General features: G+C 36.6%; 3 protein-coding genes, 3 long non-coding RNA genes, 1 other non-coding gene and 6 pseudogenes across 15 annotated transcripts; 6 read left to right on the top strand and 7 right to left on the bottom strand.

Annotated features, from left to right (window-relative positions):
* Nucleotides 1–5,751: 5,751 nt before the first annotated feature.
* Nucleotides 5,752–13,124, top strand: LOC110344823 (uncharacterized). The gene is made up of 3 exons (XR_002387677.2): nucleotides 5,752–8,206; nucleotides 11,343–11,513; nucleotides 11,889–13,124. It is a non-coding gene; the product is annotated as an uncharacterized LOC110344823 (long non-coding RNA).
* Nucleotides 13,125–90,129: 77,005 nt separating this feature from the next.
* Nucleotides 90,130–98,956, bottom strand: LOC147822977 (zinc finger CCHC-type and RNA-binding motif-containing protein 1 pseudogene; annotated as a pseudogene).
* A 71,355-nt stretch (nucleotides 98,957–170,311) lies between these two features.
* On the bottom strand, nucleotides 170,312–172,373 carry LOC101721754 (AP-1 complex subunit sigma-2). The gene has a single exon (XM_087194871.1). It carries the CDS (start codon nucleotides 172,336–172,338, stop codon nucleotides 171,868–171,870), a length of 471 nt encoding a protein of 156 aa, XP_087050997.1. The 5' UTR covers nucleotides 172,339–172,373; the 3' UTR covers nucleotides 170,312–171,867.
* Nucleotides 172,374–220,356: 47,983 nt separating this feature from the next.
* Nucleotides 220,357–222,729, top strand: LOC101696309 (WD repeat and SOCS box-containing protein 2 pseudogene; annotated as a pseudogene).
* Nucleotides 222,730–242,583: 19,854 nt separating this feature from the next.
* On the bottom strand, nucleotides 242,584–432,664 carry LOC110344818 (uncharacterized). 4 transcript variants are annotated; one of them, XR_015444804.1, is made up of 10 exons: nucleotides 432,517–432,652; nucleotides 430,239–430,383; nucleotides 420,473–420,519; nucleotides 379,526–379,597; nucleotides 318,549–318,693; nucleotides 256,113–256,273; nucleotides 252,118–252,230; nucleotides 245,301–250,061; nucleotides 244,939–245,020; nucleotides 242,584–244,463 (listed from the first exon to the last, which is right to left on the bottom strand). It is a non-coding gene; the product is annotated as an uncharacterized LOC110344818 (long non-coding RNA). The 4 variants fall into 4 exon arrangements; XR_002387667.2 differs by lacking the exon at nucleotides 256,113–256,273 and having other exon boundaries at nucleotides 242,584–250,061; XR_015444806.1 differs by lacking the exon at nucleotides 430,239–430,383 and having other exon boundaries at nucleotides 242,584–250,061; nucleotides 432,517–432,651.
* On the bottom strand, nucleotides 254,059–254,264 carry LOC147822976 (small nucleolar RNA U3; annotated as a pseudogene).
* On the bottom strand, nucleotides 342,257–342,382 carry LOC147822975 (U4atac minor spliceosomal RNA). The gene has a single exon (XR_015444901.1). It is a non-coding gene; the product is annotated as a U4atac minor spliceosomal RNA (small nuclear RNA).
* Nucleotides 432,576–639,298, top strand: LOC147822974 (uncharacterized). 2 transcript variants are annotated; one of them, XR_015444802.1, is made up of 4 exons: nucleotides 432,582–432,713; nucleotides 433,092–433,244; nucleotides 587,958–588,008; nucleotides 631,994–639,298. It is a non-coding gene; the product is annotated as an uncharacterized LOC147822974 (long non-coding RNA). The 2 variants fall into 2 exon arrangements; XR_015444803.1 differs by lacking the exons at nucleotides 587,958–588,008; nucleotides 631,994–639,298 and adding an exon at nucleotides 435,305–436,122 and having other exon boundaries at nucleotides 432,576–432,713.
* Nucleotides 508,664–509,894, top strand: LOC101726444 (tryptophan--tRNA ligase, mitochondrial pseudogene; annotated as a pseudogene).
* LOC101726071 (pre-mRNA-processing factor 17-like) lies at nucleotides 512,963–566,580 on the bottom strand (annotated as a pseudogene).
* Gabrb2 (gamma-aminobutyric acid type A receptor subunit beta2) lies at nucleotides 598,128–811,954 on the bottom strand. Of its 3 annotated transcripts, none has more exons than XM_021240141.2 (11): nucleotides 811,200–811,954; nucleotides 809,826–810,054; nucleotides 809,608–809,699; nucleotides 808,610–808,677; nucleotides 740,526–740,746; nucleotides 705,258–705,340; nucleotides 640,934–641,071; nucleotides 639,144–639,296; nucleotides 635,627–635,871; nucleotides 631,049–631,162; nucleotides 598,128–604,057 (listed from the first exon to the last, which is right to left on the bottom strand). In XM_021240141.2, exons 2-11 carry the CDS (start codon nucleotides 809,900–809,902, stop codon nucleotides 603,710–603,712), a joined length of 1,539 nt encoding a protein of 512 aa, XP_021095800.1. In that variant the 5' UTR covers nucleotides 809,903–810,054; nucleotides 811,200–811,954; the 3' UTR covers nucleotides 598,128–603,709. The 3 variants fall into 3 exon arrangements, with proteins under 3 accessions (XP_021095800.1, XP_087050995.1, XP_087050996.1); XM_087194869.1 differs by lacking the exon at nucleotides 811,200–811,954 and adding an exon at nucleotides 810,793–810,960; XM_087194870.1 differs by lacking the exon at nucleotides 631,049–631,162 and having other exon boundaries at nucleotides 811,200–811,946.
* Nucleotides 811,955–902,450: 90,496 nt separating this feature from the next.
* Nucleotides 902,451–917,886, top strand: Gabra6 (gamma-aminobutyric acid type A receptor subunit alpha6). Of its 3 annotated transcripts, none has more exons than XM_004836433.4 (9): nucleotides 902,451–902,858; nucleotides 903,059–903,177; nucleotides 903,800–903,867; nucleotides 905,848–906,068; nucleotides 906,153–906,235; nucleotides 906,500–906,643; nucleotides 907,022–907,174; nucleotides 908,547–908,806; nucleotides 916,830–917,886. In XM_004836433.4, exons 1-9 carry the CDS (start codon nucleotides 902,821–902,823, stop codon nucleotides 917,103–917,105), a joined length of 1,362 nt encoding a protein of 453 aa, XP_004836490.1. In that variant the 5' UTR covers nucleotides 902,451–902,820; the 3' UTR covers nucleotides 917,106–917,886. The 3 variants fall into 3 exon arrangements, with proteins under 3 accessions (XP_004836490.1, XP_004836491.1, XP_004836492.1); XM_004836434.4 differs by having other exon boundaries at nucleotides 902,514–902,858; nucleotides 905,878–906,068; XM_004836435.4 differs by lacking the exon at nucleotides 903,800–903,867 and having other exon boundaries at nucleotides 902,514–902,858.
* A 34,143-nt stretch (nucleotides 917,887–952,029) lies between these two features.
* On the top strand, nucleotides 952,030–953,138 carry LOC101719774 (mortality factor 4-like protein 1 pseudogene; annotated as a pseudogene).
* Nucleotides 953,139–966,621: the final 13,483 nt, after the last annotated feature.

Genomic DNA, 966,621 nt, shown 5'->3' with positions numbered 1-966,621 from the left:
GGACCTTGCACTTGCTAGGTAGGTGCTGGAACCACTGAGGTAAATCCCCAGCCCAGCCCCATCTTTTGTTTCTCTCTCTTTTACACCCTAGTCGTAACCAAATGTTTTCATCTTTCCCTCTTACTGTGACACTGTCACCACCAGCACTCTGTAACTCTGCAACCTACTGCCACCAAACACCTTGTGAATTTCCGTTAATCTTTTCAGACATAGATGTTACCTCCCCCCGGAAGGCTTCCTTGATCCCTGAATTCTGGGCCACTCCTGTGATTGCAGTCTTTGTCCTTCCATTTTAGCTCTCACTTCTGTGTACTGAGCTGTGCTCTTATCTGAAGTAAGGGCTTCTACAGGCTGTCCCACTCTACCCTAATGCCTCCTGGGGCAGCCACCACTCTACCTCAGTGCCTCTTGGGGACAGTCATTACCTTACTCTTCATTTCTAGGAATAATGACTACCACCATGGAGTGCTCCCTTTGTAAGATGAATAAAAATATGTCATATTTTATTACAAAAAAACTGTAATAAATATTCTAAAATTTTCAAAAAAATTTCATCCTAAGCGTCCCGTTTTGTCCCTAAACAACCCTTTGAGATAGGCTGGACCTATAGTAGTGGTCCTCCCTAGTGCAGAACTGAAGTTCCTGAATATTCCCCTTTAGAAGTTATCTGTGCTTAAGGAACTTGAGAACTCACAGAAATCTCCTTTTCTTGGCACAGAGTTTTGGGAGTATAATGAAAAGCATTTGAATGAAACTATCAAGATAGCATCAAAATAAATGACATTTCATTCATTTCAATAACAGTATGTATGATGCAATTTCACTTAGGATCTGCTCCCTAGAAGTTTTTAATGCTTGCAGCTCCTGACAACTTGAAATTAATTTTGTTCATAGCTGACGTCTGTTATAAAGCATTAAAGGAAAATTGTTCCGATATTGTGACTCCAGGCTTTTGACTTTCTGCTTCTTGGATCTCAGAGACTATACACAACTGGATTTTAGAGACGTAAGTAATTGGGGAAGTGTTTCTGAAGTGTTTCCTTTCCCATATGCCAGGATCATAGATCCTTCACCTTGCTCATCACGACTCCTGGTCCAAGCACTTGGGACAGGATTGTCCTTTACTTCTCAGCAATGACATGGTCCCTCCAGCAGACCCAGGTTCACACTTCACATGCTTTTGAGGTTTCCGTTCTTTCATTTCCAGTAGGCCATCTTTATTTATCCTTAGTCCTTTCGTTCACTCTTTTCTTGGAAATGAGATAGTATTTGCATAAACTGGAACTGAAATTGTCTAGGTCAACCAAAAGAGCCGAAGAAGTAAATTTGCTTATGCTGTATTTTCATGTATGATGAAACTGTGGTTTAGAATATATAACTGTGGGTAAGTCTGAATTTTTTCATATTGTACAGAGAGATCTAATTGCCCTTCTGAGACAATAAGTATTTATAATAATATACTATTAAAATTATATATAACAGATAACATGTAATAATAAGCAATGAAAATGAAGAGGGGGTTAGGTAACTCGTGGAAGGTGACAAAGTAACAGAATTAAAATCAGTCCCTTATTCTCAGCCTGAGCACTTTGGCTTTTCATTTTTCTGCCTCCCTGTGAGGCAGAATTTCACCTATGTTTACTGCCATAGCCCAAGACATCTGAAACTGCCCTAGTGGATTTGTTTTAAAATAATCTTTTTATTTTGGAGTAATTTCAGTCTTACAGAAAAATTTCAAAGATAAAACAGAGAGTTCCATCACTTGCCATCCTCCTAATCTTAAGAAACCAGTGGAAAAGCATATGTAAGATTAAAAAGAAAAATATGACTAAGAATATCCTATGATGTGACCACAAACCCAGAAGCAGAAGAAAGAAAAGATACAGAAAGAAATAGGAAGAAAGTAGAGAAACAAGTGCTTAAACATTCCTCTGGCTTACATGGCAAAGGCCCTGGGAGACACAGAGAGGCATAGAATGGTGAGAAATCAGCCAGTGAGGTGGGCCCTGCCTGCACTGCCTAATGGGGCTTGGGGGCCCCACATGCCTCTGGGAAATGTACCCCTTCTTAAGGCAGTCTCGGGGCCTTAATTCTCCCCTCTTCATTAAACTTCAACTGTTGGCTAGAGACTCTGGGTATTTAGAAAAACCACCGGGCACTGCTTTTTATGTTCCCATCTGACTGCATTCTGATTAAGGCTCCTGAAGCTCACCTGCTGACATTGCATAGTACCTGGGGGGTGGGGGTTGGCAACCACTTGAGCATTTTTAGGGTGTTCTGTTGTTTGATTTATAGGATGAAACTAGCATTATTTCTGGGGTACTTTGGCTTGTTTTTCTGATATAAGAAATTGAGATAAAAGCAAATTAACATTAAGCCCCTTCCCCTAGTAATTTCATTTTATCCTTTCATGAAAGGGCCAAGGAGATCTGGTGAGTGGATAATTTATTTTCAAATTTCTCATTTTTTTAGAGTTGTGTATATGGAGACTTGTTGACCTTTTACATCTCCAATATAATGCTTTCTGTCATAAGTGCTTCATAATTATCTAGGCTATAAATACTGTATCCTGGCAACTTTTCTTTCCTTTGGACCATTAGTAAGACAAATAGTTTTGCCATGCAGTGATATGGGGTGGGGGACTGCTGAGCACAGGGTCAGGCAGGGTAGCTCCTGATGGTGGCAGAAAGTGAGCATGGGTTGTGGAATATGAGTCAAGGTGTACATTGGGCAGAGAGGCAACATGTTTGGGTTAAGTCAAATCCTCCCTTCTGCTTTTCTCTGGCATTGAGGCTACATGACTTAGATAGTGCTGAGAAAGTTATCTTGCTTGGGGAATAGTCATCCTATGATTTGATTTGATTTATCTGCATGATGCCAACAAACCAAAGTTCTTGAATTATCTCATAGATTAAAGGATCCTGAGAGACTGAGACTCAGACAGTGTGTACTGGGCCAGGAAATCATGCAGACAGATGAAACACTCTGGAGGTACATACGGGGACTTGATAAGTGACAGGTATGACCTTGCAAGTCAGTACATTGACTACTAAATAAAAATGTTGAGCTCATTGATGACTAATTAACAATAGCAGCAGCAGCAGTTTCTACTTCATGTCAACAAAGTTTCTACTTCATGTCATTTCAAAATAAATTCCAGGTCATAAATTCCTCTATTATAGGGAGGGGAGAGGTAACACAAATATAGGAGAATATCCTTATGATCTTGATATAGGGAAGGAACTCTAAGGGGATCAGTATCAATACTTTGAGTTATGATTGATAAATCTGACATTGTTAAAATTTCTATGCCCTAAATAGGACTCCAATAGCACAGGAAATAATGGCATGAATCAACAAATGGAACTATATCAAATTAAAAAGCTCCTTCACAGCAAGAAAGACAATAGAGTGAAGAGACAGCTTATCAAATGGGAGAAAATATTTGCTAGATGCTTCTGATAGAGAGTTAATATCTAGAATTTATGAGGAATTCAAAAAAATTAACACCAAAAAAATCAAATAGCTCAATCAATAAGTGGGCAAAAGAATTGAGCAGACACCAAAAGAAAAAGCACAAATGGCCAATAAATAGAGTGGTACTTCAGTTCACGAACTTAATTTGTTCTGCAATTCTGGGGAAGTTAGCCATCTTTGTGTTTGTGCAGGGAGGATGGCTGTGGTAGTGTGTATCACCCCATGTGGAATCTGTGAATGGAAACAAAATTTTGCTAAATGCCTCTGTTTGTGAACTGAATTGTTTGAGAACAGAAGCATTCATGAACTGAGGTATTACTGTATATGAAAAAATGTTCAATGTTTGTAGCCATTAGAGAAATACAAGTTAAAACTACATTGAGACTCCATCTCACCTTAGTCAGAATGGTTATTATCAAGGATGCAAAAATAGATGTGTGGTGGCACATGTCTACAATCCCAGCACTCTGGAGGCTGAGACAGGAGGACTGAGTGGAGTTCAAGGCCAGTCTAGGCTACATAGTGAGTTTAAAGCCAGCATGAACTACATATTGAGAACCTGTCTCAAAAACAAAACCAAAACAAATCATGCTGGCAAGGATGGCAGTGGTGGTGGAGTAGGGAACCCTTCTATTCTGCTGGTGGGAATGTAAATTAGTACAGCCACTAGTGAAATCAGTATGATATGATAGTTTCCTAAGAAACTAAAGGACTACCATTTGACACAGCTATACCCCTCCTTGGTATGTACCCAAAGGAATCAAGTCAGCATGATATACAGATACCTTTAAATCCATGTCTACTCCCATACAGTTCACAATAGCCAAGATACCGAACCAGCTTAGGTGCTCATCAACAGATGAATGGATACAGAAAGCAATTTGTCTCTACACACAATGGAATATTATTTGGTCATAAGGCACAATGAAATTGTGTCACTTTCAGGAAAAATGGATGGATATGTAGATCATCATATTGAAAGAAAAAAGCCAAATTTACAAAGACGAATATCTTTAAAAAATGATAATAAAGTAGAAGGGAGAATATTCTTAAAAGGAAAGGAATAGGGCTGGGGATTTAGCTCAGTGGTTCTGCTGCCTGCCTCACAAGTGCAAGGTCCTGAGTTCAATCCCTGGTACAAAAAAAAAAAAAAGGAATAAAAGGGAGAGAGAGAAGTTATAAGACAAGGTAATAAGGAGGACTGATACAATCAAAATCTATTATATATATTGAACCTCCCTCAAATATGAATTAGGGTGGACAGGTGGGGAGGAGGGGCAACAGGGATGATGGGTAAAGAAAGTGATCAATATTATTGCACATAGGAATCTGCCACAATGGAATCCATTGTTCTGTAGAACCAATATGTACTAATAAAAAAGATGTGAAACAACAATTCAACTTTTCTGTGCCCTAAACAACACAAAAAGCCAAATCACAGATTGGGAGGAGATGTTGGTAACATTGAGAAAAGTATAAATAACCCAGTAGAAAAAAAAAGAATAGGTAGAGGTTGTCCATAGAACAGGAAACCCAAATGGTTCTAAATATGTGAAGTAATTTCCAGCTTCACTAGTAATAGGGAACATATGAATTAAAACAACAGTCAAGTTGTATGTTGTTACCCTATCAGATTGGCAAAGAGAATTTGACTGGGATTTGTCAAAGATGAGCTTCAATAGGCACTTTCATACATCAATGGTTATGACTAGTTTTTTTTTTTTGGTACTGGGGATCAAACTCGGGTCCTTGTGCTTGTGAGGCAGGCAGTGGAACCACTGAGCTAACCCCCTGCCCCGGCCCCAATTACAACTAGTTCTGAAAGCAGTTTAGTGTTATCAAGCCAGGGTGAAAGAGCATGTTCCTTTAGTCTCATCATTTCCACATCTAGTAGGCACTGGAGAAGTTTGTACACATGTGCATAGGAGAAATATTTATTGCATCATCATTTCGTGAAAGTTAAAAATTGAGATAATTTAAATATTTATTCAACAGTAGAATAAAAATAAGCGGTAGCATATTTATAAAATGGAATGTTATATGGCAGTTAAAACCAAGCTATATTATCATGAATAAAAGGCAAAAGAATTAAGAGGTCTTGTTAGGGGTTATTATTTTGCTGTAGGTATTATTGCAAGTACTGTACTTTTTATGTGGGTATTAACTCAGGTAGTTTTAGAGACAACCTTGTAATAGAAGTACTGTTAGCACCTGCATTTTATAGATGAGCAAAATATGATAGAGAGAAGTTTAAGTAATTATCCAAATATCTCATACCTGTCAGTGGTAGAGTTAAACTGTAAACCACCTGGTCTAACTCCAGAGTTGGTGCTTAAAATACTACATTTGCCTCATGAAACAAACAGAATGGTGAGCAATAAAATATAATGTTGGACAAAAAATTCAACTTGGAAGGCGATACACATAGGCTGATAGTATATTATTTAGGATTAGGATCAACTATATTTTATAATAATAACAACAACTGGCTTAAACAGGAAGATACTAGGGCTCAGAGAGGTGAAATATTTTCTCTCAGACCTTCGCTCGTGCTGAGTGTTCAGGCTGTATCCACGCCTTTTTAACTTTAATCTGGACTTGAAACTATCATGCTACCCTGTGACACTACAAGAGCATAATTGATGTTCAGCCAACACACCCTGCCCCATTTCCTGCCAGAACTTCTAGGAAGGGCTCTCTGATTTGCACCTAAAACAAGACACAAGGGAAAAGGCAGGTGCTGGGTATGGAATGGAAAAACAGGATGGATTTACTGTGTGGTTAGTGAGGGGGTCTTCATTTAAGAGGGCCGCATTAGGGCCAGGCTAAGATGAAGGAGAACACAATCAGGGCCCAACTGTTCAGAAGAGGAAATTGATCTGTAGCCTAAAGGAATTAGGAGGGTTTCTAAACTTTGTTCATGGTCTTGCCTGTGCAGGGCAGGCAGCAGTGAGGCACTCACAGTGGAAACTGACCAGAAATAGTTTACATGCATGGATACTCCTAGTGCCTTTTCTCTCTGAAATCTAAATGAGGGCATGACACTGGTCACTGCCTTCCTGGAGCATGCTCATGCTCACTTTGCTTCCCTGTTAGAGAGCTCCTTGAAGACATGGACTGTGTCTGATTCAAGATCTACCTCAAGGCTGGCACATGGTAGGAACTTAAATGTTTGTTGAATAAACAGATGGAGAAACAAATGACTAAAAGAAACTCAATAGGATGGAGACTCAGTGGAGTTCTGTGGAGTGGTACTGAGTGCTCAGGACAATAAGTACAAAATTAAAGTTCTTCCAGGGCAATTGAACTGAATTACCAAATAAAAATGGGGATTTCTAACAATGGGCTAGAATAACATGGGGCATTCCAACGATTCATTTGTAAAGCAACACAATTTGGGGAAATGATCTCAACCTTCTAACAAAAATTTCATTATTCTCATAATCAAAAAGAAAATAACTAAGTCCCTATTTACTTGGTCCATCCATTGTGTCAGGAACTGTTGAGAAGCTTGTTTTTAAAAAGTACCACTGCCTTCCGCTGCAAGTATTATTCTTACCATTTTGCAACTAAGAGATCCAATCCTGAAGGAGAACTGAGTTCCCAAAGATCAAATCATAAAGGGACCTATTAGGATTTATAAACAGGTTTCTTGGGCTCTAGATCCTATAATTCTGCCATTCCAAGAAAATTATTAGAGCTGCTTTGGTGGTTAGACCTTTTCACTTTCACATAAGGAGTTGCAACCTCAAGATTTGGCAGTAAAGAAATTGCATTTCTCCTTGAGGAAAGACTCTGAAATGTCCTGTAACTCTTCCCGAGGCAATGCTGACTTTATGGACAGTCTGAATATACTTGGGCTACAATACCTAACCTAATTGTTTCCTGTTGGCAAATCTAGAGGATGTAATAGAAAGCTCTTATTTCCCAATGGTGTGATGTTAAGAATTGGTATTATGCTTATGGAAACTCTTTGTATGACAAAATACTAACACTAACCGTGATAAAAAATGAAGGAAAAATACCCTCTCCCCCAATACCTGCTGTTGCAAACACTTATTAAGGAGTGAGAATTAAACACTAAATGGAAAACATGCGTTATAATTTTTTTTTCTTTTTAGAGAGGCTTTACAAATCTCAGTGCAGTGAACTTCGAAATGAAAACACTGGCTTCCTTTCCTGCAAAAGCTGTCTCTAACAAGCCTCTTAAGTACTCTTCTTCACTCCAGGGTCCGCTGAAATGGATTCAAATTAAAGTTAACTCTTAAAACTTTTCTTATGAGTCAATATGCATGAATGCCTCTGTAATAAGACTTTGAGCAAGAATTCTTGATCCCTGTTTTGTGACATAAAATACTTTTTGCAATTACTAGCCTCTTACTTCAACAATTTCAGCTCTGGAAGATTCATTCCTGGCTTCTTTTCTCTATTTGCAGCTTTCCTCTGAGTTTTATAGCCCTCTCTTTCTAAGGAGCTCAAAGGATCCTTTGCTCTGAAAACTTCTTCTTTGATGTCACACCACATCTGTTCGTAGCTTTTCAAAGAGAACTGTTACTGTGGTCAACATTGTGGCTGTGGTGAAAAAGCATATGATTTGCATGTCTACTCACAAAGCCATGTAGTCAAAAATTATTCCATCGCATGACTCAGCCCATTGCTCTCATTACTGTTGATTATGCTGGATTTGGGCCAACCCACTCAGCTGAGGATTAGCATGAAGGCTGTTGCAGTAAGTAGGCCAGTTGTAAATATAAGTTGGGGTTGTTGAGAAGTGTGTGCATTCACTTGTGTATGTCTTTATGCTATTTATGATTAAAAAACACCTTAAATGTGGAAAGTTGCCAAAGGGCCTTCATAGATTGGAAACTGCACACATTTTGGTCTGTGTGAATCATAGGAAAGGATACTTAAACAGATACTGAGGGACACCCAGGGATTCATGGACAGTGTGGCGCTGTCCTTATGAGATGTTAACACTTTCTGAATAATAAACATCCAAAGGAAGTCATGGTGATATTGACCTGATTTATAACATCAACATTTATCAAAGGGAAAATTTCCAGAAGGAAAAGGCTGAGCAGCTGGAACTACTGAGCTCATCAGCACAATGAGCTGAGTGCATAGGGTTGCAGAGCATACACACAGAAGCGCTACAACACCAGGTGGGTGGTTGCAAAGATTCCTAGTGACTGACCATTCCCTGATGCCAATTCCTTACTGTTCCTTAACAACTATTATCATGGCTCTTAAATTCTTTGAGATGGTCTTGAGTTCTTTCAAAATGCCCTTTTTCTAAGACAAAATAAAAATCCAAGCAACATACCAAACAACGCCCCCACCAAAAATCCCAAACCAAAACAAAAACAAACACTCCTCCAACCTAAAAGGCCCCTTGTTTGACCTATTATGCCGTTTTGTGTACAGTTAGAGATATATTACCTGTTTATAAATCTCAAGAAAAGGCCATTTACTAACTGTGAGTCCTACTTAACTGCTAAGAATCTTAGGTACTTTCCTTGTGTACATGTAACACTAAAACTCACCTCTTAGGTTGTGAGGCTCATGAAATAACATCTCTAAAACTGGAACAATTACTGTCTCACATGTAGTAAGTGCCCTCTTCGTAAATTGTTAACTATATACAAATGATCACATTGGATTTTTGAGTCCATTGATCTGGGTTAAAAATTCCCTAATTTGGATTAAACATTGTTATTTATACTTGGATTAGGATATCATTTCCTTGAAGATTATATTTCACATAATATCATCTATACAAGTTAGATCAACAACATAAAGGTAAAATAATAGAATTTAGCTTATTTCCCCTTCCCCAGCTAAAATAATCAAGACTTCACTCATTTATTCTTCTATTCATCAAACCATTTGTTCTGCTTTTTCCTTCCCACTGGGTTGTTCAGCACCATGTGAACTGGTCATCAGTACCTTTAGGAACTTGTCTAACTGTTGATTGCTTCATAGCTCCTCCAAAGGATTTAAAATAGTCATAAATGACCTTTCTGCTGACCACAAGCATGTCAAAACGTGGGAAAAAAGACTCAGGGATTAAAAAAATAATAATAAGGCACAGAGAATAGGACTTGCCATACCAAATGGAGCAAATCTTATTTACAAATGACATTTAACTCCTGAGATCAGCCCAGATAAAGAAGCATCTGTCATCTTTGGGAACATCTGATACTCTTCACCCTGACAAGGGCCTCCAAAGACTAGATTCCCTTTCAATCTAATTGGCTCCATGCCCTTTTCCTGCTTCCTCCACCCATGCATGGCAAGCTAAACCATCTTGGGATGGGAAGCCATCCTGGAGATGTGTGACACTTTGACAGCACAACCAGGAGATGGAAGCAGGGCAGTAGCTTTGCTCATTAAAGCACAACCAGATGCATTGATTTCTGCTTCTGAGGGATCTGGCTCCACTGTTATATGTGGAATCTTAGAGCTCTCACAGATGTCTGTGTGTAGCTGGCATTTCTTTCATCAGAAGGCATAGCACAGAAAGTTTTTTCCCAGTGGACAAGTGGCAGGGATCAACTCTCCCAAGTCAAAAGTGTGGATACATGAAGCAAAAAGTCCATGTGTCAGGAAAGCTGTCATGGAAAATTCAGGTGATCTGACCTAGGCTTTATGCCTTTTCATGCTTCTACTCATGGGATTTCATCCAGCATGTATAGTAGTCTAAACACTGTTATGGAAGCTGATGAAACAGCATGGCCTGGATGGATGAGGTTCCAGCTCCCATGAAGCCTGTATTTGGATGGAGAGCATAAAGAAATATAAACACAATCATACCCAACTGTGCAGAATTCTCTGAAGAAATGGTAGTTAACATATGCTTTCTACACACCAGGCACAATTCCAAGCATTTTGCTTGTATTTATTTAGTTTTCACAGCAACTTTATCATTTTGGTTATTTCCCCCACTTTGCAGATCAGAAAATTGAGGCATAGAGAGGTGAAGCATAATTTGTCCTCACATGGCCATGGAAATTCCATCCTTCCAGTTGTTGGTCAAAAAATTTGGCATCTTTCTTCTTTTTCATATCCAATGCCCAAACATATACAATCAATCAAAAGTCAATCCATCTATCCACTTGTCTGTTTCACCTGACCACTTCTCTTCACCTCCACAGGCACTATCGTGGTCCAAGCCACCATCTTCTCTCTACTGTCTTAGTGCAAATTCTTAGCTGGTTGTACTTCTATCTTGCCTCCTTAGATTCTATTCTCAAAAAGAGTAGCTATAATCATTCTCAAAAATGAAAATCAAGTGATTTCTTGGCTCTCAAAACCCTGCAACGGTGTCCTGTATGTGAAGAGTAAAAGTAACCATAATTCTTTTGCATTTGCATTCCTTTGTGGCCCTGAATTTACTGCTGAAGGCCCTACACATCCTGATTCCATTCTTCTCTATCTTCTAACTCTTCCTTCTTTCCTGCTCACTCTGCCCCAGCCAACTGGCCTTTTAGTTGTTCTAAGTACATACACTCTGCCACCTCAACACCTTCAAACTCGCAGTTGTTGCTGTCTTGCTATGCACAAGGCTCCCCCATCACCTCCTCTAGTTCTTGTTCTTTTCCACAGTGGCCTTGATTGCCCCTAAAACTATAATCTCTTTCTACTCCAATAGTCTTAATCAGCCTTCTATATACTTTTTTCCTTTAAAGCTTTTGCCAAAGTCTGATGAATATTTTTACTACTTTTTGTCTACATTTTGCTTGTTTTCCACTGAAGAAATATAAACTAAAGCATATGTATTTCTGTCTGTTGTTCCTTTCTTTTTACACACTGCCTAGACTAATTCCAAATACTTAGTGAATATCTGTTTGAATTAATGATTTAAGGAAGAAGACCTATTCTTCTGGATTGATAATAAGAAAAGCTCAATACTAAAAAGACGACGATAGTGTCTGATCTAGAAGATAAAGAGAAGGAGGAATGATTATAAAATGCATGAAAGAAGCAGAGAATGCTTACAGAAGAAGTATAATTTGAAGCTAAACATGAGAGACCAGGTACAAAAATAGTCTCATACGGAACATATGGAAAGTTTGCTTGCTCTTACTTTGGTTCATTCTGCATAGGTTATCTGCTTTGCTCATCAAGAATGTCTGTGACCTTGGAGAAATCACTTTCTGTCTTTATTTTCAGGCCATGCAAAGGCAGTGCATGAGTGTTTAATTATTCTTACCCAGCTGTAATATCTTGTTCTACCTCATGGGCTTACTACAGGATTCTCAGGCCTATTGTTACTGACCATTCTGAAAGCTGCATTTGTGCCAAGGGGTGAAGGGAAGGAAAGGGTAAAACTTGTGACTTAGACTTTTAATAATCTCAAAACTGAAACTGAGCCAGGAATTCTGCTTTTGCTTTTTTTTTCTTTATTATAGTTCAGTCAAGAGTGGCTGTGTAGTCAGGGAAGGAGCCTGGAAGTAGGAGAAGATAATTTGGAAAAAGAAAATACAGAAGGCTTATCTTAAGCATGAAATATGGGTCTGGAGAAGGTCTGCCTTTCCCCAAGCCACAGAACAATTCCTGAAAATATCAGAAGAGCCAGTGGCAGGCCAATGAGGCTAACCCAAGATGGTGCTAGTTTCGTGGTCCCACTAACTGTGCTTCATCACATGGTCAGTGATTCTCTAGGATGGTTTAATCTTTCTCTGTGTAGTACATGTTCTGTTTGCTTAAAGCAGGGAAAGGTACAGGGCTTTACTTTGGAAAGTTTCGTGGCATGCCAGCCCAGCCACGTGAGCCCCAAAGAGAAGCCCAAACAAGAGCGTTGTGTAACCAGAGGTGAGACAGGCCCAGACATCAGCAGCGGCCTGTGTATTTTTGGAAAACACATTTTCATCTTCAATTTACACCAGATCCAGAGAGGAGCTAAGTCATTACAAAGTGTTAGCACCGTTCATCTCAACCCGGGACTGCTAGCGTTGTTAAATAGATTCTATTCCGCTGCCATCTCTAGGGGGTGGGGTATCCCAAGGGTGCTGTAAGAATTTGGTTCTCTAGAATTTGACATTTCCGAGAAATTGAAAATGTAAATGAGGACAAAAATGTATAATAGATAATGTGAAATAGGAAGAAAAGGCCCAAAGAGGGAAGGGGAAGTGTGTGTGTGTGTGTGTGTGTGTGTGTGTGTGTGTGTGTGTGTGTGTGTGTGTGTGGTGGGGATAGAGGAAAGGAAAGAAGGGAAAGGAAAAATATGAGACAAGGAAAAAACAAAAACAAAGCCTTTGTAAATAGGAGTGGAGGGGTTGAGGGAGGGCAGGGGCATGGGGAGAAAATAAGAACCAAGATACATCATGTAAAGGTACAAATTCCCAATGATGAATGTCATCGTATTGTATACCTACAATGTACCAATAAACTTAATGAAAAAAAAGAATTTGACATTTCCTTTTTCACACCAAATGAACATCCTTTTATCCTGAGAAAAGATGGAAGAATGGAAAGAAGAGATTGAGAGAGTGGGATGGAGGGGGGAAAGAGAGGGGAAGATGAAAGGAGGAGAGACTGAATAATAGGACAATGCTATTCATGTAAGCTCTCATTTATTAGGTATGTACTACACATTAGCATTGTATTAAGTACAGTGAAAGCGTGGACTCTGATCCTTACACACACTGCAAGGGATGCTCTGCATTTCCCAAAGAAGGAAACAGACTGAGAGTCATGTCTCACAAGCTGAAACCACATAGGTATTAAAATTAAAGGAAGGCTCTGCCCAGGCCTATCTGACCCTGAAGCGTGTGCATTCTTGATATGCTTTGCTGAGGTGAGGATAAGGAAGGCCAGGAAGGGATTCTGTGCTCGGCTCTGTGTAGTAGTGAATCTAACTTTGTCCAAAGAGGTTAGTCTTTTGCCTCTGGGGATTAATATCTAAGCCTTGGAATTCTTTTTTTAATTTATTTTTTAAAAATTTATTTATTCTTTTATCCATTCCTCCCTCAAGCCCCCTCCCCTCCCTATATACAAAAGCTTTGTTTCCATTTTTTTCTTGTCCCTTCCTTTCTCCCTCCCTCTGCCCTTATTCCCCTTCCCATTTGAATACTTTCTTCCCATTTCCCAACATCTATTATACATTTCAGTTCTTATTTCCAATTTCAGTTTCTCACAGCAGAGAAACAATGCAGTATTTAAACATATGCGTCTGATTTATTTCACTTAAGCATATGGTCTCAAGGTCCATCTATTTAGCTAAAATGTCTGAAGCTCATCCTTTATGGCAGAGTAGTATTCCCCCATTGTATAAAAAACCTGACATCTTCTTTATCCACTTGTCAGTTGATAGGCATATGAGCTGTTTCCAAGATTTAGCTATTACCAACTGTGCTGCTATAAACATGGGTGTGCATATATCACTGTTTCATGCTGTTTTTAATTCTTTTGGGAAGATACCAAGAAGAGGTATAGCTGGGTCAAATGGAACCTCTAGTTTCAGTTTTTTGAGAAATCTCCACATTAATTTCCACAGTGGTTGCACCAATCTACACTCCCACCAGCAGTGGAGAAGGGTTTCTTTTTCCTCACAGGCCCTCTTGTATTTGTTATTGGTTGTTTTCATGATAGCAGCCATTCTTTCTGGAGTGAGATGGAATCTCAGTGCTGTTTTCATTTGCATCTCTTGAATGACCAGTGATGTTGAACATTTTTTCCTATATTTATTTGCTATTTCTAATTCTTCATCTGAGAAGTGTCTTTTTATTTCAGATGCCCATTTTTTGCATTGGGTCTTTAAATTTTGGGGGTTTTATTTCTTTATATATTCTAGATAACAGTCTTTTATCTGAAGAGCTGGTGAAATTTTTTTCCCCACTCTGTGGGTTGTCTCTTTACTCTGTTGGTGGTTTCTCTTGCTGTGCAAAAGCTTTTTAATAAGCTGCGGTCACAGTTGTTGATTCTTTGTAGTATTTCTCATGCAGTCTGGGTTTTATTTATGAAGTCTTTGTCTACTCCAATGTCCTCAAGAATTCTACCTATTCTCTCTTCTAGCAGATTTAGTATTTCTGTTTTAATATTTAGATCTTTGAACCATCTCGATTTTAGGTTAGTGCATGGTGAAAGATATGGGTGTAGTTTCAATCTTTGGCATGTGGAAAGCCAGTTTTCTAACACCATTTATTAAAGAGGCTATCTGTCTTCCATTGAGGGTGTTTGGCTCCTTTGTCAAAGATGAGGTGGCTGAGTGTGTCTGGAGTTGTTTCTGTATCCTCTAGTCTGTTCCATTGATCCTCAGGTCTGTTCTTTTTCCCAGTAACATGCTGCTTTTATTACCGTCACTTTGTAGTATAATTTAAAGTCAGGGATTGTGATGCCCCCTGCTTTGCCTTTGTTACCCAGAATTGCCTTTGCTACTGTAGGTCTCTTCTTGCTCCAAACGAATTATAGGATTGTTTTCTAATTTTGTGAGATATGGTGTTGGGATTTTGATTGGGATTGCATTGAATCTGTGTAACAATTTTGAAAGTATTCAGCCTTGGAATTCTATGTCTGAGAATGTTTTTGTTTTTGTTTACCTGGCAGGTGACAGGTCATGCCAGATGGTTTAACAATGTGATTTATGGCTGGGACTCTAGATCACATGGTATCAGATCAATCTCCAGAGAGTCTGGAGTCTGAGACCAGCTATGGGGTATTGAACTGTATCTATGTGACAGAGCCCCAATGAAAACTCAGAATGTCAAGCTTTGGGTGAGCTTCCTTGTTTGTGTATATTAACACACAATGATGCCAGGAAAGGAACAGAGTCCATGCAAAAACCACATGATTATCTCAAGAGATGCAGAAAAAGCATTTGACAAAGTCCTACATCCATTCATGATAAAAACCCGACAGAAATTTGGAGTAGAAGGTCTTTATCTCAATCTGATAAAAGCCATTTATGACAAACCAACAGACAGCATCACTCTACCTGGTCAAAAACTGAAAGCTTTCACCCTGAAATGAGGAATAAGACAAGGATGGCCATTATCACCACTCTTGTTCAATGTAGTTCTGGAAAAATTAGCCAGAGCAATTAGACAAGAGAAAGAAAAGGAATATGAATAAGAAACAATGTAGTTCTGGAAAAATTAGCTAGAGCAATTAGACAAGAGAAAGAAAAGAAATATGGATAAGAAAGGAAGATGTTAAATCATTATTATTTGCTGATGACATGATATTCTACATAGAAAACTCCAAAAACTCTGCCAAAAGATTCCTAGAATTCATCACCAAATTTGGTACTGTAGTGGGATACAAAGTCAGCATTCAAAAATCAATAGCATTACTGTACATAAATAACAAATTCACTGAGAGAGAAATTAGGGAAACAACACCTTTCACAATAGCATCAAGAAAAATGAAATACATAGGAATCAATCTAACAAAGAAAGTGAAAGACCTATGCATGGAAAACTACAGTACTCTGAAAAAGGAGATTGAAGATGATATTAGAAAATGGAAAAATGTCCCCTGTTCTTGGATAGGCAGAATCAATATAGTGAAAATGGCCATACTTCCTAAACTATTATAGAGATTTAATGCAATCCCAATCACATACCTCACAGAACTTGAGAAAAATATCCTAAAATTCATATGGAACCAGAAGAGACCTAAAATAGTAAAAGCAATTCTGGGCAATAAGGACAAGGCAGGGACATTACAATCTCTGACTTGAAATTATACTACAAAGCTACTATAATAAAAACAGCAAGGTACAAGCATAAGAATAGACTCAAGGATCAATAAAACAGAAAAGATGATGCAGAAACAATTCTAAATACACTCAGGAACCTCATATTTGACAAAGTAGCCAAGCACCTTCACTAGAAGAAAGATAGCCTCTTTAATAAACGGTGCTGGGAAAACTGGCTTTCCACTTTCCAAAGATTAAACCTAGACCCATATTTCTCACCATGCACTAAATTACCATAAAAATAGATTAACTATTTCTGTTTTTATATTTAGATCTTTAATCTTCTGAAAGATAGAATAGGTAAAAGTCTTGAAGACATAGGTGTAAACAAAGACTTTATAAGCAAAACCCAATCACACAAGAAATATCACAAAGAATCAAGAACTGGGATCACATAAAATTAAAAAGCTTTTATACAGCAAAATAAACCACCAACAGAGTGAAGAAACAACACACAGAGTGGAAAAAACTTTTAACCAGCTACTCCTTAGACAAAGGACTAATATCTAGGGTATATAGAGCACTCAAATATATCAGGTCCCCCCAAATGAAAGACCCTATCCAAAAATGAGCATCTGAAATGAGTAGACACTTCCCAGATGAACAAGTACAAAGACCAAGTAAATATTTTTAAAATATTCAATTCATTGGTCATTTGAGAAATGCAAATTGAAACAACACTGAGATTTCATGACACTCCAGAAAGAATGGCTATCACCAAGAAATCAACCAATAACAAAAGCTGGCGAGGCTGTAGGGAAAAAAGGAAACTTTCTCTATTGTTGGTAGCAGTGTGAATTGGTACAGCCACTACAGAAATCAGTATGGTGACTACTCAAAAAACTAAAACTAAAGGTACCATTTGACCTAGCTATTCCTCTTCTAGACATCTTCCCAAAAGAATTAAAAGCATCATTGCACAGTGATATATACATACCCATGTTTAGAGAAGCACAATTTATAACAGCTAAATCTTGGAAACAGCCCATATGCTCATCAACAGATGGATAAAGAAAATGTGGTATTTATATGCAGTGGAGTACTACTCTGCCATAAAGATAAACTTGAGACATTTTTAGGTAAACAGATGCACTTAGACCATAATTATAAGCGATATAAATCAGACACACAAGTTTAAATATCACATTATTTCTCATGTGTGAGAAACTTAAAGGGTAAATAAGGAGCAGAATGAAGGATAGATTTTGGGAAGTAGGTAGAACTTATTCAAATGGGAAGGGGAATGTGAAAGGGGGAAAGGGAAGGGAAGAATGGGAAAAAGGATTTAAAAAAGAATAGAAAGAAAAAAAGAAACTTTTCTAAATGGGGAGGGAAAGAAGGGTTGAAGAGAGGGAATAGGAAAAAAAGAATTAAGAAATATTATGTACAGGTATGAATTTCCTATGATGAATGTGATCATTATGTATGGCAAACATCTTCTTCAAAGAAAGGCAGCAGTCCACGGCTCTATAAGAAGAGTGCAATGGAAACTCTCCATTTAGAACATTTTCAGACTCTTCCCCACGAGTCTTTTCCCTTGGCAAATTTTAATTTGGTAGCCTTTCCCTGAACGAAACATAACCAGGAATATAACAGCTTTTAATGAGTTCTGTTATTCTGTTAGTGAACTAAAACACGGAGTGTGGTCTTAGAGACCCTAGCTGTACAACTGGGGTCAGAAGTGAGTGGTCTTAGGGATTGTTTCCCCTCTACCTGTGCAGTCTCAGCTCTTTCCCAGGGAGGGTCACTACCTTGGAACATAGAGTCTCTTCCTTTCTTGTCTGAGTTACAAGCTGCTGGAATGAGCCAGGGCCATGCCTGGCTGGTCCAGTGGAGAACTGGGGCTGTGGGGCCAGCCATCGAGCTCAGGAGGATGAAAATCCGGAAAAGCCAAGGAGTGGTAGCGAGGTGCTAACAAAGGGATGGTTTCCATGTGGCAGCCACAGGGTCTCTTATCTTAGTCTTGGTTCTGCTGCTTATTAGCTGAATGCCTTTGGGGGACAGAGGTGAAATCTGTCTTGGCTTTAATCTATCTATCTATCTATCCATCCCACATTTTCTTTTCTTTTTTTTTTTTTGGTACCGGGGATCGAACTCAGGTCCTTGCGCTGCGAGGCAGGCACCAGAACTGCTGAGCTAAATCTCCGGCCCTATGTATGTATGTATGTATGTATGTATGTATGTATGTATCTATCTATCTATCTATCTGTAATATAGAGACAGTAAATTATCATTAGGTCACTAAATACTTCAGATTTCTTGAGATTTCATGATCTGACAGCATAAAAATATTAAAAATGTTTTGGAGGATTATAAAAAAAGGACATTTTTTCCCATTTTTGGATATTCTCACTGGGCTGAGAAGGTTGGTTGGTTGGAACACAGTGACAATGCTTATTATGATCATGGATTTAAGCCCCGCAAGGTCAGTTTACAGCACAACTCCTTCTGTCCTTCCTTTTGGTTTCCAGTGACTACTGCATTCTACCTGTATGTCAGCCACCAAACTAACAGGGATTACAAAGATGATTAAGGCACAGTCTTTATCTTCTGCCCTAAAGGGACTTTGAATAGAGTTGGAGGAAAGGATGGGCCATCCAAGCAACTAATGAGAATAGTGTATCTAAATAAGATGTAAAATGTCTCATTCAAATAAGGGTTAAACAGTGTAGAAGTACAGGCAAAGTTTGAAAGAGTGAACAAGTTATTCAGGAAGTGACATGGCAGAGGCAGCAGAAAGGGTCCAGGAGGAGGTCATATTGCATTTGAATGAGGAATCGCAGTGTGTATAGATACCTCAAAGGGTCTTTCCAAGAGTAGGAATGGAAAGAAGAAAGGCCCAGGGATTTGCTATGATATTTGGGGAATGCTCCATAGCTGGTGAGCCTGGTTTCTAGTGTGGCAGAGGAGTCTACAGGAGAGGAAAATGAGGCTGGAAACGCAGCGATCAGAGTTCAGACAGCCTTGTCTGTCACAGCGAGGCATTTTAACCTGTCTTGACAGCCTTGAAGAGTCTTTTGAAAAAGGAAGGATAAGATTATACTTTGAAGCTATGCTTTCTTAATTCTTCCCACCTGTGGTTCCTTAAATCAGCAAGAGTGCCAATGATAAGAGTCACAGTGATAGTAATAATATAAAAACCCACAGTGTGCATCTGCAGGTGGCTTACAATTTTCAAAGCACTGCCTCTTAAAAATAGTATCTAACTAATTTTAAGTCATGTAACTGTTTAGCACAATGTGTAGTGATTTACATCAATCATTGAATGCTGGCAAAGCCTACAATGGGTTTACTTGTCTTTGTTTTATGTGGCGAGCACAGCTCAGAAAAGGTAGGGCATGTACAGGGGACCACAGCCCCAGACCACAAGACCAGAGCTCAAACTCTAAGACTGTTCTTACCTTCTGCACTCTTCTATCTGCTATCTCACTTCATTCTCATCCTGCATGGGGAAATATAACTCTGCCCATTTTACAGATGGGGAACTTGAGGCAAATAATGATGAAGTAATTACCTCAAGGGCTCACAACAGGAGTGGAAATTAATTCTTTGGCATCCTAATGTGCTTTCCCTCTGCTTGTTGGAGTTGTTAATTATGCAAAAACTGCTGTTGAATATGCTTAAGCCTGAAGGAGAGGTTGGGAAAAGTCATTGTTTATTGTTGTTTTTGGACTGGGTGACTGAATACAAAGAGGTTTTTTCTTTTGCAATTGACCATTGGCCACAAATGTGCTCCTCTGAAATTGCTCTCTGCCCTCCTAATGTCCCTTTATGTATCTTATATGTTCTAGATACTGCATTCAGTTAATTTCCCTCTTTTGAAGACTATGCCCTGCAATCCCCAAACCCCATTTGTCCCCTAGTACCTGGCCCCTTGTGGCTTGATTAAACATGAAGGCATCAGCAAAGCAGATGGGCCAATTCCATTCTCTCCAGATTTGGATTTGATGGCAGATCAAGGCTGATTTAAGCTTCCTCTCCCAAGGCTCTGAGGTTCCCTTGGCCCCTGCCCTCCCCAAAGTCTAAGTTCAGCCACATTTTGGGTTCTATCTGAAAACTTATTAACCTTCCTATGCATGTCTCTTCCTCCCCTTTCTCTATGCGAAGGAAACAAGCCAAATAAATTTACATAAGGAAATAGTTAATTTTGATTACAGAATGTATAGAGAAGATGCAGAAGCTACTGTTTTATTTAACAGCAGACTAATTATTATTTTCAGCTCACTTTAAATATTACAGTCTTAAGCCCAGGACACCTAGTAAGACGAGTCATATGGATGTAGTCTGCGAGAGAAGATGGGGAATCAAAATGCTTCTAATGTGTTGAAGTTCAGGGTAGCCATGTGGTCCTGATTGCACCTCGTGTTATACTGGGTAATCCTCAGTGGGTGAGTTTAGCTCTGCCCTGGGGACAATGTCTGGCGAATATATAGGTAGCTGCTCCCAACACTATTCGAGTTAGAGTAAGGTGATAGGAAGACCGTCTTTCCTAGGCAACATGCAGTGGCTTCCTGAACTCTGGATACCTCAGATCTGATTGGTCAATCTGGTGAAGTAGTCACATGGGTGGTGTGGAGAACAGCAGTTGAGTGGACTGTGTTCTTGCTTTGCTATTGCTGGCACGAGGGCCAGTAGAATTGGTGATGGCGGTGGAAAAATCATTCTTTGTGACATAGGTAACTGGAGACTAATTCTGGGGCAACCATACTCACTGTAGAAAGAAGGGGAAATAATTCCAGAAGGGAAGATTTAGAAAGGGGATCCTTGAATTCTGTCATCTCATCTTTTACTGACCCTGAACCATGCATGTATAAAACAGACTAAAAGAAGATGAGCTAAAAACAAACAAAAACATTCAAATTTAAGGCTGGGGATTTAGCTCAGTGGTTTTGCCGCCTGCTGCGCAAGCGCAAGGACCCAAGTTCAATCCCGCGTACCAAAAAAAAAAAAAATCAAAAAAACAAAAAAACAAAAACCATTCAAACTTAGATGGGAGCTGCAACCTCCCCTCAGAAGAATTTGCAGTTCAACTTTAACCAAGTTGAGCCTCTGCTAAAAGAAAAGAAAGCATAGTCCTTGTGGAAAAATATCAGAATCCAGATCTCTAAACTCAACATTTTTTTTTTCTATGTGGGTTACTGAAAATATAAGACCAAGGAAATTAGGACCAAATCTCAAAGAAGATAATCAACCAAGGCCAATCTCAAAATGACCCAGATGTTGAAATTAGCAGACAAGAAACTTAAATGCACTATTTTTACTCAACCCCAATGACATAAAAGAAAAAGTGATTGCAGTGAATGATTAAAAATCTCAGCAGATGCATAGAAACAATGAAAAAGAACCAAATTAATTACCTTAAACCAAAAGTTAAATATCTGAAAAAAATAAATTCACTGGTAAGATTTATTAGAATGGAGGTGATAAAAAGTCAGTGATTCTGAAGATAGATGAATAAAAGTTACCAGGTTAAAATGATCAAAAACAAAATTTCAGAAGAGAAGATAGACAATATTTGTGATCTTGGTTTAGGTAAAGGTTTCTTAAATAGGACATCAAAAACAACTATAAAATAAAATAATTCATAAAGTAGATTATAGCAAATTTAAAATCTTTTGTGTTTAAGGAAAACCAAAAGAAAAGCCATACTATTAAAGATATTTGCAAAAATGTATATGATAAGAGAATTCTATCTCAAATATAGTATATAAAGACCTTTAAAGTTAGTTATATGAGAATTAACCCAATTTAGAAAATAGATGAAATATCTGAATAGGTATTTCATAAATGAAAATAAATGGCAGATAGCATGTTAAAACATGCTGACACCACTAGGCATCAGAGAAATGCAAATTAAAATCACTTAACATCTTATGTTGTCTAAAATTAAAAATAACACTATATGTTGGAAAGAATTAGGAATAACTGGGATACTTACATAGTATGATGCTAATGCAATATATGACAGTGGAAAGACAGTTTGGCGGTTTCTCAAAGCTAAATGTATACTTAACTTACAACCTAAAAGTCCCACTTCTAGTATTTATTCATGAGAAAATAAAATATATGTTTATACAAAGACCTGCTTGTAGTATTTCTCCATAAGGGAATAAAATATATATTTACACCAAGACTTAAATGTAAATATTTATAGTAATATTCTTCAAAATAGTAAGATACTGAAGCAACCGAAATGTCCACTGATGAGATAAACATTTAAATTAAAAAAAAACTTATATATTTATTTACTGTGGACTGTCACTCAGCAATAAAAAAGAATAAAAAACTGATAAACCCAAGAATGTGAATTCATCTCAAAAACATTATGCTGAGTAAAAGAAGTCAAACACAAGAAATGTACACACTATATGGTTGCATTAGTATGCAGTTCTGAAAGACGCAACTCCCTAATGCAGATCAGTGGCTCCCAGCAGCCAAGAGGAAGGGAGTATGTTCACTGCAACACACTGTCTGGAGTATGTGCAGACACAAGGGTATTTTGGGTGGTGATGGAAATGCTCTATATTTTGCTTGTAGTGGTGCTACAGAACCATATGCAATTATTAAAACTCAGGTTGCACATATAACATGGATAATTTTTATTCTATTTAAATTATATCTTTAATAAAACAGGGAAACTTATTCCTAATTTGTAAGACAGAGTTAGAAGAGTCTTAAATTTTAGCAAAGATGAGTAGGTTCAGATTTTATGCCCCATTCCATGAGTTCACAAACCAGTAATGTAGCTCATTTTATATTGGAACATTGACCCATATATGGCACACACTCATGTACATCTGTTTGAATAATGTGGGTGACTCCTCTTGTCATTCCCTGCACTCATAGAGCATGTGCCCTAGGTGAAAGACATGAAAGAGCCAAGATTTCTTCAATCCTCAAGCTTTTAACCCCACTGGAAGCTATCCTACTGTTTATAAAAACCTCTTTTCAAGAACTTTGTCCCTAGAGGCAATCCTGGCATAACTGTCCCAGGTTGTGAAGATAAAACCAAGTTTATATTATATTATATAAACACTATAAAGGAATTTCAAAGATATATATATATATGTATATATATGTATATATGTGTATATATGTATATATATGTATATATGTATATATATGTATATATGTATATATGTATATATGTATATATGTATATATGTATATATATGTATATGTATATATATGTATATGTATATATATGTGTGTATATATATATGTTTTTGGTTCCAGGGATCGAACTCAGGACCTTGCGCTTGTGAGGTAGGCGCTGGAACCACTGAGCTAAATTCCCAGACCCTCAAAGGTATTTTTGACCAAAAATAATTTTTGCTTTTAGGGCCAACTGTTGAAGCTAATTCCTACAAATGTAATGATGTTACTGAACTTCAGGAGAAAAGTCTACACAGAAGACATTTTGTGCTTGTACACCTTAAGTGGGAAATTTGCTCCTTCACAAAGCATCTCACTCCATTTCGGATGACTGAACTGTCAACTTTCCAAATGTGGGGTTTCTTGCTATGACCTCCACTTATCATCTCTGGTTTTGCTCTAAGGATAATGTCGAGTTTCCCTTGAGAGTTCTCTTTTAAATACCTGAAGGGTTATTGAGTTCACATCTGTTCTCTTCTTTCTAATGCTAAGCAATCTCAATACTAAACTGATTCTTTTCTTCCCTTCCATACTTGACCCAGCAATAGCTTGTGACCTCAACTCAAAACAAATGCTGAAGTAGGTCACAGCACATTGTTCCTCAGGTTATTTAACTTCAGCTGCCTTAAGGTAGTTGAGGTCTTGGGAAATAAAGAGTTCTTGCATTGTGTTTTCCCAACTGAGCTCCATGAGAAGGAACGGCAGTGGTGAGTGTCTCTGGACCACGGACTGACCTCCAGCCCCCATCTGTTTTCTTTTTGTGTTGGGAGATAAACCATCCCTTGACAACTTTGACTGACTCGGCTCCCAGCTCAATGGGACTTTATAAGCTCACAGAACAGAAATAGGCTCCCCAAACCTTACTCCAGCTTCCAGGAGGAAACTATTCAGTACTCAAGAATGATCTTGAAGAAAAGTTGCATGTTTATTTTGCTGGTATTCTTTGCTGCCTCCAATAGTGGACTGAGCTCTCTCCTAGGCTTGTAGAAACAGCTCTCCTGGAAGCAGTCATGCTTTATGAATGGTTCTCAAAGCAAGCATATCACCAGCTGTCAGCCTCAACACATACTTTTACCCTAAAGAGCTAGAGATGGAAGGACAAATAGCTCTGAAGAAATACTTCTGCAAATTTAGCAAACAGAATGGCTACACAGAATGGTCTGATCCCTCTCATCATCTTAATGCCATTAGTAGATATACCTAGCCTCCCTCCAAGATCCACAGGGAAGCTGGGAGCATTCTGTATGGGACCCCTCCCACCCTGTAAGTGAGAAATACACTGGACTGGAGGTCAGAGACTTGGTCCCTATTCCTGACTTTGCCTCGAATTGCCTTCAATGATGGTTTTAACAGTCTCTCCTTGTTTATAAATGTTCTAGAAGAGGCTATAGGTCAACCAGTTTGTCGATCACCATCACCATAACAAATATAGTAACAATATAGCAAGCAGCCTGCAAAGAATTAAAAAATCATTAATTAGCTAGATGTACTTTGTACTTTATACTTTTCAGGGGTCCATTCTGTCCCTATAGTTCAGTGGAACCTCTCACCTTGTGTATAAGCAATTAGAGGTATATGATCTTAACTAACCCCATCTTAGTCTGCTAAGACTATGCTACAGGAGTTGAGACAGTAGCTCAAGATAACTTAAGAACTAGGGACAGATCTGACTTTTCAGATCTATCTGCTCTCCTAATTGAAAAGACCTCAAGGGTCTTTTCATAAACAATTTCGTATAGCCCATCTTGATCATCATCTGAATAACTGTTTTTAAAACTATTTATTAATCACTTATTAAGTGCCAGGCTTTGGGGTAAGTACTTTAGAAACACTGTTTATATACTGACTCATTAGAACTATCATGTGCAGAAGAAATACAGCTGTGAATACTAAGGTTTCAATAGGTCAGATTGCCTGGGGTGTGGTTATCAACTCAGGATGAACTAATGCACAATCCTGAGCAGCAAAAAACCTCCCTGACTCTTGGTTTAATGGAGTTAATGATATCTATTCATCATACTCCAAAGGCCAGCTAGCACAGAGATAATCTGTGTTTATGAGAAAACATCTTTTTTTTTTGTATTAAATTCTTTTATTGGTACATTGTAGGTATACAACACAATTACATTTATCATTGGGAATTGTACCTTTGCATAATGCATCCTGGTTCCTATCTCTTCCCCATTCCCAGCCCTCCCTTCACGCCCTCCACCGCTCCCTATCTACAAAGACCCCATTTCCATCCCTTCCATTTCTCATCATTCTTCCTTTCCCTTCTTTCCTTTCCCCTGCCCCTCACACTACCCTTATCCCTTTGGACCTTTTCTTCCTATTTTGCATTATCGATTATTCATTCTAATCATTGGTACATTTTAGGTATACAATATAATGACATTCATCATTGGAAATTTGCACCTTTACATAGTCTCTCTTGGTTCTTATTTTTCACCCTTGCCCAGCCCTCCCTTCAACCCCTCCAGTCCTCCCTATTTACAAAGATTTTGTTCCTATTTTTCCATTTTCTCATATTAATCCCATTCCCTTCTATCCTTTCCCCTAGACCTCCCACTTCCTTCCCCTTTGCCCCTTTTCTTGCTATTTCACATTACCTATTATACATTTAGTCCTTATTTACACTTTCAGTTTCTCATACCAGAGAAACTATTCGGTATTTACAAATGTGTGTCCTATTTATTTCACTTAAGAGTATTGCCTCAATGTACATCCAGTTAGCTATAAATGTCTCTAATTTCTCATTTTTTTTATGGCTGAGCAGTACTCCGTTTTATAAAAAAAACACATTTTCTTTATCCAGTCTCCAGTTGATTGGCATTTGGGCTGTTTCCAAGTTTTAGCTATTACAAACTGTGCTGCTATGAACATGGGTGCACATATATCACTGTGGCATGATTCTTTTAATTCTTTGGGGAAGATCCCCAGCAGTGGAATAGCTGGGTCAAATGGGACTTCCAGTCCTAGTTCTTTGAGGTATCTCCATACTGATTTCCACAGTGGTTGCACCAGTCTACACTCCCACCAGCAGTGGAGCAGGGTTCCTCTTTTCCCACAGCCACGCCAGCATTTGTTATTGGTTGATTTCTTGATAGCAGCCATTCTTTCTGGAGTGAAGTGGAATCTCAGCCTTGTTTTCATTTGCATCTCTCGAATGACCAGTGATGTTGAACATTTTTTCATGTATTTATTTGCTATTTCTACTTCTTTGTCTGAGAAATGTCTGTTCATTTCAGATGCCCATTTTTGGACTGGGTCTTTAAATTTGGAAGGTCTGATCTTTTTAAGTTCTTTATAGATTCGAGATAGTAGACCTTTGTCTGAGGAAGAGCAGGTGAAGATTTTTTCCCACATTGTGGGTTGTCTCTTCACACTGCTGGTGGTTTCTCTTGCTGTGCAGAAGCCTTTTAATAAGAAGAGATCCCACTTGTTGATTGTTTGTGCTAGTTCAGGGGCAACTGAGGTTTTGTTCATAAAATCTTTTCCTACACCCATGTCTTCAGGGGTTCTACCTAACCTCTGTTCCAACTGGTTCAGAGTTTCTATTTTAATATTTAGATCTTTAATCCATTTTGATTTTAGTTTAGTGCATGCTGGGAAATATAGATCTAGTTTGAATCTTTGGCAAGTTGAAGCCCAATTTTTCCAGCACCATTTATTAAAGAGGCTATCTTTCCTCCAGTGAGGGTATTTGGGTCCTTTATCGAAGATGAGATGGTTGAGTGTATCTGGAGTTGTTTCTGCATCTTCTAATCTTTCCACTGGTCCTCAAGCCTGTTTCTTTGCCAGTACCATGCTGTTTTTATCACAGTAGCTTTGTAGTATAGTTTCAGGTCAAGGATTGTGATACCCCCTGCCATGTCTCTGTTACCTAGAATTGCTTTTGCTATTCTGGGTCTCTTCTTGTTCCAAATGAATTTTTGGATTGTTTTCTCAAGGTCTATGAAGTATGCTGCTGGGACCTCAATTGGAATTGCATTAAATCTATAGAGCAGTTTTGGAAGTATGGCCATTTTCACTCTATTAATCCTTCCTACCCAGGAGCAGGGGATGTCTGTCCATTTTCTGATATCATCTTCAATCTCTCTTTTCAGAGTGCCATAGTTTTCAGAGAAGAGGTCTTTGATTTCTTTCATTAGGATGATTCCTAGGTATTTCAGTTTTTTGGATGCTATTGTGAAAGGAATTATTTGTCCTATTTCTCTCTCAGTGAGTCTGTCATTGGTGTAGAGGAAAGCTATTGATTTTTGTGTGTTGACCTTGTAACCAGCTACTTGACTGAATTTGGTTATTAAGTCTAGAAGACTTTTGGTGGAGTTCTTGGGGTCTTCTATATAGAGTATCATGTCATCTGCAAATAATGACAATTTGACTTCTTCATTTCCTATCTTTATTCCTTTTATTTCTTTCTCTTGTCTCATTGCTGTGGCTAATGTTTCCAGAACTATATTGAACAAGAATGGTGATAGTGGACATCCTTGTCTTGTTCCTGATTTTAGTGTGAAAGGATTTCAGTTTTTGACCATTTAGTATGATATTGGTTGTTGGATTTTCATAAATGGCTTTTATCAGATTGAGGTAGAGACCATCTATTCCAATTTTTTGTAGGGTTTTTATCATAAATGCATGTTGGATTTTGTCAAATGCTTTTTCTGCATCTATGGAGATAATCATATGGTTTTTGTCCTTGGCTCTATTGATATAGTGTATTACATTGATTGATTTGCATATATCGAACCATCCCTGCATCCCTGGGATGAATCCCACTTGATCAGGGTGTATGATCTTCTTGATGATCTTCTGCATTCTGTTTGCCATTATCTTATTAAGGATTTTTGCATCTATGTTCATTAGTGAGATTGGCCTATAGTTCTCTTTTTCGGTTGGGTCTTTCTCTGCTTTGGGGATTAAGGTGATGCTTGCTTCCAGGAATGAATTAGGGAGTATTGCTTCCCTTTCAATTTCATTGAAGAGTTTAAACAGTAGTGGCAGCAGTTCCTCTCTAAATGTCTTGTAGAATTCAGCAGTGAAGCCATCAGGGTCCGGGCTTTTCTTAGTTGATAAGTGTTTAATTACGTTTTCAATTTCATTGGTTGATATTGGGTTGTTCAGAATTTTTAGATCTTCTTCGTTCAACTTTGGTAATTCATATGTATCTAGGAATCTGTCCATTTCTTCTGTGTTGTCCATCTTATTGGCATATAGGTTCTGGAAGTAGGTATTGATGATCCTCTGGATTTCTGCTGGGTCTGTTGTAGTTTCACCCTTTTCATTCCTAATTGCATGGATTTGGGCCTTTTCTTTCCTTTTTCTGACAAGGTTGGCTAAAGGTTTGTCAATTTTGTTGATTCTTTCGAAGAACCAACTCTTGGCTTCATTGATTTTTTTGTATCGTTCTCTTAGTCTCCATTGCATTGATTTCTCCTCTGATCTTTATAACTTCCTCCGTTGTATGAGCTCTGGGGTTGTCCTGCTCTTCTTTTTCTAGAAGCTTGAGGTTCAGCATCAGGTTGTTTAATTGGCTTCATTCTGTTTCCTAATATGCATATTCACTGCTATGAATTTCGCTCCTAAGACTGCTTTCATTGTGTCCCATAGATTCTGATATGTTGTATTGTCATTGTCATTTAATTGAAGGAACTGTCTGATTTCTTCTTTAATTTCCTCTGTAATCCATTGGTTATTCAGAAGTGTGTTGTTCAATTTCCATGTGTTTATGAGATTCTTGTGGTTTCTTTTGCTATTGATCTTCAATTTCATTGCACTATGGTCTGATAATATACAGGGGATAACTTCAATTCCTTTGCACTTACTTAAGCATGTTCTGTGTGTGAGTATGTGGTCTATTTTTGAGGATGACCCATGTGCAGCTGAGAAGAATGTGTATTCTGATCTTGTGGGGTGGAAGACTCTGTAAACATCTGTTAAGTTCATTTGTTCAAGAGTTCGATTGAGTTCTAGTATTTCATTACTTATTTTTTGTCTAGTTGATCTATCTATTGGTGACAGTGGGGTGTTGAGGTCTCCCACTACAATTATATTAGTGCATATATGACTTTTCATGTCCATTAGTATTTGTTTTATATAGTTGGGTGTGCTAGTGTTTGGTGCATAGATATTTATGATTGTCATCTCTTCCTCTTGGATTCTTCCCTTTACAAGGATGTAGTGTCCTTCTTCATCTCTCTTAATCAGTGTTGGTTTGAAATCTACTTGATCTGCCAAGAGGATAGCTACTCCTGGTTTTTTTCGGGGTCCTGTCACATGGAGTATTGTTTTTCACCCTTTAACTTTCAGTCTATGAGTTTCCTTTTGAATTAAGTGTGTTTCTTGTATGCAGCATATTGTTGGATTTTGCTTCTTGATCCATTCTGCCAGTCTATTTCTTTTGTTTGGTGAATTGAGACCATTAATGTTGATGTTTATAACTGAAACATATTGACTTGTCATTGCCATGACTTTTTCTTTTTGTTGGGTTCTCCCCCTTTACATTTAATTTCTTGTTGTGCCAGATGGGCTCATTCTGCTTTGCTTCCTGGGGTTGTGATCCTCAATGTCTGTTCCTAGGATATTGTGTAAAATTCTTTGGAGTGCTGGTTTGGTATTCACAAAGTTCCTAAGGTGCTCTTTGTCATGAAAGTATCTTATTTCTCCATCCATTTTGAAAGATAGTTTTGCAGGGTACATCAATCTGGGTTGGAGGCTGTTTTCTTTTAGGGCTTGGAATATGTCACTCCAAGCTCTTCTTGCCTTGATGGTTTGTGTTGAGAAGTCTGCTGTGATTCTGATGGGCTTTCCTTTGTATGTGATTTGTTTCTTTTCTCTGACTGCTTGGAGAACTTTGTTCTTCTGTTGTGTTTCTGGAATCTTAACAATTATATGCCTATGTGTAGATTTTTTTTGATCAAGGCTATTTGGAGTCCTATCTGCCTCCCTTATATGTATGTCAAGCTCTTTTCTCCTGCTTGGGAAGTTTTCTGCCATTATTTCTGTGAAGAGATTTTTTTATGTCATCTGCACTCTCTCCTGTTTCTTCACTGAGCCCAATCAGTCTTATGTTTTTCTTCTTTGCATCATCTAGCAGCTGCTGGATTGATTTCTCATGTTCCCTTATAATTTTGAAGCAATTTTTCTTTTCCTGGTCAGTAATTGCAATCTTATCTTCTATATCTGAAATTCTGTCCTCACATTGGCTCATTCTGCTGTGTAGACTTTCAATGGAGTTTTTCCAGTCCTGGAAATCTATTTGCATCTGTTTTATGGATTCCATTTGTTTCTTATGTTGGGATTCCATCATGTTCCTCAGCTCCTCTCTAGATTTATTAATCATGTCTTGCACTAGGGGCACAATTTCTCCTGTTATCTGAGAAATTATTTCTGATTTCATTTTTTCCAGATCCCCTTTTGTTGCCAGTTCAGTGGGTCCAGGTGGTTGAGTATCAGAGTGTTCCATCTCATTTCCCTTTGGGGTTGCTGTAGGTGATCTGGAAGTCTGGTTTTGAGACTTATTTACCTGTTTTCTCCTTTCAACTGGGGTGGGGGGTTGTTAGCACCTGCACGGCTTACCTCCTCTCAGCTGGGAGAGGTGGGACAGAGGCTGGGAGCAGCGGTATGGATGGTGACCCAAAATCCCTTTCCTGTGGGGTGCAGCGGGAGGGGTGGTGGCCAGGAAGCCCCTTCCTCTGGACCAGGAGCAGTGGGATGGTGGCTCAGATGCCCCTCCCTCTGGGCCGGGAGCGGTGGGAGGGATGGTGGCCTGGAAGCCCCTTCCTCTGGGCCAGGAGTAGCAGGACAGAAGGTGGCCCAAAAGCCCTTTCCTCTGGGCTGGGAGCAGCGGGAGGGATGGTGACTGGGAAGCACCTTCCTCTGGACTAGGAGCAGTGGGACGGCGGCTCAGAAGCCCCTATCTCTGGGCCGGAACAGCTGGACTCTGTACCTTGGTCTGGTGGTCTGGTGCCCTCTGCGTCTTTATAGTGCGGAACCAGGTGGCTGCCTGTCTGCAGTGGGGTGATTCGGTGTCTTCCGTGAGACTCAGGACCTCGGCAGGGCGTGCACAGACCTTCCTGTCTACAGCGGGCCGACTAGGCGTGCTCTGTGGGACCCAGGACCTCGGTAGGGCATGGGCAGACCCAGCCGTCTGCAGTGGGGTGATTCGGCATCTTCCGCGCGACTCAAGACCTCGGTAGGGCGTGCACAGACCTGCCTGTCTGCAGCGGGCTGATTCGGCATGTTCTGGTGAGAAAACATCTTGAAGTGTGTCTGGTGATAATCTTTCTCTCATAGCTAGTAAATGGCAGAGCTAGGATGAAACCCTAAATCTGTGTATTTCCAAACCACGGGTGTATGCATCATGCTATACTAAATACCAATGACATCTTCCCCAAAGCCATTATCAAGACCCCTCACAGCTGATCAAGTGCACAAAGGAAATGGTACTCCATGGTAAACACTTAATATTGTTGATTTTTTAAAAGGCTAGCAAGTCTTTTGAACTCTTCTTAAATCACACTGACCTGTTTCCCTCATGCTAGACTCATAATCAGCAAGGAGTTAAAGCTGGTTGATGATAAGGGATAATAGTTATCATAGGTGCATCTGAGATTCATCTCTTCAAGACTGTGCTTTTCACTTATAAGCAAATAAGCAGCACCAAGAAATTAAGATCTTTTCTCCTTTGTCATTCTGAATTTAAATGTAACCATTTCACAAGCTGTTAGCAGCTACTTTTGGAAAATAAAAGTTGGGTGGAGTGGGGGAGACCCTGAGCAGGAGCATAGGAAAGAAAGGAGGGAAGAGTGATCTGAGGGATTTCAGAAGATCTGTTGGGACTTCCTAGCTTCTGGTCCTGGCTGAGTTCCTTGTGGGTAGGAGTTATGATCAAAATATACAGTAAATGTTAAAATTAGAAACATTCATTACAATAAAAGACACCTTACCACTAATCCCCCTCTCTTTAGACATACTCATCCCATCATTCTTCCCACTTTCTGAAGCAGTTCTGGAAGTTCTCTCATGAGTGTCTTTTTTGAGCTCTTGTGGCTGCCTCAGTAACCTGAATCAATTCAAAACATTTATCTTTCATGGTCATTTTGACTTTGGCATAGAGCCAGAATCACATAGTGCCACATTTGGTGAATAGGTGGATGAGGACACACTGTAATGTTTTTATGAGCCTGACTTTCTGTTGGATGGCACTCAGCAGCAACATTCACTGAAGTTTTGATCAGACCTTGTTAATCACACACAAAAAAGGACTTCCAGGACTGATGTGTGTTTGAAGCAAAGGGGCATGTTATAAAAAGAATGAATGGCAATGTGTCTTCTATTGTAATAAAAACTTTAAACATTTTCATTTAAACATTCTCTGTATATTTCGATGACATCTCATTCTATGGATATCTTGGCTGGTGATCTCAGAGTGACTGAAAGGTATGATGAAATAAAGCTTAATTGCTTTTAAAAATGTGTATTTTTACAAAAGTTCCTAAAGCAATCCTCTGGCTGCCTGAAGCCATTACCTCTAGATACTTCCAGCTGATATAGGAGGAAAGGGAAAAGTAATAATTAAAAATGATTATGATTGTGATGATGAGAGAGGTAATAGCATGTACCAAATGCTTTTTTCTATGTGTAGTACTTTGCTAACAACTTTACTTGCATTATTTTATCCACTGTATTGTCCCCCTTGTCTGGATAATAAAACTGAAGCTGAGAGTTTCAGGAATTTGCTCACAGCCTGAAACTACTGGATAGATGAGCTAGGATTCAAACTGAGGCTGTGGTCTGATTACGAAGTCCCCACTGTTAGTTTTCATGCTTGCATAAAATATGCACCTTCAACCTTTAAACCACTAAGCAGTAATTACTAGATTAACTTGATTGGAAAGACAATTTAAAAGTATAAAGTAAAAAATAAACAATACCCTTGATAAAAGAAAACCTGTCTGGATGAGCTAGGCTGCCTTAGCTAAGATGTTTAATATTTATTTTCATATTTCTTCCAGTTTTACAACTATGGAAAGGGCAGGTATACCAAAAGAGGGAAGTATAAGCAGCACAAGTTGGTGAGAGAGGTCAGTTTGCAGTGTTTTTCAGCAACAGATTTGGGGTCAAGTCACCAAGAGCAGGTGGAGTAACAGTAAATCACTGTGACCTTAGCTTCACCTGTGATGCAGGCAGCTGGATCAACCACGAATTCAGCAGTGCAAAAATATGCATATATATTGAGTCAAACTTTTTATTTAAAAATTACCTAAAATATCTTAGTACAGCAATCCTATGGCTATAGTTAAGCAATACCTCTAAAATAATCTAACAGTGTTTTCAACTGGGGTTTACTTGGAACTAATTTTGGTTGTCACAGTGGAGGGGGGTTATGCTAGTGACAGGTAGTGAGTAGAAGCTGGGAACATTTCCAATCATCCTACAATGCACAGGACAGCCCTACCCCTCCAAAATTATCTAATCCATAATGTTGGCAATGTAAAAGTTGGAAAACCACTCCTAGTTCAACTCTCTAGAAGCTTAATATTTACGGTCCATGTTTAATTTTAAAGTATATTTTATTGGTCAAGTAGAAAGACACCTCATTTGTTTCTGCTATTAGTTCCTGCCTAATGAAGCAACTGAGACATCTAACACTTGGTCTCAGACAAAGCAGAGCTCAGCACCGTCTGTGCAAATCTAAGGAGTCTTTACCAGCGTCTCAGTTTGGGGAACTCCCTCTTGCCTGGGTAGTGCCCCAAGCTTGCTGGGTCTCCCTATCCCATCCCCTTTAAGCTCTCCTTTCTCCCTTGCCCCAGCACCCAACTCTCCTTCCCCAGAGACTGCAGACAAGTGTGTTTCCACCTGGCTACAACCATGGTTTTCTGAATTCCCGGAGCCCAAACTTCCTTGAAGACACCTCAGCCAGTGCTTGCTTTGGCAGCACATATACTAAAATTGGAACGAGACACCTCAGCCACCAACTGCCGGCACGCCCTGGGTTCCCTTTTCCCTTCAACCAGTGGAGTTCTGCGTTTGTCCATATAAATGAAATTTGAGCCAATTTTTTCCTTCACCACACTAAAAACCAAAGGTATTTTTGCCATATTTGGGGAATAACATCTGGGATGTTCTGACGTAATATAGGCTTTGAGGCAGACATGAATTTCCCTTTGATAAGAGACCTGTGAAATATTTTAATAACAGATTAGCTAAGACTGGGGTTTTGTGACAAGCTGCTGGGACTGTCAGCTTGGCCAGACATTTCACATGTATTCGGTCCCTCTAGAAGTAGAGTCTGACCCCAAGTCACAGCTTCCGTTACTGGCTGTCATTTACAATCAGCTGCTTTTCACGGGGACAAAGCTGCAGAGTCCTGGGGTGAACTGCAGAGCATGAGATGAGGAAGATTGCACCACGCAGTGTAGCCCAGAGCTGCCTGCCTACTCCCACATTGAGCTTTGTGACCTTGAGCAAACGACTGAATGTCACTGTGCGTTGGTTTCCTATGGGGTCATAAGGCTTAGGTGAGTTATCATGGGGCAGGGCTTAGAATAGTGCCCAGCACACTGTGAGTTCTTAGCAAGGATTAGCGGCTGCTGTTCGTGCCATCATCATCGTTACGACTTTGGGGCACATAATGGACACCAGCTGATTCTATTTTATATGCTTGCATTCTATGTAAGATTTCATCTTTTAGAAAAGGTTTTCTGCTAAAAATAAAGGTGGAAAACCACTGGGCAGCTTCATTTTCACATCAAGAGCTTTTAAGACCAAATGACATTCAATATTAAAAAAAGTTCAATGATGCAATCCTAGGCCAACTGATCCAGGGTTGCAGGACATTGCTGCCTCTTCTGTGCCTTTCTTGCTTACAGAATTCAGGCCTTCACTTTCATTCTGTCCTTCACTGGAGTTTGTTAAAGATATCAACCCATGTCAATAAGACAGTATCCTATGTCCCTTCTAGATCTGGATAGATAGGTTGGTAGAAAGATTTTTTTAAAGTGTCAGAAGCACTTAGAGAAGACTATACTGTGGCTCAACTTAGTTCTGCTAAGCTACCTGAGCTCAAATGCTGGCCTTTTCCACTTACAACTTCTGTGACATTGACAGTTATGGAAAATGTCTCCTATACCTCAGAGGGGGTATGTAATTCACCTAAGTCACATAGAATATGAAAAAGCTAGAACTAGAGCCTAAGGCGGACAACTGAACTTTGCAAAGTAGCTGCTCATGGGCTGGATCCAGCTGGAATCTTAAAATTTAGGCTGTACTGTGTTTTGAAAAATATTTGGTGTAGCTGTCACAATTTAAAGGAATTAGGAGATTTTATCTATCTCCTAAACTCTGGAATACAGCTTATCTGTTTCTTCATCAATTCAATAGGGGTGATTATGATATCTAACTTCTATCTACAAGGTTTGCAATAAGAACTAATTATGATAATTCATGAAAGCTCTAACTACTACTGCCTCACATATAGAATATGCACAAAGAACCTTAGTGATTAGCTGTTGTCATTGGTAGTGTCAAAATCAGGATTCAAAGCTTTCTATTTTCACTATACTGCTGTCTCTTGCTTTTAAAAACTTTCTTGATATTTTTGAGCCAAGTTTCCCTCTGTAGCCCAAGCCGGCCTTCAACTCCCTATGTAGCCCAAGCTGGCCTAAAACTCCCATGCACCTTCCTGTCTCAGCCTTGTCCATGCTGGGATTACAGGTGTTCACTACCACGCCCAGCTGTTGTCTCTCTTAATCACTACCTTATCCCTCCTCACGTCTCTGCATGGAGAATTCATGCTTTTAACTCTAGTGGTAAACAACTTTACCCAGAGAGTCGGCCCTGTGAGAGTTGAGAGGAAGGAGAAGAATTATCAGCATTAGGCTGGGGTAGGCACTTTCTAGCAGCTTTGAATCAATCCACTTATATAATGTCAGAGCAACCAGATGATGTCTTTTTATTTTTATTTTTTTACACTAATTTGTAAGCATCTCCAGTGTGGGTCTGGCAACCTGTACATCTGAATGTTTGCCACCATTTACCACCATACTTTATGGTAGTGGTGGAAAATCTGTGGCATGCATGCTGCAGAGAGCTGTTTGTATCACTGCAAGCTCTAAAAGGTTCACCAACACTGCTCTGTGGGATGATTAACACCATCTCATCTCTGACTCCGAAACTGTGGCCCAGAGATAGAAGGTGAATTCCCAAGGTCACACAGAAAGTGACAAGTCTAGGATTTGAACCTACGGCTCTATCACCAGTGGTGAAAAACTGCTATCCATACACTTCTGCCTTGTTTGTATATGGGCTTCCTTTGGCTTCCACCATGTCTGGGTGGGGGCGGTGAGAGACTGTCCAGGTTGTAAAATTCAGAGGTTTCATTCAGAAATCTGGGTTCTTAGCTCCTTATCAGATCTGACATCTCTGGGCTTCAGCCCCATAAAGTGACAATGGCTGGAGCTGAGTAGCCAGGCCATGCACCCTAAATTCACTGCTGCCCCAATGGGACTCCAGGCTAAGTGACAGCCAATTTCCTTGTTCCAGAGCCATTACATTTCCTGCCTGGCCTCTGCAGGCATTTCAATTTGTGACCTTCAATTCTTGAGGAGTACTTTTTTTACAGTGCTGGACTGAACTAACCAGATAGCAGCCCTCTAAACACCATGTAAGGCTTGAATTGTATCCTCCTCCCAAAAGATGTGTTGAAGCCCTTACCCCCAGTATCTATGAAAGTGACCCTATTTGGAAATAGAGCATTTTTAGAAGTGATCAAAGTAAAATGGGATCATATTGGATTTGGGTAAACTCTAACCAGTAGCAACCTGATCTTATAGGAAGACAGCATGCAGACACATGCACGGAGGCAAGACGGCCATGTGACAACAGGGACAGGTTGGAGTGATGCTGCCACAAGCCAAGAGGCTGCCGAGCTACCAGAATCTGGAAGAAGCAAGGATGAATCTGTCACTAGAGCTATAAAGGGAGAGCCTGGTCCTGCTGACAGCTTGATTTCCGATTTCTAGGCCTCAGAATGATAAGAGGATAGGCTTCTATTGTTTTAAGGCCCCTCATCTGCAGTGCCCCGCTGTAGGCCTCTTTCATTTCTTGTTCTCAGAGCCTGCCTTTATCTTTGTCCCCCTTCTGTCTTTTCCCATCCACCATCCAGCATTTTCCCTTTCCCTTCTCCCTGTCTGCCTCGGGTCTGCCAGGGCCTCAGCCTGACTGGTGGCTCCCAGGATGGAAAGGTGGCCCAGGCCAGTGGAGAGTTTGGCAGGGAGGGAGGGGCACAGAGGAGTAACTCTGTGTGGGGGTTGATGTGGCTCACAGCTGGGTGGCACAGTTGCCAGGGTGCCAGAAACAGCTGTGAGAACCTGACACATGCCGTGAACATCTCGGCAGTATCATCTCTGGAAGTTGCGAGAACAGCAAGCTTGCCCAGGACTTCATGTGAATTGGCCCAGACACCTCCTCTCCCTCCCCAGCATCTTGGAATCGACTTTCGCAGCTTCTTAGCATTCAGCACAGCTCTCACTGGTGAGGCTTAGACAGACCGCATGTTCCCTACAAAGCAGAGCACTGACAGCTTTTTTCTTTTCCCTTTCTCATTGCTTAATCTGTCCACTTCCTGATACTAATGGATTTTTAAATGAGCCTAGACAATTTATAGCATTTCCCAATTAAAGCCAAATACCCTTCATCTACCCTTCACACAACCACTGGGTACAAAACAAATGCTGGGAGCACAGGCCCGGCGTGACAGCTCTCTAGCTCTCCTGCCTCCTCCTCACTCTGCCTGTGCAGACCACAGACCACCCAGTGCCCAGGGCTTGGGCCCTGCAGAGGTGCTCCGAGAAGCAGGGGTACCTTCTAGCTGACAGCCAGAAGGATGTGGGGTGAGATTTCTGGACAGTCACAGGACTAGAGTGTGAGACAAGATTTTTCCTGATCCTCTCTGATGTTTGTTGGTTTCATACCCACTGAATTCCGATGCTTCTCTCAGGACCGGGGGAAGTTATTATGCTGCTGTAGTCACTCATAGAAAATCTGAAGGCGGGAGGCCTAAGTCTGGGGAAGCATATCTTATTTATTATTATAAATTATTAGAAATAAAATACTGTAGCTGCTGCTTAGTGAGTGTCTGCTCTGTGATAGGCCTTGCCCTGGGCCCCTTGCATAAATTATCTCCAATTCTCCCATCTGGAAAGGGTTATCTGTTGTACAGATGAGAAAATACTCTCAGAAGTTAAATGATTTATCCAAGACCACACACCTAGTAAATGTCCGAGATGAATTCCGATAATCTGAATCCAAATCCATGTTTTCTCTGCTACTCTCGGAATGACTTATCACTACTTCCTGGGCAACATAGAGTAATCATATTCAGGGGCTGTGTTCAAGGCTCTCTGAGAGAGCTGACAGTAGGGAGGGTGCAGAAGAGAGTTTATTCATTCATTGTCTTATTCACCTGGGAGTGGGAGGTCCATCACCTATGCGGAATTCTATGTTCTCGGACCTCATTTCTCTCCCACGGAAGGGTCAGGGTTAGTCAGAGGGGATGCCTCCCAGGCAGGGTTAGAGGTACATGATGGGGCAGCAGCAAGAGGGAGCTGAGGGGTGTTCCTCCTCTCTCTCCAATCCAGCTGTCATTTCCGTGCTGTGACAGTAAGCCACACCTCCTTCTCCACCTCATCTTATTATTAGCTGCAGGGGCAGGACTCACTGTCGATACTGTTATCCCTCCAATACAGGGAAGGAAACAGAATATGAGAGGCTTGCTTAAGATAAACACATCAGTTAGTTGTGGTGCTGGATCTCAAATACAAACCCTGTGACTTCATGTGCATCTCTGGCATTTCCAATGGCAGAAACCAAGGACTCCCGTGGTTGGACATATGGATGAATTCAGCCTTTGGAGAAGCCTGTGGGCCACTAGAGGAAGATGATGGGATTGGCCCTCGACTTCTGAGGGTCACACAAATGAGGGTCACAAATGGGTACTCTAGCCAGCCCCGTGGTTCCCCATCAGAAACAACTCAAGCAGGCCACCTCCCACCCTTACTGGACTCCATCTGCCGCCTTTGGCACTCTTACTATATATTTCTCCAAACCCAAGAATGTTGAATTCCATGAGCTAAATTCCCGAATATCAATGCAAATTGCAAACAGGGCAATTAACTTTCCTCTTCCTTCCAAGGTTAAGGACCTCTGATTGCCTCTGGTCTTTCATGTGCAGGTGGCAATAATGAGAGCTGTAGAAGGCATGCAGCTTTTGGTCAAAGACAGAGAAGAAGAAGCTGTCTGAACTGTTTTGCTGTGGTCATGCACCTGATGGAGGGGTCTACACATGTTCTCCTTCTAGAACCCCCTCGTCAATGTTCTAAGCTAAACATATCACCTTCTCATAGTAGTCCACGAGACTTGTCTAAAACTCTTAACCATGCCCAAACTCACATGAAAGCTAGACAAATGCCATTCTGAAGGCTTAACATTACCCAGACAACTTTGCTCCTTTGTGGCCAATGAAATGGCTCCACCTTGTTCTTCTGTCACTGCTCTCTATTTAGTGATTGGTGTGAAATTCACTTATTCACCCAGGAACATGGGCTTCATTTTGCTCTTCTCTTTTACCCTCAACAAGTGCTATTTTTTCTAAGTCCATTAACTTTCTAGAATTCACTTACACCCTTCAATTCCCCACTGTCATTAGTCTTACCTAATCTATCACCCTTGCTCTATGCTTTGTCTCCTTCATTCAGTTACAGCCTGGATCCAGAATCATCCTTGACTCTGGGGCTGGTATGACTTCATCACAAACCTACTTCAAAGACTTGAATGGCTCTGCAGTACCTTCCCAATTTCAATGGCCTAAATATGACTTAGTGTATGTCACTAACATCTCCAGGTGAGCTCCCCTTCATCCTGAGCCCTCTCACACTCTACCCCAGCCGCAATGAACTCCTGAAGTCCTCCAAACCCCAAATTTCTCTCTCTTCAAGGCCTTGGTACATTCAACTCTCTCAAACAGGAAGGCCCCAGGAATTTTTCATCTGGTGTTGCCAAGGCATTCTTCAGCTACTAGCACAGACATTTCCTGTGGGAAATCTCCCTTCCACCACCCCGCTGAGCCCCGCCACCGACTCCCATTCTATCCTGCACTTGTGATGCAGCAGCCTTGACTTTGCTTCGTGTGATTGCTTTATTTACCTACCGTTCTCTCCAGACACAGAGCTTGGAGAGATCACAGGACATGCGTTATGAAGCATAGCACTGACTGAGGGGTAGACACTCAATAAATGCTTTTTGCTTTCTTTTCCTCACTTCTCAGTTTCCTCCACACTGGCCACATCAGTCATAGCTCCTCTCCAACACACAGTGTTTCCAGGTTCACTGCTCCTCCTTTATCTCCTGCTTCTGTTCTCCTCTCCTTCTCACTCTCACAAAGGTGTCTCAGGCTCATGCCATGCAATGCCACTTTGAAAAATTTGACAAAACAGCACAGGGAGAAGCTTAATGTTGTTTTTCTTTCTCAAGTCTTCCATAGTGACAGGATGAGCTAAGCATGTAGTAGATCTCAGTTGCTATGGTAACTGATAATGGTTTAGTCTTTTTACTTTCTTTTGTAGAGGAAAAATATCTTTTCCTATAACTAGCAAGACGTGAGAATTTATCCTACCATCTGCAAGTTCCCTAATAACTGAAAGGACTTGTTTTCAATTACTGAGTGCTTTTATACTGTTCTGGAAGTTTGTTACTGCTGGTGAAAATGTTCTACCAGAACGCAACCTGTGTCACTGATGCCATTCCTATAGTTGCTCTGGAGCCTCATAAAGGCTTTGCAGGAGGAATTCTAAAATGTTTGACACCAGAGGTCCAGAGAGAGGAGTGTGTGTGTGTGTGTGTGTGTGTGTGTGTGTGTGTTCCCCATGGGTATGTATGTGTCTCTGTGGTGAGGAACAGGACAAAGGAAAGATATGGTCCACATTTTCATTCTCGCTGAACTAGGTCATGAGATGTATAATGCAGGGGCTCTCTAAACATGAGGTCCTTACTATAAAGATCAGGAGCAGATTCTTTGAGCTGCAGGGTTAGAGCACAATGCTCTAATTTGCTATATGTGTAGGAATTAAAGACAGTTGCTCACAGACATTCTTGACTCTAAGTAGGGCATCCATGTTTCCAATTCTTCTTTTTTTTTTTTTTGTACCGGGGATTGAACTCTGGTCCTTGCGCTTGCACAGCAGGCAGCGGAACCACTGAGCTAAATCCCTGGCCCAATTCTTAACAAAGAAAAGTATCAACATGTGGTAAAAATGTATACATGCAAAAAATACAGAGAAGGTAGATTCAATTTACACACAAGGGGCATACCTTCCTCTTTTTGTTATGGGAAAAAGGAAAGTGAAATAGGATTCCTTCTATTTGTAGAGCCCTTGGATCTTTCTGGAAAGCATCTCATTTGGGTTGTGAGTGCTATAAGGTGGACATAGTGGACTACCCCGAGGTCAGAGAGACTAAGTGATCTGTTAGAGGTCACAGACAAAGGTATGGCAGGCTCAGGGGGAATTGAAGTCTACAAACTTGTGATCCAATGACTATCTGCTGTGTTCGAACATGGTTTATCCCAACCAAAACTCACCCTGAAGCTGAGTTCCTCTCCAGTGGTGGGAGGTGGTGCCTCATTTGAGCCACGAGGGCAGAACACTTATGAATAGATTAAGGATATTGTGTAGGAGTGAGTGAATTCTTGCTCTGGTGGGATTGGACTGTTCACCAGAAGAGCAAGTAGTTATAAAGCAGAATTGTCTCTTCCTTTCTTCTACCATGTCGCTTGTCTTCTACATGCATTCAGTTCTCTTCTACTTTGTGCTGTGAGAACCTCACTGAAAGCCAAACAGATGTGGATGCCATATTCTGGACATTCGGCACTGAGTTAAATAAGCCTCTATTCTTTGTAAAATTACCAGATATTCTGTGATAGCAAGAGACTAAGACATTATTTCTCCCTCTATAGAAGAACTCCCTCTCAAGAGAGAGCTGGGCTGCCTCACAGTAGCCACTCTTTTGCATTCTATGGAAAGCCATAACAGAAACATTCATGACACAAGTCTCTGGGGCTAGACATTTGAGCATAGGATGCTGCATAGAAGATTCTCCTTATAGATCTATACCCATGTTTTTAGCTGAGTTTCTTGCTGTTGTATAATCTCATTTATTCCTCACAGTGCAATGAAATGTGATACCTGTTTTAAAAACAAAGAAAGAAGCTCAGAAGGGTTAAATCCCTTACAAATAACTTGTGGAACCACATGGAGAGAGAAAAGGAAAGAATGAAGAGAAGAAAGAAAAGCTCTCATGGGCCCACCAAGTTCTGGGCCCTGTGCTAGGGGCACTTTCAAATACAGTCAATGATTAAATCTTAGGCATCTCTTTGAGGTGGATATTCTACACATGAAGAAACACAAGTTCAAAGAGGTTAAGTTGCATTCTGGAAATTAGACAGCAAGGAATCAGCAAAGCAGGACTAGAAGGCCAGGTCTACCTAGGCAGGCAAAGCCTGTACTCCTGGCCTTCATGTGACTCAACCTTCTACATAGCATCATGATACCAATTTTGGAAGGCTGCAGGGGTATGAACTCCATATGACAATTTTAGAATGGGAAGAAGGCTGCGAGGATGTTCTTCGCTCCCTCAATTGATGCAAGTAAGAACAGAAGAAATCTCAAACAGGGTTTGACCAATGTTTTAGCATGTTTAGTAAAATGGACTCTGAGCTATGTCAGTGGAAGGGCACAGTGAGCTGTGCAATGCTAGGTAAACTGTTTACCCTTTGGACCTTTGCCCTCCTATGTGAAATCTGCAAATCACATGCTAATATTAAGGTAATGGCTGCCTGGAATGTGGTGTTGTGCAGGACTCCCAGCATGTATCCACACCTTGACTCTCTGCCTCAGGCACTGTAGGTGGGAATGGGAGCACACATGCACAGGTTTGCCAACCTCTTGCAAAATGATCACTGAACATTCAGAGTTTTATCATCTTTCTCAGTCTCTTCCAAGATGATTTCTATTTTTGATATGTATAGATTGCATTAATAAATACTTATACTCTGTGTAAGTCTTTATTTTCAAGCTACAGGGAAACACATTTTTAACTAGAGCCATTAGTGAAGAATTTGTTGAACAAACTTACCCTCCTTCCACTCAGTGCCATGATGTCATCACAGACTTCAGTCATTTCAATTTTTTTCTTTTATCTTTCCAGATTAAAGAAACTTGAGAATTTAATCTCTTTCCTCTCTTCCTTCCCTTCTTTCTGTGTCTGTCTGTGTCTCTCTCCTATCTTACCCTATCTCCTGACTCATTAAAGTGATTAGAGGAATGAACAGTGTAATGGGAAGCAGTTTTGATTTACATATAGTACATCACAATGGTTCAATTTAATTCATGATAATGTGAAAGGAGTATCCATTTATTAGGAACTATAATTTAAATTTTGATTGTTTTTCCCAGATGAGTGATGCTAGTGTACAACTTTCTCTCTGTCTTTTTGATGTGGTATTGGAAATTGAGCCCAAGGAATGCTGAGCTATATCCCCAGTCAATTTTATTTTTGAGATAGGGACTTATTAAGTTGTTCAGCTTGGCCTTGAACTTATGATCCTCCTGCCTCAGCTTCCTGAATAGGATGGATACATATCTGGCTACATTACTGTCTTATGATCCTGGGTAGCAGCAGCAAACCATAGCTCAATTAGCTACATGAGACCACCGCCCCCAGCAATGAGAAGGTGAGCTGCATGGGCACCAACAGCACACATTCCCCCCCCGCCCCCCGCCCCGGTTGAAATGAGAAGACACGTAAGTCTCAAAACCAGACTTCCAGATCACCCAATGGGAAACAAGATGGAAAAATCTGATACTCAACCACCTGGACTCCCTGAACTGGTAACAAAAGAGGATCTGGAAAAAATGAAATCAGAAATAATTTCTCAGATAACAGCAGAGATTGTGGCCATAGTGCAAAACATGATTAAAAAATCTAGAGAAGACACAGATAAAAAAAAAAAGAGGAGCTGAGAAACATGATAGAATCCCAACTTAGGAAACAAATGGAATACATAAAACAGATGCAAATAGATTTACAGGAGATTAAAAACTCCATTGAAAGTTTATGCAGCAGAATGAGCCAATGTGAGGACAGAATTTCAGATATAGAAGATAAGATTGCAATTAGTGACCAGGAAAAGAAACATGGCTTTAAAATAGTAAGGGATCACGAGATATCAATCCAGCAGCTGCTAGACAATACAAAGAAGAATAACATAAGACCGATTGGAGTCAATGAAGAAATAGGAGAGAGTGCAGATGAAATAAAGAAACTGTTCACAGAAGTGATGGCAGAAAACTTCCCAAGCAGGGGAAAAGTACTTGACATACATATAAGTGAGGCATATAGGACTACAACTAGCTTTGATCAAAAAAAAATCTACACATAGGCATATAATAGTTAGGATTCCAGAAACCCAACAGAAGAACAAAATTCTACAAGCAGCTAGAGAAAAGAAACAAATCACATACAAAGGAAAGCCCATCAGAATCACAGCAGACTTCTCAATGCAAACCCTCAAGGCAAGAAGAGCTTGGAGTGATGTATTTCAAACCCTAAAGGAAAACAGCCCCCAACCTAGATTTATGTATCCTGCAAAACTATCTTTCAAAATTGATGGAGAAATAAAATACTTTCATGATAAAAAGCACCTCAGGAACTTCATGAATACCAAACCAGCACTCCAAAAAATTTTAGACAATACCCTAGGAAAAGACAATGAGGATCACAACCCCAGAAAGCCCAGCAGAATGACTCCATCAGGCATGACAAGAAATTAAATGCAAAAGGGGAGAATCCAACAAAAAGAAAAAGTCATGACAATGATAAATCAATACATATCAGTTATAACCATCAATGTTAATGGTCTCAAGTCACCAATCAAAAGAAATAGACTGGCAGAATGGGTCAAGAAGCAAGATCCAACAATATGCTACATACAAGAAACACAATTCAAAAAGAGACTCATAGACTGAAAGTTTAAGGGTGGAAAACAATACTCCATGCAACAGGAACCTGAAAAAAAGCAGGAGTAGCTATCCTCTTTGCAGATCAAGTGGATTTCAAACCAACACCGATTAAGAGAGACAAGAAGGACACTACATCCTTATAAAGGGAACAATCCAACAGGAAGAGAAGACAATCATAAACATATATGCACCAAATGCTAGTGCGCCCAACTATATAAAACAAATACTAACAGACATGAAAAATCAAATAAACACTAATACAATAGTAAGGGGGGACCTCAATATCGCACTGTCACAACTAGATAGATCAACTAGACAAAAAACAAGCAAGAAAATACTAGAACTCAAACTATTGAGCAAATGAACTTAACAGATGTTACAGAGTGTTCCACCCCACAAAATCAGAATACACATTCTTTTCAGCTGCACACAGATCCTTCTCCAAAATAGACCAAACACTTGCTCATAGAACATGTTTAAGTGCAAAGGAATTGAAATCCCCTGTATCTTCGCAGACCATAGTGCGATGAAATTGGAGATCAATAGCAACAGAAACCACAAGAATCTCATAAACACATGGAAATTGAACAACACACTTACGAATAACCAATGGGTCATAGAGGAAATTAAAGAAGAAATCAGACAGTTCCTACAATTAAATGACAATGACAATACAACATATCAGAATCTATGGGACACGATGAAAGCAGTCTTAAGAGAGAAATTCATGGCAGTGAATACTCATATTAGGAAAACAGAGCAAGCCCAATTAAACAACCTGATGCTGAACCTCAAGTTTCTAGAAAGAGAAGACCAGGACAAACCCAAAGCTCATAAGGGAGGAAATTATAAAGATCAGAGCAGAAATCAATGCAATGGAGACAAAGAGAACAATACAAAAAAATCAACGAAGCCAAGAGTTGGTTCTTCAAAAGGTTAAACAAAAATAGACAAACCCTTAGCCAACCTTATCAGAAAAAGGAAAGAAAAGGCCCAAATCCATTCAGTTAGGAATGAAAAGGGTGAAATTACAACAGACCCAGCAGAAATCCAGAGGATCATCAATACCTACTTCCAGAACCTATATGCCAATAAGATAGAAAACACAGAAGAAATGGACAGATTCCTAGATTCATGTGAATTACCAAAGTTGAATGAAGAAAACCTAAAAATTCTAAACAACCCAATATCAATCCATGAAATTGAAAACCTAATTAAAAACTTACCAACTAAGAAAAGCCTGGGTCCTGACAGCTTCACTGCTGAATTCTACAAGACATTTAGAGAGGAACTACTGCCACTACTGTTTAAACTCTTCAATGCTATTTAAAGGGAAGCAATACTCCCAAATTCATTCCTGGAAGCAAGCATCATCTTGAACCTCAGAGCAGAGAAAGACCTCACCGAAAAAGAGAACTATAGGCCAATCTCACTAATGAACACAGATGCAAAAATTTTTAATATGATACTGGCAAATAGAATGCAGAAGATCATCAAGAAGATCATACACAATGATCAAGTGGGATTCATCCCAGGGATGCAGGGATGGTTCAACATATGCAAATCAATCAATGTAATACACTATATCAATAGAGCCAAGGACAAAAACCATATGATTATCTCCATAGATGCAAAAAAAGCATTTGACAAAATCCAACACACATTTATGATAAAAAGCCTACAAAAATTGGAATAGATGATCTCTACCTCAATCTGATAAAGCCATCTATGAAAAACGAACAGACAATATCATACTAAATGGTCAAAAACTGAAATCCTGCACACTAAAATCAGGAACAAGACAAGGATGTCCACTATCACCACTCTTGTTCAATATAGCTTTGGAAACATTAGTCATGGCAATCAGACAAGAGAAAGAAATAAAAGGAATAAAGATAGGAAATGAAGAAGTCAAATTGTCATTATTTGCAGATGACATGATACTCTATGTAGAGGACCCCAAGAACACCACCAAAAGCCTTCTAGACTTAATAGACAAATTGAGTAGAGTAGCTGGATACAAGGTCAACACACAAAAATCAATAGTTTTCCTCTACAGCAACAACAGACTCACTGAGACAGAAATAGGACAAACAATTCCTTTCACAATAGCATCCAAAAAACTGAAATACCTAGGAATTAACCTAAGAAAAGAAATCGAAGACCTCGTCTCTGAAAACAATAGCACTCTGAAAACGGAGGTTGAAGACAATATCAGAAAATGGAAAGACATCCCTTGCTCCTGGTAGGAAGAATCAACATAGTGAAAACAGCCGTACTTCCAAAGCTGCTATGTAGATTCAATGCAATCCCAATTGAAATTCCAGCAGCATACTTCATGGACCTTGAGAAAACAATCCAAATATTCATTTGGAACAAGAACAGACCTAGAATAGCAAAAGAAATCCTAGGCAACACAGACATGGCAGGGGGTATCACAACTCCCAAATTGAAACAATACTACACAGCTACTGTGATAAAAACAGCATGGTATTGGCAAAGAAACAGACCTGAAGACCAGTGGAACAGATTAGAACATGCAGAAACAACTCTAGACACACTCACCTACCTCATTTTCAACAAAGGAGCCAAACACCCTCACTGGAGGAAAGATAAGCCTCTTTAATAAATGGTCCTGGACAAATTGGGTTTAACTTGCCAAAGATTAAAACTAGACCTATATCTCTCACCATGCACTAAACTAAAATCGATATGGATGAAAAATCTAAATATTAAAATAGAAATGCTGAACTGACTGGAACAGAGGTTAGCTAGAACTCTTAAAGACATTGGTGTAGAAAAAGATTTTTATGAACAAAACGTCAGTTGCCTGTGAACTAGCACAATCAACAAGTGGGATCTCTTCTTATTAAAAGGCTTCTGCACAGCAAGAGAAACCACCAGCAGTGTGAAGAGACAGCCACAATGTGGGAAAAAATTTTCACCTGTTATCCCTCAGACAATGGTCTACTGTCTTAAATCTATAAAGAACTTTAAAAAATCAGACCTCCCAAATTTAAAGACCCAATCCGAAAATGGGCATCTGAAATTAACAGACATTTCTCAGAAAAAGAAGTAGAAATAGCCAATAAACATGAAAAAATGTTCAACATCGCTGGTCATTCAAGAGATGAAGATGAAAACAATGCTGAGATTCCACCTCACTCCAGAAACAATGGCTGCTATCATGAAATCAACCAATAACAAATGCTGGTGGGGCTGTGGGTAAGAGCAACCCTGCTCCACTGCTGGTGGGAGTATAGACTGGTGCAAGCACTGTGGAAATCAGTATGGAGAGACCTCAAAGAACTAGGACTGGAAGTCCCATTTGACTCTGCTATTGCCCTGCTGGGGATCTTCCCCAAAGAATTAAAAGAATCATACCACAGTGATAGATATGTACCCATGTTCATAGCATCACAGTTTGTAATAGCTAAAACTTGGAAGCAGCCCAATTGCCCATCAACTGATGACTGGATAAAGAAAATGTAGTTTTTTAAATGAAATGGAGTAAAAAAAAATAAAAAAAGAAAATGGAGCATTACTCAGACATAAGAAATGAGAAATTAGAGACATTTATAGCTAAATGGATGCACATTGAGATGATAAAATAAATAGGACACACATGTGTAAATACTGAATAGTTTCTCTAGTGTGAGAAACTGAAAGTGTAAATAAGGACTAAGAGGTATAATAGATAATGTGAAATAAGAAAAGGGGCACAGGGTAAGGGGAAGTGGGAGGGGTAGGGGAAAGGAAATAAGGGAATGGAATTAATATGAGAAAATGAAACAATGGAAACAAAGTCTTTGTAAATAGGGAGGGATGGAGGCATTGATGGGAGGCCAGGGGAAGGGGGAAAAATAAGAACCAAGAGAGATTATGTAAAGGTGCAAATTTCCAATGATGAATGTCATTATATTGTATACCTAAAATGTATCAATTAATTAAAAAAATTACCTACATGATCATGAAGTGAACACCTGATACTCCATAGCATGCTCTGTTGCTAAGCTATGGTGTTCAGTACATTAAGTTTATTAAATGGATTGACCTATGACATATTCAAATTAAGGTAGGTTTTTGGTTTATTATGACACAATTCCATTGTAAGTTGATGAGCAAACATATTGAAAAATTTATGATTTTTTTTGGTGCTGGGGATTGTACCCATAACCTTGAGCATGATATTCATACATTCCCCTGCTGAGCTATAGTCCAAGACCCTGGATTTTTCACTTTGGAAAGTAGATAGTCTAAAGCCAATATGTTTGAAAGCATAATGTATAAAATCAAGGAGCAGGGGGCATTTCATAAAATATGTAAATATGATGATCAAGATGTTTCTTTGGAAAACTGAGCGAGGAGAGTTATTTTAAAGCAAAAACTTTTAGTTTGTGATCTGAACAACATTTAGCACTTCTTAAAAATTCTCAAGGGCCACCAGTATGGAACAGATGTGTGCTTTGGGATTTGGTTGAGTGGTTATTTTGGCTTTATAGTTCAACCCGTACCTTTCAGATCCTCTAATTTCTGCTTTGTGAATTACATTTCTATGCAAGATTAAGTATGAATATAAATTTGAAAATCTGGCATTTAGATAAACTAAAGTTCTGCTTTATTTAACAGCCAATGAAATTACTGAACCCCTTCAATTAAGTAGTGCTCCACATGGTTGTTAAGGCAAAATCACTCACTCAAAAGTCTGGACCATTTTCTAAATGATAAGCCAAAGGATTGCCTCCAAAGAAAGCTGTGCTGTATTTAACGGTATAGAAAGGAAGCCTTGAGCTTCCCTCTGAAGACAAGGAGTGGAACTCAGTACATTAAGTCTAAATTTGTGGCCTTGAAATGCCCTGTGTAGATGAATCTGAAAACCTTTCCTAGAAGCAGCCTGTTGTTTACACAGAAAATAGCATGCTTACTCCTGAGCTGGTAGGAGGGTTGAAGAAATAGCAAGTACTCTGAATCAATTAGCTTCGATTTACAAAGCAGCATCACTGACATACATGATAATTAAAATCTCTCATTAGTTATTATCTTATTTGCTTTGCTGAGCAACACACACTGCGAGATGTTCTTACAGCAATCTGAAGAATATTTGCAGTTTTCTAGAAATATCTATGGGGTGGCTGTCCAGGACAAAAGTTATTTTAAAAACCAAGTAGTTTTAAATGACAAATACCTATCATTTATCCAACATCTATTATGTGGCAGTCATTATAACAAATAACCAGAATAATGATAATATTAGCTGCTATTTAATGAGTCTCCATTTTATGCCAGAACTGTTGTAAATTATAGATATAAATTTAACCCATTCAACCCAGTGTGTATACTTATGAGCTAGATGCTCTTATTATGTCTTATTATTATGAGGAATCTAAGGGAAAGAATGTTACAGCACAAGGGGCAAAGTTAGAATGGAATTAGACTACCCCTTCAGTGATCTGAAATATGACTTCCATGACCTGTATTATGACTTCTTATTGTACAAGGTCACTTAAATATGGTATCTTACTATACCATACAGCAATTATAGCATGCAACAGAAAACTGAGGTTCACAGAAGTTAAAAAATTTGTTCAAAGTTATGCATCTAGGAAGTCTATCATATAAGCACTGAGATGATATTGGGGTCCAATGTTTGTGGTAACTTCTACTACACAGGAAGCCTGTCTTCTATAATATAAATTATAGCCACTTTCTACTTAATGTAAACAGACTTTGAGAAACTAATATTAGGATAATACCATTTTATCAAAGAGCATCATCATTATCTCCCCAAACATTGTCCATATGAAGTCCTAACTCTCGAACACATATTTGACTTACACCAAGAAGATAATAAACCCATCTGGATGAATTACAGTCTTTGTGTGGCTCAGGATCTCATTGCTTCTTGTTCAGGAATGAGACACAGATTCAAAACAAACACATTTTCAGACATGTAATGAGGTGTACAAATAAAGATGGGAAATGAGAATCAAGGATGATCCATGTAGATGGCAAGTTTCTTTAGAACTGAAAGATGTGCTCGATACCATCTTTCGGCAGACTGAGACTCGAGTGACCTGCAAGCTATGACTTTGACTCTGGAATGATTGGTATAACTCAGATTATATTTAATGACGAAGATTACCCAAGATGAGGCCACTGGTGTCACCAATGTGCAATATTGAAGCAATTTCTGCCTTTTTTTAGTTCTTTGCAGCTGAGCGAGCTGACCTCCACATAATTGTATTTTCCTAGAGATGGCAGAGGTTAGGAGATATCACTGGGTTAGTGCTGAAGAGAGCAGGCACTGATGTGACCACCTTAGTCACTTAGCACTATGCAGGGATAGACAAAGATGCCGCAGCCCTTGAAATGGGGGATGGAAGGCAAAGGTCCCTTACATGTCCTCTTTATCACAGAGCCTTTTATTTTATTAAACTTATTTTGTTTACCTACACGTTTATTGAAGTATACTCGAAGTACAACACTATTTATATTTAAAGAATACAATTAGATGAGTTTTGATGTATGTATACATGCAGGAAATCATTATTGCAATCACAGTAATGAACATACTCATTACGTCTGAATTTTCCTTTGGCCCCCTAATTAAGCCTTCCACCTTCCCCACCCATCTTCCAGGAAACTTCTGATTTATTTTCAGTTTCACAAATTACTTGCAATATGTATCTTTCTTTATTTTAGGAAGGTCTGCCTTCTTTCACTCAGTGTAATTATTTTGAGATTTATCCATATTGTGTGGACCAATAATTCTTTCATTTTAAATTTATAGGTGCAACACAATTTGTTTATCTAGTCAACTGTTGATAGACATTTGGATTCTCTACAGTTTTTGGCTATTATAAATAAAGCTATGCTGAATATTTGTAAGTCTTTGTGTGACTGGATGTTCTCTTTCCTACTTATGAGGACAATGTCTCAGTTGAATAGTAGGTATATGTTTGGCTCTTCAAGGAGCTGCCAGACCATTTTGTGAAGCAATTTTTCCTTCTGGTTTTCCCACTAGCAGTGCAGGAGAGTTTTAAGGGCTTCTCAGTCATGACAATAGTTGGTATAGTTTAGTATTTTAAATTTTTATTCATTTTAGAGGTTGCAATGGTATCTTATTGTGGTTTTAATTTTCATTTCCTTAGAGACTCAATATATTGTATACCTTTTCATGTGTTTATTTGCAACCTGCAATTTTTTTATATGAGCTCGTTTAAATCTCTTTCCTATTTTTTACAGTTTATCTTACTACATTGAGTTCTTTGCATATTTTAGATATATGTCCTTTGTTAACTATGTCATGCAAATATTTTCTCTCAGTTTAAAGCATGCTTCTTAAATTTTTTGTAACAGCGTCTTTTGAAGTACAAAGTTTTTGATTTAATGAAATCTAAACAATTGATTTTTTTCCTTTAATAGTTCGTGCTTTCCTATTGTATTTAAAAAATCTATGTTAAGCTCAAGGTCACTAGACCTCCCCTTTAGAAGAAGTTTTGTAATTTTAGATTCTACATTTAGATTTCATTTATTTTTATTTGTGGTGTAAAGTAAGGCTCAAGGTTATTTATTTAGGTTTTACATATAACTTTCCAATTGTTCTAGCATAGTTGTTGAAAAGTTGGTCATTTTCTCACTGAACTATCTTGGTATTTTTGCCAAAATCAATTGTTTATATCCATTTTTGGACTTCTCATTCTGTTCTATTGATCCATAGACATAGACTTTTATTTGACATAAAAGTAGCCATGTTTTTCTTTGAGGGTCTTGATTCTGGGAATTTTTTATTGGCTTTAAAAGTAGACATGACCAAGGCAAATGGCAAGAAGACAGGATTCATATATGGGTAGGAAATATGTTGGGTTAATGTTCACAGGAGTATAAATTTAGCGAGGGTCGACAGATTATGCTGTTTACCTTTATTTTCAATGAACAGATTAAAGATTAGGCATGATATAATTGGAAGATAGTTGAAACAGGTGCTAGGTAATCTCAAATCTAGTCTTGCCTTTAGTGTTCATTAGATTGGACCTGGGGAATTCTTTAGCTTTCGGAGCCTCTGCTTTTAGAGAAACAATTTTGTCCACTGGGGCAAAACCACTGTGTTTGAGAACCTCTGCTACAGAGAGTACAGCAGCATTTAGCGTCGTAGACTATAGAGAAGCAACATTTTTAACAGCAGGAGTAACTTGATCATGGTAAGAATCACCAGTCAAGCTGCTGAGGGTTAGAGTAGCCTCAGGTTTCTTATTTGTAACCTGAGTGTAAGAATGGCAACACTACAGGCTTCTGTGAAGAGTCGGGGAGATCAAAGTTACATAAATCCCTCTGAAGAGCATCAAACACATGTACATACTTAATACTAAGTAGGTGTTATTGTATGGAAACACTTGCATTCCAGAAATGCTTCTCCACATCAGAAAGCTTCTCTCCTGTCCACTTTCCTTCTGGTTCCTCTACAAAGAATGAGAAGATGCTTATCTGGCTGATCAATACATTGGTACAGAGGTCAAAAGAGGTCCGGGCACTTTATATTGAAAAGCATCAGTCTCTTTCACTGTATTTCTTAAAGATTTAAAAAGTTTTGTATTAGTTCGTGCTTGTGATACATAGTGATTCCAGTCAGTGTGGGGGCTGGATAGATATACGTATCGCTTTTTGATCATTTTTATTCCCTCTATAACCTTGCCTTCTTTTCTCCCTTCTTCCCCAGACCTCCTTCCCATCTCTATAGAGTTTACCTTCCTGCTTACTAATATGGCTCTTTAAATTATTTCTACTCTGGGTCTCTCATATTGGAGAAATCATGCAATATTTAACCTCTTGTGACTCACTGACTTATTTCACTTAGCATTATGGTCTCAAGATCTATCTATTTTCCTACAAATGATTCAAACTTATCCTTCTTTATGGCTGAGTAATATTCATATATACACATATCACATTTTCTTTGTCTTTTGAAGAGTGTACAGGCTATTTCCATGACTTAGCTATTGTGAGTTAGGCTCTTGTGTTTATAAGTCGGTATGCATTATCACTGTAGTAGGATGGTTTAGCTCTTTTGGCAAAATACCCAGGAGAAGTAGAATTGAGTCACCTAGAATTTCTATCTTTTGAGAAATCTCTATATTGATTTCCAAAGTGGTTATCCTAATTTGCATGCCTACCAATGAGGTATAAGTGTTCCTTTTTCTCCCCAACCTCATCAGGATTTGTTGTTCTTTGAGTCCTAATAATGGCCGTTCTCACTGAAGTAATATAGAATCTCAGTGTTGTTTTGATTTGTATTTCTCTAGCAGCCAAAGATCTGAACATTTTTTCATTGATTTCTTGGTCATTTGTACTTCTCTTTCTGTGAAGTGTCTATTCATTTCAATTACCTATTTTTAATTGGGTCTTTTATTTTTGGTGGTCTTTTTTGAGTTCTTTATATATTCTAGATATTAGTCCTCTGTCTGAGGAGCAGCTGGTAAAATTTTTTTCCCATTCTGTAGATTGTCTCTTCACCGTTTGTTGTTTCTTTTGCTGTACAGAAGCTTTCTGATTTGATGCAATATCATTTGTTGATTGTTGGTGTTATTTCTTGTGCAACTGGGGTTTTGTTCAGGGAGTCTTTGAGCCACTGTCTTTAAGAGTTTCACAAAGTTTTCTTCCAGTAGCTCCAGTTTTTCTGTTTGTATTTATAGGTCTTTGATCCATTCTGATTGAGTTTTCTGTCTCTGTGAGACAAACAGATGTAGGCAAGCCGGGGAGTTGGGGAGACTGCCAGCCTTTCTCTTTTCAGATTTGGTGTCCTTAGGTGAGTGAGTGCATTTGGGCCCCTCTGGGGGCCTGGCCATCTCTCTTTTTTACCTGCATATCTTGAAATACTGAGGTCAAGATTTAGGTGGAGAAGAGGTCAAGATTTAGGTGGAGAGAGAGAGAGAGAGAGGTGGCGGGGAGAGGGAGAGAATGTGTGTGCGTATGTGCATCAGTTTGCATGTAGCACATGAGCATACAAACAAGAGAATAATTTAGCATCTATAAGACCCGTGATTCAACCTAAGTTTTTTGTTAGAGTTTTGCAACATTTCCACAGGTAACAATAATCAGGTATTTTCCAGTTTGTTTTTCCTGTTAGCCATCATACTTGATTTTCTTGGGAAAGCCACAGAGTAGTAGGACCTTAGACTCTCTAACTTCAATGTAATCATCGAAGCAGCCACTCAATCCATAATTAATTAGTATACAGTCATTAGAATTCCTTTTGAGTCATAAAAAATTGCAATTCAAGAATTTTAAAAAGAAGCTTGGGTTTGGCTTTCATGGTCCTGTTAAGCTCTAATTATTTTTTTCTGAGTTTGCCTTATTATCTGATTCTGAATAGAATTCTAAGTGGAGGTACCATTAAATCTTCCATACCCTTCATAATAAGGGCAGCTTTGCCTGTTATCTGTTTGGTGGATCAATCTATGTTATAATTCTCAAAGCCTTTTCTGGAATGGCAATTCACATTTAGAATAATACCTGCTAGTTCTGAAATTGTATCATGAAGGTAATATAGGTAAACATAGTAATTTATTCCAAGGCTTTAACCTAGATAATAAGAGAATGGTTTTGTCACTTATGAATGATGTATATGTAATTATCTTTCCCTGGATATTGAAGAAGAAAATAAAAAGGAACCAGTTCTCCCTTTTAAAAAAATTGTTGTTTCTTCATGTGGTTTTATGAGCTTATCAAGGCATAGGGGAACATCTGAGGTCTTTCCAAATGCCAATACCTACTTTAAGAATCTTTACTCCAATAAGATGGAAAACACAGAAGAAATGGACAGATTTCTAGATACATATGAATTACCAAAGTTGAATGAAGAAGATATAAAAATTCTAAATAATCCAATATCCATCCACAAAATTGAAAACATAATTAAAAACTTAACAACAAAGAAAAGCCTGGGTTCTGATGGCTTTGCTGCTGAATTCTACAAGACATTTATAGAAGAACTATTCTCATTACTGTTTAAGCTCTTCAATGAAATAGAAAGGGAAGCGATACTCCCAAATTCATTCCTGGAAGCAAGCATCACCTTGATCCCCAAAGCAGAGAAAGACCCAACTGAAAAAGAGAACTATAGGCCAATCTCTCTAATGAACACAGACACAAAAATACTCAATAAGATACTGGCAAACAGAATGTAGAAGATCACATACCCTGACCAAGTGGGATTCATCCCAGGGATGCAGGAATGGTTCAACATACACAAATCAAACAATGGCATACACTATATTAAAAATCACTCAATAGATGCAGAAAAAGCATTCAACAAAGTTCAACACCCATTCATGCTTAAAACCCTAAAGAAAATTGGAATAGAAGCTCTTTATCTCAACCTGATAAAACCCATCTATGAAAAACCAACAGCCAATGTCATACTGAATGGTCAAAAGCTGAAATCCTTTATGTTAAAATCAGGAAAAAGACAAAGATGTCCACTATCACCACTCCTATTCAATATAGTTTGGATCTTGAATGTCTCACAAATGTCCCATGAATGCCCAGGTGTTGAAGGTTTGGCCCCTGCCTATGGTGCTATTGGGGGGTGCTGGAATCTTTAGTAGGTGAGACCTTAGTAGGAGACTCTTAGGTTAATGGGGTGATGCCTTTGAAGAGGACATTGGGATCCCAGTCATTCCTCTTCCTTCTCTTTGCTTTCCTGCCCTCTCTGCCACATGTTCTCCCCATGACATACTGCTTCATTACAGCCCCAAAAAGCAACAAGGCCCAGTAGCCACTGACTGAAACTATCAACCAAAGTAAACCTTTTTTTGTTTTTAAATTGATTATCTCAGGTATTTTGTCATAGTAATGGGAAACTTATTAATACACCACATATTAGAGGTGTGTTATATAGAAACTTATAACAATAGGCTGTGTAATGCTGTGTACTGATTCAAAGGAATATTCATATGTCTGCTCTTTTATGAGCTCCCTCTAACCATCCCTTCATCTCTCCTCTATACAGAACAGCTCATTCTTCACCTTCCATTGTCACCAAGTGCTAATGTTTTTCTTTTGAGAATCATCTTCCTTCAGAGAAGAAAGCTGAATATTGAACCTGTTTTTCAAAATTCTGTTGCCTGTTTGAATATGGTAACACAGCCCTCACTTTTGATCTGGCTGTACTCCAGGATTCACTTGTGAACAGGAACACGAGTGATTCAACAACCACAGACACTTCCATCACAGGCACTTCCATGGAGGCAGAGTGCTGCCCATGCTCTGAGGTTCTGGACCCTGTCTTGAGCAATTTACCATGTTCCGAGAGTTATATCTTTAGGCAATTGTTTGCCACTGGTTTGACAATATGGCTTTCAAATTCTGAACATCAAGCATTTGATCAACAATTTCTTTTCTTTTCTTTTTTTTTTTTTTTGTTTGGTACCAGGGATCAAACTTAGGAACTTGCATTTGCAAGGCAGTTGTGGTGCCACTGAACTAAATTCCTGCCCAACAATTTCTTTTCTTATTCTAGGAAAATCAGGCAATCTGAATACTGCACCATACTATCCCCTGGATGTAAGACCACCTCCACTTGCTACTACTAACAGGCACTTTACAAACACTTATAAAAGTAGCCATAGTATTTTAGTAAACGGAGGTGTAACTTGTTTTTAAATTATGGACCTGTTGCTTGAAATGATAGAATTCTTTTTCCCAGATTAAATCCTTGATTCCCAGATATACTCAAATATATAATATCAATGGATAAATGGTAAATGGTACTGGGATCCCTCCTAATGTCTTCATCAGCAAAACAAGGAATTTCTGATCCCCATACTAAAGTTTCCATACTTTTGCATAATATAGTAAAATTTCCAATGGAATTTTGTTAGCTGAATTTAGGACTATCAAGCTTTTATTGTCCCAATGAAAGTCATTTAAAAAAGCAAAATGAATACAACAAGCTACGTTCAATCTCATTATATTCTATTTTGATAAAACATTAAGGAGGATGTGATTTAGAATAAATGATGGGCCTTAAGTGAATTAAATATTATGAAAAATATATTGCCTATATTTTCCTCATTTTGCTGCAGTTGCCTTGAGGGTAAAAATGGTGCTATTTCATACAAACACATTTATCCACATCTTGGTAAAAGGCAGCTGGAATCTGACACATACCCTTACTCTGTCTCCTGGGGATTTTCCAGTCTTACTGGAGAAGTTCCAGGCTCCTGGGTTCTTCTGGGCAATATTCTTACCTTCAAGTTTTCATTTTCCCTGAGGTATTTGGGTAGTCTGAAGTTCTGCTTTGAGTAATACATAAAAGGAGCAATCTTTGACTGAATATTCCCAATGTGTCATTCCCTGTGCTCAATGCTTACCTATACTTTAATCCATAAATGGACACAAGGGAAGTATTTATCTCCTTTTGACAAATGAAGAGACTGTGTTTCAGAAGGTGAAGCAACTAGTCGGAGCTCACAGTACCACTGCCTAGTAATTGTAGAATTTGAGCCCAAGTCTGACTTCAAAGTTATTTGGAATTCATTATCTGTGGCTATGAAATGAACGATAACTATTATTTCAGTACAAGCAAAAATGGTCACTTTTCTTCCAATCTAGGATTTGGGAGGCATAGCCTCAGAAAATCCCCAAACAACGGGTTACTCTGACTGAATCTGGTCCTCCAAATATTAGAACCATGATCATTTTCAATTTAATCTTTGACTCTTGCGATGGTGCCTGTGGCTGTCTTGACTGTTGCAAATATGGTGATCTAGACAGAAGGATGCTGTTTTACCAACATGAATAGTCAAATGTAACCTTGCTGTCCTTGGTAATTTTGCCATTTATTCCCCTAAATACTTGTTTTGCATTTTATGAACACAACATTTTGAAACCTGACTCCATTGCTTTCTTTGCAAGTAAACTTTTTCTTTATTGTCCTGAATGTTTCTGCCTCAACATTTATCTCCTCAGTGTTCCTGGTTTTCTTTCACCTGTTTCCCTGGCCCACCTGAGCTCAATGCCTTCCTCAGATCCCACCTCCTTCCCTAAGTGCATGAGCCTTGTCCCTGTCCCTATTTTCCAGATGAGCCGATACTCAATTCTGGGCTCTCGGTCACTGTCACCCTTGTCACTATCTTCCATCTCTTCTTTCCTATGATCATTGTTATTAGGCATTTTTATATGTCTGGAATTGTGCTAATTCCTTTATATATATTGCCTCTTTTAATCCTAATTGTTTCTGGACGTCATGTGTGAACACTGTATTTCCCAGTTTTTAAAGAAAAAAAAACACTATGGTTTAGACAGATTGTGCTATTTACCTAAATTTCACATGGCTGGAAAATGGTAAAGCTGGGAATGAAAGATAGGCCTGTTCACAATTCACATCCTTAACTACTTTGTATTTCCTTTCTTCTTTATTGGAGACACTTTCCACAATGACCCTGGCTATATATATGCCAAGGTCTAAAAAAGTCTTCCTCAGTTTTTTTAGACCATAGAGAATTCTTTGTCCTTTCAACATTTCATTATAACACTAGGCATTATTCTGTTTTGTATCATTTGTCAATATGTCACGTGGGCCCTGTGTCTTTAGGCAAAATGTTAGCTAGCTGGGATCCCACAGGCATGATAATTAGGGAATGAGCCAACTAAGAGCATTCCACTTACATCCCAGTGGATATAATGACAGGTGGAATTTTCCAGCAAGTTACATGGGGTGGGCCCAAAGCTTAGAGAACATCCAGAAGGACACATTCAGGAAAGTAGAGTCTCAGTGGTTTGGCTTATTTTTAATTCTTTCCACGAATCATTATTGAACATATAAGCTATATCTCACATAGTATATTGAGCATATACACTATGTCTGACATAGTATATTGAGCATCTCAGCTGTATGTGATATAGGATATCAGCACTGTGGGAGGTATTAGGAATATAGGGGAAATAAAAACAGACGTGAGAGGCAAGACACCGTCAAGCAGGAGTTGAGCCTTGAGTTGGCACTCCGGGCATGGGAAAGTGAGAGGTCCTGTCTGGTGTCCCAGAAGCACAATGTAACAAGGGCACTCCACCCACCCCTGCCACATTTGCCTCCTGCTCCTACCTGGTGTGCACCTCCTGCCACACACTGCAAGGCAGACTCTCATCAGGTCTGTGGAGCTGTGCACAGCACATTTGCTAACGGAGGAGAGAGGATGATCATTCAAAGCCTTGGTAAATCTCATTTATAAACTCAGTTCCTTCCCAGACCCACATCTCTCCTCCCTCTGCAGTGAAATGTTCAAAGATTGCTCTGTTGCCAAGCTTCTGTCTTGCCTGCATTTGTTATGAAGATCAGCAGAAGAGGTGAAATGTATGTCGTTACACACATAAGGTGCAGTGCAGAGTACCTGGAGCCAAGACGGGGCCCATATTTTACACTTGCAGCACAATCACCAAGGCCCACACAATTGCTCTATTAAATGAAATGACTGCAGTCTCCATCTGTGCATGTAATCTCCACATAGGCTGGGCTCCTTTACAGCCAATAGCCCGCAGGTGTGCAAATAAGCACTCATAGCCCACACCAGATGTCAGGGCCTAATTAAAATAGAGAATGAAAGTGCTCTTCCCTAGATACTGAGCAAGCAGTGCTTCTCCGCTGGGCTTCTTGGGACAGGAAATGGCAAAGCCCACAGATGTAATTCTAGTTGTAGAAGCAAATGGTTGCATAAAATCCACTTCCTGAGACCCACTTAGCAAGGAGTGGAAAGTCAAAAGGAAACCATCTCATTCTCTTGTTCCACATCTTTTTCAGTTGGTTGCTATCATGCAGTTAGGATCACTACTTTACAGACCAAAGGTAGTCTGAGTTAGGGATCCTAGCCTGGTGATTCAGATGCTGGAGTCAGACTGCTCTGATGGCAGCAGACTGTTCTGTCACTTAATTAACATACAAGGAGGTCATGCATTTCCAGCCAAGTGGAGCCCAGAACGGGGTGATGATAAAGATTTATAATTACTTAAGAACTGTCCAAACCTTTCTTTCCTACTGTCTTTCTCCCCACCCCTCTCCGTCTCTCTGGATGTCCATTTGTGTCATTCTTCTTCTGCATTTGTATTTTTTAACTCTTTTTCTCTCCACTCTACCCTCCTCACTGGCCTCCTTACTGCCTCCATATTTTGTGTGTTGTGAAAAACACAGCCATTGGAATTAGCACTGTCTGAGTGCAAAGTCTGGCCCTGGCATATTTTCATTTAGCTTTAACTGAGCACATGTTCTTTACCTGTTCCTTAAATTTAAAAATCAGATTAATTCCAAGATATTTTCTCAAAAAACCAAGAATATGAGTTGCTCTCCATTTTTTCCTCAGGGACCTCAAGCAACACTCTTTCATTTAACATGAGTCTTTTCCTCCTCACTGTAGCATTTCCCATGTGGTACAGATGGCAATTAGTCAGTATACTTTTACATTTTAACAGATAAGCGTGCATTTTAACATGATCTTAGAATGAATCAAATAAGCACATCAAAACCATGATTTCTATTATACATTTTGATCCTCATTTACACTTTCAGTTTCTCACAGCAGAGAAACTATTTGTTATTTACAGATGTGTGTCCTATTTATTTCACTTAAGAGTATGGCCTCAATGTGCATCCATTAGGTACAAATTCCCAAGGATGAATGTTATCATATTGTATATCTGAAATGTACCTGTAAACTTAGTGAATAAAAAAACACCATAATTTCATGGATAAGAAAAAAGTTGATTTAAAGAAATATTAAGAAAATCAAAGAAATGTTCTGCAGTCTGGGCAAAGATCATAAAGTTATTACTTAAATGCTGCAGTTTTAGAAGGAGTCAGTCTTTATATACTCACCATAAATTGGGTGGAACAAATACCAGGTCCATATTTATGCTACCATCAACCCTTTTTGTCACCACCCTAGCGTCTGAGGCTCTGAGCAGTTAATGAACTTACTGACATAGACAGGACTGGAGGTGAATCACATGTGGAAGCCCCATGCCTTCAGTTACACTGCTTTACCTGCACTTGGAAAGTGTGCAAGAAATGACAGCTGCTCATCAGCATGATCCCGTCTGTAAAACCTACCCTTACACTCTCGACTCGCTTCTTCCTTTTACAGGTTATGAGACAGGTTATGAGACTTAACCTAAAAAGGTTAAGTAACTTACTGCCAGAATTGAGGGGTGAGGGGATTATTCTTAAATATGATTTAATAATACAGCACATTATCATTAGCATCTGTAATCCTCATGCCTGCTATATGCTGGCTAAGGATCTTGGTTTATCCCACACATGGGGCATGATTATAAAACAATGAGAATAATCTTCCAAGAAGTAGTTTAAAAACTATGCATAAAAGTAAGTCACTCATTATATTACTGTCCCATTGTTTTTTTGCAGATACATGTATCTTGATTTCTTTATTGCATGTAGTTAAGATGCATGACATATTTTGATATACATATGCATAGTGAGGTGCTTCTAGAGTCAAGCAAACATATGCATCATCTCACGGAGTTACCTTTGTGTATGAGTGTAATAAGAGCACCTAAATCTTAGCAAATTTAATATAACAGTATTATCAACTATAGTCTTTATGCTTTCCATTAGCTCGGCCCCACCTTGCTTTGATCTAAGTCAGAGTAGATGAGAAAATGAATCTGTGGTGGGATGATCCTAACATGATCCCAAGATTCCCATCCCCTGTATTATACACACCTTCTTCCATTTACTCACACACTACTATTCTAGGTACCATGGGGAGGAGTTTGGCAGATGGACTTAAGGTCCCAACTCAGTTAACCTTAAGGTACAGCGATTAACCTTGATGAGTCTGACCACTATGGTGAGCTAGTCAAAGGTCTTTTCCTAGCAAGATAGATTTGAAACATGAGAGAGATTTTCCATTGCTGGCATTGCAGATGGATGGATGGACAGATTGATAGATTCACATGGCAAAGAATGCCAATGGCTTTTAGAACTAAGGATATTCCCAGTTCTGACAATTGGCAAGAAAACGAGAACCTTGATGGTAAAACTACAAGGACCTAAACTTGTCCAACAATCTGAATAGACTCAGAAGCATATGCTTCTCCAGATCCTCTGTAAAGGAACTCAATCCAGTGGGTAAATTGATTTCAGCCTTGTAAGACCCTGATCAGAGCACCCAATCATGCCTTCTATGGACTTTTGACCCATAGAAACCGTGACTTAATAAATTAGTACTGTTTTATGCTGTGAAGGTTATAGTAATTTGTTGGATATAATAGAAAGATAATATGGTATCTAAAACCCTAAATGGTAACCATAATTATATAACTGTAATATTTTTATTATATGTAAATGCACTCAACTGAATCATTAACTACGTTTTTTTTTCAGTTGTAGACTGGAATAAATTTTACTGCTTATAAAAACCAAATCCAGTCTAATAATAATCATAATATCTAACATTCATTGGACAATTATGTGTTCATTTTACTGTTTTATGTGCATTAAATCATTTAGCCTTCATACCTTACAAAGTGGGCACACATTATGAATCTTATTTTACAACAAAGAAAATTAGAACATAGAGAAATATTGAGGGCAATGAAAATACTCTTGCTTAAAGGAAAAGTCATTGTTAACAGTTATGAAATTTATTGAAAACCATTTCTCCTCCTCACTAAAAGTAGGATTCTTCTATCTGATTTTTATACGTCTTTAGGGTCTTCTTGGACAGGAATCCTAACCCCCCAAACTTGTATTTTCTCATTCCTACAATGAAAACAAGCAAGAAACAATAAAGTAGAATAATTAAATCAAGGCAGTTAACGTCTTCTTAAATATTTATCATTTTGTGTCATGAGAAAATTACAAGTTTACTCTTAGTGGTTTTGAAATGTATACTACATTATTTACTATATTTGTGTAATATGTCTCAAAATAAAAAAGCTTTGTCTTCCTAATTGAACAAGTGTAACCTTTGACCAGCATTTCCTCATTCCTTTACTCCTCTTGCCTCAGTAACTACCATTCTACTCTCTCTGCTTCTTCCTCCTCATCCTCATCATCTTCCTCCTCTTCTTCCTTCTCTCAGTATCTGGGATTGAACCCAAGGCCTTTACATTGCACTATATTCCTGTAATTATTTATTTTTATTTTTTATTTTTTTTCCAGTTTCTGGGGATTGAATTCAGGACCTTGCACCTGATGGCACCACTGAACTACATCTCTGGCTGTAATTTTTTATTTTGAAACAGGGTCTTGTATAGTTGCCCATGCTGGTCTTGAATTTGTGATCTTCCTGCCTCAGCCTCCCAGAGTACTGACATTATAAGCTTGCCACACACCAAGTTCTCTGCTTCTTTCAAGTTTGATTGTTTCAACTTCTACATAGTAAGTGAGAACCTGTGGTATTTTCTGTGCCAGTTTAATTTACTTAGCACATAAGGGGTAATAGAAAATATCCAGTAAAAGTTTAAAAAAAGAATATATTTTAGTAAAGACACAATATCGTCAACCCCCCTCAGAATACTCCCATTTGGAACACACTTATCCCATTGTTTTTGCCAGTTTCTGAAGCAGTTCAGGAAATCTTCTTTTGTGTCTATAGGAGGTGTGATAAAAAAATAAAGTGAATGTGCTACTGAGTACCATCCAACAGAAAGGCGAACTTGTAAAACCATTACACAGTGTCCTCATCCACCTTACTCACCAGACCTGGCACTGTGCAACTTTTGGCTCTTTCCAAAATCAAAATGACCATGAAAGGTAAACATTTTGAATTGATTCATGATATTGAAGTAGCCACTTACAGTGCAATCAGACATTCACAAAAGTAGATTTTCAGAACTGTTTCAGGAAGTGGAAGAACAATGGGATAAATGTTTGAAGAAAGGGGGATCATTTCAAAGGGGATTAGTGGCAATGGTTTCTTTTTTTTAATTACTTAAATTCTTTTACTGGTACATTGTAGGTATACAACACATTTACATTTCTCATTGGGAACTTGTACCTTTACATGATGCATCTTGGTTCTTATTTTTTCCCCATTTCTAGCCCTCCCTTCAACCCCTCCATCCTTCCCTATTTATAAAGACTTTGTTTCCATTTTTCATCATTTTTCCTTTCCCTTCTCTCCTTTCCCCTGCCCCTCCCACTACCCCTACCCCTTTGGACCTTTTTTTCCTATTTTGCATTATCAATTACTCATTCTAATCATTGGTACATTTTAGGTATACAATATAATGACATTCATCATTGAAAATTTGCACCTTTACATAATCTCTCTTGGTTCTTATTTTTTCCCCTTTCCCCTGCCCTCCCTTCAACCCCTCCCTCCCTCCCTATTTACAAAGACTTTGTTTCCATTTTTCATTTTCTCATATTAATTCCATTCCCTTCTTTCCTTTCACCTACCCCTCCCACTTCCCCTTCCCCTTTGCCCCTTTTCTTCCTATTTCACATTATCTATTATACCTTTTAATCCTTATTTACACTTTCAGTTTCTCCCACTAGAGAAACTATTTGGTATTTACACATGTGTCCTATTTATTTCACTTAAGAGTATCGTATGTGGCAATGGTTTCTTATTGTAATACATTTCTTAAAAATTTAACCATCAATCTTCATGCTATTTTCCATAATGGCTATACAGTAGTACCTCAGTTCAGAACTTAGTTCTTTTCGTGTTTTTAGTTGCAAACTGAATTGAATGAGAACTGAATCAAATTTCCCTATAAGGTCAACATTGAGCCTAACCATTGAATTTGATTCGATTCTTGTCCAATTTGGTTTGTGATCAAAATCATGGAAAGAATTAAGTTCATGATCTGAAGTGTATTTCTACTAACAGTATATGAGAGCTCCCCTTTGTCCACAAGCTCTTCTGAATATTATCCTCAGATGATGTCTCTGGTACGTGCCACTCCCCATGGGTCTGTGAGCCAGATTTGCTCTTCCAACTTTTTTATTTTCTCCTGGCACTGTAGTATCATTCCGTGTCTGGGGTTGATGTCTATGGGATATGACTGAGATGCCTAGACTGAGGCCTTCTGTCCTAAAACATCAGCTCTCTCCATGGGGGCAGTGCAGCAATGCTTTAACACTCAGAAAGATACCCAAATCTCCCTGGGCCTGCCATTCTCATCAAAAGCCACAGCATAAGTCTTGAAGGAGAAACCTGTTGACTGCTTTACACAGTTGCTAACACATAAAGACCAGGACTGTCTGGACTACAGTTAAAATGATCAACCACAACCACTTCTGTTCTCTTAATTTTGTTGTGCTGACTCATTGAGAAAGTTACAAGATTGGAAATCAGAAAAGCCATGTGCACATTTGTTGTCCTTATGATTACTAGTATTTTGATAATGAGTGTTATTCTGTGAACTACAAACTTCTCAGCCTCTCTAGGACTCAGATAAGTGGTTTCCCAGCATCATCCTAATGCCTGCTGCTAATCTGCTTAAATGTCTCCTGAGAAACTGAAAAATACAGAAGCTTGGTTCCTAGACTCAGATTTTGAACAGTATTTGTAGCCTTGGTGAATGGAAGCATCATGCTTTAGCCCTTAAAAACTTTTATAATTGCTTATCAAAGGACTGGGATAAGAGAGCATGAAAGCAAGCTGTATAGGTACAAAGTCTGGGACCCAGCCATACACCTTTTTAGAGAACATCTCACGTGATACTAATGTGCAACCACATTTGTGAACCTGTGGGTGAGGAGATTTCTGCGATCATTTTCGGCTCTATTAAAATGTTACTACTACTACTACTACTACTACTACTACTACTACTACTACTACTACTGCAAATGCTCCTTCACTCAATGAATATAATCTGTTGAGTACATTCGCAGCACCATCTGCTAAGCCTGCTGAAGAATTACAAACTTGGAATAGTTCATCGTTTTTTCTAGTGTCACACAGCTAGAAAGTGGCAGATACAGGCCTCAAATCCCATTCTCTCCGACTCTTGACCATTATGCTATTGTTTATGCTTCAGCTGTGTGTACCAAGTTCTGGATAGGAGAGTTTTAGGGCACCGCTTGTGTTACAGCAAGTAGGTCACAAGATGTCCCTGACCCATGAGGCCTGATCTCCTGGCTCCTTTGGTGTATGACTGCAGAATCTAAGTTAAAGCTCATTGTTTCCATTAGCAGCAAGGAAAACTACTTTACAAAGCACAAATATAGTGGCTCTGAAGGCTGATGGGCCATTTGGCATTGTAAAGACTCCTGTGAACTTCTGTGGAATTATAGGGCCAACATGTTTTCCTCTTTTTATTCATATACAGACTCCCCATTTAGTGTTTTCCTCTGCAGGTAGAAAAATGCAGCAGACTTTCCTAAGGGCTCTAATTGAGGACGATGTTTTTCTCTGCTGTGGTTCATTAGCAGTGTTGCCAGTGGGACCCCAGGAGGTGCAGATACAAAGTCAATGACATTGGTCTTCTGCTCTGCCCTGCAGGAAGAGCGACTGGGGGGCTCAGCAATGTAATGACAGCTAATGAGGACTGAGTGCATTTTAGGCTGCACTGGCTGTGTAAGACCCTCCAGGCATGATCACCTGTCCCCTGGAGGAGCAATGCAGCTCCAAGTGTGCATTAGGAGCCGAGATATCAGGGTTCCAGTTCTCTCTCTTCTACCAGGTTGCTGTATGACCTTAGGCAGATCTCAGTCTGACTGGATGTTCTGAATTTGCACACATGTAAGATGAGTTAAAAACACAGTGACCCCTCTCTTTGTGCCATGAGGCTTCAGAGAGACCCTGTCTGCAAAGCACAGCTCTATTAATTGTGTCCCACCACTTCAGCGCAGGCTTGGGCCATTCTTTGTGTGTTCCTGAGAAGACTGTCTATCTTGGCTAGCAGGTGAGGGGAGTTGGGCAGTGAAGAACTTATTGTTTAGATTTCTTAATTTCAGGCTGGGAACCAGAATACAAATCTAAGCTGTGTTTTTGTTGTGTGTTCTCTTTGGCAAGTAACACAGACCTAAACTTGGGGTCCAGCTGTGTTTGGCTTTGTCTTTTTGTGGTGGGCAAGGCCTCCTTTGTTTTCTGCAGGGGGCCTCTCTTTTCTGCCTCGTTTTTACTCATAGTCAACAATCTCACAGTGTCTCAGGATTGCATAGCACTCCCTCACTGGCTAGGAACTGTGAGCCATGAAGAAAGCCAGCAAATGGGAGGCAATCATGCCGCTGGCTCTTACTTTGTGCTGGCATCACTCGCTTTCTGGCCCCGCCAGACACCTGTAAGATTCAAATGAATCTTCTGGGTCAGGGAGGCAGAACTGAAGTTTGTTGCCTCCTCTGAACACAGCCTCTCTGTGATTTGCGACAGCATGTTAGAAGTCATGGGCTATGGTCACATTTCTCTGCCAGACTCCAGGGCTTTGTCTTGGCCTATGTCTTCCCAGGTCATGCCTGTCTGCATTTAGCCCAAACCAAACAAACAAACACAGCACCACCACCACCACCACACGCACACACACACACACACACGCACAAACCCATGTCTGGGAATGGTAGGAGCCAGTATCTACCACTGGCCAGCCTAACCAAGCTTGATGAAAGTGCGATTAAGCAAAGCTTGGGAGTGCAGATTTAGTCAGTGTAAGTCTTCTTGTCTGATTTTAATTTGATACTGCCTTGATTTCTTTATTTTAATAAATAAATGTCACTTCCAGTATTTTTTAATCTCTTAGAGTAACTGCAGGAGCTTAGAGTATTAAAAAAGGGGTCTACCTTATGTATGATTAGATGTACAGTACAGCGATGACTTAATTTTTTGTTCTAGCTCTAGTCACAGCCACCATAATATATGTCTCATACAGACTCTACCATAAAATAGGAACTCAAAGGTAGCCTATGCTACTGCTGTAGATGTTTATTATACAGAATGTTTTTTCCTGTGACACTTAATGTAAGGGAAATATTCAGTCAGCCTAGTCAGCTCCATGCTTGTAACACTTGAAAAACCCATACTTGAAAAAATTTTCCCAGTCAGAACTCAGAGGCTGAGGTTTCAGTGTGCGTGTTTGTCACCGTGGCCAGAATACCATGCGTTTCAGAAGGGCAGCTGTTAATTATTCCCACAGGCAGCCAGTCAGAAGGCAAGACGAAGGGCAGATTTCTATACGGGTCATCTCTAAGTCATCTCACAAGATAGGGGTCAAAGTAAAGGCCTGAGGCAGACCTCATGCCCTTATATGTGAAGCCTCAGAAAGCTTGAAATGGATGGGACCTGCGGAGTCATCTAGTCCTCCAAAGGAAAGAGGAGCAGGCAGGAAGAGGGCTCAGAGCTAGGTAAGCAGTGGTGACGAAGGGTCAACTTTGGATGGTGTACTTGAACACTCCTGTACAGGTACCTGTCCTTTGTGCCTGGCTGCATCCATTCCCCCACTTTCTGGGGACGATGTCTTGGTTTGGGAATCACCAAAACAAGTTCCAGATGCTGACTTGAAGCTAGTGCTTGCCCCACCATTTCATGCTGCCACTGCTCAGGGACACCTGTGCCACTTTGGCTAAAAACTTGTAGCCAGTCAATGGCAGGTCTTTCTATCCATGGTTCCCTCCAGGGCATTAAGAAATCCAAAGATGGAAAATGGAAATTTCTCTAATCTTCCAGGAAAGTTGCATGTTTTCTCACTTGGTCTTGTGGGGCTTGCTCAGCTAAGGAATCAAGTATTGGAGTAAGGGGAACATTGCAATGAAGCACATTCAAGAAGTAAAAAGGGGGTTATATGCCCATTACTCAAGGTTGCTCCCCCAGGCTGGCTCCAGAAATGGGTATGTGGTTCATGTGATTTAAAAAATGTGATCGACACTAATAGTTGTAAAAAACAGTTCTCTAAAGGATGTATTTACTGCAGAATCATTTATAAGAGCTAAAATTGTAATCAATCGAAATATTTATCAATAGGGGACTGATTATGTAAGTTTGGTGCACTCATGACACCAAGTGTTATGTGGCTATTAAAGAGAGTAAGTTAAGGGTTGTATTAATGTGACATCATTGCTGAGAAATAATAAGTGAATAAAAACAAGGTACAGAGAATGGGGAAACTGTGTAAGTTACAAAACAAGGACATCCTCATGTTTATGTGTGTGGATGCAAACTTTCACTGGTTGCTTTAGGGGGAGAGAGTGAAGAGCTTTTAAGATAGGCTGTGTGGAAATTTTTCCTAAATATTCATAATGCATTACACATGTTTTTGCCATACACATAAATCACCTATTTAAAATACATGTTTAAATAATTTAAAACAAATAATGGCTCTTTACAATGGCCTTTCTTGAAAGCAGCACCTGCATTCTATCCTTCAGTCTAAGTCATCACACACACAGCCTGTTTTCTTTGTCCACTTAACTGTTGATGGACATTTAGGTTGATTCCATATCTTGGTTATTGTGAATAACACTGGAGTGAATGTGGGGGTGCAGATGTCTCTGACACTTGGACGCATTTCCTTTGGATATACACCTAGGAAGGGGATTACTGGACTAGGCAGGAGTCCTCTTTTTAATTTTTTGAGGAACTTGGCTAGTGTTTTCCATAATGGCTCCACTAATTACTTTCCTACCAACAACGTTCAAGGCTTTTTACATCCTTGCCAACAATTATCTTTATATTTTTGCTAACAGCCATTCTAGTATGTGGGGTGATATTTCATTGTGGTTTAAATTTACATTTCTAGGCTCAGAATCCCTCTGTTTTTCAGCTAAAGGATGAAAGTAATTTTATTTTATCTTTTTACTCTTTTGTCATTTAAAAAATTGTTTATGGGTAAATTTTAGGTATAAAATATGATGACATTCATCAATTGGAATTTGTACCTTTACATAATCACTCTTGGTTCTTATTTTTTTACCCATTCCCCTGCCCTCCCTTCAACCCCTCCATCCCTCCCTATTTACAAAGACTTTTTTCCATTTTCTCCCTTTCTCATATTTATTCCTTTTCCTTCTTTTCTTTCCCCTACCCCTCCCACTTTCCCTTTGGGCCTTTCCTTCCTATTTCACATTATCTATTATACTTTTTATTCCTTATTTACACTTTCAGTTTCTCACACTAGAGAAATTATCTGGTATTTACACGTGTGTCGTATTTATTTCACTTAAGAGTATCGCCTCAGTGTGCATCCATTTAGCTATAAATGTCTCTAGTTTCTCATTCTTTATAGCTGAGTAGTACTCCATTTTATTAAAACACCACATGTTCTTTATCCAGTCTCCAGTTGATGGGCAATTAGGCTATTTCCAAGTTTTAGCTATTACAAACTGTGCTGCTATAAACATGGGTGCACATGTATCGCTGTGGTATGATTCTTTTAATTCTTTTGAGAAGATACCTAATAGAGGAATAGCTGGGTCAAATGGGACCTCTAATCCTAGTTTTGTGAGGTATCTCAATACTGATTTCCACAGTGGTTGCACCAGTCTACACTCCCACCAGCAGTGGAGCAGGGTTCCTTTGACAGTATTTATTATGGTTGATTTCTTGATAGCAGCCATTCTTTCTGGGGTGAGGTGGAATCTGAGCATTGTTTTCACCTGCATCTCTTGAATGACCAGTGATGTTGAACATTTTTTCATATGTTTATTGGCTGTTTCTATTTCTTTGTCTGAGAAATGTCTGTTCATTTCAGAAGCCCATTTTGGAATTGGGTCTTTACTCAGAATGTGTGATGGGTGTAGGGGTGAGTGAGTTACCTTTAATGTCACTTTAGCTTTAATGTCACTCTAAAGCTCTGGGAAGAACTGTAGGAATTTTAAAAACTTAGACACAGCCCTGATTTATAGAATAGGAAATATCTTTGGAAATAGAAAAGACAAGTAAATATCTTTAATGGAAAGAAAAAAATCCCTCTTTATTCAGTGTGTTTTATAGCAAAGCAAACTGGCACATCACTATAGAACCTGTCCATGGATGGATTTAAATTGATAGAATTTAGAATAAAACCACATTTTTATGTATAGCCTGGCTGATTTTCATAATCTTGCAGGGCCTCATGTTGCTTTGAAAGGGAAGTAAAATTTTAAGATAAATAAAAAAGATACTGAGGATTGGGTAAGAAGATTAGGAAACGAATAGAATCCTTAGAAACTCCACTCTTTAGGAGCTTCCAAATCCCATTCCTTCATGAAAGATTGTCTATATAGTTTACTCAATTTTTTACCCCCAATATATATATATACACACACATACATTGTAATATAAATATGTTAAACACTCACTATATACTAATGAGCAAAAACAACCACCAAAACCAGAATTTGCTCCTTTCCACAGTGAGTTTACAGTCTAGATAAAGGACAGATGGACAATATTTTATGTAAACCAGAGACATATACTGATTGCCTGTGTTAACAGCAGATCCCTTATTTTGTTGGTATACTTTGTCCCCATGTTCTGCCTCCTGACATTTAACTTTTCCTTTCTGTAGGAGCCAAGGGCTCCACAGGCAGACCCAGGGCACCCAGAAAGGCCTGTCCACTGCTTGGTGTGATTTCAGCCCTTGATGGCACTGCTGCATACAGTGTGTGACCCTCACTGGCCTGGTGATCACCCTTCCAGAAACTGATGAAGGACTTAACCATATGTGTGGAGATAGACCTCTGTGGACTAGAATGTTTTGGTATAATTTAAAATCATAATCATATACCTACAAAGATAACCTTTAGTAAGGGATTGAATGAATAAGTTACCATTTATTCCTGGGAAGCAATACTAATTAACAGTAAAAAATAATGTACATATACACAGCAATGGAAGGCTGTCTGTAATGTACTGATGAGCTTAAAAAGCAGGTTATGAAATAGTTTGTATAAAAGAAACACCCTCAGATAGAACTGCATGTCACTATGAGTTTGTGTGCTTACACATATCATAAATCTCTGTTGCATATAGATGCACACATGTATTTTAGATTTAATTTGTAATATAACTCCAGGAGGAGTTCTACCTATATACACATGTATATTCTGTGCCCAGTCATCATTGGCACTAATGAACTTGAAGACTATAAAAGTTCAATATTGCACCTGCTCCAGGTAGCTATTTATAAATGTAGCTGAGAACTTCAATGCCCAATTCAGGGATTGTCGTGGATATTTGAGTCAGATCAAGAAGAGAGATATGGGGGACAGGAAAGTCTTTCTGCACCAATTAAATCCCTTCCTATAATTGTCAAAATAGGTGGCCAGCTCACAGTTGACTTTTAAAAAATTTTTTATTTTATTGGTACATTTTAGGTATACAATATAATGACATTCATCATTGGAAATTTGCACCTTTACATAGTCTCTCTTGGTTCTTATTTTTCCCCTTCCCCTGCCCTCCCTTCAATCCCTCCATCCCTCCCTATTTACAAAGACTTTGTTTCAGTTTTTTCATTTTCTCATATTAATTCCATTCCCTTCTTTCCTGTCCCCTACCCCTGCCATTTCCCCTTCCCCTTTGCCCCTTTTCTTCCTATGTCACATTATCTATTATACCATTTAGTCCTTATTTACACTTTCAGTTCACAGTTGACTTTTAAAGCTGAGTGGAGACATTGTGAAGAAATGTTATCTTTCTCTGGCTGCACAAAGCAATTACCTTATCTACTTGCAGAGTTTAGTCAATGCATGGAAGAATAAATTTGAGAGTCATTTTAATGGAATGAACACCTACAGGTAATTTTCTGGCATCAACTCAAATTCTTTAGCTAAGAGAACTAATATTTAACTTTTCTTTTCCTGTTGACTTCTTCTTAGACAGGTGGAAGGTTTTACTAAGAACTCAGTGTCTGTGGAGTCGTGCATGTCTTTGTGAAGATCCCATACAAATTAGAAAGTCAAATTAGCAATGCATATTTAATGCTTCTTTGTGTGTTTTTTTAAGTTAGCTGCAATGTTTACTCTTTGAAGGGGGAGTTTATAATTATGCAAATTGGAGAAACAGTCTGCATATGGTATAATGATAATGCCTTGGGTATTATATCCAGAGTCAAAAGTAGTTCTACATACAGCATTTCTTTAATTTTACCCATGACTTGAGGGAAGGTTAGCCAGGGCTGGGAGCCTACTTTTTAAGCAGTGATGGAGCATATGAGATTTTGGAACTTGGGTATCTACATAAGCTGCATTTTAGAGGAAGCCCTGCTGAGATTTGCATAATATCACTGTATAGCATATGCTATTGATTACCTTCACAATAAATATTCATCCTTTTTTTCCTTTCTAACAAGTCCAGTTTTGACCACACAGTCACTTTCTCATATGCAACCATGTACTTCAGGGGATGTAAGTCCCATCCCTATGCAGAGGTTAATGATTGGTGTAATCATGGTAGGTTAGGGTTAGGGGTAGCATCCCATATACAGTATTTGGTCACGAGGGTACACGACACATTTTGGCAAATGTATGTGAGTAGATGTTTGCTGAGAGACTTTCCAGAAAGGTGGATAAAGAGAGAGATGGGGAAGAAATATCCTTCCAAAGATGTTGGAATTCAAGTCTTGGTGATATTATTGACCTACCCAGTAACCATCCATGGACCTGCCCTACCTTAGGACTGCTTGTTATGAGAGTGAAGAACTTTTTAAAAATTATTATTAAAGCCACTTTGAGTGTCTATTTTGTTTCTTGAAGCCAAGAACACATCTTTAGTGGTGTATACCTTGATAGTTCCTGCATTGTGTTGGAGAATATACATATATATTATATGTAATATACATAATAAATACATACTGTAATAGAGAAAAATTAAGCCAGATTCTTGGCATCTTATTTACCAGTGAAGTCAGTTGATATTTGCTTAGATTGTAGGAAGGAATTATAGTTTAATATCTTGGCATTAGTGAGGAATCCATGTCCTACAACTGAAGAGTAATAACAAATGCTACTCACCATTCACAATCTTGTTCTCATTGGAAATAAGAACCAGTCAGTCTTGATCCTCCTGTCAAAGCAAGCCTGAAAGACAAAAGAAAGACAATAAATATAAAGTATACCATCTCATTTTGGCATCAGGCAGCAATTAAGTATTTTTCCCCTTCCGTTCTAGCTGATGACTCCAGCTTTAAATAAACTTCATAGGGCAGGCTGGACATTTTCCCAGGAAGTTGTTTCAATAGAAATAGTTCATTCCAACCAGGGAATCAGGTCTACTATTTTATCTGCCACCATCCAGAATACAAATTATGTTCCATTGAGCCCCCAAATAAATGCCTCATTGCTCCAAGGAATGCAAACTTGTCTGGTCACTCAGTAAGTATATTTCATCTTCTTTTCCACATTGTTGGTTTGGGTATGGGCCTGGGACTTGATTTAGACCAATAAAAGTCTGTTTTGAAAATGCAGGGAAAGAGAAGATCTCTGTCTATTGCATGGCATGGTGAGGGTAAATTCCTGGAAGTGGCTATCAGTCCACAGTGGTGGAAAGATGGCGAAGAGGGTCAAGACTGTAGTTCTGAATGAAAAGTCCCCAGACCTGACACTGCTTAGGCCCCTAGATGCAGCTATGATTGAAATGCTTGAATAGACATATACCTTTCTACTTAAGCTAGTTATTTATGTTTTCTTAAACTTGTTAGATTTTTGTCTCTTCCCTTCAAAAGTTCTTACTATACAGGAGATAGGGCAAACATCATAATTCTCACCCTGCAGAGTATGAAATGGAAGCTCAGAGAGGTCAGAGTGTGGAGGTCCAGAACCCCAGTTGAAGGGTACCTTCCACCAAATTCTGCTTTCTACTCATTCATTTATTCATTACAGTACAATAAAGAATTAACAGATCAAATGCTATCTTCACTGACTTTAAACATTTTTCCTTGGCAGAAAACAATACTCTTTGCAGGGTTGCTGAGGGAGAAAATTTATATTGTTTTAACAAGGTGGAGATCGTACAAACATGTGTGCACACACACACATACATAGTAAAAGGCTACACTAGGTACTTTTGAACTGAGCGGGTCCCTCGAAGGATGTGTTCAGCTGAAGCTGGCTCTTGGTGCAGGCCTCTCTCCCCAGGTGACTGCTCCCTAAGCCTACAGACAGCTTTGGTCTCCTTAATCTCATTCCTGATTGGTCATCTCCAGGCCAGGCCTCTCTGTGCTGGATAGGGACTGGACTGATCACAAACAAGCTCTCTAGCCAGCTGACTTATCTGCCCAGTGCCCAGGCTAAGGGCAAAAGGTCACTAAGCCATGGTCATGATCCTTGCATTTTCATGTATTTTATCTGACTCACTTTAAAAAATAATTGAGCTATATTTAAACACTGAAAATTTTAACATGAAAAGTTAGACTTCAGACCTTATAAGAAAAACTGAGGAGGGCTGTCAACACTGTCTACATTCCCACATGGCAGTGTAGGGTGAGTCTGAGCAGTGTCTACATCGTTTAAGCAGGGCACATTTCCTTCATTCACCATGTCTCCCAGCTGGCTTCTTTTACACTTCTGCCACCTGCCTGGCTGCTGTAAGCATTTCTAACTCTCCTACTGCCTGCTGGGGTTAACCCAACTGAGGTGCCACCTTGCCCTCCAGTGGCTGTGTCTGGAAGCAGCCTGTGTTTAGCTAGGTTCCCACCCCAGCCTCCAGTCCCTCCATAAAGAAAATGGTACCATTGTGCAATTTTATTTTATTTTATCATCCTTGCTCTGTCTTCTGAATTCTCTGCAGAAAATAGAAATTCATTTAAATCAGAAAAAGTTTAAAAATGCTCTTGTTAAAATGAAACTGCCTTATGTCTTCCCAGAGACAGGGACTGGAGAGAGGCTTGTGGTGTAATCAGCTAGGCGATGGAGGATACTACTCTGATCTTTTACAAGTTACTTTCTTCTCTTGACCTTAGTTTCCCTATGTTTCAAATAAGGAAATTATACCAGGTCAGAAGTTATAAACTGGTAATCCACAGGACATGTCCAACAAATAGGTGTTCGGTCTATGTGTGTCTGCTTCCCTTTCCCTTCCCCTTCCTTCCTTCTTTTCCTTCCAATTAGATGCAACAGCTAAGAATATTTCAATTAACAATCCAGTTTACAGACTTTTCAGAACTTTCCAGCAACACTCAATAACGGTCCAGAGTTCCTGTATGGCAACAGTGGGATATATGGTTCACTCCAATCTTCACACACTATCTTTGCCTCACACATCCTCACCACTTGCGTTATTCATAGTGTTCCTTCTCACCTCATGAGCATCTGGTCTTACTAAGAATGAGATGACCCCTGGAGACCCTCATTCCATGAGTAAAGCATGGTGGTCTGAGTGTCAGCGATGATCTGGAGAGGAGGATCATTTTCTGAGCAAAAGATGATGCTAGACTGCTCCACAAAACCTCAAGCAATTGCTTCTTCTTTCCACTTGGCCTAGAGTTGAAGTATCAAGATGCCCTCGCTTTTGGGAAGGTCCCACGACATGGTTAAATCTGAAAAGGCAACAGCCTGGCTTTGAAAGTTGCAGAAATGTTCTTCCGTTGGGGTTGCTAGCTGATTCTCTAAGTAATTTGCAATTCAAGTGTCTCTTTGTTTTGTATGAAAATTTGCTGCTATTTGGAAAGTGGGGAAGAGCTAAATTGCATCCTGCTGGTTTTACTTTGACTGTATCAAAAAAGAAACTGTTAATCTGGTTCCCTAATTAACTTTCCTGTTCTAAAAAGGCCCTGGGAGAGAGTCCAGAGAGCGGCTGTCAACTCCCTGCTTCTCTACTCAATAACTCCTTTCAATAGGATGCCCTGAAAGGAGAAAGATTCCAGGTGGGTATTGGTCTTAATTTTCTTTCTCTGATTTTTCTTTTCCTTAATCCCCATCCACCCAACATTTAGTGAGTGCCTACCATGGGTGAGGCACTATGCTGACTAGTCAGGGGTATAAAGATAATAAGTCCCTGTGGAGTTGCCAGTGCATGTAACCAAGTTGAATTTTCATCTATTCATCCACCCATCCCTCCAAAATGTGTTAGATTTCTATATTATGCCAGATACTGTGTTATGTGAAAATATTAAAATGACTTAATCATTATTCAAGGATTCTATAGTGAAGAAATATCTTCTGGCTGGGGCCATAAGAGTTGGCTTCATGAGAAAAATGGCACTTAAATTGCCTTTGGCCCCGATGTTATTTGTATGTATGCATGTACTTACAGCTGTGAATGAAAGGCTAGGGGTTTAGGCCAACAACACAAGCAGAGGCAGGTAGTGGGAATGAAGTCTGAAGATCAAAGGGAGACCACTTTTGCAGGAGCAGAGGGTTTGCATTGATATTAAAAGGTAACTAATTTGAGCCTGCTAAGCATTATGCTAAGCACTTTTCATCTCTTATTTCAATGAAACCTCACAAAGCCAAATAGCAATCACTGGCTACAACTTATAGACAGGAAACAGGCTCAAGTAAGTTCCTGGGGAAGCATGGTGGCAGAATAAAAGACAGAGGTGAGACCTAAATCCGTGTCTGATTTCAAAACACAAGCTTTAACTGCTAGGTAATTTTTTTGTCCAGTGGGAAACAAAAGCTAAAGCACTTGAGTTCCCACCAACCAACCAGTCAATCCACCAATCAGTAATTTATTTATGCAAATACATATATGTTGAGTACTCTGTGCAAAGTAGTACTCAAAGTTAGGGATATAAAGGAAACAGGGTAAGCAAGGATCCAAAACAGCACATTGAAACGCCTTCCTACCCCGAGCATACAGGGAGAAATCACGAAGATCAAGCCACAGTTGAATTAGTAGAAAGAGGACTACTAATTCCATTACCTTTCCTCAGATCCATCCAGATCATTTGGATGGCGCTCCAATTCCTTATTTTCTTCAAGGAGCAATTGCTACCTCTTTTTTTCTCTTCTCTCTGGAATTACTGCCTTGATGTGATATATAATTTTCCAATCCTATCTCAGCCTTAACCTGAGAGGATCTCTAAGGAATTTGTACTTTGTAACCCATTCTATAAACCTGTGATAAAGAAAAGTTTTAGATAACTTAATAGATTGAATATTAAGGTAGTTGTAGAAGCAAAATAAGTAATGTGTTCTTTTAAGATTTGCTTTTCCTGTAACTTCTTGTTTAAGGTGAGGATTATCTGACTCTAACCAGTAACTTCATTAACCTAACAAAGTTACCATGCCAGGGTGAATTTACAATGTATATGGCCTATCTTGTGTCTGTGACTTGTAAATAGGAACTGGAATTGTATTTACATATCAAAGACCACTAGGAATGAGATAATGGCTAAAAAGTATATAAAAAGGGAAATGCTGAACGAAGGGGGCACGGATACTGACCAGACTGGTTTCTGGCATTCCTGTCAGCTCGCGAGAAGAAATTTTATTATTTTATCCAAATTCTGTGTCTCTGTATATTTGTTTCCGAGATTTCTGCAACACCTGAGTAATTTTTTAGAGTTGCTCAGGCTCCTTTAGGTTCTAGGCTTAAGGATAGAGAAAGACCCTAGTCTTTTACCCTGGTCCTCATTCCATACTTACTGGAGCGAACTACTTTGTGCACTCACCAAATTTGGTTTGAAACTAAGGCCTAGAAACATCCATTAGGTGTCTTTTGGGGGTTGGTACACCACACACACCATATATGAGGACTGAGCAAAGATGCTACATTTTTCCAGAGAGTTACAACAGGGCAGGGTTCCTGACTGGTCTGGGTAATATGTATGTATCCAGAGTTAACTTTTCCCTGGGTTATTCCAATTGTAAATTAGGAAGAAAGCTGCAACAGTATCTTAAATCTACAGGAGAATGAGGGTGCTGAGAGAATCTCATACTCTCTAGCCATGGTAAATGGAATAATAGCTTTCCAAAGATGTCCATGCTCCAATCCCCAGAATCTTCAAATATGTTACACACTGGAAATTTGGAGATGGCAGTAAGGTTACAGACCTTAAGATAGAGAGATCATCCTGGGTCATCCAGGTCGGCACAATATGAGCACATCAGTCCTCAAATGTGCTCAGATTTGAAGGAATCATCAGAGATATGTGAAAAGGAAGGCAGAAGGGATATCAGAGACATGTAGTGATGGAATGCAAGGAAAGATCTGAAGAGTAATGTGGACTACTTGATGCACTGTTGCTGGACTGAACATGGAGGAAAGGGATCACGAGGCAAACAACACAAGAACCTCTGAAGGCCTCAGCTGAAAGCCAGGGAGGAAACGGTGTCTTAGTCCCACAGTGCCAAGGGACTAAGTTCAACCAATAACCTGCACAAGAAAAGGAATAGATTTTCCCTCAGCATCTTCAGAAAGGAACATAGTTCTGCCAACATCTTGATTCTAGACTATGGAGGGCTATGTTGGCTGGCTGGCCTGCCCTGCCTTCCTTCCTCTTTCCTTCCTTTTTTGGAAAAAATAATGGATTTATTTTTCACTTTTTAACAAATTTATTGAAGTCTAATTTATGTTCAGAAGTTGTCCTATTTTTTTTTCCAGTTTTTGCCTTTTATTAGTACATCTCTGCATTACATAATGATTACATTCCTTGTGGGGAGTTAGTGCCTGTGTGTAACACTGGACTTCTTTCTTATAGAACAAGATAGAAAAGTAAAGTTATATTGTTTAAGCTGCTCAGTTTGTAGTAATTTCCTGCGATAATAATAAGAAAATAATACTGTCTGTTGGGTAAACTCTCTTCCATTCTTAAGTTTGGCTTACAAGTACGTGGAGCCTGAGAGCTGCTGGTATACACCAGAATGTGATACAACTGAAGGTGATAAAAGATTTCCAAATTTTCTGATTATGCATCTAAAGACTTATAGGGAACAACTCTCTGTTCTACCCCTTCCAGGGCTGATTCTCATTCCTCTCATCCAAAATGGCTCAAAGAGGTCTAGCCATCACATATAAATTCCAAACAGCAAGAAAAGGGGAGGAATTTTGTTTATTTAACAAGATATTCTAGTAGTTGCATTACAGTACTTTCATGTCTACTGGACTGGCCAAAACTTGGTCACATGATCACATACAGCTCTACAGAAAGCTCAATCTGCTCAACTGATATTTAGGATTCTCTGAAACTGAAGCCCCAATTCTCATATATATAGAGAGATCAACTCAAAATGAATTTAAACACTCAAATGTAAAACTCCAAACTGAAACAGCTAGAAGATAATGCAGGGAAATTCTTCACAACATTGGGCCAGATAAGGATTTTTTAAAAAAATTCTTTTATTGGTACATTGTATACATTTACATTTCTCATTGGGTGCTTGTATCTGAACATGATGTATCTTAGTTCTTATTTTTCCCCCATTACCTGTACGCCCTTCACCCTCTCCACCTTTCCCTATTTACATAGATTTTGTTTCCATTTTTTTTTCTTTTCTCGTAATTTTTCCTTTCCCTTCTTCCCTTTTCCCGTCCCCTGCCACCACCTCTACACCTTTGGACCTTATCCTATTTCAAATTATCAATTATTCATTTTAATTATTTTAATCCTTGTTTACACTTGCAGTTGAAAAGGATTTTTTTTAAACATGAGACCACAAAAACACAGGCAACAGAAGTAAAATAGATACATGGAATTTTCTCATACTAAAGAGTTTTTGCTCAGTGAAGAAGACAACCAAGAGATCAGAGACTATCTACAGAAAGGAAGAAAGTAGCTGACAAGGACTTAGTATACAGAGTACATAAGAAACTTAAATAGCTCAACAGAAATACAAAACAAAATACCCCAATTAAAAAATAGACAAAAGACTTTAATAGATATCTCTCAAAAGAGGACATGCAAAAGCCAACATATTTAGTATCATTAATGCAAAGTAAAACTACACCAAAATACTACCTCACTCCAGTTAGAATGCTTGTTATTAAAAAGACAAAAGAAAACAAGAGTTGATCAAGGTAGAAAAGGGAACCCTTATACACTATATGTGCAAATGTAAATTAGTATTATCATTATAGAAAATAGCATGGATGTTCTTTAAAAAACTAAAACTAGAATTACTGTATGACCCATCCGTCCCAATACTGAGTATATATTCCAAGGAAATGAAATTAGTACATCAAGGAAACATCTGCACACTCATGTTTATCACATCCTGTATAATAGCTAAGTCTTAGATTTAACTGAAATGGCCAACAATAGATGAAGGGAAAAAGAAACTGTGGTACATGTCTATGTTGGAATAATATTCAACCACAGAATGAAGTCCCGTTGTTTGGGACAACGTGGATGAACCCGGAAGACATTATGCTAAGTGATATAAGCCAGTCCCAGAAAGACAAACACTGTGTGATTGTATTCAGGTGTGGAATCCAAAAAACATCATCTAATAGAAGTAGAGAGTAGAACAGTGGTCACTAGAGACTGGGGGTGACAGAGAAGGGGAAGATCGGGAGAGGGTTTTTCAGCAGGGCAGTCAAGAGATTCAAAGTTATGAGGAAATAGGAGGACTAAGTTCTGGTGCTTATGGCACAGCAGGGTGAGTGTAGTTAACACTATTTCTAGCATATTTCAAAATGGCTAGAAAGGAGGCTTTTGAACATTCTTACCACAAATGATAAATGCATGCTGTGGTGATATGCTAAAAACTCTGATGTGATCAATATACAATGTATACACACATCAAAACATGTAATCATACACAATTGACATTGACATCTACCATTATAAAGTTTCAAAAAAAGTTAGGATTTTTATTACTAAGAAATTGGAAAAATTGGATTTTCAAAGACAACCAGCAGTATTAGCTTTCATGTGGTCATTTTTGTAGGATTACTGGATGGCTTCAGAGAGCTATAGCTCTGAAAATGATTCTGGCTGGGATGCAAATTATTCCTCCACACTGTCCAAAGGTCCTTCTCCCTCTTTCTCATCCTTTTCCCTAACTCCAGCTACTAGTCTATCCTAGTCCTGTCCATTCGTAAAGGCTCATTTAAAATCTTACCTCCTCCAGGAATTTTTCCTAAATTCTATTCAGAGGAAAAGAATCTCTCCCTTCATTAAACTTTCATAACACTAAATTTATATTTACTGCCAATCACACTCAACTTTAGAGATGAGTTATTTCTGTTCATGCCCACACCCTCTCTGGAATGCAGGCCATCATTTTATACACTGATGGACCTCCCACAGTGCCTCAAACATGGCATGAACTCAATATATGCATGACCCATGCATAACGAAGACCCTATTTTGTCCTAGAGTAGCTATAGTCCTCTTTCCTTTTAGAAACAATCCCTTTGCCTTGCCCCCAAGAGTTGCCTGGGTATATAGTTGTCCAGCTAGAGATATCAGTGCTCAGTCCCCCTGGTGGTTAATTGTTACCTTGCAACTATGTTAGGGCCCATGGATTATAAATCAGAGTGATGTTTGCAAATTCTGGGTCGTCTCCAGGAAGACAAATCTACCTCTCTGGACTCTTTCTCCTGGTCTCTTCCATTTGGCTGAAAAAAGGATGTAGCATCCACTCTGGACCCAGAGATGGAAGATCAGTAAGGAGAACGGCAGAACCAATCAGCCAGACTGTGACTCAGAATAACCCCATGGAGCTAAATCCTCTCCCCTCCCCTCCCACCCTTGGGCTATGAGGGATATGCAAACTTGCTCTTCTAAGATGCTGTATGTGGGTCCATGGCAGCAGTTTACCTATGCCTTAACTCCTTCACATGATTAAGAGAACTTGTCTTTTTTGGACAGAAATATGACTTGTTTTCTGCCTGTCCTTTTCCAGGATGGTGACATATATCTAACCTAAAATGATGTAGGCTCAGGCTTTTGCATTGTGGTTATTCATAGGGGTTAAATAAACAAGTTTGGGCCTAGAATTTTATTATTTCTGTTTGAAGTCACTCTTGAAAATATTTTTAATCAGGAGTATCTTCAGACTTCTTAAATAATGCTTTGCACTGACATGCATCGCTGATTCATTCTTCTCAAATCCATCATTTTAGAAAATTGTCTTTTGCTGCCTAAGTATTTCTTGCCACTTGAAAACTTTCTCTGCAAAGTTCCATTTTTTTGGTCATACCCCTTGAGGAGCCTATTTAGGCAATTCTGCTGAGCATTCATTCCTAGCTGACTATTAACAACAAAATGCCTTGTATTTGTATGTTGTTTAATGCTTTTCAAAGCCTTTTCACAATCTAATAGCATTTAATCAGAAGAGCTTGGTAAGTTATATAGCTTAAGTATTAGTATTCCCACTCTGTAGATCAGCAGGCCTCAATAATACCTGGTTTAGCCATCCATTATGAAGTACATTATATTGCAAATGTTTTTGCAGGTAATGAAATATTTTAAAAAATCATTTCACAGGTCCAAAGATGAGGAATTGTCCTCAAAATGAGAGAAATAGTGATGAATAAGGCAGATTCTTATGGTCGGGATCCAAAATGTGGCCCCAAAGCCTCACTGTGTTTAAGGCTGATTTGCCCACTGATGGAATTTGAGGAACTGAATGGATCACAGGGCTCCAACTTCATCAAGCGGATTACGTATCGATGAGTTCATAGTGGAATGAGTTTGTTAGAAGGTAGGGTCTGATTGGATAAGGTGGGTCACTGGGGACATGGCGTTCAAGGGTATTTCTCTTCCCCAGCTCTTCCTCTGTGGTTCTTCCTTGCTCTCTCTGCTTTCTGGCTGCCAGGAAAGAGCAGCTTTCTCTGACCACACTCTTTCCCCTACATTTTTCTGCCCTGGAATCAACCAATCATGGACTGAAACTCTGAACCCTTGAGCCAAAATAAGCCTCTCTTCCACTAAGTTGACTGTTGGGTCACAGCAAGAGAAATCTGGCCAACACACAGTCACTATCCCTGCTCATAGATGTCTAGTGAGCAGTTGCTAAATCATCATATTTGAGCAAGTGTCTGCTCACCCTTCTTATGGGCAACTGTCTGGCTGCTGTTCCAATTACTGCATATGATTCCATGTGACTGATGATGGCAGAGGACAAGAGGTCATCCAGGTCTGGCTTTTCTGAGCACTAGAGTGCTCCAGCTACAGCGCTAGGACCAAGTGAAGTCACATGGCCCCAGTCTAAGGCAATCAGTCTTTTTTGAGGTTTTAGAATTTAAGAAGCAGGAGGAGGCAGAAGCTCTTTCCTGGTTTGTCATCACTGCTCTGAGATGATGTAGTCCTACAGTAAACTGTGACAGTTTGTTTTGCCACATGGATGGAGACTTTTTGCAGCTGAAAAGTGGAGCCAAGAAAAATAGGTAATGGAAGCATGGAAAAGCAGGCACTGAAAGACAGGCAGCCACAGAATTTGGGAGGAGAGAGAGTAGTAGGGCCAGATACTACAATAGTAACTGGCACATAGTGGGTGCCCATTACACGTTTGTTGAAATAGCAAATAAAAAAAGAAATCTGGACATTATTTTTCGTCCCTTAGTCTAGGAGCCTTCATCATCCAGTACAGTGTATTGAAAACAAAAAATGCCGGGCCGGGGATTTAGCTCAGTGGTTTCGCTGCCTGCTGCGCAAGTGCAAGGACCTGAGTTTGATCCCCGGTACAAAAAAAAAAAAGAAGCTGCTTGTACTTCTTGGATGCATGAATGATACTGTGTTGATAAGGCCTTCAGCTAGGTAAAAACGGGATTAAAATGGAAAATTTCCACCATCTTATTTTACCATAATTTTCATTCGTATTTCAAAAACCACAATTTAGAATGGTAATAAAGAGAAAGTGCTTAAACATGAAGCAGGCCTGATTTTGATGTCTGCTTTCAGAAATAAAAAGCTATAAAATGTTGAGAAAATAATAAAGATGACCTCCTGAGGGTGTTTGATATGGGTATGAGGTGAGTGTGAAGGTTTAAACAGGGCAGCTGACATACTCCCGAAGGCTCTGGTGCTACCTTCATTCATTAAGCCAGTTTTACTGAAGTGTCTTCCATGTACAGACACTATTTTAACCTTGTGTCTAGAGCAGGTTGAGGTGATGAGATCTTTATCCTCAAGAATCTGTGGCTCTAGTGGAGGGAGAAGGGAACAATGCAGAACAGAAATAGATGACCAAGTCATTGGAAGAAGTAATGCAAGCCATGAAGATAAAAGGAAAAGAAACAAATGGAGCCTCCAGACTGATCAGAAAAGGACTTTAAGGGAAGATCATATTTAACCTAAGATCCGAGTCCAATAGAAGGCAGTTAGTTACATGAGGACAAAAAGAAATTGTGCTCCAGGGAGGGTGAACTGCAAAATGAAAAGGTACCGAGGTTGAAATGGAGCTCAGTGTATTTGAGAAATGGAAAAGGGGCTGTCTAGTTGGGTATAAAGAGGACAAGGAGAATGGTGGGAGAGCAGGAGAGAGGGAGCATTCTCCAGGCTTTTAAACTGATTGTGCTATGGGGCAAGGGCAATATTAAGAACTAGGAATCCATGCATGGAAATAGAAAAACTACCTTAAAAAATTCTCAACCTACCTGGTCTTACTAAGTTTGTTGAAAAGAAGTTTTGGGTGGTTTGCACTGTGTATGATCACTTTAACTATCTCTCAGACCTGCTGCTGTAATTAGAGATGGGAGAATGTTCTGTGTCAGGCTTTCTCCACTAAGAAAGCAGGTGACAACTAAATGGTAAACATGAGCTTGCCCACATGAGAGAAACCAGTGAATTTAATATAATTAAACTGCTTTGAGTACAATGTCCACCTGTGTGTGAACCCTTGCAGTGTTTTGGAGAAGTGACAGATCAAACTCCTTTGTGAAGGGCAGAGCTACAAATCATGCCCAGTTACTTTATACTCTGGTTGACCTTGAACCTTTTGATTTCTCTATGCAAAGTCACTCATAGGTATTGCTATGCTCTAGTCATGTGACTCTGAGTCTCCATGGGGCTCAAAGCTGCAGAGGAAAATGTATGTGCAAGACAGAAGAATAGACTCCAAAATTGATCAAAACTCAAATCAGGGCTTTCTCTCACTTCCTTTTTCACAGACACTGCCCACGTCCAGACCCCCACCATCTGCTACCTAGACCTCTGCTAAAGACTCCACTGGGTTCTCTTTGCTTTAATTTTGCCCTTTTATTTTTTTAATTAAGTTTATTGGTACATTTTAGGTATACAATACAGTTACATTCATCATTGGGATCTTGTACCTTTACATGAAGTATCTTGGTTCTTATTGTTTCCCCATTCCTCTGCCCTCCCTTCAACCCCTCCACGCTTCCCTATTTACAAAGACTTTGTTTCCATTTTTTCCTTTTCTCATTTTTTTTCTTTTCTCTTCTTTGTTTTCCCCTACCCCTCCCACTTCCCCTACTCCTTTAGACCTTTTCTTCCTAGTTCAATTGTCAATTATACATTTCAATCCGTATTTACACTTTTAGTTTTTCATACCAGAGAAACTATTTGGTATTTACATATGCTTGTCCTATTTATTTCACTTAAGAGTATGGCCTCAGTGTGCATCCATTTAGCTATAAATGTTTCAAGTTTCTCATTCTTTATGGCTGAGTAGTACTCCATTTATAAAAAAAACCCACATCTTCTTTATCCAGTCTCTAATTGATGGGCAATTGGGCTGTTTCCAAGTTTTAGCTATTACATACTATGCTCCTATAAACATGGGTGCACATACATCGCTGTGGTATAATTCTTTTATTTCTTTGGGGGAGATACCCAGCAGAGGAATACCTGGGTCAAATGGGACCTCTAATCCTAGTTTTCTGAGGTATCTCCATATTGATTTCACAGTGGCTGCACCAGTCTACACTCCCACTAACAATGGAGAAGGGTTAATTTCTTGATAGCAGCCACTCTTTCTGGAGTGAGGTGGAATCTCAGTGTTGTTTTCAGCTGCATCTCTTGAATGACCAGTGATGTTGAACATTTTTTCATATGTTTATTTGCTGCTTTTACTTCTTTGTCTTAGAAATGTCTGTTCATTTTAGATGCCCATTTTTGGATTGGGTCTTTATATTTGGGGAGGTCTGATTTTTTTGAGTTCTCTATATATTTTAGCTAATAGACCTTTCTCTGAGGGACAGCTGGTGAAATTTTTTTCCCACATTGTGGGCTGTCTCTTAGCTCTGTTGGTAGTTTCTCTTGCAGTGCTGAAGCTTTTTAATAAGGTGAAATCCCAGTTGTTGATTCTTTCTGCTAGTTCTCGTGCTACGGAGGATTTGTTCATAAAGTCTTTTCCTATGCCAACTCTTGCCCTCTTATAATCTGTTCTCCACAGAACATTGAGAAATGAAAATTAAATCACCTCCTCTACCAACACATATAATTAAAAACACTTCAATTATTTTGAATTTTATTCAAAATCTTTTACCTGGATTATAAGGTGAAAAGTGGCATCTAGCTCTCTAATCTTACATCATTCACCTTTCCCCTCAAAGTGTAAGTTCTGGCCAACATGTGGCCATCTGAAAATAACAAGACCATGCCAAGATTATTGACCTCTTAAGCCATCATGTGTGAAATGTGATGTCTTTTCTAGCGTCTTTGAATACTGGGCTCCTTCAAAGTTTATCTTACTTTCACAGAGACCATCTTTATTTCTTCTACCTAGGGTAGCTTAATCAACAATTACTCTCCTTTAGTCCACTTTTTATTTCACTTATAACAATTTTCAAATTTCAAAATAGCGCTCTTGTTTTATTGTTGTTGTTGCCCGTGTCCCCATATTATATTATGTTCCATAAATGTCAGAAACACATGCACCTTATAACTTTATTTTCTACCTAGCATTAAGAATACAACTTGCCTCCTTTCCTTTCCCCCACCCCCACTACTTCCCCTTCCCCTTTGAACCTTTGCTTCCTATTTGACATTATCTCTTATACATTTTGATCCTTAGTTACACTTTCAGTTTCTCACACCAGAGAAGCTATTCGGTATTTACACGTGTGTCTTATTTATTTCACTTAAGAGCATGGCCTCAATATGCACCCATTTAGCTATCAATGTCTCTAGTTTATCATTCTCCCCCACCCCTCTGGTACCAGGGATCAAACTCAGGACCTTGTGCTTATGAGGTAGGAGCAGCTCCACTGAGCTAAATCCTGGCCCATAGTTTATCATTCTTTATGGCTGAGTAGTACTCCTTTTTATTAAAAAAACACATCTTCTTTATCCAGTTACCAGTTGACAGGGTTGTTTCCAAGTTTTAGCTATTACAAACTGTGCCGCTATGAACATGGGTGCACATAGATCACTGTGGTATGATTCTTTTAATTCTTTTGGGAAGATACCCAGCTGGGAAATATTGGGTCAAATGGGACTTCTATTCCTAGTATTTTGAGGAATCTCCATACTGATTTCCACAGTGGTTGCACCAATCTACACTCCCACCAACAGTGGAGAAGGGTTCCTTTTTCCCCTTAGCCCCACCAGCATTTATTATTGGTTGATTTTGATTTTGGTTTAGTGCATGGTGAGAGATATGTGTTTACTTTTAATCGTTGGCAAATTGAAACCCAGTTCTTCCAGCACCATTTATTAAATAGGTTATCTTTTCTCCAATGAGAGAAAAAATATGAGAAAAGAAGGAAAAAATGGAAACAAAACTTTTGTAAATAGGGAGAGGTGGAGGGGTGGAAGGGAGGGCAGGGGAATGGGAAAAAACAAGAACTAAGATCTATCATGTACAGGTAGAAATTCTCACTGATGAATGTGATCATAATGTATACCTCAAATGTACCAATAAAGTTAATTAAAAAAATATACAAATAGATATCACAACCACAATAGATACATTAAAATGAAATACTAAAAAAGTTCAGATAATCAGAAAGAAGACAGGAAAAGGGAAACAAATAAAAAAGGCCAAACAAAATAAATTTTTAAAATGGTCATTAAAAAATCTTTATTAAAAAGAGTTGAAATCATACATACTGTGTTCTCTGATCTCAAAAGATTAAACAAGATAATAGAAAAATAATAGTAAAAATCTCAAAACACTTGGAAAGTAAAACATTTTTATTCTGTTCTTTTTTTTTTTTCTTTTTGTGATGCTGGAGATTAAACCCAGGGAATAATACATTTCTTAATAACCGATTAATAAAAGAAACTGGAAATAACTCAAAATCCTTCAATAAGAGAATGGATAAATAAATTGTTGGATTAAAAAAAGAATACAGCTTGGCACAATACCCTCAGTAGTTATCTAATGAATAAATGAGTGAAACCTAAAAAGGTGAATGCTTATGGTGATTGTAAGGGTGGATGTCCATGTTATGTAGAAGTCGTCCCTGTCCACGGCAACACTGACATAGTTCATCAGCCACTCCACTCCTTTATCTTGCACCCCTCATCTATTTACAGTACCTTCCAGACACTACAGGACATTGCTACATTAGTCATGCAATCAAGTAAAATTACTGAAGAGTGGAATAGAAAAATAAAAACCTGACGCAGGTTGGTATCAGCTTACTATCTCAGCTAAATCATTTTCTGCTTCTGTACCTCAGATTTCTGCACCTTTGTCTGCTGGTGCTGAGACCTTTAACAAGTCGTGGGGGCTCTCTGGGGTTCAGGGTAAACATACTGGGTTGAATAGTGGCTCCTAATAGGTCCATGTCTCATTTCTAGAACCTGAAAATATTTTAATGTATTTCCTTACTTGGAAAAGGGATCTTTGAAGATGTGATTAACTTATGGACACAGAGAGGAGGCGATCCTACTAGAGTATTCAGGTAGCCCTTAAGTCCCATGACAAGTATCCTTATAGGAGAAAGGCACAGAGAGACCTGAGACATGAGAAAAGGTAGTGTGACCTCAGAAGTCGAGATTGAAGAGATGAGACTACAAGTTAAAGACTGCAAAGAGCCAAACCAGGAGGGTGGGTGCAAGCCTATAATCTCAGCTCTCTGGGAGGCTAAGGCAGAAGAATCACAAATTTGAAATCAGCCTGGGAAACTTAAACACTTAACAAGACCCTGTTGCAAAATAAACATTAAAAAGGGCTGGGAATATAGTATGTATGAAGTATGAAGGCCCTGGGTTTAATGAATGAATGAATAAACGAATAAACGAATAAACAAATGAATGAATGAATGAATGAATTCTAGGAGCCACCCAAAGCTGGAAGAGACAAATAATGGATTCTTGCCTTGTGCCTCTAAACTAGCACGATTTTTGACTTTTGGCCTCCAGTTCCACTAGCGAATACCTTTCTGTTTTTCTGAGCTGCCAAGTTTGTGGTAGTTTTCTATGGCAACCACATGAAGCTAATGTAGCTCTCGTGTGTATTATAGTTCTGACTGGGAGTCACCAGCCTCTTTATCTCAGAGCCCATTCTGAGTTCAATCTCTAATGTCATCACATCTCATGAGACCATCTCTAGATGCTGAAACAACTGATGCTTAGTCTAGCAAAAACAGATGTGGAGGACATCATTCACATTGCACCAAAAAGCTTCCTTCAGTTTTCAATGTCCACATCCCACTTCCCCATATAATTATTCCTTTCTTTTGCTCCTTTCTTGAAAATCTCTTACCTCCACCAGTCTTCAGATTTCTTCATCTCTACCCCTCCCCAAGTTCTTTCAGCCACTATCTCAGCCAGAGTTTATGGAATGTCCAGTCTTGTCCTTGATGGTATGGAAATTTCTACTTCCACAAACAGTACGGAAGTAGTATTAATGAGTATTAATCATGATGGTAGTAATAACAGTAGCTAACAGTAACTGGCTGTATGTGGCAGCTTCTCTGCTAAGTACTTTTTTATAGGACCTTTTTAAACCTCTAAAAGGTGGAACCTTGTCATCATCTCAGGAATCCTCAGCAAGCTGTCTTGCTGTACATTTACATGTGCTCTTGAAGGACTTCTCTATACCAGGAGGACATTTGATTCTAACCAGAAAATTACAAGAAAACTATATTATGTTTGCTGCACTCTAAGTGATTTCCTTCTCTTTGGCTATATTGTCGATTGTAGCTTCTTATGGCAAGTGAGAATCCTGAGAGCACATTTCACCCAGGTGCTACCCACAGGCATCTGATTACCAGAAGGGAGTGCAGAATGAGTAGGAAAAAAGGTAGAAAAGACTTCTTCTCTCTTAAGCCAGTTGTTTCTTGGAGCAAAAGGTTCAATGGCGTTTGTCTCAGGAACATTAGGACTTAGTTTATCTTCTTAGTCTGAGAATGGCAGAGAGAAAACCACTAACCTAAAGAGAGCTGGCATGAACAATCTGTTCCAGCTACTGGGGCACCCAAGGGTGGCAGAAGAAACTCCTCCTAGGTTGCCTGTGGGTGCTGGGACTCAGTGATCACATATGGCTTCAAGCCCTGAATGAGGGCAGAGATCCCTGGTTGGGAAAGGCATCATGTGCTGCACCTTCCCCCTGACTGCCCTGCCTGCCACAGCAGCTGGGGTTAGCTACCCTCTCCACATGGCTCCACTGAATCCATCCACAGATGTGCCAGATGCCCCTGAGGTTATCCACAGCTGCATACACAATCAATTACTCTCACTTTTTGCATTAATACCAGCTCCCTTTTGCTCTGAAAGCAACTTTCCATGTTTATCCCCACCTGTGTCCCTCCACTCCCCTGAGACTGCCAGGTTGGCTGAGCTGTGTGCCCCAAGTTGTTGATACAACACTGTTTAGTCCTCTCTGTTTGAACTTCACATATCCTAGTTCAGAATTATTTGTGTCCCCCTGTGACCTTCACTCCAGCTCACGTACTTTGAGGGCAGAGATTTTGTTTTGTGTACCTCATGTCCTCAAATACAAAGCATTTAGTCTTGCATGTAATGGATACTCAGTGTTTTCTTTCCTAATCAACTATTCATTGAGTACGTATGTGACAGGAACTTTATAAGGTGCTAGACATGCGAATAAGGAGGGGAAAACCTCATGGAACTCTCAGTAGACAAGCTTACATTTTAGTGAGGAACCCAAGAAAATACACGTGTGTGCATGTGTGTGTGTGTGCGCACATGCACATGCATGGAAAGGGGGGAGCATTGACATAGTTCTTAACATTAGAAAATTAGTATGGCAACGAGAAGAGATAATGGGAAGAGATGGCTTGAGAGGGAGGACCTGTGAAGGGTTCTTTTGATATTTAGATTGAGCCTTGAAGGCTGGCAAGAAGCTGGCCAGGACAAGAAGCAAGAGGAGGGAAGAAGCACATTTCTAGACAAGAAGACTCAGTAGTTCAAAGAAGCTGAGGTGCATTCAGAGAGCAGAAAGGAGACTACTATGGCTAAGGCTCAATGAGTAAAGTTGGGTTAAGTAACGTCCACAAAAAGCCAGGACCATCCATCCATGTTTGGAAATAGGATCTTTGCCAGTGTGATTTGTTAAAATAAAGTTATACTGGATGGGGGGGGCTCTAATCCAAAGAGTTGTGTCCTTATTAGATAAAAGAGACATGCACAGGGACAAGAGCCACATAAAGACAGAGGCAGAAAAGAGAGCAACACATGCTCAAGGTGAGGGACACATAGGCCAGCTGACCATCACTTGATCTAAGAAGTCTCTTCCCCTAGAGCTTCAGAGAGAAGATCCCTGCTGTCCTTGATTTCATACTCTAGCCTCTAGAACTGTGTGAGAATAAATTCTTATTTAAAGCCACCAAATGTGGTAATTTGTTATGGCAGCCCCAGGAAACTAATGCAAAGGGCAAGAGAAGTTTGTGTTTTATTATTAGTGAAATAGAAATCCATCAAAGGGTGTTGGGATCTAATAGGAGCTGATTTTTTTTTCCAGATTTATGTGTTAAAAAGGTCTATCAAACAAAGGAGAAGTCCTAATGCTCAAAACACGTTCCCACATCTTTCTCCAAGGCGATGTGACTGCCCACTGACTGAGAACTCTGAAGATCAGTCACTGGCTGAAAGGGCTCCATCATTAGCTACTTGAGTTTCAAAACACTGCCCTCTTATTTTTAAGCAGACAGGAGTCTACTTCTGCATTTTGAATTTAGCTCCTTTTCCCTAGAGACACAGTTATCTCGTATCCTCATGCTTCTAGCCCCCTGAAGTCACATTAATTAATGCTAATGTTTTCTTTGCTGACATTGCTGTAAAAAGTGCATATTTAATGGATGGAGTGCATTTACATCTAATTCTCAACAAATTATTAGTATGACTAGAAACCACTGGATGGCTGGATTCAGGTGCCCAATTGCAATCCAGATTAAGCCATGCATGAATGCTTGCTGTCTAACTCATGTGGAAAAATACCTAACTCAAGGGGCAGTATGGATGCATGGGGAAATAGGACAAAAGCCTGAAGAGCACAGCTTTATACAGGCAGATAGATTTTAGAAGTCTTGCCTTTTTAGAGTCCTAGAGAAAATAATTTTCCTTTTTTCTTAAGATTGGTGGATTCACTTATAGAACTCATTTAAGATGATAAATTTTTCTGAGTGGTAATTTGAACCTCATTCATTACCAACTGTAAGAACTTTTGAGGACTGGGGTTGTAGCTGAGTGGCAGAACATTTGCCTAGTGTTCATGAAGCTCTGGGTCCAATCTCCAACAACAACAACAACAACAATACACACACACACACACACACACACACACACACACACCACTCACACAGAAGGATTGTTAAGCTGAAGCAATATGATATTCCAGTTAATGAACCAAATGCTGCATATTCACACTATCATTTAAGAAGGAAAATGGACATTTTTGATAATGAAAACAGTGATAGCTGACACTGAGTGTCATAATCTTGGTTGATGATCATATACATTATTTCATATAATCATCATTGCAGGATAGTAGTTAAAGTATGAACGTGGAATCCAACATACTGGGTTCAAATTCTGGCTCTGTGACTTTGTAGCTAAGTGATTTAGTTAGTTCCTTATCTCTCTTAGTCTCAGTTTTCTCATCTATAAAATGGAAACATCATTCTTTCCATTGTGGGCAATTTTATTAGTGTTAATCTTTTTTTTTTTTCAAAGTGGAAATATTTTATTGCCTTTTTTTTTCTTTTGGTACCGGGGATTGAACTCGGGACCTTGCACTTGCGAGGCAGGTGCCAGAACCACTGAGCTAAATCCCTGGCCCTATTTTATTGCTTTTAGTAATTAAAAAGGTAAATGTAGGTGTTTTTACAAAGCATTAAACTGTATAGAAATATACAAAGTAGAAAAAGACTCCATAATCCCTCTTATATAACCAATTACAGAATTACAGGAAGATTTACTCATAAATACAAAGAAATGTAATAAATACATGAAATTAAAAGTACTATACCCACAAGATCTTTTACAAAAACTGAAACATTAATATGGATTCAATGGAAATTTTAACATAGCCACATTGGGGAGATGGAGGAAGGCAAAGGGTCAGTATTTTGGGTTTGAAAATCCTCCTCTATCCTTTTGTGAATTGACAGAAATATATGCATTTTATTGTAGGCTATATGTGTGTGTGTGTGTGTGTGTGTGTGTGTGTGTATAAAGCAATGCAAAGTAGTTGCTTCTGGGAACAGAATTTGTTATTACAGGCAAAGTAGGCTATGTTAGGTTATAAACCTGTTAGATCTAGTTTATATTTTATGGATTTTGGGGGTGCAGGGTTTTTGTCTGTAGTTCAGGCTGGCCTTGAACTCACTATATAATCTAGGCTGGCATGGAATTCATAGCGTCCTCCTGCCTCAGCCTCCCAAGTGCTGGGATGACAGGCATGTGCCACTATACTCAGGTATTTTATGGATCTTTACAACTTTTATACATTCTGACTGGGATAAAGCTAAAAGTAAGACGATGAGGCACCCATATTTAAAGACAACATCCCTTCGAAAAGTTTATAGAGAATACTATTAATAAATCATTTAATTTTTCACTGTTTATGAAGTTTGTTTTAAAGATTAAATTTATTTCAAAAGTACTATAAATGAGTGAGACATGACTAAAGCATTTACAGTGAATTTTTCAAATAAATCATTTTAATTCCTACCTCTTTATAGGATAACAATAGCATTACTATGGTAGTATTTGTTTTGTTTTTATTAAAATTAGTTATTTTCAAGATTGTTTATTACTAACAAATAATGAGTTTTAGTACAAGTAGAGTATCCTTTATCCAAAATACTTGGTGGTGCTCACCTTCTAATCCCAGAACTTGGCAGGCTGAGGCAGGAGGATTGCTTTGAGATTGAGGCCAGCCTGATCTACTATGGAGTTCAAGGCCATCCTGAACCACACAAGACCCTGTCTCAAAAAAACCAAACCAAACCAACAGCAAAAAATTGGGACCAGAAGTATTTTGGAATATGCACATATACAGGATGTGTTATTTTTTGGATGGAACCTCAGTCTGAGCATGAAATTCATTTATGTTTCATAAATACCTTATGTACATAACTCGAAGGCAAAAATATAGGATTTTCATGATGTTGTACATGAATTATAGTTGCGTGGTGTACAATTTTCCACTTGATTAATCATATTGGTGCTCCAAGTTTTGGATTTTAGAGCATTTTAGGTTTTTGAATTAGAGATGTTACACCGGGTGTGGTCTCAGCACTCGGTAGGCTAAGGTAGGAGGATTTCTGCAAGTTTGAGGCCAGCCTGAGCTACACAGTGAGCTACATAGCTACACAGTGCAAGCTCAAGGCCAGCCTACAATGTGAGACCTTGTCTTTAAAAAAAGAAAAGAAAAAAAAGAATTAGAGATGTTAAGTCTGTACTATACCAAGGCAAGGTAGAAACAGGATTTTTTTTTTTTTTTTTTTGTACTGGGAATTGAATCCAGGGCCTTCACACCGAGCTATATTCTTGGTATAACTTTTTGATTTTTATTTTGAGACAGGGTCTGGCTAAATTGCTAAATTCCCCAGGCTGGGCTTGAACTTGCAGTCCTCGTGGCTCAACCTCCCAGATTATGAAAGTGTGTCACCAAACCCAGCTCAAAACATGATACTTTTAAAAATTATTTTTTTATTTTCTACGTACTATTTTATGGTAAAAAATATTTGATATTAAATGTTCCTATGGGCAAATAATTTGTACTGCAGATGGTTTTTATTTTCCTGACATCTACATTATACAACTCTAATCATTGAATTCTTCCTCATCACTGAAGTATGTGCTCTTCTTTATCCTCGGGCGTCGTGAATCCTCTGACATTGAGGGGCCCCCTGCACTGGGTTCCCTTGGTTCTGTTCTTCAATCTTGGCTTGCGGGGAGGTGATGGCTTGGCTGAGACTGTCGAGAGCGGGGTCTTCCCCTTCGTCTTCACTTTCTGCTACGTCCTCAACTTCTTTGGCTTCAGCAATTTTCTTTTTCTTCTTTTTTTCTTTCTTCTTTGTTGGCTCACGTTCTCCAAGCATGTTTTTTGGACTGGCATAACTTAAGTGTCCACTTTCCTCACATTCATAACACTTTGATTTATCAAAGTAGTTTTGTCTTCAGATGAATTCAGCTGCTCTCCCATTGTCAATAGCAATGCTTGCCTTTATAACTCTACCAAACAACTGTTTGGTGCAGTTTTGGGCAGAGTCTTTATCCAAAAATAATATAAATGCAATCCCTTTACTCTTCCTTGTATCTTTGTCTTTCATTATAGTAACCTTTACAACTTTGCCATACTTGGAAAATATCCAGTATAAGTCATTATTTGTCACGGAGAAGGGCAAGTTGGACACATACACTGTGCTCTTACCTGGAGCCAAGCCACCACTCATTTCTTCAGGGATGGTGGTCCTGGCACAGCAGGGCTTCAACCCCAACTTTTCCTCACCCCTCTCAGTAGCCTGGGCATTCCATGCCTGGGTGGGGTCTGCACAGAGCCCTAGGGTCACAGCAGCAGAGGGGCCCTGCATGGCTCCCTTTAGCCGGGCCTCACTGGCCTATTAGCGTTAATCTTATATGGCTTAATTCTAGGTAATGGAGACATGGAAGAAGGTATCACAATCCCCAACTTGAAACTATAATACAAAGCTACTGTGATAAAAACAGCATGGTACTGGCAAAGAAACAGACTTGAGGACCAGTGGAACAGATTAGGAGTTGCAGAATCAACTCCAGACACACTCAGCCACCTCATCTTTGATAAAGGAGCCAAACACCCTCACTTGAGGAAAGATGGCCTCTTTAATAAATGGTGCTGGAGAAATTAGGTTTCAACTTGTCAAAGACTAAAACTAGACCTATATCTCTCACCATGCATTAAACTAAAAATCGAAATGGATTAAAGATCTAAATATTAAAATAGAAACGCTGAATTGGCTGGAATAGAGGCTAGGTAGAACTCTTGAAGACATTGGTGTTGGAAAAGATTTTATGAACAAAACCTCAGTTGCCCCTGAACCAGCACAAACAATCAACAAGTGGGATCTCTTCTTATTAAAAAGCTTCTGCACATCAAGAGAAACCACCAGCAGTGTGAAGAGACAATGTGGGAAAATATCCTCACCCGCTATTCCTCAGACAAAAGTCTACTCTATCTCGAATCTATAAAGAACATAAAAAGATCAGACCTCCCAAATTTAAAGACCCAATCCAAAAATGGGCATCTGAAATGAACAGACATTTCTCAGACAAAGAAGTAGAAATAGCAGAGAAATATATGAGAAAGTGTTCAACATCACTGATAATTTGAGAGATGCAAATGAAAACAATGCTGAGATTCCATCTCATTCCAGAAAGAATGGCTGCTATCATGAAATCAACCAATAACAAATGCTGGCAGGGCTGTGGGGAAAGAGGAACCCTGCTCCACTGCTGGTGGGAGTGTAGACTGGTGCAAGCACTGTGGAAATCAGTATGGAGATACCTCAAAGAACTAGGACTGGAAGTCCCATTTGACTCAGCTATTCCCCTGCTGGGTATCTTCCCCAAAGAATTAAAAGAATCATACCACAGTGATATATGTGCACCCATGTTCATAGCAGCCCAATTTGTAATAGCTAAACCTTGGAAGCAGCCCAATTGCCCATCAACTGGAGACTGATAAAGAAAATGTGGTGTTTTTAAAAATAAAATGGAGTACTACTCAGCCATAAAAAATGAGAAATTAGAGAGATTTATTGCTAAATGGATGCACACTGAGGCAATACTCAAGTGAAATAAACAGGACACACATAAATACTGAATAGTTTCTCTAGTGTGAGAAACTGAAAGTGTAAATAAAGACTAAAAGATATAATAGATAATGTGAGATAGAAAGAAAAGGGGAAGGGGAAGTGGGAGGGGTAGGGGAAAGGAAAGAAGGGAATGGAATTAATATGAGAAAATGAAAAAAATGGAAACAAAGTCTTTGTAAATAGGGAGGGATGGAGGTGTTGAAGGGAGGGCAGGGGAAGGGGGAAAAATAAGAACCAAGAGAGATTATGTAAAGGTGCAAATTTCCAATGATGAACATCATTATTTTGTATACCTAAAATGTACCAATAAAATAAAATTAAAAAAAAAAACTTATATGGCTTAAATGAAATTATACAGTACAGCATGGCCTATAATAATGGTGACAAAAGTGATAACAATACATAATGGTAGCAATTGTATAGCATTCACTATATGCCAGGAATTCATTAACAATAAAACTTTTATTATTCCTATTTTATTGATGAGAACACTGAAAAGCAGAGAGGTTTAGAAACTTGTCCTTTTCATATAGATAAAATATGGCAGAGCTAGGATTTAACCGATTAATGCTGTATGTTGTTGGTGTTTTAATCTAACTTTACTATATTTTTTTTTCACAAAGCACATGCTGAGTAAATGTTTTTGGATTGATAAATTATAGGGATATATTGTTCCCAGAGTAGAAATTTGGATCTTGTGTAATAGTCTTAACTTGTATTTGGTTTCTTTCCTTCCTCCACTGGCTTCAGCAAAGATAGAGCACTCCTCTTTTATTCTCAGTTTTGCAAAGTATGAGCAAAAAGTACTTCCTAGCCATCATTTGAGAAAGACGCTATCAGAGGAAGAAACACATTTAAAACATCCATTCTTCAAAGCTCAGGTGAATACCTACTTTTTCCGGGAAGCTTTGAAACTTCTTTCTCAGTGGGAGTCCTACAGAGCCCTCACTCCCTGGGCTTCTGCTGCTTCTGCTTTTTCTTTTCTTCCTGCATCCCCTTCTCTCCTTCTTCCTCCTCTTTTCCTCTTCTTCCACCTCTTTCAATTCTTCTTTGATTCTTCCTAATAGGTTGGTAGTGAAAATTTTGCTGGACCTTGGTCCCACTTAAATGCTGTAGAATCTTTGTCAGTCTCCAGTCCCCTAGAGTTTCTTCCAGCAGTTCTTGGGGGAGCATAACATAAATTTGTAAAACCTTGGCCTCCTAGGTTTCTGTGGCCAAGTACCCACCAGAATCCCGATGCCAGTGTCCTTTTGTGAACATTGATTCTCTGTTCATGGAGGTCACAAAGACACAAACTTGATTAGGGACTAAAATGAAGCTTCTTCTCCTCTAGAAATGTGGTTTCTGCCCCTCTCTGTAACCCACAACTTCACTTTGTCTTACTGAGCCTGCAGTAGCTCTACTTGTGTTCATCTCTGAGCCCTTAACAGTTATCAGCAGCTTTAGTCTCTGTTTATAGGACTCATGCCCTCCAGCCACAGGCTGTAGACAGGCTAAACAACAAGGAGATGTCTGATATTTCCCTTGCATCTCTTATTACAAATGGAAATCACATTTATTTTGTGAGATTTCTGTCCAATGCCTATCTTCCCCATTAGATAATAAACTCCATGAGAGAATGGACTGAATGTGTTTTGTTCATCATCTCGTATTCAGAATAGCCCCACACTGCACCTGGTAGTGCTTAGTAAATATGTTGAATAACTGATCATTTTGTTTTCCTGAACCTACACTCCAGTGGCCTAAGAAAGGAAGATAAAAGCTCTCCTTCACAATAATACCAAGGAAGAACATAACCACCAAGACTGGCTCCTGGAAATATATGTACTGCAAATTGACTATTAATCACCTAGAGTCCAAATTCGGATTCCAAGTTCAGGTCTTAATTTTAGTCAGGAGATGTATAGCCCTGTGGTCCTTTCAAACAGATCAGAAGTTTTGGAGCTGGGAATAATTCCTTTTTTGGGGGTGTGTGGGGGGGTTACCGGGGATCGAACTTGGGACACTGTGCTTGCTAGGCAGGCGCCGGAACCACTGAGCTAAATCCCCAGCAATAATTCCTTTTTCATCTTAGCTCCTTCTACTTGTCTGTCACAATGCCTAGCAGAGATTTGCCAAGGACAAGCATGGTAAATATTGGACCTTGGTCCCATTGGCCAAGATGAATATTGGCCAGTGTGGTAGAGTCTCCATTGATCTGCAGAGGTCTTCCAGCTACATCTGTGGAGAAGGCATTTGAAACCCTTTTATCATTTGGCTTATCTCCCCAGGCATAGTTCATATTACCTTACATTAGATGGTGAGAAACTTTGTGCTAGAAATACAGATGGGCAATAGAAAACCTAAAACAAACTGAGATGAGTGCTTCATGACTGTTTCCTTCTACAGTAGGAAAGGGATTGAGCCAAGTACTTCAAGTACTTTGGTTAGCAAAGACAGAACAAAAATATCTAGCCTCACCACATGGGACTCTTTCCTTGGGTAATGTCAGGCCATAAAATCTTGGCCTCACCTTAAATAAAATCCAAGAATATGCCTAATCCATAGCTATAGTCTGTTTTCCAGTCAGCCTATGTTTTTTAACTGGAGGCAATTTATCCACCAGAGGACATTTGGCAAAGTCTAGAGACATTTTTTCATTGTCATTATCAGGGAAACTCTATCAGTAACTAAACGGAACAAAGCCAGACAGATTGTTAAACATCCTACAGTAAATGCACAGAACGGCATCCCCACAGCAAAAACATAAATAGTGCTGAGGTTGAGAAACCCTAGCCTAGACACACCCAAAACACAGGGCAAAGGAGACTACTAAGTTCACATACAGAGCCTGGTGCCTACTGCTCAAGGCTCTTTAGTTCTTTCCCTCTCCTCTGGCCTGTGGCTGGTTGTGAATTGCAGCAGCCTCCTGACTGCTAAGAGGGGCAGCTTGCTTTCATACTTGAAGTCACTGCTGTAAAGGATCCAAAGTCCCTGAGTGGGGTCAGGAAGGTTGCTTTTGTTTGGCTTCTCACTTTTCTCTTGCTGAATTCCAGGGAGAAGAATCAATTTGTTTTTCAGCTCTACAACTCTGCAACTTCCAAACACATTCCAGAGAAAGGCAGGAGGGGAACAACCCATGGTCAACATATGGTGTGTTCAGCTGACTGCTTACAAGGAAGGAGTTACTTTCAGCTGACTCCACTCTCTGCACATGCTCCCTGAACAGCCCTTTCCTCTGTGCCTTCTCCATGGTCCGTCCTTGATCTAAGAGTTTCTGTGGGCTTGCCTTGCATGCTTTGTGTGTCACCAGCTGGCCTGGGTTTGACTAGATGCTTTTGGCCTCCAAACTTTTATGTATTGTAGAAGGAGGATGCTATGACCAATCAGGTTATGCTACGTGGATTAAATAATCACACCCTCACCTGCCACTGACCAAGAACACAACCATGAGAGTGACTGTGGGTCCATAACTATACTAAGTGCAGTTCCCGTTGTCTGATTTAATTCTCACCGTAACTCGTTGTTCAGAGAAGAAAACTGAAGAGTAGAAAAAGATTATTTGCTCAAGATCTTGCAGCTTGTGAGTGGTGGAATAATTTAAACCTAGTAATCTAACCTTTGAGCTCTATCTACTAACATAAAGGAAAAATTTTCTGGATAATGGGAGGTACTATGAAAATCCTAGAATTCTTTTGCTTGGCTTGTATTTTATCCATTTATCTAAAATTTATCGAGCATCTCTCTGTTTGACTTAACTGAATATTTGCTGCACACTTCTTACATTCTAGAGGCTATGCTAGACATCAACAGGGAGTTCCTTCAAAGCAGTCCCTGGGGGATTCACAGGGAGGCAGAGTGCAAACGCTGACACCAGCTATTGTCCCACTCTGCCATGCCCTGATGGTCTTCTGAGTTCAAAGGCTTAAATTTGTAACAAAAGCAAAAACAAGTCAAAAGAAAACCAAAAACTGCATAAAACATTCGAGTGTTCTAAAATTGCACCAAGGTATACACAGATAAGTTTAGTCAAATTACTCGAAAAATGGATGAGTGTTACATGTTCTCATCACCTCTTCAAGATCAACTTCTGTCTTGGGCAAAATCCACTTTATACAGTCTCATAATAGCATCTCTCCTTCACAGTATTCACCCAGTCTTAGTTATATCCTCGCTTGTGTGTGTGTGATAAGAAGATGAGACACACTGTGCTGTGTTCTACTGCTTTTGCTTATTATTTGGCACCCAGTGTCTACCCCAGAGACCTTACATATAGAATGCTGCATAAATATTTGTCCAATGAGTGAATGCCTACTCTGTGCTCACCCCTAAGTGGGGCATTCTGGAACCTTATCTTACCATGTGAGTCTACATTAGTACAGTCATGCCCTGGTACTTGCCTGCTTTGAAACTCATCAAGCTTGGTACTGGACACATTTTGGTATGAAAATTGTGTCCTTGTACTTGTCATTTGGCTCTTGATGTGAAAGCTGCAGGTTGTTGGGTCCACTGCCTCACAACTTGCTACCCTTTCCAGTCAAAACAATCTGTTCAGTGCTGGTCCGTTTTGGTACTTGCTGCACTTTCTGGAACTTGTTAATGACAAGTACTGAGGTGCCACTGTAATGACATTTTCCAGAAGATGAAACCAGCTTAGGAACCCACAGTCATACAGCATTGGAGGTCAGTATTCATCCAGATCATCCTGATCCAAAGTCCTACGTGCTTTAGTATGAGACTAGAGTTCGAAAACCTGACATTTTCAAGTGTGCAGCCACCTGGGAGTTTGTAGGCTCTAGGATCAGTCTGCTCATATCCTGGTTCTCTCACTTCTCACCTGTTGGGCCTTGGAGGAACAGGCCCACTCCATGACTTAGTTTCCTTATATATGAAATAGAAACAAAAACAGAAATACCCTATGGTTTTATTGTGCAAGTTATTTCCAATATTTGTGAACTACTTGAAAAAGTGCTTGAGACACTGGGCAAGCCCACATGTTATACAGATGAGCTTTTGTTGTCCTTTGGTGGAAGAGGACTTTCAGACTGTGTAAAGTTTTTTACATATTAATTTAGATTCTGCACATTGTACATCCCAATTTGATATGAAATATTGAAATTTAAATACTGATGATTAAAATAATGTTGCAGTAATGAATACTAATGTGTATCTTCTACACAGAAGTTCTTCAATATATCCGTATTAAACAATCACTGGTATTTAACAATATCTTGTTTAATTTAACTTGTTAAAATTTAACTGTCTTGTTAAGTATGAGTTAAGTGCATGTTAAACTGTTTAGATCATCACTGGGGTTTTAGCTATCTGTTCATGGTAGAAGTTGAAGAAGAGCTGCGTATAATGTTGCTGTAGTCTGCCAGGTCCATGTGGACACTTCTGGGTGACCACACCAACTGATTCACACCTGCCTAGGAAGGGCTCCTGGGACTAACCCAAGCCTCAGAGCCAGAAACCTGTCTTACTGCCTGCCAGGCCTCCAGGAACAGTGAAACATAAAGCTCTTAAAACCATTTACACAGTGTTTGGGGCAGTCCCAGGGCTCCCAGAGATGTACTAACTTGTGTCTGTTTGGCAGCTGTGTGTGAACAGATGGCCCAGGCTTGGGGTGGTGAGTGTGCCGGGGCTCTCCAGAGACTAGATCCAATAAGATGTGTGTGTGTGTGTGTGGTATGAGGAACTGGCTCACTTGTATGCTCTCACCATCTGCCCTGTGCAAGTTGGAGACTTCGGAGAGCCAGTCCTGGTTAGGTTCAGTCTAAGTCCAAAAGCCAAGGAACCAGAAGGACCAATGGTTTAAACCTGAGTCTGAGGGCAGAAGGAGACTAAAGTCCAATTCAATCAGTTTGGTGGAGAAAAGGAACTCTTCCCTTCTTCCACAGTTTTGTACTGTTCAGCCCCTCCATAGATCGGATGAAGCATACCCACATTGGAGATCTGTTGCACTCTGTCCACTGATTCAAATGCCAATCCCCTCTGGAAATGACAGCCAGAAATAATGTTTAACCAGATATCAGGGCATCCTGTGGCCCAGTCAATTGATCTATAAAATTTACCAGCATGGGGATTTTGTGTGAAGATTAATACAAGTCAAAGTACACTCCCCAGACACTAAGCTCAACTGCCCAACTGTGTAGGTCCCTTAACATGGGTCAAAGTCAGCAGCCAGTGAGAACAGGATCTGCAAGTGAGCTAGCAGGCAGAGTTCTGGAGTGCAACCAGCCACTGCCACCTTTCTTATCAGCAAACACAGAAAGACATGTGGTCATCCCGTAGAACACAGGAAATTGGGTAAGTAAGGTTCAGGAGACAACAGTGCGAGGTGAGAGTGGGGTTTCTCTGCACTGGTATTTGTGTTTCAGAGGATTGTCCAAGAGATCTTGGATGCTCTCTGCAACGAGAGCAACAGGAACAGTGAGCACTGATCCAACTCTTACTGCACAGTAGCCATTCATTAATCTACTCACTCACCCTGCTTGCATGGGCTCTATTATTAGTCCCATTTTACAGTTGCAGAAAATTGATGAGATTGAGTTTGAATAAGATATCCAAGTTCACTTAGCTGTAAGTGTCAGAGTCCAGAGTTGAACTTGGACCACCTGTATTCCTAACCTTTGAGAATTCACTTTGTCTTTTGCAGATATTTATGTCAAAGAATACTGTGCTACCCTTCTGTGAGTAAAATTTTCCTTACTGTATGAAAGAGCTCAGTAGAATATAAGTGGGATTAGCTCCATTTTCAAGAGAAAGAAAACAAATGGGGAAAAATTACAGAGATGCACAGTTCAACCAAGTAAAATAGAAAACCCAGAAACAAATTAGAGTCACAATAGAACACAATACATGCAGCTGTTTAAAAAGAATGAGCAGTTCTCTAACATTAGTATGGGAATTCAGAGAGGAAAAATCAAGGGGCAAAAGTGTGTGTTTAATTGCTGCTATTATGTTCCAAAAATACGATTTACATATATGTTGACAAATGCACAGACTTTGCTGGAAATAGGGGTCGCCTTGGGCAAGGAAACTATTTGGAAAAGGGACAAGAGAAAAAGGAGACTTGATATTCATTCTAAACCATTTTCTTTTTGTCTTCTGAATTTTGTGTCACATGTTTATATAACCAATTCATCACACATTTTTAAAGGTAGAGCTGAAGATCAGAATGGGTCTGAAAGGGAATAGTCAAATGGAAAGTATATCAGATAGTGTAAAGAATACTTTGGAGAGGAGACTGGACTTGGGGTCCTTCTAAGCAATCTGCAATTTTGTATTGTGACATCTCTAGAAATGGTGTTTCACTGTCTTCCCCCCTGAAGACAATACCTGAACGTGCTGAGCTGTCTCTGAGGGGTCTCTGAGGATCCTACACCACAAGCAAGGACTTGGCGGCCCAATGCCTGTGAGGAAAGACTAAACTTTAGCTATTGTTTTGGTAATCATTTATCCTTCAAAAGATCTCAAAATCTATACTCTGTCACCACCACCCCATCACATTCCCTTTTAGTTAAAAATGAGCTTTTTCCTACTTGAACTGGGTGGGTGACATCTACACTGCTCAGTCTTCCTGAATGCTCTGCACCCAAACTCTCAGCCTGCCTGCATCTTCCTTATCTTTTTGATGTCAGCCTAAAGCAGGCATTATCAGGAAGATTTCCCTGGCTGTTCTGTTGGGGCTTCTGTCACTGTTCTCTAAGACACTGCCTCATGTGTTATCTTTAAAGAAAGGAATGTTAGTTCCCTGGAACTGTCTTAACAAAGTAATACCACAAAGTGAATGATGTGAGGAGGAGACATTTATTGCCTCAGTTCTGGAGGCTATAAGTCTGAGATCAAGGTATTGTCAGCAGAATATGGTTCTTTTAAAAAACTTTTAGAAAAATTTATCTATTAGTACACATTTGTGATACATAATTACTTTAATCATGGGTGTTTGGTACATGTACCTGACACATCTTAATTCTTTTTTATGTCCCCTCTCCTCTTGCCCTTCCCCCTTCCCACTCTTAGTCATCATCTAAATTGCAGTAGATCTGTCTTCCTGTTTCCTTTCATCTATTATTTTGCTCTTTATTTATACTTTGGATTTCTCATACGAGAGAAGCCATGTGGTATTTATGCTTGTTTGATTTATTTCACTTCATATATTTTTAAGGCATATCCTTTTCCTACAAATGACTGAAATTTATCCTTTATATCAGAGTAGTACTTCACTGTGTGTAAATATCACATTTTCTTTATCCACTCATCTGCTGATGGACATATAGGCTGCTTCTAAGATTTAGCTGTTATGAATTGTGCTGCTATAAACGTGGGTATGCATATATCACTGTAATGTGATGCACTGAACTCTTTTGGCAAGATACCTAGAAGGGGAATAGCTGAATCAAATGAAATTTCTGGTTTTAGTTTCTTGAGAAATCTCTATACTGATTTCCATAATGGTTGTACTGGTTTATAATCCCACCAACAATATGTGAATGTTCCTTTTTCCCCAAAACCTTGCAAGCATTTGTTATTATTTGATTCCTTGATGACTGTCATTTTTCCTGTAGTAAAATGAAATCTCAATATTGTTTTAGTTTGCATTACTCTAATGACCAGAGATGTTGAACATTTTTTTTTTCATGTATATAGGGGCCATTTGTGTTTTTCTGAGAAGTATCTATTCATTTCAGTTCCTTTTGAAGGCCATGAGGAACAACCTGTTTAACGCCTTTCCCCTAGTTTCTGGAGCAATCTGATATTCGTTGGCTTGTAGAATGATCACTCAGTCTCTACCTTTATCTTTACATGGTGTTTCATCTGTGTGCATGCCTCTGTATTTAAATTTCCCCCTTATCATAAGGACATACCTGATCTAATGGATTAATTTTATCTAGTGAATGATCAATAAATGTTTTCTATAATGGAATAGAAGATAGATATTTTAGGCCTAGTAGGTACCATTTGGTTCTAAGGCTGTAGTTGCTTCTCTTCTTTCTCAACTCTTTAGAAACACAAAAAGCATTCTTAGCTTATAGGCCATTTGCTAACAAGCTCTGCTGTCCAGATTTGGCTTGTGGGCTGTAGTTTGTTCAACTTCCTCTTAAATGGACAGTTTTTATCTGTATTTCATTTCATATTATCCACTGTGTTGGTTACTTTTCTCTCATTGCTGAGACACAATACCCGACGCCCAAAGTTGGAGGGGAAATTTGGCTTACAGTTCATAGAGGTTTCTGTCCATAATTGACTGGCTCCAAGGCAGGGATAGCAAACAGGCATCACAGAGGAGAAACAACATAGTGCGCACAAGGCAGAAAAAGTGACACGAGGAGAGAGTTTAACAATGTCTTTCTACCCCTTTTATCTTATTCAGACTACTTAGGCAATGCCTAACTAATCACTCACATGTAGTGGTTTAGTAATCATATGCCCTTAACCCCAGCATCACATTCCAGATTCAACAACCTCTGAAAAAGAAAGCCCCACTTCATCCACATGAGACTTTGGGGGAACATCGAGACCAAACTACAACATCCACATATGCTCATTAGAGAGATAGCCAGTACCTTTCTGTTTTACTCTGAGTTTTTGGTTTTGATTTCAAGGTTACCTTAGCTTTAAATAAGTATTAAAAATATTTTTTCCTCTTCTAGCACCATTGAACAGTAATATCATCTGTTACTTGAACATATAGAATAACTCACCTAAAAAACTGCCTTGGGGTGTGCAGAAGGGACCAGGGTGGGGGTGGGGCGGGGGTGGTGGTGGATGGGGAGTGGAGAGGAGAGGGGGGGAGAGAGAGAGAGAGAGAGAATTTAAATTTTTTTTTTTTGAATTCTGAATTCTACATTACAGTAATTTCCCTATAATGTCTTTTTAAAAAAAATTCTAGGGCTGGGGATTTAGCTCAGTGGTTTTGCTGCCTGCTGCGCAAGCGAAAGGATCCGAGTTCGATCCCTGGCACCCCCCCCCCCAATTCTATTTGGTTTAATGGTGTGATCTTTTATTGGGTATTATTAGGCCTTTTGGCTCTTCAGTAGTCATTTAGCTTCCTTAGTTTTACTTGAATCAGATTTCATAAACTGTATTTTTATAGCATTGACTGGGTTATCTAAATCTTTTAAAACTGAAGTAAAGTTGTACATGATATTCTGTACTTCTTTATAACCTCTACAGTGTTTTCTCTCTTGCCTCAAACAGCTTTGTTAAGAGTATGTCTGGCTTATCTTTTCAAAAAACCAACTATTGACTTTTTGTTGAATTTTCCCCCTCTGGTTTATCGGTTTGATTCTTAAACTTTTATCATTTTTCTACTACTGCTCTAGCTCTTTTGTTAATTCATTATATCTTCTTTCATAATGTGGAAATTTTAGGCATTAATTTTTCTTCCAAGTTTTGCAATTGGCATTGAGCATTTTCATTATGTTTAGTGCTATTTTGAATTTCTATTATTGTTTATTCTTTGATCTAGTTTTTAAAAATATTTCTGAATGTATGGGAATTTGAAGTATGGGAAATTTTATTACTGATTAAAAATTTAAGTTGTAATCAGTTATACGATATCAATTCTTCATCACTGAGATTTGCTTTATGTTTTGTACAGGGACAATTGTGAAAGTATTTGTGTGTCCTTAAAGAGAATATCCATTCTGTAATTAAGTGCTGGGTTCTCTGTGTCCATTTCATAAGCTTGCTAAATGGATTATTCAAATCTCTTTATGTTCTTATTAAATTTTCATGTGTCTGATCTCACAATCAGAAAGCAATGTTCATCTCTCATCAAGATTTGTAATTCTGTAAATCTGTTTATAGTTATTATGAGGCTATGTTCTCATATGCATGAGAATTTTAGATTTCTTGGTGGATTTTAACATTCATCATTCAATAGCCTCTATTTTTAATGATAATTTACTTTAATGTCTATTTCATGTAATGGTGATCTTGCTATGGCAACATTTTTCCAGGTAGAATATATCTGATTAATCTCTGTATTACCTTCTACTTTCAACATTTTTTTGTCTTTTATTTAAAAAGTAGATTCAAATTAGTTTGAGTATGTAGGGACATTTAAAAGTTTTTGTGACTGGATGTATTTTTATTTATTTCGCTATCTTGTTCAGTACTTTCTAGTTAAGCACTTTTTCTTATTTTTCTATTTTCTATTCTCTGATGGTTTGGAAGTCATTCAGTGTATCTTCCTCTTTTTATTGACAAAAGGGGAAGGGGAAGTGTGAGGGGTAGGGGAAAGGAAAGAAAGGAATGGAATAAATATGAAAAAAGGAAAAAATGGAAACAAAGTCTTTGTAAATAGGGAGGGAAGGGGAATGGGGAAAAAATGAAAACCAAGAGAGATTATGTAAAGGTACAAATTCCCAATAATGAATGCCAGCATATTGTATACTTAAAATGTACCAATAAAATTAATGAATGGAAAAAAAATTTGTTATGTACACTTAACACAGTCAGAATTCCTCACATCTTTACCTCTCTTGTGGAAATTAAAATTCTTTAGCTCTTGTCATTGCCCTGTTCTGCTTTCAGCCCTATGGTCTTACCAGTTGTTAGGTGGGAACTCAATTCTATTTTATTTGTACCATCCATACATTCAAAGATGTTATTGTTCCCTTATACCCTCAATACTTGTTTGGATTTTCCCCAGTTGTTTTAAAAGTATTTGGCTCAGCATTTTCTTTTGCCTCAGTTTTTTTCTACTAATTTAATTTATTTACTAATTTTTTTTTTTTACTAATTATTTTAATGGGGGACTCTTAGTAGTTAAATTCTTTTTTATCATTGTCTGAAAATGTCTTTATTTTGGATAAAATATTTAATATTTTATCTAGAGATATACTTTGTAATTAAAAGTTATTTGCTGCTAACATTTTCTTTGCAGTTTTGGTGATGAAAAGTCAGTTTAAGTGTTATTTCTTTGTGAATAATCTGTATTTTCTACATTTTTTAGAGGTTTTGTGCATCATGGTGAATTTTACTCTGTGTCTAGGTATGACAGGGATTTAAATCTGTGAATTTCATTCTAACCTAGGATACTAAAACAATGTTTTTGATTAATCTCCTCCTTCTCATTCTTTTTCTCTGTCTCCTTCCATCTCTTTTAGTCTTTTAAAGAAAGTGTGTATCTCATCTACTTGCTGTTCTATTTCTTTTCTGTTTTGAGTGGTGTTAATTTCTTTATATTCCATTTCAGGATTTTTTCAGTCCCTGTATCTACTCTATTGTTTAGCACATCAATTACTTTAACAAATCATTGTGTATTTTTTTTATTCCAGAAGTTCTATTTGGTTTTTAAATGTGTCCAGTCATTTTTGATACTCTTATTCTTTTTTTTTAATGTTTTCAATTCCTTCTATTTTTTATCATTCATATTTTATAGCATTTTTCTGATTGTCATTTGAAGTTCTTACTGTTTAATTCTGGTATTTCTTGTGTTAAACTCATTCGTGTGTGTGTGTGTGTGTGTGTGTGTGTGTGTTAGTGGTAACTGAAGGCAGAGCTTTTGCACTGAGCTACATTTCCACCATTTTTTATCTTTTGAGACAGGGTCTCACTAAGTTGCCCAGGCAGGACTCAAACTTGTGTTTCTCCTGTCTCAGCCTCCTTTAGTGTTGGGATTATAGGCATGTTCAGCTCATTCTTTTAAGTTATTTTTTAATTAGAACATACTTGTAGTACATAATGATTACATTCATCACAGGGAGTTGGTACATGTATATAACACATCTTAATTCTTTTGTCTTTCCTTTCCTTTCTCCTCTCTCCTTCTTCCCTCCATTTCTTGATAAATTTCCATTTGAGAATGACCTATTATCTTTTATTTTGCTCTTTATATTTTGGGTTTCCCATCTAAGAGAAGCCATGTGATATTTAAGCTTGTATGTCTGATTTATTTCACTTAACATTATGGGCTCAAGATGCATCCATTTTCCTATAGACGACTCTCAGCTTCATTCTTCAGCAGTTGTTTTCACATATGTTTTAACTTTCTGAACCTGGAAGATTTTTTTCCCCAAGAAATTCTATTACAGTGATATATGCATATCAATGGTTATGGCAGCACAATTCATAATAGCTAATAGAAAGCAGGATATATTAATATTCATAATAGGAAGCAGCCTGTATGTTCAGCAACAGATTAACAGATAAAGAAAATGTGGTATCTATACATAATGGAATACTACCTGGCTATAAAAAAAGGATAAATTTGAGATATTTATAGGAAAATAGATACATCTAGAAAATGTACTGTTAAGTGAAATAAATCAGAGACACAAGTTTAAATACTGTACAGTGTCTGTCATTGGAATAAGGCAAAGTACAAATAAAGAGCAGAATGAAGCACTGACAGAAGGAAACAAGGACATAGATCTTTTGCTAATGGGAAGTGGTCGAGGAGACCAAGGGTGAGGAGGGTGGAGGGGAATGGGAAGTGAAAAGATTAAAGATGTGTCACTTATATGTACCAAAATCCTACAATGAATGTAAACATTATATGTCATAAATATGAACTACTACTACTACTACTACTACTACTCCGACTCCCTAAGATGAATGCAAACTTCATGTACTGAAAATGGGTACTAATAAAATAATGAAAAAATAAATTATAACGTTTTAACTTACTTTAACACTAAAGTCTAATATGAATCATGTTTTTCAAGTTCATTCTCACAGTTTTGTTTTGTTTTTTTTGGTACTGAGGATCGAACTCAGGACCTGGGGAGGCAAGTGCAGTGCCACTGAGCTAAATTCCTGGCCCTGTTATTTTTTCCGTAGGGATAGCCAGTTATTCCAGCATCATTTGTTGAAAAGACTATCTTTTCCCTGTTTACTAAGTTGATTACGGTGTCAAACACACTTGACCACGTGCATGTGTTTCTCATGTCTCTATTCTGTTGCATTGATCCCTATGTCCACATGTATATTCATACTACATTATCTTGATGACAACAATTTTCTATCAAGTCTATAATAGGTACTTCAAGTTCTCCAAATTTGTTATTTTCAAAAACATTTTTGCTGTTAGGTCTTTTCATTCTCTTATAAACCATAGAATCACCTTTTAAATTTCTTTAATAGACACTGCTTGAATATTCACTGGGATTGTGGAGAATCTGTAGACAAATTTTAATGGCATTGGCATCTTAACAACATTGAACCTTCCAATTCACAAATTTAGTGTGTCTTCCCATTTTTTAAAAAGAGAGACGGGGGTTGCTGTGTTGCCTAGGCTGGTCTTGAACTCTTGGGCTCAAGCAATCCTCCTCCTGCCTCAGCTTCTGGTGCACATCATTACACTTTTTTTTTTTGGTACTGGGGATCGAACTTGGGCCTTTGCATTTGCACAGCAGGCGGCAAAACCACTGAGCTAAATCCCCGGCCCCGTTATTATACTTTCTTTCATTATAGTTTATAGCTGACAAATTTCACTTAATGGACTTTTATTCTGATGCTTGTAAATGATATTTAAATTTCATTTCTAATCATTTTTCCAGTTTATAAAATACACAAATTTTTATATATTTACTATGTGCCCTTAAAGTTACTATAGGCATAGTTTTTTGGGAAGATTTTCTAATGCATAAACATGTTTTCAGCAAATAATTCAGCAATTCTTATTTTCGTTCCTGTCTAAGTAACACATCTCTTTTCCTCTGGATGCCTTTTTTTTCTGTTATTAGTGTTTTTCCAATTTCATTATGTTATGTTTTACTGCGCTTCTCTTTATTTTTATTCTAATTTGAGTTTGCTGAACTTGTTGAATTTGCAATTCTATAGCTTTCATCAATTCCGGAAAATTTTCAGTCATTATTAAGTAAAGACATCTTTTCACCACTTCCCTTCTCTCTAGGTACCAGCCAGTTCACTATTGTCTCTTTTTAATTCATCATTTTATTTCTCTCTTTGCTTAATTTAGATAGCTTTCCTCTTTGCCTTTAAACTCACAATGTCCCACATTATCTTAGTGTTAATGTGATTCTAGTGATTTTTGTTTCTATATATTTTTCAATTATAAAGTCCACTTGGATCTTTATTTCTTTTTTTCTATTTCTATCCTCATTATGCTCATATTTTCCTTTAAATTACTGAGAATATTTAGAATAGCTAGTCCAAGTCCTTGTCTGCTAATTCCCTCATCTCTCTTTCTCAATATTTCTATTAGTTGACTCTTCTCAAGGATTACATTTTCTTGCTTCATTGTAAGTTTAGAACCACTTGATTGGATGTTAGATATTGTGCATTTTATACATTGTTGAGTATCTGGATTTTTTATTAGAATGTTGGACTTTATTCAGTGAGTTAGGTACATTATTTCTATGGAGTCTCATACAGCACATATGTTTAACATTTAGGAACAGAATCAAAGGGACCTTCATGCAACTTTTTGGAGCTTTTTCTAGGTATAACTTCTTTTTCTCTGATACCATTGACCCAAAAATTCTATTCACCTTAACTGTTTCTACTTCTTGTTTCTGTCTTCTAAAATCCCTGAGGTGCTATGCTCTTCCGGGGTTCCTCTCCTACATCATGATCTGCAAAGTACCTAAAGGTAGAAAACCAGGGCAACCAGACACACCTGATTTGTGTGATATGACTTGAGAATCACTAGCCTTCTCTCATGGACTGCAGTCCTGCACTACATTTTATTTATTGTTTAAAAGAAATGATTGTATATATTTTGCCTAGTTTTCTAATCATTCATGCAGGGAGGTAAGTCTAGTTGCAGTCATTCTATCATGGCCAGAAACAAACTATCCCAAGACAATTTGTGCATGTGTGTTTTACATTTTAATAATTTGGAACACCCTAAATAGACATTTCTCAATAAGCATACAAATGGCAACTAGGTATATGAGAGATGCTCATCATCACTAGTCATCAGGAAATGAAAATCAAAAACATGATGAGATATCACCTCATTCCAAGGAGGTATTATCAAAATAGTTAAAGATAATGTGAGGTAAGGACATGGAATAAAGAGAATCTTTGCACTTTGTTGATAGGAATATAAATTAGTACAGTTATTATGGAAAATTTTATTGTGGCTTCTCAAAAAATACTACTGGGTATAAATCCAATTATGTTGGAGAGACATCTACACACCCATGTTCTTTGCAGCACTACTCACAATATCCAAGAAATGAAAATGATCTGGGGATCTCTCAATGGATGAATGAAGAAAAATGTGATACCTAGACAGCGGAATACTACTTATCCCTAAAAATGAACAGAAGTCTGTCATTTGCAGCAACAGGGATGGAACTAGAGATCATTCTGTTAAGTGAGATGAACCAGGCACAGAAAGACAGCACTGTGTGGTCTTGCTCATATAGGAATCTAAAAAGGTTGTTCTCATAGAAATTGAGAATAAACAGTAGTTTCCAGAGGCTGGCCGAGTAGGGGTTGGGGAAGGATAGGGAAAGGTTTATCGGTGCTACTAAATTTCAGTTAGGAGACAGAAGTTCAGTAGGCTGTCTATAGATAATAATAATGCACTGCATACTTATTTCAAAAAGCTAGGAGAAAGGGTTTTGAAAGTTTTTATCATAAAGGAATGAAATGTATTTGAGGAGATAGATATGCTTAACCTTATTTAAACATTATACATTGCATATATACATCAAAATAGTACCTAGTACCCCAAATATGTATATTTGTTTACAAATATCATAGCTACATATACATATATATGTTTAAAATATACTTAAAAACATAAAAAGTGTGTGACAATAGATGGCAAAAAAAATCGAGCTTCAAAGACAAGTGAAGAGATAACCATTACAAACTTGAAGGGGAGATTTCTTTAGAGTTTTGAGTTCAGGACATGGTATGTAAGCTTTTAGTGTCCTTTGCCAATAAAATTCTTTTCAAATTCTAGTTCATGTTGTTCACTGAAATCATAGTTATTTAAAGCTACTGGTGTTGTGGAAGGCAACTTCACTTAGAATACGTGAGGTTAAAATCTTGGTTCTTGCACACAGTAATATTTAAAAACTCTATGTGCCTTTACCATAACACCCTTCCAGCATTTGGGCTAATTTCTTTTTCCCCTCTTTTTTGTTTTTGATTCCTAGGGGTCAAAACTTTCCTGAATACTTAGGTAGCACTAAAAATGATGTTTGCCATATTTTCACTTCTAGGTGACTGTTAGAATGTGTAGTCAAATTATCTTGTATGATTTTTAGTTTATCTATTCAACCATGTCAGAATTGAAAATAAGCATTATACTATTTTTTTCATGCAGCTATACAGTCATTAATTACTATTTTGGTGATGGCTTTAATCATGTTCCAAAAATTGATCCAAATTATTAGCCTTCCTCCATTTTTGACATTTAAGGTATTTGTATAATTTTTACTATTATAAGTAGTTCTCTTAAAAAGTATGTTTAATACTATGACTCTTCTTTTGGGTAAACTCTCAGATAACTTCTAAGAAGAGGAATCTTTGAGTTGGAGTAAAAGAACATGTTTAAGATTCTTACCTAGTTTCTAGAAAACTTTCTTGCATTTATAGCCCAGTAATTTAATAAACAAAACTAAAAGGGGGTTCAGGTTGAACACTGGATAGATATTACTTTTCTCGTTTTCATTTTGTTATGGATAAAAGGGGTTAAACTAATTCTTGAAAAAGAGCAATAGTCCTTATTAGCTGCATGTCCAACATGAAAAAGAGGTGCAACAAACCTCCCAGCAGTGACATTGCAAAGATATATAGGATAGCTGCATATTTGCATTCCTGATATGGCAGGAATGTGGGCTTTTCAGTGGACACCACAGCTCTCATGTTGCATGTCTCATGTTGGTTCTAATGTAAAACAGTTCTCGTAAAAGAAGCCCCTGTCACATTTTGTAATGGAAGTGTTTATTTCAAACTGCTTGCATTTTCCTTTGGCTTATGGCAAGTACATGGGCATACTTAGAAAACGTTTGTACCAAACCAAGATACTCAGAAATAGAAAATTAGTTGGTACAACTGCTTCCCAGAAAAGAAGAGCCAGAAAAGGTCTCAAGTCTTTGGCCATTCTTAACAAAACTTCTCAGGTGGATGTGAGAAGGCATTACCCTAAACTATGAATGATTTTCTTTCTCACATTCTGCCAATTTTTAGCTTTGGACACACTACTTCTTCACTCTGTGCCTCATTTCCTCTTTGGTAAACAATATTGTCTTGTGGTCCTCAAAATCTTTTCTAATATTCCAGGGCAAAATGTAGCATCTCAACTGCTTTATGTATTTGTATAAAAGTAAACCAGTTCTCTGGGATGCTTATTCACCATTTTGTTCATGCTACTATTATACTGCTTAATAAATTGTGTGGTTATTATTCATTTTAATGTCTTCCCCACTAAGCTGTGAACCCTTTGAAGTCACAGACTGTTCTGCTATCACTCAAGTTCCCAGGACCTAGGCATATCTTGCTCATAACAGTTGCTCAGCAAATAATTGCTAAGTGCATATGAGATTTCTATGACAAAATTCATTTCATCAATGCCATTTAAATTATTTCCTGTCAATGTTTCTTAGTGTCAGGATCCAGTAACATTTTAATATTTTCTTTAATCTTTTATATTGTTATAATCTTCCCAAATCCACTCAGGTAAATCACATCTTACATTTCACCAATCATTGTGTTTTTCTAGGCATTGTGATAATCAACATAGTGCCTTGAAAGTGAAATGTTCAATAGGTATTTGCTAAATAAATACATTTTTCTGTATTTAATGAATTATAATCACAATGGCAGATCAAATAGGCCTAAAGATTTTTTTTAGCTTTGAAATCTTGTGCTTTGCTTTCTCAACTGTGTATCCAGCTATGAATTAATCTAAGCTTTTCTTTCTACTTGTATTGATTGGTTACCCACAGAGAAAACATTGTAGACTTCTCATAATCCAAATTTGTTTGAACTTGAACCAAATTCCTCTGGATGAAACTCTCTGGGATGAATCTTTTGTTTTTGGCTCGGGGTCCCTTATTCCCTCTCCCTGCAGTGTCGATTTCTATAGCATATTCAACAAATGATGTCAGCGAACACTCCGGAGGTGATAGGAGGACAACCCACAGACAGATCTAGAGAGATGGGGTACAAATGAAAATGTACCCCAGCTTGGCTGGGACTGGAGTCTCTGACTCTTATTTTAGTTAAAATGATCAGCTTCAGCTAGTTTCATTTTCACTGTCTGCCCTTTTCTGTCTGTCTGTCTGTCTGTCTGACTCTCTCTTTCCCTCTCTCTCTCTCTCACACACATACACAGAACAGAATAGTGTGGTGGTTACAGACAGATACTGATATTTGGCAGATTTAGTTTAAGCTCAGCTCTGATACTTTTTGCTTTTGTTCTGTGATTTTAGTAAATTGTTTTTTAGCTTCACTGAGCCAAAGGTTCTTTATATATTCAGTGGAGATAATACCAGTATTTCTTAGTCTGATGTCAAGTGAAGTAAATGAGATGATTCAGTTAAAGTTCTTAATACAGTGGCTGGCATTTAATAAGTACTTAATAGCAATGCTACCTACCAAAGAGCTTCTCTTGTTCAACTACAAAGATCTTTTCTGTTATCTTATGGTAAATAATGTTCCTGAATTTCCTACTTTTTCTTCTTTGTTAGAATATATTACCCTACCAAAACCTTAAATAAGCAAGTGAGGATTCTGGGGATTTCTGGGAATAGCCATGTATATCATAAATCACTTATGAGAAAATAGAGGTAAGAATTTTGAAAGAGGAAAAGAAAGTCTCTGGGAAGGACAAATAGGTTCAATAAAATTCAAGCATTAAAACCTCAATACTGACTCATGAAATAATGTCTCAGGCTTTTTCAGAGTGTGCTAATTCTTAATTTATAAACAACTTTAGCAAGCATGGATACACTCCATTTCTAAGGCAAAAGCTTAGAGTAAATTAGAACAGGAAAATTTATTGCAAAAGTATTAAATGTATAATTACCAAGGAAGAAATAAAAGATTTGAATTTATTTTTAAAAAAACCAACATTGTGTAGCGTCCCATTCCCTAAATTGTATTATTCCTACAGCATGCCAGGAGGTAACAGGCAATGAAATAATTCCTCATTAATATGTGTAGAAAGCACTTGTTAAAGTTAAATAGCTTGTTCTTTATGGCACCAAAGTCTTTAATTTCTAAGAAAAGAGAGTAGGTGAATATAGTATGCTGGGATTCTCAACTAACATGACTATAGAATCATTTTCCAGTTTCCCTGAAAATAAGACCTAATCTGAAAATAATCAGCCTTGAAAACTAAAGATCAGAAGTGCCAGCCCCAGTTAGCCTGTCCTGGCCTTCCCTTCCCTCGCTGTGCTTTGCTTGGTGGGTACCCTGTAAGGCAGATGAGGCAAGAATTGGATGATAGGGACTGGCATTTTTTTTTTTTTTTTGGTACCAGGGATTGGATTCGGGACCTTGCGCTTGTGAGGCAGGCAGCAGAACCACTGAGCTAAATCCCCGGCCTGGGACTGGCATTTTTGATCTCTAGTTTTCAAGGCTAATTATTTTCAGGTTAGGTCTTATTTTCAGGGAAACACAGGTTTGTAAAACTTATGGAACCAGTGCTCTACAAAAATCTGCTTTGGGTTACTCTGGTCTCGCACTCTTGTTCAAGAGGTCCACCAGCCCAGTGTTTGTCAACAAGTAATCAAAGAAGCACATCATGGTTAGAATGATGCCACAGAGCACTATGAAAAGATTAAACTGTGTTTAATGTTATCTTTCAAAAGAAGTAAACACTTTCAAAATAACTATTTTCCTTCTAGGAATTAAACCTTAAAGGTACTATACTCTGTGTGGCTCTAAAACTGTTCATGCCTACATTATCTATTGTATTAACATACTTAATAATTTAATATACATTAGTAAGAAATTCCTTAGATAAAATATTGTTCAGTCAATATGTCAGGAAAGGATGAAATGATGCATTCCAAATGCTGAAACACAGTAACAGATGACCAATGTTATTATACCCAGCAAGGCTATCCTTCCAAAAGGAAGGAGAAATAAAGTCTTGCCCAGGCAAGCAGATACTGAAAGAATTTATAATCACTAGACAAGACTTACAAAAGATATTTAAGGAAGACCTACATTTAGAAGTAAAGCAAAGATAAGTGCCATTTTAAAAAACCATGAAAATATAAATCCCACTAGCAGACTAGACACATAAAAAGGCAATAGAGAAGAATCAAATGTTATCAACACAGTAAACATTAAGCCATAAAGATGAGTGACAGAGGAAGAACAAAGAATACTCAAAACTGTTGGAAGAAAATAAAAAAAATGGCAAGAGTAAGTGCTTACCTGTCAATAATAACCTTGAATGTAAGTGGACCATCTTTGATTAAGGGTGAACGGATAGAAAGCAGAAACAGGCAATATGCACCTGTAAATAGATTACCTCACCATCAAAGACACAAAAACTGACCTGAAGGGATGAAAAATGATATTCCCAGCATATGTAAACCTAAAGCAGGGGTAGCTATACTTGTATGAGACAAAACAGATTTTAAGACAAAAATTGTAAAAAGAGACAAAGATGTTCACTTTATAATGATCAAGTGATTAATTCAACAAGCAGATATAATGATTGTAAATCTATATGCACCTAATGTTGGAAAACCCAATTTTATAAAATAGACACTAAAGGGAAACATAGGTTCCAGTGCAACTGATAGTGAAAGAAACATCAGAATGAAGGATTAAAAATGATATAAACATCTCAGTAGATGCAAAAAACCACTTGATTAAATTTCATATCACTTTACAATAAAAACCTAAGGACATTAGGTATAGAAGGTATACCTCTACATTATGAAGGCTATATATGACAAAGACACAGCCAAAATTACACAGAATGGGGAGGAGCTGGAAGCATTTTCTGTAAGATCAGGGAGAAGACAAGGGTGTCCACTCTCAATATCCTTATTCAATATACAACTACAAGTTTTAACCAGAGAAATTAGGCAACAAAAAGCAATAAAAAGCATACAAATAGGAAGGAAGTCATACCATTCCTGATTACAGAGTGTAGGATTCTATAGTTGGAAGAGCCTAAAGACTCTACCAAAAGACTATTAGAACTGATAAAGAAGTTTAGTAAATGAGCAGGATATAAAATTAGCATACAAACTTCAGTACCTTTTTTATATACTAATAACTGATTTGTTGAGAAAGAAACTATAAAATCAGTATCATTTACAACTGCTAAAGAATGCTTAAGAATGAACTTAAGAAAGTGAAAAACCTCTACAATGAAAATTATAAAATACTTATGGAAGAAATTAAAGAAGACACAAAAAGATAGACTTTCAATGTTCATAGATTGGAATAATTAATGTTGTTAAAATGTTCATGGTACCCAAAGTGATCCACAGTTTCAATGAAATCCCATCACTATATTAATGTTAATATTAATACAGCCAATTAATATTAATACAGCCAACTGACTCTTGGCAAAGATACCAAAAACATATGTTGAAGAAAGGACAGCAACTTCAACAAATGGTGCTGAGAAAACCAGATATCCACAAGGAGAAGTTTGAATCTAGACTCCTATCCTATCTCTTCACCCTATGCAAAATCAATTCAAAATAGATGAAAGAACTATAGGTAATGCCAGATAGTCTGAAATTACTAGAGAAAAAACAGGGGAAACACTGTAAGGCATCAGTATAGGCAATCATGTCCTGAGCAGGACCTCAAAATATACAAGAAACAAAAGAAATTGACAAATGAGATTTCTTCAAACTAAAAGTCTTCTGCAAAGCAAAAGAAATAATGTACAGAGTGATGAGAGAACCTACAGAATGACAGAAAATATTTTTCACCTATTCATCTAGAAGAGTATATAAATAACTCAAAAAACTTAAATAACAACAACCAAAATTATGTAGTTCAAGTAAAAACTGGACAAGTGATCTGAATACACTTCTCAAAATATAAGAAATACAAATGTTCAACAAATATATAAAAAGTGCTCAATATTATTACCCATCAAGAAATTGAAATAAAAATGGTAATATACCATCTTACCCTGATTAGAATTGCTGCTTTAAAAAAATAATAAATGATTACAAGAATATAGATGAAAAGAAACTCTTGTATAATATTAGTGGGATTGTAAATTAATCATTATGAAGTACAGTATTGAGATTCCTCGGGAAACCAAAAACTGTTGTATCATGTCCAGTTATCCCACTGCTGGGTGTATATCCGAAGGTAATGAAGTCAGCATACCGAAGAGATGCTCACCTATAGTTGGCACTTCACAATAGTTAGGATATGAAAGCTGCCAAGATGCTCATGAACAGATAAATAGATACAGGAAATTTGGTAGATATACAAAATGGAGTATTATTCAGCCACAAATAAAAATGAAATCCTCTCATTTGTAGCAAAATGAATGGAACTGGGGCACATTACATCAAGTGAAATAAACCAAGTTCAGAAAGACAAGTCCTGTAAGATTTCTCACATATATGAAGCTAAAAAATTTTACCTGAAAGCAGACTAGTGATTAATAGAGATTAGGAAAAGTTTGTGTGGAGAGTGTCAAAGGGTAGCCTGGATTTGATCAATGCATGCTATTTGCATGTATGGAAATATCACATTGAATCCTATTAATATATACAATATGTGTTAACAAAACAAAATACAAACAGAGATATGGTGAAAGAATAACTTTAGGTTGAGAGAGATGAGAGCTACATTATTTGATTGAATTGTTCTTAAAATTCCAGGCAATGGCTCAGAAATGGACTATGCTTATTGAAGAACAAGCCAAGATATGTAGTTTGTGGTGCTTTTTATTGGAGAGCATGCTAGGCTTTTTTTTTTTGCTTGACAATCACCTATGTATGGGGTGATTAAATGAACACATGTTCATTCTTGTCTCCTGCGCAAAGATTTATAGAACATGTTCTCTGGGACCGCCTGCCCGCACCCAGGACAAGCTCTTGTACTACATTTGGATCTTAGGCTTGAATCCAATTTCTCTTTCTCCTCAGGGGCTAAGGATGAAGGCAGGCTTGGGGCATACATAACATAGTGAGGCTAAACATTTACTGTAGTACTTTCTTTATCCTGATTCCAAATCCCTGTCTGTCAAGCAAGTATAACCTACATTGTACATCTTTGGATAATTTATCAAAAGCAATTTGGGCAGGGCTTGGGAAATTTAGCTTCTAGGTAGGGATTTTTCTTCATGCATTTGGAAATACACAAAAAGAACAATAGGTCCTCGATAAAGTTTCTATTAGCCTGTCAGGTAGTCAGATATTATTTTGATTATATCATTTTGATTTTATTCTCAACAGAAGGAAGCCAATGAGATAAATATGAAGATGTAAAATAGAGTTAAGTTCATTGGTTTGTTTTCATGAAATTTGTAATCTTCTGTACAACTCATTCCTCAAATTTGGTCCTGACTATTGGTATCCTTGGAAGTAAAATGCAAATCATTTCACAACACTCGGTCAAACAAACATTGGATGGCCCCTAAAACCTTAAAACTTCATGACTACTTCATAAAGATCTTACGTTCCTTGGGAACATTGGACTATTTCTCCATTTCTCTAGCCTGCAAAGACACTTGCCCATGGCAGACGTGCTATAATCAAGTACTGAGTGAATGAAATATTAGTGGAATACTTGTCATGTGTTCATCAATATGCTGGTTAGTTCTTTAGCTCCTGCTCTCTGATCTGGTCTACTGTCACACAGATACTACCTGCCCTTTATGTTGCTCTTTCATAGATTTCTTTCCAAAACCCTGGTCTTATTGCATTATTCTTTATATTCTGCCTTCTCTTCATTGTTTATTGAATTATACCTTCTGGGAATTGGTCACAAACTGTCCCTGCTTCCTCAGCTATTATTGAACTAAGAGGAAAATCATTTTGCCTCACAAGATTCCTAGCAAGCTTGGGCTTCACATATTTATTTGCTTGCTGTGTCTATCCACATTCTCCAAGAATGTGAATGAATGTGACCCCTTCCAAGTGCTCTTTCTTCATATCTGATCTCTAGCCATTATTGTTTTCTCTTATAGTCTATAGTGCTATTCCTTGCGGCTTCTCCCTGAACTGTGAGGCTATGTCAATAGATTCTTCTTTCTATAGTGATCAAAGCTGAAAATTCCCTTGCTCAAGCCGAAAACATCTTCCTTTGATGTCTCACTCTTTCTTTTCTTAAGGGTGTTACATCACAACAACTCTTTGCAAAAATCATTGTTTGATTTCTAGGTAAATGGATACATTGTCTTATCACAAAATCAGACAATCAAAAATATTTGCACCTCATCAGTTCACTATGTTTTCTCATTGCTGATTGCATTTGTCCAATGCTGCAAGGAGTCTGACTTCTCTAAGAGTTTTGTGGGATTTTCCTTTTCCAACTAGAAAGGTCCTAAAAGCAGGCTTAAAATGATCAATTTCTAAAAGGTTGGGTCATTTGTATGTTGTTACTAACCCTTATCACAGCATATGGAAGATTTAGCTTTTAAAATGTTGTTCACAAGATTATAAAATCTTGATGTGAAAGAATATATTTTATTCCTCTTTATGTCCCTTTGGTACCTAACCATAGTGTCATGCCATGACCATAGCAAAACTTCATTAAATATTTGTTGAAGTGAATAATTTCTGAAAGAGAAACATATATTGATACTTCTCTTCCTAGAGTCATTATTTCATTTTATGGGAAAAATTGAGCAGAGCTTCTAAAATATGATTAATGTCTCTCTACCAAAATATTTTTTTCAGTGAAATTATAGCAAAAGTAAGATATTTTATATTAGTCATTAAAATATCATTTGTTGGTAGTTATTCTCTCTCGAGTTAATAATCCTTAGCAAAGAAGCCATCCTATGGAAAATGCAGACAGTGCCTTTAGAGCAGAAATGTAAATAGCTATAATTTGTTCTTACTTATTTTAAAAATATACAACCATCTGGTTTATTCCTTAGCCCCGGAGAACCATTTTTGGAGTTATTTTTCTATGATCCATTCTCCATCTCATCCCTGGCCTGCAGACATTCTTGTACTTACTAGCTTACCAGGATATAAAAACAATTACTGTTCATAAAGGTATTTTATACCTGATGGAAGTTTGATCAGAGTTATGAGGACCAAATTCTTCCCCATCAGGATTCTATAAAGTAGCTACAGAGTGTGGGTCTCATTTGGGACTGAAACTTAAACTTTTACCAGAATTAGAAGATTATGCTGGCATTTAAAGCCAGCTCCAGTTGCCTTTTTATGTAGAACAAACTTTAAAACCTCAAGTTACTGAGCTCTACCTCATCAGTCCAGGATGCCTCTCTTCTCTGCTTTATGCAGCATGAAGTTGGGAAACTGCATGGGACATCTGGTGCTAGACTTCCATCCTGGAAGCCTCTCACATTGCACATATTTTACTCATGGGCTCAGAATGTAGCCTTACCCTAGCTTTTTGTGAGAGTGGGCTAGAGAACATAAGAAAACAGCCCCATGTACATCATGTACAACAGAATGAGGTATGGATGCAGCTTTCAAGTTGTGATGTGGAAATAGTCTAGGGAAAAACTTCAACAGGGAATGCTGTCATCTGGTTAGTCAGGAATCGCCAACTATCACCTATTCAAAGCCAAATATCTTTCCATTCCTGCTCTCTATTTGAGAGCTTCAAAATACTTGACCCAGGGTTTCAAGTTTTAGACCAGCAGTTTAATGCTACCTAGAAAGCATGGAAAATCTATTCTTCAGTTGAAGGGATCATCCAAGTATTTTTCTTCTCAAATGAAAAAATACAATTGGCCAATAAGTACATGGAAAAATGCTGGCCACTTATGCCAATAACAAATGCTGGCAAGGCTGTGGGGAGAAAGAAACATTTCTTCACTGTTGGTATGAGTGTAAACTAATACAACCACTATGGAAATCAGTATGGAGATTCCTCAAAAACCTGAAATGGAAATTCCATTTGACCCAGCTATTCCCCTTTCAAGTATTTTCTCAAAAGAGTTAAAACATTATACCACAGTGATGGATATCTGCCTATGTTTATAGCAGCACAATTCATAGCAGCTAAATCTTGGAAACAGCTTATATTCCCATTAACAGATGAGTGGAAAGAAAATGTGGTATTTATACGTGATGGAGTAATATTCTACCATAACGAAAGATAAACTTGAAGCATTTGTATGAAAATGGATGTTAAGTGAAGTAAATCAGACATACAAGCTTAAACATTGCATGGTTTCCCTTACATAAAAAGGTTCATAGATATGCAAAGAAATAAAAGACAGATAATAGGAAAGGAGAGAAAAAGGTTATTGTAGTCTATTTCTGTTGTCAGTTTCTAATTTTGCCTTATATGGTGTGATCACACACTTTGCACAATTTTTATTTCTGTGGATATGTTAAGGTCTTTATTGTTGCTATGAGGATGGTTTATTTTGAAAATGAATGAACGAATTCCCAGAATAGGCAAGTCTATGAAGATAGAGTGATTTAGGGGGTAGGGACTGGAAGATAATGGCTAGTGGTTTTACAATAACAAAAAAGATCTACATTTGTTTGTGGTCATGGTTATACAATGCTGTCAATATGCTAAAAGTTACTGAATCATACACTTTAAGTTTGTAAATTGTATAATATTCAAATTTTAGTTCAATAAAACTTATTTTAAAATGTCATATCAATAACCTTGAATGAGTTTAACACACCTATTAAAATACAATTTCTTAAAATTGATTCATGAATTAAAACTCAACTCTATATTGGTTATAAGAAACATCTAAAACATGATGATTCAAAAGGCTAAAAATAAAAGACTAGATATAGATTAGGCAAATATGCACAATAAGAAACCAAGAGCAGAAATGTTCATACTGGACAGAGTAGAATTTTACTCAAAAAATAAAATGAGGCATAAGACATTTTATACTGTTAAAAAGTACATTTCACAGCCACATGTACATAGATAACAGTCATTAAAAGTGTAATGAAACAAAACATAGTAACAACAAAAAAGAAAATAGGAATTACAAAACTGCTGGAAAACTATTTAAAGAAAGCTATAAAAACTGAAAGACACAAAAATAGATATAAGTAAGTGGACAGGTGGCCTTTGTTCTTGTTTAACATGCCTCAAAACAAACAGGATCTTATTTTTCAGCATTTTAATTAATAGATTTAATGCAATCCCAATAAAAATATGGATAAACTTGATCATCAAGTGAGATATATTGAGACTAACATGTCTAGCTTGACAATATGTAGGATAATCACATGAAAAAATATACAATAACTGCTAGGAAAACAGTGAATAGGAAAAGTCATAGGGGAGTATTGGATCTATGGGTATTAATACTACAAAGTCTGTAATTAAAATAGTACTAAACCAGTTGGTGACGAGATAGATCAGTGACTAAAGTATATTTCTACAGAAATCTAGTGTGGGATAAAGGTAACATTTCAAATCACTGAAGAAAAGATGGTCTTTTAATAAATGTTAAGACAGCTGGATAACCACTTAAAAATTTTACAAATAAAAAAATTAGACAAATTCTATGTATGTATTCAACAAGAAAATAAATCAATCCATCTTCTAAATGAAAAAAAATGTACTAGTGCTAGAAAATGAGGGTGACTATTTCTGTACAATTTGGATTGCTAAATAAAACTAAAAACTACAGATAATAGAGGATTAATAAATTGGTTAATACACCACAAAGTCAAAGATTGTATTATACACACATAAAAAATAAAAAAGGTCAGTATCACAAAAATATTAACATTTGAAGGAAAAATGAACAATAATTCTACAGAAAAATGGACAGAGAAATGTAGAGGCAATTTCCAAATTTATATAGATACACATCTTAAATATATGAAAAGATACTCAGTTTCACTTATATTAAATGCAAGTTCAAACTCACTGAGATATTATTTCTCACTCATCAGATTGTTAAAATTTCAGAGCTTGACAATCTGCCTTGTTTACAAGAGCATGGAAAAACAGGCACTTGTTTATACATTGATGAGAAGGATACAAAATAGTGGCAATGAAAAATCTTCATGGAGGAGGTTTGGAATCAGATAATAAAATTATACGTATATTTTTCAACCCAGCAATGCCAGTTCTAGAGAATTTATTCTGAAGACATAGCTACCACAGTACAAAAATACATTTGCATGGGCCTACCCATTGCAATGATATCTGTAAGAAATAACATATAACTAAGCATAGGAGTCTGGCTGAATAAACTGCAGACCCGTATTTTCTAAGCAGTGTTAAGCAGCCATGAACAAAGAGTAAGGAAAATCTCTCTGAACTGATACAGAGTGATGTCTGATATTGTTAAATAGGCAAACTGCAAATGAGATCACATGTTAATTTGTAACGGGAAATAAGGGAACATATATACATCTACTTACCCTTATGAAAAGAAACAGGAAGAATGAGCCAGAAACAATATTCTTGGCTAGAGTAGGACCAATGAAGTAGAAGAATGCAGGAGGTAGTGACACTTTTCTAAGTGTGCTTTCGTTTTAGTTTTAGGTGTTAATATTCTATATACTCAAAAACTGATACAAAGGTAACAAGTATTGGAAGGAGGAAAACAAAACTGAAAGCAAATTAGAAACAAATATATGCTACTGTATTTCAAATAAATAACCTGACCATGTTAAAGGAGTTAGAAGAACTAATGGAATTAAAGAGTTTCACTAAATTTCAAAGGATTAAAATCATACAGCATATATTTTCTGACCAGGCTAGAAAAAATAGCAGAAACATAGCTAAAAACTACTTGTCCTAAAACTTGAAAACTGAGCTATATGCTTCTAAAAAAAACCCATGGGACAAATAAAAAAATTATATGGAAATTTAGAAAATATTTTGAACTGAACAGTAATGAAAACATGGCATATTGAAAATGTCTGGGATGCAGTTAAAGTTATGAACCTGGCCTTGAATGCATACACTAAACAAAAGGTGAAAAATTAAGTATTCTTTCTCAAAAAGATGAAAAAATGCAAATGAAATCCAAAGAATATAAATGGAAAGTCAATGAAAACTTAAAAGGTAGATAGATTCAAAAAATTCAAAAGGTGGTACTTTGAAGATACTAACAAAACTGATAAAAGATAAGAAAAGGAAGACACTCTTTTTTTTTTTTTTTTGGTACCAGGGATAGAACTCAGGTCCTTGCACTTGCAAGGCAGGCAGCGGAACCACTGAGCTAAATCCCCAGCCCAAGAATAGGAAGACAACTAATATCATGAAGGGAATTTAAGGAATATCATTAAAGATTCAACTGATATTTTAAAACAATGAAAAATAGCAGGAACAACTTTGTATCATTAAAATTAAAAATTTAAATGTAACAGGTACATTCATAGAAAAATAAAAGCTCCCAATTTTTAGAGGAAACAGAAAACCTGAATAGTCCTATATGGCAAGGACCTGAGTTTGATTCCCGGTACCAAAAAAAGAAAAAAAGTCCTATATGTATTAAGCAATCAAATTCAGTACTTAGAATATTTCCACAAGAAAATCAGGGCCTATGTGGCTTCATTGGTGATTTATTCCAAAATCTAAGATAATGTAGATCATACTTAAATTATTCCAGAAGATAGAAAACCAGAAAATAATTCCCAGTGTATTTTATAATAGCAGCAGAGCCTTGATAACCAAATCAGATGAATACCTTAAAAAGAGAAAAAAGATAATAGGCTTATCTTTTATGAACATAAAAATAATAATCTTAAATCTCATATTCTGAACAAAATCCAGAGATTCATGACAAGAATAAAACATTCAGACTGAGTGGCCTATAACTATTGGATAGCAAGGATGCTTTCAGGTTAGAAAAGAAACTAAACGTATTTCAACATATTTGTAGGTATAAAAAGAGAAGAAAACCATGTGACCACTTCAGTAAAAGCAGCTATGATACATGTGGGATCCTGCTATGAGTAAGCTGTGGATACATTTCATTTGGGTTTGGTTGAATGTATTTATGTGGTTGTGGTCATCGGAGGAACAGTTAATTAACTGCTCACTTCCCCAGAGTAGAAATGGCTTCCATGTCTTCTCCTACTGCCTTCTCTGTTAATTTAGATGGCAGTAGAAAACAAAGAGAAAGATCTCATCAAATAGAAGGTAAAACAATCATCACTGATAAAAAACAGTTAAAGGTGTTGCCAACACAGAATATTTAAGATTACATAAATGTACTACTTGTAGTGTCCTGAAAATTCATATTTAAAACAAAACTCTGACATAGATTTAAATTTTACTAGTTGTGAAACTTTTTTGAACTATTTGCATTTGGAAAACAAATCTTGTTCAAATGCACTGTAAAGAAGTCTGAATAATCTTTCTGTATTCCCTATAGAGAGTGAAAATAAAAAAATTTTGCCAAATGAAGAGACAATCCAAGAATATGCAGTTAAAGGTAGAAGTGAAATATTCTAGGGGTGCACTAAACAGTAAATTCATTAAGTTTTTCACTTTTTCTTGATTTTTTAACATTTGAAGTTGTTTTTTAGCTTCTATGTTTAATTTTCTGTGATTTATTTTCTCATTTTCAGTCATTATTCATTTTTATATTTAAATTTTTAATTTATAGTTTAGCATTTATCTTCATTATGAATCCCTAGAATTGAATTAATCTTTAGGCAGTGTAAGATCTTGGTATGCCTGCATACTGTATTATAAAATAACTAAAAATACTAAGTGTTATCAGGAATGGAAAAATGGATACTTTCCTACAATCCCAGTGGGAATGTAGATTGGAATGACTGCTTTAGAAAACTATTTAGCTATATTTACTAAGGGTGAAATACATATACCTTATGACTCAGCGATTCTACCTCTAAATATATGCCCAACAGAAATATATCTTGTATACTAAAAGGTACATTCAAAACTGTGCATAGAAGCATTATTTATAATGGTACCAAATTGGAAACCTAAATTTCTATCAAGTTAGAAAACAAAAATAAATTATGATACATTTATACAATAGAAAATCAAACACAAATGAAACTAAATAACTGTTGTATGCAACAGTATAAATCCTTTTCACAGTTCAAACTTTCCTAAACTTTTTCAGGGCCCTAGTGTCTCAGGCATTTTTTTAATGGTATTATCACACCAAAAGAGACCTGATAGTTTGGATTATTAAGTAGTAAGCTCCCAAAGACATAATGAATATTCATGTCTCAACAACTTGGCAAGCATATTAAAATATAAATAAATTGGAAAAAACCTATTATATTTATTTCATTCCCAAATAAGCACAATTACTTACTAAGGGGGTTGTGTGTGCCTGTTGAGCACAGAGTAGCCCAAAGCTTGGAATCAGAATAAATATACTACCTTCATTCTCATTTCACATTGATTTTATGTATGCACATGATTTTAATCACAGCTATTCTTAGAAACCTGGTACAGTATTTCAAAGGTATGACAACATCAGAAGGAATGTACTGAAATCTAATTTTGAAACTTCACTATCATGAGTGGGTACTTTATTCAGTGTCTGATAATTCCTATTACTGTGTTACTCTAAAAAGTAACAAAAACTTTCAGTGCCTTTATGAACATATTCCAGTACCCTGATATACTTAGGCACACAGGTTGGGAACAAAGAGTGTAGACATGAGATTGAGCAAAACAAGTCAGACACAACATAACAGAGTAAATCAGTGTAATTCTATTCCTAAATTTTAAGAAAAGGCAAATTTAACTCTTAGTGTTAGAAATTAGGGTGGTTTACATTTGTGACGACGGAGAAGTCAAGGACTGGAAAAGGACATATTAGGAACTTTCTAGGAAACTGTTAACATTCTACATCCTGATCAATGGTGGGTATATGGGTATATTCACTATGTTCTAATTCATTAAGTTTTATACTCATGATTAGTCAATATATTGAGTATGTAATATATTAATAAAAGATATTTTAATAAAGAAAAATCATTCTAAACAACGAAATATAAAAAATTATACTTCAAATGTGACACACGATAGTGAAGGCAAATTAAATAAGGTAGTTCCCAGTTATCTAAGGAGGATAAATTTCAAGACTCCAGTTCATACTTGAAACTATGGATAGTGATAAATTCTGTATTCACTATACATTTTTCCACATATGCATATTTATGTTAATATTTAACTTGAGATCAAGATTAAGATTGATGGTAAGATCAATAGCTAATAGGTTCCACCACTCCCAGCCCAAAGGCAGGGGCATCTGGACCACTGTTCCATTGCTCCCAGCTCAGAGGAAGGGGCTTCTGGGCCGCCTTTCCACCATTCCCAGCCCACAGAAGGCGCCAATAGCACCCCACTGCTCCCCGACAAAATGAGAAGACATGTAAACAAATCTCCAAACCAGACTTACAGATCACCTACAGCAATCCCAAAGGGAAATGAGATGGAACACTCTGACATTCAGTCACCTGGACTCCCTGAACTGGCAACAAAAGAGGATCTGGGAAAAATGAAATCAGAAATAATTTCTCAGATAACAGCAGAGATTGTGAGCATAGTGCAAGACATGATTAATAAATCTAGAGAGGACACAGATAAAAAAATAAAGGAGCTGAGGAACATGATGGAATCCCAACATAGGAAACAAATGGAATCCATAAAACAGATACAAACAGATTTCCAGGAGATTAAAAACTCCATTGAAAGCCTACACAGCAGAATGAGCCAATGTGAGGACAGAATTTCAGATATAGAAGATAAGATTGCAATGAGTGAAAAGGAAAAGAAAAATTGCTTCAAAATCATAAGGGGACATGAGAAATCAATCCAGCAGCTGCTAGATGATGCAAAGAAGAACAGCATAAGACTGATTAGAGTCAACAAAGAAACAGGAGAGAGTGCAGATTATATAAAAAAAAGCTTTTTGCAGAAGTAATGGCAGAAAACTTCCCAAGCAGGAGAAAAGAACTTCACATACAGATAAGTGAGGCAGATAGGACTCCAAATAGCCTTGATCAAAAAATCTACACATAGGCATATAATAGTTAAGATTCCAGAAACCCAACAGAAGAACAAAGTTCTACAAGCAGTTAGAGAAAAGAAACAAGTTACATACAAAGGAAAGCCCATTAGAATCATAGCAGACTTCTCAACACAAATCCTCAAGGCAAGAACAGCTTGAAGTGATGTATTTCAAGCCCTAAAGGAAAACAGCCTCCAACCCAGATTGATGTACCCTGCAAAACTATCTTTCAAAATCAATGGAGAAATAAGATACTTTCATGACAAAGAGCACCTTAGGAACTTCATGGATACCAAATCCAGCACTCCAGAAAATTTTAGATAATATCCTAGGTACAGACAATGAGGATCACAACCCCAGGAAGCACAGAATGAATCCATTGGGTGTGATAAGAAATTAAATGTAAAGGGGGAGACTCTAACAAAAAGAAAAAGTCATGACAATGATAACTCAATATGGATCAGTTATAACTATCAATGTTAATGGTCTCAATTCACCAATCAAAAGAAATAGACTGGCAGAATGGGTCAAGAAGCAAAATCCAACAATATGCTGCATACAAGAAACACACCTAATTCAAAAGGAAACTCATAGATTGAAAGTTAAAGGGTGGAAAACAATATTTCATGTGACAGGAACCTGAATAAAAGCAGGAGTAGCTATCCTCTTTGCAGATCAAGTGGATTTCAAACCAACACTGATTGAGACAAAGAAGGACACTACATCCTTGTAAAGGGAACAATCCAACAGCAAGAGATGACAATCATAAATATATATGCACCAAACACTAGTGAATCCAACTATATAAAACAAATACTAACGAACATGAAAAGTCATATATGCACTAATACAATATTAGTGGGTGACCTCAATACCCCACTGACACAAATAGATCAACTAGACAAAAAATAAGTGATGAAACACTAGAACTCAATCAAACTCTTGAACAAATGAACTTAATAGATGTTTAGAGTGTTCCACCCTACAAAATCAGAATACACATTCTTTTCAGCTGCACATGGGTCGCTCTCCAAAATAGACCACATACTCACTCATAGAACATGTTTAAGTAAGTGCAAAGGAATTGAAGTTATCCCCTGTATATTATCAGACCACAGTGCAATGAAATTGGAGATCAATAGCAAAAGAAACTGGAAAAATTTCATAAACACATGGAAATTGAAAGACACACTTCTGAATAACCAATGGGTCACAGAGGAAATTAAAGAAGAAATCAGACAGTTCCTACAATTAAATGACAATGAAAATACAACATATTCGAATCTATAGGGCACAATGAAAGTAGTCTTCTAAGGGAAATTCAATGCAGTGAATACACATATTAGGAAAACAGAGCAAGCCCAACTAAACAATCTGATGCTGAACCTCAAGCTTCTAGAAAAAGAAGAGCAGGACAAACCCAAAACTCATACAAGGGAGGAAATTATAAAGATCAGAGCAGAAATCAATGCAATGGAGACTAAGAAAATGATATCGAAAATCAGTGAAGCGAAGAGTAGGTTCTTTGAAAGAATAAACAAAATTGACCAACCCTTAGCCAACCTTATCAGAAAAAGGAAAGAAAAGGCCCAAATCCATGCAATTAGGAATGAAAAGGGTGAAATTACAATGGACCCAGTAGCAATACAAACAATCATCAATACCTGCTTCAAGACCCTATATGCCAATAAGATGGACAACACAAAAGAAATGGACAGAATCCTAGATACATATGAATTACCAAAGCTGAATGAAGAAGACCTCAAATTTTAAACAACCCAATATCAACCAAGAAAATTGAAAACATAATTAAAAACTTACCAACTAAGAAAAGCCTGGGTCCTGACAGCTTCACTGCTGAATTCTACAAGACATTTAGAGAGGAACTACTGCCACTACTGTTTAAACTCTTCAATGAAATTTAAAGGGAAGCAATACTCCCAAATTCATTCCTGGAAGCAAGCATCATCTTGAACCTCAGAGCAGAGAAAGACCTCACCGAAAAAGAGAACTATAGGCCAATCTCACTAATGAACACAGATGCAAAAATTTTTAATATGATACTGGCAAATAGAATGCAGAAGATCATCAAGAAGATCATACGCAATGATCAAGTGGGATTCATCCCAGGGATGCAGGGATGGTTCAACATATGCAAATCAATCAATGTAATACACTATAACAATAGAGCCAAGGACAAAAACCATATGATTATCTCCATAGATGCAAAAAAAGCATTTGACAAAATCCAACACACATTTATGATAAAAAGCCTACAAAAATTGGAATAGATGATCTCTACCTCAATCTGATAAAGCCATCTATGAAAAGCGAACAGACAATATCATACTAAATGGTCAAAAACTGAAATCCTGCACACTAAAATCAGGAACAAGACAAGGATGTCCACTATCACCACTCTTGTTCAATATAGTTCTGGAAACATTAGCCACGGCAATTAGACAAGAGAAAGAAATAAAAGGAATAAAGATAGGAAATGAAGAAGTCAAATTGTCATCATTTGCATATGACATGATACTCTATATAGAAGACCCCAAGAATGCCACCAAAAGTCTTGTAGACATAATAACCAAATTCAGTCAAGTAGCTGGATACAAGGTCAACACACAAAAATCAATAGCTTTCTTCTGCACCAATGACAGACTGAGAGAGAAATAGGGCAAACAATTCCTTTCAGAATAGCATCCAAAAAACTGAAATACCTAGGACTCAATCTAACAAAAGAAATCAAAGACCTCTTCTCTGAAAACTATGGCACTCTGAAAAGAGAGATTGAAGATGATATCAGAAAATGGACAGACATCCCCTGCTCTTGGGTAGGAAGGATCAATAGAGTGAAAATGGCCATACTTCCAAAAGTACTACATAGATTCAATGCAATCCCAATTGAAATCCCAGCAGCATACTTCATGGACCTTGAGAAAACAATCCAAAAACTCATTTGGAACAAGAAGAGACCTAGAATAGCAAAAGCAATTGTAGGCAACAGAGAGATGGCAGGGGGTATCACAACCCCCAACTTGAAAGTGTACTACAAAACTACTGTGATAAAAACTGCATGGTACTGGCAAAGAAACAGACCTGATTACCAGTGGAACAGATTAGAAAATGCAGAAACAGCTCCAGACACACTCAGCCATCCCGTCTTCGATAAAGGAACCAAACACCCTCACTGGAGGAACGATAGCCTCTTTAATAAATGGTGCTGGAAAAATTGGGCTTCAACTTGCCAAAGATTCAAACTAGACCTATATCTCTCACCATGCACTGAAACTAAAATTGAAATGGATTAAAGATCTAAATATTAAAATAGAAACACTGAATCAACTGGAACAGAGGTTAGGCAGAACTCTTGAAGACATTAGGGTAGGAAAAGATTTTATGGACAAAACTTCAGTTGCCTGTGAACTAGCACAAACAATCAACAAGTGGGATCTCTTCTTATTAAAAAGCTTCTGTACAGCAAGAAAACCACCAACAGTGTGAAGAGACAACCCACAATGTGGGAAAAAATCTTCACCTGCTCTTCCTCAGACAAAGGTCTACTATCTCGAATCTATAAAGAACTTAAAAAGATCAGACCTCCCAAATTTAAAGACCCAATCCAAAAATGGGCATCTGAAATGAACAGACATTTCTCAGACAAAGAAGTAGAAATAGCAAAGAAACATATGAAAAAATGTTCAACATCACTGGTCATTCGAGAGATGTGAATGAAAACAATGCTGAGATTCCACTTCACTCCAGAAAGAATGGCTGCTATCATGAAATCAACCAGTAACAAATGCTGGCAGGGCTGTGGGGAAAGAGGAACCCTGCTCCACTGCTGGTGGGAGTGCAAACTGGTGCAAGCACTGTGGAAATCAGTACGGAGTTACCTCAGAGAACTAGAACTGGAAGTCCCATTTGACCCAGCTATTCCCTTGCTGGGTATCTTCCCAAAATTAAAAGAATCATACCACAGTGATATATGCACACCCATGTTCATAGCAGCACAGTTTGTAATATTCAAAACTTGGAAGCAGCCCAAACGCCCATGAACTAGAGACTGGATAAAGAAAATGTGGGTTTTTAAAAATAAAATGGAGTACTACTCAGCCATAAAAAATGAGAAATTAGAGACATTTATAGCCAAATGGATGCACATTGCGTCAATACTCTTAAGTGAACTCAATAGGACAAAGGTGTGTAAATATTGAATAGTTTCTGTAGTGTGAGAAACTGAAAGTGTAAATAAGGAGTAAAAGGTATAATAATGTGAAATAGGAAGAAAAGGTGCAAAGAGGTAGAGGAAGTGGGAGGGGTAGGGGAAAGGAAAGAAGGGAATGGAATTAATATGAGAAAATGAAAAAATGGAAACAAAGTCTTTGTAAATAGGGAGGGATGCAGGGGTTGAAGGGAGGGCAGAGGAAGGGGGAAAAATACGAACCAAGAGAGATTATGTAAAGGTGCAAATTTCCAATGATGAATGTCATTATATTGTATACCTAAAATGTACCAATAAAATAATAGTTTTAAAAAAGATCAATAGCTAATAGTAAAATATAATAATTATAATCTTATACTATAATATTTTAAAATTTATTAACTAATTATTAACTGGAATTTTCCAGAAACAATTTTTGAATTGTAGTTGACTGTATGCAATTTTAACCACAAGAAAGTGAAACTGGGAATAAAGTAGGGACTAATGTACTTCTTTTGTCTGCCTTTACAATATTGTACATTATTCTGTAATTGTGCTGTATTCTTACATTCTGTTGTTTCTGGCTAGGCTGTTAGTTTTGGGAAGATAGGGACCATGTCCCCTTTACAAGTGTCTCTAATTCCCTTGTGCCTCAAGTATGACAATACAAAAGGTGGTTAATTATTTATGTGATGAATTTTAAAATAAATAGTGCCACCAGACTCTGGTATACTGCTCTCTTATAGGCTTTTTTAAAAAAATCTTTTGTTTTAAGGATATTGATTTCTAATCTCCAAGGAGAATATGGTTTTTAAAGGGAAGGGAACACAAACACATGTACACAATTTATTGAGCTGAAGGAGAGAATCCTTGGTCCTTATGTTCTTGATGAAAGAATTCAATCAAGGCACAGAAAAGCATTGTGAAAATAAAGGCAGGATGTATTGCAAAGTGAAACACTACAAAGTGAAAGTACCCCCTTGAGGGAAAGGGTGGCCAAGAGCCACAATGACAGTGGTGCTGGTTACAAGTTTAAGTTTGATTTATATGATTTTTGTTACGATGTTCTGCTGTCAGTGAGATGACAAAAAGAACCTGACATAAGTTATGTATGCAAGATCGGGTGACACCTTCTCAGGATCTGTTTGGCATCAGGGCTCATCAATTGGATACATTAGAGATTAGATTGTCCCTGGGAATGTTCTTTGATTAAGACTTTTGCCCATTGTGGGTAGATCTTAAAATGTTACTTCCATTTATTTATTCATCATTCTAAAATCAATGGATTGTAGGCCATGGCACCTAGGAATGGTGAGTATCTTTTTAAGAATAAATAGTCCTGAAAATTTGGCCAATTATATAGTTTAGTTATTCCCAGTGTCTGACCTTAGGATCTCACAGTGCTGCCTCAGGACATTTTTTATCTGGGATCTAGATGATTATCGATGTATAAACCACTGGATACTTTCTTTAACTATAACTGGCAAAATGTGATGTTTTGATTCCCTTTGTCCCTCAGGCCTACTAATGTCTACTAATGCTACTCAAAGTATAGTCCATAAACTGTGTCAGTTCATGGACCATTATTTTATTGGTTTATGGTGAGTTAAGAACAGAAATTGAAAATATGTGTTTATAAATTGTTACATTCTTCTGTGTTATCCAAATATGTCATCAGTAAACTCACCATGCATATTGTCAAACTTGCATGGTGATTTGTGAATGACATGAACTTCGTACTCATCATTCATAGTAGAACTAGATATTGGTCAAAGATGGGTTGGAGAAATAGACAACACAACAAAAACCCCAACTAGTTTCCCTATGAACTCTTAAGAATGGAAAAAAAACTGATCCCATTAGTTTACAAATGGGGAAACTGAGACCTAGTTTCAACCACTTCCTGACTGTCAAATTAATGGCCTTTACACAACAATTCCACCTTCATTCTGTGTATTAATGAGTGAGGTTCAAGGGTAAGACCAGTATTATTGTAACCATTAATAGCAGCAGCATATGCTACTTTTATACATATTCAAGGCTTATTAGGCAGTACCATACAAAATTATTTTATAAGTGAAAAATGGTGCACTTGATTCAACTCATGGTTAGGACAATGTGAAGTGCTTTTAATCCTCAAAAAAGCATCTGGAGCCCAACTTTCTGGATTCCAATTTTGTTTCGGCTTCGTCTCTCCCTGCTACACCATGTTTAGCTAGTTAGTCTCTCTGGGATCTGTTTCCATGCACATAAAATGGAGCTAATATAGAACCTTCCTCAGACATTTATTGAGATTTTAATGATCTTATACAGAGAAAGCCCTTGGAATAGTACCTAGCAGGTACTGAGCTCAGTCAATATTATCTGTTCTGATATTTCCAAAATTCTCTTTGATTCTCAGAACAATCTTATGTAGTAGGAGCATTTTATTTTCAGCTTACAGATGAACTGAGACGAGATAAGAATTTGAACCCTTGTCCATATGACCACAAAGGCATTACAGTGTAGTTTTTAATTAAATGCCTGCCTATTCAAGTCAAATAGCCCAATTGGGGTGTTTCATTATAATTACTAAGATTTGAGAGAATCCAGGTTTTAGGTTTCATTAATAGTTACGTAAAATGTAATGCAAGCTATTTTATTTTATGATTAAGAGAAGCTAGTCTCACTCTTTTTTCCTTATTTTCAGTTCTCCAGATTGATGAGAATGTGGTAAGCAGTAAAGAAGTTAATGGTTACAATTTCAGACTTCATAACAGTGCACTCTTCTAAGAAACCCCTTATATATTGCTTACTCTCTCACAAGGACCCCAAACTCCAGCCATCACTGTCCTCTGGAATGCTGCCTGGGAAAATCCGGCACAGCATCTGCTAATTAGAATTTGTTAAATTAGCACTGTTAAATTTTGTTAGTGTCTTATACAAAATCAAAGAAGCACCATCTTCTCTTCCTCTCTTTAAATAGAATCAGCAGTCAAATTCTCTTGAGAAGCAACAAGGTCTGATTGAATTTTTCAGATTTTTCTATTATTCTATCAAGTTTACTTGACAGCAAAGGACAAACTGCCTTTCAAATATTGTAAGTGAATGCATCAGCAATTCAGAAGGAAAAACCTGGATTATTAAGTAGGAACAAGTCTCTCTGAATATATTTACACCAACTAGTGGAAACTATTGTCCTTAGAAACCTCAGTGACAATCTATTTTCTAGTCTCACTATTGCTGTAAGTTTGATACATGACAATAAAATACAGTGAAATTACCTTTGAGCTCTGAAATGTGTATTGGCGCTCACATTCCTCATGTCTTGATTTTTTTATTTTTCCAACACAGGCATCTATTTTCAATATTATTCCTAGGCACTCAAGTTTTATGTCAGAGGAATAAAGGCATTTATGCCTAAACCATGCTTACACAAAGGTAAGAAATACAGAATTTAATGCATGTGTATATGTGTACACATACATACACACTAAATATACATGCATAGATATATATTAGTTAAGAATTGAAAGGAAAAGTCCTTTCAGATCATCAAATGTCCTTTGGTATCACCTTATAAGTGAGGAATCTGAAGCAGAGAGAAATGCTATACTCTGAAGGCTACCCAGAGAACTGGCTTCAAAATAAGGCTTGAAGGGATTGTGTATGTAGTAAAAACCTACCGTATTCTGATGGAAGGCATTTTCCACACATAAGTCCTCATACTATTTCCATAATATTGGCATTATCATAATTTAAAAGATGAGAAAATTACAGCTTAGAAAAGTTGCAGCTCGTAAGTGATACAAATAGATTTGAAATGCTGATGTAACTAGGTTCTCTTCAGTTTATCAGCATTTCTCTAAATACACTCACCCCTATGTTACAGACATAAGGTTTTGTTCATTGGCATGTCAACTATATAACTATTATTCTTAAACTTTTCTTTAGATTGACTGATTGATATTTACAAAGTAAAAATTTAAAAATCATCATTCAAGTAGAGTGCCATAAAAAGTGAAACAAACTATCAATAATTTCTAACTGTGCTCTTAGGACACTGAATTTACATCTTTCCCTCTTCATTGAAAAAGATTAATAATCGTTAGAGAAGTGTTTTGGCTCATGGTTTGTAGAGGTTTCAGTCCATAGATGGCTGGCTCCAAGACAAGGTGGGATGGCAGAGGGGCGTGGCAGAGGGGAAGCAGTTCATGGCATGGCAGGCAGGAAGTGGATAGCAATCAAGGAAGAAGAGAGCAGGACACACCCTTCTAGGCCACGCCCCCAGGGAGCCACCTCCTCCAACCAGGTTTCTCTTCTCAACACCACATTTAGGTATAAACTCATCAGTGGATTAGTCCACTGATGAGTATCATACACCCATCCTCCAATAACCTCCCAAAAGCCCTGTCTATGAGCACTTAAGGCTTTGAGAGGACATCTAGATATAGTCCAAAACAAGAAGCATGAAAGACCTAGTAATATAAAACAGAGACTTAAGGATTAAATGATAATTGAAAGGTAAATGTTTCACTGTGTGATTCAGCCATTTGATGTCATATCCAAATATCACTTAAAGCCATCTTTGTCCTACCAAAGATCATTCTGAGTACAGAAGTATTCTGGTACCCATCCCTTGAGAAACACTGTAGTTCATAAGGCCACTTGGCAGATTCTATTGGCCATGGTTCAGCAACTCAGGTGACTCTCAGCATCACTGGGAGGAGTCTTAAAGATAACATTCAGTTATTCTCAGCGTTCCTGACTTGGCATTTCTAGTGTAGGGCCGGAGATTTGCATTTCTCACAAGTTCCTGAATGACTCTGATATAGCTGCCCCCAAAACCCCAGTTTGAGAACCTGTGCTCTAGAATGCACTGAGGGAGAAGGAGGCTGAGAACACAGAGTGGCACGTGTGTGAAAATTTCACCATCAAGCCTGCTAGTGAGGCAAGGAGGGACCTGGAATTTTTCTTGCATCAGATAGATGAGGCAAATAAGCCTACAGTGTGTTCTTGCAGTCCTGTGCTGTTTCTTCAATCTAGTTGAAGTTGCCAAGGAGACTGCAAAATCTTTGGCTAAGAGAAAAGGACAGAAGTCCATAGGCTCACACCAAGATTTAAGTATGTCTGGCTGTTTTATTTTCAGGATAAGAGGGTAGAACCAGTCTCAGAAAGTTCAACCTGAGTTTATTTACTTTTGAGTTTTTATTCCCTTTTGATGTGGCAGGGACCACTTTGAGAAGGACCAGGTAGATGAACCAATGTTGGACTGATAGCCATGAGCCTCCAGTTCGGGTGTGAGTTCATCTCAGTGTCTCAGACTTCATTTCTCTAGATCTGAGTTTCACTATTTGCAAACAGGGAAGCTGGACTGAGCTCCCTTCCCTTCTTCAAAGCTCCATTCCTTTGAGAATGGCAGCCTCCTTCAGACTGATTTATTAGTACTGTATGTCTTAAAAGAAAACAGCCTTCTTTTAGGATAAAGGGAAGATGAGTTGACTGGAAACTCAGTACATGGGTTGCAACCTTTTCATTGAAAAGCCTCCTAATCCACACATATGAGGTTACACTGCTACATTCTTCAGGAAATACACAATGAGAACTTGAGGAGAGATCTTGAACTCTCCAAGTTAGAAATACAACTTAAATCTATATAAAATTGAAATGAAGTATTTGATACATTTCTAAACAGTCATCCATTGCTACAAAATGACAAACTCAGTAGGTGTTATTAATTACAGTAACATCGAGAAAGAAAACAACAGCTGTGATTTGCCTGATTAATGATGTAGTATAATAGTGCATGTGCTCCTGGAGTAAAACTGCCATCATTCTTGACTGTATGTTTACAAGATCTGGAAACACAGAATGGAGGGGGTGCCAGACTGGCTACTGGAGATCAAGTTCTCTCCCAGAGTATTTGAACTCCCCTCCTACTACTTTGCCAGAAATGTGCAGTGAATTCAGAGGAAAAATGAATTCTACCAGGCACAGGCAGTCCTGTCAGCTGCACAGCTGGCTGCTCAGTGAATGTCTTCTAGTTTGCATTTGAACTTCTGGTTGTAGTTGGTGTGATGCTAGTCGTCATATCATGCCAAAGGAGGATTGTAATAAGTCCTCCGTGTCTGTGTTCATCACAGACCAACCTCTATGCATGAAGCTGTTTTATTTTTCCTGGAGGAAGCAACTCATACTGAGGGTAAATATATTTTTTTCTTTAAGCAGCAATTTCCTTCACGGAACTCAAAGGAAAGCCAAAGTTCCCACCTATTATTTGAAAATCACCACAAGACACCAGTGTCCAAGTTTATCCAGGTGAAATTAGAAAGCCACAGAGTGATTTCATTCTTTTCCTCAAGGCTGTAGCTTTTTTCTACTTTGAGAACAAGGCACTGACTCCATCTGTTTCCTCGGCTGCTCTAGATGAACGCAGGATATATTATTCACCATAAAACATGTTCAGGCACATTTAGGTTGCAAGCTCTGTTGCATAAGAAAGTAGCATTTGCCATCAGCTTATCATAATGAAATCAATCACAGAAGAATACAACATTCTATTAGAAAAAGAAACATTGATCTCACATCCAGAAAGTCCACTGAAATTTAAAAAGCAGTGTGAAGAAAAATAATTAAATCTGGGGCCTGATTCAGAACTCAGAATCAATAATCAAAGAAGTGATTATTCCCCCATTATATTGTAGAGCCAGGATCTCCCACTTACCGAGTAAAGCTGATGTTTCAACTGAGCGGGCTCCATTAGAAGCTACAGAAAATAGTGCTTGAAAGTAGTAGTGTTTCTCTTGTATAGCATAGCTAAAATATTTCTCTTTCTTACGTATTTTCATTTCTTTCCTTTTTTTTGATTATGTCAAAGCAAAGCATAATCCCATGGAAAGTCAGAGAAGAGACATTGGAAGGTAGTAACTGTAATCAGTAAAGAAAAAGGGAAAAATAAGCTGCATTGCTAGGCCCAAGCATGAAAGAGAAGAATAGCAAGTCTGTGAGTGTGGGGCCCAACTCCAGAACAGTGAAGGCACTGTTGTTCCCCTCGGCTGTACATTTGCAGAGCAGCATCACTGGGTGACATGGCTCTTGCATTAATTTTTACTTTTTGTGAATCAGAGAGGTAACAATATCAAATTTATAAGTGATTTTATTCTGCATTCATGGAACAAAAATGACTGTCCATTTACCTTTTGCAATGCATGTAATCAAGTGTGAGACAATTATAACTTTGTAACTCTCTTTGGGGGCCTGGAATGTAATTCAGTTGTTGGATTTCAAGGGCACTTAAGAAAGAAAAGACTCTCTGTAGTGACTTTTATATGCATGCTAGTGATGAATTTGCTCTCACAGCTTCAGAAGTCTCATTTTGTAGTAGTCATAGTTCTTATTGATTACCATTTGAAAGGAAAGTGGGACCAATAGATCATACTTATAGATTACGTGAATGCTTCAAACATTCACATATCACAAATATCAGAATTACTTATTGTCTCATTGATAGTGTTGATTCATGTATAATCCTTTTACCAAGTTGCCTGTAATTCAGCTAATTGGTTAAATGTCATAAGCCAGTTGCTATATTGATGGATAGTTATTGGTAGGTCTATAAATAACAGAAAGGGCAAACAACAAACCTATTTTGAGGATAGCAAAAGGGGAAAATTACCAAACTAGGGAATAAAAAGAGGTAGAAAGAAATGAATATAATATCCAAGTTTGTGAAAATCTTTACTTAAGATCCCCAGGGATTGCTAAGAAAGTTATGAAGTTTGTATGTCTCTGTGGATCTTACCAGACTACTAGGCAGAAATATGACCCTAGGAGATATTTTTCAAAGGAATAAACTCCCACCACATCTAAACTCTGAATGGAGCCAGGACATTTTAAGAGCATGGTTTTTGCCTAATAGTTCAGACTGTCCAGAATTTTTTCTAAGGAATTTGACATTTCTCACTCCTCACTTTAATCACCCTCGGTTCTCTAAGCACCATTGCATTCCAGAACATTTAAAAGAGACCCAGAAACCTAGATTCTATTAGCATTTGGCTAATTTCCCACTACTTATTTGAAAGACACTTAGGAAATAGTTGCATATCCAACAGTTGTGACTAGGTAACTAAATTTGGAATGACTGAATAAAAGAATATTGGACAAATGTATGAAAGAAATCAGGTATACTTGAGGCATTTTGAGCATATTCTAACTGAGGAAAGTGTAAGCTATACACAGCAACTTCATCTTTACAATAATGACCAATATGTGCATCTTTGTGTGACTGGATATTTACACAGCACAGTGACGCGTCTGATACATTCTGTGATGCTACCTCTCTCTAGTTATTGCAGAAGGGGAGGAATAATAGCTTGTTAACTTTTCCATGTGCATCTGAATTGTTACACTTATTATAATGAATATGTATTGCTCTTTCTTTAAAAAATGTGAGTTTAAAAAATCTATTTATTTCCTTTGTAAAGAACACATTTGGGGTCAAGAGTATGTATTTTGATCTCAAATATTTTTCCAAGAACATCCAATTTTCTGCTCAGGGTCCTTGCCTTTTATTCATTTAAGAAAAATTTGGTTCAAGAAATGAAAACAAACTATCAAATATGAGAGTTTGGCATGATTTAGATTGTTTTTCCAATTTAAACTAATGTATAAAGTATGAGTGACAAAATAAAAGTCTTAGTGAATTGGTTAAAACAGCTATATGTTAAAAAAAACCCTGCTTTTTAAAGAATCGGAATAGTAATGTTACATTTTCTCTGTTGCTTATGTGGCCATTCTACTAATATTTTAGAAAAATATGAACATTTAAGTATACATATAAAAAAATTAAAATACAGGCTTTCAAATGACAAGTCATAGTAACAAAAAGTAAGAAACTGCTAAACATAGAAAAGGAATTGGATAGAATATAAAGAAATTTGATTTTTACAGACATTGAGGAAAACTATTATTAATAAAAGAAAAAAGAAAAAATTCTTAAAACAGGGTTACCTAGGCCCGGGGATTTAGCTCCCTGGATCTGCTGCCTGCCTCGCAAGCGCAAGGACCCGAGTTTGATCCCTGGTACCAAAAAATATCCCCCCAAAAAACCAAACCAGGGTTATCTAATTCTTTAAAAAATTAAAGTATGCAAGCACAAGGTCCTGAGTTCAATCCCCAGTACCAAAAAAAATAATTAAAGTATAATAAAAATTATGAGGAAAATCTTTTAATGTTTATTTTGATAAGTCAATGCTGATTTGATTTAATTACTTTTAGTTATAGAAAGGCAAGGATTTAAATTAATTATCAAATAGGGAAAATAATTTTTAAATACTTAGAATGTAATGTAACTTGAAGCCTTTTAGCTGGTGCACACAGTAGCATACAATCAATGAGCAGAGGTTGGAAGAAGCATTGAATAAATAATAAAAATATGGGAAATTGGTAACTTGAGAGATTAGCTATAAGTTCCTCAGGTTAAAGAAGATGGACAGCAGGTAGTTGCCAGGGCAAACATCTAGAAGAATGATCAGAACTGTTAGCAGCCTAAAAAGAGATGAGGGACTTCCAAGGTAAATCCCTCCAGACCAGCAGTTCTCAGCAAGAGGTAATTTTGTCCCTCTGCAGGCAATATCTGCAGAATTTTTGGGCTGTCACAACTGCCTTGGGGTGCTGCTGGCATCCAGCAGGTAAAGGTCAGGGATGCTACTGAACGATGCACAATGCACAAGCAAAGCACATTGCTCATCCAACTGTCAGTAGTGTAGAGATTGGGCAACTGCCTAAAATGTTTCCTAAATTCCTAAGGTGATAGTTTGAGATAATTGCAGAATTGATTAATTGGGTAAATGAGGCAAGATTGGCGGGTCAGCAATAGGAAGATCAGCAATAGGAAGATCAGCAATATGAATATAAAATCTCAGCCTAGTTCTCTACCAATTAATTTCTGAAACAATTTTAGAAAGCAAAGATGAAATGACAATACTAAGTAGCATTGACAGGGCATGGACAGAATCAAAAAAGCAACGGCAAACTAAGCACCTAGTAGGTGGTAACTTCTTAGTCCTTTGCTATAAATAACTTACATGACATTCAGTGTTCCCAAATTAGATGGCACACAGTGATAATGATGTGCAGACTTAGTTTTTTAATGATCACAGACTTAAAGTTTAGATTAAATGGCAGCATTTAAATATTGGGAGATTTTCCATCATGATGCAGATTCATTTTTATGGAACAAGCCAAAAAATAAAACTGAAAACAAAATAATATATTCCCAAAAGAGTTAGTCCCTGCTGAATAATGGCTGCCCACTGTGGAAGGGAACAATCACCAGAACTGCTTCGGTAGGTTACATTACCTGCTTGTTTCTGCAGCAATTCCGTTTGTACCTTCTGTCTTGAAAGATTGTATTCATACTCTTTTTATTTCACTCATTAGGATGATACTATATAATGATAATGTGTTTCAGAATACGATTTGCAATTTTGCCTAGATTAATTTTCATCAAATCAATTTTGTACTATCTTTTGGCTACTTTTATTTTAATCACAAAGTTGACTTTTCTATGACTTTCTCTTGAATTTTTTCACTTAATCAAAAAGTAACTAAAGAGTGAAGAAGACACACATGCTCCTACTTTATCCATTGGGGTAGAGAGACACAATATCATTTCCTATCCATTTTATCAGCTCATTCATTTTCAGAATATAAGATGTGAATGAAAATGTCCCCTAAATAAATATTTTGACCACTGTGAGAGTAAACTGCCAAAGACAATTTACTGAAATCTATATAAAATAAATTTTAGAATAAAAATATTGAATACTGATATTGAAGGTACTGATAGCCAAATTGCAAATAGGTATTTTACAACATCAGATTGAATCATTAGGAAGTTACAAAAGTTTGATTCTTTGAATAACTTGTTCAAATCAATACACAAGAGGAAATTGATTAGTTTTGCTATTCATATACTATAGGTGAGATTTTACATTGTGTATTCTGTGCAGAAGAAAATTGCAATCATTTATCTCAAATGTAAGAATAAATTCGCTATTTAGAATATAATTATTCTATTTCTATAAGATAATTGTTCTTATATTTTTTGAATCAAGGTATATTTATACTCTTAAAATATTTACCTATGTTTACTGTATGAGGGACTTAATTTAGAAATTTTTAGAATTATTTTTAAAATTTCTCAAATATCAATATTCCATTACACAGCAATACATATGGTACATTTTTATAAGGAACTATATTTTCCACAACAAAAAACTCAGTGAGAATTTAAAAAAATCTCTTTGCCTCTATTAATTGAAAATAGTTTGATTATCTTACCTGCTTATACATTTAATCACTTGTATTATATCATTTTGGGTAAAGTCTACAAAGAAAAATCCAGCCACATGCATAGTTGGAAAGGAGATGGTTCATGGGCCCCTTTGAAAGAGTTTTAGGGATTGTCATTCCCAAATTGTTGGCTTATAATTCCCCTGTGGGGGACAGTGATGCTAATTTTGTGTATTGTTGCCACATATTTAATTGAACATTAAGTGTTTCTCTGAAGGTACTGTTTTGTAGGTGTGATTAAAGTCCCTAATGGTGTAATAATCAGTTGACTTTAAATAGGGAGGTTATCCTAAAAAGTCTGTGTGGGTGTGCTTCAGTCAGTTAAAAAGCTATAGAAACAGGTTTGAGACTTCCCTGAAGTCCCATCTTGGATAGCAGCTCCAGCTCCTGCTTGAGAATTTCCGTCTCCCCTTACTGGTGGCCTATGCATTTCATACTTGTCTACCCAGCCCCCACATCTGTGCAGGGCCAATTCCTTACAACAAACCCCTTAGTAACTTTTTTCTTCTCTCTCTCTCTCTCCCCACCATCCCTTCTTTTTTTTCTTTTTGTTTTGACAGGATCTCAGTATGTAGCCCAGGCTGGACTAGAATTTAAGATCCTCCTGCCTTAGCCTCCCAAGTACTGAGATTACAGGTGTGACTTACCTAATTGGCTTAATACAATAATTATATAAAATCCACAAGCCAGAAATGGTCACTATTAGCTTTAGAGGGGAAATTTATCAAATGGCCACAGCCACCAGCAGCTCTTAGTCCTGATTCTTAAATTCCTGGTTCCTATTCCAACCTTTTAATGATCTTTATCCTTTTGCACAATAACCTTCTAATATGTGTGAAAGGATATTTGCAGATATAGATGCTTATATTACTTCATACACACATACCACAAAAGGTTCCTTGGAAATGTTAAATGGATCTAAAACATCTTTTATACAAACATTCACAGTATATATACCAAGAACCATATCGAATATTTTTACATATCTATTTCTAAGCTATGAGTGAAAAATGATAAAAAGAAACCCAGGGCTTCATTTTGTATTCACAGAGCTTATAATTCATCTGGGGGAGAGAATATTATTTCTTGAGATTTGAGATATTTGATAAAACACCAGAAAGCTGATTCTACCAGCACTTTTTTGAGCCTCAGGCTGGCACAGGGTCATATGCATATTTTTCAGCTACTAATATTATTTAATGGATTTTTCATCCATATCTGATGCCATCATTTGGCAGAGAGTTTATGGAAAACAGGGATGATGACCAATCAGCAGGTGATTAATGTTGGCATGCTGACTGATGCCTGAGAATACAGAGAGTGGGTAAAAACAGAAAGGTGAAAAAGAAAGTGGAAAAGTTGGTAGAAGTGGCAAAATGAAACAATGAAGGGAATATTACCTTCAAAAAGGAAATAAAAGAAAACTGAGTGAGTCAGAGATGTGGGTATGTGTTAAGGAGTAACAAGAAATTTTTGTGAATAACTGAAAGATTTCCAGTTTTTGCAAGACTGACTAAAGATCTTGTATTTCCTTATAAGCAACAGAGGGCAGAGTGTCTTCACTAAGCTTAGGTGAGATAGATCTGAGTGTGTCCTACTTCTGCCATATACTAGCTGTGTGTTCTTTGATACATTACTTAACCCCTTTGAGCCTCAGTTTCTACATCTGTGAGCTTTAAGATAGTTTTGCCCTTCGTTTTACAACACATACAGAACCGGGACTATTACTAAGCAGCTTCCCATACAGCAAAAATATCAATAGGATAAATCTCACATTTTTTCAAAACTGTACAATTTTAATAATCTGTGTGTACTGAAATGTGAAGACAAGTAGATCTCCATATAAAATACTTTAGACTTAGCTTGGGAGGGTAACACTCAGTAGAATTATGATATAGTTGTTAATTTAAGCTGGAATTCTAGCCTCAGAGACTAGTGGTGTATATGTGTTTGTGTTGGAGTGTAATAGATGTGAATTCCCTTTCAAAGGAGTTAGATATTTTAATTGCATATTTTTAGAAATCATTGATAGGGATAGTTGTATAAGAACATGAAGGAAAAAATGAAGACAGTAAATCACATAATCACCTTTTAAAATAACTAACTGCTCACTGAATGCATATAATCAAATGATTTCTAGGTGGAAAAGGTGGATTTTCTCAACATACATTTTTGTTAGGTCTTGTAGCTATCCAACATTGCACATTTGTAAGGTAGCTGCTTGTGGCAGAGGTAGAATGAGACCTGGAAATAAGTAGGTGTGATATTCATCTAAAAATAAAATCTTTGTACTAATTAGATGTGCTAATTAGGAGTGCATGTGGCTCACATTCTAAAATTTCTAAGAGAGAGATAACTATGAATTGACAAAGTTAAAGAAATAACCTTGGCCAAAAAAAGAGAAGATGAAATAGAGCCTTAAAGTTATGTGAGCCATTATTAGCATATTATTGATAAGGGAGGCTGAGATTTATAAGGATTAAATCATGTGCCTGAGGTCACATATCAGTGTCACAGCCAAGACTACCTTGTAACTTCTAGAAATGCATGTACTTCCTTCACTTCACACTGTATTGAGGTTACCAAAATTTATATATTTCTATTCAACTGCTTTCTACCAAATTCAAAGAACTTAAAGAAAACAAGAATTTATTAGGTTACAGAACAGCAAGGTCCAGAGATCTAAGGATTCTAAAGATGTCATCAGCTTGGAAGCGTCAGACAGACAGACAGACAGATGCACGTGCATGTGCACACAGAGATTCAACCTAGAAAGCTAAATGGAGAGTCTTTCCTGACAAATTTTACATTGCTAAATCCTGGGAAGACTCTGATTGGTTCATTTTGAGTTGTGTGCTCATCTCTAGACCAATCACTGTTCCATGGGGATGGATATTCTTGATTCACCAGATCATGTGAGCAACCCTGTGTCAAAGTCATCATTTTTAACCACACGGAGTGTGTACATTATAAGAAAGGAAGTTTTCTAACTAAAGGGTCAGAGATTCTAGATGAGCCCTGAAATACAAATGTATATTGCAATCATATTGTAAAATGTAACTTCATGGAAGAAAATGCACAAGAACAGAAACTTACCAAGCATAGGAATATGAACCCGATGTAGTGTTGCTTTTCTTCTAAATGACTGATGTCAAAATCTGTAAAAGTAAAGATAAAGAAATATTTATTTCTGAAGATAGAAGATTGATTCACTATGGTTTCCATCTGGATAATCTTTTCCATACACGCTCTTAGTATATTGAACATTTTATATTCATAGATCAGTGTCTGGCATTTAATGAATGTTAGTTCTCTTCCTTTGCACATATAGTCAAGATACAATTGTTCAATTCATGCCAAGGTCAAGGTCATCCCATTTATTAGCACAGGCTATGAAGATTTCTATGGGGATTAATCCAGTGTCATTATGTTATGAAATTGAAGAGTTAAAATACTATGCAGTTTCCTATTTGTGGTTTTCAACGTTTAGGATTTTGACTACCACTGTTCCCCAGATAGCATACCTTTGCTCTTGTGATTTCACAGCACATGTTTCCTGCTTTCTGAAGATGACAGCAGCCCTGCATATTTTGATTTTCTTTATGATTTCAATTCACATGAATCTTGATTAATTTGGCTTTAAGAGTGTCATGATTTAAGTGGACACATTGTGGAATCTGGCAAAATTGGGGTTCTATGCTCTCACATTTGAAGAAAACCAAAGATTTAAATGGAGGGTAAATTCTCAAAAAAATTATCAGAAGGGCTGGGGATTTAGCTCAGTGGTTTTGCCACCTGCCTCACAAGCTCAAGGTCTCAAGTTTGATCCCCGGTACCAAAAAAAAAAAAAAATTATCAGAAGAATGAAAAAGAGGCATGAGTGCCTTTGTAGACTTACTAACATTTATCAAAGCTAAAGAGGTAGTGTATAGTCATAGATAGGAGTTACGGCTTTTAAATTAAACAGTTCTGGGTTCAAGTTCTTCTCACTAGCTGTGTATCATAGGCAACTTTTTTTTAACCTCTTTGAACTTTAGTTCCTCATCTGTAATGTGGATGCAATGCTACCAGCTAATTAATAGATAATTCACATAAAGTGCTTGGTGCCCTATAAGTTCCAAGATTATCCATTGTTTTATGACAGTCGTAAGATAATTTATATATTGACTATGAATTAAAGTTAGAAGGGAAATAGCACATAATACAGTTCCTAAAACATAATAGGCAAGACCCAGGCAGTTGTGGAACTGAATACTAATTTTCACTGACAGAGGTGAGGTGCTTATCTTTTCTATTTTCTCCAAGGAGCTTTCCTAAATTTCATTAGTCTCACAATCCATCTCCCTTTGGACTCTGGATAATCACAGGCAGATTTATTTCTTAATTATAGATTGCTCACAACATAAGCTGTTGCATTAGCATTCTCTCCAGTTTGAATTTAAGCAATTTTTCTGTAGGAATTAGATCCTGATTTTTATTTACTCTGTGTAGCACCATCCTTTGCTTATAATAATCAATACTTGTCAATGAATTGGGTAGGGGAAGGAAGTTCTTTTTCTCCTCCAATACTTTAAAATCAGACTAGATTGTTTTACATAAATTGGCAACAGATCCACATATGAGTAAACACTAGATATATGGATTGGGATGAGAAAACTTCTTACTACACTGTAAGACTTCTCAAGGTCTCTTTTCATAAAGATGTATGTAACATCCATAAATATCAAATCCTTATCCATCCACTGTCTCACAAAAGCCCAAGTATGCCTGCATGTTATTGCTATTAACATTTTAGGATTCTTCTACATAAAAGGCATGGAAGAAAACATCATGGAAGGAGGAATTTTTGGTAGTTCTGGTTACTCATGCTTAGGGTCATTCTGCCATTATGTCAGTGATAGTAGATACAAGTTCCTAACTGTATGTTTATAAGCAGCTCTTACCCCAATTCTATGTTGAAACAAACTGCATTGGGCCAAATACTATGAGCTGACAACTTATCTTGATTTTTCATCAACTTCAATAGGGATTAGTATTCTATAATCATTATAGCTAATTTTTCTGGGAAAGTCTTGGGAAGGATGCATTCAGATTAGCTTTATGAAGTTCAAAGTTCAAATTGTCATATATCCTCATTTTTTATATTCTAATATTTCTGAAATTGTGGTTCCTTTTACACTTGATGTATATATTTAATAAAATATTTTTAATCCCAAAATGTTACAGTGAAATATACAATGAAAGTTATAATTGATGTCATCTTAAACAAGATATATGGTAGTACTATACCTCATATATTAGACAGTCTTATTCAATAGGTTATGGCTTGGTTTTATATTTTGCTGCATGTATCCTATTGAATAGAACTAAGAGGTGATGATGTTCTTGAGAACTATGAAAACCAACTACATTCTGAGAATTGCCGAATCACAACATGAGGGGTGCATTAAGCTTGGATTGCAGTTATGTCTACCCTAGAAAAGGTCCTCCAGAAAAGCAGTAACAGCTTTTTCTCATCAACAGAAGCCACTGGACCACTATCACATGTAAAATGGAGTAGTGGCTGATTTTACACAAAAGGGCCAATGTTTGCCTTTTTCTTTAAATTCTTCTGACATGTTGAACAGTTAGTTATAATGTAAGGGAAAACCTATCTATAGTCCATTTTACTCCTTTTACCTTTTCTTTCCATTTGACAGGTAAATATCTCCACATGGTTCACAACAAGGCTTTGGATAGTTTCTCTGATCCATATACATTTACTTGGTGAAACTCTCACTGTAAATTTTGTAGTTTTCTTAGGAAGAAAAACACCTTGCATATTTTCCAACAAGAACCTCATTTCTAAGTATATGAACATTATTAGACACAATTTTATATTCCAATATAAAATATATTTTCTTAAATTTTTTTCTTAGCCATAAAAAGAAAAACAGGCATACTGTGTATTTCTGGAAATCAGAGGCCAGGCTGTTATGAATTCATAGAGCAATGTCTTTCTCTTCTCAATAAGCCAACTACATGATACCATCCTAAATTCTGGGAAAGTTCATGACTTAGTAGAAAACCATAAACTGATGAGTATTAAGATTTACCAAGATTACACCTTAGGCATGGCTTTGGCTTTCAGGGACTATTTGGTAGGGAATATCATGGAATTCATATCTAGGCAAACTAAGAGAATCAAGATTTTGGGTCCTCAATAGTGGATGAAACCAGAACATTGTTATACCTAAAATTTGCAACTATTCAGTTATATTCGTTAAACAAGGAAACCAAGAATTTCCTATAGGCATTGTGTGAATTTCCTATAGGCAGCTCCTGGGGGAAAGTATGCATTGAAATTAATTCAGACAGATGTAGTTCTAATTTTATCTCTACTACCTTTTATTGGGTATTTGACCCTCAAAAGCTACCTTATCCTTCAACTTTAATCTCTTCAACTGCAGCATAAGCATCATCCTAACTACATAGTGATACCTTTTACACACACACATATATATGTAAGTTATATGTGTGTATATGTGGCACCATAGAGTCTGTATAAATATACTAAATCGGGCATAACAACTACTCAAACAACAGTTGCTATCATTACTGTACTCTGCCTAATATAACCATAACCTCAGGTACCTTCGCAGCTCTCATTTTTTGCCACCAATATGATAAATGCATAATGCAATTTATCTCCTAGGCAATGATTTTTATCACCTCACTCCCACCTCCTTGTTGGTTAAGAGAAAAGGAATCATTAGGATTAAATACAAAAGTCACAGAAATGACTCATTTGTAGGAAATACTATTTGTGAAACAGAATAATTATTTACTTTAGATGGGGGAAGGAAATTCTAAACAAATTTATCTGTAAGCCTCACCATTTAAAAATCCCCCTGTACTTCTGGTTTCTAATTCTCATGCGAGGAGTTTTGAAGCCAACACTCCACCCTGAAAAGCCTGCACAGACTGAAAGAGCAACAGCTCCTCTTGGATCTGTAAGAGGTGAGGACACAGATGTATCACTGCTCCCCGACAGAGACAGCCAGACACACACAGGGAACCACAGCTTACCAGAGCAGAATGTGAAATGCCAGCTGCCATGGACGCAAGTGTCAGGCTAGGAAAACCTGAAGGGTGACTGGAAAATTGCTTGAGACTTAGTGTGCTCAAGTCTAAGAATTAAACTCCAGGAGGAGGTAATGATGGTGGTCTCCACACCTACATGAATTTTGCCTCCAGTAATTTAACCAAGTTCTTATAGCAAATAATAGAGAAAAACTCCATGCTTCTGTCCTCCATGCTTCTGTCAGCAAGAGGTGAAAAGGAGCAGTCCTCTCTTTTAAACAAAATCTGCCCTCAGAAGAAACTATAGTCTGCTGGAGTTTTATCAGAGCCTTAATAACATTGGGGAAGAAAAATACCCAACTCCAACTCACTCCAGCCTTCCTCATGAGAGAACAGAAACTCAGTCTGAGTTCACAGTGGCCATCCTTTCTTATGTAACAGGGAAGAAAAAAACCAAGATGCATTTGTGAAGTTCACAGTCCAGGGACAAAAACTCACTAAAAGATTGGAAGGGAATTGTAGGATGACAGGACAGTTCTCCGTCCGCGTCTTACCATTATATTATTAAAGGTCTTATTTGTAGGTGCCCTTTTTACCTGCACATCATGTCCAGCTATCATAAAAAATACAAAGTATACTAAAAGGTTAAAAATACACACACACACACACACCTTGAAGAGACAAAGTGACCACCAGAACCAGACATAAAAGGACTCTCTGAGCTTGAGAATGTATCAATAGCAACATCCCAAACTGGAAAAGAAAAAACCACTAAAACCAGCGCAATCTAGAGAAGACTATGGAAGGACTGTAGGACAACTACATAACTGTAACACATGCATAATGGAAATATCAGGAGGAAAAAAAGAATAAAAGAAATATTTGAAAGAACAGCAATTGGGAATTTCTCCCAATTAATGTCTAACATCTAACCAGGAAGTTCAGAGAACATTAGCCAGAATAAATGCCAAATAAAGTACACATATCAAACAATGAAACTACAGAAAATCAAAGATGAAGAAAAAAAAATTCTGAAAGAAGTCAGAGTGGGAGAAACGCCATACAAGTAGAAGGAGCAAAGATAAGAATTGCACCTGGTTTCTACTCAGAAACAACGTAAACAAGAAGAGTGGAGGGAGATATTTAAAGTGTTAAGAGAGGACTCCCACTAACTTAGAACTCTGAACCCTGCAAAACTGTCTTTGAAAAGTGAAGGAGAAAGAATTTCTCAAACAAATATGGAAGGAATTTGTTACCAATAGGACCACCCTTATAGGAATGTTAGAAGATCTTTAGTGAGAAGAAAAATAACATAAGTCAGAAACTCAAATCTATGTAGAGAAAAGAAAAGCTGTGAAGAAAGAATAACTACAGGTAAAACAACTTTTATTTTTCTTATAACTGATATAGCAGAAAACTTGTTCAAAATAACATTGCATTTAAGTACATTATATATATATTTATATATGAATGAAAGCAAAGAAATGTGGTAGAAGAAGGAGGAATTACAATTAATTATTTGGATCATTAATTACTATGTTATTATATGGTACTCACATTACCCTTGAAGAGGAACAGTGTTATTTGAAAGTGGACTTGCATTGTGGCAAAGGAATTATCCAAAATGCCCATATTAAAACCACAAAAGGCACAGAAGAGTGGAAGACAAAAATAGGAACAAAGACTGATACATATTAACTTATGGTGTAAATAATTGTGTTTATATTCTGATTAAGATACATTATAGTGTTTTACACTTGAAAAAAATAAATATTTGCTTTATTGGTTACTTAGTAGTTTCATGTCTAGATTATGGCACAGTATGCTAAAGTCTTTTGTTTAAAAGCAAATTTTGATAAAATGCTGACATCTGGTCCTCTTATCTTGATGCATCTTCCATTCCAAGGCAATACCAAGTGGATTGGTGTGAAGACAGCAGGAACATTATCAGGCTGTGGGTTTGAATAGAAAGCCAGTCATACTTGATTTTATGGTTTGGTATATTTTGGTTTTAAGATGAAATGGAAAAAAATGACAGAAATGATCCCTATGTATTTATTTTCATGAATACCCTTAATTTTGTGGGCATGACTAACAAGGAACTATGTTCTAACTGGCAGTTAGGGCTTATTTTAGATATTGGAGTGTAGCTTTATTACAGATGGATTTTCTCTTTGAACATTGCTTTTTGATCAACTTTGTATATTCATGTGTATTAAAATACTGTGCACTAAATGTTTTGCACTCTTTTGCTATTATATGGTCAAGGCATTTATCAGCACTATTGTTATTAACTCATGTAAATGGCATGGATTAGTGAAAATTTCCTATTTTCTGCCTTATTAAATTTCTGTATTCTAGTATTTCATTAATTTATTTTGGCTCCCATTTCTGTATAACAAAAATAGTTACTGTATTTGTGTGGCATTAACTTGATTTTGTTGCTAAAAAAAAGACCTGTTCTGTGCACGCCCTACCGAGGTCCTGAGTCACATGATAGACCCCGAATCACCCCGCTGCAGACAGGCAGGTCTGTGCATGCCCTACTGAGGTCCCAAGTCATGCTGCAGACAGGCAGCCACCTGGTTCCACACTACAAAGATGCAGAGGACACCAGACTACCAGACCAAGGTACTGAGTCCCGCTGCTCCCGGCCCAGAGGTAGGGGCTTCTGAGCTGCCGTCCCACTGCTCCTGGTCCAGAGGAAGGGGCTCCCCAGTCACCATCCCTCCTGCTGCTCCCAGACCAGAGCAAAGGGCTTTTGGGCCACCTTCTGTCCTGCTGCTCCTGGCCCAGAGGAAGGGGCTTCCAGGCCACCATCCCTCCTGCTGCTCCCAGCCCAGAGGAAAGGGCTTTTGGGTCACCATCCCTACCGCTGCTCCTGGGCCCTGTCCCACCTCTCCCAGCTCAGAGGAGGTAATCTGTGCTGGTGCTAACAGCCCCCTGCCCAAGTCAAAATGAGAAAACAAGTAAATAAGTCTCAAAACCAGACTTTCAGATCACCTACAGCAACCCCAAAGGGAGATGAGATGGAACACTCTGATATTCAAAGAGCTGGACCCACTGAACTGGCAACAAAAGGGGATCTGGAAAAAATGAAATCAGAAATAATTTCTCAGATAACAGGAGAAATTGTGCCCCTAGTGCAAGACATGATTAATAAATCTAGAGAGGAGCTGAGGAGCATGATGGAATCCCAACATAAGAAACAAATGGAATCCATAAAACAGATGCAAATAGATTTCCAGGACTGGAAAAACTCCATTGAAAGTCTACACAGCAGAATGAGCCAGTGTGAGAACAGAATTTCAGATATAGAAGATAAGACTGCAATTAGTGACAAGGAAAAGAAAAATTGCTTCAAAATTATAAGGGAACATGAGAAATCAATCCAGCAGCTGCTAGATGATGCAAAGAAGAATAACATAAGACTGATTGGAGTCAATAAAGAAAGAGGAGAGAGTGCAGATGATATAAAAAATCTCTTCACAGTAATAATGGCAGAAAACTTCCCAAGCAGGGGAAAAGAGCTTGACATACAGATAAGTGAGGCAGATAGGACTCCAAATAGCCTTGATCAAAAAAAATCTACACATAGGTATATAATTGTTAAGATTCCAGAAACACAACAGAAGAACAAAGTTCTCCAAGCAGTCAGAGAAAAGAAACAAATCTCATACAAAGGAAAGTCCATCAGAATCATAGCAGACTTCTCAACACAAACCATCAAGGCAAGAAGAGCTTGGAGTGATATATTCCAAGCCCTACAAGAAAACAGCCTCCAAACCAGATTGATGTACCCTGCAAAACTATCTTTCAAAATGGATGGAGAAATAAGATACTTTCATGACAAAGAGCACCTTAGGAACTTTGTGAATACCAAACCAGCACTCCAAAGAATTTTACACAATATCCTAGGAACAGACATTGAGGATCACAACCCCAGGAAGCAAAGCAGAATGAACCCATCTGGCACGACAAATTAAATGTAAAGGGGGAGAACCCATCAAAAAGAAAAAGTCATGGCAATGACAAGTCAATACGTTTCAGTTATAACCATTAATGTTAATGGTCTCAATTCACCAATTAAAAGAAATGGACTGGCAGAATGGGTCAAGAAGCAAAATCCAACAATATGCTACATACTAGAAACACACTTAATTCAAAAGAAAACTCATAGACTGAAAGGTAAAGGGTGGAAAACAATACTCCATGTGACAGGAACCTGAATAAAAGCAGAAGTAGCTATCCTCTTTACAGATCAAGTAGATTTCAAACCAACACTGATTAAGAGAGATGGAGAAGGACACTACATCCTTGTAAAGGGAAGCATCCAAGAGGAAGAGATGACAATCATAAATATCTATGCACCAAACACTAGTGCACCCAACTATATAAAACAAATACTACCAGACATGAAAAGTCATATATGCACTAATACAGTTGTAGTGGGAGACCTCAACACCCCACTGTCACAAATAGATAGATCAACTAGACTAAAAATAAGTAATGAAATACTAGAACTCAATCGAACTCTTGAACAAATGAACTTAACAGATGTTTACAGAGTCTTCCACCCCACAAAATCAGAATACACATTCTTCTCAGCTGCACATGGGTCATTCTCCAAAATAGACTACATATTCACACATAGAACATGTTTAAGTAAGTGCAAAGGAATTGAAGTTGTCCCCTATATATTATCAGACCATAGTGTGATGAAATTGGAGATCCATAGCAAAAGAAACTCAAAAAATTTCATAAACACGTGGAAATTGAACAACACACTTCTGAATAACCAATGGGTCACAGAGGAAATTAAAGAAGAAATCAGACAGTTCCTTCAATTAAATGACAATGACAATACGACATATCAGAATCTATGGGACACAATGAAAGCAGTCTTATGAGGGAAATTCATAGCAGTGAATATGCATATTAGGAAAACAGAATGAGCCCAATTAAAAAACCTGATGCTGAACTTCAAGCTTCTAGAAAAAGAAGAGCAGGACAACCCCAGAGCTCATACAAGGGAGGAAATTATAAAGATCAGAGGAGAAATCAATGCAATGGAGACTAAGAGAATGATACAAAAAATCAATGAAGTCAAGAGTTGGTTCTTCGAAAGAATCAACAAAATTAACAAACCTTTAGCCAACCTTATCAGAAAAAGGAAAGAAAAGGCCCAAATCCATGCAATTAGGAATGAAAAGGGTGAAATTACAACAGATCCAGCAGAAATCCAGAGGATCATCAATACCTACTTCCACCAATAAGATGGACAACACAGAAGAAATGGACAGATTCCTAGATACATATGAATTACCAAAGTTGAATGAAGAAGATCTAAAAATTCTGAACAACCCAATGTCAACCAATGAAATTGAAAATGTAATTAAAAACTTATCAACTAAGAAAAGCCCAGGCCCTGATGGCTTCACTGCTGAATTCTACAAGACATTTAGAGAGGAACTGCTGCCACTACTGTTTAAACTCTTCAATGAAATTGAAAGGGAAGCAATACTCCCAAATTCATTCCTGGAAGCAAGCATCACCTTGATCCCCAAAGCAGAGAAAGACCCAACTGAAAAAGAGAACTATAGGCCAATCTCACTCATGAACATAGATGCAAAAATCCTTAATAAGATAATGGCAAACAGAATGCAGAAGATCATCAAGAAGATCATACACCCTGATCAAGTGGGATTCATCCCAGGGATGCAGGGATGGTTCGATATATGCAAATCAATCAATGTAATACACTATAACAATAGAGCCAAGGACAAAAACCATATGATTATCTCCATAGATGCAGAAAAAGCTTTTGACAAAATCCAACATGCATTTATGATAAAAACCCTACAAAACATTGGAATAGATGGTCTCTCCCTCAAACTGATAGAAGCCATCTATAAAAAACCAACAGCCAATATCATACTAAATGGTCAAAAACTGAAATCCTTCACACTAAAATTAGGAACACGACAAGGATGTCCACTATCACCACTCTTGTTCAATATAGTTCTGGAAACATTAGCCACGGCAATCAGACAAGAGAAAGAAATAAAAGGAATAAAGATAGGTAATGAAGAAGTCAAATTGTCATTATTTGCAGATGACATGATACTCTATATAGAAGACCCCAAGAACACCACCAAAAGTCTTCTAGACTTAATAACCAAATTCAGTCAAGTAGCTGGTTACAAGGTCAACACACAAAAATCAATAGCTTTCCTCTACACCAATGACAGACTCACTGAGAAAGAAATAGGGCAAATAATTCCTTTCACAATAGCAACCAAAAAATGGAAATACCTAGGAATCATCCTAACAAAAGAAATCAAAGACCTCTTTTCTGAAAACTATGGCACTCTGAAAAGAGAGATTGAAGGTGATATCAGAAAATGGACAGACATCCCCTGCTTCTGGGTAGGAAGGATTAATATAGTGAAAATGGTCAAACTTCCAAAACTGCTATATAGATTTAATGCAATTCTAATTGAGATCCCAGCAGCATACTTCATGGACCTTGAGAAAACAATCCAAAAATTCATTTGGAACAAGAAGAGACCCAGAATAACAAAAGCAATTCTAGGTCACAGAGACATGGCAGGGGGTATCACAATCCCCAACCTGCAACTATACTACAAAGCTACTTGATAAAAACAGCATGGTACTGGCAAAGAAACAGGCTTGAGGACCAGTGGAACAGATTAGAAGATGCAGAAACAATGCCAGACACACTCAGCCATCTCATCTTCAACAAAGGAACCAAACACCCTCACTGGAGGAAAGATAGCCTCTTTAATAAATGGTGCTGGAAAAATTGGGCTTCAACTTGCCAAAGTTTAAAACAGGACCTGTATCTCTCACCATGCACTAAACTAAAATCAAAATGGATTAAAGATCTAAACATTAAAATGGAAACTCTGAACCAGTTGGAACAGAGGTTAGGTAGAACCCCTAAAGACATCGGTGTAGGAAAAGATTTTATGAACAAAACCTCAGGTGGCCGTGAACTAGCAGAAACAATCAACAAGTGGGATCTCTTCTTATTAAAAGGCTTCTGCACAGCAAGAGAAACCACCAGCAGTGTGAAGAGACAATCCACAATGTGGGAAAAAATCTTCACCTGCTCTTCCTCAGACAAAGGTCTACTATCTCGAATCTATAAAGAACTTAAAAAGATCAGACCTCCCAAATTTAAAGACCCAATCCAAAAATGGGCATCTGAAATGAACAGACATTTCTCAGACAAAGAAGTAGAAATAGCAAATAAATACATGAAAAAATGTTCAACATCACTGGTCATTCGAGAGATGCAAATGAAAACAATGCTGAGATTCCACTTCACTCCAGAAAGAATGGCTACTGTCATGAAATCAACCAATAACAAATGCTGGTGGGGCTGTGGGGAAAGAGGAACCCTGCTCCACTGCTGGTGGCAGTGTAGACTGGTGCAAGCACTGTGGAAATCAGTATGGAGATACCTCAAAGAACTAGAACTGAAAGTCCCATTTGACCCCGCTATTCCACTGCTGGGGATCTTCCCCAAAGAATTAAAAGAATCATACCACAGTGATATATGTGCACCCATGTTCATAGCAGCACAGTTTGTAATAGCTAAAACTTGGAAACAGCCCAAATGCCCATCAACTGGCGACTGGATAAAGAAAATGCGGTTTTATAAAATGGAGTACTACTCAGCCATAAAAAATGAGAAATTAGAGACATTTATAGCTAAGTGGATGCACATTGAGGAGATACTCTTAAGTGAAATAAATAGGACATACATGTGTAAATACCGAATAGTTTCTCTGGTGTGAGAAACTGAAAGAGTAAATAAGGACTAAATGTATAATAGGTAATATGAAATAGGAAGAAAAGGGGCAAAGGGGAAGGAAGTGGGAGGGCTAAGGAAAAGGATAGAAGGGAATGGGATTAATATGAGAAAATGGAAAACTAGGAACAAAATCTTTGTAAATAGGGAGGACTGGAGGGGTTGAAGGGAGGGCTGGGCAAGGGTGAAAAATAAGAACCAAGAGAGATTATACAAAGGTGCAAATTTCCAATGATGAATGTCATTATATTGTATACCTAAAATGTACCAATGATTAGAATGAATAATCGATAATGCAAAATAGGAAGAAAAGGTCCAAAGGGGTAGCGGTAGTGGGAGGGGCAGGGGAAAGGAAAGAAGGTAAAGGAAAAATGATGAGAAATGGAAAAAATGGAAATAAAGTCTTTGTAAATAGGGAAGGGTGGAGGGCATGAAGGGAGGGCTAGGAATGGGGAAAAAATAAGAACCAAGATGCATCATGTAAAGGTATAATTCCCAATGAGAAATTTAATTGTGTTGTATACCCACAATGTACCAGTGAAAGAATTAAAATAAAAAACTTAAAAAAAAAAAAAGACCTGTAGTTTTTATTTAAAATAATCTGTACCTTAGTTTTTTAATATAACCAATTCAAGCACTTTAAGCAATAATGGCAATCTTGTGAAATTTCAGTTTAACATGCTGCCCCTAAAACTGTTCGCAAAAAATAAAAAATAACAACAAAAAACCAGAACAAACAAACAAACAAAACCCCATAAAGTCCCTGGTAGGAAAAAAGAACCATGAACATAGACAATAATAGGAAAACTAACAAATGTGATAGATACTGATTCAACTTTATCCAGGATCACTTTGAATGTCAATCATTTAGACATTTTGTCCACAAGAAACTCCCACTTTGAATAGACGCTAGAGAGTAAAAGCAAATGGATGGAGAAAAAATACACGCTGACACTAATTACAGCAAAACATAGCAATACTAATTTTGGATGGAACAGACTTCATAGCAAAGAATGTTATCAAATATAAAGAACATTACAGAATGATAAAGGTGTCACTTTTGCAGTAAGACACAGTCCTTAATGTGTGGGTAGCTATGAACAAAATGCACCAAACCCTGTGAAGCAAAAACTGATAGAACTACAAAGGAAAATAGATGAATTCACTAGATGTCAACACCCATCTCTCAGAAATAGACATGTGCAGCAGACGGAAAATCAGTACAGACGTGATTCACATCAATTGCAGTATATAACATGACACCTGTACATTACCTTATCCAAAAACATCATACACATCTTTTTTTCCAAGCTCACCTTGAATATTCACCAACAGAGACCACTTTCTGGGCCATAAAACACACTTTAAGAAATTTAAATATAAATCATACAATGTCTGTTTTCAGGCCACAGTGGTTATAAAGTAGAAATCTGTAATAGATATACAACTAGGAAATCCCCAAATATGTGACTATTGAGCAAGATATTGGAAAATAAAACATGAGTCAAAAAGAATTTTCAAGAGAAAATTCAAAATATTTTGAACCAGATAGAAGGAAAACACAACTTACCAAAAGCTGTGGTCTAGAGCAAAAGCAGTCCTAAGAATGAAATTTATAGCATTGAATGCACATATTATAAAAGAAGTAGCTAAAAAAGCAATAACCTAAGTTTTCCAATAAAGAAATTACAAAAATAAGAGCAAATTCATTCTAAAGTTAGTGAAAGAAAAGAGTAGAATGGAATTTAAAACAGAAAAATCAATAAAAAGGATCAATGAAACCAAGATCTAGTTCTTTGAACAGATAAAAACAATTGATAGGCCTTTTCTTACCTTGGCTAAGAAAGAACACACATTACTAATATCAGAAAGTAAAGAAGACATCACTGCAGGGCCTGTGAACATTAGAAGGATTCATGCAGAGGCTGAGGTTGTAGCTCAGTGGTAGAGTGCTTGCTTAGCATGTACAAGCCCCCAGGTTCAGTTCCACTCCTTGCTTCTCCTGCATACCCACCCTGGCCATGAACAATTTTATGCCCACAAATTTGATAACTTAGAGAAATGAACAGATTCCTTGAAAAGCACAGTCTTTTGAAACTCATACAAGAAAACAGACAAAAACAGAAAGCACCAAACATAGATGTATTTACTGGTGAATTCTACCAAACACATAAGGAAAAGTTATACTAATCCTCTACAATCCCTTTAAGAGGATACAAACAGGGACTACTTCCTAACTCATTCCATGAAGCCAGCAACACTAACCAAAAAGAGACAAGGACATTTACATGAAAATACTGTGGACCAATCTCTCATAAACATAAATTTAAAAATTCTCAACAAAATATTAATAGACTCTAACAATGTATACAAACAGTTGTACACCACAACTAAATGGGATTTATCCCTGGTATGCAAGGCAGGTTCAACATTTGAAAATAAGCTAATGTAATCTACATCATCAACAGGCTATTAAAGAAAAAAAATCACATGATCACATCAATCGATGAAGAAAAAGCACATAAGATCCAATGCCCATTCATGATCCTTAAAAAAAGTTTTTCAGTAAATAAGGAAGACAAGTAATTTTCTCAATTTAATAAAGAATATCAGGCTGGGGATTTAGCTCAGTGGTTCTGCTGCCTGCCTCTCAAGGGCAAGGTCCTGAGTTCAATCCCCGGTTCAAAAAAAAAAAAAAAAAAGAAAAAGGAATATCTACAAAACCCTTACAATTAATACCATACAGAACAGTGAAAAATGTATTTTTTTTCTCATTAAGATCAGGAGAAAAGGAAGGATGTACTCTCTCACTGCTTTTTGATATTGTACTGGGAATATTAGGTAATGTAGTAAGTGAAGAAAAGGAAAAAATGAACGCAGATAATGAAAGAAGAAAGAGTAAGTCCTCACAGATAACAGATCTATGTAAATAACAGGTAACATAACATCTATATAGAAAATCTGAACAAATAGACAAAAATGATATACCTAATAAGTGATTATAGCCAGGTTGAAGGATAAAAAGTTAGCATAGAAAAGTCAACTGATTTTGTGTATATATGCACAATAAAAACACAGCTTATATTATTAGCACCCTAAAAATGAAATATTTATGTATAAATTTTGGTAAGTGTATATAAAATCTATATAATGAAAATCATAAAACTCATAAAAGAAATTAAGGAAGAGCAAAGTAAATACATATTCCATGTTCATAAATAGGGAAACCATATTGTTAAGATACCAGTCTTCCCAATTTGGTCTGTGGATTTAATTCAATCCCAGTTAAAATCCCAGTATATTATATATCATGGATATCAACAAACTGATTCCACAGTAGAGAAGCAAGAGTAAAGAACAAATTATAGAAAAAAAAAAAGAGGTCAGAAGATTGACTTTAAGATTTACTTTAGGACATCCAAGATGGCTAAAAAGATACACAGTATTTAACTCCCCCTCCACAAAGAGGAACCATAGTAAAAAGCATGTAGCTACATTTTGCCATGACTGACCACGAGAAAACACTGAAAATCAGCAAGAGAGAGACTGGTGTGTTGTAAGACTCAGAGATCTTTGATAATAACATAATGAGAGAAACAAAATACTCCAGCATCTGCTACCCAGGCCTCACAGTTAGGAGAAAGGAGTCTCCCCTTTGCAGGTGTAGGACTGAAAGAGAGTCCTAGAAAATGCTATCAGTACAGACACTGGCAATACTGCAACGTTTCACAATCCTCACAAACTTTTAGCCCACTTAGATAAGTCACTAGAAATGTGCACAACAGATTTGCTTTGGAAAAGAATCTTACATCATCTCCTAATAAGCCACAGTGTACAGTAGCCAGGAGCCATCATGAGAAGTGAGGTACGGTCTGAATTTGGACCATGCTGGGGGTCAGAAACCCCTGCTTCTTCCGGTGTTTGGCCCCACTGACATTCCACTGCTCTGGATTTGGGGGTAGCCAGCTTGTAAACCCAACATTGTCCAGTGTGACTGTAACCAAAGCCCAATAGGTGTGGTGCACTGTAGGAGACATGTGCGACACAGAGGGAAATAGGTTGCATTGCCCTTGACAACTAGAGCATCATGCAGCTTGCCTTCTGAGTCCAAGGGTGCATCTTTGGGTGTGCAATGCGGCTGAATGAGTTGAGGAGGGAAGAGTTCTAGCTTTAATAGTTGCCCGACCCCTGAGTATGCACACCAAAGAGGACTGAAGGAAACATTGCTCAGTGCCAGCTAAAGCCCCATTCCTGGGCATGTGCTGGCTTCTGACCTACAAGCCTCCACCTAGGCAGTTCCCACTGTTGCCTTGTACCCATACCTTGGCTGATCACGCACTGCTGTCAGGACATGGTATGAGTTCCACAGAGGGATGCCGCTGTTTCTGCCACCCACTCTTACCATGCAGCATCTGGCCCCATACCACTGATTAGTCAGGATACAAGTGCTTTCAGGACCCTCACCATTGCTGGGATTTCCAGTGCCAGAAGTCCTTGCTAGTAGCAGAGCTAGCATCAACCGTGTATGTGGATTCACACATCGCAAATAGGGGCCACCATTCCCATTGTAAAAGTAATCACAAAGTTGAGTTCCCCACATTCACTGTACATGTACTATACCCACCTGAACTGCTAGCTTGTTAGCATTCTTGCACGGCCTGCAAAGACCGAGTATCTTCAAGTTCATCATGGTATGCACTGTGCCCAAAGTCATTAATGACTGCCAAAGAAGATATAGGGAGACAATAGTATGGTGCCTAGAAAGAAACGGAGCCAAAATTTCATAACAAACCTATGTCCTGACAGACATTTTCAGGAAAAAGCAGCTTACTAACAATTCTACTCAATAAAGTGATAGAAATAGCTGATGCACCAGATGCACAAATGTCACAAGAAAAGCAAGGTAATGTGATGCCTCCAAAAGAACATAATAACTCTGCAGCAGCAGATTCCAAAGAAATTGATGGGTAAAAATGCCTTTTAAGAACCCAAAAGAATGATTATATAACAGCTCGATAATAACCAAGACAGTATATACAGTTACATGAAATTAAGATGACAACATAGGTAGGATACAAATGAGAAAATCATCAAAATGAGATTTTGACAAAAAACCTGAACAGAAATTTCAGCAATGAAGAGCTCAATAGGTCAAATAAAAATACAGTTGAAAGCCTAAATAACAGACTGAATCGCACAGAAGAAAGAATACCTGAAATTGAATACAGGTCTTTGGAAACATGACAAAAAGAAAAAAAAACTAAGGAAGAATAAAGACAGGTCTTAGGGTCCTCTTAGTTCATTGAAAAGAAAGTTTTGTGCTATTATCTGTTCTTTTTTTGTATGTGTCTTTGTCTTTCTTTGACTTGTACTCTAGCATTTTGACCATTCTTTTAAGATTATGGTACACAGTGTATTAACTACTGTTATTCTTTAATTAATTTGTGATAAGATTTTGCTTTATTTTTTCAGAGAAGACTATTTAAAAACATTTTCTTTGTTAATGTCTACTTGCATTATATTGAAATAAAGTTTATAAAGAGAGAATAAAGACAGCATTTAACACCTTTAGAGAACTAGAAAAATAACAGCATCTGTATTTTCAGAATACTTGAGGAAAAGAAGCAAAATATTAAAGACATATAAACTCTATTCAGTGAACTAATAGCAGAGAACTTGCCTAATCTTGGAAAAGATATGGGCATTCAAGTACAGAAGACTTATTATATCCCAAATAGACATGACCAGAAAAGATTTTTATCACAGAATATTACAGTGACACTGTACAAAACAAAAAATTCTAAAATATGGAAAAAGTACAAAGTCATTTTTAGTGATAGTCCCATGGAACCGACAGCAGATTTCTCAGCAGAACCCTTACAGGCTAGGAGAGAATAAAGTACAATGGTACTTCAGTTCACAAACTCAATTCTTTCCATGATTCTGGTTGTAAATTGAACTGGACAGGAACTGAATCAAAATTTTCCATGAGGTCAACATTGAAACTAACTGATGAATTTGATTTGGTTCTCATCCAGCTTGTTTGTCAACCAGAATCATGGAAAGAATCAAGTTTGTCAATCAAGGTATCACTGTATTATATTCCAAATTCTGAAAGAAAATAACTGCAAATCAACAATACTATATCCACTAAATTTATCAGTCAGAAATGAAGGAGAAACAAAGACTTTACAAGACAAGCAAAAGTGAGGCAATTCATGACCTCCAGACCAGCCTTATAAAATATGACTAGGGGGGTTGGGGATTTAGCTCAGTGGTTTCACTGCCTGCCTTGCAAGCAGAAGGTCCCATGTTCGATCCCCAGTACCAAAAAAAAAAAAAAAAAAAAAAAGGAAAACATGATTAAGGCAGTCCTACACTCAGAAGAAAAAGAAAAATAACTAGTATTTATCATGAAAGCACATGAATGTGCAAATCACACTAGAAGACTACTACACAAACGACAAATTGGAGCTGGGTATGGTGGCTCAGTCATGTAATTTTTTTTTTTCAAGGTTTTTAAAGTGGCATTTATTGATTGAAAATAAATGTGTAAGTTGTTGGTAGCATGGAATCCACGTATTTTTAATATTGAATTTGAAGTACAAGATTCCTTGAACCATCTCCTGTTTTTCTTGTGTGTGCTTATAACCCACCACTACACTCAAAAGGTGGGGGGAGTCAAGTGGAGAGGAATTTCCAACATTTTACTGGAAAAAAAAATCTTCCTTCAGCAGCGCTCCAGTTTGATAAATTTTGGAAAGAGATAAAAACACACTACAGTGTTTGTAAGTTGAACATTTATTACAACTAATTGGCGATGTGATAAGACAGTGCTCACACGGCCTGAATGTTGGTCACAATCACAACAAAGCTTAATCCAGCCTAGCATATACAAGTGAAAGTGTAAACCATAAACACAATGTTTAGATATGTACAACAATGTATAAAAGTGATGCTGAACAGTTATATAACTTTTAAAAATATAGGACCAACTAATGCCATTTTACTTCATTCATGTTCACTTTGTTATATGAAATGTGTCTTTTAAAAATTTTTATAAGACTTCTGATAACTAGGCAGAGCCATGGAAGGAAAGGAAGCTACTGTGAAGTTTGCAGCACTTCTAATTGGAATGAAGCAAAATAAATTTGGCTTTAACAAGCACTCCAGAAGGAATATTCCTGCTTTGAACAATGGCTTTATGCAATACTGAAGAAAGCAAGATGTTTCTGTAAGATACTGTTATGGAAAATCTGTGGTCATTTTACATCCCCACTTTATTTGGGGGCATCAAAAACAATCCAACCAAATAACTGATTAGGACCACAAAAAATTCATCTCAGGAGTCAAATGTGCCTTGGCCTTAAAAATTATGTGCTCACTAACACGAAGCAGTCTTTGTCCCTTGTCCTGTTTACTCAGAATGTTTAGGACATAGTTTCAGTGTAAAACAGTATCAACCCAATTTACCCATCTAAAATAGTCTCTATTCCCTTTGTTTTAAAGTATGTAGAGTCCAATAGGGGTCTTCGGTATAAATTTTTTCTTGATTTTTTTTGTTCTTGTTTTTTTGTTAAAGTTTCAACATTAAATTTTCATTCCTTGTGACATGTTAATTCCCTTTATTTGTATTATATATAATAAAATGCTGCACCAGTCTTTGGTTTCATAAAACCAAGTTTCACACTATAATTTAAGTTTCCTTTGTCAAATACAGTAATTAATAAATGCATATTGTCAAACTGTTTGATATACATGTATATAGATGTATCATTTTCATATATGCACATAATCATTGAGAAACTGACCTATAAACCTTTTAAAATACCCAGAAGAGGTATCTTTCTAATTCATATTTATATGAAGTCCCTTATCATTTGATTAACCAAAATTCCCTTAAAAAAAATTGTATGGGTCTGAATGAAGCAGCTTAGCAAAGCAGTAATACTGACAAGACATCCATCATCTTACACCATTGGCTAACATGGACATGAAGGCAGTGACCATCTACAGTGTGTGAAATGCCACAGGAGTCAGCAACAAGGGAGGAGAGTTATGTCAGTCCAATTTCTTCAAGAACACTACGTGGGGTTTCAGCTTCCTCCTGCAGGAGATCGGCCTGTTCAATTGCTTTAAGGACATTTTTCTTGGATGTTTCCTGAACTTCCCCTCCCAAAAGAAATTCATCCAAAATAAAATAAGCCTTCTCAAAATTAAAGATATCAAGTTCACACACACTGCCGAAACACTTGTCAAGTAATTCCACGTAACGATGAATTATTTCTAGGGTAATTAATTCATTGTCCTGATCCTCAATAGCACAGCAAAAATACAGACTAGCATATCTTCTGTAAACAATCTTCAGATCTCGCCACTCAAGGAAGCTGCACATTTTAGGTTTCCTTGCTAAAACGGTTTGAACAAGTTCTCTTGTGATCTTTTTCTTCTCTTTGTCTGACAGTGGGACATACCATTTCTGCAGTCGAAGCTTTCCCCGACGACTAAAAAGCAACATAAACTGCATGGCGGCCGCGGGCCGCGGACGCAGAGAGAATCTGCCGGTGGGGGCCGAGGGGGAGCCCCTGCAGCCGAGCTGAGGAAGGGATGCCGTAAGGAGTCAGTCATGTAATTCTAACACTCTAGAAGGCTGAGTCAGGAAGATCACAAGTTCAATCTCAGCCAGGGCAACCTAGGGCCTTAGTGAGACCTTGTCTCAAAAAAAAAAAAAAAAAAAAAAAAAAAAATTAAAATGGAGGGGTGTAGTTGAGAAGGAAGCTCAATATAAAGGGCTGCATTCAGTCCCCAGTACTGTAAAACAAACAAACAAACAAAATCCACAAATGGGAAAGAGTCAAAGATTATCAATACAGTACACCATCAAATCACAAAGATGAATAAGAGAAAGAAAACATTCAAGACAAATAAAAGACAATCAAGAAAATGAGAGGAATATTCACCTATTAATGATAAACTTGAATGTAAATGGACCATCTTTTCTCAATAAAAGATATAGACTGGCTGAATGGATTAAGAAACATGACCCAATAATGTAAGAAAATCTGCCTACAAGAAAGTCATTTCACTAGTAAGCCTATACACTGAAAGGGTAATGATATTCCAAGTATATAGAAATATAAAGTGAGCAGTAGTAGCTATACTTGTAACTGACGAAATAGACTGTAAGACAAAAAAAAGTGTTAAGACAAAGAAGATCCTCATATAATGACCAAGGGATCAATTCAACAAAAAGAGACAATGATTGTAAAGTATATGCACTTAATTTTGGAGTACTCAGTATCATAAAGCAAATATTAAGAGAATGAAAAAGAGAGATAGGCTGCAATACAATAATAATAGGAGACTTCCATACTTAACTTTCATCAATGGGCAAATTATCCAGATTAAAATAAAATCAACAAAGAAACATCCTAATTAAATTATTATATAGGCCAAACATGCTTAATGGAAATTTACAGATTATTCCATTCAATAGTTTTAGAATACATATTGTTCTCATCAGTACACGGAACTTTCTCTAGAATAGACCATATGTTAGGGGACAAAATAAGTCTTAACAATTTCAAAAAATTGAAATTATATCCTGTATATTTTCAGATCAAAGTAGGATAAAGCTAGAGATCAACAATAAAATAAATTTTAGAAATTACACAGAGAGAGATTGAACAACATATTTTTTTTTGGTACCAGGGATCAAACTTGGGACCCTGCGCTTATGAGGCAGGTGGCGGAACCACTGAGCTAAATCCTCAGCCTGAACAACATAATTCTGAGTGAATGATGAGTCACTAAAGACATCAAAAGGGAAATTAAAAAATTCATCAAAAATGAAAATGTAAACTAAGCATTCTGAATCTTAAATATAGCAAAAGCAGTGCTACTTCTTAGTTTTTATCAATAAGTGCCTACATAAAAAATTTTAAAATTCAATCAAACCACCTCACGAGGCATCTCAAGGAATTAATAAAGCAGGAATAAATAGAACCCCAAGTTAGTAGAATGACAAAAGTAACAATGATTAGAGCATAAATAAATGAAATGGAGACTAAAAAATGCAAAAGATTAATGAAACAATCTGAAAACAGTTGATTCTTGAAATGATAAAAAAGAAAATCTTTAGCTTGACTAAGAAAAAAAGAACCAAATAAATAAAATTAGAAACGAAAGAGGAGATATTACACTCATTACCACAGAAACACAAAGGAACTGTTACGAGAAGTTATATACTAAAATATTGGAAAATCAAAAGAAATTAAAATTTTGGACGAATGTGACCTCCAAAAATTGAATCATCAATAAAATAAATTTGAATAGACCAATAACAAGTAATGACACCGAATCAATAATACAGTCTCCCAAATAAAGAAAACATCAGGTATGAATGGATTTACTGGTGAGTTTTACCAGACTCTTAAAAAGAGATAATGTCAATTATTGTAAAACAATTCCAAAGAATTGAAAGGAAAGCAACCATACAAACACATTTTATGAGGCTAGATTTACCCTACAAAACCATAGTCACCAAAGCAGCATGATATTGGCAGAAAAACAGACACATAGGCCAGTGAAATAGAACAGAGATTCAAGAAGTGAACCCACACATCTATTGCCAACTGATTCTCAATAAAGGAACCAAAACATACATTGGAGAAAGGAGCCTATTCAGTAAACGATGCTGGGAAAATTTCTACATGCAGAAGGCTGAAACTTGACCCCTATCTCTCATCCTGTGCAAAAATCAATCAAGATACATCAGAGACTTAAGTGTAAGATCTAAAACTCTGAAACTACTTGATGAAAATATAGAGAAACACTGCAAGTTATTGGCACAGGCAATTATTTTCCGAATAGGGCCCCCAAAGTACAGGAAACAAAACCAACAATTGTCAAATGGTATTACAACAAACTAAAAAGCTTCTGCACAGCAAAGGAAACAATGAACAGACAACCTACAATCTGGAAGAAAATATTTGCCAATTGTTTATCTGACAGAATTAATATCTAGACTGTATGAGGAATTCAAAGAACTTAACACCAAAAACAATACGAACAAAAAAAAGCAATTTAACTAAAAAATGGGTAAATGATCTGTATAAATATTTCTCAAAAGAAAAAAACACAAGTGGACATTAAATATCTGAAAAAATTCTGAATATCATTAGTTATCAGGAAAATGCAAATCAAATCTACAATGAGATACTGTCTCATCTGAGTTAGATTGGCCACTATCAAAAAGACAACAAAACAAAAGAAAAATACTGGCAGGAATGTGGAGAAAAAGGAACCCTGGTACACTCTTAACAGACTGTAAATTAGCACAATCACTGAAGACATAATGGAGGTTCCTCAAAAACTAACAATAGAACTAACATGTGATCCAGCTGTTGTAATTGTGGGTATGTATCCAAATGAAACTAACTTGTATGCCCATGTTTATTGCAGCAATATTCACAAAAACTAAGATGTGGAATCAGTCTAGATGCCCATCAATAAAGAAATGAAGAAAATGTGTTTATAGACAACAGAGTATTATTTAGCCATTGAGAAACATGAAACTGTTATTAGCACCAAAATGGATAGAACTGAAGGATGTTATTCTAGGTGATATAAGCCAGACACAGAAAGACAAGAGCCACATGTTCTCTGCCATATGTGAAAGCTTAAAAAAAAAATCAATCTCAAAGTAAACTAGTGACTACTAGAGATGGGAAAGGATGTAGGGGGAGTTGTTTTGGGGGTAGTAAAGGGAGGTTGAATCTTAGTGCATGCTGCATGCATGTGTGAAAATATCACACTGAACTTCATTGATATATGCAATTAACATTCATTAATTACAATTTAAAAATTAATGTCAGACTGTGAAGCTACAGTAATTAAGTGTGGTATTAGTAATACAAAAATTTATCAATGGAACATAGTAGAGTACTCAAAAATAGATCCACACAAGACCACATATACATTCAACTGATATTTGACAAATGAGCAAAAGTAATACAATGAAGCAAAGATTGTCATTTCAACAAATTGTACTGGAAGAAATAAATATTCACAAGCAAAAAAAAATCTAGGCACATCCTTCATAGAAATTAACTCAAAATTGATTAAAGGCCTAAATGTAAAATTCAAAATTGCAAAAGTCCTAGAAGATAATATAGAAGAAAACCCCAATGACCCTGGCTACAACATTTTATCTGTGTCCTCTCTAGATTTATTAATCATGTCTTGCACTATGAGCACAATCTTTGCTGTTATCTGAGTAATTATTTCTGATTTCATTTTTCCCAGATCCTCTTTTGTTGCCAGTTCAGAGAGTCCAGGTGGTTGAGCATCAGATTGCTCCATCTCGTTTCCCTTTGGGGTTGCTGTAGGTGATCTGGAAGTCTGTTTTTGAGGCTTATTTACGTGTCTTCTCATTTCCACAGTGTGTGTGGGGGTGCTTCTGGTGCCTGCGCAGCTCACCTTCTCTGCCCTAGGAGCATGGGATGGCGGTGGGGGAGCTTCCTTCTGGGTGCTGGGACAACAACATTTTAAATATGACACTGAAGGCACAGTCCATGAAACAAATAATTGATGAACTAGATTCTATTAAAATGAAAAGGAAAAGAGCCAGGGATTTAGCTTAGTGGTGCTGCCACCTGCCTTGCAAGCAGAAGGTCCCAAATTCGATCCAGGAGAAAATATTTATAAAAGAAATACCTGATAAAAGAATAATCTATAAAGGACTATTAAAGCTCAACAATAAGAAAACTATCAGATTAAAAAAGTGGGACAAAGATCATAACAGACACCTTATCAAAGAAGATACATAGATGGAAAGTAAACATAAAAGTACAGTCCAGCTAGGCATGGTGGCTCATGGCTATAATCACAATACATTGAGATACTGAGGCAGAAAGACTGCAATTTGAGCCCAGCATAGGCAATTTAGTGAGATCTTGTCTCAATTAAAAATAATAATAATTAAGAAATGGGCTGGAGATGTAGCTTAGTGTGAAGTCTCTGGCTTCAATTCCTAGTATTAAAACAAAACAAACAAAAAACTGAAAATGAAAAAGATGGTCCATAACACATCAAGGAAATGCAAATTAAAACAACAAAATATCACTATACATCTATTAACATGACCAAAATCTACAGTACTGACAACACTTAATACTGGTGAAAATGTAGAACCGCAGCAGCCAGGTGTGGTAGTGCACACCTGTAATCCCAGCACTCGGGAGGCTGAGGCCTCTGGGCTACACATGAGTTCAAGGACATCCTGAAGTATATAGTGAGACCCTGTCTCAAAAAACAAAAACAAAAACAAAACAAACAACAGGAACTCTCATTCCTGGGCATGTAAAATGATACAGCCACTCTGAAAGATCATTTGGGTTATCTTTATTTTTAAGAGAAATAAATACATTTTTACAATATAATCCAGCAGTCATGCTCCTTGATATTTATGCAAAGGAGGTGAAAACTTATGACTACACAAAAACTGGCACACAATTGTTTATAGAAGCTTTATTTGCAATTGTTAATTTGGAAGTACATGAATTTCCTTCAGTATGTGAATAGATAAATAAGCTGTTGTACAACCCAGACAACTGCAGTGCTCTAGCTAGAGTTTGTGCTGCTTGGGTGGTCCTTCAATCCCCCCCCCCCCAGCATATCTGAATGGAGTGAATTATTACAATATAATTTTCCTTTTGGCCAATAGATGCCCAAAAAATGTGCCTCCAGGGGGCAGGCTGCCACCCACTCCAGCTATGCCACTTCAACAAGGGAGTATCACTTACTCAGTGCTAGAGGAAAATGAATTATGCCTTGAAAAGACAGGAAAAAACTTTAAGTGCATATTGGACACTATATAATTTCAACTAAATGACATTCTGGGAAAGGCAGAACTATAAAGACAGTGGAAAGATCTGTGGTTGCCAGGGTTGAGGGAAGGAGGAGTAATGAATAGGTAGAACACAGTGGAATTTGGGGGGCCAGTGAAAATACTGTGGGATACTGTAATTATAGGTACCGACCATTATACATTTGTCCAGACCCATAGATGCCCTACGTCAAGCATGAACCGTAATGACAACTGTGGACTTTCAGTGCTTACCACATGTCAGAGTAGGTTCTCAGTTGCAGAATTTTACCCCTCTGGTGCGGTATGTTGATAATGAGGAAGACTACCCATATATAGGGTCATAAGATAGATGGGAAATCTTTGTATTTTCTTCTCCACTTCGCTGTGAACATAAAATTGCTCTATAAAAATAAATAAAATAAAAATAAATACTTGAAAAATTCCCCTTTGTCCCTCCTTTATAAAAACAAATAATGTGGAAATTAGATATCTTATTCAAAGATCAGTAATCACAAAGAAAGTATCATTGAACTTGATACCTTTATAGGTAGACACCATGATGAACAAAGGAGGACTTCGAAGGAGAAATAAGTGTAAACAAAAATTAACACTAATTAAAAAATATTGCCAATACAACTGAGCCACCAAATGAGGCAAGCAGCACCATAAAATCAGAGGTCAAGTTAGAATTCTAAAAGCCAGAGAAGTGTAGTAAGGATATGTGAGAAAAAAATAATAGTGTTGGTTGGTCTATATAAAGAAATGGAAGATAAAAGTGAAGCCAACAATGAATGTGAAATGGAAAGTAACAGAAGAGCAGCATAATATAAATAGGGTAAGCCACATAATACAGGAATGGAAAAATCAAAGTCACGAGAATTAGTGGGAAATATTCCTTATTTCAAAAGTGGAAGGAGCTATCTTAGATACATTTATATAATTGAAAACCTTGATAAAATGGAAACAGGTAAATGAAACAAATATCAAGAATTATAATTTTAGGGCTGGAGATTTAGCTCAGTAGTTCCACCGCCTGCCTCACAAGGGCAAGGTCCCAAGTTCAATCACTGGTACCAAAAAAAAAATTATAATTAAAAAAAAATTTCAAATACTTGAATATGCAGTCAAAAGGTCACTCTACATTTCCGGAAATAAAGGACACTGAATGGCCAACATGATGACATTCTGTACTGGATACTAAAGGTGAAGGAGAAGTCCATTGCGGAGACAAAGAAAAATGTTTAAGTCATGAACAAGGTTTGGAACTAGCTTCAAGAAATGCTGAAAGATAGAATTGCTTTAAAGATCCTCAGAAATAGAAAATAGCACTTAACAACCTTCCATCCAAGTAAACTGTTAATGGCATCTAAAAGAACCAGAGAAACACTTTTAAAAATGGAGGACATGAAGGATCATCTTTTTAGGCATCTTAATTTAAGAAAACCCATAGGGAGAAAACTTTAGGCCATTTGTATACAATTGTAAAGATTAGAACAAAGATCAAAATAAAACAAAAAATTTATAGTGAGGAATAAACCCTCTTAACTATAGTGCAGGGACCAAATATCATGCAAGGATGACAATTTCAAAGTAGAATGCACATTTTATTAAATTTGAAGAAGTTGGGAGAAAAGGGAAAAGTGAGAATGGGGATATAAATACAATGACTTTTCTCACTTTTTTTTTTTTTTTTTTACTTTTCTCACATTTTAAAACCAGGAATGATGAATTGATAATTAGAAGTATATTAAAACAAAGACACCAGAAAATATAATACTGTGAACTGACTCAGGTGGAAAAGTGAAGGGGAAAGAGAAAATTCACTAGTTTATCATTGTTCTTCACAGAAAATTAATAGAGATTATTTAAGGAAATAGACGATTGACAGTATTAGTTTTAGAGTTAAAATAATTGCTAGAGCATAGATATGAGCCTTCCAAATGATTAGCATACACATAAAAACAAAACAAAACAAAAAAAGATAGAAAGAGAACATATGTTAAAGATTTAAAAAAATGCTATCAGCAGTCTCTCTGCCTGGAAGCTAGTGGTGCAGCTCAGGGTAACATGTGTAAGACCCCAAGTTGAACCTCTGAGACTGAAAAAAAAAATCTCCATGCCCTTTACAGTAAACATATTAAAAGTTAAAATAGTTATGGCTACTGCCATATATAGTGTTTATATAGTCCAACCATTGGTGGATTAAATGCCAGCTAAATAATTAATGTTAATTTTTCCTTGAGGTTCTATCAGAAATTTCCAGTATATTAAAAATGATAGACAAACCTTTTTCTTGTTTCCTACAATTAGATGGGCTTTCTCATTAACTTAGTTGCTAGTGTTTTTTGGGCAATCTCTGACATTACTTGGCTTATAGACACACACACAATCTTGACTTCTGCTTTGTCTTCACATGATCTCCTCTGTACATGTCTTTGTGCATAAATTTCTCCTTTTCTTAAGAACGCTAGTCAGATTAGGGACACAGCCTAATCCAGTACCCATCCATCTTTGCATCCTATCCATTTTTGCATGTGAAACACACTTATTTCTAAAATAAGCCACATTCTGGGGTACGAGGTGTGGGGACCTTACATACATATTTTTTTGAGGGACACAATTCAACTTGGCAAGAGAGAAGGGAGGGAGGTGGTGCTGAACTACTGATGAAGCAGAAAGTCAAATTTGTCAGAGTAGGCAAGCAAAACCCAACTGGATGCCAATGAGAATCATGTTGATATCAGGTGCCATGAGTGGTGTGCATGTTGAATATCATTGGTGCTTCCTTAAGTATATCTACCTCTACCCTCCACATAGGTAACTCTGCTCATAGCTCTGTCATTGAAGTGTGGCAAAGGAGATAAGTGGATTAGAAGATGAGAAGAAGTTATTAGGATCTAAACATAAGTATCTGGAAACAGGATATCAAAAAGAGAATGGAAATATTCTTGAATTTTTATGACATTTCAAATTGACTAATTGCCCTTTTTTTCTGCATAGCATATTATTTATAAGCAATATAATATTTTTAAATAAGCATAATTCATTATTGTTTCTTTTAAAAGCTTCCACAAATCTCATCTGGACTATTGACTCCTTCCAGGGATGCACACCCTCTCTTCTGGAGCCACACGTCTTATAATAGCCCTTTGTCAGTTGCAAAGTGGGGTAAGTGATGATGGCTCCATGTTTCACTTAATGAAATAAACCCAGTGCAGGTAAGACTCAAAGACTTTTATCTCTTCCACACAGAAAAGAAACTATCCCACAAAGCTTAGCTTCAGGTGATTGGTCAACAGTTCACAATAGGGCACTGGTACATAAAAGGGTGCTAGGCAGTATGTGATTATTTAAGATGGTATTGAAAAATAGTAATACCACACTAGAATACCTAGAATCCCAGTACTCTGGAAGGCTAAGGCAGGACTACAAGCTTGAGCTCAGTGTGGGCAAGTTAGTGGTTTAGGGAGAACTCATCTCAAAAAAATAAAGTCTGGGTGTATAGCTCAGTGTGAAGGCCCTGGGTTCAATCCCCAGTACTAAAAATGAAACAAAATAACGAAAGAAAGCAAAACAAAAAACAAGAGAAATAAAATCACTAATGTCTACAGTGAGATGTTTCTTTTTAGCTTCATTTTGTATTGATTGATATATATCAAAAAATTGTCTATGTTATCCCAGTGCTTGTGTGATTTTAATCCTAACCATGCTTGAATCTTCCTTGTATAAGAGAATATACCCTAACTCAGGTGGTACTGTTTATGTGAAATGTCATGCTATTTCTATATTCTCTTTATTTTTATCATTTGTCTCTGGTTATGGAAGTGTTCTGTTCATAGAGGGGAGAAATATTCTTTAACTATAGAGAAAAAGTTAATTTAAAGAAAACTACAAAATAATTATCAGGTATACATTTTAGCAAAAAAATTTAAAAGATAAAATGCAAATGGCTAAAATTGGGGAACTAGTGAATTCAGCCTTTCATTCCAGTCATCTGAATAATAGAACAAAGTACTTTACCCAGTTGTTCAATGACTAAGTTTAGCTGTAGGAAAAAGTTACATTCTTCACTCAAGTTTGTGTAATTTAATTGGTTAGAAAACAAAATCCTAGAAATCAAACAAGTCTCTTTTGCTTCAATAGAGGCAGGACTGAATTTCAACTGCCTTTGCAGCTGGTAGCAAGGCCTTGCCCTTCCTTTCTGTTTTTATCCCTAGCTACCCTGTTTCGCATTATATTTGATCCCACAAACCACCTCTGATCCTTTTGGGAATAGGCAGAGTATATAAAAAGGAAGGTGATTAATCAGTATTTGTTGAATAAATGAATATGTAAGTGAATGAATAAGTAAACAGGAAACAGATGAGCTGAAAGGGAGAATTGCATAGCCCTGATTGTTCTTAGTCTCCTCTTTTAATGAGCAGGGTTGAAGCAAGGAGCATACTGTGATTCTAACAAGGAAGGTAGCACCCTGCCTGGTCCAGATGTGGAAACGTGAATCCGAATGAACAGAGAATTAGAGACAAAAGCAGTTCCTTAGCAATGTTTGCCTTCTCCCCAGATGTGTTTTCAGGGCTGGCTGATGACCCCAAGTGAGGAATGGACACAGAAATGACCTTTCAGGCAAATTAAAGGAGGCTAGAGTTTATAGTCACTCTTTCCAGACCTCAGGATCCAATGTACTGATTCCTAATTTACAGGCATCATGAAAATGCCAGTGTTTCTTGTTGATGGAAAGAAAAGTTGCTAGATACCATTGCACAGGAACTTAATGTGAATTGGTGAGAGAGAAAGGAAGAAAACAACACGGAATGGATAGTGTCTTTGTTCTCTGCTCAAAGGCAGCAGCATAACACCATAAACTTACCTCTTCTAGGAACAATAGAAAAACACTCATGGCCCTTTGAAAGTTGTTTCCATTCTAGTTGGCAAGTGACTAATAGGCTAGTGAAGAAAATATCTGTGGCAGGGCAAAGAGAGCATCAGGGTGAATTTAACCTTTTGATCTTGATGCTTTAGCTTTTAGCATTCATCTTGTACTATAGTAATTTACTTACAGGTCTTCGTTCTTCTTTTAAATTGGACTTTCCCAGAAGATAGGATCTATCTCTTGGTTCATTTTTGTATTCTCCACGCTACCTATTACTTAGGAAACAATATGTGCTCATTATTCAACAGGTGATTGTGTGAAACGAGGTAGGCAATTGAAAACTGCCACAGCTGCTACATAAATTCTTTTCTATAAATGTTTAGTACCTGCAATAAACCAGACACTCCCTTAACCACTGGGGAAAATCAAAATATCAGTGCAATTGCTTCTGTTCTCAGGACATTTACGAACTCATGGCTGAGATAGTTGTGAACATCATTTATACAACTAAGAACATAAGAACGTAAGAAGCAAAAATATAGGGGAATAAGGCAAAAATATATGGGTGTACAATGAAAGTGGGATCAGATAACCTTAAGAGTTGTGTGCATAGGGGGCTGGGCATTTAGCTCAGTGGTTCTGCTGCCTGCCTTGCAAGTGCAAGGACCCGAGTTCGATCCCTGGTACCAAAAAAAAAAAAAAAAAAGAGAGTTGTGTGCATAGGGAGTGAGAAAACACATTTGATGGAAAACTTGAAGAATGGGATTCAATAGGTATGGATAACTTTGAAGAAGATATCCCAGGGGTTTTAGCTATTACAAACTGTGCCACTATAAACATGGGTGCACATATATCACTGTGGTATTATTCTTTTAATTCTTTTGGGAAGATACCCAGCAGAGGAATAGCTGGGTCAAATGGGACCTCTAATCCTAGGAGTTTGAGGTATTAGACTACAGACAAAGTATGGAGATAGGGTAGTGTGCTTTGGGGCTTTGGGTACGTTTGAAGGATTATAATAAGAATCAAAGAGTTAGAGCACATTGGGGCACAATTTCACAGAACCTTAACTCAGCAAGGTTATTTGGATTGAACATTAAATAATGAAGGTAGTGAAGCAGGAAAGTGGCATTGAAAAAGCTGCTATTCAGGATCTCATCTGACCACCAAATGCAGGGAAGAGCTACCTATGAACGTGAACTCTTCAAGGGTTGACCTTTGCCTTCCAGAAATCATGGGTACACTATGCAAAAGGAGCCTCTCAATGATATCAGTAAAGTCAGGACTGGCTCCATGCTGGAATTCACTGCAGGTGATGAGAAAGGACCACATGAGACAGCAACTATGACAGGGTCCCTCTAAAGTACACGATGCATTTGTTTCTATTTGAGGTGACTAGGAAAAGGGGGAAAAAAAAGCTTCCCTCGAAAATTCTCTATTAAAGGCAACAACCAAAGTATCTATTTTTACTTTCATGCAGGAAATGTATTCCTGGGCAATCAAATACTCAAAGATGATGAGAGGAAGCTTTACTTCATAAAGAACATCAGCTGATACATATAGCATGAGTGACAGAATTAGAAAAAAGTATTCTGCAAAATGCAAACTCTGATGTAATTGATTCTGGCACTAATTTTCATTTAGTATGAAACTATTAGACAAATAGAAATATAAGCCTATAATAAATACAACCCAAGTGAGATCTCATTTCTCTTCTGGTCAAAACTCACTATTGGCCTACATTTCACTCTGCGTGAATTAGCCAGCTTTTTGTCAACATAACCAAATACCTGAAGCAATTATAAAAAGAGAAGATTGCAGTTTTGGGCATCTGGCAGGGGTGGCACATGATGGCTGGAGGGCATGGTGGAGCAAATCACTCATAATACAAGCCTGCGAGCAAAGAGGAAGAAAGTTTCACCCCTTTTTAACTGTGTCACCCTGGGGATGAAGCCTTTAACGTCACTCATCCGGACCAGTGTTCTGTGACTCTCACTTGTGTCCAAAGATGAAATTACAATAATTTAGTTGAAAGATCTTCACTGGCTTCTTCTCAAGTCTAGAACTTGGCAACACGTCATTCCATAAAATAAAATGTTCCAAAGATCTGAGCAGAGCTTGGTTTTATAGACAGAAAAAGACTAATGAAAGAAAAAAAAAAGCAGATTTGTTTTTTCAACATCACTTATAAGGTGGAGAATAGGATAACAAAATGAAAGAAAAAAGAATTGGTTAATGTCATTTTTTTTTTCTTCTGGTAAAGGTTAAGCAGAGGGAACTTTATCATCATGCAACTAAAACTGGCCTACTTAGGAAATTTGGCTTCTATTTTTCTCTCCTGATTTCTCAGAAGGTCAGATAACAAGTTTGTTTTTGTTTGGTGACATGGAATATTTAGCATGGGTGACTCCCTTTTCATTTTTAATCTGATCTTTTGGGGCCCAGTGGAGGAGTTCAGTCTAATACAATGGCCTCCGGTAATTTTTATTTAACACTTGATAAATCGCTCCTTCTCTGCCTCCACATGCAGTTACTCCACCAATCACAAGTGTGGTCTAGCCTCCGTGTACGTGAAGGAGACATCTTTGCCCATGGGCATTCACTACCATAAATACGTGAGAAGTAGTGCCTAATTACAGTATAAGGGAAATGTATTAATGTTGAGAAATTAATGAGCTTGGGGAAAAGAAAATCTTCACCTTGACAAAGAAATCTGTTAGAAAAACATAAATGCAGCAGAGGACATGGAAGGGGATACCTCCAATTTCCGGACCTGAACCTTCCATTTTTAAAGATCAAGAAGCTTTGCTTCACATAAACTTTATTAAGCATCCAGCAGAATTTTCTCAGTGTTCAGGCAGCTCCTCTGAATCTTCCTCATTTTGTGAGCTATTCTAGGAACCACCTTGCAGTCCACTCACTAGTGAGAGAATGTTTAATCTGACCATGAAATAAGGCAACCTGCTTCTTCAACCTTGGAGGCCCTTTCTCCTGGGAGGAGGAGGCGTTAGATCTTATCCCTGTCTGGAATCAGGAAGCAGAGGGCAGGAGGCAGAAGTAAGCAGTTCATTCCTAAAGCAGGCTGCAAAGCCATTCCATTTCCTTCTAAAATTGGTTTTGTCTTTCTTTTTTCTGAGGATTATGATCTTTTGAGCTTTCCATTCCAGTGGCTGAGAACTATATGAATTAAAATTTCTGAGGCTACAGACTTGGTGTCAGGAGTCTGCAATTCCATGAGCACTGGACACTGCCTCTGGGTTGAATAAATATTGGATTGTACACATACATATATGCTATTTTCAAAATGTAGGTGTTACTGGTAATAATGAAATGAGGATCCTATTAAAACTGTTGCTGAATTCACAGCATGTTTTGTCATAACACAGTAACTTGTCACAACAGTTCAAATAAACTTGTTATTGTGACAATAGGCTGTCACAAAAAATTGTGACAAAAAATCTGTGGGAAAAATACAGAGTGGGGATAAGCCATCTAGACCAAGTGTATCATTCTTTGAAGAATCAGAGAGATAGATGGGTGTTAAGGTCTCCTGGTGAAATGATCAGGGGTAGGGTAGAATCCAAGATATCATACAACTGTTGGACTGTGCTCCCAGAAACCATACCAATGTGCCAGCCATTTTCAGCATTCCAGTGTTCTGCACTGAATGGATGTTCCCCTTTCCCCTGACCTTTGATGGCTTACCCTCTGCTTGGGAGGGTTGACTCAAGGGGCTAGAGTGCTCTGAAATAGGAGGGTCTTAGTTTCATCTTAGTAAGATATGATGTTTGCAAAAGAAATAGCTGCTACTATTTCCACAGGAAGTGGAGCACATGCAAGCATTCTCAGGAGCTATGGACTCCAGCTCTTCCTTCTACTGTGGATTGATAAGCTGGCTGCTCTGGCTCTCTGCTGACCAACCCACTCATCCAGCCTGAGAAACATTTTCAAAATGGAAATACATGGACTTCAACAGGTCTTTGAGTACCTAGTATGTGCTATGCACAAGAGCCATATTAGAACATGAAGAGCCTGTCCTGGGAGAGCTGATGCAGAACTAATGGGAGGTCAGAAATAAACATGGGGTGAGGACAAGACATGCCCAGCAGGCAATGGAGAGACACGGAGGTGAGGAAAGTTGTCTGGGGATGTTTCCTACTTTTCCAAGGACTAGGACCAAAATCTTGGATAAGTCTTCTGGGTTCTGTTCAATCTAGCCCAAGGTGTCTTTCTAGCTTCATCTTACACTAGATGTTTTCTACACATCTATAGGCCAGCCTCAAACTTCTGAAGTTTATCTCTAGAGAGAAACTTCCTGCCAGTGAGCTTTTGCATATGCTGCTGCTTCTTCGCAGAACACTGTTCCTTTGCCTCACTGGCCCTCTTCCTCCTAGTCAATTCTCCAGAAGGTTCTTCAACTGTTATTTCATCAGGGAAGGCTTCCTGACTTGCCTCTGTAGACATGGTACTTCTCCTTTAGCTAATTAATCATACCCATAATCTACATTCTTGGTTGATTTATATCTGTTTCATTCACTACTCTAATGTAAGACCATAAGGGAAAAGAACTTGTGTTATTTGGCTTATCCTAATACCTAATCTAGTAGGGAATTTAATACATACAGAGATGGACTGAATGAAGAAATTATCTGAAGGTTCTCTTTATGGATTGTTAAAATCTCAGCTCAAGATTTGGAGAGCTCCTCATGTCCCTACTGAATTTATTTTTACAGAAATAAAATCCACGTATCATAAAATTAACCATGTAAAATTGTACAAATAGTGGCATATGGTGCATTTATAATATGTGACCAGCATCTTCATATAGTTCCAGTATTTTCATCATCCTAAAGGAAAATATGTCTACCCTAAGGATTCAGTGTCCATCTCTCCTGGCCTAGCCCCTCTCAATAGCCGATCTACTTTTTGTCTTTGGGTTTGCCTATTCTGGATATTACACATAAATGGAATCATTCAATATGTGATTTTTGTAGTTGACTTATTTCACTTATAATGTTTTTGAGGATTATTCACATTGTAGCATGTATCAGAATTCCATTTATCATTATGGCTGATAGCATGGTGTTGTACTGATATGATGCATTATGTTTATCCATTCATGATTTGGTGGCAATATGTATTGGTTTCATTTACATTTTGATAATTATTAACAATGCTGCTGTGGCCCTTTGTGTACAAGAGGATTTTTGTTTCTTTCTTTGGATTTTGAATACCTGTTTTTAACTATTTTGAGCATATATGAAGGAGTGAAGTTAGGGAATTGCTCGGTCATATTATGATTCTATGTTTAACTTTTTGAGGACTTTTTTATATGAACAGATTGGTATGGCCATGCAGTTGCTAGAGTTAGCTTTTCTTTGTCAACATTCGGTGTTGTCAGAACTGTCAGGTCTCCATATGCACCGGATGGTGTTTTGCCAGGTAGCACTATAACTTCACCAGTACTGTGGATGACCTTTGTGAATACTCAGTCTATTGCTGCAGCATACCATCAGCATGTATCCTTTGCCCATAATGATTTTCTCCATTACTTTTCTTTCCCAAAGAATGATCTATTTCCTTCAAAAAGCCAAAATGTTATATAAAGGGGTAGAAAACTGCTTTTTATTCTGTTTTGTTTTTTGAGATAGGGTCTCATTATGTAATCGAGGCTGGTCTTGAACTCATTATGGGGCCCGGGTTGGCCTCAAGCTTGCAGCAATCCTCCTGCTTCAGTCTCCTGAGTCCTGGGTTACAGATGTGCACCACCATGCCTGTCTAAGAAAATTGGCTTTAAATATACTTATACAATAAAATATTCAAGAATTTTGCTAGAGACATTTTTCTTGGTCCTATTACTTTTTTTAGGCTATACTTGCAATTTTGTAAATTTGGGAAAACTATTTAACCATCATATTATGATTTTTGACAAAGTCACCAAAGATCTGAGTTAATTTCTCTTCTAAACATTAGAAATAATACACTGTTTGGTAGAGGTACATTAGAATTTACCTCTTGGATAGTTGTAGGTAGACCTCTTCAATATAAAGTAATCACTTGTTATTTTGTTCTGAGCTAAGGTAGCACAACTCAGAGATAATTTTAGATTCATAATTATTTTAGTTAGAAAATTATCATTTTTTTCATTTGTGTGTCTTTATTGAGTAACTGCACTTTCTAACAAATCAAATTGTGATTAAAGCCTTCCTATGGCTTCTCATTGCATTAAGAATGAAATTCAAGGGCAAGGTGTAAAACTCAGTAGTGGAGCATTTTCCTAGCATGTGTGAGAAGATGAATTTAACCTTCAGTATCACTAAATAAATAAATTTATGTAAAATAAAATACTAAAAATAACAAAACCCAAACTTCTTCCAGGCTTTCATGGACTCATATGAAATGATCTCCACAATAAAAATTAGAAAGCTAGGTAAGAAGGCACATACCTGTAGTTTTAGCACTTTGAGAGGCTAAGGCAGGAAGATCTCAAATTAGAACCCAGCCTGGGCAATTTGGTGAGATCCTGCCTCAAAATGAAAAATAAAAAGTGCTGGACATGTAGCTCAGTGTGAAGACCTTGGGTTCAATCCCCACTGCTACAAAAATAAATAAAAATCAATAAATAATAAAAATTTAAAACATGAATAAAAAATTATAGCAGATACAAAAAAAAATGGAATATGCCTTGTTCATGGATCCAAAAATGGTGTAAAAAGGTCATACTGCCCAAAGCAATCTAAAGATTCAATGTCATTCCCACCACCAATAACTTCTCTTCACAGAAATAGAAAAAAAGAATTCTAGAATTTATATGGAACCACAAAAGGCCCAAAATAGCCAAAGTGCTCCTGAGACAAATAATAAAACTAAACAAACATAAAATAAAGAAAAAGGTATCACAATATTTGACTTCTAAACATTCTAAGAACCTCTAATAACCAAAATGGCATATTAACAGACACAGACCAATGAAACAGGAAAGAAAATCTAGAAATTAAACCCAATCCTTATAATCAATTGATTTTTGACAAAGGCACCAAGAATGTACAGTGGAGAAAAGAGTATTTTCAGTAAATAATGCAAGTAATGGCAAAATTGAGTATACACGCAAAAGGGGGGAAAAAACCTAGATCTTGTCTCCTCACTGTACACAAAAAGCAACTAAAAATAAATCAGACCTAAATATAAGGGCTGAAGCTATAAAATCATGTGACAAAACATAGGAAAAACACTTCTAAACATTGACATAGACAATGATTTCTTAGGTATGACCTCCAAAGACACAATCAACAAAAGAAAAAATAGAAAAATGGAATCCTATCAAACTAAGAAGTTTCTGCACAGAAAAGAAATAGTCAACAAAGAGGAAACCTACAAAATGGGAGTGAATATTTGCAAACTATTCACCCAGAAAGGGATTAATAATCAAAATATATAAGGAACAGTAAAACCCCAAATAATTCAAATTTAAAAATTGACTCCAGAACTAAATAGATACTTCTCAAAAGAAGACAGATGACCAGAAATTATTTAATTATACGGTAAATGCAAGTCAAAACCATAATGAGATATCATATCACCCCAGTTAGAATGATTATCATCAAAAAGACAAAAAATGCTTGTAAAAATATAGAGAAAAGAGAATTCTTTTACACTGTTGGTGGGAATGCACATTAATATAGCTATTATGAAAAACAGTACTGCTATTCCTCAGAAAAATCTAAAAATGAACTGTCATGTGACCTAGCATTTCTACTACTGGGTACATATCTAAAGGAGATAAGATCATTGTATCAAAAAGATTCTGGCACTCTCATATTTATTGCCACACTGTTCACAATAGCTAGGATACATGCCCGTAAGTGGATAAATGGATAATAAAAATGAGTTACATATGTACAATGGAATATTTTGCAGCCATATAAACAATTAAATTCTATCATTCACAGCAACATGGGTGGAATATGGTCGTTACATTAAGTGAAAAAAGCCATACACCAAAAGAAAAAATAGTACACATTCTCACTCATATGTGGAAACTAAAAAGTCAATCTTGTAGAAGAATGGAATGCAACAGAAGCCAAGACACTGCGATGAGTGGGCAGGTGGTGCGCAATGGGAAGAAGTTCAGTAACCAACAAAACAGAGAGGAGGCATTGGCTTTGGTTTTCTATAGCACAGTGGGCTAATTATTGGTCAAAACAACCTATAATATATTCCAAAATGACAAGAAGTATACAAAATTGGGGACACATAAAGATTAATGTTTAAAGAAATGGAAGTGCTTATTGTCCTAATTATATTATATATGTATATTATATTATATATATAATTTCTATACTATACAGATAAGCAAATATTTTATATCGTTAAAAATTTAAAAAATATTTCCTAATGATTCTCATTCTTTCCAGAGTAAGATGGAATCTTAGCATCATTATAATTTGTACTTCTCTAATGGCCAGACACGTTGAACATTTTTTCATATATTTGTTGACTATTTGTATTTCTTCTCTGTGAAGTGGCTGTTCATTTTCCTTGCCCATTTCTTGACTGCTCTTTAAGTTTAGGTAGTTTAAATTTTTTGAGTTCTTTATGTATTTTAAGATATTAGTCCTCTGTCTTTTCTATTGTGTATGTGGTCTCTTCACACTACTCATTCTTTTGCTGTACAGAAGCTTTTTAGTCTGCTATAATCCCATTTGTTGATTCTTGATTTTTTTGTGTGTGATTGAGGTTCTGCTTAGAAAATCCTTTCCTACACCGATTTCTTCAAGTGTTTTACCTATTTTATCTTCCAGAGGGTTTTAAGATTTCTATTTTAATGTTTAGATCTTTGATGCATTTTGATTTTAATTTAGTACATGGTGAGTGATGAGGGTCCAGTTTCATTCTTCTACAATCAGATAACCAGTTTTCCCAGCACCTCTTGTTGAATAGCCTAACTTTCCTCCAACATATGCTTTTGGCCCCTTGGCCAAAGATCAAATGGTTGAATTTGTTCAGGGAAGTTCCTGTATCTTCTATTCTGTTCCACTGATCCATGTGTCTATTTTGGTTCCAGTTCCATGCTGTTTTTAATCACTATTTCTTGGTAGTATAGCTTGAAGTCCAGTATTGCTATGGCACGTGCTTTGCTCTTATTGCCAAATGTTACTTTTGCTATTTGAGGTGACTTCTAGTTCCACTAGATTTTAGGTTTTTTTCTCTAAATCTATAAAGCATGCTGTTGATATTTTGGTTGGGACTGCACTGAATCTGTATAACAGTTTTGGAAGTATGGCCATTTTGATCATATTGTTTCTGCCTATTCTGGAGCAAGGGATGACTTTCCATTTTCTGATGTCCTCTTCAATGTCTTTCAGAGTACTGTAGCTTTCTTTGTAGAAGTCTTTCATTTCCTTGGATGGGTTAATTCCTAAGTATTTAATTTGTCTTGAAGCAACTATAAATGGAATTGTTCTCATAATTTACTTCTTATCTTATTCATTGTTGGTATACACCAATGCTAATGATTTTTGTGTGTTGTTCTTGTATCCTATATCACTGAAATTGGTTATTAATTTTAAGTTTTTTGGTGGAGTTCTTTAGGTCTTCTATGTAGAGTATCATGTCATCTGCAAATAATGATAATTTGAGTTCTTCCTTTCCTATATGCATTCTTTTTATTTCTTTCTTTTGCCTAATTGCTCTGGCTAATGTTTCAAGTACTATGTTGAATAGCTGAGGTGACAGTGGACATCTTTGTCTTGTTCCTGATTTTAAGGGGAATGTTTTTAGTTTTTCCCCATTTAATATGATGCTGGCTATTTCTTTGTAATAAATAGCCTTTGTTATATTCAGGTATGGTCCTTCTATACCTGTTTTCTTCAAGTTTCTTATCATGAAGAGGTGTTGGATTTTGTCAAAGCCTTTTCTGCATCTATTGATATGATCTTTTTTTTTTTGACCTTGCTCCTGTTTATGTGATGTATTACATTTATAGACTCATGTATGTTGAACCATCTTTGCATCTCTGGGATGAAACCTACTTGATCATGTTGTATAATCTTTTTTGATAATGTGCCACATTCTATTTGCTAACATCTTGTTGAGGATTTTTGTATCTATGTTTATTAAAGTCACTGACCTGTAGCTCTCTTATAGAAATCAGTATAAAGATTTCTCAATGAACTGAAATAGAAATTCCATATGATCCAGCTATCCTTCTGCTAGGCATCTTCCCCAAAGAGCTTAAGTCATCATACTACAGTGATACTTGCATACCGATGTTTATAGCAGCACAATTCCTAATGGCTAAATTCTAGAAGCAGGTGGGTATACCCACCAACAGATGATTGGATAAACAAAATTGGATAGACAAAACAGGTGATTGGACATATACACAATGGAATACTACTCAGCTACAAAGAATGACAAATTTGAGGCATTTGTAGAAAAATTGATGCACTTGGAAAATATAATGTTGAATGAAATAAATCATACACACAAGATTAAATACCATATGGTATCTCTAATTTGGGTGAGACAAAGTACAAACAAAGAAAATGATAAAGGGTGAATAGCAAGGGACAGAGGAACAGATCTCATCCAATAGGGAAATGGTCCAAGGAAACGAGAGGGGTAGGAGGGGAAGGGGAAATAAGAAGAATAAAAGTGTGCCATCTACAGGATCCTAATAACTCCAATCAGTGTAAACATATGCGATAAAATGAACTTAGATAAATAATATCAACAAGTATGAACAAGGTGATGGGGAAGCAGAGGAGGAGTGGGGAGAGGGAAGGAAGGAGATTAAACAAGATGTAATATGTGCACGCAACAACTCTCCAAGATGATTTTAAACTGCATGAATTGCAAACATGTACTAATAAAACAAAATTTTAAAAAATATTTCCATTTGTGGCAATGTCTTTACTGAGATATAGCTGTTTTTATAGAAGTTTCTTAGACATTGGTGTGTGGGGGGTGTCAGGGATATGGAGAAAAGTACCATGAGTCCCTCCTTCCAGAAAAAGGAACCCACAGGGACATGATAATATCAAATTTTCTAATCTTTTTTAATAATAAGGTGGAAAATGGGAAAAAATGCAGTCATGTAGAAATTTTTTGGGGGGGATGTGATATGACTACAAAAGGTTCTGATGAAAGTTGGGGGTGATGAATATGTTCATAATCTTGATCGTAGTGGTTTCACAGTGTGTATATATCACAATTTGAAGTGTATGTTTTCAATAGACACAGCTTATTGAGTGGCAATTCCACCTCAACAAAGCTGTTAAAAACTAAAAAAAGAAAAAAAAATCAATAGCACCAAATTGGTAGTCATAGCTTTTCTCTGGCTGGTGGACTCAGTTATCTAAGTTTCTGTAGGTGGAGATAATAGGATCTTTATTCTGGGAATTCTGCAATGTGACACTTCTGAGATCATTTTCACATAGGCACTGTGAAAATAACCAGTGTGGGGTAGTTGTCCTGACTCACTTCCCTGTTCCAGCCTCAAGAGGGCTTCCTTCCCTGGAAGAACAGAAGCAAAGAATCCACACCACTTCTAGACCATTATCTTTCATGATTTCTCCAGTCTTCCTCTCTCTCCCCTGCCCTTTATATTGAATTTAATGTGTGTGCTACTGCCACTAGACTTAAGTATATGTTTATAAAATGTAATGTGGGAAAAGTACATTATATGATATGGAAAGTGATCACTGTATACAGTTGAACTTAAAAAACATGTTCTATAACTATGTACTCAAGATCAGTATAGATGTATACAATAAATTAAGAGCATGTACATAAAAATGTATCAATGGTAATCTGTATCATGGAGTGATAGATAAGGTTTACTTTTGCTTATTCGTATTTTCTTAAGCATTTGTGATAAATGTACTACTTTTGTCATGGGAAAGGTACAGGGATCTTCCCTGAAAAGTATAAATCTTTGCAGCAGGGAGCGATGTATTTTCCCTTTTTCTTATAATCTTGGTTCCTACTTGTGGTATCTTTTCTTTCCTAGGAAAGCAACATAACATAGTAGTTCTGAGATCTTGGGGAAATATCAGAGGCACAGATTAAAACAGGCCTAAAGCAAAACCCAGTTCTCAATTCAGCATGGGTACTTTCTTTCTTAGAACCTCCACAAGTCAAACTGAGGGAGGGGCTCGGTTCTGGGAATGCTTTGCAAATTTGCTAACATTTCCTGTGCCCTATCACCTCTATTACTTCTTCCTTTCCTCTTCAGGCTTGGCACTTCCGTTTATACTTATAATACTTCTTATTGTTCAAACATTAATAGAAATATAGGGGTATTAAAATTTTGACTTCAAGTCTCTTATACTTTCCCACTTAATTGTGAAGCACTTCAAGAGTTATATCTACTTTGTTTTCAATGTGCCCTCAACAGGTAGATTTTTTCATTCAACTAAAAAAATTAGAATGTCTGTTTCTCCCCCATGTCCTGGGCTAAATGCTGGGTTTGAGTAGTAAAGACACCCCAAAATCCAGGCCTTCCCCAGCTCTGGAAAAAAAGTGACCAATGAACACGGAGTCAAACAAAACTCTGGTTAATTGTGGAAAGTACCATGAAGTAAATACTTGGGTATGAGATAAAGAGTAACTGAGGCCTGGTTTTTGTGAAAGTGGTTAGGGAAGGCCTCTGGGCAGAGCTGATACTTGACCTGAGAATTGGGAGTACAGGGTTGGATAGAAAGTGCATGGTAAGTACTCAGATATTTGGTTCAAGAATGAATGGGTCAGCTATTTCTCCATCCTCTAAAAGTACCCTGCACATAGAGGGAAACCAATGAATGGTTGATTTTGATTGAGAGAATAGGTTATTTAGCTCTTATTATTTGCTGAGCATCATGTTTTGTAGACTTCCCCACATTTAACCTTCTTTATCAGCTCAGGAGGTAGTCCTTTATTTTCCCACATCCTTCTGATGAGGAAGTTTTGGAGAAGTTAACTCGCACAAGGTCACAGAGTTGGTAACAGAACTAAGACCCAACTCCCCATCTGTCGGGCACCCTCCAAAATGTACCTGCTTCCGCTCATCCCTGAAGAAGTATGTATGGAATCACATACACTACTGAAAAAGGGTTAATGAGGGACTAACTGAAAATAAACACATTGCCATTTATACTGTGAGAATTCAATACCAAATGATAGTTTTATAGAAGTCATTTGTTAAGTGTGAGGGAGGATTCTAGAAAAACTAGTCTTTTTTATAAGAATAAAGGAAAGCAGTCTCCTTGCTTTGGTAATCCCTCAGGCCGGTCTTCCTATCGATTTCCTGCTTGACTTTATGGAAACAAATCCGCCATTATCAACCCTCAGGGCCCCTAATGACTCTCATAGTCAGATACTCAGAAACAAGAGATATTGGCAAATGAGTCAGTTAAAACTGGAGGTGGGAGGGTAAAATTCCATGAAAATGGTGAGGCACTGGGCATATGAAAAGATAAATAATTGAGTTTGGTTGTGGGAGAAAGAAACTAAACTCACAACAGAAGAATAAAAAATTATCAAAGCAAGGACTGAAGGTGATGGAGAGAAAAAGTTGGCATTTTTTTTCATTTGAAATAGAGATATAATCCTTGAGGATAGTACCATACTTGTTTTTCTTCTGATATTCTGATCCCTATGGGAGCTGACAGAAGCTCTAGCATGTATGAGGTGCTAGACAACTAATGGCTCAATAGCTTGGGATGTTCTGAGAGAGAGAAGAGGTATTGCTACTGCAGAAATGTGTTGATTAATTAGTTACAGAGGAAAGGGGGGGAAGACACAGAATAAGACAGCTAAAGGACCCACTGTGTAAGCTTCAGGAGTTTGTCACCAGCAATTAACATGGACAGACTTTTCATGCAAGGCTGTATACAGGGAGCTTTAGAGACCAGATTCTTACCGAGAAGAAAAATCAGCTAGATAGTAGCTTGTTTGTACCAGGTACAAGACCAGAACCTAGTCTGCTGACTTGAGTCTCAAAGTTGATGAGCTGGGTTTCACGGCTGTCTCTGTTCCCAGCATGGGGAGACTGATAGACTGGAGCATGAAGGTTTTCCATGTGTGATCCTAGCTCATCATCCCTTGTGCATGAAGAAAAATGTACTCCCAGCAGGCCCTGCCATACAGGCTCTTGCAGTCACCAACACTATTATTGTCTGCTTTGGAATTGTGTGTCATGAGTCAAGGGTTCAGGACCCAGAGCGTCTTTCAGTAAATGGAAACCTTGTAACAACATAAATCTGCTCTTTCCTATAGCATGAAATGTGAAATACCTAACCATTTTGTACCCTGCTACAAATGAAATACAATAGGCGCCTTGATGCAGTTTTAATATCTTTTTCATCCTATTCAGGTTATGGTAGAGCATCATTTAAGGAGTCTCTGTCACACGCTTGACAAGGTTGCAGCTTGGCTATTCATCTTCAGGATCATGGATAAATGAGTAGAACAAAAGCACAGCATGGCTCGCCTGAACCTCTTCATATTTTCCGTTTGTAGGAAGGAGGTCAGGTGTGCAGCGTGCCTGTAAGCTACAGCTCTATTTGCACCCTAGGTCAGCAAGGAATGTAATCAGCTTTAGAAAGCTATTTATCCAGCTAGAGGACCCTCTTAATATTTGTCTGGAGAATGAGGAGGCAGATCTTGTGGGAGGTCAGAATATCTGCAGGGTAGCCTCAGCTGGGAGCTTCTTGAGTGCTAAACTTGAGCTGGAAGCCCAGGCTTGAAGACTGATGGCTTCAGCAACTCCACATGGGGGAACATTCTGGTTAGCTACTTCTCCTGTGGTGTTCCCTGCTCCCTAGAGCCAGGCAGCAGCTCAGTTCCTTTTTATTATCATGAAGCTGAACCTGGTTTCCTACTTTGAAGAAGGGCCTTAAGAGTTGGGGATGGTAGCTCAGTGGTAAATTGCATAATTAGCATGGTAGAGGCATTGGGTTCAATCCCCAGGACCACAGATTGAAATGAAATGAAATTAAAAGGGCTTCAGCTCAGAAAACTTCAGGTTACTACCACAAATTCTCCAGAGTCATATAGGCAAGGTTCCCACTTTGTAGGTGGGTAAACTATTTCATCTCTGAGTTTCATGTCCTTATCTACATAACAGAGGCAGGGGTATTAATAGCATCATTACAGGGCAACAGCAAGGAGTACAGTTTGGATCTTCGCAATCTGGACATAGATACAAGATGGGTAGACGGTTCTGACTCACATTACCAATCTATGTACCTATTTATACGTGGAGATATATGTCTATGTGTGTTTGTCACATTAGCTACAATATACACTCTTGTTAATGTGCTATCTTGTCAAGAATGCCTGCCCAATTGGCAATATATATTTTAGGATATATATATATATATATATATATATATATATCTCCAATGTCAGCAAGACAGAAGGAAAGAGATGAGCAGAGTCTTGAATTACACATGATAATGTATCTTAATGTTCTTAAAAGTACTTGGCACAAAGCAAGCATTCTACAAGTGGTAGCTTTTATAATCATAAGACATGGGGGCTATTGGCATTGCTGTTGCCAACATTATCCACATGTTTGTTTTCACAGGGATCTTATGCTTCCCTTAGTTTCAGGCATGAGACAGCTTGGCTTCTTTTGGCCCCTGACTCTGAAACGTGAGAATGTGAAATGACAGCTGGAAAGTGACTGGGAGAAAATGGAGATAACCTCCTTCTATTTCAAAAATAGGAAAGGAAACCAGCAGGAGAAGGGCATTCCTTAAGACTATTCAATAAATAAGAAAGTGTGTAAAATTCAAATAAGTTGAAGGAAAAGTGACTAGTAGTTATTGGACAGTAACACCGGACTCAGTATTATCAGGGCCTTACAACAAGCCTATCATTTATATACTACTGTCAACCCATTTTACAGATAAGGAAACTTAGGCTTAGAAAGGTTAAGAAATCCACCTAATGTCAGAGGGCTAGAGTCTATGTGCTTGACTACTGTGTTATGCTGTGTATGCAACTTTTGATACTGAAATTATAGGTAAAGAGTTGAACATCCCTAATCTGAAAATGCATAACCTGAAGTGATCCCCAATCTGAATCATATTGAGCACATGACATCACAAGTGGAAAATGCTACACCTGACCTCATGTGATAGGTCACAGTCAAAATCACAGGCATCCTAAAAATACTCTATAAAATTATCTTGTGGCTGGGAGTGTAAGGGATATATAAAACCTGAGTGAACTTCATGTTTGGGCTTGGTTCCCATCCCCACTTTCATTATGCATATCCAAATATCCCAAAATGAAGAAAAAAAGTCCAAAACATTTCTGGTCCCCTGCATTTTGGGTAAGGGATGCTCAACTTGTACCAGATGCATGAAGCCATTAGTAACAAGTCTTGTGAAATAACCCAGCTTTGCATTTAAGACTCTGCTGTCATTTAATAGCCCTGTTCTTGACCTAAGTCAAGTCACTTACTTGAGTACTGGCTTTCTCAGGTATAAGAGGGAAAAAAATTGTCCCCTATAGGACTGATGAAAAAATAAGACTGCAACCTAGTGACTCAGAAAGCAAATCTGACTCACAGCTCTGCCACTTTAAACTATGACATTTGGCATATTTTATAACTTGCCTGGATCCTGAACAGCCTCAATTAAAACCAGCCAACTAATAGGACCTCTGCATGATGGGGTTATTGTGATGAATAAAAATCATTTATATAAGTCACTCAGCCCAGAAGCTAGAACTAAATGACTACTCCCTAAATGTTAAATAGTATTGCTATTACAATACATACAAAACCTCACATGTAACACATTCAATCAATAAAGCCTGGCTATTAAATGGATAATAAACTCAGTTCTTTCATAAGATATTAAAACACAAGTGTTTATGCCAAGGCTTCTTTCTCAAGCCTATCTGGCCTCAGAGAAATAAGAAAAATGTATCTGGGGTAAGAAGCTGGATGGAGACAGGGACAAAAAAAGAGGAGATAATTTTATTCATCCAAAGATTTACACCTTTCCGTGGAGACTTACCCATATCCTTTTCCTACTTTCTTTGCCCCTCTCCATTTTTCTGTGATTATAAACGGAAACCTGTCTAAAGAGGTATCTGCTACTGTGTCAGTATCTGACTTTTTGATTTTAGATTTGAATATCAAAAGCTGGGAAATGTGTAAATGCTGAGGGCAATTAAGAAACAGCTTATATTTATTGAGAATAACTTGTATTGAGAATTTATTGAAGAGTGAATCAGGTATAATGCAAGGCATGCTAACATTTTAAAATGTAATCCTAGTATTTTTCTTAGTGTGACCATGAAGTACCTGGTGCTGGGAGCTTTGAGCATTTCGCCATAGGGGGAGCTTTTGAGCAGAGACCTGTCCGGTGCTATCCTCAGAGGAAAATGGCTATCAATCAGTTCGCTGGCCACATCCGATGTTACTCAGGATCTCCTGGGCTAGGGAAGGGTTCTGCAGATCCGAATGAACGAGCAGTTTTCACACCTTTGCTTCATTTCCTTAAGTGAAGGAGCCAGCGGAAGGAATTACTTAGGCCTACTGGTATTTCTTTTCACCTTCCTTCTTTTAACAGGTCATTGGTTTACTAACATAAACTGTGAATTGACAGACACTGTCAATTAGGAGGACCATATTTTCATGCCCAACTATTGAGCTATTCTTTGTTCAAATCTACCAGAAGGTAGTTTAAAAACAAAGACTTTCCCAGCATCCTTTGCAACTAGGAGTAGACACATGCTACAGCTTTGCGGAGTGAAATGTAAGGAGGTCTGCTGGTAACACTTTCTTTCCAGCTGCAGTGCAGGGACTGTATTGTGACGATTCTGTATGTGCATCAGAAGCCAGTGTCCTGAGGATGGCAGAAAGGAAGACAGAATTCATGGTCCCTGAGGGCATCACAGTCACTGCATCAATGGACTGCTTCTCTCTGTACTTGTTTAATCCACTGCAATTGAGCTTTCTTTGATAGGTATAAGACTTGTTCCAATTAATAAAATAAGGGAACTTTTGATATTTGTGGCCAGACTCCAATTCTTTTATTCTAAGAATAGCACACAAATTTCCTGTAAAAGACCTACCTCTTCCCTGTGTGGAGTCTTGAGGAAGGAGGACCATCAAAATACCCTTGTTTGCCAGTGATTGGTACTAAATTGAATAGTTTCCTATGTCTGCCTGGCTATGAGTTTAACTCTTTCCATAGATTATCTCACATAAGTTTTACAAAGCTCTATGAGGTAGAAACTGTTAAGTCCAACTCAAAGTTGAGAAAACTGAAGCTCAGAGAAGTTAGATGACCACTCTAGTGCCACACAGTCCCCATAAATATCCCTGTGCCAGTCTGCATTTCCCTTCTTTCATTTAGGTTGGGCCTTGGTGGCTATTAGTGGTCAATGAAATAATGAGCCACAGTGAGAGATGTCACTGCTAGGTGGAGGCAGCTAAGAGCTAGTATTTCTCTGCTTCAGGGCAGAGAATGAGACATTGGGGAATGGTTTGGTTACAGGTACAATAATGGATTTTGAACTCACACTGGACTATGATACAAGTGAGAAAAAAAACCAAAACACTTTCATTAAGCCACTGTCAGATCAGTGGTTGCCTGTTGTATATATAGAATAAAGTATTCCAACCAATGCATTAGCAGAGCCCCAATTTGAATTCATTTCAGATTTACTCCACTGTGGTTTATCTTTTGTACAAAACACAGAACTAAAAGAAGAAACGACAGCTACTAGAAAATGACTCTTTTGGGCTGGGGATTTAGCTCAGTGGTTCCGCTGCCTGCCTTGCAAGCTCAAGGACCTGAGTTCGATCCCTGGTACCAAAAAAAAAAAAAAAAAAATGAAAATGACCCTTTTAAGTTTTGTGGTCCTACCTCATTTCTCCCATAAAGATTTTCTGTTTCTGTTTGCCTGCCATGAATACATGCTTGTGGAGATGCCCCTAGTGGTGTCAGACCTTTTAGAACTTTAAGTGATAACAAACAGCCTGCTGCAGCACACATGCCATAGGTTTGCCACCACTAGGCCTCTTTGGCAATACTGAAATCATCATGTGAATAATAGGAATTATTAGAAGGATTACTTCTAACATTTACAAATGTCTACTTGCCCATTGCCATTGAATTAGTAAGTGGATTAATACTGATTCAAACTATGGAAGCCTTATTTCAAAGCTCATGCTCGGACTTCAAATCCCCATGTTTCCTAAGTGAAGCTGCTTATCTGCTTCCAAAGGACTGGGATCAGGAGACACTGCTAACTCTTTTGCTCACTCCCATGGAGATCTAATCTCAAGAGGACCCCGGGGCCAGCCTGGTTTGAACATCACTTACTCTGTCCTAGATGGAAAGCAGCAGCAACCTGGAAGGTGAGGATCGCCCTGCCACCTCCCAGCTCCCAGCATGAGGAGGTTCTGGTTATCATTATGCTAATGATTTTACTAATTTTATTCCATTCATACCCATCATTCTGCTTAGAGGGAAGCAGGCAGTACAGTTTGATGCTTTATTAGTCTTTTATTCTGCTGGTCAATTCTCCTTCTGCTCTCTCATCATTTCCAACCTTCTGTCAGGCTTCAGGACCTCTAAAGTTATGACTCCTACTTCTATATTTCTCACCCAGCACCCTCTGCTCTAAGAAAGCTGCTTTCAATTTAATTCAGTAAACATAATCCTCAGATTATGATACAGTTATGCCCCAATAAATCCATCATAAGTTCTGAGAAGTGGGAAGGGAAGGGCCACTATGGTGCCACGTACTTCTTTACACACTGCACATATATTAATTGTCCCAGTTGATTTTAATAACATCTTTCTGAGGTAAGCATGGTGCTATTATCCTGATTTAATAGATGAGGAAAAATAATGCAGCATCTGAGAATAATTCAGGTCAAATCTGATACCAGAGCTTTGTTCTTATTACATAGCATGCTGACTTCTTCACCAGGAATGCCAAGGGATGGCTTCTGAAGATATCCAGGGGTAGAAGAACAGGCTGGAGAGCTATGAGTGGCATTTTTGAACCCATCTCCTGAGACAGTGAGTGTGTTGAGTCCAGGAGTAGGATTCCACCAAATGCAGTGTGCACCTGTATGGTTCCTGAGGAGTCAGTGACAGAGACAGCTCAGATGAGCTGGATGCGGAACCATCCACCAGAGATTGTTCTTGTTTTGACTATTCCTCTGTTTAAATAACTAATATTGACTTGAATAGCTTGGAACAACTTTTCCTTTTTACTCTTGTTTATAAAACAGTGAAGCGATGGGAACATATCCATCTCTAATTAGGAAGGGCATCATATATTGGAGAAAGGACTTAGGAAACACATCACAAGAGCAAAGAGGTTCCATTTCCACAGAGTCAGCTAACCAACATGGGAGCTGCTGGCTGCAAGCAGCTCAGTAAAGCGGAATGAAAACTGTCAGAATGAGGAAATTCAATTCCTAAAGCCAGTGAGTGTTTCAATGACCTTGAACAAGTCACTTCACCTGTAGGCTTTACTTCTTGGGCCTGATACAGGCAGGAGCTGGATGGGTTAGAATCCAAACCCCTTGTCAGTGCCAGCGAGGCCCTGTACGATCTGACCTTTGACCTTTTCTATCTCACTGTGTCCACTCCATCTCCACAGCCGTGTCTTGCAGCCACAGCCTCTCCTTCTGACTCCTGACAAGCCTGTCTCAGCGCCTTTGTGCTTTTTCTCGCCACTGCCTGAAATGCTCTCCCTTCCTCTTTCCTTCAAGATGAGACTGGTGCCTTTTCAGCATTCAGGTGCCAGGTCTGAAAGTCTTTGCCTGACTCTTAGCTACAGAAGTTCTCCCCAGGTACTGCTCCATCGCCTTGTTTCATTTTATTCATAGTATTCACCATTTCCTGAAACCTCCCTTTGTATGTGCAGTTGCCATTTCTTCCTAGTAGAGGGAAAATTCCACGAGAACAGGAACTTTGTCAGTTTTATTCAATTGTCTAGCCCATACCGGAGAAGGAAGTCTTACACTGTTATAGACTCAGTAGATGTTGAACAGCCAACTGGATAACAACAAGAAGTGCTTATATAACTCTCTACTGTACCAAATTTACCTTCATTTGGGCTTTGCTATTTTATGAGTTAAGCAAAAATAATATTTCAGTACCAAGATGAATGTTTTTGAGAGTAGTAAAACTATCCCATTCAGTAATTTTGAGAGGTAGCGTAGGTGGGGGGCAAATGCTGTAATGGACATGCTTTAAGGCTAAATCTTGCTACAGGAGGAAGGGAATAAGAGGGTGATGGGATGTGAAGGTGAGTAATGGGCATCTGCAAAATATATGATGCACCCTGATCACCCCTCCATGAGAAACTAGGGGAGAGGTCAGGGCAAGAGAGTGACTGAGAAGTACAGTGCAAAGCCTGTTACATACATGTATGAACCTGTCAAAATGAAACACATTCATTTGTATAATCAATAGAAAGATTTAAAAAGATGTCAATAGCAAAAAAGAAATATTTGATTTAGGGTCAAGACAATTTCAATAGCATCTATTTTAAAAATGGGGAAAAACTTTCCCAATGGCCTCACACTGGCCAGGGTAGAGGCTGGTTTTCAAAATACTTTTTCTTCTAATGTCTTTTGCATTCCAAGCTTAGCACCCATGACTAGTACAATATCCATTATCTATTTTTTCATGGCTCAGAGAACAAGGGAGAAGCAACTGAAGCCAGATTCTTCTGCTGCATCTTGAAAACTCTTAGAATTCTACACAGATTCTATTTCCACTCTACCTCCCCATGCCCCAGATTTAAGGCAATGACTGAGAACTTAAAAGGAGGGAAAAGAAAGGAAATGGAAACATTCAACTGAGCTAGAAGGATTTGGAGAAAGAAAGGATGAACTGAAGTAAATTATGAAGGATGACTGTCTTAGCCACTTTGTGGTCACTGAGACACAATAACCCAAAACCCACAATTTTAGCTCACAGTTGGCAAAGGTTTCAGTCCATAGTCGGAAGGAAAATCAGCTCATCTCATAGCACCCAGAAGAAGAGAGGTAAAAAGAGCCAGGAAGCGAGATAAACTCTTCTAGGCCATAACCCTAGGGACCTGCCTCTTCCAACCAGACTCACCTCCTAACAGCAAGTCAGCTATAAGCCCCCAAATCCAATCACCTTCCAAAAGTCCTCCCTATGAGCACATGAAGCTTTTGAGAGACATCTAGATATAAATCATAACAATGGTTGAGGCTTCCCTTCACCTAAACTGGCCAGGGTAGTTTGAAGTAAGTAAGGGCCTGGTCCAGATCCTCTAAGGGTCACTTCTAGTCCCACGCTTTGGTTTTGCATAGCCAAAAGAGTTAACACACTCAGGTATATTAAAACTTTTCCCTGAGCATGTAAATCCGGTGCATTGGCAGGCTGTAAAATTGGTTAAGCAACTAAATATTGAAAAGCAAACTATGGGAGCTGTTCTTCCTCCAACAGAGTACTTAAAACCAAAAACAAAAATCCACAAAACACAAAAACAAAAACAAAAACAAAATCCCATTTTATCCCCAGGAGGTTTTACTCTTTGTAATGACATCTACCTTCAGAGACAAGCTGATCAGAGGCATTTCTATTGACCTCCAGAATATGATATTATTCCCACTTGACCTCTGAAGAGGCAATGATGTCCTGCCTGTTAAATATGATAACGTATATAGAGAACTTACAGCTCAGTAGCTGCCAAATAGCAAGTGTGAAAATATATTGGTTAACATCATAATTACTAACCTATTACAGTAGACAAATGTTTAAATGAACATCATATTGTGTGTAAAGATCCCAGATAGAGGAGCTCGCACTCTAACAGGGAGAAAGATGGTGCCTCATGGAGGGTGTGTTGGAAGGGGCTTTGGGGAGAGTGGCTGGATAGGGCCACAAACTCTGGTAAGGCGAGTCTGCGTGCTCAGCAACATAACTCAACTCCAGTTCTCCCAAGGCAGAGCTGGATAAAAACAAAGGGCTTGGATAAAGTGCTAAGGGAAAAGGTAGTCAAGGAAGTAGGGGACATTATTGGGTGAGAGTGAGCTTTTGTAGTTTCTAGGATTTAAGAAAGATATTCAGTTATTGTACTTTTCCTGCCTCTTGAGGTCCTGAGGACTCCAGGGTAGAATGGCCCAGGAGGGCTGCTTTTCTTGCCGTACTCCTCTGTGTTCTCCACAGCCCTAAAAAAGGGGTCCACACCATTTGGGTGTATTCTCCTGCTTGCTTGAGAAATGGGTATTTAAAAGGGAAGTAGAGAAGGTGAGAGAATAGCTGTTGATGTCACTGGCTCTGCAGGACAAGAGGACAAGATGAGCCACAATTCAATAATAGGGTAGTATCCAGGTATTCTCATACACCAGCTGTTCTGTGTATCATAATTCCCAAACAAGGTAATGTGACCCTCTTCTCAGTCTCCAGGAATCTAAACATAGGGGAGCTCTTCCCTGTCCTTCTATGGAACCAGCACTTGCCCGAGTATGAGGAGATCAAAGTTTGGGCCTCAGATCCATGCACTTTGCAGCCTTTAACAAGACTCTGAAGGCCATAAAATTCAGTAGGACTAGATGCTTTCTCATAGCCATCTACTTCTAAAATCTCAGGAACTAAGATTTAGTAGAGACAATGGGGTGCCAGAGGGATTCCCTTTTGGTGCCTCTTATCTCTTCCCCTCCCTGAGAATTTTGTTGGAGTTGGCACTGACAGCATTTGCTGTGAACTGAAGTCTCATAAAAGCAGCTTGGGGAAAATGAGAGTGTCATACAGCTGGTGTTTGCATTCACCAGGTGGCCTCTTTGAGCTCATTATCCCTGTCCATCTATTATCTCCTTCACCACCATCTACTTGGCCCAAATTTTCCTTCTAAATTTGGTTCTGCAACTGATAACTTTCATTTTCCTCTAGCTAAATGTTCCTAAGAAGAAAGTGCTGGCAATAAAATTGAAGAAATTTAAGGAACCTGAATATTCTGTCTCCTTTATGTGTTCCTTATGGTCTATACCTTTTATGGGGTTGGAAACTTTATGCTGATAGTAATAAGGTATTCAGGGCATGTGGTGTTAGCAGGCCTGGGTATAATGTAAATGGAATTATTTACCATGGAAATATCCAGTCCAATCTCTTAGCAAATTGCAATCCTTGAAATTAGGTCCCTTTATAAGGTGCTTAAATAAATGTATACCTTGTTTGAAAGATTTGCAGCAATTCATCAGAAATATTGGGTTCTTTTAATACAAAAATAGATCAGCTCTGCTCTATGTATCATAAAATTTAATTGGCAGTCATTTATCAGAACTTGTTAATAGCCAGATTGTTCATTGTTTGAGAGGTTAGATTCAGTCACTAAAATATTTCTCTAGATCAGTAAATGTTTGAGAATTAAATATGTTTAGTCTGATTTTAACATTTATGGAATGTGTACATGTATTGAAAAATTAGATGGTGGCTCATTCATGTTTATGTTTTATGCATCAGTTAGAAAATTTAATTAAAAACACTTCTCCAAAAATGCAGACTTATACATGTATGTCGATTTGTCAGTTTGCATATTTGTGGAAGAAAATTAAGCTGGCTTTTATGTTTTGCCTGGTTAGGTAAAAAAGGTACATGCTCAGCTAAGCTTTCTTCTGTGTCCAGGATCCTTTCTGGGGTGAAGCAAATGGAATAAAAGCTATGGGGTGGTGTGGCAACCTCAGGAATGTCAGTGCACTGTCAAATTTAGTGACGGGAAAATATTCAGCTACAAGTGGTGGAGTTGGGGTAAGAGCTAAAAACACCCTTATAAGTATCAAGTCCAATCACACCATTTGTTTCTGAGTTTGAACAGCCAGCATGGAGAAGAAAGATGGAAGCGCTCTTCCTGCAGGTCCTCCAAAACTGGGGAGGCTTACTCTTCCAGGCAGAGCATGTCTTGGGTTGTCAGATCTATTTATAAATCACAACTTTACTGGCCTCTCTGCCACTTGCTTTCCCTTCTGGGTGAGCTTGTCATGCCTCTTTGCTGCCCTTGCAGTTGGCAGCAAGACCTGGTTGAGTTTTCCCAGGAAAAAACTCCCAGGGGGCTGTGGCCTGATTTAAGCAGGGAGGGGAACACTGTGAGGCAGGGTGGGGACCAGAAGCCACAGTGTTTCCTGACAAGTCCTGGCAATGCTGCAGGACTGGGCAGATTTTCTGTGCATGGCCAGTGGAGGAGCACTCCCTGGACCACAGCACAGAAGGGAAGCTGGTGTCCTCATTTTGCCTTCTCTTTCCACACTTAGGCTTTAGATGACCAAATGTTCATTGGAAAGAGCATCTACTGGGAGTGCCCATGTTAGGTGCTGGGTAGAACAGAGAGGAAGCCAGTCACAATGCAGCTTCCAGTATAAAGGGACAGGCACACCTGCTTATGGTGTGCCATAGTTAGAAATGGTGATAAAGTCTGTGAATGAAACCTAGAAGCTAGAAAAACACATAAAGAGGGTGGTTGGTTGAGCCCAGTGGGTGGAACAGGGAAGGCTTTTGGGTATAAAGTATACAATGGATATGAGGTTTGAAGACCTAGGATGAGAGGCAGGAAGAGCATCCAGGTGGAGGGCTCAACAAACGTACACGCATCGGAGCTTCACGCAATTCTCCGTGATATTCATCACGAAACACCAAGTAGACATGCACGAGAGCATACACCATTTACTTGCCTCCCAGACCACACATACTTCACCTTTTCTCATTTTGTTCTTTTCTTATTGGCAGTAGTGGGGATTGAATTGAGGACCTTCACACTGAGCTACATCCCCAGCCCCCTCCCTCTTTTCAAAATTTCAAAACAGGGTCCTGCTACCATACCAGCTCATTTCTTTTTTCTGAAAGTGGAGAGGCAGACACAAACATGGGACACAGTTAAGTTTGATGGGAGGTTAGGTAAGGAGCAGAGTGGGGACATAGGGGAGGACTATAACAGCGTCAAAGTTCAGCCAATCAAAGGACTCAATTGTCTGAGAGCAAGGTTTCCTAAGCAAAGCAAGTGAGTAGTAATCGGTAGTCTTAGACAAGAATACAACATAAACAAAAGCTTAAAGGTGGAAAAGAACTTGATAGTTATACAGACCACGGTCAGCATCCCTGTGTTACTGGGAGGCACATTGCAAGCGGAGAAGTAACAGCTTACGCAGGAAACCCTTGTATGACATCCTTGCCAGTGTTTATTGTCCTATGGATATTTATTGAGAATCTGCTATGTTGTGGGCCCCAGGGCCATACTACACCAAATGTGACTTGATCCACACCTTGCAACAAGGACTCACATGAAACAAGTAGTCAGTGAAGCAAAGCAAGTGAGAAAGACAACCCAACCGCCATGGGAGTTGAGGAGATGACTAGGAATAGGAGAGAGAAGCCAGGCTTTGGCAGATGCTATCAAAGAATGTTGGTTTTCATGCTCAAAGCACTGAGATGCTTTTAAAAGGTTTTGGGTAGGGACTTAAACATGTTTAATCTTTCATTTTGAAGAGCTGATTCTGGCCACAGTGAAGACATCTATTCTCAGACTTAGATCTCCCTCCTTCTCCCCTAACTGACATCTGTCAAGGGAGTGGAAGGGATCCAGGGAATCCACTCTGCAGCCTCACCTCACCAGGCAGAAACCCCAATAGCTTCCACCAGCTCTCTGCACACTTACAACCATCACGGGTAGCTAACAATGCTTCCTCTGAGGCAAACTGCAATGTCTTCACAACAATTATATTAATATCAGAGCTAGGAATGAGCTGATGGAAAGCTGTTCATCCATGTAATGAGGTTTCAGTTATACTTTGGAAATGTGTCAGATAATTTGGTAAGAGATAGCAGAGTTTTCTGTTTGTCAAAAGATGGGGGAAGTGGAAGTCAAGCTCTTTGGCTTCCAGAGTAATGTGGAAATGTCATCTGTACACGACGGGCTTAAGGCAGCACAAACAAATGTGAATGTACAATGACAGCAGGGAGCCTAGGATACAATGAAGGTGGTAGGGAAGGGAAAGTGGCCATAAAAATCATAATTATTACCTAATAATGATCAAGAACTTATAATGGATCAAGCATCATTTTATTTGAATATGATAATCCTATAGGGTGAATATTAACTGCAGTTGATACAGGGCTCAGAAGGACATTCAAATCCATATCTTTCTAAATTTCAAACTTTCAAGAGTGGTTTTAACAGTACTGAGTTTATGCTCCATCACTGGATAAGAACTCTTAATAGGTGCATGTTTTGGTGTAAAATTGTGGAACCTATTATTATTTTTAATTCAGGACCTTCACACACTAGGCAAACCATCTAGCACTGAGCTCTATCTCTAACCCATGAATTCTATTTTAGATAAAGGAAAAACGTGCTCATATTCAGTAAGTAAGGCATCTCCTCCACCAAGCTCAGGTGAATCTCAATGTTGTATGTTCTTGTGTGACCTTCATAAGATCTGAGATTGTTATTCTGGTCAGTACTCCAAAGTATGGGGCAAACAAAGTTGGTGTGTTTTTTTTTGTTTTTTTTTTTTTTTTAAAAAGAAATACATAGAACCCATACGGAATAAAATTGAACCACAGCAACAAAATGGATCCTATTTCAACCCTTTTAGTTTTCTTAGTTACATCAAGTCAGGGGCTTACAACATCAACTGGCCTGTGAAATCATATAAACAGCTTTCACGAACACTCAGGCTCAATCCCATCTCAAAGAGGGTTATTTAACTAGCCCAGTGCAGCACTTTGCACTCTTTAAGGTCATGCAAACACTTGGCTATCTTGGTAAAGTGCAGATTCTGACTTCATAGATCTGAGCAGGGCTGAGACAAGCTCCCAGGTTGTTCCCATCTGCAGGCTGGGGCATCATTCGGGTACAGCTAAGCTGAGAGCCACCACCACTGAGAACCACAAGAAGTCTCAGTTTGATGCTAGCTAATCTTTTCTTTTCCATTTTTGAAGGTTTAAAAAGTTATGAGCAAGAATGAGCTATATGAAATACACACGGCACACAAATCTAATTGTAAACAGGAAAAATGAGCTCCTGTTTCTGTTCCCAACAGCTAGAATCCCTTTTCCCCACACATAATCTAATTACCCTCACAGAAGGATTTTTCCATATACAGCCTTAGACGTATGTGTGTATATATTCTTTTAAAAATTGCACAAACGGCAGCATTCATTTAGCACTTTGAGTTTTACCCCCACTTACCAATATATCTGAAAGATTCTTCCAGACTGCAAATAAAGAACTGCCTCATTTTGGGGTAAAAGATATATATAAAATTTATCATCTTATGCATTTTTAAGTATGTAGTTAAGTGGCACCACATACATTCACAGTGTTGTGTAATCATCAATACCATCTGTCTCCAGAACCAGCTCATCCCGTTCTGTGTCCACTAAATGGTGCTGGTTCACAAGTAACTCTTTATAAACAAGACCCTGCCTTAGGGCCTTAGCTTTCAGCCTACAAGGTCTAGTTAGAGTTTACTAAGATGCTTTGTGTTCCTCTCTGTGATCAGAAATACTAATATTCGACTAAAAGTCATTTTATTTTTAAACAAACCTGGACCCCATCAAAATAATGATATCTGGTAAGCATTCGTGAAGGCAGTACCTGTCTTCACCACAGATGTGAAAGTTGCTCATGAAAAAACTGAAATAGAGGCCCCCCAACCCCTGCCCAGCCAACTTTGACCTCTCCATGGTGGGCAGCAGAAATGGCTTTTCTCTCAGGGCCTCGTGACCTATATCCAGAGGCAGCTTCTTCTAAGGGTTAGAGTTTTCTGTAAGTAAGGTCACACCCCATTCCCTCTTTCCTCATTCATAATAGAATGGTAGCCAAAATAAAAGCCTGGGTTTAAAGAATTTTGTGTTCTCTGACAGAGACAGGGAACCCCTTGGTATTCTATACATACTAGATGATGTTAAAGATTGTCCATCTAGGAAAATAACAATTTTTCATGCAGGTGTCTGGCTTGAGAATGTCAGAGAAGGGTAGCAACTACCTGATAGTGGAAGCTTCATAGGAAATCTGAGCAAAGGCGAGGTAGGTTTCTTGAGCAGACTAGTGGAAGGGGATTGGAATTGGGAGCTAGTGGACATGGCATTGAGGCCAGGCTCTCCACTGCCAGCCATCTCTCCTTAGGAAGTCACTTTAACTTCTCCAAGCTTCAGCTTTTTATCATTTGGAAAATGCTGAGCTGAAGAGTAAATGTAGTAGTCCATAGAAGTATTTGCCTTAGTGTTGGGACATCGTTAGTGGTCAAGAAACAGAGATATTACAGACCTGGATTGTTCACTGAAAAGAAAGTAAAGAAAGGGGATCTGGGTCAAAAGTGGGGTCCAGGGATACCCAGATGGTCACTCTCTAGCCAACTTGCCACCTATAACTACCCAGACTAACTCAGCAGGAAAACACTCTACTAAGATATTGGTAGGTGGATCCCTAAAAGTATGAATTCTTATGACCCAACACTTGATTTTTTAATTCTTCATCAAATTAATAAAACAAATTCTGGAAAACAAAGCCATACACACACACACACACACACACACACACACATTTTCTTAGACGCATTGATCACCTAAATACACATTTGAGCTTCTCCTAGAGGCCTGGAGCTGTTCTGGATGCCAAAGGACAGTGACCAACATGGTGGAGAGGGTCTTTGTATGCATGGGTTTGCATCCTCAGGAGGCTGCTCAAAGTCTCTGAGTCCTTGGTCCACTCAACTTGCCTACATAAAACCCCTGCTTGTCTGAATGTCCTGGAGATACTCTACTATCTGGTGATTCCTCGGTCCCATGGAGCAACAGGAAATAGATGATATTATTTTCAAAGATAAGCACAGGCATGTGTTTGAGAGAGCTTTCAGCTACTAGGAAAGAAACAAATTAACCATTATTGATGTGATGTCTTTTATGTGACAGAAAGCAGACAGATTTGAAGGGATAATGAGGTGACCAGAGCACCAGGCTGGAACTACTCTGGCATCGATTGAAAGATTAGAAAGTGAGGAAAAGCAGGATACCCTGATAGGGCTTGGAAAGATGGCTTCAGCATGAGCTCCAGGAGACTATGCACATGAAAAGGATTTGAGAATAATTACATGGTAGAAAAGAAAGAATTTAACACCAAACTGCCACTGGGTGCATTTCACTGGCCTCAGAAATAGACTGACATTGAAAGAACTGGGTGCACTATTTAATTGGTATCTAACTCCATCAAACTTAATTTTCTAATCTGTAAAATGATTGGTACTTGGTTCAGTAGAATGGAAGGGGAATTAAGTGAAATGATGTATATATAGTGCCTTTTCACAGTACATGGGACACTAACTGTTATCAGTAAATGTATGCAGAGCAAATGAAATGAATGGTGTGTTAAGCTACTGTGGAAAGGAAGTTATTTGTCCCTGATCACATGGACATTGAAGGGGATACTGTCCAAGCACTAACCAGATTTCTGATTTCTTTCTACCTACTTTAGGGATAACAGTCCAGCTACATAAACACCACTTTTGAGGATAGCACTTTCTTGATATGCAGCCATAATTTTGTAAATGATGGAATTCACAAGCTAGTCCTCAGCCTTAGATACCAATTGCTTGAATTATCTTACAGTATTGGAAATCTACTTTATGATAGATAATGAAATCCAGTTTTCTGTTAAGCAAGATGAAAAGAAAACAAGAGAAACTGGAAAGATACAATGGGTCATCATGGAAAAATGTAAGGAGAGAGGAGATGGTGCCTTGTAGAGAAAAAATGTTCCCCTCACACCTAGTGTCCTATGCCTGTGATTAAAGTGTTATTAAAAGAAAGTCAAGCTTAGTATGTAGTTGAGGATCTCAACCATGCCCAGAAAAAGTGAAGCAGAAGAAAAAAAAAAAAAGCAGGATATACCAGGATGTACCAGGATGTACCTTAGAGCAGGGCTGGAAATGACTCAGGAAACAGGTGAGTCAGGTTTGTCCACATCCCCTGTGGGGTGGCCTAGCAGGACAGGTTTTTCCAAGGTTAATCTGTAGTTTGTTATCAAACAATTTTCTGAGGGTGATGCAGGTGAGAGGAATTTGGGGGAGAGGTGAAGAGTACCACAGGCTTGGGGGGGTCTATGACCTAGTGTTGTCCCTGTCAGCTGGTGATCCTGGCTGAGTTCATGTGCTCCCAGAACTTCAGCTTCCTCAGCCCTAAAATAGGGAGAACACTAGAACCTACTCCAGAGAGTAGTGGTATTAGGATTACACGAACTAATTAAAAAGTACATTTTTATGTAGCAAGTACTCAGTAAAAGGGAGATAATAATTACCGATAGCACTTGGAAAGCACCTGGTGCCTGCTTGCTCTGTGAAGACAGCATAAGGATGCCTCCCTTTTCAGTCACCCTTCTTGTCTATGGGCATCATAGCAGAAGCAAGGACTCACCCAGGGGAAAGCGAGCCAGTGAAACAACTCTGTCTACCTGACTGTCATGGCTAACAGAACACACAGCAGTGTTAACTGTCTTTACCAGCGCAGTGCAGTCCTCAGCATAATTTCTCCTTGCCACTTTTCCCAACACTGGTTTAACTCAGAGATGGTATTTCACATCAATAAGTTCTAGCCAACATTTAGGACAATGTTTTTACAGAGCCGAAAGGAGCTCCTTCAATGTTCAGGCCCCATGCTCTATTGATTGCCTCTAAAGAGCAATATTATCAGCCCAAGGCTAGGCTGATTGCCTTTGAAGAGGATTCTAAATGGAGGAAAAAGTTCTGGCAGGTTTGGTGAAATCCTAGAGACAGAAGTTGTTTTCAACCATGCACTTCACTCATCAGTCTGAAGATGGGGGGAGGCTAAAAGTACCTGCACGTATGTGCATGGAGGGAGGGTGGTTGGGGTTTGGAGTACAAACTCTTCTAAAACTGGATCCCCAGAGAAATTTATGTTTTCTGAGGGCATTTATTGAAATAGCATTGAAAAGGGCAGACTCTGGTTTAAGATAGTTGGAGAGTCAACGCCTAATTTTAGCTGTGTGACCTGATTATTCATTAGTTCTTACAGAACAGAGATGAGAAGACCTATTGCATAGAAGAGCTGAGGGAAAAGTAGCAGAAGTAATAATTATTTCTGGGCTTATTACACTTACTGGAAACTGTTTAAGCACTTGGGGATAAATTCATTGTCATCCTTACTTGCAGGCAGGGAAGTTGAAAAACAGTGGCTGACAAACTGGTCCAAAGTCATACAACTAACAATTCACAATGCCAAGCACGGGAAACCATGAACTCATCCCCTTAACCCAAATTGATAGTCTCTTGGACACAAATAATATGAAAAAAATTCTTCTATCAGGGCCAGGTATGAAGTAGGAGTTAATAAGTGTTGGCTGCTGTACAGTGGACCCATAACTTACAAACTCAATTCGTTCCTGAGGGCTGGTTCTAACTCAAGTTGGTCAGCTGCCTTCTAAGTCTTTCTCCTGTATAATTTTAGGCCACACTTTCTTTCAGGAAAGTCTCAGTGTCTTTAGAGAGACATTGGCCAGGATTTCTCAACCCTACACAGGAAACGATGCTGTCATGTTCCTTCCAGGACTCTTTAAGGGTTAAATCTGTATCTGAGACCATCTGAAAGCACAAGTGGCCAGAATCTGGGTCATAACTCAAGACTTTGTTTGCAAGTTAAAAGTAAAATTCTGGTCATAACCCCAGTTGTTTGTATGACAGCCCGCTCATAACTTTAGGGTCCTCTGTATTACTACTAGTCCTTTGTATAGCACATAGTATCTGCAAATTCTACAAAAAGTTTAAAGAATTTGAAACAGTTCAGCCTCAAATATTTTATATTCTAGGTTATGATTCATTTCATGTTCCCCTTTGACAAGATGTACCATTTTGTTTTCTTTATAAAAACATTCATCAATTTCCTCAAAGTCCAAAGTCCACGAAGGTATCTTTGGAGAAAAGGAGACTGTTAACAACATTTTTTCTAAATCTTGGCAAACAAGACAAATGGGTAATGATAAAATAAAACTCCAGTTTCCAAGAACTTCCTTAGGCATCATTATTGGATGACATCCTAGGCAGAGGACCAGGCTAAAGTCAACACATGTATAAAAAGAAGAATTTTAGGGTAGTCTAGTGGAGCAGAAGGCAGCGCACCTGCTAGGTAGAAGTATGATAAGAGCACATGCTCTTGTATCAATCAGCGTGCATTCAAATCCAGATGCTTTCGTTTATTATTTTGGTGACACTGTGTCCTCCAAATTTGACATTCCCCATTTCCCAAAACAGAGATAATAGTGAACCCTGTAGGAGATTACCCAGGGGGAGCTCTTAGAAGTCACTACATTTTCAGTAAAACTCTGCTAGTACTGCTGTTATCCTCATCATCATTCAGGGAGCCGCAAAAGTATTACTGAGAAGTGTGGTCAGGACTGAAGCCCCTATCTCTAAACTCTTAGTGTCATTCTTTTCCTATGTCAGATCATTGCTTCTAGGGCTCTACCTCCCAAAAAAGTCATCAAGACTCTTGCTTTGCTTCTGATTCAAAAATTTATTTTGTGTCAAAAAATGCCAGTTTCAAAATCTGCAAATCAAGAATAACATCAGGGAATAGAACTAGATAAGGAGCACCTTAAAAACAGTCCTAGAACCTGAGGATAAGATATGAAACCAGACGTATTTTTTTTCCTAAATTCTTTATTGGTACACTTTAGGTATACAATAAGTTTACATTTATCATTGGGTGCTTGTACCTGTACATGGTGTATCTTGGTTCTTATTTTTTCCCCATTACCTGTGTGCCCTTCACCCCTCCCTATTTACATAGACTATGAGAAAAGAAAAAAAAATGGAAATGAACCAGATGTCTTTTAAATCAACAGGACAAAGCTGATGCCAGAGAGGCTTAACACCCATTACAGTGAAGAACACATAAGTATAGGAAGGGGCCCATAAAAATCACCAGCATGTGAAATACTGCCAGACGCTGTGTGTTTGCCAGAGAGAAAGCATCACTAGGCTGGATTCTCATGCTGCTTTTTGCAAAACTAGTATGCTGGGTATTACTTAAAGAAAGTCAATTCCTCAGGCAGGTGTGCGAGAAAGGAATTATGTGAAGAAATCTCTTCCTCTGATAGACTTCTTTCGGAACTTTGGATTTTCTACAAGTAAACTTCTCCAGGACAAAACTCACTTCACTGCTTGCAGGGCTGAGTGCTTGTGAGCAAGAGAGAAACTCTACTGGATTCTCCATCACTGTCACCCTAAATACTTTGCAAAAAACTGGTACCACATGTATATCTCACAACAACCTTACTTGCTACAGAGTAGTGGTTATCCCTTGATTTTATAGAAAAACATCAGGCAGAGGCCAAGGAACTTGCCTACACTTGCAGAAAATAGTGTAACTCACAGAAATACCCTGGATCCTCTGGTATCTTATAGGAGCCTCTGTCTGTTCCGAAAACAAACGACATCCAAATCATCAAGTGGCATGTGAGCAAGTTGGGTGGGAATTTAAGTGGTTATACTGACAAAGCAGGATGAGAAGGATGCACCTTCAAGCTTTCTGAAATTGTACTGGCATGACATGCACCCAGGCCTTGATAAGATCAATACCTCCTCTCATGCCTAGAAGGGGCAACTGTGATAAGTCATAGGCAGTTTCTGCTTATCAAGACTTGCCAGCGGAGCCTGTGTTACTATACCTGGCTATCTCTTGGGGTACAAAGTCCACTTGATGCCTTTCAGCCTTTTTTATGTTACTCAAGAATGAAATCACATGCCCTTCGAGCTCTTGAAAATGCAGGTGTCCTTTACTTCAGTTTTTACTCTGAGGTGTTTGTTCCCACGGCAGGAGGTACTGAATGGGAGGAAGGTGAACTAGTGGTCATATTTCCTATTCCCTTCTACTATTCATTCACACAACAAAGATTACCTGAGTTTCTACTATTAACAGGAACTCTGCCAAGCCCTGAGGGCCTAGTCTTGTCCAATAGGCAAAAGACAAAATGGAAGATCTCCAACCATCCTTTTCAACTTGCATACTAGTGAGGGAGATAAAAAGTAAACAAGACAAACTGACCAGACTGTGATAAGAATTATGAAAACAATGAATACAGCAAGAGAAAGTAATTGGAGTAAGGAAGTATTTTATATTTGAGTTGAAATCTGATGGAAGAGAGGAAGCCAGTTACAGGAATAATCGAGGGGAAATTATTCCAGGCAGAGAGAAGATCCCATGCAAAGGGCCAGAGGAGGGGAAGGACAGGGACAGCCAATGCTGCTGGCTCACTGGAGCTCAGGAACCTTGTATTAGGTGAGGCTAGGGTGTGGATCAACTATAGAGTTATGAAGAGTCTAGTGAACCGTGCTTTGGATTAATTTGAAGCAGCCCTATGTACTGGCCCAGTGTTTAGTTCTCCTTTCCTCAAGCACATTTCCTTCCCTCTTCTACTGCTAGTCCTAGCTCTTCCATTATTTGCTTTGTTCCTCAGCTGTAGCCTCTGAATTCTTAATAACATAAACCACGTGGACTACATACTGCTGACAGTGGGCTGTTAACTGTCTCTAAGCCCACTGGAAGAGGTAATGGAAGCTGGAGTTAAGAGCTCTGAATTATTTTGTGAGTGTCACAGCAGGAGATGAAGGCTGTCAGCTTTGTCCTAGAGAAAGTCTCTTTACAAATGTAAATTATTCTACACCAGCTCTGTACATTGAATCTAGAAGACCAGGTTAAACACAGCTTCATCAATCTAAGCCTAGACCTGGGCCTTGGGATCAGTGAACCTGCTTTGCCTCAGCCACACGGAGTCTTACCGTCCTTGCCAGTAATTATGAACAATAATAACACCTGCATTGTGGGCTTTTCCCACTACATAAAGTCCTTCACTGTCATGCTTTTAAAATCATTTAATTAAGCTCTAATCATTACTATTTTTATTAGACACTGTCACAAAAAACCCAACTCATTCTTTTCCTTACACGTTTATTTCTTTCAAAATCTCACTTAATAGCTTAGTAAATTTTAAAAGAAACCCCACTACAAGTAATGACAAACACCTATACAGGCTCTCCATACAAGCAACATTTCCAAGCAGAAGGCAGCAGAAGCAAAGGCTACCTACAAGAGCTGCCTACTCATCACTGTGAGCAAGGAGCAGGACCACAGGGAGCATCACCATCACCATCAGCTCTCACAAGCCAGTCACCCAAAAGCCCTGGCCTGCTCCTTAGACAAAGCGCTTCCCAGACAGACAGGGGACTGAGGGTCCCCAGGGCCTGGAGCTACAAGTGGCTGGTGGCAGACACCCACCCGGGGTACTGGGGTCAAGGGCAGTTTCAAAGACTCCCTCTGAAGTGACACCTGGGCCTAAGGCCAACCAGCAGTGGGGACAGCTGAGGGCAAAAGATCAACCTGGAGTCTCAGCATCTAGCAAGGTGCTTACCTCTTCCCTCCTGGATGCAGGCTGTCCACAGCTATGGCGGAGAAAGTCGGCACTCCTTGGGTGGTGTTCTTATTCTGGTGGAGCACTGGGGAGGAAGGCTGGGCTGCTATCACCCCCAGTTATCCCACCAAAGGGGAGTAACAGGGAGAATTTCTTTTTATCTCTGGCTGGAACAGACAGCACCAATGACTTCTTGAAGTTCAGCCTTCAGTTTCACACACCTGAACACAATTCCTCCACCCTGATTTCCTCCTCTTATGGCCTACTGTAGCAACTTGCTTAGTCCCGCCCTCACCATCCACTCTAGGCTCTGTTCCAAGCCCTGCATCCCCACCCTCCTCCTCCTCTTCCTACTTAGCTCCTGGCAGGACTGGCCTGACCAGGTCACGTGCCCTAGAGAGGCTGCTTATGTGCTGCTGCTGGCTGGTGCCTGCTTGGTCCCAGGCCTCCACCAGCCTGATTCTGGCTTCTGCAATTTATTTTGAGAGAGTGCTTTGGTTAGAAGCAGAATTTGGGACTTGGGCCAGACCAAGGGAAAATGCAGAGGAGCAATTATTTGGAGCTTGGATAGAAAGTTGTAGGAATGTGAAACCCAGACACCAGGAGATGTGTATCTCTCCTAGCTGCTGCCACAAGTTGACTTCGTTCCAGGCTAAGGAGGCACTCTGGTGTCTAAGACCTGTCCACACTGAACCCTTACTTCAGGACCCCAAATTTTCTCATGGAAGATGTGGTAGCTACTTTTATTCTTAGCAGAGAAAATTTGTACAACAAAGTCAAAGTCTGCTCACCAGGTCCAAACGAGACTCCATGTTTTCCTCTGTAGAGTACTGAGGAAATCAGCAAGGAGAACTTAACAATGCACTGCGTGTCTGTTATTAAAATGCAATTAGTCGCTAATTTAGATGTTTCATCGAATCCACAGGTGGCCTTAAAGAGAAGGAGTTAAATTATCCTTGAAAAATGACAGTAATCATTCAGGTCACAAATCTAAGAATTGGGGATTTTATTTCTCACTTTGGCAAAATAGTATCACTCCTTCCTGATTAGAAATTGCCAGAATTTAGGATTTATAGAAATTAACTGAGTTATTGAAAACAGATTTCTGCCTGAAACTCAAAATTCCGGGAAATATGGGGATTCTGATGGGTGACCTTGTACCTTGTTCCTTGAAAAAATACTGCCTGAGAATAGCTCTAAGGTTTCTGTTTCCTATTTGACATTTCTGGGTTCCTTTAAGATTCAGCTGGGGATCAGGTGTTCCCCATTGCTTCCAACTCATTTTTCTACCCCAGCCCTAAGAATTTTTCAGCTGACTCCAGTATTTTCATTCTCCCTTTAACTCACAAATGAGCTTTGTCAAAGTAGATAGTCTTAGCCTCACAGATATGTCAGCCATCAGAGACCTTAGAAGTGATGTCCCTGAACCCACCTTACTACACCTGCACAGACACTCTGCTCTGGTCCTACCCTTTTTCCACCTAAGGGCCAAACTTCACCCTGCTGCTACTCCTAGAGGATCTGCTATCCCCCGAGGGTTACCCGTCCCCAAGCCAGACGCCCCCCCTGGCAGTCACTCTCCAGGTTCTCACACTTCTGGAGAAGAAGCAGGTACATGAGCGCATGGTTCCATGCTCCAAGACTGTGTTTAGGTTCCATATTTCTTAAGAAAGGTCAATTCTAATGAGATTCTCACATCCTACCTGCTCCTCCAGGTGAAATTATCCAGCCAACTAGATCTCACAGGACTGTTTGGCCAAGTCAATCATTTACTCGTCAGACAAGAAAAACAGGGTCCATTGATTTAAGCCACATCTACTAAGTACCCAATATCTATAGGATAGAATGTGAGGCACTCTCTAGGGTGTGAAGGGGACCCAGTTAAACTACAAGTTTTATCAGTGTATTCGGTAAAAGGCACAGAAGGGCAATCAAGTGTTGAGAGTCATATGGGAAAATCCACATTTAAATTCATATATACCCATGGGAAAAGGCTCTCTTAAAGATGCCCAATGCTACCCATCAATAGCTCAGAGGGTCCTGTGTAATACAATAAGGAACCTAATATTAAGTGTTTTCTTGCCTCACCTCTGAGTTCCACAACATTTTCTCTGGAATTGCCACTGATTGGATAACTTAATGTCAGCATAGTCTAGTGGTTACGAACACAAACTTTGACACCAGACTTCTTGAATTCTACACTTGGCTCCTCCATTAGTTCACTGGCAAGTGGTTTTGGGCAAAGTGCTTACTCTCCCTGGGGAATAATAACAGTACTTCCATCAGAGAGCTGTTACTAGGATAGGATGAACTAATATAGACGAGGCCTCTTAACTGAAAGAGCTTAAAATATTATCATTGTTTATGAGATCCTGGCTGTTATTACCATATATGTGTATTTTCACTATGAAGGACTCGTAATATTTCATCACCTAAAGATCACTAATTTGGAGGAACGTGGGGGCAGCATGAGGGCCAGTGGCCCAGGGGGCTGAGGCGCCCACTGCCTGCCGTGCAGCCGGAGAGGAGCCACTGCTGTTGGCTGAACTCAAGCCCGGGTGCCCCCACCAGTTTGATTGGAAGTTGAGCTATGAAACCTGGAGTGTCGCCTTCTCACCCGAAGGCTCCTGGTTTGCCTGGTCTCAAGGACACTGCATCGTCAAGCTGATCCCCTGGCCTCTGGAGGAGCAGTTCATCCCTAAAGGGTTTGAAGCCAAAAGTTGAAGCAGCAACAGTGACACAAAAGGTTGAGGGGGCCTAGAGGAGAAGACACTGGGCTGTGGTCAGATTGTTTGGGGTTTGGCCTTCAGCCCTTGGCCGTCTCCACTCAGCAGGAAGCTCTGGGCAGCCACCATCCCCAAGTGCCAGATGTCTCTTGCCTGATCCTTGCCATGGGACTCAATGATGGGCAGATCAAGATTTGGGAGGTGCAGACAGGGCTCCTGCTTTTGAATCTTTCCGGCTACCAAGATGTTGTGAGAGATTTGAGCTTCACACCCAGTGGCAGTTTGATTTTGGTCTCTGCATCATGGGATAAGACTGTTCGCATCTGGGCTCTGAATAAACATGGCAAACAGATTCAGGTGTTATTGGGGCACCTGCAGTGGGTTTACTGCTGCTCCATATCCCCAGACTGCAGCATGCTGTGCTGTGCTCTGCAGCTGGAGAGAAGTTGGTCTTTCTATGGAGCATGCGGTCCTACACATTAATACAGAAGTTAGAGGGTCATCAAAGCAGTGTTGTCTCTTGTGACTTCTCCCTGGACTCTGCCTTGCTTGTTACAGCTTCTTATGATACCAAAGTGATTATGTGGGACCCCTACACTGGTGAAAGGCTGAGGTCACTCCACCACACTCAGCTCAACGCCACCATGGACAACAGCGACGTCCACATGAGCTCACTGAGATCCATGTGCTTCTCTCCCAAAGGCTTGTACCTCGCTACAGTGGCAGATGACAGGCTCCTCAGAATCTGGGCCCTGGAACTGAAGGATCCAATTGCATTTGCTCCTATGACCAATGGTCTTTGCTGCACATTTTTTTCACATGGTGGAGTTATTGCCACAGGGACAAGAGATAGCCACGTCCAGTTCTGGACTGGCCCTAGAGTCCTGTCCTCATTGGAGCACTTATGCCGGAAAGCCCTTCGAAGTTTCCTGACAACCTACCAAGTCCTAGCACTGCCAATCCCCAACAAAATGAAAGAGTTCCTCACATACAGGACGTTTTAAGCAATGCTACACATCTTTTCTCTGTGGCAGAAAAAATCCTCCTGGCAAAGAAATAGTTGGAAGAATGAGCCAAACATCGGGTCCAAGCTGAAATAGAATTTCTTTGGGATTGTGAATAGAATGTAGCAAGCCCCATCCCAGTGGACTCGCCATGTACCTTTTCCTCTGTGGGATGTGCAAGGCATTTTCAGAGGAGATTGATTCTTCTTCAGCCACAACAGAGCCTTACCTTAAATCTTTGGTCCACTTGTAAACAGCAGATGTTGAACTTGTAGTTGTTTGGATTCAGAGCGCTGTTATTGATGTTGTTTTGATAATAAGTAAGCAGGCCTTCAAAGGCTCTCCTTAGTGATGGCAAAGCTCACATTCCTTGAGCTGAGAAATGTGCCTGCCACATAGCATAGTACCCGTCACTGCTGTTTCTGGTGCAGTGGTAGCATGAGCTAAAGTTTCCTTCTTCCTGCCATGGTCAGGGTAGCTTTGATGTTGGCAGGTGCCTCCCTCAGGCTCCTCTCTGACCAGCAGGGCCAGGTTTTCAAGGAGCCTTTTGGTATAAGGTGTTCACTAAATTGTAGATGAAACAGAGGCTGTGTGCTCCTGACCAATATAGACACTATTATTGGCTGTTTTTGTTGTTAAACAATGGTGTGCATGTGCGGATGACAAACTTGTATGTCAAATTATATGAGGATATAATCCTAAACTGCATGACTGTTGAAATGGCTACCAAGTTGACAGTAATTGGCCATTTATTAGCATCATATTTATTTGTGTTTTTTCACAGATACTGTATTAAGGTACAACTGTGTTTTTCTCAATCATATCTAAAGACCAGCATACTTCAATGAACCAGTTGTAAGATGTGTCTTAGCTGTGTGAAGAGCTGCTGTTGTCATCACTTTGCCTCGTATTCTTGCATACAATCTGTCTTTGCTGCTTGACCTCATTGGACTCATCAGCCAGTCTCAACTCTACACCTAAACAAAAATAACTCCTGAAAAGTACTGTTCTCCTTCAGTGGCATGTGATTATCTCATCAAGACAGTTCATTCAGACAAAAATCTGCCTTAGGAAAATTTAATATATTTTAAATTATTTTAAAAGAAATGCAACATCTTATTCTTTGGCTTTCTTAATCAATGCTTTATGAAGGGAGTGTAACATACATAACTTGTACAGGGTAGAGGAATCTCCTCTACTTTTTGTTGCTTGATGAAAACATTTCAAAATGAGGCCTTCATTGAAGGAAAAAAAAAACCAAAAAGAATACTAATTCTCAAATGCTTGTTTCACCAGATGTATGATTTTCAACCCTTTTCTCAAGGTTTTCTTATTACTTTATCCATGCTTTCCTTCATGCATTCATTTACTTCTTTTTGGTTAACAATGTACCATGTGCCATGAATTGTGCTAACTGCTGGGAAAAAAAAACTGTAAAAAAGCATAGCCACTATCCTGGCCCTCAAGGAGTCAGTAAGTACAACCAATAGCGACTGATAAATCACAAAAAAGTTGGGAAATTATGATTGCAATAAATGTTAAGGAAAGGTCCCTAGTGCTGTGAAAGCATGTGAGAAAGAATTTGACCTGGTGGAATTGGGATAGAGTTAACTATGAAGTAGTTGGGGTGACATCATAAGTTTACAGATGAGTACCATGACGTGTAGTAGTCAGTTTTACTGCAGTAACAAAAGATCTCCAAATCTCCATGGTTTCCACCAAAAAGGTTTATTACAGAGAGACTGTGGGGTGACTGTAGCTCTGGCTCAGATCATGGCCATGCTTCTCATTTAGGGGCTCAGGCTAAAGGGACATTCCCTATGTGGGACATGCTATTTTCATGGCAGCAAGAAAGATAACACTGAGGTCCCTAACACTGAGGAAACTTGTACTGCCTTTAAGCTTCTACTTAGATGTGGGCTCTGTGATGTCTGCTTTTAATTTCTTTCCTCAAAACCCAGAGCCACTGGAACAGGGTTGTGTGATTACCTCCACTGGAAGTATGGTGAGCCACATGGCAGTGGGTACGAATGCAATCCTCTTACAACGAAGGAGGCAAGACTAAATAATGGAAAATTATATATGTTTAAGGGCCTACTGGATTAGATTAAGGGCCTGTAGTAGGAGGAAAATGGCAAGAGACCTGGAGACTTGAACATGTAGAGCTGATAGAGCTGCAGGAAGATGTGAGACTGGGGTGGTCGGTAGGGACCAAGACATGCAGGAGAATCTGAACTTTCACTGTGAGCAATGTGAAAAATCTAACTTCTACTCATCTTACCTCTCTTTTTAGTGACTATATTAATGGTTTTCACATTTTTCTAGTATCCATAGTGATATATGTTCATTATAGAAAGTTGAGAAATGACAGATTAAAAAATAAACATTGCTCTTAACTTTACAACTTAGAGGGAACCATCATTGATTAATATTTTGGTGAATATATTTTTAGATTTTTAAATATAAAGCATTTTAAAAACCAAAACTGGATCACATTTTTTAGTTGTTATGGATATTTTCTAAATTATTAAATATTCTCCCCATTACAATTTTGTTATATGGATATAGCATAATTTAACTCTCTAATACTAGTCATCTAGGTTTTAAACTTTTTTCCATTTTATAAAACTTATGCAACAAAATTGTTTCTATTTGGCCACATCTATATTGAAAAGAGAATTTTTTTAAATCTTCAAGGACATGGCAAATATGAAGGCTACATTTCTAGTTGTCCCTTAAGAAAAGTCATAGCTGATTCCTCACAACTCCAGAGAATGATTTGCACATTTTAATTGTAATTAATATATATTACCAGTGTTATCAGTGGAAAATGTCTTATTTTTATTTTGCATTTGTTTGATAACTTATGACAGATCTTAATTATAAATAATCTCTCGTGCTTTCATCTGAAGAAGATTCACTTGATTCAGACTCTGGGCCTTTGACATTGGTGCTTAGAATGCACTCCTAGTCTCTCTTCAGAAAAATCTGATTGCTTCTCCCTTATGACACATTCTTTGTTTTCCAAGAAGCCAGTGAAAATGTGAGCATAGGGTCTACATATATGGTGGGATGACATGGTTTACTTGCCTCCTGTCTTAATCAATATTCTCATTGCTGAGACAAAATACCTGACACCCAAAGTTAAAGAAGGAAAGATTTTATTTAGTTCACAGTTTTGTAAACCTTTCAATCCATAACTGGCTGGCTCCAAGGCAGAGTGGCACATGACAGAGGGGTGTCGCAGAGGGGAGCAGTTCATGGTGGGCAAAGACAGTAAAAGCAACAAGGGAGAAGACAAGCCTCTTTCTGTGCCTTATATTGTACCTAGAATACTGGGATTAGGGTGGCACCAAACCAATCAGTGGACTGATTTAGTAATCATCCACCCTTAATCCTAACATCACACACTCTAGATTCAGCCACCTCTGGAAAAGCCCCACCTATGATCACATGAGGCTTTGGGGGGATGTCTAGACACAAGTCATAATACCTCTTATCTCCCTATATGTAGAGGATGTTCTATCACTACAGCGCATTCACCCTGTATACTGCAGATGTTATAGCCTATAAACATTTGTGAACGAATGCTAAGCAAAGGCACAACAGCACAATGAATGGTTAATTTCTAAATTGATGGATGACTCAATTGTAGAGACTTGTAATGGCTACATTAATAAGAGACCATGGAGCAAATGTTACTGTGAACACTACTCAGGATCTCTTTCTCAGACTACAATTTTCAACTTTAATCATACAGCTCAGCAACACAGAGGATTCTGATTTAATAGAAGCTCAATTTATTGTTGTTTTATATATATTTTTTCAATCTAACCAGGGTCAAAGAACATTTGTCCATTTGAAATGTGGCATGGTTTCCAGTTAATTTTTGTTATGGATTTATATGGCTTATATCTAGATGACCCCCAAAGCCTCATGTGGTCATACAGGTTTTTCAGAAGTGGGTGGATCTAGAGTCTGTGATGCTAGGATTAAGGATATAATGATGGGATTTACTCATGCTTTGATGCTAGAAGCAAGTGTACCCCACTCTGGGTGTTAGTGCTACCTGTCATAAGGGTGGGTAGCCTGGATATAATATAATGGACAGAAAGCAGGCTGCTATTGTTACTGCTTATTGCTTGCTTCTTGCTGCCTTCTGCCTGCCATGAACTGTTTCTTCTCTGTGATGCCCCTCTCCCATGTCACCCTGCCTTGGAGCCAGTCAATGGTGGACTGAAACCTCTACAAACTGTGGGCCAAAATAAACATTCCCTCCTTTAACTTTGAGTGTCAGATATTTTGTATCAGCAGCAAGAAAAGTTACTAAGACAGGACTTGAGGGTTTTTTTCCTTCTGCTTTAGGCTGTGATAATGTCTTATCAAGCCTGTTTGGCTTTGTAAATTTTATCTTCATTTTTCTCTTTTCTCATGTTATGGGGAGGGAGAAAAAGCCTTAGAACACAAAAAAGACCATTAACAGAGCATGTAAATAGGTCAATAGGAAAGACAGAGAAAATGGCAACTCTTGTTGACATGGCCTTGCTTTCTGGGATAGTGAATGAAGTGCTTAAGTTTCTCAAAGTCCTTGAAGGCCACAGGTGGATTGGGTGCCTGATAATTTCTATCTTGGCACTGTTCTAAAATTGGTCCTATATTTCCTGTGGTCTGTGGCTCATTTGTGTCCTTTCCTTGAAGAAGCATGGACTAAAACCTGTCAAGCATTTATTCCATCACATTGTGTCTTCTACATTCATTAAAACTGATTTTAGGATCATCTTTATCCTATTGCTTCACACAACTACTCTCAGTGACTAGAATGGTTACATGGGATGACAGAATGTGCCATCCCAGCATGCACCAATATTATCATATGGTGCTTGAATGTACAGGCAATCTAAGATAGTCTCATTGCCCTTCCTCATTTTACAGATATTTCTATGCTTCCACACAAATAGATGCCCATCTCCTTTCACGAACGGTAGGATTTTGGTTTTTTTTTAATCATTGTTTTCCAAATAAAGCCAAGATATACCTGAACAGGTGATCTCTCCATGAATTACTTAATTAAAACAGTGCCCTGAGAGTCTTTGAAATACCAGAGGAGGAGAGTGAAGAATAGAGATTTAATTTTGAATAACTTTTTTATTAAAATGGAAGAAAATACAATCTGACCTACTTCAATTTAGGAGACTGCATTAAAAATCTATCAGGAAAGAATTATGTCCTTAGTAGAACAGTGGTTCCAGAGTGTGGTATGAAGACCACTTACCTTAGAAAGACTGAGGAACTTGTGAAAAATTTAGATGCCTGGTTTATGCTAGGCCTACTGAACTCTGAGGGTGGAGCCTGGGAGCTACATTTCAACTCATACCAGATAATTTCTATATTGCAGTATGTGTTTTGGCCAGCTTTCCTATATGATGTGCACAGTTTACAGAGGAGGTTTTAACTCACAGTTTCAGAGGTTCCAGTCCATGGTGGCAGGAACATCAAGGTGGAGCAAAGTTGCTAACTTCATGGCAGTCGAGAAGCAGAGCACCAGGGAAGAGCTCCAGAGAAGAAGGGTGCCAGTCCCCAGGGACACACCTCCATGACCCTCCCAGACATACCCAGAAGTGTGCTTTAATAATATATTAAGCCAATCAAGCTAATGATCAAGATTAACCATTACAACCAAGAAGAGGCTTCAGGAAATTCTGGGAAGAGTATGATCTTCTTAAAACTTTGTGTGTCAGAACATAGTGGCTCCACCACTAGGTCTATAAAAATAAAGACCAAATAAATTTCTTCTGGTACCCTGAGGGCCAAAAATGAGGCTGGTTACACAGTGAGTTGTCAATAAGCAGTTAAAAGAATCGATGAATGAGATATCTTAGGGTCAACTCAATTTTCAGTTATTCAGGAGTCCTGGGAAAAAAAGTGAGGATATGGTTCCTAAGAACATGGACTTGAGCCCTGGAAATATCTGAGCTATATAAGATCTCTGCAGATTCTCTTTCATTGCTCAGGTGGAGTTTCTCAGTTATTCTGACATCTGTCCAAATGGCAGTCACTGGTCCTTAAGTACTTTAAAGCGGACAACCATCGAATTTTCTTAGAAAAAAACAGAGTGGAGCAGTTAACCTAATTCTCAATGTCTTCCTTTGTTGATGTGGTAATAGAAAGGTCTTTAAAAGTGAACTGGTCTTTAAAATGATTCCTAACTTCAGGGTAATGTAATTTTTTTTTTTTTTTTTTTTTTTTTTTTGGTGGTACTGGGGATTGAAATTTTCTAAATTTCCCAGGCTGGGCTGGACCTTGCAATCCTTCTGCCTCACCTCCCAGAGTGCTGGGATTATAAGCATGCACCACCACACCCTGTGGGAATTTTAAATTTAGATCTTCAGTGCCTCTTTCAGGCCTGTGCTTTAGCCCTTTCCTTCATTGTGTCTTCAGAAAGAAAAGAGAGAAACAGAGACAGAGGATTACTGCGCTTGGGCAACAGGTGGCGAAACCACTGAGCTAAATCCCTGGCCCTAGAAGATTACTTCTTGAGTAAAATCATACTGCCTGAAGGAAGTCTCAGAGAAGACTATGTTTTCATTTCTGCCCTCTGATTTTTTTATTCAATGCCCTATGTTGCCTCACATTTTGAAAAAGAAAAATTACTCTTAAAATATGAAATATTGGAACATTCTCAGAACTAAAGTTAAATAATAGAATGGAAATACACTTTTAATTTAAAAACGAAGAATGCACTTTAATGAATAATGAGCTCATTGGCAATACTGAGGCTCTCAAGTATATAGCATCTGCTATTGAAAATAATTCGGGTTTTACTATCCAGGAAAGTCCAGTATACTTCACTGCTCTTAGTGGACCTCAAAGTGATACTCATTTATGCCAAGCATTTACTATGTACCTAGGAATGCTCTAGCTGATGGGTATTTGACCATTAGAATCATGGTCTGAGGAACAAAAGATTCTCACTACCTGGGAGGTTGTTGGACTTGAAAACTCTGTATCCCACCCTACTCTTACTGGATCAAAAATTCTGGGGACTCAGCTCATTTATTTATAACAAGCTCAGCCAAAGAGTCTGGTTCATGCTTAAGGTTGAGAGGTACTGATTTAAAAGAGCTATTTATTCTTTAAAAGCAATAATCTATTGCTTTTGCATCCCCACTTCACCACTTCAGTCTATCTATCACCGAGTATATTTTAAAATTGGACTATATTAAATCCCAAGCATGGATTTGAGAAAAGCAAACAGCTGGAAGCCTATTATGCCCCTTGCATCTATTACCCCATTTAACCCAACAAGCTGGAAAATAATCTCCATTTTACAGCGAGGAGAGTGAGGCTCATAAAGCGTAAATAACAAGTGTAAACTCATTAGTGGATAAAAGGTAGAGCTGGGGCTTAATTCAAGATCTTTTAGACAATACTATTCACATTCTTTGTCATTCTGCTACTGATTCTCCTGATTCTGGCTTTGCTTTATTAAGCTACACAAGGACTATTTCTGAGACAGTTTTAAGGGAGGAAATAACATGGTCTCTATCTCTTTTTGCATCACTAATAGAATCATCTTTAGGACCCATAGGACTTTGAGATTTGAACAGTTGCCTGAATATACTGTCCACAGTTAGTTTGGAGGGACTCAGTAAAGGTTACAGGCTGAGAAGAACCTGATCGTTGTACTGCTGTCTCCCCTCAGACCTGCCAAACTGTCCATAAAAGCTCTGTGTTTTCTTTATTCTGTTCCAGGAGCCAAAGTAAGTCATATTTCCTGGACTGGAAAAAATCAAAGTTCAGTACATGATATTGATTGAGAATACATGTACATCTGAAGGCAGATCTGTACTTTCTTCTAAATTAGAGCCAAGGCAGCTGCTTGTGCTCATTTAGTCTGAGCAAAGTAGGCAAATTCATTCATTCACTCATCTACTAACCTTCTATGATCATTTTGAGTTCAGAGTCACATGAGTCCAAACAAATAAGAGATAATTTGAATATGGTAAAATGAGTGCCATGACAAGCAAAGGCAAGATGTGGAACCACATTAGAGTGAGTTTAGGAAAGCTTTCAGGAACAGGTGATGTACAAGCCAGTACCTGAAGTCTCTAAGGCACCAGGAGGTATAATGGACAAGAAGAAACTGGAAGGAAAGAGGGAAGGGTTTTCTCAGTGGAAGAACAACATGCACACAATATACCACAGATCCTGGTGAGGTCTAGTACAGCCCCAGTACAGCTCTGCATTTAATGGAATCAAACCAAGGTGGATATGGAATGTAGTCTTTGATCTAGGCATTCAAAGTCCTGGTATCCTCATTATCTTTATTTATCATCATCACTATAATCATCATTTTATTATGAATAGAGGTAACAGACATTATTAATGTGCAACTATGTGTTCAGGATGGAGAAGGGAGAATTTTATCCCTCTCTTCTCAGGTTAGACACATTTGGGGTTCACTTCTAATGGCCCATTAAAGGGAACTTGGTAAATGTAATGTGCTCAGTGGCTCTAGATGAGGAGTATAAAAAAGAAATGTCATTTTTTCCTTAGGAGGGACAAGGGAGTTGCTTTTCCTTTTTCAAGTGCTATTAAGAGAGGGCCACCTTGACATCTAACTCCCAGTTTTCACTAATAGAATTCTTATAATATCCTCCTGAAGTGTAAGCTCCCTTGAGGTGGGGACTAAGTTTGTCCTTTTACGTCTTTCAAGTGGCTAGCACAGTTTCTGGTACTTACTACATACTGAATAGATACTTGTTGAATGAATGAATGACTGGGACAGACAGAGTATCTTGCCAGGTGCAGGATGTTTCTAAGTGCAGTATCATTCCCCCCATTTCAAAAGGTCAGAGCCTGATTGAACTTCCTCTCAACTTGAAATCTAGCTCTATCTGAAAGACATAGGCATAGCACTTCATTGTGCTTCCATGGTCTATTTCTATACAGATTCCTCTAGAAAACTTCACATGTGGATGAGATGTAATACTTAACAGTTCAGCAGTACAGCTTGGAGAGTTTATTTCTTTTTTTACAATTGGCTTTGTGAACTATAAATCAAAATATAAAATTGGAATTAATGATGAGAAAGTGACAGAACGTTTTTCAGATCCAAAGTCCTGGGATCTGAATCAGCTGCCTAATCTATTGGTGAGCACCTTGAGACTACACAGGAGGGAGGAAAATGAGTAGAACTGGAAATTTTAATCACAGAGCTGATAGGTTCAAAGTATCTCAAGTAGTTTTCTAAACTCTTTGGGCATTAGATTATTTTTCCTAAGGGACACTGGAGACCATTAGGCCCAACATTTTCATTTTTCATATGGGACAACTTGGGCTTCCAAAAGTAATGTGACTTTTCCTCATTAAATCTACTTAATGGCAGAGCTGTACTCAAACATAGGATTTTCCATTATGTTTTGTTACTATTTTGCTATTCTTTCTTTTTCTGTGTTAAGCTATCTGGATGTCCCCCAAAGCCTCATGCAGTCATGGTGGTGGTGCTGGGGGTGACTGGATCTAGAGTGTGTGGTGCTGAGATTAAGGTGTGTGATTACTAAATCTGTCCACTGATTGGGTTGGCACCATTCTGGCTAGGATTAAGGATGTAAGTACTACCCCCACTCAATGGCAGGTAGCCTGCATAAAATATATGGGACAGAAAGAGGGTGAATGGGCTTCCCCTGGCCTGTTTGCTGTGAATTCTTTCTCCTCTGCGATGCCCCTCTGCCATGCCACCCTGCCTTCGAGCCAGTGGACCATGGACTGAAACCTCTACCCACTATGAGCCAAATAAACCTTTCCTCCTTTAACTTTGGCTGTCAGGTATTTTTTTCTCAGAAATGAGAAAAAATTAACTAAGACAGCTAAATATTTTTTTTCTTGGGGAGACCAAAGATTGACTAAAAGTTTAAGCTGCCTTTTTTTTTTCAGTTTTTTCTACCTAGAATCATGTTTCCCATAGTCACCTCTTTTTATATCCAGTCTATAGCAGATTTTTAATTTTTTATCCTATTATTTCCTCCCTTTGGATTTTCTCTTTAGCCAAAACAGTCTATTTAAATTTTAATGATACATCTTGGAATTCTGGAGACCTGCAGCAAAATGACAGATGCAGGAAGATCAAGTGGACGAGGGCATCATGAAGATCTAGGCTTTCAAAGAATAAACAAACACTCAGCTTCACTGACTTCTTGTTCATATTTCAAAGATTAATGTGCTTACATACACAAGATGCAGGTTCATCTCAAGCAGATGTTCATTTATGGAGCTTTTGGCAGTGGTCACCTGGACTTGGTTTTTTGAAAATCAAATGATTGATGTTTTCTTTAATCTTTATTTTTTCATCTTTATGGAATCTTATTCCTAACTAGATCTTAAAACAGTCTGCAGACTGAGAGATCTGAATTAGTCCAGAGAGTTTTTGTACTGTGGGTTTTCTTCCCATTGGCCAATTAAACAGTCTAGAAGTAGATATATAATCATTTTATAGGACATTGTGTCTCCAGGACCCTCCCATAAAACAGGACTATGACTATCACATCTAGGGTACCATAAATAATTGATTATTGGATCATGAGCTAGATTACCTGAAAGCCAGAGTTTACCTTGAAAATATAATTGTTTTCATAAATGAAAATACAAGTTTTGATATGTGGAACATATAGCTTCCCTACAGGGAAGGAAGCAGAGAGAGATCTTCATTGAAAGAAAACATAGTGAAAGGACAGCTATGTGGATACTCAGGTGAAAATCTTTCTTATTTTGCATAGCACAAGAATTCATTTGGAAAAAATACTGTGACTCCTTGAAAATCTAATTTCATTCATCTGTTTTCTTTTTCACCAAATACTTTGTAAACATTTATGATGTTCAAGGGCTCACTTTGCAAGATGCCAGAAGAAGAAAGAAGTACAATGTTTTCTGTCAGTCTTGGTTGAATTCATCCTATGGAAATGGAGGATACACAACTAAATGATGCAAAATAGGGCCGAGTTAAATGTAGTCTATAACAGAGGAATGTTAGTAGAGAAGTAAGGGCTGAAAAGGGGAAGAAGTGATCAATGCCAGTAGTGTCAACTCTTTGTTTGGGAGGCATCACTGTGTCACTTCTCTGACTTTACCTTAAAGTATGTATGCTGGTGGTGGGGGAATATCCTTCTTTTGCAGAAAAAGTAATGAAAAGGTTAATTTTCCTTAAATCGTCTTTTGGATTGGGCACAGACACATGCTCCCGTCCCAGTTAGGATGGGAGAAATAGTCTTGTGAATGTGAAAGCATCTTTAGCTCACCATCACTGACTCCTGTTGGCTGACTCTCCGTAAGGAGCTCTCGCCATTTCTATCTTTTCCTATTTCCTCAAGTTACTGCTCCTGCCTTAGATTCAACCTATTGGTAGGAAAGGAAACTGATCTTTTCTATATTAGCCACAAATGAAAGCAGTGTAAATATGGTTAAGATAACCAGATCACACCAGAATTCAGGATTTGACTGCTTCACTACACTTTTTTCCCAAAAAGAGTTAAAAAAAAAATCTAGAATTCTCTAGCTGAATTTTAATGACTGAAAAAAAAATCTCCTGAATAAAAAAAAAGTTCCTTCATCAATTTCTATCTCAACCCACTGCTTTCACCTTAATTTAAAAATTTACATCCTTGGGAAAATCATTCAAATCTAGAGGTTGTTTTGAGTACAGAGGTAGACTGTATCTCTGTGCTCTGGTATTTGGAAAAGACATCCTCATCCAGCTCGAGGATTCTCTGGAAAAATCTATCTCTTAGAAAGGGTAGTTGGTTCTCTCAAATTAGGACAAGTTAGGGATGGATAAAAGCATGGATTAATAATTACTGGCTATTCTTGTTTCCTTCAAGCTTGTCTTTTGCTTTCTCAACTCACTCTTAATTTTGAATGTTTTATTTTATCTGGTAAGTAAATGTCACTAATTTTGTAGACAGTGGAACCAGGGTTTCTCCAGTTTGGTTTGCCATCTCATACATAATTGTAGATGACAATTGAAGATGATTGCTGTTATATTTTTAAGTGAAAAAATATATCTCATTTTAATAGAAAAGATCTTTGCTTTTCCTCCAAGGATGCTGGGTGAAAGGGGCTGCCCAATAGTTAAATGTACTATTATGCTTTATAAATAATAAGACAGAAAAAAAAATCTTGCTATATTGCTATGAAAGGGTTTGTTCCTCACATTTGCTTTGGAATAGAACCCTGTTTTAGTTCGCAATCTATTCAACTTTGTACTTGCAATATTAACATCTTATTCCTAAATCTGCTGACAAATCACAAATTACAGAAACATCCATGGATTATGCTTCTTTCTTGTTTCGTACAATAATAGAGAGTAGAGAAAACCTTACGGGTCAGAGCTTGTGTTGTAGCAGATGATGAGAATGAATATAGCAGACTTAATGTAGAAATAAATTTGGTTTTACCTTTACGGAGCTTGGTTATCCCAAGAATATGCAGAGATGAATGATGCTGAGGAAATGTGAAACCAAAGTTTCTTGCTCCAATTCAAGTACATGCAGGCTAGGTTGCTGGGCAATCAATAGCAAATGGCACACCTAGTGTAATACCTTGCCTTATGCTTTATAAAGTGCTTTAGAATTTACCAATAACTTACACATATGTCTCTTACTTGCTTATGTGAAATGGTTGAACTAAGTATTATTGTCCCAGTTCCAAGATGAAGAGATTGGTCTTTGATTTCAAAAGACCTGCTTATGTTTATAAAATTAACTGAGGTTCATTGACTCCTGGTCTAGAACTCTCTCAGGTACATTTAACTCATAATTGAGGTTTCAGCTTTAGGATACCGCTTCCTCTGCTAGGCTTTTGTCCACCTAAGTCTGGATTAGATACATATCTGGGCTGCAAAGTATACCCTACAGTATGCCTCATAATATAAAGAGCTATTATGGCTTGTATCTAAATGTTCCCCCAAAGCTTCATGCAGCCAGAAGTGGGGCTTTGTGGAGGTGGCTGGATCTAGGGTGTATGACGCTGGGATCAAGGATGTGATGCTGGGATTGATTCACAGTGTCATTTTAGGATTAAGAGTATGAGTGCTACCCACCCTAAGGACAGGTAGCCTGGATAAGATATAAGGGAAAGAGGGTTGCTGGTTGTCCCTTGCAAGCTTGCTTGCTGCCCTCTGCTTGGCCATGGACTGTTTCTCCTCTGCGATGCCCCTCTGCCATGCCACCCTGCCTTGGAGCCAGCTCACTTTGAGCTGAAACCTCTACAAACTGTGAGCCTAAACAAACCATTCCTCCTTTAATTTTGAGTGTCAGGTATTTTGTCTCAGCAGTGAGAAAAGTAAATAAGACAATATTCTACATTTTTTAAAAAATCACATTGAGTTGTAATGAATTATTTCCCTGACTATTTTCCACTGGACTATGGGTTCCATGAGGCAAGTGCCTAGTTTACCATAGTAACACAAGGCCTGCTATATAGATTTTTCTCTATTGTATTTGCTGAAGTGAAGTTAATTTCAACATTTATTTTGCCAAAGCTAAATAAGACAGCAGGCAGCCTGACATTTAGACTGAAAGGCTGCAAGTCTGGATGAAATGTACGTTTTTAAAGAAGGGCAAGTCACTGGTGCAGCCATCAGTGAGTTTGAAAACTCATTACAAATCTTCAAAAGTTCTTCCTAACAGATTGTGGTTCTGCTTTGGGAACAAACTGTTTCAGCCTCCGTTGAAGTTACTAATTTCAGCTGGTGAAGGAATAGGGGATCTCAGAATTTCTCTCATCACACAGAGTCTTTCCTGTTGCTCCCTCATCAGTGCCTACAACCCTGCAAAAGAGAGGTGTGTGTGTGTGTGTGTGTGTGTGTGTGTGTGTTTCTCTGGAGATGCTGTGTGTCTGTCCTAAATCAACTGTTCTCTGCCAGGCAGACAACTGTGATGACCAAGTTGGCAGAGGTGCCAGATTATGTTTTATCATCCCAGGTAGAAAAGAACAAACATTAAGTGAAAACAAAACAAAAACAAAAACAAAGAGAAGGTACATTTAAAACCAATAGCCTGAGGGCCGGGGATTTAGCTCAGTGATTGCGCCGCCTGCCTCACAAGCGCAAGGTCCCTGGTACCAAAACAAAACACCCAATAGCCTGAGCGAATCAAACTTGGAAGTGGGACTTAGGGCTTCATTCTCCCTTGGAAATTCATGCATTCCACCTCATTTCTATAAACTTCTCCAGGGCAGCAAGCACAGCTAGCATTGGCTCCGCTCCCAGGTGAAATGCAGTGTCCATCTGTCTTGTCCCCTGTCGTGGTATGAATGGAAGAATAGGTTATATGCATGGAACAGGTTCCAGTAAAGTGTGGATTTTCTGAAGATATTAAAAATATATTTGTAGGTCTTAAATTTAATAAGCCCTAGGAGTGAGTGAGCAATTCCACTGTGGGTTCTCTCCCTAACTTATTAGTTTATACAAATAGTGATTCAGAGGGATATGCCCTGCCACAAGGCTGAGAAATCTAACAGTATGCTGCCTACTATAGAGTGGGTTCTGAATACTAATTTAATAATAACAGTAGTGTTTTAAATATTCCTATGCATCAAGTGATATGCTGAGAACTTTACTCTCTTTCTCCACCTCCCTCTTTTATTTTTTCATTTCTTCTTCTCCACAAATATTCATTGTGTTTTCTTTACATGACTGGCATTGTGATAAGAACTCAGGCTATAATAGCAAATAAATGACATTACACAACTTAAATTCAAGTTGAATGTACAATAATAATAATAAACAAGTAAACAATACAAATTCAGATAGTGAAAATATTATGAAGAGGTAGATAATATAAAGTAATATGATGACTCAGAAATGGCAGACCATATTGTGTTGCAAAATTTCTCAATGGGGAGAGATGTTTAAAATGTGACTTCAATGAACAATAAAGAATTTCCCATATTACTGTCAGGTCAGGGAGAGTTTTCTAGGCAGATGAAAATTCCATGACAAATGTTTCAAATGAACCAGATTTGTAGCATTAAAAAGCTAGGATGGGCCAGGGATTTAGCAGTGGTTCCACCGCCTGTCTCACAAGCACAAGGTCCCAAGTTCGATCCCCAGTTCTAAAACAAAACAAAACAAAACTAACCAAACAAAAACCTAAGATCTTTGAGCAAGAACCACAATGGGAGAGCAATACACACAGGAAGTTGAAGGGGGAAAAGGGATAATAGACCATGCAGAAAAACATAGTGAATAAGACTTCAATGCATCCTCTTTAATGAACACAATGATATACTCTATAGGTCCTATTTCTATCTCCATCTGTGAGGGAGAAAAGTGAAATTCAGAGAGGTTAAGTAGCATGGCCAAGGTCACATTACTGGTATGTACCAGTCCTGATTTGAACACAGGCAGCCTGGGTCCAGAGCTTGCCCTGCCAATTCCAATATAAATCTAGATATTATCAACAACACCTTAAAATCATCCCCTTTCACTCTCCCAACTCTCAGAGACACATAAATTCAAGTTCTCATCACTCACACAGGATGGGCATGGACGTGGGAGTCAGAGACAAACAAGTCCAGTTAAAATCACCAGATCTTCCTTGATTGCTATATTATCTGGGAAAGTCATCTAATTCCTTAGGACTTTAATTGTCTCATCTATAAATGAGACTGATAATAGTATTTTTCCTACTTCTTAAAGTGTAAGAATAAAGTGAGATCATACTTGCCTCACTTATGCGTTGAATGAATTCTTAACCACAATCCAAAGCAATCTAAACACTCACCACATGTACTCATAGACCACAGTCCACTAACTCTCCTTCTCCTCTTCCCAACTGTTACCTGGGTTATAGATTCCTGTTACTGCCACCTAGACTGTCAGGATAAATTTGGAAGACAGTGTCTAGGAAGTTACATTTTAACCTACTCCTCTGCTGATTCTGAGGCAAACCAGCATTTAGATCAATGAACTCGTACATAAACCAAGATACAAGAGGATCTCAGGGACAATCTTGGACATTGCAACTATATTTGGAAATATATACAGTTTAGCATTAAACAGGATTTTTTATCTTTTAGATGCTAATTTGATAGTATTACAGTCAGAGTTTTAGTAGTTCAGGAATCATGACCTGATGGTGCCCTTTTTTCATGTTCCTCTATTCTCACAAAGATCCATGAGAATTACAGTATATCCCACCGTTATCTGCAGGGGATAGGTTCTGATACTCTCAGTGGATACCTAAAACTACAGATAGTACTGAACCCTATATATATTATGGTTTTTTCTATACATGCATATCCACAACAGAGTTCAATTTATAAATTAGGCACAGTAAGAGATCAACAATGAGAAACAAACATAAAATAAAATAATTATAACAATATATTATAATAAAAGTTTTTGGAAACTTAGGAATTGCTTATTTATGGAATTTTCATTTCAATATTTCAGATTACAGTGGATTGAAGGCAACTGAAACGATGAAAAGCAAAATGGTGGGTAAGATAAAACTACTGAAGAAATACTAAATGATATTTTAAGTAAAATGTGTAATGTCTCAGTACATAATGATGGCAAAAATTGGTTTGATTTACCTGATTAGGTTCAAGTTATAGGGAATGGGAATGGGGACATGACTGTAGACCTCTGCAGTAAGTCTACAGTCTCCTGTGAGGCACTACAACACAAGCTGATAAGAGTAAAGAAAGAAAGGAGACTGAGTGAGAACTCAGTCTTGGGGCTGATCAATTCTGCTCTGGGGCTCCTAGGGCAGAGAAGCTGAGCAGGTCCCAGCACCCAGAAGGAAGCTCCCCCACTGCCATGCCAGGCTCCTAGGGCAGAGAAGCTGAGCAGGTCCCAGAACCCGGAATGAAGCTCCCCTGCCACCATCCCAAGCTCCTAGGGCAGAGAAGCTGAGCAGGTCCCAGCACCTGGAAGGAAGCTCCCCCACCGCCATCCCAAGCTCCTAAGGCAGAGAAGCTGAGCCAGTCCCAGCACCCAGAAGGAAGCTCCCCCACTGCCATCCCAGGCTCCTAGGGCAGAGAAGGTGAGCCAGTCCCAGCACCCAGAAGGCAGCTCCCCCGCTGCCATCCCAAGAACCTAGGGCAGAGAAAGTGAGCCACGCTGGTGCCAGAAGCAACCCCCCCCCCCACAGGGGAAATGAGGAGACACATAAACAAGTCTCAAAAACAGACTTCCAGATCACCTACAGCAACCCCAAAGGGAAATGAGATGGAACAATCTGATACTCAACCACTTGGACTCTCTGAACTGGCAACAAAGGAGGATCTGGGAAAAATGAAATCAGAAATAATTACTCAGATAACAGCAAAGATTTTGCTTATGGTGCAAGACATGATTAATAAATCTAGAGAGGATACAGATAAAAAACTAGAGGATCTGAGGAATATGATGGAATCCCAACATAGGAAACAAATGGAATCCATAAAACAGATGCAAACAGATTTCCAGGAGATTAAAAACTCCATGGAAAGTTGTGCAGCAGAATGAACCAATGTGAAGATAGAATTTCAGATATAGAAGAAAAGATTGCAATTAGTGACCAGGAAGAGAAAAAATGCTTTAAAATTGTAAAGGAACATGAGAAATCAATCCAGCAGCTGCTAGATGATGCAAAAAAGAATGACATAACACTGATTGGAATCAATGAAGAAAGAGGAGAGAGTGCAGATGACATAAAAAAACTCTTCACAGAAGTGATGGCAGAAAACTTCCCAAGCAGGGGAAAAGAACTTGACATACAGATAAGTGAGGCATATAGGACTCCAAATAGCCTTGATCAAAAAAATTCTACACATAGGCATATAATAATTAGGATTCCAGAAATCCAACAGAAGAACAAAATTCTACAAGCAGTGAGGGAAAAGAAACAAATCACATACAAAGGAAAGCCCATCAGAATCACAGCAGACTTCTCAATGCAAACCCTCAAGGCAAGAAGAGCTTGGAGTGATGGATTTCAAGCCCTAAAGGAAAACAGCCTCCAACCCAGATTGATGTACCCTGCAAAACTAGCTTTCAAAATGGATGGAGAAATAAGATACTTTCATGACAAAGAGCACCTTAGGAACTTCATGAATACCAAACTGGCACTCCACAAAATTTTAGACAATATCCTAGTAAAAGACAATGAGGATCACAACCCCAGGAAACTCAGCAGAATGAATCCATTGGGTGTGACAAATTAAACGCAAAGGGGAATAATCCAACAAAAAGAAAAAGTCATGACAAGGCTTTTAAAACTTTGAACTTCATCTCCCTAATGAGTGTATAATTCAATCTTGTTATTGTACTGATTAGTATTTTTCTGATTCTAGGGTTGCACACCTTTCCTTGTGCTGTACTGGCTATTTATCATCTTCTTATGTTTACATTTTAATTGGGTTGTCTATTAATGAGCTCTAAGAATTCTTTATATATTCTGGTCATAGGTTATATGCATTGGAAATATGGTCTGTTTAAGGACTACTTTTCATTTTAATGATGTCATTTAAAGTTCTAAATTTTGATGGAATCTCATTTATCAATTTTTTTCTTTTACACATCATGTTTTTTGTATCCTAGGTGTTCTTGCCTACCCTGAATTCATAAATATTTTCCCTTATAGTTTTTTCTTAAAGTTTTATACTTTTAGGCTTTCATATTTAGGTTCATAGATCCCTTCAAGTTATTTTCATGTATGGAAAAAAAGGGTTGAGGTTAATTTTTTATATACGGATACCAGGTGTTCTAGTGCCATTTGCTGAAAACACTACCTCTTCCTCGGCTCTTGAATTGAGTTTATATTCTATAAAATGCTAATGTTAAATAATCTTTCAAAACTCAGTGGACCATATATGTGTGGTTCTATTTCTAGATTCTCTGTTTTATTCAAATGGTCTATATGTCTTTCCTTACACCAACACTACCTTGATTACTGTAGCTTTAGAAGAAGTCTTAAAATTAGGTACTAAACATCTTCCAACACTGTTGTTTTTTTTTTAACTTTTCTAGGTCCTTTGTACTCCTACATAACTTTTAAATTTCAATATCCAATTCTTCATTTATAGCAAGTATACACAGACCTGAATTTTTTTAAATACCTTGTGTTTTCTAATTCTGCTAAATTCAAATACAAGTTCTAGGGTCTCCTAGAGATTTCTTAGTATTTTCTCTGTAGATGATCATTTCATCTACATATAAAGATTTTGCTTCTACCTTGCCAATCCTATCCTAATTGTGTCATTTTATTGCCAGACTATTTTGGTGGGGCCTAGGTTTCAAAGTTTAGTGAACAGATAGAGTAAGCATATCTGCCCTTGTTCCCCACCTTAAGGAGAAAGCATTATATCTTTTCCATTTATATAAGGCGTTCTTGCTGGAAGTATGGAGTACATGTCTTTAATCTGTTGAGAAGGTTCTGTTCTATCTAGTCTCCTGATAGCTTTTACCATGAACAGCTGTACAATTTAGTCCAATACTTTTTCTCCAACTAGTGACAGGATCATATGGCTTTCTCCTTTCCACTGTTAAAATGATGACTTTTGGGGATGGATCTTCCAATGCTGAACCAACACTGCCACCCTTATAACAAAACCACTTTCAACATCCTGCCAGATCTGACTTCTAATAGTTTATTTTGTTAAACAAATTTCTATCTATATTCATACATTTTTCTTCTATTATCTTTATCCAGTTTTAGGATTAGCACAGTGTTGAGTTCCTAAAATGAGGGGAGAAGTGTTCCTTCTTTTTTCTGCTTTAATTGTTTGATATAATTTATCAGTTAAAATATATATGAGCCTGCTGTTGTCATATAGGTAGATTTTCAAGCTAGGAATATACTTTCTTTAATAGGTGCTATTCAAATTTTATATTTCCTCCAGAGTTAGTTTCATTAATTTGTCTTCCAAGTTACTTCTTAGAAGTTGTCAAATTTATTTCAAAACAGATTTTTGTAATATCCTTTCTATATCCTTTTAAATTCTGTAAAATCTGTGGTAATGTCTCCTAGATCTTGATATTGTAATTTAAAAAATGTATAATTGATATTGTGTAACAGGAAGAAAAGGTCTAAAGGTGCAGGGGCAGTGTGATAGGGGAAAGGAAAGAAGGGAAAAGAAAAAATATGAGAAAAGGAAAAAAATGGAAACAAAGTCTTTACAAATAGGGGAGGGTGGAGGGGGTGAACGGAGGGCAAGGGAAGGGGAAAACAATAAGAACCAAGATACTCATGTAATGGTACAAGATCCCAATGATGAATGCAACTGTATTTTATACCTAAAATGTACCAATAAACTTAATGGGGAAAAAAATTCTGCTCTGGGCAGCAAAGAGAAGGGGTGCAAGTGTGGGAAGGTAAGAAGAGTATGTTTTCAAGACATTTAGTGGCACAGTGGAAGCATCTGGCTGGAAGCATCTGGCATGGCTGATATGAAGGCAGGGATGGCTGATATGCAAAGAGGGATGAAAAGGGGAAGGCACTGCTTGTCTTGCTTGGAGAGATCAAAGTGTGCTGAGACTGGGCTGCAATTAACTAGTGTTTGCTAATACTGGGCAGAGATGTCTGGTACACAAGTACTAACATTTAATTCAAATGCTGACATTCCAATCTGGTTCTTCTGTAGTCATTTCAAATGTAATATGTACAAAGTTAAACTCCAAATCCACTCCTCCATTACCTTTCCCATATAGGGAAAAGCATATATATCCTTCTAGCAGTTCAGAATAAAAAGCTTTGAAGTATCTTCTATTTTTCTTATGACCCATATTGGCAAAACGTGTGTTTTTTGTCTTCAGAACATATTCAAGATATCTTCTTAACTCCTTAGATACCTGCCACCACCTTGGACAGAACCATTATCATCTCTTGCTTAAGGTGTTGCAAGAGCCACCTTTCTGGTTTCTCTGTCCTTTTCCAACATGGCAGTCAAGAAAAGGCTTTGCAAATTGAAATTAAATCATGGTGTCCATGGTAGGCTAAATGATGCCCCCACCGATATGTCCACATCCTAATCTTAAAACTTAAGGAAGTTACCTTATACATCAAAAGACACTTTGTAGATATGATTAAAGTTGAGTTTACATGATTATCTTGGATTATCTGGATAGGTTTGATGTAAGAACAACAGCCTTTGGAAGAGGATTCTGGAGGACTTGGATAGAAGACAGGATAATGTGACAGGAGAGGCAGAGACTGGAGTGACATACTTTGAAGATGGAGGAAGGGGTCACAAGCAAAGGAAAGCAAGTAATCACTAAATCCTAAAAAGGCAAGGAAACAGATCCTCTTCTCACAGAAGGAATCAGCCTTTCTTACACATTGATCTTTCAGCCCAGCGAAGCTGACTTCAGACTTCTAACTTCCAGATCAGTAAGAGAACAGATTTATATTGGTTTGAGCTGCTAATCTTGTGGTGATTATAACAAATTTGTTATAGCAGCTATAAGAAATTAAAACAGTGTCTCTTGTCCTGAGTAAATACAGAGCCATGACAATGACAGCTGAGAGCCTGTGCAATTTTCTCTCTGACATCCATCTCATAACTGACCTTATCTTCTATTAGTCTCCTCTTTCCTCACTCTGTCTTAGGCTCTTTGGCTTCCTTGGTGCTCATAGATGCCCAGACAGACTTCCTGTACTTTGCCTTTCTTCTTTCAGCATCTGGAGTATTCTTCTCCCTCAGTAGTCACATGACTGGATCCCCACTTCCCTTGGGTGTTGCTAGGCGGTCAACTTCTCCACAAGAGCTTTCTTGGTTCATCACCTGGAAAAGAGAGGACACGTCTTCACTTTCCATCATCTCCCACTGCACTTTCCTGAGTTATTTTCTTCCAAAACATGCATTACCATCTGTGAACTCTAGGTTTTATTTATTTACTATAATATAGTACCTATTTTTATCATGCACTGCCAGATGTCTACCAACTATAATGACTTCTGCACATAGTGGGTGCTCAAAATGTTTATGTTCTTAGATGCAAAGAAAAGCAAACAAGATGATAACCTAGGGCAACATCAGCTGATTTTGTATTCAAGCAGAAAATAATGGCAGGGATCTAGGGAAAACTCTTAGTTGGCTTGTGAGTCCTTCAAGAAGTTTGAGAATAAGAGCGATAGCTGACAATTCCGGCCAAGGGACAAGTGCTGATCTGACTTACTGACAAGCTCCATGGATGCTATGTAAGGCATGCAGAGAGGAGCAGGAGATGGGTTAAGGCCTTATAATGTGGTGGCCTTACCATTAATATTCATAGCACAGTTAATTGTTGATATCTCACATACTTTTATATGAATAATTTTCTTCCTGTCTTTAAATGAGACCTGGAAAGGAAATACATAAAAAGAAGGTTAAATTTTCTTCTTTATACATACAGTAACTTTAAATACTTATAGGAAGTCTCAAGACAGTGATTTAATAGGAAACTATAAATTCCCAGACTTTCAGTGAGAAACAATAATCCATGAGCAAAGTTTGGTTTCCTTTTCAGCATATGTGTGTTCTGTGCAAATTTAAATCTCAGCAGCCATCCATTAGTGGTGACATGATGTACTGAAGTATACACACACATCATATGGGGAACATGAGTGGAAACTCACGTACGTGGTACACAAAATGAGAAGAATCAAGGCTAAGGCTTGGCCATCGCAGTTGCAGCAGTAGCAAATAGATGCACTTCTTCATCAGTTCTAAAGTTGCTGCCTGAAGATCTGAGGCTTTGTTGAGGAGTAGCAGAAAGCGTTGCATGGAATTAGCAGTGATGGCTTTGGACATAGAAAGCTGCCTGTGTCACAATTTTGCTCAATTTGGGTTAGAGAGAACATGTTAGAGATTAAGATTAACTTGAGTCATTGGTAGGAAAATGGATGCCCTAGAGACCATATTGTTAAGTGAAATAGATCATGCACACAAGATTAAATATTGCAGTTTCTCTTGTATAAAAAGCTCAAATTATAAATAAAGAGCAAAGTAAAAGAGTGATAACAGGAAGCAGCGATATAGATCTTTCGCCAAGAGGGAAGGGGAGCAACAGATGGAGGGAAGGGGAAGGGAAAGGAAGGGGATGAAAAAAGAAGTAAAATGTCTCTTCCATATGTACCAACTCCCCATGGCATTATAGGCATTGCAAACAGCTACCAACAAAAAAGAGATTAAGATTAGCAAACTCCACTACTGGAAAGGCAAAGCACTGGGAATTTTCTCTCCTCCCCTCTCCTCCCCTCCCCTTTCCTGTCCTCTCTTCTCCTCTCCTGTCCTATCCTGTCCTCTCCTCTCCTCTCCTCTCCTCCCCTGGGGTTGTCACTCTTGCCTAATAGCCTGCTTTAGGAATGGACAGTGGAAGGTAGAATGGGGTTAAATGAGGTAGTTGAACCTGCATAGTTAATGTGTAAAATAGCAAAAATCTGCAAGACTTGTGCAGTGACTCTGGCTGTTGTTAAGGGTCAGTGTGCACCACAGTGAGGGACAGACACTTACAGAACAGTGCTTTAGCGTGGGGAATCTCCCATGGATGAACAGAAACTTATTTTCCTGATCTATCATTTCTCAATATATGGGCTATTTATCAGAATACTGCCTCATTAGTTATCAAACATATGGTAGTTATTGATAAGAAGATAAAACTGAAAGAAGCCAGGCTGGGTAATGCATGCCTGTCATCCCATCACTCTGGAAGGCTGAGGGAGGAAGATCCCAAGTTACAGCGCAGCTTAGGCAATTTAGCAACTTAATGTGACCCTGCTTCAAACTAAAAAAATGAAAAATAGGGCTGGGGATGTAATTCAGTACAAAGGCCCTGGGCTCAACTCCCAAACCAACCAACAAAACAAAACAAAACAACAGAAAAAAAAATACCTGAAAGAAAAATAAATCAGGTGTCCAGAAAAGCCTTTCTGCCCCTAATCTCTTTTATTCTCTCAGACTGCCCAAACTGCTCTGTTCTTTACCTTGGCTTTGAGTCAGCCTCCTCTGGAGACTTACTGATCATGTTTAAAATATGGGTTGATGTGTAGCAGATGAAGGGTTTACTGAACACATGCTCAGTGAAGAGGGGGGCCTAAGCTTAAGTGGGATCAACACAGGTTCTTGGCCTGGCTGATATCAAAGGACCTGGGAGTCATTCTCTGAAAGTCATGTAACTAGGTATCATGAGAACCTTACATCCTCACCTTCCTGCCCCTCGCGGGTGTGTGTGTGTGTGTGTGTGTGTGTGTGTGTGTGTGTGTGTGTGTATCCTCTGCTCTGCAATTATTTTGTGGATATTTCTGGCAGCTGGTCCCATACAAAGCTTCTCTCTGGTCTCATGGAGCTTCTGATGGTAGAATCTTTTCTGTAGCATTTACTCTTGTTGGTGAGGGTAGAATGTGCCAAGTGAAATCAGATAGACAGATGGCCTTATTTTTTGCCTGGTACCAATTGCAAGTCAGGTTCTATCCTCTGATCCCCTGTATGTCAAGAGCCACTCCTCCTGAATGGTAATCTCCACCAACATATTGTCCCTGGACTCTGATTTGAGCTGAAAAAAATTACAAGTAGTGAGAAAATGTAACTATTTTATGAATTAAAAATACATATGGTATGATTTTAAAACTGAACAAATAGGCATGAAATTTTTTTAAAAGTGGTGTTTTTTTAACTTTTCTACCATCTCTCTTGCAAAAGGTAAGAAACACTGCAAATTTCTTACATATCGCCTAGAAGTATACCTCTACCTTTCTTTCCTTCCCTATCTTTTGCTCTTTTCCCATCTCTATATCTCCCTATCTTCTCTATCTTTATATAATGATATCTATTTTTATTTATGTATAACTATTTAACCACATCTCTACCTATTTATATCTATCTATCCTTTATATAATTCTAAAATAGAAGCAATATTTCACATAATATTCAACAGCCAGGTTTTTTACTTTATTAGTAATACATCTTTGGATGTCGTGTAGTCATCTTTATTATCATAACACAATCTTTTTAACAATAATACATTTTGCCATATAAATGTATCATAATTTACTTCATTGGGTCCCTATGGATTGTGCAGATGGACATTTGGGCTATTTCTAGCAGCTACTATTATTTTTGCTATTACAAAATTACTGTAATCCTTGTATTTGGTGTACTTTTTCATAGACTTAATATTTTTAAGCCTTTCCCTCCTTCTCCAGGTCCCCCATATTCCTTTATTTCTTTTTTTTTTTTTTGTACTTCAACCCAGGCCCTCAAGCATACTGCCAATTTCTGTACCACTGAAATGCTTCTGCAGTTCTTTTACATTTTATTTTGAGAGAAGATCTTGCTAAGGTGCCCAGGCTAGCCTTGAATTTGCAAGCCTCTTGCTTCAGCCTCCAGAGTAACTGAGGTTGCAGGTGTGTGCTACCATGCCTGGTATCCCTGGTAATTTTGTATAACTTACTTTGCTTTGTGCCTCCTAGCACTCAGCATTATCTGAGATTAGTCATGTATTTTTGCTTATTCTCTCGCCCTTGGGAATAAGTGTCATAGTAATAGTGTCATTATTAATAGTCAGTGCCATTCATTCACCTCTGAATTACCAGCAACTGGAGCAGTCCAGACCATACAATGGGTGCTTAAGAAATATTAATGAAAGGTAAAAACACTGAAAATTTCTTGCATACACATCCAGAAGTATGTCTCTGCCTTTGTTTTCTTCCCTTCCTTTTTAAAATCTTTTTTTATTTATTCATGTTTTCTCTTTTGCCATCTACCTCCCTATCATCTCTGTCTCTCTTTCTATATTTGTATCTAGTTCTATTTTTATTTATGTGTTTATTTTATCAATTAAAATACGTATGGTAAAATAAATTCAAAAACTCAAAGATAGGCATATTTAAAAAAGGGTTTTCTTTCTTGAACTTTCGTACTATCTGCCTTGTGAAAGGTAGAATTAATTTGGCTGAATGTCACCAAAAACTGCAATGCAAACTAGCTGCATTAGATGAAAATGTATCTCACAAAATCTGAAGTCTAGAGATATAATAGGCCCTAGATAATGTCACGAAGGACTCAAATTCTTTCCTTTTTTGTCATCTTCAACACTGGCCTTATTTTATGGAAGGTTACATACTTAACAATGACCACAGAATATGTCTTACTCTTCAGATGTAATAATATCTAGAGAAATACAATAGGTTATCTCTTTCTGTGTTTCTTTTCTAGGGATAATGAATCCTTTAATAGAAGCCTTCAGGAGACTATCTTCTAACATTTTGTTAGCTTGGTGGGTTATATGTGCATTTCGATCAATCATTAGCAAGGAACATAAAATTATCTGACTTGGTTTAGACAGTGATGACAAACTTTTAGAGACAAGTGCCCAAACTGCAACCCAAAACCCACTCAATTTATTGCAAAGTGGCAACACCGAAATTAAACTTGAATACTGAGGTTTTAGTTTAGAAAAAGCAACTCGTACATTAACATCTTTTTTTCTTAAAAGAAAAATAAATAACACAGGTGCCACAGATTTGACACCACTGGTTTAGACAAATCCCCTTGAGTGGAATCAGTATTGTGAAGTTACCCATAAATATCTACAGACAGGCAAACTAACAGTCCTGATGTTGTGGGATTCTAATCACAGTGATAGGCAGTCACAGTTAGCTGCACAGTATAAATGGGGACAAGAAAATGAGGTAGAGGGTAGAAATTACTGGGGCTTTGAGGTCCTACACTGCTCTGTAATCATATAGAACATTTTCTGTGTTGTAGGCAGTGATACAAACTTTTAGACTCTATTTTAAGGATCATCTTACTTTTAAGTGTGGGTTTTGACTTAAATATGACTAAAATTGGTGGCTTGTTCTAGGGCAGTGTGTACATTTTTACTTGAATACTAGCCCACAGATATCAGAGGCTGCAACACAGAAGACTTCAGAAGAGCTATGTAGGCATGGTAGTAACCTCAAGGCAAGGCAAATGACTGGATGATCAAGATCCCCTTGGCTCTACCTTCAAAAACATATCAGAGAACCACCAGGCTCATCATCTCCACTTTTACAAATTTAATTGAAATCTCTTTCATTTCTTTGCCTGTATTATTCCTGTTTAGGGTTTTGGTCTTTTCTCTTCCCCCATCTTCACATAGCAACCAACTGAACTTTTAAAATAAAACCAGTCCTGTCATTCTCTGACTCATATACATAGCTTTTCACCTTGTGTAGTAGTAGGGGTCTGTTGGTGTAACAAATACCTGAGATAAATAAACTTAAAAAGAAAAGGCTTATTTGGGCTCACAGTTTCAGCAGCTTCAGACCATGGTTGGTTAGTCCTGTTGCTTTCAGACTGGTGCCAGGACAGATCTCAGCAGGAGTGTGTTGTGGAGGAAGCTGCCCACCTTTTGGTAGCCTGGAATCAAAGAACATGTGACCCTTACTCAGTTTCATTAAATGAAGAAATGCCTAGCTGATTAGCAAGGCACACTCCTGGGCATATCTGGTGGACCATGGAAATATGAAATTGTGTACCATAGATGGTGCCTTAGCCATCACTCTCTGCTATTCTTCCTCTGCTCTGTTTCTGGACACCGTGAACTAAGCAGCTTTGCTCTGCCCTTCTGCCATGAGATTTCTCCCTGGGAGCTAGGTGACTATGTTCTGAATCTCCTGAAATGATGAGGTAAATTAAACCTTTCCTATTTTAAGCTGTGGGTGTTGTATATTGTGTCTCAGTAACAGGAAAGCTGGAAAATATAGAAATTTGGTAGTGCAGAAGTGGGGTGAGTTCTGTGACAGTACCTAACCATGTAGTTTAGAGGTCTTTGGAGCTGGTTTACTTTAGGAGTGTGGAAAGGTTTGGAGATACGAGCTGGAGAAGCTTTAGAATACAGTATGCAGAGCCTGATGGGTGATTCTGGTTGGACCTCAGAAGACCAGAATGCTGAAAATAATTCAAATAGAAAAAGTCAGGCTCAGGAGGTTTTAGTTGATAACAAAAATTCCACGGGCATTTGGACTAGAGGGCTTTTCTGTTATACTGTGGCCCAAAATTTGTCTATATTTTGCTCATATCCAGAGACTATGCAGGAGACTGAGATTAAGGGATGTGGAATAATTAATCTGGCAGAGGAAATTTCAAGAAAACCAAACATTCAGGCTGTGGCAAGAGTGCTGCTGTTTACTTTTAGCCAGATTTATAATGAGAACTGAGGGTAAAATGCAGAGCAAAAAATTTTGAAAAACTTAAAGTTTGGCTCTGAAGGAATAATGTATAATGTTGGGGCCAAAAGAGATGTGGTTGCTAAAGAGATCAGCACCATTGAAAAGAAACCAAGTACTTTTCAAGGACAAAAATAAAGATGCTGTGAAAGCATGTCAGAAATCAGCAAGACCCCACCCATTGCAGACTCAAGGGTGCAAAAGTGCGAAGCTTTCGTTTGAGAAGAGAATCACTAGGTTGTCTGAGAAGGGCCTCCTAGATAATTGCTTCCTGGGGATTCATTTCAGTTCATTGCACTCAGCCATCCAAGCACTCGGGGGCTGCTACAGCCATGGTCCAAGGGGGCCTGACTACTTCTTGAGCTGGACTTTAGTGTTGGACTTGGTGTTGTGCACATGATGTTGGTTTCACCAGCATGCAGAATTCAAGAGTTATGGGGTCAGGAAAACTTCCAGAAAGATTTCTGAGAAATGTATTGGAGGCCTGTCAAAGAGACCCTGAGAGAGAGCAGTGTGTGAAGCTCTTCGAATGAAGCCAAAAGTTCAGTGGAGACCCCAGGAAGTCAGAGATGCCAGGAACATGGAATGTCTGCTGAAGAAAGCTGCAGCCCAGAAGGAAAAAGAGGTCATAGGGGCTGCAACCCCTATGGTTCATAGGAGTGGGACCACCCAAGCCCTTTGGAACTTATAATTTTTCACCATGTGCCCCAGGTGTCAGATATGGAGCTAAATACTTAATATTTATCCTGTTGGATTTTGGTCTTGCTTTGACCATATTCTTTCCAATTCTCCTGTTTCTCTTTTGGAACAGTAATATTTAACCTGTGCCATTATACTTTGGGATTACGTAACTTGTTTTTTATTGTTATAGAAATTCATAGCTAAGATTTTTTCTTGAGTCTCAAAAGAGACTTGGACTTTTGAGAAATGGTGAAACTGTAGAGACTTTGGGAAGAATTTCCTATTGTATACAAAATGGTATTATGTTGGATAGAATTATGCAAGTGCTATTGTCTGTAAAGTATGGTTTAAGGAATTGTGTTTGAGTGTGAAGTTGACAAGTAGTTAATTATAACCATTAATCATGATATGTCATCAGATTAAGAAATCCCAGAAGATTAGTAAAGCCTGGTCCTGGGTATGTCTGGATGGTTCATGAAGCATGGCCTTGGTGTCATAGTCACTGAATTACTGGGCCAAACTAGCCAATGCCAAGAACTTCAAGGAGAGGGGTTTTTTTGACTCACAGTTACAATCCCTAGTTGGCTGGCTCCGTGAGAGAAATGATGTGATGGAAGGGTCTGGCACAGGAAAGCTCTGCATGGTTTTTAGCAGTTTCAGTCCATAGTTGCTCAGGAAGCTGAGGGTAAAGGAAGAGAGGAAGGAGATAGAGCCTTCCGGGTCATTTCCCCCCTTTAACCAGGCTCCATCTGTTTACAGTGTACTCAGCTGCTGAACCATCAGTGGTTGAATTCACTGAGGAGCATAGCACTCCCATGGTCCAGTCACATTTCAAAAGCTGTACTTCAGAGTGCATGCGAGTTCTGAGAGACATTCTAGATGATATACACCATAACACTTAGGTACCATCTGTGGGTTTTTTTGATGTTTTTGTCTGGCACTGTTCCCCTGCTCTGCTTCCTGGCCATCATAAATTAGATTTGCTCCACCATGCCCTTTTGCCATGAGGTTTCTGCCCTGCAGACTTGAATATGTATTGCATTTCCTGAAACCATGAGCTAAATTAAGTCTTTCCTCCTTTAGGTTGTGGGTGTTGTGTATTATGTTTCAGCAACGGGAAAGCTGACTCATGCAGAGAAGAAGCAGAGGAGGCTCAAGTTCCAATATCTCCTCCTCATGCCCCCAGTGTCCTAACTTCCTCACCCTAAACCCCACTTCTTAACATTTGCTCCATTTCCCAGTAGTATCACAAGCAGGTGACCAAGTCTTTAACACATGGGCTCTTAGAGAACATATCCAAACTATAGCACCTGGCTAAGAGTAAAATATCCTCTCCTTACCCTAAGGCACCTGACCTTTCCACTGTGTGGTAATAGACAACTGTCATTTTCCTCTGTCACTACACCTGGGCCCCAGGGATCCTCTTCTTTCCCCTTGAACATGTCAAGCTGCTATCATGTCAGGGTCTTTGCACTGGACATCCAGTTTGTCACACATTTGTCTCTTTTGGGTTAGTTAGATTCCATCTCCAATGTTACATCTTCCATAGACGTTTCTTGAGCACTGTAGTTAACATACATCTATGTCAACTTCCACTAACTCTCTACGCTATGGTCTCTTACTTTTTTTCACAGTTTTATCACTGTCGGATATTTTATGTTGAAAAATTCATTTCATGTCATTTTCTCCCAACCATAAGGTAAACTTCTCAAGAATTTTATTTAGCACTCACATTATTTCCAGCATGTAGAACAATGCCTGGATCAATATATATTTGAATATTTGTTAACAATAATGCCAAAGTCTATTCATTCACTGCTTTTGCATAAGACTATCACAACATATGCTGCATAAAGGCAAGATTAAATGACTTCACTGTAAGCATGGTTACTGTAAAAAGCAGAAAAATGAGTGGATACAGGCCTATGAACTTTAATCAAATAGAGAGTACTGTTATGTGGGAAGAGTGATTTTGAGGTCCTGTTACATCATGTTAACAGGACAAGTAAGTAGGAAGTAGAAGGGACTTGACATAGAGCCCCAGGGCCCACAAAAATGAGAACCCAATTGCCAGATCAATTCTCCTTCTTCTAAAGGAAGTGATTCTTTCTTCCTGAGATATGCTAAGAGAATCTGTAAAATAAAGAGCTATGAGAGAAGGCAATAGAAGGGAATATCTTGGAGAGCACAGAAGGAAATATGGACGAGACTGGCAATGAACAGCTGTACATTGAGACAAAATATGGGAGAAGAGGGATTTATTGTGTATTTTAGGTATTGCTGTGGGCCCTTTACTTGGGTCCCTTTTTATGCTATTGAATAGGGAGTGGAATTTATTTCCTCTGTTTATTTGGATATTGGCTGCACTTTTTGAACATGAAGCCCTCTGAGACTAAACCATCATAAAGGTTATGTTGAAAACACAAGTTTAAGACAATTGACTGGGAATGAGGAAAACTGCCTGATGAAGAAGGAAGTTAGGAGAACATCATTTGAATTTAATCCAGGCCTCAAAGGCAATTTACAAATTAATTTTTTTGTTTTGTTTTATGATCATCAATGACAAAAGGTAGTCACAACAAAGCAATACCAAGTGCGCTTTTATGCTCAGGAGAAAGCACCATGCTTCTTCTCATGGTTTCCAGAATTCTACATGATTGGAAAAATTTCTCTAGTAACAAACTATATAAACGATCCCTGAAAGTATAGTCTTTGTAGATTAACTTCAAAACTCTGCTCCAGTTCTCAGCAGCCGGGACTGGAATTGCTGAGTGAACTTGAAAGCATCCTTTTTGCGCTCTGGGCCCTATTCTGTTGCTTATGAACTAAAGGAACTAGTCAAGATTTGCTGAGATCTCACCTTACTGTTACATCCTACCTAGGAAAGCTGCAGGTCAGTATGTTTCTGCCATTATATAATCCACAGAAAGTTAAAGTTGAGAATAAAATTAGGATACAAAAAATCAGGCAGAGAATGGCGCCAAGGAAGGAATAAAATGAATTTGATGAGAAAGACACTGATGAAAGTGTAGAAAATCATAAATTTGGTTAGACATAGTAACTTCGCTTTTTGCCAGGGAAAGGTAAGTACTGTTAGGAATTCTCAGTAGACTCCCTTCTAGTGAAAATATTTCTGAATTGTGAAAAGCTACCAATGATAAAATCTCATTATTATTCTATCTTCACTCTTTGTAGCTGGTCTGAAAATCTGATCTTCTTTAGGGACAAGCCAGACTCTCCATGATCTGTCTCCATCAGCTTTTTTCCTCCTTTTTCTCTTTGCATTCTGTCTCAGTCTTTCACTATTCTTTCTACTTCAGACCCTTCTCACAAGGGCATTACATTTCGCTATCATAGCATTTGCCCAAAGATTTGCCTCCTAAAATACCTTCTTCCCTTCTTCTATCGTGTAAATCTTATACTTTCTATAATCCCATCTCAAGAGCAACTTTTTTCCTTCCTTCCTTCCTTCCTTCCTTCCCTCCCTCCTTCCTTCCTTTTATCCACCCTTCCTTTCTTTCCTAACTAGCTTTTCTTGTAATTGAAGAAGCAGTAACACTTGTACGTGATATTATGGTAAAAGCACAGAAACACTATATGTAATCTGTAAAACTTTATACATCCTAAATTCCTCATCCAGTGTGCCTTTCTGTAAGTAAAATACTTTGGAAAAACTATTTTCATCATTTTTGGGTGTCTGTCTCCTTAGCCATAAAATAAAGACAATGATTATACCTTTTGGGGCATGAAATGAGAGGTAGCTTAAAAAATGCCATGTGAACAGCACATAACAGGGCTGAAGAATGTCCTTCCCTTTGGACCCTCCCCTGGGTTCTCCAGGACTCTCTTTCCATCTACTTCATTACATTACTTGAAAGGCTGCTTTTTTCTCACCCTGTCCTGTAGCTCCTGTGTGAGCAGGGGATAGGTAGCTTTATGTCTTTGAAGATCCCACTGATTCTAGCTTAGTGACTTTAGATGATAATAACATTAAATTAAATTTAAAACTGGGTCTATCTGGCTCACAAAGGGCGGTGTAATTGTTCTGTGATGGGAAGACATAGTTAAGCAACCCAGTTCTGTCACCTACTTGAGACCTAGCTCCAGACAAGTCACTTAAATCTCTCCAACACTCCAGTTTCTTATCTAAAGAACATGGGTGGCTGTTTCTGCCTCCTAAGGCTGTTGGCAGGGAAGCCAGGAAGGGCCGAGCTGCTGCAGCACATAGAATCATCTAGCATTATGATTATCTTTCTCTCTACTGTCTCTTTCCCTTTCACAGGAAATTCTGCCTTGAGAGATACACAGCATCTCCCTTTGTGTTCCACCCTCTCTCCATGCTGAGATCTCACCATACTCAAGGCCGAAGGGAGGACTGTGCAAAGGTTTGCAGGGGTGTTCTAAGAGAGATCCTTTCCTCAGTTTCTGACAGTTTGAAGGCACTGCTGTGGCCTTCCATTCCACTGCCAAACTGACACAAGTGAGTCTCCTTGATGATCATTAGAGAACGCCTCGGGCCATAATTTATTAAACAACAGAAGCCACCTGGGTTTGCCCATACCTGTCCTCCTGAGCAACAGGTCCTGTTCCTCTTTGATCCACTTGGTCCTATTCAGCATCACTGTGTGACTTTTCATTGCACTGTCCCGTCCTCTGGTCCTCTGGTGCCTTATCTATCCCCAGGACAAAGCTTAATGTGTACTCTGACTCCTTCTCATGTCCCTGAAGGAAATAAAAATATTTCCAACTGACCGAGGATTGTTGAGCTGAAGGCAAATAAAATTCAGGTGGATTCTGTGCCTATCCTCTGTTTGCCGGGTGTCGGGACAGAAATGTGCATGGACATAAAAAGGCCTTTCTACCTTTCCTTCCACCCTTCCCTCCTAACTACAGGTGTGTAATTCTCACTTCCTCATCAGTGCAGAGCCAACAGATCTGGGAACAGACCTGGGCATGGCATGCATTATTAAACTTACTTTTCTCATTAATCTGTCTTCTGTTTCAAGAGAAAACCCCAGGTATGCATGTGTAAAAGTTAGTGGAAATTATATTTTCTCCACTTCAACCCCATCTCCAAGATGTATCCCAAGTTGACCTTAGTATTCAATTAGAGAGAGCAGCAGTATAGCGGAAGTCAGGGCGGGCTATCAACCACATATAATACATGAGATGTGATAGAGAAATACAGTGAATGTTTAAATTTTAAAAGTTATCATAGTAAAAGCCATATTGTCATTAATTCCCCTCAAAATACTCCCCCTCCCTTCAAACACATTTATCCCCTCATTCTTGCCATTTTCTGAAGCAGTTCTAGTAATCCTCTTTCAAGAATGTCTCTAGTTGTGATGTCCTGGCTGCTTTAATGTTCTCAGTCAATTCAGAACATTTACTTTCATGGTCATTTTTACTTTAGGGAGGAGCCAGAAGATGTATGGGGGCAGAGCGGTGAATAAGGTGGGTAAGGACAAACCATGGTGGGTGGCTCTGGGCAGCAGCAGTCACTGACTTGATCATACTCCAGGAAGATACTCATGTAGAACCACTCCAGAGAGTGACAAAAACAACAGGATCAGTGTGTCTAAGCCAGGGGAAGTAATCTGAGAGGCATTCATGGCAATGTGTTTTACTGCAATAAATATTTGTAAATATTTAAATATTTAACATTTATTTTGATCACCCCTTGTATATGCATCTTTTCTCTCCCTCATGAAGGCATATTATTTACTGTGAATTACATACTACGCCAGTTCACAATCATTAATTTGTTTAATCTCCATAATAATTCCAGAGAGGAGATATTACTAATATTTCTCCCATTTTACAGATGAAAAATGAGGTACAGAGAAATTGAGACTCAAAGTGAGGGTAGATTTATGTGACAAACATTAGGAAAGGACAGGGAAGGTTTCTATCTTATCATAATTTAGGTTCCTAAGGTATGACAGAAGAGAAGAAATGTCAAGTATTATGTGTGTATATGTGATAGGAAACATCTTGAAAAAACGTTTTCTGTAAAACACCTGCAGGTTAAGGTTATTTAGCGTTGGTGGATGACAAGAGCAACTTCTTGGCTAGGTTCTGCACAGACAGCGAAGAAGCTGTAGTGGGTGCTGATGCTAGCTGTCCACAGGCGCCTTCACAGCTGAGACACTCAGGTATCTATGGCACCTGCTCTCAGCTGACGTCCTGTCTTGGCTCTCTGCTCATTCAAAGAGAGCCACTAGTATAAATTTGTCACTTCTCCTTCCCCAGAGCAGCTCTGAGCCATAACTGCTTAGCAGGCCTGGCACATGCCTGTAATGCTAGCAGTCTTGGAGACTGAGGCAGGAGATTGGCAAGTTCAAGCACAGCCTGGGTAACGCAGCAACCTAGTGAGACTGTCTATAGAAATAAAAAATGAATAAGGCTGGGAACATATCTCAGGGTAAAGGCCCTGAGTTTCATGTACAGTATGAGGAGAGAAAAAACAAATCCTCACTCCCTTGCCTCAGAGCAGGAGGACTCTATAGTCCACCCTGGTCCTACACAGTCCCATGCATGGGCAGAGTCCTTTCTTGCTTGTGCACCATAGTTCAATGCCTCCCAAACTAAGACAAAGGGAGATTCCTAAACCTTCTCCCCTTCAGTATGATTCACTTCAATTCCTTTAAAAAATCATTAAGTTTATTGGTACAATTTAGATATACATTCATCATAGGGAATTTGCGCCTGTACATGATATATCTTCATTCTTCTTTTTTCCTCATTTCCTTTCTCTCCCTCCAACCCCACTTTCCCTTATTTACAAAAGGTTTGTTTCCATTTTATCTTCCTTTTCTTGTTTTTTTCCTCCCTTCATTTCCCCCTCAACCCTCTCTTGTGCCCCTTCCTATTTCTTTCCTATTTTCTTCCTTACTTCCCACTATCTAGTATATATTTTGGTCCTTTTTTCCACTTTGTTTCTCACACCACCGAAGCAACGTATTTACTTATATATGTTCAATTTATTTCACTTAGGAATATGGTCTCTAGGTCACCCATTTAGCTACAAATGTCTCAAGTTTATGCTTCTTTATGGCTGAGTAGCACTCCACTGTATAAAAGAAAACCACATCTTTATGCATTCATTGGTTGATGGGCATTTAGGTTGTTTCTAAGATTTAGCTATCACAAAGTGTACTGCTATGAATGGTGCATATATTACTGTTGTATGATGCTTTTAATTCTTTCGGGAAGATACCAAGAAGGGGGACAGCTGGGTCAAATGGAACCTCTAGTTCTAGTTTCTTGAAATTATACTACAGAGCTATTGTGATAAAAACAGCATGGTATTGGAAAAAACCTCCCCAAAAAACCAGACCTGAGGATCAGTGGAAAAGAAGAGAAGATGAAGAAACAATTCCCAACAGACTCAACCACCTCATCTTTGACAAAGGGGCCAAACACCCTTACTGAAAGAAAGATAGCCTCTTTAATAAATGGTGCTGGGAAAATTGGCTTTCCGTATGCTAAACACTACAACTAGACCCATGTCTCTCAATGTGCCCTAAACTAAAATAAAAATGGATCAAAGATCTAAGTATTAAAACAGAAACTCTAAATTTCTGGAAGAGAGAATAGGTGGAACTCTTGAAGATGTTGGTGTGGTCAAAGACTTTATGAACAAATCCTGATTGCATGGGACATAGTACAAAGAATCAACAACTGGAACTCATCTTATTGAAAAGCTTTTGCACAGCTAGAGAAACCACTAACAGAGTGAAGAGACAACCCTCAGAGTGAGAAAAAAATTTTGCCAGCTGTTTCTCACAGATATGAATATATAAAGAACTGAAAAAATCAGGCCTCCCAAATTTAAAGACCCAATCCAAAAATGGGCATCTGAAATGAACACACACTTCTCACATGAAGAAGTACAAATGGCAAATAAATATATGCAAAAATGTTCAACGTCACTGGCCATTCGAGAGATGTAGATGAAAACAATGCTGAGATTCCACCTCACCCCAGAAAGAATGGCTGCTATCAAGAAATCAATAAATGCTGTGGGGAAAAAGGAGGCCTTCTGCACTGCTGGTGGGAGTGTAGACTGCTGCAACCACTTCAAGTCCTTTCAGACATTATGTCTCCATACGGTAATTCCTCAGCCAGGGTTACAGTCTTGACTTCTTCATCCAGCCTTTCAGAAACAACCTTTCACTCCACACTGGACACTTTTGATTTTGAGAGTTCTTCCTCTTCCTGGGCTGAAAGGGGCTGGCCATGTTTCCATCCATTGTTCTCCAGGAGGAAATGTACAGATGGGCCCATTCAGTGTCCCTCCTTTCTCTCCAGGTGAAGTCTCTAAACGAGATCCACGAGTAACTCAGCATGACAGCTGGTCCCAACTGTGTTTTGAGCACTTCACAGTTCTGAAATTTTCTGACTGAGGGTCCCTTTGTTGGTTACTTATAGTAAAACGTTCAACCTTTGCGTCATCTACTTTCTATTCCCATTTGGATGGCCTAAGCCAAGGAAAGGCGGCAGCGCACACACCTGACTCCAATTCTTTTTGGTTTTTGTGACAGTAAACTGGGAGTGAGGATCTAGTAGGCCTCTCTGCCCCATGGCTTTCAGCTTGGCCTCAGATGCCTTCTTTCTTGTGAACCAACTTATTTTTGCGCAGTGTCATCATCCCTGCTGTGTTCTGGAAGGAGGACAATTTTCAGTGTTATTTTTAATCATGTACCACTCAGGGAGATAATGATATTGATTAAAATGTGAACCAAAGAAAGGTATTTCTCTTTGAGGAGACACAGAAAAAGTGTGTCTTGGCGCCAAAGCACCACTAGGGGGCGTTTCATTAAAGCGGTATTGCTACTGTGGTCACTAGAAAGTCTTGTTCACAGTATTATTCTTAAAGGGACAGTATTAAGCTCCTTGAAAATGTAAATGCCCCTATCCTCATGGGACAGTTAAATTGAGGATTCTAGAAGAAAATTTTGTCACATTTTAAAAAAATAGAATGCACAGATCCATGACCTGGCAAATCCAGCTTATTCTAAAAAGAGAACAGAGATTTGAGAAGGGATTTCTAACCTGGGTTTAGATTCAAATTTATTGTGTGACCTTGTACAGGTCACCGTGTCTTTTGGGAGGTTTTCTCTTCTTTTAAATGAGAACGAGGGGAAAATCTAGATAGATTCTGAAATCTTTTCATATCTACGATTCTATTTCATTCATCACTGTTTCAGTTCCCCATTTTTAATAGCCTCACTGTTAAATTGATGATAAAGAAAAATTAAAACATTGATTTCTTTATACCATACTTTAAATCGTAGATTGAGGATGTGGCTCAGTGGGAGACGACTTACATAACATGGGTGAGGCCCTGGGTTTGGGCCCCAGAGTGAGAGAGATAGATGATAGATAGATAGACAGGTGAAAAATACTTTTCATGGAACATTGTTGTGATTTTAAACTATTCCAATTTTTATTGTTAGTGAAGATCTGCTAGAGGTATTTCTCCTTATATTTTGTTCTAGAATTTTTATTTTAAGCCAAACAGCTTCAGAGGCTGACAATCTCTTCTCTACCCTTTCAAGCCCTTGTGGAATGAGTTTTTTTTGAAACTTACACAAACTCATCCAAGGGAGCAAGAGAGGTCTTCACAGATAATTATCAGCATTAGCCAGGTGAAGGGCACCCAACTTCTTTATCCAGAGGGTTCTGCAAAGAAGACTTTTTAACTTTTCCATTTTTCCAGATTGCTTCTACCTGAATTATAAAAGCGTCACGGAACAGAAGCTTATCATATTTTGCAATATTGTAAGTTTCCTCCATCTTTCTATTAGAGACAGACAGACAGGCTGGATAAAAAGAAAGGCTGGTGCCTTCAAGGGAGTTCACGCTGTGAATTCAAAATGGAAAGAGGGCAGTTTAACTCTGCCTGGGAGTGAATCCCTGCTCTGCTGTGGATGCTGGAGGAGGCTGCACTTGGTCTGAGGTTTGAAATTCACTTCTCTTTCATTCCTGTTGCATTCTTAGTCCTGAAATCACAGAACCCACAGCTGATGGGGTCACAAAGGACTTTGTTGGTTGCCTGGCTCCAATTTTTTGAGAGTTTTATGAAGGAAAACCCATGGGCTTTAGAAAGACCACAAAGAAAATATCCCTTCTAACAGTCACAGTGCATATTAGCATTTTAACTCTCTGGGATGCCAGGGAGAAGAGAAGAAACTTAGAGTTTTACCCAATATTTTGCAAACCCATGGAATGTTTCAGGAAGTATAGCTCTACTATAGCTGTTTGATAGATAATGAAGAAACAAAGTTTAGTCAACAATAAAGTCAAGGACTTAGTCACAGTAAAAACCTAGGGGGCAGAACTGGATTCTGGCTTTGGGCCTGTACTTTTCCCTATACCTTGTAATTGCAGGTCCAGATCTAAAATATTCTCTGGGATTTTTAAAATGTTCTACAAATTACACATATCTTAGAACAAAAATTGACCTACATGATGTCATTTAATTGCATTATGTTACTAATGAATGGAGTGAGACCCAGAGAGGTTAAATTACTGTCTCAAGATCATGATCAAGTAAGAGAAGAACTGAAGACAAGAGGTGACTCTCCTTGAGTGAAATATGCCAAGGAGGATCATGCCATTTTCCCATGATAACCATACCTTTGAATTAAGAATAACAAAGATCACATAAGTCATCCTATACATCATGACATTAGCAGCCATCAGTGAGTTCTGTCGAATATGATCCTTCTTTACATCTTAGTGGATGATTGTGACAATTGAACATAAGTTTTGATGACATCACTGTAACAAGCCAGAGTCAATAAAAATAAATACTAATAATGCCAACTGCACACATAACTTTGAACATAAAGTCCTCTCCTTTAAAGTTTGGCTTATGCTAGTTTATAAGGAAACTATGTAAGTGATGGGAATTTTGTATACAACTCCAGCTCTGGGCACAATGGCAAAGAGTTGCAGCATGGAAAATAATAAAATGCAGAAATAAAGGTTAATAATATTTCAAGTGTTAATGCAATGCCAGGCACTTCACTAAGGACTCACATATGTTTATCCTCATGGTAAGCCCATGAGCTAGGGTTCAGATGAAGCTGTTGCTCAAAGAGGTTAAGAGACTTGCAAAATGTCAACAATCCCAAGTGGTAGAATAAAGATTTGAACCTAGGAAACTCGATTCTAGAACTAGTCCTCTTATTTTCTAACATTAAGAAAAGGTCTCATTGAAACCGGATCCGAAAATGCTGCCTCAGCGTGTCTTTCTCCCTTGAATGCTTCTTGAACAGCAGAAACCCTGATGTCCCTGTTCTTCCAACCACTTAACCCAATGAATCCACTGCTGGTTATTCCTTATATGAGCTATGCCGCCCTATATCCTGAAGGTTCTTAGAAGATGCACAGAAATGCTTCTAGGTTAGTGTGTAGTGGAATTACATAATTTGTAGAAGGAATCGAGCTGAAGTCAACCTTCCATGCCCAGGGAAGGAAAGAGTTTGCCGAAGAAAACAATGACGTAAGACGATCACTAGGTATAGTCTGCTTGAGATACCTGCTCTGAAGTAGACAGCTTCAAAAAATGTGCTTATTTCCATAATAGTACCTGCTTATCTAACAATACTCTGTAATAGTCTTGTTTTTGGCTTTCCCCTATAACCAGCTTGACAGTAGTGGACCCTTGCCCTTTGGAGAACAAAACAGTCTTAGGTTGAATGGCTAGTGCCATAGTCCTAGGAAAGCTGCAGCTCCATCAAGATTTTTGGAAGTTTCCAGGGGCTTGCTTCCTCCTGATGACTGTCTGCGTGTGTCCAGGAAAACATAGTTCTCACATTAGATAAATTTGATCACCTTCATGGAGATTTGAGAGCTCGGGGGAGAGGTCACAAGTATCCCATGAAGGTTTCTTCCACTATTGTTCTCATCTTGTGCTTTCCTTTTCTCTCCCTTCCCTTCTCTTCTCTTCCTCCCTCTAGGAACAAGTTTCCTTTCCTGATATGAGGAGGAGGTTCTGCCCTCCATGGAGGGCTCTGGAAGGGATTCCACGTATTCCCCATAGCTTCTCAAGGACCCCAGGAGAGTCTCTCAGAGCATTCTTCAAGAAATAGTTTGCTCTATAAGAGGAATTCTGTAGCTTACTGCCAAGAATATTTTTTTCTCTACTTGTATAACTGCATATGGTTCAAAATAGCAAAATCATGTGTCTTCTTTTAGATTCTGTACTTAGCTACTTCTCACCCCTCTGCCTGGTTATTTAATACCTATTCCTGATGAGGAAAATTCCTCTATCTTTTAAAAACACTATGCCTCTAAGTCAGTGTCACCTCATGACTCCTTACCCTTCCTGTATAGTGGAAGGAAGTAGGATGTGGCTTATTTTTCTATAAAGATAAATAAATCAAGGCAGAAGCAGATGAAATGATCAAGACTTGACCTGATATATATCTGGCGCCAACATCTGTATTTTTTTCTTGATCCTCTCCACTACCTCTCGGATGCGTATTCCCAAAACAGCTTGGGGAATCACCAGTTTCACTAGGGTGCATGCATTATGGCAAGCTCTGCAGTTCAGTTCTGGAGACAGAAGAGGCAAAGACAAGGAAAATGCCTCCATCACTGGCTTTCCAAGGGCTCTGGTTAAGCCCCGTGTGAGCAGTTCTTCTCCACCCTGGAGAAGGAATGTGCTTTTACACTTAATTGGACCATTATTAAAATTTAGTTAGCTTCTCTTTCCTCTTGAGTTGTAGTCCAAACACCTGGCCATGGTCTGACTGATCTTCTGCACCTCATTTTCAGCCTGTTTTATGTTACCTGTCCCTCCCCTACTCTGCTCCAGCTATGTGGTCTCTGCAGTCCTTCAAATGAGTCTGTACTACCTGCTGTCTTAGATTCCTCCTGCAATGCTCTTCTCTCTGCTATAATGTAACTCTCCCACTTCACCTGCCACCTTTCCACCTGGTCCCTTTTTTATTCTTTCAATGTTTCTACTTTTTTAACTCCTCCTCTGGAAAGCCCTCTCTACTATCTTGTGTTAAGGAGCCTGTCTCCCTTTTCCCCCTATTTGTCATCATAGTCTTGTCACAAATAATAACTATTTGATTGTTTATGTTTTTTATTGTATCTTTCTCCCATTAGACCTTACTAAGCTCTAAGGGCAGTCTTAGTCTGATTCCTGACATGTAGCAGACTGTCAATAAATAATAGTGAATGAATGCTTGAATGAATGAATGTAGAAGGAAGCATGGAAGGGTGCCTTTTTTCTGCCTGTGCTCAGCCCATTTATTTGCCCATTCTACAAATGTCTGTTAGCCTTACCTCCTTATGTGTGTATTTAGGGGACCTTGGATTTCATCTGACATTAGCCTTGTCATCTGACACAAGGGAGAAGTTGTCTGGGAGGCAGTTTTGCAGCATAGTAACTAAGCGTAGACTTTGTCTTCGCCAACTCTTCTTATCTACAACCTTCCAGAATCTCCTTAACGTGCCCAACACATTCTGCACCCAATATATCCTGATGACCTTTATGCTGCTAGGTCAGCTCTATTAAAGGGAGCCTTCCTCCTCAATCCTGCTACAGTCCCAGGGATTTTGAAGCTCTCCTTTTGCAATATCCTGAAGAACTGAAAGGACTCACGGGATTAGTAGCTGAATTTAATCTGTCTGTTTACCACAAATTGAGAAGAGCACCCTGGCTCTCCCCTCCTAAAAAGGAAAACATTTTAAAATTACATTTGAGAGAACTTATCTCAATTATCCCCACCCCTGGACTCATCACAATTCTACCTCCTCTCCCTGCCATAGCCTGACCAACCAATTGTTAATTTTCTGTGCATATTCTCTTTTTACACATAATCATGGATGTTTCAATATTACTACCTAAAACTACATTCTTATTTAGTGATCTGGGGGTTTAGTGTATGCATGTGTGTGTTGTCTCCCTAGGCAATTCCTTGAAGACAAGAACATATAAACTTCCTTTATAAACCCCACAGTGCTCAGCATGTTACTAGGCTTTCCTTCAAATGTCATGGATGTGGCTCTCGGATAGTATGTCGCATCTTGATATTAATAAATATTACAGGAGGTCATTGTTTTGGACTAAGCTTCTGGCCTGGGCACCAACAGAGCTGACTGTAAACCAAAATGGTGTTGTCCACACTAAAGTTCTATATCACCAAACCAAAACTTAGTTATTATCTGACTTTCTGAAAACTCAAACAGCCAAATTTCCCCAACAAGCCAGTTTCAATTGGCATGATCATGAAGTTTCCTCTACCTTCATCCTTCCACAAAAAAGATTAACTGAAGTAAATGGGTGTTACCAATCAGTTATTTTTCTGCTTTGTTCTGTCTCCTTGTTCCTTGCCTTATATGATATGCTTCTTTGAAACCATCAATCTGCCTGTGTTTCTTGTTTCTGCTTTTCTCAGCCCCTTTCTCTCATTAATACCAAGTTTGGCTCAGTTTGTTACTGGGTTTTGGGGTGCTGGAGTCTCCTTCTAGAGGTGGTTTCTAGGTTCTTTCTGTCCTGAGCAAAGAATTGGTCAAGACAAGCTCCAACATTAGCAAATTCTTATATTTATTAAAGGTAAGAAAAGAAACAGGCTCTGTAGAGCAAGTTTGGGCCAAGTAAAAGTAAGAAAAAATGTCCATGCTCAGTGTGAGAGTGGATTATGTACTGTGAAAGAACAGTAGTAAAAAACCCAATGTTCACTGTCCTTTTGTGTTTCCTCCTTCTCAGGCTGCTGTCAGGATTAGGTGGTACTTTCAGATACCTGCTCAAGTTCTTGCATGAGAAGTCCATGTGCAGGGCCTTGGGAAGGGTTCTACACACATGTCCTGGGATTCTTCATATAGCTAAACACACCACACCTACTTTTCCAGCCAGCTTTGCTATGCCCTTGTTTCCTGCCTCAAGTTCATTGGAACTCTATAGAATGAAGTGTTGCTCAATTCTATAACCTCAGATAATACCAATTAAGACCTTTAAATGTAATTGTTGTAATACTGTCCTTTTGTCACTGGAAAGCTAGGTCTTGATGCCTTGAAGGATCCTCCCTCACAAACTTCTTTGGTCCTTTTGAGCCCTTGATGAAAGAATTCAGTTGAGACACAGAGGTGCAGGCAGTACAGGCAGAATTTACTAGAAAGTAGATATAGAAGGTCTTCACATGAGAAGGCAGCAGGGCCATGAAGTCATCTACACCAAGTTCAGATATCTTTTTATGCACACAAGAGTTCTCCCTGGAGTTCAGGGAACTAGGGTAATTATGATGCTTATGGACATTTTCTGAGAAATTACTTTGGCAATATAAAATGTCCTCTTGTCCTTTTCAGATGGTGAGTGTTCTCTCAGAGGCCTTACTCAAGTAAGAAACTTATGAAAGAAATTTACAATAGATAAGTTCTTAATTTACATCAGATCAAGGTGGGAGGGTCTTTAAAGATGGGTTCCTTACCTGTTAACAGGTCTGTATCTTTGGCAACCAGGCATGCTGATGCCTTGTTCTAGAAAGAGAGGTCTTGTGTTTTAAGGTCTAAGATCAAATAAATGATTATAAATGTATTATACATTGAGGTCTTTGTTTCTTTACTTAGCTATATGTATATACCTGGCTATTTTATATTTATAAAGCTGCTATTTTGGACCGTCTTTTTGTCCCTGAGGCCCACTAATTTCTAACTATCTGCCCAACACATTGACATAGGTTTCTCTGGAAGCAGATGCTAAGATGACAGGATATATTTTTTTAGAGATCAAAGGTCATGGAAGAGAGGTGAGAGAAGGTGTAATCAGAGAGAGAAACTGAAGTGGGGATATCAGCCACTGCAAAGTGGATTGTTCCAGAATGGGCCCGAACCTGGGCTCTACTCTACGTACCTTGCCCTTAGCTCGCCCGGTCCCTGAATATGAGGTTCTCCTGAAGGGCACTGTCTTAGTTGACTTCCTGCTGCTGAAACAAAACCCTGAGAAGGTGTCAGTGAGGTTGCTGTTGATAACTGGGCAACAAATCCTTTCATGAAGGGGAATTTCGGTGGCATATCCTGTTGGTTAAACTGAAAGATCATTCAGGATTCCAGACTACCTACTAAGAAAAAATAGTGATGTTATTTTTTCCTGTGGGTAGCATGGGGCAGATAATGTATTCCTCAAAATGTAGAAGATTACTGGGTGTAGAAAAAGGCTCCATTTCCAAAATCCACCCAGGACTCTTTTATTATTGATAGTTCCTATTTGATGTGTATAGATATGTTCCTCCCCCCAAAACAGAGCCAAACAAAAGACATTTTCTGAATGATGCTTGAAAACTCTACAACTTCAATATATGCAATACTACTCCTAATTTAAAATCTACAATATATGAAGAATTTTACAGATCTGTTTCTTGAAGTTTATGCGGCTGTATGCCAGACCCTGTGCTAGGCATTATTCTTGGATCACTTTATTTAATCATTAAAACAACATTATGATGTACATTCTTTCATTCCCATTTTACAGACAGAAAAACTGAAATCTTACAACAACCTGCAGAAGTTCGCAAGTTAGTAAGTTGTAGAGCCTGAATTTTAATCAGTTCGTCTGATCCTATGGGAATTTTAAACTTTTCTTTACAATAATGGCACTACTTTCCTATTAGAATATCCTCCTATTGTTTTGAGTTTTGCTTTTCTAAGTCCCCTAGGGTTCCAGCCCAGGAACTTCAAAGGGTAGAAAATTATTTTGCACGGTAATAGCAGGGTAAAGGATTTCAAGCTTCCCAAGAAGGAAATATGGTAACAGGAGCCAGGTAGCCTGGTCTCTCCGTGGAGAAAGTTAGAAGACACTTTTGACCCCATCATAATAGGACATCTCAGCTCAAGGTGCTTAGGAGAATAAATGCAAACAATGAAAGTTTAAACAGTCATGCATGTCATACAAACTTCTACCTTAATTTAATAAACACTTCAGTAAAGATAACATTGGTTCTGAGGATACTTGTTTCAGAAGATTCTTTTTTTTTCATTAATTTTATTGGTACATTTTAGGTATACAATATTGGGAATTTGTACCTTTACCTAATAAAGGTTCTTGGTTCTAATTTTTTTCCCATCCCCCTGCCCTCCCTTCAACCCCTCCACCCCTCCCTATTTACAAAGACTTTGTTTCCTTTTTTTCCTTCTCTCATATTAATTCCATTCCCTTCTTTCCTTTCCTACCCCTCCCACTTTCCCTTTGGACCTTTTCTTCCCATTTCACATTATATATTATACATTTTGATCCTTATTTACACTTTCAGTTTCTCACACCAGAGAAACTATTTGGTTTTTACATGTTTGTCCTATTTAGTTCACTTAAGAGTATCACCTCAATGTGCATCCATTTAGCTATAAATGTCTCTAATTTCTCATTTTTTATGGCTGAGCAGTACTCCATTTTATTTTTAAAAAAACATTTTCTTCATCCAGTTTCCAGTTGATGGCCAATTAGGCCATTTCCAAGTTTTAGCTATTACAAACTGTGCTGCTATAAACATGAGTGCACATATATCACTATGGTATGATTCTTTTCATTCTTTTGATCTAGAAGATTCTTTGGAGTGACTTGAGGAAGTGCTGAGATCTTCATCAGTGTGTGCCAGAGACCACAGAGGGAACCTTTTAGGACAAAGGACCCCCAGGACAAGAGGACAGCTGAGAACTTGGTTTCCTGTACACTCATCAGGTTAAGTGATATTTCCATCTTTAGGCAGAAGAAATAACGAGTGGGAACACCAACTTGCTAAATGTCATACATAGAAAAACAACAAACCTAAGTGTCATGATAAACCAATTCCTATAGTCTGAACTTTTTCCCCATGACCCTAAGTAGTCATTAGAAGAGGTTCAGAGAAATATCAAAATAAAGAAATAAATAAACAAATATTGCTACTATTTGGTTTCCTCCCTTAGCTCCTTGATTTGAATTTCTTTGACTTGGAAAAACCAAATGAAAAGTGAAAGCCACAAATAATCTTTTTGAGTGACTGTGTGTATAAGGAGAGGGAGCCCTCATCTCATTTGTTACAAATCCTCCATTCTTCACCATGAAAGACAGAAACCACTGAATAATGTAGTTATAGTTCTTAGAGGAGACACAAGGAGCCAGAAGAACTTCAGCCACAGAAAGCTAGGGAAGCTACACACCACAGCCCCTCAAAATGAGGGATCTATTTTCAACCTACAACAGTTTCTGCACAGCAGTTGTGAAATTCAATTCCAAGGAGTTTAGAGCATTGCTTCAGGATGTGAGCCCTAACATTCCAAAGAGAAGTAGTATTTATATAAGAAAGAGCTTAGAACATGAAACCTTGATATCAATGTCACATCAAAATTTTACCTACAGCACTTTCCTTGAGTTGTTTCATTTTCATAGAAGCAGGTATACTTTCTGGCAGGATTTTCAGACCTCATTTGATCTGTAGATGAGACGGTAGAAGAAGCAGACCAACTCAGGTAAAAGCTTTGAGCTTTGAACATTTACTCTGTACTGTGTTGTTCTCAGCCATGGTGACACAACAGAGAAGAAAGATGAGATCTTTGCCCTCATACAGATCACTTCCTAATTGGCAAGATGGATAGGAAGTTCCAGAAAACAAGATAGTGAATCAAAAATTCTCAAACTTAGGAGATAAGCCTCAGTTAATTAATGTGAGCTACGTAACTTTTTTAGGATAAGAAATAAGCAAATACTCAGTCACTAGAGTCACTTCCTTTGAACCTATGATTCAAGGTAAAGAATAAGATGAATATAGAATATAGAGTTTAGAATTATTTGTTGAATTTTTCCCAGCATGTTCAATGTATTATCCCATTGCTTTATATCTTATATTATTTCTGATGAGAGGTAAGGTTTTATTCTTATCATGGATCAAAATTTTTTCTTTGGATTTTAACAGTTAGGGTATATGTTGCTCTTTTTATATTTATCCTACCTGGAGATTATTGTGCCTTCTGAATGTGTAGTTTAATACTTTTCATACATTTTGGAAATTTGAAGTCTTTATTTCTTTAATTCTTTAATATCTCTTTGTATTTTCTGTCTCTTTTCTCTATTTTTCTGAAACTCCCATTACACACATATTGGTACTGTTAATGTTGTCCTAGGTCACTGGGATATTGTTCATTTTTTTCATTTTTAACTTGTTTTAGGTTTTGTATGGTCTCTATCTATTTCTTGAATTTGCTGATTATTTCTTCTGCCAGCTCAGTTCTATTGAGCCTCTCTAAATGTATTTTTTATTTCAGTTATTGGACTTTGGATTACAGAGTTTTCAATTTTGTTATTTTTATATTTTCTATCAGTTTATCAATATTTCATATGTGATAATTCATTGTTGTCATTTTTCCCTGTAACTTTTAAAATATGGTTTCCTTTATTCCTTTTATATACTTACAATAGCTGCTTTGAAGTCTTTACCTGCTAAAGTCGACATCTGGATGCATTCAAAGATAATTTCTACTGATGCTTTTTTCCCTTTTGTATTGGTCAAATTTTCATATTTTGTTCCATTTTTTGTAATGTTTTTTGGTAAAACTGGACTTTGTAGATAAAACATTGTCACACCATATGTTTTGATTTCCCTTATCCCAGGGGTGCTGGTGTTGTTGCTATAGTTGTTAGTTTGTTTAGCACTTGGCTGAACTAATGCTGCCAAATATTTCTCAACTGTATTTTATGACCACTGATATCTCCAATTAGTTTTTTTTAAAGCTTCCAGCCATTTTTTGGGGGGTGGGGGAAATTTGCTCCTGTGCCATTTCAGCTTAATGGTCAAGGATTGCTTGGAAGTTATGCTTAAATTCCATAAGAGTTTCATTTTTAGTCAATGATTCTATTAGTTATCAGAATACTTTCAAAATTTAGGTAGTTATCAACTATGCCCCAGCTGTTATTTTCTGCTTCTACAAGGGCTCGTGTTCAGTCATGGATAAGTAGATAGCAGGGCCCGCTCCTGACTCTCTAGAGCAGGCATATAGCTTGCAAGACTACCAGAAACATCTGAGACATTAGCAAGATCCATTGTGTTTGTCTTGTTCCTTGAATTTCCCTACCACATATTTGGTGAAGCTGTTGCTTATTTCAGTCAGTATTACAGCCTCAGGCAGCAGTGACATTTGCTGTCCTACATTGGCACTGAAATTGCTATTATTTTCAACAATGCCCTTAGACATGTGGCCTTTCTCCACTGAAAATTGAGCCAGAATTTTGTTTCTTGCCCAGTCATGGTAAACTGCATGCCTTGGAGCTGGGAGAGGTGTTGGGTCCAGCCCCCAAAATCACAGACTTCCACTTTCTTTATAAATATTTAGTCTTTTTTCTTGAATAAACACTTCCCAATTTATTGTATAACCTTGGTCAATATCCAGAGTCCTAGAATTTTTGGTTTGAGCAAATTTGTCCAGTTCTATTATTGTTTTGGGAAGACAGAATTTGCTAAACCTCTTTTCTGATATTTTGTGGAACACTATTTAAAAATGTAATCCAACTCCAAAGCTGAATGACAAAATCATTATGAGGTATTCTCTAATATCCTGCAGCAATCCATAAACAAATTTTAGTTTCTTCCTTATTCCCACTGAAATTTCATGAAAATATAGAATTTTAACAATATCAAGATTAAAAACATGTAATGGAACTAAAAATAGTTTGCTTGATCATGTTAAAGAAAAAGAGGAAGGAGAATTCTGGAACTTGTTCTTTATCTAGTGTAGCATTATTCCTAATGTGAGGAATTGAGAACCTAGCAGGAATAGTATAATAGAGTTGTCACAGGTCGAAGCATCATGTTTTTGATTCCTTTATTTTACAGATGAGCAAACTTAGTCCTAGATTAACTGAGGGAGTTTTAGACTGTTACTTTTGAGAGACTCATTTCTGTGCATGTAGCTATTAGTTTTTAAACAGTGGCAAACAGAATTGGAGGAGTTGAAAAGTTGTGTGGAAGACTGAAGTTGGCTATTTGGATAAAAGTACTCCTACTAATGCCTTTTACTTTCTTTCTAAGCAAAAGAATATGTTTTGTTTTGACAGCAAAGGACTCCTTCTACAGGAAAAGAAAAATCAATTTCTACAGATGCCAGGTCTGTATTGTCTAGCTATATGGTTAGAAATATGAAATTGAAATATAATGGTCAGGGATTTGTATTAAGACTCACTTGGGGATGTGTGCTGGGAAGAGGACATGATAAACTCACACTGCTTTGCTTCTGTACTCACAGTCCATAAATTAGACATCTGTTTGGGTCAATGATATAATCACTCAGAGTACCAACATCCTCAGTATCTTTTACAAGAGTCTGGGCTGAAATAAGACATCTGCTCATAGAAATGGGCTAGACATGAACAAATACACCTCTTTAAATGAGGTAGCAATTTTCATGGTTTGATTAAAGTCTTTATCTTCCTCCTTCCCTAATTGTGGTGACTTGTACTTAATTCCCTCCTAATATATTGGAATGCTCTGTTGGGTTTTGTCAAGTTGAGTCTTGTTTTGAACCTTCTGCATCAAATGCCTGTCATTAGGTTGTAGGTACCCAGTCTCTATAATCATGAAAGTGGCTTGTTTATCAAATATTAGGAAGAGATGTTTTCAGCTAAAATAGCAAATAGTTTTTAAAAAGAGTAGAAAGGACCAGGAGAGTGATATTTCTAGGTTCTCAGAAACTAAATTTTAAAAACCTCTACACTTAGTCATAACTATTCCTACAGGGATAAATCGTGTTGCCTTGATCTAACACTAATCACAAGCTATGGAGTCAGAAAAGACTAAGGGGGAAGAGAAAAGGAGCAGGGTGGAGAGAGGACAGGATAGAAAAAAGTATAAATAGGGAAGACAATGAAGGGAACTTGGAACAAAAGCCAGAAGAATGGCAAAGGAAGAAACTTCATGGAAGGAAAAGAGCAGTGGAAGAAGAACAAGAAGAAAACCGAGGAAGATGAAAACAAAAACGGTTACACATCATAAAACCTGGTACCAGCTTCCTACTTAAAAGATCTGTTAACCCCCCTGGGCTTACGTTATCCCACTTGTGTAATAAGTAGGCCAGGATTGGTCTTATTCTCTACAGCATTTTTAGCACCAAGCATAAAGTCAAGTAGATAGGCGATTTTCAATGGCTATTTGGTAAATGAACAACACACTGGGCTGTGGTGGTCCACGAGGGAGGTTTTAACACCCTCACTTAATAGGTCAGTATATCACAATATAAAATAGGGCACCAACTTAAAACATCCTATGCTTTGGTGGTTATTTTTTGTCTTATTTCCTTGTCACTGTAGATACCTGCCTTGCATTTATACTGGGCTTTAGTACTGTGCTTTTCCTCTAAAACTCCATAACATCCTGCTCTGATTAATAAATTGCAATCAATTGCAATGCCTAATTATCTCCTTAGGAGGTTTGAAAAGAATGTAATAGATGGAGCATACTTACCTCTCAGCGTGGGAGGGGAGCTATGGCTGGGTAACGCACAAAAAAAAGGCTTCAAGGAGAAAGAAATAATAAGAAACCAAATGAAAACTTGTTCTAAGTAAAAATAACTGAAATGCATTTGGTTCTTCCATATATCGAGGTTATTACAAGTTGTTGGTTTGCTACTTGTATTCTTAAAGCATATGTCTCTGAGATGTGGTCAGTAGACTACTTGATTCAGTGTTACTCAAAGTGATAAAAATTCAAGTTCCCAGGACAATTCCAGATTGATGAAATCCAAATCTCTGGAGGTGTAATGCAAAAATCTACATCTTGACTGGCTTCCATGTGGTATCTTTCCATGCATAGTGTAATTTGAAATAAAATTGGCCAACAGTTTCATTCAGTTTAATTTTGCTCTTTAAGAGTAGTATTTTTTAAATAGGCAATGTTTCCTTTATTTTCCAACAGGTATTCATTGAGTGCTGTTATGGTTTAGACCCAGATGTCCCCCCAAAGCCTCATGTGATCACAGAGGGGGTTTGAGGAGGTGACTGGATTATGCGGGCAGTGAAGCTGACTTGCTGTGAGGAGGGGGTTCTGGTTAGAAGTGGTGGGTCATTGGGTGTGGTTTTGAAGGATCTATGTCCCTTTCCTGTTTCTCCCTTTGCTTTTTCTGGTTCCTGATGCCATGATATGAGCACCTTTTCCCACATTCTGCCCCTGTGCCATGCTGTCCTGCCTTTGAACCAGCTGACTATGGACTGAAACCTCTACAGACTTTGAGCCAAAATAAACCTCTACTTTAACTTGGGAGTGTTAGGTATTATATCCAAGCAATGAGGAAAGAAACTGAAGACATTGCCTATAGCTATATGTGAAAGATACTGCACTTTGCTCAGTACTTGGATGCAGAACTGAGTAAGATGTGGATTTGTTATTCAGTCTTTTAAGAGGACTGAAATAAAGATAGAGAAAAGTGCAATGCTGTAGAGGGATTCCCATCATGTGGTCTGGGGTTTGCATGAGAAAGACACTGTCAGAGTGTTTAAAGGATTATCATGTGGAGGGGACACAAGTTACCTTATATGGGACCCAGATGACAGAACTAAGCCCAAAGTATAGCTACCTTGCAAAACTTAATCTAAGATTCATATGGAGAAAATAATTCCTACAGTTAGAGCTGTCCATTCAGGGAGCAAGTGGCCACTTGGCCGGCCTGAGCCAAGTGGACATTGGAAAACCATCTGTTGAGGATTCCAAAAAGGGAGTCCTACACTTAGTAGGAAGTGGATCTCCATCAATTCTGGATTCCTTCTGACTCTGAAATTCACTGACTCATGAAAACTACTATATTAGCTGATATTCCAAAATCATATTTTTTATTTCTGAACACAGTTTTTTTTGTACCTAGATTTTGAGAGGGGTATAAAATAAACAGGACAGGCTCACCATATTTGCAAACCCAAAGAAAAAGACCGGTACTAATATTGTTAGCTGACATTTCTTGCTTATTGCATTACAGCTCTTATATTAAGCACTTTCCATGTATCATTTTATTTTGTCCTTAGAGCAACCCTATGAGATGGACACCATCATAATTTCCATATTACAGGTGGACTTAATGAAATGTTAACCCAGTGACTCTTTGTATTAGTTCTTTTTTCCATGGCTATAACATAATACTATAGACTGTGTAAGTTATAAAGGAAAAAGGCTTGTTTAGCTCACAGTTCTGGTTTTCCAAGTGCATGGCTCTGGTGAGGCCCTAATGGTGGATGGCATCACAATGGCAGGAGTATGTGTGAGATGAAGAGGTTACTACGTGGTGAGAGACATGAAGCCTGAGCATGGGGAAGCGCTAACAGTTCACTCTCCTTAGAACTAATAACACCCTCAAAATTAATCCCTTCTGAGACTGATGCCCCCAATGATCCATCAGCTCTTAAAGGTTCCACCAACTCCCACAGTGGTACACTGCGGGGGAAAACTTCCAGCACATGACCCTTTCTGGGACAAACCACAGAAATCATTGTGACCTAACGGGGAGTGCAGTATAACTTTGGATGATTCTCTTTTGCAGGCTTTGAAAGGTTCAGGCAGGAATTTCATGTGACTCACTGAGTCTTTCCCTGGATAATATTTCCTCAGATCTCAGGTCTTGTCTTCAATGTCACTTCTTGGCCACAATATTATGGACTGGGTCTAGATGTTCCCCTAAAGCCTCATGTGGTCATTGGTGTGGCTTTTCAGAAGTGGCTGGATCTAGACTATGTGATGATGGGATTAAGTGTGTGATGCTGGGATCAAGAGTATATAATTACTAAATTAGTCCACTGATTGATTTGGGTGTGGATAACTAGAAGGGCCACACTAAGTGTGCTTGCTACCTGCCCTAAGGGCATGGAGTCTGGCTAGAATATAAGGAACAGATAGAGGGCTGCTATTGCTTGCTGCTGCTTCTTTGCTACTTCACTGCTTTGCTGCCTTCTGCCTGCCATGAACTATTTCTACTCTGCAATGCCCCTCTGCCATGCCACCCTGCCTTAGAGCTAGCCAACTATGAACTAAAACCTCTATGAACTGTGAACAACAATAAACCTTTCCTCCTTTAACTTTAGGTGTCAAATATTTTGTCTCAGCAACAAGAAAAGTAACTGAAACACACAATCTTCTCAATTCCTCTAGTTTAAACTGATCTTTTAATCATCTGTACTTAACATAGCCTGTGTCTCACTGTATCAGCCAATGCTCATTAGAGAAATAGATTTAATTTAGATATACAAATATATAAGGATTTATAAGGTAGGCTTACAATGGCTGCCTGCAGAGTCAGGTGTGGAAGAATGCAAAAAGGCTGTCTGTGTGCTGGAGATTTGAAGGATCCAGTCAATGGTCACAGGCCTGGATCTCACTGTAGTGTCCCATGTAAGTCTGAATCAGGAGGCTGAAGGGTCTGTGCTGGAATCCAGGAGACAATATCCAAGGTGAAGGTGAAGACTGGAGATCTTCTGGAGAAACAGAAGTGAGCTTTCCTTCTTCGTTCCCCTTTTATTCCATTCAGGTGACAAGCTATTGGTTGGTGCCACTCACAACCAAGGTGGGTCTTCTGTCTTCAGGAAATCCCTTCAGCCACACCTAGAACTATGCTGATCCAATTTAATTGGGCATTTCTTACTCAAGTTGACACAATCAGTTAACTATCACACTCTTCTTAGTTACTATCAGTTGCCATCAACTGTTTAAAGGATAGGAAATAGCTTGAAACCCATTTAATAAAGATTCAATTCATTCTATTGGAACTATTAGTCATGTTATGATATAATGGCATGGTGATTGCTGAACCTTAAATGCTCCCGAGGAGAGGGTGTGATGCTGAGTCTGGAAGGAAAATACAGAATTTCACTTTTAGCATAGTCTATATGTGTCACTCACACATCTCATGGATCCTTGGGCCCATACTCAGCAGCTCTAACTTTGTATATGCAGCCCTTCTGGGTGGGCCCTGCTCACCACTTTCTGCAGACTTTTCTCCATTCTCTTCACCACACTCATCGCAACATTAAGCCCAACTATGCTAAACTGTTGAGAGTGTTCTCATGAGCCTTGCTGTTTCTTACCTCCATTATTTCTCTGGCACTGTTACTTCTGCTTAGCATTCCTGTATCCTGCTTCTTTGCTCCTATACCTTTCATACCATTGTTTTCCCTTGTGAATTCACCCCTGATTCATTGGAGCCCACAGTATTGTACTTCTCGCAGAATTCGATAACAACACCTGCCACACCTGATTTGCTTAACTCTCCTAGTGGGTCAGGGATCAGCAAACTTTTTTTCTGTAAAGACCCAGAAAATATTTTTGGCTTTGTGAGTGGCACAGTTTTTGTCATAACTGTGCAGCTCTGCTGCTATAGTACAAAAGCAGCCATAGATCACATGTAAATGAACGACAGTGGCTCTGTTCCAGTACAACTTGATTTAGCCAGACAGGCACTGGGTCAACTTTGGCCCACAGTCATAGTTTGCTGATCACTCTTCTGGATTGTAGACTCTTTTAAGACACCATCTGTGTTTTATTTATCTGTCTCTACCTAGATAGAGCCTGACAGCAGCACAAAGTAGGTATTTAGAAAATGTTTCTTGGCTGAATAAATGATTCCAATCCTGGTGTAAACTTTATTGCGAGTTGAGACAACTTCTCTTCCAATTCCTCGTTTTAAAATTCCAATGCTCTTTGCATTTTGAAGTTCGGTTTCATTATTTGACTAATAAGGGTGAGAGCAGTTATCTCACATCACTCCTGGAGTTTTAGAGGATCAAAGTGAAGCTGGACTGGAATGTGGACCTCTGTAAATTGAAGCACACCTGTGAGGGACCTTGTGTTCTATTGGGTGTTGCTACTGCAGTCAGTGAGGCCTTCATAAAAATGTGGTGGACAAGGAAATATGCAAATATAAGGTCAGGTCTGGCAAGTGAAACCAGATATCACTCTCTGTATTGGACAGAGAAAGATCTAAAAAGCAATTAAACAAGTAGAGGAGGTGGGAGAATTGCCTGCTCCCAGCAGCTGCTCTTTCCTTGCCTTCTTCCCTCTCTTCACTACCTTTTTTGGCTCTCAGGCCATGGATGCAAACTCATTCAATAGTTTCACATGACGTTAAGTGTTGTTCATAGGAACTGTGTCACAGAAGAGTAGGCATTGCCCAGATCAGGCTGTCTCAGAGTCCCAAGTGTACTCACTGCAGTGGGGGAACTAAAGGAAACATATGTATCAAGCCCCCCCAGGAAAGGGATATAAGAAAATGCAGAACTTGCAGTGAGAAGATGCCTAAAATGGAAGCTAGACCATTTCAGAATGTTAGTTACAATCAGGCCAAAAAAGATGACAGAATCTATTATCACATTTTCTTCCTCCTACTCTGAAGAGCCCAGATGCTGTCAATCAAGTATTAGTGGTGCTTTAGATTGTCCATAATCTGGGTCAGTTATGCCCCAATGCACTATTCTAGAAGTCAGTCTTCATCTAGGACTTTATCAGTAAGTTAATTCTAAAGTTTTTCCAATTGATTTATAAACTTATGAAGAAGCTCACAGGCCAGTTTTAGCTTATTTGGCTTCTTTTGTGTACTGCTGTTTTTTGTTTTTGTTTTTTTTTTAAAAACCCTAGAGAAGATTCTAGTTTCTGCTGAAGTTTGACAAGTGGTTAGACCTTAGCCTCTTGCCACAGATGGGTAATAGAACTACAAAAGTGGAATAAGGAGACCTAGGTAATAGAACCAGCTCTGCCATATACCAGCCATGTGGACCTGAGGTAGCTGTTGAGTTTTCTCAGTTGCGGACAAGGCCACCAATATTCATATCTAAAATAACACTATCTCAGGGAACCAATGTTTATACCTTTTCTCTTTATGTGTGCTGTTTCACTAGCTTGTAATTTTTTAAATCTTGATTCTTTTTCTACTATAATCCTTCTGATCCTTCAAGAACCAGCCAAAATTCTACCTTTTTGGATAAGAACACCTGGTAGCATCAGTTTTACATTTTTCATTTCAGTAACACTTATTGGTATTTCTTTTGGCATCCTTACTTTATTTTGCCTCGAATTATAACTAGTTGTTTATTTCTCCTCTTTTTATTTACCATAAAGTCATTGGTAATAGAAGGGTCTTTCTTCTCCCATATTTGTAGCCTGATATTATCTGGAATAGAATATATAATGTTAGTCAACTATAGCTGCTTGAGAAAAAAACCCTCAAATTCTCAAGGTGTACAAAAGCACTGCTTTCTTGCTCATGTTCTGCTGGTCAGCTAGGGAAGCCCTTCTTTCGGCTGCAGGTCTAAGAGTTGGCTGAAGCTGTTTTAGTCCATGTTCTGCCTCCTCCTCCTGGAGCAAGTGAGTTAGCTGGTGCATGTCCTTCTCATGATCAAGGCAGACATGCAAGAGGATAAGTTCAACTTAGAGCTGCTGCTCATGTCATGTCTGTTAATATACCCTTGGCCAAAGCAAGTCTCATGGTCAAGACCAAAATGACTAATTGTGGGAAGAACTGAACATTTACATAGCAAAGATGATGGCTACAGGAAGCGATAAGAATTGTAATCAATAATTCAACATAGTACATGTATTGTTAAGAGTTGAAGAAAAGCCAAATGAAAAAAGAAATGTTTTTATCTATCAAAACATATAATTGTGCTAGGAAAATATATTCCAGGATGGTTTTTTTTTACAAGTAACACTAATCTCAGTAGATGTTGAGAGGTGTTTCATGATACAGGAGGGGTGGGATGGGATTCTATAGTAGATTACATGTGAGAAACACACGGCTACATTTGCATGGATTTTGCTTTGTTAACTGAGGCTTGTTACAAGGTTTTGGTTTGTCAGCTTGTGTCAGGAATAAGTTAAAGGACAGAATAGTAGGTAACTCTATTAAAACATACATAAGCACAAAGCTTTTTAAGAGTTTCATGTTGGATTAATGCCCTGTGGAATCAAATTCAGACATAGTGTATTGAATGATGGAATAGTATTTTCTTCCTCTTGAAAAAGGTATTTAGGGAAGTTAAAGAAGGAAATAGGTAGTTAAGGTAGAAAAATGACTAATTATATGGGCATCTGAACAAATTTTGTCTATGGTATAAGACAAAAGTCAAGTTTCATTCTTTTGCTATTAATTTGATATCTTATTTTCCCAATATCATTTGTTTAAGAGGCTATTTGTACTTTGGCCTCCTTTTCAAAGATCAGTTGACTGTATATGCGTAGGTTTATTCCTCTGCTCATTATTATGTGTCACTGACAAGTCAATACTATAATATTTTATTTACTATAGCTTTGTAATCTGTTTTGAAATAAAGACATGTGATACCCCCAGCTTTGCTCTTCTTTTTCAAAATTGCTTTGTCTATTCTGTATATTTTTGGTTCCATATAAATTTTAGAATTGTGCTTTCTATTTCTTTAAAAATTGTCATTGAGATTTTGACAAAGACAGCATTGAATCTGTAAATTTCTTAGTGTGGACATTTTAACAATATTAAGTATTTATTAGAGGCTTTAATTTCTTTCATTAATAATTTGAAGCTTATAATGGACAAGTCCTTTATGTCTTTGGTTAAGATTATTGCCAAGTGTTTTATTCCTTTTGATACTACTGTAAAATTTTTTTCTTAATTTTCCTTTCAGTTTTTTTGGTAGTGTATCAAAATTTTTGGTATATTATTATTTTATTTTCATTTTTAATTTTTCGGTACATTTTAGGTATACAATATAATAACATTCATCATTGGAAATTTGCACCTTTACATAATCTCTCCTGGTTCTTATTTTTCTCCATCCCCCCCAACTCCTCCATCCCTCCCCATTTACAAAGACTTTGTTTCAATTTTTTCATTTTCTTTGATACAAATGATAGTTATACTGATTTTATATCCTGAAACTTTCCTATGCTTATTGCTTCTGTTATTTTTGTACGTGAAGACTTTAGGCTTTTTCACATCTAAAATCATGTTATATGCAGATACAATTTTACTACTTTTCTGACTTGCATGAGTTTTATTTATTGTTTCTGCCTCATTGTTCTGACTAGGACTTCCAGTATGATGTTGAGCAGAAGTGGCAAGAATGGGCATCCTTGCCTTGTTTCTGATCTTAGAGAGAAAACTTTATATAGTTCACCATAGAGTAAAGTGGACTAAAGACTTTAATGGAAGACCTAAAACTTTAGAACTCCTAGAGGAAAAAATAGGAGAAAAGCTTCATGACATTGATTGTGGCAGTGATTTCAGGAACATGACAGCAGAGGCACACGCAACAAAACCAAATTAGATAATGGACTGCCTCAAACTAAAAGCTTCTACACAGAAAAACTAATACTCAACAGAGTAAACAGACAACCTAAAGAATGAAAGAAGATATTTGAAAACCATATATCTTTAAAGGGATTAAATAAAAATTATATAGGGAACTCTTAAAATTCAATAGCAAAAAATAAATCTCTTTATATATTGAGATTTTTATTTATATGTTGAGTTTCTCATATAGGAGAAATCATGATACTTAAGCTCATGTCTGACTTATTTCACACAAGTTTATGTTCTCAAATATCATCCATTTGTCTACAAATGCCTCCAGTTTAACTTTCTTTGTGAGACAATAGTATTACATTGTGCATATATACCACATTTTCTTTTTCCATCCATATGTTGGTGGACATATATGTTGTTTCCAAGATCTAACTATTATAAATTGTGCTGTTATACAACATGGGTATGCATGTGTTAGTGTAATATGATGATTTAACTCTTTCGGGAAGGTAACTAGAAGAGAAATGTTGGGTTACATGGAGTTTCTAGTTTTAGTCTTTTAAGGAATCTCCACAACTATAGTGTCTGTGCTAGTTTACATTCCCACCAACAATGTCAAAGATAGATAAATAGAAAGTAAGGAGGTCATTTTTAAATGGATGGGGCATTAAGAAATGGAGGGGGAGAGAGAGAAAGGGGGTAGGGGATTGGGAGAAAAGAATTGAAGGGAGAAAATGATGAACACAGTGCTTTTGTAAATGGAAAGGAAATAGAGAGTTGGAGGGAGCAGGGAAGGAGGAAAGGGGGAAGCATTGAAAACAAAGAGTTAAAATGTGTTGTGTACATGTACCAACTCCACATGATAATGTAATCGTTATGTACAGTGAACATGTTCTAATAAAAAAGAAATCAATAAGTAATAATTATTATATTATTATCATCAATAATTAAGAATGGCCAAAGGACTTTAGATAGACATTTCTCCAAAAAAGACATACAAATATCTACAGGTATATGACAGTATGTTCAATGACTCTATTGCAAAGAACTGAAAACCAAAACTGCAATGAGATATCATCCTTCCACATCTGGGTGATTATTTTAAGAAACAAATTGTTAGGATATGGAAAAAAAACCATACTTCTACACCACTGGTGAGAACATAAAATGGTGCAGCTATTATAGATAAAAGAGTATGGTGATTTCTCAAAAAATAAAAAAAGATAGGATGACTATATAATCCAGCCATCATACTTCTGTATATATATACAAAATAATTGAAATCAGAAAGATATGTATTATATTACCCAAAGATACACACACACACACACACACACACACACACACACATTACCATGTTCCCTGAAGCTCTATTCATAATAGCCAAGATAGAGAAGCAATCTAAATCTTCATTGACAGAAAAATGGATAAAGAAACTATGGCACATACATAGTGAAGAATATAACTCAGCCTTAAAAGATATAGATCCTACCATATGTGACAACATGGATCAGCCTTGAGAAGTTAATGCTAAGGGAAATAAGCCAGTCATGCAAGGAAAGAGGCTATATGATTCCACTTACATGAGGTATTCAAAATAGCCAAACTCATAAAATTGAAGTGGCACGTTGGTTGGCCAGAGATGAGGATAGGGGAAAATGGGAATTGCTGTTTAACATAAATAAAGGCTTAGTTATACAAGATGGTAAAGTTCTAGAAATCTGCTGTAACACCGTGTTAGCAAGGGTTAACAATACTACTGTATTGTGCACTTAAAACTTTAAGTGTATAGATTTCCTGGTTTTATTCTACCTGTTCTTTATTTTATGTTATCACATTAAAAATTTAAAATGAAGTTTAAAAGAGTTGAAGTGCAATTTAATTTTTTCTCCTTTCAATTTTTACTTTTCATTAGTGCAAATCTGTAGTACACGTGTACATTCCTTGAAATTGATACACGTGCATAAACATGCTAATTCTTTTTTTGTCCATTTCTTCCTCCCTCCCTCTCTCCCCACTCTGCCCATCTCTTGATCTTCTTCCCATTTCAAAAGTTTATCTCCCTATTTCCTATCACTTATCTTTTATTTTGCTGTTTATTTATGTTTTGGGGTTTTTTTGTATTAAATTCTTTTATTGGTACATTGTAGGTATACAACACAATTACATTTCTCAATGGGAATTGTACCTTTACATAATGCATCTTGGTTCTTATTTTTTCCCCATTCCTAGCCCTCCCTTCACGCCCTCCACCCTTTCCTATTTACAAAGATTTTATTTCCATTTTTTCCATTTCTCATCATTTTTCCTTTCCCTTCTTTCCTTTCCCCTGCCCCTCCCACTACCCCTACCCCTTTGGACCTTTTCTTCCTATTTTGCATTATCGATTATTCATTCTAATCATTGGTACATTTTAGGTATACAATATAATGACATTCATCATTGGAAATTTGCACCTTTACATAGTCTCTCTTGGTTCTTATTTTTCACCCTTGCCCAGCCCTCCCTTCAACCCTTCCAGTCCTCCCTATTTACAAAGATTTTGCTCCTATTTTTCCATTTTCTCATATTAATCCCATTCCCTTCTATCCTTTCCCCTAGTCCTCCCACTTCCTTCCCCTTTGCCCCCTTTCTTCCTATTTCACATTACCTATCATACATTTAGTCCTTATTTACACTTTAAGTTTCTCACACCAGAGAAACTATTTGGTATTTACACATCTGTGTCCTATTTATTTCACTTAAGAGTATTGCCTCAATGTGCATCCACTTAGCCATAAATGTCTCTAATTTCTCATTTTTTATGGCTGAGTAGTACTCCATTTTATTTAAAAAATGACATTTTCATGATCCAGTCTCCAGTTGATGGGCATTTGGGTTGTTTCCAAGTTTTAGCTATTACAAACTGTGCTGCTATGAACATGGGCACACATATATCACCGTGGTATGATTCTTTTAATTCTTTGGGGAAGATCCCCAGCAGTGGAATAGTGGGGTCAAATGGAACTTCCAGTCCTAGTTCTTTGAGGTATCTCCATACTGATTTCCACAGTGCTTGCACCAGTCTACACTCCCACCAGCAGTGCAGCAGGGTTCCTCTTTCCTCACAGCCCCGCCAGCATTGGTTATTGGTTGATTTCATGAGAGTAGCCATTCTTTCTGGAGTGAACTGGAATCTCAGCGTTGTTTTCATTTGCATCTCTCGAATGACCAGTGATGTTGAACATTTTTTCATGTATTTATTTGCTATTTCTACTTCTTTGTCTGAGAAATGTCTGTTCATTTCCGATGCCCATTTTTGGATTGGGTCTTTAAATTTGGGAGGTCTGATCTTTTTAATTTCTTTATAGATTCGAGATAGTAGACCTTTGTCTGAGGAAGAGCAGGTGAAGATTTTTTCCCACATTATGTGTTGTCTCTTCACACCGCTGGTGGTTTCTCTTGCTGTGCAGAAGCTTTTTAATAAGAAGAGATCCCATTTGTTGATTGTACTAGTTCATGGGCAACTGAGGTTTTGTTCATAAAAACTTTTCCTACACCGATGTCTTCAAGGGTTCTACCTAACCTCTGTTCCAACTGGTTCAGAGTTTCTATTTGAATATTTAGATCTTTAATCCATTTTGATTTTAGTTTAGTGCATGGTGAGAGATACAGGTGTAGTTTTAATCTTTGGCAAGGTGAAGCCCAATTTTTCCAGCACCATTTATTAAAGAGGCTATCTTTCCTCCAGTGAGGGTGTTTAGCTCCTTTATCGAAGATGAGATGGCTGAGTGTGTCTGGCATTGTTTCTGCATCTTCTAATCTGTTCCACTGGTCCTCAAGCCTGTTTCTTTGCCAGTACCATGCTGTTTTTATCACAGTAGCTTTGTAGTATAGTTGCAGGTTGGCGATTGTGATACCCCCTGCCATGTCTCTGTTACCTAGAATTGCTTTTGCTATTCTGGGTCTCTTCTTGCTCCAAATGAATTTTTGGATTGTTTTCTCGAGGTCTATGAAGTATGCTGCTGGGATCTCAATTAGAATTGCATTAAATCTATATAGCAGTTTTGGAAGTATGGCCATTTTCACTATATTAATCCTTCCTACCCAGGAGCAGGGATGTCTGTCCATTTTCTGATATCATCTTCAATCTCTCTTTTCAGAGTGTCATAGTTTTCAGAGAAGAGGTCTTTGATTTCTTTCGTTAGGATGATTCCTAGGTATTTCCATTTTTTGGATGCTATTGTGAAAGGAATTATTTGCCCCATTTCTCTCTCAGTGAGTCTGTCATTGGTGTAGAGGAAAGCTATTGATTTTTGTGTGTTGACCTTGTAACCAGCTACTTGACTGAATTTGGTTATTAAGTCTAGAAGACTTTTGGTGGAGTTCTTGGGGTCTTCTATGTAGAGTATCATGTCATCTGCAAATAATGACAATTTAACTTCTTCATTTCCTATCTTTATTCCTTTTATTTCTTTCTCTTGTCTAATTGCCGTGGCTAATGTTTCCAGAACTATATTGAACAAGAGTGGTGATAGTGGACATCCTTGTCTTGTTCCTGATTTTAGTGTGAAAGGATTTCAGTTTTTGACCATTTAGTATGACATTGGCTGTTGGTTTTTCATAGGTGGCTTTTATCAGTTTGAGGTAGAGACCATCTATTTCAATTTTTTGTAGGGTTTTTATCATAAATGCATGTTGGATTTTGTCAAATGCTTTTTCTGCATCTGTGGAGATGATCATATGGTTTTTGTCCTTGGCTCTATTGATATAGTGCATTACATTCATTGATTTTCGTATATTGAACCATCCCTGCCTCCCTGGGGTGAATCCCACTTGATCAGGGTGTATGATCTTCTTGATGATCTTCTGCATTCTGTTTGCCATTATCTTATTAAGGATTTTTGCATCTATGTTCATGAGTGAGATTGGCCTATAGTTCTCTTTTTCAGTTGGGTCTTTCTCTGCTTTGGGGATCAAGGTGATGCTTGCTTCCAGGAATGAATTTGGGAGTATTGCTTCCCTTTTAATTTCATTGAAGAGTTTAAACAGTAGCGGCAGCAGTTCCTCTCTAAATGTCTTGTAGAATTCAGCAGCGAAGCCATCAGGGTCTGGGCTTTTCTTAGTTGACAAGTTTTTAATTACATTTTCAATTTCATTGGTTGATATTGGGTTGTTCAGAATTTTTAGGTCTTCTTCGTTCAACTTTGGTAATTCATATGTATCTAGGAATCTGTCCATTTCTTCTGTGTTGTCCATCTTATTGGCGTATAGGTTCTGGAAGTAGGTATTGATGATCCTCTGGATTTCTGCTGGGTCTGTTGTCATTTCACCCTTTCCATTCCTAATTGCATGGATTTGGGCTTTTTCTTTCCTTTCCTTTTTCTGACAAGGTTGGCTAAAGGTTTGTCAATTTTGTTGATTCTTTTGAAGCACCAACTCTTGGCTTCATTGATTTTTTGTATCGTTCTCTTAGTCTCCATTGCATTGATTTCTCCTCTGATCTTTATAATTTCCTCCCTTGTATGAGCTTTGGGGTTGTCCTACTCTTCTTTTTCTGGAAGCTTGAGGTTCAGCATCAGGTTGTTTAATTGGGATCGTTCTGTTTTCCTAATATGCATATTCACTGCTATGAATTTCCCTCGTAAGACTGCTTTCATTGTTTCCCATAGATTGCGATATGTTGTATTGTCATTGTCACTTAATTGAAGGAACTGTCTGATTTCTTCTTTAATTTCCTCTGTGACTCATTGGTTATTCAGAAGTGTGTTATTCAATTTCCACATGTTTATGAAATTTTTTGAGTTTTTTTTGCTATGGATCTCCAATTTCATTGCACTATGGTCTGATAATGTACAGGGGACAACTTCAATTCCTTTGCACTTACTTAAACATGTTCTATGTGTGAGTATGTGGTCTATTTTTGAGAATGACCCATGTCCAGCTGAGAAGAATGTGTATTCTGATTTTGTTGGGTGGAAGACTCTGTAAACATCTGTTAAGTTCATTTGTTCAAGAGTTCGATTGAGTTCTAGTATTTCATTACTTACTTTTAGTCTAGTTGATCTATCTATTTGTGACAGTGGGGTGTTGAGGTCTCCCACTACAATTGTATTAGTGCATATATGACTTTTCATGTCCGTTAGTATTTGTTTTATATAGTTGGGTGCACTAGTGTTTGGTGCATAGATATTTATGATTGTCATCTCTTCCTCTTGGATTCTTCCCTTTACAAGGATGTAATGTCCTTCTTCATCTCTCTTAATCAGTGTTGGTTTGATATCTACTTGATCTGCCAAGAAGATAGCTTCTCCTGCTTTTATTTGGGCTCCTGTCACATGGAGTATTGTTTCCCACCCTTTAACTTTCAGTCTATGAGTTTCCTTTTGAATTAAGTGTGTTTCTTGTATGCAGCATATTGTTGGATCTCGCTTCTTAACCCATTCTGCCAGTCTATTTCTTTTGATTGGTGAATTGAGACCATTAACATTCATGGTTATAACTGAAATGTATTGACTTGTCATTGCCATGACTTTTTCTTTTTGTTGGGTTCTCCCCCTTTACATTTAATTTCTTGTTGTGCCAGATGGGTTCATTCTGCTTTGCTTCCTGGGGTTGTGATCCTCAATGTCTGTTCCTAGGATATTGTGTAAAATTCTTTGGAGTGCTGGTTTGGTATTCACGAAGTTCCTAAGGTGCTCTTTGTCATGAAAGTATCTTACTTCTCCATTCATTTTGAAAGATAGTTTTGCAGGGTACATCAATCTGGGTTGGAGGCTGTTTTATTTTAGGGCTTGGAATATGTCACTCCAAGCTCTTCTTGCCTTGATGGTTTGTGTTGAGAAGTCTGCTGTGATTCTGATGGGCTTTCCTTTGTATGTGATTTGTTTCTTTTCTCTGACTGCTTATAGAACTTTGTTCTTCTGTTGTGTTTCTGGAATCTTAACAATTATATGCCTATGTGTAGATTTTTTTTGATCAAGGCTATTTGGAGTCCTATATGCCTCACTTATCTGTATGTCAAGCTCTTTTCCCCAGCTTGGGAAGTTTTCTGCCATTATTTCTGTGAAGAGATTTTTTTATATCATCTCCACTCTCTCCTGTTTCTTCATTGAGCCCAATCAGTCTTATGTTATTCTTCTTTGCATCATCTAGCAGCTGCTGGATTGATTTCTCATGTTCCCTTATAATTTTGAAGCAATTTTTCTTTTCCTGGTCACTAATTGCAGTCTTATCTTCTATATCTGAAATTCTGTCCTCACATTGGCTCATTCTGCTGCGTAGACTTTCAATGGAGTTTTTCATGTCCTGGAAATCTTTTTGCATCTGTTTTATGGATTCCATTTGTTTCTTATGTTGGGATTCCATCATGTTCCTCAGCTCCTCTCTAGATTTATTAATCATGTCTTGCACTAGGGGCATAGTTTCCTCTGTTATCTGAGAAATTATTTCTGATTTCATTTTTTCCAGATCCCCTTTTGTTGCCAGTTCAGTGGGTCCAGGTGTTTAAGTATCAGAGCGCTCCATCTCATTTCCCTTTGGGGTTGCTGTAGGTGATCTCGAAGTCTGGTTTTGAGACTTATTTACATGTTTTCTCATTTCGACTGGGGTGGGGGGCTGTTAGTGCCTGCATGGATTACCTCTTCTGTGCTGGGTGAGGTGGGACAGGGGCCGCGAGCAGTGGTAGGGATGGTGACCCAAAAGCCCTTTCCTGTGGGCCGGGAGCAGCTGGAGGGATGGTGGCTGGGAAACCCCTTCCTCTGGACCAGGAGCAGTGGGATGGTGGCTCAGAAGCCCCTTCCTCTGCACCAGGAGCAGCAGGACAGAAGGTGGCCCAAAAGCCCTTTCCTCTGAGCTGAGAGCAGTGGGAGGGATGGTGACCAGGAAGCCCCTTCTTCTGGTCCAGGAGCAGTGGGACGATGGCTCAGAAGCTGGGCCGGGAACAGTGGGACTCAGTACCTTGGTCTGGTGGTCTGGTGTCATCTGCATCTTTGTAGTGTGGAATCAGGTGGCTGCCTGTCTGCTGCGGGGTGATTAGGCGTCTTCTGCGTGACTCAGGACCTCAGTAGGGCGTGCACAGACCTGCCTATCTGCAGCGGGCTGATTCGGTGTGTTCTGTGTGACTCAGGACCTTGGTAGGGCATGGGCAGACCTGCCTGTCTGCAGCGGGGTGATTAGGTGTCTTCTGGGTGACTCAGGACCTTGGTAGGGTGTGCACAGACCTGCCTGTCTGCAGCAGGCTGATTCGGCATGTTCCACTCGACTGGGGACCTCGGTAGGGCATGGGCAGACGTCTGTTTTGGGTTTTTCATAAAAGAACCATGAAATATTTAAGCCTGTGCATTTGATTTATTTCATTTGACATGATTGTCTCAAGATGCCTCCCTTTTCTTTTTCTTTTTTTTGGTACCAGGGATCAAACTCGCAACAAACTTGCATTTGTGAGGCACACGGCAGAACCACTGAGCTAAATCCTCAGCCTTTGCATCCATTTTCTTACAAATGACTCAAGTTTATCTTTGTTTATGGCTGAGTAGTACTCCATTGTGTATAAATACCACATTTTCTTGATCCATTCATCTATCTATGGACATATAGGTCTCTTCCAAGATTTAGCTATTTTGAAATGTGCTGCTACAAACATAGGTACTCATATATCACTGTAATATGACATCTTTAACCCTTTCAGGAAGATCCTAGACAGGGAATAGCTGAGTCAAATGGAATTTCTTCTTTTAGTTTTTTGAGGAATTTCCATACTGATTTCTATAATGGTTGTCGTAGTTAACACACCAACAATGCAAAAGGATTCATTTTTCCACACAGCCTCATTAGCATTTGCTCTTATTTGATTTCTTGATGTTGGTCATTCTTTCTGGAGTAAGATGAAAACTCAGTATTGTTTTAGTTAGCACTTCTCTACTGGTGAAAGATATTAAGCACGTTTTCATGTATTAGCCATTTGGATTTCTTTTCTCAGAAGTATCTGTTGATTTCAGTTGCTGAAGGTCTTTTATTTTGATGGGTCTAATTTTTCTGAGCTCTTCATATAGTCTAGATATCAGCTCTCTAAGGAACAGCTGGTAATTTTCTCCCCATTCTTCAGGTTGTCTCTTTACTCTGTTGTTTCCTTTGCTGTGTTGAACGTTTAAAACTTGAAATGATCCCATTTGTTTGTTCTCAATATTTCTTGTCCAATTAGGATGTTGTTTAGAAATTCCTTGCCTACACCTATGACTTCAAGAGTTTATCTTCCAGCAGATTAAGTGTTTTTATTCTAACATTCAGATCTTCAATCCATTTTGATTTTAGTTCAGTGCATGGTGAGAAATATGGCTCTAGACTCAATCTTCTGCACCTAGTTAGCCAGTTTTCCCAGCATCACTTGTTAAAGAGGCTATCTTTCCTCCAGCATCAGTTTTTGGCCCTTTTGTCAAAGATCAGGTAACCAAATGTCCCTGGAGTTCTTTCTTCATCCTCTATTTTGTTCTGTTGACTCACATGTCTGTGTGTGTGTGTGTGTGTGTGTGTGTGCGCACGAGCATGCTAATACCATGCTGTTTTTAATCACTCGTAACTTTGTAGTATAACTTGAAGTCTGGTGTAGTGATGCCTGCTGCTGTGCTCTTATTGTCTAAGGTTGTTTTTGTTATTCTGGATCTCTTCTGGTTCTGTATGAATTTCAGCATTATTTTCTCTGGTTCTGTGAGGTATGCTATTAGTATTTTGATTGACATTTCACTAAGTCTGTATATCAGTTTTGGAAGTATGGCCATTTTGACTATATGGGTTCCGACTATCCAGGGACAGAGGACATCTTTCCATTTTCTGATGCCCTCTTTGAGCTTCTTTTTAATAGTACTGTAGTTTTCATTGTAGAGGTCTTTCACTTCCTTGGTTAAGTCTTAAGTATTTAATTTTTCTTGATGCCAATTGTGAACAGTATCGTTTCCTTAATTTCTTTCTTGGTGAGTTTATTAACAAAGCTCTTCTGTTGTATTTAGATGTCTGTTGCAATTCTAATGGGTTTACCTTTATAAGCAATTTGTTGCTTTACTCTAACAGCTTTTAAGATTCTGTCCCCACAAGGACTTCCGGAATTTTGACTATAACACAGAGATGTTCTCTTTTGAATATGGCTATCTGGGGATTCTATATGCCTCTATGCCTCATTTCTCTGAATGTTTCTTTCCCTATATTTGGAATGTTTTCTGCTATTATTCTTGCAAATAGGTTTTTCATGCAATGTATGCTATCTTCTGATTTTTTGCTCACTCTAATTAATCTTCTTTGCATTATCTAGCAAGTTCTGGATCCATCTTTCATGTTCTCTTGTTCTTTGTAAGGTATCTCTCAATAATCAGTCTCTGACAGAAGCCCTAATTTCTAATTCTAACACTCTGTCCTCACATCAGTTACTTCTGTTGCCAATACTTCCAAGATAATTTTTAATCTCCTGGATTTGTTTGGAACCTTTTCAAGGATTCTAATTCTTTGCTAAACTGGTCATTCATGATCTATATCATTTTTTACATCTCAGCTAGCTTTTTATTTGTGTCTATGTAAGCTCCCTGATGAGTTTGTTCATTATATGCTTAATTATATCTTCTGTGAGCCCACCGAGCACTGTATTGATCTACTTTTTAATCTTCTCTACTATTCTTTTAAATAAGTTGGTTGTGGGACTTTTGCTTTTTCCCCCCTTGGTGCTTCATGGATCGACTTTGAAGGATCTGGGAGTTTTGTAAGGCATTTTGTTGCCTGTCTTCTCATGTTTTTATTTTGTTTGCTTGCTTGCTTGTTTTGTTTTGTGCTGAGGTTCTTGGGCACTTATAGTGAAAAGACTTTGTTGCTAGTATGGAGGTCTCTTTAGTTAGTGTCTACTCTTTAGTGATGCACTGTGGGCATGGCTGTCACCCGTTGCCTCTGTCCCAATTTGGGAGGGGAGGATGAAGGGTAATTGGACCAACACCCGGTTCTCCAGGAACAGACCACAGTATTGTTAATGACACAAAGGTAATCCAGATATTGGATACAGAGAAAACCTATGAATAGCAACAACTATGCAACCCTGGCAATAGCAAGTAAATCAGCAACAATTGCATTATCCAAGACAAATTGGATATTGACATGCCATAAGAACCAATAATAACCATACAAAAGATATTGTAATTATAGCATAAACCCTAAGACAAACCAAATATTGACATACAGCACATATTTACTAAATGCAGAAATTATACCTCCACTAACAATACAAAAGAAGTCAACAGCAAAATCATAGAGTTAACTCACTAGTTAGCACACATTAATGTTTATACTAATGTTTATACTAGTAAAGATAAAGGGATTCAGAATGGGAGAATGGAAGTCTAAAAATGAAGCAATGGGAGATGTTATGGTTTGAGTCTAGCTGTCCTCTCAAAGCCTCATGCAGTCATAGATGTGTGATGCTAGGATTAAGGGCATGTGATTACTAAACCACAACAGGTGAGTGATTGGTTTGGCACTGCCCTAATCCCAGTAGTCTGAATAAGATAAAAGGGCCAGAAAGACACTGTTAAGGTCTCTTGTTACCTTTGCTACCTTGTGGACACCATGTTGTTTCTCCTCTGCGATGCCTGTTTGGCATCCATGCCTTGAAGCCAGACGATTATGGACTGAAACCTCTACAAACTGTGAGCTAAATAAGCCCTTTCCCCTTTAACTATGGGTCTTAGGTATTTTGTCTCAGGAACAACAGAAAAAGTAACTAAGACAGGAGATGAGAAGGAGGAGAGAAAAGTGAGATGAAGGACCTTTATTAAGGAGTAGGATATTTATAGTCTTAGATAGATACAGAAAAGAACAAACAAGAAAAAGACGATAAAAGAAAAAAGGGATGCTGGAGGTGGTGGCTTGTGCCTATAATCCTGGGACTCAGGAGGGTGAGGTAGGAGGGTGAGGTAGGAGGATTGCTGTGAGTTTGAAGCCAACCTGGGCTACATAGTGAATTCAAGGCCAGCCTGAACTACATAGTGAAACCCTGCCTCAAAAAACCAAAAAAAAAAAAAAGCAGAAAAATAGAAAAAAAAAGTGGAGAATAAAAAAAGAAAAAAAATTAACAGGAAAAAATCAAAAGGATAAAAGTAAAAAGCTGGAACAAAAAGGAAAAAGGAGAGAGCAAAATTCCCCAAACCCTAGTGCTGAAGAAGAAACACTGAAGAAGAAAGATGAAAAAAAAGAGTCAAAAAATGGAAAAATAATTTCTCTGTAGTTTTGAGTGAGTAGTTTCTTTCTAGCATCTGCAGTTTTGGATTCCTGCAAGTCACGGTTTTCTCTAGCTAGCTTTATGACCTATGAGTTTGTGATGTGTCTTCCAGTTCCAGAGGCCCCTGTTTACCCTAGGCTGTGGAAACTGCCCATTTCAAGACATGTCCTTGTTCATGTTGGTAGATGGGGAAGGCAATCAGACCTCAGATCTGTGCTGGATACAGGCAGCAGGGCAAGGGTTCCAGTAATTAATGCTGGCATGTTCAGACCCACACATTTTTGCCTGTGACACAAGCCTGGCCTGGCTTCTCACCATGGAGGGTGGGGCCGTATCCTTCCTGGTTTGAGTTTAAAATTCTCAGGTGTTCTCTGTCTAACCTGCTCCCTGTCTGCCACTGTCTCCTGTGACTGTCTCTCAGTCAGCATGGGAGGGCTACACTGGGAACCCTGAAGTGAAGTTTTATTTAAGTTGCTCTGAGTCCCAGACTTAAGTAATCAACCCTTTCTCAAAATGGTGTCAGGTGAAGCCCTCCTTGGCAATATGGTGGGTTCCCTTACCAGCTGTTGCCCACTGTGTAGAAGGAATTATCTGGGAGCAAAACTGCTTTTGCAGTTCACATGAGCTGGGGGCTTATTCTGAGGCCTGTATCACTGGCCCAGTCTGCTGTTTCTCCCTGGAACTGCCAGCCCTTGGGATTTACTTTATGTCTATGGAGGAGCTTCCTTTCCTGGGAGCCAGGGTGAGCCCCCAGACCCTTTCATTCTTTTCTCTGTATTTTGGTCCATTTCTCTGTAGATTCTAATTTTCCCATCAAGTCCTTCACAGTTCACAGCAACCTACTTCTTTTTTCCCTCTGTAAGTTGCTATTTTCCAAGTGTCTGGATTCTGGATTTTAAAGAGGCTGGATATTACTGCTGATCACTACTCTGCCATTTTCTCTAAAGAGTTAAAGTGCAATTAAAAAAATATTTCTGGGAATTCTTAGAAAATAGTTTTCAAACAAAGACAATTCTAATATAGATCATTTAAAAAGTTGAATAAATTTTCTATTTTATGATAGAAAATGCATACAGTGTGATGACTTTAAAAAATCATGCTCTTGGGCTGGGGATTTAGCTCAGTGGTTCTGCCACCTGCCTCACAAGCACAAGGACCCGAGTTCGATCTCCAATACCAAAAAAAAAAAAAAAAAAAAAAATCATGCTCTTCAGGAACCCAAATAATAAACACATTTAGAAAGGGAGAATTCTGTGAACATGTTTTATGCTGCAAGTTACTATAATGTTGGTGCAGAACCTCATCAATAGATCAGAGAGTGTTGGCATTGCATTAAATTAAATGTGATGAGACTGGCCCAAATGGGCAATCTCATTCTCCAAGGTGCCATGTCTCATACTGCAAAGCTGGAGTTGACTTTCAGGCTCAGAGAGAGAGGATATTATCAGCCCATGCTCCTCTTACTTTCCAATCAATGTCCCATCTTCTCTCTCTGTTCTTTGTCCTCTGCTTTTCGACCTTTTTACTAAACCCTAATTTTGAGAAGATGAAGTCAAAACTCACAGGGCTCTGTTGACAAATAGCTGATGCATTGATTAGATGAGTGAAACTGATAGAAGCAAAGCTGTTGTTAGGAGTGGAATGATGTGTATAGATAAGTACTGAGAGGAGAGGGAGGAAACCAGGAAGATAGACACAAAGTCAATCATGCAGGTAGGACAGCTCATGTTGCACCCCTAAGAGTCAGGCTGCAGGGAAATTTATTTAGATGAATATATGAACTAGGAATACATAATCATCTGAGGTGACACGAAATTGAAGATGCCAAAGAAGATTGCTATTTTTCTACCTGTTTGAGAAAGAAATATATATTTATTTTGCTTTATCTCCTCGTGACTGCTATGAGTTTTTGGAGCAAAACGTTATACTCCCTCTCAAGATATAAAGTGATAAAGGTACTTCTTAAAGCAGGACACCAGGCTCAAAAGCTTAGGAAGTCTAGTAGAAGACACCAATGGGCAAAGCAGGGCAAGAGGATAGGAAGGTTAGAGGTGAGTGGACAGCTGGCACACACTGCATGGCAAGTGTGGACATCTAGGAGCAAGTACTCATCTTCAGGCAACTGTGTCCCTGCTGCAGTAAGGACCCACAGTTGCTACAATTTCTGATTCCCCAAAGAAGCCTATAACTTAATATTTTGCATGTAAATTAATATCCTTTTAGAAAAGATAAATGGCATTACCCAATCCACTCTTTCGGGGTCTGTGAAATCTATTTCAGAGGACTATAGTGAGGAGGCTAGGAATGCTGGACTCTGCACTAGAGTGACAGGAATATGGAGGTCCCTGTGATCTGGAGGTTGCCTAAAAAGTAACTTGAAATCTTATTAGTAAGCTGGAGGATGCTTATACCTATTTTACAGGCTCAAGTGGTCTAACATGCTCAGAGTCACCATGGCAGAGACAGCTGTCCACACACACGTTTCTGTCCTTACTTGGAGCACTCATTTTTGAGAAGGAACCACTCAGCTTTAACTGCATTATTAGTAGGGATGTCCTTATGAGTATTTCTCAGTAATGGACTGAGAAAAGAAGCGACCTTTACATCTGTACCTATTATCCGTCTGTCTGTCTGTCTGTCTATCTATCCATCTATCTATCTCTTCTGGGCTGAGGCTTGCAAGGATGAGGGGTGGTTTCTTCAGCTGCTCTTTGTCACTTGCATGCATGTTACAATGAAGGTGACCAAACACAAAATGGTAGAAGGCTGGGTCGGAATTAACACATGGAAGAATGCTAGATATCCATGGGGACCATTTGTTCACATTCATACAAGTAATAAATTAACTTCTATTTTTCCAGCCATTCCAGGTAGACTTTGGATCAATTTGTTAATATAGCTTCGCCAAACTCAATAATGCAATCCTAAACTCATGGCAGGGGCTGTGAGAATATAAATTCATTTCCCTTGAATTATATTCATAACTATGCACCACTATCTTTTCTTTTATACCCAAGAGTATGCACTCTCACATGTCAGTTATATGTATGCCAATAGTTTGTATAGAACTCTGGTGAGGAGGAATAACACTCTGCCTGTACTGTGTTATTTTCTCACCATAGTTCTGCAAAGTAGGTTTTATCACTTACACTGTAGAGATGGAGAATCAGCAACTTTGAGAAGTGAAGTTATGAATCCACTCTGACTCAGCTGGTAAGGGTACCGCTACATTGTGAACTGTGTCTCATTTCCAGACCTGAGCTCTTTCCTGGAAACCGAACTATCTGTCCCACCACGGGGATTGACTGGAGCATAACTGGAAAACTATTTCACATGGCCTTGAGTACTGTGCTAGAAGTTTTTAGGCCCTTCTCCTTTTAAATAAAGAAATAGAGTATAGAAAACTTCAGGAAACTTTTTAATAACTTAGAATGACTTGTGTGACTTCCCACTGGAATCTAAAAAGTACTTTTGCTTATCTAAATTGGATAAAGGATATGATTTTCCAAAGAAACTTCACACTGAATTATTCTATGACAATTATATCAGACTAGACTTGCTCAGTTGCATTCAAAATAAGTGAAAGAAAAATATTTTTCAATGTGCAAGAGACGGTATGGTCTAGTCTCAAATTTATCTTTGCTTTCTGAGGGCCTACACACAGAACAGGTGCCCAATTCTGCTTGGGAAGGAAGGAAGAAAGAAGGGGGGCAATGAAGGTAGAGGAAGGAAGGAGAGGAGGGAAGAAGCGGAGAAAGGAACAAAAGGAGGGGTTGATAAGAAGTGTGCAGGGGTCCGAACGAGACTAGGAAATGAGGGAGAGTGAAGGAAAGTGGAAGAGACAAAGACAAAGTGGGGGAGACTATATTACTAATTTGCAGTTTTGTCCTATTCTTTCTTTCTTTATCTTTCCCTTTCTCCCTCCCTCCCTTTCTCCCTCTCTCCCTCCCTCCCCCCTCCTTCCTTCCTTCCTTCCTTCCTTCCTTCCTTCCCCTCCCTGTAGAAGTGCAGTTCAAATCTAGGGCCTGTGCATACTAAACACATGATGTATCACCAAGGTGCACAACCGATCCCACTGTGCTCTATTTTAAACTGAAATCTCAGTACTTGCAGTAACTGGAGATAGAAACTCCTAACATAATTTTGTAATCATCAGTATCCTTTGATAACTGGTCTGAACTCTCTTTTGGAAGAAGAAAAATTGGAGACCAAGAAGACAGACAAAGTTTGCAAGGTCTCTCACCTAGTTAGTTGTAGAGCCCAGACTAGAACCTAGTCTGGAATCTCTTGACTCTAATTGTACTACCTTATAAAAAATTTTAACATACAATGGTGTGAAGATGAGTCCAGGAAGATGGAAGCATAGAGGCCCTTTGGCAGATAAATTTGCATAAGTTAGTACTTATGTGTATGTGTGTAGATTCATGGTTTTGATCCAGTGATTTACAATGACAAATGTTGTAAAATTTCACAGGTAAGTTAAGTCCTGACACACACGCTTAATTTTGGTGAACTTAGCTCCAGGGCACAAAGAGAAGAAAGTGAAAGAGCACAGGGAGAGTGGAAATTATATCGGCAATCTCACTAGTCACTCTACTCAGACACCTGGCCTGAGGCTGACACAGGAGCCTCAGATCTGCTGATCCTCCTTTGATAGTAAGTTCTGTGTGAGCATCTCACTGTGCTGAATGTTTAGTGTTTAAAGATACATATTTTTCATATAACTTTGCCCCTGAATGCAAGCCAACTCCCCACTTCATCTGGTGCTCGGCTGAAGAAAGAGCAATCTGTTCCAAAACTGGAGCGAATATAGCCTGCATTGGAGACTTTGAGAGTTAGTATTAACGCTCTTCAATGCAGTGCCTTTGGAAGGGCACTGAAGAGAGATTTCTACTTGTTGCATTTGCCTTAGAAGCTGACTTTAGAACCCAATCTCCTGTTGAGATGTGACATCCCTCTATTGATTTCTACAATAAATTCAGTATCCAATATCCTTGCTTCTTTGTGTTAGCTTGATCAAGCATCACACCCTTTAATCGCAATAGAGACTTCGTAACCTTGACTCAAACTATGTTATCCACAGAATACACGTCAGGGTGATGGACAATTTTATAGATTTCTGTCACACAGCTGAGCCAGTAATACAAAACTGGCACTTTAAAAACTGACAATGCAGTATTTAAGATTCCTCTGATAAAAACAATGAACAGTCATCCAAATACATAATGTATCATAGACTTCAAACAGCAGTGGATAAATGGCCCAATGTTCTGAATTCAAATCTGAGCTTTGCCACTAATAGCTAGGCAGTACCTAGCACATTGACCATAATATCACTGTTTTGACTTCATCACTTAACAATGTGCAAGTAGTAATGGTCTCAAAAGTTGCTTCCAGATTTTATATTGTTTCAATTTATTAAACATGGTTCTTGTGTGAACAAGGACAAGAGAAAATAGTTCTCTAGAATCTATTTGCCTGCCTGTCACTTGGTAGATCAGAAGGCAAGAGCCAAATTGGAATATGATTTGGCTCATCCCCTAATTAGAGATGGCACCATCTTCTTTCTCCTATAGGGCCTTTTGGCTGTTGTAGGTGCAGTACTTATTGCATTCAGTTTCAGTTTTCTATACCCAGAATTCAAAGAACAAGGAATCCTTAAGGTTTGCCTCACTTTTCTCTCACTATGGCCTCTATCCAGTGAATTTTTGTCTTGCTGACAGTGAGTTCTTATGGACTCTGGTTTTCAGGCTGATAATATCTTAGTTGGATGTCATCAAAGGCCCATAGCTTTAGAGAGTCAGCCTATATCTACCCGGTTTTTCTGAGAATCTGTGACCAAGAAGAGTTGCTATCTCTTTGAAGTCAGTGAAAAGGCTACTCTATGATCTTACGTTTGTCTTTCTTCCTACCAACTAGAAATAACAACGAAAATCTATACTAGCCAAATCACAATATAACTCCATTAACACTATCAGCTTTTGAGTTAAGCCTTAAAATCATCAACAAGGAAAGACTGAGATGAAAGCCAGTAAGTGGGAAAGATAAATAAAAGATACAAATAGCTGACAATTTTAAGCAGGGCAGGGGTTCACATGAATGTATTGCTTACCTTTCCCCCACCACCTGTTTGGGAAGTCCTCCAAAAAGGCCACTGATCCCAAACTGAAAAAGGTTGGATGCTCCTGAAGGGAAAGGTACTGCAAATATACCTCATTCTGAAGAAAGGATAAAGTCACAGGAGTTTGAAACTTGTCTGAGGCATCAATTCAGTGTTTTCTTCCTTCCAGAGTCAAGACATGGATGGGTCTTTCCATGGCAGAATGGTGTGTTGTGGAGGACCAGAGGAGAATTAAGGCCTAATTGGCCTCCTCAGTGAGCACAAAGGAGAAAGCCTGCACTCAGGGTGATTGCTTATTGCACTTAGGGAAAAGACAGCTGAGGTTAAGTTGTTTACCAGAGAATGTACAAATGGATATTGGAAAGCAAGTGAATCTTGTTACTTTGATTGTTTGTGCCTGTGTTTGGGTGAATAAAAGCGAAGTGAGGCAAAGGCTCGGGCTTCTCTGCTTGCTAGAGGCAGGAGCCCCCTGGCCGCTCACAGGTTAAACTGACTCTGTGTCTCTGTTATTCATCCTCATTCGCCTGGGTCAGGGAGGAACAAAGTAGCAGCTCTAGGTCCTGAAGCAAGGCTGGCCAGCCAGCTGCAGGTGGGCCCAGCGTACAATTGGCACCCGAACAGGGACCTGAGACCGCGGTCGTCTACACAGTGTGTTCCTTATACATCTGTTTTGCTCACCTGAGTGTGAGGACTTCAGGGCTCAGAGCAGGAACTTAATATGTTTTCTCTTTATTAAACACTTTGAGAACATCTTTGCTTTTACCGCTCTCATCTTGACAGACTCCTGATTTTTCAGTGTCATGCAGATACAGAAGGATGGAAGGACAGGTGAAGTTTATTATGATCCTTTCTAGGAATATATTTATGCAATGGTAATTTTTAAATGGGAAATCTTATGTGGGAAAGAGGGATGATTCTAGGGGGGCTGAGTAAACTAGACAGAATGATATAAAGTTAGACTATGAACAAGACCTACACGATTCCAAGTGAGGTAAGAAGTACAGGAATTTTATGGGGAAGATGACCCTGGGCTGGGGGCTGTGTGACAGTCAGCTGCCAGAGTCATGGTTAGAAAAGGATGCCCAGAGGTAACACTGTAGTTGCATTTGTAGCGTGGGATGTTGGGAGAGCTCTTTCTTACATCTCTCATTGATCAGAGCCACAGGTGCCCAGATCTTCTTCACCCAGCAGGGGGAGCAATGTTGCCTGAACAGAGTATCTCTGTGCTTTGGCCATTGGAGAATAAAAGGGGAACGATGAGGTTTTTGGAGAATAATGTTCTCTTTTTCTATATTTAAGACTCCCAATCCTTACTGTAACTAATAACCTGAATATACCACCACTATTTGTTTTGTAAGACCATCCCGTATCATGTTCAAGTGATCATCTAGTGGTGAAGGAGAGGTAGGGGGCTTAGTGGGTTACTGATAAATATTTAGCTGATTTAATGGCAGAAAAAGCAAATAACAAAAAAAAAATCCTGAAATGCTCAGAAGATTCTGACAGTGCATCTTTCACCTGGTCTGAATAGAGCCTTTGATGAAAAAGATTTCGCTGCAGTGTGCCAGGCATTTTGTTCAGCAATTTTTTCATAGTTCATCTCGATCATCTCTCGTAATGTCACTTCACCTTGGGGACTATCATTGGACCTATATTTGAGGATGTGGAAATTATGTACAATAAAGGTATATGAATCTGCCAGCAAATGCTGGAATTAACAGAAACCCAGGCATCCTGAGTTCAAGGCCCACAATTAGGCACATGGTAGGAACTCTTATTGTGGCCAGGTAGTATATTGAATAATTTAAAATTATAGTATTTATCTTTAAAATATGTAAAACATAAAAATATATACAATATATAAATACATATATAAATTTAAATTAAATTTAAGAAATCAAGACTGAGGAAACATAGGTTTCTTTCCTAAGTCTATATCAAAGCTGCACATTGGACCTAGGAACTGATGGGATGCAGAAACAGAGCAGATCTTGAGGAGAGATAGAAAGATATTACAATTCTGATTCAGGATAAGCTATGGACCAGGAGGGATGGGAGATGGTGACAGTGCTGTTTTTTCCTGACAGCTCTTATAGGAACGTGGTTGGTTCTTGATTTTACAGAAAGACTTGATGTGCTCTTTTTAACTGCTTCCCCATCCATATGTTTTCCCTCCACGGATCTTGAAATAAAACTCTTGTCTATTTTCAGCTGAATGGCTCCTTGGGCCTGGAACTAGAGATCTTAGCAATCTCTTCTGAAGCACTGGGTGACTCCCCACCCAGACCCAGGAGCAGAGCTGCCTCTGGTGTACAAGCCTGGCCAGGTCTGGCAGGACACAGCAGTGCTGCTGTGTGCGTTGCAGAGGCAGATCTCTGGGAAGCGTATTATGAGCTAGAAATAAAGGTTGCCAATTATCAACATTTCATTTTACACGAAACATTTGCAGAGAAATGAATGCAGTGCTTTGTATGTAGAAAGGTGGTCCAAGGAGATGCTCATTAGAGGAAGGGGAAAACGTGTCTGTTCTATATTTTCACATATTTTTGAACTTCATACAGAAAACATTAATACTGCCTTGTGTTGACTTGTGTGCATAGTTGATTCTGTTTGCAAGAATCTCCTTTAACAGACACCAGAAGTGGAGTTTAAAGAGGTGGGATAAAATCTTTGAGTCCAGGTTGGTCTGAATCCAAAGCCCATGCTTTTAAACTTTTTTGTTCGAAAATGCTCAGAGAATCCATGCTGCAGACAAGGTGCAATTTCAAGCCTTCCTCTCCACATCTGGGAGCAGATTCATGATGCTGTTCACACACTTACATGAGGGAAATAGAAGTGGAGTGGAGCAGCAGCTCCATGCATTGAGTTTGAAACTTGTGGTAAGCTCCGTGGGGGAATTGTTTGTGTTTTCCAAGGCAGCTGGAATGAATCTTCTGTTCTCTAGCTCCACCATCTTTGGTCCAAGTGTGGGTGATATTTGCCATAGAGCTTTCACAGAATAGCCCATGGGGTGACAGGACATTCCTTCTAAGTGCACTTTTGCTTGATTAAATAGAATTGGTTAAATCAATCAATCAATCAATAAAATTAATTAAATTAAATAAATAGAATTGGTTAAATACAATTCTCAGAAATGACTATGTAAGCTTGTGATAAATCATTTTCAGTGTAAACTAACCAAAGTAAGTTTTGTGATCTGCAAAGGGCTCTGTATGTTAATCACCTCACTTGCCAAATGGGGAAACCAAGGCTCAGGGATAATGTGACTAGCCAGTGGCTTTGTCCTGCCATACTTATGGGCATAGGTACACTTGTTTGCATAGGTAAACAGATTTTTTTTTCTCACAGAGGTTTTCCATGGATGAGTCTCATTTACAAGAAACATGCACTTATCCTGTTTACATGGTTTTACCATCAGTCATTATTATCATATGGCATTATTTCAGGAAATATATGGAATTCTTTTTTACCTAACTTTAAAGGAGTAAGAATTCTTTCAAATAACACACACAGGAGACTACATGCTGCATTATAATGAAGGCTATATGGGTACCTATCAGTTTTACTTACTCAGCAGCTCTTCTCTCATTCTTGGTCAGAGCCTCCTGCTGGCCCACCAGGGAACTGTTATTCTGTGCTCCACATGCTTCTGATGGGACTAAATTCAAAAGGTCCCCTCACAAGGGCCAGTATGTGAGGCAGACTGGTCAATCAGATACCAACGAGGTTCAAGTGCAGGCACACATAAGGTCCAAGAGACTTCGTTTTAGAAGTCTGTTCTGATTTTTAAAACAAAGGGCATAATAAAGGATGGATAGAAGGAAACAGGGGAATGGATCTCTTGCAAATGGGAAGGGGTCCAGGAGACTGAGGTTGAGGGAAGAGGGGAAAGGGGGAAGGTGAAATAAGTAAAATAAAGATATGTCATGTACAGGAACCTGATAACCTCAATGAATGTAAACATTACATGTCATAAACATGAGCTAAGATTAATAGGATCAACAAGAATGAAAATGGGGAAAGGAAATTTAGAGGAAGAGGGAAAAAGGTGGGAGGGAAGGGGAAAGAGATTTAAAAAAGGAAGACCTCTATTGTGTACATGTGCCCACTCCCTAAGATGGTTGTAAACTGCATGCATGGCAAACATGTACTACAAAAAAAAAGACATAACCACGAAATGTAAAAAAAGAGAGATTTCCATTTTACACTGGAATGAAACTTGAAATGTTAAGCAGCTATCTTGCATAATATGAAGCAAACCTAGATAAAAATGAAATTTTAAAAGAAGAAAATACAAATGATGACGGGGGGGCAAATAGAGAAGGACAGATAAAGAGATAGAGATAAGGACAGAGGAGACCAACAGAAAAAGGCATAAAAGAGACAAAAGGAAAACAAAGAAACAGAAAAATAGGAGATACTTTAGTAATATATACAAACACAATACAGAAACACACATAGACTCACAGAATGACAAGGAGACTAACACATATACACTAATGAACACATATACAGTCTCACATGCACTATGATATATATGGAGAAAGGGTAGGAGAGACTGTGTGCTATTGATACCTGATGGTGTCATTGTAATCCCTGGAACTATTTCTGTTCATTAAAAGTAAAGATTCTAAAAGACAACGAACTTCTCTTGTTTAAGCCCATTTGGGTTGGAGTCTTGAAGATTCTAGACTAAGAATCTTGTGGCTCTGGCTTCATTTTAAGTTACACAACAAACTCTGTGATCTTAACTCCAATTCCTTAGTTTCTCAAGCATAAAAAGGCAGCAACGATACTTCCTGTATTTATATCCAGTATCATAAGAGCTGATACCCTAGCACTATGAAATGGCTTTGAATTTTAAAATGCTATACAGACGTGGACATCCTAAGATAATATATATACTGAAAAAATAGGAATTTGATGGTCGTTATCTTTTTAGTGCAGTAGTTTTCACAATGGACAAGTCTATGGAAAAGCTAATTCACATAGGCAAGCTTTTTTGAAGTGACAGAAAGTAGCTATTAAAAAGTGTCAAACATTTGTGGAGCTGATGTATCTAATAGGAGAAAATTGCTTTGAACAGAGATGATGATTGCTTCTTTTAAAGACACATTGGGAAAATGACCCAGAAAATTAGCATGATCATCTGCTGGAAAAGTGTGTCTCCCTTCTCCATTTGCTTTCTGATGAAAAGAAAATTGGGGAGGATGTAATCCTCATCTTTATTTTTACTAATTTTGCAGTGTAAAATCTCTGGCCAGAAAGAAAAAAAAAATGTTTTTCAGACATTATCCTCATGCCTCTCTGACAGGAAAGTTTTCATTTCTAGCTTGTTGGTTTCTTGGTTTGTTTCCATTAGGAGCAATGTTGCTGTAACAACCATGAGTGTTAAAGAAATTATAAATATAAGGGACAGTTATGGATAATGGATTGCCTCATAAAACCAAGCTGGGAAGAAACCATCTCAAAAGTATTGTATTAGTCAATTTTGTGTTGACTATAATTAAATACCTGAGGCAGGCAACTTGTACGGAAAAGAAGATTTATTTTGCTTCTGGGTTCTAAAGGTTCAAGTCCGACAATGAGTACCTCCTTGGTTTGGGCCTCTGACATGTTGGAATGGATACTCACAGCCTTAGTCAGGGGACAGAGAATAAGAGAAAACTGACCAGGTCTCACGATCCCTTTCAAGGATATATACCCAGTGAATTAAAGAGTTCCTTCTTGATCCTACCACCCCAAGGTCCACACTAGCTGCCAGTACCACTACCCTGTGAACCAAGATTTTCATATGAATGTTTGGAGGACAATACCCATATTCAAACCATAGCAAGTATTAATGTAAAGAAAATAGCTAATATGTGCTGAATGCAGGACAATGAAATTGATGTGTCATGTTCTTTATCTCCTTTTATACTTATAAATGAGGAAACTGAGGTGTAGAGAATTTAGAGGAGAGGTTTCCAAACCTAGTTGTTCCACAACATCATTTGAGTTGCTAATTTTAAAGAGAGCCTCCTTGGCTTAAGCCTGAGGGATTCTGTTTCAGGGAAAGAATTCTAGGTGGGTTAAGTCTGATGACCAGATGATTCTGATATGTGAAGAGTTTTGGTTAAGTTTGTGCTCAATAACAGCTGAGACTCTATTGCTAGTTGTTGGGATCAGTATTTAACCTAAGTATATCTGGGTCCAAATTCCACGTTCTTTTTGCCTCATCATTTTTGTTGGTAATCCTTCAAGGTAACTTGAAACAAAACCACCTGCTGCAGACATCCTTTGTATTGTAATCTATACTGGAAGCTTTTATCAAGAGATATGAAATCACAAATGCTGTTGAGTCTATACTTGTGGCCAGTTAGAGAACAATCATATTTTCCTTGGAGTAGTTTTTGTCTATTTACACCTAACGCAGGGCTAATTAAGTGCTCACTGTCCTATGCCAGGTTAGGCAAGTGACACTGGACTAGTTATCTGCTTGATGGGGAAATTAAGAGAAAAAATATATTTACTAGAGTGTGGAAGGGCAGCTGTCATTAATAAAGAGTTTGCAACTATGTGAAATTGGAAAAGAAATGAAGTATTCTGAAACCATTTTCATCCCATTAACTTAAGTCAAGAAGAATAAAGGCAAAAGTTGCTTCAAAGATTAGCTTCCAAATCTGATGTGCATTGAAAGAGAATAACTGAATTTTTTCTACCATCTCCATTGTCCTTTACCTCTTTCAGCTTAACATTTTGGAACTGAAATATTTACAAATGCTGAAATATTTACAAATATTTACACTTTTCATTTTTCTCTATGACAAGACATACATTTTCTGACCTCAAGATCTGCAAATCTACTGATCTGCTTTGCTTTCTTCTCTAAGGGCAAGTATGTTCTCCTTTAGGACAGATACCATATAAATATGGGATCCTGATGACTTCTGAAATTTAATTCAGGGCTTGTGGCAACCATACTTTAAGGGAGTACAATAAGGTTTGTCCAGTTGGTCTGTGTTATGGTTTGGAACATTCTATCCTAGCAATTTTGGTTTTCTGAAACTATAAAGATAATTTAGAGAAAATGATGAAATTTCAAGTAAGAGAGGAAAATAATATTTTTACCCTTCCTCAAAAGAGTGTAGATTTTTCCTAGTTTTACACAAACATCGAAAGCACTTCCAGAGTGTCTATCTTGAGAGTGATATATACATGTTTTTATACACAACTTTTCTGTTATATGCAATAAACAAGTTTAGAGTTTTTCCAACTATCAGATATTCTGAAACAAGGCTGGCAGTTCACTTTTAAAGATCTCAGCTTGTCTAGTTTTTCACAAAGAAGTCAATCTGGTTACCCATCACAGCCACAAAAGTTAGAGGGAAAAGAGTAGGAAAGATTAACAGAGATATCTTTGAAATGCACAGATTGGATTTTGATTTGTATGCAGTTAAATATCAAATGTCTATTGGTAGGTAATCCCTGGGCAGGAAGTGCAGTATTATAAAGTATCCTGTTTCTTCAGTTAAATTGTTCCATTCTGTTTCAATAGTATGTTTCTATTGTTTTAAGGTACAGATAGTCTTGTGGAGAGAAACCCACGGCTATATCTGAAATGAAGCCGTGCCTCTAAGCTATCCCAGTGAAACAACTTTCTAGGGAGTCCACAGTCCAAAAAAACCAGCACTCCAATGGTTAGTGTAGGAAAATTCTCTCTGAACCCCTGCATATTCACTTGGCTTCACACATTGTTTCAATGCTCATGAGCAACTTTTCTACTCTTAGCCACATGAGTCAGACAGATTTGGTTTTCCCAGGTTGTTCCTCTTTCTACACACCCCACTCTTGTTTTCTTCTCTTTTTTTTTTTTTTTGGTACCGGGGATCAAACTCGGGACCTTGTGCTTGCAAGGCAGGTGCTGGAACCACTGCGCTAAATCCCTGGCCCTACACACCTCACTCTTGACTTCTGACATTTACCACACTAGGTCATTCTGGGAAACTACCTGATTCACTCTTAACCCCAGCCTCCAAGATCTTTCCAGCTATATCAGCTGACTTAGGTAGGGCCCTTTGATTCTTTCTATGATCTCTATGGGAAGCATTAGCTCCCTTTTCTACCAGATTACAAGGTAATCAGATCTCAAATTTCCTGAGACTAATTGGCATTGTGATAGGTGTCTGTTAGATATAAATTTTAAATAAAAGTTAATACCCTTCTGTCTCTGATGGTGAGGTCCCAAGTCCCTAAACTCATGACTTTCCATTTAACATGGCCCATACATATCCTGTTTCCTCATCTCCTTCATGTAGAGTGGAATACAGACACTCAGAAGTAAATTCAGGCAGACACTCCCTATAAATACCCTTTAGGGTCCGGTTGTAACTCCTTTGTACTTCACGCATCTGCTGAACTGGCCTCAAACAACTAAGAATCACTATCATATATTTTGTTTTGATTAGCAGCTGGCCTAAATGTTTCTATTACCTTGTTTCCTAATGGCTTTCCTAGTTGAGAGAAAGAAGACTTCTAGGAGGAGGATCAACATAATTAAATAATACTAAAATAGATAAAGCCAAAAGAGAATCCCCTCTGCTTTCATTCCATTTTCAATCTCTTTAATCTCCATTTTTTCCATTTCATTCTTGAACTCTATCAGGACACTTCCTATTTCTTGATGGTGAAGTAAGGTTGATGGAGAGTGTGTATGTGTGTTCACAGTGTCTCCTGCATGTATGTGCATGTGTTTATGGGTTTGTGATTATGTGCTGGGGTCCTCCCTTGGTGTTACAATGGGAACCCCACAATAGCTGTGAGGGCACCTGATGAAAAGGAGCAGCCAATGGTGAATGAGTGGGGAAATTGACATTTCAAATGCTGCTGGCTAGAGGTAAAATCTTGCCTAAGGTTAATCTACTGATATTTATCAATCACTTTAAAAATGTACAATCTCTTCCTTAGGAATCTATTTTTATCTGAAAAAGAAACCTAGAAAATGATTTCTGAACATTGATTTAAATTTCAGTATTATTTATGGCACATAATAAGCTCAAGGATATTTTAGGTACACTTTGAGTTATTCATAGACCTGGAATCTATCATTGAAATTATTGTTCATGAAAAAATTTTAATGATGGATAAATAATTCCATTAAGAGAAAAAGATAAATACAGTACCATGCAAACGTAATATCTGTTCTGCTGAAAATTAAATATTGAAAAAGATTGAATAAAAATTTTACTTGGATTTTGAGCGATTTTTTAAATAGTCTCTGTACTTCTCACACACACACACACACACACACACACGCCTCCCAAACTATATTCACTAAGAAAAAGGAAAAATGGGGCTTAGAGGTTGATTAGATCAAAACTTTCAATCCCAGGTTTCATTGCAAACAATAGACACCAACTCTCCCCAGCTTGTTGGATCCTTCTCTCAGTTTCCCGACGGCTCAAGAAATTCCTATGGTAAGTTCCCATGTTTTCTTCCTCTTTGACATGTTAGGGTGGGTCTTTACTCTTATATTCAACTTCTTGCCCACAAATCACTCCTTTTCCCCTCATTCTGGGCTTTCTCTTTACAAGGCACAAAGTTTTCCCTCACTCTATACAGACCAAACTAGGAACACTTCTCAAAAAAGTCTTTGCCTTCCACTCATATATTCTCATCCAGTCATGGGCGTAGGAGCCTTGTCAGAGCAAATATGGATGCCCCAGGCAAAGTTTTACCCATACCCTACTACCTCTTTGCAGTAAGTCAGCACTTGGACAGCCTCAGGTCTTTGGATATGCACACCAGGGACAGTGTAGTCTACCCTTAGGACTGAATGTGGGGAAGCCCTAGATGTAAGCAAGAACCAGTTGGGCAGGGAATGGCATAGGTGTTCAGTATGGTGTAGACCCCACTGGAAACAGGAGCAAGAAAATCCTATAGGACCAACAGAGAAGAAAGGCTACCTGTCTACCAGAAGAGCCAGGTCACTAAGAACTCACCATTATCACAGCAATCTCTGCTACTGGTAGTAGGCCAAGAGTCCAGGACCAAGGAGAAGTCATCTGACTGGTCATGCCCAGGTCTCCTGAAAGCTCTTAGATGGAGCAAATAGGAGATGGAAAAAACATTGTGCTACTATATTTGTGTAAAGGGGTATTGGAAATCCTTCTGCTAAGAAAATAATGAGGTGTGATCAAAATATATAGTGAATGCTTATATTAAAAAATGATTACAGTTAAAGACACATTACTGTTGATCTCCTTTCAAAATACTCTCCCTTACTTTGAACATACTTATCCCATGTTCTTGCTACTTTCTGAAGCAGTTCTGGAAGTCCTCTTTTGTGAGTGTCTGTATGGGGTGTGATCAGAAGTATGGTGAAAGCTGTTGCTTAGTGCCATCCAACAGAAAGGCAGGCTTGTAAAAACATTATTGTGTACCTCTGCCTCCTTTACTCACCAGATTTTGCATTGCGTGACTTCTGGCTCTTACCCAAAGTCAAAATGAGCACAACAGGTAAAGATTTTGAATCAATTCAGGAGACTGAGGCAGTCACCACAGCACAGTTAAAAATACTCAGGACTTCCAGACCTGCTTCAGAAAGTGGCAGGGATGATGAGATAAGTGTGTCTGAAGGGAGGAGAAGTATTATGAGGGGGATTCGTGGCAATGTATATTTTACTGTAGTAAATTTTAAAAAAGTGAGCTTCCACCATATTTTCGATCATGCTTTGTACACAATGGAATTGAAACTTTCCACATGGATATAAAAAGATTGTTAGGAAGGAACAGTGATATTTTGGAATCACCTGGAAAGGCAAAAGCTTTAAACTACAAAAATAACCTACCTGTTCAAAAGGGGGATACAGCTACTGCTATTCTGTGAGATTAATTTGGCCATAGTGTAGACAATAAGTTGGGCTGGAAATGTGAGGCAGATACCCTTCCTGCCTTAAAGGGAACATTAGTGGTCACCTCTGAGACAGTGGTCATCTAAGGACAATGATCTCCAGATTGCACTTGTAGGTTTGGACTCGAGGTAAATTCCTTCCAGGTCTTTCGGTTGTACCGTGACTGCTTCTGCCCACGAAAGGGGAGTGTATGCAATGAAGGGTGAAGCAGGTGGTGCTGAGCTTGGCTGAGCCATGAAACACATCAGGAGCATGAGGCAGCCCTGTGTCTGGAAGAAGTGCCCCTGGGCTGATGGAATCACAGTGTGCCTTGTTGTGTCTCCGAGCACTTTCCTGTGGAGGATTAAATGGCTCCCTGAGGGAATTTCTGTGCCACACATATACATAAGCACAGAAAGCTGAGGAGACCTGTTAACACAAAAAACCAGTAAGAGAATTTACAATTTTAATATGTATATGTAAACAACATGGAGAGGGAACTAGTGGAAAGAATTCCTTATTTCATCTCTCATCCTGTGAATTTAAAGCCTAGTTTGTGGTTCAGGGCTTCTGAAAATCACAGCAGGCAGTCTCCCGGGTTTGAGATTACAAATGGTCTCCCACATGACCCGTTATTTCTAAAGCTCTAACTCAAGTGTGTAAGTGCCTGTGCTTCTAAGCTGAATGATTCATGGCCTTCTCTATACATTTTCTCTTTTGAAGGTTGAAGCAATGGCAATGTCTAGTACTTTATTAATTTCCTCTGTCCTCTCATCTTCTCTTTGTCCTTCCATCCAAGGTTTTTTTCTTTCTATTGCAACCAGCTTCTCTCTTGATTCAAATTAGTTGTCTTCTTAAATGTTGCCATTTTTGTCAATAGGACAATTATGGTTAATCTCATGCAGAATTGATACTCATGTGACATCATTATTGCCTCTTTTTTCACTCACTTCTAGACAGCCATGATTTCTGTCAGTGTCGCTCATATGACATCTCCCACGTGCACATTATCCACTCTTCTCTCACTCTTACCATTTAGCCTTGGTTCTTTTTCATCTTACATCTAAATTATGTCCAGAGGTTCGTGGTCTCTTGAAAACTGTTTCTTTCTTTGCTTATTCCTATATATTCTTGTAAGATTAGTATATTATTAATAGACCTTATTTTTAATATTTCCAGGAATTTTCCAGTCAAAAATATAAGTTCAACATTTGCTAACTTGCCATCCAAGAGTCTCTTTCCCTTGGATACCTAATTTCTCTTTACATCACGTCCCAAAGTGTGCACGTTTGTTCTGGTCCTTGAAGAATTTCTTACTATGCCAAGAGCATGCTCACCTGTCTGCCGTTGCTTCTTCTGTCCCAGCTGCCTGAAATTCTTTGACTCCATTCTTTTCAAACCCTGTGCATCCTTTAAAGGCTGTTGCAAACCTGACCCTGACTTCAGAAACTTTTCTGATTCCCTAATGTATAATAGTGTCCTCTCTTTTAAAAGCCTCTCTGCACTATTTTCTAATGTTAATTTAATGCTAGCTAAAATATTATTTCTCCCTTGGTAGGGATGCCCTATTTCTCCAGTTAGAATTTATCTTCCTGAATATATCACCTTTCTCTTATGAGTTGAAACTCTTCATAATAAGTAATTACAATAATAATAATGGCACTCACTGGATGCTTTCTTTGAGCAAGGCACTGTGCTAAGGTTCATGCATATGAACTTGTCTCCTTACCACCAGTGAAACAAGTAGACACTGCTATTATTTCTCCTTTGCAGACAAGGAAACCAAAGCTCAGAAAAGAAAAGTAATCAGTCTGGGGTCACAAAACTAGAAACTTGTAGTTTTTGAACCTTGGTCTTTTTCAAAGTAGTCTAACTCAAGCCTGTTCTCATTTACCCAGTTTTTCATTCAGTGCACTGGTATATCTGCTTCATTCAAATGATTTTTGATTACTAACCAAATACAAAACTTTGTTCTTATAAATGATCCATCATATGTTATCTGTGAATAACCAAAAGCATCTCAAGAAAGCTTACCCAAAATGCAAAGCCACCTGTGGAGGTACAGAACGTTCTCCAAGAACCCACTTGCAGCCAGCCATCATGAAGGACTATGTGGTGGATTAAGGGCAGCTGCAAATTCCTTTCTAATATTTTTATGAGCGGTTGAGTCTCATTCTCCTCACCTTAAATCTGACCTGGACTTAGTGAATTGCTTGAATAGTAATGGGGCAGAAAAGAACAGTGCCCGGTTTCAGCCCTGGATATATGGAACTGGGAACTTCTACTTCTCTCTTGGAATGATTTTTAGGACAAATCTGAACAACTCTGCAAGAAGTCGAGCTGGTCTGACACTGACTGCCATGCTAGAGAGGCAATGTGTAGGTGTCAGGGTGGCTGCCCTAGATAAGCTTCCCTTGTCACCTTTACCAAGCACTGCACACAAGTTGCTAAGGTTTTGGTGTAATTTGTCCCTAAGAGTTCATGTATTGGAACCTCAGTCTCCAATGTGGTGGTATTTAGACCTGGTAAAACCTTTTAAGAGGTAGAACTCATTGGGAGGTGACTGGTGATTGGGTCTACCATCCTTGAAATAGGCTAAGTAAATTTTGTAGGAGGCTAGTTATTTGCTTTGAGAATAGGTGGTTATAAAAGAACAAATCTGTCCTCTCCCCACTCTTTGGCTTCCTATCTCACCATTTGATCTTTTTCTCTTTTACGATTTCTGGCTATGATGTCATCCTCCATGGGGCCCTCACCAGAGGCCAAAACAATGTGGCTGCCAAGCCTTTCACTTGCATCCTTGAAAACTGTGAGCTGAGTAAACCTTTTTTGTTTATTGTCTAGCCTGAAGTATTTTGTTACAGTAATAGAAAATCAACATATGAGTGAAGCCAAGATGATCCTATCAGGCCAGCCTGTCTGCTGGTTGAATACTACTGAATAACCTTAATCAATGACATATGAAGTAGGAGACCACCCAATTCACTTTTGCCCTCATTCCTAAATCCAAAATCAGGAGATACAATGAAATGGTACTAAGAAGATAGTTGTTCAAGGCCCTACATTTTGAGTTATTATACTGTACTGCATGAGGTAACTGTAACTTATTAGAATCAGGAACTAATAACTAGAGACAGCTCTGTTTGTCTCCTTGAATCTGTAGAACCTTCCTTTTCTTTCCTTGCCAGATGCCTCTGTTATTTCTCTTTATATGGACTGATGACCTCTATTTTCCTGTGCATATGACAAGAACCAATCATGGAGCAATTTACACATCCTAGTTTATATATTGTTCCAGTTCAAGAGATGATACTGATTGAACAACATCTTCTGTTTCAACTGTAAACTTTCCAGGGGAGATATTTTTGACTTGTCTTAGTTTGAGTGTTTTTAACCCCTGCTTTAATAAACGGTAGACAAAGAGAAGGGGTCATGTAACAGAAATGTGTCTTCCAGTGGCCATAACTGTGTATGTGTGGTAGGGGGATGAAGCAGGTCTCAAAATAGTACTCAGTTATGCTTCACTTAAGGGCCTGTTCTGTTCATTTCCCAGTTCTCAAATGACTCTGCTCTCTACTTCCAAACTGTGGAGTGTATCAGCCTCCTAGAGTCTCATATGCTCATTAGCAGGATATCGATCTCTTCAATGGCCTCCATTACTCAATGTCATCCAGAGATTCTTTGAACAGCACACAAAATTGCCTGTCATGGCATACTCAGACTCTTTACCTTCTTTCCCTTCTTTCTCTTGGTTAAATGTTCCCCCAAAGAGACGCGATTGGGAATGCTTGTCCAGGGGCAGAGTAGTGGAATGGTTAAGAAGGAGTTTAATGTATATTTGTTGCATAATGCAATATTTCCCAGATTTTAGTTGTTCATTACTATCTTATGGTAATGGGGGCCAGTTTGTTCTACTACTGATACTAATATTAGTTTATATTTTTCTTCAAATCAATCTGTCTGTTTAAAATATGTATGCATGTATTTAGAAATTAACTATTACTACTATAAATAGAAAACTAGTATTAACTGCTATCAGTGAAGATAAGCTGTAGAAATAAGCAAAAATTCATACCATTCACCACTGACACTGCTGGCTGCTGGAGGCTCAAATATTCAGATCTATTCTTTGGTTTAATAATATTATTCAGGGGTTAAAATTCACTGTCACCGAATTGAGATTTTCTCATTCAAGCAATCAGACAGAATTGAAGAAAATAAAAAAGAATATATTCCCGTGTCATTATGTTTTTAATATTACATCTTCATAGATCAAAACCAAGCATGTATGCACCTAATATGTATATTCCAATTTTAGGAAACTGCAGTGAATTCTTGTCATTTTATATTGCCTTAGCATCCATTTTGAATATAACTTTAACTTTCTTATACCAGATGCTGGGGCATTTGCCATCAATCCAGATTGTAGCTCTACACCTTCCCCAGTCCAGGGCAATCAGTCCAGATATCTGCCTTATAGAGCTGTCTCTAGGTGACCATATGGAACAACTACTACCTACAATCTACTTCCCTGGTATCCCTGAGCTCCATTTCTCACATGGACTGTTGAGGCATGTCCCAGTAACTGCCTCTCAGTCAGCGCATTATCTCCTGGAGCTTGTACCTGTTTACTTTAAACCCAACAAATAAAGTTCTAGGCAGAAAACCTGTTTGGCAAATTCCCTGGACCACAGTAAAGGCAATAATTACAAATGGGTCCTTTTCTCTCATACCCTGCACATACTTCTTGACCTCTGCTTGTGTGGTCTCCAGGTGTGCTGAGCACCCCTTCCCCAGCATCTATAAACAAAAAAAATATTTATTTCTGTCTCATAATCATGGGAGGGTACTTTCCATTTTAGAGAGCCAAAATTAAATCAGAAACATTGAAGTAGTATACCAAAGAGAGCTGCTTCTTCAATTTGACCATCTGTGTTTAAATTTCTGCTCTGCCCAATTAACAGGTTTATGTGACCTTGTGAAAATCACTTCATTTCTCTGCATCTAGATGTCCTAAAATGGGAAATAATAATTGACTCTATCTCACAAGATTTTCTTTAGGATTAAATAAGGTAGCCCACATACAGTACTTAACAGAAACTCTGAGACTTAGTGCTGCTCTTAGCTACATAGATATTACTTTAAACACGCAGTATGTACCATGACATGGTACACTATGGTCAGTGGGAGTGAGAAAATGGAACAAGATGATATCCCAATTTGAAACATTTTACAATCAATTTTAGATATTATCCCTTTATATAAAGGCATATATTCCATTATACACAACTTTATATAAATGCCAATGGTATTACATATCAATGGTTATCAATTCTGCTTGAGCAGCAGAATTATCTCAAGAACTTTAAAAGAAAAATAGATTTTCCAGTTCATCTTAACTCTCATGAGAACAATACTCCTTATATAAAGCCCAAGAATGCGTGCTTTCAAAATCCTCCCCAGATTATTTTAATAGTCAATTGTATTTATTAGTTTCCTAGAACTTTCATAACAAATCACCATACACTAGGAGGTTTAAAGTAACAGACATTTTTTTTTTTCTGTAACAGTATTACAGGATGGAATCTGAAATAAAGTTGCCATCAGGGCCATGATCTCTCTGAATAGTCTAGGGGAGGATTTTTTTTCTTGTTTCCTTCTACCTTCAGATGACTGTCAACAGTCCTGGGTAGTCCTGGGTTTGTAGATGTATCACTCAAATTTTTGCCATGGTGGTACTTTACCTGTGTGATTGTGTACAAATTTCCTTCTCCCAAGGACACAAGTTATTGGACTGGGGCCCCACTCTAATTCAGTATGACCTCATCTGAATTTTATTATAATTCTAAAGACCTTATTTTAAAATGAGATCACAACATTCACAAATATTGAGGTTTATGACTGCAATATATCCTTGTAGAGAACATAATTTAACCTATAACATCCCCCATCATTGAAAATCACTGCTTTACGCTTGAATATTGATGTTTTATGGCAAGGACAACAATGATTTTTAGCACTACCATCAGTGCATTTATTAAGCACTTCCAAAAATCATCCCATTTACATAATAAGGGTATTATTTTCTTCTATCTCCACTTCATAAATGAGAAAACTATGATATTATGAGGTATTAAAACTTGCCAGTTACAGATGAAACCAAGGTAAGAATTCAGAACACTAGATTTCATTATTCCTTAGTGATACTCACAGAGACAATGGACTTTTCAAATGTCCTTATTGTGTCTTGGTGATATAGGAGGGGAATCCTATCATTAAAGGAAACACTCCCCAACCTTTCATCAGATAATTAAATGATCATGTCTGGAAGACTGGTTTTCACCACCCCTGCAAATAAGTCACTTGATGCTAAGCCTGGAATAGTATAGTAATAGGGAATATGATCCAACACTTCAATGGATGATGAAATTAGCTGGGAAGAGCTCTGGGCTGGAAGGTTGGTTTTCTCCAGCCCTTCCAATAAGTGACTTGTTTTTTAGGGCCATGGGAAAATTTAGGAAGTAGGTATTTGGGATATAACATAAGTAATTAAAATGGACTTTGCTCATGAAGGACTTAATTTGGCTGGGTAGATATTAAAAAGTACCATACAGTAAACTTCTAATGAATGGTGTTTGAATTTGGAAAGAGGGAAGAATTCACAGACCTGTGAATATTAGACCCAGAAGGATTCTTATGAATGGTTTGATGTGATCTCCTTGCTTGACAGAAGATGTGTGTTTAGAGAGGAAGCCTTCTTGTTTAGACTCATCCTGGTAGACAGAGGGCACAAATGCTCCCAAAACCCCAATCCTCTCTTTCTCATCGTGTTGTGATCACATTTAGGCTTGTAGATGCTGATTTCCATGGATAACTGGTAATGAAGCAATAGGCACCCACTGAATGCCAGGTGACTGCACTGTTGGCTCAGCAGTAGGTATTTCATATGATATATGCCACTGCAGACACTATGAAGTAGGTAGTACTGTGAACCTATTTTCAAATGAAGTTATTAATGCTTAGAGACCCTAAGTCAGGGGTCAGGAGTCTGGATCTAACTGGTTCTAAACCAATGTTTCAACTACTTAAACCTCCCGGTTTTGTGGTTGGTGGTGGTGGTGCTCATTTCATCATTAATTCCTCTGTTGCTTTAAGTCCGAAAGACAAACAAGAACAAAGTTCACATTAACTTTGAGTCCTAGGAATGGGTCTGAGAAAGTTGAAAAAATCTTTAAAGGCCAGATGATGAAAAAGACCAGAATTCAATAATATTTTTGATTCTAGAAGAATTATAATAAAACCCTAGCAGGAAAGCAGTATTATCACCTTCAGAAAAGAGGACAGGTGGTAGGAGTTTTGCTTATTGCTGTGTAAGGTGATTAACAGATGCTGTCAATGAAAAGGATCTGTAAAACTGGACAGAACTTAGAAAAATGCACTTCAGCATGTGGAAATTGACTAAAGGTATAAACTAATCCAAGGAGCACTTATGCTTGAAAAACTGCTGAATTTTGGTAAGAACACTGGGAGCTGAGGTGTTCTTACCTGAGGAATTTTCCATCTTTACTCAGCTTCATTGCCATAGAGGTGCTTCCAGAGTGGGACAAGCCATAAGGATCACCAGCCTTGTTGTCACAGTTGGAAGAGGAAATCAGTAGAACTGGAGGTGTAGCACAGCTGAGCAACATGTCTGGAAAAAGTGGGGGATATCAGATGATGTGTGCTAATACAGATGTAGTTTGCAATTGTCGCTTCAGCACACTTATTCTTGACTGAGGCAGTTTGCTACGGCTAGTGAAGACCAAACTGCTGAACCTCTCAGAAAGTATGTCTGCATCATGTTTTAAATGCCTAAACTTTTAATGTAGTTCCTTGTCATCCACTGACAGCGATCTGAAGACTCAGTAGCCAAATGTCTTCAAATATAGCCTTGCTTTTAATTACGTTAAGCAGACCCAAAGGTGACCCCAAGAAAATAAGGATTAAAAATGAGAAGGGAGAGAAGAAAGGAGGAAGCAAAGGAGGGAAGGAAGAATGGAAGAAGGAAGGAAGAAAGAAGAAAAGTAAGAAAGAGGGAAAGAAGTAAGGACGGGGTAAAGAAGGAAGAAAGGAAGGAAGAAAAGGGAGGAAGGAAAGGAAAGATGGAGAAAGGAAGGATAGAGAAAGAAAGGAAAGAAAGAAGGAAAAAAAGAAGGAAAAAAAGAAGAGGGAAGATTTTACATTTAGCCCATGCTGTTTACTAAATAGAGATACAAAGGATGGAGGTCCCAGGCAGGCCTTGGAACTCTGGCCCCATACAGAGTGACTAGCCAGGCCAAGCGGGTGAGCCAAACAGCATGAAGCTCCCTGACACCATCCTGGGCCCCACCCATGCCACGGTGAGGTCGCAGGCGCAGCTTGGAGCCCTGGCCCCATCCGGTGCTCTGTGGAGTGCCTCCAAGGCTCACTCCTCCTACCCCCCACCTCTGGCCTTCTGGCTCTTCTGCTACCTGGTCCCACACTACAGAGGCAGAGGGGATTATAAAGGCCCTTGTCCTGAGCATCACAAGATAGAGCAGAAGTTAGTAATAGAAAGAGGGCTTCTCAGGCTCCTGGATGAAAACTGAAGCTTAGCAGAAAAGTAAAGAGAATCTCTACAATAAAGGCACACCAGACCTCCGTACTTGGTAAGTTGGAGGGATTATCACTTGGGACCATTACCTCCCATCAAAATGTGCACTATCTTCAGGGGAAGGGCAATTGGAACCTGCAGTAGAACTTTGCAGAGCTCAACCCTGCAGGAGGACAGGGAGCTCAACTTGGGACTAGCAGCCAGAAATCTGCCTCACAGGTCTGCTGCTGGCTTGCTGAGACTCATTGACTCATATATACACACGGATGCCTACATTGCCTACTCTGACAGCAGAGACATACCCTGAAGGAGGCCCATCATTTTTATTTTTTGGTATTTTCAAAAAAGAAAAAAAATTTTTTTCTGTTATTTTTAATTCTTAATTTTTACTTTTTTCTACTCTTTTCAAATTTTTACTTTTCTTTCTTTTATCTTTTCTTTATCTCTCTCTGTCTCACTCATTCTCTCACTGTCCCACATTGCTCTTCATCTCCCCATTTGTTCCTTTCTGCACTGAATTTGGATTTCTCCTTTATTTTTCTTTTCTTCTATTTTTCTTCCTCTTTATTATCATTAGTTTTAAAGGAAAGTAAATATAGTATCTAGCCTCTCTGTTACTGTTAGGTGATTCTGTTCACATCTTTGTTCTTTCATTCTGCCCTTTCCTCTTGCCTTTAACAATTCCTTAGAGTTTGTGTGATCTTCCTGTGTCTTCTGGCCTCATCGCTAATCTTTCCTGATCTTCCTACCTGTCCCTCCCTCCCCAACTCCTTCTAGCTCCCCATCCCGAAGGGGAAAGATGCTATATTGAAGAGTTTATTCACTATAAACATATGTTGGGTTGGTCCTTGGTTTTAATTTAATTCACATAGTTAAATGTGATAGATTAATAACTACCACAAATGGTTATTTTCTAAGCTGCACTTGATGCTGTGGTATTGCTGATTGTATCATTTGGGCTAACATGTTGTGATTGATCTAATCAGTTTTCCTTCCTGGTATAAGGTAAATAAAACAGCCTCAGTCATTAGAGTCTCAGAACCTAAACACAAGCTATATCTGGAAGACACCTCTGAAAAGCAATCATTCCACAAGAGTTTTAAACATAAGCAACAAAGATACCTACATTAAGCAATTTTGAAATATCAACCCAGGAATTAAGCTGTTACACCCAGCGAGAGAGAACCAACAAGACACTGATATTAAATCCACACAGGAATTTATTACTGGCTGGGACCCGAGCTGAGCATCGGACTTGAGCCCCGACTGGGGGGAGACAAACATGTTTTTTACACCTTTGAGGCCAACAGTTTCTACGCCCCCCATTGGGATAGAACTAGCAAAGCAAGCAGAAGGTACAGAAGCAGAACGTCCTGCTGTTAGAACATTTGTAAAACAATAGTTGATTAATTGTTGTTTCTAAAAGACTTTCTAAGGGGAGGAGGTTTCTAAGCTTCCTCCTTTTAAGTTCATCTAAAGGGCAGGCAGGTGGGTCATTCAGCAGCAATATGGAGTCTGTTTTGCTAACTAGGGTCCTTCAAAACCAAGGACAGTTCCAAAAACAAAATGAGAAGACATTTAAGCAAGGCACAAATGCAGGCTTCCATGCCACAAAAAGGAAATTCTGGGGGAAATGAGGTGGAAAAATCTGATAATCAACCACCTGGACACCCTGAACTGATAGCACAGGAAGTAACAAAGCAGATGCATGAGGCTCTGGAAAAATTCAAAGCAGAAATAATCTCCCAGATAAATACAGAGATGGTAAGCAGAGTGAAAGACATGATTAGAGGCTCTAGAGCAGAAACAGATAAGAAAATAGATGAGATCAGAAACATGCTGGAAGCCATGAATGCCCAGCATAAAAAAGAGATGGAAACCATGATCACCCAACATAAGAAAGAAATAGAATCCATGAAACAGATTCAAACAGATATTCAGGAGATTAAAAACTCCATTGAAAGTATGCAGAGCAGACTAAGAGAATCTGAAGACAGAATATCAGATATAGAAGACAGGATTGTACTTAAGGACCATGAAAACAGAGATTTCTTAAAGATAGGGAGGGACCATGAGAAATCAATCCAACAGCTGCTAGATGATGCAAAGAAGAATAACATAAGACTGATAGGAGTCCACAAAAAACAGGAGAAAGTACAATTGATAAAAAACTGCTCACAGAAGTAATAGTAGAAAACTTCCCAGGGAGAGGTAGAGAATTGGACATACAGATAAATGAGGCATATAGAACTCAAACTATCCATGACCAAAAAAAAAAAATCTACACCTAGACCTATAATAGTCAAGATCCCAGAAACCCAACAGAAGAACAAAATTCTATAGGCAGCGAGAGAAAAGAAACAAATAACCTACAAAGGAAAGCCCATCAGAATCATGGCAGACTTCTCAACACAAACCCTCAAGTCAAGGAGAGCCTGGAGTGAAGTATTTCAAGCCCTAAAAGAAAATAACTTCCAACCTAGACTGTTGTATCCTGCAAAATTATCTTTCAAAATTGATGGGGAAATTAGATACTTTCACGACAAAGAACACCTGAGAAATTTCATGAACACCAAACCAGCACTCCAAACAATTTTCAGAAATATTCTAGAAAAAAACAATGAAGGTCACAACTCCATGAGCCCCAACAGAGAGAAGACACCACACAAGGTAAGACACTAAATGGAAAGGGGAAAAAAATAAGAAATAAAAGAGCCAACAACAGTAAAATATCATGACAAGGATGAGTCAATATCTCTCAATTATAACTATCCATGTCAATGGCCTCAAAAGAAATAGACTGACAGAATGGATTAAGAAGCAAAACCCAGCAATATGCTGTATACAAGAAACACACCTAACTCAAAAGGAAATTCATAGACTGAAAGTACAAGGATGGAAAACAGTTCTCCACATGACAGGAACTCAGAAAAAAGCAGGGATAGTAATCTTATTTGCAGACAAAGTAGATTTCAAACCAAAACTAATTAAGAGGGACAAAGATGGTCACTACATCCTTGTGAAGGGAACAATCCAAGAGGAAGAGATGACAATCCTAAATATATATGCACCAAATACAAATGTCCCCAACTATGCAAAACAAATATTAATGGACATGAAAAACCAAATAAGCACTAATACAATTGTAGTGGGGGACCTCAACACCTCACAAGTAGACAGATCATCCAGAAAAAAAAAAATTAACAATGAAATTCTAGAACTGAGCCAAGCTATTGAACAAATGGACTTAATAGATGTTTACAGAGTGTTCCACCTCACAAAATCAGAATACACATTCTTTGCAGTTGCACACGGGTCATTCTCCAAAATAGATCACATGCTAGCTCATAGGACATATCTAAGTAAATGTAAAAGAATCAAAGTTATCCCCTGTATATTATCAGACCATAGTGCAATACAATTGGAGATCAATAACATAAGAAACCACAAAATGCCCACAAACAAATGGAAATTGAATAACACCCTCCTGAACAACCAATGAGTGACAGAGGAAATTAAAGAAGAAATTAGACAATTTCTACAAGTAAATGATAATGCCAGTACAACATACAGGAATCTGTGGGACACAATGAAGGCAGTTCTATGTAGGAAATTCATAGCAGTGAATGCCCATATTAGGACAACAGAGAGAACTCAGTTAAATAATCTAATGCAGAACCTCAAGCTCCTAGAAAAAGAAGAGCATAACAAACCCAAAGCTTGTACAAGAAAGGAAATTATAAAGATCCAAGCAGAAATCAATGCAATGGAGACAAAGAGAATGATACAAAAAATCAATGAATCAAAGAGTTGGTTTTTTGAAAGAATAAATAAAATTGATAAAATTTTAGCCAACCTTATCAAAGAAAGGAAAGAAAAGGGTCAAATCCATGCAATTAAGAATGAAAAAGTTGAAGCCGCAACAGATCCAGCAGAAATCCAGAAGATCATCAATACCTACTTAGAGAACCTCTACTCTAATAAAATAGAAAACACAGAAGAAATGGACAGATTCCTAGATACATACAAATTGCCAAAGTTAAATGAAGAAGATATAGAAATTCTAAACACCCCAATAACAATGAGTGAAATTGCAAATGTAATAAAAAAATTTACTAACAAAGGAAAGCCCAGGTCCTGATGGTTTCACTGCTGAATTCTACAAGACATTTAAAGAAGAACTATCACCATTACTCTTTAAACTCATCAAGGAAACTGAAAGGGAAGCAAGGCTTCCAAATTCATTCCAGAAAGAAAGTATTACTTTGATTCCAAAACCAGAGAAAGACCCAACCCAAAAATACAACCACACACCAATCTCCCTAATGAACGTAGATGGAAAAGTCCTCAACAAGATACTGGCAAACAGAATACAGAGTGTCATGAAGAAGATCATACACTCTGACCAGTTGTATTTATCCCAGGGATGCAAGGATGGTTCAACATTCAAAAATCAATAAATGTAATACACTATATCAACAGGGTCAAGGACAAAAACCATATGATCATCTCAATAGATGCAACATTTGACCAAATCCAACACCCATTCATGATAAATACCCTACAGAAAATTGGAATAGAAGGGCTTTATCTCAACCTGATTAAGGCTATGAAAAACCAACAGCCAACATCATACTAAATGGTCAAAAACTGAAAACCTTCACCCTAAAATCAGGATCAAGACAAGGATGCCCACTATCACCACTCCTGTTCAATATTGTTCTGGAAGCATTAGCCACAGCAATTAGAAAAGAGAAAGAAATAAAAGGAATAAAGATAGGAAAGGAAGATGTTAAAGTATCATTATTTGCTGATGATATGATACTTTACATAGAAGACCCCAAAAACTCGGTCATAAGTCTTCTAGATCTAATTGACTGATTCAGTAGAGTAGCTGGATTCAAAGTCAACTCTCAAAAAACAATAGCCTTCTTATACACAAATAGCAGACCCATTGAGGGAGAAATCCAGGAAATAATTCCTTTTACAATAGCATCTAAAAAAATGAAATATCTAGGAATCAACCTAACAAAGGAAGCAAAAGACCTCTACACTGAAAACTACAGCACTCTGAAGAAGGAGATTGAAGAGGATATAAGAAAACAGAAAGATATCCCTTGCTCCTGGGTAGGAAGAACCAATATAGTGAAAGTGGCCATACTTCCAAAACTACTATATAGATTTAATGCAGTGCCAATTGAAATTTCAACAATATACTTTACAGAACTAGAGAAAACAATCCAAAAATTCATTTGGAAGCAGAAGAAACCTAGAATAGCATAAGCAATTCTAGGCAACAGAGACATGGCTAGGGGTATCACAATCCCCAACTTGAAACTATACTACAAAGCTACTCTGATAAAAACAGCATGGCACTGGCAAAGAAACAGACCCGAAGATCAGTGGAATAGATTAGAAGATGCAGAAACAACTCTAGACATACTCAGCCATCTCTTCTTTGACAAAGGAGCCAACCACTCTTATTGAAGGAAAGATAGCCTATTTAGTAAATGGTGTTGGAAAAACTGGATTTCAACCTGCCAAAGATTAAAACTAGACCCATACCTATCACCGTGCACTAAACTAAGATTGAAGTGGATTAAAGATCTAAATATTAAGGCAGAAATACTAAACTAGCTAGAATATAAGTTAGGTAGAACTCTTAATGACATTGGCATAGGAAAAGACATTATGAACAAATCTTCAGTAGCAGGGGAGCTAGCACCAAGAATCAACAACTGGGATCTAATCTTATTAAAAAGCTTCTGCACTGCAAGAGAAACTACCAACAGAGCTAAGAGACAACCTACAATGTGGGAAGAAATTTTTAGCAGCTGTATCTCAGACAAAGATCTATTATCAAGAATATATAAAGAATTGAAAAAAAATCAGACCCCCCCCAAATTCAAAGACCCAATTCAGAAATGGGCATCTGCAATGAACAGACATTTCTCAGACAAAGAAGTAAAAGCAGCAAATAAATACATGAAAAAATGTTCAACATCACTGGTCATTCAAGAGATGCAGATGAAAACAAAACTGAGATTCTACCTCACACCATTAAGAATGGCTGCTATCAAGAAATCAACCAATAACAAATGCTGGCAGGGGTGTGGAGAGAAAGAAACCCTTCTCCATTGTTGGTGGGAGTGCAGCCTGGTCCAACTACTGTGGAAATCAGTGTGGAGACACCTCAAAGAACTAGGACTACAGGCCCCATTTGACCCAGGTATTCCCCTACTGAATATCTTCCCCAAAGTATTAAAAGAATCATACCACAGCAATATATGTGCACCTATGTTTATAGTGGCACAGTTTGTAATAGCTAAAGCTTGGAAACAGCCCAAGTGGCCATCAACTGGAAACTGGATAAAGAAGATGTGTGTTGTTGTTTTTTTTATAAAATGGAGTACTACTCAGCCATAAAGAAAGAGAAACTAGAGATATTTAGAGCTAAATGGATGCATATTGAGGCCATACTCTTAAGGGAAATAAAGAGGACACACATGTAAATACCAAATAGTTTCTCTAGTGTGAGGAACTGAGAGTGTAAATAAGGATGAAAATGATTAAAATGAATAATTGGTAATTTGAAATAAGAAAAGGTCCAAAGGTGTAAGGGTGGCAGGAGGGGAAGGGAAAAAGGAAGAAGGGAAAGGAAAAATTACGAGAAAGAAAAAAAAAATGGAAACAAAGTCTGTGTAAATAGGGAAGGGTGGAGAGGGTGAAGGGCACACAGGTAATGAGGGAAAAAATAAGAACCAAGATACATCATGTACAGATACAAGCACCCAATGATAAATATAAATGTATTGTATGTCTAAAATGTACCAATAAAGATTAAAAAAAAAGAACTGTATCTCTCTGGTTCTTTCCTGCTTTGCTTCCTGGCTGCCACAACAGAAGCAGCTTTGCCAATTATACCTTTCGACCGTGATATATGAGCTCACCACAGACCCGGAAACAATAAAGCCAGCCAACCAAGGATTGAAACCTCTGAAACTGTGAGCCAAAATAAATCTTTCCTCCTTTGTGTTGTTTTTATCAGATATTTGGTCACAGTAACAAAAAGCTGACTAACACAAACAGTAACAACCTTTGGAGAAGGGTGGAGAATCAGAAGCAAGGCAGTAGGATATATAATCTAAAAGTTGAGTTTTCAACAAAAAGTTATGAGACACGCAAAGCAACAACAACGTGTTTAGCACACTCAGGGAAAAGAAAGCAGTCAATATACTCTATAGCAACTGTTCCTCAGTGTTTCAAATACTGGATTTAGTAGACAAATATTTCAAAGTAGCTAGTCCAAATATACTCCAATAATTAAGAAAGCCATGGCTTAAAAAATAAAAACAAAGCATAACGATAAATTAAAATAGATTTTTTTCCAATAAGGAAATAGAAATTACAAAAGAACCAAATGGAAATTCTGTATTTGAAAAACAAAAGTAACTGAAATAAAAAAATTCATGAGAGATGAACAGATTTGAGCTAACAGAAGAATCAGTGAAGTTGAGGATAGGTTAAAGAAATTTGTCAGTCTGCAAAACAGAAAAAACAATTGAAGATAAATGAACAGAGTTTCAGAGATGTAAAAGACACTAAAAAGAGTATTAATGAGCATGTAATTGCATCAGAAGAAAAGAAAATGAAAAGAAAAAGGAGAAAATAATTTCAAGAAATAATGCGGGAATTTCTCTAAATTGATGAAACCATTTATCTACATTCCCAGGATGCAAAGCTTCCTAAGTTGGATAAATACAAAGAGACTCACACTGAGACAAATCATAATCAAATCAAGATAAGAAAATAAAAAAACCCTAGCCATGAGACCATAGCTACTTCAGGGTTGTACAGTCTTTGGATCAAATGTCTATACAATTTCTATGATAACTGTCTCTGCAGGAGGGTCACGATTGGGTCTTTTATCCCTGAAGACGTACTTGGGTGGAACCTCTCTTGGCCAGGCACTCTGAGATCCCTTGTAAAGAGTGTATGTGACTAGACAGCAAATAATGGACAAGAAATGTATAGCAGTCAAATCTGCACACGGTGGCCATATTTTGATCAGTTACTCTAGCTTGTTGGGTATATTAGGAATGATATTTTGGGCTCAGAGGAAGATATCTTTTGTTTCTTGGCATTTCAGGTACATTAGATTCCTGATAATTTCCCTCATCTTCCATCTGAAGATCTTCCCTCATTCCATCTAAAGATGGAATAGGAAATGTTCAAACCTGTGGAGGGCACAGATGAGCCTATTAACAAATAGACTGACTTATCACTAGCAAGAGATCATTAAGGTCTATTTTCCCTCTCCTGAAACTTTACACTTGCTCATTGTCTTCCAAGACTACCCCTTGTCAGGCCAATTTCTTTACACAGAAATGACCAAGAACATCTTCAAACCAGGTGTTCCAAATCCAATCAAACCAAATCAAAGCATGGAGTGTTCAGGAGTAACAAACCTCCAATTCAAATTCTATCCATTCTCTCTGCCATTCCTGTAACCTTCTGGGATAACAAAGTTTTTATCATTGTGAATTTTCAGCTCAGATAATAGTCTCTATGAATACACAAAGTCTCATTTTAGCCTATTCACCAATATTGCATCAACAGTGGGTCTCAGTGTGCTTGAAATAGCTCATAAACCGGGTAGATTTAGACAATTGAAGAATTTCCTACTCTGATCTCCTTACTCCCCTTATCCTCAAAGTATATTATGTTAGCAGGACTCAAGAAGACACCCTTCTGTTGCAAAACTCTAGGAGGTAGAAAGAAAAGAAATCACAAGCACAAGGCCAAATTTCCAGCTAATAGGAGAAATATGACAGATTTCATTTCTAGCAATGACATCACAATGTTTTTACTAGATTTATGAGTTATTTAAGGATAAAGGTGAGGTCTTATTTTTCTAGTATCTTTTAACATTTGTACATAGTTGGTACTTGATAATGAAACTTTACCTACAGAATCACTGTCTGGAGAGATTGTAATTGGGCCCGCCATGCAGACTAATTAATTAGTCTCTGGGCAGTATTGGTCAGAGCTGTGAATCTTTCTAAAATACACATTTACTTAGCCTCACTGGATGCTGAAGAATCTTTAACGTTCAGTCTTTCCAATTTCTTTTTGTGATTTTCCACCTAATGAAACATTTATTTGTACTGTACCCAGAACATTTCTCAGTGCAGTAACACATATTGGCCCATCTTTTCTTTTCTAGTAGCACATTATTTATAAATGCACCATACAAACAGCAAAATTTATGTACACATATTAAGAATTATTTTCATTTTGTCAAACAAAGTGAAAATAATTTCCATAAGCACTTAATTCCTTTCTAATTACTTACAGACCAAATTTGTTGAGCTTTTTATTCTTTTGCATTTTCCTGTTTTCTTCTTCATTGTGTGCTTAACCTTTTCAGTGTTTCTACCCTAACTCACTTGGAAGGTGAGGGAATGAGAGACAGGGAATATAACCATAAAATATTCTTTTGTACACAAATAATGTTTTGTTTTCCTTGCCAGCTTCTGAGGTACTACTAACTTGTGTTTCTTTGCTATTAACTTGAGCTATGACAGTATTTACAATTTTTATTTCCCTCTTGTCTATTAAAGATACTGTTTAGAGTCTCTATTCACTGTTTTATAGTCAACTATTCCACAGCTGGTTCACTGGCAATATCAACATCACCTGGTAATTCATTAGAAATATAGATTTTTTGCCACCTCCTGCTACTACTAAAGCTATTTATTGGATCAAAATCTATATTTGATCAAGACTGAAAGTAATTTGTATGAAGTTTTAAGTTTTGAAAAGCACCATTCTAATCCACTTCTCCAACTAGCTGCACACTGGAATCATCTGACATGTATTCAAGAATAAAAATCCTAGTTAGGTTTCACTCTCAGAATTCTAGTTAACTTGATATAGGCATTGCAATTTTTAGAAATTCCCTCATGAGTAGAAAAAAATTCTGTAGGTGATTTTAGTATGAAACAAAGTGTGTGTATTACATTTCCATAGGTACATTTACAGATCTTTATAAATAAGCTATAAGTCATATATATACCTATGTACTTTGCTCAGTAAAACCAAAAGACCAGCTTGTAGATTTTAATATGTCCATTTTGCAAGTGGAGAAATTAAAATTAAGTAATGATAAGTTACACAAACAGGATAAGTATGTGGAAGTCTACCATACATTTTTCTTCTGATGTTCTTTTTTTCTACACTGCCTTTTTCACTAGTAAGGCATAAATTACTATTTTTAAGGCTTAGACTATATCTACTGAATGTATTACTTCTCAAACTCTATCCTCAAAAGTCAGTTTTAGTAAAACAACTTGCTTTTTCTGTTTATAAAGGTAGACTATTCTAGAAATATTGTTAAATTGGAATAGAAAGTATTACAACATAACCTTATTATTACTAAGAATAAATTGCAAAGCAGTTGAAGACACTAGCCAAATAGTACCCAGAACACCTGGCAAAAAAGTGTGCTACACTCAGGTAGAACAATCTCCTAAGTAACCATAGCTGTCTTGGGAAGGGGCCAGGGGGCCAGGAGGGCCTTCTTGTAGGATTAGGCTTGTGCTGGAAAATTCTCAGAAGGGCTTAAGGAAACAGAGGCTGGTTCTCCACTAGAGGGTCTTCAAAAAGCATGGACAGTTTGATAATTGGATTATCTTAATGCATTTTATATAGAAAGCAGGGGGATAAAAGCAACTGAATCAGCCCATCCAACAAAGGAGGCAGAGTTTAGTCTATTGTGATTACCATGTGCCTTTGCCTTTGTCTTATTCTGAATATGGTTATAGTATGGTCTTGTCTGAGCCTTATTCATATTCCATGAAATCTCACAGACTGGTTATATGACAGCTATTTTTCACATTATGAGAGAATTTATTTGAGTACTTTTAAGGCCAGTGTCTGTGATGATGGCTGAAAATTATAAAAGAAAAAAATAATGAAAGAAATTCCTGCGTCTTTATTGCTACTGAGCCCTGAAAAGTGAACAAAAGTGGGATTCTCTTTGGAAGTGGACTTCAAAATATAATTGTAGACAAAAATAACAATGGCAATCATTTTTATAGTCCAATAATTTAAAGAATAGTATGGACTGTTGTAGCTAAAAGGATTTTGTTGTTGTTGCTATTGTTCTGTTGATTAATTTTGAATTCTATGTTAAACATTCATGGTACAAAGTTAAAGGCATAACCCAAATGCCAGATATGGAGGCACAGGACTTAATATCTTCCCTTTTGAGTTTCACAGTCCTGCTTTGGTCCAATTCTTTTCTATCCCTCCCTTTGAGAATGGAAATGTTTGCTCTGTGCCATTGTACCTTGGAATTATGTAACTTTTTTTTTTTTAATTTCTACTAAGGTTCATGGCTAAGAGTTTGCCTTGAGTATCAGATGCATTTGTGGCTTAGAGTTTTGAAAAACGTAGGAACTACTGGGACTTTGGGAAAAGGATAACTGTATTCCAATAGGTGAAATTATCAACTTGCTATTGTCTGTGTTGGGACATTAAGTGTGGTTTAATGACATGTGTTTGGGTATGAAGTTGACAAGGGGTGACTTTTAATCCTGATACCTGATATGTCAACTTCAAACTACAAAGAAATGCATAGCTGATTAGTAAATCACACTCTTAGGTGTGTGTGGGGGTCATGGAGGTATGGATTTGTGTACTGTATACGGTCTTTTGCCCATTCCTCACTGACACTATTTTCCTGCTATGCTTCCCAGCTGCTATGAACTTAGAAGCATTTTGTACCATGTTCTTCTGCCAAGAAGTTTCGGCCTTGGAGCCTGGTGACTGAATCTCCTGAAACTGTGAACTGAATTAAACCTCTCCTTTAAGTGGCAGGAGTCAAGCATTGTGTTCCAGCAATAGGAAAGCTGACTAATACACAGTGCGTTGAAAGAAAAAAGAAAAAAAGAAAAAAAGGGAGATGGAATAAATAGCATAGTCAAAGCAAGAAAAATAACACAAAATAAGATGGTAAAAGTCAGTTCCAATATATTAATAATAATAATTAAAATGGATTAGGCTTGCCAATTATAAGACATGGATTAGTAGATAAAAGTTTTAAAATTCAACTTTATAATATTTAAACATACACACATTTAAATTAAAGACTGTGGGAGAATTGAAAAAAATGACAGAAGTAGGCATGTCAGGTGAGCACTAAACAAAAGAAAACAATTATAAAGAACATGATTGGTGATAATAAAAGTTATAAAATGATGACAGGGAAAATATGATAATTCTATAATTCCATATACAACTCATAAGCTATTCATATATGCATGTTTGTACACATGTATACATATTATGTATATATATGTTTATACATACATACACATAAATGATTGAACTTTATGGATACACTTAAATCTACCATTGTAATGAAAATTTTAATTTATCTGTTAATTTTTAACTCAAAATATGAAAAACTGGTAGGAGACAGAAATTTAAACATACACAGTGGTCTTTGAGGAGAGTTTACTGGTGATTGGGGAGGTACATGAAGGTGGTTCTGGATTCCTAAAAATAATGTCTTGCATAATGAACAGGTAACGCTTTTATGGGGGTAATTTCTCTGCTATAACCACAACTACGCTGGTAGTACTAGTACTACTTTTGTATCCTGTAGGCTTTTGCTTGTGAATTTTCTTTATGTGTATTCTTCTATAGAAAATGTCCTTTAAAAAAGAATCAAAACTATATACATATTATTAAATATATAAATGTTAAACATATAATTAATGCAAATATATTTTAATGTACCAAATATTTAAATATTAAATTATGAATATTATGTGTGAATACATATACCTTGAAACTATACTCTTTGAACAAGCAAGTAATGATAAGCCAAAATGTGGTATATCAGTTTACCGCTGACAAGTAGGGAGGAGGCTGGAATATGATGGGAGAATGCAGGTATATGATGTGAACTGGTGATACTTTAGTCCAGGAGTCAGCAGAGGTTTTTTTTTTTTCCTGTAAAGATCTAGATAGTAAGTATTTTAGTTTTTACAGGCAATACAGTCTGCTTTGGAATGATTTATCTGTGACATTGTCACATGAAAGCACCCACGGACAATATATAAATGAAGTGAATTGAGTGTGTTTTAATAAAACTTATAATAATGAACAGTTGACTGGATTAGGGCCATGTACCACAATTTGCTGATCCTTTCTAAATATTCAAAGAAGGTTAGTTCACAGTTATTGGCAACATTTTCATGTTTTATAATTTAAATCTGTCTTTCTTAAATGATTTTGCATATATCAGAAGTATTCACTGTCCAAGTAAACTGAGTATGGCAAAGAAATCCAATGTGATGATACTTTTAAAGTGTAGTTCATATTTTATATTCCAGTTGTGTATTGTATATTGATACTGCATATTTCAGTTCACACATTGCAAATATGATAGTGTCATTACTTGTTGGATAACTGACATTGAAGAATTTATCTAGCCTCTCTGTTTCTTTATTAATAAAAGAGGATAAAATAATGTGAAATATTTATAGATTTTTGTGAAATCAAAGTGAAATAAGTGGGTAAAGCACACAGCACTGTCTGCAGCTCACTGGAAACACCCAGGGTACTCCTGGGTTAATTGTGGTCGTGGCTGTTGCCCCTTCTGCTGCTGCTGCTGTTCTCCCACTGCCGCACTGTCCCTTGGTAACCTCCAGTCCTCCCATGCCATTTGGTGTCAAATGAGACAGGGGTGGACAGGACAATACCTAAACCACTTCTAGCTCAGTGCGACAGGCAGTAGGAACTGAGTTAGACTGACATGTTTGCCCAGTTGAGACAGCTTGATTTAATAAGAAAATACCAATGATCGTCAGTCTTTGTATGTGACTTTATACTTCTAATGTCCTTGAGGATACTTAAGGATAGTCTGCTTCCTTAAGTACTTCAAACACACCCATAGCAGCATAAATTTATGCTGGAGATGAAGTGTTTGTTGAACAAAGTGTACTAGTAATCTTCTCAACAGAAGGCATAAATTCCAAATAAGTTGAAGCTTTACTGTGGAAAAGATGCTTAGAATAATTCAGGAGTGAGGACTATATATATTAATATATACTATATATTATTTATTGTGAATCAATATAATATATTCAAAATATGTTAATATATGAATATAAAATATGAATAATTTATATATACGGATAAATAAAGCCACTCAGCTAAGAATTTAGTGGGGCTGAAAATTGCAGTGGATAAGTATACTACCACTGAATTCTATTAGATAGATTCCAACTGGATCCCACTACTTCCTAACTAGCTCATTGATGGAATTATTTCAGGCTAAAGCCTCAGTTTCCTCATCTGTCAAGTGGAAGTGCTAATGAAAGTTGCCTTTCAATATCAGAATACACAGCATCAGTTGACTTCATGCCTCTATTCAGTACATGTTCAACAAAGGGGCTTTGTTACCACTTAGTACCAGAATCTGAACACTCCTTTTAAACATGAAAATCAGAGGACCAACTTCAAAATCTGTATCACGATGGAAGAGCTTCCTGTTCCTTACAAGAAATTGAAAATGAAAAGGCTAACATGCAAATACTTTGTGTTTCACCAAAAATCACTCTAGGGTTTGTGTGTACATTGTCTCACTTAATTCTAACAAAACCCTATTGAGGTGAACACCAGTGTCTCCATTTTTACAGAGAAAGTATATCATATGGATAGAAGGGGAAGCACCGCCTGCCAGTTTAATCAAGATTCTCGACCCCAAGCCCAGTACTTTTTGTAGTTCGCCAGTTTCTTTTTGAATGAGTATTTTTTTTTCTACGATGTTTCAGTGGTTCAGAGCACAGATACACTGTTATACCTAAAATTTGGGTACTAACTCCTGAATCACCAGATTTTCTTATGTCATAGATCTGAAGCTGTGACTTTTCTCTCTTGCCTTAGAAGAAAAAAATAAAATGAAAATATGTAAGTTAAACAAAACAAAGCCAAAGGAAAAAAGTTAGCTTTTAAGAAATCTGCCTACTTCTAGTTCCCTTCTATATGCAGACATCTGGAGGAAACCATTGTCCCTGCTTTTAAGGGAAAGATTCTTGAGAACGCTGCCCAAAGGCTGCATGTGTGTTCTTTAATGCCAGCCTCCTTCTCCTGAGAACCATTATAACCATATTGTTATATAAACCCACACAGAAACATGCCTCGCTCATCTCCAAGAGCTGCAATTGCCTATTCCCAAATGAAGAATTAAGCCAAATAACTATACTTAAGGGGAAATTTTGTAAGGGAAAAGCCTGAGAAATAGTAGGAAGCACTTTATCAAGTGTGGGACCTTGATGTCTTAGTATAAGGATGCCAATATGGGAAATTACACAGCAGGTACCACTTGCTCACAGAGAACACCCTGTCTCCCTGACCTCAATGTATTCATTACTCCAAATTAACAAATTCCAGAAGCCATGCTATTCCATACACACAGAATCACCAGGATTTCTGAGCTTTGTCACTTTGCTTGTAGGTTGATGCCTTTTAAGTACATTGTTTTGCTCAGTCTCACTTTTGTCCCTCCTATAGACTGAATATTTGTGCCCCTCACCAAAATTCACATATTGAAGGTCAGTGTATTGCCATTAGGAAGTAGGGCCTTGGGTAATGGTTAGATCATGAACAGAATCAGGGCCCTTATAAAAGAGACCTTGGGCAGCTTCTTGTTCCTCACCAAAGAAGTAGACCTCCACTAAGTATCTAATTTGATTTTCTAGGACATTGATCATGGACTTCCTAGCTTCCAGGACTGTGAAAAACAAATTTCTATTGTTATAAGCCACCTATCCTAGGATAGGTTGTTATAGCTTTAGAATGGATGAAGACAGACCAAAATACCTTTGTGGTTAGAATTCTTAACTCATAAATATGAAATCTGGGATAAACTAATAGACCTACAAAGATGTCAGATGAACTAAGTTCCTGAGTAATGTTCATGTTCATTAACTTCACAAAAGTTTACCTCTCTACTGACTTTATAGAATCACTGTTTATATAAAAATGCCCAAAATTAAGAAATTAAAATATGAATGCATGCAAATACATAGAACTATACTAACTGAGCATGTGTTCTGGGCCAGGTGCTATTCTAGTCATCTGATGCACATATCTGATGTAGCTCTAGACACAACCCTATAGCTGAATTATTATTACCATGGTAGGTAAGAAACATGGACTCCCAGAACATGGGTGACTTACTCAATGGCTTGAAGTCCCAGAGAACAGATGCAAATGCATGTGCACGTTCACAATATCATGCTGCTTCATCCTATGCAGTTTAAATTTTAATTCTTATACTAATTTTGGTGGAAAATATAATTATCTGTATCTTATAGATGAGGACACTAAGGCTCAAAAATGATAATTTGCCCATGATGACATAGTGTGTATGTGCAAAAAATAGTTTGTACATGCACAAAATTTAAAATTCTCATTCAAGCATGTCTAACTCCAATATGTTTTAAGTATTAAAAACAGAACTTGGTTTTGACATTTAAGTTTTTAAAATAAAATACTATGTCCAACTGAGCCAATTGACGACTGACTCGAATTTCTAAATTTAAAGCCTGAGACAGCATCTAGCCAGAGTCAACATTATTACATGGATACAGAAGACAGTACTCTCACATGTGTGCTTTGATTGGCACAATAGCAACCATCAAAGTTCTTTCTCCTATCTAACCAAGAGGATGAGAAATCACTGACTTACTATTGCATCTTCAAAATGATTAGGGCAAACTGTGCTTATATTGAGAAGGAAATCATACAACTGAGAAGAAATACACAGCAGGAAGTTTTATGTTGCTTGCTAACTCATGACTACTTTTCAGAAAGGATAACCATGGCTAAGATGTGAAGCACAAGACACTGGGACTTGATGGAGAATCCTGATGATAAATTCTCAGGCTAAACCGAGATTTCAACCAGGCAAATGCAAATGTGGTATATTATTCCATGTGCTGTGAGTGACCACGGGCAAGTTAAACTCCTGGAGTGTCATACAGATCAAACAAATAACTTTGTATAGGTGGCTTATTTGGCATAGATCCTGGTGCCTAGTACATCATAGCATCATCCAGGGCAGAGGGGTGGCAGATGGAAGTTTCTATTTTCCTTAACTATCTTGGTTCAGTCTTTCACACTGCTGCCTCTTTCTTCCAAGGGGAGGATGGAGGGCAGCTCAAGGAGGGTCTACAGGGACATCTTGAGATGCTACCTACAGCTTAGCATGCAGCCTGATCTGCAGACCAGGTGTTTCATTCACCAACTCTTTTGCAGGTATTTAGCAAATCAAAGCTGACAGCAGGAGATGTCAACTTGACACATGATAAACACCCTCTGCAATTTAGCACTTTTACACATGGAGTGAGCTAGCAGGATGACTTAATTGCCAAGCTCTCAACTGAGCTGATGTTTCTTGAGCATTCTGTAAATCAGCTGAGAATTATCTAAGATACTCTGGGACTCTGAGAGGGAGAGAAAATTTTCATGCAGGAAGAGAAAAAAATGGGAGGGGGTGGTTGGTCCATGGATTAACTGGCAGTGATACAAACAAACTTGAAGTCATGATTACCTAAGAAGCAGATGTAATCCAAAAACATCAGAAATAGAAGGGACCCAAGAAATAAGGTAATAAAAGTCTTCCTACAGTAGAAATTGAGGTAAGGGTTGAGTGGTAAGGAACAATCCAAAGGCTACAGAGTTCATCATTGACAAAGCCAAGATTAAAACCCTGATCCATGAAATCTTCATTAAGTTTTCTTGCAGTCAGATGATCTCATCTATGTCTTCCTCCCAATGTAAAATATCTTTAAATCATCATTAGGTCTCAATCCCAAAGTGATCCCAGACAGCATGATGACATCGTAAGGTTATAGATTGTGCAGACTTTTTTGACACCTGGGCACCTGGCCTTCCAACTGCACAACAAGGTGTACTGCATACCTGGCTACCACAGCCTCCAGGCCAATGATCAGGAAAGGAAATGTTCTCTAAAGACCCTCCTGCCTTGGGCTGGGACATGGTTTAAATTAAGATCTTTTTCTTTTTAGACAGGCTCTTGCTGTGTAGTTGAGTTGGCCTTGAACTCACTATGTAGTGCAAGCTGGCCTCAAACTCGTGGCAACTATTAAAATTTGCTTCTGGAATTCATAGCAAGCAGCACAGTGTGGACTTTGGCATGTCTTGGTTTGGCCAGCTATTAGTTCTGCCATCTGAAACACATTATTTAATCTTTCTATGTCTTAATCTTCATACTTCTAAAATGTATTAATATTAGTATTTAGGATCATTATAGCAGTCAAATGAGATAACACATGTTAAAAGTTTGAAATATTCTAAAGTTGGCAATAAAATCCATCAAATATGAGTATGAGTGATATAAATTCTAGATCGTTGGCTATGAGTCACTCAGTGATTGGCTTGGCTGGACTTTGGGAGTAACTGAAAAGGTGGCAGAGACATCCACATCAACCCTCTGACAACTGCCACAGGACCTTTTCTTATGTTTCTTAGTACTGAGAGACTAAAGCTACAGAGAGTAAAAGAGCCCCAAACTAGTGTTACAGAATTTGGTTTCCATCTCAGCTATAAATTAATTACTGGGTTAACAACAAACAGAAAATGTGACAACATAGGCCTTCCTTTTCTTATCTGGAAAAGGGATGATAATGTGGATCATATTGTACTATTATGAGTGAAAGATAATGCATGTGAAGTATTTTTGTAAAATTCACAAAATGTAAGTACATTTGTGTTTGTATTCTTAATAGAGTATTTTTAAGAGCAGTTTCAGGTTCACAGCGAAATTAAGGAGAATGTACAGATAGCTCCCATATGCCCTTGTCCCTAAACATGTATAGCTTCCTTCATTACAGCACATTCCCAGAGTGGTGTATTTTTATAACTAATGAGCCTACATAGATGCATCATTATCACTGAAAGCCCATAGTTTACATTAGCATTCACTCATAGTGTTGTGGATAAGGTTTGCACCTAACATTATAGCATCATATTGAATAGTTTCATTGCCTTAAGAATCTTCTGTGTTCTTCCTTTTCGTTCCTCAAGTCTAACTTGCAGCAACCATTGATCTTTTTACTGTCGCCAGAGTTTTGCCTTTTCCAGAATGTCATATAGTTGGAATCATCTAGTATATAGTCTTTTCAGATTGGCTTCTTTCACTTAGTAATATGCATTTAAGTTTCTTTGACCACAGTTTTACCACACAATCCAATAATCAAGTTCGTTGTTGTTTATCTATAGTACTTAAAAACTTATATCCACAGGAAAAATGTAGATGAATGTTTACAGCAGCTTTATTCATAATTGCCCAAATTTGAAAGGAGCTAAAGCTTCCATCAGTAAGCAGCTAAATGAATAAATGAGATGCAGTATATCTAGCCAATAAAATATTATCCAATACTAAAAAGAAATTTGCTATCAATCCATGAAAAGACAGGAAGAAAACTTTTTATATATTTAAAGAAAAAAATGTTCTTATCTCCTTTTCCCTCCTATCTCTTGTTTCATCACCAAGCCCTATTGATTCTACCTATAGAACATGTTTCAAATCAAGCCAGTTATCCCCCTCCAACGTTATCTACCTACATCAAGTCAATGTCATTTTTCACATGGGCACATTCACCAGCCATCTAATCCATCTCCCCATGTCCACTTACTTTTCTCCAAACCATTCTTCACAGAACAAACTGACAGTTCCCTACTTAAAATTATTCGATGGATAAAATATTAAACCTTAACATGATTAAAAGGTTAAACATAACCTGGCATAAATCTCCTGCTAACCTCATCTTTCAACATGTTCCTATCATTCAAACTTGTGAACTGTCCCTTCTGCCACTTCAGGTTATTGCATAAAATGCTTTTTTCTGCCTGTGATGATCTCACATCCACACTGCTAAAATAATTTCTTCTTATTTTTTAAGTCTCTTTTTGATAGTATTTTAGAGAGAATTTACCTGAACCTTCAAGCTAAAGCAGAAACTTCTTATGCTTTTTACCTTATTACTCTTACCTTTTACTTTATTGCATTTAAAAAATTATGTGCTGATTTTTTAAAAAGTTATCCTGCCACTCAGCTGTAAGCTTTATAATGGCAAAGGCCATGCATGTACTGTACATGTTTTTATTTTGTGAACCTAGCATAGTGCCTGATATTTAACAAGCATTCAATAGATGTTTGTTAAACAAATGGGCAAATAACTGTGAATTTTCTAAAATGAATTTTCACTCAGTGCTATGCATGGTGGTAAGTGCCTGTAATCCCAGCTACCTGGAATTCTCACCTGGGAGGCTGAAGCAAGAGGATTGCAAGTTTCTGGCCAGCCTGGGCATCTTAGGAAGATCCTGCCTCAAAAAAAAAAAAAAAAAAGAAGAAAAAGAAAAGAAAAGAAAAAGAGCTGAGGTAGCAGCATCATTGTTAGCATGTGAAAGGCTCTGGGTTCAATCCCCAGTACTGACAAAACAAAAAAGAAAGAAAACGTAAAGGCCTAATGAAATATTGCAGAAGAATATTATGGAGCAAATTCTCATCTCAAATGTTTTGTAGAAATTCTGTTTACAAGTAGGATAAAATAAGCAATAAGAAGCCATGGTTTTTATGCAACAGTCAAACATAACTAAATTTGAATTTAGACATTTTTAGAAAGATTTGATGTATGGAAGCAGAGAGAGAGAGAGAGAGAGATTCCTGAGAAGAAAGTGCTTTTCTGGGTCAGTGTGAGTTGTACTAAATATGTTTTTTGTTTTTTCTGGATGTACTTTTGAATGAGGCTATCAGTCTGGCTTGTTACTGCCAGAGGGACACTTCTAGGAGAATGGGAAACTAATATAAAATATGATGTTCATGGATGATGCTATGGCAATCTGTAATCTGAAAGATTTCCAATTACATGGTTGATTTTTCCAATAGGACATTTGCAGCAGGCTGAAATGACATGGGAGTCTGGTCTACTGGGCAAGAAAGGACTAAGAAAATTTTGTACAGGAGAAAAAGTCCCACTCAGGGGTATAGTCGTTTGCTGCATAATAATATTTCAGTCAGTGCAGGAATATTGATGGTGATTCCATAATATCATATCACCTAGCATCATCATACCCTTTAATTTGTGTGAAGCACACTCTGTGTATATACAGTGATTAAATCACCTAGTGAAATATTTTTCAGATCAGATCCCCATAATTATGTGATATTTGACCCAATTTATAATGTGCATACAACACCTTTTACCCTGGAGACACTGAAATCAGAGACTGAATCCAACTTAAACTACAACCTGTCCTGATCATGCCCAATTCTCAAATAAACTGATGTGATAAGCCCTTCCAGCCTAGGCCTGAAAAGGGAAAAGGACAATACTCTTTGGGAGAAAAAAATGTGAACCTTGGTCTCTACAACTCTTTTGTATCCCACATCTAGTGCAAAATAAAAAAAAATCACTACACACATGAACTATCAGGTAAATGTGCCAGACAACATTGGAGAACCACAATAATAAATTAACTATTATAAATAAGTTTGAGAGAATAGAAGATTGACAATATAAATGAAAGAGAAAAGCTTTCAACAGAGATTTTTCAGTCTATAAAGAAATGGACAGTCTAAGGCGAAAAATACAAAAAATTTCAAATAACTCACTGGGCAGATTAAACAATAGATGTTAGGCAGCAGGAGACAAGATCAGTAAATTCAAAACAGATCAATAGAAATATACACCCAAAGTCTGGGGGGAAAAATGATGAAAGTATGAACAATGAAGCTTAATGGACATATAAAACAGAGATCTAAGCTTTTATATCATTTCAGTCACAGGAAAATAAGAAGAGACAAATACACAGAAGAGATCACAACTGAAAAAATTGTACATCCAATTAAAAAATATCAGTGTACACAATAAAGAAGCAAATCCCCACCAAGATGAAAATAAAATAAAAATAAAAAGAATCAAACTTCTGAAAGCTAAGAACAAAGGAATGAATTTAAGGAGCCAAACACCAAAACAAAATAAAGCAAATAAAACAATATTGAGATTTTTCCAATGAGAAACTTAGAAGTTAGGAAAAAAGCCCACATAGCAGAAAGAAAAACCAAGTTTACTATAATTTTTTCAACAAGTAAATGCAAATCAAAAGTTTATCAAAAAATAAAAGCTGAGAGAATTTGAAGGCAGTGATGTTCTGCTGCACTGGGAGTTCCAAGTTTAACATATGAATTTTAGGGGGACAAAATTCAGTCCCAAACAGATGGGAGGATTGGGCCTGGCTTCTCCACATCATTTAGAATGGGGGACAAAGAGAAGAGGCACAGCTGAAGAATGAAAGGATATTTCTTGGAAAAAAGGTTTGAAGAACCAAAAACCCTAAAAAATTGGCTACTATCAATATTTAAAAGGCTATAAATCATAGCAACAATGATAATACTAGCCAGGCATATTTACTGCATGCTTGTTATTGAGGTTTTCTTGATAATTAAGATATAATAATGTAAGACTTTAGAAAAATTCAGAGCATGCAATGAGCCTTTAATAAATGCTATGCAATGTTCTTCTTTTTTTTTTTTTCTTTTTTCCAAAATTGCACCAAGGTAAAGCAGAGCTTTAGTTGATGTGGGTGTGTTGTGTAGCCATTAGCAGTACTGTCCTCACTAAACGTTCATTGGACAGTAGCACAATCCCAAGAAAAGGGTGGTCAATGTTCTTATTTCTGAGTTTGTGTTGTTGCTCTGGAAGAAGGCAGCAAGCAATGGCTCAGGAGCTGTTTTGTTGTTGTTGTTTGTTTTGTTTTGTTTAGAATGTAGTTGTTAAAAATGTATGGTGTTATTTTATCAAGTTTATTTCAAGAAGCAGAATGGCAAATGGAGGTTAGGGAGAGGTCTGCTCAAAGTGTAATAAAAGATACTACTTGTCATGGCAAATAAAGCCTGAGAGTAAGCAGACCATGTTTCATTTTATTTTAACTCTTATCCAAATGTCTATGAGAGTTTCTCTCATTTAGAAAAGAACACCAGTAAGCTATGAAAAATTGATTCTTCAGGAATAGGATGTTTTGCAAACGTGGTATAAATATGTGTAAGCAAGAAACATAAAAAAATGGTTTTAAGTTCTGTTTTAGTTGTGAGTAAAAGAAGACAGGATGGAATTGTAGCATGGACAACCTTCTTGGTGTTGGCCTCTGAAGTCTCTCTACTACCCTTCCCACTCCAATGGAACATCTGTGATACAAACAATCTGTTTTTTACAAGTATCTACTAGATGCCACATGCTCTACATCTTTCTCAACCACCTAGTTAAGATAAGAAATGAAATCTCAGAAAGATTATGTGTCTTGCCCAAGTTCAAATGGCCATAAATGAGTTAATTTTGATGCCAATCAAAGTTCCTTGAATTTCTGGTGCAGAAGTGTTTATTTATTCAGTGGTTTTTGGAAAAATCATCGCATAAATGAAGAAACTGACTAGTCAAGAATGTAATTGAGGCCGGAGATTTAGCTTAGTGGTTCCGGCACCTGCTTCACAAGCACAAGGTCCCGAGTTCGAGCCCCAGTACCAAAAAAAAAAAGAATGTAATCAAGTGACATACCATGAATATGTATAATGCTAAGGCCCTCTGCCCATTTTATTTTATTATTTTGCTACTGGATATTGAGCACAGGACCTTTGCACTGAACTACATCCTCAGCCCTTTTTTATTTTGAGACACAGTCTTGCTAAGTTGCCCAGGCTTGGCTTGAACTTGCAATCCTCCTGCCTAAGCCTCTCAGGGTACTGCCTATCTTCATTAGGCACATGTAGAACTGGCATTTCATAGCCATGTGGGGTGGTGTACAACTGTAATCCCAGCATTCTGGAGCTGACGCAGGAAGATTAGAAGTTTAAGACCTGCTTAAGCCTACACAATGGGACTCTGCCCCTGCCCTAAAAAATGAGAGGAAGATAGGAAGAAGGGAGGAAATGAAGGAAGGAAGAAAGAAAGAAAAGACAAGGGGCATTTTGTCCTACATGGTTAATGGGAGCACAGCTGAGGATCTCACCTACAACCTTCTTGTCTACTCATCCTTCCAGGCCAACCCTGCCCCATTCTCAGCATTTGAACCTTTGGTTCTCTCACCAGGACTTTAGCAGCCACCACCTATCTCATGTTCCTATCTCCAGTCAGTCCCTCTACATGCACTGCTGTCATGCGCAGCTTTTCTGAGGCACAGCTTGGAACGGATCACTTCTTTACCAAGAGCAACTACAAAACCATTGCCTTGTATCATTTTCAGAACATCCCAATTCCTCCAAGGTGCCCTTTCTACTTTCACTTCAACTTGAATCCTCCTACAACTGGTGTCCAACAACATTGATCTAAACACTCTGTTACATAAATGTGCCCTCTAATTCCCCACTTCCCTTCCTTTGCTCATGGTGATCTCTTTACTATCATCCTATGCAATACAGTACTATATACCAAGATTCTTCTGCGTTCTTTGAGGTCAAATGAATTCTGGCTCCTTTGTGAAATTTTTCCAGATATCTTGAATTCCACTTCTTCCAAATACTGTTTCTACTCTCACATTTGATGTGGCTACTTTATTGGTTCCTCAAAAGGGAAGAACTTGAAGATAGTGACTATGGTCCATGTATTTGTAGCTATTATTTGACAAATGCATGATACATGTCCTTCATATTCATCTCAACTATTTACTAAATGTGGTTATTAAGGAATTTGGGGAGAAAAGGAAGCAAAATGGTAACCTAGGGTCTAGCATGTGAAGCATTATATAGGGCTCTACTAATTTCTTGGCATAGATGATGTCTCTAACTCATCTAGTCTCCTTTTGTTTTTTTTAATGTAAAGATCTATATAGTTTTTCATATTATCCTAAAATTTTCTGCTTTTATAATCGTGTCAGAAATAGAGTTCATCATGAAAGCATCCCAATTCTAGCTAAAAAGCCTCAAGAGAGCCTTCTAAATGCCTCATATTATGTTTTTCGATTTCTTAAACTTTTATACTGAACTTCATCTTGAAAAATCAATAACTATTTTTTGTCATTTTCTAGCTGTGCACTTCTGCTGCAGAAAGGCAGTGGGACTTGTCTATGATTTTACAGTGGCTAAAGATCTGAACCATAAAGAGAGGAAGGGAAAGATGCATTTCACCTTAGAATGTGGGCTTGTTTATAGGCCCCAATTGTAGCACATGAAATCAGGAAAATATGGCTGTAACTGCTGAGAAAATAGCTCTATATTTCTTTTTGTCAAATATATATAAACTCGATTCAGACACAGAATTGAAGCTCCTGATTGAAGCTACAGCAATTTCTGAGGTTTGTCAGCCCAGGATAAAAATCAATCCAGTCAAAAATAAAGAAAATTATTAATTATATTTATTTGGGGATAATTAGGATTACGATCTTGGAAAACAGATTCAAGCTGTGTTGAAAATGTGCTCTGAGCTTTTATAAAATGTTGGCCAGACTTAGAGCATTTTACCTCAAGGGCATTTATAATTACATCCTTTGTTTTTCAGGAATTATGATTGGTATTGGTAGAAGTTAATCTGTCTTGGAAGAAAGGGATTGAGTGGGGTCTTGGTCTCTGGGTAGTGTGGAGAAAGGGGTCCATTTACAGAAGGTTAGTAGACACCAACAGTGCTTCTAAGGATAATTTGCAGAGACTGGCCATATCTACAGGCAAGTTCAAAGGCTCAGTCATAGAAGTATCTAACATTTGTGAACAATGACATCCCAACTCTATTTTAAATTCCCTGAACCAGTGCTGGCCTATTTTGGCTTTTTCTTTGACATTCTCCATTTTGCATAAAAACTTTCCACTGAAATTCACTGGTGATCAGTTTAAGAATTAGAGTTCCCACAGCACTGGGAAGGACTCCTTCAGGAAGTCTTAATGTTCACTGTAGATTTGCAGCTGCAATAATGGAGCAAGTTTGGGTCATTAGGTCACATTTGAGCAACAAGGTCACAAATGAAAAAACAGAGTCTCAGTCAGGACAAAAGTCAGTTAAAGTGTCTGTAGTTAGAAAAGAGTCCAATGCTGGTCTTGGGGAATATTTTCTAGGCATTAGGTTACTTTAGTAGTAGTAAAACTTTGAATATACCAAAGACAACAACTTAAACAAGGCAAAAATTGAATATGCCATGATAACTAGCAAAGACTAGTTTGAAATCCTGGCCCCAGCATTGTCCCTACTCCTGAAGGTTACCGCTTAAATATTATATTTCAGTTTAAGCATTCCAGGTATATTTTGTGAGAGACGTCTAGCAGAGGGTTTAAGGCAGAGAGGGAAGCACCATTATTAATTAGAGCTCAGTTAGGACATCGTAAATTTCAGGTCCAATCAGGTCACTCCCGAAGCACTTAAAGAATGAGAAGCTGCCTCTTTGTTTCCTCAAAATTGAAAATTCCATCCATCAGCTTCAGGAATTTAAGTCCATTTGTTTAGGTTGAAACAAGGTCATAGTAAGCCATAACTTTTCTACATCAGTTCATTCAGTTTCATATTGATTCTGGTATTTAGTTAATGATATCATGAATTCAAGAGTTTCTTTATCAGAGTTTTGAAAAATTCTTATCTAGTCCAGTGTTATTGGAAATCTATATCAGAGCTCTTTTCATCCTTTCTATGAATTTCCTTAAAGAACACAGTTGGGGATTACAAAAAGCTTCCAGGAAGGCATGACAATAAAGTACTTTGAGGCCAAGATTAAATTAGCTGTGATTAAATATTTAATGATTGTTTATCATTGACAAGAAATGACAAAAAATTTGGTATTTCTGTGGTATACAATAACAAGAAAAATGTGACTAATAACATATACCAAGAGAGAACAGATGTCTAAGAATCTCATATAATTTATAAGCACATTATTTAATAATGTATTCATACAAACAAGTCTAATGTGTGTCTTTTACAAAATCAGAATCCTTCTGGAAATCTCAAAGTTATATCTAGACAAAAATACTTAACTTTAGAAACTGATTTTGAAAAGGCTATTAAGTATAACAAAGGTTTAAAGCAGTTAAATAGGATTATTATAAAATAAATCTTAGGTGACAAAAATTTTTATTTAAGGCACACAATCTACGAAAATGAGATCTAGAATATCCCCCAAAAGTTAGGTGTTCCGAGGTTGAGTTTTTAGAAGGTGACTTGATCATGGGAGTACTATAATTATCAGGTATTGATCCATTGATGAATTCATTGCTAAATGTGCTTTTAGGAGGTAGAGCCTAGCTGAGAGAACTGTGTCACTGCAGGAGTGCATTTGGAGGGTGGATCCCTTCCCTTGTTTCTCCTTTTTCTCTTCACCTCCTGACTGCCATGAGGTGATTAGCTTTTCTCTGCCATATTCTTCAACCATGCTGCACCTCCCTTGAAGCCAGATGAACATGGATTAAATCCCTGAGAAATGTGAGCCAAGTTAAATCTTTCTTCCTTCAAGTTCTGTGTTCTAGATATTTTATCTGGCAATGGGTAAGCTGATTAATACAGAGAACTGGTACCAACAGTAGTGTTATTGTTGTGACTATAAATGACTACGTAATAAGGAGCCTTTGGAACTAGTTTGCAGGAGGAATTTGGAAAAGTTTGAAGACACAGACTAGAGAAGCCATAGAATGATATAAATAGCTCTTAACTGGTAATTGTAGTCAGAGCTCAAAGGACCAGAATGTTCATAGAGATGCAGGCAATAAAGGCCAGGATCAAGAAGTTTTAGTTGGAAATAGGACTCCATTGGCAGTTGGACTGGATGTCATTTGTTTTACACTATGGCAGAAAATTTGTCTATATTTTGCCCATGTCCTGAGACTTTAGAAGAGATTGAGATGAAGGTGATGGACTAAATAATCTGATGAAGGAAATTTCAAGACAACCCAATATTTAGAGTGTGGAAGAGTACTGCTGGCTTATATGAGCCAGATTTATAGTGAGAATCAGGGGCAAAAGGCAGGGCAGAAAAAAATTGAAATTGAAATTGGCCCACTAAATTGGCCCATATATAAAATTTGGGGAAATTCTAGTGTGATTGCTGAAGAAATTAACCCACTAAGAAGAAATGAAATCCTTTGCATTGGAACAATAGGAAAGACGACTAGATGGCATCTCAGAAAATGATCAGACCTGACCCATCTCAGGCTCAAGAGTGTAAAAGGGTAAACTTCTTTGAAAGATTTTGCTTTGAGAAGAGAACCCAGGGTACCCTGCTTATGCATGGTTTCCTAGGGAAGTGTTTTAGCCTTCTACACACTCAGAGGCTTCTGAAATGTTATAGTATTCTTAGGTAAAGATTGCCTAACATCCACTTTCTATGAAAATGGTTAACAAGAAAACAATTTGAGATGCTAGCTAGTTAGGATTGTTTAATGCCTGAAAAAAATGTCCATGAGCAATTCTGGCAATTATTAAGAATGAGTAGCCAGGATTTGTGGTGGATGCCAATAACTTCAGCACTCACTGCCTGGGGCTTTCCTCAGTAGACAACCAATGCTCTTGGTATCAGCAAATTGCTAGAGTCTCTACCAAACCTTCCACTTCACTCTCATAGTTTCAAGCATTGCCTTTCCAGGGGCTCCTTTCTTGGCCTCTCAGGCCTTCTTTTAAAATCTGAGTAGAAGCTTTCATGACCATACCACTCTTGCATTCTTCATGCCTAAAAATATCATCATCACATGGATGATACTGAGGTCTGCCACCAACTTGAGCAATAGCCTAGCCTCCTTGGACCATGGTTACAGAAGCCTCTGAGTACCAACTCCATACAGGAGTGTAAACATGATGTATGGTAAACAAGTAATAAAAATTAATACATATAATAAAAAATAAAAGGAGAAATAAAGGTATGTGAAGATATAGTCATATAGTGCTTGTATGATGCACATCTCAAAGCCAGGTAAAAGGTTAGGTACTCAATGAACACTAGCTGCCACCACCACCATCCATGTAGTGTTGTTGTCACTGTCTCTCTGCCACATTCTCTTGCCATTTGTTTTGCATCATCTTAGGGATAGCTTTTCTCAACAACAACAAAAAGGTGTCACTAGTATTTTCACATCTTCTGTGTTGTTAAGAATCACCTTCTTTCATTGCTAATACAGAATATTAGTTTTCCAACTTCTTTCCTTCACATTGGAAATTCTGATTCAGTGGATTGGAGTCAAGGACTAGGAGCCTATTTTTAACAAGTGACCTAAATGATTGCCTGCATCTCACACAGCTATTTTATCATTTTTACCACCCTTTTGATAATACATGATCAAATCTGATAGATGGAGAGAAAGGGAGGATATAAAGATGAGCATTCTTCTCTAATACCTCTTTTGAAAGAAGTATGAATAGATCTTATTTTACCATAAAATAGTGAAGGTTGTGGTACCATACACGGAGGAGTCACATGTTTCTGGCACTTTTTAAAACTTTTTATTCTTTATATAAGGTCTCACTATGTTTCCTAGGCTGGTCTCGAACTCCTGGATTCAAGTGATCCTCCCAGTGCTCCCAGATCTCTCCCTAGTGCTGGGTTTACAAGTACCAACCAACTTATCTGGTTTTCTAGGTACTCTTTATGTCACAAGCTCATATAGTGCTATCAATTATTTTAGATGGGTGCTCTTATCTCATTTTAGAGAGGAGAAATCTAAAGTCCGTAGTAAATCATAAGGGGTGTGTATCAGATGTGATGATATTTCATATGCCTAATATAATACCTAGCTCACAGCAGGTGTTCAATTAACATTTGTTGAATAAATGAACTTGGTTCTTTACAAATGAGAGCACATTGTAGCTGTGTAAGAAAAAATATGAAATGAATGACATTTATTGCTGGTACTTGTTTTCCTTTTGATTTACCTTCTGTTTCCATTGACCAATATCCTTGAATTTGTCCTATTTAGACCCTGCCTTCTCAGAGAGGTATGTACTGTCACACTGTTCTCAGAAATAGAACAGTTGAGAGATTCCTTTCACACACAAAATTACAATTAGAAAATTGTAAGCACAAGGCTATTCTGTATGATACTGTAATAGTGAATTCATGACACTATGAACTTAAGTACACACAAATTTATAATATGAAGAATAAATGTTAATATATACAAATTTAAAAAGAGTTTTGGAGGTTGGGGGATATTAAAATGGGATGCAGACTATGATAAAATAATTTAACTGTATTACAGATATTTGAAATAACTTCCCCAAAGGGATGGAGAAGATAGGTACTGAACAAAATAATGTTTGAAATGAATAGCCTATAAGACTCAAGGCAAAAGACCACAAAAGTACTATATTGTAGTTGACTAAGGTTTATCCTCTAGGGCTACAGATTAACAATTCTGAAGCCACTATACATGAACACTGACATCGCAATTAAATAAACACATGGTGGATGGTAGGAGCCAGTTTTCTCACTGTTTCTGTGGGAGGCTAGAGATGAGACAGTGAATGACTTCTGTAGTAATGGATCTAAGGTGGAGACACCAGTATTAACATAGCTACAGATGGCCCATATAGAAATATTTAGATATGTGTGTATATTCTTGTTCTAGCTGATGAAAGGGCTAAAAGCAAGGACACCCCATTAGATCCAAGAACACCTTGTATCCTGATATTGATTTTTTTAATAAATTGTTATGGCTTGTGTTTAGATGCCCCCCAAAAGTCTCATGTAGTCATAGATAGGGTTTTTCAGAGGTGGCTGGATTCAGACCATGCGATGGATTCGTGGTGTCATGCTAGGATTAAGGATGTGAATACTATCTGCCCTAAGGGTGCGTATCCCAGGTACAGTATAAGACAGAAAAAGGTTTGCTGTTTGTTTCTTGTAGTTGATCACTTGCTTTCTGCTTTTACTGTCTTCTGTCTGACATGAACTGTTTTTCTTCTGTGATGCTCTTCTGTCATGCCACCTGCCTTAGAACCAGCCAACTACAAACTGAAACCTCTACAAACTGTGAGCTAAATAAACTTTTCCTCCTTTAACTTTGGTGCTGGGTATTTTGACTCAGCAATGAGAAAAGTAACTAAGACATATATATTTATTTAGGTACTGGATATTGAACCAGGTCTTTGTACTAAGTTGCATCTCAAGTCATTTTTATTTTTTACTTTGAGACAGGAACTAAGTCACTAAATTGCTCAGGTTGCACTTAAATTTGATGTACCCTTGCCTCAGCCTCCCAGTGTGATGTGTTGAGATTACAGAAATATTGGTTCTCATATTGGTTTTTAATAATATTTTCCACTAAAAGGAATAAGGGCTCTTTGGGAAAAAAAAATCACTAATTTTAGAATTAAGGCAGAAAATATATGAGGTGGACCTAGAGTATTTTGCAATGCCAGAAGACTATGATGTGTGACAGTCCTATCTCCCCCACACACATACACATATACATTATGGTATTATGTCAAAAGTGACATAGAAACCAACTGAAAGTGCTCTCAATGACTAATGCTGGAATAATTTCAGCACAAATAAGTAAATAAGTATTAAATTATAGCTCAAAGTATAAAATAAACATCCATTAGTCCAAAGTGACATAAATAAATGCTTAAATAAATAAATGTGGGAGAAGAGGCAAATCTCCCAGACAAAAGAATTTCCAGTAATTCATGTAGATACTCTACCCGCAAAGAGGTAGACCAGAAGTGTGCATTTCTTAAGCATAGGATGTGCACAGTCCCTTCCTTCCAAAGAATATAATATGAAAAGGGAGAAAAAAGATGAACCCTATAGTGAGAGAGAAGAGAAACTTGACTACACTGCCTCAGCTAGTTGATCAAGGTCAACATCAACAGTGATAAATCAAGGTTATGGAATGTACCCTCGATATGAAATGACAGGAATGGAACTTTGCTTCTGTAGTCTTCTTCCCCAGAACAATCCTGCTCTAATTATGGGATAAGATTAGAAAAACTTAAGGCAAATTTCAGTTGAGAAACATTCTACAAAACATTTGACCAGTATTCCTCAGAATTGTGGATGTCATAAAGAAAAAAGGAAAAGTGGCACAACCAACAAAACTGTAAGCATGGAGGATGACCAAAAATAATGTGATCTGTCTGATGCAACCTTATGATAGAAAAAGAACATTAAGGAAGAAAGTAAAAGTAAAGTAAACTTTAGTTAATAATTATAGATAAAAATGATAGATAAAATTATAGATAATTATAGATAAAAATGATAAATGATACTAATCGATATAAAGATATTAAATAACTGATGAATCAGGTCCAAGCACAGAGGAGGCTTCTAGGCTGCCGTAGCACTGCTCCTAGTGCAGACTAGGCTTCCGGGCCACCATACCACCACTCCCAACTCAGAGGAGGTAGGCTGGGCAGGCACCAGCAGCACACACATACACACACACACCTTCAAAATGAGAAGACACATAAACAAGACTCAAGATCACCTACGGCAACCAGATCTCCTACAGCAACCCCAAAGGGAAATGAGATGGAACACTCTGATACTCAATCACCTGTACCCACTGAACTGGCAACAAAAGGGGATCTGGAAAAAATGAAATCAGAAATAACTTCTCAGATAACAGCAGAGATTGTGCTCATAGTGCAAAACATGATTAATAAATCTAGAGACGAGATCAGGAACATGGCGGAATCCCAAGATAGGAAACAAATGGAATACATAAAACAGATGCAAACAGATTTCCAGGAGATTAAAAATTCCATTGAAAGTCTACATATCAGAATGAGCCAATGTGAGGACAGAATTTCAGATATAGAAGATAAAATTGCAATTAGTGACCAGGAAAAGAAACATTTTCTTTAAAATAGTAAGGGGCCATGAGAAATCAAACCAGCAGCTGCTAGATGATGCAAAGAAGAATAACATAAGACTGATTGGAGTCAATGAAGAAACAGGAGAGAGTGCAGATGACATGAAAAAACTGTTCACAGAAGTGATGGCAGAAAACTTCCCAAGCAGGGGATAAGAAATTGACATACAGATAAGTGAGGCATATAGGACTCCAAATAGCCTTGATCAAAAAAATTCTACACATAAGCATGTAATATTTAAGATCCCATAAACCCAACAGAAGAACAAAGTTCTACAAGCAGTTAGAGAAAAGAAACAAATCACATACAAAGGAAAGCCCATCAGAATCACAGCAGACTTCTCAATGCAATCCCTCAAGGCAAGAAGAGCTTGGAGTAATGTATTCCAAGCCCTAAAGGAAAACAGCCTCCAACCCAGATTGATGTACTCTGCAAAGTTATCTTTCAAAATTGATGGAGAAATAAGATACTTTCATGACAAAGACCACATTAGGAATTTCATGAATACCAAACCAGCACTCCAAAAACTTTTAGACAATATTCTAGGAAAAGACAATGAGGATCACAACCCCAGGAAACACAGCAGAATGAATCCATTGGGTGTGACAAGAAATTAAATGCAAAGGGGGAGAATCCGACAAAAAGAAAAAGTCATGACAAGAATAAGTCAATACATATGAGTCATAACCATCAATGTTAATGGTCTCAATTCACCAATCAAAAGAAACAGACTGGCAGAATGGGTCAGGAAGCAAGGTCCAACAATATACTGCATAGAAGAAATACACTTAATTCAAAAACAAACTCACAGATTGAAAGTTAGAGGGTGGAAAACAATACTCCATGTGACAGGAATCTGAAAAAAAGTAGGAGTAGCTACCCTCTTTGCAGATCAAGGGGATTTCAAACCAACACTAAGTAAGAGAGACAAAGAAGGACACTGCATCCTTGTAAAATGGAAAAATCCAACAGGAAGAGATGACAATCATAAATATCTATGCACCAAACACTAGTGCACCCAACTATATAAAACAAATACTAAAGGACATGAAAAGTCATATATGCACTAATACAATAGTAGTGGGGGACCTCAATACCTGACTGTCACAAATTGATAGATAAACTAGAGAAAAAATAAATAATGAAATAATATAACTCTATCAAACTAAAATGAACTTAACAGATGTTTACAGAGTGTTCCACCCCACAAAATCAGAATACACATTCTTTTTAGCTGCACGTGTCATTCTCCAAAACAGACCACATACTCACACATAGAACATGTTTAAGTAAGTGCAAAGGAATTGAAGTTATCCCTTGTATATTATAAGACCATAGTGCAATGAAATTGGAGATTTATAGCAGAAGAAACCGCAAAAATTTCACAAACATATGGAAGTTGAACAACACACTTCTGAATAACCAATGGGTCACAGAGGAAATTGAAGAGGAAATGAAACAGTTCTTTCCATTAAATGACAATGGCAATACAACATATTGGAATCTATGGGACACAATGAATGTGTTCTTATGAGGGAAATTCATAGCAGTGAATACTCATATTAGGAAAACAGAGCGAGCCCAATTAAACAATCTAATGGTGAACCTCAATCTCCTAGAAAAAGAAGAATAGGACAAACTCAAAGCTCACATAAGGGAGGAAATTATAAAGATCAGAGCAGAAATCAATGCAGTGGAGACTAAGAGGATGATACAAAAACTAAGTGAAGATAAGAGTTGGTTCTTCCAAAGAATAAACAAAATTGACAAACCCTTAGCCAACCATATCAGAAAAAGGAAAGAAAAGGCCCAAATCCATGTAGTTAGGAATGAAAAGGATGAAACTACAATGGACCCAACAGAAATCTAGAGAATCATCAATACCTACTTTGAGAACCTATACGCTGATAAGATGGAAAACACAGAAGAAATGGACAGATTCCTAGATACATATGAATTACCAAAGTTGAACGAAGAAGACCTGAAAATTCTAAACAACCCAATAAACCAATAAACTAAAAACTTACCAATTAAGAAATGTCTGGGTCCTGATGTCTTCACTGCTGAATTCTACAAGACATTTAGAGAGGAACTACTGCCACTACTATTTAAACTCTTCAATGAAATTGAAAGGGAAGCAATACTCCCAAATTCATTCCTGGAAGCAAGCATCACCTTGATCCCCAAAGCAGAGAAAGGCCCAACCGAAAAAGAGAACTATAGGCCAATCTCACTAATGAACATAGATGCAAAAATCCTTAATAAGATACTGGCAAATAGAATGTGGAAGATCATCAAGAAGATCATACACCCTGACCAAATGGGACTCATCCCAGGGATGCACGGATGCTTCAACATATGCAAATCAATCAATGTAATACACTATATCAATAAAGCCAAGGACAAAAACCATATGATCATCTCCATAGATGCAGAAAAAGCATTTGACAAAATCCAACATGCATTTATGGTAAAACCCTACAAAAATTGGAATAGACAGTCTCTACCTCTATCTGATAAAAGCCATGTATGAAAACCCAATAGACAATATCATACTAAATGCTCAAAAACTGAAATCCTTCACACTAAAATTAGGAACAAGACAAGGGGGTCCACTATCACTAGTTTTGTTCAATATAGCTTTGGAAACACCCATGGCAATTAGACAAGAGAAAGAAAGAAAAGGAATAAAGATAGGAAATGAAGAAGTCAAATTGTCATTATTTGCAGATGACATGATACTCTATATAGAAGACCCCAAGAACGCCACCAAAATTCTTCTAGACTTAATAACCAAATTCAGTAGAGTAGCTGGATACAAGGTCAACACACAAAAATCAATTGCTTTCCTTTACATGAACAACAGACTCACTGAGACAGAAATAGGGCAAACGATTCCTTTCACAATAACATCCAAAAAACTGAAATACCTAGGAATCAGCCTAACAAAAGAAATCAAAAACCTCTTTTCTGAAAACTGTAGCACCCTGAAAAGAGAGCTTGAAGATGATATCAGAAAATGGAAAGACATCCCCTGCTCCTGGGTAGGAAGGATCAATATAGTGAAAATGGCCATTCTTCCAAAACTGCTATATAGATTCAATGCAATCCCAATTGAAATCCCAGCAGCATACCTCACAGACCTTGAGAAAAAAATCCAAAAATTCATTTGGACCAAGAAGAGACCCAGAATAGCAAAAGTAATTCTAGGCAACAGAGAGATGGCAGGGTGTATCACAACCCCCAACTTCAAAGTGTACTACAAAGCTACTGTGATAAAAACAGCATGGTACGGGCAAAGAAACAGACATGAGGAACAGAGGAACAGATTAGAAGATGCAGAAACAACTCCAGACATAGTCATCTCATCTTCAATAAAGGAGCCAAACACCCTCACTGGAGGAAAGATAGCCTCTTTAATAAATGGTGCTGGAAAAATTGGCTTTCAACTTGCCAAAGATTAAAACTAGACCTATATCTTTCAGCATGCCTTGAATTAAAATCAAAATGGATTAAAGCTTTAAAGATTAAAATAGAAATGCTGAATTGCCTGGAACAGAGGTAAGGTCGAACTCTGAAGATATTGGTGCAGGAAAAGATTTTGTGAACAAAATCTCAGTTGCCCATGAACTAGCACAAACAATCAACAAGTGGAATCTCTTCTTATTAAAAAGCTTCTGCACAGCAAGAGAAACCACCAGCAGTGTGAAGAGACAAAGCACAATGTGGTAAAAAATTTTCACCAGCTGTCCCTCAGACAAAGGTCTACTATCTCGAATCTATAAGGAATTTTAAAAAATCAGATCTCCCCAATTGATGACCCAATCCAAAAATGTGCCTCTGAAATGAACACACATCTCTCGGACAAAGAAGTAGAGATGGCAAATAAATATATGAAAAAATGTTCAACATCACTCGTCATTCAAGAGATGCCAATGAAAACAGCACTGAGATTCTGCCTCACTCCAGAAAGAATGGCTGCTATCATGAAATCAAACAATAACAAATGCCAGCGGGGCTGTGGGGAAAAGGAACCCTACTCCACTGCTGGAGGGACTGTAGACTGTTGCAACCACTGCGGAAATCAGTATGGAGATACCTCAAAAAACTAGGACTGGAAGTGCCATTTGACCCAGCTATTCCCCTGCTGGGTATCTTCCCCAAACAATTAAAAGAGTCATATCACAGTGATATATGCACACCCATGTTCATAGTAGCACAATTTTTAATAGCTAAAACTTGGAAACAGCCCAATTGCCCATGACCTGGAGACAGGATAAAGAAAATGTGTGTGTTTTTTTTTTTTAATAAAATGGAGCACTACTCAGCCATAAAAAAGGAGAAATTAGAGACATTTATAGCTAAATGGGTGCACATTGAAGCAATATGCTTAAGTGAAATAAATAGGACACACATGTATAAATACCAAATAGTTTCTCTAGTGTGAGAAACTGAAAGTGTAAATAAGGACTAAAAGGTATAATAGATAATGTGAAATAGGAAGAAAAGGGGCAAAAGGGAAGGAGAAGTGGGAAACATAGGGGAAAGGAAAGAAGGCAATGAAATTAATATGAGAAAATGAAAAAATGGAATCAAAGCCTTTGTAAATAGGGAGGGATGGAGGGATTCAAGGGAGGGCGGGGGGGGGATAAGAACCAAGAGAGATTGTGTAAAGGTGCAAATTTCCAATGATGCATGTCATTATATTGTATACCTAAAATGTACCAAGTAATATAATCAACTGAAAAAAAATAAGTGATGCATCAGTTTGTGGGATATATGGACACTTTCTGTACTTTCTTCCTAATTTCTCTAAATAAAAAGCTAATGCAAAAACAGTGTATCTTCATCTTTAATTTTTTAATTTTTTTTGTACTGAAGATTAAATTAGAACTGTCACACTGAGCTACATCCCAAGCTCTTTGTTTTTCATTTTGAGACAGAGTCTTGCTAAGTTGCTAGATTCCCCAGGCTGGTTTTGAACTTGAAATCCTTTTGGCTCAGCCTCCCAGAGAGTTAGGATTACATACATGGGCCACTATACCCGGTTTAGTGTTTATTTTTTAAATGATGGAAAATTTATTCCTAACTCATGTGAAATCTGGTTTTATAATGCTCCTACTTTAGAAACATCTGTTAGCATATTTGGTCTTAAACGTTCAGATGTGCATTTGGTGCCAAGAAAATGCTTCTAGGATAACATTCAAACCCAAATATGCCAACTGTCCCTGAAAAAAGTAGCTTTAGTGAAACAGCTTTGTGGTTCATAGTTTAATCGGCTCCCGTTGTTGTTTACTAAATCCTCTCTCCCAGTGATTTGTTCAGTGCCAGTGGCAGCAGCTTCCCAATATTTTGTTCCATTTTCTTTTGTAAGAAAAAAAGGAAAGATTGTACAATGTAACTTCAAGGTTTTTTTTAAACTTCAACTTTTATAATAATTTTTTTCAAAGCTTTAATTTTTTCACTGATAGTGGGAGTGACGCCTGGGAATAGTAAGCTATCTGTACATTTTTTGGCACGTAGCATAGGTGTTAGCCTCTTTGTTGCTGCTACAACAGAATACCACGTGTTTGTTTATTTCTTTTTTACAGTTCTGCAAGCTGAGAAGTCCGAGATCAAGATGCTGGCAAGTTCAGTCTCTGGTTTCAAGATAGTGCCTTGTAGCTACATCTGCCAGAGTGGAGGGAAGTTATGTCCTCACATAGCAGAAGAGCAGGAGAGAGAGAATCCCTTCTTGTCTGCCCATTCAACAGCAGCAGTAATCCCTCATGACTGTACCATCTCACAAAAACCCCAGTCTCCTAAAACTGCTAACATTCCTAACACATGAATTTGGGAGGCACATTCAGGCCACAGCAGTTGTATCAGCTTCTTCCTAAACAGTCAATGTAATACCAGAGTTGGTATTTATACGCACATATCAACTGAATGTGGTGAGTTTAAAGATCGAATATGGATCTTTCTATATAAAATATATTGAAAAAGACAGTCCTATTAATCATTTGGCATGTGGACATTTGCATATGCAAAAACATTTATTCTGTTTCTAAGACTTAATGTGTAAATGACACTTTATAATAAATAATATTTAAAGATCAGATAACACTACAATTTCTTATTGAAAGAATGAGACTTGGAGCCTCAAATTAAGTAAACATTTAATGGAATAACTTATTGGGGAACTTGTCTGTGATTAATGTATATTGCAAAATATTGATTGAACCAGTTGGTAATTATACTCTATCAGCAAAATTAGTGTATTAATATGTGCATTTAAACAGGTAAATTCTATCCTTTAAAGTAACTAAATATTTATTTAGCTTCTCAGAATTATTTAAATGTTTTTAAATTGGTGTTTTCTCTCAAATTTAGACAGGAATTTCAAGCATTCTTTTAGAGCATTCTATTTCAGCATGAATGTAGGGTGAGAGAAAAAAATGTTATAAAATAAAACAGATTTGCAATTTCCCCTCCATTATGGCTTGTATCTAGACATCTCCCCAAAGCCTCATGTGGTCATAGGTGGACATTTTCAGAGGTGGCTGGATCTAGGATATGTGCTGCTGGAGTCAAGGATGTGATGCTGGGATTGATTCCTGGTGCGATGCTATGATTAAGGCTGTCCCATCACGGGTGTGAGTGCTACCCACCCTGAGGGTGGGCAGCCTAGATAGGCTATAAGAAACAGAAAGAGGGCCTCCTGTCCCTTACTGTTTGCTGCTCTTGCTGCCTTCTGCCTGCCATTAACTGTTTCTCCTCTGCAATGTCCCCCTGCCATGACACCCTGCCTTGGATACAGCCAACTATGAACTGAAACCTCTACAAACTGTGAAACCATTCCTCCTTTAACTTTGAGTGTCAAGTATCTTGTCTCAGCAATGAGCAAAGTAACTAAGGCACCCTCTCTTTGGAATCCCCTTTCTCAATATTGCACTTTAAAATCTTTTTGGTTGCACCTATTTATTGCCTTTTCCTAAAGACCTTTAATTATTCAGAGATATACAATTTCTCTATGTTCAGAATCCCAGTTAATGTCTCAGATAAATTCATAACAAGCAGGTGGAAATGCTTTCATCCAGTTAGACTCAAGGGAAAAGAATCCAGCAAGCCACTTACAAGACTTCTGTCTCAATAGAGACACATGAGAAATAATGTAGAAGGATGAATATCCAAGTAAGGATTAACAGAAAGGAGTTGCTGCTTATTGAAGGTCATTGTTTCATTTCTGCATGTCTGGAGAGTGTGAGGAGACTTCACTTCCCTTAAGGAATTAATCTCATCAAGTAGTTTAATTTTTAGAAAATTGTTCCAGCATTTTATTGGGAATTTATTTATTTATTTCTATGAGAGGTTATATATTAGGTCATGCAAGAAATTCAGTCCCAAATGAGCTTTAGCTATATTTCCTTTCTATTTCCTGAATAACTATCCCAATCAGGGCACTTGGTTGTAGACTGCACAATACAAAAAACAAGAGTATATGGGGGAACTCTGTACTCTGAGACTACAAATTTTACTAGATTTTTGGAGGGAATATATATATATTATATATATATATATTATATTCTGTCTCTTAAAGAGCTTGGTCACATATGGACCAGTAAATTAAGAAAATTTCTCTTTCCTGCACAGATTGATCTTCAATCTCATGGCTTCACCTTTAACTTCTAGGCAAGCCCAAGAACAGGACACTCTTACATAGCTCAGTCACAGGAGGATTTAATACTTTTGTGGTTTCAAAAATATTGGGCTTCTTTGTGCTACAGTGAATCAAAGTGGAGGAATTCATAATTCTGATCATAAAACAGCAAATTGATATAAATATCAATAGATGTAATAGATGAGCAAAGACTGGTGTTTTTGAAAAATGTGTGAACTCGGAAATTAAGGTTTGCCTTTTCTGCCCAGCACTGATTAACTGATTTTTTTTAAACCACAAAAAAAGGACTGTATTCAATTTCAATTCCAGGGTAACAAAATAATCTTAAGATTTGGATAATGGGGTTCCCTATTTTCTACATCTTTTATCTCAAGTTATGATCATTTAACTTGCAACAGGAAACACATGTTGTTGAACAAATAGAATATTTGGAGCATATGCTTAAAACCAATGAAAATATGCAAGGATATAAAGGAAATTCAGAATAATTTTGAGTCACTTGTGTTTTTGATTAAAAAAAGTTGATTCCATATGAAATTAGGAATGAAAAAGATGATAGAGATCCCAACTACAATTAGAACTCCATGCACCCCACTGTTAGTAACTGATAGAGAACACAGACAAATGGTATGTTTTAGTATATACCCAATATAAGATTTAGACCATGTAAGGCTACAGTGAGAAGACACCTTCAAGGAAGAAAATGGGCCCTTATTAGACACTCACTTTGTCAGCAGGCTGATCTTGCATTTCCCAGCCTTCAGAAATGAGAAATAAATATCTGCCATTTATAAACTCCTCTGTTTGTGCCATTTTTTGCACCCCAAAGGAACTAATACATATTGAAGTCTGTAATTACATTAATTTGCAACTGATTTATGATAAAATAAACATTGTAGACCTTTTCAGCATGATAAATGAGCATTTTAGTGGACATTTAATTGGAAATGCTGAACAGGACACATGTACATGGCATCAGATGCCACCAGGGTATACAGGGGAAATGAGAAGCCACTTCCTGGACGTCTGGGCTTTCTTGGATCAGCAGCAGTTCATCCTCTGAGTTTCATTTTTGATTGTTTTAGAGAGTACAATGGGTTGCATTAAGAGCTTGATTTCTCTTATATGAGAAACCCAAATTATAAATAAAGAGCAAAATAAAAGATAGATTATAGGGAGTAAGAAGATAGATCTTTCTCAGTTGGGAAGTGGATCAAGGGATGGAGCGAGGTGGAGAAAGGGAAAGGGAATGAAAACAGAATCAAGCTGTGTTATGTACCTCTACCAACTCCACAAGGAATGTAAACATTACATATTGCAAATGTACACTAATAAAAAGAATAGTCTTTAACGTATTTTTGAATACAAGTCTTTTAAGGTAAAAATTATCAGGAAATGAGAGGATGTTATCAAAGACTTCACCTTCCTCTACATCATTTCCTACCTTAGGGAAAAGGAGCTGATATAAGCAGATTTAGGGACTGAATTTGCTTTTTTCATAAGGAGAGAAATAAAGCAGATTGCAATATTTGCTTAAGTGTAGGCTTGATACTAGCTAGTCCAAAATATTTCAGTAAACAGAGCTTATAATTTTAGACTAACTTTAACAATTTTCTTTTGAGAATGTTACAGAGGATAGAAAAGAAATACTCCAACACTTCTTTTCTCCTCTGTCTTCCAGCTGCAAAAAAACCCCTAGTGAATTCAAAACAATATGGCACTAAGATTTCTGGTTAAATTATGAATTTATCAACTGCCTTCTCACACAAATGGGAGGGGAGACAGAGACAAAGAGAGATGGAAGGGAAGGAGGGGGGGAGGGTGGAAGGAGAGAATGTTTTATTAAGGCAAAAAACAGATATAGAAACAACTAAAGCTGTCAGCACTTTCTGAATGCTGAGTACTTGGATGGTTAAACAGTGCTGGGGAACGTCCACATGAACACATACTACTTCACTTCTTTTTCTCTTCTGCATCCATTTCCAGCCCCAGTGGCAGGACAGAGGACATTTATTTGTACTGCATGTGCTGGTATGGCTTTTTCTGTGGCCTGAATCCAGCAAATTATTACCCATTCTTATGGTTGATACACTTTAAGTAGTTTAAATATGTTTTTCCAAAAAAAAGGATACATACTTTGATTACCATTGTCCTTACATGCGCCCCCTGTGGGGTGAGGAGAAAATATTCCTCTTAAGGGTATTTAGGAATTCACTGTGTATATTTGTTTTCTGGAAAAGTTGCAATAATTAATTGTAAGAAATGTACAGCCACAGCTGGAAGTGAGTCTCTCATCCATAAAACACAGAGCATAGCTCCAAGTCCTTCCTATGTTACTCACAGGGCCAAGGTACCCCGGGATCCTAACTTCAGAATGCAAATGATACTGAGGCACTTTGCAGATCATGGCACATTCTCAGTTGTTGGGGATTCTTCCATACGGGAACCACTGCAGCTGTTGTGAATGTTTTGATAATAGAATGAATGTGTCAAAGTAAACAGAATCAAATAAAACAGAAATGTGATGTAGATACACATTATTTCGAAAAATGGCACAAATGAATTTTTTTAAAAAAGGACAATGAATATTTGAATTTTAAGTAAAATAATTCACATTTTAAAAAATTAACAAATTAAGGATTCATATTCTTATACAGCTATAGCATTTTTAATTTTAATAGCATGTTATTGTGGCATGGGTGAATCCTTAATTGCACTAACATGGTTTGAAAAAAACAAAGATAATTTTAAATAAATGACAAAAGGAACATCTTTCACGGGTAGATTTAGTCATTTCACAGTGTATACACACCAAGCCTCCATTTTGTAAGCCTTAAATTTATAGATTTGCCAATTAAAATAAGTACATAAAGATATTTCATTCTACTTATTTGTGGCTTAGAATCTGACAACCTATTATATAATTACTGAAGGAGAGACACTTTGCTGTCTCCATGGTATATGTTTTAAAATTACATTTTAAGGGCTCATTTTTGATAACTCACTGTCAGGGTGATAAATGCTTATTTTAGATTTCTTTCCCATCTTTCTGATTTTTGGTAATGAGGTTGTGTGAAGATCTTCACCCTAATCCTGAAGAATTCTCTTCATTTTTAAACTTCTGCAGAGGTGCAGAGCAAGGCCCTCAGAAGTATTTGTGACTGTGTGGAGTGAAAACTGTGGGATTACTGGAGGTGGACTGGCTTTTAAGAGTGATCAAGGACCATGAAGATATGTTTTAAATTTGAAAACAAAGCTTTTCTTTCTATTCAGAGGCTACATGAGGACTTTTGCTTTTCTTTTTTCTTTTTTTTTTTTTTTTTTTTGGTACCGGGCATCAAACTTGGGCCCTTGCGCTTGCGCAGCAGGCGGAGAAAACACTGAGCTAAATCTCCAGCCCTACTTTTGCTTTTCTCATATTTTTTCTTTTCCCTTCTTTCCTTTCCCCTACCCTTCTCACTTCCCCTACTCTTTTAGACAGTTTCTTCCTATTTCACATTATCAATTATGCCACTTTTAGTTTTTCACACTAGAGAAACTATTCGGTATTTACATGTGTGTCCTATTTATTTCACTTAAGAGTATGGCCCTACATGAGGACTTTTGATTAGTAGTCACCATAAGAACATTTCTGATTACTACTTGATGACATATAACCTGCATGTTAACCTATATTACATTATGCCAGTTTGCTAAAACAAAGTAGAAACAAAAGCTGCAATTTATTTTACTTTTCCATTCACTAAATGAGACAAGAGAAATAAACCTGTTCCTCTCCCTCTCAGGTCTTATAGGCCACTCTGTGTTTAAACCTTCACCTCTTGGAGTATTAGTCTGCTGTACAGAGGGGAACGTTTTTCATACAGTCAGGCTTGTAAGCAAAATTTCTATACTTCATTTTCCAAAGAAGAAACATAAATCTGTTCTAAGCCTAGAGAAGGAGCAGGGTGATTTGGACTCTCTGAGAGATGATCACATTAGTTCTCTCCCAGAGAGTGTAGGGGCCATGAATTAGGGTTTCCAGATAAAATACGAGATGCTCAGTGCCACAGTTCCAGCACTACTTCAGACTCTGCATTTGGGGATGTGCATTTCAGGGGATGTTTATGTCACCTGAAAAATTGAAAATCTGATCACCAGTGTGTGGGTATTAGGTTATCCTTTTGGGACAGGGCTTAGATCACCAGGGCTTAGAACTCATGAATAAGACTCTTATCATTATAAAAAAAGGCCCCATAAAACTGTTTTGCCAATTTTTTCACCAAGTGAAGTTACAGTGTGAAGGCAGCCCTCACCAGACAATGGATTTTCCTGGTGCCTTAGACTTCCCAGTCTTCAGAACTATGAAAAATAAATTTATTTTATTGAAAAGCCACCCACTTTACAGTATTTTATTAGTGCACTTTAAATGAATTAAGATATCCTATTAAATTTGAATTGCTGGTAAACAATACTTTCTTCATGTTTTTATTTGCAAAATTTGACAACTCTACTATAAATCCTATGTTTAAAGGATTCCCCTCTCTGCAAGTAATGTTTCCTAAAGGAAACATTAAAACTGACTTTCATCTACAGATTTTAGACCTAATCATCTTGTGAGATGAAACCAATCTGTACTTTTATGAAATTAATCAGGCATTTTCTCATTATATCTACACAACAGGTCTCATGGGGACTCAAAATCTAACTTATGTGACTCTATTTTTAAGATGCAGATGCTGATATTCAGAAAGAATAATTATTTTACCTCAAGGTTATATGAAAAGTCTAGAGGCAGAATTTGGATTTATATCTCAGTTTTTTACCCTTTAATCCAATGTTCTCCTCTCCACAAACTCACTATTTCATGAGAGTGGATGATAATTGATTAATCCTATAACTATAGTTGGGGGGGGAGACTTTAAAATAAAATTAAGCAACATTTTCTATTTGATAATATTGTGCCTTAACTCAAAATAATTACTTCCCTTTGAGAATCCAAATATTGTTGATTTGGGACAATAGAATCTTCTGGTGAGAGATCTACCAGGTCTTTCTGAACACCTTAAAATTTCACATTGTACATTAGAACCTACTGGAAGTATTCAGTGGCATAGAAACACGGGTGCAGGAATTATAGAAAATGATGAATTTTATTTAACAATACACATGTATATGAATAAAGTTTTGAGAATCCCTATCCCCATTCTCACAAATGAGCATCTACAGTTCTGTTGAAGCATGTGTATAAATTTCCTCCGACAATATCACTTTCACATGGTGGGTGCTATTGAATCATATGATTTTTATAGTATCAACCTGACTTCCTTGCATAGTTTATTTCAATTTCTGGGCATAACAGAAATTGTACAATGCCAGTATGATATAATCATCATGCTATTTATTCGTAACACTTTTCTGGATGATTAGTGACCCTTAGCAGGGCATGTGGTAGTGACTAGGGCAGTTTTCATGTTGGCCACTCCTCTGATTTAACTGGGTTAGTAGATGGGGACATTAATGGTATTATTAGTAGGAATAAATTGAGTGAATAATATTTTAATGTTAAAAATAGCTGAAACATAATCTTTGTGGCTTTGTTAAGTATTGGCTTCTCAAAATACCACATTTTCAAAGAGTGGAATAAACAAGGGGTAATCTATATGTGGCTCATCTTGGTACAGTGGAGTAGAAAAACACATAAGGGATTAGTAGATATGAGAAAGTGTGGCTGCAATTTCCCTAACCCATGCATTTACTGGCGGCAAGCTCAATTTTTAAATACTTTTTCTCCTTCAAGGTTGAATTATTGAGTCTATTTTCAGTTAAATTCTTAGTGCGTTATTCAGCAGATAAGTTCCCCTTCTTCCTTGAGAATAGGTGGCATGTGAAGCTACAGGGTAACTTTACTGAACAAACCCAAGGAATCTGGGAATAGAAAAGCTGCTAAGAAAAAGGAGAGGAGAAGCTAGCTAGAGGGGAAAGTAATCAAAGTGTAGGAGGCAGTACTTGTGAGGAAAATATAGAAACTGGGACTTTAAATCCTTTTGGATGGTGAAAACTTATGACCTTTGCTCAAAGGAAAATGAAAGCTTTACAAGTTCTTGGACATCAAATACCACTTTTAAACTCAATACTTCAATGAGGGAGAAATGTGCTTCCTAAATTTCCTTTGAAATCTACATAGGATATAAAACACAAGTCTAAACATATTCTTAGCATAAATAAATTTGTAGGTTCCCAGATGTGGAAAAACCTGCAAATAGATCAAAACACAACCCTTCAGTACCCTAGATTCCCCACAATCCTGCTAGTGGCATAAAAAAGATATTTTGACATTTTTATTTAAATAAAGAAGCAGTGGCTAAAAACAGGCATTAAGTACAGATTCAAATGAACAGAACTCATGAAGTGGAAATGAGCATGTTTGAATTAATCATAATGCTTTAAGCAAGGTTTTCTAACACTAGTTAATTACTGCCACAAAATAGAGCACCAAATGAGTTTGGTGAGTTGTAAGACTTAAAGACCCCAAATAGGATCCAGTTTTGAACAAGGGTGATGTGGGAAAATTGACCAATTGCCACACAGGCTGTTGTGTGTCTAAGTAACTGAATAAGCCCAGCTATCAGCTCAATTAAATTAAGCACATTCATTTTCATTTGTTTTCCTAACAAATTCAATTCCCAAGAGACATTAGAAATTTCCCAAGACTGAAAATAAATTATCTTTCTTTTCCAATGTGGTTTTCATTAATATGCTTCCATGGCATAATAATTATCACAGACCAGCCCCTGTGGTATGGAGATGTCTGTGTGTGCAACATGAATGTGGTCCCCAACAATGGCAGAGTAGAGACCTATGAACTCTCTCATTCAGAAACATCACTCTGACCTCTTATAGGACCTAAAATGTCTATCACTAATTCCCCTCTGTCGCTTAGTACATAAAAAGATCTTGATTTTCTCTGCCTGTGTGATATAGCATAGTTACCTTACATGTTATTGCCAACAAACCATTTCAAAAATTGAAACCAAATCATTTTTTTCTCAGAACACTCAGCAAAGATATGTTTCATTATCCTTTGTAAGCTTCAAAGGTCTCTAGGAGCCTTCTCTCCAAATTGACCCTTTCAATATCTGAGTTCATGAGACCCAGCAAACTCTGAGTAAAGCCAATTCTCATTTATGACATAAAGTTTTTATTAACAAAATTACAATCTTTCTGAATTCTCTTACAGTCTTAAGTTTTGAGATCCTTGAGGGTTTTATAACTCAAATTAATTATATAACACTTTGTCTTTATTTTGAAGTCTCTGTGGAGAGACCTTTCAGTTATGCAGCTCTTTGCTTTGATATGGTGAATGATGTTAGGTCATGAAGGGAATAGACAGAAAAATTCATTTCTTGGAGAGGTGGGGTGGGATAGGGAAAATTCATGGTGGGTGGAGGAAGTGGAAATTATCCAGGAAGATGAATTTCACAAACCAAGCCTCTCTTTTTTAATATGGACACCACTCCTGGTACATTTATTTATATATTTATATTTTAAATTTTATTTTATTTTATTGGTACATTTTAGGTATACAATATAATGGCATTCATCACTGGAAAGCTGCACCTTTACATAATCTCTCTTGGTTCTTATTTTCCCCCCTTCTCCTGCCCTCACTTCAACCCCATCCATCCCTCCCTATTTACAAAGACTTTGTTTCCATTTTCTCATATTAATCCCACTCCCTTCTTTCTTTTCCCCTACCCCTCCCACTTCCCCTTCCTCTTTGCCCCTTTTCTTCCTATTTCACATTATCTATTATACTTTGAGTCCATAATTAAACTTTCAGTTTCTCACACTAGAGAAATTATTTGGTATTTACACATGCATGTCCTGTTTATTTCACTTAAGAGTATCGCCTCAATGTGCATCCATTCAGCTATAAATGTCCCTAAATTCTCATTTTTTATGGCTGAGTAGTACTCCATTTTATTTTTAAAAAACACATTTTCTTTATCCTGTCTCCAGTTGATGGGGATTTGGGCTGTTTCCAAGCTTCAGCTATTACAAATTGTGCTGCTATGAACATGAGTACACATATATCACTGAGGTATGATTCTTTTAATTCTTTGGGGAAGATACCCAGCAGGGGAATAGCTGGGTCAAATGGCACTTCCAATCCTAGTTCTTTGAGGTATCTCCATACTGATTTCCACAGTGGTTGCACCAGTCTATACTGCCACCAGCAGTGGAGCAGGGTTCCTCTTTCCCCACAGCCCTGCCAGCATTTGACATTGGTTGATTTCATGATAGCAGCCCTTCTTTCTGGGGTGAGGTGGAATCTCAGCATTGGTTCCATTTTGCATCTCTCCAATGACCAGTGATGATGAACATTTTTTCATATGTTTATTTGCTATTTTTACTTCTTCATCTGAGAAATGTCTGTTCATTTCAGATGCCTATTTTTGGATTGGGTCTTTAAATTTTGGAGGTCTGACCTGTTTAAATTCTTTATAGATTGGAGATAGTAGACCTTTGTCTGAGGAAGAGCAGGTGAAGATTTTTTCCCACATTGTGGGTTGTCTCTTCACACTGTTGGTGGTTTCTCTTGCTGTGCAGAAGCTTTTTAATAAGAAGAGATCCCACTTGTTGATTGTTTGTGCTAGTTCATGGGGAACTGAGGTTTTGTTGATAAAATCTTACCTTACACCAATGTTTTCAAGAGTTCTACCTAATCTCTGTTTCAGTTGATTCAGGGCTTCTATTTTAATATTTAGATCCTTAATCCATTTCAATTTTAGTTTAGTGCATAGTGAGAGATATAGGTCTATTTTTAATCTTTGGCAAGTTAAAATCTAACTTTTCCAGCACCATTTATTAAAGAGGCTATCTTTCCTCCAGTGAGGATATTTGGCTCCTTTGTCAAAGATGAGGTGACTGAGTGTGTCTGGAGTTGTTTCTGCATCTTCTAATCTGTTCCACTGGTCCTCAGGTCTGTTTCTTTGCCAGTACCATGCTGTTTTTATCATAGTAGCTTTGTAGTATAGTTTCAAGTTGGGGATTGCGATACCCCCTGCCATGTCTCCGTTACCTAGAAATGCTTTTGCTATTCTGGGTCTCTTCTTGATCCAAATGAATTTTTGGGATTATTTTCTCAAGTTCCATGAAGTATGCTGCTGGGATTTCAATTAGGATGGCATTGAATCTATATAGTAGTTTTGGAAGTATGGCCATTTTCAGTATATTGATCCACCTTACCCAGGAGCAGAGGATGTCTTTCCATTTTCTGATATCATCTTAAATCTCTCTTTTCAGAGTGCTATTGTTTTCAGAGAAGAAGTCTTTGATTTCTTTCATTAGGTTGATTCCTAGGTATTTCAGCTTTTTGGATGCTACTTTTTTTTTTTTTTTTTTTTTTTTAACTGTATGTCCTTTAACTGGTACATTTTAGGTATACAATACAATGACATTCATCATTGGAAATTTGCACCTTTACATACTCTCTTGGTTCTTATATTTTCCCCCTTCCCCTACCCTTCCTTCAAGCCCTGCAGCCCTCCCTATTTACAAAGACTTTGTTTCCTTCTTTTCATTTTCTCATATTAATTCTATTCCTTTCTTTTCTTTCCCCTACCCCTTCCACTTCCCCTTCCCGTTTTCCCCTTTTCTTCCTATTTCACAGTATTTATTATATCTTTTAGTCCTTATTTATACTTTCAGTACTCCTACCAGCAGTGGAGCAGGGTCCCTCTTTCCCCACAGCCCTGCTAGCATTTGTTATTGGTTGATTTCATGATAGCAGCCATTCTTTCTGGAGTGAAGTGGAATCTCAGCATTGTTTTCAGTTGCATCTCTCGAATGACCAGTGATGTTGAACATTTTTTCATGTATTTATTTGCTATTTCTACTTCTGTGTCTGAGAAATGTCTGTTCATTTCAGATATCCATTTTCAGATTAGGTCTTTAAATTTGGGAGGTCTGATCATTAAAGTTCTTTATAGATTCGAGATAGTAGACCTTCGTCTGAGGAAGAGCAGGTGAAGATTTTTTCCCACATTGTGGGGTGTCTCTTCACACTGCTGGTGGTTTCTCTTGCTGTGCAGAAGCCTTTTAATAAGAAGAGATCCCACTTGTGGATTGTTTGTGCTAGTTCACGCGCAACTGAGGTTTTGTTCATAAAATCTTTTCCTACACCGATGTCTTCAAGGGTTCTACCTAACCTCTGTTCCAACTGGTTCAGAGTTTCTACTTTAATATTTAGATCTTTAATCCATTTTGATTTTAGTTTAGTGCATGGTGAGAGATATAGGTCTAGTTTGAATCTTTGGCAAGTCGAAGTCCAATTTTTCCAGCACCATTTATTAAAGAGGCTATCTTTCCTCCAGTGAGGGTGTTTGGCTCCTTTATCAAAGATGAGATGGCTGTGTCTGGCATTGTTTCTGCATTTTCTAAACTGTTCCACTGGCCTCAGGTCTGTTTCCTTGCCAGTACCATGCTGTTTTTATCACAGTAGCTTTGTAGTATAGTTGCAGGTTGGGGATTGTGATACCCCCTGCCATGTCTCTGTTACCTAGAATTGCTTTTGCTATTCTGGGTCTCTTCTTGTTCCAAATGAATTTTTGGATTGTTTTCTCAAGGTCCATGAAGTATGCTGCTGGGATCTCAACTGGAATTGCATCAAATTTATATAGCAGTTTTGGAAGTATGGCCATTTTCACTATATTAATCCTTCCTACCCAGGAGCAGGGATGTCTGTCCATTTTCTGATACCACCTTCAATCTCTCTTTTCAGAGAAGAGATCTTTGATTTCTTTTCTTAGGTCGATTCCTAGGTATTTCAGTTTTTTGGATGCTATTGTGAAAGGAATTATTTGCCCTATTTCTCTCTCAGTGAGCCTGTCATTGGTGTAGAGGAAAGCTATTGATTTTTGTGTGTTGACCTTGTAACCAGCTACTTGACTGAATTTGGTTATTAAGTCTAGAAGACTTTTGGTGGAGTTCTTGGGGTCTTCTATATAGAGTATCATGTCATGTGCAAATAATGACAATTTGACTTCTTCATTTCCTACCTTTATTCCTTTTATTTCCTTCTCTTGTCTAATTGCCATGGCTGTTTCCAAAACTATATTGAACAAGAGTGGTGATAGTGGACATCCTTGTCTTGTTCCTGATTTTAGTGTGAAGGATTTCAGTTTTTGACCATTGAGTATGATATTGGCTGTTGGCTTTTCATAGATGGCTTCTCTCAGTTTGAGGTAGAGACCATCTATTCCAATTTTTTGTAGGGTTTTTATCATAAATGCATGTTGGATTTTGTCAAATGCTGTTTCTGCGTCTATGGAGATGATCATATGGTTTTTGTCCTTGGGTCTATTGATATAGTGTATTACATTCATTGATTTTTGTATATTGAACCATCCCTGCATCCCTGGGATGAATCCCACTTGATCAGGGTGTATGATCTTCTTGATGATCTTCTGCATTCTGTTTGCCATTATCTTATTAAGGATTTTTGCATCTATGTTCATGAGTGAGATTGGCCTATAGTTCTCCTTTTTGGTTGGGTCTTTCTCTGCTTTGGAGATCAAGGTGATGTTTGCTTCCAGGAATGAATTTGGGAGTATTGCTTCCCTTTCAATTTCAATGAAGAGCTTAAACAGTAGTGGCAGCAGTTCCTCTCTAAATGTCTTGTAGAATTCAGCAGTGAAGCCATCAGGACCCAGGCTTTTCTTAGTTGGTAAGTTTTTAATTACATTTTCAATTTCATTGGTTGATATTGGGTTGTTCAGAATTTTTAGGTCTTCGTTCAACTTTGGTAATTCACATGTATCTAGGATTCTGTCCGTTTCTTCTGTGTTGTCCATCTTATTGGCCTATAGGCTCTGGCAGTAGGTATTGATGATCCTCTGGATTTCTGCTGGGTCTGTTGTCATTTCACCCTTTTCATTCCTAATTGCATGGATTTGGGCCTTTTCCTTCCTTCTGACAAGGTTGGCTAAGGGTTTGTCAATTTTATTGATTCTTTCGAAGAACCAACTCTTGGCTTCATGGATTTTTTGTATCCTTCTCTTAGTCTCCGTTGCTTTGATTTCTCCACTGATCTTTATAATTTCCTCCCTTGTATGAGCTCTGGGGTTGTCCTGCTCTTCTTTTTCTAGAAGCTTGAGGTGTAGCCTCAGGTTGTTTAATTGGGCTCATTCTGTTTTCCTAATATGTGTATTCACTGCAATGAATTTCGCTCGTAAGACTGCTTTCATTGTGTCCCATAGATTCTGATGTGTTGTATTGTCATTGTCATTTAATTGAAGGAACTGTCTGATTTCTTCTTTAATTTCCTCTGTGACCCATTGGTTATTCAGAAGTGTGTTGTTCAATTTCCATGTGTTTATGAAATTTTTCCAGTTTCTTTTGCTATGGATCTCCAATTTCATCGCACTATGGTCTGATAATATACATGGGACAACTTCCATTCCTTTGCACTTAATTAAACATGTTCTATGTGTGAGTATGTGGTCTATTTTTGAGAATGATCCATGTGCAGCTGAGACGAATGTGTATTCTGATTTTTTGGGGTGGAACACTCTGTAAACATCTGTTAAGTTCATTTGTTCAAGAGTTGGATTGGGTTTTAGTATTTTATAACTTATTTTTTGTCTAGTTGATCTATCTATTTGTGACAGTAGCATGTTGTGGTCTCCCACTACAATTGTATTAGTGCATATATGACTTTTCATGTCCATTAGTATTTGTTTTATATAGTTGGGTGCACTAGTGTTTGGTGCATAGATATTTATGATTGTCTTCTCTTCCTCTTGGATTCTTCCCTTTACAAGGATGTAGTGTCCTTCTTCATCTCTCTTAATCATTGTTGGTTTGAAATCTACTTGATCTGCATAGAGGATAGCTACTCCTGCTTTTTTTCGGGTTCCTGTCGCATGGAGTATTGTTTTCCACCCTTTAACTTTCAGTCTATGAGTTTTCTTTTGAATTAAGTGTGTTTCTAGTATGTAGCATATTGTTGGATTTTGCTTCTTGATCCATTCTGCCAGTCTATTTCTTTTGATTGGTGAATTGAGACCATTAACATTGATGGTTATAACTGAAACATATTGACTTGTCATTGCCATGACTTTCTCTTTTTGTTGAGTTCTCTCCCTGTACATTTAATTCTTGTCATGCCAGATGGGTTCATTCTGCTTTGCTTCCTGGGGCTGTGATCCTCAATGTCTGTTCCTAGGATATTGTGTAAAATTCTTTGGAGTGCTGGTTTGGTATTCACCAAGTTCCTAAGGTGCTCTTTGTCATGAAAGTATCTTATTTTTCCATCCATTTTGAAAGATAGTTTTGCAGGGTACATCAATCTGAGTTGGAGGCTGTTTTCTTTTAGGGCTTGGAATATGTCACTCCAAGCTCTTCTTGCCTTGATGGTTTGTGTTGAGAAGTCTGCTGTGATTCTGATGGGCTTTCCTTTGTATGTGATTTGTTTCTTTTCTCTGACTGCTTGTAGAACTTTGTTCTTGTGTTGGGTTTCTGGAATCTTAACAATTATATGCCTATGTGTAGATTTTTTTGATCAAGGCTATTTGGAGTCCTATATGCCTCACTTATCTGTATGTCAAGCTCTTTTCCCTTGCTTGGGAAGTTTTCTGCCTACACTTCTGTGAACAGTTTTTTCATGTCATCTGAACTCTCTCCTCTTTCTTCACTGACTCCATTCAGTCTTATTTTATTCTCCTTTGCATCGTCTAGCAGCTGCTGGTTTGATTTCTCATGCCCACTTACTATTTTAAAGAAAATGTTTCTTTTCCTGGTCACTAATTGCAATTTTATCTTCTATATCTGAAATTCTGTTCTCACACTGGCTCATTCTGATGTGTAGACTTTCAATGGAATTTTTAATCTCCTGGAAATCTGTTTGCATCTGTTTTATGTATTCCATTTGTTTCCTATCTTGGGATTCCATCATGTTCCTCAGCTCCTCTCTTAATTTATTAATCATGTCTTGCACTATGAGCACAATGTCTGCTGTTATCAGAGAAATTATTTCTGATTTCCCTTTTTCCAGATCCCCTTTTGTTGCCAGTTCAGTGGGTCCAGGTAGTTGAGTATCAGAGTGGTCCATCTCATTTCCCTTTGGAATTGCTGTAGGTGAGTTTTGAAGTCTGGTTTTGAAACTTATTTACATGTTTTCTCATTTCGACTGGGGGATGCTGTTTGCACCTGCATAGATGACCTCCTCTGAGCTGGGAGAAGTGGGACAGGGCCTGGAGCAGCAGTAGGGATGGTGGCCCAAAAGCCCTTTCCTGTGGGCTGGGAGCAGCAGGAGGGATGGTGGCCGGGAAGCACCTTCCTGTGGTCCAGGAGCAGTGGGATGGTGGATCAGAAACCCCTACCTCTGAGCCAGTAGTGGTGGGAGGGATGGTGGCCCAGAATCCCCTTCCTCTGGGCCAGGAGCAGTGGGACAGAAGGTGGCCCAAAAGCCCTTTCCTCCGGGATGGGAGCAGTGGGAGGGATGGTGACTGTGAAGCCCCTTCCTCTGGACCAGGAGCAGTGGGATGGCAGCTCAGAAGCCCCTACCTCTGGACTGGGGGCAGCAGGAGTCAGTACTGTGGTCTGGTGGTCCGGTGTCCTCTGCGTCTTTGTAGTGTGGAACCAGGTGGCTGTCCGGGGTGGGGGGGGTGTCCAGTGGATTGTTGCCAGGGCGTGGGCTGATTCGGCATGTTCCGTGCAACTCAGGACCTCAGTAGGGCGTGCACAGACCTGCCTGTCTGCAGCGGGCTGATTCAGCGTGTTCTGAGTGACTCTGGATTCCATTTGTTTCCTATGTTGAGATTCCATCATGTTCCTCATATCCTCTATTTTTTAAATCTGTGTCCTCTCTAGATTTATTAATCATGTCTTGCACTATGGGCATAATCTCTGCTGTTACATGAGAAATTATTTCTGATTTCATTTTTTCCAGATTCTTTTTTGTTGCCAGTTCAGGGAGTACAGCTGGTTGAGTATGAGAGTGTTCAACTCTTTTCCCTTTGGGGTTGCTGTAGGTGATCTGGAAGTCTGTTTTTGAGACTTGTTTATGTGTCTTCTCATTTCGATCGGAGGGTGTGCTGTTGACACCTGCAGGCCTTACCTCCTCTGTGTTGGGAGTGGTGGAATGGTGGCCCGGAAGCCCATTCTTATGGGCTGGGAGTGGTGGAATGCCAGCCCAGAAGCCCCTACCTCTTGGTTGGGAGCAGTGGAATGCTGATCCTGTCTTAGCAGACTGCCCACAGGTCTCCATTTCCCTGGACTCCGGGTTACTCTCCTGGTATATTTAAATATATAATTTAAAACATGCCCAACTGACATCTAAAGTGACATGTACATAGTAGTATTAAATATATATATCTGTAGTATATATATAGTATATAAGTATATATAGTATATAATTAGTATATAAATATATAAATATAATATATAAATATATATATATAAAACACATGTATACACAACAATATCTGCTGCTTGTGTGTATTCTCCTTTTAAAGTTAAAATGCTGGCAGACAAGGTTTTGTGGATCATTTGTACTGAAAAAAATTACTAAGTGAATTTAGCAATGCTACAATGATGGGTTCATTTTGGTCATTTTCATCTGTTATAGCAGATGCCGTTTCCTCCCAATAAACAATACATTATGCTAAAAACAAAGACAAAAACAAAAACAAAAACTCAAGGTGGATTTTATCTCAGCCATCTAGTTGTCCTGTCTTTTTCCTCTAAGACCTTTTATTTATCACATCTCTTCTAAACAACCCAGAATCTTTGATTGGCTGCCCAACAGTTTAGGGCAGATCTATATGAAAAGGGTTTGCTATTAAGTGGTAGGGTGTGGTAACAGCTTAACATTTTTACATCTCAGTTTCCTCATCTATAAACTCAAAATTAGCAGATTTCTTCATAAAAAGGCCATAGGATCAAAATAAGTAAGGCCATATAATGTACAAAGGATAGAGCAACTTAAAGTTTCTCTTTTGCATTTCACTCATTTACAATAATTCTATTAATAATACTAGGTAACATTGGAGCATGAAACATATTACTGTAGTTTCAAATACAGCTGCATCAACTTCTATTTTCTGCAGCTTTCCTTTAATGCTTGTCCCTTCAGGAGGCAAAGTCTAGTTTTCACAACCTTTAACAAAATTGGCATTGTGACTTTCTCTGAAAAATTGAGTACGTAGAGGACTTCCTGGGTCATATAAATGTTTGTAGGTTTTTAAAAATCATCCTCTTGGGAATACTTTCCTGAGATTATTATTCAATAAAAACAGCTGGGACAAAATCAATTTAGAGGAAAAGGCCAAGATGCTCCAACTGTTTCAGCAGAGTCAAACCATCTGTTGATTTTCCAGCACACTGGCTGCATGAGTGAATGCAGGTGAGACCAGCAGAGGGATTGCCCAAGCAACAACTAAAATTCAAAAAATAATCATTTTTTATTGTCTTAAGCCTTAATACTCTATGACAGTTTGTTTTCTAGTAGTAGATAACTTATGTAATTATTTTGGTATTAGCACAATAGAAAATATCTATTTTATAAATCTAAACCCTAGTTTAAAAGATTATAAAAATTGTGTTACAATCTTATGTGGATTTTATCATGTTTCATTGAGGGTTGGCATAGACAATATGATAATTTTTCAATGCTTATCTACGATGTTTAATAGAAAACATGCTATAATGTCTGAAAAATTAGAACACTTACCATAGGATATAGATATATTTCCATGTGTTAATTCATTTAATATGCACAATAACTGTGTGATATGTAGTATTACTATACCTACCTTGCATAAAAGAAACTTGAGATATTAACAGGATAATAGCTTTATCCAAGGTCACATAGACAGTAGAGTTGGAATTGTAACTGAAGTAATCTGGCTTTTGACTATACACTTAACTGTTGCCCACTGTTGGCTTAAGGCCCTATTGTCAATGCTGACAGGTTGAGGGAGTAGTTCCATGTTAGTGCATACGCTTAGCACACATGAGAACCTGGATTCAATCCTCAGTGCTGATAAATTGAAAAACAAAGAAAGAAAGAAAAGCAATTATAAAGAAATTTTCCAACCAATATTCTCCAGGTAATTTGTAGAAGATTGATTTTTATTATTATTAAGTATGAAGATTGGGGCATATTAGGCCAGCAAACCCCTTAGCATTCCTACTGCATTTTTCCAAACATGAATATTTGACTTTTCTAGTTACTTTCAACATCAATCAAACTTTTTCTCAAGGTAATGCATATGAGAAACTTCTTAATATGTGAATTGTGTTGGAATTCACTTCCTTGCATTTTTAAAAATTCATTAAGTTCATTGGTACATTTTAGGTATACATTATGATAACATTCATCATTGGAAATTTGTATCTATTCATGACATATCTTGGTTCTTATTTTTTCCCCATTGCCATGCCCTCCTTTCAACCCCTCTTCTCCTCTGTATTCACAAAGACTTTGTTTCTGTTTTTTCCTTCTTTCTTCATATTTTTTTCTTTCCCTTCTTTCCTTTCTCCTATCCCCCCTAACTTCCCCTTCCCCTTCTCCTTTGGACCTTTTCTTCCTATTTCACATTATCTATTATCTATTTTGGTCCTCATTTACCCTTTCAGTTTCTCACACCAGAGAAACTATTCAGTATTTACACATGTGTGTCTTATTTATTTCACTTAAGAGTATGGCCTCAATGTGCATCCATTTAGCTATAAATGTTTCTAGTTTCTCATTCATTATGGCTGAGTAGTACTCCATTTTCTAAAAAAAAAAAAAAGCCACATTTTCTTTATCCAGTCACAAGTTGATGGGCATTTGGGCTGTTTCCAAGATTTAGCTATTACAAACTGTGTTGCTATAAACATGGGTGTGCATATATCACTATGGTATGATTCTTTTAATTCTTTTGGGAAGATACCCAGCAGGGGAATAGCTGGGTGAAATGGGACATTGAAGCCTAGTTTTTTGAGGACTCTCCATACTGATTTCCACAGTGGCTGCACCAGTCCATACTCCCACCAACATTGGAGAAGGGTTCCTTTGTTTTCCCCACAAGTAACATTTATTATTAGTTGATTTCTTGATAGAAGCCATTCTTTCTGGAGTGAGGTGAAAACTCAGCATTGTTTTCATTTGCATCTCTTGGATGACCAGTGATGTTGAACAATATTTCATGTTTATGTGGTGTTTCTACTTCTTCATCTGAGAAATGTGTATTCATTTCAGATGCCCATTTTTGGACTGGGTCTTTAAACTGGAGGGGGGTCTTGGCCAGGGATTTAGCTCAGTGGTTCCAGCACCAGCCTTGCAAGCAGAAGAACCCAAGTTTGATCCCTGGTACAAAAAAAAGAAAATTGGAGGGTCCTGTTTTTTTTAAGTTCTTTGTATATTTGAGATAGTAGACCTTTGTCTGAAGAACAGTTGATAAATTTTTTTTCCCACATTGTGGGTTGTCTCTTTACTCTGTAGGTGGTTTCTCTAGCTGTGCAGAAAGTCTTTAATAGGAGGAGATCCCAGTTGTTGATTCTTTGTGCTAGTTCCCATGCTACTGAGGTTTTGTTCATGAAGTCTTTTCCTAGGCCAATGTCTTCAAGAGTTCTACCTAATTTCTCTTGCAGAATTTTTAGTGTTTCTGTTTTAATATTTAAATCCTTAATCCATTTCAATTTTAGTTTAGTGCATGGTGAGAGATATAGGTCTAATTTTAATCTTTGGCAAGTTGAGACCCAGCTTTTCCAGCACCATTTATTAAAGAGGCTATCTTTCCTCTAATGAGGGTGTTTGGCTCCTTTGTCAAAGATGAGTTGGATGAGTATGTCTTGAGTTGTTTCTGCATCTTCTAATCTGTTCCACGGATCCTGGGATCTGTTTCTTTGCCAGTACCATCCTATTTTAATCATAATAGCTTTGTAGTATAGATTCAAGTTGGGGATTGTGGTACCCCTTGCCTTTTCTTTGTTACCTACCATTGCTTTTGCTATCCTAGGACTCTTCTGGTTCCAAATGAATTTTCGGATTGTTTTCTCTAGTTCTGTGAAATAAGCTGCATTTGGTTTTTAAGACATTTGATTTCAGGACCATGGAGAGAACCCATCCCATTTAGACTGATGATTCCAGCGTACACACCTGAAGGATGTAGACATTGAAATCCACTTGGTGCTTTTTAGAGGGAGAACAAAAGCAAACAATCAAGCAAACAAGCAAAAACCCCAATAAATACTGATTTCAAAGACTACTAACAATCTTAATTATAATCTTCAGAATGGTGATCAAGAGTATTGAGTATGATCCTTTGTTTAATATGAATTTCAGTGATGTATGAAATGCTTGACCTGTGTACTGGTTTTATCAAAGGATGTCGGCTCCTACCTTTATCTCTACCCTTCCTCTGAGATTGTGTGGTGCTGTGGCAAGCTATTTTTCTTCAGTGTAATGACATAACTAAAAACAAAAATAATAAAGGAAGTTATTTTGAGCACATATTAAAGTCTTGCCTTTCAATTGAAGGGCTTTATATTTGGCTGTCATTTTCTCTTAAGTCAGAGACTTAACATCCCTGTATTATACCTCTGTATGGAAACCTATTCCTGAATATACGAGCGTTCGGTATGAAGGTGAACAATTCATGAATAATTAGCAAATCGGAGATTCAAGGAAAAGGACTTCAAAGGACCAATTTAAAATAAATAAATGCCCAGCCCTGAAAATTAACAGCTAAATTAAATTTTCACAATTAGACATACTATTTTTGTGACCTGTAAGTCAAATAAGATAGCTTGGAATTTCTAATATTGGCAAAGATGCAATAAAATGGCAATGTTTTTTGGTACTTCTTTGGGTTTTATGAAGACTGGCATCTTGTTAACACAAATACATTTTCTACTACCTTCTCTTTTATTTGCCTCAACTTTAGAGATTAGAAATATAAATACTTATTTTTGCAGCCTTCTTTGGTGCACTGTGGTCATGTCACACTGTTATAACCAAATGTTATAACCAACAAAAATATTGTGGAAGGCTCCTAACCCATAGCTGTTCTGGGGAAGTGTACAAGAAAGTGTTTATTGGTAACAAGGTAGAGTTATATTGAGGGTCTTCCTTCTCAGCTTCAACTTGCTTGGAATGTAGACAGAATCCCTGGAGCAGTGGCTGGCATCTGGCCAACATGAGGAAAAGCCCAAATGACTGACGGCACACCCCACCATTAGTCTCCTCTGCCACACTTGGGAATCGAGTTCAGGCTGATTCTCAAGGCAGCTATGGTATTTTTAGGCCACTGAACAAATACCAGCAGCTGTCTACCTCCAGGCCCACTCTTTTTCATTTATTTATTTTGGTACCAGGGATCGAACTCTGGTCCTTGTGCTTACAGGGCAGGCGGCAGAACCACTGAGCTAAATCCCTGGCACAGGCCTACTCTTTCATAAAAAAAATAAACCTTTATTTGTTTTGATTACTTTTAAATAGGACTTTTTGTCACTTGCAAAATTTCTAAGTAAAGCAATGGGATTCTAAATTTATGAAATGTTTTGGGTGGATAATTTGGCATAATCAATCAAATTTTAAAATGTTCTCAGAATTATTTTGGAATTTTATGTTTGGATTGTAGGAATTTATCCTAAAGAAATAATATTCAACCATATGCACAAAGACATTTATATAAAAACAATTATTTTAACATTCTTTGAAATAGCAAATATTTGGAAATAATCCAATGTTTACCATTAAGGAAAATTATTAAATCTAACATCATTATTTTGTAAGTATAAAATAGAGAGACTCTACACATACAAACATAGGACCATCAAAATATAGTGTAGATTAAGATGTATCAAAGAATAATATGTACAATGCAGACTCATTTGTGAAAGAAATATATATGTGCATGTATGAAACTTTGAGATGTGATTGTTTTATAGGAAATGTGAGATTTTCAGTTATTCTTAACAATCCTCAGAACATTTTGAATCTTGGTCAACGGGCATATATTTACATATAAAAGATACTGACAAATTTACTCATGTGAATGTAAACTACTGCTAGATGCAGCAACAAACACCTATAATCCCAGCTATTTGAGAGGCTGAGGCAGGAGGATCACAAGTTCAAGGCCAGACTGGGCAATTCGGTAAGACTTGATCTCAAAAAATAAAAAGGGCTGGAGATGGCTCAATGGTAGAGTGCCTCTTGTTTGATTTCCTGTCCTATAAAATATGAACACATTTATATATAAAATATGTATTTATATATACACACATATATAACTATTTGATAGCTTAAATATTTATTTTTCTAAGAGCCTTTGATGTCCAATAGTAATTAAAAGAATTGACTGGAATTACAATTAAATAGGAAAAAAATATCTATACAATCTCTTTAACTCTAAAATTATGCAGTATAGGTGGTCACTACTTTGGCTATTTCTACAGCTAGTCTTTCCTCACGAATGGTTTGTTGTTAAAATGGTGAAAGATGGATGTGTTAATCAGCTTTGAGTCACTGTGACAAAATGCCTGAAAATAACAAAGAAGAAGTTGTTTATTTTGGCTTATAGTTTCAGAGGTTCCAGTCCATACACTGCTGATTCCATTGTTTTTAGGCCTGCGGCAAGGCAGAAACATCATGGCTGAAGGGCTGTTGAGGAAAGCTGTTCCCCTCATGGTAGTCCAGAAAGGGGACAGAGAAGAGCCAGTAAGGGACTAGGGACAAAATATACCCTTCAAAGCACCTTAACCACTGTTACACTTTATCCAATTAGGCCCCACATCCTAGTAAGCTCATTGAGCTATGAATTTATTGGTGGATTAATCCATTGATGTGGTTACAGCCCACAAGATCCAATCAACTACCAAAGGCCCATCAACTAGCAAACCAAACTTCAAAAGGATGAGACTTTTAGGGGGCATTTTAAATAAAAGCCATAACAATGGATCTCCAGATGAAGCCCTTATGAATTTTATAATAAAAACACCTTACATGCCATCAATTCTGATTTGATCCATGAAGACAACTTACTCAACTATTATCTTATTCTAGCACTTCTTGGCTGTACAGTTTCTGAATTAGAATAAAGTCATTTTCACTGACCCAAAATTTTGAGAACTATAAATATTATTTGGAGCTAAAATTAATTTTAAAGCTTTAAATGATTACCATGCCTAATTGATTAGATATTTTATAATTGATTTATCATCCCAAATAAAAAATGCTTAAGACAACCAATGTTTTTATTATTCTAGTTCACATTTTGATGACTATTTAATACTACTGATCAAGTCAAGTTTATAGAATCAATCTACTGCTTTCTTCCTGTTCAAAAAATCAGTATCTTTCATTCTTCTTCCTACTCCCACAGTCCTCTTCTTTGTCTCCTTCTCCTACTTTCTCTTCCTCTTCTTCCCCCTCCCTTCCCTCCCATCTTCTCCCCTCATCTGCCCTCTTCTTGCCTCATCAGATTAGGGTTTTTTTACATCTACCAGTGGCTGTATGAGAACAGATAAGTGGAGTGAGGACAGAAACTACTACTGGAATGATCTGTTCTAAAAAGAATGACAATCAATGAGTAGTGTGTCTTTAGGCACCACTTTGTCATAATAGCTAACTTTTATAGAGCACTGATTATGTCTCTGACATAATCATTCAATATGCATTTTCTCATTTAATCTTTTCAACAGTATATGAATGATATACTATTACTTTTTCCAATTTACTAATATAGTAGCTGCTGCTCAGGGAAATTTCCCAGGTTTATGTGACTCAAAAATTCAAACTGTTAATTTTTATTGCATTTAGCCTCCAAAAGACATTAATCATGATCTTACACATAACATATATAGGGTGGATCTCTATGTATGTCCACTATTGATGGGGACATTTCTATGTTGTTCAACACTAAACAGGAAGGACCAGGAATAGACTAGATACTTGATATATATACTTTCTGAATGAATAAATTCATACATACATGAATGAAACGCTTATGATCTGAATATAAATTTGAATTAACTCCTTTTTCTTCTCCAAACCGGACCACTTCTTGGAGCACTATTAAATGGTATCCTTCTTTGGCTATTTGGCTGGAAAGTACTTTAAGTTTCTTCAGTTCAATAAATTTTTCATTTGAGGAAATATTTTTTATTACTTTGGGAGAAATAGCCAAAACAACTGGAGTCTAGCTGAATTTTCCATCCATGGATGGAAAAAAATCCAAGTGGAACAGTGTTTGAAAACAACCTCAAAAAATCTGCTCTTCTTAGCTTCCTCCACTCACTAGGTCATAAAGAAATGCACTGAGAATGCTGACTTTGAAGAGCTCCCAAGATAGCTTTCCAGATGACCAATTGTTCCCAAGGGGCTGTTACTTTGAAAAGCTTAAGTACCATAGAGAGAGCAAAGTGAGTGGGAGAAATTTCCTTCCTTGATTGTTGCATTATTCTTAGAAGCGCTGATGCAGATTGGGGAGGGGCCAGAGCCTCCAAGTGCTCTGCCTAAGTGATACATATGGGAACAAATTAGCCTTTTAGAATTAACTCCAAATTCTCAAACTGAAGGCAATAACAACTTCTATGTACATAAAAAAACAAGCAGAAGAAAACCTGGAATCTGCATCTGTGTATACATGTACAGACCATAGGTAGTGCTCACCTTTAGTCTAGCTCATCCTCTGCTACCACCAGGTTAACTTTCCCAGTGCATAGTGTATGTGTTAGGGAGGGGTGAGAATAAGAATTAAATTATTTCCATTCTTAAACATATTCTGCAACTCTCATTTCCTGGACTATTTAATTCTACCTTTATCACCCCCAACTACTGTCCTACATAAATTCTCTTCTCCAGATAGAATGATTTACTAGCCTCCATTCTGAAATTATCTTCAAGGTACAACATTAATATTTAATATTTATCATGTATGTACTACCTGCTAAGTTCTCTCCCAGAGGATTTGCACAGATCATCTCATTTAACTCCAGACTACATGAAGTAAATACCATTTATAGATAAAGCACAAGGAATCTGTCCAAGGTCATACAACAGTCAGTGGTAAAATGGAATCTGAACTGAAATTTTAGTGCCCTACTGCTTTAACAACTAATTCTGTCTAGATAGAAATCAAAGCTTTGGTAGTCTTCATTGGTCAACATACAGGATAACAAGTGAAAATAAGATTTAGGATGATTTTTCAATTAAAAAAATTGTTTTTCCACCTTAAGAATTTGGAAGATGTAGAGACAACATGAGTTCAGTTTATTTTGTCATTCAACACAAGTTTATTGAGCACCAATTATATATAGGCACAATTTTCAGCACTGTAGACATGGTAATGAAGGAAACAAAATTCGGCAGTACAGAGCTATAATCCAAGCTACTTGGGAGGCTGAGGCAGGAAGAGCACAAGAAGAAGTTTGAGGTCAAAATAGGTAATTTACTGAGACACCATCTCAAAATATTTTTCTCTTTATATATATATTTATTGGTACATTTTAGGTATAAAATACATTTACATTTATCCTTGGGTGTTTGTACCAGAACATGATGTATCTTAGTTTTTATTTTTTCTCCCATTACCTGTGCACCCTTTACCCCCTCCACCCTTCCCTATTAACTTAGAGTTTGATTCCATTTTTTTTTCCTTTCTCATAATTTTTCCTTTCCCTTCTTCCCTTTCCCCTTCCCCTCCCACCATTCCCTAACCCTTGGACTTTTTCTTATTTCAAATTATCAATTATTCATTTTAACCATTTTCATCCTTATTTACACTTTCAATTTCTCACACTAGAGAAACTATTAGGTATTTACACATGTGTGTCCTATTTATTTCACTTAAGAGTATGGCCTCAATATACATCCATTTAGCTATAAATGTCTCTAGTTTCTCATTCTTTATGGCTGAGTAGTACTCCATTTCATACAAAAACCACATCTTCTTTATCCAGTTTCCAGTCGATGGGCACTTGGGCTGTTTCCAAACTTTAGCTATTACAAACTGTGTCACTATAAACATAGGTGCACATATATCGCTGTGGTATGACTCTTTTAATTCTTTGGGGAAGATTCCCAGTAGGAGAATAGCTGGGTCAAATGGGACCTGTAGTCCTAGTTCTTTGACATATCTCCATACTGATTTCTACAGTGGTTGCACCAGTCTACATTCCCACCAACAATGGAGAAGGGTTCCTTTCTCTCCACACCCCGCCAGCATTTGTTATTTGTTGATTTCTTGATAGCAGCCAATCTTTGTGGGGTGAGGTGGAATCTCAGTGTTTTCATCTGCATCTCTCGAATGACCAGTGATGTTGAACATTTTTTCATATATTTAATTGCTGTTTTTACTTCTTTGTCTGAGAAATGTCTGTTCATTTCGGATGCTCATTTTTGAATTGGGTCTTTGAATTTGGGGGGTCTGATTTTTTTTTCAGTTCTTTGTATATTCTAGATAGTAGACCTTTGTCTGAGGTACAGCTGCTAAATATTTCTTCTCACATTGTAGGTTGTCTCTTAGCTCTGTTGGTAGTTTTTCTTGCAGTGCAGAAGCTTTTTAGTATGATGAGATCCCAGTTGTTGATTCTTTGTGCTAGCTCCTGGGCTACTGAAGATTTGTTCATAAAGTCTTTTCCTATGCCAATGTCATCAAGAGTCCTACCTAACTTATCTTCCAGCAAGTTTAGTGTTTCTGGCTTAATACTTAGATCTTTAATACACCAATCTTAGTTTAGTGCATGGTGATAGGTATGGGTCCAGTTTTAATCTGTGGCAGGTTAAAATCCAGTTTTTCCAACACCATTTATTAAATAGGCTATCTCTCCTCCAATGAGGGTGGTTGGCTCCTTTGTCAAAGATGAGGTGCCTGAGTATGTCTGGAGTTGTTTTTGCATCTTCTAATCTATTCCACTGATCTTCGGGTCTGTTTCTTTGCCAGTACCATGCTGTTTTTACCACAGTAGCTTTGTAGTATAGTTTCAAGTTGGGGATTGTGATCCCCCCAGCCATGTCTCTGTTGCCTAGAATTACTTTTGTTATTCTAGGTTACTTCTGCTTCCAAATGAATTTTTGGATTGTTTTCTCTAGTTCTGTGAAGTATATTATTGGAAATTCAATCGGCATTGCATTGAATCTATACAGTAGTTTTGGAAGTATGGCCATTTTCACTATACTGGTTCTTCCTACCCAGGAACAATGTATATCTTTCCATTTTCTTATATCCTCTTCAATCTCCTTCTTCAGAGTGCTGTAGTTTTCAGTGCAGAGGTCTTTTGCTTCCTTTGTTAGGTTGATTTCTAGATATTTCACTGTTTTAGATGCTATTGTAAAAGGAATTATTTCCTGAAATTCTCTCTCAATGGGTCTGCTATTTACGTATAAGAAGGCTATTGGTTTTTGAGTGTTGACCTTATATCCAGGTACTCTACTGAATCTGTCAATTAAGTCCAGAAGTCTTTTGGTAGAGTTTTTTGGATCTTCTATGTAAAGTATCATACCATCAGCGAATAATGACAGTTTCACTTCTTCCTTTCCTATCTTTATTCCTTTTATTTCTTTTTCTTTTCTACTTGCTGTGGCTAATGTTTCCAGAACTATATTGAACAGGAGTGGTGATAGTGGGCATCCTTGTCTTGTTCCTGATTTTAGCATGAAAGTTTTCAGTTTTTGACCATTTAGTATGATGTTGGCTGTTGGTTTTTCATAGATAGCCTTAATCAGATTGAGATAAAGCCCTTCTATTCCAATTTTCTGTAGCTTTTTTATCATGAATGGGTGTTGGATTTTGTCAAATGCTTTTTCTGCATCTATTGAGATGATCATGTGGTTTTTGTCCTTGACTCTGTTAATATAGTGTATTACATTTATTGATTTATGGATGTTGAATCATCCTTGCATCCCTGGGATAAATCCAACTTGGTCAGGGTGTATGATCTTCTTGATGACACTCTGTATTCTATTTGCCAGTATCTTGTTGAGGATTTTTGCATCTATGTTCATTAGGGAGATTGGTCTGTAATTCTCTTTTTGGGTTGAGTCTTTCCCTGGTTTTGGGATCAAAGTAATACTTGCTTCCAGGAATGAATTTGGAAGCCTTGTTTCCCTTTCAATTTCCTTGATGAGTTTAAAGAGTAATGGCAATAGTTCTTCTTTAAATATCTTGTAGAATTCAGCAGTGAAGCCATCAGGACCTGGGCTTTTCTGTGTTTGTAAGTTTTTTATTACATTTTCAATTTCACTCATTGTTATTGGGGTGTTTAGAATTTCTATATCTTCTTCATTTAATTTTGGCAATTCATATGTATCTAGGAATCTGTCCATTTCTTCTGTGATTTCCATTTTATTAGAGTACAGGTTCTCAAAGTAAGTATTGATGATTCTCTGAATTTCTGCTGGATTTGTTGTGGCTTTGCCTTTTTCATTCTCAATTGCATGGATTTGAGTCTTTTCTTTCCTTTTTTTGATAAGGTTGGCTAAAGGTTTATGAATTTTATTTATTCTTTCAAAAAACTGTTTGATTCATTGATTTTTTTGTATTGTTCTCTTAGTCTCCATTGCATTGATTTCTGCTCGGATCTTTATAATTTCCTTTCTTGTACGAGCTTTGGGTTTGCTATGCTCTTCTTTTTCTAGGAGCTTCAGGTTCTACATTAGGTTATTTAACTGAGTTCTCTCTGTTGTCCTAATATGGACATTCACTGCTATGAATTTCCCACATAGAACTGCTTTCATTGTGTCCCACAGATTCCTGTATCTTGCACTGGCATTATCATTTACTTGCAGAAACTGTCTAATTTCTTCTTTAATTTCCTCTGTCACCCATTGGTTGTTCAGGAGGGTGTTGTTCAATTTCCATGTATTTGTGTGTGTTTTGTGGTTTCTTATGTTATTGATCTCCAATTGTATTGCACTATGGTCTGATAATATATAGGGGATAACTTAGATTCTTTTACATTTACTTAGATATGTCCTGTGAGCTAGCATGTGATCTATTTTGGAGAATGACCCATGTGCAGCTGAAAAGAATGTGTATTCTGATTTTGTGAGTTGGAACATTTTGTAAACATCTATTAAGTCCATTTGTTCAATAGCTTGGTTCAGTTCTAGAATTTCATTGTTAATTTGTTTTCGAGTTGATCTGTCTATTTGTGATAGAGGGGTGTTGAGGTCCCCCACTACAATTGTATTAGTGCTTATTTGGTTTTTCATGTCCATTAATATTTGTTTTGTATAGTTGGGGGCATTTGTATTTGGTGCATATATATTTTGGATTGTCATCTCTTTCTCTTGCATTGTTCCTTTCACAAGGATGTAGTGACCATCTTTGTCTCTCTTAATTAGTTTTGGTTTGAAATCTACTTTGTCTGCAAATAAGATTGTTATGCCTGCTTTTTTTCTGGGTTCCTGTCACATGGAGAACTGTTTTCCATTGTTTTACTTTCAGTCTATGAATTTCCTTCCGAGTTAGGTGTGTTTCTTTTATACAGCATATTGATGAGTTTTGCTTCCTAATCCATTCTGCCAGTCTATTTCTTTTGATTGGTGAATTGAGGCCATTAACATTGATAGTTATAATTGACAGATAATGACTCATCCTTGTCATGATGTTTTACTGTTGTTAGCTCTTTTATTTCTTATTTTCCCCCCTTTTGCTTTAGTGTCTTACCTTGCATGGTGCCTTCTCTCTGCTGGACCTCATGGAGTTGTGACCCTCATTGTCTTTTTCTAGGATATTGCTTAAAATTGTTTGAAATGCTGGTTTGGTGCTCATGAAGTTTCTCAGGTGTTCTTTGTCATGACAGTATCTAATTTCCCCATCAGTTTTGAAAGATAATTTTGCCGGATACAACAGTCTAGGTTGGAAGTTATTTTCTTTTAGGGCTTGAAATACTTCACTCCAGGCTCTCCTTGATTTGAGGGTTTGTGTTGAGAAGTCTGCCGTGATTCTGATGGGCTTTCCTTTGCAGGTGATTTGTTTCTTTTCTGTCACTGCCTATATAATTTTGTTCTTCTGTTGGGTTTCTGGGATCTTGACTATTATATGTCTAGGTGTAGATTTTTTTGGTCATGGCTGGTTGGAGTTCTATATGCCTCACTTATCTGTATGTCCAATTCTCTACCTCTGTCTGGGAAGTTTTCTACTATTACTTCTGTGAACAGGTTTTGTATGTCAATTGTACTTTCTCCTGTTTTTTTGTGGACTCCTATCAGTCTTATGTTATTCTTCTTTGCATCATCTAGCAGCTGTTGGATTGATTTCTCATGGTCCCTTATTATCCTTAAGAAATCTGTTTTCATGGTCCTTAAGCACAATCCTGTCTTCTATATCTGATATTCTGTCTTCAGATTCTCTTAGTCTGCTCTGCATGCTTTCAATGGAGTTTTTGATCTCCTGAATATCTGTTTGAATCTGTTTCATGGATTCCATTTCTTTCTTATGTTGGGCAATCATGGTTTCCATTTCTTTCTTATGCTGGGCATTCATGGCTTCCAGCATATTTCTGATTTCATCTATTTTCTTATCTGTTTCTGCTCTAGAGCTTCTAATCATGCCTTTCATTGTGCTCACCATGTCTGTATTTACCTAGGAGATTATTTCTGCTTTGAATTTTTCTAGAGCCTCATGCATCTGCTTTGTTACTTCCTGTGCTATCAGTTCAGGTTGTCCAAGTGGTTGCTTGTCAGACTTTTCCACCTCATTTCCCCCAGAATTTCCTTTTTGTGGTGTGGAAGCCTGCGTTTGTGCCTTGCTTAAGTGTCTTCTCATTTTTGCTTTTGGTACTGTCCTTGGTTTAATTCCTGGGTTGATATTTCAAAATTGCTTAACGTAGGTATCCTTATTGCTTGTGTTTAGAACCCTTGTGGAATGATTGCTTTTCATAGGTGTCTTCTAGATATAGCTTGTGTTTGGCTATTTTATTTTCCTTATACCAGGTAGGAAAATGACTCTGAGGCTATTTTGTTTGCCTCATACCAGGAAGGAAAACTAATCAGATCAATCACAACATGTTAGCCCAAATGACATAGTCAGCAATACCATAGCATCAAGCACAGCTAAGAAAATGACAATTTGTGGTAGTTATTAATCTATCAATTTTAACTCTGTGAGTTAAAACCGAGGACCATCCTAACATAAGTTTATAATGAATAAGCTCTTCAATATAGCATCTTTCCCCTTCGGGCTGGGGAGTTAAAAGGAGTTGGGGAGGGAGTGTCAGGTAGAAAGAACAGGTAAGATTAGCGATGAGGCCAGAAAACACAGAAATATCACACAAACTCTAAGAAGTTGTTAAAGGCAAGAGAAAAATGGCAGAATGAAAGAACAAAGATGTGAATAGAATCACCTAACAGCAGCAGGGAGGCTATATACCAAATTTACTTTCCTTTAAACCTAATGATAATCCAGAGAAGGAAAAAGAGAAGAAAAAAACAATAAGGGAGAAATCCGAATTCAGTGCAGAAAGGAACAAATGGGGAGATGAGCAATGTGGGACAGCAAGAGAGTAAGTGAGGGGGGGGAAGATAAAAGAAAGAAAAGAAAGAAAAGTATAACTTTGAAGAGTAGAGAGAAAGTAAAAATTAAGAATTGAAAATAGGAGAAAAAAAATTTTTTTTCTTTTTTGCAAATAGCACTAGAAATTATGGGCCTCCTTCAGGGTATATCTTTGCTGTCACAATAGGCAGCGTAGGAATCCCTGTGCATATACGAGTCAATGAGTCTCAGCAAGCCAGCAGCAGACCAAGTACAGTGGTCCGATGTGCCTTTATTGTAGAGATTCTCTTTACTTTTCTGCTGAGCTTCAGTTTTAATCGAGGAGCCTGAGAAGCCCTCTTTCTGTTTCTAATTTCTGCTCTACCTTGTGGCGCTCAGGACAAGTGTCTTTATAATCTCCTGTGCCTCTGTAGTGTGGGATCAGGTAGCAGAAAAGCCAGAAGGCCAGAGGCGCAAGGCGGGGTGCGGGGTGGGGGGCATTGGTAAGCAGACCTCACCATGGCTTGGGCCTGGGGGTGGGCGGGGCTTCAAGCTGCTCCTCTCACCTAGCAGGTCCAGCTTAGAGAGCGTGGGATGGAGGTTGGGCTGCAAGACGAGCCCCGGACCTCACCTCAAAATTTTTTTTAAAAAATGGTTGGGAGAGCTGGGGATTTAGCTCAGTGGCACCATGCCTGCCTCACAAGTGCAAGGTCCTGAGTTCAATCCCTGGTACTGAAAAAAAAAAAAAAAAAGAAAACGGTTGGGTAATACAGCTCAATATTAGCCTCTGTGTTCTATTCCCAGTACTGAGAAAAAAATGGAAAAATAAAAAAAGAAAAGAAAGACCGTATCCTCTTCACACTTGCATTCTGGTACATTCTAGTTCCTCACATTTTATTCAAAGGGACCTACATCAGTCCAAGTGATGTTAAAAAAAATCTTTTGTTATTGGCATAGGGAGAGCATGGATGTAACTGACTGCTTTATTGTTGGGGTCAGATGACTCAGAGAAAAGGCATTTAGCCTCTGGAGGTAAAAATGAAGTTTTAAAACAAAAGACAAACTTTCACGTCATAGGGGGTGGCCAGGAATGTAACAGAAAATGGACCAGAAGGGACTGTGCTGCATTACAGAGCCCTCACTCAGTCACACGGGGCAGCTCCATCTCCGCTCCCGGACTTATGCCGTTGGCATGTGGACCAGTGGCAACGCCTCTGACATAGGAACACGGCAGAAATCTCACATTGCGCATGTATAGAACATTTGATTCTGAAATGTTGGAAGATTAATTTCAAATAAAAAGAAAATAAAACCAAAAATTGTATGTCAATTAAGAAGCTCACACAGATGTATTTTAAGACTGAACAACATTCTAGTGGGTAGACAGCACATTTTCTCCACTCATCCACCTATTTAGGTTGTTTCTGTATCTTGAGTATTATGAATACGGCTGCAATGAACATTGGAATGCTAATACCTATTTGAGATTCTGATGTCAATTCAAAAGTGGGATTGCTGGATGGTATGATGGTCAAAAGAGAGAAATGCTGCCATATGTGACACAATGGATAACCCTTGAGGACTTTACGCTATGTGAATTGAATATGTCCAGTAAGAGAAGGACAAACACTGGATGATCACACTTACATGTGTAGTGCTTAAGAGAGTCAAACTCATAGAATGGGAGAATAGAATTATGGCTTTTAAGGGGTTGGAGGAAGGAAAATGGGGAGTTACTAGTCAATGGACAATATTTCTCAATTATACTTAATCTATAAATCCTGGAGACTTGCTGTACAACACTGGACCTATAGTTACCAATACTGTGCTATACACTTAAAATTTTGTTAAGTGGGTAGCTCTGACATTAATTGTTTTTACCATAATAATCATACCCATAAAAGTAAAGCATGTATATAAGTCAGGGTATCTCTACACTGACAGGGACTTACCCTGTTGTGTACATATAAGTGTGTTGAGGAGGAGAGACCAGAAGCATTCCAGCATGAAGCCTTGAGATTGAACTGGAGGAACCTATCAGCACAGGTCTTTATTCCAAATGTACTAGAATGCAGAATGAAGGTGGGCAGGAACATTACAAAAGGAAAGGAGGAATTAAATCACCAACTGAGAAAGCTACAAGGGGAGTTTGACAAGTGAATCAGGAGCAACATCAGAGTCAGGTTTTACTTTCCTGCAGAACCTTCACATTAAGTTTATTTCAACCAGTGCCATGTCCCTTCAGGCTCTTTTGCTCAGAGACAGAGAATAGGCAGGTCATTTACTCTTTGTCCTGGGATTTGGCAGGGAGAAACTTTTCCTTTGAAACTTCGGAGGCAGGAATAAAGCAAGCCTTAGGCTTTCCAGCAAAGTTTATTTAAAAGCCAATGAACTTCCATCCTATCTGTCAGTCGTCTCTTTTGCAGGTGCAGGGCTTTCTGGGGTCTAAGCCCTTTCATCTTCACAGAATATTGAGTAATCTGAATTCAAATGCAGAAAAATCAGGTTCTAGAAACATGTAGCAGAATGCCTACAAATAGATGGGAAAATATCACCCATGTAACTTTAAGACTGTAAATACAGTGAAAAACTGAGAAATTCAATTCTTTTATGGGATCTTTCAAAGGTGCCCTTCCATTTATATCACATTGGGTGTTCTAAAGTGTACTGTCTTATCCACATCTTTATGATAGTCTGGTAGGTAGACTGTAGCTTATTTTAAAATTTAGCAATTTGGCTTTGATGGGTTAAAGAGCTTGACTGGAACCACAGGTGTGGCAGGGCTGAGCTTGAACTCAGAACTGCTGATTCCAACTTCAGGGTTATTGGCTAGGGTGAGACCTAGTTTATATTTCCAACCTGGGAAACTATGTTTTGTAAAGCCCTAGTACACTATGCTATGAAAGTCACTTTACAATGTATTAATGTGTTTTTAAATACTATTTACAGATTCAAATCATTTTTCTACTCCCTAGAAGTTAAATAATAAAAGTTGAAAAGCCTGCAAGGACTCCAACATATTTATTGATTACAACTTACTTTGGATATACACTATTCTCTAGTAATCTAATCAATAGCAAGTGATTAAAATAACCGATTAAATGATAAACATGTTGGAGTTTTCGATCTTTTTATTGACTGGCCTAGATTTTGTGTACAGCCTGGTCATAGTGTTAGAATCATTAAAATGCTCACAAAAATTCTATTGAAGAACGTGTTCAATGAAAGATTCATGTTCCCCAAAAGGCAACTAAAGAATGTTAAAAAGCAGGTTGAGCAAATGTTTCAGAGCATGAATTTGCAGTCAGGGAGACCTGGTGTGAGTCTTCCTTAAGCCCTGCCATTTACTAGCTGTAAGGAGGTCTTAGGGAAGTTTCTTAACCTTTCTGAACCTCAGAGCTCTCTTCCATAGAGTCCAGTAAACAATTTCATCTATCTGGATTCTTTACTGTTTGGTTTAAGTCAGTCAACTGAAGTAAAGAGATTACAGAATGAGCTACCATATCATATGATTTCAGAAAATGAACAATAACTTTTACGATGGTTATTATTTATTTCACGTCTCTAAGTTCCCTCTTCAATTACTTTGACCATAAAAAATGGTTAAAGAAACTTACTTGCTCATTCCATCTGTATCAGAGTATCAGAGTTCATTAGCAAAGGAAGAGAAAGCATTTCTTACTCTGATTTAAAGAACTGGAGTACTCAATAAACACCAGGCACTGTGTTGGATACCTTCTGTGTCCCCTTGACCTGCCTTCTCCAGCCAGTGCTGGGCAACTCACTTTCTTTTGGAGAGCACAGGCCTTCTCGATGGCTCAGGGAGCTGAGGGATTTGTCTGGTAATCTCATTGGCACTGAGGTGTGTGCCAGCCTAGAACTGTGAGAGTTAACATCCCATGGGAGCTTGCTCAGTGAAAGACTGAAGCTGGCAGGCACATGTTCCCTTTGCTAGCCCCCAGGTAGACATTCTAGTTGTATTTGACACAGTTCTTTGGCTGGTGTTTATAGGATTAAAGCTCAGAAGCCCATAGCAGTGATCAGTTCAACAACACTTCCTTTCCTTCATCTTTCTTTCAATCTTTCCAATTCTGTTACCACCTCCCCAAAATAAACCACCTATACATAAGTGCTTATCTCCAGCTGTTTTTGGAAAACTAAGAATGATATAATCTTTGGCTTTAAGTGAAATAAATGTAATTTTGCACAGTTATATTTCCTTACAATTATATGGAGTTTTTTTATATTGTTCAAAGATTGTTGAAATTGATCTTAAAAGTAATTCACACTACTCCAACTCCATTGAATTCATCTAAAGGTCATTCCTTTAATGACCTTAAGTGAGATATTTTAACCCAAAAGTTGACAAACATTTTCCTTAAAGGGATAGACAGTAAATATCCTAGGCTTTTCAGGCCAGCTGATCTGTGGCATCAACCCAATTCGACATTTGTAGCATGAAAGCAGTAGAAAGTAACAACATAAATAAATAGGATGGGGGTGGTTGTGTCTCATTAAGTCTTCATGTATAAAAAATATATGGCTGGTTCAGGATTGCAGTATAGATACATTATATAATCCAAGCTGTCTTCAGGGAAATTTATTAAAAAGTTATGAATTATTTTTTCCTACCCTGAAGATGTTTTTCTCAAAATATTTAGAATAACCAAGTGTGTCTCTAAGTACCCTTTCTCCACTTCCCACATGGATGAGATATGCAACTCTAGGAAGGGCCTGAGGTGAATGTCTGAGGAATCACAAGTTAATAGCAGCATTCACCGCGAACCCAGCATGATCCGGGCTTACACTAAGAGGTGTCCTTGTCCTAGCTCATTCATTTCCAAGGGGAACTGCAGGTAGGGGGACTAGGCAACTTCCCACATCTTCACCACAAACAAATGGTGCAAATTATGTTTGAACCCAAGTCCATCTCCGAAGTATGTGTTCTTAGGACCACATGATGGACTGAAGTATATCTGCAAAGCCAACAAGATTCTTTTCCAGAACAGCAAATTATATTTCAATATATGGAGGCTAAACCAAGAAAGGAAAAAAATAGTGTGATTGTCTTAAGGAAATTATGCCTACCATTCTGTCAAAATATTTCACACAGTTTTGGAATAAATGACCACTTTTACAACTTTAAAAGTGTCTAAAATGCGTCGGTGCTGTCACATTGAACATGGTCCTAATTATGTCATAGTAATTTTTAAAATTAGATTTTCATAGTTAGTTCATTGGGATTAGTCCAAGAATGAAGCAGAGCATTAAATTTAAATAATTTATATCCATACTGAACATGCATTTACAGAGGTTGACAATTGTCATGGAGACGGTAGCTAATTAGAAGGGAAACACATTAAAAAAATAAAAACAAGCCAGAATTCTACTCTATAACTTAAATATTCAGCTTCAGATACAAGTTGTAATTTATAAATTCCTTAGAATGGTATAAAATAAAATTTTAGATAAACAAGAAGCTATTTTTAACACTGTAAATGGCAGTATATTTCCAGCAGCGTCTGACTAAAAGAACAGTAGTAAAAAAGAGGAAGGACTTGAAATCTAAGGTGACAAGCCATTATTATTTTTTAGCTTTGTGTTTTAAAGTGACAAATAATACTTACATATATTTAAGGAATACAATGTAATGTTTTGATGCATGTATACACATAATGATCAAATCAGGCTAATTAGCATATCTATCACTCAAAGTTTTTCATTTCTTTATAATGAGTACATTTCAGATCTCTATTAGCTATTTAACAAAATATAATACAATATTATCAGCTATAGTCAACAAGTTGTGCAGCAGAACTCTAGAATTCATTTCTATCTTTGCAGCAACTTTGTACTCATGGGCCAATGTCTCCCTCCCACGTAACTATTGGTCATCTAATAGATAGTGCCTTTGGTCCATGCTGAATTGATGCAGCACCAGAGCAAGGGGGTGCCCAACTGGAATGGGAGCCCATGATTAATTCTAGATGAACCCTGAGTACAGTTGTGGGACATAATAGCCTGAAGGTAAATAAAGAAAGCACAGTGCTCCTATAACATATAGACTTTGATCTTTGGAGGGGAAGAAAGAATGAACTAACAGGCAAATGGTATTTGATGTTAGATTTGATCTGAGAGTCCAAACAAACTCTAGATCTCAGAATAACAGCAAAATTAGTGAGCTGCAGGATTCAGACATTTAATCAAGACAGAGGAAATGGGGTAAAATATTCCCTTCAAAAATTTGCATGTATAGAGGAATAAAACCAAGAAGAGCTAAATCAGTTTGAAGAAACAGACACTTTTAATGTGAAACAGAAGTTTTTGACACTGTTCTTTACTCCTAGAAGTTATCCAAGAAACAATTCTTATCATTCCTAGACTGTATTTTAAAGCCTTGGTTCTGTATTAAGGTCTCTAAACCCAATATAAATGTGATTTTCAGTCACTTATTTAAAAAATGGAAATCTTTAATGTGTTGCTCTTCTCTTTTGCAAAACATTATAATTTTTCTTTAGTACACATATCCTCTTTGGTAGACATAATGAGTGGCCTTGCTGGGCTCATCCACCATGCTTTGATTTCAAGAGTGTCCTGGGTTAGTTTAAGCCAATCAAGAATGTTACCTCCCTGGACATGAAGGTTGTTTCAGGGATGGCTGTACCATAGCCAACTAAATGTTAACAGAAGCTATCTGGCTTCTTGAGAAAATGAGTCTCCTCTCTTTATCATGGGAGTAACTAGAAGAGATTCTTTCCGTCTCGTTGATGTGATGTGAAGATGTGGAGGCTATAGCCATGAGGGCTACTATACTGCCAAGAAAAGACACCTGGGACTTGGTGGGTTTGAACCACCCAGAGCCAGAACATACTCTGCACTTTTTAGTTTTGTGACTTAATAAACTTTCTTTGTTGTGTAAGTTTTCTTGGCTTGCCTTCCTTCCTTCCTTCCTTTCCTTCCTCTTTCTTTCTTTCCTTTTCTTTCTTTCTTTCTCTTTCTTTTTCTTTCTTTCCTTCCTTCTTTCTTTCTCTTTCTTTCTCTCTGTCTTTCTCCTTCCTTCCTTCCTTCTGTATTTTTTTCTCCTCTCCTCTGTTCTCACTTTCTCTCTTTTTATTTTCTCTCTTTCTTGATTTCCAGAGTCTTTGCAGAATCAAAGTACATTGTCCCAGGTTCTGGGAACCAAGACAAATACAACTATGCTATGGCTTTAGGATGCTGCCTTTGTCATGGAAACATGATCACCGAGCATTAAATTGTTGAAGATCTGGGTAATTTTAGGTGAAAGACTACAGCACTAGAAGAAAATGGCTGGGTTAGATTCTTGGAAAAGAAAATTGTAAGAGTAAAGAAAAGGAAGAAACATGTGGCCAGGGTGGGATTAGGGTATGGAAATAGATAACTGAAGTGTGTAGTACCCCCATGTATAGGGTAAACAATGAACCCCAAATTATCTGAAAGTCTCCAGAGCTTGATCTCAATTCGAATCAACCCAGTTTCTATGAAAAAACACTTAGGTATCCTGAAGACTTGCGCAGAACAGAGGATTTGGGGCATGTCGACAGCAGCTTTTGAGAGGAAAGTTCTTTTCTCCAACAATAATTTAGAATAAGATGTCTGTCTAGAAATAATTAGATTACTGTCAAGGATAAGTTACAAAGCCAGCAATGTCTAAGAGATCTGCTGTTATCTTTATTCTTAAGATCAATTTAAGCTGTCATAAATAGCAGATTGATTGCATTTTGAGCTCATAGTTATATTCAATTGTATCCTCAGTCACAGGAAAAATGGCTGAAAATGTTTCACCTTTCATTTCCAGGAGTAGAAGCAGTACCCTGGCATGACTAGAAATGGTCCTTTCTACTGAACAGAAAATTGGGAATTATAGTACTAGATTTTATACATAGAAAAGGAAAATAAATATATCTGTTTTCTAGCTATAAATACAAATATTGTGAGCTCAGCCCTGGACCTCATATGATAGAAGAATTTGTGATATAGAATAAGGCTATGCATACAAATTGTCTAGATATCTTATTGAAATCTAGATTCAGGTTCAGGAGATCTGTATGGGGGTTTAGATCTGCATTTCCTTTAAGATCCCTATGATGGTGATACTGATCATTTTGGGTCCACAGATCACTTTGAGAAGCAAACATAGAAGACAGAGAGGGTTATGTAGGATTCAAGAGGTCTGGGCTTAGTTCCCATTGTATCATTAGCTAGTTAAGAAACTTGTTAATATCACTTAAATTCTGACTGTTCTTCATATATAAAATGATGGAATTGGATTTAATCACCTCAAAAATCCCAGGTAAATCTAATCTAACAGGATAGAAAAGACTGTGTATGTTACACATGGTGTTTTAAAATCCTCTCTATATACTTTTCCTTGTTCCTCGCTCTTTCTCATTGTGGAAGGTATGTTCTACTATGCCAGCAACACAAATATTGCCCATGGCTTTTCCTTACACCTCATCCCCTTATATTCATTCAATAAATCTTCAAGTCTCCTCCAGTTTCCAAATAATCCTAGGCTCTTTTGTTTCTTTTTGCCATTTCCACTGGAGCAACTAAAGTTCAACTAACCCCCAACCCTGATCCAAAATTAACAACACTCTAAAAGGTTTCTCTCTCTACCTTTCCTTTCCCATCAATTATCTATTCATTTTCTCAGCAAAGGATATCTGTAATGCTTGACTAAGAATTTTTTGGTCTTCTTTTGGCAACAAGTTTTTCAATATACTCCAGCACACCTCTGTTCTAGCCTCTCAGCCATGTGCTTCGGTAGGTTCCACCCACCTTCCCATCCCAGTTTTTAATGTCTGTCTTTTCACTTTCTGCCCCATATGAAGTCTTCAGTAAGTTCTCACTTTTTGAAGACTGTAGACTACAATCCACACTGGGACATAGGTAGGCTGTCCATGACCTTCTCATCATCATGCCTTTCTTTCCTCTTGCTCTCCCATTCTACACATACTGGATTCCATGAAGTTTTTAAAAATCAACATGCTCTTTCTCATATCTGAGCCTTCGAACTTGTTGGTTCCTCAGTCTGGGACATTCACTTTCCCTTGCCCTGGCTCATTGAGTTCTCTCTGGTGAACTATTTTTTCAGGAGTTGGCTAAAAAGTCACTTATTGACCCCCAAGACTTTGTAATATGAAGAATCTCTCTTGAATGTGTGAGAAATAATTTGCACTTGACATTCATAAAGCTCAGTGACACATTCGCTCCCCAGTAGAGTGAATACATGATGGGGACAGGTAACCCACCCACCTACCTCACATAGTGCTGGGTTTGAGAATGTTCTCAACAGTTACTTACTGAGTCCAAATGAAACAATTATGGTTCCCAGTCTGACTGTCCTAACAATTAATCCCATGTTATACAGGACATCGGGCAATTCTTGAGTACTTTGGTACTTTGTAACTTCGATTTTTCTTTATGTCTAGATTTTCTTCATAGTAATAGAAGCTATTTCAAAGCAGATTTACAGTCATATTACTCCTCTATACAAAATTCTTTTAGATCTCCTCATTGTCTCTGGAATAATCCCCAAACTTATAGCCTGCATTTAAGTTCCTCCATGTTCTATCCTGAAGAAACTTGGGGATCCTATGCATTATGCAACCCAGTCTGGTACCTGTCTCCCAAATCCATCCCACATTTTCAGGTTTATATATATATATTCAACATAAATTTCATTTTATCATTCACCTTTTTTATACCCTGGATTAAAAGTTCCTCCCTATATTTCCTTGCTAGTTCATCGGTCTATGGTGGAAGTTGAAGGGGTATAATCACTCTCATCTTCTTGTCTAGATGTTAAAACAGACACAAGAAGCCAAAAGGAATAATTAATAAATGAGGCTTGAAAGCCCATAAAGGACAAATCTTCTTGGATTGTTAAACACATCTTAAACTGAAGAGCTTTTCTATATCTCTATCCTTCTCCACGTCTACATCCCATGGGGGAAAAGTTGATTCTTCTAAGCCTATGCTTATACAGCTAGTTAACTGAAAAATTGTAGCTCTCCTCACAAACTTATTAATGAAGATTTCTTAAAATAGCTCTGACCAATAGAAATATAAAGTGAACCTTTTATCTGATTTTAAATTTTCTAGTGGCTAAAGAAATTTAAAAAGATAAAATTAATTTTGACAATATATTATATTTAATCCAACATATCCAAAACATGAATAGCAATTAATAAAAAATTATTAAAGGTATATTTCATTGCCTTTAAAAATACAAAACCTGGCTATATATCTCACACTTATAAGGTACTGCAAATTCTCATTGGCTACATGTACCTGACCCTATTAGCATATCTTAGACCAGTGGTGGCTAACCTATGGCACATGTGTTGTTTTTCTTTGAAGACAAAAGATGTATGAGTTGCTTTCTCTAAACTAAAACCCCAGTATTCAAGTTTAATTGCAGTATTGGTGCTTTGCAATAAAATAAGAGGGTTTCAGGTTGCAATTTGGGCACTTGTCTCTAAACAGTTTACCATCACTACCTTAGAGGATATTATTGACTTTTTCAAAAGTTTACATTGAACCAACTATAGATTTATAAGAAACTGCTCCCCAAAAAGTAGAGCAAGGTCCTATGAACCCTTCATCCTGTCTCTACCAATTTTGATATCTTGCATAACTATATTAAAATAAGAAAATCAGGAAAATGATTCTGATCTATCATTGCCTTTTAAAAGCAGAGGGTTTTGTCCTCTTTATTTACCTAGAATTCTCTGAGATCACTAATTGGTTAAATTCTTTTTTCTCATATGGAGAGAAATGAATAAGATACCAAGATTGACTAAAACTGCTCATTCCAACATTGTTTTCTTCTAGAAAATGAAGCAGATATCACCTTCTGTATAATGAAAAAAAAAACCTCTCCCTCTCCCATCTCCAGAATTTAATATTCTACATTATTTTAGTTCTACTTTTACTGAGGAGGTGATAAGATCCTAGCATATAGAAAAATGTTCTTATTTCTGTGTCTCCCACATATATGTTGCTCAGTGAGTAGTTTTTGAGGTAGGATTTCATATAAGGCAAGTGTTATGTGAGACATTCATTATTCACATTTTCAAGCTGTTCAACAGTTTCATGCTTAGAAAGAAAATAACATAACCTTTGAATAAGTTTGATAGACAGATTTTTCTTGGGCAAGAAAAATTGTACTTTGATTTATAGGGCAGACAGTAAATTAGCCAGTAGGTAATATTCTGTCCATCTTGAGAGACAAGGTTCCCCCCACCACCCTTAACTTGCTTTTAACTGGAATTAAGTCCTTGGATACCTGTGCTCCATTCTGTGGATAGTTTCTTTTAAAAAATTGATTTTAACATTTCCACACTTCAAAAAGAGAAAAGCAGAGATATAAAGACCTTCCAGGCAAACTAGTTTATATCACTAGTCAGCAAATAACTGGTAAATATATACCAACCATTGTTTTTCCTTCCCAACTCCTGCAGCCTAGATATGCTGAAACAGCTCCACGAGCTACAGATATAGTGAAATCAAGATATTTCAGCTGTGCAGTCAGCCATGCCTCCACATTTGCCACAGGGCCTGGACCTGGCAGATATTAAAAATATATCTTGGATGAATAAATGAATGACACTGTCTCATTCAATGTCATTTTTGAGTATTTAGACTGTCTGAATCGGAAGAATACCTATTATCTTATGGGGATAAGGGAAAAAAACATTGCTACTTCAATGCCTAGCAACAGCGCCAGGTAGGTTTCTAATAATTATTTATCAAAATAATAGTGTACATTTTTATTATTTTAAATGCTCATTTTTTCATTCTTTCAAAGAACACGTTACCTCATAACATCACTTTTCTATTTTCATAAGTAAGTCAACAATTGCCACCTTTATGTGTATACAGAAAGAAATGAGGAAGAAGACAAAAGGTGCTTGCCAGAAGTTAGACTTCTGGCTTTAGTGATAGGGTCTGCCTTTTAGTAGCTATATAAACTTCCACCAGCCACTTCCTTGCTTAGGGCTTGATTTACCTTTGTGTAAATTGTAGAGTAGAGAAACTTTACATGACCACCCAGAATGAATGCGTATGTTTAAGGGTTTCCTAAGAGAACCATAAGAGACAACCCTTCAATTATAAAGACTGGATATCACAAAAACTTTTGAAAATGAAAGTATCTCTCCCTATAACCGAGTTTTAGGAAGTCTAAAGAAAATGTTAGACTTCTTGGGAAAATGCACATGTATGCATTCATGACATTGGTCATTTTGCTTAGAATTTTAGGATGAGACACCTTGCCTCAAATGAAATTTATAAAGACTTCTAAGGGCACCTGTAGGTAAACTTCTGAAACTGCTCTCAATTTTAGTGTAAAATCTCTCAAACAAATTTCCAAAAGTTATTACTTATCCCACAAATAGAAAAAAATGCCAAAGAAATTCAAACTCCTAGTAATCATGTAATAATATTATCTACAATACACATTAAACACTTACTAAATGCCAACTTTTGTTGAACTATACTTGTGTTAGAACTGTCTAATATTTATACCTCTACTTTCCCATAGAATTTTTAAAGATAAATATGGGGTTTATTTCCACTTAAAGGTGAAAACATAAAGGCAAAAAGAACTTAAGTTATTTCCTCAATAGTACAAGTTTCATAAGCAGCAGAATCACAAATTCAAGTGTTCTAGTTCTGAGTTTTGCTCTTAACAAGGTTCATTATGAATCAAAGAAAAGTAAAGCAATGATATCCTTTTACTTATAATGGTAATTATACTTTAAGCTTAAGATTATTTCTAGTAGTACAGTAATTAAATGGGTACTCTCATACACTGCTGGTTTGAGTATAAACTGGAGCAATCTGTAAAGAAATTCAGCAATATATACTAAAAGTAATAAAGCATTCATATTCTTGAGTTCAACAATTCAACTTCAGTCATTTATATTAGGAATATAATTTAATGATATGATAAAATGCTTGTGAATAAATAAATTATAAATTAACAAAAGCAGAAATAATTACAATTTTGGGAATATGATCAGTGGATTTTTCTTTTGTTATTTGTTTTTGCTGTTTTTTAATTTTTGTGGTACTGGGGATTGAACACAAGACCTCCTATTGAGCTACATCCTCCCCTTTTTAAAAAAAATTTTACTTTATTCGTACATTTTAGGTATACAATAAAACGACATTCATCATTGGAAATTTGGAACTTTACACAATCACTCTTGGTTCTTATTTTTCCCCCTTCCCTTGCCCTCTCTTCAACCCCTCTATCCCTCCCTATTTACAAAGACTTTGTTTCTATTTTTTCATTTTCTCATATTAATTCCATTCCCTTCTTTCATTTTCCTCTGCCCCTCCACTTCCACTTCCCCTTTGCCCCTTTTCTTCCTATTTCACATTATCTATTATACCTTTTAGTTCTTATTTACACTTTCAGTTTCTCACACTAGAGAAACTATTTGGTATTTACACGTGTGTTCTGTTTATTTCACTTAAGAGTATTGCCTCAATGTGCATTCATTTAGCTATAAATATCTCTAATTTTTTGTTCTTTATGGCTGAGTAGTACTGCATTTTATTTTTTTAAAAAACACATTTTCTTTATCCAGTCTCCAGTTGATGGGTATTTGGGCTGTTTCCAAGTTTTAGAGACGACAAATTGTGCTGCTATAAACATGGGTGGACATATATCACTGTGGTATGATTCTTTTAATTCTTTGGGGAAGATAACCAGCAGTGGAATAGCTGGGTCAAATGGGACTTCCAGTTCTAGTTCTTTGAAGTATCTCCATACTGATTTCCACAGTGGTTGCACCAGTCTACACTCCCACCAGGAATGGAGCAGGGTTCCTCTTTCTCCACAACCCCACCAGCATTTGCTATTGGTTGATTTCATGACAGCAGCCATACTTTCTGGAGTGAGGTGGAATCTCAGCATTGGTTTCTTTTGCATCTCTCGAATGACTAGTGATGTTGAACATTTTTTTATATGTTTATTTGCCATTTCTACTTCTTTGTCTGAGAAATATCTGTTCATTTCAGATGGCCATTTTTGGATTGGGTCTTTAAATTTGGGAGGTCTGATCTTTTTAAGTTCTTTATAGATTCGAGATAGTAGACCTTTGTCTGAGGGACAGCAGATGAACATTTTTTCCCACATTGTGGGTTGTCTCTTCACACTGTTGGTGGTTTCTCTTGCTGTGCAGAAGTTTTTTAGTAAAAAGAGATCCCACCTGTTGATTGTTTGTGGTAGTTCACGGGCAACTGAGGTTTTGTTCATAAAATCTTTTCCTACACCAATGTCTTCAAGAGTTCTTCCTACACTCTCTTCTAGCTGGTTTAGTGTTTCTGTTTTAATATTTAGATCTTTAATCCATTTCAATTTTAGTTGAGTGCATGGTGAGCGATAAGGGTCTACTTTTAGTCTTTGGCAAGTTGAAACCCAATTTTTCCAGCACCATTTATTAAAGAGGCTATCCTTCCTCCAGTGAGGGTGTTTGGCTCCTTTATCGAAGATAAGATGGCTGAGTGTGTCTGGAGCTGTTTCTGCATCTTCTAATCTGTTCCACTGGTCCTCAGGTCTGTTTGTTTGCCAGTACCATGCAGTTTTTATTGCAGTAGCTTTGTAGTACACTTTCAAGTTGAGGGTTGTGATACCCGCTGCCATCTCTCTGTTGTCTACGATTGCTTTTGCTATTCTGGGTCTCTTCTTGTTCCAAATGAATTTTTGGATTGTTTTCTCAAGGTCCATGAAGTATGCTGGTAGGATTTCAATTGGGATTGCATTGAATCTACATAGCAGTTTTGGAAGTATGGCCATTTTCACTCTATTGATCCTTCCTACCCAAGAGCAGGGGATGTCTGTCCATTTTCTGATATCATCTTCAATCTCTCTTTTCAGAGTGCCATAGTTTTCAGAGAAGAGGTCTCTGATTTCTTTTGTTAGGTTGATTCCTAGGTATTTCAGTTTTTTGGATGTTATTGTGCAAGGAATTGTTTGCCCTATTTCTGTCTCAGTGAGTCCGTTGTTCGTGTAGAAGAAAGCTATTGATTTTTGTGTGTTGACCTTGTGACCAGGTACTTGACTGAATTTGGTTATTATGTCTACAAGACTTTTGGTGGCATTCTTGGGGTCTTCTATATAGAGTATCATGTCATTTGCAAATAATGAAAATTTGTCCTCTTAATTTCCTATCTTTATTACTTTTATTCTTACTCTTCTCTAATTGCTGTGGTTAATGTTTCCAAAACTGTATTGAACACGGGTGGTGATAGTGGACATCCTTGTCTTGTTCCTGATTTTAGTGTGAAGGATTTCATTTTTTTGACCATTTAGTTTGATATTGGCTGTTGGTTTTTTATAGATGGCTTTTATCAGATTGAGGTAGAGACCATCTATTCCAATTTTTTGTAGGGTTGTTATCATAAGTACATGTTGGATTTTGTCAAATGCTTTGTCTGCATCTATTTAGATGATCATATGATTTCTGTCCTTGGCTCTATTGATATAGTGTATTACATTGATTAATTTGCTTATGTTGAACCATCCCTGCATCCCTGGGATAAATCCCACTTGGTCAGGGTGTACGATCTTCTTGATGATCTTCTGCATTCTATTTGCCAGTATCTTATTAAGGATTTTTACATCTATGTTCACAAGTAAGATTGGCCTATATTCCTCTTTTTAGGTTGGGTCTTTCTCTGCTTTGGGGATCAAGGTGATGCCTGCTTCCAGTAACAAATTTGGGAGTATTGCTTCCCTTTCAATTTCATGGAAGTATTTAAACAGTAGTGACAGTAGGTCTTCTCTAAATGTCTTATAGAATTCAGTAGTGATGCAAACAGGACCTGGGCTTTTCTTAGTTGGTATGTTTTTAATTATATTTTCAATTTATTGATTGATATTGGGTTGTTTAGCATTTTTAGGTCCTCTTCGTTCAACTTTGGTAATTCATATGTATCTAAGAATCTGTCCATTTCTTCTGTGTTTTCCATCTTATTGGCATATAGGTTCTCAAAGTAAGTAATGATGATCCTCTGGGTTTCTACTGGGTCCATTGCAATTTCATCCTTTTCATTCCTAATTGCATGGATTTGGGCCTTTTCTTTCCTTTTTCTGATAAGGTTGGCTAAGGGTTTGTCAATTTTGGTATTCTTTCAAAAAACCAACTCTTGGCTTCATTGATTTTTTTGTATTGTTCTCTTTGTCTCTATTGCACTGATTTCTGCTCAGATCTTTATAATTTCCTCCTTTGTATGAGCTTTGGGTTTGTCCTGCTCTTTGTTTTCTAGAAGCTTGAGGTTCAGCATCAGGTTGTTTAATTGGGTTCACTCTGTTTTCCTAATATGTGTATTTACTGCTATGAATTTCCCTCATAAGACTGTTTTCATTGTGTCCCATAGATTCCAATATGTTGTACTGTCATTATCATTTAATTGATGGAACTGTTTGATTCTTTTTTAAGTTCCACTGTGACCCATTGGTTGGTCAGAAGTGTGTTGTTTAATTTCCATGTGTTCATGAAATTTTGTGGTTTCTTTTACTATTGATCTCAAAATTCTTTGCACTATGGTCTGATAATATACAGGGGATAACTTCAATTCCTTTGCACTTGCCTAAATATGTTCTATGAGCGAGTATGTGGTCTATTTTGGAAAACAAACCATGTGCAGCTGAAAAGAATGTGTATTCTGATTTTGTGGGGTGGAACACTCTGTAAACATCTGTTAAGTTCATTTGTTGAAGAGTTTGCTTGCATTCTAGTATTTCATTGCTTGCTTTTTGTCTAGTTGATCTGTCTATCTGTGACAGTAGGGTATTGAGGTCCCCCACTACTACTGTATTAGTGCTTATATGATTTTTCATGTCCGTTAGTATTTGTTTTATACAGTTGGGTGCACCAGTGTTTGGTGCATAAATATTTAAGATTGTCATCTCTTCCTGTTGGATTGTTCCCTTTACAAGCATGAAGTGTCTTTCTTTGTCTCTCTTAATCAGTGTGGGTTTGAAATTCACTTGGCCTGCAAAGAGGATAGCTTTTTTTCCTGCTTTTTTTTGTTTCCTGTCACGTGGACTATTGTTTTCCACCCTTTAACTTTCAGTCTATGAGTTTCTGTTTTAGTTAAATGTGTTTCTTCTATGCAGCATATTGTTGGATCTTGCTTCTTGACCCAGTCTGCCAGTCTATTTCTTTTGATTGGTGAGTTAAAACCATTAACATTGATGGTTATAACTGATACATATTGACTTATCATTGACACAAGTTTTTCTTTTTGTTGGATTCTTCCCCTTTGCTTTTAATTTCTTGTTGTGCCCACTGGATTCATTCTGCTGTGCTTCCTTGTGTTGTGATCCTCATTGTCTTTTCCTAGAATATTGTCTAAAATTTTTTGGAGTGCTGGTTTGGTATTCATGAAGTTCCTAAGGTGCTCTTTGTTATGAAAGTATCTTATTTCACCATCAATTTTGAAAGATAGTTTCACAGGGTATATCAGTCTGGGTTCCAGGCTGTTTTCCTTTAGGGCTTGTAATATGTTACTCCAAGCTCTTCTTGCCTTGAGGGTTTGTATTAAGAAGTCTGCTGTCATCCTGATGGGCTTTCCTTTGTATGTGATTTGTTTCTTTTCTCTAACTCCTTGTAGAACTTTGTTCTTCTGTTGGGTTTCTGGAATCTTAACCATTATATGCCTATGTGTAGATTATTTTTGGTCAAGACTAGTTGGAGTCCTATATGCCTCACTTATCTGTATGTCAAATTCTTTTTCCCTGTTTGGGAAGTTTTCTGCCATCACTTTTTTGAACAGTTTTTTTATGTCATCTGCACTCTCTCCTGTTTCTTCATTGACTCTAGTCAGTCTTATGTTATTCTTCTTTCCATCATCTAGCAACTTTACTGGATTGATTTCTCATGGTCCCTTACAATTTTACAGCAATTTTTCTTTTCCTGGTCACTAATTTCAATCTTATCTTCTATGTCTGAAATTCTTTCCTCACATTTGCTCATTCTGCTGTGTAGACTTTCAATGGAGTTTTTCATCTCCTGGAAATCTGTTTTCATCTGTTTTATGGATTCCATTTGTTTCCTATGTTGCAATTCCATCATGTTCCTCATCTCCTCTATTTTTTTTTATCTGTGTCCTCTCTAGATTTATTAATAATGTCTTGCACTATGGGCACAATCTCTGCTGTTATGTGAGAAATTGTTTCTGACTCCATTTTTTCCAGATCCTCTTTTGTTGTGAATTCAGGGAGTCCAGGTGGTTGGGTATCAGAGTGTTCCATCTCATTTCCCTTTGGGGTTGCTGTAGGTGATCTGGAAGTGTGGTTCTGAGGCTTTTTTTACATGTCTTTTCCTTTCCAAGGTGCATGGTGGGGGGAGGGCAGTGCACCCTGGTCACCACCTCTGTGCTGGGAGCAGTGGTATGTTGTTCTGGAAGTCTCCTATTGTGTACTGGGAGCTGTGGCAGTTGATCCCAAAGCCTCCTCCTCTGTGCTGGCAACTCTAGCATGTCGACCTGGAAGCCTCCCAGTCTGCTCTGGGAGCTGTGGCATGCTGACCTGGTAGCCTCCTCCTCTGTGGTCCCCATCCCTTTTTTAATTTTGAGTCAGGGTCTAACCAAGTTGGTCTCAAACTTGCAATCCATTTGCCTCAGACTCCTGTGGTGCTGGGATTATAGACTTGGGCCAATGTATGTGACATGGTCAATTGATTTCTGACAAAGGCTCTTAAGTAGTTAAATAGGAAAGAAAATGTCTTTTCAAGAGATTATGTAGATATTTGTAAAAAATGAAATAAACTTTAATATAGGATGGGTCATAGACTAGCAATGAAACCTTGGACTACCTATAAGGTTTTCTAGATGATAAGTTAGTAGAATATATGTACAGGTTTGAGACAGGCAAAGACTTCCTAAAGACAATACAAACAAAACTAATCATAAGAGAAAAAAATTATAAACTAAGCTTCATCAAAATTTAAAACTTTCTCCTCAAAAGACAAGCTTAATGAAGTAAAAAGCAAACCACAAGCTAGTAAGAAATATATATATCACATCAAAAAGAATTTATTGGCAAAATATATGCAAATCAATAGTAAAAAGATAAATCACCCCACAGTAGAAAATATTTGTGTGATCTATAATACTACTAAGTAATGTGTATTAAAAGCCCAGTGATATAACTGCAAGCATTTGAATAGCTACAGCTAAAATATCAAGTGCTAGTAAGGATGTGAACCAGTGGGGATTCTTATATATCTTTGGAAGTGTAAAGTGATTCAACTACTTAGAAAATCATCTGTCAGTTTCTAATACACTTAAACTGAAGCCAACTCAGTAGTCTAGCATTTCCATTTTTAGTATTTACCAAAGAGAAATAAATGTATATAGCCACAGCATAACATTTATCATAATGCTCAACAGTGCATTATTTATAATAGAGCTAATTCCAAATATCTAAATGTACATTAACAATGCTCAATATCAAAATTGTGGTACACTAATAAATTTGAATATTTCTCAGCAATGCTTTTCAAAATAGAAAAGCATTCATGGAACAATATGAATAAATCTTCAAGCTATCATGTTGAGTAAAAGAACTAGATCTCCTAAAAGGGAGTTTCATTTTACATTTAACATGAAATAATTTATATGTAAATGAAGAATATCAAGACCATGCAAAACTAATCTGTGATGATATAAATAAGAATACTTTTTATATTAGGCAAGGAATTGAGTGGAGGGAAAAGTGAACTATTTGTCTTGACGGAAATATTCTCCATCTTGGTTTGGGTGTTTTCCTGGGTAAATAAGTTAATATTTTTGCATTTCCACTACTAATATAGCTCTATAAATTCTGATAGTGTTTTTTTAAAAAGAACTTTAATACAAAGGAGTGATTAAAATCTGGGGGTAAGTATTTTGGCAAGTTTCCATACATACAATTATTACTTGTTAATTAAAAATAAAATTTTGAAAAAAGTTATGTGATATTCAAGTTATAAATACTTGATATAGGAAATACTTATAATGTTAAAAGGAAAAAAGACTCATAAATTTTTTATCTTTTGATATAATTTTGTAGAGAAATTGTTTATTTTTGTATACATATAAATATACCCACTCATGGGAAGAGTAGAAGAAAATTCACTAAAATATTAATGGTGGCTATTCATGGATAAGAAAGTTATGCTAAATCTTATCATATTTTCCTATTTAAAATTTTTATAAAATGTGAGGTTGCCTTCAAAACTAGGTAAATTCATGAGCTTAAAATATATATATGTATTTTTTTTTTTTGGTACCAGGGATGAACTCATGACCTTGTGCTTGCCAGCCAGGTAAGGCACCACTGAGCTACAGTCCCACCCTAAAAATATAAAATCTTAATTGTACAGTATCGCATTTCCTCAGAGTGCTATTAGGGCTTACACTATAGTTCATTAGGTTAGGAGACTAATAGTGGCACAATATTCTGTAGAGCCAAGGTACCTAGGTGAATATAATACTTCAGCACTTTAAGAACATTTTATGTACAGTCAAGGCATATGGCAGGTTGAACCATGAGCCCTCTAAGATGTCCATGTCCTAATTCATGGAAACTATAATTACGTTAATTTACATGGCAAAAGTGATTTTGCAGATGTGCTAAGAATTTCAAAAGAGGAAATTACTGTGGATTATCACTAGGGCTAATGTATTCATAAGAGGCCTTATAAGAAGGAAGCAATAACTTTAGTGTTAAACAGAAATTGGAATGATAGTGGAAATAAAAGTTTGATGATCCTGCTATGCTGACTGTGATGTGGAACATCAGGCTATGACATAAGGAATTCAGCTGTCCCTGGACGCTGTAAAAAGCAGGGAAATGGCTTGTTCCTTCGAGGTCCAGAAGAAACTACCCTGTACCAGTATTCATTCCAGTGAGACTGACTTTGGGCTTCTGACCTCCAGAAGTATAAGATAGTGAATGTGTCTTTTGTTGTTTGGGTTTTTTGTTTTGGTTGATTCTGTTTTTTTGTTTGTTTGGGGTTTTTTTAGTACTGAGGGTTAAACTCAGGGCCTTTGAACTAAGGAACATCCCTTTAAAAAATGTATGTATGTATGTATGTATGTATGTATGTATTTATTATTTTGAGATAGGGTCTTGCTAAATTGCTCAAACTGAACTTTAACTTGTGATCTTCTGCCTCATCCTCCCAGCATTTTGGAATTAAAGAAGAAAATATGTGGTTTTAAACCACTGAATATGTGGGAATTTGTCAGAGTAGCAATAGAAATTTAAGACAGGAGTTGGTATCTTGAATTTGGGCACATTTCATTGCTCAAAGATATGCCATGTACATAAATATCTAGGCAAAATCAAGAAAAGTTTGAAAAATGTGTGGGAAGTCAGGAAACAATCACATTCTTTGAGGTTATCTTTGATTTATTTATCCTTTAGCACCAGTGAAGATTTTCAAAGGAGCTTGTGTTTACCCCCCAAATCCTCACATAAATGGATGATGGCCCTGCTGGCCAAAACAGATAGTATCCATCTCTCTAAATACAGAATACTTATATTTGAGGGGATTATATATTCTATAGTGAATCCAACAGAAGCCCTGCCAAGAAAATTATACATTCACAAATTTTTGCACATACTTTCAAATGTCTAGAGAATTCCCAGAAGCTAAAAGTACAGGCTCGTAGCTGTTTCTCAAATTCAGCTTAATAACCCCTGCTCTGAAAGCAAACAAATCTCTTTCTCACTCAGGTGGTCACAGCAGAATTTCCCATTAGAATTAAGTGCAGTTCTAAATCCACCAAGCTTAATGAGGCGGAGCTGCAAGTGGTCGTGTCTAGAACTTGCTTGAGTAAGGTCTGCGAGGGTAAGGATGTCACCGGGAGCAAGTTCTGTTTCAGCCACTAGTGCGGAGTAGAGCAGGAATAACCATTTATTTGGCTTTTCTTCTTTGTATAAGCCATGCTTTCAGTTAACCATATGATAGTTCCACTCCATTTTTAATGCTCTGATGAGTCTTTTTTTCTTCACCTGGAAAGTCTCCCTTTTCTTCTGGAATATTAGACACTTATCCATTATTCACTGGAGAGAATGAAAGTTCTTTAGCTATGGCTCCAACCTGACATATGAATAAATCTTTCCATTCTTATCTTCAGTGCTTTCTTTGGAATAACTTCTCTAGTCAACCTGTTCTCTTTTTTTTTGGAGCCAGGGATCAAACTCAGTAACTTGCACTTATGAGGCAGGTGGCAGAACCACTCAGCTAAATCCCTGGCCCCCTATTCTTGTTTCTTAAGCATCCATGCAAATTCCTGTACCTGAGCCTTTCTCACATCATGACTCCTCCCTGATCCTGTTTAGATAAACAATATGTTTCAATTTTCATTTGGCAGTTACTTACTGAGCACCTGCCAAATGCCAGGCAGTGGGAGAGATAGACACGATAGTGACTAAAGCAAATTTCTCAGAATTTAAAGTCTAATGAGTAAGGCAAATATTATTCAAATAATAAAACAAAAAATGCCAAGAGATCTCTACACTGAAAACTACAGCACTCTGAAAAAGGAGATCAAGGAGGATATAAGAAAATGGAAAGACATCCCTTGTTCCTGGGGAGAACCAATATAGTGAAAATGGCCATACTTCCAAAACTACTATATAGATTTAATGCAATGGTGATTGAAATTCCAACAATATACTTCACAGAACTAGAGAAAAACAATCCAAAAATTCATTTGGAAGCAGAAGAAACCTAGAATAGCAAAAGCAATTCTAGGCAACAGAGACATGACTGGGGGTATCACAATCCCCAACTTGAAACTATACTGCAAAGACACTGTGATAAAAACAGCATGGTACTGGCAAAGAAACACACCGGAGGATCAGTGGAATAGATTAGAAGATGCAGAAACAACTCCAGACATACTCAGCCACCTCACCATTGATAAAGGAGCCAATCACCCTCACTGGAGGAAAGATAGCCTCTTTAACAAATGGTGTTGGAAAAACTGGATTTCAACCTGCCATAGATTAAAACTAGACCCATACCTATCACCATGCACTAAACTAAGATTGAAGTGGATTAAAGATCTAAACATTAAGACACAAACACTAAAATTGCTGGAGGATAAGTTAGGTAGAACTCTTGAAGACACTGGCATAGGAAAAGACTTTATGAACAAAACCTCAGTAGCATGGGAGCTAGCACAAAGAGTCAACAACTGGGATCTCATCTTATTAGAAAGCTTCTGTACTGCAAGAGAAACTACCAACAGAGCTAAGAGACAACCTACAATGTGGGAAAAAATTTTTAGCAGCTGCACCTCAGACAAAGGTCTACTATCTAGAATATACAAGGAACTGAAAAAAATCAGGCCCCCAAATTCAAAGACCCAATTCAAAAATGGGCATCTAAAATGAACAGACATATCTCAGACAAAGAGGTAAAAGCAGCAAATAAATATATGAAACAATATTCAACATCACTGATCATTTGAGAGATGCAGATGAAAACAACACTGAGATTCCACCTCACCCCAGAAAGAATGGCTGCTATCAAGAAATCAACAAATAACAAATTCTGGCAGGGGTGTGGAGAGAAATGAACCCTTCTCCATTGTTGGTGGGAGTGCAGACTGGTGCAACCACGGTGGAAATCAGTATGGAGATACCTCAAAGAACTAGGGCTAGAGGTCCCATTTGACCCAGCTATTCCCCTGCTGGGTATCTTCCCCAAAGAATTAAAAGAATCATACCACAGCGATATATGTGCACCCATGTTTATAGCAGCACAGTTTGTAATAGCTAAAGCTTGGAAACAGCCCAAGTGCCCATCAACTGAAAACTGGATAAAGAAGATGTGTTTTTTTTTTTATAAAATGGAGCACTACTCAGCCATAAAAAAGGAGAAACTAGAGACATTTATAGATAAATGGATGCATACTGAGGCCATACTCTGAAGCGAAATAAATAGGACACACGTGTAAATACCAAATAGTTTTTCCAGTGTGAGAAACTGAAAGTGTAAATAAGGATTAAAATGAATAATTCATAATTTGAAATAGGAAAATGTCCAAAGGTGTAGGGGTGGTGGGCGAGGAAGGGGCAAGGGAAGAAGGGAAAGGGAAAATTACGAGAAAAGAAAAAAAAATGGAAACGAAATTTATGTAAATAGGGAAGGGTGGAGGCGTGAAGGGCGCACAGGTAGTGGGGAAAATAATAAGAACCAAGATACATCATGTACAGGTACAAGCACCCAGTGATAAATGTAAACATACTGTATACCTAAAATGTACCAATAAAAGAATCTTTAAAAATGCCAAACTGATCAGTATGATGAGGAGACATTGTAGGAAGTTTTGTAAGAGAGTAAATAGGAAATGGATCTTGATTAACCTATCTAGGGAGATTTCTCCAAAGAAAGACTGCTGGGGTAAGGTGTAAATTTTACACCTGTGGACTACAGGTCACTTGCTTTTGTTTTATTAAAATGTCATAATAACAAACACACAAAAAGGGACATTTCATTACTTACATACAGTAACTCATCATAAATATTTGTATGTAGTTTAAGACAATTCCTCTTAGCTCAAGGTCATCCAGGCAAGCCAAAAGATTGGACACATCTGGTATAAAGGTTATACAGTTAAACTGAAGCTAGGTAGTGTGTGTGTCTGAGTGTTTGTGGGAAACAGAAATGCCTTGTTTGAGCAAATGAAAGAAAACCGGTGTGATGCTGCCTCACATGAGTTTGGGACTGTTTAGTCTTTTTTCCCATTTTGTGATGCTGGGAATTGAACGCAGGACCTTCTGCATGCTGGACAAGCGCTCTATTGCTAAGTTATATTTAGAGCCCTACTCTTCTACTTTTAAAAAGAGTTTAAGATGGTATAGTATCATTTCTTTGAGTTTCTGGTAGAATTCACCTGTCAAGTCATCTGGTCCTTGGCTTTTTATTTTTTGGTTATAGAACTTTGTTTGATTCCTGATTCAATCTCTTTGTTATTCTTTTATTCAGGCTGTCAATTTATTATTTTTATTATAATTTATTAATTTATTATTTTATGAGTTGAATTTTTTTATTAGCACCTTTTTTTTTTTTTTTGCCTTCAATGAAATAATTTAGGCAAGCCATGTTGGCAGCCTAGAGCACACAGAGATTTTTTGTAAAGTGATAGGATTTTAGAGCCCTGGAGAAAGAAAGTACACCTTCAAGTGTAAATGTGGGCAAGTGCCAAGAGGGCAGCTGTGTGGAATTATAAGGCTCTGGTTACGCTCAGATGTTTAAACGGGTCTTTAAGGAACATCATTTCCTTCCTCCAAGGTCACTGATCTTTTACAAGGAAAGGGGTTCTTTTGATTAACTTCAGTGGAAAGAAGTTTCCTATTTACTCTGTAGGTGGAGTGTTTCCATACAGCTTGTTTTGAGATCTTGGAGATTTGTCCAAAAGCCATCCCCATAGTCAGGACCTTATCAGCATGCTCAGAGGATGCTGATATATTACACTCCCTTGGGTTACAGCTTGAAACCATACCTTGTTTGGATTTTATCTATAGATAATGATGAAGAAAATGGAGAAAAGTCTTCTTTGCTTTTTACGTAGGTCTAGCTCCCTTCTCCAGACCTGTCAATGCCTAACTCTGCCTAACACTCTTGTACTCTCTACTCTTTGTGATACTATTGATTCTTTGTTTGTTTAGTCCAGTTGAGGGTTGGTCAATTTTGTATATATTTTCAGTACACCAATTCTTAGTTTTGATTTTCCCACTGATTTTCTATCTTTTATTTCACTTATTTCTGCCCCAATGTTTCTAATTTCCTTCCATATGCTAACTTTAGATTTTTGTTGTTCTTTTACTAGTTCTTTGTGTTGTAAAGTTAGGTTGTTCAATGAGATCTTTTTCTTTTTTGAACTGGGAATCGAACTCAGGGCCTCATGCTTGCCACACAGGTGCTGTGGTGCCGAGCTACATCTCAGGCCCTCTTTTTGGAGGGGAAGGGTGTACTGGGAATCAAACTCAGGACCTTGTGCTTGCCAGGCAGGTGTGGTGCCACTGAGCTACATCCCTACTTAACTCTGTAAACTTTTTTAGTTCTACTTTTGTTGCATTTCATAAATTGTGATAAGTTGTATTTCACTTTTAATTTATCTAAAGGCCTTTTAAAATTCCCTTTTGAGGGCTGGGGATTTAGCTCAGTGGTTCTGCCACCTGCCTCACAAGTGCAAGGACCTGAGTTTGATCCCCAGTACCAAAAACAAAAACAAAAAAAACCCCAAAAACCAAAATTCCCTTTTGATTTCTTCATTGTGCTTAATCACTGTTTAAAAGTGTGTTGTCCATTTTTATGCATTTGTGAATTATCCTGCTTTCTATTACTGAAATCTGTCTTGTAGGATTCCAACGTGGTCTTGTTGCTGGTAGGGATCTGTAAGGCCTGAATCTGAGCCCTTGCTCTCTGGATTTTTCGGCCCATCATCAAGAGTATGAGAAAAGCTCGTGTGCTAATTCACAATTTGGCCAAATCGGGAGGGTAGCTGGTCCACCTCCCTCAAGCCCAGGAGTACTCCAATTTATAGAAAGGATACACCATGAAGCAGGAAATATATATGTGTAGATTTAGCCAGGTTTTGAGGCAGAGGTGCTGAGAGAATGCTGAGTCCTCCTTATCAGTGTCAGGTCAGGATGTAGTGTTTTACACTTTCAGCCCAAGGAAGCTGGAGAAGAAGCTTATGCCTAAAAAGTATTCAAAGTTTTAAAGATCCATTTTAATGTTTTGTTTATAGTCTAAGAAGATACTTGAAGGATTTCAATCTTCTTAGATTTGTTGACACCTAACATGTGAGTCTATATTTTTTTGTTATAAAATAGGCTTTATGTTCAATGTGTGTTTTTTTCAACATGTGAGTCTATTCTGGGGAATGTTCTATTATGTCCTTGTAAAGAATGCAAATTCATTTGCTTTTAGATAGAAATTCTGTACACATATTAGGTCCCTTTAACCATTGCTCAAGTCAGTTGTTTCCTTACCGATTTTTGCCTGAATGGTTTTTGATCCATTAATGAAAGTAGAGGACTGAGGCCTGGTGATTTTATTGTATTGTAAGATTTTCTTCAGGTCTGTCAATATTTGTTCTAAATAATTAGATGCTCTGATGTTTTTACATATTTATTAACAACTACTACATCTTCTTGTTAAATTAATGCTTTTATTGTTATATAATGGCCTTGCCTCTATTGACAGCATTTGACTGATAGTTTCCTTTGTGTGAAATAATTATAGGCACCTCTGCTATCTTTTAGTAACCATGTACATGGAAAATCTTTTCCATATTCTCACTTTCTCATATTTAAAGTAAGTTTCCTGTAAATAGCATATCACTAGATCTAATTTTTTGTTGTTTTTTGGTTTTGTTTTTGAGACAGGGTCTCACTATATAGTTCAGGCTGGCCTTGAACTCTACTATGTAGCCCAGGCTGGCTTCAAACTCACAGTGATCCTCCTGCCTCTGCCTCCTGAGTGCTAGGATTACAGGCATGTGCCACTACACCTGGCCAGATCTAATTTTTTAATCCAGTTACTATATGCTTTTTTATTTGACTTGTTTTTTAGTGGTTTGGTTCGATTCTTTTCTTTTTGTACTGTGTATACTTACAATAAGTTTTTCCTTTGAAGTTACCAAGAGGCTAGTATAAATGTTCTTTTAGTTCTAGCAATCATTTTTATTTGATAACAATTTAAATTCAATTACATAAAAGACTATGATTTTATCATTCTGTCTCCCCCACATACTTTGTTTTCTTGAAGTTAGTTTACTTCTTTTTCATATTTAAGCCTATTATCAAATTGTTGTGACTACAGTTACTCTTAATACTTTGTTTTTAAACTTTGGATTAGGGTAAATATTATGCCACCATCACAGCGTTATATTTTATGTGAGTATATGTTTGTTTCCACCCATAGGTTTTATACCTTGATATGCTTTCATATTACAGTTTAGCATGTTTTGATTCTACTTGAAAAACTTTCTTAACTATTTCCTACAAGGCAAGTCTAATAGCAACACTTGGATTTTTATTTTCTGGGAAAAATTTTATCTCCCTTTTATTTCTAAAGGATAGCTTTGCAGGGTATAATATTCTTGATTAGATATTGTATTTCTTTTAATACTTTGAATATATAATTTTTTTTTTGGTCCTGGCTAGGAATTTTTCTGTTGAGAAACTTACTGACAGTTTTATAAGGTTTTCCTTGCATGTAATGATTTTCTTTACTGACACTGCTTTCAAAATTCTCTTGCCTTTTTTTTTTTTTTTTGGCACTGGGGATCGAACTTGGGACCTTGTGCTTGTGAGGCAGGTGGTGGAACCACTGAGCTAAATCCCCAGCTCTTGCTATTGATTTTTGACAACTTAATAATAACGTGTCTTGCTGAAGATCTTGTTATGCTCAACATATTTGGAAGTCTATGGCCTTCTTGAGCGTAGATGTCTATTTCCCTCCCCAGATTTTGGAAAGTATTTATTATTTAAGTTAGACCTTTTCCTTATTCTTTTCTTCTGAAATTCATAATGTAAATGCTGATCACTTGATATTATCCCATAAATTTTGTAGTCTTTCTTCATTCTTTCTCTTTTCTCTCTATTTTAACCCCTGACTGAATAGTTTCAAGTGACCTGTCTTAAAGTTTGGTGATTCTTTCTTCTGCCTGATTGAATTTACTCTTGAAAGTATTCACTGTAGTTTCAATTTCACTCACCACATTTTTCAGCTCCAGAATTTTGGTTTAATTATTATTTATAATTTCTGTTCCTTTGTTGAGCTTCTTGTCTTGTTTTTATATATTTTTTCTAACTCTTTAGCCTTATCTTTTAGAGCTTCCTGAGATTCTTTGGAATTCTTTGTCAAGAAGTTCATGTATATCCATCTACATCTATTTGTAGTTAGCAACTGGTAGTTAATTTTATTTCTATGATAGTGTCATTCTTCCTGGATTTTTCACATTTATGATGTTTTTGCATTGGTATTTGAGCATTTGAAGAGGTGGTGACCTCTTTCGGACTTTGCAGCATGGCTTTTGTAAGGAGAGATCTTCATTTGGCAAGGAAATGGGATCTCCAACAAAGGGTACATGTGAAAGCATGCTGTACCACTAGGTCTATTTGTGCAGAGTGTGAGTGTGGAAATACACACAGCTTTGGGCTGTGGTAGTGTGATGGCTCATTTGGGTTTACTACATTGGAAACTTCATGGTCTTTAGCAGCTATGAAGAATCAGTCCATGATGTTTCTAAGAGTTGTTTGGGTCTTCAGTGATGCTTCTGAGTTCATTCAGGGATGCTTTTGAGTCCAATGGAAAGAGAACCTGGATAAGTAGGGGCTGGGGCTAGTAGTAGAAGCCACAGCTAGTTGCAAATAAGCATGTGGTGGTGAAAGATCCACAATGACTGATGGTGCCTAACTTCTTCCCTTCCTTCAAAGACATCCCTCTTATTTCCTCCTCCTGTACACTTGAACACCCTCTTTAATCTACTTCTTTGCTTCTTCTCAGTTCTTATTCTCCTTGTTGTTTTTCTCCTCCCAGAAGCTGATAAAGCCCACTCTGTTCTGTACTCAGAGACCAATCCTTTTTCAGAATTACCATAATCCTAGAGTTATTATAGATATCTCTTAAAATGTAACTATACTCTGGCACTCTTATAAGTTAATGTCACCAAAATATTTAAGATCCTTCAAGGCCGGAGTCTAAGATGAAACTCTGTTGAAATGCCCAGCACACTGGGTAGTTTTTTGTCCTTAGGACAACCCTCTCAAAACATTAGTAGGATAATACATGAAATAAAAAGAATCTTACCTGGATAGTGGATATCTGAAAAATCTTCTTGTAGAAAGAATTCATTTCTGTGAAATGAATAAAGTTTAGGCAGGTTCTGGAAGAAAATTGGTCTAGGATTCTCATCTCTCCCTTGTCATTAATTGGCTTGGAAAATAACTCTTCATTGACTGAAGGAGTACCCTTCAGCATAGGTGGTCTGTTGCTAAAGAACAACCCAGATTTCAGTAATTTACTTTCCTTCTGTTGTTAACTAAGTGTAAAAAAGGCAAGCATAACTCAACCCTGAAATCACTCATAAGTGACTGCGCAACCTAAGAAGGTCTTTGTTGAGCCTATAATTTTTTATAACTTGAAACACAGTACGTCACTATCGTATTTATTGTTTTCTCATTTTTTGCCAGTCTTTTCTCTAGATTATAAATTCCCTGAGAGCAAGGACCTTGTGTGTCCTGTGCTGTGACCCCTGGCAGTGCTCTGACTGACCTACAACTGGTGCTCTCTTGCTATCTGTGGAATGTATGTATGGATGAAAGGGTTATATTTTTGTAAATATATATATTCCAGTCCAATTCTAACATATCATCATAAGCACCATAACCACATATATATTATAAACACTGGATAAAATAAGATTGTTGTATCATTTAGATGGAAATCTTTCCACTAATTCAGAGACACTCACCTTTCTGTGCCTTTTTCTAGTTTTCCATTTTGTTCTTGACATCTCTTGATCATTAGGATTCACTGATAATTACTGAATGATTGGACTTGTCGAGATACTTTGATGACTAAATCATTGATTGAATCCTTTCTTCATGCTCAGAATTAACATGACATCTGAATATCAAAATTATATAGATCCTACATATCAACCAAGGGTAACTTAAGAAAAAAGCACTCTAAGATAATAATGGACTACAGGCTATTACCAGATGGCACAGACAAATCTAACACATAAGAAAAAAAGAATGCAGCATCCTAAATGCCTTTTTCCTAAAGAACAAAGAAGAAAATTCTTATCAGAATAGATGTTTCACTGCTTAAAAAGCAAGCCCATTATAATATCTCAATTCCAATAGATTGTTACCTTTTCATTATCTAAGCTTTCTGGTTCCTTCTCCTTGGCCTCTACCTACTTCTAAACTATGGTTATCGAACTAGACATTCTATGATTCTATTAACATCCTATGAACTTTCCATCCAGGTCACAGTTCAGAGTTCTGTACTGTCCCACTCTCTCATACACAGTGTACTACAATAGCTTGTTTAATTCCACTTACTGGTCAGTGAGCTCCAAAAAGGCTAGCAGTCTATTTTAGTTCAATAATATGTACCCAACACCTTTGTCAGTAATTGGGATATGTAGAAAGAAATTAGTAAATATTTCTTGAATCATTTTAAGATTTAATGATGCAAAGTCTCTAGTTATCATACATAGTACACATAATATATCAATGAGTAGAGCCATGCCCTACCAGTGGAAGGGATTTTCTCAAATTAATTTTATTGGTACATTTTAGGTATACAATATAATGACAAACTGAAAGTGTAAATAAGGATCAAAAGGTATGATAGATAATGTGAAATAGGAAGAAAAGGGGCAAAGGGGAAGGGGAAGAGGAAGTGGGAGTGGTAGGGGAAAGGAAAGAAGGGAATGGAATTAATATGAGAAAATGAAAAAAATGGAAACAAAGTCTTAGTAAATAGGGAGGGTGGAAGGGTTGAAGCGAGGGCAGGAGAATGGGGAAAAAATAAGAATCAAGATATATTATGGGAGGGATTTGTTGAGCCTTTCTGTGTACAGCTACACATTTTGAACAATGTTTCATAACTCTAGGAAATGGCAAATTGGGACTACAATGGTAGCTTTCTGTTTATAAACACTAAAAATTTAAAATAATTTATTTTAAAGTATAACAGTGACTATCATAGGATTTTACCAGCCCTGAAACTTTTTACATTTTTTTTTCTGAGTCCTTGTTAGGCATAATAACCCTCATGAAGAGATGCGGGAGTTTAAATTGAGGTTTCTAGATTTTAAGAATGATTGATGAGTGGGCCGGGGATTTAGCTCAGTGGTTTCATTGCCTGCTGCGCAAGCGCAAGGACCTGAGTTCGATCCCTGGCAACAAAAAAAAAAAAAAAAAAAAAAAGAATGATTGATGACGATTGATGACAGGAAACCACTTATTTCTCAAGGTCAGCAAAAATGTTTCTGGTTTAATATACAGCCAGGACTTCTAAATAGATTAAAAGCTTCTAACTTTTTTTTTTAACTTACTTTGTGCCAGACAATTTTCAAAGTATTTTTCGTGAATTAACTCCTGTAGTCCTCATCCCTACCCTGTAAGGTAGGTTTTGTTACAATCATTTTCATTTTGTGAATGCAAACCGAGGCACAGGAAGGTTAAGATACTAACTTCTTAAAGGTCACACAGGTAGCTAGTGGAAGAGTCAGGATATGAGACCAGGAAGGGTGTTTAAAAATGACAGACAAAAGAAAGTATTACTGCAGGTGGAAAAACTATCTGGCTCCCTTCCTCATTCTCTTGCAATGCTGAGCCTTCTCACACCCTAAGATATACCTTTGGACTGTTGAATTATATGAGCCCATAAATTCTCCATTGTTATAATCAAATCTACCCCGGAATCAGCTGCAGTGACAGATGTCTGTAATCCCCGCATTTTGGGAGGCTGAGGCAAGAGGATTGCAAGTTCAAGTCCTATCTACAGAATTTAGCAATACCCTGTGTTAAAACAAAAAAGGGATGGGGATGTAGTTCAATGTGAAGGCACTGGGTTCGATCCTCAGTAACACACACACATACACAAACACATACACACACATGCCCACACAATCTTCTTGAGCTGAGCTGCTTTTTCCAATGTTTATCATCTAACTGATCCTAAACATAGTTTGCATGGGCCGTGGATTTAGTTTGCACATCTAATAAATTAATAAATGAGTCTGTGTGTACACAGAGCAATGCCTAATACCTGGTACTTACCAAGCGTTCAACAATTTGTATACAATATTATCTAAGCAGGAGTTTCTCGCTGAGGTTTTCACCATTTTCATTACCACCTATAAGGCTTTTTCTCAAGTTCTCAATCTTTCCAGAGTTCTCTTGACCTATTAAAATATCACCTCTATTTCAGTCACCCTCAGTTCATTTTTTTTCCAAAGCCATTTCCAAGATCCCTGCTCTCTAACCTAGATGAGATGCTCATGGTTTCTTCCTCTATGTTCACAGAGAGCCCTCTTCCCTTTAGGTAACATTGAAATCAACTTTTCTGGCTGCTTGAGGCCAAGGGTGGGTTCTTTATGGCTATGTTCCCTTACAGCTCCACCACACAGCAGATGTTCAATAAATCCATATGTGATCAGCTTCAGGTGAAGTTTCAGTAAGCAATCTCATGCCAAAGTAATGTCCATTGTATTAGTCTGGGGTTTTCAGAGACACAGAACTAATAGGATATAAATAGCAATGCACACCTTATTATTAGGGGTGGGCTAAATCCCAGAATAGTCAACAAGATAGTTCCTGTCTGCGTCCACAGGCTTGAGAACCAGAAGATCTGATGATGTAAGTTCCAGCCCAAGTTTATTTTCAGAGGCAAGAGAAGAGCAAGGTCTCCTGGCTGAAAGACCATCAGGCAGAGAGATCGAGTACTCTTTTACACTGCCTTTCTGCTCTGCTCAGGCCTTCACTGGATCAGATGAGGTCTACACACACTAGAATGGGAAATATGCTTTACTCAGTCTACTGATTCAAATGTTAAGGTTATGGGGGTACCACCTTCACAGACACACCCAGAAAAATGTTTAGCCAAGTATCTGGGCACCCCATGGTCCATCATTTTGGTACTTAAAATGAACCCTCACAGTCATGTAGAGTGAAAAGGAAGGACTTATGGAAATCTCCTGGTATATCATGGTCATATTTATAATTCATCATCAGCCAGGTTTGGTGGTGCAGGCCTGAAATCCCAGCACTCTAAGAGGCTGATACGGAAGGATTGCAAATTCAAGGGCAGCCTAGGCAACTTAGACCCTATCTCAAGGTTTTTATAAAACAGGGTTAGGGATGTAGCTCAATGTGAGAGCCCTGGATTCAATCTCTATTACTAAAAAAATAATTAATAATGAGCAGAGGAATAATGTAATGAATAAGAGGAAGTTTTCCTACCTACATATTTGGAAAACAAAGATATATTAGTTGACTGCGAGTTACTTATAAATAGGTTATCAGAGATTCTGATAATTATTTGTACTTGATTTTTTTCAGGAAAATATTTTCTCACTTGTTCATCCTAAGGCACCATATGTAAAACTTATTTTTCAAATACTGTCAATCCAATCAGAAGCTCCCCACCGACCCATGAAGCCTTTTTCCTAGCTCTTCTGCCCTCCATGGTGGGAGGAATGGCTTGTAGTTTGAGTTCCCTCAAACTACAGGGTGGTGGCTGGGGTGGGGGGGATTTTCCTGGCTGCCTCTGTGGAAAAAACTTTAGGCCCAACTTTTCCCCTTAAATTCTTAGGTTGCAAGTAATTTCTACACTCTGTAAAATGACAATAAATAAGTGAGGAATCTGTGAAGGGGAAAATAGGCCTCTCCAAGGAGACTGATTAGGTTTCTTGACTTGTTCAAGAGGAAAAAAGAGCAGAGAGGTATTTGATGCAGAACTTTAGCAGTCCCTATGGGATCACAAATGCTTCTGTCCATCTATTCTGGCTCTTGGGGTCAAGTTCAAACTGTTTCCTGTAATAGAAGGCTGTGTCCTGAAGTGCAACTTGACAGCCCGGAAGTGCTTTGTTTCACTGAACTAATGTATCTTCTACATTGATGTAAGCATAAAGAATGAGAGGCAAGGACAATGCCACATTTCAAACCCAAGGAATGGAAAATATTAAACATAAATATTTTGATCTCAGAGGATAATCAGTTATAAACCTTAGATCCAATGCTTTTAACCATCACATTACATTGTATCTCTAGTCTTAGAATGGCAGTAGGACAGTATTTTTTTTTTTTAATTTGAGAAGTTTTTTCTTTTCTTTTTTTTTCTGCTTGCTTGTTTTATCATACTCTCCATGATAGTCTGCTTATCTGGGACATTCATAACTGAAATAGCGGGATTTTAAACAATGCTATTTTCATATCCAGCATGCATAGTTTCAGGGAAGCCTCATGACTTGGAATAATTTGTAATATTACCATAGCAACTTATGTGAATGTGCAGACACTAAGAATATGATTCCACAAGGAAATGCTGGAAAAGAAGCTTTTAAACACATATGCAGTAAGAATTAAATAAAAAACTGAATTGTATTTTAGAGGGGTGATGGTGCAAAATGTGTTAAAAGTTAATTTGAGTCTTTAAATACTAAAAACTGTGTAAAGGAAATGCAATGAAATATGACAAATGTAAAAAAAAAAATTCCCGAGGAAAACAGTACTTGTGTAGCACTATAAGACAGGGCTACTGAGAGAAGCAGGTTGAAAAATGAGCTGAGTAGGTATAGGGAAGATATCATTCACTTCCCTAGCCAAACACTCCCAGTTTGGGAATTTCAGAGCTTGAGAATTAAAAACTATTAGAGTTGTAAGGATTCTTAAAGGTTCTTTATGATGTTTGATGACTGTAAAATTTTGTAAGTGAATACGTCAATTCTATACAGCGGTAGCTATTTGTTGTTTTGCTCTCACAGCCTTAATTTCTCCTTTGTATGGTAATGTATACTATGATTTTCTGGGGTAAACCACTGGTTCTCAAGTGTGCTAAATTCACCCCAACTCCAGGTTTCCTGGAGAAATACAATATAGCACAGTATCCCCTGACACAGCAATGAGATCAAACCAGAGCAAGGGCTGAAGTACACCACGAGACTCATTAGACTTTTTTTTTCCTGGAGCTATTGGGAAATAGGCTTTTTACCCCACCAGATTTGCTCAAGTGGAAGCCAACACAAGCAGGTTGTCATTCTGCCACTCATGTGGTTGAGCTTGCCAGAAAATGATGGCAGCATCCAGAAATTTGACTGGAAACCTCAGGGAAGCCCTTGGCAATGCCTAGCAGTTCTAACATTTTCCTGGTCAACATTCTCTCTCATTTTCTGAGAAGTCTTCTTCAAATTCTCTCCTTTCTCTTCAAGCTTCCAATATGTTTTCCTCCCTATTCATTAACATCTGATGATACAGATTTTTATTTCACTATAATAGACTCAATCAGAAGAGAATTCCCTGTGTTTCCACTAGCAATCTGTCAACCTTCCAGCTTCAGTAGTAACGTATTTTTCTTCCCTTCATTACTATAGCACTGTTATGTCCATCCTCCTTTTTAATATCAGCTGCCTAGGTGCACTGGATCCCAAATCACACCACCCACTGCTCAGTTTTACACCTGTATTTACCCCTTGCTTTACTTTATTTTCAATGTTCTCTTGTCTACTGTGTTATTCTTATTAGTTTATGAACTTTCTGTGACATTTGGAACTTAAAAAACAAGAACACATAAAGAAAATGCTTACATTTTACATTGTCTAGTTCTGTTTCCTTTACCATCTTTTAGAGAGAACGTCCTTCAAAGTATTTTCTATGCTCCCTGTGTCCTTTTTCCATCATCTCTTTTCCTCTTTAGCTCTTACCAATCAGGCCATGACCCCACCTGAAATCGCTCTCATCATGTTGCTATCTTACCTAGTGAGTGTCTCAGCAGCATTACCACATTTCATCACTCTTTCCTGCTTGACATAATGATTTCAGTTGACTTTGAAGACATCTGTTTTGTTCTTGTTGTCACTTTGTTTCTTAGTTTTGTGCCTTGGGCCTGTTTTTCCAGAAGAGGGTTTGGTTCTAGATCCTCTTCTCTTCTCTATTTACATTCAATGCCCACGGCTCTAAACATTATTGTTCCATTCATGAATAGTTATCATGTTTTAATCTCCATCCCTAACTTTTCCCCTGTAGTAGTCTGTTATGTATCTCTGTAAATATCAATATATACATACATGATAATGGTTTTCTGCTTGGATTCCAAAATATTAGAGTCAATCATAACTCTCTTCTTTCTCTTAAATCACACATCTTGTCCATCACTAAGTTTTGTTGGTCACAAATCTGTCCACCATTCTCCATCTTTCTAGCTGAATCTTGGTTCTAGGACCCCTTCATCTGGCATTTAGATTATCAACATCCCCTACCTGGGTTTCCTGCTTCTTGGAGAATCCTGCTTCTTGCACAAAACACTACTCATGGAGAAATGTTTTCTTTTAAATATATATAAAGCCATGGTACTTCACTGCTCAAAGCCCCCATTAATTTTCTATCAGTTTTGTAACAAAATGCAAACAACTTCCTTTCACTACAGAGTCATTCACTTACAATTCCTTTCCCTTTCCAAACCTCTTCCCTACTCTCCCTTTCACTCTCTTGGCTCCAAGCACACAGAAGTCCTTGGCTATCCTCAACATGCAGACATGCTCCAGGCTCAGCACCTGCACACTTGCTCTTCCCTTTTCCTTATGCCTCCTGTTCACTGCCATTTCCCTAACTGCCCAACCTGGAAGACTGTTCTAAAATCTCACCATAACTCCTTTTTCCTTAGCCTTGTTTTATTTTTGCTCACAGCACTTATTACTACTGCTGATTTAAATATTTGTTTACTGGTTATCTCCACCACTAGAACAGGAAGGGATAACTATGTCTAACTTACTACTCTGCATTCAGCATTTCTGAATAGTGCTTGACACAAGGTGAGTATTGAACTATATTTCTGAATAAATCAATGACTGAAGGAATGAATGAAAAAAATTCCTAACCCAACATTTGAGCATCTGAATGTAGCAATGCCAGATGGTATCACTCTCATCATTTCTGTTACATGAACTAGAAAAGCTCTTCTTCCCTCCCCCCCTCCCAATTTCTTGTAGTTTGCAAATGAAGCATCTGACCAACTACAGACAGATTTGGGTCATTTCTTCCAGATTATGCCTTCAGTGTGTTAAAGTCAGGCTTTATGGAGGTTTTTACACAATGGGACTCAGGAAACTACAATTAAGCCCCCTTTCCTTGGAAAGTTTTTCTTTTCTTTTTGTGAGGCAGGATCTTGCTATGTAGTTCAGGCTGGCCTTGAACTCATTGTGTAGCACAGGATAGCCTCCAACTCACAGTGATCCTTCTGCCTCAGCCTCCCTGGTGATGAAATTATAGGCTGGAAGGTTTTTTAAAAAGTTTCCGGCAGTCTTAAAAATAGCTCTCTGACTTCATAAGAATTACGGATTTTCAGAATAAAATACGGAAGAAGACATAGACAAAAATAGGGAGACAAACTAGAAATACAAGAAATGTTGGTTGGTGTCATGTGGTTTGAAGAATATATTTTGAAGGCTGAGCCAATAGGACTCGAGGATGGATTGAGAGAAAGTACTGAGAAATCATGGATGAGTTCTTGTTTGAGGGTATGCACTATGAGATGGGTGGTGATGACAGTTACTGAGATGAGAAACAATGGGCTGGAACCAATCTAATGAGATATCTGGGACAGCAAACCCTTTTAGATTGTTGTAAGGGAGGCAAAAGAACAATTTATTGTACTTTAGGAGAACTGATTTCCAAGGCCAAGTCTCTTGCTAATAGCAACTGTTCCCTCTAACATGCCAAAGAAGTACTAGATTCTTTTCATTCTTTAGTTGAGTAAAGTAGTCTAGGTTATTTCTGAGGTTTATCCCAGCTCTTTCCTTCTCTGATCCCTGGCAGCACCTGCTTCTCTATTATCCAATACACACAGGTTGTTGTTTTCTTACAAGAACAGAAGTCCTTCTTTCCAAAGTCATAGCAAGGTCTGCCTTGGTGTCTCATTTTAATTTAATTATTTTACATTTTCTAGGTTGAACAGGCAATTTCCTTAGTTAATGCACATTCACCTCCTAGCTTTCCAAACTATGTAAGTTTATCTCCTTAAAAAGGAGTTGAAATAGCTTGTTTTATTCAAGTCAGGTCTTACAACTGGAGAAGTGTATTAGTGGTATATGTATTACATGTATTTCTGATTGTAGATCCCCTTCTATTGAAAGATATTTTCTGATGGTCAGATACATCTAAATGAAAGATGTTCCAAAAATGATATAGGTAGCTATTTGTAAAGGAGAGCAAAAGTAAACAAAGTAAGAAAGATTAATGTATCTACCTTTAAATGTTCTGCTTGTATGAGGAAGAACCAAATACTGTTGTTTCTAATCATGCTTCCATTAATAAAAATCTTGAAGTAATTGCATAATGAGGCAAAGAAGTTAATAGATATTGGCATATTGCTATACTTTCTACTTTGTTGGCTTGAGTGGGAAACTTAGAGCCTGAACAGTGCTATTCTTTCTGTCCCAAAGTACTACAGCTGAGGAGACTAAAACATGGATTACAGTGATTTACAAAGAGGGCTCTGTAGCACTGACCACCCCAGCATTGAAATATACTCCACAGAAAATAAGATTTTATCAGCACATGCAGAAAACCTTGTACACTCTCCATTTGAGTTGGAGATTTGCAAAGCATGTTAGAAAGATTTACCATAAAGAAATCTGTTTACTTTTGATGCATCTGAAGTTTCACAGCTTTTTTTGCTAGTATCATAATAATCTAGAATTTATTTTGAGAGATGTAAAGCTCGTTGGTTATTAGAGTCTCTACAACTTCCTTTACTTAATTCTACTTGAGTATAAATTAGCTAGAAGTATGTAATTTGGGTTGTACAAGGTGCTCTAGCATAGCATTTATAATGTCCTTACCTGGTGCAGAACTTAGGATACTCAACTTGAGTTTCATTCTATCTAACTTTAGCTTCATGAGGGTGCAGATTCTCTGGGTGTTTCAGTCTGTGTACAGAGTCATTTTCACAAACAGCTTAGCAGATCCCCAGTTGAGGTCTATCTTCTAAGAACATGTTGGTCATAAAGGCACAGCTTCAAGAAAATTGCATATGAATAGCTCCCACTTTGCAACTCAGAATTAACTTATTTATTCAAAGCATATTGTTGCTAAGCTTCATAGAATTCTCTCTAATCTTAATTATTATAAAGTGTTTAATTGGTTTAGAAGAAAAGCTGCCATTTTAGAGTTTCCAGCTGTCAAAGATGACAAATCTTAGAGCAGTAATTTTTTTTTTCCTGAGAACTATCTGACCAGCTCTTCTGAGGCAAAGCTTAGATACAGATACCCACAGTACTTGGGCAAATTGTAACACTATCCTGACAGCATCGCTGAGCTGGGTTAGAGAGGAAGCTCACTGATTTCTATAGATTTCAATGAGCCTTTTGGGAAGGAGTGGCTGGAAACAAAATTCTTTCTCAGAGAAGTTATTAAAAGTTCTGATTAAATTCAAACCGTTTTATAAAAGTTTTTCTATTGTAAAGGGGGGGCCTTTGAAAGGAAATTTATCACAAGGAAAGGGAAATTTATCACAAGGAAAGGAAAATCTGGTGAGGAGTGAGGCAGTCCTGAGAGAAAACAATTTTGGACAGAAAGAAGCATTTTCCCACTTAGGGCAAGCTTAGAGACAATGGCTGAGCTGGTGAGTTCAGTCTGCAAGGCTCACCCAGGGTCCAGCAATTCCAGGACAACTGGTGTATCACAGAATGCAGGCAAATTACACCATGCAGGATGAATTTTTAGTACATCCCTCACCCGCTTGTGTGACAGCAATCAAAGTGCCAGGAAATGAAATTTCTTTTTTTTTTCCTTTAAGTTTATTGGTACATTTTAGGTATACATTATGATCACATTCAACATTGGGAATTTGTACCTGTGTATGATATATCTTGGTTCTTTTTTTTTTTTTTCCATTCCCCTTCCCTCCCTGCCACCTCACTACCCCTCCCTATTTACAAAAATTTTGTTTTTTCTTCTTTTCTCATATTTTTTCTCCCCCGCCGCCGCCTTCCTCTTCCCCTTTGGTACTTTTCTTCCTATTTTACATTATCTATTATACATTTTGGTCCTCATTTACACTTTCAGTCTTGTTTAGATGTCTTCTCATTACTATGTTTTTGGTTTAATTCCTGGCTTGATGTTTGTATATTATTTATTTACAGTATCTTTATTGCCAGTATTTAGAACCTATATGCAACGACTACTTCTCAGAGGTGTCTTCCAGGTATAGCTAGCTGGTCTTTGGGTTTTGAGTCTGTAATGATCCTTGGGCAATCTCAGTCTTGGTATACCAGGAAGAACAACTGACTAGAGCAATCACATTGGCCAAAGTAATGAAATCAGCATCAATAATAGCATCAAACACAGCTTAGTAAATGTCAAATTGTGGTAACTATCTGTCACTCTCTACTACATGAGCTGGACTTGAGGTTATATATCAAAATCTAGGACCAGCCAGAAATATGTTTGCAGTAAACAAGCCCTTCCGTATAGTGAATTTACCTTACGGGAAAAAGACTTAGAAGGAGTTGAGGGTTGTGGGAGAGAGAAATAGAATGAAAGGGAAAAGTTGAAATGGGTTACAGAGGGCCAGGGATTTAGCTCAGTGCTTCCACTGCCTGTCCAGCAAGCACAAGGACCCGAGTTTGATTCCTGGTACCAAAAAAAAAAAAAAAAAAAAAGGAATGGGTTACAGGACGCAGGAAGATCCTGTAAGCTTCGGGAAACTGGTGAAGACAAGAGGAAAGAGAGAAGGAAGGAACAAAAGAACAAACTGCAACAGTATTGAAATAAGACCAATCAAGAAAAGAAACAAGATGGGGAAAACAGGACAAAAAAGAGGAGAAGGAGAAGGAGGAGAAGGAGAGAGGAGGAGGAAAACAAACAGAAAAAGAAAGTAAAAAGGAAGGAAAGAAAATAAAATCCGCTTCTAGGCATATCTCTGGGTAGACAATGTGGGCAGCAGCTCGCAGATCCGAGTCACTTATTCTCAGAGAGCCAGCCTGGTTTCTGACTGGTTTCTGGTAGCGAGGCCGGAAGTGAGCTCTCTGGCCTCCCGCAGGTTTGAACTCTGCACATTTCTGAGGCAGGTTGGAGCCGTCCCTCCCCTACAGCGAGTCTGGGTTCTCAACCACTCACCAACCGCTGTAGTCTGCTGGGTCTTTTATTGCAGTGACTATCTTCGCTCTCCCGGTGGGCTTCAATTCTCAGCCATTAGCCTCGGAGAGGCTCTCTCTCTGCTGCTCGCCACTCCGATATGGCCGTCACTCTTGCTGTGGGCCTGCTGATGGCGGGCAGCCGGGCAGCCGGGCTGCTGAAGAACGGCGCATGGGCAGGTAGGCGGGCCTCCGGCCGAAGGCAGCCCAGGCAACTGAAGATAAGACTCGAAGGCAGAGGTGTAGGCCGGCCCCAGGCTTCAGTCTGACCCAGCAGCTGTAGAAAAGGTGTGAGGGCAGGCAGGGAGGCTTTGGGCCCAGAAAGTGCAATTCCTGGAATCTTTAAGTAGAAAGGTAATATTTTCTTAAGTCTTGTCTGTGAATGGACTGACCCATTTGACTGAAATAAGCGCCTGCTGACCTGTAAATTTGAAACAGGAGATTTGGGTAACTAATAGTCTTTTAGGAAGAAATGTGACTTTATACTGTGTTTGTTCATAGTTTCTTCAGAGTGTGGTTAGGGATTCAGGAGTCTAACAACTTGATCTGTACTTTCAGACCCTGTCGTCTTCCCCGCGTCATTTTAATCGAATACTTTCATGATGTCATCCAAGACCTCCTATTTTCTACAGAAAGAATGTTTGAATTTCATTATTCCCAATTGCAGAAGGGGACTCTGTTGAGAACATGTAAGATAGCACAAAGAGGAAGGTAAGCTCATTATTGAAAATTTTCCTAGTTGTGTGGGTTATTTAATATAAAAGCTTTCTAGATTATAAAGGAGTGAGTTCTCTGCTGTTTTCCCAACGTTCAGCAAAAATCTGTACATATATAAATATTCAAAAAGAACTTACTGATTGATAAGAGTGATTATTAGAGCAGTAACAGAATAACATTCATGCAGAAGCAAAGAAAGACAAGCCAATGTAAGCAGAATGGTGTAACAGAACACAGGGACAGACCACATACACTTCTGCTATTCCAAGCATTACATTGTTTTCTCATGTATCCTATCAGAAATTTACACAGCAAAGCTGCATGAAGATGTTGCTAGGACCATCATTGTATACAAATGGGGTTATATGACCAAGGAGTGGCAGATCTGAGAATGTAAACAAAGGGCCATTTAAATCTAGAACTCAAGCTCTTAACAATTTCAACTATAAATGTCTGTCTTCTAAAAACCGAGGTTATCCAAACTGCTTCACAGTGTCTAAAAAAGTACTTTAAAAAGTGTGCTTATTTTTTATAGATACATAGATATTAATCTTATTTTTTAAAAACTCAAGTGACCAAATGTACAGGCACAACATTATATTGTGAATCCCATTCCTTCCCTCTCCCATGAGGCTGGAATGTATCTTTCCTGTATTTCCATCAGGAGAGAGGTGATCATACAGGATGTAGATTTTCTGTTTTATTCTCTAGTGTACAGGCAGATTAAAGCATAGACTCCCAGTTTAGTGAATTAGCACTAAACAAAGATGGCTTTTTTTTTTTTTGCAAAAAAGTTGTTGATCTACTTTAAGGGAAAAATATTTTATCTTTTCCTCCAAATGCTACCATAATTTTACAGACTGCTCTAGCACCATGATAAATTCAGTTCCCGGACAATCTCAGTATCATCATTTTCCTTTTATGTATCAAGAGAACTGAAACTAAATTCCAAAATAGAGTATAGCACTGAAATTCCGAAAATTGAGGTCAAGTATAATATTATTAAGAAATTGATCTTTATGGACAAGTATTCCTGCTATTGCCAGGTGATAAATTCTAAATGAAGAAGTGGTTCTTGTTTATTGGAAACCAATATTTATATTTGTAATTCAGTTCCGTTATTGCCAAAGATCATGCCTTGATTTTAACTTTTAAAAATTTACTTAGCTTTATTTTATGGTCCAAAATATGGTCTATGTGCAATTGAAAAGAATTTGTATTCTACTGTTCTTGGGTAGAACACTGTACATTTGCCAGTTAGGTGAAATGTCTTGGTAGCACTGTTCATATCTTCTATACATTTGTTAATATTTGTGTCTATTCTATCAACTGCTGAGGAGGGAATATTGAAGACTCTAACTATAATTGTGGTTTGTTCATTTATCTTTTAGTTTTATTAGTTTGTGTGTTAATGTTTTGAAGTTCCTTTATTGTTAGAACATTTAGAATGGTTGTGATTGTTTAGTACATTAACCCTTTTACTGTTATATAATATCACATTTATTTTCTGGTTATATTCCTTTCTCTAAAGCCTACTTATCTTTTTGATTGACACAATCCAGAATATTTCTGGAGTACAGCGTGATAATTCAATACATGTGTAAAATGTGTAACTTATCAAATCAAGAATACTAACATTCCCATCTCCTTAAACATTTATTATTTTCAAAGTCCTCTCTGCTAGTTCTTCATAAAATATATGTTGATGTTGTAAATTACAATCACCCTATTGTGTCCTCCTCTCTAACTCTATTTTTGTACCTGTGATTCAACTTCCTTCAATCCTCTGTCTACCCTACCTTTCCTATCCTTTAGTAACCACTAATCTACTCTCTTCTTTGAGTTTAACATTTTCATCTTCTACATATGAAAATATGCAATATTTGTCTTTCTATAACTGGCTTATTTCAGTTAATATAATGACCCAAGTTCCATTCATTTTGCCACATATAACAAAGTTTCATTCTTTTTGTAGTTGAATTTATGAATATACACATTTTTAGTTCATTATCTGCCTGCCAATGGATTGATTTCAATGTCTTGGCTAATTTCAGTGGTGCTGCAATAAGCATGGGAATGAAGATATCTTTTTGATAAGCTGATTTCATTTCGTTTGATACCCACCTAGCAGTGGAATAGCTGGATTATACGGTAATAGTATTTGGAGAACTTCTAATTATTGTTCTTTATTAATGGCTCTACTGATTTATGTTCCTACAAATCACAAATTCTTTTTCTCCTCATCTTCACCAATAATTTTTTTCTTGATAATAGCCATTCTTACAGGGGTGAAATGACACCTCATTGTAGTTTTGATTTGCATTTCTCTGATGGTTAGTGATGTAGAACATTTTTTGTGTACTTGTTGGTTATTTGCACATCTCTTTTATGTAACGTGTATTCAGATAATTTTCCCACTTTAAATCAGAATAGTTGTTCTTTTCCTGTTGCGTTTTTTTAGTTTTTAATATATATGGATATTAATAGCAAATATTTTCTTCCATTCTTTGGGTGTCTCTCTACTCTTCATGGTTTGATATGATCCAATTTATCTAAATTTTTTCTTTCATTGCCTGAAATTTTGAGATCATGCAAACAATTGTTTGTCTATATCATTGTCTTGAAGTGTTTTCCATATGTTATCTCCTAGTAGTTTTACAGTTTCAGGTCTTACATTTAGGTCTTTGATTCTTTTGAGTTGATTTTTGTATATGGCTAGAGATAAAGTTATAGTTTCATTGTCCTTTGTATGGATATCCATTTTTCCCAGCACACGTTATGGAAAATGCCATCTTTTCTCTAATGTATATTTTTGGAATTTTTCTTAAAAATCAACTGACATTTTACCTCCAATTCATAAACATAGGAAGGTCTTTCAGTTTGATTTTGTTGTTGGTTCTTCAATTTCTTTGTTTTGTAATTTTCATTGTAGAGGTTATTTGTTTTCTTGGTTAAATTTATTCTTGGGTTTTTTGTTTGTTTCTGCAGTCATTATAAATAGTATCGCTTTCTTGGCATCTTTCTCTGCAAATGTATTATTGGTGTATAAAAATGCCATGGATTTTGGGGTGTTGATTTTTTATCTTGTTACTAATTGCATTTACTGATTCTAGTAAAGAAGTCTTCAGGTTTTTCTGCATATAAAATCATGACATCTGCAAAAAGGGATAATTTTATTCCCTCCTTTCCAATTTAAATGCCTTTTATTTCTTTGTTTTGCCTAATAGCTCTGTCAGACTCCCATGCTCTGCTGAATAAAAGTGGTGAAAATGGACATCCTTATCTTCCAGATGTTACAGGAAACACTCAGTTTTTTCCCATTTGAGATAATGTCTTTTCTTTGTCCTACTTAGCCTTTATTATATTGAGGTATGATTATATACTAATTTGTTCAGAATTTTTATCATGAAGTCATGGTGAATGCTATCAAATGCTTTTTGTGTATCTGTTGAGAGGATAAGATGCCTTTACTTCTGTTGATATGATATACTACATTTAATGATTTGTGTTTATTGAACCATCCTTGTATCTCTGGCATAAATCCCACTTGAGCATGATGCACAATCTATTTTATGTGTTGTTGAATTTGGTTTATTAGTATTTTTGTGAGAATATTTGCATCTAGATTTATCAGGGATACTGATCTGCACTTCTATTGTGTCCTTGTCTGCTTTCAGTATCAGGGAAATGCTGTCTTATAGAATGGGTTTGGAATTCAATTTTTTTCAATTTTTTGGAAAGCGTTTGAAAAGAATCAGTGGTCATTCTATACTGTTTGGTACAATTGAACAATGAAGCCATTCAGTCCTAGATTTTTCTTCTTTAGGAAACTTCTTATTAGTCTCTCACTCTTGTTATGCATTATTGGTCTGTTCTGATTTTCTATGTTTTAATGATTCCAATTAGATAGGTTATATGTGGCTTTCCAGTTTCCCTAGGCTTTCCAATTTGTTGGGGTATAGTTTGTCAGAATATTTCCTAATAAACCTTTTTATTTATATGATATTAGTTATAATGTCTTCTTTGTAGCTCTGATTTTACTTTTGGGAGATTTTCTCTTTTAATCTTATTTAAACCACCTAAAGTTTTACCAATTTTTAAAATCTTTTCAGAAGGTTGTTTATCTCATAGATCTTTCATATATTTTTAGTCTTCATCTCATTTATTTTAGACTTTTATCATCTCTTTCTTCTACTAATCATAGATTTGGTTTGGTAATCTTTCTAGTTCCTTGAGTTGCAATGTTGGATTGTTTATTTAAAATTTTTCTTTTTTGAGTATAGGTGCTTATCGCTTTGTACTTCCTACTTAGTACTGCTTTTTCCATATCCCATACATTTTTCTATGTTGTTTCCATTTTCTTTTGTTTTAAGAAATTTTTAAATTTCCCTTTTAATTTTTTCATTGACCCATTTTTCACATATGAGCACGTTGTTTAGTTTCATAGTTCGATACAATCCGATTTCTCTAATTTTGCTTTCATTTCCTGAGATTTTAGGGTCTTGGATAAGTGTTTTCAAATTGGCTCTGTGAATCCTCTTCGTGGACCACTGTAGGGATGGGAAAGAATAAGAGTGAGTGAGGTTCTGGGGGCTGTTAGAGCTACTCTGCTTTCATCAGTTTTATTGAGGCTGGTAATTATTTTCACTTGCACAAAGGACTTTGAAAAGCACAGATATCTCTCTTCCTTTTAGTAACAAAAATCCTATGATTGCAGCCTAATTATCATTTTATTCATGAAGAGTTAGATGAGAGAAGTGAAATTTTCTTGGGGTCACACCACTAGTAAGAGGACATGTAGGTCCAATAAATTTCACAAATGTTATTTTTTTTAATTTAAAGATTATAAAATTGGTTTATTGTAAAAGCAATTCAAGAATAACTGGTTAAAATCTTATCCCCATGCTACCCAATACAAACAAGAAGCATTAAAACACTTTTACATTAGGAAAAAGGACATAAAGCAAGAAAGACCACATTAAGGCTGTGATTCAAACTCAAAAGGAGAAAGGACTCTTAGATCTCCTTCAGATCAGTACAAAAGGTTCGATAAGATACAAAGCACTGTGTCAGGTACACAGTGCTGCTACAACACTGAGGTATATTTGAGCAAGTTAAAGTCCAGGGGAAATGGAGACTATATATTCTTGTTTTGTGGGTGTATTTAAGTGATTGAAATTTTAGGAACAACTGCCTTTAATCATAGCAAGATGCAAGACAAGTCTTTACTAAAGAGAAAACGTTTATAAAGTTTTCTATCAAGGTCTCACTGACTCTGCACAACCCACACCCACCTTCCCACCTTCCCGCTAAGCTAAAGCTGCTCTGCTGATATATATATATATATATATATATATATATATATATAATCTTCACTTGTATCTTACTGGCAAATCGTAGGCACTCCTTCTAAGTAGCTTTGATCTTCTGCATATTAACAACCATCACAACATCCTGCATCATCCATATGCTCAAAGTTGTATTCTAGGTAGAATTTCATTATTGTTCTAAAACTCAATACATTTGCACAGTGGCCAAATCCCCCCAGACTTAATTCAAGATTGAATCTTTTTGCTGTTTTTTAAACAAATTCTGTAGAGTCAATTATGATGAATGACCAACCTATGAATCATTATATACAGTACAATGATTGCATTATTTTTGAGTACTGAAAGTATTTAAATTAAAACTTCTTACTTCCACTTTTGCATTCCTCCAAATTGATGGGTGTTATTTTCTTAAATCACTGTGTCCTAGCACTTTTTTGTTAAAGGCAAAATTTCTCCTTTACCTAATATGAAGACTTCTTCAGACAACATAGTGGTCCCAGGGGCCAAGTGGAAAGCATTTTTAAAAGACCAATCTTAAGTTAAGCTTTATCAATGTGCTCTTTCTTTTTCTTTCTTTCTTTCTTCTTTCTTTCTTTCTTTCTTTCTTTCTTTCTTTCTTTCTTTCTTTCTTTCTTTCTTTCCCTTTCTTTCTTTCTTTCTCTTTCTCTCTCTATTTCTTTCTCTCTTTCTTTCTTCTTTCTTTTTTTTTTTTTTTTGTACCGGGGATCGAACTTAGGACCTTGTGCAACAGATGGCAGAACCACTGAGCTAAATCTCCAGCCCTATCAGTGTACTCTTGATCTGTGTCAACTGAATGAATTTGTTTTTTGGCAACTTTTAAAGGGTATGTGTGTTGACTACTCAAGCTGCTCAAGAATCTTTATAAATATTTGTGGGCAAATTCAGACTATAGGAAGTTTTTCTAAATCGTTACAAAGTTAGAAGAAACTAGTGTTTTGCCTGGGAACATGCTTACTTCATTTAATTGTTTTGTCCTTTGACTTTATAATGCGAGACCATTCAGCAGTTAACTTAGTGTAGGCAACAAGAAATGTAACCTTTTTACTAGGTAAAAACATATACTATCATACAACTAATTATGAAATTGAATGAAATTCTATGTATTTCTACAATTTCTGAAGTTTCTTTATTCATTTCTACTTTTTTTCCATTTTGGTCAGAGAAAACAATATGACATGATTTTGATTATTTTGAATTTGTTAAAACTTGTTTTGTGCAAGACATGTTTATTCTGGCAAATGCTACATGTGCTGATGAGAAGAATGTGTATTCTGCAGCTAATGGAGGAAACGTTCAGTAAATGTGTAATAAATACATTGGGTCTATAGCATAATTTATGTTGATTTTTTGAATTTTCTCTACTTGGTTGAAAATGGAGGGTTGAAGTCTTTACTATTGTGTTGAAGTCTATCATTTCCTTTAATCTAATATTTGCTTTATATAATTGGATACTCTGGTATTGGGCACTTATATATTTACAATTATAATACTGTACTGTTGAACTGATCCATTAATCACTATACTGTAGCCTTCTTTGTCTCTTTGTAGGTTTCTTAAACTTAACTTATGGCTATTTTATCTGATAAAAGTATAGGTACTCCTGTTGACATTTGTTTTCCATTTGTGTGGAATCTTTTCCCATTCCTCTAGTTTACATTGGTCCCAGTTGAAAAATCCAGGATAATCTCATCTAAAATTTTTAAATAGATCACATCTGCAAAGTTTCTTTTGTCATGTAAGTTAATCTGTACAGATTTTGGAAGCTAGGATATGGATATTTTGGGGAACCATTATTTTGTCTATGACATCTTCTAATTTCTAACGGTTTCCTGTAACTTTCTTATAGTTTCCATCTCTGCTAAAATTCTCTGTGCAAATGCCTGCAATTTCTGTTAATCCTTTAACATGTTAATCATGTATATATTTAAAGACTGCCAATAATTCCAATAATTGGGTCATCTTTGATTCTCATTCTTTTGTCTTCTGATCATGGATTTTGTTTTGGATTTTGTGTGTGTGTACCATAGAGGTTTTCTTTGCTTTTATTTTTTTAAATTTTTAATTAATTTTATTGGTACATTTTAGGTATACAATATAATGACATTCATCATTGGAAATTTGCACCTTTACATAATCTCTCTTAGTTCTTTTTTTTTTTCCCCATTTCCCTGCCCTTCCTTCAACCCCTCTATCCCTCCTTATTTACAAAGACTTTGTTTCCATTTTTTTCATTTTCTCATATTAATTCCATTCCCTTCTTTTCTTTCCCCTACCCCTCCCATTTCCTCTTCCCCTTTGCCCCTTTTCTTCCTATTTCACATTACCTATTATACCTTTTAGTCTTTATTTTTACTTTCAGTTTCTCACACCAGAGAAACTATTCGGTATTTATACATGTGTGTCCTATTTATTTCACTTAAGAGTATGATCTCAATAAGCATCCATTTAGCTGTAAATGTCTCTAGTTTTTTATTTTTTTATGCCTGAGTAGTACTCCATTTTATAAAAAAAAACACATTTTCTTTAGCCAGTCTCCAGTTGATAGGTAATTGGGCTGTTTCCAAACTTTAGCTATTACAAACTGTGCTGCCATGAACATGGGTGCACATATATCACTGTGGTATGATTCTTTTAATTCTTTGGGGAAGATACCCAGGAGGGGAATAGCTGGTTAAATGGGACCTCTAGTCCTAGTTCTTGGAGGAATCTCCATACTGATTTCCACAGTGGTTGCAGCAGTCTACCCTTCCACCAGTAGTTTTTGATTGAATGCCAGACATTTCCTGTAACATAAAGAATACTGAATAACATTTATATTTGGAAATAAATACATTTCTTTTCATGCATTAAGTGTGGGGGATTGAATTAATCTTCTCAGGAGTTTTATTCATTTTGGATTTGTTTTTTACCATAGATTTCTTCAACATTCTACAGGTTTTTAATTACCAATAGTGTTTTGAGCATAAGCTGAGGTTAAGGTTGCCAGCGGACTTTTTGGTTTATTTTTCAATTTTTTGGTTCCCCTCTAAGGTTCCTACCTTCTGTGGATGCCAGTGGCCCAGAGGAAGCTCTGCATGCTCTTGTGGCAGATTCTGCTGCTTTAGGCTGGTGGATAAGGTCAGGATGTGTTCTGTGATCCTATTATTGCCTCAGTCAGGAAAACTCACGTGTGCCTTGGCCTTAGGAATGAGGATTCTCAACACTCCTGTACTTCTTCATTGCCAGTAGCCAAACTCTACTTTGTATCTGCAGAATGAAAGCATTATACTCTTCATCCAGTGGCAGGAGACCTATAGTGTCATTACTTAGAGATCATGCATTCAGAAATCCTTTTTGGTCCCTTCTTCTTGGGTGGAATGTTATTTCTCATTTATTCCCAATACTGTAGACTCTTTATCCTTTAGGAGTTGTGAAGTGGGTTGCTTCTTTCAGATCCTTAAGTAAAGAACCGATTTGGAGGTCAGGGCTTATTTTTCTAACTGTCAGAGAGGCTTTCTGTGTCATGTGATTGGAAATTTTTTTTTAAATAACTGATGAAACTCCATAAAATAATTTTCAAGTATGTCCAATTCTCTTTTTGTTGATGGCTCCCAGCGTTTACATTGTCACATTAATCCACATTTGAATTTTAACAATTCACTGACAATTTTTAAAATGTTTTCATTAGTAAACATCTGCAGTACACAATGATTACATTACCATGAGGAGTTGGTACATGTACATAACACATAATAATTCTTTATTTTAATCCTTTCCCCTCTCCTCCTTCCCTGCTCCTTCTAACTTGGTTTCCTTCCCACTTGAGAAAGCTCTATTTTTATTTTATTTTCTTGAATTCTTATTTTTTCTATACTCTTTGTCTTCCCTCCTTTCCCTTCCATCTGTCTCTTGTTCCCCCAACCATTTGAAAAAAAAAATTTCTACTTCCTACTTTTCTTTTATTTTGATTTTTATGTGTATGTACATATTTTTAGTTTCTCATGTTAAAGAAACCATGTGATATTTAAGTGTGTATGTCTGACTTGTTTCACGTAATATTACAGTCTCAAGGTGCATCCACATATCTACAGATGCCTCAAGCTTATGTTCTTTATGGCAGAGTAGTACTCCACTATAAATAAATACCACATTTTATTTCTTTTCTTCCATCAATGGGCTAATAGGCCTTTTTCCAGATTTAGCTATTATAAACTGTGCTGCTATAAACATTGGTGTGTATATATCCTTATGATATGATGACTTTAACTCTTTAGGGAAGATACCTAAAAGGGGAATAGCTGGGTCAAATGGAATTTCTATTTTTAGATTTTAGAGAAATTGCTACACTGATTTCTATAGTAGTTGTATTAGTTTACATTCCCCCTTTTTCCTCAAATCCCCAACATTTGTTATTATTTGATTTCTTAATGACAGTTATTCTTTCTAGAATAAGATGTTATTTCAGTATCGCTTTACATTGCATTTCTCTAATGGCCAGCCATATTAAGCATTTCTTCATGTCTTTACTGGCCATCTGTACTTTTTGTACTTTTTCTTTTGAGAAATTTCTATTCGTTTCAGTTGCCTATTTTTGATTGGGTCTTTTATTTTGGAAGTTCTAATTTTTTTGTTTTTACTTCTTTTTGTACTCTAGATACTAGTCTACTGTCCAAGGAATAGCTGGCAACGAATTTTTTCTATTCTGTATGTTGTCTCTTAATTCTGTTGGTTGTTTCCATTGCTGTGCAGAAGATTTTTGTTTGATATATCATTTATTTGATATATTATTTGATATATAGATATATATTTATTTGATATATTTATTTGATATATTATTTGATATATATTTATTTGATATATTATATTGATTTATTTGATATATCCCATTTGTTGGTTCTCAGTATTATTTTTTGTGCCATTGGGGTTCTGCTCAGAAAGTGCTTGTTTAGGCCTGCATCTTCAAGAAGATCATCTTCCAGTAGACCAGAGATTTCTGTTTTAACATTTAGATCTTTGATCCATTTTTATTTTAGTTTAGTATACGATAAGATATATGGATGTAAACTCAGTCTTCTGCATGTGGATATCCAACTTCCCAGCACCATTTTTTAAAAAGGCTATTATTCCTCCAATGTATGTTTTTGGCACCTTTGTCCAAAGATCAAATAGTGGAATATGCCTTGAGGTTGTTTTTCCTTTCTCTATTCTGTTCCATTGATCCACCTGCCTATTTTTATGCCAGTATCATACTACTTTTTTTGGAACCAGGGATCGAACTCAGGAACTTGTGCTTGCAAGGCAGGTGGTGGAACCACTGAGCTAAATCCCTGGCCCCATGCTATTTTTAATTACAGTAGCTTTGTAATATGACTGCAAAACTGAGAATGTGATTCTTCCTGCTTTACTTTTGTTGCCCAGAATTGCTTTTGGTATTCTGGGCCTCTTCTGGTTACATATGAATTTTAGGATTGTTTTCTCTGGGTCTTTAAGAAATGCTTTTCATATTTTTATTGAGATTGCATTAAATCTATGTTTCAGTTTTGGAAGTACAGCCGTTTTGATTCTAGTAATTCCTCCTATTCAGGAATAGGGGATCTCTCCATTTTCTGATGTGCTCCTTGATCTCTTTTTTCACAGTGATGTCATTTTCACTGTACAGGTCTTTCACTTCCTTAGTTAGGTTAATTCCTAAGTATTTAACTTTTTTGATGTTATTGTGAATGGTATTGTTTTCTTAATTTCCCAGTGAGCTCATGATTAGTGTATAGGAATGCTATTTACTTTAGTGGTTATTTTATATCCTGCTACATTTGCTTATTAATTCTAGGAGTCTTTTGGTGGAGTTTTTTGCATCTTGTAAGTAGAGGTTCATGTCATCTGAAAATGATACTTTGACTTTGTCCTTTCCTATACATATTTTTATTTCTTTCTTTTGCCTGGTTGCTCTAGCTAATGTTTCAAAGACTATATTGACAGGAGTTGAGATAGTGGATATCCTTGTCTTGTTCCTGATTTTATAAGGAAAGCTTTCAGTTTTTCCCTATTTAATATGGTGTTGGTAGTATGTTTGTTATAAATGGACTTTATCAGTTTGAGAAAAGGTCCTTCTACGCCTATTTTCTTTAGGCTTTTTATCAGGAATGGATGTTGGATTTTGTCAAAGGCTTTTTCTGTATCTTTTGAAATGATCCTATGATTTTTGTCCTTGTTTCTGTTTGTGTGATGAATTACATTTATTGATATGTGTATGCTGAACCATCCTTGCATCTCTGGGATGAAGCCTACATGGTCATCATATATGAACTTTTTGATAATTTGTTGCATTCTGATTGCAAGTATCTTGTTAACATTTTTGCATTTATGTTCATTACAGAGATTAACCTATAATTTTGTTTTCTAGTTGGATCCTTGTCTAATTTTGGAATAAGGATAATGCTAGCTTCCAAGAATGTCTTTTGTAGTACTCCCTCCCTTTTAATTTCATTAAAGATTTTGAGGAGTATTGACATTAGATATTTAATGAAGTTCTTGTAGAATTTGGTAGTGAGTCATCAGGTCCTGGGCTTTTCTTCATTGGTAGGTTTTTTATTATGATTTCAATTTCATTGTCAGTTATTTGATTATTCAGGATTTTTAAGTTTTTTTCATTCCATTTTGGTAATTCATATCTTTCCTTTTCTTCTGAATTCTCCAATTTTTTGGAATACATGTTTGTGAAGTAGTTTTTAGTAAACTTGTGGATTTTGGTGATGTCTATTTTGATTTCACCTTTTTTATTTCTAATTGCATTGATTTATGTCTTTTCTTTCCTTTTTTTTGTAAGATTGGCTATGGGTTTTTCTATCTTTTATTCTTTCAAAGAACCAGCTCTTCAATTCATTGGTTCTTTATATTGTTTTTGTAGTCTCCATTTCAGTTATTTCTGCTGTGTTCTTTACAATTTCCTTTTTTGTACTAGCTCAGAATTTGTATTGTTCTTTATTTTTCCTAGGACTTTGAGGTGCAACATTAGGTTATTTATTTGGGCTCAGTCTGTTTTTCTGATTTGGACTGTCATATCTTTAATCTTCTCTGTTAGGACTGCGTTCACTGTGTTTAAGTTCTGGTTTGTTGTATTGGCATTAGCATTTAGTTCTAGGAACTATCTTATTTCTACCATAATTTCTATGACCCATTGACTATTCAAAAGTGGGTTGTTTAATTCCCATATGTTTGCATAATTTCTGTGGCTTCTTTTGCCATTGATTTCTAACCTTATTGGTCTGTAGTCTGACAGTGTGCCAGGTAAAATTTTGATATTTTTGCATTTATTTAAGCATATTTTATTAGCTAGTATGTGGTCTATTTTGGAGAAAGTTCCATGTGTTGCTGAAAATAATGTATATTGTGTTGTTGTTGGGTAGAACATTCTGCATATATCTGTTAAATCCATTTGTTTGAAGGCTTTTTCAACTTAGATATTTCTTTTTTTTGTGTGTGTAGTTGATCTATTTTTGATAGTAGGATATTGAGGTTTCCCACAATAATTGCATTGATCTTTATGTGATCTTTTATGTCCAGTAGTGTTTTTTTAATAAACTTGAGTGCACCATAGTTTGGTGCATGTATGTTTGTAATTATCTCTTCTTGTGTAGTAGTTCCATTAACCAATATGTAATATTCTTATTTGCCTCTTTTGATCAGTTTTGTCTTAAAGTCCATTTTTTGTGATATAGGATAGCTAATCCTGTTTGGTTTTGGGTTCCTGTTGCATGGAATATTGTTTTCCATCCTTTGATTTTTACTCTACAAATATTTTGGGGGAGTAAATGAGTTTCTTATATATAGAATGTCATTAGATTTTGTTTTTTGATCCATTCTGCTAATTTTTGTCTCTTGATTGGAAAATTGACACCATTTACATTGATAGTTATAACTGATAGGTATTAAATTTTCCTGCTAATGTATTATTTTCATGCTTCTGTTTTCCTTTTTTCCCTTTTAATTTACAGCTTGCTGTACCTGGTACATTCATACTAATGGATCTTTTGGTATTTTTAGCTTCATCATCTCCTTATAGGATCTTTGAGAATTTTCTGGAGTGTTCGTTTGGTGGTCATGAATTTTTTTACGTGGTCTCTATCATAGAAATACCTTATTTCTCCATGAATTTTGAAAGATAATTTTGCAGGATATATAAGTTTGGGTTGCAAGTTGTTTACTTTTAGCACTTGAGCACTTCATTTTAAACTGTTCTTGCCTCTAAGCTTTGTGTTGCAAAGTCTGCTGTAATTCTGATGGGTTTACCTTTATATATGATTCATCATTTTTCCCTAACAGCTTTAAAGATTTTGTGCTTGAGTGGAGTTTTTGGTATTTTCATTATAATATAATGCGGAATGTTTTCTTTTTTCCTTATCATGGCTGTCTGTGGTTCTATATGTCTCACTTATCTGTATGTTGATTCTTTTTCCATGTTTGGAAAATTTTCTGCTATCATATCTTGTAAACAACTTTTTATGCCCTTTGTGCTGTCTTCTGATTTTTCACTAATTCCAATTATTCTTTTTTTTTTTGGTACTGGGGATTGACCTCGGGACCTTGTGCTTGTGAGACAGGTGGCGGAACCACTGAGCTAAATCACCAGCCCAGGTTCTTCTTAAATTAATCTTCTTTATGTCATCTAGAGCCCATTGGATCAGGTTTTCATTTTTTAAATTGTTTTTAAGGTATCTCTGATTAATTGGTCAACAACCACACACCTGTCTTATAGATCCGGCACCACATTGTTTGCTTCTATTGCCTACACTTTCAGTCATACTGTTAATCTCCTGAACTTCTGTTTGGAACTTACTACACACTCAAATTCTTTTCCTATGCTGAGTATTCATGTTTTTCATTCCTTTCTTTAGCTCTACTAGATCTTTATGAGTGTCTTCTGTAGACTCACTGATAATTTGTTTCATTAGGATCATTATCTATTTAATTATATCTTCCTTGACTTGGCCAAGCACATGATTGATGTGTTTTATTACCTCCACTGATATTCTTTCAAATATTTCTTTTGTATGGCCTTTGATTCCCTTGCCCTCCATGTCCCGTGGATCTGTTTTGGGAAAGTTGGGAGGTTTTGGAGGTGTTTTATTGCTTTATCTTCTCATATTTCTATTTTATTTGTCTATTGGTTTTCTGTGTTGAGGTTTTCTGGTTAATTTAGTTTGGTAGCTTTGTTGCTATTATGGAAATCTCTTTAATGTCTCCTTTTCAGAGATATCTTCTGGATGTGGCTAACTATTGGCCTTTGCTTCTATTCCAGGATCTAGGTACCTCTGTTTATTGGGAGAGGAGGTTGCAGCTTATTTGGTTCATACCCAGTTCTTCAAAAATGGGCTGCAGTATTGTTTACGACACCAAAACAATCCAGATATTAGCATAAAGAGAAAACCAATTGACAGCAACTGCTATGTTACTTTGACTATAGTACAATAATATAGTCAGCAACAACAATAGAGTTATATACTGGTACTGACAAACCGTAAGAACCAATCCTGTGCCATCCTTAACCAAAGCATAAAGATCCGTTATAAGCACTAAGGTAAACTGGACATTGACCTATGATAAATCAGACCACTGGTCTCCACTGGATATAGGGAGCAGTGCAAGAGTTCAAGGAGACCACAGGACTCAATACCATCACCTTCCGATCCAGATTTCTCTGAAGATTACACCCACTGAAACTGGCCTCCCAGCACAGAATGCAGGCCCTGTGTCCTTGGCCTGAGGGAATCTCAAGGTATCTATGTCTAGCCATCACCCGTTCTGTGTCTGTCTCCCATGTCACCCAGTCTCTCTAACATTTCGGTCTCAGAGTGAAACTTTCCTCCAGGGTGTTGGTTTTGTCCTCAATCAGGTCTGTCTGGTCATCATTTGGTTGCCACTGCCATCCTGTGCTCAGGGCAACCAAAGTGCAGAGCCAGCTAGGAGTTTATAGTTTGACCCTTGTGGCTAGTTGGGCAGGTGGACTCCACCTCCTCCTTGTGTGGCACAATGTGGTGATGGTGTAGTGAGTGTGCTTCTACTCACGTGGCATCATGGCGTGGCAGGGTCTTATTGCAAAATTAATTGTTACCTTTCTCCCTCATCATATGGTGTCCTGTATTTTTCTTGTATCCAGTCACAGATAATATAGTCATGTTCCACTCCTCTTTGTGGTTATAGGATTCCTCCCTGAATTTTGGGCTACTGGTTCTTGTGACAGCTCACCTCTTTGGGATGTAACAATAACAAAAGTTGTAATTTTCTAGTTTACTCAGCTTCCACCACAATTGTTCATGTGTGAGTGAGATTCTTTCCAAATTTCTATAATCTTCAGTAGAAGCAGAACTAGCTAGAAAAGTGCTCACAAAACTATTGAGACTGTCCTTTCCAAAAAGGAGAAACGTTTTGGTTACCCGTGCAATCTCATTCTTTTCTATTAACACTACTCTTTAGTAATTAAAATGATAATAATATTGTGGTTGACCTTTCACTAAATACTATGTTCCATTCAGACATATGTACTTTATATGCATGATGTACATTTCAATAGTTTCAACCAACCTGGAAGGCAGGTACCATTATTGTTGTCTCCAGGGAAAACATGGAAAGAGATATTTAAAACTTTTCCAAGTTAATGAATGTAAGACAAGGTATTTAAACTAGGTAAAACAGGTACAAAGACTCTACCTTCCAACTTAATCACTGATTTTCTTTATTTTTACCTAAATGTTACCTTACTGAAATGACTTTTTTCATTTCTTATATTTATTATCATCAAAATTTTATTTCCTTACTAGACTTCTAGATATAGAACTAGATTTGGAATTCTGTCTGATTTTGTCTGATTTACCCTTACGGCTCCCAAGTGCTTAGTACAGGGCCTTGGAACCTACACAGGTTTTTCACATGAGTTGGCCAGTTAATCACCTCCAACTCATCTGCACAGATTTGGAGAATGGATATCTCACTTTATGTTATTCGATTTAAGAGAACAGAAGACAATATCTGAAATCGTCATAAATATGTCCTTTCTGGACATATTCAGCAGCTGCTGCTGAGTTTGAGGGAGCTATAGAGTACCCAGGAATTATTGTATCATCTCCTACTACCTGACTCTCCAGTACATTCCTCATCTTAAATGTGTGATTCATTATCTAATGTTTCTTGTCAAAGTTAAAAGCACCAACAGCTACCTTGTAATTCAGATAGAAACCATAACACAATCTGTTTCTTATTTCTGACCTCCACTCACTTTATCTAGTGTAGCACCAAGAACGGTGGATTCCAGTTCCTCAGTAATTCTTGAAGTACTTTCTTCATATCTTCTACTATCACTCTAGTGTAGGACATACTTATCTTGTTTGAATCTGTACAATATCCCTTCAACTATTCTTTCCACTTGTAGCGTTTATCTTGATTAATGTTTCTCGCATGTCAGAGATAGAATGATCTTTCTAATACATCAATTGGTTATGGCTTAAAACCCTTGAGTAGCTCAGAAAAGAGAAATAAACTCTGTAAGTTTTCTAATTACCACTAGTGAATAGTCAGTCCATTCCATGTTAGGATTTTAGCCCAGAAATAGTGAAGTCAGCTTGTCTCTGTTCTACAGTGATGAACGTCTCATCTGGGAAAATTTAAAAACTGCAATCACTCAATCTGTAGAAGGTGGTATCAACTAGGGGAAAATTTACTTATATATCTGATGACTAGTATTAGCTATTATCCGGACATCAGCCAGTGATTAGGTAAGCTACCTATATGTGACTTTTTCCAGTTTTCTTTTTGTAAGGGTTAGTTTAGGAATCCCTGACTATAAGATGGCAGAGTCTAAAAATCTAATGTCCTCTGGGAGTAAAACATAAGTACATGATGTTTTGTTATCTAAGTTCAGAAATCAGAATATTCACCCAGGTTCGGGGGGGGGAGGGCATGGACTCCACAATTTGGTAGGAGAAACCTAGGGTGGTCACATTTTGGAAGAGTACGTGGAATGGAAGATACAGTTATAGTCATCTTCCCAGAATTTGCTTAAGGTCTTTCATGATTTGAGCTTTGCTTGCATCTCTCTCACATTCCTCCCGTCTACCTTGAAGCATGCTCACCATGGCACCCCTGAAGCTTGAATGAGCTGGCCTGTGGCAGGTGCTCAAAATAATTGTTGAAATAATAAAATACTGTGTTTTCTTGGCAATCAATAGAAATTTGTTTGGAGTATTCATGGGGCTGGCCAAAGCTCTTTGAAGATGGCTCCATGCTGGACTAGTGCAATTTGAACTGTCATTAAGAGAATTCTTCAGAACCCAGCCATTAATCTATTGTTTCAGCATCCCAAGGTTTCTTGCAAGCTAATTCTCTGCACCTCTCACTCAAATCAACATTCTCTGCTCAAAGTAAAGAAGCTAAATTGGTTATATAAGAACTTGCCAAGCAAAGAGCATCCAAAAATTGCTGCCAGAAACTCCGCTAGGAATTGAAAAGAAGAAATTGTGTGAGTTTTCCTCCCTCAAACTGGGCAGCAGGGATATGTGGGCTTTTCAGTCTTTCTATAAACATTGCTATGGTAACCGACAAGTAATTAGCTGTTTATCACACACACTCAGAAGCATACACAGAGTTTCAAGCTGGAGTTCTCTTGCTGTAACAGCCTGTTAAAATGAGGAAAAGAAATCTATTTGTAGACTGTTCTTAAAATTATGGGTTTTTTTGTTTTGTTTTTTAAAATCTTCCCATTGTGCATTTTCTGAGAATACAAAAATACTTGTGGCATAGACAAATATTAAACCAACCATATTCTCAACCCTTCCTTAAATATTGCTTCTTTTATAACTCTATTAAAAATAAAATTTGGGATTAATAAGTATCCATTTTGAAGTTTGAAGTGAGGAGCTGAGAGAAGAAATTATAAAGCAGAGAGGCAGCAATAACAATAGTAGAACTAAGAGTGAACTCACCTATTAAGGAAATATGTAAATAAGCCAAATTTCATTTCAACCAGCGATTATAATGCCTATTATTTTCTTCCTATTCTATGATATACTGCACAGTGCTATAGATAAGACAGATACTAAAAAGAGAAATTGCTTATTTTAATCCCAATCTGAATTATTTTTTGAGACTACCCAAGCCTATTGTGCATTTTACTCACATAATTCCTCAAATAACCTTCCACCCATATGTAATTGTATCCTATTTATGCATAATCAGAAGAGGCACTTAGAGGAAAAACAAGTTCATAATAAAATCTGCAATAAAGATTAAGAAGAGCCTAATTAATATTTTTGAGGGGAATGAACTCTTAATGCCCACTTTATAATTATGCCATTTAAATTCCTTGAAGCACAAGTTTGTTTTGAAAGTTAAAAAAAAACTTTGAAAAAATTACTAACGTACCTATTTTATCTTGCTTAAAGAAACATGGAAGCATATGTTTCTGTGGCATGTAGACAGAATCTAAGCTAGCCTAATATTTATTAAATGATAGCAACATATTATAGATCAATGTTTAAAGAACATATTTTAGAAAGTGTGCTAATGTGTTTCTCAGCAAGGAGCTCGTACCCCTTTATCACTTCTCTTCAGGAGGCCATCTGGTACCATACATTAGCAAGGAGTAAGGTTGAAGAAGACGAGTCATCAAGACAGGCAGGAAGCTGACATTGCAAACTCTTGAAAGAAATCATGATTGGAAATCTGAATGTGAAATGTGCCTCTTAATAAACTGTAACATCCTGGGCTATTACAGTTTATTCACAGGCAAACTTAACAAAAAACTGGCAGTATGGCTTCAGACTTTTGAAAGTAACATTTGGGAGTTTTCTTGGTTGTTAGAGCAAGAAGCCAGCACCACTAACCTCCCTTCCATTGTCAACAGTATTTCCTAGTCCCAGCCATTGCCTCAAACATCCTTGAAAGGGGAAAATGGTCTTCAGCAGTGACTCTGGTAGTTTACAGGTGTGTAGGAAGAGGACATACACTTATCCACATGCCTAGGATGCTGAGGATAAGTACTGCTTAATTCGGTCACAATACAACTTTCACTGGAAAGAAGAGATGTAATGCAACCCAGTATTGCTTAATTGAGGCCCTACTATGGATTAAATTGGGTCTTCCAGGATTTGTATGTTGAAGCCTTATCCCTGCCATGTGAATATATTTAGAGATTGGACCTATGAGAAGATAATTAAAGTTAAGTGAGGCCTAGAGGTCAAGCTGTCATGATGGGATTAAAAGACATATCAGAAGAGACTGTAGGCTCAGAGCCTGCTCCCTCTTGTCCCCACCACTACGTAAGTAGGGACACAAGAAGGTAGCCATCTGCAAGCCAGCAACCAGGCCTCCCTCTGCAGAAATCAAATCAATGGGCACCTGATCTTGGCATTGCAGCCTCTAAAACTGTGGGAGAAAAATTTCTGTTGTCAGTCTGTAGCATTTTGCTATGGCAGCCTGAGCTGCTCAGGATAGCCCCCAGAGGCTCTGATGGAGATACAGCTGGTAATGACACAGTCCACATGAGAGATTGTGCTGCATATGAAAACCCCAGTTTTTCCATATTACTACCCTTTTGCCTGTAAGTTTCCATCATTTAGTAGTTCTGATTTAGGGAATGTCTATAAAGCACTCTATGTTCTTTAGCATCAACTCAATCACTCTCTTCATTGCAGTAGGCCTGGGACACATGGGGAGAGAAAGAGCAAAGTGAATGAGCAGAGTCCCTGAGGAATGTCTCTGCCTCAAGTTTTCTTCTTTCTAGGAAGTCCCATTTTGTTACACTGCCATTCTCTTAGGGAAAGTTCACCACTATTCACCTTGGTAGGTAAAACAAGCATCTTTTCTTATCTTTCTTATAATCCTCACATTGTGTGGTGTTATTAACCTCATCCTTCCACACGAGCCATCTGAGGAGTTCGGTCACTTACCCAGAATCACAGGTCTAGATTCTGAGTTTGAGTCGAGGTGAGGCTAACCTCAAAGCCCAAGCACATGACTGTCATGAATATAAGAAATTCTTCCAAAGCGTTCTGTGAAATGGATGAACCTTTATAGAATGTGGAATTAATCTAATAAATGAATCCAGACTCATGGATTCGCTACTGGCTTAATAAGATACTTTTCCTAGGCAACATACTTTACTCTTAATAACTACCATTTAGCTGTACAAAGAATCTCAAATTGAGAAGTAAATTTTTTACCTTTGTAATTCAAAGCATACATTTTTTTCTATTGGAGAAATGAGTAAAAGGCCTCTTGTCAGGTTTATGATTTATTCAAAGCAAAGATCAAGAAGGCAAACTTCCACTTTCAAAAAGTTAGTGTGTTAAAATGAAAAATACTGGTTGTGGATCAAGGTGTTGATTATAAGTGTCTTCCTTTATTTTTTTTTCATGATTTCTATAATGTTATTAAATTGATTTCATGATGAAAAAATTATGACAATGTTTATAGAAAACTTACTGTTAAGTTCTAAATGTTTAGGGAACTACTAGATCATTTCATCCTTACACTAATCATGTGAGTTAATTATTATCATTATTTTCATTTTAGAGATGAGGAAACTGAGGCTCTGAGAGGTTTAATAGTAAAAAATGGAAAAGGCAAGATTTAAAGCCAGACATTCTTTTTTCCAGAGCCCATGCACTGAACTCCTATAATATACTGCTTCTTAAATGGATGAATCTAGCGAAAAAGAGAGGTCAAGGGCATTAAAATTTGGAGTTCTAGGACAGAAGTGAAGGGGTGGGAGGGAGGTCAGGCAACTAAGGAGCTGGGCACAGACTGCGAGCACCTGAAGTGAAATTTCTGCTGGTCCAGAAGAGATGGTAGAAAGAGCTTTGCTTTGTGGCAGTTCCCTTTCCAAAGTTAACATATCACGCCAAATTAACTACTCATCCTAAAATAAATGAGTGTTTAATAGCCTTAAATTCTCAGCCACAATAATCATATTTCATGCTTTATTTCACTTGGAGTCTCTCATCATGCATTACAAGGTAAATTCCTTTAATGTGTTAGCCTCATAATTAGTAACCTTACATAGTAAATTATTTTTTAGGTACTCTTATCTACAAAGGGCAACAACTATAATGCCATAGTGGTTTGTAAATAACAGAAACAAAATATGTTGTCTATAAACTAAAGCACTGATCAAGCAAAATAAGTTGGATATATATATATTAACCTATCAGCCCTCAAAAATAAAAATAAAAGTGACATTAGTTCTACCCAATGTGTAACAATTGCAGTAATACAAGTTAATTTGAAAGAGTAAATATCCACCTATTGTGTGTTCTATGAATTTCACCTCATCTGAGGAAAACCTTTTGGAAACAGTAGCAAAATTAACCAGTTGGAATAGCTACAAAGGACAAGGAAGCAATTTTTTTATCCAGTAGTTTATCTATCTTTCCATTTTATCCATCCATCCATCCACCCATCCATCTATTCATCTACCTACCTATCCTGCCACGCCCACCTGGCTGCCTATATCTAATGAATATTTGCTGAGCACAAACTGCCCATAGTTTAGGCAGGAGCTACCCATTTACTGCTGTATATTTTATTTAGGCACTTTGTGCTCATTTGTTTCTTATCTGTTATTTGTTTCTAAGTGTGGTCTGTGGACCAGCTGTCTCATAATCTCCTAGCAGTCTTATTAATTGCTGGCAAGAATCTTCAAATTTTAAAGTTGCAAAAAGAAAATATATCTACTATATTGTTAAAATGAATACTCCAACCAACTGTACTTCATAAAAATTCTTCCAAATAAGATTTAGGGAGGATAGATAAATAACTGCAGTTATTCAGAGGCATGTATTAGTCCCTAGATACAAAGTACCAATGACCTAGAGGATATGTGGAAAGATGCTGTAGAACTTGAAGGGGTATTTTCAGGAGCTGAGTTTTGTTAGGCTAGACTCCAGAGGTAAGATCCCAGATTGAGAGGGAGTGAAATCAAAGATCCCTGGGATCTTGGATCTCTGAAAAATTCTCAGACAATCCTGGCTTTCCATTCATTAATATCTTATTACCTTCTTTTATGGCCTCTTACCACTTACCATACATTTTAAAGCCCTGCATACTTGACTCTTTTTGAATTGGGATCAGAATCTAAGATTACAAATATGATCACTGACGAGGTATCTAGCTTCTCTGATTTTTAGTTTCCTTATCCGCAAAACGGGAAGGATTATACCAACTCTCAGACTATCTTGAATAAAATACTGCCTATTACATTCCTTTTAAGTTTTTAGATTTGCTTACCAACAGGTTATTCTGTAGATGGCTTTTAGCTACCTGCAAGGTCCCTAGCCACGTGGGACCTATTTATTGTTTACTCCTTCCTTCCATTTTATTTCCAAGTAAAGCAAAACATCTGCTCTAAAATGAAGGACCCTAGTTAGCAAGACAGACTCCATATTGCTGCTTGACCCACCTGCCTGCCCTTTAGATGAACTCAGAAGGAGGAAGCTTAAAAACCTCCTCCCCTTAGAAAGTCTCTTTAGAAATGATAATTAATCAACTATTGTCTTACAAATGTTCTAACAGCAGGACGTTCCGCTTCTGTACCTTTTGCTTGCTTTGCTAGTTCTATCCCATACGGGGGCCTAGGGACTGCTGGCTTCAAAGGTGTATAAAACATGTTTGTCTCCTCCCAGTCGGGGCTCGAGTCCGATGCTCCACTCAGGTCCCAGCCGGTAATAAACTCCTGTGTGGATTTAATATCGGTCTCTGGTTGGTTCTTTCTCACTGGGTGCAACATAAAATAAATCAAATCTCTCCTTTATATTACACTTGATTGTATCTAAAATGAAACACTAGTTGTACCCAACAAGTTGTTTTCAATAATTCAGAATATTTTTCCCACACATGTGCATAAGACAATAAAGTAATAAGCAATGCAGAATTTCATAGTAGATAGCATTATAAAAGATGATTGGGAACCTATACTAAATATAAGTGGTAAACTCCAGATATGCTTCCTATATAAATTTCATTAGAAAAATGATTCAGTCATTGAATCACTTCTTCATTCACTTATACATTATTTATTTGATTAATTGATTAATTTTATATGTGATAGTATGCCAGGATCTGCAGTTTCAGCAATAAATAAAAGCGCTGATAAACCTGCTCTCACAGAACTTACAGTCTTGTGAGGAAATAGAATCATGCTATTTTATACAGGTCAAAAGAATCAAGGAACAGGATCTTAGAAATGAAGTTCAGTAATATTTTAGTAAGTCAGTTTCATCTGTAGGTGGAGATTAAACTTGAGTCACTGTGTAGATCTATAGGGAATGGAAAAAAGATTGCACTGGAGAGAAGGGAAAAAGGATTAAACTGGGGAAAAAGTAACTGCAAAGAGAAGTTTATATTTTCATAAAAGTAAAGGGGATTGCTTTTAGGACCGATCCTGTCTCTTCTCTGGCTTTACAATGACTCTTTTATGTTAGCATAGCACTCTTCATGTTGTATCCAAAACTCATCCTGCTCAGATATAGTCAGTGAAAATGGTAGGTGACCCTCAAAAGATGAGTTGTTGGATGTGTGTTTGTTTGTGTGAGGATGTGTACATGTGTGTTACTGGGGTCTGGAGTGCTGAGGACTCCTAGAGAGTCTTTCTAGGTTCTTCTTGTTCTGAACAAAGATTGGACAAAACAAGAACAAAACATAGGAAAGTATTAAATTTACTAAAGGTAGGAAAGGAAACATGCTCTAGAGAGTGAGTGTGGGCCAACTGAAAGTAGAAAAAGAAGGGCTCTGCAAGGTGAGAGCAGACCACGGTGAAAGAGAACACAGTGGTCAAGAGTCTAATGGCAGCCATCTTTGCTATCCCCCAGTCCTCAGGCAGATGCCATGCCTAGGCCGTCTTATCAAAAACCTGGTTGACTTCTCAGGAAAAGAATTAAAAGTAGCAGTTTCTGACAGATTCCAGGTGCAGGGCTTGGGTGCATGTCTCCTGGATCTCTGTGATTGACAGGTCACACCCACTTGCTCAGCCTTTATACCACCCCTTAATCTCCTGCTACACATGCCTATGCACGTATAGTATATGTGCGTGCACTGGGTGGGTGTGGTTGGTGAACTAGGGTTGAACTTTCTATTCTGAAACTACAGTGTCTAGTAGTCCATTATGAAGGTTAGGGAAGTTGATAAAAGGAAAGAACAGTCATAAATAGGCCCTAGTCTAGTTCCGAATAAAAAATGGTCCCAGGAAGCACAGGGGAGCACAAGGTGACAACTGTTACCTTGAACCTCAGCAGATTGTCATGACTAGAACAGCAGTAAGCTTTATTCCAGGTCACATAGTGAGTTAGGAAGAGAGCCAAGGTGAGAGCAAAGGAGCTCTGACTTTTAGTCTGGTGTTCTTTCTACCACACCCTATTGCCATTGTCTGAAGCTGCATATTGGTACTGAGAGGGGACTCCTCCAGAAACCGGGTCAGGCAACTCATTTTTCACTGCATACATAACATACAAGTGAGAGACCCTTGTAACTTGCCTCAGTGCCCTTAATAATTAGTGTATCACTGTTCCCCTCCAGTGGTGCGGATCCACTGCCTGCAGTGAGAGACTGAATGTTGAGCTGCAGGTCACATTAAAAAAGGCTTAAGAAAGGCTCTATTTAAAAAGTTTTGTCCCATAGTACTAACATTTATTAGTGTTTGATGTTAGTGTCAAAGTCATTGGCATCATTCACACAACTAACATTAAAGTATTACATTTATTATGCCTTTTTAAGCAGCATATATAGTGTATATATGTGTGTATATATTTATGTGTGTGTGTGTATATATATATATATATATATATATATAAAAATATATATATTTTAACCCTTCATGATTATCCCTTCTACACGCATCCCCCTAAAAGTATATATGGAGTGAAGGAGTGAAATAGAGACAGAAGAGGAAAAGATAGGGAAAGATATATATATATATACACACACACACACATATATATATATATATACACACATATATATGTATGTGTATATATGTATGTTAAAATAAGCTAGTAATTTTTCTCACTCCTTCCCAAACAACTTTGTCACTTGGCAGGAACAAAGACAAATTCCAGCCCTTAGATTCTTCTCTTCAGGTAAAACTTTTGGCAAACCAGACATTATGTGGTATGAGGGAGAATTATTAGCATTGAGCGTTGACTTCTTGCCAAATACTCTATGAAAAGCTCCATAAACACTGCCACATTTTATTTCTCCAACAACCTAACAATCCAACTGATTGCTTACATAACACAGTTCTGAAATTATGAGAAACAGAAAAGGTTTCTCTGATAATACCAGCTTTCATTTATACTTGGGTTTATATTTTCTGAACCATATCCCTACCCATACTCTTATGGAACTCAGTTATGTTACAAATGAGGAAATAGCAGGAATATGGTGAATTCTCTCCTTTTTGTGTGTTCTTGGCAGGGATGTCAGGCATGGTACTCATTAGCTGCTGCTGCTCTACCCTCTAGCCTGACCACACACAGGATTGAACATGGTTCTCAAATGATCACATTTCCTGGATTCCTTGAGCTTTGATATGATGGCTGTTGAGAGATGGAGAGATCCTTCGGATTTTTGGGCGGTGAGTGGTAAGGTAAAATGCGTGGGTCTTCAAATGGTCATATTTGCTGCCACGTGGAATCAGTATGAGAAGAATATCTAATTTAAAATGTGTTAGAGTTTAGATTAGATCAAAAGAAGGAGAGTTGAGAGATGAAGAAAAGATAGAGTTTTCTGTGATTGAAAAATCTCAGGATCCAGTAATACCCAAAACCTTCACTTCCTTTTAGCCTCAAGTATATAAAACAATGATTTTCTTTTTTTTTTTTCCTTCTTTTTTTCTTAAAATACTTTGACTTGGGTGTCTATAACTTCCAACCAGGTAAATCATGGCAAATACACCAGCAGAAGAGGAGTCAGAGCCTGAATCTTGATCTTTTCTAGTTTCTAGTTCAGTGCCATTTCTCCTAAACTGTGACGCACAACAAATTGGGTGCCTGAGAAATCACCAAGAACAGGCACGCTTAGATGGGGAGCAGAATTAGCAATATTCCGCTGCTAGAAGAAAGAGGAACAACAACACTGTGGAATTGATTTTCCAGGTAAAAAGGACAAAATGGAAAGAGAAATAAGTGAGGACAATGAATATAAGTATACTTCTTTCTTAATTTTGCAAGTAGTTATCCCTAAAAATTATACTCGTCTGCCACCCACTACTGACTCCAAGGCAACAGCCTTGTCAAGAAATTTATAGCTTCATTACTTAGGCATGGTAACTAAAATGGGAGTGCTTTCACCTTTTTTTCCATCTTTATCACTGTTTTCTACAACCCAGGACTTCTGACCTGCTTAGAATATGTTAATTTACAGAACATAGTCATTTCCCTTATCAGCCCCTCCAGGCAGTTGGCAAGAAGTATTTTCAGCTACAGACCTTGCAATCAACCAGTCAGACCTGCTGACTTCCTGTGCCCTGACAGATAGAACTAATTAGCACTCAGGAGCTTTTATGTATTATCTCTGACTCCAGAACATTCCCATAAATGAGGGGCAGGTTTGTCTCCATCCCCATGGGACAAGAAGAAAACCTCAGAGATTTAGAGGTTAAATAACTTTCTAAAACTTGCTCTATCTCAATTCCACTTTTCCTTTAATGGCCAGATCATGTCTTATGTTTTCTGAGCAGTGTTAGATTATATCAGTACTTTTGTGATGTTTTCATTGTCATGTAGACTTTTATATCATGTTTTGAATGCACAACCACTATATACAATGCAATAACTCCTGTCATAGACCTCATCCACCAATCCATCAATCCATCCATCCACCTGGGTTAATTACAGGTAGGGCTTCTCAGAATTATTGAGAAAAGAGCTTAGTTCTGCACAAGTTGGGAAAGATAGAGAATAAATGAGAAGACAAATTGGCATGGTATTTATGGATTTCAATGTGAGTTAAGGAGCTTGTAAAATCAAATAATGGTATACAGAGTGAGGGAAGGATTGAATGTAAGAAAAATCCTCTCTGAGGTAATGTGTGATACAGGGATGGACAGTCTGATACAGGGGTGGAAGTCTGCAGGAATGAGGAAGCATGAAACAAAAAGGCCTTACTGTGGAAATGAGCTCCATGCATTTGAGAAAAGGAAAGAAGGTCCATGTGGCTGGAACAGGAGATTCACCCCTTTGATATTTTTACTAACTGTAGTGGAAGGTCACTGAAAGGGTTTTATACCCTCATGTGACAGGAATTGATTTAAGTTTCCAAAAGTCACTCTGGGCACTAAGAGGGGAATGAGGATGGGGCAGGAGGCAAGTGTAGAAACTGCCATTTTCGTCTCCTTCCAGTGCTTACTGTCACCTGGCTGGGTCTGAGAGGTTCCTGAAACTGAAATGATGAGCTCAAACCACTCTTTTGTAGAGTAAGTTTGCAGGTCTGCTGACTCCTGTAGCAGAAAACGAATTTTCAGGGGACACCAATGAGAGGAACAGGAAGGGCTTAGTAGGCAGAGCTTTTAGGACAGACTCAAGGGTGGAGTACAGGCGCTCACAGAAATGAGACACATTATACTTGGGAACTGGGAATCTTTTAGTGTTCTCAGTGGTAGAAATCCGTGGAATGTGTTAGTCTGTAGTCTTTAGTCTAGTAGGTGGGAGAGACTGGCCCACCCATGGTGAGATAATGGTCTAGTCAGGGTAATCCTAATTTATGGATGGAAAAGGTGGCCTATTGACAGGTGAAAGAGGAAATTTACAAGTAAAAAAGGGAATAGCTGGACCGATTTATAGGTGAAAAGGAATTGTCCAGGATTACTACCTTTTGGGAGAAAGAAAGAAGAAAAGTAAATAAATAATAAATGAACAAACTGGGCTTGTATTCTGAAGCTGCAATTTTTATTGTAAAAAAATATTATTTTCCTTGTCTCTTATCTCCCTAGTACCACATGCCTGACAAATCACCCTCTAGGTTGAAGATGCATTGGTTTTATTTGTATTTACTAAATAAAGAACCAGTTGGAAATTTGCCTAAAATTCTATGAAGTGACTGAGCTGAGATTTGAATGTACATTCAAACAACTCCAAAGTCTTTTTGCTTCCTTTCTTATTGCTTCATTCTCTCCATGAACATTAACTCTACAGATTTTTTTTCTAACAACCAAATATATTCTAAGACATTCTTACATCCCATGATATATTAATTTTAATTTTGTGGAAATACCCAGTTTTGTGCACTGTAAAGCAGGGAGCAGGGAGAGGCCCTTCCTTGATACACGATTCTTTAGTCAAGATGTGCTGTACCTCTTGTGGAATGTCTCTCTAAAGGCTAAGAGTAAAAACATGGTCTTCCAGGGAGCTGTGATTTAGAAGCAATTTTTTTTCCTACTATGTAGAACCAAAAATGTGAAGGAAACTTCACTTGTATAAACATTACTTTAAAAAAAAAAGTTTTTTTGCTATGGAAATATTTACAAATTGGAGACTTCTGAATATCTGTAGATACTTTTCTCAAAATGTCAAGTATATCTACAAACAAAGGTTTGGGAATGCCTATGCATAGGCCCCTGCAGTGAGACTGCTAGTCTTTTTCGCATCTCACTTTTACATAATTTACCCATGAAAGCCTAAAATTGATTATGAAATTCAATAGCCAAGAACTCCATGATGAGAATAAATTAAGCAATGAAAACCTTGGTAATTACCTGCAAATTTGCTATGAAGATCTTGGAAGCATTAAAGTAGGGGGGAGATTTTCATTTTAAAGGTAAAAGTGGCAAGTTACAATAAATTTGCCACCCTCTTTAAAGATCATTGGGTTGAAAAGAATCTTTTTCCTGATTTTTCAAAAGAAATAGCGGAATTTTAGTCTTTAGCCTGGTGAATCCCTGGAGTTAGATGTGATTGTCAAAAAAATTCACACAGTCTTCAGCACCAATGGCTAAATCCTCCCTAAATTGGAGTATGTATGACTGCAGTGTGCATTTTATTTATTTATTTATTTATTTATTTATTTATTTATTTATTATGTATTTTCTGGTACTGGGGAATGAACTCAGGACCTTGAGCTTGCAAGGCTGGCTTGGTGCCACTGAGCTAAATCCCAGGCCTACTAGCTCTTTGTTTTATGCCAAACTCTTGTTGGGCTCCATCGCTAATGGATATAAGACTGTGGGTTCTTCAGCCTTTGAACTTGGACTAGAACCTGTGGCTCTCCAGGGGGCTTTCAGGCTTTCTGTCTCAGACTGGGGCTGCATCATTTGCCTCCCTAATGTTGAGGCTTCTAGCTTCTTGGAGTGATCAGCTACTAGCTACCCTGGCTCTCCAGCCCACAGACATTGTGGGAATATTCAGCCTCTGAGCCAATCTAATACTTGTTGGTTATAATTTTATATATTCTGCTGGTTCTTTTTCTCAGGAGAATCCTAAGATGTGAAATCAACTGAAATATCCACTGACACATGAATGAATAAATAAAATGTGTTACACACGCATACACACAATGAAATACAGTACAGTTTTTGAAAGGAAGGAAATTCTATCTCATATCATGAAAGAACCTCAAGAATATCATTTTAAGTGAAATTAATTATGAAAAGACAAATACTGTATGATTTCACTTATATGAGGTATCTAAACCAATCAGATTCATAGAAATAGAAAGAGTGGTGTGGTCGGGCTGGAGTGGCAGTGTGGGAGTGGGAGGAGTAAGAGGAGCTATTGTTTAATATGTGTAGAATTTCAGTTCTGAAAATATGGAGATTTGTCACAGAAATATCCATACAGTTAAAAAAGTTAAGACTGTAAAATTTATGATGTGTGGTTTTGACCACCATAAAACAAATCCTTGCCTCATGGACTCTATTTATTCTAGTGAGAGTAGGGATGCAGTAGGACTAACTGACTTTATAGAACAAATGATAAAAATTATTATAAAATATTAGAAGATGGGAAATTCTACAGAAAGAGTAAATGGTAGAATCCATTAGAAAGAATTCAAAGGGTCACTTGCAGAGGGAAGGTCAATATTAAATAAGTAGCCATATAAAACTTTATTAAAAGTCTTACCTGAGCAAAGACTTAAAGGTTAGGGGGTGAATTACATGGGAAAGGCAAGCTTTCAGACAGTGGGAGCATACAAAGTAGAGCTAATGGTAAGAACATGTCTGTTGTGTTAGAAAAATAACAAAAAATCAATAAATTTGCCTTTGCAAATTACTCCCTATAGCTGGGTGTGCTCGGGTATATAATTTCATGGAAAAGGTGGTTGGAGTTTTAGTGCAAGGTCTGTCAGTGTGTTGTTGCATCCTTTCCTATGCATAAAGTGCCCAGTATTGTGCTAGTGGTTAAAGTGGTAAGAAAGACAGACACATTCTTGCCAGCAATAGGGGAGAGAGCAATTACAGTAACTGCAGTTAGGGTGTGACAAGGATGTGAAGTCTAGAACATTGTCTGGAAGGTCAGAGAAGGACTCTCTGGAGGTGCAAAAGGTGTTCTAGGCAAGATGGCAGAGGTTAAGTTATCCACAAAACAAATGAGCAAAACCATATTCTGGGTAGTGGAGGAGCATCCTGACAGGCTGGAGAAAGACAACAGAGTATGTGAAGATGAAAACAAGCACACTGTGACAAGAGTACAAGGGAAGAAGACATGATGAGGGTAATGAGGGAGTAGATGAAGGGAGATATCATGGGGGCCTAGAAAGCTCTTTTAGGGAGTTTTGTTAATGAAGCAAAATGAGGAATCATGAAGTTTTAAAGTGGATTGGTAGAACCAAATTTTACTTCCTTTTTTTGGATCCTGTAAAATTTTATCTTTGCCCCTCCAAAATATTTGGCCTATTCCACAGTCTCACCATTGATTAATGCATTGTCCTCTCTTACTGATTAGTTACTTTTATAACATGGTTACCCCTTTGGACTCTCCACCCATTTTGAAAATAATGATTTGATGGTAGTAGCCTTCATTTGTTTATTTGATTTTCCGCAACCATCTTATCTTATTGCCTGGTCCTTTTCAACTCAAGGTAATCAGTACTCTAAATTCTGAGTTTATCTTTTTCTTTTCTTTTTAAATATTTTTATAATTACATATATTGTTTTAAAATTTTTTATATTGTGGTAAAAACAAAATTTCCTTCTTAATCATTTAAGTATGTTGTTCAGTAATGTTAAATATAGCCATGTTATTGTGAAATAGACATTCAGAATTTTATCATCTTGCAAAACTGAAACCCTGCATCTATTTAATATATCTTTTTCTGGCCCTAGCAACATCACTCCACTTTCAGTTACTATGAGTTTGACTGCTTTGGATACCTTGTATAAATGGAATCATACAGTACTTGCCCTTCTGTGACTAGAGTAATTCATTTAGCATAATGTGATCATCTCATCTGTATTGTGGCATGTTACATGATTTCTTTTCTAATGCTGAGTAATTTTCTATTGCATGGATATAGCACATCATCTCCTAAATTATTAAAAGATTTGCTTTCATTTTTGTTGGAGTACTCTAGCTGCTATTGATGAAGTTGAGAGAGAGATGAAATATCCACAGAAGGGCTTTAATATTCAAATTCCAGTAGAAAGATTGTTCCTTGGATCCAGTGCATTCCCTTGTAAAATACCAGTTAACCAGAGTTCTCTTCTCCAGAGTACCATAAACATCTAGTATCATGCCTGGTGCCAGGGAATTTTTATGTTTGTGGTGGCTCTGCCATAACAAATGGGAATCCACTTTTATCTCTCTGTGTGAGATTAGGTCATCCACTTTACCTGAGGTCTGCAGAATTCTAAAGGCTAACTGTAGGTAGGAAGGCTCTTAATACTTCCTCAAAGCCAAAGGACTTTCTTCCATTTTTTTTCCTAAACCAAAAACTCTTTAAATTGAATGCTAGACACAGAAATAAGAGCTTTTAATAGCATCTTCCTTTCCTTCTCACTAATTTAAATCTGGGCCCTTTGAAAATATTTGTGAATAAACAGGAATTTAATGGAGTCAGAAGAGGATGAAGATGGAGCTATTACAGACTAAAGTATTGGAGGAAAGGGGGTTGGAAAGGAAAGAGGCAGAGAATCCTGTGAGGCTGGACAAGCCGTCAGCCAGTGAGATACAGAGGACATATCCTTTTCTGATATTCAGGGGAGAATATTTACCATGGCTTAGAGCATTGCAAAAACCACAAAAACAAGCAGAAGAGTTACAAGAAGGGGAGAGAGGGCAGCAAAAGGGGCAGTGACCAAAGGCAAGAATTGTCCCAGTGCAATTGTGCCAGCTCCCAGGGAGATTGCTGAGGGGTTCCAACCTGCAGATCCATCTGTCTCCTCCAATTCTAGGGCAAAGCTCATTAGTGTGAGGAGGCACCCCATGGCTCAGTCCCTCCCTCTGGGACCTCAGATCCCCATCTGGCAGCTAAAAGAAGTAGTGTGCTTGCTCTGCCATGGGGGTTAGGTTTTCCCACTCATGCTTTTTCTGAGAAGAAAATGAACTTTTCCAACTATTTACTGGTTTTGATTTAGTGTTCTACATGATTCTAGCCTACGGAGTCATACTAACTTATCTTAAGTTGATTGCTGAAGAAGGTTAACAACTTGACTCTTTGTGTAATTAAATTCTGAAAGCAAATCCTCTCTCTGCATCCTCTAACCTGGCAGGAGGTTAGAGACATCCACCAGGCTTCCAGATCATGGTTACTTGGATGCAGGCCCGATGCTGCAGGACTGGCTTTGCTTTAAAGGCTAATAGGTCAGTGCTTAGTGAGATGTTTTATTTCTTCCTGGAAGGAAAGAGGAGAAATATGGAAGACTACTGGAAATATTGAAGTTTATCCTTCCATGAAAATAGAGTATAAAGAACTGTGAGGAACAGTCTGAAAAATATAACTGAAATTTACTCAAGAAGCATCCATGCATACAATAAGGGCTAATTTGAGGACTGTTAGGAAGATCTTTCTTGTAGATGTGCCTTCCTTTGCCAATGCAACAAATTTATTCTTATCAGGGATTGGAGGGTATGTTGTTTTCTTTGCATCTACGTAACATTTATTCAACAAATACATATCAAGTTCTTACCTAGTGCTGGCATTGTGATAGCTCCTGGAACTACAGTTATATAAAGTCAGGTTTTGTTTTTCTTGCCATCATGGACCTTGCATTTCGAAAGGAGAAATTGTCACATACTCTTTCAGAAGACATAAATTACACTCTCTTCTTTGAGATAGTTAGGGGCATCAGATTTCCCCCTGTGCTTTGGCTTCTTGAGAATAGAGCAAGAGAAAGAATGTGGGATGGGAGCCACAATACCTGTGTTGTACTCCTAGCTCCTCTACTTATTTGTAGTATGACTTGGGCATGTTATGTAGCCTTTTGGAGCCTTTATTTGCCTCATCTATAAAGTCCAACCTGCCAGATTTACTGACCTCCCAAACTTCTGAGAAGATGAAATAAAATCAAATACAGAGAACTTTCAACTGTAAAGTTTTACAGAATTCTTTCCTTGAGTTTTGGTTTCAGGACACAGGGAGGTCATATCTCCACTCTGCCAGATTTGGATGCGTGGCTTGGGATGTTTTTATAAGACTCTCTGAGGTTCAGTTTCTTCATCTATAACATGATTATTATAGCAGTTAATACTATTGCAAAGATTATAAGAAGATAGCAGTGTAAAGTCTTACTCTGCTAGGCTGCAAAGTGGACCCTTGATAAAGGTTAATTCACTGTCTCTTACTCACTGTTCTGCCAGCTTTTCTTCTACTCTTTCACTTGACCTCTAAAAATGAGAGTGGAAAACAAGCCCACTTTGCTGTGGGTGAAAGGGAAACCATGTAAGTGTTGAGCTTTCCTCCTCAAAAACAGATCTTAAACATTTAGCATTTTCCTAGACATATTTACAGTAGCTAATGACAACTAGATCTATAGATAATTATAATTAGAGCTAATTTATGGATTATAGTCTAAGTATTCATAGGACTATCTCATTTAATCTTACTGTGTTTGTATTAAGTATTGTTATCACTTGCGCTTTGTAAATGAGGAGAATGAGGCACAGCTGTCACCTTAACCAAGGTCATAATGATGGGGTCAGAAGCTGAGTCCAGGAAGTCAATAACTTTAACAACCTGTATTCTGGGATTCTAGACTCTGTATTTTAAAGAGCCTGATTTGATCAAAGAAAATGACATTGTTGTTTTTGACTTTATTATCCAAGTTCAGCAGGTAAGGTATTTCTTAAAAATTAAAAATAGATGTTGAATCAAAAGATGGATGGAGCCAGGTCTGGTGGAACACACTTGTATCTCAGCGCTCTGGGAGGCTGAGACAGGAGAATTGCAAATTTGATCCCAGTTGAAGCAACTTAGTGAGACACTGTCTCAAAAGAAATTTAAAAGTGGCTGGGAATATAGATCAGTATGAAGGTCCTGGATTCAGTCCCCAGTAACATATGCACAAGAAAGAAAGAAGAGAGAGAGAGAGAGGGAGGGAGGGAGGGAGGGAGGAAGGAAGGAAGGAGGGAAGGAAGGAAGGAAGGGAGAAAAAGAAAGACTGAAAAGAAAAAAAGGAAAGGAGGATGGATGAGTGGGTGGACAAATGGATAGCTAGTACTTAAAACCTTCAAAGAATGTTTGATTTTAGTCCTTGAATAATTTTCAGCTTTTAAAGTAAAGTGGGTCATATTCCAGCATACCTTTTGCCCTCATTTTTTTAGTTTTAAAAATATATGCTGTAAGTGAAGTTTTCAGTTTATAGCAAACGAGAGAAAGGTACTGAGATTTCCCATAGTTCCCCAGCCTCTCGCAGAGAGTCTATCAATTACAAATGATGAACCTACAGATGGAAGGAAGGGTGCATATGTTATAAATGATAAACTCACAATGATGCAGCATAATTAATTAAAGCACTTGGACAGATCTATGACATGTATCCACAAGTAGAGTACAATGTAGAGTACTTTTACTGATCTAAAAATTTTCTGTGCTCTGCTTATTCATCCTTTACCACATCCTCTCACAACCACTGTCTTTTTTATGGTGTTCATAATTTTGTCTTTTCCAGAAGTTATATAGTTACAATCATACAGTACACTTTGATTTTCAAATTGATTTCTTTTGCTTAATAATATAAATTTAATCCTTTTATGTATTGGCATGGTTTGATGACCCAGTTCTCTTTGGCACCGAATAGTATTCTACTGTTTGGATGTACCATAGTTTATGCATTCACCTACTGAAGGACATCTTGGTTGCTTCCAACTTTTGTCAATTATTATTATTTTTTTCCCATTAAGTTTATTGGTACATTTTAGGTATACAATACAGTTACATTCATCACTGGGATCTTGTACCTTTAATTTGTCAATTATTAATACAGCTGCTATAGCATCCATGTGCAGGTTTTTGTATAGACATACGTCTTCAACTTCTTTGGATAAACTAAGAAGCATGATTATCAGCTAATGTGGTAAGAGTATGTTTAGTTTTTAAGGATTTCACTAAACTGTTTTCTGAAGTAGCCGTACCACTTTGCCTTCTCACCAGCAGTGATTGCAAGCTGCTGTTGCTCCACATCCTCACTAGTAGTTGATATTGTCAGTTTCCTGGAGTATGGGCATTCTAATTAGGGATGTAGTGGTATGACACTGTTGTTTTAATTTGTGTTTTCCTGATGACTCACAATATGGAGCATCTTTTTGTATGCTTATTTGCCATGTGTACATCTTTTTTGGTGTGGTATCTTTTGTGGTTTTTGGTCCAGTTTTTATTTGGTTTGCTTTTTAATTGTTGAGTTGAAAAGCTGTTTGGATATTTTGGTTGTTTAACAGATGTGTCTCTGGGAAATGTTTTTCTCACTGTGTGGCTTGCCTTCTTATTCTTTTGACATTGTCTTATGCCATACACTTTTTTATTTTCTCTCTTTTTTGCTTCAAAGATGAACTCCTACATTCGACATACTTTCTCCTTATAGAAAAGTCACACTGCTGCTGCCACTTCAGCCTTAGCTGTTCATCCTAGGTATTTTATACAACTCCTTGGGCCCTTAAGGATCTTAAAGTTTGCTTAGTGTTTGCTTGAAGTTCTGTATTCACAGTCACTTTCTTGTATGACACGAATTTCTTGGTTAGGAATAGCAGAGATTTAGCAGATAATTTGTTACTAACAAAGTTGAGCATATAATTATTGGAGAGTTTTTTTGAAGTTAGCTATTGTGATTGTTTTTTTTTTATCTTTTATTCCGATTTCTTTTGCCTACTGCTCCTGCCAGGTGTTATTCAGCTATTGTGCAGATGAGGACATTAAGTTCCAAGTCCGCGGCTGCAGTCAATATGTAGTCCCAACAGGTGCCATGTCCAGGCCTGTGTTCTTTTTTTTACTGAGAAGTGTCTTACCGTCTTTTAACTTTCTGATTAGTAAAGTGTTAAATGCATCATTGTCTTCTTTTTGGAGCTCAATATTATTCTTTTGAATTGGTGCAAATTGCTTTTCGTATGTTTCCATTCTTAAAATTATCCTTTTTTTCTCTTATTAAAAAAGTTTCCTCTTGAGTTGAATATCTTTCTGAGGCCATGGACACTTAAGAGATTGGTCTCATTCTCACATTTTTATTCACATCACTTTTACTCCTGTGTAATGGCTAGATACTTATTTTTGTGTAGGAATGAAAAAAGCATAACATTTTTTTATTTGCCATGAATGATGTGTTGTGACAAGAACTATAAATAGCTTGAATTTACAATTTATTCCAAATGCCAGGTCTACTCTGGCAAATACCTGGTGTGAATTTTCTTAGTAATGTTTGAATACTGATAGCACCTCTCTACTGGATAGGGAAGAACAAAACAGAAGATGTGGACTGTCCTTTGGTAATGACACCATGAGACAGTTTGTGCTTCAATACCATTGTCTTTTGCTTCTTCAGGAAGGGACGTGTGCATCTTATGGGCAAAATACCCTTTCTCCAAGTCATTAGGCAGAAGTGATGCCTCATTCTCTGTCCTCTGCCTGCTTCAGACAAGTCAAAAGTTTATCTGGAGAGCTATTTAGAAAAGGAGATAGGGTTCCAGATTTAGAATGAGAATTGTGTTAGTTGGATCCTCTGGGAAATAGATGCTTATGTGGAGTTTAGAGTATAAAGAGATATATTGAATGTAAAAGATAAAAGTGAAGGAACTAGTACTGGACAGAAAAGGTTTCCAACCACAGTGTAGATAGGAAAATGTCTTGGCAGACCCAATGGGGGACCTCCAGAATAAATATTTCCCATTAAAGTAGCTCTCTGGTGGACAGGAATATCCAAGCCCTGGTGTGCTTACCTTGCTCAGCCTTTGGGTAGAGCTTCTCAGGAAGAGCATGGCTTCAGCTTAAAAGCTGAAGAAGCAGCCTCTGAAGGTGTTAACAGCTAGAGGCTGTCAGCTTACTGCTCTCCTTGCAAATGAATGGCAAGTTCTTTCACGCAGGGAGAGTTAAGCATCAGCTTTCACTGGCTGCCACAGTAGTCCATTAGTAGTCTTAGCATTCTCACATGTCATTGGTCAGTCCTCAAATCTCTTAAAGTATTTTTTAGCATCCTGCAGTCTCTTCAAATACTTGTTACACTTTGCTGAATTTTTTTAAAAAGTTACTGTCTTAAGTAAAACAATATATAGCTTTAATATTTTCCAATCCACTCAGATATGTTGTAACTTTTAAACAGAAAATTTGCAAAAATATACATCTATAAACATCAAAAATTTTGTTATACTTGTTATAAGTATGTGTGAAAAATTTAATGAGATAATTTTTCATAAATTTTGTTCTTATAAGTTTTATAATCTATAAAAATTTTGAGAAAAGATATAAAGAATAAAATAATCTTTTGCATTTATCCAAATATTAACAATGTCAGTGTTTTCTAGTATTGTTTGAGGATCTGAGTTTCCACCCATTTCTTTCCAGTCTATGGAACTTAGGCAGTCAGTAGAACTTCCTTTGCTGGTAAATATTTCTCTTGATTTCCTTTGTCTGAACCTTTCTTTATTTTGAAGGGCATTATTTATGTCTGGATTTAGAATCTGATGTAACAATCTTTTTCTATTTTCTCTGGTACTTCAAAAATGCTTTTTTCCTCTCTTTTGGTCTCTGTGATTTCTGATAGGAAATCACCTATTAATCATTTCTCTCCTGTAAGTCTGGTGTCATATTTTCCCTTTCAGCTTTCCAGATTTGCTTTTCATCTTTGGTTTTACAATTTGACAATGAGATAAGAGGCACAGGGGCCTCTTCATGTTCTTCTTTGTGCTTATTAGCCCTCTTATATCTGCAAATTTAAGCAAATACGCAGAAATGTTTTGGCCATAATTTTTCAAATATTTTTGCTGTAACACTTTTTTTCTTTTTTCTCATTTTGGGATCTAATTACATATATAGTAGATCATTTGATATTATTCAAGAGGCCCCTGAGGCTGTGACCAATTTAATTTTTCTTTGTTTAATTTTTTTACATTAAATAATTTCTTCCAGTCAGCCTTCAAGTTAACTTCCGCTTACTTGTGTCATCTCCTTTTATTTTGTCTTTAGCCGAGAGGCTCTAAGTCTGATCAGATATCGTCCACTCACAGAGAAGTGAGTAGAAACAATTTGGAGATCTTCTTTCTCATCTCTGAAAATCCCCCCTTCTCATCAGCAGCCAGAAAAAAACTAAAACAAAACCAAAAATAAATGCACCCTCGCCACTTTCAGTGAGCCATAACCACTTCCCTTGAGCCCTACCAACTGCACTTAACCCTGGGCTGATAGCTGTGAAAACAGAATGCATTTTGCTCAGCTTCCTGCTCCTGCTCCTATGTGTGCTCCCACCAAAGCTGGCCTTCTTCTCAGCCTCCCATGTCTCAGGTAGCCACTCTTTTTATTATGTCCAGGTTTTATGTAGAGTAGTCAGCAGTTAGGGTCTCAGTCTGTCATGACTAGCTGCTGCTAAGCAAAGGGTTTATAACACATCTCAGCTATACTTCAACTACATATGACTTCCTAACTTTGTTAATTTTGCTCTCTGAATACTTTCCAAATCTGGTCACTTCTTTGTAGCTCAGCTGCCAACCCATATGTATCACTGTCCTGTTTAACTGGTTTCTTTGAATCTACTCTTGTGTGAAAACCTCCAATTTAAAATAATTTTGTTTACATTTGTCAGAGAGATCTCACTCCAGTATGAATCCAGGTAGGGCACTGTCTGATTAAAAATTATTAAATGCATCCTCAGTACTTATATCTGAAAAGTCCAACTTCTCAGATAAACAAGACTGCCACAACCCACACAGGGTTGGGTTCTAAGCCAGGGAAAGTGGTGAGAGATGAAGAAAAGATGACAAAGAGACCAAGATTATTCCTGAAAGTTTGGGACCAAGTGGAACCAGAGCTTGTTGGGAGCTAATGGCCTCCTGGAGCACCACGTGTTCTTTATAGTGGACGGCAAACAGGAAGAGAAGGTGGGCAAATAGTGCTGCATGGCCTACTTGGCCTAGACAGAACATAGCGTGATTGTTTCGTGATTGGGGCATGAACAGGAAGAAAACAGGGAAGGATACGTAATGTAACTGCCTCCTGAGGCTGTGCCATCCAGGGTCTACAATACTGACTGTCTAATCTATGGAGGAGAAAGGGAGTAGGGAGGAGGCGAAGGACCATCTTCAGATTCCGCCTGTGGCACAAGACCATGTATTTGGCTCCTAATTTCTTGGCTCAAGCCTTCTTTCTTTGTGAGCTCCAGCCACATGCCCTTCTTTCTTTCTTTTCAGTGTCACAGACTTCCCTGTTGTTGCCTAGACATAGGGAACTTTTTTTCTGTTTCTACTTTTGAGCAGAAACACTTTGCTGTTCTTTGTTGAATAACTCATTCCTTCTTGAGTTCTTGGCACAAATATCAGCTTCTTCAGGTAAGGTCTTCTTGGGTGTCCCATTAGGAGATGATCCCTGTAATAAGCTCCGAGTCCTTGATATTTTCATCATCATTAGGGTGATTTGTATTATCATTTTCTTTCTGAAACAGTATCTTCCAACAGTAAATATTTTAGTTCTATATTTAGGATTTCAAGACAAAGTTACTGTGTTTAATAATAGACTCTGGGCCCCTTATAGTTTCTGTAGACTGAGAATTTCATAGCCTGCAGTCTTACTGAAAAATTGAGAAAATCACACATTCTATAATTAGAAAATTCAGCATTTTTCAGCACTTAGAACACAATAATTGTATTCATTCTCAGTGTTGTGTTCTTGGAAATTTAGACCCTCTTTTTGCATATTCACTCTTGGTAGCTGTCAAGTATGATAATAAGTTGAGTTTTGACTATCCTGAATGCTTTTGTGGGATGCAGACCCAAGGCAATATTATTTTTATTTTATATTCTGATTTTGAAAAAGAAATTAGTTGGATGTTGTTGCTCACACCTGCACTGCAAGCATTTTGGGAGGCTAAGGCAAGAAGATTCCAAGTTCAAGGCCAGACTGGGCAACTTAATGAGACCCTGTCTCAAAATAAAAAAAATTAAAGAGGGCTGGGGATTTAGCTTGGTGCAATGACCCAGTAATGCAAGATGCAAAAATACATACATACATACAAACATCTTGGAATTCATAAAATTTTAATTTAAAAAGAGGTTATGTTTTTAAATCAGAGCTGTGGATTCAGAATCACGCACAATGAAGCCTGTGGAAGATGTTGGTAAGATGGGAGAAGTGGATTTGTTGGAAAACACCTTTTATCTCTTTCCTTCACAGTTAAAGAAGACATAATTTTTACATGTCAAGAGAACAGTCAGATAATTCATTTTGTCACCCCAAATATGTCCTTGATTTCAGGTTTTGTATTCTTTGGAGGACTGATGGACTTCTGTTTTTCTGGATACATTTATTTATTTGGAATTACTTGATAAATGGCAGTTGGGTTGTATAGTCAAGTGGCTGTGTGGTTTTTTTCTTCTTTGTGTTTGTTTTTTAGGAACTAAATGAAAGAAAAAACAGTAGGACATGTGTACTGCAGCCATGTCTGCACTGTACAGTGCATTGCCATTGTTTTATTGAAGTAAAATACACAACATAAAGTTAACTATATTAGAGAGTAAAATTCCATGAACTTTAGTACATTTACAATGTCATGCAACCATCACCTATATCTACTTTCAAGCAATTTCATCACCACAAAAGCAAAACCCTACTCATTAAGCAGTCACTGCCATTCATTTTCTCCACTCTCCAACCACAACCAACCACCAACTGGCTTTCTGCCTCTTTGGGTTTACCTATTTGGAGTGTTTCATATAAATGGAATCAAGCGACATGTGATCTTTTGTTGTCTGCCTTCTTGCACACTGTGGCATAATCAGTAGTACTTCATCGATGTTTATTGATGAATAACACACCATTGTTGTGTATAGACCACAGTTTGCTTAGACATTCATCTGTTTCCAATTTTGTCTATTGTGAATTTACTATTATGAACAACTATTTATGTACAAGTTTTTATTTGAGTACTTATTTTCATTTCTTTTAGATATATAACTACAGGTAGAATTTCTGGTCTTATGATAATTCTATTTTTAGCATTTTGACAATCAACTAAATTACTTTTCACAGTGGCTGAACCATTTTACATTCCCAGAACTGTGTATGAAGCTTCCAGTTTTTCCATATCCTCATCAAAATTTGTTATTTTCTTTGCTGTTCCTGTGAAACAAGTTATTAAGACATTTTAAAATTATAGTTGAGTGTGCAGCTGTATCTTGTGGTTTTATCTGCTTTTTCCTCATAACTAATGAAATTGAGCATCATTTCACATCCTTACGGGTTATTGGTATATATTCTTTGGAAGATACCAATTTAATTACTTTACCCATTTTCATAAAGACTGGGCATTTTGTCTTTTGTCGTTAAATTCTAAGAATTTTAAAAATATATTTTGGATATTAGACCTTCATCAGATACATGAAATGCAAATATTTTCTCACATTTTGAATTTTTTTTCACTTTATTGATATTATTCTTTGACGCAGAAATATTTATAATGTTGAAGAAGTATAAAATTTTTCTTTTGTTGCTCATGCTTTCAATGTCATTTAAATTCCCATTTTCAAAATCAAATTCATGCAAATTTATCTCTATGTTTTCTTTTGAGGATTTTATGTCTTTAGCTCTTACATTTACATATTTAACTCACAGTGAGTTAATATTTATATACAGAATACATTTGGGTCCAGGGTTATCCATTTGCACGTGGTTTCCATTTGCCAAAGGATCAATTCTTAAAGAAATTATTCCTTCCACATTTAATGTCTTTGGCAACTTTGCCAATGACCACAGATATATGGTCAATGTTTTACCACTTAAAAAGATTACTTGGGTAATAGAAACTGGATGTATTTTTTTCTTTAATTTGCATACTTTGTTTTCACAAATCAGCTCAATCTCTACATTTTATGTATTAAATACTGACTCACTCTATAATACACTGCACTGTTCTTTTGTTCTTCTGTACGTTTATTGTGAAATTGTGGCTTTTGCCTTAGAGACCAAAGTTATTTATGGATTTAGTGCTGTACTTGCTATCTTGATTCTTAAATTTTATTAAATGTCAAAAGAAATATTTACAACATCCATCATGTATTCTAGCCTGTTACAAAGCAGTTAAGATAGCTCTAGGAAAAAACCATTAATGGTAAACATTTTGAACATGTAGAGTCTAGTATTTTCTTTATTATCAGCTTTTTAAACTTTGCGCTAAAATTGATGTCTTTTGATTATACTGTATCTACCACATTATTTCTATTCAGTTCCATTATATTAAGATGAAATGAGTAAGTTTCAACATAAGGACCTATAATAAGTACACATAAGTAATTTATATTTAACTTAATTTATATTTTATGAAATTTATTCAATAGGCTCTTCAACTTCAATTCTACTGAAGAAATTGTTCTTAAAGAAGAATGAAATCTAAAACTGGCTTAAAAATTTAGGAAGATTAATAGAAGCTCTAAATATTTCTAACTACAAGTTTTGCTGCCTTTCCCGAACATTTGTTAATATGGTTAGCTAGATATCTATCATAGGCTGCTTCTTTGTGTTCTTTGTGTGTGTACTTACATATATGCTAGTAAAGATTCCCAAAGAAGAACAGTTTGTTGAGAAAATGTCTCAGTAGCTAGCAAACTGTAGCCTGTGAGATGAATCTGGGGCACTGGCCATTTCAGGCAGTACCTGTACTAAGAATGATTTTACGCTTTTAAAAGGTTGGAGGGAAGAATCACACAAAAATTAAACTAAACTCAAATTTTAATCTCTGTAAATTGAAAGCTTATTTGAAATGCAGCCAGCTCATTTGTTTACTTACTATTCATGGCTGCTTCTTCAATATGCTGGCAGGGTGGAGGGATCGTTACAGAGACCCTGTAAGTCATAATCAATTCCTAAAATATTTACTTTCTAACTACATAAAATGTTGGCTGACCTATGTGTGCATTTACAATCCAGAGTGGTAGGCAGAACACTGATAGTTTTTGACCTAAGGATCTTTTGAAGATGGTGAATTTGAGCTTCTGTTCTAGGTCTTTCTGTGAAAGACTAAAAAAAGGAAGTCCAAATAGGAAATTCTCACTGTATAAATCTGGAGCATGTAAGGCAATAATTTTAGTATAAGTTATGAATCAGAAATAAACATGTCCCCCAGATCCTAGAGACTATGATGAGTGTTGTCTTAGTTCTGAGCAGAGTATGGGAATCCTTGAAACATTTAATATGAAGCCTTCCTTGAAGGGGGTTTAAAGAACAAATTAATATTATTTTGATAGGCTAAAAAGCTTCAACTTGTGAATTTATTTTAAATTTGTTCCTACCTAATTCTAGGTTTCTGGTAAAAGCAAATATATTTATATAGTATATTTATAATTATATATTATATAATTAATAGGTAATACATTTATATATAATGTAATATATTTATATTTTTTCCTAATTTGATCTTGTTGCTCTATAAATTCTAGTCTTGCAATAATGAGACTCCGAAGGATTTCCCTACAGATGCTTAAAGTGCCTTTCACAGGGTCTTTCTTTATCCTACTTTATGGCTGAGTGCCTAAGTTTCTGATCCATGACCAGGGGCCCCTTCCACAAAACATTTGTTTATACTGTCAGATGCCCTTGTGGCTCCTGTCTGATCTGTGTGCAGTCTTTCCCTCTCCAAATAGTCTCTCTCCAGGAAAGCTCCATGCAGGACGGCGGGTCAGCTGGGTTCAGGTGCCTGAGTCATGCAAGCTCGGTGTACAGGAGTCCTGTGAAGTCTAATTTTAGCACAGAAAGACTCAGTTAAATCCATGCAGGATTTGAATTCTGTAAGGCAGATGATGCATTGGTCACACTGAGGAACTGAGGAAGATGCGGGACTAGAATCTGTGTCAAAGGTGACTAAAGTCTGCTTCTGCACTGGATCTTAGCCAAAAGGCCGAGATGCGATTAAAGTCTGCTTCTGGATTGAGAAAGACCAGCTTATAGTCAAAGTGGATGGTGTGAAGACATAAAATTATAGAAATTCAATAGATATCTTCTACTTACTTAATTCTTTATTTTCATGAATAGATAAAAATAATTTAGAAATTGGCTTGTTCTCTGCTAATTTTATATTGGTGTGTATTGTCTATTTTAATTTATATTGTTATATTTTAGTTTCCCTTTCTTCTAGTTACCTTGAATTTAATTTGCTTTTTTCCACGTCACAAGATTGACATTCTGATCATTGATTTCAAATGCTTCTTAACACTTAAGTTTATAAATTACTATTTGCTATAAATCCACATGAACATTTTGCATTTTTATACTCTACTTTGAACTGTTAGACTTAAAGAAAAAAAATTAAAAATCAGAGTACAGAGTTCATTGATATCCTTCCTTTTTCCAGTTTTACTTTCTTACTTAACTCTAGGATAAAACCAGTTTAGTTAATACTGGCACAATATTGTTAACCATGGAATGTATGAGAATTTCAATAGTTTTTCAATTTTTTTTCCATTGTTTTACTTTTTTTCTACTTTGAATTTGATAGGTCCTGAGTCTTTCTTGCCTTTATGACCCTAACATTTTTAAAGAATACATGTCAGTTATTATTATTATTATTATTATTATTATTATTGGTTTGGTTTTCTTGAGACAGTCTTTCTATGCAGTTCAGACAGGCCTTGGATGTACTATGTATCCCAGGCTGGCCTTGAGCTCAGGCCTTCTGCCTCAGCCTCCTGAGTGCTAGGATCACAGGTATACACCACCATTCCCGACAATATTTAACTGTTGTGTAAAATGTCTTTCAATTAAAGTTTGCCTGGTATTTTCTCACAATTAGATGATTATGTGTATTTTGCAAGAATATCACCAATGATATGTACTTTTCAGTGAAACATAGCAAAGGATTTACATCATTATGTTTAATTATGTTTATTTAGTCTTGATTACTTTGTCCAATGTTCTATAGATTCTTTATCTTTCAGGTGGTAAGAATTTCTAGTATTTCTTTATCACTGTTTCTTTAAGCTATTGATTATTTAGAAATGTGCTTTGTTTTTCATTTCCAAACATTTGAGATTTCTTTGTTTTTTAAAAATTCTCTTATTGGTACATTGTAGGTATACAACACAATTACATTTCTCATTGGGAATTGTACCTTTACATAATGCATCTTGGTTCTTATTTATTCCCCATTCCTAGCCCTCCCTTCACGCCCTCCACCCTTCCCTATTTACAAAGACTTTATTTCCATTTTTTCCATTTCTCATCATTTTTCCTTTCCCTTCTTTCCTTTCCCCTGCCCCTCCCACTACCCCTACCCCTTTGGACCTTTTCTTCCTATTTTACATTATCGATTATTCATTCTAATCATTGGTACATTTTAGGTATACAATATAATGGCATTCATCATTGGAAATTTGCACCTTTACATAGTCTCTCTTGGTTCTTACTTTTCACCCTTGCCCAGCCCTCCCTTCAACCCCTCCAGTCCTCCCTATTTACAAAGATTTTGTTCCTATTTTTCCATTTTCTCATATTAATCCCATTCCCTTCTGTCCTTTCCCCTAGCCCTCCCACTTCCTTCCTCTTTGCCCCTTTTCTTCCTATTTCACATTACCTATTATACATTTAGTCCTTATTTACACTTTCAGTTTCTCACACCAGAGAAACTATTCAAAATTCATGTGTGTCCTATTTATTTCACTTAAGAGTATCGCCTCAATGTGCATCCACTTACCTACAAATGTCTGAAATTTCTCATTTTTTTATGGCTGAGTAGTACTCCATTTTATAAAAAAAACACGTTTTCTTTATCTAGTCTCTAGTTGATGGGCATTTGGGCTGTTTCCAAGTTTGAGCTATTACAAACTGTGCTGCTATGAACATGGGTGCACATAGATCACTGTGGTATGATTCTTTTAATTCTTTGGGGAAGATCCCCAGCAGTGGAATAGCGGGGTCAAATGGGACTTTCAGTCCTAGTTCTTTGAAGTATCTCCATACTGATTTTCACAGTGGTTGCATCAGTCTACACTCCCACCAGCAGTGGATCAGGGTTCCTCTTTCCCCATAGCCCCACCAGCATTTGTTATAGGTTGATTTCTTGATAGCAGCCCTTCTTTCTGGGGTGAGGTGGAATCTCAGCATTGTTTTCATTTGCATCTCTCGAATGACCAGTGATGTTGAAAAGTTTTTCATGTATTTATTTGCTATTTCTACTTCTTTGTCTGAGGAATGTCTGTTCATTTCAGATGCCCATTTTTGGACTGGGTCTTTAAATTTGGGAGGTCTGATCTTTTTAAGTTCTTTATAGATTCGAGATAGTAGACCTTTGTCTGAGGAAGAGCAGGTGAAGATTTTTTCCCACGCTGTGGGTTGTCTCTTCACACTACTGGTGGTTTCTCTTGCTGTGCAGATGCCTTTTAATAAGAAGAGATCCCACTCGTTGATTGTTTGTGCTAGTTCATGGGCAACTGAGGTTTGGCTCATAAAATCTTTTCCTACACCAGTGTCTTCAGGGGTTCTACCTAACCTCTGTTCCAACTGGTTCAGAGTTTCCATTTTAATATTTAGATCTTTAATCCATTTTGATTTTAGTTTAGTGCATGGTGAGAGATACAGGTCTAGTTTTAATCTTTGGCAAGGTGAAGCCCAATTTTTCCAGCACCATTTATTAAAGAGGCTATCTTTCCTCCAGTGAGGGTGTTTGGCTCCTTTATCGAAGATGAGATGGCTGAGTGTGTCTGGCGTTGTTTCTGCATCTTCTAATCTGTTCCACTGGTCCTCAAGTCTGTTTCTTTGCCAGTACCATGCTGTTTTTATCACAGTAGCTTTGTAGTATAGTTGCAGGCTGGGGATTGTGATACCCCTTGCCATGTCTCTGTGACCTAGAATTGCTTTTGCTATTCTGGGTCTCTTCTTGTTTCAAATGAATTTTTGGATTATTTTCTCGAGGTCTATGAAGTATGCTGCTGGGATCTCAATTGGAATTGCATTAAATCTATATAGCAGTTTTGGAAGTATGGCCATTTTCACTATATTAATCCTTCCTACCCAGGAGCAGGGGATGTCTGTCCATTTTCTGATATCATCTTCAATCTCTCTTTTCAGAGTGCCATAGTTTTCAGAGAAGAGGTCTTTGATTTCTTTCATTAGGATGATTCCTAGGTATTTCAGTTTTTTGGATGCTATTGTGAAAGGAATTGTTTGCCCTATTTCTCTCTCAGTGAGTCTGTCATTCGTGTAGAGGAAAGCTGTTGATTTTTGTGTGTTGACCTAGTAACCAGCTACTTGACTGAATTTGGTTATTAAGTCTAGAAGACTTTTGGTGGAGTTCTTGGGGTCTTCTATGTAGAGTATCATGTCATCTGCAAATAATGACAATTTGACTTCTTCATTATCTATCTTTATTCCTTTTATTTCTTTCTCTTGTCTAATTGGCATGGCTAATGTTTCCAGAACTATTTTGAACAAGAGTGGTGATAGTGGACATCCTTGTCTTGTTCCTGATTTTAGTGTGAAGGATTTCAGTTTTTGACCATTTAGTATGATATTGGCTGTTGGCTTTTCATAGATGGCTTCTATCAGTTTGAGGTAGAGACCATCTATTCCAATTTTTTGTAGGGTTGTTATCATAAATGCATGTTGAATTTTGTCAAATGCTTTTTCTGCATCTGTGGAGATAATCATATGGTTTTTGTCCTTGGCTCTATTTATATAGTGTATTACATTGATTGATTTTCATATATTGAACCATCCCTGCATCCCTGGGATGAATCCCACTTGATCAGGGTGTATGATCTTCTTGATGATCTTCTGCATTCTGTTTGCCATTATCTTATTAAGGATTTTTGCATCTATGTTCATTAGTGAGATTGGCCTATAGTTCTCTTTTTCAGTTGGGTCTTTCTCTGCTTTGGGGATCAAGGTGATGCTTGCTTCCAGGAATGAATTTGGGAGTATTGCTTCCCTTTCAATTTCATTGAAGAGTTTCAACAGTAGTGGTAGCAGTTCCTCTCTAAATGTCTTGTAGAATTCAGCAGTGAAGCCATCAGGGCCCGGGCATTTCTTAGTTGATAAGTGTTTAATTACATTTTCAATTTCATTGGTTGTTATTGGGTTGTTCAGAATTTTTAGATCTTCTTCATTCAACTTTGGTAATTCATATGTATCTAGGAATCTGTCCATTTCTTCTGTGTTGTCCATCTTATTGGTGTATAGGTTCTGGAAGTAGGTATTGATGATCCTCTGGATTTCTGCTGGGTCTGTTGTCATTTCATCCTTTTCATTCCTAATTGCATGGATTTGGGCCTTTTCTTTCCTTTTTCTGATAAGGTTGGCTAAAGGTTTGTCAATTTTGTTGATTCTTTCAAAGAACCAACTCTTGGGTTCATTGATTTTTTTGTATCGTTCTCTTAGTCTCCGTTGCCTTGATTACTCCGCTGATCTTTATATTTTCCTCCCTTGTATGAGCTTTGGGGTTGTCCTGCTCTTCATTTTCTAGAAGCTTGAGGTTCAGCATCAGGTTGTTTAATTGGGCTCCTTCTGTTTTCCTAATATGCATATTCACTGCTATGAATTTCCCTCGTAAGACTGCTTTCATTGTGTCCCATAGATTCTGATATGTTGTATTGTCATTGTCATTTAAGTGAAAGAACTGTCTGATTTCTTTTTTAATTTCCTCTGTGACCCATTGGTCATTCGGAAGTGTGTTGTTCAATTACCATATGTTTATGAAATTTTTTGAGTTTCTTTTGGTGTGGATCTCCAATTTCATCACAGTATGGTCTGATAATATACAGGGGATAACTTCAATTCCTTTGCACTTAGTTAAACATGTTCTGTGTGTGAGTATGTGGTCTATTTTTGAGAATGACCCATGTCCAGCTGAGAAGAATATGTATTCTGATTTTGTGGGGTGGAACACTCTGTAAACATCTGTTAAGTTCATTTGTTCAAGAGTTGGATTGTGTTCTAGTATTTCATTACTTATTTTTGTCTAGTTGATCTATCTATTGGTGACAGTAGGGTGTTGAGGTCCCCCACTACAATTGTATTAGTGCATATATCACTTTTCATGTCCGTTAGTATTTGTTTTATATAGTTGAGTGCACTAGTGTTTGGTGCATAGATATTTATGATTGTCATCTCTTCCTCTTGGATTCTTCCCTTTACAAGGATGTAGTGTCCTTCTTCATCTCTCTTAATCAGTGTTGGTTTGAAATCTACTTGATCTGCAAAGAGGATAGCTACTCCTGCTTTTATTCGGGTTCCTGTCACATGGAGTATTGTTTTCCACCCTTTAACTTTCAGTCTGAGTTTCCTTTTGAATTAAGTGTGTTTCTGTTGTGCCCAGATTGTGAAGTCCCAGAGACCACCAGGAGACCGTTTTCGATGTAAGCACACAAGGGTCGTTTATTCAAGCTTAAGCAGGGACTCTCAATTGTCACCGACGCAGCGGATCGAGATTGAGAGCCCCGAGCCTCAAAACTAGCAGGGTTTTTATTGAGTATACAACAAGCTTTGGTTGTTAGTAGCCAGGTGATTGGTTAATACTAAATACATATGAAGTGTAGGGTTTTGATTGGTTAGGCTTAGGGGGGGTTAAGGGGGTTACGTATAGATTTTTGTGAGGGAGAAAAGGGGCAAAGATTAACGGCCGGTTGTTACATACTGATCGTTAGCAGACCCACTAATGGCCACATCTATCTTGTGTGGACAGTCAGCTCATTAACTGCTTATCCTACAGATAGTGTGCCTGGAACGCTCTCTCCCCGGGTACACAGGTGGTTGGGTAATAAACTCAGGAATTTCAAGTGGTGAATTCCTAGTTTAAGCACAAATTTGAGAGAACAAAGGAGACGGCTCCAAAATGGAGTCATTTTGGTCCCACATTCCCCCCTTCTCATGATGCTATAGAGGGCCAATCATGGGCCTCTGGAGGTTAATTTTATCAAGTCGGTAGGAATTGGCTGGTATTGGGACCTGAGCACCATTAACTGAACAGCGTTAATTTGTTTTTTGATGAACGAAACTAGTCTATTGAGTATACAAGGTCTAAAGGTCAACAGTAGTAACACGATAAGCAAGGGGCCTAGCAGGGTAGAGATTAGGGTAGTTAGCCAAGGGGAAGAATTAAACCAAGATTTGAACCAGTTTTGAGATAGTTCTCTTTCTCGCTTACGTTTGGCGATGTCCTCCCTAACTTTAGCCATGGACTCTTTGACCACTCCTGAATGATCTACATAGAAGCAACATTTTTCACCTAAGGCAACGCAGAGTCCTCCCTGTAGAAGGGGGTGTCTCGTAATATTGCCCTGCGAATTACATGGTTGTAACCCAGTGTTTGTGAATTGACTGGGGGGAGGGTACACCCCTTTTTTGTTTCCCCACATTCAGGCCTTCCCCGTGACTCTAGGCTCCAGTGTCCGATATCCCAGCTGCCAGTGGCTAGCCGACAGAGATCAAACTCTAGAGCAGGCCACCAGGTTAATGGTGGGCTCACTTTGGACGAGCTGTTAATAATGTCACCTGTGGCGGTATTGATGATCATCCAGGTCAAATTTAGGGGAGCATGTGGGTTCTGTCCTCTTAAAATCGGTGTCAAAAGTACAGTTACCACAATCATGACCGTCGACGATGTAGCTTGAGTTTGAGGGGATTGTCTTGGTCTTTGGACACCTGTCATGATGGAACGAAGTCCTCTAGGACAGCGTGAGGATCTGCAAGGCGAACGTGGGTGTAGTGCACCCACAAGGCAATCCCGTCGACCTTGAGAGTGGTGGGCGTGGTCAGGACTGTGACGTAGGGTCCTTTTTAACGGGGCTCAAGGTCCTTTTGTTGGTGTCTCCGGACGAAGACCCAGTCTCCTGGTCGATAGCGATGGGGCTTGGGAGGCAGTCCAGTTTGATATAAGGCTTCTAATTTAGGCCAGATATCCTCGTGCACACTTTGGAGGCTTTTTAAAGAAAGTAACTTTTGGTCATCAAATTTAACAAGCACATTTGATTGAAGGTTGGGAATAATGGGAGGGGGAATTTCAAACATGATTTCAAAGGGAGTTAATCCCATCTTATAGGGTGAATTGTGTACCCTATAGAGGGCGAAGGGAAGGAGAGTCACCCAGTCACCGCCAGTCTCTAAGGTTAATTTAGTTAAGGTCTCTTTTAATGTTCTATTCATCTTCTCTACCTGTCCTGAACTTTGGGGTCTGTATGCACAATGTAATTTCCAATCCGTCCCCAATATCTGTGCTAGGGTTTGACTCACCTTGGAAATAAAGGCGGGTCCATTATCTGATCCTAGCATTACTGGAAAACCATACCTTGGCAGGATGTCTTTTAGCAGTTTTTTAGTCACACTTCGCGCTGTTTCATGTTTGGTAGGAAACGCTTCTGTCCATCCTGAAAAAGTGTCTACAAAAACTAACAAGTATTTATAACCATACCTTTCAGGTTTTACCTCGGTGAAGTCCAATTCCCAATAGGCTCCAGGTCGGCTTTTTCCTCAGCCTATTTCCTGGGTTGGCCCTATTGTGGGTGGCATTTGTCAATTGACAGGCTTTGCAGGTAGCAACAATATGTTCAATTTTAGAATTAGCATCACGGATCTTAATTTCAGCATGTCTCAGGAGATCTTGCATTTTTTGAGTGCCCATGTGGGTGGTCCGGTGCACCTTGGAGAGAACTTGTTCTCCCAGCGCTTTAGGCAAGATGACTTTACAATCAGAAGATTTTCACCACCCGTTGAGGCACTGAGGCATAGGTAATTGTTTTATCCAATTTAAATCTTCTTCAGTGTACTGGGGTTTTTTTGGTAGGGCTGCACTTCCCGGATCGGGCAGCTGAGTGGCCAGTGTCAGATTAATCTTTAAGGCTATTTCTCGGGCTGTCTGGTCAGCTAAATTATTTCCTCTGGCAATTGGAGTGTCGCCTTTTTGGTGTCCTGGGCAATGGATAATGGCTAATTTTTTAGGTAGCCAGAGGGCTGTTAAGAGGGCAAGGATCTCCTCTTTGTTTTTAATAGTCTTTTCTTTAGCTGTCAGGAGTCCCCTTTCTTTGTAGATGGCCCCATGGACGTGTGCAGTGGCAAAGGCATACCGGCTATCTGTGTATATATTTAACTTTTGGCCCCGTCCTAGAGTCAATGTCTTGGTCAGAGCTATGAGCTCCGCCCGTTGTGCTGAGGTCCCGGTGGGCAATGGTTCTGCCCAAATGACCTCAGTCTCTGTCACCACTGCTGTTCCTGCATACCTGTGGCCATCACGAACAAAACTGTTCTCATCAGTGTACCAGGTATCATCTGTATCTGGCCATGGTTGGTCACTCAGATCTGCTCGAATTCCATGTACCTGGGCTAGGATGTCTGTGCAGTCGTGAAGCGGAGCCTCTAAGTTCGGGTCTGGCAACAGTGTGGCTGGGTTCAAAGCAGCCGGGGCCTGAAAGACAACTTGGGTTGGATTTAGGAGTAAGCTCTGGTAGTGGGTCAGGCGAGCATTACTGATCCATCGATCCGGAGGCTGTTTTAGGACTCCCTCAATAGCGTGAGGGGTGGTCACACACAGTTCTTGGCCTAATGTCTAACTTGTCAGCATCTTTGACCATTAGAGCCACTGCTGCAATCATTCTTAGACACGGGGGCCATCCTGATGCAACTGGATCAAGTCTTTTTGATAGGTACGCCACTGGGCGGCGCCATGGCCCTAGATGCTGGACCAGGACGCCCTTAGCGACTCCTTTGTTTTCATCAATGTAAAGGTGGAATGGCTTAGTAATATCGGGCAAGCCCAAGGCTGGTGTTGTCAGCAAGGCTGTTTTAATTTGATCGAAAGATTTTTGTAGCTTTTCTGTCCATTGAAAAGCCTGATTGTCTTTGGTTGCCTCGTAAAGGGGCCTTGCGAGCTCTGCGAACCCCGGTATCCATAGGCGGCAGAAGCCCGCCGATCCCAAGAACTCTCTGACTTTTCGAGGAGAATCTGGTGTGGGTATCTTAAGAACTGTCTCTTTTCTAGCATCCGACAGCCATCTCTGTCCTTCCCTAAGCATGTACCCCAAGTAGCTTACCTCGGGTTTGCAGATCTGGGCCTTTTTGGCGGACGCCCGGTACCCCAGTTCTCCTATGACTATCAAGAGTCTCTTGATTCCACTTAGGCAGTCTTTCCGCGTTTCAGCTGCTATGAGGAGGTCATCTACATATTGTAACAGAGTTAGTTGGGGGTTCTGGAGGCGAAACTCACCCAGGTCTTCATGTAGGGCCTCGTCGAAGACGGTGGGAGAGTTTTTGAATCCTTGGGGTAATCGGGTCCATGTCAGCTGTCCGTTGAGGCCTTGTTCTGGGTCACTCCATTCAAATGTAAAGATGTGTTGGCTTTTGGGTGCTAGCGGAAGGCTAAAAAAAGCATCTTTGAGATCCAAGACTGTGTACCATCGGTGGCTCGGGGTAAGTGAACTCAAAAGGGTGTATGGATTAGGCACTGTGGGGTGGATGTCTATAACCCTCTTGTTCACTTCCCGGAGATCCTGCACTGGCCGATAGTCATTAGAATGAGGTTTTCAAACTGGCAACAAGGGGGTGTTCCAGGCTGATTGACAAGGCCTAAGGATCCCCTGAGCAAGCAACCTCCTGATGTGTGGAGTTATTCCCTTCTGGGCCTCTAGGGACATAGGATATTGGCGAACTTGTACAGGATCTGCCCCAGGTTTTATTTTCACGAACACTGGTGCTCTGTGTGCAGCTAACCCCATGCCTCCAGTCTCTGCCCATGCTTGTGGGAACATGGTGAGCCATTGTTCCATGTCAGGATCAGGAGGGGCCCTTTTCTGATGTAGCAGATATTCATCTTCTAGGTTTATGGTTAGTACCTGAATGGGCCTTCCCTCCTGATTAAGGACTTTTGTGCCCCCGGGTTGGAAATGAATTTGAGCCCCTAATTTAGTCAGTAAGTCTCTTCCCAATAAGGGGTAGGGGCAGTCTGGTATAATCATAAATGAGTGGGTTACTTGGCCCACTCCCAAGTCTACTGTTTTTTGGGTTGTCCATGAATACTTTTTCATGCCTGTAGCTCCTTGAACCCAGGAGGTCTTATCAGAAACATGGCCACATGGTTTAAGTGGGACCAAATGTTGAGCCCCTGTATCCACTAGGAACTCGATAGGTCTCCCCTCCACTTTTAGGGTTACCCTGGGCTCGGGGAGGGGTGTCGAACCCCGTCCCCCCTAATCATTTGATTCATCCATAGCCAGGATAGGGGCCTTGGGGCGTCCTTCCTGTTGTTTCTTTTTGGGACAGTCTCTGGCCCAGTGTCCATACTCTTTGCAATGAGCACATTGATTTTTCTCCAACTGGGGGCGCTCTCTGCGTCTCTCTTTGTTTTTTCCTTCCACCACAATCTTTCTTAGTCTACGTTCACGTTCCTTCTGTTCTCCCGCAGTGGCAGCCAGAAAGATCCGAGCTAAGTTTCGGGTCTGGCGGTCATCAGCTTTTTCTCGTTTCTCCTCTGTGGTTTTTCTATTGTTATACACTTTCTCTGCCACTGCCACTAAGTCCTGAATACTCTTTTCTCCTAACCTATCTACTTTCTGTAACTTTCTCTTAATGTCTGGCACCGCCTGGTTGACAAAATGTATTATTACAGCTGCCTTTGTCTCAATTGCTTCTGGGTCCATAGGAGTGTACCTACGAAAAGCTTCCTGAATTCTTTCTAGGAAAGCAGCAGGGCTTTCATCTAACTTTTGTTGTATGTCCCCTACCTTAGCCAAATTTGTAGGCTTCCTCGCTGCTGCTTTCAGACCTTTTAATAGAGCCTGGCGATAGACCCAAAGCCTCTCCTTACCTTCTGCCACGTTGAAGTCCCAGTTGGGTTGGGACAGAGGAAAAGAAGTGTTGATAGTGTCAGCATTGGTGGTGGGTTGACCATTGTCACCAGGAACCAATTTCCTGGCCTCATTCTGGATCCTCTCTCGTTCCTCAGTGGTGAACAGGACCTGCAGAAGCTATTGACAGTCATCCCAAGTGGGCTGATGGGTAAACAAAACAGTTTCTAACAGGTTAATCAAATCTCTAGGGTTATCAGAAAAATTGGCGTGTTGTCGGCGCCAATTATAAAGATCACTGGTAGCAAAGGGCCAGTAATGATGAGGCTGGTTTCTATGTTCATCAGGGGGCCCTATTGCTCGCAGCGGGCAGACAGTTGAGTCTGCCGGTCCTGCCGGCGAGGCGGCGCGCCGGTGACGAGTATTTTGGGCGGGACCATCATGGTTGTCGGCGGCGCCCGGGGCGGGCTCCCTAGTCCCGGCTGGGACTGGGTCACCTCCTCCAGCCTGCTGTGGCGGAAGAAAGGGGAGGGAATAGGGGGGAGGAAATATAAGATCTTTTTCGGTCCCTCCCTGGAGGACAGGGTAAAGTGGCCCGGTTGGCTTGGTTTCGGTTTGTTTTTCATCCGCGCGCTTTTTAGGAGCCTTCTCATTGGCCGTCAGGATTAACTCCGGTTGCTGCTGCTGTGAAGGCAAAAAAGGCTTAACCCATGGGGGTGGGTTAGAGATCAGAAATTCCCAAATGGCAATGTAGGGTACCTGGTCGGGATGAAGGATGGCTTTACGAACTCTGCGTATAATTTGCAAATCAAAAGTTTCCTCGGGGGGCCATCCTGACCCAAGGGTGGGCCACTCCGAGCTACAGAGGGTGATGAACTTAGCCTTTTTAATTTTTAAACTTAGGTTACGAGCGCTCTCCCTAACTTCCTTGAAATGATCTTTCAGGAGGGAAAGAGGGGTAGTCACAGTCTGTCCCATCGTCTCAGTCCAAGTCAGTACAACACACAGACAAACACAACAGAAAGAAACACGAGAGACAAAACCGTCCTCCGCCTGATCGGAGGCAATGCAAATGGGACGACGGCCTCGTGCCGTGCCGCGGGAGCGACCCGCACCGTCCCTCCAGGAGTCTCACTGACTCGTACTCTTGGGGCACTCCGTCCCCACCAGCGGAATCCGGAACGTCTTCCAGGATCCCGGGTCGGCGGCCCTTGCAGCGCGTCCGCCTAGACCGTCTGCCGACCTTCCCAGAAAATAGGCCCAGACTTTACAAACACAAAAAACACTCACCAGCCGGCGTTGACCCTCCGGTACGGGAGTCCTGAAGGTCTTGGGATCCCGGACGAGCCCCCAAATGTTGTGCCCAGATTGTGAAGTCCCAGAGACCACCAGGAGACCGTTTTCGATGTAAGCACACAAGGGTCGTTTATTCAAGCTTAAGCAGGGACTCTCAATTGTCACCGACGCAGCGGATCGAGATTGAGAGCCCCGAGCCTCAAAACTAGCAGGGTTTTTATTGAGTATACAACAAGCTTTGGTTGTTAGTAGCCAGGTGATTGGTTAATACTAAATACATATGAAGTGTAGGGTTTTGATTGGTTAGGCTTAGGGGGGGTTAAGGGGGTTACGTATAGATTTTTGTGAGGGAGAAAAGGGGCAAAGATTAACGGCCGGTTGTTACATACTGATCGTTAGCAGACCCACTAATGGCCGCATCTATCTTGTGTGGACAGTCAGCTCATTAACTGCTTATCCTACAGATAGTGTGCCTGGAACGCTCTCTCCCCGGGTACACAGGTGGTTGGGTAATAAACTCAGGAATTTCAAGTGGTGAATTCCTAGTTTAAGCACAAATTTGAGAGAACAAAGGAGACGGCTCCAAAATGGAGTCATTTTGGTCCCACAGTTTCTAGTATGCAGGATATTGTTAGATTTTGCTTCTTGACCCATTCTGCCAGTCTATTTCTTTTGATTGGTGAATTGAGACCATTAACATTGATGGTTATAACTGAAACCTATTGACTTGTCATTGCCATGACTTTTTTTTTGTTGTTGGGTTCTCCCCCTTTATATTTAATTTCTTGTCATGCCAGATAGGTTAATTCTGCTTTGCTTCCTGGGGTTGTGATCCTCAATGTCTGTTCCTAGGATATTGTGTAAAATTCTTTGGAGTGCTGGTTTGGTATTCAGAAAGTTCCTAAGGTGCTCTTTGTCATGAAAGTATCTTATTTCTTCATCCGTTTTGAAAGACAGTTTTGCAGGGTACATCAATCTGAGTTGGAGGCTGTTTTCTTTTAGGGCTTGGAATATGTCACTCCAAGCTCTTCTTGCCTTGATGGTTTGTGTTGAGAAGTCTGCTGTGATTCTGATGGGCTTTCCTTTGTATGTGATTTGTTTCTTTTCTCTGACTGCTTGGAGAACTTTGTTCTTCTGTTGTGTTTCTGGAATCTTAACAATTATATACCTATGTGTAGATTTTTTTTGATCAAGGCTATTTGGAGTCCTATCTGCCTCACTTATCTGTATGTCAAGCTCTTTTCCCCTGCTTGGGAAGTTTTCTGCCATTATTTCTGTGAAGAGATTTTTTTATGTCATCTTCACTCTCTCCTTTTTCTTCATTGAGCCCAATCAGTCTTATGTTATTCTTCTTTGCATCATCTAGCAGCTGCTGGATTGATTTCTCATGTTCCCTTATAATTTTGAAGCAATTTTTCTTTTCCCGGTCAGTAATTGCAATCTTATCTTCTATATCTGAAATTCTGTCCTCACATTGGCTCATTCTGCTGCATAGACTTTCAATGGAGTTTTTCATGTCCTGGAAATCTATTTGCGTCTGTTTTATGGATTCCATTTGTTTCTTATGTTGGGATTCCATCATGTTCCTCAGCTCCACTCTAGATTTATTAATCATGTCTTGCACTAGGGGCACAATTTCTCCTGTTATTTGAAAAATTATTTCTGATTTCATCTTTTCCTGATCCCCTTTTGTTGCCAATTCAGTGGGTCCAGGTGGTTGAGTATGAGAGTGTTCCATCTCATTTCCCTTTGGGGTTGATGTAGGTGATCTGGAAGTCTGGTTTTGAGACTTATTTATGTGTTTTCTCATTTCGACTGGGGTGGGGGGCTGTTAGCACCTGCACAGATTACCTCCTCTGAGCTGGGAGAGGTGGGAGAGGGGCCAGGAGCAGCGGTAGGGATGGTGACCCAAAAGCCCTTTCCTGTGGGCTGGGAGCAGTCAGAGGGATGGTGGCCGGGAAGCCCCTTCCTCTGAACCAGGAGCAGTGGGATGGCGGCTCAGAAGCCCCTACCTCTGGGCCGGGAGTGGTGGGAGGGATGGTGGCCCAGAAGCCCCTTCCTCTTGGCCAGGAGCAGCGGGACAGAAGGTCACCCAAAAGCCCTTTCCTCTGGGCTGGGAGCAGCGGAAGGGATGGTGACCATGAAGCCCCTTCCTCTGTACCAGGAGCAGTGGGACAGCGGCTCAGAAGCTCCTACCTCTGGGCTGGGAGCAGCGGGACTCAGTACCTTTGTCTGGTGGTCTTGTGTCCTCTGCGTGTTTGTCGTGTGGAACCAGGTGGCTGCCTGTCTGCAGCGGGGTGATTCAGTGTGTTCAGTGGGACTGGGGACCTCGGCAGGGCGTGCACGGACCTGCCTGTCTGCAGCAGGGTGATTCAGCATCTTCCTCACGACCAATCTTTGAGATTTCTAAAAATCTTTCTATTGGTTTTTAAGTTAGTTCCATTTGGTCAGAGAATACATTTTTTAAGATTTGATTTTTTAAAAAAGTCTTACAGCTTATTTTTAGCATAGCATATGTATTATCTTGGGGATCATTCTTTGTGCACTTGAAAAAAATATGCATCCTTTAGTTGCGTGAAGTCTACAAATATGAATTGGCTCAGGGTGTTAAAATTTTTAACTGTGATTGGAGACTTTTTCTGCCTACAGTCTTATAAATATTTTGTTTATATATTTTAATGTATTTATATTAGGTTCATACACATTCATGGTCTCTGATAATGCTTTTTGTCTCTAAGATCATTATTTTTGGATATTAATAGAGCTTTGAAGCTTTCTAGGCCTACTGTCTACACACTTGTTTTTCCATCCTATTAGTTTTAATCTAGCTATGTTGTTACAATGAGAGTAGATTTCCCACATATACTATATAATGAGGTCTTTTATTAAATCTAATCCAACCATCCTTGCCTTTTAATCGGTCCATTAAAATGTAACTGCTCTGCATTTTTATTTTGTTTATTTTCTCCTTTATTAGGATTTTTACATTTTTTGATTTAATATCTCTTAGCTTTTTAGCTAAACCTATTAGCATTATTTTAGGCTGTTCTGGGATTATAATATTCATCCTTAATTTATCACAGTGTTTCTATGTTAATTTGCATTGCATCTTAATAAAATAGAATAATGTGGCAGCAGTATAGTTTCAAGCACTCTCTGCTCTTTGTGTTATTATAACTTTATACATTATATAGGTATAAGAAGCCAGTGAATATGTTGCAGTTTTTCTTTGAACAGTCATTAAACAAACTAGGGAAAGAAAAAATAATTTATTATTGATTATTTTCACTGTTCTTTCTTTGTGTAGGTACAGGTTTCCATGAGGTATATCCTTGGTTTCATTCCAAGGTGTAGGGCTGTCTTTAGTAGTTTTCGTGAGGTGTGTCAGTTGGTGATAAGTTATTTAAATTTTTGCCTTATGATCCTTTCATATGCCGGTTTGCTGTCTAGCCCATCCAGCATATGCATTGTTTCAAATATTATACTTTGTAGTTATACATTTTTTACTTGGTTCTTACCATTTCCACCTCTCTGCTAGGTTTTCATTTCTTTTCTCTCCTCATTATGGGCACATTTTTCCCTGAGGATCCTGAAAGTATTTGGTATAGGACTCAAAATTCAAACTGTTTTCCTTATGGTGGGCAGCAGCTGAAGCTGGCCAGGACTTTCAGTCTTATGGTGCTTTCACTTTGAGGATGTTGGCATTTCCCTGATTTGTAAGCAGTTCAAAGGATCAACAACAAATTTAAGCAAAATGTATTCCTAGCTACTGGGGATGGGGACTGTTGCTTTTTTCCCAAAAAATTATCACCTCAATTTTCCTGGCTGTATGTCTGTACTGAATTTCATTGTCTGCCTCCTTTCTCTTGAGGTCAGCTGTTCTATTCAGACCTGGAGTATGTGGTTATTTGAAGTAAGATGTTCCCATATACTTCTTTTTTAAATCTCAAGGTAATTTGATTTGGTTTTTCATCTGTTTCACCTAAAGAAGGCCTGATGACTCTAAAAGCTGTTACTAATTAGTAGACCCTTAAGCAGAAATGAGCTTTGTTCACTTGGGGAGTCATGGGGGTCAAACTGTAGTCCATGCTAAATTCAAATTAGGTAGAGGACTGGGGATTTAGCTCAGTGGTGCCTGCCTCATAAGCACAAGGTTGTGAGTTTGATCCCCGGTCCCTGGTACCAAAAAAAAAAAAAATCAAATTAGGTAGAAACTGAGCTTCATCGGTGCTTTATTTGGATATAGTCAAAATTGTAAATGATTATTTTTTCATTTCTATTTTTCTTGCTAGACTGAAATCCTTGAGATCAGAGGCAATATCATTTTTGCCACCATATTTGCTGTGCATAGCAAAGGATAACCAATAATTATTTGTTGAATGAATGGATTTTTGCATTTGAGTTTGGCAACTGAATTTCAAATTATTATCTAACCAAGCAGTTATTGTCAGGGATTTGTCAGTCAACCAAGTTTCTACACGAAAGTGAAAATTATTGAAGAATCAGTCAGTCATGCCACAGGCTATTTAATATCATCCAGTGTTTTCCTAGTGCACTCAAGATAAAATGTAAGTTCATTTCCAGAGTTTAGAAAGTGCTCCATGTCCTGAGCCCTTTTCCCTCTCTAATCTCCTTTTATTCTATGCTTTTTTATTCTAGTCCACCTCATTGGCCTTCTTTCTGTTTCAAGAACTTACTCTCTCCAAGTTGATTCCTGACCTAGAACTTTTTCACTTGCAGTTCACTCTGCCTACAATGATCTTCCCGCAACTTTTCGCATGGCTAGTTTCTCATTATTTAGACTCAAAAGCTCACTTTTTCAGAGAGCTGTTCCTGATCTCCCTATTTCCTATGGTACATATATATGAGCACCTTCCTACCACACAGACACTTTCTTTAGTGCATAACTTTACTTTTGTTATTATAGCATTATTACTTTATGAAGTAATCTTGATTAGTTGTTTTTTCCCTTATGGTTCAGCTCACATCATAAAATGTAAATTTCATGGGAACCATCATTAATTTATTCATTTTGTTCATCTCTGTATTTTTATTTATTTTTATTTATTTTTTTTGTGGTACCGGGGATCGAACTTGGGACCTTGTGCTTGCAAGGCAGGCAGCGGGACCGCTGAGCTACCTCCCTGGACCTCATCTCTGTATTTCTAATATCCATAGCAGTACTTGGTGAATTACTGGATGAATTTAATCATAACAATCAAACAAAGGATTATTGTAAATACTCCAGTTTTTTAAATAGTTGATTTGCTGAAAAAATAAGTCAAATCAGTTATTTGGAACCTACTTGTGATTAGCATGGAATTAGGTTGGGTTTCAGAAATACAACGTCTATATAACAAAAGTAGCAAAGGTCTGGCTCATATTCTTGTATTGTTCTTTTGATCTTTGGGAAGTAGAATTTATAAATAAAAATGAGAACCATTAAATTTAATGCTCTCCCATACCTTGAGCACATTGATTTTTCTCCACAATTGATCTTAATCATTTTGAATATTTACTATTTACTCAATATTCATTTAGGGGCAAGTATTGACCTCTCTTTTCATAGTGAATATTTTTGTTCTTCATTCTTTTGTATTACTGCTCCAACCACATCCCCATGAAAGCATTTGGTAACTTTTACTATAGGACCTACTGTTTCTTCCAGTAAGGATCTCTTCTCAACATACTTACTTATAAACAGAATAGCCAGTATGTAGCACTGGCTGACCATTTATGCTACCTACTGTGCAACTGTGTATGGAGATGGTACAGAGACCAAGGATTCAGTAGTGTTAAGCAGGAATCAAGGCCAGCACAGTGACTGGCTCTTTCTTCTACATGTTTTGTAGGTCTTCCAGCCTTTGGAGGGCTATCATCCTGCCCCCAGACTCACACCACAGAGGTGACATGGGTAAACAAGTCTAGCTAGTTATCACAAAAGAGCAGTATCTTTTCTCCTGTGGCTCTGGCTCCCTTCTAAGGATGTCATAGCTCTGCATCTTCCAATCTTCTAGGTAGCACAGTGGTTTCTGTGTGATTCACTGCTGGACTCCCCTGTGCACTACCTCATACAGTGGGTATCCTGTGTCACTCTTGGTGGGTAACAGTGCCACTAGTCACTGGAGTATCCAAGTTGCCAAGGGAAAACTATTTCAGGAAGTCAAGAACTGAATCTCCCTCTTTCTGTAGGTCGCTCTCTCACATGGCCTTTAACAGAAGTTAGTGCTTCCTGCTGAGTGCATTACTTTGAATCATGGATCCCGGTATTCTCCTCTATGAAGCTTTTTCCATGGACTCATATTGAGGTATACATGTAAGAAACAATTCTGCAGTAATTGCATTCCCCATCTGATGATTAATCACACATCTTCCTGATTCCATGGGAGCTACTGACATGTCTCAAGCTCCAGCCCGATTCCAGCTCAGGGGCAGTAGTCAGGCAAAAGAAATTTTCTCTTTCAGGGAAGAGTCAGCCTTTTTGTTCTATTCAGGCCTAGCTTATGGGGAATGGCAATCTGTTTTACTCAGTCTATCAATTTAAAGGTAAAACATATCCGAAAGCATCTTCACAAAAAATATCTTGGTAACCTAAACAGTATGTTTGACCAAATAACTGGACATTCAGTGGCCCAGTCAAACTGACACAAAATTAACTATTACAGGTAGATATTGTTATTCTTCCTGAGATGGTGCAAGTTTTATCTGTTTTATTTCCTATTATTTCTCGAGCATTCAGAGCAGAGTCAAGAACAGAGTATGTGCTCAGACTAATGAATCTCCATCTCATACACAGGACAACTAAAATACAGCAAGATAAAGCAACTTCTTGAAGGATTTTTGCAGTGCTAGAATTTGAATCTAGGCCCATTTAACCTCTGTGTGTTCACCCAGTACCTCCTGATAGCTACTTGTTCTCTCAGGTAGAGATTTCTCTCATCCTCATGTGCCATAGTCAACCATGTTTAAATCCTGGAATGAAGTATGGGTCAGTGTTCTACACAATTCTATAAGGAAAACTTAAGACATAGATATGAGATCAAATATTTTTAGCCAAAAGAAAAAATTAAAATTTAATAGGAGATGGAAGGAGGGGGAGAGAGAGGGGAATGGGGGAAAAGCAGTAATTAAGGTGTTATATACATCTACCAACTCCCCACAATGAATGTAATCATTATGAACTGCAAATTTAATAACAACCTCGCGGGGGAAAATCACTTTGATAACCTCTAATCTACACTTCTCCTCTGCCAGTGTAAGTTCCTATACTGTGGCCTTAGTTCAAATCCATCATTGCTTCTATTACTGCCTCACCTGACAGGTTCTTGATCAGCTCAAAAAAAGATTCTGCCAGTACAGTCTTGATGAATGTGGCAAAAATGAGCTCCATCTCCTAACTGACAACTAGTTACAGCAAAGCTGCTGAATAAATGGAAGCTGTTTATGTTGACCAGCACAAACAAAGTAGAATTTATTGTTTCACTTGTTTGTCAGTTGAATGCTACTGTGAATATCATTCATACACACATCTTCTGTCTTCTGCTAGGTGGAGAACCCTGAGGACAGAGTCTGTGCTTCTTATCCCTTCCCTCTGCACACAAGAGGGAGACCATTATTGGGCACTAACTTTCTGCACATGATGAGAATTAATTAGCAGATACAGTGATTACAAGTGGTCAGGGTCTTGGCAAAGAATTCTGATGTCTTTGGTGTCACTGTGCTTACTTTACACTCAATTGTGTTGAACTCTTAAGATCTACCTCAGACCTAGAATATAGGATTTGTAATTAGGGAGTCTTGCACAGAAATTGTTTTACTCCCTTGAGGTTTTGATTTTTTGATGAAAACTTCAGTTATTCCATTGTTTTAACAGTGCAAAAGTGACTATTTAGGCTTCTTTGACTAGAGAAAATATGGAGGCAGAGCTTTTGTCGAGAAATTTCACAGTGACCATTTTCTTTCTCCGATGAGGATTTGGCCTTTTTCAGCTGGGCACAACTCAAACCCTAGAAAAGTCTAGACTACATCAATATTCCCTTAAATGGAAGTAAATAGCTAACTTAAGCTCTTTCTGAATGGTGACATATCACCACAAATTGGGTATTCTCAAGTACAATATAATCTTACCCTACAGGAAGTACTAGGGAAAGGGACATATCCAGGAAAAGCTCAGGTGAGAAATACTTAACACATAAATCCCACTGTGTTTCTGTATCTTTAATTGGTCTAAACACAAATTGGAGTATTTGTATGTCCCAAAGACCTTCCCAATAAATTGAGATCATATCTGACATGCTCGGGTCTAAGTCTGAAAAGAAATTATCTGTTAACTTTGGCATCAATTTTCATCCTTTAAATTAACCTACTCTCTCTTGCATGCTTTTCATATGAGTATGGAGTTATTTGGTCATAGATTATTTAGGTAATTCCCCTACTTCTCTAAATTGTTTTCTGTTTTGAGTACTGTGAAAAATGAGAAAAAGATATCTGCCCAAATTTCTGTTGGATATGACCTTTTCTAGTGCTTTGTATATATTAAGACTTAGGGTTTTTGTTTTTTTTTTCAGTGATGAAGATTAAAGCCAGGGCCTTGTGCATGCTAGGCAAGGATTCAAACGCTGAACTACATCCCTAGTCCCTTAAAAAACTTTTTTTTCTTGAGACAGGGTTTTGCTGAGTTGCCAAGGTTGCCTGAAACTTGTGATCCTCTCGCGTCAGTCTGTTGAATAGCTGGGGTTACAGGAGTACACCACCATGTCCAGCTCTATGAAGTTACAATTCTTGGCTATTGGCAGACTTTACTTTCAAATTGTAACATCTCAAAACGTCCTAAAAGCTGCCATCTCATCATTGATGGCTCTGAACTCATAGACTTAGAAAGACAAAATTATGTTATCTCAAGAAGATCAGGTTCCACAGGACCCAAGAGAGGAAATCTAGTAGAAAAAGCACCCCTCCTAGCTTCCACAGGACACTGGAGAGTTAGGTTTGTGAGCATCCATTTCATGGCCATCTCACAGAATAAAATACATAGATCTTATAACCTGCTGTAATTAACGTTTGCTAACGTGTACCACATATAAATATCTTTTGCCTATGCTATTTAATTGGACCTTTGCAACCAACGTGAAGTTGCCAGGACTATACCTGTGTTAAAATGTGAATTGAAATATGAAAGCTGAGAGCAGTATTGAGAAGGCTTGAATTCGTGCTATCAGAAAACTCCTAGCTATTAAGTCAGATCAAATGCCCTAATCTCATTTAACTCTAGCTTCCTTAACTACTAAGTGAGGAAGAATCCTACATACCTCAGTTTTGTGAGGAATAAATGATGGAAGGTATGTAAAGTGCTTACATCACACAATACCTGGTATACATATGTGACCTGTTACTGGCTTTTTCAAGGTTACACAGCTACAAAATCACCAAGCCAAGCCTGAGATATCAATTCTTATTAACAAGCAAATACTCTAACTACTGAACTAAGTGTAAAATTATCTGTCTCTTTACTTTTGACAACTTCTTAAAATTGCTCTCAGTGACTCCCAGTACTCGGACAATACTACAGCTGGGATCTTGCATTTCCATTGAATTTAGTATTTTTTAAGGCTTCTTAGGGATGATGCTATTTTTTCCTCACCATAATCCTTTGTAATCAGGATAGATTGTATCTCTACTTTCTAGTCAGGTCAGGAAATTAAAATCTATATCTATCCAGATCTCTGCTCATGGCATCTGTGGCTCTGTGATGGGACTGGATAATAATCTCTTCAAATTAGAGCCTGGGGTTGAATGGATTCATTTGCCCTTATCCTTTCCTTACCCACATGTAAATCTCACAAATTCATTGAAAGGAATTTCAAGTTTTCCCAATTCTCCCCATCTAGGTCAGAAACTTGTACCAAAGGTTGGACCAACCATGGACTAAGCCATGGTTCTACCCTGAAATCCCCAAACACTCACCTAAACAGACTCTTGTTTCCCTCCAGTTCATTGCCAGGTAGCAGCCAAACTGATCAACTTTAAAGTTTTATTATACGATATCTACATTTTCTAATGGCTTCCCATACCCTTAGGAAAGAGTCACAAACCCTTGCTGTGACCTCAAAAGCCCCATGTGACCTGGTGCTTAAATACCTATCTCCTTGTGTTGAGCCACCTGCTTACCAAGAATGAGCCACACTGGCTGACTTTGGCTTTCTTAAGCTCAGTAAGTGCTTTTTCATCTTAGGGTCTTTACAAACACCATTGCCTCTAAAATTCCTGTTCTCCCAGCAGCACCTGAACATCCATGTCAATGTGTCTGGTTTTTCCCAATTTTTAAACCTTGGTACAAATATTTTCTTCACAGAGTGTGTTATCCTTAACTCCTGGACTAAAGCAAGCTTTGTGTGGTTATTCTCTCACATTTATCTTAACATTTACCAAAGACTATGTCTTCTCATGGATGTCTGTTATTTACTGTCATGACTCCTCTAGTACACTGAAAATTCCTTGAGAACAAGAACCAGACTTAATTTGTTTATTGCTGCATCTCCAGAGACTAGATGAATACCTTTTACGGTGGATCATCAAAACATATTTATTGCATGAATGAATGAATCCATACACATAGTTGTTTGTAGGGCCACCCATTCTCACAGTCCACATAGGGCCTAGGAAACACTTTCTGGTTTTCAGGGTGCTCTTAGGAGTCCTTGGTTCTGTGTCTATGTCTGAAGCAGGGTGGACTTCTAACTGCAGTGACATAAGTTGGCTTCAGGTGTATTCAAATCATCACTCCCTCAGCACGGGAATAGCCTTAGAGAGGCAGCTAAATGCCCAAGCCATTTATTTCCGAACTGTTCTATCAGCAGCCTGTCCATTTGCCTTGGTGAACCACACAAATAGAATCAACTCATTATGTTTGCCTGGAAGCAAAATGGCTGCCTTAAGGTTGGCTTTGGCTGAAGCTGAGGGAAGATAGGTGAGGAGAATGATTTGGGCCTGAGATAGTCCTCCTTTCACTTTCAGTCTCTTGTCCACCCTACCTTTAACCAGAGGGTCAGACCATCCAACCTATCACTTTACAAACTGGGTAAATCTCACACCTTAGATTGTTGTTTTTCATACAAAGAACTCTATTCTTTAAAAGATGATTGAAAAAATATTATTTAAAAGATCCAATTTTTCTAATAAAAAAATTGAGGCAAGCATTCCTCTGTTCTTTAGTTCCTCCCAAAAAGACATTATAAAGTAATGATTCTTAACTTACAAAGCTTCATAATATATCTGCTGGGAGACTTTAAAAGAATTCTAATTCTCAGGCTCTGCCACAGATCAATTAAATCAGAATCTTTGGAAGTGATACCCAGACATGATGATATGATTAAAAGTAACAAACACTGGTCAAGTGTACTGGGTCAACATGTATCCTGACTGAGGAAGGAAGGAGAGAAGAAAACTTCTGGGAGGAGAGAAGCAGAAAGCATTATGGCTCTTTCTTATCATTTAGTTCTCTGCTTAAATGTCCCCCTCCTCATAAAAGCATTACATGACACACCAATCGAAAGAAACAGCCTCTCCATCACTCTAGATATAACAGTCCCCTGTTTTGACCCCTTTGTATCATGAATGAAAATGTGGAATGATTTTCTTCTTGTTTATATATTTCACTGCTTGTCTCTTTCCTGCAATGATAACCGTGCAGGCAATGACCTCGTTTTCCTTGGTTAGTATACCTTTGGAGCCTAAAACAGTGCCTGGCATAGAGAAACATTCAATTGTCCAATGGACTCTTGAAGAGGACAAGAGACTTTTTATTTTTTTATTTTTTATTTATAAATCAATCCATTTATTAAATGTATCTTTGTTCATGTAGTACAATTCTGCCTGATATCTTAGGGATAATTAAAATATCAAGAGGTAAATTTCTCTAGATTTAATTTCTTTCCTTAAATTATATCCCCCATTTTTATCCCCTACCTCAGTGAAAGACAATCCCCAGGGTATTTAAACATCTAGAATATTTAACTCAAGTTCCTAACGATTTCAAGCATCTCTTGTCTTTCATTTTCCTCCCTAAATCTTACAGTCAGGAAGAAACATAGCTTAATCTCCAATACTGGGCAACGAATAGTGTTTAGAGGAGAAAAGGAAATCCTTTACCTCAGTTGAAATTTTACAAAGGTAAAATTGCTAGGTACCTTTCTTTGAGCTTTACAATGATTAAATACTCTATGAGAAGAATTAGCTGTAGTGTATTAGACTAGTTTAATAACCATCTAAGCTAAGTGTATTTTTGACATTTATCATGTATAGGAATCTTTCCCCAATAGAATACAAAACGAATAAACACAAAAGACATATTTTCCGGCCAGTTGCTGAAAACCTCAATGTGTATCCTGACTGAGCACCAAGCAGAGTTATGAACAACACAGTGTTAAATGCATAACAAATATACAGCATATAAAAGGGGCTGGGAAATTTACAGGTATAAGAGCTCATGTTGGGTGGGAGGGTTGCCTGCCTGTGTTTGTGCAACTAATTTTTGCATCTAACCAATGATTATGTTCTAGTTCCTGGAATGGCAGCACAAAATTGGTGTCATTAGTAAACTAGACTAAAAAGTAAAATAATATATAATTAAAAATATGATAATTGCTATGAAAGGAAGAAACATATCTTAGGAGACCTAAATAAGTGGGCAACAAAGATAAAAGTAGCCTTGAAAGACCTCTGGGGGGTAGAACTTAGGGTTAGACCTAAAGAAAGGGAATGACATAGTCCATAAGTGGACAGAGCATGTAGGCAGAAATAAAACGAGTGAAGAACCTAATAAAGGAATCGACTTGGTATATTAGAAGAAATGAAAGAAAGTCACATACATGGTGGCAGTAAAGAGAATACAATGGCCTGAGATGAGTTTGCAGAAGTGAGGTGATCATACAAAGCTAGGAGGACATTGCAAATAATTTGCTTAGTTGGAAAAGAATGAAAATTAAACAATATCCCACATTCTCATTTATTTAGCTATCAGTTGCTAATTAGTGAGTGGGCACGGTGCTAGGCACTACTTCACATCAGCTGAATGCTGCTACAATGAACCATTGCTCTCTGTCGATAAGGGTGCCTGGCTGAGATGTGATGTTTCCCTCTCCAGATCAGTGCTTACCCTTGGTTGCATTAAAAGCACTCAGATATAAATAGCCTCATCTATTCCCTGCTCATTATTAGTAAGAGAAAATTACAAAAGGGGAAAAATTCTTCATCAGAAGAAACTTCTTTAATCTAGTTATAACTAGATTATGTTTTACATCTGCTTCTGAGGCATCCCAAAGGGAGGGCTTTTATTATTAGCATTGCAGGAGTTGTGCAAAGTCTGCTTTCAGCCAAATGCTTTGGAAAAATCCCACTGACAGCCATGGCTGTTGTGATGTTTGAAAATTACAAGTGGTGATAAGATGTCAGGAGTCCCACCTGCTCCAGTGAGTTGGAAGAGGCTAAAATAGTACTTTGGAGGTAATAAGTGTGAAATAGGACTTGAAGCTTTTCTGTGATGCTCTGAGAGTGGGGAGGGGACATTTTAAACATTTCCTTTTTTGGTCTGCAATGTTAGACTTTAAAGGGTTAGGAGAGCAAAACATGATTTAGAGTTTCTCCAACCTGCCAGAATCCTTGCAGAATCCTTGCAGTGTTTCTAACTCTAGAGTGGGTTTATCTGGGGACCTCATTAAGTTCAGATTCTGGCTCCCAAAGTTATGGGTGAGGTCTCACAGTTTGCATTTCTAATAAACTCCCAAGGATGATGGTGGTACTGGTACACTGGCCACAGTTTGCAAGGAGTTATACAATCTGCTTGAGAAGTAGGGTGATGCTGAGCTATGGAGAGATCCTAAAAAGACATCCTTGTTCCTAAATATATTTTCTCACTTAGGAGTCTTGATACATAGAATACCTCTAACGAACAATTTCTTACTGTATTTTGGGTTGTTTTGTTTTACCTCTTATTTTTTTTAGTATGGAATACTTTGTGAGATAAAATACACTGAATTTCAGCAAATTCTGTTGCATCTACTTCCTAATATCTCTATTGCAGCAGCTTAATGCTTCCAGTCCTTTTGTCATGTCTTTATCACATTATTCCTGGACTACTCAAACAGCATCTTAATTGAACATCATGCCTTATATCTTCTTTATGGTTTTCCACGTAAGAAGCAGAGCAAGTTTTTCTGAAATGCACATCTTACAGCATGTCTTATTCTAAAAATCCTTCAGTGACTCCATTATTTTCAGAATAAAATTTAATAGAATCATGGGATGCATTTTTCCTCTTATTCTGAAATTATGGTAGAGCCCAAAGTTGAGGATTAAAAACACTGAGCTTCTTATATCCTCAACTAGAGTCTAGCTCCTACTTCACCTTAAAGAGTCAACAGATCAGCAAATGTGTATATGAGATAAATAATGGCTGGTGTTTCCCTTTCTTCTTTCAAATATCCCTAGAATTATACCTGTAATACACTATAACCAGAGACAAGCCAGAAATTAGTATTCGAAAATATAGTTTAATTAAAGTGACATACTACAAAATGGTCAGAGTTGGACTCATATTTTTAAAAATAGGCCCATAGGACTATATCCCTAAAATTGCTGGAAGCCAGTAAAAGAGAAGTTCTTATTCAGTGGTACTGCAGTTTGTGAAGTTAATTTGTTCTGTGACTTTGGAAAAAATTGCCATGTTTGTGTTTATGTGTGATAAATGGCTGTGGTCATGTTTGTTACCTAATGCAGAGTTTGCAAACAAAAAATTTTGCCAAACACTTTTGTTTGTGAACCAAATTGTTCATGAATGAAAGCATTTGTGAATTGAGTTACCACTATACATATATAGAGGAGTAACGTAAAATATAATAGCAAACTTCCCATCACAAACAATAAAATAATGTGAGTGAAAAGTCATCTTTAAAGAACTGAAAAAAAAAGGGTAGGTTAACATATCTATACCCAACAAAACTATGTTAAAAATGAATGTAAAATAAAAAGAATTGCAAGAGGCACTATAAATGATTGTATGTAAACAAATTAGGTAATTTAGAGAAAATGAACAAATTCTTAGAAAGCCACAAAATATTGGAATGAGTCAAGATTACACATAAAAATCCTCAATAGATCTACAGTGAGATTAAATTAAAAATTAAAAATTTTTCATGAAAAAAAGGTGAGGATTAGATGGCTTTACTGATAAAGTCTATCAAACATTGAAGGAGTAATTAACACTGTACTTCACAAACTCTTCAAAAAAGTAATAGAAGGGGACACTTCTCTCTTCATTTTATGAAGACAATACTACTCTAAAATTAAAAGAAAAAATATATGGTAAGAAAACTACAAATCAGTATCTTTCATTAAGATAGAAACAATGATCCTCAGCAAATTGTAGAAAACAGAATTTATCAAGATAAAAAGCATAACTGGCTAAGTGTAACTGTTATCCAACTTGACTGAATTAAGAAACACCTAGAAGATGAGTAAAACACACTTTTGTACGTATCTGTGCGGGTCATGGAGGTATGACCTTGGGTGTTACATGTGGTCCCTGGCCCTTTCCTTTTGGACACTATTCTCCTGATCTGCTTCCTGATTGCCATAGACTAAGCATCTTTGTTCTGCCATTCCCTTTCATCATGGTGTTCCTGCCTTAGAACCAGCTGACCATACCAGCTATATGAAACTATAAGATAAATTAAACTTTTGTTTAAATTATAAAATTTATAAAAATATTATATTTATGACTCTGCTTTTGCTCCTGACCCTCTTTGTATATCTGACTAAAACCATCTAAGTGTGTTAAAAATTTTATCCAACAGTCAAACAATACACTGTCCTTAGTTTCAGTCTCTTGCAAAGTCTCAGGACATGGACAAAATGTAGACAATATTTTTATCACACCCTAGTAAATTTTACTAGTCCTGTTGCCAATGAAGCCTTTGTTCACCACTAAAACTTCCTGAGCCTGGCCTTTACTGTTCTCATTCCTGTCAGTATTCTCTGTTTTCTGAGCTTTGACCAAAATCAATCATCAGGCTCTGGTTACAGCATTCTAGGGCTTTGCTAGCCCACATCTCCAAAGCTTTCTAAATCTTGCTGCCAGCCAAGTTCCCAAGGCTTCTAAACCACATGAGCAGGTACAGTCACAGAAAACCCAATTTTCTGGTAGTTTTTCTGTATTATCCAGCATTACCATTGCTGAGACACTATTTCCAGAATCCATGATTTGCCCAAAAAGAAGCACATATAATGTGAAGAACAATGAAAGTGTAGCTGTTGAAAAGATTGTTGTCACTAAAAAAATCCAAGTACTTTGCACTGGGATAAGAAGATACCTTGAGGATATTGCAGAAATCAGCAAGTTCCAATAGTACAAATGTGTAAATTTTTCTTTTGAGAAGTAAGTTTCTGGGATGGCTGCTTGAGAAGAATTGGTTCTCTAGGAATCATTTCACTATACTCAGGCACCCAGGCACTAAGTGGCCAATGGGTTTCATGGTCCAGGGAGGCCTGGCTACTACTTCTGCTGAGAGCAGACCATAGTATAATCCAAGTGTAACTGGTTTTACCGAGAAGCAAAATGCAGGAGTCAAGGAGGCTTTAAAATAGATTTCAAAAGGTGGTCTGGGAGGCCAGCTGAGGAGTCCTTGAGAAGGCAGTGCCTGAAGCTGTGGGAATGAAGCCAAAGGTGTAGTGGAGACCCCAGGAAGCTGGAGATGCCACGAACATGTGACATCTGCTGAGGAAAACTGAAGGCTATGACTGGAGCCCACCCAAGAAAGAGAACATATTGGCTGCAACTGGCAAGGCCATGTCCCTGGGGCTGCCAAGCTCTTTGGATCTCACATCTCACTACTGGGTTCCTGGACTCCAGAACAAAGATGCTTAGTTCATGGAAACCAGGAAGCAGAACAGGAGAATAGTGTCTGAGAGGAAGGGGCCAGGGATTGCGTGTGCTATTCAAGGTCACACCTCCAGGACCTACACAGACACACAGAAAAGCATGTATTACTTATCTTCTAAGTGTTTCTTAATCCAATCAAGATCTCGCTAAATGAGCTAGGAATGTAAGTGAACTTCTTCAACCTGATAAAAAGACATCTATGGTGCAAGAATGAAAGTATTCACCCTAAGATTATCTGTATTTACATATGACCTTGTATATATACAATTTGAAAGACTATATATGAAAAAACTATTGTTCCTTAAAAGCATGGTTAGGAAATTTACAGTATGTAAGAGCAATATACAATAATTAATTAATTGTATATGCATCAGCAGCATGCATTTTGAAATTTGAACTATGAAAAATTCAATTTGTAATAAAGTCACAAAAACTAAAATAATCAGTAATAAATTTATCTAAAGACACCTGATATACTACAAAGTAGTATGGAAAGACATTAAACAATAAATTAAAATGGAAAAATATCCAATGTTCATAATTGGAAAGCTTGATACTATTAGGACCAGTACTTTCCAAATTAATCTACTGATTAGATTAAATCTCCATGAAAATCTTAGCTAACATTTTTGTAGAAATTGACAAGGTGTTCTTAAAGTTTATATGGCAATCAAAGGATACATAATCATCAAATATTTTTGAAAAACAAGAGCAAAGACTCTTCCTTTGCTCTTTCACTCTTCTCAAGTTCAAAACTTACTACAGAGATCTGGCAATCAAGATGTTGGGGATATTGGCATAAGGCTAAACACAGATCAGTAATTTTTTAGATATACCATTAAAAGCTAAACAAATAAAAGTAGATAAATTGGGGTTCATCAAAATTAAAAACTTTCTTTTCTTTGAAGCATATTATTACCAAAAGAAAGGAAACTCAAAGAATGGGACAAAATATTAATTATATATCTGATAAAGTTTTAATACCCAATTCAAAAAGACAAAAGATCAATTGGAAGATTTATAAATAATTTAAATAGGCATTAGTGTTAAGAAAACATATACTATATCTTCATTCTTTTTTCCATTTCCTTCCCTTCCCTTCAACTTTTTTCCCCTCCTCATTTACAAAAGCTTTGTTTCCATTTTTCCCTTTCATTCTCTTTATTTTTAAACCCCTTTCCCTTCTTTTTCTTCTCCCTCCCCTTTCCCTTGATTCCCTTTCCATTTGAACAAGATCCTCTTACGTCACAATATCTGTCTTCCATTTTGGTCCTCATTTATTCTTTGGGTTTCTCACACAATGAATGTGATCATTGTCATTATGTATAGCAAACATGTACTAATAAAAAATGAAAGATGCAGGTGTTCAATAAACACTTGAAAAGATGATCAATATTATCTGCCAGTGGAGCAATGCAAGTCCACATCACAACTCCAGTTTAAAAAAATTGGCTGACAATTTCAACAGACATTTTGCTAAAGATATATTGATGTCAAATTAGTACATGAAGCTTCTCAAGATGGTTTCCGTGAGGAAAGCACGTGGGTGCCGGAGCGTCATCCGGGGCACTTCACAAAGGACCCGAATTTGCGTCCACTCCCCAGAAAGACAGCATGAAGCGAGTATTTTCTGGCATTCAGCCTACAGGAATCCTCCACCTGGGAAATTACCTGGGAGCCATTGAGAGCTGAGTGAAGTTACAGAACGGGTATGACATGGTGCTTTACAGCATTGTTGACTTCCACTCTCACTGTCCCCCAAGACCCCACCGCCCTTCGGCAGAGCATCCTTGACATGACTGGTGCTCTCCTTGCCTGCGTCATAAACCCAGAGAAAAGCATCCCTTTTCAACCATCTCAGGTGTACAAACACACACAATTAAACTGGATCCTTACTTGTATGATAAGACTGCCTCAATTACGTTTACACCAATGGAAGGTGAAGGCTGCCCAGCAGAAGCATAATGGAGCGATGGGTCTGCTCCCATACCTGGTACTTCAGGCAGCCGACATTCTGTCCTACAAGTCCACACACGTTCCTGTTGGAGAAGATCAAGTACAACACATTGAACTAGTTGAAGATCTAGCACAAGGCTTCAAGAAGAAGTATGGGCATTTCTTTCCAGTGCTCCAGTCCATTCTAACACCTATGAAGAAGGTGAAATCTCTCCCTGAAACACATCTTCTTGAAGGGGTAAGGGCTGCTGCAGGAACAGTGGAGTAGAAAGCACTGACCTGAGCAAGGTACTGGCAACAAGTTAACAAGACATTCTAGCAAGAACAGATCATTGATTAATGAGAAATTTGTGTTTTCCCACAGATTAATTTTTGCCTGTATAGAAGTTTTGTGTATGAGTTATGTTGCCCTTAGCTGCACTATTGTCTTGCCATCCAAGATGTCACAGCATCGTGGATCATTGAGACCTCTACTGTATCCAGTGGCATGGAGAGTTCTTTCTTTCTCACACACCAACTGCTGGCTCTTCCGACAAGGCACTGTGGGACAATAGGCAGACTCAGACTTTTAATACGAGAAGCCAGTTTATAAATTTGTCTCTTTCTCAGGGTGGTCTCCATCACCATTCTTATATAAAACTCAAAATAAAAATTAATCTATAGTAACAGAAAGGATACCAGCAGTTGCTGGGGGAATGGGAAGACATAGGATTTTGAGGAAAGTTTTGAGAATGTTGTATCTGGCCAATGTACTGACTGTGGTGATAATTTCAAAATCATATAGGTCAAAATTTATATAGGTAAAAATGTATCAAATGTACACATTAAATATGTGCAGCTTACCATATATCAATTATTTACTGATTGAATACATTTAAAATATTTTTTCTTATTGTAATGAAAAAGAAATCATAAAGTATGAAAGGATGAATATCAGAATTGAGTGAAATTGGGTGGATTTTTTTGTTTGATTTGATGTTATTATTTGAAGTACCTAAATTATTCATTAAGACAAATCAGTGATTAAGAAAATAATGTCTGAGTAAACACAAATTCATTTTTATTTAAGAACAGGAATAAGTTTGTACATGGACATGTGTATGGACACAGAGAGTAGTCAACTTTAGGATCAGTATTTTTATAAATATGAGAAAAAATATACTAATAAATTCTTTGACCATTTGCTGTATGTCCTGAGTGATTGTGTAACCAATATATACATACTTATAATTTATGACCCATTTTTGATTATTCCTTTACTTCACTAAGTTCAAGGTGAGGATGCTACATAAATTAAAAGCTTCAGAAAGGCATTGAAGTAAAATTGTCTCCCTCCCAGTCTTGATCCTGACATCCAACATCTCTACACAACAACTATCAATGTTATTGTGAGGTTGTTCACGAACGCTTGAACATATGAGGGTACACATTTTAATGCTTAATATGAGTTATTGACATAAGCAAACATTTTTTTTCACTTGCTTTTCTCACATAACTTGGAGGTTATATATAAATATATGAAAATTTTCCAGTTCTTTTAAGCAATTTTCTTGTTTTGCATTGTATTAATGTGGATTATTTACTTCTCCCAGCACTTCTTAGTGGACATTTGTGGTACTTCTAATCTTTTGTTGCTGCTTTGGTGAAATTGTAACATACATGCCTGTTAGTAAGTCTTCTACATTAACTCCTAGAGGTAGAATCTGTGGCAAAGATGCCCACATATTTAAATTGGAAAATACCATGTAATTGGGCTACATGTAAGTTATTAATTTACCACCTAATAAGTCCAAGAATTCTGTGCCTGTCTACTGTATCCCTCATTAACACAATGAGTTTTTAAAATTCTAATCTCTGTCAATGTGGCCTATGAAGATGACAGCTTCTAGTTATAATTTGTACTTATTCTATGATAAATAAGTTTGAAAAATATTTTCAAATAGCAAAAAATTTTATATTTCTTTTTTGGAAACTGTATTCATGTCACTTACTCATTTATTGACTATGGTTTTTATGTTGATAGAGATATTTTTTATTCTACAAAAAAATGCTTTATTCAAAAATAGGACATTTTCAAAAAAGAGAAATCTCTTATATACAGCTACTTAGTTTAGAAAGTCAAAAATACAATAAAATAAATCCAGATTTAGAAATTAGGATTTATAACATAAACAATATTAGCCCTGAACAACAGTTTAGATGTATGATCCTTTTTGTCCTGTCTCATTTTAATAATTCACATTTGTTAAAACCAGTGGTTGGCACTAAAGAAAGGCCTTAATTCTATCCTCTCAGCTGACACTCTTCCTGGCTATAGCTAGGCAGCGTGCTTCTATTTCTTTGGGTGCATGTGTGTCAAATCTCTATTTTTATTTCCTGTTTTTGTTTTCTTTGAAATTTATTTACATGTGGCTATAGGGCCTGGTAATATTTATCAGCTCCCCCTCTCCCCTTTTTGTGGTACTGGAGATTGAACCCAGGGCTTTTGCAATGAGCTATGTCCCCAACCCTTTTAAAAATTCTGCTATTGCCCAGGCTGGTTCAAACTTGTGGTCCTCCTGTCTCAGCTTCTCAGAGTGCTGGGATAACAAAGCATGTACCACTCACTGTTCCTGGCTGACCAGGCCTTTAAATTATAATTTTAAAAAATGGAAGTTCTCTGAAGACAAGAAGACTGCACTGCTCTGATGGAAGTATAGGATGTGGAGCTTAATGCTCTTAGGTTATCAACACTCAACATACTTTTACTTCCCAAGTCAGCACTCTGAGCAGCACTCAACAAGTCTTTTGTAAACATGGTACTGAAATATTTCAAACCACATTAAAACACCTAATAAGACTTATGATAAAACAGGGTAAGTGGCTTATCAAACTAAAGTGTTCTACTCTAATCAAGAGGCTATCTTGATTACATAATCTGAAGCATTTATACTCTTTTTTTTAAAATCAAGGTCACCGCTTTTCAAACTTGGTAACCCTAGCCATCTTCTTATAGTGTAAATTTTTTCAAATTTGGAAACAATTTTAATTTTTTTCTAACAGTAAAAGTTCTGCATGTATTTACAATCAAAATCAGAATCATTATAAAGATAAAACAAGAGTTCATAGAAGCTGTAAGTTGGCATTTTGGACTACGTCTTCATACCCTGTCTTCTATGAGAAGGATTTCAGAAGTAAGATTGGTGAAGCAATGACCTGGGAGGCTCTGAATTCTTCAAGTGTAGCCAGGCCTTTACTGACAGTGAATATAAACAAAATTCAAAGCCTTGGCTCATTCTCTTGAGTTCCATCTTCAAAAGTAATGTAATTCTCTGCTTAAATATGTAAATCCTGTCTATACTGATCAGGAAGAAGGTCAAAGAACTCTAAACTGATTTTTATTTTACATTAATAGTTAGAGGAATGTTACAGTAAAAGGTTACTGATTTCCAAATAAAAATATACAACACATGACATAAAAAATAGTGGAACTTATGAAGCCAAAAATTTAGATTTTGACCCACTAAATGTAATGGGAACAGTAACTGTGGGTGGTTTTATCCTTCTTTCAAATATATATATTTGATTACATCATCTTTGTTCTTTACTGCCCTCCTGATTGAACAGGTAGGTAAGTATAGGACCTTCATGAGCCATTAATTACATTATTTTCTGGTGGATCCCAGATCTAGTAGGGATTCTTTCTTGATGCCAAAAAGAACCTTTCAGTAATGTCATGGGGATTAAATCCAAATTGCTTGCCAACAATACCTACTTATCAAATAGAAAGTCAGTGGTTAAATCAAGTTGTCATCCAACACATTTAATAATTAAATATAGTTAAATATTATATTGGATAAAAAATGATCCTAGATAGTTTAAGGACTAATCTCATTAATCCCACAATTTAATGAGACCATCCCAGCCACATGTGATGACCTTAGATGTTTCATGAGGATGCTACACTGCACCTATACACACTTTATCATGAACTTTAAACCGACTGTAGTGTTTTGTGATTTTCCAGTCTCAAATGTTTAATTATCTATTTCCATCTCCTGAAATCACATAGCTCATGTCTGGTGAAAAGTCCACTTGAGAAGGGCCTGCTACCATATGGCCCTTAAAATTTTTTTTTCTTATTCAGTCTGAATCTGTTCTGTGCTCCAAAAATTAAGATTTGGTTATCTATTGATTGGCATGCTAGCCATTTCCCGTTTGGGGACAGAGTCACTGCGGGCATTGAGTGCATACTGGGTTCAGCTATATACTTGAAATCCACAGGGATATCCCATTCCCAAACTCTTAAGCTCTTATCATCAGATGTACTCACAAATCTTCTATTCTCATCAACAAAAACAATGATGTTGACAGCTCCTAAATGTCGATCATATTCCTGCACAATTTCTCCACTTCGAATGACCCATTGCACAATCTTTTTATCAGACATCCCAGCCACAAAAAGATTTTATCTTCATCAGGATTGAATTTGACACAATAGGGTACTTTTTGGTTTGTGAATCTTGATATACACTGTCCTGTCTCAGTCTGTCCCAGAGTTTCAGATATCTGTCATAGGCTGCCCTGAGGAACTGGATTCCTGCAGTATTGAAACAGATCTCCCTAATAGTTTTACTGTGACCAATAAATGTTCATAGACAGCTCTGGTCTCTATAAACCTCCCATAGCTTAATTTTACATTCCATGGAACAAGACAGCAATAAATGGCCAGAGGGAGGAAACAATCTTACTGCACTGACACCCTTTGTGTGTCCAGACCACACATGAATTTGATTTTTGGGAAGATAACACTTTTCAGGTGGTATAGTGGACCCTAGATTAACACCAACATCCTGAGGTATGTGAAGATAGGACCTACCTGCCCTGACAGTCATACATTTCTTTAACATATAAGATTGTCTTCTCCTCCCCAGGTTTCTCTTCTTCCTCTTTGCCTTTTTTCTGACTCTTTGCTGTTATTTCATCCAGTTCTTTTTGCTCTTCCTCTGATGGCTTGGCTACGTCTTTTTCATTCACGTATTTTGCCCATGGTCCCAAGAAACCATCAATATTAGATGCATCATTTTCTTTGAACTTCTTTCTCTTTTCTGTTTTCTTCTGACCAGTTTCAAATACAGTTAAACCTTGATTTTTTTCAGCTTTTTCCACAGAACCAATATATTTAGCAGTTACTTGATGATTATCTAATGAAGGATCCAATGCATAACCATATGTGACAAATGTTCTCCTTTGCTGTTCAAATATGAAATCATTGATATGAGCTTGTTCAACATATCCAGAAAGCATATTTCTAGGAGCACCCATTTGCTGTGTTCTAAAGGGATTTTCTGGTCCAAACTCAGGAGCAAACATGATCTCATAGGTAGGATTATACTGAACTTCCTTAACAGCAGGGTCAAGGTGAACTCCAGTCTCCAAGTCTTCCTGACACCTGGAAGAAAGGTTTCTTTAGCTCACAGTCCGTAGAGGTTTCAGTCCGTAATTGGCTGTCTCCCAGGCAGGGTGGAAGAGCAGCAACAGTTGATGGTGCATAGATGGTAGCAAAGCAACGAGGGACTGATAAAGATATTTTGTACATTAAGAAGAGTAGTTTCTTTACAGTACTTGAGAAAAATAAACATTTTTCTTTAGTTTTTCCAGGGCATCTTGATTTTATTTAGTGCGTGTGTGTGTGTGTGTGTGTGTGTGTGTGTACATGTGTGTGTTTGAATTTTCCAATCATTTTATCTTTTTGGTTTTGCTTAGCTCTACTTAGGAAACTTTCCTACTCTGGGATTATTAAGAAAAAAAATCTTCTCATAGAGATTTCCTTGGTCTTTAGAATCTTGAATTCTAACCAGCAGTTGAGGGTGATTTATTTCTCACAACAGCAAGGTCTTTTAGATTGGGAAAGCTGACTTGTGATCATGCCACAAATCTTAGTTTTTGACCTACTGGTTTTATTATGATCCCAGAAAATGAACATTTAATACACTAAGCCTTTCTGGATTTATATTTATATAAATAGAACTATCCTGTTCTCCATGTCAGCAGTCCACATTATCATGAGAAAAAGTGAAGAATACTTGAGTAGCATTTCAGTCGTCCATTTGTCATTGTTCTGAGCATCCATATTGCTTCTGAGCTACCCATTTGTCTCTTCAATATAGTCACTGCAAATTTTCCCGAGTGTTTGAAATGTTTCTTGCAACAAATGTAACATTTCCTTGGTTGTGGAGAGGTAGATTTCTGGATTATTCTGTTTTACTGATTTTTCTGTCTGTTTTGGAATTGTTTTGGTATCTGCATTTCGGTATTGGTCTATGCTTCTCTCTATGATAGCTTGATATTATTGTTTTTATTTTCTTCTCTGGTATGGCTGCTTTCCCCTTTTTAGAATTATTTTTCAAGATTCTTCTTCATATGGGAAAATGTTGGTTTGTTTTGTTTTTACCATATAAACTATCTTCATTGTTCAAATACTGAAACTGAAGAACTAAGACATAAAGTAGTTCACCCCAGGCTGGTATACCAAAGAAAGATTTGGAGCTCAGTTTTGTTTCTCATTCCCCCAACTACGGTTGGTTACTGGATCTGAAACTTTCTTGTTGGCAACATAATTCTTTTTGTTTATATTGCATTTTATGGTGTGCATATTTTAACACCTTTACTGAAGTAAATGACATATAATAGTCATGCCGATTTAAATAGTACAATTTGGTTTTTTTCCATACCTAGCATTTAATAAGGTCTTATGCTAAAGGTGCTCTGGATGATTTTCTTTTACAATATTTTTGTGTATGGCTAGGATTTGCACTCTCCTGCTTGCTCTGGGAATCGAGGAAGGGACTACAGCATGCTGGATACTTCTTGGAGTCTCTCTTGCTCAGAGCCCTGAGACTGAGCAGCTGCGTCAGTCCAGTTTTTGGTAAACTCAGTAGCATAGTCTAACTGTTGAGTCTTTCTTTTCACTTTTATTTATACAAACCCTTTTGGTTTGATATAGTCTTACAAATAAGGTTAGAGGGTGGTGCTGAAGAAATTCTTGTGGCCTGGCTGTATTTTCATGTTTATTCTCCATAAGTGGAAGGAAAGAATTAGAACTAAGGTTGAAATAAAGGACATAGAAGGCAGAGAATCAACAGAAAAAAATTCAAATGTTTTTTAAAGATCATTCAAATCTTAAATTTTTAGCCATACTAATCAAGAAAAGTAAAAGGAATAAATGTTACCAACATTAATGATACGAGGCTATATCAATACATTATAATAGTGTAATAAGAAAATACCAAAGATGACTTTTTAAATAAATCTTCTAAGACACACACTACCAAGCATCACCCACAGCAAAAGAAGTTTCTTCGTACTTATCTCTATTAAATAAATTAAAATTGTAGTTAAAAAAATGAAGAAAACTCCAAGCCAACATGGCTTCATTGATGAATTCTTCCAAATATTTAAAGAAGTAATAACAATTTTGTACAAAATCATCTAAAATTTGATGAATATATATATATATCACAGAGCATTTAGAAATACAAACCAGTACAGTATATAGTGACAGATAACATATCAGTTATTGCCTTGGGACAAGGTTGAGGGAAGAAGAGGAATAAAATACTGCAAGGGGGCATGAGAAAATTTTGCAGGTGATGCCATGTTCATTATCTTGATTGTGGTGATATCTTTGTCAAGACATCACCTTGGGAACTTTAAATTTGTGCAGTATATTATATGACAATTATAGCTTCAATAAAGCTCTTTTTTTGTTGAAAAAAGGATCAGTTTCGCCCTTCTAAGTACCACAAATTTTAAATGATTTTAACTCTGCCATTTGATTTTGGAATAAAAATTTAAAATCAACATTAGAATTGGCACACTCAGGAACAGAACAGTTCAGAATGTTCATGACATCTTGATATCTGTTACTTACAGGAGAATCCAATAAGGCAGCTTCCTACAAGTCCAGTTAACCTCCTCTTGGAAGGGTTTTTAAAAAATTATTATTCAGTTAAATGTCTTTCCTTTTTTAACTGAAACAAGGAGTGAAAACTGCTAGGGATTTGAAACATTGTTCAACTTATTTCTGCAAGTCCACTTTCGGTCTTTGTCTTAGTTACTTTTCTCACTGCTCAAACAGCATACCTGCCACCCAGAGTTAAAAGAGGAAAGGTTTATTTAGCTCACAGTGTATAGAGGTTTCAGTTCAGAGTTGGCTGGCTCCAAGGCAGGTGGCATAGCAGAGGAGCATGCAGAGGAGAAATAGTTCAAGGCAGGCAGAAGGCAGCAAAGCTGTGAAGTAGCACTGAAGCAGAAAGTGACAAGCAGTTACCACGGCAGCCCTCTTTCTTTCCCTTATATTCTGTCTACACTACTTGCCCTTATGGCAGGTAGCACTCATATCCAGGGTGGGGTACCCTTAATCCCAGCATCATATCATGAACCAATCCCAGCATCACATCCTTAATCTTATCATCATGTATCCTAGATCTAGCCACCTCTGAAATGCTCCACCTATGACTGCATGAGGCTCTGGGGGGACACGTAGATAGAAACCGTAACAGTCTTCATGTGTATGTGAAGTTTTTACCAAGTTCAATTCAAACTCAAAGCTTTTCTTGATCAAATTTTGCACAATACTTATTATATTCTCATGTGCTATTATTTGAATGATTGGAACATTACAGATAACATTAAAATAATGTAAAAATTATTTCAGCATCACAAGACTTGTACATACATAATGTATTTATATTATATTTATATTATATATAATTTAGGATTTTCATATTACTAAGCCATAATTCAATTATAATATAATAAATAAAGCAACAACAATAAAAATAAGCTGGTATGGTTCTCCTTTTTGGAATGGCACTGGTCGGTCCTCATAGAAATAACCATAATAGTGCCATTAGTCTGTTGTTCTAGTCTTTTAGTTGATCTATATTTATTATTTCCATACCTGGTCAAAATAATTTATTGTACAATCCTACATTTTTATTATCTTGTACATTTTTTTCAGTAAGAAACTTTCCATAATTCCTTACAGTTTTACTAACAATAAAAAGAGGTTACTAGGATGATTTTCTCTGGAGACTATTTAATGCTCATAATACCTGGATAACTTAAGGGCTCTGTGGATTGGATGTTACAGAGAAAATTACTCAGATAAGTTCCCAATTGGGAATTTCATTTTTGAGTGTGACTGCCTTGTTATTTTACAGTAACATTGGCTAATTCATTGAGACTTTGAAACAGAGATTAAAAATGTATTTGAGGGCCAGGGATTTAGCTCAGTGGTTCTGACCCCTGGCTTGCAAGCGCAAGGACCCGAGTTCGATTCCCTGTCCAAAAAAAAAGATATGTTTCATATGTTATATATATATATATATATATATATATATATATATATATAAATATAATATAAGAAACAAAACAAAAGAAGTCCATTTTGGAGCTCTACCCATTTTATATTTAAGGTTTCATCCATTGTGTATGCAGTTCTTTTATACAAGTAAAATGAAAAAAAAGTTCTTTGATTGTATAATTTCCATATTATGTATTCATTATTTCATTACCATGTATTTACAAAGCACATTGTGCTAAGTACTGCAGATATAGCAATGAACAAGTGAGATAAAGTCCCTATCAAGACAAGACCAGCATACTGGAGAGTTAGACTGCTCAGGCATTTCTGACTTGCGAGACAATTAAGTATGTTATAGAATAACAGTATCTATTTCTCTATCCACTTACTCATCTTTCTCAGACAGAAATCTCTTCTCAGCTCATATTCTCAAAGGGATGTTATTATTTTCTCCAATAAATAGTGCATTTAATATTTTTTTGTGGGAATTACAACACTAATTCTTCCAATCTGTAGGACAAAAAGCTGCAACAATGCTGAAGAAAGTCAATTCTTGGATAAGCAGAAGTTAATGTGCAGGGAATTTCAGAACATAGGGATAGGACAACACGAACATATCTTTGTTAGGTACATGGCAAAGACCTAGTTAATTTTCAGTAACGTTATGAATGCATGAATTTTGGGCATTTTAGATCCCAGTCCTGGTTTAGGATAACCCACCCGTACTCTTCACTTCTCTCAGCTGTGCCACTCGTCCTGCCACAGTCTTCCCAGAGCTGTGGGGCTATGGGCAATTACTGCACCTTTTAGAGTCTTGGTTTTCTTTCTCTAATTTCATAGTATTTTTGTGAGTGTTGAAGCAAATGATCCAAGGTTCAATACTCAGTAATATTCAATAAATATTTATTGAATGAATGGACATGATTAGGTAGAATAATTACACAAAAATAAATTATAATTATAGAAGATCTGAATGTCAACACATTTGATTCTTTCTCTCGACATAGATATATAGGTAAATAGACTGCATATGTGGACATCTGTATTTATATAGAAACATTACATCTGTATGTGAAAAGTACAAGCACATATGGGATATTTATAAAAATGAACTTTGCAAAATGGAATATAATAAAACATTTTGAAGGATTTAAATCATTTTGATGGCTACAATGAATTTATGCTAGAAGACTAGAATAGATGACTTGAAAAATGTACATAACCGTGCAATTTAGGAAGTGTACTTCCAAATAAATACAAAAAATTAATACAAAACTTGAATAGAATTAGAGTGATTTAAAATGAATGATAATGGCAATATATATCTGAGTATATAGGATGCACCTATAGGAAAATTTGAAGTTTATATTTATATAGGACAAGAGATGAAAGCCTTAAAATTAATAAACTAAGTATTAATCTTGGGAATTTAGAAAATAACATCGGCTTAATCCCAAAGAATCATAAGGACAATTTAAAGACATGAGAAGAAACTCAACAGAAAATAAACCATGCAAAAGAAGGATCAACAAATACAAATATTGGTTCTAAGAAAAGCAATTGAGGGTCCGGGGATTTAGCTCAGTGGTTTTTGCCACCTGCTGCGCAAGTGCAAGGACTGGAGTCCGATCCCCGGTACCAAAAAAAAGAAAAGAAATTGATAAGCCTTTGGGTGAGGCCCACTGAGACATGTATCCACACACACACACATACACATTAAACAGGAACAAAAAAGGAGACTTCACTACAGATCCTATAGACACTAAAAGCACACAAAAACCTCAAAGGAAATATACAGATCTTGAAAATTGAGGTGAAAGGGAAAAGTTTTAGAAAAATCACAAGTTACCAAAAGTAATACAAGAACAAATGGAATGAATAGAGGGAAGATAGGCAGATAAGTTATCTGACAAGTTGTATCCTGATTACTGCTATAATCTTGTTGTTTGACACAGTTTGAAATTGCAAGCAACAATAGAGAGGATGAGATTCTTTTACATATATTTTTGGTGTAAATTGAGAGTACATTTAAAAGACTGGACATGACTGACATATATGTCACAAAGAAAGTCTCTAATGGGCCTATTTGTGGAGCAGACTTAAAAACACTTGGTGATAGACATGCCTTTTCTATTTGAGGTAGCAGGTTTATAAACATGGGTTGGGTAAAATAATTGAATGGGATGATGCTTTGGACTCTACAAGATGTGCCATGTGACAATAAAATAATCTGGTTCTTCAGTAACAATTTCATATTTCTGCTTTATAATTCAGTTCTCAGGAGAACTGAGGCTCAGAGAAGCCAGAAATTTTACACGAGATATACAATTAGTATATGGTGGAGGCAAGATCTCCAAAAGGTTTGTCTATTTCTCAGTATTATTTGTTATTGTAGTTCAAATCTTTTTACCTCACTAATATGCAATTGTAGTTCTGTATTGAGTATAGACCAAGTAATTGAATAAAATTAATTTTAGTTTGTGAAGTTAATCTATCTTTTGCAATTTTGTTTGCATTTTTATTTGCAAATAACATATAGGCTTATAGATGAACACTTTGTAAGGATAATTGAGGATCAGCTCAGGTTCAGCTTTCAGACTTTTTTCAATCTTTAAAGCATGAAAGGAAGTCATGTCTAGGGAAGACAGTTGGAAGCTAGTTCTTTCTAGCTAATAAAGGAATGAAGACAAGTAAAGAGATAACTATTTCATATTTTCAGGCTAAAAGATCCAAAACTATTTCCTTTAACTTTTTTCTGTTTTTAAATTAATATTTTTCTATTTATTCCCATATATGATTCTTAACATCCTTTTTAAATATACAAGGCATTTTACTTGATATCATTCAAAAATCATTTATGAGGAAGACCCAAAATCCCAGCCTAATGATAAGAAGCCTAAGGCAGAATCACTGTATTCAAAATGATATACTAAGGAATGGAATGAGTGCTCTGTGTAGAATAGTGAAAGGCATAAACAGGCAAAAGGCCTGAGCTCTTTTATTGTGAGAAAAGAGAGTGATTTTTCAAAAAGATAAGAGTGACAACCCATCTAGAAATTCAGTGGTGGGTTTACATCAAACTAAACAAACTTGTTTCAGTAAACAACTATTCATCAAGCACTATGTGTTCAGCATTAAGTCAGTCATTGGAAATTCAGTAGGGCACAAAACAGAATAGGGCATGTTTTGAATCTTGTATGTTAGTAATTTTAGTGAGAGAATAAACCAACAAACATTTTTAAAAGTTTATATATCTAAACATGTGACACACAAAAGGTCAAGCGTAAGTAAAAAGAAATAAGGATAAATGAATGGATAAGAATGAAGAAGAATGAAGCAGAGTGGTGAGGGGTAGGAGGTGAATGTAGAACAAAGTCAGTTCATATGGGTTCAGCGATACCAACAGAGCTCTGACATGGAAACAGAGGAGACATGAGTGACATCAGTGAACTGGCCATCTGGATATCAAAGGGAATACTGTGCAAAGAAAATAGGTGGTGCAAAGGCCCCGAGGTGCAATCAGGGAACACTGAGAAGGCCTTCTAAATGCCATTTAAATGAGATTATGTTTTATTAAGCCACGGAACATACATAGTCATCAGTGAGTAAAATGAATGAAAAAAAAAGAAAATCACTGCTATTCTTAACAATATCATAACTTTAAGGCTAAGAAATCCAGTGACCCTTGATTCACCTTATCCCAATACTTTTCAATGAAAGCCTTTTAGGATCACAGATCTTTTGGCAATGCAAATTGAAATGTAAATTAGACTGATTTTTCAATGTTTTACAGTATAATTGCTATTATTAAAGTGATCTTTGTACTTTTAGTGGGAACAAAATTATTTTAGGATTTGACTAATATAATAATACTTCAATTAACTATTCAATTAACTTCAATTAACTTAAAAGACCTGGGTTTAACCCTACCCTTCAATATCTACTAACTACAACCTTGAGCAATTCAGTTATTATATTAGTTACTTAAAATGATCAAATGATACTTTCTGTGATGTTTTTCCACAAAGAGCTGGAAACATTACAGTAGTAGGATAACATAAAGAAAGACTATTAGAAATAAAATGGTTCGTTAAAAATGAGAAAGTAGGGCCAGGGATTCAGCTCAGTGGTTTCGCCGCCTGCTGTGCCAGCGCAAGGACCCAAGTTCGATCCCCGGTACCAAAAAAACCATGAGGAAGTACAATAATAACATAGATAATTTCACTAATATTCATGGAAATTAGTACAAAGTGGAGATCAAAGCCACTTGAGTTCAAACTCAGTTTTGTACTGAGATTAACTTCAGCCAAATTCCTTAACTTTTTCATTGCTTGGTTTTATCAAAAGTAAAATGAGGACGATTATGATACCTATATCTTAGAATTGTAGGATGTCTATTTTTGCTATAAAACATGTTTGAAATAATGTCTATGAAGTGCTTATCAAAGTAGCTGGCACAATTTGAATGTGTAGCAAATTTTAGCTACTAAGGTCTATGTAAATTTTATTTTATTTCATTTTTTAAAAAAATTTATATTATTGGTACATTTTAGGTATACAATATAATGACATTCATCATTGGAAATTTGCACCTTTACATAATCTCTCTTGGTTCTTATTTTCCCCCCTTCCCCTGCCCTCCCTTCAACCCTATCCATCCCTCCCTATTAACAAAGACTTTGTTTCCATTTTTCATTTTCTCATATTAATTCCATTCCCTTCTTGAATTTCCGCTACCCCTCCCAATTCCCCTTCCTCTTTGCCCCTTTTCTTCCTATTTCACATTATCTATTATACCTTTTAGTCCTTATTTACACTTTCAGTTTCTCACACTAGAGAAACTGTTCGGTATTTACACATGTGTCCTATTTATTTCACTTAAGTGTATCACCTCAATGTGCATCCATTTAGCTATAAATGTCTCTAATTTCTCATTTTTTATGGCTGAGAAGTACTCCATTTTATTTTAAAAAAACACATTTTCTTTATCCAGTCTCCAGGTCACAGGCAATTGGGCTGCTTCCAAGTTTTAGTTATTACAAACTGTGCTGCTATGAACATGGGTGCACATATATCACTGTGGTATGATTCTTTTAATGCTTTGAGGAAGATCCCCAGCAGGGCAATAGCTGGGTCAAATGGGACTTCTAGTCCTAGCTCTTTGAGGTATCTCCATACTGATTTCCACAGTGGTTTCACCAGTCTACACTCCCACCAGCAGTGGAAAAGTGTTCCTTTTTCCCCACACCCCTGCCAGCATTTGTTATTGGTTGATTTCATGATAGCAGCCATTCTTTCTGGAGTGAGGTGGAATCTCAGGGTTGTTTTCATTTGCATCTCTCAAATGACCAGTGATGTTCAACATTTTTTCATATGTTTATTTGCTATTTCTGCTTATTTGTCTGAGAAATGCTCATTTCAGAAGCCCATTTTGGATTGGGTCTTTAAATTTGGGAGGTCTTATTTTTTAAAGTTCTTTATAGATTCCACATAGTAGACCTCTGTCTGAGGAACAGCAGGTGAAAATTTTTTCCCAAATTGTAGGTTTTCTTCACACTGTTGCTGGTTTCTCTTGCTGTGCAGAAGCTTTTTAATAAGAAGAGATCCCACTTGTTGATAGTTTGTGCTAGTTCACAGGCAACTGAGGTTTTGTTCATAAAATCTTTTCCTACACCAATGTCTTCAAGAGTGCTACCTAACCTCTGGTCCAGGCGGTTCAACATTTCTATTTTAACATTTAGACCCGGGCCAGGGATTTAGCTCAGTGGTTTCATCGCCTGCTGCGCAAGCGCAAGGACCCGAGTTCGATCTCCAGTACCCAAAAAAACCCATTTAGACCTTTAATCCATTGCAATTTTAGTTTAGTGCATGGTGAGAGATGTAGGTCTAGTTTTAGTCTTTGGCAAGTTGAAACCCAGTTTTTCCAGCACCATTTATTAAAGAGGTTATCTTTCTTCCAGTGAAGGTGTTTGGCTCCTTTGTTGAAGATGAGGTGACTGAGTGTGTCTGGCGTTGTTTCTGCATCTTCTAATCTGTTCCTCTGGTCCTCAGGTCAGTTTCTTTGCCAATACCGTGCTGTTTTTATCACAGTAGCTTTGTAGTATAGTTTCAAGTTAGGAGTTGTGATACTCCCTGCCATGTCTCTGTTGCCTAGAATTGCTTTGGCTATTCTAGGTCTCTTCTTGTTCCAAATGAATTTTTGGATTGTTTTATCAAGGTCTGTAAAGTATGCTGCTGGAATTTCAATTGGAATTGCATTGAATCTACATAGCAGTTTTGTAAGTATGGCCGTTTTCACTATGTTGATCCTTCCTACCCAGGAGCAAGAGATGTCTTTTCATGTTCTGTTATCATCTTCAATCTTTCTTTTCAGAGTGCTATAGTTTTCAGAGAAGAGATCTTTGATTTCTTTTATTAGGTTGATTCCTAAGTATTTCAGTTTTTGGATGCTATTGTGAAAGGAATTGTTTGCCCTATTTCTGTCTCAGTGAGTCTGTTGTTCATGTAGAGGAAAGATATTGAGTTTTATGTGTTGACCTTGTAACCAGCTACTTGACTGAATTTGGTTGTTAAGTCTAGAAGACTTTTTGTGGCATTCCTGGGATCTTCTATATAGAGTATCATGTCATCTGCAAATAATAACAATTTGACTTCTTCATTTCCTATCTTCCTTTTATTTCTTTCTCTTGTCTAATTGCCATGGCTAGTATTTCCAAAACTATATTGAACAGGAGTGGTGATAGTCGACATCCTTGTCTTGTTCCTGATTTTAGTGTGAATGATTTCAGTTTTTGACCATTTAGTATGGTATTAGCTGTTGGTTTTTCATAGATAGCTTTTATCAGATTGAGGTAGAGACCGCCTATTCTGATTTTTTGTAAGATTTTTATCATAAATGCGTGTTGGATTTTGTCCAGGTTGTTGAGTATCAAAATGTTATATCTTGTTTCTCTTTGGGGTTGCTGTAGGTGATCAGAAAGTCTTGTTTTGAGACTTGTTTATGTGTCTTTTCATTTTGATGGGGGTGGGGTGGGGGTTGGGGTGTGTGCTGTGCGGTTCACCTCCTCTGTGCTGGGCATGGTGGTATGGCGGCCTGGAAGCCTCCTCTGCGATGGGAGCAGTGGTATGGTTGCCTGGAAGCCTCCTCCTCTGCACTGGGAGCTCTGGTACCATGGCCCGGATGCCTCCTATGTGCTAGAAGTGGTGGTGTGGGGGCCTGGAAGTCTCCTCCTCTGCACTTGGAGCGGTGGTCAAAAAATGTGTTTAGAAAAAAAAAATGTGTTTAGTTCATAGAGGCTTCAGTCCATAATCAGCAGGCTGAATGGCAGGTGGCAGAGGGGCAAGAGTTCATAGCAGCAGAAGCAGCAAAAGCAACAAGAGACCTCAACAGCATCTTTCTTCCCCTTTTAGGCAGGGATGGCAAACAGACATCGCAGAGGAGAAACAATATGGCAATCACAAGGTAGCAAAAGTAATAAGGGTTGTATGTTAATTTTACCAATGATGATTACACTATATATGGGCCATAATTGTAAACAAGAGAAAGTGTCTTTGGCTGATCTAAATGGAAACTGTATTGACATAGTATTGGTAGCTCCAATAATCATAGGGAGAAAGTTGGAAAATCAAGTTCTGAGAACAGAGAAAAACAACTGGCATCTAAGTAAGCAATATCATAGACAAAAATCTCACTACAAACCCAAGTGATTTAGGGGAGCACTGAGCCTGCCATGCCATCTGCAGCCATGAGGGGCACACAGCAGAGAACATGGTGACCTTGCTGTTGACATCACTGAAAAACTACCCTCTTGCTCCTCTTACTTTGAGTAGGTTGAGTCATTAATTTACATTCCAAAGTTCCAGGCTATTGTATGAGATGAACAAAGCACATGTTACAGTTTGTGTCTAATTTGTAAGAGGCCTAAAAAAGTCTTTATCCAAATTCATCTCTCCCACAAAAGCACACAAGATTTAAAAACTCTTGCAACATGAGAGTTTGAAATTTTGGGACAAGAAAAAGAGAGAGAAAAGATAAAGGAAAGAAAAAATTGTCCGCCAAGAAGCAATGACAGTGATCTATGCCCGTGACATTTAGCAAAGGCCCTGAATGGCAGCAGAAATGAGCTGCTTGTTTGAACCTTGCTTGCTATTATTCTTGTCACTGCTTGGCTGATGCCTTTTGCCCCCTGCTTTCCCTGGGACTGTGTTGTAAATATTTAGCAGAGTCTTTTAGGTAACTCTGAGAACATTGTGTTATTTCCCTGTGGCAACAGATGGCATGGAAGGAACTCCTGAATATAAATAATTGTTTTTGAAGAGTATAAGTATTTGATAGGAGACATGAGTGTCAGACCAATTAGCTCATCCTTATTTTATAGCCCATACTGATGGTAAATGATTGTTAATTATTTATTTATTAAAAAGTTAAAAAGCCAGTATTCACATCAGAACACTTTAGTATAATCTATAAGAATCATTTGGTAAACTTCACAAAATACTTCTCTGGTTGTTGACACATAAGCACTCCTTTTGCAGTTGCCTGCAGTATCCCCAGGGTTCAGTTTCCAAATCCTGCAAATGAATACACAGTAGATAATTCATCCTTTCCCGCAGGAGTAGGCATAGAGTTCTCTTGGATTATTAGTAAACATCAAGAGTAATATTTCACTTAGAAAAAAGTCTGATACTTTACAATATGCATACTATTATATACTATAATGTATCTGGAAAAAGAACCTTTCCAAAAATACATCCTAAAAGAATCCTGCCCAGCCTATATTTATATATATATAGTTTAAGAGATGAGCAGGTTTTTTAGTCCAAGTCCTCTCAGTTGTGGATAGGTCTGGCGAAACCCTCACTTTAGGGAGGGTCGTCAAAAGAATGCAGAGCTATATAGCCATGATGAGTGGGGCATTTTGGAACAGAATAGTCTCAATTCCTGAAATTAGATAGAGGTGAGCCAACATTACTAGTGCCATAAGGCATCCTGGAGTATTAATTCTTATAGAATAAATTTAAGCCTTTCTTAAAGTAAGATAATGTGTTTCTGCAGCGCAGACCACTTGAATATTTTTTTTCCAAACACAACACTTAGTGCCTATTACAAAACAATAAAATAATACTATCAAAGGGACACTAATAATAAAACAGACACACAGATCCTCCAGTTCTGGGAGTCCGGAAATACAGACATTTAAATAAATATGCTACTTATATAAAAAATAAGAAATTTGACTTTTTGGCATAGAACTAGATCCTGTAAAAATAAAAATTCATGAAGTAAAATAAAGTTATATGCAATAAAGAACTCAAATGATGGGTTAAAAGCAGAAGACATGTGACAAAGTGGCAAAGAAATCAGTACGACAAAATAGTTAAAACTAAGTAAGTTAAACAACTAGGCGAAAGCACAGAAAGGTAAAAGGACCAAAATAAAAACTGAAAAGAGGGCCAGGGATTTAGCTCAGTGGTTTTGCACCCTGTTGCTCAAGTGCAAGGACCGAAGTTCGATCCCCAATACCAAAAAAAAAAAAAGAAAAAAGAAAAAGAAAAGAGGTAAGAAAGCGTCTTTTATATGTGTGATGAGTGTCCCAGAAAAAGAGGAGAAAGACAAGAGTAACATTGTGACAAAATGGCTAAAAAATTTTCCAAACTGAAAAGCATTCTGCCACAGAACAGGGTGAGGAGTCCCAAACATCCCAAGCAAGATAAATAAAGAGAAACTCAGACCTATGCACAATGCATTACAAACACAGTGAACAAAAGAGAAATTCCTGAGTAGCCAGAAAAACTTTCAGAGTAGCAACCAGAGAAATGACAATTGAGTTCTCAACAGAAACAGCCTAAGTTTAAAGGGAATCGGTGTCAATGACATTGAATAAGTGTCAACCCAGATTCCATATTTGACAAAAAAATCCTCCAAAAGTAAGAGTAAAATTAAGGCAATTTCAGGCATGCAAATGGAGGAATTAAGCATTATCAGGTCTGTAGTAAAGGAAATACAGAAGGGTGTCCCTTGGACAGAAGAACAATGATCCTATGGATAAAGTGGAAAAGAAAATTAAAATAATGTATAATAGGTAAAAAAAAGTAGGCCAAAAAATTAATGTTAATATCATTAATAACATTTTATTGCATTTAAAATACAAGTATAACTATGATACATGAGATGTATCAGAAATCAAGAAAGAGGTACTGGAATTAAGATATTTTTAAGGTCCTAATTATTCAAGAGGCATATGAACATAATGATTAATACTTTAATAATACTTTGATTAGACTTTAATAAATCAAGAATGCATCGAAATTCTTTAGGAACAATGTTTCTTGTATAGTGAAAGACTAGATGTCCTTCAAGCTAAGGAAGGAAAAAAATAAAATGAGGAAAATTCAGTAAAAGTAGCAGAGTGCAACAAAATAGCAGTAAAGGAACATAGGACATGTGGAATATATAGACAGAAAATATTAAGAAATATTTAACTTTGATAAATATATTATTTATTAGTAGACACAATGATCCAGTTAAAAAGAGGTTATCGGAGTTACTAACAAGTCAAACAAAATGTTATCATGGGGCCGGAGATTGAGCTCAGTGGTTTCGCTGCCTGCTGCGCGCATAAGGACCGGAGCTCAATCCCTGGTACCAAAAACAAAGAAACAAACAAAATGTTATCTTTTCATAAGATGTGTTTAAGACCTAAGATTAAGAAAGATTTAAAATAAGCTTTAGAATCTATTGTGTAGTAAGGTGATATAATTAATATTTTATGTTTCAAAATTACTAGAAAAGAGTATTTTTAATATTTCACCCTCCCACAATAATGAATTTTAAAGTAACTGATATGTTAAATATCCTGATTTTATCATTGCACAATGTATACATATGAGGTGTGAATGAAAACTATGGTAAATATTTAAATTTTTTTCAATTTATTACAGTAAAAGACATTTTGCCGTTAATCTCCCTTTAAATACTCCTTGCTTCAAACACAATTATCCTATCATTCTTGCCATTTTCAGAAGCAGTTCTGGGAGTTTTCTTTCATGAGTGTCTTTTTAAGGTGTGATAAAAATATAGTGAATATAAATTATAATTAGAAATACCTTCTATAATGCTATTGGTAGAATTACCTCACAGGAATATTCTTAATAACCTCAAGTGTCAACACAAAGTCCCATGAATGTATTTTGGATCGAATGAAACTAAATATAGTACACACAATTTGTGAAATATAGTACACATAATTTGTGAGGTATAACAAAAGTCATTCCTAATGGGAAATTATTATTATAATTAATATATTAGTATATGAATATAGAACCCAATGAACAAGCTAAGTAAAATAATCAAAAGAAGTAAAATAAAAATGCAGATCTAAACATAAAGTAAGATAAAGGAAAGAAAGTCAAGAAGACAAAAGAAAAGAAACATAAAATAGAGTGGATTACCTAGTAATTTGGGTTTTGAAAAGACTAAAAATATCAGTAAATTCTTCTTGGGAGTAAATGAGAGAAAAAAAGAGAAATTTGTCCATTTCATTTTGGATTTCCACTTTAACCCAGTATTGTTTTAATACATATGCTTTATTTTTGCTCTGATTTCTTTTGTTCTAGGTGAAAAGGCCTTTTGTGATTTATTTTAATTTTAACCTTTGTTATTAATTTCTAACATTTCATTGTGATCATAGAAATGGTTTTGCATTATATTTTTGGGAAAATATATTGCAGTTAATTTTGGCAAAATATACAATAAATTTTCATAAATACTCTACATGCAACTACAAAGGTATGATCTCTATTACCTAAGTTTGTGTTTTTATTTACATCTGTTGTGTCCATTTATTATGTTGTTTAGGTCCATTATGAAGTGAGAGTTTGTGTGACTCCACAATTCATTTGTTGAAATCCTAACCCCAATATGATGGTAGTAAGTCTTGGGGCCTTTGGGGGTTTTTTAAATTAAGAAGCTCTCCTGAAGGTAGAGCCCCTATGATGGGATCAGTGCCCTTAGGAGATGAGAAAGAAACACTAGAGCCTTTTCTCCTCACCTGGCTATGAGTACGCAGTAGGAAAGTGGCTGGCCGTCTGCAAGTCAGAAAGTGGCCCTCATCAGAAAAGAATCTGTCAGTACATTTCTCTTAGGTTTTCCAGGCTCCAGAACTGAGGGAAATAAATATTTAATGTTTAAACCACTCAATGTATAATATATTTTTTATAGTAGCTTAAGCTGATTAAGACAAGAACTTCTATAATTTTAGTTGTAGTTCTTTGAACTGTCTTGGACCGATGGCTCTGTTGAAGTAAACTATTATCAGTCATTTTGTTTACTTGTCTTTACATTGCTTATAATTTTTTTAGGAAATAAGTGGCTGTGTTATTTGGTTCACAGGTATTAATAATGTTTAGTTCTCCTTTGTGGGTTGTGGTCGCCAGTGCTTTAAATTTTCTTCCTTGCTTGATTTTATTTTTGGCCTGATTTTCTCTTGTTTAATATCAAGCTAATGACCCTTCATTTCTTTTTATATAAACTTTCCTAGTATATCTTTCCTATCCTTTTACTTTTATCTTTTGTGATTCCATTTGTTGAAATTGTGCATCGTTTTTATTTTATTAAAAAATGAAACAAAATTTCATAGCAAATCTTCAAAGTAATTGCCCAGAGTACCAGACATAAACCAAAAAGATTCTTACAAAAAGAAACAGATAATAACACAAAACTTTATTATACTCAATACCAAATTGTATTTTTCTTTCTTTGTAAAGTTTTAAATCATTTTATTATGGAAAGGGGAACTCATTAACTATATTGATATGAAATAATCTCAGTTCTTGATTTTGAAGCTTTTTAGTGATTATATTAGTTAGTTTAACCATATCTAGGACACACTACATACAACTACAACTTAAAGCAGAAGAGCTTTAATTTGGCCCATGGTTTCAGGGGATTCAGTCCATGGTTACCTGGCTCCAAGGCAGAAACATCATGGAGGAAGGGTATAACTTCTTAGTTTATGTTATCTGAGAAGCAGAGCAGAGGAACAGCACTAGAGAAAAAGAAGTGAGGGACCAGATACAATATTCAAAGTTGTGCCTCCAAAACCGACCCAGACATACTATAAACTGTGCCTCCCTAATTCCTTTGGTGGTTCCCAAGCCAAGCGAGTGATACAATTAAGCTTAACAAGCACAGTGATTTACTTAAAAATATATGACAGGGCCAGAGATTTAGCTCAGTGGTTTCAACGCCTGCTGCGCAAGCTCAGGGACCCGAGTTCGATCCTCAGTACCAAAAAAAAAAAAAAAAAAAAAAAAAAGTATATATATGTATGACATCTCTCTCTGAGCAATTTTCCATTTTTAAAAAATTATTAATATTTAGAAAAGTTTATATTTTTTTGTCTTCATTCTGTTTTTCTCTAATTTTAATAAATTCTGTAGTTTTTATTTTCATTAGGAACCATATTGAATTTAGTTAATAATTATCACTTTACTCCACAGGCTAAAGATGGGTCAATTTAAACACTAAAAAGAATGACGCATTACATTTTTTTATATCAGTTCAATAATTATCAAGCCACCAAACTCCAAGCCATTGGAAAATCTACAGAACTTACAGCTATCTTGTGCAATAAAAATAAAAAATAAAAAGAAGAAGAAATAGATGATGGAAGAATCTAAAAAATTGATAGTTAAGATGCATATCTGTTGATTAAAGTACCTTTTCCCTACTTAGATCCTAATTCAAACAAAAACATACACACACACACACACACACACATATATATATATATATATATATATATATATATATGGGAATTGAGAATATATGAATATTGACTTGTTATCTGATGGTTTTGAGAAATCATAATTTGTTCATGGTAATGTGATGTGGACATTTTGTTTTTAATGGATTTTTAAATCATATATTATAAATATTGCAGAAAATATATAACTAGAATTTGCTTCTAAATAATATGGTTTAGAATGATTCAGGATGTGAACCTATAGGCAAAATGTATTTGCTCTGAACTGCTCTGAAGATTGTGAATGAATATATCATTCACTATTTATTAGCTTCTTGATAATTGTACATATTTAAATTTTTCAACACTAAATAGTTACAAAACAAGAATAATACCTGCATTTCATTAAAAAACATTAAATAAGTGAGAAAACCACAAATTCATAAGAGATATACTCCTTTCCCCCAAAACTAAAATATAGAAATAAAATAAACATCATGACAACCACTGAAGAATGCTAGGGTACCAATCAATATTTAGAACACTGATCACTAAAATAAATTATACAAGTTTCTTGTTTTGGCCTTATAAACTTGAAATAAGGGGAATTAAAAGAAACTATTGAATGAGAAAAAAATTGATAAGAAATTACAACTAATGCCAAAGTGATGACAGAATTAGGAAAATATCACCATTTTACAAACTAAAATGAAGTAACTGTTTGGGTAAAAGGTCATCAGATAGTGGGTAATCATTGAGTGAAGAATTAAGGAAGTACTTTATAATGAAACAAGCAGGCTACCTTCACCTATAATTACTATTCAGTCTTAATATAACTAAGAGTGAGACATATATCCCCTAATATAATGCAATAGGAAGGATGTAACATCACAACAAATTCTTGAAAATTCAAATGATTCCTGCATCCCAGATTTTGCTGTACATTCTAGTCTACAGAAATCATAGCCATGTTAAATAAGTTCAATTATAACTTGAGGAAGGAATCTGGCAAATTCAGAATATAGAGATTATCTGGACTTTTAAACCAATCACAGAAAAATGGTAGGGGAGAGGGGAAATTGTTCTATGAGAGACTTAACAAAATGTAGAGATAACTTAGGCTGTGGAGTCAGAAACCATACCATTAGTGGACTCCACTTAAATACTAATTTGAACAAAGTGAAACAAAAACATGTTAGATAATTAGAGAAATTTAAATCTAGATTTGGTATTAGACATGAAAGAATTGGTGTTGACTTTATTTTCTGTGATAATATAATTATGGTTATATAAGAAAATATCATTTTTGAAATACATATTAAAAATAGCTCAGGGTTAAATGATACAATATCTGATATTTCCTATATAATATTTCAGGAAAAATTCCAAAGAATTTGATGAAATATAAAAGCAAAAAATATTGAAAACTTTGAAGTTGGGTAATTGGTAGATGGGCATGATTTTCATGTCTTATTTGAGGTTTCTTTAGAAATTTTCACAATAAAGAGCTTTAAAAATAACCAATCTATAAAATCTCATATTACTTAGAAATAAACTACAATAGTAGAAACAGAAATAAAATCAGTCTTTAAGATGTGATAATGAAGCCATTAATTCCTTATGTCCAACCACTGAAACATACACATATACATGAATTCAGGGCTGTGTTATTTTTCAGAGATACTCATTACTAACAATTTTACCTATTCACAGAAATTGAGGACTCAGAAGAATAAATCACAGCCACCCTGTGGCAAGCAGTGTTCAACTTGACCTTTGTTCATAAAACAGAGGCAAGAAATCTAAAAGACTAATATATTTTCCCCAAATCAACTCAGCTCAGGCAAGTAAAATGAAAAAGGAATTATTCAGTGAACTAAAATAAATAAATGAAAACCAGTGCATGTGTGGATTATAAAATGTGTACAACCCAAGTATTGTCATTGTAAGGCAAGGATTCCTGCTCATTGCAATTGACACAAGTCATTTTTTAAAGTAATTGAAGATTTAAAAAAAAATTCTCCTTCAAATTGAATCTCATGAGACAAAAAATGTAGAGATAACTCAGGCTATGGAGTCAGAAATCAAGTTTGATTCAATTCTCTGCCTCATAGCTGGGTGCACCCTAAATACTTAATCTATAAAATGGGTATAATAATAGCTTTTTAATCATTGGGTATAATATAGCAGCTTCATTGTTTTGTGATGACTAAATAATAAGTCTAAAATATATTTAATACAAAACCATGTTCATCATAAACCTTCAGTGACAAGACTCTTAAATAGATCATGTCTGTGTAAGATTTAAGAAAATATCTTTTGATTTTGCTTGCCTAGAATAAATCATTTCTTCTTCTGGCCACAACATTTTTATTTTCCCTTTGAAATATTTGCTTTCTGTACTTTTAATCTTTAGACACCCTTTTCCCATTCCAGGCATAAGCAAGAGTTCCAGGAATGACTAATTTTCCATTACATTGGTTATAGTCAATTTTCTCAAACTTGATGCTCTTGAATTTGGATCTGGATACTTCTTTGTTGACTGATCAGTGTATTATGGAATGTTGAGCTGCCTACCTATCCTCTAGATGCCAGTAGCACACCTAATTTGTGACCGTCAAAGTTATCCTCTGCTATTGCTAATTGTGTAAAACGCCCCAGCTAAAATCTACTGGCCAATAGTGATTGTGGCAAGGATAGGTGGTGTAATGCATGTTGGTCCAGTCAAAGTCAAATATTGGGATTATTGGGTAGGAGATGCACAGTTCCTACTGGCTTTGCTCAGCTAGTGTGTTGCAAGATTGGAATTACAGTGGATTTCTTGTCACTATGTAGCCGTGCCTTTCCAGAACTTAAAAAATATTTACTGGAGAGATGGAAAAAGAGAAATTAAAAACATAAGGGGTTGTTCTTGGTGATATCGTATAAGAGCTTGCCTCTACCTGTATCCAATTCAAGATCTACCTGGACTTTTTTAATACCAAGAAACAGTGTGCTTCCTTTAACTCCTAAGTCAACTTAAACAGGATGTGAGTCACTTATAAACTCAAGTCTATCAGTTTCAGAATTGCAGGGCTGGAATGGAAAACCACATTCAGTATTCTGTGAGGCATGTTAAGACCAGGATTTCTAAACATTTTTATGACAAAAATTCTTATTAGAATTTGAGAAATCCAGGAGTGGCAGCTTAGGCCTGCATTTTCAGTTATGTGGAAGTTGGAGCCAGAGAATTGAAAGCGTGAAGTCAGCCTGGGAAACTTATTGAGATCCTGTCTCAAAATAAAATGGGCCAGAATGTAGTTTAGCACTAGCTGGATTCAGTTCTCAGTAACACACGCACACACACAGAGAACATTTTTGGAGTCTTTCTCTTAAAACATGCAAATAAAACATAATTTTTATACTTCATTTCAGAGGATTTGGGGACAGCTCTCTGAAGCCCTAAAGATTCTAAATTTCAGATATTCAAGCCTCACATTCTAAAACAAGTTCTAATGCCAGCACAGGGCCTAATAGGTTCAGACAAATTTAATTATATCTCTAATATTTCTTCCCTAAAAATTTAGAGTGAGAATGCAAGTATATTTCTCACAGTACCTAGACTCTCCATTTCTGTGTCAAAGCCAGAAGATGATCAGGGTGAGACAGATCATTTGTTTCCCTTGTATAAATTAAAAAGAGATAGTCTTATGCCAGCCAATGATGCTTATTCCTTGCCATGTTGAAACACCTGACACAATAGATGGGAGCTTTGCTGAGCATTCTTGGGGTATTTGGCAGAGAGACCCTACAGCATGACTGTGTGCTGCTGGGAAAAGCTCATACTAGAGTAAATGCAGCTGCTTGTAAGCAGCACATGATTCTGCTTTTGTATTTCAGGTCACCTTGAGCAAAGACAACCTCTGGGAGATTTTTTTTTTTTTCTGCCTACCTAAGAATTAGAGCATCAAATACGAAGCCTTCTCAGCTTTCTACTTTGAGAAGAGCCCAAGGATTTACTAGGCAGCTGAAAGTAACCTGCTTCACCTTTGTAAGATTCTTCTCCCCATGGCCTCCTGGCTCCTGCAAACATTCCAGCCCTTTGGGTTTTGTAAAAATAATTGTCAGTTGTTTCAGGCATGGGCTTTTACTCTGCGCTTCTGAATTTCTTAGTGCTACTACACATACTTCTGTTATGTAGCTCAGGTGACCTCTGTGATTAGATCATCTTATTTAATCACTACCATTAAAAACAATTTTATTAGTATTGTACATGTTTGCAGTACATAATGGTCACATTCCCTGTGGGGAGTTAGTGTGTGTACATAACACATCTTAATACCGTTTTTATCCTCTTCTCCTTCCTCCCTCCCCCTTCCCTTTATCTTTTCAGCCCCTTTCCATTTGAGAAAGATCTACCTCCCTATATCCTACTTCTTTTATTTTCCTCTTTATTTATTTTTTGGGGTTTTCACATAAGAGAAACCATCCTCGTGCGTCTGATTTATTTCACTTAACATTATGGTCTCAAGGTACATGCATTTTTCTAAAAATGATTCAAGTTTAGCCTTCTTTATTTCACAGTAGTACTCTATTCTGTATAAATACATTTTTATCTGTTGATGGACATATAGGCTGCTTCCAAGATTTAGCTATTAGAAATTGTGCTGCTATAAACGTGGGTATGGATACATGACTATAATATGATGTCTTTAACAATTTGAGAAGATACCTAGAAGGTGAAGTTGGATCGAATGGAATTTCTAGTCTAACTTTTTTGAGGAATCTCCATATTGAGTTCCATAGTGGTTATACTAGTTTATATTCCTCCCCACAATATAGAAGGCTACCTTTTAAATTTTCTGTGTTCCTTCTGTGTTTCACTTTTCCCCTCTACAATAGGAGCTGATTGATGAGATAACCTCTCCGAGTCTTCAGTTACCATAGTGCTCAGGGCAGAATGAGACTGGGCCAATGAGTTCTTACTATGCCTGTAACTCATGCATGTTCTTTATGCGTGATCTCAGTTGGTCTTACTACAATTCAAGATGATAGGCAATGTGTTATTCCACTTAGGTTCTACTGCATTCAGCACCACTGAGTGAAGAGAAATTTTCTTGGGCTCTTAGGCCCCATATAAAATATATAATACAGTTAATGTATATGAGTGACAAAGCTGTTCTTTTATATTTGTCATTATAACTGTAAAGAAAAGACAGCAGCTGGCTTGCAGGCCACAGGTTGGACATGTCTGTGAGGAAACTGAGGCACAGAGATGGGCTATGAGTTGCTTGCACATGCAAAATGCTCTGAGGGGGAGCTGGGCTTCTAGACAGGCCTCAGACTACACTCTTTGTTCTTGGTATATTGTTTGCATGGCTCTAGATCAGCACCCTGGGCAGTCACAGATTTCTGTGTTCCTGACCACTGCCTTCAAGATTTGATGTAAAAATCAGTCAGGCTTTAGGTGCCATCTTTAGCTAAAGATCTCAAAGTGGTGTTCTTTGTCTGGTGTATCTGAAACCCTAATGTCAGGCATCTGGAGGCCCAAGGCACTTTAGCCTGATGAGATTATCTTGATCCTTGATGTAAGTTTTTCATGGCCGTGATGAAATACCTGAGGCAGACTGCTTATGAGGAAGAGATTTATTTAACTCACAGTTTTGGAGGTTCAAGGTCATGGTGCCTGAGTGAGGTCAGTTCTTTTTTTTTTCCCAATTAACTTTATTGGTACATTTTAGGTATAAATACAGTTATATACATCATTGGGATCTTGTACCATTACATGAATCTCTTGGTTCTTATTTTTTTCCCCTTCCCCTGCCCTCCCTTCACCCCTTCCTCCCTTCCCTATTTGCAAAGACTTTGTTTCCATTTTTTTCCTTTTCTCATATTTTTTCTTTTTCCCTTCTTGCTTTTCAACTACCCTTCCCACTTCCCCTGCTCCTTTAGACCTTTACTTCCTATTATACAGTATCAATTATACATTTTAAAAGTTACAATATCAAGATCTAGGAGACATTACCACAGATTTGATAGAATTTAAAAGGATATAGAAAGCATATTACAAAAATCTGTTTTGAAATAAATTTGACGACTTCTAAGAAGTACCTTGGAAGACAAATTAATGAAACTAACTCTGGAGGAAATATAAAATTTGAATAGCATCTATTAAAGAAAGTATATTCCTAGCTTGGAAACCTACCTATACGACAACAGCAGGCTCATATACATTTCAACTGATAAATTATATCAAACAATTAAAAGAGAAAAAAAAGGAACACTTCTCCCTTCATTTTAGGAAATCCACATTGTGCTAGTCCTAAAACTGGATAAAGATAATAGAAGAAAAAAGTATGAACATAGATAGAAATTTGTTTAACAAAACAAACTATTAGAAGTTAGATCTGGCAGGATGTAGAAAGTGGTTTTATTATAGGGATGGCAGTGTTGGTTCAGCATTGAAAGATCCACCCCCATAAGTCATCATTTTAACAGAGGAAAGGAAAAAGCCATATGATCCTGTCACTAGTTGGAGAAAAAGTATTGGACTAAATTGTACAGCTGTTCATGGTAAAAGCTATCAGGAGACTAGAAGTAGAACAGAACCTTCTCAACAAATTAAAGACATGTACTCCATATTTCCAGTGAGAATGCCTTATATGAATGGAGAAGATACAATGCTTTCTCCCTAAGGTGGGGAACAAGGGCAGATATGCCTACTCTTCATCTGTCCATTAAACTTTGAAACATAGGCCTAAACCAAAATAGTCTGGCAATAAAATGATACAATTAGGATAGGATTGGCAAGGTAGAAACAAAATCTTTATATGTAGATGAAATAATCATCAACAGAGAAAATACTAAGAAATCTCTAGGAGACCCTAGAACTTGTATATGAATTTAGCAAGATTAGAAAACACAAGGTATATATAAAAATTCAGGTCTATGTATACTTGCTATAAATGAAGAATTGGATATTGAAATTTAAAAGTTATGTAGGAGTACAAAGGACCTAGAAAAGTTAAAAAAAAAAAAAAAACAGTGTTGGAAGACGTTTAGTACCTAATTTTAAGACTTCTTCTAAAGCTACAGTAATCAAGGCAGTGTTGGTGTAAGGAAAGACCTATAGATCATTGGAATAAAACAGAGAATCTAGAAATAGAACCACACATATATGGTCCACTGAGTTTTGAAAGATTATTTAACATTAACATTTTATAGAATATAAACTCAATTCAAGAGCCGAGGAAGAGATAGTGTTTTCAGCAAACGGCACTAGAACACCTGGTATCTGTATATAAAAAATTAACCTCAACCCTTTATTTCCATACATGAAAATAACTTGAAAGGATCTATAAACTTAAATATGAAAGACTAAAACTATAAAAGTTAAAGAAGAAATTATAAGAGAAAATATTTATGAATTTAGGGTAGGCAAGAACTACCTAGGATACAAAAAACATGATGTATAAAAGAAAAAAGTGGATAAATGAGATTCCATCAAAATTTAGAACTTTAAATGACATCATTAAAATGAAAAGTAGCCCTTAAACAGACCATATTTCCAATGCATATAAACTATGACCAGAATATATAAAGAATTCTTAGAGCTCATTAATAGACAACCCAATTAAAAAGTAGACATAAGAAGATGATAAATAGCCAGTACAGCACAAGGAAAGGTGTGCAACCCTAGAATCAGAAAAATACTAATCAGTACAATAACAAGATTGAATTATACACTCATTAGGGAGATGAAGTTAAAAGTTTTAAAAGCCCTGTCATGACTTTTTCTTTTTGTTGGATTCTCCCCTTTTGCATTTAATTTGTCACGCCCAACAGACTCTTTCTGCTGGGTTTTCTGGAGTTGTGATCCTCATTGTCTTTTACTAGGATATTGTCTAAAATTTTTTGGAGTGCCGGTTTGGTATTCATGAAGTTCCTAAGGTGCTCTTTGTCATGAAAGTATCTTATTTCTCCATCAATTTTGAAAGATAGTTTTTCAGGGTACATCAATCTGGGTTGGAGGCTGTTTTCCTTTAGGGCTTGAAATACATCACTCCAAGCTCTTCTTGCCTTGAGGGTTTGCATTGAGAAGTCTGCTATGATTCTGATGGGCTTTCCTTTGTATGTGATTTGTTTCTTTTCTCTCACTGCTTGTAGAATTTTGTTCTTCTGTTGGATTTCTAGAATTGTAACTATTATATGCCTATGTGTAGATTTTTTTTGATTAAGGCTAGCTGGAGTCCTATCTGCCTCACTTATCTGTATGTCAAGTTCTTTTCCCCTCCTTGGGAAGTTTTCTGCCATCACTTCTGTGAAGAGTTTATTTTTATGTCATCTGCACTCTCTCCTCTTTCTTCATTGACTCTAGTCAGTGTTATGTTATTCTTCTTTGCATCATCTAGCAGCTGCTGGATTGATTTCTCATGTTCCTTTACAATTTTAAAGCAATTTTTCTTTTCCTGGTCACTAATTGCAATCTTTTCTTCTATATCTGAAATTCTATCCTCACATTGGTTCATTCTGCTGAGCAGACTTTCGATGGAGTTTTTAATCTCTTGGAAATCTGTTTGCATCTGTTTTATGGATTCCATTTGTTTCCTATGTTGGGATTCCATTATGTTCCTCAAATCCTCTGTTTTTTTATCTCTGTCCTCTCTAGATTTATTAATCACGTCTTGCACCATGAGCACAATCTTTGCTGTTATCTGAGTAATTATTTCTGATTTCATTTTTCCCAGATCCTCTTTTGTTGCCAGTTCAGAGAGTCCAGGTAGTTGAGTATCAGATTGTTCCATCTCATTTCCCTTTGGGGTTGCTGTAGGTGATGCAGAAGTCTGTTTTTGAGGCTTTTTTTTGTGTGTCTTCTCATTTCCACAGCGTGGGCGGGGTGCTTCTGGCACCTACGCAGCTCACCTTCTCTGCCCTAAGAGCTTGGGATGGCAGTGGGGGAGCTTCCTTCTGGGTGCTGAGACCGGCTCACCTTCTCTGCCCTAGGAGCTTGGGATGGTGGTGGGGGAGCTTCCTTCCGGGTGCTGGGACGGGCTCACCTTCTCTAGGAATGCACTTTCTCAAGTGGAGTAGCCAGGAATGTATTCTGACCTTTTCTTTTTAAAATCTGAAAAACTAAAAAACAGAGCTGAGACCTACAGATTGGGTTGCAAAGGAAGGGAGAAACTGGGCTGAAATGAGAGGGGTTTTGGTCTAGGTAACTGGCATGAGGACCTTCTGTTTTTGCCCAGGCAAGAAAGGAAGCAAAGTGCACAGACTCTCTGATTTGGCATTTGTTTCTCTAACTTGTCTTAGAAAAGCTGGCAGGTGACCACAAAACAGTGCTTCAAATTGTGTTGAAATTAAAATCATTATTGGTTAAATTACTGGGAGAAGTGCTCTCTCTATCCCCAAATACTTTGTTTTCCTGGCTAATCCTCCTTATTTTTATTCACAAAGATTTTTTTATGTGTTGAGGGAGGAGGGTGGTAGCCACTAAAGTCAATTGAGGACACAATGGTTTGCAGTAAAAGAGGTGTGAGATACAAGTCCCACAAAATAAGCCCCAATGTCATGTGGATGCAAAAAGCATAACTGTAGAATGTAAGTAAGGCTGGCTGTTTCATCTGATTTATTATGTGGTTGTATAAGACGGGGTCCAATGCTGTGCTTTAAGATTGTAAGTTGATAGAGGCATCATTGGCTTCAGTAGAATGAAGGCCACTACTCCGAGAAGAGAGTTATTTTGAAATGTCTCCCTGCAGTAAGTTTGATGGGGGTAGAAGTAATTATTGTGCCTTCTAATGTGGACATGTCCCTGTGCAGTTCTGTTAGCCCCACTGGGCAGCAGTTCATGCTGGTGGTAACTGCAGTGCAATTACCAGTTGTGGAGGTTGCTGCGTGTGAGGCACGGTGCACACTGCCTCATAGACAGTTCCTGAAGGCCTCTCAACCACCCTAGGATGAGCATCCTTTTTATTTTTAAATTAAATTAAAATTGTAATATAATTAGGTGGGGCATGGTGGCACATGCCTGTAATCCCAGCACTCAGGAGGCTGAGGCAGGAGGATCACCAAGAGTTCAAGGCCAGCCTGGGCTACATAGTGAGTTCAGGGCCAGCCTGAACTACAAAGGGAAAGAGACCCTGCCTCAAAAAAAAAAAAAAAAAAAAAAAATTGCAACATAATTTTAAAAACAGATCATAGATCTGAGAAAGTAAACTTTTTAAAAATAATTTGCATGTTCAGATAGATTTAACAAAAAGTAAGGCAAATTTTGTCAATGAAGAAATTCCTCAAAAGTGTAATTCTAACTTTATCCATTTTGGCAATAAACGTATACAATTACGTATTTGGCAATAAACATAATTTATATATAACACTCATATTACCTTTAACCATTTATAGATGGCTCTGTGTGTGTGTGTGTGTGTGTGTGTATGTGTGTGTGTGTTGTGCATTTGCATCTGTATGTATGCTTTCCCTAGATGAGAAAAAATACAAAGTAAAGACTTAAGGAAGCTGTGTTATAATCTCACCTTTGCCTTTGGTTTAGTGGTACAGCTAGAGAATCACTTAACTTTCATTTTTCCATTTGTCTCAGCTACAAAGTTAAAATTAGAATATACATGATCTTGTTTTAAGAATGTGTGAATGTAAAGTACTGGTGTATATGATCAACCTTGTCATTTTTACCCCCACCTAAAGTGCCGATCATCTGCAAAGCATGGGAAATTTGCTATTTAGATGGTTTTTCTAAAGTGTTTTATTTTGTCCCTATCCCTGCCTTAGACCTTTAGAAACCATTATTTGATCAGAGAAATGTATTTCCTTTATTAATGGAAATTTCTGTAGCATAAAATCATACAAATATGATGGAAACAAATGGAGCATTTAAATCAATAACAACAAATCATTAGAGCAGCTGGTAATTAACCTTTCATCCTGGGACGGGATTATTTAGACAGCAAGGCGTGGAAGCATCTTGTACACAAGTGTGGTATTAGTGGAAAACCTGCTGGTCCAAACACTGTTTTAATCGTGAGTTAGGAGTAGGAAATGGAGCATAATTTAATTGTAAAACTGATGTTTTTCAGGTGCAAAACTTCCAAAGGTGGCTGGAGATAACAGGGTTTTCCATTTACATAGCACTGCTCTTCTTTATATTACATATATTTTTATAAACACAATTTATTTAGGCTCTGCATGACTGGGATGAGAAATAGATTTTGAGAAATGAGAAATATATAAAGAGACAAAAATACTCTTTTAAGCAAGGAATAGGGGAGACAATCACCTTTTCTTCAAATTAAATGATCACCAAACCATTAAATAATTCTTGATGCTTCAGGGTAATTTACCTGTCACCTTTACAGAGATCTCAAAAGAGTTCAAGGTTAATTTAAATAAGCTAGATTTTAAAAAAGCAATAGGTCTGATATATAGGGTAGCTTCAATAAGGTAAAGAAATTGAGACCCCCTTTAAGGGAAATGGTAGGACCCAGCTCATTCTTTTGTTATTTATTCACATGACAAAATTATTGAAGACTTACTATGTACATATTTAGCACTTTATAAGATACTGGAAGAACACAATGACAAGTTAACCTATTCTTTCAACTTAAGGAACATAAAGGCTAATAACTGAAACAAGTAAATCACACCTGCTGTAATAATCACCGGAAACAATCAGAGCTCATAAAAAGAGCAAGAAATTCACTGTTAGAGACTCAGGTAAAGACACCTGTAAGAAACCTGATCACTGAAAAAAAGTTGGCCATGGGAAGAAGGAAGAAATGAGTTTGTGCTTAAAGAAATATCAAATGCAATAAAATTGACAAAAATAACTTTTCTCTCAAGTATACCCAAGTGGCCTTACTTCTAGTGTTTTCCTTTCTTCACCTATTTTGACTATCATAGTTATATTAAGTTGATCAAGTATTAGCTAAGTCAAAAATATGTCAGTCTCACCAAAAACTCAGTCCCAAGGGTCACTGCAAATCATTCATAAAAGCAAACCAAGAAGAGGCATTCTTATGATGTAAGCCAAAAGAAAGCACCCCCTAAAGAAAGCAATTGGTTCACTAGCAAGTGATCTCCCACTGAGCTACCCCCTCAGTCCCACCACTTCTAACTTGCTTTCTTTCCTTTGGATAAGATGTACAATTTGACCTTTCCAGTTTCTGATCTCAAGGAAATTTAAATGCTTGATATTTTTTCAAAATGACAAACCCAGTTTAGCTCTTCAGATCAACCTATGTAAACTCTTGGAATAATTAGTCAACAACAATCTTATAATATCATGTTTTTAATGCAAATTAGAGATTTCAAAGGCTGCCAATGAAACTGGCTTACAAATCAGAAAAGGATTCCCTTGTCAGTTATTTTCTGCTAGGCCAGAATTCTGCACCCTGATGGTTATCTTAGAATAAACAGGCCCTATGTTCCATCTGCAGCACCATGGAAAAAGAAAAATGGAAGCGGAGGAGGTTCTGGAAGGATTGTGAAGCAAGATGGCTACTGAGAGCCTCTGGTAATTGTTTTCCCGTAGACACACCAAGCTGAATAGCTATTTACTGAACAAACCACCTACACAAGAGCTAATGAAACCAGGTGAGAGACCACAATGCAAGCTATTAGTATAACAAAACAAAAACACTCATTGAAGAAGACAGCAAGGAAAGATTGCCTTTGTTACTCCACCCTAAACTCTAAGCAGCCAAGCCTGGAGGGAGGCTTAGATTCAATTCCATGATCCTTCAGTTCAATCACAGCAGTGTATCCACCATCAGTCTCTTGTCTTTGTTGTGACTCATAGCATTCGATGCAGTTTAAACTCAGCTGCCTGATGTGCACTAGTTTCTGTGTAGCCAGGTATGACTGGACAAAACACAGGCACAATAATGAGCTTTTAGGAAAGTCACCAGCAACAAGCACAGGTAGGCTTTCCACTCATTCAGGCAAAACCACTGCATTTCTCTTTTCAGTAGTTCTCAAATGTGTTCCCTAGATGCACAGCATCACCTAGGGACTTGGAAGAAATGCACATTCTCAAGCCCCGGCTCAGATCTCCTGAATCAGAGGCTCTGGGGATGGGGTGGGGTGCTTTAGCTGGCCCTCCAGGTGAGTCTGATGCACAAACTCAAATTTAAATCATTATCTAGCTCATTTCCTTTTCCTTGCTTTTCAATTACTCTTTTATACTCTCTTCTTTCCCTGCAAACATTCAATACTTCCTCACCCCACCTCACATTCAGCTAGCTTCCATGTACAGTAAGAACACAGAACAAATCGGAAGACTTTCCACAAGCTCCCACACTGCACCTATGCCTAATGTTTCTACACCTGTGCCCCTTCACTCTCCCTACCTTCTTGGTATTAAGGATGCAGGATGGCATGTGAGTAAGCTTCTCTGGTGACCTCACCCCACAGACACACAAAGTAGCACAACTATTCATACACTAAGCTACCTTCATAAGTGCTACATAAATCAAAGAGAGCATGGTGTATACCTTTAGTATAGCAAAATGTAAAGATGCACGAAGAAGGTAGAGAGGCTACGTCACTCCTTCCCCTACTCCAATCAGCACAGCCTTGGAGAGGGATGCCTCATGTTTTCTGGAGAGAAAAAGAACTAAGTTTAACCCTTACACTTGAGACCCAGTACTAGGCCTTCTATAGTGAAAACAAGTGTTGGAAAAATCCCCAAGACTTCTATCTCCAGGCCAACACCCATGGACTGAGCACACAAATCTATATTACAAAAGGCTATTCACTGCAACCTTCATGCCTCCCCTCAAACTCAGCAGAGCAGAGAGCAGGTCTCCACCTGTTGGAAGGCTGGGCACAAAAGGAAGTACAGAGCTTTTCCTCAGATGCAAGTGCTAGGCTCACTGTGGACAGACTCAGGACCCAGTAGAAACTGAAGGCCCTATACGAAAGCCAGAGCTCAGAGAAAGAGCCTCTAAAATGACCCCTGCATCAAGTGTAGACCTGTTCACTGATGGGACATGCTCAAGTTTTGGCCTCCATCATTTTGAATCTTGGAGTGGACCTGGACCCTCTGTCCGAAACTTCAGGCCTCCAAGTTAGACACAGATAAGATCCAGGTTTCTGGAAGGTATCTACTTCCTACTCCTCAATTGTGTTGCAGCACAGCTATAAGGAGACCAGTGTTTGCAGATAGTCTCTAGAGACCTGTGATTCAGTGGGACAGACTCATTTATTGGCCTGCATCACCTCTAGTTGTGGCAAGGGCCTTGTTTTGCCCCTGACCTAGTGCAGGACCTCGTAGCTGTGAGCATCAGGCATGGCTGAGTTCAGCATTAGCTTAAGTGGCCATGAGATTGCCTTATCCAGTGTATCCCAAATTTCACACAGCACTTCCTGGGGATGGACAAGGTAGTAAGGGCAATATGTTCTGCTAGAATTTAGTGTTGCTCTAGTAACTCATAGCACTTGGTAGAACTTAATGGTGCTGCCTGCAGATGACAGTTCTAATGGAAGAGAGAGAGAGAGAGAGAGAGAGAGAGAGAGAGAGATACAAAATGGCTGTAGTAAGACCACACTTATCAATAGGTACCTTGAATTTAAATAAATTAAATTTTTCACTTAAAAGACACATAGTTACTAAATGAATGAGAAGTCAAAACCAACTATATCTTGCTTACCAGAAACACATTTCACCTTTAAGGACATACATAGACTAAAAGTTAATGTATGGAGCAAGACATTTCATACAAACAGAAACCAAAAGAAAGCAGGAGTGGCATACTTAGACAAAGTAGATTTTAAATCAAAAGTAGAGAAAAAAAAGACAAAGAGGGTCATTATATAATACTCAAAAAGCCAATTCAGCAACAGGAAATATGAACACTAATTATACAAAGCAAATATTAATAAACTGAAAGGAAGATATAGACTCCAATACAATCATAGTTAGGAATTAATAGACTAAGGATACAGTGATAGTTGGGGACTTTAACATTACTTCAGAAATGGCCAATTCATGCAGATAGAAAATCAATAAAGAAATAACAGAGTTAAATTCTACTATAGACCAATTGGATCTAATAGACATCTTCAGAAAATCCCATCTAAGTGCTGCAGAATGCACATTTTTCACGCCAGGAAAGTTCACATGAGAAGGCACAAAACAAGTTGGAATAAATCTTTAAAAGTTGAGATCATATAAAGTATCTTTTCTGCCCACAATACAAACAAAACAGGAAATCAATTACAAGTAAAACTTTGGAAGCAAAACACATACATGAAAATTTAACAATCTATTTTTGAACAACCAGTGGATCAAGGAAGAAATCAAGAAGGAAAAGTAAAAATTTCTTTAAACATATGAAATGGAGACACAACACAGCAAAACCTTGGGGATATAGTGCTAATAGTCAAGTTTATAGCTGTCAACACCCACATCAAAAAAGCAGACAAGTGACAAGATTGAATCAGTAATTAGAAGTTGTCCATTAAACAAAAGCCCAAGACCAGATGGTTTCACAGCTGACTGTACCAAATATTTAAAGAAAAAAAAAAGATACTACCAATTTCCCTTATGTTACTCTGAAAAATAGAAGAGGGAAGAATTCTTCCAAACACATTCTACGTGATCAACATTATCCTGTTACTCAAACCAAATAAGGACACATGCATAAAGAAAAGAGAAACCCAGGCCAATAATCTTGATGAACATAGGTGCAACAATCATCAACAAAATACTAGCAAACTGAATCCAACAGAACAGTATAAAGATTATTCACCATGATCAAATTGGATTCAGCCCAGGGATGCAAGGATGGTTCAATATGTAAAAATCAATAAATATGATATACCAAATTGACAGAGTGTAAAATAAAACATAATCATCTCAATAGAGAGAGAAAAGAGCACTTAATAAAATTCAACACCCTTTCCTAATAAAAAACTAAACAAATTAAGAATATGAGGAATACACATCAACATAATAAAAGTCACAAGTCAGCCAACAGTGAACATTATACTGAGTGGGGAACAGATGAAAGCATTCTCTCTAAAATCTGGAACTAGGCAAAGATACCCACTTTCAGCACTTTTATTCACCACAGTATTGGAATTTTTATCCAGAACAATCAGGCAAAATAAAGAAATAAAGGATATCTAAATTAGAGAAGATATCAAAATGTTACTGTTTGCAGATGACATGATATTATACATAGAAGACCTCCAAAATTCCACCAAAAACCCATGAGAATTAACAAATGAATTGATAAACTTCAGGACATGAATTAACATACAAAATTTGGTATGTTGATATATGCCAATAACCAATTATCTGGAAAGAGAAATCAAGGAAAAAATTTATTTATACAATAGCTATAAAAATACTTTGGAGTAAATTTACACAAAGAGGTGAAAGATCTCTACAATGAACATTTTGAAGCATTGATGAAAAAAATTTAAGAGGAGACAAAAATGTGAAAAGAACTTCCATGTTCATGGACTAAAAGAATCAGTAGTGTTAAAATGTTCATACTAGCCGTGACTAAAACAGTTTACATATTAAATAAATATGTATCAAAATATCAATGACATTCTTCACAGAACTAAGAAATAACAATCCTAAAATGCATGTAAACACAAACACACACACACAGACTCAAAGCAATCCTTAGTAAAATGAACAAAGTGGGAGTCATCACCCTATTTCACTTTAAAAATAGTCCAAAGCTATAGCAATCAAAATAGCATGGTATTAACAAAAAAATAGACACAGAGACCAACAGTACAGAAAAGAAAGCCTAGAAGTGAACCTACACATGTACGTCCAACTAGTTTTCAATAAAATTGCTAGGAACATGTACTGGAGAAAGGACAGCTTCTTCAAAAAATAGTGCAAGGGAAGCTGGATGTTTATATGCCGAAAAATAAAACTTGACCTTTACCTCTCACCAGTTATAATAATCATCTCAAAATGGACTAAAAGATGTAAGACCTGAAACTCTAGAACTGCTAAAAGAAAACATAGGGAAAATGCTTCAGGATATTGGAATGGCAAAGATTTTTTGGTAAGATCCCTAAAACACAGAAAATAAAAGCAAAAATAAATAAAGAGAGCTACCTAAACCTGAAAAGCTTTAGCAAAGCAAAGTCAAAAGAATGCAGACAATCTACAGAATGGGAAAAAATACTTGCAAACTATATATCTGACGAGGGGTTGATATCCAGAATATATAAGAAATTCCAAAAACTTTAGAGCAAAAGCCAAATTATGCCATTAAAAATTGAGGATAGGTCTAAATAGACATTCCTCAACAGAAGACATACAAATGACCAACAAGTATATAAAGGTGTTCAATATGACTAGTTATCAGAGAAATGTGTATCAAAACCACAATGATATATCACCTCACCTGAGTAATAAAAACTATTTAAAAAGGAAGAAAGATAACAAATGCTTGTGAAGAAGTAGAAAAAAAGAAACCCTTGCATATTGTTAATGGGAATATAAATTACTGCAGCCATTATATAAAAAGCTTGAAAATTCCTCATATATTAAAAATGGAACTATCAGATGACCCAACTATCCCATTACCGGGTATATATCCAAAGAAAAAGAAGTCAAAGAAACTTCTGCGTTCACAGATGTCTTATAGCACTGTTCATAATAGTCAAGAAATAAGAATAACCTAAGTATGCTTTACTGGATCAATGGATAAAGAAAATATGATCACAGTGAAAGATACTATTCAGTCATAAAAAGATGGAATCTTGTAATCTGTAACAATATGGATGGAATTGAAGATAACTATGTTACATGAAGTAAGATAGACAAAGACAAATGCTATGTGATCTCAGGCATGTGTGGGAGCTCCAACACTTGATATAAAAAGTGGAAATTGAGAGTAGAATGGTGGTCACTAAAGGCTGGGGAGAGAAGGGCAGTGGAAGGGATCAGGAAAGGTTGATTGATGAGTATGAAGTGACAGTTACATAGGTGTAAGAAGTTCTGGTGTACTATTTCAAAGTGGGGGGACCATAGAGTACAATAACTTACTGTCTATTTCAAAAAGCTAGAAGAAAGAAAGTTTTCACTATAAAGAAATTATGAATTTTGGAGGCGATAGATATTTGCCCTGATGTCCACATATATCCAAATATTACATAGAAGCCCATTAATATGTAGAATTTTTACTTTTATGTATCAGTTTAAAAATAAATAAGTAATGGAGGAAGAAATTCTGAGAAAAGCATTATGATTTTCTCTAAAGTATAAGTGATGGAAAATTTCAACAAAATTATTCAGGCCTTCTTCATTCATAGAATCATAAAAAAGGATGATAGAATAGTCAATCTTTGAAACTCTCCTTTCTGTTACATTTCATTTGAACATGCATAGATTCTATATCCTTTGTCACTCTGCCATTTTCAGATTTGTTTTTCTTGAATCTAGCTAGGGTTGGGATAGAAGTCATTCATTCTAATAATACATTTTGAATTATGAATGAAGATTTAATGTTGAATAGTCCCTCTAAATAAAAAGGAAATTAATGAAACTCTCCTTGTAATAGAGAAAACGTACAATGAATTGTGATTATTAGTTATAATAGTCACTGCTGCTATTTGCAGGACATTATAACAAACTTCTTATAACAATTCAATGGGCATAGATATTTTCAACTCCATTTATTTATGAGGGAAATTTTGCCAAAAGATATTAAATATTTCATAGGTCATACAGATTGGCAAAGCCTAGCTACTTTATAACCCAGTCTATCTTGCCTTCTTGCTGGATGTACACTTGGAACAGATTTCCCAGCTTTACTTTTATGCTGAATGTGGCCTTTTTACTGATTTCTAGCCAATGCACTCTCAGAGGAACGAGGTTTCACTTGTAGGTTTGATTCATAATAATACCTCATACACAGCTCTGTATGTTTCTTACTCCTACCATAAAACGTGCAAGCTCTCTGCTTTGATTTTAAATGTTCCCATGCCCGCATGTTAAAGACTTGTTCACTCTTGGGAGATGGTGAAAGCTCACACTCTTGGACCTAGTGCAAGATATTTAGACCATGAAGGGGGATGCTCTTGAAGGGAACTGTGGGACTTTTTCACTCTCTTTTGTTTCCAGGCTATGAAGTGAGCTCTTTTTCTGTGCCACATGCTCCCACCACGAAGGGCCTGCACAGGCTCAAAACAATGGGGGGCTGAAACTTCCAAAAGTTAAATATTTTTAATAAATCAGTTATCTCAAGATACAATCCCAAAGATATAAGAAACCTCTGCCCTGGGCCTGTTTGGTAATCACATTTTAATCTCTATGAATGTGTGCATAAAGCAGAATTAAAACTCAATAGCAACTTTTGGTCATGGCTACATTGCATGAACATATTTCTGCATCCCTAATATACCTTTGAAAGCCAAGAAAATGACCAATAAAAGCTTTTAAAGAGCTTCAAATCGGGTAGTAATAATTCATTAACAAATTTAGTTGGTGGTAACTGTCATATATAAAACTCATTTTCATAGTATGTGCATAGGCTTCACTTTTAATATGCTAAGCATTTGTTTGAATTGAATTTTTCTATGCTTATTAGTCACATAGAATATTAGGAATAGAACCTCAAAACAACATTGCCTCTGAGTGGCTTTTTTGGAGCTTTCCAGAGTATGTTATTCAAATATAGCATAAAAAATTATTTCTGAATGGTTACCTATCATATAAAATATATTAAAATATACTTAACTGGTTAACATGTTGTGGAATAGCTATGCTCCTATCAATTTACCTCTTTTGTTGCTGGTACAAAAAGTGACTACAAAAACAACGATAAAAATAAATTAAGGTGCATTCATCACAGGACACACTTGTGTTTCATAGGAAAGCGGGGGAGACAGACTAGAGGAAAATATTTTATTTTTCTGGGGACTCTTTTGTCATATCTTTGCTTTTAAGCCAAAAGGAAAAGATTATCTTTTTGGCAAGATTCTGGAATATTGGTTGGGCATGACTGCCCTGGACACAGTGTCACTATATCAAAAGAGCAGCACATAGGGTAGTTACTTTCTTGTGCTCTTTGATCTTTGGTGCTTTGGTACTAGGAAGCAGGGTCCTAAAAACTGGAGACAAAAGTTTATCTTTAGAAGGGAAGAGTTGTCCCCTTGTGCCTTTACTGTAGACCATGGGGTGTGGCAAATCTAACCCCAAAACTCCCCTTCTAGAGTTTCAGGACGGTATCAAACAGATACTGATTTCATTTTTACCAATTATATTTCTCCTAGGAATCTCAACAAGAGATAGGTAGGTTATCATTTCACAGAATTATGATACTCCACGATCCCTTGACCAAACTATCATTTAATAGCCACTCTACATACACTCCCAATGACCCATGTGATGATGCCATAAAGTTTATAAAAATGAATGAAAGTAGTAGTCGCACTGGTGAGATCTAAATTTGACAGAGAAGTAGATAGAAGAAATCGTAATTTTTAGAAGCTTAGAAATTTCAAGAAATAAAAAATAAATTATATAGGTGATTGTCTTAGATATCTAACAGCTGAATTTGTAAGACATGTTCATGTTTGGAAATTAGTGCTTGATCCAAAGAAAATTAGCCACATTTTTCTGTTTTATTCAATTACATTTTTGTGTTCAGATAGTACTAGCAAAGTTATTGGCTAGAAGGTTAAAAGTGGTAGACATAGTTTAGGAGATTGGAAGAATTTTTTTCTTTCCACTGGATAAGTGTGGGTTGAATTACCTTGTATTTTTATTATTGTGTTAATATATTCTGGTGATTTGACTAAGCAGAATTAAAGGGTAAAATACCACCATTTACGAGTTATCAACATTGATCTTAAAAGAAGGCATTACTTTGGAAACTCTACCTTTCCTTGTTGAATCATTGCCAGTTAAAATTAAAGAGAGCAAAAAAATAAATAAGATACTATAATATCCCTTACCTTTTATCCTGACTCTTAGAAGAATAAAATTTATTGCATATAGTATATAAGTAGTATATGGGGAAAGTAAACAAAATGGCTACATTGCACAATTGTTGCATGACGATTACAGCAAAGAGACGGCCCACAAATAAGAACCAAGATATACAAAGGGCAGAGAAAGCAGAGATTCAGAGGAAGAAGGGCCAGAAGAAACATCACCCTCACAAGAAACCACAGAGATAGTGAGGAAGATTCTGACTTCCCCTCACCCTGGGGACTGCAGCAATATTTTAAATGCCAAGGGCTATGGTAAGGATATGGTTTGTCCTCTAAGAATCCATGCACTGGAGGATTGACTCTCAGTGTGATAGTGTTGAGAAGGAGGATGTTTGAGCAGTGGACATAGCAGCAGGTCCTTAGGTTCTCTCAGGAAGGTAAAGCTGGTGTTCTGGAGTGGGTTCTCTAGAGAGAGCAAGTTGTTTTAACAACCTGAGTCTGTCTGTCTTTGAGTCCCTGTATGGAGCTGTCATGTCCTGTCCCCACATACTTCTATGTGATATAGTTCAGAGGACTCTCATCAGGACTGACTCCAGCTGCCATTTCACCGCTCCAAGGGCAGAGGAGGTGAGCCAATCCCAGCACCCAGGAGGAGGCTCCTTGCTGCCTTTCCACCACTCCTAGGGCAGAGGAGGTGAGCTGTGTGGGCACCAGCAGCACCCCCAACCCCCCCCCCCCACATGGAAATGAGAAGACACATAAAAAAGCATCAAAAATAGACTTCCAGATCACCTAAGGCAACCCCATAGGGAAATGAGATGGAGCAATCTGATAATCAACCACTTGGACTCCCTGAAATGGCAACAAAAGAGGATGTGGGAAAAATGAAATCAGAAATAATTTCTCAGATAACAACAAAGATTGTGCCCATAGTGCAAGACATGATTAATAAATCTAGAGAAGACACAGATTAAAAAAATAGAGGATCTGAGGAACATGATGGAATCCCAACATAGGAAACAAATGGAATCCATAAAACAGATGCAAACAGATTTCCAGGAGATTAAAAACTCCACTGAAAGACTATGCAGCAGAATGAACCAATGTGAAGACAGAATTTCAGATATAGAAGATAAGATTGCAATTAGTGACCAGGCAAAGAAAAACTGATTTAAAATTGTAAGGGAACATGAGAAAGCAATCCAGCAGCTACTAGACAATGCAAAGAAGAATAACATAACACTGATTGTAGTCAATGAAGAAAGAGGAGAGAGTGCAGATGACATAAAAAAAAAAAAACCTATTCACAGAAGTGATGGCAGAAAACTTCCCAAGCAGGGGGAAAGAACTTGACATACAGGTAAGTGAGGCATGTAGGACTCCAACTAGCCTTGATAAAAAAAAAAATCTACACATAGGCATATAATAGTTACAATTCTAGAAATCCAACAGAAGAACAAAATTCTACAAGCAGTGAGAGAAAAGAAACAAATCACATACAAAGGAAAGCCCATCAGAATCATAGCAGACTTCTCAATGCAAACCCTCAAGGCAAGAAGAGCTTGGAGTGATGTATTTCAAGCCCTAAAGGAAAACAGCCTCCAACCCAGATTGATGTACCCTGAAAAACTATCTTTCAAAATTGATGGAGAAATAAGATACTTTCATGACAAAGAGCACCTTAGGAACTTCATGAATACCAAACCGGCACTCCAAAAAATTTTAGACAATATCCTAGTAAAAGACAATGAGGATCACAACTCCAGAAAACCCAGCAGAAAGAGTCTGTTGGGCGTGACAAATTAAATGCAAAAGGGGAGAATCCAACAAAAAGAAAAAGTCATGACAGGGCTTTTAAAACTTTTAACTTCATCTCCCTAATGAGTGTATAATTCAATCTTGTTATTGTACTGATTAGTATTTTTCTGATTCTAGGGTTGCACACCTTTCCTTGTGCTGTACTGGCTATTTATCATCTTCTTATGTCTACTTTTTAATTGGGTTGTCTATTAATGAGCTCTAAGAATTCTTTATATATTCTGGTCATAGTTTATATGCATTGGAAATATGGTCTGTTTAAGGGCTACTTTTCATTTTAATGATGTCATTTAAAGTTCTAAATTTTGATGGAATCTCATTTATCCACTTTTTTCTTTTATACATCATGTTTTTTGTATCCTAGGTAGTTCTTGCCTACCCTAAATTCATAAATATTTTCTCTTATAATTTCTTCTTTAACTTTTATAGTTTTAGTCTTTCATATTTAAGTTTATAGATCCTTTCAAGTTATTTTCATGTATGGAAATAAAGGGTTGAGGTTAATTTTTTATATACAGATACCAGGTGTTCTAGTGCCGTTTGCTGAAAACACTATCTCTTCCTCGGCTCTTGAATTGAGTTTATATTCTATAAAATGTTAATGTTAAATAATCTTTCAAAACTCAGTGGACCATATATGTGTGGTTCTATTTCTAGATTCTCTGTTTTATTCCAATGATCTATAGGTCTTTCCTTACACCAACACTGCCTTGATTACTGTAGCTTTAGAAGAAGTCTTAAAATTAGGTACTAAACGTCTTCCAACACTGTTTTTTTTTTTTTTTTTAACTTTTCTAGGTCCTTTGTACTCCTACATAACTTTTAAATTTCAATATCCAATTCTTCATTTATAGCAAGTATACATAGACCTGAATTTTTATATATACCTTGTGTTTTCTAATCTTGCTAAATTCATATACAAGTTCTAGGGTCTCCTAGAGATTTCTTAGTATTTTCTCTGTTGATGATTATTTCATCTACATATAAAGATTTTGTTTCTACCTTGCCAATCCTATCCTAATTGTATCATTTTATTGCCAGACTATTTTGGTTTAGGCCTATGTTTCAAAGTTTAATGGACAGATGAAGAGTAGGCATATCTGCCCTTGTTCCCCACCTTAGGGAGAAAGCATTGTATCTTCTCCATTCATATAAGGCATTCTCACTGGAAATATGGAGTACATGTCTTTAATTTGTTGAGAAGGTTCTGTTCTACTTCTAGTCTCCTGATAGCTTTTACCATGAACAGCTGTACAATTTAGTCCAATACTTTTTCTCCAACTAGTGACAGGATCATATGGCTTTTTCCTTTCCTCTGTTAAAATGATGACTTATGGGGGTGGATCTTTCAATGCTGAACCAACACTGCCATCCCTATAATAAAACCACTTTCTACATCCTGCCAGATCTAACTTCTAATAGTTTGTTTTGTTAAACAAATTTCTATCTATGTTCATACTTTTTTCTTCTATTATCTTTATCCAGTTTTAGGATTAGCACAATGTGGATTTCCTAAAATGAAGGGAGAAGTGTTCCTTTTTTTTCTCTTTTAATTGTTTGATATAATTTATCAGTTGAAATGTATATGAGCCTGCTGTTGTCGTATAGGTAGGTTTCCAAGCTAGGAATATACTTTCTTTAATAGATGCTATTCAAATTTTATATTTCCTCCAGAGTTAGTTTCATTAATTTGTCTTCCAAGGTACTTCTTAGAATAGTCAAATTTATTCCAAAACAGATTTTTGTAATATGCTTTTTATATCCTTTTAAATTCTGTAAAATCTGTGGTAATTTCTCCTAGATCTTGATATTGTAATTTTTAAAATGTATAATTGATATTGTGTAATATGAAGAAAAGGTCTAAAGGAGCAGGGGAATTGGGAGGGGTAGGGGAAAGGAAAAAAGGGAAAAGAAAAAATATGAGAAAAGGAAAAAAATGGAAACAAAGTCTTTGCAAATAGGGAAGGGTGGAGAGGGTGAAGGGAGGTCAGGGGAAGGGGAAAAAAATAAGAACCAAGAGATTCATGTAATGGTACAAGATCCCAATGATGAGTGTAACTGTATTTTATACCTAAAATGTACCAATAAACTTAATGGGGGGGGGAAGAAAAGGTCACTTTTCAATACCTTAAATCTCAATATAATGAAAGGCTGAAAATTAGCACAAATATACAGTATTAGTATAAGGTCCTTGCCAAGTACTTTTGGCTACAAATAAGAGAAATCTGCTTATTATATTAAGTCAAGGCAGCAACTTAGAAAGAAGCAGTAGTGTATCACAAGACTCCTTAGCTGTCTAGTCTCAAAAAGAAGGAAGTGAAGATACCGGTCTTCTGTGCTGCTAGAGCCCATCCTTGGCTTGTACCTGTCTCTGTCTGTACCATCATCTTTCCTGCCTTCCTTTCACTTTTTTTGTTTAGTTTTGTTTTCTTGTTTTTTTGGTACCAGGGATGGAACTCAGGCCCTTGTGTTTTCAAGGCAGGCGGCGGAACCACTGAGCTAAATTCCCGGCCCCTCCTTTCATTTTTTCATTCTTTCCTCTTAGCAAATTGCTGTTCTCTGCTTCCTCTTCCCTAAAATCCCCCAGTTTATTTCTCCTCAACTCAAATGAAATGATTAGAATCCTAAATGCCAATTGCAGATTCCTGGGAGAGGAATTGGAATTTATCCAGTTGGGTCAAATATCTACTTGGTTCAGTAACTTGCCTGGGTGAAGGTATTCATTTATTTACATGAGGTGATGAAAATATATGGTGAATGTTTAAATTAAAAAAATTATTACCTTAAAGACACATTGCCATCAATCCCCCTCGAAATACTCCCACTTGCTTTGAACACACCTATCCCATCATTGTTGCCACCTCCTGAAGCAATCGTGGAAGTCCTTTCTTATGTCTTTTAAAAGTACCATGAAAAAGAAGGTGAATGCTCCCACCAAGCACCATCCAATGGACAGGCAGGCTCATAAAACCAGGACACTGCGTTCTCATCACCTTACTCAGGGATCTGGAGCCCTGTAACTTTTGGCTCTTCTCCAAAATGAAAACGACCCTGCAGGGCAGATATTTTGAATTGACTCAGGATATGGAAGCAGCTGTAACAGGACAACTGAAGACAGGAGAGAGGACTTCCGGAACTGCTTCAGCAACTGGCAGGAATGATGCCATAAGTGTGTTTAAAGAGATCTGAAGCATTGTAAGGGGTATTAATGGCAGTCTGTTACATCAGTAGTTCTTAAAATTTAAACATTCACCCTGTATTTTAATCATACCATGTATATATATTTTTAGTCTCTATTATTTTTATAAAATATTCGGTTTCAATGCTGTCTTAGTTATTTTCTCATAGCTGAGGTACAAAACTAAAGACACATAACTATAAGGAGAAAAGGTTTATTTTGGCTCACAGTTCATAGAGGTGTCAGTCCATAGTCAGCTGGTCCCAGACAAGGCGGCATGCCAGAGAGGCCTGGCAGAGGAGGCTCACTTGTGGCATGGCAGCAGAGGCAGAGAGGGATCAAGGAAGAAGGGAGAGAGATAGATCCTTCCAGGTCACACCCCCAGTTACCACCTCCCAACATCATGTTTAGTTATAAACTCATCAATAGACTAATCCACTCATGAGTATCATGTCCCCCTGATCCAGTCACCACCACCCCTAAAAGCTTCACCTGTGAGCACTTGAGGCTTTAGGAACTCATGTAGATATAATCCATGACAAACTATATTTTCATACATGCATATGACATAGTTTGATCATATGCATCCCCTCATTACTCAACCTGACACCTCCTGATTGTGGGGGTTTATGTCACACAAACACAATGTCAGCACCACCTTCACCCCACTCCCACCCTGAAGGGAGAGAGCATCGTTTGCATGGATTATGCTGTGGACCCAGAGGACACTTTGTATGGTGTCTATGACTCTGTTCTCCTTTTTCAAAAGAATATTTCAGATGCACATTTTTCCCTAAAAGATTTTTCCATGTTTATTACCTCAGGGAGAATCTGAAGAAGGTATCCCCTGCCAAGCAATGCCAAACTTACTCATATTTGAAAAGCAAATGAAGACACCACAGCTAATCTCTGGGTGGCATTCTGTAGAGCTAGGTGTTACCCAAGGAATAAATCAATTTGATTAAAACAAAACTATCCAGGCTGTCTTCTTTTAGACAAGCTGAGCAGGGCTTCACTACCTTTGCTTTTCAGACAGGTTGTGCCTATGCCATAAAAGACAGGTAGGACATGTTCCACTCAATATCAACTTCCCTCTGACATGACACATAACAACAGTGCACACCCACATGCACAGATACATTTTTTCAAGGAATTTACCTAACCTTTTAAAAACCACCTGACATATTATCTCATAGCAACTATACAGCATTAGACTCTAGCTTGAGTTCTCTCTCTCTCTCTCTCTCTCTCTCTCTCTCTCTCTCTCTCTCTCTCTCTCTCTCTCTCTCTTTCTTTTTCTTTCTGGGTTCACAGTATTGAACCCAGGGCCTTCACACTGAGCTACATCTCCAGTTTTTAAATTATTTTTTTATTTTTAGAGAGACTCTTGCTAAATTACAAAGTTTCCTTGAACTTGTTCCTGCCTTAGTCTTCCTGAGTGCAGAGACTATAAATGTGAACTGCCATGCCCAGCTTCAATTATTTCTTAGTCAATAAATTTTAAGGTTCTGCTGGAGTAAACACTGTGCTCTGCCTGATGACATAGGAGTGTATGATCTATGGCTGATACCCTTAGAGAAAGCATAATTTAGTATAAAGGAAGGTTAAACAAACAAATGGTTAAGGTCTGGAAGATAGTTTTAGGGTGGAGGGAATGCAGGGTGACTTGGCAGAATATTTCCTGTGATGATATCTAAAGGGTATTTGAGAGGTTACAATGGAGATAAAGGAATAATGGAGGCTAAAAGAGTTAATTAAGGAGATGTATTTACTAAACAGATGTGTATGTGTCATACTCTGTCCTAAATACTGGGATACAATGGTAAGTAATGCGCTCCATCTCTCATTTTTTAGTCTAATAAGAAAAACCTAAGAATAATCAAATTATCAGCTGTACTTATAAATGACAGTGGATTCCAGGAAGAAAAAGTACACGGAGAAATATCTCTGTCAGAGGTCAGGGTAACCTGTTTCTGCTTACTCAGGCAAAGGAGGATTAAAGCTATGTACAAATGTGTGGAGAGTGGAAACACTCAAGAGGAGGTCAGTTTGGGTGGGGGAGGCGTCTGTGGGTGACATGGTGCCAGATGAGGTGGGAATGTGGGCAGTACCTGATCCTGTGGGGCTCATCAGTTTACGTTAAAGAATTTTGCTTGAACCTAAGTGCAGTAAGACTCTGTTGAGGGTTAGACAGAGGCAAAATTTAATTGTCTTTGATTTTGAATGACCACACTGGCTACCGGGGAGAGCAAACTGGTAGAGTAGAAAACACAAGAGTAGGAATTTAGGACATAAATATAATTGAGTCATTACATGTTTAGAACAGTGTGGCTGGAGAGTGATGAGATGTGAGCATGGAGATAAACAGGAAGAGATCAGACCACACTGTCATGACATGGAAGATGTGTGATCCATGATCAACAGTGATCCCCCGGGATATTCATTCCTTTTAGTTTCCTTAGGTACCTTTTATGTGTAAGATGAGCCAACTGTCATTTAATGTGCTCTTTCCACCAATTCATCCAAGCACTGTGGGCCTTAGAAAAAAGCTAGAGCCTAGAAGAATACCTTTGATGATAAATCTCGGGAAATAGCCAGCACCAAGTGATTTGCCTAGATCTTATGGGGGAAGAAAGGAAAGGATTTCTAAAGAGGGATTTTATCCCTTTCTTCTCATGCCAATCATTGTAATTATGATTCATTTCATAAGATAAGAATTTCCAGAAACTAATATCACATTTGCACTTGCATTAATTATTCTGATTACATGTTATCTTGAAAACACTTCACCAAAATGCTTGAGCTTTTTCTACCTTTTATTTCAGCTTGTTTGTTAGAATACCAGGAACAATGCCCAAAGAACATTATTTCTGAACTAAAATGAATTATTTAGGCATTATATCCCCTATGACTCACCATTACAGGGAGTTGAGCTCAATCCAATAATTTTTTTTTCAAAAATGGTGAGCTCTACATTTATGAACAAGTTTAGACAGAGCCTGTAAGATTCCTTGAGGGTCTGAAGGTAAACTGGATGCACAAGGAAAAATGATCTTAAAAATATCCATCTCAGACGTCCTGCTCCATGATTTATTGAAAGTCCACTGCACTCAGGCATCCTCCTCTATTTCAGTTTTTATGCTTTCTAAATCTCAAGAAGTTGAAAATTATTTTTCATACTTATAATTGTTTATCTCCACCGTACAATCACAGTTGGCTGCTGTGCTCATCTTACTTATCCTATTTATCTAAAGAGGACTTTATTAAGTAAGGATTAGATGAAGTTACTTTTGAGTTATTGTATTGTGTGTTGCCAATGCAGATAATCAGAGAGTGTTAAACTTCTCTTTGACCAAAGTCATGCTTCTGGATGGGGCCTCAGTTTTTATTTTACAGCAGAGGAAACTGGATGTTTTAGGTTTTGAATGCAGGTAGGCAATAGCTGATATAAATATTTTCTCAGTTTTCTGTATGCTTTCACAGACATACCTGACATAGCATGTAAAGGGTGAGTAATTTTAGAGATGAAAGAGTTGTCTTAGGCAATTTCTTCATTGCAGAGACACAATACCAGACACAACTTAAAGGAGGAGAGATTTATTTGGACTCACAGTTTCAGAAGTTTCAGTTATGGTTGGCAGGTTCGATGGAGGGCCTGCAACTGAGGAAAGCTGTTTTGTCTGGCAGCCAGGAACAAAGAACAAAGAGAGAAGGGAGGAGGGGAGGGAGCTGCACCCTCCCTGGTCCCCTCCCCCACCATCCCTTACCAGGCCCAGCCTCCTAACAGCAGGTCAGCTCCTGTACCTCAGTTGTCCAGCCCCCTTCTAAACATGTGAGGCTTTTGAAGGACATTTCAGATAAAACCATAACTGTAGTTTAATTCTCAGCTCTGACAGTTATTCTTTAGCCTTGGGGAAGTTATTTAAGCACTCTGAGTTTCTCCTTTCTAGTTTCTTACAATGCAGATATCGTACTTGCTTTATGTCTTATAAATAATGTATGGACAATGTTTGGCACATAGTAGACACTCAAAATGGGAGCCATTGTTAGAAGTAGTAATGATGAAGTTAGTAACCTCTGTCACTTTTCCCTTGCCTCTCCTCTTCTTTCTCTTAGTTTCCTGTTGCCTGGGGTCATCTTTTCCCACTTGGTCTCAGATGGTTTCCTTATTCCTACTCTTTCCCAGACCAGATCTGCAGGGCTGGGCCTACAGTTGATAAGAGGAGTGTGAAAGTCTCCTTCTTGTTCATTTACTCCTTAAGCAAGGAAGGTGTGGACTACTTCTCTGTCTCTCTGGCCTTTTCTCCAGAAGCCTGAGAACCAGTGAATACTAAGGTGTCCTCTTCCATTCTTTGTGTGTTAAGATTCATGGCCAAGTGTTGATTCTTCCAGGGACTCAGAATAAAAGAAGTAGAATATGTAAAATGAACATACAGACAAAGCCAGCAGGAAAGGCAACATCCACACCCTGGCCCGCTTCTCACTCCTCACCTCCCAGCCCTGCCCCTCCCGGTACACAAACAAGCTCCTTGGTCCTTTGACAGAGCAGGAAGAAACATAGGAGGCTGGGCGAGTATCAAGTTTTCTAAATTCTTCGTTTGTAGCTCTTGTTTGCTGAGGCCTCACTCGCTAAATGATACTCTCATGTAGAATTTAAATCAACTTTATTTTTTTCTAACTTAAACACACTCAACACCCAATTTCCCGCACTGATGGAGAGAATAATTTATAGTTGATGTTGGAATGCACTGTATAATGGGTGTTAGTTTGCTAAAGATATTCTCTTCTAATTACATTTGGATGAAGGCAGCAGAGTAGAATAGTACATGAAGCAGCCCAGGCGTCAGAGTATCTGAGTTATTACTTTGTATATAATATCTACAGCGTCTTCCATTTGACTTTGAGGGAACAATTCATTTCTCTAAGACCCTTTCCTTGGTTCTCCTTTGAGAGTATTCATGAATATATGAAGATAATATGCTCGATTGAAAAGAGTGCATATTAGTCTGTGTCCCTAGCATGTGCTACAGAGACTGGCACATATTAGATGTTCAGCTAATGCTTGTTAAATGAAAGATTTGTTTTTGCCTCCTGCACAACATGAGGCAGGAAAACATGAATTGTTTCTTTCTTCGCTAAATGGGAATTAGAAACTTCTGCTAATTATTATAGTTAACAATAATAATCAAAACTCATAGACCACATACATTAGGCATAAGACCATGAACTCTTCATGTATCATCGCATTTCTTTCCTGTGACAACTTTGTGTAATAGGCATCATATTGGCTCCTTTTTATCGCTGAAGAAATGAAGGTCCAAAGAAAGATTCAAGTTGGCCCACCTGGAAAATGACTGTAGAAGTCCTGATACAGCACTCACCTCTTCTATTTTGAAATTTACTGACACAGCTTTTCAGGCTCACATTATAACAGATAAATGGTGAAAGATGATCAGAAGCCAATTGGGTGACCCCGCCCCCCATAACCCTCTCACCAGAAGCTCTTTAGAAGAGAAGAATTAGCAGGAGAGACTATATTGAGATGTGGATAATTAGAAGAATTGTCTCCTGGCTGGGCCATGATGGGTAGGCTGTTATTTAAAAATTAGAATCAACTAAGAATTAAGGCTCATGAAGGGAAAGTAAGAGGGATAAAAAGGTAAGAGAAAATTATGGGTCAAGGTAAAGAAAACATGGCAGGAGAAGGTATGGGGGCATAGTGGAGAGAAACACAGGCTCCATGCCAATCTCCATACTTTACTGTATGCTCTGTGGCCTTGAACAGGTTTGTGAGCCTCTCTGAGCCTCAGTTTTCTCATTTAAATGTGGATAACAGCAGCACTGACCTCCTCCAGTGCTTGTAAGTAGGGAATGGAAAGATGCTGGCAAAGCATTTAGATCAAACCTGGTTACATAGTAAGTGCTCAATAAATATTAGAAAATTATTGCATGGTGAAATTATTGCATCATGTTACTCTAAACAAACTAATGACCTTGCTTAGAGACATAAACCAAGGCATACTTCCCTATATCTATTTGTGTCTGTCTTTGTGTGACAGTGACTTTTTAGAGTAATATTTTTTAGTGTCCTCGAGTTAACTGGATAAGTTTGCAGCCTAATACCAGGGTTACCTCTCAGGACTGTATCACCGTCATGTGGTCATTGGTGATAATGGATTTAATTTTTTTTTTTTCTTTGGTACCGGGGATGGAACTTGGGACCTTGCACTTGCGAGGCAGGAGGCAGAACCACTGAGCTAAATCCCCAGCCCTGATAATGGATTAAATTTGATGACAAGGGTATCTTTTCCTAACTCTTTTCAATAGTAAGAAAATCAGAGCTGCTTCATTTAGCCCAAGCAGTAGTTCAAACTACTATACTGCCCTCCTAATACTCCTTCCTCCAAATTATCCCTCCTTCAGTTTCCTTATTCTCTTCTCCCTCTCCTCTCCTCTATTTCTTCTTTGAATTCTTCCCTGAGGGATTCAGCTGACTCAATTTTTGATTACAAACATGTATTATAGAAGCACAGAGAGAAAAATTTTAAAAATCTGCTTAGAAAGGAGACTATGAGAGAATAAAACAGATGTATAGGACTATCGAAAGAGTAAAGAAAGAACAGGGATGAATCTCCTAAGATCAAACTTCTAAGGCTAAGACCACCCTTACTTTGAAGGCAGAGACCCACAGCTTTACACACTGAGCCCTTTGCATGCATTTTAACTGTCTGCACTTCCCCAGCATCAAGTGTCAATTGTCAGTCATCAGCCAGCATGGGAGGCCCCCTTCTACCCAGCTGCAGAAATCCATCAGTTCCTCCCCTCTCCCCTCACAGGGTGTTGTATGAATCCTCTGGAAGTGAGTGATAACACATTGTTAAGATCCATTCTGGTTGTCTTATTTACTCTCATGCTGCACACTCCTCCTCTGATCGTCGCTTCTTCCTGTGGACTCCATTCAAGCCTGCCTCACACCGTATATGAACCCAACACACACCCTCCTTTCAAGTATGTCAGATGCCAAGTTAAGGTGTCTACCAAGCTTTACTAAAGAATGGGTACGAGGTGGAAGCCCAAATGTTGAACATGCTGCCAAATTGCTGTGTTTTGAGTGGACAGGTCTTCATTAGGTTACTATTGCCAACCCCCTACATGCTGAACTCCTCCACATTTTAATGAGAATATTGTGCCAGACATGAAAAGGGACTTCAGTCTGGAAGAACTGGAAAAGAATAATGCACACAACATACAAGCCATCCAGGGCCCTTCATCAGCCAATAGCATAGTTTTCTGGTCTTCGGGCCTGACAAATGGAATGATGGAGGAAAAAGACATACCTGAATTGCCAAAACAGGTGACAGGGGAAACAGGAAGAAAGAAAGGACAGTGAAAATAAGGAAAGGATCTCAGACATGTTCCCTATAGAAGATACAAGTGAGGCACTGCCAGAGGAATCTATAACAGGTGAATCATCTACAAGATCTTTTATTATCTTGGATGAAAAGACTAAAGAGGATGATGCTTATGACTTCAGCACAGATTATGTGTAACAGAACCTCATCCTTTTATAAGGATTTTCTTGACATTTTAGGCTAATTGCTAAAGTGTTGTATGTATGTAATGTGTCAGTTTTGGTATGGCATGAGCTATATAAATTTTGTGACTATGTATCATACACATTAAAGTGATTAAACAATTAAAAAAAGCATAGGCTACACATGTCAATTTAGATGCAGGAACAGAACACTTTAGCTTTTCCATTTCGATATCAAATATTTACTGATTCTGGGGTCCACTGACTTCAGCTATTCTTAGAGGATCCCCCCATCTTGGAGGGCCACACTTTAGCAGGTAACTGCATACTGTCCCCTTCTAATGCTTGACCCTCCCTCTACTTGACTGTCCACAAAGGAAGAAAACATCAAAATAATCCCCGTGGAGTTATGAGATGCGATCAAAATAAATGGTGAATATCGCTGCTAAGTGCCATCCAGTGGAAAGGAAAGGATCTTCAACACAAGACGTGGCAATTCAAACCTTAATAACAATATCTGACAAATTTAAATTTAAATTTGTTCCATACAGTCAGTTGGTAGTGAGCTATGTTTGAGAGAGAGTATGTGTAAAAGTATATCATAAATCATGAATCACAAATGATGTACTGACATAAAATTTTGTTTTAAATTGCAAAAAAGTGCTAAAGAAGTACATGAAATGTTAAAACTAGTTTATTGGAAACGAAATGTGAGTCTATAGTTTTGATCCTGAGACCAAGGTTTAGAGTTCTCTATAGAAATCAATTAGATCTCCTCATGTGAATAAACCACATTATGAAAGATCCAAAAGTGATGTTGATGTTATTTTTTCACCTTGATGGAATTGTGCGAGCTAAGTTTGTAGCCAGGAACACTATGGCCAACTCTGAATACTGTAAGGACTTATTAGAGTGTTTAAGAAACGCCATTGCCTAAAAAACACCTTGAGAAGCAAACGGTTTTATCCTCCTCTATGACAATGCTCCCTGTCACACATTGCTTCTACAAATGCAATTCTGCCAAATAAAAACATTATAATGTGTCCTTATCCACTTATTCACTGGTTCTGGTAGCATGTGCCTTCTGGCTTTTCCTCAAAGTCAGAATGACCATAAATGTAAACACTTTGAATTATTTCAGGACACTGACACAGCTGAGAAAATTAAGTGCAAGAAAAAGGACATCCAGAACTGATTCAGAAAGTGACAAAAATAATAGGATAACTGTGTTTGAAGTGAGGAGGCTTACATTGATGGGGCTCAATGGCAGTGTGTCTCTTACTGTAATAAATGTTTAAAAAATAATTCACCATAGTTTTTGATCCCACCATACATATGTACTGCCACCGGTGTGCAGAATACTTTTAGCTCCTCATATACATATCCTTCCATTTCATTATGGGGACTCACTGCTGTTTAACCTTGCAAAACCAAGATGTTTGCAGTGGTACATTTTCCCCCCAAACAAGAGAAATTCAACACCTCACATCAGGTTTAAGACTACATGGAGTTGCAGAAAAATATAATAAAGTTTGACATTTAATTTCTTTTTTTAAGACTATGATCTGATATCTATTTCTCAAGTTAGGCTCAAGGTCACTGCCGCTGACATTCCTTCCCAATGCACACTCGGGGAGACTTTTTGTAGGTTTCTGGCAGTTTAATGGGTAGGATTCATATCAGATCTGGATGGATGTTTCTGTCATTATCAGGATAAACCTTGTAGGATGGCGGTCTCAGATTTACTTTTCACTTTGTGAGGGAATGATGAAGCCCTAATAGGAAATATTGCAAACGTATTAAGGAAGCACTTTAATTATTTTTCCTAACATTCGGTACATCTTTTGTAAGGATTGAAAGGGAAAAAGAGACTAACACTTTCTCATATTCACACCTACAAGTTAAATGTCGCTGTGCCATTCATGTAGATGCCATTCAATTTATTTTTATCTGGTGTTTCTTACACAAAGTGTTTGAAATGTTTTACAACGAGATAAGAAATACGATGGAGGTATTTGACAAATTGGGAACAGTTACTGCTAGAAAAACAACAAAATGGCAAAGCAATTTGTAGAGAGGGAGAGAAACCAAAACTCTAAATAATGAGCAAGTTTAGAATGTTCTTCTGTGATGTTTTGTTTTTATAACATTTGGGGGCAATAAAGAGGAAAATACAAGTGAAATACACAAATATAAGAGAAAATACTTACAATAGTTATTGGATTTAGGTGGGCTTGGACATAAACCAAATATGATATCACAAAATAAAATGAAGAATATAAGGTGCTATGAGAAAGGTAGAAGTTTAGAAGGAATAAAAACATGTTGTTGAAAGTGACTCCATTAAAATAGCCAATCAAGAGGTTGTATGGGCGAGAAGTCCCTCCTTCATCCCTCTGGACCAAAATTTGTTGAGGCCAGAGAGTTAGACCAAAGTCAGACCATGTCTAACAGCAGATGCATAACTGGGAACCTCTGTTGCTTACAAAGTCAAGACTCAGAAAAGAAGGAGCTGTGAGTAGAAATATGTAAGATAAGTTCTACCAGTAAGGGAATCAATTCTGGAGCTTGAGAAGGTATAAAACTTACAAGCCTCTAGGGATACTCAGCCCTATCTGAAGGCCTTACTAATTCCTCTGCTTCACTGGTCAATCTGTTACCTGTGAACCACTTACAGGAAACAGAAAAGGAAGAAGATGCTCCTGGATCCACCTCTACATTCCTTGGCTTACTTAGCATAGTCTTGCTTGTAATGGGAATGTATCAAGTACAACTTGTTAGGATATCAGACACCGTGCTGCATTCTTTTCTGTTATATCTGTAATCTCTTCCTTCCTCTGCATCTATTTTGCAAATGAGGACTGAGAAGCCAATGCCTACATACTAATGATTGCTGGAGCTCGGAACAATTAGGATATAGTTGGAGGACTTATTTAACAATTTCAACTAATGATATACTAGGAATTCTTTTTAGGCAACTGGGGTTTAGTCCTATGGCTTATCTCTACCTTACAGAATATGCTGTGGGAAGTGCAGGTACGTGGGCATTAGTAGAATTCAGTCTAGTTCAATTTCTGTCACATATGATTTATGTAGTTTTAGAGAAGTTATTTAACCTTTTATCCTTCCTGTTTCTTATCTGTAAAATGAGTTTTGCTTATATAGAGTGCAATGGGGATGAAATTTTGCAGTCTGTGAAAGCCCTTTGACTCTGTAAATGAGTTCTGAATGTAGGTATTTTGAAGAACGGTACCTGATTTGTCTATGGATATCTTTGTTATCCTTTTGTTCTAATGAATCTTCAGTTAATATGATGTGTCTTAATAAGAAATTCTCAAGAAATGGGAGCGGATTCATGCTAAACTCACTAAACTGAGGTGCACTGTTAGGATCCTAGAAATCTTGTATAATTCATTAAGTACAGTCCCACACTTCATGAGGATCACTGCCAATGCCCAGGCTTTTGCTCTCCATTTCTCCTTTTCCCCCAGCATTAAAATCTTCTGGCTATCTGCTTAATAATTTTCTTCCAAAGATCATTTTCTACCCATTTATCTAGATGCACAGGGCTGTACTTGGTGGCAACTGATTCCCTTCCAGTCTACATGACTGTGTCTGGGCTGTGCTTCTGTGTTTCAATCCTGAATTCCTAGCAGAGATTTCGTGAAAGGCTCAGCTTCGTTGTGATGTGCACCTCAAAGAGGTTTTGAGTCAGAGATGTGTAAGTTCATTTTTCCTTGGCTCTGATAGGTTCAGATAAAGAAGAAAGGTGACGTCTTCCCTCTAGGGGAGCACAGTACATGTCTTGAGGAAAACTCAAAATATTTTGCATGTTGTGTCTCTCTCCATGCCAATGCTCCCTCGAGATTCAAGAAAGAAAGAATAGAAGGTAAATGACTTTTTCCAATACCATTCAGATATAATTGGATCTAATTATGCCACTGAGAAGAGATCTAATGTCACAAGAGGCTATGATAAGACACTTAGGATTATAGGCATTATCCTTTTAGTACACACCATATACCTTCTCCATGCCTTCCAAATATATCCCTCCAGGTAACTTCCATAGTGATAACCTTCTCTTATGCTGAAAAAGCTCCTTTCAGGTTATAGGAATCTCACAGACAGTCAGCTCAAAAGCAAACATGCAGTTTTACCATTGCTTCTGACACCTGTAGAGAGATCACTGGTCTGGCTTTGATTTAATCACCCAAGAGTATTAGGCCCCTAACATTTAAAATAGATAAGGAGATGACTTTTTAAAGTTCATAAAATTCCTTTATCTTCATTGGCAAATCCATTATTTAAAATAGAATAATCACTACAGTGTTTTAAAAGTTGAGGTCTGCTCCAGGACATGGGCTTCTTGCCAGGATTGAGGAGAGTGCAATAACTTTCTCTAGGCTAATAACTGTGAAATGTTATTACATTATTTGGACATTGATCTTAGACAGACTAATAGCAGTGGCTTTAATGTGTGAAGAGTCAGGCTCTGAAAGTGAGCAGGACTAGATTTCTGTCCATCAGAAACTCCATGGGGTAGTAGACCTCATTCCTTTGGCCTGGGTGTGAACCTCATCACAATCTGTAGGCTTTTGCTCTGACCCCCAAAACTGCTGAATTCTTTTTCTCATCTCATTGCTTTTCTTGGCAGGAACACTGATTCTGGGATTGAAAGGGTTGAGACTGTGAAATTGATCCTTTGAAATGTTTAGAGAAAAAAAAGTGTGGGCTGCTACTCTGTAGAAGAAAGGCAAGGGTGAGAAACAGTCACAGGGTGTCTTAATAGACACCTCTGGGAGCAACAATTCAACCAGTCACAGAAAGTACCTGTCTGACCAGATTCGTCTGAGTCAGGAGAGAAAGCCTGAACTATCCAGACCCACTGCATCCTCTTTGAGGGAGTTTTGAATTACTTTTCAAAGACATTAGTTAAGTTCTTTTGGTTATTTGAACCCAGAAGGTATTTAATCTTTGGAGTTGAGAAAGGGAAGCTTTTTAATTATGTTCACAGAGTAGCACAAAATGTAAGGAAAGGAGATGAAGAATGGGGCAGAAGTATAGAACTGAAGTAAAGAAGTGAGTTTGTATGTTCCCAAGGAGAATGAAAATTTCCACTTTGCTTCCTGATGGCTTTCTCTGTTCTAATTTAATGTAATGCATTTCCTGCCTTTGGCTGGAAGAGAACCCTAAAATCTCAACTACAGTCACAACAAATCCTAAACTGTTTGTATGTGAATTGGGATTACTTCCCTTTTGGTATTTTTAGCCCTCAGAGCATTGAGTCCTTTGAGAGCAAGAGTATAAGCCAAGGAGAATGGAGAAAAAATTTGGAAATAAAAGGACTGGTTACAAAGAACTTTTATGAGGTGACAAGGTTTTAGCACTCATGTTCATTTTATATGTTTGTTTTGTCTCTGTTTTTGAAAGACAGGGATTGAAAACTTATCTTTTGAAGACAGTTAAATGAAATGGTTCTCTGAAGTTTCTTTATTAACATAATGATAGTCAAGTTACTAATGTGGTAGAGCAGAGTCATTAAATTGACTTGGGAAAATAACTCCCAAACTTAATAGTTGAATAGAGCAAATCTCCTCCCTAGTAACTATTGAATTTCAGAATGGGAGAAACTATCTCAAAATGCAGTCTAAACTTTTAACCACAGCAACCCTGTTCCTGGAAAGGTATTCATTTCACATAGTATGGCTACTTTTGCTGGATTATGGCCTTAATTGACATTTTCTTTAAAAAGTAAAAAAAAAAAATACCACCACATAATAGAAGAGACACAGAGTCAAAAGAGTAGGCATCAGAGCAGACACAGTATAGATGGAGTCATTGCTTCTAAAACGCAAATAGAAGGAACATTGATGGCTGGTGTCTTCCTCATGCAAATCAGACAATTCTCAGGTGATAAGCTAAAGAAGGAACAATTTCTCATCATTGAAGTATAGGAGAGATACAATTGGGGAATATTTTTCCCCCGCAGAGTGAATGGCTAAAGAGAATATAAAAGATGGAAAAAAAAATTTTTTTTTCTGCAGATCAAGAGTAGACCATCTGATCTCTGAGAAGATTCAAACTTATCTTCATGGAAAGTGACTAGTAAAGGAAGCCAGCCTGACTAAGGCTGAAGTCTAATCTCTTAGGTCAGACTTGTATCACCCTTGTTAATGGTCCTTGGAGTCCTCCCACCATCTTAAAGAAGCGGGCAAAAGCATGAACATCTGCTGAAACCTGAGGCACTGTTAGACTTTGCAAGGGGTGAGGGGTAATAACTAAGAGTCAAATTTCCTAAGAAAATAGGTGAATCTCCAGCTGTATGAGGCAACAGAAGTAGTGTGATAGAGAGTGGAGACATAGAGGGGTCAGGGTCTACTTTGGTTGGCAGGAGCACCGCAAGGCTCTTTTGGTGGTATAAGTTAAGAACTAACAAAAGTTGTTGCAGTATTTTCCTGAGATTTTCTCAGCTCATAAACTGTGCACCTATACTGCAGTGCAGGTGAAATAAAGTGATACAGAAAGGCCTGGTTTATTATAAATTTTAATTTCTTTAAATGGTAATTCTTGAACTTTAATGTATGCACAGATGTTCTGGGGAACTTGAGAAATGCAGATTGATTCAGTCAATCTGGGGTTGGGCCCCAAATTTTGCTCTCAGGTGCTACTGGTGCTGCAGATTTGGAGACCACACTATGGAGAGTTGACTGGCATGGTTTCAGTGCCCACAGAGAAGTTCTGGGGCAGATTCAACTTTATTTTACTTTCAAAGTCAAGAATTCTACAATTAAGTATGGAGTACATCCCTTTAATCTGTTGAGAAGGTTCTGTTCTACTTCTAGTCTCCTGATAGCTTTTACCATGAACAGCTGTGGAGTTTAGTCCGATACTTTTTCTCCAACTAGTCACAGGATCATATGGCTTTTTCCTTTCCTCTGTTAAAATGATGACTTTTGGGGTTGATTTTCCAGTGCTGAACCAACACTGCCATCCCTAGAATAAAACCACTTTCAACATACTGCCAGATCGGACTTCTAATACTTTGTTTTGTTAAACAAATTTCTATCTGTGTTCATACTTTTTCTTCTATTATCTTTATCCAGTTTTAGGATTAGCACAATGTTGAATTCCTAAAATGAAGGGAGACGCGTTCCTTTTTTTTTTTTCTGCTTTAAATGTTTGATATAATTTATCAGTTAAAATGTATATGAGCCTGTTGTTGTCATATAGGTAGGTTTTGAAGCTAGGAATATACTTTCTTTAATAGGTGCTATTCAAATTTTATATTTCCTCCAGAGTTAGTTTCATTAATTTGTCTTCCAAGGTACTTCTTAGAAGTCGTCAAATGTATTTCAAAACAGATTTTTGAAATATGCTTTCTATATCCTTTTCAATTCTGTAAAATCTGTGGTAATGTCTCCTAGATATTGATATTGTAATTTAAAAAATGTATAACTGATATTGTGTAACAGGAAGAAAAGGTCTAAAGGAGCAGGGGAAGTGGGAGGGGAAGGGGAAAGGAAAGACGGGAAAAGAAAAAAATGTGAGAAAAGGAAAAAAATGAAAACAAAATCTTTGCAAGTAGGGAAGAGTGGAGGGGGTGAAGGGAGGTCAGGGGAAGGGGGAAAAATAAGAACCAAGATACTCATGTAATGGTACAAGATCCCAATGATGAATGTAACTGTATTTTATACCTAAAATATACCAATAAACTTAATGGGGGGGAAAAAAAAAGAATTCCACAATTTGGCAGGCAGATGAAAAGCCCAGATGCTGGGGAATGTAAGACTAAATTAATGATTAATCATCAGTTATGATGACTATGAAGAAAGAGAGAAGATTCAAATTACTAAAATGAGGTTTAAAAGAGGGAACATTACTGCTACTCTTACCTGTATAAAAGTACAAAAGGAATACAATGACTATATGTATGCCAAAGAACTGCATACCCTTAATGAGATGGAAACATCTCTGGAAAGACTCAAACTACCAACACCAATTGTATAAGAAATATATAGATATCTGAGTAGACGTATAGAAAGTAAAGTCATGGAATTAGTAATCAAAATCTTCCAATAAGGAAGTCCCAGTACTGATGGCTCCATTAATGTATTCTAAGAAACATTTAAAGTGATTAACACTAGTCCTTAAAAACTCTTCCAGAAAATAGAAGAGGTGTGAATACTTCCCACCTCATTCTATGATGATGGTACCACCGTAATAACAAGACAAGTACTTCATAAGAATACTACAAACCGATATTCTTTATGAATATAGATATGAAAATCCTTAAGAAAACTCTACTAAAATGTAACCAATGATATAGATAAGATTATACATCACAAGCAAGTGGTACTTTACCAGGAATGGAAGGTTCATTTAATGTACAAAATCAATTTCTATAGAAATAAGTCAGTCAGGATGGTATGCCATGTAGACAGAATAAAAAATAATATGATTATCTCAATAGAAGCCAAAGAAAAAAAAAGGCCTTTGACAAAACCTAATAGCCTTTTATAGAAAAACACCCAAGAAAGTAGAAATAGAAGGGAGTCGCCTCAATCTGATAAGGGGCATCTACAGATAACCCACCCACCCACAGCTGGCATCATCACGCCAGAATCAGGAGAGGTCATCTGTGCTCAGCACTGATATTCAACATTATACCAGAGGTTAGTGAAGAAATTATATAAAATACATCTATTTCACGCAGGAAAAAGTAAAGCTTTCGAAATTCAGAGGTGACATAACATGTATTTAAACATCTGAAGAAATATAGAAAAAATAGAACTAGTAAATAAGTTCAGGAAGATTTAGGAAATAAAATATATAATATACAGTATAGAAAATCAAATATATTTCTCTCTATGTGCAGCAAATAATCCAAAAATGAAATTACAAAAACAATTCTATTTACAGTAGTATCAAAAAGAATAAAATACTTTAAAAAGCCAGAGAAGTGCAAAATGTGTACACTGACAACTCTAAACATTGTGCAAAAATTTCAAATAATCAAACAAATGAACAACATCCTGTATTCATTAAAGAATACAATATTGTTAAAAAGGTTATTATCCTCAAATTGATATGCAGATTCCATAAAACCTCTACTGAAATTCTAGATGGCTTTTTTTTAAAAAAAGAAATTAACAATCTTATTGTAAATTTTACACTGTAATACAAGGGACACAAAGTAGTCAAAACAATCTTGAGGGAAAAAAAAGAAACATGGTTGGAAGATTCAGATTCCCTGATTCCAACTCTTACTAAAGCCTAGTTGGTGGTACTGCAGTAAGGCTATACATAGATCTAAGGAATAGAATTGACAAGCCAGAAATAAGCTTTACATTTATGGTCAGTTTATTAGTTAGTTAGTTTATTTTCAGTAATGGGAGCTGAACCCAGGGAACATTGCGCAGTGTCCTCAGGCTATTTATTTACTGTGTTATTTATTTACAGGATCTTGCTAAATTGCTTAGGTTGGCCTCAAACTTGTGATGCTCTTATCTCAATGTCCAAATATGGGGTTATGGGTGTGTGTCACCATGCTTGACTATCCTCAGTTGGTTTTTGGTAAGAGTTTTAATTCAGTTCAATGGGTAAATCATAATCTTTTCAACAAATGGTGATGAAATAACTGAATGTCTACATGAAAATGAATGAAGTTAGACCCCTGTCTCACATCATATACAAAAACAAAGTAAAAGTAGATCAGAGACATATATATGAGTTAAATCATAAAACCCTTAGAAGAAAATATAGGAATAAACCCCTATGATCTTGGGTTAGGAAATGTTTCTTAGATATGACATAAGAAGTATATGTGACAAACTAAAAATAGATAAGTTAAACATCATCAGAATAAAAAATGTGATTCACAAAACACCAAGAATGAAGAAAATATTTGTAAATCATATTTCTAATAAGGAAATTGTATCCAGAATATCTAAAAAATTTATAATTTAACAGCAAAAAGGTAAACAACCCAATTATAAAATAGGTAAATGATCTGAGTAAATAGTTTTCCAAAAAAGAAACAGATGATCAATAAACACTTTCATGAAGTGATGGTCAGTATCATCAGTCATTAGGTAAGTGTTGATGAGTATGTATAAAACTTAATACCTTCATATATTTATGGTGAAAATAAAATGTGGTATATCCATACACATGACTTTTCAACCATAAAGAATGAAATACTGATTCATGCTACAATGTGGATAAACTTTGAAAACATTATGCTAAGTGAAAAAACAGCATAAAATGGCCACAGGTTGTGAATTTTTATGAAATGTGTAGAATAAGCAAGCCCACAGAAATAGGTGGATTAAACATTACAAGGTATTAGTGGGGAGAAGAAATTGGGAGGAGGAGTGACAATGAGGAATGGGTAGTTTCTAATTGGTAGGAGAGTTAATAAAAGTATTTTAACATTAGACAGTGGCTATAGTAGTACAAACCTGTAACTTTACAAAAATCTGCTGAATTGTATTATTTAAACTATGAATTTTGTGGTAGATTAATGATTTCTCAGTAATGTTATTTTAAAAATAAATACAGCAGGACCAGGGATTTAACTCAGTGGTTCTGCCTTCTGCCTCACAAATTCAAGGTCCCAAGTTCAATCCCTGGTACCAAAAAAAAAGCAGCAGTTTCATAAAATAGCGTAAATTGTTGAAAATATCACTGGTAACAATTAGCATAAATACTTGATAACATTGACACAATTAAAATATATTCGAGTGTTAAAATGAGATCAACTTCTTTAACTTATTGCCAAAGTATTTGTTAATAATTCATACTTAATTTGACCTGGAATTTCTCTTAGACTTCCTTATGCTCCAGAGATAGTTTCTGAAGTGTGATGAAGAGAACATATAAGATTTCATTCATAAAATACTGCCTGACATCCACAATCTTCTTAAATCAACATCTGACTTGTGAGGTAGATGGGGCACTACTTTAAACCACAAGAGAAGTGTCCCATGGATTCAAGAGCATGGGGAAGATAAACTTGTTCCTTTCTGTTTTCCTTTTAGAAATATTTCTGAGAAATTGAGATTAGCCATTACCATGAGAGTCCAGTTTCTCCAGTAAAGTTCTCTATCTTCAACTATAGAAAGACAATTTTGACCTCCAAAACTGCTGGTTTCTATTTGTAAGCATATTCACACCTGGCTTTGCCTACATCCTCTTCAGAACCCTCCAGTTGAGGTAAATTACTCTCAAGAAGACATTCTCTTCAAGACTTCATCTGGTAGGCCCTGTAGTAAATCCTTCAAGATTCTCCGGGGAAATCTAAACATAGAAATGTCTTATTTATCTCCTTAAAAAGTCACAGAAGAGATGACATCATCCAATGCACATTGTATTTGACTTCTGAATAATACCTATATCTATATCTGTATCTATATCTATATCAACAAAATTCTAGAAAATAAATCTCAAGAGATACCTCATATGCTAACAAACTTTGAGGATCTGGTATATCATTTTAGACATTTTGATAATTTTTATTTTTCAATAATTTTCTTAAGAAGAGGTTTATTTGTCTTTGCATTCTTCACAATAAGTTAACATTTAGAAAGTCTAAATTTGTTATAATTAAAATCAATAAAATCTAGCAATCACATATACACTGAGTGGATTCTATTGCTAAAGAATTAGTATAGAGCTTTATTTTTCAGGGCATGATTCCAGAATAAATGGATTTAGTGTGTAAGCATATTGCCAGTAGGCATTCTGAATATTTGGGAATTCAAAAGGAAAATTGACTATAAATAATGGAACTAGCAGAGTTTTTCTCCCATATTATGTTAGCAAAATGTGGACTCATAAATAAGATTGCCATTAGTATACATTAATACATGTGAAAATTCATCTGGGAACAGCAACAAAAAGAGTCCCTGAAAGTCATAAAAGCCATCTTGCAGTACACATAGCATACTTTAGGGTTTCCAAAATCCACTGATTCAAACATTTAGTACAGTATTTGCTTCCCACAATTTCTCTACCAGGTAAGCATTTACATATTAAAGGTCTCAATCTCATCATTTTACTAAGAAAACTGAGAGTTCATTTGCATTGTGCAAATAAAACAATTTAGCATATCCATTATCTCATATTCTTATTTTCTGTGCTAAAAACATTGAAAATCTATCCTGTTAGCAATGTTAAGTATATAATTTATTGTTATTGACTATCATGGTTGATAGATCTCCTGAACTTATTCCTCTGGTGACTGGAATTTATATCCTTTGACCTACGGATCCCCAGTCTCTACCCAGGTCAGCCCTTGGGAGTCACCAGTCTACTCTCTGCTTCTGTTAGTTCTACTCTTTTCGATTCCACATATCTGTGGATCATGTGTGATTTACCTTTCTGTGCTTGTCTTATTAAAGTTGGCATAATGTCCTCTAGAGGCATCCACGCTGGTGCAAGTGAAGTGACAGGATTTCATTCCTTTCCATAGCTGAATAATAATATTTCATATATATATAAAATTGTGGTATATATATATAATGTGGTGTATATATATATATAAAATGTGATATATATATGTGTATATATATATATATAAAAATGTGATATATATATGTGTATATATATATATATACACCACATTTTCTTCCTGAGAAATATGTGCTTTTAATGCTGACTTCTGTGAATAATGCTACAATGAATCTGGGAAAGTGAATATCTCTTGAACATACTATACTGATTTCATTGATAGTCAAAGACTAATACTCCATAAAATACCTATTTTCCACCTCATTTATGTATCTGATATGTTACATACACCATAACTGGCTCCTCCCCACTCTTCAAGACAAGTCATGCCCTAACTGCCATCTCCCATGTCATTCTCTGCAGGGTTTTTTGCTCCTTCATTTATAATCCCTGCAGCAGTTTATTTTTATAATAAATTTTTTTCCTGGAATTGACACAAATAAAGAGATTTATTTTAATGGCAATATTTGTTCCTTTTTTGGAACAAAAGAGATAGAGAAGGTGGGAATACCCTATAGATGAGCAGAGACACCAGGAAATGGAGAAACGAATAGTTTCCTGAATTCCCAATTGTCTTTGATACTTTTCTAGTCACTGGGACAAAATATCTGAAACCTCAACTTGAATGAGGAGAAATTTATTTTGGCTCATGTTTTTAGAGGTTTCTGTTCTTTAATGGTTGGCAGCATGGTGGAAGGGTTTGGTCAGAGGAAAGCTGCTCGCTTCACAGTGGCAGGAAACAGAGTCAAAGAGGGAGGTGGGGTGGGAGATAACCCCACACCCACAGTGACTGGCCTCCTTTGACCAGGTGCCACTTCCTGACAGCAAGTCAGCTATACTTATGAGGCTCTTGGGAGATGTCTAGATAAACCATAACACAGAGCTTTCCCATTGATGAGACAAAATAACTAAACTCAGTAACTTTAAGGAGAAGGGGTTTAATTTGGCTCATTGTTTCAGAGGTTTCAGTCTGTACTCAGCTGACTCCAGGTCGAAACTTCATGGTAGAAGGGCATGGTAAAGCAAAGCTGCCCTCTTTTTGGGCGCTAGGACAGGGGAAGAGTGCCACAGAGGAAAGGGCCAGAGACCAAATATAGTCCTTAAGGTTATGCCCCCATAAACCTTTCAGACATATCCAGAAATATGCTTTAGTAATTTCTCAAACCAACCACATTGGCAATCAAGATTAATCATCTTACTTTCTATTGTTCTTTGGGGACAATAATTATTCTACCCCATAGATGTGGTGGCTGAGTTTTCAGAAAGGTAATAACTCGTTCATGATGCTGAGTCAGAATAGCCTTTAGTCCACACTAAGATGCTTATATGGAGACCACACATGCTGACTCCAGAAAGAACTCGACTTTCTTTAGTACTCGATCAGTTCCATGGAAGCATGCAGGCTCAGGGAAAATACTCAAATACTTCCCACAACCCATATAATAATATCTACTATGTGCTAGGAGTTTTACTGAAAGATATTCTTCTCAGTTACAGAAATAAAACTGAGGTTAGAAGATCTATTCAAGTTTTCCTATCTAATAAGCAGAAGAATTTGAGTCTGTGGTTCTGGATTTAAAAGTCTATGCTCACTTTATTATGGCTCTAGCAATTTAGTGATTATAGTTGAAAATGAAATGCTGATGTTGAATTCTGCTTTCAAAATCATTTAGTCCATTTTCAATGGGAAATTTAGCAGCCAGAGAGGATAAATAGCTTGTCCATGGTCATATGACAAGTCAATAGATCTGGAAGAATTATGATCAGACTTCAATCCAAGTATTTTTTCCTAGGGTATGAGATGTCTTTATTTTGCCCTACAAACTATTTCCATCTACTCAACACCATTTCCAGATCTTTGAGGGAAGGATTGTTTCTTCAACTTTGCTGTATCTTTCTCTTCTATACCCCTTCTCCATTGTTTAGTTGTCAACGTCCAGGAATTACTGAAATAATATTACCAGCATAGTCTTAGTCTTGACACTGTTGATATCTTATTTCCTATCATCCTCTGCTGCTTGTAGAGGGAAAGGGATGGGGGTATTCTGTGCATTATAAATGGGTGGCAGTGGCACCTTTCCACACCCAAAGCCATCCTCAGATAAGGCTGATTGTCTCTTATTTATGTGAGAGGGGTGCAGGGGATCCCCTCCTACTGAGTCACTGCTGATCCCCTTCAACAGAGAATCACTGCTTTCAGTTTGCAAATTGTTCAGAAAATATTTGATTGTTTTTTTCCTAACTCTCAGTTCTTTGGCAACTCTGTCACTATCTTACATAATATGCTCAAAGTTACCAAGAACAGATGATGTAAACTCACCCATAGATTTCCTTCTGTTTAGCTCCTACTACCACAAAGTTAAATTCATAGAAGTTTCTGAGAATATTAGCCAACATTAATGATCTTTTAACAAACATCTTTTTCTATCTTTTTCCAATTTATATGTTTCAAGATCTCATGTACTTGAAATCTTCAAAAGTGCGAAGTTGGAATTTTATTATCCCTTTCACAGATGAGCAAACTGAGGCCAAGACGGATGAAAAGAGTTGGTTCAAAAAGGAAGTTATATGGTTGTTCAATTATTGAATGTTCTGATATATTTCAAAAAAGCAGAAACTATGTGTTTATTGTTTTTTTTAGTTCACATCTTTCCCCCCAGCGTATAATATGGCACATGGTACATACTATGTGCTTCATGAATGATGAAGGAAGGAAAAATGAAAGGAAGAAGGAAAATTAATATTCAAAATCACATCTGTCTGATTTCAGAATTTACCCTCTTTAAATACTCCTTTATCATCTTTCTGTAAAGCCCTCTGAGGACACCTGGCTAAGTGCCAATAGCTTAAGGGGTCACTTGTAATTAGAGAAAGTTCAAGAGTGGAAGACGTGGAAGCAGGAGAAAAGAAGTAATCTGGTTGCTCTCCACTTGGCCTGGGAGCCAAATAGGTTGCACAGCCTGTTCAGTGGAAGAGGTCCAAATACAGAGTGAGTCATCATTTGAGTTTGGAATCAGACGAATCTCATTCAAACTGTAGACGGCTTTAAAGCAAATCTGTAACTCCATTCCCATAGCTAGATGGCTGCAGCTCCTTTCATTTGGATTCTATTCTAACATTGATAGGGATTCATGCAAAGATTCTGCCTTCTAGATCCCCTTGCTCTCAAACTGTTGCTTGCAAACTTATTTCTCCATCTTCTTTTCTGATAGATTCTCACTGCTGCTGAGGCCAGATGCTCACACAATATGCTTGTAGCAGCATTCCTGGCAGGCTGTTCTTCACAAAGCCTGTCTTGTTTATGGCCTTTCCAGCTGACTGGCTGCTCTAAAGCTCACCCAGGCTTCAGAATTGGGAGAAGACAAATGCCTATAGGTTTGAGTCTTTCAGGGTCAGGTCAAAATTAGTGGGATAAAAAGCATGGTTAGGACATTCATAGTTTCATATTAACACAAGAAAATGACAATAGCAGCAGGAGCATCTTGGAACATTGTCATAAAATGCATAAAATCAGCAAACCATTGCTGAAAACCACTGAGTTAGCTGGTACAACCAAGAGATGTGTGAGGACACGGTTTGTTTCTTCTAGACCAATCACACACATGAAATTAGACTTTTAATGGGATTGAGTCAAATGATCTCAAGCATTGGAAAGGAATTTATTGACTCATGTAACTGAAAAGTCTTGGCCTTCTGTAATAGATGGATATAGGCACTAAATAATGCCATCAAGAATTTCTCTGGGCCCTCTGCTTGGAAAAGAAAATATCTGTCTCTTAAACTCCATATCAGTCTCCCCAGAAAGAACTCCAACTAACCTGTTGGTGACATGTCCACGCTCGTACACAACATGGAATTTAGAGGGACTAGTTGATTGCTTTCCAAAGCACACTCTGGGCTACAGAATTTGGGAGACCTTGATTGATCGTCCCACCTGTATGGGGAGGGCTTTTGAAAGGATCTCTTCAGTTGCTCATTCCAAATGGGATGCCAAGCAGTTGAGTTGAGTCTCATAGTTCTTTGTGACTAGGATGCAGACTGCAGTACTTTCATCCAGATCAGTCATTTCAAACATTTTCCTTCACTTTTGTTATCAAAAGTGGAATTTTCTCTCTGGTTATTTTCCACTGTGTTTTTTACATCAGAGCTAGAACTTATTTTTTACTAGTTTTTTTTACTCCTAGGCCCACTCATTTAGGAATACTGGCTGCCTTTTTAGTAGATCAACTAGGTAAATCTGGTGAAAGAAAATTCAACAAAAAATCAACACTTTTAAGATTTAGTTCTTGCTTCTTTTGTTTCTTATGTTATCTGAGATGAAAAAAATCTTGGTTCATATTCTTTTTTTTCTCACTTTTCAGGTCAGTAAACCTATAATGAACTTATCAGACAGCTCTCCATTAAATAAGTAAAAGTTGTCAATTCAAGACTTTGCAACTTAACTTTGTTTTCTTCATTATTGGCCACACAATCTGTATTTTTGATTTATCATTTTCTATCTTGAGTTTTATTAAATATCTATGAGATAACTAGAAATTTAAAAATATTCACAAATTTGCAAAGTAGAATAATGGTTAACCACATTTTATTGTCAGCAAAAATAAAGGAAAAAGTGGAAACAGCTTTTGTAAATGAGGAGAGGAAGAAGGCTTAAAGGGAAGGTAGGGCAATGGGAAAACATAATTAAGATGTATTATGTAAAGGTACAAATTCTCCATGATGAATGCCATCATTAGGTATGGAAACATGTAGTAATAGAAAAAAATAAATTTTAAAAACTTAACTTATTCAAGCAAGACCTTGGAGCTAATAAGGAATGAGCTGGGATTCATACCAGACTCTTCTGGCTCTGAGCCCATCCAATCAACTTTTAGGACCCCACATCGTTTATTTGTGAGACACTATGTCTTTTTATCTTGTGCAGAGATGTCTTGGCGTTGACTAGATTTTGTTAAAACAACTAAGTGAAGCCCTCTTAAATAAGGGATGGTATGTGAGTTTTGGTGAGACTGCAGAATACTGGTCATTTAAAACTTCTAGGCCTATATTTGAAATCTCTCACATCACATTTTCCCTTCTCTCACCTTAGTTAATAAATGGATGAACATGATCAGTGCATTAATACCACAGAAAATCTATCCGAGGTTGAAATAAAAGCTGAATCACTTTATTGCTTTCCTCCCTTTACAAAATAAGGATTCAATAATTAAATATGAGAGAGAATAGGAGAAAGCAGAATAACCTCTGAGTGGTTGTTTAAAAATATTAGGTTCTAATTTCACAGATCATAATTTGGTGGCTAAGAATGGGAGTAGGCGAGGTGACTGAGAATCAAGTGTCCATCACTTGTGAAAAATTCTTGTCTAGGAACTCAGAGATTAACTTGATTCTCACTTGATGTTTCTTCCATGGTTAATCTGAAGTTTAGCGATTGTAGTCTACAACTGCTAGATTATATAGAAAGACAGTGTAACAATAACAGAAAGGATTACCCGCTAATGCCAATAGAGTTCTCAGGCTTGTATGACTGCAGAATTTCTCCTGCAAAAATTACAATAGTTACCTAAGTCTATTTCCTCAATTTCTTCCATTATTTAGAAACTCAAAACCGAGTTTCATTGTCCTTAGGTACAACTCTATAATATATGCATAATAATCATTGGGAAAATATAAGGTACACTGACATAGATAAATGTGTGTTATTGTTGATCATTTATTAATAGAGAAAAGCAAAGAGTTTAGCTAAAGATAATTAAGAATAATACAAGTTTTCTTATATCCTTCAGGAAAGACCAGCTGGGAGTACTGGTTCAGTTGTAAGCTGCCTGTCATTTTAGAGCTCAACTTTGTTTTTTTTTTAGCTCAACTTTGTTTAACTTGGTATCCCACTGTTATGGTTTATATCTAAATGTCTCCTAAGCCTCATGTGCTTATAAATCGGGTGTTTGAGGGGTGGTGATTGGATCATTGGATCACTGAATTAGTCCACTGATGAGTTCCCAGCTAAATATGATGTTGGGAAGTGAACCTGTGTTGGAGAAGGTGGATCACTGTGGGCATGGCCTGGACAGGTCTGTCTCCTTCGTTCTTCTCTTGATTGCTCTTTCTGTTTCCTACTGCAATGCCATGAGCTCTTTCTCCTCTGCCATGCCTCTCTGCCATGCCTTCCTGCCTTGGAGACAGCTGAGGATGAAACCTCTGCAAACTGTGAGCCAAAATGAAACTTTCCTCCTTAAAGCTGTATGTGTTAGGTATTATGTCTCCGCAATGAGAAAGTAAATAAGACACTGAGAAATGTATCTATTTTCAAATCTGCCATTTCTAGGCTGCTCACAGAAAAAGAAATTAAAGTGGGCAATAAACCTATGAAATGTTTGATCACACTAACAGTCAAATAAATCCAAAACAAAATGGTTATCTTTTCATAAATGACAAACTGGAAAATGTTTTAAGATTAACCAATATAGCATTGTTGGAGGGAATTGGGTAAGCAGGTACTCTCATTTATGGATGATAAGAAGCATGACATGCTGACGCGTATAACATTTTTCATGTAATTTTCACATGTGTTGCTACATCATACAGCTGTGAAATGTAAAATTCTAAATTTCAAACATTAGAGAAGAATTTATGGCAGAAATATAACCAATAATCATCTCATTCTAGATCACTGTATTCTCAAGGGCAGCGAGAAGGATTGAGGTTGTTCACTTAAATTTATAGTTCCTAGCTGGTTATTGGTAAGTGATGGTGCCAATGATAATGATCATGATACGAATTTATATATAATGATTATTTACCAGTGTCAGAAATTCCATATTTTCCATTAGCAGTAAATTCTGAGACTTTTTTAAAGGCAGCAGATGCACTACTCTTGTGTAACTGAACTCCTTTCCACTTGTATTTAAATATATTCCTACTTGTTTTGGTCCCTTTTTAAGCAATAAGATAAATCCTGTACAAAGTCAACTTCTATGAACCAAACTATCTTAGTTCTACACGATTTGTGACAGTTTCTGCACAGCTTCATTCTCTTCTTCTGTTTTTCCTTTATTCTCCTCCACGGTTTCTGCTCTCCACATAACATCCTGAGTCTAACATATTGCTCTTGTATGAAATACAAGTCTTACCCTAATCAGTGTACTTGTAGACCATGTGGTGTGATACACAGACACTTTTCACACCAGGAAACATGGGTTTTTGAAATTTCATAATCTAATAGATCTAATCAGAAAATGGAAAGATGTCCCTTGCTCCTGGATAGACAGAACCAATATTGTCAAAATGGCCATACTTCCAAAACTTGTACATATTCGGTGCAGTCTCAATCAAAATACACACAGCATACTTTAAAGAAAATAAACCTGAAATTCATATGGAACCAGAAAAGACCCTGAGTAGTAAAAGCAATTTTGGGCAATGGGAGGAAAGTAGGTGGTATAGCAATACAAGACTTCAAGCTATATACCAAGCAATAGTGATAAAAACAGCATGGACCTGGAACAAAAACAGACACTTGAATCAATGGAACAGAATAGAGGATACAGACACCTCCCCAGACATATTCAACTATTTGATCTTTGACAAAGGGTCTGAAAGCATATTTTCGAAGAAAGAGAGCGTATTCAACAAGTGGTGCTGGGAAAACTGGTTATCTGTTTGTAGAAGGATGAAAATGGGCCCTTATCTCTCACCATATACTAAATTAAAATAAAAATGGATCAAAGATAAATATTAAATTTTCTGGAAGATAAAATAGGTCAGACACTTGAAGACATAAGTCTAGGAAAGGATTTTCTAAACAGAACCTCAATCACACAAGAAATAGCAACAAGAATCAACAAATGAGATTATATCAGACTAAAGAGTCTGAGTCAGGTAAAGTACAAACAAAGAAAACAATAATGTATGGATAGAAAAAGACAAGGGTACAGTAAAAGAATCAATCAGTAGAATGAAGAGAAAAGCTACAGAAGAGGAAAAAATTTTGCCAGTGACTCCTCAGAAGACTAATATCTAGAATTTATAAAGAACTCCAAAAATTAAACCACTTAAAATTAAAGACCCAGTGAAGAAATAGGCTAGAGAAGTGAACAGATATTTCAGAGAGGAAGAAATATAAATGGTTAACAAATATTGAAAAAATGTTCAACGTCTATGACCATTAGAGAAATGCAAATTTAAAAAATGCCAATATACCATTTTACTCCAGAAAGAATGGCAATCATTAGGAAATCATACAATAACAAATGCTTGCATGGCTGTGATGAAAAAGGAAATCTCCAGTGTTGGTGGGAATGGAAAGTAGTACAACCATTATGGAAAACAGTATGGTTATTTCTCAAAGAATTGAAATTTGAAATTCCATACAATCCAACTATTCCTCTGCTAGATAGCTTCACCAAAGAACTTATGTCATACAACAGCAATAAATGCATACCAATGTTTATAGCAACACAACTCATAATAGCTAATTCCTGGAAGCAGACTGTATACTCATCAACAGATGATTGAATGAACAAAATGTGGTATCTAAATACAATGGAATACTACTCTGCTATTAAGAATTACAAATTTGAGGCATTTGTAGGAAAATAGAAAATGTAATACTGAGTGAAATAAATCTGACACACAAGCTTAAATACTGTATGGTATCTCTTATTGGAGTGAGGTAAAGTACAAACAAAGAAAATGATAATGGATGGATAGACAGGGACAAGGGAACAGATCTTGTCCAATAGGAAAGTGGCCCAAAGGAACAAGGATGAGGGGTGAGGAGGAGAGAAAGGGGAAATGAGCGGAATAAAGATGTGCCATATACAGGATCCCAATAACTGCAATCAAACACTATATTCCATAATATGAGCTAAGACAATTAATTTGAACAAGTATGAAAAAGAGGGGTGGGGGAAGGGGATTAGGAAAAAACAATCTGTAATATGGGGCCAGGGATTTAGTTCCATGGTTCTGCCACCTGCCTTGGAAGCGCAAGGTCCCGAGTTTGATCCCTGGTGCCAAAAAACTGTAATATATACATGTAACCACTCCCCATGATGATCGTAAGCTGTGTGAATTGCAAACATGTACTAATAAAATAAAAATTTAAAAAGAGATAAAAAGTTTTCACAGTCTAAGCAATTAATGTCTCTCCTGATCAAATAGAAGATGAATTATAAACAAAGCAGACAGAAGAAAGAAGACAAAAGAACTCTTTCCCCTTACCTATGCAAGTGGTCACCAGCTTATGGTGGTTTAATTTAATGATTTCTTTATGATAAGACAAAAGCAGTACACATTCAGCAGAAACAATGGTGCAGAGTTTGAATTCAGACCTATTCCTGCGCTGGCTTCTCTTATGTGCGATGCTGAGCAGCAGGTTTGTGTCCCAGCTCCCTATCAGCCGTGTTATGGAGTAAACAGCTGACACTCCACAGTGTGCAGCACTCCTGAACTCTGGGGCTCAGCTGGTTACTTGTACTGTATCAGCGAGTGAATTATGTGTTTTTGCCTTAAGCCAGCTTGAATTAGGTTTCTGTTACTTGCGCTGCAAAAACCCCCAACTAATATAGAAATGATAAGAAACTATAAGATGAATGACCAAGATATCAAACCCTAAAATGAATGAACTAGAAAGTAGTAAAAGATAGGATGGGTAGGAGGATTAAAAGGAATGGAATCTGTTTTAATCCACTGGAGCTGCCATGCAAAATACCCTAGATTAGATGGTTTAAACAACAAAATCTTAACTTTCTCATGGTTCTAGAAGCTGGAGCTAGCTGATTTATTTCTTGTTGCAGGCTCATTGATGACTTCCTTTTCATCATGCCCTCATGGAGCCTTTTGTTGGGGTATGTATTCTTAAGTCACCAAGCCAATTATAAGGACCCCATCCTTATGACACTTTCTAGCCTTCATTACCTCCCAAGAGCCATATATTCAATTACTATCACTTTGGAGGGTATTCAACATATGAATCTCAGGGACACATAAGCATTTAGTCTATCTGTTATGTTTAAAAATGTTATTATTAGATGTTATGTTTGCAGTACATAATGATTATATTTATCTTGGGGAGTTTTTATGTGTACTTAACACATTTTTTTTTGTCCCTTCACCTTCCCATCCCTTTGTGCTTCCTCCAACTCTTGTTCCCTCTCTCATTTGAAAAAGATCTTACTACTTCCTACAGTCTATCTTCTTTTGCTCTTCATTTATACTTGGATTGTTCATATAAGAGAAATGCAATATTTAAACTTGTGTGTCTGATTTATTTCCCTACCATTATGGTCTTGAGGTGCATTCATTTTCTACAAGTGATTCAAGTTTATCTTTCTTATAGCAGAGTAATAATTCATGCTGTATAAATCACATTTTCTTGTTCAGTTCATCTGTGGATGGACATGTACATTGTTTCCAAGATTTAGCTATTATGAATTGTGTTGTTATAAAAATGGGTATGTATGTATTACTATAATATGACGACTTTAAAACTTCTAGGAAGACAGGAGGGGAATAGCTGGGTCAAATGGAATTTCTATTTTTAGTTTATTGAAGAATCTCTTCACTAATTCCATAGTGATTGTACTACTTTAAATTCCTACTGACAGTGTAGAAGGGTTCCATTTTCCCCGCATTTGTTATTATTTGTTTTCTCGATGAAGGCAATTCTTTCTGGAGTGACATGGTACCTCAGTGTTGTCTTAATTTCATTTCTCTAATGGCCTGAGAGTGATGTTGAACATTTTTTTCATATATTCATTTGTACTAAGACATAGGCATAAACAAGAACTTTTTGAACAGGACTCCAATGTATAAGAAATAATACTAAGAATCAACAAATCGGATCATATCAATTTAAAAACCTTCTGCACACTAAAGGAAATAACCAATAGAGTGAAGAGACAACTTACAAAACGTGAAAAAAAATTTACCAGCAATTTTTCAGACTTCTAGAATATATAAAGAACTCAAAAAATTAACCCAAATAAAAGAACCAATCAAAAATGGGTAACTGAAATGTATATGTACATAACTGTCATGAGTCAATAAATAAGAATAGTAATAGCTGGCATCTGTTTATTGTTCACTTTCTGTGCTGAATATTCTATATCTCATTGTATCAATCCTCACAAAGAAATGAATGAGATGGGTAATAATATTTTTATCCTGTTTATTGATGAGAAAAAAGCAAGTAGAGTTTAGGTAATTTGGCTGAGGACTAATACTATAAAGGGTTAGGGCTTCAGCTCTAACAAGAGCGAAACTGAAACCCTTACTCTTAACTATGATACTTTATTCTGTTGAAAATATTTTATTTTCCTTACCTGCCTTTGCCATTGAAATTGTATTAATTCTATAGCACTTATAGCATTCTGTGTGAATAGTCAACCTGCCTAGGTCTTTTCAAATGTTTAAAATATATTTTCTAAAATGGACACTTTTGATTTTTAAATATATTTTGTGCCTTAAAACAGAAGCAAAGATACTTATGCAATGATTGTCATCTACTGAACACTCTATGAGTTCCTGCCTTCAATAACGCATAATGAGAGGGACCAGGAGTTTATTTTTACTATGGCTACTTGTGCTGAATTTCTAACTCTTTGGGAGAAATGAATTTCTGTGGAGCAAAAATAATGGAGTTTATAGGAAATTATCTCAAAACCATGTTTCCATACAGTCTCAGAAAAAATTATTTCCATCCTAGTGTCTGAAAGTGAGGGGTTATATACAGTTTAAGTACCTATAATAGGATGTTGAATCACTGGTGTGTTAGGTTACTTTTCTCTCATTGCTGAGACAAGATACTTGACAACCAAAGTTAAAGGGCAAAGAATTTATTTGGCTGACAGTTTGTAGAGGTTTCAGTCCATAATCAGCTGGCTCCAAGACAGGGTGACAGAGGGGGCAACAGTTTATAGGGGCAGAAGACAGCAAAAGCAACAAGAATTGTCTTTCTACCCCCTTTCTCCCATCCAGACTACCAGGATTAGGAAGGTGCCAAACCAATCACTCAAGTGTAGTGGTTTAGTAATCACACACCCTTAATCCCAGCATCACACACTTTATATTTATCCACTTCTGTAAAGAAAGTCCCACCTCATTGCTTGAGGCTTTGCGGGGAGATCTATACACAAGCCATTAAACTAGTAAGAAAAAAGTTGATTATTACATACAGTTGCTACTTCTGGGAAGGCTAGAGAAATTGAAAATTCAGAATTAGGGTGGGAGAGGAAGACAAAGCCAAGTGAAAATATTTCTGTCACTGTAAAATACAATAATGCAATTTAAAAAGCAATGATGTAATAATAAAATACTACAAACAACTGTTTTTCATGACTTAAAAGAATAAGCATTTGCTCTTGGCTCATAGGACTGCTGGTCAGTCAAGGTGGCTCTGATATAGGCAGCATTTTGTTTGTGGACCTACTCTTTTTAGTCTTTCTTTTTGGGTTCAGTGGCTTCCAGAGACATTCCATTCTTACAGGGGTGGCAGAGCCAGGGCAAACCATCTGGAAGAGATTTAGGGGAGGAGTCTTCCTTGCTTCTTTTTAGTTTCTAATGGTTGCTGGGAATCCTTGGCATTTCTTGGTTAATGGCAACATAATTCCAGTCTATATCCTTTTTAACATAGCCATGTTCCCTCTCTGTCTCTTTGTCCAAATTTCCTTTTCTTTCAAGGTCACTAATCATTGGATTAGGGTCTACCTTTACTCAGTAAGACTGCATTTTAACTTGATTGCTTTTGTAAATATAATAATTTTCTTTGTATTTCCCAGACTTCATAGCCACATAGGCTATTTCTCTTGCATGAAATATACTCCATTTCCTCTGCTGGTCCCATGTTATGGATTCCTCAAGGCCTACCTCACACATTTGCATTCTGCATTACATTGTAAACTTCTTGCACATAGGTTTTGGGGACCTACATTTTCTATACTACCTGCCATTTTGTTAGTAGTTAAAAATAGATTTTTGAATTTACTTTAACCAAGAAAAAGTATTCAGTGATTTCTCTGGCAGAAAACTATCTAAGCTGAATTCCAGTCATAAGAATTTTGCCCTCTGGCATAGTGTGCAGGAAACCATGCCCTTCCCTTGGAAAGCAGCTTAAAGGGAGATGGCATTGAAATAAAGAGCTTCTATTTAGTATTCTAATAAATGATGCTATTAGGTATGATTTTTTGGAGATAACTCTAATTGGAGTCATGTGTTATTCAGAAGTCATTAAAGGTGTCACTTAGGTTAAAAAAAATTCAAACTTATCTTTTTGATTGCATCTGTAATTATAATGCATTAACAGGGCAACTACACAGAAGCCTTATGTGCTTTTGACATTAAAATATAGTTGTTAAAACAATAAAAATGACTCTTGCTGTGGCAGCTAAATGCATATTAATTACCTTAGCATTTCCATACAGTCAATCTAGTGTCGCAATGTGTTACAGAAAAATGTTTTAAAAGTTTAATTTATAGATTCAGGCAGGTGATTCAAGGTTCTTTCTCTATATTCAAACCTGGATCAGTTTCCAAAATTTCCATTAGATACCAAGCTGACCCTAAGCTATGCTTGAACATTTTTGGAGTTAAAAGAAAAGTTTGACCATCAGTCCCCTATTTGACCTTCCCCTCTTATTTATTAGGTTGTGAAAGAGGCTTAGGAGTGAGTCAGCTTTAGAACCTGGGCTATTTTCATTGGCAGGGCCACACTGCGTACTTTAGTTCTGGAATGAATTAACCCTGTGCTAGCCTGCCTCCTCATGTTAATGAAGCAGTTTTCTCATAAAGACTTTTGTGTGACTGATCTTCAGAATCAAGAGGCAAACATGAAAATCAAGCCAGCTTGGAACTTTCATGTTCCTGAAAATCCAGGCTGAACTCTCTGCATGATTCCGTGATACTATCTAACCTGAACTTAATCTTCCAATATTTTATCTCTGCTTCCATTTGCATTGGCTCAGTTCCCAAGCAGACTGTATCCTAATACTAGCAGCAAAAATGCTGAAAGTGTCAAACTTACCTCCTACCCTATCCCCAAATCCAGCCAGAACAAAGATACATCTCACAGCACACAGAGAAGTCTCAGAAATACCTGCCATTTTTTGGATGGAGTTGGCCACTTATTTATTTTCCAGAAAACACTGTGATCAGGTAGGGCATATGTCCATTGGGGAACGAGCCTTAGTACTAATAAGGATTATGGTTTAAGGAGGCCAGTTTATCAGAGCAGGAGTGGGGCAGTAAAGGAGTCTGACCCAATGGCAGAGAGTATTTTGTTTCTGACATTGTTTATCATTTAGGACTTATGGTGATTAAAAAAGAACAACTTGCAGTCAGTTTTGCTATTGTTTATAAAACCTTTTCAGACAATATATCTCCTTGTTTTCCACATGGAGAGAACTCTTGTCATATATAGCTTCTCAAGCTTTGAGAAGCCATTGTCCTTAAGAAAACATAAACAAGGAAATATAAGAAGCATCCATTGTAAATTTAGATGCAGAAATTGAAGGTGACTATTTAATAATATCTCAGTGCATACTGCTCCTTCCACTTTACAGTATGCTTTCACATAGATATCAAAAATCATGTCTTCTATATTATAGATGAGGACTGAGTATTGGAGAGTTGAAATAAAGTTCTTGAGGTCATCGCAAATTAAAGCCTGTATCTGGTTTTTCTGACTAACTTTCAGGCTTTCCATTCACAATCTAAATCAAACATTACAATCTCATTTTCATTGCCAGTCCTTTTCTTCTAATGGGCATTAAGGTCAAGAGAAGAGAAAGTCTTGAGTTAAAAATAAACATGATACATGGAAAGGTGAGGCATGGGGTCAATAAAAATCAGGATAAAAGTCCCATAATAGAAGCTTCCATTTTCAGAGGAATATTAGTAACCTCTTTATTCTAATAACTGAATAACTGCATATTTATTTTTCTCAGTAAGCCCTGCATATTCCTAAGCATCAGTTCTATTATTATTATTTAAAAGAACAGGTCTATAATTTTTTTTCTTTCCATCTAAGACACTGTTTGCATTAACTGATGACCTTTGTAAAGAATAAAATTTCTAACAAGAACCTTAATGTGATAACTCAGAAAGGTTTATTGTTATTGTTGTTGTTATTTCCTGGTACCAGGGATCAAAACCAGGACCCTGCACTTGCAAGGCAGGTGTGGTGCCACTGAGCTAAATCCCAGGCCCACAACTCAGAAAGTTTTAAGAAGCCAGGCATGGTGGTACATACCTGTAACAGAGCACTCTGGGAAGCTGAGGCAGGAAGAAACCAAGTTTGGGCTCAGCCTAGGCAGCTTATCAACTTAGGAAGACCCTGTTTAAAAACATTAGAAAGGGGTAGGCAAATAACATACTGAGAAGATTCTGTGCTTACTATTCAATACTGCAGAAAAAACAAGTTTTAAGACACTGACATTACCAGGCTAAATGAGGATTCTTAGGGATTTTTAACAGTGTTCTCAAAATTTGAAGTTGGTGGTCATGATATTTACCTAGAAATGCTTATAAAAATACAAAACTACACCAACCCTTACTAAATTGGAAATATTGGCTGTTACCAAAGCTATATTCTTTTTATAAAGTACCCAGTACTTTATAAAGTACTACCAGTATATAAATACTGGCTGTATTGGAAAGGTATTTAGTTATTGAAATCATCCATCCATCCATCCATTCAATATTTGTAAACTACTTCATATTTGAAAAATAACGTGTATTTTTCTACATTAGAAAATAGCAGCAAAAAAGGCAGAAAGGACCCATACCCTAAGGATGCACATTCTAGCAAGGAAGAAATACTGCAACCAACATAAAGAATACATTTTCTGTATGACAGCGTCCATAGAGAAAATAAAAGATAAGCTGGGACTGGGAAGTGAGATGTTTGAGAGTAGAGGGAAGGAAGCAATTCTAAATAAGATGGTAAAGATAGGTCCTAGTGAAAAACTCAAAAGAGGTGAGGGAGTTAAGCACATTCTGGAAAGATGGTTCCAGAGACTGGGAACAGAGTAGAAATTCTGGAAGGGAGTATACCTTGCTTATTATAGTTGGACACTGAGGTCTCCGTGGCTGGAGCTCAGAGAGCCAGGAGAATTGGCATCTGGGTAGCAAAGTATTGAGCATTAGGCTATATGTGGACTGGGGAAGTTTTAAGAATTTTTTTCTTTTGTTCTGATTGAAATGGGAAGCCATTATTTTAAAACGCAAAGCAATTCCATAATGTGATGTTTTTTAAATAAAGAGATTACTCTGGCTGCTAAACTGATAACACTGGGTAAGGAGGCAAGTATTGCAGCAGAAAGTGCAATTAACACACTGTGGAAAGAATTGTTACAATATTAAAGTGACTTAGACAAGAGTGGTAATGGGGGAGGGGTGTACTTATATTTTAGATATATTATGAAGTGACAGATATTATAATTTTCTGATGCGTTAGGTGTAAAGCGAGAAGAAAAAAAGTAAAATATGGGTTCAGAGTTCTTGGCCATAGTAACTGAAGCTGCTATCAACTTTGGGAGAAAAATAAGTTTTGAATATTTTATGTTTGGGATATGTATTGGACATCTAAAACACAATATCAAGAAGTTGCTTGGGCTTTTGAAGAGAGGTATGGAGAGAAGATGTAAATTAAAGGCATTTCAACATAAAGATGTTGGGGAGAAGGTTGGAAATTAGCGAAGAGTTGTGAGATGAGACAACTAGTGAAGTAGGAACAAAGCCCAGAGACAGCTAAGTAGAAGGTTGCTCCCATGAGCAAGGTGTCTACTATTAAATAATGATTGCTGGCACTTAGCACTGTACAGTAATACACTCAGGTTTACTCTTAGTTCTGCAGAACACCTGTATATTATTCAGATATTTCAAAATAGTTAAAAAGGATAAGTGTGATCATTAATTGTCATGTATTAATTTGTCTCGAGTAAGAACCACCTAGCAAATTGCTGTATTCTGGCTGTGTCTGTGGACGACTGAATGTAGGCCAGCAAACTGAGTGGGAGGAAGACCCACCTGGATATAGGTGACACCAACCAATGGGCTTGTAGCTTGGACAGAATAAAAAGGGAAAGAAGGACGAGTTTGTCTTTTTAGAAGAGGCTTCAGTCTTCATCACTGCTTTTGGACATTGATCTCCAGTTCCTTCAGCCTTTCAGTGCAGACTTTTCAGCCTTCCTAACCAAACTTCCACCTGTGACTCTGCAGTGAGTTTCCAGGCCTTTGTCCATTGACTGCTACTGCATCCCCTGGCTTTCCATGCACAGATGGCCATTTTAGGTTCTTCTGTCACTGATCTGGCAGATAGTCATTGGGATGCTTCCACTTCTGATCTTGTAAACCTACCCGATAAACCCCTTGTATAATCATGCGTGTAGTTTATATTGAATCTGTTCCTCTAGAGAGCCACAACTAATACAATATGCTCTGTGTTGAAGAGGATGCTAGATACTAGGAATAAATCAACTTTTGAATTAAGAAATCTCTCCCAAATGAAGTGATATCTAACTTTTTACTAAGAAAAAAGTGTATAGAGACAGATTAATGAGAGAGTTTGAGGGGTGAGGAAAAGTTTTCAGGAAGAAGAAACAATAAGTACAAAGGACTACAGGTAAGAGCAAACAGTGTCTCCATGAAATCAAAAATGATGCCACTTGGAGGGAGCTAAGGGGTTCAAGGGAAAATGGAAGAAACAAGATCTAAAAATAAGCAACAAAGTGATCACAATGTGGTTGCCATGAAAAGTTTAAGTTTTTCCTAAGGTCAAAGTAAAAAGTTGGGAGGATTTAAAGCAGGGAAGTGACATGATCATATTTACATTCTGAAAACATTTTCTTGGCTATGTTATAGGACAAAGTCTAGTGTGATGGTTAATTTAACGTGTTAGTTTAGCCAGGCCACATTGTTGTGATATATAATCAAACATTATTCTAGATGTGTCACATGGGAGCATTTAGCATTTAAATTGGTGACATTTGCGGAAAGTAGACACCCTTTACATGTGAGTTGATGATGTTCCATCAGTTGAATACCTGAATGGAACAAAGCCCTGACCTCCCTTGTGCAAGAAAGAGTTCTCCCAGCACATGGTCTTTGAACAGCCACAACACTGGCTGTTCCTTGGTTCTTCAGCCTGTTAGTCCAATTTGCAGATTTTGGAATTGCCATCCTCCATAATCATGTGAGTAAATTTGTTATAATAGAGCTCTGCATATTGGTATACAGGTGTGATCAAAATATGCAGTGAAGGTCTACATTTAAAACTTATTACAATAAAAGATAGGTTGGCATTAATCCCCCTCAAAATAATCTCCCTTGCTTTGAACACACCCCATTATTCTTACCAAGTTCCAAAGCAGTTCTGGAAGTCTTCTTTCATTAATGTTTTTAGTTGCACTGTCATGGGTGCCTGGATTCCTGAATCAACACAAAACATTTGCCTTTCAAGGTCATTTTGGGAATGAACCAGAGTTGCACAGTGCCAGATCTGGTGAATAAGAACACACTGTAATGTTTTTATGAGCCTGCCTTTTATATTTCACTATACTGACACTAGGCAAGAATATTCACCATATTTTTTTTATCACACTTTTTAATGAAAACTTCCAGAGCTGCTTCAGAAAGTGGCAAGGAGAGTGATGTCATTATTAGTTGTAAACGGGAGTATTCTGAGGGAGATTAATAGCAAGTGTCTTTTACTGTAATAAATTTAAAAAATTTAAATATTCACCACATAGTTTGATCACACTGTGTATATATACCATTGGTTCTGTTTTTTTGTGGAGACCCCTGTTGATCTGGGAAAGGGAGACTGAAAATCGGAAGACCTGCCAGGCTCTGCATGTGTATGTGGGCTTGGAAAGCTCCCTACACACTCTCTTTTTCCTGTCCACTCAAAACTATGGATCCCACAAAGGCTGTCCCAGGTGCCCCCCGACTGCTCCTTGAACCAGAGCCCCTGGGAGGTACCAAGGCCTTGTTATCTACCAAAGCTGGTACTGGAAAAGCTTCCTTCACACTGGCAAGATCCCCTTGTCATTTAATTTTAGCTTGAGCTTTTTAAACATTTAAAAGTTTTTATTTATTAATCATTTTGTACTTTGTATGCATCAATAGCTTCATTTTATATATTGTGAAAGATTCTCTTCATGTTCAAATGAATTTCTGGCAAGTAGGATGAGAAATTAAAATGAATAAATGAAGACTTGGCAAACCTCCTCTGAAAGATTGCCAGCCTTGAGTGGAACTCTGATCCCTTCAGGGGTGTTCTTAAATTTGTAAAGAAAACTAAGTGAATAAAAGATCTTTCATTTTTTTTCTACTTACACTTGGTCCACTCACAGAATGAAAGAATGAAAAATGTGAACTCTATTGTGGGCCACTCTCACTATGGTGAGAATTCAGTGAAGATCAAGTTTGGAAAGTAATTAGTATTTCTTCAGTAGATACATGTTACATGCTAAATAAATGAGCCCCTTATGTTTGACATATGTTTCCATGATGGAAACAAGTTCTTAGTTATCTTTAACATAATATGTAAAGAGAATAATAATTTCTGCTAAGTTTTAGCTGTTGTGACAGAACTTGTGAGATACATGCCGAATGTTCTAGAATGACGGTTACCAACAACACCAACAGCATCTACCCTAAGGACCACTTCCCACACACTTTGTACTCTACTAAGGGCTCCTCATGAGTTCCCTTCATTTCACCTTTACAACTACACTATAAAGGAAGTGGAATTATGTCTTAGCTTTTTCAAAAAGAAAACTGAGAGTTGGATGAATGAGGTGGCTACAGGATCATATGCCTCCTAAGTCCAAAATCAGACCTCTCATTTAAGTTTTCCTAACAGCAGGTCTCAAACTCCCAAGGTTTTCACAAAAGCTGTGATTCTACTATGTGACTCACATTAAAAATTAAAAAAAAATATCCTGGACACAATGAAACAACACACACAAACTTTTAATTTTTATTTATATTTCTTAGTTCAAGAATTACACACTAGCCAACATTATTATATATTTACATGCTGAGACTGGCTGCAATAAGTTTAAATTCAAGAAAATAATTCTTATGTGCTATTCTTTAATAATCCTCATTTTTTTACTATCTCATGTATCCCAGAGATTGAGTAGTCTTGTTTTTAGAAAGACATGAAAATAGATGCAGTGATATCCACTTATGTTTTGCATTTTCTAGCCATTGGAAAATGTGCATTATGTGCATGTTAAGAAAGGCTACAAGGTAATTAGTAAGGCTGATAATCACTACATTGTGAAGAAACTAGAATATCACTTTTTATAAAAGGACAGTTCAGAACTATGCAGGGACAATATTCATAACAGAACCATTTAAACACCCATGCAAATAAAATTTAAAATACCATGGAATTTAAATTATAGGTAACTAGGTTTGAATTATGTTTAATATTGACATAGATAAACTATTGAATAACAAAATCGATACAAGCTGATGGAATGTCAGCTTGTTTCAAACAGTTCAAGGACACAGACATGGGCATCAGATTAGAGGATACACGACAGGGGTGACATTTGGTTTTGGAACTCAATACAGTTTTTGTGTTCATTATTTTGAATCATATTTATCACAAAAAGACTCAAAACAAATTAAAATTTCATGTCAGAATTCTGCACATATCAACAGAAATGGTCTTCAATTTCCAAAATTCTAAGCTGTTCAAGAGTGCTGCTTTCTCCCTCCCCCAGGTTTGAAAGTGATGTCTTTAGGACAGTATTTTCTTTAGCATTCTGTTGACTCCTTCCTAGTTTTTATGGCCTTCTTAGTGCATTTGGAAAATGTTTTTTAAACCTTTGGTGTGAAGCAGTGTCATTTTTTCCCATTTCCTTTCTTTTTTCTTTCCTTTTAAAAAATAATTCTGGAGTCTTTGGTTGAAAGGAACAATACTAGCTAAGGACAAAATGCTACTATTTAAAAAAAGTCTTCTAGTATCCATTTTGTGTAACAAATTTCTGGAGTTTTTATGAAGAAGCATTTTTATTTTCTGTAGTGCCATCAATACAAACTTTTACTTTTTGAAAATTGAGACTTAAAGTGCAAACTTTGGTTTCTTGTTCTCTGACATATAAAAATTCTATATTTTCAATAATCATTTTTTCCCATTTTCCATTTCTAAGGCTTTCTCTTGGTTCTTACTGATGACAAAAACCACAACAGGGTTTCTTCTAAAGAGGGAAAGAATGCGAGTGAGAAAACAAAGGAGAGAAAAATTGTGTCAGAGAGAGAGAGAGAGGGAGAAAGAGAAAGAGAGAGAGAAAGAGAGAGATTCAGAGAGCAAACTGAAACTCTTCTGTCAGATTCCCAAACTATTTATGCAAAAGGGTGTTTAAATTACTCTGTGGGGCACTCCAGTTACTGTACTTTGTAAAAACAAATAAAAATTAATGAAAAAACTAAACAATTATTTATATCTACGGACTATTCATTTACAACATGTTTAATTATTTACATAATATTATAACACGACTTAAGCCATAAACAGAATTAGCATGTTGCCTTACCATAAAATACAAATTAGAAGTTAAAAATATTTAAGAAATCTGTTTTAGTATTTACACACACTCAGAGAAAGTTATGTTTGCTCACGTAACATGTATTCTGTACAATTAGCAAAATGGTATGATTGCTACAGTTGTATTTTCCCCTAATTGACATGGTAGGTTTAGTTTTTCTCTCTTTTCTCCCTTCTTTCCAGGAGGAATTTTCATCATTTTTTTCATTCTCTTAAGACATTTTTGAAAATTACCAGTGAACAAAATTATTTATGTCCTTGAAAAAGAGAGCAATTAGACAAGCAACATGAGAACAAGTTAACGTCTATGTTCTGAGGTACAGTACTATTATAGTGTCAAAATGTGCAATGGTTCATAAGAACTCTAGGCATTGATTTGCTGATAGAGAATTGCTCAGTACCCTGTGTTACTTATTTCAATGTGTTGATTGTTGGTTGCCAAATTAAAAATACTCATATACTGGTTTAATAAAGAAAACAAAACATATTAGCTTATTCCTTTTGTTTTCCAACATATGAATGCATATACATGTACGTATGTTTACATGGATCTATATACACACATATATACATATGTTGTAAGACTTGTTTTTACTGGTGTTGTTTTCTTGTTTATGTTCTTGAATATGAAGTTAATCATAAAACTGGAACACAGTTACCTCTAGAAAATGGAAATTGTCTTGTTTGCCAATTTAATGCAGGTCCTGCTTTAAAAAATGCAATTGATTTCTTTATTCATTCTACTGTACTTTCTTCACATGTTGTGCTTTTGAAAGCTGACAGATTATTTTCTGTGTTCCTAGTGCTAAAATGTAAAGTCTTTTGGTTTATAAATCAGCATTATTATTATCTTACTTAGCACTGCTTTTGAAGGAATGAGAAAAGGTCTAGATGGCACTGATTGAGTCTTTTCCCATTATTAAATTGCAGTAGAAAGAACTGTAACATTCCTATGCAAACCCATGATTATGTTGCATGGGTTTTCAATTCTGAAATGCATTTCATACCTACTAGCAGTCATGTACAATATATGTATATACAGATTGAGATCAAAGATTTCGTTTAGACTGAGCATTTTAGAGTCAGAATTTGCTTATGTGTTTCACAAAGATGAAAAAACACCTTAATTGCTGGCTATCTGGCTGTTTTATAATCAAAAGAAAAACTGTACATATGTATAAACTGATAGTAAAACCATTTCAGAATTGCCAAAATGCACCTTTGTGGTCCTTTAGTTTAGCCACTAGATATCAAGCTGGCTGGTCTTCCTAGATTTATCAGGCCTAGCACCCTTCCTAGCATTTGACAACTGCATTCCAATTCACTACATAAGAATAAATTCTACACGTACTGTTATTTCTGAACAGGATGAGCCAGTGTATTTCTGTCTACATGGTTCATGAATGCTATATTTTTCTCCCTACGAGATTTGTTCCAAGGTCTCATCTTTTCTCCTTTGGATGGCTTCTTTGCATCATGGATAGCAGAAGTGATTTCCTGGTCACATGCATTTGCGGCTCATGCTATGAAGATGCCTCTCTCCATTTTGATCTAGATTGCTCTGTTGACTTCCCTAGATAACCGAAATGATGGTGTAATCATAAATGACAATATCAAGAATTTTTATGGCTTTTACAGAAATTGCAAACAAGAGCCCACTTTTAAACTTAGGCTCTGAGTTGTCTCTAGAAAAACCATTCCAAAACGGCATTTTAGAGTTGTGCCCCTGAGTTATTGATATGCTCTTTCCTGTTGTTTTCTACTCAGACTTTACCCCCAGGTGAGAAGGGGTAGGCACTTTTATCAGTGTGATGTCTAAGGATGGTTACCTAGGAAGAAGTGTGTCCCTGTAGAAACTTGAGGCATCTCTACTCTGAGAATAAATGGAGGAAGCTTAGTTAGATTCTGCCCAAAGATTACATTCAGAGATATTCAAATATGTAATCAAACAGTAGGAGCGAGATTTCCTTACACTGGTGGAAAAAAATACCATCTTGCCTTGGAGTAAATTCAGAATGTTGAATGATAAATCTTTATTTTTATATTGTTGTTCTCTGATAGTTGGAATGGAAGGACAGTGGGGCTTCATAATAGCCCAAGATACTGAATCACGAAGGGAAGAAAGCATCATTTTGTCCATTGTAAGGTACTAGCCTTTGCTCCCACGCATAATTAGGGACATTACTCTGAAAAGAGGCATTTTTAAAAAAGAGAAATAGCAAAGTAATCCTCTGAGAAAAGTACAGTCAAATCAAACTTTATGGAAAATTTAGTAATTCTATGTTTACTATAAGAAAACCAAAATTTGAGCCTCACACTGATAGAAATAAAATATATTAGCTTATTCTCTTTTTTGTCCAATATATGAATGCATATGTCCAATTATAGAAGGAAGCACAATGACTAATTTAAAAATAGAATAAAAGAATACATCGTACCAGCCTGATTTTCAGTTATATATTTTTCTGTAATATTAATTCAGGCTCATAACACTCATCTCATTAATGCAGCTTTGTTTTTATCTTATTGTTTACCGATTTTTATATATTTGATTGGCAGAATGCAATACACACAAAGTAAGCACCCATAAAAACCCAAAACCAACTAACCTGCAAACTAAGGTCTTTATGCACATACTCATCAAAGTACTGGTTGCTTTGAAAGACAGAAAGGTAAATTTCATTTTGAAATATAATGAAATTCATTGAAAATCAAGTTCACTCAATCTCTCCAGAGTTTTACTCCATCCATCACCTAAGAACATAGTCGGAATTTTAGAAGCAAGAAAAGCTGGAAAGCAATGAATATATCCTCCTTTTGAAATACCCTATTAAATTCAGAAGTAAACTTGTATGGAAATGTTACAAAACAGCTGCCATTGTCTGAGAAACAACCTGTTAGCTTTGTCTGGCTCTATATCTGTATACGTGAATGACTCCCAATCAAACATGAACATCTACAATACTTCTAATTCTTCTAACTTTACTATTTCATGGCCATCTTTAAGTTAAACTATAAAAACCTTTTTAGATATGCTGTCAGCAGCTTCTGAGTTTGGAAAATAGATACCTCGCAGTCTACCCTTTCTACTGGACACAGTGTGTGTAGACCAGATGCTGAGTGGAGCCAATAAAGGCCATGCTTGCTTGCTTGCTTGCTTCAGTTTTGTTACAATAGTCATTTCTGGATTTTTGACCCTGCTCTGTGTCATGTCATTAACTCTTATTTTAGCTACCTCCCAAACAGCATTTTTGCAAAAAAAAAAAAAAATTGGCAGCCATGCATGATAATATTCACAAGTCTCTCTACGTCTAAATGTTGGAATGAAAGTCATCATTATTCTTGATTTCCCCGTGATGAAGCCAACAAAGAGATAGGTCTAATTGGTTTCCTGAATCTCTGCCTGTTCCCTGCTCCAGCTCTCCACCCTGATCCTGTTCCACTTACATGAGAGAGAAACTACTAGTCCAGTGGGAGTTACCTTCCCCTGACACCATTATCACCTTAGGAAGACCAGCGCAGACCATCTTGGAGTTAACATGCTCAAATGATGTTGCAGATAATGTTTCATAAGCACAGTGCTGTCTCCACAGCATGTCAACCTTAGGCATGAGATGTAGAGTATCTGACTAGGAACATTTCCGGAAAATGACTGACAGTGCTATTGAGCTGTCTCAGAATATCATCTAGATATTTCCCCTCTGAGTAGGCTATGTATTAAGCAGATAGTGTGGAACACTCAGCTTCAGTTTTTCCCACGTGTACAGATCACTTGCATTTTAACTGGAAAACCACAAGGACCTTAGTGTATTCATTACTTAGCAGAAGCAACCCAAATGGTATGAAATGGACCACAGGATAGGCCAGCAACTAAGGTATTTTAGCATCACTTTTGTCCCAGATTGATGTGTTTTCCAAGTCCTATGTCAGGCTGTACAACTGTTTTGAGGAAGAATCTAGTCCTTGCTTCCCATGGGAGGCCATATTTTAGTTCACATAGTAAAGCCAATAGACGATGTTGAAGAAGGAAAAAACCACTGGGAAGAATATGCGGGACCACCGATCTATGGCATTCACATCAGTCAAGTCGGGGATGGTGATTTTCAGCTGGGAGGCGCGTCTCCGCAGGCGACTTTTCTTTTGTGCCACATGTCGTTCCAGAGCATTTCGGCCAAAACTATGCCTGGGCAACCCAGCTTTCCGATACTGGATGCTGGAGGCATCATAAGCTAGCATTGTGCTCCTAGGGTCTCCAAGTCCCATCACAGCCTCCGATGTGGCCATTTCATTTTTGATCTCTAGAGTGCTCAGTAAAATGTTCTCATGGGGGTCCATCTGCAAGGGAGAAGAGTCAGAGAAGACGCTGAAAACAACAAGATCTTATTGGTTCTTACAATGCAAGAACTAAGATGGACACTAGAAGTTGTATTTATGTTATAACAAGCTATGCTATTAAACTGTTAGGGTTTGAACTGTGGCTCTGCCACTATGAGCTATTTTTGTTTCAATTTTAGCATCTATTAAATGCTATAATAATCCAACCCTAGAGTGTTCCTGTAATATGATGATGTGATAGACTATTCCTCATATAGCTTTCATTATTTCTACTTAAAGCATGCAAAGAAATAGAAGACATGACATTCTTTAGAAGAATTTATAGTCTTGATATGCACATAAAAATTAAACTGTGGTAGGTATAAAAGAGAGTCAGGGAAATATTGAATTAACAGTAGCCTAACTATAGATGAATTAATGATAAGAGTAGAACTAAAAGTACTGTGTAATTATCAAGCGCTTGCTATATATGGCAGGTGTGTTTTTGTATAATTTCTTTCAACTGTTGCTTCATAACATCCACAGTGATGAGATGTTACCTTACACTTGCCATGTCAATATAAATAAGGTAAAGGAACAGTTTTGAGTCATATAAAGCAGGTTGGATGTGACTTGCCAAAATATAATAGACTTCAGAACAAGGAATTAAAAAATAAGAGTGGGACAACTGGAAAGACTCTTGGTGGTGATGTGGTTGGCAATAAGATTGACTTGAAAGGAAAGAGAAGGGGCTGGGATTGAGCAGGAAGAGACTGTGCCCATAGGACACTGGGCTCAACTGAACACCAGGCTGGAGTAGAATTCAGCTGGTTATGCAGAGAGTGCAATCATCTCTGTTGATGTTTTCTTCTTGCAGAGCTAAAAATAAATGATGAATATTGACATCATGATTTCAAAATATTAAATTACTATATTATGGTGCATCAAGAATTGTGTGTCTTCATTTTAAGAGGCCTCCATTGCTATAGATAATAAAACCTAGCCACAGTTATTATTAGTATCAGAGTATATTTATTTTGATGCAGAATCAGGATATACCAAGTACCTTTAAATTTTTGAAATTATAAATTAAGGAAAATATGGCTAGCAATAGGCACCAATTAAATATCATATAGCCAAACAATCAGAAGATACAATGCTCTGAGCTTCATGAATTATGCAGAAGGTAAAAAATGCTAAGATTATATATTATCAATTATCTTTAAAATATAGTTTAATCATTTTACATTATAAATTCAAATATAAAATCTTTTGACAAATAGAAGCTATAAAGTATGCTATATACTTAGACATAATAGTTGACCATCTCTGCCCTCTCATAAGAAAATCTGTGTATTTGGTTTATGGTAGTATTTTGCTTAGTGAAAAGATTAAATAAATATATACTATTATTCAGTTATTAAAATATTAATTTTAAAAGGTGATACGATTTGAGAATCAAATGTTGAAAGAATCTGTAAAGACAGATGCAGGTAATAGCATTAGTGACAAGTTCCCACTCTCTAAGGAAAATAATGAACATTCAGAGGTTTGTGGTATATTCTAGTTCTTTGCAACAACTGTTTAAATGCTCTCAATCATTGTTTTATTTATTTATTTATTTGTTTGTTTTGTTTTTGGTACCCCGGATTGAACTCGGGACCTTGCGCTTGCGAGGCAGGCGCCGGAACCACTGAGCTAAATCCCCGGCTCCATGCTTTATTTATTTTTTATCAGTATGTGTTTGTAGTATATAATGATTATATTCATCCTGGGGAGTTGGTACATGTATATAACATTTCTTAATTCTTTGCTTTTAATCCCTGCCCCTCCCTTAAAGAGCACTCTTTTCCCACATTCTAGGAGAAGGCAATCATGAAATTTCTCAGAGTCACATCATTACTAAGTGGAACTGGGAATTCAGACCTTGATATCATGAGAATTCAAAGGCTGGAAGTGGGAGGCTGTCACTTTCCAAACCTCAGGGAGAGTGAACTTGAGGGAAATGGGGAACGTGTTGTTCTGTGTTACTACAATAGTGTGCTTCTTTTCTTTTCTTCTCTAAGTTGTTGACTGTTCCTCCAACCACTTGGAAAGTCACATTTTAGCAAAAGTTCCTTGGCCACCATGTGTGAAAGTGTTCAGGACTCTCCCACTCTCAAACACCAGAACATCTGTTTTTCTATTGAACAATTGCAATAAAAATAAGAATTATGAGTTGACAACAGACCTGCTGAGTTAAAAGTATAATACAGTAATCATAATAAGAATTATTGGCTTCAGTAGATTACTATTAAGGGAAGCTTGTTTGAAGTCTAAAACAAATTATCCTTGGAGAATTTATTCAATCTTAGATTTCTGTCTTACGTATGGAACTGAAGAGTTGAACTAGATAAATCCTGAAACTGTACTGTTTATTAATTCATTCATAATATAAAAGATACTGAATGAAAGGCTGGGGATTTAGCTCAGTGGTTTCGCAGCCTGCTGCTCAAGCGTGAGGATCTGAGTTCGATCCCCGATACCAAAAAAAAAAAAAAAAAGATACTGAATAAAAACCCACTGTGTGCCTGATGTTGTGCCAAGTATTGCAAGTACAGTGCTCAAGAAGACAGCGTCGGTACCGGGTCTCTGGGGCAGTGAGAATCTCCAGAATGAAAACTTAGTTTGGAATCAAAAATTGGAGTTTCAGCTCTTCCATTTGTTATTTTTGACCTGGGCCTGTTATGTAAGGGCTCTGAGTTTAGGTTGCTTAAACTGTCCTGGGGTCTAAGAATAGGATTTGGGGAAATGAACTGAACTAAAATATGTAAGAAGAACCTGAAAATCTAAAGCACCATGCAGTTAGTTATTATGCCATGCTGTAAATGAAGCCGGATATACACAGGCTCCAGTGACAAGGCAAAAACAATAAATGAATGCAGCTAAAAAAGAATAATGAGTAGGCTGCCTAGCAGTGTTGCATCACTCTACATGAAGCAAACACTCGGATAAGCATAACTGACATTGTTATAAAAATGTAATAGCTACTCACAGAATGCATTGATGTACTCTTCTGGAATAGATATGGGTGATAGCGTTTTTGCAGGTAAAGCTAATCATGTTAGCCCTACTGGAGATCTTGCCAAGTTCAGGTGAAAGGTGGTATCCTGAACACTTATACCAATCTGGGCAGTGCTGCTAATCCTTGGTGTCTATTATATCATTAGGCCACTTCAACCTTAAATTATGACTGGGTTTAGACTCAAAGAATAAATTAACTTGAACAAAAAAAATAACATTTTTCTGGATAATGATTACTCATAGTCATGAAGCTGTAGAGAGGGATAGGGTGTAGCTATTTTGTTAGTTAGCTTTCAATTAACAGACATATGAAGGAGACTCCAATAGATTGTAATTCATCAGGTGGCACATCAGGGTGAAGCCCTGATACTGTCCTGATTCTCTTATCTTGTTCTTTGAAGGACCAGTTTTCTTCACTACTCTTTTCATCCTTTCTATGAAGCTTTCCATAGATGAGGACTTTTTTTTTTTTGGTACCAGGGATTGAAGTCGGGTCCTTCCGCTTGCAAGGCAGGTGGCGGAACCACTGAACTAAATCCCCGGCCCGATGAGGACTTTTTAAGGATGTCCTTAAAAACATCTGAACCCCTTCTCTGAAACTGTTCACATCTCTGTTGGGATTGCCAAGATGGAGAGGACTTTGCCTACTTAGCGCCTGGTAGCGCATCTTTTTCTGCTAGGAGGGAGAGATGAGTACAGTGTTTTCGGTTTGATTCGAGACTCAGACAAGCTGAGTTCTGGAGCTGAGCCACTCACTAGCTTTGAGACCTTGGGAAAATCATTTAATTTTTCTGAGCTCAGTTTTCTTACAGTGGGAAAATACCAATAGGAATCTCCAAGGCTTGTTCAAAATAATTAAATAACTGAACATGCAGAATTCTTAGTCCCACTCTGGACATAGTAGTCAACCAAAAACTATAACTGATCTCATTATAAAAATCCAACAGATACTTACCAAATGTGTAAATTTGATATCCTATTACTATTTTTTTAAATGCCATTGACAAGTAAACCAGAACTTTGAAAACATCATATTTTCTTTGCTTTGGTTAATGGCTTTTATAAAGTGCTGAAAGCAATATTTTGTACATGGTAAATACTATGTGTTTTTGTTATCATACATAATTAAGTTTATTAAACATAATAAGCAAGTCTAGACTGAGTTATCTCCAAATGTTGAGGTGAGAAAAATGGAAGTTATGTTTTATTTCTTAGGTGGGGAGAGATCAACAGGTTGACAGACATTACTGGGTGTCCCAGGCTCACAGAGCAGCTTCCTGATTGCAGAGGACAATAGAGCCAGAGGCCAGGGCCAAAGAGAGACATCTCCAGGGTTGGTGTCGAGGGGCAGAGGGGAGGCTGGCTTGTCTTTTCTCATGACACTCTGAGGTTCCACTGTCATGCAAGTCACAGAAAACTGCAGTCATTTGCTTCACACCTGTTATCCCTGTCAGATCATTCTTCCGCATGATCATTCTTCTCCACACAAGGTCTGTCTCATTCATTGTTGTAACCCCAAGCGTCTGCATGGCTCCAGATGCCTTCATGGTAGGGATAGTTGTAGAGAGGCTTGTAAAATTTTCCCTAACAAAGGATGCATACGAGTGTCTGGAGTTAAATATGTCACTAAAGGTGCAAGCAGGTGTAAAGTCCTGTTAACTGCAGCAGTAAGCAGAGAGGACATCTGTTCTTTGGCTGCTCATCAGCCCCACTCATTGTAATTTCTGTCTGGGAGACCACCACTTCCCCAGTTTCTGTTTCTCACCCTTGCTCTGGGGATAAATTAGTCAGAGCTCTCCTGACACCATGATTGGCTCAGTGACAGGCAGATGACCTTTTCTGAGCCAGTTGTATTTCATGAGCCTTCAAGTGGCGAAACAAGAATGATGATTTTCAAACACTGCCTCTGGATTTGCACCAAGAGGTATTGTGGTCTTGAATCTACAGAATCTGTTGAGATTTTCAACCATAACAGAGGATCCTCACTTGGAAAGGCCAACAGGAAAAGAGAATCCATGACCTGATACTACTTATCTCTGTGTCTGGACATGCCAGACGTACTGACACAAAACAAGAATATCCTTTCTCTGACCTTCCATCCCTTCCTCTCTCCCTGTCTTTCCCCGTCTTCTATCTTTACCTCCTCTTCTTATTTCTCCCGTCTTTCCCTCCTCTCTCCCTTTTCTCTCTCTCCCTTCTTTCTTAAGCCTACATGAGTTGGATTTTATTATACTTGAGACCTAAAAGATCCTGAGATGTAATTTATCTCATTTAAAGGTCTCAATAACTCCATAATATAGGCAGAGCAGGAAAGAAATCAGTCATTTCGCTTGTAATAAGAACTTTTCATAAACCAAATTGGAACAAAGGAAATCCATTACAGTGAAAAAATCTTCAGGGCAAACCATTGTTGAGTTGCAGTGTTTTTGGCTGGGATGTAAAGAACATAGAAGCTGCTAGACTTGAGTAGCTGGCTGTGGAGCTGGCTGGACTTTGAGGGTTTTTCCCTGTCTTGTTTATTTTTCTTTTTTTTCTCTTCAAAGGGTATAAATTATATTGGGAATCAACTTATAGGGTCAATAACAAAGATAACAGAGGAAACCAACAGTCTCTTTCACATGTGGTTTAAAAGTGGAAAATCTGGAGGAAAATTACCTGCAAATTTATTTTTAATCTCCTTTATTTATATGAATTAATAATTGCTCTTTAAATTGGAACCCTAAACTCAATAGCCATTATCCTTCTTTTGTTTCTCTTTGAAGTATCTCTGTTTATAAGGTGATTTTTTTGACATGAGCTTTCTTATTTCTTTTCTTTTTCTTTTTTGAAGGATACTTACCGCACTACAGAACAGGCTGTGTTCTCAAAAAGACAGGGCAGAAAACTAACGCTCAGAAAAAATGCAGTAACTTACGTAAAACCTAGTTAATAAGCAATAGAAAAGTAACAATACCAGGCTGTTGATGATGATCTTAATATAATAATATCCAGTGCTGCCTCCAGCTTGTCTTAAAAATTAACCAGGGATTCCTGACTCAGGTAGTGGTTTGTTGGGTGAGAGTCTATTTTAGTGGTTTCCAAATTTGAGGGTGCATCAGAATCCCCTGTAGACCTTATTAAAAGAGATCCTTGGTCCTTACTCAGAATTCTTGAGTCAGAAAATCTAGAATGAATATCAATAATCTGCAGTTCTAACAAGTGCCCAGGGTATGCTGGGCTATTGGTCTATGGGTCTCCACTTAGAAAACTACTAGTCTATGGGGTAGCAGGATTAGGGAACAATTACAAATAAGGAAGAAGCAGAGGCCAAAGAAATAAGGAAAAAAGATAAAGCTTCTGACCACAGTCCATAGCCCCAGTTGAAAAGCAGTTTGCATAGAGAACATCCAAAGCTTCTATTTAAGGAGCATCTGAAAGTTTTATTCAATTATCATTAACTCTTGATTTTGACAATTATCCTATGAAAGAGATATTATTAATACTTCCATTTTTAAAGAGATTCAATATGAGGATTAGGGATATTTTGTGATTTGCCCAGATTTACAGTTAAGAAGTAGTGGAGCTGGTACTTGTTTTTATTTCAAAAGTCCTGCTCCTAGTCACCAAGCTGTATAATAATGTAGGTCAAAGTTTTCCTCAATTACGAATATTATCTTGGAATGCTTTCTCTATATTAGGATATACTTAGGTGACAAGTTCTAGAAAACAGATGTATCAATGATCATGTGAATTTTAGCTAAATTAAAATTCAGTTGCCACACAAAGCTTTCTTGATTTTCTCTTCACATGAGCAGTGAAAATACAGGTGAAATCACTAATTGGTTCCTTTTTTGATTGCAACATTAATGAGAGAGAATTCTCTTTTATCAGAAGGACTGTGTGGCAATCTTTGTGGTCCTGAAATCATGCCAAGATATTTATCCCATTTTCCTCTTTTGGTGTTTTCACCTATTTCAGAGAGCCATGAGAATTTTATCAATGCTAGCCGAAACAACAGAGAGGGGAGCAAAAGCAAATGAAAGGAAATGAAGCAGACAGAAAGACCAGTGAATCTCAGTGATTTCCATTTCTAGTAAGTTCCCAGCTGACACTGGGCTGGTCGTCTATAGTCGGTATTTGAAAAACTACTATTTTATTGGATAGCAGCAGAGGGGCTGACTGTAAGTGAAGAAGAAACAGCGAAATAATAAAAAGAAGAAGGTTCTGACAATAGTCTGTACCACCACGCTGAATCTGTCATACTCTGTAGATAAATTGCCTTTGCAAGAACCTACAGTGTAGGCCTTGCAAAGTCCAAAGATCTATACCACTTGCTTTCTGGGTCCGTTTCTGACCACAAGATTTTTTGGGAGAGGATCTACTAAGCAGGACAATGCCAATAAAGAAAATCTCCTGTTTCTCATTCAAAAATCTTGAAGGAACACTTTTACCTGAAGTTACTGTGATTATCAATCAAGAATCAAGGGCTGAACTTTGCTGGGGGGAAAAGCAAAGCAACAAAACAAAACAAAACAAAACAGGTTTATTTCCATTAGCATTCCAGAGCCTCCCACAATGACTGGGAATGAGAGCAGTTTGCACCCTGACTGAATCAGCTATGTTGCCAGGCAGAGCAGGAGAGACATCTCTGTGTTATCAGATTGACCTGTGCCACCACGGGTTCTAACAAGGTGAAATTCATGTTAATCATGTGGGTTAAGAGCTTTGTATAATCCTTCTTGTCTTCCTCAAATATTTTTCACAATTAGGGAAGAAAAATGCATTCCATTTTGAAATTTGAAAAATACAATTCCATTTTGCTGGAAGATTGCATTAACCACCAAAATAGTATGCCTTGAATTTATAAAATATTCAGTTAATTTCAGGTTTGGTTTTAATATTGTTGTTTCCTTTCTTCTACCTTTTTCTATGATAGGTCTATTCTCTGGAGTGATGTTCATATTATGGTTGATAGTCATGGATAGAAAAGAGAATCATAGGGCTGGGGATTTAGCTCAGTGGTTCTGCTGCCTGCCTCGAAAGCGCAAGGTCCCGAGTTCGATCTCCAGTATCAAAAAAAAAAAAAAGAAAGAAAGAAAAGTGAACCATATCCCTTAGTAACCAAACAGCATTATAAACTTAGGTTGAAAAGGGAAAATGGAACTATTTAAAATCTTAGTTCACCACTCATAACATCAAAACAAAAAAAATTAGAAATTTCCAGAAGCCAATTTCTTTTCTTTTCTTTTTTTTTTTTTTTTTGGTATAGGGGATCAAACGCAGGACCTTGCGCTTACAAGGCAGGTGCAGCCCCACTGAGCTAAATTCCCGGCCCTAAAACTTCAATTTCTAATTACTGTGACTACTTATGGGTAGATCTCACTTAACTTCCATGAAATGACACTCTGACCTATGCAATGTAAATGCTAAGGCAGTGAACTGCTAACCACGTGGGAACATCCAAAGCACTGTTTTTAAACAGAAAACACCGAAAAACCTCTAGCATGTGCTCATTATTCTAAGAGGTAAAAGAAAGTTCACTCAATCAGAATCTGAAATGGAGATTCTAAGAAAGCAAGAGAAAGTCAAATTCTTTGACTCTTCAAATCCCCAAACCAAAGTGAGTCAAGTAACAAGCAAACTGGGAGTTCAGAATGGGAAATTAAATAAAGGAACATATTGCTGAAATACTGAGGTAAGTGCATGTGGATAGTTACTTTCTTGTTAAGAAATACTGAAGGAAAGGGAGGGCATTGGGGAAAAAAAGAAGAGTGATATATTAGGTACCGGTACAAATTCCCTATGATGACTGTGAGTGATCCTGGTGTATATCTAAAATGTACCAATAAAATTAACTTTTAAAAAACCAGCAAAAAAGGGAATACTTACGTAATAAGCACCTGTGATTCTAAAATGTGGTGTAACCTAGTTATTGTTGTTTTGATTTTCAACTTTCAATTCTCATGGTTGTGTCTCAAGGTTTCCTTGGCAAATACTTTGTTAAAGAATCGCACCAGTTGTAATGGATTGACTAATTGTCAACTTGTAATGGCCATCTGAACTTAAGCAGCGTGGTCTGGGTGTGGAGGATCCACCTGAAGTCTGTTACCAATAACCATAAAAAGAGAACTGGAGGGGAAGATCCTGGCCTGTTGATTTTCTAGGAGAAGCTTGCTGCAGATGGTTTTCCTGATGAGAACTAGGCTGTTCTCATTGGAGGAAGACCTCAGAGCCTCGCTGTCACTGCGAATGGCTGCTGTTCTCATCAGGGGAGCTCTGATCTTCACCGTGAGCATCACTTACGGGCTCCAATGTGGGTCACTCAGCTTGGTGGCACAAATTCTTCATCTCACTGGCATAGGTTTTCTGACTTCCACCACTGGCCTTTGGGCCCTCCAGGTACAGATCCTCAATACAGGCAAGCATGAGACATTGCCATGGGCTCTAGGCCACTGGCTGGACTCGAGGAGGACATTGCCTTAGACTCTAAGCCTTTAGCTGGACTTGCGTGGGACATTGCTGGGATCCAGGCCCTCAGCTGGATTCTTCGGGCCCCTATTGTGTAGTTAATCTCTTGCACTCCTTTGCATTTGACTTTTTGGGTAATTATCATAAAACAATCCTATAAACTATGTGTCCTGTAGTAAATTATTCTCTTGCCAAAACCCTGACTACAACACCAGTGAATTCATTCTTTATGAATCTAAGGCTTGTATGATCTTCTTATTCTAATGTCATTATAAGGTGAAAAAATTCTGCTTCTGACAAAATCCATCCAGTCAAGGAGATAAATCAAGTGAGCGTAGTGAGACTTTAGGCTGTTGCTCTGAGTGGTAATGAAGTTTTCACAGGAAAAGTAGGAAGCCGGATCAGGACCAGAAGGAGAAGAATACGATTCTTCTCTCCAAAGGGCCCTGTGAGATAGGGCCTCGATAAAATTTATAATTAACACAGAATCAGTAGTGGGAAAGTCCTGTGACCAGCAGGAGCAGTATGCTGAACAGGTAACTGGTACCCTTTGGGCACATCCCATATGGGTTCCTGATCTTTTTAGATCCACAAGCAGAGTGAAAAGAACACTGACCTCAGAGAGGAGAGCTGGTTCTAACCTAGTGTACTCTCTAGGCCTCAGTTTTGGTTTGTTGGTTGCTTGGTTGTTTGGTGCTGGGAAATGAACTTATGCCAAGAACTTGCTTTACCACTGAGCAGTACCACCAGCCCTGGCCTCTGCTATTTTTAAAGTCAGAAAATGTAGGTGGACTAAGGGAAGCTCTGCTAATTCCCTCCACCACATTCAATCCTCTTGCCATAAACTCACTGAATGCATGTTTCCCTTGAAATGAAAACATGGACAGGGGCTCTGTCTTGCTGCTTGCTACCTCTAGTACATTGATATAAAGTAAATATTCAAAACAAAACTTGCTACATTGAGTTTTCGAGATGGTAAAACTAAATCTGAGATCCCACATTCAAATTAGGTTAGGGAGGTTATACAAAAGACAAGCTTATTGACTCAGTGAGATTCTGTGTCAAAATGAAAAATGAAAGCAGGCTTGAGAATGTAGCTCAGTGTGAAGGCCTTAAGTTTAATCCCAAGTACAAACACACACACACACACACACACACACAGAGTGAAGCCAGTGTAATAGAGAATGGGAAGAAATTGGTCTAGTGGTAACTAGACTGGAAAATATAAACCTGCCTACCTGAAGGACATTTAAATCCAAAATTCTAAATGTCACTTTGGTGGTCAACATCATAGCCAAATATTTAGCCCGCAGGGTGTGGTACCAACTTTCTTGTAGATTTAATTTTTTAAAAAATTCCTTCCTGGGCCGGGGATTTAGCTTAGTGGTTCCACCACCTGCCTCACAAGCACAAGGTCCCAAGTTCGATCTCCGGTACCAAAAAAATAAATAAATAAAATAAAAATTCCTTCTTGTTCCATTTAATCTACAGTGACCTAGTTTTTTTTTTTTTTTAAGTGTGCAGCATAACATTAAGAACTACAGACAGAGAAAATTTGTCTTGTAAAAAATATCCTATAGTTTTAGGACGTGTCCCATGCAAACTACAGAGAACAATGTTAAAATTTCTTTTCCCTAGAAGTAGGTCCTTGCTGTGGAAAATTGTACAGGACCGTTCTTCAGTGGAAATTAAGTAGCTTTCCTGATTTTGGGTAGTTTAATGGCTTCCATACCTTTCACTCTCACAGAAACAAATTAATTTCCTCAACAATTAGTTTTTATTTTTTCCTGTATGTTAATTTGTGTGAAATATATTAAGAGAAACATATAAACTACAGATCACTGATTTTTTTAAATGACTATTTCAATGGATATAGAAGGCTGGATGTTAAATTTGGAAGAGAGGAAAATACTTTCAAATTACTATATTTAATAGTATTAAAACACTGAATAAAAAACATGATGAATTGAATAATTTCTTTTAGAACATTGGTAGAATTTTCTATGTGCTGCTTCTTAATTTAATAAAATATAAGCTGCTTGTTTTAATTAAAGGGATAGGCATTTAGATTTAGATTGAAAAATCTAATGAAAAAACTATGTAGTAAACTGTATTTATGCTCTATCAATTTTAATGAACATTTCTTTCACTGAAATATAGCTTCACATTATCAGAAATCCTCAGGAACTGTGCAGTGGAGCCAGGCTTGACAATGAGTTGACCTAAGCTCCAAACCCATTTGTTGTTTTAAGAGACAGGGTCTCACTCTGCTGCCCTGGTTGGCCCTAAATTCCTGGTTCAAGAGATCTCCTACCTCAGCTTTCCAAGTAGCTGGGACTACAGGCACACAATATCTGGCCTAAAACTTAAAATTTAAGTTTTCTGCCAAGTTTCAAGGAAGTAGGGAAATCTGCCATCCAAGCCTGATAGCTCACAGGAATTCTAACATCTGAGAACTGACACTGTGCAAGCCAATGTCTTGCTGTGCTTCAGTTTTCATCTGGCTTATGGACGCAAGTGCCACACCATAAGGACGTGATTTTTCAAAAATTAATTTTATTGGTACATTTTAGGTATACAATATAATGACATTCATCATTGGAAATTTGCACCTTTACATAATCTCTCTTGGTTCTTGTTTTTTCCCCATTCCCCTGCATCCCCTCCATCCCTCCACCCCTCCCTATTTACAAAAACTTTGTTTCTATTTTTTTCATTTTCTCATATTAATTCCATTCCCTTCTTTCCTTTCCCCTACCCCTCCCACATCCCCTTCCCCTTTGCCCCTTTTCTTCCTATTTCACATTATCAATTATACCTTTTAGTCCTTATGTACACTTTCAGTTTCTCACACTAGAGGAACTATTTGGTATTTACACGTTTGTCCTATTTATTTCACTTAAGATTATCACTTCAGTGTGCATCCATTTAGCTATAAATGTCTCCAATTTCTCATTTTTGATGGCTGAGTAGTACTCCATTTTATATTAAAAAAAAAACCCCACATTTTCTTTATCCAATCTCCAGTTGATGGGCAGTTGGGCTGTTTCCAAGTTTTAGCTATTACAGATTGTGCTGCTATGAACATGGGTGCACATATATCACTGTGGTATGATTCTTTTAATTCTTTGAGGAAGATACCCAGCAGGGGAATAGCGGGGTCAAATGGGACTTCCAGTCCTAGTTCTTTGAGGTATCTCCACACTGATTTCCACAGTGGTTGCACCAGTTTACACTCCCACCAGCAGTGCAGCATGGTTCCTTTTTACCCACAGCCCCACCAGGATTTGTTATTGGTTGATTTCTTGATAGCAGCCATTCTTTCTGGGGTGAGGTGGAATCTCAGCGTGTTTTCATTTGCATCTCTTGAATGACCAGTGATGTTGAACACTTTTTCATGTTTATTTGCTATTTCTACTTCTTTGTGTGAGAAATGTCTGTTCATTTCAGATGCCCATTTTTGGACTGGGTCTTTAAATTTGGGAAGTCTGATTTTTTTAAGTTCTTTATAGATTCTAGATAGTAGACCTATGTCTGAAGAACAGCAGGTGAACATTTTTTCCCACATTGTGGGCTGTCTCTTCACACTATTGGTGGTTTTTCTTGCTGTCCAGAGCTTTTTAATGAGATGAGATCCCACTTGATGATTGTGCTAATTCATGGGCAACTGAGGTTTTGTTCATAAAATCTTTTCTTACACCAATGTCTTCAAGAGTTCTACCTATCCTCTGTTCTAGCCGATTCAGCATTTCTGTTTTGATCTAATCTTCTCATTAGCTGGTTCATCCACCTCAAAGTATCATTGATGATGACTTGCTGAAGATTTCTATACAGATCATTTCACTAGAAATTCACAATTTCCCAATCTGTTTTTTTAAAATAATACCATAGAAGTCATTTGTTTTGGTTTCTTTCTACAAAGTAGGAAACATTCTAGTTAACTGTTTCTAAGGTGCAGAGGTAAAGGAGGAGGAAGAAAGGACAACCTCTAAAGGAGGAGCTACATTCTCCCTGGAGCTCACACCTATTTTCAGAGATGGTGACTGCCCACCTCACTGCTAGGGAACGAAGGAGGCTGTGGTCACTGCTCCCTGCCCCACCTCATCACATTCCAAAGCTATAATGGTGAGAAATAAATGCAGAAGTCAATCAGGTTAAATTTCAAGATATACCAGAGTCATGACTGAGATAAAGGTTGTCATTTAATTCTTCCCAGGTAACAAAGAGGCTCATGATTTTCTTTTGTTTATGGGCTTTGAAAGTGGGCCAAATCTTGTCCTAGAAGTGAATGCGGATGTTCTTGGATATACAAAACTACCCACTGACTCAGTTCTGGTTCAGAGGAAAGTTATAACTCATTTGCAGCTCTCAGCCAGAAGCAAAGAAACCAAAGATTCATTTCTGTCTGCCTTAAGCAAGTCACTGATATTTTAATCCATCTAAAATTAGGACAATTCCTTCTTCCTAGAAGATCTTCACTCAAAAAGAGAATCTCTCAGCCCACTGACTTCAAAAGATCCCATCCGGATATAATCAGCTCACTCACATGCATGAGAGATAGCCACTCTGTCCACATAACCTTACCCTCCACATCCTATGGATTTTCATTTAATGTATCCCAGAAGCCAGAAAGCTGACCTAGGGCAAAACATGTGGGCAGGACTCTCATGGACATCTCAAGAAAGGGTGGATCAAGCAGCAGGGGAGTGAGGTCCACAGACATGCAGTGATGCAACCAGTGGATTCTGTGTCTACAGATTTTGAGTTGTTTTGGTTCTTGGGTGGTAGGGACATGGAGGTAGTGCCAAAGTCAGAGATGGGGTGAGGTGAGGTGTATGGGCTCATACTGGTTGGTTAATGAATCCTGTGAGTGGAAGCTTAGATACATGATTAATACGTTTTTGAAAAAGCACCGAGAAGACTAGGTTAAAGACAATAGCACAAAATTGTGATATTAAGTGAAATATTTAACATTTCTGAACTTCAGTTTTCTCAATTATAAAATAAGGATTGAATGAAGTGATTCATGTAAAGCACTTAGAATAATGCTGCATATGATAAACTCAAGGAATAGTAACCTTTATTATTATTGAAGTAAGGGTATGGAGGAACTGAACTTCTGCTATGTCTCAATCAGGAAAGGTTCAGCATGACAAACCAGTCCCCAACTAGAACGTGTGCAGACTCGGTGAGAGGGGGATGACAGCTGCTGTTCAGCCAATCTAAAAACACAAATAAAGGGATCAATCTAGATAACATTCTCTCAGCTATCGCCCTTATAGCCCTTTGGCAGGGAGCTTCCACTAGGTTGTAGGCTGTGTGAATCTTCTACTTTCACTCTTCCAGGAAAGTGTCTAAAGTTGAGACTTCATTATTCACAAGAAGAAAAGAGATTGAATCATGATTTTTCCTGATACATACTTGTTTGATTTTTTATCCTCATAAATTGCAGGGGCAAAAAGTAACTAAAAATGTTTTATTTTCTTATCTGCCAGCAGGATCCAAGTTTGTGAAGGGAACATTTGTATCCGTCAGTAAAACTAAGTTTTAAGATTAATTTCAGCTTCATTTATTTATGGGAAATAAATCTCTCTTTCTAATTTAATGCTTCCATAGGGAGAGTTTCATTGTGATGATTAAGATAATATGAAACTGCATTTTATACATTGTTTTTGTATAGTGCTATTTTAAATTCTAATATAGATAAGAACATTTATATAAATTAAATCTTGAGGATATGAACTTTGGAGTCAGCTTTGAATTTCAGCTCCTCTACTTGCAAGCAGTGTGACATTGCATAAGTTCCATAGCTTAGTTGAACTCCAGTTTCATCTTTAAAATTAAGTTACACCGTATCATCTTTAAGATAAAAGTACACTGGAGGGTTGTTTTAAGATGGAGTAAGTTATTTAAGGAATGCTATAATTTTGATCTTAAATGTCCTCCAAAGCCATGTGTTGGTTCCTACCCTGTAGTGCTACTGGGAGGTAAAATTTAAGAAGCAGTGCCTAATGGGAGGTCTTCTAGCCTTTGGGAACATATCATCGAAGGGAACACTGGGAGCCAGCCCCTCTTCGTTCCTTTGCTAGACATCATGTGAATGGCTATGCTCTGCCATGCATTTCTACCATGATGTGCTACCACAGGTCCAAAAAAATCCGGCCAACTGGTAAAGAACTGAAACCTTCAAAACTGTGAGCCCAAGTGCATCTTTTCAGTTTATAAGTTGATGTATCTTAGGTATTTGTTACCGTAAAGTAAAGCTGAGTGATACAATGAGCCTGACTTCACATCTGGTATACTGTGAAGTAAGTGTGTAACAAAAAGTAACCATTGTTATGAGCCTTGAAACTTTAAACCACTACAAATGGGAGATAAGATAAGACCTTACTGGTGTATATTACCAGGTAAAACTAATTCCCTACATTTTCCTCCCACCCTTTGCTGTGAATATGCTAGTGGACCACATCCCATTCAGTGCAACAACAATACAGCTGACTTTCTGTTCCAGATGTGAGCCTGACTGCTTTAAGCCAGTTGTGATACTTTCTTCCCCTTGGCAGAGACTGATTCAGGGATAGGAATGACTAAGTCAACTGAGCCAAGCACAAGAAAGGAAAAGTTTTTTGGAGGGTTTAGAATAAAAAAGAAGTCTCCAACACTCCTTTTAGACAGGAATGAGCCAATGCGCGGGTGGGGGGTTCTTGCTAATGGGAGTCATCTCTGCTCACAATAAGATAATGTTAGCAAGGTTTTGACTGAGTGGCTCATCTCCCCCACCCCATCCCATGGCCATGCATGTTTTTCATAGGCCAGAGACATTAAAAGTGGGTGGAGAATCAGAAGAGCTTCATGAATAAAAATTCAAAATAGTACTAGAGTCATAGTAAGATTTTATGTGTGTTCATTTCCAAAATTAGTAATCTTGTGAGTAAACTTCCATATTGTCCAACAAATCTGTTAATGAAATTTCCCTCCAATTAAGTCACTCATGTTTTGTCAAAGTGTGTTCATATGTTTTAGCTCACTGCTCTCTACAACATCAGATGAATTTGAAAGATCAAATATGAACTCCCTCATCTCATAGAGGAGAAAACTGGCCCAGAGAAATTTTTTTACAGAAGTTGCTGAGCTTTCCAGAGACTAAGCTAGGTGAATATTCTGGCTGGAACCCAAATTGTATTCTAGCTGGATTTCCCAATTATAGAACTGAGAAGAGATATTTTGAAGCAGTGTCTATTGCAATCTGTGATTAAAATGTGTAACTCAGAGAAAAAAATCTAGATTTACATTCTAGCTTTATTTAGCTAATTCTACCACTCACTAGCTTGTATGATGCTGAATAAATCACAGAAATTTCTGGATTTAAATTTCTCCATGTTGACATGAGAGAATTTTTTCAGATGACATTCCCTATTCCTAGGCTTATGATAGATAATTAACCAGTTGGTCCCACACTTAAATGCAGAATCCTAAGTGTAGGACTCAAGGTGGCACCATGAGTCACTGGGGATTGGGACTAGATAATAACTCATTTGGACCACTGAGCAAGGTCTTTTCTATTTCCTGTGTTTCACAGATCAACTGCTTTGGCACCCCTGTGAAGTTGGTGAGAAATGTAGACTTGCAAGCCTTTTCCTAGACATACCAATAAACAGTCTGCATTTTAACAAGTTCTCTGGTCACTTTTATATACAATGAGGATTGAGAGGCACTGGGATAAATGATCCTTTAGATCCCTTGGTTTTTCCAAAAGTCTATGATTATGGGATTTAAACTTTTTTTCTCTGGGAACCTTGGGTAGATGTCCAAGTAGTTCACATGGAGTCTTTGGCTTCCATCCTCCTTATAAGTGAAAAATGGAGGAGTTAATTAACAATAGCTTTTGTGGTCTCCTTTAAGGATGCTGAATGAATCACAAAGTTCAAACTAAATCTTCAGGCAACTATGAAATCCACCTCAGGCAAGGATCCCTTGCACAGCTGCAGTCTGACGGTGTCTGTGCCTTTGACCAATTAATTACTCCAATGGACACTCATCAGATGTAAACTCCAGCCTTGCTCCCTAACTCTCTGGGTTAGGAGAACCACCCTTTGACTGATTTACCCCTGTCAAACTTCCCTTTATTCCCTTCTAACACCAAACTACCCTTAGCTTTGAGATCTGATGATGGTGATGGACAGTGAAAGTTGCTCAACTTTATGAAACACAGGCTAAAGTTTGAGGTGGAAAAAAAATTAAGGATTTAGGAAAGTGGAAAGAATGATGGTTTGCTGAAGAATAAAATATCAACTAGACCCTGGGTCAAATATTAAAAACTCAAATAAAACAAAAACAAGCAACTTGAGTTCAACCCCAGGTTTGCTACATAAAATAGTTCAATTTGAATTTGATAACTCCTCTTTGGTCCTCAGGTTTGGTCATTAGTAGAATTTTAGAGGACTGTAGGACTATCTTGTAAATCTGTAAGCTTTAAATTTTTTGGATCTTCAGAATGCTTTGGAGATGTTGCTAAAATTTATACTCCTGAGCAACCAGAAACTCTGATTAAGTAATTAAGAATGAGGCTGAAGACTCTATTTCTTAAAGTATTGTTGATTCAGATGTTGTGGTCTGAAGATGACCTTCTATGCAATGCTGTTTGGGAGCAGTAGACGGTGCGAAATAATTCAAGTAGTGTACTTAGCCATTTTCTTGCTTTGTTTAAGCCCTTGCTAAATATTAACTTTTAATAGGTATTAGTAATAGTTCAGATATAGGAAGTGACTTGCTCAATGTTATACAGTGGGCATGAGCAGGGATAGAACTTTTTTGACTATACCAGAATGTTTTCCTATGTACTCATTTTTCAGAGGTGCTTCATTGGAACAGATTGATTACCAGTGCAAGTAAAATTACTGTATATTATCAAATGAGTAATGAAAAACTGTGCTGCCCAATGGACAGGTCATACTGAAGAACTGGCTGTAGTCTAGTCTTTGTTATTTAACTGCTGTATGACCATGGTCTAGTCACTCTCCTACTCTAGGTATCAAGGTATTTATAAAGAGGAGACCTTTTTGATTTCTTTCAAGGGTTAGGATGCTATTCTTTTATGGGAGACACATGTATCTGGGTGGACTGAATAACTACTTGCCCTTCTTGCCATTCTGTGTTCAGATGGAATGTCCCTTTTACTCTGTGAAGCTTTTCCTGGACAAGCATGTAAAAGTAATGTCTCCTTCCTCTGAAAGTCAGCAGCATGCATCATCTATGTACTGTGATTATCACTCCTATTAAAATAATATTACTGGGAGGTAGACTATTCCATTAGACTGAAAAAGATGATGCTACTGAGTTTAGAAACAATGATGTTACTGAATTTAGAAATAAATCTCAAGAAATAGAAAATGTCTGAATTCTGTCCTTTTGATCCTTTCATGGTAGACATCAACTTCATGGTTATTGGTTTTCAAGTGCCAGCTGTCATCCCAAATACTTTCTGTGTGCTTCCCCATGTAATTGTCAAACCCAACTTCTTATGGTGGAACTATAAGCCTCATTGTACCAATGAGGAAACTGTGGCTCAGATAGGTCCCATGCTCACATGGCTCATAAGTGACAGTCTTGGAGCATGTGCTGGTGGCTGTCTCAGTTCAAATTCAAGTTGGTTTGATTGAGTGAGGTCAGCCTGCACCCTTAACCATTCTCAACTGCTAAATTTAATCCATGAGCAAAAAAATATTTGAATATAGAACAGTGCTTACTAGGGATTTTGAAGGATATGGGAGATAGGGGGGCTAGAAGAAGGTTGGGTAACAAGTACTAAAACAAAATTATAGTAAGCAATGACTTCTAATGTTCTATATAGCAAAAGGGAGTATGACCAGTCCACAATATTATATATCTTACGAAGAACTGGAAGATAGGAACTGGGTTGTTAATTACACTGATTTGCACATATATTAAATGATCAAACTATACTCCACAAATACGTAAAATTAAAATACTTATGATAGCTATTGAAAGTCCCTGATCCTGGGCTCAGGAAACTTGAAATGCTCAATAAAGCAGTATCCCCTTGTGAGGCCACATTGTTACTGTGTACTCTCAGAGGGCATCTGGGGTAGGCTGGCTGGCTCTCCTGTACTCAGAGGTGCTCAGCCCTAATTCGAAGTTAGGCACCCAGGGCAGGTATCTTCTGATTCAGAGGAGGAAGCTTGTTACAGTGCCCTTGAAGCCAGTCCAGCTTACAGAAGTATTCTGGAGTAGAACCTAGTAGAACTGTTAAGAGGCAAAGAGACAGCTTGTTTATTGCTGAGGGAGGTTTCAAAATTATGTCAGAGTCCATTTCTATTATGTCTTCCTAGATACCCCTTGTTGAAATTAAATAAGCAACAAGCAACCCTGTAAATCTCTTTGCAGCAGAGCCCATAAAAATTCCTAATTTCTTTAGGAACACAAGAAGGTACTTCCTGAAGCTACTGCATTTTTTAAAATAAAATAATTTAATATTAATAGAAAGATGGTTAATAAAAATTTGATGCCAGCTTTTGATTCCTAGAGTTTCCCATGAAACATAGTTTTCTTTTTCTCTTTGCAATAAATAGTTCCTAGTCTTTCCAGACTTTTCTCAGCCAGAATTATATTCATGATAGTAGAACTGCTACCTCATTTCCTAGAATCTAGGATTTTATCAAGTATAAAATAAATACTGTAAAATACAGATGACATAGAGGAAAGAGGGGAAAATTAACTCTTCCTAATACATATGTCTTCTGCTAACTTCAGGAATAAGAGAAATAGGTGAATCTTTGCCTTAGAATTAAAAATGATTGCATGTATCTACTAAGACTATGGTAATACCCCACTGTAGCTGGATTGGCTTGTGTCTGTGATCTAGAAATGTGATAGAAGTATGCCAGGGTTGCTGTATTTCAAATTCCAAAATGGAAATTGACGTGCATTTTGAAAAACCACAATGTTCCATACAAACTTTACTGTGGTTTATTTAATTTTGTTTAGTGGCAACCTAGTTGTTCTCACAGAATAAATATGTTTACAAAATTTAACTGGTTGTGATTCCCATTCTAGGAGAAAAAAGTAATTGAAAGTAAATGGGCCATAATTCTTTGCTTCCTTTCAGGGCAGCTACTGACCAGGGAGTTTTGCTGAATCAGAAAGGACTTGGAAAGAGACTGACCATGCTATGGAAGACCACAGGGCAAGAAATGCCAATAACCTTTGGCTCTGTTTTATCAATGATCTCTTGGGAGTCTATTTTCATTTTCTCATCTATAACATGAGGATTGTGTTGGCCCTCTTTGTATTTGGTAATTATTCAGATAATTAAATCAGAAATCACCTTGAAAATGTATAAATACTAGCTCAGGACACAATATGATTATCATTCAATACACCTATTTGCTCTATTATTTACAAATGTATAGCTTACAACTATTTAAATTACATTCCAATTCATCCAGTGTAAGAAGCATATCTTTTATAGGAGTCATTTTTAGGACAGGAATTGGGTCCAAAGTATTTTAATTATTGCTACCCCAGAAAATTATTTTATTTTTCTCTTTATATTCTTTTACCCGCATTTTTTCCAAAAGGAAACATGTTACAGACAATGGTCTTTATGAAACAGGAAGCTACTTGGCAAATTAATTAGCATAGGCTTGTAGTAGAAGCAAATGAAAGTAGGTTTCACTTAAAGGAGGTGATGAGACTAATGAAATCCAAACAAGACTCAATGGGGATGCTAGAATTGTATGATTCTGAAGGTGGATGAGATTGTGAAAATCACATCCTTTTTTCTAACGGAAATTGGCTTGTCTGGATTCACATGCATGGCTTGTTAAGTGTTGGAGTTGAAAGTTGGGTCCTGGATCTTCAGTTTTTTGTGATACTTTCCTCTTTATTTATTTTTTAAAAATAAATTTCATTTTATGCCACAAGGGAGCAGGGAGGAGAAAGGAAGGAAAAAACAAGACAAAACAGTGAAAATAAAAGGAAAAAAATGGAAATAAAACTTTTGTACATAGGGAGAGGAGGGGGGCGTAAGGGGAGGCTGAGTCTTCTGAGTTCCAGGCTGTTCCACCCAGTTAAGATATTTTATCTGCTTTCCTCGGGACTCATGTCTGCAGAGAGCTATGGAAGTGTGACTACAAGTATGCACAAAGCTAGAAAAAATATTACAGGTATCTTTGGCCAAGTTTGCCATGGCATCTGGAATCTCTGGTAACACTGACAGCAGAAAAGACATCAGCATCAGTTTGACTAAGTCCAGGGTACAACAGTTACTGTTCAAGCCAGATGATTATTTTTCCTTTCATGATCCCTCCCACCATTCTTTTTCTCTCTCTTCCACTCTCTGCCTTTTTTCTTTTCCTGTTTGAGTTTCTCTTTCCCCTTCCCTTCTCCCTTCTCCTCCTTCTCCACCCTCACCATCTTTCATTCTTTTGTTCTTCCCATCAGTAACCATTACAAACTGAAAGGTGAGATTTATTTGGGACAGTAATTATGTTTGCTTGTCTGGTTGAGTAATAAAAGAAGAACTGGAAGATATAGGAACTCTGTGAGTGGTTTATAACTGTCTAGTAGGTATGGTTAGTGTGTTTGTATGTGTGTAGGGGAGGAGAGAGAGAGAGAGAGAGAGAGAAATGAAAAGCCCACAATTGAAAAAATAAGGTTATATATTTATATCTATATATCTATGTATCTCTATGTCTATATGCCAATATCAGCTAAAACACTACATTAACCTAGAAGGTGAAAAATGGAAGTGCCCCTACTATCCCATCCTGCTGTCCATATTTTAAAAAGTAATAAGTAATATGCCACTGGTTTTGTCTCTAAAGTCATTCACTGTCTTGCATTGACTAAACTTCTATTACTGATACTCTTTTCTCATTTTTCATTTTTCTGATTCCTTAAATAATTTTATAAAACTTCAGAATTACTGTGTCAGAATTCTAAAATAACCAAAGAAATAAAACTAAATTTAAAACCCACTGGTATACAATAATGTTACACTAAACACATGGAATATGTCCTTTTAAAATACTGTTTAGTTAAGAAAACAAGTTTTAAAAGAATTTTTTAAAAGTGTTCTTTCATTAAAATCTTATGGATGAAATGGCTTTCTTTCCTGCCTTCTACTTTCATTACTGTTTAATGCTCTTTATACATAAGAAAGCCATGGGAATTTGCCTAGCTTCTCATATTGCTTCTGAAAGTTTTCCACAGTCAATTTTCTTGGATTTTGCTTGAGTAAAATAATAAACTGTTTGTCTTCACTTTTTGCTTAAGAGTTACTGCTTATTCATTTTTCCTTCCTTTCTACATTCTTTATATTTCTCAAGTGATTTCATTAACTTATAAATAAAAAATAAACAATAGTGGTGATGATAAGTATTCATTTTTGTTCTGGCTTTTACTATTTTATCCTAAAATAAAAGGCAAGAGGCAAAATTTTTGGTTAGGGAGGTAAATAAAGACAAAGAGAGTTGTAGTGAGGAAATATTTAACAGTATTAGTTTCATAAGGAGTTTTAAATTTATAGTCAGGAACCAATACTCAATTTTTATCAATAATTTTTGGTATATATTTGAAGGGGAATTTTTTTCATTTTTTCAGTTTATATAAGTAATTAATAATATTTATGTATTTGAGATAATATGTGGTTGTGATTTAGTTTATTAGTATTCTCTGGATTCAAGTTGATATAAATTTAAGGTTTTACTTTCTTTCCACTAAAATTCATTAGTGCAGTGGATTGATAATTTCCTTCTAAATTTCTGTTTTAAAATATGGTTTTGATACCATACTTATGTGATGTGAAATTCTATATTATTTGGAATTTTTTTCTCATAGCTGTATGTTCTCCAAGAAGTTCAATACCACAGCAGTTACTTGATTTTGAATGCTTTATAGGATTTGTTGATGAAGTCTCCTAGGCTATGTGCTCTTTTGGAATCAATTTTTAAAATTTTAGATTATGTAACTACTTTCTACTGTGTAACATTCTTAGGCATATGGGTTTACTACTCTTTTTGGTACCGGGGATTGAACTAGGGTTTACTACTTTTTTTTGTTTGTTTTTGTTTTGTTTTTTGGTACCAGGGATCGAACTCAGGTCCTTGAGCTTGCGCAGCAGGCGGCGAAACCACTGAGCCAAATCCCCGGCCAAAATTTTTTTTTTTTTGGTACTGGGGATCGAACTCGGGTCCTTCTGCTTGTGAGGCAGGTGGTGGAACCACTGAGCTAAATCCCCGGCCCGGTTTACTACTTTTTAAAACAACTGATTTGTCTTCAGTTTCTCCCTTTTGATTTCCTCTTGTTCCTTGTCTCATTCTTGATCTTCTGTTTCTTATTCTCTTCCAATTTTTGGTAAGATACATTTGATATGTAATATTTTAGTTTGTCTTGCGATATATACCTTTTTTTCAATAAAGAGTCTTCCTCTAGGTTTACATGTTGAGTCCCTCGCCCAATCCATTAGGTATCTCATAGCTGTCATGCAGTTTCTTTGTGCAGTTTCTTCCTCTTGATGAAGATATTGTTACTGGATTTTCTCATTTGCTCAGCTGTAGCTTGGATGGATTTCTCATGATCCTGTTTGCACTGACTGTGGCCCTGCTGTGCATCTCTTCTTAGCAGAGCTTCAGTTTGAGTTGTGTGTTGCTTGCTTTTGTTTCATTTATTTTTTCCATTGCAGTTTAATTCTCTGAGACTTTTAGACAGAGAAGAGAAACTGTACTTGGGTTTTTTGATTCTTCTTTCTCTCTACTCTAGTATTTTTCACAGTTGGGCACGGTGAAACATCTATTTTCTAATTTTTTTCTCATTTTAGGAGTGAGGTGATTGTGTGCATGCATGTATATGTGTTTGTGCGTACAGTTATGTATTACTATGCTTCTCTATGATGCCAATAAGTATGCAAACTACAGAAAACCATTTCAGGGATAATTCAGAAATATCTACCAATGTTTCAATTTAAAGACAAAAAATTTTGGAGCCAGTAGCTGCACTTTAAGGAATATATCAAGACTCAGTGTTATGCAAGCATGCCACCAATGTGATGCTTATTTTAGAGTTGTTTATAATAGAAAACCAGTTAGAAACAGTGCAAACTTCTAACAACTGGTACTCATTCAATAAATGTTAAGTGAATTATGCACAGTCAGTAAAATGCACTATTAGAAATGATGCATATACATGCTTAAATATATTAAAAGCTAAGTATAAAATAATCATGATTATATAATCATAGAATATGATTATTTATATAAAAGAATGCCACTAACTGAATGAAAAGCAGGGTTAACAATGATTATATCTGTGTGGGAGAGGGTACAGTTGGTTTTCACTGCCTTTTACACATATATTTAAGAAAAATTATGAATTGATTTAAAAATCAGAAAAACAGTAATAAAGTTAAAAAAAATGCGAAAGACACACATTCCCGGTTTACCATCTCCAGAATAATAGCAAGTATTAATTAAGTGCTCTTTGCCTAGTACTGTATAAGGTCCTTAACATAATTATCTCACTTCATCCTCTCAGCAGCTCTGTAAGGCTGAAATTGGTGTGTTCAATTTGCAGTTGGGAAACTTGAAAAGTTAAAAATGTCCAAAGTCACCTGTCCCATAAAAGACAATGCCTGAATGTGAACTGAGTTCAGTATGAGCCTAGAATCCCACCATCTCCTTGTGCCTCTCAGGACTGTCACATGCATCTTGATGCTTCTACATGTTACAGGTTTAATTAAAAAGCTCACATCTGAACTGTGGAATATCAATCCTTATTTTACACTCTGAATGAGTTTGAAAGAGGACTTAAGGGACTAAATAAAGACATAACCAAGAAAAAAATGATAAAACAAAATATTAAAATTCATACTTCAGTGTAAATCATTGAGCATCTTCTTTAACATAGTGTTTTGTAAAATAGAGGAAAGATTTTTAAAAAATAAGAGTCCTTATTAATGAATTATAGAGTATTAACTCTGAAGCCTTCAACTAAACAATTTAATGCACAAAAGAAACAAATTTTCTTCAAGGTATCCTTTATGCCATGAGGATATTCTGAATTTTCATGTGGCTTTCCCTAGGCATTAGAAAAATTTGATGTGGGGTTTGAAGAATAAAATATTCTTTAACCATTTTTATCATAAATACAAATTCCATCTTTCACTTATATTTTCTTCCATATAATAAGCATCCTACACTGAATAGTATCCCATTAAATCAATCTACTTTAATTTCAACAGAATTTACTAAAGTAAAAAATAAATATCAACACCAGTGAGAACATAAATAAGATATCCTGAGAGCTCAGACATAATAGTGCCAAAGTATTAAAGGGATTAGGACCAAAAGGATGATTAACAAGCTTTTAAACATCTTTTTCTGGAATCAGTTACCATTTTCCAAATAATCTCAAAACAAGAATTAAAATTAAAATGTAACAAAATACCAAAAACAAAGTAGCAATTTACTAGACTAACCATACCTGTTGCACAACCAAAGGCAAAACAAGAAAGTATCAAGGATTTTGAAGTCAAACCAATAAAATTAAAAAAGAGGATGAGATATAAAAGATACAATAATGCAAATTTATCTGACATCAAGTCCTCATATAAACATTTATAAATATTCAATATTAAGCATTGCCTCACCAAGAAATAGAAATTAAAATGAAAGGAAACTGGTACTGCTCAAGTGGTGAATGGAAAGGTGGATTGGTAAGAAATTTCACATCAAAATCCTCTTATCCCAATTTGGACATCAATCTGAATGACAGTTTGCCAATTAAGATGAAAAACACATGAGGATTCAGAAAACAAACTGTAGGTATTAACAACAACAACAACAATAACAACAACAACAACAAAAGACTGTCTTTGAAATTCATGAAACACAAGTTTTGACCAGGAATAATTTTGATTACTGCCTCTTTATCATTATGAAAGTTCTGGCCCCACCAAGATAATACTTATTTGTAAAATAAATAACAATACAGCAATAAGGATTTGATGCAAATGAAACATTCTTAAACACAAATAAATAATCTAGGACAAAATATCTGTTTCTGAATTCTGAACCAACCAGTTGGAAAAGTTTTAAATTTCTTACTCAATTAACAATATCAACAACAATAACAACAACAACACTTCCTAAAACAAGAAACACCACCATATGATATGTAATAGCACTCTAACCCTCCAATACAAATGAAAAGAAATCTCAAAATAGGTTTCATTCACTTTCTTTATCTAGGACAATAATTTTTTAATGGAATATTGAAGCTTACGTCCACCATAGCTATATTGAAAAATAAACCTGGGAAAACCCTACTAGGGTCCTATGAGAACATTTAACTTATCCCCAAATCTCTGTGGACACATGACCATAAATATCTGCAAAGATCCCAAACATTATTTTACAGGGAACAGCTAAACAAATTGGTCCCAACAGAAATACAAATAAATGGATTAAAAACTGGCTATCTAACCGTATACAGAGAGAAATCGTAATTGGTAGTCCGTCTAGTTGGGGAGAGGTTTCCAGTAGGGTCCCACAAGGATCGATATTGGGTCCCATTTTGTTTAATATCTTTATAAAAAATCTGGAAGACAAAGTAGAGAATGTGCTAATTAAGTAGACTGATGCCAGTAGATTAGGACTGGTGTTTAAAGTAAATTGGGTATAGATAAATTCTAATGGCCTTTACAATCATAAAGAAAGACCAATGCTAACAGAGAATGGAAATGCTAATTAGTCAAGTTTTTAAAAATGTATTATTATTTTTTAAATTACAAGTAGTAGAACTAAATCGACAAGATATTTTGGCATTACACAAGATTAGGAACAATAGATAGAGACAATGCAGAATCACAACACCCATGAATGTAGAATAAAGAACACCCTAAAATGGAGACCTTCCCAGTGCAGCTTTATTTACAGAATTGCTGGTTCTGGGCTTCTCGATATAATAAGGACATTGGAGCTATTTCAAATGTACAATAACCAGTGGTGAAAAGGCAAGAATGACTAGATTCTCAAACATGCATATACTTAGTAATTGGCAGAAAAACAAACTAGGAAACAACGTAAAACTTTAATCTTAAAAAAGAGTAGAAAATTTGCATGAGCAAAAATGGAGGGAAATTAATCAAAAGTGCATTGTATTAGGACACATGCTGGTGCATACACATGACACACACACACACACACACACACACACACACACACACGAATTCCAGGGACAACAGGAAGGATTATCCTAACTCCAGGATAGGGATTTTGCATTGTTTCCTTTTGTTATTTATATGTTTTAAGGAGGGATTATGTTCTTTGAAATACTGAAGGAGACACTTAGGAAAAAATATTTATAGATCTCATGTTCATTTGTAGCATATTTAAAAATATTAATATTTTACAATTTCATTTATTGCAGGAGGACAACAGTGGAGGGACATTTGTTTATGGACCTTCATGTGCAGGCAAGTGAAAATTTTTTTTTTTGGTGAAGTCAACTGTGCTAAACATATGTGCTAATGTAGAATGAGCTTCTCAGTTTCATTTTATTTTTATTTTGTTAACAGTGCAATAGACACTGAATATAAATAGGAAAAACTCCAAGGCTCAGAATTTTTATCAACTTTGCTATGCAAGTTTGACTGCTGCAATTTCTTAAAGAATGTTACTATTTGCATTACTAAAATTTCAGGACAGGAAATGCTTTAGGAGCTGAACATTTTCCTTTTCAAAGAGTTAAAAGAAATTACACAGAAAAGGCAGGAAAACCGTGGGAGTATTTGTTGAAGTAGCAATGGGTTCCTATATGGGCTGGCTTCCCATTTTCATCTCTCCTTGACCTCAGGACAAAGCATAGTTTAAAAAACAAGTCAATGGTGGTGAACCTAGGGCAGGTATGCAGCAGTAAGTCGTGTGTTATCACTGAAAGGTCTGAAAGGTTCACCATCACTGGTTTAGGTGATCAGGTACCTTACTTCCATCTCTAGAAAACTATCAGAGGTGAAAAATTCAATCCCTCTCCTAGAGACTGATTGTGTTTTGAGCAGACAGCAATGCTTGGCTGATTATATGTGCCCAATCTTTGAAGGAAAAATAAGTTTAGAATTACAGTTGAAAAGAAGTGAATGAAGGGACCATTCTGATAAGAAATGATGGCATTATTCATAAGGTAACACAAAAGAAACCTTTGTACCATCAGAACTCTATGTAGATTCCTTTCTAACTTTTCATGCTGGGTTGCAAAAGAACTACAGCGATCTGGAATTTTAGGTGGGTAATCTTTCATTTAATCAATATGGCATAGGTATTTTGTCCTAAGAAATAATTGATAAAATTTGACATAATGGGTTTGCTATAAATTCTACAGTTAATAGTCATTAAAAATACTATTTTTGCTTTAATATTAAAATTTCTGTCATGCACCGTTCCTTTTAAGATAATATTCTCTTTTAGGGGATGTGAATGAATTCTACATTGTAGACCATGTAAGATGTACAAGCTAAGGTCATCTATAAGTCTGAAGATGATGAATTTTGTTTTAAAACTAATAATACCTAGTACTAACATTTTATTAATAATTACCAATTACTGATTTTTCATGCACTAATGAGTATGATACCCTTTTTCCACATTATCAAAATAATCTTTATAATAGCATAATGAGAGAAGAATTAGCCCCATTTTACAGATGAGAAACTTGAAGGGTCAAATAAGCTGTTTTTATCTATTGTCACACAGTCATTAATGGGAGGGCAAATGCTGAAGCTGTCTTCAAAATACGTATTTAGAAACATTATGCTAAATCTCAAGTCCTAGTATCTTCTAGTATTGTGTTGATCAAAGAAAGTGGTGAAGCCACTTTTGGTAAAGAATATTAGCATAAGCATATACTTTTTCGTGTCCTCAGTTTCTCATGTTTGAGATTGAAAGTTGGATGATTTGAGTGGATGATGCTTTGTTATGGGAAGCTGTCCTGCACACTGCAGGGTGTTCTCAGCATCAAGCCCTGGCTTCCACACACTGGGTACAGGCAGCAACTCCCCTCTCCTAGTTTTGATAACCAAAATTGTCTCTAGACAGTGCCAAGAATTCCCTGGGAGATGACTTTGTCCCTGCTACAAGAACCACTGCACTGAAAGATTTCTAGGTATCTTTCTTATTCCCTCATATGCTATTGCCTGAATTATGTGTTCAGGCTGAGTCAGGAGGACATTTCTATGCCATGAGGCACCTGCCCAGTGAGCCATTCTCTACCCATCTCAGTACAATTGAATTTAGAGCTATCTAAAGCTTTTCAAGTTCAGTTTATATAAAATTTCTACTGCCTAGATCTTAAATTTATCATTTAAATGCAAATTAGTATGAAAAATAGGGTAGATGAAAGTAAAAAGAGGTCAGATGTTATCTTATTAAGTCAGCCTTGCATTAGGCAATTGATTCAGACACCTTTCAAACTGCAGTCCTAGGAGATAGTTTTATTTATTCATTCTCTTTTCCTTACTAAGGCGACAATATCAGGAAAATCATGAAAAGGTTTTAGAAAGTACTTTTTGACAGTCTGAGATACCCATAATGTGAGACTGGCCATTGTTATCTACAAAGCTACAGATTCCAAAGAGTAAGACATTGGGTATTGGAAACTAATAATTCCTATTCGCTATGGTTTATAGGCTTTTAAGGGCTACACTTTATTTGCATCATTATAAATATCATCTTCTGAACTAAAAATAGTTCAAAATCAAATATTAGACTTATAGATAAATATATGGGAAAGCTAAGTGAATCATAAATTCCACAGGATTTTCTCTAAATAAATCCCAATTGTAGGGATCATTTATTTGTACTATCTTTGAAGTTAAGGGGAAGGCGGAAATATTAAAATGTCAATGAAATAATTATTGTTATAGTCAATAATTGCCCATGGCTTAAAAGTATTGGTTTTTTCCTAGTCCTATCATTATGAACTATTTATTGAATCCAGTGTTACACACTACTTTATAAACACTATTTAGGGAAATATTAAATCAAGATCATGTGTTTTTCATTTCAAAGGGTATAAATCTTGACGAAGGGTAATCATATACACAAATATTCTGTTTAGTGTAGAAAATTGTCTAACAGCAAGCCAGATGAGATTACATTTTCGATTAAAGAGGGCTAAATCCATGGGGACTGCAGTCGCGAACCTCAAAGTGGAGATTCTTGGTTGCAAATTGGAATAACCTGGTGAACTTTAAAGAAGTATGATGTTTACACATACTCAAGACAATCAAATAAGGAGGGTAAGGGACCCAAGTGTCGGTATCATTTTTTATTTCCTCTAAGACACTTTACCACGGAACTATAGTTGAAACCACTGACCTGAGGAATAAAAAGGGTGTAAAACTGTGTAGGAAGTCTCTGAGCAGGCCTCACACTGCCAAGTGCCTCCTTCTATCATAAGTGGTATATGTTCACAGCATTAAGGGATACTGTGTCACTTCAGGAGAAAAATCATTCCTCCCCACTTATCTTTCTATCCTGATTAGTTTCAGGACAAAGTCTGAGTTTGTTGATTTTGAGTCTTCACCACATCTCTATCCTTGCTTGTTTCCTTTGTAAGTCAAAGAGAATTCAGATCTAAGGTCCAGAGCCTTTGTTTTGCATAGAGTTTAATAACATAGTTTGTGTTTATTTATTTACTTGAACTTATCTTCCAGCAAGTGAAACCAATGAGAATGAGATGAACTTCCCTTTTTAATTTAAACAAGGTGCGAAACTTTAAAGAAATATAAAGTAAATATAGACTTTTCATATATGGAAAAAATCATATAGGTGGTTTTCAGATAATGAAGGTTTGGGCAACCAACCCTAAGATTAACTGATAGGGGAAACAACTTTGAGATGATTAGTTGGGACCCTAACCATGCCTCTCACATATGAATTTGAGGAAAATTACCCATTCTCTGCCCTGGGCCTTGGTTTTCTCCTATGTTGAGCAAGGCCATTATCTCCAAGGCTAGCATTGTTTTGTGAGTTAGAGGAGCAAGGAGGGCTTGCCCTCTGAATTTACCTTGTTGACATCCAGGCGCATCTTCTCATTGTTGGCACTAGCCGCCTTCTCGGCTGCTTTCTTTTGGCGTTGGGGTCCCCTCCCGAAGAAGATGTAGTTGACCAAAGCATATTCCAGAAGTGCCATGAAAACGAAGACAAAGCACCCCATTAGGTACATGTCAATGGCCTTCACATAGGGGATTTTAGGGAGAGTTTCTCTAAGGTGGGTGTTGATTGTGGTCATGGTAAGGACAGTTGTAATTCCTGAAAAGAAATGACAATGGTAGAGTAAGATTCCTACTCCCTCAGAGTATCTGAAAATGTTAACTTATGCACAGTATGTTTACTGGGCACTTAATATATACCAGCCCTGAGACAGGCCCCGGAGTTATGTGTAAGTTAACTTAAAATGAACATTAATCATTTTGGAAAATTTCCTTTAATAGTATTTTTAACTTATATTTATATATGTAGTGAGTAATAAATGTGTAGAAATGTGAATTAAATGTTATGTTAGACATGTACATAAGATGAGAATTCAAATGCAAAAGACCATAAATCACACGGGGAGGAGATCAGGAAATGGACACTTTTTCAGGAAACAGACACCAGAAAAACAAGATAATGTTACCCAGAAGACTGAGAACTGAGGGTCAAAAGATGGATTTAGGGCACTGGTGATAGAGAACGTTATATAAAGGTTGGGTTTGAGGGAGAGTTCACAGCCCATTAAAGGATTTTGAGAAAAGCATCCCATGTACACTACTGGGGAAGATGGGAAGAATGGTGAGAAAAATGGAGGTTAAATAAGGGTGCACCATGGGGAGTCCCAGGGGGAATTTAAACTTGAGGGCAATGTAGAGCTGGGAGGTACATGGACAAACTGAATTTAGGACAACCGGAAGCAGTATCGACAATGGGAGAGAAACATTCAAGAGAATAAAGAATACCAGTTATGAGGCTGTCAGGCTAATCTGTGCAAATAATGGAAGGCAAGTAAATTAAAATACTGGCAACAGTTCTGAAATCAATGACTACACCATTACACAAATGGTATAGAGGAATGATTGTCAACATTCAGAAACTGGAAGTGGAGGGAGACAAAGCAGGACTCTGAGCTCTTCTGGTTTTGGATTAGACAATTAGTCATATAATGCCCAGATAAGTAACATCTTATAGATTCTTTATAGGAAATGCCACACTGGGTCAGGCTGTAATTGTTCATCTAGTTAAGTGGATAGCTCTGACAGTAGAAAGTAGTTTCTCTCAAAACTGTAATCGGAAGGTAAAAGCATTGGGAGTCCAGAGTCCTGAGTAAAGTCCAGCATGGTAGCAAAATAGTGATGTGAAAATAGACAAAGCTCAACAGTCAAGATCACAGAAATGGGCAATTGTAGAGCCATCATTTGTACCATGATCTTTCCAACTCTGGAAACTTACCTTAAACACTCTATAATAGCATATCCTAATAGTTAAATTTCATATCTACGATGTTTAGCAGGCATAGTTTTCTTATTTAATTTTATCTCTCTAAAAATAACATCATAGTATTTATTTTTTATTCATTTTCATTAAAAGCTACAGAAAATATAAATTTGAGCTTTGGTTTTTCTTTAAGTATCTTGCAATTCTCATGTCTTCTTTATATTAGTCATTTTAAAACATTTTCTAATTTAATTTTTCTCTTTATCCTTTCAACTACAAATTATCTTGTTCCACATGTATGTATTTAAATAGACAATGTTGATTTTGCCATTTAACTAAATCTCATTTTATGGTATTTCTGAACCTAGTGGCAAATTGCTCACATAAAAAGATATTTTTCAAATTTCTCAGAAAATGAGTAAATTATCCATCATTCCTATAATACAAACAAAATGGGAAACTGATCATATCTTTGGGAAAATAAGATATTCTTAGATTGTATTCATTCCCTCATTTAGCGAGTATTTGTGAGTACGTTCTCCTATGTAAGACATTAAATAAATATAAATTATAATTGAGGTCATCCATACAGGGGAGTTCTATGGCTTTCTAAGTGTATGATTCACAAGATCTTGACTCAGTCCAGGAGGCTGTCCTTCTCCCCCCCCCCCATTCTTGAACCATCACAATCTAATCTTAAAAATGACCCCATTAAATCTAAAACTAAATTGTATCACTTCTTTACTCAGTGGATCTCTATTTCATTCAAGATACAAGCAAAGCTTTTACTATAGCCTACAAAGCTCTTTGGATCTTTCAGTCCCTTGTGCTCAACATTATCTTTACTACAGCCCCAAACTCACTCTTCATTGGCTTCACTTGCCTCCTGCTCAGTTGTTTGGCTTGTTTGTGCTAAAGGTCTTTGAATAGCCTGGAATATTATCACCCAGTTATGTCCATGGCTCCTCATCTTCTTAAAGTCTTTAGTCTAGTAGCAACTTCTGAGTGAGGGTCACTGTGATTATTCTAAACTATATTCCCTAGTATATCCAAGTATTCTTACCTTGTTTGTTTCCTTCTGTAGGTTCACTCTGTGATAAAACTTCCATGATTATTTAATTTATTATCTACCTTTTACTACTAAAACATAACTTCCAGAAGAGGACTGCTGTATGTACTTCTTTTACTTAGTGCATTTTAAGTGTTCAGCATTTTTTTTTTTAATGTACATGGTACTGGTTTTGAACACAGACCCTTCACACTGAGCTACATTCCGGCTCTTATCTTAATTTTTATTTTGAGACAGGGTCTCCCTAACTCACTAAGTTTCCCAGGATGGTCTTGAACTTATGATCCTCCTCCCTCAGCCTCTCAGAGTGTTGGGAATATAGGTCTGCACCAACATTCCTAGCTTTAACAAATATTTTTTGCATGAATAAATGAACAACTTTCCTAAGGAAGTAATGACTGAATTGGGATCTCATGGTGAAGAAGTGAACAATTCAATATTTTAAAGGTAAGAGGTAGAACTCGAGATTATAAAAACTGTATAAAGGGTTATGAATTCACTGGAAATAGTAACAAAAACATTAAATATAATGTACTGTCTTCCTCAGGCATATAAGTGTTGCCTCTGGTGATTTCCTAGTGTTCTTACTCTGTTGTCTCTTGCACTCTGCATGCTGCTCAAAAACATGAATCAAACTTCAAAATCTTTTTTACTTATCTGTTTGCTACACACTACATTTCCTTGTTTGGCATTCAGGAATAATAAAAAGATGGATGGGAGCCCTTCTCAAGTAAACAAGCCCAGAAACAAATTGAATGATTATGCAAGCAATATTGCATGAAATATGTTGCGATAAAAATATCAAACTGATGAAATTAATTTCATTACCAATAGCTATATGGTTAACTAATTTTGACACTGAAGCACTTTAATTCATGTTTAATTGATTTAATGCTGAATCAGAGCACCCGAAGTCTAATGGCTAAACTCTTGCAAAGTGCAAGGTCCAGCCTGGTCATGCATCACAAATGCCTGGGTGAGGAAAGCGCATGTGCACACATTCACAAAGCCAAGCTCCACGTGCAGCTGGAAAACTGCATACCTAATGCCACTCTTGCAGCCGAAGCATCGTAATTAATCCAGAAGGAGACCCAGGAGAGGATAGTAATCAGGATGGAGGGCATGTATGTTTGCAGGATGAAGTAGCCAATGTTTCTCTTAAGCTTAAAGCTGAGGGACAATCTGGGATAGGAACCTGGAAAGACAATTTTAGAACATCACCATTATTAATCCATATGTATTGGATACTTCCTGTTAAAGGCGCATACACCATTTGTACATTTTCCCCAAATCCAATTTTAGCTCTGGGTAAAGGAATCTATTCTCAGCCAAAGTACTCCATAAGCACAGGCTTTTAATTATCAGGAATACTCACTATGGAATATATTCTCACCAGTAATTAAAAGGAACCCTGCTCTCCCTGCTCAGTCTCATATACCACATTAAGGACACACATTCTCTGCTATTGTGATGACAAGACAACTTGTACTGTCCCTTTGTTCACTTGTTTAATTGTTCCTCATTAAGTTCATCCTATAAGTTTTCTCTTTAACATGCTGTGATCATAGGATAAAAACCCAATCTCATGTAGTTCTGTGATCAATAGCAAAGCTTCAGGAAGTGAAGGTCTGTATATATTTTTATGTTCTATATATACTCTTTATTCTTAATAATTTAACCACTTGCATCAGAGTGCTAAGGGGATCCCTTACCCTCTTCGAAGTGGAGAATCACTGATTTTGAGCAGAATTTGTGAAAAATACAACTAAGGAATCAGTTTATTAAATTTGAATTCTTTATGGTGATTTGGGAATTATTCTTTAGAGAAGATACATAGGAGATCATAATCTTACAGTATTTTAATATATAATAGAGGCGAGGCTATTTTCAATATTTGAAAGAAATTGCATTTAGTCTTCTTGGTCTAAGCCAAGTATCCCAATATATAAGTAAAATCATTCCAAATAAGAGCACATCTCCACAGCTTTATGGATTTAGAGTACCTCACACTTAGGAAAAGTTTCTGTTAGAGCTAGATACAACTTTGAATCTTTACTAAGTAACACACTTCTTGCTTGAAGTGAGTTGCAGGGATATGAACCCTTAAAAGGAGAGGCAATTCAGTATTTGGTAATGGTATTGTCTATTTCTTTGCCTATGGGATTCACTTCAATAAGAAAAATATAAGAAGAAATATTCCTGTAGGCTTACTTTTTATTTTTCTTTTCTACTAAATTAATATCTAGCAAATTACTGCCTTCCTGGGGTTTTTATGTAAAAATTGTGCTGCTGAAATCAAGTGTGACAATCTGAAATCTCAATTCCATAAGGATAAAGATGGCAAGGTAACAGGATAATCTCAACATCTGGAAGGGGTTATAACTCAAATCTGGGTAAAACTGGAAGGAAGTTATAACCCTTTGAAAAAATATGAAATCCTCCTACTTCACTGTCTTTAGAGAATTTCACCATGGTGAGTCTAGTTTGACTTTCTGCTTGGTAATCCTCAGTATAGTTCTAAGAACTGTGATGAATTCATGGGTTGCATAAAGTTGAAGGACAACTGTGACCCAGGTCTTTATTTCACTTTCTGTATTCTGTCTTTAAAAACTAGTTCCTTTTATGGCAAATAAGAGACCTGACCTTCTCAGCTTTGCTGGTGGCCCCTTCTGGAAAAGAATGGAGCAATAAGCTGAGTGGCAAACAGGATATTTAGCAGAGCTGTCTTCTAAAGTTATGGTCCTTCCCAGAAACACAACCCTGAAAGAAGTGAACTCCTATGACAAAATATGATAAATATTCTTTCCCCTGAACCCTTTTCCTCATACAAACCTGTAGAAAAAACGACCTTCTTGGTGATAAGTTTGTAATCCACAATGGAGAACTGCGGAAGCTCAATCTTTGTCACTCCTGTCACTGCGTTGTCATCCCCACGCCAGTAAAACTCAATGTCGTCAGTTGTATATCCATCTGTGAAAGGAAACATACATACCAATTCATAAAGCAGAAACAAGCACAAAACAGAATGTCTGTTTAGAAGATGAACTGTATACATAATAAAAACTATGGCTGGCTGATATGTTAAATATTATACTAAGCATTTGAAGTCTGGTACCAAATTTAATCTCATACGTGATTCAGGAGACAAGTATAATTAGACCCACACAGAGTAACAAAGGCTTAGAGAAATTAACAGCAAACATCATCCTGGAGAGAAGGGCTACAGCTGGGGCTTGAACATACTTTTATTTGGTTATGAATCTTACTCTGTAAAACGCGATCACATTATCCTATCTCCTTATCACATACTTCTAAAATGTACTATAAGAGAGAAATCATTGAAATTGTCAGTTTAGTACCGAATGTTATCAAACTCTGCCTTCTAATATAAAATATTTGAATTACATTATATATGCCTTTCATGTCAGAAGTGATTACAAAAAGTATTTTTAATATTCATAAATGTGATCTCCAAAGTTGATTTTGTAACATATATAATTTTTAAAAAAGCAAAACTTGATATAATGTTAATTTCAACATTCCTGAGGAACAAGTATAAATAAATAGTATAAATTTTATATGTATGATACAATTAGGAAGTAGACATTCATTCCAATCAACAATTTTTTGATAAATGCCTACTATGCTCATCAATGCACAGTCTCTGGGGAAAGGATTCTAATTAACAAAGATATATTCTGTATTTCAATTCTACTTTCAATCCCTAATTTGGAGTAGAATTTTAACAAATAGACACAGATATCACCTTAATAAGTAATATCTAATTGTGATAAATAGCACATATTAGACTCTAGTGCTATTCGATGAAGCCTGGAATGGAATCCAATGTACATTAATAATATTTTACAACACACACCATCCCCAATTAAAAAGTATGTATTACAATGAACATGAAGAGATACTGTATCTTCTCAAAGAACTTTTATGTCTTGATAGCTAAATATTTTACTAGTTTAAATGGGCAGGGTGGATGTTGCTCCCTCAATTTCAAAAGCAAAGATTAAAAAAAACCCCAAATCTCCAAAACAAATGATACATGTTGTATAAATCTATGCCTTTTGATATGTGAGTAGTCAGTGTGACATGGATGACGAGAAAGCTAGCATTTGACTTAGTTCTAGATGATTTTCAATACGTTGCCTCTCATTCCTCCAAAAAAGAGAGCTGCATCTTTTTCAAAGATACATGGAAGCAAATTATTTTTCTCACAGAACCATGATAACCTTCACTTTGAGAATCTGTTTCAGCTTCACCATAGTTCAGGCAATGGTGATTTTTTTCATATATTGAGTTTCAAAACTTTTATAATAATAATGAGTGAAAAATAATTAGATTTCTTTAAAAAGACAGCAAAGCGGTATGCACTGAAGTCCTTTGTTGATGTATTGCAAATCAAACTTTTTTATTTTATGCATGGAGTTCCAGAAATTGAGTCATTAAATTATATTGTATTGTTATTATTAAAAATAATAACTGACATAATAAATTCAGATGACCTATGAATAAACCAAAATACAAATTCATTGTCATACACCTGTGGGAATTAAAGCTATATGAATGTTAAAGTGTGTGATCAGAAAGGAAAAATATGTACACATATAACTATAAAATAAAAATGACACATTTTTTTCAAGTATTTACTATACAAGATCTAAGGCGTAGAAATGTCATTTTAAACACATTCACATAATGACTAAACACATTCTTGCAAATGTGACATTAGTTTACTAGATAAGATGACATTTTTTTAGATTTTTCCCTGCTTTACTGTCAGCCAACATGGATATTTTGTCTTTGATAAGTGAACATTCCATTTTAGAATAATTACACTGGGCCAAAATATGAAGCTATATCAAGACATTAAACCATGAGGACCAATATAAACCTTCAGAAGAAGTGAATTACCAATGCCAACGTTTAACTTTTCCCATGGGAAATTAAAGAGTTAACTGTTCTCTCATTACTTATTTAAACTTTGTTCCTCAATTGGATTAGTAAATGTTCTAGGGTAATTATCTATTTTGTACCTCCCACTGTATCTGACACAGTAATAGTCACTTAGCAGTTCTTTAACCTCCTAATTTTCAATTATCATTGCTGCTTGGCAATGAATGAGAATGTTGAGTCAGTTCTATGGGGAAGATTCACAATAGACATGTGTGATTTCAATTTTTTAAGAACCATCCTAACTCAGATTTTCTGTCTTCTATGTGTATATCACAACACTTTAAAAGCTTTCTGAATCAAACAAATCATTGTTTAAACATTCGCATGCAGATTCCTATTAGTATTTAAAATTTTATGTGGTTACTATTATTAGTAAGAAACTATTAGGAAATCTTGATTTCTGCTCAAAGAAACATTAATCCTGTAATTTCATGGAAAATAGTTGCGCAATAAATATCTTTGAGAGTAAAAGCACATTTGGGCCTCTTATAAAGTCATAAAACATTTAACAGTAAAGAATGGAAAATTCTGCAATAAAATATTCACTTAATTTTACTTGTCATAAGTCAAACCTATTTGATCAGATAATTTTTTAGCATATAAAACTTATCCACCATGTGTAATCATTCGCTAAAGTACTGGACTGGAATAATTCACACATTTTAGGGGAACCATCCACAGTGCTTTTTTAGTTATAATCTCCAACTCCCAAAAGCCAGGTAAGCACTGTAGAAGGCCCACAGTTCCTCAGAACCAAATCATGCTCCATTAATAAACACTGTTTTTCCACAAGAAATTTCCAGGTCAAAACTAAACATTTTCGGTAACTTAGAAATAGAATTGCCTTTTAACATAGCTAGGCGGATAAACGTTTCAGAAAAAAAGCACAGTTAAATATTCAGCAAGAAAACAAGTGTACTCTTGTCTGAATGGAGTGAACACTGTTAGAAGTCTTTCAGTCCACAGATAGCAGGGACCCTCTCCATGCGTAAGACTACATACTGTACAAAGTACAGGACTGTGTACAGTCGATGCCAAAATCACTTGGATTTTCAGTCACCCATAGCTCTTTAAATTCAACACAGATAGTGTTCTGAAGACACCCTGAGTGATTGCTCTGACTGCTTAATTGTATCTTATTCTTCACTCTGTTCTTCATTTGGACTGATAGACACAAAGGTTCTGCTGTCAAATCATTTCTAGACCTGAACCAGTTCAAAATAATTGGTCTAGGAAAGATCAGGCTAGTGCTGTCTTAGGAAGGAGAGCATCAAGTCAGGGCTGAGGATCCATTTCACATCAAAGATAACCTATTTTTGTATTTAATATTATAATTTTTAAAAGTTCAGATCTTAAAATGTAAGAGAATAAAAAAATCTATCCCAAGTAAAATGTCAAATTGTGAGATTTAAAGACAGTTTCTCCATTCAGATTTCAATGAAAAATTGTATTTGTTGTCTCCATGTGGGAGAAAGATGATCTGGTGATTGTTTCTGCAAGTTTAGCTCCATCATGTGTTTCTTAAAATGTTTTTGTTGTGTTTGGAGAGGTTAAACAGTAATTTTAATGGTCCAGGTTAAAAAATGAAAAATTATAAATAAAAATAGCCACAACACATAATAATCATAGCTACCAGTTGCAGAGTCCTATGCATTGTGTATTGCCTTAAGCTTTTGATATGTTCCCCTCTCTAAAAGAACTGGAGTGCATTATGAATATCAGGATTCTTCCCTGTATACAACTTGGGTTTGTCCACATGCATGGGTTGTATGTCCTAAAATAACACAGAGAAGCTAGAAAACTTTTGGCTTAAAAACAGGCCAATGCTTCTCAAACAACGTGCGTAGATCTTATTAAAATGGGGATTCTGATTTAGTAGATGAAGATTAGATTCTGCAGTTATAACCAATCCTGGGTGGGTTGTGCTCTTTGTCCACAAACCGTCCTTAATATAGCAAGGGATTAAAAGCTTTTACAGAGTGGCAGTTATTTACCATACCATGAGAACCAAGCTAGGTAAGAAATCTAGCCTGATTCAGAGAAGATCAAAGTTTCTTCTGAACAAAACTTTTATTAGCTGAAAAATTAAAATATATTCCAATTTCTGTCCTTCTGAAAGAGACAAGAGGAGAAGCATGTGATGCTGTGTCTATCCAGGGGCTTGGTTTCCATTAACAGTCTAATCTACAATTATCAATAAGCGAAAATAGCAGGGAACTAAGTCCAAATAGCATGGAACTAAGTCCAAAGTTTTCTGCAAATGTGTGTTCATGTTAGTTGATTTAAATAGTCAGCCTCATTAGGACTCAGAGTACAGCACTCAAGCATTAGACTTCCACATCTTTTATTTATATTCTTTTATATACTAGACAGCTACCTGTTAAATGGTCCCCCTTCCTCTAACTCATACTACACAAACTACTATTATTGTTTTAGAGCAGTTTGATGATATTATTTCTATGCTTTCAAAAAACTGAAACAAGATGAAGAGCAAAAATACAGAGATTCCTTGATGGTGTTCTCAGTTGCCCTTAAATTAAATAAAAATTCTTGACTCAGGTATTCAAAATTCCATCATGCAACTTCTAACTGCCTCATCTTCTGTACTCTTCTGCCTCTTTCAAATGTCTCATCTCCTGCTCATATTCTTCAGGAATCCTCAGTAACACTTTGAATTTCAGGCCCTGGTTCAGATTGTGTCAGTACTGGAAATATAAATATGTTTCCCTCTCCCATGCCTGCACCCTTTAAAGACTCATCTCAGCTTCATCTTTCCCAAGACACTGCTTTAATTTCTTTTAGCTAGGAGCCTCCTCCTGTTCCTTCCTTGATATTTTCACAGCATTCTAACTGACTTCAACTATTATATTTTTCACAGCTAGTTTTGCATTAAGAGGATTTGTGGTTGTGCTGCTGTTGGCTACTAGACAATCAAGATCCTTCCTGCCCCTTCTCTGGCTCCTCTCTTCCTTAATGCAGGTTTTAACTCAGGGTGGCACTCACACTAGCTTGCTGAATTGAACTGTAAACATGCAAGCTGGGATCTCTTTGCTTGCTGTCAACCAGACGGTCCTCTGAGAGTGCAGTGAGGAGCAGCCACCATTTGCTGAGTTGCAGTATGGGAGATAGCAAGTTTGGGCATCATTAGTGGCTTGGGATGTGGAAGTCCTGTGCACCAGCCTCAAAGTCATTAACAGAAAGGCAGTGCTGCCGGAACCAGTCCCTGAAAGGGAGCTGTCAAGCTGTAGCAAAGGCCCCAGTGTTGAAGCAGACTTCCTGAGACTCCTTACTTTGAATACATATTGTCATTCCTGAGGTGAACAAAAATTTCCTAGGAGTGGCCACACCCCTCTGGTAATGACTTTCTCTGGGTTTATAGATTTTGGAAACCAATCTGTCGCAGTAGTCTCCAGGTGGAAGCCAATACCTACAGCTCAGATGTAATAATGTTCCCTGGTGAAAAGTGGATATAGTTACACAGAAGCGTTTGTTAACTCAAGAGTGATAATGGAAGATGTTTAAATTAACAAGGCCAATTGAATGGCCAAGGAGATATGCACAGCTGTGCAATAAAATGCCATCAACTGTTACACCAGCCCATCTGTTTTCTAATAAAAGGTGGCAGAGGAAGTAAAGTCCTAAGTGATTGATACAGAAACTGAACTGGGCCTCTCTGTATTCTTTTGCACATCTTCACTGGGATGCGGGGTCACTTAAGAACTTGCTTATTTAAGGATGGCATGCAGGATTTAAATAGTTGGCTTGTTCTAGAGATTGCTAGTATATACCTTGACTAACAAAATTTTTCATCCTGTCTCTACACTCCAGATATAAGCCCCTATTTGCACTTGCATAATTTCCTCCACAAATTTAATTTAAATTATCTGGTAAGGAATCAGTTTCCTTTACTCAACTGTGGGTTCTTATTTAAACAGAGAACATACATTCTTAAATTTATAACCATGGCTTGGTGCAGAAAGGTGGCAAATATCAGATATTTAGTAGGCACCTTCTGAGAGGGATTGAAATTGTGCTTGGGGAGAGGGCTTCTGTCAGCAGCAGAAGGGAGGCATGGAGACTGGGGGCTGACACACACCTCATGCAGACAGAAATGCATATTTACATATGGTGCTGCTCTTTCATCTGGAGGAGCCAGGGAAAATTCACTGAATTGAACTAGAGCAAAAGCTCAATAAAACGGCCACTAGCTTAGCTTTTTAAAGCATTTCCTTTGTGAAGTCAAGTGTTTCATAAGCATTACTTCATCTAGTCCTTCATATAACCCTCTGATGTGGAAACTACTTTCTTCATTTTATAGATGAAGAACCTACAATATAAGTAAGTTAAGTCACTTTCCCTAATGTCAGATATGAGAATTGAATTTAATCCTCCTTAACAGTAGAATCTAATCCCTTTATCAGTATGTTTACCAAGAGACCTATTACTCACAGCCGTATTTTTGAATTATGCCATAACATTGTAGAAATATTTCTGTGATCATTCTCAATTGCATCCACACCCCTTTGCAATGTAAGTTTGCAACTACTATGATGAAGCAGAAAATTTCCCTACACCCTGAATCTGAGCTGATCTTGCTGCTTGTTTTAATCAAAAGTAGCAACATTGAGCCTAACTTGAGCTCAGGCTACAGGATGCTTTGCAGTCCCCTTGCTCTCTGGCAATTGCTGCTGCCACCATGTAAACAGGCTCTGCGGAGTTTACTGGGTGACGTGGTACATGTTACTTTCATCATGGCAGTCAGATAGCAAGTACCCAGCCCACCTGTGTGAGGAAAACAAGTGCATGCATGGAGCCAGCTAATATCAGCTGAGCCTAGATTAGACTGGCAGGACCTCCCAGCTTCTCAGCACCTTTCTGAGCAATAATAAAGGGCTTTTATTTTAATTCACTGGCTTTGGGATTAGATTATTAAGTAATAACAGCTAATGAAGAGCATTAAGTTCTGTTTAAAACAAAACAAACTTCTCTTTCCCTCACTGAGTAGTGTAGTGTATACACTTTCACTGTCAGTATAACATTCAAAACCACAGCCGAGCACTGCTTCCGGGAATTCCAGCTGCTTTTTTGAATATTAGAAGCTGAGCCATACACACAAATCAAAGGAGCTACCTGGATTCTTGTCCCGGTCTTTCTATATACAAGCTGTAGGATTTTGAGCAAATTACATACTCAGGGCTCAGTTCCTATATCTGAAAAATAACATCACTTTTCTAAAACAGCAATCCTCAAATTTTTGTCTCAGAATCCCTTTGTACTGAAAATTACTGAAAACTTCAAAAAGCCTTTCTTTATATAGGTTATAGCTTTTGATATTTCCCATGCTAGAAAATTAAATATATGTTTAAAAAAAATTTGTCATCAATTAGTTGAAACCAACAATAATGATGCTATTACCTGCTAATATAAACAACATTCTTACGAGGAATAACTATTTCCTAAAACAAATTTATATTGTCATATTTTCCAAAGTGCCCCCCCTTTATATACCCATATGCATATTGTTTTCAATTTCCATCAACATCTTTCATACTAAGGATTTACTAGGACATTATTTTTATATTTGCTTCTGTCTCCATTTTTTGCAGTGACTCACTTGATGTAGCCTCTGGAAAATCTGACTGTATGTTGTTAAAGAATGAAAGTAGACAGATACTGAAAAGACTCAGGGACCCTCAGGAGTCTCTAGACTACATTTGAAAATCACTATTCCAGGACACCTGTAATCTGAAATTCTGTGATTTTTAAGTAAAATTATAAGTAATTCATTCAACTTTGTATTATTAAAAATTATCTGAAACTCACCATCTTGTTTTCCTATTAAGTAGATATAAAAATAATTCACTCTTAAATAGCCAGAGATTTAAAGGTCTCATCATATATATGTCCAAAACTAAGGTAAAATAATATATACTTGAAATACTTAAAGTTTAATGTAAATCATTTGGTTCTCCTTCAAGAACTAGAATTTGTATATTTGAAAAAAGAAATTAATGTGTTTATATACAACTGAAGCTACTGACCGTGAATTTCTGACTCTCACCCTAGGGGAAGTAAACATATGTGAATAAAGTAAACCACCATCTCCCTTAGTATGGTCCCTAAATATCTATGGACATTAATTCACATAAACAAGACCTGACTTTATGACTTCATCAATGCAGGCAAGTTAGTTAATATTTGGGTCTAACATGAAATGAAACATTTCATTTTAAAAAGTTACATAGGAAACAGCTTATACGGGGCATAATGACTTCATTAATGTTCACACAAATCTTTTATTTTTTCTGAATGATTCATTATATTCCTAACTTGAAAGCAAATAGCCTTTAAATTGATTTTTAAAAGTTTAATGTCAAAGATGAAATACAGAACATAGAAATATATAAAAACGTAAGATAATTATCAAGATAAGACCCAAATTCAACCAAGTGCATCAACCTAATGTCTTTATTGTTCTTTTATTCAAGTTGAACAGAGAATTATTAGCATCTCTTTGTGATTTTAATGATATACATACAAATTTGTCAATAATCCTACCCACATATGGTGTAGTTTATTCTCCTTCTTCTGAAGATCTGGTTGGACTCAATGGCATATGTCCAAAATACAGCTGAAGTGATGGGAGGTCATTTCTGAGATTGGGTTATAAAAAGACTGAAGCTCTATCTTGGATATGCTTACTTCCCTCCATGCTCCTCCATATTGAACTGGCTCATGGGAGACCCATGTGGTGGGAAAGTGAGGGAGACCTCCCTCCAGCCAACAGCCAGAGGAGCCAAAGTCCTTAGCCCAACAGTTGGAAGGGACTGAGTACTGTCACAGTCTTGTCAATGAGGCTTGATGTGGACTTTGGGCATTTGACCCTCTAATGAGATTGCAGCCCCAACCAGCAGCTTGACCAGACCCGCCTGAGAGACTCAGGGCCAGAGTTGGGTAGCTAAGCTACTCCCTATTCTGCAACCTCAGAAACCATGAAATACTAAGTCCCTGCTATTCTAAGAGGCTATGCTTGTAGATAATTTGTTAACCAAAAATAAATAACCAGTTAACCCTTTCATTATATAAACATTCAAACATCTAGGTGTAGAAGGAATGCATCTCACACAATGAAGGCCACCTATGATAAGCCACAGTTATCGTCTTTAATGGTGGAAATGGTGTCTTTTAGACCAGGAGCAAGACAATAATGTCTATGCTCACTGCTTCTATTCAACCTGGCAATTGAGTCTTCATCAGAGAAATTAGGCAATAGAAAGAAATAAAAGGAATCAAGTTTTAAAGAGAATTTAAATTACTCTGTTTTCAGATGACATGCTCATACATAGAGAAAATGCTAAAGATACCACCAAAAATATGTGCTAAAACAAACAAATTTAATAAAAATTCAGCACCCAAAATCAACATAAAAAATAATTAGTGTTTTGATACACTAACAATGAACTATCTGAAAAAGAAATCAAGGAAAAAATCCTATTTACAATGGCTACAAAAATACTTCAGAACAAATTTAATCTATGAGGTGATCTGCATACTGAAAACTGAAAGAACTAATGGAAAAAACTGAAGATGATAAATATAACGAATAGTCTGTTTATGGACTGAAAGGATAAATATTGTTAAAACATCAATATTGCTCAAAGCAATCTACAGAGTCAATGCAGTATGTGTTAAATTTCTGACATATTTTATTGACATATTTTAAGAAAAAAATCTTAAACTCCGTATAGAACAAAAAAGTTATCATATACAAAAAATGACTTGTATTTTGATGTTTGTATTTGAGCTTTTCCAATAGGTTTGTAGTAGGATCTCCTTGTGGTTAATTCATTTTCCAAACAAACTTAAAATCAAGTGGCAGGTTTCTCCAAACCATGTTATCTTTTAATAACTAGTTTTACATACAAATGTTTTTGATGATGAGAGGGGGAAAAAAGGACTAATGTTACCAACATATTAAATTGATATTTAAAACAGTAACCACTCAATGTTTACTGGTCCAACAAATCATTCAGGATTTGTTTAACAAGCCTCTTCCTGTGCCCTACCCTCAGAGCCTCTAACTGTGGAGACCTGAGTTTGAAGGAAGGTGGCTTCTTCATATTTAATAAACATACTGGACCACATTTCCATGCAAAAGAGAGAAATTTTCTCTAGAGTTTGAAATAATTCTTTAAAAACTTAAGAAAACTCAAACATTTATGTTCTTAAACATGGGGTAATCCTGGGACTATGAGATCTGTAATCTTGAGATCTTTCTAAGAGAATGTATGGCATATGAAACCACAAATATGACACTTCCACATGTTGAAAATAAAACTTGAGCAACTTTACTGGGATCTCATCTCAAAATGTACTCAATTAATTCTCTCCATCTCCCACTACTAGTATCATGCACTCTGACTACATCACCTCATGCCTGAAACACTGCCATAGGTGCTTAACTGGTTTCACCACTTCCACTTTTATTCCCCTACAATATGTAGTACGCAGTGAGCTTTAAAAGGGTAACAATGACCATGACTTTCTGCTTAAAACCTCCCAATAGCTTCGCATTTACCAAATAAACAAAACAAATATTTTTACATAATCTGACTTTTGTCCTGGCCACCTCTTTAAAGTCATCTTCTTCTGCTTTTTGAGCCACACTAGTTTGAACTTCTCTTTGCTCTTTAAGTACAAAGAACTCATTGTTGTCTCTAGACCTTCACTTTATGTAACTCTTTAGCTAGATGCTTCTTATTCTTCATCCAGGTTTGCTTCAGTGACTGCCTCATGAAGCCTGGCTTCCCTGTAATAATTCTTCTCACAATACCACCTTGTTTAATTTTATTTATAGTTCATTTTTCAGGACCAGACTTCTTTGTTTGTTTATTCTATAGTTTCCCTGCCTGAGAATATATGTTCCCATGGGGCAGAAATGGGTTCACTTTTCACATCTGTGATTCTTCTTGGTACATAGAGGGTCCTCCATAAATCTTTCTGAATGAACATATGCTGATTCTTAACTTTGCTGATTAACAGCTTCACAATAGGTAAAACTGTTCTCATCACTTGCCACATGTTCGAAATAAGTCCAAAACATCTTCAGTAGGTATGTAGTTCAAAATCTCTCAGATGAATTACTAAATACTTTTAACTATTGGAAAAACTACACCAAATATGTATAAATACACAGATATAAAAGTATCCTGATTGTTCTTTATTTAGATGAGTGCTTTGCCATTTTATAATATGAACAGTGTATCTCAGTCTTATTCAACATTTATAGCACAAAGGAATAGATCCTCTCAACTTATTCATTGTTCAAAAGGGGAGATGATACTTTTATATAATGCCTTATATATATTCCTAAAATACCTTACTCAAAAGTCAACTTTTTAAATTAATTTTGCCAACATACCAACTTTAGTTTTATTCTGCTGTCCTTATTCTGTTGTAAACTTCAATTTTCTCCAACATTACCAAGTACAATGGTGAATATTGTTATTTTAATATATAAAAAGAGATGAAGTAAATTAAATTTAAAACCAGGCTTTAGATTCAGCTACATTTACATACATGGGATCAAGTGAAGGTAAAGATAGAATGTTTTTGCTACTTTGATATTTGCAAATTTACTGAAATTTAAGCAAAGTGGATAACATTTTAAGATTAACTGTAATAAAAACCATTCGAATAATTTTACATTTTTTGAAAATAGCCATATGTTCCACAAGATCCTTTATGGTCTGAATCTGGCTTCTATCTATTTTTCAATTCATGCTAAGGATACAGCCCATTGGAGAGGATGGCTATAGTGGATGAGCGACTATTCCCTCATCCCTTCCCTGGCTGATTATATTTGGGTGAGTGCCTTCTTTAGGATGCATCGATCATATTCCCTGGCCAGTGATCTGGACTCAAAATACTGAGCGAGTAAATTAGTTCATTTTCCAGTGAAATATGAAAAGGCCTGGTTTGCAAAGAGTATAGGAACGGAGAAACTAGAACTGGCTATGAAATAACAGAGGAAGTCAGTGTTCAGAGATGAAACAATAACGCACAGATGCCGTGGAAAAAACAGGCATGTGACTCTGAGAAAATCAGGGAGGCCAAGAGAGGCACAGGGAGAGAAGAACCCTGGTTCCTGAACCCTGGCTTAGGTTTTGATACTCAAAGACTCCCAGTTATTTTAGAAAATCAGATCTCCCCAAAGAATCTTGGATATGCTTTTCTGATCTTTCTCCAAGAGATCACTGGTTATTGTGCACCAATTCAGTAAATATTTCTTGAGTGACTACTATATGTGAGGCACTGTTTTGGCACTATGACACATGGGCAAACAAAAAAAATTAAGATGAAGACCACCGTTTCTTACTGAGCATGCTTTTACAGGGGGACCACAGTAGTCAATAGCTGTAATAAATAGGTAAATTATATACCAAGTTAGAAAGTAATAATAAATTATATGTGCTTTGAAAAAAAATAGAAAAGTAGAGCAATGTAAAAAGTATCTGTAGTCTTGAAAAGGCACTGAGGTTACAATTTTAAGAAGGGTAGTCCATGTAGGAAAGGCTTCATTAGAAAGCTGACATATGAACAAAGACAACTGACAACAGACTCAGGCATAAGTCTACCTGTAGAATATTCCAGGTAACGAGAATGACCAGAGCAAAGGGCCAAAGTCTCCAGGATCATGTGTGGTCCACTGGAAGCACAATGAGAAATCCAGCATGGTGGAACAGAACCAGTAAAGAGAGGTTACAGGTACTGGGAAAAAGGACATATAATACAGAATCTTATATGCTCAACATGAGTTCAGGCCAGCCTGGACCACATAATGAGTTCAAGGCCAGCCTGAACTACATAGTAAGACCCTGTCACAAAACAACAAAACTTGATGATGTAGGAAGGAAGATGAATGGCTGCCACCATTCCCTTGAGTGGGCAAGATGAAGGGATCATATATGGTTGGAAGCATGATGAAAGCAGGGACCAGGAGGTGTGTGGGAGTGTGGGTGCCAGGCGGTGTGCAGGCATTGTGTGGGAGTATTTTGTCCTTTCATGATGATGCAGGGTTTTTTTAGTGAAGTGGAAAACACGGTCATTAGCTGAGACTGAGAAGAGAGGAAGAAGCGCTGTGACAGTAGGAGAGGAAAGAAAGTATGAAATGGCTCTTTAGAAGACAAAGAAAATGACTGGAACAGGCAGATGTAATCTATTATCCAATAGCATCAAAGGCTTATTTGAAGTTTTGGTCATGACTTTAAAGTAGGACCAGGCACTGTCTTCACTTGAGCTAATTTAGGTGGGCTTTTTTATTTTACCCAAAATACCTTGAGCAGAATATAGAAATCCATGGAAATAGCTCTGCTTCCTGGGAAATATGTGGGTGACAACTTTTATTTTGATGTTGTAGTGAAGATCTAAGACAGCATTATGTGTCTGCACTAGAAAGATGGGGAGAACCCTAATTCATCTTCATGCATCCAATGCGTACTTAGTCTAAACTGTTACAGATTCGTGGGTAAGATGTACTATGAAAATGTATTCAAATTCAAAAACATGGCTTTTGAAATATTTGCTATTTTGCTTTGCTTGTGTTATTTTACAACCTACTTCTATGCAGTGTTGACAAAGCCTCAAACTACCTCTTGATAGAACAGCCCTATGAATGAGTTATTCTTCATTTTTATTTACAAAATATCAAAAATTTTAAGAACTGGGATTTTTAATTATGGTAGAAAAGGAAAGAAGAATCAAAGGGTAAGTCAGTCTGTTAAAAATTCATGCTAGGGCCGGGGATTTAGCTCAGTGGTTCCACTGCCTGCCATCCCAGGCACAAAGACCTGAGTTTGACCCCCGGTACTAAAAAAAAAAAAAAAAAAAAATCATGCTATATTTTATCTTTAAAAAATGGAGCCAGGGATTTAGCTCAGTTGTTCTGTCACCTGCCTTGCAATCCCAAGGTCCTGAGTTAAATCCCTGGTACAAAAAAAAAAAAAAAAAAAAAAAAAACCAAAAAAAAGGAAAATATTATTTCCCAGAGTGATTGACTGAGAAGCCTCAGAAATGACCAATCCTATTGCAATGGACAATCTATTGCCCACACTGTGGCTTTATCTATTACTTCTCATTAATATCAACCACTAATATCAACTAATAATTAGAGAAATGGCAGATTCATATCTGGAGTAAGAAAAGCACAAGATGCTATATCTTACCAAGATACTATATCTTACCATATGAGAAAGCAAAGAAGAAACCAGAGAATGCTGGAATTGTATGAAACAATGATCACGTATCAACTTAAAGAGTTTTCCATTGGCAAAATAAGGGTGTAATTTGGATGAATAAAAAATAGTATTTCCAATACATCAAATACTGTAATACAATTAAATCCCCCCCCCCAAACACACACAAACACAACACTTCAGTGGTAAACCAACTAATTTTGAAAATTGGCAAAGAGAGCAAGAGGGAAGTCTTGCCTATTTGTAGAATTATCAGATAGGTTATATGAGAGAATTGTTTTTCTGTAAGAGTTTTCTAGCTAATAAATTAAGAAAGAACAATATTAATTATATGACTGAGCATTCCATAGGCTATAATGAAGTATGAAGTCTAGGCAGCTAACACTGCAAAAAGAGAGACAACTAAATGTTATGTATATCCTAACACAAAAACTCCCTGTGAAGTACTTTTTCAAAAAAAACCAAACTGGAATTCGATTAAACTTTTAGAACTAAAACCAAGCATGATCAGGACAGAAAAGCTCTAAAACAAAACAACAGGAGGAATAGATAAGGAATAAAACACTTTTAAAAGATAAGGGATAAGACACCTTAAAAATAGGACACTACAATAAAATAATCAGAGTTCTTTCATACTTTTGGAAATTTTAGATGAAAATATGACAATTTTCCATTGGGAAAATTGTCAGGTGAAGAAAGATAAGGAGACAAAACTATATATTAGAAATTAAGAGAGTGAAAACTATATGAACTTCATCTGGATGTTAAGTGAATAATCAAATTCTTGATATGATTAAATACACATGAACATTCAAATTTTGATACTGTTTTATTTCAAAGTTTTAGTCTTAATAATGAAATTTTCCATACCTTAAAGAAAGTATTTCCTCTTTGGGATTACAACTGACCTGCTTATCAATACAAAGATGCTTGTCTGAGATAAGATCCAAAATAAGGCATGATAAGAGGACCCATTAAACAAAACTGTTGAAGTCAGCCATGGGACTCATGAAAGCTCATTATACTATATTTTTTTATATGGTTAAAATTTTCCATTGCAAAAAAATGAGAGAGGACAGAATTTGTGTTTTCTGCCCAAGGACAGAACATGGCTAGAAAATGCAAATAGATTTAATCTCAGGTCTAAGGCCTCTTTTCTCTCTCTCTCTCTCTCTCTCTCTCTCTCTCTCTCTCTCTCTCTCTCTCTCTTTCATGCTGGGACTGAACCCAGAGCTATCAGAGAAAGCTACATCTCCAGCACCTTTATATTTTTTTATTTTGAGACAGGGTTTTAGTAAGTTGCCCTGGCTGGGCTCAAATTTCTGATTTCCCGTGCCTTAGCGCCTTGCACAGCACTGGATTACATACATGCGTCACCATGCCAGCGTTGTTCATTTTCATTAGCTACAACTTCTTCTTCTCTACTCCTTCTTTTGGGAGAATAAGGATTGTTTGAGTTATAAAGTAATCCTCCTGGGGATCCACAAACTGTATTCACAATAAGCCAGTAGATTGTTTGGAAAGTCAGGTTCATACAATACGGACAGTTGATATTTCTGAACAATCAGAGAATCTAGTACTATTGCAGATGTGATATAATCAAAGAAGATTATAAAAGTAGATTTAAATAATACATTGTTTGTAATTTTAACAGTTTCAATGGAAAGACTAGGGAAATTTGAAGAGAAAAATAAAATATAGACAATAGGAAATGAGATAGATCTTTTCCAAATAGTTAGGGCCCAACAGGTGTTGGAGGAAGGGGAAAAAGGATATAAAAAGAATTAAGATGCTCCAGGTACACATACCCACTCCCCCAGTGAATGTACTCATTAAATCCTACAAACATGTTCTATAAAAAAAGAAAAATGTTACACTTTTTGTGTGTGTGTGGTGCTAGTGTAACCCAAGGCCTGATATGTGCTGGGCAAGCCCTCTACCCCTCAGCTGCATCCCTACTATCAAGTTATAATATTTTTTGTAAAACCCCTTTTTCTCTGCTTTTTATTTTACTCACATTTCTCAAGTGATAGAATGTACATGACATTTAAAAATGATACATTAAATATTCATTCCCTAAATGTGTCATGCTGGAATAACATTTTTCTAGTTGTATTTTTATTCTACACTTCACATTATTTCAATTTTCATCTGTGTATATTGAGTAGGAAATATACAAAACATGATTCATTATATTAACATATATATGTGGGATAATCTATATAAATATATTTCAGGAAAATAATTGTATCATTTGGTAATGATTTTATTTTTTTATGCTCTTCAGGGTTTTCTTTAAGGTTTATATGTTAAACCCATCTGGACACTGTGGTAATTAAATATTAAGACTTTATGGCTCAAATTTCAAGTTTTTTTCTCTCTGCTTTATTCACTGTATTATATCATTTGCCATGCTTAGTGTATAACACATACGAGGTTATTGATAAACCTAGAGATGGATGTGGAATGTGATGGATATGGAATTATATATGCTTAATTTCGAAATGATGACATTCCAAAAAATTCACATATATAATGATCACTTAAATACAAAACTTTGGACTTCAGGAGCTCTTAAAATATATCCACTCATATCTATTTCATAATTTACTGTACCTCTCTATTCTTTATGTGATAAAAAATTATTTATGATACAATTTTGTCTCAAATATTTACATTAAATTCTGAAATCTGACTGATGAAATAACATTCATCTATTCTAAAAAGATGTAACAATTTACTTTTTTAAGAGTTTCTTCCTCTAATCAAATTTCTAATTTTGATGATACATATGTAGTACTTCTACAAGAAGTGTCATTGTTTTCACTATAATTGCATACTTTAAGCCAGATTTCTTGAAAATTCAGTTCAAATTCTAGAATAATTCTTGAATTCTTTAAAGGAGTCTTCAATTGTATGATAAAGTAACTTACCAAGAAGAACCACTCAGTAAGTACTTTTTAAAATGCTTTCACCAGGAAAGGCTTTCTGTGTTTTATTAGAAAATACTTTCACAACCAAATGTCACTCCCAAGGAACTTCTCTGGTCTTCTTTCCAAACATATGCGTTTTTAGATGAAAGGTTTGGACATGGTAAGAAAATTACTGATACCAAGGCAACCTCAAGTCATAGTGAGTGGAAAGCTGTTAAGGAGAGCAAGTAGGAGGTACAGGGGCTCCTGAGTATGGACTTGTGATTGGACAGCCCAGCTCATACTTTAGCATTATTTGGCCTTCAGATATATTCCACTTGTACAGGAAAAAAGATGTCAGGGACAATACATGTCTTTTCTTACAGATTTAACTTCTGAGGCCCAGATTATGGGTTCTGTGGGAGGATCTGATATCTCTAGCCCATATTCAATTCACTCTTTCCTAAAGAAAACAAAACTTGGCATGTTTCTAAAATATTTCAATTTGTTTGATAATTTTTTCATGGCTTTTGGCTTTATTTCCTAAGTGCATTTTAATACATCAGTGTTGTATGTCCAAGCCACTCAAAATATTTGTAATATGATCTCATTAGCTACACCTCTCTGCTGCTATAGTCACTACACTACCACCCCCATTTTAATAACATAAAAATGTGTCAGGCATTTTTTTTAACCTCGAGTAACCTTGGTAGAAAAATATTGTTATCACAACCTTACAGGTAAAAAATGAGAAACATGAAGAGCCCCTCAAATCAACTAGTAAGTAGCAGAGCCATGATTCTCTTCATTGCCTGTTTAGCCCCAAAGTGTTTTCTTACTCGCTGTGCTTTGGTGCTTCCCTGTTAAATGCTTTGCTCAACTCAGAGGTACAGGGGGTTCTTGCACACTGGGATGACTGTGCTGCTGGTAATTACTGATGCTGTTATTTTAATTCATGCTGTCAGATGGGCTTAGGAATGGCTTTTCTTTCCATCTCCAAAATCTATCTATATTACATAACTTAAGATACTTTTCAGGGATAGGGTTAGGCTTAGGTGAACCATTTATTTGGACCTGGCAGGTACCAGTGTTTCCTCGAAAATAACACCTAGCTGGAGAATAATCACTCTGCAAAACTAGAGATCAAAAGTGCCGGCCCCAATCAGCCTATCCTTGCTTACCTGCTTTACAGAGTAGCCACCAAATAAGAGAATAGTGATGGCAGGGAAGGCAGGGAAAGACTGACTGGGACTGGCATGTTTGATCTCTAGTTTTCAAGGCTGATTATTTTTCAGCTAGGACTTATTTTCAGGGTATGTACTTCAAGTGCAGAAGAAGCATGCGTTAAAAGTTCTCAACTTATCTGGTAAGAGTTCAGTGAGGCCAGCTAAGTTGACACTTTTATGTCAGGGAGCATTTTGTTCTGCCAAATTCCCCAGATTCAATGTTATAAAATGTAACCTAGATTCCAAAGAATATAATAAAGCATTTAGAAAGGAAATGGCAATCGTAGAAAGGGAATCTCTTTCAAAACTGCATCTAAAATGAAAAGTATGACTGGCACAGCTAGCTCCAAGGCAGAATGCTGCTGATGAAGCATTGGCCAAAGAATATCTATTATCTCTCCATCATCTACGGTTTTCTGTTTCCATTGCCCTTAGCTATGAAATAGGCAAGTGATTATTCTCCACATTTGGATACTTGAATCTCATTCAAGTAAATGTGCACAAAGGACTATAAATTTAGACCCAATCATTTGACATTATCTGAACAAAATCAGCAGAGATCTAATTTAACAACATTTTTTTCCTTTCTATCTCTGTGCCAGTCATCTGGGTACCTTGATAGCCATCACTGCTGTCCTAGTGAGTATGTGGTAAGTGCTCAGTTTAACTGAAGAAAATGCATGAATTGCCCTCTGTTTTTAATAGAAAAGTCAGGGCACGGTTACTTTAATGGTTAATGCAGATAGTCATTATTCAATCTGTTGAACAAAAATCATCAAAATATTGTTTAAAGAAAACCTTTCTTCTTAGAAATTCATAATCTCCTCTAAGATACATTTCATTGATAAGGAAAAAAAATCTGTGAGAGACAATAAACAACTTGATATTTATAGTCTATAGCAAATTCCAAATTCCATTCTTTGTATTTCTTAAAATCATAATTTTACATTTATATAAAATTAAGTTGTAAATATGAATGAAATTTTTCCATGATTTTTTAATAAAACACTTTAAAATGCAACAACTTATTTCATGGGATTGTTGTGAAGATAAATGTGATAATCTATGAAAAAAAACAGATAGGCTCTAGTACATTAAGAGCTTAATCAGTATTAGGTTTTATTATTTCTGGTTTGTTTTTCAGATTTAATTCAATTTTCTCCTCATTTCCTACCAACAGTACAATTTGTTGTAAGTTCGTCAATTGCATTACAGAAAGTCTAATTTTTCTTTTTCTTAAATACTCAAGAAATGTCACTTTAAGTGTCAGAAAATGTTACCACATTTCAAAGTTCAGTGGGAATTACATACACACACAAGGACCAAGATTAGCTTCAAAACATTTAACACCAGGAAATAGGCAACAGCATATAACAGCATGCAGTGTCTCCTCCAAAGATAAGGGGGTGTTTTAATAGGAGATTTTAATGATTCATCTGGAATGGAACTTCCAACACCCATCTACAGTCCACCAGCACAGCACACAGAACACCTCACTGAGCTAAATCCCCGACCCCTTTTCTTTTTTTTGGTACCGGGGATCGAACTCTGGTCTTTGTGCTTGTGAGGCAGGCAGCAGAACCACTGAGCTAAATCCCCGGCCCCTCAGAACGCCTCACATACAAATCCCAAATCTATGCCTAATATGCACAGATGAATCTGTTTCCTCCACAACTGTGACAAAACTTTGCAACCTCATTTCACACAAATATACTATTTATGACCCATTCTCTCTCTCTCTCTCTCTCTCTCTCTCTCTCACACACACACACACACACACACACACACACACACACACACTTGCATGTTCCAGAAATATTTGAAAAACAAAGGATAGAGGTGAAAAACAATACCAGAAGAGGTGAAAAAATTAGAGTATTAGAGTATTCAATCAAAGACAACAATATCCACAAGGTATCAGTTCTTTTCTGAAATTAACTGCTGAAAAATCTGCTCAATTAATGTGACAATGAGCTGCCAATCATAGAACCAAGATTTAATGAGAGACTTTTATGTCACTCTTCTAAATACCACAACTTCAGAGATGGGATGAGAAATACAGCATATGTCTACGATGCCCATACTGTCTGTCTTTATGGAATTGAAAAAGTAAAATTTCTACTAGACTAGGATTTAGCAAACGAGAGTATCAGTTAAGATTCAAACACTGATTAACACTGTGGCTTTAGACAAATCCTAGTCTTGACTTAGATACAACTTCCTCATAAACAAAATAGGAATTATAATACTTATTCTAATTTATAAGTTTACTGCAAATATTCAATGAGAAAATGCATGTGAAATTTATTGAAATAAAAAAGCATTAATATCATAATGTCTTATTTAGAATAAACAAAATCATTTGTCCTTTAAATAAATTGCTAAACTTCAAAGAGAGTGGTTAGCCCCATAATGCATTATACTCCTTACTGATTTTATTTCCCAAATTTCATTGCTGCTCTTCTGAATATACTAGATTTTCTAGTCATCCTGAACTACACCATCTTTCCATTCAATTTTTCCTTAATCAAACTAGGAGATGCACTGACTGCATCTATAAATCCAATTCTCAATTCTACAACCTAGTTATTATCTAAAGGCTACCCTCTCAGTTTATAGGTCAGCTACTGAAGTGCAAAAATAACCACATCACCACGTGACCTGAAAGTCTTCCATCACTTATTGGATACACACTCAATCATTTCAAAATCAAAATTGGACACTTACGTCTTGAGTACTGGAACAGCACATTTAGTGTGATGCTGTCTGTAAATCATGAAAGCGTCCTTAGGTTTTTAAGTGGTAAGGTGTAATACAAAGGTTTTAGGAAGGTTTAGAGACTGCAACAGAGGAGAGAAACCTAAAGGTAGGGAGTTACAGACAGTAGTTGCCAAGTGTGGGCCTCTAGGTCTAGTCAGCCTACAGATATCACTCACTGCCAACACAAAAAACCCTGGAGGAAAAAAAAATTTCTCTTGGAATCAAAGTCTAGATCTAAGCACAATAATCTGAGGTGGGGTAGAAGCTTCCTGCTTAGATACCACACTATCCACACCTGGTCTGCCTGGTATTTGGTAGCATACCATTTTTCACTCCCAATCTGAGCCCAAACAATACATGATGAATTCTTAGACTACAGTTTTCATGGAGTTAGAAGAGAAAAGAAGCTAAGAGACATTCTGAATGAGGACTTACAGAACCCGCTGAAGTTTAGGTGGAAGGAGTAAGGTATAATTTTAGTTAATTGTCTTCTATGTTTCTGGATTGACAAACTCCTGGCTGTTGAGTCTTTACTTGAGGTCAATTTTTCACATTTGAAAAGGAACAGGATAGTATAATGTTGGATCCTGCACAGACACTTTTTTTTTTTGACAGACTTGTGGTTCTCAGATCTTTCTTTTTCTTAATGAGAAATTGCACATCGATTTAATTATACACTTTGAAAACTAAGAGACACTTATGGGTATCATTGAATCTACAGTGAGGCTACATTGGGCTACTTCTAAGCCTTGGGCTTTCTACATTTAAATTACTTTAGGTAGGCTTTATTATTTAGAATAATTTGAATTCTGATAAAGTTGCGGTCTCTCTCATGTGGTTGTGAAGAGATTAACATGCCCAAATCTATGCTCTGAAATAGATTTCCTGCAGGGAAACTGACAGCTCCTGCTGGGAGACCACTGGATTGTTCTCAATTAAGGAGTTTTAAGAAATTTTTTTCCCTTAAAGTCATATTTTAAATGGCAGTTCTATTTTTACTCTGTAGATAAGAATATGCATTAAATATGAATTTATAAAACAGATTTGTCACACAGGTGAGTGAAATACCACTTCTTCATTTATAAATATAAAATTTATATGAGACAGACTCAAACTTTTTCTTTACAGAAGAATGAATGATTTCTCAAAGAGAAGGAGGGAGAGAGAGAGAGAGAGAGAGAGAGAGAGATATCTAATTTTCCTCCATCAGAAATCAGGTTCATTTGCATGTTATGTAAATGACCAGATGTGTTGTGGGTGAGGGAAACTGCAGTCTTTGGGATGGAGTAATAAACTCTTCAAGATATGAGTAAAAAACAAAGAGCTGGTGGGGGAAAAGTTTCCTTTCGCTCTTGCAGATGGATTTGCCAAGCTACATATAGAATTTCCATTACAGTCTGTTGGCTGTATTTATCAAATAACTAGAATTTAACCATCTTAAATTGATTTAAAACCATGCATAAAAATACTCAATAGTCTTTTTTGAAATATTTAGTATTTAATAATATTTATTATTTAATATTAATAGTTAATAGTTAATATTAAGTGACTTTCATATTGTGCATCTATCTTGAGAAGATAATCAGTGATGATGTCAAGAAAATTCCTCTGATTGATCACTTCAGATATTTATTTTCATAATTAATTAAGCTGGCTTGGCTTGCCAGTGTCTTCTTTTCAATCTGCTGATGACCAGTTTATGACCAGAATATTTCTGTAATTTTATCTATCATCTCAGGGATAGCTAAAGCTCAGTACAGTGAAGTCTTTGACAAGACTAAAAAATCTAAAAATATTAAGATGAATTCATATAAAAAAACAAAAATAAGACTTATTAGTTCAGTGTTGTATGGCCCTGGGATATTTCCTTTTCAATAATATATATATATTTGTCTTTCAAAATAAAGAAGAAATAAAAAAATCAATAGGCAATAGGAAAACAATTGAATGACTTACTACAAAACAGCAATACAGTGATTAGAGCAAGTGTCATTTAATCTCTGGTGCTTTTTTCCCCTCTAAATAGCAAGTGTGCTTAGCGCAACCACAGTGCTGATAAATCTCAGTGTAGATCTAGTACTGAGGGACTTTAGCTTGTGTGGAGTACAGTGAAAATAATTTTAGGAGAGCTACATGACTTGGAACGGCTTACCTAGAAAGAGGAACGTGAACAAATCTACCCATTCCATTTGTCAAATGTGCCAGGCGCTTTGTGACCAAGCTGTATAAATCTATCACTCCACCTAGAGGAAACTCTGCCCTATAGTTTCCCATTGGCCATGGGTTGTCCAAAATATCTGCTTTCTCTACTTTTCCAGCATTCAATTAGCTGTTTGGCAAAACCAGGTACTCAGTATCATCCACCCAGGGAATTAAATCTTTGCTACTTGTAAATAAAGTAATTTAGCAGTCTACATACTTCCATTATCCTTCTGCCATGGGTCTGGCAATGAAACTGAAGTAAATAGTCAGTACCTACTTTTATTCCTCACTGGAAAATCTAATGGAGGAGGAGCCAAGTGGTCATTAACTATGTGCTTCTGATAACTAGGTTGGTGGAAGAGCCACGATGTGCACAAGAAACCCCAGGCATCAGCTTAGGGAAAAGTCAGAACCCACATTATTATAAATTTCCTAGAGTGCAGGAAATAATGCTCATAGCCTGATTCCAGAAATATCATGTAGCAGCATGGTGTATTTAAAAGTTCTGAGGTTATTGTTCCTATGCTTTTTTTCATCCCTTTCTCCCCTTAGCTTTGACAGTTAATCAAAATGGGCAAGAAGGGAATGTTAGGACACATTCTTAACTTCAGTCCTCTCTCTGACAAAAAGTCAAATTCTACAACATAAAAGGATGGATACTGTTATTATAAGACAATTCTTTGTTTCTCAACCATGATCTGAGAAGTAATCTCTTGGAAGGACACATTTAGAAAGACTTCAAAGTTAGAGTAAGGTAAAACTAATGATCATTCACATAGATATAAATTTAAACAACAGGCAGAAAACTACCTTATAAATAATTGTAAAATTACCTTTCAATAATACCTTTTTATTGTTGGAACAAAATACCGACATATACAACTTAAAGGAGAAAAGATTCATTTTTGGCTCACAGTTTCAGGGATTCAAGTCCATGGTTGGCTGGCTCCAAGATAGAAACATCATAGCAGCAGGGCATAGAGGGGGAAAACTGCCCACTTCATGGCAGCCAGGAAATAAAGAGAAAGCAAAGAGCCAGAGAAGAAATATAGCCTGCAAAGGTACACACCCAGTGTTTTACTTCCTCCAACCAGAGCCACCTCCTAACTGTACAGGCAGCTATGAATTTGTCAATGAAATAACCTGTTCATGTGGTTAGCACCTAAAGATCTAATCACTTTCCATAAGCTCCATTCTGAACACTTTTGAAGAATATTTTGATCCAAATTATAACACTATTATCCATCTTATCTATCTGTTGTGAACCATTTCTAAAATATTTATATAAAGAGAAGGCAGGACATAGTACAGCCTCTTTTAATAGCCTTTGATGTATCTTGTGGACCAGACATACTAAAGCCTATTAATTTTAATTTCTATGAAATTTTAATTTCTATGCCACTTACCTAAGCTCTTTCTTTCATTTGCTCTTTCATGTTGCCATCTCTGCTTCAGTCCTCCCTACTGAGCTCTCTCCTTTTGTATCTCAGTGCATTCCTGACATTCCATCTAAACTTGAATGACTAGATAGGGCACCTCAAATGAACAAGCTCAGTGTGGAAATCTTGATTTCTGTGACAAGCTGGTTCCTCATATAAGAGTCTCCTCCTCCACAGATACTCCCATTCTTCCCACTCCTCATCCTTGATTCCTCATTTCTCTCAAGCTCCCCATCAGCATTTGTTACTGACATTTCCTTCTGAATATACCTAAGATCCAAGCATTTCTTACCAACTCCACTCTCTCTAAGCTATCAAATCTCTTCTCTAGATCATTAGCAAAAACCAAACTGCTTTACTCAGGGACTTTGCACTTGTTTTATTTCCCTTCCTAGAAATGATTTTTTCCAATAATCACATAACTCTTAACTTCCTAAAGGTCTGTATTTAAATCTCACTTTATTGGTGTTCCATGATTACCATATATATTAGAAATCTCTTCCTTACTGGTAGTCATTCCGTACCTTGCTTTACTGATCTTCATAGTGCAGTAAAATGATGTTCACCCATTACATATTTACTGGGGTTGTTGTGTGCTTTCTCAAATGGAATACAGAATTTATTTAACTGCTCATCTCCAGCATTGAAGACAGAAATTGGTATGTAGGGGGACTTCAGTAAAGATTTGTTGAGTAAACAAATGAACAAATACTCCTGGTAGGTACAAAGTTGTAGTTCTTATCATTTATGGTTTCTTCAAATATCTAGCTGGGTGTGAGACATAGAATGGAGACTTATAAACTGATTAATTGCTTTTTCCATCCTTCATTATGCAGGAAGATACTTGAGTACCTGAACTAGGTCCCAATGAGTCCTTAGTTCTTGGGCACTAGCATAAATCACACTCCACAGCAAGTATGCAGTTGCTCTTTATCAAAAGACTGACCTCAAAATATAAAGTAGGAAGTTTAGGGATTACAAAGCTGTGGCTAAGAGACTACCTTTGACATTAGATAAATGTTGCTTCAATATAATTTCATGCAAAAATTCAGGTACCTAGTGTTTCTTGAAACCTTAGAAATCTAGCAACAGTGATTTGGTGTCCTCTTCTGAAGCCACTTGTTGGAGCTGAACCTGTATGATGCCATCTCTGCACTTCCTGCTGCTCTCATGGATGGTGTCACCTGATTCCTAAAGCAATTTCACCTCTTTGACTTTATATTTGCATAATGAGACAATCCCCGTCATTCCATAATTAAAAATGACTTCTGCCAATAAACAAAAACATATTACAGGAAGGATAAGAGGGAGGGTTTTGAGCCCGACAGGTTTGGTTTCCAGTATTAGCCAAATCATTGGCTGTGAAGCTACAACAACTTCTAAAGAATTCTCAGAACTTTAATTTTTCTACTCTGAAAACACAGGAATAACACAAGGTAATGCATTTAAACACCTTGGGACTTTAAAATTCTAAATGGGTGATAGCTATGATGTCAATAATAAAGATGAGAAAGATAATGTTGATTTTAGGATAATGTTGATTTAGGATGTTGATTCTCAACCAAGTAGAAAACAATTCTAATTTTGACTCATCATGAGAAAATATAAGCATTGACTTTAACCCTCTCTTGGTGCTTCCATTTAGTCCATTGTCAAGAAAAGCACCTTGGATAAAAGTGTGCATCTTAATTGAAAAATTTTTCTTTACTAATTTCTTCCATCAAATTAACACATTTAATGATTTGGAAAGACTAAAATTCATTACATTAAAGAAATTAAAAAGATCTCCCCTGACCTTTCCTTTCCTTTCTGTTCCTTTCCTTTTCTTTTCAATTTCTTTTCTTTTCTTTCTTCTGCAGTACTGGGATGCATGCTAGTGAGACACTCTATCATGAAGCTATATATGCAGCCCTGATCATAAAACATTTAATCAAATCTAAAACTCTGAAGCCATTTCTTTGGTACACTGTGCCAACTATCTTTGAAGCAGAAATAGAAAATAAAAGGGAGAAAGAGGAAGCCTTTTTCAGCTGCTAGTGATAGTTTGCTGGGAGATAACTAACTTACCTTAGTTGTGCTAGTAACACAGATAATAGAATAGAGCCAAGTTTCTATCATGAACATGGCTGAGCTAAAAGTAGCTATAGCACCAAGAGAATTCTAGGACATAGAAGAATTTAAATGTTGTTGGATCCGACCTAATGCCTAGCCAATAAGGCAACACAAATGTATATGTGGGAACTGAGATCTGTAAGAAAAATAATGGGATAGAAAGTTTCTTTTCCAAGTCTAACATAGTTTAGAGCCAGAGTAAAAGAAGACAGGCAAGAAATATCTGGAGAAAGTGGTTGTAGATATCCTTAAGTTTTCAATTTCACATACTGTTTATTTAAGGATATTTATACTACTGCTGGGTTTTATAGAGAATTAGCTAATGAGTTAACTGAATATAAATTTACAAATAAATATAATCTGAAGAAAAAGATAATGCACTCTGTCCTAACACTAGCTAATGTCAAGGATACTGTCAATATTCTGATATTCATAAAAATATATAAACTGCTACAACTCCTGTAATACTTTTAATTACTAATGATATCATGATCAATTTCACTGGAAGTGCAAAACAAATGGATCATATGATAGAAAAGGGAAGCATTTGAGGAAATGAAACTGTATCTCAAAATGTTTTAAAAGGTAGCTTTGACATATATGACTTTATATATTAATATTGTAAATGAGGAGAGTGGGAAAGAAATATAAAACAGAAAGAGGAATAACGACTAGGTATAGCATCTAGAGCACTCACCTGTCAATGTAAAGGGTAGAGTGCAAAGGGTCAGAGTGTTTGTGTGTGGATAATCCCATGGAATATGCCTTTGTAGCCTAGCAGCATCTTGTAAAACTCCAATAAAAGAACAGGGTGTCTGCATCCTGAATCTGCTTCCCAGAAGGTAATAATCGCTGATGATTTTCAGAAATTGGTCTTAAGTTCCTGAAGTAAGCTTTTCATATCTACACAGAATGTTTACAGAAGAAATACTACAACCCTTGCTGCCACTGCTGAGTGATTAAATATGTATCACTGAGTAGAGTCTTCTCAGCAGTAAATGCAATTAAAATCGTTATACCTGACAAAAATTTTCCACTATTTAGCTATTAAACTCTTTATAAAAAGAAAACAAAACAGGGTTGCCAGTTCCTCCTGAAGAGAAATGAAAGAATTATTCTATGCTGCATGATCTTTGATGGCTGGGGCCACTCTTTAAGCTGAAAAGCAATTTACAAAATGTTCCAGGTAAGTGCTAAATACGTTATTGCATCACTTGGTTTGGCTAAATGTCTTTAGTGTGGAAGTCCAGAGAACTCTATACTTAATTTTTTTTTCTTAAAAGAGCCCTTTATTAAATTCATAAACCGGTTGTTATGTGAAATTTACTTTCCTATGTAAAATGTAGAGTATATTTGCAGATCGACCCATAAAATACTTTTTAATTTATAATTTGTCTGACTATAGCGCTAAAATTACCACTACCTAGTTAACATGTATAATGCTATTTAATTGGGAGTCGGTTCAGAATTTTCAGTTTGCATTTCAGTTTTAAATTTTATTATTCTTTATTTCTTTAGGGTGAGAACTCTAGGAAATATGAAACTAAAAACTAAATACAGTAGACGTACTAGATTTTGTAAAATTTATTTAACCTTTTGGAAATTGTGTTTCATCATTTGTAAATTAGGATAATCATAACTCATAGGAGATTGCTATGTGGGTTAAGTAAGCTTAACAATGTAACTGGGTAGCACTTAGTAAATGTTCAATAAATGTTGTTAGTACTAATCATGAAAGTAAAATTATTCAGTCTTAAGTATGCAGAAATGTGAACTAGCAGAGGGAAGAAGTCATTATTTCTGTATCAATCTTACTTTTTTACTTAATTAGATACTCTCAATGAACCAACTCTGGTCATAAATTGAGCTCATGGTAAGATAGCTCGATTTGGTAAGGCTTAGGGGGGAGGGGTGAACACATGTGATCTATAACTGGTCATTTCCAGCTTCAAATTAATAGTAATAGCAATCCTGGTGAGGAATCTATCATGATACACAAGTAGAAATAAAAAACAGTTATAAGACTTTCTGAGACAAGATAAAAGCCATTTCCCTAAATTAGTCCTAATTTGCTAAAAATAATACTTGATATAAGTAGATTCCAATTACTCTGACTTAAAAGGAATATCTATTAATAGTAAAATATAACAAAAATGTCTCAATGATGAGGAATAGCATTCTTAAAATTTTAAAGGAAAGATAAGAGCTGTCACAATTGGAAGCAGTTATAGTTTAAAGCAAGCTGCATGGCTTGCTGGATTTTTTAATATATAGACACAAAGGTGCATGCCTGCATGAGTCATGGGGGAACTGGTCAAGGTGATTCATGTAAGGCTGTCCGGAGGAGTGGTCTCGAAGGAACTCATCTAGACTAGACGATGTTCCCATTCTCAAACGTCTCCACCAAGCCACCTCCTCTTACTTCTGGTTGAAAGTATCTAAGAAATGATGATTATCATTTTACACAAAACATAAAACAAACTTTAGTCTTTCATGAACCATGTATCTGACTCTCTCCACACACCCACATTAAATTGTTGAGCGCTGGGGACACAGAGAGTGACTAGCACAGAAAGACAAGATCTTCAGGAGCCAGTGCTCAGTGGAAGACTGAGTTGTTTAAAAACTAAGTCCATTATGGTAGTTTAGGCAATATAATATGTCACTAACTCCAAATAAAAATCAAAGCAAAATCAAAATGGTAGACACATAAGAGGTGATACTCATTTCTTGCTATGAAGTTTATAGTGAACTTTAAAAACACACATCACTAATAGTTCATGAATGATAAAGACTACAGGGTGTGGGGGGGGTGTAGACTCTCCAATACTTCCCGGTTTTACAGAATTTATCTCTTAAAATTGCCTCATAAATGACTTATCTTTCTGTCCTTAAAGTTTTTGCCTCGGGTCCTATTTCTATAAAATCTGTTTCATTAAGCTTGAAATAGAGTCTAGAGGTCTACCTTTTAAAGAGATATCCCAGGGCATTTTTATTCAAGTGGTCCAAGAACCTCATATCAATAAACATGTCATATGAAATAGAATCTATTATTATTAGATCCAAGTGTTCCTTATTACACAATTCTGTAATAATGACATTTCCTTCCACAAAATTTTACCTCTTTGGGAACTTAATTTACCACTGAAGGTATGAACTGTCACCTAGGCCCTGGAAAGCAACTTTATTACTTTATGAAAATCAGGTCACCTTCATTATAGATTACAAAAATTCTGGACTTTACAGATCCCTTTCTATTTCTTTTTCATAATGGTATTCTTAAATCTCTATTTAAAAACCAACTCCATCAACTCTGTACCCAATTGCATTTGCATGCAGTTACAAGGACTGATTTCAGGGGTTGAGAATGGAATAGCATTGTAATTGTCAAGGGGAATGAACTTCCTCTGCAAAATTTCAGGGGCCATGCTGAGTCATTTAACTTTCTGTTCATGACATGCAATACTTTTGAACAAAATGAATCTGACTTTTTTTAAATTACAAATTAAAGAGTAGGCTAGGAGTATAGCTCAGTGGTAGATCGCATGCCCAGCATGTACAAGACTCAGGGATGGGAGGGAAAAGAAGGGGAAGGGAGAAGAGGAGAGAGAGGAGAGGGAATGAGAATGAATTTCCAGACACTTTGGTAACATGGATACTGCAAATATGAGGGTGAAGCCAAACATCACCTGGAACCAGAATGAGAGATTGCACAGTGAAGCGGAAATGAAATGGCTGTATATTGGCTGACATTTCACATCACTGTACGAAGTGAGATCAGTTGTTCTGAAAATTTCATAAGGGGATAAAGAAATGTGCTTTACTGCTTGTGGAGATGAGTAGAAAGGGGTCACGGAAATGACAGAAAAATGTCCTCAACTGTAAATAACAGATTTTTACCTGACTTTACAGGTCATATAATAAAGATTAAGAAGAAGAAAAGATCCAGAAAGAAGGATGTTTATACTCAAATGGCAGATTTAAAGGGATCCTACGCCATCCCTGTGCATGCACTTGTTTCCCACTTGAATCATTGCAATAGAGGGAATATGAGCTTTGGAACTGTTTAGTACTGAGCTCAAATCCAAGCATTTGCATTGACTAGGTTGAATGACTTTGGGAAAGTTATTTAAATTTTCTGAGCATTAGTTTCTGTATTTGTGAACTGAAGATCACAGTATCTACTGTTGGATTTTTTTTTTAAATGTGTTAAGCATAGAGTATAACTCCTTGGATGTATGAAGTATTCAGTAAATGGAATTGAACACCACCAGTAGGCCCACTGCCAAATCACCATTATCATCAAAAGGATTTAGGATGAAAGAAAAAAGGATATAAAGTTAACTTGTGCTTCCTCTGCAGATAAGGTAAGAAAGGTACAAGATTAGGAGACAGGCGAGTCTATCAAGCCTATTTATATAAGTAATTTATTTATTATATGCAAAGATGTATTCAGAAGATGGCTTGCTGAAGTCTTAGGATGAAGCCACATCCCTATGGATGGATGAGCTTTATTCTGAAGTAGATGAGTGGATATTCAGGATACTATTTACAAAGAAAAAGTGTTCTCTGCCACTGGGATATAGGACAGGATCCAGGTAGAGTTACATCCTTTATGAGTCTCTAAGCTGAGGATGAAATATAATTAAACTGAAGTGGTTAAGAACATGTTCTGTGGAGTGGGAAAAATCAAGTAATATCTAGTCTCTGCTAATTTTTAGCTGTGCAAATTTAATCAAAATATTATCTTTTTGCATTCATTTTACATCTATCAAATTAGTACAATATGTATTTCATGAGTCGGGTGTATAGATTGAGTACAATAATATTTTAATGCACAATAACAGAACTGATATTATTAATGTGTTACATCATTAGGTTGCACGTTAGAATCCGTGTTTATTTCTATTTTGATATTATCAAACCTGTAGTGAAATGCTCTTGAAATAGTCAATCTAATCTCATATTTGTGCAAATGGAATATTTCTTTTGTGCAATATCTTTGGTCCAAGATATTGAAAGAAAGAGAAGAGTCAAAAAAGAAAAGAAGAAAGAAGAATGGGGAGAACATCCATATGTAGGCAAAGACAAATGGCAGACTGTGTAGGTCAGCTTCTTCTACCCCAGGGAAGAGCTTTGCTTTCCAGGAATGACTTGAAAAGTTATTGAGCATGTTGTGATGGAATTAAAACTATTCCATCAGAGACTTTCCAAAGTTATTTGGATAGATCTCATATTGAGGAAGTCATAATTAAAGCCCTGTTTCCTAAAGCAAGACACATTCACTTATCCTCATTTGTCCTTCCAGTCATAATTTGAACTTCTACAATCCTCTTTTTGAGTCACAGTTTTTAACCACGTAAGTGAATGTGCCATATTGATGATATTTTTGTCATGAAGAATGCTATTTATTCTAAACCAGTCTTTTTCCTCATTAGGTAAATGAACATTTAGATCACTCTCATTATGTGTGTCCTTTGCCTTTTACCCAATATTATGCTCCTTCCAGACATACTCATTGTCATCTAACTTGCCTCTCAAGGACCAAAATTCTATTCCTTGGTTAGAATCCTCTGCATTCCATGATACATTATGATTCCGTCTCACAACTGAGTGGCAGCCACATGGCCCAACTCTAAATCAGTGTTGCATGTTCACCCTGCACTCAGGTAATACAGACCTATTCTTCACCTAGACAAATGACCTTCCCTTTTACAATCAGGTAACCCTGTGGATTTCCAGGGCCTTTCAGTCCTGTCACACATTCCCTTGCACAAGGCTCTTGGCAGCTTCTGAAGGGAAGCTGCCAAGATTCTACAAAGCCTTTGCTCAACCTAAAAGAGCGACCTGAATGCGTATCCAAAGAATAAGGATAAAGACTTAATTTGTTTCTTTTCCTTTTGAATACTCAAGTTTATTTTTCAATATTTATTTTAAAATACTTAATTGAAAAGATTGCAAGGATTCACGGGATTTAATGTGATGATCTGATATAAACATTGTATAATGGCTATCAAGACCAAGTTAATGTATCTACCACCAATCACTCTGTACATCAGATCCCTAAGACCTGAAAGTATATATCCTTTAATCAGTCTCTCCCCATCTCTCTCCTTACCCATCCTCTGACAACTATATTCTGTTATCTGTTTCTATGAAGCCTTTTCAGATTCCATGTATTAATGAGATAATGTGCTATTTGTTTTTCTGGGTTTATTTCAATTTTCTTAAATTTTTACCTTAGACTATTCCAAACACGTAATTGAAAAAAAGAATTTATGTAAGCCACATTCCTATCACCCAGCTCTAAGTATCGTCACTTTATGGCCAACTGTGTTTGTCTGTCATTGTGCTCTTCAGAGTACAGTAGCCACTTGCCATTTATAAATTACAGTTAAAATTAAGTGGTTAAAATGAAACAGCCTGACATTCAGCTTCTCATCTGTATCAGCCACATTTCACGGGCTCACGTGTATGACTACTGCGGTACATTGTGAAGCTCTAGAAGTCACAGGAACACATCTGCCACCCCAGAAGATTGTATTAGACAATGCTAATCTAATTGTAGGTACCCTCTCATTGCACCAATATCAGGTAATACATCATGTTATCTTATCAAGTTTAACTAAAAATTAAACACAATTGTTTAATGCCATGTATGTATCTGCTATTAATAATTCTCCATTATCATAAATTTTTCTTAAATGGGGTATATGGAGAGCCTTTAAGAATTCAGTAAAAGTTCTGAGGTTATATGAGAAATTTCTTTATGCATATTCAAAAAATATATATATATATATATATATATATATATATATATATATGAAGTAGGACAGAATCCAGGCAGGGTGAGATCCTTTATGATACCCTTTATCAATATCTCTATCTATTTTCTATATTTATTTGTATATTTCCCTAAGAAGATGATTTATGGTGGCTCTCCAATTCTGATAAATTCTGATAAAAGTGAGTTTCTCCAAATACAAGAATCATGAAACATTCCCTTAGAAAAAAGTGCAGTCAACTATATAATTATGAATGAAGCACTTTAATTACAAAGTAACATCCTAAATGCCGTTCTTAACAAATTACTTATATATTTTACTTTTAAAATTTATTATAATATGGATAATTTTTTAGATTCTCCAGTTATATGTTAGTTTGTTATAAAGAGTGTAGGATGGAGCAGAACATGCTTCTGGGTTTGTCTTTCATAAGGTTAGGATAGGACTTCCTTGGAGAAATAAAGGTTGCCCTAGGTTTCTTTAAAGGTAGAGGTAAATATTTAACTTCCTTCCGTTATCCAGTCATTCATCCATTTTTTCATTGAACACACATTTACTGACAATATTGGCCATGTGACAGGACAATAATTAGTTCTTGATTTTGATATAAATATGAGATGATCTCGGCTCCTAATGAACCCTCACCTGGATTAGAAATTCCACTTTGGGGATAGTTAGTGTTATTGACAATAATTGTGCTAGTGCCCAGGGACAAGATGACTTAAGTGAGTTTTCTTAATTCAACAACAAACATTTATCCAGTCCTTACTTGGTGAACCAGAAAGACATAGTCTTTTCTTCATATTTATTAAATGTTCCCATTCTATCTTCTTTAACATCCCTAATTCTAGACTTGATGAGAAAACTGTCTCTTGCTAACTGGTGTTTTGGATGGTAAGAATGAGAATGTGTGCTCATACAGTTTTTTGTCTGCTAAGACTCTTCTTTCATCACATGGCAACCTCTCAGAGTGGCAGCTTATCTATTACCTCTCAATGCAGTCTTTCCCAGGACCTCATGAAATGGGCTGGAGAATAAGCAGTCCTCAGCTTATCTCCCTGGTGGACTTCCAGGAAGTTCAAGATCTCTGATCTTCTCTAGTCTTTATTAAACTAAGAGGTGCCACTGCAAGAGCTAGGATGAGTATTTCCTTCAACTCTGGGTGCAAATATCCTCCAAGAGAATCTGGATCTCTACCTCCTCTACACATATTCAGGACTGAATTTCAGCACCTCAGTCATCTCTTGGAAGTGTTTACTGAAAAACAGTTCGTGAACATTTCTCTGCAAACACTTTTTCCATAAAACTTTTCTCTCCTGGCTTCTTAGTCATGGTGATGTGCAAAGGCCTTCTCATTCACCAGATTCTTTACAGAACAAGCAGAAATGACCCTAGATATTGAATCCTGAAATTGTTATTTCATATTTTCTTTAGTACTTAAAAGTTGTTTGTCTTCTAATCTGGGGAAAAAGGGTTGTACGTGGCAAAATGAGATATTCGAAAATTGATCTTAGCTTTTGGGAATGTAGTGGTTCGAGAACACTATATTCACAAAATGGAAAGAGAAATTCTTTTGTGAAGTCAACAAACATTAATTGATCTTTTACTCTGTGCCATTCCTGATACTTACTGCTAGATATGGAACAGTGAGTGAAATGAAAAGGTCTCTATTATTCTGCCACTTTATCTCTATTGGGGACATAGACAGTAAATAAATGAGTGAAGCGTACATACACACACAAGCTCAGTCATTCATTGATATTTTGTGATTAAAAAGGCAAAGGAATTAGTAATATTGTACGTAATCTGGAAAGATTCTGTGGAAAACCCATTTTAAGTTATAAATCTGCTGCACTGGTATTGAGATTTGTTCATTTTAAAAGCATTTCTAAGTTTTACACTTCCTAGTCCAGTGTGTCTTCACTGTTGTCATTGGGAAGGAGAAAGTGAAATTATCAGCCTAGAGAAGATCGTAAGGTCCATATTGTGTTCTGGGCTCTGGTATTAACTATTTCATGGCCTTTGGGAATGTATTAAAACAGTTTGTGCCTCAGTTTCCTTGCTTCTAAAATTAGATTGTAAAAATGATCTCTGGGGAATTAGCAGATATCTGGGATAATTAAACATGGTGAAGATTACAACATTATCTTGAAAACTATGAAGTGCCACACAAAGGTTCCTTATGACATTTTTACCCAGTGGAGGTTGTTAGCAGGTGCTTGGCAGTTGGTGCCCTGGTTTGCCCTTGGACTCTCAAAGTAACATTGGCCCAGCTGCCCTCCTCACCTCCACTTATGTCAGCTTTGGTAAGCTGTTGGTCTTGTGTACAACTCAGTTTCCTTACCTAAAACAAGAAGCTGGGTGAGGTGGTTCATACACTGTAGGAGGCTGAGGCAGGAGGCTCATTAGCTTGAGTCTTGCCTAGGAATCTCAGAAATTTCACAAGATCTTGTCTCAAAGAAAAAAAAAATTACAAAGGCCTAAGGATATTGCTCAGTGCAAAGGCCCTGGGTTTAATTTCCAGTACAGAGAAGCTAAAGGAGGAGGAAGAGAAAGGGGAAGAGCAGAGGAGAAAAAAATAACATTTCGTGGTTCATAAACCCATTACAAGATTGCAGTGAGACAAGTCAGTGCCTGTCACACACTAGCTTTGATAACAGTGTATATGTGTGAGTGTGTAAGTGCGCATGTATTTGCATGTGTACACAAGTGGGGTGGAATGTAATATGCGGACATACATATTCAGAAGCTGAGTGGATCCTTAGATTTCACTAGGTATTTCTAAAGCACTTTCAACTCAGTCATTTCTTTCTGCTATCCTCTCTTCATGTCCAGATTATTTTGATAAAATGACCATCAGGGAACCTTCACAAATTTGTGGCTTGACACCACAGACCCAATTCTCACTTTCACCCACCTGAGGTTTGCACTTAACCTAAGTCATTCTCATACCTCAATGCTAGGTTGCCATTTCTGCAACATTTTAAATAGATGCATGATTTCTCACAGTTACCTAGCCTAAAAGACCCCTACTGGGATAGGAGCCACTTAAATAATTTTCAAGATTGTTCAATAGTCTCTATAGCAAAGACAGTTCAGAAGCCAGAATATGAAATTACCTTGGTACTTCTACAATTTTGCTACGTTTAGACTGCCAACTCTTTACATTCCTCTGATTAAGAGTACATAGGCCTTATTCTAGGAAACTGACTGGTATATAGAATTCTGACCAAGAAATTAAGGGCTCAACTTGTTAATAGAAATATTGGGTTATACCAATATATTGGAAGACATACAAGATTATATTAAAATATTTTTTATTAAATTGGAGGTTAAGAAATATCGTAAACAAGTGTGAATCCTACAAGTAAGAAGAAAAAAACCCAGCTGAATAGATCACATAAAACAAAACGTTTCAATGATGAAATTTATTATAAACCAAGTGAGATGACAAATGTGTGAACTGAAAGTCTTAGTAAATAAGTGACAATTAACATTGCCCAAATACAAAGAATCAGAAATTTAAAAAGAAGAAAGATTAATATGACTGATGCCAAAATTGATCAAAAAATTTTAGTACCTAGTAGGTATTTAAAAAGACTCTCATATTCACTCATGTTTAGGGGAAAATTCAAGCTAAATAGAGAAAAAAGTCTCTACTAATCTGTCAAAAATTAAATATTGATAAAATACACTGAATTTCCACTTTATGACGTTTGTTAGCAACTTGGTAGTATCTACAAAATTTTCAATAGAAATACTCTGTTGAATCACCATTTCATTACTGTATCATCAATTCCAGTTCTTTTAATCAAATAGCTTACAAAACACGAGAGTGCCAAGACAGGTGCACAGTGCATTTCATTTTTCCACTATCTATGCAGATGAAAACTTGAATACAACCTACAAGTTTTTAAATAAGAAAACGAATAAACAATTCACGCATATCCACGTGGTGCAACATTAGGTCATTGCTGAAGAGAGCAGGTGCTGTTAAATGAACTGCAATGGATGCTCATGGCATGTACAGAAGAGTATATGGAGAACATCGGTCTAAAGGGCATGAAATCTATTACCTCTGGTTATCCTGAGGAATGGGAAGTAGGAATGATAGAAGAATGTACTTTGTATTTTAAATCCATGCATCATACTCGAATATAAATGTAATATTTTAGCATAAGAATAAATAAAGTATGTTTTCTAATTCTGTGGCAAGTACTAACTGGGTCTGCTAACTGTATTCCCTGTGGCCTTGTGAATTATCAAATGTATAAACTTACAGACTGGTCATGCTAATAATGCAACTTTATTAGGTTAGCGTTGTGTGTGTAACGGGTTTGTTTGTCCTTGTGTGGCATTTCATGTGTCTGAGCAGGCTCTTAGCCAACTACCATATCGTCAAATGTCCCTTGGAAACCCAGAGACTGTATTATCTAAGCATTTCCCAGTCTTGGATCTCCTAGTTTGCTCAGATAAATACATCTTCTAGATGTATTCAATTGAAGAATTTGTCTCTGGGGTCAAATTACATAATTGATTTCCATTAACAACAATACACCACAATGTATCTTGAAATACACAATGTATCTTGAAAATGTCTTAGGAGAGGTGACATAGGCATTTTCTAAAAAATAAAAGCATTAAAAAAATTAAAATTTGAATTTGTCCCATGAGGGTCGATAACAGTTGAGAAGGGAGAAACTGTTCAAGGGAGAAATCATTTGAGGAATTTTATCTGCACAGACAAATTTGTTCTATTGAGAATGCGTCCTCTCAGTCAGCAAAGTAATAGCAACCTTTTCTGAGGTGTATGTGTCAAATTTTAGCTTTTTCTCAAAGCCAGTCCTCTGGACTTTAAAGTGTCAACACGCAGGCATATTAAATTCATTAATGCAAATACAAAGAGTATATGTTATCTATACTGCAAAACATCTATCTACTACTGCCTAATATCAGTAACTGTTTAGATTTTTCTGTTTGCATGTGGAAATACACCAAATGCAATAATCTGAGTAAGGCCATCTGTTGTGTTTTTTTCTATTTTCTTAAGTAAAGAACTATATAATTAAAACTTAATTTTGAAAACTAGGAACTCTAAAATAAAATGTAAGATAACACAATAAACTACTAGTTTAGCAGTTAAACTACCAACAGAGACACACCTAGAGATACTTGTAAATGTTACACTTCTAAAAATATGAATTGGAAATAATTAAATCTGGACTACCTTAATATATAAATCATGACAGCTTGGAGATTTAATTTCAACTAAACCTTATAAAACTCATACGTAAAGTCAAATGCAGGTTTTGAAAGACAAAGTTCAAAACACAAGTTGGTCAGAATACTGACAGTATAACTATGATTTGAGCTCCTGTACTTAGTACAAATCATGTTTCTCTCTGTCTACTTGAAGCAAACTTGTCGACTATAACTAAGAATCTGTACAAAGATTTGAGATAGTGAAAAATTGTTTCCATATATTTTCTGCTGAAGTCATTTCATTGGATACATGAAGCATGTATAGATATTACATGAATGAACTACCTTTCCCTTGATTCAAGGTTGTGAAAACATTTCTGAAAGATTTAGAAGGCTGAAAGTAGTGCTAATGTGTTAAAATAATATAGATATAATATTCTACAAATTTATTATTTATAGCCAATCTACATTTTTTTTTCAAACTGAGAGATTCAATTTGCTTGTGATGATGGCTTTTATTTAAAATATAAAAACTGCATTTTGGGGGCGTAGAAGTTTTTTTATGGAAATACATAGCATTCTTGATTAATTTAAACAATTGAAGATGGATATCAAAAGATGTATTGACCGTTACACATTTAAAATTCTTCTGTCATGCAACATCCTCTATAAAATTAGATAACATTTTAGATTTTTATAAGAATTTTACTGCCAATAAAATAGTGTACAGTTTACTATATCACCATAGTTTCACCATCCTCATATTCTAATATGTCTTCAATGGCACCTTGTTGATTAATCATTGTATCTCAAAATATGATGATTTCAATTTACTTCTGGTAAAAATGCAAATAAATCACATACAATACTTATATAATACACATGAGGAAAATAAATATAACTGAATTCTTTATTTTTACTAATACCTTACATTTTTCAGAATCAAGATATCAAGAAGAAAATGATTTATAACACAAATGTTCAACCCTGAATCTGTCATTAATCAGATCAGTGATCTGGAAAATACTGATTACTTATCTGTAAAACTAGATTATTAAACTAGAAAACATATAACTTTCAATTTGGGGCACTTTCTTTTAACAAATGACAATGGAAACAGTCCCAAAATTTGATGCATCCAAGTTAAGGCTTGAATCATTAGAAGCCATAGTTTTAATGGTTTTTAATCATCCAGATGGTCCAATTTATCAGGTGCATCAGATTTGATCTCACCTTGTTCACCATGTCAAAACTATAAACAATTAAACTTAAAATGTATACTCCTCAAATTCCTTCTGCTGAGTCTTGTTAAATGTGTGAAAAACCCCTAGACTTTAACTAATTTAATCTTGATATTGAAGCATAAGAAGTTTAAACAGTTAATGAGATTTGTTTTATAAACATGATCCTTCATAATTTGCATATTCTGTATTACATTTGTAGGTAGATAGATGCATAGCATGTCTGTGCTTCTGTTTGTATGTGTGGAAAGAAATGCAGAGAGAAAGGGCAGGAGAGAAACATAAGGAATAAACCAACTAATTAAAGACTTGTTTTGAAGTACATTTTTATCAATATTGATTAAAGGAATTTTCTTTCAAAAGACATTTTACCAATTTAATATGACTATCTAGGGTAACTCTAGAACTTCTAGAGTACATCTTATGATATTTTTTCATGGACGCCTATCAAATAAGGAAGAACAAATTACAAAGGAACTAAATTTTTATTCTTTAATGAATAGTACGGGGCTTTGGAGTCAGAGTTAGGTTAAAGGATATTGTACTTTGCTCTAGTAATTTCACTAAACTTTTTCTGAGCTTAAATTTCATAAACTCCAAGTTAAGATAATAACGATGATGAAAATAACCATTTCACAGAATGGTTTGACAATAAAATTAAGAAATGTACACAAACCTTGGAACCTGGCACATATTACTGGTTTTATTTTCCATTCAAGAAAGTGCAAAATAAATTTGCATATGATAAACTTACAGCCTTTCAAAAAAGGGGAATAGAAGGGAAAAGAAAATAAAAAGGAATTGAAGTGTGTCATACATGTACCAACTCCCCACAATGAATGTAATTCTTGTGTACTGCAAGCATGTGCTAATAAAAATTTTTTAAAATTTAAAAACTGAACTAGTAGAAAATTACAACAGTTCAATTACATTGGCCTTTACATGGTCAATTATAAATATCTCAGTATAGCCTTGGTCTTCGGCTGCACTTGGGTCAGCTCTGCTGGATTTCTTGTAATCATGAAACAATCTCAGACAAATCAAAAGTGAAGAGTATTCTAAAAAGTACCTAACCAGTATTCTATTCGTATTCTTCTATAGCGTTAAGTTTATGAAACAAAATGAAAAACTGACAAACTCACATACTAGAGGAGCTTAACAATGCAGTATAACTAAATATAACATTGTGAATCAGATTCTCAAACAGAAAAAGGTCATTAGTGGAAAGCTTATTGAAATTTGAGTAAAGAGTAATTCAGTTAATAGGATTTTACCAATGTTAATTTCTTAGTTTTGATACATTTACCATGGAAATGTGAGGTAAAGAGCATGAAGGAACTCTCTGTACTTCATTTGTATTGTTTTGTAGAACAATAGCTATTTTAAAACAAAAAAGTGTAAAAGAATTGAAATTTGAGAGCTCATACAAGTAATCAGGCCTTCTACAGGCTCGTCCCTTGAGAGAAGGCTTCCTGCACTGTCTCAAACTCATCCAAGTTCTTAGGTCCACACTGGCACGCGAAGTATAATGGTTTAAAATATTATAGCTACATTTAACCATGTGCATCCTCTTAGGATTCAAATTAGAGGCAAAAATAGAAATTTATGGTTCAAGAGCTGCCAGTGTTGTTGGACAAAACTCATTCTCACAAAGTTCTAAGGACACGATATCTTTTATTACCCCAATAAATTAATCAGCAATGACAGCTTAATGGCAATTAGGTTATATAAACTTCTTACTATAAAGACACATCATTAACTTATATTTTTAAACTTCCATATGTCACCCAAACTTAACCAGAAAGAAACATGCAATGCAATCTCTATGACAGATTTTCTTAAATTTACCAGTTTTCCTATTTCTCCTGACATTTTGTCGAAATTTTAATACTCCACATTTTAGCATTTGACACGTTTGCTTTAACTAACTCTGTCAAGCACAAACATATGTTTTGAAATGGCAAACCATGCCCCCCTTTTTGTAAGAATGGTGCATCAACTTAACCAGATATTTTTAAAAATACGTAATATCAAAGAATAGTAGGCTATAATGTTTACAAAACAACTTTCATTTAATTTCTTTAATCACTGAGACACTCTCTTGGGTGAAGGGGTAGGAATGAGAGTAAGTTAAATGTGAAAGTTTCACAAAGTGGAATCAGGCTTTCTTCTATTTGAAATACAAATTTGGAATTCTCACGTGGGATGGGAAACACAGTACCATTGCCAACAAAGAATATATGATATTATCACCAGGAATCATGCCCAGAGAGAAAATGAGGACAATACATTGAGAAGTCTCTTTCTCTTTCTATATGCAAGACCTAAGGAAGTGTTTATTTCTCCAATTGTAAGAATAACAGGTACTGACCCACAGAACTTGACTGCAGGTATCAACAAGATGTAATAGAAAAGTCTCATTTTCTAGACTGTAAAAGGCAAGATACAAATAGAACAAACCACGGAAACAAGATGCACCAGTTGTTGATAGTTGTCTCTAAGAAGGGGATGAATCGAAGTGTGTCTCCACATTAGGTGCATCTTCTAGCCCTAGTTCCTATAACAGACTTTTTGCTACCTGTGCAGCAGCTGAAGACTATTCTAGAAGGACTCAGTGCAGGATTGATGTCATAATTTATGAGCAGTAAATCAAAAGGTGGGATCCTTTGCTCATAAATTATTAACAATTTCAGAACAGTGACACTAGGTCATTATACTAGTATGAAATTCTTCTAGTCATGGGGTCTCATGTGCTTACCCTGGTTCCACACCTAGGAAGCCAACCCTGGTAAGATTTAACTATGGGGCAGAAGGAGCTAAGCTCAAAGTTCATTTCTGTCACTCAGAGACAAAAGTGTTTATCTAGGACCTTGTCTAGGTCGGGGACAGTATTTATGATTGTTTCCTCTTCATGGAAATGATCAGATATCTAAGTAAACATGAGTATTCATAATACTTTGAACTAAAAGGACTACCTGGTCTAATTTCCCCGTTCTTTGAAGAACTTAACTGATGCCTGGCCCTAGGCAATGACTGTGACCTAAAAATAACACTTTAGCTCAACTTTAAGCAGCTTCAGTGAAGGAACAGGTGAAGACAGACCAACAGTAGTGTCATTTTATAGCAGTGCTAACAGTGAGCATTCAGGTTGAAAGTTTCTCAGTATACTGCCTTTTATGTCTTTAAAAATGTAAAAACTATTTTTAGCATGTGCTGTACAAAAAGGACATGACATGGTTTGGCCTGCAGGCCACAGTTTGCCAACCTCAGGTTTAAGCATTCTTATCCAATTAAAAAGCACAGGCTGTCAACACTTATAAAAAGACTATGATGTGAGGCCTATTAAAAACTGCTGTAATTTGACACAGACACACTGAAAAGAAGTGGATAGAAAAAATTTATCATGTAAAAGGTGAGTATGATAATGCCAAAGCAGCTCTTTTAATGCAAAATAAAATAGGCTTCAAGATAAAGATTTCATTACTAGAGATAAGAAGGGATATTGCACAATGAAAGAAGGAAAAATTTATCAGGAAGACATAATGGTTATCCTTGTGTATGCAAGAAATACAAATATTTACAGAATTAAAGAGAAAAATATTTACAGAATTAAAGAGAAAGATTAATTAAAGAGAAATTAAAGAGATTAATTAAAGAGAAAAATAAAAATGCGTTCATGTATTAGAAATTTTGTATACCCCTACTCCAGAACTTGAGAGGGCTAAAAAAATGATAAAAACATAGAAGACATGAACAACACTATCTTGATCCAACTTCCATGCTTAGTAAAAGTGTATGCTTTAGCTACAGAATACATATTAAGTGTACATGATATATACTCAAAATGGTTAAGTGTCCATAAATTTTAGAACTGTAAAATATTTTATCTGATGAAAATATAATTGAATTAGAACTTAATATATACAGGAAATGCCCAACAAACTGAAGTAAAACAAAATAATACCAAATAAATCATAAGACAAAAATGAAAAGATAAGACAAATTAGAAAAGATTTTGAAAGGAATGACCATGAAAATATATTAACATTTTGGGAAAGCAAAGAATCCACAGCTTAGAGAGAAACTTATATTTTAAAGGCAATATATTAAAAAATATATTAAAAAAGAAGATAGAGATTTCAAATCTGTGGTACAAGGTTTCATCAAAAAAAAATCTAGGAATAGATCAAATAGATACAAAGGGTGTATAGAAAGAAAATAGTCAATAGCAGAAACCAATGAAATAAAAATTAGAAAATAGAGAATACAGAACCAAAAGATGATTCTTTGAAAATACTAAAAAAGTTGACAAACATCTAGCAAAACTGATCAACAAACAAGAGAATACAAACCACCGATATCAAGAATGAAAAGATTAACTCCAGAGATGCTATGGGCATGAGAAGGATAATAAGGGGGAATAACTTTATGCAAATTTCAACATCTTAAAAGAAACATCAAAATTTCTTGGACGGGGGCTTCTGAGAAACACAACTTACTAAAAATAAGATATGAAATAGAAAACTTGATCTGTTAAAGCTTCATCTGTGTTAAAGATTGAATTTATAAAAAACTTGCCTCAAAAGAAAATTTCAGATACAGCTGACTTTGTGAATTTTATTCAAGGAAGAAAAAAGCACCAAGGTTACACAAACATTTTCAGAAAACAGAAGAGTGTCGCTGTATCAAATCACTTTTAGGGTGAGCATAACTCCAACACCAAATCCTGAAGAGTGTCTTTTCAAAAAAAATTTAGTCTATTTTTTTCCCAAAAAAGTTTAGTCTAATATCAATCGTGATACAAAAATACTTTACAAAGTATTACAATGTGACATCCACCAACATATAAAAATTATAGTAAATCAAGACTAAGTAATATTTATCCCAGGAATACAAGATTGGTGTATCACTCAAGTTCAAATTATATAATTTTCCATCTTAACATAGGGAAGAAAAGATGGTTGGTATCCAATGGGGTACTTTTTTTCTATCTTTGGAAGGCAGCTAATAGTTGGTAAGCAATTTCCATCTGAAGAGAAATACTTCATATTTAGAGAGTTTCTAGATTCATGAAATAAATCAGTCCTGTTTTCCTCACTTCTTTTTGAAGAAGTGATGGCCCAAGTTCAGGGGTAAAACAGAACAGAACTCCTTCAATGTAGTAAATAAACAAACACTGTTTGAACTGATAGTTCCTTATCCATCCATCCATTATTGAACAAATAAGTACTTCTGAGTTGTACAGTGCTTTGAATTCATTACTTTGGATATACTGATTAAGTATGGTACTCATCTCATAGTGTTTACTGTCAAGAAAGAAAGGGAGATATTGATCACAAAAATAACACAAATAGCTATTACAAATAGGAAAACTACAAAGAATGTAGATCAGTACTTTGAGAGAGAGAAATTAAGGACAGCTTTACTAAGAAATGAATTCTGAATACAGATTTGAAGGTGAGAAGGAGCTAGCTAAGCAAGGAATGAAAGGAAATATATTGTAGGCAAAGAGAATAGCAAATAAATGGTCTTTGAGACTATTCAAGAAAAACACTTCCCTAGAGCAATGCTTTCCTCTCTGGTTCTAAGACGGTTAGGGTAAGGCACAACCTCATCCATTTTGTACTTCTACTTGAAGTTACCAAGAGGAATTCTTTGTAGCTCAGTGATGCTTGCAAGAATATGACAGGCATTACTATGCTTTCATTGGAATATTCATGATTTAGAATAAAGTATAAGTTTATTGTCAAGGAAACAATATCAAGAAGAAGGTATTTTTTTGTTATCTTTTCCTGAAATCTACAGCCAAATCAAAAAATTCTGTAAGAACCCATACCTAGTCCAAGTGCATTTCAAATGTTCCTCCTAGGTAGAAGTTGGATCACAAACCTGGTACCTCAAAATACTAAGGCAGAGTGTTGATTCTTCATTGCTGTAGCACTGACACCCATCTCCTACTTGGCAATGGAGAATTGAGCAGATTAACTTTTTCTCAAAGTATTCTCATTGTCTCAAATTTCCCACAGAAGAGAAGTAGTTAAAATGAACATCACAAACTACAGTTTGCTTGTAATAAATCTCTTCCTTGGCTCTTGAAATAGTACTTCATTGTTGCTGGATTTCTTTTTTCATGCATTTTCTCCCATTTTTTCCATTATTTCTCAAGTCTGCTGTTGGTAAATATGTACTAAATTGAATATCAGCTACAGTTTTAAGCCAGTATTCTTTTCATTAACTACATGAATGTATACCTGTAGTGTGGTTATGAGCCTCTGGATTTGTGGCAGTCATTTTACAATGTAGCCAAACATCAAATTATCACATTGTACACAGGATGTATATTCAATTTCTATTTGCCAATGATACCCAAATAGGGCTAAGAAGAAAGTTTTTAAAGTTATTGGAATTTGTAACTAGACTTTTAAGAATATATTAATTCAAATCTCAACACTCTTTGATGTTTTAAAAATTCTTTAACCCTCACTTTCCTCATCTGTAAACTAGGGATAGCATTCTACCTTCCTAAAATGCTGCTGTGAGAATTTAATGAAATCATCAGCATAAAGAGCTTAGCTAAAATGGATGGCACAAAGTGGCATTCCAAATGGTAGCTATTATTAGTACTATATCAAATATATATCTGCAAAACTTCACATGATTCTTTCTGATAAATTTTAAGGAATTATTAATATATCTTCAGAAACCAAAATTTTAACTACTTAACATGATAATTACTTAAAGTCCTAAAAAGAGAAGAGCACAATTAAGTAGACATATTTTACTAACTTTCCTGCATATTTAATCAATTAATAGTACTCTTTGTCTTCTGTTCATATATTAAGTTATTCTGATACAATTATAATTCAAAACAGCTAGTTATTCAAGGCCAGTTCATCCTTAATGTATGTTTTTCCATTCCTCCTCTAACCTTTACCATTTGGCAGTAAATTTGATTAAATATATACTCAAGTAGTACTTTATGTCAGAGTTTTAAGTATAAACAAAATCCCTCAAAATTTATGACCATAATAAATATTAATCCCCAAAGGTGATAAGAAGGGTCCTATGAACTCAATTAATCAAAAATGACAATAACTTTGCTTTAGTGAGAAATAAATCTTATTTTTATTTCCTGTTTATCAAAAGCAATAGAGAAACAAAGTGACCTGTAGTGATTTAAGAGATGTGTGACCCTTTATGAATATAATCATACTAAGACACCCATACTGACAAAGTATAATCTCTTTCCGTAATAACAGGGATTAAAAAGCACTAGGGTCTTTGTAAATAAGGAAGAGTGGAGGGGGTGAAGAGAGGGCAGGGGAATGGGAAAAAAATAAGAACCAAGACACATCATGTAAAGGTACAAGATCCCAATGATGAATGTAACTGTGTTGTATACCTAAAATGTACCAATAAACTTAATGGGGGGGGAAAAAGCAAGCAATAGAGGAAATTTTAATTTCAAAATAGGAATCTAACAGCTCAGTACCCAGTTCTCCCATTAGTGTTCATGTGACTTAGATATTGTCTTCCACTGTGGCATAACTTTAATGCAGATAGAGCTTGGTAGCTTGCTGACAGGGCACGATCAGTGATTGGAGGGTGGGGAGACACAGGGACTGAATCTGACTCCACACCTCATTAGCTTTGCTTCATGTCTTTGTGCCTCATGTTATTCTCATAGGGTTGCTAAATTAAAATGAAACAATGAATGCAAAGTGTTTAGTACATAGTTTTAAGTGTTCAATAAATTATAAATAGATGGATAGATATAGACATACAACTGTGGCCATAGGAAAATTCATGTAAATTGTCTAATTTTCACTTAAGTTGACTGAAATCATTTGCCAAATAGACTTTAGGCAGGAAGAGTGTTCACCCTTAACAGAGGAGCACATAGAAGAGGGGATTCCTATTTCCATCCACTACTTTGTATTTCATTTTGAGAAGACTTGTGTCTAGAGCAAACTTTATTAAAATGAAATAAATAGAATTTACTGACTGCCTGCCATATACAAGCACTGAAGACGATAAAGGACATAACACTTTTGTTAAGAAGTTTAGCGCAGCCAGGAGCTGTCTGGTGAGGAGCGGAGTCTGCAGGTCCCTCCCGCCCCCCACCTCTGGCCTCTGGACTGTGCCTGTACCTGGATCCACAACACAGAGGCACAGGGCCTCATAAGGGGCTCTAAGACCATTGTCTGGAACTCCAGAAGATACAAAAGAAGTGAAAACAGAAAGAGGGCCTCTCTCAGGCTCCTTGATGAAAACTGAAGCCCACTGGAAAAGTGAAGAGAATCTCTACAATTAAAGGCACACCAGACCACCATACTTGGTAAGTTGGAGGGGTCATCACCTCCCATCAGAACCTGGACTATCTTCAGGGGAAAGGCAGCTGGAGCCTTCAGTAAAACCTTGCACAGTTCAACCCTGCAGGAGGACAGGGAGCTCAACTTGGGACTTGCAACCAGAAATCTGCCTGAATCTCATGGGTCCGTGACTGGCTTGCTGAGACTCATTGACTTATATCTGCACACTGAGGTCCAGGTTGTCTATTGTGACAGCAGAGACATACCCTGAAGGAGGCCCTTCATTTTTATTTTTTTATTTTCAAAATTATTTTTTTCTCTTATTTTTAATTTTTTTCTCTACTTTTTTCAGATTTTTTCTTTCTTCTTTTTCCTTTTTTTAAACTTTTCTTTCTCTCTTCCTCTCACTCTTGCTCTCTTGCTCTCACACAATGTTCTTCATCTCCCATTTTGTCACAGTTTCTAGCTTCCCTATTGCTGTTAGTTTGTTCTGTTCTTGTTTTTGTTCTTTCATTCTGACTTTTCCTCTTGTCTTGAACAATTCCCTGGAGTTTGCATGATCTTCCTGTGTTCTCTGGCCTCACTTCTAACCTTGCCCTATCCTTCTACCTCTATCCCGCCCTCCCCAACTCCTTCTAAGTCCCCATCTGAAGGGTAAAGTTGCTATACTGAAGAGTTTATTCACTATAAACACATGTTGGGCTGGTCCTCGATTTTGATTTAATTCTCATGGTTAATGGTGATAAATTAATAACTACCACAAACTGTCATTCTCTAAGCTGTGCTTAATGCTATTGTTGTTGGTAACTGTATCACTTGGGCTAAGCTGTTGTGATTGATTTAATCAGTTATCCTTCCTGGTATAATGAAAATGAGATTGCCCCAGAGTCATTAGAGACTCAAAACCTAAAGACCAGCTATATCTGGAAGACACCTCTGAGAAGTAATCATTCCATAAGGGTTCTAAATACAAACAACAAAGATACTTACAGTAAGCATTATCGAAGTATCAACCCAGGAATTTAACCAAGGACAGTACCAACCACAAAAATAGAAATGAGAAGACATCTAAGCAAGGTACAGTCCAAGACTTCCAGCTCACCAAAAGCAAATTCTGGGGGAAACGAGGTAGAAAAGTCTGATAAACAACCACCTGGACACCCTGAACTGATAACACAGGAAGTAACGAAACAGATGAATGAGTCTCTAGAAAAATTCAAAACAGAAATAATTTCCCAGATAACTACAGAGATGGTGAGCAGAATGAAAGACGTGATTAGAGGCTCTAGAACAGAAACAGATAAAAAAAAATACATGAGCTCAGAACCATGTTGGAAGCCATGAATGCCCAGCATAGGAAAGAAATGGAAACCATAAATGCCCAACATAGGAAAGAAATGGAATCCATGAAACAGATTGAAACAGATATCCAGGTGATTAAAAACTCTATCAAATGTATACACAGCAGACTGAGCCAATCTGAAGATAGGATATCAGATATAGAAGACAGGATGGCAGTCAGTGACCATGAAAAGAGAGATCTCTTAAAAATAGTAAGGGACCATGAGAAATCAATCCAACAGCTCCTAGATGACACAAAGAAGTATAATATAAGACTGATAGAAGTCCACAAAAAAGCAGGAGAAAGTACAAGTGACATAAAAAAACTCTTCACAGAATTAATGACAGAAAACTTCCCAAACAGAGCAAAAGAATTTGACATACAGATAAATGAGGCATATAGGACTCCAACTAGCCATGATCAAAAACACTCTACACCTAGACATATAATAATTAAGATTCCAGAAACCCAACAGAAGAACAAAATACTACAAGCAGTTAGAGAAAAAAAGGTCACTACATCCTTGTAAAGGGAATAATCTAAGAGGAAGAGATGACAATAATAAATATTTATGCACCAAATACTAATGCCCTCAACTATACAAAACAAATATTAAGGAACATGAAAAACCAAATAAGCACTAATACAATTGTAGTGGGGGACCTCAATACTCCACTGTCATAAACAGACAGATCATCTAGACAAAAAAATCAACAATGAAATAATAGAACTGAATCAAGCTTTTGAACAAATGGACTTAATAGACATCTACAGAGTGTTCCACCCCACAAAATCAGAATATACATTCTTTTCAGATGCACACGGGTCATTCTCCAAAATAGACCGCATACTAGTGCACAGAAAATGTTTAAGTAAATGCAAAGGAATTGAAGTCATCCCATGTATATTATCAGACCATAGTGCAATTAAACTGGAGATCAATAGCATAAGAAACTGTAAGAACTTCACAAACACATGCAAATTGAATAACACTCTCCTAAACAACCAATGGGTCACAGAGGAAATGAAAGAAGAAATTAGACAATTTTTACAATTAAATGATAATGCCAATACAACATACAGGAATCTATGGGACACAATGAAAGCAGTTGTATGAGGGAAATTCATAGCAGTGAATGCCCACATTAGGAAAACAGAACGAGCTCAAATAAACAACCTAATGCTGAATCTTAAGCTCCTAGAATATGAAGAGCAAGACAAACCCAAAGCTCCTACAAGAGAGAAAATTATAAAGATCAGAGCAGAAATCAATGCAATGGAGACTAAGAGAACAATACACAATATCAACAAATTGAAGAGTTGGTTTTTTTAAAGAATAAATAAAATTGATAAACCCTTAGCCAACCTTATCAAAAAAAAAAAAAAAAAGAAAAGAAAAGGCTCAAATCCATGCAATTGGAAATGAAAAAGATGAAGTAACAACAGATCCAGCAGAAATCCAGAGGGCTATCAATACCTATTTCTAGAACCTGTACTCTAATAAACTGGAAAACACAGAAGAAATGGACAGATTCCTAGATACATATGAATTACCAAAGTTGAACAAAGAAGATACAAAAATTCTAAACACCCCAATTACAGTCAGTGAAATTGAAAACATAATTTAAAATTTACCAATAAAGTCCAGGTCCTGATGGCTTCATTGCTGAATTCTACAAGACATTTAAAGAAGAACTATTGCCACTACTCCTTAATCTTTTCAATGAAATAACACAAATAACAGGCTCACTAAGAGAGAAATCAGAGAAACAATCCCATTCACAATAGCATCCAAAAAAAATGAAATATCTAGTAAGAAACCCAGTGATGGAAGCAAAAGACCTCTATATTAGGAAGTACAACACTCTGAAAAAAGAGATTGAAGAGGATATAAGAAAATGGAAAGACATCTCTTGTCCCTGGGTAGGAAGAACCAATATAGTGAAAATAGCCATACTTCCAAAACTGCTATACATATTCAATGCAATCCCAATTGAAATCCCAGCAGTATATTTCACAGAAAACAATCCAAAAATTCATTTGGAACCAGAAGAGACCTAGAATAGCAGAAGCAATTCTAGGCAACAGAGACATGTCAGGGGGTATCACAATCCTCAACTTGAAACTATACTATTTAAATTTAAAGACCTAATTCAAAAATGGGCATCTGAAATGAACAGACATTTCTCAGACAAAGAAGTAGAAATAGCAAATAAACATATGAAAAAATGTTCAACATCATTGGTCATTGGAGAGATGCAGATGAAAACAACACTGAGATTCTACCTCACTCCAGAAAGAATGGCTGCTATCAAGAAATCAACCAATAACAAATGCTGGTGGGGTTGTGGGGAGAAAGGAACCCTTCTTCATTGTTGGTGGGAGTGCAGACTGGTGCAACCACTATGGAAATCAGTATGGAGATACCTCAAAGAACTAGGACTGGAAGTCTCATTTGACCCAGATATTTCCCTGCTGGGTATCTTCCCAAAAGAATTAAAAGTATCATACCACCGTGATATATGCTCACCCATGTTTATAGTGGCACAGTTTGTAATAGTCAAACTTGGAAACAGCCCAATTGCTCATCAACTGGAGACTGGATAAAGAAGATGTAATTTTTTTAATAAAATGGAGTACTACTCAGCCATAAAGAACGACAAACCAGAGACATTTATAGCTAACTGGATACACACTGAGGCCATACTCGTAAGTGAAATAAATAGGACACACATGTAAATACCAAATAGTTTCTCTGGTGTGAAAAACTAAAAGTGTAAATAAGGATCAAAATGTATAATTGATATTATGAAATAGGAAAATAAGGTCTAAAGGAATAGGGGAAATGGGAGCGATAGGGTTAAAAAAAGAAGGGAAAAGAAAAATATGAGAAAAGGAAAAAAAATGGAAACAAATTATTTGTATATAGGGAAGGGTCAGGGGATGGAGGGAGGGCCAGGGAATGGGGGAAAAATAAGAACCAAGATACATCATGTAAAGGTACAAGATCCCAATGATTAATGTAACTGTATTGTATACCTAAAATGTACCAATAAATAAACTTAAAAAAGAAGAAGTTTATCAGTAAAGATCTACAGAAACTGGTTTGGGCTGCATTAAATAGAACAGGTATTTTTTTTAAATAGGTAGTAGACAGAAGCCAAGGGAACAGTTGTGGAATGTACGCAGTTAGCAATAATGTGTAAATTCACAGACCTCCTCAGAGGCAGGATAGGTCTGATCTACCACCAGAGCAGTGGCTACTGTACTCAGCAGGTGGTCACAACATCCCAGCAGGATCTGCCACTGCCTTGGCAGTAGAATACTGCATAGTGATTTCTGGAAATTGTATCTAAAAGCTCAGCCTAGAGTCTATTGCTTCAGTCTTCCTGAGAATTCTGGAAGAGAATTTCTGCTTAAACTAGCTACACTGCAACCTATTTTCTTCAACTAAACCTCAATCAGTAAATTGGCTTGTGGACTTGCGTGGTTTTCTGTATGTTACCCAATTTTTCAAAGGTCCCATATCCTCATCTGTAAAGAGAAAATAATAGTAGTAGCTGACACCTGAGAGGATTGGGTGGGGACAAGCCTCTGTACGGACAACCCCTGTGCAGACACACGCAGAAACAGTAGTTCCTGTTAATGAGGAGGAGAATTATTATAATATTAATAATAATTATGAGGCTGGCCCAGGGATAGATAAAAGACTCTGCAGGCTGTCATAAAGAAAGAGGTATTTGTTATGCAAAAAAATAACCAGTGTTACTGAAGGCCTATGGGAAAGAAAATATCTTTGAGTTGTAACACAGGGAGCCAAGTTGAGAATCTGAGAAAAGTCAAACTGCGTTGCAGTTCAGTGAGTTGCAACTATCTAAGGAAAACAGCTTTCTGGAACTTCTCCAGGGAGAGTCTGTGGGTGTATTTACCCCGTGGCTTAGGGTGTTCACATCAGGCTTCACAAAGTGCTCTTCAGCCTTCACCAAAAATGCTAAGAAATTTGCAAATGTGACATTTTTGTCCAATTAGCATCGAGTATAAAATGAAGCCCAGCCAGAGAGAGTTTTTGCAGGATGACAGTGTTGCTGGCACATTTCCTGAGCCCAGAGAAAACAAAACGAACAAGTTTGCCCCCCACCCCCAGCTCCACATGAAATGTGCTATGGAGAGATTTATAATTTGCAGTTATGACCTACACTACATTTTTCCATCTAATGAGTAATTTCAAAGGAGGAGAAAACTTTGCTGCAAAACTTAAAGAATTTGGTTATCACCTACAGATGGTAAATACATATAATGTAGCTTTTGGAGCTGAGCCTCATCAAATACCCTGTGTCCTTAAGAAAATACTCCACTTTCAAGAACCCAGAATGAGAACCAGTATCCTTTCAATTGGTCCTTGCTGTTCTTTAAGTTGAAAGGTGAGAATTGCGCTAGCACATTCATTCCTAAACTTCACAGCTGTGCTCAACACGGTCAGAGGAATGAGGTGCTCTTTGCTCTGGGCTCATCCCATTACTGAGAGGACTTAATACAGGGGAGGGGTGGGAGCTCTTGGGTCCAGCATAGAAGGTTTTACACAGTATTCATATCCATGTTCTGTCCATGTTATAGGGTGATAATATGATAGAGGATTACATTTATAGCTAAAAAAGTTCTCGTCAATCTCTAAAATTCAAAATGTGCTTCTTGATTCTTATGAAAGTCATGACCACAGCCAGGATAATATATTGTAGCGATACTCTGTCTGCTGAGCCAACAGAGACCATGACGATAGTATGTGCTTTATAAACTTTTCGGTTTGCACTTCACCTAAGAAATGACCTAATGATGTACTGGGGAACGTGAACCAGACAGCTGAATTTTCACTTGTAAGCATGGGAGATACTTATATGATAATTCGATGGATTATGGTTCGTTTTGGTTCATCCACTTACAAATAATAAAATAATGATCTCTTTGGCAAATACAAAGTGACCATGCTTTAATTGTAATGTATTTTGGGTTTCCTTTCCATTTTAGTGATTTTGAAATTAGAATATAACTACTTCAGGAGATGAATACAGTCAAAGTAGGGCTTTACTGATGTTATTAATATAATGGTGAACCTTGCAAGTGATGGTATTTAATAATAGAAAATAATTATTTGGCAGAGATCGATATTTTCCTATACAGGTATTTTGTGCTGCTCTAACATCTGTTTAATAATGACAGTGTGTATAATTCTAAAGTTCCTTCAAGATTAAGTTCTTTTTTGTTTTATCCATTCATTTTATATTAAAAAATATTGTCCATGTACCTTATAAGTCTCATCATAGTCACCACGGATATCAATTGAGTATGAAGAAGTGACATTGTGTTGTAAAGCCCAGTCCTAGAAGTTTAAGTAGGCCCTTTCTTCTAAAATGATATCAAAATACTTTTAATTATATATGTTTTCTATGATGTAGTAATTCATCTTTTCTTAGTTCATCTTACACATTAGTGTTATTCCATTTAGACTTCTGAAATGGTGGAAATGGTCTTCATATTTACACTGACCTGTAAGACAGTCACTAGCTACTGAGCTCACAAAAACATGGCTAATATAACAAAGGAAGTACATTTTTAGTTTTATTTAATTTTAATTAATTTAAATCTGACTTTATATTAATAGGACAGTTATATATCTGTAAATATACGTACATATATATTCACACAAATGCACAAGTATACACATACACATCTAAAATCATGATTATATTTAATTTATAGTCTCAACCATATACAAATAACATGTTATTTAAAATAACAATACAATAAGAATAACTTATGTCCAACAAATAATTGCTAAAATAAATTACGGTTTATCCAAATGCAGAGCATTAAGCAGGCAGTATAAATTATGGGAGAATATTTTAGAAAATGAACTATATGTGCTATGCTCTTAAATATTAGAAGGTAAAATATTATATATAATTAAATATCAATATATTTATGAAGAAAGAAATGTTTCAGTTTATTATGACATTATTTGTCTATCCTGTCTACTCATTCTCACAGGAACAATTGTAAAAAAGAAGAAATGATAGTAAGTCCATACCAGTACTAAAAAACAGGGAAGTATGGCACTGTTGGGTGTTAGGGTTTATGTCTTAATGTCCCCCCAAAGCCTCCTGTGCTCATGCATGAGGCTTTTTGGGGGTGACTGACTCATAGGAGCATGATACTCATCCGCATATCTGGGAAATGTGATACCGCAGGATGTGGCTCCAGGGAAGGCTGTGACCTGGAAGGGTCTCCCCCTCACTCCTCTCTTAGCTCTCTCTCTCTCTCTCTCTCTCTCTCTCTCTCTCTCCCTCTCCTTCTCCCTCTGCTTTCCCTGCTGCCATACCATAAACAGCTTTCCCCACCTTCCCCCTCTGCCATGCCACACTACCTTGGAGCTAGCCACTACAGACCTAAGATATTGGGTTAAAGATATTAAAAAATGTCTGAAGTTGGAATGCAAATGAGGTTATATTATTTTTTAAAAACCTAACCACAAAGCAGAGTACCCTCTCCTAAAAATAAGGTTGTAGGGGCAGTGCAAAGGAGAGAACCAGTCTTCCCGTGTTCTGCAGCATTGTCTTTCCCAGTGTGTTCCCCCCACCAGCAGCAGAAACATGATGCAAAACTCTGTAGACATGCAAATTCTGGGAGCCTCAGAGCCCCTGTGTTACATGCCTTGGGGCTATGCACCCAACAGTCAGTGTTTTAACAAGCTGTCCAGAAGACCTGCCTGCTCACTGGGGCATGAGGACCCTATCCCTAAGCACTCATGTCCCACTTTAACTGTTCATTGTAATCACTCATAAAGCTTCTAAAATTACTAATTCAACAGGCCTGTGGTATGGCTGGATTATTTGTATTAAAAACAAACAGACAAACTTGCTCTCTCAAGCAGCAAGCCTGCGAACCTCTGCCACAGACCGAGTCAGCAGGTACAGAGGGGTACCATCAGAGATAGTCATCTTCCCACCATGTAACTGGTTTTGGTGACTGCACACAGGAATATACTGTAAGAAAGCACCTTAAACAAAATGTGTACAATCTCAGCACTTTGGGAGGATGCAGCAGGAGGATGCCAAGTTCAAGTCCTCACTGGGCAATTTAGCAAGATTCCATCTCAAAAAATGAATGAATGAATGAATGAATATTAAAAAGTGGGGCTGTGACCAAAAACAAAAAAATGGTGGGGCTGTGTGGATTTCTAATTTAGATATTATAGTGAAATGAACCAGCGTCAGGACAGAATAGGCACATAGCCTTGGACATCTCTACAAATGGAGATAAATGAATTTCAACTGCGTCAGTTCTTTGAAGAGTGAAAGAGTGAAATAACCTGAAGTGTCCAAGCCTCAGATGATAGTCTTAGTTCTCTGAGAAAGGTCCTAGCCATGTCTTCTAAAGAGACAAGCTGGTGAGCATGCTCAGTTGGAGGCTTGCTGTGACAACAATCATTTAAAAGTGGTGAGAAACCCAAGTCAATTTAGAAAATGCATATCAGCTTCTTATTCTGGTCCAACTAGGCCTTTATTTACAAACATGAAGTGATTGCCATGATGAGGAGACATGGAAGGCAAGTCATCAGTACACAAAAGTAACAAGATAAACATACATCATCACCAAAGAAAATATGGAAGACAGCACAAGAGAATTTATAAAATAACTTATTCTTAAAAAGGACATTCTGCAGAACAAGGCACTATGGACATTGAGTAATCAAAGAATAAAGAACCAATCTTATAAACTGAAATCATGACTGCCAAAATAATATGTGTACGAGTAATAATTTCTTTAAAATAAATATTAATCATCTGGAAAATAAAAGTCTGGAAATTTTACTTCAGATCCCTGATAGACAGATGTAGGAGACTCAAGATCTACTTCAAGGGAACGTCAAAAAGAGAATATAAAAAAGAGGAAATGAAAAACATGAATAAAAAGTAAGAATTATTGGGCAAAACCCCCACTTTCAACTGAAAGAATTTATACTCAATATTAAGACAAATCCTTTTATATCCGTTAGTACTTTCAAATAATAGAAGAATTAAAAGAACAAAAGTCTTCAAGTTCAGTCACACATCAAGGTCAGACATGTTTGATGAGATGCCCGAAGTTCTAAGTACATATCCAGTCCCTGTTTAACTCAAAATAACTCAAGGATCACCTAAAATTCTTAGTAGCTTCATTACATAACACCTCCACTCCATCCTTGCCCTCCATGCACTATGTGCAGACACATGCACATACCTTCTCTTCTGTTGAACCTTAAGACAATTAAAAGATACAAGGGGGTTGAAATTATTTAGAAAGACAAAAACATTAGTCTTAGCCTTATTCTGCACACACATAACTGTGAGATGTATTCCCAAGAGGAAAATTTTAGAAAAGAATGATTGTTTGGTTGAATAGCAATAGACCATCAGCAATACACCACACCACGCGCGCGCGCGCGCACACACACACACACACACACACACACACACACAAGTTCTACTTAAAATCTGCCTTAGCAGGAATGTGATTTTCATCTTTCCCTGAGTAGCACTGCTCCCAGAGGTGTAATGCATGTAGGATCTGCAGTCTAACATAAACCAGAGCTTCCCTAATTGTCCCTTAATTAAAATCCCTCAAGTTTTGTTGCTGCCAAATAACTCTCAACTCACAGCTATTTAAAAAATGTCTAAACCCAACAGTTGCCCTTCACTCTCAGGAAATGGTCTTGCTGAATTTAGCAACCCATCTGATTTTTCACCATGTATAACTGCTATGAATTGTTTTTAAAAATTTTTTCAGCCCCAAATTGCCTTCTTGACGTCTATTACCATTAGTCTAGTTTTACCCTTAGGGAAGACAGAGTCTGCTTCCCTAAGAGGATATTCTGTAGTTATCTGAAAATAAATATCACATGCAAACACTGCAGTCCCCAGTTGCATAAATTTCCCTTCTTCTAGGTAGTGTGCTTCCCAATCCCTAATTCCAGTGTCTTTCACTGGTTCTTCAAATTCCATGCTTTATATATCATTTACATTTTGTTTTTTCTGATTGCAAAATATTCCTCTTAAGATGCTGTGAGTGTAATTCAGCGTAATATTCCAGTTGTGATATGACGATGTTAATAATGATGCTATAAAAACAAGAGCTACTACTTGCAGAAACAGTAATACTGAGGATTGCAGAAAAATCGCTATCTTATTTATCTCATTACTTACAAGGATCACAATATTACACAGAGGAGAAACCATAACTTGAAGAAGCTAAGCGACCTGTTTTGTTACCCTGAAGAACCCATATGGTGAAGTCCATCTATATTCACAAAGTGCCTTTTGATCACAATCTCACATTCACGGGGCTCCATCTGCTCACTGCTTCTGTCAGGGGTCTGTTGACATACTCTAAAATGCCACTGATTTTCACGTAGGGGAAGAAGAACAAAATGCACTCTTTTTTTTTCCTTTTCTTTTTTTGGTACCGGGGATCGAACTCGGGTGCTTGCATTTGTGAGGCAGGCGGCAGAACCACTGAGCTAAATCCCTGGCCCCAAAATGCACTCTTAAAGTCTTAAAAATACTACAAATATATCTGCTGACATGATAGCTATTACATAGGATAACTTGGTTCCAAAATAATTAGCCCTTCACTATAGTAAATTTATATTCAATATCTTGAGGGCTTAAACATGTTAATCTATATGGACTTCTTCAATACAATGATATAGAATGAAACTTTTGAATAAAGAAAATATAGCCTTTGTTCCATCAACAGCCTAACAGCAAGCTGTTTTACGATATCCATGTTGGAATTCAATACAACAAAAGGCATTGTCTATTTTCTGCCTTCACAAAGCATGAAGAACATCTCCGTGTAGAGGAGATGTGGGTGCCAAGGTTCTCTCACGCTCTTACGGGGACCTTGGCTACCTCAGCCGGGTTTGATGGGCAGCAGGTCGTGACTGCCTTTCTGGGCCTGTTTAAATGTAAACGAAACCATGAAGGGATTACATTCACAAATGAAGTTCTTGCACTTCATTCAAACATTTAAAATATCCACATTTAGGTTTTGAAGCTTTTTAAATTCTGCTTTCTGTGGCAGAAATTAATCTGCATTTTATACCGAGGCACAGTTAGTGAAAAGATTCTCTGAGGAGGTAGAGACAATGCCAGACAATGAGTCTTGCCTGGAACATCACTGTAAGGACAGAACAAACTGCGCGAAGGTTGAGAAAGACAATGCTGTGCTAAGCTAATGGAAACTAGTATTCTTATAGTAATGCTATTATTAATTAATGAACTTTCTAATTATCAGATGTCTGCCATATATAAGTAATATGCTAGACTTTTTAAAAACTATGATTTCATTTAAATCCTATAATAACCTTATGAGGTATATATTAGTATCCCCATTTTGCCCCTGGGGAAATTAAGGCTAAAGTCAGCAGGATGACTTTCCCAGTGTCATTTCCCAATGTGCAGTGAGTTTGAGGGCCCAGCAAAAACTGGTGTCTGATGTCACACAGGGCATGGTGTAGGATTTTTTTAAAGATCTTAAAAGGAGATGCCTGACAGTCTGAGCAAACACTTGGGATGGCCCTGTGAAGCTGCCTGCAGAAGAGCTGCTGAGAAATTTCTGCACTTGGGGGATTCATTATGTATCTTACAAAGGCTGAAACTGAGGAAAAAACCAGTGACATTGAGAGTGAGCCTATTAAACCTACACTTATTCTCTAAGACATGAGGCTGGCCAGCCTAACACCCAGAGAAAAGATGAGATAAAAGCACATGAACAAATGTGAGGAGAAAAAAAGAGGCTTTGAGTTTTTAGTAACTTGAGCAGTCCATCAATGAGTCCAGTTGAGAGAATTCTATATTTCCTTCCAGGTAAGTAGTGCACGTGTCCTCAGGAAGAGGATTAGAGACTGCTTAAGGCAGCTTTATTCTCCTGAGGGAGACAGCAGGGCTCGATGTGGCCATGTAGCTATATTGGTATTGGAAAGCTGAGTTGGTGCAGAACATGACAGAGTAGCCCCCTGACTATATCCACTTTAAAGATATGTAATCTTCTCTCTGCCTCACTTGCAGTGTTTTTTTTCCCTTGAGCAGAACTTATTAACTGACCTCACAGTATAATATCATGCTGTATCCTCATGATGATGTGATCAGAACTCTGTTTAAACAGAAATCTCTGACTTGTATTTTCAGATTTAAATTATATTTGACAGCCCTGGAATTGTGAAGCATTGGCAAGCTTGGAACATTTCATTATTTCAATGCTAGAATTCATTCCTAAATAGTAAGAACATTCAAAAGAACTTTGTTTATATAGGCTAGATGGGATTTGGTGCTTTTAACTGACATTACCCTAGAAAAACGTGCAAGTATTCTATCTTTTACTCAACCTGTATTGACAGGTTCAGAGTAAGGTACAGAATAAAACATATCTCTCTGTAAATACACACACACACACACACACACACACACACGCACATATATATCAATATCATGCTACATGTACAAAATACAATGAGTTGACTCTGAATATACAGAACATATAGATTAAAGGCAGCATTAAGAGACAGGATTGGAAACACCTTGGAATGGAGTTTTTCTATTTTAACAGTTTATTTTTCATAGCCTGCATAGAGATAAATATCATTGGACCCATTTAATTCTTCGAATCCCATTAATTCTATAGAACCTCTCTATCCCTCTCTATTGAAGAAAAGTAATGAAGTAAATAGAGTCTATACTGATCACCTAGAATGCTCAGCACTTTTATATCAAGGCACACTCTAAATAGCTTTTCTTTAAGATAAAATATTTATCTTGGCAAACTTGTCACTAATACAATTTCATATTCATCTAGGTATATATTTCAATTATATCTATCTGCTTTGACATAATTAAAAAACAAAAAATAGGGGTTGGGGATTTAGCTCAGTGGTTTCACTGCCTGCTGCTCAAGCACAAGGACCTGAGTTCGATCCCTGGTACCAAAAACCCCCCAAAACCAAAAAATATTATGTATTATTCTTCCCATTATATCTCTAAAGCTTATTACAATACTTAGTAAATAACTAGTGCTCAATAAATATTTAATGAATTAGTAAATTTTTAACTAAATGGATGAATCAATGAAAGCAATGAACTCATTCCTAATGCTCTCCCTCTCTAAGCCTTCCAGAATCAGGTTATGTTATCATCTCTGAAAGTGAACCAATATTGCTAATAATTTTACAGTGTGCTAATGATTTAGTAATGCTACTATTAGAGTCGTTTTCACTTGAGAGAGGGAAGGAAAGAGGAAAGAGGAAGAGAAAGGAAAGCAGAGAGGACAAAGAGAAAGAACAGGAGGAGAAAGAAAGAGGAATAGAATGAATGCCTAGGGTTTGCTTAAAGGAAAAGAGTAGATGAAGGGAATGTTAGACATCACCTGAGAACAAGTGAACAGAGAGGAAGTTAAGCTTATTTTAATATACTTAGCAAACTACTTATAATAATAAAGCCTGGTAATCATGAATATCATTAATGCAATGCCATATTTCATTATCTATAGCAATGATTTGCTGTCTAGCTAAATGTGAACAATTCCAATTTTCCCTTAAAGACAGGCCATGTTCCTAATATTCAGAACAGGTTCCTTTAGAATGGGAATCTGTCAATCTGATCTGTCTCACATCAGCGTCTTTCTTAAAGTAATTCAGCTATCAATTACCACATCAGCACAGAGCTACTCTGCAACAAAGGCTGTGTGATACTGGACAAGTCCTGTTACCTTTTATATCAGCTTTCCTACTCATTAAGAGAAGAATCTGAATTAACCTACATACATTTCACAAGTAACTATAAAGTGAAATGAGATATGTAAATTAGAATGAATTATCATGTTAATATTTGAATAATTGTGTCAAAGTTACAATTTAATAACATCGAGAAACATCTTGATGTTCCCTATGTTCTTTAGGCTTCAATTCTTTAAAATAAAGAAGTCTTGGTTTACTTATCTGTGAGGCATAGGAAGACCTCAAATGAAATACAGTAAGTGAAAGCACTTAATCCATGTTCAAATATTTAACATCTCAGTAAAATTATACCTCAGATACTATTCTTGAGACAAACATCCATGAATGGTACACATCATACTTTTTTCAAAATGTCCTTACATCAGCAAAATGAACTTGCCAAAGAATTTGGACTTTGAAAAACACTGTCCTATGAATTGTTCCATAAGTCAAGAAAACGAAATGTACAATGTTGTTCTAAAGATATTTGGATATAATTAGTCATTGAAATTGTACAGACAGATTTTATTAATTAGTTTTGAAAGGCAAAAAATAAATTGAAATATAATGCTGATCAGGAATGTAAGTATGCAGTCGATTTCTTTAAAATGTATATAAATTTAATTACCTCTAGAAGCTATCTTTTGAAATGGGCAAAAATATCCACGATCTGAACTGAATGGTGCATTTCTGCTCAAAGCAGTGATTTAGAGTCACGATGCTTGCCACATCTAAAATTCCTCACAGAGTCTGCAACTACCCTTCCAGCAGTCCAACTACTCATTATCTAGAACACTGGATACAAAATTGTCAGCTTCTAACTATTTGGTGGGATAAGGCCTAAAAACATTCCAAAGAACTGACAGAAAAGGAGATTCAAAATGCCTGTCCAACTCCAATGACCTTCTTCTATTACCTCTGACAGGTCATGAAATCAGCATTTTAGCCTATCCAACAGGGTGGCTATCGGAATCAACAGAGAAATTAAAACCATGGCCTAGAAAATGAAACCACATTATAGAACAAGTCAGCACAGGAAGCACAACACACACACACACACACACAAACACCCACACACTCATGCACACTCACCCCAATCTTGCTCAAGAATATAAACTTCAGATACCAAAAGTAGTGTCTCAAACCAAAACAACAATAAGAAAATAGTCTACTAATCCCTACTTTATGAATGCTTGCTTTAATCTAGGAGGTCATATTTATTTCACAATTATAGAGATAAAGTTTATGAGAGGCAGAAAGAATTAGGATATTTTGTGATATCCTCCCACCTCCACTGATTTTCCCACAGCTGTTGTAAGCGTTTGCACCAACTGCACATTTTAAATGCCTGGAATACCCCTTTTATTGCCAAATTATTTCATCTGTAAACATCTGTCCTAAGTATATAGGAACAAGAGTAAGAAAGTGGCATTATTGATGGAAGATGGCATTATTATTATTGATGGAAGATGTTATCAGTGCTTGCTCCACTCAATTTTGTGGGCTAACAAAAGCTTTGTAGGACCTTTGGACCAATGTAGGAATCCTCTGCCTAGGGACAAGCTTAAAACAATCAGCTGGCTTCTCAGAAAGACTTACAGCTTTCGATTTCTAACGTGCAGTTTTGTTCATCCAATGGGTACCGCCGTAGGTCCATCATGCAGGCAGCAGTGGTTGTGATTCTAGAAGAAAAGTGGGAATACATCTTGTTAGCAGGTCCATGGCTGGAATTGGACAAATACATCTGAGTATTGCGGCAACTGTGATTTAGACTAAGCTCTAATGAAAATGAGTGACATAACTTTTAATAATCATTGTTCTTTACAAGTCTCATGCTAATTTATAAAATAAAGAGGCTGGACTAAATCAGTGTATTCTGAAGTGTGGTCCATTTACCTGATGTATCAAAATCACCTGAAAGTGTTGGACAGGCAGTTCCCTGCTTTCAGAATGTCTTTGGGTGGGGTGGCTCTCAGGAACTTATTTTATGAGCATCACAGATGAATTAGTGACAAAGAATGGTCCTCTTCTTTCACATATTTTCTTCTTTCTTTCTTAAGATTCTGAAATCTAATCTGACTTTATATTTAATCTATTCTTGTTCATCTTTCTCTACATAGTATAGTACTTACCAAGAACCTTAATAAAATACACAGTCAGTTTTCTGTCAGCTGATTTGTTCTATATTGAGTAATCTGATATTCTCCTGACACCTTACAAAGTTTCCTTCTATGGGATAGCAGAGGTCTTTATTCAGAATACTTAGCACTTCTATTATTTTATTAGGGAGAAATGAATATGTCCCTTTATTTTGTCATTATATTTCTCTGTCATCATTTTCCACTAACATTTCTACTGAAGACTTACTAGGAGCCAAACACATACAGTTCTAAATGATTTACCAATATATGTTTTCTGATCAATAAGGCAACATGAGGTCATGAAAGAACAGAAAGTCCTAGAAAACAACAGACATAGGTACAAATTTCAACTATCAATTTCAACATTATGTAAAGAATCTATCAGAATGCTCAGCACATAGGAAATTTTATTTTTGCTGAGGGAAACTAAGAGAAGAAATTAATGTTGAATTTGACCAACTTAGGCTTACTCTGTTGTCATGGGCACTGTACTCTGTGAGGAGAAGAACAGTAGATATAACTGCACTTTACAGAAAGAAGTCCACAGGCTGCTTTTTTTTTTTTTTTTTGGTACCAGGGATCGAACTCCGGTCTTTGTGCTTGCGCAGCAGGCAGTGAAACCACTGAGCTAAATCCCTGGCCCCCACAGGCTTTTTTTAATGAAAAATTTCTTGAGCACAGTTTCAAGCAGAAATCTAAGCCAACTGAGTCTGTTCCTTAGTTGGGAATAGTGAGAGTCTTACCCATCATGTAGACTTGAACTATGTGAATAACTTAATGGAAATAGTTCCTGCCTCTTTGGGTCAGTTCTTTTTCCTTTAACATCTATCCTCTGTTTTTTTGTCATAAGAAGTAAGTACCCCAGGGCTAATGTTCATCCTGGTTCTTTAATTTCAGCAAGTCCTGTTGGCTGCTCTGCCTCAATTCCTTTCCATCCCTACTTCTTCCTCTGAGTCTATGTCCCCATTGCCTCTCATCCAAATCAGCAGAGTAGCTTGGTCTCCCAGCCTTTCCAGTTGTTTCCCACAAAAATAGATTATTTTAATCTCTGATTAAATTTTTTAGTGGCTCATACAAGAAAATCAAAGATCCTGGCTGTATGGCCTTCTATGCATGGAATAGTCTGTTCCTTTTCTTCCTTCCCAGTATCATCTCATCCCATATTCTCACTCACTGTCTTTCAGCTTTTGCTTTTGTTCTCTCTGCCTAGAACCCATGTCTCCTTGCTCCTCATAGAGCCCTCTCTACTGATCTTTTGGAACAATACCAACTCCTCTGAAAAGCCCTTCTCAGCCAGCCCACCAAAAATGATTGCCATCCTAGCTTTCTGTTCATTTCCTTTAAACGTTTCCCATAATCTGAAAGTACCTTGCTCATTTGTTTCTCTAAGTACTGTCTTTCTTCCAATAAAGTTGAAGCTACTTAAGGGTACAGATTCCATTCTGTTCACTGCTAAGCCACTCAATAAATATCTGTTGAGTGAATAAATACATGAGTTTATAATGATGCAAACAGTTGACTTGACTCATTGTTAGTCTTTGTACTTTAAGATTTCTTTATTGCATTATCTTGTTTTTAACTTTTAATTATAGTATGACTTAGGTTATAGAAATTCTTAGATTTTTAACAATAGATAAATTTTAATCCATTTAAGTAACATTACATAAATAGCACTGAGGCTTACTTATTTCTGCTTTCAGTGGGATTTACCAAATTCCTAAATTCTGTAACTTCTACTGAAATTAACATTCATATGCCATTATTTGTTTGCTGTTTTAAAATGATAGTTCATTTTGGGTATGTGATATTTGGATGGATTTGTCATTGCTCCACTGTTTTTTTGTTTGTGTATATGTACTTACATGTAGATACAATGAGAATTATTGCTAACATACAGAGACTAGTACAATATAGAATAGAAATTTTTAAAGGAAATGAAATGAGGTAGATGGTGAGTACACCACATATTAATATTATTTATGTAAAATGGCCGAGTTAATCTCTATCAGAAACTAGAGAAAATTAACTTTAGCTGATAAACTGAATACAAAATAACATGAATGTTACAAGGACACATACCAAAAATAGCAGAAGGGCTAGTGGGTATCCCTTAGTGGTAGAGGGCTTGCCTAGCATATGTGAGGCCCTGGGTTGAATCCCCAATGCCACCACACACAGGAGAGACAGACAGAGACAGACGGAGACAGAGGTGGAGGCAGAGACAGAGAGACAGAGACAGAGGAAAGAGAAACAGAATGCTCAACTATAAATGAGGCCTTTTGCATTTGCTGATAAAGGTTGTGGTTCAGACTGTTTATACACAGTCAGGAGTGCTGTGAACAATCATAAAAGTGCAGAATAAACTAATGCTATCACAGGAGCAATTAGTTGTATTTTTTTTAAAATGAACTAGAAGAAAGTTCTCTTTCTCACAACATTCATGTTTATGGCAGTGTTTTGCTGTTTTGTACGGTCTAATATACTTCATAAAGTATAGCAGACACTATAAATGTAATCTAGTCAATATTCACAAAATATTTACGTTTCTTCTATTGCATTAAAGCAGAAAGTCTGGCATTGAAAGCTTCCACTTGGAATTCTGGTCTTACAAAGACGAGGGACTTTGCACAAGTCACTTGTATTCACTAACACATGATCACTCCATTTGCAAATACATACTTGCCATCCTAATCTGTCACAGGATTACAAAAATTAGAAGGGATTTATGATTCATAAAGTGTTCTGCAACTTTTGTTACAGTTATACCATATTATTTTACCAGAGCTTGATAGTATAAGCACCAGTTTGTATAATTTAAAAAGCTAAAATTCTTACACAATATTACAAACAAAACATATATAAAAATATGAGTGTAAATAGCTTCCTAACATAACTATGTTAAATAATTACTCTCTCTATATATGGAACTCTACAAGACAAAGTGCAGATATGTAACAAATCTGCATGTTTTCAAAGTCCTTTGTGAGATCAGAAATCACATTTGCTCTTGTAATATTTGTATTTCAACCATATATGTTCGGTACATGTTAAAAACTTAATATTAAAACAATAATATATTAATAAAAAATAAAGAGAAAGAACTATAAGAATTCTCAGACTGATGATATTAGGACAATTCTCTTTATTAAGAGCCTATTGAACTCATATACAAATTCTCAAATAAATTGGAAAGACATAGTTATATTTTACAGAAAATGACTTTTCAAAGAAATAATTTTTACATTTATCCTGAAATGAATCTTATTCAGAAAAATACCAGTGATAAGCATCTGAGTCTCTTCTCTGGAATTTTTTTATTTATAACAGGTCTGTGATTTTACAGAAATATGTGAATACAATTAACACAATTAATTATAATATAAATTAATAGGATCTTTATGAATATACCTTTCCGGATCCTAGTAAACATTTTTTTTTTGTACCGGGGATCGAATTCAGGTCTTTGTGCTTGTGAGGCAGGCGGCAAAAACACTGAACTGAATCCTCAGCCCCTGATAAACATTCCCAATGACCTGTAAATAGCTCAGTACCACTATTCAAGAGTCTTTGAAGTGAGGTTAGTAATCCATTATACTGATTAAATTTTAAATCCACTGTAAAGTATATGAATTCAACTCTTGTCTTCTATCAAAGAAACAGTCAATGATGCCTCCAGAATGTGCCTTGTTTCTCTGTGGGAGACCTTCTTTAGTTAAAAGTGAAACATATCTTTTACAAGATTGAATTATATTGCATGATGAAGTCTATCCTTGGAAGATACTTTGCTTCACCTAAGAGACCTTTGTATAAACTTTTTATTATTTAGCCATTGGCCGCTGTCATCCCTAAATGACTTGTGTCCTAAAACAGAGTAAGACTTGTGTACTAACAGAGTAAGAAAACTGAATATGAGCTCTGTGTGGTGGCATATGCCTGTAATCACAGCTTTCAGTGGGACTCAGGAGGCTGAGGGAGGAGGATCATGAGTTCAAGGGCAGCCTACACTACCTGGGGAGTTCATGGCTAGCTGGGACTTTATAGCAAGACTCTATCTCCAAGAAAAAAATAAAAACAAAACAAAATAAGAAAAAGACTTGCTATTATTCTGTGTCTCACAGCCATTTTTGCAACAAAATTATTTTCTCACTTATAACTCTCTTATACAGTGAGCTCTTGCATTTCTCTAGAACAGGTAGAGTGCTGCTGTAGATGGTAGTAACTTTGGTTTTGGCATTCTCACAAATCACAAATATAGCTAATATTAATTGATCACTAGCTAATGTGTTCCAGAAACTATCTAGTGTTACTGAAATGTATCATCGCATTTAAGTTCAACTGTTATTCTCATTTTATTGATTTGAAAATTGAGACACAAAGGTGGAATGATTTGCAAGCATTACAGAATGAGTGGTAGAGCTGTGATTTCAATCTAAGATGTTTAACTCCAGAATCCACGTATTTAACTAGTACACTGCGACTAACTTGCTAGATGACCTTGGAAATGAAATTTAGCCTCTCTGGAAAATTGGTCATTTTCTTGTATGCCAAATGAGCTTAGAAATTCTATAATCCTATGAAAATACATTACATGTTCTGTGACCTTGTATATCTGTAATTTTGTTTTACCCACACATCCAAATGCTATATTTCACAGCTGTTCATTCTGTTTTAGTCAATTATGTAGATTAGCCCACCCGAGACAAGCAAATACAAGCCTCTCCCCAAGGAGTCTCACTTAATATTCTCCTTGATTAAAGGTCTCCCTCAGCAGTTTTTGCCATTCTGTCCTCTTGATTTACCCCTATGGAGGCCTTCTGCTTAAATTAAAATATTTAAGACTCATACATAATTGTTTTTAAAAGCTCTTTAAAAGTCCTCATATAGAGTCACATGCACTACTACGCTCAACTTTGTAATCACCAAAAAAAGTAAGATTGCTAGCAATTATGTTCCCATTTGATAAATCATGCATTTCAGATTAGAGCTATTTGTACTCTTCTGCAGCTGTCTGGCCTTCTGTGACTCTTTGGTTTTCTGGAATCTTATCCTCTACAAAGATACTGTGACCATTAAAGGGCTACACAGGCTTCTGGCACAAATGCAGGCAATATTGTGAAATATATTTCCCTAAATAGCATGCCTGTAGAATCCAAACAACAGCATCTAACAACATCTTGTCTTGTGAACATATAAATTATATTTAACAAAAATATTAATAGATATAAACATATCAGTCTGTCTTTATTTTCCTCTGTGGACAGTGTCTAGTTCACTCACCCTTTCCAAATTGTATTCCTTATGGTCTCATCTACAAATCCTATTCTTATTTCATGAGCAGGAATAATCTCTCTCCTCTCTAAATTATGATTTAAAGGAATTATAAGTCCCTCAGAAAAAGTAAGCACTATATTTTTAACTCATATCCCAACAACTAAAATCTGATTTCAAACCACAATAAAATATTTAGTCAAGGCAGACTAGAAAGACATGAATAAGAGCTGGAACTCTAATTATTTTTATTTTTATTTTTGTTTCTAGTACCGGGATCAAACTCAGGACCTGGAGCTTACCAGGCAGGCGCAGTGCCACTAAGCTACATTCCTGGCCCTCTGATTATTTTTTAAAATGCTTATTTTTTCACAATTTAAACAATGTTCTGATTTACTGGATACCTTTATAAAAGCATTCATTAAAACATTTGCTTTATTTTATTTTGATAAACAGTATGACACATTAGCGAATGCTATATAAGAAAAAGTTCATTAGTTTTTATTGCACTCTTTTCATTTTTTTAAAAAGAAAATGAAGTGACTCACAGAAGCCAATTTGCAACTAGCCAGTGATAAAGTTACAGGCTCAGGTGAGGCTCTTCGCTTCTTCCCAATCCCTTCCAAATATTCCTTTCAAATAGAAATTACACAGCCGAATGCCTTCCTTTTCCTTCCAGTTCCACTCTCTACTCCTAACCACCTATCCCTGTGCCCCTCAAGACTGGACTGTTCAGAACTCTATGTCTGGCTTCCTGGTTCTCTGGCTTAAGGTAAATTTGGTTGATGAGGAGCAAGGCAAGACTTGAAAGCAAGAAGAAAATACAGGTGAGGGATAGTTCCCCAGATGCCCTTCCTGCTGAACCTGAGCCCAGGTTCCCTTCTCCATTCTCTCTCAGGACTGGGGTTCTAGAGAGCCAGTGGCAACCAGCTGATCCTACTTCTGTGAGGGAGGGGTGCTGCTGTCTTTGTAAATAATCTTTTCATTACACTCTCCTCAAATTATCCATTTTCAATTTGCCATCTACTTTTTCTTGGTCCTTGACCGATCAAATGCATTATAAAATGTATTTAAAATTTCACATTCTTGCAGTTAGACTGTCAAAACAACTAGAACCAGTGCATTCTGGGGTCATCTGTCCTGGGAATTTGGAGACAAGGCAATGAATATTCCCTCCGCCTTACATGGACCACCTCTTTCCTATCACTCTGGCCTCAGTTAATCACAGTCCACCTAAGAAGATTTCTCCCACCGCTCTAGCTAATGTAGCCCTCTACAATTGGGTACTATTCCATCTCTATTTTTCTTTCTTTAGACTATCTATCACTATCTGAAATTATCCTAGATATGTATTTCTTTAGTTGCTATTTTCTGTCTCCCCAGTAGACTCTATGTCGAAGAGTAGAGTCTCCAGAAGCAGAACCTGAAGGTATTTATTAATTATCATCACCCAAGAGAAGAAGAGAGATGAGGATTGAACAAAGGAAGGTCTTGAATGGCACTCCATGAAGATGCAAGCCCAGCGGGCCTCGCCCATCCCAACACAGACATTCCGACAGGAGTGCTGTTTCAGAGCGACTGCTAGCGATGAACTGATCATTAAACCACCTCTGCTCCCCACCAGCACATACTCATCCCTTACCAAGCAGGCAGCATCCAATGACAGAGGAAAAAACATGCTAGCATGCCAGATCAATTCTCTCTCTCTCTCTGCCTCCACATCTTCTCTGTCTTTCTCTCGCTCTCCCTCTCGCCCTTGCTCTCTCTGTAGAACACTTGCTGAACTCAGAAAGCAACATATTTTCTGGTAAACTCAACCTCTAACATTCTCTTGTACATAATTTTCCTGCAAATTTGGTTCCAGGTGTGATAACCCTAACCACTAAAGTAAAACAGGTCTATAGTTGTTCTTGCTGCTGTTATTTTTTTAAACGTGAAAAATAAATTACTCAGAGATGTCTCCTGTCGCATACTGGCAACTCAGGGAGCATTTCTGACTCAAACAAACTACGTAAATGCCATGGTCTCAGGCTTTTCTGCCACCCTGATAGCTAATCGCAAAATACCTCCATCTAAATGATATTTTTACTACTTAAAAGAAAAAATATTTACATAAAATAGACAATAAGTGTGAGAGAAAATGCCTACCATCATTAAAAACCACAAATACGTTTTAAAAATACAAATTAAATCATGATAATTATTGCTTATCTATTTAGTACTAAGTTAAAACATTATGTAGAACTACAGACAGATTCTACAGGGAAATACATCCTCTTGCAGGTGCTGTCAGTAGTACTCTAAATTGGTACAAACTTTCTCATAATTTGAAAACATTAAGCAAATCCACTGACTGTACAAACTCTTATTCTTGAAACTCAACCTTATGAAATTAATGTGAAAAACACAAAAATTATACAAGTATTGTGTTAGTCAGCTATCCACCTGAGATACCTGAGATAAAGAACTTAAAAGGAGAAAGTAGTTTATTTTGGTTCATAGTTTCAGAGGATTCAGTCCATGATCACTTGGTCCTGTTGCTTTGAGCCTATTCTAGCAGAGAAGAGGAGGCCTTTTTTATTTCATATTGGCCAGGAAACAAATAGAAAGAGAAAAGAAAGGGCCAGGATCCCAACATCCCTTTCAAGTGTATGCCACCAATGACCTAGCTTCCTTTTACTAGGAAGTTTCCTAGATTTCATCACCTCCAGTAGCACAAAAGGTTGGCCACCAAGACTAATCCATGGGCCTTTGAGAGATAACCACAGGTTCAAACTATGACAAGGATGTTAAGCATAATTTTATTTACAACTGAGAATATAAACTATATATTCAACTATATAAATAGTAGAATAAAATATATCAGAGAGCAATTTGTGAAGAATAATTTCACAAGTATTTGAAAAGATACATTGTGTGTAGGGTTAAATGACTACAGGTGTACTAAAAGAAATATGAAAATAGGTTTAATTTTTAGTCTCAGTGTTTCTAAGGTGAATGTGTATTGTTCCTTCCTCTGAAACATTTTCCTGTCTACTTAAGTTTCTACCAATACAACTCACTGCTACTAACATATTCCATATGCAGGATCATTTGTTCTCTGTATCAGAACACTTGGTGATGCATAGAATACTTACATTCTGTGGGCTGGAAATATTATTGGTCAGCGTATGTGTGAAATGTAGGCACTTCATTAAAATTATATGTCATTAAAATGTGAATGGAGCTATCATCTCTTAATTATGGGTTCTCAAAGTAGAATAATAATTAAATGCTCTCTATACAAATATCTTTCTGATGATTGAATTCCATAAGATCTCTATAATTTTTGTTTCGCAAATCTGTCCAGTGATTTGGAACTTACTCTTTCTGGAAGGAACCCATGCCATCTTTGGAAAGCTATTATAACCAGAATGTTTTTTTCCTGTATTTAACAGTAATTTCAACTTCTTTAACTGTAAACTACTCATGTACTTTGCAGAGATTTTGTCTAGTGTTTCTCTTTTTTCTTGATGATTCATAAGTGTTTTTGATATTTTATTCTCATCCAACTATTTACATTCCTTCTCATCCTTCTTTAATATTGAGAACATCCTTCTCTGTCCAGAAATAAGATAAAGATTTCTCTACATTTTTGTTTTATGATTTCAAATTTTAAACCCTTCTGGAATTGAAATTGACATATTGTGTGTGCTGAGGACAGATGTTAGCCTACATTTTTCTTGGAATCCATGCTATACCATCCTTCTCTTAACAAATTGTCTCGGTTTTTTTCCCCTAATAGAATAAGTAGTAAGGATGTGGATAAATTTAGATTCTCATAATTGCTCATAATAATATAAACTGGTCTGAATTATATAAAGGGAAATTTGAATATAAAGAACTATTTAGATGTTAGTTCCGTTCACTTGCCTTTTTTAAAAAAGGGAATACAATTAAAAGGGAAGTACTGAGAGAATAGGACAAAGAAGCAAACACAAAGATGTTCATCACTGCATGACTCATAATAGTGAGGGGTGGTAAGCAGTTTTTGGTAATCTAACATAAACACATTTCACAGGCACAGAGGTTGAGAACAGAAAGAATCCTTAGAATTGAGCACCCTTGGCTCGGGTCTTGATTTTGCCTCTTACCATGTGATCTTGAGCCAATAAAAATAAAAGAAACTTGCTAATATGTAAAAAGTCCTTGGAAATCTCAGACAACTACTTATTCAGAATTCTGTGGATGAATGGCCATTAGACCTTCACGAAAAACCAAAGAGAATAAATTTCTTCTTATTTATGGAAATAACTTCATTTCTTCAAAAGTTTTTAATTACTTAGATGGGGGAATTTGAAGTAGGTGGCAGAGAGGCCATGGGAATCGGAGGAAGTAACTGAAACTGACAGCCAGGGCTACTGGAAAAAGGTTAAAACAAAACATTTAAGTGATTGTTAAATCACGAGAAAAGATGTAATTGGCTGAAATTTCAAACACATGTCTGTAATGTAGGGTTGTTCGATAACACAAGAAGAAAAGAAGCTGCCTTGTACTGAATTAAGAAGGATATCTGACTAAGTGATGAATTAAAGCAGGATAAAAATGAATCATAATAAAAAAACTGGGGTTCATTGAAAAGAAGGATTTCAAAGAAACAGAAAGGGCTTATAAAAAGAGCAAAATATGTTGAAAATTACACAATTTACAATACAGGTCACAAAAATATCATTATAAAACATCAGTGAAAAGACAAAGATGAAAACAATCGCACCCGATCTCTAGAAACCAAAGGAAAAGAGATAATGAATGGCATCAGAAGAGAAAATGTACGTGACACTGTTTTCACATAGACAATTTCATTTCAGGCAGGGCTGGAAGCGTGAGAGGACGGGTTACCAAGTTAAAGAGCTGAATTGTGAATATTTCCAATTCTCCATCCTCATCTCTGTGTTCTTGGTCTCTTTCTCTTTTAAAACGAAAGAAAGAAGACAAAGATGAGAAAATGGCATTGTAATTGGATGAAATGTTATGAGGTATTAAAACCTGATAATTCATTGTTTCACACAGGGCAAAATGAGCTCTGTTGATCTAACTGGAGAAACGAATGAAGACTGATAGGTGTAATAATAGCCTCCATTTATGTGAAGGGCTCAGGGGTGTGATGATCGGCAGTTCACATTTGCTGCTGTGAACCAAACAGGAAGCTCTGGTCATAAATTCTAACATGAAGGATGTGGGGACTTAGATTAAATAGAAAGATGACCTGGCTGATAGTGAAAGCTGTAAAATAGTGAAATAGCTCTCCAGGGTAGATGGCAGATTTCCCTTTCTAGAGATGATGTGTAAAGAACAGGCTCATCTGTCAAGGTGCTGTGGCAGGGGCCACTCATGGCACAAGGATGGTCTCAGAGGCAGTCTGTACTTTCTGGTTCACTACAGAAGCCTCTTTAATTTCCGGAAACTGAAGCCAATGCACCCTCGGCGTACCTTTGCTGATTGGGCTTGTAATAGATTTTAGCCTAATAAAACAGACAATAACTTTAGAGGTTGCTAAATGTAATTACATATCTAAAGTGTTTGAATATAGCCTATAAACATTAAAGTGTTTTGACACATGCTTAATGCCAACAAGGCTAGGTACAGATTTATTTCTGTCATGTCATTATTAACTAAATGGTTCAGGAGTATGTATTCTCTAAGCCCTGGATGCAACATTACAAGTTGGTTCTGATTTTCATGCTTAAGTGTCACATTAGTTAAGGAATTGGTTATGGTAGAACACTATAATGTTGCTAATGAGTAATTATTTCTAGAGTAATTATTTTTAAGTGATTAAGATGCATTGTACCACTGTGGCACAGCTGATTTTACATTTGTCTCTCAGTAGTATCCTTGCCATTCAGAGACCCCCCACTCCTGAGCATATCAGATTGCATTTACCTGAAAAGAAATAAGAAAGACTTAACAATTACCAAATAGCATCCCTTAGCATCCCTGGGGGAAAAACAAGGTACCAGAAAGAATGGCTGCTAATCCTTTCTATGTATTTACTTGTTACATTTTATTGTGCATATTTGAGACTTAACAAAATGATGTTGTGGAAAACACATAGAAAGTAAAATGGTGAATAAATTAATTTGCCTATCATCTCACACAGTTACTCTTCATGTATGTGTGACAAGAGTAGCCAAAGTCTACTTCTTTAGCAAAAATATCTAATCAAAATTTTATTTGCTATAGTCTTCATATTGCCTATTAAAACTCTCTAGTCTTGTTCAGCCTACCTTTCCTCTACTTTTTATCTTTTGACCTAAATCTCCCCATTGCCTTTCCGCCTGCACTCCTGGTAACCACTGTTTTATTCTCTACCACTAGACAGCTAAACTGAGCATAGACTGGATAATGTATAAATTTAACAACTGACCTGTAAGTTTATGATAATTTGTTGAATGGATTTCAGAAAAGTGTTAAGCTCCAGAACTGTATTATAGCTGAATGATGATAAATAGGTTGACCAATATTAATCTAGTCATAGACAGCCTTCATTCTCATGGAGTTTACCAAGCCCTGTACAAAGTATTTTGTAAAATCATTAAGGTGGGTACACTGATCTTAAGAACTTTAATATCAAGGAGCAGATATGATAACCTGATCTAGAAAGGTAACAGCGTCTACAGTTAGGATCTTGTATGTTCTGGAAAGGCCCATGTGTGAAAGGCTTGGTTCCCAGCCTATGAGACTGCTGAGAGGTGGTGGAACTTTTAGGAGGCAGGGCCTGGCAGAGGGAGTTAGGCCACTGGAAGGCTTGAAGGGATACTGGAACCCCAGCACCTCCTTTCTTTGCTTCTTGCCTGCTTTGAAGTGAATGCACCTCCTCTGTGCCCACCTTGATGTACGGTGCTACCACAGGCACAAAGCAAAATCAGCCCAAGGACTGATACGCAGAGTCAAAATAAACCTTTCCTCCTTATAGGTTGTTTATTTCAAATATTTTATCACAATGACAGAAAACTGACTAACACAGCAGGTTTGTATCATGGATACATTAACCTCTTTGTGCCTCTAACAACATACAAAAGGAGGGCATGCACCACAGAATATGAAACAATATAAATGAAACAGTATAACGTGGTTTTCCTGGAATAGTCATTCCTATAGAGGTTAGTTATGGGAGATGAATGATGAAGCAGTCATTGCAGAGAAAATGAAGTATAAACAGGTGATGAAGGACGAATAAGATTTTGGTAGATGTCTTCTTTCCAAAAATGAGACCTAGCCAGAATATAATGTTTTGAAACCTAGAGCTCAAAAATGCCAGCCCCAATCAGCCTGTCCTTGCCTTACCTGCCATCACTATTCTCTTGCTTAGTGGCTGCTCTGTGAGAAAGGTAAGTCAAGGAGAGGCTGACTGGGGCTGGCATTTTTGAGCTCTAGTTTTCATAGCTGATTGTTTTCCAACCAGGCCTTATTTTCAGGGACTGCAGCGCTGAGAGGATTATCCAGACAGCAAGAGGCACCGTGAGGACAGGATCTGAGCAAGGATTTGTAAGCCAGATAGAACATCTTAAGAGGCAAGCAAGTTTGTTGAAATTTAAACCGCTAAAGGGTAGATGATGGTAAACAATGGTTGACCTTAAGTTCCAGGTAAGCTAGTTTATATGTTATCCATTGAAAATGCAGAGCATGGTTATGACATAATACAGAACAAATAATGCTATAATTATAAGATGACTTAATGCAAGAGTCACAAACTCAGATGCCCTGACGATCAGGCTTATACTTTCTGTAATATGAGAAATAGCCTTAACATAAGGCAAGAGGGAACTGTGGGCTTGTGATGAGTGAAATAAAACATTCTCTTCTCCACAAGTACTGTTTGAATGCATCCCAAGGGTTCATGCCTTGAAGCGTGATCCCCACTTTGAGGTCTAAGTAGGTGGAAACTTAATCCAGTGCTGGTGCTTAGAGGTGTGGCTTTTGACAGGTAATTAGAATTAAATAATATTATCAAAGTGGAGTCGCCATCATTGGATGCTAGTGGCTTTATAAGGGAGAAAAACCAGATTCTACACACACACACACACACACACACACACGCACACACACACAGCCTCTTGCCATGCAATTCCCTGTACCACTTCACAACTCTGCCAAAAACATAACAAGAAAAAATAAAAAACCTATCAGCAGATGTGGGTACTTACCCTTGGACCAGAATTCTGAGCCAAAGTAAACATCTTTTCATTGTAGCTCACCCTGTATGGTGTTGTGTTATTGGCAATAGAAAAAAGACTGATTTAATGAGGGATATTAACTTATTGTTCCCATGAAGAAAATAAAGCCAATGGTCAGTGTTACTGATCTTTAGATTTGTTAGTGATATCAAGAATGTGAATTGCAAAATGAAATATTTTAATTTTAAAAACTTCTATGCTGATTAAATAAAATATGACTTGGATCTCTTCTGAGGTCTGATGTTAAGTAGGCCTTGAAATTATTTGTAATTTTATAATTGAAGCAAACCAGGGACTCAGTTAGAGGTGACCAAAGATAACTCTATCCAAGACTAAACTAAATTTCACTAGTTTTTTCTGATCAATATAGAATGGTGTAAGCACATTGCCACAGCCAGGACATCTGTGAGCTTTCAGTGCAATCTTCATTTTACTAATGTATGTTCTCTAATTTTACATTATTGTTTTTTATTGTAGCCTCAAAGTAAACAGTGCAGGAAACGAAAGAATATTTTTTTTTTATGAAGAAAATGTATGAGCCTTCTTTGTGCAAAAATTAGCTCAGTGCAGAGGAAAGAACATGTTCTGAGGATAGTCAGTCACCTAAACTTGAGTACAAACATCAGTACTTCCCATTCCCCAGCTGTGTAACTTAAAAGAGGACATTTGTCTTTAACGTGGAAATCACAATGCCTCTCATACAGTCACTGTTGGGCTTACATGGAATTGGGAAGCTGGGTGGCATGCCATCCCCACCATTTGAGGGATAAGGTCACCAAATTTGATTTAAAGACATTGACATAAGTAAGTCAGGAAAGGAAAATTGATATAAGACTCAGGAAAATTTATTCCTGATATGAACATTTAAAGTCAAGTTCTTTGGGAATTGTAATGCAAAGCCCAATGATGATTATAGCAAATTAAATTACTAGAAGACACTTTCTCATTCACACAATATAGGTATGTGAAAAATTTCGACCATGTTAAAGCATAAATGAGCAAGGATAGTTCTATCTGGAGTTATTAAGATGAATTGCTTTTATAACATACTACAGGACAGCAGAGTTATGAGTTAAAGTCAATTTTCACAGCTAAAGGAAAGGAGCTGAATTACTATAAATTTTCTAGAAAATTGATGAGTTAGAAAAAGAAGCAAAATTGTAATGCAACCGGGGTGGGGGTGGGGTGTTCTCCTGGACACAATTAGTATTTTGGAAAAGAGATGTGATGAAATTTGGGATCAGTCTTAGATTTAAAGCTGGACCTAGAATTGCCAGATCTATGATACTGGGAATATCATAAACTCCTCTAAATCTTTTCTTTTGTGTAAAGTGTGAAAAAATGCCTGATTTATATCAGTGCCTATAATAATTCAAACACGATGATGACTATGAAGCATGTAGAACAATCGCTTGCCATTCCTGAAAGTTCAATATATGGTAAGTGTCCTTGTCATCGTTTTATAATCTGTTTTAACATTTTGAGCTAGCTCAAGGGAAAATGGTAGAAGTTTTAAAGTTAAATAAAAGAAAGAAGGGAGCAAAAAATGCCATTTCAAAAACTTTACAATTAATTCTCTGGACACATATTTTCACCCAAAGCAAAGCAACTTTTTATATTAAAAGTTTATAATTTATAGTCTAGAAGAGAAAATTTATATTTAATAAATTTATGTAATACATTTATATAATATATATTCATATATGAATTTATATTCAACTATACCCCCAAAAAGGGTCTTCTTCCCTCACTAACAGCTTATTTCTCATAGTTTCCCACCCCACAGTCCATGTTCCAGCCATTCTAAGATTACCTTATGTGTCTTATCTTCTTCTCTATGTGGAATCCCTTTTCTCTACTCTTCCCCACACTCCATTTAATCTGGATAGCTCTCTGTCTTCCATTAGCAAGTTTCCCTGACCCCTCCTGCTGCCTCCCCAAAACACACACCAGGCAGACTACTTGAAGACATCTGTTTTATCCTTCTTCATTGGATAGGTACTAGGTGTTCACATAATGATCTAACCTGGGAGCAGATAAGGTAGTGTATTATAATTGTTTAAAAATGAGGCAAAGGTGGTCTAATGAGATCAGATGATGTAGGAGGGAATTACAGATCAAGTTATGAGGTCATTAAATTAAAAGTGGTGTAAAGTTCTCTCCATCTGGCTTCTCTGTTTGCTCATTCACTATGCTTATTCACTAACTGGATCAGAAGTCAGTTTCTTATCACTATGATAGTGCAGTAATGCAATGTTATAAAGATGGTTACATATTAAGAGCCCTAAAACGTTCATACAGCCTAATCCAGTTATAGCTTCCATAGTTAATATTTTCAAATGTTTTTTCTTTAAAAATAGCAGTGATGAGGATGTAGCTCAGTAGTAGAATGTGTGCTAGAAGGTATGAGCCTCTTGGTTCCATCTCCAGCATCAGAAACAAAACAAAAAAGACAAAAAAAAAGAAAGAAAAAGAGAATATAGAAAAATAGTAATTTATTTCCCTTATGAAAATTTCACAAAATTTGGAAAAGATAATAAATACACAAAACTACAATTAAAATGAAAAATCAACATAAAGTTTACCAGTAAAAGTAATGAACTACTAAAAAATTGAAACCCACTTAAATATTCCAGTTTTGGGAAAAATATATAACACAAAAATAAGATAGGTCATGTACCCTTAGAAATAATATTGAAGAAAAATTAAAGAATATTCTTGTCAGAAGAATGAACAAATAAAATTTAAAAATTGACTCTGAACATAAATAATTTAAAAAATATATATATACCAAAGAATATGAAAAGAAATGCGGCATAACCTTTTAATGATGAGCACTTCTGAAGGTATAATTATGAGGTTATTTTTAATGTAACATTTAACATTTTTAACTCATTTTCTTTGCAAATTTTCCATGATGTTCACCTACTACTTAGAGATTCAGAAAACTAAAAAAGGAAAAAGTGACTGGAAAGTATAGAAGGGAGGAAAAGAGAGAAAATTTCCTGAATAAATTCTTGGAGGATCAAGGATGGTGATTCCAAACATTTTTTTCAGATATCTAGTATCTCATATTTTTACAAACACATGTCTTACAAAGCCAACAGTTATGTTGCAAACCTCATTGGTGTAAATAGCTTATGGATATGATATACAGCAGTATGATGAATTAAATAAAATACATGGTCAAAGTTTCTTACCTACAAATTATGTGCCTGAATTTAAACGTAATGGACTATTTCCTATAACATAGGAGGTACAGCTAAGAAAGAACATCATTCACACATTATGCATCTTCAAATATAAAGTGTCACATTTTATAATGTTATGTTTTTCTAAAATAACAGAGGTAAAGGGGGAACTTCATTGTAACTTATGATTTGGGGAGTCAAACAGACATGGATTCAGTATTCAGTTCTATCGTTACCTTAGGCACAACACTTTACCCTTCTGGGACTCATTTAGCTTCATTGTAAAAGTACAGATTTCATGGAATAATATCATAATGCCTGTCTCAAAATATCTACTCAGTAAATGCAAATTAAAATAAAGGACTGAAAGAAGGAAGAAATAAATAAATGGAGAAATGAACATATAAGAAAATAAAATATCATGAGAACACATACTGCACTGGGTCAATTTGCAAATATATTTATAACGACACCTTCACTTTTCTGTAGAATCTTCCACCACCAGGACACTGAGTCATCCCTTCTGCTGGCCAGGGGCTACGTGGGAAGCTTAATGGAAACTGAACCATGCTCTCCACCATGGGGAGCTGTAACTAATAGCACCAGGGATCTCCTCTTCTCAGCACATAGGAATGGATGTTCATGCCCATTCCCAGTGCTCAGCAATCTGCCTGCATCACATGCAGGCATCACTGTCCTGGAGACCCTTGAATTCCCTGGATGGCAGCCAGTCAGTGCCCACTATCTGGGTCAGATCCCAAAGAATTCCCCACACTCACACCTATTCTTCTTTCCCTTCTGTTGCATTTTCTTTTCATCTCTCTCCTCTTTTTTGATCTCGGAGTCTCCCTCTAGTCTTGTGACATGCTTCCCATCTGTTTACGCAGATGGTGCTACCCAGAGAAGTCAGTAAGTCTAGTGTCCCCAAATACCTCTTGATTCACTTGGATTTTTTTTTTTAACCAAAGAGTAGTGGGAAAAATAAACAAGAAAACAAAAGCTACATTTTGAAGCACAGAGAGGCCATTGCTCATGTAAAGATTGCATTCATGTTCAGTACTTGGTTCCTGTAAATACCATCTACACAGGCCACCCTTTACCCTGACGTTCTCCTGAACGCTAACCTATGTCTGTAACAAATGACAGCCCCTTGAAAATAGAATTACACTCTATCTCCCACATCCAGTCTCTTCAGTCAGCAGCTACAGTAATGATCTCCTGTGGACTTGGTTATGTATGTTTTACACTGCTCCTCGCTTCCAGAGAGTGAAAATTTGCAGTGATAAAATAACATTTTGCAAATAAAGAATATTGTCACTGAATAATAACATATTAATTATTCAGAATTTAAAAATACTATAAAGGATGAAGTTGATCCAAGCATCCTATTCATGATGGTGAAAATGAAACAAACAAACAAACAAATAAATAAACAAGAAAAAAACCTCAAAAGCTTGAGCATCTAACTAAAACAACATAATTATAAGAAAGGAAAAAAGATCAGAGCTACAGCTTCTTCTTTGTCTACGATGACTGAGATTGTCTTAATAAAATAAATACTAAAAATAAAATTTAATTAGGGACCCAGACTTAATTCAACCACGTTAATGGTTCCAGAACTTGAAGTTCCCTAAATCAGAATGTCTGTTACTTCATATTATTTGGAACTTGGCCTCCCAAAGTGAAGCCTGTTTTGCTTCTGGCTGGAGTTCAATGCAAGCTCATTTCACATCTGTGCTGACTTCCCTGCTCCTTTCTTTCAGTGTGGATCTCCAGCCAGCTCTAGCCACCCATAGGAGGGATGCAGTCTTCTTCTTACAAGATCACTCTGCTCATCATCACATGAAGACCAGGCCCATGGTTTATCTCATTCCATCTTCAGGGCTAATAATTCACTGTGTAGACATTCAGGAACCTAAGATTCCATGAACTAACCTTTAGTGAACCATACTGGAGTAGCAGTGCAAACCACAATTCCTCCCCACACTGAATTAGCTAAGGAAGAGACAATTTGGAGGGAGCATAGTATTTCTCATTACTCCACTGTGAGCCTCTCATACAGTGGCATGAGGCTCTTCCTTATAGCTTACCTCCTTATATCTAATGTTCCAAGAGAAAAAAATCAAGCTATGAGCCCGGCTACTTGAATTCAAATAGTTCAGATTTAGAAAAATGTTCTTGCAAAATGTGTTTTTTTTCCCCACATGGTAGTCTCTATTCACTCTTCCCACTGTCTGTCTAGCTTTCTATCACACAGACAAAAACAGAATACTTGCATGCACACACACACACACACACTTTCTAGAATATACTCAGGATAATCTAAATAAAATAAAGACACACCTATGTTAGACAAAGTTTATGATAACTCTGCTTTGCAATCACTGACAAGCTATATCCAAGTTTTGTCACATAATAGTTGATTATCATGAATAAAAGAGAGCATCCCTTTAAACTCAGCCATGATAAATTGTCTGAGATATGTGTCCAAGAGCCTACGTCCCATTAGAAAATATTTTCTCATTACTCATTCTATGGTCAGAGGCTAATGTGGGTCTCACTTGAGTACAACCCTGTACCTTGATATCTCTGTACATCATCACAAATATTGCACTGATGGCAAATGCTAGGCAACATAGACAACATCATGGCAATGGAGATGTCCACAGAGTCAACTCATATTTGCATTACATCACAATATCGGGAACCAAAGTCATGAGAATTGATGATTTTTGACTTTGTTTTAAAAATGTCTTCTGTCATATGATATTACTTGAAGCATAATCTCATGTCTCATGTAGTTTTTTTCTCATAGATAAAGAAAAATGCCACATATTGTTTGCTAGATAGGACAATTACAGTTTTTACCTCATTAAAATACAATAATTTTTAATAATTGCATAATGATATCAATTTGACTTTAGGCTTCCCTTTATACTCCTTTTAATTTACCCCTATATGTAAATCTGTGGTGAGGTACTATTTTACATGAGTTGCCCTCATTTGAGAGCGAGTGACAACCCTGCAGAGACCACAGACTCCGTTACCTGAGAGTCAGGTAGATAGAATGGTAAAAGAGACAGTGCTGAGGCAAAGGGGCAATTACTCATTCATTCTTACATTAATTCAGCAAATGTATTTTAATTGACTCCTATGTGGCAGAGACTCTTCAAGATGCTAGAATATAATCCATGGGGAAGAAAGCAAAGTCTTTGCTCTCAAGGAGCTGAAGGAGCTGCTACCTAGTGGTGAGAGGTCAAGCAGAAGAGTAAAGAGGTAATCCACTTAAAGAACATGAGGTGTAATGATGCGAAAGAGAGAGATTAGGAAGCTCTGGAAAAATAGTATTACTTTGTCTTCCGGGGAGCACATGAATTTTTTCTGCCATGAGGACCACTGTGCATCTGTTGTTTCTATGAGGAACACTCATCCTCAGATCTTTGCCTTTCTGGCCTTCAACAATAACATCTGTAAACACATGTTTCCTCTGAAAGTCAGATTCCATGTCTCTTTCCCAGTCATTCTGTTAGATCAACCTGTTTAATTTTCTTCATCAAATTAATCACAACTTATAAGCCTAATTTTTAGTATTAAATATTTTCTTTGCTGCTGGTTTATACATTTTCCTCAGTGCTACAAGCATATAGAGTCAGACATTGTGTTTGACTTATTCACTCCTACATTTCTTACCCTTTTCCTATAATAACAAGAGATGCTGACTTGGGGATTTGTCTGGAGCAATTCTACATAATTTTTGGGATTAATCATTTCACAACCAAGTAGAAAGGTTTCACCTGGAGCGGGACAAATTCCTTAGCTTAACTCATCCCACTTACTGTTGTAAGAATGCCTTTGCTCATCTTGCCATCATAATCAACATAAGACTCTCATCACCATAAGATCCTCATGGCCTTAGGATTACTACCACCCTCAGAGACATCTGATACTCCCTATGACCCCAATAAATGGTGGTGAGCTCAAGGTGCCTTTGTCTTTGCTGCCCAGAGCAGCACTGATCAGGCCCAAAGCTCAGTTTTTTTCTCTAAGTCTAGTTTCCTCTCGTTATTCATTAATTTGCCTGGTGCTGTCCTGGCTCACAGGAGACCAGGACTCATTACAGGGGTTCTGGTAAAGTCCCCTTTCCCTGTTCCCTGCAGGGGTTGATTGGATGGATTGATGCATACATGAATTAAATTCAATGAGTCACTTGACTACAATAAGCCTATTTCTTTAAATATAATGTTACTAATAGGATTTCCACCTTCCTTTTAGAACACTATGTGGCAGAACAGTTACATTCAGCTGTTAGTTTTATAAAAATTCTGAGTAATTCTCTGTCCTTCCTACCAAAGTCAATACAGGTGTTATTATTCTGTATTAAAATCCATTAAAAGCCACATGCTGTGGTGCACATCTTTAATCCAAGAGCTTCAAGAGTTTGAGGCAGGAGGATCATAAGTCTGAGGTCAGCTGGAGTAACTTAGCAAGACTATGTCTCTAAAATTTAAAACAGCGCTGGGAATGTAACTGAGTGATAGAGTGCTTGCTTGCCTACCATGCATGAGGCCCTGCAAAATAACTTTAACTTGCAAAATAAATATATATATATATATATTTAACAATTAATTAAATTAAATAAATAAAACCATGAAAATAACATGAAGAACCCAGGGTTTGGAGTCAAGCAAACTTAGAATCCATAGTTTTACCATGAAGTTGTGCTACATTGAACATTATTGCTAAGCTTCAATATCCCCTTCTGTAAAAAGGAAGGGATTTATTATTTGCTTTTGACCACATTCTTGTAAGATAAATGGTATTATTTCCACTGTAGAGCTGTTAATTTCCAAAAAGTCAGGAAGACAGTAAAATCAAGCCCCATGTTTTTGAATGCAGAGTTTGGCACTTGTTCACTTATTGTACACTACTTCTCATCTCTGAGATGAGATGAGATGAGATATATATATATATAGAGAGAGAGAGATGAGATATCTGATATATATCTATATATATGAGATTATATGTGTGTGTATATGTATATATACATATACATACATATATATATATATATACATACATATATAGATAGATAGATAGATAGATAGATAGATAGATATCCTTCCCTATTAACCACCAAGTGTTTGAGTCCCGGAGATTGGATGCCTCATTTGTCTTGGTGTCTTCAAAACCTGACACAGAGCTAGTAAATAATAAAGATTTCCAAAAATCATTCCTCACTTACCATAATGGGCAACAGGAAAGCAGGTCAAGGTTAGGTGCCTATGGCGATGCCAATAATGGCAACTAATCTTTAAGAACAATTTAACATGTGGCAAGTCCTTACTGAATGCTTTACAAGCATTTTTCACTTAATTCTCCCAATAATCTACAAAGTAGGTACTATTAAACATTGTTTTACCAATAAGAGAGCCAAAGCTCGGAAAGTTGGCAAGCAGCTAGTTTGTAATAGAGGCCTTGAAACATGGCAGTCAATCTCAAACCCAGGTTCTCAACACTCTGAAATACTGCTACACCAATGGTTTTGTGTTCTTTGGCCTCATTATACAATGATGTAAAATGTGCAGATGCCGCTAGGACTCTCAAGCCAGAAGAATCTTTGTTCTTTATCCTGGTCTTTTCAATAGTTTCCCTTAGTTGTCAGCCTATTACAGCCGGTAAAATGTAAAGTTCTAATTATTTTCTCCATTATGGCTAGTGAGAACAATCCAACATGGAATTAGTATCTTCCTCTAAGGATTCATAGCTGTTTAGCATTTTCTTGCCTTTTATTTCATCCATAAGAGTGCAGATAATGAGCTGCTTCTGAGAAGTAAAATAACTTGAGCATTTCATAACATGGTGAATGTGAACCTATTACTCTGGTTTGCCTTCCAAAGAGAAAGCTTGCTGTATTCATAAAGAGGTAGAGATAAACTGGAAACCTTCCCCTGCTACTCATTTAGCAAAGAAAATTATTAAACATTTACCAGAGATTTTTAACAAAAATTTTTGGAGGTAATTAAAATAAGCTGGGCAATTTTCTATCATCTACTTTTTCTTCCTCATGAGAGAGAAATAAGGCTGAAATAAACATGATAACCACTTACACAACATACAGATTGTCTTCCTTGTACTTTGGGATCTTGCCCAGCAGTCTGGGAGACAAAGGTACTTTCTAACTGCTCAGTGCTCACATGCTTTCACCTTCCGGAGGAGCACTGATGCTAAGATCAGAGCTACAAGTTATTTGGGTATTTTTTTCCTGACTTACAAAGTAAAAATTAAATTCTTCAATCCAGAAAAATTACCCTATGGTCAGGGTAGCTATGTGGTCACATTGAGTGTTTCTGGAAGCCTTACAAGTCATTCTGAGAAGTTCCACATGGCCTTTTCTAGTTCAGTAGTTCTGCATCTTTGGCTAATTAAAAATAATCTAATGTTGCAGAGGTGGTCACTTTCCCTAGTCTGTAGCTCTCTTGACACCCCAAAATACGGGTGTATAATTTGAAATAAAACCGAATTCCCAAATTCCTATACCACAAATAATAGTGCATGTAGCTTTACCTTGAACTTGGGTGTTCAGTGTGAAACAAAAATGACCTGTAATATTGAAGGAATTGCATAAGGGAAAAATCCCTTCAAGTAAAAAGGATGAAAGGAGCAACCATATTGGTTACACATGATGCATGCACTGCATACATTTATTTATGAAGACAGGTATGAATCACCAAAAATAGCTCATAGGTCTCTATTGTGGAGTCTTGTTTAAAACTGGGAAAGCCAACTTCATTCTTTTCTAAATTGTGACTACAACTTCTCTCTAGGCAGGGTTATGAATGACTATTCAGATTTGCGTTCAGGGGCCTTGGGGATGGCTCTCCATTTTTTCCCTCCCATCAACATTTTTAGTACCTGGTTTCTCAAGAGTCTTGATGATCTATGTGGGAAGACAGTATATCCTTTCATATTGTTGGCCTGAGACCACGGGCTTTGAGTATAATTCTGAGGACTGAAGCTCATTAACAAGTTACTTACTCTTGCCCAAACCTCAATTTCCTCAACTATAAAATGGAGAGATCATAACTGTCAGCCTCACAGGAGTATTTAATGTAAATATGACAATTCAGTGTTTGAAATGTACAAATAACTCCATAAATTTTACTACTGCTACTACTATTATCTTACTTAAACAAGTGTACATTTCCATTTGCTCTGAATAGGTAATTCTCTAATTAAGTCTGTCATAAGTGAACTCATTATAAGACTAAGTCTGACTCTGTATTTTGTCTATTTCTAAGCAAGATGTTAGCAAAAGCAGCCAACAAAATTCACTAATTTTGTAATACTGGAGTGATAAATGTTTCTCCAAATGTGATTAGAGAAAACTTACTCTTTAAGGCTGAGAATAACCTGTGTTTTTTAAAGATTTGATATATGGAAGTCCCTTTGGTGATTATTTATATTTTAATGTAAGAAAAAGAAATATGTTTTGATATGATATGTAATGTTGATATATACGTATATCACATGTAAATCAATACAGATGTGTATATATATACAAATCACATGTAAATCTATACAGATTTTGTATATGTACCTATAAACAGTGATATATATACATTTGCATATGCACATACCCACAGTGACATACACATAACAGCAAGAGTTTTAAACATCCACTTTGAAATACTTTATTTAAAAGAAAGTAAAAGAAATAAAATAAAATTCAGGCCTGATGTTTTTCTCCATTTCCAGTATTTTGATGACTCAGAGGGCTCACACCTAGTGAAATCAGGAAGATGCAAGTTGCACTACTGAATGGGCTATGTATAACAATGCTGTAATGGATCTTTTCACAGCCTCACCAGTGGATTTCAATGCTTCTCCTCTTTGCCACATCAGTGACATTGGCTATTCATTCTTCAGGCCTGGAATACACATTCCCTACCTTTCCTAGGAGCACATCCAGCTTCTTCTCTGCTTGGAAGTCTGTGGATTATGATCACTATGGTCATTCCAGTTTTTATAGCAGTCCCCTTCACAACTCTGAAAACAGCCACAGCTAACTTGTCTTCTACTGAGATCAGGGGATATGTGGACAACTAGGAATGCATTTAGGTTGTAGAAGAGGAGACTCACTGGCCACTGTGACATGATGAATCAGCAATAGTTAGAAAAAAGGAAGGTTAGTAGACCTCTGTTTCCCCTTTACATGTTTTTCATTTAAAAAGCCAGAAACATGTTACAAAGAAGAGTCCTGGGTTATTTTTTGGGGATTGCTAAATGCATACAGACTCCATTTCTAAGGTGTGAAGGATGGTGTGTTTCGATCCTACTACTGTTGATTTGGATTTGAATAATGTCAATCAGGCAATGATGACTCTAAGTAACCAAATAACACTGTAAGAACTAATAGTATCAACAAAATCAAGAACAATCCCAGGACTGGAAGTTAGGACTTTGCTTTTTGGGGGTTTTTTTGGTTATTTTGGTACCGGGGATCGAACTCAGGACCACAGGACTTTGGTTTTTTCATGAATTTCTATAGGATGTTAGTTACAGCTGCTCTCTGCTATAAATCTCCCTTTTAAAAGAAGAAGTGAAATTGAAGATGTCAGAAATTGCCTCTAACATGCATTTATTTTTATCTAAATAATTTTATCTTATAGTGAATAATGACATAGTTTTATCTTATAGTGAATAATGACAGGAAAGAAATATCTTTTAAAAGTTAATTGCTGCTCTTGAAAAAGGATGCATTCTATTATACTGCACTGTATGCCTCTTTTCCCATACAGGTGGAAGTAGGAGGTAATCTTTTTTTTTTTTTCCTCCTTTGAAGACTGGGAAAATCTAGAGAATAGTTTCTCACATTCTACCCAGGGGGGCAGATAATCTTAATAAAATCTTTTTTGTTCTGTTTGACAAAATAAACTTAGTCAGTATCACTATGAAAATAAATTAAACCAATTAGGAAACCCAAGTTAAAATTTGATATATTAATGTTTAATAGACTGCACTGCAGCGTGGAATTTGCTACTGAGTTATCCTGTAGTAAAACTTTAGAGAAAGAAGATACAATTAATAAAACCCTGCCCGTCTAAAATCATTATAGGCTAACATTATCCTTTGCCATTTTTCCAATGACAGAACATACATAGCAGAAGGTAGTTGAATTGCTTTCTCCTTCCTGCTGAATCTTCCCTTAAAAATGTGAACCTTTAATTACAAGTGACAAGTTTTTGTCTAATGTTACATATGGGAGGTATACAGACATATGAAGTCAGGGCCTTCCTTATCACACAAAAAAAGACAAAGAGCTATTTTGAGATGGGGCAACTACAATCGACAATAAGAAAGCAGTTTCCTTCCAGAAGAATTGTCCCAGTAAAATCAGCATCAGTACATCTTCTCAGCCATTTCTTTAACCATTGAGACTGCAAATTACAACACAACACTAACATTATGAATTGTTTACAAGTAGCTTTGCCTGCTTCTCATTAAAATGCTAAGTATATTTTTAGCAATAGTTCTGCATTTACTGCTACAAGCATAATCTTCACCTTATGTCAAAACTATAAGCCAAGGTCAATGTAATAAAATATGGGAATAGTGAATAAAATATATCCTAAATATGTTCTACAATAAAGAGTGAAGTTGAGAAGTGTTTTATTGACATGACTACTAGGTTTGTCATACATTCAATGTTAAAAGAATATGATTACAAAAATACTATATCCAATACTTTTTATTTTTTGGGTACTTGGGATTGAACTCGGGACCTTGTGATTGTGGGGCAGGCGTCAGAACCACTGAACTAAATCCCCAGCCTCCAATACTTTTATAGAAATGCTACATACATGCATTTTTAGAAGAAAAATATATAAAAGAGTATAAAACAAAACTCAGGTAATCGTTACCCCTGGCTGGTAAGGTTGACGGTGATTTTATTTTCATAATAAAGCTTTCATAACAATTATATTTTCTAAATAATCAAGTCAAAAAATATGTATCATTGCATATAATTGGATGCATGTTTCATTATGCCTACCGAACAACTTTTAACGTGATAAAGTAGGATGTAGTCTATTAATGACTTGGCAAAATAATAAGCTGATTGTGATATAAATTAAAAGCTTTCATAAAAGTGTACACTGTTATGATTATGCAAAGATGCCATTAATTGATGACTCAGGTTGACTGCTTTTTTCATACCTGAATGTAATGATACTGTTTTTTTCAGAGCTAAATCCCGTATGAAATACTATATTAAATATTTTTGTATGCATAATGAATTGGTAACTATAAAAGAAAACACACCAAGTAACAGCAAAATCACAGGGGCTTTGGGGAGAAAGAATAAACATTTAGAAATCATCTAAATAAGTGAATACATGAATCACTAATTTAAGACTAGAATGCTTGGTCTTCTGATTCCCTGTCCATTATAATTATTCATTAGTTTTTGAAATTTAATAAAAACATGGTGGCATACACCTGTAATCTCAACACTAGGGAGGCTGAGGCAGGAGGATTACCATGAGTTTGAGGCCAGCCAGGGCTACATAGTGAGTTCAGGGCCAGCCTGAACCATATAGTGAGACCCTTTCTCAAAAAAAAAAAAAAAAAATGAACAAATAAACAAACACGTTGTTTTAAGTAAATAACAATCTGAATTACGCATGTGTGACACTATTTATGATGGTCATGTCAACATCATACTAAACCTGATTTCTGCCTCTGTGCTCATGGAAAGTAATACTGTAATTTTTATGTCATTCTTTCTTGAAATAGTCTGAAATCATCTGATTGGGTCCACATAATTTGTAAACAGAATCCCATTCAATTTGTTTGAAATCCTTGCCCTATAAATTTCTAGGAACTCTTGTGTCTAATCAATTGAAAACTCTTTCATTTCTACTTCTATAGCTGAGTTACTTCCACAAAAGTATTTTTTCTTATATGTGGCTATATCTCTTGATAGAAATCTCTAAAAAGTATAGTAAGACACCAAAAGCATTTGTTCTTATTATCAGGCCTGGATAACTGAGCTACCTACTATAGCCAAGAGAGAAGGAGGTGCCACGGGGTGTGCGTCCTTCCAATCCATGCAGTGAACTTTATCACCTCTGTAATAGTAGTGGGAGGTGGGGTTGCACGGGAGGTGACTAGATCTTGGCGGCAGAGATCTCCTGAATGGGATTAGCGACCTTGCCAGCGACTCTCCAGAATACTGCCTCTCATTTTTACTAGGTGAAAATGAATTGATCCTCATCAGACACAGTCTACTGACACCTTCCTCTTGGCCTTCTTAGCCTCCGGAACTGTGAGAAATGCATTTCTGTAGTTGATCACATGCATCCAGTACTATATAGAATTTTGTTATAGCAGCCATAATAGAATAAGACAACAAGGGTCTATATTTGAGGATTTCATCAGTCTTCAACCATGCATTATAATTTGAAGTATGAAAAAGCATTATTATAGCTTGCTTATTCTTATGACTCATTAAATGAAACTCTGAAAGTAGAAGAGTGATAAGACATAATGAAAAGACAAGGAATGACTTGGTTTTTGAGGAACCAGACAACACCTGTGTAAATGAAAGTATCTGGGGCCACAGGGCAGCATTTAAAGGTAGTCACAACTGTGGGAAATGGTAGAATTCAGCTGTCTAGTTGTAAGAATTGATCACCGGAAGTTTGTTAACTGAGAAAATTAAGTCGTTTCTGGGAAATTCCACAAGTCTGTTTGTTAAAAGAATGCCAGAAAACTTTAAGAGACCTTGTAAAAGTCTCACGGGACAAAAACAGGTTTTTCTAGTTTTCTTATTTACCATTTCCCGGGATCAGAGGACCTCGACCCAGTGACTCTACGGGTGATGAGAGAGATACAACTCACTACGCACATCTGTGATGTTTGTGGTGGGCCGCTGGGCTTGATTTTGGCTGAAATCAGCCTGCTCTCCTGATACTATCTGATAAGAAGAGGGCTTTGGTGTGCTCTTCGATGTACGGGATTGGCGAACGGAAACGGGGGACTTGTGAACTCTCCTGCAGCTTTTATGAGTCACTTAAAGTCATTTGTCACCAGAGGTTAAAATCAGAAAGACGATAGCCAGAATGACTAAGCTGCTTTCCTACATGTATAAAAGCCTTGCTTCTTTCTTTTGTGATTGTCGAATAGTGCCAGAGGAATTAAACTTCTGTTCGTCCCCCAGGCTGTCTCCTTTTCTTTCTTTAAAAGTCGGTGCTTTCCGGGGTCTCAGGTCTCCCTCTAGAGAGACCACCAACACACAACCACTGGGGCTGAGGCTGGACATCCACATCTCTTGTCCTGACCTCCAGTTGCCATATGCAATGGCAGGAGACAACTAGCTCCACTCTGCATGTATGTCCTCAACTCTGACAATCCTTTGAATTTTCTGTACTAGTTTCCATTTCATTCCAACCCTATATCCCTAGACTTTCTTGGTTCTCTCTAATCCACTCACTCACGCTCAGGAGTCTTGTTTTAGACAAAGTACCTAGTGTTTTACTTCACAGAATAAGGAACAAATAATAGATAAAACTACCTCACGAATCCAGGCATGCACTTATTAGTATTAAATAACATTGATCACTTACTGCCACCTATTAATATGCTACTCCAAATATATAAATTCAAAAGCAAACAAACAAACAAAACAAAAACATATTGGCCGGGGATTTAGCTCAGTGGTTTTGACGCCTTCCTTGTAAGCACAAGAGCCTCAGTTTGATCCCCGGTACCAAAAAAAAAAAAAAAAACCAACAAAAAAACCCCAAATATATAAATTCATTTCCTAGTCTGATGTTTAATTATATGTCATTTTACTTTCAGTAATCATTGATTCAGAGATGACTGGGTTATAACAAAATACAAATCATTTAATCCACCCCTGGAGAATATGATGAAGGTTCCAAAGGAAGTGACAAGTTCCAAATTGAAACCCAAATTCCAGTGCCGTTATTCTTTGTTAAAGAAATTGGTTGCATCACCAAGTTGTATCCATTTTCTTATCTTCACAGCATGAGAACTCTGTTCCCTGAGCATTTAAAATGCTTATCAAGTTAAAGAATACAATAAGTGAGAGTAAGCTGGAATGCTGTGCTTTTGGAAATAAGAAAACAGATCCAATCAGGATGATAACTGTCAGAACTTTGACTGTACGTGGCAAGGCCTATAATATTCTCCACATTTCTAAAACTCCAACTCTGAGCTCCTCTGAACTCTTCAAAGTCACTGTTCCTTAATACAAGCTTGCCGCTGAGCAGCTAGTGTGTTACACTGAAGATTCTGGCTAACCCACAGCAATCTATCACCATGAGCAGACCCAGAACTCATGTACAATCAGAAACAATGGGTATGCTCTTGGAGAAAGAAAATTTTGTAAAGAATTAGGAAGACATTAGCAAAAGGGCACTGGCTTTGCTTCTCTGGATTATGGCTTAGCCTGGGAGTCTGTGGCCGTGGGTGCCAGCTCTTATGCCATACATCCTCTGCAATGTGACACCTCCATCCTCAGACACAACCACTCAAAGCAGACGTGTGTAAAGATGATTCTCCACGTCAGAGACATTAAAAGTACCATGCTGTGGCTACAGACATCTAAAATCTTGAGTTATATTTCCTAGGGAACCGAATCAGAAGTTTGTAGGCTTCTGAAACATAACATTTTTTTCTTTTCCACGTCTTATAATGACATTTTCAAACATGCAGACAAGTTGAAAAAAATAACACAAGAGCCCCTCCATACTCACCATCAAATTCAACAAGAATTAATATTTTGTCATCGTGTCTTCTCTATCTTTATTGTGTTTTAATATTTGAAAATTTCATCGACAAAGCTTGATGAAAGAAACTTGCTCAGATCCTGCGAGTGGCTGTCTCTCCCTCCTCTTTCCCCATCCATTTTTGTGAGGCTCGGTGGGGTAGTGAGATACGAGGTGACAGCCTCAGCTTCTGCTCTGAACTCAGAAAACATCAATTGCAAAGGCTTCATCCTACCCAATTTCTTGGCCACACTGTCTTGATATTTGAAGATTTTCTTGTCCCAGCCTTTCACATCTCTGCTGGATGATTGCCTTTCAATCTGGATTACACAGACTAATGAACTTTGGCACTACTGAGTTCTTTCCAATGCCCTAGTGTGTGTGCTAGGAGCCTGCACAAGAAAAGTCATTTTTTAGCAAACTGGAACTGATGTGAACCACAGGACCTAAGGCTGCATCTTCCATGGCAGTCTCACCTGGTGGTATTAATGCTTTATTTTATCATTGAAGAAGAAAGTCTATATCTTGAGATTTAATGAAAACTGTTTCCATCTAGCCTTTCTTATCTCCTTTCTTCCTAGGTTCTCTTAGGTGGGTCCTACTATTTTTTATTCCCATCTTTCCAGGGCCTTAAGAACAATACAGAACAATGAAGAGTAACATCTCTGCATTCACGTGGCTATGACTTCCTGAACATGGATAGTATCAAATATCACAAAGACTGTATTTTTTTCTTCTTACACAAACATAGCTATGATAAAGTTTTACTAATAAATTCCGGGATAGTAAGAGATTAATGACAACAATAATAAATAGAAAAATTGTAACAATGTAATTAAGGTGATGTGGTCTTTTTCAAAATATTATACTGTATCTGCCCTTCTGAAGATGACATGAGATGACAGAGAGTCTACATATGAGATGAAGTGAGGTGAGTGACATAGGCATTGTGACATCACATCACATTATTCTAATATTGACTTTTTGATGATAGACCAAAGGACCATCTGCCTTGGGTTCTTCTAGATCAATCATCCAGCCATGATGATGTCAATGGATGGAAGTCAGGTGGAGATGTCAGTGGTTTGTGATCCTTGATCGTTGAAGATTTTTTTTTTTTTGCTAAACCTTTTGGGAAAACTTATCATATAAAAAGTTGATGTCTCTGTCTTCCTTTTCCCCTGCAGATGACTCAACAAGTTCTTCCAAATCCTTATTTGCTAACATTTCTTGATGGCCTGCAAAATGTCATTCCATGTTTTCACCAAACATGTTGAAAATGATTTCTCAACTATTTTGCCTTGTCCTGTGAATGATTTTCCTAACTTCTCCATTGGTCCCTGGGGAACCTTTAAAATAATTTAAGATTTCATCCCCTCAATTATTCCAGAGGGCCTTTTATAGTTTCTGGTTTTAATTCATCCATTGTAGCTTTGATTAAAATTATTTTATCAGGAATAGCAACTTATTTCCGTTACCACATTATGTCCAGATTAAGGTCTGCATCTGGTGATGATTAAATGCAATTAACATCAGGTGAGCACATATGGCCTTGACAAATGGAGAAATGCTCTAGTCAAGGGACTGAAGCAATGAGCTTTTATTTTGAGGTGAAAATACACATTGGCCATTTTTATTTTTATACTAAATAGATTTAGAATAGCCAGGCACACTGTCTGTTATTATAGATCTTCACACTTCAACCCTTTCTTTTCCAAGAATATTCATTCTTAATTCTGAGAGGAAATATTAATGGAACCATTCTATTCAAGATTGCTGTTACCTACACTTTCTGATTATGCCTTCAGAACACAGATAATTTACTTTTGAAGAGCAAATTTATTCTTCATTCTGGATATGACTCCTGACTTTATCTTGTACCATGAAATGTTGTCACACAGAACCAGGGCTAATCTGTTCTATGTTTTAGGCCCTGACACCTCATTTATGCTTTTTGAATGTGGGTTCTATTGGTCATCAGATTAATTGCACTTGAAGACTTGTGTCAGAGGATATCCTTTCTCCTTAACCAACTTCTTCAACTCTGCCAGAAATATGGCAGCAGCTTCTTCAGAAGTAGCCACAGCCTCTCTAATAGTTTCTTTGTACTTGTTCAGTTCAAACTTATTCCTAAATCTGTGTAACCATCCCTTCGTTGAAGCAAATGGCTTGGTGTTATCTGTCACAGGGGTCACCTTGCCAATGTCTTCAATGGGCTCAATTTTTTTTAACATAACATAATGCAGTCAGTCAGACATGATTTCTATTCTTGTCTTCTACCCACCACTTTTAATAGTACATGCTTGCAGTACCTAAGGGTACATTTATTGTGGGGAGTTGGTACATGTACATGACACATCTTTATTCTTTTTATATCCTCTATGCTTCCTCCTTCCCTCATCCTCTATTTCTTGGTCTCTTTCCCTTTTGCAAAAGATCCATCTCCCTGTTTCTTTTTATCAAGCTTTTATTCTTTTTATTTATATTTGAGTCTCTCATATAAAAGAAACCATGCAATATTTGTTTGTGTGTTTGACTTATTTTACTTAACATTATGATTTCAAGGTGCCATCCATTTTCTTACATATGACTCCAATGTATCCTTCTTTAAAGTATAATAGTACCCCATTGTGTACAAATATCACATTTTCTTTATTCCTTTATCTATTCATCTGTTGATGGTTCTGTAGGCCCCTTCCAAATTTTAGTTATTATGAATTGTGCTACTATAAACATGAGTGTGTATCTCTCATCTACTATGATGCCTTTAGCTCAGGAAGATACCCAATCTACCCCCAATTTGATGCCTTTTCTGTGTTAATGGAGCACTTTTCACATATTATGGGTATAAATTTTGCACTTTGAGATGTGACAGTAATAGTAACACTAATTTCTTTGTCCTTCACAATTTCACAGTTAAAAGTTTCATTCTTACTATAGATCTCAGCAATCTTAATATATGATGTTTTCTCTTTCCTTATTAAGTCAAGAACACTCACCTATTCACTTAAAGTAAAAACACTGCAGCTTCTCTGTGGCATATCTGAATTGCCAGTATCACAACTTTGTACTCTGGGGTCATCATTAAGAAAATAAGCATTAGATTACATAAATGCAAGTACTGTCTACTACATCAGCCTACCCAAAACCCAATAGGGCTACTAAACACTAGTGTTTGAGTAGTGTAAACTGCGTGGATGATACACTGAGTAAAGGGGTGATTCATATCCCAGACAAAACAGGATAAGACAGCAGCTAAGATTTAATCATGCTACTCAGGATATTGCACAATTTAAAACCTGTAGTTTATTTCTAGAATTTTCCATTTAATATTTTTAGACCACAGTTAACCTGGGTAACTGAAAGTGAAGAAAATGAAACTGCAGATGGTGAAGCGGGGGGTTGCATACTAATTTATGCAAGGAACTTAGTTCAGTGTTTAATCCGTAACAACTGTTCTGTTAATGAATAATAATATTGTTATTGTCATTATTATCATAAGGTAACCATATGTTTATGTAAAACAGAATATATCAGAGGCAATTATGAGTGTCAAAATTGCTTCTGTAATGCAGAGATATTCTCTATACTGAAATATTTTCAGAATGAAATATGTATCTGTTCTTCAATTTTTTTCCCAGAAATCATCTATTGCTTTTAGTAAAAAATAAGAAAAAAATTGTCTTATTTTACAAATTATCATCACCCCAAAACCAACGCAGCGTAATTTTTTATTGACATAGATATATTTTTAAGATTTAAATTCTGTGTTGATAAACATGAGATAACTACTTTATGTATCCGCAAGTCAGATTGCTCGTGGGAGGGTGAGAGGGCACAATCAGCTTTCCTGTCATCAGAGAACTATGACCCACTTCAATCAGCTCAGGAGCAGTTTATAAACAGCATCGGCCACTTTTGAACAATTATCTGACATTTGTAATTTTTTTCCATTTTACAGAAACCCCATTTCTCAGCTATTTTCATATTGTTTATCTGTATTCCTTGAAGAAAGCAGCTTTTAGGGTCAGCAGCTGATACTGGAAGATAATTCGGAAAACACTGAGTATTAGCTGATGTTAGGTCCAGTTGTAAACATGCTATCCTAAGCTCCAGGATATCTGCAGGATAGGAGGCTTAACTCTTTATCAGCAAAATTGCAGGAGGAATAAAGGAAAGCACAAAATATTCCCTTCCAATAGAAAGCAGAAACTGTTTTGTTCAGAAAAAGTTAAATTTCAAAATGAGCACTACAGACCTGAGGCCATAAAGGACCGTGCCATCTGGGTGCAGGCGGATCATGCGGTTTTTGACAGTCACTCCGTGCACAAATGACTTCTTATCATTCAGGAAGTAGGTATCTGGCACCCAGAGCTGGTCTGCCACTCTGTTGTCCAAAGTCAAGTTTAAAGGTATTACATTATAGGATAGCCTCTTATCTCTCCAGGCTTGTTGAAAGTACATTGTCAAGGTATAATCCTGTGAATGTGAAAAGAAACATGGTTACTTTGTGCTATAACAGGCTTGAAGGATAGACAAACACCTTAGCATTAATAATCTTATATATATAAGATTATTATAATATATAATATATATATCACTACACACTATAAACATATACCATTTATATAGAGTATAAATATATGGTATTTATATATATTAAACCTACTGTTATTAAGCATTCTTTGTGTGCATACATGTACCATGGTAGGCACTATGAATACAGAAAATATATCCACATGAAGTTTATTATATGTTTCCCAGGAAGAACAGTATTAAGAATTAAACCATAAATAATTTGTGTTTTCAAAGCAGAATGTACAGGATTATTTTAGATGGGATATAAATGCCACTTTAAAATAGTTATATAATCATTTTCATGTTTTCTAAAAAAAAGTAACTAGCACCTCAATCCTAAGACTTTATACATCATTCAACAAGTGTTTAATTTATATCTAGTATGTGATGGGCACCATTTTGGAGTTGAATAAAGATGGTAAAGAAGACAGATTAAATGCTCTTAGGAAATGTATTAACATCTCATGGAAACACGAGCAGAACAGCATCCAATAATGCCATATTTTACAAGTGAAGTAAAACAGGGTACAAAGTATTTAGCTGGAACTGTAAAGAAAATTCTCTAAAGAGTTCACATTGTGCTGTCATCAGATGAGGCACCCACACCACTGGCTCTTGGGAGAACGCCCCAAGCTCAGGAGAGTCTGTGAAGGGCCTGCAGCATCCTTGGGTTAATGCACCTGGAGAACAGGAAAGAGTCACTCACGGGGCCTCCACACAGGGACAGTGCCACTGGAGCAGTCCAGAAAATCAGCCCCAGGAAATTTACATTTTAGTGGAGGATGTAGAGTTAAAATAATTTGTTACAAAGTGGTCAATTCATTATCCTAGTATTTGCAAGAGCTTGTAGATGAGAATCCTAATCAGTTTAATCCAGGTGGGTTTCCCAGGGAATGTGACACTTCCTCGTTATCTAAACAATATTACCACAGCCAACACGTCATGGGAAGTTTAATCCCAGAATTATGGATCGGCATGTGGTAGTCAAAAAGGAGCCGTGGTGTTGGAATTGGAACTCTATTTCTCCACTCTGTTTCTACACTGTGTATTTGCAAGACTCTTCTGCTGCAGTTTGAATAACTATAAATGGTACTTTTAATAGAGACCTGATCTAATCAGAAAATTATGGGAAATAAACATACAACTCAAATGAAATTTGCAAACTACGAGTATAATACATTGTGAATAAAACATTTAAATATTTATTGTAACATTTTATCCATTAGAGGCCTATGGGTACAAAGTAATTGTTCTCACCTTCATTTGAATGACTATGTACCAAAGAGTCATTTGAAAAAGATAATTAAAATTTTATTTTAAAGTTAATTCACAATGCCCTACTTGTGGTTTTAAAAATAATACTCATGTGTTAATCATCTATGCCATGTGAGAGGACCAGCACAGTGCCCAGGGCACAAATAATGAATGAAACAATGAATGTCACAATGTCTATTGGATTTCTGTGCATAACTGGATAATTTCGCATATGAAACATGCACTTTTAATCTCCATGAAGTGTTGAGTTTTCCCAACCTTGGCTGATATTTACACAGCCTAATTTCATTATGTCATTTTAAAAGAATGACTTTTAAGACATTATATGCTATAACATTGAATAGCTTTCATAAGAAAAATAAAATCACCTGCAAAAAAATTGAAGTATTTTTCATGGTTTTGCAAATCCATGCATTTTGATCTCATTCAGAAGCCCAAATGACTTTCTACGTTCACAAATAAACTTCTAACAAAAGATATATTATTATGCTAAAGGCATATCAAATAATTGTAAGTAGAATTCACTACAATACTTCACTTTAGCCAGTGCTTGGAACTTTTCTGTATCATTCTGCTTTAGTAAAGAATTAGGTGAGTGGTCCTTAGGAGAGTATATTGATTTATAACGAAAACAAATAACCTTGAAGATTCATGAATTATTTAAACAGAAAACAGAAGAAATACTGAATAAGTATTTTTTGAATTTGTCCATGTTTTGCATATGTCTGTTGTGATTGAGAGAATACGTTTAGTTATTTCCATTTCTTGGAGATAAAATGAAAAATTTGATTATTATCCCTGTTAGAAAACGGAGCTGCTTATACTTCCTTGATAATAAGTCTTGAGATTTAGAAGAGACAGTACAGCTTGGCAGTTCTGGAGTCCATCACTCAGCTGAGATGTGTTTAGACACATGAAATTATATTCTTTTTTGGGATAAATAAGTGGTAATGTGAGATTCTGTGTTACATGCTAATTCCTGTTATTTATCAGCAAGGCACTGCCTAATAAGAAATGCTCCCAGACACACTGGTGATTCTGCAAACTGTCATATCAATTTTCATTTCATTCATTTTAAAATTATATATCATGACACTGTCAAGAAAGGCAGATGCTCCTGAATCAGAATAAATGTTATTGGACATAAAAGGAAAGAGTGCTGGTCACCTCTCTCCCTTGGACCTGAGATAAATCCTCTGAACTTCGTATTGATGCATCCTTTACATTCAACCACCCCACCTTTGAGAAGCTGACTCATAGTTTATATATTCCAGCTGAAAATTTCCAAATAAACCACTCTAGGTGCTCCACAATTCAGGCCATCCCCACACAACAAGATAATCAAGATTAAGTCCATTGATTTTCAGTGTTAAAACAAGTTGAAATCCACTACAGGTTAGTTCTCCTACTAATTACAACTAAAAATTCTCAAAAGAATAAAAAAGCAGCCACTCAAGGACTATGCGAAGTAAAAAGTAGTAGGGAGACAAACAAGGGAATCAAAATGCAAAGAAAGATCATCACAAGGGTGAGATCTCTCTGTTTTTCTTCTGATGCTTTTCTTTACTTAAAGTAACATATGTATTCACAAACAAGCATAAGCGTGCATGCGTCAATAAATGCAAATATATGCCATATTCCTAGACTCAAAGAGTAACTAATTCACCTTAAACTGATTTATACATAAAACTAAATCCCAATCAAAATCCTACCTACCAAAATATTTTGTAGATAGTTCCAAAATGATTCAAAAATTTATATGGAAAACAAAGTAATTAAAATCATGAAAACAATTTAGAAAGGGGAGAATCAAGTTAGAGAATTTATATTATCAGATGTTATGACTTACGCTAATCTAAGTGTAGTATTGATAGAAACATAAATTGTTGAAACAGGAGTCTGATAATAAACTCAAATGCCAGTATGTTTGCTTGACTTCTGCCAAAGGTACGAAGATTAAAGATTTAAAATATTAGATCAACTGGAAACTCCATATAAAGATATTTAGGGATAGTTATATAGATAGATAGATACATAAATAGATGATCAAAGATGGCAGGTAGATAGATAGATAATGACTTATAGTTTACACTTTATAAAACAGTAATTCCAAATAGATCATTAACTTAAATGAAAAGAATAAACTTATAAAACTTTCTGAAGAAAACAAATTTTCTGTGAGTTAGGCAAAGACTTCTTAAACACAGTTTGAAAAGCACAACCAATAAAAAAAAGATAAACTAGATCTAAACAAATTTTAAAATTTTTGCTCCTTGAAAAACACTGCTAAGAGAGTGAAAACACAAATCAAAGATTGGGAGAAAATATTCCCAAATCGCACATCTGACAAAGGAACTCTAGTCATATATTCTAGTTTATAGCTGGATGTCTCCCCAAAGCCTCAGACAGTCATAGGTGGAGCTTTTCAGAGGTGGCTGGATCTCAAATTTGTGCTGGTGGGATCAAGGACATGACACTGGGATTAAGGGTGTGAGTGCTACCTGCCCTAGGGGTGAGTAGCCTGGATAAGATGTGAGGGACAGAAAGGGCGGTGGTTGTAGTTTGGTGCCTTCTGCCTCCCATGAACTGTTTCTTCTGGTCATTGCCCTTGTGATATGTGCATACTTATGCTTATAGCAGCACAATTCTTAATAGTTAAATTGTAGAAGTGGCCTATATGTACATCAACAAATGAATGGATAAATAAAATTTGGTATTTGTATACAATGGAATACGACTCTGCTATAAAAAAGGATAGGTTTGAGTCATTTGTAGGAGATGGATGCACCTTGAGACCATAATGGTAAGTGAAATAAATCAGACAGACACAGAAGCTTAAATATTTTCATGGTTTCTCTTATATTAGAAACCCAAAGTGTACATAAATTACAGAGCAAATTAAAGATAGATGGAAGAAATCAGGAAGATAGATCTTTTGCAAAAGGAAAAGTGACCAAAAGATGGAGAGTGAGAGGAAAGGGGGAGAGGAAGGGGGCATAAATACAGTTAAGATGGGTTATGTACACGTACCAACTACTCACGATGACTGTAGTCATTATGTACTGCAAACGTATATTATTAAGGAAATAAGGAAAAGATGTAAATAGACATTTAACCAAAGAATTAGACAACTGATAAATAAGCATATGTAATGATGTTCAATATGATTAGTAATTATGGAAAACAGTTAAAAATCACAGTGAGATTCTATTACATAGCTATTATAAAAGTCTAAATAAAACACCAAAAAACAACTGAAAATTCCAATCACTGGAGAGGATTCATACCAACTGAAAGACTCATATGCTGTGAGAAGAAATTCTAACCTATCAGCCACTTGGAAATGGTCTGACAGTTTTTTATAATGTTAACACACATTTGCCTTATAATCTAATAATATGACTTTTCTGTGTACAGCAGCACGATTTTTCTGGCCCAATCTAGAAGCTATGTGAAATGATTCTCAGCAGATAAATAGATAAATGGTGGTATATCCAATAAAATAGAATACTACTCAGCAATAAAAAGAACACATTTTTGGATAAATGCAACATCATCAAGTTTTCAAATACAGAAATTTAAGTGAAAGATAGCCAGATACAAAAGAACATGTTTTACATGATTTTGTTTACACAGTGCTCTGGAAAAGCTAAAAACTGTAGGGGCAATGGAGTTAGTTCTCCCAAGGTCAAAAGTCAGGGAGGTTAACTCCAAAAGTCTAGCATGAGGAGAGGATTTTGGGTGATAGCACCATTTTGTATCTTTAATAGCAGTAGTGGTTAAATGACTGGGCATTTGTTAACACTCAGAACTCTGCACCAAAATGATTGCATTTTTCTGTATTCAAATAAAAATAAATTTTAAAAGTACTTTTAAAATGTATAGTCTCTGGGGTTAAACACCCAACTTTAAATCCTAGTAGTTTCTTGTGCATCTAGATTGACACTGAGAGAATATTGTTCCAAGTTACTAAGCATGTTTGCAACTTGAAGAACAACCATAGATTATCATCATAGAAATCTGAGGACTCCAGGTCTGAGGGGAGGAGAATTCCACCACAAATTAAGTCTTCTCCATGCATACAGGGGACATGTGACCACTCCTCTGAGCCAAGACCAACAGGACCATACTAAAATGTTACAGGCTCTCAAATCCCACCCCGTACAGTGAGCCATTTGCATTTGGCAGTTTCCAAGCCCACCGCTATGAATACAATCATTCCATTCTAGGAAATGTGCTACAGACCTTACATTCAAATGCATATTATCATGTAAAAATCTTACGTATGTCTAAAATACTGTTTGTTTTGTTGTGCTCATAATTTTTTTCTAATACTATGAGACAAACTTTGCATGTCTCTTTGACTCAATATTGTAGAAAATATGTCATGAAATAATATGCATATTTAAAAACTTTTTAAAACTAAATTGTGACTTGATTTCCTGCGTTTTAAAATCTATTAAGATGTATATTCTGTTATCAGAAATTTGTATATTTGGAGATAGAAAAGTAGGTGGTAGGTAGATTGATGATAGATGGTAGATATACACACACTTATACATACATCTGATAATAGTCCTCCATTTTACTGCTATCTTTTAAATTTCTTACCATTATTTATTTATATAGTTTGAAAAAATAAAACGGAATTTCTGTATAGTACTTCTACACAACTTCCTCTAAGATTGACATTTTACATGACCATAAAATGCTATGCAATTAGCAAATTAACATTCATATATTATGATTTACTTTTATTATTTATGCAAAACCAATACCTAATTACAATAGTACCCATTTATTTATTCACTAATGTCATTCTTCTCTTCCAAGATCCATGGAAGATCCCCCCCTTGCATGTAGTTCTCATTCTCTTAGCCTTCCTCAACCAGTGATTGCTCCTCACTTGCTCCTTGTTTTTGATGTCAATGGTTTCGAATAACACCAGCCTGCTACTTAGTTGAATGTCTTTCAGTTTGGTTTTGTCTGATGTGTACTTATGATATAAGATTGTGATTATAAAGTTTGGGCCAGAATGTCAACTAGGCAATGTTATAACCATCATGTAAGAGGCAAAAAATGAGAGTATGTCTTATTCCTGGTGATCTTAATCTTGAATAATTGGCTAAGATAATATTGCCATCCTTCCTCAATGTGTAGTTACTATTTTCCTTTGTGATTAATGAATACAGTATCTGGTATAGGTCTTTTAGGATTATAGAAAGCAATAACCTTGATAGGATGACATGTAAAATCATTATACTTCAGTATGGTGCATCTTTCCAAGTTTCTCATTCTCTTCATTCACCTGAATCTGAACTGGTCACTCAGTTGACCATGCATAATCATTAGTAAGACAGAGCAAAATATGTAAACACCAACATATTCCACTGATGTTCTTCTATCATTAAATACTAAGAAGTATCTTTCAAGGGACACTTTCCATCATATCTAATAATTTCCAAGACTGTAGCATTTTGCTGGCCACTTTCAGCAATGGATGTCCATCCTGAACATATGGCACAATGTCCCTTAGGTCTCAAGCTGGCAGGTCGCACTTGGGTGGCCAATATTCCCACCTGGACCTAAATCACTGCTTAACTACAAAGCTTCAGCCCTCTCTCTACATTTCTTTACTTCTGTGGCTTTCCAAAAGCTTTTTCCTTTCTTCTCTATGAACCTCAGAATTTCTCATCTGTGAAGTTTCTACTTCCTTCTTTCAAACCACAGCTATGTGTACAGGGAAAATTATCAATATAATTACTTTTTTCCTATATCATTTCTCTAGGGAAGAAGAAAGCAAGGTAAAGAGTCAGCTTTATATATGTTTGGTCTTTCGTTTGAGTATGTAAAGATGCCCAACTGTTTTGTAATGATCAGGTTTTAAAGTGTGTTTTCATAAGTGATAAGGTGTGGGATGCTTAATTAGCTTTTTCCATTGTGGCTAGATTTTCTAAGCTTTGAAAATTATGGTACTATGCTAAAATCTTAAGCTTTGGTGATTAATCTTGTTTGTCGAGTTCTTCTACATAATAGCTTTGTGTCCAAAATTAGATGTTTTCAGAAGAAATTCCATTTTGCTATCAGGTTTCTATAATTTTGAAAAAGAACTGACTTTCTCTTAATTACCTCTTGCTGAAAAAAAACAATGGTATCTAATATACTATCATTTACGATCTTCCTTTAGCATGTGATTTGTCAAAATTGAGGTTTTCAGCTGAGAATCTGACCTTCTGGTGCTTGTAAGACAGGATCAATTTTTAAAAACCCTGTAATTTAGGAGCTCCAAATATATTTCACTTGAACATAATATGAGTTTCATATGAATAAAATTTGAACGTTCAACATGCACATTTATAGCTTTTACTATCACTCTGGGTGTAATGTGTTAGCTAGGGGCATGTTTAGAAAAGACTTACTATAGTCTGTTTGGTATGTCCATTAAAAAAAAATATGACCCAAAAGGACTAAATTCCAACTGGAATGCCAAAGTATTTTCACAGTTAAAATCTTACATTTTTCTCACTTTGTGGGACAAAGACCTTACATCTGGCATGTAAATTAATACTTATACTACAATATTCATTTAATACTACAATTAAACCTAATTTTATATAGTAAATATATTTTCGCGTTTTGGGGGGTTTTTTTGTACCGGGGATCGAACTCGGGTCTTTGCGCTTGTGCAGCAGGCGGCGAAACCACTGAGCTAAATCCCCAGCCCAGTAAATATATTTTCAATATCATAAGTTGTGACCTTCAGAGCAAAGACTGATATTCTTCATGTGTAACAGCCAAAGTTTAACATATTTTTGTTAAATGGAATTATAATTATCTGTTACATGATATACATTTTTGTGTACATTTAGAAACATTTACAGTGATCTCTACAATGTGCTCCAATATTGCCTTCTCAGGGATGATTTAGAAAATAAGTAGTAAGTTTACACAGCTTTCTTTCTAAATTTTGTTACAAATACCTAACATCTGTCTCCAGTACTAACAATCTACTGTAAGGAACTAGTGTATATGAGTTATTATAATGTCAGTAATACTGTCTCTGTTTGTCTTACCCTTGCCCTCTACAGGGTGGGGTAAATCAAAGAGAGTACATATCTTCCTTGATTACTATGGTCCAAAGCTTTTCACTGCACTTAGAACAATACCCAAACTCTTACCACAGCCTCATACCCTGCCTATTTGTTGAACTTACCTTCCACTCTTTCTTTTCTCTATGACATTAAATCATTAAGCCCATCCATGTGGGTCTTTTCAGTTTTGGAAATATTTAGGTTCTTTCATACTTGGCAAACTTTGCCTTACCTGATGAAGAGCTATATCCCCATGTGTAGTCAGCTCTTCCCCGAGACTCAGAACTCAGTTAAGGCCAAACATAATCAGGGGGCCATTCTTTACTCCCAAGGTCAGTGGTCTCTATCCCTTCTCTCATTTTTACTACATTCACAGTACTTACTGCCTTTTATAAATAACCATATTCATTTATGGGTTTATTTGTGTATTTTTTATGTCTGCAATTGGAAGGTAAGTTATATAAAAATAAGGAACTTTACTCATTGTATTCTGATTTATTCACCATTGTATCCCAGGCCTATGAGAGCTTAGCACAAATTAGCAATACTTTTTTTTAATTTATTGATTATTTTTGTTTAAAAACCTATGAATGATAAGAAAAGGGTAATAAAAAACAACATACAGACATAATCTCAAAATACTTATTGTTATATTAGCGATAAAACTAAAACAATTAAAGACATAAATCTTCCAAAATATAAAATTTAATAAACAAAATATAGTAAAGATGTATAATGAAATATATACAGGAATGTAAAAGTTATTTATTAGTATGAATAGATGTCCTTAATATATTAATATAAATTATTATGTAATTTTACAGAAGACTGAAAAAGTATTTGCACAGTATAATATAATTTAGAAATGTATAGATTATATTGATTAAGAGGACTCTAAGTATATATTCCTAAATATTAACAGTAGTAACCCTTGTGGTGAAATGTCAACTGACTTTTTATTCTTATTGCTGATCCCTATTTCTTGTCAGAAACCATTTCTTTATGAAGTGACCCAGAAATTTTATCTTGAACACAGCTGACCTTGCATGAATATTTGTTCATGAACACACTAAAGGTTTTTCACTTCTTTCTTTCCTACACAAATTTCAAATTTTGATTACTAATTAATCTTTTTTTTTTTTTTTTTTTTTTTTGGTACCGGGGATCAAACTCGGTTCCTTCCCCATGATTAATCTTTATACCCAAATCTCAAAGAATTTTTTTCTCTCTACTCTCTGGTATTTGAGAATTAGTTTTATTTTTCTCCTTTTCCCAAATATTCTCAGAATTATTAGTTCTCTCAGTTTTTCACAGCTGCTCTAATTCTATCTATCAGCAAAGGTCTTAGGGCCAGAGAAAAGCATATCTGAAGGACATGTGCATCTATTTCAAGCAAAGCAACTCTGAGGACATGCAAATATTCCACATTCCTAACTCTTAAAAATGCTCCAACTTCTGCAACTAAATCCAGAAATTGCTGATCCAATTATAGGTCAGGGTCATATTTCCACATTCTCAACCTCCTAAACTAGAATGAAATAGAATAAAACTCAGCTCCTCCTTAATGAAGCCACCACAGTGGATGTTCAATTGCAGCATTCTGGAAGAAGCACATGGTAGCAGCACTGACTAATTGTTAGACACACATTTGAGACACAGGACCTGCAGATAAGATCACCCATAAAGAAGATCCAAGTTCAGAAGTGACTAATTGTTTTCTTATATGTGAAGCTAAAAGCACATAGCCAAGACAATAAGCTTATCCAGTATATTGTACTTAGTTCATTTTGCATTTTGTTACAGACTTATCTTCTTTGTAAGCATGCGGCTAATTCAAAGGATTGCTACAAATATCCAGCCAGTTTAAATGACCATCTCTTCCCTTCATCTGAATATGTAATACACCCTGTAGTAGACTTAATTCACCTTGAGATAATCTGCATTAAAAAAATACCTGTATGCATGATTTCCCTATAGATTTGTTTTTATTACCTTCTAAATTTATCTCAAATTGTTTTAGATTATTTTGTCTTCTAATTAGTCCATACCCAACTTTAATACCTAACATTGTCCCTAGGTTCATGCTTTTTAGTAAATTATTTCATTAATCAACACAGAAGCACTATAAATTATTTTTGGGATTTACCACCAACTAAATACTGTGAGACCTTGAGCATGTTATTAACTCCCCCCCCATTAACTTTATTGGTACATTTTAGGTATAAAATACAGTTACATTCATCATTGGGATCTTGTACCATTACATGAGTCTCTTGGTTCTTATTTTTTTCCCCTTCCCTTGCCCTCCCTTCACCCTCTCCACCCTTCCCTATTCGCAAAGACCTTGTTTCCATTTTTTTCCTCTTCTCATATTTTTTCCTTTCCCTTTTTTCCCTTCCCCTACCCCTCCCAATTCCCCTGCTCTTTTAGAGCTTTTCTTCCTGTTACACAATATCAGTTATACATTTTTAAAATTACAATATTAAGATCTAGAAGACATTACCACAGATTTTACAGAATTTAAAAGGATATAGAAAGCATATTACAAAAGTCCTTTTTGAAATAAATTTGACAACTTCTAAGAAGTACCTTGGAAGACAAATTAATGAAACTAACTCTGGAGGAAATACAAAATTTGAATAGCACCTATTAAAGAAAGTATATTCCTAGCTTGAAAACCTACCTATATGACAACAGCAGGCTCATATACATTTTAACTGATAAATTATATCAAACAACTGAAGCAGAAAAAAGAAGGAACACTTCTCCCCTCATTTTAGGAAATCAATATTGTGCTAATCCTAAAACTGGATAAAGATAATAGAAGCAAAAAGTATGAACATAGATGGCAATTTGTTTAACTAAACAAACTTTTAGAAGTCAGATCTGGCAGGATGTAGAAAGTGGTTTTGTTATAGGGATGTCAGTGTTGGTTCAGCACGGGAAGATCCATCCCCCAAAGTCATCATTTTAACAGAGAAAAGGAAAAAACCATATGATCCTGTCACTAGTTGGAGAAAAAGCATTGGACTAAATTCTACAGCTGTTCATGGTAAAAGCTATCAGGAGACTAGAAGTAGAACAGAAACTTCTCAACAGATTAAAGACATGTACTCCATACTTTCAGCGAGAATGCCTTATATGAATGGAGAAGATACAATACTTTCTTGAGACATCATGCTCTGTAAAACAGGAGAACCACCAGCTCTTATTAGTGAGATTACTCAAGGAAAAAAGATTAGTGTAGTGTGTAACTGTGATCAATGTTCTATAAAAATTTCCATTATTATTAATCTTATTCTCATTATTTCCATTTTCCAAGTTATATATATATATATATATATATATATATATATATATATATATATATATATATATATATGACAGCATGATGAGTACTTTTTCTAATCTACAGCTTGGCTATGCATTTTCTCACCATTTAATCCATGTTCTTAGAACTGGAACATTCTCTTTCTTACAAATTTTATTTTGACTCCATCTCTTCCTACAACTGCTTTCATTCTCCTCCTCCTCCCTCCAGAATACAAGAAAACATACACACATATAAACACAAACACACTCACTGACTCACACATTCTCTCTGTTTTGCACAGCAATACAAAACAAAAACAATTTTGAATATACATGAATTATGTCTTGGAGACCAAAGAAAGATGAATGTTGATTCCCATGCATTTTCTGGGATTTGAAAACTGAAGTGGAATATACATGAAAGTGTTCTTGAACACATGTAGAGACCCAATTTTATACAAAAGGCCTTTAATAACTGGAGTGACACAGCATGGTACCTGTAAAAATGCACTTATTCATAAATAATTCAATGGAAAAATGTTCTCAACAACTAAATCATGTTCATCTTAGATTCATATCACTTCAGGAGTATTCAGCAAAATCATAACTTAATACTGAAAATGACCAATAAGAAACTGAATTCATCTTCAGTTGAAAATATTTGAATTTCAGCAATTTCATAAGATCCAACATGGCTAGAAAAGGTAGTTATTAAGTTTATTTGATTATAATTAATAATTTCAAGTTCTAAATAATTAGTAACACATTCACACAACATTATCTTGAAAATCGAAAAGATTATTTCATTAATACAGTATTTTAAAATGACTTTATAATTTGCATTCTGAATAAGAAAGAAACCTTTATTACCTTCTGACACTTAAGGAATTTGTCAAGTTCTCTGTTAAATATTTGGTCTTGATAAAGTAATAATTAGAAAGCTATGTGGGTTATGTCCCCTTTGAATGCCACTATCTTAAACTCAGCAGACTATTCTAAATATACTCATAGCATCTCACTTTGTATAAATATATTCTCAGATGTTCAAACAGTGAAGAAATCACCGAAGGATGTATTTTCCAGACGAATCTGTGATGTTAAGAGAATCATGACTTTTTACATTGATGGTTGTTTATATAGCCAACTTACTGCAAAATGTCAAAAAGTGAAGCACTGTGACATGATTCGAAGAAAAAGTATAGAAGAGAATATTTAATTTTCATAAATATGAAACATAAAACAAAAATTTTCTTGCTGATATCATGGAAATAATATGGAAATAATAATTAAAGATTTCATTTATTTCATGAGCAAGAAGCTGAGAGCCATATTGATTCAATGAAAAGAAACATTTGGAGAAGAGTCTGATCTTAAAGATCCAACTTAATTTTGCTGCTTAATTTGATGGATTCTTAGAAAAAAATTATAACGTGCCTTCCTCTTGCTGTCCTTTTTCAAGTTTTATTAATACATTTGTATCATTCATAGAAAAATAATACAAATGCTATTAGATCCTAAGACACCACAGCACATAGAACTCCCCAGGTGGCACCTCAGTATTCATCGATGTTTTAGGATGTAGTGTCAATTACAATTTACTGTGTAGCCATTATGGGCCAGGCATTATGCCAAGTGCTATAAGGTCATAATAAAAAAGAACCAGACTGCTTTAACCATTCTTCAATCTAGTGTGATATAAAACTATAATCAATAAGCAGATATCATATTCTGAGCCATGAAAGCACATGAAAAATATACAACAGATCTGAAGAAGACCAGGATATGGGGAAACAGTCTCATTGTAAAGGGTAAACAAGGAAGCCATCTTTGAGCGGGTGACATTTGAACAGAAGAAAGCTCAGCCATGCAAAGATGTAAAGAAAGAGATTTCAAGCCCAGGAAAAAGCAAATACCAAACAGGCAATGGACTGAAGAACAGACCAGCTCTAAGCAACTTATACAGAATTGATGGAGCACCTTTTCTGCCTTCTTTGAAGTTGGGGAAGATCTAAATATGGACACACATCATTTGTGAGACAAGACTTCTGAAGAACATTGAGAGTTTTCACTCTCTCCTCTTACCTTGAAGAGGAAATAAATTTAGCCATGATCATTCTTTCATTCAGGATGTTTTGATGAGATTTTCTTAGAACTTCACTAATTAGTGGGTTTTGTTCCTTCCTTTCCCTTCTACCACATTGAGTGATGGCAGGTATAAATGAAACAATATAAGTCTAAATGTTGATAATGATGGTACTCCATGAGTAGGCAAGGTGGCTATGAATATTCTTAAAGCATTAATTCATGTGTGCTGGTTTTTATTAACCATCAACAAAACAGTTAAAGCAAACAACAACAAATATAATGTTTGCATTTCTTTTCTTGTAAAGCAACAATTTAACGCTTTTCCCTCTTTTCACTTGAATGAATAAAAAGTACATAAATCGATTGAATGAAAGCTCTGATACATAAATAGAGTGATATAAAGAAGGAAAAGGTCAGGATAAGTGCCCTTACTAGTGAATTCTTTCAGATGTCTAAAGAATTAACAATAATTTCCCCCAATCTCTTCCGAAGACTGTAGGGGAACACTTCCAAATTCACATGGTGAGGCCAGCATTATGATAATATCAAAGTCAGACAAAGACACTACAAGAAAAGGGTAACTATGAACAAATATTCATAGTGAATAGTGATGCAAAACTACTCAAAAAATTACTAGAAAACAAAGCTCTGTGTATTATAAGGATTGTACACCATGAAAATGTAGGATTTATTCCTAGAATGCAAGGATGGCTTGACATATGAAAATCAAACAATATAATGCACATTAATAAAATGATGGAATAACACATGCTCATTTCTAGTGATGCAGAAAAAGCATTTGACCAAACTTAACAATGTTTCATGATGAAAACACTGAACAAAGAGTGAAACTACATCATCATAAAAATAAGGTCCACCACTAACATCATTCTCAATTGTGAAAGACTGATAGGAACAAAACAATGATGTCTGTTCTTACTACTTTATTTCAGCACAGTACAAAAAGTCCTACACAGGGCAATTAGACAAAAAAAATAAAGAAAAGGAATCAAATCAGAAAGGAAGAAATAGAATTATATCATCTGTTTACAGGTGATAAATTCTATATGTACAAAATTCTAAAATTCCACAAAATACTCTTAAAACTAATAAGTAAATAGTGAAATGTTACAAAATACAAAGTCAAAACTCAAAAATCAGCTGCAATTCTATTTACTAAAAATGAACAATATGAAAAGGAAATTAAGAAAACAATTCCATTTACAACAGCCTTAAAAAATAATAAAATACTCTAGAATTAATTTTAACCAAGGCAGTGATTTTTACTCTATTGATTGTCCTCAAAAAGAAGAAAAAACTGAATGAAAATATATTGTATATTCATGAATTGGAAAGCTTAATATTGTTAAAATATCAATACTTAACAATCTACAGTTTTAATATAATCCTCTCAAAATTCCAATGGGACTCCTTTCTTTCTTTCTTTCTTTCTTTCTTTCTTTCTTTTCTTTCTTTCTTTCTTTTTTCCTTCCTTCCTTTTTTTTTTTTTTTTTTTGGTACCGGGGATTGAACTCAGGACCTTGCAACTGCCAGGCAGGCACAGTGCCACTGAGCCACATCCCCAGCCCTCCAATGGCACTTTTTGCAGAAATAGAAAAATCTATCCTAAAATATAGGAGATTTCAATAGTACACAAATACCCAAAATAAACTTGAAAAAAAGCACCAATGTATGAAATCCTTAGTTTTAAAATTATTACAAAGTTATGATAATAAAAATAGTGAAGTAAAGGAATAAATATAGATATACAGCTAATGGAATATAATACATGGCCCCCAAATCAATCTTTGGACCTATGGAAATTTATTTTAAGCAAGGGTGCCAGAAATACTGGCACCATCACTCAAAAATGTTATTGAGAAAACCAGACTATCTGTATGTAAAAGAATACAGTTAGGCTCTTATCTTACACAATATACAACAATTAACTCAACATAAATTAAAGATCTCCAACTAGAAAACCCCTAGGAGAAAGCATAGGTGAAAATTTCAAGATACTGGATTCAGTGATGATTTCTTAGAAACAGTACCACAGTTAACAAATGCAAAAATAGTCATGTGAGACATCAAATGTGCAAAATTCTGCATATCAAAGAAAACAATCAAGAATGGCAACTATGGAATGGAAGAAATATTCATAAATCACAATCTGATAAGGTGTCAACATCTGCAATACATAAAAAACTTCTAAGATTCAACAACAAAAAAACCCAAATAACTTGATTTTTAAAATTGCCAAAGACTTGAAAACACATCTCCAAAGTTAATATACAAGTGGTCAGCAAATAAAATGATGATCAGCATTAGTAATCATTACAAAAATAAAAATCATGATAACAATGATGGTATCACCTGACAAATAACTGCAATAGCTACTATAAGCAAACAAATTACCAAAAAAGAAAAAAATAAGCATTGATGAGCATGTGAAGAAAACCAGAAAGCTTATATCATTAGTGGGAATGTGACATGACAGAGTTGCTTTAGAAAACATTATGGGTGTTCTTCAAAGGAACAGAAACAGAATCATTGCATGACCCTACAAGCCTACTTCTGGGTATACATCTAAAATAATTAAAATTGAGGGAGTGAGAATTTAGCTCAGTGGTATGGGACTAGCCTAGCATGTACAAGCCTGGCTTTAATATCCAGTATCATTAAATAAATCAATTACTTAATTAAAGTCAAAATAAGGTCTTAAATATTAGTCACAGCCAAAAGGTGGAAGCAATCCAAATGTTCATTAATGGATGAAAGAATAAACAAAATGTCACATACATATTTTACATGTATGAATATATGTCAATATTGTATAAACTTAAATATATTAATGTCTATATGTAAAATATTTATATTCATATTCTATGTGCATAAACATATTTTAACATACAAATATATAATACAATGTATTTATTACGTAATATAGTTATTACATATTATATGCTAAATTAAACAAATATATTTTTACATTTTACATATACATATGTTTAATATAATGCATAAAAGAATGTTATTCAGCCTTAATAAGGAAAGAAAACCTGAGATTTGCTATAAGAATGAATCTTGAGAATATTATGTAATGTGAAATAAGGCAATGACAAAAAGTAAATACTGCATGATTGCATTTATATAAGGATCTACAGCAGGTAGATTGATAGAGACAGAAAGTAGAATGGCGGTTTTGAGGACCTAGGGAGAGGGAGAAATGGGAGCTTCTGTTTAATAGACACAGAATTTCAATTTTGCAAGTTGAGAAGAGATCTGGAGATCAGTGGTAGAGCACGATGAATGTATTAATACCCATTAACTATTTACTCTAAATGTGTATTAGGGATACTTGTTACCTAAGTAACTGTGTGTGGTAAATAAATAATTATTTTTCATTTCAATAATCACTGTTTTTGTAAATGTTTTGGATTCCTACTAGTTAAGATTTTACAAAAGACACTCATAAAATATGAGAGGCTGGAACTACTGTATTCTTTTCATTTCCTTTTGCACAAATGCACTGAGAAAAATAAACCATAAAACTAAATATTACCGTCTATTTGCATAGGGTGCATAGAGAGTACTTTGATGAAAGTGACAGAAAATATTATACATATATTCTCTGAGAAGGGAGGAAATACATGAAAAATTGGATTTATGACTCTATTACATGACATCGTTAAATTATTTTTCAGAATCTCACTTTGAATAGCAGTTTGTATCACCATTCTGTTTTCAAACCAAATAAACTCATTTAGTGATCACTGAAATGAACTGCCTCTTTGATCAGCCATGGGACATCTAAGAGTGGTCTCAAAAGTGTCATTTAAAATCTGTGCCATCAAGCTTTAGGAATCCATTGTCTGCCTATGGCACACTGGCCAGTTGTAGATATTATTATTAAGCAAATCACAACAAAATTACTTACAACATTTCTTGTATTTTTTGATTCCCCATGGAGTTTTCTATGATGGTTCATTAATTTGCTGGTTACAAAATAATAACTTTGCAAGAGAATGAGGGAGGCAAATGGATATCCCACCTAGATTTTCATGAGCATTTGTTATGGTCGGCTGAAGTGCATACTTATCATATTATGTGCTTCTATTTCAAAGCAATGCCTTACCTTATTTATGCATACTTGTGATGACCACAGCCCATCCAATCTTAATTATTTCATATTTTCTTTGGATTCTAAGCAGTGATTTTATAAGAAATGTGAAAAATGTATGAGGAAACTGACAGAGAAAGACAAAATGTGCTACGTAGACCCTTTTCAATATTTTAGATGCTTATTTTCATTCTGCTCAGCAGCATGGCCTAGGCTCATTCTGTCTGAAGCAGACGCCTCTGAAGAGGTCTGATGGCACTATAAGGTAAGGCTTTTTTAAAATAAGTACAGAGCACTGTTTTTATACTTTGACAAGCTTGTAGAAGCTGAGAAGAAAGCCAGTTTGCAGACCTAGTTTGGAGCAAAGAGAATATGCTTAGTCAATGCTTCCAAAAGAATACCTGATGTGCCAAGGTGAAACATAAATGCATATGATTGCTTTTGAAGGCAAAGCCAATTTTTGTTTTAAAATGAGACCAAAGTGACATTGAGCTTTATCACTCTGTCTGCATCAAATATTCTTTATATCCTCTGAGCACACTAGCAACCCAAGGATTCTGGGGAGCAGTGACCTCTGTCCCTTTGTGACCAAGACCACCCCATAATATCCTACTTTCTGCCAGTTCCAGATCGGCATTTATATAATCCTTCCTAAACTGTGTGCCCTATTGGCCTCATTCTCTTATATCCCTGTATCAGCTACAGATATTACTTCAGGTAGCTATGCAAAAGAATAGTCTGGGGTTTTCATATTATAAAATCATTCTAAAAATGTTAATACTATGAGAAATATGAGAAATAGCTGAAAATACCATAGTAACCATTGGAATGTTGAATTTTTCCTTTAGGTAACATTTTTATTGAAGTGCTCTCATTATTGTACATTTAATATCTCATAGCATCTGAATGAAGTGTACACACGTGTGCTCACAAACACACCTTTGTAATCTCTGTATTTATGAGATGACCATGCTTGGATCTATTTTTCCCATGCTCTTTCCACACACAGCCCCACCTCCCTGTCATTTTTGTTTTTTATTTGTTTGTTTGTTTTTCTTTGTTTTGTTTTGTTTTTTGGTACCAGGGATCGAACTTGGGATCTTGCGCTTGCAAGGCAGGCGCTGGAACCATTGAGCTAAATCCCCGGCCCCTCCCTGTCATTTTTGTAAGGCCATCAAATGCATGCCAATAAAGCCTGTCACTTTCAGACCACGGTGGGCCTTTCTCTTACTTTCTATGACTGTGAAAGTAGCAGAGACCTTAAGGACAACAAACTTGCATTGTGCTGTCACTGAAATGTTGTTGATTACAGAAGCTGATGTTTTCCTAATACCTGAAAGTTTAATGAATTCACTAGATATTTACCTACTAAATTCATAGATCATGCCAGAAGGAGGTGTCTCATTGTTTTGCCATACTGGTGATTATTGAATCCAGGGCCTTCACAGTGAGCTATATCCCCAGGCCTATTTAGTTTTTGAGACAGTCTTGTTAAGTCACTAAATTGCACAGGTTGGGCTGCAACTTGTGATTCTTCTACCTCAACCTCCCAGAGTGCTGGAATTATAATGTTGCAGTATAAGATTACTGCAAAAATTACAGCAGAGTGTTTCTGTGGCTCATATAAAGTAATTATTCAGCATAGGTGGTTATTATTACAAGTGAAACAACTATTTCTAGTAAGATAGCTATTATTTTTGTATGATACCAATGACACTCACTAGTGTTTCTTTACTATTTATATTTGTACCTTAACTGCATTTCAATGGGATTTAACTCAGTTGATTACAAAGTATGTTACCAGGAGCAAGTTTTGAAACAGATACCACTAGAAGGGTAAAATTGGCCAAATCAGAACCATCAGTGCACTTCATAAAGTTTAAAAAGTACTATTTTCATTTAATAACAAATGCATCAAAGTTTATAGTTTGGGGATGGATACAATAGTGCTTCTTGTTAGCCTATTTAAAAGGAAGTCATGGGAAAATATTTCCATTAACAAGAAAACCACAAAGTCATCAGTTTGGATTTTGAAATCAACAGTGGTTGTTATTTCCTTCTTACATAACAGAAAGTGTCAAGTGTAATTCATAGGCCTGGTTTCCAAGTGCAATATTTTGTATACTAAATCTAGTTTTGCTCAAAAACAGTTTAAAGGTAACTAGGTGAATGAAATATTAAGCATGACATCACAACTGAAGAAGACTGCTGGAAGAGTCTTTATATTAGAGGTCATATATATAAATGCCCTGGAAAAGAATAGAGACTCAATGTAAGATCATTATTGCCATTTTTCAACAATTTCTCTTAGTTAAACCTCATTCTAATAACTACACTTACTTCCAAAATTACCATAGATGTACCAGGACTCTGGAGTAAATGAAATTGTTCCTTAGGCCAAAATAAATGTGACTTTGCCAAGTGAAACTATAGATGACAGTTTAATAATACATCATCTACTTCTATTCATCTCACAAATATCACCTAAAATAGCCCTGTTTGCAAAATCATTTTTAAAAAGATCAATATCTACCTTCACCAAAGTAGAACCATAGGTATAGTTTATTAAATCTAAATCTGGTATGAATCAGTATTAGCATTAATTCATTAAAGAAACATTAATAAAAATATTGTTAGAAGTCATAAAAAGTTCATGTATATCATGACCCCACAGGTTCTAAGGACAGAGTGGTGAATATTCATTCAGTACTTAATAATGAAATAAGAATTCATAGTCTGTAACTAGACTGGCTCAGCCAAAGCTAACATTCATCTTTTCAGGCTCCAGAGTAAATAAATGATTCTGATGGTAACTGATGGCTTTTAATGTCTAAATTCACAGAAAATCCAAGTTTTAGATGGGGAAGTCCTTGTGCCAGTCCTCCAAGTATGTAGCAAAGAAAACAGAAATCTTGGATGTTAAATCACTCAATCTCAAATTCCCTTGTTCTCAGGTTTGTCATGAACATTATTAGCTTGGCTGCTTTCACATTTCTCATTCAACATTAAAATATCTCCTAGGGTTTTGGGTAGAAAAGTGGCAGGGGAAACAATTCTTTCACAACGTGTGCATTTGTGTCTTGGTTTCCGAGATTCAGAAAATTAAATTCGATGCTTTCTACTCCCTGCCAATGCTATTCTACTAAGTCATTCCTGTTATCATTTCTGTCTTCTTGTGGTTTGGCGGTTGGTTCTTGATTGAAAGAATCCAGATGATTTTGGATTACTGTAATATTTTCCAAAGAACAACAGCATTTTTTCTCATTTTAATTCTTCATTCAGAAGAGTATCTCATGAATGATAAGAGCATCTTTAATGTCTGTTAATACAGAAGTTCCTTCCCCTATATAACTTGACCTTTGAGCCACTGTCAAATTTACCTAGAGAATAATAACTTTCTCATATATAGTGCTCAATCCAGAAGTCCTAGTCTAAAAAAGTGGTAACTTAGAGACACAGGCATGATCACATAAATTCTTTGTAAATATATACTTTATGAGTCTGTATGGCCAAAATATCCAAGGATCCTCCTCTCTAGCATTGAACCCATTGATGAAGTCTGTCCCACCTAACAATGTAGCTTGGGAAGTCTTTTATTTGGAGTTTAGTATTTTGTTCCACGTGCAATTGTTAGTTAAGAGAGATTTTGAAAACCAAGCAGCATCTATTCAATATGACTTCAAAGTCACCAGACTTGTATACAATACCTCCCACTTCTTACCTGTGATAGGATTTTCAACATACATATCATCAACCTAGACAAAATGTGTTCTATATAATAATAGTTCCACTAAGATGTTTTTCAATGAAAGTATGCCATAAGCCAATTTGTTAGGAAAACACTCTGTGTATTCTATATGTTCCTTTGGAGATTTACTCTGCACATAAGTTTAATGGTTATGAGAATTCCTATAGTAAAAAAAACTTCTTAACTTTGTTTAATCTAGGATTTCTCAAACTCATTTGATTTTGTAATGATGAGAGCTAGTAGAATTGGAGACCTTCATATCATGCCTTGAGAAATTGTCATGCATTACAGCAAATAGCATTCTTGTAATTTCTGCCATTTACATGTGATGCTTCTATTGTTATATAGGGAGAACTTACTGGTTGTTACTTCTTTCTTAGCCTGCAAGATATATCAAGACAACACTCCTCTATCTTGCTTATTGCTATAATCCAAAGGTTGAACAGAGGACCTACTACATGGTTGCCTTGAAAAAAATAATTCAGAGTGAATAAATAGAAATATTCAATTATTAAAAATTAAGATACTTTAGAGAAATGAAGAGAAAAACAACAGACAAAATACTCTGTAAGGCTATTGGCCTGATATCTTTATTGAATTGGTGTTATATATAAGGGAATTGAACTAAGCTAAAATAGACTTAAAGTGAAAAACTTTAAAATGCATGTTTAAATACTGGATTCAGAATTCTGGTTCAGAGAAACCCACTATTAAGAAAAATTGGGAAAATTTTAATATGATATTTTTGTAAGAATACATTGCAACTGAAAGTATTGATGGTTTAAAGCACGTCATAAAATATATACATTCATAGTTCTGAGTAGAAAATAATCTAGATGAGTAGAGAGTAAAATGTTAAAAGCAGTGGGATTATTGTGAACTTATTTCCTTTTTTCAACCTGCCTCTTAATGAAAGAATTCTTTCTTCTAAATCCCTGGCAGATGGTAACCCAAATTCTACTTGGACACTTTGAGTAATAAAAATCTCTACCTGGAAAAGCTGGCATTGTACTGTTGGATGGTTACAATTGTAAGAAATATGTTTCTCTGCAGTTTTCACCAATTGGCATACTTGACAGTGATTCTGTTTTTTACAAATGTAGCTAACATGTATCTTGAGAAATTTATCATGAATTAAAATACAGAGACCAAGAAAATAAAAAAGAAATGATTTTCATGTGAATATGTTCTATGACCACTTGATTTGTAACCATGCTTATCTTAATTGAGTCAATCCTTCATTATTTTTTCATAAATGGCTTCTGAAATAACTATCACAGATACCTTACAACCACTCCCAGATCAAAAAAATTAGCATTAGGACTGGATGTAGCTCATTGGTACAGTGCCTGCCTGGCAAGCGCAAGGCCCTGATTTCAATTCCTGGTACAAAGAAAAGAAAACAAAACAACACAAAAACCCACTAACACTAAAGTACCTTAAAAGATATTTTTACCTTTATATTTACCTTCCAGATACATCCACATGTATTTACCACTCACTCTTAAGCTAAAAAGAAATCATCAACATGCATTTCTCCTCTTTGGGGACTTCTTTCTTACTAAACTCCTTTCTTTGGCATGCCATAGACATTCCATCATAAGAGGTTTTGTGTGTGGACACTTCTCCACTGAAAAATGACCCACATTTCAACTCCGTCAGAGGAACAAAGACTAGGGAGTCACAGAGGATGGTGTGGGGAGAAGAGTCTCCCAAGGAATCAGTATTGGTCTGTGAAATTTCTCCTTCCAAAGGAAGGTACAAAACAATGCTTATTGTTTATATAGTTAGGTCTGTAGAAACACTAGGGTAGGTACAACACTGATATATTAAAGAACATCCAAATATCATGGAAAGGAGTACATGTCAGTTCTGTGTTCAAAATGAATTCCCCTGTCTGTAGTCCAAGTGTGCACTACCAAGTGTGTTTAAGACACCGTATGTCTCACCTGGGTTATTACAGCTCATTCATTCAGCCTTGTTACCTCTCAATCCTTTTCCATAATTTTACCAAAGACAGCTTTCCAAAATGCCCTTCTGCTCATTCCATTACCCCTTTTCAAAGGTATGCAAAAATCATAGAGTGGCTTAGGACTTCCCCAGGCTCACGGTTTGTGTGTTTGAACACTGAACTTCTTTTAATTTCCTTAATCAGCCAAGTTCGCCATCAACTAGACCTTCACCCAAGCTGTTTCCTCTGTCTGCATCAGTCTTATCTTTTCCTATTCATTCAAGCACCTTAGGCCTTAATAATATATGCTGCTACAGGAAGCCCTGTGTCATGACTGACTCTTCACTTTCACTACTGCTGCATCCAAATTCAGATGCCTTCTCATTTGCTATGAGAGCACTTAGCATTGTGTATTTCTCATAGAACTCTGTTATCTTATTGTATTATCTTATTTGCTATCTTTAAGAGATTTTAAATTGCATTAAGGTAGGGATTATGTCTCCCATATTCAGTCTATATTCCCAGTGCTTAACAATGGCACATAGAAAGTAATTAATAACATTGGTTGGGATTTCATTGATAAAAAAAATGGAGATCACCCCCCTTGCCTTTTGTTGCTTGGGTATCACTCCTTTTAAGGCATACATGAGATTTCTTCTTTAGATTTCAGCTCACCTATCACTTCTATGAGGTCTGCTGTAACCTCTACTGATTAAAGAGATCCTTCTGTTATATAAAGTAACCACTTTCAATTCACTTCATAGTACCAATCCAAGTATGGCTTTGTGTGACTGCCTGATACAACTTTCCACTGCTATACTTTTATATCCATAAGGCTGGATAACTTGTCACTATCTTGGTTACCGTAGTCACTACTGTATCTTAGCACCATCAACAACTGGTATAGAGTAGTACTTTAAAAATAGTTTTGAATAAATATGGTGGTTGGATGTTGGATGAGTAAAGCAATTCTGAATGCATCAACAAAATGGTGACATAGCCAAAAAGCAAGGAATAGGGCAGGTGGTTTGAAGATACCATGAAGGAAAGGAAACGATACACACAGAGATTCATTTGGTTATATCTCAAGAGAAACTTGGCATGTGGGTAAAAGGAAAAATGTATATGTAACTCTAGATTTACAACCATGGCTGGTTGTAATTGTATAAGGAGTAAAATCAGGCCCAATGAAAGACACCTTTTCAGAAAAAAAAAAACAAACACTGCTATTAAAATGGATAATCTGCTATAAAAGAAAGGAAACCCCTGGTGGGCAAAGGCAACATATAGACAAGGGATAAAAACTCATTATAGAGTTATTATAAATTTCAGTGGTATAAGAAGGGTATAAATATTAGACAAAGACAAATTAACTAGATATGTCATTATGAGTGTAGCTAGGATAATGAATAACAATAATAACTCCTACTATAGGTATAGTACTGAGGTCCTAATATGCACAGAACACCATTTTATGCTTGATATATATTAGATAGAATAACATCAAAGTATAAATAATGTTAATCACATTTTTCCAAAGTAAGAAAACAGAGCTTCATGACCTATTCAAGCAAACAGTCACAGACAGAACAGAATCCAAACATAGGAATTACTGTTTCTAAGGCCACTGCATGTGTAAATACATGTTAACACTGCCAGGAGAATGGAAAATACAGGTTGTGTATACCGTTCCAAAATGCTTGGGATCAGAAGTGTATTGAATTTCAGATATTTTTGGATTTTAAAATATTCTCACATATATCAGATATCAGAGGGACAGGAAACATATCTAAACACAAAATCCATGTATGGTTCATATAAACATTACATACAGCCTGAAGATAATTATATATGCAATTTTAATGCACTTGTGTTTTGCCTATGATTGGTCACATGACGTCACATGATCTCAGGTGTGCAGTGTCATTTCAGAGCTCAAGAAGTTTCAAGCTTGGCATTTCAGATTTCAGATCTGGATTTCAGATTTTTGGATTAGGGATGGTCAACCTGTACTGGAGTTTTGGAGAGCTAGTGGCCATTTATTGATTCTACTTACCCACTTCCTATTGCTGATAACATCACACTAATGTCTCACTCCCATCCCACAGTGTCCTCCCATCATTCTGGAGTATGAACCTCTCATTCCTGATGTCCATGTGAGACTGATCTATCTAAGGTGATTTCATCCTTCTCGTTAAGAGATGTACGCGTGACTCAAGTCAAAAAGACTAATTTCTGCAATTTCTGATATAGGGATGTGGAAAAAGAGTCCATTTTCCTTTGTGCTCTTAAACTTATTTTTTATGGAGGAGACCAGGGTAGGGAGATACTATTTGGAAAACACCTGCTTGAGAATAAAGGGAACACAAAGAACACAGAGAAAAGACGAGAAAGGGCTGATTCCTGACAGTACAGTTTAGATATCGCGACCCAGCCATGCTTGAAATCAAAATAATTCCTAATCATTTCAATTAGCGAGACAATACATTCCCCTTTTGTGTTCTTTGTTTTGGCCATGGAAGTGAACTGTGACTGGTATGTGGGGCACTTCCTAGTGACTAGGATAGTCATAGTCAGATGGATGCACAAGGAACTCTGAAGCATAGATAGGACTGGCAGAGAGTAAGAGAAAGGAAAAGATACCAGACATCTTGCTTGGAAGTAGCCATCATAAAATTAGCTCTCAGAGTTTGGTCTGTAACAACCATCTACCACAACTGAATGGCTCCAGAACTAAGCATTATTGGCCATTGACTAAATTCCTAGAAAACACACACCCGAAGGCACTTTGTCAGCAATGATGGATGAAATTTTAATCACCTACATGGATCACTGGAATAGGTTCTGATCCCATCTATGATGCATTTCAGCCTAGCTCAGGCAGGCACAATTTAATGCCTTTGCCAGAAGGATAGCACCTTGCCTTGACGTGCATCAGTGTGTGGGATGTGAAGTCAGCTGTGTCATGCATAAATTTATACATAAGCTTGGTGGTTTTCATTTTACAACCCTAAAGAAATGCAGACACGATTTTCCCTCCCCTTCAGTCCTATCTTTCTATGTCTCCTTCTCTGTAGCTGGAGATAATAAATATTCATTTCAGAGAGTCGTTAGCTCAACACTGCCACTCTACTGTCTTCCACGTTGCCAGAAAAGTCACTGTGATGAACTACTTCATAAAAATAATTTTCAACATCAGTGAATACATCTCATACTGTCATGTATCACTAGATTTTCTGTATGTTCTGAATTCTCAGGAGAGAAGGAATCTTTACCAAATCTCTCAAGGAGACAGCAAAAAACAAGACTGGGTAGCTTTTAAGGAAAATTCAAGTAGATTATAAACACCTTGTTACAAGCTGGCTCTCATATTTTCTCAAAGCCAAGGAACTGACATTCTTCAAAGTCTGCCTCCCTCAGTGGTCCTAGGATTCTGACAATTCTTCCTGCAATATTTCTGATAAAATCTACTCATTCTTTGCCCTTTACACTTCCATTGGGTAACAAGCTAATGTGAGAAATTAATTCAAGGTGTGTACACAAACATATGCACATGTATTTATAAAGAGCACCACATCGGAAGATTAAGCATGTTCTTGGGTGTAGGTTTCAGGCCCAGTTCTGCTCTTTTTTTTAGTTTTACAAATTTTGGCTGATAATTTGCTGTTTCAGACAACTTACTCATGCGTAAGATAGTAATATCAATGTCTGATTCACAAAGTAGTTATGAAGAGTAAACAAAATAATATGAGAAAAAGTACTTCTTTTAGTTACTGGTATGCAGTAAGCACTGGATAAATTGTAGCTGCAATTATAGAAATTATAGTTAAAGAGAATTCCCCCATTGCCTTCTTCCTACATTTTTATATTTTATTATCCAAGATTTAAAAGAAGTTTGTCTATTCTGAAGACTGTGTAAGTATTGGTCCTAAAAGCTCTAATAGCTTCAAAAGGCCCTGTGAACTACTGATATGAATTTATAGGTTCTATCCCAAGAGTAGATTTAGGCTGAGTGAACTTTGTCCTCGGTCTCTCTTTAGAAAGGATTTACTACTTTTCTCACTGTGGTCTTTATTCTTCTTTAGATATGGCTCATTATGTTACTTTAATTGTACAGTCTTGGCGAGAAGTGACTGTATAAATACGCTTCTATGGCTGGAAAGATATTTATAAAACCTTTAGGGTAGGGAAAACTATTGTCTCTTACTATTTTATGATTATTGACTCTAGATTTAAGAATGCTGTAAGGAAACCTCCCAAATGTAAAAATGGCTAATTTTTGCACATTAGTTATCTTTTTATTATACCCAAGTGCTACAATTAATTGCTCTTCTAATTTTTTGTGTAGTGCATTTAGAATTCATAGCACCAAAAATGCTCCTTTCCAGCCTAAAGTAAAATGTGTTTATCTGTTTCTTTGTTACTAATTTTGTGTAGTTCCATTTCAGAACAAAATATTTACAAAAGCTATAGAGTGCTAAAATGGCTATAGAGCAAGAAATAGGTATTACCTAGCTGGGGAAAAAACACTTACCAAACTCCTGAATCAGAACTCTATTCATGGTGTGCTGCAAAGATCATTATTTTGTTTCATTATGCTAAGTATCTGTATTTCGATTTTGTGTCAAGAGATAAACATATTATAGAACAGAGATGCCTTCTAAAGAGATGCAGAACATATTAAATTCAAGCTGATCATCATCTGATGGTTGGGTCCATGGACTCTAATGAAATAGCCACTTTTTTTGGTACTGGGGATCAAACTCAGGACCTTGTGCTTCTGAGGCAGGCAGCAGAACCACTGAGCTAAATCCCTGGCTGAAATAGCCACTATTATGGGAACAAACAGATGATTAGTTCTGAGGATAGATGGCTGCAGAACAACAAAGCTGTATGTAACAGATTTTCTAATCACAGTTTCTTTCCTGCAGAGATTATCAGCCCAGTTTTGACTTAAACTATTCATCATGTAGTTATATGAGTACAAGAAAACGTAGCATGAGCTTCAAAATTATGCGTAAAGCATTTCTTTTTTTTCAGTAACTCATGGAAAAAAGCAGACAATATAAATTAAGCAGATAATAATATTTATTAAGCATGTATTTGGTGGTTGGCAAACCTCTTTAATAGATTTTGGGTTGTATGTTATTATCACCTTCATTTCTGTATACATGAAAAAAATCATAGGCCAGAATAAGTAAGTTTGTCACAATTCTACAGGAAGGAAGAGGCTATGACCTCAAATCCAGCCGAGGTGACTAAAGAGCAGAAGTCTTCATGGGCACAATATCTTAGCGAAACTACTGGCCCCACTGAGAAAAATACATCAGGTCATATATTGTGTCAATATTTGAGCTGCATATGTTTTTTTCTAGACATCAAGTTAAACTGTATTGAGTAACTACATAGTCAAATACTTCTTCTTTGAAAAGAGTAGAAAAGCTACTTCAAAATGTTTAGCATTAGCCTCAGTAAAATTCATTACTTACATGAAGCCTAGCATCTTAGGCCTATTATAGTCACCATTTGATGACTACATGAATACAAACTCCTTCTTGTTATGAGATTGTATTGTTCTTATAAACCAAGGAGCTAAATTAAATATTTCCCCAAAGCATACTAATAAGCCAAATATTATTGTTCACAGGGAAGGGGATTGATAAAATGGTTTGTGAGATAAGTCAGAAAATTCAATGTTTTTGTTGTGAGAAGATAAGACGATGACCAGACTGCAGACAAAACAAAATTTACTGAACAATTCAAAGCTTTCTGGGATTTTAGGAATAAAACATTATATCAGGTGCAAATATGTTTAGTTATGTAACCATTTAAGTCATTTACCTATACTCACTGTATAGAAGCCTAGGAGTCTTCTATCGATTTCACAAATGAATTATTTTATCGTGTATTCCATATGCCATGTCTAAAAGCAATTATTAAAATATACACTGTATGTCCAGCATTTGGGGAAAATAGTAAACATAAATCTCTAAAATTAAAAAGTAAATTATCTGTAGGAACAGTGGAGTTTAGAGCCAGACAAATGTAGTTCACTAGAGTTTACTAGCAATGTGAGCTTTGGTAAGTCACTTAGGGATTTCCTAAACCATTATCACAGATTTTAAAATAGAGATGGTCAACTCTACCTGGCAACCCCCTTGTGAGGCTTAATTGAGATATTATCCTTTAAGCATGTAGAATACTATCCAGAACAATAGTAAGTGCTCACTGGGCATCCAGAATTATGACTGTTTGCTGAACCCCTTAACTTTATGAAGTTAATATTTTTAATCAATTTTATAGAAAATATATGCATCTAAAATTAGCGAATTGAGTGACTTGATGACATCCCAAAGCCTTACATGGTGGATGTTGTACAGTGAGTACAGAAAAAATCAAGATGATTAGATTATAATAATTAGTATTAATAATATGAAACACACTTCTCATGCATAATGTGAGTAGTCCAGCAAAATATTTAGAGGTAGGAAACTGATGCCACACACACACACACACACACACACACACACACACACACACAAAGATGAAAACTAAATGAAGTTAAAAGGCTAAAATACTTTCCTCTGAGATTTAAGTCAGTAACTAATGACTTGTAATTAGTGTCTGTTAAGAAAATGTTTTTTATTTATCATTCATTTTCTTAATGTAAAACTCTTATCAAGTTTCCATAACACCATCTCTCATTTTTCTCTTTTCTTTATTGATACAAATGGTATACTTCCATATCATGGATAACACTTTATTCTAATCAGGTCCCTCCCCTTCTGAGTCTGCAAAAGAAGGAAGAAAAAATCTTCTAATTTATTAATTCTAAGCTTTACCATATATCTATTAATCATTTTAGTTTTTCATCAGTTTCCTATTGATATTAAATGTCAACTTTTCATGAGCTAACTCATAATGTACTTTATTCATAAATTAATTCTTGAGTAAAATACTCACAGCTTACCCTTTTAAAAATCACATTGACATTTTGTTAAAAATCGCATTGTAGGGCTGGGGATTCAGCTCAGTGGTTCCGGCCCCTGCATTGCAAGTGCAAGGTCCCGAGTTTGATCCCCAGTACCATAAAAAAAAAAAAAAAAATCGCATTGTATTTTCAGATCAATTTGGAAAAACTAAGCTCTTTAGAACATTTGTTTCAAGAAAAAATGAAAATGTGTGTTTGTAAAATTATTCAAATTCAATTTTGTTCTTTCCACAAGTAACTGCATTTTCAAAGTATATTTCCACTACATCTCAATGGGTTTCTTCTGGTATAGAGGAAAATTACCAATTTTTGTATACTTACATAGTATCAGACCACCTCAGTAGCAGAACTTTTAATATTTATAAAGAAGGTAATATTTTTTACCTTTAATATACTGACATAGTGAATTACAGAAATATATTTGCTAATACTGAAGAATTCTTGGCTTAATAAAACCTTACTTGATATGATATATTGTTCTCTAAAAACTCTGTTAAATATACATTTATAATCCTAAGAAGGAATGATCTCTAATAAGATCTCAAATTCAAATGTTGATAGTTCCTAAGCATTTCAAGTACTATAGTAGCAGCAGAGTTGAAATATACCAGAAACATTATATGAATTACTAGATTGTTCCATGCTGTTCTGAGATTGCAAAATTATCTATATTTGATGACACAAAAGTAAATATCTGGGAATGCTACTGGATTATGTTATAGATGAAGAAAAATTGTGAAAGTTGACTTAATTTCTTCTCTACCATGCTAGTTTTAATATGGAATATAGATCTCTGGTGTTTTCTTTTCTTTTCATTTTTTTTTTTGGTACCGGGGATCGAACTCGGTTCCTTGCACTTGTTCAGCAGGCAACGAAACCACTGAGCTAAATCCCCAGCCTCTGGTGTTTTCTTATGTGTATCTATAAGTCAAAAGGCAATGGGGATATATTTCCTTATATCTGTGTATGTGTCTGTGTGTGTGTGCAAGATGAAGGAAGTATTTCCAGAATCCCCTGAGAGTGAATTTGCTTTTCTATGTAGAGAAGCATGAAATGTGAATAGTTTTCTATATTAACCCAACTTTTTCTCGATGTAATAATCTCCTTTATATTTAGGTGTTTTGTTGGCTGGCTATTTCTTTTATTTCCTTGTGTTTATATAATAAAGTCACTAGAGTGAGTCACATTAAAATTGATATGGAGCAGTAGAAAGCACCTCAGCTTAAGGATCTGGTAAATAGAGCTTCATTTGTAGTATTGATATTGTGACTATTATGAGGATTAATTGGTAAAACGTGTCAAAAGTGGACATTATTTTAGAACATCATTTAATAGATTTTATCTGCCTGTTTTCTGCTGTTATTATTGTTCTTTTCCTTTTTTTTCCTTTCCATTCTTTATTTTATAACCCCTTTTCATGTAACGTCAGAGCTACTAGCCTGAGTTTCCCTTGGGCCTCAGGGATTACAGACTCTTGGCACATACTAATTTCATTGTGAAAGTAGAAATACAATTAATTAAAGGAAGATTGTTGACATGGGATTTCCATTTTGAAGTTTTATGCCTTGAAAAGACGTGTCCAATCATATCAAACCATGTTCTCCAAATCTTTTAAGCTCAAATTATTACTTCTAATCAAATTTTTATTTATGTTTGTTAAAGGGTATGTATCATGTAGTTAATAGAATGTTTTGAATCATAAATGTTCAGAGCTTAGTAAAAAATCCCTGAAAAGGACTAGAATAAATGATCCTGTATAAAACAAATGTATTATAAATTCATTGAACTAATTATAAAATTATCTTGAAGTCAAGAAGAAAACATAAAGACCCACACACATTTATGAGATTTGCTTTTAAGAAGTCTATACTTCTTTCTAAAATGTCTATCTTGTGTCAAGTCTTTATTATTAAAAAAAAGTGAGTCATTTTCAAATGATGAGAAAATAATTTGCCTTCAGCAAAGTGGAATTAATTACTTTTCAACCATGGATCTTTAAAAAGACAGTTGTGATTTTTCCATTTATCCACTGAAAATTGAAGCACCCTTTGAACTCTTTATTGTTGAAACTGTTAACTATGCTACTTTCCCTTTGGATAGTTTAAAAGATACTGACCTAGATATGCTTTTATTTTTCAAAGTTAACAGTTCAGTTTTAGAGATATACCAGCTTAAGTTTTTGGGTTTAAGTTACAGTTACATTTTTAATATTTCACAAATTATTCTAACATAATTTTCAAGAATAATCACTGAATCTTATTTGACATTAAATTTAACTTCCTTTTAGCTGCATTGTATATGTATCTGTATTTAAATCCAGGCACGTATCTATTTAATTCTCTCCACATAAAGAAGAAAACTAAAATTATATGTCCATTTAAAATTATAAAATGATATAATAAATATTTATTAATATTATTTACATATCTATATAAAATGAATATAAATCAGGAAATAAATATAAATTAATTTATACTTCTCAAATACTTATACATTATAAATTTATTTTACATTATTTTACACTTGTGTGAATATGTTTTTACATTTAACACAAAGTATATTACTTTATGTAACATAGTTTATATAGTATACAATCCATAAATATGATTATATATTTCCATTTTTTATGGGAAACCTAATGTAACTTCTTTATATTGATAGGGCAAATATGATCCAAATATGAATTCCAGACAAGGGAAAAAATAAACCTGTTTGGTATAATGAACTGCATTATAGATTTACATATACTCCAACATAAATGATAATAAATATGAAAAATTATGAAAATTATTTAAAATATCAGCACTTTTATCATGTAATACGGTCAACTTAAAAGAAGCTGTTTGTTTATTAGAATATATATGGAACACTGACATTTGTGTGCACATGTTTGGACCAAATCTACAATTCAGAAGTTATACTGGATATACAACATGAGATCAAAACGTATTTCTAACACAGTCTGGCTATTAGACTAATGGTAAAGAATGACAAAAGTAGATAAATATATGAATCAACTATGTTTGAGTGTCGGGCATCAGACTGCACAAGACTGTGATCTTGGAGGAGAGGAAACATGAGGAGTGAGTAGCACAAGCATCATGCCCTCCTACCTGTGAGTTCATATCAAAGTCTGTGCAAGAAAACAAACTTTAAATAGGGAACCAAAACCTGGATGAGTGGGAGAAACAGAGTTTGGGATTTGTGGCCGATGAGGTGGCTAGAATCTGTGAGACCAAACACTCGAGAGGGTTGGAGAGAGGAAGAAATTACATAGAACATAAACTCCAAGACCTTCCATTGTGGTTTTGTATTGAGAGTTGGCTAAACACTAAGCAGTAGACCCAAGAGACCAGAGGACAGTATCAGAGGAACTCATATACTAGAAGCAAGAAAATGTGACTGGCAAGTAGGAAAGGATATATAAAAGAAAACCGAGAGAGTTTTGCTTTGTTTCCAGAAACTTTTTTACTATTTAACAAGAACTTTAAAACAGCTTTTATAAATATTTTAATGAATCCAAAAGAAAAGATACGTATCATAAGGAAAAAGATGGAAAATCTTGGGTAAGACATACTATTTTTTAAAAAACAATAGAAACCCTAATGTTGCAAAAGAAAAGTAAAAAGGTAATTTAAAAAATTTCAGTAAATACAAAAGAATGAAAAAAAGAACAAAAAACAAATAGAACATGTGAGACAGGAATGGCAATATATCTAGTTTAAATATCCTAAATATATCAATAAATATATTACATGTAAGATGCAAATGAACAAGACATTCCATTTATCAAACAGAGATGGTCAAAATGAGTATGTTATGAACATTTGATTGCAGGCTGTCTCCAAGAGAAACATTTTGAATCTAAAGATCCAAATAGGTAAAGAGAATAAAGGAAAAAATACCACTTTAATCCTAATCATACAAGAAATAGATTGGTCACATTAAAAATTGGCAAAATACACAGTGAGGGAATGAATATGACTAATTACAAAGATGAAATGCCCCAAGAATAAACACATCAATATATTAAAGACATAAATATATATTCATCAACATACAAAGCTTTGAAATATATCAAGAAAAATCTGAAAGATCAAAAGGAAATACAAAAACCCACAACGTTAGTTATAAATTGTAACAACCCTGACAGTAGTTGACAAAGTAGACCAAAATATTTAACACAATGAAGATGTTGAACCAAGTTGAAGGACTTATATTACCCAATAACAAGTATTAATCTAAAGTGTTCATTTAAAAAAATATTGTCTACAGGTTTCTTCTTGTTTTAGTAAATTAAATTTCAGAGAAATATCCATCCATTCAGTCTTTCTCTTACATACTATCTCTATTTTTAATGGTATAATGGCAGAGCTGAGTAACTATGAGAAAGAGCTCATGGGTTGCAAACTTAAAATTTCACTATTTGTTACTATTTGTAAGTGTTCATCACCCATTATTCCAAAATTACAGTAATCAAGATGGTAGTATTGGCATAAAAAACAGAGTAATAGGAGCAAAAAATCCCAGAAATATACCTGCACTTCAAGGTATTTTCAATTTAACAAAAGCACCAAAGCAATACAATAAGAAAATGTCTTTCTTATAAACAAACAATGTTGGAAAACTAGCTTCATATAGAAAAGAGCAAACCTTAATTCATAGATAAAGATTAATTCAAGTTGGATCATAAACTTAAAATGAGAAGCAACAACTATAAAACTTCTTGTAGGACACGCAGGAGACTATCTTGATAACCTCCAGATAGTGAATGAATTTTGGAACAAGATATACCTACCATTAATTAAGAAAACATTGATAAATTTAACTCCATTAAAATTTTCAAAAGTTCATCTCAAAAGAAGTCTCTTAAGCCCAAATCAAGGGACACTGTTTAAAATATTCAACCAGAGCTCTTCAAACTTATTAAGGTCATGAAAAACCTGAGAACTGGAGCAGTCTAAAGAGATTGGAATACAAAATGTAATATAGCCTGAATTGGATCCATTTTATAAATGAGGCTTGAGAGGCACAGGATGGAGTTTGAATCCGAGTTGTCTGACCCACGACCCAGAATGCTTGATCACTGAGCTACACTATCACGCCCCAAGAATCCCAAGGCTTGGTACTATGCCTCTGAAGTTATCACTTTAAGAAGTACATGAATAATTTTTAAAAGCTATGTCAGTAATTTTAATTAAACTTGTAAAAGAATAATAAACTGCTGAAGTTTCTAAAGGGCATATAAGAAGGGTCTGCAGTTTCTGTGAAGAAGTGGTAATTAAGCAGAGACCTGAAGGATTCAGTGAGCTGGACAAAAAGATGAATACATTCGTTTTGCCTTGACAACAGTTCTTAACAGTGTGAGTCAAATTACTCTCGCTCTACATTCTTAGTTTCCTATGTCATATTTGCTCATCTTTGTTAATTTGGTCATCTTTGCTCATGATTTCAGAATCATAAAGCGTTTTGTTAATATTAGAAAAATAAGGCATGAAAATCTAAACCAACATTGTGTAAGGTAGAATTAAGTTGTCAGAACAGCCCAATTGTCTTTAAGCTATTCTCTCCTTGGAGAGGCTTTGTGGCTCCTTTTTAAGCTAGTCATAATTAATTCCATTCTGGACAGCTACATAAAGCAAGGAGGCAATGCTATATAAATGGAGTACTACATCTCTCTCATTTCACTCACTTTGAATTAACGTCACACTAACAGATGTAAGACACAACAGGTAAAATTTACTCTCTGATTAAACTACCAGCACAACCAATCTACTATCAAATGACACACACTTAGCTTGTGCAAGACTTTGGTTCAATCCTCAGCACCAAATAAATAAAATTTATAGCAGTTTAAATTAAAAATGTAAATCTGGGTAATAAGTAAATATCCATGACTGTCCAACTACCTCATTGTCTTGCAATGTAAGATAGCTGTCAAGTAGTATCTCTATAATGCCTTCATATTTTACATATTATAGTCTAGCAAATCAATCAAGTGTAGATCCATGAATATCACACTCAGTTTTTGTACTTAGCACATGAGGCATGTGCTGTTTATTTTGCCTGGAAAAGAACTTGGCCCCATTTTTTCATGAGGAAAACCAGTGTAGGTATCACGTTCTCTGAAAATCTTTTCTGACATCTTTCAAGTTAATTGCTCTCCTCTTGCCAACAGCTCTGCCTTACACACACTGATGTTGGCCAGTATATTCAGAGTATGACATTATGTAAATCGTTTACTTATGTATAGCCTTCTGATTCTGCTTCCTAAATATTTTTCAGATCTCAACATCACTTCCTTCCAGTAGTCACTCTCAAGACATTTAATATCTAGGATGGCATGCAAACTAATCCAAACAATCAGGGCCTTATGTACCTGATACAGCTACACTGGATAAAACATAAACCTTTCCTCCACACCTTACAGCCACTCTTCTGAGGGTAGGGACACCATCCTCTCCACTTTACTTCTTGCATTACTTTCTAGAAGTCTTTTACTTCTATTTTCTACTCTCAGATTCCTCTTCTACTTGTGAGCCACATAATCTCTCTATACAGTTAATTTATGACTACTCCGAGATTAGGACTGAATTTTGCCTTCTAAGAAAATATATCTTTTTTTTTTTTAGAAAATATATCTTTAACAAATGAAAAGAACAATATTTTCTCACTACAACTTTTAAAATTTCTATTTTTCTGTATACTATTTGAGAATGTTAATATGGAAGGTTGGATTTCTACTACAGCCTGGATGACAATGGATGAATCTGTTTATTTGCATATCTATGAGTGTATTCAAATAACCTAGTATTGTATCTGACATTTAGAATTCACTTTTAAAAAAAGTATTTCTGGAAAGAAGACAAGGGGAAAGAAAAGTACATTTTTCAAGATGATTTGAATATTTTCCTGTTATTGCAGCTTTTAACTTTCTTCTTTTGTCCATTTACATTTTATCTACAGCTTAGGGTCGGAGCTGCATTATTTATAAACAATAGTCAATACAATGATCACCATTTTATGGTAACATCATGCTATGAAAAGCATTTGGACTATTCATACCCATATAGATGACTGACCACACCATAATTTCATAGTAAAGTTTGCCTCTAATAATTGAGAAACTAACGTCACATATATACAAAGTACATCTTTATAGATGTAAATATATTTATAAATACATAAATACATTTAGTTTGATAGCAAATGTGATAGTTCTGTTCTGTCTCAAAATAGAGATTGAAAAGATAAACAGAAGTATCAAAACAATAAATCTTGTTCTTTTCTTCTATGAATTGTAAAGGATGATTATTTTTATATCCAAAATTTATATTTATGTTACTTTAAAACTACAAAACATAGTTTTTAGAAAAATTGAAAGACATTGGGAAGTACATAAAGTTTAAATATTAAATATGCCTTTCAATTTTATTTCATAGAAACTGTTCTGATTAAGCTGATTAAAGAACAACAAAATAACACCAGGTCATTGATCGAATTAAAGATGCAAAATAATAATATTTGAGGATAAGAAATAAATTCAAATACTTATTACCCTATGTGAATTATGTATTTCTTATTTTGATAAATTGACAGTTGTATGAACCTGCTAATGCTACTTTAATAAAGTATCATGCGGTGAGTATTGAAGAAACAGAGATTTATTGTGTCGAGTGTCTGAGGCAGGAAGTTCAAATTCAGGGTGTCAGCATCACTGGCTCCTTCTAAAGGCTGAAGGGAAGTTGTGTTCCAGCACTCTTTCTATGCCATCCTCTCTTAGGTCTCTCTGTCATGCCTCATCTGAGTGAGTCCTTCACAAACAGGCCGCTTTCAGCAAACAGCAGGTTATTTCTCCGTAAACAGAAGACAAAATCCTGACACCAAAAAGTCCAGTGACTGTCTGCACACCTATGCTGACTGTCCTTGGATTCAATCATAAACATTTCACCCCAGATTCCTTTGCCCCTTCAATACCTATATAAGCCTAATTTCTTTCCTAGTTAGCTGCTAATATCTCTCTCTCTCCTGATAGCCCATTCACCCATGGATGAAATCTCTCCCAGTTAGCTGCTGCTATTTCTCTCTCCCAGTGTCAGCCCATTTACACACAGATGTAATAAACTTGGCTTTTCCCAGCTAGCTGCCAAAATCTAGTCCTTATTTTAGTCCCTGATTTTAGTCTCTATTCACTGGAATAAGCTTTTCTTGTCCTCACAAAAGCCTGTCTCCAGAGAGTGGTCTCATGTGCATCATTTTATTCCTTGTGCGAGTGTCTGTGTCCAAATTTCTCCTTGTATGAACATCGTCATACTGTATTATGACCTATCCTTCTAAACTTTTTGACTCGATTAGCTGTACTGTACTAAGATCCTGCTTCTAAATAAGATTGCATCTGAAGTACTAGGAGAACTTCTATCTAGGGACCCTGAGCAAAACAATTCTACAAATGTCAATGGCTAATATCACTAAGACAAGCTAACTCCATTCTTAAAAAGCATTTTATAATAATGCACTTAGGTTTAGCATTTTTGCATCTCTGATATTCCATAATCAAATATCCATAATAATTAAAACTGGCAATCAATCAAAATTGAAACAGAAATGTCACACACTGGCGGTGACAATGACAAAAAGCTGGAGATGAGCTATAATGTTACTGGAATTTGGCTTCTGCATCATTTTGTTGCTTTTCAAAAGCAAATTCATTTCAAAGTCGGGCATTTTTGGCTACATTTCATGTGAAGCATGAAAGCAGATGTTTTCTGTATAGTTGTACTCTTCTCATGCCAAAAATATCAGCTAAGTGTGATTTCATTCCAGAACTTCATGATCAAAGCCCCAGGGAGCACAGGGATGGGAGCACCTGACACTTTGACTTACATGGTTACAAATGTGTTTGCTGGTTATCTGAGCAGAGTGCGGACACGGACACTCACTCTCCCCGTTCCACAAGGGCAGCTCCTTCCAGCCCTTTACATCCCACCAAATACAACCTCTTTGAAATGTCAACCCTCTGTTCTAAAACAGTCCCTCCACTCCCACGTTACTGCAGTGTGCATCCACCTGTTCGGTTTCTGCATAGAATACTGTGTTACATTCTTATTTGCATGTGGACTTAATTGTTGTTTATTTTTTGCCCTAGAGGAAGCATCAGAAGAGAAAACATCTGGTCTGACTTTTGCAACTTCTTATCTCGTAGATACAGTGTCTGCCCTAGAGCAATGCATAATGAGTATTTGTTGAATAAATAAATGAAAACAATTGTCTTTTCTCTAGTCACATACACACACACATATATACAAATAACTATATACATATATGCACAAATATATATATGTGTGTATACATATATAAATATTTAACCGAGTTATTCTTTTTTTAATTCATTAAGTTTCTTCGTACATTTTAGGTATACATTATGATGACATTCATCATTGGGAATTTGTACCTGTACATGATAGATCTTGCTTCCTGTTTCTTCCCATTCCCCTTCCCTCCCTTCCACCCCTCTATCCCTCCCTATTTGCAAAAGATTTGTTTCTGTTTTTTCCTTCTTTTCTCTTTTTTCTTTCCCTTCCCCCCCAATTCCCCTTCTCCTTTGAACCCTTTTTTCCTATTTCACAGTATCTATTATAATTTTGATCCTCATTTACACTTTCAGTTTCTCAACTAGAGAAACAATTCAGTATTTACACATGTGTATCCTATTTATTTCACTTAAGATTATGGCCTCAGCCAGGAATTTAGCTCAGTGGTTCCAGTGCCTGCCTCACAAGCACAAGGTCCCAAGTTCGATCCCTGGTACAAAAAAAAAAAAAAAAAAAAAAAAGATTATGGCCTCAATGTGCACCCATTTAGCTATAAATGTCTCTAGTTTATCATTCTTTATGTCTGAGTAGTACTCCATTTTCTAAAAACACGCCCAACACACATCTTTTTTATCCAGTCACCAGTTGATGGGCATTTGGGCTCTTTCCAAGATGTAGCTATTACAGAATGTGCTGCTATAAACATGGGTGTGCATATATTGCTGTGGTATGATGCTTTTAATTCCTTTGGGAACATACCCAGGAAGGGAACAGCTGGGTTGAATGAGACCTTTAATCCTAGTGTTTTGAGGAATCTCCACACTGATTTCCACAATAATCTTCCTTGTGTATCAAACTAATATGCACCAATTATGAAACATACACAATGGATCCAGTCACAGTAGAATCTTGGCCTTTTAGGCTATGCTGCAGGGCTCTGAGGTTCCCCAGATTCCTTAGCCAAGATTAATGTCTACACACAATTCTCTGATTCTCAGTCATCTCAAATGCTGCCATGAATTTGGAGTCAAAACAGTCTTCTTTAGAAGATATGTCTGAGTTTAGGAGACCGCTTTTTCTTTATAATCTTTACTTTCATCACATTAAATACAACTTACTCTCAGAACTGTTGACTTTTAAATGAGAAAATATATGCGAACCCAAGACCTTACTAGAGCGTAACCCCATTTAAGGAGTAACTATAATACCATTTGTCAATACACATCAAAATAGCCATACATAATAAGATTTATTCATGTGGGTCAGCTAATTTAATCTGCTATTGAGTTCACTTGAAATATGCCTTGTATAGATAGGGAAAATGACCATGTTGTGTAAAATAAAGACTTGCTAACGTGAATTTCTTCTTCATGTGACAAGATTTTTTCACTGAAATCTCCTTCTGATTATTTCCACATTAAAATCTTCTACAGTTTTCTCTGAAGTTGCATTTCATAGTTTGACTATGGTTGCAAAGGAAACTGAAATTCTATTTAGAGTTTGAAAGTAAAAGAAACTGTTTTGTTTTCAGCAATATGAATCTGTTATTGAAAAATATGTTCTTCTCTACCCAGGAGATAGTTTGCAAAACAGATCTTTTTAATTTGGAAAATGAATGGATATATTCTTTCATACAAAAATAGCTGTGAAAAAATCAATTTTACTAGAGATTTTTCTGTTTTATTTTTTCCTATGCACTTTACTTAGCTGAAAAGAAAGAAAAGATGTTTATGTTCTGATATGCTTCACATATCCCATTAATTCCACAGTGGATTTAAGTTCCTCTAAACGTCACTGATTTTTAATTACCATGCAAATATATTAACTAAGCTTCTTACGGGTAAATATGAGGAGCATATGTAGAAAAGCTGATAAAAGACTGTCTCCCTTTTCATATTAAGAATAAAAATCATTTATTAATTCCACCTCTATGGCTTTAAGATTATGTCCAATATGATAGAAATACGATTATCAGCTTCACAAGAGGACAATTACAAATTCATTTGATAGATAAGAAAATGTGCTCAGTTTCCATCCACAAACTAAGCAACATGTATCAAAAACAGACACTGAGGACTCTTGCGGACCGAAAAGGCAGCCGGCAGGTAGTGCTACACAGGTGTGTGGACAGTCTGAGGCCTGACCAACCCGGCAAGTTAAGGTCACCCACATCCCAAGGCAGTTTTCGCCTTGCCACTCTTTGGAGGTCTGTCAAGAGGCAGCTGCTATAGAAAATGATTACAGACTTGGAAGCGTTGCCACAAGCCTTTGCATCTTGACTGACATTTACTAGTAGAGTGGGCACGAGTATTTGACTATTTCTCACCCTCATTTTCCTCTGAGGAAAATGCAAAATAATACCTACTGGCAGATTTGCATAGAGTAGGACTTAAATCAGTGAAAGATTTTTTTATATCGTTGTGGAGAATCATAACCAAAGGGAGGAGGGGGTGAAGGGAGGGCAGGGGAATGGGGAAAAAATAAGAACCAAGATACATCATGTAAAGGTACAAGATCCCAATGATGAACATAACTATTGTATACCTAAAATGTACCAATAAACTTAATGAAGAAAAGATTTTATCAATAAATGTGATTAATCAATAAAAAATAACTACATGCAAAATCATTCCTCTGCCCATCATCTAGAAAAAAGCAGACATAAAAAAGGCCATGAAGGGGGGCATGGCAGCACAGCTAGTTGGGAGGCTGAAGCAGGAGAGTCTTAAATTTGGGGTAACCCTGGGGAACTCAGTGACACCCTGTCTCAAAATAACATTTCAAAAGGTTTGAGAGTATAGATCTTTGGTAGGGTGCTTGCCTAGTATGTGCAAAGCCTGTGTTCAATATCCAAAACTGCAAAAAAAGGTGGGAAATGAAACTTCCATAAAGAGATATACAGTAGTTCATAAAGGGCCAAACAAACCCATACTTCAGTTTATAAACTCAAGAACAACACTGTTTCTGAAAAACCACACCTTTCCACATAAATGTACTGTTGCATTGGCAGGAAAGTAAAGCTGTGTTTCTTGTCTTTTAGAAAGTTTCTAATGCAAAAGACTTACTCTACTAAATGCCACTGTCCAGCCCATTTCATCAAATATTCATGCTGAGAAAATGCAAATTTATTTTGTCAAAAATTGTTCTGCTCAATCCATATTCAAATGATCGCAGGAGAAGGTACAGTGGAGTGCTATCAACAGCCCAGGTGACCAAGGCAAAGATAGAAATGAGAAGAAAAAAAAATGACTCAGGGAAGTGAAAAAATACTTATATGTTGGCTCCCATGTCAATTAGGTCCCAGTCCTTCTGGCTTCTCTGCTTTTGTTTCTGGCTTCTCTGCTTTTGTTTCTGGCAACAACCCATACTTGCCTTGGGAGAATTAATGAGTGCCTCACTTCTTTCAGGTGTCTAACACAGCGCCACTCTGTCAGCTGGGCTTTTATGCCCTGCTCTGCAACTAAATTTTGATGGCTCAGGCAGCTTGTATGGTATGAATACTTAAATTACTGTGACAGAAAGTGACGTGATGAAGGATATTACAGGGAATATTTATTAGGTGTTGGGAGCTCAAACCTTTCACAAAGACAGCAGTGATGGAGGCGAAACTAGGCAAGATAAAGAGGATCAGGCACACGTGATTGCATTTATATCTTTGGAAGCAATAAAAGCTTCCCTCTTGCATCTTTCCTGGGATTACACTGGCAACACTGGAAAGTTCTCACATCACCCTTGGAGAACGAATATGGTCTGATGTGCCAACATGGAAGACTGATCTGATAGAGTATTCTCACTTCTTAGGGCTATAGTTAACTCAGATTTGAGCTTTACTCTGTTAATAAATTTGTGCAGCAGAGGTCATTTCAGAAAGAATGTGAGTTAAGTTCAAAAAGATAAGTTGTGGCTTTTAAGTATGGTGGATGACTACTGCTTTTACGAGTGACTTCTTGCTGACAGCTCAGGGAATATGTAGCTGCATGTTCACTTTCCTAGGGACCCATCCTCAAGGGGGCCTGGTGTTAACTCCCTCTCCAGCTGCCCAGTGTGAATCATCTGGGCACACCAGCAATTGCAGCACTCTGCCTACTCTACCCTGTGTACTCAGGATGCCCAACAAAGTGTCATAGAAATCCATGGAACTGCGCCTTCCATGCCACAAAAATCAGCCGAAAGGGCCAAGTCTAACAAACACATCCTACCTCAATTCTAGCATGAAAAAAGAAAGTCTGACTAAAATAACTCGCATCTGACAAAGCGAAACTAAAAATTTCTGATTTTTTTCACAAGAACACTGGGGAAATTATCTTTAGCCACCTTTTCTCCAGTATGTGGAAAAGAACGTATTATTTTTCTGATTTATTTTGTACAAAATAAAATGTATGAACAGAAAGAATCTCTTTGAGAACATGCCAAATCACCTATATATCAGAATTCTTGAGCTAGAAAAAAAAATCCGTGATTCAACAAAAAATGAGTTATAAGGAAAATAAAGACTTCCTTTTGTTTCATCTTGTTTTCTGGTATTAGGGATTGAACCTAGGGCTTTTGCCATGAGCCATATTCCCATCCTTTCAAAAAATTCTTTAGTTTTAGACAGGATTTTGTTAAGTTGTTAAATTGCCCAGGCTGGATTTGAACTTTCGATCCTCCTGCCTGACCCTCCCAGAGTGCTGGGATCACAGGCATGTGCCACTGTGCCCAGTGCCAAGACTCAGCTTTAATTCTACTCTAAAGAGGAGTCCTCATAGAAACCTCTGTAGTTGTGGACATTACGATCCACTGTGGCCAACACTCAACTGAAAAACAGGTGTTATAATTGATTTCTCATGTTTCAAATAGTAAATTTAATATGTGGTTTAGAGTGGAATATACATTTGATTGTGAAAAAGGGAAACATGTATGTGTCTATTACTGTTTATTACCCCATCAAAAAACACTTTTAGGGCTGATGCTACCTGACCATTTAATTATTTTTTGATTATTAAGAGCATATGCAGAACAACACTGCATTTTGCTTAAGTGAAAGATTTCTAAAAGTTACTCTAATTGTACCCACAAAAGAGAAATGTTTTGCTTCATGCAGGGTGGTAGAAAAGAGACACTGATAAAACCACTGGGTATACTGGAATACATCTTAAAGCTTGCTTATTATTTGCAAATGTAGGAAAAGACACATTACAAACAGCAATGTATAAATTAAATCAGAACTCTGTGCCACAACTATAACACAAGGTATTGACTGAACAGAAAAACTGCATTTCAGTTAAAAAGGGAATTTATTAACTCCAAACAAATTGCTGTGAAAAGTGGCAATGGGACTTTCTTAAGCATCAGAATAACAACAGCTACCTCTGAGTTTTATAAGGTTAACAAAAAGCAGTAAGCTGCTTCAGGGCAGAATTTATTAAGTAGTAATGAACATGTTCTGATGGCCATTTCAGAGGCTGTAGAGAAAGGTTAAGTTTGGATGTCACTGCTTGGCAAACTGCAGGGGCCTTTAGCACATTACTAGAAAAGAAATGAATAAGCAGGCCAGAGCTTCCCTTCTGGAGACCAGACCGTGAGGCACGGCTGAACTGGTAATACTGGAGAACGAAGATGGAAGTAGATCCATGTACACATGCAGATGCAGAGTGCACTGAGCACATGCTCATTAGGTCCATTTCAATTGCCTCACTATTCAAAGTTGCTGTGTTTAGAAGTGCAGTGATTATATTGACCTGCTTAAGACATCATGTCGTCTTTGAAAAGGAGCATGTTTCCCCCAAACACAGCCCTGAGTTTATACAGAAGCCCTGATGGAGCTCTCCTCTAGCTACCTGCCCTCTCAGAATCACTCTCACACTGAAAGAAAGATGGCAGCACTGTCTCTGTGAGGGGCAAATCAATGATGTCGCACTCTGAAGCCACCAGGATCAACAAGTGTAATTTATTGATTTCATATTTTGGAAGCTCACCGCTTTTAAAGAATTTTGTTGCATGTAAATATCATTAAGATTGGGGTATTCATTAAAAAAGGCATGAAGGCTATAAATGGCTCTTAATTGCTGAAGGAAATGCACATTGAAGGAACAAAACTATATTCAGAAAAATCCCAGAGACATTTTTAGGGGAAACTAAAATATCAGTAATATTCCAACTTGAGAGAGAGAGAGAGAGAGACTGAGAGAGATAAAGTGAGCAAAAGGTAGGGAGGATAAACCTTAGCAAGTCATTCTTTAGGTTCTGTCTGGTTTTTGCATAGTGATGGGGATGGATTCAAGAGCCCAACTCATGAAGGACAAGTGTTCTACCCTGAGGTACCTCCCTAGCCCTGCAGTTTGTCTTTTAATCTACACATTTTAGGTTTTAAAACTTAAGTATAAGCTGGGTGTGGTGGCACATGAATATAATCCCAGTACTCAGGAGGCTGAGGCAGGAGGATCACCATGAGTTCAAAGCTAGCCTGGACTACACAGTGAGTTCAAGGGCCAGCCTGAACTACATAGAGAGACCCTGTCTCAAAACAAAACAAAACAAAATAATAAAAAATAAATTAATTAAAAAATAAAAATTAATAAAACATTCCAACAAATAAAGCATGGTCAAAGTGGAACAAAAATTTTTTAATTTTTTTAAGTGTGATCTAACACCATGATCATGTTTACTTTTGATTGTTTTCATTTCCAAAGTTTATTTTGCCTTTTTAGTCAATGTTGATAGTAGATTTTACATTAAAATAGAAGTTAAAATGAGCCATAGCTACTTTTTTTGAAATTATTTAGTGTTCAATGAAATATACGCTGAAGCAAAAGGATTTCAAGTTTGACCCCAGTCTAAGCAACTTATCAAAACCCTATCTCAAAATTAAATAAATGAATAAATAAATGGGGTGGGATAGGGCTGTAACTTAGTGTGAAGGCCATGGGTTCATTTTTCAGCACCAAAAAGAGCGTGTGTGTGTGTGTGTGTGTGTGTGTGTGTGTGTGTGTGTGTGTGTAGGGGGGATTTAATGTGAAAAGAAAAGGTCTGAAAGAATCTTGAAAAAGAAATCACTGCACCTTACAACTGTTACCAACTGGTCCTGTGACTATGGGAGTTGCATAATAAGAAAGGATTTCTGCAGCCGCCTCCAATACTAAGTTGAAATGAGTGGCTTATAAAAGCTGCTGCATGTCAAATTACTTGGTCTCTGATAACATCCAACACTTAACCTAAGTGAGACTCAGTTCTTTCATCATGAATAACAGGATTCACACTTGGTAAGCCAGAACCGTGCCTTCTGTTTTGCTTTTTTGTATATTTTTTTATGTTGGGGATCTAACCAAGGGCCTCAGGTGTGGTAGGCAAGAATTCCACAGCCAGGACTTTGCTAACTTTCATTTATATGCCTTAATTTAACAGATAACACATCTTCATGAAACTATGTAGTCACAAAATAAAAATATTCTCATACTTATTTTAGTCTGTCAAATTTTTACAATCTGGTTACTGGCTGTACCATAGTTCGTCTCTTTTTTCCAGAACTTCTTTATGAATAAGGTCCATCAGGACATAATAGATTAGCAACATACATATCAATCAGAGTTGATTGTTAATTAATGCTTTCTACATAGAAAATAGCTTAAAATATAGATACTATCATATTTAATCTGCAGTCAACTCCAAGAGGAAATTTACCTTATTTCACATTGAGGAAACTGAGGCTTATAACTTAAGTTTACAAGTCCTGCTGTTGTTTGGGTTTAGAGCATGTGTTGTAAACTGGTCTAGAAAAACCCACCTATCCTATGATGATTAGTACTCTAAGAGCAAGGCACAAGCTCTGTTTGGTTAGCGTGGGTGCCAGGAATATGGACAGATTATGATACGCCTTAATGAAATGAATGAAAAAGGCACATGGGTTAGCTTCTCACCTTAGCCTGCCACATTAGACCTCAATGATCAATAACCCTTGCCAAGCAATCAATAACTACTGCAATGTGCTGCCTCAGAGAACGGGTATAACAAATCATATCTACTGATTTTTAGGCTTGTCTGCAGGAGGTCTACATTGTTGGCTGTGACTAAGAACATCCATAATTTATGATGCTTGGTTGATTATGTCAGTTCAAACTTAGACAAATCTCCTGTGGCTAAACAAGCTGGAGAACCACTGGTTTTCTTGGTTTCTCCAAGTCATGAGAGGCATTAAAATGAAATGATTTTTACCAAGTCCTAGCTGCCCCTTCAGAATTGACTATTGGGTTTATTGATTCTAAAAGAATCCATTTGGTGCCTGTTCCAAGTCCCTTATCAACGATTACCAAAACCTTCATCACTCTTTCTGAATACCTTAAAAAAAAAACTTTTCATGGATGACACTTCCAGTAACCCGCTTCCTGAATTAAGTAGAACACTGGATTTGGGTCTGTAAGACCGGAATTCTAGTTCAAATTCTAGTTTGTATTTGGTCTTAATGTGACTTCTATAAGGTAGTCTTTAGAATTTTTTTTTAAAAAGAGGCAGAAAGGATGGAAGGAAGAGGGATAGGGAGGGAGGGAGAAAAGGAGAGGGAGAAAGAGCAACAGAGAGTTGAAAAACAAACATGTGTTACCTTCACTTCCCAGAAATAGTGGGAGTATGAAATGAGATATATATTAAGATACTTTCAAAATCATCAAATATGGTGAAAATGTTAACACTCCCATTATCATTATTGGAGGTATTTATACTTACCAGGAAATAACACTGGTAAAGCATAATAAAGTTTAAAGAGTGATGGGTCTAAATGCATGTGAAAGACTGCATCTAAACCAAATTATGAAGGTTCAGATCTGAGCAATTTTGTGATGTCAAACTAATAAATTTTTGCCTCAGCAAAAAATCAAACTTGAAAGTATAGAGGGCTATGTCTTCTGAATATTTGTGTTTTGTTTTACTATTTTTCACCATCTGAGAATGGCCCTGGCAACTATTTCCATAGGAGTCTGAGAAGACTGAGTTGCCTTTCTAGCACTGGGGAGCTCCACAATCAGCACTTTCATGGTTCTTCTACCACCGAAGTCACACAGAAGCTAGACATCCAGGCATTAGACCATTTGGATTTCCCTGGTGAAAGACTATAGTATTTCCAGTTTAAAAGGGTGTCATTTCTGTACATGAACCTTAGATCTTTCTTTTTTTAAAGATAAAGCTCTTGTTTGCCAGATGTACACTTTATTGTCCCTGAGGAAGTACCACTCATTTAAGATGAGACACATAAGATTTAGAAACAAACTACCATGCAGGAAGCAGAGAGGAGAGCTGGTGTCCTGTTCTGCATTTTAGCTTTCCAATAAAATTGTTGTCACACATAGGAACAGGTAGTAGCATATAGACATATTAGCATCTGACAACTGTACTGCAGACTCCTGGAGACAGAAAGCATTGGGAGGGTTCTACTGCTAAAGCTCTACAGAATTAGCAAAGCACTTACTCTGCAGAACAAATGCAAAACATTTATCTGGAGAGAAGCTCAGTTTTGATAAACAACACAACTGCTAAAAGAACTTTTCTAGTTCTTTTCTACTTATTTGTGGATTTAGAATTTTAAAAAGTTTAGTGCTTTGCTTTTAGATGTCTACATATTTTCAGTATTTATGAACTCCTAGAATGTATTACCCCATTCTTTTTTTTTCCATCCACAGAGCCAGAACTAACAGAGAAAGGGAGCAAGCAAGAAACAGAGTAAGAGAGAGAGAGAACATGGCTCATAGAAAGTCATAGAAAGTGAGTACCTGTGACAGATTCAGTATTTAGGTTTCCTGAATCCTACTCTACTGCCTGTGTTCAACAACCACTATGACTATTACATTTTCCTGTGCATTTCAGGATATCACTACCTCGATTTGGTGCCCGTTCTGAAGCCTTGAATGTGTCAGGCCTATAGAATTATGTAAAATTAAATTTATGTGGGTGATATTACTAATATATATTATTAATAGATTTATTATGTCTAGAGATATTTAATAAGCCTTCTACACATATTAAAGCATTTAATTTAAACAGTAATCTTATGAGGTTGACAATATTCATGTTATATTGATGAGAAAAGTAATAATTTAATAAATTAATTAATTTGTACCATGTTATATAGCTAGTAAGTGGCAGAGCCAAGATTTCCAAGTCCAGATCTTTATCTGCTATGAAATGCTACCAGTGATTAAAAAAATGGCAAGGAAAAAGTACACACCTTACAAATTTTTACAAACATAAAAGGTATAAACCTGCCTTTCTTGATCAGGAGAAAATTGCATTTCTCTTATTTTGAGAAGTAACAACCACATGTGCTTAGTTCTGACCCAGCAATTAAAACCAGACTGTATTGCATTCTGTTCTTTAAACAAAATCCAACCAATTTTAAAGATATTCAATCTTAAAAGATCTTCAAGGACTGCAGTTAAAACTTTATGTGATAGGCTACATTAGTTCACTGCTGACTCTCCTATGTCCTAGATCTGAAATATTATGGTATATTTACTCACTATTAAGTCACAACAATTAAGCCACATTTTATGTACAATCTGCTACCTCTACTGACCTCTGCTCTTTGGTTTAGTGTTCTTTTTCTTTTTTTTTTTGGGTACCGGGGATCGAACGCGGGACCTTGCCCTTGCAAGGCAGGCCCCAGAACCACTGAGCTAAATCCCTGGCCCTCGGTTTAGTTTTTAATCCTAGCCATAATTTCAGTGTGCAAACCTCAGAAATGAACATTATCTGTCTACAAATGTCAAGTTGGATCTGCTGGTTAACCAATAAGAAGTATTCTTTGAAGAGTTCTGCATATAGTACTGTCACCCCTATTGATATTCAGATTCTTATGTAACTGTGAAGGACTATTGTGGTCATGCAGTACAAAGGCTTCCAAGACAAATTCCAAATAAATCAACTGAACTATTCTTGGGTAAAAATTTCTGGTTGAATGCAAGCAATGAAAACTTCTGTATAAAACTGTAATTTGGTTGTGCCATAACATCTTAAGAGTAAGAATCTCTAATAAAAGAGATTACAGGTTATCCTAACATTAATTAGATTCATATCTTATGTAACCACAATGAGTCAGATTCTTTTTGAGCTATTCCTGTGGTTGGAATAATCAAAAAGAAGAAGTGTCCCTTCCTTCCTGAAGTGTACTCTAATGGGCTATGGGACTATTTATCCAGAGGGCTAGAACTTTAAAAGACCAAGAGTTAAAAACCAAGTTTTAAATGAAAACCTTGAATATCTTTATTAATACTGAATGTCTTCTAATTGGTTGAACTGTATTTACAGAAGAGAATGTTTTTAATTGCAATTCTCAGATTAACTAGTGTAAGTCAGAAAGGTTTATACTATTTTCTATAATTCTTCAAATTTTAATACTAAAGATGTTCTCCTTTTTATATTCTTATGTTAATACACTAATAAAATGTATTTCACTATGAAATCACACCTTCAACTCATTTCATAATTTTAGCCATCTCTTATTCAAAAAGTCATAGCAGTTATACAAGCAAAATATAACAACCAAAAAATCCTCACAAATCCAAATGACAATAACCAATTAAATATACTATATGTGTTCTCTCTGGTTTATATAAAGTAGTTTATATTATCTGTCATAGTTATTGCTCTACAACAAGGATAAGAAAATGTTTTTCTGTAGCAACCAGGCAGTAAATAGTTTGGACTATTTGGGCCATATGATCTCTCTTGTAACTATTTTTTTCATTCTGCTTTGGTAGTGCAGAAGCAGACATAGACAATATGTAACCAAAAGGCATAAGTCTGTTCCTATACAACTTTATTTCCCAAAACAGACACTGTCTTATTGGGCAGACTTCTCTGCTGTAAAACATCAATAATCTTTGGCCATTATTAACCAAATAGAGATAAGCATAATCATGTTTCATTAAAATCTAGTTTAAAAAAATAAAATATTGTAATGCTCAACTTTAAAGATAAAATTTCATAATTATCTTTTAGAGGAAATAAACCTATAAACCATTAAAATCAAATTGTCTTTTAATTTTGATGTAGTATGTATACTACATAGAAGGGTACTATATCTGTATTTTTAATGAAAATATGCAGAACCAAGACATAGTTGTCCAAAGGCCACGCTTTACCTGACACAGCAAATCCAAAGCCCGAAATCATTAAAATGTAGCACAGTTGTACTTTAAATATACATTTAGTACAGACAGAGCATTATGTGTGGAAAAATAATATTCAGTTAACTGATGCAAAATAGTATAGAATATCAGGTCAGTTCTATTTTGAGAGGACTGAATTACAGAAAGCCTATTTTCCCATCCTAAGAAGTACAGTGTTTTCAAGCTGATGCCTGTGGCATTGTTATTTTGTATTACATCACATCGTACCAATGGATCCAAGGTAAGTTTACCAGTAATAAGATATTCAATGCAAAAGTGATGGAAATGCTAAGATTTTAAAATAGAAATCACCATTTAATATTCAATTGTGTATGTATGTGTGTGGAATAGAGAAAAATAGGGAGGGATGAAGAGAAAGGAAAGAAGGAAGAGAGGAACAGAGAGAGGGACCAGGGAGGTCGAGGAGGAGAGAAGGAGAGAGAGAGGAAAGGGGCAGGGAGAAGGAGTGGGAAAGGTAGACAGAGAGAAAGAGGGAGAAGAGATGAGCAACAGCCAAATAGTGCCTGTGCTCTGTTGACAATTCTGAGTTAATTTATCCAAGTGCTTTTACGGAGTAATTCTTGTCTTCTGCCTTTTTCTCAAAGGTAAGTTTGACTTAACCACAATAAAAGTTACAATTTACCTGAAGACCCTGAAATGTATATATTTTCTCTCAATGTTAGTAATATATTTTGAGATACTTTTCTAGAAATCTCAATCTTCATATACAACTAAGCCATTCTTAGCTGAATAGATCAAAATGATAGTTAAAGCTGATTAGTAAAGGAGTTTGCTAATCAATGTATCCAAAATAGTTAAACTAATTATCACCTGAGAGTACTATAATGGGAGAGCCTTAATGTTCCTCAATTTTAAAGTGATCAAAGCTTCAAATATAAGGTATGTTCTGATTTACTATTGAATCTGGCTAACCCATCGCTAGAAACAGTTGTATGAGGCAGTAACACTGTTTGTGAGTTGTACTGTTTTATTCTCTGATAGTAACTGGGTCCAACATGAAATATCTCTTTTTCACAATCCAATAAAATCATCAGTACTTCAAATAATGGACAATAAATTATAGATGTAGCAATTAATAATTGTGCTTACTACATTTAAAATAATATTCTTCTCACAAGGTTTATAATCTGCAAGATAAGAATGTGGTAACCTAAGTAGAAGTATTGCTTTTAAATCAAATTTTACTGGATAAAGTTAAGGAGAGTGAAGAGAGCTTTAAGGTCATGCTCTCAGTAGTCTCAGTAGTAATTCATGTTGATTCCTTGGGCCAAGTAAATCATGTAGAAGATGACTGAAATCAAAATAAAACAATCAATTTTATTGTGTTTAAGTTGAATAAGAATATAATAAACTTCAAGGAAGTGCACAGTGTCTCTACATTTTCCTTTCATGTAGGTTACTGACAACCAAGCAACCTAATATATATGCTGTAATGGAAATGATAGTTAGAAATGTAATGGTAAAAGATGAATGCTCTCAGATAATTATTTGATATTTGTTCATTTGGCCAAGAATCAAAAGTCATTACATATAAAAATCCCATTCACAGTAATCATAAAAACTGCCAAGCGCCAAAGAATACGTTTAACAAGAATTATAAAAAGCCTATGGGAATTAAATGAAAAAAAAAAGTGAAATATCTACATGAGGAAAACTATAAAATTTTACAGAAGAATATAAATGAATACATATAAATGGGAGATATATCACATTCTTCAATAGAAAGAACCAATGCTGCTCAGAAGTAAATTTCCTTCTACTGTACATTCCTCAGTAAATTTTGAAACAAGTTAGTGTTTTCACAAAAAAATGAGTAGCATTTTCAACTTTTTAAAATTTAATAATTTTATGGATGCATAAATATTTCATGATGATAAAAATGTAGTCTGAGTAAATATAAACATAATGAGAGGTTTATTATATATTTAATGTTACAGCAATTAAAAACCACATGATAATGGCACAAAGTATGGAGAAATATTAGTGAAGCAGTTAAACTAAAACAAAGATCTATGGCATATGAGACTTCTTATATGATAAACAATTTTTAAAATCATCGAGAAGAGAGATCATTCTGTTAATTTTCATGATGACAAGTATCTATCAATTAATCTATTTATTTATACATATTTCTGCTTCAGAATTTATACCAAAATATATTTTAAGATGATTCACTTTTAATATGAAAAATTCTATAAAACATTGAAAGAATATTTGAATGTATGTCTATTGAAAATCTTGACATAGATAAATCTTTTTAAAATCTCCAAACCATGATCAGAAAATACAAAGCAAATATGAATTAGCATATTTTAATACATAAAATATAAAGTTTCTGGACAATAAAATAGATCACTCACAAAGTTATTACGCAAGATAATATGCCTTCAATTAATAGCAAAGGCCAATAGCCTTAATATATATATTCTAACAATTTTGGAAAGAAAATTCTTCCAAATAAATCAGTAAATAAAATGAAAAGACTGTTGAGAGATAAGAAACGCAAAAAGTCTATTAACACTAAAAGTCACTTGAGTTAATTGACAATAAAATGTATTAATCAAGGAAATAACCAATTTTAACTATCAGATTAGCAAAAGTGCAAACCATGTACATATCGAGAAAGATATTCAAGTCTGCAAGTATGGGCAAATGGAAGCCTGCTGATGTGAATACATATTAGCTCATTTTTAAGAAAGCATAACTTTGTTCATATAAATAGCTAAAATATACTTCTCTGGGAACAGTAATCCAGATCTGAAGGATTTATGATTTATGAGGAGAAATAATTTTGTTAAGTGCATTAAATATGAATACACAGAATTGTTCAATATAGTTTAATTCATAATAGCAAAAAATCCTCCAGATAATCAAAATGTCCATCAACAGCTAATTTTAAAAATACAATGCAGATATACAATAAAAATCTTTATAAACTTTAGAAAAATTATAGATATCATCAAAAGATATTTTAAAAGTATTAAGGGCAAAATTTTTATTTCAATGCACTGTCCTAATTTTTTCATATGTGTGCATGTAAATTCCCATGTAGTCTAGAGGTTTTGTGTCCATTCTGCTAAGATTAATTACTCCTGAGTGATAATATTAACCAGCAGCTCCATACTGCATTAGAGTTTATTGACTGATTTTTCTAGAATAGAAACAAGAATGACATTTGATAACAGAAATAAGTAAGAAAAGTAATTCAGACAAAAAGTGTAAGAATATGAAAGGAATTAAATGGCAGACACATTTATCTATGTTACCAGTAAGACATTATAAAGGCAAGAAGTCATCTTATATTACTTATTTACTTTCTTAAATTAATAAATATAAAAACCACTTCCAGAATATAATAAATTTGCTCCATGTTTTAAATTTCATCAGTAACAAATCTGGGACAGAGCCAGAACTTTTCAGTCTCCTGCTTATGATCAGAAATAATGACTTTTTAATAATAAGTATAGGAATAAACTATTAAAAATGAGATAATATATGTTAATATAAGGATTGTTTGCTTTATAATGTAATAAAAAACAGTAATTATTTTTGAGTACTATGAGCATATATAAACAAAATAACTTTAACTTGATACATCTAGTTTAATTTTATCCCTATTTTATCAACATAGTTGAGTATTTGATAAAGTAGAAAAAAGATTAGAAACATTTTGTTTCAACAGCACAGATTTTCCCAAACTTGAAATTAAATGTATTCAAATGAAAATCTTTTGAACTGATCTTGAAACACATCACAATTATGATTTGACATAAATACTGATCATCAGATTACTGAATATCCTGAGCCAGGTATCATCTCATTAAAATAGCAAGTACAACATGAAGATCAGTTTACTCAGCTCTGAAAGATTTATAAAATTTAATCAAGATCTAATTTTCCTCTTAATTTTCAAGATTGTCATATACTTTTCTTCAGAGCAGATTTTTGTTTTGAGCAAGAATTGCTCACAACCACAAAGAAAAATATAAATCATAATCTATAATTTATCTACAAACCCTAATGATGCTCAAAGAATAGTAACTATTTACATTTTTATCTAAATCTTTTAGATTATCTGCTATTGCAATATTATAGACATTATTCTTTTGTCTTCTATTTGTCTGATTTTTTGTGGGTTTCCCAAAAGTTATCTGGGGAGCAGAAACATGAACTATTAGTCATTATCCTGAGAGATTATGATGAAGGCAAGTCCATTTAATTGTTTCAAATTCTCCTTCAATTTTCAGAAAATATAAAATAATTGAGATAGGGAAAAATCAAGCTCAAATTCCGGTTCCAGCACTTCCTAGATATGCAGAAAGATGTCTTTCTTTCTTGTCTTGGTTCTAGCTTCACAGAAATATCTTAACTCAGTCTATATATTTGTAAAATGTCATATTTCTAAATTCATGAATTTTTGAGAGTAAAATAAAAAATTACCTTAGAATTGAATTTTATTTCATAGAAATTTCTGAATAGTGAATTTTAGTCATGAGTAGTCAAAGTCAAGTACTGTTTATCCTATATAAATAGGATGCCAAAGTTTTAATATATTTTTTCAAATTGCGTTTTTCAAGATTTTCAAATTGAAATATTCATGAATCACCCATTAAATGTTTAAAGAACACAATGAATCCTCAAGTAATTTGATATTTTTGGTTCCATATCATATTAATTCAAATCAGCAAGGACTGAGGACATTGTTGGGCATGCTCTTGGCCCTGGGTTCAATCTCCAGCAGAGAGAGAGAGAGAGAGAGAATATGAATCACCAGTCTCTGATTATGCAGACATTCATGCAGGACACAACTTTGTTGTATGCTTCTAATATTTTTTATACTAAACAAAACACACAAAAAAGACCATCTTCTTCTCAAATGGTGAAGACATGTTGCACACCCCTCCCTCCAGGCCAGGGGCTCCAGTTGTTCATCATTCCCTCCCTGTTTTGTCACCTCCCTCTCCAGGTGTCATGCCAGTCTCTCATTGAAGCCTAAGAGCATTAGTAAGTAGTAAGTAGAGTTTTCTCCCTCCTCCAGTGCACTGTGCACTACAACAGCTAAGTGAAAAACCAGAGCTCAAGGAATGCAGCTACATTTTTAAATGAAAATATAAACAATTCAGAGGCATTTTGTTGTAATCTGAAAATTCTGAAAGCAAGACATATTTATTACATTTGCCACCTTTAACTAAAATAACCAAAGAGAGAAAGTTCTATTGAACAGCAGATTTCTACCTAACTGGGAATATCAAGTGTTAATGATCCGAGCCAGTAGTAAAATAACAAGATAAAGCCATTTTATTTGCAAATGGGAAGGGAGGGGAGAGATAGAGAACAGGTAGAGCAAGGAACAGGGAAGGGGAAGCAAAACATCCTTTGTATCTAAATTAAAATTAAAGTAGCAGAATGAATACTGACTTTTAGAGACTATTTATTTCATTAAAAGAGAGGGCCCTTAGAGGCCCATGCAAAGAAGGCTTGATCTCCAGCCCCTGGCACTATTGAGGGGTGGGGACTTTTAGGAAGTGGGCCCTAGCAGGAGGACATTAGATCACTGAGCTTGTGCTCCTGAAGAGGGCACTGGGACACTGGGTCCTGTTTCTTCCTCTCTCCTTTTGCTTCCTGCCTGTTCTGCGGAAAGCAGGAGTCATCTGCCACCTGCTCCCAGTATGCCATTCTGTGCCACCACAGCAACAGGACCAACTGACCATGGACTGAATCTGTAAGCCAAAGTAAACCTTTCTTCTTTTTAAGTTGAATATCTCAGATATTTTGTCATAGCAATACAACCATGACTCGCAAGTATCGTGTAAATGTCTATAGATAAAGATTTAAACTTTTTGGGGGAGGATTTAGCTCAGTGGCACCACACTTGCCTCACAAGTGCAACATCCTGAGTTCAATCCCCGGTACCACACACAGAAAAAAGATTTAAACTTTTTAAATTTAATGATCTTCATCTATCAGACACCCAATCACTGATCTTTAAGTTAGCAAGCCCAAGATGCTCAGAAGTCAGGTCTTATGTTTAAGCGTATACTTCAATCAGTATTACGAGGCAGACACAAATAATGTACAAGAAGTGATTTCATTAGCATTTCCTTGACATAAAAATATTAAGAAGTACCACAACTGTTACAAAAACCAAATAACCATTTTTAATACAGGGAAGGGATACCCAAGTCATATTGTCCTAAAGTGTCTAATAAAATGTCAATATTTCCTGAGTTTTTCAGACACCTGAAATTAACTAAAGTAGTCACTACCTATTTATTCATAGGGCCAACACTGTTAGGGAACCCTCCTTTCTCTATTACACAAGCTTTATTCAAACTTCCTACATGTGGAATGATGCATATTTTCATCAAATATATCAATGAAATTAGTGTGACTATTCTAAGTGGACTTCTTAAGCTGAAAATGTTTTTTATCTTTCTCATGCTCGCCCTTAGTAAGTGTCCTCTAATTTTATCTTTATTCATTGTGAGGAGGCCTCAGAGTTTTTAATGTCACAGCATCTTTCTGTTCTGCACACCACTCAAGGCTGTACACAATTCATCTTCACCTACATACGGAGCCTACTATTCTTATGCACTGTGAAATCATAGAAAGTATATGACCTCTTCCTTACTTTCCAGATTTGTAAATGACAATACTGTTTCCTAGGTCATAGGATGTTTGGAGGATTAGGTGAGATAGTAATAAATTTTTGTCTTTGCAAAATATTATTGCTAACTTGCAATAGCTTTCTTCTTATCATCCCTGTCCATTTTACTCTCCTAGAGCTAGTCTCCTTATTTTCCACTTATTGGTATTGCACAGTTCTTTCTTGATCAGTTTGAAATCTCCCTCTCTGTGAAATCTTTCTCTACAAATCCCACCCACTCAGCATATTTGGATCTTTATTATTGCAAGAGCCCTTAGTACAACTAGAGACTGATCATTTGTTGTCCATCATTAGTGATAAAATTCGCTTCTAACTATAAACTAGTTTTCTTAAAATTGGGACCTCCTACTCCAAAGCACCTACTCCAGAGTTATCCACAGAGCTCTTAAAATACAGAATTCTGAACCCCATCTTTGACTTACTAAATCATGTTCTAGGCATAGACTAGATGAGTCTCTTGCAGAGAAAATTTAGAGAATTACACTAAAAATGTAACTCTCGACATTTTAACTCAAGTCCTTTACCTGAGAAATATACCATTTTCCTGTTCCACTATCCAAGACATTCTTGGTTCCATCTTCCCTTCACTTCCCCCAATAGACAATTAAGATTAATTCCTCCAGGTTCTATACACACAAGCTTCCTCCCTCTGTAAGAATTCTCTCAAAACCATCTTCAATACAACCGAATTGGCACAGTACCAGTTCAGCTAGCACTTGACAAATGTTTCCTGGTACTCTGACATACAACACATCCTCAAATACTCCTACAAATCTGATCCACATTTGCAGAGCATGTATGCATGTGTTTAGCACCAGGGATGCATGGAAACAATGTCACTAAAATCTCTGATCTTCCTCCATGATTTACACACACATTGCTTTTCTAAGCTATATGTAAGTTTTTAAGATTAACCTTAAAATCTTCATTAATTTAATTGTTGCTATTGTGTTAGGTGAGGATTTATTTCATTGCCCAAAGAATTACTTCTAAGTTAAGACCTCTTGGCAAGAAAATGGGCAGTAGGAGCCAAATTACAGAGTAAGAAAATGAGACTTGGCAGTGGATATGCAGATAGAAGGTTAACAAAAAGACACCTCCAGCAAAAGCCCATGGGCTTGGCACATCTGCCATATTTTCCCATATAAATTGTGACAGGCTAATATAAACCCATTTCTCTCCTTGTTTAATAAAATATGCATTTTCCAAACAAAATGCAAAAATGGAAGCAACATAAAAATCTTTTGTTTGTATATTTTAAAACTCATAACCATAACTCATAACTCTTCTTCCCCTTTTAATGGACTGTGTCAATGTATTTTTATATCACCCAAAATGTAGTTATTTTGGAAAAACTGAGTAAAATCAGGATAGAAATGGTGTGGAGAGTAGCTGCATAGATATGACTCAAATTAACATATAATACAACACAGATTTGCACTTATATGCTATTTAGACAGTTTTGTGTATGATTTGTATTGGTATTTTGTATATAGTTAAGGTGCATAAATAACAGTAAATACTATGGATCTTATTCTCAAATAATCTGTAGCTAGAATTATGGCTAATAAAGTATAAAATGACTAAGATTCCTTTTCTTAAAATATAAATGAATAAAAATGAAATTGCCAATATGTTTATAAGTTTGCAGTTATATAAGATCACAGACAGAACATAAAAATACATACAAGTTTACATGACAGTACTAGTGGTATGCATTTTTAAATAATACAACTAAAAATATATCTTATCAGTTAAATTAAAATGGACAGTATAATATTTTATTGATACAATAACTAAGTACATTGTGCAAAATTTAAAATAAGAAAATACACAAGACCTAGCATGTAATATAGGAAAATTAAAACACTTCTAATAAAGTGATGAGAATGTGAATGTTTATTAGTATTCTTTGTTTTTCTCACCATGCAAACTAAATATAAATGGAATCAGTGATTAAGCACAAAACCATTACTTAGTAAGAACATCTCTCTTTCTTTACTTCTTTGGAAACAAAAGCACAATGCCACTTTTTACCCCAGTGATTCTCAAGGAAGATAGCTGACAATTTCTAGAGATATTTTTGACCTTCAAATTTTGGGGGGCACTCACTATTCATCTAGCGAACAGAAGCCAGAGATGCTGCTAAACACCTTATGTTGCACAAGACAGCCTTCCACACAGAGAAGCATCATAACCATAGTTTAAAAGTAGATGAAATAAGTCTTCTAAAGATGTAATCCTTCTAATTAATTACACTTGTATTAGACAGGTTGGACAGAGAAAATATCAGGAAAGAGAAGCAAACAGGAACCTTTAGAGAATTATTTGTAGGAACACCTCAAAAGGCAGATACTTATTCTCAGTAAGAAAAAAATCTTCAGTTGGAAAAGAAGTCTTGATAACAGAGGAAGAAAAAAATAAATGAGAGCAATCTTTTCACATAGTACATGCCCCCAGCTTAAACCACAAAGACAATTTAAAGTTCTTGAGAATATAGCAGGCAACATTTTATGACAATTTATTATCATAAATTATTGACCTTGATGGTTATCTGACAGATTTTGCTGAAGCAGTAGAAAAATTATTAGACAAGTTAACAAATGGCACCCATTCACAATGAAAGAAATTATGACATAGGCAATATCCTCAGCTTCACAAAATCGTACATAAATCTTCCTTTATTGCTTGGTGTAAAATGTGCTCAATACATATAAAATGTAAGTTTCTCAAGGACAGGATCTACCTCTTGGATTTAATATGCACCGAATAAAGCACTCACTAGAAAGAATCATTTTAATAAAATTAAGATGTTTTATAGAAAAGGGGAGGTACAATAGCAGCAATGAAGGATTGTTTTTATCTGATCTTCCCACTGTTTAAAACTTGAAAAACTAAAAACTACAAACAAACAGAGTCCTCATGGAGTGAAAATGATAAAAAAAAAATGAAGCTGTGCCATATTTTAAAGTACAGCATAACCAAATGCAGATAATGAGGGATGTGAAGGCAGTTATTTCCTACCCGTGTGACCTTGACAAGTCCCTTAACCTCTCTGGGCCTCAAGGTCCCTTGTTAGTAAGTTGATTGCAGCGATTTCAGTTATTATAGGAGTTTTGATTGAGATGATGGCATTGATACAATATATGTATAAGTTAAGGACTCAATAATCAGCTATCATTATTGTATTTTACTAAGTTAACTAATGATGATAATTACAGAGATTACTGCATATTGTACAAGTGGAAGAGGAGGAGGAGATAGAGAGAAGAAAAGAAGGAAAAGAGATGATAGCTTGCCAGCATTGTGCAGGAGAGCTTCTAAGGGTAATCTGTGTATAATTAAACCTGCCTGTGGTGTCTGGGTGTTCATAGACCTTCACCTCGCTGCAGGTTTCCTCAGTAACCTCACTTACTTGTTCTCCATAGCAGCCAACTGTAATCTCCTCTAGCTCAACAAAAATCATTTCTTGTGTCACAGGGGGCATGCTGGTCTTCAGGCAAGAAATCCTGTAGCTTCCTGCCCTGCTATCTCCCACTTTAAATTTTCAATTCACTCCCAAGACTATTTCCCCTCCAAATTATATATTCCTCCTTTTAACAATTTCTTCTTCCCTCCTTTTCAGACCTAAACTTTTCAAAAATGAAGTCTGCAAACACTAATCCTCCTCTTGAACTTATTTTTTTTTAATTTAAATTTTATTAGTACACCTTTGTAGTACATAATATTTACATTTCTCATGGGAAGTTGGTATGCATATATAACAAATATTAATTCTTTTGACATCCCCTCCTGCTTTCCTCTCCCCAACTTTACATCACTTATTTCCCTTCCCATTTGTGAAAGAACTATCTTCCTGGTTCCCTTTATCTATCTTTTATTTTGCTTTTGTCTCACAACTTATTTCAATTGATTCCCATAGCATCTGAGATAGCTGGCCATTTCCTTCCAATTTTGATGCTTGGGTGTGTGTATATCATCATCTGGGATGTTATTCTCTGGAAGCTCTCACACCAACTTCCTGCTACTTAGCTACTTAGAATCTCTTTCCTGGGCTCCTTTGCAGTTTCCCACCTAAATTACAGTTGCCCATCAGGTCTCTATTTTTAGCTATTTTCTCATTTTTCTTTTTTCATTTCATCTCTACACATAGTTGTAAGCACCACTTAGATGGTGACAATGTTCAAGGCCACCTCTCTATTCATGATCTGTTCCTCAGTGCTAGACTTGTATTTTCCCATCACCTCCTGGTTGGTTATCTCCACTTGGAGGTTCCATGTGCATAGAAAAATATTTCCCAAACTGAACTTACTGCCTACATTATTTATCCTCCCAGCTTCCACCACCTCTTCTGACTTCGCTGTTTTAATAATGATACAATGAGAAAGTTGGAACTTATTCAGCACTGCCACTTCCGCTTTGTAAATACCGTGACTTCATACCTTCTTCTGTAAGCAGTTCGTGCACGCTGCCTAGATCCTCACAGTAGGTTGCAACTCATTGCCCAAACTTGGGTCTAACTCCATTTCCATCCACCTGCCACACCACTGAAACATCTTTTCAGAAGTGTAAATCTATTCATTGACATCCTTTCTTGGGTCCCTAGTGTCTTTTGGGGAAAAAGTTAAACTCCTCAGTAAGACACATAATTCATCTTTGAAAGTTGATCACTAGGACTTCAACATCAATTCTGTCAGCTCCCCACTCTCATTGCAAGTAGCCTCTTAAAGCTGTTTGAAAACCCCCAGTACCACTTATATTCCAGGGTCACAGCCTCCTATACAACATTTTTCTCTTCTTGGAACATTTGCCCACAGACCCATAACCTTTTTTATCACTAAACTAATTTCTTTGTAATGCATTAATAGCTGGTCCCACTAAGTTCGATATATGTCCTCTTCAAAACACTTCTGACATTACATTTTTGTCTTAAATGGTGCATGTCTTGAAATTGAGCACTAAAATTCTATGCTTCATTTCCCCACATAGATAGTAGTGTGTAGTAAATAATAATAAATTACAGCTATGAAATGAATTCTTCACTAAATATTCATGGCATTGCCACACTGGAGGTGACACTATGACTTGTCTAAATGTAATTTACAAACACTTTGGAAGACACAATAACTGTAGCCTATAAGCCATCTTGAAACACTGAATACCAAATAAATGGTGAAATTAATAAGTGACAAAGGAATGAATAGGCGGAGACACTCGACACCCGCGGGGCCATAAAACTTAAGATAAACAGAAGTATAGTAAGAACACGGGGTGGGATTTAGAATAGAGAGCATCTAGATTTTAAGTTCTATGAGGTTGGGGACAGGCTGGTCTTGTTCACTGCTGTCTAAAAGGCCTCACACATCATGGCTCATAGTGGCTCCTAAGTAAGTATTTGTTGAGTAGAATTTTAAATGGTGCAGCTGGTGATGCAAGAAACATCTGCTTTAAAAAATAGTAGTACTGTTCTCCATTTGCCATTCCATAAAAAGGTAATTTGTGTATGTGTTTACTAGAATTCTTTCCTCAAAAGTGAAATATTGCTTCACTCTTTGGTTGGCAAATACGTTGTTTCAAGATGGAGAAGAATCTGCTCTAAATGAAGGGAAAGCTATTTCAGTCCCTAATCCTCAGAGCCAAATTTGAATCTTAAAATGCACTTCACATCAAAGAATCTTAACAAAAAGATTCCTGCCAATTTAACCAAGGCATCTAAATATATTTCATTCTGAAGCCAAGCTACTGCTCAGGAGCATTCTAATTGAGATCATATCCTCCCAAAGATTTTCCGCTGAGTGACAATACCTGGATATCATCATCAACACTTAGATACCATTACCACCTTACTAAGAACTCACAATTCTATGCCATTTAGAAATTCTGCATTTTCCTCATGTTTTCCCAAAGGCCCAATTTTTCCTGGAACTTCTTTATAACTATAAGAGAGCTATATTACAAACCAAATTGTAGGCACATCTAATTTTGAGTTTACGTCAACCTGTCTTTTCTCATTTCAAGCATGAGCAGATGGAGACTTAGTGAGGTACATTGCCAACCCAAGCACACTTAGGCAGCAATAGGAGTGGACACTGGGTTTCTAGAGTGCTGTCCTGGTCATCAGTGTTCACTGAATTATGTTCACAGAGCACCAAGACATTTACATATATAATTTTATTAATTCCGGTAGCCACCTGACATATGTAAAATTGGACTGTTATTCTCCTTCAGCAGATAAGAAAGTTGTGCCCACTCTGGGTGTGAATATCTCAGTATGACTAAGCATCAGAAGTAGAACTAGCATCCAAGACTTCTGATTGTGTTAGAATCTTTCCATCACTGACATTTATAAGGAGCATCACATTGACAGGGACATTTATTCCTTGAGTACAAATGAGTCAATGACAATTTAAATGGTCTATTTCCTCAATTCTTCAAAGGAAGATGTGCTCTAATAAGCAAAAGTTACAATTACCCAGTCCACCATGTACAATGAGGGAGAAATGTATGTGTTAATCAACTTTTGAGATTTCACTTAAATATCCAATCAACCATTTTTGGGAAATGAATCTAACCAGAAGATTCTAACACTTTTAGACATGACTACAAGAGACAATAAACCAAAGCACCTTCTTTTATTTTGGCAACAAGGATAGAATTATCTGTTGCTTCACAGCAAATACCATATTTAAAAGCAAATTAATGATAATATATATAACAATAAATTTCTACTGAGGATTAATTTATGATCACTCACATTTCTAGATTATATAAATGTTAATTTTTCAACAATTCAAAATGTGGCTGGACAGACCCATGAATGTTAACATGAGGCTAAGAAAGAAATCTGGCTTGGAATTTTTAACACTTGGTTCTAATCATTAATACTGCAGTGCTGTTCCATTTACAACCTGGCAATTTATTTTTGCACTTTCAACATCCCATGATTTTTCAGCAACAGTAAATAGCTTTAAATAATGACACCTTGTCTTAGCTGGATCTATATTTTGACTAGCAGGTTTGGCATTTGTATCCACCTCAGATACCTCTCCAAAATATTGCATGCAGGGAAAAATGAGCAGAACTTAAGAGAACAAAAACTCTACCCCTGAAATAACATTTGATGCAATATGTCTCTAAGTTCTCAGCTAACCTATTGTAGTAAACTCTAGTCATCTCATAATTGTCTCTTTGGATTCCAGGTTTGTCTGAATTTAGTTTTTAAAAATAGCATATTTTTGATGAGTAAGTAAGCAGTAAAGAAGCAAGGAGTGAAATCAACATTGAGAGAAAGAAAAGAATGACAATAAAGAAAACTGAAAAGGAAAAAAATCTGTTTCAACCACATATAGAAAACAAAGAGCCACTCCTGATTTCAATATAACTTTGTTTTTAGCAACACAATTTAAATACAAATACTTGGGACTTTGGAGGCACATACATTAGGGCATTTTTCTGTATTTTTGTGGAAATTCAAAGTATAAACTGGTGAAAGATCTTTCAAACTCCACAAAAGCGAATGTTTGTTTATTGGAGAAATTAACTTATTAAGGAAGAAACATTATCCACATAGGAGAATCTCATAATGTGTTGTCCTGAATCATTTGACAAACAAGCTAAATCATGGCCTTTAGTCTATATATACACCCTATGTGATAATAGAAATTCTCTAAATACTTAGAATATAAGAATATTCATATCATTAAACATTACTAAAATAGTTGAATTTTCATAAAATGCTTAAGAATCTTGAGATACCTCTAGATTATCACTGATTTGGGGTTGTACTGGTTATTTGAGCTTCCTCTGTCTTTGAATTGTGGAGATATGAAAACTTGTGTGAAGGGCTGGGGATGGAGCTCAGTGGCACCACACTTGCCTTGCAAATGCAAGGTCCTGAGTTTGATCCCTGGTACTGAAAAAAAATTCCTTGCATGAAAACTTGTGTGATGTTGAGAGCACATCCTAACCATAGGGCTATGGCCTTCTTGAGTCAATTGATGTTGTCTTAACTTTTAAGTCCTAATGGCTTACTTGGAAGCATTTGCATAGAAGTTTATGTACACTCCCATCTTTAATTTATCACTCACTTTTTAGATAGAATGATACCATAACAGTTTATTCTGAAATGTGCTGTAAACTATCAGGACTGAAAGGAACACTGGACAATCACATTAAGCAGTGGTTTAATTGCAGGGACTTCTCCAAATGGAAAACTTTAACAACAAAGAGTAGAAAAGTCACTGGAGAAATGCTCCAGGTAGGGGAATCCGGAACACTTGTCAGTCATGCATGTCTGCAGTGATCCAACATAGGCAGCAGGGGGCGCTCCTGCATGAAGCAAACCCCCCACAAGTGCTTCCTACTTGGGGAACACAGACACCTTATTCTATTAGCACTTGCCTCAAGTCTAAGGAGGCAGCAACTAGCGGGTAGCTATCAATAAACTGTGCAGGCTTAGGACACAAAATGAATAGGATGGCAAAAATGACCAGAGATGACACATGAGACTGAGTTACCTTTTAGAAACTGGGAGCCATGCTTACTTTTATTTATTTTGGTAACCAAAAAGAGTTAAAGAAGATTTTGATTTCCAAAAGCAACAAGTGGGCATCAGTACCCCTGGGTCATTTATTCACTCTTGTTAAAATTTAGCTTGCAGGTTATATTCTCTGTTAAATAAATTTTCTCTTAAATAAAAATCTTTCTCCTTAATCCCAACCCAGAAAACCACTTGATAAAATGAATTTTCTATCAAGTCTTAAAGAAATGTAGCTTCTACAGAGGGTCGCCAGCATGTGAACACACTTTACCGGAGAACATGTGATACACGTTACTCACTCTACACCACGACCCAAGTAACAGAACCAGGTTGGAAAATTTTTGAGGACAAGAGCCAACTGTATAACCTGGAACACAAAATTCCAAAGCCAAATCTCCTTCCTTGCCCCCACCTCATGTACATGGTCAGGCAGAGCCCACCCTGGGTGACTGGCTCTCGCCTCCTCTTTGTCCCCAAATAAAGGTCTGCAGAGACACAGCACAGACCTCAGTAACTCACCATATTTACTTCAGAAACCATATCGATGCTGGCAATGTCAATGTTCATTCCCACGGCCACAGGGGGACCTGCAAGCCAAGATGGTCAGCCATGTGACTTCTCAGAACTTACTTATTCTAACAAGAGTTGTCCCTGGGCTTGGGACACCCACCCCACAGTTCTCTCCACTGCTGATCCTTGAACACTTCGCTTCCCTGATCCTGCAGGCACTCACTCTTCTAGAAATTGCTCTGTTGAACACACACACACATGTGGTGCTGGCAAGGGGTCCAGTTCTGTCCACACATGTAAGAAGTCTCAGCGTGTGAATACACACACACAACTCTCACAACCACAAGAGTCTAGCCCAAGGGATTTTTATAAATATTCTCACAAACCCCCTCCTCTTCATTCTGTCCCAACCCCCTTCTATTAACTCTTTGAATTTGTAAGAGTCTGGAGAAAAATTACATGGGCACATCAGCATATCAGCACTGCAGCAAGCGATGGGCTTTCCCCAACTGTCTTCTCCCGCCCATTCCCCACCCTCCCACCAACCCCCCAGCCCTCCTGCCTTCTCCCCCCATGCTGAGGCTTGAAGGACAGGACAGTATCCCGACAGGAGCCACTTAAACCATGGCCAAAGGAACTCTTCCAAAGTAGGCGGGCACAGGGGTTAAAGCCACCTCTCAACCAACGGCCTGCACATCTTGTCCTCAGAAATGTTCACGAGGAGGCACGTTCTCGAGGCAGACCACTAACTAAACTTCAGAGGCTTGCATCTCAACAAAGACAGTGAAGCGAAATGATTTGTGACTGTAAAAGCCTCTCAAGAGCCCGCTAGAAACAAGCTGGCTTAAGTTTGGATCAGTTCCTCAACGGGGAAAAATAGGGAGCCATTCAGTACATCACATGCACCCACAACCAGGGACAGGGAAGAAACCGCACGCAAAGCCCAAAAGACAGCTTAGCTTCCGCTACAGCAGGGCTGGTTCTGATTTGCAAGACAACCCCATTACCTCCGAAATCTGGTCTCAGACGAATGTCATAGCCTTTCAGTAGTCTATCCACCGTCTCTTTAACCAGCGACATATTACTAGGGTCATTGACACTGGAGAAAGAAATGACAGTAAACAGCCATCAATGGGGAAGCAAGCACACAGGGCGTCTTCAGCATCTCCGTTCACAGAGGTATGCAGACGGGGCTCTTCAAGTGAGAAAGGAAAAAGACACTTACCTTTGCGCACAGACAGCGGCGATTATTAAGGGAAATGACCAAATCCCAAAGTAACCCCTCTTCCGGACTCTCCACATCCCTTTAGTTTTTGATGGGATTCAGGGTTTCACTGAAGAGAGGCGATCCAACTTAGTCCGCCCAGTGCAGTAATGCTAATGTGAGGCGCATGCGCACGACGTACCAAAACATCAAAGGGGCAGCGGCGGCTGCCGGGGACCAAGTAGATTTCCTTGTTTAAAAAAAGAAAATTAAAAAGGAAAAGGATATGTATAATGTATGCATGTTTAGATAATATAAAAAGTCACCCCACGGGAGCATCCAGAGTAAATCTTTGTTGTCCTTTTGTTAAGACAAAAACAACTACAGCATCTGGTAAGTTTTGGTAGTTGCGGGAGGCAGTTTTGCACCTCGCGGGTTGTGGTTTTTTGGCGTGAGTGTGTGCGTGTGCGTGTGCGTGTGTGTGTGTGTGTGTGTGTCTCCTTAAATATGCAAAACCAGATTAAGAATTTGGGGCGAGCAGGTGTGGGGTGCGGAAGATGAGTGCTGGAAGCCCACTTAGGTCTCGGCAGGCTGACGGGGCGAGGAGTTTGAACTTTATTTTCTGGGCGAGCAGCACCCCCTGCCTGGGGCGAGCCGGGGTGGCGGCTGGGGGCGCGCGCGGGGTGGGAGGAAGGCAGCCGAAGGCAGGAGTGCCCGGCAGCCCGCTGGATTGGGGGCAGGGGGTGGGAATAAGAAAGAAAACGGGGCAAGGAAGAAAGGGAAAGAAAAAAAGAATAAAATGATGCCCAGTCTTTGCTGGGAGTCAAGGAGCAAGATTTCTTCACTACTCACGAGCGATTTTCTTCCTCCACCACCACCTCCTCCTCTCCTCCTCCTCCTCCTCCCTCCTCCTCCTCCTCCTCCTCCTCCTCCTCCTCCTCCTCCTCCTCCTCCTCCTCCTCCTCCTCCTCCTCCTCCTCCTCCTCACCCTTTGCCCCTATACCCAGAGAAGAAAACCTCCTCGGGGTCCTGGTTTCTCGCCGCGTGACGTTCCTGACCCGCTAGTCCCGGTTATTTATAGCAGGCGGGGGAGGGGGCGAGGGGAGCAGAAAGGCGAGGCTGTCTCTCCGGGTCCCGCTCGGATTCTGCACTGGGAAATCTGGAGTGGGCAGGGCGGGGTTCGGATGAGGGGGAGGTGGGGCGCCGGGGCGTGAGGGACGCGGCTGACCAGCGCCCCGGCACAGGTGCAGGCTCCGCGAGGGCGTGGGCCGTGGCGCCTCGCAGGAAGGGCAGGGGTCGCTGGCGGGACGCGCCCCGGCCGGGCCCCCCACGGCTCCCGACGCACGCGCCCCGCGCCCACACGGGCAGGGCCGGCCCCGCCGCCGCCCTCCTTACCTCGCGGGCCGCGCCGGCCACCAACTCCAGCCGTGCGCAGCCGGCGCCGGTCCCCGGTCCCCGGTCCCAGAGGCGCGGGGCGTCCTGCGCTTCGGGGCTGCGCCTCTGGAGGACTGGCCCGAGGCCGCTGATCTCCTGGGGTCCTGGTGCCACCTCGCCCCCTCCTCCCTTCCCAAGCCGGGGGACTCGCACACCCCGAGGCTGGCCCGTCCCTTCCGCGGGAGGCCGGGCTCTCCGGCAGCAGGCTTGGGGTGGGGAGAGGGAAAAGAGACAAGGAGAGACTCAAATCGCAAAAGAAACGTTTCCTCCTCCGCTGGAGGGCAGGAGGCGTGCTGCGGGCTCGGGAGGGGCTGTGGGGAGGGGCCGAGACCCCCGGCCCGGGTCCCAGCCTTCCCAACTTTATTTGGAAAGGGCGTAGGGGGACAGGGCTTCCCGCCCGCTCTCTCCCCCTAGCCCCAGGGAAGCCCCGGGAAAGCCAGAGTCAGTCTTTCATCCCGGCTTCCAGCCACCGTTCCTATCACTGTCACCAGCAGCCCAGAGCTCCTACTACCTGCCGGGGCGCTACAGTAATTAATTTCCACAGAGGTCCTTGCTTTGAGCTGTCCCTCAGTGCCCCAGTTTTGTGGGTCTAGCAACCGGCATAGTGAAGCTGAGGAACTTGCTCAAGGTCACTCAGGTGAAGAGAGGTGAAACCGGGCTTCACTTGGAAAGCAGCGTTCCCGACCCCCAGGCCAGCGCCCCGCTGTCTCCGACCTCCGCTTGCCCGCGGCCGTGAGCGGAGCTGCGCGCGGACCGCACCGGGCTGGTCCCGCAGATCCCTGCGCAAAGGAGGGGCCGCCGGTCGGGGCCGGCGTGGCGCACAGCCTCGCGGTCCCTGCGGCACCGGGGCTGCTCGGGCTCCAGATCCGGGCAGCACTCTCGATCCACGTTCTTCGGTATAGCCTCTCGCCTCCCCCGCCAGGGTCAGAGGAGCATTTGGGGGCTGTTTAGGGAAAGGGTTCCAAGGGCAGTGTGGAGGCGGGAGGGTGGAGAGGTGGGATTCGACCACTGCCTAGGATGGAAGACCAACAGGGAGAACTGTGTGCTTTCTCTGACTAAGGACGTTGCCAGGTTAGACAGGTAAACAGCCCCGAGACAGCGCACCTCTGTAGCATGGGGTTCTTCCGGGCTTGGCACTCACAAGAGCTCATCCACATAGAAACACAGAGTCTCAGGGGTGTCCAGAAGTTTGTCCACACCATCAGTGCTCACGGGAGCTGACAGCTGGAGACCTGTGGCCAAAGAAATCTGCTACTTTTCCTCTCTTTGTCTTTACTCTTAGACACAGCGGGAATCTTTTACACAAGCTGACTGCAGAAGGGGAGGGGGTTGGATGACCAAAGGCATACCCAGAGAATTCACAAAGTAGAATTCACGAATAATGAAGCCCTAGAAATTCCGCCCCACCACCACCACCACCTTGAAAATATCTCAAATCGGTTTTCCTTCCTTTGGTTACCCACGCTTTGCTTTCTGCACCATCAGCCCCTTCTACTTAGCCCCACTTCAGTTTGGGTTGATAGAACAAAATTCAGGAAAAAGCAGACTACAAATGCTCTCGCTTTATCTAGAATAATAGCAAAGACCCAGTGAATACTTAAAGTGTATATTGCAGACCTACCTGGCACAGAAAATTAGGGGACAGGAAGGCTGAGTTAAGTAAAAATTACTTGCATCTCAGCAAGTAAAACAGCATAGGACAAATTAAGAGCATAAAGAAACTGGAAGTAAATATTTGCATTCAAAGCCCAGCTCAAATACTTGGTAACTTTTTAACCTGGGCAAGTCATTTGACTGCTATAAATATCAGTTTTATTTTCTGGGAAAAAATAGTACTTTTCCACTAGATTGTTGTTGAATGTGGCAGTTTGCTTAGCATTTGGTATGTGATTAATGTCTTTGAATAAGACATGATGAATGGATGCAAAAGTAAACAGGGTTTTGTGGTATTCATCTATAAAAACTGAATGGATATGAATTTGATACAATTACTTTAGAGTTAGGTGAGAATAAAGAAATACACATTTCAAAAAATTCAAGGCCAAGTTGAAAGGAGATGTATTAAAGACCCAAACCACAATTAAAATGAGAAAAGATGAAAGAATATTGGCTTTTTTCTATGTAACATCTCCAGGATATCTCTTACTGGTAACTGTAACTTATTCTCCTTCTGGTTAAAAAATCAGAAATGGAGTTGTGCCTAAAATGTGTGTTTATTGTATAGCCAAATCATCTCTGGACGTCTCTCAGGAAAATTTTGCTGATAATCCTGGCTAGGAGGATGCAATATTGGAACAATCATGTGGAATCTTGGAGAAGTGTTAATTGCTGGAGAATACCTTACAAGATCCCCAGTGTACAATGAATAGGCAAAGTTTAAGTACTCTTAGGATATCATGCTTCAAAGCCATCACTGATTATGTAGCACATAAATGCAAAGGCAAAACAGTTATCCACCATCTGCGGTGAGTCTCTTGTATAATGCTCATGCATTATTTCATATGTATATAGAGTGAACACCTTCTCTCTGCCAAACATTTTTTGACAAGCACTAGAGGTGATGTGATGAAGAGGCAGATATTATCCCTGTCTTCTCAGAATTTACATCTTGCTTTGGGGGAAAGCTATGATAGATGCAATTGCAGATATAATATATGCATTTTTTAAAAATAGGAGATTTTGGAATCCATAACTGGTGCAGGTAACTCAGTCTGGCCATGTAGGTAAAACTGGCCTTAAGAAATCATGCTTCAATTGGAATGTGAAGGATCAGCTACCCTGATACAGAGTTGGAAAAAAAGTGTTCCAGGCATTTTAAATCTGCAAATATCCTGGGCCAAGAGAAGATGGTATAAAGAATTAAAGAAGAGCAGTAAGACTGGAAGCCCTGAGTAAGAGAATCGATTGATGTCAGGGGAAGAGCAGGGGAGGGGTACTTGGGGACCATGATGTGTTGAAGCAGAAGTGTGACAGACAAGTTACAGTCATACCAGAGGAAGATAGTTATGTCTGTAAGGGGTCTGTCAGGAAGCAATTTCAAGACTCCAAGGGAGAGATCCTGTTGTTGTGAATTAGCATAGTGACAGTGAAGTGAAGTGACTACAGTCATATGAGAGAACTAGCTAACCTTTGTGACAGATGGGATGTGGAGAAGGTTTGAAAAGAATTCAAGGATGACTCATACATTTCTGGTTTCAGTAGCTCAGTGGTGGTTGTAGAGAAGAATTGATGCAGATGACATATTGAGTTTGGTCATGTTTAGTACCCGCTAGGAATGCAAGGCACCTTGGCATTTTGCTACATGCATCTGAAGCTCAGAACTGAGGGCTAATCCAGGGCCACTAGAATGTTCATTCCATCCTGACACAGTATTTCCTTTCCTTACTTTAAATTTTCACCTATTTTCTTTCTCTACGGAAATAGTTTTTAAAGTGTGATTTTTCTTTCTTTATTGCTGTATTCCATAATATAACACTATAAAGACCTGTGTGTTTGATTAAATGAGTATATATTTTATGATCCCAGAGACTGAAGGATCTATAAAAGAAACCTCGTAAAGGACAGTTAAAGTCATCAGAAGGGTCAAATTAGGATGACCCCCAAAGAGAAGAACTATTGCAGTGTTATCAAAGCCAAGGAAAAAGAACATTCAGGTATAGAAGGATCAGTCACCTGTATTAAATTCTTTAAAAAGTTTTAAAATTTTGGAGTAGGTATCATGCACTCATGATATAAATTCCAAAAGATAAGCCACTCTGTCTCTCTGCTGTCATGATTCTCTCTGTGGATACCTACACAATTCAGAGGGTTTTTATTTTCAGGAGGAGTCATTAACAAGGTATTCTAATAGTCTGTCACCTATTGTTGAACAAGTATTGAATGTGTCCCCAGCTCCAAGTAGTCCCTCCTGACCTACTGCTGACAAAGCATCCGAATGAAAGTGGTTCTCATAGAATGTGGGGCACCTGTTTCACTGAATCATTTAAACATTTGAATCTTTCATTATTTCAAAAATGAATAATGGATCTCTTTGCTCTGCATATTGGTTGGGATTTTTCAAATGGAAAAATTCAGAAATAGCATGTAGAAAGAAAACACAGTATGGGAGTATGCTTATTACTTGCAGTAAATACAATAGTACAAATTTTCTGCCTCCTAATAAGGTGTTGTAAAGTATATGTTTCCCAGGTCTATTGTAATGTAAAAATAAGAACAGTTTTAAACAACATTGCCATATATCTTATATGTAAATGCATCTGTAGTTTTAATGTACTGCAAGATATCCCTAGAGTAATTTAAACTTTATCAGACAATTTTATGCAAGTCAAAAATACCCTTTATTTTCCTGGCAAACCTTAGCTCCATAAACATTGGAAAAGAAATTTGTCCTAAATTTTCATAAAATCCTTATTAGGAGCTTATTGCTGAAGGAGTTTTTTTTACCATGTAGAATTATAAGTGTGAATTCTACACTTACTGAGTCCTGTGTCTCCTTCATCAGTTTATATTAACAGTAAACCTGAGTTTCTATAAAACTATGGTCCAAGACAGGAATAACTTTAAGTTATTATTTTAAAATATTATTAGAACTAATAATAAAATAATTAGTTTGTTATGTCACTGTTCCAAATTCTTTATATAAAGTAATATACATAATCTTCACAATATTCCTGTAAAAATTAATTATTTTTACCCAAATTTTACTCATGAGAAAGCAAAAACAGATATTACGTGGCTCTAAGGTCACATAGCTTATGAGAAAATATTAAAGGGCTCGGACACTTCCTGATAACTATGTAACTCTGCAAATGAAACTCCTGTGGATTAGTCTATTCTAATTTTCTCAGCTTTTCTCACTCACTGAGTTAATATAAGAGAAACAAATCTTAGTTCAGACAGAAGATGTCTGTACTACAGCAATCACATGACCAGTAGGAAATTCTGAGACCTGAGTTAATGGACAATGAATATACCTTTTAGCACTACCAAGATTAATCAATCTTCAAGACTATAGAAAGAAAAGGGTGCCTCAAAGTAAAAAATGAGATTAGTGATGCTTGAAACGGAGGTAAAATTGTTCTATTAGGAAATTACCTAGACTCTGACACCACAGAGATGCTAATTATCTTCACATACAGTCTCAGCAGTAATAAAACACCATATCCCCTATGCTAGAAAAACATTAAATGGGGGAGAAAAAGTCTGGTAGGGCAACTACTTCTCAAAGCCTCAAGCGGGAGAAGGGATGTAACCTATCGATACAGGTGCAGATCCACAGCTAACACATAAGCAGTAAAAGGGCCTACCCATGGAATAATTCCTCAAGTTTTTCCTGGGGTTAACTTCTTAAGATGGTCATGAGAGATGTCCAAAGATGAGTGATCCAACTGGTCAGGTGGATTTTTCTAGAGTGTAGGTCACACTTGTCTGAATCTCTTTTAGTAAAACTACTCATCCATGGCGACACCATAGCTAGTGAGCCTAAGGTTGATAAACGTTTCCAACAAGTTAGAATTTTGGAAAATGTACATATTGGCTCTAAATTTGAAAAGAAAACTGCAACATTGAAACTAATAAACATTTAATTAAATGTCTATATGAGGTAATGCTATGTCTATAATTGTGCAAAATTAAATTTAATTAGGAAAGATGCACTTAATATGCATTACAGTATATTCTAAAGGGTTTCCAAAAATGAGAGAATCTATGCATATGATGCCCTTATGAAGACCCAGGTATCTCCAATCTCGGGCAAAATTAATCTCTTTCTACTTCCATGCATCTAAAGCCAATTGCGGTATCTTGGGTGTTTTTTTCCTTGTGTCCCATTTGGAAATATCTTCATTGTTAATTCTACAAGCAAAATCTCACCCTTTTTATTATAATCTTGTTTTTAATATTCCCTAAGCTCAGTGCATTTACTTTACTTGCATGAAACAGTAATAGTTATAATTGCACTTATTATTCATCATTAATTCTTTGCTTGCTAGCAAATTCTTAGCTTGCTCTGTGATGAACACCAACAATTCACTACTCATTTAATTCTTGCAGGCTTTTGTGCACTGTATTACTCAGTACTCTTTGTGCTGTAAGTGAGAGAAACCAAACACAAACCACCTAAGCCAAGTGAAACTTTGATCATGTAACTGAAAAGGTCAGGAGTGTTCCTCTTTGCATACAGGTGGACTCAGGAGCTTAAGCTATTTCAGCTCCCAATTCTGTTTTTACAAAATCTGTCTTTGTTTTTGCACAGAATAGCTTCTAAAGATGATCATTAGCTCTTCAAGTTTGGCAACCCTGAGAGGATTAACAACTTTATAACTCCAAAATTAGAAATTAACATACTCCATGAGGCTGGGGTCATGGTCCTATCTTCCACCTGGCTCTTTCTCTATTGGTGGGTTTGTGCTTACCTCTGGCATGGAAGCTATGGTAAACCATATCTGAACTATGTGTACTCTGCGTGATTATCCAAAAAAAAGATCATTAACCTTCCCTTACCAGAGAACAGAGAAATACATGCTGACCAGGTAAGAGCCACAATGTCTGTTATGTATAGAATAGGTATCATTAATAAACATATCTTTCTGATAAAGCATTGTGACATAGGAACTCAAACATCATATTTATCTTACACAAATGACCTTAGAACTTTCTAGTAAGGATGGATAAATGAATGAATACACCAATCTAGGACATCAGAGATTGTCATGTTCATGTCAAATATGATTGCCAATTACATTTTATCAATTCACACAGTCACAATCATTCTGAAAACTGTTTGAAAATGGTCATGATACAACTGAATAAACATAAATAAATTAATGCGGGAATATACACAAAAATGTTAAGAGAATAGCTAGAGATGAAAAGTCCGAATAACTGATGTTTGAGAAACTGAGAACTGGTAGTGAAAAATATTGTAATGTTAATGTTAAATAACTGCATTAACTCCAGTTCTATATTATCAATGTTTTTTGAATAGATGACCTTAAAATCAGTGAATCCACAAATAACTTTTTTGTTCTATAGGCATTTATATAAACTTTATCCAGTATTAGTATTCAGATCATAGTTTCTTAATTTTCTTATCATATAGCTTTTTCTTAATTACAAAAGTATTCTTTTATATTTAACATTTAACTATAAGATATTGTTGGTACTAAATGATCTTTTTTGATATTATGATTTAACATCTCTACACTTTATTTAATTCTTACAAAATACTATGAGGTAAATTCTATTATTACTTCCATTTCACAGTACTCTGAAAGCGTAAAAGGTTATATGATTAAGAGAAAATTCTCTTCAGAAAAGAGGAAGAATAATCAGTCAGTCTGCCAGACTGAAGACTTTCTTGAATTGGAAACCTAATGAGTTGGTGAAAATAAACACTATTTTTTTCTATTTGTTGTAGCATAGTTCTCTCATAATAGAAACTGCATAATGACATGTTTCATTTCTAGTTCTTGAGAAGACAAATTTGGTTTTAGGTTCAAATAAGTGATTAAGAGAAATGAGCAGAGGGGAAGGGGAAAGGAAAGAAGGGAAAGGAAAAATTATGAGAAAAGGAAATCATGGAAACAAAGTCTTTGAAAATAGGGAAGGGTGGAGGGGGTGAAGGGAGGGAAGGGAATGGGGAACAAATCAGAATCAAGATGCATCATGTACAGGTACAAGATCCTAATGGTAAATGTAAATGTACTGTATACCTAAAATGTACCAATAAAAGAATTTAAGGGGAAAAAAAAGAGCAATGAGCAGATATATTCCTACTAGTGGGTAATGTGTGGTGATGTAGAGCAAAATCATTGCTCTAGAAGATGAAGCTACCGTCAGACAAGAAAACCCAACAACGAATTTTTACCAAAGTATATATTTTAAAATATAATTTATCTTATGGGAGTTTAAGATTAAATGCTTAGCTTTCAGAGCCAATGACTTGGTATCTTTCATCATGTGCTCTATGCAGGATATAGATCACTGATGGTTTTAAGAGATGATTTATATATTATATAGACACTCATTGAAATTGAATATTATTACAAGGTGGAAAATTGTCTCAATTTCCTATCCATTCTGATTAAATCACCAAGAAAGCCTCACTTTGGTCCCAAGATACCATCAACATTTGTTAAGACTTATTTGGCAATTTTGACTGCAGGTTGTTAAGTCTTCAGATTTTTAAAATCATATTAGTAACTTTTGATTTATAGCCAATGGTGCTAGGATTATCTGAATACCACCTACCTTTTAATACATGTACCAACTCGAAACAAGGAATGTAAGTTAAAGATGAGTAAATTTAAGGCAAATATATAAAGTAACAGCAAGTGGTACTTGGATTTGAGAAAAACAGTGTAGGTGGTATGCAAACATTTGGGAATCTTTGATTAAATCAATTTAGGTAGGAACTGTTTGACAAAGTTCAAAGAGAAATTCTTCTAGTTTCCACAGAAATGAGTCTTCTCTTAAATTCCTCTGATTATCAGAAGTCGTGAGTGTGGATGATCAATAGACACGAGATGGGAGGTGAACCTGAATATTATCAAGCAACAAAATCATCTTTCTGAGATAGAGTGTCAAAATCTATTTCCACAACTCAATCTATGTGGAAATGTCCATAATGGAATAAAAAGATGAATTAGACATTTTTCCTTACTTCAAGGAGCTTAAATGTAGAAGGAAGAGGAGGAACCATGATCACTAAAAGCAACAGGATATTAATGTTATAATAAAAGCACAAAGTGAGAAGGGCATATTCATGTGATTTGCAAGAAAGTATATCAGAGCTGATTGGGAGTAAATGGAAAAATATTTACTAAAATTATGCTAGTTAAAATGGACCATGAAGGATGGATATTGTTGCTGTTATTAGTGTGTGATGGGAAAGACTGAGATAAGTTCCTGCATAAATGTAAAATAAACAGCTACACAATCATCCAAGTTGTAGAAATCCTGAGGATTTCAAATTATGTAGACAGATGTAGTGTTCCGTAAGACTCAACTCTCCTTCTATCAGCCACCAGTCATGCTGTGGTTGCTATATCATTTTGATCCGGGATCATCATACTTTTGCAGGCTACTCAACTCTGCAGGAATAGCAGAAAAGCAATCATAGACAAATGTAAATGTGAGTCATGTTTCAAGGAGCAGTAGATACGAGAAACAAAAAAACCGCTACTAGAAAAATACAATAAAATTCTTAATAGGAAAGAACACAAACAAACAAGCAAGCAAAACACTTATATCATATAAATAACACTAGTATTTTCAAAGAGTCTTTTTCTTCATCTCCATATTCAAAGAGCACTGAGTATTTGGAAGTTCTGGCATGGACAGAAAGTTTTAATCTTAGTGTAAAGTTGCATTAACTGGAAGAAGGAACCTTAGATCATAGATTCTTTTAAAATTAGACAAGGGAAGCACTTAAGAAATTATAGAAGAAACCTGAACAATAAAATGGATGCTGATTTGATTGTTTAAATTTTTTTCTTAAGAGCTCCATGGATGTGATATGCAAGAAGCTGGCTGATCCCTTCCATTCTTCCATCTGGAGATGAAATTATGAATTAGACAGGAGAAAAGAAAACCATTAAGATGCTATTTTGACAAAGATTGGGCTTCTTTTCATCTCTGGAAGAATGATGATTTGTAAAAATCTAAATTTTTAAGACTAAAATATCAGGAAACAGTTCAAATGACTTTTGAATATAGCAAATCAAACAAATGGATATGTAAAGACCTAAAAGTGATCAATGATACATTAAGATAATTTATATGAATTTTTATCTATAAAACAATAAACTTCACAGGGATATCTAGATTGCAGTAGGAAACTCTGTTTTTTTTATCTTCAGATAGGTTAATTTACGTATTTTCCTCTGTCATTAAGAGCATGCTGAAGACATGTTATCAGAGCCTCCCTGAACACCAATGAGCCAATCATATGGTTAAGAATAAGACTATTCTTCAGCAACTTATACTGTCAAGTTTCTGTATGGGATCAGCCTCTGGTCTACCCTTTGCATGGCTTTCCTTGCAATCTCAACCTTGGTTAGTTTCTCCCTTTTCTCTGTCTTATTTCCACCTTCACTCCTTGTTTCCAAAGGACTCATTCTCTCAAGGGCTGCTTTCAAAGTACTAAGTTTAACACCAGTGGAAAAACTAGATGGCTTATTGGAGAAACTTTTGTTTCTGGAAAATTAGACATCATTACTGAGACTCTACAGATGAGAGCATTATCATGAGTATGTAAGAGCATAACTACTGGGTTTCTGTTGTTTTTTTAGTACTAGCTGTGTGGTTTTGGGCCAGAGGTGGGGCATAGACAAGAAATATCCTCTTCTGGACTCTCATTTGTTCTAGATGTAAAATGAGAGTGTCAAACTAGTAGTGTCTAAAGTTACATTCAGATAAAAATGTCTGTGATATAAACTGAAATTTGACAAACCATTTTCTCTTTTATAAATAAAGTTGTACTGCAACACATCCCTATTACTTTAGGTATTATCTCTGCCTGTTTTCATGTTATCTCTGCAGAACTAAGTAGCTTGCACTATAAGTCCATAGCCCTATGTGTATTTGTGTATTTCTGTCATCCTAAACATTTTTTTTTTAACAAATAAGGAAACTGAAGTAAGCAATGTTATATAACCTGGCCAGGTTTACAGGACATAATAGCAAAGCTGAGATTCTCATGCAGCCAGTCTGCCTCCAGTGTTCTGACCTCAGTGCTGAACTGCCTTAATATGGGCAGGTCATGCTGAACATGGATATTAAAACCTTTGACTCATGGTAAGTGTGCTGTTTGTTTTTGGTAGTGGAGTTAACATGAATATGAACTCATGTGGAAACGTGAATGAATGAAGAGGAGGAGGGAAAGTCTGCAAGCTCAACAAAGGAAGAAAATAAAAGCCAAAACAAAATATATCCTGCTGATTTTTTCACTGTCACATGTAGTCCTAAAATTTGTTCTCATGTTCTCTTCATTTTACCTTAGGGTGCAAATCACAGACACATTCGCAAACAAATTCACAGCTAAGATGCTTGACTGGGTCCTCAGCAGCCAGCATCTTGTGTCTCTGGAGCAGAACTAATCATTTTATGTCACTTCTCGCTTCTCATCCCCTTCCCTAGTCCTTGGAGCCTGCAGATCTGCTTAAGCAGTGTGATGAATGACAATGCTACGAGTAGACAATTTCGCTTCTGACGATTCAGTGTTAGACTGCATTAGCACACTTTGTTTTGTAATATTTTTCCTGTTTTAGATCCCATTGGCTTTCATCTTTTCAAAATAGAGTTTCATGTCCTTTTCTCTGAGGTAAAGACTGCTTTGGATGGAACATTTTCATAGCAGAATGTAAATTGAAGGTGGAAATATCCCAAAAAGGAGAGAATGGAGAATGATTTTCCAATGTATCTTCCTTAAAAATTCCTGTTTCTTTCCCTTTCCTTCCTTTTTTCTTTTTCTTTTTTTTTCTGGGGAACATTTTGTCACTCACAGTGTTTTAACAATCATACACCATGTGCAGTTGGCTCAAATAACATGGTTTTGTTTATTATAGCTGATATTTAACTCCTTCCCTAATGTTTCCTAATGCATGCAAAGTGGCTGATAAATTTCTTATTCTGTCCAGGTCAGAAGTTCCTAACTTTACCATTTTTAGCAAGGTTTGGGTCTATAATAAGGTTGAACTCCACTCTCTCTCTCTCCACCCCCATTCTCTGTTGTATATTGCCATTATTACCTGACTTTTTAATTGTGCTAACCACTGTCTTCAGTACCTAATTTGTTTTCCTTAATTAAATCTCCACATTAATCTTTATGCTTCAGTTTGCCATCTACAATTTTCAGATGAGGTAACCGAAGTTATAAAAGATTAAAGAACTTTCCCAAATTTTGCCCAATTTTACACAAAAGGAACAATAATAAATTACATTAGTACAATGATAATGTATGCTCTAGATTCCAAGTCAGGTTGGTTGAACTTCAGGTGGTAAAATGAAACACTGTACACAAATCCAAAGAGTAAAGGTACAGAAATCCTTACATGTTAATAGCTGCTATGTGGGGATCAGACAATGACGATGATTCTAGAGCTAAAATACAGACTGATGATATCAGTCATCCAGGTAGTTAGAGAAATAAGCATTTAACCTGTCTAGTAGTTTGATAAGGAACAGATAACTGATGCCCCAAAGAGCACGTGGACTAGGGAGCAGGGCAAAATGATTTGTTTCCTCCAGCATCTTTCATTAGCATGTGAGATGTAAGGGAAAATGATTCTGAAGCAGACTTTTTCTAAACCTACAAAAGGGCATCTGCACTTACCAAGTACCTACTCTGCACTGAACACTGTGCATAGCAATTATTTATTACTCTTCACAAACATAGAGGAAACAGACACTCAAGAGGGTGATAATCTTGTCTACAAATCCACAGATAGCCAAGCAGAATATGAAAATGGGTAGCATTGGGAAGTTTGATGATACTTCACTGTGATCAAAATAATAAGTACATTATAGGGTGATGCTTCTATAAACTCATAAACCAAAAGCATTTCTGATAATTTAGAAAGTTCGAAAGTTTTGTTTTTTCTGACAAACTGATCAGAAAGGGATCAGGGAAAAGAAATGCTACAATTTTGGATAAAAACTTCCACTTGTTACTCACATAATATTTACTCACTTTGAAAGAAGTGTATGTTGTCTTTCAGTTACATTTTCATACTACATGTTTTGCTTGCAGATATGTAAACCACTTACTCTTCCTCAGACCAGAAAAGTATAAGGAAAATAAACAAGAGAAAAAAACTCTATTAGCTCTTCATGGGTAAAATAAATAATTAAGAAGTCTGTTTAAAAATATAAATCTTGCCTCTCTAGTATTTTATTTTAGTAGGAGGATTTTTCACAAAGAATATCATGCATTTACAATGTAAGAACTTGATTTTTCCAAAGTTTGTCACTGAGATTTGATCAATAAGAAAACCAAATCCAAAATGAAGAAACAAGCCTCAGAAGGCATTAGAATTGGTGATGACCTTCTATTAACAGTCCATAGGCTCATTTGAAGAAAAACTGGTAACTATGTCATCCAATTTCCTTGGCTAAATCTAAAGCACTATTCTGAGATCTTCATACAAATGATGTTTATATATTTCAGACAGACTTATTTTTCTTTACCTCCTCTCTTAGACTCAGGTTTATTTCTTCCACAATGGTTATTTTACTTATGCTATCTTTCTGCACAACCTTAGCAATTGCAGGAGGCAGGTAATCAAATACTTTTGCTCGTTGGCCTTTCAAGAACTCTTTGTCAAAGCCCAGAATCACTTCTAGAGCCTCTCACTCATTCTTTCCCTCTTTCCCTCATGTCTGCTACACTGCTCATGTCACATTCCACCTGCTCAGAGTAGTATGCTTCCTCACACTAGGGAGCCTCACTTCCTTTCATTACTGTCATTTAGTGTCTGCTCATGTGAACTGAATTTCTTAAACTTATTTATTGTCTGTCTTCACCCATTAAGAGGTAAACTTTAAGAAATAATGTCTGTTTTCTTCAACACAGCATCCAAAATTAAGGACACATAATAATTCTAAAATAAAATCTATATGAGTAACTGAATTTCAAATCTCCCCACGAATCTTTATTCTTTGACTCAACATTGCATTTTGCTCCCACTGATCAGCTATTAGAATCGCACATTTTTGAGAATTATGTGCACTCCTTATATATATATTATATACTTGGCTTCTTACAACAACTCAGTGAGGTAGGTATTGCCATGCCCCTGGAATGCTAATAAACATCAGAACCAGAATTCTACAAAGGTCAGCTGATTTCAAACCCAATTATTGTGTTAAGATACCATAAAAAATAGTTGTTCTCTGAATATTGGTAAGGCCTTTGTCTGTGTTCATTGCATGTTGTCTTGTTTGCCTTTCTACCTGTTACCCACACCATGGATACCCACATTATTAACCTTTATAATTAGGGTGTAGTTGAGAATTCTAATATTTTGTTATTTTTTCATTCCAACAGCAAAGAAGAATTGTGTAAAAAGCATTATATACATGTTTGGAGTGCTTGTTGAAGTGAATTGATTAAATGGAAAGACAAAGAAGAAACAAATAAAGAAAAGAAAGAGTACATACTGATACTTGATTGGAGTCTACCATCCCAACAAACGTGGATTAGGATTCATAGCTATAATCTTATGTGGGAATACTGACTGAGAACAGTAGAGTTACTTGTAAGGATAAATCAGACTATGAAAAATTTACTCAAGAAAGTCTACTTTAAGTAAAATATTTTTCTCATAGAATAACAGGTCATATCACAAAATTCATCTCAAATGAACTCGTATGCTCAGGATACTTTCTGTTCTGGGGAATTTACATTGATTCTTTGTGACTTCCTGCAGGTAAATGGCTTTCTGAAAAATGAGTAGGCTTTAGAATGGGAGCCCTACATACTGCGTTGGTTAGTTATTTTTAAGTATTCATTGAGAACACTGAAGTGAGGAAAAACAACAATAATTTAGGTTAGATCATTTAGTAGACTGGGAAATATTAAAAGAAGGTTATTTTTTGGAATCAAACCATCTTATGCTGAGAAATAGTTAAAATTCAATACCATTACTAAGTTTATACTGTGTGACAGACAGTTTTAGGCATCAGAAATAAATTTGGTAAAACAATCTTCTTTTGTTCAAGGAAGGCATAGTTTATGGGGAATCAGTTATTGAATAAATGAAGGTACAAGTTAATATACAACAACAAATTAAGATTTAGTGTTTTAAGAAAAGAGGGGAAGGGGCCGGGGATTTAGCTCAGTGGTTCTGCCGCCTGGCTCGCAAGGGCAAGGTCCCGAGTTCAATCCCCGGTACCAAAAAAAAAGAAGTCAGGATATGCTACATCAGTAAATTACATACATTTAAGTTAAATCTGAGGCTGTGACCCAGGTGTACATTTTTAATCTCCTCCTTCCTTCCTCCCTCATTTCCTTCCTTCTCTTGTTCTTCTTCCTATTCCTCGTCCCCCTCCCCCTTCACCTTCCTAGCCAAGTGACCCTGGGCTGAAACCTCTGAAAACATGAGCCAAAATAAATATTTTATTCTTCAACTTGATTTTTCTTAGGTATTTTGTCAAAGTGGTAGAAATCTGACTAATTCACCAAGCACAGAGTGGTGGTAGTGTTATACAGGTAGAACAGGAGAGGAGTTGGGAAACTGAATGTAATGGGAACAGCACTAAGTATGAAATTTCCCTTCCATTCTGAGATGGGAAAAAGACTTTGTGGATTGAGGACCTTCAACATGACTAGAGTAAAGTGAGCATATGATACCCCCAATAAAAAGAGTAGCCAACATGTGGTCAGTAAACCATTTAAGACAGCTATTGATGGTAGCTGTTGTAAACACATTGTGATATGAGTTATTTGGTGGTTAACTTGGTTTAATCAGGAGGAGTTTTGGTTTTGATTAAAAATGTCTACCAAAAAGCCTTTGTGTTCAGAGATGGGGATTTGGAAAGGTGATTAGATCATAGATGTCAAAACCTCATCAATGGATTAATGTATGAGTTCATAGCTGAATGAGTTAATGGATTAATCCATTGATGAGTTCGTAGCTGAATGTGCTATCAGGAGTTGGGGCCTGGTTGGAGGATATGGGTCACTAGAAGCATAACCTGCAAGTGTGTATTCTTGTCCCCACTCCTTTCCTTTCTCCAATTATTCTGTCTATTCTGCTTCCTACCTGCCCCAAGTTAGCAGTTTCCCCTCCTATGCCCTTCAGCCATGACGTTTCTGCCTTGGAGCCAGTCAGTCATGAACTGAAACCTTTCCTCCTCTAAATTGTGTTGATCAGACACTTTATCCTAGTAATGGAGAGGTGGCTAACAGAGGTAGGTAGTCTTTCACAAAGTCCTTATGAACTCACTTGGCTCATTATTTAAAAATTAGTTATTGAATATTCATACTATCTAATACAACACAGTACGAGCTGATGACATCTAGAAATGATCATTCATGCCAAAACGCACTTGAGCATATACAAATTGAACCTCAGAACACATTATTTTCCTAGAATTAAAAATACCTTATATTCAATCCCCTTCTGAATGGTAGGAAAGAGGGATATTTAATTATTCTGAAAATGTGTGGTTCAGACCAAGAATCAAGCTCTAAGTCTCACTTCTTCAGGGTGACTCCTGGCTAGACTGATTCTTATATGCAGTGTGGGCAAATGTGTTACTTTATTTAGCTACAACTCACTATTGTGCAAGCTGAGTATATTGGCAAAAATCTTACGGCACCTAGTTTATCGGCAGGGTTGGCTTAATAGATAATGCATAAGAAATACCGATCTGAGTATTTGGCAGATGATTCGGATTTAAAAAATAGTAACTGTTATATTTTACTACATAAGGAGAAATAAAAAAGAATCCTTTTCAGTTTGGGGGCACTTGCTTAACTTTTGTCCTGCCTGTCTGACAGTCGGAACTACAGAACTTTCCTTGTTTGATGACCAATCTATCTAATGACTGCTGGGACTTACCACAGTCGAGGCCTAGTGTTCAGGCTTAGGATCCACTACTTGAAGTTAGGACCCATCCTTTTTTTTGTACAGTTCTGTACGCCTTGTTTATAGAGCTTCAGCGTCTTTTTTGTATAGTACATGTTGTATGTACAGTAGTGTAATTTTTGCTGATTGTACTGTATAGCAGATTACTGTAGTTTTATGTTCTATTATACATTGCAGTACTGTGTGGAAGAGTTATGCAAGTAAAAGCAAAGTCATTGTTGACACTTCCTTTGACTGTTTCTTTATTCTGAACATTGTAATGTACATGCTATATACAATTTCTCATTTAGTGATCAATTCATGTAATGACCTAGTTGCAGGAACAAAACTTAGTTGTTAGACTAGGAATGTCCATACTATAGATAATCGTTTGATTGGTCCAGCAATGGCTGGCTAGCTCTCCAGGTGATCTTAATGTTCTATGATATTGCAAACCACTGAGCTAGAGGTGGTATGAAGGGGATGGCAATTTTCTGCTCCACGCTGCATCCTGACCTACCTCAGGTAAGAATTCAAGTAAACGGCAAAATCGTCAAAGAGCAGGTGAAATAAGGTATGTACTGTAGTGTTAAGGAATCTGAAAGAGTCATACAATGTGCTCCAAGGGCCTCATTTGCCCTACATTTTCTTTTTGGTGGAAGCTTCTAACAGGCAGTGAACATTCAATTTACCTCATTCCAGGATTCTTGTTCCTACCTCCTCTTTGAAGAACCCAATGACACCAAGAGCTAAAATTCCTCTTTCAAGTCATTAACAGAAATATCTGCATCGTAAAATGTTTTACATTTATTTGTATGACTTTCAAACATATGTCAGAAGCCTGAAAATGTTTTATGGAGCTTCAAAAATTTCTGATGGACTCAAATAAATATCTAACATTGAATAATTGTGATGATAGATGCCTGTACTCTTTCCCCCAGTGTTGCTAGATAAATCTTCCCAAGCCAGCTCTTTGATTATGCCATTCTCCAGTGCAAAAACGTTAGTGTTCTCCACGACTATAGGAATACTGCTAATCCCTTGAAAACAGCTTGCGAGTCTCATACTGTCTGGACCAGCCATCATTTATAGACATGTCAACATTTTTCTCTTGCAGAAACTGTGCTTTGACCAAACGATCTATTTATGGTGCTTGAACATGGTGCTTTTTGTTCTCTATAACGGTGTTTCTCAAAGCTTCATATGTATTCCAATCCCCTGGAAATCTTGTAGAACCCCCCCCCCCATATTTGTATTCACTTATCAAAGGTGCTGGTGCAATGAGTTTCTACATTTCTAACACACTCCCAGGTGTCCCAGCTGGAACTGATGCTAGAATCCCACCTGGGCAACAAAGCCCTACCCATAGGCTAATAATATCTCCCAGCTATTAGAATACTCTGTCTGCTTTTTGTTTATTTCATTCCTACTTGCTTTTAATAATGCAAAGTGATTTCTTCCCTTTGTGCTGTTTCTCTTTTCCCTATCCATTTCACAATGATCTTGTGTGCCCCCTTGTCCCAGGGAAGCTTTCTGTTTTTAAGTCACAAGCAAAGTGGATTATAAGACCCATACGTACGTGCCTTTCATTTTCCTATAAAAGTTGTGCTGTGCTGGATTTCCTGGGGAGAAGGAAACAGTCTGATTCTTTGAGAAGCAGCCAGCAGTGAGGATGTGGCAACCTTGCATGGGATGGGGTTAGTGACAGGGTGTCTGTGTGCTTTGCCATGGGCATGGGGACCCTTAGAACAGGGCTGCCAACCCCACCAGAGGCAAGTGCCTCACCCAAGTTTGGCACATAGACTAGAGAATCTTGGGCACCAAATGAGGAAAGCTCATTTCCTGCTTCTTTTTTTTCAGTGAAAACTCAGTACTTCACAATTTGACGTTCTCTAAATTCCAATAGCAGTGCTGTTTATATAATTCATTTGAAAATTATTCAGAATCCCGTGCAGCAACCAGGTATTTGTTCACGATGGTGCTTGTGCACTTACTACCTTCTGTTAATATTTATATTTCCATGTGTCACAGTGTTAAACCTGTAACATAAACTCTGAAGGAGGAGATGACAATTTATATTTCTTGGTAATCCATTAGTCATTTGTGTCCCAGAAATAGTAGATTCTCAGTAAATATTTGGCAACTGGCTGTTGCCAAACTATGGCTTTGATAATTTAGGAGAAGAGTGGGAGACAAAAAATTTTTCAATATAATCTTGGCAATCTAGGATTAAAGACAATACTGCAACTTAATCTGAATTATCTCCATATTTCATGAAGTTGTCCAGTACTCTCAATCTGAAAAAAATGAGCTTCAAGTTTAATCATTTCCAAACACAGCTTATGTTTTGTTCCTTATCAAGAGGCTGAATGTTTAGGGACATGGAACTATGGAAACCAGAGTGGGAACAAGCATGCGAGCAAAGACAGTCACTTTTTCTTCATTTGTTATATAAATATTTTCTCCAAGCTTTTGAACCTAGGACATCAATGCAGAGAATATTATGCTTCTTATCCAATGAACTAGCTCATGGGTTTTTTTCCAAGTAATAATTCTGATGTGTGTTAGCAGAATATAATAAGGAATCAATTCCTAAAATTCAGTTACCAAGGGGTTAAATTCTATCCCAGCAATAGAAAGTTTACAGCAGCTGTCAGAAATGCAGTAATTACTGTGGTCAACAGGCTCCAAGAAACTCCAGCTGTCTTATCAAGCATGTTTTGTCAGAAAGACTCTTTTCCTGTTAGGGGCATGAGTTGTAGAATAACCATGATGGTGCCAATGAAAGAGTTGTAAAAAAAATTCAGAAGCTGTGTGGCTTTTTTCCCCTTAAATTTGAGATTCTGGTATTATCGGTTATGTTTTTTAGACAACATTTTGCTGAATTTGAAAGTGACTGCAAAAAATATGAGGATCTTTAGTTATTTGTTTGAAATGAAATCCTTGAGAAATCAATACTAATAGTGCCCATCAATACAAATCTCAACATAAACAAAAGTGAAGACAACAGTGACATATACTCCATGTGCTCAAGACTTTAGTCCTCCTCATACTGATTTTGCATGGAAGCCTTGCCTGAAACTCACTTAAAAGTCAGCATGCTTCATTTTATCAGTGTAAATATTTACAGAAATTCTCATCATGGAGTAAGGGTGATTCCAAAATGACATTGTAGTTTATTCAATTACTTATCATGCCATTTACCCTTTTCTCCTATAGAGGAGTGTTTTAAGAAAAGGAACCAAGGACTAATGAAAGGATGTGAGGAAAGGAAAAGGAATGGTTAGTATTAATGGCACTGATTAAACTAAAATTTGTCTAACTCCTATGTTACAGCATTTAACAGTAGAATGTTCTAGAGGAAGACTGGTAGTGATTACCATTATGTTCATCTTATGTAGAATAAAACTCAAACCCTGTATTTTGAATTATTTCCCATGATCAGGTGCATGAAAACATTTTCAACATCATATACAATTCTGTACTTTGACACCATGGTTAGATACTTGGACATTTTTTGGTCCTCATACATATCAAACCTGTTCCTAACCAGGAATTTTGCACTGGTTCCTCTTTCCACCCACACTGCTGATCCTATGACTATGGTTCAGTCCCCTGACCTTTGTATGGTTAACTTGCTGGTCATTCAAATCTCAGTTTAAATGCTTAATCCTCTAAGGAGTCTGACTTGATCATCATAACTGAGGTAATCACTTACTAGCTTTCTATCTGTTTTAATATGTCTGACACCAAGCATTACATGCTCTATTCTATGAATTTTTCTATTATCTTCTTCCACTTGAAGATGAGCTCCACAGAAGCAAAGGGCTAGTCGGTTTTACTCACTCCAACACTGTCAGGAATTTGAGTGATTCCAGGCATATTGTACATACTTATTGACTGTTTTTGAGGAACTGAATGGATGGATTTGTGAATAAGAAGTTACCTTAAATATTCTTTTAGTATATGTGCTGCCAAAGCGAGCACACTTTAGAGATTCTTACATCGAAATCCATTAATTTTACAAATATCTTCATATAACTAATGCTTTCTTCTTCTTGAAATGAAGCTATGGATTTCAGCAGATTCTCAAAGTAGTTTCCCACTCACTGTTCCAAGTCTCAAGTTAGGTTTCGTAAAAGTGGTTCTGGGATGATAATTAAAGTAATGTGATGTTTTCAGAAGTGGTTCTAGGAAAAACACGTTGTAGATGATGCAATAAGATTGGGAAAGGAAGGGGCCAAATGAGAGTGAGATAACAAACCAAGTCCTTCAGGGCAGGTCTGGTGACTGCATAAACCTCGCTCAGCTCTGTTACTATAAAGGACTTGAAAAGCTAGAACATGTGTACCTCTAGACTCTTCATCAAGGGCTAATAGGTTTCCTGGAGTAGGGTGGAGTACAGTTTCATTTCTCTCGGTTTGCAGATAGAGTTCTCTCAAGAAGCCTGAGGACAGTCCTCCAGAGAAGAGAGACAGGTTTCTGCCATTGGAAATCTCATGCTCATGGCAATGGTAAAGGGACCCAGAATACCAACAACCCACAATGAATGTGATCTTTATGTAATGCAAGTGTATACTAATAAAATAAATACTAATAAAAAATGAGAAGAATCACTAGTCAACTTGATGTAAGATTAGTTTAGAAAGATTGGCTTGATTTTATAGGCCAGAGTAAAGAGTTTAAATTTTGAGTGTAGTGATTAAACATGACATTGGGTATGTTTTCAAACTTACTGTGTGTTCCATCTCTAAGAAACTGGAATAATAAATTAAACATAATATTTATGTTAGCAACAAAAGTAGTTATGTATAAATCTAATAAAATGTGCAAAATATTCATAAGCAGAAAACAGAAAAAATCACTGATGAAAGAATTTTAATACATTGAGAGATATTCTGGGTTTATAGATTAGAAGACTCAATATTTATAAGATATCAGTTCTCAAGTTGATCAACACATTTAATATTATTCCAGTTAAAATTCTAGAAGCTATTTTGTGGCTATAGACAAAGTGATTCTAAAATTCATATATGAATGCAAAGGATGCAAAATGAAGAACACAATACTGAAGAAGCAAAGCAAAATTGGAGGACTAGAATAACCCTACTTTCTTTTTCTTTCTTTCTTTTTTTTTTTGGTACTGGGGATCGAACTCAGAACCTTGTGCTTGCGAGGCAGGTGGTGGCACCACTTAGCTAAATCCCTGGCCCACAACCCTACTTTCTTGAAGACTTACAATAAATCTACAGTAATTATATCAGTTTATAATTGATGAAGAATATATATAGATCAATATAACAAAATACAGAGCTCAGAAATAGACTCACACAAATTTAGTCAGCAGAGTTTTTTAAAAAAAGCAGAAAGGCAGTTCAATGGAGAATGGATAATCTTTTGAACAAATGGTGCTCAAACAATTGGACATCCATGTAAAAGTTATGAACCTAGTCATAGATACTAAATGTATACACCATTTAATGTGGACTACAGAAATAAATATAAAATGAAAAACTATAAAACTGTAAGAAAACATAGGAGAAAAATCTATGTGACCCTGGGTAAAGCAATAACCTTTCAAGTACAACTCCAAAAGTATAATCCATGATGGAAAAAGAAGATGATGAGTTGGATTTTATTAAAATTAAAAGCCTTTGCTCTGCAAAACACTCAGAATTGCTTGCAGAAGCTCTCAGTTTCTAATGCTATCCTCCAATGAAAGGATACAGACCTTTTAAGTAAATGCCCGGTCCAGAACTGGGGCAAGGTATACACAAAATGACCCCGAAGTACATAGTACCAAGAAGTAGGGAAGTGCTCAAAATAAAACGAAATGAAATAAAGATGCCCTACACAACTCTAAAGCATAGCACAGGTCACAGAAGCCACCGGAAAGAACCCAGTGGCCAAAGTTGGAAGGATTTGAGGAGCAAAATAAAGAACATAGTATTGGATTATAACAAAGATAAATATAAATGAATCTACAATTATATAGATAAGTGATTAAGTTAGTAAGAGGAAGAGATGACAAATTTCCTCTGTGGATAAATTCCACATCATTTATATAGATAATGTTCCTTCCAGGGATTAGGGGGTTGCATGATGGACCCTTTAAGTGTAAGCTGTGCACAGTGACTTCCTTCCAAAGTATACAGTAGGAAAAAGGGGAAAAGTGCCCATTATAAAGGACGCATCTGACCAAATACAGCTTCAGCCAGGTGATTATGGTTTATATCTCAGTGCTATACTGACAGGAAATACATCTTCGCTGAGATGTGATGGTAAGGACTCCTTGAAAGTCAGTATCTGCACTTTAACACAAGAAGAATGCCTAAAGGCGTAAAAACAAGGAACATTTCAGGTCCACATATCATTTATAATGAGGCATCCTAGATAAGATCCTAGAATGGAAAATTGACACCATGTGAAATTCAAAGAAATGTTAGGAAATATATTTTTAATTAATAATGATTTATTAGTTATAAACAATGGTTTATTAGTTATAAACAATGGTTTATTAGCTATGACAAGTATACTAATACTACATACTAGCATAAGATGTTTAACAACAGAGGAAACTGAATGAGGGGCTTATTAATTCTTTTTGCCATATCCACAGCTTTTATGCAAATCTAAAATATTTCTTAAAATACAACTTTTATTAAAATATTGACTGTGCCACTACAACCAAAAATAGGAAATAAGTAAAAAATGTACCTAAAGTAAAATGGATAAGCAAATTTAGGTCTGTGCTTATGGTGAAATACTTTTATCACACTAAAAGCAACAAACTTCTGATGTATACAGCCATATGGATGAATTTCAAAAACATTTTGTTGAGGCAAGAAGCCAGAGTCCAAAGAATGCATACTGTATAATTTCACTTATATAAAATCAAGAACAGGCAAAGCAAATTTCTGTGAAGGAAATCAAAACAAGAGGTTGTTTCTGAATGGTCAGGATTGGAAAATGTTCTGAGAAAAAATTCTGGAGTGTGGAAAATGGTCTGTATCTCAATTTTGGTAATAGTTGGAGTATTTATTAAAATTCATTGAATTATAATTTGTGCTATATAGTCTGTGGTTTTCATGATATGCACATTTTGTTTCAAAAATGCTTATAATAAAACCTTTAAAAATACTTACCTTTGTAGGGAGAATTAATTTTAGAGGAGATAAATTAGGAAGCTACTGCAGAAGTCAAAAGAAGAAATGAAGGTGGCTTGACATGTGATACAACAGAGACTGAGAAAAATATGGTTTGGGATATATGATGGAACTAGAAACAAGTAGGATATGCTGTTTTGTTAGACATAGAAATTAGAATTTCTTACAGAAAGCTTAATCAGCAGAACCAGATGCAAGTTTCAGCTTTGCCACTTTTCAATTATGTGATCATATGGAAAATAGCTTAATCTAACTAGGTCTTTAATATCTTATCCTTTAAGTGAGATAATTAGATTTCTCACACCTGGCTAACAAATTACTGAAAAATATTGAATGAGCTATTATATACAAAAACAGTTCATAATTTGTAATGCATTATCTATACTAAATTTATTATTAAATACCTCACGTAAAGAATGTGTCCTGGAAATTACAGCATGGACTTTTTAAATCACTGACCACAAGCAGATAAAGTATTCTATCTTCATAAAAAAAGTTTTATTCCTCTGTAAAAAAAAAAAAACAACACAACTAAGAATCTCAAATGTGGACCTTAAATTATAATTCTGCAAACAGGACAGAAAACAAATTTTGAACGCATGGTAGGAGATCAAGTGTGCGCTACTGATAAAATTTTGTTACATAATGTCCTGTAGGAGAGTCTTCAAAATTCCACGTTTGGATCTTACTGAAACACGAAGGTACCTCCAGCTTAGTATGGTTTGCATCTGCTTGCAAGTAAGCTCAGAGAGCATTGTTTTATCTTTGGAACAACTTAAGGGTGATGACATTTTCTCACTGTGCTCAAAACTCTCATGGTAAATCCAAGATGACAGCCAATCAAATCTTAGTCTACTAAGGTTTCCTAGGCAACTGACATACAGCTAGAGAAATAGATTGCACACAGTTGAGGCGAAAAAAAAATGGTAGCAATTTCACCTTATTTATACTTCTCTTTCCAAAAATGAAATATGTTCTATCAACAAGAATCAGTTTTAGAAGGCAAAAGTATAGTATTCCTTGCTATTTTCCTTTTTCTAATTTTCCTCCCCTATGTCCATATGTGGCATGCCATCAGTATGTATTAGTTAAGATCTAAGTAGGTGAAGTGACTTTCTCCCTCCTACATTTGTATTCCAGTGACATATTCTGGAAAAATAGACATAAGGATCAGCATAGCAATGAGCCAAAGTACCTGGACACCTTTTTAAAAAAATCTATGAATACTATTGTTTTCTGAAATAAGATTGTGTTATGGTTTAGGCCTAGATGTCCCCACAAAGCGTCGTGTGGTCATAGGCTTGATCCACAGTATGTGAAGCTAGAATTGATTCATGATGCAGTGCTAGGCTGTAGGGCACTAGGATTAAGGGTGTGAGTGCTACCTGCCCTAAATACTCTGAATAAGATAAAAGTGGCAGGGAGATGCTGTTAATGCTCTTGTTATCTTTGCTGCCTTGTGTGTGTCATGTTGTTTCTGCTCTGCCATGCCTGTGTGTCGCCCCTGCCTTGGAGTTGGCTGATTATGGACTGAAACCTCTACAAACTGTAAGCCAAATAAACTTCTTTGCTTCTAACTTTGGGTGTTGGGTATTTTGTCTCAGCAACAAGAGAAAAGTGACTAACACAGGTTGCAAATAGTGAGGTGATTTGAAAAATTGTTTAGCTTCTTAGAAAAGATCTTTTGGACAGCATCCTTAATCTATCCTTATTCCAAACTAAGACCTGTTTAGATTAACTGTGTACAGCAACCTGACTGGGTAGATATTGGAAAGTATATGTTCACTGTTTCATTTTCACAATACAGAGTATGCCAAGGAAATAGTAGGTGTTTGGTAAAACTGCCTGGATCTATAGAGAAATGTCACTGAACATTCTCATTCTGTAATGTACCTATCCTGTCCTCAACTCAAGGCACACTGATGATTATATCAGTGAGTAATCAGCAAGCATCACCTACAGAAGGCAAAAAAGAAAGTGCTTCTAATATGCCTCCAACATCTGCGTATTTATGATATAATCAGTACATATTAGCTAAGATTTAAATAGGTAAAATAAGTCCTTTACTCCAAACTTTGTATCCTCAGATATGGATTAGGCACTTTAGAAGAGGTGAATTTGAGGAATTAATGTATTCAGGAAACATTGATTAAATACTTGTTATGGGCCAGGTGCTGGAAAATGCTGACTGGTGTCCTAATTTACCTTCAACAAATAATATTTAAATATTCTGTGTGGACTGGGGCTGGACAAATAAGGTAGACTTATTGCTGGAAAGAACTATGTTAATGTATAGTCAGGCTCAGGATTTATACATCCTTGAACGCAATCTCATCACCATTCACCACAACACTCACGGACTAGAAATTGGGTGAGACGTAGAAAACTAGCTAGACAGATACATTTCCTTTATTAAGCATGAGGGGTGAACTCTAATTCCTGTCTTTGTGGTCTTTCAACCTGATGTATTACAATGATTCTCTAGAAATGATAAAAGCAGGCTGAGTTATATCTAGAGGAAAGTTGAAGTATGCAGAATATAAATTTTGTTAGCAGAACAACATGTCTTTCTTGTTTACCTCCCACATTCTCAGTGCCTAGTGCAGAAGGCATGTGTAACTAAGTTTGTTGAATAAAGGAATGGAGGCAGACTGCTTCATGCCTCTTTTCTTCATTTTAATGGGCCATAAGCATGGAGGAATTGTAGAGGGTGGGAAATCTGAACCTCCATGAAGGATTAGATAATTCAGGAATCGTTTATTTTAATTCTCTCATTGAATAGATACCAATAATGAATTCCAGGAATAGGCAATGTTTGCTGAAAATCATGTGTCTAGCTGGAAAAATCTCTAAGCTTCAATGAAAATTCTACTTTACCATAGTGAGCCTAGAGGGAATTAACGGGGGGATTTTTTGGAAAATTAAACTCAGTGCAGCCCCTTTACAAGAAAATATATGGATCACTAAAAGTAAACATCTACATAGCAATAATTAATGAAACTGAAAAAACTCATGATTTTTAAAGCACACTGCATTTCCAAATTGTGTTGATTCCATATTTTAAAGTTCTCTATATGCAGATATGTAGGAAAAAAATCAAGAATGTTCTAAACTGAAATGTTATCAGAGATAGCTAGGTAGTAAAATTATAAGTCATCATATACTTATTATAATAAAGTTGACTCTGACAATTTTCAGCAACACATTTATTAATAGCTAAGCTAAATATATTCATGAATATACAACCTCATGCATAGAGATGTTTGCATTTGTGTATAAATATAGTGCCTGGCATATAATGATGCTCAATACATTTTTAAATGCTTTATATGTGACTTATGCATATATAAAAACATACCTGCAGTGAAAATTTTAAGACTATTTAAGCAATGAATTATTATATAATTTAGATAGTATAAAATGGACTAAGATTGTATCTATGTGATGGAAGCATTTATTGTAAACTGATCAGTTTTGGTTTGGCTAAGTATTTTATAATGAGAAAGAGTATGCTATCTAAAATTGATCATGTTGCCTACAGAGTTCTGGGTTTTAATCTCCAATATTTCATATGGCCATATGCATACAGCTGGAGATATCCCAAGCAGAATAATTTGGAAAGGTTAAAAAGGTTGAATATGAAAAGAAAGGCCTGCTTGGTTCTTTTCCAAGTAGAGATCACCAAAGCAAAAATCACTAAAGTAATTACAGCCATGATTATTGTCTCCAAACTGTCAAAATATGCAATTGCAAATAGCTTTTATTTTGTACTGCTTGTGAATAGCCAAAAACAGAGGAGGAAAAAAAACAGAAAGAAATACTGCCCAACAACAGCTATTCTTGGATGATTCTCTCAGGTGGTTAATCACAGGGATTAATTAGCAAGCAGCTACTGTGAGAACTTGATCTTTTTCCTTGATTCTTTATCTTTCATCACTGAGAATTTTCTAGAATCAGGCTGAGCACATGCATAAATTAAGTATTAGAGCTTCCCTGAGGAAAGAATACTCACAGGTATCCATTCTGACAGTAGGAGTTGTGCTCTGAGTGCTGAGAGAGGCAGCGACTCAAAAAATATATTTGTTCCCACCCACACTCTCTCCCACTGACAAATGCTGTGGTTCTTTGGGCCAGAATTCTAGAATTATATTCCAGCAAATACATTTACCAAATTAAAAAAAAGAAAAGGAAAGTTAAAAGAGAAAAAGAAAGAAAAGGCTGTCAGAGATGTAACACCTGCCTAAAGTTGAATATCTAATTATGCTCACGCCCCCAGAAATAGTACTTTCCAAAGCAAGCAAGGATTGCTGTCTCAGAAGGAGTGCATGTGCCTAAATGGGCCCATAGTGGAACACATCTAGTCCCGGAGCTGGCAGGCTAGGAAATGTGAAGATGCTTTTTGGAGCTCAATAAAATATTCTCATTTTTATAATTCCAAATTCTTAGCTGGTTAAGAATACCATCTACTTTTTGCTACCTTACTCAGGACCACCATATTTCAACAGATTGCCTAGATTTTCAATACACAATCAACTAGCTACCTGGACTGACATTTAACATCATTTGTTTTTTAAAGAAACATTTTTAATCCTGTGCTAGGGCAATGAGGGATGGTGAAGGGATGAGGGGTAGAGACCTACCAAATAAATATGACCCATTCCTTCTTTCATGAAGTATATGACTCAGTAAGTTTATTATTTTTTATTAATTTATTTATGTTTTTGTACATTTATAATGGACAGAAAAAATACAGAGCTCAGATATTTGCTCTTACATGACTGAAGGAAGCCTGAATGCCTGACATCAGGTTTCAGAGAAATGGACTGCTGAAGGACTAAGAAATGGGGAATATTCAGACCATATAACAAAAAAGTACACCATGTTTGAGGAATTATGTTAGTTACTCCGTAAAAGGCTCCCCCCGCCATTATTCCTCCCTCTAACTTGGTTATTTGTAATTGTCATCTAGATTAGACACTTAGATAGTTTAGGAATCTCAGATTCAACCTGATTCACATTCTCTATGAGAAATGGAAGACCAGTTAGTATTAATTAATGGTCAATTTGGAGCATCCAGCTGAACTGAAGAATCAGGATGATTTGGGAGTAGAAGACCCACCTAAGGATTGTTGCCAAAGGCATAAAAAAGAGAATTGGAGAAGAAGATCATTGGGTATTGATTTTCTGGGAGGAGCTTGCTGTGGATGGGTTTCCTGATATGAACTTGGCTGTTCTCATCCTTGGCAAAGCTTGGGGCCTCCCTGTTGCTCCCTCTTGTTCTCATCAGGGGAGTTCTAATCTTCATTGTAAGTATCACTTCCTGGCTCTAGTGCAGATGCCTCAGCCTGGTGGCACAAATCTTTCACCCTACTGGGGCAGGTTTTCTGGCTTCCACCATTGGCCTTTGGGCCGTCCGAGTGCAGATCCTCGATACAGACAGGCATGAGACATTGCTATGGGCTCGAGACCATTGGCTGTACTCATTGAGGACATTGCCTTGGACATTAGGCCTTCATCTGGACTTATGCAGGACATTGGTGTGGGATCCAGGGCCTTGGCTGGATCTTCTTTGGGTCTCTATTTTGTGGTTAGATCTCTTGCACTCCTCTGCATTTGACTTTTTGGGTGAATATTATAAAATAATCCTATAAATTATGTATCCTGTATAAAATCTGTTCCCTTGTAAAACCCTGACTACAACAAAATTGGTACCAGGAGTAGGGTCAGGAAAGCTTCCACTCAGATTTCAGAAGAAGGTCTGGAGGCCAGGCAGTGTGCCCCAGAGAGGGCAGTGTGTGAAGCGATGAGTGAGAAGCTGAAGGTGCAGCGGAGACCCCAGAAGTTTAGAGAATCCAGGAGCATAGATCTGAGGAAAGCCACAAGGAGGGAGCATAACCAGCCTAAGAGAGAAGCTGTGGGAGCTACAACCACTGGCAGTGCCATAGGGGCAGAGCCCTTTAGAGTTTATAACTTGTCACAGATTGCCAGGGATGCTGGAAGTGGAACTGTGGGATTTAATTTTTACCCTGCTGGATTTTGGACTTTCTTTGGTCCTATTCCTTTGTATTCCCCTGCTTGTAACTTTTGGAAATGTGTATCATGTGCCATTGAATAGTGGAAGTGTTGGAACTTTCTTTTCATTTGCACAGGGGCTTGTAGCTGTTTGCCTTAAATCTCAGAAGAGACTTGGGACTTTGACTTTTCAGCAATGCTGAAACTGTTAGGACTTTGGCAACTCTTGGATATGGACTAAATGCTTTTTGCATAAAGCGATATGCATGAGTCTTTGGGGGGTCAGGGGTGGAATGTTCTGGCTTGTGTTTACATGCCCCCAAAGTCTCTTGCTTTTCTAGAGATGGCTAAATCTAGAGTGTGTGATTGATTTATGGTGGGGCTAGGCCTGAGGGCACTAGGATTAGGGCATGAGTGCTACCTGCTGTAAGTAATCTGAATAAGATAAAAGGGGCAGAATGATGCTCTTAAGATCCCTTGCTCCTTTTGCTATCATGTGGGCACCATAAACTGTTTTTCCTCTGTGACACCCTCTGCTATGTGCCACACTGCCCTGGAACCAGCCAATTATGGACTGAAAGCCCTATGAAGTGTAAGCTAAATAAACCCTTCCCCTTTTACTTTGGCTGTTGGGTATTTTGTGTCAGTAAAGACAGAAAGGTAACGACCACAGTGAGCTTCCAGGGAAGGAGGTGCAAAGTCATTTCAAGGTGCATTTGCAAATTTTATTCCTGTTTTGAAGCATCAGAAACAACAGGTCTAGGGTAATTCTCAGTAAATAGGTACAATAAGGGTTACACATATACTTCTTAGAAACTCAAAGTGCTTTGTAATATCATATATATTTTCACATAGACACAATATTTATTTTTTAATTATTGTTTAAGGAGCAAAACCAAGTATTTAAAGAAAACTATTATCTGCTATCCTAGAACAACTTAGACCAATAGTGAATCTATGGGATTCCTGTTATTTGTTTTTCTTTTAAGACAAAAGATGTTAATATATGAGTTGTTCTTTCTAAACTAAAACATCAGGATTCACGTTTAATTGCAGTGTTAGCACTTTGAGGAAAATAAGTGGGTTTTGGGTTGCAGTTTGAGCTCTTGTCTCTAAAAGGTTTGCCATCACTGACCTATACATTCAAATTTCTATGAGATTATCTAGCTTTCTGTTTCATAAGTCAAGATATTGTCAGTTCAGTTATGAAGACATGAGAATTATTTCTGTATTGAAAATATAAGCAAATAATAAGTATAATATTATAAAACATTATTGATTCTTCAATGTATATACCAGGCACTTATTATAAGAATTTCATGGACATATAATTTCATTTATATATGTATATGTAGTTTTACAAGAATAGGGTTGTGACACTAATTAAGAATATCCTTCAATTATTTCCAAATTTCCTCCAAGGCATATGGTAAGATTATTCTTTTTTTATCCCTCTGAAGTTGGTGAAGCTATATGACTTTCTTTGCCCCTGAATTATATAGTTAAAGCCAAGATAGGGCACAATTAACTACTCTCACTTTCTCTTGTACCCAGAGAGGGAAGAACTGAAACAAAGCATGAATGAGAGAAGAAACAAACAAAACTTTTTAATACCCACTTCTAGAAATTTGGAATCATTAATTACCATAATCTATCTTAGCCTACCCTAATTGACAGGTTATCAAGTAGATATAATCTGAATTTTATGCATGAGAAGTTGAAAACTTGGATAAAATTTCTAACTTGTTTCAAGATCAGAGTCAATAAAAATCATAACTGTGGTTTGAACCAAATTCCTTCTGACTTCAGAGCCTAACTCTTCACCACTAAATTTATTTCACTAACTTTATTGCTTACAATAAGTTTATATTTGTATGATTTTCCTTACACATGTTTTTATAATGATAATGCTCTTTGGGATTTTCTTCCTTTTTGTTTGACTGATTTTGAGAGAGTGTTGCTGTATAGTTCAAGCTGGCCTCAGACTCACTGGGCCTCAAACACGCAGTCCTGCCTCAGCTACTCAAATACTAGGACTGGGTTTACACCACCACACCTAACTGGAAAGTACTTTTAAAAAGTAAACTAAGATAATAAAAAAAATCTTCTAAAGGACTTTGTGATTTACAAAGCATTTTCACAAACAATAATTTCCTGTATCTTCATAATAAGCCTATGATTTAGGCTGCATAGGAATTATTATATCATTGTTATAGGTGAAGAAAATCTAGGCACAGCAAAACCACAATTAGTTGATATGTTCAAGATCACTTTGCTAGGCAGTAGCAAGGCAGTAGCAAGGTTTGGGATTAGCACATCGGTCACCAGAACTACGTATTCTCCTACAACAGCAGCAAGGATGGAGGGTTGTAGAGGCCATGAGTCTTGGGACAATAGAGAGAATCCTGTTGTTAAATGAGCTCTGAAAACAATTTGCAATTCCATTTTGCAATCAGGACCATTGACGCCATTTTCTTTTTTTTTTTTTGGTGGTGGTAGGGAACCAGGGATCAAACTCGGGGCCCTTGCGTTTGCGTGGCAGGCACCGGAACCACTGAGCTAAATCCCCAACCCATTGATACCATTTTCAAAGTGCTCTGTATTACAATCAGTTCTAAAAATAAAACTGATTAATGTCATCAAAAAGAGGAACAAGTCAGATTTAGATTGCAAAATGAGGATGGTCAGGAAAGCAAACTAAACCAAGAACTAGACTTCTAACTCAATGTAACTTCACAATAAGCCCGTGACTCAGGGAGGACAGGTATTATGATTGTGCTGTTATAGGTGAAGAGAATCTAGGCACAGGAAAATTAACAGTTGATGTGCTCAAGGTAATGCCAATACCAATAGAAATACTTTACAATAGAGCTTATATATTGTCTCTTTAAGTATCATCATTAACTTTCAAAAAGAGAGAGATGATCAAGAAAGAACAACTTAAAACTGTAAGGACAACTTGGTGGGTCAATGTTTAAATGCAAACACAACAGTAATTTGGCAATGTAAAATCACGCCTGGGAGGAATTTAGATGTATTGAAAAGGACATTTGCTCCCTATTAATAATTTAAAAATTTTATAACAATGGAAAGCTATTGATTAATAACTAAGAATATGCTTCATTAAATGTTTCTTTTCATAATTTAATATTATTTTAATTTTACATGGCCACAACTAGTTTTTAAAAATTCATTTATCTATTGTAATAGAGATATAATAATAAAAATCTTTGAAAGTGTCGTGAGTATCGTTCAATTTCAGTATAATAGTCCTTACACTTGGGTAGAATGTCCACAGAATCATTTATGCAAATATCATCTAAAAGGAAATTTTTTTTATTTGCGGGGCTTTTACCCACCCCCCACCCCCCATTCCTGATTTTAGCAGGAAAAAATGAGGAAGGAATACTTCCTCACTAGGGTAAGTTTGCACAGCAACTGAGCCAAGCCTGGAATCCAGAACTCTAAGATACCAGCTTCCTGTTGGTGACTCACACTGCCTTCCAATGGTCAACCATTACATAAGTACACAGAGACTCACTAGACCATTAAACTAGTTATCAATACTTAATCTGAAAGGCAGAGGAATAAGGCCTGAATATTTTATAGAAAAATTCCTTTTCCAGCATGAGTTAAATTTCAAATATCATCTGAAGCCATCATCAGATTAGAGATAGCAAAAATCTAGCTTTGAGACACATGCTTAGCAATTCTTGTGAATAAAGAAATTTGTGCCCAAATTTCAAGTGTCAGACATGTTACTAATTCTGATGTTAACATGTCTGGGACAGAGAGTATTAAATTCTGGTGAGTACTTTAAACTCATATGTTGCATGATTTTCCTTGGCATCTTTTAATTTGGAAGTCAGAATTCAGGGTTTTTGACCTTGCTCTTGACCCATTTTTAAATGACATTTTCGGGTCTTCATTTATATTCTAGCATGTATATATGTTTATCTCTTGCAATACATCTATAGACATATCTAATCTATAATTCACCTGCACCTATATTTGGGAGTATGGATCTATATGCATATACAAATTATATACACATAGCTACATATATATATATATATATATATATGAATCTAGATATTGATCTATATAGATATAGAGACATAAATACCTATAAGATAAATATGTACTTATAGAGATATTTAAGGATGCAATATGTAGGCATGAGATGCTGGAAGCAAATATTATTTTGTATGAAATAACTTTCATCCTCAAAGCCTACCATAAATATGATATTATTCTAAAATATCTCTCCTCCTAATGAAAATTGTTCCTGGCTCCTTTGAATCTCTCAAAAATATAGCCATATCATGAAACTTTTCCAGCTTGAAATACTAATAACAAGAAACCACACATGTTGGGGATGCCCAAATACCCCAAACAACTCAAGCTCTAAACTAAATCTGAGCTGGGCGTTGTGGTGCACCCCTGTAATCCCAGCACTCTGGAGGCTGAGGCAGGAGGACTGCTGTGAGTTTTAGGCCAGCCTGGGTGGCATAGTGGGTTCGAGGTTAGGAAGAACTACATACCAAGATCCTGTCTCACAAAATAAAAAACAAAAAACAAAAAAACTCTAGAAGACTAAATCTGAGAAGTAGTTATTGATATCATTTTAGAAAGGAGAACATCTAGAGCAGAGATGTTCAATAACTTCCCAGAGGGCAAAAAAACAAAAAATAGAGATGAGGAATATGAACTAAGGCCTACCTGACTCCAATGGCTTACCAGTGTTTTACTTTCATTTTCTCATTAATTATACAATATTTATTGCACTTATGATAGGCTGTATAATGCTCCAGGCAGGGTGGTGGCCTGATGCTTCAGCAATAAGAGCTATAGCTATGCAGCCTATGTTTAACTAGAATCCAACACACAGGGCCTCTCACTTTATCTGTTACATAAGCTGAAAGTCAGAAACTCAGTCCTTGATTAAAAATCATTAATTTGGGTTGTATTTAGCAGCTAAAATAAATAAAGCAAGAAATCTCAAAAAGAAGAGTTACAAAGGGAATGTCTTCAAATCTTCACATAACCTCCAACCAATTTCTGGCTAACCATGCATATGTGGTTCAGAATCCAGACTTACTAACATACTTACTGATAAGGCTAAAATATCCAAATAGAGTTTTCAGACATAGATGGCAGAATTTGGAGTTTTAATTCCGTCATCTAAGAAAATCAAACTCCCTGGATAAGAATGAACACAACTCAAACTTACTAATAAATTATGGCCAATATTTCAGATGTAATCCAGTCTACAATATATAAAATAGGTAACATGCCTCTCAAGACAAAAGACAATCAATGGAGATGGACTTGAAATGACAGAGAATTTGAAACAGAAAATATTTTAAAATAGCTATTACTATAGATGTAAATAAAAATAAGATCATAAAGAATGAAAAGATAGTGAATTTTAGCATAAAAAATAGAAATTAGAAAATGAATAAAATGAAAACTTAAGAACTAAAAAATACAATGTCTAAAGCACAAAATTCACTGGATATACATAACCGCAGATTAAAAATGATAGAAGAAAGAGCCAGGGAAGATCAGTAGACATTACTCAAGCTATAAAACAGGGAGGAAAAAGATTGAAAAATGATGAAAAGCGATGCAGAGATTTGTGGAGGAGTACCAAAAGGTCTAAATTATATATGATTGAGTACCTATGGCTGAGGGCCAGGAATGACAAAAACATTTTCCAAATTTAATGAAAGGCAGAAATTAACTGTTTCAAAAAACTCAGAAAACCTCAAGAAAGATACATACAAAAACCCCCCAAAACACCTACCTTTGGTAAAAACATAAATTATGGAAAACAAAATAAAGGGAAAATTTTTTTAAAGTGGGTAAAATAAGAATAATATGTTACACAAACTTCTTAACTTTCATGTGGGTCACACAACAATAAACCTAACGAAAGTTGGAAATGCATTTAATACACCTAGCTTAATGACATCCTTCCTAGTTTAGAAACACTATGTACTGTAGATTGTCTTTCCTTTCCCCTCATGATTGAGTGGATGACTGGGGGCTATGGTCCCCTGCCCAGCATTGCAAGACATCATTTTACTGCACATTGTTGGCCCAGGAAAAATTCAAAATACAAAATTAAAAGTATGGTCTCTATCAAATGCATATCACTTCAAAAAGTAAAATCATCAACCATCACTCTAAACATCCAAGAGAACAGTGAAACAAATTATTGCTGAAGTCTCATTGGGAAGATGGAGGACGAAGACAGAGAAACAAAATATTTAAAGCACTGAGGGAAGGAAAAACCTTCGGCAAAGAATTTAAATCTATGAAAAATATCATTGCAGAATGAAGAGATCATAAGTGTAAACTATATTTCTTACTTAAAGTCATGCATAAGGGAGTTTTGGTTGAAAGGAAGTGATTTTACAAAAAAATTAAATCTTCAGAAAAGAATAAAAATTACTATAGAAAACAAATATGTATCAAACATTACATTTTATATTTTTCTAATTATAATGTAGATAACTATTTAATATATCATTATATTGTGGAAATTGTAGCATGTGTAGGCATAATATGCAGAACAGGTATGAGGCAAATAAAACTATATGATGCATGGAGCTTACCTTTTGCATAAACTAGTACAATGCTGTTAGGTGACAAAAATGTATATTGTAATCTCTAGAGGACAGAGAAATTGATAATGATAAGAGGAATACCTGAAAAACCAAGAGAAACATTGAGATAAAACTAAAAAATATTCAAACCAAGAGAAAAGTGGGACATGGAGACAAATAAAAGATGCTTAACAGGAGAAAGAAATAGCAAAATAACAGACCTAAATCACACATACTGATTTTTACACTAAATGTAGATGGACTAACCATTTCCATTAAAGGCAAACTTGTCAGCTAAATTTTGTTGTTGTTGTTGTTAAATTCTTTTATTGGTACATTTTAGGTATACAACACAATTACGTTTCTCATTGGGAACTTGTACCTTTACATGATGCATCTTGGTTCTTATTTTTTCCCCATTCCTAGCCCTCCCTTCACCCCCTCCACCCTTCCCTATCTACAAAGACTTTATTTCCATTTTTTCCATTTCTCATCATTTTTCCTTTCCCTTCTTTCCTTTCCCCTGTGCCTCCCACTACCCCTACCCTTTTGGACCTTAATAATATCAGGAAGTAAATACACCCACAGAATCCAAATCCTAACAAAATCTTAGCTGGGCTACATTCCTTACAATTAGTGTTTGCACAAATGTCTTTTGTATTCTTTACTTTTAACTGATTTGTGTTTTCACACTTAATATGATATACTTGTGGACAGGAGACACATACCCTGAAGGAGGCTGTTCATTTTTATTTTTTATTTTTTATTTTCAAAATTATTATTTTTTGCTCATATTTAATTTTTAATTTTTTTCCTACTCTTCAAATTTTTCTTTTTTCTCTTCTTTTTCTTTTCTCTCTCTCTCTCTCTCTCTCTCTCTCTCATTCTCTTGCTGTCCCACATTGTTCTTCACCTCCCTTTTTGTTCCTGTTTTGTTCCTAATTTGGATTTCTTTTTATTTTTCTTTTCTTCTCTTTTTCCTTCTCTCAATTGTCATTAGTTTTATATTTATTTATTTATTTATTTATTTATTTATTTATTTATTTGGTACTGGGTATTGAACTCAGGACCTTGCGCTTGTGAGGCAGGTGCTGAAACAACTGAGCTATATCTCCAGCCCAATTGTCATTAGTTTTAAAGGAAAGTAAATACAGTTTCTAGCCTCCCTATTGCTGTTAGGTTGTTCTGTTCTTGTCTTTGTTCCTTCATTCTGTCTTTTCCTCTTGTCTTCAACAGTTTCTTAGAGTTTGCATGATCTTCCTGTGTCCTCTGGCCTCATTGCTAACTTTTCGCTATCCTTCTACCTATCTATCCCTCCCTCCCTAAATACTTCTAACTCCCCATCCCGAAGGGTAAAGTTGCTATATTGAAGAGTTTATTCACTAAACACATATGTTGGTCTGGTCCTCAATTTTGACTTAATTCACACAGTTAAAAGTGATAGATTAATAACTACCACAAATTGTCATTTTCTAAGCTGTGTTTGATGCTATGGTGTTGGTGATTGTATCACTTGGGCTAAGGTGTTGTGATTGATCTAATCAGTTGTCCTTCCTTGTATAATGAAAATGAGATAGCCTCAGAGTCATTAGAGACTCAAAACCTAAAGATCAAATATATTTGGAAGACACCTCTGAGAAGCAATCATTCTATAAGGGTTCTAAATACAAGCAACAGAGATGATTACAATAAGCAATTTCAAAGTATCAATGCAGGAATTAAAGCAAAGACGTTACAAAAAAAAACCAAACAAAAACAATGAGAAGACATTTAAGCAAAGCACAAACCCAGACTTCCACACCACCAAAGGCAAATTCTGGGGGGAACAAAGTGGAAAAGTCTGATAATCAATCACCTGGACACCCTGAACTGATAGCACAGGAAGTAACAAAAGAGATGAACGAGGCTCCAGAAAAATTCAAAACAGAAATAATTTCCCAGATAACTACAGAGATGGTGAGCAGAGCGAAAGACATGATTAGAGGCTCTAGAACAGAAACAGATAAAAAAAAAAAAAAAGATGAGCTCAGAACCATGCTGGAAGCCATGAATGCCCAGCATAAGAAAGAAATAGAAAGCATAATCACTCAACATAGGAAGTAAATGGAATCCATGAGACAGACTCAGACAGATATCCAGGACATTAAAAACTCCATTGAAAATGTTCAAAGCAGATTGAGTGGGTGTGAAGATAGAATATTAGATATAGAAGACAAGATTGTAGTTTGTGACCATGAAAACAGAGATTTCTTAAAAATAGAAAAAGATCACAAGAAATCAATCCAGCAGCTGCTAAAATGATGCAAAGAAGAATAATATAAGACTGATAGGAGTCCACGAAAAAGCAGGAGAAAGTACAAATAACATTAAAAAAAATCTGTTCACAGAAGTAATAGTAGAAAACTTACCAGACAGAGGTAGAGAAATGGACATACAGATAAGTGAGGCATATAGAATTCCAACTAGCCACGATCAAAACAAATCTACACCTAGACATACCATAGTCAAGATCTCAGAAACCCAGCAGAAGAACAAAATCCTGCAAGCAGTTAGAGGAAAGAAACAAATCACCTACAAAGGAAAGCCCATCAGAATACTGGCCGAATTCTCGACGCAAACACTCAAGACAAGTTGAGCCTAGAGTGAAGTATTTCAAGCCCTAAAAGAAAATAACTTCCAACCTAGACTGTTGTATCCTGCAAAATTATCTTTCAAAATTGACAGGGAAATCAGATACTTCCATGACAAAGAACACCTGAGAAATTTCATGAACACCAAACCAGGACTCCAAACAATTCTAAAAAATATCCTAGAAAAAAACAATGAAGGTCACAGCTCCATGAGTCCCAACACAGAGAAACCACCAGGCAAGGCAAGAAACTAAAGGGAAAGGGGGGAAAATAAGAAATAAAAGAGCCAACAATAGTGAAACATCATGACAACGATGAATCAGTATCTATCAATTACAACCATCAATGTTAATGGACTCAATTCACCAATCAAAAGAAATAGACTAGCAGAATGGATCAAGAAGCAAAATCCAACAGTATGCTGTGTACAAGAAAGAAATTTGTATACAAAAAGAAATTCATAGACTAAAAGTAAAAGGATGGAAAACAGTTCTCCATGTGACAGGAACCTGGAAAAAAGCATGGGTAGCAACCTTATTTGCAGACAAAGTAGATTTCAAAACAAAACTAATTAAGAGAGACAAAGATGGTCACTACATCCTTCTGAAGGGAAAAATCCAAGAGGAAGATATGACAATCATAAATATATATGCATCAAATACTAATGCCCCCACCTATACAAAAGAAATATTAATGGACATGAAAAGCCAAATAACACTAATACAATTGTAGTAGGGGACCTCAATACCCCACTATCACAAATAGATCATCTAGACAAAAAATGAACAATGAAATTCTAGAACTCAACCAAGCTATTGAACAAATGGACTTAATAGATGTTTACAGAGTATTCCACCCCACAAAATCAGAATATACATTCTTTTTGGCTGCACAGAGATCATTCTCCAAAATAGACCACATGGTGGCTCATAGGACATGTTTAAGTAAATGTAAAAGAATTGAAGTTACCCCCTGTATATTATCAGTCCATTGTGCAATAAAATTGGAGATCAGTAGCATAAGAAACTGAAAAAACCCCACAAATGCATGGAAATTGAATAACACTCTCTGGAACAACCAATGGGTCACAGAGGAAATTAAAGAAGAAATTAGACAGTTTCTACAAGTAAATGATAATGCCGGTATAATATACAGGAATTTATGGGATACAATGAAAGCAGTTCTATGAGGCAAATTCATAGCAGTGAATGCCCATATTAGGAAAACAGAGATAGCTCAAATAAACAACCTGATGCTGATCCTCAAGGTCCTAGAAAAAGAAGAGCATGACAAACCCAAAGCTCATACAAGGGAGGAAATTGTAAAGATCAGAGCAGAAATCAATGCAATGGATACTAAAAGAATGATACAAAAAAAATCAATGAATCAAAGAGTTTTTCAAAAGAATAAATAAAATCAATAAACCTTTAGCCAACCTTATCAAAAAAAGGAAAGAAAAGGCTCAAATCCAAGCAATTAGGAAAGAAAAAGGTGAAATCACAAAAGATCCAGCCAAAATCCAGAGGATCATCCATACCTACTTCAAGAACCTGCACTCTAATAAAATGGAAAACACAGTCAAAATGGACAGATTCCTAGATACATATGAATTGTCAAAGTTAAATGAAGAAGATATAGAAATTCTAAACACCTCAATTATAATGAGTGAAATTGAATATGTAATAAAAAATTTACCAACAAAGAAAAGCCCAGGTCGTGATGGCTTCACTGCTGAATTCTATAAGACATTTAAAGAAGAACTATCACCATTACTCTTTAAACTCATCATGGAAATTGAAAGAGAAGCAAGGCTTCCAAATTCATTCCTAGAAGCAAGTGTGACTTTGATTCCAAAACCAGGGAAAGACCTAACCCAAAAAGAGAACTACAGGCCAATCTCCCTAAAGAACATAGATGCAAAAATCCTCAACCACATGCTGGCAAACAGAATACAGAGGGTCATCAAGAAGATCATAAACCCTGACCAAGTCGGATTTATCCCAGGGATGCAAGGATGGTTCAACATATGTAAATCAATAAATGCGATACACTATATTAACAGAGTCAAGGACAAAAACCATATGATCATCTCAAAAGATGCAGAAAAAGCATTTGACAAAATCTAACACCCATTCATGATAAAAATCCTACAGAAATTTGGAATAGAAGGTCTTTATCTCAACCTGGTAAGGCTCTCTACGAAAAAACAACAGCAAACATCGTACTAAATGATTAAAAACTGAAAACTTTCATGCTAAAATCAGGAACTAGACAAGGATGCTCATTATCACGACTCCTGATCAATATAGTTCTGGAAACATTAGCCACAGCAATTAGACAAGAGAAAGAAATAAAAGGAATGAAGATAGGAAAGGAGGAAGTTAAACTGTCATTATTTTCTGACAATATACCTTACATAGAAGACCCAAAAAACTCCACTAAAAGACTTCTAGACTTAATTGACAGATTCAGTAGAGTAGCTGGATACAAGGTCAACACTCAAAAAACAATAACCTTCTTATATCCAAATAACAGACTCACTGAGAGATAAATTAGGGAAACAATTCCTGTTACAATAGCACCAAATAAAATGAAATATATAGGAATCATTCTAACAAAGGAAGCAAAAGACCTCTACACTGAAAACTACAGCACTCTGAAAAAAGAGATGGAAGAGTATATAAGAAAATGGAAAGACATCCCTTGTTCCTGGGTAGGAAGAACCAATATAGTGAAAATAGCCATACTTCCAAAACTGCTATATAGATTTAATACAATACCTATTGAAATTCCAACAATATACTTCACAGAACTAGAGAAAACAATCCAAAAATTCATTTGGAACCAGAAGAAACCTAGCATAGCAAAGCAATTCTTATCAAAAGGGACCTGGCAGGGGGTATCACAATCCCCAACTTGAAACTATACTACAAAGCTACTGTGATAAAAACAGCATGGTAGTGTCAAAGAAACATACCTCAGGATCAGTGGAATAGATTAGTAGAAGATGGAGAAACAACTCCAGACACACACAGCCACCTCATCTTTGACAAAGGACCCAAACAGACTCACTGGAGAAAGATAGCTTACTTAATAAATGGTGTTGGAAAAACTGGATTTCAACCTGCCAAAGATTAAAACTAGACCCATATCTATCACCATGCAGTAAACTAAGATCAAAGTGGATTAAAGATCTAAATATTAAAACAGAAACACTAAACTTGCAGGAAGATAAATTAGTTAGAACTCTTGAAGACGTTGGCATAGGAAAAGACTTTATGAACTAAACCTCAGTAACACAGGAAGTAACAAAAAGAATCAATATCTGGGATCTCATTTTATTAAAAAAGTTTCTGCATTGCAAGAGAAACCACCAACAGAGCTAAGAGACAACCTACCATGTGGAAAAATATTTTTAGCAGCTGTACCTCAGAAAAAGGAATACTATCTAGAATATATAAAAAACTAAAAAAAAATCAGATCCCTCAAATGTATTACCCAATTCAAAAATGGGCATCTGAAATGAACAGACATTTCTCAGACAAAGAAATAAAAGCAGCAAATAAACATATGAAAAAATGTTCAACGTCACTCATCATTCAAGAGAAGCAGATGAAAACAACATTGAGATTCTACCTCACCCCAGAAAGAATGGCTGCTATCAAGAAATCAACCAATAACAAATGTTGGAAGGATTGTGGGGAGAATGGAACCCTTCTTCATATTTGGTGGGAGTGCAGACTGGTCCAGCTACTATGGAAATTAGTATGGAGATACCTCAAAGAACTAGGGCTAGAGGTCTCATTTGACCGAGCTATTCCCCTGCTGGGTATCTTCTGAAAAGAATTAAAAGAATCATACCACAGCGATATATGTACACCTATGTTTAGTACCTAAAGCTTGGAAATAGCCCAAGTGCTCATCAAGTGGAAACTGGATAAAGAAGATGTGGGTTTTTTTTTTTATAAAATGGAGTACTACTAAGCCATAAAGAATGACAAACTAGAGACATTTATAGCTAAATAGATGCATATTGAGGCCATACTCTTAAGTGAAATAAATAGGACACATGTGTGTAAATACTGAATAGTTTCTCTGGTGTGAGAAACTGAAAGTGTAAATAAGGATTAAAATGGTTAAAATGAATAATTGATAATTTTAAATAAGAAGAAAAGGCCCAAAGGGGTAGGGGAAGTGGGAGGGGAAGGGGAAAGGAAAGAAGGGAAAGGAAAAATTATGAGAAAAGGAGATAATGAAAACAAAGTCTTTGTAAATAGGGAAGGGTGGAGGGGTTGAAGGGAGTAGGAAGGGAATGGGGAAAAAAATAAGAAGCAAGGTACATCATGTAAAGGTACAAGTACCCAGTCATATATATAAATGTATTGTATACCTAAAATGTACCAATAAAAGAATTTAAGGAAAAAAATAAAAATAAATGAAAATAGAAGTACTCTATGATCTAACAGTACCACTAAGAGACACCTTGTTTTAAAGTAAAGAAAACAAAATCAACAATGTTCTACTTGGATCTGGAATGTGCAACAGAGGCCCAGGTGTTAGAGGCATGGACTGTGGTGTGGCACATTGGTAGGTAGTTGGAACCTTTAAGAGACAGGACCCAGTTGGGGGGGCTTTAGGTCACTGGCAATATGCCCTTGAAGAAGATAGTGGGACCCTGGTTCCTTTCTTTTCCTCTTTTTCACTTTGTAGACATGTTTTGAACTGTTGTGATGAGCTGCCTCTTCATAGGCCCCAAAGCAATGCAGGCCATTCGCCATGGGCAGGAAACGGTGAAACTATGAGCCAAAATAAAACTGTTTTGTTTATAAATTGATTAGCTTAGGCTATTTGTTACCTTTCAGAAAGTTGATTAACACAAGTATGTGTAATTGAAATCTATATTTCCATGTACATTGCTGAACTATGCACAATAGCTAAGAAATGGAAACAACCTAAATGTCCACCACTTGATGAATGGATGAAGAAAATGTTGTATGTAGTATACGTAGTGGAATGCTATTCAGCCATAGGAAAGAGTAAAATCCTGTTACCTGCGGCAACATGTGTAGAGATCATTATGATAAGTGAAATAAAAAGGCAGAGAAACACAAGTACTATATGATTTCTTTTATGTGTGTAATTGAAAACAGATTGATCTCATAACTGGGCATGACGGTAATTCCAGGTACATACTTGGGAGTCTGAGGCAGGAGAATTGCAAGTTCAAGAGCTGCCTGAGTAACCTAGTAAGCACCTGTCTCAAGATAAAAAATAAAAGGCTGATTATGTAGCTCAGTGGGAGAGTGCCTCTGGATCAATCCCTGGTACCACACAACTTGTAAAAGTTGAAATTGGAATGATGTTTACAAGCGGCTGGGGAAAGGTTGGGATTTCATGTTATAGTTAGACAGGAGAAATAATTTCTGGTGTTTTATTTCACAGTAAATAATGATAATATACTGCATATTCCAAAAAGCTAGAAGAAAAGATTTTGAACCTTTTCACAAGAAAAGCAGAAATGTTTGTAGAAAGAGATGTTTATCCTGATTAGAAGAGGATAGAATGTATACATGCAGCAAAACATCACATGATACTCCTAATATACGTATAATTTTTATGTTTTTATGTATCAGCTAAAAAGAAGTTTAACTTAAATATTTTTCAAAGGATCTTCTATGTTTTGATCATAAATAAATTATAAATGTTTGGGGAGATAGATTTACCCTGTTCGAAATTTACAAAATGAGTACATATATCTAATTATCACATGGTAACCCATAAGTATGTATAATTTTACACATACTTTATACATATTTTATAAAGAACAAAAAGGTATTAGACTTGAAGCACAATTTTCCTTGCTTTTTTCAAAGTGTCAAAAAATGAATTTAAAGTATAAAACACAAGGCTGCATATATTCACTCTAAATATTCATTTGTTCTTACACTCAAAATGACAATAACTTAGGGTATAGGATTTAATGTGTTGTCATAGTCTTACTGATAGTTTGTCTCCAAACGTATCATATATTAAGTGTAAAACCTTTCTTTTATGTATGACCTCCCTGAGTCCCCTACATTTTATGTGTTTAACTTTGATTCTATTCCTATTCCCAGAAATCATGATTGAAGGTCACTCTGTTTTCAGTTTTATTTAGAATAGGGAAATAAGGCTTTTTTCATACCTCAGATATAGCACTTTCAAATTGCAAATTAAAATCAAATCAGGTCTAGAAAATTTCCGCAGGTGAAACAAAATCAAGCGGTGTTTGCTGAGCCTGTAGGTTCTAATTTTAAGGTTCCTGAGATGGTGTGTGTGTGTATACACAAGCAGGTCCATCTTATTGTAGTCAAGATGACTCAGCTGTAACCTTCAAATGACTTCACTTGTCATTGGATCAGTTCAGCTTTCTTCCTTCTACATCTTTTCCCCAAAATGAACTATGTTTCAGATCTAGAGTCCTAGAGTAGTTTCAATAGAGTTGTTATTCTTTAGCCTTACTGCTTTAATTACAATGGTCCACAAATATATTTCTTGACGGTGAGGGTACTGTGGATGTCAGCGTTAGAAGATGAATTCTGCACCCCCATCAGTCCATCACCCCAGAAGGTGGAGAGGGATAGTTGCAGATATAATTAGTTAAGGCGAAGTCATACTGCTGTAAGGTGGCTCCTACTCTGATATGAATAATATCCTTATAAAAGGGCAATTGGAAGCTTTCTCTTTGTCTCTCTGTCACACACACACACACACACACACACACACACACACGACTATAATGGGCCAAATAAAAGGTACCAAAGGTAGCTAGCAAACCATCAGAAGCTTAGAGAATGACATGGTGAAGCTTTTTCTCTCAAAGCCTTTTAGAACCAACCTAGACAACACCTTGATTTTGGACTTCTTGCCTCTTAACTTTAAGTCAATAAAATTTTGTGGTTTTAAACAATCGATTTGTGGAAATTTTTTTCCCCCGCAGAGTAACACTGGTGAGGAAATATACACAGAAATGAAAGGATGCAAAAGTTACAAAGAGACAGGATGTGGGAGAAGTTAGACATGGGAAGAACTAGTTATCCTTGCTTAACCCGTCCTGAATTGAGCTAATAGATTACTTCACAAAGGGCAAATGCTTTACGGACCTGTCTGTGTAGGTGGTCTCTGTCCACCCCCCCCCCCCCCGTTATTTTACATGCTTCCACCAAAACCATGTTGTTCAAAACTTATAATTGTGATTGTAGAGGATTCCCTGAGACTATGGAGACACTGCAGAGCAATGAATCTGGGGAACACTGGCAAGGGTTGTTAGTGACTTAAATTCTGTAATAAGGAATTTGGGGCTGTTTCCATCAGGTGAAACTGTTCTACTTTACTTCCCTCTTTCCCTTGTTTTTTTGAATTGAATTTTTTTTAGCCTACATGATCCTGGGCTATTCTGAATAAATTAATCATAGTGCATGGAATTTAGATTTTCTGCCTTTTGATTTTAGAAAAGATTGAAAATCCAACTTCACCTTAAGGTAAAATGAATTTTATTTTAAAAATCCAGGGTTATGATGGAAATTACTAAATCCAGGAATTCAAGTGACATTGATATGAAATTGTTTTTCTCAGCTATGCTTTATTCTCTCTTGGATGAGATTTTCAAAGGAATTGGAAGCCATATTAGAAAACATTTCCTCATTTTGGTAGCTCTTTAAAAAGCCCTACCATCCATTCTGATTGGACCATATTGGTCCATAGATGTGCCCACTTGTGAATCAATAACTCTGCAAATTCTTCAGAGTGACTTGGGTCTACATTCTATATAAATGTCTGAGGTCTTAAAAAATATTTTACTTCATTTTTATATTAATAGGTTACCATGTAATATCTATGTGTATACTATTACAGTATATTATATATAATGTAATGATTAAAGACATTTTAAAAGCTTAGACATATTTATCTCATTTATCATTTCTTTGTGGTGAAACATTTTCAAATTCTTCTAGTCATTTAAAATATACAGTATAGGGCCAGAGATTTAGCTCAGTGGCACTGCGCCTGCCTCGCAAGTGCAAGGTCCTGAGTTCGATCTCTGGTACCAAAAAATAAAAAATAAAATAAAAAATAAAATAAAATACACAGTATATTATTGTTATCTATAGTTAGCTACTGTGCATATGAGAACTTGTTGCTTCTAGCTCACTGTAACTAAGTACCCACTGATCAATGTTTTCCTATCTTCCATCCACCTTTCTTTTCCTATTCTCTAGTAAACATCATTCTATTTTCAACTTCTATGGATCAACTTTTTTAGATTATACACAAATGAGATTATGTGGCACTTTTCCTTTTAGTTCTGGCTTATTTTACTTAACACAGTGATCTCCACTTCCACCAATGTTGCTACGAGTGATCAGATTTCATTTTCACTTGTGGTTGAATTGTATTTCACTGTGCATATGTACACCGATTAATTTACCCATTAACGAGCTCACTGTCTTCAGGTTGTTCCCATTTCTTAGCTGTTGTGAATAGTGCAGAAATGAACGTCAGAGTGCAGATGTTTCTTCCACATACTGATTTCACTTTCTTTGGATAAATACCCAGTGAGAAGAATATAGATTATTTTCTGATAAACATTCTTACTGTTTTGGGGTAGTGACTGCAAGAGTTCTCTTTCTCTGTAACTTTGCTACCACTTCTTATCTTTAGTGTTTTTGATAACAGCCAATCTCACTGTGGTGAGATGATATCTCATTGTGGTTTTAATTTTCTTTTCTCTGATGATTAGTGATGTTGACCTTTTTTCATGTACTTGGTGTCTATTTGTATGTGTTCTTTTGAGAAATATCTATTTAGATTTATTGCCTAGTATTAAATCAAATTTTATCTGTTGAATTTTTGAGTTTCTTATGTATTCTAGGTATCATCCTTTCATCAGACGAACGCAAATACTTTCTCCTACTCTGTAGGTTGTCTCTACACTATAGTGATTATCTTCCTTGCTGTGTAGGGAATTTTAGATTTATGCAATCCCATTTGACTATTTTTGTTTTTGTTTCCTGTGCTGGGTCAAAAACAATCTTGCCATTTCTATTTCCTGACACTTTCTCACCTAAGTTTTGTTTAGTAGTTTCACAGTGTCAGGTTTCACATTTAAGTCTATAATCCATTTTTGAGTTGGTTTTTGTAGCTATAAGACAGGAATCTAGTTTTATTCTTCTGTCTGTAAGTATCCAATTTTGCTGGCACCATTTATTGAAACAGCTGTCCTTTTCCCATTGAATTTTTAACACCTTTGTTGAAAATCAGTTGACTACAGATGCTTAGGGATGCTTGTAGGCTCTACTCTGTTCCATTGGGTTGGTTGTCTGTTTTTATGCCAGTAACCATGCTGTTTTTATTACTACAGCATTATAGTACATTTTGAAGTCAGGTAGTTTAGTGCCTCCTATTTGTTCTTTTTGTTCAAGATTACTTTGGCTGTTGAAGTTGTTTGTGCTTCTTTAAAAATTTTATAATTGTCTTTTTTGGTTTTGTGAAGAATAGCATTGGTATTTTGGTAGAGAATGCATGAATGCATAAATTCCTTTGAGTAGTATGCATATTTTAACAATACTGACTCTGCCAGCCAATGGACAGAGATGCTGTTCCACTTTTATGAAAATTATCCAATGTATTTAACAAGTTTTATAGTAGTGATGTTTTACCTCTGTGGTTAAATGTATTCCCACTTTTTTGGTAGGTATTGTAAATGGAATTGCTTTCTTGATTTCCATTTAATATATTTCTCTATAGGTTTATATAATTGCTACTGATTTTTGTATGTTGATTTTACATTTTGTAACTTTACTAAATTCATTTATCAGTTTTCATTTTATATTTTTTGGTGGACTTTGTGGAAGATATATCTATATCTGTATTTATATCTGGATCTATATAGAGAGATTCATATTTTTAACTTCTTTTCTCTTTTCGATGCCCATGATTTATTTCTCTTGCCAGATTGCTCTGGCTAAGAATTCCAGAACTATGTTGAGTAAAAGCAGGCATCCTTGTCTTGTTCCAGGTCTTAGAGAAAAAATTTTCAACTTTCCTCTGTTCGTTATAAAGTTCAGTCTCATCTTATTGCAAGTGGTTAATATGTTAAAGTACAATCTTTCTACCTTTAATTTGTTCAGCACTTTTATCACCAATGGATATTGAGTCTTATCAAATGATTTTTCACCTATTGAGATGATCACAGGGTTTTCTGTTGATGTGATACATCATAGATCACAAAGTACCTGAAAGCATTCTGAAATCTTCTTCATTCTTTTCCCTTTTTTCTTCTTCAGTGTTTATTTTCAAGTAACTTGTCATTGCTCACTAACTCATTTTTCTGTTATGTATTTCTCTAAATGCCTCCTATTGCATTTTCATTTCACTGAAAGTATTTTTTAGCACAATAATTTATTTGATTTTTTAATTTCTTTCATCTCTATAAATATATTTGTTAGAGTTTTAAAACAGTTCTTTGTATTTTTTCAAGCTCACGAGGTTTCTTTAAAACAGCTGTTTTAAATTCCTTATCTGAAAGTTTTCCCGTAATGATTGCTCTCATGTCAGTTTCTGGCACATTACTAGATGAGATCATCATTTCCTGAAAGCTCTTACTACTTGTTGGTATAAAATTTCATTTGAGGATGAAAGGATTAAGTTTTTATTCCAATCTTTCTTACCTGGCTTTTTGTGCCTGTCTTTCCAGAACTTCTAAGCAGGATTCCTGGCCTCCTGTGTCCTTTTTTTTTCTAGTCTTTTCCACTATTTCAGCACTGGATGGAATCTCCAGATAAGATAGATGCCTACTCTTGATCTTTTGTCACTGTTTTAGTTCTAGAGGGCAATCCAAGCTCAGGTTCATCCCAAGTACACTGATGGTGTGCTGTTCAGAAAGATCCAGGTGAGTACCTAGAAAAAGGAGTCTGTACCCATATACCTCTTCCTAGTGCTAGGGTAGACTCAGATGACTCATCCACTGTACCTGTGGTAAAGAAGTACAGTGTTTTGTCTAGCTCTGGGTAGAGAAACCATAGGTGGAAGAGTCCCAGGTTCCTATGTGACACCATTGAGCACCAATGCCATCAGACTGTGTCCTACCCTTTTCTCACAGTCTTCCAAGACTAGCACAGCAGTGAGACAGGGCCAACACCTACAGTGCTCTGTGTTGCCTATTGCTGAGGTAACTTGTAGCCCAAGACCAAAGAAATCAGCTACAGGTGATGCTTCCTTGATTAAAAGTCCTATAGAGTGCTTGCTTCTGCAGCACATATACAAAAGACCGATAGACTGGAACTGCATGTTTTTCCTGCAGTTATTCCAGAGGCTTCCTTCAGAGGCAAGCATGTAGATTTGGGCTCTTCAGATCTGACCAGTGTGTTAAGTTTCACCAGCCCACCACTAAGTTCCAGAGAAAAATGCTGTGCATAGGACCTGGGACTAATACTATGAATGAATGGGTTTTATTTTACACTATGCTATATAAGGTTGGTGTAGTAGTACAGGTAAAAGCAATCCCTTGTTCCCTTAGACCTATACTAATCCTTAGTCTCATAGATACAAGGAGCTGCACAATCTCACAGATATACTGTGGCCCATGATGCAGCTACTGATTTACAGAGATGCAGGAGTGACTCTGTCCCACTGGGGTGCAGGTATCTTCCCTGGTGCCAAGACTGTTTTTGAGCCCCACCTCTGAGCACTGACCTGAAGATAGTTGTGTTGACTGAGGCTAGTGGCCAAATGGTCAAGATAGTCCCTTGTCCATTAAGGGTGATGCTAAGTGGGGTTGCACCTGAGTTTCACAGCCACAGTGTCTTGTAGTCTCCAAAGGATAGTGGGCATGCCCTGGGCCTATTTCACAGCTAGAAAAGGTACAGACCAAAACCCAAATCTGTCTCACCAGTGGTGCAGAGCTTTCTGCATTTTTCTGGGTTTCATGAGTGCTGGCCTGAATACATGTGCTAAGTTTCCACCAGATGCTATGTCTCACCTCAGCTGTCCTGGCACTGGACACCAAGATAAAGCTCTGTGCTAGCTTTTGGGCCCTGTTCCCCAACAGACAAATCTATCTCCCCACTTTGTTACCTGAGGTTGGGGAAGGAGTGGTGGTTGCAGTGAGAAGTCTGGCATAACAGTGAGTGAATAGTTGCTCAACTTGGTGTGTCTGTGGGGAACTGATCACAGGAAGTTCTTAGCGGCCATCTTGTTCCACCTCACCTGTGGGAAGTTCTGATGGATCACAGCAAGGAAACTCAAGTGAATACAGCTGATCCTCAATTTACATGGCTTGATTTGAATTTTTCAACTTATAATGGTGTAACTATCTTGGCTTTCACTTTCACTATAATATTCCATAAATTATGCTAAGTATTCAATATTTTATTATAAAACTGACTTTGTGTTAGATGATTTTACTCAACCATGGGCGAATTTAAATATATTATGTGTTCTGAGCCTGTTTAAGGTAAGCTATGTTAAGGTATGATGTTTATTGCACTATTTGTGTTGAATGTATTTCCTAGTTACAAAGATTTCAACTTAATGAATTTATGAGGACATTATCTTGTTAGTCAAGGAGCATTCATAAGAGGGACACAATTCTGGGTTATTAAATATAAAGTAATTCTACTTAAATTACTCATCTAAAAGACCCTAAAATGAACAACTACTCTATAGGAAATGTTATTCTAGGTACTGGGTGTTCAAAACATAAAAAATAAAAAGAAAGAGCTGGTACTAAGGTTATAGAGCAGTTGTAGAGTACTTACCTACTGTTCTCTAGCCCCGATATTTGATCCACAGAACAACCAAAAATAAAATAAAGCACCCCAAAATAGAAAACAAAATTATCTTTGCACTTAGGAGAGATTTATAGTCCACTGGGGACACAGTTGTATCAACCAGTATGTATGCCAGTATGTTATGTGTTTGTAACAGAAGCCCAAGTGGAGTGCTAACTGAAGAGAAAAAAATAAATGGTTATTATTTGTTCTGTCAGGGGTATGGCAAGTCTCAGAAGAGGTGGAGGAAATGTTTCAGAAGGCTTCACAGAATGAGTTTTTGAACAGGCCTTGAAGGATAAATAAGGGCAGGGAGAGGGAGAAGCATTCCAGCAAAGGAGCGAAATATTTCTACCAGTTAGGGGAAAAAGATGAAGCTTTTGTGTGGCTGCGTGTCACCTCCAAACTACTAAAACAAGACACACCTGGGTTTGAATGCAATTGTACAGTATACTGTTTATGGCACCATGTAGGACGGTAGTCAAGAATGAATTTGAAGACCTAACAGGTTTGGGTCTAACATGTTAGGGAATTATCTCACTTAATATTTACAAAAAAGCTATCCCATTAACAGATAACAGTTAATTTTACCCTAATGTTACTTTATGGTTCTGTATTATTTCTGCTTTTTTTTCCAGTGTGAACATCAATTTTTGTGAGTAAATTCTTAAGTTTGCTGGAGGCTTAAATTTTTAAATACACATGCTTCTTTTTGTTTGATGTAGTAGTTAGAGACTGACTTAAGGCCAAATAAATGCCTGTTTGAATACTGGACCCCCAGCTCCAGCTCTGTGATCCTGGAAAAATATTGAAATTCTCTGGGCCTCTCTTCTATATTTAAAGTGGAGGTGATTATCATAGGATGACGATTAAAAGTGATAATGCATATAAAGTGCTCAGGGGGATCTATGACATGAAATAAATGTGTAATAATTCAAACTCTTTGAATGGTAATAAAAGTGATATACTCTTGAGAAGGATTAGCATAGACTCGTGTTGTCCAGAAAGCTGGTCTCCAGTCTGAAGGATGATTCGGTCATATGTCCCTATTTTTAAAACCAGGGGTCATGAGGGAGCATTGGAGCACAGGATTGGATACAACACAGCCCACTTTTATTTCTCCCATAGTTTGGTGCTGAGCACACACTCCAAATTTATTTTCAAGAATTCATTTTCTTCATTTGTAAAATGATATTAATGACCTCTATTGGCTCCCAACTAAGAAATCTTATAATTTTGAAAGCAAATGGAACCCTCAACAAAAGACCTCTTGTTCACTGGTCTATGGTTTTATAAAAAATATTTTGCTCTATGTAGTACATTCAGGCATTAAATGGGAATATGAAAATGTCAATTCAGCAAATGCGTTGTAGCTCCTCTTTATGGTGATGCACCTTATGGAGGCATGTGCATCAGACATCAAGAACAGCATGCACGTGCCTATTTTGGTGTGAATATATGTATATGTGGCATTTATAATCCTACAAGTGAGCCTGTGAGTATACAAAGAAAGCAAATTATGTCAAAATATTTCTTTTCTCAGCTCAGGTGAAATCTTTTAGAGATTTTACTTTCAAGCTCTGTTAGCATGTAAGATAAATGCTGGCCTGAAACAATGACTCTTAAATGACTTAGGAGACAGGAAAATTTGATTTTGTAGCAAAGGTACGGTGGCCTAATATCAATTTACCCTCTCCTTTCAAACTTCTTGGACTCAATAGTGAGATCTATTTCCAGGTATGATTCAGATAACATTACCTAAACTGAAAGGGATGTGCTGGCTATAATAACAAATCAATCAAAATGTTTCTGATAGTCTCCAGAAAAGACTTGCCAAGCACATTAAGCAGAGTAAAAAGCTGGGCATTCAGGAATGTCTTCTTGCTTAAACTCATTAAAGGTTTTTTGAGAACAATTTTCACTCTCAGTGGCCTTTTGGATACTCCAACTGAAGCAATTACTCCAGTATCCTGGCAGAAGTGTTTCTTTGGTTTTGATGATGATATTTATTATGTGTTATTATCCACTGGCGGGCAAAATGTTTGAACACCTCTGCTGCGTACTATGCTAAAAATACATACAATAAAAGAAAAATAACAAGTCAAAACCTATTTTTCTGGAAGGTTATCTGGACTTAGTATATTCTAGAGAGAAGGATGCAAACACTTAATTCACTGCAGAAACTCTACGTATAACATGGGAGGGTGTTGTGAACGTACCATATTGGAAGATGGATACAGGGTAAGAACTAGGAACATACTGATTACCCAAGTACTCAGAGGAACAGAAGTAAAATGCAAAAGAATCAAATGCTTAGTAAAGATCACTGAACACTTAACCAGCAGGCCCAGAATAAAGTTTTGACTCCTCCACTCATTAGGTCCAAACCTTTTTGCCGTATCATTTCTCTCTGGGTGGGCTTAGCCACTTTTCTCTCCATTCGAGGTTGATACTCCAGTGGTCTGTACTGAATCGATTATGCCCTCAGGAGGGCACAATGTCCAAGACTGAATCCTGATTAGTTATGTTATACTAGTTCTTAACCATTCTTCTTTTCAAAACTAAACCTGGAATATTTTATAAAATTTTACTTTATTGGTATGTTTTAGGTATGCAATATAATGATGTTCACCACTGGAAATTTGGACCTTTACATAATCTCTCTTGGTTCTTATTTTTCCCTCTTCAACCCCTCTATCCCTCCCTATTTACAAAGACTTTGTTTCCAGTTTTTCATTTTCTCATATTAATTCCATTCCCTTCTTTCCTTTCCCCTACCCCTACCACTTCCCCTTCCCCTTTGCCCCTTTTCTTCCTATTTCACATTATCTATTATACCTTTTAGTCCTTATTTACACTTTCAGTTTCTCACACTAGAGAAACTATTCGGTATTTACACGTGTGTCCTGTTTATTACATTTAAGAGTATGGCCTCAATGTGCATCCATTTAGCTATAAATGTCTCTAATTTCTCCTTTTTTATGGCTGAGTAGTACTCCATTTTATTTTTAAAAACCACATTTAAACCTGGAATTTTAACCAGGCTGTCAAATGAAGTCACTGAATTTTAATGTATCATCTGTAATCCACAACTTGGCTTGCTTTCTTCTAGTGCTCATTTTGGTATATAAAGTGGTGATTATTTTTACTGAAGCTTAAAAACTAGGGTTTTTTTTTTCTTCTCTCTTTACTCCTTAATTGTGCTGTCTTGTCACTTTTCCTTTGGAATTGTTCTTATACAACTCGTCTGCTCAGTTCATATTTTTGTTACATAAGTTGTAGGCCATTTGCCTGAAGTATTGTACTCATTTCCCTGCTGGTAGTTTAACTTTCTTCCAGTCTTCTTTCAAAATATTTCTAAATTTATACTGATTATGTCACATATATTATGTCCTCTTTTTGGTTCAAAACCACTCAGTGCTATTTCACTATTTTATAAAATCACCATTCAAAGACATTCATGTTCTGGACCCAGTATAACTTTTTTTCATGTTTCCATCAATATAGTCTATTCTCTTCTCAAATGCACAGAAGGGAAAATAACAAGAGACTGCATGGAAGAAGCATTTGGTAAGCATTAGGACCCCTGCTCTATGTTATGTAAAACCTCCAATAAACTCCTTGTAATACTAATTTAAACACTAAATTGAGAGCCCAAATCCACCAAGCTTTATGATATTTTTCCATGATTTCCCACTGGATAGAAAATGATTTTTCCCACTTCATAGCATTTTGTGCTTCTTTAAATATGACTTACTACTTTCTGCTTTCCTTTGCAGTGATTATTTATATTTGTCATTTTCCCTGATTAGATCTCAAGTTCCTTGCAAGTAGAGACTTTATCTTTGATTATCTGTAGTATGTTCACTCAATATCCATTGAATTGGAAAATTGTAATCGGGGAAGTAAGGCTTGCTTCCATTCTCTTTTCAAACTTTAGAATTGAAATTAAAATGTGAGATGTTATGTTATATATACAAACACGTAATGTGTGTTACTAATATGTACTAAAGTCATTACCAATTCAGTGATCTGAATGAGTTTTTCCGCTCATCAACAAATAAGAATAAACAATCACTGCTGTGTTTGTCTAAGGTCTTTTAATGTATAACATTTTATTTCATTGGCCAGTAAAGTCAAGTTTTCCAGGGAAGTTAAAAGTGGCTAACCTCTTTTCTTGTTCACTCTTTAAATAGATGAGAGTTAAACAGGATGTCAATTCACAGAACTTTCTTTGAATACAACATGGTGATCTTCCCAGGTATCAGTGTCTGTATAGCTGTTTAAACCCCGTTAAAATTTCACGTGCAATAATGGGTTCTACCAATCTTCTTAAAAGACAGTCACTTTGAAAGACACGGCAGTTAAATTAGATTAAGATTAATACTGCTTTGTCAGTGTATAGAGTGAAGTGAGAAGTCTTTGGAATATACCTCTAACCACTGTGGTCACTATTATGAAGATAAACTCTCTTCCTTTCCCATAAGATGGCCTTTAGTTACACTTGGCAACTAGGGCTTGATAATGGATAGGGCTTAACCATTAATTACTAGGAATGTACATACAATTTTAATCTCCTTCCTTCTTTTTACAAAAATCACATTAACTTAACACAATGTTCTGGAGATGGTGTGAGGCACTACAGAAAAAAATTTTTCTAAATGACATTTCACTAAATATTTATTGTAATAGACGTTCCTTGGGGGGAAAATGATCCTCTGATCAAGTAATATTAGAAGATACCTCTATCTCCCTTCTAGAAATATACATGCACTTTAAAACTTCAGATAAAGCCAAAAGAAAACAAAAGAAAAACCTGCTTGACTTGGCTTAATACAGCTTCTCCTACAGTTTAAAAACTATATTATATGTTAACAAATTATAGTTGTATATATTTACGGGGTATGAATTGATGTATGATTTTAATCTAATATTAACAGATGGAATTAAGCTAATTAACCTATCCAACAACTCAAACATTTGACATTTTTTGTGATGAGAACATTTGAGATTTATTCTGTTAGTGATATTGAGATATACAGTACTTATTTGTTAGTTATATTCATTATTCTATGTTATGGAGCTAAAATATCAAAATTATATTTCCTATCTGAGGCTCTGTACACTTCAATTTTTATCTATTTCCCTACCATATCCTCTGGTAACTTCCATGCTACTCTCTGCTTTTACCAGTTCAATAGTTTTAGATTTCATGTTTAAGTAAGGACATGCATTGTCTGTTTTTGTAATTTGACTTTTTAGTTAACATAAATTCTTTAAGTTTCAATTATGTTGTTAAAAATGACAATTTCACATTTTTAAAAGGATCAATTTTCTTTATCCATATTTCTTTTACATTTTGATAGATGCTTAGGTTGATTCCATAGCTTCCTTATTATGAAAATTAAAAAGTTCTGCACAATAATGAAAACGATTAGCAGAGTTAAGAAACAACATAAGATTGGGAGAAAAAAAAATTGTAAGCCATACCTCCAATGGGGAATTGATATCCAAATAGTATAAAAAGAACTCAACTCTATAGATAGGAAAAAAAAATTGAAGAAATGGGAAAAAGATGTGAATGATGTTTCTCAAAAAAGACATACAAATGGTCCAGAGGTGTACGAAGACATACTCAGCATCATCAATCATCAGGGAAATGGAAATCAAAGCCACAATGAGATAGCACCTCAAGCTTGTTAGAATGATGATAATGAAAATGATGAAAAATAGCAAATGTTGTTGAGGATAGGGAGAAAGGGGAAACTGTGAAGACTATTGAGCATATAAATTAGTACAGCCACTGTGGTAAACTTCACGAGGTTTCCCACAAAACTAAACACAAAATTCTTAGATGATATGCAATCCTACTTCTGAGTATTTACCTGGAAGATTTGAAATCAATGTAGTCCACATATTTTTGACCAGGAAAAGTTTTTATGTACTTTTTTCCCCAGTCAGTTCTTAATAGCTAACACTTTGGGAAATAAACCTGTAGGACAGACATATTGGTGTATGTAGCTTATAGAGCCTTGTTTATGGGCTCAAATGCACACAATGGGGAAATGCAATGTGTCATAGAACAATGGTGCTCTGGAACTGAGTGACTGGAATTTCTGTTTTCATCTTCTCTTGCTTCTTTTAAATTTGACAAATCCACTTCACCTCTCTTGACCAAATTATTTCTATTTCATAAATGTGAAGTAACAATAAATTTGCATTTCAGTGGTAAAGAATAGACTTACAATTGCTGGCAATGATTGCTCTCATTGCTAACTTTGAGAACAAGGATGAATGCTTATACTGTGTCAGGATTAAGTCCAAACTGTAGTGTACTTAAGCAATTATGAACTTAAGACTGGTGAAAAACATGTTGGATATGGCTAACATCTAGTTTCTACAGCTTAATGAAATAGATATAACTTTCTCAAAGAGACACCTGGAAATTTTTAGTGATTTTCCTAAGTTAAAAAAAAATAATGCTAATATGTATTTTATTTCTATGCAATTGTACATTATTAGACTTAACTGTGTGTCCCCTGAAAAAGTTAGCAAAAAAATCATTGATTTGTACAATTGAAAAATTATAAAATTTTATAATACAGAAGCTATAAATTTTAACTAAACAATATGATATTTAATATATATTTGAAAGTTCAGTGAAATAATCGCTATGTCAGATGTTGCATGGACAAGGGCAAAATATTTTTACCATGTTAGGAATACATGATTTTTATTATACCTGCCCTCTATTTTTCTAATATAAGAATGACTTTTCAAATATTACAGACAGAGGTGAATTTGCTACTTAGATTCTAAATCTGCCACTAAATCTTGTGTGACCTTACATGATGTCATATTACTTTTATGTCCCTCATGATTTTCACATGCATAATAAAATTTTGAGACATCATTGCTCAAGCAGTACAAAATCCAACTGTATGGTTCATATTTCAGCAGAGCAGAAAAGAATTTTCACTGAACATCTTAATGAAAAACTGTATCATTCAGCTCATTATGTAATAATATTGATACTTTTAAGCATCTTTCTATAGGAAGGTGAAGGAACTAGAGATGTAATATAGAGTGGATTTTGCATATGTGTGTGTGTGTGTGCACGCGAGCATGTGTGTGTATGATTATATATATGTGTGTGGTGCTGGATTTTAAACCCAAGACTACATGTTTTAGGTAAGCACTCTTCCATTGAACTGCATCCTCAGCCCAAGATGCATGTACAATAGTTCTTAAAATTATAGAACAGATTATCCAGCACTGAACTCCAGGGATGTTTTCTGGGCAGCTCTTTAAGTTACCTGCTTTGTGGAAGAAACTGTCACTTTCTATGCTTCAATTTTCACATCTGTAAAATATAAATGATAATACTGGGTACCTCAAAAGACTTTCCAGGTAATTCAATTTCAAATACATAGAAAACAGTGACCTGGTTCTTAGAGAGAATGCTTAACTAATATCACCCATCTTTAAAATTAGTTATTGAAAATTTTGGTTTCAATAGCTTAGTTTGATTCATATGAATCATTCTGTTAATAAGAACTATAAATTTTGAATAATTATTCAAACAACTTAGAAAACAACTATTTTAAAGAATTGGAAAGCAAACAAAAGCAGGTTGAAATCTGAAAAGAAGCAATCCATAAAAGAAGAAAAGCAAATTATCAGTTTTGCAAATAAATAGCTTTTTTCCAAGGGCATTCTCTAGTGTTCAGTGGCAAACAAGGAAAAGAATTTCACATAGAAATAATTACTTTCCCTGGGAAACTAAAAGCTATGTTTTGGAAACAGAAGGGAATTTTTTTTGAAGGAAGAAGCACTAAACTGTATGTAAATTTCCTTCAAATATTTGGCTGATTTCTACCTAATATTATTGTACATGAAAGGCAATCAGTCAGTCAAAGGGAAATCAAAGGAAAGCTACAGCTGAGAGAATAAAAGCTTGAGCAGAAATCTCAGAAACCTAGTATTGGTGATATATTTGGAGTCCAAATCTCAGCAAGTTAGAGGTGTTTGGTAAATACTTTGAGATTTCCACTGAATCCACAGAAAAACTGTGCTTTTTGAGGAAGGGCCAAGTCTGTCTCCTAGTTGTAAGGGCAATGAGACCAAGCCAAGTCTCTTAAGAGACCACTTAAAGTTAAATTAGATCAAGTCAATCTGTTTTTTTCTAGTTCTCTTTTAGAGCAAAATACAATATTCTTTCAAAGAGAATAGCACAGTCTAGATTTTCTACAATGTATTATCCATATTGTCTAGTAAGCAGTTAAAATTTGCAAGCTTGGAAGTGAAAGAAAAATTGAAATTAAAAAAAAACAAACAGAAACAGACCTATAGATGACCCAGATAATGGTATTAGCAATAAATTTCTTTGAACTAGCTTTACTGAACATTAAAAAGGTGGTATAAGTATGTTAAAGGATTTGGAAAAATATGGTGAAAATGGGTGAACAGATGGAGAATCACAGCAGAGAAAAGGAAAAATCTAAAACACAATAAAATGCAGTTACAGGAGAAAAATACATCTAAACTATATAAGATTTTGGGTGGATTAGACATAGTAGAAAAAAAGCAACTGATACAAGATCAGGTGATAAAAATTATTGAAACACAGAATAATGCACAAAATAAAAATAAAAAGAGAAGGAAGGATTTAAGACCTGTAACATATACCACACAGTAACATGTAATTTTGATATCTCAAGGAAAGGAGCGGGAGAATAGTAGAAGAAAACAAAAATTTAAGAGATGGTATTCAAAATACTTATGACATCGATTCAAACAAACCATGAACACCAAATCTCATCAAACTCCATAGGAAAAAATCTACAGGAAAGCACACCTGTATGTATTACAGACAGTTGAAAATCAAAGGTAAAGAAAAAAATTGAACACAAAAATCTGAAAACCAGCTTGAGGGAAAATGATACATTATGTCAATTTAATGAGAATGATGAATCACTTATTTTTAGGGAAAAAATAATGAAATTCAGAAAAAAAAGATATCTTTTTAGTATTGGGAAGTGGGACTGGAAGTAAACTATGCACAAAGATGTTCTATCACCTTCCTAAAAATCTTTCCTAAAAGCAAGACAGATAAGCCAGAGGTAGTGAGTGGCACACACCTATATTCCTAGCTAGTGGAGAGGCTGAACCAAGGTAGCAGATTTGAGGTCAGCCTGTGAAATTTAAGGAGATTCTAGCTCAAAATAATTTTTTAGAAAATGGCTGGGTAGAGCAGTACTTGTGTAGCATGCACAAAACCTGGGGATGCATCTCTAGTACTATAAGAAAAAAAAGGATAAAACAACATTTTAGGGGGTGTAAGCAGTGAAATAAATTGTATGAAAAGGTTAATGAAATTTCTTCAGGCTAAAGAAAAATATTCCATTAAAAAGAATTCATAAAGGAAACCCAAATGCAAGAAACAAATGAAGATGACTCAGAATGGTAAATATATGGATACGACTATAAAGTAAGTCACATTTTCTTAATTTGTTTATTGACTATTTAAAGAAATAATGATATTCACAGAAGTAAAATATATTATAGTAGAATTTTGGGCAAATTAAATGTATAGTGTTGTTAGTAAAAAATTAATGGTTAAAGCAACCACTGAAAAATAAAGAAATTTAACTGACAAATTAGAGGGAATATAATGTAAAGCACTCAATTAGTACAGAATAGAATAGAACAAAATATCAGACAAGATAAATAGAAAACAAATAGGTGGAAGATAGACTTGAAACCAAAATATCATTAAAACAATTCAAAACATATGGACTAAAAAATCATATTATTGTATTAATAAATAAAAAATAAAACCTCTGGTAAAATTTAATATCTATTTATACTGGAAATTTGTACCAAACTAAAAATTAAAGATATATTATTCATTTTAAAATGAATTATCTAAAAATATGAATCAACAGCTAAAATAAAACTTAATGGAGAAATATTTAACACTTTTCTTTTAAGATTAGGAGCAGAGTGAAGAAACCCCTTTCATTTTTTCAGCATTGATCTAAATTGTAATTAGAATAATATGGCAAGAAATATATAAAAATTGGATAATGGAAAGGAAAATGGTCATTATTTTGTAGATTATATAAGTGAAAAAATAATCTACAGATAACTGAAAAAAATTGGATTTTTTTAAAGTAGCACAAAGTATGTAATTAATATAAAATACTGTATTTCAAAATTCCAACAATTAGAAAAAGAAATTCTAAAACTGGACAGCCATATCTTTGGCCTATATATTTTCTAAAAGAAAATGTAAGATAATATATATTCATGAGGAAATGATATTTTCAGATGAAAACAAATGGCATTAACAATAACATAATTAAAAAATTAAACTTCAACCAAATAAAAAATATTTGGCTAGTCAAAAAACATGTTAAATATGTGAAAGAAACAAGACACAAGGGGACAATTTCTCCATATATTTATCTGAAATGTTTCTATTCATAAAATATACAGAATTTCTACAAGCCATTAATGAAAAAATGAGTAGCAAAAAACAAACTAAAGAGTTGAAACAATGATTAATATAGGAAGGTATAAAAATGGCCACTAGTCTTAATAAGAAATTATTAGGTATCATTGTTATTAGATATCATGGAATAACAAACTGAAAATATCACATATTCATCAGAATTGCTAAAATTAAAACTCCTGATGACATCAAATGTTGACAAAAATGTGAATAAGTGTGAAAATCTTGTGGATTAGAGGTTTAGAATGGAAAAACCATTTCTCAAAACTACCTGATTTAAAAAAAATTAATACACAGCTACCCTATATAGCTCAGAAATTCTATTAATAGGTATTTTCTCAAATGAAATTAAGACATATTTTCTTTTGAATATTAAAACTTTATTCATAATAGCTAAAGACTGGAAACAACCCAAATGTTAATCAACAATGAATGAATAAACAAAATGTAGGGTATTCACACAGAGGATTGTAGCATAATAAAAAGGAGTAGACCATTGACGGACATAACACAAATCATTTACAAAACAATTATGCAACAAAGGTCTATTTTATCAAGTTCAAAACAGGCAAATGGGATCTATACTGACAGAAAGCATATTAGTCATAGTCTTTGAAGATTATTGACTGGAAAAGGGTATTTGGGACAACTTTGGGTTGGTAGAATATTTAAACATACATAATGTGAACTGGAAAATTCCTAATAATTATAATACAAATTCTTTCAAGTTTGTATGAGACATTGAATTTTGCACATTAAATTATTTTCATCTATGCCAGGAGAGTCTTTCAGTGTTATGAAGCCTACAACACGTTGCTAAAAGAATAGTGGAATTGGATATCAGTGAGAAGGATGTAAGAAACACAGAGAAATGTTACTTTAACCTATAGAAACAGCTAAGAAAATTTTAATGCATAGGTTTAAATCAGAAATATTCAATCCAAGGAGAGTAAGATGATTGAGTTCTATGGTTCAATCAAGACTAAAGAGAAAAAACTTCAAAAAATTTAAACTAAAAGTGTAGTTGATAAAGAAATGCTACCATAGAGGAGAGACGAAAGAATATCTTTGGTTCTCTCAAAACAGAAGCCAACAAGGACAAGACTCCAAAGTTTAATGAATGGGAGACATAACTGAATTCACTTAGAAAGAACCTTCAGTAAATTCTTCTTATTACTCATTTCTTCAGGCATTTCATCCTAATCAGGAGAGAGACAATATTTCTGCTAAAAGTCCAACTCATCTATTAGCAGTGGCTGCCTGAAATCCACTTTGGGACATATTCTGGAGGTATCTGGACTTACTGGTTCAAGCACAGTGCTTGATTAAAGTTGTGTCCTCTGATCAGGAAAGAGGAAAAGCAGAGTGTTTTCTGCGAGTGTTGACAAAGGATCACAGAGCTTATCAGTAAATAGCTATAGTCTTAGGACAGCTAGCACCAAGGTTGGACAGTCCATTTTGAGGAAAATTTGCCTTCTTTTTCATCCTATCTTTCTTCTATTGAGATAAATAAATTCAATTTTTCTTCAACATTTCTGATATTTGGAAAAATCTATTATGCTTTTTAAAATATAAATATCTATTTTATTCAGTTGGTCCTCATAATCCCAGTTGCTATTCCTACTTAAAACTTCCAAGTGGCAGCTCACGCTACAGAATTGGGGCTATATTGCATTTATCATTGCATCTCAAGTACATGCAGAGCACACACTAGTTACAATCATCAAAATTTGTTGAATAAGTAGGATAAATTGTCCAGTTGTGAACTTATATTTTTTGCTAGAGATAATTAATTTATTTAAAAATTTTCTCTCCATACTGAAGAGATATCTTTAATGTGTTTAAAAGTGAACATACAAAGAATTCAAAGTAATATTTCAGGTGTCAGGAAAGAATATCCTATTTGTCCATATATAAAACAAAATGAGAGCAGTGCTTCCTTCCTATATATGGTACTGACATTTTGTGTCCATAGCGTGACTTATGAAAATATGTTTGCACCATAACAAAGTTGAAACCATTATTTAATTTTCCTTTGGTTTACATTTTTCTAAGTAGAGAGTTAACTGATTTTATATATTTGATCTCATGACTTCAGAAGAAATTTGTTGAACACTAATCTGGCTGTTGCTCAGCAGTCATTTTCTCATCTTGTGTCTTGCACAAACCTGAGATGTAAATTGAAATAAAATGTTTTCCTATCTAATTGTTAGTTTTTCTACTTCGAAGCTATGGTCAGAGATAGTGTCACTTTCACCATTTTATCTCCATTTCATAGTACAATGTCTGGCATATGGTAATCAGTGAAATTTTGCATGTTAATTGGATGACGGAAGGAATTTAAATGCTCCTCTCCGCCTTGAAGCTTAATAATAATTCAACATTCAAATTATGTTGTTTTAAGAGAAATGGCAATTGTCTTATGTATTTTTGTATACATATTGGCCTGTTAGTGTGGCTATTAATCTGTCTGTATGATAATTAACCTGATAGGAACTTGTAAGATAAATAAATGAACTGATATATAATAAATAATTTGATAAGGAGTTATAAATAAATGAATCTGATACTGGCAAAAAAGGGAGCTAGAGGGGAAGGGGAAAAATAATTGAAATGTGTTACGTACATGAACCAATACCCACTATGAGTACAATCATTATGTACTATAAATGGATGCTTATAAAAATAAAAAATTACCAAAAAAAGTAACAGCAAAATCACAAGGTTTTATTTTGTTCCAAGAATTTTGGTAGACACTTTAGAGTACAGAGCCTATTTGTTCCTCATCATATCTTTGTAAGATTCAAAATTGATTTCATTATGTATATATACACCACTATTGCTTACTTCCACCAAAAACATATATATTAGAAAATAATTTAGAACATCTTGAAATTTGCAGATTAGAAGATGAAGTCTGCATTACTTATAAATGACACAGGTAAACAAAAGTGTTCAAATAAGAATGCTGTATTATACAGAAAGTGAGATACTTTATGAATACTTAAAATGTTTTATGCAAAAAGTGGTATAGTATTATTAGGAAATGAGCTGAGAGATTAGCAAATGAAAATATATTCAAGATCATTATACACAGTGTATTTGCCATTGTTATTCTCTAATAATATTTTATGAAAAATTATTTTTTCATAGAATAACTTTTATATTTTCTTTATTAATATCTACTTGTATTACATTAAAATTAAAAATGTAAATGTTTGGGGGAACATTTCTGAACCACAATAAATTGATTTTATTTTATGCCAGTTATTAGTTGTAGTATCATTAAATTCAACATAGTTCCTATTATGATATAAATGTAATTATTTGGGAAAATAAAACTAAAATAAATTATTAGAGCTGATTTATATTACAATTAACTACAGGGAAAATAATTTTATTTTAAAATATAAATCAAAAGTACAATGCTTTCAACAATATTTTGCACATCTTTACATAATTTAACTATATTTAGCCACTTTAATGAGTATAAAATAGAAAATAATTATGGAAAATTAATTACTTCAATTTAATATATTCATAAATATCTTTTCTTATGTGCAGATATTATTACAAAATAAAATAAACTTCTAGAACCCAATCATTTTTACTGGGATAACTTCCCTGAGATAAATTCTTTAATAATAATGCAATTATCACATTTTATCAAGACTACATACAGTTCTAGACTAGGAACATAGTCCTGTAATTTACTACACAAGATTATTGTTTATTTTTAATTGGCTCTGAGGTTGTCTTTTCTATTGTGCGATATTGTTCTTTCTACTAATAAACTTCCTCTTTAATAGAGAAATTCAGACTTCCTGCATGATGCTACAAACAAGATTTCCAGCAGTTTTAATCCCATAAACAATAATTATGGTGTCATTTATAAATAGGGAGTCATGAAATAACGGAGTATGGTGGTGCAATACCATCCTCCATCCCTCTCTATAGTTTCTTAGAATAAAGTACTAAAGGTTAATTTCTTCTACTATCAGAGTATACACTGCTCCCAAGAACTGAGTATTAGTCAAATCTACAGTATCATGGATCGTCCAAGGGAGGAAACTACAGTAGGTAATATGTTGGATGCTTTGCTAACGGTAAGATATTTTGATTCCTACATAATATACGTTGCACTTGAGGCTCAGAGGAGTTGCTCTTTACAAGAGTTAGCAGCATAACTAGTAAAAAGCTATTATCTCTGCCCTGAATTTTTTTTGAAGTTATTTTTCTGTGCAATTTGTTAAAGGAAATGCTTGGTCCTGTCCACTTGTGCTTTTAGAGATATGAAAACATGGACATCCCTAGGCAAGAGTATTTGGACGGACATTCTTTGCTCCTCCTTTCTGCTCATCCCATCTTTTCCAAGGAGACATCAGTCAATCCATGTAATATGGTAGCTTCAGCAACAGGCTTCTCAAGTGCACCCATAGATTTGATTTATTATATTTCCGCCTACTGCATTTCTTCAGGTCTGCTTTAAAGTATTGTTGAACATTTCAGTTCATATGACTAATTAAGTCTATCATCATGTTAGAGATATTAAAAAAAGAAGGGAAAATGATCTAGTGGCCCCACATCTCCAAAGCTTGGAAAAGCATCCCCCATTAATATTGCCCCCATCTATGCCTCAATTCATAATATTGAATGTTTCTCAGTCCTTGTCACATTAAGGCACAAATATAAGATTGTAATTTTGGGCACATGGGTATAAATAGAGAGGGGTTCCATGCAATAGCTAGAGGAGGGGTCTAGCTGCCCTGACTTGGATGGCTCCCCCCCAAGAACAAGGATGCTTTAATCTCTCATTGATTACTTAATAAATATGTGTGGGCTCTGCTGTCTTTCTTTTTCACAGACTGATCTTCCACTCTGTGAACCCCAAGGATGCTGATGGAGAGATAGAATCCAGCCTAATTTAATGTTAGTACCAATATAAGCTAGGTTTAGTTATCTGGCAATTGGCAATACCAATTGTAAACACTTTTATATAATCTTTAAAACAGACTTCTATTAGGCAACTTTAGAGAAGGGTACAATGTTACTATTGATTGTCTTCTTTTAATAAATACCACCTTATATTTTAAAATATGTATTTCTTATATGAATCCTAATTAGGCTAAAAAATAACAGAGAACGGGACTGTGTTCTAATTGTTTATTCACTGAAGAAGGTTCTTGTTATTTATTCAGAAAGAAATTTTTCCTTTTTGCTCTGTTTCTATTCTCCTCCTCCAATTAAATTATCAAGTATCAGTTGATTGAGCTGAAGATGTCCTATCAACACCGTGAGGCACAGTAATTCAACGCATGTTTTAGGATACACTACTATAATCATCTGTTGGTTTTCTTGGTGGAAAAGAATGTAAAAAGTGAGCTTAGTAATTTCAGAAACTCAAGACAGGCAAACTACTTCTGTAAATGGCCAGACAATAAATATTTTCAGCATTGTGCGCAGACTGTACACGTTACCCTAAGGACTACTCAATTCTGCTGTTGTAGGGCAATGGAGGAAACCATAGATAACATCTAAAGAATGGGGGTGGCCAGATTTGGCCTGTGGACCATAGTTTGCACCCTTTATTTTAATTTACTTCCATTTGTAAATAAAGTGCTATCCAGAGAGGGCATTGCTTGTCTATGGTTTCAGATCAATGGCACTTAGAACTTCTACCTCCCTGTTGTTCACTGTGTCCACTTTCACCTTGCTTCCATCTGTGTACAAAAACTAGGGAAGTAAATGGCACTGAAATGATGAAAGGATTTTATTTCTGATACATAAACATAAAATACCTAACCAAATATTACTCGATAATATTTATATACTGAATATTATATATTATATAATATGCTAAAATTTTGCATTCATGTTCTTATTTAATCCCCTACCCAATCCTATGAGGAACATATTTTATTATCTTTAGTTTATGCATAGGAAACTGAGACATAGAAGTTTTAAGTAAATTGTCAAGGCTGCAAATCCTGTTAAGAGGTGCAGCTAAGATTCCAATCCTGTTACCAAAGCTAAAATGTTTCTCCATATCACATTAGCTCTATTTAGAAATATGGTGAGTGTGATGGATCTTTATTGTTTAGGCCCACTGAGATCCTATTTCATATTCTTTGGTAACCACAACAAATTGAAAACTAGTTACCTAGAGATATTAATTTCTAATCCTTTCAATTTGTTAGTCTTATCATGTTAGAAAAAAAAGCACTTTGTAAATGTCATTAAGTTAAAGAATTTGAGATGGTGGGTTAATAATAATCCCAGCACTCCTGAAGCTGAGGTAGGAGGATGGCATGTTCAATGCCAGCCTGGGATGTAGAGTGAATTCAAGGTTAGTCTGACTGTATAGCAATACTTTGTCAAAACACAAACAAAACAACAACTATAAAAACAAAGGTAAGGAGGGTTTTTTGTTTTGTTTTGTTTTGTTTTACTTTTTATTTTATTTTATTTTTTTTATTTTCATTTTTTCTTTTTTGGTACTGGAGGTTGAACCTAGGGCTTGCACACACTCGGAAAATGTTATACCATTGAACTACATCCCCAGTCTGGCCTAAGAGAAGCATTTTTACACCATGGACATTTACATACTTAGTAGGATACGTTTAACTCATCCTCAACGTCCTGCTTTCAGGGCTTCACAAACAGAAAGCACTTAAAGACATTAATCTTTGTTATTCCTCAAGAGTATTTAATTTTTTGCCATGAAGATTCAACTGATCTAATGAAAATACAGAAAAAATTCCAGTGATTATTTGCATTTCTTGTCTTCTGTATATTGTAAGATCCTATTGAAAAGTAAAATGAAATCAATGAACAGAATGCTGTCTACTTTATAATAAAATTTGTTCAGCAAGCTCATTTTTTTCAAGATTCCTCACCCTATTAATACCCTTAATATCCCTAAGGGCAAGTTTGATACTCAAAGAAGGAAACACTGATGATAAATTGATAGGTGAGATGGAAATATCTGGTCCATACCCACTGAAATATTTGCTCTGGTATTTTTTCAATTTTGCTTATGTAGAAGAACGATAACTTAATACTTTCTTAAAATTGATGTTTTATTACTTGTTGAGTGACTTAGTAAAAAAATTTAAATTTTCAGTTTTGACATAGAAAATCTTCTTTAAGGGCAGATGAATTAAAATAAGGTTTTGTTATATTTGACATATATTTATATCTATTTGCTTTCTTGGTTTTCCTTACTTCCAAGGCATGAGATGATCAGAGATAGTGTGAATTTACATAAGATGCAGAAGATGTACCAAACTAGATATGCAGATTTTGTTCACTAAGTTATTTCACTATATTCATTCACTTGTTTCCTTTTCCAGTTGCCAATTGTTCTGTAAGTAAATTGAATTTTTTGTTAACATGGATTAAATTCAACATTCATCACTTTCTGCTGTTATTATTTTGGGGTTATATTGATGTATCAAAATGACTTACCAGGTGGAATAGCTTAACCAAAGAATTGTTGAGTTTACTTTCCCTCAGTTAATATAAAATTTAGATCTACGGCCAAGAACAGAATAATAATTTTGTACCAACTTTATGCTGAGCTATTGACCTTTCTTTGCATTTTTGCTTTGAAACCTGAAACTTCTCAAAATTATGGTGGTAAAAGTAGGATTTCTAATATTTACTCTTGTTCATAAAGTTTTAGGTCAGTTGTCTGAATAAATTGAGCAAGGTAGATACATGATTCAGGCTTTAAAGTAAAGATTATATATTAAATTGGAAGAGTTAATTAAATGTCCTCTTTCATTTTACTATAAATATACCAACACATACTTGGATACTGTAAAATCCTATACATTGCTCAAATCTTTCCAAAGAGAAAAAGCTACTTATGTATTTTAATGAAATTCATCACTTGGTTTCATCAATAGGTTTTTATATTGGTTTAATGATTTTATTGAAGAACTTACTATAAATTATATCTACAATGAACTCTATTGTCATGATTCCTATGGTGGGATCAATATTTTAGCACAACTAGAGCTCATTTTATTTTGTCAGTTTATCTTCATTAACAGTTTTATATAGGAAATTACACACTTCTGATATTCACATTTTTCTTTATTTCTATATTAATTGGCCAATTGAAATAAAAGGCCATTATGGTTAATGACACAAAAGAGAAACACAGCCACTGATTATTGAACATTTCAGCTGCTGTCTTCAGAGGCACAAAAGCTCACAGAAAGCCAATGTGTGCAGTTAATTCCAAGTGCTGTTTTACAAGAGGCTATGTGTAAATACTAGGACAGAAATACAGGTGCAGAACTGTGCCATGAAAGCTACAACTTAACCATAAATTCTTCTTTGCTCTGCCTTCTAAATGATTTATATAAAAGACATAGTCTTTTTAAGATCTTCAGTTGGCCATTTTGCTGTCAAACAATAGCTATTGACAAGCCAGAGTCAGAATATGAAGTATGAAAATGGAATGATAGCTCTGAAGAAAAGAACTCCTAAAAATTCATGTGTTAACTTAGAGGTTTTGAAAATAAAAGGAGTACTAGTCTCCATTTACACTTTGGCAGCACATCCTTAGAACATATGTCCAACATCAAAGACTCTTTGAAACATCTCTGGATCAAACTGAAGTCAGATTATACGTTTCAGGCTAAACAGATCTGTTAAGATGACATTTTCAGGAATGGGGAATTGAGGATCTTAGGTGTGAATCTCTGTCCTTCTATTCTCAATACTCAAAGGACACAGACTGTACTAAAATATCCTAAGTGTCATCACTTCCTGGTGAGACTGGCAAATATCTGAATGATTCTAGATACTTTACTGAGGTAGTCCTTTTGATAGAATTATGTTGGTGAAAATAGCCGCATACCTAGTTTTTCTCATGTAAAAATCTCTTTAAAAAATCCATGCCTTTCTGAATTACAAAAGAAAAACGTTTTCTAGCTAAAATAAACACAAAAGCATATTGAAGATAAATCAAGCACAGGATTGGAGAAATGTCTAATTTTCACCCTTTTTCACTCTCCCTTTACTTTACACTACTTTCCCGCTTTAGTCTCTCTTCTGAGGCAAGCAGTTTTCTTGAAATATTGGCAAGACTCTTACCCCAAACTACTATGAATTTTAAAGGAAAATGGGATTTGTAGATATTTCAAGTATCACTCATCTCTGTGCCAGACCAACTGTGCCTATTTTCTTTCAATTTGATTTCCATCCACATAGAATGAATAACTTTACGCCAGACTACTTCAGTCTAATTTACCTCAGTTATCTCATTGTAATTAACTACAAATCACTTTTTCAATATTAAGACTGAAAGTTGTTTAATTGTTGCCAATCAAAAAGCTGATGTATTTGGCATTAAGTTTGATGACAAGACTACTTGAATAACCTGAAATATTTTTGCAAGAGTTTGAGAAATTGATGTATTTGAATGCAATCTAAAGTATTTGTACTAAACAATGCTTATCATAAAACTTTGAAAAAGCACCATGTAATAATATGTCTCGAGAATGAAACAGAAAAAATATTGTACCTGGTGGAGGGAATTGAATTGGAATTTAGTTTGCACAACTGAAACACTGAGTTTATAAAGGACTACACAGCTATAATAGGTGCAGAAAATGGTCTCCCTCTCTCAATCTCTCTCTCTCTCTCTCTCTGACCATTAAGAGCCTTCAGATGGGTAGAAAAAATGATTTACATGCTGCCATTGCCTTCTCTTTGCCTCCTTATCCAAAATATCTGTGATGAGGATGAAATTAAGTTCTAGAATGTTTGAAGCTCTGCTCTCAGTTTGAAAACTAACTTCAAAATCTTCAATTTAATTTATTTTTCTTATTAGTTTTTGGCCTACAAATTCATTTATCATTCTTTTATCAAACAGCTAATTCTTGTTTACATTATATAGTATAACGAAATAGAGCAAAATTCTCACGATGGTTAAAAAAGAATGATGGAGTGTAAAGAAATGAATTTATAAATCGTCAATAGTTTTTATTAGGTTTTCAAAGACTTAAATGGTAAAAAGACTTCCAAAGACTTACAAGCAGTAAAAAAAAAAGGTACAAAAATTCTTTTTATATCTGACAGTTGATTGCACTGGATAGTCACTTCTCAAGATGCCATCAACATTAACATGCCAGGACATTAGAAACACAGTTCTGAGAGGAAGAGCTAGGCTGAGCGTGAACCGAGGAGGCTGAAGCAGACCCCTTAAATAGGAAGGAAGAAAAGAAGTTTTTTAACATAGTAATAGAAAGCATGGTAATAAAAATGTAAAATTTGGATAAAAGAATCAAGTATAGTTGGATATGGACTATGATCTATAATTCACCGATCAGGCAAGCTACTTTTGTGCTAAATATACAACAGTGTTTCTCATACGGCCTAGATGAAATTATCCTTCTAGCTAAAGGTGAACAAATTTATATACATGACAGAAACTTATTTCTCTCTCAGAATATTGTTTAGATATTAGAAACACCAAAGTTTGAAATTTATTTGTGCAAAATAATTATAACAAAAACCCACAAGCTAAGAAATTTCCAGGGAATAAAAGAAACCTAAATACTTTGAAGAAAAGTGTTCTTTTTTTTTTTTACTTACATCTAGATATATTTGTAAAATGATCAATAAATGATACATTAGAAAAATAAACATCCATTCTTTTCTAATTAGAAGGGCTTTAGACAATAAAATTTAAAGATCACCTCTCTCATAAATTTCACCTCACCATCTTTTACTTATTAAGTAAATAAAGAATAAAATAATCTTATAAAAAATATAATTATAGTCAAAATCCAAATACTCAATCATCTATAAATTTTATAGGTAATTTTAATTATATTCCAAGGTATATTGCAAAGCTGTGTCAATATTTTTCCATTTGTACTTCTTTTATAAATTTTTTTGAGGAATATTTTAATTACCTCCCACTAATTTATATAAACACGGTCATTATTTACTTTTATTTTGTATCAATGCAAAAATAATAGTCTTAATTAAGAAAAATTATTGAATATAACTATTGTTTAATGTTTTCCTCTTTCAAATTTCTTTTAAAATCTTTTTGTAGCCAGTTAAATTTACTTATTAGCACTCATTCTCCCTTAAAGCTCCTACTATAATTGAGCATATATTTCAGTTGCTATGAAAAATTAAATTATAAATGTGTTCTTTTTCTAAAATTAATTTCAATTGTATACAGCTAAGATTAATACGTATTTTATTAATATTATTTCCCATTTTTACAAACTTTATAGTTGCAATATTGCAAAATTAGAATACTACCCACTAGAGTTGGGACTAAAAATCTATGATTTTGAAGACATTAAAAAGAACAAAATGATAAATGCTTCTTTCAAGAATTATTTTATGTAATACAAAAAAAGAAACTTGGTTATTTGCTTAAGTAACTTCTATTAACTTAATTCATGTAATTTCTGTTGACTATACTACAGTGTTACAATAATTACATTGCATTTCAACTTGGTCTTATTGTTCAATGTAAGAAAACATTTATAGACTGAAATATTAAACTAGCAAAAGCTAGCTTTGTAGTGCTTTCTATAATAAAGATACTTTTAGAGCTGCACTGACATTGTCCTTTAAGGAAAAAATAATTGTTTGATTGCACTGATTAATATAAGTGTTTCTTTTGCCTCCAAGCTACATAGGTAAGTTTCTTGGTCTCCTAAGCCCTAGAGTTTTGCTTGCAGGATGGATCTTATCCTAAGGTGTGATTTTAAAATAAACAACATCAGGCATATGCGAGACAATGTTAAAAATAGAACCTTTTATTCAAAAATAATTTTCACATTTTAAAATTTGAGGTGATAACCTGAGCAATGATGTCAACTGACTGGGAAAATTTTGACAAATTCTTAATTTTTAATTTTAACTTAGTTATCTGTCATATATGGATAAATATATTTTAGGTATCATCAAATAATCATGTAGAGTTATAAAATTAGGAGCCAAAAATTGTACTAGGGCAAACCTTAGAGTGGAATTTAACTTTCAGTTGGGGAAGCTGTGACTTCTCACTCTGAAAACAGTAACTATACCATAAAAAAGGGATGGTGAAAGTATAAATGAGGACTAAAAGGTATAATAGATAATGTGAAATAGGAAGAAAAGGGGCAAAGGGGAAGGGGATGTGGGAGGGGTAGGGGAAAGGAAAGAGGGGAATGGAATTAATATGAGAAAATGAAATAGTGGAAACAAAATCTTTCTAAATAGGGAGGGATGGAGGGGTTGAAGGAGGGCAGGGGAAGGGGGAAAAAATAAGAACCAAGAGAAATTATGTAAAGGTGAAAATTTCCAATGATGAATGTCATTATATTGTATACCTAAAATGTACCAATAAAATTAATTTTAAAAAAAGAGGGATGGTTATATTTGCCACACAGAGTAAATAGCTCATGCAATACAACATAATGCCTGGCATATAGTATGTATACATAGTTATTGGTATTAAAACAACCCTTCAAGATGCCTTCTAATTCTCTAATTTTAGAATACACTTTACCATGAGCAAACTATGCAAATGGGTCTACAGTATAAATGAGGAAATAGCTGTAGAAACATCAGTGGATGTATTAGTCAGCTTTTTGTTGCTGTAATAAAACACTTGACATAAACAACATACAGGAGGAAAGGATTATTTTGGTTCATGGTTTCAAATGTTTCAGTCCATGGTCAGCTAGGGTCCACTGCTTTCAGGCCTATGGCAAGGCAGGAGCATCCTGATGGCAGAGGAAATGTTCTCATCTCAGAGCAGCCAGAGACAGAGAGGAAGGGGCTGAGAACCAGACAGAATCCCCAAGCTCACACTCCCATGGTCCACCTCCTTCAACTCTGCCCCACCTCCTGATTCCATCCGCTTCCAAAGATGCCATCAAATTATTATCCCATCAATGGATTAATTCGAAGATCCACCTAAAGCCCTCTTCACCCAATCACTTCTCTAGATCTCACCTGTGAACATTGCAGCACAGGGAACAGGCCATCAATAATTGAATCTTGGGAGGATACTTCATCTTTAAACCATAACAGTATATGCAATATATATCATTGATGATTATTGAGAAATACTAATTTAAAAGTGAGTACTGTATTTAACATTCATTAATTCAAATCAACAGAATACATTGTCAGAGGAATTTGGGGGAAGACTTAGAAAGATAAGAAAAGGGAGACTAAAGAATCTCTTCCCATTCTTGCAAATGTAAGAATAGGGTATGTCAACACACAGAATTAACTTCATTAAGCCAAGAGTTCAAGGGTCACTGAGTTATGCAATATTGTTTCTAGTTGCCCTGTAACAAAGCCTTTTTCTTGATAATGATTCTAAAATAATAACCGAAGGGAGCAATATATAACCTAGCTATCTCTTTTTGGGGAAATTGAGCATTGAACTTGGAAAGGATCTTTCTGTGGAAATGAATATGTATCACAGAGATGTTATTGATGGTCTTGGTGGTAAATTAAGAGAATATGAATGAAGAACAAGATAAAAGGTAGATAACAAAAAATAGGGAGATAGACCTTTTGCAAATGGGAGAGAGACCCTGAAGAGGTGGAGGGAGGGGATGGGGGGAAGGAGAGGAAGGATTTAAAAATAGAATTAAGATGTGTTATGTGCATGCACCAACTCTCTGGGAGGAATATAGTCATTATATACTATAAGCATGTACTAATAAAAAATAAAATTTGAAAAAAATGAAGTTTAGGGTACCCAAACTATAAAAAGCCCACAAAACCCTCTAGTAAAACTCTCAACATTTATCCTCTACATGCTGAACTCCTGCTGCTAAAGAAGAGAATATGGCAGGAGACAAACTACCAACTGTGATAATATCTCACTTATTATTTTGTTTTTCTTTTCTGAGACAACATCTCACTGTGTAGTTCAGGCTGACCTTGAGCTCACTATGTAGCCGAACTTGTGGTGATTCTCCTGCCTCAGCATCCTGGGTGCTGGGATTATAAGCATGCGCCACCATGCCTGGCTTAATGTCTCACTTTTAATTTATAACCACAGATCTAAAGAAGGGCTCAGAACTGCTGGACAATCCCACTGTATTTTCCAGTAAACTTTCCCCTGTTTATGCACATCCCCTATTTATCCATGTTGTCATTAAACATCTCCCTCTTCTTTTACAATCCTAGCTGCTCAGGTCACTTCTTACATTACTGACAAAGAATAAATGGTCAGGCAAGTATGGGGTCATCCTCCCATTACTTAATATGCTCACTACCCTGAGCTATCACAAAACATGTTTCCATTCTTATAACTGATAACAAACTATGCCTAGTCCTTTCTTATGTCAACCTCAACCTGTGGACACGAATCCAATACCATTTCTTTTGCTCAAAAATTTCAGTCATCTCTTTCCTTACAATGCAACCAGTTTTTCTCTCTCTTCCAGTCATTTAGTCAGCATACATTATGATATATCATCCAATTTAAATTTATAACTATGCCTCTATATCCTAATTTAGCTTTCTTCCAATATCACTGCACTGTTTCCTGGGAAAATTTCTCCATGTGCTTTTCACATTTCTTCAAATCTTATTCTTCTACTCCAGACAGCTTTTTGTCCCCATTACAACACAAAAATTGCTTTTGCCAAAGTCAACAACAGGCCACCATCTTTCTGGATTTCATTTCTGAGCATATATTATCTACTTAGTTTTTCACACAGTGCAATCTCTCTCTTTTCTGGAGAGTAGAGATTTCAACACAGTCAACATGGACTTCTTAGTTTCCTGTGAAGCAGCCCCTCTCCTCCCAATTGTGCCTCTTCATATTTCTTCTCTCGGTTAATGATGTTTAATTCATTTCATTATTCAGGTCAAAAACCCAAGAGTTACGAAACCTTTTCAGTCCCCCCAGTAGTCAATTAATCAGCAAGTTCCCTTAGCTTTTCCTTCAAAATATATTCTGAGTACAATTATACCTCATCTACTCTTCTTGTTCTACCTTGCCCTAAATCAGCATTTCCTTCCATATAATGTAATAATCCTCCCTGCCAGGCATTTGCTTTAGTTTCTGCTCCATGGCTTCCCTCATACATTCCTAATATGATAACATCATTTAAAACCATAAAACAGATGAGATAGCTTCCGTAAAGAAAACTGTGATTATTTTACTTTGCACTAAATATTAAATCTAAACTTCCATCTGTGATCTATGGATTTGCCTTAGTTACTAGCAGTTTTGTCAGATTTGCTTTTTTTGGTTGCTGCATCTTCTCCTTACTGGTAACATCTTCTCTAAAATATATGGCCTCTCTCTCATTTTCTCCACAAACTTATCAGCTACTCACCCATCACTCTGACTTTTGGTTCACCTCACTTTTATTCACCCAAACACAGGCACATGCAATCAAAGCAACACAAGATTCACCTGCCTTCCAATATCCATTCGTACATTCTCTGGTAAACAACTTAATCTCAGCTGTCTTTAGCTTTCCCTAGAACCGGCAGTATGCGATCACCCCTGAGTGCAGCCTTTCTCCTCTGTGCTCACAGAGGAGGCCAATTAGGCCCCAGTTCTCCTCTGGTCTCTGACACTTACCCAACTCTCTCTGGACTTGTGGAATTTCTGTCTTATGTAGATTACACGTATAGGATTTTCCCCATTCTGGGGACTTTAGCACTCTCTACTTGATCTTTCTCTGTTGGAAATAACAATATGGAAAATGTCAATAGATGTAGTAATATTTATTATAATTTTATGATGGTCCCTTACCTTTCTAATTTCATGCAGTAACGTATTGTTATATCTGAAAATCAAGATAATAATATATTTTTTTCTTCTCATTAGGAGATAGGCATGTTACTCAAGTTTGGACAATACATTTCATTCTCCTTGCTAGGAAGATTATTATATTACACAAAGGGAAATGCTGACATGAGACATAGAATTGAATTTTTATAAGGCTGACTGAATTCATAGTTTTTCAATGACAGCGCTAGAATTCTAAAATGACTATTCATTGGTTTAACAATCATTCTTGGAGATAACCTTATTCTCATCCTTTTTGTGACTTAATTGTTCAGTAATGTAGTAAGTATTTGCTAGGGCTGTCATAACAAACTACAACAGATGGAGAGACATACAGAATAAACTCTTAAGTTTTTAAAAATTCTGGAGGCCAGATGTCAGCAGGGTTGGTTTCTTCTGTGGTTTTTCTTTACTCATAAATGGCAACCTTCTCCTGTGTTTTCACATGCTCTCTGTGTATTTCTCTGTCCAAGCTTCCTTCCATGGAAGGACACCAGTCTTATTGGATCAGGCTGCATCCATATGCCCTCATTTAACCTTAGTTTATTCTTTAAAGATCCAAACTTCTGATCATATTCTGAGTTATTACAATTTAAGATTTCAACAGGATACCATTCCATCCATAATGAGCTGTGTCTTTTATTTTTTGCTTTTGTACCCTTCCTATGCAGATACATATCTCATTTGCTTAATCTGAATCACTTTTGATTGTCTTTTGTTGCAAAGGGCCCTCATCTCGCACATGTATATCTTAGATATGGGACTCATTGAACTATTTTGCCATTTTATGTCCCGTTTACAGTGAATATAAAAATGCATGGCAGTCCCATGTTGTGAAAGGAACTTTACAAGGCCTGCTTAAGCATGGACACTTTTGCCTCTTTTATACAGGGTCAAACAATTTCTTTGAAATTTTGTAATCATAGCTTTCTTTTTTATTTTTCTGGTGACTGTGGGAGTATTTTTCTTGATCAAAGGGAAGAGAAAGTCACTTAGGGAAAAGAGAAACAGCTTTCACACTTTATTAAGCTTATATCAACATAAAATCAGATCATGAAATATATAGATGTTTTACACATCCAACCTCACTTTGCTACTGAAAATCTAAGCTCCTTAATCAAATAAAGAGTATTTTAGCAATAATTAAATATTTATCAAAGCACACCATTATTCATTTGCGCTAGAAAAATAACAAATGCCATGTCACCCTTACCATTCAAAGCAGTGAATTACATGATCAATTATCTCATCTGCTCTAATAAGGATGTGGGAAGCAGGTTTTCTAAATGACATTACATTGTCTAAAACTCAAAGCAGCATATAAAATTAAGATAGTGTAAACAAAATGTTACATTTCCCATCGTCCATCTATGAGACACTGCACCTGTTTTACACTATAGAGAAACACAACTGATCGTCTAAATGCAACAAAAAGTCAAATTGTTCAAAACTGCATGTATTACCCTATACTTGCCTCATTACTACTCCTTTTTATACATGGTTCTAATCTTATTTGCTCTTTTTTCAAAGAGATATACTTAGTAACCAAGATAAGGAACTTTAAATCAGACTCTTTTTTTGTAATCGGAATTATTTCAGTCATCCACCAAGGTTTGTTTCTCTGAGTAACCAGTCCATAAGGATGAGGTGGAGATGATTGTACCATTCAGTCCTAAAGCTTCCTATTATACTGTACATCATGCTAAGTGAGGATTCTACTTAGCTCGGCCAGTAAGACTCAATCTTGGATTTTGTGTTGTTACCACTGGAAATGGCAGCCATTGTTTTTCAGAAATGCTCTTGAGCTGAAGAAAATATAAACCAGAAATTGCTTTTAGTCACTTTCCATCATGAGGTGGAAGTCAATTAATAAAGCCAAGCAATGTAAATCAGTGATAAACTAGAGAGATGCACATATATTCAATGGCATTTGTAAAGTCCAGATTCTACTCTTTCTAATGTTAGGAGATATTCTTAAACCTTTTCGGTTCATTGAGCAAATAAAATTTCTTTTCAGTTCAGTTTGAATTGAAGTTTGAGAATTAAAGTAGAAAGAATCAGAACATCAGAAAATGAGGAACCATTATTTTAATATTTTGGTGTCCATATTTAATAATAATCCCTGTGATTTACATACTTGATTCATTTAAATTATTTTTCATATGGGACATTGCTTTTCTAAAAAAATGACACTTGAAATTTAGAATAGTTTTACATTTACAGAAAAGTTTCAAAAGTAGTACAGAAAGCTTTGATTTACTGAAAACCAAGTATCCCCTTGGTGGAAATTTTTTCTTTTTATGACTTTGAAAATTTTGAGGAGTAAGGGCCAGCTATTTTTGTAGACTGTCCCTTAATTGTGACTTTTTTGCTTTTTTTTTTTTGTCATGATGAGACTGTGATTGCCAATTAGGAAGGGAAAGACCACAGAGTTCAAGTATGATTGCTTTCATAGCATGTCAAGGTTGCTCCATGGAAACCGCGGATGTGTTTACTATCTTCAGAGATTTTTATTTTTTACAGAGCATTATGTGAATGAAATAACACAGTATGGAACCTTTTATAAAACTACTTTTTTTTTTTTGGTACCGGGGATCAAACTCGTGACCTTACACTTGTGAGGCAGGAGCAGTGTCACTGAGCTAAATCACCAGCCCTATAAAACTATATTTAAATAGTAGTTTTAGGTTCACAATAACATTAGAAGAAGACACAGTTTTTGCACCTACTCCCTGCCTGCACACATCCATACCTTCCCACATTACCTACATCCTCCACCAGAGTAGTTCATTTGTTCTATCTGATACGGTTATATTTGCATAGCATAATCTCTCAAAGTCTATCGTAGCATACATTAGGTGTACATAGTGTACTCTTGGTGCGCCTACTCTATGTATTTGGAACATCTTGTGTCTACTGTTAAAGTATCATACAGAGCTTTTCACAGCTCTGGAAATCCTCTGAGCTCTATCTCACATCCCTTTTCCACTACACAACCCCCTGGCAACCACTAATTTTTTTTAATGTCTCTATAGTTTTACCTTTTCCCTATGTCCAATAGTTGGAATCATGAAATATGTAGCCTTTTCACATTATCTTATTTTACTTAGCAACACACATTTAGGTTTCTTTTCTCCATGTCTTTTCATGGGTCAATAGCTCATTTTTTTGTGTGTGCTGAATAGCACCCCATTTTCTGAATGTATGAGTTTATCCCTTCACTTACTTATTGCTTGCAAATTTTAATAATTACAAGTAAAGCTACTGTAGATATCTCTGAGTAGATTTTTGTGTGGACATAAGATTTCTATTACTTTGACACAAACACCAAGGGGCATATGCATTAGTATGCATTAAGTCTCTGTGAAAAAGTACCTGAGAATAACAATTTAAGGAGGAAAGCTTATTTTGGCCCATGGTTTCCATCCGTAGTCTGGTAGCTCTGTTTCATCACTGTTGTAAAGCAGAAACCTCACATCAGAAGGACATGACAGAAGAAAGTTGCACACCTCATAGTGGCCAGGAAGAACAAAATATACCTTTGAAAGCCATTCTCTCTGTGTCACATCTTTCAACTGAAGTTTTCACTGTTTTCCAGCTGCACCAGTAAGCTGAGGACCAAGCCTTTAGCACACAAGCCTTTGGGGCACCTTCCAGACTCAAACTAGCAGCACAGTTTCTGGATCCATGCACCCAATAAAAATATCTTGAAATAAACTTAACCAAAAAAGAAAAAAGATCTCTACAGTCAAATTTAAAAAAAATTAATGAATGAATTACCAAATAATAAGTGGTGGAAAGACCTCCCATATTCATGGATTGACAGTTAATATTTTTAAAATGTCTAATTACCCAAAACAATGTACAGATTCAATGGAATCCCCATCAAGATACCACTAACTTTCTTCACTGAACTAGAAAAAAGCAATCCTAAAATTCGTATGGAAGCATGAAAGATCTCAAATAGTGAAAACAAATTTGACTAATCAAATTGCAATGACAGATGTTATGCATCTATTTGGAGGCAAAAGTTACGCATCATCATGCTTTGAAGTCAACTGAACTCATTTGAAAATAGTGGACTCATTTTTCAACCTCGATATTCTGCCAACTATCTTTATGCTATGGGTACTACCTTTATTTGTCAACTTGTCTGGGGCATGGTGCACCAAGATATTTGGTCCAGTATGTTGCTTGGGTGTGCATGGGATAGTGTTTCTAGATGTGATTAGCTTGTGAACGTCCAGACCAATTATAGTTGATTGCCTTTCACAACGTAAGACATTATCTAATCCATACAGGTCCTTAATAAAATAAAATGGTGGAGTACAGCAGAATTCATGCTTTGCCTGATTATCATCTTCCACATGGGACATCAGTCATCTTCTTATGGACCAAAATTCACAACATCAGCTCTCCCTGTTCTCAGGTCTTTGACTTGGACTTGGACTGGAATTACACCTCCAGTTTCCTTTGGTCTCCACTGTGCCCTCTGTAAAGTCGGAGACGTCTCAGCTTCCATAACCATAAGAGCCAATTCCTTATACTAATGAGTCTCTCCCCACACCCCTACTTCTCCCCTCTCTTCCCCTCTTCCCACTCTTACCTCTCTCTGTCTTCCTGTCTCTGCCTTTTGCACCTCTCTTTCTCTCTCTCCCTCTCCATTCTGTTAGTTTTGTTTCTCTGGAGAACTCTGATTAATACAGTAAGGTAACAATGTGTGTAAGTCTTTTTGTATTTTTACTCCTTCCATGTCTACCTTTATGGAATTTCTAAAAACATCACATCTTCTATTGAGCTTCTGATGTAACTATCAGTGGATCTATGGCCTTGCATAGCCAGTTCATTCACACTTTTGCTAGAGGATATGAATTCACCCTAAATAAGTGCACACATTTCTGACAATATAATATTTTTACATCTTTTGAGGAAGTATCTTATACGTAAACTCAAGTAGAGAACACTAGAAATAGCATATCTTCATAGCACTCTTTCTACTGTAGAAAATAAAAATTGCATGCTAGTAAAATGCCTTGTTTCTTTAATAATATGTATGTACACTTATATTTCAATGATACATTTGCACTTACTAGTAGGCATAAATGAACTTATTTGCTGCAGAGTAAACATTTTTATAGTCCATTAAATACTTTAAATTAAATATTAAAAATAAGCACTACTATTATGCTATTTTGGTGATTAAAGCAAAAAATAAGAGTTTGAAGAATGTTTATGAAATTGTGAGACAAGATGTTTGACTTTAAAAAGTTGTTTCATAGTGTTTTTCATCAGAAATAGTAATAGCACAGGAATGACTGGTTATCTTTATATTTATTTTATATATATTAGAACAGCATACTTAATATATGTTTATGACATTTCTGATTCAAGTCACATTATCTGGAAATGAACTATTAGTGGATTTCACCTCTATAAAAATATTTTTTATTTATTTTATTTTATATCACCAAAGATCAAAATGAAGGCACTACTGTTGAATGATAAGATACCATTCACTAAAGTGAGACCATCTTTATCTTTCACAAGTCCTATGCGATCTGTGTTTTTCAGTATCTTCAAATATTGTATGGATAAATTACAAGCATTTTTCAATGTGTTGGTTTGGACAAGTTGGGAAATTCATTTTTTTCTTTGCTGTATTTCATGCTCCTTCTGGACAATAATTTCTGACATTCAGATTCTGCTATCCAATGCTGTGGGGTGTTGGAGGTACATAATTAAATTTTTTAAATGAATTTTTTGCATAAAAAGCTAATCCAGAGGCCAACAAATCTCCTTCAGATGTGCAAATATGTGAAGAGCATTCTAGGAGAGAAGTATAGCAGAACAACAACTTTGTATACTCATCACATCATGGTTTTTTCCAGTCAAGTCACATAGATCTCTCTGTATATAGTTTATTATCATACCTCACAAGCTTAGTTGAGTAGCAAAGGGTGCAGAAAAATGCAAAAATAATTTCAATATTTCAATCTACTTTAGCCTCATATTAAATGGTTTTAATGCTTTGTAAAATGCAAAGTATTTTAAAATGTCATATTTTCATGTTATATATGTACCCACCCATACATATATATACTCACATACAAATACACAACAACTAAAACAATAAGCTGAAGTTTATACAATCATCTGGTCCCTCAGAAAATATCCATTAAAAAGTGTGCATCAAACATTGTGCTTGGTGCTGGGAAAATAATCCTTTAACACAAAAATTTATATTCTATTATGGAGGGGACACGTTTAAGCAAATAATGACATAAAAATTTAAATGTGATTACCAATGCACAACAGAAATATGTGCTATGAAAATACATTTAAAATTAATACCTGTTAGTTTGGGGAGAAAGATGAGACTAGGTAGAGAAAGCTGTGAAATTTACATTTAAACTGCAACTTGGAGTATGAGTTGTAAGATAATGAGAAATATCAAATGATATCCATCACAATAAATCTGTTCCCTAGGTAGTAAATTCAGAAGTTTCTCAGAGATATGCCTCAGTTGGAAAGTACTTGGTTGGAAGCTTCTATGTCAATTCTGTGAATGTATAGCAATACCTTCCATCACCATGAGATACTCTTTTTCAGCTAAAGACTGGGACCAAAAAGCATTTCTGAAAAGGAAACTAGTTCATTGTTTCTATTTCTCTGCCTCAGCTACTGTTTCATATGGTTTATTTTTCTCTCTTTGACCTCCTACAGAATCATAAAAAGAGATTATGAAATAGTAAGAAGAGTAGTTGAACAAAAGGCAAATAACATACCAAAGACCAGAATATTATGCATTTGTTGTAGACATCAATCTCAGCTGACAAATTCTAGCATACAAGAAATGAATCTCCTTCCTTGCTGATGTTATAGCAATAGGATGCTATGCAGTGCCAAGACATGAACTGAAGACAGCACATCTGTTCTTCAGTGTCAGTTTAACAAGTGACAGGGAAATATCATTGTCCCTGACTGCGTGGCTTGTGAGATCCAGCAATTCTGCATGGCTTCTGACCTGTTCCTGGGGGCACACATATGTATGCCTGACCCACCACACCTCTGTTTCCACCTGGGTACTTGTGTCCAGGTGGGCTGGCTGAGGAGCATAGCGCAGTTCTCTAGTGCTTTCCAGAAGACCTGCATGCATTTCCACATTTCTCTCTTCCCTTGCCTCGGGAAATCTTTTTGTAGTGTAGTTGATGATGAGCAGTCCCCTAGTGGCCCGAAAGAGTTTGTGCAGTTTTAAAGTGCTTATTCTACTCCATGGAGGTGTGAGATTCATTAAGCAGCAAGTTCATTAAGCAATAGCCAATTAGCTTGATTCTTTCTGGATGCCCCGGAAGCAAGCCCAGTGCTCCACTTTATCTGGGTTTGCTCTCTAGTGGGTCCCACAACCCATTCAAGTGTCACACCATGCCTGTCAGAATCTGAAATTTTGCTTTCACGTTTGGGATACAGTCTTCTGAATTGGAGCTCCTTTTAGAAACTAGTGACAGAAGTCGACTTACACTGCCTTGAGCAAAAAGAGACTTTATAATAAGAATACAAAGGTTTCTTGGGAATCCCAAGGACAGAAATGACACCTAGATTAGGAAGGAGTTAAATCAGGGAGGCTGTCAGCAATCCAGGCAGCTGTGCTCTATAATCTTCCAGTTGAAGTGACTTGTCTGCTTTTTTCTATAGCACTGCTATATTTATGCTTCTCTTGCTTTTCCTTTCTCTATTAACCTTTCTCTGCTGTTGCATGAACTCAGTCAAACATGTCCTCTCCCCGTACCAATGGCTTAGTAAATGACAGAGATCATGCTCTAATTTCTTAGCCTAATTTCTGAATGCTGGGGGAGAAAAATAATTTAGCACAGATTGATGATGATAATGATGACTGTAGTGATGATAGTGGTATTGTTGTTGAAAGATGTTTCTGTTTCTTGATTATTATGGGTATGCCCAATGATAGCACTTTCAGGCAGTTTCATTTCCTTCTCACCATGACTCTATAATCCCATTTTACGGATGATGAAGATGATGTATAGAGATGATATATAATTTGCTTCCATAATTTGCCTTCAATTGAACCCAAGTTACCTAACTGCAAAGTGATCTAGTCAAGTGAAGGTTAAGACAGAATTAAGTAATACAAACATGATAAGACCCTGTTCCATGCCTAATTTTGACTGCTTCCCTGATTTCATGCTGAGGGCAATTCAAAGAGAAAGCATGTGGCCATGAATGCGAACCCTGTTGAGATCTTCCGAAGAGGTGCATATACCTTTTCTCAAACTCCCCCAGTGGAAAGTATGTCCCTCTGAAAGACTGAGTCTCCTCATCCATTCTCTTCAACTGCTGCATTCTCTTTGCTTCTTATATTATAGTTTCTCTGTTCATTTATTTTTCCGAAGCACAGTTTCAACAGGCACTCCCTCATCTCTGAGCTCACCAGAAAACCTAGAATGGCTTTTGTCAATGTATTTGATCTCTGGACTTCAGTCCAAGTGTTAGCTCTTCCATGAAATAGTCACTAGTCCCCGACCCTATCACAGGTGCCTCCCCAGTCTTGTGCCTTTGTAGCATATGGCTAATAAGTAGTCCTTAGCATTAAATGTTTTTATCATTTCTATGATGCTAGTTATCAGTGTTGAAAATGTGAGCAAATCTTTTTAAGATACAAGATACAAATCCTTTTAAGATTTCTGTATTTCTAGCACATGATAAAAACTTCATAAATAAAAGTTAATTTGTAATGATACTGGTTCAGGTAAGCATAAATTGTAAATTTATACACTTGTACTATTTCAGAAGTGGCTTTTTGTTCCTCAGTATTGTGCTTTTAAGTTTGAAATGACTATTGCCTACCTATTCTTTTGGGGGCACCTGGGTGCCCTATAATGTGCTCCATAATCTGTTCCTAACCAAGCCAGAACAATTAAAGCTAGAGTCCGGAGGAATATCCCTTTATTGTCTTTTCTTCCCAGAGCAATTTTGTCCTTATTGCATTGCATCCCCGGTAGGGATCACACAGGGATTTTCTAGAATGTTCACTGAGATAGTGGGCTTTCCTGAACAACAATACAAACAATGCCATTGGTCCAGAGTGTTTAAGTGCTATGTCTTTGGAAAAAGGAGGAAGGTCTGACATACATAAAGCATATACATATAAAAGTATATACTCTGCAGTCTTAGGCAAGTAACGTTCCTTTTTCAAGTCTCATTTTTTTCACCTTCTGTAGAATAACATAAAATAGTTACCTTTCAGGAAATTTGCACAAATTAGAAGTAATATCAACATAAATTATTGAAATAGAAATATACTCTGTTCAATAAATATTCATTATTATGTAATCTACCCCTTTTGCTCCTTGCCTTATTTCAACTTAGTAGGACATCTCTTTTTTCCTCCTCCAGAGTTAATTTTACCACCAGGATTCTCTTTAATTTTTCTTTGTATATCACTCTGAAGAAACTTCATAACAGACTCTTTAAATCCAAACATACACTTGTGCTTTCTGTTAAGCAGTTCTTTAGAATATGTCCAAATAGCCTCAGTGACCTGCTGAATGTTCTAGGAATCATGTTATTTTCCTCCTGAAACATACATCCCCATCCATAGTTGTTAACAGAAAACTCTCTTTCTCCTATAGAAGCCTATTTCATGTTTGAATAGATAATGACAGCTACAAATTATTTCTTTAGAAACTCCTTACTTTTTGAACTGCAACTCCTTATTTTTTACTGACTTCTGTTCACTGGCATTACCTTCTACCTAAAACATTCTGGTTTTGAATTGTGATTCTACACTATTAGTTGAATGGAATTGGGCAAATTACTTACACTGCTGTGCCTGTCCATGGACCAGAAGGAAGACATGCCAATGTCTATGTGCATGTATACATTCATTCTTTAGAAGAATGATCTAGAATTCTTCATGTTCTCAGGTGCCTACATGGAAACATTTCATTTCTTTCACAGTGAGTGTATTGACAAGAAAATTATTATCAGTTGGTTCTTCCAGCCATGCTCAGTGTTTAGAGGAGAATGACTTATCATCTCCCTTATTTGTTAGGGTGGAAACTACTATTTGCATCCTAAGGATGGTAATAAGAATCTTTCCCAAAGATATATTTCTTTTCTACATTGTCCAATTATAGTAAGTTGTGGACCACATAACATTTTGAAGGACAATGAATCATATATACAAGAGCATATGCCATATAACGTAGCTTTATAGCAGACTATTCCATCTGAGTTTGTATAAATACATTCTATGATGTCTGTACAAAGAGAAAAATCACCTAAAGATGCATCTGATGCATTTCTCAGTACATATATCCATTGGTAAGTGATGAATGTCTGTAGTTAATTTGTGATGGAGATGGGTTGAGGGGATGACATTTGCCAACTTGTTGTAAGCTGGTCTATGAATTTGTAGATGCAGAAGTGTATCTGCTCAGTTATCAGGAGTTGCTTTGAGCTTAAGCCAGTGGAGACTTTAACATATTTTAACTATGAACTCCAGTCTAATTCAAGCATCCTGCACTCACAATTAATTTTAATTAGAAGCCACAACTTGGCTCTAAAAAGCATTTTGAAATGTAAGGGTGATATTTGGTTGTTATTATGCACAGACAGCTCTAGAGATATTCAGTGGGCAAATTTAAGAGATTTTAAATAATCTGAAGTATGTAGCACAGTCATATCTAATGAAGAATTAACCTTCCCCAAGTAGCATACTTCATTGAACATCAACTTATTAGAGCTATTAATGATTTATGATCACAAGATGAATTTGCAAAGTTTTTGTTTCATTTGCATTTCATTAATTTCTGGTGATCATAACCATCTTTCATGTTTCTTGACCATTTTCATTTTATTTTTGAAAAACTACTGTAATATGGACAGGTGTGACATAAATATTCTCAAATTGTTCAGAGAAACACATCTATCTAAATGAGGAAGCTCTGATGCTTGATATATAGATACATATATATATATATAATCAAACTGCTACATAAATGATTATATATATTCCAAAGACATAGCCATTGGCATGTTTTAAAACTCTTTTCTTGCTATTTCCATAAGAAAAAAGTAATTGTAATTTCCTTAGTGTTGATGCTAATAGATTTTCTCTGCCTCAGTTTTACAGAAATGTGTGAACAAGGGACTATATTACATGTAAATACTAATATAACAATTTGAATTCTTAGAATTACAGAATTTAAGGACCTTAAGGATTTAAGGTAAAGTCCACAGAGGTGAAATAAATGAGATTATTTAGTTTATCATCTCTTCTAGTTCTTGGATAGCTTCTCACTCATTTAGAGAAAGAGGTCTTCTTTGTCCTTCATGAATTCATTACTAATTAAAACTTACCAAAAATAGAAGCATATTTTTATCTTTTATTTAGAGACAAATGTAACAAATATTAGTTCATTTTTTAATAAATTATTTTTACACTTGATCTTAGTCAAAAGGCCGAGAAGTGATAATAAATTATTTTTAATAAGAAAAGTATACATATGCTAGAGAAATATATGGGAACATGCCCAGTCTCACCCATGATCAATTTTTTTTCCTATGTAAAAAAAAAAAAATCTAGTCTCACTGAACTTTCTCCCTAATTACATAAATCAGAGATGGATGTTAAACATTTTGATAGAAATGGTAAAATCGAACAAGGTATCAGTTCATATGGGTATCTATGTTTGAATAAAGAAGTAACATATAATAAAAATGAACAGAGCTATTTAACAACATCAGGTATACCAGATATTTAGGGATTTAAATAGAAGCGCAATACATTTGAGTGAAAAATATATTGTGGTCGCCAGAGACCATGTTTTAAAGGAGAGTGAACCAAATGACACCAGATGTGGAAATCAGATTCTGCAATGAACAGGAACATGTAGGAGAATTTTCCTTGCATAAGAGTGAGCATTGTAGGCATCTTTGTTTAAATGACTGTCGTGTGGTCTTTCCCGGAGAGATTATTTTATATGAATTCAAAGGTGAGGGAAAGGGTTAGTTTCATTTGCAGCACAAGTGAAACAGTAAGAGAAGACAGCAGCTTAAAACCATGTACAAGGAATTTTGGAAGGAATTCAGCCTTTTGATAGGTAACCAGAAAATTTTATGTAACTGTGAGTTTCAGTAATCTTAAAATCTTCAAATCTGCAAATCTTGTTTTCTTTTGGGCTACAGCTAATTTGCTGAAATGCTTCATAGATGATTTATGCTTGTCCTTAGATGTAACTCTCAAACTATGCTATATATATGTACAGTTCCCATGGCTGTTGTGGAATTCAGATTCTGAAAATATGGATTATGACCTGGATGAATAAATGGAACTGGCAAGAGGTTGGTGAATTGAGATATTTGATTCTTTATTTTATGTTCCTGAATTTTCAAAATGCTTATATTTATTACATTTTAAAATTATATTAAATGCATTATTATTAACATAATTTTTGCTATTTTTACTTAGAGATTAAAATTTTAAGGCACAAGTGGACCCTTTACTACCACTTCCTCCTGCCAGAACTGGTATACAGTTCTAACTCTTGAACTCAGTTTGCTTTTGACCTGTGACAATCCTTGTAAAATAGCACCAGCAACATTCTCCTTTACCATATCTATGAGTACTTTATTCTTGTAGCATTTCAGCATGGGAAACCCGATCTGGCCATTTCAGTCACTGTTTCCTACTGGCAGAGCTCATGAAACTGACCAAGTTTCTGAAGATCACAGTAGAATCCATATATTTACTTCAGAAACCACAACTACGAGAGGAAGAATACACAAACATTTTTAAAAAATAATTTACAGAAAGATGGCCAGCAACAGTTCTGGTGTGTCAGAAGTGTTGGTAAATATATAGTGGGAAGCAGTTTTTAAATATGAAGGATGTGTCTGCAAGCAATAAAGTTGATGAATATCAGAAAGAGAATCCAGGAGAGTCCCAATATTATTTTCCTTGTAAGCAGTAAGAGCTGTGTAGGAATCCTTCTGTGAACCATAGAAATAATAAATGCTGAGGCCATTGGAACATAATCTCAATCAGCAAGATGCCACTGCTTTCCAGATTTCCTCACAGGCCCTGCTAATTCCATGCCAAAACTAGCAGCGGATTTCCTCCCTCTAATATCCCCTGATGCCTTACTCGATTATTGTCACTGCTCTCCAACCATGCACTGTCCCTTCGGACTGTGCATCTCTCCACTGAGTCAGTCAAAGGAGCCTGGGTGTCTGCAGGATATGGTCTAGGACCATAAACTAACTTGTTCCATGTGAAAAGACAGAAACAAGAAAAACAAAAGCAAGGGGAACCATCAAAGTTTTTCTTCATCTATTGGATTACTGACTGGAAGCAAGCAAGGAAGAGGGATATGAGGGATTTGAACAAATTCTCTAGCTGATTATCACAGGAGAGCTGATTGGGAATATTCCAGTAAACCATAGGATGGTGTCACTTCTGTCTTGCCTGTACATTATTCTATGGTAAGATGTTTTTTTCTGATTTTTCCTTTTAGCCCAGAGGAGAGAAAAGCATGCATCCATGAGATGACTTCTATACCATATTGTAACAGAAGCCAGGGGTAATACAGAATACATTTATTTGGGGGTGGACTAGGATCTACTAGACAACATATCTTCTCTGAGGCCAGAGTGAGAATCATTGATCAACTCTCTACCTTCAGGCTAGGAAATTCCCTGGCACAACTTAAAGATGAAGGCAATTTCTACTCAGAGAACATTAGTCGGATCCTGGACAACTTGCTTGAAGGTTATGACAATCGGCTGCGGCCAGGATTTGGAGGTAAGAAGCTGTATTGTTGCTAGACTCAATATCTGTAGTCTTCTTCCTCTTTCACTGACCTTCCAAGACACAGAGGCTTCAGAAAGGGGGTAGTTTGTCAGAATGGCAAGGTGTAGGGGTACTGGAGAGACGCCATGCCTGCATCCTATCCAGTGTTGTTCTTTTCTCAATTGGTGACCTTCTGCATGTTACTTGAACTGTCTAAGCCTCAGTACCTTTGCGGTGTGGGCATATGAGTGTATTTGTCTCAGGTTTGGGTGAGTGTAGAATGAGGTTCTCCATGTAAAATGATTTTCTTAGCATTTGGCTCATGAAAGATATATATTTTTATTCATATATATATTTATTCATATATGTATAATTTATTTATATGGCTATTGTTATTTTTAGAACTTCAATCTATTTCCCTTGGATTTCTTAATATTTCCCCAATTTTACTAGAATAAATGCAAAATAAGGCAACTGATATGAGTTTTCAGAGTTGAAAGACACAAAGTCTCCCATGGCTGGATCATATTGCTGTGGTAGCGGATTCTGCCTGTGCAAAGAACTCTGTGGAGTTTCCTGGGCCCCCTTCAACATCACTGCCGATAGTTACCCTAACTGTTGGGGCTAATTTCAGGTGCTGTCACTGAAGTCAAAACAGACATTTATGTGACCAGTTTTGGGCCTGTGTCAGATGTGGAGATGGTGAGTAAGCTCTGCATAAGATGGATATTTTTACTTAAGAGAGGAGAGCTAAGTCCCAGTACTAATGAAAATGGGTATTGCCACCTGCCTGGCCTCAGATTCATGATGCAAAATGTGGATTCATGCTGGGAGGACATGGCCAATAGTGCAGATTACCACTGGCTTAATCTCTTTCATGTTTCACGAAGGGTTCTGCTTGAACATTTTAAACTGAGGAACTTTTTAAGATGACATCCTGTTTTCATTCACATATCATGTACTTATTCCTACAAAGATAAGACTTTCTCCTTCACAAAGTCTAACTAAATTTGTAGGAATAGGAAAAACATATGGTTCTATGCCATATAGTTCTATGAAATTTAAAACATACCTGTCTTTTGTAGAACATAATTATCAGCATACTTTACTAAAGCAGCAAAGGAGTACTTGGAAAGGCTCATGCATTCCACCTTTTACATTGTGGATGGACCAGTGGGTGTTCTGAGCACTCAGTTCCAGGTACAGATGGCTGTAGGATTCGTAAGAGGGTATTTATAGTCAGTGGCTGTGAAAACCCAAACTAGTCTTCTAGAACAAAGTGCATACTGATATTCTTTCACAGTTGTCTGGTAACATTCCCCCTGACACTAAAATATCAATACAAATGTGTAAACACACAAAATTATCTTTAAAGAGGTATGTCATTAATTTTTATTTAGGGAAATGAAATTCTGGAGAAAAAACTATTGGAGACTTTTTCATCTTTTACTTTTGAGTTGATAAGAAAAGAAGAAAAGGAAGGAAGGAATAAAAGAGGAAAGAAACGGGAGGGGGAAAGACAAGAAAGAACGCAAACATGGAAGATGGAGGGGGAGGAAAGGCTTTATTACTAGACATATATCTTAAAACTTGAGGAGAAAGAAAGCATAACTCAAAATCCTGATAATTTTTAGTATCATTTTTCATTTAAATAATCATTCACCCCAAGAATGAAAAAAACACAACAATTTTTAGGTCTGGATATATTTGGGATTTTGTTTCATACTTGTGTTTCTTTTTTAAAGTTTTCTTTTAAGATAAAGCCCTAATAGAGTTTAGATCATTATTCTATAGGTATATTGCTATTAAATTATGTTTAAAAATATAATCAGAACTTATAGTAATAAATACTGAGAGGGAATTTATAAAGTAGAGAAGACTGTTATTGGCAATGCTTTGATATAACAATAAGTTGTAAATTATCATTGACTGCTGCTATAGCCTTTCTCACAACTCAACATTTTTAATGTTATTTCACATAAGTCAAAATTAAAAATCAAAATTTTGATATGCATACTTAAGTGACATTTAGAATAATCATGGCAACATTTGCTTTTTTATTGTCTAATAATAATATAAATAATTAGGATGTAGGTTCATAATGCGCTATTCAATAAACTTTATCTGTTCTTATCTGTGCTTTAATGAATGGTACCATAATGGTCCAAGACCCACTGAAGGTGAGTGAGATGCTAAGAAGAATGGTTAGAATACTTGATGCTAGGAAAGGCAGCATGAAGCCCAGACTACACAGTTTTTCATTAATTTTTCTTGAAAATTAAGGAGGATAATACATATAGGTGGATGCAGGCTGGACAGGTACAGAAGAAGCATGCTAAGGAGAGTCACGATGGGAAGAAGAGGTTCTCATACACAGCACCATCTTTCATAATAGTATTACAGATTTTTCAATTTTGAGAAAAATGATTCACCAAAATCATTATTTAGTGATTCTAAATCATTCGATAAGTATAATCATCAATCATTCATTGAGTATAAAATAATTATTTACTCATTATTAAATTATTATTCAGCTTTACTGGAGAAGTTATGCCAATAAAATGTTGCTAATAAAAGATTGATGTATTGCTTACACTTTTGAATGGGGTATATTCGCTAGTGAATGGACTTATTTTAGCAAACCATTTCTGCAGGCTGTGTGAATGTTTGATTTTTCCTTAGGAATATACAATGGATGTTTTCTTTCGCCAGACTTGGACTGATGAGAGATTGAAGTTTGGGGGGCCAGCTGAGATTCTGAGTTTAAATAACTTGATGGTCAGTAAAATCTGGACACCTGACACTTTTTTCAGAAACGGAAAAAAGTCAATTGCTCACAACATGACAACCCCTAATAAACTCTTCAGAATAATGCAGAATGGAACAATTCTATACACCATGAGGTGAGGTTTCTCTAATTCTTTTACCTCCACCAAAACAACTTGACTCCTGTGCTAACTCACAATAATTTGTTTCAATGTCCCTAGGCTGACCATCAACGCTGACTGTCCCATGAGACTGGTTAACTTTCCTATGGATGGACATGTTTGTCCACTCAAGTTTGGGAGTTGTAAGTGATAGAAAGCCCCTGAGAGCCAAATAATGATGTTATGATTTGGTTTTATAGACTGAAAAACAAAAGTTAAATACTATTATGACACTTTCAATGTGATTTCAGAAATATGCTTACTATGCATACCATAGAGGTTTTAGTCACTGAGATTAAGGAAAAACAAAAAGAAAATTTGTGTTGCAAATCTTTTTTCTATAAACAAATGATGCTTTTATGAAAAAAGACAACATATTCACGGCTATGTTTGTTTCAAAAATTCAGATGCTTACCCCAAAAGTGAAATCATATATACATGGAAAAAAGGACCACTTTACTCAGTAGAAGTCCCCGAAGAATCTTCCAGCCTCCTCCAGTATGATCTGATTGGACAGACAGTATCTAGTGAGACAATTAAATCTAACACAGGTAAGAATCTGACCAAGATGATGCTAGTGTACATTTCAAAATACCTATTCATTTCTCTTCCATATTAACCATTCTTAACTAACTGCCCTTTGAGGTGGCACATACCTAACTTCATAATTTGTTTTGCAACTGGGCGGATATAAAGATTTGTATAATCCTGGAATAAGGTGTTTTGCACAAAGAACCAAACTGAAAACAAGAACTAATAGTCTCCTTGCTCTGTCAGCTGCTAGTCATGTAATCTTCTCATATATTGAAGAATGCCTTTGCTTGTTAGCTTCCAGTCCATGCTAATTTAAAACCTTGCCAGATTTATGTTTACTTGCATTCCTTTTGCAGACTGTCAAAGGCAATATTGATGTACATGTCTTCCAACAGGTGAATACGTAATAATGACAGTCTATTTCCACTTGCAAAGGAAGATGGGCTACTTCATGATCCAGATATATACTCCGTGCATCATGACAGTCATTCTTTCCCAGGTGTCTTTCTGGATTAATAAGGAGTCTGTCCCAGCCAGAACTGTCTTTGGTATGCCTCCCACTTTGTGCTCTAGATTTGCTCATCCACCCCTTGCTCATGCATTTTGAGTAAATATTCACACTAGTGGATTTTTCAATCCACAAAGGAAACAGACTCTTATGCCACCCAGACATATATATTACGTAAAATCACCCTCATTCCATTGCAAGTTGTGTGGCAAATAAACAAACAAACAAAAAGCCTCAACAATAATTCTTGGGCTGGGGATTCAGCTCAGCAGTGCAGCCACCTGCCTCGCAAGCGCAAGGTCCTGAGTTCGATCCCCAGTACCAAAAATAACCCCCAAATCAATTCTGCCCAGTACCTTAATGCTTTACTTGATCTAATTAGCAGTATTTTACCTTGATTTACATTTTTTCATTAGGAGAAAATAGTGGAAAGGTAAAAACTAATGTGTCAATTGAGGAAAACAAAAGGGCAAAATATTTGGCTCACACATATGTAAATTATATCTCACTTTTATTAGGTTGAATCATGTAAATTTTTCATTTTTTTCAGTCTAAAAATAGTTCAATACCACCAATTTCCTGTGGCTCAACTTAAATATTTAGTGCCATTTATGACTATAAAATACTCATCTAGATGGAGCAATATTATGAAAAAATTACGAAAAAGCTGTAACTGAAAATTATCAGAAACAAAATTTATCTTTTTTGATTTTCATTATAAATCAGGTAGTATATAGGACTATTAAGACCTGAGTTGAACTGAAATCTCAGATAATCTTGACTTCGTAAACTTACTGTATTAGAATAGGCTTCTTTTTGCAAATTATAAAAGAATATCTGCCTAATAATGTTGACCATCAATGTTATACATCTCCTAAATGTTCAAATTCCCCACCCCTATTGTTCAAATAGGAAAACTGCTGGCAGATTAGTGATGAAATTTATTTTCTCATGGGTAAATACTTAACCATAAAACTAGGCTAATTAAAAAATTACAGTAACCTAATTTTAAGTTAATATTCACACTAGATAGACTTCTCAACTGTAATGAAAGATATTATTCCTTACGAAAATTGATCATAAACTTGAGATACTTTTACTTAAGTGATAATAATTTGTTAAAGTTATTTTTAAGCAGTTACCAAACTTGTTCATGACGCATATTGTGCAAAACTTAAGCTAATTCAGTTCAACAAATAATTTTTTGAGCATACATCATATAAGTCACTGCATTAACTTTGAATGATAGAAATATAGTACTTAGAATAATGATCATGAACCATTATAATAAAACAATAAAAATTACTGTGCAGTGGTAGAGTATTTAATCCTTCCTAGCAACACATTTTCATTTGCTCCTATTATTGGGTCCTTGATATTAATACTGTATTTCTCTTTCCTTTTAATTTTAGGGATCACCACTGTTTTAACCATGACCACCCTAAGCATCAGTGCCCGACACTCCTTGCCCAAGGTGTCCTATGCGACAGCCATGGATTGGTTCATAGCTGTGTGCTTTGCTTTCGTCTTTTCTGCACTCATTGAATTTGCAGCTGTCAACTACTTCACCAGTCTTCAGACACGGGGGGCCAGAAGGAAGGCACAGATTACAGCCATATCCCCAGTGACAATATCAAAGGCGACTGAACCTGTGGAGGCTGAGATTGTTGTGGTAATTGTTTTCTTTTCTAATCTTGCCCACTGGGTAGCAAAAGGCAGTCCATATAGAAAGTGCAAGCAAATAAACAGTCTGAAATAATATTAATTCAGCATGAGTTATATAACTGTAGTTCCAAGAGCGAGAGCAATTCTGCTTCCAATTCCGCAGGAAAAGACTAAGGAACAATTCTTCATTTATATTTCCTTTAAACTTGTAGCATGATTCTTTCATCATCCTTGCTTGTACAAGCAGATTCCAGGCTCTCAGAGGAGACTGGAAAACTCTGCTTAGCCTTTAGATGTTTCCTTTGAACAAGTTTACTTATACCAAGGAGAGAGAAGAAAGTTTTAAAAAGGTTCTTAATGAGGCTTCAGGGTCTAAAGGAAGAAAACAAGGACTCTCATGGAATGGACAAGTTTTTGTTAGAAATCTGCTTGCTGTTTTATTTCATGAGGGCAAGACATGAATAGTAATAGAGTTTCTGAAATTTGAGTCATAATCCAAATATTTAGCTAATTTTAAAACATTCTAACATTGATATCTGTTTAATAAATTTATGTACATCAAGAAGTTTATGTTCAAAGGTTTATAATCAGTGATAAATGCTCATAAATTTACAGTAAGTGTGCTGTGGCCCAGCCCTGTTCCCCAAAAGTTTTTGAACAAGGAATAAATAGTAGCATTAATACATAAAGTTTCATATATGTTTCTAAAACAAATTGTGAAACTGATTATAAGTATATATTTTTATTTTAATACAAACCACAAAGAGTAACTCAGAAAAAAAAGAGTTGTTACTCTGAAAAGTTGAATAAGAACCTGAAATGGAAATTTTCTGGAACTGATCAGTTGTAGTAAACTTAAAACCACATGCATCTTAGTAATCATTGGTTTAATTTTATGATAAAAATTATAAAGCTATGTGTGTTTTACTTCCCCAAATGTGAGAAATTCTTTGGCTAAAAACATGACAATTTTTTTATAAACTAGGAAATTTATTTAACAATATATATTTTCTCCAGGAAATAAGACTATTCCATAATAAATGGACACGTAAGTACAGATTTTTAAATTAGCCCTTATTATAAGAGAAGAAAATATTTGCTACCCATTGATCTATTATAATTATCTTCTTTATAAATGGAGAAATAGTCTCAGAAAAAGAAAATACGAGTTCCCAGTCTGTAGAAAAAGTAGAAATTGATTCTAGAATTTCTTATACCTACATTACAGAGACTGAAGGTATCCCTTCCCCAACATGTTCTCTAGGACTTAAACACATCAGAGTTTATATCCCTGGAAAAAACATTTTAAAAATATATTGAATTCACCCCCCACCCTGTTCTCCCTTTGACTTAATGATATTTTCTTCCTATTTGTTTGTGTTTTGAAAGGTCATAAAAATATGGGTTTTGTGACAAAAATATGGTAGTCTACAAACTCAGTCAAAGATATTTTAAAGCCACTTTTTCAGGCAAGATAAATTTTACACATTTTTGAGAATTATTTCATGTTCTTCAAAATAAGAAATTTTGCTATAAGTGATCTGTGTACATAAACATATAATTTACATACTATGAAAAGGTCATAGAGCAACCATCCCATTAGGCTATTATTTTGAGAGTGTACTTTATTAATAAGATGGAATTTAAGATCTGCAGTCTTCATATAAACTATTTCCTACAGTCCTAAAATAGTGACATTTAATGAACAGATCCTTTGGGTAGCTGTGTAAAAAATTGTACTTAAATCACTTTGAAGTACATTTTCTTGTAAGTTACCTTTTTCCCTTTTGAAAAATTATATTTCTGAACCTACCTCCACTTAAAATATTTTAAAGCATTGACTAGAATTTTGTTTCTAGGAGTCTAAAGTGCAAAAATTAAAAACAAAAATAACCAAACAATACAAACCTTGAAGATATCAAAAATAGAGTTGATTACAAAAGAAATTTATTTTATTTGTTTATGTCAAAACTTGGCAAGTTGCCTTATATAATATAGAGGAACAAACATAAATTACACATTTGCAGTTTATGTTACACAAATCGCAAGGCAATTTTTTTCTTGCAAATATCATGACATTTAGAAATGCCTATTCAGTTGTAATCAAAACATTATTTGAATGAGTTGGACATTGAAATAACAAACTATTGTGAGAAAGTTGAGGTGAAATTAAGCGCTCGAGTATATCATGTGATTCTAAGCTCTGTATTTTAAATTTTCACAGAAAATTATTAAGAATTTATGTGGATAAGTATTTGTTAATTTTATCACTTTAATATTGACTTGGAAATTTATGTAATAATGACAAATAAATTCAAGCATTTAAAAATGTGATTCAAACTGAAAATACACCTTACAGCTAAATTGTCAGGTTGGGTCTGTAGACTAATCAGCTCTCAGCTTCTAAAGCATTTGGAACTGGAACAATAATTTATTTATATTTTTAGGCTTTGAGGAAAACTGTCAGCAGCTTTCTCCAGTTTCCTTCCTGTTTTTATATATTATGTCATCTTGGGATTAGAATCATTCCTATTTTATGATTTCAGAATCTTTGATGTACCTGAACCTTTGATGTATCTGTAAGGCACTGGACCAAGTTCAGTCTTTGGCCTCTTTTTGCATAGTTTGTTAGTTTCTTTGGAGCTTTAAAGGGCTAAGCTCTTATTGCTGTGTTCCTAAGAGTGAATCCTCCACACTCCATCAATACTTCCCTTGAATGCTGTCATTACTCCTAATGCGGGATGTCTTCTTCACAAGGAGTGAGATATATTTGTTAATTACTTACATACAAAATTGACCAAATTTCATTAGCCAGGCCAATAGTTATAGATTACATTGTTTATTCGTTTTCTTTTCTTTCTCAAATCTGGCCCCCATTTGTGAGTATTTACGTATTCATTGAATTATTCATGCCACAAGTATGTGTTTAGTGCTCTTATGTGCCAGCAGAATGCTAAAATCATCATATGGCCTTTTCCCTGGCAGAGCTTCTTTCTACCAGAAAGAAACTCAACAAGGGGAGAGAAAAGTCAGTGATCCTTCGTAATACAGGCTGTGCCTAGAGATGTAGGGTAGAATGAAGAAGAGCCATACAAGAGTGTCTCCATGTGGAGGATTTTGAAACCATCTCCATTTCTGCAGAGGCAATGTCTATGCTGAGAAGAGAAAGATAAGCCTGACCCTGAACTGGGGGCTAGTTGCTAAAAACTTGAGCGCAGAGGGGAAAATAAGCCAATGTCCTTCCTGCCCTTCCCCTTACAATGAGGATTTGTGCCAGGCCAATTCCATGCTCCACTCACCTCTATAGAGAGATGTGATATATAGAATGCTGAAAAGTTACATTTCCTGTTCCAAATTTCCTCAAGATTTCTCTTGACTACTCTCACTGTTCTCTAGAATTATAGGTTAAATTAAAACTGTCAGAATCTCTAAGTACGAGAAAGATCTAAGTACCTATGCCATGACTGTGCCACCATGGATTAATGAAGAGAATGAGGTGAATTAGACAGGGGTGTAAGTGGGTAGATCTTTCTCCATATATTTTATCAAATCTCCACTCAGTTCTCTATTCTGTGCCCACCAAACAGTGGTCTGATTTTCTCTAGCACCATGGATGCATCAGATTGATGCCAATAAGCTGCTTCTCTGCAGAGATCCTGAAGTAATTTCTGTTCCCAACTCTTATCAGCTGTTACAAATGCAGGAAAATCCAGTACAGTTCTGATTTTCCCCATGATGATTACTTGATGATTTTTCAAACATATCAAACACTAAATGTTGTCAAAAATGTTCTTTTTTATTTTTGGTGCCCCTAATACTTGTATTATAAGCAGGTGCTTTGTCCATTCAGCAGCACAGCCCTGGCTACAATGTCTCAATTAAGAGTCACTCACTGTCCTGTGCTTTTTAAAATATTAGACTGAAAATTGCTCTAAATATTTTCCTAACGACTTATCCCTACATCAAATAATTGATTGTCATATTGCTCACTTTGACTCGAAGTACCTTTGCAATATGACGTTACTTAACACAAAGCGGTGCTCTAAAAATACTCAAGACAGGATGGCACTAAGCAGCAGGGGAGCCCTGGAAAAATTCAAAACCACAGGTGTTCCACTCAAAACGGTGACAGCCCCAAGCTGAGCCCTCATCTCGACTCTGACAAAAGTCTATTTTACCATCAACTGAAGCTGCTAGGCTTACAATACAGCAGGTGGGTCTAATGCAGACCTGTAGCTTAAATGACTCACAAAATTGGCTTTCTCTTAATTTCAGAAATTCAGTGTGTTCCTTCTTCATTGCTGTCCAGTATTTTCAAGTTGCCAATTCCCGATTATGAAGTAGCTGATTATCCAGTGTAAATAGTAGCCAGGACTCTTGTATTTTCTTTAACATATTATATTTGTCCCTGACTAGACCACCCCCCCCAAACAAACTACTAGACAGTTAAACAACTGTGCCTCTAAACCACATTCTTACTGGGGGGCTCTTTTTCCCTTATAGGACATCCGGCAAGGTCTGGTAATATTTCTGGTTGTTACAACTTGGGTGTAGGATGCTACTAGTCTCTTACACTAAGAAGTTTGGAGTGATATTCAGTATCCCATGATGCATAGGACAGTCTTCCACAATAAAGGATTATCCAACTCCAAATGCCAGTCGTTCTGGGTTTGATAGACAAAGCCCTATGATTGTGGGATGAACAGCTGGAGAATTGCTAAGAATATGATCTTTGGCATCTGTGAAGACTTATTACCTATATGAGCTTCCTACTACAGTTTCTATTTGTTCCCTTCCAAAATGAATATGACATTAATAATGTTTTCAGAGACTAAGTGAAATTATGCATACAAATTACCTTGTATGGCTTGTCAACAATAAACATTTAGAAATTATACCTATGGTATAATATACTATTGAATGGTCTATTAAAATATAATGTAAAATTATTAAAACTTTTTGTTCTCCTCCCATTCCTTCTTCCTCCAAAAAGTCCTGGAAAATATTTAAATTTTTACTGCCTTGTTGATTAAGCATATTTACTAAGAATAAACTATATACTGTGTACTGCCTAGGCAATATGGAGCACTCAAACATGAACAACAGATTCCCTCTATCAAAAAGCAGATTTCGCATTAGGAAAGGAGACAAGACACAAGAGACATAATTACACTTTGAAGGAAGTATCTGATAACAGTCACTGGAGTTGTACTAGCTAAGTATGCATAAAAGTGTTTAAAGACAGGTATAATTTTTGATGTCAGGTGGCATATGAATTTGCTATCGAAATGAAGTAAAGGTAAAGATCCTATCAAAAGAAATAAAGGAAAGGTAAAAATGAAGGAAAGGTAAAGAAAGGTAAAGATGGCCATGTAAGTTATTCTAGGCAAGGAGGAAATAAAGTAAAAGTAAGTTGAGTAGTGAGAAGGTGAAGAATATGTACATTGAAAATAATAAAAAATTAGTTAAAAATTTGGGGAAAAGTTTATGGGAAAATATTATCATTAACATTAAAGATAAAAACTTGAAGCTTTTGGAGAATAAGAATTTCTGATATCTATGACATGTCTAAATCTTATCACAGGTAAGTAGTAAATATGAAAGTATGATTTGGGGATTTCTGTCTCTCCTGTTCTCCTTTTCTCCTAACTTACAGGCAATGGAGAATGGGGCAGTAAGCGAGGACAGGGATAATCCAATTGCAAAGCCTTTAATCCCAAGCTACTGCCACTTTATTTAAATTTGTCATGGTAGTTCATTCTGAATGATGCCTCTTATCTCCAGACCAGGGTTATTTGGCAATCCTCATTAAATTTTTTCTGATGATGCCAAGATTCAGAAACAGTTCTCTTGCTCCACATCTCTAAAGAAGTGAGGAAGAAAAAATAATGCTCTATATTCTTGTGATGCATTGTTTTACAGTTACTACTTCATCCCAATAAGCCAGGCATGGCTGCCTAGAATAGAAAAAAATGCAGGTTTCAGACAGGTAGCATATATTATTTAAGATGACCCTAGAAAGAAAACCTGCACTGAAGGCTTGCCCTCTTTCTACTCCATTATGATCTTTAGGAATTTTAATAGGGGAACATATCTTAATGATCCAAATGGGTGGAAGAATGATGAGTGTTGTTTGGAGGATGAAAGAGTGACACATTCTGGTCTCTTAGGAAGAGAATATTTTACTAACATATTTAGTGGATTAAAAATCAAATCAGAATTAAGAAACATAACAGAAAACTGCAAGACAGTAATAAGCTTATTTCTCAGAGAAGCAGCATGAACTGGGACCAATGTATCATTGTATCATTACTTTGGTCCAACCTCACACAGGTGAGCCTACAGATTTAGTCCTCAGCTGTCACATATTTTTAATAGATAAAGTCACTTATTTTTTGTCCAGGATGAGAAGACTTGGCCTTCTATTATTTTAAACTCTTGTCCTCCAAGACCTATGATTTATTTACTTCTGTCCAGAGTGCCTAGAAAAGTACCAAGGCAATAGATAAAACATTCCTGACTTGAAATTTATCATGGTCATGTCCATATTAGGCTTGAATACACAAATTTATTTTTGCTTTGAGTGCAGAGACAGATTTTATCATGGTATCTCAAAGTACATTGGACTTGACTCTCTATGATGATTCCTATTATTTAGCTACTATGAAACTTCCATGGGAAATCAAAGCAAAATTCAGAAGGGAAAAAACAGAAAGAAAATTCCTTGGGGTTGTTGTTCCGGCAGCCCAAATGTCACCACATCAGCAGGTCATTTTGGTCCTGCAGCTCAGCCTGAGCTGGGGAGGTGGGCTGTCTCATCCTGCTGCAGCAGGGTTGCTGGCTAAAGCCATGGAAGTCCACCCATGGGAGGAGCATACCCTGCCAGGCAGCAAAGTAGTAATTTTGCTGCCATGGAGGATATAAGACCATTTTACAAGATGAGGGGTAATGTACATCAAATGTTTGAAGGTGGCAGCCCAGCAGGACAAGCTGACCTGGAGGAGAGAGACTGTGATAAGCTGTGGACAAGAAAAGAAAGAAATCAGAGGAAGGGCCCCTAGGCTCCAACAGCATGAAAGGAACCTGAGAATTGGACAGAATCAGTTTCCAAACAAGCCTCAATATTTTAGAGATAAGAGCATGTTGGGATGAAATAAGCAATGACATTGATCACTGTGCATTACTGCTAGCAGTGTGACCATAGCAAGGCATTTTTCCGCTCTGAAACCCAGCCAGCTCTCTTGTCAATTGATGCGTTAAACATCTCTTTGAAGACTAAACTAGATTGTCTTATGATTTCAGTAGAACAGAAAATGTATATAATGACAGAAAAGCATGTGCAACAATCCTGGGGTTAGTAAATGGATCACTCTGGGGACAGAAGATGGAGAGAGATTAGTAGAGAAGCTCTGAATGGGAAGTAGAAGGCCTGCAATATAAAACTCCTGGGAGAAGAAGGAGATATATTTCAAAGCATGAGCAGTCAGTTCCTTCAATTTAAGGCTCTTTTTATGCTTGGGCACTGGCCTATGATGTACATTAGCTCTTTGTTCTTTTTCTAAAATTTCAACTTCTTTAAATTGGATAAATATGAAGATAGAGGCCAATAACATTTCTAGAAGAATAGTGCCAATGAGCTGAACTGCAGTTTCCTTATACTAATTGTTGACATATACCAAATTGGAATTAATGCCCCAGTGCCACAAATATCTATTTCCTTAGGTCTTATTTGTAACTATGGGATAGATATGCCTTTGCATCCCCTGTAGTCTTTTCCTGACATGCTTGATATCGGTTAATGATGTATTGCATTTAGGATGTCAGATGAAAGCAAGTCACTTTTTAAAAAATGATTTAATCCTTTTTTTTTTTTAAAAAGTAGCATCATCAAATGCTATCAAAAATTTTTTGATGCTTTACTTTATACAGTAAGTAGTCAGTGAATATTTGGCAAAGGTGAAAAAGACAGTGACTAATTGGTGGTCTCTATTCTTTTACTTTCACTGGGTATCTGTATTTTTTTTCCACAGCATTCTGATTCCAAGTACCATCTGAAGAAAAGAATCACCTCCCTGAGATTGCCAATCATTCCATCCCCTGAGGCCAGCAAAGTTCTCACTAAAGAACCCAATTTTCAGTCAACGCCTCTTACACCCCCATCTCTCTCAACAGCCTTTGGGGGCACCAGTAAAATAGACCAATATTCTCGAATTCTCTTCCCAGTTGCGTTTGCAGGATTCAACCTTGTATACTGGATAGTTTATCTTTCCAAAGACACAATGGAAGTGAGTAGCAGTGTTGAATAGCTTGCAGCTAGGATGACCCGCATTCTACAAGTTCTCATTTTCTGTATTAAAAAATAGCTCTGAGACTTGTGTAGATATCAAATCAGAATTGAAGATCTGTAGCTCATAGTTTTGAGTAAGCATGTGTGGGACAAAAAGCAATAATGCTGCCCTTCAAAACTGAGAGTAAAAATTGCTGAAAATAATGTAATTTTTTTGTACATTAGAGAGAATTTAGTAAGAGAATAAGATGGATTCAGGATAAATTTGCCAGTCTTTGTCTGTACTGTTCAGTGTTTTTAATTGTCACTGTGGATAACATTTACAAGGCAGATAAAATAAGAAATGCTAACACTTCAAAATGTTGCCTTAAATGTTTATTTTGGCTTAGTTTCCAGAGAGCAAAATATAAATACACTCTAAATATTTATCAGTAGCTTTATACAAGCATGTTGGAGGCCTTTACACTGGCAAAATGGCTTTCAGTAGCATTGTCAAGCTTATATTGAATTTAGACATTTGTTTTCAACCTCGCTGTGCTCTTTTATCTCAATGAAGTTTGGTGTTGTATACATATAAATTATACATAGACCATAAATTATGTATGCATATGTACATAGCTTTAGTTATACTGCAGTACAGTGTTGTTTCATCTCACTAAGTTCTCCTTTTAAAGTAATATGCTTACCATAATTCCATGAGGTTGTAGAAAAAGTTGATGATTTTAAGGAAGATTTGTATATTATGATTATAGTTATCTCTTATATGTTCCCCCTCCCTAAATAAAACAAAAATAAACATGTTTCTCTGGATCTGTTCCATAAAGCCAGGGAAAAGAGTTTTCTTAGGTGCTCAAAGGCAAACTGTTTATTTCTACCCCAATATTTGTGGCCTTGGAGATTCTGCGAGGTAGGCGATATGAGACAACCAACTCTGAAAAGACTTGTGTTCATCTTGAAAAACGTCAATTCGCTTTTCCTCTACTTAATCTACCATGAAAAATGATAAGCCTACTCTTCTCCCTTTCTCCTATGCTAGTCCTTCAGATGCTTCGTTTAACAGTTGCTCTTCTATGAATTGTTACTGGGAAACAGGACCTAGAAGTAAGAGAAAACATGCAGTGTGGTCCATCCAAATGGATAAACCCTTCAAGAGATACACTTGGGACTAAAATATTGTGCAGATTACCCCATAAGCTCGGAATCCAGAAAGAAATATTTTGAGGCTGCTATTCTTGTCACTGTCTCACAAAATGTGAACTCATTACAGATAAGCAACTTCATATTTAATTGAAAGAGCCCTATACTAAGATTGAAGGGACTGAGATTGGCATCCAGCATCTCATTTAGCTCCTTATACAAGGATCTCAATTCTCTAGGAGGCTTGCCTCTATTCTCATTTATAAAATGGTGGAGTCAATTATATCTCTTCAAAGGCCCTTCCATTTTGAACAACTTATATTATTTTTTAACTATTCTTTCCTATGTAAATGAATTTGGTATAATTATACACCGCCTGCTTCTATTTTAGAGAGTGTAATAAATAATGAAGTGTAGGTGTTCATCATTTTATATGCTACATCACATTTAATCTTCCTTACGTTTCCAGAAAGTGCATACTGCTATTTTTTCATTTAGAAATGAGGAAACAAAGGGACAGAGAAGATGAAGAGATTGGTTTTAAAGCACACAGCATGGAAGTGCTACAGCTGAGAATCCTACCCAGGAATTGTGAATTCATAACTCTGTCACTCAACCTTAATCACACCTGTTCTCATCTAACATAATATGGCTGTATACACTTACCCCCTCCAGTACTCTCTCCTCCTTTATTTCACTTCTTGATATAAGTTTCCTGATATTCTGGCATCTGCCATGTCCCTGCCCACCATTCATTCCATATCAGCCTACCTACTCCCTCAGCACTTACAAAGGGATGAAACAGATAAATAAAATCGGTTAAAATAACTGCCAGCCTTAGGTTCCTCCCCAATGAAATAATCTTGGAAAAATTCATGAAATTTAAAAATGTGTGACTTTTTCAGAATTCTAGAGAATGCCATTTTTCAGAGTATGTCATGAGATGGGAACACAGGTTAACAATATAAAAGTTTCCCTCATTCAATAATTTAGGGGGAGATGTTGAGTCAAAGAGGTTTCTTTTCTGCTAGACTTCCTTTGAGAATTTTTTTTTTAATTTCTTTTTTTTTGGTACCGGGGATTGAACTCCCATCCTTGTGCTTGCACAGCAGGCGGCAAAACCACTGAGCTAAATCCCTGGCCCAGAGAATTTTTTTTTTTCGAGACAAGGTCTTGCTTTGTGTTCAGGCTGGCCCTGAATTCACTTTGTAGCCCAGGCTGGGCCTCAAACTCATGGCAATCCTCCTGCCAGTGCTGGGATTACAGATGTGCGCCACCACTCCCAGCTAAGCCAGACTTCCAACTGCATTTATTATGCTTTATTTTCATACACTGAATCTTTAATAGTTTGCTAGAGCACTATAATATTTCTAAATCCATTTTACTATATCATTTTGCAAAAAGAAATCTTAGCAGTAGCATTCCCCAGAAAATAATTAGGAAATACCATGGTAGATAGTACTTATACGTTACCCTCTATTGCACTCTAGTTAAAGAGATAAAGGATTGAATCTCTTAATGGGGACATGACTTACTCCAGTCCTCAAATGCCAAATTATGACTTTAAAATAGAAACTATGCTAGATATTGCAGTAGAGGGAATTTAAAAGAGAAAGAACTGTTAAGTAAACCTCATAGATAAGGTAACTATAAGAAGCAGGCATGAAAGGGGAGGTTAGTTTAACACTCTCTAGACATTTGGACAAAAGGACTTAGCGCTGACTCTGTCATCTGAAGGAAGGACACTACCTGAACAGTGGCAGTAGCTCAGCGTCCCAGGCCAGGAAACTCCAGAGCCAGGAATCTCACCCTAAAGGACAGGGTGGCCACTGGCTAATCTGGTAGCTCAGATCAGGGAAGGAGGGCTCAGACATACAGCTGTTACATTCTCAGAACCCAAAGGAGAACTCTTGCATATTCGGGATTGGACTCTTGAAGATGGGATGTTCGGCTGAAACTGAGAGCCTGGCTGGAGAGAAGAGGGCTGGCTCTGAGAGGGTAAACACCTTGGAGGCAGGAGCCAACCATGTCCCAGGATGAAAGTGTCACTGAACAGCAAAATGTGTCAATGAAATGGATCGAACACTGTCCTTTCCTTCTACTTCATCTGCCTCTATTGGGCAGAACTGAAAAGAAATCCTCACGGCAGAGAAGAAATAAAAATTACAGTTTCAGCCCAGCATAGCAAAATGGAATAGAGAAGGTTGGTTATGGGGCTGAGAGACAATTGCTTATTGGCATAATTATTAACTGGCATATTTTACACTTCTCGTTATTCAGTACCCTGTGTATACTTCTGTACTTATTTATACTGTTTCAGTCATAAGGCATGATTAACCTTCAAATGAACAAAATTACTCTTATCATTATTTCAAAAAGGGAATACCTGAAATGCTAAAAGTTACTGTATCTAACTCTAGATAACAATCACATTTCTGACTGGTGCTATTTATTCTCCTAATATAGTCACTGTCTCAGCTTAGCACTCTGTTTCTTAAAGATTTAATAGTAAGGTTATCCACTATTTTTAAAAAATACTTATAAAATTTTTTCCTCACATTATGGCTTGTCTCTTCATGCTCTTTGTGGTTTCTCTTGATGTGCAGAAGCTTTTTAGTAAGATGAGATCCCAGTTGTTGATTCTTTGTGCTAGTTCATGTGGTACTGAGGTTTTGTCCATGAACTTTTTCCCTACTGCAATGTCTTCAAGAGTTCGACCTAACCTCTCTTCCAGCCAGTTTAGTGTTTTTGTTTTAATGTTTAGATCTTTGATCTATTTGATGTTAGTTTAGTGCATGGTGAGATACACAGGTCTAGTTTTAATCTTTGGAAAGCTGAAACCCTATTTTTCCAGCATCATTTATTAAAGAGGCTGTCTCTAGTGAGGGTGCATGGCTCCTTTGTCAAAGATGAGTTGGCTAAGTGTGTCTGGAGTTGCTTCTGCATCTTCTAATCTGTTCCACTGATCCTCAAGTCTGTTTTTTTGCCAGTATCACAGTAGCTTTGTAGTATAGTTTCAGGTTGAGGATTGTGATAGCCCCTATCTTATCTTTGTTGACTAGAATTGCATTCGCTATTCTAGGTCTCTTCTTGTTCCAATGGAATTTTTTTGCTTTCTTAAGTTCTGTGAAGTATGCTGTTGGAATTTCAGTTGGGATTGCATTGAATCTATATAGCCATTTTGGTAGTATGGCCATTTTCACTATATTGGTTCTTTACTATCTAAAATATATAAAGAACTTTAAAAAAATCAGACCTCCCAATTTAAAGACCCAATCCAAAAATGGGCATCTGAAATGAATAGACATTCCTCAGACAAAGAAGTAGAAACAGCAAATAAACGTATGAAAAAATGTTCAACATCACTGGTCATTCAAGAGATGCAAATGAAAAGCAACACTGAGATTCCACCTCACCCCAGAAAGAATGGCTGCTATCAAGAAAGCAACCAATAACAATTGCTGGTGAGACTGTGGGGGAAAAGGAACACATCTCCATTTTTGGTGGGAGTGTAGACTGCTGCATCCACTGTGGAAATCAGTATGAAGATACTTCAAAAAACTAGGATCAGAGGTCTCATTTGACCCAGCTATTCGCCTGCTGGGTATCTTTCCAAAAGAATTAAAAGAATCATACCACAGTGATATATGTGCACCCATCTTTATGGAGGCACAGTTTGTATCAGCTAAAACTTGGAAACAGCCCAATTGCCCATCAACTGGAGACTGGATAAAAAAGATAAAGAAAAATTTTTAAAATGTAATGGAATACTACTCAGCCATAAAGAATAAGAAACTTGAGACATTTATAGCTAAATGGATGCACATTGAGGCGATACTCTTCAGTGAAATAAATAGGACATACATGTGTAAATACTGAATAGTTTCTCTAGTATGAGAAACTGAAATTGTAAATAAGGATCAAAATGTATAATACATAATTTGAAATAGGAAGAAAAGGTGCAAAGGGGAAGGGGAAGTGGGAGGGGTAGAGGAAAGTAAAAGAAGGGAAAGGAAAAAATATGAGAAAAGGAAAAAAATGGAAAGAAATCTTTGTAAATAGGGAGGGGTGGAGGGATTGAAGGGAGGGTAGGGGAATGGGGAAAAATAGGAACCAAGATACATCATGTAAAGGTACAAATTCCCAATGATGAATGTCATCATATTGTACAACTAAAATGTACCAATAAACTTAATGAAAAAAGGTACTTGTTATTAAAAAAATTAAGGGAGGAGTGGTGAGAAAATGGAAAAAAGATATGCAGTATACATGTATGAATTCCCCATGATGAATGCAATCATTATGTATTGATACATGTACTAATAAAAAAATTTTTTAAAAGATGAAGGGGACAGGAGAAGAGAGGTCAGAAAATGGGTAAACTAATATAAATAAACATCAGTATATAAAAATAACTATAGCTATATCTCTACATATATATATAGCTATATCTATACCTATGGAATTGCTGCCATGCAAAAATAAAATAAAATATGCATAGTTATTACAGTCTCCATTTCTGCATTTAGTTACATAGCTCTAATTTGTATTTATAACTTCCTCTTCTACTATCATTTTCTCCCAGTCAGCATCTTGGTTGATTTATTTGGGGTTCTTTATCCAGCAGTTACTGAAGGGTCTTAATCCAGGAGTAGAAGAATCTCATCACATTCAGGAAAATGTTTCCACAAGCAGGAAATTCTTAGAAAGCCTTGAGGTTCTAAGATTTCCAGTCTAATCTGAGTCTACTCAGCTTCCATTGTACAAGTTTCACGCTCACTTTTCTACCCAATTATTGTCCTGACTTTCTCATAAGTGACAAGTAAAGTGTAAGGTTTCAAGGTTTCCATTCATATTGCAAGTGTACAATGAGCATAAAATATGCACCTGTTTTTTTGTGTGTGTGAGAAGCGATTCTGCAGCAACCAAAAATAAGAGATGCCTACAATGCTGCTATAGAAGCTCTTTTTTCTCTATTATTTGTATTGAGAATTAAAAGCCCTGAATGTATTCTTTTCTATTAGAAGATTTTCTAGTCAAAAGAGGGTACCCTACCACAGTTTGTAGTCATCATCACTTCTATTACAAAGTGTAGAAGATACTTGGTTCACAGAGAGCTTCGTTATCATTAACTAAAAAGGATTATTTAAATGAAATGTGGGGTGATTTCATGTCATGAATTACTAGTGATTTATTTTCTATTGGCAAGAACGTCACTAGGTGTGATCAAACGAACTAGGTGTGATCAAAAAGTACAGTGAAAGCTTAAATTTTAAAAATTTATTACAGTATAAAATGCATTGCCATTAATCCTTCTCAAAAATCTCCCCACTGCTTTCAGTATACTTACTTCATCTTTCTTGCCACTTTCTGTAGCAGTTCATGAGTATCTTTAATTGCACTGTTTTTGTTACCTTGATAGCCTGAATTAATTCAAATCATTTTTTATTTTGATTTTGGGGAAGAGTCAGAACAGTGCCAGATTCATTGAATATGGTTGATGTGGATTCACTGAAATATTTTATGAGCCTGTCTTTTGGTTGGATGGAATTCCACAGCTATATTCACTGTATTTTTTATCATACCTCATAAAGATACTTACAAAAGAAGAAATTGAGAACAGCTTCAGCAAATGGGAAGAATAATAGGATATGTGTGTTGAAAAGAAAGGACATGAAGCTCAGCCAGTCCCAGCAACTGGAAGGAAGCTCCCTGCCTCCATCCCAGGATACTAGGGCAGAGAAGGTGAGCTGCGTGGGTGCCAGAAGCACCCCCTCCCGTAGAAATGAGAAGACACATAAACAAGTCTCAAAAACAGATTTCTGGATCACCTACAGCAACCCCAAAGGGAAATGAGATGGAACAATCTAATACTCAACCACCTGGATTCTCTGAACTGGCAACAAAAGAGGATCTGAGAAAAATGAAATCAGAAATAATTACTCAGATAACAGCAAAGACTTTGCTCATGGTGCAAGACATGATTAATAAATCTAGAGAGGACACAGATAAAAAAATAGAGAATCTGAGGAACATGATGGAATCCATAAAACAGATACAAACAGATTTCCAAGAGATTAAAAACTCCACCGAAAGTCTGCACAGCAGAATGAACCAATGTGAGGATAGAATTTCACATATAGAAGATAAGATTCCAATTAGTGACCAGGAAAAGAAAAATTGCTTTAAAATTGTAAGGGAACATGAGAAATCAATCCAGCAGCTGCTAGACGATGTGAAGAAGAATAACATAACACTGATTGGAGTCAATGAAGAAAGAGGAGAGAGTGCAGATGACATAAAAAAACTGTTCACAGAAGTGATGGCAGAAAACTTCCCAATCAGGGGAAAAGAACTTGACATTCAGATAAGTGAGGCAGATAGGACTCCAGCTAGCCTTAATCAAAAAAAATCTACACATAGGCATATAATAGTTAGCATTCCAGAAATCCAACAGAAGAATAAAATTCTACAAGCAGTGAGAGAAAAGAAACAAATCACATACAAAGGAAAGCCCATCAGAATCACAGCAGACTTCTCAGTGCAAACCCTTAAGGCAAGAAGAGCTTGGAGCAATGTATTTCAAGCCCTAAAGGAAAACAGCCTCCAAACCAGATTGATGCACCCTGAAAAACTGTCTTTCAAAATTGATGGAGAAATAAGATACTTTCATGACAAAGAGCACCTCAGGAACTTCATGAATACCAAACCGGCACTCCAAAAAATTTTAGACAATACCCTAGGAAAAGACAATGAGAATCACAACCCCAGAAAACCAAGCAGAATGAATCCATTGGGCTTGACAAATTAAACGCGAAGGGGGACAATCCAACAAAAAGAAAAAGTCATGACAAGGCTTTTAAAACTTTGAACTTCATCTCCCTAATGAGTGTATAATTCAATCTTATTATTGTACTGATTAGTATTTTTCTGATTCTAGAGTTGCACACCATTCCTTGTGCTATACTGCCTATTTATCATCTTCTTATGTGTACATTTTCATTGAGTTGTCTATTAATGAGCTCTAAGAATTCTTTATATGTTCTGGTCATAGGTTATATGTATTGTAACTATGGTCTGTTTAAGGACTACTTTTCATTTTCTTAATGATGTCATTTAAAGTTCTAAATTTTGATGGAATCTCATTTATCAATTTTTTTCTTTTATACATCATGGTTTTTGTATTCTAGGTAGTTCTTGCCTACCCTGAATTCATAAATATTTTCCCTTATAATTTTTTCATAAAGTTTCATACTTTTAGGCTTTCTTATTTAGGTTCATAGATCCCTTCAAGTTATTTTCATGTATGGAAATAAAGGGTTGAGGTTAATTTTTTATATACAGATACCAGGTGTTCTAGTGCCGTTTGCTGAAAACACTGTCTCTTCCTCAGCTCTTGAATTGAGTTTATATTCTATAAAATGCTAATGTTAAATAATCTTTCAAAACTCAGTGGACAATATATGTGTGGTTCTAGTTCTAGATTCTCTGTTTTATTCAAATGATCTATATATCTTTCCTTACACCAACACTGCCTTGATTACTGTAGCTTTAGAAGAAGTCTTAAAATTAGGTACTAAATGTCTTCCAACACTGTTTTTGTTTTTAGCTTTTCTAGGTCCTTTGTACTCCTATATAACTTTTAAATTTCAATATCCAATTCTTCATTTAGAGCAAGTATACACAGACCTGAATTTTTATATATACCTTGTGTTTTCTAATCCTGCTAAATTCAAATACAAGTTCCAGGGGCTCCTAGAGATTTCTTAGTATTCTCTCTGTAGATGATCATTTCATCTACATATAACGATTTTGCTTCTGCCATGCCAATCCTATCCTAGTTGTGTCATTTTATTGCCAGACTATTTTGGTGGGGACTAGGTTTCCAAGTTTAATGGACAGATAAAGAGTAAGCATATCTGGCCTTGTTCCCCACCTTAAGGACAAAGCATTGTATCTTCTCCATTTATATAAGGCATTCTCTCTGGAAGTATGGAGTACACGTCTTTAATCTGTTGAGAAAGTTCTGTTCTACTTCTAGTCTCCTGATAGCTTTTACCATGAACAGCTATAGAATTTAGTCCAATACTTTTTCTCCAACTAGTAACAGGATTATATGGCTTTTTCCTTTTCTCTGTTAAAATGATGACTTATGGGGGTGGATCTTCCAATGCTGAACAAACACTGCCATCCCTATAACAAAACCACTTTCTACATCCTTCCAGATCTGACTTCTAATTGTTTTGTTAAACAAATTTCTATCTATGTTCATATTTTTTCTTCTATTATCTTTATCCAATTTTAGGATTAGCACAATGTTGATTTCCTAAAATGAGGGGAGAAGTGTTCCTTCTTTTTTCTGCTTTAATTGTTTGATATAATTTATCAGTTAAAATGTTTATGAGCCTGCCATTGTCATATAGGTAGGTTTTCAAGCTAGGAATATACTTTCTTTAATAGGTGCCATTCAAATTTTATATTTCCTCCAGAGTTAGTTTCATTAATTTGTCTTCCAAGGTACTTCTTAGAAGTTGTCAAATTTGTTTCAAAAAAGATTTTTGTAATATGCTTTCTATATCCTTTTAAATTCTGTAAAATCTGTGGTAATGTCTCCTAGATCTTAATATTGTAATTTAAAAATGTATAATTGATATTGTGTAACAGGAAGAAAAGGTCTAAAAGAGCAGGGGAATTGGGAGGGGCAGGGGAAGGAGAAAAAGAGAAAGAAAAAAATATGAGAAGAGGAAAAAATTGTAAACAAAGTCTTTGCAAATAGGGAAGGGTGGAGGGGGTGAAGGGAGGGCAAGGGAAGGGGAAAAAAATAAGAACCAAGATGCTCATGTAAAGGTACAAGATCCCAATGATGAATGTAAATGTATTTTATACCAAAAATGTACCAATAAACTTAATGGGGGAAAAAAAAGAAAAGAAAGGACATATTTGAGGGCTGTTAGTGGCGATGTATCTTTTACTGCAAAATTCTTTTTAATTTAAACTTTTATCTTAGCATTTGATCATACGTCGTATTTCAATAGAAGCTATGAACATGATCAAATAAATCATAGATTCTTCTAGTATCAAATACAGTCCAGACAAAAGTAATAATCATTCTTAGGACCAGGGTGTCAAAGAGAAGGGTCCATGATTATTTTTAGGGGAAAGATGTGAAAGGAGCAACCAGAAAATGGAAATACCTGGGTCATAATGAGGCGCTATTGGGAAGATAATGAGATTTCAGCCTGAACTAACTACTGCTGCCAGCTTGGAGGGATAGAACGTGGACAGACCTTGTGGAGCAATAGCCTTAAGAAGAGCTGAGGAAGTTCCTTTTTCCTTTTCCTCTTGTCTTTTTATTTCCCTATTGTGGTTTCTATTCTCAGAATTGAGACAAAGCATTTGAAAAGGAAAAGGGAAAACTGAAGTACACTGCCCATATTACAAAGTGAAGTACAAAAGGGCAGATTTCTAAGTGAGAGTTAATAGCACACACACTGCAACCTCAACTATTCTGGTGTCCATTTAAGCCCTGTAAAATCCTTTGTGATGGGTGAATTTCAGGAGTCATAATGAGCTGTTCAGGGAGTTATACAGAAGAGTATTTTTTGACATAAAATACTTAGTGATAAGCCCTCATTTCCGTATGTTACAGCAGAATATATATATACATATATATTATATATTTAGTATTTAAGTTTCTGACATACGCACAGACACACACACACACACACGGATATATATACATTGCTTAAAACATAAGTCTCACAAAGTAATAACTTATTTTTAAAAGTATCATCATTTCAATTTATTATACTCTAGTATTTAGCACTGATATAAAATTTTAAGGTTAAAAACATTCCACTACTGGTCATATGTAATCATGAATGAATTTGCATGTAACAAATATTATGCAATACAGAAATAAAATAAATGCTATTACACCTAAATCAGAACAAAACAGAAATATAGATCAGCTATTAGAATTTGGAGGGATGCATGCTTCTAGTTACTAACGTATTACATTTTCCAAGAGCTTCCCCAAATTTTTGTTATTTGATTATATGTTTTTGTGGCAGACTAATGTTTTCTGTTCCAGAAAAATCAATGACAGGGCCGGGGATTTAGCTCAGTGGTTCCACTGCCTGCCTTGCAAACACAAGGTCCCGAGTTTGATTCCTGGTACCAAAACCAAAAAAAATAAAATAAAAAAAAAATCAATGACAATAATTGTTTTAAATCCTCCAGCACCTGAGCAACATTACTTTTTCTGCTTGTGTGTGTTTGTGAGCACATGGGCAAATATTGGGGACCTGGAGAGCAGCTGTGATGACTTCAAGGTCATGTGAATGGGAATTCTTCCAGACCTGACTCCATACACTGAGTCACAAAGATAAGATGCAGATACACTAATGCTGAAGTTAAAAATGAAGTTTCTTGTTTCTCAACTAATACGTGACTGATTGACTAACAACCTTCTTTGCAAAACTTCTACATTTTAGTTACAAATGAATACATTTAAAAATCTCATAATTTAGCTGATATCCTTGGATTCTTTTTGCGGTTGCTGATGGTGATGATGGTCTATTAACTTGTTTTCAGTGTCTGATTTTAACATGAATCCAAATGTTGATGTAACAATGTCTCACTTTTATCTGTACTTCAATTTTCTAGAAAGCTTAGTTCTTCAGAAAACCAATAACATAATATTAAGTCCAGAACCCTCCACCTGAGAACTCTCATTGCCATCTGCAACTATAGAACACAGTCAAAATAAAGAAACAGAAAGGATCTGAAAGACAAGAATTTTACAATAGTCACTACATTCTCATTTGAAGGATATTCACTCATTTTAAATATACTTTAGAATAGTTTCTCAGCTCAAAGTGGATGAGAAGAATAAAATATACAGATATCAGACAAAACAAAAGTAGAAATGACAGCATAATGAAAGCGTGAATGAAACAAATGATTATAAAACTAGTTTCAGAATTACAGACTCATTGTGTTTTAGGGATATAGCCTCTTATCATAAGACTGAAGCAGTGTATCTTTAATGACCTCATGGAATTAGTATATTGTAATGGTCCAGGTCAGAAATCCAAGGAGAATCCACTGCTCTGGGCTTCCATCTCTGTATCTTTATACTCTGATGATTGGATTAGGTAATTTCTAAAATCCTTTAACAGTCTAATATTCTTTAGTTTTATAATAATGAGTTTTCAATGGCATCCATTTAAAACATGAGAAGAATGTGTACCATTTTTTAAAATATCTCTTCCCAAAAAGAGTTAAACCAAAAAGTAGTTAAAGCAAGTAAAAGTGATTTGGTTTTAATGTTAATAATTGTAGTTTAGCGTGTGTTCTTTGTCAGTTTCCTGTTGGTATGACAGAATGCGCGAGAGTATGTAATTTATATAGAAAAAGGAATTTGACTCAGGGATTTGGAAAGTGGAAGCCCACATCCAGGCAGTTGTATCTGTTAAAGGATACTTGTTGTGTTATCATACAGGGGAAAAGCAGAAGGGGAGGTGAACACATGTGGAAGAGGAAACACAAAGAGCATTCTCTGTTCATAGCTAGGTAAAAAGAGCCCACTCTCACAGAGAGGCATTAATCCTTCATAGTGACCTAATCGACTCTTAAATGGCTCACTGCCCAGCACCACCACAATGTCAAACTCCAACATGAGCTTCTGAGGAGATAAAGCATATTCAAACTATAGCGGCATGTGAAGGATTTGTATCTTTATAACACTTCTACAAAGTACTTTGTTTTCGTCCATATTGCTCAAATGAGGAACTGAAGCTCAGACTGGTGATAGTAATTGCACAATATATCATAGTGATAGAAGATCCAGAATCCTTATTTTTGTATTTTTCTTCCACGAAACTTTGTAATATCTCCCTAAGCAGTACCTATAAGCTTCTATAGAAATCAGAAATGAACAGCCAACCAGAAATCTGATTTTCAAGTAGAACACATAGTTCATACTATTTCAGCCATATGTTATTTATGAGAAACATTGTCCCTGACACATCCATATGTAGCCCCAGCCACTGCTGTTGTACTAGGTGGCCCAAAGAACACTCAAGGAATTAAATGTGATTTCCACTCTCTACCACTGCATTGCTTCAAGACTCACTCATTACCAAGGGAATGCTAATTCAAAGAAAGTCTCTTTCTTCCTTTTCTTTCTTTCCCTTCCTTCCTCTTCCTCTTCCTCTTCTTCTCTCTCCATTGATTTAAAAATTCCATTTCTATGCATCTGTACCAAAAAATGTGCATAAATATCCTTTCAAGATATCTTGACCAAAAGTTATTATTTCGTTTGACAAAACAGCTAATGAAGAAGGAAAATAACACAGGAAGCGGTGTGGACTACAAAGGCAAACTTATACAGATAAAAACTTTTCATGTATGCCATGCTAGGTAAGTTACTTGAACACTCAGAACCTTGGTTTTCTTTTCTATAAATTGGAAAAAATAATAATTCTTAGCTTATAGAATTAGTTGTAAAAGCGGGTTCCCGCTGGAGGCCCACCATTCCATGGGTAAGTGCAGGCAGATCCTGAGGAGCAGCTGTGTGTCCCAGACCCCTGTGACTGCAGGAGGATCCCAGCCAGGCATCCCTCCCAACACCAGAGGCTCCTGCACACTCCCCCAGGCCAGGAGTCTGCCCAGAGAGGAGCTGTAAGGGCATGTGGGCTCCTGCCAGAGGCCCACCATTCTATCCGCGAGTGCACACAGATCCCAGGGGAGCAGCTGTGTGGCCCGGACCATTGTTGCTGGGGTCTGGTCCCAGCCTCGGCTCCACCCAGACCCCAGAGGCTCAGCACACTCTCCCAAGGCAAAGTCCTTCCCAGAAAGGGGCTTCACTGGCACATGGGCTTCTGCCAGAGGCTCACCATGCCATCAGCCACAGCCAGGAATCTGCCTGGAGAAAAGCTGTACCGGCACACAAGAAATACCCAGAGGCTCACCAGATACCATTCATAAGTGTGAGGAGACCCTAGCCAAAGCCTGTGCAGACAACAGAAACTGGAGTACATAGCCCCCAACCAAACCCCCACCCCCCCACCCTGAGACAATAGCTACATAGGGCCCCAGTGAGAGGCATGCCAAGATAGCATCCCAAGTGTGCTCAGGTCCCAGCCAGAAGTGCACCCAGACAAGATGTCAGCTCAGGGATCTAGAAGGCCACCACTCTGAACCCAGGAACTGGTGTACTGGTGAGCAGCAGAGTAAAGGCTGATTGGTGGCTTGCTGAGAATTTGAGATCACTGGGTGAGCAAAAAGTCACCTCAACAAAGACATAGCAGGCTGCATCTGTTGAAATGAGAAGACATGTAAATAAGTCCCAAAACCAGACATCCAGATCACCTCAGGGAACCCCGAAGGGCAACAAGATGGATCAGTCTGATACTCAACCTCCTGGATCCCTGAACTGGCAATGAAAGGGGACCTGGAAAAAATGAAATCAGAAATAATTTCTCAGATAACAGAAGAGATTGGGCCCATAGTGCAAGACATGATTAATAAATCTAGAGAGGACACTGACTAAAAAAAAAAATAGAGGAGCTGAGGAACATGATGGAATCCTAACATAGGAAACAAATGGAATCCATAAAACAGATGCAAACAGATTTCCAGGAGATTAAAAACTCCATTGAAAGTTTACACAGCAGAATTATCCAATGGGAGGATAGAATTTCAGATATAGAAGACAGGATTCCAATTAGTGACCAGGAAAAGAAAAATTTCTTAAAAATGGTAAAGGACCATGAGAAATCAAACCAGCAGCTGCTAGACAATGCAAAGAAGAATAACATAAGACTGATCTGAGTCAATAAAGAAACAGGAGAGAGTGCAGATGACATAAAAAAACTGTTCACAGAAGCGATGGCAGAAAATTTCCCAAATAGGGAACAAGAACTTGCCATAGAGATAAGTGAGGCACATAGGACTCCAACTAGCCATGATCAAAAAAAAAAAAAAATCTATGCATAGGCATATAATAGTCAAGATTCCAGAAACCCAACAGAAGAACAAAATTCTATAAGTACTTAGAGAAAAGAAAAAAAATCAATCACATACAACAGAAAACCCATCAGAATCACAGCAGACTTCTCAACACAAACCCACAAGCCAAGAATAGCATGGAGAAAAGTATTTTAAGTATTTTAACCTCCAACCAGATTGATGTACCCTGCAAAATTATCTTTAAAAATTGATGGAGAAATAAGATACTTTCATGACAAAGAGCATTTTAGGAATATCACAAATTCCAAACAAGCACTCCAAAAAATTTTAAACAATATCCTAGGAAAAGACAACGAGGATCACAACCCCAGGAAGCACAGCAGAATGAATCCCTCAGGCATGACAAGAAACTGAACGCAAAGGGGAAGAATCCAACAAAAAGAAAAAGTCATGACAAGGATAAGTCAACACATATCAATTATAGCCATCAGTGTTAATGGTCTCAAATCACCAATCAAAAGAAAAAGACTGGCAGAATAGGTCAAGAAGCAAGATCCAACAATATGCTGCATTCAAGAAACAAAATTAATTCAAAAAGAAACCCATACCCTGAAAGTTAAAGGGTGGAAAATGGTACTCCCTGTGACAGGAACCAAAAGAAAAGGAGGAGTAGCTATCCTCTTTGCAGATCAAGTGGATTTCAAACCAACACTGATTAAGAGAGATAAAGCAGTAAATCCTTGTAAAGGGAACAATCCAAGAGGAAGAGATGACAATCATTAATATACATGCACCAAACACTAGTGCGCTCATCTATATAAAACAAATACTAATGCACATGAAAAATCATATAAGCACTAATACAATAGTAGTGGGGGACCTTAATACCCCACTCTCACAAACAGAAAGATCAACTAGACAAAAAATAAACAACAAAATACTAGAACTCAATCAAACTCTTGAATGAATGAACTTAAAAGATGTTTACAGAGTGTTCCACCCCACAAAATTAGAAAGCACATTCTTTTCAGCAGCACATGGGTCATTCTCTAAAATAGACCACATACTCGCTCATAGAACATGTTTAAGTAAGTGCAAAGGAACTGAAGTCATCCTCTGCATATTTTCAGACCACAGTGTGATGAAATTGGAGATGAATAGCAAAAGAAACCACAAGAATTTCATAAACATTGGAAACTGCACAACACACTTCTGAATAAACAGAAAATTTCATAGAGGAAATTAAAGAAGAAATCAGACAGTTCCTACAACTAAATGACAATGCCAATACAACATGTCAGACTCTATGGGACATAATGAAAGCAGTCTTAGGAGGGAAATTCATAGCAGTGAATACACACATTAGGAAAACAGAGCAAACTGAATTACACAACCTGATGCTAAACCTGAAGCTTCTAGAAAAAGAAGAGAAGGACAAAACCAGAGCCCATAGAAGGGACGAAATTATAAAGATCAGGGCAGAAATCAATCCAATGGAGACTAAGAGAACACTACAAAAAATCAATGAAACCAAGAGTTGGTTCTTCAAAGAATAAAAAAAATTGACAAACCCTCAGCCAATCTTATCAAAAAAAGGAAAGAAAAGGCCCAAATCCATGCGATTAGGAATGAAAAGGGTGAAATTACAATGGACCCGGGCAAAATCCAGAGGATCATCAATACCTACTTAGAGAACCTATATGCCAATAAAATGGAAAATACAGAAGAAATGGGTTCCTAGACACATGTGAATTAACAAAGTTGAACTAAGATGACCTAAAAACTCTAAATGACCCAATATCGATCAATGAAATTGAAAATGTAATTAAAAATTTACCAACTAAGAAAAGCCCAGGTCCTAACGGCTTCACTGCTGAATTCTACAAGACATTTAGTGAGGAACTACTGCCACTACTGTTTAAACTCTTCAATGAAATTAAAAGGGAAGCAATGCTCCCAAATTCATTCCTGGAAGCAAGCATCACCTTGATCCCTAAAGCAGAGAAAGACCCAACTGAAAAAGAGAACTATAGGCCAATCTCAGTAATGAACATAGATGCAAAAATCCTTAATAAGATACTGGCAAATAGAATGCAGAAGATCATCAAGAAGATGATACACCCTGAACAAGTGGGATTCATCCCAGAGATGCAGGGATGGTTCAACATATGCAAAACAATCAATGTAATACACTGTTATGAGTAGAACCAAGGACAAAAACCATATGGTCATTTCAATAGATGCAGAAAAATCATTTGACAAATTCCAGCATGCATTTTTGTTAAAAACCCTACAAAAAATTGGAATAGATGGACTCTACCTTAATCTGATAAAAGCCATCTATGAAAAACCAATAGCCAATATCATACTAAGTAGTCAAAAACTGAAATCCTTCACACTAAAATCAGGAACAAGACAAGGATGTCCACTATCACCACTCTTGTTCAATATAGTTCTGGAAACATTAGCCACAGCAATTAGACAAGAGAAAGAAATAAAAGGAATAAAGATAGGAAATGAAGAAGTCAAACTGTTATTATTTGCAGATGCCATGGTACTCTGTATAGAAAACCCTAAAAACTCCACCAAAAATCTTCTAGACTTAATAACCAAATTCAATAAAGTAGCTGGATACAAGGTCAACACACAAAAATCAGTAGCTTTTTTCTACACAAAAAACAGACTCACTGAGAGAGAAATAGGGCAAATAATTCCTTTCACAATAGCATCCAAAAAATTGAAATACCTAGGAATCAATCTAACAAAAGAAATCAAAGCCCTTTTCTATGAAAACTATAGCACTCTGAAAAAAAGAGATTGAAGATGATATCAGAAAATGGAAAGACATCCTTGCTCCTGGGTAGGAAAAATCAACATAGTGAAAATGGCCATACTTCCAAAACTGCTATATAAATTTATGCAATCCCAATTGAAATCCAAGAAGCATACTTCACAGACCTGGAGAAAACAATCCAAAAATTCATTTGGAACAAGAAGAGACCTAGAATAGCAAAAGCAATACTAGGCAATAGAGACAAGGTAGGGGGTAACACAAACATGAAACTATACTACATAGCTACTGTGATAAAAACAGCATGGTACTGGCAAAGAAACAGACCTGAGGACCAGTGGAACAGATTAGAAGATGCAGAAACAACTCCAGACACACTTAGTCAACTCACCTTTGACAAAGGAGTCAAACACCCTCACTGGAGGAAAGATAGCCTCTTTAATAAATGCTGCTGGAAAAATTGGGTTTCAACTTGCCAAAGATTAAAACTAGACCTATATCTCTCACTATGCACTCAACTAAAATCAAAATGGATTAAAGATCTAAATATTAAAACAGAAACACTAAAGTGGCTGGAAGAGATGTTAGAAAGAATTCTTGAAGATATTGGTGTAGGAAAAGATTTCATGAACAAAGCCTCAGTTGCCCATGAACTAGCACAATCAACAAGTGGGATCTCTTCTTATTAAAAAGCTTCTGCACAGCAAGAGAAACCACCAGCAGTGTGAAGAAACAACCCACAATGTGGGAAAAAATTTTCACCAACAGTCCCTCAGACAAAGGTCTACTATCTTGAATCTATGAAGAACTTAAAAAGATCAGACCTCCCAAATCTAAAGACCCAATCCAAAAATGGGCATCTGAAATGAACAGACATTTCTCAGACAAAGAAGTAGAAATAGCAAATAAACATATGAAAAAATGTTCAACATCACTGGTCATTCAAGAGATGGAAATGAAAACAACACTGAGATTCTACCTCACCCCAGAAAGAATGGCTGCTGTCATGAAATCAACCAGTAACAAATGGTGGCAATGCTGTGGGGAAAGAGGAACACTGCTTCACTGCTGGTGGAAGTGTGGACTGGTGCAACCACTGTGGAAATCAGTATGGAGATACCTCAAAAAACTAGGAGTGGAAGTCCCATTTGACCCAGCTATTCCCTTGCTGGGTATCTTCCTCAAAGAGTTAAAAAAGTCATACCGCAGTGATATACGTGCACCCATGTTCATAGCAGCACAATTCATGATAGCTAAACATTTGGAAACAACCCAATTGCCCATCAACTGGAGATTGGATAAAGAAAATGTGTTTTTTTAAATATAAAATGGAATATTACTCAGCCATAAAGAACCAGAAACTCGAGACATTTATAGCTAAATAGATGCACATTGAGGAGATACTCCTAAGTGAAATAAATAGAACACATGTGTAAATACCAAATAGTTTCTCTAGTGTGAGAAACTGAAAGTGTAAATAAGGACTAAAAGATATAATAGATAATGTGAAATAGGAAGAAAAGGGGCAAAGGGGAAGGGGAAGTGGGAGGGGTAGGGGAAAGGAAAGAAGGGAATGGAATTAATATGAGAAAGTGAAAAAACGGAAACAAAATCTTTGTAGATAGGGAGGGGTAGAGGGGTTGAAGGGAGGGCAGGGGAAAAAGGAAAAAATAAGAACCAAATGGATTATGTAAAGGTGCAAATTTCCCATGATGAATGTCATTATATTGTATACCTAAAATATACCAATATAATTTAAAAAAAGAATTGGTTGTAAAAGTATGTGTAAATATGTAAGAAGTATGTAAAACAGCCTTTGATGTGTAACATGTGAAAAAATGTTATGACTAGATACCTCAGAACTGTCATTTTACGGCCAGTGATGATTAGAGGCAACTTAAGACTGTGTGTAGGAACTTACATCTGTTTCCCTAGTGCCTAGTGTAGTGTCTTGTATTTTATAGATGTTCCATAAATTTTTGTCAAAAAATGTCACTTTCTTTTTTCACCTCTCCCCATATCTACTGGCCCTAAAATACTAGTTTTGGCCATCTCAAAAGGGTATTTCAGCTCATACAATATACTAAACTGTTTATTTTCACAAAATATTGTAAGGAAAGTATGATTAAAATATTTTCTCTACTGTTTAAAGAAGAAAAGAGCATGCCTGTAACTTGGGCACAGTTATCAAGAAAGGTACTCCTAGAATTTGAAACTATGTCTGCTCTGTGTCTGAACCAATATTTTTTGGCTTATCTTGGCTTGGCTACATATCCCAAGCTAGTGATAAGAATGAGCTTATGCTAAATATGGTATTTGTGTATGTTAGTGAGTTTGTACCAGTGGCCTCTTCACCAATTCTTCCCAGTGAATTGTGCACCTTGTCCCCTGTTGACGAGTCTGTCCTAGACACTGAGAAACCTTATATGTGAAAAGAATAGATGAAGGTGGAGTGCTTTTGCCAGGACCCCACAGATAATCCAAATGGGGCTATTATCCAGTATGTGCATTATTCATACCCTTTCATCTTTCTAGTAATTGTCCAATCACTGGCTCTTTGTTCACTGTTATTAGCAAAAACAGATTTAGATCAGGCCATTAAGAAATTCATTAGCAGGTCATTTGAGCATCACTTGGAGAGGGAAATGCCAATGTATATGCACAATTATCTACAAAGTTAGTATTATCATATTTCACAGCTTATGTTTTAATATATCATTTGTAAAATAAGGACACCAATATGCCTTCACTATAATTATGAGGATTAGAGTTTAGATATAGCAATTTTTTAACAGTATATAGTACATATTCAAAACAATCTATTGTTACAGCAATTGGAAATAGCAGTTAAATTTATGGTTGGAATCTTTAAAAAGATATGAATAGAATAATAAAAATGTTGGCCCTTTCTTTTATTTTGAAAATGTTTATGTGCACATAAAACATGGTCATCAAGTTTGTAAGAGAGCCCACCTACTCAGGGTTATGTTAAGCATGCAAACTTATCTAATATGGTGATCATAAGTTATATATATCAAGCTATCTCTTCTACATAGGCTGATTTCCAGTTCAATGTACTGTATGTATGTTTGCTCTTTTCATGAACTTTTCCCCTATTATTAAACTGAAATACAGACTTCATTTACATTGACCACTTATAAGCAGACATAACAGAATATAGACTGGGTGGCTTTTACAACCAAACTATTTCTCAAGTTCTGGAGCCTGAGAAGTCTAAGATCAAGACACAGGTAGATTTGGTATGTTGTGAGGACTCTGTACTTGGTTTGGGGACAGATAACTTGTTTTGCTTTTGCATGCTTGGGGGAGAGAGATTGATTAAGTTTTTCAGGTCTTTTCTTACGAAAGCACTAATCCAAACATAAAGAATTCACTTTCATGACCTAATTACTTATAAAATGACCCACCTCCAAATACCACCACATTGGAGAATAGGCTCCAACATGTACATTTTGGAGAGAAACAAAGATTCAGCTCATACGACCTTGTATGTTAACTGGCAAAATTTTTTTTATTGTTCTTATTCTTTTAGCATAAATTCTAGACTCTTGTAAAACGTTATAATAATACTTGCCTAATTTCTCTTTAAAAACAATCAAGTATTAATTTATGAAATCAAGTACCCAATACAAAGTCTAGAAAATTTAAGTAATTTTTTTTTTGGTCCTGGGGATAGAACTCAGGACCTTGTGCTTGTGAGGCAAGCAGCGGCACCACTGAGGTAAATCCCCGGCCCTAGAAAATTTAAGTAATTTTAAGAGATTTTGAAATGTAATATTTGAAATGAATGAGCAAACAAATCTAAATAAAGCTGTACAGAATATTGTTTTGGATGGCCTTTTTATCACCTCCTATTTACCTAATTCATGTAATTTGTCTTCACAGGATGGGGAATGAATACTGACATATTTTCCTGAAAAGTTTGTTAAAAGTTTCTTTTAATTTCCTTTATTCTTCCAATATTTTATCAGCGAAATTTTTAAATTGTTTGCAAGGTTGGAAATGCAAAATCAATAATTTGTGATAATTTGTGATCTTTGCATAGTGCAGCAGATCCAGGGTATCTTTTAGTGTGTGTATGTGTCTGCACTCCAGCTTATTCAAATAAATTTAAAAGCCTCCTTTTGGTACAAATCTCAATGTGCATTAACAAATAAATTTATTAAATTGCAAAGAAACCAATTTTACAGAGTTTAACCACAAGCACCAAGCAATATAGATTTCTATTTGTGGATTTATTCATTCTATACAATTTCACTAATAACTAGGAATGTTGCACTTCTTTTTATGTGCTTTTTGTCCATTTTATATCTTCTTAGGAGAAATGTCTACCTGAATAATTTGCTAATCTTTCAATAAAGTTTTATGATTTGTTTTGCTGTTAGGAGTGCTCCATATAATCAATCATCTATATCTCTATCTATCTATCTACTATCTATCTATCTATCTGTATGATTTTCAAGTATTTTATTTTTTATCCCCTTCCCCTTCCCCTCCCTCTCTCCCTCCATCTTTCAGTCATCTTCCCTTAGGCAAAGGATCTATCTCCCTATTTCCTATTTCTTTCATTTTGCTCTATAATTTATTTCTATTTTAGGTTTCTTATATAAGAGAAATTGCAAAATATATAAACATGTGTCTGATTTATAGTAGTTAATATTATGATCTAAAGGTGCATTATTTTCCTACAAATGAATCAAGTTTATTCTTCTCTATCGTAGTAGTATTTCATTGTGTACAAACATATTTTCTTTACCCATTCATCTGTTGATAAGCATATGAGCCACTAGCAAGATTTAGCTATTATGAGTTGAGTTGTGGTGCTATGACACACACACACACACACACACACACACACACACACGACTGTAATATGATGTCTTTAACTCTTTAGCAAAGATACCTGGGTCAAAATGAATTTCAATTTTTAGTTTTTGAGGAATCTCCATACTGATTTCTGTAATGGTTGGTATTTTCGCATTCATTTTTTCCTTTCATGTTTCATTGATTCTTTTTCATATGGTGAACTATTTGTGCATCCCAGCATTAAATTTCACTTACTTAAGATGTAATTCTTTAAAAACCAGGCTAAATTTATAGTATGTTGCTACAAATTTTTGTATCCATATTAATAAGGGTTTTTGATTTGTAATTTTCTTTTCTTGTATCACTGTTGCATGGCTTGGTATCAGGATAATGCTGGCTTAATATAATGAATTAGGAACTGTCGCCTCCTTTTGATAATTTTTGAAGTATTTGGGAGGGATCAGTGCTAAACCTCCTTTAAGTATTGGGTAAAATTCATCAAGTCCAGGTATTTTCTTTGTTAGATTTTTGACCACTGATCCTATCTCCTTAGTAGTTACAGACCAATTTAGATATTCTATTTATAATTCAGTCTTGTTTGGTGATGTATTTCTAGGAATTTGTCCACTTCATCCAAATTATCCAATTTATGGATGTGCAATTAATTTTTCATTCTCTTATTCTTTTTCTTTCCCTATAATTGATAGTATTACCCCATTTTCATTTCTGATTTTAGTAATTTTGATCTTCTAAAAATCTATTGACAATTTATGGCCTAACATGTGGACTATCCTGGAAAATGTCCCATGTGTGCTTAAAAATAATCTGTATGCTGTCTATATTGGGTAGAGTGTTCTGTATCTATTAGATCTAATTGGTTTATTGTGCTTTTTAAGTCTTCTATTTCCTTACTTGTCTGTGAGGTTGTTTTTTCATTATTAACAGAGAGTTATGGAGGTCTTCAAATACTATTGTAGATGTATATTGCTTTCTTTCATAAATTCTGTCAGTTTCTACCCCATATATTTTGATTTTCTTGCTGAATTGTGCCTTTTTAAATATAGAATGCCCTTTCTACTCTCTTATAAACATTTTAATTTATATTTATTTTGTCTGATCTTTGCATAGGCATCTTTGCACTGTTTTGTTTACTATTGGTAGAGAATATTTTTTCCATTCTTTCATTTTAAGTCTAATTATATCTTTGGATCATAAATGACTTCCCCTGTTTCTCTCTTATCTATTCTGAAAAATCTCTGTTTTTTTTTATCAGAAAGTTTACTCCATTTACATGCAATCCCTAATAAAGAGGGACTTAATCACTTGCTATTTTGTTTTCTATATACTTTATTGATCAGTTGTCTTTCACTTTCTGAGTTACCAACTTTTGTTTTGAATATTTGTAGTGAAATTTTTGAATTCCTTTCTCTTTTGTGGTTATTCTTTTTTTCCCACAGTTATAAGGGTTGTTACTTTTAAGATAGTAAAGTTATAACACTGTAATTTGAATTTAGACTAGTTTAAATTCAAAGGGAGTATTTTTTAAGGCTAGATTCCAGATCTTGCTTGAAAACTGTTTTCTTTTCCAAATAGAAGAAAAATCTTCACTGTTCTACCTCTATTATAATAACAACATAGAACATTGTGAAAAGGCAAAAAAGCTTCAGAGATTTCTCTTTATATAATATATTTTTAAGCTCTCAAATATTGGAAAGTTGTTCAAAGTTTCTTTGAAGAAAGGGAAGAGAAGAGATATTTCTTTTCCATTTCTTCACATTTTAAAAACTGTTTTGGAGTATTTCCTCAAAGTTAATGTAGTTAGTTTCTCAATGTATTCTAAAAATATTAAGAGAAAAAATAATTTTATATGAAGCTCCATTTATTGTGTTCTGATACAGAAATAAAACTGTTCAAAGTTTTTCTTGATGTTATTCTTGAGCTACTATGGAAAATTAAGGAGGAAAAAAGCCATCTAAATGTTTATGTTTTTATATGTGTTTGACATATGGTACAAGATTAGAGAAAAGTTTTAAAATTGCAGCAAGATCTCTAAGAAATTCTGAAACATTTCAATGATTCAAAATTAGATAATTCGAGAAAAAATGCATTGGGCTGAATATAATGTTTCAATATTTCTTTTCCGTTTGTCTTGCAAACATATTCAAAATTTTTACTTTGCCATGACAGCCAAGGATTTACATTACTTGGTATGACTTTATTTATAAGGACTTTCGTGAACTGTTCTCTTTATATAGCATTATTGGAAAAAACTTCTCCAATTGCTATCTATTTCAGAATGATAACATACTAACCCTCTTTTTAGTATTATAAAGGAATTCACTGATTTCGTTTTGATTTTACACTGGTATAGTATTGAGTGAGTGAAAAATATTTTTCTGTTGACCAAAATTTATAAATAAATGCAAAGAGGTGATAAAAATACTTTAAGAATTTCTATCTTTACGTATAAGGCAGCTTATTTGATAATATTCATGAAGTGGCATTCTGGTAAGTATAGGAACATACTTTCCTGACAGTTTAGGAAACTAATCAAAATGAAATGTTTTAATCATCAAGATATTATTTTGGAAGTGGCTGCATTTCATTCATATCTGAAATGGTAATTTCATTTTCATCGTATCATTAGCATCCATAATTTTCTTCCTTTTTATTACTACTAGTATCCAAGAATGGTCAATTTGGAACTGCATACATGTAAATGATATAAGTTATGTCTAACAGTTACTTTGATATATATACTAAAATACATGTATGTATATTAACACATATCCATTTCTGTATATAGCACAGGAATATACATTGGAGAATATTCTAAGTATTCTCGGGCTTTAAACAATTTTTATTTGGATCTATCTTGACTGATATAACTTAACTGAAATTTGGATTCTAGACATTTTAGGAGTAAATATACTCAATACAAGAATATCTGTATGGCAGAAAGAAATTATTCCCACTTCATAATGTGTCCCTACAAATGAAGGGATATGAATATTTAATTTTCTTCTTTCATCTTTTTACTACAGATTAATTTATCTGGGAAAATAAACATGGGATCAAACATCATACTCTCCAAAGATTATTTTCAATCAAATGACACATGTTTTTATAAGAATGTAATACATAATGTGTGGTGGGTTAAAATATAGAAAATTATTACTCTCAGAGATAAAAATTTATTTTGTCCTAAAATTTTAGATAGTTATTCTTTCAAGAAGTATCAATTTTTCAAAACAGTATCTTTCTTACTTTTTACCTACTTCACTTTTTTTATATTCCTGATCTATAACACAAAATATTATAGATTTAACTATTGAAATATTAGAATGTAGCAATGAAGAACACAGTATATGGGATTTTCTCTAAAACTGGTGATATAGGGGGAAGAGATGTAAATTCCAAACCTTCCAGATATCCGAAATGCGAGTTCGTGTTCTCTAAAATCAAAGAATGAATTCTAGGAACAACAGAGGTTAAGAGGAGGAAAAATTTATTGAGAGAAAGAAAGCTTCTGGCTGAATTCATGTAATTAAAATATGATCATTGAAAAATCCTCAGATATACTAATAAAGAATTAAGATAGTAAAGCATTTTCAGCAGTTTAATTTTACATTAAATCTTAGAGTCCATCAGTACCTAGGCATAAGTGTTACTTAAGTACTTTTTAACTTTCTATCCTGACATATACCAACATTTTGGAATCTAGGCATCCAAAAAGGCTTATCTAGGATTAAAAATCAAGAATATATAGTACAAATGTGCTAATTCTTTAATTTTTGTGAATTCTTAGATGGAATGATGAAATCATAGGACTTATTGAAAGATAATTGTAGTACTGAATATTGAGAAATGAATTTCAATTATTAAATTAATCAGGGAATCATTTTGACACGTTTATTATTATTTTATGGGGGCACAACTGAATTTATACACTGATTTTGTATTCTGAAACTCTGCTTAATTCATTTATTAGTTCTAACAGTAGTTTGGTATTTTGCAGTATAAATTAAATGTGATATTATAAGAATGACCCACTGTGATGAATTGGTATTTACTGTTGAAATGCAAAGATAATTCAACATGGGCAAATAAGTACATATTAAACCAAGGAAGAACCAAAAACATATGGTCACCTAAGTATATGCAGACAAACATAACAAAATTCACCATCCTTTCATGGTAGAAAAGAATTCTCAATGAATTAGGCATAGAAAGAATATTTCAACACAAAAAGGGCCATAGATGTCAAGGAGGCAAGTACTTGAATATCTCATTTTATATGCAATTGTGTCTTTGGCATACAGTTCATATAACAACAAAAAATTATTACTTCTATCAAGATTTTAAGTCCTTGTCCTATTTTGATATCAAGGTAGTGCTAGTTTCCAGTAATGAGTTTGGCAGTATTCCTTGTCTTTCAGTTTCATTGAAGAATTTGAGGAGTACAGGCTTAGAAGTTCTGTTAGAATTCTGCAATGAATAGATCAGGTTCTGGGCTGCTCAATGGAATGTGATTTTTTTCTTTTTCATTTCTAATTGCATTTAATGTGCAATGTGTTTTTTCTTTCTTTTTTTTGGTTTGTTTTTGGTAGTTTGGGCTAAGGGCTTATCAATCTTGTTTATTCTTTCAAAGAGCTAACTCTTCCATTCCTTGATCCTTTGTATTGTTTTTTCAGTTGCAATTTCATTAATTTCCACTCTGATTTTTTATTTTTAATTAAGTTCATTGGTAAAATTTAGATATTATTAGTGATCACATTCATCACATGGAATTATTTAACCTTTACATGATACATCTTAATTCTTATTTTTTCCCATTTCCTTCCCCTCCCTTCAATGAATCTTCCCCCCCCTTCTTACAAAAGCTTGTTTCAATTTTATCTTTCCTTTCTCATCTCCCCACCCCATGCAGCTTCCCATTTGAACTTTTTCTTCCTATTTCACATTGTCTGTTATACATTTTGGTCCTTTTTTACACTTTCAGTTTCTCACACCAGAGAAACAATGCAATATTTACACATTTGTGTCCAATTTGTCTTACTTAAGAGTATGGTATCTATGTGCATCCATTTAGCTATAAATGTCTCAAGTTTGTCCTTTTTTAGAGCTGAGTAGCAGTTCATTGTATTAAAAAAACACATCTTCTTTAGCCATTTATTGGTTGATGGGCATTTGGGTTGTTTCCAAAATTTAGCTATTACAAACTGTGGTGCTATGAACATGGGTGTGCAAATATCACTGTGGTATGAAACTGTTGATTCTCTCAGGAAGATAGCAAGAAGAGGGATGGCTGGGTCAAATGGAACTTCTAGTCCTAGTTTTTGAGAAGTCACATTGATTTCCACAGTGGTTACACCTGTCTACATTCCCACCAACAGTGGAGAAGGGTTCCTTTTTCCTCACAGATCTGCCAACATTTGTTATTGGTTTATTAATTTTTTTTATTATTCATTAAGTTTATTGGTCCATTTTATGTATACAATATGATTTGATTTCTTGATAGCAGTCATTCTTTCTTGAGTGAGATGGAATCTCAGTGTTGTTTTAATTTGCATCTCTCAATAACCAATGAACATTTTTTCATATATTTATTTGCCATTTGTACTTCTTCATCTTAGAAGTGTGTATTTATCTCATATACTCATTTTTGGATTGGGTCTTTCAATTTGGGGGGTTGAGTTTTTTCAGATTTTTATATACTCTAGATATCAGTCTTTTGTCTGACAAACAGCTGGTAAATTTCCCTCCATGAATTTCCAATTTAGACTGCTGTTATTTTTCTATGACTTTGAGATGCATGATTATTTATTGGAATCACTAAATTTATTTAATGTGTGCACTCAAGAGTTTTCAACATTCCTCTTAGAACTCCTTTAACTATGTTTCATAGGTTGTGACATGTTGTGCTTTCATTGACATTTGATTTTACAAATTTTTAACTTTTTAATTGATTTCTTCTATGATCTTTTGATTATTCAATAATGTGTTGTTTAATCTTCATTGTTTGTGTAATTTCTATGGTTTCTTTTGCTGTTGATTCCTAGCTTTATTCCATTACGTTCCAATAGTATGCCAGGGATTGTTTCAAATATTTTGTATTTATTTAAGCATACTTTATGGCCTAAGATATGACCTATTTTTGAAAACCTTATGTGTGCTGCTAAGAACAATGTGAATCCTGTTGTTGGAAGAAACTCGCTGTAGTACCTATTCATTTGGTCAATGGTGCAATTTAACTCTGGTATTTCTTTACTAAAAGATTTTAATCTCTAACATGTTTCTAGTCATGTTCTATCAGTTGTACCAAAAGCCTATATTGTAAATGGATCATAGTATGGTACTCTTACTATAGATTCATGACTCACAAGTTGAGAAGAGTTGAAGCATAATATTTTCAAATAATTCATTATTTACTCTAATCTATAAGCACTTAAATATAGTAGGCCTAGGTATCACTGTGGTTATGTATTTATCCTGAAGATTTTGAGAGAGGGGCTGGCTTAATAGAACAGTAACATACTAATTATATGCTGATACTATAGACTCACTTGGCTTCTACCTTTAAAGTGTATTTTCTTAGAAAAATATGAGTGTTTTATAAAGAGATACGGGGTTCTTAAAATTTAAAGAGATGAATATATCTTGAAAATGTATTATATTAACATTAATAAATTATACATTTGATAATCTGTGAGGCAACTGGCATCCAACCTCTTGTTTATTTTTCCAATCAATCTGATGATAAATATATTAGTACTATTCCTGTTTTATAGAAAATAAATGAGAGATTCAGAGAGATATAGTAATCTGCACAAGATTCATAGCTAGGAGGAGGGGAGTAGAAGTGGAACCAAGGTATCAATAACTTGTAGCTTGTAAGTAAGTTGAAGATGTGATCTCTAAATCTCCTCCTCATCTTTATTCAGTGTTCCTTGGTCACTGCTTAAACACAGGGAGCTGTGTAGAATAGAGCTCTCCATTGATCCAAATTTGACATTTTAATAGATTTTATTTATTGAATTTAAATCTGACTCCGCATAGGTTCAATCCACTGCTCTATTTTTTTGCTTTCTTCATACATGCATGATATTCTTATATTTTGTATATATCTTCCTTTTATTCATTCATTCAAAAAATGATTGGAGTGCCTACTATTATTTCCAGAATCACTAATATAGTAGCGAACAAAATATATAAAATTCTTGCCATTTTAAAGTTTAAATAGTGGAAGAAATTAAGGAAACATGGTCACACTGAACAGTTGCATTGGTGAAAATTTTAAGCAAAGTGTTTACTAAAGACAAAGCCCTTAATGACATGAGGGTTATGCCACATCCTCTAAGAGAAATAGTTTGTATGAGAAGAAAGTTTAATATAAGCCTTCTGAGGAAGAAAAAACACCAAGAAGAACAAGGGAGTGAATATAGCTGTAGTTCAGCACATATATAGACAATTAAGATGGAAAAAAGTGACTGGAAATTGTTAGTGAAGAGCCTGAGACTATATGGAGCAGTGTCTCAGCCTCAGCTGTACTGATACATAAGCCACGTGCCTCTTTGTTGTAGAGGGTCGTCCCCCGCTTAGCATCATTTCTAGCCTTCACTACAAGAGTCCAGACACTCACTGCCTCATTTGGGGAACCAAAAACGTCTTCTAACATAGATAGATATTAGCAGGGGTAAACCCACACCTTTTCCACTGTGGACATCCCTGTTTTACAGGCCTTTGCTTTCTATGAATATGGTGAGAAGCCTTTACACTGAAGAATAAAATATTCTGAATTTAAAAGCATTATTCATTTTAAAGCATTTTTTCCTTAAAGTAAATAATTACCCAATGTCCTTTCATTGTCTTTGGATAGCATGCCTTTGATCTCTCTATGTCTTTCTAAATGTCCTGTGTTTTTACACTCTATCAAAAGTGTGGATTCAGAACTATATGAAATTTGTAAAACAAATTTTAATCCAATTTAAAGTGCACTATGTCATCTCTTGCTCCATTATTCCATCCTAAAATGACATGTTGGATACAAAATATGTTTACCTTGTATTAAAACTGTCAACTAACCCTATCCATTTGAAAAACCACGTATATACTTTTACTAAGCTGTGTCATGCATTTCCTCCAAAATAACGGAGTACACATATGTAAAGGAGATATGTAGAGGTCATAAGAATATCACCCCTGCACCTACAAAATTCACATCTATGTGAAAGATTTTATAGAACTTTGTAAGTACATTACATCAAGAACACCAAACAAAAGTAGTAACCAGTAGGTAATCCATAATAAAGCAATGTCTTTTTAATAGTCTGACTACATAACAGCCTAGTATATCCATCCATCAACAAGTACAAATCAAAGATCTACTATATACCAAGTAGACATAGTGATCAAAAATATTCACTCTTTAACTTTAGAACAGAAAATCTATTATATAAAAGTATTGGGTGTTTTACTATCAGAAATATTTCATGTGCAATTTGAAGTTTAAACAGTATGTTGCCATTATAGTCACCAATAACCATACTCACTAAAATCTTATTTTCCTTAATCCCTTCACCCATACAATGATTGTGTGTATCTGTGACTGTGTGTGAATGATACTTACGCAAGTGCTGGACTTGGGATAGATACACTCCCGCAATACTGCCATGCTTTACTGTCATAAAAGATAAGCAATAGTCCTGTTCTTGATCTTAAGTTACAGAACATCACTTGTGGTGCTACATTATGTATTCTAGATTTATCTATTAAGTAGTTAATATGGAAAATTATGTGCAGGCAGTATGCTACTCATAAACTTAATTAATCCAGTTAGTTTTTCAGGAGGTCAAACTTTATAAGTGCAATTATGAACTTCTATACAGGTAATAAAAAATACCACAATTTCACTACCCAAAAAAGATCTTATTTCCCCATTTCAGTGGGATATGTAAGAACATATTTGACTCTCATCTTTTTTTTTTTGCTTAGAAAATGAATTTGTGGTATATCATAGAAAAAAGAATTCAAGACAAACATTACCAATAGCATTCCCCAATTAGAATTACCTTTTTTAAAAATATTGAGTAAAGTCTGTCAATGAGAAATTCAAATATTTATGGACCATGGCATAAATTATTATCTATTGCCATATTAATTTCTATAAAGATAGTAAAAATATTATGTGTCAATCCATTTTTCTCAAAAGATAAGACATTAAATGTCTATACAGTAACTATTAATTCTCATAAAAGGAATCAAGGTTGAAAGAATGCGATAATCTAAACTCATTTCTAGTACTATAAAAATGAATGATGAGTCCAGCTCTAACATGAATATTGTGGTAGAAATAAATTTTCATAGAGAAAATAATACTGTTTGAGCTATAGATAATGATAGTTCTTTCTAACTCATCAAAATGTGTTGAACAATAGTAAACAAAATCACTGAGAAAGAAATTAGGAATATGAACGTCTCAAGAAAAAACATTCATTAATAGGAGAATGCTAAACTATATAAATGAGGATCCAAAAGAAGTTTTCTTTTTTGTTTGTTTGCAAGTGGAAAGAATGGTTAAGCAAAAGAAGGATTATTGATATTGTGATGAGAATACTTTTCACTGTAATATAAAAAGTAGACTTTTATTAATAGCTGATGAGTAAACAGGAGATTAATAAATAGATCATTGGCTAAATGTAAGTACTGTACAGTAGTGAAATAAGAGAGTAGAATGTGGCAAAGCTGGCTGGGAAAGTAGGTGTGACCTGATAACTACAAGATCCAGGACACACACACAGAACCCTGCTTGTGGACTTTTTGTGAGAACTTGAGCAGGTCTTCAACAGGATGCCTAGACCTGGGGTCAGCCTGAAGAATGGGATCCATCTCAGCACCACCTCTCAGGATCTGGATGTAGAAGTGCTCAAAGGTTTCATTGAGATTTGTACAGCATAAAAGAAGAGGTGAGCCATGAAAACCTTGACTTTCTTCACAGTAGCCTGCCGTGCTTTCTCCAGGATGTCCTTATATTGCCTTTTCTCCTTTTACTTGGCCCAAGCTCACTATGCAGAGCCAATGTCTCCCTCGTTCTTCATTTTTACTTTCTCAAATAAACTTGATCACTGCTTTTTGATCATTTAGCTCAATTCTTTGTTCCAGATGAGAACCTGGAATCCAACTCCAGAAGGAGAGGTGAGCAACCCAGAACCCAGTAACATTTAATTGGCAGCCACTTTTAGAAGCAGGGTGCCTGATAACAGTATAGTTCATGAAGGGTTCTGCTCCTGAACAATTCAGTCCCCCAAAAAGAAGCCTTTGGCAAAATTTTGCTAAGTTTAGTGAACTCCTCATTGGGTGACAAATGTGACTGTGGGCATCTTCCCCAGCCTCACAGAACAAATTAAGTTTGTGAACTGAGGTACTACTGTACCTTGTTTGTTGACGAGTGGTGAGAGTGAATAGAACACTTCTGAATTGAAGATGGCTACTAAGCCTATTTAATACCTGGCTCTCCCTCAGATTTGTCTTCATCATGCAGCAAGATAGATTGTTCTCAAATCAATATCAGAAGCTATAACCAAAAAGTAATTTCTTGGGACCCATGTTACCAATGCTATACATGAATTATCTTCTCCAAAAGAAGAAAATATATAACAAACAAAGGGCAGATGCAAAAAATAGAAATCAGAATAAGTCAATAAGACTGAAAAGTAGTGGTCAGAAAATTTTTTTTTAAAATGTCTTTGGGACAAAAATTTCAAAGATAGAAATAGATGAAAACCTTAGTTCAAAAGAAAACATGATGTGAAAAAATGAACTGAGGACAATTAGGAAAATGAAATTACTACCAGACTATAAACCAGATTAGAAATAGTAAAAAAGAGGAAAACATTATCACTGAAATGTTAGAGATATTGGAAAATAACAGCAACAACAACAAAAATTTGTGACTGGTCACCCAAACAAAATGGGAAAAGAATAGACAACAGTTTTTAAAGAGGACGGTACAGATGTAGAAGAGACAAAGGAGATTGAATACAACCATTTTTGAAGTTCTAGAAGCTAGATGATAGCAAAGATAAGACAACAGAACAATGAAGTAGACAATACAAAAAATATCTGTTCTGCAATAAAGATGGGAGTCTCCACTGAAGGCCGAAAAAGTACAAAATAATTAAAACAGAAGTGTTTTCTAATGGGCTTCTTTTTTTTGGGTACCAGGGATCGAACTCAGGACTTTGCTCTTGTCAGGAAGGTGCGGTGCCACTGAGCTAAATCCCCGGCATGCTAATGGGCTTCTTAATACAAAACAAATCTAAAATACTATGAAAAGGTCAATAGTAATACAGAAGCAACATTCATATTATTACTCAGCAAAGTTTACAAGATAAATAAGATACTAAGAAAGTGCTTAAAATAGAGGATGTGAAGGAAGACCAAAATAACAGAGCTTAATTAATCATATTTTTCAATAAATATGAATGTTGCAAATTAATTACCAAAAATTTTAGGTGTGCAAGTGTCATGATGTTAATGTCAAGCTGAATTCAAAGCATAAGGCATTTTATATGAAAAAGAAGGGGAGGAAGGAAGATCTCTCTGTTATAAAAATTGTAGAAACAAAATTCAAACTACAAAATTAGTAGAAAAAGCAAGGAAACACTTATAGAAATAAATGAGTAGTAACATCAATATTTTTTCTTCATAATATTTCAAATTGGTAAAAAAGAAAAGAAAAAAGAAAATTTAAGGTGAATGTCACAGATAGATATAAGAAGAGCAAAATAATTTCATTTTGAGGGATTCATGGTCCATTTACAAAGGTCAACCACATATTAGGCCTTTGGATAAACCTTAGTAGATGCCTTAAAGTCAACATTTCATAGAAATCAGTCACTTTTCAAGGTTCAATTTAGTCAAAATTAACTTGAAATCAGAAATAAGAAAGAGTCTAAGTGGACCATGGAAACTATAGTATTTTAAACAACTCAAGCCAAAAATCAAACATAAAATACAATTTTAGGTTGTCTACGAAAAGAAAATAAAAAAGATACTGTTTTAGGCCCTAAGTTAAATAGAAATTATTAAACAATCAGAGAGGGACTGGGCTTTTAAGGAAGTCAGCTTAAAAATAAAGACATCAGGTAGAGCGGCTGTGCCTGATGGCATGTCTGATGCAAACTTGGGTGGGGTAGAGAGTAGGGGCGGTAGTCAGGGTGGTGGGAGAAGGAGGAGGTGAATCACTTATAAATGGCGCCCAAGTTCCAGGGGGTGAACGAGTACTATGCTTTCATGGGCCTCTTTATGAAGCAAAGTGTGTAAAGCTTGCCATAAAGGACAAACAAATAAAATACTTTATACATTACAGTGGTTGGAATAAAAAAAAGTGCTGTGAGGCCTAGACACTCTGAAAATACTTTGAAGACACATGAGGATATTGTAGCCCTTTTTCCTGTTCCTGAAGGAGCTCCCTCAGTACACCACCCCCTCCTGACCTCTAGTTGGAATGAATGGGTTCCAGAAAGCAGAGTACTCAAATATGTGGACACCAATCTACAGAAACAGTGAGAACTTCAAAAAGCCAATCAGGAGCAATACACAGAGGGAAAGATGAGAGGGGTTGCTCCAGGAAACAAGACATCTGGTCTGCAACAGAAAAATGTTGAAGTGAAAACAAAAAAGAACAAACAAAATACCTGTGGTAATGGAGATGGTGGCAGTACCAGTGAGACACCCCAGCCTCCTCAGAAGAAGAGGGCCCGGGTAGATCCTACTGTTGAAAATGAAGACACATTTATGAACAGAAGTGAAGTTAAAGTAAATATCCCTGAAGAGCTAAAACCGTGGCTTGTTGATGACTGGGACTTAATTCCCATAAAGAAACAGCTCTTTTACCTTCCTGCCAAGAAGAAGGTGGATTCCATTCTAGAGGACGATGCAAATTATAAGAAACATCGAGGAAACAAGGATAATAAGGAGTATGCTGTTAAGGAGGTTGTAGCAGGGATCAAAGAACACTTCAGTGTGATGCTGGGCACTCAGCTCCTCTACAAATCTGAGAGACCACAGTACGCCGAGATCCTTGCCGATCACCCTGATGCACCCATGTCCCAGGTGTATGGAGCAGCACATCTATTGAGATTATTTGTACGAATTGGAGCTATGTTGGCCTACACACCGCTGGATGAGAAGAGCCTTGCTTTATTACTGAATTATCGTCATGATTTCCTCAAGTATCTGGCGAAGAATTCAGCAACCTTGTTTAGTGCCAGTGATTACGAAGTGGCCCCTCCTGAGTACCATCAGAAAGCGGTGTGAGGCGCTCTCACCCATGTTTGGATCTCTGTCAACACGTTTTTTTTCCTAGTCCTTCTCTTGTACAAATGATGTACTTTGAAGATGTTAGTGTATAACAGAGTTGATGTTTGTTTTGATTTTAAACAGAGAAAATAAAAGGGGTTGCAGCTCCTTTTTTCTTTTTCTTTTCATTTCAAAGTTGCTACCAGTGTATTCAATGATGGACAACAGAGAGACATGGTGTAGTGTTTTATTGCCTAGTTGACAAAGCTGCTTTTGAATGCTGGTGGTTCTATTCCTTTGACACTACACACTTTTATAATATGTGTTAAAGCTATATGACAAAATGCTCTGATTCCTAGTGCCAAAGGTCCAATTCAGTGTACATAACTGAACACACTCATTCATTTGTGCTTTTTTTTTTTTTTAAATGGTGCTTAAAGAGCCCATCCTTTGAAAGTCATCCATGTTGTTTCTTAGGCATTTTCTCTTTGGTCAAATTGTTGAAGAATGGTGAACTGTTTCATGGTTTTTGTATTTGTGTCTAATGCATGTTTTAACATAATAGACACAATGCATTGTGTAGCTACAGTTTTCTGGAAAAGTCAATCTTTTAGGAATTGTTTTTTAGATCTTCAAAAAACTTTTTCTTTAAATTTCAAAGAGCAAAAAAAAAAAAAGACATCAGAAAATGGCTAGAGATGCATCTGAAGAAGGCCAGGCCCCAAGATAAAGCAATAATGGCCAGACTTGCATACTCCTTAAGGGATAAGCAGAACTTGGGGCTATACTGTAATTAGTGTCACCCAGTCCATTAAGCCCAGATATACATCAGACACCTGGGTGAATATCCATAACGCCAGGTCCTATCTCTTCCCCAAATGTTCTTGTTTTAGATAAGCCAAAGTTAATGATGTCAGCCATATACTCTTGCTATGTGCTCAGTTTCCCTACTGGAGCAATATTAACTAAGCAGCTATACTTGTAACCTTATGGTTGATTATAGTTTGACTTACATTGTACCCATGTTGTGACTATGGTATATAAATTACCCCTGACAAAAGGCCTGGATGGCAACCCACTTGGATGCCTCCTGTCTCTCAGGAACTATTATTATTTCCTAATAAACTTTTCCTACTCTTAACCTCTTTTGTCCTTTGGAATTCACTCTTCAATGACAGGGAGCACTAAGTCAGCACATCTGACATCTAGGAGGTTATGAGCTATATTCCTCCTATATCAATACTATCTAAAGCAGCATAAACTCTGTCAAAATACCTGCGACATTACTATTAAAAGCAAGCAAAAATTAAAGGACACAGTGTTAATAGTATTGTACAATTCTGTTTGGAAGTGCCTGCAAATATAATTAGGTAATGGGAAAATACAAAGTATAAACAATTTAGCATGAAAACAGACAAGATTATTTATAATTATACAACCCAAAAGAATGCTCTTAAAAGTATTAGGAATATACAATGTGTAGAAGGCAAAATAGGGATAAAATAGATATGGTGATGATTCATAAAAGAATTGTTAAAATGAATTACAATTACTATATTTTCCTCTGTAAAAGATACTGTCAAAAGAATAAAAGGGCAAGCTGTAAACTAGAAAAAAATATTTGTGAAAGACATAAGTGACAGAGGACTGCTGTCCAAAATATATGAAGAATTCTTAAAACTCATCTGTAAGAAAACAATCCAATTAAAAAATTAGCCAAAGACAAAAGCAGACCCTTCACCAAATAAAACATAGAAATGGCAAATAAGGATGTGAAAAGATGCTTATGTCTTTGTGCTAGTGTATGGCCCATGTCTTCAGATGGAGGAAGTATTTATGTTCAGAGGATTTTTGTTGTTGAGTTCATTGTCAAGCACCCACAATGACTGCTATACTCTGTTAAGGTTGTAATTGTTATTACTAAAATCATACAGGAAAGCAAGCAAGAGTCCACCCAATTTAATCTTTGAGAATAAAGACTTTCCAGAGAAATGGTAGTAAAGGTATAATATCTGAAGGACAAACTTATGGAGTTAGGATTTTGTGAGAAATAAAAAGAGAGAACAACATATGAAAAGGCCCAGAGGCTCTGGAGGGCATGCTTCCTCTGGTGACTGAAAATAGTTTAGTCTACCTTCAGTGTAAACAGAAGATAGCATCTCTAAAGGCTAATGACAGAGAGTACAACAAGGACTGGATCACAAACAACATGATAGTAGCCCACAATATTAACTGCTTTGTTTTAGATACATTACATTTGCTGCTGTAAGGAAGAATTAAAAAGTGCACTAACAAAGAATGAGTGAAAAAGTTTGATCTAGAGTCCAAAGAGAGTCTCAGAATTATGCAGACATGAAGATAGAAATGTGTCATACATTCCTCTCAGGCACAGGACCCACCAACTGGTCAACCAGCCTTTTGGGAAGTAACAGGTTCTAAGGTCAGGAAATAAAGTTTCCATTGAAAGCCATTTTTATATGTCCATTTACAAAGTTCTACATGGTCAGAAAACTAACCCTTCCTTAATGGAAAGACAAGAATTGACCAGTAAGAATAGGGTTTGAGCCAGGGATTTAGCCCAGTGGTTCTGCCACCTGCCTTGCAAGTGCAAAGTCCAGAGTTTGATCCCTGGTACCAAAAAAAAAAAAGAATAGGGTCTCACATTAAAAACTTTTTTCCTCAAAATGCCTTAGATATAGATCATGTCAATCTGTAGGAGTTCAAAATAAAGAAATGTTGTTTATCTGTGAGGTATAAAATTAGAAAATAAAAAATGATCCAACTAAAACACATTTATGAATGATTTAGCCCCAGATACAGAGCTAAAAATACATTCTCAAATTATTAATAGTAGCTATCTCTGAATTGAAATTTGGCTTTATTGCTATTCTTTTTACTTGCATGGGGAATTTTGTTGTACTGATTTGTTGTTTTTGCAGTGCACATCTCTATGTTCCATGATAACAATATTGAGAACTAAAGCCGATGCAACACTCTACAGAATTATCCTATTTGAGTAGTATTAATGGAATAAGAGGACTGAGACCTATGTAATGAACAATAAACTCATTTTATTTTTTGTCCCAGCTCCAGTTGGTTCACAGTTGACCAGAATGCTGTACTAAGTAAGAACCTGGAGTTGAACTTCAGTGGGAAAGAGAGTAATATGGATTAGTGACATCTGCCATGAGTCCATTCGGCAAAAATTATGGTTATCTCTCGTGTTGGTCACATGTTATCTAAATCTGCTCCCTCATTATACACATGGCCAAGACAGAGACCAATTGTTGAGATCATACAGAGTTCTAATTCCAGATCAACTGTAAAGTCTCTAATTCAGTGCAAAAAAAAAGATAGCTGTCTTGAAAAGACTCACTCATATACTAAAATCTTCTTGTGGTGAATTTGCAAATAATTTGAGTATCATGTTAAAATGTAAAGTTAAAGAAAGAATAAAAAAAATTCTCCTATATTGCCCTAGTCCCTGTATCATTTTTCCTATTCAAAATTCCAGTCTGAGCTAGCTAAGTCCACCTGACTCTGAGATCTCACATTTATTTTTAAAACTACAAACTAGCATGCCTAGACATGAGGTATCATTTTTTCAAAACTGAATAAGAATCAAGGCTCTGTCATTTTCCTAATGAGGACTCGTGCACAGCACCAAACCTCCCGAAGTACATTCAGGTGAGGATGTGTGATTTTAACATCTAGATGTGTTAAGGGACTCATTTAAAGACAGTGTCCTAAAAGGAGCTCCTGAGATTCAACACATGATTAAACAGGGAAAAGCTGGCAGAACTCTGTTTTTCTCAAAGGAGAGCAAAAGTACAAGGTTATCCCTTCTACAATGAGACTTGCTACTGACTCATTTAACAATGAATACAGGAAATTTTAATGGAAGTGGCAGTGATGGTTAGTAATAGCTCTGCCTGTTTCAGTATTTGGAGACCAAATGGTCCAAATTGCCTTTTCCTCTAAGGCATCAGAGCTGTCTTATCCACAGGTCTGTAAATATTAACCTTGGCTGCCATTACAGTACCTAAGTGATGGATTAGGTGCCTCCTGTTGTTCTGTAGCTCTCAACTGAGATGTCATTTTGGTCAAGGAGATTTTCTTTTATTTCACAAATTGGTTCTTGTGCCCTTCCTATACACTTTCTCAGTGTTCTTTTAACTCTTGGGTCGCAGCACATGCTGGTATTTTACCTTTCCAATTCACTTACATTTCTCTCTGACCACACTGTATACTCAGTGAAGGCAGAGAACTTGTCTTTCCTTTTCCTTTCACCACTGACAATTTTTTTAGCACTATTATGTTACCTATTCTATAAAAAGTGGTTACTAATTGCATACTGATGAAATAACAAGTGAATAAATGAAAGATAACTCATTTTTTGAAAAGTGTTAGTAATGTAAATGGTGTAGGTCAGTGGTGGTGAACCTATGGTATATGTGTTATTTTGTATTTTCCTTTTAAGACAAAATATGTTAATGTGTGAGGTATTTTTTTCTAAATTAAAATCTGAGTATCCAGGTTTAATTGCACTGTTGGTACTTTGCAATAAGTAAGTGACTTCTGGGTTGCAATTTGTGCACTCATCTCTAAAAGGTTCACCATCTTTGGTCTAGCCTGCCATGCAATTTGTGCAATTTACATGGGGCTGGTGGCTGGCGGAGAAGTGGGCATGGGGAGGTCTGACTTAGATGTGCATTACTCCTAAGCAATGATCAGACACATTTTGAAGAAGATACTCTATCTTGAATTGTCCTCAAGATCTAAAGTAATAAACATGTGCTAATAAAAATTATAAAAATTAATAAAAAAATAAAGTACCACCTAGGTGAAAATGTCAGACAATAGAATATGTCTCTGATCTGATCAAAGAGATATGATATTGATTAGGAGGCTAAAATTCACAAGGAAAACAATAAAACTGTTGGGGTAAAAATCTCATTAACTTGCACATTTTGAAGCTGATAAAAACAATTAAAATTGGCTTTTCTTCATTTCAGAATAATTACTGTACTCAAAACTTAGAAAGTCAATAGATGTATTTCATGTATATGATACCATAGTCATGCCTTATGGTCCATTTTCAAACAAATCATAATTACTGTCTGAATATGACTGAACTCACCAAGGAACTTTCATAAATGCTAAATTACTTGCAATTTGAATGTGCTAAAAATGTCATGCCATTTACCACATGGAACAGATGAGGGACGGGACAAACTTAGAAAATGCAATTCACTTTAAGTGATATTACTAAATTATGTAACAGATGGTATGGTCACTGAGGTTACAAGGCCTCTTTATTAAAAAGAAAATTCTGATTTTAGATATTTTTCAGAGATTTGTAGTTGAAAAGCTTTTTCAACACTCTGAGTATTCTCTGTTTGGGGAATATTAATCCAATCCAAACCCAAACTGATTCCCTCTTATCACCATCACTGCCAGCTTCAGTAACTTCTCTGGCCAAGTAAGCAATTTGGATGCTTTCAAGTTTTTCTGTTGGGACATTTTTTCCCCCATTTATTTAGCACATTCTAACTGAGAAAGTATTAAATGCCTGTGGTAGGAACTGATTAAGAGGAGATAAGAGACACCATCTCTGGAGGATTTATGGTTTAGCACAAGACGATCAATAGTGACAAAGGAGGAAAAGGATCTATTTTTTAGCAGGAAAAGCTTGCTGATCGATCACTCATGAGTGACTCTGGTCCAATGAGCATAGATTAGGTGAGGGAAAAGACAGAAGGGCTGGTAATTCCCTCAGTGAATGGCAATAGATAACTCAAGGGAAACAGGTGCCTGATAAGAGTAGACATTGAGTATCATGCTAGACTGTGGATTTTATCTTAACGGCAAGGAGAATCCAAGGATTTTAACTAAGGCAGTAACCCAGGATTCCTCTGGTGATGAGCTGATTAAGGAGGACCAAAACCAGACAAAGGCAGAAAAAACATTGAATAATGATTTGTAGGACTGTGGGAAGAGGGTCATATTCATGGGGAGTACCTCTATATGCACGATTAGTGATATGATGTATGCCTACCTTGTGATCTTGGTGGAGTAATTTTTTCCTATACATTCATTTAAGTCGATCCAATAAAGGTATTTCATAATTTTTGTAATTTATATTATAATTTTAAAAATAGGCATCACAAGAGTGTCTAAGCATATCATAAACAGTGCTGTTATGAACCTCAGAAAAAGTGTATCAGTTAACTATGCAAGTGATGTTGGGGTCTCCCAGTATGTTTGGCACAGGGGGAGGCATGCAAAGATTTCTACAGGTACAATCCTGATCCTGAAGTATCTAGAATTCTTCTTAGTATAATACAAATTACATAAGAACTTCATTTAAAAACAGTTGAAAATAAAATTTAACTGAGCAATAGATATTTTGACATCAAGAAGAGTACTTTCTGTGGTGTAGGGTACTATAAGATTTTCTTTTAGAGATGAGATATGATAAAAAGTTCAGTCATGGAGACTAAGAAGATGAAAGGACTAGTTAGAAAAGAACAAAGAAGGCATGTGGAGATAACTAGGGGTAAGAAAATCCCTTCAGAATTCCATGCAATATGCTCAGTTGTCATATACTGGGCCCATTTTAATCTTGCCTTTATTTTTCTTTTTCAAAAATACTTTTTAGCATTATCATTAACACTTTTTACTTGGCATACTTGAATTCAATTTATTATAATTTTTAAAATATGGTTTTGAACTTTTAGCTTGTTGATGTGGTGGTTCATCTTGACTTTTAAATGCTAAATTTGATGTGAATACTCAAAATAAAAAGAGCTTGTTATGCTCTAAAATATTATTATACATTTTTAGATTTTACTTTTGTGGTGTTTGTATCAATGTTCACATCAGATATTAGTCTGTGTTTTTCATTCCAGTAAGGTCCTCATTGTTTTAGTATTTAATGTTTTTCTATATGTCCTTGTCAAATGAATTATATATGTTCTTATCTCTTTCTGGAAGAGACTGTAGAAAATCTGTAATACATTTTCCTGAAATGTTTGTTAGCATTCACTAATGAAACTATTTGTGTCTGCTTTCTTTTCAGAAGAGGTATACAAGTTCTAAGCTTCAGAAAGTTATTATAATGGGCTCAATGTATTTATTAGATATGCTGTAGATTTACTCATGATATGCAATTCTTGTGTGTTTTGACAGTTTGTGTCTTTCAAGTTTTAAAACTTGAAACTGAGAATAACGTTTTTCCAAATATTTCTTATCCGCTTATATTCAGTGAATCAGTGTTGATGATTTCTTCTTCATTGCTAATATTAGTAATATGGGATAGCTCTTCTACTCTTGGCTAGCCTGGGTACATGTTTCTTAATTCTATGAATATTTTCTAAGAACCAAATTATATTTTACTGTTTTCTCATTTGGTCTTCTCTTTTCAATTTCATTAGTATCTACTCTGTTATTATATCTTATGTTTTGTTTACTTTAAAGTTTATATCTCTTTCTTTCCTGTAGACTCCTAAGATAGAAGCTTAGATTACATATTTTAAAGTTTTTTCCTTTTCTAATATAAATATTCCATGCTATAAATTTCCCTGAATATTTTGTAGCATCCCACAAATTTTGATGAGTTGTCATCTCATTTTTTATTCAGTTCAATATATTTTTCCTTTCTCTTAAGAGGTTTTTGATCTATGTGATATTTAAAAGTGCAATAATTTAGCATCTCAATGTTTTTGAATTTTTCAGCATTTATTTTTGTTTTGATTTCTAATTTAATTTCATTATAGTCTCAGAAATATTTTGTAAGATTATAATTCTTAAAAATTGTTTACATATATATCTTAGATTTAGAATGTAGTCTGCCTTTGAATATCTCATTGAGTTTAAAAAGAAAGTTTGTTCTGCTGTTGATGAAGTATTCTAAAAATATTAATTAGAAGAAACTGATGGATAGTACTGTTCAGTTTATCTGTGTCATTAATGATTTTTTGCCGACTTGACCTGTAAATTCCTGATAGATGAATACTGAAATTTGCAGATGTAATAATGAATTTTTCTATTTTCAGTTTTATTCAGTTTTAGCCTAATCTAGTTTAATGTTCTCCTAGTAAATGAATGTTACATCATTTTGGAGACTCGACTCTGTGATTATTTAATGCCCTTTTTCTGTTTGATAGATTTACTTATTCTGAAGTCTATCTCATCTGAAATTAGTATAGTTATGACATCATTTTCATCAATGGTTGCATTTCATAACTTTTGTGTATACCATATCTTGGAATTTAGGTCTCTCTCTCTCTCTCTCTTTCTCTCTGTGTGTGTGTCTCTTTCTCTATCTTTCTTGCTCTCTCTGTTTCAGGGATTGAACCCATGACCTTTGCTCTAAACTGCATCCCCACATCCCCACATTTTTTAAATTTTGAGGCAAGTTTTTTTTTCCTTAAATTATTTTATTGGTACATTTTAGGTATACAATACATTTACATTTATCATTGGGTACTTTTACCTGTGCGTGATGTATCTTGGTTCTTATTTGTTCCCCATTCCCCACCCACCCTTCAACCCCTCCATCCTTTCCTATTTACAAAGACTTTATTTCCATTTTTTCCTTTTCTCATAATTTTTCCCTTTCCTTCTTTCCTTTCCCCTTCCCCTCCCACTTCCCCTACCCTTTTGGACCTTTTCTTCATATTTAAAATTATCAATTATTTATTTTAATCATTATTTACATTTTCAGTTTCTCACACCAGAGAAATTATTTGGTATTTACACATGTGTGTCATATTTATCTCACTTAAGAGTATGACCTCAATATGCATCCATTTAGCTATAAATGTCTCTAGTTTGTCATTCTTTAAGGCTGAGTAGTGTTCCATTTTATTTTTTAAAAAACACGTCTTCTTTATTCAGTTTCTATTTGATGGGCCCTTGGGCTGCTTCCAGGCGTTAGCTATTACAAACTGTGCTGCTATAAAACATGGGTGCACATATATCTCTGTGGTATAATTCTTTTAATTCTTTGGGGAAGATCCCCAGCACGAGAATAGCTGGGTCAAATCTAGGCCTAGTTCTTTGAGGTATCTCCATACTGATTTCCACAGTGGTTGCACCAGTCTGCACTCCAACAATGGAGAGGGTTCCTTTCTCCTCACAACTCCTCCAACATTTGTTATTGTTAGATTTCTTGATAGCAGCCATTCTTTCTGGGCTGAAGTGGAATCTCAGTGTTGTTTTCTTTTTTTTTTTAATCACAGGTATTTAGTTTTTATTAGTACATTTGTAGTACATAATGATAACATTCCTCATGGGGAAGAAAATCGCAATTTTAAAACGGGCAAAGAATTTGAATTCATATTTCTCCATATGGATATAAATGACCAATAAGCACATGAAAGAATCTCAAGATCATTAGTTTTAGAAAAATGGAAATTGAAAGTGCAGTTACATACTACACATCCACTAGATGACTAAACTTTTTTTTCCCCCATTAACTTTATTGGTACATTTTAGGTATAAAATACAGCTACATTCATCATTGGGATCTTGTACATTTACATGACTATCTTGGTTCTTATTTTTTTCCCCTTCCCTTGCCCTCCTTTCACCCCCTCCACCCTTCCCTATTTGCAAAGACTTTGTTTAAAATTTTTTCCTCTTCTCATATTTTTTCCTTTCTCTTTTTCTCCTTCTCCTACTCCTCTCAATTCCCCTGCTCTTTTAGACCTTTTCTTCCTGTTACACAATATCAGTTATACATTTCTAAAATTACAATATTAAGATCTAGGAGACATTACCACAGATTTTACAGACTTTAAAAGGATATAAAAAGCATATTACAAAAATCGTTTTTGAAATAAATTTGACAACTTCTAAGAAGTACCTTGGAAGACAAATGAATGCAACTAACACTGGAGAAAATATAAAATTTGAATAGCACCTATTAAAGAAAGTATATTCCTAGCTTGAAAACCTACCTATATGACAATGGCAGGCTCATAAACATTTTAACTGATAAATTATATCAAACAATTAAAGCAGAAAAAAGAAGGAACACTTCTCCCCTCATTTTAGGAAATCAACATTGTGCTAATCCTAAAATTGGATAAAGATAACAGAAGAAAAAAGTATGAATATAGATAGAAATTTGTTTAACAGAACAAACTATTAGAAATCAGATCTGGCAGGATGTAGAAAGTGGTTTTGTTATAGGGATGGCAGTGTTGGTTCAGCATTGGAAGATTCACCCCCAAAAGTCATCATTTCAACAGAGGAAAGGAAAGAGCCATATGACCCTGTCACTAGTTGGAGAAAAAGTATTGGACTAAATTCTATAGCTGTTCATGTTAAAAGCTATCAGGAGACTAGAAATAGAACAGAAGCTTCTCAACAGATTAAAGACATGTACTCCATACTTCCAGGAAGAACACCTTATATGAATGGAGACGATACAATGCTTTCTCCTTAAGGTGGGGAACAAGGCCAGATATGCTTACTCTTTATCTGTCCATTAAACTTGGAAACCTAGTCCCCACCAAAATAGTCTGGCAATAAAATGACACAACTAGGATAGGATTGGCATGGCAGAAGCAAAATCTTTATATGGAGATGAAATGATCATCTACAGAGAAAATACTAAGAAATCTCTAGGAGCCCCTAGAACTTGTACTTGAATTTAGCAGGATTAGAAAACACAAGGTATATATAAAAATTCAGGTCTGTGTATACTTGTTATAAATGAAGAATTGGATATTGAAATTTAAAAGTTATGTAGGACTACAAAGAACCTAGAAAAGTTAAAAACAAAAACAGTGTTGGAAGACATTTAGTACCTAATTTTAAGACTTCTTCTAAAGCTACAGTAATCAAGGCAATGTTGGTGTAAGGAAAGATATAGATCATTGGAATAAAACAGAGAATCTAGAACTAGAACCACACATATATTGTCCACTGAGTTTTGAAAGATTCTTTAACATTAGCATTTTATAGAATATAAACTCAATTCAAGAGCTGAGGAAGAGACAGTGTTTTCAGCAAACGGCACTAGAACACCTGGTATCTGTATATAAAAAATTAACCTCAACCCTTTATTTCCATACATGAAAATAACTTGAAGGGATTTGTGAACCCAAATAAGAAAGTCTAAAAGTATGAAACTTTAAGAAAAAATTATAAGGGAAAATATTTATGAATTCAGGGTAGGCAAGAACTACCTAGGATACAAAAACCATGGTGTATAAAAGAAAAAAATTGATAAATGAGATTCCATCAAAATTTAGAACTTTAAGTGACATCATTAAAATGAAAAGTGGTCCTTAAGCAGACCATATTTACAATACATATAACCTATGACCAGAATATGTAAAGAATTCTTAGAGTTCATTAATAGACAACCCAATTAAAACGTAGATGTAAGAAGATGATAAATAGCCAGTATAGCACAAGGAATGGTGTGCAACTCTAGAATCAGAAAAATACTAATCAGTACAATAATAAGATTGAATTCTACACTCATTAGGGAGATGAAGTTAAAAGTTTTAAAAGCCTTGTGATAACTTTTTCTTTTTGTTGGATTCTCCCCCTTTGCATTTAATTTGTCACACCCAATGGATTCATTCTGCTGGGTTTCCTGGGGTGGTGATCCTCATTGTCTTTTCCTAGGGTATTGTCTAAAATTTTTTGGAGTGCCGGTTTGGTATTCATGAAGTTCCTGAGGTGCTCTTTTATCATGAAAGTATCTTATTTCTCCATCAATTTTGAAAGATAGTTTTGCAGGGTACATCAATCTGGGTTGGAGGCTGTTTTCCTTTAGGGCTTGAAATACATCACTCCAAGCTGTTCTTGCCTTGAGGGTTTGCATTGAGAAGTGTGCTGTGATTCTGATGGGCTTCCCTTTGTATGTGATTTGTTTCTTTTCTCTCACTGTTGTAAAATTTTGTTCTTCTGTTGGATTTCTGGAATCCTAACTATTATATGCCTATGTGTAGATTTTTTTTTTATTAAGGCTAGCTGGAGTCCTATATGCATGCTTCACTTACCTGTATGTCAAGCTCTTTTCCCCTCCTTGGGAAGTTTTCTGCCATCACTTCTGTAAACAGTTTTTTTTATGTCATCTGCACTCTCTCCTCTTTCTTCATTGACTCCAATCAGTCTTACGTTATTCTTCTTTGCATCGTCTGGCAGCTTCTGGATTGATTTCTCATGTTCCCTTAGAATTTTAAAGCAATTTTCCTTTTCCTGGTCACTAATTGTAATCTTATCTTCTATATGTGGAATTCTATCCTCACTTTGGTTCATTCTGCTGTGCAGACTTTCGATGGAGTTTTTAATCTCTTGGAAATCTGTTTGTATCTATTTTATGGATTCCATTTGTTTCCTATGTTGGGATTCCATCATGTTCCTCAGATACTCTATTTTTTTATCTGTGTCCTCTCTAGATTTGTTAGTCATGTCTCACACCATGAGCACAATCTTTGCTGTTATGTGAGTAATTATTTCTGATTTCATTTTTCCCAGATCCTCTTTTGTTGCCAGTTCAGAGAGTCCAGGTGGTTGAGTATTAGATTGTTCCATCTCATTTCCCTTTGGGGTTGCTGTAGGTTATCTGGAAATCTGTTTTTGAGGCTTGTTTACGTGTCTTCTCATTTCCAGGGCTGGGGGGGGGGTACTTCTGGCACCCACATGGCTCACCTTCTCTGCCCTAGGAGCCTGGGATGGTGGTGGGGGAGCTTCCTTCTGGGTGCTGGGACTTGATGAGTTTCTCTGCCCTAGGAGCCTGGGATGGAGGAGGGGAGCTTCCTTCTGGGTGCTGGGACCAGCTGAGCTTCTCTGCCCTAGGAGCCTGGGATGGAGGCATGGAGCTTCCTTCCCGGTGCTGGGACCAGCTCAGCTTCTCTGGTCTCAGTGTTGTTTTCATCTGCATCTCTGGAATGATCAGTGATGTTGAACATTTTTTTCATATGTTTATCTGCTGCTTTTACTTCTTTGTCTGAGAAATGTCTGTTCATTTCAGATGCCCATTTTTGAATTGGTTTTTTTAAACTTGGGAGGTCTGATTTTTTAAAGTTTTTTATATATTCTGGATAGTAGTCCTTGAAGGTACAGCTGCTAAATATATTTTCCCACATTGTAGGTGGTCTCTTAGCTCTATTGGTGGTTTCTCTTGCAGTGCAGAAGCTTTTTAATAAGATGAGATCCCAGGTGTTGATTCTTTGTGCTACTTCCTATGCTACTGAGGTTTTGTTTATAAAGTCTTTTCCTGAGCCAATGTCTTCAAGAGTTCTACCTAACTTATCTTCCAGCAAGTTTAGTGTTTCTGTTTTAATATTTAGATCTTTAATCCACTTTGATCTTAGTTTACTGCATGGTGATAGATATGGGTCTAATTTTAGTCTTTGGCAGGTTGAAATCCAGTTTTTCCAACACCATTTAATTTAATTTTATTTTTTTAAATGTATAACTTTATTATCAAACACATATACAAAAATTAAAATTATTCAAAGAAAAACAATGC

The sequence above is a fragment of the Heterocephalus glaber genome, unplaced genomic scaffold, assembly GCF_053883595.1.
Source record: "Heterocephalus glaber isolate CG9 unplaced genomic scaffold, H.glaber_assembly_v1.0 deba00001606, whole genome shotgun sequence".
NCBI classification, from domain to species: domain Eukaryota; kingdom Metazoa; phylum Chordata; class Mammalia; order Rodentia; family Bathyergidae; genus Heterocephalus; species Heterocephalus glaber.
Note: the sequence above shows the minus strand (reverse complement) of the source record. Positions and strands in the feature narration are given on the sequence as shown.

Bases quoted from the DNA above. Each gene is read 5' to 3' on its own strand.
- LOC101721754 (XM_087194871.1), bottom strand. From the start codon at position 172,338: ATGCAGTTTATGTTGCTTTTTAGTCGTCGGGGAAAGCTTCGACTGCAG.
- Gabra6 (XM_004836433.4), top strand. From the start codon at position 902,821: ATGGTGTCACTTCTGTCTTGCCTGTACATTATTCTATG. The intron at 902,859-903,058 runs GTAAGATGTTTT...CTCTACCTTCAG, and splicing joins TGCCTGTACATTATTCTATG to GCTAGGAAATTCCCTGGCAC. The intron at 903,178-903,799 runs GTAAGAAGCTGT...GGCTAATTTCAG, and splicing joins GCTGCGGCCAGGATTTGGAG to GTGCTGTCACTGAAGTCAAA.
- Gabrb2 (XM_021240141.2), bottom strand. From the start codon at position 809,902: ATGTGGAGAGTCCGGAAGAGGGGTTACTTTGGGATTTGGTCATTTCCC. The intron at 740,747-808,609 runs GTGAGTTACTGA...TCACATTCACAG, and splicing joins TGGTTTCTGAAGTAAATATG to GATTATACCTTGACAATGTA. The intron at 635,872-639,143 runs GTATGCAGTTTT...ATTTCTTTTCAG, and splicing joins GGCTGCAAGAGTGGCATTAG to GAATTACAACTGTCCTTACC.